The 1,153,433-nt window shown below is 41.5% G+C and overlaps 5 protein-coding genes across 12 annotated transcripts; 1 reads left to right on the forward strand and 4 right to left on the reverse strand.

Moving 5' to 3' along the window:
- Positions 1-64,711: 64,711 nt before the first annotated feature.
- Positions 64,712-687,604, reverse strand: ppargc1a (peroxisome proliferator-activated receptor gamma, coactivator 1 alpha). 4 transcript variants are annotated; one of them, XM_059646948.1, is made up of 17 exons: positions 687,329-687,604; positions 685,862-686,625; positions 220,751-220,871; positions 198,443-198,622; positions 123,252-123,446; positions 122,026-122,148; positions 118,765-118,984; positions 111,048-111,093; positions 110,865-110,938; positions 92,572-93,532; positions 85,745-85,861; positions 82,223-82,343; positions 82,005-82,126; positions 80,052-80,203; positions 72,164-72,312; positions 68,141-68,348; positions 66,562-66,678 (listed from the first exon to the last, which is right to left on the reverse strand). In XM_059646948.1, exons 2-16 carry the CDS (start codon positions 685,921-685,923, stop codon positions 68,217-68,219), a joined length of 2,775 nt encoding a protein of 924 aa, XP_059502931.1. In that variant the 5' UTR covers positions 685,924-686,625; positions 687,329-687,604; the 3' UTR covers positions 66,562-66,678; positions 68,141-68,216. The 4 variants fall into 4 exon arrangements, with proteins under 4 accessions (XP_059502939.1, XP_048396570.2, XP_059502931.1 ...); XM_059646956.1 differs by lacking the exons at positions 68,141-68,348; positions 72,164-72,312 and having other exon boundaries at positions 64,712-66,678; positions 687,329-687,600; XM_059646961.1 differs by lacking the exons at positions 66,562-66,678; positions 68,141-68,348; positions 72,164-72,312 and having other exon boundaries at positions 80,088-80,203; positions 82,000-82,126; positions 687,329-687,602.
- Positions 687,605-761,196: 73,592 nt separating this feature from the next.
- dhx15 (DEAH (Asp-Glu-Ala-His) box helicase 15) lies at positions 761,197-850,809 on the reverse strand. 2 transcript variants are annotated; one of them, XM_048523020.1, is made up of 14 exons: positions 850,426-850,809; positions 823,811-824,168; positions 821,123-821,316; positions 819,417-819,576; positions 814,709-814,927; positions 804,565-804,732; positions 785,422-785,508; positions 783,953-784,102; positions 782,329-782,437; positions 780,162-780,353; positions 778,781-778,903; positions 767,618-767,808; positions 764,983-765,152; positions 761,197-761,867 (listed from the first exon to the last, which is right to left on the reverse strand). In XM_048523020.1, the coding sequence occupies exons 1-14, from the start codon at positions 850,593-850,595 to the stop codon at positions 761,750-761,752; spliced, it is 2,409 nt and encodes an 802-aa protein (XP_048378977.1). In that variant the 5' UTR covers positions 850,596-850,809; the 3' UTR covers positions 761,197-761,749. The 2 variants fall into 2 exon arrangements, with proteins under 2 accessions (XP_048378977.1, XP_048379792.1); XM_048523835.2 differs by lacking the exon at positions 850,426-850,809 and adding an exon at positions 850,093-850,394.
- Positions 850,089-885,841, forward strand: LOC125449016 (extracellular superoxide dismutase [Cu-Zn]-like). The gene is made up of 5 exons (XM_048524930.2): positions 850,089-850,206; positions 851,112-851,230; positions 857,042-857,223; positions 879,256-879,320; positions 883,965-885,841. Exon 5 carries the CDS (start codon positions 884,165-884,167, stop codon positions 884,873-884,875), a length of 711 nt encoding a protein of 236 aa, XP_048380887.1. The 5' UTR covers positions 850,089-850,206; positions 851,112-851,230; positions 857,042-857,223; positions 879,256-879,320; positions 883,965-884,164; the 3' UTR covers positions 884,876-885,841.
- Positions 885,842-930,871: 45,030 nt separating this feature from the next.
- Positions 930,872-1,060,158, reverse strand: ccdc149a (coiled-coil domain containing 149a). 4 transcript variants are annotated; one of them, XM_048538448.2, is made up of 13 exons: positions 1,060,007-1,060,158; positions 1,033,241-1,033,402; positions 1,013,425-1,013,463; positions 1,008,355-1,008,462; positions 999,269-999,385; positions 997,465-997,637; positions 984,089-984,161; positions 980,974-981,058; positions 971,746-971,890; positions 965,659-965,735; positions 952,073-952,105; positions 949,766-949,867; positions 930,872-931,799 (listed from the first exon to the last, which is right to left on the reverse strand). In XM_048538448.2, the coding sequence occupies exons 1-13, from the start codon at positions 1,060,127-1,060,129 to the stop codon at positions 931,258-931,260; spliced, it is 1,779 nt and encodes a 592-aa protein (XP_048394405.1). In that variant the 5' UTR covers positions 1,060,130-1,060,158; the 3' UTR covers positions 930,872-931,257. The 4 variants fall into 4 exon arrangements, with proteins under 4 accessions (XP_048394405.1, XP_048394396.1, XP_048394420.1 ...); XM_048538439.2 differs by having other exon boundaries at positions 949,766-949,870; XM_048538463.2 differs by lacking the exon at positions 952,073-952,105.
- A 14,774-nt stretch (positions 1,060,159-1,074,932) lies between these two features.
- lgi2a (leucine-rich repeat LGI family, member 2a) lies at positions 1,074,933-1,117,680 on the reverse strand. Its single transcript, XM_048537866.2, has 8 exons — positions 1,117,333-1,117,680; positions 1,116,345-1,116,416; positions 1,102,425-1,102,496; positions 1,102,263-1,102,334; positions 1,102,052-1,102,123; positions 1,096,440-1,096,609; positions 1,079,065-1,079,229; positions 1,074,933-1,076,221 (listed from the first exon to the last, which is right to left on the reverse strand). The coding sequence occupies exons 1-8, from the start codon at positions 1,117,512-1,117,514 to the stop codon at positions 1,075,404-1,075,406; spliced, it is 1,623 nt and encodes a 540-aa protein (XP_048393823.1). The 5' UTR covers positions 1,117,515-1,117,680; the 3' UTR covers positions 1,074,933-1,075,403.
- Positions 1,117,681-1,153,433: the final 35,753 nt, after the last annotated feature.

A 1,153,433-nucleotide genomic window follows, 5' to 3' on the forward strand; every position in this document is an offset into this window, starting at 1 on the left:
GAATGAATAATAAAAGTAACATTGTTTGAAGTGATTTATAGTGAAATTATATTCAGGTCTGGTTATTAATAGATGCTATTGCTAATTATGCAAAGGAAAAATATGACCAGTAGCGATAACTGTTTGGAGTATGCTTTCGGGAGATAAACTAATTCTAACTCTATCATGGAGCAGAGAAAAATTCATTTCACCCAGTGAAATACATCCTCTGTTCATATTAGTCACTCTGAATAAACCCTTAACTGCATTATTTGAAGTAGGTAATAAAACAATGCCAAAACATTAGTGATGAAAAAACTTTACATTCGAAACTGCCCACAAAGCTGGAAACCCCCACAGATATTTTATTGCTACTATCTCTCCATTTTATTTAAGTGGAAGCTTTTGGTCGGAGTGGTGGACAGGCTTAACTAGGCAGGCTGATGCACTGAAACTCTGTTGCCTCTTGCTCTCCACAAAATTAACTCTTGGTAGTAAGCTCCACGGTTGACCCTCCCATCTTGCTCAGACTAAAATACTGTGGTTGTTGGAAATCTGAAATAAAAACATAAAATAATGGTTTGAAGCATAAAATCCACAATTTTCAAGTCCCCTTTAGCTCTGAAGAACAGTCATATTGGACTCAAAATGTTAACTCTGTACATCTCTCCATTGATCCTGTCAGACCTGAGGTTTCCAGCACTGATCCTGCCACTAATTGTGGCCCTTAATTTGCCAATAAAAAACCACTTAAGGGCCTAAGCTTGCTACCTCTGGGCTTAACACAGATGCAGTGGGCCTGTCACCATGAAGGCTGCCAACCTCTGTAGTTTGTTTTTTCTCTCAGGTCAGGACAGCAGAGGGTGTCCTCATTTGCAAATTAGTGCCTGACTATGGGACTCGCAAACCTTACTTCTGACTTCCTGTCACCTCTCCTGGGAGTTGCAATCTGGGAAACTCCTACCACCCCAACCTTTCTGGATCCTTCACAACCCTGGAATTCTGGCTCTGGTGTCCCTGTAGCAGCTTTCTCCATGACACTGCTGAGCCGACTGCTGACCTCTTGTCAGTTGGCAGATCTTGTTGAATGAAATTTCAATTCCTAGGACTTTGTTTCCAATCTTCCAATGGCCATACCTCATCTCTGCCTCAACCAGATTCCATCCTTGTTACCTATTTTAAAATGAATCATTATTTGTTTTTGAAACACCTAATGATGATCCAAAACATTTCTTAGAAACTACTCTTTAGTAGGCGCATTTGCTCAGTTGCAATATTTCTACGTACTGAAGTTGAAATAACTCTGCAATGAAATTTAATCAGTCTATGGAAATGAATGTTATTTCATTTCAAGACTTCAGTTTCTCCCTGGAAGAATACGTAAGTTCAAAAATGGAACAAGTTCAAACATTGCATCAAATTAATCATAGCAAGTTCCTTTCCCTGTGGGAGGAAAAGACTTAATAATTAGGATTCCAGATTATATAATAAATTTGCCGGGGTTTTTTTCAGGTCTTCAGCAATGATTTCTCTTCCCAGTTCTGCACTATTGTCTCTGGTGTCTTCCTATGCCATAATATCAAAATACCTATTATCAAAGACACAAATCACATGCCTGTGAAAACATTAAAATATCCTTCATCCACCTTTCCCCATCTGCAGCAATTCAAATAGTTGAGTACACTATCCTCCTCCAACACATCTCCACTGTTTTATCTATTGTTATCTATTTAATCCTAGTCAAAGAATGATGTACAATGGTTCTTTTCCATTGCACATTGCTTATGGACTTGTCTTTGGTCTCCTCTTAAATTTGATCACCCTGCTGCATCTTGGTAACATAATTCAAAAACACAAATTAGTTTCCACGTAAACCCTATTGATACCCCGATCTGCTACACCATCAACTTTGACTTACCATTCTCTATACTTATCATATCCTTTCTCTGATAGTGACTAGATCCACTACCTCACAGTACCGCTATTTCAAATGCCCAGATGTTAACTCTGGACAGCACCAAACACACCCTCATCACTCAGTTCTCTGTGACACATCTTGCCCAGCCATCAGCACATTTGACTCAGGAGATGACAGAATATCCTGCTAACTTTACTATTCCACGCTTGGAATAACAGTACCAAATCTTCCCAAGACAGTGGTCCTCCCTTCCCTATCCAGTACCACACCATCCTTCCTTGATCATAGCTCCTCTTTCTATTGTGCTACTTTTGCTCGAGTTGGAAAGCCCGGCTCAATCATTAACCTTCAGATGGGATCACTAAAAGGACAGAGAAGTAAATACCTACTCCAATGTCATGAAGAAGTCAGGCTTATAAGTGCACACTCCTTATAAATAGTTGGATTTATGAAAACATTTCTTGACTGTTTAGAATTTAATTGAAATGGTGCACTTCGTTCCATCAAGTTCCAGTTTTTAATGAGATACAAATACAAGCAGATGAGCATCCCAACACCTGCTATTAGGAAGGTCAACCTGTCTTTTAAATGTTTGAGAATAAATTGTAAATGTTAATCCTGCTGTCAAGATTCTGAATTTTGAATTCTCAGCTGATCAAGATCCCCCACACACTATTTTCCTTACTTCCTCCTGAACCAAAAGGTTTTATTCAATGATTCCATTTATGTTTCAAAGTCAGAGTTAATAACTTATCTAAACACTGAAATAGAAATTAATATGGCCACAATATTAACATATTTTGACATAAAATTCCTTTTCATTGAGTTCAGAGGAAGGTTTTTCTCTTAGACCAAATGTGTTTTCTAACATTGTCATCTTATTAATCACCTACAACATCCCTATGGCCTGTCTCATCTGATCTGCCCAAATGGATAGAAGTACTTGCCACTTCTGGATATCATTGCATATATGAGCACCCTGATGCCAATGCCATATTCAAAATATGGCATCTTTCTCTCTCTTTGGGCTCTATCCTATTGTTTACTCCCTACTCCACCCACCTCTGCATTTTCTGCATATAAACTGACGTTCTCCCAGCCACCATCAGTTCTGAGGAAGGGTCACTGGACCCGAAATGTTAACTCTGTTTTCTCCTCCACAGATGCTGCCAGACCTGCTGAGGTTTTCCAGTAACTTTGTTTTTGATCAAAATAATGTTGTGCATCCGGTTGAGTACTCGCATTCTGGACTGTCCCTGAACTTCCCCCAGTTCCATAAATTCTTCCAGGCATGGCAGATGAAGACCAATTGGTTCCCTGCTTTGCCAATAGACACCTCAAGGTCCTGGTGGATTGGTAGTTGCAGAGCAGGACCCAGAGGACTACCATAGGATGCTGCATCACCTGACCTTGGCAGCCTGATCAGAGGTTGCCTCTGTGAAAATGCAGTCTCCGATGCCCAGAGTGACTTCCAGCAGCATAACGTTAAGTTTAATAACCTTCTCCACTCTGTTAGGATGAGTACTACCATTTTATCACTGCTACCTCACACTCATTCTATGCCTGTTACTGCCAAGTACTCTACCAATTGCATTATTGCATGCAACATCTCTTACTGGCTCTTGCCCACCCAAAACCACCACACCAGTAATCCTGCTCTCTCACCTGCATCAGGGCTAATGGTTGTATAATTCAATTTCTTATCATTCAATCCCTTTGTCTCGCAGTACAAAAGAAAGGTTCATATTCAGGTCAAAAGAGTCAAGATGGACTGTTGGGTGCCCAACATTCATTTCCTCACCACCTACAAGGAGAGGATCACGGTGTAGGGCTGGAAAGACCAAGACTGATCCAGATGGGGATAAGAAAACTCCATGTCCTGGAAACCAAATAAGGAGCATTATTCAAAACAAAAACTGCAGATGCTGTAAATCAGCAACCTGCTGGAAAAGCTCAGCAGTATCTGTTAAGAAATGATCAGAGTTAACATTTTGGGTCCCCAGTTCAGAGTAAGGGTCACCAGACCCAAAATAACTCTGATTTTTATTCTTCAAGGAACATTATTTGGTGTTCATGCTACCCTCTCATTACCCTACTGTTAACATCTCATAGCTTCTAATCCTTGGTCTGTTCTTTCTCTGTCTTGACTCCAGCAGGTACCAAAGGTACATTTCTTGTGCCGATGGTCGAGAAGGCTGCCCTGCAAATCATAGATAATGGGAACTGCAGATGCTGGAGAATTCCAAGATAATAAAATGTGAAGCTGGATGAACACAGCAGGCCAAGCAGCATCTCAGGAGCACAAAAGCTGACGTTTCGGGACTAGACCCTTCATCAGAGAGGGGGATGGGGAGAGGGAACTGGAATAAATAGGGAGAGAGGGGGAGGCGGACCGAAGATGGAGAGAAAAGAAGATAGGTGGAGAGAGTATAGGTGGGGAGGTAGGGAGGGGATAGGTCAGTCCAGGGAAGACGGACAGGTCAAGGAGGTGGGATGAGGTTAGTAGGTAGATGGGGGTGCGGCTTGGGGTGGGAGGAAGGGATGGGTGAGAGGAAGAAACGGTGAGGGAGGCAGAGACAGGTTGGACTGGTTTTGGGATGCAGTGGGTGGGGGGGAAGAGCTGGGGTGGTTGTGTGGTGCAGTGGGGGGAGGGGACGAACTGGGCTGGTTTAGGGATGCAGTAGGGGAAGGGGAGATTTTGAAACTGGTGAAGTCCACATTGATACCATTAGGCTGCAGAGTTCCCAGGCGGAATATGAGTTGCTGTTCCTGCAACCTTCGGGTGGCATCATTGTGGCACTGCAGGAGGCCCATGACGGACATGTCATCTAGAGAATGGGAGGGGGAGTGGAAATGGTTTGCGACTGGGAGGTGCAGTTGTTTGTTGCGAACTGAGCGGAGGTGTTCTGCAAAGCGGTCTCCAAGCCTCCGCTTGGTTTCCCCAATGTAGAGGAAGCCACACCGGGTACAGTGGATGCAGTACACCACATTGGCAGATGTGCAGGTGAACCTCTGCTTAATGTGGACTGACCACTACATCGCCGAGGCCAGACGCCAACTCTCCGACACCACCTCCTACCGCCCCCTCGATCATGACCCCACACCCGAGCACCAAACCATCATCTCCAACACCATTCATGACCTCATCACCTCAGGTGACCTCCCACCCACAGCGTCCAACCTCATTGTTCCCCAACCCTGCACGGCCCGTTTCTATCTCCTTCCCAAAATCCACAAACCTGCCTGCCCTGGTCGACACATCGTCTCAGCCTGCTCCTGCCCCACCGAACTCATCTCCACCTATCTGGACTCCATTTTCTCCCCTTTGGTCCAGGAACTCCCCACCTACGTCCGTGACACCACCCATGCCCTCCACCTCCTCCAGGACTTCCAATTCCCTGGCCCCCAACACCTCATCTTCACCATGGACGTCCAGTCCCTATACACCTGCATTCCGCATGCAGATGGCCTCAAGGCCCTCCGCTTCTTCCTGTCCCGCAGGCCCGACCAGTCCCCCTCCACCGACACCCTCATCCGCCTATCTGAACTCGTCCTCACCCTCAACAACTTCTCTTTTGATTCCTCCCACTTCCTACAGACTAAGGGGGTGGCCATGGGCACCCGCATGGGCCCCAGCTATGCCTGCCTCTTTGTAGGTTACATGGAACAGTCCCTCTTCCGCACCTACACAGGCCCCAAACCCCACCTCTTCCTTCGGTACATTGATGACTGTATCGGCGCCGCCTCTTGCTCCCCAGAGGAGCTCGAACAGTTCATCCACTTCACCAACACCTTCCACCCCAACCTTCAGTTCACCTGGGCCATCTCCAGCACATCCCTCACCTTCCTGGACCTCTCAGTCTCCATCTCAGGCAACCAGCTTGTAACTGATGTCCATTTCAAGCCCACCGACTCCCACAGCTACCTAGAATACACCTCCTCTCACCCAACATCCTGCAAAAATTCCATCCCCGAATCCCAATTCCTCCGCCTCCGCCGCATCTGCTCCCATGATAAGACATTCCACTCCCGCACATCCCAGATGTCCAAATTCTTCAAGGACTGCAACTTTCCCCCCACAGTGATCGAGAACGCCCTTGACCGCGTCTCCCGTATTTCCCGCAACACATCCCTCACACCCGCCCGCCCCCCCACAACCGCCCAAAGAGGATCCCCCTTGTTCTCACACACCACCCCACCAACCTCCGGATACAACGCATCATCCTTCGACACTTCCGCCATTTACAATCTGACCCCACCACCCAAGACATTTTTCCATCCCCTCCCCTGTCTGCTTTCCGGAGAGACCACTCTCTTCGTGACTCCCTTGTTCGCTCCACACTGCCCTCCAACCCCACCACATCCGGCACCTTCCCCTGCAACCCCAGGAAATGCTACACTTGCCCCCACACCTCCTCCCTCACCCCTATCCCAGGCCCCAAGATGACATTCCACATTAAACAGAGGTTCACCTGCACATCTGCCAATGTGGTATACTGCATCCATTGTACCCGGTGTGGCTTCCTCTACATTGGGAAACCAAGCGGAGGCTTGGAGACCGCTTTGCAGAACACCTCCGCTCAGTTCGCAACAAACAACTGCACCTCCCAGTCGCAAACCATTTCCACTCCCCCTCCCATTCTCTAGATGACATGTCCATCATGGGCCTCCTGCAGTGCCACAATGATGCCACCCGAAGGTTGCAGGAACAGCAACTCATATTCCGCCTGGGAACCCTGCAGCCTAATGGTATCAATGTGGACTTCACCAGTTTCAAAATCTCCCCTTCCCCTACTGCATCCCTAAACCAGCCCAGTTCGTCCCCTCCCCCCACTGAACCACACAACCAGCCCAGGCTTACCCCCCCACCCACTGCATCCCAAAACCAGTCCAACCTGTCTCTGCCTCCCTAACCTGTTCTTCCTCTCACCCATCCCTTCCTCCCACCCCAAGCCGCACCCCCATCTACCTACTAACCTCATCCCACCTCCTTGACCTGTCCGTCTTCCCTGGACAGACCTATCCCCTCCCTACCTCCCCACCTATACTCTCTCCACCTATCTTCTTTTCTCTCCATCTTCAGTCCGCCTCCCCCTCTCTCCCTATTTATTCCAGTTCCCTCTCCCCATCCCCCTCTCTGATGAAGGGTCTAGTCCCGAAACGTCAGCTTTTGTGCTCCTGAGATGCTGCTTGGCCTGCTGTGTTCATCCAGCCTCACATTTTATTGACCTGCAAATCATGCCCGTTTCCACCTCTGATGAAGGGAGCACAGATGTCTCAGGAAACATCAGTAAGGCTGCCTCCTGCACCTCCAACAGCTCCGATACTGGTACCTGTGAGGATTTTAGCTAGAGTGGAGAGAGGAGGAACTCAACAGGGCAGGCAGCATTGTGGAGAGAAAGCAAAGTTAATATTTTGTCTCAAAACGTTAAGCCTGTTTTCTATCCACAGTTGCTGCCAGATGTTGCTATGTTTCTGCAGTTCTTTGTGCCATTTTAATGTGGAAAGTACCTACTGGTGAGTACGTTGCTGTGACATCATTGCAGCCGGTTGAGAAAGAAACCTTTCAGGTCACAGGCACTTTCAGGGCTGCCTGAGACCAGGCTCCTGCTCAGCCACAGGTTGGAGAGGACCTCATAGTGTCAACGTTAAACACATTTCATAGAAGTGCACATGTAGCAAGCAGGTTTGTTGGAGTGAGAGATAATGGGAATTGCAGATGCTGGACAATCCAAGATAATAAAGTGTGAAGCTGGATGAACACAGCAGGCCCAGCAGCATCTCAGGAGCACAAAAGCTGACGTTTCGGGCCTAGAACCTTCATCAGAGAAGGGGATGGGGTGAGGGTTCTGGAATAAATAGGGAGAGAGGGGGAGGCGGACAGAAGATGGAGAGAAAAGAAGATAGGTGGGGAGGTAGGGAGGGGATAGGTCAGCCCAGGGAAGACGGACAGGTCAAGGAGGTGGGATGAGGTTAGTAGGTAGATGGGGGTGCGGCTTGGGGTGGGAGGAAGGGATGGGTGAGAGGAAGAACAGGTTAGGGAGGCAGAGACAGGTTGGACTGGTTTTGGGATGCAGTGGGTGGAGGGGAGGAGCTGGGCTGGTTGTGTGGTGCAGTGGGGGGAGGGGACGAACTGGGCTGGTTTAGGGATGCGGTGGGGGAAGGGGAGATTTTGAAACTGGTGAAGTCCACAATGATACCATTACGCTGCAGGGTTCCCAGGCGGAATATGAGTTGCTGTTCCTGCAACCTTCGGGTGGCATCATTGTGGCAGTGCAGGAGGCCCATGATGGACATGTCATCTAAAGAATGGGAGGGGGAGTGGAAATGGTTTGCGACTGGGAGGTGCAGTTGTTTGTTGCGAACTGAGCGGAGGTGTTCTGCAAAGCGGTCTCCAAGCCTCCGCTTGGTTTCCCCAATGTAGAGGAAGCCACACCGGGTACAGTGGATGCAGTATGCCACATTGGCAGATGTGCAGGTGAACCTCTGTTTAATGTGGAATGTCATCTTGGGGCCTGGGATAGGGATGAGGGAGGACGTGTGGGGGCAAGTGTAGCATTTCCTGGGGTTGCAGGGGAAGGTGCCGGGTGTGGTGGGGTTGGAGGGCAGTGTGGAGCGAACAAGGGAGTCACGGAGAGAGTGGTCTCTCCGGAAAGCAGACACGGGTGGGGATGGAAAAATGTCTTGGGTGGTGGGGTCGGATTGTAGATGGCGGAAGTATCGGAGGATGATGCGTTGTATCCGGAGGTTGGTGGGGTGGTGTGTGAGAACGAGGGGGATCCTCTTTGGGCGGTTGTGGCGGGGGCGGGGTCTGAGGGATGTTTTGCGGGAAATACAGGAGACGCGGTCAAGGGCGTTCTCGATCACTGTGGGGGGATAGTTGCGGTCCTTGAAGAACTGGGACATCTGGGATGTGCGGGCGTGGAATGTCTTATCGTGGGAGCAGATGCAGCGGAGGCGGAGAAATTGGGAATAGGGGATGGAATTTTTGCAGGAGGGTGGGTGGGAGGAGGTGTATTCTAGGTAGCTGTGGGAGTTGGTGGGCTTGAAATGGACATCAGTTACAAGCTGGTTGCCTGAGATGGAGACTGAGAGGTCCAGGAAGGTGAGGGATATGCTGGAGATGGCCCAGGTGAACTGAAGGTTGGGGTGGAAGGTGTTGGTGAAGTGGATGAACTGTTCGAGCTCCTCTGGGGAGCAAGACCCGGCGCTGATACAGTCATCAATGTACCGGAGGAAGAGGTGGGGTTTGGGGCCTGTGTAGGTGCGGAAGAGGGACTGTTCCATGTAACCTACAAAGAGGCAGGCATAGCTGGGGCCCATGCGGGTGCCCATGGCCACCCCCTTAGTCTGTAGGAAGTGGGAGGAGTCAAAACAGAAGTTGTTGCGGGTGGGGACGAGTTCGGCTAGGCGGATGAGGGTGTCGGTGGAGGGGGACTGGCCAGGCCTGCGTGACATGAAGAAGCGGAGGGCCTTGAGGCCATCTGCATGCGGAATGCAGGTGTATAGGGACTGGACGTCCATGGTGAAGCTGAGGTGTTGGGGGCCAGGGAATTGGAAGTCCTGGAGGAGGTGGAGGGCGTGGGTGGTGTCATAGGCGTAGGTAGGGAGTTCCTGGACCAAAGGGGAGAAAATGGAGTCCAGATAGGTGGAGATGAGTTCGGTTGGGCAGGAACAGGCTGAGACGATGGGTCGACCAGGGCAGGCAGGTTTGTGGATTTTGGGAAGGAGATAGAAACGGGCTTTGCGGGGTTGGGGAACAATGAGGTTGGAGGCTGTGGGTGGGAGGTCACCTGAGGTGATGAGGTCATGAATGGTGTTGGAGATGATGGTTTGGTGCTCGGGTGTGGGGTCATGATCGAGGGGGCGGTAGGAGGTGGTGTCGGAGAGTTGGTGTCTGGCCTCAGCGATGTAGAGGTCAGTGCGCCATACTGCCACTGCGCCACCCTTGTCTGCGGGTTTGATGCTGAGGTTGGGGTTGGAGCGGAGGGAGCGGAGGGCTGCCTGTTCTGCAGGGGAGAGGTTGGAGTGAGTGAGAGGGGTGGAGAGGTTGAGGCGGTTAATGTCTCGACGGCAGTTGGAGATGAAGAGGTCGAGGGAGGGTAGGAGGCCTGGTGGTGGTGTCCAGGAGGAGGACTTGTGTTGGAAGCAGGTGAAGGGGTCAGTGGAAGGAGGGTTAGGCTCCCGGTTGAAGAAGTAGGCATGGAGGCGAAGACGGCGGAAAAACTGCTCTATGTCCGACCGTGACTGGTATTCGTTGATGTGTGGTTGTAGGGGGACAAAGGTGAGCCCCTTGCTAAGGGCTGACCGTTCGTCCTCAGTCAGTGGGAGGTCTGGGGGGATGGTGAAGATGCGGCAGGGCTCAGGGTGGCTGTCTCCTCTGGGGTTGCTGGCTGTGGAGGTTGTGGGCGGAGCGATGAGGTCGTCGGCCGTGGGCGGGGTTCCGTCGGCGTCGACCGTGGGCGGGGTTCCGTCGGCGGAGACCGTGGGCGGGGTTCCGTCGGCGGTGGGAGGATCGGGGTGGGCGGCAGCAGCTGCGGTGAGGGTGGTGTGTGGGGTGTTGTACCTGGACGTGGAGGTGGTGACTGCAGCAGCGGTTCCGGAAGTTCTGTGGCCAGCGGAGGCGGATGTGATGTCATCGGTGGGGTCTCCAGCCGTGTCCTCATGGTCAATGGCGGCGGGTGCATGGTGGGGGAGGGGCAGGGACAGAGTCGGGATTTGGGAGGCGCAGGAATCCTCTTGTGGGGGGCAGGGGCCAGTGAGTTGGTTGTACTTACGATTTTTGGTGTCCAGTAAAGCTGAGTGAAACTGGATGTTCAGTCTGTGGATCCTGCGGAGGATAAAAAACAGCAGGGGTCCTTTGCAGGTCTGGGAGAGGGAGGCTCTGAGCTGGGGCAGGCTGGATTGCAGTGTGTGGAGGTGCCGGCGCATGGCTGCAAGTGTCTGTTTCAGGACTCGCAGGGAGAAACGCTTCTGAAGGGTCTGAATATTCTGGGTGTAGAGGTGGTCACGGTTGGGGCCAAATTGGGAAGGCTGAAATGTGGACTCTAGTCCCTTGGGGATGATCTGGTTCCGTTGGCAGGTGCTGAGGAAGGTGATGTGGCTGTGGTACCTGGTTTGCTTCAGGACATGTTCGAGCAGTTTCAAGGCCGAAGAGATTACAAGAGAGTTGCAATGGGAGAGAGATTCCCTGAGGTTGGTCCGGAGGGAGGAGGGTAACTTCTTCAGGTTAGGCATCCCTGGAAGAGGCTTCGCAGTGAGGTTAAAATAGTATCAAAGATAATGGGAACTGCAGATGCTGGACAATCCAAGATAATAAAATGTGAGGCTGGATGAACACAGCAGGCCAAGCAGCATCTCAGGAGCACAAAAGCTGACGTTTCGGGCCTAGACCCTTCATCAGAGAGGGGGATGGGGTGAGGGTTCTGGAATAAATAGGGAGAGAGGGGGAGGCGGACCGAAGATGGAGAGAAAAGAAGATAGGTGGAGAGAGTATAGGTGGGGAGGTAGGGAGGGGATAGATCTGTCCAGGGAAGACGGACAGGTCAAGGAGGTGGGATGAGGTTAGTAGGTAGATGGGGGTGCGGCTTGGGGTGGGAGGAAGGGATGGGTGAGAGGAAGAACAGGTTAGGGAGGCAGAGACAGGTTGGACTGGTTTTGGGATGCAGTGGGTGGAGGGGAGGAGCTGGGCTGGTTGTGTGGTGCAGTGGGGGGAGGGGACGAACTGGGCTGGTTTAGGGATGCGGTGGGGGAAGGGGAGATTTTGAAACTGGTGAAGTCCAACTGGTTTGTTGGAGTACTGGGCAACTTATCATAAAGGCTGCAGGATTACAGCAATGCAGTGGGTAGTCTACTGCCTCAGGCATGAAACCATTTGTTTGCTTCCAAGGAGAGCTGCAATAGGGAGCTGGGTCCAGCACTCTCAGTCGACTGAATATACACATGAACCTGCACTCCATCACTCTAGGTATTGAAATACAGCACCAACAGCAAGGCAACAGGGGCTCAAGGGACTGGGACCTCACTCATACTGCTCCTACCTCACAAGCAAGCAGGGCACTAGCAATGGGGAACTCGATGAAGGACAAACACACAGTTTCAACCCCCAACACCGCCCAACATCATCACCTCCTGTGCCCAACCCCCCCACCCCAACCCCACAGTGGTCTCCTCTCAGGATATTTCAGAGGACTGGGCCTTTCACTCCCACCCTGCCTACTGCCCTCAGCTCTGTGAGAGGTTAAGTCTAGGAGGGTACATCCACCTTTGGGGGCATGCAGACAAATCTCCAAGGTCCAGAGGCTCCATCGTATAGCCTAGGAAGATTTCACCCTATTTGATAGTGATACCCGCTGTTCACCAACCAGTTAAGTAAGTGGTTGGTAAATCATATACGGCCAATTGAAATTTTCAATATGCTCGACATATGAGATTCCGTGCCAACAGTACAGCATTAGAAAATTATATTGATGGCATGAGTCAAGAACTATAAGAATTTTCTTCCATTCCACTGACTAATTTGCGTTTTCTGACTTGTGGCATTAATAAGATTGACAGAATTGAGCAAAACAGGGATCAGGTAGGTGGTTGTCTAATAGACCTGCCAACCTTTACCAATCTTGTGCATGGAACTTCACGGACATTTAACTCATTTTTATTCCTTATGGAGGGAGTCCAAATGGGACTTACATTCATTTTACTCTTGAGCTAAATGTTCATGAAAACCCTTGCTTAAAGGGTCTTGATGGGTGAATTGCAAGAGTTCTGTTTTTATTCAAAAATAATGTTTGGAATAGTTTCTAATGTTTTGCTTAGATTACAGATTTTACAATTATTTCCCCCAATTCTTATACATCTTTTGCCTTTAAATTTCAGCGAATGTTTAATGTGTTTTTCCTTTAAAGAGAAAATCTATTTATACAATGAGGGAATCAGCAGGACCATTGTTACCAACATCACAGAGAAACTGCTCGTACATTAATTCCTCACCGAATAATCTGCAGGACAGCTTGATACTTAAAAAAAATTGTGATCCAAATGTTCCACAAATGCATTGTTGAAGCTTCCTTGGAGAACATTACTGTATCTGGGAGATTTGCTGAGTACAGTGTCCTTTTACATTGCAGCTTAGGGATGCTTGCAAACATTAATGAAATGCTTTCAGGATACTGGGACATTCTGGTCCACTGGCTGAGCTAGTAGACCATTTTCTCAGCTTACAAGAATAAATAAACTAATGCTACTGTGCAGAGAAAGCAAAGTTAACGTTTCTCTGATGAACGGTCACTGGAACCACATTAACTTTGCTTCCTTTCCAAAGGTACTGCCAGATTTGTTGAGATTTTCCAGCAATTTTTGTTTTTGTTTCTGATTTTCCAGCATCCACAGTTTGTTTTTTTCTGAATAATGTTAGAATTGTGTTCAACAAGGGACACTTTCTGACAGAGCTGACGTGACAAGTCATTTTGTACTTTGTGTCTGTTCAAGTAATTATTTTATCGTGTAGGATTGAATAAAAAGAGAGTGCTACGCATCTGGTAACTTGTAGGTACCTGGAGTCAAAGGGTTAGAAAGGATCAAGACTATGCTAGCCAAAGTCAGGAGTCTCATGACACCAGGTCATAGTCCAACAGATTTATTTAAAAACACAAGCTTTCAGGCAACAAAGGACCAGCGCTCTGAAAGCTTGTGATTTTAAACAAACCTTTTGGACTATAACCTGATGTTGTGTGGCTTCTGACTTTGTCCATCCCAGTCCAACACTGGCACCTCCACATCATGATTATGAAGGGAGCTAGGATACTTTCCAGCAGCAAAATGTTTCATATGTTCACTGTCTAAAGCTAGTCTCCCTTGATCAACCTGCAGCAACCAGGCTTCAAATTTGAAATGTATTGAAAATTGCATTGTGCATTTTGTTAATTTAAAGCCATCATGCATATATATACCAGCAGAGGAATGCCAAGAAATAATGTTGTAATGGCACATTCAGTTTTGATTCTGCTTGCTTCTCTGCATTCCCCATTATTTCAACGGCAACAATGATGAACAATAGGAAAGATTTCTTTCAAATATGATACTTTGGGAAAGCGTTGATCTACTTTTGGCAGGCAGCATTTTTGGTCAGAGAGAAGCTGTTAGATACACACATTAGCAACATTGAAGAGTTCTCAGCGTACAAAAAGATTCATACCTCACACCCAAAAAGAAAACAATCAAATACCATTAATCATGCGTTATTTAATAATTTTTCTTTGCAAGGAATATGACCTTGGATCCTTGGTCATGAACTATCACTGCATTCCTGATCAATATGGCATGAACTATCCGAATTTTCTAACTTTTCATGTGATTTTAGAAACATTGATATATTCCTACATTGGCAAAACTGACTGTGATATTTCAGAGCTATAATATCAGATTTTATGATCACAAAATTCAAAAAAAGTAAAGCCCTTAATTCGTCACCATTGAGGTTAAGAGCTGCACCTGAGCAAAATGACTATGACTCAGTAAAGAGTATACTAATAACATATTAAATACCCAAGAAACATACAATAAGCAAAATAAGTTGTATTCAAATGCACTGACAAGAAGGAAACGAGACAAAAGGCTAATATTACTTGCAACCACATGTGAGTTTACTGAAATTGAACATGTTGAGGGGGAAGTCAAAACACAAGTAATTGAAGGTTGTTCTCTGGTGAGATATGCCAAAAAGCACTTGAAAAAGATAGAAAGCTATCAGAACGCTTGAAGTTACCTACATCACCATTGCTTCTAGCTTTTATAATTTGCCTCTCCTGTTTTGGGGACAAGTTTTACCAGTTTTCAATTGGCCTTAGGCCTAAAGATACTTAAATGTTTACCCTTCAAGTCGAACCAGAATTCTCCGGAATGACATTGAAAGTAGACTTTGTTTTAGTGTCTTTGAATGAGACTGGCATTTTAAAAGTCCTGAGATTTTTCAGCAGTTTGTCAGTATTGCAAGGGAAAGTTAATTTTCACATTGCCTGGTTTGTAGAGAATGGGATAATCCTGAAATTTATTAAAGGTTTTGTCTCTTATGACATTGACAGATGTTCATATATCTATGAGATCATCTATATCCAAGCAGCCAACATGGCTGACACTCATGGCTGGTCTTTGACTTTGAAAGAAAGCAGTTTCGAGGTCATACACCTCTATGTTGATTACACTGTCTGGTGTTTTGCAGGGGCACATATGTATGACATCCCTGTGTTAGTATTGGTCTTAGCACTTGATTGTGCTGATAGGTGCCATAGAGTCATAGAGACCTAGAACATGGATAAAGGCCCTTCGGCCCAATGAGTGTGGGCAGTTAAAAAAAACAACCCTATTATTCTAATTTCATTTTCCAGTGCTTGTGCAGTGCTTGACATCATCAGCAACATCTAAAAACTTCATAAAGTAATGAAGATTTCTTCCTTTACCACCTTTACAGGCAGTGAGGCCCACATTTCTACCACCCTCATGGTGAAATTGTTGTTCTCACATCTCTGCTAAGCCTTCTGCCCCTTTTACCTTAAATCTGTGACCCCATAAGACCATAAGATATAGAGACAGATTAGAATAGAATAGCAATTTATTGTCACTTGTATTTATGAAATTACAGTGAGACATATATAAATCACCACCATTTGGTGCCGTTTTATTAACAGAAAGTATAAAAAGAAATCATTGAGACAAAAGACAAAGTTCATCTTTTGTACCTTCCATGGATCCTGGGTTCCTAAAGTGGCTGCGGGATGCTGCCAACAAACCTGTCCCTGAGGCCACCAAAGCAAGGATTTCTGGACCGGACACACCATGCTGCTAATGCCGAAGCCGACACTGAAGCCACTGCATTGTTGCTGTGGCAAGGAGGGACAGACCGGACCCACCGATTTGCCGACGCTGAAACCGTGGCTCAAGTCATCACCACTTCAGTTGTTGCCCGAAGCTGCTACATTATCACCATAGACACATGGAGCCACTATACCACCACTACTTTAGCCACCACTAAAACTGCTGCACTGCCGCCAGGAGGAACAGATCAGACCCACTGAGTATGAAGCCTTCTAAAAAGCCACAGCTACTAAGGCCGTGAGGAACAGACATCCGGATCCACCACACTGCTGCAGCCACAGCTGGCCTTCGCAACTGAGTTCCTCCACTGAATGAGGCCATTCAGCTCATTGACACTACTCTACTATTCAATCATTGGCTAATATGTTTCTCAACCTCATCCTCCTACCTTCTCCCTTGATCCCCCTACTAATCAAGAACCTCTCTATCTCTGTCTAAACTATACTCAATGATTTGGCCTCCACAATAGCAATGAGTTCCACAGATTCATCACCCACTGACTGAAGAAATTTCTTCTTGTCTTAGCTCTAAAGGGCCATCCCTTCACTCTGAGGCTGTGGCCTTATGTCCTAATCTCTCCTACTAGGTGGAAACATCTTCTCCACACCTCTCAGTATTCTGTATGTTTCAATGAGAATCTCCCTCATCTTTCTGAACTCTGTCAACTTACAAAACCAGAGTCTTCAAATGTTCCTCATGTGACAAACCATTAATCATTCTTGTAAACCTCCTCCAGACCCCATCTGAAGCCAGAATTTCCTTCCTTAGATATGGGTCTGAAACTGTTCACAATATGCAGTCTGACCAGAGCTTTATAGGGCCTCAGCAGTACAACCCTGTGCTTGTATTTCTAGCCCTCTCAAATGAATGTGACCGCCAATTGAACCTCAATAAGGGAAATTTTTATCTCCTATCTATCAAATCTACGTTCCTTAAAAATTTTATATATCTCAATCATGTCCCCTCTGAATCTTCTCTGTTCTAAGGAAAGCAACCCCAGGCTGTCCAACGGTCTTGCCAAGCCAATGTCCTGGTAAATTTCTTCTGTAACCTCTCCCACGGCATCACATCCATCCTATAATATGGATTCCACAACTGTACACAACATGCTAGCTGTGGTCTAACCAACATCTTATAGAGTTCCAGCATAACCTTTCTTCTCGATTGGACCTTCCTCTATGTCTCGACTAATAAAGACAAGTATAATATGACTTCTTAACCATTTTATCCACCTGTCCTAAGACCTTGAGGTAATGGTGTATATGCTCACTGAGGTCCCACTGATCCTTGGTGTTTCCCAGGGTCCTACTGTTCATTGTGTACTCCCTTGCCTTGACTCTATGTCTTCAGCAATGTGGTTGACTCTTAACTAAAAGATCAATTAAAAATAAACATATTTGATGATTTAAAAAGCCAGCTATGGTTTGCTAACATTGTTATTAATAAGACCCTAGGTGATTAGATGATTGAATATTTACGGCTCTCTCATTCAAAGCTCATTTTATGGATATTTTAGATATAGCAAAAGGTTTATATATTATTATTCTTATTCTAAATAATATGATCATAAAATAACCTTGTAAAGAGGAGACATGAAGTTGAAGCTTATTAGTTTCACAATTTAATACATTTGGACATGCTATAATCTACGTATATTAACATTTAGAACCCTGTTTTAAGAAGGTAAAAACATTTCATACATACATTGGACTTTCTTAATTGGGAAGAATCTAAAGGGTCACGGAGAGAGTCAATTTCTGCTGTGTGCCTGTAGTTACACCCTAATCAATCAATGTCTATCTGCCTGGTCTGAAAACTACGAACAGCAATGAGCTGAGCAGGAAAGTTAACGTTTTGGGTCAGGACGCTTCTTCAGAAACCAACCCGACCCAAAACATTAACTTTCCTGCTCCTCTGATGCTGCCTGACCTACTGTGTTCCTTCAGCTCCACACTGCATTATCTCTGACTCCAGCATCTTCAGTTCTTGGCAATTAGCTGGCCCTGTTCTATTTCCAAGTTCGTGGTGGCCCAAACAATCAGCACCCTTTTGTCATGCTGTAAAATTTTCATCCTTTCCAAGTCAGTATCTTAAATCCTAGTCCTGAAGAGTGCAAGATGAAAAGCTATGATTTCATGTCTCCTTTCAATAACATATATAATAATGTGCTTCTCCAACTGTCCTGAGTTTTTTGTGATACTTGTATATATCTGACAGAAGATAGATACCCTTGTGGTTTCAAATCTTCTTTCTACTTAATGGAACTAGCAATTAGCATTGCCCCGATTTTCCTCAACAATTTCACAAAGACATGAAGCAAAGTAGTCTGGGGAGAGTCGAAGAACTGGGCCACAGTGACTTTCATAAATTGAGAGTGAAATTAGAAGAAAACAAAAACCAGGAGTCTTTTGACAAATCCATGTGGATGAGTGTATTTTGATAATCTGGGCAATCTAATTGGCTGACAACAGGAATTTCTTCATCAATTGAATCTCTTTTACTTTGATAATGATTACAAGGTCAATTTCCAGCTGAATAAAATACTTAACCATTTAACTTTAACACCTGTTAAACATTTAACTTTAGAAGGAAAGAAGTGTTGCATAATTTTAAATGAGTGATCAGGGTCCACATGAAAGTTCACAGGAGGTTTTGCAACTTCCCTTGTGGGTGATTGCTGGCATATTAAAACTTTTGAATAAAGCTATCTTTAATTGTTTAAACAAGGTTAAATTCAAAAATTATGTCTGCCAGTGTTAGAATCAATTTGCAAATTTCAAGTGGTGATCAGTGAGTTAGAATATTTAAAAGGCTCATAAATATTTTCAAAGGGCATGAGAGCCTTTGAGGCAAGGGAGTGGTTGACAATAAAGAGTGAGAGCAGGATTAATGCAGAACCAGGAAGTGGAGTCCATAAAGAAAGATTAACAACCAACCAGAGGCAACATGTGATTTCTTCCAGCTACAGCTATTAGAATCTCAAGTGATTGTTTTAATTTAAGGCATTTTCTACCACTAGAGTAACATTGCAAGAATTACTCGATAATAGAGATCTATATTAATACAGATCATAGTTAGCAAACTGTGCACGATTTCTTCTGTGTACTACATGTGGTGGTGTAAAAAATGTTGTAAAGAGTAGAAGCTGGAAGTTCTACATTTTCCTGATCTCCTGTCATATCACTGATTGATATTGAAGATCATTAAGATGCTGAAGAAATGACAAAAAAGACCATTTACAGCATTTCCCCATGAAAGTAAAAACAAAAGTTTTAGCTTTCTTGTGGCAGCGAGATGTTTTATCCAAAGTAAGTTTTGGAAAATTCAACCAAGATATACAGACAAAGCGGGTGGCCATGGGTACCTTCGTGGGCCCAAGCTATGCCTGCCTCTTTGTCGGTTGCGTAGAATATTCCCTCTTCCACACCTACACTGGCCCCAAATCCCACCTCTTCCTCCATTACATTGATGAATGTATCAGCGCCGCCTTGTGCTCCCACAAGGAACTCGAACAGTTCATTCACTTCACCAACACCATCCACCCCATCTCAAGTTCACCTGGACCATCTCCAGCACATCCCTCAACTTCCTGGGCCTCTCTGTCTCCATCTCAGGCATCTAGAAACCGATATCCATTTCAAGACCACCAACTCCCACAGCTACCTAGAATACACCTCCTCCCACCAACCTTCCTGCAAAAGTTCCATCCCCATTCCCAATTCCTTTGCCTCTGCCGCATCTGGTCCCAGGATGAGGCATTCCACTCCCATACATCTCAGATGTCCTCGTTCTTCAAGGACCGCAACTTCTTCCCGCACGAGGTCGAGAACGCCCTCGACCGTGTCTCCCGCATTTCCCCCAAGTCATCCCTCACACCCCGTCCCCACAATAACTGCCAAAAGAGAATCCCCCTTATCATCACATACCACCCTACCAACCTCCGGATACAACGCATCATCCTCCGACACTTCCACCATCTACAATCCGACCCCACCACCAAAGACATTTTCCCATCACCACCCTTGTCTGCCTTCCGGAGGGACCACTCTCTCCGTGACTCCCTTGTCCGCTCCACACTCCCCTCCAACCCCACCACACCCAGCACCTTCCCCTGCAACCGCAGCAAGTGCTACACCTGCCCCCACATCTCCTCCCTCACCCCCATCCCAGGCCCCAAGAAGACTTTCCACATCAAGCAGCTGTTCACCTGCACATCTGCTAATGTGGTATACTGTATCCATTGGACCCGGTGTGGCTCCCTCTACATTGGGAAAACCAAGCGGAGGCTTGGGGACCGCTTTGCAGAACACCTCCGCTCAGTTCGCACTAAACAACTGCACCTCCCAGTCGCGAACCTTTTCAACTCCCCCTCCCATTCCTTCGATGATATGTCCAATCTGCGTCTCCTGTAATGCCACAACAATGCCACCCAAAGGTTGCAGGAACAGCCTGCAGCCCAATAGTATCAATGTGGATTTCACAACCTTCGAAATCTACCCTCCCCCTACCGCATCCCAAAACCAGCCCAGCTCGTCCCCGCATCCCTAACCTGTTCTTCCTCTCACCTATCCCCTCCTCCCACCTCAAGCTGCACGCCTATTTCCTACCTACTAACCTCATCTCACCCCATTGACCTGTCTGTCTGCCCCAGACTGACCTATCCCCTCCCTACCTCCTCACCTACACTCACATGTACTAGCTCCATCCCCACCCCTCTAACTTGTCTGTCTCCTCTCCATCTTTCTTCTCCTCTATCCATCTAAGATCCGCCTCCCCCTCTCTCCCTATTTATTTCAGAAGCCTCTCCACGTCCTCCTTTTCTGATGAATGGTGTCTAGGCCTGAAATGTCAGCTTTTGTGCTCCTAAGATGCTGCTTGGCCTGCTGTGTTCATCCAGCTCCACACTTCGTTATCTCGGGTTCTCCAGCAGCTGCAGTTCCTATTATCTCGATCCAAGATATAATTGAGTCCAGACTCCATAAAACAGGCCACATTTCAACACAAATTGGCAGTAATTGAATATTCTCAGTGTAGAGGCCATTAAAATGACTTGCATAGGAACAGGGCATACTCACAACGCAGTTAAAAGTGTTGTTTCGAGCCTCCGGATGAGATATGTATTTTTACTTAGATTATGAGTGCTGTACTTAAACTGATGGCTCATATTTTAGAGAATATTTTCATCCCAAGTATGATTTGTGCTGATGTAAACTATCTTAATCCTATAACCATGTTTGTTGGTGTCCTCAGTGCTTCTGCTGTCAAGAAGTACGCACAAAACAGAATGGCAACAGATTTAAATTTTCACAAAAAATTTTGGTACTTCTAAGCAGCAATTGTTTGATGGTAGTAAATTAGAATTTAATGATACTATTCAGATGGAAATTATTGCTGGTGACGGTTAGTAATTTCTTGAAAATAGACTTTGAAATTAGAAAAAATTAGCAACTTCAAACTGTCATACAGCTTATACTGTAATCAATCCTTTAGTTACCAAAAATATTTTTGTCAAACAAGGCTAGAAAGGGGCTCCAGTTTTCCACTGGGCCAACAGTCTTTGTTCCAATGAAGATGGAAATCACATATGAAAACCCTGTGTAATCCATATTGTAGCACACTCTGAAGGAATTGCCTGGGAAATTGTTGGGGAATTCCTCTACACATGGAACCTTCAGATATTTAAATCAGAGTTTTCAGAGGATTCCAATGAAATTAAGTAAAATAGTTACTCAAGAAAAGTTAGACTATTAAATACATCTTCTAACTTCTGAGTAACTGTTCAACTGTCCCCACACTTAACTCATACACTTGTGATTTCGTCTCCCCAGACTCTGACCCAACACCTCTCACCTTTTGATCCAACCGGATCCAATCATTTCCTGTCGGACCCTACCAACCTGACAGCCCCCTGGGTTGGACCCAATCCATAGACACGCAATTCCATGCCCGAAAGTCCCAACCCCAACACTGGATTGGAACTGACCTGACCTGACTTCCTGCAACCAGGCCCAAACCTCTTCTCACCCTCTGCCAGATCCAACCTCGACCGATCCTACACCCAACATTCAACCTCCCTGACCTACTCTAAACTGTGCATATTTATCTTTCCACTTCACACCCTCGCACCCTACCCACTTTGCACCCAACCGGCTTCTCACTAGCCATTCTACTGAACTGGTATCCTATCCCATTCCCAGGTGACAGTCTACAAATCTGACAGCATGGCACTTTAAACACCAGGCTCCCTATTTCCCTACCCTCTCTACCTGACCCTCCCAAATCTGAGCATCATATTTACCTATGTACTCAGGCTTTGACAGCAGCTGTTAAATTGGCTGACAGAACCTTTCAATTTCAGAAACTGCCAGACTGCTGTGAAATAGGAGGTGTGGCTTATCTTTCTCTGACAGCTACAAAAGAACTGCATTTCTGAAGCAGACCAGATTGAAATCTAAGGCGGGATTTGATGAAGTTTTCAAAATCATAAAGGGGATGGACAGAGTAGATGAGGAGAACCTGTTCCCACTCATAATGGATCAAGTACCAGACAGCAAAATTTTAAAGTATTTTGTAAAGGACACAAAATAATGAAAAAGAAACCATTGTCACACAGCTGGGATGTATCAATTCCTCACACTGCTCGGTAGGATCCAGAAATCACTGTCAAAATGTGATGGACTCAAATTGTGGTGTTGAAGTGGATGACTATTTAATTTGAAACAATGTGCAGTGTTATGGGGAAAAGTCAGGAGATTGCCCCTAAGTTAAAATGGTCAGGGAACAGGTCCATGTATGATGGGTCAAATGGTCTCCTTCTGCATTGTAATAATTCTGTGATTAAATAACACGTTTTTTTCACTTTTATTTAGTTTGGTACACAAACATATTTTTTTTGATTCATTCATGGGATGTGGTGTTGCTTGCTAATTTGGCATTTATTAACCATCCCTAAATGCTGTGGAGAAGAGGATGGTGAGTTATCTCATTGAAATATTGAAGTCCTTGCGTGTAGGTGCACTTAAAGTTCCATTACAGTGAAACCTCCAGGACTTAGTCAGTGAAGGAATAATGATTTAGTTCATCATTAGAATAGTGTGCAGCTTTGAAGAAACTTGCAGGTTGTAGAATTTGCACACATCTTTCCATTCCAGATGGTAGGGATTGTGTATTTACAAGGTACTATCAGAGGAGCTACAGTGAATCTTCTAAATGGTATACACTGCTGCAGTGTGCATTGGTGCTGGAGGAAGTGGATGAAGACAATAGTGGATAAGGTGCCAATTCAATGTGCTGCTTTGCTCTGGATGACATCAAGTTTCTTCGGTATTGTTGGAGCTGCATAGATCCTGGTGAATGCAGAGTATTCCGTCACATTTCTGACTTGTCCTTTGTAGATGGTGGACATGCATTGTGAAGTCAAGATGAAGTGAAGGCTACTGATGAAGCAACTTAAGATGGTTGGGCCTAGAATGCTATCTTGAGGAACTCCAGTAATGATGTCCTGGGGCAGAGATGAATGACATCCAAAAATCACGATCATCTTCCTTGATGCCATACTTGATCAAATAGTGCAAGTGCAGGCACTCTCACTTCGTCTCTGGAATTCAGTTTTTTGTCCTTGTTTAGACCAAGTCTGTAATGAGGGCGCGTGACGGTGAAACCCAACATGAACCTTTGTGTGCAGGTTATTGCTGAGCAAATGCTGCTTGAAATGGCTCAACAACACCTTCCATCATGTTGTTGATGATTGCGAGTTTACTGATAGGATGGGCTGGGATGGAACTGTGCTGTTTTTTTGGCACTGAACATACTTGGACAATTTTTCATATTGGCAGGTATATGACAGTATTATAACTGCACTGGGACAGCTTGGCAAGAGAGTAAGAATTCAGTGCAATGCCCAAATGTTATCAGCGTAGGTAAGCCTTTGCAGCATTCAATACCTTCAGCTGTTAACTGATATCATATGCAGTGAATTGAATCAGCTGAAGGCTGGTATCTGTGATGCCTGTGATAGGACTCCCGTTGGGAGGCCAAGGTGGATCATTGCTCAGTGTTTCTGGCTGCAGGCAGGTACAAATTTGTTCACCCTGTCTTTTCCATTGATATGCTGGGCTCCCTCATTGTTGAGGATGGGAATATCTACGCAACCTTCTCCTCTGTGAGTTGTTTATTTGTCCCACCAATCACAATGTGGCAGCACTGAAGAACTCAGATATGATCTTTTGTTTATGAGATCGCTTAGACCTGCACATTGCATATTGGCTCCACTCTTTGGTACGCACTTAAATCTGTGTTTGTAGCTTTGCTGAGTTGACACTCCAATTTAGGTACGCCTGGTGCTGATCCTGGCATGTCCTCTTGCACTTTTCATTGAACCAGGGTTGATCTCCCTGCTTGATGGTGATGGTAGAGTGAAGAATAATCTGTGCAGACCTGCTACTGGCTGGATCCACACATACATAAAATCATAGAATCCCTAGTGTGCAAACTGGCCCTTTGGCCCAACAAGTCCACAGAGCATCCCATTCAGACCCATTCCCCTTAACCCACCTAATCTACACATTCCTGAACACTATGGGCAATTTAGCATGGCCAATCCACTTAATCCATTGAAGCCTTTCCGCTGCTGTTGGCTGATAGGACACTGATGGTCAAATGGATACAATCAATCACACTCTGCATTTGTGGAAATCCTGCAAAAGCAGCAAAATGGCTGCCCTAGCTGTCAGACTCCAAGCATCTAATTGAAAGTTAATAAATAGGTGATTGTGCACTGAATATCAGTAACCTCCCATGTACATTTCCAAATGGATATTGCAGAGAATCCACAGATGTCCTCAATGCCAAACTGAAATGATCCACTGGCTTCGAAATTGAGGGCTGGTGTCACTTTCAAGGCAATTGGGATGCGATTCCCTCCTCATCCTGACCAGGAGGTGCTGGTCCAGCCTTGTGGGAGACATGTTCCCAGGACACGCTGAATTGTTGTTGACCCTAACAGTCTGTCATGTGCAGAAAGTTCTATGGATCCCTGGAGACATAACTTCCGGTCAATGTTCACCGACTGCACAGGATTCTTGTACAGATTGCTAAACCCCTATAGATTGGTAATGGCTTCAATTGCTGCCGTCTTTCCTGTTACTTCCAGAGAGGTTGATGAAATCTGTAGTTTCTTCTGACTAGAAGGATGACTTTTTGGATCTTGGTGTAATTTTCTGTGAATACGGTAATGTCATGCAGAGCCATTTTCCCCTTTGATATTCAAGCCTCCCCCATCATCCCCAGGAGTATCCGTCATCTCACAATTTTTCCTGCCTGGCCTCCTCCCCAGTAAATTGTGTTCCATGTATTCTGTACACCTTCAAAGGATGGTTCCTCTTAAATAACATGATATGCACATAGTGACAGTGTGCATTACCTCGAGTGCTGAAAACAGTCTGTATATCCTCCCAAGCACAATATTCAGCCGGTCCTCAGGGATGCTAAAGCAGAATGTTTCTAATGTGGCTTTGCTGTGATGATGCCACCCATACATACCCCTCTTCCCCCTCAACCAATATCTTTTTCCACCCGCCTTCTTGTGTGACAGTGACTTTTGGCCAGAATTACCAGCCACCACAATGGTTGGCTTGTGCATACACATTGAAGTTGCCTCCCCTGTAGATCTGGGAGATTACAAACAAGTGACAGGCGGAAACGTAATTTGGCACCATCATTTCAAGAGATCTCATTGGAATGTAATTCCTGTTGATGTGTTGGCAACATCATCATTGAGAGCAAATGGATCGTTCTGTGCTGCTATTGCACTCTGGATTAATAAGGAACTCCTTCAAAAGGCCAAACCTTGTAGACTGTAACTCCATCCTCTCAAATGAAACCTCCTCCCACTTTGGGTGCAGCCATTTCTACTTTGTTGACGTGGTTCTTGGCACTTTGAGAAAGTATCATCATGATGAGATTCAGCTTGCTCATTCGGCTGTTCAAACGCCAAAAGTAAACACATGACTCTTCATATTTCCTCCCCATTCTGTTCCATCCTGACGCTTCCACCCCATAACCCTCCATCTGTCCCTCCTTCATGTGCTGGCAATATTATCATCATTAATGACCCCACCTATGCCCAGAGCAACCCATCATAATGTCCCACTGAAGTTTATCCCTCTCTAATCAAAGCTACCTGCACCCTAACATTTATTGTCTTCCCTGCATAAGACCATATGCTCCCCCTACTGGTATTCCAACCTTCCAACTATATCATTTCTATACCTCTGTGAACATTCCATCCAGTTTACCAGGCTTTAGACTGATCTCCAGAACCAAGCTGGCTTCCATATAACCTGAACAGACCCCTCACTATCCGGGACTGACTGACTTGAACACAATGGAGCCAGCCCCTGGACTGACTGCATCTCAGGCTCTTGACTTACTGGAGAATTCCCCACATTTGTCTGATTTACTCTTCCTCTTCTTCAGTGTTTTTGACATTCCATGCATTTCCTTCACAGCTACTCCCTGTTTCCCACTTCTGTGGTTACATGCTGTTCAGATATATACAGCCCTCATTTGTCATGTGTTCAAAAGCGTAACGTTAAACTATAAACTGCTATCTTTGTAATCTGCTTTGGATGCCAATCTGGGGCCCGTTGAAGTGATAGCATGAGTTCCTATGAATCTACTGCCCTTGTCCTTCTATTTTGTACTAGTTATGGGTTTCGAAGGTGCTTTGGTCTGCTGCTGCTTTGCATCTTGTACGTGACATACAGTGCCTGCAACTACACACTGGTGTTAAGGAGTCAACACTGCATGTGTTGAATATGTTGCCATTCAAGTGGATTGCTTTATCCTGGATGTTGTCAAGCTTCTTGAGAGTTGTTGGAGTTGTAACTATCAAATAAGTAGCAAATATTCCATCACACTCCTATTTTGTGCCTTGTAAAAGGTGGGCAGACTTTGGGGAGACAGACAATGAGTTACTGGCTATAGGATTGCCAGCCTCTGGCCTTCTCTTGTTGTTATTTCTATGGCTAGCCCAGTTCAGTTTCTTGTTCAATCATAGCCACAAGAATTTTAAAAGAGAGTGATTGAGTGATGGCAATGCCATTGAATGTCAAGGGAGTGGTGGTTGGATTCTCTCTTGTTGGACATGGTCTTTGCCTGGCACTTAGATGACACAAATATTGTTGACTACTTATGAACTCAAGCTTGAAGTTTGTCCAGGTCTTACTGCATTTGGACATGGACAGCAGCAATATCTGAGGAATCACGAATGGTGCTGAACATTGAGCAATAATCAGCAAACATCCCCACATCCGACCTCATGATGGATGGAAAATCATTGCTGTAGCAGCTGAAGATGGTTGGGCCTAAGCTCCAGCCCTAATGTTTACCTGCAGGAATATCCTGGAGCTGACGCGACTGGTCTCCGACAACCACAACCAATTTCCTTTGTATAGGTTTGATTCCAACGAGTTTGCCTAAGGCTACTTGATGTCATACACGGTTAAATATTGCATTCACTGTCAGCTCACCATTGGATTTTCCTTCTTTTGTCAATGTTTAGGTTAAGGCAATGCTCTGGCCAAGATCCAAGCAGGATAAAGCCGCAAGTGTTTACTCTGAGCTGAATGAAGAAGTGCAACTTGCAAGGCATAAAATTGCTTCTTATTAAAATAAAAATGGGAAGCTCTGGAGAAACTAAAGAGGTCTGGCAGCATCTGTGGAGAGAGGAACAAATTTAACATTTCAAGTTCTAGGTGGCTTTTCCTCAGAACCGAAGAGTGATCAAAATGTTAACTTTATTTCTGTTGCCATTGATACTGCTAAACCTGCTGAATTTCTCCAACATTTTCTGTTTTTTATTTCAGATTTCCAGTATCGCTGTGTTTTTTTTTTCTTAATTTGCCTCTGCTTTTTACCATCGCGCTTCTACAGTATCAAGTTTCTTGATTGGTTAGAAACTAATCGGAAAAGTGAAGTTAATTCCACTAAGTTGTAGTATTAAAGAGATGCAAATGTACCTGGGTTTCCTTTGGGTGCTCTGGTCTCCTCCCACAGATACCACAGTCCAAAGATGTGCAGGTTAGGTGGATTGGCCATGCTCAATTGCCCATGGCGTCTAGGGTGGGAAATGCAGGGATAGGAGGGGGAAAAAGGGATAGATATGGGTGGGATGCTCTTTGGAGGGTTGGTGTAAACTCGATGGACCGAATGGCCTGATTCCACACTGTAGGGAATCTACGGATTCTATGCATAAAAATGAAACCTCATACTTCACCTGCACATGAAAGGGAAGAACTCAATCGCTGAAGTTTATCTCCACCCGAGAATTTGATTGTTTTGCCACTCGCCTACTGAGATCACCCACCCACCATTCATCTCACCATGGTAGAGACTAGAAAAATCCCACCCACTGGGCAAAATATTGAATAATAGTAAAATAAATGTAATGGTTAGAGGTTATGCATTATGGTTTTTTTGGTGCTATAAGCCATTGCAATCATAATTTTCCAACAGTACCTGGAAGACAACCCCTGGAAGAAAGAGATACAGAGGAGGCTGGCTTGGAAACACAAGTAGTAAGAATGCATAAACAAAACTAACATCACCTTGGGAGCTTACAGGCCATAGAATTCGATTAATATTTTCAAATCTCCAATGGCTCTGGTTTAATAGGAGCAGCATATGCCATCCATTAGGAATGCTCTTCTTTGTGCCTGCAATCCACCCCATGTATCAATAAAGGTGAGCGTAATAACCAATTCCAAAACCACTGGAGAATTTCAGAGCCTCTGGGTCACAGCTTCTAAAACCAAAAGGGCATAATCTCAGAATAAATGGGAATAAATTTAATTTAAACTAGGATAGATTCTCTTGATCAGAGGGGGAACTAAAGGTTATGGGGATAGGCCAGGAAAGACGACGTGAAAAATTTCATTGGATCAGCCACGATCATTCTGAATGAAGCAGGCCCGAGAACCCTGTTCCCAATTATTATGGTCTTATGGTCTGATATAAAGGGGCAGAAAACCCATGGCCTGGGCATCTATCAAATTGCTGGTCAGCCAAGCTGCAGTGTTTTCTAGTATGCTAATGAGTTCATCAAAACATGTATTCACCCTTCAGAGCTCAGTAAGAGTGTGATCAACATCACAACACTGTACAGGTAGATGCCAGAAGCACAGCTTGAGGAATACCTTCACCTTCAGGTAACCTACTCTTGTTTGAAAAGGCTCAAGGATCAGTCGGAAAGTAGTACAGTGGGAAAAGGGTTCTAAACAAGGCTACCATTTTGCAATCCTAAGGATGTGGAAGTAGTCAGTTACATGTCTGTACAATGTTTCTGAAACACTGTGCTTTTCGCTCAAGTCCTCTCAGACTTATAGCCTGGGGAAGTGCCCACATTTATCTCACCCATGATTTTAATTGTCCTTGCAATTCGTTGCTGCTGATTTGATTTTATTTCCTTGCTTCAGTTCAACCAGCTGTTTTTCAGCTGGTGCCACTTTATGTTTTGAAATATGAAATTCTGCATGATATGATATGAACAGAAATATAATCACAAATGCTTGGCTGAACTTTACAAACATTTTACGTGTTAAACCTGAGCTCATTGATACCTTGTTGATTTGATTTTAAAATAGTCTGACCAGCTGAAACAGAATAAGATACATATCAGCAACAAATTTGAAACCTTTTCAGATAAGAAACTGGTTCTTCAGTTTATCTTACAAATCTGAACTTGACAATAAAGCAATGTTAGGACACAGGACAGAATATCTGTGCTCAGTAATTTATCTTAGCTGGGGCAGATGATGAAACAATATTACTGGCCCTAGTGTCCCTGGACGAGGTATTTGATAGTCTGTCTTGTCCAATCAATCTTGCATATAATCTTGCTGTTCAGGCTATGCATCTGTGGTAAGAGTTGAAATTAGACTTGGACTCAGCTGCAGTTTTTCCCTAAAGCACCATAACCTGCAAATATTCAGCGCCTTGGAAGAAGAATTATTCTTAGTTGACAAGGTGGTTTATTGCATGATAGCATTAAGTACAACTATGTCACTAATCAGGCATAATTACTGAGTCTCTCAGGGACTGTCTTGAATACACCTACACCTTAAGAAGGCTAGTGTAGAGTTTCTAGGCACCACCCAATAACTACATGATGTCATCAAATTGGATGGAGCTAACACAGCTTAAACATTAAGATAATAAAATGTGAGGCTGGATGAACACAGCAGGCCAAGCAGCATCTCAGGAGCACAAAAGCTGACGTTTCGGGACTAGACCCTTCATCAGAGAGGGGGATGGGGAGAGGGAACTGGAATAAATAGGGAGAGAGGGGGAGGCGGACCGAAGATGGAGAGTAAAGAAGATAGGTGGAGAAAGTGTAGGTGGGGAGGTAGGGAGGGGATAGGTCAGTCCAGGGAAGACGGACAGGTCAAGGAGGTGGGATGAGGTTAGTAGGTAGCTGGGGGTGCGGCTTGGGGTGGGAGGAAGGGATGGGTGAGAGGAAGAACCGGTTAGGGAGGCAGAGACAGGTTGGACTGGTTTTGGGATGCAGTGGGTGGGGGGGAAGAGCTGGGCTGGTTGTGTGGTGCAGTGGGGGGAGGGGACGAACTGGGCTGGTTTAGGGATGCAGTAGGGGAAGGGGAGATTTTGAAACTGGTGAAGTCCACATTGATACCATATGGCTGCAGGGTTTTCAGGCGGAATATGAGTTGCTGTTCCTGCAACCTTCGGGTGGCATCATTGTGGCAGTGCAGGAGGCCCATGATGGACATGTCATCAAGAGAATGGGAGGGGGAGTGGAAATGGTTTGCAACTGGGAGGTGCAGTTGTTTGTTGCGAACTGAGCGGAGGTGTTCTGCAAAGCGGTCCCCAAGCCTCCGCTTGGTTTCACCAATGTAGAGGCAGCCGCACCGGGTACAGTGGATGCAGTATACCACATTAAGCAGAGGTTCACCTGCACATCTGCCAATGTGGAATGTCATCTTGGGGCCTGGGATGGGGGTGAGGGAGGAAATATTAGTGCTTTCAGAACTATTATCTCATACAATACCATCCTAGCCACCTTCCAACCTCACTCACCTATCACTCACATGCCTATCACCTTAGCCACTTCTCACCTCATTCACCCACTATCTCAGCAATATGCCAAACTTCCTAGCTTACCCAGCTATCACCTCACCACCCTTCGAACCTACTCATTTACTCATTCATTCATGCACTAGCATCATATTCGACATTAACCTTATTGTATACCAGTTAGCAGCTTTTAAAAGAGGCTGTGTTCTGTTTCAACCTGACTCTCCTCAATTTCCAAGCTTTAAAGGAAAATTGCACTCTGCATTTCTGGGCTACGAAGAAAGTCAGGGAATATTTTAGCCAAATGACAATCCAATAATGATTGCTGCTCCTCAAAAGATCCGGATCATGGCTTAATTGTTCAGTTTTTTTGTTAACTATAGAAAAATAAGTTTGGTTGTTTATGAATGTCTGGGTGAAGAAATTAATTAATGGGCACTTTTGTGTCTCAAGGGATGATGTCATTGTAGTGTACATCTGACCAGGAGATAGCCTAACTTGGGCATCAGGTCTCATCTAATATACATAGAAGAGTTACCAGCAATCGTCTGAGCTCCACAGAGACATGACCCATCTGCAGGTTTGAATTTCAGATTGTTCCCCTTACAGTAATGACTCACAAAGTGCTGAAGTGGTATCGTATGGGAGAATGCTGACTGCAGTCAGCGGTGACGCTGAGGAGTGGTGTGGAGTCAGCAGGAGAACTACTTAATATTGCTTCTTAACATTTTGTTAAGGTCATATTCAAGCAGCAAAGCTTAAGTGGAACAGCCTGGCAACAAATTCCTTGAGTGGTCCTGAAGCAAATATTACAAATCTTGTTGCCAGCTGCTTTAGGAGGTCGTTCTCAGATCTGAAAAATACAAGTTAAATATAAATGAAATTTGATGTGAATTCATTAGAAAATTACGTGTTAAAAAAAACAGTAAATAACAAGGACACCAAATTGGAATGCAAATATTCCAAATACAATTTTTTTCATTTCCTATTGTGGAAAATTATTGACCATCCACACCTGGAGTTTGACATCTTCATGTTCATTTGTTTGTTAACTGACAGAGTGTTTTTTGCTACTAAAATATGCAAATCTAATATAAATAAATCTGTTTCAGAGATAGTAGGAAATGCAGATGCTGGAGAATCTGAGATAAAAACACGTAGAGCTGGATGAACACAGCAGGCCAAGCAGCAGAGGAGCAGGAAGGCGGATGTTTCGGGCCTAGGCCCACAACCCTCACCCTTTAACTGTAACCCTGCATATACCATGGCTAATCCATCTAACCTTCAAATCTTTGGACCGAGTCCTTGTTGGACATTTCATCTGATCTTTCCAACTCTTTTACCATGGTCTACATCTTACTGGGCTGGGAAGATGTCACCTAATGTAGTATGCTACCTGAAATCAAATATACCTTCATTTCTGAAGAAGGGTCTAGGCCCGAAATGTCAGCCTTGCTGCTCCTCTGATGCTGCTTGCCCTGCTGTGTTCATCCGGCTCTATACCTTGTTATCTCATAAACACAGTTGTCCTGATTTCCACTTTCATATCAGGGTGCAGGTTTTCGAATATTAAGTTTCTTTTTCTATATTTGATGCCTCTTTCTCCAATGTTTCTTGATGAGCTATACCAGCATTCATTTTGATATTTAAGAATGGGTGAGGTCAGCATGCAGTGATCAAGAGCAGGAAGGTCAGCTTATTTCCCAGAGTTCTTGCTCCAGCAATGTCCTAACTCATATAATCATTGATTACTTTCGGTTCTTTCAACTCTGTAAATTTTACTACCAGGCTGACTGTTGCACTTATCCATTGAGCCATCAAGTTGCAGATGACATTTTTGAAATGCATAATTGAGCAAGGGAGAAAAATTGGCATTGCACTTAATTAAAATTTTACGAGAGATTTTTTTCCCCCACTCTCATTCACTGTACATACACAAGATTCAATTCCAGTTTGAAATTACTACACAAGTTTTGGATAGATAGTATAATGGTATATTCAATGTCAGGTGGCATAGTATATTAGGTGGCATCTTCCCAGCCCAGTAAAACGTGGACCATGGTAAAAAAGTTGGAAAGAGCAGATGAAATGTGCAACAAGGATGAGGTCCAAAGATTTGAAGGTTAGGTGGATTAGCCATGGTACATGCAGGGTTACAGGTAAAGGGTGGGGCTTGTGGGTCTGGGTAGGATGCTCTTTGGAGGATTGGTGCTGATTCGATGGGCCAAATGACGTCTTGCTGCACTCTAGGGATTCTATGATTTTATGACTTTAAGCTCCTTCTCACTCTTTAGACCAAAAGTTCCATTTGCCAACCAAGGCTTAGGCAGTGAGATGAGATTTTTATCATGAGAGGCAAGAAGCTGATTTGCATGGAACAGTGCTCATTATCTACTTCATTATTATCTAATCTTGCTTCATTAATATGTAGCTTCCACCAGACAGAAACTAGACGCTAAGAATCCCAACCTGAATGTCAGAGTGGGTACCTCACCACTCTAAATCGCTGCTGGCTCCCCTGGGTCTCTATCTTGGATATCCAACCCTGGCATCTCAGGGCATGGTCCAAGGGGAGCTACCTCACGCATTCCACGTCTGTAGACTTTGGCATCCAATACAGAACAGCCTCAGCCTTGCCCCATCGTGGCAGACCTCAGATCCACTTACAGTAAGTTTCTGAACTTTAGTATTACATTTGGAGTGCATCGGTACCTCTCTGTGTTACTGCTGCAAGGTCACTTCGCACACACCGATAGACACTCATGGATTCATCCAGAATGCATCTCAAGGTTTCTTAGTACTCACTCACTTTGTGCCCATTTTGATACTCACTTCAGGAGTCCTTCCTCACAATGTGGCAGGGCAGTGCCAGTAGTTGCCCAGATGGAGGAGAAAAAATGTACAGGTCTCCCAGAATATTCCTTTTAAGACACTCTAGAGGAGGCTGGGCCTTCTACCTCTACTTTGTCTTTCACCCTCAGCTCTGTAGAGGGCAACCTGAGGATGGTGCACCTGCCTCTGGGCAGGATACACTCAGCATGTCTGGCCTTCTTGCTACAGAAGCCCTGAGGGCACCCAACAAAACTCCAAGGCCAATAGCTCTACAGAAGGACAGAAGTGGGACTTTATCAAGACATATGGGAAGGAAAGAAAATGTATGCTCACTTTCTTTCATCCCCTGCACAAATGTTTGTTCATCTGTGACTAAAATATTGAAGATAGAGGTTAGCCAGCATTAGCACTGCAAAATGTTCAATGGCCCAAGATGTGAAGTGAGCAGCTCTTGCACCATGCTGTGGAAATTTGTATGATGGCTGCTGAGGTAACAGGCGAGCACCTATGTGACTGCTCGAAGTTAGTGGACTGGCCCATTTGCAAGAACACAGTAGCTAACCCAAATTAGCATGCCTCTACTGACACAGACTTTATCAGCAAGTGTGTAGAGGGCTGCATACCAAAATTTTAATCTGAGTGTTCCCCAACTGCAAGCCTCGGATGAATCAAGAGATCCACTCGCTGATGAAGTCCAGTCTGAGGAAAAGATTCCTGACCTATTTAAGAACTCTGGATATGACCTTTGCAAAACAATCCAGGATGCCAAAGAGACAATACGAGACTAAAGTAGAATCCCAGACTAACCACACACATGCATGTCAAATGTGGCAAGGCTTACATGGTATAACACACTCCAAAGTGAAGTTGAGTAGAATCGCTGACAACAATGCATCTCTTTCTGATGAGCTCAATGCTTCTAATGCTCACTTTGAACAGAAGGTCAGTGAAATGATGTCACCTGCTCCAACAGCCTCGGCTGCAGCTGTTCCCACAGTCATCGCTGCAGACATCAAATTGGCCTTCTTGAGGGTGAACTCATGAAAAATGACAGATCACAGCCATGCACTCAGATCCTGCATAGACCAGCTGAGAGAGTATTTTCGGACATGTTTAACCTCTCCTTACTCCGATCTAAGGTTCCCATCTGCTTCAAGAAGACCACTATCATCCCAGTGCCAATGAATAATCAGGCAACGTGCCTTAATGATTACTGCCCTTTGGCACTGACATCCATCATTATGAAGTACTTGGAGAGATTTAGTAATGGCACACAGCAACTCCAGCCTCCCAGATTGCCTTGACCCACTACTATTTGCCTACCATCCTAATAAGTCCACAGCAGATGACATCACCCTGGCCCTACGCTTATCCCTGGAACATCTGGATAACAAGGATACTTTTGTCAGGCTCCTATTAATTGACTTTAGCTCGACATTCAACACCATAATTCCAGCAAAACTCATCTCCAAACTTCGAGACCAGGACCGTGCTCCTCTCTCTGCATGTGGATCCTTGACTTCCTCCAGATGCAGAAGATTCTACCTAAGGTCTACTTTGTGTGAATCAGGATTGGGCATAGAATTATGAAATCAGAGTATTTTACAGTACAGAAGGAGGCTATTCAGTTCATCCTGTATGTAATGGCCCTGGAGCTAGTCCCATTCTCTAGCCCTGTCTTCATAATCCTCTAAATTCATCACTTTCAAATATATACCCAGCTCCTGTGAATCTCCCTCCACCACTCTCCTAAGTAGCACATTTCAAATCCTAACATCTCTTAGACTAAAGGAATTTCTCTTCATTCCACCGCTGGCTCTGCTACTGAAAATCTTTTTTGACATACCAACTGGTGGAAAAAATTCCTTCTTTCTCTACCAAAATTGTTCATAATTTTGGACTCCTCAATAAAGTTCTCTCTTAATCTTTTCTGTTCTGAGGAGAATGATCCCATTATCTCCATTTTATTCCTTTTAGCGAAAATCCCTCATTCTTGATATTGTCTAGTAAATCTCCTTTGCACTTTCTCCAGGGTTTAACATCCTTCTTTAGCTAAGGTGTCTGACCAATGATCTGTAGAGGTGTAGCATCACTTCCTCGCTTTGATTGTCTATGCTTCCATTTATAAACCCAAGGATCAGCTTTCTTAGCAGTAGTTTCAACTTACCTGGCCATAATTCAAAGAATTATGCACTTGAACCCCAAGGTCTGTCTACTTCTATACTCCCCTCAAAATTGTACCATTAAGCCTGCATTCACAGAATCCCTACAGTTTGGAAACAGGCCCTGTGGCCCGATATGTCCACAGCAACCCTCTGAAGAGCATCCCACTCAGACCCATCTCCATCCCCTTTCCTTGTAACCATGCATTTCCCATGGCTAACACATCTAATCTACAGATGCCTGAACATTATGGGCAAAATAGCATGGCCAATCCACCTAATCTGCTTGTCTTTGAAGTGTGGGGTGAAACCAGAGCACCTGGGGGAAACCCATGCAGACACGGGGAGAATGTGCAAACTCCACACAGTTGCCTGAGCTGGAATAAAACCGGGCCCCTGATGCTGTGAGGCAGCAGTGCAAACTACTAAGCCACCATGCCCTCCTACCTTCCCCATTGTGTGTCCATGTTTCTTCAGCCAAAATGTATTACCTCACATTTCTCTGGATTGAAATTCATCTGCCAGGTGTCTGCTCATTTGGCCAACTTGTTAATGTCCCTATGAAGCCACTCAGCATTATCTTCATAATTTAAGTCACTCAATGTCATCCTCACAATTCACACAGAAAACTTTTCTTTGTAGTTTTCAAATTTGTCAGATCTAATCATTTGCCTGGATGCCACAGACCACTTTCACAACTTACTAAATGTCTGTACACTTTACTTTACATCATGTGTTCTGAATGAAAGGTGCAAGCATTCAGATAAAGAATTGGCATGGAATTGTCACCAACTTCATTGGTAATCAAGTGGGTTAATGTGTCTTATAGCCTGGCAATCCAGTGGCTTTGTACATTTGCTTTGTTTCATTACCTGATAGTCCTATGGGTTTATCAATGCACAGTATCTCATGTTTCTGGCAGAGGAGTAGACTTATGCAACTGCAATTTGATTTGCTTGGCAGTCCATGGGTTTATGTTATCCATGGTATTCAATTTCCCTTGTGCTGAAATAGTGTAAAATTCTGACTTTGCTGGCAGCACAGATTATGCATCTGCATTGTCGGATTATCCTGGGTCTTGTGAGTATGTCCATGGAATTCAATTTCACTGGCAATGTGTCCATTTTCCTAAACAGCACGGTACATCAACATAACTTACATGCCTGATTTCCTCAGCAATCAAGTGCAACTTTAGAACAGACGGCAAGAAATATATTTTACACAGAAGGTGCTCAATAGATTGAATGCATTGCCAAGATGTCTGATCAGGAGAAATTAAATAAAGCGGTGTGAGGCCTTCTACTTTATTTTCTAATTTAATTTTTTTTTAGTATCCACATTTTGGATGTTCTCCTAATGAGTTCAAAATCATAATGCTTTTATAAATATGGTCACCAGTCTGCATACCTAGGTTACCCTTTGTTAATGTCTAAGAAAACTAACTTCTCTGCTGACTATTTTAGCCACTGAAGTTATTCTATACCTCTTTACAATTTTTCCCTTATCTTTAATAAGCAAAGAATCACTCAGCCAAGCAAAGTTGGCAAGCTCGATAAAACAGCACACAAAAACATACAGATCATTAAAAACCCATAGAAGGTCAAAGCAAACAGTAAATTGCATGGTCAAAGCACGAGAATCACACAATCTCTAAAATACAAAACATCACAGTATTTTGATAAAGTCCTCTGTGGTTGTCGTTTACACATTATTGTGAAACTAAGTCACATCCATTTAATATTGAAGAAAGCTTTGTCATATGAAATGTAAGATATTTAGCGTTTCGTCATCGGCACTTACTCTTGCAAGGAGTGTTATCCCTGTCCTGGGGGATGATTGTTGTCCCTTTGAATGTGTATAACAGTATGGCTTCCTCATTCTTATGCCAGCACAGCATGACCCTTCACTGTAGTGTGTTCATAGGTTAAACATATCTGGAGTACAGGTTTTCCTGGCTAAAACTGACTATGCACTCAAAATGTGCATCTGCTGGCAATTGTTGTAAAGGACTAATGCATTCGAAGTGGATCAATACTTCAAAGTGGCCACAAGCATACTTGTGCAATTCTGTATGTGCAATTCTACATGTGGGATTCTGCTGTTTACTAATGAGATAAGATTTATAAATGCTGAAAACATTCAGCACTGGATTCCTCTCTTCATATGTGAATCATGGGGTTGTTTTGTTGAACATCAATGGAAAATGGAAACTGAGCATCATGTGCAATTGTGATATACTATTGTGTGGTAGTTATCTTCCTGGACAAGAAATCCAAAAGAACTGACCAAATAACCCAGTAGAATTTGAGTTCCAAGCCAAGCAGTTAGCTGCTTGAAAAACTGAATTCCAAAGCATTTTCTAATTGTTCTGTCTAGCGCATTGCATTTTATTACACTAAAGGTATTATAAAAACATAAGTTATTGAAATAGATCGCTGAAATTGACTGTGATGCCATCAGCTTCTACTAATAATCCAACTAGTTAACTGATGTCCTTAGGAAAGGAGATGATCTGTCTTTACTTAGGTGGGCTGCATATGATCTATTCTCTGCCCTCTGTGTTGATCTGTTGCAACAAAATTGGTTGCTGGGACATTTTAAAGGGCAGGTAACGAAGTACTGCTGTAGTTCGATAAAAATTGCTTCTGCCAAAACCTGTCCTTCATAACTCAGACCATGCAATAAATGTTTTCCCCACCACTGGATAATTATTTTTCTGAAAATGAAACTTCATACCCTAAACATTTTTCTTTTATGGAAATCACAATGACGCTCTTTAGAAAGGGTTTGATGGAGGCATTCAAAATCATGGAGGTCACAACAGTAAGAGAGAAACTTCTCATTGGTGGAAGAGTCAGAACATATTGATTTGAGACGCTTGGCAAAAGAAGTAACAATGACTTGAGAAAATATATGTTTATGCATTGAGTGATTAGAATCTGGAATGCATTACATGAAAGCATGGTTGAGGTAGATACAAAGCGGGGCTATTATATGGCACTGGACAAGCGCCTTAGAAGGCACAAGTTTCTAGGCCTGTAGTAACAACATGGAAGTGCAATTAATGGACTTGATCTTGCAGAGAGTTGACAGAAATGCAATGGTCCAAATGGACACCTTCTGCGCTGTACTCATTTTATGACTCTGTGTTGAATCCCAGACAGTTCCAGTAAAAATTAGTGTCATCACAATCACGCACATACTTCGCATGAATACAAGGTGTCAAGGTGACATTTCTGCTTTGCAACGTCAGAAATGCAGCCACACCTGAAGAAAAGCTGTGGTTATTCATGCATTTTGTTGTGTCTACAAATAACAGCACCATGCTTCATTGCAGGATTCCGGAGTTCACAACAACCAGCAGTTTTTATAGTATTCCGATCACGCTAGTGAAAATCATGATGGTAATTTGATGCTTTGCTTTTTCACTACTGGTGTATTTTTTGCTGATATTAGGTAGCAGTTTGCTTCGGGTACAGTTTGTGAAAAAAGAAGTATCACTGGCATTAAGAACATTTTTGGTCGTGTTATTGTTGTGCTTGTGGCTGACGAGAATCATAAATACAGCACGAGGTAGATAGAGGGTAAACTTGAACAAAAAACATTCCTCTCAGCTCCACAGCTGGTCCTAGATTGCCCTTTCAGCTCCTGCCTCTGGGTCACCTGACCTCTCCCTTAAAGAGGCAGTACGCACCCAACTACATACACAACAACGCTCTTCCTTTATTTCAATCTTCCCTTGATCAAACCAACAATGAAAAAAAAACTATTATACAGGCATTTTCCCTAACATATGATAGTAAAATGTAGAGTATGCAGGGTAGTTTGATCATAGATTAGTATAACAAGTCTGCCCAACATTGTGGGATGAAGGGCCTGTACCTTGTTGTACTGTTCTATGTTCTTTCTATGTTCGTATGTACATCAACAGGGATTTTCACAAAACAAAAAGATCCTTCCGTAGTTTAAATTAACATGATCAGTCTCTCAAGGGGCAAGTGATTTTTTTTGGAAGACCGTCTTCCTGTCTCAGGAACCTTTTCTAGAGTAGTCTCCCAGGCTTCCAGAAGCTCCTATAATTCCACAGATATATCCTCACTGACATTGGTGTTGGCTCATTCCCTAGGCCCGAAACATCAGATTTTCTGCTCTTAAGATGCTGCTGGGCCTGCTGTGTTCATCCAGTCCTACACTTTGTTATCAGGGACACATGACTTGGTCAACAGCACTGGTCCCATCTGGACTGGTTCAGTGTTCTGAGGGGTATCTCCCTGTTGGAGAGGTCCTGTGATGAGCTTCTCCACATGTCTCCTCCAGATCAATTCATCACTAGTCTGCACTGTACATGACAATGGTCCTGTTTGAGCCAACACCACTTCTGGGCTCCATTTATTCCTAGACGTCAAATACTGGGACAACACAGTCTCTCTTTTTGGAATACCATCAGCCACGAGGTTCCAGCCCTTCTGCCCATCTATCCTTCTTTTTAGACTAGATTAGATTCCCTACAGTGTGGAAATAGGCCCTTCAGCCCAACAAGTCCACATCGTCCCTTGGAGCATCCCACCCAGACACATCCCCCTATAACCCACACACCCCTAAATTGCAGGCAATTTAGCGTAGCCAATCCACCCAGCCTGCACATCTTTGGTCTGTGGGAGGAAACCGGAGCACCCGGAGGAAACCCACGCAGGCACAGGGAGAATGTGCAAACTCCGCACAGACAGTTACCCGAGGCTGGAATCAAACCTGGGTCCCTGGCGCTGTGAGGCTGCAGTACTAACCACTGAGCCACTGTGCCGCCCTTCTTGATTTCATTCTGTTATGTTTCCGGTTTCTTCTGAAGACAATGAATTGAACACGGTTCACAGCCAGTGGTTGAACATTAAAGATGCCAGCGAGCGCTGGGTCATTGCATGTGGCATATTCCTATGCACGCTGAGGAACTTGGGTCACTATCCTTTAAGGCCTGCTTCAAGGTTTGTGTAGATCTCTCCACCTGGCCATTTGTCACAGAGTGACGCAGAGCTAATCTCAGATGTCTGACTCCAAACACAAGTACTCCTCAAATGCTTGCACCACAAACTGTGAACCATTGTCACTCGTGATTCGGTCGGGTTTCTGGAACCTGACAAATATTTCACCCAATCGTTATTTCTGCTGATATTGACTTCATGACCACCACCTCAGAACACTTAGGCAGCCATGACAATGAGTAATATCCGTCCCTCTACTGGTCTTGCAAAATTGAGGCAAATCTGCTATCACAGTGACTGAGGCCATTTCCATGGCTGAAGGACCAACCATTTCAGTGCCTTCCTACTAATGCACATGACTCACATGGTCCTGCTTTGTCAACAATCTGGGAGCCCACCTTCAGCCACCAAAGGTATCTCCTGGCTATTTCTTTGATTCACACCTTGCTGGGGTACCCTGGGATCATTTATTCCAGCATCTTTCCTCTGAACAGGAGAGGGATAACAACTCTCACTCCCCACATTAAACATCCATTGGATATAGACACCCTCCTGGATGGTTAACAGCATAATTCTGGGCAGTCGCTATGACAAGTCCATCCTCTCAGTTCACCACAAGGCTCATGACTGGCTCACTCTGGGTGGTGTTCTACACTTGACTTGTTGTGAATGATTCCTTGTCTTCCTGGGAAAAGTATGAAATTTCCAGTACTGAAAACAAAAAATGCTGGCGATCACAGCAGGTCAGACAGCATCCATGGAGAGCGAGCAAACTCACATTTCAAGTCTAGATGACTCTGCATTAGAGCTGAAGTGAAGTGTGGAGGGGACAGCGTTTATGCCATTGTTGGGGGTATGTGGTGGTTTGGAGTGCTGGGGGAGAAAGGATGTTGATAGTTCAGATTAAATGATCAGAATGCGAGAATGGCAGAACAATAATGTATCTAACTGACCAACTGAAAAGAACAGATACACCCACTTGAGTGGGGGGGGGCGGGGGGGGCGGTGTAGGGAAAGAAGACATGATGACAGAGAATGTAACAAGGTTCTAGTTGGGAGCTGGATGAACACAGCAGGCCAAGCAGCATCAGGGGAGCAGGAAAGCTGACGTTTCGGGCAGAGACCCTTCTTCAGAATTTTCTAAAGGTGGGTCTAGGCCCAAAACATCAGCTTTCCTGCTCCTCTGATGCTGCTTGGCCTGCTGTGTTCATCCAGGTCTACACCTTGTTATCTCAGATTCTCTAGCATCCGCAGTTCCCACTATGTCCAGCTGGGAGCACCCATATTTCTTGGTTGTGGTAACCTTGACGAAGCATCTGCATTGCTGTATTTCTCCAACTGTTGTAATCTGATTTCATATGAGTAGGGTGACAAAGCCAGGCATGCTGCAGCCAATGATAATATTCCTGTATACAGGCCAAATGGAGGTTAGCAAACTCTGGTCTGTCAGCGGCATGAAGTGCCTGCTATAAAGAAAATGCGTGAATTTTTAACTCCAAACACAATGCCCAAACCTTCCATTTTCAATTGGGAATTCTTCTCCTCCATCTTTGTCAGTGACTGCAATGCAAATGCAGTGGGCCTTTCCTCTCTGTTCACCAAGGTGTGTGACAGTGATAGACAGAGCTAAGTGATCCTACAACCAGCGGAGAAGATCTAAGCTCTGTAGCCCTGCCACATCCAGTTGCAAAAGCTGTTGGATAATTAAACAACTCACTAGGGGAGGAGACTCCACAAGTATCTCCATTCCTAATGATGGAGGAGTCCAGCACATCAATGTAAAAGTTAAGGCTAAAGCTTTTGCAGCAATTTCAACTAGAAGTGCTGAGTGGACGATCCACCTCCGCCTCCTCTAGTGGTCCCCAGCATCACAGTTACAGGTCAGAGTAAATTACTGCAGATGCTGGAATCTGTGACATAAACAAAAAAATGCTCAAAATCACTGCAGGTCAGGCAGGATCCATGGGGAGAGAGCAAGATAATGTTTTGAGCTAGCTCTGATGAAGAATGATCTACATTCAAAAGGTTAGCTTGCTCTCCCCCCTTAGATGTTGCCTGAACCCACTGTAATTTCCAGCACTTTTTTGTTTACATCACAAATACCAATCTTCCACCAATTCTATTCACTCCATGGGATATCAAGAAGTGGTACTGTGGAGACTATGGGCCCTGACAACATTCTGACAATAGTACTGCAAGCTTGTGCTCCAGAATTTGCTGCTCCCCTAGCAAAGCTCCTCCAATACAGTTACAACACTGGCATCTACCCGACAATATGGAAAATTGTCCAGGTATGTTCTGTGTATAAAAATAAGAATAAATCCAACCTGGTTAGTTACTGCTCTATCCATCGACTCTCAATCATCAGTAAAGTAATGGGAAGGTATCATCAACAGTGTTATCAAGCAACCCCTACTCAGCAATAACCTGCCCAGTGATGCCCAGTTTGGGTTCCACCGGGGCCACTCAGCCCTGACCTTATTACAGCCTTGGTTCAAACATGGACAAATGAGCTGAATTCCAGAGGTGAGATGAGAGTGACAACATTGATCAAGGCTTGCATTCAATACTTGAGGTTTTTGAAGAGGTAACCAAGAAGATAGATGAAGGCAGAACAGTAGACAATGTCTATGTGGGCTTTAGTAAGGCCTTTGACATGGTAGGCTGGTTAATAAAGGTTAGGTCACACAGGATCCAGGGACAGCTAGCCATTTCGTACAAAATTGGCTTGACGGTAAGAGGTAGAGGGCTGTGATTAAGATTTGTTATTCAGGCTGGAGGCCTATGACCAGCAGTGTGCTGCAAGGATCAGTGATGGCTCCACTGTTGTTCATCATTTAAATGATTGATTTGGATGAGAATGTAGGAGGCATGATTAGTAAGTATGCAGATGACACCACAATTGGTGATGTGGTGGACAGTGAAGAATGTTATTTAAGAGTACAATGGGATCTTGATCAGCTGGGGAGCGTTGTCGAGCAGACAGACTTAGGAGTGCAGGTACATAGTTCCTTGAAAGTGCCGTCACAGGTACACGGGGTGCTAAAGGCAGCGCTTGGCACACTTGCCATCATTGGTCAAAGCATTGAGTATAAGAGCTGGGATGTCATGTTAAGGCTGTACAAGACATTGGTGAGGCCACCTTTGGAATACACAGTATACAGTTCTGGTTGCCCTTCTAGAGGAAGGATATTATTATACTGGAAACAATGCAAAACAAAAAATTAACAAGGATGTTATTGAATCTGGAGGTTTTGAGTTAAAAGGAGTGACTGGGACTCTTTTCCCTGGAATGTTAGAGGCTAAGGGGTGACTTTAGTCAGGTTTAATAAAATTATGAGGGGCATAGATAGCGTAGATAGTCAAGGTCTTTTCCCCAAAGTAGAAGGTATAGGTTTGAAGTGAGAGGAGAATAACTAAAAAGTTATCTGAGGGGCAAATTTTTTATACAAAGGTATATGGAATGTGTTGCCAGGAGAAGTGATAGAGGCGGATACAATTACAACACTTAAAAAACATTCGGACAGGTCCATGGATAGGAAAGGCTAAGAGGGATATGAGCCAAGTGCAGGCAAAGGGGACTAGTTCACTTTAGAAAATGGTCAGCGTGGACAAGTTGGACTGAAGGGTCTGTTTCCATGCTATATGACTCTATGAATGTGGCATCAAGGAACCCTGGCAAAACTGAAATCAATGGGTATCAGGGGACAAATTCTCCGGGGGTTGTAGTCATAGCTTGCACATTGGAAGATGGTTTTAGCTGTTGAAGAGCAAATCAGCTCCAGGGCATCTCTGCAGGAGTTCCTGAGGGTAGTGTCTTAGGCCCAAACAACTTTAGTTGCTTCATCAATGACCTTCCATCCATCATAAGGTCAGAAATCAGGATATTTACTGATGATTGCATAATGTTCAGCACCATTCATGAGTCCTCAGATACTGAAGCAGTCCATGTTCAAATCCAATAAATTCTGGACATGAAACACATTTGGGCTGACAAAAGACAGGAAAACTTCAGGCCACACAAATATCATCACCAATAAGAGACAATTTAACCCTTGCACTTCGACATTCAATGGTGTTACCATCACCAAATCTCCCACTATCAACATCCTTGGGATTACTATTGACCAGAAACTCAATTAGACTCACCACTTAAAAACAGTGGCTCCAAGAGCAGGTCAGAAGCTAGGAATACTTCAGCAAGTAACTCAGCTCTCCAAATTGACTCCCCAATGCCTGCCTACCGTTTACAAGAAACAAGCCAGGAGTGTGATGGAATATTCTCCACTTGCCTGAAGGGGTACAGCTCCAACAACACTTAAGAAGCTTCACACCATCTGAGACAAAACAACCCATTTAATTGATGCCAGGCCAAAAACACTCCCCCCAACACTTATTTTCAGTCGCAGCAATGTGTACTAGCTACAAGATGTACTGCACAATTTCACCAAAGATCCTCAAAAGATCTAGCCTTCTAAATACACAACCACTTCCATTTAAAATGACAAGGACAGAAGGTACATTGTAATATCATCACCTGCAAGTTCCCCTCCATGCCTCTCACCATCCTGATTTGGAACTATATCACTGTTGCTGGGTCAAAACCCTGGAATTCCCTCCCTAAGGGCACTGTGGATCAACCCACTGTGAGTGGATTGCAGTTGTTCAAGAAGGCAGCTCACTACCACCTTCTCGAGGGCAACTAGGCGCAAGCAATAAATGTTGGCCCAGCCAGCAACACCCACCTCCCAAATATGAAAAAAGATAACGATCTCCGCCTTACAAAGCCATGCTGACTATTTTTAATTGATCCTTGCCTTTCAAAGCAGAGATTAATTCTGTCCATCTGAATATTTTCCAATATTTGCCTTACCCCAGACAGGCCTGCAGTCTCCTGGTTTATCCTCACCACCTTTCTTGAAGAATATCACATCAGCCATCTTCTAGTCCTCTGGTATCCATCTTGTGGGCAGAGAGGATTTGATAATTAAGGTCAGACCTCTGGCGGTCACCGACCTTGCTTTCCACAACAGCCTGGGGTACATCTTAACTGCACGTGGGGATTCACCTACTTTCAAGCCTGCTTAAACCATTACCATCTCCTCTTTCTGAATGCTAATTTGCTCAAATAGGTCACTGTCCTCCTCCCTGATTTTTATACCTACACCATCCTTCTCTACAGCGAATACGGATGCAAAATGCTCACTTAAATCCTCAGCTATGTATTCCAGCTTCTCTCACACAATCCCCTTAATCCCTAATGGGCCCTCATCTTCCTCTGGTTATTCTCATGCTTATTACAAGCCTTTTAATTTCCCTTAATTTTCATAAAAATGAAAAAGCTGCAGATGCTGCAAAACAGGAGCAAAAACAAAGTTGCTGGAAAAGCCCAGCAGGTCATCTGAGAAGGAAAAACAGTCCAGCAACCCTTCCTCACTTTTTTCATGTGCCCTTAGTAAGTAACAAGGTTACTATGGGGGTTCAGCAGAGTGAAATGAAGGCCAAGTGAATTACTATCTGGCAGCTATGAGAGGTTTGGTTCAAAGTGGAAATTTAGTGCAATGGGAGCAGCAGTACTTTAGGGTTTATTGTAAGAAGTAAACTTTCCAGAGCAAGAGGTAAGTGGGATGGGATAGAAAGCCTTGTTCAGGAGGCTGACCTGATGTGAGACCAGCGGCAGAGTAATGTCAAAATCCACAATGTGATGAGAGTGTGGAGATAGAAGCTGATTGGTGACTAGAACTGGTGAATAAATCATTTACATAAATCATCTACCATTTGGCTGCTTCATTCCTTAAAACTCAGTCCAACACTACATCGTATCTTGTTGGATTTCCTATGTGGTAGCTTAAAAAGTCGTAGAATCATTAAGAGATACAGCATGGAAACAGACCAACGCGTCCATGCCAACCAGATATCTTAAATAAACCTAGTCCCACTTTCTCAGCATTTGGCCCATATCCCTCTAAACCTTCCTATTCATGTACCTATCTAGATGCCTTTTAACTGTTGTATTTGTACCAGCCTCCACCACCTCTTCTGGCAGTTCATTCTACACATGCACCACTCTTTGCATGATAAACTTGTCCCTTAGGTCGCTTTCAAATCTTTCCCCTCTCGCTTTAAACCTACGCGTTCTAGTTTTGGACTCCCCTACCATGGGGAAAAGACTTTGACTATTCACCCTATCCATGCTCCCATGATTTTAAAAGCCTCTATAAACCTCTGACACTCCAGGGAAAATAGCCCCAATCTAGTCAGCTTCTCCCTATAGCTCAAACCCTCCAACCTTGGCAACTTTTCTGCACCCTTTCAGATTTAACAACATTGTTCCTCTTGCAGGGAGACCAGAATTGAATGACCTTTCACCCAGGTATGCTTTCTTAATTTGTGAGCATCTGAGGTGAAAGCTATTGCACTATTGCAACTTTCTCAGAGACATTTTACCAATTCCACTGCCTTGAATTTTGTTTTTTTATCTATTCCAGTTAATTACGGAGATGTTGCAATCCCCTACTATTCTTACCATTTACTTTTACACTTCTGAGATTTGCTGACGTATCTGTCTCTCTTTTGCTGACTGTTTGGGATCTATAGTGCACACTTAGCAAAATGATTGTGTCTTTCCTATTTTTAAACTTCCACTAAAACAGCCTCATTTGTGGAACTGACTAAGATACCATTCTCCATGGCTCAGTAATTGACTTCTAATTAATACTGCAACACTGTTTCTCTTCATCCACATCACCCTCCTCACACTCCCACCCCACACCTCACCTGTACTGAGCTGCCATCATGTTCCTATCTTAACTGTGTCTCTGATAGCAGTAATATCACATCTCCATGCGTCAATCAGCATCTGCAATTCAACTGCCTAATCTCAAGGCTCCTTGCATTAAGATAAATGCCATTCAGCCTTGTGATATTTCCTTGTACCTTAGCGTGATTATATTTACACTGCCTTATACACTGACTTAGTTTTTCTTCTATAATTCCATTCGGCATCCCATCTACTTGCCAAATTAAACACCCACCAATCATACTAGCACACTGCATCCCTACCATGGTGTTGGCCCCTTTCTGGTTCATTGGGCTTGTACAGCTCTCACATCTAAAGCCCTTCACCCTGCTCAAACTCTTCAGTCATGCATTCACCTATTCCTATACTCAGACATCAGTAATAAATCAGAAATTACAAACTTTGAGCTCCTGCTTTTTAATCTGCTGCCTAGCTCCTAAATTTTTGTTGCAGAACCTCAGCACTCTTTCTACCTCTGCTGTTGGTTCCAGTGAGCACCATGATCACTTACTATTCATCTTTCACCTAGTGATATGTGAGGGGGATGACAAGATGCTTCAATATTATTTGAACAAATTGAATCAGTAACTGGTTTCACTTATGTAAGACAAATGACTAGAAGAACTAGTACGATCATTCCCTATATTCATTACTATATAAAAATGATAAACACGTTGATTTTGTTATCAGTGTTGGCCTTTTGGGTAAAGGTGGGGGGGATGTGAAAGAATTGGAGAACTGTTGCTTTATCTGTTAATTGAGAAATGGAATTGTTTACCTGGTGAGTTGCTGACTGAGCTGCTCTGAAGGGCTCTGGCTGCAATCTGATGCTGGTACCCTCTTGTTTCCTCACCATTGTCCCTGTCTTTTGTGTCAACTCCCTTATTCTGCTGATGGTCACTCATCCAAAAACAGTCCCGTGTGTTGTCCTTGCTGCGACAAGCAGTAAACCTTGTTCAGAAAAGTTGGCCCAGCAAGTACAAATCAGACAGCTTAACTCTAATGGTGGAGAAACCTCTAGAAATGATGACTAAGAATTGAATTAAATAGTCAGTTGCATTGATTTGGGAGAATAGGAAAGGTCTTTTCCAAGGAAAATGGTGTCCAACTAACTTGCTGGAGGTGTTTTTAAAGAAGTAGCAGATATGGTTGATGAGGCCTTGGCTGTTGATGCAGTGTATATGGGCTTCCAAAAGACATTTGATACAACGCCACACGACAGACCTGTCAGGGAAGCGATAGGTCATGGAATAAAACAAAATAAAACTAGCAACATTGATCCAAAATCTGCTGAGGGACGTATGTGTGTGTACGTATGTGTGTGTGTGTACGTATGTGTGTGTGTGTGTGTACACACACACACACACACACACACATATATATAAACAATCTGGCTCTGGCTGTGCAAGGGGCAATTTCAAGGTTTGCAGACAACACAAAACTTGAGAGAATTGTAAACTCTGAAGAGCACAGCATAGAACTTCAAAAGGACACAGACACATTAATGGAGTGGTTAGACAATTAGGAGATGAAATTTAATGTCGAGAAATGTGAGGTGAAGAACTTTGTACAAAATATATGGAAAGACTGCATAAAATAAAAGGTACTATTCTAAAAGGTGCACAGAGGCAGGCAGACCTGAACATATAAGTATTTGAGGCATTAAGGTGGAATGGCAGGTAGAAAGAATTGTTAACAATGCATGCAGTATTCTAGGCTTCATAATAAGGACAAGAGCATGGGATGCGATGGCCTTCTGGTATTACTGCCTAAGTACTAACCCAGATAATGTGCAAGAAACCTGGGATCAAATCCATCCAACCATCCAGAGTGAGAGGGTGATTGATTTGTGATCTTAAAAAGCATATTTTTAGTGGTGCTGTGATTGCATCTGTATCTCTGTTCAAGCCCTACCTGTTCCACAGCTGTGATTCTGTGAGATGGAGCACGACTTGGGGACGGTATTGCAGGAAATTGCTTGACTTGTCCTGGAATCAGAATCATTATTTCAGGACTCCAATGGTCTCCTAAAGGAGGTTTTCATATCAACCATGAATATGATTATAGTTCAGTTTTACGACTAAATATAAGTTCCAAAGAGAAATCATGAACTGTGTTTTGGCAGCAGACCATTTTCTCAATCAATCAGCCGTCTCTCAATGTGCAGGATCAAAGTATTTAGAGCATAGTGGACTGGCACATTATGAAAATCACACAGCAGCTTCCAAAAAATAAGTACAGAACTGCTTGACACACTGCCAGTGAGCACACACCAACTGATAAGGAGTGGAAGCCTTTACTATTCTTGAAGGCAGTAGGGCTCATTACCAGAACCCTTTGTGCAGAGTCAATGGCACACTAATGTAACATTGTAATACAGGTCTACTTTGGAACCCAGATTCTGCCTGTGAGAACACAATGAGTCTGTTTGGATAATATCAAATCAACCTGTTCAGAGAAGTTTATCACACATGTCTGGAGCAGGTGGGACTTAAACCTAGGACTCCTGGCTCAGAGATAGGGATGTTATCAGTGCACCACACGAGCCCCGTGCACAAGTCTGTTTGTTTCTTTTTATATCAAAAATTTTTATAGCACACAACTGAACAGTTTTCTTCCCACCACCAAATCACCTGTGGGATCTTTCGCCTATTATACATCAGCACTAAATCACTCGTTTCTGATTGATTGAATTACATACAATGCCTGACAACAGCAATGCAACAGCACCAAGGGAGAGCGAGAGGTGGTTGGTGGGGGAAGAAGGCTAAAATGAAATGGAATTGGAAGGCAATATGAGTCTGTTTGCTGCTGTGAACATAACACCAAACACGTTACATTTTAGCATGAGTTGTAGACCGATAGTATTGTTGAAATTCCTCCCCATCCCCAAGTCATCCCCAAGGCACTGACTGGTGCTATGATTAAAATTGCTATTATTTCATATATGTTGAATATTCCTATATTTTAAACTCTCACTAAAATTGCACTTAGGGGCTATAGTTACTTCAATAGTCAATGCATTGCCAGTTAATGCAATTGTTTGCAGATTTGGTTTCAGATGACATAGGACTGGGCAGGTGATCGAGAGAGCTGCAGCCTCCTCTGAAGACTGAAGTGACATTGCTCTGTGTTATCACATGGTATTCATAAGGTAAGGATGTCTCCAAGTTCTTATGCCTCTTTATGGTCTCCCTATAAACAAAACCTCATCTGGTTTTCCACCTGTCACTCTTGGTCCATTTCCTGGAATCAGAAAGTAATAGTTATTGTGTAAAGACCCTCATTACCCAGAGACATTAGTAGCGCACTAAATCCCTTGACTGTCTGGCTGTCTCCATGTACACATTGGTGACTGCTTTGGAGAGCCAGGAAAGGCATACACACCTCTACTCCTTCACCCCAGCCACTGGCCCTCAAGACTGAAGGCATGGAATGGAGAGTACAGGGACTGCCTCTTCAAAAGGAGACATAGCATTGCCAGGATGCACATAGCCAGGAGTGGAATCACACACAGGTCCCCCTGCACTTTTCACGCTGTACACTGCAGACGTGGCCAAGCCCCCACTTCCACCATGACTTGTCCCTACCCCTACTATTCAATGATCAAGCCAAGGTGCCACAAATTACAAAACCCTCAGCCTGTCTGGCCTCCCAGACACAAGTCCAACGACACAGGGCATCCCACTAAATCACCAAGTCCAATAAACTCCACTTAAAAACAAGGACTCTTTCTCTGAGCTACTGCACTATCTGCAACCAGGAGACCAATGTGTACACATGCTGTTGGATCACCTTTGTCACTCCTCATTCAATATCCTTAATGTTTGTCTCCCTTTGTGCACAAAGATGCCACTGCCAATGGGTTATTCAGCAGTCACTGTGCCAGGGAGGTGCAGGATGCAGTGTTACTGCTGTAGAATGGCCAGGAACTAGGCAGCTGGTGTGCCTTTGTGCTTTACAATGCATGGGCATCTGACCAATGTTATTCCTCTTTAAAAGCCCTGCGGTCAGTGGGTGCTGCAGCCCCTTCCCTCACAACTCAAGTCAAGTCACTTACTCTGTCCATTCAGCGTATGCTCGCTGCTATTTTATGAATGAGGCCAAGTCTTGGTTACATGGTAACACCAAATGATTGCTCATGCTTTGTGCTGCAGTTGGTTATGGGAGGTCAGTTGGAGCAAGCAGTGAGCTGAATGTGCCAGTTCTGCCCAACGTCTAGTTTATTTGGCAAGTTTGGTAAGGTAGGAGGCTGAATATTAATGAGATGAGTGGTTAACAAGTCATTTAACAAGTGTTAATCCCAGGATTTTGCCACCTCACTGCAGCCTAGTGACAATTTTGCCACACTATGTGAGAAATATATAAAAGTTGCAGAAGATGAGTAATAGAATTCCTACAACATGGAAGCAGGCCATTCAGTCCACACCAATTCTCTGAAGTGAATCCCACGTCTCTCCCCTATCCCTGCATTTCCCATGGCTAGTCTGACTAATCTATACATTCCAGGACATGATGGACAATCCATATAACCTGCACATTTTTGGAACTGTGTAAGGAAACCCACACAGGCACAGGGAGAATGTGCACTTGCCAAACAGACAGTTGTCTGAGGGTGGAACTGGACCGAAGTCTCTTGCGCTGTAAAGCAGCAGCGCTGACCACTGACAGACCACACCCTTGGGAGCTTAACATTGTGTTGTATCCAGACTTCTCATCTGATTTGGCGAGATATCTTGCACAACCCATGCCACTTAGATCTATAAGATTGTGCCCTATAACTCTGATTCTCCCTACAGATGCTGCCTGATCTTCTGCATTTTCCAGTGTTTTTGTTGTCATTAAACTTGTAATAATTTTGTAGTGTTTCTATACTGTATTTATACCCCAATTATGACTATAACTGAATTTAAAATTTCTTGTGATCCTACTCATGTTTTCTACCAGTTAATGTAGTATCATTTGCACACTAAAATTTCATTCAGAATAATACATAATTAACTTGCAATATACAGAGGAGCAACTCTTCTGGCTCTGTTAAGTCATAATGCTCCAGAATCCACTTTACAGCCTCTGAGAAAATGGAAACAGGCAGTTATTGTCCCATTTATGGCACTGTTTAATCCCACTCTCATTGTGGTGGACTAATCTTGTCCTGAGCGAACAAATGAATAGTTCGAGTGTTCCCCAAACTCCAATAATAACTTCATTAGGAGTGCAAATTCATGGTCTCAAATACATTAGAACAGTACAAGGTAAATCATATTGCTAATTCAGCTGAAGAGGTAATCTTGTATTTATTTTGATGTGGAGAGGCAGTAGTGATCTTCCAGGCTGGATAAAACCGGTTTGTGCTGTTACTGTACCTGGATCTAACCACCCTGTGACTACTATTCTCCAGCTTCAGAGCTTGCTGACAGTGCACATTATTGTGCCGACCTGGAGTCAGCAGACCATTCTAAGGAGATTGATTTCTGCCTACAGTCACAAGTTGAAGTGAATGAGGTCCAGGCCTCAAAAAACGACATGATCTTATTAAAAGAAACAAAATGAAAGAACTGTGAATACTGTAAATCAGGAATAAAAATAGAAGTTTCTGTAAAAGCTCAGCATGTCTGGTAGCATTTGTGGAAGAAAAAAAAAATCAGAGTTAACATTTCAGGTCCAGTGACCCTTCCTCAGAATGACTTCAACTGTTCTGAGGAAAGGTCACCAGACCCATTAACTCTAATTATTTTTCTCCACAGATGCTGCCAGACCTGCTGAGATTTTCCAGAAACTTCTGTTTTTGTTTCTGACCTTATTAAAGAGTTCGCCCCCTGACGGACGCTTACCAGTTAAAATACCTGCATGTTTTAACATCAAAATAATCACAATGCAGTGGCTGAGTGAGACATGACATAGTATTCCATTTTCTGTTGATTGCTGTGAATCTCACTAATTCTCAATTGGTAAATACACTGAATGAGTAAAGTAGCAGATCTGGGAAGTTATTTGTTGCAGCATAGCAACCCAGGACAAAACTTGCTGTTTATGTCAACAAACCTCACTGTTAATTTGTTTATGTGTAAGATCTCAGCAGCGATAATGAGATGAATGGATAATCAATATCTTTTGGGTGCATGTAATCAGCAGCTTTTGATTTGTGCTCCTGTCCAAAATAATTCAAACCAATTGCCTTTATATTCAATACTCCACCAATCTGTATTCATTCCAGTCAATTGTTGCTTCCTTCATCAGCCCTATTAGTTTGTTGCATAAAATACTTTCTAAAGTAAACAACATCCTTTTTGCATTGATGCATGGAAAGTTATTAAGAACTGACACTCTTATTTGAAAGATAGTCAATCCACGATACACAACGTGGAAAAGGATTTCAGCAGGCAAGTAGATAATTTGAATTCCCTAGCTAACTTTTTGTTGTTTGTCACAATTACATGTTCCTATTTCCCACAATTCATTGTTCTTCAAAATACCTTTCCATTTCTTATTTCACATTAACAGGTTCTGCCTAGTCAGTTCCACTGAAGTAGTGTCACACAGCGTGACATTGCAAGAAATGTTTCTTAATCACTCTGTCCAAGATGGTAGTGGAGTAGAATGCTTCAGCTGGAGCTCATCAACTCAGCTTCTTACTTTTTTTCCCCTCTTGGTGTTTATTTTCTTCTTTCCTTCAATGCCGGTCTAAATATGGGCACTGAGAGAACACCTCGTCACTCAACACAGCCCATAGTGATCTCTGGCCTGGCCTGTCGGTGACACATGGTAGTTTCTTTGACCAGCATGGCGGTGTCTTAGCGCAGTGTCTTGGCATGGTCTCTTGGCCTGATGTGGCAATAACTCAGCATGCAAGTGGGTCCTGCCTGGGCATGCTCTGGAGACAGGAGGAGGAGACTGGGGAGGCAGCAGCAGCTTCAGCAGCACAGATGGCATCGTGGCCCAACACAGAAAGTGAGAGTGGTGAGGGAAGTTCCCTGATATGTGCAGCAGTGATGTCGAGCACAAGCAGCTGAGGTCTCCCAGAGAGCGAGATAAGTAGAGCGAGGACACATCGAAGACTGTTGAACTTCAAATTTAATCCCTTTACTTTTCTAGTTAATATTAAAGTCCTTTCTAAAATAAACTATTACTTTACTTCTTTATTTTTCTACTTGTTTTATGAAGATAATGCTTAACTTTTTAAATTTTGTTTCTTTTACTACTTTGTACTTAAGCTTTTTATACCTAGGTACCTTTGTGCCTAAGATGGCACCATATGTGGTAATATTATACTGTTTTCACTGTACTCCTATGACAATAAAATCTAAATCCAAAATCATTTGGTGGTTGAGGGAGGAATGCTAGTGAGGACGTTCTCGGATCTCTTAAAATGTAATATCTCTTGCACAGTCAAACAGATAGAGCTTCAAATTAATATTTGCTCAGGAATGTCCTGAAGTGTCAGCCTTGATTTTGTATTTTAGTGCATAATGACACCTGGAATCAAACTTCTCTTGTTCAAAAAGGAAAAAATGCTACCATTTAAACAAGGGCATTAAAAAAAAGCAATGACTCTTATGAACTTAAGAGTCTAACAATTTATTTATTCAAACCAAAATAACACATTTTTTGTGAAAAACATTGGAGTTCTGGATTCTCTGAATATGTGTGACGTATAGAAGCAGGCAAGTTCAATGACAGTACCGGCATAAATGGAGCAGATCTGATGCTTAACACAAATGGTGCCATCCTCTATTGAAAATGTAGATAAAATCTTACAGATTATGGGAGGGGAGAAAAATGTGCATCTATTTAAAAATATCATCAGATGTTAGTGAAATAAAATCACAACTTAAATTTGAATAAGACATTTTATTTTTAACAATCAAATGTTTCAAACACTAAGAAAATCAATATGGCAAATAGCACAGTCCACATGTCTAAATGGTAATGTAAAAATATATTGATCAAATCTCACAGAAAACCAATTTCTATAGATTACATTTCCTGGAGTTTATAATATTTACTAATAGCCTTACTGTCTTCTCTTCAGAGATTGCTTCCATTTACTGGTCTCTGTATCTTGGATTCATACACGACACTGAATGTCCAAATGGCAGACATTCCCTATTGTCGGTTTGATTATTTCTATTTCCTCATTTTGAATATACACAATGTAAGCTTTTATGCCAGAGTCAGAATAATTTGTTTCTATAAATGAAATTCCCTCTGCACCACAGATGGAATAGCTTTTTTGCATTTGGCTGAAATTCTGTATATTAATGAAAAAAGGGGGACTTGGGGCAGGAAAAAACATCAAGCATTGTAAATCATTTTTTAAAGATGAATTAGCCCATCAATGCTTAAATCAGGCACAACACTTGTTTCTAAGTGTTTCTAAAACATGTTTACTGATTCTATTGTAAATCACAATTTAAATGATTCTCTTCTAGATGTTGTTGGTTATACATACCGCACAGAAGTAGAACAAACAGCATTCAATAGTGATGGTCATTATTCCAATGTAAGATGTAAACTCTGAATTTAATATTCAAATATATGATTCATGAATTAAAAAGTGGAAATGTAGATCGATGTATCAGAGTGAAATCTCCAAATATTTTGATGAATATACACTATTATATAAAGAATCATCAATTCAATTGCAAATTAATAGCCAATCAAATCATTGAACAAGCAAACCTGAGAGAATAATAATGATTAGATTTGTTGTGGACATGTCAATTATTTCAGTGAAAATGGGAAAGTGTGGAAGAGAAAGTTTAGGTGCAGAAATATAACAAAATGCTTGTCACCGAATCCATTAAGTAGATGAAATCACACAAAATCCCAGAATCATTGAAGTGTTACAGTGCTGGGGCCCAGCATGTTTGCCCTGTCTAATACAAACAAGCATCATAACCTAGTGCAAATCTCCTATTTATTTCTCATACCCTTGCCCACTATTCTGATCCAAATAACCATTTAACGCCTTCTGGAATGCCTTAAGTGAATCTGCCTCCACAATTCCAGACGGTGCCTTCCTTACGCTAACAACTCACTGTGTGAAAAGCTTTTTTAAAAAATATATCATATCACCCTTATTTCTTCTGTATCTCACTTAAAATCTATGCCATCTCATTCTTGTTTCTTGTGTGAGTGGAAACAGCTTCTCCCTATCTAAACTATCCAGCCTGCTCATGCTTTGGAAAACATCTATCAAATCTCCTGCTAGCCTACTTCTCAAAGAAATCAGTCCCACCCTTTCAATCAATCCTCATAACTGAAGTTTGCCATTCCTGGAACCATTCTTGTAAAGCACTTCTTCACTCTCTGCAATGCTTCTGTATCATTCCCATAATGTAGTGCTCACAAAATACTCCAGCTGAGATCTAATAAGCGTCTTATACATGCTCAACATCACCTACTTGCTCTTGCAGTCTCCACAGCTTTTAATAAAGCAGAGGATTCTGTATATTTTATTAACTGCTCTCTCCATCTGTGATAACACTTTCAATGATCTGTGCGCATATACACCCAGGTGTTTCTGTTCTTGCACACCTTTAGTGGTGTACTCCCTGTTTTATTTGTCTTTCAATGTTCTTCCCACCAAAGATATATCACCACACATTTCTCTGCATTAAAGTCAATTTATCTCCAATTCGTTAATTCTACCAACTTGTCAATGCCCTTTTGGAATTCCGCACTGTCCTCCTCACAGATTTCAATTCCTCCAAGTTTAATGTCATCCGCAAATTAGAAATTATCCACTGCACACCATGATCCAGATCGTTAATATAAATCAGGAAAAACAGTTGTCCCATGGTGAACTCCATTATAAATCTTCCTCCAGCCTGAAAAATATCACTTGATGTTCTTCTTGAGAATCCCAGGCAAAATTCAGGGGACATGGATTCCAATCCCAATATGGCAGATTTGAATTAAAATAAAAGGGGGGAGAAAAAAGGTCTTTGGAATAGAGAATAGAGAATAGAGAAAGGCAACTATGTAATCATTGTTGATTGTTGTATAAGCCCATCTATTTCACTAATAATCTTTCAGAAAGGAAATCTGCCACCTTTACCTGGTCTGGCTTATATGCGACTCCATTCCAACTGCACTCTCTAGGTTCATAGCACTATCAGCTACACCAACCTGTAGAGTCATTACAGAAAAACTTTCACTTCAATAATGTTTAAAGTGAATATGACTATTGATGTTAAATTATGGAGGTTGTGGCAGATATCGTGGGAGCTGCTAAAATGACTCTTCCACACTGAAGAACTCTCAGGTTTCCTGTGTCCTTCCAAAGTCATTGGGCCACACAGGGGCGGCTGTTGGAAAAGCAAGGTCTCCCTCCAAACTTGCTCCGTACACTTTTATGAAATCCTCAAACTGATGCAGAATGAACACTGAGATAACAAGGTGTAGAGCTGGATGAACACAGCAGGCCAAGTAGCATCAGAGGAGCAGGAAGGCTGATGTTTCGGGCCTAGACCCTTCTTTCTGAAGAAGGATCTAGGCCCGAAACATCAGCCTTCCTGCTCCTCTGATGCTGCTTGGCCTGCTGTGTTCAACCAGCTCTACACCTTGTTATCTCGGATTCTCCAGCATCTGTAGTTCCTACTATCGCAGAATGAATATGTTCACATTTCCACTAGGGCTGTAGTGGATCAGTCAAGTCTCCTTGAGATGAGATTTCACCATGTGGATACTTGTGATATAGCCCAGAAAACACACCTTTGTACCATGCCGTACCCTCCAAACCAGAGTTGACAAAGGGACGGTGATTTAGAGACAGAGAAAATGGGAGGGATGATGTTGACAATGATCTTGAGGAGGGGGAATGAGGATGAGGATCAGTAGGGTAGCACAGTGGCTAGCACCGCTGCCTCACAGCACCAGGGACCTGGGTTTGATCCCACTCTTAGACAACTGTCTGGGTGGACTTTGCACATTCTGTGTCTGTGTGGGTTTCTGCTGGGTGCTCTGGTTTCCCCCAAAAGCCCAAAGATGTTCAGGTTGGGTGGATTGGCCTTACTGAATTGTTTGTAGTGTACAAGTTAGGTGGGTTGGTGAAGGGAAATATAGGATTATGGGGATTGTTCTGGGTGGGATGCTCTTCAAAAGGATTGTGGGGACTTGCTAGGCTAAATGGCCTGTTTCCACACTAAGGATTCTATGACATTGACCAGTAAGGTCAGCCAAGTGAATTGTTGGGCCTGAGGTAAACTATTTGAAATACTCTTCCAGATGAAAGTGCGGGTTTGAACTTTATTTAAGTATTCAACACTCAGTTGTTGGTAATCTGGTAAGCAGAACCTGCTCAGTACAAAGGTCAGAACCATAAATTTTATGATGTTGAAGGAGGTCATTCAGCACATATTATCTGCACTGGCTTTCTAAGCATTTCAATTTCATGCCAAGCTCTGCCTTTCCCCCATAACCCTGCACATTAATCCAATTGAAATAATCATTCAATGCTCTCGTGAATGCCTGAATTGAACAGGCTTCCACCATACTTATAGGCACTGCATTCCACACCCTAGCTATTTTGCTGTGGAAATGCTTTTTGTCGCCTCGTGGTTGCTTCCTTTGCACAGCACTTCAAGCTTTTAGACCTTGTTATTTTTGAAGCTCTTGTGCTTTGCTGAATAAATGTCTTGTTATCTGTCAGATTGTATGCTTGGAATCCCACCTTTAAGTGTCTACTTAGTGTGTCCAAACGATCATCAGGGAAAGAACAGTATTTCAGTAACAGAGTGCACTAACATTACAGAGATTAAGTAGCTCTTAAAGTAACTTCCAGGATATCACATGTAAATTGAGATGCATAATCCTTTTTTTACATGCCCTCATTATCACCCGATTTATTCTTCGTCCTAAAGAATAATTATTAGGAGGACTATAGGAGATTGCCTTCTTTCCTTTGTTATTTCTTACCTCCATCCATTGGAATTCTACATTATTCAAACCAAGATCATTTTGCAGAAACAAAGCTGCCCCACCACTCTTCCCTTCCTCCCATCCTTTCACGAAGCCGTATACGCCTGACTATTTAGTTTCCAGCTTTGATCTCCTTGTCACCACTACGAAGTCATATCCATTAACCTCTATAAGATAACAAAGTGTGGAGCTGGATGAAAACAGCAGGCCAAGCAGCATCTCAGGGGCACAAAAGCTGACGCTTCGGGCCTAGACCCTTTATCAGAGCTCTGATGAAGGGTCTAGGCCTGAAGCGTCAGCTTTTGTGCCCCTAAGATGCTGCTTGGCCTGCTGTGTTCACCCAGCCCCACACTTTGTTATCTTGGATTCTCCAGCATCTGCAGTTCCCATTATCTCTCACCATTAACCTCTATTCATCTTTAGTTCAATTATTTTCTTCAGAATACCACACACATCGAAATAAAGTGTGATTCATTTTGCTGAGTTACCGTTCGTTCCTCTTTGAATTCATTCATTCATTGCATTTTTTGTGCTTATACACACTGTCCCTCCCTGTCCAAGTGCAGGCATCATTATCAAAACAGTTGCCCTGCAATGCCTCCTTAGTCCTTTGTTTGGTATAACCTCCCTCCTGAACCTCCGCACACCCCTCTTTAAAAAAAAAGTTTAAAGCCCTGTCTACTGCTCAAGTTATTCGATTCGTTACAGCTTAGTTCAAGTGAAGCCCATCCGACCATAACAGCAACTTCCTACCCCAGAACTGGTGCTAGTATGCCTCATACTGAAACAAACCAATTTTTAAACCACATAGTTAAGTACTTAAGTTTATTTACAGGATGCCAGTTTAACCTCAGCTCAGGTAATTCTGAGATTATCACCTCCAAGCTTCTCTAGCTCTTAACGGTTTAAAATCTTTCAGCAGAATGCCTTTCCCGAATGATGACAACTGTGCTCCTCTGCTCTCACTATAGATTCATCTCTAGAAGAAGACAGGTGAAACAACCTTCAGGAGTCACGCTCATGACAGCGGAGAACAGTATCTATCCCATTAATTATGGTGGCCCTTCATTCCCTACAGTTGGTTAGCTAAATTAGCTGGCTTGCAATGCAGAGTGATGCCAACAGTGTGGGTTCAATTCCCTCACTGGCTGAGGTTATCATGAAGGGCTTTCCCCAGTCTGAGGCACAGTTACAAAGAAACAAAGAAACAAAGAAACCTACAGCACAGGAACAGGCCCTTCAGCCCTCCAAGCCTGCGCCGATCAAGATGCTCTGTCTAACCTGTCATCTATTTTCTAAGGGTCTGTGTCCATTTGCTCCGTGCCCAGTTACCCTCAAGTTAATCTCACCACCAGTTGTTTCTCTCCAATGGGAGAGCAGCCCTAGGGCCCTCTCAAATTATGTGGCTTTACCTCTGTCCTTTTTACTACAATCATATTTCCTTCACCCACTTCTCCACATAGCTTTCAAGAACCAGTGAGAGCTGCCCCTTGGCTCTTCATACTTGCCCCATCTACAATCACACTGTCCCCTCCCTAATCACAGAAAAATTTAAATCACCTAGTCTGAAGGGTGGGACTTTCCCTCTCTCTCTGATGTGATGCTATGTCTTTAGCTCCATCTGAAGTTACTCAAGCTGCAAACACTTGCTATGGTTCTGTTCACTGTCAATCACCATGGTATCTAACAACAATGGCATGCTGCAACTGCAACACATCACCTGCCCTGCCAGCTCAATTGTATTCTGATTAGTTACTAAGCATATTACTCTAGCATCCCTATTCTTTACACTTGAAGAATGCAATTCTTAACACATTATTGGAGTTGTTAACAATGATATTTTGTTTTTACCACTTACGTACCTTCAGTAAGTCTCATGCTTCCTCTGATTCCACTATGTCCAGGTTCAGTCCTGAATTCAGTGGCTAGAGTTGAGGAAACTTGCTTTGTGTTCAGCCTGTTGGCTTCAAAGTCACGAACAGTCATACCCTCATGCCTTTCGGCTTGTTGAGAGTGTGATGCCCAGATGCAGGTTTACCCTCCTAATCCTGAACTTCTAAAGACTTAGAGATCACAGCAGGGAGAGGAGGAATAGTGTGAGGAGGCCAGGCCCCTCTCAACTATCCTGAGAAGAAACATCTAGGAGTCCTGTGTATCACTCTTCTTCCATCTGGATACCTTTTGGTATGCCCTTGTCTTCCTGAGAGGAAGTGGAGTGAAGTCATATGTCATTCTCACTTTGCCATTGAACACCTAATTCGACAGCAATAAAATGCAGTATTACATAAATATCTAGCAGGGTGCACTAGGCCTGGCTGTCCCTGATGGCTGCTAGGCAGCATTTGACAAAGTTATTTGGGACTAGTGAAAGCTGTCAGCTGGTTGGAATCATGCCTAGGACAAAAAAAATGGTAGTTGTTGTTATAGACTGATCATCTGAATCCAAAGACACCACTGCAGGAGTTCCTCAGAGTAGATATTTTCCAACCAGTGTTTAGAGATTTTATCAATCAACTCTGAGCCAGGTGGGACTTGAACAGGGACACTGCCAGTGTGATACAAGAGCCCATCTTTTCAATCAAATTCATCAGACATGTTACAAAATAACTCTGCAGCAAATAAGGCTGGGCCTTCTAACAGTGCATCACAAAATTCCTACTTCCTCTGCAATCAGCCTTTAATCAACTTGTTCAGATGTGTTTTGTGTGCCTCTGGAACAGGTGGGAGCTGAACCTGCTTCAAAATGGCAGGTTTGAAGTGCCCTGCAGCTGCAATACATCACACCAATTCTAATTAATTGCTAATTATATCACTCTAGTATCTCAAATCTTTACACTTGAAGAATCCCAATTCTTAACACTTTTTTGTAATTTTCCCGTTTTCTTTAACAAAAGTTAAAGGTTATTTCCAATGATATTTCGTTTGTATCACCTTTGTGCCCTCACTAAGCCAAAACAGCCTAAGAGCAGATATCTTCTAATCAATCTGCTCAGAGATGTTATTACGTACTTCTGCAGCAGATGGGACTTGAGCCTGAACCTTTAACTCAGGAGATAGAGTCACTACCATTGTGCAACAAAAGCCTTAAGACTATTGACCTAGGTCAAACCATTTACTCCATTAGTTACGTACTTTCCATCATAGGTTTGGGAGTGCATGTATTTCCAGATGATTGCACAGCACCGCTCATGACTCCTCAGACACTGTAGCAGTCCACATCATAATGCATAAAGACCTGGCCAACATTCAGGAATGAGTTCACAAGTCCCAATTAACATTTGCACTACTTAAGAGACAGGTGATTACCATCTTCAATCAGAAAAAATGTATCATCAATCTACACTTAACTTTCAACATTATTACCATTATTAAAATCAATTAATATTGACATCTTTAGTGGTTACCATTGACCAGAAACTGAACTGGACCAGACACACAAATACTGTGGCTACCAGAACAGGTTATAGGCTAGGAATTCTGTGGCAACTAACTTTCCTAGTGATGCTTTATAGACCATCTTCCAGCTATAAGGCACAAATCAGACGTGTAATGAAATATTAGAGATAACAAAGTGTGGAGCTCGATGAACACAGCAGGCCAAGCAGTATCTTAGGAGCACAAAAGCTGACGTTTTGTGCCTAGAACCTTCATCAGAAAAGAGGGATGGGGAGAGGGTTCTAAAATAAATAGGGAGACAGGGGGAGGCGGATCAAAGGTGGATAGGAGAGGAGACAGACAAATTAAAGGGGTGGGGATGGAGCCTGTAGAGGTGAGTACAAGTGGGGAGGTAGGGAGGAGACAGATCATTCTGGGGAGGATGGACAGGTCAAGGGGGCGGGATGAGGTTAGGAGGTAGGAAATGGAGGTGCGGCTTGAGGTGGGAGGAGAGGGTAGATGAGACCAAGAACAGGTTAGGGAGGTGGGAACGAGCTGGGCTGGTTTTGGGATGTGGTGGGGGGAGGAGAGATTTTGAAGCTTGTGAAATCCACATTGATACCATTGGGCTGTAGTGTTTCGAAGTGGATTATGAGTTGTTGTTCCTGCAACCTTTGGGTGGCATCGTTGTGGCACTGCAGGAGGCCCAGGATGGCCATGCCGTCTAAGGAATGGCGGGGGGGGGGGGGGGGGTTGAAATCTCCTAGAACATGATAGTTTTGTTTTTGTCTGACCTCACCCTGTAGAAGATCGCACTGTAGAAACTGGGTATAGAAAATCGCATTATAGGGAAATTGCTATAGACAATTGCTATACAGCAGAAAGTTTACATTATCCAAACAGCATCCACTATTCATCAATTGTGTCATAGCCAATTCCCATTCATGAAATATGTGTTATAGCATAACTACGTGTATGTCACTTGCATTAACGCATATTTTCAACAGTAAGCCTACAAACTGGATTAACATGTATGACCAACTGGATTCTGCGTCATGGGCCATCTGTTTGACAAACATGACTGTGACAATAAAAAAAATCAAAGAAGGACAAGACCAGCAGACACATGGAACACCACCATCTGCAAGTTCCCTGCATCCAGACTCGTAACTATATTAGCATTCTTCCATTGTTGCTGCGTCAAAATCATGGAACTTTCTTGTCCCTACATGCCAAGGGTTGCAGTGGTTCAAGAACATTGTCAAAAACAAGCAAGGGACAATAAACACAGGAGTGACCAGTGACATCCACATTCCCTGAATGAGATAAGACATACTTAAGGACATCTCAAAGCACTTTTCAAGCTAAATAAGAATTTTGAAATGCAATTACAGTTGTAATGCAGAAAAAGCTACCGTTAATTTGCATGCTGCAAGTAATAATGTGATAATGACCATTGATCTGTGTTGTTTGATGCACATTGAGGAGATAACTCTCCTACCATTTTTCAAAATAATGCTTCAGAATCTTTAATATCTATCTAAGGGAACAGATAGCATTTTAGTTAATATCTTAAAAATAAAGTACCTCCAACAGTGCAGCATTCCCTCAATACTTCACTGGAGCATCACCCCAAATATTTGTACTCCAGTCACTGGAATGAAATTTGAACACATTACTTTCTGACTCTTGTGCTCAAACTAAGCCACAGTTGACAAACAAGCCAAGCTTGTTTTGATCAGTATAATTATGCACAAGGGACAGAGTTTGAAACATTGTTTCCCTTTATTAATCCAGTGAGGTTGATGATAACTGCACATTTAGGAAAAAAAATTACAGTAATTCTGTACAATGGTTCAACCACACTTTACAGGTAGAAGTGTCAGACAAAGGAAGCTCACATGGATGTTCCAGCTCACATTTCCTAGTCAGTACAGTTCCATCAACTAATAAATCATCACCCACAATCCTAAAAGCACTGTGTCCTCTGAATTTAATTAAATTAAAATTAATAATAATTAGCTGATATAATACATTGCTATTCCATTTATCGTACAGAGCAAATTTTATATTACAATCATTAAAATTCTCATCACGTTTGCCAGACAGGACAAAACATCATTACCCAATTTATAAAGAATAGCCATGAACTAACATTAGCTACAAATGCACACTTTCACTTATTTTGTTCAGGTTAGTCACTGCTACACGCAAAATTATGAAATACTGTAGTAGCAAAAGGTCATAAATTTAACACACAGTAAGCATTTAAAGAAGCTGGGTAATGTGCCTGCCCTCCACTTCAAAACATGATATGCTAAAGTTAGATTTTTAAAAATAAACATTTATTGCTTTTTTGTATTTGTTTTTACAACCTTGCTATTACAATAGAGGAGAATATTCAAAATCCAGGGAAGAAAATGTAAACCTCAGTTTGGCATCATGTGATAAAATGAGTAATAACACCTGAAATGTGATCTAATAATAGTCTGAACAGAGATAAAAAAAAACAGTAGAGGTACCTCAGGTAATGAATGACTAAGTCAAAAACTTTTATATTGCTATTAGTACACAGTTACAAAGTTGAGAACTCAGTTTAGCAAAAAATGAAGACAATTTTCCAATGACTAACATTAGAATTTCGCAATACAAACTAGTGATGGTCAAATAAACAAAATGCCACCTGCTAGAGCCTGAAGCTACATCAGTTTAACTGAATAGTGTAATTGGGATATGTTGGTTTTGGGCATGATAGTGTTAACATAATGCACAGGAATCTTGTCTCATCTTTTTTCAACAAATTTATTTACTTAGGCTTCAGTGTCTTTAATTTTCCTCCAAAATAGATGGCATTTATGGGACAATGTTATCATGTGTTATCATAAGTAGTCTCATACTTTTCTCCCGATTTAGTAACTCATATTTAATTCAATGTAAAGGACAAAAATGAAATCAGTTTTAATGATTAAACATAGTCATGGGAGTGGTGATGTGATTAATTTTCTAAGTTGTTCAGTTGCAAGTTTATTGTAAAGCTACTTAATGGGAAATAAGCATTGGTCCATGTGTTTGGCAGCCACACAGACAACTTTTACCCATTTCAGCTTCGCACCCCTCCAAAATTTTAAATCTAACAGTGTACACTAGTGTCTAACTTGTGGTTACATTCTTGATTTAATTATTGAAAGGCTGCATTTACAGTGCATAGCTGTAACAAACAAAACATTATTATATTTACACAAAATAAAAATAACTCATTTTAACATTAGTAAATTCGTAACTACATTTCAGCACTGAGTAATTAATATATTTGAAACACCCCAGGGTATTTAATCCCAACTCTCATCAGTAATGAAACACCACATCCAAATGTCAGATAAAATGCTGAACAAGCTGCATATTCCACCAGTTAAGTTGTTATTTATATATGTATAAAACAGTGTTAACTTATCAGAACATTTCAATTTTCTTTTTGTTAAATATCAAGTTTCCTCATACACTGCAGCAACTTTGTTCATGTAAACTTCATTTATACAGAGTGTAAAGAGGGATAAATCCCATGATGATGAATGCAAGTTCTTTGATGGTAAATGAAAGGCTGCCTGTAAGATTCTGCAGCTTCTTTCACAAGTAGCACATTTGGTATTTGTTACCTACGCAGGCTTCGCTGGGCTTCTTTCAGCAAGGTGTCAAAATCCATTGAATCATACTTGCTTTTAGTTGAAGCAGGGTCAAAGTCATCTGAATTGGGGTCTGCAACAAAGCAGCAATGTCTCATTAATCCTGTTTTTTCAAAAGGCTTTATAAAATCAATTCGTTTTAATACAAGTAGGTGTTGAAAGGTTTACAAAAAAAACTCAAAGTTATTGAGGTATTTTGGACTTAAGAGACTCAAGACTCTTGGGAAATAAAAACTGACCTTGTGCATTCAAAAGAAATACAATTCTCTTTTAAATCACAAGGAACTGGATTAAATCACTCAAAAAAGGTTGAAACAATGTTCATGTATACTGTTTTTCATAAACTCAGGTAACTTGTGTTATTATTTGTCTCAAATTTATCTGTTTTTCAATTGCACACAATTAATAGTGGATCAAATCCTTTGAGTATTGTAATCACAAATTTATGGATTAAAGTTCCACACGGTTGTTTCTAGTATACAGAATGCTTGTAGTTTTCCACTGAGCTTCACATTAATTTTGTATGAACAAAACATTCCGGGAGTGAAGTTAGCCAATAGTAATAGCACAAAATGGCTGATAGCAAATAGGCAGCCTGTCCTTTACCACAAAAGGGAACTAAGTGCATCATAAAATACATTTCCGATTTGCACTCAGGCTGTTTGTACTAACATTGTTTACCAACTTCACTTGATCCATTTCTAGAGGAGAAAAACTGAAATAGGTCAGTTTACTCTATTAGTAATGGCTATTCCATCAGACAAATCACGTGACAGAATTTTCTGCTCCCTTGAGCACTGCGGGAAATGGGAAGAAATGTGTGAAAACATGGTGAATTAAAATGAATACCTCGAACGTTGAGAAAAAAGTTCTAATTTCCCCCTTTAGGTTGAAATGGCAATTTCAAAATCTCAACAATGAGATTCTGGTTTAGTTAGTTCCATATATTTGCATCTCATTATGATCTCATCTCATCTCTATGCAGTTCCCAATTTTCCAGTCCTCCACTAAGAAACCAGACAAGGCTGATTAAAAGCTTAAAAATAAGAGAGGTTACCTAATGGCAGCAGATCATTGCTTACTTTCACCAGGCCTTAATCTAACTCTGTCTTCGCCAAAGCATCCCTGCATTCTGAATTCTGAAGGAGGATCACTGGGGGCCCAAAATGTTTACTCTGCATTCTCTTCCCTGATGTAGCCAGACTTCTCCAGTAATATATATTTTTGTTTTAGATCTTCAGCAACCCCTCTCCTTTTTTTTATTATCCCTGTATTCTCCCAGGACACTATTCCCTTTTACCCCTTCTGCATGCAAGTTGGTATTGGCTAATCTTTGACATCATCACATCATCATAGCTAATTTTAGACCAACTCAAACACCACCACAACCATTTGCGAGCTTGCTTTGGAGCTCAGGGGCACTTACAACCTGTATGCTTCTGCTGGGTCACTTTGCACACAGAGGCATTGACATATTTTTCATCAAAACAGTATGTATTTTTGGCTCTTAGTTTCATCTCTTTGTGCTCACTCACTTGTGCATACTTTGAGGCTGCTGACCTCCATCTAGTTCACATTAATTTCTTAGCGCACAGTCTCTGACTTCAGCACTCACTGAGGAAATGCTGCCTCTTTGCAGCACTCTCCATTCTTCACAACTGAAGCAGACAAAGGTTGATGTCTGGATGCAGAGGAATGGGGGATTGACATCAAAGTTCTAAGGATGAAGAACATGGGAAAGACCTGGGAGAGACATCCAAGAGAGCAATAATACAGCAATACACCTGGCAAGTGCAAGAAACTAGTGAAAACCTATTTAATACCCATTTCCAGGAAGAAATAACTGACTTTACTTGAGTAACTTGATACTGATTATACAATATGCAACCAAACTTGTATGAAATTTCAAGTGCACCTGGTTATTTTTGCTTTCCTTGTACTTGGCAACGTTGGGTGATCCCACTTACGAATACCTACACTTTATAGGTCCTATTCACTGTTTGGGAGAAAGTAGCAGTCAGTGAAACAGGACACTAACATTGTATGGTGCTTAGGTGAGGTCATTTTAAAGACTTTAGTCAGTATATGACATTTAGGAATTGTGTAGTGAAGCTTATCAAGATAAACATCAGGGTGTGAGGTATTCTGAGGTTAATTTTTTGACCCTTCTCTCAACAGTTAGCCTTCAAAGTTTCAGAGTTTGCACCAACGGCTAAGCAGCCTTGAAATGTCTCAGCATCATGGAGGGCAATATTTAACATAAAAGAGGCACTTTGTGCAGCTTTCTTCTGCAGACCTACATGTCATGAGAGAGAGTAAGCATATGAGCTTGCCTTGTACCTCTCAGTCTCGAATGTCAGTGCACTCCCTTGAAAAGATGATAGAATAAACCTTTGCTATCGGTGTTGTGGCATAAGATCACTAATTCCTTGCTGTGATTTACAAGGTGGGAATAAATGTGGAAGATCAGTGCAGGGCAGGCTCTAGCATAATCCCTAATCAATGTATTTTATTTCAGTGTTGCCCACATTAAAATACAACACCTTGACTGCAGTCATCAATGTCAGTCAGAGGATCCCTGACATCTACATTGTTAATTGCTCGTGAAAAATGAACAATAGAATCACAGAATCCCTACAGTGTGGAAACAGGCCCTTCGGCCCAACAGGTCCACACCCAGCCTCAGACATCCCACCTAATCTACACATCCCTGAGCACTACGGGCAATTGAGCATGGCCAATCCACCTAGCCTGCACATCTTTGGACTGTGGGAGGAAACCAGAGCACCCGGAGAAAACCCACACAGACACGGGGAGAATGTGCAGACTCCACAAAGAGGGTGGAATTGAACCCAGGTCCCTGGTGCTGTGAGGCAGCAGTGCTAACCATTGAGCCACCACTTAGCCATTAAAAGATCTTTCACACTTTGGATGTTTGAAGAGGCATCTATTCTCCTAAATAAAAACTGAAAGAACTGCAGATGCTGTAAGTCGGAAACAAAAACAGAAATTGCTGGAAAAGCTCAGCAGGTCTGGCAGCATCTGTGGAGAGAAATCAAAGTCAATGTTTCGGATTGATTGACCATTCCAAAGTTCTAACCTTTAATTCCATGCAAGTGAATAGGTTTTGAGTGAGTTAAAATTAGACCCTTGAACTGCATGACTGGGAATCCATTAAGTTAAAAGGAAATGAATTCCAGCTAGAAAGTAGACACTGTGGTGTTACACTGGTTTCAGAGATAATACGCCCACTGCATCTGTCATATTGGAGCTAGTTCAGGATCATTCCAAAACAGGAAACTCAAGCATCCTAAATAGATGTGCATTCTTTTTGGTTAATGATGATTCTTCTACAACAAACCATTAGGTTGAATCTTAATTCCCAGAAACAGTTGATTGAAGTCATGCTAGCTAAACATGTAAAATATCTGGAACAGGAAGTGAATCCAACTTGAAGTCCGTCAAGGTACATCTCGACATTAAGAACATCTTGTCGCATCTTTTACACTTTTCACAAGCTGCATGGCAAGATTCCTACTGGATTGCAATGAGTTGCCAATTGACATTGATTAACACTTGTCAAGGCTTTTCACTGATTCCAAACTCATTTCATGTGATCTTCCCAAATCTGCTCATCAAATTTGGCATAAGGAAAACCCAACATGGAAACCAGAGTTAGTGTTTAGCAAGGTGAGCTTGCTGCTTACTTCAAACAACATCCATGTTGGACATTGGGCACCAACATTTCTGGGCACACTCCACATGCTCCAGCCATACATTCCTTATGTCCATGGGCATTGCATCTGACACATGCCAGCTTCAAAGCACCCTCGTACCACATTTCCAATCCACTATGGGACTCTTCTGCACTTCAATGGTGCACCTTGGGCTGTACCAACAATTATAATTGTATTGTTGCTGCAAGGCCACTATATGCTAAGGGACATGCATCGAGCTCATGCACAGGCTGCATCTCTGGGCTCAGAGTGAGTGAATGATAATGACAGTGAGCTGTCTGAATACTCACGGCCTTTTCTGCCTGGCAATACCTTGCTTTTTTTGCATTTTGTCCCCTCAGCCAGAGATAGCTGACTCATATTTCTACTGTTCTATCATGTAGATTAATGTGTATACAAAACCAGGAGCCTTGTAACAGCTGTCAGTTGGACTCAGTAAATTCAAAGGGAGTGCTTTTTGCAGAGAAGATCCGGGCACATTAATGCTAGGCCACCTCCAACAGCAGTCTAGGATCTGCTCAGGGCAGTCAGAATCAGGATCCTTCCTCATAAGGGTCGAGAAACCAATAGACAGGCAACACAGATCTTATCTTAGAGATAATGGGAACTGCAGATGCTGGAGAATTCCAAGATAATAAAATGTGAGGCTGAATGAACACAGCAGGCCAAGCAGCATCTCAGGAGCACAAAAGCTGACGTTTCGGGCCTAGACCCTTCATCAGAGAGGGGGATGGGGAGAGGAAACTGGAATAAATAGGGAGAGAGGGGGAGGCGGACCGAAGATGGAGAGAAAAGAAGATAGGTGGAGAGAGTATAGGTGGGGAGGTAGGGAGGGGATAGGTCAGTCCAGGGAAGACGGACAGGTCAAGGAGGTGGCATGATGCCACCCGAAGGTTGCAGGAACAGCAACTCATATTCCGCCTGGAAACCCTGCACCCTAATGGTATCAATGTGGACTTCACCAGTTCAAAATCTCCCCTTCCCCTACTGCATCCCTAAACCAGCCTAGTTCGTCCCCTCCCCCCACTGCACCACACAACCAGCCCAGCTCTTCCCCCCCACCCACTGCATCCCAAAACCAGTCCAACCTGTCTCTGCCTCCCTAACCAGTTCTTCCTCTCACCCATCCCTTCCTCCCACCCCAAGCCGCACCCCCAGCTACCTACTAACCTCATCCCACCTCCTTGACCTGTCCGTCTTCCCTGGACTGACCTATCCCCTCCCTACCTCCCCACCTACACTCTCTCCACCTATCTTCTTTACTCTCCATCTTCGGTCCGCCTCCCGCTCTCTCCCTATTTATTCCAGTTCCCTCTCCCCATCCCCCTCTCTGATGAAGGGTCTAGGCCCGAAACGTCAGCTTTTGTGCTCCTGAGATGCTGCTTGGCCTGCTGTGTTCATCCAGCCTCACATTTTATTATCACAGATCTTATCTTGACTCATTTTGCCCTACTGTGGACTGTCTACCTCTCAAAATGACAGTGACAGAGACAGGGACAGCTACTCGGGAAGATAACAATGGGTGGCCATGCTGTTTGTGCAGGTGGAGAGGCATCCCAAGTGACTGAGTAGGCAGCAAAGGGGCTGCAGGGTTAATACTATGGGTTGGGCTGGGAGAGAGCAATGGTTAGAGTGATAAAGCATGAATTTTGGTAAGTGGTGGGTATGTGGATAGAATTACAAAGTTGGAGTAGATGCTGAGATAGAGTGAGTGTGAGAGGTTGGAATGAAGGTGGCATTTACACTAGTGGAGTCCATTCATTTTCTTCCTGTGATGATGGGTATTCTTTCTAATGGCTGAGGCCGTTTTATCATGCTTACCTGCGTGGTAAACTCAGGCGAGGTCGGCACGGTCCAACATTGTGTCCTCTGATGTTGGACCTGGGGAAAGTGCAAGTGCTGCCTGTGCACCACCCTATTAGTAGAAGCTCCAGGATCCTGAGCATGAAGTAGGGTGCTGATTTCTCCATCTGCCATGTTCAAGATAAATGTCAGGATCCGAGCATGGCAGCTTCAACTGACAACATTTGTCTGGCTGCATTGCAGCCTTTTACAATGGCCCCTGCACCAGGGTCAATTCCAAACATCAGTGAGCAATAGGTATTTTTGGGAATGGTGCTTGTTAAGATAGAGTACAAATCTGGTGTGATACATGACACAGAAGTGGAAAAGGCAATTAACGTGGCAGGTTGGGTAAGATTCTGCAGGAACTCTCAAGCTATGTTGCAGCAGGAATCCCTTCAACAAATTTATTACAACTTTCATTCAGCCAAAAAACCATAAAATTCATTTCAGCTTGTTAATGCTGAGATTCCCTATCCATCACATATCGTCACATTTCCTTTCACTTCTTGTGCTACTGATACTTACCAGTCTTTTTGGGCAGCTGTAGAAAATTGCTACGTAAAGTCTTGCACTTGTAGAGAAACATCACAGATAAATAATTTGCCTGATCATTTTCATAAGAACAGTTACACAACATTTGACTTCAATGGGATTAAATAAATAGGATTAAGCCCATAAGGAGTGAGGTGTACAGAATGCATGGAAAGAGTCAAACATCTTTGTTTTTATTTCTATGACACTCCGGGTGTAATATTTCACACCAAACTTGACCTCGTAAAGCGAACACATTTTTCAACATGTTGACACCAGTCAGGCAGAGGACCAAAAGCCACATTCATTTCACTCTCACCTTTGTTGGCCACCTTCAACAAAATTCACATTATCAATCCCAGAAATAAATAAATCTCAGCTCTCTTTCTAACAAAGAATAAACATGATTCCCTTTTTCTGTTTCTAACATTTGATTAAATTATTTAAATAGCTGTTGCCAGGAAAGCCACAAAGAAATGCTATTAAGAAAAGTGAGGTGGATTATGAGAGTAAATTAGCTCAGAATATAAAAAAAGCAGCAAAAGTCTGAACAAATATATAAAATGAAAAACAGTGGTTAAGGTAAAGTCTTTTAGAAGATCAGGGGGTTATTTAATAATGGTAAATGAAGAAATGGCTGAGGCGTTGAACAAGTATATTGTGTCAGTCTTCACAGTGGAAGATATAAATAACATGCCAATAATTGATGAAAAAGAATCTATGGCAGATGAGGACCTAGAAATGATCATTAGAAATGATCATTATCACTATTGGGCAAGATAACAGAGCTCAAGGTAGACAAGCCTCCTGGCCCTGATGGAATGTATCCCAGGATCCTAAAAGAGATGGCAGGGGTCATAGCAAATGTGCTCGTGGTAACTTACCAAAAACCGGTGGATTCTGGGGTGCATCTCGCAGATTGGAAAACAGCAAATGCGACACCACTGTTTAAAAAAGGAGGCAGGCAAAAGGTGGGTAACTATAGGCCCATTAGCTTAACTTCCGTAGTGAGGAAGATGCTGGAATTTATCATTAAGGAAGAAATAGTGAGACATCTGGACATAAATTGTTTCATCGAAAGGCAGGTTATGTTTAACTAAATTACTGGAGTTCTTTGAAGACAATATGAGAACAGTGGGCAACATAGATGTGGTGGGCCTGGATTTCCAGAAGGCATTTGACACGGTGCGACACAAAGGTTGCTGCATAAGGTAAACATGCATGTTATGGGTAAAGTATTAGCATATATTGAAGATTGGCTAACTAAAAGAAAGAGTAGGAATAAATCAGAGATAGTGGGAACTGCAGATGCTGGAGAATCCAAGATAACACGGTATGGAGCTGGATGAACATAGCAGGACAAGCAACATCACAGAAGCAGATAAGCTGATGTTTCAAGCCTCGATCCTTCATCAGAAATGGGGGAGGGGAAGAGGGTTCTAAAATAAATAGGGAGAGAAGGGGAAGTGGATCAAAGATGAATAGAGGAGAAGATAGGTGGAGAGGAGACAGACAAGTTAAAGAGGCAGGGATGGAGCCAGGAAAGGTGAGTGTAGGTGGGGAGGTAGGGAGGGGATTGGTCAGTCCAGGGGGGACAGACAGGTCAAGGGGGTGGGATGAGGTTACGAGGTAGGAAATGGGGGTGCAGCTTGAGGTGGGAGGAGGGGATAGATGAGAGGAATAAGGTTATGGAGGTGGGGACGAGTTGGGCTGGTTTTTCGATGCAGCGGGGGGATGGCAGATTTTGAAGCTTGTGAAGTCCACATTGATACCATTGGGCTGCAGCATTCCAAAGTGGAATATGAATGGCTGTTCCTGCAACCTTTGGGTGGCATCATTATGGCACTGCAGGAGGCCCAGGACAGACATGTCATCTGAGGAATGGGAGGGGGAGTTGAAATGATTCGCAACTGGGAGTTGCAGTTGTTTATTGCAAAACAAGCATAGGTGTTCTGCAAAGCGGTCCACAAGCCTCCGCTTGGTTTCCCCAATGTAGAGGAGGCCACAACGGGAACAGCGGATGCAATACACCATATTAGCAGATGTGCAGGTGCCTGGGATAGGGGTGAGGGAGGTGATATGGGGGCAGGTGTAGCACTTCCTGCTGATGCAGGGAGAAGTGCCGGGGTCGTGGGGCTGGAGGGGAGTGTGGAGCAGACAAAGGAATCACGGAGAGTGGTCCCTCTCGAAGAGCAGACAAGGGTGGGGAGGAAAAAATGTCTTTGGAGGTGGGGTCGGATTGCAGATGGTGGAAGTGTCGGAGGATGATGCGTTGTACCCGGAGGTTGGTGGGGTGGTATGTGAGGATGAGGGGGATTCTTTTTTGGTTGTTATTGCAGGGGCGGGGTGTGAGGGATGAGTTGTGGGAAATGCGGGAAACACGGTTGAAGGTGTTCTCGACCACTGCGGGGGGTTGATGTTACAGTCCTTGAAAAACGAGGACATCTGAGATGTGTGGGAGTGGAATGCCTCATCCTGGGAGCAGATGCGACGGAGGCAAAGGAATTTAGAATAGGGGATGGCATTTTTGCAGGAAGGTGGGTGGGAAGAGGTGTATTCTAGGTAGCTGTGGGAGTTGGTGGGCTTGAAATAGATTTTGGTTTCTAGGTGGTTGCCTGAAATGGAGACAGAAAGGTCCAGGAAGGTGAGGGATGTGTTGGAGACGGTCCAGGTGAACTTGAGGTTGGGGTGGAAGGTGTTGGTGAAGTGGATGAACTGTTCGAGCTCCTTGTGGGAGCATGAGGCGGTGCCGATACAGTCATCAATGTAACGGAGGAAGAGGTGGGGTTTAGGGCCAGTGTAAGTATGGAAGAGGGATTGTTCCATGTAACCCACCAAGAGGCAGGCATAGCTTGGGCCCATGGCCACCGCCTTTGTCTATAGGAAGTGGGAGAAATTGAAAGAGAAGTTGTTGAAGATGAGGACAAGTTCGGGTAAGCAATGACGGCGTCAGTGGAGGGGGCATGGTCAGGCCTGCAGGACAGGAAGAAGTGGAGGGCCTTTAGGCCATCTGCATGGGGAATGCAGGTGTATAGGGACTGGACGTCCATAGTAAAATGGAATAAATAGGTGTTTTCTAGTTGGAAGTCAGTGGCTAATCGTGTGCCTCAGGAATCAGTGTTGGGACCACAACTGGTTACAATTTAAATTGATGATTTAGAGTTGGTGCCAAAGTGTAGTGTGTCAAAGTTTGCAGATAATGCTAAAATGAGTGGTAGAGAAAAGTGTACTGAGGATACTAAAAGTCTGCAGAGGGATATAGATAGGTTAAGTGAGTGGGCAAGGGTCTAGCCCATAGGGTAGAATGTTAGTAAGTGTGAGGTCATCCATTTCGGTCAGAATAACAGCAAAATGGACTATTATTTAAATGGTTAAAAAATTACAGCATGCTGCTATGCAGAGGAAGCCGAGTGTCCAGTTGCACGAAACACAAAAAATTGGCTTGGAGGTGTGGCAAGTAATTAAGAAGGCAATAATGTCATCAATACTAGAGGGATGGAGTTTAAAGATAGTGAGGTTATGTTTCAGCTGTATAGGGTGCTGGTGAAGCCTAAATTGTAGTATTTTGTACAGTTTTAGTCTCCTTTTTTAAGAAAGTATATACTGGCACTGCACGGGGTGCAGAGGAGGTTCACTAGGTTGATTCTGGAGTTGACAGAGTTGGTTTATGAGAAGAGATAGACTAGGACCATATTCATTGGAATTTAGAAGAATGAGGTGGTATCTTACAGAAATATATAAAATTATGAAGGGAATAGATAAGATAGAAACAGGGAGGTTCTTTTGGCTTGTGGGTGAAACAAGGACTGGAGGGAAAACCACAAAATAAAGGGTAGCAGATTTAGGACTGAATTGAGGAAGAACTTCTTCACCCAAAAGTTGTGAATCTGTGGAATTCCCTGCCCAATGAAGCAGCTGAGTTTGCCTTGTTAACAAAGTGTGAAGCTGGATGAACACAGCAGGCCAAGCAACATCTCAGGAACACCTTGTTAAATGTTTTAAGGTAAATATAGATAGATTTTTGAACAGTATAGTAATTAAGGCTTATGGTAGCAGGTAAGTGGAGCTCAGTTCATGAAAAGATCAGCCATGATCTTCTTGAATGGTGGAGCAGGCTTGATGGGCCAGGTGACATTCTCCAGCTCCTATTTTGTATGTTCTTATGTTGTAATTGTTGTTTCCGTTATCTTTTAATTGGTGCATATGCAAAGCATTTTGTAATGAGCCTGAATACAATTTGCAATTAATTTTGCTACATTGGGAGTTGCTATTTTCTTAGAATCTAACCAATGAAGTTTAAAACATTTTAAATGATACTGCTGAACTTACAGAAACATAATGGCATTAAACTGACAGTAAAACAGTTGCTTAAGATGGATTTTCTTGTTACATTTGAAATGCAAATGAGAAATTGAAGATTGTAAAATAAGTTTCCAATAATGGCTTGACGGCATCAAAACACTTGTTAGTATAACAGTTCAATATTCGCCATTTTACTATTTTTTCTCTTAAAACTTCTTATTGTCATTTCTAAAGTCAGTGGTTTGATCTTGCATATTCTGATAGCTGTACACAGAAGCTGTTTTCACACTCCTGTACAAATTTCAATTTGTTTTCTTCAATGTCACTTACAGAATCTTAAATTATGATTTAACTTTTGTCTCTAATATGTTTTAATAAGTTGTGAAACTAGGAAGACATTGTGCTTATCATAAGAACATAACGGTGTTTGAAACAAGATGGAAGAAATATGACTTGTACCTAAAATGGATGGAAAGTTAACAAATTAGTTATTACAAAATTGGTCAGCACCTGTTTTAGACGAAGGCAAGATTCATTTTTATCCTTATTTAAATGCCACTAGCAAATTGGAAATGCCAAGACTGGGGGAAGGGGAGTTTTGTAGGGCTTGGAAGTCAGGTGGACTGGGGATGGGTGCGATTGTGCTGGTAGTCCATTTATAAGTAATGTGTAAAATCTCTGTATTTCCTTTATCACAGAAACTGAAAACAGTTTATGGTAAAAATGTTTCTGGTGGAAGGCTTGCTTTGGGGTTCCAACACTGTTACCAAAATTCGGAAGGGAAAAAATATAAACCCTTCCTCCAGTCTTCACCTTTCACACTTCACAGTACTCAACAAGATCAATTAAGGAGCACATTATAAGATTCCTCAAACTAAAGAGCTCTAGTGGCACAGTAGTAGTGTCCATACCTCTGAGCCAGGAGGCCCAGGTTCAAGTCCTATCTGTTCCAGGTGTGTAATAACATCTCTGTATGAGTTGAGCAGAAAATACCCACTTCCAGTGCCTTGACTAGTTTGGTCCACTCCACAGAGACTGTCCAGGATTATTGTCGTCTGCTGTATTTTTCACAATGTGGCATAACAAAGATGTGAAATGTTGCCAATTGAGGATGTGGATCAGCCGCTAACTTCTTCAAATGAGAATTCTGTGAGGGAGTATGAGGAGCAGGAGGCCACAGATTTCATAACAGCTCCCCCAGACACCAGGTCTATGCAGAGATGTGCCAGCGTTAACAGGGGGAACCTCAATTTCACTCATTTAAAGTCTGCTAACTTGCCTGTAGTGTTCAGAGGTATGTAGATTAGCTGGGTTATGCGGGGATGGGTCTGGGTGGGATGCTCTGAGGGTTGGTATGAACTTGTTGGGCTGAAGGGCCTGTTTCCACACTGTTGGGATTCTATGATTCTATGGGATGAGATGAAGAGAAATTTCCTCATTCAGAGAGTAGTCAACCTGTGAAATTCTTTGCCACAGAAGGCAGTTGAGGCCTAAACATTGAACGTTTTCAAGAAGGAGTTAGATTTAGTTCTTTCTGCTAAATGAATCAAAGGGTATGGGGAGAAAGTGGGAACAGGATACTGGGATTAATGATCACACTGAATGTGGAACAGGCTTGAAGAGGGGCATGACCTACCTCTGTTTCCAAGAGTTAGACTGCAGTGACTTTAACTTTAGTTATTGTCAGCTGATTTTTATACTTATCTTTAAATCCCTCACAAACTAATCATTTAGATGTAATGGAATAGTTTTTAAGGGATTAAATTCTCTAGAAATACCCTTAATTAGCTATTTGAGTTTCACTTTACCAACACTCCTTGAATCTCTAGAGCTATAGAAGACTTTCTTATGGTTCTTCTCTGAAATAAGAATTATTCAGTTTCCTACTGCTATCACAGCCGTTCTTTCCTTCAACACAGCACAAGGTGCCTTTCTTAAATCTTGCCCTGTAAGTAAAATTTAACCCAACTGGCAATTAGCCAGTAACATTAAATCAAATTATTGTTAGAATTTATGGCATTCCAAAGTTCTGCTTGGTGACATATGAAAATACGTTCAACACGTGAGCCAACCTTTGATATCTCCTAAACTTAATTGTAAGTAATATTATATAAGGATATACGACAAAAATTTCAAATGACTCATTATGATTTTCTATTACTGAACATATATTTATGCATAATTAAACCAGATTGCTATGAACCAGGTCAAACCCCATCGAAATATATTAAAAAGCTAGCCTAGATCTCAACTTTTGTCTTATTTTTAAAGACAAGTGTAAGGCCTTCTGTTCTGGATGCAATTTGGTTGGTCAAATGACACAACTTGAAGCAAAACCCACTTTATTTCTAAACTATAGAAAAAATACAAAAAAGTTGGAATTACGTAACTCTATTGGAAAACTTTACAGAATAATAAGTAAGTGAGTTAACTACTAAAGGGCAACTTTTCCAATATAGTAACATTCCATAAACCCATCCTTGACAAAGGCAAATTCCGTAAAATAGATTGTCTCACATGTCATTCTCCAGGAGGAAAGAACTTCAAGATAAAAACTCAGAGAAAAGACAGAGAGAGAGAGAGAGAGAGAGAGAGAGAGGGAGAGGGGGAGAGAGAGAGAGAGAGAGAGAGAGAGAGAGAGAGAGAGAGAGAGAGAGAGAGAGAGAGAGAGAGAGAGAGAGGGAGGGTGGGGGGTAAGGGATTGATGTACAACAACTATCAAACCCCAACTTTTATTGAAAGTTAAACTAAAATCCTGGTTCTGTGGGGGCTTGACCCCAACCCTGCATGCTGCTTCTATTGTTCCAACTTAAAAAAAACATGATCTCACAAGGTGTTTACTTTATCGGCTTGGAAAAGAATGCTCGACACCTCTGTCTCAACCTCTTTTCATTAAAAGAAAGGATGAAGTACACCTCGTAAAGCCATTGTACAATCGCAACATGAAAATAACTGTAATTCAAAGCCACATTTAACTCAAATATCCATACTTTGAACATAGTAAAAACACTGTGTCTTACTGTAATCTCACCTAGGTCTGCATAGTTCGACATGAAGAATTGTCTGCGGCCACCGAAGCACAATTCAAAAGGGGGCTCATTGGATCTTTGCAACGTGTGTCCATTCTCAAGGGCAGCAAATGCATCACAGGTGTAACGATATGTGATGAAAGCATAGTTGTCACTGAAAAGAATTACAGCAACGTAATTCATGTCGCTCGCTATGAAAAGTCTCATAAATTATATTTTAGACAAAACATAATCCAGTGAGTTTTCATTTGTCAGGCAATAAAGGAAGTTTCGCTTCTATTAGAAAGAGGTTGTAAAATACTTCACATATGATGAATCATCCCTATCTGGTGTGACCTGTATGTAATTCCAGATGCACAGCATTGCAAATGATTCTTAACTGCTCTCTGGGCAAGTACAGATGGTCAATAAATACTGACCCAACCAGAGACACCAACACCCTATGAATGAATCAAAAAAAGCTAAGTGCTTTGCCAAGGCAAACATAGCAGAATTTTACAGTCCTCTATGGCCAGGCTTTCAGGTTCCACCAACCCATCCAGCATAACCAGGCCATGACTTAAAAGTTGGTGGACAAGGCCTCATATAGCTTATGCCCACTCACACCAGTTGTGGCTCTTAAATGGTGAATTAAGTGGTCACTTAAGCGCCACTTCCCACATGGCCAATATTTTTTCAGCCAGATAACCCTATGTGGACTTTGAGTGAGACAGGTAGATTGTGCCTCCTTCATCGCCCCCTCTTCTAATCAAAGACCCTCATCTCAAGATCTGACCCTTACACCACACAGCATGTGCATCCTTGCTCCCACTCCCTTCACCTTGATCTAACAGGTCATCTAATCTACACTGCAGATAACCTGCTCTCAAAAAATGTAGTTATCATCTAGTTCTTGGTTCTTTGTCTTGAGAGTGGACATTCTGGTTGCTCCATCATGGCCAGAGGCCTGCAGGCAAATAAAATGGCCAGCAGCTCTTGGAGGTGGTACTTTCTCCCTAGAAAGGGGCATAGCATCCTTCTCTAAGAGCTTCAAGTGACTACAGGGCTGCCCAGCAGTGTAGTATGTGTTTTACAGCAATGTATTCAGCAGCATGGTATGAACTTAAACATCTATTACTTGCTGCTAATAGAAGCAACTATTCAGACAGAAAAGCCCCAAAATTGTCAATGACATTAATAATTAGTTAATTCATTTTTGATCACATTGTCTCTGGGAGAAATGTTCAACAGAACACAGAGAGGAGGCCCTCTTCATTATTGAGTGTGGTCGTGGAACTTGGGATAGGTGAAAACAATGTTTTTTCTAAATGATATCTACATGCTCTAGGGTCTATTTTAATTCGTTTTGCCTGGCTTTAATAAGGTAATGTCAGCCTCTAAATAGGTTCTGTAGGTAGGTAGTGTTTTTTTTTAACCCTGACAATGTGATTGCTGCCACTTTCAAAGAGACCTACCATTAAACGCCTTAAATATCTAATTCAGGTGATAGACCACCTAGAATTTAAAAGTTTATTTATCACTGAAAACGGTTGGAGCATGCAGTATGAATATTCCCAACATACCCAATGATAGTTAAATTGAGAAGCACCAGCCAAGGAATGTTATTCTGGTGTTGCCTAGAGGGACAAAAGCACTTCTCAAGGATGCACAAAAATAATCTGGGTCATAGTGACGAAGGCCTTGACTTCCACTACCGCAAGTATCCTGTTGATGCCTGATTATTGATGCCTTAATGTGTTTTGGGACGTCTGTTTGGTGCCCACATTTCAACTTCTTCATGTAAATGAAACCGAGTACAGATGACTGGAGGGAATTTTAAGCTTGTTAGTCACTTGCAATTAATACAAGTCAATTCTATTTCCAAGCCTGAGACTCATCATTTTCTTCAAATAAACAGGATTTTAGATAATCAGGAGCACATTTACTGTGAGAAATATAGCCATTTCTAACTTTACCCATCTTCACGCAAATGGACAGTGCATTCTTCAATTTCACCAAAAACTTCAAAGCGTCTCTTCAGTTCGGTACGGGTTATATCACCTCTGACTTTTCCTACATAAATAACACGGCGTTCTTCCTGGAAAGATTTTAAAAATATCATTGGAAATCAAAACGTCATGGTTCTTATAATTAGAGCATTTCTAGTAAGAATAAAAGCTACAACAATGCGTACAATTGCCTTTTGCCTTTGTCGCTCCCTTTGCTTTGCTCTTTCAAATTCACGTTTCTCATAGTCTCTTCGATATTCTTCCCTTTTCATCCTTTCACTTTCATATTCCTCATAGCTGTCATACCTGAATAAATGTAGTTTGTAATGGAACAAATTAAAAATGTTAAGTCAAAATTGTGCACGCAGTGCATTGCATAGCAACACGTTTCATTTAACATTAATATAATTTTCTCATATCACAAAGGTTTTAACTCCTTACTAAATAATAGATCATAAAGTACATTTCATTGCTGAACTAGGATGCTCAGGGTGAGAATGAATGCCTTTGTGGATTCTCGCTTTCAACTGTCATAACTTCAAAGGCAGCATAATTTTCAAGTATAAGCTAAAGATACAATAAATTTACAGCAGTAGAGTGGAAAATGCCACAAGAAAATTCTTGGGGATAAATCTCACAATGATCTTTGAAGTATTTAGCAGATTTTGCAATATGACTTTTCCTTGAACTCCAAGCTAAAAGGTAAATATTTCTCAAAGGACTGTGGTGAAATTTCTCAAACAATCCCTGTAGTTGTCTTGTAATCACATTGGCTGGTGCTCTGTAGGATGACCATGAGTTGCCATGTCAGTGGAAAGGACTTCATGTGCATTGTAGCAATGGCAGCCAGGCTCTGACAAGTGTTTGTTTATCCCTTACTGTTGAAACCCTAGTCCTCACAAATGAGTTCGGAAGGTGGGCGCTGATGCCAGGTTCACCTTTCCCCAGCCATTTGCAACTGGCTTCAGTGTCTTATAAAAGATGTTAAAGCACCCTGTTAAAAAATGACCAGATTTGGGAGTCTTAGCTGTTTTTTTGACCTTATGAACCCTTATATCCAACTCCCTCAGCCAAGTAGGTTTTACTTGACAGTGTCCTAATTGGAAACAAAAATGAAGTTTTCCCTTTGACATTCCAAATGATTACAGGCAGAATTAAAATAGCTATACTAAATTGGCAAGAAACCATTCTGAAATTCCTCTCCTTCTCTTCAGGCCATAAGCACTGCAGAAGTTTGCATGTCGTAAGCAAATAATTATGCTTGGAATTTGTGATGTGGTGAGTTTTGAGTTGGTCTAAGGTTGGATATTCTATTGATGTTGAAGTGAGGTTTTAAGAATTAGCCATCCTAAGACTAGGTACACTGGATAAGCTTTACTTGTAGATAAGGAAATAAGAATACAATAAATAGGACCACACATTGAATTTGCTCCACAACTCAGTAAATTTTAAGCTCATCTTCTACTTCAAGAAAGCATCCCACCCTACCCTTTTATCCATTGATGAGTAAAATGTCCAAAAATATATCAATTTCTACCTTGTATATACTTAACAATTGAACCTTACAGACTTCCAGGACAGAATATTCCCTGATCTCCAGTTGAAAGAGTAACACACAATTTGACTTTGCTATTTCTGCTAGCCACAAATAATAGAGGTGAACAAATCCTTACAATATTCCCTTTGTGAAATGCCTACCCATTCATTTGTTGCCACATTCTGGTCATCCAACTGTTAAACGATTACAGAGCAGGGAACCATTGAGGTGACGTTGCATTCCATTCAATCATGGATCATTAACAAAGTACGAAAACACCAACCTCACCTCATTAGGTACCCTCTATTATAAATTAAATACTAGGATTTGTTTCAGCACCTTCTAACCAGGTCTTACATGGAATGCACTAAAACAACAATTTTCCCACTAGCAGAACCTATTTCATCATGTTGCCACTGATTAACTTACAGTATTGATCAAGCAGTACCGAAGTAGGTCAGTTACATTACACAAAAAATAACCTGCAAAAGAAAACTTCAAATAATCTTCTCAGCATTTTCTCATAATTTGAAGTGCTGAACCAGCAGAAATCTATCAATGAATTAAAAATCAGCAGTCCATGGAGAGCTGTACTATCACAATATCTTTGCTTTGTCACATCAGTCAATCCTTTAATGTTTTATGTTTCAATAAGTTCTTGTACTCAAAGTTTGGGATATCAGTGCTAAAGAATTGATCATCTTTCATCTTTTGGACCTTGTTTCAGCATTGTGTATGAAATAAGATTGAATATCTAATGAAGTTCACATTACAAAAATCAAAATACTATAAAACTGAAGAATAGTTATGAAGACGATTGTTTGGGCTCTCTTCCTCTCTCATCAAATACTGCCAGACGTGTTGAGTTTCTCCAGCATTCTCAATCTTTTCTTAATCTCTCCTCAGGTAGTGTTTGCCATGCTGAGCATTTCCAATATATATCATTTTTATTTCAAAGTTCCCTTTTCCTTATAACAACAAGCACTGATATTTACTTAAGTGTTCAAATTTATTTTATTGCACCTTCTTTCTTAAAGATCAATTCTCTGTAGTTTCTTGGAACAAAATTAATAATGTGGCATCAATTGGGACACACTAATATTTGGTTCCTGTTATGGCTTAATGTTTATTTGGACTTCAGTTCAATATGTCCAAGTGTGTTTAGCAAAGAGCTCTTGTACACACCAGACAGACCAAATGTGAAGGACTGAATGTAGCCCTTTTACAGAACTGTGCACTAATTCCTGTTTTCTGACACGTCAAGAATTTGATACACCCTCGCTCAATGTACAAGCATTTTTTTTTGGTTTTCCCTTCTTTCATACTCCATGTGTTCCATAAATTTGTCCAATAACTGATTTTTATTACCTCCTTAAAAGTAACCCTATTTTGACCTGCCCCCACAGTGAAGTGAACATCAAGACTGCCTGGGTTTTCTTTAAGCAATGAGAACAGATTGCTATCACACCATGAGTGAGTTGGTAAAGATGTGCGTATCAATAGGTTGACTAATTTTTCTTGATTGTTGTTGTCATTTTATTAGAACAAACAGAAAGGAGGAGGTGGGAGCCTGAGACACATCTGCTGGTGTATAATGGGAGCTAAGTGCACACATTTCGTGATTCTGAAGTGAGAGGACTCAAAGGCATTATGGCAATAAGAAACAAGTGAGTATCAGAAGTATGACTACTGAATCAGGATGAAAGGCAAGTGGAGAATAACTAGCAATACATTGGTAGCCAAAGAAAATACAGCACAGACAAATGGGAAGTTATTCTTTTCAATCAACTAAATACTCAAGTATCAAATGCTGTTTTCAGTAATTATGCCACTTGACAATTTACCTGCATTATCTCCTAGGTATAGTAGATAACACAGGCTATGTTTGAACATAGCAAAACACATGTATAGACAATAATTTCAGAGAATTAAGTTAGACATTCATTAAATTATAGAGCACCTGTCCGACGTTAAAATTTATTAAGTCTGATTTTATCAAGGAAGCTATTTTTTGATTATTCAATACATTTTTCTGGTCAAGCACCAACCTGGAGTGCTCAATGAAATATTAATATATCTCAATGCTTCAAAATTAGGAGGAGAAAGCATGCTAAATAAAAATGGCTCAATGGAAAACATGAACAGGTTCTACACTTTTATATCTTCTTACCTGGGTCTACTAAAACGGCTGTAAGGTGACCTGGAGCGTGACCTTGAATATAAGCAGGGACTTCCATGAGATCTGTGTTGTACTCTACCGCTCCCTGAATCAAAGCAGTGATGTAATCTATAAAGCAAAATAAATGCAAATATATGATCATGAAAATAACACTAATAGTATATTTTTAAGGTATAACTTTTGTTCATTGTTTATAAACTCGTTGGAAAGCAAGGCATGGGATTTAACTCTTCACGTGTGCAGCTGAACCATAAGGGACATAGTGAGCAGAGACTGAACACTTCCACAGCAGCATGGTGGAAAATATTGGGGCACTTTTTAGCTACCTTGTTACTCCATAAAACTGAAAACTGATTGCCTCAGGACTGGGGGATATAATCGTATTGGAAAAGATATTAACGGAGGGGAATAATAAAATAACATTAAAATTTGCCTAAATCATATTTATATCCTACCCCATGCGGAAGTGAAGCATGCACTTGATTAAATGTACACATCGCAAATAGCCTTGAGATGGAATAACCCCATGCCTTGCTCATTGTAGCTGGTGACTTCAAACAAGCCAAATTTAAGAGTGTGTTACCAAGATTGGATAAATCGGACCATAAGGCTGAGCTCCTTCTCCTGTCTTACAAGCAGAAACTGAAGCATGATGATCCGGTAGAGCAAGTCATCTCTTGCTTGTCTGAGATAACAGGCAAGCTCCCACTTGACTGCTTGAAGTCAGTGCACTGGTCTATATTCAAGAATTCGGCAGGCAATCTAAATGAGACTTCAATAGTAAGTTTGTCGAGGACTGCTTGCCAAACACATAATCTGAGCGTAACCTGACCGGAAAGCATGGATGAACTAGGAAGATCCACTTCCTAAAGAGGTTCAGGCTTGAGGCATTCAAGTAGGGTGACCCTGACTTATACAGGAAATCTAGATATGATCTCTGAAAAGCCAATAGGGACATCAAGAGGCGAAACTAGACGAAACTAGAGCCCCAGACAAACACAGTTCGAATGTGGTGAGGCTTACATGATACAACTGACACAAAGCAAGTCTAGTAGAATCACTGACAACAATGCATTCCTGTCTGATGAGCTCAATGCATCCTATGCTTGTTTTAAATAGAAAGTCAGTGAAATTATGTCATCGCCTCGACATCCTCGGGTGCACCTGTACCCACAGTCACCGCCGCAGATATCAGATTGGCCTTCCTGAGGGTGAACCCACAGAAAGCGACTGGCCTGAATGGAGTCCCTAGCCGTGCACTTAGATCCAGTGTGGACCAGCTGGCAGCAGTATTTTCAGCATGTTCAACCTCCCCTTACTCCACTCTGAGGTTCTCATTTGCTTCAAGAAGACCACTATCATCCCGGTGCCAAAACATAATCAGGCAACATGCCTTAATGACTACTTCCCAATGGCTCTGACATCTATCATTATGAAGTACTTTGAGAGGTTAGCAACAGCACACATCAAATCCAGCCTCCCAGATTGCCTTGACCCATTACAATTTGCCTAACATCATAATAGGTCCACAGCAGATGCCACTGCCCTGGTCCTACATTCATCCCGAGAATATCGGAATGACAAGGATACCTACATTAGACTCCTATTTATTGACTTTAGCTCTGCCTCCAACACCATAATTCCAAAAAAACTCATCTCCAAACTCCAACACCTAGGACATTGCTCCTCCTACTGCAACCGGATCCTTGGCTTCCTGACCCACAGACCACAATTATTAAGGATAGGCGACTAAATCTCTTCTATAATAATCCTGAACACTGGTACCCTAGCTGCGTGCACAGCCCCTTAGAATACTCCTTATACAGTACGACTGTGTGACCAAATGTAGCTCTAAGCTCGCTGACAGATTTGCTGATAATAGCACTGTAGTGAGTTGGATCTCAAGCATTAATGAGGCAGAGTACAGGAAGGAGACAGTTCAGTTGCATGGTGTAAAGCAATAATCTCTCTCTCTCAACATCAGCAAAATGAAAGATCCGGTCATTGACTTCAGCAAGTGGAATGGAGGACATGCCCCTGTCTATCAATTGTGCTGAGGTCGAGGTGGTTGAGAGCTTCAAGTTCCTAGGAGTTAAATATCACCAATGATCTATCCTGGTCCAATCCACATTGATGCTAAAATCAAGAAATCACTCTACTTCCACAGAAGTCAAAGAAATTTGGCATGTCCACAATGACTCTTACCAATTTTTATAGATGCACCATAGAAAGCATCCTATCAAGATGCACCACAGCTTGAAAAGGCAACTGTTATGCCCAAGACCACAAAAAATTACAGACAGTTGTGAGCACAGCCCAGTCCATCACAAAAACCAGCCTTTTTTCCATTAACACTGTCTACACTTCCTGCTGCCTCGGAAAAGCAGCTAACAGAATCAAAGACTCATCCCACCCTGGTCATACTCTCTTCCAACCTATTTCATCAGGCAGACGAAACAAAATTTTGAAAATACGTACCAACAGATTTAAGAACAGATTCTTCGCTGCTGTTATCAGACTGATGAATGGACCTCTCATATTACAGTTAGTCTTTCTCTGCACCTTCTCTGTAGCTGTAACACATTCTGTTATACATTCTGTTCTATTTCCCTGATGTACTTCTGTAAAGTATGATTTGTCTGGTTTGCACACAATGCAATACTTTTCAATATATCTTGATATATGTGTTAATAATAAATCAAATCACTCCAAATTATACTTCTTCCAATGGCTTGTAAGTAAGTGTACAATGCACACGAGGAGATGTAAGTTTAATCCTTGGCCTTTGTTGAATCAATTGATACCTGCTTTGGGAAAAGGAGTATCTTGTGTCAAAAAAGTGATAAAATTATCAAGATTCCCACCTTTCTGGTGATTTCTGTAACTCCATAAGGTGTATGGTTGAAGACATATACATAGGATAAGCTGAAACTGCGAAGCCTTTCAGGGAGTAACAGCTGGCTGCCATTCATCAGCCAGGCTCAGGTATCAGGAATATTGATTGGGGCATGTTATTAAATGGGTAACCTGAAATCTTGGCTGACAAAGAATCATCGTTATGACAGGAAGGGAGAAACATTATTTTCTGAAATCTCCATACACTGCTTATGATGCTAATCATTGCTTACCAAAGATAAGCACTACAAGATCAATAGTTAAAAAAAGTCTGTTATGTGGAACAGGGTTAAAAGAAGTCCCAACCTATCTCCAAAGAAAACATTCTTAATATCAAGTAAGTTCATATATAAATTAATAAAATATGTTTATCAGGAAAGGACATTTAATTCTCTGCAGTCTATGCAAGTTTACCATAAAATGTTGCAGGGCTCAATGACATGCACTCAAAGCTCTTTCCTCGTGGTCTCTCTCTTTCTCTTTGTTGTCAATTCTACTGCTGGTTCAGTACATCACTTGATAATGATGTCAAACTCATATCATGCTTTTAGAGCACAATGTTTTAGTAACCAACTCTGACACAGCCAATATTACCAGATCCAAACACTCATTGCAGCACATACATAATTTCTTAAGTTTTATATTGGGACTCCAGATTTATCAGGAAAGCTAGACTAATCCCTTTAAATTTAAACAGCTAAGGTAAAGGAATACAGTTCATACCTGATGTTTTTGATTATGACTTTTATATACTTCGCAATCTACATCAAGAACAACAAAGTGTTTATTTTTGGCAGCAATATATCATTACTAAAAATAAGTGAACCAAATATGGTAGGTGAATTTTATCCTAATAGCCTTAGTTTTGCGCAAGCCTATTTATGTTGCGTGTTTATAAACAATTTTGATGTTTCCAGTTAATTATGTCAGTATATGGACAGATCAGTGGCAGATGGAATTCACTGTGAGGTGATGTACTTTGTAACAAGATGAGGGTGTATTCAATGAATAGCAGAACATAAGAAAGCTCAGAGGAACAAAGGGATTTGGGGGTGCTTGTAGGCGCATCCCTGAAGGTGGCAGGACTTGTTAATGGAGTAGCTAAGGCGGCATATGAGACACTTGCCTTTATCAGACATGGCATAGACTATAAGAACAGGGAGGCTTTGTTGGCGATGACCTTTGTTGGTTAGGTCACAGTTGAAGTACTATGTGCGCTTCTGGTCACCACACAATAAGAAGGATGTGATTATGTTGGAGGAAATGTAGAGGAGATTCACCAGAATATTTCTTGAGATGTAGCATTTCAGCTATTCAGAGAAGCCAGATAAGCTTGGATTGAGAGAGCATGCTGAGAGCAGAGAAGGCTGAAGAGGGACCTGATTTAGGTGTATTAAATTATAAGGGACATGGACAAGGTAGATAGCAAGCTGCTGTGTCCAAATAGTTTAAGGATTAATAGTAAAGGGGCATGATTTCAAGTTGAAAGGAAGCAAGTTTAGAGGGGATTGGAGAAAACATTTTCACCCGGAGGGTGGTGGGAATCTGGAATGCCCTGCCTGGGAGAGTAGTTGAGGTGGGTAACACCATGGCAACACCTGTAACAGCCACGGTCCATTTGCTAACCAATCAGCACTTTCTTCTCATACAGTCTAAAAATGTCTTCATCCTCTTTTTATTGGTATTCTTGTGAATTGACCTGAAGAACGGAGGATGAGAAGTTTCAACAAGATGTGTCTTTTCATTAATAATGAAGTTTAGCACTAAATGGCTATTAGTACAAATTTGTTTGGGTTACACCACAGTTACAGAACATCACCTGTCCCATGAACAATGTTGCATTTAATACCATCTTATGTTCCCTCTTTAGTGATGGCGTAAATAAGACAGGTCTTGATAACACCTGAACACCAGAGGCTACTGGGGGTGGGAAAACTGGGGTCGAGGGGAAAACATTGGGGTGCACAAGGTATTCATTAAGAGATATAAATCTGCATGTCACTGGCCTGTTTAAGACTAGTGACTTGGTGTAGGCCTCAACCATTGCTGACTAATTGTTGACGACAGTGCAATGGGGCTGCTAAGTGGGCAATAGTTGGCAACTTAAGGGCTACTATTAGCCTGCTGGTTGGCTGTTGCATACTAGTAATCCATGCTGGAGTAACTGTGATGATCAGACAAGCTGTTACTGAGCCAGCAGGCCACCCATTAGATTTAGTATAGCCTTCCTTCTTCAGAACTGTCTGCACACATGTTTTAAAACCAGCCAATGAGTTTATCCAAGCTGCGACATTGGAGGTTTAGCCTGGCAGCGACAGAGGGGAAAATGCTAGAATTTATTATCAAAGATTTATTGGGTTGGCATTTGGAAGCAAGAGACCACATTAAACAGTGTTGTCATGGATTTATTAAAGGGATATAATTCTTGACACATCTACTGGAATTTTTTGTGGATCTAACCAGTCGAGTTGCAGGGGGGAACCAATGGATGTGGTTTATTTCAACTTTCAGCAGGCTATCAATCAGGTCCCTCAAAAGAGATCAGCTGTAAAATTAAAATGCGTAGAGTTGGGAGCAGTAAAATGTTATGGATAGAGACCTGGTTGGCAGACAGGAACCAAAGAAGAAGAAACAACGTGTTTTATTCTGAGTGATAGTGATTAGTGGGATACTATAGGGATCGGTGCTTGGAGGCAGCTATTAATACATATTCATGATTTAGATGAGGGGACAATCACCAAATTTGCTGATAACATAAAGCTGGGTGCAATGTTGAGCTGTGACAAGGATGCAGACATGATTCAATTTGATTTGGACAAGTTGAGAGAGTGGGCAAATGCATGGCGGGTGAAATACAATTTGGATAAATATGAGGTTGTGCACTTTGGTTGAAAAAATAGGAAGGCAAATTATTATTTAAATGGTTACAGATTGGGGAAGGGGAAGCTGCAATGAGACATGAGTGTCCTTGGACATTAGTCGCTGAAAATAAGCATGATAGCAATGAAGAAGGCAAATGGTACTTTGGCCTTCATTGCGAATGGATTCTACTGCAATTACATAAGACCTTGATAAAACGACACCCAGAACACTGTGTGCAGTTCTGGTGTCCTTAGCTGAGGAAAGATAATCTGGTTATGCAGACAGTGCAATAAAGGTTTACCAAACTTATTCATGGGATGGAGGACTGGTGTATGAAGAGAAACTGGTTTGAGTGGGACCATATTCACTGGAATTTAGAAGAAAAAGAAGTGATCTCATTGAAACCTGTGAAATTCCAACAGGATTAGACTTGACAAACGCACAAGGGATGTTCGTGATTAGCGAGGAGCCCAGATTCAAGGATCACAGTTGAATGATATAGGGTAGGCCATTTAGGACTGAGTTAAGGAGATTTGTTTTTCACCTCAAGAGTGGTAAACCTGTGGAATTATCTATCACAGAAGTGGCTGAGCCCAAAGCATTGAATGTCTTCAAGGAGAGTTAGGTATGGTTCTTAGGGGTAAAGGGAAAAGGCGGCATGGGGAGAAAGCAAGAGCAGGGTACAGAGTTAAAATATTAGCCATGTCACATTGAATGGCAGAGCAGGCTCAATAGCCCCACTCCAATTTTCCACATTTCTAACAGAAGCCCTAAAAGGCAGTGTTTAGAAACAGAAAAATTGACAACATCTAGTAATTGTAACAATACCATATAAAAGGATAATATTACGTTACTACCAACATCTACACAATTTTATCATGAACAGAAAATTTCATTTATCAATTTTACCAATATATCTGTAAAAGAGAATGATATGGTGAGGATAAGGTACAAGGTTAAAATTTGTTTTCATGTAAGTCTTATTGTGATTCATTTCAAATACATTGGTCAACACAATGCATGACCATTTACCCAAATTAGGTGAGGATTAAATTACTTGCCTGGAAGAGGATTTACGGTATGGTGATCTTGATCTGGAATGAGAATATGGGGAGCGAGAACAAACTCTACGTCTGGGGTAGGAATTAGATCTAGACCTTGTCCTGACTATTCCTTGAGAAGGTGCACAAGTCTTTGGCGAGTAAACAGAGTCACTGCAGGGAGAACTGGACAGAGATCGAGAACAAGATCTTTCTAACAATAACCCATCAGGTGTTCCATCCCAAGGGTACAGAAATTTTTCAGTCTCATCATCACTATCATCAAACACACCATCAAGAGACATTCCTGCATTTAGATAGGTAGGCAATTTTGAATAATATTCATGACAAAAGTCTTTTTCTCTTCGATGATTTGCTTTATCTTCTATTTCATCAAAAAAGGCTTTACTGGGATGCCCAAAATGCTTGTTTAGTTCCGCTCGAATTTCTTGGTCTTTGAGTTGTATCCTGGTATTAGAGTAGTTGATAGGCTGTATATCCTGTTGCAGATTTTCCGTCTTATTTTCTTGTTTATCATTAGCTGAAAGGAAGTTTTGTTTGTGGTCCCCTGACAAGAGCTCTCTTTCAGGATGATTTTGGAGTTTACCACTTTTAGGTTCTCGTTCCTTGCAGAACACTCTGGTATTTAATAATTCTGCCTTTGCATTTATGAACTGACAGTAGTCATGGTCACCAAAAAGCCTTGTGTTTGATCGTTTCATCTTTCTTTCTTCGTTTTGCGTAATACTAAGTGCACTGGATAAAGTTGAAGTCTTACTGAGCTGGGCATATAGTTCAGTTTGTACAGGGCCTTTCTTAACAGGGCTGCTCAGTTGAGAGTTAGAGGCAGAATCATTTAAGCGTGATTTCTTTGGTGGTGGACTATGCACTGAAGAATTACAAGATATCCTGCATTTGATCACAGTCTTAAACGGATTATCTTGGTTAGCTTTATGCGGAGGAGTCGTTGGTGGTGTTAGACCTGAAATAAAAATGACAATATATGTTTTCTCACTAAGTGATAATAAGTCAATCAGAACGAGGTGCATTTTCAAGCACTACTTTCTTAAATAACAAGGGTCTTCAAACCTAAATTGCAATGTGATATATTCAGTATAATACTGACTTGTGCAGCTGACAACACAATTTGCATTAATCCAGCATGCAACAGATTCAAAACGACTTGATTACAATGTTCCTGTTTTGTTACTGCTCATTATTTAAATGAAGGGTTGCTAATACAGCCCAAGTTTTCTAAATGATACTGTATTCCCTTCAGATATGCAATATATAAGCATGCGTATAAAGTAAATAATAAAATATCCTCAGCTATAATGCCAGGTAATATAGGTATATTTGTCTGAAATGTTTTTAGATAGACTAACATGGCTCATACAGAATGCATATAAAATATGCAAAAAATATGCAAAAAAACCACACAATTATTTATTGTCAATATCATTCAAACATTCTTGATGTCTTTATACTTTATGGTGCTAACTACCGCTAACAGATATATGAAAAGACCTGCGGTATCTTCTGTTAAACTCAACAAATTATAGTTTATTATAAATGTCTAAATATATGCAGGAAAACTCCAAACTGTTCCAGAATGTCACTTAGGCTATTGTTATTCCAAAACCTCTTTGCTCCCTCTGTACATGGTGCCTTTGCAATAAATAGGTCATATCTATTACACATGGAATAGGTGTGTTGGCAAATCATTCTGAGCAAACAATGTCAGAGATGCTTAACATTTTCTAAATTTTTTTTTGTTTAGAAAATGGGTTTTTATGACAAACGACAAGTTCCATATGTAATTTTGCAAACTTATTCGTATTTTGAATTATTTATGCATGCCTGCGAATAACTTCTCTATTGAATGCTACTTGGAGTCTTTCTCATTATTGTTTTTTTTCCAGATCAATTTAGTAGAACACTTGTCAAATGTCATATAGAATGCCATTAGCCATAATTTCTGAACACTGAGCACCCACATTCTCAAAGAGGACTGTTTTTCATGCTGTCGTAAATTTTGCTGTACAAAGTGCTTGCCAGAGGTCAGCACATTAGGAAATCTTTAAACATATGTCTATGTAGAAATGTATGAATATTTGGAAATACAGTGTTCAATAAACTGCATCCACAATCTTCCAAGGTATTGACTAAAATGTAGGAAGTCTGAGCAACATTCGGTACGATGAGACTTGTGGCAGAGTCGAATAAGAGGTCTGGCAAGGCCCATCTCCACATTGAGAGTGTCTCACATCTTCTTTTATGCTTTTGATTCTCATTAGAACATAGAACATAGAACAGTACAGCACAGAACAGGCCCTTCAGCCTACGATGTGCCGACCATTGATCCTCATGTATGCACCCTCAAATTTCTGTGACCATATGCATTCCAGCAGTCTCTTAAATGTCCCCAATGACCTTGCTTCCACAACTGCTGCTGGCAACGCATTCCATGCTCTCACAACTCTCTGTGTAAAGAACCTGCCTCTGACATCTCCTCTATACTTTCCTCCAACCAGCTTAAAACTATGACCCCTCGTGTTAGCCTTTTCTGCCCTGGGAAATAGTCTCTGGCTATTATTCTTTATTCATTCATGGGACGAGGGCATTACTGACCAGGCAGCATTTATTGCCCATCCACAATTGCCCAAGGGGTGGTTAAGAGTCAACCACATTGCTGTGGGGTCTGGAGTCACATGTAATCCAGACCAGGTAAGGATAGCAATTTCCTTCTCTAAAGGACATTAGTGAATCAGATATGGGTTTTTCCCACAATTGACAATGGATTCATTGTCATCATTAGACTCTTTAATTCCAGATATTTATTGAATTCAAACTTGCACCCAGGTCCCGAGAACATTACCTGGGTCTCTAGATTAACAGTCCAGCAATAATACCACTGGCCATTGCTTTTGACAAGTAGCTCAGTGAGTTTTTTGTTAGCAGCAAGTTGTCAATTAACAGACAGCATTACTTGTTAAATGCCTTGTTGATGGCACAAATTACCTTATTAATATTCAGCTTTTTATTTTACCAAATGGGCCAAACAAGGTCGGTAGCGAGAAAACCCAACATAGAAACAAAGGACCTCCACACCATGTATGGCCACAGATCATCACAGGGCATGATGCCTGAGCACAAGCAACACACCCCTCATCAATGGGCACTAGATTCTGACATTCGCCGACATCTCATGACTATCATGGCACCTCTCCAATAGAGTGGCAGGGCACTTTGAAATCAGACTTCCATTGCATGGTGCATTGGCAGCTAGCATTTAAAAGTTATAGTAGGGACTCTTTGTACATGCAAACATATACTGGAACAGGCTGCATCTCAGAGCTGCTCATTTGCATTCACTCACTTAGCATCTACCTGTGTGCTCACAGCATCCATGCCTTCCCTTGCCATGTTAATGAATGCAACCACACAACCAGGCAACTTGTCTGACTGACAAGCAGTCCTTAGTCAAGGGGCATTGATTTTGCCGTACGTCAGTGTGCTGCAAAAATCTCACATCTGCACCATTGTGCCAGCAGTTTACACAGGAAAAGTACTGTATGTGCTATAAGTAAGGGAGTATTCCTCACTGAAGTTACATAAGTGCCCATCAGTCAGAGGATCCCATGACATGCAAGTCTAGGGCAGCCTCCCATGCCAATCCAGGGAATTGGCTATGGTCAATTGTCTGGTCAGGCATAACCTTGATTAGGAGTTCACGCCTCTACTGTCTGCGAAGTGGATCATATTCAATCCCATGGTTCCATAGCTGGGGCCAGGTCTAAGGCAAATGGGGAAATGTATATTTACCAGTCAGGAATCTGGGCATTTCTTGTCTGGACTGGCCAGTTGGGTCACTGAAGTGAGGGGGTCACATTCAGATCATTGGCTCTGTCTATAGAAATGAACAACAATGTGAGTTCGGGGGTAGGGGGGCAACAGCAGCAGGGGAAGCATAGGGGGTGAGCGGCAGCAGTATAAAGGTGATCACAGCCACAGGAAGGAGACCCAGTAAGTTATCCATCAGGACTGGGGGCTGTAGGTGCAGCATTGAAAATTATGATGGGGGGTGGTAACAGTTTCTTTAAGAGACCATATGGATGAAAAGGACAGCCCATCCATGGGTAAGAGCACCTGATTTCAAGTTTGGGGGTGGGGTTAATGGTTGTTGTGTGAAGTAAATGATCACATTTGGCATGGTCACTTCATACGCCAAGAGCTGGGAGAGGAGGGTGGCCAGGAGCAGGCTTACGTAGATGGGTTTGGTGGGGTGTGAATCCTACTGGTTTATGGGAAGAATTACCAGGGATTCGGATATTTGGGGGCTCACTGACACATTGAGGTGGAGGCTGCAAGCCACTGGCTAAAGAATGTTCATTATCGCCTCCCAACATGCTGGAAGTCAGAACAATATAAATTTAGGGTCAGCACGGTTAGAGACTCAATTGGTGATGGAGAGAGCAGCAGGACACACCAATGTTAGGGCTTTTAAAGGGGAAAAAAAAAATCACACCACAGAACTATGCATTGTACAGAACTTAGAGTTGTGGGGCCTCTATACCCTTGCTATCCATTGCTCTCCCTGTTTGTGTTCCCAGTCATAGACATCACCAACCAATTCATTCACACTAACACTTTGAGAGACAGAGGCTGTGCAAGAATACTGAGTTTGCAAGAAGAAGGATAGAAGTGTTAGCACCATCCAAAACCCCATATTGGGTTTGTCCCTCTTGCTTCCAGATGATACAGTAGGTAGCATTGTCTGTGGCCATGAAATTATGCCTCATGCCGTAACAATCACAGTTGGGCTAACAGACATAGACAAACAACCAGTTACAAGATAAAATTAGTAGCATTGTTAAAACTCTGCAAAATCACATACATTGTCATCCATGCCATGAAACTGCCCACAAAAGGTTTTCATGTTCCTCTCTCTTTCTCTATTTCCTACTGTAATCCTAAGCTCTGCAGCTGGGTGAAGCAAGCCTGGTCGGTGTTGGAGTTCATTATTCCTGGAAGTTTGATTGAGTGATCCAGGGGTGCGACATGCTGTGGGCTTTCATGCCACGGGTCAGTTTATCTTCCTTGGCATGGGCATCCAAGGATTAGAAGACAGTAGGCAGGCTGAAGGTCAAGGTGCCGGGCATCTCTGGAGTGTCCGGGTTAGAAACATCTGACAGATACATGTGGTTCCTCCTCTGGCTAGGTACTTACTGACCTTAATTTCCTTGTGGGGAAGGAGCACCTGGAGTTTGCACCACATTCTTCATCCCTCTCTCATAATGCCTTTGATCTTTATGCCCAAGACTGGGGTGCCAGAGTGCAGGCGTGTGTGCCTTTTCAGCAGATTCTGAGTTTGACATACCAGGCTCTTCTTGGAAGCCTAACTTGTCCATGGAAAGAGTCAGACAGTTGCATGACTTGAAGAAACTCACCCTTGACTCCATCCAAATGTGCAAACCTTCATTCTGAGATGATCATCTCTTGTCCCAGACTCTCCCACAAGGGAATCATCATGCCCCACACTGCCCTGTCAAGTGCCGACGAATTCCATATGTTTCAATCATGTTGCCCCTCATTCTTAGAAGTCCATTGAGTGCAGGCCCAAGCTACTCAACCTTCTCTTATAAAATAGTCCCTCCATATCAGTCTAGTGAATCTTTTCTGGACCACACCAATGCCAACATTAACCCACCTCCCCTCCAATAACGGGCCCAAAATTGTTCACAGTATTCCAGCTGTGGTCTGATCCATGCCCTAAAGAGTTTCAGGAAGTCTTCTCTACCTTTATATTCCATTCCCTTTTATAGGCAGAGAGAGGAGGGGCAGGGATTGCAATATTGATCAAGGAAACCATGACAGCAGTGAGAAGGGTTGACATCTTGGAAGGATTATCAAATGAAGTCATGAAGGTAGAAGCTAAATATACAAAACTGACATGCTGGGTCTGTGCAATAGGCCCCTAAACAGTCAAGGAGAGATAAAAGTTCAAACGTGTAATCACATTTCAAAAAATGCATGAATAATAAGGCAATAATAGTCAGGGATTTTAAATACTCAAATATTAACTGGGATAATTTTAGATTGTAAGATAAGGAGAAAACCAAAGTTGCATCAGGAGAAACATTTTCAGTCAGTACATAAAAAGCCTGAAGGAGGAGACAGTTCTGGACCTAATAGTTGGAAATGAGCCAAGGCAAGTGAAAGGCTTATCAGTAGAGGTATATTTTGGAGACAGTAATCATAACTTAGTTAGATTTAGGATTTTAGAATGGAACAGTATTAGAATGAGCCAGGAATAGAAGTTTTAAACTGGGTAAAGACTAATTTTACTAAGATAAGAAAATGACTTGGACTGGGACTAGCTGCTTGACAATAAAACCATGTCAGAGCAGTGTGAGAGTACACAGCAAATATGTTCTCGTAAGGGCAACAAGATCATGAATCCTGTACGTCAAGGAACATAAAGGCTAGGATTAAGAAAAGAAAAGTAGGCTTACTGAGAGCTCAATACAGCAGGTCCATTGAAAAGAATAAAATGCGCAAGGAGGGAACTCATAAAATAATTAGGAAAGAACTAAGAGTGCATGAGAAAACAGTGGTGAGTAGAATAAAATGAAGCTCAAAAGCAGTTATTTAAAATGTATAAAGAACAAATAATAATTAAGGACCGCGTAGGGTTTATAAAGGGCTAAAGGGATAATCTGCTTGTGGACCCAGAAGAAGAAAGCACAGTCTTCAATGGAAAAGGACGACACAGTAAAATATTACATGAAACAAACTTGGAGAGAGGTGGTACTGGCAAATTTAGCTGCTTTAAAGGTGACTAAAATGCTCAGAGCTGGATGAAATGTAACCAGGACTTTTAAGAGAGATAAGGGAGGAGATATCAAAGGTTTTAGCATTAATTTTCAAATCCTCTATGGCTGTAAGTGAGGTGCCAGAGGATTGGAGGATTCCTAGTGTTGTCCCATTATCAAAAAAGTTTGCCTCCTTCTTTTATCAGTGTCTCATCTGAAAGACAGTACTTCCTACATTGCAGCACTATCTTGTAGGATGACCCTAGATTATGTAGACCAATGCTCTGAACCTACAACATACTAATTTCTCAATCCTTTTCCAATAGTATTATGAGATGTTGACTGAATAATTCCACACTACACAGAAGGCAATCAAGAGTTTAGCTTTTATACATAGAAGTAAAATCTCATTAGTTGTAAAGTTTTAAGCCACTACTCAAAAAAGATGGCTCCATTGCCTGAATTAAAAATTTCACATAGCTAAGTGTTAGCATTTAAATTGTTACTTCTTAAAAATATGTTACTAAAATTAATGAGTTCCATTTCAGACATATGTGACTAGTTCCTTCGTTATATCTTCAGTTATTCTCATCCTTCCTGGAACTTCACATTTAATAACTTCATTGAAGTTTCTGCCCATGCCACAGTCCTGAGATAGTTCTTACAAAGTCACAAAAGACATCCATTATAATTGTAGCAAAGGTAAATGTTTTCTCTTTGTCCTTATCTAGAGTCTTTGACAGGCTTGATCATACCATTTTCCTTTAACACCCTTCCAATGTTGCCCAGTTGGGTGGGATTGCTCTCAACTGGTTCTTTTCTCAAACATCTGTGAACACAGTCAGATAATTAATTTCAATGGCATCTTCCAGCATCTGTTTTGTAACCTCTGATGTTCCCGGGAATCAATCTTTTAACTTCCCTTTCCTATTTCCCATCTACATGCTGCCAGTGACATCATCTGAAGGCACAGCATTAGTTTTCACATTTACAATGATGATACTCAGCAGTAATTCACCGCTATCTCTCTCAACTCCTTCACTGTTGCTAGATTACTTATCTGACATCCAGTATTGGATGAGCAGAATTTACTCCAAATAAATATTGGTAAGAGTCATGACCAGAGGGCATGGAGAAAGTCAAGTGGTTTTGAGTTAAGGAATGTCTTGATTTAAAAATTCTCAAGAGTGTTTTTAAATGTCTTCATGGCTCCACCCCTCCCTGTCTATGTAAACTTATCTATCCCAGTTCCACAATCTTCTCTGATATCTGCGCTCCTCCAGTTCTAACTTCCTGTGAATCCTCACTTTTAATTGCTGTACCACCATTGTTGGTTGTACCTTCAGTTGCCTAGATGCCAGGTTCTGGAATACCCTCCCTCAGTCTCTCTCTCTCTCTCTCTCTCTATTTCGCTTTCATCATTTAACAGGCTTGTGCAAGAGGTTCTGTCTTGATCAAGCTTTTGGTCAGCTGGCATTGTTCACTTTATGTGGCTTGGTGTCATACATTATTTTACAATGCTCCTGAACAGCAACCTGGCATATTTCAATGTGTTAATGGGGCTAGGTAAATAGAAAAAAAAAGTTTCATCAATCATACCTTCATAAGCATAATCATCTCTCTCAAGTGATCAAGTCAGACTTTGAATTTGACATATTCTTAAATCAATGCATAAACATAGGAGCTCTGCAGTTTTTGTTCTGAGATGCAATGACGAAACCAGTGATACGTTTGCAGCTAGATAAGTGTCACAGTAGACCTGTGGTATCTCATGCCACAAATACTCATTTACACAGAACAGTTCCCAATAAAGTCTTACCTTTAAGTTAAAGTCAGTCACACATGAGAATCTTGTGGCATGCAGTTCACAACAGTAACGTGCATATTTGGCTTTGTATAGTTGCATTTAAAGTCAGTGATTTTCTTTGTTTAAGTTTAGAGCATGAGGGAGGACATCAGAAAATTGTACACTTCTATGGAGACTTGGAACTGGTACAAGTGAGTCAGTGGTGATTAGGTATTAGGGATCAGCGGTATGGAACATGAGGAGAGGGCTCTAATCCAGGCAACACAGAGGAGTTGGGGTCACAGAACACCAAAGTGAGAAGAGTCTATTATCCTGGGTATGGTGGGGGTGGAATGCCAGAGATGGTCTTCAAGATAAGAATATGAGGGGTCTAAAAGGCTACTTCAGTACTATCAAAATATGTGTCCATCTCAGGGTATTTATGTTGGAAGAATGCTTACTGAGCTTTGAGTTCCTCAATAACATTTTAATTAGCCCTACTGAGATTTTTCTCTGAACATTGTATTTTACAATATATGAAGGGAAAGGCCAGCTGAGTCAGCAAGGATAGCCGCATAGCCATGTCAAACAAAGTGGCAAGTTCAACACTGAACATTAATATGAATACACAATAAAGAGGTTGTTTCTTCTAATCAAGAATTTAGAAAAAAAAGGAGGCTCAGCCTCAGGACATTGAGTCACTGAGTTATATAGCATGAAAACGGACCCTTCGGTCCTACCAGTCCATGCCAACCATAATCTCACACTAAACTAGGCCCAACTGCATGTGTTTGGCCCATATCTGTCCAAACATTTTGTATACATGTACCTATCCAAAAGTCTTTTAAATGTTGTAACTGGACCTGCATTACCACTTCCTGTGGAAGTTCATTCCATAGACAAACAACTCTGTGTAGAAAAGAATTGCTCTCATGTCTTTTTTAAAATCTTTCTCCTCTCATTAAAAATATGCCTCCTCGTCTTGAAATTCCCCACCCTAGGGAAAAGGCACTCCCATACACCATATCTATAACCCTCATGATTTTATAAACCTCTGAAAGGTTACCCCTCAACCTCCTACACACCAGTGAAAAAAATCGCAGCCTATCCAGTCCATCCTTTAACTCAAACCCTCCATTCCCAGCAACATTTTATTAAATCTCTTCTGAACCTTCTCCAGTTTAATAACATCTTTCTTATAAGAGGGTGACCAGAACTGGACATAGTTCTCCAAAAGAGACCTCATCAACATCCCATAAAACCTCAACATTACATCCTGACTCCTATGCACAAAAGCTCAAAGCATTGAAGGCAAGTGTGCTAAATGCCTTCTCAACAACCCTGTCTACATGTGATGCAAATTTCAAAGAAGTACGTACTTGAACCCTTAGGTCTCTCTGTTCTACAGCACTACTCAAGACCCTATGTTTAATTTAATTAATCCTGCCCTTGTCTGTTCTACCAAAATGCAATACCTTGCATTTATTCAAATTAAACTCCATTTGCCAATCCTCAGTCCATTGACCCAATTGATCAAGATTCTTTGAAATCTTAGAAAAATTCCTTCACTGTCCATATACAACCGATTTTCCATCTGCAAATTTACTCAACATTCCTTTTATATTCTCGTCTAAATCATTTGTGTAAATGACAACAAAAGACCCAGCGCTGATCCCTGTGGAACACTACTGGTAACAAACCTCCAGTCCGAAAAACAAACCACCACCACCACCACTCTCTGTCTACTGCTGTTAGGCCAATTTTATATCTGATTTTGCAAGCTCACAACGAGATCTAGGTGTTCTTGTACATCAGTCAATGAAAGCAAGCATGCAGGTACAGCAGGCAGTGAAGAAAGCTAATAGCATGCTGGCCTTCATCACAACAGGAATTGAGTATAGGAGCAAAGAGGTCCTTCTGCAGCTGTACAGGGCCCTGGTGAGGCCGTACCTGGAGTACTGTGTGCAGTTTTGGTCTCCCAATTTGAGGAAGGACATTCTTGCTATTGAGGGAGTGCAGTGTAGGTTCACAAGGTCAATTCCCGGAATGGCAGGACTATCATATGTTGAAAGATTGGAGCAACTGGGCTTGTATACTCTTGAGTTTAGAAGGATGAGAGGGGATCTGATTGAGACGTATAAGATTATTAAGGGATTGGACACTGTGGAGGCAGGAAGCATGTTTCCGCTGATGGGTGAGTCCAGGACCAGAGGACACAGTTTAAAAATAAGGGGTAGGCCATTTAGAACAGAGTTGAGGAAAAACTTCTTCACCCAGAGAGTGGTGGACATATGGAATGCTCTGCCCCAGAAGGCAGTGGAGGCCAACTCTCTGGATGCTTTCAAGAAAGAGACAGACAGAGCTCTTAAAGATAGTGGAATCAAGGGTTATGGGTATAAGGCAGGAACAGGATACTGATTGTGGATGATCAGCCATGATCATAATGAATGGTGGTGCTGGCTCGAAGGGCCGAATGGCATACTTCAGCACCTATTGTCTATAGTCTCATCCTGAATCCCACATGATGTACCTGTACTCATTAGTCTACCATGCGGAACCTTGTTAAAGGCTTTACTAAAGTCCATGTTTACCACTTTGCCCTCATCAATCTGTAGAGCTGGATGAACACAACAGGCCAAGCAGCACCAGAGGAGAGGAAAGTTGCTGTTTCGGGTCTGGGCCCTTCTTCAGAAATTGGGGAGGGGAAGGGGGTTCTGAAATAAATAGAGAGAGAGGGAGAGGCAGATGGAAGATGGATAAAGGAGCATAAAGGTGGAGAGGAGATGAACAGATCAAGGAGGTAGGGATGGAGCAGTAAAAGGTGAGTGTAGGTGGGGAGTTGGGGTGGGGGTTGGTCAGTCCAGGGAAGACGGAGAGATCAAGGAGGCGGAGATGAGGCTGGTAGGTAGGAGGTAAGGGTGGGGTTAAGGTCTCTCCTCATCGATCTTCTTGGTTAATTTGTCAAAAAACTCAGTCAAGCTTGTGAGATATGATTTCCCTTGCACAAATCCATACTGACTATCTGTAATCATTCCTTGCATCTCCAAATGCATACAAATCCAATCTTTCAGAATCACCTTAACAGCTTACCCACCACTGAAGTCTGACTCACTGTTCCCAATCTTCTCTTTTACATCCCTTCTTAAACAAAGGCACTACATTAGCCAGTCATCCAGGACTTCCAGTCGCAAATACTTATTGATGATACAAATACCTAATTTCCTCCCTAACTTCCCCAATCATCTAGGAACAAGATGAAGGGAAATGTCTTTATTCAGGCAGCTGTGAATCTTCAGAAATCCTCACTCAGAGGATCTCAGATGCTCCACAATTAATTGTTTTCAAGGCTGAAACAAATAGATCTTTGGTCACTCAAAGGATATGGGTGTAAAAATGGAACTGAGAGAGAAGATCGGTCATTATCATATTAAAAGGTGGATCAAGCTCAAAGTACTGTATGGTCTACTCCTGCGTCTATCATTTGTTAATTATATTTTGGGACCACTGATCACTATTTGTCTAATTATAAACCAAAAGAACTGTGGATGCTGTGAAACAGAAACAAAAACAAAGTTTCTGGAAAAGCTCAGCAGGTCTGGCAGCATCTTTGAAGGAACAAAACATTTCAGGTCTGGTGACCCTGCCTCAGAACTCAACTTTTCAGAACCAGTTCTGATGAAGTGTCACTGGACCTAAAACGTTTTCTCTGTTTTTTCGTTCACAGATGTGCTGAGCTTTTCCAGCAACTTTGTTTTTGTTCATCTAATTGTGCGGGTCAAGAGTTTTAAGATAGGAAAGAACTTGTAAAGTCTAAGAGCAAAAATAAACATAAGGGTCATTATATCTAATCCAACTAAACACTTCCATCGTAGTTTTCAACAGTATTCTACTTCATGTTTCAACTGTTCCAATTAGATATGCAATATTTTTATTATATCACCTAAGTTGGATGTACTGTGCCATAAAGAATACATTTTAAATCTGTTTTAACTCCTAAAGTGATTGTTCGAAGTGTTACAACTATTACATGTTAATGTGATAATGGGAACTGCAGATGCTGGAGAATCCAAGATAGTAAAATGTGAGGCTGGATGAACACAGCAGGCCCAGCAGCATCTCAGGAGCACAAAAGCTGACGTTTCGGGCCTAGACCCTTCTGTGCTAATTTTATGTGGAAAATATGCAGAAAGATTGCTTGGAATGCTGAAGTCTCTCATAAGAGGGATACATTCCTCATAACATGGCTCGCTATTGAATATTCATTTTAGACGAGTGTTTTGTGTAACAGTAATGTTGAAAAAAAACAATAATAATGAAACAAAATAGCAAAGACATATCACAATGTTTATAAATTACCAGACAATGTGTAAAACTTAAAATCCAATTTGAGCTTTCATGGTTGGTTTGATGAGCATTTATATGAGGGAACAGAACTTTATTTAGAAACAGCATCTAGTCACCATATCTTAATCCTAATTATCATAAGCTCCAATATTTTCATTTTAAAGCATGAAAAGTTCTTTCTATTTAATTAACAATATCAAGATAGCACTGAATATTTAATTTTACATTAATTTTGATTTACAACTAACACTTAGATTAAAGGAAAATTTTATGGTAAGCATACGGTTACTTAAAAATTAAACACAGTGATGTTGTTTACTATGAAAACTACATTCTGTGTACATTTAAGGCCTTTCATTTCACCAGTACACATGCTTCATTAAGCACATGTATTTGCTCAGATATCCTATATTACTGGTACCCAATGTTGTCTGCGGCTGATGGCTGATGACTCTAAGGGACATTTTATTTTTATTTATTGTAATGCTCGAACTTTAGTGGTGAAAACCTCTTTCTGACCTCCACCTCTCCATCTCTAGTCCAGGAGTTCCCAAACATAAGTCTCTGGTGCTCACACTCATGTACCACTATTCACCTTCCCACTGTTCAGTTCTTTTCTCAAAGGCACACAATTGAGTTTCAGTTGTACCTACTTGCAACAAGTGTAGGACAGAAACACTGCATGATTGGAGGAGCAGCGAGCAGTGAAAAGGTTAGTGGCGGCATATAGGCTTGAGCACTAGTGTGATATCAATACAAAGCCAGCAGCTGCTGAGTTGCTCCTTCAAAGTAAGTAAAGGCCACTTGACTCACAGCCCAATCTGGAACCATCTCACAAAGGAATGAGGGGGAATAGGGAGCTGGAAAGATGGGATGCTGAGTGTGAGAGTTAATGATGGGGGAGTAATAGTAGGAACATTTAGGGGACAGTGATCATAGTATAATACGTTTTAGGATGAGCTGCGCCAGATAGATTGGAATCAAAGTTTGGCACAAAGCACTGTAGCTGAACAACGGACTTCTTTTAAAATGTATCTGAGATAATGGGAACTGCAGATGCTGGAGAATCCAAAATAACAAAGTGTAGAGCTGGATGAATACAGCAGGCCAAGCAGCATCTTAGGAGCACAAAAGCTGACGTTTCGGGTCTAGGCCCTTCATCAGAAAAAAATGTAGATGGTTTGGGCACAATAATGGTGTAGTCCCTCAAAAAGAAAAGGTAGGACATAGAAATTCCAAATTATTTGGATGACAGAGAAGATAGTAATTAAGTTAAAGAAGAAAATATGCACTTAGAGAGAAGTCAGTTAGGAAATACAATTGAGATTCAGACTAAGAACGAAAGCTTCATTAGGGAAATATAAAAGCAAAAACAAGAAGTGAAGTAGAATTATGAAAAAAGACTGACAGCTAAAGGCAATCTTAAAGTCTTCCATAAGCACATCAAAATAAAAATAATGCTAAAAGAAGAGTTGGGTCAATTAGCAGTCAAAAGAGGGATTTATATTTAAAGGCAAGAGACAAGGCTGAGGTATTAAATTAATATTTGGTGCCTATCTTTGTGTACGCAGTAAATACTGGCTATGCCATGGTGGCAGAGGAGGAACCTCAGTCTCTGGAACAATTTGAAATTGGCAAGGAGGAGTGACTGCAGCACTTAAAGCTGATTAGGCACAGGGACTACATGAGATACATACAGAGTGTACACTGAGACAGGGATTGAGTTTAAAAACAGGGAGGTTATGATGCAGATAACAAGGTGTGGATCTGGATGAACATAGCAGGTCAGGCAGCATCACACAAGTAGGAGAGCTGATGTTTCAGGTCTGGACCCTTCATCAGAAATGGGGGAGGGAAAGGGGGTTTTGATTGTGTTCATCTAGCTCTACGCCTTGTTATCTCAGGCTCCAGCATTGGCAGTTTCTACTATCTCTGAGGTTGTGCTGCAGCTGTATAGGGTGCTTGTGAGGCCACACCTGGAGTATTTTGTACAGTTTCAGTCTTTAACTTGAGAAAGGAGGTACTGGCACTGGATACGGCACAGAGGACATTCACAAGGTTGATTTCGAAGGTGGGAGGGTTGGCTTATGAGGAGAGATTCAGTAGACTGGGACTACGCTCATTGGAAAATTCCTTAACGTATTTGCAGAAGTACTAAAGAGTAACTAGGGAGAGAATGGCCCCCTTAAAAGATCAACAAGGTTATCTGTGTGGAACTGCAGTGGATGAGTGAGATACTGAACAAATATTTCAGTCAGCTTTTACATGAAGGATACAGAAGCCAGAGAACTTGGAGAAACAACTGGTGATACCTTAAAGTGTCCATTTTACAGAGGAGTAGGTGCTGGACATTTTGCTCTTGCCTGCCTTGACTGTTCAACTTGTTCTTGGCTGAGCTGCACCAGCCTCAGGCTGATTTCTTTTCTCATGATCTCTTTAGCATCCTCCCCCACCCCCACCCCCTGTGCACTACTAATTTAAAACCTGCCAAATAGCACTAGCAAACTGTCCCCTTGCAATTCAGGTGCAATCTGTCCTTCTTATACAGGTCACTTGTACCCTAGAGAGATTCCAATGATCCGAAAATGTGAATCTATCTCCCCTGGACCAGCTCCTCAGCCACGCACTCTTCTGTTCTATCCTCCTATTCCTACTCTCACTAGCATGCGGCACTTGGAGTAATCCAGATATTCCTACCCTTGAGGACCCACTTTTTAACCTCCTGCTTAACTTCCTATATTCTTTCTTCAGAACTCTGTTCCTTTGTCTTCCTATATTGTTGGTACCAGCATCTACAATGACCTCCTGCTTGTTACTCTCTCCTTTGAGAATATTCTGTGCCAAACCCAGGACATCCTCCACCTTTGCACCAGGGAGGCAATACGTCATTCTGATGTCTCACTGTTAGCTGCAGGAATATCTGTCTCTGCCCTGACTATACAGTCCCCTACCACAATTGATAGCATGGAACCTGATATATCTCTCTTTACAGTAGAGCCTGTCTTGGTATCAGTAAGCTGGCTGTCAGTGATAAATTCCCCTTAGAGTCGATCATCTCTACATTTTCCAAAACCACACACTTATTTGAGATGTGGATAGCCACAGAAGACTCCTGCGCTACCTGCCTACCATCCCCCCTACCTCTCCCTGAGGTAACCCATCTATTCGATTGTATCGGTGGTTTTTCTACTTTCTTGAAACTGCCATCCATCACACCCTCTGGCTCCAGTAAATTCCTCATTGCCTCTAACTGCTGCTCCAACCAATTCATGCAGTCCAATAAAATTCACAACCAAATACACCTCATGCAGACATAATCATCAGGAACATTGAAATTTTCCCTAATCTCCCACATCCAATAGGAACAGCACATCACTCTACTAAAGGCCATCTCTGCACCTTAACAATCGACAGACCAAGAAAATAGCATAGTCTTACTGCTCCAAAAACACTGCTAATAACTTAATGCTTATGTTTTATATTAAAAAATGTTTAATCAATAAACAGATCTCAGTAAAACATATATTTAAAAAATCCTCACTCTAGTCACAATTGTATCGGCGGTTTTTCTACTTTCTTGAAACTGCCATCCATCACATCCTCTGGCTCCAGTAAATTCCTCATTGCCTCTAACTGCTGCTAAAAATTGATTTATAAAAAAGATTAAAATTTATGTTTTATGAGATTTAAAAACAAGTACTAAGCTGATCCCCAACTGTGATTAGTTCCATTAGTGAGGTATCTCCAAGATCAGCTGTGAAATTTCACTGTTTCCAGGGATGCCTAACCTGAAGAAGTTACCCTCCTCCCTCCGGAAGCTCTCTGATGAAGGGTCTAGGCCCGAAACGTCAGCTTTTGTGCTCCTGAGATGCTGCTGGGCTTGCTGTGTTCATCCAGCCTCACATTTTATTAACTTAGCTGATCCCCAACTGCGATTAGTTCCATTAGTGAGGTATCTCCAAAATCAGCTGTGAAATTTCACTGTTTGTTGTCTTTCCATGACCAAACTCCGAGTTCTAGAGATGTTAGTAACTTCACAGCCAGTCAGCTGTGGAAATTCACGGCTCGCTTTCTTTCTTGAACTCTAGAGCCATTCTCTGACCAACCCTGCCAAGTGGTCTCCTGCTCTCTCTCTTTCTCTCCTGGTTAAAGTTACGCTGTTTTTATCTTTTCTTCGAGTTCCAAAAGTAAAGCAAAAACTTATAAAACAGTAATCACAGTTCCAAGAAATCGAGGAAATCAGCTTCAGCACTGAAAAAAAACCTCAAAAAATGGAGCAGCTCTTAAAGACACGATTCTCTCTCATCCACCATTTTGGGATATTATCTTAAGAACTATTTATCGTAAGTAGTTCGGGTCTTGAATGCACTGCTTGGAAGTGCAGTGGAGACAGGGTCAATTCAGGCATTTGAGGGCATTGTATAATTATCTAAGTAGAAACAATGTGCAAAGTTACAAGGAAAAGGCAGGAGGCTAGCACGAAGTTAAAATGTAGACACAGTGAGGGAAATGGCCTCCTTCACTGTAATAATTCCGTTATTCTGTTTAGGAAAGAGGTGATGCTGACTGCATGAGTGACAAGGAGAAGGACCTGCAAAGTTAGTAAGGGTGAAGTTGGTGGGGGGGGGGGTAGTGGTGGAAGTTTGGTGGAATGGGGGTTCATCATATTTCTGTTAGCTCGCTAATGTTTTCAGAACATGCTGATCAACGTTATGCAATTTGTTTTATTATTAAACTATTAACAAATAATATAGCCGAGGTATTTAAATTATCTTCAAATATACCATTAAGCATATTATGAACACAGGAAAAAAATGCACAAAGTTTGCTTCCAATGGTCATACAACATGACATCAGATGGTTTGAGCATTTTTTTTAACCAATCTTTTCAGTTGTAGTTATTTTCACCAGTTCAAACATGTTATGACACATCTCCAGAACAGGTGGTCCTTGAACCAAACCTGCCAGGCCAGATGTACAGCCAAGCCACAACCATTGTGCCACGAGAACATGTCTTCGTAATTGTAAACTTCCTGCTCACTTGAAGGGTAGTTAAAGCATAAACTGCCTGTAGAGGTACACAAAAGGTTCATAAATCTGAATACTTTGGATATCATTGTTCTATTACATAATGTGTCTACCAAGTAACATGAATAGCCATTAACATTTTTGTAAAATACAGCAATGAAAACCTAGCAGTGCAGAAATATACAGATGGTAGCATAAACCAGCTTGGAAAATATATCATGGAATCTTCTATTTGAAATAATATGAGAATTTGGAAAATATGACCTCAGCACTGAACAGTGATTCATTTTCGACAGAACAATCAATTGCAGAAGTAATAGTAAAGCATTAATATGTCTTACCAGCAGTACCAGGGAGATGGACACTTAGGGTACGTTCAATAGTCTTGGTCTCAAATGGGGAACCCTTAGGATCACTGAAAAAGTCATTTTGTCCTTTTAACGGTTTGATTATTTTGTATTAAAAATCAAACGCTTTGCTTTCTTCAAGTATGAGCAGTTCTAAAATATTTTACAAACACTTACTTTGATGATTCTGGTGTCAAAGGCAGGGACAGAGTCGTTGGTCGATCTGTAAAAGAAAAAAACAGAAACATTTTACTTACTAAACTAAATCATGGTGGACATTTCCCTTTCTTGGTGTGGTGTGAGCATTGGGGAGACTCGAGGGATGTAACAAAAAAGTTTTGCAATCTTTCCCTTAAGCCTGAAGTGATAAAATCAGAATTTCACCTCTGAACAGCAACAATAGTAAACTTTTTATTAACCACCAGGGGACCAGCAGTGTACTGGTTGATCAAACATTTTGGACAATCAAGAGGTAAACATAACCTCATTAAACCTTGACTAAGTAAATCTTCAAGAGATCAACATCCCTCAAAAAATCTATGTAAAAACATTAACACACTTCCTAAAATCAATGTAAAAACACACATAGTCAGTATTAGAAATGTAATGCAAGTGGTATACACACATCATGTATTTTATTTACAGCATAAATTTTGGACATTTTGACAGATCACAGTATTTGAGGTATTTAATTATTGCCAGTTTATCAACAGTACTGGATGATAAGGTGCCGGTTAAAACAAGGCTACCATATTTCCATGTATTTGCATCTCACTAACGCCTCACTTCACCATATTTATATGTCACTTCCAATTCTCTTTCTTTACCAAGAAAATAAATGTCATGAATTCTTGACGTAAATGACAGCAGATGCATGGACACTACAGCTCTCAGATTCCTTGCCATGGCCATCTTCCACCTGTTTCTTCACCACAATATTTTGCATGCCCTAAAGAGCACTATCTTCCTCAACCTTTCATGGCATGGTGGCTCAGTGATTAGCACTGCAGCCTCACAGTGCCAGGGTCCCGGGTTCAACTCCAGCCTCGGATGACTGTCTGTGTGGAGTTTGCACATTCTCCCCGTGTCTGCGTGGGTTTCCTCCCACAGTCCAAAGATGTGTAGGCTAGGTGCGGCCATGCTAAATTGCCCGTGGTGTTCAGGGCTGTGTGGGTTATAGGGAGGTGGGTGGGATGCTTCAAGGGGTGGTGTGAACTTGTTGGGCAGAAGGGCCTGTTTCCACACTGTAGGTAATCTAATCTTTGCAAGTTGACATTGACAAGCCAGTAGCATCAGCATATTTACTCTAGGGCTAACTTTCACACCACTTTGGCTTTTCAAAACTTTCGTTTGTAGCTTAAGCACTCCTACAACTTGCATGATTCTGCCATGTTGCTTTGCACAAAGGGCCACGGGTACAACTCCTCCATCTGCACAGGACACATGGCTCCTTGGCTTGCTTTCTTATTGCTGTTCAATTCGCGCTTACTTGGAGATTGCCAGCCTCCTCCTACTTCACATTGCTTTCTTAGAGCACCTGCCTTCAGGCATTGACATAGAGGCTGCCAGGCTATGTGTGAGTCTCATTGCATTTTAGGAATCAGGATCCTCAGGGCTCAATTACAGACTGCCAACCTTTGTGGTTTACGTTGCCTCTGGTACACAGGCTTTTCAGTGCTCAGTTAGAGGTTGTCAGTCTCTGTGGCTTGCATTGATTTTTAGTGCACAGACAGAGGTAGACAACCTGTAACAATTTTGAACACTGATCGGTCAAGAAGGTGATATGTCGCTTTGTGGTGCCACACTACATCAGCGACACACCTGCAGTATGCAACAGCAGTTTACACTGCAAAAACACAGCACATGCTTCAAGCAAATTGCCATTGTGACATTCAAAGGAGAGTAGTTTTTTTTTAAGTGGATCATGGTCAAATGACCAATCAGTTCTGTCCTGTCAAGTCAGTCCTTGGGGTTTTCTGAATAATGGTTACAGGAGTTATCAGTAGACAGTACATGCAATCCTAGGGAGGGCAGAGACTCAAGTCTGGGCGTGAACATCATTGTAAGAATTTGCTAAGGGAACAGTCATTGAGATATTGAGCAGTTCTAGTTAGAAGCATGGTACCTTATAAAAATAAAGAGGAAACTGCGAACTCCAAGTCGGGACGTTCTCATGGTCACTCAATCCTCTAGATGGAGAGGCATAGGGCCATCAAAGATATCGGAATTTCCAAAGTCATGGGTTCTTGGGGCAAAATATAGTATAAAGGAGCTCAGCTGAAATAGGTGGGGAGGTAGGGAGGGGATAGGTCAGTCCAGGGAAGACGGACAGGTCAAGGAGGTGGGATGAGGTTAGTAGGTAGGAAATGGAGGTGCGGCTTGGGGTGGGAGGAAGGGATGGGTGAGAGGAAGAACAGGTTAGGGAGGCAGAGACAGGCTGGGCTGGTTCTGCCTCCCTAACCAGTTCTTCCTCTCACCCATCCCCTCCTCCCACCTCAAGCTGCACCTCCATCTCCTACCTACTAACCTCATCCCACCTCCTTGACCTGTCCATCTTCCCTGGACTGACCTATCCCCTCCCTACCTCCCCACCTATACTCTCCTCTCCACCTATCTTCTTTTCTCTCCATCTTCGGTCTGCCTCCCCCCTCTCCCTATTTATTCCAGAACCCTCTCCCCATCCCCCTCTCTGATGAAGGGTCTAGGCCCGAAACGTCAGCTTTTGTGCTCCTGAGGTGCTGCTTGGCCTGCTGTGTTCATCCAGCTCCACACTTTGTTATCTATACTATATTTTGCATTCTGTTCCATTTCCCTTATGTAGTTATGTAAGGTATGACTTGTCTGGTTAGCATGCAAAGCAATACTTTTTACTGCATCTCAGTGCGTGACAATAATAGATCAAATCATGGGTGGGCATTCTAATTAGCAGGACATCCCTAATGATGACCTACAAAGAATTGTGTTGGGGCCTCAAACAATGACTGTGTGTGTTAATGCCTTAGTTTATGGGATTCAAGTCCAATGATGGCACAAAGATAAGTGGCATCACAAGTATTATAGATGGGAGCATAAAATTACCAATAAGTATTAATAAATTAAATAATTTTGACAAGGTTAATTTGATAAGGTTCCACATAAAAGGTTACTGCTGTGTAAAGTAGGAGCTCGTGATATTTGGGGAATGTACTACCGTGGATAGCCAATTCGTTAGCTGGCAGATAACAGAGACTACGCATAAATAGATCTTTTTCAGAGATCACAGTGTATGACTAGTGGGGAGCCACAGGGGTCAACATTTTACAATTTATATTAATGACTTAGATGTGGGGAATCAAAGGCATGGCAGCTCATTCTGCAAATGAGATGATGTTAGGTTGGAGCCATGTTGTCAAGATGACATAACAAGAATGCAGAAAGGTACAGACAGGTTAAAGTTGGCAAAAACTTTGCAGATGGAATATACGTGCAAAAGCAGGAAGAATAAAAAAAAGAGAATTATTCGAACAAGTGACTCCAGAATTACAAGTTGCAGAGAAATGTTAATGTTCTAATCCAGGAGTCCCAAAAGGTTAGTATGCAGATGTAGGAAGTAATCAGGGAGGTTAATTGGATAGTAGTCTTTGTTACGAAAGGAATTGAACATAAAAGTAAGGATGTTAGGTTTCTGTTAAACAGGGCATTGATGAGATCACTCAAATACTGTGCAGAGTTTTAGTCTTGTGATCTAAGGATAGATAGATATCCACTGGAGGAAGTTCAGTTGAGGTTTACTAGATTGATATATGAAATTAGCGTTGTTTTCAAAGAAAGAGTGGACAGACTGGGCATGTTTTTAGGAGCGTTCAGAAGAAAGAAAGGTAACCAGGTCCAGACCTGGTCTTGACAAGGTGGAAGTGGCAAGTCCAGAACTAAAGTATATGGTTTTAAAATTAAGGATTATCATTTTGGAATGGAGATGAGAGGATTTTATTTCTTTCTCAGAGGGTTGTGTATTATTGGAACTCTGTCTCAGAAAATGGCGGAGGCAAGGTCACTGAACATTTTTAAGGTAGAATTAGGTAAATCCTTGTTTGGCAGGGGAATCAAAGATTATTGGGTAGAGGTTGGAAGATGGAATTAGGAGCTCAAACAGATTAGCCGTAATCTTATCGAATGGCATAGAAGGCTTGAAGGGCCAAATGATCTACTTTGATTGCTAATTCATGTTTATGTGCATATTTGAATATTGTAATATGAGATTAAAATGTAGCACAGGGATTTCAATTTAGGTCATCCACTTTGGACCTTAAAAATGGTGAAGTGCGAAACAGTGGATGCCAAGGAAGACAGGTCATGAAATTGCATCATTAAGAGCAGAAAATAATTTTTAAAAAACTAATCAAATTATGATCTTTGTAACTAGAATGAAATAAAACAAGAAGGTTGAGGTTATGGTTCAACTCTACAGAGCTCTGTTTAGAACATACCTCAAGTGCTAAAAGTAGTTCTGGTATGACACCTTAGGCAGGATATATTACCCTTAGTGGGAAAGCTGTGCAAATTTTTAGAAAGATACTTAGACTCCAACAATTAAGCTGTAGATTGTTGAAAGTAGAATGATAAACTAAGAAATAAAGTGTGTGTGGGATCGTGGATTTTATAAAATAGATACACAGGTTATGAATGCAAAGAGTAACAAAATACAGATTCAGTCTCAACTGGAATACTTTATATTTCAGAAAGGGTGCGAAGGTTATATAAAGGGAGCAGAAAAGATTTGAGAGAAAAATTCCAGAAATGAGGAACACTATTGTATAGATTGACGAAACTAGGGTTATCTCCTTAAAGAGAAGGTTAAGAGGATTTTTGATTGAGGTGTTAAAAATCATAAGGATCTGAACAGGGTAGTGGAGGTTCAAAAACAAAATGCTACAAATAAGACAGCGGAGTGGAAATTAGGCCATTCAGCCCATCCAGTCTGCTCCACCATTCAATCATGGCTGATATGTTTCTCAACCCCATTTTCCCACTTTCGCCCTGTGGTCTTTGACCCCCTTGACAATCAAGAACCTATCTATCTCTGCCTAAAATTTATTCAATGACCTGGCCTCTACCACCTGCTGTGGCAATGAATTCCACAGATTCACCACTCTGGCTAAAGAACTTTCTCTTTATCTCTGTTCAGAACGGTCTTCCCTTTGCTCTAAAACTGTGCCGTTGGCTCTTAGTTTCTCCTGCTAATGGAAACATCCTCCCAATTTCCAATCTGTCCAGGCCGTTCAGTATTCTGTAAGTTTCATTTAGATTCCTCCCTCATCCTTCTAAATTCCATCAAGCATAGACCTAGAGTCCTCAAATGTTCCTCATATGTTAAGCAATTCTTGAAACATGAACTAAAAGTAGAAAAAGCCAAAAAGACTGAGCAGATCTGGCAGCTTCTGGTAGAGTTAGCACATTTTGCCAAAACCTATCAGATAGGAATTAACTGTCCTAATTGGTGGAAGAATAGAGACCAGATAATATCTAATTAAGGTGAATGGTAACAGAAGCAAATTGGGTTAAGGATGAACTTTTTTACATAGCGAATAATTAGGATCATGAATGCGCTGTGTGAAATATGCTGGAGACAGATTCAATCATGGCTTTCAAATGTGCATTGCATTATTATCTGAGGAGGAACAAACCTGCAGAGTTACTGGGAAAGGTGGGGCAATAGAACTAACAATGTTGCTGTTGTAGAAAGGCACATACATGTAGGCCTACATATGATCTCAGACCATAACAGTATGTCTGTTGCTTAACTACCCTCTGAAATGGCCTTACAAATAAGCTGTATAAAACAATGACTGAAGACAGCACTGTGGATGTACCTATAACACACAGACTATGGTTTGCCACCACCTTTCTCAAAGCAGTTAGGGAAGAGAGTTCCTAATATTGCTAAAAAAGTTTACTTGCCAAGAAGAAAGCCTGTTTGTACAAATTGCCTGGAATTCAGCAATGGCTAGATAAATTGTGAACCAGACAATAACAGCTTCTTGAAACTCTTTTGTGCTCCCAGTTTCAAAGAACTAAAATGAGGTAAAGTAAAAAAAAGGAGAATCAGCACACATTGACAGAAAAATAGTTGTAGAAAGACTGGGCCATGAAATAAAAACATCAAGCATCAAGGGAGTGATGTAGAATAAATTAGGAGCCATAAGTTGAGTTAAGAGAAACTAGGATGCTAGAAGAGATATTTGGCAATTCTTATTCTAGGTTCTTATCTCTCTAACCTCACTCCAATCACATTGCTCCTTTTTATGACCATTCATCCTACCACTTTAGCAAGGAATTTTATTTTAATGATAGCATCAAGAGTTCAGTTTGCCTTTAAAAATAAAGAAGAAAGCAATAAATTCAGTTTGATTATATATCTGTGATTTGACTTGAGTCTTTTGACTAAGTGAAAAGGTGTTAGGCACCCAATTGCACATATTTATGCTTAACAATTTTAAAGGGTGGAACATCTTAGTTTGGAATGTCACCACAAATGAAACATGAGAGTTCAGAAGTGGAAGATAACTTTTAATTTCTATACTTATATCCAAAACATTTCCTGGGTTTATCATTCTTTCGTAAAAATTTGTAAGTTTTTTTCTTTTCTCAATTGCTGACCTTGCTGTTTGCAGATTGCAGGAAGAGGGGAAATTTAAGAAAGGAAGTAAGAATCAAGTTAAGAATATGAACATATAATCAACATTAACAAAAATATTTTAATGATTGTTGCAAAAAATGGACTATCAATATCATAGCTTTCATCATCTAATTCTTCTACTGGAGGCCATTCACAAGCTACACGTGATTTTAAAAAGGACACATACTGACCTAAAATGGCTGCATCAATCACCTGTCCACAGACTGGGGCAAGTACAGGGAAAGTAAATAGAATGTATGAAACCAGCTGCATTAGAATTACCATTTTAATTAGGAGGTACTAAAATTCTGGAGATGCCAAGAAATTTGTGTCTCTCATTTTATTCACACCTGAATGATGAATATACTTATCGGGAGGTTAAAGGTTGTCTACAACAATTCAGCTTGGAATGAAACAGTGACAAAGACATCAGAATCTGCAAAGGACCTGTATATCATCAAAAGCAGCCTTAGACCAACAAAGGAGAAAGAAAGCAATATCAATTCATTACAAGAATACTAAAAGCTCTTCTCTCTCCCTTTCTCGTCTCTCAATCACAGAAACCAGCGCCGGTGGGAAAGCATTTTGGAAAAGCCACCATTCATCTAGAAATTGATGTCATTTGCAAGCCTAATCACTCCTGAGGAAAAAAGGAAACAGCTAAGCAGTTAGAACCCAGGTTTCAGTCCTGCTTTAAACTCAACTTCCCTTACCTTCCTGTCTATATATAAACATCTTCCCTCTTTACTTTTGAAGCTTATTCCCTGTGTTCTTTGTCTGTGTTTGACTTCACTTTTACTCCACTTTTCAGGGTATTAGTTTGCAAACTCCTCTTACTTTCACACAAGAAAAGTTGGATTTGGCTCCATCATTTTCACTGAGTCAACTAAGTTTTGTTCTTACATTAAGTTTTGATTGAAGTGTGATAGCTGTAGGCCAGAAAAGAAGTAAATTATTTCTTGTGCCGAATCATTAGGTGGTTTTAAAAAAAGAGTAACTGATCACCCCTCTTCTCCAGTTTTAAAACTATCAATTTTGTTCCATTACACATTTGTTTGGTTCACCTTTGGAGAAATTAAAGTAGTACATTTACAAAATGCATGAATGGTTTGGTTTGGTCTGGTTTGGGATACTTTTACATCCAGAAGTTACCGTGTTGTACAGCTAAGTTTAGGGCAAATTCAAGAAGGCCCCTACGAAAAGTTTGAATGTGTAATATTTATATCTGTCAAAACTTACTCTTACTTTGTAGGTTATGTGATTGCTGTGATTGCAGCTGTATCTTCCTTTTGGAGATGCTTTTGGCTCTATTGCTAATTTTATTGTCATTTATTTTGGACTGAGGAGAATCGTCATTGGCAGTCAGGTATTTGAGCAATTCAGTGCATGGACGGCGCTCAACCTGTAACTTCTCCTGCTGCCAAATATTTCTTGCCCTGATACTTGAAGTTGACTCCACCTAATAAAGATTAAAGAAAACAGCATTACTAAAGATGTGAATACATATTATTGAACAAACCACTTGAAAAATAAAGTATGTGTTACTAAATAACTTTCACAATTAGGTAGTTGCTGCTATGGTTTTTGTTTTGTACATTTAACTGCATAACTGAAAGTAGCAGCTGGTAAAAACAAGGCAGATATTACAAAAAATTAACATTGGTAACTGTTGAGATTATGGAAAGAACTGATGAAAGCACTTAAGGAGTTCTGTTTTTGTGTTAAAATTCTTCTGTTTCTTTAAGGAGGGGACAGAATCACAAGGTCTATTGATTGTTTTCCCACATATATAAGTGACAGGATGATGCTTGGACATAATTGTGTTGCACCTTACTAACTCAATCAAAAAGTATGCCAAATACCTTTTTATGAAGGTAGTGAAATTTTGAGAAAATACTGATTGGATCTTATCTAATGAGCGGACACTGACGAATTTTAGAGAACAAGAAAAATAAATTGTTGGAAGCGGTGTTCTAGTAGTACCTCCTTTTACAGACATTGAAAATCCTGCCTACTGTAACTCTATAACAAATTCAGTTTCTAATAGGTTTGCAAACAGTTAATCATGCAGTATCTACACAATTGTAGTCTTTAGTATAACATAAGTAGAAGTTGGCGAGCCACCTTCTTGAACTGCTACATTCTGTATGATGAATATGCTAGGTAAGAAGTTGAAATGAAAACAACAGTGGTGAAGATACAACAATATATTTCCAACACAGCTGATCTGTGACTTGGAGGGGAACTTTGAGATGCTGGTGTTTGCATGCACCTGATTCTATTGCCCCTCTTGGTAGGACAGGATGCAAGTTTGGGTGGTACTGTTAAAGGCACCTAGGTGAATTTATGCAGGACATCTTGCGGATGGTGCACATTGCAATCAAGGTGCACATCACAATTGATTAAGTTGCTGGATGAGATGCAATCAGATTGCCTGTTTTTCTCCAAAATGCTGTTGAATTTCCTGAATGTTGTTGGGCCTGCATGCAATTAGACAGCAGTGATCACACGCCTGATATGTTCACTGTAGATGATGAAAAAAACTCTGCAATTTCAGGTCATGAGCCATTCATTTCAGAACAATCAGCCTCTGCCAAGTTGTAGCTGCAATATTTATGCAGCTGATACAGCTAAGTTTTTGGTCAATGGCATCCTCAGAATCTTAATGTTAGAAACTCAACAATGCTAGTGCCATTGGACAGTATGGAGAGACAATTGAGTTCCCAGTCCTTGGAGTCAGGCATTGCATGGTATGAGTATTGCTTGCCCTGAACCAGTCCAAGCATGAACGTGTCCAGCTTTTGCTGAATACAGATACAGACTGCTTCATTATCGGAAGAGATGTAAATTTTCAGGGAATGGCAGAATAATGACACTGTACTAGATTAGTAATCCAAAGGCTTCGACTGAATTAAGACATAAAGTAGTTGGTGGAAATTAAATTCAATTAATTAATTTTTTAAAAATGGAACTGAAAACAAAAGTCTGAGTAGTAGTGACAATGAAATTACCGGATTGACATACGATCGCATTTAGTTCACCAACTTCCTTCAGGAGAAGTACTCTGCTGGGGTCCTTACAGCTTTTGGCCTGTACTTCAAACGTACATGATGTCATGGACTTTTAACTGGCATCTGAAATCAGCCACTTAGTTCTATCAGACTGTTAAGTAAGAAGCTTTCCACGGTCTGGCAGCATCTGTGAAGGAGAAAACAGAGTTGACGTTTCAGGACCGGTGACCCTTCTGGGTCACTGGACCTGAAATGTTAACTCTGTTTTCTCTTTCATAGATGCTGCCAGGCCTGCCGTGCTTTTCCAGCAACTTTGTTTTTACTCCTGATTACAGCATTCGCATTCTTTTGGTTTTTATTTAAGAAGTTTTCCACCATATTCTCAAGGGCAATTGGAGACACTAGCCAAATGCTGGCCTTGACAGCAATATTTTACCTTAAATTAAAGACAAAACAATGCACAATCATCAGTGAACAATAACTTCTAACATTATGAACGGAAGGAAACTAATTGGGCCTGAGGCACTACCTTGAGGAACTCTTGCTTGGAAGTTCTGGTGGTTAAGATGATTGGTTTCCAACAATTATAACTGTCCCCTTTGTGCTGTGACTATGGGCAGTGAAGAGTTTCCCCAGAATTTGACTGAGTTTGATTTTACTTGGGTTATTGCTACCACTCAATCAAATGCTTCCTTGGTGAAAAAGGTGGCAAATTTACTTCACCTCTGGAAGTCAGCTTTGTTAGTGATGTTTGAACCAAGGATCCAAACAAGTCATAATGCCGTGGCCCCAGTGAAAACCAAACTGAACCACTAAGTTGTTAGAGTACAGAGAAGACTGTTTGGCTTGTTGAATCTATATCAGTTCTTTGAATGAGAATTTCACCACTCACCCACCTTCTCTCCACGACCCTACACATTTTTTCTTTTCAGTTAATAATCCAATTCCTCTTGAATCCCTCATTTCTATCTACCATCAGTGAACAGGCTATTGTTAATTGTCATAAAAACTTAGTGGAGGACCCTTTCCATCACATTGCTGAAAATAGAGGGTAGACTGGATGGGACAGACATTGGCCAGATTAGTTTGGCCTGCTTTTTCATGGACAGGGAGACACTTGGGCTGATTTCACCTTGTTAGGTCAGTGTTCTAGCTTGATCAGTGGCATTGCAAGTTTAGATATATAAATCTTCAGTAATACTATCAAGATATTGTCTGGGTACCGTATCTTTTTTCACTATCTAGTACTATCAAATGGGATGTTAAATAACTCACTCTAAATATCTAATTCAAAAATTCATTCTTTTGCACACAAGGAAAATAAATAATCCATGTAGCTTTTTAAAAACCAAACTTAATAATCAGGAAGAATTTTCAAAACTTTCCAAAACCAATTTCCTCAGTTTAACCTGAAATTACTCTCAAGATTTATGGCATAAAATGTTATCTTCCTCACATATAACACTCTGACGACAGCACTGAAGCGTACCTTGACAACAGCCGGGCTTGGTCTAATCCTGCTATTGTTGGTCACGTGGGTGTGGGTGCTGCCTCCATTGCATTCATTGTAGATAAACTGTGAATTGGCAGGAGCTAGCAAGAGCTTCTTTAACTAGAAAAATACAACCAAAATACAGGGAAATTTAACGAAACATGAAATAAACTAAATCTGCTGGTGAACAACTTCTCATCAAACTGTATGACATTTAAAAAAAGTCCAGTTTCTACTTAACATGGCATGCTGTTGTTTTTGATCATCTCAAAATACATATTAACAAACTATGGTGAGAAAAAACATTTTCACATGCAAAATATAGGTAAGAAAAACATATTTTCACATGCAAATATTTAGAGACCATAAGTATTATTGCATCCAAGCTACTATTAAAAAAGTTACAATTATGAGGATAATAAGATGGTTATGCTTTGAGGCTGTTACTTTGAAGTAAAATGAAGGGATCAATTGGCTTGTGAAGTCTGCCTTACACCATACCGAGTGGTTTAATTGTGAAGAAGCTCAAGGAGACAGTGGTGTGGAATATTTCCGCTGTAGGATCATTACTGCCACTCACAGGTAGGACAGCAGGTTCTCCTCCAGTCTGTCTGGGAATGGTAGGAAGTCCTATTTTTCAGATTGGCAGCTAAAAGCTCTGCTCCTGATCTGATCAGTTTTGACCACTGAAGTAAGCTATAATTAGCATCAACCACACAGTTGTTTCCACTCATCAATTGACTGTGGTCAATTTCATCCGTGTGGTTTACTGCAAAGAACCCTTACTAATGTCACAGGCATGTCTATAAATACTTTTGAGAACGTGGATTATTCTGCAAACTCCATCAATCAGGTTTTACCTCATGGATACCCAACCCTTCAGTAATTTACACCTATCAGCATTAACCTTCCCTCATCATCCTGTGATCTTAATTCTGAAGGTCCATCCATCCTACAGTAGCTGAATTTCCATCTCCTACACAATTAAGCACCTGTGCCTCCTTCATTTTCATTTCTAGTAACTGCACAAGATTTTCCTAATGATTAGTAACTAATGGTTAGATTGAGTCTCAAAATTCTCACAAGTGTCGAGAATGTCAGATTGTGCTTTCATATTTCTTGTGGCGTTAACTTAAAAATCCAAACCTTATTTTGATTACATCATACCCATGCAGGGGGTAGCCAGAGGCTCATCCTTGTTAAACAGTAGGAAGGATTCTTACTAGAGACGGCTCTTCAGCCTCCGGATTCGGAGGAGTGCCGTCAGGCGTTGAGGGAGGGCCGGGTTCATTAACATTGGCCACATCCCCATCTGTCAGTGCATCAAATGAAGGCAGTCCATCCTCATCTATTGGGATGCTGTCCAATGTCTCCGTTAAGGCAGCCAACAAGTTAGCCTCATTTTCTTCATCCATCTTCTGCCAAGAAAGAAAATATCCTTTAAAAGCTCATCATGTAAATCATGAAAGAGATGTAATATTCACAGAAAATGCAGTTTGCTAAAGAAAACAGTGGCAACTCAAAAAGGCATGTGGTGAAAGATACTACTACTGTAAAACTCAGATTTTCTTTTCACGGAAGTGTGCAAATTGAGTATATATTTTTAGTCATTTTAGCTGATGAATGTTATCGGTATGTTAGTATACTTGTGCACCTTAAGGCCTTAACACTTACCTCTTCTTGTCTCCACTGGGAAATGCTCAGACCAGGAATTAAGTAGAATGACTTAAATCTAGCAGATTTGTTGTTTCTTTGCAAGGTGTTAATGTGTAACACAAATCTTTCAATTGATTAACTAATTTTCAAAGTATTTACTTATTCAGCATATCATTACATCTTCCCATTGGCATCTGCAATAACTAGGCAACTGTAAAGTGTAATCCTTGTCACAACCCTGGTGGCAACAGTGCATTGGAAATCTGGCCCAGTGATTTTACAACTCTTCACATATGTGAAATATAGCCAACCTTAGAATGGTTAAATACTTGTTTATGGCCACTACCAAAGGTGAAGAAATTCATACCAGGTTTCATCAATAAACAAGATGTGGAGGTGCCAGTGTTAGACTGGGGTGGACAAAGTCAGAAGTTACACAACACCAGGCTATACGTGATCACTCACTGATGTCCACCATGAGACTGCCAACATTTGTATCAGTGCCATCTGAGCAACAGGACAAGTGTTGACAATCTGGCCTTGCCCCCCCAGAGCTTCCATGTTCTCTTTCACCCCCATAACATCCAGAGGCTCCATGTCCTCTTTAACCGCTGTAACTTCAATATCCTCTTCATGACCGACAGCCACCAGAGTCTCAAGATCCTCATTAACATGAATAATCCAATATCCTGGTGGGCAGATTTACTAGTGCTCAAAGGAGGGTTTAAACGAGATTGGCAGGAGTTTGGGATCATCAACAGCAGGGAGGCAATTGCAAGTTGAAGAGACAGGTCAGGATGGAACAAGACAAGGAGCGAGGAATGCCTGGTGGATTAAATTGTATCTATTTCAATGCGAGAAGGCTAACAGATAAAGTCGATAAACTCAGGGCATAGATAAGTACATAGGGGCGGGATATTATAGCCATTACAGAAACAGGGCTCAGGGAGAGACAGGACTAGCAGCTTAAATGTGCCAAGGCACAAGGGCTTTAGGTGGGACAGAGGTGGAGGAAAGAGGAGAGGGGGAGTTGCATTTTTGATTAAGAGGAGTATCACAGTAGTAATCAGAGATGAAATAACAGGGATCATCCAGTGAGGCTTTGTGGGTGGAGCTAAGAAATAAGAAGGGGATGGTGATATAACTGGGGTGTACTATAGGTCCCCAAATAGTACAAAGAATTAAAGAACAAATACGCAGGGAGACTGGGGAGACTTGCAGGAGTAATAGGATTGTCATAACAGGAGACTATAATTTACTAACATAAAATGGTAATGCGTTAAGGGCAAATTCGTGGAATTTGTTAAATCTGTTCAGGCAAGCTTCTTTAAGCAGCATATAAAAAGGTCCTACTCAGGAAGGACAACCCCCAGTCTACTCTTGGGAAATAGGGCAGGACAGGTGACTGAGGTGACAGTTGGGGAGAGATAATGGGAACTGCAGATGCTGGAGAATCCAAGATAACAAAGTGTGAAGCTGGATGAACACAGCAGGCCAAGCAGCATCTCAGGAGCACCAAAGCTGACGTTTTGGGCCTAGACCCTTCATCAGAGAGGGGGATGGAGAGAGGGTTCTGGAATAAATAGGGAGAGGGGGGAGGCAGACCGAAGATAGAGAAAAGAAGATAGGTGGAGAGGAGAGTATAGGTGGGGAGGTAGGGAGGGGATAGTTCAGTCCAGGGAAGACGGGCAGGTCAAGGAGGTGGGATGAGGTTAGTAGGTAGGAAATGGAGGTGCGGCTTGGGGTGGGAGGAAGGGATGGGTGAGAGGAAGAACAGGTTAGGGAGGCAGAGACAGGCTGGGCTGGTTTTGGGATGCAGTGGGGGGAGGGGACAAGCTGGGCTGGTTTTGGGATGCGGTGGGGGAAGGGGAGATTTTGAAGCGGGTGAAGTCCACATTGATACCATTGAGCTGCGGGGTTCCCAAGCGGAATATGAGTTGCTGGTCCTGCAACCTTTGTGGCACTGCAGGAGGTCCATGACGGACATGTCATCTAAAGAATGGGAGGGGGAGTTAAGATGGTTCACGACTAGGAGGTGCAGTTGTTTACTGCGAACCGAGCTGAGGTGTTCTGCAAAGCGATCTCCAAGCCTCAGCTTGGTTTCCCCAATGTAGAGGAAGCCACACCGGGTACAATGGATACAGTATACCACATTGGCAGATGTGCAGGTGAACCTCTGCTTAATATGGAAAGTCATCTTGGGGCTTGGGATGGGGGTGAGGGAGGTGGTGTGGGGGCAAGTGTAGCACTTCCTGCAGTTGTAGGGGAAGGTGCCGGGTGTGGTGGGGTTGGAGGGCAGTGTAGAGCGAACAAGGGGGGTCACGGAGAGAGTGGTCTCTCCGGAAGGCAGACAAGGGTGGGGATGGAAAAATGTCATGGGTGGTGGGGTCGGATTGTAGATAGCGGAAGTGTCGGAGGATGATGCGTTGTATCCGGAGGTTGGTGGGATGGTGTGTGAGAACGAGGGGGATCCTCTTTGGGCAGTTGTGGCGGGGGCGGGGTGTGAGGGATGTGTTGCGGGAAATGCGGGAGACATGGTCAAGGGCGTTCTCGACCACTGTGGGGGGAAAGTTGAGGTCCTTGAAGAACTTGGACATCTGGGATGTGCGGGATTTGAATGCCTCATCCTGGGAGCAGATGCGGCGGAGGCGGAGTAATTGGGAATAGGGGATGGAATTTTTGCAGGAGGGTGGGTGGGAGGAGGTGTATTCTAGGTAGCTGTGGGCTTGAAATGGACATCAGTTACTAGCTGGTTGCATGAGATGGAGACTGAGAGGGGAACACTTTGGGACCAGTGACCATAGTTCTATTAATTTTAAGATAGTTATGGAGAAGGACAAAACTGATCCATAGGTTCAAGTTCTAAATCAGTGCAAGGTGAATTTTGATGGAAATAGTCAGAAGCTTGCAGGGGTTGATTGGAGTAGTTTGTTTGCAGGCAAAATGGACCTCTGGCAGTGGGAGGCCTTTAAAAGTGTGACAGCTAGAGTTCAAGGTCATATGTTCTTGTGATGGTGAAGGGCAGGGTTGTCTGGGGTAGGGAACCCTGGATGACAAGAGATATTAAGGCTTTGACCAGAAAAAAAGGTGGAGGCATGGCTCAAGTACAGGCAGTGGGATCAAGGGAGTCCCTGGAAGAATATAGGGGCTACAGGAGTTTACTGAAGAAGGAATTCAGGAGGGCAAAAAGGCGGCATGAGATAGCTTTGGCTGAGAACATTAGGGTAATCCAAAGAGATCCTTTAAGTATATTAAAGGAAAAAGAATAACTAGAAAGAGAATAGGACCCCTGAAGTGCCGAAGTGCACATGTATGCATAGAACCGCAAGAAATGGGTGAGGTCCTCAATGAGTACTTCTCATACTACCGTAGAGAAAGACATGAAGTCTTGGGAACGTGGGGAAGTTAGTGGCAATATCTTGGGGACAGCCCATATCACAGTTTAGGAGGTGTTGAAAGTATGAGAATGTACAAACTTGGATAAATGTCCTTGTCCTGAACAGATATATGCAGGAACCCTGCAAGAGGCTAGAGAAGAAATTGCAGGAGTCTTGACTGATAATATTTGCATCATCATTAGCCATAGGTAGGGTCCCAGAACACAGGAGGGTGGCACATTTTATGCCCTTCTTCAAGAAGGGCTTCAAAGAAAAGTCTGGGAATTATAGACCAGTAAGCCTAACATCTGTGGTAGGTAAGTTACTTGAGAAGATTCTGATGGATAAGATGCTTATGCATTTGGAAAGACAGGGTTTGATTAGTTATAGTCAGCATGACTTTGTGCATGGGAGATCATGCCTCATTTTGATGAAGTGACCAGGAAAGTTGATGAGGGCAGGCCAGTAGATGTAGTCTATATGGATTTCAGTAAGGCCTTTGATAAAGTTCCAATGGTAGGCTACTCTTGAAAGTTAGATTGCATGGAATCCAGGGAGAGTTGGCAAGTTAGTTACACAATTGGCCTGATGGTTGGAAGCAGAGAGTAATAGTGGAAGGATGCTTGTCAGACTGGAGGCCTATGACTAGTAGTATGCCTTAGGGGTCGATGCTGGGCCCATTGCTGTTTGTTATCTATATCAATGATCTGGATGAAAATGTACAAGGTATGATTAATAATGTTTGCGGATGACAATAAAATAGGCAATAAAGTGATCAGTGATGAAGGCTATCAGAAATTGCAGCAAGATGTTGGTCAGCTGGGGAAGTGGGATGAGAAATGGCAAATGGAGTTTAATATAGATAATTGTGAGGTGTTGCATTTTGAAAAAGTCAAATCATGGTCGGAGTTTCATGATGAATGGTAGGCCCTCACAGAGAGTAGTGGAAGTGAGCAACTTTGGAGTTCAGATACATGGTTCTCTGGAAGTGGAGTCACAGGTAGACAGGGCAGGCAAGGTGGCTTTTGACACACTGGCCTACTGGGTATAGAAGTTGGGAAGTTATGTTGCAGTTATACACTTGGAGCATTGCATTCAATTTTGGTCACCTTGCTAGAGGAAGCATGTTATTAAACTGGAAAGAGTGCAAAGGAAATTTGTTTTTCTGATGAAGGGTCTAGGCCTGAAACGTCAGCTTTTCTGCTCCTAAGATGCTGCTTGGCCTGCTTTTTTCATCCAGCTCCACACTTTGTTATCTCTTTTACAAAGATGTGGCCAGGTCTCAAGGGACTGAGTTATAGGGCAACGTTGGACAAACTAAGATTTTCTTTCTTTTGAGCCCAGGGGATCTTACAGAGTGCATAAGATCATGAGAGGCATGGATTGGGTGAATGCACTCAGTCTTTTCCCCAGGGTGGGAAATTGAGCACGAGAGGGCATCAGTTTAAAATGAGAGGGGAAAGAATACATTGGAACCTGAGGGGCAACCTCTTTACACAGAGGGTGGTATGCATATGGAATGAGGTGCTAGTGGAAGCGGTTGAGGTGGGTATATTAACAACATTTAAAAGGCATTCGGACAAACACATGGATAGGGAAGGCTGAAAAGGATTTGGGACAAGGACAAGGAAATGGGGCTAGCGTGGATAGATGTTTTGATCAGCATGGGCCAGTTTGGGCCAAATGGCCTCTCTGTGCTGCAGAACTCTAATCTCCAGAATCTCCATATCCTCTTTCATGCCAAAAGTCCCCAGAGCTTCTATATCCTCTCTAACACTGATAGCCACCAGAGTCTCCATATCCTCTTTAATCCCAATTGCCTCAACAGCCTCCATTTTTACTTTGACCCCAAAGCCAGTTCTGGTTAGCCTCCATGTGGAGTGACGCCACATTGAACTTTGTCACATTGAACAAGGCAAGGCATGGATGCTCAGGCTTGCAGATAGGCATGGAGTGAGGGCACAAAGAAAACAAGCATACCACTCTGAGATGTAGCCTGAACTGGGTGCTTGTCTCAGTGCAAAAACTCTCCTTGCAACAGCCTTTAAATACCAATTGCCAGAGCTCTCTGCAATGCAGGTCTCTGCTTTCTGAGCATCCTGCAATTGGATTAGGGAAGATCTTGAGGAGGTGACAAATGTTGGATGCTAAAATCAATGAGTGAAGGCTGTACATGACTGCTAGCTCAGGCCTTCATGCTGCTTCATACTGAACAACATGATGATTCTTTGCAAACAACAGTAAAATGAAATCACCAGGTTCTCATTGTGACTTCCAAGTCAAGAATTCTCAAAGTTTTGCTTGCTTGACATATTCATTAAAATAGGAAGATGATATTAATGAGAGGATTATGCAGTTAATTAGGTATTTAAAAAATCCTCCTTAATTGGCAATTAGTCACTGCCTAATGCAAAACTCAGCTCAGGGTTGGTAGATATATAAAAGTTGAAATGAGCTGCTCCTGATGTCCAGATAGGCCTCAAAGCACATCTCACATGATTTTCTCACAAATCTTACCATAGTCGATGTCATTTAGATCCCTATAAGATTCAGTCCTATAGTACTAAATAAGTGTAGTCCCTACATATTACAGCTAGTGAGACTCTCCATTAAATACATAGATTGCAGTCTGGGAACATTATTTGGGTCCCAACAACAATTTAAACCCTGTCCTGAGGAAATGGATGATCTGTTTGGTCAGATGAAGTCAAAACAGGATCAGAAACAGAAGGGACTATTTGAGCTAAATATTTTACATTCTTTTGTGGAGCCAAGTAAAACAAAATGACCCTCCAAGTTAGTAAAGACAAGTTTCCCATGCCATAGAATTTCTGCCTTCTCTGTCCTGGAATCTGAATGGCTATAAATTATGAGATTGGAATGTTCAATGAGACCTGGGTGTCTTCGTACACTATTCACAAAGGTAAACACATATGTGCAGCAGATGGCAAAGAAGGCAAATTTTTGCCATCACAGCAAAAGGATTTGAGTGCAGGAGTAGCAATGTTTTGCTGCAATTTTACAGGGCCTTTGTGAGACTACACCTGGAATATTGTGTACAGTGTTTCTCCTTATCTGAGGAAGAATGTTGTTGCTATAGAGGAAGTGCAGCAAAAGTTTACCAAACTGATTCCTGAGATAGGAACACTGATATATAGAGGGAACTTGAGTAGATTAGGATTAAATTTTCTGGAGTCCAGAAGAATTCAGAAGGGATCTCAAAGAAACCTATAAAATTCTAACCAGATTAGATAGCATACATACAGGAAGTATGTTCCTGATGACAGGGGAGTCAAGAACCAGGCATCACTGTCTAAGGATACAGGGTAAATCATTTAGGATTGAAATAAGGATAATTTTCTTTACGTAAAAAGTGGTGATGCTATGGAATTCTCTACCACTGAAAGCAGTTTCAAGAAGGAATTGGATATAGTGCTAAGGGATAAAGTGATCAAAAGATATGGGGAGAAAACAAAAAAAAGAGTATTGAGTTGGATTCTCAGCCATGATCATAATGAATGGTGGAGCAGGCTGAAAGAGCCAAATAGGCTTCTCCTGTTCCTATTTTTGTATGAATCCCAATGATTATTTCAAACAAGAGAGAATCTATACATGTCCCCTGACATTCAATGACCTTACCATTACTGAACCCGTCAGAATCAATAATCTGTGAGTCACCACTGATCAGAAAGTTTACTGGAGTTGTCACAAATGTTGTGAATACAAAGACAGGTCAGAGTTTGGGAAATCTGTGTCAAGTAACTCACCTCCTGTTTCAAGAAGGCCTGTCCACCGTGCACATGGCACAATTTAGAATAATTTGAATACTGGTCACTAACCCTGATGAATGTAGCTCCAGCAAAATCAACATGGTGACCACGCAAGACAAAGCAACTCACTTGCTAAGGAGCCCATCAACCACCTTCAACATTCATCATCAGCATCAGCATACAGTGACAGAAGTATATACCATCTGAAAGATGTACTGCAGCAATCATCAAGATTCCTTCAACAGTACTGGAATGATAAGGATAATAGGTGCAAGGGAACCTCAAGTTCCACCTGCAAGTTCCCTTATACCCTGAATTGAAACAAGGTCAGCCTTCATTTTCAGTTGCTGGATCAGAATCTTGGAATTCCCTTCCCAGTAGCACTTTGGGTATAACTGCAAAAGATGGGCTGCAGCAGTTCAAGAAGGCTCAGTACCATCTTCTGATGGACACTTAGGGATGGGCAGTAAACACTGACCTTTCTACTGACACTCAAGATTGAGTATATACATACATAAAAACAAAATACTGGCTATCAATTAGTTGCTACCTTATGTTAACTTCCAGTATTGAATGTGGGGCGGTGGGGTGGGGTCATTAGCCACTCATCAAATCTGTAATAACTTTGTCCTGCCATAGGTTGGCAAGAATCTAATAACTGAAACCAATTTTCAGTGAAAAAGATCCTATTGTGACATTTCTAGACTCCATCGTTGGAAAAAATTGAACAGAAAATCAAATAAGTAATCTAGTCTGACAGATTATTGCCCATGTGATGAAGAGAATGTTATGTTGCAGAGTATCCATTACAAGTAATTGTTTATACATTTCCCAACAATGTAGAACTTTTACAAATTAACAATGCGTGTTATTTTTCTTTAAAGACATTTCTGTATCAAATCAGTTGTCTTTCAAGTTGTCCTTGCTTGTATAAACATTGTGGAGCTTTCTAAAAAGATTTTTTATCTTCTGTTATACATTTCTAATTGTTATCTAATCTTAATAGACAAATATGTAGTAGTCATCTGGGCTACAAAACATAACATGATTTTATTTTTTATCATAATGCAAACTATTGTCAAATAATTCCACTCTGGGTCTCCATGTTAGCTGACATCATCACCCTTCAACTTTCTCAACCTTGCTGCAACATTGAATGGAGCTTACTACATCGTTTTGCACACAACTTAATAGCTAACTCCACAAAACTACCCTTTCTGCATTCCATCCCACCCAGCAGAACTAACAAATAGCTGTTCAAATATGACTTCTCTTCCTCCTTGCGCTGTCATTTCTTAGGTCCCTCAAAGATCGCTCCTCAGCCCCTTTCCCTTGTCTTGTTTATTTATGGATGGGACATTGGCATCAATGGCTAGGCCAGCATTTATTCCTCATTCAAAAATTGTCCTTGAGAATGTGTTGGTGAGCTGGCTTCTTGAACTGTTGCAATATATTTTGCACCCATGTGCTGTTGCAGGATTTCGACCTGACAATGGTGAAGGGACAGTGATGTAGTCCATAAACAAAAACAACGTTGCTGGAAAAGCTCAGCAGGTCTGGCAGCATCTGTGGAGGAGAAAACAGAGTTAACGTTTCAGGTCCAGTGACCCCTCAGAACTTAGTGATGTAGTCCATGTCAGGATCGTCATTGTAGAAAACACAACATTATTTTTTATATTTTTGATTTCAACAAAAATATGAACAGACTGTTTTATTACCAAGGATTAGGGAAGGAATTTCTCCACTTTTAAAAATAAGTTACTGAAACTATTTGTAAGTTGTGCTTACACTGTTCCTTTGGAAGCAGTGGGGGAGGGTAGATAAGATGACATGGCATTGGAGTGTATGTGTTTAGAATGAGATTTGGCCAGCAACAAATTGCTGATTGGTTTATGCAATTGTGACTGGTTATGGATACAAAAGATCATTAGCTTGTAAACAAGTCTTTCATTGGATCCTACACAGCTAAACAACTGAGACATGAGCAATCCAGGGTCAAAAGGTCTACAGACTAAATTAAGCAGGGACTGTCTCTAAATTTCTGTGGCAAAGTAATTCAAGCCACTTTTACTTTATGTTGTTGCCTCTGACGACTGAGTGTGAAACCAAATAATTAATCTGTGAATCTCCTGGGTCCTCGGCAAAGAATTTAAAATTGGAAAGGAAAGTAAATGGAAAACCGAAGATCTTGGGAAGAAAAAGGAACATAAATGAAAGCCTGTGGATTGGTGCAATTGAACTGTGATTCCTCAGTACTTTTTCCTCCATCCAGATTACCAAAGTTTATTTAATCTATCCATATCTGTTGTATGAGTGTGTCGAAGTTTCAAACATGGATTCAGTATTTCACCTAATAGAACTATATGATGCTCATTCATACTTGTTTACCTATGGTTAGAATTTATTTATCTCTAATAAATAGTTATTTGTATTAAGCACATAATCTTTTCCGTTAGACTCAATTTATCAGTCAGATGAATTTGAAACTTCGCATACTTTGATTAAGCTTTTAACTCTGTGATGATCCCAGGATTGGTAGAGGTTCAGCATCAGAGCACTTTCCCAAGACAGCCATAACAATGGCATGACAACAAGTGGCCTCTTTGTCCTGGATAGCTTCAAATGTTGTTTCAGCAGTACATATCCAGGCAAGTGGAGAATATTCCATAGCATTCCTAACTTGTGCCTTGTAAATATTGGAAAGACTCAGGGGATGGGGTGGAGTCAAGATGTGAGGTCCTCATTATAGAACTCCTTGATTCTTACCTGTTCTTCTATCCACAGTATTTGTTTGGCATGTCCAGTTATGTTTCTGGCCAATGATTACCTCAAAAGATTAGATGGTAAGGTGATCAATGATTGTAATGTAATTGAATGTCAAGGGGAGATGATTGAATTCTCTCTTACATGAAAAGATCATTGCCTGATACTTGTGTGGTATAAATATTATTTGCCACTTATTCGTCAAACCAGGGTGTTGTCAAAATTCTGCTGCATATGAGCAAAAACCACTTCATTATCTGAGGAGTATTGAATAATGCTGAACATTCTGCAGTGTTCGGTGAACAGCTACACTTCAGATCTCAAGGAAACTCATTTATGATGCTGCAGAACATGGTTAACTTTAAGACACCATCCTGAGGAACTCTTGCATTGATGTCTGGAACTGACATGGCTAACCTGCAACAACTACAACTATATCCTATGTGCTAAAAGTAACTCTAACCATAGAGAAACTTTTTCCCAGATTCCTCCTGACTTCAATTTGCCAGACTTGTCGATGCCATGTGTGGTTAAATACTTCCCTAACATTAAGAGCAGTTACTATTGTTTCACTTCTTGAGTTCAGCTCTTTTGTCTATGTCTGCTAGCATTGTTAATGACTCTTCTGTCATTTTGCTGATGATTGAGAGAAGTCTGAAGGGGCAGTAATTTGATAGATTTGATTTGTTTTGCTTTTTGTGGACAGGACATACTTGGGCAATTTTCCACATTGATAGGCAGGCACCAGTGTGATAGCTGCATCAAAACATTTGGCATGGCTACTTATGGAGCATAAATCTTTGGTACTGTTCTCTAATGTCCTTTAGGAAAATAAATTTGTCATCTTTACCTGAACTGGACCATATGTGACTCTCGACCCACGGCAATGTTATGTTGTTGGTTAATTAATGCTCCAGGCAAAGTGAAATACTAGTCTTTAACACATAGTTAGCACACATGCATTCAAGTAAGGAGTGGTGAAATATTGCTTCAATTGTACAGGAGCTTAGTTAGCCTGCACCTGGAGCACCGTGCGCAGTTTTGGTCTCCTTATGTCAGGAAAGTTATTATTGCCATAGAACAAATGCAATAAAAGTTTAGCAGACTTGTTCCCAGAATGATGGGACTGCCCACTGAAGAGAGATTCAGCAAATGTAACCTGCATTCTCTGAAATGTCAAAGAATGAGAGGTGATTCATTCAAATTCACAAGATACTTAAAAGGGATAGGCAGAGTAGGTGCATGTAGGATGTTTTCCCAGGTTTGGGAGTCTAGAAACAGGGCAGAATTTAAAAATAAGAGGGAATGCCATATAGGTTTGAGAAGAAGTTTCTGTTTACTCAGATTGTTGTGAATCTTTGGAATTCTCCACCCCATAGTGCTGTAGAAGTGTCGTCCTTGTCTCCATTTAAAGTACAAGTTGATCATTTTTTGATCCCTAATGGTATAAATGGTTATGAGGGTATTGCAAGCATTGAAATGTTTGATCACCAATGATTGTGTTGAACAGTGGAAGAAACTCCTTAGGCAGCACCTCCCAAACCCATGGCTACTTTCATCTAGCAGGACAAGGGCAGCAACTTTACGGGAATGCCACCACCTGCAAGTTCCTCTCCATGCCAGTTAGCATCTTGACTTGGAAACATCACTATTTCTTTGCTTTTGTTGGACCTAAATTCTGGAACTCTCTCCATAACACCATTGAGGGTGTACCTACATCAAATGGAATTCAGTGATTCATCAAGACAGTCAGCCACCCACTTCACCAGGGCAACTAGAGAAGGGCAAAAAAAATCCAGTGAATGTTGCTCACATAGCCTGAATTAATGAAAGTAAATCAGTAAGTAAATAAATTGATGATTATCTGACCAGCAATGCTCACATCCTATGAATGAACCTTTAACAAAAAAAAATTATTGGTGTTTTCTGTAACTAGTCTGTTCAGCCTCTTTTGATATCATGTAGAGGGAATCAAATTGAGTACTTGAGATGCTGGGGTCTGCAAGAGGAGGATGCAATGTATCATTCACTTAGTACTTCCGGCTGACAATAGTTACCAATAGTTCATTCTTATCTATATTATTGCCCTCCACATAAACACCGATAGATAAAAGATCATCATTTGCAAAATGCCAATTCTGTCTTTCTCAATCAATCCATTATCTCTATATTTCAGACAGCTTGTCCAGGATGAGCCATAATATTCTTGATGTTGGTCTGAAAGAAGTTAAGCAGCCCAAAGTTACTAGCTGCAGCTTCTGTTACAAACTCCACGTTCTTGTCAACCAGGTTTACTGAAGTCATATGGATTCCATTTTTAAGTATTCAAAATGCAGCTAGAAATCCGTTAGAAATTCAAAATGAACTCTGAATTGACCTGAAAGAAGCAAGAATCATCTGGGGATTGCAGGTTATATAGATGATAGGTTAAAAAAATGAGTGAAAGCTGTCCAAATATCAGACAGGGCTAATAAATAATCTCTTTTTCTGAAGGATAGAGATCAGATTTAATTCTCAGTCAATGATCAGTAAGCTGATCTAAGCTGCAATATCCTCTGAGTTCCTCAGACATTTATCTTAGCCTCAACCACTTTCAGCTGTTTCAACAATCAAATTCTTTCAAATAGAAGGTCAAAAATAAGAAAATTCATTGCTGATTGAATAGTGTTCAATAATATTTGCAAGGCTTTAGATAATGAGGGAGTCCATGTCTGCATGAGACAAGACCTTGTACAACATTCAAACTTGAGTTGCTAGCTGACAAAGTATTGTTTGCACCAGACAAGTCCCAGGCAATGATCGTGCCCAACAAAATATTGTTGTAGCATCAAGCATTCTGAATAAAAGGCTGAAAATGCATGGTGCTTCCTCTTGAAGGTGGAACAAATCTTGCAGCAAGGCAGCTATCAATGCAGAGACGAGGCCCCAGCCTACTGTGTGATAGGAGTAAGAAGGAAGTCACCAGCCCTGCCAGTAACTCAGAGATTTGAAGGTCCATGGTGACATTTGCACCCAGAAAAGGATTCATTTTCTGAATTTGGAGCAGCTCTCAGCTTGTTCTTGTGGAGATTTCTTTTTTCCCTGGAAGTGCTGCAAACTGCCTTATTAAACCCCTGGATCCCTGGAATTGCTGCTAACCCTGACCATCACAACCAAGCCATTAGTCCCCATCATATGCATTCACTTCATTTAAGTAGTGAGGAATAATCCAGCACAGGCAGTGAATGGCCCTGCAATTTAGCAATGCCTCCACTTCAAGACATCCAGAAATGGCAGGAGATTCTGTTTCCCAATGTTAGAAGGTGGCCTTTCCATCTGACCAAGATAACTGGAGCAGAGGATGCAGTGATAATGAGTTGTGAGTTACAGTAATGAACTCAGGAACTGCACGGCCTTGGCAGATCCATACGAAGCAGGAGTAAGCAGATTAATGATGTTTAAATGCATTAGTAACTCATTAACAACTGTTAGATGCATAAGAAAAAAATCTAGATTTGACTCCACAAAAAGGAGAATGATCTCCTGCGACCAACAATTTATAAGTGGCACAGCACAGTCAATGAGATTCCTGAAGGCCTTATACAATATAAATTTGTAAAGTATACCAGATAGGACTTTGGGCTCTAGCACTCAGCACTAGATGGAACATCTGGACCGAATATGCAGGAGCGCTTCATGCTGTGAATGTTGTACTAGATGCAGAACAGTACATGTATGAAACACATTCTTGATAGGTGATAGGACAATTTTGAAGAAGTCACATTCAACTTCAAACAGTAACTCTTTTTCTCTCTCTTTGGATAGTGCCACTTCGGTTGAGTATTTCTAGCACACTGTAATTTTATTAGAGCTTTCTATCATCTCCAATTTTTAGAATTTGAAGGCTTCAGAGTAAAGATGTCTGTGAACTGGAATTTAGAATTGAGAGTACAAGATATACACGTGGTACTGATATAAAAAAGGGACTGTTGCATAATCATGAGTTTTATTTTGTGCTCTCCACAACAGGTCCTTACAGTCAGAAGACATAGCAAATTAAACCTGCAACAAGCTTAGCCATCATCTCGGGGATGATGACATGGACTGCTCAGAAGTCGCAACCCACTCCTGTGCTCTCCAGCTGTGCAAAAGCATTCATCTTAGTGGACACATATTCACAATGAGGCTTGAGGTCACAATCTGGTCAGAACTTCACAGCCACATCCCGCAGCTAATGGAGGACGTGATAGTACAGATCTCAGACAGTTGAAAAACTGTTAGGGACCATTGGCTCATATCGATTATGCGTGTTGAGTAACAGCTATGTGAAATCATTGAGACAGAGTCAGAGTCACATTTGACAGAGATGCACAAAGCTGACACAATGTTGGATAAATCCATCCGAAGCCACAGTGCAGACATAACTTCAGCACATAAGTGCATGGTTTCCTCCACTGAGGGGCTAGCTATCAACTTCTGTTGGGCACTTTGCAAATTGTCAAGGCATTTCAAAATGGTGATCCTTCATTGATTGAGGATGAATGCTGTGAAACTATGGGAAGGCAATTTAGTGTGGGGCCTTGGAAGCAGTGACATCTATGCGTCTTTTCAAGTGTGCAGGGTTTCTATGTTTGTCACCAGTGTTTGGCAGGGGAGCTTTGAAAGAACTGACTTAGGTGAGTGACAGAATCTAATTCCATCCATGACCATCTTTAATACTGATACCCTGAGATACTGAGATATGGAGAACTTTGACCAATAAGAAGCCTGACATTTTGTAGCAGTTGTGCTCTGGTCTAAACACACCTTACTCTGAACAACCCCATCATCAGCCCATTCTGGAGATGTCATTGTGTTTTTTTTGATATGTCCCTGGACTCAGAAATTGAACTTGGTGCTAGGAGACATCCTTCTCTCAAGCACATCCAATCCTCACTCCATTATCCATGATCTGATTTTGGTAACCTTTCTTCCACCCATCAACTGTTATTCAGCTCACAGCTGTCCTATGTCACCATTGATCAGATGCCAGCTCAATGAAACTGGCTCCAGGTACACTCAATCTTAAATTTGCATTGCTCGACCCTTCATCTACAACCCTGGATCTGCCCCTCATATCCCCAGAACTCAGGATCATTGCTGTCTCTACTTGTTGATGTCTCTACGATCATATTTGACCTCTGTACACAATTTAGGTTCTTCGTTGTCCTTTACACACACTCTCATAGCACCACTGCCACCCTCCTTCCCACAATTAGACATTTCCCAAATAACCTTTACAACTATTACCCCACCTCCCTCTCCACCCTCACTCCCAATTTCTCAATAGGCCATGCCCTGATTTCACTGCACAGTCCCCATCTTCTCTCTTTTTCTTTGTTAGCCAATGCCTGAAACCCCTGCACAGCGGCCACACTATCTCAAATCACGAATGTCTCTGAACCTCTGGTCCAAGAAAGCCTCCTGACACAAGTAAAACAGCTTAATTTCAGTCAACATCCTGAAGGAATATCACCTCACCGATTGTACACCACATTAATCAGTAATGTATCTGATATAGAGATAGTAGAAGCTGCAGCTGCTGGAGAATCTGAGATAACAAGGTGTGGAGCTGGTTGAACACAGCAGGCCAAGCAGCATAAGATGAGCAGGAAGGCTGATGTTTTGGGGCTAGACCCTTCCTCAGAAATGGGGTGGGGAAGGGGGTTTGAAATAAATAAGGAGAGAGGGGGAGGTGGTTAAAAGATGGATAGAGGAGAAGATAAGTGGAGAGGAAACAGGCATGTCAAAGGAGGCAGGTATGGAGCCTTTATTATCACTTGCTGTACTTGACTGCTAGCTTTTTGTGATTCATGAGTGAGGACCATCAAATCCCTCTGTGTTGTCACTTTTGTCACTCTTTGTCCATTTAAATAATATTCAGCTCTTCTGGTCTTCCCGCCAAAGTGCATACCTCACATTTTCCTGCATTGTATTTCATCTGCCAAGTCTTTTTCCCACTTGCTTAGCCTGTCTACATCTCTTTACAGACTCTCTGAGTCATCCTCACCATTTGCCTTCCCACCTATTGTTGTTGTCATCTGCAAACTTGGTGATAGTACATTCACTTCTGTCATCTAAATCATTAATTTAAGCCCGCAGATAATTGTAGGCCCAGTACTAATCCCAGCGGCACTCCACCATGTAAAGTTTTCCATCTGGAAAATGCCCCCTTTATTCCAACTATCTGTCTATTATTAGTTAGCCAATCCTCCAACTATGCTCATGTACTACCCTTAACACCATGTACTCTTGTCTTATTAAGTAGCTTTATGAATGAATTATAAATTCATAAATTTAAAAATTCTTTCAAAACTTGTTAGACGGCTGTGAAAATGTGATCAAGTGTGTGGATGAAGGAAGCTTCACTGATATGGATTTTAGCAGTGCTTTTGACAAGGTCCCACATGGGAGACTGATTGAGAAGATGAAAGCACATGACATTGAACAAAACTTGGCGAGATGAAACAGCAACTGGCTTAGTAATAGGACACAAAGCATAATGCATAGTGATAGAATGCTACTGCATAGCACAAAGCATAGTGATAGAAGGCTGTTTGAGAGATTGGAGGCAAGTGTCCAGTGGTGCACCACAAGGATCGGTTCTCAAATCCTCATTGCTTGTTGTATACATAAATAAACTAGATGAAAATGTGGAGGGAATGTTAAGCAAATTTGTAGATGACAACAAAATTGGTGAGTGGTTGACAGTGAAGAAGATGTTTACAGGTTACAGTAAAATATAGAAGGGTTGGTCAGATGGGCAAACCAGTCATAGATGGTATTTAACCCAGTTAACTGCAAGGTGATGCACATTGGAACAAGAAACAAGATGAGGGTGTATTTAATGAAAAGCAGCACACAGGGTAGCTCAGAGGAACAGAGGGATTTTAGGGTAATTATTCACAGATCCCAGAAGTCAGCAGAGCACTTGAATTAAAATATAAGACAGCATCTCGGAACCTTGCTTTCAACAGTTGAGGCATAGAGTATAAGAGCAAGGAGGTAATGTTGGAGTTGTACGGAGCGTGGGTCAGGCCACAACTGGAGTACTGTGTGCAGTTATGGTCACCTCATTAAGGGAAGGATGTGTTGCACTATAGCGGGTACAGAGGAGGTTTACCAGGATAACAAAGTGTGAAACTGGATGAACACAGCAGGCCAAGCAGCACCTCAAGAGCACAAAAGCAGGTTTACCAGGATGTTTCCTGGGATGGAGAAATTGAGCTATAAGGGTTGAATAAGGATATTAAATAGGCTTGGATTGTTTTCTTTAGGGCAGACTGAGGGAGATCATGATTGAGCTTTACAACGAATGATGAGGGTTATGGGCAGAGAGGGGTCAGTCCAGCGCAGCTGTTTTCCTTGGTTGAGAAGTCAATCCCCAGGGTATTGAGCATGCGATTCAGAAGCAATTTGGGAACAAAACACGTTTTCATTCAGCAGGTGGTGGGAATCTGGGATGCACTGTGGAGGCTGGAAATCCTACAACCTGTAAAAAATATTTGGATAAGTACTTCAATCGTCATAATATTCAAGGATATGAGATAAGTACAGGAAATTGGGATTAGCACACTTTTAGTGTGAGTAATGTCAATGCAGACTTGATGGGCCAAAGGGCCTTTTCTGCACTGTATGAATCTATGATTACTTATTAAACAAGTTATGAAAATCCACAAATGTTACAACTACCGGCTTCCCTTTATCTCTCTCCTGAAAACCAACAATACATTTGTTACATATCGATTTCCCGGATCAGATTTGTCCTCGGCTGCTTTGGGAAGCGAGAAATGCAATTGCTTCGCCACTTGCGAAGATCTTTGCATCTTCGCTCTCCACTGGAGTCGTATCTGAGGACTGGAGAGAGGCAAATGTAATTCCTCTCTTCAAGAAAGGAAATAGGGAAATCTCCGGCAATTATAGACCGGTAAGTCTCACGTCTGTCGTCTGCAAGGTGTTAGAAAGGATTCTGAGGGATAAGATTTATGACCATCTGGAAGAGCATGGCTTGATCAAATACAGTCAACACGGCTTTGTGAGGGGTAGGTCATGCCTTACAAACCTTATCGAGTTCTTTGAGGATGTGACTAGAAAGGTTGATGAGGGTCGAGCTGTGGATGTGGTGTATATGGACTTCAGTAAGGCATTTGATAAGGTTCCCCATGGTAGGCTCATTCAGAAGGTCAGGAGGAATGGGATACAGGGGAACTTAGCTGCTTGGATACAGAATTGGCTGGCCAACAGAAGACAGCGAGTGGTAGTAGAAGGAAAATATTCTGCCTGGAAGTCAGTGGTGAGTGGAGTTCCACAGGGCTCTGTCCTTGGGCCTCTACTGTTTGTAATTTTTATTAATGACTTGGACGAGGGAATTGAAGGATGGGTCAGCAAGTTTGCAGACGACACAAAGGTCGGAGGTGTCGTTGACAGTGTAGAGGGCTGTTGTAGGCTGCAGCGGGACATTGACAGGATGCAGAGATGGGCTGAGAGGTGGCAGATGGAGTTCAACCTGGATAAATGCGAGGTGATGCATTTTGGAAGGTCGAATTTGAAAGCTGAGTACAGGATTAAGGATAGGATTCTTGGCAGCGTGGAGGAACAGAGGGATCTTGGTGTGCAGATACATAGATCCCTTAAAATGGCCACCCAAGTGGACAGGGTTGTTAAGAAAGCATATGGTGTTTTGGCTTTCATTAACAGGGGGATTGAGTTTAAGAGTCGTGAGATCTTGTTGCAGCTCTATAAAACTTTGGTTAGACCGCACTTGGAATACTGCGTCCAGTTCTGGGCGCCCTATTATAGGAAAGATGTGGATGCTTTGGAGAGGGTTCAGAGGAGGTTTACCAGGATGCTGCCTGGACTGGAGGGCTTATCTTATGAAGAGAGGTTGACTGAGCTCGGTCTCTTTTCATTGGAGAAAAGGAGGAGGAGAGGTGACCTAATTGAGGTATACAAGATAATGAGAGGCATAGATAGAGTTGATAGCCAGAGACTATTTCCCAGGGCAGAAATGGCTAGCACGAGGGGTCATAGTTTTAAGCTGGTTGGTGGAAAGTATAGAGGGGATGTCAGAGGCAGGTTCTTTACGCAGAGAGTTGTGAGAGCATGGAATGCGTTGCCAGCAGCAGTTGTGGAAGCAAGGTCATTGGGGTCATTTAAGAGACTGCTGGACATGTATATGGTCACAGAAATTTGAGGGTGCATACATGAGGATCAATGGTCGGCACAACATTGTGGGCTGAAGGGCCTGTTCTGTGCTGTACTGTTCTATGTTCTATGTTCCCCTTCCAGAAGCCATTCTGACTCTGCTTGATTATATTATACATTTTTAAATGCCCTCCAATTATATCATTTATAATAAGTTCTAACAATTTCTAAGAACAGATGTTAAGCTAACTGGCCTATTGTAAACTTTTTGAATAAGGATATTAAATTGGCAGTTCATAGAATCCCTTCAGTGTGGAAGTAGGCCATTTGGCCCATTCCACCCCTCCAAACAGCATCCCACCCACACCTCTTCCCTATCCCCATAACCCTGCATTTTCTCATGCTAATCCACTTGACCTGCACATCTTTGCAGTGTGGGAGGAAACCCATGCAGACACGGGGAGAATGTGCAAACTCCACACAGTCACTTGAGGCTGGAATCAGACCTGGGTCCCTGGCACTGTGAGGCTACAGGGCTAACCACCGAGCCACTGTGCTGCCCAAGTTGTCTTGAGCTTTTTCAGAACCTACGGATTCTTGGAAGATTACTAACCCAAGTGCATATACTATCTCAGTGGATACTTCCTTTAATATCTCAGGAAAAATTCCTTCAAATCCAGGGGACTTATTAGGCTTTAACCCCATTATTTTCCTTGGTGTTTTTACTTGTGATAATTATTGTATTTATTTTCTCCCGATATTTTGACTCATTGTTTAGTGGTTTTGGAATGCTATTCGTGTTCTCTACCATGATGACCGAACTAAGTATTTATGCAATTCTTCTGTCATCTCCTTGTCTTCATTATTTCACCAGCCTCATTCTCTAAGGTTCAAAATCTCCCCTTCCCCCACTGCATCCAAAAACCAGCCGAGTTCTTCCCCGCCCCCCACTGCATCCCAAAACCAGCCCAGCCTATCTCCGCTTCCCTAACCTGTTCTTCCTCTCACCCATCCCTTCTTCCCACCTCAAGCTCCACCTCCAGTTCCTACCTACCACATGGACCAAATGCTGGCAAATGGGACTAGATTTATCAAGGATATCTGGTCCGCATGGATGACTTGAACTGAAGAATCTGTTTCCATGCTGTGCAGCTAAATGGCTCTGTGGCTAAGGGCAACACCATCAAATTAAGAGATAACTGTTGTTCATCAGAGTTATGAGAGAAATAAAACAAAAGTTATTTGAAGAACTTTAAAGAGATAAAACTTTCACTGACTTGTGGAAAACCATGCAGAAGATTACTTATTGTAGCATGGGTGGTAGTTCTAAGGATAGAGGACAACAACAATAATAAGTCGATAATTGGAGAATAAAATTATGAATAGCATGTTATCTTTAAATTGCCTTGACCTTTTTTAACTGTTCTTTCTTTGCAATATTCCTTCAAAACCATCTAAAAATAAAAACAAAATTTGAATTTTCTTTAATATCCTTCAGTGAATAAAAGGCTGATGAAAGTGTACAGTTATAAATTGTTTTCTTCTTTCTGTTATTAAGACTGAATTGGGTTGATTACTTTGTGCCTTTCCCTTGTAAATAAAGTTGTGCAAATACAATGTAACTGCAAAATGTCATTCTTCTCCCCAGTGACTTCCACCTGTAGATCACATGTAAAAAGGGTCAAAATAAGTAGTTACTCAATCGTAACTTTATCTAATTGACCTTTGTAATATAAGACACAAATCAATGCAGAAAAATGCAAACTATGTCCCACTTATTGTCTCATGTTCCATAAGTTCCAAGTTTGGACTTCAAAGTCATATACAAATTAAAATGCAGTTTAAAAATATGTGGTGTTATATTATTATTAAATTATACTGCATGGTATGGAGATGAAAGTGCAATCACAAGAACTGATTTAGGGACAAGAGGAAGGGTAGCTTCTCCCCAGTGTCCATGTTGGTGCTACGTAGCATGCCCAAGTTGACCACCTCAATGAGAAGGAGTTAATCATTACCAGATCTGGGCAGCCAGCTACCACTTATGAATGTTTCCAGCCCACAAACAATTCAAATTGTTATCAATTCAGGAATCTGGCCTATTAGTAACAACAATCCATGGAGCCTAGCAAAGTTGAGGGCACTGAATTAAAATCAGACCTGTGGCCTGCCAGTTGGTGAGATCTAACTACACATTTGCCCATCTTGACCTGATGCTCAGCAATAGCACAAAGCCCAGTTCCTCAGCTAATCATGTGATCACTTACTGTTATTCAGCAAAATTTCCTTCAGTTTGTCCCTATGCAGCTTCCTTTGTGTTCCAGGCTGCATACTTGCAGTTGTGACTGGGATTATGTATTTTAACTTGGTATACATGGACTGCTGCTCCATATCGGAAATATTACAAATGCAAGTTTCCTATCCTCCGAATGGTATAAATATTAATGAATCAGTTGGGAAAACATGACAAGTTTGGAAATATGAGATTCTCAATATTCAAGAGAAAGAGTGCCCAATTCTGCAGCTGCATTTGAATTGAGACATAAGAATTTTACTAGTGAGTGGCTAAAGGGATATCTGCTTGCATTATCACACTATTAGTATCTAATCTCACCTCATTAACATACAGATTCCTATTTTTACATGCACCGGATAAACTAGATGCCACTCATTCCAGACATTCAAGTAGAAGCGAATTTTTGGCAATTCCACCTTAGAACATAGAACATTACAGCACAGTACAGGCCCTTCGGCCCTCGATATTGCGCCGACCTGTCATACTGATCTCAAGCCCATCTAACCAACACTATTCCATGTACGTCCACATGCTTATCCACCTTACTACTTGTTCCTCTGGTTCTCAATCTTGGAAATCAAATCCCAACAACCCAGGTAACGTTCCATGTACAGCAAATGACTTCGTGGCCTACATGCCTTCAACCTCTGGCCCCTTCCATCTGCAAAGTTTGGCACCAGCCTCGCATAATATTTATTGAACATCTCCAACTTACACTTTGAGTACACTTCTCCACTGCAATACTGCAACAATAGCAACTTTCATTGTAATGCTGGCAGGCTACTTTGCATGCAGGGACAAACACCCACCTCATGGTGCACTTCAGAGCTGCCCATTTGCTCTCTTAGCACTCACTCACTTTACACCGACATGGATGCTCACAGTATTTCTGCCTTGTCTTTGTGTCTAGTTCAGAGCTTAAATGCTCACAGTAATTCTGTCTAATTTTGCCTTTTAGCACAGACATAGGGCCAGTCAGCATGTCATTATTGTCAACAATGATAAGTCAAGGGAATGGACATGTTGCTGTGTAGCACCACACTACATTAATGTCACACTTACACCATGTACCAGCAGCATAAGTGACAAACACACTTCACCTGCTTGAACCACATGGCCATGTCTCAAAGTTTAAGGGGTGTAGTTCTCAGCCAGGCCAAGGGAGGCAGACTTCAGTCAGGATGGCATGGCAATATATATCAAGGATATCCTACAAAATTAGTTCAGAGCTTGGGCATAGTCAGGCAGCTGCTTGGGATTGTAAGGGTCAGGGAATCTGCACCTCTACAGTCTGAGATGTAGACTACAGTCAGTCCTGCAGATCTGGTTCAAAGTGCTTGAGGATTCATGGTAATCAGTCAAGAGTTGCACAGATATCAGTCAGGAATACATTCACTTCTCATTCAGGGCTGTCATTTCAAGTTAGTCAGCGGAATCGGCCATAGTCAGTCCAGGGTTTGATCAACTGAAAGTCAAGGTGGTTTATCACTGTTCTTTGCATAAGTTCTGCATAAGTCAGTTGTGGAGACTGGAGGCAGCATGCTGAGATGCAAAATGGATGATCATGACTGTCTTGATGAGGGAGGGTGTGGAAGTGTGGTTTTTCACTGAAAATATCCTCAAAACTGTCATATACTTCATGGGGCTCCAGTCTTATCAAATTGCTCTACAATTCCCTGTATCTATCAGGCTATTCCACAAAATACTGTTCAAAATATTTACCAGCACCTGCACTCCTGACTCCTCCTTTTATTATGATCATCAACTCTACACCATTTGAGTTATTATCAGTTCAGAGATGGGTAGGAAGGTGGTTGGGCCAGACACATGACCTATTTGCTTACATCCTCACTAAAAATATACACTTAGTCCAAAATTTCAACTACAACTCACACCATCAACCTAAGTAATAATATCAGAAAGTCCATCCCTTCAGGTTTTTAATAGCATTAGTTTAAATGAGGGAGTGATTATAAATTGAAGAACGCAGTATCTAAAACTAGAGGTTAATGTTACTTCTTTAGTTTATTTTTCAAGTTTCTTTGACATAGCACAAGAAGAAGACTAGGTGAAATTAGATATGTGTTCTTTGTTGCAAGTGTTCCTCTGTAATTGGTAAAACACGTGTGTGTTTCTGAATCTAAACCGCCATAATAGGCAGAGTGGATCATACAATGAACCCACACTTGCAAAACTTAAAACACAAAAGCTAACGCTAAATGTTTCCATGATTTTATCCCAAGTGTGTCAAGAATTATGCTAACAAATTCACAATGAGGCTCACTTATGTTTGCCAGAAGCTGCAAATATTCACACACAGGGCCCTATCCTCTATAAACATGCCCAGGCCTAGGACCTTTTCTACTAAACAAAAGCTTGGAGGCCAGCATTTCCCTGAAGTCTGTTTGAGAATTAAATAAAAGCTTGTAAATAACTGTTGCCTGAATACAATCTCCAAGGCAACATCTCTCACAGCTTTTTTTTAAACAGTATAATCCTATTGAGACATGGTATCCCTGTGACGCTTACCTGCTGTATGAAAAATGAAAAGCTTTAACAGCATGTCTCTTTCTTTGGCAACAATCTGACAAGTATTCATCTAGTATTAACTTCAGTTCTAGCTCTCTCACTTGATTTCTCACATAATCATATTAGAGTTAATAATTCACATCTCACACAAGGGGATAAATTTTATGAGGCTCCAACCGCAATAGAGAGCCAATGTACTTTAGAAAATTATGAGCACCCTGACCCTAACACAGAAACTTACAAGAGGTATGTTTCCTAGATACAAATACCGAAAAGCATTCCCCCAACAAAATCCAGCTTGCTCCCTGGAGTATGCCTTCACCTGAGTTGGTTTATAGCATTTTCAGAATACAAACAGAAAATATGCTTAGGTCATTAAGCCTAAAACTTATATTATGTCTCCTTATGTATTACGTTCTTTAAAATGAGAATAAATGATGTAAGAGTCTATAATGTTGACTATAAATTGTCAACTTAATTATAGATAAAAGATGGAAGTAAGTACACATTACAGGCTTAAAGTAATTGTAAGCTTTACTCATCTTCAGATGATATATAAGTACATGTCATAATTAAAAGATAGGGTTTATATTTGTCAATTAAGGACAACAAAAAAACAAGAAATGTAAGGGAACTATTTAAATAATAGGGCAGTAGAAATGTGTGAAATAGATTACAGGTGCAGGTTTTGAAACAAATACCGATAATATATATGAAAAAGAACTTCAAGTTCTTCTTAACTAATAGGATTCAGATTTATTGAAAATAGACCAAACGAATATTGCGAGTAAGTAAGCTCAATGGACTTGCAATTTTGTCCTTTCTGATGCTGTTATTTTATGATTGTAATAAAGTCACACCAAATGTCAAGCACAACGTCATGAATTGGGCCAAACAGTAGGAGCTGAAATTTTGAAGTTCCAACAAACTTGCAGGAGCAGAATCTAGAGATTTCAGCAGCGTACTCGTCAATGGCTTCTTTTTTTAAAAAAAAATCAACCACTGCAAGTGCATTTGATTTAGGAGTTTCCTGGGTGTTAGTTAGTTCAATTGGCTGGATGGCTATTGAAAACTGACACTAATTGTGGAGGTTCAATTCCTACACTGCTGAAGTTGCCATGAAGATCCTATGTTCTCTACATTCCGCCTCACCAGAGGTGTGGTGACCCCCCCATGTCAAACTAATTCCCACGTGGACAGGAAGATTGCAAAGGATGTCAAAGACAGAAGTATGTTTTTTTTTAATCCCTGGATAGTGTCTCAAGAAGTTTAATGACCTAAGCAGGTCAAAAATGGCAGCTTCTTACATCACTGCCAGAGGCAGCTCATCAGATATATACTTTTGTCTTATTATAATAATATACCCATCCCTCATAGAGACTCGCCAGAAATGCTGTCTTCTATCCTCTTTACATATTTGATTTCTCACAATCATTCGTCTTTTCTTTCATACCTCAGAGAAGACAACATTGATGGCAGGGGGAGAGGCAGAGAACCAAAGGGTAGATCTCCAGTCATCATTATAATGACATTTGTAGAGGAGGAGGAATGGATATAAGCCAGGTCTACAAATGCTTGGCCAATGTAAATTGAGAGATGAGATCTCTAAACAGTATGGTGACAGAATTAAATGCAGCACAGCTGCACAGGAAGCAACATTTACTCATGTTATCTCAATGCCAGCCATCACTGAAATATGATGGTATAGACAATGCTGACTTAGTTATCTCTTAACTTGGCTCAGATTTTTCCTCCTGACACACTGGGTGAGAATTGGGAAATGTTCCAGCTAGTGGCACTTGTCTCAAGATAAATGAGAAGATCTTCATTCTGGGGAGGCATGTCTGGAATACAGACATGCCTAGTAGTTCCAGATGGAGATTTGAAGAAGGTACCGGGCCTGCCAAGTGCTAAGGTGATTTATTTAAAAGACTTGCAGTGGTTCTCTGGTACTTTGTCAGTGTTGTTTGATGTTTTCCTTTATGCTTCACTCTCCACCCACTCCAAGGCCATCTATGCTAATCCATGTTCCCTAACCACCCCAGGATCCCTTACAACACCAATGACAAATTCATGTCAACCAATGAAAACTCATTCCAATTTGCCCATCACACTTTGCCCTTACACTCCATTTTGTCTCAACTAGAACACATCATGAGTAGACCTCAGGAGACATGGTGAGATTAACTTAAGTTCTAAATGTCTGTTGCATTCTTTACTAGTCAAAAAAAACTCACTCATGAAATCTCTTTTTGAAAATCCCTTTAAGTACATAACCCCCATATGAATACAAAGAAACTTGTATTTATAACTGTACATCAAAGACAGCTAATCCTCTAATAAATTGTTTGTGTTAATTAAAATGTGAATTCAGGATTCCACAAAGTAATTATAAATTGTGGAATGCAGTCAAACTTTAACAATGACATAACAATAGCCTTTAGAGTAATGACAATAAAAAGCTGTTGTAAATGCTACATGATTTTTGTTACCTCTCACAGATACAAGCAACCCATTTTTTAAAGGAAGGAGCATGTACATAACTTAGTTTCAGAAACGATACCCACCCTTCAAGTGCAATTATGACAATCTGTACAAGTCATAACTCCCAGACAATGTGTTAATACGCTTGCTATGGTGAAAATTAACTGAGCTCAAACAGCCCATCACAGTCTGGTTTCTCATCACAAGTCATACTCTACCCCCTTTCCCCCTCTCATCAGTGAAAAGGGGGTCTGTCAAAAATAAGGGCAGGACTTCTGAATCTTGGTCTCAACCTCCACTTTGGATGCTCTACAGAGTATCCACAATTCAATGAGAAGTTGGGCCATTGTCAGTTCTACCTCATGTCTTTCATCTCCCATCAGTAATCTAATTGCCCCTCAGAAGTAGTGTAAAAGACGGAGGTTGTTCACTCTGCTGAACCAGGATGAAGTGGCACTGCCACACTCTAAAATAGCTCAGATACACAATCTAGTAAGGATGCCTGAGACAGGTAATTGAGTAATTATGTGGAACGTCACACATTACATCGGAGCAGAAACAGGTAGTGAAGACAGAAACAGAAGTCTCTGTGGAAAGGTGCAGGACCCTTCAAGCCCAGGTTGGCCATGTGCAGCTGCTGAGCTTCAGTGGTCATCAATGGAAGGGACAATTATGAGCAGCGACAGAAAGTGTATGACCTCCTGTTAGCATTTTCAAGGGCACTGTATGTTATTAGAGAGAAATGATGGCTCTAATATAAGTACCACGATGTGTCAGGCATTAAACTAGCATGTGTTTCTACAGAAAGGCTACATAAAGCACCAGACATAACATACTTATCATGTGCATTGTGGCCTTGACCAAAGATCTGTACATTACTCTGGTCTTAAGTCTGTCATCTTAAATAGGGCAAAGGAAAGCCTCACCTCAGCTCTTCAACCTCTTATTACAGTACAGCAAAGAGAGCTCCAGTTCTTGATTGATAGGAAAGTATAAGTGAGCCATGAGGTTAAAATAGAGAAAATACACGTAAGTGAGGGGTCTGCGCAAAGCATTCTGCACCTGAATCCCTTACTATCACCATCCCAAAAGCTTCCCAACTCCATCTGATGTGTCACTGTTAGGTAGAAATTTTAGATGCAAAATTCCTGGTCAAATTCTTGGGTAACTACACAAATAATTGCTTCCTACTCCCCAGCTACACCCTCCCTCCGATTCTCCATCTACTGCTCCCACTCCTTCTTATCCTCCAACTCTCTCTGAACAGTTCCACCGAGCACTTCCTGGGACTCTACTGCCATATCAATAGACAGTACCCTACGCAGCTTATACCTTATGCATTCAATCACTCTCTTAAACTATCTAGATGACACCCCACCATTCTGCCACCCAATTACCTACTCAGCTGGCACCTTACACAGCCAAACGCTCTTCCACTCTAACCATCTGGCACCTAACCAATCAACTACCTCACCAACAGACATCCTACCTTTTCCTACCAAGATAGATTATGATGTACACTATCTCACATAGCCTCCTCAATTAACACACTAAAAAAAATCTATTTAAATATCCCAAAGCTTTCAGTATTGTGAAGAAGTAAGTTCCCAGAAAAAAAACCTGTAAAAGGAGTCACTGATTGCCTTCACCCAAATATCCAATGCTATGAAGCAGACTTCTGATTGGAAGTCTCTTTTGCATTTTTGTAGAGGTAGGCCAATGGAGTTTTGGCTAACAATATGGCAGTTCAACATTGAGGAAGAAGTCTGAGTGGACCAGCAATCCAATGGTGATTGGTGCTCTTCACAAGATTCATTCTAATATGTGGAATGGGCATATTTCGCAAAGAATACAACATTTAAGAACAGGTAGTGGTGAAGGCTAATGTGACTAGACTAGTAATCCAGATCCTGGGTAAATGTGCTTTGAATATCAACACAGCTGGTGGTAAAAGCTGAACTTTAAAAAAACAAGTTGGCTATGTAACCTTTGTCAATTGTTATCAATAAAGCAATCTGGTTCACTAATGTGATTTAGCAAAGGTAATCTGCAGATCCTTCCTTGTCTAGCTTTTAGGTGCCTCCAGACTCAGAACAATGAGGTTGACTCTTAACCGCCCTCGGAAATCACTCCAGCAAGCCATTCAGATCAAAGGGTAATTAGGGATTGGCAATAAATGCTGGCCCACCCAGCAATGCTTACATTCCATGAAAGAACAAAAGAAATAAATCTGTGCAGGGCATGTTCAGACACCATATAACCACTGAGATCAACTGATAACTGAGTTGCAGTTATATCAGGGGTCCAAAGTTTGTAATTCAACTTTTCGATCAGTTAATCAACAAAGTACTCAAGACTCATATTTGTGCCAAATAGAAGAAGTTGACAGTTGATGGAGAAAAAACCTTCACTGGAAGTGGAGTAGAAATACGCATCCTGCCCTTAAGTAATGTCTTCCAGTCTGATATAGTCCGATTGTTGCTCTGTATATTAACTCATATCACATATGGTGAGATCAGGTTCCTATTGAGACAGATCTTTTGAAATTTATGAACAACATTAACTACCCACCTTTCTGTATAATCACAGACATATACACAGCATGGATTTATGTGATTACTGATGTTACTGTACATCATACACACATAATTTAATACACTACACTTACTTTGTTGCACTAAAAGAGTGACTGAAGAAAAGGCAGGGTGCCATTATACTGGAATGTCATAAATCTTGTCATCATGTAACTGTCTTAAACAGTCTGTCCTGGAATCCATGCACTAATACAACTTGACATTTTGTGTAGTTTTGGTTTCAAATCACAAGATGCTATTGGTGTATCAAGTATCATTAGTTCATTTAAAAAATGTGCACTATCATATAGAATGGATGAAGAGGATGTGATGGAAGGATCATTCATAAACTGAAAGCACTATATCTGATCCAAGGTGAGATCCTATAGTCAAAATAACTCAGAATGAATTTGATAAACTCTTTATGTTGGATACCAAAGACTTCCAATTTTGGCAGCTACAAAATTGCTTTGATTGATGGCTCACCACCACCATTATCCCATGGGCAGTTAAAGATTGGGAACAAATGCTGGTTATTCCAGCGTCATCCATATACCATAAAATAAATTTCAAAAATTAGTTGGGCAGATCAAATTAATGCTGTTTTTAAAAAGATCTCCCCTGCTTTGAGATTAAATATATCTTCCATGTTAGCAGCATCATAACACACTTCCCAGGAAGCAGTCAACTGAGATGAGTCAGTTTCCTTTGGTCATAAATTTATCTGAGTTTCATCAGATAGGCTTTTCAGGAACAGCACAGGTTATGGATGCAAGTAGTTAGATATTGTTAGAATGTAAAGTTTTTGATTTATATATGAACCACATAAATATTATTCTTGCACATCAGTTTTAATCCTTCGTCACTCTTGATTGCCGGTTGGCAAGTGGCCTTTACAGTTGTTTAGTGATGAATAGAAAGACATGAATTAATACTACACAAACTGGAGGCTCTGAATGGAAGGCTTGATTATTTGGATCAAAAATAGAAATTGCTAGTGAAACTCAGCATGTCTAGCAGCATCTGTGGAGAGAAGCAGAGTTAACATTTTGAGTCCAATAATCCTTCTTCAAAACTGATAGTCGCAAGGAAAAGGTGGTATTTATGCTGATGACAGAGGGAGGAGAAAGGAGTGAGCAGATGGTTGGAGACAGAGTTCAGAAAGTGGGAGAGAAAGTCTATGATTCTATCTACATGGATATTCAATGCTTCCTGAATGCTAACATTTAATTGTTACACACCATCTTTAAAAATTCGTTCTTCTGTTTTTCTGGCTAAACTGAACAGGGTTTCATTTTGCAGTCTTCTTGATGAGGAGTAAGAGATAAAGAATGACTGGTATAAACCAGGAAAAGGAGAAAAGCTGACATTGAGGACAATGCATAGGTAAAAAAGAGAAATTGGTTGCCTGAAAACAGGCTCTGTCATGGCAGGACTTGGTGTGCAAGAATGGGTAAAGGACATGGAAGGAGTGATCAAGCCCTGAAGTTATTAAACTCGATATTGAGTCCTAAAGATTACTGAGTCCCCAAGTGGAAGACGAGATGCTGTTCTTCCAGCTTGCTCGGAGTCCCACTGAAGCACTGCAGCAGGTCCAAGACAGAAATTCAGACCAGGGAACATGGTGGTGTATAGATAGAATTAGCATGCAGGACTCTACGTGTGGGCTTATCCAAGATTCTGTAAAATAGTACTAAAATTTTCTTACCCTTGTACTGCAAACACCTTCTAATATAGGTCAACATATCATTTGACCTTCTCCTGCTTACAGTAACAACGTTAACTTTTTGTGTTTCATCTGGTGAATGGCCAAGGTCTTTTCCCCAGCAAAAGGGAGTTCAAAACTAGAGGGCATAGGTTTAAGTCGAGAAGGGAAAGATATAAAACAGACCTAAGGGGCAATGTTTTCGTGCACAGGATGCTGCCTGTATGGAACAAGCTGCCAGAGGAAGTGGTGGAGGCTGGTACAATTACAATATTCCAAAGGCGTCTAGATGGATATATGAATAGAAAGGGTTCAGGGGGACATGGGCCAAATGCGGACAAATGGAACAAGATTAATTTAGAATATCTATTTAGGTCAGGATGGAGGAGTTGGACTGAAGGGTCTGTTTCTGTGTTGTACAACTCTATGACTGTCTACAGGGATACTCAATGCCTCCTGAATGCTAACATTTAATTGTTACACACAATCTTTAAAAATTCATTCTTCTATTTTTCTGAATATTTAAACTGAATAGGATTTCATTTTGCAAACTTCTTGAAGAGGAGTAATGCTGAACATGGAAATGAAAATGCTGTTTTACTCTCTGCACAGATGCTGCCAGATCTACTGGGTTTCTCCTGCATTTACTGTGCTTATTTCAGATTTTCAGCATTCACAATATTTTGCTTTAAAATTATGTCTGACCAATTAAATGAATTTTTTGAGGAAGTATGAAGGAGGATTGATGAGGATAATGTTGTTCATGTTGCCAATATGGATTTTAGGAAAACTTTTGACAACATTCCACATGGCAGACTGATTAAAAAAATGAATGCAAGTGGGATCTAGTGAATGTAGCAAGAAGCATATAATACTGGATCAGTAACATAAAGCAAAGGCATCCGTGTGATTTACTGTTTCCCAAAGAGTATGCAGTATGAGGTACCTGCTTTTCTGGAGTATATGTTAACGATTTGGAGGTAAATGTAGGGGCATGATCCAGAAGTTTGCAAATAACTCAGATTGGCTGCGTGGGTCATAACAAGAAGGATAACAGGAGACTGTAGGAAGGTATCAATTGACTGGCTAGGAGTGAACTAAATAGCAAATAGAATTCAACCTGAAGAAGTGTGAGGCGATGCATGTGAAGAGGTCAAAGAAGGCAAAGAAATACATAATTAAGGCAAGAATACTGAGAGGTGTAGAAGCATTGAGGAACCTCAATGTGAGTGGCTGATGAAATTCAATGAGAATAAATGTGAAGTTTTGCACTTTGGAAAAAAGAATACAGGCATGGACTATTTTCTAAATGGTGAGAAAATTCGTAAAGCAGAAGTAGACAGGGATCCGGGAGTGTTGGTCCAGCATTTTCTAAAAGGTTAACTTGCAGGTAGAGTCTGTGATTAAGAAAGCGAATGTAATGTTGTCGTTTATCTCAAGAGGGTTGGAATATAAAAGCAGCGATGTGTCTCTGAGGTTTTTTAAAGCTCTAGTTAGGCCCCATTTAGAATACTGTGTCCAATTTTGGGCCCCACACCTAAGGAAGGACATACTAGCCCTGGAGCGTGTCCAGCGGCGATTCGCACGGATGATCCCTGGAATGGTAGGTTTAACGTATGATGAACGGCTAAGGATCCTGGGATTGTACTCATTGGAATTTAGAAGGTTGAGGGGAGATCTAATAGAAACTTACAAGATAATGTATGGCTTAGAAGGGGTGGACGCTAGGAAGTTGTTTCCGTTAGGCGGGGAGACTAGGACCCATGGGCACAGCCTTAAAATTAGAGGGGGTAAATTTAAAACTGAAATGAGATGACATTTCTTCAGTCAGAGTGGTGGACTTGTGAAATTCATTGCCACGGAGTGCAGTGGAAGGCATCCAACATCCCGGCCTCAAGGCAGAGATCGACAAATTCTTGATCTCAGAAGGAATCGAGGGCTATGGGGAGAGTGCAGGGAAGTGGAGTTAAAATGCCCATCAGCCATGATTTAAATGGCGGAGTGGACTTGATGGGCCAAATGGCCTTACTTCCACTCCTATGTCTTATGGTCTTATGGTCTAACCTTGCAGCAAAAGCCCTCACATCCCTAAATTAGCAGGGCACATCAAATTGTAAGAAAGCATATGGAATAATAAGCGAGATATAGAAATAAGAGTAGCTTATGCTGGAACTGCATAAATAATTTGCAGTGATTGTAACAAAGTCAGCCAGGTGGACCTCATAGAATATGAGCTCCCTGATTTGGACTGTTGATCTAGTTCAAACAGAGAGACCTGGCTGACATAAAAGGATGAATGTCAGGGATACTGAGGCACAGAATGTTTGACTCAGTATTTGGCAGTGTTATGGACAAAGGCTATGCATTTGTAAATACTGGGTGATTGGTCATAGAATGCTAAGATGATGAGAGTGAAGCCTCTTTCTGCAGAAAGTCACTTGCAGCAGATACTTTGAAGTTGGGGTAAGCATTTACTTATATCATGCTTCTCTTGGGGAAGTTCATTCAACCCTGCTGACGAGGTGTGTGGATAGAATGCCAAACAGTTACAAATTTCTTCAAACTTCTGCCTGATGAGACATTATAATTGTCGCTGGAATACATTAAGCTGCCTTCCATTAGCAGATATGCCACTTATGCAGCCCCCAATGGAACAATCTGTCATGACACAGCATGCCCAAAATATTCAATCAGTCACAGCTAACAATATCAGACTTTTGACACAGAAAGATCCAGTCCTTTCCAAACTAGAACAATTGGTAATAATAGGGGAAACTAAAGGGTCACTGCAAATAGAATTAAAATCTTTTGATAGCTAGCTCATGACAGTAGATAGCGTTTTACTATCAGGAGCAAGAATGATTGTCCTGAGTAAAGGTCACGATCAACTACTAACTGACCTCCACCAGCGTCATCTAGGGGTCTCCAAAATGAAGATGTTGGTGAGGATTTATGTCTAGTTGCCAGTCTTAGACACAGACATAGCCATGCTGGTGGGATAGTGCTCAGAATGTCAACAAGAGCAAAAATTACCCCCATCAGCTTCTCCACATCTAGGTAAACCTTGGACTCAGTTGCATGTCAACTATGCATGTCCTTTCATGGGTTCAATGTTTTTACTCATTGAAGTTGCCAACTCAAAGCAGTTGGACATACATAGAATCCACTCGCTAAACATTGGCATGACGATAGAAAAATTGCGCACATATCTTATGACACACTGGAGTCTCCGAGTTATTGATCAAGATAACGAGCCATCATTTACCAGCAGGGTCTTTGGGGATTTGACATGTTAAGACTGTTCCACACCACCTATCATCCAATGGCCTGACAAAAAAAAAAGAGTGGGCCAAACTTTAAAACATGACTGAAGAAACATCCTTTAGCCTTGCTAGATACAAAGTCGTCATGGTTCTTGTTTAACTATAGGATCATCCCACATGCAACCACAGGAATAGCATCAGCAGAGTTGCTAATGGGTAGAATGCTCTGCACCAGGTTGAGCCTGATCATTCTGGATCTGAAGGGAGTGTGAAACACCATCAGGAACTCCAATGCTGAACCTGAAACTCCGCAAAACAAGAGAGTTTGATACAGGTTACAAAGCTTGGTGCATGAATCACAGAAATGGCCCTACATGGTTAACAGGTATGACTGATGCAAGATCAGGACCAGTGATTTATAAAGTCTGGGCAAGGCCCACTGCCTTAATAAGCATGTGGACTGTTTGAAAGCTGCAAAATTTGCAGATTGTATGAGAGAAAAACTTGCCCTGCTTATCGGAGCTTTCAGCAATACTTCAGGGATCCACTGATTCACCATCTTCATCAAACATTGCTAAGCCCTCTGAATCAGAGATGGATAAGACATAAGTAACTACCTCAATGCTTCTGCCTCCAGAAGCCCACCAAGACACTTCAGGCATTAGAGATGAGCTCCTGCTCATTACACGTCTCTGATGTCAGGTTCTGAGTTGAAGCAACCTGACTTGGTTTTAAAACACCCCAGGAGGGTCTCAAAGGAATTGGACCACCTTATGACTGTGTACTCAGACGGGGAGGAATATAGTGATTATAACAAAGTCAGTAGCTGGATCTCATAGAATATGACTTCCTTGACTGGACCAGATTAAAAGCCCCAATCAGGGAGAACGGGCTGGCGTTAAAGGGTGAATGTCACAGATATTGAGGCCTGGAATGGCTGACTTAGTCAGAGGCAGTGCTATGGTCAAAGGCTATGCAGTTTTAAATAAAGGGTGATTGGTAATTGGATGCCAGCCTCTGAAGAGTTATTTCAATTAATTTATTGAGACCACAACCCTCACAGTGATACACATTTTTGACATTGTGCCCTGGTAGATGGATTGCCAACCAAGTGGGCAGCTTTGTCCTGGATGCTGTTGAGCCTTGAGACTGCTGCTGGAGTTGCATCCATTAAGGCAAATGGAGAATATTCCACTTGTAGCTTGTCGATGGTGTTCAGACTTTAGGGTGATAGGTGTCAAGTTACTGCCAAAGCATTCCAAACTTCTAAGCTGGTCTTGCAAGTCACAGTTCTGGTATTGTTATGATGCTGAGTCAGAACCTTGAACTACTACAAGTGTTTTTGCACCTAAACACAAAGTTTACTCATTGAAAAATAAACAAGGACAGAACTTAAAAGTTCCCCTCAACTCCCCACCTCCTTGACCTGTCCGTCTTCCCTGGACTGACCTATCCCCTCCCTACCTCCCCACTTATACTGTCCTCTCCACCTATCTTCTTTTCTCCCCATCTTCGGTCTTCCTCCCCCTCTCTCCCTATTTATTCCAGAACCCTCACCCCATCCCCCTCTCCAATGAAGGGTCTAGGCCCGAAACATCAGCTTTTGTGCTCCTGAGATGCTGCTGGGCCTGCTGTGTTCATCCAGCCTCACATTTCATTATCTTGGATTCTCCAGCATCTGCAGTTCCCATTATCACAGGACTTAAAAGGTCAGTTTTAACATTGCTGGAGGGTACTTTTTGAATGCAGTCTTTTGCACCAGCTTGGATTTGAGCATTACGAACAAGTTAATTATTTATTGTCATATATACCTGGACTGATACAATGAAAAATGTTCTGTTGCCACAATCCAGCACCATTTTGAGGCACAAAAGAAAGAAATGAAAGTACATAAATAAAGGTCATCTTCATTGGCCAGGGTCCCAAACACATTCCAGGATTTCTGCAAGGTCCCCTCTCCAGGCCTACTGCAACCAGGAGTCCCCACTCCACAATCACTGCAGCTGACACCTCACCACTAATTCCACGAGTCCACCCATCAGACATACGAAGCCAGGAGTCCCCACTCTGGTCACTCCAAACACCGTTCTAACTTCCCAGTGACATCAGGAGGGTGAACAAAAGTAGAAGAAAAAAGATGAAAAAAAGAGAGAGAGAGAGAGAGAGAGAGAGAGAGAGTGAGAGAAAGAGAATATAGCCAGCCTGGAGTAGATGCCCAGAGATAATGGGAACTACAGATGCTGGAGAATCCAGAATAACAAAGTGTGTAGCTGGATGAACACAGTAGGCCCAGCAGCATCTCAGGAGTACAAAAGCTGACGTTTCGGGCATAGACCCTTCATCAGAGAGGGGGATGGGGAGAGGGTTTGGAAATAAATAAGGAGAGAGGGGGAGGCGGACCAAAGATGGATAGAGGAGAAGATAGGTGGAGAGGAGAGTGTAGGTGCGGAGGGGATAGGTCAGTCCGGGGAGGACGGACAGGTCAAGGGGGCGGGATGAGGTCAGTAGGTGGGAAATGGAGGTGCGGCTTGAGGTGGGAGGAGGGGATTGGTGAGAGGAAGAACAGGTTAGGGAGGCAGGGACGAGCTGGGCTGGTTTTGTGATGCAGTGGTGGGGAGGGGAGATTTTAAAGCTTGTGAAATCCACTTTGATACCATTGGGCTGCAGGGTTCCCAAGCGGAATATGAGTTGCTGATCCTGCAACCTTTGGGTGGCATCATTGTGGCACTGCAGGAGGCCCATGATGGACATGTCGTCTAAGGAATGGGAGGGCAAGTTAAAATAGTTCGTGACTGGGAGGTGTAGTTGTTTATTGCGAACTGAGCTGAGGTGTTCTGCAAAGCGGTCCCCAAGCCTCCGCTTGGTTTCCTCAATGTAGAGGGAGCCACACCGGGTACAGTGGATACAGTATACTACATTGGCAGATGTGCAGGTGAACATCTGCTTAATATGGAAAGTCATCTTGGGGCCTGGGATGGGGGTGAGGGAGGAGGTGTGGAGGCAAGTGTAGCACTTCCTGCGGTTGCAGGGGAAGGTGCCGGGTGTGGTGGGGTTGGAGGGGAGTGCGGAGCGGACAAGGGAGTTACAGAGAGAGTGGTCTCTCCGGAAGGCAGACAAGGGTGGGAATGGAAAAATGTCCTGGGTGGTAGGGTCAGATAGTAGATGGCGGAAGTGTCAGAGGATGATGCGTTGTATCCGGAGGTTGGTGGGGTGGTACGTGAGGACGAGGGGGATTCTCCCTTTGCAGAATCCCACTTTGCAGAACACCTCCGCTCAGTTCGCAATAAAACAACTACACCTCCCAGCCACGAACCATTTTAACTACCTCTCCCATTCCTTAGACGACATGTCCATCATGGCCTTCCTACAGTGCCACAATGATGCCACCCGAAGGTTGCAGGAACAGCAGCTCATATTCAGCTTGGGAACCCTGCAGCCCAATGGTATCAATGTGGACTTCACAAGCTTCAAAATCTCCCCCCTCCCCCTCTGCATCCCAAAACCAGCCCAGCTCATCCCCGCCTTCCTAACCTGTTCTTCCTCTCACCTATCCCCTCCTCCCACCTCAAGCCGCACCTCCATTTCCCACCTACCAGCCTCATCCCGCCTCCTTGACCTGTCCATCCTCCGTGGACTGACCTATCACCTCCCCACCTATACTGTCCCCTCCACCTATCTTCTCCTCTATCCAGCTTCGGTCCGCCTCCCCCTCTCTCCCTATTTATTTTAGAACCCTCTCCCCATCCCCCTCTCTGATGAAGGGTCTAGGTCCGAAACATCAGCTTTTGTGCTCCTGAGATGCTGCTTGGCCTACTGTGTTCCTCCAGCTACATACTTTGTTATCTTGGAGTAGATGCCCTTACTGTGCTGATGCTGCCATCTTGAATAACTGGGCTCTCCTTCTCATCCACACTGCAGGGCTAGCTCTCTCGGTTAAAGTCAAATCTAGAATGGGGTAACTCCAACAGAATGGCACTCCCTCAGTACCGCATTGGAATTGTCAGTCTTGCGAGACTAGCATGCAATGACAATCATAATTGAGGATTTATCCTTTTGTGACACCTGTGTTTGCAGGTAAAGACAATCTCTTACACTGAATGCTGCAAACTAGGTAAAAAGAAAGGAATCCAACGCAACATTTCAGTCAACGTACAAAACCAAAAATCTCAATTAATTTGCAAAACCTAATGATTGTTAAGCCAACTGTAACAACTTCAATCTTTCTTAACTCAAGAAAGCATGGCTGAATTGGCTCTTTTTAAGGCATATGTTAATTTTATCTTGGAAGGGAGCCTTTGTAAATAAATTTTGTTGCAAACATCCAAGGGGGTGGGTAAATAAAGAAGGGGAGCCAATTCATCCCTTCTCACCCAGAAACTTAATAGTTTGGGTATACTATCTAGTAATGAATTGGTAAACCTCACCCAGGGCTTGTGACGATATGCAAGCCAGTGTAGCAGCAGCACCACTGAGAGATCAATACAGCAAAAACAGAAATGATATAGATATTTTATTAAGCGGGCCTGTGGTTGCAGTTCAAGCTTTAAACAAACATTTAAAGGAGCCATTGATGGGGTAACATTGGGGTAGGGGCTGTCCTTGCTCAGGAAGATAAATCCAGAATAAAGAGAGCTATCAAGTACTTTTGCAAAATACCTAAATAAACATCAGATATAATGCTCTACAGTAGAGAAGGCAATGCGCAGTTTATTACTGGCTGTCAAACACTTTAAGATACATGTTTGAGTGGCTACAGAAAGATCGCATTTTTTTGGAAAGTTTGAGAAGTTTAGGTTATTGTGCTGGAGGTATGCATTTTCATTCTTTGTAATGAAATGACAATGAACTTCATTCCATTTATCCAGAGGAAGTGTTACAATGATTCATTAAAATCTTGAAATACTGCGGGCATTTTTAGGTGCTTAATACAAAATGCATTTTTAAAAAGAGGAGTGCTACCGAAACAAAATTCGCAAATGACTTACTGCAGGATAATGACCTTGTTCGAGTGAAGATTGGGTGTGTCTGAACTCAGCATTGAGTTCAAAATGCCCTCCTCTGTTTGCGTTACCCTCATACGTAGGTCTCATCCCAGCATTGTTCCACTACACCACTTCATACTATGGATGAAAACAGTATTTTTTTATGAAATGGGAGTGAGATTTCTAGCTTCAGCTCTTGCCCAACAGTTTTACAGGTTTCCAGGGTCTTCACAATGCCAGGAAAACTGAATAGGTTTGTAAAGACGCAAAGTATAGGCGAGCATGAAGACAAGGCTACGACCACAGAATCACAGAAGTGGCCATTTGGCCCATCATTTCTGCACTGGCTTTTAAAATGAGCATACCGACCTAACACCATTCTCCTTGTTTTTTGCCATAACCTTGCACTCTGTTTCTATCCAAATAATCACTCGATGCTTGCTTGAATGTCTTGAAAGAATGTCTTGAATGAATGACATTCTAGACTTCCGCACAGTGCATTTCATACTCTAACGACACGCTCAGGGAAAACATTTTTTTTCTTCCAACACCCTTGCTTCGTTTGCTCATCATTTAAAATCTATGTGCTTTACTGTGTTCCTTTTACAAGCAAATGATGTCTCCTGCCTACTGCCACCTTAAAACTATTCAATGTCCCTGCTTCCACTACGACTGAAGCAGGGAATACTGAAGTTACATAAACCGCACAGAAAGAATTATTTTAATGTTCGCCCTAAATGCATGAGCCCTGATTTTTAAATTGTGCTCCCTAGTTATGGATTCAACCACGACAGGAATCACCTTTTCTGTATCAACTTTCTCAAGACCATTCTGAATCTTATATACTTCATTCATGTCACCATGCACTCTAAACTCCAGTGAAAAGAAGCCCAGTATGTCCAATCTTTCTTCATAAGACAACCCTTATTTTAGGTATCAATTTATTAAATGTCCTCTGAGCCTCTTTCAAATCATACATACCTTCTTTAGATTCGGAAAACAAAACTTCACACATAATTTGAGATTTGGTCTTGCCAATATCCTGTAGAACTGAAATATAAGATTCTTTAATATTCAATTGCTTTCACAATAACGAATAGCTTTTCATTAACCTGTATAATCGTTTGCTGTATTTGCAGATGAACATTTTGTGACAAATGAGAATACCACAACCCCACTGCATCTCAGAATTCTACAGTTGTTCTCCATTTAAGTTTTACTCTGTCAAAGTGAACAACTTCACATTTGTCATAATGTACTCTATCTGCCAGATTTTTGTCCACTCACAGCTATACCTATCTGCAACTCCTTACATTCTCTCATAACACTCTTTCCTACCTATCTTTGCATCATATGCAAATTTGGCAGCCATGCATTTGCTCCACAGTATAATTGACACAAATTGTAAAAAGACAAGTTCCAGCTAGCTCTTTGGTTGATTCCAGAACATGTTGTTCTAAAATCTATCTTCAAGGCATTCCATGATCTCCTCATCCAGACCACAATTGCTAATCTGATTTAACCAGTTTATTTTCAAGTTAAAATCACACATGATTATTGCAATCACTTTACAACAAATACCCAATGTTTCTTCTTGATTATGTCATCCCACAATTCTACTTGCTAATAATCTGAAACAAGGTCATCTCTAACTACTTTACTAATATCTTTCCGGTTATCAGTGCTATTCTTGTACATTCACCAAGTTTCATATTCTTCTGGGCCATCACATATGCCTCAATATTCAGGACACAATTCTTATCATCATGCAGCCACATCAATATAATAGCTATCAGGTCATACTTATTTACTTCAATATGTGGTATTAAATTGTTTATGTTGTTGTGGCTATGCACGTGCAGATACAGCCAACACTATGAAGCAAATACAGTGACAGTGATTCGTGTAGCTCAGCCAGCAATGCCCACATCCCATGAGTGAACACACAAAAAAAACCTTTAGTTTTGCCTTTTTGTTATCTTTGAATTAATTAATCTTGACTGTTGTTGTATTCTTAGGTTCAATCTCCTTATCACATTTTACTTATTACCATTTTGATCTTTACACATTGGCGTATTACTTTCTTGTTCTCCTGCCCTGATTGCACTCCTTAATTTGCTATGTTAACCCAAACGTGAACCCTCATCTTGCTTTGATGAAGTCATCTAGACTCAGAACATTAGCTTGCTCTGTTTCCATGGATGCTGCCTGACCTGGTGTGAGTTCTAACATTGTTTTTGTTTTCATTATAATCCCTCATCTTCCTTGTTTGGTTTAAGGCCCTCTCTATTTCACATGTAAGGTTTGCTTGTCCCAGCATAATTCAAGTGCACACTGCACCAGAAGTACGATATCCACCTTCCCAGTATTGACATCAGTGCTCTACTGATTACGATCTTTCGTATCTGCCTAGTTATATTTGTTGAATTCTCTTCTTCTTCCTTATCAATAGTAAAAGATACAATAACAGAAATGTGCAAAAGAAGTTTGCTAGAATCTTCATGAATCCAAGCCATTTGTTTCACTGGGTTCCACTCACTAAATATTACAGTACTGGAGTCTATCCCATGCATAAGAACAGCAATTCCTAATTTAGGAGGTCTCCATTTCTGGCTCCACTTTTCAACCATTGTTTACCTTGTTAAATACAGATGAAAATTCTACCCACTGGAAGGAAAAAAGGAAACTCTCAGGAGCACTTTTGTGCCTGGGAATTCTGAATCCTCTCTCCTCCTAGACAACATTTCAAATTTCTGCCTGTTATAAAATAGCTGTTTAAAGATGAAAACTTTAAGGGAAGTCGCAACTTGCCTCTGCATGACCGTAAGGCCTGTTGTTCGACTAGGAATTAAGCTGTCAGCACCCCAAACACATGCCTTTGTCAAGAAGCTATGAAATCTTGAATTCTACTCAATGTAAACTGTGAATCCTATTTTTATAGAGATATATTACATTAGCAATTTGGTCCAAGGTGGGCTTAGAAAAGAATTTTACCCTCAAGTTTCAGAACGTCACCTCTAACCGAAGTTGACAGGCCTGACTTGTCCACAGTACAATACAGGACAGATTCAATACCAAAGGAAAGAAATTTACCCTTATATGAATTATTCAAATCATTCTGCTAGCATGGAAATTATGCTTCATGAGGCCAACAACAAACAAAAGCAGAACACTTTCTTTCTACCCCTTTGAAGCAGTGAAGATTCTCCACTGGAAACAAAAAGTCAATTTGTTATGTCAAAATTAACAAAATGCAGGAAAATCAGTACATTCTGGGTCTGAGTGGGATGCTCTTCAGAGGATTGGTGTGGATTCAATGAGCTAAATGGCCTACTTCCACACTGTAGGGATTCTATGCTTTGCTGGGGAGTCTGCAGAGGTCTAATGGTCTACTTCTGCTCCTATGCACTCCCACTGGTGTTTATTGCTATATAAGGCAATGGTTCTGAAAATATTAATAGACTGCATAAAGTTGCACCAAACCTGATTATGTCAAAAGGACTTGCTTCGGGAAAAGCAAAACATCCTATGGTCTTGAAGGGGACAGATCTATTATCCTTTTAAAAATTTCTAGCTTACTGCTGTAAGATACATTTTAGGTTAATGTGATGATATTAGTGTAGTAGCACTGGCACTAGTCCAGGAAGCCAGAGGCTCTGGCTGCATGTGTTCAACTTGTCTATGGCAGTTGGTGGCATTTAAATTTGATTAATAAATATGTAGAAATGAAAGCTACACTGCGTAATGGTGACCATGAAACCATCATTGATTGTTGTAAATCCCATCTGGTTCAGCAATGACCTTTGGAAGTTAGAGGATGTCTGATCTACCTGCACTCCAGACCCACTGCAATGTCTCTAACAATCTTAACTGCTTTATGAAATGACCTAGCAAGCCAATTAATTCAAGGCAATCAGAAATTTGCAATTTGCCAGCAATGCATATGAAAGAATGAAAAGTAAAACAAGTTGAAGGGATACAAAACTCAAAAAATTCCTAGGCCAACTTGCATAAAAGTCATTTTACGTATGGCTATCACATTGTGATGTTACTGAGCAGTTTAGCAAGATAATAACTATTGTACTTGTCACCATAAATTTCAGTGTATTATATCCACATTGCAGAAACCGGGGCTTGCATTGTCGAAAATAAAAATCTGGAATGATATGAATTCAAGTGCTACAAATTTGTAGTGCTTGACTGACATTCCTAAGACATTTTTAATCAAATTTTCACACTCTACAGAGACTATACTAGCCTGTAGCAAGACAGCTGACCTGATACCACCATATATTTGGATTGTGATTACAGAACACTGTGTCCTCTATGAAAGAACTGAAGGCCTTTTATAATTAGATCAGCCATTTGTCTCCAGTTTTAGTAAGGATCAGAAATTCTTAGAGACTCCAGCAGCATGATGGCAATTGCCCTTTAACAGATAAAGAGCTGCCAAGTAGCAGTGGGTTAGGTAGTACATGCCATGGCGAAGACAAACGTGAATGGAAACATGAAACTTCAGAACTGCCAAGTGAAGTGGTAATGAATGTGGTGGAATGTTTGCATAACAGGACTGTGACCTGCACATTTGTACTTTCCGCGTCATGTGCCCAGGAGTGAAAGACTGTGGCTAGGGGAGCGATTAAACACTAAAGTTGACACAACAACTGTTTCATCCTGATTCAAACACATGAACAGAGACACAGTTAAAACAGGTTCAAATTGGTTCTGTGCTGTAAAACATGAACATGACCAAATATGAACAATAAATTCTAAAAAAAAGTATTATGACAAACTCCTGAAACAACTGATTTTGAATTACTCAGTTAATAGGCAGGACTAGTTTATGTTTATTGCAACAATTTATTTAGAATAATCTGCAATGAATACATAATATTAAAAATAAAATTGTTTATTATGACAGTGTTGAGGTGCTGTCACATTGTCCTGAGGGTTATTGTTTTACCTTTTCTATGATCATAACACAGTTAGCTGAAATCTTTTTTTCTCTGCAGGTAACGTCTTCATTTGAAATAGATTTAAGTGTTGCTATAATTGGAGAGGCCAGGGCTGAATTTTCAAACTAATTTGGAACCCACTGCCAAGAGCATTTCCTGGTCCCAAATCCAACATTCAACAGCATTAGAGATGTGACAAGGTTTTGAAATGTAAGTGGCTAATTCACTAAGGTGCAGGTTGGACAAAAAGCAGCCTGAAGAAGGGTCACAAAACTGGCAGCCCGAGTGGCAGTCGTGACTAAGTTTGTTATCTACCGATAGGTTAGCACACAAGAGTTCACAGAAGGCCAGCATTGGCTCAGGAACGTGTCCAAGGTGGGCCCAGTGATTTCTTATACTTTACACAAGGCATGACCTGAGACTGTTGCGAAGAGGTAAGTGGTAACATTCTTGGAGTCAGCTAGAACAAAACTATACAGTGACACTAACAGGGCCTGGACAGAGATGATTGAAGAAGTCAGTCAGAGAGGAAAAACGAGCAGTATATGGGTCCAAAGTTTAAATAACATGATAAATTTTGGCAGCAGTGGCAAGTGACAGCAAGATAACCAGCCTGTCACTGTGATAACTGCAGCATAAACACAGATTGAGTCAATTGACTGCTCATTGTTCTCACAAACATTGTCAGATTAAGTAACCAGTTGCATCACTGTGGCTATAGACAAAAAAAACTGCAGATGTTGGAATCCAAGGTAGACAAACAGGAGGCTAGAAGAACATAGCAGGCCAGGCAGCATCTTGAGGAAAGGAGCAGTCAATGTTTCAGGTACCACCATCTGCAAATTCCCCTCCAGGCAACTTGCAATCCTGGCTTGGAAATATATCTCAGTAACTTCTATGTCACTGGGTGAAAATCTTGGAATTCCTTCTCTAAAACACCACGGGGATACCTACAGCAAAGGCACTGAAGCAGTTCAAGATGCCATTGCACTATTACCTTCTCAAGCACAAGTAAAAATAAGCAATAAATAATGACTCAGACAGCGAAGCCCACATCTTCTGAATGAGTAAAAAACTCAATACAACTGTTGCTAATTATGGGATTGCTTGAACGATCGCACCTGCTGAGTAATTTCAGTTTACATCACTTCCTTTCTGTGCTTCATAGAAACATAAAAGAGATGCAAGAGTAGGTCATTCTGTCCTTCGAGCTTACTTCATCATTCAATACGATCACGGTTGATCATCCTACTCAGTACCCTGTTCCCACTTTCTCCAATATATGCTTTGATCCGTTTAGCCCAATATCAAACTGACAATATTCAATATTTTGCCTTCAACCCCTTTGAGGCAAAGGATTCTGCAGGCTCGCCACACTCTGGGTGAAGAAATTTCTCCACATCTCAGTCCTAAATGGCCTATTTGATATCATTAATCTGTGATTCCTGGTTCTGGACTCCCCTGTCATTGGGAATGTATTTCCTGCAATTACCCTGTCTAGTTCTGTTGGAGATTCATAGGTTTTCATGAAATCCCCACATTAATCTAAACTCCAGTGAATATAGTCCTGATTGATCCAGTGTCTCTTCATTTGTTTCCTGCCACTCCCAGAATCAGTCTGAACTAAACCTTTGTTGCATTCCTACCATAGCTAGAACATCCTTCTTCAGATAAGGAGACCAAAGCTGCACATTTCACCAAGGCCCTATACAACTGCAACAAACAATCCCTGCAGTACTCAAATCATCTCACTATGAAAGTTAACATATAATTTGCTTTCTTCACCACCTGCTGCAACTACTTGCTTACTTTCAATGAGTCATGTACAAGGACATCCATGTCTCATTGCACCTCCTTCTTTCCCAATTTATTGCCATTCAGATTTTAAAAATTTGCAGTGTTCTTGCTATCAAAATAGACAACCTCCCCTTTGTCTGCTATGCATTTGCCTGCTCACTTAAGTGAACCAAATTACACTGCAGCAACTCTGCTTCCTCCTTACACTTCACCCACCCCACCACCCAGCTTTTTGCTACCTGCAAACTTGGAGGTATTGCATTAATTCCATCATCTAAATAATGAATATATATTGTGAACAGCTGGGGTACAAGCACTGACCCCTTCAGTACCCCACTGGTTACTAGCTGCTACTCAGAAAATGATCCATTTAATCTTATTCTTTGTGTTTTACTTGAGAAAGGATGTACTGGCACTGGCACTGGGCTGATTCCGGAGTTGAGGGGTTTGTTTATGAGGAGAGACTGAGTAGATTGCGATTATATTCACTGGAATTCAGAAGATTGAGAGGGGATCTTTTAGAAACATAAAATTATGAAGGGAATAGATAAAATAGGAGTAGACAGGATGTTTCCACTGGCTGGTGAAGCTAGGACAAGAGGGCATAGCCTCAAGATTAGAGGGAGCAGATTTAGGACTGAATTGAGAAGGAACTTCTTCACCCAGAGGGTTGTTCATCAATGGAATTCCTTGCCCAGCAAAGTAGTTGATGCAACTTCAGCAAATGTTTTTAAAGCTAAGGTAGATTTTTTTGAACAATAAAAGGAATTAAGGGATACAGTGAGAACACAGATAAGTGGATCTGAGTCCATGATAGGATCAGTTATGATCTTATTGAATGGCAGAGCAGGCTCGAAGGGCCGGACGGCCTACTCCTGCTCTTAGTTCTTATGTTTCCTGTCTGCCAGCTAGTTCTCTGTGCAACATCGCAAATCCCATACGCTTTAGTTTTACACGCTAACCTCTAATGTGGGACCTTATCAAAAGCCCTGTGAAAGTCCAAGTAAACCACATCCAAATCCCTGATCAACTCTTTGAGTTATATCCTCAAATAATAACAATAGATTTGTTTAAAATGATTTCCCTTTTGTAAATCCACACTGACTCTTTCCAATCCTGTTACCATTTAGTGCTCTGCTATTAGATCTTCAATAATGAACTCCAGCATTTTCCTTACAATTGATGACTGGCAGACAGGTCTTTTTGTTTAATACTCATTTGTGGGATGTGGGCATTGCTGCTGGCCAACATTTACTGCCCATCCCTAGGTGCCCTCGAGAAGATGATGGTGAGCTGCCTTCTTAAACTGCTTCAGTCCACCTTCTGTAGGTTGACCCACGATGCTATTAGGGAGGATTTTGACCCAGCGACAGTGAAGGAATGGCAATATATTTCCAAGTCAGGATGGTGAGTAGCTTGGAGGGGTGCTTGAAGGTGGGGGTGTTCCTAGATATCTACTGTCCTTATCCTTCTAGTTAGAAGTGGTTGTAGATTTGGAAGGTGCTGTCTGAGGATCTTTGGTGAATTTCTGCAGTGCATCTTGTCGACAGTACACACTGCTGCTACTGTGTGTCGGCGGTGGATGCTTGTGGATGGAGTGCCAATCAAGCGGGCTGCTTTGTCCTGGACGGTGTCAAGCTTCTTTAGTGCTGTTGGGGCTGCATTCATCCAGGTAAGTGGGGAACATTCCATCAGACTCCTGACTTGTGCCTTGCATATAGTGAACAGCCTTTGGGGAAATCAGGAGATAAGTTACTCACTGCAGTATTCTAGCTTCTGACCTGCTCAAGTAGCCATTGTGTTTATGTGGTGAGTTTCTGGTCAATGATAACTTCCAGAATGTTGTTAGTCAGAGATTCAGTGATCATAATACCATTGAATATCAAGGGGCAGTGGACAGATAGGCCATGACCATCATGGATGAGACAAACATTTGTGTGGCGTGAAAGTTACTTGCCACTTGTCAGCACCAGTCTGAATGTTGTCCAGATCTTGTCGCATATGAAAAAGGACTGCATCAGCAACTGAAGAGTCGCAAAGGGTGTTGAACATTATGCAATCAGCAAACATCCCCACTTCTGACCTTAATTTGGAGGGAAGGTCATTGATGAAGCAGCTGAAAATGGTTGAGCCTAGTACATCATCCTGAGGAACTCCTGCAGAAATGTCCTGAAGCTGAGTTGATTGGCCTCCAACAACTACAACCATCATTCTATGTACCAGGTATGGCTCCAACCACTGGTGGGGTTCACCCCTGATACCCAGCTATTCCACTTTTGTTGGGGCTCCTTGATGCCACACTTGGTCAAATGTGGCCTTGATGTCAAGGGCTGTCACTCTCACCTCACTTCTGGAATTCAGGTCTTTTGTTCATGTTTGAACCAAGGCTGCAATAAGGTCAAGAGCTGGGTGGCCCTGGCGGAACCCAAACTGGGAGTCACCAATCAGGTTATTGTTCAGTGGGTGCTGTTTAATTGGATTGGCGCTGACACCTTTCATCACTTTACTGATGTTAGAGTGATGAAGCAGTAATGGGCCAAGTTGGATTTGTCCTGTTTTTTATTTACAAGACATACCTAGGCAATTTTCCATATCACCAGATAGATGCCAGTGTTGTACTGTAATGGAACAACTTGGCTAGGGGAGCTGCAAGTTCAGGAGCACAAGTCTTCAGTGCAATTGTCAGAATGTTGTCAGAACCCGTAGCTTTTGCAGTATTCAGTATCTCCAACCATTTCCTGATATCACACAGAGTGATTTGAACTGGCTAAAGACTGGCATCAATAATGATGGGGACCACTAGAGCAGGTCTATAATCCCCTATTTTCTGTGTACTTCCTTTTTTAAAAAAAGTGTGGGATAACATTAGCTACCTTCTGATCCATAATAACTGCTCCAGAGTCAAAAGATTCATGAAAGATGACTACCAACGATCCACTATTTATAGGGGCATTTCCTTCGGTACTCTGGGATGTAGCTTATCGCACCCTTTTAAGCCTTCCATTTCTCCAACACCATTTCCTTTCAAATTAAAAACCAAAAACAAGCTGCAAAACTTGTAAATCAGGAACAAAAACAGAAGTTTTTAGGAAATTATTTGTGTCCTCCTTTACCAAGGCAGAACCAAAGTAATTGGTCTGCCATCTCACTGTTCCCCATTATAGCTTCCCTTGTTTCTGATTGTAAGGCCATATTGTGAAGGAGCTAGCGTTGGACAGGGTGTACTTCACCTGAGGAAGGAGCAGTGCTCCAAAAGCTTGTGATTTCAAATAAACCTGTTGGGCTATAACTTGGTGTTATGCGACTTCTGACTGATTGTTAGGGACCTATATTTGTCTTCACCAACATTTTTCTAATTTTTTTCCCTCCAAAAGGTCTATAGCAGAGGGGTAGCACCAATGTTTCACTGCAGTTCTGACTGTCGCCTCAATGAAGAAGACTCTACAGAACCAGCACCATTACATAAAACATCTGGACCATCCACCAACACATCCAAACATACCTTGGTTCTTCTCTCCAAGAAGAACAGTTCCAATTTCTTCAATCTATCCCCATAACTGAAACTGCTCATCCTTAGAAACATTCTTGTAAATAGCTTCTGCATTGTCGCCTCAGCATTCATATCTTTCTTATGACACCCCAAACGGAGGTCCAATAAATGTCTTATCCAAGTTCAATATCAACTCCTTGTTCTTGTATTCTATGCCCCACCCATAAAGCTACAGATAGCTTATTCTTTGTTAATTGCCCTCAAAACTACCTGCCACTTTCTATCATCAGTGCATATATAAACCCAGGTTCTTTTGTTCATGCACATCCTTTAGAATTGTACCTTTTATTTCATATGGAATCAATTTTCCCCCTACCAAAAAGCATAACATTGCACTTCTCTACATTTAACCACATCTGAAACATATCTGCGCACTCCACTAAACCTGTCTGTGGCTTTTCTTAGTTCTACACCATCCTCATAATTCTTTGAGTTTTGTGTCATCTGCAAACCTTGAAACTGTTCCCTGCCCATCAATATCTAGGTCAATAATATAAATATTTAAAAAAAAATCAAGCATCCTAATACCGACGCTGGGGAGAGACACTACAAACATTTCCTCAGATTGAAAAATAGCCGTAGCCACCACTCTCCTTTTCTGAACAGTCAGCCGAACATGTCTCCACATTGCTATTGTCCTTTCTATTTTATGATTTATAACACTCCTTATACATCTGTCATGGGGCATTGTATCAGACACTTTCTGGAAGTCTAAGTATACCACATCAACAGTGTTAGCTCCATTGAACATTTCTGTTACTTCTTCAAAAACTCATGCGAGTTAGTTACATATAATTTCCCCTTAGCAATTCATGGTAACTCTATTCTAATCAACCCACTTTTTACCAAGTGACCACCCCTAATTCTATCCTAGATAATTTCTCGAAGCTTACCCACCACTGAAGTTAAACTCATGATAATGGCAACTGCAGATGCTGGAGAATCCAAGATAACAAAATGTGAAGCTGGATGAACACAGCAGGCCAAGCAGCATCTCAGGAGCACAAAAGCTGACATTTTGGGCCTAGACCCTTCATCATAGATTAGCCTGAAGAGGCTTTACAGAAGGGCTCTCAGAAAGTAAAGGTATTACGATCCCTGGTTGGGATCAGGGCACAACCTTCAGGTTGTATTCTTGTGGCCCCAAACATGCTGGATATTCAGTGAGTGGAGTTTTTTTAAAATTTCTATTCAGACATCAGGTTGGCTTGTAGGTCAATACCTTATTGGCAACAAGGGTCCAACTGTTGACTTACTAGACCTAAGTAACGCCACCAACGACAAGAACTAACAAATAAAAATGGAAAGAACTGTGAATGCTGTACATCTGGAACAAAAAAAAACAATTGCTAGAAAAGCTCAACAGGTCTGGCAGCATCTGTGAAGAAGAAATCAGAGTTAATGTTTTTGGTCCAGTGACTCTTCCTCAGAACTGATAGTAGACTTGAACCATTAGCTCTGACTTTCTTCTTCACAGATGCTGCCACAATAAATACCAATGCCCTTTGTGTAAGAACTGGTATATTGGTCTCAAAATGCACATCTCTTGGCTCCAAAATAAGACTTCTGTGACTTTGCTGGCAGTATGCTGATCTGCTGACTAAGAAACGTCAGCCAGGTCAACAGCTGTTCTCTGGAACGTCCTGGATGCATTCCACTAGGATCAAGGACTCCAAGAGTGGAAAGTCTACCCACAAAAACTGTTGGCTGGCAAAGGGGAAGCAGCTATTCTGTACTCAGCATTGTAAAGGTAATGACTACAGCCAATACAACATCCATTTGAGGCCTCAATTCGAGGAGGGGTCAGGCACACTTGTGAGAGATAGCTGGAGGGGATTGGTAGGTGAGGGGGTTGTCAGTATTTCTGAACAAGTGATGGTCCCCTGGAGCTTACAACTGACATGTCAGTGTTTGCTTGTCACACTTCTTTGCACAGTGGAGTCATGCCCGCTATCACTGGATTAATGTCAGCCATGGCTGGATTTCAATTGTGTTTTTCTCCATGAGTGTTCCTACCAAAGTCCTAATCAGGGTGAAGATGGAAATGTGGCTGGCTGTCCACCTGACTAAATGCTCCCCATTGCCAAATCCTGTCATGGGAGAAGTAACATGAAATGTTAGCCTTTATTTCAAAGAAAATGGAGTATAAAAATATAGAGGTCTTTCTATAACTATCAGGTATGCTAGTGAGACCACAGCTGATACACTGTGTGCACTTTTAACCCTCCGGTCTAAAGAAAGATATACTGACAGTACATAGCTGACTCATGAGGCTGATCTCGGGAATGGAGTTACTGTCTTTTGAAGAGATTGTAAGTAGGCTGTTCCTGTATTCATTGGAGTTTATAAGAATGGGAGACGACTTCATTGAAAAATTTAAAGATTCTTAATGGACTTGACAATGTAGATGTGGAAAGGTTTCCTTGACCTTTTGGAACAGTGTAAGACGAGAAAGAATTTCTACTCTCAGAGGGTGGTGAATCTGTGGAATTATTTACCAAGAGGGCAACAGAGGCTGGCTCATTAAATATACTCAAGGCTTTTCCCACATAGATATAGATGAATCAATCAACTTTTTGGAGGCATATGTCAGAATACAATGATACCGTTGGCAACAATACTTATTAGGGACATTCAATGAATAATTATCCATAAATCCTTTTACTTTTCTACATTTGTTAATAATCTTCATTAGACCATATAATGTCACAGCAGTAGTCAACCAATCAAGTCTGCTTTGCTCTTCAATGAGAGCATGTCTGATCTGTTAATCCTCAAGGGTGAGGATTTGATAATCCTCAAGAATATGTTAGCCTTGAGTATATTTAATGAGCCAGCCTCTGTAGCCCTCTTCGTAAATAATTCCACAGATTCACCACCCTCAGAGTAGAAATTCTCTCTTGTCTTACACTGTTCCAAAAGGTCAAGGAACCTTTCCACATCTACATTGTCAAGTTCATTAAGAATCTTTAAATTTTTCAATGAAGTCGTCTCCCATTCTTATAAACTCCAATGAATACAGGAACAGCCTACTTACAATTTCTTCAAAAGACAGTAACTCCATTCCCGAGATCAGCCTCATGAGTCAGCTATGTACTGTCAGTATATCTTTCTTTAGACCGGAGGGTTAAAAGTGCACACAGTGTATCAGCTGTGGTCTCACTAGCATACCTGATAGTTATAGAAAGACCTCTATATTTCTATACTCCATTTTCTTTGAAATAAAGGCTAACATTTCATTTGCCTGCTTTATTATCTAATGAATTTACATGATAGCTTTTTGTAACCTCTGGAAAGGGATTCCCAAATCCCACTGTGATTCAGTTTTCTGAAATTATTCTCCATTTAAATCAAATTCAGTTCCTCTATTCTACCTACAAAAGTTTACAACTTCACATTTTGCCACATAATATTCCACCTGACAAGATTTGGCCCACTAACTTTTCCTGTCTATGATCCCTCTGCAGATTCATTATGTCATCCTCACACATGCCATCTCACCTACTTTTGTGATATCCATAAACTTGGTGACACACCATTCACTTTCATCATCCAAGTCATGTTTATATATTGTGAATAATTGTGGATCCAGCACTAATCCTGTCACACTCCATTAATTACAGGTTGCCACCCCTAAAGACATAGCCCTTATTCCACTCTTTGCCTTCTGTCAGTTGGCCAATGTGCTATTCATGTTTCCCTAATACCATGGGCTCTGATCTTATTCAACAACCTAACATGTGTGGTACCTTATTCATCGTCTTCTGAAAATCTAAGTATATTACATTTACTGCATTCACTTTATTTATCCTGTTACTTCCTCAAAGAATTCTACTAAATTTGTGAGACAAGATTTCCCTTCATGAAATCATGTAATGTATTTTTAAATGCTCTGCTATTATTCTCTTTGTAATGAATTTTAATATCTCCCTAATAACAAACAATAAGCTAATTGGCCTACAGTTACCTTTTTTTTGTTGTCTCCTCTATTTAAATAGAAGAGACAACATCAGTAGTTTTCCAATTCTCTGGAACTTCTCCAGAATCTTAGGATTCTTGGATTATTATGATCAGTGCAATCACCATCTCTGCAGCTACTTCTCAACCCAGGATGCAATCTAATAGGTCCATGGGACTCATCTGTGTTAAGACCCATTTGTTTCCCTTGTACTTTTACTTCTGTGATAATTATTGTATTTATTTCTTCTCTTCTATTGCCCCTTGATTGTTCAGTGATTTTGGAATGCTATAAGGTACATATATCTCTTGACGTATTGTTCTAAAAATCTGAACAATTTACTTTTAAATAATAAACTGACAGACAGTCTGTCAATATTTATTGAAAAGTTCAATTCAATCGGATTGTTTCTAAACCAAGATGGAAATGTAATCCTTCTAGAACCATTACATCCATTGTAAGAGTCAACACATTAAATAAAAGATTACTTGTGCTAAAGATTTTCTTTTAAAATTTTCTTTTTAAATTCCCTTTTCTGATTTAGTTTAACTGCCCTGTCTACTCAAGCTAGCAAAATAATTTAGGAAACACTGAGGAAATATAGGCCTGAACAGCGACATTGGATATTTCTTTTATAAGTAAACATTTACAGATTTTGTAATTTTAAAAAATGCTCTTCATTTTTCCAACAGAAAGACAAGTTTGCATTTATATAGGATATTTCATGATCATAGAATATTCCCAAAAAAACACTTCACAATCAATTAGGAGCAGGAAAGCTGACATTTTGGGTCTGGACCCTTCTTCTGAAGAAGAGTCTAGGCCCAAAACATCAGCTTTCCTGCTCCTCTGATGCTGCCTGGCCTGCTGTGTTCATCCAGCTCTACACCTTGCTATCTCAGACTCCAGGATCGGCAGTTTCTATTATCTTTCACAATCAGTTAAGTGATTTTTAAGTGGTCAATGTCGTAATGTTGGAAATGTGGCAGCCAATTTGTAGACAGCAAACTTTCATAATAAGCAGTGATATTAACACACAATCAGATTTAAAATGGTCCTGTATATAATGGTATGTGTTTATACTGTATCACAAAAGGAGATGATAAGCTACATTTTTCAATGATACATATGCGGGTGTCATCATTCTGATGCCATGACAGTTGACACTACAAGAAGTTTCAAGGCTAACCTTATGTGAAAGCAAAAGCTCCTTTTATTTGCACTGCCTCTTACTGGGAGCTCTGCTGTTGTGTGGTACAGGGAGGTAGCACAATTAATCTTTTGCAGCAGGATTTAAAGCAGTGGCTTAAAGTGCCAGGTATCATGAGCATCAATTCAGCTGCAAGTTTGCACTCCAACCTGGCACTACAGCTATCAGGAGATGCAGTAAATAAAGGTCGTGAGTTCACACCTCATATGCTGGTACGAAGGGGGACCACAATGGCATGATGTACTAGACACCTACTTACACATTACACATTTACAATAAAAATACAGTTATGAATACAAACATTATTTTTAGAAACAAACACAGAAATTGCTGGAAAAGCTCAGCAAGTCCAGCAGCATCTGTGAAAAGAAATCAGAGTTAATGTTTCAGGTCCAGTTAGAAAAGGTGTGTGGTTACTTTTCTGAGGTAACCTAATGAACTGTTGACCATAGTGAAGAAGCTGCAGATGTTGGCACACTTACAGAAGGAAGGGGCAGATGTAGACACAACTGTTAACGTAATGGCTAATTACACAAATAAAGTCTAAGTCTGAGAGCAGCATGAGTGCGGCTGGCAAAGCATTCTCTTTTCACATCTATTTCAGACTGCCGCTCTTGGATTTATTCAACTTTCTTCTTATGTTGATGGAATAGACAGTTGGAAACACAGTCATTGAGATCCTAGCTGGATTCTAAATTCAAAGCACTATAGATAAGCCCAGGCAACTGAAATGGCCTTCAACATGCCATTTATATGCTCAATGCTGTTTGAATCTCATGCTGGCTGCTATATCTGTCAAGGATAAAACAAGAGTGAGATGACCCAGTACCTTTCCATTCATGTTCAAAGTGTGAGGCACGCTAAATTGTCTTAAATGGTAGCTGGCAGTTAAACAAGGATTCACATAATAAACTTGCACTGCTGGTCACAATGATCTAGATTTTGCAAAAGTAGAATTCTTTGCTGTTGATTTAAGTGCTGGTATTGACTGATAGAGCATTCGGACAAATAATTGCAACCTGAGACTTCTAGTACATTCAGAAATTCTGTCATTGTATGAAATTGCAGTGATGTGTTGCAGGACATGCTTGGGGAAGGAGGGAACATTGTTTGTTCTCATAGATAACATATTCATGATTCACGTAATGTTCCTGTGCACAAGAAACTGGTTAATGTTAGTACTGTTCTCCATGGCAGCCTGTAATAATACTATAGCACGAAAATTCAAAACAGTTATGATCATAAGAGCTATAGTGAGTCATGTATTGCATGATGAACAGGTGAGCTGCATGTTAGGCTGCAGAATGTGGCACAATTCAGATCATTTTATAAAATGAAGTCCCTAGACAATTGGAGGTCTCCTGCCCGTATATATTCTTCTATAAGTGCACTCATAGCCTGTTATCTCCCAGGACTGCCAGTATTCTTCATCTTGTTCTTCCAAGAAGCAAAAATATAGAGTAATTACCCTCATGGAGATCAATGGGAAATATAAATTCACAAAGGCAAACAAATGTCTGTTACAAAAGGCATTAAAATGAAACAGAAAAATAACAGGAATAAGCTACACTTAGCTTCTATGAAGGTGACTATTAGTTTATTTACATTCATTTGTGCCATTCTTCTAGAGCACAGCCATTTTACGTGCAATAAAAATATGCCCACATGGTAGACATAATGCAAAGTGAAACTGAAGGAAAATAAGACAATTGGTCTTGTTGCATTTTATGTCTGGGACATTGTTTGGAGCTATTTAAAATAATGAGGATTTCACAGCCTCACAGAAATGATGCTAATAACTATTGCAGGTGCTTAGGTAATTGTAACTCCAAACAAAGTCCCATCAATTTTCTGCTACTGGCTCCAATTAATCCACTACAACAGGAATCCAACATTCACGAATCAGGTTGATACATCACTGTGTGGGCAAGCAGTGCAGGATGTTGATGGAATAGATGGCCAACCCCCTCTCAAAGAGATATACCATTTTTGGATACTTTTGGGGAATGGCCTCCTAGGGAGAAATAACAGCATCAGCCAGATCAGTGGCACCACGATTGGCTCTGTTGTGGAGCAGAGAAGGTCAAAGTGTAAATGAGAGGTAGTGATAGTCAGAGGCGTAGTTAGGTGAGACTCCAGAATGATGTCTTGCCTCCATGGTGCCAAAATAAAGGTTGTCTATGAGCAGACATGGGCTATTCTGAAAGGGAAGGGTGAGCAGCCAGACATCATGGTCCCTACTGTTAGTAACAACATAAACAGAAAAGAGAGATGAGCTTCTGCAAAGGTAATTGACGGAATTGGGTCGGAAGTTGAAAGACAGGACGTCTAGGGTTGTAATTTTAGGAATACTTCTGTGCCACATGCTAGTGAGACCAGAAATAGCAAGATAATACAGATAAATGCATGGCTAAAGAGCTGGTGTAAGAGAGGTGGCTTCAGATATCTGGATCATTGGGATCTCTTAAACAGCAGATGGGACCTGTGTAAAAAGGGGTTGCACTTATTCTGTGGAGCACCAAAATCCTTGCAGAGATGTTTGTTAGTGTCACTCAGAAGGATTTAAACAAGTGTGGCAGGGTGCAGAAAGTGGAGCAGTAGATCAGCATTTGGAGGATTGACAAAAAAAGTTGACGTGAAGTTAAGCAAATCTGACAGGAAGAACAAGCATGACCAGGCTAATGAACACAGAGGTCTGAAGTATTCTTAATGTAAAAGAGTACAACAGGAATAGCAGGTGAGCTTAGAATCTGGCTTATAAAGTAGCACTATAAATGTGGTAGCCAGTAAAGAAACTTGTTTGAGGGAAGGGTAGGACTGGCAGCTCAATGCTGCAAGGTTTACACATTTCAGGATTAGAAAGGGTCAAAGAGAATCACAGCTGTACTGAGAGAGAAACCTTGAACGGCTCAACTAGCGAGGCCATATGGGTAGAACTTAAGAATAAGAAAGATGCAATCAATATGATGGGGTTATACCACAGGCCTCCCAATAGCCAGCCTGAGACAGAGGAACAGATATGTAAGTAGATCAGGGGGAACTGTAAAAAGAGCTGTAGTAGTGGGTGATTTAAATTTTCACAATATTGAATGGGACTCCCTTTGAGTTAGGGGCTTAGACGGAGCAGAATTTGTTAGGCACATCCAGGAGAGTTTCTTGAAACAACATTTTAAGTCGTTCAACCAGGGAGTGTCATCCTAGACATTGTATTGGTGGATGTGGCTGGTCAGGTGATCAAAGCTTTAGTGGGGAGCATTTTAGGGACAGTGATCATAATTCAGTAAGTTTTAAGATACATGCTTGGGGAGCAGATTTAGGACTGAATTAAGAAGGAATTTCTTCACCCAGAGGGTTGTTAATCCATGGAATTCCTTGCCTAGCAAAATAGTTGATGCTACTTCAGCAAACGGTTCTAAAGCTAAGGTAAATACTATTTTGAACAATAAAGGAATTAAGGGATAAGGTGAGAGCGCGGTTAAGTGGATGTGAGTCCACAAAAATAGCCATGATCTTATCAAATGGCAGAGCAGGCTCGAAGGGTCAGACAGCCTACTCCTGCTCCTAGTTCTTATGTTCTTTGCTTATGGATAAGGATATGACTGGTCTTGCGGTGAAGGTTCATGTGGGGGAAAGCTTTTTACTGCAGTATTATGCAGGAAATGGAGATATTAGAGTCGGGGGGTGGGAGGCTGTTTGAGCGTAAATCCACACCTGTCATCTGGTCAATGGTGACCCCCAAAATGCTCATAGTCAGGGTTTCAGTGATGGTAACATCATTGAATGTCAAGGGCTGGTGGTTAGATTGTCTCCTATTAGAGATGGTCAATACCTGGTGTTTAGATGGTATAAATGTCACTTGGTATGGGAATTTCCAAAATAACATTTGCTGGGGGTAAAATTAAACAGATATATAAAAGGGACTGAGGAGGCAAAGCTCATTGAGGCTACAGGGTCAGACAGACATACAAAAAGGATCACGAAGTATGGAGGAAAAGTCTTGGAGAGATGGAGCCTGAAAGTCACACAAGAACACAAAGTTAGGAGCTTCTTGTCCAATCAAAATGCAACTAGGCAATATCTACATAAAATAGCTGACACTGCATGCAAGATAACAAGGTGTGGAGCTGAATGAACAAGCCAAGTAGCATCTTAGGAGCAGGAAAGCTAACATTTCAGGCCTAGACCCTTCATTAGAAATGGGGGAGGAGAAGGGGGTTCTGAAATAATTATGGGTGGGGGGGAAAGGAGGTGGTGGATCCAAGATGGATAGAGAAGAAGATAGGTGGAGAAGAGATAGAGAGGTCAAACAGCCAGGGATGGATCCAGTAAAAAAGGTGAGGCATAGGTGGGGAGGTAGGGAGGAGATAGGTCAGTCCAGGGAGGACAGACAGATCAAGCGGGCAGGATGAGATTGGTAGGTAGGAAATGGGGATGCATCTTGAGGTGGGAGGAATGGATAGGTAAGGGGAGGAACAGGTTAGAGAGGTGGGAATGAGCTGGGCTGGTTTTGGGATGTGGTAGGATGAGGGGAGATTTTGAAGCTTGTGAAATCCACATTGATACCATTGGGCTGCAGGGTTCCCAAGTGGAATATGAGTTGCTGTTCCTGCAACCTTTGGGTCACATCGTTGTGACACTGCAGGAGGCCCAAGATGAACATGTCATCTGAGGGATGGGAGGGGGAGTTGAAATAGTTCGCAACTGGGAGGTATAGTTGTTTATTGCGAACCGAGTGTGGGTGTTCTGCTCTGCTTAGTTTCCCCGGTGTAGAGGAGGCCACAACTGGTACAGTGGATACAGTATACCACATTAGCAGATATGCAGGTGAACATCTGCTTGATGTGGAAAGTCTTCTTGGGTCCTGGGATGGGGGTGAGGGAGGTGGTCTGGGAGCAAGTGTAGCACTTCCTACGGTTGCAGGGGACAGAGCCGGGTGTGGTGGCGCTGGAGGGGTGGGTGGAGTGGACAAGGGAGTCACGGAGAGAGTGGTCTCTCCGGAAAGCAGACAAGGGTGGGGAAGGAAAAACGTCTTTGGTGGTGGGGTCGGATTGCAGATGGTGGAAGTGTCTGAGGATGATGCATTGGATCCGGAGGTTGGTGGGGTGGTAAGTGAGGACAAGGCCTCTTTGACCTGTCTGTCTCCTCTCCCCATCTTGGATCGGCCTCCAGAACCCCCAACCCCTCCCCTTTTTCCTGATGAAGGGTTTAGGCCCGAAACGTCAGCTTTCCTGCCCCTAAGATGCTGCTTGGCCTGCTGTATTCATCCAGCTCCACACCTTGTTATCTCGGATTCTCCAGCATCTGCAGTTCCTATTATCTGTGACAGTGCATGTAAAGTGGGTGCCTTTTTGCTTCAGGAGCAGAGTAAAATTCTTGTATTTGGAATCCTTGCTAAGGGCAGTGACAGCAATCATATCCTATTCAATAAAACCATCCCTGGTTTCATTTTGGGCTTCATCAGCTGGTCATTCATTGCCCAAGAGAGCACATTAAAAGTTATGGCCTTGAAAAAGCATGATCATGGCATTATGTGCGCTAACTGCCTCTATGTCATGTCAGCTGAGCAACTGTAATGAGGACAAGACATTAAAAGCGCCTGAAATTCCCATTTCGCAAATACTCACTACAGCATATACTGGAAGACACTGTTGTGCAACAGCTACATTCATAAACTGAACAATAAACAAGAAAGGACGCTCTGTGATGTGAAAAGAAGCCTCTTCTTGGTGAGTAAGAACAGGGGAAGCTATCATGGTGACTTACAGCAGAATTCTTCTCCCATTTTAGAACTGAAACTTTCGTTATGCAGTATATATTTGGATAAAGTGACAAACCTTGAAATTCTTTATGGAAGCATGACAATGCGTTCCTTGGGAATTCTTCATGCCATATTGTGTGACAGCATGACACTTCATTGTTATGTGAGGGGCCCAGAAGTTCCTCCAATAAAACTGTCTCATTTTTCTGACATTCCCCATGGGTTACCTGTTCATTGATCTCACATGGAGATCTCTGTGGTTGCAGTCATTGTGGTTTTGATGATATTCTGAAGACAACTTAGAAGGATAAATGAATTACTGCTTTGTGATCATGTGCAACAAGCACAGAAAACTCCAGCAACTGATACAGCATCCAGTGGGAGACACAGCAACTGAAGCTCCATCAAAAGGGTGGTGGCATATATTGAAACCTCTTATCCACAAGTCTCACTATCATTTTCTTCAACTCTCTGACAGACAATGTAGGCATAAGTTAAAGATGTCCTTGGTGGTCAAAGAATTGTGTTAACTGCTTAAACAGGACTTGTACTCAGAATGACTTGGTGTCAACCCCATCAGACCCTGAATTTTGTGGCAGTAGCTCATTGTAAAAAGCAAATGGGGGCCTGTGTGTCATCTCCTATTCTCAGCTCATAAATCCAGGATATAACTGTTGTTATTTTCTAAAGAGTACATTTTTCATATCCTTCCCTTGTGTCAAGGAGATCAAGCAGCCCAAGCAACGGGTTGATCGAACAACACTGGCTTCCCCAGGGGAAGGGTGTTATCATTGGTGGTAGGATACCCTGCAGCAACCAGCAGATTATGTCAACAGATAAAGACTGAGCCACATCAATGTTCAAATTATACGTGACTACTGATGCAAAATTCTGGAGACCTGCATATGATATCTTGGAAGCTGCCGTGAGGTTTCTAGGGTTGAAGAGTCAAAGTTCCTAGCCCCTTGGGTCATACAGGGATAGTTGCTGGGGAACCAGGGGTACATCCTCTAGACATGGCTCATCTCACCTTTATGAAACCTTCAGATTGATGCAGAATGTCTTGTTATCGATCTGATTATATGCTTGCAATCTTTGGGTGATACCACTTTCTAGTACCTGCACATTATGATGTACTGAGTATGAGGCAGAAAAGCAGCAGTCAATGAGACAGTGCGCCTAATGTCATATGACTTTGAAGTTAGAGAAACTTTAAGAGTTAACACCAGGATATCATATCAGAGTGTTACATAGTGAAGTCTCTCATGATAGCCAACAGGTTGAGAGAAATTCTGAGCGATCCTCTTTTTGACTTTGTATTAATCAGTAATCTTTCAATGTTTCATAACGCAAACAAACTAAAACATTGCCCTGAAATGCTTCAATAACCTCCAGGGCAGTTCTGAACCAGCAAGCAGCAGCACATTGTAAAGAATAATGTATTACGAGGGCGAATGGACATGTGAGCTCCCCAATGTACATCTCCTAGCCTTCAACGGCCACACATTCCTTTGAAAAGCTAATACATAAAACGAATGTTTTGTTCTATCCAATGAATCATTACTGATTTCATACTTTCACTCACAAGATGGACATATGTGTGGTGTAAAGTGTGTGAGATCCTAGCATACTCCTTGTAAATTGCATTTAGCCTGGCCACATTAAAGCGTCATACCTTGGCTGCAGTCCTCATCATCATGGATCAAGGATCCCTGATGTGCCTGCAGTCAACAGGTCTGTTATTTGAGAGAGATGAGTAATGCTTGGCCATTACATCTGCTTTCAAAGAGAACAAAGAACAAAGAAAATTACAGCACAGGAACAGGCCCTTTGGCCCTCCAAGCCAGCCATCGAGATACTCTTTCCAAACCAGTCACCTATTTTCTAAGGGCCTGTATCCCCTTGCTCCCTGCCCATCCATGTACCTGTCCAGATATATCTTAAAAGACACTATCATGTCTGTGTCTATCACCTCTGCTGGGAATGGATTCCAGGCACCCACCACCCTCTGCCTAAAGAACTTTCCATGCATATCTCCCATAAACATTCCTCCTCTCACTTTGACTCATGACCCCAAGTAATTGAGCCCCCCACACTGGGAAAAAGCTTCTTGCTATCCACCTTGTCTACACCCCCCCTGATTTTGTAGGCATCAAATCAGGTCCCTCCTCAAGCTCCGTCTTTCTAATGAAAATAATCACAATCTACTCAACCTTTCTTCATAGCTAGCACCCTCCATACCAGGCAATATCCTGGTGAACCTCCTCTGTCCCCTCTCCAAAGGATCCACATCCTTTTGGTAATGTGGCGACCAGGACTGTACACAATACTCCAAATGTGGCCGAACCAAAATCTTATTCAACTGTAACATGCCCTGCCAACTCTTGTACTCAATACCCTGTCTGATGAAGGAAAGCATGCCGTATGCCTTCTTGGCCACCCCATTGACCTGCGTTGATCCCCAAAGGTGGCAGTGGATCTGAACATCCAGATCTCTCTGAACATCAATTTTCCCAAGGACTTTTCCATTTACTGTATAGTTTGCTCGTGAATTAGATCTTCCAAAATGCATCACGTCGCATTTGCCCAGATTAAACTCCATCTGCCATTTATCTGCCCAACTCTCCAGTCTATCTATATTCTGCTGTAATCTCGGACAGTCCCCTTCACTATCTGCTGCTCCACCAAGCTTCATGTCATCTGCAAGCTTGCTAATCAGACCACCTACACCTTCCTACAAATCATTTACGTATATCACAAACAACAGTGGTCCCAGCACAGACCCCTGTGGAACACCACTGGTCACAACCTGGGAGAGATCCCATCCGGACCTGGGGACTTGTCCACCTTAGTGTCTTTTAGGAGACCCAACACTTCCTCCTTCCTTATGCCGACTTGACCTAGAGTAAGCAAACATCTATCCCTAACCTCAATATCTGTCATGTCCCTCTTATTGGTGAATACTGATGCAGAGCACTCATTAAGAATGTCACCCATTTTCTCTGACTTGAAGCATAAAACTTTCCTCCTTTGTCCTTAAGTGGGCCAATCCTTTCTCTCGTTACCCTCTTGCTCTTTATATATGAATAAAAGGCTTTGGGATTTTCCTTAACCATTTTTGCTAAAGATATCTCATGTCCCCTTTTAGCCCTCTTCATTCCTTGTTTCAGATTCGCCCTACATTCCCGATATTCTTCTAAAACTTCGTCTGTCTTCAGCTGCCTAAACCTTATGTATGCTTCCTTTTTCCTCTTAGCTAGTCTCATAATTTCACCTGTCATCCATGGTTCCCTAATCTTGCCATTTCTATCCCTCATTTTCACAGGAACATGTCTCTCCTGCACACTAATCAACCTCTCCTTAAAAGCCTCCCATATATCAAATGTGGATTTACCTTCAAACAGTTTCTCCCAATCTATATTCCCCAGATCCTGTCAAATTTTGGTATAAAATCCTTGGGTTGTGTGAAATAGTTGGTCATTTTTACCCGTGGGTGTGACTTGATCAGCTCCAACAGTGCAAGTTAAAAAAGGAGCTGACATTTTAACAATGCAAACAAACATAAAAGTTTATAAAAGTGAAACATAGCACTATGGGTGAAACAATGTGCCCTCGGTAAGTTTGCTCTTTTTCAGCCCCTTGCTATATCTGAGTGCAGTCCTGGCGTCAGTAGCTGGAATGGGGCAAGCGTCCTTTAGATTAGATTATTAGATTCCCTACAGTGTGGAAACAGGCCCTTCGGCCCAACAAGTCCACACTGCCCCTTGAAGCATCCCACCCAGACCCATTCCCCCATAACCCACACACCCCTGAACACTACGGGCAATTTAGCATGGCCAATCCACCTAACCTGCACATCTTTAGACTGTGGAAGGAAACCGGAGCACCCGGAGGAAACCCACGCAGGCACGGGGAGAATGTGCAAACTCCACACAGACAGTCGCCTGAGGCGGGAATCGAACCCGGGTCCCTAGCGCTGTGAGGCTGCAGTGCTAACCACTGAGCCACCGTGCTGCCCTTTGTAGGTATCCTGTTGGTTTTCAGAACTTCAGTGGTTGTTCCTTTTATGCATTTGGGCCTGGAGACTGACAGTCTCCCGCTCAGACGTTGGCTCACTTTCCAACTGTGATCTGCTGCAAACTTGGGGCTGCAGGCAGAGGAATGGGGCCAGGCAAATTTGGAGTTCTCTGGGAGAAACTTTTGGAGGTTGCCACGGCTGGCCCCTGGAGGAGGTTCATTGTGAGCCACAAGTGCCTGCAAAAGAGAAGAGGAAATTTGGTGTCTAAAAGTAGTAAGAGTTTGTGCCGATTTATAATGAGTTTACATTGACACTGATAGTAATGAGAGGAAAGCACAGCACAATGAAGCTACAGAATTGGTCACGGTGTCTTCCATCTCCACACAAGTGGTTGTGTGCATCTCTAAGTATCTAAATTTTTCACTTTACAATAGCCTGATGTCCAGCATCCCTCTTGGCCAGGAATGAATGGACCTTCCAGCCCTGCTGTAGGTCATTTTTTCCCTCAATGAGACAAAGGAAAGATTAAGTGCGTTGGAAGTGAATGGAAGAACAGATCGTGGTCATGCATTAGTAGAAAAGGTGGTAAGGTTTCCCTGAGAGGAAACAGGAAGTGCATAGGACAGGAAGGGTAACGAGGTTGGGAGAATAGTTGATTGAGAGGCATTATTGCAAGCATCATATCCACTTAATGAGATGTGTATGCAGTGGTTGTGCTAGCGAGATGGAACTGTGAATGAGGTAACAGGGAGACGATGGCAGCACTTACCATTGTACAGTACAAATGATTATTGAACTTACTTCTGCATTGCTGATTTTTCCACTTCATCCAGGATACAGCACCAACTGAGCCTAAAATCTATGTCCAGGATGTCTTGATCTGGTAGAGAAGCTTCCTATAGGGGAAAAAGGCTAGAGAAAGGGCAGCCCTTCCTTCTGCCACCTTGCTCACCAACACCTCCAGGTCTTCCTGTCTATGAAAGGAGGTGAATGAGCATCCTATCCTCAGAATAGCGTCTTGTATATAAAAGCTCAATCACCACAGTCTGTTGACTTATCTGTTCATCGGATGCTGTCTGACTTGCTGTGCTTTTTCAGCCTCACACCTATAGACCAATGTGAGGGTTTGTTACTGCTTTGCAGCATTTGAAAATGATGTGCAGTTGTGTGGATGTCAGTGGTGTGAACAATGGCAGATCCCATCAGTTGGAGCACCTTCACCTCTGAGGCCATACAATTCCCGGAGAAAAAGGTAAACAGGAGCCTGTTTGCTCTTTAAATTAGATGAAAAGCAGAAGATTTTGAGAGAAAGGTTTCTACAAGCCATAGCTCTCCAAGTTAGTGGAAAAAGCTATTGTACTCCTGCTATTGTGTTAGTTGCCACATGATTCTTAATACAGTGATACTGTAGTGATATTATGATTTCTTTCACATCATATTAAGCAGTATTTATATCATAAATAAAACTCCAGTATATGTAATATTTTATGATAATGAAGAAATTTAAGGGTGCAGATTTCTCAAATTTTTAAAAGCTCCTAAGGTTTCTATATTATCTTATCCTGTGTCCAATTTGGAGCATCAACCGTGCAACTAAGGTAGCTTTCAGTTACTAAATTCCACCACTCTCAGGCGATACCATTGTACCCTATGTTCTTTCAGATAGAGCCTCGTGCAAATAACCCGAATTGGATTTTCAGCTCCTTTTTGGAGAGAATCAATCTTCTTCAGCTGTGGTCCAGATGTGTGCACAATTCAAGACAAAATCACTTACCAACACAGTATGATAATGATAGCTTGCTGTGCCACTGTATTGTATAGTTCAGGCCTCCTTGCAGTTTTTAGAACAGCCTTATAAAAAACTATACCATTGGAAGGTGTTAGTCAAATTATAATCATAGTTTATATATTAACCAAGCAACACAAAAAACCTTGCAGCCTTCTGTTAGTTGCACAGACAGAAACTTCTATTCTTGCTAGTGATGAGATTGGAAGCAGGGTATCATATTTGAATCGCACCACATTCCCATCTCTACCAGAATTAAGTTCAGGGTGTGAAGGCTCTGGTTGAATTTCACACCTCACTGCCAATTGAGATCCTTAAGTATCACTTAAGGATCTTAGCCTGTTACTGCTAGAATTCCACCAGATGAAAATTGGACTGTCACTGTACAGCATGCACAATGGGTCAAACTATGAGAGTTGTTTGTATCACTGGTTTGCAGGGTCGGGGAAGAAAATCACTTGATCAAAGGCAATCAGAACCTGATCACACGACTGCAAAACAAAAGGGGAGTGCGAGGACGAAAGGAGTGCCCACTGCTATTGCCACTAACCACCTTGTCCAAACTTCCCACAAACACCACCCTGTGAAATTTATAACCCCTCCCAGCATTTCTAACTTCTGGCTTGGGTTCTCCATAATGCTAGGACTCCAAGCAAGTGTTTCTCCAGCTGTAGCCAAAGCCTCCACACTGACACTGCAAGCACAAGCATTTCCAGCCTCTGACTGATCGACACCTCTTGCAAGGTTGTATCTCCACCTGAGGTCTTGCTTCCACAGATAGGTTACTGTTGACCCTATCATCTGGTTGATGTTTGCTTCACCAGGCTTTCCTAGAAAGAGGTGTCAAGGGTTTCCTGCTATCTGTCCAGCTGGAGGGTGAGACCACTTATGCCAGAACAAAATTCTGACTCTCATTTCAATTTTTCCAATGGTAGTCACAATAAACACTCAGATATAATTGATACAGTTTCAATAGCACACCTAAATTGAAACCTGTGAGAAATTTGTAAATAATTCCTAAACATACACATCAGGAGCAGGAGTACGCTGTTTGGCCCTAAAAAGGCTGCTCTGACATTTAAGATCACAGCTGATTTGGTTTTGGCCTCAACACTACTGTCTATTGCATATAACCTTTCACTCCCTGGCCAATCAACTGGCTTGAAATTATCCAATGAGATAGACACAATTGATCTTCAGGGACAAGAGCTCCCCAGACAAACTGCTGCCTGAGAAAGAGAAGCATTTTTAAGTCTGTCATAAGTGGGAGACTTAATTTTTAGCCTGTGTTCCCTACTTCTATACAGGAAAAAAAAATGCTCCTAAATAAATTCTTTCAAGTCCTCTCAGCATTTTGTATTTTTCAATAATATCAACACTCACTCTTCTAAACTCTATGGAAGATTTTTAAATAGAAATGCGAAGCATTCAAAAGATAACAACATGGTATGTTGTTCACGTCAGCTACAGAAACCATTTAAGTATTGCTGTTATTAATGCATCTAACGTAGCAGCTATACCACCTTAACACTGTTAAGGTACACCTTAATGTATGGGTCCATTTATGGACTTATTCCAGATCTTTGGGTTAGCCAATTTTCTCTTAAGGCACTAGGTCATTTCGAAAGGCGCTAGCAGTATTCTAGTATCATACAGTCACAGAGCTATACAAGCATAAAAAAATTCCCAACGAATTTGCACCGGTCAGAAACAAGCACCTATCTATTCCATTACTATTTTCCATCTCTTGCACAACATGTGCACATCTAAAATATTTATTAAATGTTATGAAGTTTTCTGCCACTGCCAGTCTTGCGGGCAGTGAGTTCCAGATTCCCAACACCCCAAGTGAAAAATAAATCTTCATATCCTCTTCTAAACCTTATTTTCCTCACCTTAAATCTATGCCGCTGGTCATTGATTCCTCCATCATGGGGAAAAATTCCTTCCTTTTTACCCTAATTTTTTTTTAATATCTCATCGTGTCCCATATAAATTTCCTCTGTTTGAAAGGAAAATAACTCCAGTCTATCCAATCTCTTCAAAACTAAAACTCTGGCCCAGGCAACATCCTGGTAAATCTGCTCTACGACCTCTCCAGTGGAATTACATCTTCTTTACGAGATTGGTAGAATGCTGCCCTGCATACTTTTACTAATATGGCACAAAATTGCCATACTAATCACAATGATGAAAAAATCCAGTGTGTTTTACAGGAAGGTGGACTAACATTTGATAATGAATATTTTTAAAAGAGGAAGAAAAAAAGAGGAGCAGAACATTACTAGCTTGATTAACTCAAGTTCAGTACAGACAGCAGCCTCATACTATGCTGTGAAATTATAAGAATTTCAAAATATGCAACATTTGCATCGCAACAAGGATCCTGTTTAAAGTTTTGAGCACATGGAACATATGCAATGGCAAGTTGCACACTGGAGGTAGAATTAGTCAACGTAAGAAAACTGCATTTGATTCAAATTGACCTTCACAATCGAAAGTTCTTACTAAGAATAGTAAAATAGCATTCAAAATTAATTTAATTAGTTGGCTGAAAAGTCAAGTATTTCAGAACAGGTGAAAATCAAAGTTTACAAAACAGGAATATGTTAATGAATAAAGGCCGAACGTCTAGACACTTTCACACAGGAACATACAAGCCAAAGGCAAAGCCCCCAACACCAAAGATCAAAGACTGATTGGCCATACTATTAAGCAGTTAGAACACAACTATCACTTTTCTAAAAAAATTCTACCCACCTGATTCCTTTTGGAGATTGTACTTGTCCATTTGACACTAACAATGCTTTGTCAAAAGGCACCAGTTTGCTTGCATGAGCATCTGGAATGACTCTACCATGCCATGCATCACAATCCAATGTGACATAAAATTGTAGACATACTTCACAGCAAGGATCACTGAGAAGTGACCATTGGTAGAAACTCAGGGTAATGTTCCTCCTCACTGATCCAGGACAATAAAAGCACCACAAATGGTATCAAAGAACAGGAAGTGCATTTATGAATTAGATAATACAGAAATTTGGATGGCACTGTTTCCATTTGATGAATCTAGAGCTGGATAAACCTGAAATCCATGCAACTGGATGAATTTTAAATATATATTACCATACCTGTTGGCTGAGAAGCAAATGGAACTCGTCTGTTATCTTCTCATTTCAGGCAGACAAAACCTGAGCACTTAAAAATGGTTAAGGCTTATTTGGAATGACTCCATTTTGAAGAGGTTTGTTAATTAGAGTAGCAATGAATTTCTCAGCTCCATAGCAGAGCCCAACTCATTGAAGTTGAATGAAGCTGCTCAGTGGCGACACAGTAGCACAGTGGTTGGCACTACTGCCTCACAGAACAAAAGACCTGGGTTCAATTCCACCCTTGGGTGACTGTATGTGTGGAGTTTGCACATTCTCCCCTTGTCTGCATGAATTTTCTCCCACAGTCCAAAGATGTACAGGTTAAGTGGCTTGGCCATGCTAAATTACCCTATACTGTTCAGGGATGTGTAGACTAGGTGCGTTAAGAAGAATGGGTCTGGGTGCGATGCTCTGAGGGGCAGTGTAGACTTGTTGGACCAAAGGGCCTGTTTCCACACTGTAGAGATTCTATGAAACCTGAGGCATCAAATTTTGTAAGGTCAGGAACATGCGTATTCACTGCTATGTTATAAAAAATTTCTTGAGAAGTGCTTTCACCTATTTTGTGAAGTCAGTTTGTTGTCAGTTTGCAGATCATTGGTTATACTGTTCCATGTGATAGGACTCTAATTTGAATGTGCGAATGAAACTTTGGCATTTTTGTTCTGAAGGCAGAGAGTCACCTATTTTAAAGCCTTCACCAAAATTATATGTTTACAGACATCGACAGTTTTGTTTTGCTTCAACTCCATTTAAATCCAGCAGGGAAAGGGACAAGAATGCATGTGGATGAAAACCATTTCAAGAAAAATAATTTTTAAGTATTTAATTATAACAGGCTGCATTTTGCAAACATTTGCAAGTGGTGGTGGATATTGGGACAGGAAAATGTGGAGAGCCAACTTGAGACAATTTCTCAACACATCTGTTTCCAAGGGCATTCTGAGGGGTGCACTATAAACTACATTGGCTGCCTGGGTGCCACAATGTTGGGCAGCCAATGAGAGCATACACACTTGCCTGCCTTCCCCTCTCTTCCAGTAGTGCTGCCAATCTGATATTGCTGCAAGATCTTTGATTGAGCTCGCAGGTTTGGGAGCTCACCCATCATCCTTAATAGGACCTCAAGTACAGAGATGGCCAATTAAGGACTGCCTCCAACTGTTGCACCACTGAGCACAGAGTACACTAATGACATGAGAGGTTAGGATTTCCATGGGGTCCTAGCACCCACCAGAAAATCAAGCTCAATTTCACAAACAAGATCCAATTTAGAAATAAGTTCAAGGCCTCATTCTGCATAAATCGTGGCTCACCAGGTGATTCTCCAGTTCCAAGGATCCACCATAGTTTGATCAGGAACTTTCAATATGCCTATCATGTTTCTTTAGGAACACACCAGAGCTGTTAAGTCCTGGGATGAGACTTGAACCCAGGCTTTCTGGATCAGATATTGGGAAACCACAATTGTGCTGCAATACCTCCATCTTTACTCCAACCATTCCAAATTGTGCATGTTATTTTTGTTCCTGGTTTATAACCATTTGCAACAGTTACCTATTTGATTTTAATTAATATTTTAAAATTCTAATATATAGTAAGTGGCTGTGAAAGACAATTTAAGTCCCACTTGAGCCAATGAGTTATTTGGGTCACCATTCATTACTTATCAGGTTAGTTCACTTATGGACGACAAATCAAACTACTCTTGATCTTTTCCAAACAGCCAATGTCAACTTCATTGAAAATCTATTGTATCTCAATCTTGTCCACAATATTTCCAATTCCAGTTGTTAAAGAAAAAAGCATATTGAAAGCTTCATGGTTCCAAATGGTTCCTTCTGCAAGAGAATACTCTTTGGGTAATCATTTGCATGCATTTTGCAGTCTGTGACAAAACAAATGCTTTCTAAAAAAGCTGTCCACGAGGGTCTAGCTATCTTTCTATCTTTGCAGCATAGATTTCACCTTTCCAACTTGCACCTGATGCCAAAATCTTACAGATAGTAAAGCAGCAAACAACATGCTTAATCTTTACATACTTTCTTATTTTTGTCTCTGTAAAACTGAAGGTTGCAACATAAACTGTAAAAGCTGAAATAGCAAAAACAAGATTTTTCTTAAGGTAATTTTAGAAACAGTGAAAGAAACAGGGTCATAGTACAGGGAATTTCAATTCGGCTAACAGTAAAAGAGATCATATTCATGTTAAAGAATTCAACAGAGTGGAATTTTTAAAGTGCATCCAGGCGAGTTGCTTGTGCCAGTACATATATAGTCATACTAGAGACGGGGCAGTCCTCATCCTAATCCTGGGGGAATGAAGCCGATCAAGTAGTAGACATATCAGTGGGTGAATATTTTGGGGATAGTGACCATAACTCTATAAATTAGGTATCTAAATTGTGGGAAGGTTAATTTCAATATCATTAGAAAGGAACTGGCAAACATAGACTGGGAGCAGATACTTGCAGTAAGTCTACAAATGAAAAGTGGGAATCTTTTAAAAAGTGGCATAGTGAGAGTGCAGGGACAGTATATTTCTCGATGAGGGAAAGGCAACAGCAGCAAGCCCAAAGAACTCTAGATTGAAACGGATATCAAGGGCTTGATAAAAAGAGAAAGAAGGAAGCATTGTCAGGTATGCAGCACTAAAAGTAGGGGAGGTACTTCAGGTTTATAGAGCGTAAAGGTGTGCTTAAAAAAAATTAGGAGGGCAAAGAGATGCCACAAAATATTTTAGGCTTAAAGAAAAGCCCAAGGCATTTTAAGTATATTAAGAGGAAGAGGAAGAGGATAACCAGGGGTGACTGGGTCCTTTGAGAAACCAAAGGGTTAATCTGTGTAAGGAGCCAGAGGGTACAGGTGAGTGTTTAAATTAACATTCCTCATCTGTATCCAGAGGAAAAAGATATTGTAGTCGGCGAGGTTCTAAGATCAATAAGGAAGAGATATTTGATGTTTTAGCTGACATAGATCCCCAGAGCCTGATGAGATGCATGTCAGGCTGCTATGGGAAGCAAGGGAAGAGATTGCTAGCACCTTGGCAAAATATTTAATACTTTGCTGGCCACAGGCAACATGTCAATTGACTGGAAGATAGCTTATGTGGTTCCTTGTTCAAGAAAGGCACAAGAGATAGGCCAGTTAATTACAGACCAGTTGATCTGACAACAGTGATAGGGAAATTATTGGAAAAAAAAAAATCTGAGGGATAGGATTAATCAACACTTGGAAAGGTAGGGATTGATCAGGAATAGTCAGCACAGATTTGCTGCAGGGAGAAAAAGAAACAAAGTTGCTGGAAAAGCTCAGCAGGTCCGGCAGCATCTGTGGAGCAGAAAACAGTTAACATTTTGGGTCCGGTGACCCTTCCTCAGAACTGATGGTAGCTGGGAAAGCTCCCTATCCCACCCACCTCCATATTTTCTATATGTGGATTGACGTTTTCCCAGCCACCATCAGATGCTACCAGACCTGCTGAGCTTTTCCAGCATAACAAAGTGTGAAGCTGGATGAACACAGCAGGCCAGGCAGAATCTCAGGAGCACAAAAGCTGATGTTTCGGGCCTAGACCCTTCAGTTCCCATTATCTCTGAGCACAATTTTAACCTCACTGCGAAGCCTCTTCCAGGGATGCCTAACCTGAAGAAGTTACCCTCCTCTCTCCGGACCAACCTCAAGGAATCTCTCTCCCACTGCAACTACTCTCCTCTCCACCTATCTTCTTTTCTCTCCATCTTTAGTCCGCCTCCCCCTCTCTCCCTATTCATTCCAGAACCCTGTCTCCCATCGCCCTCTCTGATGAAGGGTCTAGGCCTGAAACGTCAGCTTTTGTGCTCATGAGATGCTGCTGGGCCTGCTGTGTTCATCCAGCTTCACACTTTGTTATTTGGATTCTGCGGCATCTGCAGTTCCCATTATCTCTGATCACAGCTTTTCCAGCAACTTTGTTTTGTTCCTGGTTTACAGCATCCGCAGTTCTTTTGGTTTTTACTTGCTATAGGGAGATCCTGTCTTACTTGATTGAGATACTTGTCTTAAAAAAAACTGGATAGAAGGATTGTGATGATGCGGTTGACATGGACTTCAGCAAGGCCTTTGACACGGTCTCACATAGAAGGTTGGTCCAAAATGGGGTAACATATTGGCAAACGTGATCCAAAATGAGCTTGAAAATAGGAGGCAAAGGGTGTTGGGTTGGAAGCCTGTGACCAACAATGTACCACAGGGAATAGTGCTGGAACCTTTGCTGTTGGTGAGGTACATTAATGATTTTAAGATGAATGTAGAAGGCATAGTTGGTAAGTCTGCACATGACAAAAATTAATGGTGTTGTTAACAGTGAACAGAATGGGCTCAGGCTACAATCCGATATTGATCTGCTGGTAAATTGGATGCAGCAATGGAATATGTTATTTAATTCTGATCAGTATGAAGTGATGCAGTTTGGGAGATTTAATAAGGGAATGATTTACATTATGAATGAAGAGTCCCTAGGAAGCACTAAGGACCACAGACCTTGGTGTATAACATCATAGATCCCTGAAGGTGTTAGCAGAAGTAGATAGGGTGGTGAAGGGGGGATACATGATGCTTGCCTTCATATGCCAAGGCATAGAACACATGAGCAGGGAAATCTTGTTGCAACTTTATAAAACAACAGTCAGACCACAGACAGAATACCGTGTGCAGTTCTGGCCGCCGCACTATTGGAAGGGCATGATTGCAGCGGGGATAGTGTGGAGGAGATTTGCCAGGATGTTGCCTGGGATGCAAAGTCTCAGTTATAAGGTCAGACTGGAGAGGCTAGGTGTGTTTTGCCTGGAGCAGAGGAGGCTGAGGGCTTCCTGATAGAGTCATACAAAAATATGATAAGCATAGGCAGGGTAGATTGTGAGAATCCTTTCCCTGTGGCAGATGTGTCCAAGATCGGAGGCTAAAAGCTTAAGGTGAAGAATAAGTGGTTTAGAGGGGATCTGAGGAAAAAAAGAATTTTACCCAGACAGTCATAGAAGTATGGAAGGTGCTGCCTTTAAGGGTAACTGAGGAAGATACTTTCATAACATTTAAGAAGCACTTGGATGGCCACTTAAAATGCAAGGGCATTGCAGGCTGCAGAAAAAGTACATGTAACCTGGATTAATATAGTTTGATTTTAATTGGCCAGCATAGATAGGGTGGGCCATGGAGTCTGTTTCTACGCCGAATGACTCTATAACACTAATCTACGTAATTTTTATCATAAATAAATTAATGTTCTATGACACAGAGAAACCATTCAGAATTAATTAGTGCACCATTAAAATTCAGTTCAAAAACAAATTATAATATTTAAGGAAGGTGAAGGTTTAACAAATATTACAACATTAAAGACTAAGTTATTGTCAATTTGGTGATTTCAGAAGCTTTGTGTCCGTAAAGGCTTCAATGGGGTCTATTATGCAGCCATATTGTATTGGGAATTACTGACAACAATTGGGTTTCCTCATACAACTGTAGATATATGAATGGAAGAAGCTGCTACCAGTTTAGGAGGATATAGGAACAGGAATTATAGTATCTCTGAAATACAACTGCAAAATCTAGGTGCCATCATATTTAAATATTATTCCACAAATCTGCTGTAGGTAAAGAAAAGGTTTTGATGGTATTTTAATGGCTTACCTCGAAGAAGTCAGAGGATTCATTCCCATATTGGTTGGAAATTATTCCAGACTGGTCACTGTACCACTTGAGTCCACCCAGAAAAGTTTCTGTGTCCAAATCATTTACATCAAGCTCAGAAAGGTCAAGTTCAGGAAGATCTGAACACAGTGGCTGGTCTTCACCAACTAATGCAGCACACTACAAGAAAGCAAAGCAAAGCATTTAGAATACTTTACACTGCTGTTCTAGCTAATAAACATGGAAACTTGCTACAGTATAATGGTAACTTCATCAAAAAATTTCAATGTCTTGGCAATGCCATTTTAGTTAATGCTACTGTGTGGATTACTATTAATGAGAGTGCAGGAGTAATGCAGATTAACTTCCCTTCCACTTGTCCTGTTGCATTCTGTATGTAATTACCTCATTTGCAACTGGGAACTTCCTTTCAAATTTCTACAATAAAGAATTGATTCAAAATATGCACTGCTTTCAAATTCTTGCCATCTTAATGTTTAAAACTATTCTGTTTTCAGTGCAAAATGTCTGATAACAGGGAAGATGAAAGAGAAAACAAAAACCAATGACTGTCTGCAGAGAGATTAGCTAACCTTATGCCCACCAGGGAGCAAAGCAGGTTTGACAACATTTGACTCTACAGAGCTTCCCAAGTGATTAAACATACTGTAATTGGAGTTAAAATAGAAGTTCGAAGCAAAAAAAAATTGGAAAATCAATTTTGACTGCAAATATTAATAAGAGATTTTGATGCAGGTCTATACAATTCAGTGGTGTTAAAAATCCTTTGCTATCTGTACATCATGCAATAGGAGATCAACAAATTTAGGCTTCAGGTCAGCATTGCCAATATCCAAGAATCCATCCGGAGATGAGTGCAGTCTCTGAAAACTTAAAAGCAAAATATCTCAAGCATGTGTTGGATCTTCACAGCTAGTGACTGTCAGATTATTAGCATAAATGGGCTTTTAAATAGCTATCAATGATTCAGGAACTAACAAGTGAGGAAATTGTGAAGAAAACTGCAGCTTACCAGTCCATGCATATCTCATTGCTAGGTCCACACAGTTGCAGTGAGCAGCTGATTTGGATGATTTTAAGATAATCAAACTTTATTGTCCTGCTCATAAAGCAATTAGTAAATTTTACACAGTGTTAATTATCTCATAAATCTGTGATCAGTTTAAAAAAAACCTATATTCTCATAATCATTAAAATAGATAACCAACACAATGTTGTAAAAATAACTGTATATTTGCTGATAATGCTCATGCAAATTGTGATTTTGTTTATAGCTTGAAACCGCTAGATCGATGCAACCTCAAAACAAATTTGTGCAGAACATCTCTTGATGTGAAACCATATACCTCCATTCTGTGATGTCATGAACAGAGAATGCTGCCCACAATTCAACGCTTCCCATTCATAAATAATGCCATTGGAACACAACTTTAAGATATTGCAACAAGGGGGAGGTCTACACAATATATTTGTTCTCAAGAAACTACTATCCAAAACAAAACAGGAAAACAAAGGATAACTGAATGACTCAAGTACACAGGTATGTCTTGCAATAACCTTTACAATTATCAGGCAATTTTATTGACTTTAAACTGATCTCTTTCTAACCTCAAATTAAAAATAATAGGATAGATTTTAAAATGAAGATCAAAGCATGAACAAGGTGTTTAATCATTTAAAACTTTTACTTTTGCACTCCAATGAGCTTTAGTAGACAAATGAAAAATTATTTTTCAGAAAGATCCTTAATTGCTATTATAACAATGATAAAATAGTACAAAATCCACTATACTGTAAATTTGCACTTAACAATTATTTCCCCATTACTTATTGTCCTGAGAGAGAAACAGAATTTATTGGTGAGATGGCAAAATACTCTTCACTTTCTCAAATTTAATTCTTTATTCAACTCTCGTTCACTCATAAAACTAATGCATGACTGAAGAAAACAGATTTACAAATACTGAAACACATTCTTTGCCATAACTACTCAACTGCTTATAAATGAACAGGGGCATCAAGAGGTCAGCAGATATTCCCAGTGCCTATGCAAACTGGAATGCAAGATTTATGTACTGTACGGGGTTGGTGAGCAATCCATATAAAGCATGCAATGGTGCAAATGCAACTCATGCACATGAAAGAGTAGACAAAGACCTACTGCAACATTCTTAAAAATATTGGAATAGAATACCAAAAGCAAATAAAAACATATGAAAAATTACACAACATTTGGCGCAGGAAAGATTATAGGTTTTCTCACAATTGCTTCTCAAAATTATCACAAGGTTAGCTGGAATCATCTTGGCATATGTGCACTTCTTGAATGTGAACATAAATACATAAATTCCCCTTACAGAGCAAAATGTACTGTGGGTACATCCGAAGGAACAACCGTGAACCTTTCTGCATTTTTTAATGAAATGTTCCCTTACTGGTGATATAGCTTTAAAATATCAGTGCCTATTTTTATATTACAGGCAGTGGCCTTGCCATACAAACATCCTAAAGCAGTTGAACTCCTACAGTGGATGACTTAGATTTAAAATTAATCCTTAAAAATAATTATGCTAAACCAAGACTATTGTGAAAAGATATGAGTTTGAACTATTAAAACCTTAGAAAAACACAAAAACAATAAATACAAAACTTTGGTTCATACATTGTGTTGTTATCTAATTCACTCTAGCACTTTTGTTCATGGCAAAGTGCCAAATTGATTACCAAATGACAGTGAAACTGCAAGTTAAGTCTGAACCTTATGACATAAGTTGTTTCATAAATGAGAATTGCAGTAAAAAATGTCAGTATCACCTTTAACAGCATTGAAATCACAGACGTGTAGCTGTTTTCCATATGAAGGAGACAGAAAACCCAAGATAAAATTTCTGCCAGCTTATCATACTACAAGGTTACACCACACAACATTTTAGCCAAGTTTTGAGAGAGGATCAGTGAAGCTAGTTCCTCTCAGAGAAGACGATGAAAACAGCTTGCCTGTAACATTGACTCATTCATTTATTGGTAAAAAGAAGTTCAAAGCACTAGAGGTTTAGGTGAATATTCTTTATGTATTTAGACATACACTACTGATGTAAAGATCACGGAATTATACTGCAGCTCACCTCTGTTTCAGTCCACTCAAAGTCTTGGTTGCACCTGTCCCACTCCATTCAGTTTATTGCTTAAATCTCAATAAATCCACAGCAGGCACACATGTGGGGTACTGGCCCTTTACAGAAATTGAACTGAAGGCACCTGTCTTACTACTACACTAACGCTACTGTTCAGTGTCACATGACAAGGTTATTAAAAGGAGCTAGTGCTGTCCGTCAGAGGTACTATTCCATGATAAAACCAATGACGTATTAGAGGGCGGAGCTACAGCTAAGTACAGTAAATCTTTAAACTACTCAACCTTTGAATCTTTAGTCCCGTGCTGTGATTAAATTCTACTTTATAAACCACACCTTCATAAAAATCCTGCCAAATAAAAAAATTAAATGATAAAGGCTTTTTTTTAATCTTGTTGGAAGTCTTACATGATATGAGGTCAAATACTGCTTCACCATCTTAAATTATTCTCTTCATTTCAGTAGAAATCAAACATCTTTAAAACAATTGCAAAGATTACATAATTTAAAACTCAAAATCATTTTCTTCTACTTCATTTTCTGAATTATAAACCATACACATGTTGACGTTCCTAGGAACTGAAATGCATACTATCATCACAATAAATAAAATGTTTCAAACTTTTTCACATTGAATGAAGGAACAAAAATGAATTTTCAGTAAGGTTTGATTAATTGAAAATTACCTAAGCCTATACTTTAGCAATAACCTACATGCATAGAAACAATACAACAATATCATCTGTGTTGAAAGTCAAAACAGTAAGGTGCAGAATTACATTGTGATTTTGTGAAATTGGTGTGAATTTCAAACATAAACAAGATCTGACTTTAATCAATGTACAAAAAGCACACTTGCTTTTGTATAAAATATTTGATTCTTGGAAGCAGGGATGTTAACTTCTGCATCACACATGGCAGAAATCTACCTTAGGGTATGAACATGATATTGGGTCACAACCTTGAAATGTATGTCATAGAGTCACCTGTCAGTGATTTTCCCCCAACTGGCCAATTATTGACCAGAGGGCAAGATTGGTGTCCAATTAAGGATGGCAAGCCAAAGACATCCCATTCCTCAGTATGTCCAAAGCTGATTCAACAATTCTGAACTGGATTTTTCCAGTCAGCTTGAACAATAGGCCTCAATAGCCTTTAACTAACAAGGCTTAAATATCTGCAAAATGTCAGAATGCAAATGTCAGCTAGAAGTGCAAGTGGATGACCCAGCTCAGTCTTCTCCAGAGGTTCCCATACCAGGCTTCAGCCAGTTTGATTAACTTCATGTTATATCAATAAACAGCTATGAACACTGAATACTGCAAAGGCTATGGCCTTGACAACATCCCAGCTTCAGCAATGAAGACTCAAGCTCTGGAATCACTTGCACCTTTGACCAGACTTTTTTCCAATAAAATAAAATATTGACATCTACCAGACAATGTGGAAAGTTACCCAGGTATCTCTTATCTGTAAAATGCATGATAAATCCAATCCAGCCAATTAGCACAACATCAAGCTATTCTCAACGCTTCAGGCCCGGTGATCCTTCAACAGAACTGATAGTGACTGGGAAAACATCAATTTATATGCAGAAAGTAGGGGTGTAGGTTGGGAAGGGAGTAAATGATAGGATAGAGCCCGAAGAGAGAGAAAGGTAGTTGGGTAGACAAAGGAGTTGCTAACGATCAGGTTGGGAAGGTGAATAGTTGTTAATGGGGACTGTTCGTGACTAACAACGGCGGAGGGGGAGTGTAATGGCAGGCTATATGGTAACAAAGCCTGGTGGGCGGGGTGGGAGGGCTGGGACATGGGAGAGTTTAGGCCCTAAAATTATTGAGCTCAATATTGAGGCTGGAGGGCTATAGGGTCCCCAAGCGGAAAATGAGGTGTTGTTCTTCCAGTTTGCATCCGGCTTCACTGGAACACTGTAGCAAGCCAGAGATGTTAGCCAGGGAGCAGAGTGATGTTTTGAAGTGGCAGGCAACAGATAGTTCAGGGTCTTTATTGAGAGTAGAACGTAGATGTTCTGCAAAGCGGTCGCCAAGTCTATGCTTCATTTCTCCAATGTAGAGTAAACCACATTGTGAGCAGCGAATGCAGTAGACTACATTCTGGGAAGTGCAGGTGAAGTGTTGTTTCACTGGAAGGTATATTTGGGCTCTTGGATACTGGGGTGGGAGGAGGTAAATGGGCAGGTGTTGCACCATCGGTGGTTACAGGGGAAGGTGCCATAGGGCTGTGGGGAGGTATTGGCAGTGAAGGAAGTGTAGACCAAGGTGTCCCGGAGGGAATAGTCCCTGTGGAAGGCGGACAAGGGAGGGGAGGGGAATATATGTCTCGTGATGGCATCTTGCTGGAGATGGAGGAAATGGTGTCTGATGATCTTCTGGATGTGAATGCTGTTAGGATGGTAGGTAAGGACAAGAGGATCCCCATCGCTGTGGTAGGAGGGAAGACAAGGGGTGAGGGCAGAAGTGTAGAAGATGGGTCGGACCTGGTTGAATGCCCTGTCGACAACAGAGCTGGGGAAACCTCATTTTGGGGGCTCCCTTGTCAAAGTTGGCCACATCTGTCCAACTGTCTTTCTCTCTCTTTGGGCTCTATCCTATTGTTTACTCCCTACCCCACCCACCTCCTTATTTTCTGCACATAAACAGATGTTTTCCCAGGCACTATCAGTTCTGAGGAAGGGTCACCAGACCCAAAACGTTAACTCTGTTTTCTCCTTCACAGATGCTGCCAGATCTGCTGAGCTTTTCCAGCAACTTAGTTTTTGTTCCTGATTTACAGCATCTGCAGTTCTTTTTGGTTTTTATTAAGCTATTCTCAATCATCAGCAACATTAGAAGTTTTAAAACATTATCAGATGGCACTTATATAATAGATAACCTGCTCATTGACTGTTTGGGTTTCTTCAGGGCCACTTGGCTGCAGACCGGATTACAGCCTTTGTCCAACCGTGGAACAAAAGTACGAGATTCAATAGGTGAGGTGAAAGTGACTGCCCTTATCATTACAGAAGCAAGTGCAAGGAGGCAGTGACAAAGGGGCAATGTCACTGCACTAGTAATCCAGAGGCTCAGGCTATTACTTTGGCATGTGTTTTCAAACTCCACTACCATAACTAGTGGAAGTTAAATTCAATTTATAAAATATGGAATTGAAAGCTACTATGATTAACGAAAACCATGGCAACTACAATTGATTGTCACAAAAACCCATCCGGTTCACTAATGTCCTTTAAGGAGGGAAATCTGCCATTAGTCTGTTCAACTTGCAATTTCAGCAACACAGCAATATGGCTGACTCTTGAATGCCCTCTGAAAAGGCCTAGCAAGCCACTTAGTTCATGGGTAACTAGGAATGTGTAACAAATCAGCGGTGCCAATGAAACCTAAGTCACATTAAAGAATAAACTAAAATGTGATCAATCAACAGCAAGGAGCTTAAACAAAACTAAAGTCAATGGGGATCAAAGAACAACTGTCCAATAGTCAATACCATATCGAGCATAAATTAAGATATTTGTGGTTACTGGAGTCCTAATTACCACAGTGCGAGGACAACACTGCAAGGATTTCTCAAAATGAGATCCTGGGCCCAACCATCTTCAACTTTTCCATCAATCATCTTCCTTCCATCCGAAAGTCAGAAGTGGAGATATTTGTTGATGTTTGCACAATCAGTACCATATGTGATACTTCGCATACTGTAGTTCATGATCATACATAGGAAGATCTGGACAATATTCAGCTTTTTCTTCTCAATGGTAACATAAACACCAGTTAATGACCATCTCCAATAATATAGAATGTTAGGAACAAAAACAAAGTTGCTGGAAAAGCTCTGCAGGTCTGGCAGCATCTGTGAAGGAGAAAACAGAGTTAACATTTTGGGTCCGGTGACCCTTCCTCAGAACACTTTCTCCCAGTGATATTCAACAGTATTACCATTGCAAACCATCTACCATCAATATCCTATGGGCTAACATTGTCCAAAAATGTGACTAGACCAACCATATAAATGCTGTGCTATGACAGCAGGCCAGAGTCTGAGAAAGCTACTATGAGTAACTCATTCACTGTCTCTGAAAGACAGTCTAGCATTTATATGGCACAAGAGAGTAATATGATGGAATACTCTCCACTTGCCTGGATTGGTGCACTTCTACCAAAACTCAAAAAGCTTGAGACAAAACAAAACAAACCAGTCACTTATCAAAACTCCACTCAACAACTTAAACATTAATTCCCTCAGCTACTAGTGTACAATGGCAGAAATGTGCATCTTCTAGATGCACTGCAGCAACGTTGCAAGACTACTTTGACAGCACTTCCCAAGCTCCTAACCACTACCGTATTGAAGAACAAGGGAAGGAAGTCAATAGGAGTACCATCATCTGCTGGGTCCCCCCACAAATCCCACACTGTCCTGACTTGGAACAGTATTGTTATTCCTTCATGGCCACTGAGTCAAAATCTTGGAACTCCCTCCCTAACATTACCTGGAACATACCTGATTTCAATTGGATTGCAATTGTTTGAGAAGGCAATTCATTATCATCTTCTTGAAGTCAATTAGGCATGAATTAAAAGTGCTGACCTTTCCAACGAGGCTGACATTTAATTAAAGAATATTTTAAAGTTAGCTACCAACCTGGCAGGCCTACAATTGATGAGCATTTTCTAAGCCTGATAGACTCCACATTCACCCCAACAGTGGATGAGAGGTTTTGCCTTTGATTGCAAAATAGGGATTCTTCCCTGCAGTCTTCAATGTTTTATTTTGGCCATGTCAGCCAAGTTCTCAAAGCAAAAATCATATGGAGGCCATATGTTTCCCATGATCAAAAAACATTAGATTAAAAATTTTAGACTACATCCATTTAACAAGCATATGGCAGACACAGTCATAGCGTCACCGAACTGTACAACATAGATTCTTCAGTCCAACTCGTCCATGCCAACCAGATATCGTAATTAATCTAGTCCCATTTGCCAGCAGTTGGCCCATGTCCCTCTAAACCCTTCCTATTCATATACCCAGGCAGATGACTTTTAAATGTTGTATTATTCCAGCCTCCACCACTTCCCCAGACAGCTCATTCCATACACGCACCACCCTCTGTGTGAAAATGTTGCCTCTTAGGTGCCTTTTAAATCTTTGTCCTTTCACCTTAAACTTATGCCCTCTAGTTTTGAACTCTTGCTACCCTGGGGAAAAAGCCTTGGCTATTCACCCTATCTATGTCCCTCATGATTTTATTAACTTCAATAAGGTCACCCCTCAGCCTCCAACATTCCAGAATAATAGCCCCAGCCTATTCAGCCTCTTTCCCATTGTTCAAACCCTCCAACCCTGGCAACATCCTCGTTTACCTTTTCTGAACCCCTTCAAGTTTCATAACATCCTTCCTAAAGCAGGGAGATCGGAATTGAATGCTGTACCTAAGTATTGATTACAGCTACTTTATGAATACCAATTTCCATCTTAATAAAGTGTGAGCAGTGTGCCAGCTGCCAAATACTGACATTAGACTAATTTCAATACCAAGTACACATGCAGCCAAACTTAGCAGCTCTTAAATATACTTCTGGAGGCCTTCACCATAAAGATAAACTCCCCAAGTTTTACAGCAAACTTGAAAATGGTTCTTGGCGCCTACTTGGCTTCATGCCAATTGCCCAATCCTTCCTGATAGTCTCTTTCCTTATAATTGCTTTCATGGTAATCTCCCAAATCCGACATAATCATTGCTACCTGTCCTCTGGATCTCTTCCACTTCCAAACAGTCATCTCTCTGTAAATCTCTCACCTCCAGATTGCTTCTCCAAATGACTGCTTCTACTCCTACTGATTATTTCTACTTGTTCTGATTAGCTAACTCCCCATTCCTGATTGCATCCCTTGCTCTGGATTCTCAACCCTCTCTGGACTCTTTCTACCTCTTTAGATGCCTCATTCCTGCAGATTAGTTTTCCTCCAATAATCACATCAACATCTCTTCTTCATCACTTTCTCCCACACTAACCACTTTAGTTTCATTAATCTCCATCTTCTAAATTGCTGCCGAATCCTGGACCCTCCAGCTTCGTCTTTTCTCTCCCCATCTAGATAACCTACCACTGTCACCGCAACCATACTGCCATCTATCACTTTGATTCAACACATGCTCTTCTGCCAACTTGAACCTCACCCTCTTCCTGATCATCTTCGCTGTAACTCCTTCCAATCAGCTTTCTCTTCTCTATAATCTTGTGTAGACTGCCACTCATATGACTTTCTCCACACCTCTTTACTCCTCAGCATCAAAATGACTCCCAATGAATATCCCATCACCTCCATTCACCTGTGAAAGCCTAACCACTCACCTACCTTGAAACAGCTCTCCACAGCCAGGATATATCTATGAGCTACAGTGAACACTGCAGTGGTTTGGAAATGATATCGGTTTCACCAGTAAACTGTCTGAGGTTGCCTAGCCAATTTGAATCCAGAGAAACTCAGAACTCAAAATAAAGGTTATCTCAGACCTACTATCACAGACATAGAGTTTTTACACATTTTTAGAGAAAGCTAATCTTTGTTTAAAATGGGCAAAAGAGACTGAATCATACAAACGTTTTGGCCAAGTGTCAGTTATGTCAAGTTTCATGAAGGATTTCTCACCACAATGCTGAGCATGATCTCTTGCTATAGCTTACCAAACAAGTGTCACACTCTGCTATTCTCACTATTCCATGCAACTTCTTCCTCACTCACTCTCACTCCCCCAAGCTCTCACATCACTACGAATGCATGGCTGCTGTGCTGATCCTCACTCACCTGGGATCCCTCATCATCTTTCAACCAACTGCAACAGCACTAACAGGTGCGCTACTCATTTCCATCTCATTCAATCTCTTCTCATTCCAGGAGGAAAATGCAGGGTGGAAAGGGCATGATGGGTGGAAGGGTGCCGATAGGAGGGGACCAGGACTGCTGCTGTGGGGATGCTGAGCCATCTATGTCCCATCATCCAAGTAAATACTGCAACTCTCATTTTTACCTTGCTATCTGTGTCGTTGGAGGTACACCACTTTCGACCATTGATCGTAACAACTTTTATCTCTGTGTTTCACAGGCATCAGCAGGTTGTCTGTGGGCCCGGTGGAGAAACTGCAGACTCTGCAAGAAGCCACCTCCTCGACCTCTGAGGAAGAGTTTCAAGACTTCACAGTAAGCATTGGCAAAGTTGTCTTCTACACCCCTCATCAGCTCAGATATTGACAGCTCGGTGGGAAAGTCACATTGCAGCAATTTAGGAGAACAAGTTGGTAAGCACCTCACTGCAACAGATCTGTGATTGGCACAGGAAAAAGATGTCCCAGACTGCTGGCATTCAGATGACTGTGGGAGACCAGCCACCCATGGAAGAGAGGTGCCTATGACAACAACAATCGGGGATTTTATGTGAGCAGCCAGGGAGAAACAGAAACAGCAGACAAGTATGTACTATCATCCTCATTGCAGGATTGCAGCTATAGGGACACGCTATCACATGCATGCAATCATCTAACTGGCTCCATGAACATGCTGACAGCTAACACAAAAAGTCAGGTCAGTACCCTCAGGGTCTGCTGGATTTGTGCACTCACCTACACATTGTTGGTCCGGTTGTCGGTCCTTATGACGAATGAATTGTGTTGAAAGATGTGGAACATGACATGCATAGAACATAGAACATAGAACAGTACAGCACAGAACAGGCCCTTCAGCCCACAATGTTGTGCCGACCATTGATCCTCATGTATGCACCCTCAAATTTCTGTGACCATATACATGTCCAGGAGTATCTTAAATGACCCCACTCCTCACTATTCCTCAGAAGGAGAAAGAGGATGGTTCCTGGTGGCCCCTATGTGGAGGAGGCGTCAGTCACAGGCCTCTCAGGACATTATTAAAGTTCTTGGACTTCAATCCTTTCTGATCTACTTCAACCCTTGGAGGCAAGGAAGGTGCATTTGCTAGACCCTCAACATGTCTGCGCTGCTCAGACAACAATGTTAGCAAGATCACCCAATCAAGGGACTAACAGCTCCTCTGTCAAGCAGGCTCCCTCCTCCCTAGCTGCAAACCTTGCAACAAAACTGAGACATAATAGCAGGGAAAAAAAGAAAAAACCTTTTGTGGACAGTGTTTCCTCTAATTTTCTTAGCAGCTGTGCAGGCAGCGACTTCTATAACCAGATGTCAATGCCATAATTACATGCCAATACAAATCATTGAGCTTGGAACATTGCAGCAGCTGTGATTGCACTGCTTAGAGAGAACATTGCTTGGCGGCATGTGTCACAGCACACTGTATCTAAATTATCACATTTGCACAAATATCACTGGTTTTGCATTACATCTTTTTGTTTGAGTCTCAGACTAGCTTTGACAGTATGATACTTAACTTCATGATTGTATTTGACGTACCGTGCATTTATGTTGAGACCCTAGTGCAGTCCGCTGAAGGAAGATGAACAATGTGTATATAATGAAATGAGTTCTGATGGTACCAACGCTTCACTTGGTCAGACAACCCCGCCCACGGCCGACGGAACCCTGCCCACAGCCGACGGAACCCCGCCCATGGCCGACGACCTCATCGCTCCGCCCACAACCTCCACAGCCTGCAACCCCAGAGGAGAGAGCCACACTGAGCCCTGCCGCATCTTCACCATCCCCCCAGACCTCCCACTGACTGAGGACGAACGGTCAGTCCTTAGCAAGGGGCTCACCTTTGTCCCCCTACAACCACACATCAACGAATACCAGTCACGGTCGGACATAGAGCAGTTTTTCCGCCGTCTTCGCCTCCATGCCTACTTCTTCAACCGGGAACCCAACCCTCCTTCCACTGACCCCTTCACCCGCTTCCAACACAAGTCCTCCTCCTGGACACCACCCCCAGGCCTCCTACCCTCCCTCGACCTCTTCATCTCCAACTGCCGTCGAGACATCAACCGCCTCAACCTCTCCACCCCTCTCACCCACTCCAACCTCTCCCCCGCAGAACGGACAGCCATCCGCTCCCTCCGCTCCAACCCCAACCTCACCATCAAACCCGCAGACAAGGGTGGCGCAGTGGTAGTATGGCGCACTGACCTCTACATCGCCGAGGCCAGACGCCAACTCTCCGACACCACCTCCTACCGCCTCCTCGATCATGACCCCACACCCAAGCACCAAACCATCATCTCCAACACCATTCACGACCTCATCACCTCAGGGGACCTCCCACCCACAGCCTCCAACCTCATTGTTCCCGAACCCCGCACGGCCCGTTTCTATCTCCTTCCCAAAATCCACAAACCTGCCTGCCCTGGTCGACACATCGTCTCAGCCTGCTCCTGTCCCACCGAACTCATCTCCATCTATCTGGACTCCATTTTCTCCCCTTTGGTCCAGGAACTCCCCACCTACGTCCGTGACACCACCCACGCCCTCCACCTCCTCCAGGACTTCCAATTCCCTGGCCCTCAACACCTCATATTCACCATGGACGTCCAGTCCCTGTACACCTGCATTCCGCATGGAGATGGCCTCAAGGCCCTCCGCTTCTTCCTGTCCCGCAGGCCCGACCAGTCCCCCTCCACCGACACTCTCATCCGCCTAGCTGAACTCGTCCTCACACTCAACAACTTCTCTTTTGACTCCTCCCACTTCCTACAGACTAAGGGGGTGGCCATGGGCACCCGCATGGGCCCCAGCTATGCCTGCCTCTTTGTAGGTTACGTGGAACAGTCCCTCTTCCGCACCTACACAGGCCCCAAACCCCACCTCTTCCTCCGGTACATTGATGACTGTATCGGCGCCGCCTCTTGCTCCCCAGAGGAGCTCGAACAGTTCATCCACTTCACCAACACCTTCCACCCCAACCTTCAGTTCACCTGGGCCATCTCCAGCACATCCCTCACCTTCCTGGACCTCTCAGTCTCCATCTCAGGCAACCAGCTTGTAACTGATGTCCATTTCAAGCCCACCGACTCCCACAGCTACCTAGAATACACCTCCTCCCACCCACCCTCCTGCAAAAATTCCATCCCCTATTCCCAATTCCTCCGCCTCCGTCGCATCTGCTCCCACGATAAGACATTCCACTCCCGCACATCCCAGATGTCCAAGTTCTTTAAGGACCGCAACTTTCCCCCCACGGTGATCGAGAATGCCCTTGACCGCGTCTCCCGCATTTCCCGCGACACATCCCTCACACCCCGCCCCCGCCACAACCGCCCCAAGAGGATCCCCCTCGTTCTCACACACCACCCTACCAACCTCCGGATACAACGCATTATCCTCCGACACTTCCGCCATTTACAATCCGACCCCACCACCCAAGACATTTTTCCATCCCCTCCCCTGTGTGCTTTCCGGAGAGACCACTCTCTCCGTGACTCCCTTGTTCGCTCCACACTGCCCTCCAACCCCACCACACCCGGCACCTTCCCCTGCAACCGCAGGAAATGCTACACTTGTCCCCACACCTCCTCCCTCACCCCCATCCCAGGCCCCAAGATGACATTCCACATCAAGCAGAGGTTCACCTGCACATCTGCCAATGTGGTATACTGCATCCACTGTACCCGGTGCGGCTTCCTCTACATTGGGGAAACCAAGCGGAGGCTTGGGGACCGCTTTGCAGAACACTTCCGCTCAGTTCGCAACAAACAACTGCACCTCCCAGTCGCAAACCATTTCCACTCCCCCTCCCATTCTCTTGATGACATGTCCATCATGGGCCTCCTGCACTGCCACAATGATGCCACCCGAAGGTTGCAGGAACAGCAACTCATATTCCGCCTGGGAACCCTGCAGCCATATGGTATCAATGTGGACTTCACCAGTTTCAAAATCTCCCCTTCCCCTACTGCATCCCTAAACCAGCCCAGTTCGTCCCCTCCCCCCACTGCACCACACAACCAGCCCAGCTCTTCCCCCCCACCCACTGCATCCCAAAACCAGTCCAACCTGTCTCTGCCTCTCTAACCGGTTCTTCCTCTCACCCATCCCTTCCTCCCACCCCAAGCCGCACCCCCCGCTACCTACTAACCTCATCCCACCTCCTTGACCTGTCCGTCTTCCCTGGACTGACCTATCCCCTCCCTACCTCCCCACCTACACTCTCTCCACCTATCTTCTTTACTCTCCATCTTCGGTCCGCCTCCCCCTCTCTCCCTATTTATTCCAGTTCCCTCCCCCCATCCCCCTCTCTGATGAAGGGTCTAGGCCCGAAACGTCAGCTTTTGTGCTCCTGAGATGCTGCTTGGCCTGCTGTGTTCATCCAGCCTCACATTTTATTATCTTGGAATCTCCAGCATCTGCAGTTCCCATTATCTCTGATCCTATAATTTCTGTGGTTTCTATGTGCAAATGAGATGGCGCTGAATGTAGTGGTCAGAATTTGATGGGGGTGGAGAAGGGTACAGTACACAGCGACCAATGCATTATGATTTGCCAAGGATTAGGGCACCCACAGGTCTGTGTACTATATAGTCCACTGACCGTATGTAATTTTTGTTTACTCTTAAAGAACTTCACATCAGGTGTGGCTGACTTCTCCCTCACAGGTCAAAACATTTTCAGCATCACTTTGGCTGCGGTCACAGTCATTGTCTTTCACATTGAGTAGTTTTGCGTGATGGAAGGTCCATAGTAAAAGGAGGATTAAGGTCAATTAGAGAGACATAAGGAGCCAAAAGCATGGCTGTGATATTAAATGAATACTTTGGCCTATCGTTGCTAAGAGGTAAATGCTATCCAAATCATGGTGCCAAAGGAAGAAGTTGTTACTATAAAGAGTCAAAATTGATGAGGAGAACGTGTTAGACAGGCTATCAGTACTTAAGGTTGGCATGGCATCATGACCAGATGAGATGCCTTCAAGAGTGTTGAAGGAAGTAACAACAGAAATTGCAGAGGTATTAACCGTGGATCTTCAGTCTTCCCTAGATTCAGGGGAGGTACCAGAGAAGTGGAGAATTAAAACATAGAAACATAGAAAATAGGGGCTAGAAGAGGCCATTCAGCCCTCCGAGCCTGCTCCACCATTCTTCACAATCATGGTTGATTGTCCGACTCAAGAGGAATCCTGCTTTCTCCCCACAACCTTTGATCCAATTCACCCCAAGTGCTATATCTAGTTGCCTCTTGAAAACATTCAATTTCTTGACATCAACTATTTCCTGTGGTAATGAATTCCACAGGTTCACCATTCCTTAGGTGAAGAAATGTCTCCTCATCACCATCCTAAATGGTCGACCCCAAATTCTCAAACTGTGACCTCTGGTTCTGGACACACCCACTAACTGGAACATCCTGGAATAACAGAAGTTGCTGGAAAAGCTCAGCAGGTCTGGCAACATCTGTGAAGAAAAAAATCAGAGTTAATATTTGCATTCCGCTCTGAGGAAGTGTCACTGGACCCGAAATGTTGACTTTGATTTTTGATTCACAAATGCTGCCAGACCTGCTAACCACTGTTTTTGTTCCTGATTTACAGTATCTGCAGTTCTTTCGGTTTTTATTGGGAACATCCTCCCTGCATTTACTCTCTAAGTCTTGTTAGAATTTTATAAGTCTCTATGACATCCCCCCTAATTTGTCTGAAATCCAGCAGAAAAAATCCCAACCTAGTCAATCTCTCCTCATACTTCAGAAACCCATCCCCAAAGTCAGCCTGGTAAACCTTCGATGCACACCCTCGAGAGCAAGACCATCCTTCCTCAGAAAAGGAGACCAAATCTGCACACAATATTCCAGGTGTAATCTCACCAAGGCCCTGTACAACTGCAACAATATACCCCTTCTACTGTCTTTGAAACATCTCACAGTGAAGGTCAACATCACATTTGCATTTGCATACCATTTACCACTGAAGATATTGTGTCCTTATTTAAAAAGGTTGTAAGGATAAGACCAGCAATAACAGACTGCACAGTTTAATTTCACTGGTAGAGAAGTTTCTGGAACTAATTATTCAGCTCGCATTAATTGTCACATGGGAAAGGTAGGGATGTTTAGAGAGGGCCACAATGGATCTCCAAAATGGTATATTATGTTTGACTAACTTCCTGGAGTTTTTTGAAAAGGTAAAAGACAGGGTCAATAAAGATAACGTTGGTGATGTAATCATAGAATCCCTATGGTGTGGAAGCAGTCTTCTGGCCCATCGAGTCACACTAACCCTCCAACTAGCATTCCACCCAGACCCACTCTCTACCCATACCTTGTATTCCCCTTGGTTATTCCACCTAACCTGCACGTTCGTGAACACTGTGGTCAATTTAGCATTGCAATATAATTAGCCTGCATATCTTTGGATTAAGGGAGAAAATCAAAGTACCCTGAAGAAATCCAAGCAGACATGGGAGAATGTGCAAAGTCCCCACAGATAGTTGCCCAAGGTGGAACTGAACCCGGGCCCAGGCTCTGTGGGGCAGCAGTGCTAACCACTGAGTAACTGTGCTGCCGTATGATGTACACAAACTTTCAAAAGGCATTTGACACAATGCCATACAACAGAATTGTCAGAAAAAATTCACATCACGGAATGAAACGGACAGTAGCAACATGGATTCAAAATTGGCAGAGAAGGAGACAGCCATGGACAATGGACTTCTTTTGGGCTGAAGGAAGGTTTTGTAGTATTAGGTCCCAGGAGCCGATGTCGCCCTTCTTGCTTTTCTTTAAACTAATGATCTGAACATCGGTACATGGGGGGCAATTTCAAAGATGATACAATACTTTAAAAAAAATTCAAACTGTAAAATTCCAAGAGGACACACGCAAGTTAGTAGAGTGGATGGATAACTGACAGATGACATTTAGTGTGGCGAATTGTGTGGTAATGCATTTTGGTTGGAAGAAAATAAATGGATAATATTAAAGGGGTGCGAGACCAAGGGGATGAAACAGCAGATGACAGAAGGTGACAAGACAGACGGACAGAGAAGCATATAGTGTTTTAGGCTTTATTAATAAGGTCAGGAGTACAAGAGCAAGTAGATCACACTTATACAAGAAACTCGTTTGACCTCAGCTGAAGTACTATAAACAGTTTTAGGCACCATATAATAGAAAGTTTGTGAACGCATTGGAGAGACTGCTAAAGGGATTTACAAGAATGGTTTCAAACATGAAATAAGTTCTGAGGATAGATTGGAGAAGTCTGAATTGTTCTCCCTGGAGAAGTAAGGTAAGAAAATAGAAATGTTCAAAATTGTAAGAAGTCTGTTTGGATACATAGGCTAAAATTGCTTCATGTGTAAAAGGATCAAGAACAAGAGGGTGCAGATGAAAAGTGATTTGTAAATATAGAAAATTTGACGTGAGAAAAATCCTTTTCACACAAGAAATAGTTTTGTGGCTGGAGCACATTTCCTGGAAGCATGGTAGAGGCAAACAACTGAAGCATTCAGGAGGGAATTGCGAGATTACTTAAATAGAAACAATGTGCACAAGCATAGGAAATAAGCAGGCAAAAGGCAAATTGAGAGTGAGTGCAGGCACGATGGTTTGAATGCCATTTGTGGTGCACTGTTCTATTCTAGTACTGTCATATTGCATTTTTCTTGACCTCTGTAAAAAATTATTTTAAAAACAAAAAGATTACTGAAAAACAATGTACAAGTATGCTAGAGCTCATTTCCTTTCTGTCAATTTGCAGACAGCATAATAAGGCTGTACAACTGAATAAAACTTACAATAAGGACAAAGTTCAGCATCTGCAGAGCTGAACATTTTGAATCTTGGAGGAATGCTAGTCAGACAACAGTAGTTAACTCAGTCAATTATTACTAAATATAATAAAGTGTTAGTCTTCAATGCTATATCAAATAATGGGTGGCTAATATCCACTCTAACACATTTTTAGAAACAAATTAACATGGGCACTCCCCTCTGACAACAGTATCTTGCTCCATTTCCTTTTATTCCTCAAACCCCTATGAGTATCCATAAAAGATACTTGCACTATGTTGATTTCAAATTTACCCACAGTGAGTCTGTGACTGTATTGCATAGACTTGAATCTGAGAGAACAAATCAACATAAAAATTAGCAAATTGACATTTCATAAATGGTTCTAGGCTTGCAATGCTCCAACATGCTATATATTCATAATCCAAGTTTCAATGTTCATAAAAACCAAAAGAACTGCAGGTGCTGTAGATCAGGAGCAAAAACAGAAGTTGATGGAAAACCTCAGCAGGTCTGGCAGCATCTGTGAAGAAATTAATTTGTTGGGTCCAGTGGCCCTTCCTCAGAACTGATAGTAGCTGGGAAAACTTTGGTTGAAATGAAGAAAATAGGGAGGACAATGGGGTGGGGAGAAAACTTTTTTTTGAATCCTCCCAGGATCACAGATGTCTCAGTGATGTTCAACGTTCTGGGTTGTTCTGCGATCTGGTGTTCAGGTCCATTGTACCTGAAGGTTGCAATGCAGGTCGATAGAGTGGTCAAGAAGGCATACGGCATGCTTTCATTCATCGGACGGGGTACTGAGTACAAGAGTTGGCAAGTCATGTTACAGTTGTATAGGACTTTTGTTTGGCCACATTTGGAATACTGCGTACAGTTCTGGTCGCCACATTTCCAAAAGGATGTGGATGCTTTGGACAGGGTGCAGAGGAGGCTCACTAGGATCTTGCCTGGTATGCAGGGCACGAGCTATGAAGAGAGGTTGAGTAGAGGATTATTTACATTAGAAAGATGGAGGTTGAGAGGGGGACCTGATTGAGGTCTACAAAATCATGAGAGGTATAGGCAGGGTGGATAGTGAGAAGCTTTATCCTAGAGTGGGGTTCTTAATTACTAGGTGTCACGATTTCAAGGTGAGAGGGGAAAAGTTTAAGGGAGATATGCGTGGACAGTTTTTTATGCAGAGGGTGGTGGGTGCCTGGAACACGTTACCAGCGGAGGTGGTAGAGGCGGGCACGATAGCATCATTTAAGATGTATCTAGGCAAATACATGAACGGGCAGGGAGCAGAGGGATACAGATCCTTTGAAAATAGGTGACAGGTTTAAATAGAGGATCTGGATTGGCGCAGGTTTGAAGGGCCGAAGGGCCTGTTCCTGTGCTGTAATTTTTTTTGTTCCATAGACACCTGCTCTCGCCGTATCCTCTGATCCACACACTGTGCAATACAACATCACAGGCACACTCTCAATCTTTCTCTCCAACAGCATCGCAACACACAGCCTCAGGGTTGCACCACTCTGCAGTTACACTTCATTCTCCGGCTCATTCATCATGCTTACAATAAACTTTTTCTTTTCCTTTCAGGCTTCAAGGCCCACAAGATGCAAACACCTCCAAGATACCCATAGCCCTCTGGAACCTTCCTCTCCTCCCCTTCCCTCTGACTCCATCCCCTCCCCTGACCCCACTTCCCAATCTTCTGCTCTCCAATGCTGAACGTTCCATAGTCAAGAAAGGCCTCACCTTTATTCCTCTGCATCCCCACCTTAATGAATTTTGGGCACAACATAACATCGAACTCTTTTTCCACTGTCTTTGCCTCTGTGCCCATTTCTTTGGACAAGAGTCCTCTCCCTGTCCCACAGACCCATTTGCCCAGTTCCAACACTCTCTTTCCACCTGGACACCTCCCTCTGGCCTTTTACCTGCACTTAATCTGTTCTTTGAGAACTGTCGGCAAAATATTGGTTGCCTCAATTTCTCTATCCCCCTCACCAAATCCAACCCATCTCCCTCCGAACTGAGGACACTCCGTGCACTTAGATGTAACCCTGACTTTGTTATTAAGCCTGCCAATAAGGGTGATACTGTTGAAGTCTGGAGTACTGACCTCTACATTGCAGAGGCTGAGCACCAGCTCTCAGATACCTCCTCCTATCTTCCCCTGGACCATGACCCCGCCAAGATGCATGAGGCCATTGTATCTACTACAGTCACTAAACTCATTTCATCTGGTGATCTTCCCACCCACTGTCTCCAGGCTGATAGTCCCCCAGCCCCACAAAGCTCACTTGTACTTCCTACCAAGAATCCACAAATAGGACTGTCTGGGCAGACCCTTTGTTTCAGCCTGCTTCTGCCCCACAGAATTCAGCTCTACCTCGACTCAATCTTCCTCACCACTGTCCAATCCCTGCCCACATACACCAGTGATTCCTGTGATGTTTTACACTGGCTTCAAAACTTTCAGTTTACAGGTTTTAGCCACCTCATTTTTATCATGGATGTGCAATCCCTTTACATGTCCATTCCCCACCAGGAGGGTCTTAGGGCTCTCCACTTCTTCCTGGAGCAAATACCTGAACTGTCTCCACCCATCAGCACCCTCCACTGCTTAGCCAAGTTTGTCCTCACTCTCAACAACTTCTCTTTTAATTCTTCTCATTTTCTTCAGGTCAGAGGGGTGGCTATGGGTACCCACATCTTCCCAGTTATGCCGTCTCTTCATGGGGTACGTGAAACATTCCCTGTTCCAGTCCTCTCCTGACCCCCAACCACAACTGTTTCTCCTATATATCAATGATATCATTGGTGCTGCTTCCCTCTCTCATCCGGAATTGGAAACATTCACCGACTTTGCTTCCAATTTCCACCCTGCCCTCACTTTCACCTGGTCTATCTCTGACTCCTCCCTTCCGTTCCTCAACATCTCTGTTTCCATTTCTGGGGATAGACTGGCCATTAATATCCACTATAAACTCACTGACTCCCACAGCTACCTGAACTATACATCCTCACACCATGCTCCTTGTAAAGACTCCATCCCATTTTCTCAGTTCCTCCATCTCCATTGCAAATGTTCAGATGAGGCCAACTGAGATAAGGGATCCTCTGAAATGTCCACCGTCTTCCTCAACCGAGGAGACCCCAGCACCATTGTCGCCAGGGCCCTCAACTGGGTTCAACCCATCTCCTGCATTTCAACCCTCATTGTCTCTCTTCCCTCCTGCAACAGCAATAGGGTTCTCCTTGTCCTTACCTACCATCTCACCAATATCCACATCCAAAAGTTCATCTGATGCCATTTCCATCATCTCCAGTGAGATGCTGCCACCAGACACATATTCTCCTTCTATCCCTTGTCCGCCTTTTGCAGGGAGTTCCCTTCAGGGCACCCTGGACTACCCCTCCTTCACCCCCAACACCTTCCCACAGCCCCATGGGGCCTTCTCCTGCAACCAGCGAACGTGCAACACATGCCCATTTACCTCCTCCTTCCCAAGTATCCAAATGTCCACACATACCTTCCAGGTAAAGTAGCACTTCACCTGCACTTCCCAGAATCTAGTCTATTGCATTTGTTGCTCACAATGTGGTCTCCTCGACACTGGAGTAACAAAACATAGACTGGGTGACCGCTTCACAGAACATCTACATCCTGCTCGCTAAAAAGACCCTGAGCTATCATTGCCTGCCACTTTAACACACTACCTTGCTCCCTGGCCAACATCTCTGTCTCTTGCTTGTTGCAGTGTCCCAGCGAAGCCCAATGCAAGCTAGAAGAACAACACCTCATTTTCTTCGTGGGGACCCCACAGCCCTCTGGATTCAATATCATGTTCAAAAATTTTAGGGCCTAAACTCTCCCATGTCCCAGCCTTTTAACCCACACACCAGCCTTGTTCTCACATAGCCTGCCATTACACTCTACCTATTGTTAGTCACCAACAGACCCCATTAACAGCCAAATAAGAACCAAAAGAACTACAGATGCTGTAAATCAGGAAAAGAAAAAGTTGCTGGTGACCCTTCCTCAGAACAGAAACATTAACTCTGTTTTTGCCTTCACAGATGCTGCCAGGCCTGCTAAGCTTTTCCAGAAACTTTGTTTTTGTTCCCATTAACAGCTATTTGCCTCCTAGCCCAATCTTTATCAACTCCTTTGTCTATTCGACTGCTCTTCTCTCTCTTTAGGTTCTATCCTATTGTTTACTCCCTACCCCATTCCCCTCCCTATTTTCTGCATATAAACTGCCATTTTCCCGACTAGCATCAGTTCTGAGGAAGGGTCACTGGACCCAAAATGTTATCTCTAATTTTTTCTTCACTAATGCTGCCAGACCTGCTGAGCTTTTCTAGCAACTTCTGTTTTTGTTTCAATGTTCATAAAGCATGCAAAACAAGAATGAACAGTCATAACTTACTCTTGTCTTGTCAATGTCAAATACTTCCAGCCTTTCAGACATGGAGAACAAATTCCTCGTGTCATTAGGGTTTTCATTAGTTGGCTGGAGAACCACACTGCCTCTTCCAGGAAAGACCCACCTAACCAAATGCCAAGAAGTCAGTAATTAGGCCAGTGGGAATTCACCTGGAATCCAGATCCTTGAACATCTGATTGGCTGGCTGTTAGCATTTAGGACCATAGTTGAGGAAGACAATGGTAGCTGCCAGAAGGGCACTCCTGGAGTTCAAGAATCATGAATGAGCCAAGGTCAAATGACTTGTGAGGTGCGCAGTTTCCTGGGTTAGGAGATGAGAGAAGAAGGAGGAAGGGGATCAAATATATGGGCAGGATTTGGCTTCCAGAAAGTATTGTATATGAGTCCAAAAAGGTGAAATACTGAGGAGTGTCATTAGCAACATATACTGTGATGATTTCATATGGATTTCTGGGCATAATGACTTGGAAGAGTCTTGGAGGAGTGAGGCCAAACATCTGGCCCTCCTCAAAGTCTGTCGTCTCATGTCCATTATATCAATGTGGTCTGCAACTAATGAACAGTAAATTACATTGTATTAGCTGCATTCTAGTTAGACCAGAAGATGTTTTTATTCTATCAAACTAGGCCAAGTAGACACTGTAATTTCTTACATTCAAAGAGGATGGTTTATGCAGAATATTGAGTTGCTGTGCCATAGAACATCATAAGCAGGAGACCAAACTTGATTTGATTATTTATATAACATGTGAGTAATAGTCTGAGGTCCTCAGGCTCATAATACTCATTCAGTGGTATCAGCAGATGAAAGGAGCTCAAAATTTAAGAGTCTTATGGGAGAAATCTTTGCAGCAATCCTCAACTGAATACACCAGTGAATGTTAAAAGTATTTCAGACCTGGTAAAAGATGCACTGCAACAGCAGAGCTAGCAATCTCCTGGTTATGGAGCATTATTAACCACAAAGCAGATATAGGATAAATAGTAAGCTGGTGGTCTTTGGAGTTGTCCAACACTCAGTTCAGTGTTGAGCTGATAGGCATCGAAGGCTCCATGACTAATGCTTCAAATCCCTGATTGATTGGGGTAATTTTAAAGTTGTGCTACAATCTAGGCTAGAAAAGCAATAAGTTTAAAAAATACTTACAGATCATGTCAAAATCACTGCCATGATGAATGAGGAACACAAGGCATGGCTACAGACATGGAAGTGAAGGGCCTCAACAAAATGTTCACCTGAAGTCACAAACCCAGGTATATTGCAAAGCCAGTAATTAACGTTATAACATTGAGCAGTTTAAAAGGCTAAGCAGATCTAGTCTACTGGGGAAAGAAAATATGGAACACATTATTAATGTTGCATAAAAGGTAGGAGATTTTTCATAAGAGCTGTGATAAAGGCACAATCATTTAGTTAAACAGCAAGGAGTGGGAGTCAGTCAGTAAAGCTGTGATCAAAATGGGAATCGTTTACTAAAGCTTGGAAAAGTAGAAGTCACACAGGAAAGCTGTGAGAAAGGTGGAAATTAGCCATTTTACTTGTGAAAGGCAAGAATTTAGCTATCAAGGGCAGGAATCCACCATTTTAGCCAGAAGAAGGCTTACATCCTCCATTTTACCTACAAACCACTGGAAAACCCTCCAGCATAGCAGCAGACTGCAGAAGCGCTACCACTGCTGTGAAATAAGTGTTAAGCAAGCAAAACAAAATTATCACTACAGGAAGGCATGGCACCAGAAATAAGTCTGGGTGTAAACACAATTTAAGGGTAGACCAAATAGAACACATAATTGAACATGTTGGAGAAAATAGGTTTTGAAAAGTAAATTATATACTAAATTAGAAGTTGTACAAGGAAGTACACTTCTATTGGGAGCATAGCTGATGTTGAAACAGCTCACCAAGGCATAAATGAGCAAAAGATACTTTTGAAAAACTGTTAACAGCTTTTGACAATTACTTCCAAACTGATGCAATTTTTTAAAGAGCAAGGTTTAATTGAACAGCACAGCATCTAGGGGATCCATAGATGGTTTCATTAATTGTCTTTGTAGATTAATGAAGAAATGTGACAATGGTGAAGTATAATAGATAAATTGTTGTAGTAATTGCTGATGCAACATTGTCAGATTTATTACAGTACAAAGGAGACCATGCTCTAGAGAAAGCCATTCAGATGGTGAGTGAAGGAGCAGTCCGGAAACAACAAAGATTAATCTTAAAATGAAAAGTTCAACCTTGGCAAAGATCAACAGCATCCAATCAAATCATAAGATACAAAATCAAAATCAACAGAAATGAGAAACTAATACAGTGGTTAGTCCCAACACCAGGCCTAAAAATCCTTGTCAGCATTCTAGAGCAAAGAAACCTCAGAAGCATAAATAGTGGCCAGCTATTATAAGTGAACACTTTAACAAAATGTTTAACTCTGCTTCTGTCCCAAGAGATGTTGCCAAACCTGTTCAGTTTCTCGTGCACTTTGGTTTTATTTCACACTTCCATCGCCTGCAGTATTTTGCTTTTACTTGAGTAAATGATCATTTTTTACCTGTAGTTTCATCTATAATATCGCAGCAAGTGAATAACTAACCAAAATATTAAAGTTAAAAGTTTGTATGTTTCAACACAAATCTGCAGGTGAAAATAAAAATCTACAGACACAAATTGAAGAGCAGTACATAAAACTCCATGGAAACTATCACTGAGAAGGGACTACCGATAATTCAAGACATTGTGAAGGGAAAATTACAATTTTTGATACTCAGAATACTGCGAAGAAGAGTTATTTTATTATTTCGTAAGGTGTCAAACATTGATGGCAATAGTATCAGAGATAATAGGAACTGCAGATGCTGGAGAATCCAAGATAATAAAATGTGAGGCTGGATGAACACAGCAGGCCAAGCAGCATCTCAGGAGCACAAAAGCTGACATTTCGGGCCTAGAGCTCTCTGATGAAGGGTCTAGGCCCGAAACGTCAGCTTTTGTGCTCCTGAGATGCTGCTTGGCCTGCTGTGTTCATCCAGCCTCACATTTTATTATCATTGATGGCAATAGGAGCATTTGTTGCCCATAACCTGACTGTCCTACAAAAGAATGACTTGCTAGGCCAATGCAGAGTGCAGTAAAGTGTCCAATACATTGCTGTAGGTTTGGAGACACATATATGCCAGATCAAGTAAGGATGGTAGATTTCCCTGCCTAAAGCACATTAGGGAACATAATTTTTTTTTATTAATATCAATGATAGTTTAAAGATCACCACTTCTAAAGACTGGATAAAAATTTCAGATTTATTGATTTAACTTAAATTCCACCAGTTACCATACAGGATTTTCACCCAAATCCAGACAGCATTAGCCTGAGCCTCTGGATTACTAGTCCAGTGAAATTGCCTGTTTTTTTTTTACCAGGAAAGCCACCATCTATGAAGGAAATCCAAGAAATTATAAATCCTCCAGATAAGTCAAAGAAAAACTGGATATTTCAGCAGGAAAGATTTCCTTTCTCAGGATAATCCAAGAGATTAAAGGTCCTGCAGTCAAAAGGGTCCTGCAGGCCTCAGACTGTCAGGAAGAGAACAAAAGCAACAGTCAGTTCCCAGCAAACTACTAGTCTTCCAAGACTGAACAGAATGCATGCTGGGAAACTAGTAAAACCTCCAAATCACCTGAATTTGTAAAGTCAGAGATTTGAAAGGATATAAGTTGGTTGTAAATGTAATTATATACACAAATATTTAATATTAATGAGACAAAAGTAAGCTTGAGGAGAAGGGAAAATTTGTATATTTGTTTGAAGGGTTATTGCTGAGGAGTGCCATGGAATGTTTTGATGTTAGATGGAATTCTGGACAGAACAGGATATTAATGGAGTGAGACTCCTCCTCAAAGTCTCTGTACAATATCAATCTTATCAAAGTGACCTCTAATTCATTGCTAAAATACAATAAACTGTGAGAGAATCTTCTAATTAGACCAGGAAGTGGTTTTCCTCCATCGGACAAGACAGAACTTACCATTTCCTACACTTATCAAAGAATGGGAACAGCAGCCCTTATCATGAACTATACACTAAAATAAAGCAAAGAACTGCAGATGCTAGAAATCTGAAACAAAAACAGAAATTACATGAGAAAATCAGCAGTCTTGAAGCAGATCTGCTGAGTTAATTCCAGTAACTTTTATTTTTGCTTCATCATAAGAAGTAGTTATTACTGTATAATGACCTTACATGCTCATACAGCTATGGATTCCCCATTCAGTCCCTTGATCAGACACTGAAGATGTCTTGGCTGCAGTATAAATGTACTGAAAACACTTGCAAACATAGCAGCTTCTTTAGCATATAGAATACTCTAGGAGGTACATTTTCCAGTTAGCTTACTTGGCTGAACCATTACAGACCAAACAATATAAATTCCAAGCAGAGTAGAATAATATTGCTTCATAGAAGGCTCCACTATGATGTCACCTAGCATGGTGACAAAACGTCTGAATGCGAACAAGCCAGCTCAGTGCGCAAGTCAACAGCATCAGTTGGCTAGACAGCTGCGTTGTGATACAGAGTGAAGCCAACAGGGTGGGTTCAATTCTCAAACCAGCTGAGGTTACCATGAAAGACTCTCCTTAACCTCTCCCTCACCTGAGGTTAAACCCACCACCAATCATCATCCTAATGAGAAGGGAGCCCTATAACCTGATACAGCTATGGCGACATTACCTTTAGCTTAGCCCTAGACAGGAGGTGGGTCAAGGCAGAGGGAGGTAGAAGGGAGTCAACAGCAAGGGCAAGAGGGTAACTTGCAGCAGGTGCTCCTCTCCAAATATGCGTCTCTCATTTAGGCACCTAGTGCTTTTGAACAAGGGTACATAGTTGCCACTAATCCACAAGCAAGCACAATAGATTTGTTTGCCATGCTCCCTTTGCGGCAAGTTCCCCACTCGCAGCTGGCTGTATGTGATGATCATTAATTCAGCATTAATTGCCCACTTTATGGAATTAAGCCTGCCAGAGGGAAGGCTGTCCATTTCTTTCCTACCCTAGTCTTGATTAGGGTGGAAACGGAAAGGTTATGAGGTCCCAGCTCATTAAATCCTCCCCTCGCCACAGAACTCACCCACGGTTGTAAATCATAATGAAATGCATCACTGCATCAGTTATGTCACTTTGTTTAATCCGGTATCAAGCTCTTCTCTCCCTGAACAAAAAAAAACAGTCAAGTATTATCTAAAAATGAACATAGACCTTATTTAACTTCATACTATTTCACATTGCCCAAGAATAGTAATTCAAAGTGTAGTAGGTTCCCATGACTGGATGACATGTTAGCACTAATATTATATCAGTCAATCAGTCGTCATAACAAGGTTCACTACAGACGCCACAAGTCCACATCACTTGCCAGTTCCCGCAGCTGTCTGTCCATTGTCACTCTTCTAAACATTACACCACATGACTAATATTGCAGTAGTCTTGGGCTGAATATTCTGCTGGGAACCAAATTATCTGTGAATTTTCAGCTGTTTTACGTGACTGTAAGAGTGTTTATCAAATAAAAGCTTTCTCTCAGTACAAATTAGTTTAGAGATTGTCGTTTACTGTTAATTTGGCTGGAACAGGATCATTGGGAATAAGTTAGTGGTATCACTCCATACATCCACAAGAATGAAAATAAATATTAAATTGTTTTTGTCAGCAGTAGAACTTCTCTCCTCTATTAACAGGCAGGAATTCAGCAGGACAGGTTTCAAGCATGGATCACATGGCACTCTGGTGGTGATCGGAGTTTGGTGATGGTGGTGGTACTGGTGATGGGGGCAGGAGAATGGGGGGATTTTGGATTGAAAGTTCAGTCCAAAATATTTAGCTTTCTTCCCACCCTGAAGTTACCATAGCCTTCCTGCTGGCACCCTCATTTTTTTCTGACATCCAGAGGCCAGCAGAATATTCAGGTATGTAAAATAGAATTTTGCCATCAGCAGTGGAAAATTTAATTGTTTACTCTTGGCACTAAGCCCTTGTTGCTCGACTAAAGTTCTTAGATCACTGAGTTTTCTTTTACTGATATTCAAATTTAAGGTTCCTGGCTGTTTAGAAAATTTTATGAAAGTATTCCTCTGTAATCTTTTGAAGCTTAAGCAGCTTGCCATGTATTTCTAGTATGTACTATTAAATATAAAATGGCTGAAATCTTCCAATTTCTAGATTTTCGGAAATGGGATATATATGCATGTCAGGTCACCGCAAAGCTCTGACGTGCAGACTTACATGGAAATTGACCAGGAATTTTAAACTTCCAATGGGCTGATTCTCTGCTTTTGGGTCCATTTGAGAATGTTCTAAGGGCAGAGGCATATTCTAGATGCCTGGGACTTGTATACTTAGGCTGGAAATTTTAAACAGTTTAAAATCTGGTCAAACAGCTGGATAACTTCACAACTGACCTCTTAATCAAGACCTCTTAATCAACCCCACATGCCAACCAACTGACTAATCACCAAACCAGACACAACTATCCCAATCAGTCAAATATACCATCAGCCAGCTGGCTAACCCATTGAATACACAACTACCATCTAACCTGACCTTCCTGCGCACCTGATTACCCACCAATCATCCGCCAACACCCAGTTCATCTGACAATTCACTCTGATTCAACCCAAGTCTTTCAAGCAACTACTCACCCACAAACACAAACTTAAACAGAAATTGCTGATAAAGCTCCGCAGGTCTGGCAGCATCTGTGAAGAGAAATCAGCGTTAACATTTTGAGTCAAGTGACTCTTCCTCAGAAGAGAGGAACTACTCACTCATCTATCTTGACACCTGCCTATTCACCCACCTACTCACCTTATTTACGTACCCACTTCACATAGCCATCTATTCACTAACCCACACTCATATATTAAAAGAATTGGACTTTCAAAAATTTGCCTAAGTACAGCAGCTAGTGCCCTAAAATGGGTTATGTCTTTTCCTTTCCCTCACATTATTAAAATTTTTATACATAAGTTAAATACACTGATCACAATATACCATTAAGCACACTGCAATGGTGCATACAACTTCATTTGCCTGCCTCACATTAATTCGATTGTTTCACATTAGACATGGTGTCTTGCTTAAGTACCCAATAGCATGCCAACAGGTAGGCTTATTGATAACCTGATAGAGGTATTCAAATTTACAAAGTGCTATCAAAAGGTAAATTTCCATGAACAACTAAAATTACTTCATTCACCCATTTTCTGGTTTCAAATGTTTCTATTTTGCTTCTTCACTCATTGCCAACAAAGGACCACAATTATCCCAGTATTATTATTATCCCAATTATCCCAGTTATTAGTACTGGCTGCCTGCGAGAGGTTCATGATAAAAAATTTGCAGTAGGGCTCTCTGTGCCAGAAAAGTCTCACAGTTATTTATTATGATTGACATATCACAAGCAACCAATACTTGTAACCAAATCAGAAGTTGCTGGAAAACCTCAGCTGGTCTGGCAGCATTTGTCGAGAAAAAGCAGAGTTAATGTTTCAAGTGCAGTGACTCTTCTTCAGAACTGACTGTAGCTAGGAAATGATTGTTATATAATAGGGGTGGGGGAGGGAAGAGGAATAAACAGTAGATGAAGATGGAGCGCAGAGAGAGAGAGAGAGATCAACAGTGAACAGATAAAGGAATGGTAACGATCAGCTTCAGAGAATCAATAGCTGCTAATAGGGACGATGAGTAGCTGACAATGGGTTCGCTGTGGGAGCAGCCCATGTGGTGAGATTGTATATTTAAGATGGAGATAGATAGGTTCTTGATTGTCAAGGGGATCAAGGGTTACAGGGAGAAAGTGGGAGAATGGGGTTGAAAAACTTATCAGCCATGATTGAATGGCAGAGCAGACATTATGGGGTGAATAGCCTAATTTCTGCTCCTATGTCTTATGGTCTTATAACAAGGCTGGTGTGTGGGGATTGGGGTAAGGAAATGCAAGATGGTGCTCAGGTCCTAAAATTATTGAACCCAACATTGAGTTCTGAAAGCTGCAGGGTCCCAGTCAGAAAATAAGATGCCATTCTTTCAACTTGCACTGAGCTTTGCTGGAACACTACAGCAAATCTGAGTCAGAGATTTTGGCCAGAGAACATGGTGGTATATTGGCGTGGCAAGCATTAGGAAGCTCAGAGTCATTTTTGTGGACAGAATGTAGATGCTTTGTAAAGCAGTTGCCCAGTCTGCATTTTGTCTCCTCAACATACAGAACACATTATGAGCCACAAATACAATGGACTAAATTGAGTGATGTGCAGGTAAATCACTACTTCACTTGGCAGGTGTGTCTAGGGCCTTGCACAGTGACGAGCAAGGAAGGAAATGGAGAGGTGGTACACCTTCTGTGATTGCAAGAGAATATGCCATGGGTGTGTAGGGAGATGTTGGGAATGGACAAGTGAACCATTGTGTCCTGGATGGAAAGTCTTTATGGAAGGCTGACAAAGCAGAGAGGAGGAATATGTCTCTGGTGGTAGCATCCCACTGGAGGTGGTGAAAATGGTGGTTATTTGGCTTTGGCTGTGGATGCTGGTAGGATGGTAGGGGAGGACAAGGGTAACCCCATCACTGTTGTGGGAACAAACAGAAGTGGTGAGGGCCGAAGTGTGGGCGATGGGTCGGGCATGGCTGAGGGCCATTTCAACCACAGTAGTGGAGAATCCTTGGTTGAGCAAGAAGGTAGATATTTCAAAGGCCCCCTTATAGAAGCTGACATCGTTGCAACAGATATGATGGAGATGGAGAAATTTACAGGATGAAGTTGACTCTTCTTTACAGGAAGCTGTGGGAGTTAGTAGATGTGTGGATATTGATGGCCAGCTCATTCACAGAAATAGAAACAGAGATGTCGTGGAAGGGAAGAGATGAGGCAGAGATTTATTAGCATAGCACTAATGAGCCTTCCTTAGCAAAGCCTCACTTTTCACAGGTAAGTTTAAGTCTTGTAGCCTATGAAATTCAATGCATTAGTGTTTGTTCTGTTTTGTCAGATGCACATTCTGTGTACATTCAACATCTCTGCCTTACTTTCAACAACTTGTCAAATGAAAAAGAAAGTTGAATTTACATCACAGTTTAATCTCGTCAAAATGACACAAAGCACTTAGAAATTTAATTACTTTTGGAGACTACTGTGTTATGTTGGCTTTGTAATAACCCTTTTTTTTGGTAAACACAGAAACATCCCAAAAATAAGAAATAAGAAATGCAACAAATAACATGTTAGTCTGATTTGTGATTGACAGATAAATGTTGGTCAAAACTTTTATGTCCAATTCGATGGGCAGACGGGGCCTAAATCTGATAATTCATCCAAAGATGGGACCTCCAACAGTGTACAATGTTCTAATGACTGCATTCATGTCAAACTATTATTTGATCATATCACACGAGTAGGTCATGAACCAACAATCATCTGACCCAAAAGCAAAAACCCCGTCACAGATCCAAGCTATCACTTATGGTAAAATCATTTCATATCATTTTAGGCCAATTGATGCTGCAAACAAAAAATAGCAGTAATGAAATAAAGTTGTTGATCTGTATGATTGTTCAAATAATTTTACCATATGTTTTTTCACAAGTCATTGCTTTGCTATTCACATTTCAACACAAAACTAGGTGTCAATAGGATATTTGGACTTGGTATGAATAACTGAAAATGACTAAGTTACAGCACATTTTGTATTTCCAAAGACATTCTTTCACAGCAAGCACATCAGTTAACAATGTATGCTTCTTAGACTTCATGGGCTAGTACTAATCATAGCCAAATTGGGGTATGCTTTTGGTGTAGTGCATACTGCCTGTTCCAAATGAGGTGAACAATAGGACCACGGAAAATGCGTTTGCTGGCTTTATTAGCATAGCACTAATGAATTGCAGACAGCAGAGGTGACTTACAGATATAGGAGGGGTACAAGAAGATCAAATGACTTAGATGCTGCAGGCAGTCTTAGGCGAGTCTTTGGGTGAAACAACCAGGAGCTGGCAACAGACTGCAGTTTGAATATGGAGCTACAAGGAGAATCTGTATTTCTGGATCCACCAAAAGATAAGGAAAATGACAAAACTTACCTTTTCTGAGGACTCTTGAGGTCTCTCTGAGGACCACTGATATGGCTGAGGAATGCTAGGAAAACTCTACTGTGGCATATAAGATGCATACTATGTTTGTTTAAAGACTAAATTCTCAGTCCACAAACTGTATATATAATGCCAGCTTCAGGTGCATACCCTGCTGCTGACAGATGCTTACCAGATAGTTCCAGCATAGAACACTGCACACTTTTAGCATAAATAGGGTGCAGTGCAATCCGTTTCCAAGCTGACATAAGCAAAGAATAAAACAAGAATTGTTAAAAATGTCTTTGTGTCAAATGCATATAATTGGATTTTACGTTGGACCTTGAGTCACAATTCAGAATGAGCAACAACAGATTGGTAGCTGGATTTTACTGATAATATTTAGAGTTCAACTAGAATGAACAACTGCTTGAATTAGTACCTCTGGAATAAAGAGAATAATCATTGGCTCATTACTGATCATGAAATTCATGATGTGCTCGCTTGATATTATGAATAACTCATCATAATCTAAAGAACTGCATATTGTTGGTTCTGTTTCAATGCTGTTGTGGACCAGCATTTTGCATCAGATATTTTCATAAAGATTCCTGGACACACAGCACAAGAGATGTGATTTTACAGCCAGCATGCATAACATTTTTAACCCTTTGCTTTTCAACAAGCATGAGAACATTATTTATACAGTTCCCATACATATGCTTAGAGCTAATTTGGCTTGACTAGGATTTCGAATTGGGCATGATGTACTTTTCACTTGAAATTTATCTGACTGTTAAAGAGGTGTCGTTTAGTTATAACATCTGCTGCATGACATTCAATTACATTAAGGGGTTTAACACATTCTGAAAGCCCATGTAAGATATTCACTTTCTCCAGGGGTTGGCAAAAGAAAAGCCTTTGAGTTATTGAATAATCTGTGCTATCATTTCATAACCATTTAAATTGCAGTTTTATACTTCTTGATAGAAGGCAATGCTACAAACATGCATAAATTTACTTTTGTGTTATGTAGAACTACAAATAGAACTACAAATCTTCCAAATTTTGGATGAAAATAATCAGTAAGGCTTGTCTAGACTATTCAGAGTTTGTCTCCCATCAAATAGCAACGCAACATTGATGAATTTGTCAAATATAGCTGAGTACATACTACTGTCAGAATGGTGTTAATACCAAGAAATACATAGATGTATGGGATGTGCAAAATCTATGATTTTTGACATGATCTAGACATATATAGATGTAAAGACAGGCTAAACTTGTGTAAAGCACTTCAAGAAAGAAATACATAACTTGCATCTTCATAGCTCCTTTCATGAATTTAGGATGTGCCAAAACCAATGAAATAATTTTGAAGTGCATGGTATCTCTTGAGCTGCAGCATAACCAGACTGTCAGTGTGTTCATGATAGAGAAATGCAGGGACAACTTTGGGCCTAAAACATAAGCAACAATTATGTAATGCCCAGATAAGATATTTTAGTGATAACAATTGGCCAGGACACAAAGGATATCCCCCTTTCACAACTGTGTCATGAAATATTTTAAATATACATAAGATTGATGGCTTATCCAAAGTGAAATACCACAGACACTCCAGCACTTTCCCATAATCAGCCTGGACTATGTGCACAAGTCAATATAGTAAGTTTTGAATACACAAACTTCTAACTCTGAGAAGAGTGCAAATAGTGATCACAGACAGGGATTTACCACTTTAACCGCTTTAGCTCATCTTGGATTTTGCTGAGGCTGTTCATTAATAGTCTTGTCACAAATATTTTATGATTCTCTGATGATAGCTTCTTAGCAATAAAGTTCCTGAGCTTCTTCTCTTGGCCAGGATTTTTTTTTATTATCTTGACGTGAAATAACTAAATGCCAGAAAATTCTATGATGTTGGGTCATGATTTATGAAAACCATGGCCTACAAACACAACATTTTCTAATGTATGCTTCTGATGTGTGTTAAGATAATTGGAATGGAAAATCCTGGACACTGTACCCCAGAACAAAGTGTTAAAATTGTGATCCACATGTATTTATCCTGTCGCTTATTTCTGGCTAGAACTGAGCTTCTTTCACTTCTTTTCTGTGGAAAAATGAAAATGATATTGTCCCGTGTATAAAGAATCCGAAAGTATAGTGGATAACAGATGGCTTATAAATGTCCTATCTGAAACTGTGCATCAGAGGGTTTTATGATTTAATGTTCTTTTTAATGTAGCTATTGCTCCTAAGCATAGCTGTGTGGTGGATAACAAGGCATTGCATTAATCATCTTGACTTGAATCATCATGTTTATTAGGACAGTCAGATTAGCAGAGGAAATCATGAGGAAAAATTCATAGGATGTATCTGGGAGAGTTTCATTGATCAGTATGTGATGGATACTATCAGGGATCAGGACATTTTGGATATGATGGTGTGTACTGAGGCATGTTTAATTAATGATGACAGAGTAAAAATCCCCTTGAATACAATGAGCTCAACAGGGGAGCATTTAGCATTCCATTTTCAAGGGAGAAACTTGGGTTTGGAACATTTTTGCTGAGCTGAAATAAAGACATTTAAAAAGGAATGATGGCAGAGCTGCTGGAATGGACTGGGAAAGCAGTTTCACAGCAAAGTTGGCTAAGGAATAAAGACGGATTTTGAAAATATAGTTCACAGCTCACAGCAAAGGGAGGAAATAAACTTTCAGGATAAGCTTCCGGGTAATATCAATATGGACAGCAAGAGCTTCTTTAAATACATAAAAAGGAAAAGAGAAGCCAAAGTGAACATCGGCCCATTAAAGAAAGCAGCTGGGATAGTAATAGCGGGGAACCAGGAAATGGCAGAAGAATTGAAGAAATACTTCACACCAATCTTCACTATAAAAAAAAGCATTCCAAAATTATGAAATACTCAAGACAAAAAGGAGGAGAGAAAATAAATACAATAATTATAATAAATGAAAAAGAGCTAGAGAACGTTTGATGGGGCTTTTGACCAATAAATCTATAAGACTTACAGAATGCTTCTTTGAATATTAAAGCAAGTAACTACAGTCTTAGTGAATGCACTGATAGTAATCTTCCAGGAATCCTTAGATCCTGAAAAAAGTTCCAGATGATTGGAAGACAGTCAATGTGCAACACTTTTATTTAGAAAGGCAAGGAAACTTAAAAAAAAGAACTTTTTTTATTCATTTGCAGGATGAGGGTGTAGCAGCATTTATTGCCCATCTTGAATTTCCCAGAGGTCAGTTAAGAGTCAACCACATTGCTGTGGGTCTGGTGTCACACGTAGGCCAGACCAGATAAGGATGGCAGTTTCTTTCCCTAAAGGGCATTAATGAGCCACTTGGATTTTTCCCAACAATTGGCAATGGATTCGTGGTCATCCTTATATTCTTCAATTCAAGATATTTACTGAATTCAAATTCCACTGTCTGCCAAGGCAGGATTCAAACCCAGGTCCCTAGAACATTATCTAGGTTTCTGGATTAACAGTCCGGCAATAATACCACTAACCCATTGCCTCCCCTGACTGTAGGATAGCTAACCTAATGTCTATTTCTTGCATAATGTTAACGTCTATTATAAATGATGAAATAGCAGAGCATTTAGAAATAAATAAAAGATCACGTGGTGTCAGCATGGCTTCATGAAGGAGACATCATGTCTGGCAAATTTATTAGAATTCTTTGAGGAGATAACAAGCAGAATAGAAAAGGAGAACCAATAGATATAATATGTTTGCATTTCCAAAAGGTATCTGAGAAGGTATCATATATTACATTGTTTAATCAGATAACAGCCTATGATTTTGGGAGTAATAGGTCAACATAGATAAAGGATTGGCTATACAATTGAGATGAGAGTTTGATAAGCAGGATATTTTCACCAGAGATAACCTGTAACTAGTGCAGTATCAGAGGGGTCCGTGCTGAATCCACAATTATTTACAACATATATTCATAACTTGATAAGAAAATTGAATGGACTATGGCCAAGTTTGTGAATGACACAAAATAGGTGGGAAGGTGAGTGATTTATTCACTCATGGTGTATGGGTGCCCTGGCTGGCCAGCGTTTATTGCCCACTTGCACTTGAGAGGGTGGTGATGAGTTCCCTTCTTAAATTACTATGGTCAATGTGCTATAGATATACCCACATGCCCTTAGGGAGGAATTTCAGAATTTTTACCCAACAACAGTGAATGAATGGCAATATATTTCCAAGTCAGGGTGGTGAGTGGCTTAAAGAGAATATGCTGTGGTGATATTCCCATCTATCCATTACCCTCATCCTTCTAAATGAAAATGATCATGGGTATGGAATGTGCTGTCTAAGGATCTTTGGTGAATTTCTGTAGTGCATCTTATAGATAGTACACACTGCTACTACTGAGCAGCAGTGGTAGAAAGAATGGACGATTGTGAGTAAGCTGCTGTGGGCTGCTTTGTCCTGAATGGCGTTAAATTTAATGAGTGTTGTTGACACCAATTTCATTTAGAATTGTTAAGGGCAACCATGAAACTACCAGACTAACTATGCATGATGCCAAATGAATATATTGTATCGGCATTTACTGTGCAGAAAGACATGGATGCAAGGAAACTTGGGAAATAAATAATGATGTCTTGAAAATAGTCCACATTACAGAAAAGGATGTGCTGGAATTCTTAAAATGCATGAAGGTAGATAAATCCCCGGGATCTGATCAAGTCGATCCCAGGACATTGTAGAAAGCTGGGGGAAGAAATCGCAATGTCCCTAGCAAAGATACTTGTATCATCAACAGCCAGAGGTGACATGCCGGAAGACTGCAGGATAGCTAATTATTTAAGAAGGTTGCAAGGAAAAGCCAGAGAACTGCAAACAATTGAGTCTGACATCAGTGGGAAGATGTTGGACTGAATTCTGAAAGACAGGGTTACATGCATTTGGGGAAGGCAGGGCTGATTAGGGATAGTCAGCATGGTTTTGTGCACTGGAAATTGTTTCAGAAATTTGATTACGTTTTTTGAGGACATAATCAAGACGATAGATGAGGGCTGAGTGGTAGATATTGTCCAACTGGACTTGAGCAAGGCCTTTGACGAGGTTCCACATGGTAGGCTTAGGTTAAAAAAAATGTGTTTACCTAATCTGGCCTAGTTATTTCCTAATCAACCTGTTCAGTAATGTTGATGGACACCACTGGAGCAGGTGCAACTTGAACCTGGGCCTCCTGACTCTGAGATAGGAACACTACCATTGTACCACAAGAGCCCCCTTAGACTTTTGATGTGAGATGCCAGACCCACATCAACATGGTTGAATCTTCACTGTCCTCTGAATAATATATAAAGAGTAGGTTTTAGCCATGACAGAAAGAGTATGCAGAGAGATAGAGTGATAGTCACAGCAATTTATAGCTCGGCAACGGGCCCTCAGACCAACTTGTTCATGCCAACCAGATATTCCAAATTAATTTAGTCCCGTTTGCTAGCACTTGGTCCACATCCCCCTAAACTCTTACTATTTATATACCCACTCAGATACTTCTTTTAAATGTTGTAATTGTACCAGCCTCCACCACTTCCTTTAGCAGCTCATTCGAAAAATGCACCACTGTCTGCTTGAAAATGTTGACCCTCAGGTCACTTTTAAATCTTACCCCTCTCACCTTAAACCCATGCCTTTTAGTTTTGAACTCCCCTACCCTGGGGAAAAGACCTTGACTATTCACCCTGTCCATGCCCCTCATGGTTTAATGAATTTCTATAAGGTTACCTCTCAGCTTTATGATGCTTCAGGGAAAATAACCTCAACCTATCCAGCCTCTCCTCACAGCTTAAACCCTCCAATCCTGGCAACATCCTTGTAAATGTCTTCTGAACCCTTTGAAGTTTAACATATTTCCGAAAGCAGGAAGACCAGAATTGAATGCAATATTCTAAAAGTGACCTAACCAATGTCCTGTACAGCTGCAACATGACTTCCCAACTCCCATATTCAATTCCCGTTTGAGTAAGTGGGCAAAACTTGTCCGATGAAACATAATATGGCAAAAGATGAGTTTGTGCACATTGGCAGGAAGAAAAGAGAGATGAATATTATTTTAAAGGAGAAAGAATTCTGAAAGCTACAGAACAAAGGGATTTGGGAGCCCTCATTCATCAATCTCAAAATGTTAGCATCCAAGTTCAATGGATAAGGGGGAAGACACATGGAATGTTGGTCTTTGTTACAAAGGAATGGAGTATAAAAATAGACAGGTTTTGGTAAAACTATATAAGGTACTAATCAGATCATAGCTGGAACACTATTAACAATTTTGGGTGCCTTGTTTAAATAAAAATTAATTAGCATTCAAAGGGTAGATACAGAAAAATTGTTGCCCCTTGTGGGAGAATCTAGGATCAGAGGAGCAGAACCTTAGAATAAACAGTTGCATATTTGAGAGACAGACGTGAATGACTTTCCTCTCTCAGAAGGTAATTAATCTGTGGGATTCTTCATAGTAGAAGGCTATCAAGGCTGGTTATTCAAGGCTGAGATAGATAGACTTTTAATCAGTAAGACAATCAAGGGTAATTGGAGGAAGGTAGGAAAGTAGGGTTGAGGATAATCAGATCTGCCACGACCTCAATGAATGGTGCACTCACTTGATGGGCTGAATGACCTACTGCTGCTTTCATATCTTATCATCTTATACATGAAATCCATGGAAGATGTGGTAAGGTTTGAAAATATAAATTGCATGTTCACTGTCCACGATGGTCACTTATCAACATACATGTCATGCAAAACATTATTTGCATAGGAACACAGGAAAGACATTCTGCCTCTTAATCTTTCTCACTATTCCATTCTAACACCGTTGATCTGTCCTTAAAATGTCAATTCATCTTTGATCTATATCCAATAACTGCTTTCACAACCCAAAACTATTGTAACTTTCAATGATAACCAAATCCACATTCCACCTGGACAGGGATTAATGACTACTTCTCATTGTATGAAAATCTTCTTCCTGATTTTAATTCTGAATCAACTGAACTACCTCACAGCCAATTACTGACCCATGTAGAAAGGTGAACTCCAAATCTGTGCAATTTTAGTTTTGCTAATAATATAAATAACTAACCAAATGCTGTTTGGTACACTACACGTGAAACATTTTTGTAAGCATTTTCTGCCCCCTTTAGCTCTCAACTATTACTTCATCACCTCATACAGTTTTTGAAAACATTAAGGAAGTTTCAAAATCAGATTCAATATTTTTTACCAAGTCCTTTCATTTATACAGTTGGATCTCTTTAATTTATTTTACCATAAATGGTTATGTATTTACGATATTCTGCAGGGTCACAATCCACATGCCCTGCACAAGGTTTAAGCAAGTGGATGATAATGATATTCATAATCAGCACTGATGAATCTGGCTACCCATACTGCTCTCATTACCTATGAATATAGGATGTAACTGCTAGCCATGGTGCACTGCAGTTCTCTGGGTGTACATTGTCCTCATTGAAATTCATTTGAACCATACAGTAATTCTGACAACTTCTTTAGGCTTACGAAGAGCAGCTCTAAATAGTTGAGACCTAAGATTTCTGATGGCAAGTCTTGAAAAAAAAGTTTAGCTATCTCAAAGAAAATAATATATATATATATATATACACACACAGTATCCTCATATATTTCATTATTGTACAAGTTCCAGTAAAGATGTTCTCACTAGTGAATGGAAATGAGAAAGTCACCAATATTAATGCAATAGTCCACTATCTAATTATGCACTGCCAGATAATTTCCAGAAAAAAAAGTACCAAGGATTAACATTCTGAAATAAGAATAAACGATGTTCTTCAATTAAGAAGGTGTCTTGTTAGTGCCATTAAGTTGTGATTCACAGAGATATTAGTTAGTCAGCTAAATGGACATTTTCAGAGTGCTGTCCCTCGAATGCAAAGTGAACATGTCCCTTTGGATAAATTCTTCACTCCAGACCAGGGTCCCTTCATCGCTCATAAATCTTCAAGTGCTGTTCTTCCCTCTCCATCTGTGAATGGTTGTTGACAATTAAAGAAGTTACATGAGTAGAAGATTTTAAGAACACACCCAACTCAATTATGACATAACACAGTTAGTAAGTGTAAAACACAAGGCTGAAGAGTTTATAACTTTCTTCAGTCAGAAGTGCCAAGTAGAAGATACACCCCAGCCTTCTCCTAATGTGCCTACTGCTACAAAGGTCTATCACATCCTAGGTTGCTCAGATGGACCGAACAATCGCAAAAAGAACTTAATCCTGAAAAATACAAGGTGATGCATTTTGGAAGGACTACAACATCAAGGGAGAACATATTGAATGGTAGCATCCTAACAAATAGAGAGAATCAGAGGGACCTAAGTGTGCATTGATCCATAAAGGCAGCAAAACAAGTTGATAGTCAATTAGAGATAGTAGGAACTGTCGATGCTGGAGAATCTGAGATAACAAGGTGTCGAGCTGGATGAACACAGCAGGCCAAGCAGCACTAGAGGAGCAGGAAAGCTGATTTTTCAGGTCTGGTCCCTTCTTCAGACAATTATGAGCGTATAGGATACCTGCCTTCATTAGTGAAAGCATTGAATACAATAGCAAGGAGATGGATTAAAGGAGATGGAGCTGTTTAGCATGTTATTTAGAATATAACATTAGTTACGTCACAGCTTGAATATGTGTGCAGTTCTGTGCAGTAGAAAATCTCAAGGCATTTGAGAACCACTGAGACAAATTTGAAATGCCAAGGCTATGGGCTAAGTACTGAAAAATGGGATTAAAGCAGATGAATGTTTGATGACCAATGCTGACGGGATGAGCCAAAGGGCCTCTTTCCCTGCTGTATAATCAAAATGGGTCTGTAATTATCTCAGCCTCAGAACTGACTTGCTCCGGCTATAAACTCAATATCCTCCCACTGAGTGTGAACATTCCCCCTGCCAATGAATACCCTGAGATGGAGTTATGTTTTGATCATACTGACCCCACTCTTCCTTTTGTATTCAGTGCTTTGACTATTAAAGGCAAGTATATGTCTTCTTAACCATCTCATCTACCTCTACCTGCTTTGCTGCCTTCAAGAATTAAGGTTTCTCTGAGCCTCTGCACTCTGTAAGTAGGACTGTTTCTGGAAAAATGAGACTTGTTTAAGAGGGGTGGTTTTCACCCGAACAGTGATGGGACTAATCCTCTTGTGAGTGGGGTTTGCTAGGACTACTGAGTTGACTTCAGACTAGTTTGGCAGGGGTTTGGGAACCTAAGGAGAGACTCTGAGTTATCTAGGATGGGTGAAGCCTTAAGAAACAAAGAGAGTCAAGATATTAAATAAAATTCAAGAAGCAGCTGAGCAGTGTATCACTTAGATGAGTGTAAGCCAGGTAGTGACAGAAAAATAATGTTTAAAAACAAAGATTCTTCTGGTGAAGGTGTTAAGATTCAAAAAAGATATAAAAACTAGCATAAGGGCACTTTACTTACATGTACATAGCATGCAAAACAAGGTTAATGAGTTGGCAGCACAAATCTGCCTCTGATACTGGTGGCATGTAATGCACAGTAGGTTCACCTCTTGCACCCAGAGCATTTGGAAGCAATTCATTCTCCTCTTCAGGCAACAAGGCATTGAGGTGGCAACATCCACTGTGATCATCTTTGATTCTGAGGTATCTTCAACCTAGATGCAGAGGGAGAACCCATGGGTTTTGGAACAATCAAAAAGGAAGTCGAGAAGTCAGGCATGATTTGCTCCCAGATAACAAAGTGTGAAGCTGGATGAACACAGCAGGCCAAGCAGCATCCCAGGAGCACAAAAGCTGACATTTCGGGCCTAAATCCTTCATCAGAGAGGGCAATGGGGAGAAATAAATAGGGAGAGAGGTGGAGGCGGACCAAAGATGGATAGAGGAGAAGATAGGTGGAGAGGAGAGTATAGGTGGGGAGGGGATAGGTCAGTCCGGGGAGGACAGACAGGTCAAGGAAGCAGGATGAGGTTAGTAGGTGGGAAATGGAGGTGCGGCTTGAGGTGGGAGGAGGGGATAGGTGAGAGGAAGAACAGGTCAGGCAGGCGGGGATGAGCTGGGCTGGTTTTGGGATGCAGTGAGGGAGGGGGAGATTTTGAAGCTTGTGAAGTCCACATTGATACCATTGGGCTGCAGGGTTCTCAAGCGGAATATGAGTTTGCTCCCACACAGTTTGTGGGTTGGCAGTTTTCATATGGTCCACATGCTTGTTCAGGACTGTCACACCGATCCAAACTTTATATATCACTGCGTCTGACCTTATGTCGACCATGCCTTTTACCCATGCAGGACCATTCCTATGGTTCCTACATCAAACGTTGTCCCTGGTAAATGTCTCTCTCACTTAGTGGAGTCTTGTGTCAGTCCCAATTCCATTTCACTAGGTTTATTTTTTCTTTCCTTTCCTGCCATTCTTTGATCTTCATTATCCATATCACTATTTTGTTCTCTTGTTGTGTCTCTACCGGTATGTGACTGTACCTGTACCTACCATTTCCTCTGGCAGTTCATTCCACGCACAAGCCACCCTCTGAGAAATCTCTCTCCTCTCAAATTAAAAATATGCTCCTTAGTTTTTAACTCACCCATGCAAGGGAAAAGACCTTTGGTATTCACCCTAACTATGCTCCTCATGATTTTATGAATCTCTATAAGTTTACCCCTCAACTTCCTACGGTCCAGTGAAAAAGGCCCAGCATTTCCTTACAACTCAGCCCTCCAGTCCTGGCAACACCCTGGTAAATCTTTGCTGAACCCTCTCCAATGTAATAATATCCTTCCTATAGCAGGGTGACCAGAACTGTACATAGTATTTCAAAATCAGCCTAGCCAACATCCTGTACAACCTCAACATGATGCCCCATCTCCTAAATTCAATGGTCTGAGCAATGAAGGCAAACATGCTAAACACCTTCTTAATACTGTGTCTACCTGTGATGCAACTTTCAAGGAATTATGTACCAGAACCCTTAGGTCTCTCTGTTCAACAACTCTACCAACGGCCCTACCTTTAATTATGTAACTCCTACCCTTGTTTGTTTTACCAAGATGCAAAACCTCACATTTATCCAAATTGAACTCCATCTGCCATTCCTCAATCCATTGGCCCAATTTACCAAGATCTCTTTTTAATCTAAGATGACCTTTTTCACTGTCAACTATACCACCAATTTTGGTGTCATCTGCAATCTTACTAACCATGCCTCCTCAATTCTCATCCAAGTCATTTATATAAATGACAAAAAAAGTGGACCCAGCACCAATCCTTGTGGAACACTGCTGGTCACGAGCCTCCAGTTCAAAAAGCAATCTTCCACTACCACAATCTCTCTTCTAAGATCAAGCCAATTTTGTGCCCAATTGGCAATGATACCTAACTCATCATTATCTGTTTTCAGCAATTTATTCACATATGGATTATAGAGTCATAGAGTCCTACAGCATGGAGACAGGTCTTTTGGGCCAAACTGGTCCATGCCAACAAAAATGTCCAACCACGCTAAAGCCATTTCCCTGCACTTGGCCCATATCCTTCCAAATGTTTCTTATCCATGTATTTATCCAAATGCCCTTTAAATGTTGTTAATGTATCCGCCTCAATCACTTTCGCTGGCAGCTCATTCCAAATGCCTACCACCCTCTGTGTAAAAATGTTTCCCCTTAGGTTGCCATGTAATTTTTTCCCCTCTTACCTTAAAGTGATATCCTGTAGTCCTTGATTCCCCAAGCCGGCGTAAAAGTCTGAGTGCATTCACTCTATCCAGGCCTCTCATGATCTTATACACTTCTATAAGATCCCATCTCAGTCTCCCACGCTCTAAAGAGAAAAAATCCTAGCTTGTCCAACCTCTACCTATAACTCAGCCTGTTGAGTGTTGGCAACATCCTCCTAAATTTCTTCTGCACTCTTTCCAGCTTAATAATGTCCTCCCAATAGCAAGGTGACCAAAACTGAACACAATACTCCAAGCACAGCCTCACCAATGTCTCACCAACAGGCATTGCTCGCTTCCTGTTCTGTTCCATCCTTACCAGTCTCTCCAACTTGCTTTTTTTGATTACTGCATTTCCTCCCTGCCTCGCACTTGCCTCCCTGCTGTTTAGTATCCCATACCCCTGCCAATCTCATTTAAACCCTCCCTTGTAACACTAACAAATTTACCTGCTGGGATATTGGTACCCCTCCAGTTCAGGTGCAACCCCTCCCTCTTGAACAGTTCACCTCTGCCACAGAAAAGATCAAAATGATCCAGGAATCTGAATCCTGCCCCCTGTACCAATTCTTTAGCCACACATTCATCTGTCATTTCCTCCTTCTTAACCTCACTAGCACAAGGCACAAGATGACTACCTTTGAGGTCCTGGTTTTTAACTTTTTTTCCTAGCTGTCTATCATTACTCTGCAGGACCTCATCCCTATTTCTACCTGTGTCATTTGTGCCAAAGTGCTGCTCACCCTCCTCCTTCAGTACGTTCTACAGCTGATCCGAGCCATCCCAGATCCTGACATCTGGGAAGCAACACACCATACTAGATTCATTTTATTTCACTGAGACTTGGTAGACCTATACAGAACTCAGCATGAGTATGGCTGACCTTTTACCTCATATGTCCTAAGTGTATAACAGAAAGCATTCCTGTTACTTCATCGTTACCTTGGCTTCTTTTTTCAAAACTGCAAAATTCCTTGAAGAAATGACTTGTGTAAAACCATATTCCCGATGCAGTCAGCTTCAGACTTCTTCAAGATTTTTGTGAAGGTAGTGTTTGGTAACTTCACATACACGTTCACACAGCAACACATATGCATACAGGTGCTATATGTATTTGCATCATGTTCAAAAGTCCACACTGACCAAATGCACAGGCAGGCAAGGATTTGAAACTGAAACTGAATGGTGCCAGAGAGGGGAGAATAGACACGGTGTTACTACACCTAGGAAAACATTAAGCCAAGAGTAGATGTTACAAAGCTAACAAAAAGATTATCTTGAACACTTTGTATCTGATAACATGTCGAATTCATTACAAAGTAAACAAATTGGTAGTGCACATTGGAGGAAATAAATATCATCTGATAGCTCCATCCTGGATCGTGTCAAGCTCTTTGCATGTCAGGGTCTAGGCCCGAAATGTCAGCTTTTGCGCTCCTAGGATGCTGCTTGGCCAGCTGTGTTCATCCAGCCCCGCACTTTGTTATCCTAATCTGTGACTCTGCTTTAAACAAGAAACAATTGTTTTCAGCCCCCATTCATACCAAGGACAGACAAACACAGTTAAGGGATAAATAGTAGAAAGTAATAAAACTGGCCTTATTAGTGACATGGTTTTCACAATGCATTGTTCATAGGCATAGATGTGGACTCTGAAATGTTCCTCAGGGCTTTTCAGTTCACTCAGATAAAGGCAGCAATACTTCCAACTCAGCTTTCTACTCTTTGGTCTTTTAAAAACTGGGGTTGGAGATTAGGCAGGGAGCTTTCAAATCTTCATGCAGTGTCATCAGCAACCAAATTCATCTCCCCTGGAAACACAGTTTAAAAGAAAACTTCAACTTTACTTCCACCCTAAGAAATTGAACTGACTTTTCCCGAGGCCTCAATTATTATTTAGCTTCTGCCATTGCTTGGCCATTGGGTCTCTGCTATACTTGTCAGAACCAATTCCCTGGTAATGACCTTATTAATAGGCAACCTCTACTATCTGTTAAAAAATACTCTTCATGGGATCGTGGGGTCTGTAAGAAACCTTTTAGTCAAGACTGTATTGGCCTCCAGGCCTGGCCTCACAAACAGACAAAGAGTGATGGTTGGGCTCTCTTTTGTTGAATACTATCATTGCTTGACACTTGCGTGGCATGTCTGTTACTTGCCACTTGTCAGCAAAGCCTGGGTATTTATCCAGGTCTTTCTGCATTTGGACTTTTTTTAAATCTAATTTTCTTTCCAATTGTGTGGGCTTCCAAAGTCCATCCACAGCAGTGACTTCTGGAACTAGAAGTCAATGCTGCAGTCAGTGTGCCAATGCCAATCACTTTGTTTGGAACCTTACAATGGCTATTTCAGTATCTGATGAGTTGCAAATGGCTTTGAATCCTGCAGAAGTTCCTCAAGGTAGTGTCCTAAGTCCAAGTATCTTCAGTTACTCCAGCAATAACTTTCTCTTCATCATAAAGCCTGAGGTGGTGATGCTTTCTGATGATTGCACAATGTTCATCACCATTCATGATTCCTCAGACATTGAAGCAATTGGTGTCCAAATGCAGCAAGACGTGCACAGTATTCAGGCTTGGTCTCTTAAGTAGTAACTAATGTTGATGACACATATGTACTAGTCAGTAGACATTATCAACAAGACTGAATCTAATAATTCCCCATTTATATTCAATGGCATTACTATCAGTGAATCCTTCACTATTCAGCGAGCATTGCCATTGACCAGAAACCAAACTTAACCAACCATTTGAATATGCAACTACAAAAATAGGCAAAATGCAAATGCTGGAATTCAGGTAGACAAACAGGAGGCTGAAAGAACACAGCAAGCCAGGAAGCGTCCTACCTGAAGAAGGGTAATACGCAAAACATTGATTGCTCCTTTCTCCAGATGCTGTCTGGCTTGCTGTGCTCTTCCAAACTCCTGTTCGTCTGTCGTGAATAATCACCCCTTAACTCCTGAAAGCTGGTCCACTATCTACAAGGCAGAAGTCAGGAGTATGATTCAAAACTTTCTCAATGCCTGGATGAGTGCTGCTCTAACAACATGCAAGACACAGAACACCATTCCAAGACAAGCAGCTGACTTGATGGGTACTCCATCCACTACCTTCAATGTTCTCACTGCCACTGATATACACTGGCAACAATGTGTACCACTTACAAGATAACCTGTGGTAACTCACCAAAGTTGCCTTTGACAATACCTTCCACATCTTGACCTCTATGACCTAAGAGATCAAGAGCAGAAAATACATTGGAACACCTCCATTTGTGAGTTACCTTCCAAGTTAGCATCTTGAATTGCAACTATATTGTTGTTCCTTCTTGGTCACTAGGTCAATTTCCTACAACTCCCTTTCTGATTGCAATTATACTGCAGCAGTTTGAGAGAGTGGCTCACCAACACTTCCTCAAGGGCAATCAGAATTGGGGGCATAAATGATACTAGCAAAGCCAATATCTCCAGAAAGAATGAAGCGAATACCTCTGATGTTCTTCTATCATCTTTTCCACTGGCTATTTGTAAACTCTTATTTCTTTGTTGGTACAGTCAGTGTTCTCTACCTCTGTTGTTAATCCATACCATACAATTGTTACAGTTTTTAGGATGTAGGTAAACTAGGTTGTCTTGGTAGTTTCCCTCTTCACAAGATTGCGTGCTCAGACTGAGGGCTTGGCTTGAGGCCATAACATTCTGACTTTGAATCAGGGACACAACCACTGAACCATAGCTGACATCAAGGTTAAAGGGATAATCACAATTTTAACCTCGTTAATTATTGCATTCATGAATCTCAGAAAGGAAAAGACATCTCTGTAAGATTCCATATTGAAGCAAAGCTGATGTTCAAATTTATTTTCTGAAATGCTCAAACACCTTCCTTGTCACCAACACTCCTAATAAAATTGTGGAAACACACTTCATAGATATGCATCATTCTTCTGAATGTCAGATTTTGTGGATAAAATGGCAAAATTTTAGATTCATGTGTGAAACTGAAAATGAAAACAATATTTAAAAAATCAAAATGTTGTGTTTGTTCAATGAACATTTGTGCATGTTTTTTTTTGCTTGAATCAGAAAGACCCTGCAAATGTTTTAATAAACAAACAATTGCAGGAAAACAATTGCATTTTATCATTTTGTGACAAAACATTCCTTCTGGCAACCAAATACAGGAGCCTTTACAGAACAATCACAAAGTGTCTTTCTAGTAGCACAAAACCAGAAACAAGATGTAACCCTTCGTTCAGTAGATCAGCCCTAGCTCCACAATGCTACGATAATTCTCATCACTAACTTTGTTCCTTATCCAGTAGCAGAAAACTAGATTAGAGAATCTTAGAGGGGTCTGAGCACTCTGGGCTTAAGTCATATTTGTGACAAGATCAGAAGAGAAATAGGGATCAAGAGTATCTCATGCCATTATTTCCGCTTTCACCAAGCGACAAATCAAGTCTTTCACTTGGCAGCAATAAGAAAAATAAACAGATGCCTGAGATGTATCAACAGCCACACAGGAATCAACACCTTCAGAACATCCTACTGACTGACTGTTGCATATATGATTGTAAATGTTGTGAATGGTTTCATTACAGGATTCTCTGATGTAAACAGGGAAGGATGTTGTGTATTTGAGCAAGTATGGTGGACTGTCGCTTTATGAGTTTGATCACATAATGCAATGATGATGTCATTTGCCATTTTGAGCAGAGAAAAAGTTATTTCTAACCTTGCTGCCTGAGGAGTGAACACCTTCATAATAAAGCTCCCATTGTTTAATGTCTGAGAACTGATGGGAACCACAGTAATTTCTACAGGATAGGATGACAAAATCAATGTCCCTTTGGACATATAATTGATCACGAGTGAGCCTTCCCCACATTTAGTCAAAACTGAAGAAGGACCTCTGGACCCGAAACACTAATTATGTTTTCTCTCCACAGATGCTGCCAGAACTGTTGAGTTTCTCCAGCAATTTCTGTTTTTGTTTCCGATTTACAGAATCTGCAGTTCTTTGTTTGCATTGTAGAACATTGTCTGCTGGTGGCACTGCACCTGCAAAAGGCTCAAGATTTTGTAAGGATCCCAGGTCACTGGCGAGTAAAGGTAAAATGGGCTACCAGGATGGGATCCTGCGAGAGAAGTATAGGATACAAGAACAGTTGTGTGGCTTTCAATGCCGACTCCTGCCCAACAGGTTTTGCCAAAGGGTCTTTCTAGGAAGCAAAACATCTTTCATTTAATCGCTGAGCCGCAATTCAACCATTCCTACCTCTTACTTCATCAGGATTAGGTAGGTATTTTTGTGCTCCTGGGAGACAAATGCATAGCATGTCCCAGGAATAAGTGGGCTACCTGATTTCTGTTCTGACTGGACTACATAAAAGCCAGCCCCAAGTTTGTGAATCTAGTTCTGTCTTAAGCAGTTGCCAAGGAGAGGGATTGAATTGGTAGTAAATAAACAGAATTTGTAATCAATTCCAGAGAAAATAGGTTTGAATTTGAACTCCTGATGTTTCACTGATTATGAGAGCATTTTCATTAACATAACATTTTCCAGTTTTAAATGGAGGAAAGTTCTCTGTATTCAGTAATCAATGTCAAATAAAATGTTTGGTTATTTAGTCACACTATTCAATTGAACCTGAGAATGAAATCAGGTACTATTGATTCATTGGCTCTCAATTTGCATGAGCTAATGATAATTTTTCTTTTCCCAGCAAATACCTGGGCTATCTGAGTTAGATTTCGGGTTCACCTACAAAATGGTGATGAACCAGGGATGGGCAAGAAGGGATCAGTAAGTTCCATTATTGCACTTACTGGCAATTTGTTTCCACCTGTAAGAGGAAATTTTCATTGGTCCCATGTTTTGTGGAGGAAGAAGAAGAGAGGAGAAATGCTTGAATATTTTTATTCCCCTCAGACCCACCATACCTGTTAACTCTCCATATTGTCTAAGCATACTGACCTTTGTAGTGAGGATCCACGCTCCACTTTCCATCTGACCAGTAGATATCGGAACAGTTCCTTAATCAGCTCTGCTCACCTGCTCTCCATTCCAAATCACTTCACAAGACCATAAGACCATAAGATATAGGAGCAGTCATTCAGCCCATCGAATCTGCTCTGCCACTCAAGCATGGCTGATATGTTTCTCAACCCCTGACGTGCCTTCTTCCTGTAACGATTGATCCCACTACCAATCAAAACATTCAATACACTCAACGGCTTGGCCTCCACTGCCCTTTTTGGCAACGACTTATACAGATTAACCACCTCTGCTGAAAAAATTTTTCACTTCAGTTCTGAAGGTTTGCCCTTTCACTCTGAGGCTGTGCCTTTGGGCCCTAGTCTCTCTTACTATTGGAAACATCTCCATATTCACTCTATCTAGACCTCTCAATATCCTATAAGTTTTAATTTGATCTCTCCCTCCCCACCATCGTTCTCAAACTCCATTGAGGACAGACTCAGAGTCTGCAACAGCTCCACATATGGCATTTCTGAAGAAGGGTCCCGACCCAAAACGTCATCTGTCCTGCACCTCTGATGCTGCCTGGCCTGCTGTGTTCCTGCTGCTCCACACTGCGTTATCTCTGATTCCAGCATCGGCAGTTCTCAATATCTCCACATATGACAAGCACTTCATCCCTAGGATCATGCTTGTAAACCTCCACTGGGCTCCCTTCAATGCCAGGAGATGCTTCCTTAGATAAAGGGCATTGAAATGCCCATTATATTCAAAATGTGGCCTGACCAGAGCCTGATACAGTCTTAGCAGTACATCTCAGCTCTAGTATTTTAGCCCACTCAAAATGAATGCTAACATTGCATTTGTGCTCCTAGTCATCAACTGAACCTAAATGTTAACCTTCAGAAAGTCCTGAACTAAAACTCACATGCTCCTTTGTGCTTCAGATTTCCAAAGCTTTTCCCCATTTAGAGAATAGTCTAATGCCTCTATTCTTCCTACCAAAGTGCAAAACCCCACAATTTCCCACATTCTATTCCATCTATCACTTCTTTGTTCTCTCTCTTAGCCTGTTCAAGTAATTCTGCAGTCTCCCTACTTCAACACTACCCACTCCTCCAACTATCTTTGTACCATCTGTAGCCTTAGCAACAATGCCCTCAGTTCCTTCATACAGATAGTTAATGAATAATGCATATAGTTGTGATCCCAACAAGGACCCTTGCAGAACTTCACTAGTCATCAGTTGCAGTCATGAAAAAGACCCCTTCACTCCTACTCTTTGCCTTCTGCCAGTCAGCCAATCCTCTATCCATGCCAGTACCTTGCCTCTAATGACATGGGCTCTTATCTTATTTAGCTTCCTCCTGCATGGCACCTTGTCAAAGGTCTTCTGGAAATCCAAAATGATCACAGTCATTGCCTTTCCTCAATTTAACTTGCTCCTTACCCTCTTAAAAGACTTCTAACAGATTTGTCAGGCATAATGTCCCCTTGACAAAGCCAGGCTGACTTCGGTCTATTTTACCATGTACTTTCAAATACTTAGCAATCTCACCCCTAATAATGGACTCTAAAATCTTGCCAAGATTGATGACACGCTAACCACCCTATAGTTTCCTGACTTCTGCCTCCTTTCTTTCGTAAACAAGGTGTTACATTAGCCTCGTCCAGTGCTCAGAACTCAACTCAAAATGGTACTCTTTGGCTATCACTTTGTTGCTCACCAGTCTTTTAAAAATGTTAGTTCATGATGCAAATTGAGTAACTCATTACGGACTGTATGGGAGTTGCAGACAATGATTTAGAGAGACTTAGAAAATGTAGTGCCATCATAGGCGATCAATTACAATTCATTATTTGTTCCTGGTTCCCAAAATTAATGCAACAATTGACAGTTTATACTAACCTGGTATTGTATTTTACTGGAAGTCTGATAAGATGTGTTAAAATATTATTGAGTTAATATTTATATATTTACAGATACCCCCAACACTTTATTGCTCTTTTACTTCTATTTCTTCTGTGATTTGAGGCCACTCATTAACAAATGCTGCTTGAAGATCACAGCAAATGTGTTACAATTCAAAGAGATTGCTTCAAAGCTATGCAACAAGACAAATCAGCAAGCAGCTCATTGCATTCCTTTTGTTCACATCATCGTAAAAGGGTGAACAGTCTGTTGCCATTTTTATTCAACTGATTGCTAAAGCTATTTTAATTTCACTCCATTGACTTACACATTCCTGCCTTTAATATGAATTGAATGGGGTTCTGTGAAAAAAAAATGAGCAAAATACAAAAATATTATGTTGCTTTTGATTATTTTCTGATATTTTTCTCAGCTGAAGTTATTTTTTACAATTTGCAATTGTGGGATAGGTTTAAACTTTACTATTTTTTGTAATAGGGTAATGCTTCTGAAAGGGTTAATGTTAGAGATAATTGTAGGTTCCACTCAGTCTAATTATCTGATCTGATCTTGGGTGAGGAATTGAAGAATCTAGTTTTAGAACCCACTAAGGCTAAAAATGTCAGCTCCTACTCCTGTTAGACTTCCCTGATAATAAAATTATCCGATGCAACTTGTACATAGTGCTGTCGTGTAATTAATTTTGTCTTGTTACTAAGGCATATGCCTCTTCCTGTTAAGATCCAATAGTGGGTTTTCCTTCACTCTGTTACCCTGAGACATCGAATGAAAAATGAGAATTGATGGAATACTCTATTCAAACCAAAAGCTGTCAGTACCCCATATCGTAAAATATGACATGGTTATCAGTGGTGAGATATGGCAAGATATCAATGGATGAAAAGAAAATTCATTCAACCAAGGAGAAAAAGTTCAGAAGAGAGCATCAAATGAAGAACATTGCTGCATTCAGAATACACAGAAAGCCTATCAATAGCTACAAACTGCAGAAAATCAGTCTGTAGGACCTTTGGAAAGAACAGCGATTCAAAGCTGGACATCAGGCTAAAATATTCACCTCAAACCTGTTAAGAGGCACAGCACTATTATGGCTAAGAAAAGAACAAGAGGAAAATTCACACTTGGCAGTTTCAAAGTTCTCATGACAGAAGAAATTGTAGGAGCAATCTCAGTTCAAGGCTTGGTGGATAAACATTTATTTCAGAGCTCTGAATCATAGCAATAAACAAACATACAAACAAGGAGCAAGAACAGACCACTCAGATCTTCAAGCCTGCTCGACTATTCAAAAAGATCATGGCTGATCAGATTTGAATCTTAATTGTACAATCCTGCATACACCTAAAAATCTTTCAAAAAGAGGAAAACTGACCATTTAAAGTGAGTATTGCCAGCATATCGAACACCCACCATGAGGCACACTTCCATAAGAAGTTAAAGGCCATTAAATTCATTTAAATTGAGGTCATAGCATCAATAACATTGTGGAGTAGATTTATGTTGACAAAAGTGCAATATGAAATATTTCAAAGATATGGGAAAACAGTGAAGAATTTTAAGACTATGACAACATTAGGAGCCTATAGTTTAAACTGCACATTTTGGTAGTTATGGAAATTTCCTTGGAAAATCAGAGACAGGCACTTGCTTTAAATATTAGTGAAAGGTGAAATAACATGTACTTGTTGCAAGAAGAAGCAGGAAAATTCTACATAGGCTGTAGAAGGCAGAAAAAGCTCCATTTTGCCTCTAGATGCGAACTTCTATATGTGAAACCATCATTTTGATTGCATAAATCTTAGAAAAACTTCCAGTGAGTAGAATGAAAATATAGTTTGCTACTTAAAATAAATTAAAACTACTTACAAGAATTTGAATCTAAAAAGTAAAACATTACAACATTGCTGTAATACAACATTTAAAAGCCTGAAGAGACTGTAAACCAAAGGGATAAAGGATATATTGGGCTTATGCAAATTTACAACAGCTTCAGAGTAAACAAATAAATGACCCTGTTCTGGAGCAATGGAAGGAAAAGTAAATATATCAAAGATGTAATGTCAGTGCTTGGCTAAATAAAACAAAGGATTGGACATCTTGAAGAAAACAGCTCTTACAATTGCTTCAAAATTAAACACTAAAACCAGAAATGAACAAATAAATATACTACTATATTCAAAATATCCTACAGCAGGTGACATTATCAATGGCTAAAATATAAATGAAAACACAGATATTTTTCACCACGTTCTAATATCATTTGGCAATTATTTTAATCTTAGAATAAACAAATAATTAAAAGAGCAAAATTAAACAGAAGAATTCATCAACAACTTCCATGTGAATCCACAGGTAATTTCACTAACAAGCTCCAACTATGATTATGAAATTTTGAATCTATAATACATAACATGAGAACATAACATGAGAAATGCAGACAACATAGTGGCAGAGTTAAATGCTCCTGCTGGAACTCCTCTGCTTCATCTGTTCTTTTTCTTCCTTTTTATTTTCTCTTTTTTTTATTTTTATTTTTCTCTCCCCTTAGGCCTGGAGGCAAATCCCTGAGCAGTGGCAGGTGTGGACAGCAAGTCCCTGAGCAATGCATGGGTTGCGAACCCCTGGGGCAGCACATGAGGAAACAGTCCTGCAGCAGCACAGGCAGTGAGTCCTGGAGCAGGCCCCTGAGCAGAGACTGGCCCAGGGAGGCAGTCCTGGAAATTTCCCCAGAGCTTCTGAGTGCCGGTATCAATGGGACTGGAGGCTTGGAGTGGAGTGGGAATGGCTGTTGGTCTGGGGTCTGGCACAGGACATCAGTCTATGGGTGGAGGCTCTGCGCTGAGCTGCCACAAAGTCATGTTGATTTGAACTTTTTTTTAACCTGGCTCTAAAGTCAATCCTCTAACAATGTCTGATTTCTAACTTTTTAAAAACTTTACGGAGGTAATGCAACTACGTTTTTATTCCCTTTTGTATCCAAGATTTTTGCCTAGGTAGTTGTTCCTAAGATGACACTATAAGAGGCAGATTGTAAAAGCTTTTTGCTGTACTTCTACGATGGAGTACATACGACAATAAAGGATACTCTCAGTTTCTCAAGCTTCCCTGATATTAATTAAGTTCATGGCTGATCTCTCCCAGCCTCAACTTCTCTTTCATCCCTACTACTCACACTCTTCAACTCCTTAATATTTCAAAAGAATATCTAACTGCTCTTTTGATACTTTCAATGCTTTAAACTCAACAATCTTGTGAAATACAGAATTCCAGATATTCACTACTCTCTGAGAGAAGAAATTCATATGCACCTCAGTTTTAAATGAGTGCTGTTGTAAAAGACGTGGGTGAGGCCACACTTGGAGCATAGTTTTGGGTATCCCATTATAGGAAAGACACAGTTAAACTGAAAAGCATGCAAAGAAGATTTATGAGAATGTTGCAAGGACTAGTAGGCCTAGAGTTAGAAGTAGAGGGTGGCCAGGATAGGACTTTATTCCTTGGATCTTAAGAGAATGAGGGGTGACCTTACTGAAGTATACAAAATCATGAGGGACATAGATAGGCTGAATACATAAAGTCATTTCCCCAGGGATGGGAATTGAAAATTAGAGGACATAGGTTTAAGGTGAGAGGGGAAAGATTTAAGGTGGACCTGAGGGGCAACTTATTTATGCAGAGAGTGGTGCGTATACAGAATGGACTGCTGGAGAAGATGATTGACGCAGGTACAATAGCAACACTTAAAAAACATCGGATAGGTACATGGATGGGAAGGGTTTGGGGGATAGGGACCAAATACTGGGAACTGGAATGAGCTGAGTGGACACCATGATCAGTATGGACTAGTTTGGACCAAAGGGCTTGTTTCCATGCTGTATTACTCTGTGGCTCTATGATTCTCTGACTTCAGAGAGGATTGTCAGGCAACCATTGGGATAGTGGTCCCCAGTCCTCTCAAAGTCACTTTTCTAGTAATTAAGGCAATAACCTCCATCTCTTATGTCTGTTTCTCAGAAATCACGTGATTTGAAATAAAAATTGGGCTGTTTACAGCATATGTTCAACTGTTGGCCTCAGTTTTCCAGAAATCATATGATGAAACCCCTTTCAATGCAGAGGTTGTCTAAGTAGTCCAAAATCTTACAGTATTTCAGATTGTCCTTAAAGATAAAATTGCATTCTTGAACATTTTATGACAGTTCAAGAAAGATTTGGCTTTAGGAAAAGCTACTCAAATTGTATCAGAAGCAAAAATCTTAAAGACTCTCAGAAAAATCCTGAGAGAAGAAGGACAACCTTGTCTGAGGAGACTATTTGTACTTGCCCAGTTTTTAAGCTATACTCTACAGACATATTTGATAAGCTAGCACAAAGGGTAGACAAAACAGCAGAATAAAGAGTCAGTGTTATGGAATAAAAATGCCTCACAATTCCAAGGCCTGAGCTATGACAAATCCTTGCTAAATCTGTAAAACTATAAATCACTTGCAGAAGATAGGCAGAAGTAGGGCACAGTTTCAGAACAGCAGAAGGCCGAATTATTACAGATACGAAGATTTTCTCCACAATGGAAAAGATAGCAGAGCCATTTCTAGGGGAAATGAGTGACTCGCTGGTTCAATTTGAATAGAACTATGTATGTCAATTGACATCTCATTAATTTTAGCTTTCACACAGGAGTGAGTGTCACCGTCCTGTCCGTTCAGATATCACAGCAAAAGAAACAGAAGTTACAACCAACATAGATTCAAAATCGCAGTACAGGTGAAGATTAAAAGAAAGATGCAACTATGCCTGCAAAACAAAGAGCACAAGAGAGTTGTGTACATAGCTCACAATGCTGACCTCTCACTTTTGAGCCTGTACACATATCTTGATCTCAACATCCTTGTCACAGCAAAATGAGTTAAACTAGTCCAACATCGCAGCAACAGTTGTGAAGATCAGAACTTGTTGTGTCCTTAATCAAGCTGTTCCAGTACATTATGACAGTGGCATCTACATGACAATGTAGACAATTGTCCTGAAATGTCCTGTATTCAAAAAGCAGGACAAATCTAATCCAGCCAATTACAACCCCCTCAGCATATTCTTGGTCAGCAGTAAAGTAATGGAAAGGGTCATCAACAGAGTTATTAAGCAAAAAAAACCAAAAGAACTATGGATGCTGGAAATCAGAAAGAAAAACAGAAATTGCTAGAAAAACTCAGTATGTCTGATTGCATCTGTGGAGAGAAAGCAGAGCTAATGCTTCAGACGGTTCAGATGACCTGAAATGTTAATTCTGCTTTCTCTTCATAGATGCCATCAGCCTGCTGAGTTTTTCCAGCAATTTCCATTTTTGTGTATGTTATTAAGCAATATTTGCTCAGGAATAATCTTCTCTCGTGCTTAGGCTACATTTGGCTGAATGTCACATCAAGGAGCAGTAACAAAACTAATGTTTTGGGAATGAGAATGGGGGTAAAGCCTTGAGTCATAATTGGTACAAAGAAAGATGTTTGTGGTTGTTTAGGTCAGTCATTTCAACTCCAGGGCATCTCTACAGAAGTACCTGGGCTTATCAAACGCATTACTAAAATCCATATACACCAGAATCATCTTGGCAATCCTTTCCTCCACATCACTGGAACTTCTCGGAGGCCTATAGAAAACTCCCAACAGGGTGACCTTTCCTTTCCTGTTTCTAACCTCAGCCCATACTACTTCAGTAGATGAGTCCTCATCAAACATCCTTTCTGCCACCATAATATTGTCCTTGACAAATAATGCCATACCTCCCCCTCTTTTACCACCTTCCCCGATCTTACTGAAACATCCAAACCCTGGAACCTGCAACAACCATTCCTGTCCTTGCTCTATCCATGTCTCCGAGATGGCCACAACATCAAAGTCCCAGGTACAAATCCACGCTGCAAGTTTACCCAACTTATTCTGGGTGCTCCTGGCGTTGAAGTAGACACACTTTAAACCACCTTGCTGCCTGCCGGTACACTCCAGTGACCTTGAAAACTTATTTATGACTTCACTAATCTGAACCTCCTGGACACTGGAGCTACAATTCAGGTTCCCATCCTCCTGCTGAATTGGTTTAAAGCCTCCCGAAGAGCAATAGCAAATTTCCCCCCCAGGATATTGGTACTTCTCTGGTTCAAGTGTAGGCCATCCCTTTTGTAGAGGTCTCACCTACCCCAGAATGAGCCCCAATCATCCAGGCATCTGAATCCCTCTCTCCTGCACCATCCCTGCAGCCACGTGTTCAACTGCTCTTGCTCCCTATTCCTTACCTCGCTAGCAAGTGGCACGGGTAACAAACCAGAGATAACAACTCTCTTTGTTCTACCTCTAAGCTTCCACCCTAGCTCCCTGAATTTCTGCCTCACATCCCAATCCCTTTTCCTCCCTAGGTCATTGGAGCTTATGTGGGCTGGGGCTTGGGGCTGGTCCCCCTCCCCTTTAAGGATCCCGAAAACACGATCCGAGACGTCACAGACTGAAGCAGTCTATGTTTAAATGCAGCAAGGTCAATAGTCATGTCACCAGTTATAGTCCAACAGGTTTATTTGAAATCACAAGCTTTTGAAACACTGCCCCTTCGTCAGGTGAAGTGAAGAGAACACCCAGGCACAGACTTTATAATCAGAGAGATCAAAACATCATACAAGTGGTGTGAGTGAAGTGTCGACAGGCCAAGTAATAGGTCTCTACAGGTGATCAAGGTTGTCAGATGGTGTGAGTAAAGTGTCAGCAGCTGAATAACAAGTGAAGGGATGACCAGTAATCTGATTAATTGAGGCAGAGAGATAATTACAAAAAAATTAATAATTGGGTGTTGCTGGAGACGAATCAATAACACTGGAATAACATACTAGACGTAACAATCGTATGCCAGGGGTCTAACCAAAGTAACAAGTAATCCAAAATTGTACAAGATAATTAAGATAGAAAGATCATAACAAGTTATCAAGGTGATGGTGTCAAAATAGGACTGTAAAGAAGATTTTACATAACAGTATGGTGGGGTGACATTCTCAGACAAGGAGAAAAGTGACAGACACTTCAAGATGCTGAAAGGTGCCCTCATAAGAAGAGAATACGATGCTCAACTCATCAGTTGCCCGTTCTGACATGCCACAGCAAAAACCCACAACAACCACTTCAGAAGACACAAACAGAATACAAGCAAAAACAGTATCCTTCATCATCTAGTACCTCCTGGAGCAGAGAAACGATTCCACGTTCTTCACAGCCTTAAACATGTCATTGATGGCAACAAAACATCTCGCCAAGATCACCCCTCACTTTCAAACAGCTGCCAAACCTTAAACAGACCATCGTTCGAACCATCTACATAGCCTTCAGGTCAACATCAACCACAACACCACACAACTCAGCTACAGCAAATTCTGCAAGACACACCAAGTCATTGACATGGATACTACCATCACACATGGGAATACCACCCACCACGTACATGGCAGACACTTATAACCCTCAGCCAATGTTGTCTACTTCATACGCAGCAGACAAGGATGCCTAAGACATGGTATATTGGCAATACCATACAGAAGCTATGACAATGGATGAATGGACACCACGCAATAATCGCCAGATAGGAATGTTCCCAGTCAGGGAACACTTCAGAAGTCAAGGACATTTAGCCTCTGATCTTCTGTTAAGTATCCTACAAGGAGATACACAACAACACACAATCACCAAGCAGAAACAGATAGCCAAGTTCAACATCCATGATGACGGCCTCAACAGTGATCTTGGGTGCATGCCGCACTACATGTGATCCCATCACAGTGTTCTGTAAAATCTTCCTTATTGTCCTGTTTTGACACCATCACATTGATAACTTGTTATGATCTCTCTCCCTTAATTAGTTTGTATCATTTTGGATTACTTTTTATTTTGATTAGATATTCAACATGTGACTCTTATATCTATTACACTATTCCAGTTATTTGGTTTGTCTCCAGCGCCACCTTATTTTTAATTTTTTGTAATTATCTCCCTGCCTCAATTAACCAGATTATAGGTCATCCCTTCACTTGTTAGTCAGTGTTGACGCTTTATTCACACCATCTGACACTCTTGGTCATCTGCAGAGACCTATTATTTGGCTTAGCGCCATTCCACTCCACTTAGAACATTTGTACGATATTTCGATTTCTGTGATAATAAAGTCTGTACCTTGGCGCTCTCTTTGCTTCACCTGACGAAGGGGTGGCACTATGAAAGCTTGTGATTTCAAACAAACCTATTGGATTATAACCTGGTGTTGTGTGAATTTTGACCTTGTCTACCCTAGTCCAAGACTAGCACTTCCACATCATAAATGCAGCAAGACCGGGAACACGTCCAGCACTGGCATGACAAGTGGAAAGTAATATTCATGCTACACTGGTGCCAGGTATTCACCATTTCTAACAAGACAGAATCTAAGCATTGACCCTTGGCATTCACTGGCATTACTATTACTGAAACCCCAGCAATCAGCATCCTGGAGGTCACCACTAAACAGGAACTGAACTGTGCCAGCCTTATAAAACTGTGACAAAAACAACAGGTCAGAGGCTAGGAACTCTGCAGTGAGTAACTCACCTCTTGACTCTTGAAAGCCTGCCCAACACCTATAAGGCACAAACTACAGATCTACTGGAATTTGATGGAATACTCACCACTTGCTTGGATAAGTGCATCTCCAAATGCATTTAAGAATCTGGACATAAATCAAGACAAAACAACCCACTTTATTGGCACCTCATCCGTAAACATTTCCTCTCACCATCATCAAAGCTCAGTAGCAATGATGTGCACCACATTCAAGATGCCCTGTAAAAATTCACAGAGGGTCATCAGACAGCATCTTCCAAATCCATGAATACTACTGTCTGGAAGGCGATAGGCAGCGAATACATAGGAACACTAATACCCGCAAGATTCCCTCCAAGCAGTTCACCATCCTGTTTAGGAAATATATCATCTTTACTTCAGTGTAGCTCCTGGAACCCTTTCTCTATCAGAAGTGTGTGCACACCTACTCAAAGTGGCCCATAGTGGTTCAAGAATATAGCTCACCCCTGCCTTCTCAGGGACCATGAGGGGTGGGCAGTAAGTGCTGGCTGAGTCAGTGATGCCCACGTTGTACATACCAGTAAGAAGGTTCAAGGAGGAGCCAATAGAACATTGATAATTTCGTTGGACTCGTAATCCAAGGTGCTACACTAATGTTCTGGGAACATCGGTCTGAATTACACCATGGCATCTGTAATTAGAAGCTAGTGTAATGGCAGCCATGTAAGCATTGGCCATCTGGTTCAGTAATGTTATTTGAGGAAGGAAATGTCATCCTTACCTGGTCTGACACCACATGTGACTCCAAATCTGATGCTTTTGACTCTTAACTACCATCAATTTTCTTACATGTCCTTAATTTTCCTAAATAAGCCATTCAGTTCTAGGGCAAATAGAGTCAAATAATATATTGTTCCAGGCAGTAACACTCACATTCCATGAATGAATAAAAAAAAGAGAAAGTCTTGTCTAGGAATAAAACATTGCAACAACCAGTACAGGGACAACTGTAGAAGATTTAATTTACCATTCTAAACTCATGGCAGAATAGAGAAATGGATTAAAGTAGTAAATGCAAAAGTAATTATGTCCCTGAATAGATGGATATTAATGACTGGGACAAAAATGCTTTTGGGAATCAGCTGTACAAGATAAAGAATCTGGAAGGGTTAATGTGGAAAAGACTACACATAATCTGATGATGTTATATAGTCTTACATTGTGAACTCAGTGTAGCTCTAGATCAAAATGAGTTTAGTCATGTCATTTCTTGCACCTGTTAGACAAGATGATTATGTTTAACTAGTTCATGTAACTTGTATTTACTGCTGCCATGCAACTAACTATTTCTTGTTGTTAAGACAAGTGTCTCTTCTTGTTAAGACTCATTACTGGTTTATCCTCTTCTTCTATTGTCTGAACAGGCCCTTAGATACAGTATAGAAAGGAAAATTTGGGATTAGTATAATACTAACCCAATTGCTCCTCTGCAGCATGATCATTCTAAACATTTTTATAGAAGGGGTGTTTGAATTTCCCAAGGCTTCTCCATTTCATCCACTATAACTTTAACGATAAAGAATGAGTAAGAAAAAATATGATCACCATTTACTAGAATTGGTGACAGTACTCTATAGCAACCACTAGCTTGCAATGGTAGGTACGACAACATATAACACTTAGCTCAATTCTCCTCATGTACCATAATTATTCTACGACAAGAATATTCCACCACAAATGGCAGAAGCAACAGTACTGTTAAGTTTTGAGAATCTGAAATAAAAACAGAAAATACTGGAAATGCTCATAGCAATGATCTTAAATGTTAACACTGTATCTCAATGTGTTTGATTAACCTGCTATTTCCAATATTTTATGGTTTACTCAAAAGTCAATAATTTTATAGACTATTATGCCAACTATATTGGTTAAAAATAGTTATTAAGAATATGACTTGACTACGTGGATGAGTGGAAGTAGCACAGTGTGGGTACATTCCCATAAAGGTGATCTTTTAAATCTGTTTCCTCTATTTTATCTGGGTTTCTGAAACACTTCCCACAAGGGTCAGATACACAAGTGGTGAACTCTCTCTCATATTATTGCATAGTACTGCTTGCAAGTCAAGAGAATGAAATGAAACTCAATTAGAGTTGTATAGTTATACAGCATGGAAACAGGCCCTTTGGTTCAACCAGTCCATGATGAAGTCAGTATCAGAGGAGCAGGGAAGTCCACGTTTCGGATCAGGACCCTTCATCACCTGATGAATAGTCCCGACCTGAAACGTCAACTTTCCTGCTCTTCTGAAGCTGCCTGATCTGCTGTGTTCCTCCAGCTCCAAACTGTATTGACTTCGACTCCAGCATCTGCAGTTCCTGCTATCTCCAAGTCCATGATGAACATAATCCCAAACTAAACTAGTCCCACCTGCCTGCTCCTGGCCCATATCCCTCAAACCTTTCCTGTTTGTGTACTTATCAAATGTCTTTTAAACGATCTGATTATTTTATAATCAACTTGGACTCCACAGCATAATCTTAGAAATCTTTGTACAGTGAATCAGCTCCATTGTGCTATTCTTCTATTTTCTCATAAAAATAATTAAAACGTCTTTGAATGTCAACTGCAGTGCAGTACTTGGATCTATCATGTCTAAAGCAAATGGGGGCAGGGTTTCCTTCCTATGATCCGCATGCATTACAATCTGTTGCTGTTAGCGTCCTCTGCAGCCTAGTGCTTAATTAGCTAAAGTGTGTCATAATGGTGCTGCAATGCAATATCAAGTGACAGGCATATTAAAGTTATACTTGCAATTTATCTTCCTGGAAAATCTTTTTGCATTTGTTCAATGTGATCAATATGTTCAAAGCTAGAGATACTGTAATATAATCAGTATAATTATTTGCTCTGATAAATCTATTTGCAGGCTGGCCTCTTTCATTCCTTTTACAGCCAAACTGAAGATAACTCAAAAATAAGATCACACACATTCTTTCCTTTCCTAACATTCATTAAGTAATGCTGTACTCTGCCAATTACACTGTAATCAGACATAATGTGATCTGCCATACATAAAAAGTTTCTCGTTGCATTTAAATCTAGTTTCATGCTGTCTAGGCTGGCTTGGTTAAAATATGATAAAGCACAGTCCAAATAGCTCACCTGAATGTCACACGATTCTAAAGTAAAGATATGTCCTTCAACTGAACTTTGCCTTAGTTACTCAGGGGAGAGAAAAAACACGTGCAAAAGGCTATGGCTTTTCAGCTGTTACACTGTGCCAGAATATTTGTCTCATGACAGATGCAGACTACAAGTGAGAGTGGAAGATACAGCACACAGTCAAAGGCCTAATGGGATACATATCAAAATGTTCCATGGTTGTAAAATGCCTTTTACAAGAGAAACTCATAGTCAGCTGTCATCATGTAGATGTACTACAGACACTTTGTTCCATCTCATGAGGTGAAGTAAAAATATACCTTTTCTTTGTCCTTGAAAATATCCCTTGCAACACCAAGCTTTCAAAGCAATATGCCACATGGTTTCTGATTCCTGACTTTGAATACTAAAACATCTCAGATATCAGTTCAGGAAAGATCAGAATCAAAAAGACTAGGTTAATTTCTTTGTTACAAGCAATATATAGAAAGGCAGAAGCAAGGTAGCATAGGTGATGAAAGTCTGAAACGAAACAGAAAATACTGGAAATGCTCATGGCAGAAAAAAGGTCATTGACATAAATGTTAACATTGAATCTTAGTGTGTCTGTTGCTTAACTTGCTGTTTCCAACATTTTATATTTTGATGTACAATTTTAAACTACTATGTCAATTATATTTGGTAAAAAACACGTTATTAAGAATATTGTTATGACCAAGTCCAAATGGTGATTAAGTGGGTAATATAACTAAATACTTAATTAAAAACTCATTAAGCATGGTAATTCAGGTGATGTGTCAAAGCTTCAGTATGTAGTTGCTCAAGCATGTCATCCAGGGCAAATATACCTGGCTGTAAGTGTTTGAGGTTTGAGCAGTTTCATTCAGAGTTGAAATGTGAACCACAAACATTGTGTTACATCACATACAAGGAGTGATTCCTGGATTGTTTATAGCAGGACACAGTCACACTTCTTAGGGCCTAATGTTCTGATATGACCAGTGGTCAGGGACAAGAGGGTGGTTATCACAAAGAACCTCAAGAGATAGCTGGAACTGCAGATGCTAGAGAATCTGAGATAACAAGGTGTAGAGCTGGATGAACACATCAGGCCAAGCAACATCAGAGGAGCAGGAAAGCTGATGTTTCGGGCCTAGACCTTTCATCAGTTTTCTGATGTGCTTGAACCTCAAACACTTACTGCCAGATACATTTACCTTGGATCACATGTTTGAGCTCCTATGTAGTGAAGCTTTGTTACACCACCTGTATTACCATTCTTAGTGAGTTTTAAAATTAATTATTTATTTTATGCTGTCACCCTAAAATGCTCAGTACCCTATTCCCACTTTCTCCCAATATCTTATGATCCCTTTAATCCAAAGAAGAATTTCTATATCTTTCTTTAAAGTCTTCAATGTTTTGGCCTAGAATCTTAAAGCAAGCGACAGCTGAGATAGGTGACCCACTAATTATAATATTCCAAAATTCCCTAGATGTTGGAAAAATTCCAGCTACAGTTGCAATAGGTCCATAGCAGATTCCATCTCCCTGGCCCTACATTCATCCCTGAAACATGTGGATAACAAGAACACATATCAGACTTCTATTTATAAACAACCTCCACCTTCAACACTATAATTCCAACAAAACTCATCTTCAAACCCAGAGACCTAGGACTCTGTTCCCCCCACCTCTGCAACCAGACCTTTGACTTCTTGACCCACAGACCACAATCAGTAAGGATAGACGTCAACCCCTCTTTCAAAATAATCTTTAACATCCCAGGCTGCAAGGCTGTGCACTCAGCCCCTTACTATACTCCTTATAAACTTACAACAGTGTGGCCAAATTCAGGTCTAGCTCCATTTACAAATTTGCTGATGGCACCACCATAGTGGGTCAGAACTCAAACAATGATTAAACAAAGCACAGGAAAGAGAGATAGCTTAGTGGCATGATGTGAAGACAACAAACTGTCCCCCACTGTTAGCCAAACGAGGGAGCTTGTCAGTGACTTCAAGAAGTGGAGTGGAGGATACGCTGTCTGTATCAATGGTGCTGAAGTGGGGGTGGTCAAAAACTTCAAGTTCCTAGGAGTAAATATCACTAACAATCTGTTGTGGTCCATCTACATCATTGCTATAGTCAAGAAAACACGCCAACACCGCTACTCCCTCAGAAGGATAACAAAATTTGGCACGTCCACAATGGCTCTTACTAATTTTTACAGAAATACTATAGAAACCATCGTATCCAGATGCATGACAGCTTGGCATGGCAACTACTCTGCCCAAGACCACAAAAAAACATGCTGAATTGTGAATGCAACCCAGTCCATCGCACAAATAAGCCTTTCTTCCTTCCAACTGACAGCCTATGCCAAATAAAAACCAAAAAAACTGCAGATGCTGTAACTCAGGAACAAAAACAAAGTTGTTGGAAAAGTTCAACAGGTTTGGCAGTGTCAGTGAAGGAGAAAACAGAGTTAACGTTTCCAGTCCGGGGAAGAGTTCTGAGGAAGGATCACCAGACCTGAACCGTTAACTCTGTTTTCTTCTTGACTGTCCATATTTCCTGCTGCCTCAGGAAAGCAGCCAATATAATCAAGATCTCTCCCATCCTGTTCATACTCTCTTTCACCTTTTTCCATCGGGCAGAAGATATAAATGTTTGAAATCACGTAAAAACAGATTCAAAAACAGCTTCTTCCTTGTTGTTATCACACTTCTGACTGTACCTTTCATATATTAGAGTTGAACTTTCTCTGCACCTTCTCGGTAGCTGTAATGCTATATACTGCATTCTGTTCTATTACTTGAAATAGCTCCACAGAGGTCAGTATCCCACTGCCAAGGCACCTTTATTTGCACATGGAGAGTCCTTAGCACTGATCCAGCTCCCTCAGAGCCAATTCTCAGACTGAACAAGATATCTGACACTTCTATTCTTATCTGTCAGCCAAGGCTCCCACACCGGACCAGATTAATAGCCCCAATCAGGGAACTCATATTCTATGAGGTGCACGTGGCTGACCTCATTACAATCACTACATTAAACTAATGTACTTATGTAAGGCATGGTTTGTCTGGATAGCAGTCAAAACAATACTTTTCACTGTATCTTGTTACATGTAGCTATAATTAGTCAAATCAAATCAAATCAAATTTCATTGGTAAAATGCTAATATAATGCCTTTTCTCAAAAAGAAAAGGAGGCGGAGAGTAGAAAATGATAGACCAGTTGGTTTAACATCTGTCCCTGGCAAATTGTTAGAATCCATTACGAAGAAAGTAATAACAGGACATTTGGAAAGTTAAAACACAGTCAGTGAAACTCAGCATGGTTTTACGAAGGGTAAGTCATGTTTGATTAAATTGTTCGAGTTCTTCAGAGATGTAAAAAACAAAGTCAATAATGGGGATCCTATAGATGTAGTATATCTGGACTTCCAGAAAACATTTAACAAGGTGCCACGGGAAGGTTTATAGACAAGGCAAAATCACATTGGGTTTGGGATAACATTTTCAAATCAACCTGTTCAGAAATGTTAAGATGCACCCCTGGAGCAAGTGGGATCTGAACCCCTATCATCTGTGTAAGAGGTAGGGACACTAACACTGCACTGCAAGAGCCCTTGAGGTAATTTAACAGCTAAGATAGAGAATTGACTAGCCAATAGTAAATAGACAATTGGAATAAATGGGTCTTTTTCTCAATGGTAAGATGTAACTAATGGCATACCTCAAGACCCATCTGTTTAAAATCTACGTTAATGATTTAGATGCATGGATGGTGGTACAATAGCAAAATTTACAGACGACACCAAATAGGTGGGAAAGTAAGTTATAATAAAAAAAAGAAATTTACAAATGGATGTTGATAAGTTAGGTGAGTGGGTCAAAATTTGGCAGATGGACTTTAATGAGGCTAAGTATGGAGTTATCAATTTTAGTTGGAAAAATAGAAAGCCAACTTATTGTCTAAACAGGGAGAAACTTCAGAGAGCTCCAATGTAAAGAAATCTAGGTATGCTTGTGCATGAAATACAAAAAAACGCATGAAGGTACAGCAGGTAATAAAGAAGAAAAATATAATATAGGCATTTATTGCTAAAGGAATAGAGTATAAAACTTGAAAATATTGCTAAGGCAGTATAAGGCAGGAGTGAGAATACACTTGAAGTATTGCATACTCTTTTACTTACTTGACGAGGGAAGTAGTTGCTTTGGAGGCAGTTCAAAGGAGATTCACTCGATTGGTTCCAGAGGTGAGAGGTTTATCTTCTGAGGAAAGATCAAGCCGTTTAGGCTTACACCCTCTCGAATTGAGAAGAATGAGAGGAGATCTAATTGAGGTATATAAGATGCTAAAGGGGATTGCCAAAATAATCATAGAAAGGACATTTCCTCATGGGGAGGTAACCTAGAACAAGATATCACAGTTTTAGGATAAGTGGTAACAGATTTAAAACTGAGATGGGGAAAACCTACTTCTCTCAAAGGGTCATGAGTCTGTGGAATTCACTTCTCTAGTATGTGGCGGATGCTTGGACATTGATTAAATTTAAGAAGGAGAGAGATAGATTTTCAATTAGTAACTGGTTTAAGGATTATGAAGAGCAGTCAAGTAAGTGCAGTTGAGGCCAAGATGAGATAGATTTTCAATTAGTAACTGGTTGAAGGATTATAGAAAGCAGTCAGGAAAGTGAAGTTGAGGCCAAGGTGAGATCAACCAAATTCGTATTGAATACAGCTTGAGAGGTTGAACTGCCTACTCCCATTTTTTGTTCTTATGTTCTAAACCTGTCAGAATTTTAAAGGTTTCATTCTTCTAAATTCTTGTGAATATAGTTTGAACCAATTCAGTCTCTCCCAGTGCATAAGGCCTACCCATCGCAGAAATCAGTCTGGTAAACCTTCTTTGCACTCCTTCAATAGCCAGAACATACTTCCCAGATAAACAGACCAAAACTTCACACAATACTGCCATTGTAATCTCATTAATGCCCTGCACATTGCAGCAAGACATCCCATCTCTTGTACTCGAATTCTCTTGCTATGAAGGCTAACATACCATTTGCTTTCTCCACTATCTGTTGTACCTTCATGCTTACTTTCAGTGGCTGGTGTACAAGGACACCCAGGTCTCATTGCACCTGTTCCATTTCCAAAGCTATCGTCATTCAGATAATAATCTGCTTCCCTGATTTGCTACCAAGTGGATAACCTCTCATTGATCAACATTATACTACATCTGCCATGTATTTGCCCACTTACTTAACTTATCCAAATCACATTGCATTATACATTAGCTTTACCACCAACGTGTATACATTGATAAAATCTGAGATTAGAGTAATCTTTAACTAATTAACTGATACTCATCAAAAAGCTCGTTTCTTTTTGCTGTAGTGGAGCAAGAACTAATTCCCACCTGTCAATTCTTGTCTTTATGCTGACATCATTTGCATTAGCCTTTTGAATCTGAGGTGACAATGACTCCATAAAGGTGCTGTCTGCTCTCTCACTCTTGTGGTGTTATATCTGTTGTCTGGACTCCCTGCCTATCGTTATGTTTTATCTCGCATCTGCTCTCTGTCTCTCGTGTACTATTTCATCTGTGGCCCCTTCTCTCTCATTTGAATGGCCTGTTTCTGCTTCTGCTTCTCCTTCTACATTTTATGATTTTAACCGTTTAGAGGCCTTAGAACATGTAATGCTCCCACAATGAACAATGTCAAGATGTTGTGCTACACTTGACTTTAGGGAGAGAATGACTCCCTTGGACAGGTTCCTAAAATAGGATGGTGCTAAGGACAGATAGCCTCTGCAGCATTTTTCATGCAATAATAGATACAATGATAGCCAGTCAGACAGGTGATGATACACAGTAGCAATACAATTACGAATGTGATATCCTATTTCCAATGAAATGTCACTGTACCAGCTAGATACCCTCAGAGATTTTCCTTTCTGTGTCCCTCCCACTATTCATGGTTAGCAGCAATTGACTGCAATTTAAATATTGTGCCAGCAGCAGAAATTCCCGTGGGTTTCAGCAGTGGTCAGTACATCTGCTGCGAGTGAGTGTAAGACAGCTCAGAAGTAGTGCCATAGAGGTACATACATAATGAGGAGGGCAGCAAAAATTGATGAGAGCTAACTCATTAGAGCTTATGGAGAGAATTCCTTTGTGCAACTTCATGAAATTGACACTTATCTGATTTTTGTTAAATTAAGTTCTATTTTTCTCAACGTTGAAATTCTATTATTTTTCATTTTTGCTGTTTATTTTCCACATTTCTCACCATTGCAGGGCACTCAAGGAAGTACAAAATTCAGCTTTAGATTCTTCAGCATTCATGTGGAGAACCATATCTCAGGTACTTAATATTTTCAGGCTCTGTGAAACAACAAGAATGGTGACGGAAAGAGTGAGCCAAATAACTTATTCTGATTCTATTAACACTTTTGAATATTACAAATTTCCTACAGAAGTTCAATTGTTTAAAAGGATAAACAATATAAATAAAACCATTCAATAACAAAAACAAAAAGTGTTCTTTTTTTTAGAGATAATGGGAACTGCAGATGCTGGAGAATCCGAGATAACAAAGTGTGGAGCTGGATAAACACAGCACGCCAAGCAGCATCTTAGGACCACAAAAGCTGACGTTTTGGGCCTAGACCCTTCATCAGAAAAGGCGGATGGGGAGAGGATTCTGAAATAAATAGGCAGAGAGTGGGAGGCGGACCAAAGATGGATAGAGGAGAAGATAGGTGGAGAGGAGAGCATAGGTAGGGAGGTAGGGAGGGGATAGGTGAGTCCAGGGAAGACGGACAGGTCAAGGGGGTGGGATGAAGTTAGTAGGTAGGAAATGGAGGTGTGGCTTGAGGTGGGAGGTGGGGATAGGTGAGAGGAAGAACAGATTAGGGAGGCGGGGACGAGCTGGGCTGGTGGGGAGGGGAGATTTTGAAGCTTGTGAAATCCACTTTGAGCATTGGGCATCCCAAAACCAGCCCAGCTCGTCCCTGCCTCCCTAACCGGTTCTTCCTCTCACCGATCCCCTCCTCCCACCTCATGCCGCACGTCCATTTCCCACCTACTAACCTCATCCCGCCCCCTTGACCTGTCTGTCCTCCCCGGACTGACCTATCCCCTCCCTACCTCCCCACCCATACTCTCCTCTCCACCTATCTTCTCAATCCATCTTCGGTCCGCCTCCCCCTCTCTCCCTATTTATTTCAGAATTCTCTCCCCATCCCCTGTTTCTGATGAATGGTCTAGGCCTGAAACGTCAGCTTTTCTGCTCCTAAAATGCTGCTTGGCCTGCTGTGTTCTTTTTTGTTTAGCTGGTGGTCTTCTCAAGTTTATTTTCTTACAACATAATACCTTTGTCGAGTTGTAGCAGATTATTTTCTGGGCAATTAATAGATCAATCTTCTCAACAGACACTTAGCTGTCCTTTTACTTTTTGATTTGAGCTCTTTCTAAGATAATCTATGATTGTTCCTACTGTGGATATCCATTTTCCCTGGGCATTTTCTTCCCCCTACTCTGGCATTTCTTTTATGTGCCTTGCTGACTTTTTAAAACTGATAGATTTTTATCCAGTTCGTTAGGATTGTAAATAGACCTTTTGAGCTAATGTAACATGTTGTAAGTCATTGGTGACTTTGACCTTCTGCTTGATATAAATTTAATGGCTAATGTGAAGTCAGATGATGAGAAATAACATATGTGGTTATTTCTTTCACATGAATTTATAACTTTCAAAGCTGATTCTCAAATTTATCCATATCATTGGAAAGCCTGATGTATAGACACACTTTAAACTACATTTCTGATTTGTAATTTACAATTTATTATAGTTGCAAGAAGACCGGAGCAGTATCCTGTATTGCTAAACAATGCGGTTTGGTTGATCACGCTAATGTCTGAGCCAACTAACACAGTTTAACAATTTGAGAATGTCAACTGTTTTCATTATGTAAAATATACGCTAAACAAATGTGAATTTCCTCAGCACTTCACCATTCTGCCGGTATAGATTCACTAAAGGTGTGGCAGAAACTCTCTTTACTGACGTTTGACACAAAGCTATAAATAGACAACATATATTGTGGCAAATACATGTTTGAGAGAATTCATATATCTGTCCCTTTCATTCCATGAGCTATAACTTTTCAAATCTGTTGTGTAGCACTGCATTAAATGCCTTCTTCGAAGTCCTTCTATCGCACTTCAGCATTATTACGCCTGTTGACCCTTTCTGTCACCTTTTCAAAAAAATCCGTCAAGTCAATTAAACACATGTTCTCCTTCAAAAATCTATGCTGACTCTTCCTCATCAACCCACTAGGTGACTACTAATTCCATCCTGGATAATTGTTTCTCAAATTTTCCAATGAAGTTAAGCTGAATGGTACGTAATTGTTGACCTTATCTTTGAATCATACAGTCAAAAAAATAGTCCTTTGGCCTATCTGTACTGCCAAAAATATACTACCGCATACACTTGTCCCACTTTCCCACACTTCAGCAATCACTTGCTCATGAGTTTGGTTGTGCACCTCGGAAATTCCATGTTACTAGTCTTGTACTCTGTGGGTCTTTGTGAGGCTGATGAGCTTTATATTGGAGCTACATCTCTGACCACATATTTAGCAGGGGTTTCCAGTATGTGGAACTGGTCCTTTGCCTAGAGGCCACTGGCATTCCTTTCTCTAATTCCTTTTCTGCACTTCCTCTTGTCATGGGGTTTCCTCAAAAGAATTGTGAGCCTTCATACAGGAATTTCATCCAAGGTAGTTTCCTCTGAACAAGGCTCTCTCATGCATCAACATCTATGTCAAATTTCTTGGTTGGAGCCTTTAGGGAATTTCTGAAATGATTCCCTTATTCTCCTTTTTTATTCATTTGTTTGGTGTGGATGTCATTGGCTGGCCAGCATTTATTGCCAATCCTTAGTTGCCCTTAAGAAGGTGATGGTGGTGAACTGCCTTCTTGAACCACTGCACTCCACTTGCTAGGCGTTGACCCATAATGCTATAAGGAAGGGAATTTCAGGATTTTGACCCAGTGATAGTGACGGAACGGCGGTATATTTCCAAGTCAGGATGGTGTGTGGCTTGGAGGGGAACTTGAAGGTGTGGTATTCCCATGTAACTGCTGCCCTTGTCTTTCTAGATGGAAGTGGTTCTGAGTTTGGAAGTTGTTGCCAGAGGATCTTTAGTGATCTCCTCTTGTTCGAGTGCCTCCCTTGACCTGGGCAAAAATGGTTAGCTTTAGTAATCAAAACTCAGGCGTTCTAATCAACTGGCCAGCCCAGTAGAATTGCTTTCAGGAGATCATGGCCTCAAAGCTGGTCCTGTTAGCTGCTTCAAGAACACTGATATTGGTATGGCCATCCTTCCAGCCGATGTAGAGAATCCATCTAAAACATCATTGATGGTACTTCCCAAGGGTCTTGAGATAGCATCTATATGTAGTCCAAATTTCAGAGCCAGTCAGAATGATGAAGCTTTATACACAAGGATCATGGTATCAGCACAGAAGTCACGGTAAAAGACTCTCGTCCTCAGGTGTTCGAATGCAGCACTTGCTGATGGGATGTTATGCATCGACATCAGTCTTAGATGAGGTAGGGTAGGGGTAGTTTCCCAGGTAGGGGAAACGTTCAATGTTTGGGAGGATTTCTATTTTGATTGTAAATGGAAGTATGGATGGGAACTTGACCAGAAATGGTTTGGTAAAGGATTTGAGTCTTCTTGAGTTTGGGACTGAAACCGATTCTTTGGTATGTTTCTGTGAAGGCATTAAGTGGGGCTTGAAGATTCTTTTCCAAGTGCATAGCAATGACATATCATCTGTTTACTGAAGTTCCACAAGCAAGGTTGGTGCCACTTGCTTCTTAAATTTAAATTGGTTAAGGTTGAAGACCTTTCTGTCCATCCTGTAGACAATGTCTATACCACTGGGAACATGTTCTTGACAAGATGAAGAATGGTGGCATTGAAGGTGGAGAAAGAGGTGGTGGCAATAATTCCTCCCTGCTTAATGCCTATCTTGACTTCAGAGGATTCTGTCACACTACCATCAGTGAAAACCATAGCCAACATTTTGTTACAGAGCGGATAGAGGATGTTGATGAATTTCACGGCAGAGTCAGCCTTTGATAGAATCTTTCATAGCATTTCCCAACTGAGTCAAAATTGGTCAGGTCAATGAAGGCCACTTAAAGTGGCTGGTGTTGCTCCTGACATTTCTCTTGGAATTGCCAAGCAGTGAAAATAATGTCCATAGTTTCAAAGTTTGGTCAAAAACCACACTCAGGAGGATTTCCTCTGAGATAATGGGAACTGCAGATGCTGGAGAATTCCAAGATAATAAAATGTGAGGCTGGATGAACACAACAGGCCAAGCAGCATCTCAGGAGCACAAAAGCTGACGTTTTGGGCCTAGACCCTTCATCAGAGAGGGGAATGGGGAGAGGGAACTGGAATAAATAGGGAGAGAGGGGGAGGTGGACCGAAGATGGAGAGCTAAGAAGATAGGTGGAGAGAGTATAGGTGGGGAGGTAGGGAGGGGATAAGTCAGTCCAGGGAAGACGGACAGGTCAAGGAGGTGGGATGAGGTTAGTAGGTACATGGGGGTGGGGCTTCGGGTGGGAGGAAGGGATGGGTGAGAGGAAGAACCGGTTAGGGAGGCAGAGACAGGTTGGACTGGTTTTGGGATGCAGTGGGTTGGGGGGAAGAGCTAGGCTGGTTGTGTGGTGCAGTGGGGGGAGGGGACGAACTGGGCTGGTTTAGGGATGCAGTAGGGGAAGGGGAGATTTTGAAACTGGTGAAGTCCACATTGATACCATATGGCTGCAGGGTTCCCAGGCGGAATATGAGTTGCTGTTCCTGCAACCTTCGGGTGGCATCATTGTGGCAGTGCAGGAGGCCCATGATGGACATGTCATCTAGAGAATGGGAGGGAGGAGTGGAAATGGTTTGCCACTGGGAGGTGCAGTTGTTTGTTGCAAACTGAGCAGAGGTGTTCTGCAAAGCGGTCTCCAAGCCTCCGCTTGGTTTCCCCAATATAGAGGAAGCCGCACCGGGTACAGTGGATGCAGTATACCACATTGGCAGATGTGCAGGTGAACCTCTGTTTAATGTGGAATGTCATCTTGGGGCCTGGGATAGTGGTGAGGGAGGAGGTGTGGGGGCAAGTGTAGCATTTCCTGTGGTTGCAGGGGAAGGTGCCGGGTGTGGTGGGGTTGGAGGGCAGTGTGGAGCGAAAAAGGGAGTCACGGAGAGAGTGGTCTCTCCGGAAAGCAGACAGGGGTGGGGATGGAAAAATGTCTTGGGTGGTGGGGTCGGATTGTAAACGGCGGAAGTGTCGGAGGATGATGCGTTGTATCCGGAGGTTGGTAGGGTGGTGTGTGAGAACGAGGGGGATCCTCTTAGGGCGGTTGTGGCGGGGGCGGGGAGTGAGGGATGTGTTGCGGGAAATACGGGAGACGCGGTCAAGGGCGTTCTCGATGACTGTGGGGGGAAAGTTGCGGTCCTTAAAGAACTTGGACATCTGGGATGTGCGGGAGTGGAATGTCTTATCGTGGGAGCAGATGCGGCGGAGGCGGAGGAATTGGGAATAGGGGATGGAATTTTTGCAGGAGGGTCCCCACCCCTGTCTGCTTTCCGGAGAGACCACTCTCTCCGTGACTCCCTTTTTCGCTCCACACTGCCCTCCAACCCCACCACACCCGGCACCTTCCCCTGCAACCGCAGGAAATGCTACACTTGCCCCAACACCTCCTCCCTCACCCCTATCCCAGGCCCCAAGATGACATTCCACATTAAGCAGAGGTTCACCTGCACATCTGCCAATGTGGTATACTGTATCCATTGTACCCGGTGTGGCTACCTCTACATTGGGGAAACGAAGCGGAGACTTGGGGACCGCTTTGCAGAACACCTCCGCTCGGTTCGCAATAAACAACTGCACCTCCCAGTCGCGAACCAATTCAACTCCCCCTCCCATTCTTTAGATGACATGTCCATCATGGGCCTCCTGCACTGCCACAATGACGCCACCCAAAGGTTGCAGGAACAGCAACTCATATTCCGCTTGGTAATCCTGCAGCCATATGGTATCAATGTGGACTTCACCAGCTTCAAAATCTCCCCTTCTCCCACCGCATCCCAAAACCAGCCCCGTTCGTCCCCTCCCCCCACTGCACCACACAACCAGCCCAGCTTCTCCCCTCCCCCCACTGCATCCCAAAACCAGGCCAGCCTGCCTCTGCCTCCTTAACCTGTTCTTCCTGTCACCCATCCCTTCCTCCCACCCCAAGCCGCACCTCCATTTCCTACATACTAACCTCATCCCACCTCCTTGACCTGTCCGTCTTCCCTGGACTGACCTATCCCCTCCCTACCTCCCAACCTATACTCTCTCCACCTATCTTCTTTACTCTCCATCTTCGGTCCGCCTCCCCCTCTCTCCCTATTTATTCCAGTTCCCTCTCCCCATCCCCCTCTCTGATGAAGGGTCTAGGCCCGAAACGTCAGCTTTTGTGCTCCTGAGATGCTGCTTGGCCTGCTGTGTTCATCCAGCCTCACATTTTATTATCTAGGATTTCCTCTGAGTCTGGTGAAGGCACCTAGTGCACCTAGATTTAGATTATGACTTTTCTGGTGATGGAGGGCATGGAAGTTCCTTGGTGGTTCCCACAGTCCATATTGTCTTCTATCTTGAAGACAGCAGTGATGGTAGTATCTCTGAGATTGACAATGATTTCTTCTTTGTCCCACATTTTCTGGACGAGTTAATGGAAATGGCAGGGAAGCTCTTCTCCTCCAAAATCTCTGTTGGAATCTTGTCTACTCTTGCAGCTTTTCCATTCTTCATGTGTCTAATGGAGGTTTTAACTTCTGCCACACTGAGTGGGAGTCCATGATCATCTTTTATAGTGAGTTGAAGAGTTTCCTCAAACTTGTCCTCAATAATGATTATATTGTAATTTAGGAGTTCTTTGAACTTTTCTCCACATTGGAGGCTGATGTTCTCTGTCTCTCAAAAGGTTGTCATCTTTACTCTGCACTGGTTTGAGGACAAGGGTTTTGGGTCTGTATATTGCCTTGGTTTTCTCTAAGCTTAGCTTTCTCAGTTCACCATGAGTTCTTAATTTCCCTAGTTATTCTTTGTAACTCCACATTCACTATTTGATGAGTTCTCCTCTTCGCATTGTTGGCGATGTTATTTTGCCAGTGTCAGAGAACTTACTTCTTCTTGTTGATTAGATCTTGTATGATATGATCATTTTCAATGAGCCAATCTTGTTGCTTCCTGATCTTATAGCCAATGGTTTCTTCACAGCATAAGATCATCGCTGCTTTGCAGATATCTTCCACTCCATTAAAATGAACCCTTCAAAGATTTTAGGGAAGGCATTGTTGGAAGCCCATTCACCTATTTCACTCTTAAAGTCACACAATATTAAGCATTTTTCTGAACTGTTTCTTAGTCATCAGCTGCTACTGGTGACATTTGATGAAAATTGAGGAGCGGATGAGCCGGTGGTCTGTTCGACAATTGCCTGCACTTGTCATTACTTTGGTAATGACAATATCCTTTTGGTCTCGAGATCGAATGATGACATAGTCAATCCTGTGCCAAGAGTTGATCATGGGTGCCTCAAAGAAGTCTTGAACTTGCCTTTTGGTGAGTAGCATGGTGATGATGACCAGCTGGTGTTCAAAATATTGGTGGGCAGGAGAATCTCACTGGTGTTGCAATTCCCAACTCCTTCCTTTCAAATAGTTCCTTTCCAGAGTTGAGCATCCTTTCCAATCCTGGCATTTAAGTCAGCAAGGTGGATCATTTTATCTTCCTTAGGAATGCTGGTGAGTGCAATGCCTGGAGTGAAATAGAAGCCTTCTTTGGACTCCTCTGTGGCATCATGAAGCATAAACACTTGTAACTGTTGCCTGCTAATTTTAGACAAGTGATGAAGCAATCGTTGATGTCAACAAGTAGCTCAGAGCAACGGCTGATGAGTTTGTTCTTGATACCAAACTTAGTTCATGTGCTCTGGGCCAATCCTCTGGTCTTCCTCTCCAGAAGAACATGGAACTAACAGCACATCCTTCCTTAAGCTGCCCTCTACTTGCCCTTTGAGTCTCCTGCAGGCAATGATATCAAAGTTGAAGTTTCTGAGTTCACAAGCAACAAAAGCAGTTCTTTGTTCCAGACAATTGTTTTCAAATGAGATTTGGTGCATTCTAAGTTCCATGAATGAGTTACGTTTGACCACAGGTAAATGGGTGCACTGGATGCGGTCTTCCAATCAGGTTGGCGACCAAACAACCAACTTTTAGGGCACATTTTTCTAGCTCTTTCTCCATGCAGGGTGAGCACAGTGACTCCCAAAGAAGACAGTTCAGTTGTGATGAAGCTGCGATAATGCTCTCATGGTCTTATTCTAAGAGTGAAATAACTGAGTCAAACTCAACTGCCAACTTGCTAGTCTGAAGCTAGGGACTTACAGACCATACCATCCTGTACCCTTTACCTCTCTCCAATCACCAGAAGGCTTGTATTGTGTGTGAGGTCAGGGTATGAATTCCTTTAGGTGGAACCTTTTAATGTGGGAATGCTGTTGCACATCATCAAACACACAGTCATTGACAGATGGTGGATCTAGTTCAGGTGCAAAGAAACCTCAACTACTAGGGATCTCCCTGTTGCTGCAACCTTCAAATGATGCCACAGCCTTTGATATCACACAATTATCTTTTGCCTGGATCACTGCTGAAAACTTGTTCCCCACACCAGGCCCACAGCCTTGAATATTATGGTACCTCAATTGCTCATCTAAGTACTTTTCAAAATTCTGAGGTTTCCTGCATCAACTACCCTCCCAGGCAGTGCATTCTAGACCATTACCACCTTCTGCATGAAAAATTGTTTTTTCACAGTCCCTCTAAGCCTCCTGCCTTTCAATTTAAGATATCCCCCCTTGTTATTGACTCTTCAACTAAGGGGAACAGCTGTTTTCATTCACCTTGCCCATGTCTCTCAATCAAGTTCCCCCTCAAACTGTTCTCCAAAGAAAGCAACCTGAGCTTATCCAGCGTCTCTTCACAGCTGAAATATTCTGCTCCAGGCAACATCCCGGTGAACCTTTTACCCCTTCAGTGCAATCAATGCCTTTCTGTTGTGTGGAAACCAGAACTACATGTAGCACTCCAGCTGTGGCCTGACCAAAGTTCTATACAGTTCCAACATAACCTCCCTGCTCTTATCATCCATACCATGACTGAGAAAGACAAGGGTCTCATATGCCTTCTTAACTACCTTGTCAACCTGTCACACCACCTTCAGGGATCCGTGGACAAGCACCCACAAATCCCTGTTTCTCTGACCTTCCAAGTATCTTGCTACTCATTGAGTGCTTCCTTGTCTTGTTCCTTCTTCCAAAGTGTAACATCTCTCTCTTATCAGGATTAAATTCCATCTCGCTGTGATCTGTCTGTCTAACCAGTCCATTTATATTCTCATGTAATCTAACACTCTCAACCAGCGGTCAGTCTTTTGTCATCTGTAAAAATACTTTTCATACCCCCCATATTCTTACCCACATCATTTACGGTTATCTTAAAAATAATGGACCCATCACTGATCCCTACAGCATGTCACTAAATACCAGGCTCCAGTCATACAAACAGCTTTCCACCACCACACGCTGTCTTCTGTCATTAAGTCAAGTCATCTTGCCAGGTTACCATGGATCCCATGAGCTTTCACATTCCTTATCAGTTTTCCACGTGGGATCCTGTCAAAGGACTTGCTGAACAGTCAAAGGTCTTTATCCTTACAGACCTTTTAAACAACGAGGGGTTCGCTATTCTCCAGGTATCTCTCCTGAATTTAGGGAAGGCTTAAAGTTAATGGTTAGTACCCCTGCAATCTCCAATCTCACTTTCTTCAAAATTCTTGGATGCACCTCATTTGGTCCTGTTTTCTTGTCAACTTTAATTGCCAAAAGTCTATCCAACACTGCTTCCTTATCAATTTTGGATACTTTTAGTTTCCTCCTCTGTCACCATTGCCTGGGTAATATCTACCTCCTTAGCAAAGACAGACACAAATTATTCATTTAATATCTCATCCATACCCCCTGCCTCCAAATATAGATCCTTTTTTGGTACCAAATTGATCCTATTTCTCATTATATTACTCTTCTGGGATTCTTTTTTCATAATTGCACTTGGCAATATAATTGCACTATACTTTTGTTCCTTAGAACCTTTAAATTTTATAATTTTCCAGTGATAGCCAAGAACACACCAGTACCCATAGGAACCGTTATACATGCTGTCTCTCAGCTAAAATTCTGCACTGCTGAAATTATTTTCACTGTTGAATCACACTGGATCATAGATTGGGTGTCTTGGCTGTTTTCTTCCTCAATCACCTACGTTCATTATAGACAGCTATGAATTAGAAACATTAGAGACTTTATGCAAATATGTAAAATAGCTGATAGCAAGTTGCTGGCTTGTTTAAATGTCTCTGGATTTAAAATTTTTATTATAATCAATTGGACAAGATGTAAAACTGGCTGTCGATCTGTTAGAATTCATTGTACTCGATTGCAGAAAGTCAAGGTCTGTACCGATGAACAAGACAGTGACGACTGCATTACATCCGTTCTGTGCACATGCAATGTATAGTATATAAGTTATTATATGCAGGACTCTGCCCCACACATTTACACAATTCTGTCCGATCCTCAAGTATCATCATTTGAAACTCCAGAATATTTATCTATTCCCATGTTTAGTCATCCTGTACGAACATTCTGCATCCTGTATACTAATGGGATAAATGAAGTGGAGGTGCCGGTGTTGGACTGAGGTGAATAAGGTCAAAACTCACACAACACCAGGTTATAGTCCAACAGGTTTATTTGAAGGCACAAACTTTTGGAGTCTCACTCCTTCTTCAGGTGTCAAGGAAAGAGATAGCATCAGGCACGGAATTTATCAGCAAAAGATCAAAGGGTCATAAAACTGATGCAAATGTATTGAACAAACCTAAGATGACAATTAAATCAAATCGGTTAGAAAGAATTAATATGCAAATTCCAGAATTTCTTTCAAGTTATTGCCCCAAGATAACTAAAGGTTTTAGTAGTATACCAGAGGTGACATCTCAGGTCAGATAACGCATTTTAGGTATGAAGCCTTATCTCGAATCTGTCTGTGTATTAACTTGGAGTCACACAGGTTTAATTTCCAAAGTAGGAATTTATACAATGCCACATTGACTGTCTACAAATTGTAAGCTTTTTGAGCAAAACACAACGTACCACAATTACAAATCTGCAAATTCAAATTCACCCCATGGATTTGTGTGTGTGTGTGTGTGTGTGTGTGTGTGTGTGTGTGTGTGTGTGTGTGTGTGTGTGTGTGTGTGTGTGTGTGTGTGTGTGTGGAGTGGGAGAGGGAGTGGGTGGGGGGTGGGAGAGAAAAAGTGTGTGAGGGCTCGACATGTATGCTGAAGCCTTTAGGGAGTGGGTGAATGCCAGACTACATAGGCCTTGTTCTTTGCCTACAGAAAGAATGTGTGCACTCACAGCGCCTCTTTCAACTAAACAGATCAGTTGACACTACTTATTGGTCCATTTTTCAGGCCAATACCCTAACCAATTAGAGTCAACATGCATGGTTTAAAATCTAACCAAATCCTTGCAGTTAACAGTTAATCACCATTAGCTGCTGCATTCACTATAGCAATGTTTCTATGAACCAGAGTCCACTTGCCAATCATTTTTCCTCTCATGCAGTATAAATGTGTTTTTCTCCTTTACTGGCGCTCTTGTAAATTGTCCTGGTGAATGCAAGATGAATAGTTTTAACAAATATGTGTCTCTTTCAGTCTTACTCAAGTTCCGTAGTACTAAACAACTACTTGTACCACCCTTTAGGTGAAGTGTTTCTTGACTCACCCTTGAATGCCTGACCACTATGTTTAACTTTTTTTTTGACTGATCCACCAGAGGAAATAATTTATTGTGCCTATGAGCTCCTTTTATCATCTTAAATACCTCAATTAGATTATTCCTTTTAGATTTTCTACACTTAGATGAATATAAACACTGCCCTCAATTTGAACAGTTTAGCATTGTCATCATAGTAATGAATCAGCATGTGATTCAAGGACAATATATCCTCTGTGATAAATCGCGGAGAACTGAGCACAACACCGTAAATGGGGACTACACAGAATCCTGTACAGCTGTAGCACAACGTCCACCTTGGTGTTTTGTAAGACATCTGAGAAAAGGTCAATATTTAATTTCCCTTAAGTTATTTTTGTACCTGTGCCCTATTTCTTTTAAATGGTTTTAGAGCTAATTAGAACAGTAAATCTTCTGCTTCGCTATAGCACCTAGTTCCTTCCCCTTTACTAGCATCCAAAGTGTAAATTCAAATGCAGCAAGTCACTACTAATTGAAGACTTTGAAAAGCTGATATAGTTAACAGCATCATTACAGACTAATAATGGGATCCAAGTTTCACTTGTCTGATCCTAATTTCAAATCCAATCTATGTTGCCTACAGGGCACCATCAAATGTAGTTACTTTACAGCATTCCAAATTATCCTTTATAAAATAATAGATTTATTATACTATGTACTTCTTCCATCGACATGGAAAATTGAATTTCCAGATTACACAGAATACTACATGCCTTACATTCATGTTGAACTCCACCTGCCACAGTTTATCCCACTCACTTAAATAGTGGTTTTGAACCATCCATAGGATATCTAGACATGCTTACGAGTATCTTGTATTTGTTTGCTATCCCTCTATTTTCTTTGGAATGGCATGTAATGAAGTACAAAACTCTGACTCAGTAAATTAAAAATTCCCTATATAAAATCAGGCTGATAAAAGAAATTAGTTTTCTAGATTCTAGATTGCCACTATTTAGGAGTATTAACGTCATATTTGGGAATAAAGGATGATTGCTGTAAATGCCACATCCTACATTTGGGGATTTGGTGACATTGTGGTGATGTCATTGGACTAGTAATGCAAAACATTCTGCAAAACGTAAGCTCAGATTCTGGGCATATCAGTCAATTCCCACCATGGTAAATGGTGAATCTGAATTTATAAAAGCTGAATTACAAGCTAGCCTTATAGCTACTACGTTAACATTGTCATTGTTGTTTAAAAACATCTGGTTCAACAATGTCTGTTAGTGAAGGGAATTTATCATTCTTACCTGGTCTGGCCTTCCTGTGATTCCAGACCCAAAGTAATGTGGTTGACTCTTAACTGCCCTCTGAATTGGCTTAGCAGGTCATTCAGGTCAAGAGGCAATTAAAGATAAGCAATAATTATTGGCCTAGATAGTGATGTTATTTTCCATGAATTAATTAAATTACAACATTGAACTGAAAATAGATAAATATGATAGAAATTTTTTTTACTGCAACCCGCCTTCTTCTCACATAAAAATAAAGTTGCACCAGTAGGAAATCAGGACGGAAATCAGCCAGCAGGACCTCATAGATATGAGTTCCCTGAGTGGGGCAGTTAATCAGGTCCAATTAGGGAGCTCTGGCTGACATATAAAAAGGTTGAATGTCAGAGATACTGACGCTGTGGTGCCTGACTCTTAATAAGGCAGTATGATAGTCAAGGACTTGGAGGTCAATCATTTCAGCCCCAGGATATCTCTGCAGGAGTTCCTCAGGGTAGTGTCCGTGGCCCAACCATCTTCATCTGCTTCATCAATGACCTTCCCTCCATCATAAGGTCAGAAGTGGCAATGTGCAATCATCAGCAAACATTGTTCAGCACCATCCACAACTCCTCAGATACTGAGCAAATCCATGTTCAAATGCAACAACATCTGTGGCAATATCCAGGCTTGGGCTGACAAGTGGCAAGTAACATTCATGCCGCACTAATGTCAGGCTATGACCATCACCAATAAGAGATAATCTAACCACTGCTCCTTAACATTCAACAGTGTTACCATCAACTGAAAGCCCCACTATCAACATTCTGGGAGTCACCCTTACCAGAATCTCAACTGGACCTGCCACATAAACACAAGAGCAAGTCTGAAGTTAGGAATACTGCAGCAGGTAACACACCTCCTGACTCACCAAAGCCTGTCCACCACCTACAAAGCACAAGTCAGGAACATTATGGAATACTCCCCACTTGCCTGGATGGATGCAGCTTCAACAACAGTGAAGAAGCTTGACATCAGCCAGGACACAGCAACACACTTGATTGGCGCTACATCCACACGCATCCACTCTTTCCACAACGGATGCTCAATGGCAGCAATGTGTGCTACTTAAAAATTACATTGCAGGAATTCACCAAAGATCCTCAGATAGCACCTTCCAAACCCATGACCACTTTCATCTAGAAGGACAAGGGCAGCAGATACATGGGAACACCACCACCTTCCAAGCCACTCACCCGGCTGACTTGGAAATATATCGCCGTTCCTTCACTGTTGCTGGGTCAATATCCTGGAATTCCCTCCCTAATGGCATTGTGGGTCAACCCACAGCAGGGGGAGTGCAGTGATTCATTGAGGCAGCTTCCCACCATCTTCTCAAGGACAACAAGGGATGGGCAATAAATGCTGGTCAGCCAGCTGTGCCCTTATCTGACAAATGAACTAATTTTACAAAAGTTAGCCTGCTCTGCAAGCTGCCCAATAGCACTCACTGAGCACAAGACATCTTGCCAAAATAATGCTGATAAGACCTGAAATTTAAAATGGCTTTGATGAGTAGTGTGGATACTTCACAAAGTATATGCCAGTTTGGACAAAAGTTCGAAATCCTTTGTCCAATATTTTTATAAACTGCTGTGCACCCTGTTTTAAGTTAGCTGCTTGAAGTTACTGCACATCTGGTTGTGTAACTAAAATTCAAAGGCAGTAGACACAAGAAGGTAAGGGAACCATTCCCCTCTATGACAACTGGGTAGAGGAAGAGGAAAAGTGCTTTTGATTTTTCCACATAAATCAGTTTTGATTTTTAAAAGCATTCTCATCAGTTACAGCTACATTCAGCTTACAGCTTATTTAAATCAAGGATTTATAATCCACGCCCAAATAAATCTAAGCATAATAGGGTATCCTGTCAACTGCAGAAGTAGAAGACCTTATTACAATACCTGCAGGCTATAATCATTTTGCAAATTATTTGATTTGTTGTAGAATTTACGGAAATCATGCTATAACAACTAAAGGTTAGTTATGCTAATTAGAGCTTAAAGAGATGTATATTAGTACCTGCAAGTTAACTACACAGTATCACAGTAGCTGGTGGTTGACTACTTTTAAGAGGTGATTTGAGGAAGAACATTTTCACTCTGAGTGTGATGGGAGTCTAGAATGCACTGCTTTGGAGGGTAGTTGAGGCAATATATCCCACAATCTTTAAAAAGTGCTTGGATGATCATTGAAGTGGCATTAACATTCAAGTCTATGGGCCTATAGCAGGAAAATGGGACTAGTGCAGGTAGTGCCAAATGTTTGGTGGTACAGATTCAAAGGGCCAAAATGCCTCTTCTGTGCTGCATGATTTCAGAGACTTTTCCATAGATCATTCTGCATTTTAATGACTTAATGACCATTTGGTTCATTAAACTCATGTCAGTGTTCTAAAGAGCAATCCAATCACTCCCATTCCCCTGTTCTATTCCCGTAGTCCAGCAAGTTTATTTCTTCAAATGCCCACTTAATTTACTTCTGAAATCATTCATCCCATATCCATTTCAACCACTATTATAGGCACTGATTTAACACACAGAGACATTCTTCCTCACATCCTTCAGCACATTTTGCTTAAAATCTTAAATTTGTATCCTGTGCAATCAGCTTAACAGCTTTTTATTGCATTCCTAATCTGACATTCCCTACTTGTGAACATTACTATTAAATCCCTGCTCAATCTCCTTTGCTGGCAAAAATAATCACAGCTTGTCTAAACTAAACTTGCACCAAAATTCGTTATTCCTGGAACTATTCTGCCAAACTGGGCAGAAACAGTACTGTTCTCTCATTATTTGTTCAAGCCGTGCTGTTTCTGCTTGCGGGGACAAGTGAGTGGAGCTGGTTAATTTCTTGAAGTGGCATGGTGGCATAGTGCTGCCTCACACTCCTGAGACCTGAGTTCAATCCCAGCCCAGAGTAACTACCTGTGTGGAGTTTGCTTGTTCTCCCCATGTTTGTCAGAGTCTCTGATTTCCTCCCACAGTCCAAAGATGTTCCTGTTAAGTGGATTGGCCATGCTAAATTGCCCCATAGTGCTAGGGATGTATAGATTAGCAATTGCTAATGCAGGATTATGTGGATAGAATGGGATAGGTTCCAGGGACTAGGTCTGGGCTGCTCTTTGCAGAGTTGGTGCAGACTTGATTGAGCCAAATGGCATCTGCCTACGCAGTAGGGATTCATTGCACCCTTTCTGGGATCTGTACATGCCCCCTTAAAGGGTGGTGACCAGATGATAATACAGTCTGTGCTAGTTGGTGCAAGTGAAATCAAGCTTCTACACAGACAGACACATAATGGAGAAAGTTAATCAACTTTCTTGATCTTAACCCATTTTTTCCACACCCACTGTTACAGATACTGTCCATACATACGTGTTCAGAGAATTAATTACTACCATATGTTTCTTCTTAACTTTAAATAAGTCATGAACCAATTTAAATACATGACTAACCATATATTTAAAGACACTCCTCTTTTCTTCAGATTCAAACTTTGGATAATAATCTTTCCAAAACTAACCAAAGAAATCAATACATTTTTTCACTCTTTGTTGCACTTTATAATACAGCCAATCCTGAACAGAGCCCATATCCCTATTCTTTAAAAAGGATTTTTTTTTCCATATGAAGGAATAATTACGAAGCAATTAAAGAAACAAAATGTCCATGATCTTATAACACAACACTTAATGTTCTCATCACAACATAAAACATCTGTCTTTAAGAACATCCAATAATGGGCAAGCATTTCACTCTATAAAACAGTCTGATAATTTCTGATTCATGTCAACCATTTATTTTCAAGGTTTATTTTCTTTCTAACATTTCTTTCACATTATCAAGAAAATTCTCAATCTTTTCTCTGCAACACCAGTGCTATTTGCTAATTGCTACTGCTGGCACCTCATTTTATGAGTGTGGCACTGGGTAAAAATTATTTGAGATAGGTTGCTTTCATCAATCCTCCTTTGCTTATAGCAGGTCCTGGGCCTGTCTAACTACAGGCGGTAGACAGTAGACCATTGATGAGTTTAAATAGAAGTGGTACTTGTCTAGTTAACAAGATGATTTATTGTGTGATAACAATAAGTACAACTGCATTGTTAGTTAGGTATAATTATTATGGATTCTGGGGTTAGTCAGAATAATGCTTCCTATAAAGGCTAGTGTATAAATTCCTATCTCTATCAAATGATTGTGGGCAATAACATTAAATTTGGTGGAGTTAACTAAGTTTCAACATTAACTCTTTCAGAATCATCGCCATATACTAAAATTCTCTTTGTCGCAAAGAGGACAACTATCCACAGAATCCTTTATGGTCTTTCTTTTTTCTCAGATTGCTCCTTTCATATGACTGCATGGAATCTTGGACAAGTAAACCCCTTCCATTGATATCAAGGCTTCAGCAAACAAAGTGCTTTTAATACCATTTTTTATTTTCTCGGCTGCACAGACCAATGAACATTTTTTCCAAGAATATGAGGATGATCTGAAGAAAGGTGTCTTAACTCTGCTTTCTCTCCACAGATGCTGCCAGGCCTGCTGAGTTTCTCCAACAAATTTTGTTTTGACTTGTGAAGGATAAGATAGACAATGCCATGCTGGAGTATCCATCTGGAAGACTGCTTGTGAAACATCACTAAAAATAATTAACTTCATATCTTCTAGATTATCTAAGGCTGGAAACTTTAATGCATATTTACTGAATTTAACTTATTTACTGTTTTATTCACTCTCAGAGCCTCCGCAGCTACAGTGTGCTTTAACAGAGTACTCTGCTCCATTAAATCGTAACCGATCTTGCAGTCTTGAGTGGACCACCAGTTCAGCTGGCCTATCAAACTTTTTAACTGGTCTGTTACTACCATGGAAGCAGGTTCCTGTTTCTGTGAAAATCTCGTCATATTTATTAGGATCTAACTGACACCTTCTAAGTCAGATTTTTGATCACAGGTCACTCCTAACTTGTTCAGCTTGATACTTAATCCTATCTAACTAAAGTCCACTGAATCTTGACTACTAATCTTGAACACATTTTTTGAATTTTATCTATTACATATTTCTTGAATTCTAATGAGGCTAAAGAGGCTCTCTATGGAAGGTTATCAACGTGCATCATAAAAATGCCTGGTAGCTGTTCTAGTGATACCAATAAACATTGCTAGGTCCACATTTAACTGACAATTACTTTCAACAGGGCTAATTTAACTGAGAAGTACCACATTCTTGATGTGCTATTCGACATATAGCACTTGTTTGATTTCAACAATTACCTATTTATACGCATAGCTTCTTCAGGTAGCTTCAGAAAATACGTCAGTTAAAGATTATTCCCCTTACAAAAATACAGCCTTTATATAAATCAGTTTACATTCCCAGGAACACGTTGCGAAAAGAAATTTTAATATGTCTACAGTCAGGAATATGCTAGGAAGTCACGATGCTCAATTGTAGAGCTGGTGCAGACACCTGAATGATCATCTTCTGAGCTATAACACTTCTGTGATTCTCGATTCCCCTACTGCTCAAGAATCTATCTATCTCAGCATTAAATAGACACAAGGGGTCTTTCCCCACAACGTTCTGTGGCAAGGAATTCCAAAGATTCAGGGCACTAAAATTGGCAGAGATAAAATGTGAGGCTGGATGAACACAGCAGGCCAAGCAGCATCTCAGGAGCACAAAAGCTGACGTTTCGGGACGAGACCCTTCATCAGAGAGGGGGATGGGGAGAGGGAACTGGAATAAATAGGGAGAGAGGGGGAGGCGGTCCGAAGATGGAGAGTAAAGAAGATAGGTGGAGAGAGTATAGGTGGGGAGGTAGGGAGGGGATAGGTCAGTCCAGGGAAGACGGACAGGTCAAGGAGGTGGGATGAAGTTAGTAGGTAGATGGGGGTGCGGCTTGGGGTGGGAGGAAGGGATGGGTGAGAGGAAGAACCGGTTAGGGAGGCAGAGACAGGTTGGACTGGTTTTGGGATGCAGTGGGTGGGGGGGAAGAGCTGGGCTGGTTGTGTGGTGCAGTGGGGAGAGGGGACGAACTGGGCTGGTTTAGGGATGCAGTAGGGGAAGGGGAGATTTTGAAACTGGTGAAGTCCACATTGATACCATATGGCTGCAGGGTTCCCAGGCGGAATATGAGTTGCTGTTCCTGCAACCTTCGGGTGGCATCATTGTGGCAGTGCAGGAGGCCCATGATGGACATGTCATCTAAAGAATGGGAGGGGGAGTGGAAATGGTTTGCGACTGGGAGGTGCAGTTGTTTGTTGCGAACTGAGCGGAGGTGTTCTGCAAAGCGGTCTCCAAGCCTCTGCTTGGATTCCCCAATGTAGAGGAAGCCACACCGGGTACAGTGGATGCAGTATACCACATTGGCAGATGTGCAGGTGAACCTCTGCTTAATGTGGAATGTCATCTTGGGGCCTGGGATAGGGGTGAGGGAGGAGGTGTGGGGGCATGGAGATGGCCTCAAAGCCCTCCGCTTCTTCCTGTCCCGCAGGCCCGACCAGTTCCCCCCCACCAACACTCTCATCCGCCTAGCTGAACTCGTCCTCACCCTCAACAACTTCTCTTTTGACTCCTCCCACTTCCTACAGACTAAGGGGGTGGCCATGGGCACCCGCATGGGCCTCAGCTATGCCTGCCTCTTTGTAGGTTACATGGAACAGTCCCTCTTCCGCACCTACACAGGCCCCAAACACCACCTCTTCCTCCGGTACATTGATGACTGTATCGGCGCCGCCTCTTGCTCCCCAGAGGAGCTCGAACAGTTCATCCACTTCACCAACACCTTCCACCCCAACCTCCAGTTCACCTGGGCCATCTCCAGCACATCCCTCACCTTCCTGGACCTCTCAGTCTCCATCTCAGGCAACCAGCTTGTAACTGATGTCCATTTCAAGCCCACCGACTCCCACAGCTACCCAGAATACACCTCCTCCCACCCACCCTCCTGCAAAAATTCCATCCCCTATTCCCAATTCCTCCGCCTCCGCCGCATCTGCTCCCACAATAAGACATTCCAATCCCGCACATCCCAGATGTCCAAGTTCTTTAAGGACCGCAACTTTCCCCCCACAGTCATCGAGAACGCCCTTGACCGCGTCTCCCGTATTTCCCGCTACACATCCCTCACACCCCGCCCCCGCCACAACTGCCCTAAAAGGATCCCCCTCGTTCTCACACACCACCCTACCAACCTCCGGATACAACGCATCATCGTCCGACACTTCCGCCATTTACAATCCGACCCCACCACCCAAGACATTTTTCCATCCCCACCCCTGTCTGCTTTCCGGAGAGACCACTCTCTCCGTGACTCCCTTGTTCGCTCCTCACTGCCCTCCAACCCCACCACACCCGGCACCTTCCCCTGCAACCGCAGGAAATGCTACACTTGCCCCCACACCTCCTCCCTCACCCCTATCCCAGGCCCCAAGATGACATTCCACATTAAACAGAGGTTCACCTGCACATCTGCCAATGTGGTATACTGTATCCACTGTACCCGGTGCGGCTTCCTCTACATTGGGGAAACCAAGCGGAGGCTTGGAGACCGCTTTGCAGAGCACCTCCGCTCAGTTCGCAACAAACAACTGCACCTCCCAGTTGCAAACCATTTCCACTCCCCCTCCCATTCTCTTGATGACATGTCCATCATGGGCCTCCTGCACTGCCACAATGATGCCACCCGAAGGCTGCAGGAACAGCAACTCATATTCCGCCTGGGAACCCTGCAGCCTAACGATATCAATGTGGACTTCACCAGTTTCAAAATCTCCCCTTCCCCTACTGCATCCCTAAACCAGCCCAGTTTGTCTCCTCCCCCCACTGCACCACACAACCAGCCCAGCTCTTCACCCCCACCCACTGCATCCCAAAACCAGTCCAACCTGTCTCTGCCTCCCTAACCGGTTCTTCCTCTCACCCATCCCTTCCTCCCACCCCAAGCCGCACCCCCATCTACCTACTAACCTCATCCCACCTCCTTGACCTGTCCGTCTTCCCTGGACTGACCTATCCCCTCCCTACCTCCCCACCTATACTCTCTCCACCTATCTTCTTTACTCTCCATCTTCGGTCCGCCTCCCCCTCTCTCCCTATTTATTCCAGTTCCCTCTCCCCATCCCCCTCTCTGATGAAGGGTCTAGGCTCGAAACGTCAGCTTTTGTGCTCCTGAGATGCTGCTTGGCCTGCTGTGTTCATCCAGCCTCACATTTTATTATCTTGGAATTCTCCAGCATCTGCAGTTCCCATTATCTCTGACACTAAAATTGGCACTCCTTTTTTTTCTTGGACAATGCTCTCTGATCCTACACTCTCGCAAGAGAGGAAATATCCTCTCAGCATTTACCCTGTCAATTTCTTTAAGAATTCTACACATTGCAATTAGATCACCTTTCATTCTTGTAAATTCCATGGAGTAGAGGCCCTACCTATTTAAAGTTTGCTCAGAAAATAATCTTTCATACTGGAACTCATCTTAGTTAATATTTCCGAACTGTCTCCAAAGAAATGATGTACTTCCTTATATAATGGGACCAAAATTGCTCACTGAAATCCAGATGTGGTCTCACCAGCACCTTGCATAGTTGCAGTTAAGACTTCCCTACTCTTGTAACCCATTCCCCTAAAATAGAGTCAATAATCTATCCTTCCTGATTATCTGCTACACTTGTCTGCTAGGTTTCTGAGTTCTGCCTTCAATCCACTATGCCAATTAACAAACACTAAACTATACTAATCCCCTTTTACTTGCGCACGGTCCATAGCCTACAGCTCCCTGGCATTTTAAGTGCTTGAAGACTTGCTTCTTAAATGTTGTGAGATTGAGGCTGTAGACGTGCTCGCTGAGTTGGTGTGTTTGACTGCAGGTGTTTCGTCACCTGAGGTATATAAATAACAAGTGGGGCAGAATCCCAACACTTTACTGGAGGCACACTGACAACGTTATCTAGCAAGGTGACAAAACGTCTGCAATCAAACACACCGATTTGGCGAGGTTGTCTACAACTTCATCCGCAACTCGAGCGACAAATCTTCTCAAAAGCTTTGTTGTGAGAGTACCTGGTTTCACCATCCTCTCAGCAGCACATTCCATATTTCTACCAACCCCAGTGATTTTTTTTTCTCTCTCAGGCCCCCTCTAAGCCATTTACCCCTCCCCTAAACTTATGCCCTCTGGTCTTAGACATACCAGCCTTAGTAAAAAGATTCTCACGTTCTACCCTATCTATGGCTCTCATAATTTTGTATATCTGAATCAGATCCAATCCCAAGCCTAAATCTACTCTGCTCCAAGGAAAATAAATATAACTTATCCAGTCTTTCCTCGTAACAGAGATTTTTACACCCTTAGGAGCATGCTGGCGAATCTCCTCTGTACCCTCTCCAGTGCAATCACATTCATCCAACAGCGTGATGATCAAAACTTCACACAGTATTCCAACTAACCATTGCTTTATGAAGTTGCAACAAGACTACCCCACTCCTGGCTATTCAATGCCCTGGTTATTAAAGTCAAGAAACCCAAATGCCTTCTTTGCCACCCTTGAGGGACTCGCACACCAAGGTCCCTTTGTTTCCCAGTACTCCCTAGGGACGTACCATTCATTGTGTAAATCTTTCCAATATTTGACATCCCAAAATGCATCATCTCACGTCTGTGTTTGAAAAGAAGTTGTAGAAATATTGAGATGAACTCTCATCAGCTATTGCAATTATCAAGGAAAAGTGTTGACAGTCTTGCGCATAGTGTTGTGCAGATTTCACTTATTTGATTATTTAAAATTTAAACTTGAGCTATATTTCAATAATACTTTGATTTCCATTAGTAAAGACAGTTCTGATGTAGAATACACATCTTAAATTTGCAATATGTAGTCTAAATGAGATGTTGGTGTAAAATTGCAAGATCTAATCAGCAAAACAATTTTTTTAGAACAATGATAATAAAGTGTGAGGCTGGATGAACACAGTAGGCCAAGCAGCATCTCAGGAGAACAAAAGCTGACGTTTCAGACCTAGACCCTTCATCACAGAGGGGGATGGGGAGAGGGAACTGGAATAAATAGGGAGAGAGGGGGAGGCGGACCGAGGATGGAGAGAAAACATGATAGGTAGAGAGGAAAGTATAGGTGGGAAGGTAGAGAGGGGATAGGTCAGTCCAGGGAAGACGGACAGGTCAAGGAGGTGGGATGAGGTGGTAGGTAGGAAATGGAGGTGCGGCTTGAGGTGGGAGGAAGGGATGGGTGAGAGGAAGAACAGGTTAAGGAAGCAGAGACAGGCTGGGCTGGTTTTGGGATGCAGTGGGGGGAGGGGAAGAGCTGGGCTGGTTTTGGGATGCAGTAGGGGAAGGGGAGATTTTGAAGCTTGTGAAGTCCAAGTTGATACCATTGGGCTGCAGGGTTCCCAAGTTGCTGTTCCTGCAACCTTCGAGTGATATCATTATGGCACTGCAGGAGGCCCATGATGGACGTGTCGTCTGGGGAATGGGAGGGGGAGTTGAAATGGTTCGTGACTGGGAGGTGCAGTTGTTTGTTGCGAACCAAGCGGAGGTGTTCTGCAAAGCGGTCCCCAAGCCTCCGCTTGGTTTCCCCAATGTACAGGAAGCCACACCGGGTGCAATGGATACAACGTACCACATTGGCAGATGTGCAGGTGAACATCTGTTTGATATGGAAGGTCATCCTGGGGCCTGGGATGGGGGTGAGGGAGGAGGTGTGGGGGCAAGTGTAGCACTTCCTGCAGTTGCACGGGAAGGTGCCGGGTGTGGTGGGGTTGGAGGGGAATGGGGAGCGGACAAGGGAGTCGTGGAGAGAGTGGTCTCTCCGGAAGGCAGACAAGGGTGGGGATGGAAAAATGGCAGGGTAGAGGGGTCGGATTGTAGATGGCAGAAGCGTCGGAGGATGATACGTTGTATCATCGTGGACTTCACAAGCTTCAAAATGTCCCCTTCCCCTACTGCATCCCAAAACCAGCCCAGTTCTTCCCCTCCCACCACTGCATCACAAAACCAGCCCACCTCGTCCCCTTCACCCACTGCATCCCAAAACCAGCCCAGCCTGTCTCTGCTTCCCTAACCTGTTCTTCCTCTCACCCATCCCTTCCTCCCACATCAAGCCGCACCTCCATTTCCTACCTACCACCTCATCCCACCTCCTTGACCTGTCCGTCTTCCCTGGACTGACCTATGCCCTCCCTACCTCCCCACCTATACTCTCCCCGCTACCTATCTTGTTTTTTCTCCATCTTCGGTCCGCCTCCCCCTCTGTCCCTATTTATTCCAGTTCCTTCTCCCCATCCCCCTCTCTGATGAAGGGTGTAGGCCCGAAATGTCAGCTTTTGTGCTCCTGAGATGCTGCTGGGCCTGCTGTGTTCATCAAGCTCCACACTTTGTTATCTTGGATTCTCCAGCATCTGCAGTTCCCATTATCACTTTTAGAACAATGTCCTTGTTTTCAAAATAAAGTTCTCTGAGAACTCTCAGACACTGAAATTCTGGCCTTCCATATCTTTACCTCATTTTGCCAATCTATGGATCTTATCTTCAGGCTCCCATTTGTATACTTAGCCAATGTTTGTAATTCTGTGCTGTCTCTGCAATAATGACATCCCGCCATTCACTGGTATGGTCAAGTGACCACAGCCACAAAATTTGACATTCTAAATTGACCCACAGCCAGAGAAATCAGGCATGACAGAAAAATTGGCCAAACTAAACTAAGTAGCAGACAACAGTTATCGGTTACTGAAAACAATGGAATCCAAGCTCAAAGAAGTTACAAAGCTTCGAGGGAAGCCAGTTGCAACCAGCCTGGGCACTGTGATTTGGAGAATTGGCAATCAGACATTCTGGCATCTTGCCTGCCTGAGTATGAGTACTTTATACCTCCCAGCATGGCAACAGTGAAGGGTGTTGGCATGTCCCCATTGGTCAAAGGTCGTAGAACATTCCAGAAGGTCCAGTGGAGAGGGGAATAAGAACACACACCTGGACAGCACATCCTCAGTGAAGATGCAGTGAAAACTCAGTGAAGACTTGACCTGGTCCAGCAGTAGAGCTCTGGTGACTTGAAGAGAGAGAATATCCACCTTGACCTGTGAGGTCATCCTTCATGGAGGACAGCCAACCCTACACTGGAGAGGATAGAGATTCCAATGGATCAGCTCAAACATATGGATCAAAGTCAAGGATAATATCCTTTAGCGAGTTTTGAGAAGATTTGTAGCTCAGGTTGAGGTTCTGGATGTAAGTTTGCTCGCTGAACTGGAAGGTTCGTTTTTATACATTTTGTCACCATTCTAGGTAACATCATCAGTGAGTCTCCAGTGAATCGCTGGTCTAATGTCCCGCTTTCTATTTATGTGTTTAGGTTTCCTTGGGTTGGTGATGTCATTTCCTGTTTTTTTTCTCAGAGGATGGTAGATGGGCTCCAAATCAATGTGTTTGTTGATGGAGTTCCGGTTGGAATGCCATGCTTCTAGGAATTCTCGTGCGTGTCTCTGTTTGGCTTGTCCTAGGATGGATGTGTTGTCCCAATCAAAGTGGTGTCCTTCCTCATCTGTATGTAAGGATACTAGTGACAGTGGGTCATGTCTTTCTGTGGCTAGTTGATGTTCATGTATCCTGGTGGCTAGCTTTCTGCCTGTTTGTCCAATGTAGTGTTTGTCACAGTTCTTGCACGGTATTTTGTAAATGACACTTGTTTTGCTTGTTGTCTATATAAGGTTTTTAAATTCATTAGCTGCTGTTTTAGTGTGTTGGTGGGTTTGTGGGCTACCATGATGCCAAGAGGTCTGAGTAGTCTGGCAGTCATTTCCGAGATGTCTTTGATGTAGGGGAGAGTGGTTATGGTTTCTGGGCACGTTGATTGGGACAACACATCCATCCTAGGACAAGCCAAACAGAGACACGCACAAGAATTCCTAGAAGCATGGCATTCCAACCGGAACTCCATCAACAAACACATTGATTTGGAGCCCATCTACTACCCTCTGAGAAAAAGAACAGGAAATGACATCACCAACACAGGAAATGACATCAACACAGGAAATGACATGACCAACCCAAGGAAACCTAAACACATAAATAGAAAGCAGGACATAACACCAGTGTTTCACTGGAGGCTCACTGATGATGTTACCCAGAATGGTGACGAAACGTCTGAAAACGAACCTTCCAGCTCAGCGAGCAAACTTACATCCATAATATCCTTTCTCACACAGATACAGTGAGATATCGGGTAAATATTGTTTTGGGAGCTTGGGAAAAGCTCACATGGTGATTTTAATAAGGAATACTTTGTTTAAAAAAAACAAGTAAAATCTATATTCATTAGTAGAATTTTTAACTTGTGACGAGATGGATGGGCAAATTACTGACGCAGTTTTTTAAAAATTATGCTTTTTGTGCTTTAAGCTCATATTCCCTGATATCATTATTATTTCCTTATTGCTTCATTGGAGAAGTTATGTTTTTTTAAAGGGATATAATAATGTTCAGATTGCTAAATTGCAAATCTACTGAGTTTTAAAGGCGGTTTTATTTTTTCATGGTCTGCCTGTTCAATAGTGAGCATCTTTCACTTCATGTCACCTCAGTTCTATGATAAAGTGTTTACTCCTACTATGTTATATGAAATTCCAATATAGTGCAATTGAATACATTTGAAACTATTACATTCATTGCTGGGCTGAACCTTCTTGTGACTAAAAAAATTCCTTTTGCCTGAACGGCATCATCCGCTTTTCCTTTTGAATCTTTTATGTTGCATGTCATTTCAAAAACCTTGACACAACACATTGAATAATGATATTTTAAAGTTATATCTAAACTTTCTTTTGACCATTTTCCAATCATTCCTGGGGTTCATTCTTCTGTGAAAATTCACCAATTTATGTCACCTCATACAGTCTTAGAGATGTACAGCACAGGAACAGATGCTTCAGTCCAACTTGGCCATGTCAAACAGATATCCTATATTAATCTGGTTCCATTTGTCAGCATTTGGTCTATATCTCTATAACTCCTTCATATTCATATCCAGGTGCCTTTTAAATGTTGTAATTGTACCATACTGTCAAAAGTGGTTCTATCATCACTTATTTGGTGATGATCTTTCTTTCATACTGCACTTGCATCCTACATCTGGTCAGTTTCCAAATGCTGCTGAAATTGAATCCTCCATTTTTTTTTGGTCCTACAAAATGTCCCACTTGAGCCTTGGAAGTGACTGGGTTTCCCAGTATTTTTATAAGCCTTCTGATGTTGTCTCAGAAGTATATGTTTACCTAAATTTTTTCTCCAGTTAATGTTAGTGGTCTATCTGTGTTTGAGACCTTTGCAATAGTTCAGTAATTAAAGGAAAACAGCTAAGTTAGAAATTTCCAAGTAAAACTTTTTTTGCAATCTTGAATGCAGTCTATTAAATTCCTACAGAATTTCCATATGGCTTTCAAAACGTATCAAAGTCTGACCAGACCCCATATACATTTAATATCTCATTGTTCATATACATTTTGAGCATAAATTTTAATAGATTTTTTAAAATTTCATGATCCAATTGCTGACCCTTTAGCTCTGAGAATATTTTGCACATGTTCATGTTTCCAGAAAGAACCATGCCAACATCATAATTTACTCTTCCTTAATAATGACACAATCCAAATGTCCATATATCTGTTTCATTTGTCCATTGATTGTAATATTTGATTTGGGAAAACATAATGCAATACTTTATAATTGATTTCAACCATTTTTCTCAGTCATTTAAATTGAACTCTTCTGTCTGAAAGAAATCTTAATTTCTACTCTCCACCTTTATTGTCATCCTCTCCTGCACAGTTAATAGCTTCCAGACCAGATGGAGGATTGAAAAAAAACAAACATAAAACACAAAACTGTAGATACTGTATCTGAAACAAATAAAAACAGAAATTACTACAGAAACTCAGCAGGTCTGGTAGCATCTGTGAAGCGAAATCAGAGTTAACATTTCAGGTCTAGTGACCTTTACTCAGAAGTCAGGAGTAATTGAAAATGTGTTGGCCACACTGAAAGCAATCTACTTTCTGAAATGACCTGACATGTAGGAGTTGTTACTAGGCACAGAATGAACTGGTCCTGCCCTAAAATTTCTGAAATCGATGTGAGCCCTTAAGGCTGTAATGTCTCCAAGTGGAAGATGAGCAGTTGTTCATCCAGTTTGCATTGGAACACTGCAGCAGGACTGAGAAATGTTGAATGGGAACACAGCAGTATATTGAAGTGGCAGGCAATTGGAAGTTCAGGGTCATTTTTACTGACAGAACGTAGGTGTTCTGCAAAGCCGTCACCCAGTATGTATTTCATCTCCCTAATACAGAAGCATTGATTCCGGACCCCATGAAGTCTCGTGGCTTCAGGTTAAACACAGTCAGGGAAACCTCCTGCTGATTACCATGTACCATCCTCCCTGAGCTGATGAGTCAGTACTCCTCCATGTTGAACAAGACTTGGAGGAAGCACTGAGGATGACAATAGCACAAATATACTCCGAGTGGGGTATTTCAATGTCCACCACCAAGAGTGGCTTGGCAGAAGTCCTACTGATCGAGCTTGTCGGGTCCTAAAGGACATAGCTGCCAAACTGGGTCTTTGGCAGATGGTGAGGGAACTAACGAGAGAAATGCCCTCATGCTTACCATTCTGTCAGCTGCAGTTGCATCTGTCCATGACAGTATCGGTAAGAGTGACTATAGCACAGTCCTCAAGGAAACAAAGTCCTGCCTTCACATTGAGAATAACTTCCGTCATGTTGTGTGGCACAATCACCATGCTAAATGGGACCGACTTCACACAGATCAAGCAAACTCAAGACTGGGCATCCATGCGGCACTATGGGCCATCAATAGCAGCAAAATTATACTCCAGCACAATCTATAACTTCATTTCCCGGCATATCCTAACTCAACCACCAAGCCAGTTGATCAACCTTGGCTCAATGGAGCATGCAGGAGGGAATGCCAGAAGCAGTACCAGGCACACCTGAAAATGAGGTGTCAACCTGGTGAAGCCCCCAAACAGGATTACTTGCATCCCAAACAGTAAAAGCATCAAGTGATAGACAGAGCTAAGTGATCCCATAACCAATGGATCAGATCTGAGCTCTGCTGTCTTCCACATCCACCAGAAGAGGAGGCTCCACAAACATCCCCATCCTCAATGATGGAAGAGCCCAGCACATCAGTGCAAAAGATAAGGCTGAAGCATCCACAGCAATCTTCAGCCAGAAATGCTGAGTGGATGATCAATCTCAATATCCTCCAGTGGTCCCCAGCATTACAGATACCGGTCTTTAGCCAATTCGATTCACGCCACTTGATGTCAAGAAACAGTTGGGGACACTGGAAACTTGCAAAGGCTATGGGCCCTGACAACATTCCAGCAATAGTACTGAAGACTTGTGCTCCAGAACCTGCCACTCCCCTAGCCAAGCCATTCTAGCACAGTTACAACACTGGTATCATCCCAGCAATGGAGAAAATTGCCCAAGTGTGTGCTGTACACAAAAAGCAGGACAAATCCAACCTGACCAATTACCGCCCCATCAGTCTACTCTCGATCATCAGTAAAATGATAGAAGGCATCGTCAGCAGCACCATCAAGTAGTGCCTGCTCAGCAATCACCTACTCAGTGATAATAAAATGTGAGGCTGGATGAACACAGCAGGGCCAGCAGCATCTCAGGAGCACAAAAGCTGACATTTCGGGCCTAGACCCTCTGCTGAAGGGTCTAGGCCCGAAACGTCAGCTTTTGTGCTCCTGAGATGCTGCTGGGCCTGCTGTGTTCATCCAGCCTCACATTTTATTATCTTGGATTCTCCAGCATCTGCAGTTCCCATTATCACCTACTCAGTGATGCCCAGTTTGGCTTTTGACAGGGCCACTCACCTCCTGACCTCATTACTGTCTTGGTTCAAACATGGACAAAACAGCTGAGTTCAAGACGTGAGGTGAGAGTGGCAGCCCATGACATCAAGGTTGCTTTCGACTGAGTGTGGCATTAAGGAGCCCTAGCAAAACTGGCACCAGATGGGTTAGAGTGCATCACCACCCCAGAAAATGCTATTTTGATTAGATAATTTTCAGTTTACTTTGTTTAAGTTTCAAGTAATCGTCAGTTTGAATTTTTGTTACAAAGCACCATTTAGGGGCAGTTCAACTCAAACTTGGCTTGTTTAAAAGAATAGAAGCATAAACATATCTTTTGTTTAAACTTCTAAAACATTCCAAGAAATTATTGGTCTGATCACTTTTGTACATGGTGAAGATGTCATTATCTCTATCAGTTACTTTAAATGTATATATAGTTTAACATAAGAATATAAGAACTAGGAGCAGGAATAGGCCAACTGGCCCCTCGAGCCTGCCCCACCATTTAATAAGATCATGGTTGATCTTTTTGAGACTCAGCCTCATTTATCTGCCCATTCACCATAACGCTTAATTCCTTCACTGTTCAAAAATTTGTCTAGCCTTGCCTTAAAAACATTCAGCAAGATAGCTTCAACCGCTTCACTGAGCAGGGAATTCCATAGATTCACAACCCTTTGGGTGAAGAAGTTCCTCCTCACCTCAGTCCTTTTATTTTGAGGTGATGCCCTCTAGTCCCAGTTTCACCTGCTGGCAGAAACAACCTCCCTGCCTCCACCTTATCTATTTCCTTCATAAGCTTATATGTTTCTACAAGATCTCCCCTCAATCTTCTGAATTTCAATGAGTATAATCCCAGCCTACTCAGTCTATCCTCACAATCCAACCCTCTTAACTCTGGAATCAACCGAGTGAATCTCCTCTGTACCCCCTCCAGCGCTAGTATATCTCTTCTCAAGTAAGGAGGCTAAAACTACACACAATACTCCAGACGTGGCCTCACCAGGACCCTGTACAGCTGCAGCATAGCCTCCCTGTTTTTAAACTCCATCCCTCTAGCAATGGCAGACAAAATTCCATTTGCCTTTTTAATTACCTGCTGCACCTGCAATCCCACCTTTAGCGATTCATGCACAAGAACATCCAAGTCACTCTGCAAAGCAAAGTGCTGCAATTTTTTACCATTTAAAACATAGTCCATTTTCCTGTTATTCCTACCAAAATGGAGGACCTCACACCTATCTACATTGTACTCCATCTGCCAGGCCTTTGTCCGCTCACTTAAACTATCTATGCACACTTTGTTCTTCCACTCACCTTAGTATCATCTGCAAATTTTGGCACACCACACTTCGTCCCCAACTCCGAATCTTCTATGTAAATTGTGAACAATTGCAGTCCCAACACTGATCCCTGAGGCACACCACTAGCCACTGACCACCAACCAGAAAAATACCCATTTACCCATACTCTTTGCTTTCTACTGGTCAACGAATCCTCTATCCATGCTAATACATTACCTGTTATACCGTGCAACTTTATCTTATGGAGCAGCCTTTGGTGTGGCACCTTGTCAAGTGCCTTCTGGAAATCCAGATACACCACATCCACAGGTTCCCCATTGTCCACCATGCAAGTAATGTCCTCAAAGAATTCCACCAAATTAGTTAAACATGATCTACACTTCATGGCCCATGCTGTTCCCAATGGGACAATTTATATCCAAATGACTTGTTATTTCTTCCTTAATGGTAGATTCAAGCATTTTCCCACAACTGAAGTTAAGCTAACTGGCCTATAGTTACCTGCTTTTTGTCTACTTTCTTTTTTAAACAGTGGCATCACATTGGCTGTTTTCCAATCTACGGGAACCACCCCAGAGTCCAGTTAATTTTGGTAAATAATTACTAGTGCATTTGCTATTTCCCCCATCACCTCTTTTAGTATCCTGGGATGTATTTTATCAGGGCCAGGAGACTTGTCTATCTTTAGCCCCATTAGCTTTCCCAGCACTGCCTCCTTAGTGATAATGATAGTTTCTAGGTCCTCACCTGCTACAATCTTCTTGCCATTAGTTTTCAGCATGTTATTTGGGTCATCCACTATAAAGACCAACATGAAATAACTGTTTAACGTCTCAGCTATTTCCTAATTTCCAGTTATTAAACTAGCCTTCTCATCCTCTAAAGGACCAATGTTTACCTTTGCCACTCTCGGCCGATTTATATACTTATATTCTCATAATCTATCTTACTTTTCTTTATAACATTTTTTTGTGGCTTTCTGTTGGCCTTTAAAGATTTTGCAGTCTACGAGTTTCCCACTACGCTTTGCATTTTTGTATGTGTATTTTTTCAATCTGCTACGTTCCTTTATTTCCTTCGACATCCAGGACTGGCTCTCTCTTTTCCTACAGTTCTTCCTTATCACTGTAATATACTTCTGCTCAGCACTGTGAAAAATTGTTTTGAAAGTCCACCATTGTTCCTCAATTGATCCACCATAAAGTTTTTGCTCCTAATCTACCTTAGCTAACTCCTTCTTCATTCCTTTATAGTCTATTTTATTCAAGCACAGGACATACGCGGTGCATTTAACTTTCTCACACTCTATCTGTGTTTTAAATTCGACGATACTGTGATTGCTCCTTTTGTGAGGATCCCTAACTGTGAGACCATTAATTACTCCTGTCTCATTACACAGGGCGAGATAACAGATAGTGAACACACAGGGGTTGTTTGGTGCGCCACCAGGAAAGGGTTGGCAAAATTCTGACCATCCCCATTGTGAAATGTTGAGCCAACTGGATACATGGCAGGCTTTTAGCACCTAACTTATTATAATGAAGGGAGCTGGTGCAGATGCAGTGAAGTACAACAGGAAACGAGCACTGTTTTATCTATCAGAGATAATGGGAACTGCAGATGCTGGAGAATCCGAGATAACAAAGTGTGAAGCTGGATGAACACAGCAGGCCCAGCAGCATCTCAGGAGCACAAAAGCTGACGTTTCAGGCCTAGACCCTTCATCAGAGAGGGGGATGGGGAGAGGGTTCTGGAATAAATAGGGAGAGAGGGGGAGGCGCACTGAAGATGGAGAGAAAAGAAGATAGGTGGAGAGGAGAGTATAGGTGGGGAGGTAGGGAGGGGATAGGTCAGTCCAGGGAAGACGGACAGGTCAAGGAGGTGGGATGAGGTTATTAGGTAGGAAATGGAGGTGCGGCTTGAGGTGGGAGGAGGGGATAGGTGAGAGGAAGAACAGGTTAGGAAGGCGGGGACAAGCTGGGCTGGTTTTGGGATGCAGTGGGGAAAGGGGAGATTTTGAAGCTTGTGAAGTCCACATTGATACCATTGGGCTGCATGGTTCCCAAGCGGAATATTAGTTGCTGTTCCTGCAACCTTCGGGTGGCATCATTGTGGCACTGCAGGAGGCCCATGATGGACATGTCGTCTAAGGAATGGGAGTGCTCCCCAGAGGAGCTCGAACAGTTCATCCACTTTGCCAACACCTTCCACCCCAACCTCCAGTTCACCTGGGCCATCTCCAACACATCCCTCACTTTCCTGGACCGCTCAGTCTCCATCTCAGGTAACCAGCTAGAAACTGATGTCCATTTCAAGCCCACCAACTCCCACAGCTACCTAGAATACACCTCCTCCCACCCACCCTCCTGCAAAAATTCCATCCCCTATTCCCAGTTCCTCCACCTCCTCCGCATCTGCTCCCAGGATGAGGCATTCCACTCCCGCACATCCCAGATGTCCACGTTCTTCAAGGACCGCAACTTTCCCCCCGCAGTGGTCGAGAACGCCCTTGACTATGTCTCCCGCATTTCCCGCAACACATCCCTCACACCCCGCCCCTGCCACAACCACCCGAAAAGGATCCCCCTCATTTTCACATACTACCCCACCAACCTCCGGATACAACACCTCCGACACTTCCGCCATCTACAATCCGACCCCACCACACAAGACATTTTTCCATCTCCACCCTTGTCTGCCTTCCGGAGAGACCACTCTCTCCATGACTCCCTTGTCCGCTCCACACTCCCCTCCAACCCCACCACACCAGGTACCTTCCCCTGCAACCACAGGAAGTGCTACACTTGACCCCACACCTCCTCCCTCACCCCCATCCCAGGCCCCAAGATGACTTTCCATATTAAGCAGATGTTCACCTGCACATCTGCCAATGTGGTATACGGTATCCACTGCACCCGGTGTGGCTACCTCTACATTGGGGAAACCAAGCAGAGGCTTGGGGACCGCTTTGCAGAACACCTACGCTTGGTTCGCAATAAACTACACCTCCCAGTCGTGAACCATTTTAACTCTCCCTCCCATTCCTTAGACAACATGTCCATCATGGGCCTTCTGCAGTGCCACAATGATGCCACCCGAAGGTTGCAGGAACAGCAACTCATATTCCGCTTGGGAACGCTGCAGCTCAATGGTATCATTGTGGACTTCACTAGCTTCAAAATGTCCCCTCCCCCCACTGCATCCCAAAACCAGCCCAGCTTGTCCCCACCTTCCTAACCTGTTCTTCCTCTCACCTATCCCCTCCTCCCACCTCAAGCCACACCTCCATTTCCTACCTACTGACCTCATCCCACCTCCTTGACCAGTCCGTCTTCCCTGGGCTGCTCTATCCCCTCTCTACCTCCCCACCTATACTCTCCTCTCCACCTATCTTCTTTTCTCTCCATCTTCAGTGCGCCTCCCCCTCTCCCTATTTATTCCAGAACGCTCTCCCCATCCCCCTCTGAGATGAAGGGTCTAGGCCCGAAACATCAGATTTTGAGCTCCTGAGATGCTGCTTGGCCTGCTGTGTTCATCCAGCTTCACACTTTGTTATCATTGTTTTAGCAGTCTTTGTATCTGAGAAATTAAAAGATAAGGAAATTTATCATTGGTCTATTTCAGCAGGTATGAGTTGATGTGAAATTAAACAAATTGTGGAATATGGTGTGAATAAGGTTGCAAGGTAAATACAGGCCATTAGTATAAAGGGGGAGTAGTGCAGGACAAAATGAGAGGTGAGAGAAACTGCAGAGTCAAAGATACAATGTCAAAGCCTGAGTCATCAGCTACTGTAACTTAAGAGGAAGGAAACTGAATAGGCATGACACAACTTTAGTGAGAAATCATGTAAAAGTAACTGGCTTGTAAGTGCAATGTGAAGGCCTTGTCAGAAACTATGATGATACTGAGGCAATCACAAATGATTCAACATAAATTTCAAATGCCATATTCCAGACAGCATTATCATACAATATATCTGGGCTAATTTGATCTCCTTGACAGTGTCCATTGGCTATTGCTTCTTATAGAATCATAGAAGCCCTACAGTGTGGAAGCAGGCCATTCAGCCATTGATTCCATACCAAACCTTTGAACAGCATCCCACACAGACCCACTGTGCCACCATAACATACCTTTGCATGTGATTTAATTTGTGTGATATTACCTAAAGTGTTATGTCAAAAATAATGGTCTCACTTTCAGTATAAACCTGATACAGTTCACATCCACGGAGTATTCTTCACTTCACTCAAGGGGGAAGGTGAAAGGGGAAGATGGCGCCTCAAGGCTGAAGATCAGTAATGTGGGGTTATACCATATTATTCAGATCATTCCATAGGATGGTAGGAAGATCAAATGTAGTGTATGTTCCAAATTTCTAATGTGCATTTTTGCTTTCAGTTTTTGAAGTAGGTGTTTTGGAGGAAGCTGCAAGATACAGTTCTCTCAGCTTCTGCTTCAAAAGGCTTGAGGTCTGTCTCTGCTGCTAGACAATTTTGTTTGTTTTCACTTTCTCTCAGGCTGAAGAAGGTCGCAAGTGGGGAAAATTTTGCTGAATTTGCTGAATTTGCCATTGCCAAGAGTGTGTGCATGGGTTGCTGCTATACTGGAAAAGATGTTGAATAGTAGTTAAATAATATATTGGTGTGTTAAGTATTTCAGTAGAAGTTAAAGTTATGCCAATTTTTTTTTAGTTTGCATTTTTTTTTGTGGTGTAAGAATAAAGTGTGGTTTGCTCAAAGCCTAATAGTTTGCCCAAGAGTCTCAGCTATGTTAGGATAACAGGTTAGGATATAAGTTATGTTCAAGGCTATATTCTTGATATGTTTGAGGACATTTGGTCTGGCCCATAATAACATTCTCCTTGTGTCTGCATGAGGAGCTGGAGTACAATGACCTCAGTTTGTCAGTCTCTTTTTTCCAGGCTGTCTTCACTTCTTTGGAGGAGGCACAGGCAATTGGTACATTAGTTGCAAGGGTTTTTTTAGTTACTTGTTAAAGGCCAAAGCTTTCAGCAATTGGTGAGATAAAATACACAGGCTTTCTCAACTGGATTGTCTTTACCTACTTTACTAAAAAGACACAATCAGCCCTTGCAACAGTTTGAAGACTTCTGCCAGAATTGTTCACACCCACAAGCTGTTAAGCTACACAGGAGCCAATCTGGTGGCTTTTGGTATTCACAACTGATCACAACTCCACAAACCATTTAGCAATGTGTTGCTGGCCAAATCTCACTTTGTATACATGCACTGGAGTCATGCATTTCTCTTTTTATACCTTGCCCCACTGCTTGTAAAGCAACTGTGTAAATACAACCCACAATGTGTTTCAGCAACTTGCTTTTACAAAAGCAGAGCAATTACTTCCTCAATCCATTGTTGTAAAACAGTCCTTTTCCAAATTCAGTCCATCACCAAAAAATTCAGAAAGTGAAATGATACAGTCTTTACAAAATCATGTTGGACTTGAAACACTAACTATGCTTCAGTCTTCTCAGATGCTACCAGACCCATAGAGTTTTCGTTGTTTCTGTTTTAATATCAGGAACTCTTCACCATGTCTTACCAACTTAATAGAATTCTTTGAGGAAGTGACAAAGTACACATTAAGAATCTCAGAGAAAATGAATGAGATTCTTAGTGAGTACTTTGTGTTGGAATTCACTGAGGAGGTGCACATGACGGATGTTGAGGTTAGGGATAGATATTTGATTACACTAGGTCAAGTCAGCATAAGGAGTGGGGAAGTGTTGGGTATTCTAAAAGGCATTAGGGTGGACAAGTCCCAAGGTCTGGATGGGATCTATCCTAGGTTATTGAGGGAAGCGAGAGAAGAAATAGCTGGGGCCTTCTTCGCAGCATCCTTGAGCATGGGTGAGGTCCCAGAGGATGGGAGATTTGCTAATGTTGTCCCATTGTTTAAGAAGGTTAGCAAGGCTAATCTAGGAAATTATAGATTGGTGAGCCTGACATCAGTGGTGGGGAAGCTGCTAGAGAAGATACTGAGGGATAGGATCTATTTACATTTGGAAGAAAATGGGTTTATTAGTGGTAGGCAGCATGGTTTTGTGCAGGGAAGGTCATGTCTTACCAACTTGATAGAATTCTTTGAGGAAGCGACAAAGTTGATAGATGAGGGAAGGGCTGTATATGTCATATACATGGACTTTAGTATGGCGTTTGACAAGTTTAGGCAGACATGGTAGGCTGATGGAGAAAGGGAAGTCGCATGGGGTCCAGGGTGTACAAGCTAGATGGATAGAGAACTGGCTGGGCAACTAGAGACAGAGAGTTGTAGTGGAAGGGAGTTCTCAAAATGGAGAACTGTGACCAGTGGTGTTCCCCAGGGATCCGTGTTGGGACCACTGTTGTTTGTGATATACATAAATGATCTAGAGGAAGGTATAGACAGTCTGATTAGCAAGTTTGCAGATGACACTAAGATTGGTGGAGTGGCAGATAGTGAAGGGGACTATCGGAGAATGCAGCAGAATATAGATGGATTGGAGAGTTAGGTGGAGAAATGGCAGATGGAGTTCAATCCAGGCAAATGTGAGGTGATGCATTTTGGAAGATCTAATTCAAGAGTGAACTATATGGTAAATGGAAAAGCCCTGGGGAAAACTGATGCACAGAGATATCTGAGTGTTCAGGTCCATTGTACCCTGAAGGTCGATAGAGTGGTCAAGAAGGCATATGGCATGCTTTCATTCATTGGATGGGGTATTGAGTACAAGAGTTGGCAGGTCATGTTACAGCTGTATAGGACTTTGGTTTGACCAGATTTGGAATACTGCGTACAGTTCTGGTCGCCACATTACCAAAAGTGGATGCTTTGGAGAGGGTACAGAGGAGGTTCACCAGGGTGTTGCCTGGTATGGTGGGAGCTAGCTATGCAAAGAGGTTGAGCAGATGAGGATTATTTACATTAGAAAGATGGAGGTTGAGGGGGAGACAGGTTGGATATCAAGAAGCTTTTTCCCCAGAGTGGGGGACTCAATTATTAGAGGCCACAATTTCAAGGTGAGAAGGGAAAAGTTTAAGGGAGATAGGCATGGAAAGTTCTTTGAGCAGAGGGTGGTGGTTGCCTGGAATGCGTTGCCGGCAGAGGTGGTAGAGGCAGCTTTTAAGATGCATCTAGACTAATACATGAATGGGCAGGGAGCAGAGCAATACAGGTCCTTGAAAAATAGGCTACAGGTTTAGATAGAGGATCTGGATCGGCACAGGCTTGGAGGGCCGAAGGGCCTGTTCCTCTGCTGTAATTTTCTTTATTCTTTATCTTTGTTCTTTGTTAAATGACCTGGACAAAGCATTTGACTCAGTAAATCCCAAGGTTCTGTGGATTGTGCTCCTTAGATTTCAAGACACTTCATAGCAATCTTGGAATTCCTTCATGATTTATTTAATCAGCAAATGCAGATCCCCAGAGAAAAGAAATAATCTCCTGATTTGCTGAGTATATGATAATTAGACCACCACTTGGTCTGTAGAAGAAATACTCTTTGTTTAGTATTGTACAGAAGTGCTTGTATCTTTCCGCAATTGCCTAAGAGGTTTTTATAGAGGCTTCAGTGGTAGAAGTTGGCTTTACAGGGACAGCGATCTGTTCTGAATCTGTTTAGCAAGTGTAGTTTATTTCCATTTTAAATTCATGATGTTACAACTAAACCTTTCTTGACCAGGAGATCTTAAACAGTGGTCTTCAAAAACAGGACCAGGATCAAGTGAGGCTGTGTCATTGTCCCCATACGACTTAAAATCTTCCTAACAGTGGGTATTAGATCCAAAGGTCAACTACTGTCTGGTCTCAGTATTAAAAGTGGTGTAATGGAAAAATTTATCCTCAGTATCTCCTTGCTAAAATGAGCCGACCACCATAGACATACGTGATCTACAATTTGCGGATGACTTCAGTGTTGCTGCGTACTCTATAACAGATTTGTAAACCACTCTCGATTTCTGCAAACTTGCATTCAAATCAAAACTCATCTCTACTTACACATCGTCAGCCAGATATTCCACCTCCTATACATTTATTGTCATGTGTATCTTTTTACAAAATACAGTGAGAAGTGTTTTATGATGTAATCACTCTCTAGCACCATCTTAAAACACAGAAAAATAAGAAAAACAGAGAATATAGAGGCGGAAAAATTAAGAAATAAAGTGTCCAACTTTACAGTCTTTCTTGTTAAGTGCTTTGTCATGGGCTGCTTTCTCCTGGATGGTGTCAAGGTTCTTCAGTTTTGTTGGAGCTGCACCCAACCAGGCAAGTGGGGAGTATTCCTTCACACTCCTGACTTGTGCCTTGTAGATGATGGTTAGGTTTTGGGATGTAGGGAGGTAAGTTACTCACTGCAGTATTCCTTGTCTCTGACCTATTCTTGTAGCCAGGGTGTTTACATAATGCATCCAGTTCATTTTTTCATCAATAGTTATCACTGGGATGTTGAAAGTGGGGGATTCAGTGATAGTAACACCACTTAATTTCATGGGGCAATGGTTAGATTGCCTCTTATTGGAGAAGGCCATTGCCCAGCATTTGGGTGGTGCAAATGTAACATGCCATTTGTCAGCCCAAGCCTGAATATTGTCCAGATCTTGTCACATTTGAATAAGAAATGCTTCAGTATCTGAGGAGTCATGAATGATGCTGAACATCATACAATAATTGGTCCCGCTCGTCTGACCTTATAATGGAGGAAACGTCATTGATGAACTGAAGATGGATAGGCAAAGCTCACTACCCGGGGGAATTCCTGCAAGTATGCAGTCTTGAGTTGCTAGATCTGTTCTAAGGCTGTCCCAAATAACGCAGTGAGAGTCCCACACAATATGATGGAGAGTATTTTCAATGTGAAGGTGGGACTTTGTCCTCACAAAGACTGTGTAGTGGTCACCTTATTGATACTGTTGTGGACAAATGTAGCCAACTGACTGGTAAGGATGAGGTAAAATCTGTTTTCCCCTCTTGTTTCACTCACCACCTGCTGCAGACCCAGTCTAGCAGCTATGTCCTTTAGGGCCCAATCAGCTTGATCAGCTGCTACTGAGCCATTTTCGTTGAAATCCCCCACCCAGACCACGTTTAACGCCTATGCTACCCTCAGTGTTTCCTGGAAGAATTCCTTGCCCATGTTTAACCTGAAGCCATGAGCTGTCATGGGTTCCAGAGACAATGTTGAGGACTCCAGGGCAACTCCTTCCAACTATGTATCACTGTGCTGCCACCTTTGCTAAGTCTGTCCCGCTGGTAGCACTGGACATAATCCAGAAATGGCGATGGTTATGTCTGTAAAGTATGACTCAATATTAGGCTATTGCTTTACGAAATAAAAACAGAAAGAACTGTGGATGTTGTAAATCAGGAACAAAAACAGAAGTTGCTGTAAAAGCTGAGCGGGTCTGGCAGCATCTTTGAAGAAAAAATCAGAGCTAACATTTCGGGTCTGGTGACCCTTCCTCAAAACTGATGGTAGCTGAGAAAACATCAATTATATGCAGAAGATAGGGAGCGGGATGGGGTACAGGGTAAATGACAGGATAAACGATAGAGCCCAAAGAGACAGAACAGCAGTTGGATAGACAAAGGAGTTGATAAGGATCTGGTTAGGAGGGTGAACAATTGTTAATGTAAACTGTTAGCAACTAACAATAGGGAGTGTGTAATAGCAGGCTATGTGATAGCCATTAGTGAGCTAAATTTTTTTTTCTGATAATTGACAATGATTTCACAGTCATTAATTATTACTAATTTCATAGATTATTAATTACAGAACTTTTTATTGAATTCAAATTCCACCATCTGTCGTGGTGTGGTTTGAATCCAGGTCCCCAGAATATGAGCTGAGTTTCTGGATTAATAGTTTAAGGATAACACCACTGTGTTATCTAGTGCCACTTGACATCACCTCCCAAACAAGAGTTTCTTTTCCAGCTCAGCCTTCAATAAATCACTGCTACAACTGTTGCAAAATGAAGTCCTTAGCAAGTCAACAAATGTCCTACAATATGGAATCGTTTCGTCACCTAATTCCTATACTGTAATGAGACCTGAGTTGTGCGCCAGCAAAATGTGCACAAGAGAAATTTCTGCAACAGCGCCTCCACCACATGCTTCAGAATGAGTGGGAGGATCATAGAATGAATGCTAGTGTCTTTCTTGAAGCCAGCTCCACATTTATTCATCAATGGCCAAAACCACTTCTCCTGCCACGCTCTGTTTACTCAACTCAAATGGCCAATGTTTAATCAGAGGACACAGAAAGTGCTTCAATGATACTCTGAAGCTTTCCTTGAAGCAGGCTTCATTGACATTAATGTCTTGGAGGAGCATGCTACCAATCATCCTGAATGTGAAAACTTTTCCATCAAGCTGCATTAGCCTTCAAGTAACCATGTCTTGATATGAAGGAAGGTCACAGAAAAAGATAAACAGAAACAAATCCAGCACTCTGGATCCCACTACCTCATCAAACATCCTGGTCCTTGTGCCAAAGATTTGTGCATTGAGAGGTGGCTCAGTCAGTCACATGAAGATAATGGCAGAAATTCAATACCCAGAGGAGACCCATCCCCGCACTAAGAAACAGCCAGCAACAATTCAAACAATAGCATACTGTAAGAGAGATTGGCCCAGGGCATCATCAGCATTGACTCAAGACTCTATTATGTCTTATTGGGTCACAGAGGCAAGGAAACCTCCTGCTGATTTCCACCTTCTGCCTTTTCTGTGAACAAATCAGTACACCTCTATGTTAAACACTATGTGGAAAAAGCACTGAAATTAGCAAAGGCATGGAATGTACTTCTCATGGGAAGATTCATATTCAGTAGGGGTAGTACCAATGCTGATGCAATTGTTTGAGTCCTGTAGGATCTGTCCACAAAACAGAGCTAGTGGCAGTGAGGAGAAGGGAAAACTGACTTGACTTCATCCTTATTAATCTACTTGTCACAGGAATTAGCATCTACCCATGATACAATTGGTAGGAGTGAATGCTGCATAGTTTTCGTATAAGTCTCAGAGACACGGGAGTATAAATATACCAATCAGCCCATCAAGTTTGCTCTGCTAATCAATTAAATCATGGCTGATCTGATAATTCTCAACTCCATTTTCTGCCTTTTCTCCATAACCCTTGATTCCCCTCTCTGTACCTCCATTTTCAATACATTTACCAAATTATCTGGAAAGCCCTGTACATATAATGAAACCACAGATGTGCCACTCTCAGACAGAAAAAAAATCTTTCTCATCTCTGCTTTAAAGGGTAATTCCTTAGTCTAAGATTATGCCCTCTGGTCCTAGATCAGATGAAGGTAAACTTACATCTTCACTTTGTAGACATCTCAGTTTCACATTAAGAGAATACACACCAAAGATACAGGGGTTCTGTTAGGTTGCAAAGGCTCATTAAACTTTCTGGCAGATTGTCACCCTCCATGAAGCCCTGTGATGTGCATTCAACTCCATGACTAACTGATCTACCCAAGAGTGTTTCTAAATAAGAATGACTCTTTAAAATTAAAAAAAAACTTACAGAAATGCAATCATAGTAAATGTTCCATCTTCTGTACAATGTTACTTATGGGCATTTAGTGCAGTTTATTCTTTCAAACTTTGGGTTTATATTTGGTGATGAGATGCTGTTCCTAATGAAGACTGAAAATGAAGAGTGCAAATGCCAGGGTCCAGATATAGGTTTTGTTAATCAAAAATGATCTACATTCAACTTCCATACCTCAGGAAGAAAGAGAGTTTATTAAGGCTCACATTATAATTTTGTTTTTTGTTCTTAAAAATAAGTTGAGTCTTATATTTACAGGTCCACACCAAAAAGCCTCCTCATACATTTAGCCAAAGGTTCTCTTAAACCATCTACGAAGAAATGGATGACAGCTGTCCAAATAAATGCCTTTCAATTTTCTCTTTTTTTCTCCCTGACAACACATCCAATCAATTCTATCTTTGACAGCTGAGAAAAAATATGGAAACCTCACATTTTGAACTGTAGATATCAACTTCTTACTCTAAACGAACTGCAGCATTGATAATTGAAATTCATTATTCAGATGAGTTGCACAAAATACTAATGCTGATTTATAGAAAACTACACTTAGGGTCATAGTTATACAGCATTGAAACAGATCCTTTGGTCTAACTCATATGTGCTGACCTAGGCTAATCTAGTCCCATTTGCAGCAGTTGGCCCATATTCCTCTAAATCATTCCTATTCATATACCCAACCAGGTGAATTTTAAATATCATAATTGTATCAGCCTTCCCTACCTCCTCTGGCAGCTTATTCCAAACGTGCGCTAACTTCAGCATGAGAAAGATGCCCCTCATGTCCCTTTAAAATCTTTCCTCTCTCACCTTACATATTTGGCCTCTAGTTTTGGACTCCCCTACCCTGGGAAAACGACCTTGGCTGTTCACCCTATCCATGCCTCTCATGATCTTATAAACCTCTACAACCTCACTCCTTAGCCTCCGATGCTCAAAGGAAAAACATCCCAGCCTGTTCAACCACTCCATATTGCACAAATCCTCCAATCCTGGCAACCTCCTTGTCAATCTTTCCTGAACCTTTTGAGTCTAACAACATCTTTCCAACTGCTGGGAGAGCAGAATTGAATACAGTATTCTAAAAGTGGCAGAAACAGAAATTGCTGGAAAAGCTCAGCAGATGTGGCAGCATTTGTGAAGGAAAAAATAACAGAGTAATGTTTCAGGTCTGGTGAAGGGTCACCAGATCACAGATGCTGCCAGATCTGTTGAGCTTTTCCAGCAATTTCTGTTTTTGTTCCTGATTTACATCATCCACAGCACTTTTGTTTTTTACTCTAAAAGTGGTCTCACCAACGTCTGGCACAGCTACAATATGACACCTCAACTCCTACACTCAATGCACTGACAAATGCTTCTTCACCTCCCTGTCCACCTGCAAATTCACATTCAAGGAATTATGCACCTGCATCCCTCGGTATCTTTGTATGGCAACACTCTCCAGGGCCATTCCATTAACTGCATAAGTCCTGTCCTGGTTTGCTCTTCCAAAATGCAACACTTCATCCCTTTACTGGTCCTATAAAATTGAGGTGAGTCCACTACCATGGTGATTGAGGCCACTCCCATGGGCAAAAGGGTGGCAATAGCTGTGTTTTCCGTTCTAATGTGCAGGATTTGCAAGATCCTGTTTTTTCCACAACCTTCGGCCACCAAAAGTAGTGCTTAGCTATTTCTTTCACTGGAACCATGCCACAATGCCCTTGGTGCACTTAATCCAGCACCCTTCCTCTACACAGAGGAAGGATAACAAGACTCACTCCCCACATTAAACACCCATCTGAGATAGATAACTCCCACCTCCTCCACAGTTAAAGGGTTTATTCTAAGAGGTTTTTTTTATGACAAGCCCTTCCTCTCAAGACTAAGTTCACCACTAGGCTCAAAAGCAGTGATTCTGGCTGGTGTTCTGCATTTGAATTACTGACCCCATTTCTTAACTCTCTGGGAAAAGTATATAATTTTTAGGTTCTAGTTGGGAACATCCCTATTTTCACAGTAGTGGTGTCCTTGACAAAGCATCTGCATTGCCATGCTTCTCCAACTCTCAGGATCTGATTTAATGTCAGCAAGCTGCCAGAACAAGTGGCCATCTCTGCAGGCATGCTATCACCACTTTACGGTATTTCCATAAATGGAGGGTCAAAAATGGAGGTTAGTAGCCTGTGGTTGGTAAGTAGCACAATGTGTTTGAAGCAAAGGAGATGCATGTAACACCGAGCACAATGCCCAGTCCTTTTTTTCCCACTTGTGCATATTCCTTCTCCATCTTCATCAACGACCTCAATGAAAACGCAAAGGGCCTCCCCTCTTCTTTCAGCAAGATGTGTGACAGAACAGTGCCAATCCCATAAGGACAGGCACCATGCGTCAACTGCAGTGGTAATAGTGGGTTGAAATGAGTCAACACTTCAAAAGTTTTTAATGGCTTGTTTGACCTCCCAGTAAGCTTCCTCACATTCCTGGGTCCATTTCCATGGCTGCCCTTTTCCCAGTAGCCAATACAAGGTAATATTGGGCAATATGACCCATTCGTTCTCACCTGTAGCACTGGGCTTCTTGAGTTCAACGTGTTGACTCCTTGAAGCCACTCTTGACAATGGCTTCCACAGCTGGTACCTTACACTGCTGAGTATTTGTTATTTTATGCAACCAATCATTGTCACTCAACAATTTTGCTTTGCTGGTGGCCAACTTCATTATGGTAGCAATTTCGAAAGCTGCGTTGAAATCCAGGTCTCTCCTATTTAGTAGCTTTGATTGGATGGCTTTGTGTTGGAGGGCGTGAACCAAGTGGTCTCACAAGGTATCTTGGACAAACCCTCTGAATTTGCACTGCTCTGTTATCCTTTTCAAAGCAATTCAAATTGGATGATGGACTCACTTTTGTGCTGTACCCATTTATAAAAACCGAATCATCAATAGCTTTGGCACAAAATAACTCCACAATACTTTGCACAATTCTTGGTATGTTTTCTCCATGGGTCTCTCTGGTGGCACAGACTCCTTAGATTCACGCAGGCCTTACTCTTAACGGTACTCAAGAAAACGGGTACCATTATGTCTTCAGTCACTAATTTGCCTTTAAATATGCGTCTAAATGTTTGGTGTACAATGTCCAACATTCTGTGTCTTTATCCAATGGTCCCATTTCTCCAAATTAATCCACCATTTTGTCTTCCTGCCAGCGGAAATTTTTGCTGCCACTTGAGTCTCTTAGCCATTCACAGCCTGAGTCCCCTCACGACAACATCAGTAATCTCCTGGGTGAGTACTTTCTTCTTCAGCTGTTGGCTGTAGCTCCTGAGTTCCCTCATGGCCACCGAACTTGTCCTGCTCTCCTGTGTGTAGATTTCTTCCCTGGTGTCAAGCGCAGCCTTAATCCCCTTGCGATGCCTTCCCTCGACATTAGTCCACAATCCCACGTTGTTTTTAAAGTCCAGACAATTTCCTTCTTCTGAACAAAGAAACAAATAGCGTTTGTGAGTCAGGTCCAATTGTCATAGTCAGTTATTCTGCTTATGGTTCACTAGAACCATAAATAAAATGAGGCAGACGGAGGGTAAACTTGGACAAGGAACACTTTAATGTAGGTCTCTCAGCTCCACAGTTGGTACCAGGCTGCCTCCCTTAGCTCTCACAATGGTTCACCTGACTTGCTCCCTTACAGGGAAATACGTACCTAACTACATACGTGACAGCTCTATCATGTAGTGTCAATTTCCCGAGTTTTCACCTATTCCTGCACTTCCATTACTATTCAATAAACCATCTTTTGGTAGACTGTTGATCACTTGAGCATGCTTTGCCATTTAAAAAGATCATGGCTGACGTTATTGTAACCTCAAATCACAATCATGCCTATCCTGATAACTTCTTACCCTCTTGCTCACCAAAAACCTATCTACATCTGCCTTAAAAATATTCAAAGACTCTGTTTCCACTATCTTTTCAGGAAGAAATATACAAAGACTTGTGGCCTTCTGTGCAAAAACAAAATCACCATCTATCTTAAATGGATAACCCCATAATTTTTAAACAGTGAACTCTAGTTCTAGATTCTCCCATAAGAAGAAACATTCTCACCACATCAAAAACAGAAATTGCTGGACAAACTCCACAGGGTTGGTACTATCTGTGGAGAGATAAAGCAGAGTTTACGTTTTGCATCCATTGGCACAGCTGAGTTTCTCCAGTATTTGCTGTGTTTGTTTCAGATCTCCAGCATTTGCAGTTCTTTATTTAATCCTCTCCATATCAACCCCGTTAAGACTCCTCAGAATCTTATATATTTCAATAAAGTTACCTCTTACTCTTGTCAATTTCACTCTCTCTTATACGCTTGTCTAGTTTCCCTTAAATGCTGTTTGCTTCGTTCATTCCCCAAGTTAGTTCCAAAACTTTACAAATCTTTGGGTGAATAAATTTTGTCTGAATGCCCTGTTTGCCTTCTTGCTTACTATCTATTCATTGACAGTCTCCAATTATATTCTTATCCACTAAAGAAAACATTGTCTCAATATTAATTGTACAAAAGCCTTTCATAATTTTAAAAAGATATATCAGTTCAGAATTCAGTCTATTTTCTTGTTGAGAAAAGACCAAACTTGTCAATCCTTTCCTGATATGTATACCCAGACATGTGTGAATTATCCTTGTAAATCTTCTCTGCATCCTCTTATACTTTTTAAAATATGGAATCAGAATGGTATGTTTTACTCTACAATACTTTCTTAAAATTATTTGTTTGTGAGATGTGACAGTTGCTGGAGGGGTCAACATTTATGGCCCATTCCAAATCCCTTGATCTGAGTGGCTTGCTAGAGCCATTTCATTGGACAATTAGCGGTCAACCATGTTGCTGTTGGTCTGGAAATACACAAGGTAAGGATAGGGTATTTCCTTCCTCAAAAGGACATTAGTGAAGCAGATAGGTTTTTATGAGAATCAGCAATGGTCACATTGTCACCACTGAGCTAGATTTTAATTCCATTCTTTTTAATTGAATTCAAACATCACTATTTGCCATGGTGAGATTTGAACCCTTGTCTCCAGGCCATTTAGCCTCGGGCTCTGTATTAGTCAGCCAGTGACACAATGACATCATTGGCCCCTTTGCAATAAACATTGTAACAAATAAACATGTAACAAGTGTACATCATTTAATTTTTCCGCCTGTCTGCAATGGGCATCTCATAACACTCATTCCAACTCTCAATGATTGCCTCACTCAGTCATATGGGCACATCACAAAGCCTCCCTCATTACAAGCACATTAACATCTCTTGTTGTTACTTCACATTACACTGTGATATCTTTTACACAGAAACTACCTAGGTAGAGATGTCCAAATAGTTGGCCTTGCAACAGTTTAAAATAACCAGTCTTAGACCTCATTTCCTTTCAGACTGAATGTAAAATTCAAACATATCATGGTTGACACCCAGGGGTGTCTTTACTATGAGGCCATTAATTAATCCTGTCAAAATACACACTACTAAAACTAATCTAACCTGCTCTCTGGTTGATTTGAGAACATGCTGTTCTAATAAGCTACCTCAAAAGCATTCTATGAACTCCTTATCCAGGCTATTACTGCCAATCTTATTTTCCACTTTATATGTAGATTTAAGACACCCATTGTTATTGTCCCATTAGTACAAACAATTCTCTTTCTTGTATAATTTGTCCCACACTGTGATTTCTGTTAAGGGGATTGTAGACCACCTGCATTAGCGACTTATTTCACCTACTATTCCTTAGTTCTGCTCAAACAAATTCTACACCCTGATCACTTGAGCGTTTTCTTTCCTTTATTCATTCATGGGATGTGGCCAGCATTTATTGCTCATCCCTAATTGCCCAGAGGGTAGTTAAGAGTCAACACACTACCGTGGATCAGGAGTCACGTTTAGGCCAGACCAGGTAAGGATGGCAGCTTCCTTGCCTTAAGGACATTAGTGAACCAGATGGGTTTTTCCAACAATCGACAATGAATTCATGGTCACCATTAGATTCTTAATTCCAGATATTTATTGAATTCAAATTCCACCATCTGCCGTGGTGGGATTTGAACCCAGGTCCCCAGAACATTATTTGGGTCTCTGGATTAACCGTCCAGCAATAATACCACTAGGCCATCGCCTCCCCATCACCTCCCCAACTAAGATCATCTCTAGCCTGTGTACAAATATCATCCTTGATAACAGTGCTGCTCCTCCCCTTTACCCAGCTTTCCATTCTTCTTCTACATCATATACTCCTTAATATTCACCATCCAATACTAGTCATCCTGCAGCCTCATCTCCATAATTGCTGTCAGGCCTTATTTATTTACTTCAATGTGCACCAATTTGTTCATTTATAATGAATGCTATGTGTATCCTAAATGTAATCAATATTTTTGTCTTTTTAATTTCATTGTAATACAAAGTCCTTATTGTTCGTGTCTTTCTCGATTTGTTCTATCTGTTCATTACTGCCATTCTCTGATCCTCATTTCTCATATCATTGGTTGGCTCATTTGCCTTGTCTTTCCACTTTATATATTTATTATATTATAAAAGGCATTTTCCAGATTTGATCCATTGTCCCATCACAGAGTTTAAAACCCTCTCTACTACCCCAGTAAATGCAGTTCTCAAGAACAGTGGCTCCAACACATTTCAGATATCGACTGCCCTAACAGTAGAGCTCCCAATTTCCCTGGTTCTGGTAGCCCACAAAACTGGAACCAATTTCCCGTACCAGTCTTTGAGCCAAGGATTCATCTCTAATATTATGTAACCTTTATCAACTTTAAGGTCACGTCACAATCTACAGAAAAGCTTTTGATGTTCTCCTTTCTAATTTAGTGCCTAGGACTTCATGCTGTCTACACAGAACCTTCATACTAGATCTACCTGGTTCTTTGGTCTACGATCACTGGATCCTTCCCTTACAGTAAATGATTTTTCAGTTCTAAGTAGATATCCTAAGCCCTGGCACTGGGCAAGAGCCACAGCCATTTGGATTCTTGCAACTTGCTGCAGACACAATCTTTCCTCTATTATCCTGCACTATTTGTATATTTCTTGTTTCTCCTCCAAATTGAATGTCTTTTTTCATACAAAATAGGAACAGGAGTAGGCCATGTGGCCCATCGAGCTTGCTCTGCCATTCCATATGATCATGGCTGATCATCAAATCAGTGTCCTGCTTCTGTTTGCGTCCCATATCCTTCAACCCCTTTGGACCCAACAATTATATCTAACTAGTTCTTGAAAATATTCAAAGTTTTGGCCTCAACCACTTTCTTTTATAACAAATTCCACAGGGTCTCCACTCTCTGGGTGTAGAAATTTCTCCTCATCTCAGTCTTAAATGGCCCACATCAAATCCTTAGACTGGGATTCCTGGTTCTGGACATCACAGTCATTGGGAACGTCCTTCTTGTATTTACGTTGTCCTGGAGAATTTTACTGGCTTTTATGTGAATTGCCCCTTCATTCCTCTAAACTCTAGTGGATATAATCGTAACTAATCCATCAGTCATCAGTACATCAATCCTGCCATCCCAATAATCAAGCTTGTGAAACTTTGTTTCACTCCCTCCATAGCTAGACCATCCTTCCTCAGATTAGACCAAAACTGCACACAATATTCCAGATGTTATCTCACTAAGGCCCTTTACAATTGTAGCAAGACATCCCTGTACTTAAAATCTCTTTGTATGAAGGCCAACGTTTCTTTGCCTTCTACATTGCTTGGTACACCTGCATACGTACAGTGACTGATAGACAAAGTCACCCAGATCTCATTGCACATTCCACTTTCTCAATTTATAGCCATTCAGATAATAATCTGCTTTCCTCATTTTGGCAACAAAGTGGATAAATTCACATTTATCTGCATTATATTTCTCCTGCCATGTATCTGTCCACACATTCAGCTTGACCAATTCCAATGATGCACTTTTTTACAACCAGCTCACAGCTTGCATTCCCACCCAGCTTTGTTTCATATGCAAATTTGGACATAACACATTTTGTTCCTTCATATAAATCATTAATATACATAATGAATAGCACTGATCCCACACTAGTCACTTATTTATTCCTATTCTTTGTTTCCTGCCTGACAACAACTTTTCTATTGATTTCAGTATACCACCCTAATCCCATGAGCTTTCATTTTACATGCCTATCTCTTATGTGAGACTTTGCTGAAAGCCTTCTGAAAGCCCACGTACACCATGTTGACAGGCTCCCACTAATCAACTCTACAATTCACATCCTTGAAAAACTCCAGTAGATTTGTCAGACAGGACTTTACTTCCATAAATCCATGCTGACACTGCCTGATCCTGCCACTAATTTCCAAGCGCTCAGCTATTAAATCTTATATAACATACTCGAGCATTTTCCTCACTAGTAATGTCAGGCCAACTGCTCGTTAATTCTCGGTTTTCTCTCGACCTCGTTTTTTAAGTCGAGGGTTTACCTTAGTAACCCTCCAGTTTGTATAAACCATTACGTGTTCGTTGGAATTTTAGAAGATGACCAACAATATGCTCACTATTTCCAGGGCAACATCCTTAAGCACTCTGTGATATAGATTATCAGGCCTTGGAGTTTCACCTTCAACCCTGTCAATTTCACCAAAACCATTTCCCTACTGATACTGGGACCAGAGATAATGGGGACTCCAGATGCTGGAGAATCCAAGGTAACAAAGTGTGAAGCTAGATGAACACAGCAGACCAAGCAGCTTCTCAGGAGCACAAAAGCTGACGTTACAGGCCCAGAACTTTCATCAGAGAGGGGGATGGGGAGAGGGTTCTGAAATAAATAGGGTGAGGGGGGAGGCGGACTGAAGATGGATAGAGGAGAAGACAAGTGGAGAGGAGAGTTTAGGTCGGGAGGTAGGGAGGGGATAGGTCAGTCCAGGGAGGATGGACAGGTCAAGGAGGCAGGATGAGGTTGGTAGGTGGGAAATGGAGGTGCAGCTTGAGGTGGGAGGAGGGGATAGATGAGAAGAAGAACAGGTTAGGGAGGCGGGGACGAGCTGGGCTGGTTTTGTGATGCAGTGGGGGAGGGGACGAGCTGGGCTGGTTTGGTGATGCAGTGGAGGAGGGGGAGATTTTGAAGCTTGTGAAGTCCACATTGATACCATTGGGCTGCAGGGTTCCCAAGCAGAATACGAGTTGCTGTTCCTGCAACCTTCGGGTGGCATCATTGTGGCACTGCAGGAGGCCCATGATAGACATGTCGTCTAATGAATGGGAGGGGGAGTTAAAATGGTTCGCGACTGGGAAGTGCAGTTGTTTACTGCGAACCAAGCGGAGGTGTTCAGCGAAGTGGTCCCCAAGCCTCCACTTGGTTTCCCCAATGTACAGGAAGCCACACCGGGTACAATGGATACAGTATACCACATTGGCAGATGTGCAGGTGAACCTCTGCTTAATGTGGAATGTCATCTTGGGGCCTGGGATAGGGGTGAGGGAGGAGGTGTGGGGGCAAGTGTAGCACTTCCTGCGGTTACAGGGGAAGGTGCTGGGTGTGGGGGGTTGGAGGGGAGTGCAGAGCGGACAAGGGAGTCCCGGAGAGAGTGGTCTCTCCAGAAGGCAGACAAGGGTGGGGATGGAAAAATCTCTTGGGTGGTGGGGTTGGATTGTAGAAGGCGGAAGTGGCGGAGGATGATGCGTTGTCGGGGCAGGTGTGAGGGATGTGTCGCGGGAAATGCCAGAGACACGGTCAAGGGCGTTCTCGACCAGTGTGGGGGGGGGGATGTTGCGGTCCTTGAAGAACGAGGACATTTGGGATGTGTGGGAGTGGAATGCCTCATCCTGGGAGCAGATGCGGTGGAGGCGAAGGTATTGGGAATAGGGGATGGAACTTTTGCAGGGAGGTGGGTGGGAGGAGGTGTATTCTAGGTAGCTGTGGGAGTCATTGGGCTTGAAGTGGACATCAGTTTCTAGCCAGTTGCCTGAGATGGAGACTAAGAGGTCCAGGAAGGTGGGGGATGTGTTGGAGATGGTCCAGGTGAACTTGAGGTTGGGGTGGAAGGTGTTGTTGATGTGGATGAACTGTTTGATCTCCTCTTGGGAGCAAGAGGCGGCGCCGATACAGTCATCAATGTAACAGAGGAAGAGGTGGGGTTTGGGGCCTGTGTAGGTGCGGAAGAGGGACTGTTCCACGTAACCTACTAAGAGGCAGGCATAGCTTGGGCCCATGCGGGTACCCATGGCCACCGACTTTGTCTGTAGGAAGTGGGAGGAATCGAAAGAGAAGTTGTTGAGGGTGAGGACGAGTTCGGCTAGGCGGATGAGGGTGTCGGTGGAGGGGGACTGGTCGGGACTGCGGGACAGGAAGAAGCGGAGGGCCTTAAGGCCATCTGCATGAGGAGTGCAGGTGTATAGGGACTGGACGTCCATGGTGAAAATGAGGTGTTGGGGGCCAGGGAATTGGAAGTTCTGGAGGAGGTGGAGGGCTTGGGTGGTATCATGGACGTAGGTGGGGAGTTCCTGGACCAAGCGGGAGAAAATGGAGTCCCGATAGGTGGAGATGAGTTCACTGGGGCAGGAGCAGGCGGAAACAATGGGTCGGCCAGGGCAGGAGGGTTTGTGGATTTTGGGAAGGAGACAGAAGCAGGCGGTGCAGGGTTGGGGAACAATGAGGTTGGAGGCTGTGGGTGGGAGGTCACCTGAGGTGATGAGGTCATGGATGGTATTGGAGATGATGGTTTGGTGCTTGGGGGTGGGGTCATGATCAAGTGGGCAGTAGGAGGTGGTATCGGAGAGTTGGCGTTTGGCCTCGGCAATGTAGAGGTCAGTGCGCCATACCACAACTGCACCTCCCTTTTCTGCAGGTTTGATGGTGAGGTTGGGGTTGGAGTATAGGGAGCGGAGGGCTGCCCATTCTGCGGGGGAGAGGTTGGCGTGGGTGAGAGGGGTGGAGAGGTTGAGGCGGTTAATGTCTCGACGGCAGTTGAAGTTGAAGAGGTCGAGGGAGGGTAGGAGGCCTGGGGGTGGTGTCCAGGAGGAGGACTTGTGTTGGAGGTGGGAGAAGGGGTCAGTGGAGAGAGGGTTGGGCTCATGGTTAAAGAAGTAAGCGTGGAGGCGAAGGCAGCAGAAAAACTGCTCTATGTCCAAACATGACTGGTATTCGTTGATGTGTGGGTGGAGGAGGACAAAGGTGAGCCCCTTGCTTAGGACTGACCATTTGACCTCAGTCAGTTATGGTTGCTCATCAACTCAAAGTGCCCTGTGCCGGTAGATTGCCAGTTATTCGTTTCTTATTACACAATACACAATCTAGGATGGCTTGTTCTCGAGTTGATTCCTCAATTTATTGGTCCAGAAAACCATTTTGCTTACAATTCATAAATTTTTCCTCTATGGCATTGTTACTAATTTGATTTGCTCATTCTACGTGCAGATTAAAGTCATCCAGAGTTACAGATGTTCCTTCATTGCATGTGGTCAAAAAACACACAACACAAGCTTTTGGAGTCATGATCCTTCTTCAGGAATGAAAGTTTGTGTTTTCAAATAAACTTTGGGGCTATAACCTGACGTTATGTGAGTTTTGACCTTATCCATCTCAGTCCGACATCAGCACCTCCATGTCTTTACTGCATGTGTCTTTAATTTTCTATTTAATACCATTCCCAAAATCACACTTACAGTTTGGGAATCTATATATATAAAACCCCCCACTAACTGCTTTTGCTCCTTGGTGTTTCTCAATTCTACCGATATAGATTTCATGACATCACAGCTAATATCCTACCTTACTATTGTGTTAATTTCCTTTTTAAACCAGCAATGCAACTCTATTACCTGTTTCTTTTACACAATTCTTTCTAGATGCTGAATATCATTGTATATTCGTTTTCCTCACTGGTCACCTTGCAACCGCGTCTTCATAATTCTACTATATCAAACCTGTTTTCATCTACATGTGCAATTAATTAATCCAGTTTATTGTGAATGTTCCATGCATTAAGGCACAAAGCCTTAAGGCAGTATTTGTCCTGTTCCCATTATTTTTCATTGTGTCCCTGTTTGATCCTGGCCCTTCGTTTTGCTTTCACTTTTCTTATCCGCCTGAAGTCTTTTGTTAGTGTTCTTGATTCCTGTTTCTCTGACTCTTTACATAGGTTTCTATCCCACTGCCGTTTTAGTTTAAAGCTTCCCCAACCACTCTAGCAAATATCACGCCAAGACATCCATCCTGTTCCTGCCCAGGTGTAATCCATCCAGTTTTTATTGGCCCCACCTCTCCTAGAAATAGATGCAATGCTCCAGCAATCAAAAACCCTCTCCTGATAACATCCCTTCAGTCTGTGTTCATCTGGTAAATCTTGCTGTTTATACTTAGGCTAGCACATGGCACCAGATTAATATTGCCCTCAGAAATGATTCTAATAATTCACATTTCACCAAAGGTAGGCTGATAAGTCAGTAATTATTGAGGTCTAACCCTTTCTTCTTTATCTAAATAAAAGTACAACAGTAGGCATCCTCCAGCACTTTGGTACCAGTCTTGTAGCCAGAAAACATTGTGAAATGGTGGTCAGAGTCTGCGCTACTTCCTCAATTGCTTCGCTTAACAATGGAACATATTTTATCTGGATTGAGTGATTCACTGACTTTCAAAAATATTAAACCCTTAGTTTTTTCTCCCATGTTATATTTATTCAATCCAGTAGAATCATAGACTAATAGAATGATTAAAATGCAGAAGAAAGCAATTCAGTCCCTTGTACCCATGCTGGTTTTCTAGAAGAACAACTCATCCTATCCCACTCACCTACTTTTTTTCCTTTGGTCCTGAAAATCCTACCCATTCAAGTAACTATACAGTGCCTTTCTCTATCACACAATTGACCCAGCCTTCATATCCTTCACCACTTGCCCCGTAGTGCATTCTCGATCCTAACCACTGGCTCCGAAAAAATGCTTTTCCTCATGCCACCTCTGGTGCTTTTAGCAATCACTTTAAAGTAGTGTCCTCTGGCCCTTCAGATTTCTTTCAGCTGCAGAGGTCATTGGCATTTCAATGTCATGGACCATTAGAGGTGAAGAGACTGCGACTTCACAGATACCAAGTTACTTAATTAAATATCAATGACTCACATGACATTATAATGTTCATGAATCCACTGAAGTGTAAATATCTCTGCTAATGGGACAGTTTCTCCCTATCTACTCTGTCTACCCCCCTCATAATTTTGAGCTCTTCTAACAAATCTCCTCTTAACCATCTCTTTCGTAAAAAGGACATTCCCAGTTTCTCCAAACTATCAATGTAATTGAAGCCTTTTATTCTTGGAACTATTCTTGTAAATATCTTTGCACTCCCTATAATGCCTTCACAGCCTGCCTAAAATTGGATGCAATACTCAACTGAGGTTGAACTGCTGTATTAGAATGGTCCACCAAAACTTTCTCTTTTTTGTTCTTTATACGTCTTCTTTTGAAGCCCAGGATTTGGTGTCCTCATCTAAGTATCACAAAAGATTAGAATGCAATCACGGCAAGTAATTAAGAAAGCTAATAAAATGCTATAATTTATCCCAAAGCAAAATTACAAAGTAAATTAAATCTAGGGTGGTTACGCTTCAGTTATACACAGCACTGGTGAGCCTATATCTCGAGTACTGTGCACAGTAGGGTGAAGTGGGGTGGAATAATAACCCAGAACCCCAGGTTAATGTACTGGAGACATGGGCTAGAATCCCACCATGGCATATGATGCAATTTGAATTCAATAAAGATCTGGAACACAAAGCAAGTCTAATGATGACCATACATAAACACTGCCAATTGTTATTAAAAAAAAACCTACCTGGTTCATTAATGTCCTTTAGGGAAGAAAATCTAGCACCCTTAGCTGGTTTAGATAACATATGACTCCAAACACACATCAATCTTATTGTCTCTTAAATGATTATCCAATTTGAGATGGACAATAAATGGCATCTCATGGGTCACATTATTTAAAGAATGATGTAATGTATCAGAGGTAGTTTGTAGAGGTTTACTACATTAAATAATGAATAAGAGAGTTGTCTTGTGAGGAAAGTGGACAGGTTAGGCTTGTATCTGTTATCTTGTCATCTCTATTAGAAAATATGGTTTGATTGAAACATATAGGAACCTGAGCCTTCACATAGAGAGGATATTTCTTCAAATAGGAGGTTGTAATACTTGGGGTCAATTTAAATATAAGGGTCTCCCATTTAAACTGAGATTAGGTGATTTTATTTCTTGAGTTATGAATTTTTTCATGAGTTTTTATAACTATCTTCCTGAAAAGGTGTGGAAGCAATGTCCTTGTGTAGTTTTAAGACAGTTAAACTGATTCTTGTTAAGAAAGGAGTTTAACAAGACCAACGATGATCTTATGAATGGTGGAGGTAGTCTGAGGGGTTGAGTGGCCTCCACGTGCTTCTAATTCACAATATCCTGTATGTTTAATTAACTATATTATCAACCCACCCACAACCTTCAATGATTTGTAGACTCATATATCCAGTGTCTGCTCATGTGCCCTTTTTAGAATTACATCCTTCTTTTAGGCTTCTTCTGCTTAACTGCATGTCTGCATCTTCCGTCTGGTCCATGAAGAAAGAAATGAAGTATTCTTAAGAAGCCTACACCTTCCATTTCTACACACAGATTAATGTTTTGATTTCTAATAGACATTACTCTTTCCTTGATTATCTTGTTGCCCTTTATCTGAATCATAGAATCCCTACAGTGTGGAAACAGGCCCTTCAGCCCAACAAATCCACACCGAATCTGAGAGCATCACACTCAGACCCATTCCCCTAAAACCCATCTAATCTACACATCCCTCAACACTTTGCACAATTTTTCATGGCCAATCCACTCAGCCTACACCTTTTTGGATTGTGGGAGGAAACTGGAGCACCCAGCAGAAACCCATGCAAACACAGGGAGAACGTGCAAACTCCACACAGACAGTCGCCTGAGGGCGGAATAGTGCCTGGGTTTATAAAACTTTTTTTGACCAGAACTGTCTGATTATGCTCACCTCTGAACTGTGAAGCAGCAAGGGAAACCCCAACTAACTGGACCCAATTAAATGTTACTATCTTTGCCAGTGCCTGCTAAGCACATGTATTCTGATAGAGCACTCTCAGAGCAATCAGCTCATCTGAGAAAATGGTGTCTGAGAGATCCATTAACTATTATGGTATACATGAAGGTCTTGACAGAGAGATGTGTATGAAATAGTATTGAGAAGATGGAAAGACCACTAACTTAGCCTGACAAGGATCATTCTATTTTACTTGTTGCTGAAATCATGTCAACTTGATGGAGTATTCCTTGACACATGAGTCACTGATATTTAATTCTGTAACAATTTAACTGCCGGCTCCTGTTCCCTTGATTTCCAATGGTCGAAAATGTCAAGATCATATCATAGATCATTGGTGTCTTTTCCTTTACAGTTAACAACTACACATATAGTGGCAGCCCACTACCTATCCTTTTTCCTTTCCTCGTATTTTGCAGATAGGCTAAGACAGATCATGAAATGGATATAGTGCATTTGGTAAAAGTTATTATCAAATAGTGGCAGAAAACTGTATAAAGATGAAATGAGTGACAGCAGATGTGCAGAAAAGATTCAAAAGTGCATGAAAAGATGACTATAGGTGAGAATGAAAGTTAGGTGACTGACAGCAGTGCTGCGGCGGAGTAAGATTGACAAGGCAGTGAAAGGTGGGTCAGTGTAAACAACAGGAATAAGTGAATGTGTAATTGATATGTATTCACATTTCCTTAAAGGCCTAGTCATTAAAGCACCTCCTGCACTGAATCCTGATTAGGCTACTACTTCAGCTAATCTCCTTAGCTACCTCCATTTGTGCCTTTTTTGTTGGACTATGGATTTTTCCTGCTGATAGGAAAGAGTTGCCTTCTCCCTCTACCCATTGTTACTAAGCAATACATCAAATAGCCCATGGCAATTCTGAACCCATCACAACACATGTCCTTCAATTTGCTGCAACTTGTAACTCCTCCAAATTTCACAGAGATTTTTCTTCACATTTTTCAGTTGAGATTATGATGTTAGGTTCTGCACATGACAGCACACTAGAGATGGCAAATTTGGAAATAAAATTATGAATGTGGTGCATTAATTTTTTTTATTTCCAACATGTCAGATTTGGTACCCAACATCATTTCTCCCTCCATCCTCACACCTCTAGCCAGCACCAAAAATGTCTCAGAATATAACAAATCTCCATGCATCTTCAACTTTTTTTTAATTCCAATTCTATTGTTTAACAAAATACCCCTATTGCTATCTTCTTTATGTTGCTTGACATATATCTGAACTTCTGGATGAATAATTGGGAAGGAGTAAATCCCTTCCTTCGAGCCAGGCCAGTTTGTCTTATCTATGCTCTAAAAGAGTAACAAAATATTCTTGCACCCATTTAAAAAGAATATACATTAAATAATAATGTTTTAAAAAGTACAAAAATTAACATATGCAGCTAAATAGCAACGTTTGAAGATATAATCATAAAATTTACACTGCAGAAGGAGGCCATTCGATCCATCATATCTGCACCTGCTCCCGAAAGGCCTACCCAACCAGTCCCATTCTCCAGTCCTATCCCTGGGGCCCTTTAAATCCATCACTTTCAAATATATATCAGCTCTCTTTTGAAACCTCTTATGGAAACCCACTCCACCTCTCTCCCAAGCAGCACATTCCAAATCCTAACAACTCTTTAAGTAAAGGAATTTCTCCTCATCTCACTCCTAGCGCCTTTGCTGACAATCTTGAAATTGTGACCCCTAGTTACAGACATACTAACTAAGGGAAACAGAACAACTTACTAATTGTTCATAATTTTGAACACTTTGAAAAGGTCATCTCTTAATTTTCTTTGCTCCAAACAGAATAAGCCAAATTTCTCTCATCTTTCCCTATATTTAAAACCCTTAATTCTTAGTATCATTCAAGAAAATCTCCTTAGCTCTCTCTCCAGTGTTTTAACATCCTTCCTTAAATAAGGTGCCCAGATCTGAACACAATAGTTCAAATGTGGTCTGACCAATGACTTGTAGATGTGTAGCATCGTTTGCTTTTATAATCAATGCTTCTATTTCTAATCCTAAGGATCCTATAAGCCTTCTTAAAAACTCAACTTGCTTGGTCACCTTCAATGAATCATGCACTTGAAACCCAAGGACCCGTTGTTCCTGTACTACCCTCGTTTGTACCATTTATCCTGTATTGTCTCTCTGTGTTCCTTCCACAAAAATGTGTGACCTCAGATTTCTCTGCATTGAAATTCATCTGTCAGGTGTCTGTCACTTGGCAAACTTATCAATATCCTTCTGACCTCACCTAGTATCATCTTCACAGCGCACTATTCTCCATAGCCTGGTATCATTTGCACATTTAGAGATTTTGTCCTCAACACCCATCTTCAAATCATTTCTATGAATCAGACAAAGCAAGGGTCCCAACCCAGGTCCCTGGGGAACACTGCTTTCACTTTGTCTCCAGTCTGAGAAATGCCCATCTGTATCTGACCTCTGTTTCTTATCTCATAGCCAACTTCTAATCCCGCCAACGATCCATCAATCCCAAATATTTCTATTTTGCTTACCAAACTGTCATGTGATACCATAGCAAATGTTTTCTGAAAGTCCAAATACACAACATCCATAGAATTACACTCAACCACTGTCTATACCACTCAAAGAACAGAATCACATTTGTCAGACATGAACAGCTCTTGTCAAAGCCTTGTTGATTCTCTTAAAAACTTATTTCTGTTACACTATAAGTGTACATTTATCTTACTCCATATTATGGCCTCCATCAGATTTCCCACAATTGATGTCAAGTTGTCAGGTCTGTAGTCTCCGAGGTTATCCTTTTCCCCTTTCTTAAACAACGGTGTCAGATTTATAATCCTCCAGATCTCTGGGAATAATCCTACGTTCAGAACAATTTGCTCCTTTATTCTTTTAGCAACCTCACATGCATCCCATCTGGGCCTGGCAACTTCTCTACCTCGAGGGCGACTAGCATTTTTAGCACCTCTTCTTTATGCATCACTATACTGTTCAGCTGCTCAACATCCACATTTTCAAGTTGGCCATTTTCACTAGGTTCTAATGTGGTAAAGGCTGAAGGAAAGTGCTCATTAAGTAACTCTCCAATGTTTTACTGTGAAGTAGTTTGAAGAACATTTTATTTTATTTTAGCACAGCCTGGATCCTTTCCTCATGCTTCCTCCGAGCCATTCTTACTTTCTTACAGCCTTAGCCTCTTTCCTGCATTTGAGATACTTTTCCTGATTTCAATTGCTATTATTAATCTGATATACATCATATGCCGATTTGTCTTCCTCATTTTCTCATCAATATCTTTAATCATCTAAGGAAGGTTAGCTTTGGATAGCCTGTATTTATTTCTCATGAGTACGTACCTAGCTTGTATCCTATTCATTTTATTTTGAAAGTGTCCAATTTTTCATCCATTGCTTTATCCACCAAAATGCATTTCCAATCAACCTGCTTCAGTTCAAATTGTAGACTCCTAAAATCTGCCCTTTTCCAACTAGAATCTTAACCATTGCTTGATTTTTATCCTTTTCCAACTTAGTATTGAGTCTTATTGGATTATTATGTTGCTATTTGCCAAATGCTCCCCTAATTTGACGTTTTTGACTTGGCCCAGTTCAGTTCTTGGGATCAGACCCAGCAATGCTTCTTCCCTGCAAGGACTGGAAATGTACATTTCCAGAACATTTATCGCAATATATTGCAGGAATTTCTCCCCTTCCATGCTACACAGTGTACTTTTTCCCCATTCTACTCTAAGGTAATTGACATCACCAATTATCACAAACTTAGTTGTCCTGCAGATTTTGATAATCTGCCAACAAATACCCTCTTCTACTTCCTCCCATTATTTGGAAGTTTATAATAATTGCCCAACAAGGTTGCTGCTCCCTTCCTTTTTATCACCTCCAATCATATAGATCCAAATTCAAGAACTGCATCTTGTTCAAGGGCAATGATACTATCTTTGACCAAAATTGAAATAGTTTCCCCATTTTTACCCACCTTGTTTCTATGAAAAGCCTTATAAGCCGGATTGTTCATTTTCTAGCTCTGTCCTGGTTTGAGCCGTGTTTTTGTCAATGTTACTGTCATATCCCCCAGAGCAATTTCTGCTTCCAGTTCCCCAATTTTACTTGCTATACTCCATGCATTTGTACCCATTACAATTTAACCTTGCCTTTATCTCCTTCTTGCTCAGTGGAAGACAATAATTTCTTTGTTCACTGTCAACACTTGAGCATTGCCTCAATTTCTTTTCCCTGTTCCCCATCTTGTCTCTTTTACCCTCCGTGGTACATCCAAAACTGGGCCATTCATCAGTCCACCATCCCCCCACCCCCACCCTTGTAAGATTAAATCCATCTCACTACATTAATATGGTAGCATCAGAAAAGGAATATGATCTGTTTGCTCTGAAATCCAATTCACATGCAATCCACAAATAAATACTAGCTTCTGCAATTAAAAAATCTCAATCAGGTATTAACAGTGTTCTACCAATTGCAAAACTGCTGCAAGCATTCTGCAACCAATCTTGCTTTGCCAAACATCACTACAAATTGTTGAAGATCAAATCTGGTCAAACATACTTTACAATTATTTTAATTTTGAAATTTAAAAACAACTTTATTACTTGCATCCAATGGGCATAGTTAGATTTTCATCACCACTGCTTTTAAATTTTAAAACACCACCTTATTCTTTGGCATAAAACCAGAAATTGCTGGAGAAACTCTGCAGGTGTGGCAGCACTGTGGGGACAAAGATAACATTTCAAGTCTGGTGACTCTCCATCAAAAATAATAGCAGTTAGGAGAATGTGGTATTTATGCTGGCATCATAGTTTAGGGGTACGAGGGGAGAGGTGAGCACATATATGGATTCAGATCCCAGAGTGCGGGAGAGAGAGTGAGATATGAAAGGGGTAAGAATATGTGGGGATAATTGATAGTAGACCAGGACAGAGTTCTGTCATCAAGCCTGTCATGGTGCTATTGTCTGGCATACTGAACTCTGCAATGCAGAGGCTGAATATCAGCTCTTGGATACCTTCCCCACCCCCATGATCTCAGTATCAAACACACTGTCATTGTGTCCACAACCTCATCTCATCTGGAATCTACCCCCCTGAAAACCTCCCAGCTCAAAGCCCCCTAAACTTGTAAGCCCACTTCAACCTTCTCCCCAGAATCCATAAGCAGGACTGCCTGGATAGATGCATTGTTTCTGCCTGTTTCTGCCTCATAGAACTTGTTTCTTCATACCTTGACTTGGCTGTTTCTCCCCTTGTCCAGTCCATCCCACTAATATCAGTGGTTCTTCTCACGCTTTATGTCAATTTCAAAATTTCTAGTTTACAGGCACCAGCTGCTTTGTCTTTACTATAGATCCTTTCACATGTGCATCTCCCATTGGAGTGATATTGTGGCTTTCTTGATGCTAGTAGACAGAGGGTGATGATAGAGGGTTTGTTTCAGATTAGAGGCCTGTGACCAGTGGTTTTCTGCAGGGATTGGTGCTGCGTCCACTAACGAACGTTGTTCGTTATTTATATCAATGATTTGGATGAGAATAGAGGTGGCATGTTTAGTAAGGTGGCGGATGACCCCAAAATTGGTGGTACATTGGATAGTGAGGAAGTTCCATAACTTTACAGCATGGTTCTGCCCTTCCATGTTTTTTTTAATTCATCCCCACATCCTAGTCCTGTAATGGTATGGGTTGTTTTCAGCACAGCCAACTCATTCTCTCACTCTCAGCTCTCATTATAACTTGTTCATTTTTTCTTCCATCGTGATCTGCAATCAATAATCTCTTCCTCTGTCTATCCCTTTTATATCTCTCTTTATCCATGCTTCGTCTCCACATATCCACTCAGCTCCACCCCCAACCACTACACTCCTACTGCCCAACCTCGTCTTCAGCGAAAACACTTTCTTGCTGTCTGCTAACAGTTCTGCTGAACAGTCACCAGACTTGAAACATAAACTCTGCTTTCACCTCATAGGTGCTGCTGGACCTGCTGAGTTTTGCCAGCACTTGTTTTAGTTTCAGATCTCCTGCATTCAGTTCTTTGTTTAATCTTATTCTTTGAATTTTTTCTATTGTTATGTTGCTTTGAAAACTTAAAGTCCTGCTTCCTAAATGCAGTGTTTAGATTATCCATTCAGCTAACATGAAGCTATTACAATTATATTTATTTATATTTATATTTGCCAGGTTTCTAATTTTGGATCATGCGGCCACAAGCAGACCGTGTTTTAATAGTTATTAGTGGTGCAACTATTGAGTCAATTTTAGCTCTCAATGGGTTAAAGCCACAAGACAGCACAGCTGGCAAATGTCAGTTAGATTTCAGATGTGGCATCAGAGTCTGTACGCTGGTTAAAAATAAGAGCAATTTGGTATTCCAGGAAACATTCACATTCATTGCTGTTGTGATAACCTTATTCAGCTGAACTCAGCAGAGGTCAATGTTAAGTAAGACCATTAAAACATAAAGGGGTAGTTTTGGTTTTAAGTGATTTTCACTCCAATAGAAATTAAAATCAGGAGATCAGAGGTAAAATCACCTGCAAAGAGAGCTCAAACGTGGGGCAATCAGTCATTAAAGACTGTGAGAAGAATGATGTTGAAGGAGGTCACAAAATCACCCTTCAGTTCAAAAGAAGATGATCCCCTAAAGTGCTGTGCTGTAGCATGTTCATTTATTATATGTTACACCATGACAAAGAGTAAGCTATAAGAAGGATGCAGAGATGCTTCAGTGTGATTTGGACAAGTTGAGAGATTTGGGAATTACATGGCAGATGAAGTATAAATGTGGATCAATGTATCAATTTATGTGGCAACAAAAAAGGAAGGCAGATTATTGCCTGAATGAAGATGGGTTGAAATTGGACAGATGCAATGAGACCTCTTATACACTGGACTGAAACCAACTGCAGCAAGTGATGAAGAAGACAAGTGGTATGTTAACCTTCATAGCGAGAGGGTATAGGACCAGAGATTACCACAAATGTACAGAGCTTGGTGAGAACACACCTGGAGTAATGTGTACTATTTTGGTCTCGTTACCTGAGAAGGGCAGATCTGGCTATGGAAGAAATACAATGAAGGTTTACCAGACTGAGTACTAGGATGGCATTTAGAGAAACTGGATTGATTAGGACTATATTCACTGGAGTTTTAAAGAATGATGGGGGATCTCACAGAACCTATAAAAATCTAACAGTACTGGACTAGGTAAGCATAAGAAGGATGTTCGCAGTGACCAGGATATCCAGAAACACAGTTCACAACCTAACAATATGGAATAGACCATTTAGGTGTGAGAATGAGGAGAGAATGGTGACCCTGTGGAATTCTCTGCCACAGAAAACAGTTAAGGCCAAAACATTGAATATTTCAAGAAGGATATGGTCATAAATATTGTTCTTAAGGCTAAAGGAATAAAAGGCTGCATTAAAAAAGTGAGAATAGGATAGACCTAGTTGGCTGATCAGCCATGATCATACTGAAAGCCAGAGCAGCTTTAAAAAGCCAAATGACCTATTCTTCCTCCTAATTTCTAATTTTCAATGTTTCAATCATTAGCTTTTCTCTATTCATTTAATAACATAATAACATAACAACTTTTCCTAAGTAAACTTATTGTATCAGGTACTCACAAACCACACCTTCAGAAAAGCAAATGCAAAAAACACAGATATCTGGTTTTGGACATAAGAGTAACATTCTACCTAACAAGCAGATTGAAGACAATTTTAATGATTTTATTGTCACATGTGTTTTACAGTGAGAAAAACAGTAAAATACAGTGAAGAGCTTTTCCACTATTATTATGATCCAGTGCCAATTTGAATAGCTTCAAAAATAAGGAAAAAGTAGAAAGATATAGCTTAAGGAGACTCCATCATCCTGAGCTAGCTCAGCATCAACAACTCCTATGCCATCTTCCCTCCTCCACTGCCTCATCACCATCTACACCGACCAACTTTGAAGTCGCCACTCTTAAGGCATCATCTTTCGCCTCTGGGCCGATTTGCCTCCTCCATCACCTTGTCCCCATCTTTTGACTTAGCACCCATGAAGTCCTGGCCACTTCACTGTGATTGCTTACAATAGAGATTAATGTTCCTAAGAATGTATTTACAGAAAACTAATGCTTGTAATCAAAAGTTATAATTTATGAATAATAGTCATTTGGTATAACAGAAATCTAGTATTTCTGAAAAGACATGTTTTGCCAAAGCTGTTCTTCTTGTACTTTTCCGGTAAATTGGCAAGAATACCAATAAAGGGTGGAAAAAAGGACATTTATTCTGTGTGAGAGGAAAATACTGAAAAGTTGGCAAGTGGGCTCTGTTCATTATAAACATTGGCATGGAAAATGAAAGCAGTTTATGATAATTGGCAGTTCACTGCTAGGTTTTGTTTAGGTTTAAACCAGACAGATTGATTCTGAATAGTCAAGGTATTACAATGAGAAATGACCTAGAAAATGGCTATTAATCAATCTGGTTTAGACCATAAGACCATAAGACATAGGAGTGTAAGTAAGGCCATTCGGCCCATCAAGTCCACTCCACCATTGAAATCATGGCTGATGGACATTTCAACTCCACTTCCCTGCACTCTCCCCGTAGCCCTTGATTCCTTCTGAGATCAAGAATTTGTTGATCTCTGCCTTGAACGCATCCAACGTCCCGTTTAGTTCAAACAGGTGCAGTCTATCTGCAAAGAACAAGACCTATGTATTAACATATGTAGCTTCCAGCATACTTCCAATCAGAAAAGCTTTGACAAAATTTGTGTTGTCAGTAATTTATTCATTAATAATTCGTATTAAAGTCTGTTAAAGTATTATTGTAGAGTTACTTTAAAAAAGCCAAGAATAGGCACATGAAAGCCTATGAACATATATGTGAAGTGAAAAAGCAAATATAATATTCTGATATTATATGTAGTGAAATATTTTAGGTGACCAATGAAGAGAATAAGTTTGTGCTTGTAATAGTACATTTTCGAATGTACGAGTTGTGTTATGTTGATATCAGTTAATTTATTTATTGAGCACTTGAAATTAAAGTTAATTTGCTATTCTTGAAACATTTGCCCTGTCAAAAATTTTAACTGCTAACCAATTTTTTGTAATAATCTACAGGTAAACAGGCCTAATGGAGAGGAGGAATTTTATACCTTGTTGCTTATATGTGTATTCTACTACTTATTAGCAATTCAACAATAGAATAAATCAAAATATTGCATATAGTTCCAATGGAAAGTACTTAAAGTTTTGGTGTTTCATTGTCAATATACCAAATTCATATTAAAATAACAGACCAGATTATTTGAATAAGCAGTTTTAAAAGCCCATTTATATACTAAGCAACGAGAATTTATACAGAGTACAAGAGGGTGAAGCACATTTACAAGTAGAGTGCAGGAGTACACATTTCTAGCTAGCAGACACAATGCTCCACTGGGAATTTCAAGCTAACAAATATAATTTGTGGTAAGGTTGGTGAGATTCAAAGAATCTGTGCCAGGAATATAGTCAGTTTAAGTTACTGTGAGCTCATAGTGGGGATTCCTAATCATTGCAACAAATATGAATTCCAGTCCAGACAGTATCTGTGTATCATAAATTGATTTACAGCAGATTGAATTGCAAAGTCTACTTTGAAGTCTGCTTTTAGAACAACACCTGAATCCAAACAAATTTTTGGCTATGATCTTTGCCTTGCAGAGCACTTATCTCCATAATTGACCAGAAATTAATTAGACTGTCAGAAACTTTTCTAACATCAAGTTAATTTAGCCTTTCCTAGTTTGAGAACATGCAAAATCTGTCTTGCTCATCCTAAATCAGGCCCACGGATCAGATTGTCATATCACCACTTGTTTAGATAATTGCAATGAACAAGAATTCACTACTGTCACTTCTAATAAGCAATGACGGCATTTTTCTCTTGAATTTTTGAAACAGATGTGACAACATAAATGTACTTTTTCATTTAAGGTTAATTTTTAAATGTCTTTAGGTATATACTTGATTGTCCTTTCTGTAGATGTATATCAATTCATCTGGGTGCATCACTGTGAGTTTTAATCTATACATGAATGGATTTATCTGCTGTACCAAAATGCAGCATTATAGGACCCAGCAACCAAAATGACCTTCTTTTAATCTCAAATACAAAGTTGAATTCTGTACATGGAGATTTGTAACACTCATTAATAAAGTTAATGTTTCAGTTGCATGGAAAAGTAAGTGCATGTTTTTAATCTCTCCCATTGCTAGAGGCAAGATCAGAGGTAGGAGAGGATACTATGTGAATGATGGAAAGGATGTACAACTGAAATCATTCTGCACTCCCAAATTCCTCTGGGCAAGTGCAGGTATGGATGGATTTTGGGTAACCAACATGCCTAGAAGCCAAGTGAAACCCTCAAGTAGCCAGTCAGAGTCACTTACAGGCCTCATGTTGCAATCACTTTAAGAGCAGGGATTCAGGAAGACTGCCCTTGAAGCTCTGTTGCATTTGCCTGAGTGCTTCTAGTGATGTTTCTGCATTTCCAGACACACAAGCAAAAAATGTATCGTGCAGAATATTATCGCCTGCCCTTGTAGTCATTCTCGACAGTCGCCAGACCAGGAACCATATTTGTGAGCCCAGCTTGTTCATAATCACCTCTATCTGGAGGTCCAGTGATGATCCTGAAGGTTGGCCTCACCTGCTCTGTTCCCTCTAATTTTTCTTGCAGCTGCACAGACCTCAGGATTCCACGCGTAATTGCAACTTATGGAACCAAAAGTCAATGCACTTGCTCACTGATTAGCATGCACGCATATTGGTCAACTATTATTGTGCTGCTGTAGTTCACTCTCCCAGTGGTGCTACCCGCACTGAAGAATTGCCAGTCTCTGATTGACCAGCAGCTCTCATGACTATGCTTGCTCTTGGGGAGGTGGTGGGTAGCAGAGGGTAGAGACATTAAAGTGAGTAGAAAACAGAAGGAGAAATAGGCCATTTGTCTTTCAAAACCGCTCTGCCATTCAAGCTCAGAACATTGTTTCCACTTTCTCCACATATCCTTTCATTCTTTTAGTCCTAAGAACAATATTTATCTCCCTGGTCATCAGGAACACCCTTTTTGCCATTATCCTGACTAGTCCTGTTAAACTTTTATACGTTTTTTTGAAAACTCGCCTCATTCTTTGAAAACTGCAGTGAATATTGTTCTAACCGATCCAGTTTCTCCTTCTATATAGTCCTATCATCCCTGGAAGCAGTCTGGTAAACCTTCATTGCACTCCCCCCATTGCCAGAACACGTTTTAACAGATAAGGATACAGAAACTGCACACAATATCTAGGTACTATAGGCACTACATAATTGTTACAAGACATCTCTGCTCCTATCCTCAAATCCTCTTGCTTTGAAGGGAAACAAACCATTTGCCTTGTTCATTGCCTGTTGCACTTTCATGCTTACTTCCATTCAGCACTATCCTCCAGCTTCAGAAATGTGGAGGTGTACTTATTTTCTGACAGTTCATTCAATAGCATACAACTGTTAGAAGAAAGCAATGTCCCATTAATACCACAGTCTGTTTCATAATCTGAATTGAAAGGTCATGGCAACCACATTGACAACTGCTGTCAAAAGGTACACAAAGTAAGTGTGGTGTTAGATTACTGGGAGGGTTGGGTGCCAGACTAGTAGGTGATAGGATACCAGATAAGCAAAGTGCCAAGGATGGGTACTAGGACACAAAGGGGCAAAGTTCCAGGAGTTAGGATGTCTGATGGGTAGGGAACCACTAAGTGGAGTGCTGCCAGGTGGTAGAGTCCTCAGGTGCTAGAGTGTCAGGTAAGTAAGGAGGGGCTATTGGGCCTTATAGGGTTTTTTTTTGTTTATTCTCTCATGAGACATGGATGTTGCTAACTGGTCAGCATTTGTCACGATGACCGTTGAGGGGGGTTGGAGGGAAGGGGATGGGGTCTGGGATGTTATGGTGGATGACAGTTGAGGGTCTGGGGTCATTTGGTATGGTGCATCAGATCCAATGGCAGCACGGTTCAGATTGGTGGAATAGGGGTTCAAGTGCAGATTGAGATGGGATGTGCCAGCTTTGGGAAGAAGTGATGAGTCCTAGATTGAGGGTGGTCGAGTATCTGGTCCCAAGGCCAGTGTAGCTGTAATTGTTAGATCCCAAAGGTGAGTCAGTTCAGGGTATGGGCTAAGGTGTCTCGGGGTTGTGAGTGAGGTATGAGGTCAGTTTAATAGTTACTTAGGATCTATTCTACGTATTTAATAGGGTAACCTTTCCCAAGTAATTATTTGACTTAATTTCATCAGTACCACCCAAAGTCTTTGATTTGTGTGCAGCGTAGTGGAATTTCCCAGAGGATTATTCAATTTCCCACACAATTCTTTTGGAGAGTGCTATGATGGGGATTTCACAGGGTCGCCATGTGCAACTCCAATTTACTACCATAAAATGACTCTCTGGCTAGCAGAAAACCTGCTCTAAAAAATTTACTTGCAGAAGAAAGTATCAAATATGCAGGTCAGGAAATCACAGCAGCATAAGTAATTGATTTCCACATTTTCTGTGATCTTTTGAGATTTCACACGAACAGGATACTTCTTAAATTCTCAATCTTCACATAGGCCTTCTGTAGGGAATTTTACCAAGGAAGAATATATTTTGATTCATCCTTTGATAGATGCTTTGCGATCAAGGATACCATTTATTGGTGAATCTCAATCTGTAAGATAGTTTCGTAAAGTTACTATGGCGCAGAGATATACCATTATCCTTTATAAAGGCTGGATACTTTCGACATTGGTGTGGGAATGGAGTCACATGTAAACCCAAGCCAAATGGGGACAGCATGTTCTCTTCTCTAAAGACTACAGTACACAATTTAATTTTTATGGCAATCTAATATCTTCCTTGTCTTTATCTCTAACCTTTTAAATGGGAATTTAACATTCTCAAACTGCTAGGAAGGAATTTGGATTTCTATCCTGTAGATTACAAAGGCCATATAGGAATTGCATGATAATGCCAATAAATAGGTTGGTATTAATTTCTAGAGATATTTTTCCATTTTCAATCTTAGAAGTGAAACCAGAATTTATGCAACCATAGAATATGCCACTGTTAGTTCAAGATATTCTCATCATAGTACTTGTGATATTCAAGTCTTTGGGATGCGTTGTCCGGATATTGCTGGTTTCAAAATGTAGCATCTAAATGTGTGACAAAGCAACGGTTGTAAAGTGTATCATGCTGGAACCTGAAAATTGAATGGGTTACACAAATAGAGGAACAGAGTGCAAAAGACAAAAAATTTGCTAAACCAATGCAAAACAGTGCAATCCTTCTGTTTGTGACTATGATTCCCAGTCATGGGCACCTGAAGGATGTTGGAAGGGAGTGTTGATAATGAGTCCAATAACATGTGAAGTAGCACGGCCAATGATTTCTCTCACTGCCCCTATTTGGGAAAGGGGAACATGATGAGGGTAATTCAAGTAAGCAAAAAAAGGGGCCTAAAGGCAGTGTCAGTACTATGGTCCTTAAAGCAAAATGAAGATATTCAGTTTGCATTTAGGTCTCCAGCTTTTTTCTCTGTTTTCATAAAAACGTATCGTCAAGAGTAAGGTTGATACTGATATTCTAAAACAGATAAAATTCATAACAATAAAATGTAAACCACAGAGATTTTAGAGTGATTAATTAATATATTAGATTCAATAGAGATAGCAGGATGGGTGATGTGTTGGTGCTGCAGCATGTGGAACCTGCTGGACACCAAAGTAATCCAGGGCAGACACATTGTTACAAAGTGTTTGCAACATATGGGATCTACTTGGCAGTTGGATGGTGGGGGTGGGGGGATGCAATAGGGTTGACACACAGGGATCATTGATTCTCACAACGCTTAAATTGCACATGCACTAACCATTCTTAACAATGATAGCTATGGGAAATTACTGGCTGGTAAGCCTTACATCGGTGGTAGGGAAATTATTGTAAAAGATTCTTAGGGATATGATTTACTCACTAAGTGTCATAAAGTCAAAGTCATAGAGCGTGGAAATAGACCCTTTGGTTCAATTAGTCCACACAAACCATGTTCCGAAACTAAACTTGTCCCACTCACCTGCGTTTGGTCCATATCCCTTCAAACCTTGTACTCACCAAATTGTCTTTTAAATGCTGTAACTTTACCTGCAACTATCAGCTCCTCTGACTGTTCATTCCACACACGAACAATTCTTTGTATAAAATGTTGTCCCTTGTACTTTTTAAATCTTTCTCCTCTCACTGTAAAAATATACCCGATAGCTTTTAACTCCCCTTCCCTAAGGAAAAGACCCTTGCAGTTCACCTTATGTCCCTAATGATTTTATAAACTTCTATAAGGTCACACCTCAACCTCCAATGCTCCAGTGAAAGAAGTCCCAGCCTATAACACAAACTCTCTATTCCCTGCAACATCGTGGTAAATCTTTTCTGAAACCCCTTCAAATTAATAATACCCTTCTTATAAGAGGGTGACCAGAACTGCACACAGTACTTCAGAAGAGGAGTAACATTTGAAAAAATATGGACTTCTTCGCAGTAGGCAGCATAGCTTTGTATGGGAAAGGTCATGTCTCATAAACTTGATTGAGCTTTTTTGAGGAAGTGACAAGGATGATTGATGAGGGCAAGGTGGTAGATGTTGTCTGTATGGACCTTAGCAAGGTCAAAGATCATGGCAGGCTGATTAAAAAACAGTAAAGTGACATGGGATTTGCAATGAGTTGACGAGATAGATACAGGACTGGTTTAGTCATAGAAGACAGAGAGTAGAGGTGGAATGACGATTTTTCTGACGGGAGACCTGCGATCAGAGGTGTTTCACAAGAATCTGTGTCTAGGCTCATGTTTTTGTAATATATATAAATGGTTTGGAGGAGAATGTAGATCTCTAAGGTTCTTGAGTAGATTTGTAGCTCGGGTTGTGGATGCTGTGGTTGGTTCTCTCGCTGAGCTGGTTCGTTAGTTTGCAGACGTTTCATTACCCTGCTGGGTAACATCACCAGTGCAGCCTCCAATGAGGCAATGATTGTGATAATATACTCACTCATCTCCATTCACATGGATAAGGAGGACCACCAGTTCAGTTGGGGCAACACCAGAATCCTAGGACAGGACAAACAGAGACATGCACAGGAATTCCAAGAGGCCTGGTTCTCCACCAAAAAGGCCATCAACACACACATGAGACTAGACCCTACATATACACACCACTGGAAATAAGGTAATCAAATCTAACAGACCCAGAGTTTAAATACCAGGTGGGAAAACACAACTGCGCTTCATCGGGGGCTGCACTGATGATGTTACCCAGCAGGGTAATGAAATATCGGCAAACTAACAAACCAGTTCAGCGAGCCAACCAACCACAAAGAATGTAGGTGGCCCGATTAGTAAGTTTGTAGGAGTTGCAGATAGCTAGGAGGATTGCCAGAGGATACAATAGAATATAAATAGGCTATTGACTTGTGTGGAGAAATGGCTGATGGAGTTTAATTGGGCAAATACATTTTGGAAGATCTAATACAAGAAGAAAGTCCACAGTAAATGGTAGAACCCTTAGTGGCACCAAGATACAGAGATATCTAGGCATACAAGTCCACAGTTCCCTGAAAGTGGCAACACAAGCAGATAAGGTGGTCAAGAAGGCATTTGATAAGTTTACCTTCATTGGGAAGTTCATAAAGTATAAGGATTGGCAAGTCATGTTGCAATTTTATAGAACTTTAGTAAGGCCACATTTGGAATACTGTGTCCTGTTCTGGTCGCCACACGACCAGAAAGATGTGCAGGCTTTGGATAAGGTACAGAAATTGTTCACCAAGAAAATACCTGGTTTGGAGGATATTGGTATAAGGAGAGATTAGAAAAACTTGGTTTGTTTTCACTTGAGTGTTGAAGAATGGAAGGTAACCTGAAAGAAGTTTACAATATTAGCAGAGGCCTGGATAGTTGGAGTCTTTTTCAAGTAGGGTTTAATTTCCAGCATGCTACCCCAGTGAGACGTAACAGGAGAGGACTGAGCTAAGTAGTGCACATTGCAGTCAGCATACAAATCAAAATTAATGTTGTGGTTTTCGATAATATCACCAAGTGATTAATGAATGGAGGACTGGAACTATCTAAAGTTAAGGAAAGCAAAACAAAATTGTGAGGAAAAAATAGCACTGAAGACTGATTAATCCCTAGGATCTGTAGATATCCAGCCAGAAGTTTTAAACAGAAATTAAAATAAAATTGCAGGTGACTTGCCATAGCCTTTATTATTATTGAATTTATTTATGCATTTATTATTGAATATTGAACATCAAGGTATTATGATTTGCCAAGTAGCTGTCCAAGTCTATTATTTGCCTTAAATCTATTCAGTTTTCGCTTTACTTTCACCATGATGGGCAGTGGGTGAATTATTGCCAAGAAGGGTGAGGGCTAATTTGAAGACAATTCATTGTATTGTCATAAATATTCTGCTAGAAATTAGTATGGATTTGCAGAAAATGCAGAATTACACATGAATTGAGTTAAGAGCTTGATTCAGCAAATGTACATAGCTCATGAAACTGGTGTGCTGTAGGTAGTTGTGGAGAAGGCAAGGGAGAGAAGGAGGAATGGGAATAAAAGTTTGCTGGTTCAAATATCAACCAAAGACCTAATGTGAAGCTGGGTAAGCGGGAGGAGGCAAATGGAGGCATGGTGGGACGTGGAATTTTATACTTCTTCTATTAGGTAAGTAAAGAAATTGAATCTTAACTTTGCAGCCATAACTTTTAAGTGGTGCCTTTATTTGCTCGTAGTGTTCAGGGGTGTGTGGGATGCTTCAAGGGGCGGTGTGGACTTGTCGGGCCGAAGGGCCTGTTTCCACACTGAAGGGAATCTAATCTAAAAAAAACTCTGCTGATTTCCAATCATGTTAACTGCTTAGCTAGCTTTAGAACATTAAGTTAGTTTCCTTTCTTCAGTTTTGAAATTATTCAGATCATCAAATAGAACTTCACATTGCAGTTATTCCTTAATCAACTTAGCATTCCTTTTTTGGGAATGAAAAAGTGCATTATTAGCATATATTCTGAGAGCACAAGAACCAGTAACTGATTTGTCTCTCTGCCCTTCCAAGAAAACAATCACTGATTTCTATTAGCTGGAAACAAATGAATGCTATTCATAAATAGCTTGTCAATAGGTTTAACAACATACAAGGCTTCAAGCTCCGTTATTATGATTTAAATGTTATCACTGTGATCCCAACTGGATGCATGTAATAAGAAAATGATTGATGTTGAGCATTACATGGTTGATTGCCATCAGATTGTGAAGCTTCATTTTAACTCTGTACTTCATTATAATAGGCATTTACTAAAATTTCTAGATCAAGCTGTTTAGTTTTGTGCTGTCATTGCCCTTCCAGTGACATCATGTTGCTATACATAAGCAATGATGATACCATTCCCACAAGCTTCCTCTATAAGGGTAAAATAACATTTCGTTCAACCTGAGATAGTAGGAACTGCTGATGCTCAAGAATCTGAGATAACACGGTGTGAAGCTGGATGAACACTGGATGAGAAGGGTCTCGACCCGAAACATCAAACTTTCCTGCTCCTCTGATGCTGCTTGGCCTGCTGTGTTCATCCAGCTTCACACTATTTAGTTCTACCTTCTCATCTCATGCCTGGGTAATCAGATCCTTCACTGTCACTTTCTGTCACATTTCTATTTCCTCTAAGATGATGTTAAAAAAAACTACTTACCCCATATTTAGAACAATCCATGACAGCACACTTCCTGCAGTTATTTTTCTTGACAACATACAATAGATTATCAATGTTATGTCTTTATTTCAAAAATCACAACAAATATTTGTTAGAAATATGTTTCTAAATCAAGAGATGTTATAACTCCATTTCATAAATATTTAGCAGATAGAAGTCTAAGATAATATGAGAAATGACATATCTAGTTTATATATAAAGACAATAATGGACATATTTCTGTTAGATTGGACAGATGTCTCTTAGTCGATCTATCCTCAATTATTATTAATTTTACATTAACAACCATGCTAAAATAAGTTTTAAACTTGATTGACTTCTTTGCTGTAATACAAACCTAAAATATTTTTGAAAATCTCATAAAATATACATTATAAGTGCAATGATAACTTTAAATGTACAAGTCATAACTTTAAAAAAATATCAACTTGGTTCAACAGAATCTCATGCTAAAAGCATCCACATAGGTAATGGACAGAAATAACATTAATGCTGGCAATGTTAACCCAGAAAAAAGTTTGAGTATATGCACTTGAAACTGCATCCTTCCACTTGAAGGCTTATATTACCTAAACTGATTCCTATGGTATCAGGAAAAATAGAATGTATGTCTGAAATATGTCTATATGCACATATAGTAATTCCTTACTTACAGCAAATGGTGTAAGTAAATATGTATATAAAACAAATGCATAAATTCTGACTCATTTTCACAGTGATGTTGTCACCAACCAACTTGTCGACAATTATAAAATATTGAAGATAAATTAGATAGCAATCTGAGGGATCCCGGATGGTTTCTTAATTGTAGTCAGTGAATAGTTGAATTATGTACACACTTTGAAGGACCTCGGTTCAATCACTCATCTCTGCTGAGTTAGCTGAATTTAAATAGGACAGCCATTAGAAAACTATGCTTGGTTTAAGAAAATTCAGGAAGCCAGCCAGGATTTTCAGACCTAATTGCATTACATTTGCAGGCATAGATAAGGTCTCAGCTTCGAAGTCCCTTTGCTCCTGGTGAAACAATTTTCCAATACATAACCTTGAGGTACCTACATCAATATTTGTCATTTATCAAGATGCCCAAGGGCAAATGGAGCTAAATGAACTAAACCATCCTCAACCATACTCTTGCCACCTTCCTAAGAGATTTCAGTTACTGGAACGCCATTGCAGTGGGAACAAATCAAAACCCTGAGATTCAAATTCCATTAGCCACGATGTAAATATATCTTTCTTGAAAATAAGTATTTTGATAACAATCAAAATAGAAGCTGACATATTTCTTCTGTCAAATTCATGAAATGTTAATTTTGAAACTGACAGAAAGCAGCCAATCATGACCTAACTGTAACAACCTTGTTCTGTATTTCAAAAGCACCTAATTGCCTTCTAGTCAGTATAATTCCTCAAACTATGTATGTGTTTGTGTGTGTGGATAGATGAGTATGTTGTGCACACATATGTGAATGTGTTTAGGAGGGCATAAAGGTCACCCTTCTTTAGAGCGAGTCACTGGACCAGAAATGTTAACACTGCTTTCACTCCACTGATGTTGCTAGACATGCTGATATTTAGCAGCAATATCAGATTTTGTTTATGATTCACAGCATACACAGTTTTTTGGTTTTCTTTTCACTAAACTTGGAATTTTTGGATTTTGTAGTGATTGGGACCAGGTTAAACTCATTAACTAAGAGATTTTTGATTGGACTTGTTAACCTGGGCCAATTGGGAAAGTCTTGGCTCACCAATATAACCATTAAACACCATGAGGAGTGGAGTGTTTTATTTCCCCTGCAAATTCTATTTTAACTTGTTCCCTACCCTCCCTTCACTTTTTCTTTTACATATCCCTTGGGACAAAGCCTCTGCTTCGTACTGGTTCTTTAGTCATGTTGGTGTTTGTCCTAGTGATGGTATGTTAATAGAGTTATTTGCACACCCGTTTTTTTTTACACTGTCTCACACCTATATACACACATGGAGAAAAAAATGTATATAACCAGGAGATAAGAATCTTCTCAGTTTGGATGACTGGCTCTGAGCTGGCTAGCCACAGTCAGTGTACTGTGGAGGAGGAAGCTCTATCAAAATAAAAAGAGAAAAACAAAGAAAGTATAATCAGGAGATTGTAATCTCTTCATTTGATGATTAACTCCAAGCTGGCAGACCACATCTCACGTACTGTGCACTAGTAAATAAAGGGCGACTTGGTGACCGGACACAGCCTCTATGCAGTTATTTCAGTGGCAATGAGAAAATATTGGGTTGTGTCTGAGGAATATTCTACTTGGGAAGCCTGACACAATTGACTGTAACGTCAATGACTGGGCCCAGTATGTTGAGAGAATGTGATATGTTTTCCAGGCAAATGACATTGGGGCAGATGGAAAGAAACGAGTAATCCTTCTGACTGCATGTGGACCCGTAGCATTTTTGGTCATAATGGGCTTAACTATCCTAGAGGCACCAGACACTAAAACCTTCCAAGAGTTGACAGAATTGTTTAAGGAGTATTATGACTCAAAACCTCCTGTAATCCTGAGACACTATCAGCACTAGTTGGCTTTTAGAGAATCACAGGAATCCACATCAGGATTTTTGACAAGGCTACGATGATGCCAGAGGCATGTGATTTTGGGTTAACCCCAAATGAAACGCTGAGAGACCATTTCATTTGTGGGTTACTGATGTAACCATGCAAAAGCACCTGCTAGTTTAGGTCCAACTGGGCTTCAAGGCACTGCAGCTGGCCTTGTCATTAGAAAATGTAGAAAATGTAGTAAATGGAGCATGGGAACCAGATGGCATCGCAACAGGTATGGACATCCTCACCTGTTCAATTGAACTTAGGGAATGCCATGTACGTGTAGGCAATCACAGAAATCACACAGGGCATATCCTCAGCAGTGGAACACTAGGCCAACCCAAAGCACATGCCCACATCAAAACCAAACCATGGCCAAGTGGCTAATTAGTTCTTCAGGATCTGGGCCAGCAAGCCATTGTAGCTATTGCCGGTATGCGGACTTGGGACAGCAAAGGAATCCTACAAGGCCTGACTTCAGTAAGAAAACTTGTAGGCCAGTACCCAGAAGAGTGCACACCCTGGACAGTCCCCCTACATGTGGGTTGGAACAATTAAATTGTTTAGTGACACCCAAATTGGAGCTAAATTAAAACTGATGTTTGGTTAAATGGTAACCCAGTTAACACAGAGGTTGATACCAGTGAAGCTGTAAATGTAGTTGCAGAATCTATCTGTAACAAGATTTGCTGGGGTCTCCAACCTTTGAAATTGTGCAAGATCTGAGCCAGGCTGAGAAAATACACTGGAGAACCATTGCAAATTAACGGTTTGAATTCGATTGCAGTCTCCTGTGAGAAGCAACTAGTACAGTTACCAATGATGTTAGGAAAAGGCTCAGGCCCAAGCTTGCTCAGCAGAATTGGTTGAGAAAGATTCACCCCGTGTGGCTCAACATTTTTTGATTGGAAAATGGCTGCCTCAGTGAAGTCCAAGTGAATTGGCACTTTTCAAGTAGGGCTTGGGACTATCAAAGGGACTATTAAATGTATATTCCAAGATTTTACAAGGCCCACTCAGTGCCATTTGCCTTGTGGGCAAAAGTAGAGGTGGAAATCTGGAGACTAGATAGCAAAGGAATTATCAAACCAGTGCAGTGTGTAGAATGGGCAGCACTGGTGGCACTGATTGTGCAACTTGACAGCTCAGTTCGCCTTTGTGGGGATTTTAAGCAAATGGTAAATCACTTCTCCAAACTGGACAAATACTCAATCCCTCACATCGAGGACTTCTACACAAAGTTGGCGGGAAGGGGCTAACGTTACAAAGCCAGATATGCGCTGCATCTACCTGCAATTGTAACTGGATCAAAGTCCCAGAAGTATGCTACAATTAATACCCAAAAGGGTTTATATCAATATACAAGACTGCCATTTGGGGTACCATCAGCCTACTCCATTTTCCAGTGGACCACGGAGAACGTTTTACAAAGGCTATCTCAGGTTGCCATTGTTGACACCCTAAGTGACCTACCTGGGTTATATAGTCAACAAAACTGGGTTACATCCATTGGAAGAGAAAGTGAAGACAATCAAAGGCGACCCGGCTCCCACATCTGCACAGGAGCTTAGGTCTCTCTTGGGTTAGCGAATTATTACAGCAAGTTCATACATAACCTGGCCTACATCCCCAGACTTAGGGGTTGGATTGGTGGGGAGGGGGGTGGGTTGGGAAGAGGAGCTTGCAGTGATTAGGGACCAAGTTGACCTTGTTAACTGCAAGTTTTTGATTTGGGTTGCTATCTTGCGACCCTTACACCTATTATTAAAAAAGGGTCAGCCTTGGAAATGGTCACATTGTCAGGAAGCAGCCTTTAGGGAAGTGAAAAAGCGGCTATTGCATTCTAAGGTGTTGGCCCACTACAATCCGAAGCAAAAAGTAGTGTTGACATGCAATGCCTCTCCGTACGGTATTGGCGTAGTGTTGGCTCACAGGTGGCCCAATAGTGTATGCTTCCCAGACTTTTGCTGATGCCAAACACAAGTATGCCCAGATCAAGCAAGAAGGTTTAGCGGCCATATTTGGTGTAAGGAAGTTCCAACAGTACCTTTACGGATAGGAATTTCGCTTAGTCTCTGATCACAAACCCTGCTAGGGCCATGAAGGAAGACAAGGCAGTGCCACCCATAGCTTCCAGCAGAATTCAGCATTGGGCCCTTATTCTCAGCACACACAAGTATCAGCTAGAACACTTGGTCTAGCAGAAAGAGCAGTCCAAATGTTGACGGCAGACTTAAAGAGCAGTCTATAGTATCAATTGAGACCAAACCGCTCCGGTTCCTGTTCTATTATAGGACCACCACACACTCGACAACAGGGATAGATCCAGCAGAGTCACTGAAGGGGAGAAAACTCTGCACAAGGTTAAACCTGATATTTCCAGACTTAGATGGAGGGAGGTTGAAACAACAACAGGAATGCCATTGCTGGCCAAATGCCTCCTCTGAGCAAGAGACAATTTTAGTCAGGGGACAAAGTTTGTTGACGGAACCATGGAAATGGCAAGGTTGCCGCAAGGTCAGTCCCCATGACTTACAAAGTTTGGTTAGGCGTTACGGTCCTGAATAAGCACATGGATCACCTAAAAGCTATTACCTCACAATCGGAGCAGGAGCAGAACTGACTGAAGGCACAGCTGAAACCATAAGTGCTCCCCCTCATCTAGTGTCAAGGAAAACTCAGAGTTTGAAATGGATGCAGTCACGGTACCATTGCCGTTGGAAGAAGAGGAGACTCTTCCAAGATGCCCTAGAAGCAGAAGATAGGCCATGGTCCAGTACAAGCCGTCCATGCCTGAGTCTGAGTCAAAGAAAGCAGGCCTGGGGTGAAAGTGTCGTGAAAGAAGCTACAAGCATAAGACCGGCCTACATCCCCAGACTTAGGGGTTGGATTGGTCGGGAGGGGAGTCGGGGGAGAAGAGGAGCATATAGTGATTTTGGACCTAGTTGACCTTGTTAACTGCAAGTTTTTGATTTGGGTTGTTAACCTGGGCCAATCAGGAAAGCCTTGGCTGACAAATGTAACCAGATTAGAATCTCCTCAGTTCAGGCCACTTGACTCTGAGCTGACTGGGTCACAGCAGTGTTTACTGCTGGGTTTTAATTCTCAGTGGGGAACTGTTTTTTTTTCTAAACTGACCAGTTACAGCCAGCGTATTGTTATAGTTTGGAACCGAAGCAAAAAAGACTTAAGCATGACTGGCTCCTTACATCACCGTTTTGAGTATTGCTCTTTACTTTTGCATGTGTTCTCACCTTTTTGTGTCTGCGATGAGTTGCCATGAGTCAGTTCTGCCTTTGCAAGTGGACTGTGTTTCCTTCCAATGGGCTAGGCCTCTGTGGGTGGGCCATATCTTAGAGTTGGGCCTGGCCTCTGGGACCCTGCTATGTTTCTGTAAGTGGACCAGGCCTCACGGATGGACTGAGTATTTGTACGCTGTGAGGTGTGCGTTTGCTGCCTTCAGGCATGGACTCAGGCCTTCATGTTTGGATTTTTTGTATGTACTGTGTTTTGTGTGTCCCTAGGTTCTGCAGGCCTTGCCGAGAACTGGAAGGCAAGTAAGTTGTTCCGAAAGCTGTCACCCTGAGTGTCGGAAGGTGGGTAGGTGGCCCCGAGAGCTGGAAAATGCATAGGTCACTCCAAAAACTGTTGCCCCAAGAAGGCAGAGGACCGGCTGTCCTAGATGTGGTTTGGAAGACAAGTAGAGATGGGCGAGGAGGTGGAAATGCGTAGGGGTGGGCCAAGAACTGTAAGTTGTGTTGGGGTAGGCTGTTGTGGAGGTGGTTGGAAGGCAAGTAAGGGCAGGACAATTGCTGTTTGGTCAGGGATGTTAGTGCTGCAAGTACTGCTTTTTTTAATTGTTTGTTTGTATAAATTTATCTTATGTGTACTTCTATCTAACTTTTTTGCTCATAGCAACTTATGGTGGGATTTGGAGTTTGGTTTCCATCCCTGATAACCCTGTTAATTTTTGACTGATTTGTTAACTGATTGCACAGTGGGATTTGGGGTTTGTCTATTGTCCCCATTTCCCTGTAAATTGTTGTTTGCTTTGTTGACTGTTACCTCGATTTGTTTTCCACTTTTGTACAGTTTTTAAAAAAGTGTAACCAGGAGATTAGAATCTCCTCAGTTCAGGCGACATGACTCCAAGCTGGTTGGTTACAGCCAGTGTACTGTGCAGTGGTAAATAAAGCGTGATTTGGTTATGAGTCCTGGCCTCTGTGCAGTTATTTCAGGTCGATAGATGAGAACATTGTCATCACAAAAAATAGTATTCTAATCTTACAAAAGTGAAATATCATGCAATGTAGCTATTTAGCACAGCAATATATCACAGACTGTGAGTCAAGAGTGCAGGCCAGGATGTGTGGATGTTGAACAGGATGAAAAAGACCAAAATACCGCAACATTATTACGACATGGATTTTGAGATACTAGCAGTGGGGAAATTAATAATTTTCAATTGCTGCAAGACCTTTGCTAGATCTATACTTGAGATTTATGAATGTGAAATTAAATGTATGCATTTCAGATGATTTTACAAGAGATGGGTGAGATACTAATTGAATACTTCACCCCAGTATTTACTGTGGAGGAAACCATAGAATTTAGAAAAATGGGGCAAATAAACTGCGATGTTTTGGAAAGAGTTCATATTACAGAAGAGGAGGTTCTGGAGGTCATCAAATGGATAAAAGGCAGATAAATCCCTGAGACTTGATCAGCTGTACCCCAGAATATTGTAGGAAGCTCAGGAAGAGATTGCATGGCCCCTTGGAGAGATGTATGTACCATCGGCAGCACTTGTGAGGTGCCAGAAGACTGCAGATGGTAGGCAGGCAGGACTAGTCTAGTTTGGGATCATGATCAGCATGGACTGGTAGAACCAAAGGGCCTGTTTCCATGCTGTATAACTCTATGACTCTAAAGGTTGCAAGAAAAAAAAATCAGGAAACTACAGACCAGTGAGTCTGAAATCAGTGGTGGATGAGTTATTGGAGGGGATTCTGAGAGATAGGATTTATATGCCTTTGGAAAGGTAAGGACTGATTAAGGGTAATCAGCATGGCTTTGTGTGGGAAATCAAAACTCTCAAATGTGCTCGTTTTTTTTGAAGAGTTTACAAAATAACTCCACCAAATAATCCTTTATTTAAAAATGGACAGTCCTTGACACTGATCAAGCTTCCCCAGAGCCAGCTCTGAGAGTGACAGGATGTCTGACTCTCCTGTTCCTACATGTCAGCCAAGGCTCCCTGATTGGAACAGATTAACATCCCCAATTAAGGAACTATTCTCTGAGGTTCACTAGGCTGACCTCATTACCATCACTATGTCCCTCCCTCTCTCTCTCGGAGTCCAAGAACATAGGCTTGTTCTTTTTATTGTAGTTATTCCTGAAGCGTTTTAGCACCACGTCAGGTTCCTCCAACTCTGCCTCTGATACGGATGGCATTAATGCTTAGCAGCTTGCTTCTTACACCCGGAGCATCTCGGAAGAAATTCATTCTCTTCTTTAAGTGGTAAAGGCATTGAGGTGAAGACGTCTGCCATGTCCATCTCAGATTCCACGATGTCTCCAGGCGTAGATGCAGCAGGAGAACCTATGGGATCTGAATAGTTGGAAAGGCTGTCCAGAAGCCAGGCACAGTTTGCTCCTGCACCATTTGCGAGTTTATAGCTTTCAAAAGGTCCATGTGTTTGTTCAGGACTGTCGCACCAGCACAAAATTTATACATCAGTGGACCTGACCTCATGTTGACCATGCCTCTTACCCAAGTAAGGCCAAACCCGTGGCTTCTAAACCAAACTGAAATAAACTGCTTCTCTCATTTAACAGTATCTGGTGTCTAGCGTTGCCGATACCGTTTTACCTACTTCCACAAATCCCCACCCCTGGCCCTACCCCCAACCCCACCCAGGTCCAGGAAGATCAGATTTGACCTGATGTGCAGTCTTCTCCCCATTAGCAAGTCTGCTGGAGATATGCCTGTAGTTGCAATGAGGGGTGGTCTGATAATAAAATAGGATCCTGGCCAGTTTGGTATTTAGTGAAGTCATGGCCTGTTTCTTTAGGCCTGCCTTCAAAGTCTGGGCTGTTGTTTCAGCCAGACCATTGGATGATGGATGCTTTGGAGCAGTCCTTATATGTTGAATACAATTTAACTTAAGGCAATATTCAAATTCCCTGGTGGTAAAGAATAGCCTGTTATCTTCAAAATATGTGTGCAGCTTATGTTTGACATGTTTCTATGTTTGACAAATGACCTCTATGCATGCCCAGGCACTTTGAGTGGGTACCCACAATGACCAAGAACATTGAGCCCATGAAAGGACCTTCAGAGGTTCAGAGTCAACATGTAACCAAGCTCAGGGTTTACCCGAACGTTCCAATGAACTGGAGGGTGTTGCAGCAGGCACTTTTTGTCCTTGTGCGCACTCTGGGCACTGCCCCACCAATGCGACCATGTCTGTATCCAATCCTGGCCACCAGTCATAACTTCTCAGCAACATCTTCATTTTGGACACCCCCGGATGACCCTGGTAGAGTTCAGTCAGCATCTGGCAGCAACCTTTGCTCAGGGCAATCACTCCTATTTCCCACAATAATATGCCATCCTCTACTGTTATCTGGTCTCTCTGGTCTAAAATGGTTCCAATTCTGGTTGTGATGGCCCTTTAGTTGCCCCCATCACCACCAGCTGTTTCAGTTTTGCCAGGACGAGGTCTTTCTGCATGCAAAATCTGAAACCATCAGTTGTGACTGGATTTAAAACTTAAACAGAAAATTTAAAACCATTACCAAATGTTCCAGTGGCAGTACTACTGGTGGTGTATCTGCCAATGGGAGGCTGCTCAATGCATCTACATTTGTTACTTGGCCTTCCAGGCAGTGTTATGACTTATAATCATACACATTTAGAATTAGAATTCAGCTTGAAGCTATGGGGTTACTGCCTTGTCCTCTTTAAGTAGATCAACGTGCGATTTGCAGTCTGTTTTTCTTACAAATTAACCTCCGTAAATATTGGAGAAACTTCCGAACTCCAAATGTGACTGCAAAACCTTCCTTCTCTATCTTGGCATATTTATGCTCTGCATTAGCCAAAGCCCTCTCTAATAGGTTACTTATGCGTGAATACTACCTCAATACCATACAGGAAGGCATGGAATATCAATACGTGAGCTCACTTGGGATCATAGTGCACCAACACGAGAGGCTGATGGCTGATTCATCACTTCCTGGCAAGCTATGGCTTGGCTGCATGACCAGTTCCAAAGCTGACCTTTTTATAAGAGTTGATGTAAAGGGTCAGGATGGAGGCCAGGTTATATCTGAAATTCCTGTAATAATTCATCAACCCAAGGGGCGACCTAAGCTCTGGTAAAGACATGGGAGCCAGGGCACATTTGGTTACCCTCACTTTATCTTCCAATGGATGTAATCCAGTCTTGTCAACACTGTAGCAATAGTAGGTCATTGGGGGTGCCTGAAACATACATTTTTCCCTTCTGAGGTATACTCCCACCTGGAAGAAACATCTAAGAACTATGTCCAAGTCCTCTAAATGCTCCTTACTGGTCTCCCCTGTTATTAGCATGTCATCTAGATAAATGGGTAGGCCTCATAAGATGTTTTCGATCGTCTACTGAAAAATTGCAAAGGCTGAAAATACCTCAAATGGCAGTCTCATATATTGGCACAAACCCTTATGGATATTAATTGTGGCATACTTTTGAGAATCCTCATCTGATCACAATTGCAAGTCTACATGACTCATGTTCAGCTTTGTGAAGGACAGCCTCTCTGCCTCTATGCAAGTGATGGATGTATTTAGCCACAAGAAGTGGTTTAGCTTTGGTTTAAAACCACACAAAAGCAAACTGAACCATCAGGCTTCACAATTGGTGTGACCTGAGCTGTCCATTCCACAACTTGGACTGGCTTGATGATTTCTTCACTTCCAGCCTTCTGATTTATGCCTCAATTTTTGTCCATTAGGAAAATGGCATTAGGCAGTCTTTGCAGAATTGTGGAATTGCTTCCTGGTCAACACGCAAGATGGCCTTGGCTCCTTCAAAAGTCTGTAGACCTTCCAGAAAAACCTTTGGGTACTTAAGTAAGATTTCACTTGGGCAGCCATTTTATGATTTAAATCTAGGTGGATCCCTCTCAACCAATTTTGCTCCATCAAGCTTGGGCCTGAGATTTTGCTACATGCAATGGTAGCTGAATCAGTTGCTTTTCGTAAGAGATTGGAACTGAAGTTGCACCCTTAATCTGTAAAGGTTCAGTCTAGCCGAGGTTTTGTTTAAACTTAAGGGTTGGAGTCCAGAGAAAATTTTGTCAAAGACTGGTTCTGTGATCACTAAAGTGGTCACACTGGTATCCATCTCCATTAGAATTGGGGGACCATTTAATTGGAAAGACAGCAAGAACTGCAGATGATGCTGTCAGAGATAACAAAACGTGGACTGGAGGAACATAACTGGTCAGGCAGCATCACAAGGGCAGTAAAGTTGACATTTCAGTTTGGGACCCTTCTTCAGAAAATTTAACTGGGAGTTCATTTTGATTGGTTCATATTTGGATGTTGCCAAACTTCACCCCATCAAGTTTGAGACTGAGCCTTTTACTACAATCAGTAATAATCAGCTGCCTCTCATAAGACACCGGAGCCAAGGTTGTCCCCTTAATCTGTATATGTTCCTCATATAGGTTCTCAGTCTAGCCAAGGTCTTGTGCAAATATTAGTGTTGGAGTCTTGAGTGAATTTTGTTAAAGACTGGCTCTGCAGTCACTGAAATATCACACCGTTATTGACTTCCATTAGAGGCAGTTGACCATTTAACCAGAAATTTATTTTAATTGGTTCCGATTTGGGTGTTGCTAAAAAAATTTAACTGTTCCAAATCAGATGTAGGTGGTCATTCAAGGGTGTGCACTTTGCTGGATATCAGCCTATGAGTTCTCTGACTCAATTTAGTTCTAGTGGGACTCTTTCGCTGTCTTGAGTCCACATACCGACAACAACTACAAAGTGTTACAGGCCCAAATCCTGAAGAAAATTTAAACCATTTGGTGAGGCTTGGCTTTGTTTTGGGGTTTTTCTATGGACTGACCCAGAGTCCCTCTGATCAGGATATGTCCTGTGTGGGGCTATGCAATTGCTGTCACTTGAATGGTGCTCCCTATGATTAGTCAGACTGGTGAGGGTGTCCACTTCCATTGGAATTTCCTGCAACTCATATGCTCCACATTTTCTAATGATAAAGCCAGTTGTAGTCTCTTTTTGAAATCCAGTCGGGCTTCAGCTAGTTGGCACTTTTGCATGGTTGTGTCATTAATTCCACACACCAAATGGTGTCTCAGCATCTCATTAAGAGTTAAACCAAAGTCACACACCTCTGCTAGTCGTCTTAATCTCACAAAAAATCCCAGTAGGAGTTCCCATGGTTCTCGAATTACTCAGCAAAACCAATAGTGTCTCAGAATTAGAGGAGGCATCGAGTTGTAATATTCCTTAACTAAATCCATCAACTCTTGAAATATTTTCGTGTTCGGTGCCACAAGGAAAGGCTGTGAGGCCACAAGCTTTCAGGAGAATGACTCATTACTTTTCATCTGCAGCAATGTCATTAGCCTAGATTAATAATACACTCTTTCCACATACTGGACCCAGTCTTTGAAGGCAGGAAAGAATGAGTCAAACTTCCCAATTAATGGCATCTTGCCAGAAAAGCTTACCCCAACTCAAAGACGATGGATGTAAGCCAATCTCTTCAGGAGCATGCTTTACTCTTGTCGCCACTGAAATAACTCCAGAGGTTCTTGACAATGATCCATCTCTCTCAGAGCCAGCTCTCAGAATGAAGTGGATGTCTGACACACCTGTTCTTTTCTGTCAACCAGGGATCTCTAATTGTACCAGATCAACAGCCCCAACCAGGGAGTTCATATTCTATGAAGTCCACCTGACTGACCTTGTTACAGTCACAACAGCCACATGGAAAAGAAATAAAGAAGGTAAAAGATTATGAGATCCAGGGCAACTTGGATCCCATGCTGGATCCAAAACTGATTTAATGACAAGAAGCAGAGGTGGCCAACAATGGTAGACTGTTGTTTGCATGACTGGTGCTCAGTGTGCAGTGATGTACCACAGAAATTGGTGCTGGGTCCCTTATTGTTTGTGGTATCCATACATTAAGTAGATGTAAACATAGGGAATAAGGTGGTGATAAAGCAAAGTTTGGCAATGATACAAAGATTGGCCTGCTGGTTGACAGTGATGAAGAAAATGTTGACTAGAGGAGAAAATAAATTGTTTGGTCAGGTGGACAGGTCAGTGGTAGATGGAATTTAACCCTGATAAATATGAGCTGACTACTTTAGAAGAAGGAAAAAGACAAGGGAATGCTCAATGAATGACAAGACACTAGGAAGACAAACATAGAGATCTTGGGATACTTGTCCATAGATCCCCAAAGGTAGCAGGACAAGCTAATATGATAATTATGAAGGCATATAGGATGCTTATCTTCATCATTAATGCCAAAGATTATAGGAACAAGGAAGTCATGTTGGAGCAATATGGAACTTTGATTAGGCCATAGCTGGAGTCGCATGAAGTTCTGGTACCTAGGAACTATACACTATAGCAAGTACACTATAGGAAGCACGTGACTGCATTGCAGGGGATGCAAAGGAGGTTCACCAAGATGTTGCCTAGATGGAGCATTTCAGCAATGAAAAAGGCTAGATAAGCTTGGTTCGTTTTATTCAGAGCAATGAAGGTTGATGGGGGACCCGTTAGAGGTGTATAAGATTACGAGGGACAGGAACAGGGTGAATTGAGAGCAACTGTCCCCTTAATCAAACAGTCAATAACAAGGGAGTATAATTTTAAATTGAAAGGCAAGAGATTTAGAAGGGATTTGAGGACAAACATTTTTACCCAGACCGTGAAGAGGATCTGGAAGCACTGTCTGGAAAGGTAGATGAAGCAGGAACCCTCACAACCATTAAAGAAGTATTTAGATGAGCACTTGAACTGTCTTGGCATTCAAAGTTGAGAGCCTAGTGCGTAAAAGTGGGACTGATGTAGGCAGGGATATCAAAAACTGCAGATGCTGGAGTCAGAGCTAACACAGCTAAAAATAAATATTCTTACTGATAAAGTAACAGTTTAATACTTTGACATTCCTTCAGTTAACAGCTAATGAAAACAACAATTTGTATTTGAAGCTTTGATAGTTCTTTTACATTTCCATTGGATTTTAAGCACTTTTTAGTCACAGTGTACACCTCGCAATTCCAAAGGATACTTGATTCTCCACCCCGAGGATGGCCTGACTCTCTCACCCAGCACAGCTGACTCCCCCAAGGATATTTGACCTTCACAAGATGCATTGCAACCATATTCACCAAAGAATCTTGCCATAGGACCATCCAAATCAAATTCATTGCACCAATCTGCTCTGACCTGGTTTGCACTCTAGGTTCCAGACAGCTGGGATATCAAAATGGGATGTAAATGGAGACAGCTGACCATTCAAATGGATAACTACACTTTTGTGAAGCCTGGGCATACCCAAGACATGCCCATTTGAAAATTAGAAAATATACATTATGAAGCAGGATTTCCAATTTTTGGAAATTTCTATCATTTTCACCATGATGAAAAGGCTCTTCAATACTGCAGAAAAACTGCCCCACTCATTTTCCCTATTTAGAAATCTGACCAATTTTTCAATCCTTTGTGCCATAGAAGCAATAGAGCAAGGATATAGCTTAGCAAGGAGTACAGATGTGCCCATTGTCCAATGTGCAAATGGTTGCATGTACATTGGTAAGTGAATACAAGATATCAATTCTGAGATGTACTGCAACTAAAAAGAATTCAACTCCTTCACTATCCAGCTGCCATGTGACCAAAGGCAGCAAATCTTGCAGATTAATGCCCTATATATTGGCAGCAAGTAGGACGCCTTCATCTGCAGCAGTCCAGTGTGTTTTATATTTAATTTGTTTTCTGACTAAAATCTATGCAACTGATAGGCAGACTAAAATCTATGTAACTGATAAAATGGGGCTTCAGTTTCCTGCACAATGCATTATTCAAGTGCAGTAACTTCTGCAAAGTCATCTTCTGTAGGTGCCTGAAAAAAAACCATATCATGTGGCACTTGAGAATTAGCAACTTTCAGTGATATTTGATTGTCCTGGTTAATTATCATAGACCAGGTTTCAGACCTTAATGTCCCTGAAGTCTTGCTAAAGATCAATTTTAAGAATCATGTTCAATTTTGCTTGAAGAAGGGCAACATATAAACAAAAAAACTGAAAAGCCTTTCAGAAAATGAACCTTATTGTGCATTGATCTTCCATAACCTTGAGATGGGTAGTTCTAGTTTTATAGATGGGCCAGTGATGAATTTCTTATGACCTCAAATTGCTTGGATCACTCTATCTCGAGCACCCAGCCAACAATTCCTCCTGCATCCATTCTGTGAGATTGAAAATGCAATATATGTTTCACTTCTGACAGTTATGCTGATCCATCCAAATGTTTTACTTCCTTTGTGTGATTAATTTACTTTCAAGGATGCAGTTCAGTCTTTTTTTAATGCTTCCTTCCCCAAAATAAAGTTGATTGTGATTCATAAAATAGGTCTTTAGCAGGCGTTAACTGTCCATAATAAAAAGTTTCTTTGTAAAATATCCTCACAATCATTTTGAGTCATAACTAAAAGTTAGACTAAATGTAAAAATGGAAGAAAAGCCCTCCTCTGCTTTTGTTAACCAGTTTGATTACTTCTGATGTTAATATCCAGACCAAGATATTCCCAAGATGATTAAAGTATTTACCTTAAGGATCCTAGCATAACTAATTTTAGAGGCATTTAATATGTATCGGCTCATTTATAATAATTTAATTCTGGTCAACTTAAAATATTATAAATTTCGAGTTTCTTTTTGAAACTGCATGCAGCCACTTTGGCACAACTAAGTAAAATAGTCCTGCTAGTGCAAAATTTACAAAAATAATTACATTTTTATTCTTCTCCTCATGAGTTTTAGCAAAGAGGATACTGTCAAATTTTATAACATCAGTCAAGAAAAAAAATGTAGGACTGGTTAACATCTAATAACCCATTCATGGAATCGGTCTCTTGATTTCATCTCAAGGTTTGATCTTGACTATATCCTTCTCCTTTCTACTAATCAAGGGAATATAACGTGATGAGGACAATTCAGCGATCATTATACAAGACCGCGAGCTCTAAGTTATAGGACCGATGGTTTGTCATGTGATCCAGTTTCTATAAAAAGGTGATTGAGGTAGGCAATGTAATGTTTACTGACAAACTGGTTAGCCAAACTAGACAATGAATTCAAACTTGAGGATACAAATATATAAACAATAAGCCTCCAACAAAATGTACATTCACCAGGGTTGTCTCCTAGAAATAACTGATTATGTGGAATTGACACTGCAATAAAGTAATGTTATGGTGATTAAAATTTTCCACAAAGAGTTGGATAAATAGCTAATTATGAAGGAACAAAGGTTGCAAGACCAAGTACAGGTAGCGTGATTGAATGTTATGTTGAATTTAATGGTTTGAACACCGTGCGGATTATGCAACCTAAATGTTCACAAAAGCTAAAGAGCAGTAATGTTGTCTGCAGGATTAGCTCAATATTTTAGAATTTTCCTTAAGATTTTTTTGTCATGTGGTTGGAGGATGGAGAAGAGGGACATCTTTCGAATCTTTCCTTGGGAGATTATATTACGCTGTTGATATGATGGAACTAATTTTACATAGGTTGCTGACTTTGTCGCCGAGCTGGCTTGTTCTCATTCAGATATTTCATCACCATGCTAGGCATCAGTGGAACCTCCAGTGAAGCAATGTTATTCTATTCAGCTTGGAACTTATACTGTCTGATCCGTTATGGTGAGAAGTGTCATTTCCAGCTTTGATCTGTATGGGTTTTTATATGGGGTCCAAATCTACGTGTTTGTTGATTGCATTACCGGGGTGGAGAACCATGCCTCTACGAATTTCCGTGTGTGTCTATGTTTGGCTTGGGCTACTACGGTTGCCTTGTCCCAGTTAGAATGATGGCCTTCATTGTCTGAGTGTACCAATATTAAGGAGAGTTTGTCATGCCATTTTGCTGCTAGCTGATGTTCATGTATTCTGATGGCTAGTTTCCTTCCTGTCTGTCCGGTGCACTGTTTGTGTCAGTCCTTACATGGTATTTTGTAAACCACACTGGTTCTGCATGTTGTGGGAATGGGGTCTTTCATCCTTACCGGTGTCCTTAATGGCAATTTATTTTTAAAGCAATAGTCAGGTCACAACTACAAAATACTGTACAGTTCTATCTATCCTACTTTTAAAAGGATGTTGAAGCTATGGGTAAAGTGCAACATGGATTCACCAGGGTAATGCCAATGATGGACAACAAATTGCAGAGAGGCTGAATATACTTGGACTGTTGTCATTTGAACACAGAAGATCAGAAGACCTCAACTGTGAAGGTGTAGAGCTGGATGAACACAGCATGCCGAGCAGTATCAGAGGAGCAGGAAAGCAGACATTTCAGGTCTGGGATAACAAAGTGTGAAGCTGGATGAATACAGCAGGCCAAGCAGCATCTCAGGAGCACAAAAGCTGACATTTCAGGCCTAGACCCTTCATCAGCAAAGGTGAGTGTAGGTGCGGAGTTAGGGTGGGGATAGGTCAGTCCAGGGGGGACGGACAGGTCAAGGAGGCGGGATGAGGCTGGTAGGTAGGAGGTGGGGGGTGGGGCTTGAGATGGAAGGAGTGGACGGACAGGTTAGGGAGGCAGGGACAAACTGGGTTGGTTTTTGGGATGCGGTCGGGGGAGGGGAGGTTTTGAAGCTTGTGAAGTCCATGCTGATACCATTGGGCTGAAGGGTTCCCAAGCGAAATATGAGTTGCTGTTCCTGCAAACATCGGGTAGCAGTGTTGTGGCACTGCAGGAGGCCCAGGATGGACATGTCGTCCAAGGAGTGGGAAGGGGGGTTGAAATGGTTCACAACTGGGAGGTGCAGTTGTTTGTTGCAAACAGAGTGGTCTCCAAGCCTCTGCTTGGTTTCCCCGATGTAGAGGAGGCCACATCGGGAACAGCAGATACAGTACACCACATTAGCGGATGTTCAGGTGAACATCTGCTTGATGTGGAAGGTGTTCTTGGGGCCTGGGATGGGGTGAGGGGGGAGGTGTAGGGGAAGGTGTAGCACTTCCTGCGGTTGCAAGGAGAAATGCCAGGGGTGGTGGGGCTGGTGGGGAGTTTGGAGCCGACAAGGCAGTCACGGAGCGAGTGGTCCCTCCGAGAGGCAGATAAGGGTGGAGAGTGAAAAATGTCTTCGGTAGTGGGGTCAGATTGCAGATGGCAGAAGTGCCGGAGGGTAATGCTTTGAATCCGGAGGTTGGTAGGGTGGTACATGAGGACAAGGGGGATTCTGTTTTGATTGTTATTGTGGGGAGAGGGTGCAAGAGATGAGTTGTGGGAAATGTGAGAGACACGCTCGAGGGAATTTTTCCCACTATCTCTGGACTATGAGGGTTTCTTTTGCCCTTCAGCTCAGAATATTTAACATGACAAATTTTTGGGAAATCACAACAAACTATATTCCTTTAACCATCGAGGTTTAAGGTTAGAACCACAGAATGATTACAACACAGAGGGAAGACATTCAGCCCATCATTATCTGTGGTAGCTCTCTGAAAAAAAACACAGCTAATCTCACTTCCTGCCCCATAGTTCTGAATTTTTTTCACTCTTTGGTGCTTACACAACTACCTTGTGAAACCCCTGGTTTCTTTGGTTGGATAATCGATTATAAGGATTCATCAAGTTAAATTTGTTATTAATGAGTTAGAAGAAGGTAAGGGAGAAATGCCCTCATACAGAACGTTGCTAGAGCATGGAATGGTTTACTACATGGAGTAGGTGAAACATAAGTCAGTGCATTTTCTGTAAGGGCAGAATAGACAAATATTGTAAGGAGGAAAAGTATACAGTTCAAGGAAGGACTAGTTTTAGATTGTTTTAGCAAAAGTTGGACAAGGCACCGCAAGCCAAATGGCTATATACTTTGCCATGAAAATTACCTCCTTCTGTACTGTAAAATTCTGTGATTTTCAAAGTGAAATATTTCTTTCGTTAAATTATTTGGAACGAGAGTTAATTCAGTTTCTTTTATTAGCAGAAACAGCTTCTCCCTATCTACTCTGTCCAGCTGCTCATTATTTTAAAAATCTCTATCAGATCTTGTCTCATCCTTCTTTTCTCCAAGGAAGTCTTCTTTAATCCATCCTCATAGCTAAAGTTTCTCACACCTGGAACCATTCTAGTAAATTGCTTCTGCATCTCTCATGCATTCACATCTCTCCTCTGAAGTGGCTCCCACGCTGTGTACCATACTCCTACTGTGGTCTAACAAGTATCTTTCACGCGTGTTCAATATCACCTCCTTGCTCTTGTACTCTATGCCCCTATTCATAAGTCTGAGAAATTGAATGCCTTGTTAACTGCCGTCTCCACTTGTCCTGACACCTTCAATGTTCTGTACACATATACACTGAGGTCCCTCTGCTTCTGCACCCCTTTTAGAATTTTAACCCCTTATTTTACATTGTCTTTCAGTCTTCTTCTGACTAAAATGTATCACCTCACACTTTTCTGCATTAAAACCCACCTATCTGCCTACTTCACCAACTTATTAACGTTCTTCTGGAATTTTACATTGTCCTCCTTACAGTTTACAATTCTTCCAAGTTTTGTGTCATCTGAAAACTTTGAAATTGATCCCTGCATACTAACATCTAGATCTTTAATACATATCAGGAAAGTAAGGGTCCCTTTCACTGGGTCACACACATATTTTACTTTATTGATGGCCTTTAGAATGTGCCCAACAGTGCACTGACACTTCAGAAGTTTCTTAACTCTGTCCAAACAGGTTCTGTCTTTCACCTCTCCAGAACATCCCATCTCTCCAGCAACATATTATTTTTCTTAATCAATACAGTCATTCCTCATTTTTGTGGTTGTGTCTAGAAATAGGGGTCCAAAATCACATGACACCAGGTTATCGTCCAACCGGTTTATTTGAAGACACAAGCTGTCAGATTCTCACTCCTTTTTCAGGACTCTGAAAGCTTGTGTCTTCAAACAAACCTGTTGGACTACAACCTGGTGTTGTGTGATTTTTGGCCTTGTCCACCCCAATCCAACACCGGCACCTCCACATCATACAAATAGGAGGCACAGTTTAATTGAAAGCCTTCCCTTGTTCAAGAAAGATTTAAGAGAGAAGGTGAAATTCCTTCTTAGAGAGGGTTGCCGGAAAGCATTGGAAGATGGATCATGAATGTATACAAGTCTGACTTAGACAGATTTTGAATTATAACTGAGTTGAGGGTTATGGAAAGCAAGAGGGAAAGTGGAAGACAGCCACAATCAGGGCAGCCACAATTGTATTGAATAGTAAGTAGGCTTAAGGGGCCAAATGGCATACTCCTTCTCAGGTTCCTTATGAGCTTACGATTTCCTCTTTTCTTTCCCATGTTTCGTGATTACTTTGTATCAAAGAATGTTTAGTACCAGAATTGGCCTCTTTATGAACTGTGTCTTCTTTATTACCTCAGCAACCAACATAATCAAAGACCCCTCCAACCCAGTTATATGCTCTTCTACCCATCCGGAAGAAGATATAAAAGTTTGCACACATGTACAATAGATTCAAGAACAGCTTCCAACCTGCTGTTATTGTATTTCTAAACAAACCTCTTAAATTTTAAATTTAATGTTGATCTCACTTACTGTGCAACTTTCTGTAGCCATAACATTTTATTCTTCACTCTGTTCTATTATCCTAACATACTTTCTGTGGTACGACCTGCCTGTACTGCACACAAGACAAAACTTTTCACTTTACACAGGTACGCGTGACAATATTAAATCAAATCAAATCAGTATCATATTTCCAATTGCAGCTTACCAACTTTATTTGCCATGTTTCAGATGTTTATATCTATTACAAATCTTATTTGAAAAGATCGGGATTAATGGAGAAGAAAAGAGTGTCAAATTAAATTAGCTACAGAAAGAAAAGATGGAAAGTAAAGTTAAATTAAGTAGGGGAGAAAATGAATACACGAAGGGAGTGTTGAAAACAAAATAGTTTGAAAATTTCAAAGAAGAATTTTCCTACCTACAGAAATATCACTCGTGCTTAAATTCCTCTCTTTTTAAGCCAAAAAATCTCATCCTTGTTAAGTACTAGTCCTGATTCATATTCATTGACAAATGCAGCAATTTTTACAGACTCATGAGTAAATTGAGGATGAGTTGTTATGTTTGCAAGGCTAATGCCAAGGCAGTGCAAACTATTCAGCAATTTGTGGCAATTTGCAATGCATGGTTAACTTGTTCTCACCACAAATTGCAATTTACTCACTAACAACGTGTTTGCATTAAACTTGTAATCTATTTCTCTGCAAATTCTAGGCCATCATTTTGTGACTATAATTAGACTGCTGAATGTCTCACAATCTTAAATCAACTCTTAACTATATTCTTGATGTTATATATTTTTTTTAAATGGGCTGGTTCATTAATTACATTGAAGGATGAGGCAGACAATTTTTTAACCAGTAAGGAAATCAGTGGTTATGGGGAGAAGGCAGGAAAGTGGAGTTCAGGATTATCAGATCAGCCCTAATCACACTGAATAGTGCAGGAGACTCAAGGGGCCAGATAACTTAATCCTGCTCCAAAATCTTATGGTCTAACATGTTTATAACTTCTGGATTTTTATGATATCTTTCATATAACTGGTAGTTTTTATCAGTTCTGAAAGGAACATAAGGAAGAGCTATAAGCCATTTGGCCTCTTGAACCTGCTCTATCATTAATTTAATTCCATATTCCTATCCTGATTCTATAGCTCTTAATACGTAATACTGCAGAAAAAGCAATCGATGTCAATTTCAAAATGTCCACACCCCATGAGCACAAAGTGTTTCTGACATCACCTTTGAATAGCCTACCCTTAATTTTAAGGTGATGCTCTCTTCTTCAGAATTCTCACAAGAAGGATCTGTGTTGAGAAAACAGAGTTAACATTTCTGAGGAAGGGCCACCAGACCTGAAATATTAATTCTGTGTTCTCTCCACAGAAGCAGCCAGATATGCTAAGTTTTTACAGCGATTTCTACTTTAATATTTTGAATCCTTTGATACTTCTTCAGAGCTAGAAGCAGCTAGGATAAGGTAGTATTTGTGCTGATGAGAGTGGAGGGGAAGGAGTGAGTGGATAGTTGGAGAGACAGCCCAAAGACAGAGAAAAAATAAAGGATAGGTACACAAGGAGAATGTTGATAACAGGCCAGGGAAGAAAAGAAGCTATACAGTTAATAATGGGAACTTGATTAGCAATTGGAATTGGACTGGTTGTACAGAAGCAACCCACTTGTGACAGGATCTAGGGTTCGGAGGGTAAGTAACAGGCATGGAGCAGATGCTCAGGGTCTGAAATTGGTAAACTTGACATTGAATCCTGAAAGGTGTAAGGTGCCTAAATGGATATGAGGTGCTGTTCCTCTAGCTTGCATTGAACTTCGCTGGAGCACTGCAGCAGACCTGAGGCAGGAATATTGCCATAGGAACATGGTGGCGTACTGAAGTGGCAGCAACTAGTAGCTCAGGGTCATTTTTTCAGATAGAACATAAATGTTCTGCAAAGCAGTCACCCAATGTGTGTTTTGTCTCTCCAGTGTGGTAGAGACTGCATAACTAGGGCTTTAGACTAAATTAATTGGTGTGAGTGTGTGTCTTGGGGAGTATAGGCAGGGGTAATTTGCATGAAAAATGAGAAAATCAAAGTTAAAGGAGAGGCAGGACTACAGGTTAGTGTTGAGGGTGATTTACTTTTTAGCTAAAAATAAAAGGAAAGAACAGAATGTATGATCATCATATTGCACAAAAGGAATTATATGCAAGTAGGGAAAGTTGATAATAGAATAAATGTAATTTCTTTGCATCTGAAGGTACGAAGCATTTGAAATAATACTAATGAATTAACTGTGTAAATAGAGACAAATAGATATGCCTTGGTGGCAATTACTGTGACGTGGTTACAGGGAGGCTAGGTTTTGCAAACGAATATTTGAGGGTACTCAATGTGTTAGATGGATAGGCAGGGGGTAAAAAAAGAAGTGTTGTAACTCGTTAGTAAAGGAAGAGATCATGCTGTAGTGAGAAATAACATCAGCAGTGCAGATCAATCTGTCTGGGTAGTATTAAGAAATAGCATGAGAAAGAAGTCTTTGGTGTGAGTAATCTATTGTCTCCAAACAGTAGTCCTGCAATGGGGTTCAGTATAAACCAAAACAGACTGGGGGTATGTCAGAAAGGTGGAACAATAATCATGAGTGATTTGAATGTGCATATAGAGTAGAATAATCAAATTGGCAAGGGTAGACTCAAGGGTCAGTTCATTGAACATATTAGAGAATTTTACCTTGGAGAACTATTTTTTAGAACTAACCAGGGAACAGACTTTCCTGAATTTAAGACTAAAAGAAATAGGACAGGAGTAGGCCATTCAGCCACACCAGCTTACTCTGCCATTCAATAGGATCATGGCTGATCCAACATTTCTCACATCCACATTCCTGCTCTCTCTCCATAACCCTTGAGTTCCCTGCTGATCAAGAATCTATCTCAGGCTTAAATATACACAAAGACTCTGCCACCACAGCTCTCTGTGGCAAGGAGTTCCAAAGACCCAAAACCCTCTGAGAGAAATTCCTCCTGTCTCAGTTTTAAACGGCCACCCCTTTATTTTGAAACTATGTCCTGCAGTCCTAGACTCTTCCATGAGGAGAAACATTTTGTCACATTTGCCCTATCAAGCCCCTTTAGAACCCTATGTTTCAATGAGATCACACCTCATTCTTCTAAACTCTAGCAATTAGAGTCCTGACCTGTTTAATCTCTCCATACCAAGGATCATCTTCATGAACTTTCTCTGAACTGCCTCCAATGAAGTTATACCTCTCCTTAAATAAGGGGACCAAAACTGCTCACAGTCCTCTAGACGTGCTCTCACCACCACCTTCTACAGTTGCAGTAAGAGATCTCTAATCTTATATTCTCACCCCCTTAAAATAAGGGCCAAAGTTCCATTAACCTTGCTGGGGAATTACCTCTTGCACCTATGTTCTAGTTTTCTATATTTTATGCTCATGTACCCTCAAGACCTTCCAGCTTTCTATAGTTCTTCTCCATTTAAATAATACTCTGTTCTTTTGTTCTCCCTTCCAAAATGAAATGGCTTTACATTTTCCTACATTATATTCCATTTGCCATTTTTTGTCCACTTACGCAACTTATGAACATCTGTGTAAAAACTTGTATCCTTCTCACAATCAGCCTTTCCACCTATTTTGTACTGTGTAATGAAATGGGACTAATTAATAATCTCAAGATAAAGGATCTTCTTGGGAACAGTGATCATCGCATACTAGAATTTCAAATTCAGCTAGGGGAAATAAACTTGAGTCCCATACAAGCATTTTGGAATTAAACACAGGTAATTACATGGGCATGATGAGGACAGTTTCAGCCCAAGTAGACTGGGCATGAAAACTAAAAGGTAAGACAGTTGATGAGCAGTGGCAGAGGTTTAAGACATACTCAATTTAGAACAAAGAACAGTACAGCACAGGAACAGGCCCTTCAGCCCATGATGTTATGCCAAACATGACACCAAATGAACCTTAGGTAATAAAATGTGAAGCTGGATGAACACAGCAGGCCAAGCAGCATCTCAGGAGCACAAAAGCTGACATTTCGGGCCTAGACCCTTCATCAGAGAGGGGGATGGGTTGAGGGTTCTGGAATAAATAGGGAGAGAGGGGGAGGCGGACCGAAGATGGAGAGAAAAGAAGATAGGTGGAGAGGAGAGTATAGGTGGGGAGGTAGGGAGGGGATAGGTCAGTCCAGGGAAGACAGACAGGTCAAGGAGGTGGGATGAGGTTAGTAGGTAGGAGATGGAGGTGCGGCTTGGGGTGGGAGGAAGGGATGGGTGAGAGGAAGAGCAGGTTAGGGAGGCAGAGACAGGTTGGACTGGTTTTGGGATGCAGTGGGTGGAGGGGAAGAGCTGGGCTGGTTATGTGGTGCAGTAGGGGGGAGGGGACGAACAGGACTGGTTTTGGGATGCGGTGGGGGAAGGGGAGATTTTGAAGCTGGTGAAGTCCACATTGATACCATTGGGCTGCAGGGTTCCCAAGCGGAATATGAGTTGTTGTTCCTGCAACCTTCGGGTGGCATCATTGTAGCACTGCAGGAGGCCCATGATGGACATGTCATCTAAAGAATGGGAGGAAATGACAACAGAGATAGTGATCCATTGATCATAATGTTCCAAAACTTTTTGGATATGAGAAAGATTCCATTGTATTGGAAAGCTGTTGATATAATACCCACATATAAAGGGACAGAGGCAGCAAGTAGGTAACTAAAGGCCAGATTGTTTAGCATCTGTAACGGGAAATTGTTCAACTCCATTATTAAGAAAGTAATAACAGGACACATGTAAAGTCAAAACTGAAATTAAAACTTATTTCATACTGTCTCCATTAAAAAAAACACAGGACAGGTACTGAAAGGGGAAAGATGCGAAGTAAAGCACCCTCTAAATTTTCTCCATCAAACACTTTTGGGATAGGGACAAGCAATACAGGGAAATATTCCACAGAACCAGCATTTATGAAGGGTACATCATGTTTGACCAATTTGCTCACGCTCTTCCAAGGTGTACTAGGCAAGGTAGATAATGGGGATCCTTAGATGTAGTACATCTGGACTGCCATAATACATTTGACAAGACATTGCACAGAAGGTTTCTACACAAATTAAGATTACATGGCGTTGGGGTAATTTATTAGCTTGAATAAGGGATTGACTCAGTAAGTAAAAGCAGAAAATCAGGTAAAATGGATAAATGTCCCCATTATCAAACAATCTGGCTTTCCTTCTTCCCTAGCTTATTATTAACAATTCTTTTGTATGCCTTTCATTTTTTTTTTCTCTCTCTCTCTCTCTGTGCTCCGTTTTCATCTATCCATTCATTCCTTTACCACCATCCCCTATTATCAACATAAACATCATCTTTATCCAGCTGCTGAAGGAGGATCACAGGACTCAAAAGATTAACTCTGTTTTCTCTGCACAGATGCTGCCACACCAGATGGGTTTCTCTAACATTTTCTGTTTCAGTTTATTTCAGATCTCCAGCATCTGCAGTTCTTCATTTTATTTCACACTCGAAGGAATCTTTTCTCTAGCTGTTCTTTACACTTTTTAAATCATTCTACAGCTTCCTATTTCTTAATTTATAAATGTAGTGAGAAACTGAAGGCCCAACGCAAAGCCCGACAAGAATCCACCAATCACATCTTAATATCAAGAATATTCTCTAATCAAATGTAAAGACCTCAAATTTATATGAATCCTGGGATAATAATAATCTAGATTTTAAGTCCTTTTTGTCTACTTCACTTGCACCTCATTTATTTAACTTATTGATTGTTATGATTTCTTATGAAGTAACGAGTATATAATGTACAAAAACATAAATAAAAAGCGGGTAAAAATATTCAGATAGTCAAGATGAATTCAAATTTAAATAAAGCTATTTTGATAATGAATTAATGACATAGTAGACTGTCTTTAATCAACAGTTTAATCGCTTTGATAATGTTACAAATTACTTTAGTAAGTTAGTAGCACCTTTTGGTAACTCAGAAGTAATACAATTCAAATATCTGTTTTCACAGTTCAAGCTCTTGGGCAGTTACTCTGATTTGTAATTTTTTACAACAACAATTACTCTTCAAAAGGAATTTATTGACTGTGAACTGTACTGAAATATCCTAATGAAAGGCAATATATAAATGCAGATCCTTTAGTTTTACAGCATACTGAGAATGTTTATCTTCCATTGACACATTGGGGGGGTGCTACTTATCCATTGTTCTCTACAGAGGACTTGAATATTCTCAATTTCATAGTTAACCCAGGCAACAGCTCCTTCTTGAAAAATGTTCAAAATACTGCATTGAAAAAGAAACTGCAAATAGATAAAATAATTTGGCTCGTGATAGCCTGAATCTTTGCATTCAGAAAACACAAATAGTACATCAATAAGTTTGGCAAACACCACACTGAGAACTTGGAGGAACAGGACATATCATAAAAGTTTCAAACTTTAACCCATCTCACTTGCTGGAAACAATGCAGTTCGGAGGAGTGTGGAGGGTAACTTGCAATTGGTAACATTCCATGTAACAGCTGTCCTTTTTTTTGCCTATTGATCTCCCTGGCATGTCTTCTCTCATCCTGTAATGCTTTCGCAATGAAAAACTAAAAAGGTATCTTCAAAGTTAATGCTTATCGATGATTTTGCCTTGACTATCCACAGAACTTTATAGCTGGCAAGCAAACCCCAGAAAAATCACTATTAAGATTTTCTTTCGTTAATGATTCCTTCTCTTTCATCCACTCCTAATTTGCCAGAATTTTGCTTAAGTATCAATTATTTGATAGTCTAGTAATTTAGTGCACTGCTATTGTTTATTTTAAGATTAATTTAACTGTCACCTTCAATTATGAAAATTAAAAATACACATTAGCAGGGCTCAAACAATTAAAGTAAGACATCATTTTTTAAGTTGTCAAAATCAATAAAATCATAAACTCAAAACTATTACCAACAAACTGTACAACAAAACAAAAGGGAAAGAGCATCTTCCATTTTAAAACCACAGAGCTTCCATTAGGCTGAGTCCAGGTGGTCTACGAAAAGAAGCAGTGCAATCACAAAGGTAAAGCTGGGAAATTGTTCCAGTCTATTTTGGTATTATTCCTAATTCTGAATTCTGACCTTTGAAGTATTCACAGAGTTTGAGAACATTTTCAGCCAAATTACAACTGTACAAATAATATCAGGAGAAAAATATGCATAAAGGCTGTTCACCTGATTTTTCTGTAATTGGTCATCCAATTTGCATTAGAGCGTCTGGTGAAGGGAGTCAGAAAGAGCAATCTTATATGCCATAGAAATCAAAGTTAGACTGGGTGGACATTAATTGAATGTAGACAGGTGTGGGAAACTCATTTAATGGTTCCGTCAATTCTTATCCTCAATAATATTTCTATTCCTCCTCCCCATGCCTGCTGTCACTGTGCCATCAATGGATTTTCCGGTCTTTAACATTCCAGTCATTATAATGTGGCCGCTACTTTCTTTAGATTTTTCTTGCTGATAGCTACAATCTGCTCTTCTATTCCCTTTTCTCACATTTCATTTAATTTTAGTTATGCTCCACCAAAGTTTGCATGACTCCTGGCCTGATGAAGAGAAATTTAATTTCATTCCACCAATCCTTGGTGAAAAAGTTAGATTGCAGTGACAAATTTTAGAACATAAGCTATCCTCCTTTGGAAGTGCACCAGATGTCAACTTTGAAGCTAGCAACTGCCAACAATTTTGATTTGTGATTTAGGACCTAATACAAAATTATTGGAAGATTGAGCAGAACATGCAGATATGTTGTTCTAGGTCTAAATGGCCCAGCAAATTACCCTTTAAAAGGATTGCTGAAGGCCGCTCATAAAGTATGCAAATTTTAATTTTTTTGTATAAACAGGAGAAGCAGGTAGGTGCTGACTCTTGCTTTGTTTTGTATTGTGCATAGTTTTAATTCCTAAGTCCTGACCAATGAGCTGCATCAGGATGCCTGATTGACAATCTACTGCTTATCAGTTTTATACGTTTGACAGCTATGGTGCAGCCCCAATCATACTTAAGATGGATGCATTTGCATTACATGCTCATCACACTATCCATTTCACACTGGAATCTGAAACAATCTTCAACCTATTAAATTTCCTTTCCGTAACAATCAACTGTTTAGCTTTTGGCTCTACAATCACATCACATTTCTGCATACAGTGATTTGTTGATCTGCACCTTCACCTTCGATGCCCCAGTCCACAATAAAGCCTGTATTGTCCCTCAGTTTGGACATTTCTCCAAATATGGTCTTCGTTTTCTGGATTATGCTGGAATGCAAAAATAGCTCCACCTTCAACTCTATTCCAAACAGTCTTCTTAATTCCTCTTTCCCATTTTCTTCCCCTTCATCTTCAACAATAAGTTTATTTTATTCATTAACAGGATGCGGGTATCACTGGGTAGGTTGCATTTATTGCCCATCCCTAATTGCCCATTGAGGAGTTAAGAGTCAACCACATTGTTGTGGGTCTGGAGTCACATGTAGGCAAGACCGAGTAAGGATAGCAGTTTCTTTCCCTAAAGGACATTAGTACAAAACAACTTACAGACTTCTTTGCCTTTAAGATTGTGTCCATGCAATCAATTTCCCCAATACATCTTGCCCTTCCACTCACCCATTAGGCCAAACTTCCCCTAAAGCACCCTCAACTCCAAGTCCTTAGCTTGCATTTCTCTCTGACCTCCCCTCTGCCCTTATTAAGATCACCTAGTCCATGAGATCAACCTCCTACTCCCTAGATTAGGTTCCTGCCAATCAGCTGAATACTCAGCTTCCCCTCGAGGTCCACATGTTGGCCAATGTTCCAAACAGTTCTCTACCTTAGGGAGTTGTTACTCACAGCCTTAAAACATTGAAAAAAAGCCTTGACCCCACTATCCTTGCAAACTATTGTCTCATCTCCTAACTACCATTCCTCCATACAGTACTTGAAAATATTGTCTTCTCCCAATCTATTCCCCTCATTCCATGATCTCTATTTTTGAATTCCTTCAATCAGGTTTCTTTCCCTGTCACAATACCAAAGTAGCTCTCAAAGACAGAAATGACATCTGGGCTATGACAAAGGTAAATTATCCACCCTCCACCTGGTCTGCAGACTTTGACATATTTAGCCACATTTTCCTCCAACAATGCCTCTTTAATGCCAGTCAATTGGGTTGGTTGCACTCGCCCCTCAGCAACATTATTCAAAGACATGGAGTTAGCTTTCATTATGAGGACTGACACCCAGCTTCATTTCACTACCCTTCTCAATTCCTTCACTGAGTCTACAGCGTTAGTCTGCTTGTCCAAGATTCAGTACTGATTAATCAAAAAATTCCACCAATAAATACTGGAAAAACTGAAACAATTGTCTTTGACCCCAGATCTATTCAAATCCCTGGTTAACAACTCCATTGTTCTGCTTGGAAAATGCCTGAGATTAACTCTTATCATTCATATATTTGTATCATATTTCATCCCAAGATGAATGATTGACATACATCCATGCCATCCCGCTGACTAATGATGTCAATCTCTCGAACATCACTTAATTTTTCCCAGCTTTAGCTCATCTCTTGCTGAAATATTTACTCCTTTTCACCTTAGGCTTGACTATTCCAATGAACACACCTGGATAGTTTCCCATGTTCTACCCTCCATAAAGTTGAGATAATCCAAATTCCTGGTTGTACCAAATCCTAATCATTGGGGCAGCACAGTGGCTCAGTGGTTAGCACTGCTGCCTCACAGCGCCAGGGACCGGGGCTGGAATCCACATTTGGGTGACCCTCTGTGTGGAGGTTGCACATTCTCCCTGTGTCTGCATGGGTTTCCTCTAGGTGCTCCATTTCCTCCCACAGTCCAAAGATATGCAAGTTAGGTGGATTAGCCATGCTAAATTGCCTGTAGTGTTCAGGGATGTATAGATTAGGGGGTTGAGTTGCTATTGACTTGTTGGGCCAAAGTGCCTGTATCCACACTGTAGGGATTCTGTGGACTCTAATGGCTCTGCACGCTGCGTTGGCCCCTCATCAACAATGTCTTCATTTTAAAAATCTTATTCTTTGTGTAAATCCATCTGTCTTCTTGCCGTTCTCTGTCTCTACAATTTACTCTTTCACTGTGAGATGTCTATATTCATTCAACTCTGGCATCTTGAACATTGCTGATTTTAGTTGCTCCATTATTTGGTGTCCATATCTTCAGAAATCTAGGCCATACCCTCTGGAATTCCCTTTCTAAACAATTTCAATACTCCCAGAAAAACAAAATTGGAAAAATAAAACTGAAAAGTGTAAATCAGTTGGAGAGGAATTTATCTCCAAATTGAGTAAATACCTGATTAAACAGACCTAAACTGAAAGAAACTATTCTTTTGCCTTTTAAAATAAATGATTACTATGTCTCCTAACTAATAATGCAGAAAAGTGTGAGGTGATTCACTTTGGAAGGAGTAACAGGAATACAGAGTACTGGGCTAATGGTAAGATTCTTGTTAGTGTGGATGAGCAGAGAGATCTCAGTGTCCATGTGCATAGATCCCTAAAAGTTGTCACCCAGGTTGATAGGATTGTTAAGAAGGTGTATGGTGTGTTAGGTTTTATTGGTAGTGGGATTGAGTTTCGGAGCCATGAGGTCATATTGCAGCTGTACGAAACTCTGGTGTGGCCGCACTTAGAGTATTGCGTACAGTTCTGGTCACCGCATTATAGGAAGGATGTGGAAGCAATGGAAAGGGTGCAAGAGGAGATTTACCAGGATGTTGCCTGGTATGGAGGGAAGGTCTTATGAGGAAAGGCTAATGGACTTGAGGCTGTTTTCGTTACAGAGAAGAAGATTAAGAGGTGACCTAATAGAGACATACAAGATGATCAGAGGATTAGGTAGGGTGGACAGTGAGAGCCTTTTTCCTTGGATGGAGATGGCTAGCATGAGGGGACATATCTTTAAATTGAGGGGTGATAGATGTCAGAGGTAGGTTCTTTACTCAGAGAGTAGTAAGGGCATGGAATGCCCTGCCTACAACAGTAGTAGACTTGCCAAGTTTAAGGGCATTGAAATGGTCATTGGACAAACATATGGATAATCATGGAATAGTGTAAGTTAGATGGGCTTCAGTTGGGTTTCACAGGTCGGCGCAGCATCGAGGGCCGAAGGGCCTGTACTGCGCAGTAATATTCTACGTTCTATGTTCTTTGTAATAAAATAATGTTGTACCTACTCAATAATAATTCATCTAGGTATGGGTCCTTTTGTCTGGTCTTAAGCATCAATTTCCATTTAAACCAAAGTGATATTCTAAAAGACACCCATGTTCCTTCATAAACTATATTGCTGGAACATCATAGGTGTTAGCAAAGATCTAAAGGTAGTAGTCACTGAGCAAGGCAAACCAATAAATAATTAGTAACTGAGTATTTGAAAGTTTTATGACTAACAATGGATTTTCCACCAAATAATCTATAAACATGGCAGCAATTTCTGGGTTAAAAGTGGCTAAACCCGTACTCTTGGTTTTCATACTAAATACTGGCAATTTTTTGAATTGAATAGTTTGGAATATTAAGGATCAGGGTGAAGCATTTCAGTTATTGACAGCACTAACTTCACTAGACCTGAAACATTAAGTCTATTTTCTCTCCACAGATACTGCTAGACAGGCTGAGTTACTCCAGCAATTTCTGTTTTTGTTTCAGATTTCCAGCATCCACATTTCTTTGCTTTTTTATCTATACCTTGTTGATTTGGCTGCTGTGTCAGCTGCTTCAATTAAATCATTTGTCCAATATCTGTTTATTCAGCCTACACTATAGTTGAGCCAAAAAAATCCTTAAAGCTCTGTTCATATGACATTGTTTTTGTATGCGTTACTATCTTTGAAACTTTTACTAGGAAAGAAAGCATTCAAACATGATTCTGCTGCAAGACATTATGGTCATTAGTATTGAAGTGATCTATTTTAGGTACCTGGTTATAATTTGCAATATTGCCCAATTACATCTAAGTATTCAGCATTGAGCTCATTGTTAAATGTGAACCATATTGGGTGCTACAGATAGTACAGACACAGTGAATATAGATTACTTACAGTGAGCACCAAATTGACTGCATTTTATTGCATAGTTTAAGGTAGATAATATTCCTCTGGTTATCCAACAGTCTTCATCACGAGTTCTGAGGAAGGGTCACCAGACTTGAAACGTTAACTCTGTTTTTTCCTTCACAGATGCTGCTAGACCTGCTGAGCTTTTCCAGTAACTTTTGTTTTGTTCCTGATTTATAGCATCCACAGTTCTTTCCGTTTTTATTTAGTCTTCATCTTTATTTAACATTTAGCCTTCCCAATAATAGTTGTCATCTACTATTTTAAGATATCAATTTGGATTTTAATTGCCTGTAAGTTTACAATGGCAAGTTAATTATCAAGGTAGAATTGAAAGCTAGATAATTTTAATTGGTGGGCAGCATTGAAATCTTACTGGTTGACTTTCTGTCCAAAAGTTATAGAAAATTTTATGGCCCTGCTACAAAGAAAATCACTTTTTGGCCTCTTCTGAAGCTGATCCTCTACTAGCCTGGAATAAAACAATATTAACCTACCCACCTGGAACCCAATTAAAATTGGAATCAGACTTGAATACCACCAATGAAAGAAATGTGTCTATATGATGAAAGATCCCGTTGCCTTTATCAGCTGTGAAGATAGCACATTAAAGCACAAATGAATAGCAGCTTCAGGATGTTCATGTAATTCAGTAATTTAGTTGTCCATTGTTCAATTTCTCCTTCTGTTTCTCTACGCCAAAGATTTTCATTCAAAGATTTGTTACACATAGGATGCCATCTAATTTGAAACATTTCAAGTTAATTGTTATTTTTCATTCTATCAACTACCTTGACTGAAAATATTCTATATTATAAGACAATGTGAAAAGGCTGACCCTCTGTTTACCCAACTGAAAATTTCATGGTACAGTATCAATATTTTCCTAAGTCTCTCAGTCTTATGAAATGTTCATTGGGAGAGGTCTAATCTTTCTTGTGTTATGTCCAAGTTAGTAAAAGTATGAGTTAGTACTGTCTACTGGACACAAAACAACTGAAGGCTTGGAAAACGGGCACAGTGCACCTTAACAGTCAATAAATAGTGTCCAAAGCAGAAGGACATAAAAATAGTGAGTAAATATTACATAAAAATTGCTTCTGGAACTAGTTTATTTTGGGCAGACTTTCAGCATTAGACAATCAGCATGAATGAACCAGGAACTCAGAACAGTAGGAGTATTTGTTTTTGAACTATATTTCCAGGGAAAGCTCTGGCACCAATCTCAATTCAAGCTTCATCCCATAAGAAAAATGAATTTTGACTGCCTGCTCAAAAGCAATTGCACTTCACTATCTTTTAAACAAGTAAAGGAAGGGGAAGATGTTGGTGCAGTTAATTTGCTGGATGTTGTTCTTCCTTCGTTGAAAAAGATTTCTTTTAAAGCAAATAAAAAGCTTTGTCTGATACTAGAAATAGCAGCATTGTAGTACAGTTACTAAAATTACAATTCAAAGGCCTGAGCCAATGCTTTGGAAACCAAAAAATATAAAATTCTACCACTGCAGCTGCTGTGCAGAAATGTAATTAATTAATAAATCTGATTTTGTCTTGGGAATGGTGACCATGAAGCTAGTGATCATCATTAAAAACCCATCTGATTCACTAACTCCATTTAGAGAAAGAAATCTGACACACTTACCTGATCTGGCTTATATGTGAATCTCGACCCATGGAAATGTGATTGACTGTTAATTTCCCTTTGTAATGGCTTAGAAAGCCACTAAGTTGCAACTACTGCTGTCAGGCAACAGGAATCCATCCTCATCACCCCTATAGCTTTTCCTCACAATTATCTGGAACTTTGCTCCAAAATTGGGAGAGCTGTGCCATAGAATAGTCAAGCAACAACTTAACAGAAAACTATTTTCCTCCCATAGTCCAAAGATGTGCAGGCTAGGTGGATTGGCCATGCTAAATTGCCCATAATCTTCAGGGATGTGTAGATTAGGTGCGTTATAGGGGGATGGGTCTGGGTGGGATACTGTTAGGGTTGGTATGGACTTGTTGGGCCGAAGGGCCTGTTTCCACACTGCAGGGAGTCTATGATCCTATATACTGTCCTGTTACTACACATGCTCCTCCATCACCATCCCTGAAAATGAGCTGCCCCATTGAAGAGCCAGACCAAAGAGGTGGCAGTGCAACGATTTAAAATCAGGAAGCAGTTACCTAGAAGTCCCAATTGACTCCAGGCTCAATGAAATCTTCTAACATTAGGTCAAAACTAGGCAATGGAAGTTCCTGATGATCACCATCTGCCATCTTCCCTCAGCTCATAAGTCTGTACCTTTTCGTGTTGAACATCACTTAGAAGAAGCACTGGGATTAGTAAGATCACAGCGTATGCCATCAGTGGGAAACTTGAATGACAATTACCAAGTGTATCCTAGTAGCATCATTACTGACTGAGCTGCCTGAGCTCTGAAGGACAGATAGAACATAAAATAGTACAGCGCAGAAACAGATCCTTCGCCCCACTATGTCTATGCCAATCATGATATATTCCAAATTGATACCATCTGCACATGTCCTGTATCCTTCTCTATTGCTGCCAGCCCATGTGTTTCTCCAAATGCCTCTTGGATTTTGCTACTGCATATGCTTCTGCTACCTTGACTGGCAGTGCATTTCAGGTACCTACACCCTTTGTGCAAAAAACTTTCCTGGCACCTCTTCCTTAAACATTTTCTTCCTCACCTTAAACTTATGCAGACTATTGTTTGACATTTCCAACCTGGGAAAAAGACTCCAACTATCCATACTTCTTATACGCTTATATTCTTCTATCAGGTTGCCCCTTCAGCCTCCAACATTCTAGTGAAAACAATCCCAAGCTTGTACAACCTCGCCTGATAGCTAATACACTCCAATCCAGGCAACATCCTGGTTAACCTCTTTTGCACCCTTTTCAAAGCCTCCAAATCCTTCCAATAGTATGGCAACCAGAACTGCACACAAAGCTCCAAATGTGGCTGAACTGACTTGCCAAATTTTATTCTCCAATGTCCTAACAGATGAAGGCAAGCATACTGTAAGCTTTTTTAAAAAAAATCACCTTATTCACTTGTGTTGCTAATTTCAGGGAACTTTGGATTTGGACTCCAACATCTATCTGTATATCAATGCTCCTAAGTTTTCTGCCATTAATTGTATACCTTCCTCTTGCATTTGACTGACAAAATGTATCACCTCACATGTGTCTGGATTAAAGTCCATCTGCAATGTCTCCACCCAACATTCTGACTCCAATGACCAAGCCAATTTTATACCCAATTTGCCAACTTACTTGGGATCCCATGCGACTCAATCTTCTGGACTCGCCTATCATGAGGGACCTTGTCAAGTACTTTAACAAAGTCCATATAGACAACATTCACTGCCCTACCCTCAGCAATCATCTTTGTTACTTCCTCAAAAATACAATAAAATTTGAGACAAGACCTCTTCTGGAAAAAGCCATGCTGACTATCCGTTATACATACATTTTTCTCCTAATGTGGATAAATCCTGTTCCTAAGAAGCTTCCCCAAAAATTTCCCTACTACTGATTTATAGTTCACCAAGCAATAATTTCCTGGATCATGCCTGCTGCCTTGATTGAACAAAGGAACAAAATTGGCTATTCTCCAGTCTTCTGCGACCTCACCTGTGACGTTAGAGGATGCAAAAATATTTGTCAAGGCCCCAGCAGTTTCCTCTCTTGCCCCCTCCAGAATCTTGGGGACTTAGCTAACTTAATGTCTTTCAAGACACCCAATACCTCTTCCTTCATAATATCAACATGCCCCATAATATCAACATACTCCTCCCTAATCCTCTCATCATCCATGTTCTTCTCCCTACTGAATACCGATACAAAGCACTCATTAAGGATCTCACCCACTTCTTCTGGCTCTGTGCATAAATTCCCTCCTTTTTCCATGAGTGGGCCATTGGTATTTTCCTTAAACTTACTAGCTAAGGACATTATATCGCCCACTTCTAGCCTAATTCCTTGGCTAAGTTCTTTTCAGCTTCCTACCATGCCTCAAGGGCCTGTTTGATGCAGTTTCCTAAATTTTACATGCGCTTCCTTTTGACTAAACTTTCAACATTTCTTATCATCCAAGGTTCTCGAATCCTTCATTCTCACAGGATGATCCTGGTCACAACTCTGATCAATTGACTTTCAAAAGGCTCCCACGTGCCAGATGTGGATGTTCCCTCAAAGGGCCACCCCAATCTAATTTCTTGATTTCTGGCCTAATACTGTTGTAATTAACCTTTGCCCAGTTTAGCACTTCCACCTGGGGACCAGTCTTATCCTTATCCATAACTACCTTAAAACTTTGATCACCTGGCCGGGCTTATTCCCTAATACCAGGTCCAGTATGCTCCCTTTCCTAGTTGGACTATTGACATATTGCTTTAAGAAATCCTCTTGATATGCCGAACAAATTCTACCCTATCTAATCCCCTGGCACTAAGGAAGTCCTAGTCAATGGTGGGCAAGTTAAATTAAGTCATCTGCTGCAACAACTTTCTTGTTTTTACAAAGTCATATAGCATGGAAATAGAGCCTTGGGTCCAACTAGTCCATGTCGGCCATGTTCTCAAAATAAACTTGTTCCACTGCCTGTGTTTGGCCCATATCCCTCCAAACCATAAGACCATAAGACATAGGAGTGGAAGTGAGGCCATTCTGCCCATCAAGTCCACTCCGCCATTTAAATCATGGCTGATGGGCATTTCAAAACCACTTCCCTGCACTCTCCCCATAGTCCTTGGTTCCTTCTGTGATCAAGAATTTGTCGATCTATGCCTTGAAGTCATCCAACGTCCCGGCCTCCACTGCACTCTGCGGCAATGAATTCCACAAGCCCACCACTCTCTGGCTGAAGAAATGTCGTCTCATTTCAGTTTTAAATTTACCCCCTCTAATTTTAAGGCTGTGTCCAACGGAAACAACTTCCTAGCATCCACCCCTTCTAAACCATACATTATCTTGTAAGTTTCTATTTGATCTCCCCTCAACCTTCTAAACTCTCATGAGTACAATCCCAGGATCCTTAGCTGTTCATCATACGTTAAACCTACCATTTCAGGGATCATCCGTGTGAATCTCCGCTGGACACGCTCCAGGGTTAGTATGTCCTTCCTGAGGTGTGGGGTCCAAAATTGGACACAGTATTCTAAATGGGGCCTAAGTAGAGCCTTATAAAGCCTCAGAAGCACATCGCTGCTTTTCTATTCCAACCCTCTTGAGATAAACAACAACATTACATTCACTTTCTTAATTACAGACTCTACCTGCAAGTTAACCTTTACAGAATCTTGGACCAACACTCCCAGATCACTTTGCACTTCTGATTTGCGAAATTTCTCACCATTTAGAAAATAGTCCATCCTGTATTCTTTTTCCAAAGTGCAAAACCTCACATTTACTCACATTGAATTTCATCAGCCATTTCCTGGACCACTCTCCTAAACTGTCTAAATCTTTCTGCAGCTTCCCCACCTCCTCAGTACTACCTGCTTGTCCACCTATCTTTGTATCATCCGCAAACTTCGCCAGAATGCCCCAGTCCCTTCATCCAGATCATTAATATATAAGGTGAACCGCTTTGGCCCCAACGCTGAACACTACGGGACACCAGTCGTCACCGTTTGCCATTTCGAGAAAGAGCCTTTTATCCTAACTCTCTGCCTTCTGTCAGACAGCCAATCCTCAATCCAAGCCAGTAGCTCACCTCGAACACCATGGTCCCTCACCTTGCTCAGCAGCCTCCTGTGAGGCACTGAATCAAAGGGCTTTTGGAAGTCTAGATAGATAACATCTACTGGGTTTCCCTGGTCTAACATACTTGTTACATTTTCAAAGAATTCTAACAGGTTTGTCAGGCACAACCTCCCCTCACTAAAACCATGCTGACTTGTTCTAAACCGAACCTGCACATCCAGGAATTTAGAAATCTCATCCTTGGCAATGGATTCTAGAATTTTACCAACTACCAGGGTTAGGCTAATCGGCCTATAATTTTCCATCTTTTGTCTTGATCCTTTCTTAAACAAGGGAGTTACAACAGCAATTTTCCATTCATCTGGGACTTTCCCTGACTCCAGTGACTTTTGAAAGATCACGACCAATGCCTCCGCATTTTCCTCAGCCAACTCCCTCAGAACTCTAAGATGTAGCCCATCGGGGCCAGGAGATTTATCAATTTTTAGACCTTTTAGCTTTTCTAGTGCTTTCTCTTTTGTAATGCCTACCATACTCAACTCTGCCCCCTGGCTCTCCCTAATTGTTGGCATACTACTCATGTCTTCCACTGTGAAGACTGACGCAAAGTACTTATTAAGTTCTTCAGCTATTTCCTTATCTCCCATCACTAGCCTTCCAGCATCAATTTGGAGCGGCCCAATATCTACTTTTGCCTCTCATTTGTTTCTTATGTATTGAAAGAAGCTTTTACGATCATTTCTAATATTACTAGCTAGCCTATTTAAATATTTGATCTTCTCCCTCCTTATTTCTCTCTTTGTTATCCTCTGTCTGTTTTTGTAGCCTTCCCAATCTTCTGATTTCCCAGTGCTCTTGGCCACTTTATAGGCTGTCTCTTTTTCTTTGATATATTTCCTGGCTTCCTTTGTCAGCCATGGCTGTCTAATCCCACCCCGGATAATCTTTCTTTTCTTTGGGATGAACCTCTGTACTGTGTCTTCAATTACACCCAGAAACTTCTGCCATCGTTAGTCTACTGTCTTCCCCGCTAGGCTCTGCTTCCAGTCGATTTTCGTCAATTCCTCTCTCATGCCCCTGTAATTTCCTTTATTTAACTGTCATACCATTACATCTAATTTTGCCTTCTCTCTTTCAAACTGCAGACTGAACTCTACCATATTATGATCGTTGCCTCCTAAGTGTTCCCTTACTTTAAGGTCTTTTATTAAGTCTGGTTCATTACATAGCACTAAGTCCAGAATAGCCTGCTCCCTTGTGGGCTCCATCACAAGCTGTTCCAAAAAGCCATCCTGCAAACAGTCCATGAATTCGTGATAATGGAAACTGCAGATGCTGGAGAATCCAAGATAATAAAATGTGAGGCTGGATGAACATATCAGGCCCAGCAGCATCTCAGGAGCACAAAAGCTGACATTTCGGGCCCAGACCCTTCATCAGAGGGGGGGTTGGGGTGAGGGTTCTGGAATAAATAGGGCGAGAGGGGGAGGCGGACCGAAGATTGAGAGAAAAGAAGTTAAGTGGAGAGGAGAGTATAGGTGGGGAGGTAGGGAGGGGATAGGTCACTCCAGGGAAGACGGACAGGTCAAGGGGGTGGGATGAGGTTAGTAGGTAGGAGATGGAGGTGCGGCTTGGGGTGGGAGGAAGGGATGGGTGAGAGGAAGAGCAGGTTAGGGAAGCAGAGACAGGTTGGACTGGTTTTGGGATGCAGTGGGTGGAGGGGAAGAGCTGGGCTGGTTTTGGGATGCGGTGGGGGAAGGGGAGATTTTGAAGCTGGTGAAGTCCACATTGATACCATTGGGCTGCAGGGTTCCCAAGCGGAATATGAGTTGCTGTTCCTGCAACCTTCGGGTGGCATCATTGTGGCACTGCAGGAGGCCCATGATGGACATGTCATCTAAAGAATGGGAGGGGGGAGTGGAAATGGTTCGCGACTGGGAGGTGCAGTTGTTTAATGCGAACCGAGCGGAGGTGTTCTGCAAAGCGGTCCCCAAGCCTCCGCTTGGTTTCCCCAATGTAGAGGAAGCCACACCGGGTACAATGGATGCAGTATACCACATTGGCAGATGTGCAGGTGAACATCTGCTTAATATGGAAAGTCATCTTGGGGCCTGGGATAGGGATGAGGGAGGAGGTGTGGGGGCAAGTGTAGCATTTCCTGCAGTTGCAAGGGAAGGTGCCGGGTGTGGTGGGGTTGGAGGGCAGTGTGGAGCGAACAAGGGAGTCACGGAGAGAGTGGTCTCTCCGGAAAGCAGACAAGGGTGGGGATCGAAAAATGTCTTGGGTGGTGGGGTCGGATTGTAGATGGCGGAAGTGTCGGAGGATGATGCGTTGTATCCGGAGGTTGGTGAGGTGGTGTGTGAGAACGAGGGGGGTCCTCTTTGGGCGGTTGTGGTGGGGGTGGGGTGTGAGGGATGTGTTGCGGGAAATGCGGGAGACGCGGTCAAGTGCATTCTCGACCACTGTGGGGGGAAAGTTGTGGTCCTTGAAAAACTTGGACATCTGGGATTCTCTTTCTTTGGATCCACCAGCAACATTATTCACCCAATCCACCTGCATATTGAAGTCCCCCAAACCTTTCTTATTCATGTACTCATTCAATTGTCTTTTAAATGCTGTAACTTTACCTGCATCTGCCACTTCTTCTGATAGTTCAATTTACAAACAAACCATCCTCTGATTAAAAATGTTGTCCCTCATGTACTTTTTAAATCTTTCCCCTCTCACCTTAAAAATATATTTGCTAGCTTTTGACTCACCCACCCTAGGAGAAAGACACTTGCTGCTCACCTCATCTATGACGCGAATGATTTCATAAGCCTCTATTCACCTCAGCCTCCTAAACTCCAGTGAAAAATGTCCCAGCCTATCCAGAGATAGCAAAAACTATAGATGCTGGAGTCAGAGACAACACTGCATGGGGCTGGAGGAACACTGCAGGCCAGGCCTATCCAACCTATTTTTATAACTCAAACCCTTCATTTCTGGCAACATCCTGGTATATCCTTCCTATAAACAGGGTGACCAGAACTGCACACCCTACTCCAGAACAGGCTTTACCAATGTCTTATACAATCTTAACAATATCATCCCAACTGCTACACTCAAAGGTCTGCGCAATGAAGGCAAGCGTGCTAAACACCTTCTTAGCCACCCTGTCTACCTGTGATGCAAATTTCAAAGAACTACGTACCTGAACCCCTGGGTCTCTCTGTTCAACAATACTACATATAGCCCTACCATTAACTGTGTAAGTCCTCAACCAGGATGTTGCCTGGAATGGAGGGCATTAGCAATGAGGAGAAGTTGGAGAAACCTGGGTAGATCTCACTGGAACAGCAGAGGTTGAGGGGTGACCTGATAGAGGTCTACAAGATTATGAAGGGCATGGACACAGTGCACAGTCAGAAGCTTTCTCCCAGCATGGAAGAGTCAGTTACTAGGGGGCACAGGTTTAAGGTGTGAGGGGCAAGGTTTAAAGGTGATGTACAAGGCAAGTTTTTTTCCACAGAGGGTGGTGGATGCCTGGAACACGCTGCCAGGGGAGGTAGTGAAAGCAGATATGATAGCATCTTTTAAAAGGCATCTTGACAAGTACATGAATAGGGTGGGACTAGAGGGATACAGTCCTTAGATGGGTAAGGGGTTTTAGTTGTGCTGGCAGCATGTCCGTACAGGTTTGGAGGGCCAAAGGGCCTATACCTGCGCAACAAGTTTCTTTGTTCCTGCCCTTGTTTACTTTACCAAACATTAACCCAAATCAAACTCCGCCTGCCACTCCTCAGCCCATTAACCCAATTGATCAAGATATCTTTGAAATCCTAGGTAACCTTCTTCACTGTCCACTATACCACAAATTTTGGTATCATCTGCAAACTTATCCATGCCTCCCCAATTCTCATCCAAAATCATTTATAAAAATGACAAAGTGGACCTTGTACCAATCCCGTGGAACTAGTCACAGGTCTCCAGTCTTAAAAAAAATCCCTCTAACCGCCACCCTCTGCCTCCTACCGTCATGCTAATTTCACCCTGAATATCACATAATCTAACTTTACTAACTAGCCTACCATGCAGAACCTTAAAGGCTTTACTGAAGTCTAAGTAAACAATGTCTATTGCTCTGCCCCTAATGGTTTGGTTACTTCCTCAAAAAACTGAATCAACTTTGTGAGACATGATTTCCCTCCCACTAAATCATTCCCACTGGAGTCAGGGAAAGTCCCAGACGATTAGAAAATTGCTATCTCTCATCATTCCATCCCTTTCCAAATGCACACAAATCCTTATCTTTCAGAATCATCCCCAACAACTTACCCACCACCAATGTCAGATTCGCAGGTCAAATGTTCCTAAGCTTTTCCTACAGCTTTGCTTAAATAAAGGCACAAAGTCAGCCACCCTCCAGTTGTCTGGCATCTCACCTGTAGTTATAGAGGAGGCAAATATTTCTGCTAGTGACTCCGAAATTTCCAAGCTAACTTCCCACAATGTCCTGGGATACATTTGATCAGGTCCCAGAGATTTATCCACCTTTATGTTTTCAAAGATGTCCGGCACCTTCTGTTATGCGAACTGTTTTCAAAGTATTGGTATTTATTTCCCTGAGTTCTCATGTTTCCACTTCTTTCTCCACAGTAAAAGTTGATGTGAAGTATTCATTTAATATCTCTCCTATCTCCTGAGGTTCAACACAAAGACAATTTTGTTGATCTTTAAGGGACCCTACTCTATCCTGTTGCTCTTTTGCTCTTAATGTACTTGCAGAATCTCTTTGGATTATTCTTAACTTTCTCTGCCAAGGCTATCTAATATCCCTTCTCTGGCTTCCTGATTTCAGTCTTAAGAAAGCCTCCACACTCTTTACACTCTTCAAGAGATTCATTTTACTCTGATCTGCTTGCACGTCTATTCTTCTATCTTATACTGGCTACTAGAAGGCCTGCAATATTAAGCTGTCAACTCATTAACCATTGTGATTGCACCTTTCTTATTCTTAAGTTCTACTGACATAGCCTGACTGGATTTGCCAGACTGGCCCTGTGACAGATAGTGAGGAAATCAACAAGAGTAAAAAAAAATCAACTGAAAAACCACAAAAGCCTCCTCTGAAGACAGATACAGGATACGACTGACAGGGTACCCTACATCTTCCAGTACTTCCCCGGAGTGAAGAAACATGTCATTGATGATGATCAGCACCTCACTAAGTTCTTTCCTACACATCCACTTGTCACCTCCATACAGCCACCAAGCCTTAAACAGACCATTGTTCACAGAAAACTACCCAGCCTTTGGGACAATATCGACCACAACACCACAACACAACCTTGCCATGGCAACATCTGCAAGATATGTCAGATCATTGATATGGACTCTAATCATCACATGTGACAACACCACCCACCATGTACACGGCAGATACTCATGTGACTTGGCCAATGTTGTCTATCTCATACGCTGCAGGCAAGGATGCCCTGAGGCATGGTATTTGGAGAGACTGTAGAGATGCTACAAAAACAGATGAATGGACACCGTGCAACAATCACCAGTCAGGAGTGTTCCCTTCCAGTCAGGGAATACTTCAGTGCTCAAGAGCATTCAGCTTACGATCGTCAGGTAAGTGTTCTCCAAGGCAGACTTCGGGATGCACAACGACACTGAACCACCAAGCAGAGACAGATAGCCAAGTTCTGTGTCCATCCAAGATGTGTGTCCATTTGCAAATACATTCTCTTTCATTCAATAAACATACAATTTGTAGTCATAATCAGTCAGTGTGTCATTTTATACATCCTTGCTTTCAGAATAAAACCAGCCAGATTCCAGGTTAAAACATGGAGACAGAGTCTGAACAAGGCCTCACACCTACAATTCAGTGTCTCACCTGAGGTGTCACCTTCTGTAACTCTGCCAGATTGAAGTTTGAAAAGTTAGGCAGACAGTGATAAAACCTTTAATTATCTATCTATGACTTGAAACAGATTGTGGAATTTACATCTTAATCAGTTGAAACTTGTGTCTTCTTTCTAGCAGAGTTCTCCATCACCCATTTTATGTTTGTTGATTCCACTTTGATCCTTTGATCTGTCTGCCTATAAACTGTGTGTGTGTGTGTGTGTGTGTGTGTGTGTGTGTGAGACCTCTCTCACTGCACATCATTAAGGAGTAGCACTCCAAACGCTTATGATTTCAAATAAACCTGTTCAAGTATGTAACCTGGTGTATTGTGATTAATGACTTTGTTATTGCTATTAAGACAGGGGATTAACTCTGGTTCGATGAAGAGTTCAGGACAGCATGCCAGGAGCAGCAAATTACACACAAGGTGATGTAAACCTTTCAAATCTACAAAACAGGACCACATGTAATTTCTTGGAGGGTGCGAACTGATGAAGCCCTCGAAGTATGTAAAGTAAATAGAAAAAAATTTAAGCAAGGAATTAGAAGGGCTAAAAGGGGTCATGGAAAGTCATTAGCTAACAGGATTAAAGACAATCCCAAGGCTTTTTATATGTATATAAATAGCAAGAGGGTAGCCACACAAAGGATCGGTCCACTCAAGGAAAAAGGAGGGAATGGGTGTGTGGAGCCAAAAGAGGTAAGGATCTAAACGAATATCTTGTGTTGGTATTTACCAAAGAGAAGGAATAGGTGGAGGATGGTCTCAGAGAAGGGAGTGCCAACTCTCTGAGCCAAGTTGCTACTAAAAAGAAAGAGGTGTTGAGTGTCTTAAAAAGTATTAAGGTAGTTAAGTTCTCGGGTCCTGGTGGGATCTATTGAAGAATATTGAGGGAGACAAGATAACAAATTGCTGGAGCATTGACAAGCATTTTTGTATCTTCTTTGGCCACGAGTGAGGTCCCAGAGGATTGGAGGGTAGCCAATGTCGTCCCATTGTTTAAGAAGAGTAGTAGGGATAGTCCTGGAAATTACATTCTTGTAATTTCTAACAGATCTCCCCTCAACCTCCTGCATTCCAGTGAACACTTGATCGAGTTTTTTGAGAAGGTGATGAAGATGGTTGATGAGGGTAAAGGGATTGAGGTTGTCGACGTGGATTTCAGTAACGCCTCTGACAAGGTCCTTCATGACAGACTAGTACAAAAGGTGAAGTCACATGGTCTCAGGGATGAGTTAGCAAAATGGATATAGAACTGACTTGGTCATTGGAGACAGAAGGTAGCGTTGGACGGATATTTCTTTGCAATGGAGGGTTGTGACCACTGATATTCCATAGGGATCAGTTCTGGGGCCTCTGCTGTTCATGATCTATATAAATGATTTGGAGGAAATGTAGCTGGTATAATTAGTAAGTTTGCAGATGATACAAAGATTGGTGGAGCTGTTGATAGTGAAGAGTATTGCCAAAAGACACAGCAGAATATTGATTAGTTGGAGACAAGGGCAGAAAATGGTTTAATATGGACAAATGTGAGGTGATGCATTTTGGATGATCAAATACAGCGAACAGCAGCATCCTTAGGAATATTGATAGGTAGAGAGATCTGGATGTGAAAGAAGGTTGACTAGATTGGGCATGTGTTCACTGGAATGCAGGAGGTTGAGGGGAGATCTGTTAGAAATTATAAGATTGTGAATGGCATGGATAGAGTGGAAAGTATGAAGCTTTCCCAGGGTGGAGGGGTCAATTAGTAGGGGATCCAAATTCAATGTGCAAGGGTGGAATTTTAAAAGAGATATGCAAGGCAGGTTTTTCATACAAAGCGCAGTATCTGGAACGTGTTGCCAGAGGAGGTGGTGGAAGCAGACACAATACATGGAGCTCAACAAATACATGAATAGGAAGGGAATAGAGGGATATAGATCCTGTAAATGAAGACAATTTTAGTATGGAAGGGCAAGTGTTTCGGCACAGACTTGGAGGGCCGAAGAGCCTGCTCTTGTGCTGTATTGTTCTTTGTTCTCTGCAGAGGAGGTAACATGTGCTATAGCAAAATGATTCCACAACCAACAGATTGAAGCTCCGCAGTCCTGTGGTGGTAAATACTTAAACAACCCAGCTTGTCAGTATAAAAGACAAGACTGAAGCCTTTGCAAGCAGTTTCAGTCAAGTGTCGTCATTGATGTATCTCAGCCTTCTCCTGAGGTTTCCAACATTACTATTGTTCACCTCCAACCAATTCAATTCATTTTTGTGAAATCAAGTAATAGCTGAATGTGTTGTATGTAGTAAAGTCAATGACAAGATCCCAGCTGTAGTGATGAAGACATGCTCCAGAACTAGTCTTAGACTTGTACAGCTCGAAAACAAACCCTTCGGTCCAACTTGTCCACACTGACCAGATATCCTAAACTCATAGAACATAGAACATTACAGCACAGTACAGGGCCTTCGGCCCTCGATGTTGTGCCGACCTGTCATACCGATCTCAAGCCCATCTAACCTACTCTATTCCATGTACGTCCATATGCTTATCCAATGACGACTTAAATATACCTAAAGTTGGCGAATCTACTACTGTTGCAAGCAAAACGCTCCATTCCCTTACTACTCTCCGAGTAAAGAAACTACCTCTGACATCTGTCCTATACCTTTCACCCCTCAATTTAAAGCTATGCCCCCTCGTGCTCACCGTCACCATCCTAGGAAAAAGGCTCTCCCTATCCACCCATCTAGTCCCATTTACCAGCATTTGGCCCATATCCCTCTAAAGCCTTCCTAGTCATGTGACATTCATGCAGTTTCAATTTAGCTACAACATTGACGTCTATCCAATAATATGGAAATTGGCCTAGACATATCTTGTCCATAAAAAGCTGGTGAAATGCAATCTGGCCAATAACCACTGCCATCAGCCTGCTCTCAATATTCAGCAAAGCTTACAAAGGCAAATGCGAATGCTATCAAGCACCAACTCATCACCACCTAACCTGCTCACAGATATTCGGCTCTGGATTGATCAGTTCCTTGGCCCCTGAACTCATTACAACCTAAATAAAAGCATGGATCTAAGATCTAGTTTCCACAGGTGAGTATGACTACCCTTCATATAAAGGCAGCATTTGACTGGGTATGGGCTCAATGCAACCGAGTAAAACTGTGGCCAATCAGACATCAAGGGAGTGAAATCACTTTTTGTTCAGGAATCAGCTGGATGATGCCTTGGAGCTCTGAGTGCAACATATATGTATTCAATAGCACTTTTGCACCTGAGGGAACCCGAGTGATAACTGCCAATCAGTGGCTTGGGCGTGTTGATAAACTGGACAAACTATTTTTGCTTTCAAATAAAGGGAATTGTTGAAGTAACATATGCATTTGTGGGTTTCCAACTGGGAGATGAAATACAAGTTGCCAGTTGAGCCTGAGGCGAGGAATTTCAGCACAGTTGTGATCTTCTGCATCAGAGACAGAGCATTTCTTCCAGGCAATTAATCTGCTTGTGGAAAGTGGCAGATATAGGTGGTGACTTCCCTAATAATGTAAAGATATTTCTTTTGTTCATTCTTGTGCAAGTAAATGTATTATCTTTGGTATATGAATATACAAATGAGGAATAGAAATAAGCCAATCAGCTTTTTGAGCCTGATTTACAACTCAATAAAATCAAGACTGATCTGATTTTAACCTAGACTCTAAACTCCTGCATATCCACTACAAACTTCTATCCCCTTGGTAATTAAGAATCTATCTAACACTGCCTTAAAAATACTTAAAGATATTGCATCTACTGCCTTTTGAAGAAGGGAATTCCAAAGACTCTCAATCTTCAGGGAAAAATATTTCTCATTTCTGTTCGAAATGGGCGATCCATTTCTTTCAAACCATGACCCCTAGTTATAGATTTTTCCACAAAAGGGAACATTTTTTCAAATCTGGAATGAAAAGAAAAAATGCTGGAGATCACAACAGAGATAACAAAGTGTGGATAGGGAGGCAGAGACAGGCTGGGCTGGTTTTGGGATGCAGTGGGGAGAAGGGATGAGCTGGGCTGGTTTTGGGATGCAGTGGGGGGAGGGGAGATTTTGAAGCTGGTGAAATCCATATTGATACCATTGGGCTGCAGGGTTCCCAAGCGGAAGATGAGTTGCTGTTCCTGCAACCTTCGGGTGGCATCGTTGTGGCACTTCAGGAGACCCAGGATGGACATGTCATCTGAGGAATGGGACGGTGGCGTTGAAATGGTTCACAACTGGGAGGTGCAGTTGTTTATTGTAAACCAAGTGTAGGTGTTCTGCAAAGTGGTCCCCAAGCCTCCGCTTGGTTTCCCTGATATAGAAGAAGCCACAACGGGTACAGTGGATGCAGTATACCACATTGGCAGATGTGCAGGTGAACATCTGCATGATGTGGAAAGTCTTCTTGGGCCCTGGGACGGGGCTGAGGAAGGAGGTGTGGGGTCAAGTGTAGCACTTCCTGCGGTTGCAGGGGAAAGTGCCAGGTATGGTGGGGTTGGAGGGGAGTGTGGAGCGGACAAGGGAGTCACGGAGAGAGTGGTCCTTCCGGAAAGCAGACAAGTTGTGGTCCTTGAAGAGAGCAGATGCGGCAGAGGCGAAGGAATTAGAAACCAATATCCATTTCAATGCCCACCGACTCCCATAGCTACCTAGAATACACGTCCTCACACTCACCTCCCTGCAAAAATTCCATCCCCTATTCCCAATTCCTTCGCTTCCGCCTCTGCTACCAGAATGAGGATTCCACTCCCATACATCTCAGATGTCCTCGTTCTTCAAGGACCACAACATCGCCCGCCGCAGTGGTCAAGAGCGCCCTTGACCATGTCTCCCGCATTTCCCGCAACTCATCCCTCACACCCTGTCCCCGCAATAACCACCAAGAGAGAATCCCCCTCATCCTCACATACCACCCCACCAACCTCCGGATCCAACGCATCATCCTCCGACACTTCTGCCATCTACAATCCAACCCCACCACCCAAGACATTTTTCCATCCCCACCCTTGTCTGCCTTCTGGAGAGACCACTCTCTCCGAGACTCCCTTGTCCGCTCCACACTCCCCTCCAACCCCACCACATCGGGCACCTTCCCCTGCAGCTGCAGGAAGTGCCACACTTGCCCCCACACCTCCTCCCTCACCCCCATCCCAGGCCCCAAGATGGTTTTCCACATCAAGCAGATGTTCACCTGCACATCTGCCAATGTAGTATACTGTATCCGCTGTGGCTTCTTCTTAATCAGGGAAACCAAGCAGAACTTGGGGACTGCTTTGCAGAACACCTACGCTTGGTTCGCAATAAACAACCACAATAAACCAGTCGTGAAGCATTTCAACTCCCTCTCGCATTCCTTAGATCACGTGTCCATCCTGGGTCTCCTGAAGTGCCACAATGATGCCACCCGAAGGTTTCAGGAACAGCAACTCATCTTCCGCTTGGGAACCCTGCAGCCCAATGGTATCAAAGTGGATTTCACCAGCTTCAAAATCTCCCCTCCCCCTACTGCATCCCAAAACCAGCCCAGCTCGCCTCTGCCTCCCTAACCTGTTCTTCCTCTCACCCATCCCCTCCTCCCACCTCTAGCCGCACCTCCATTTTCTACCTACTAACCTCATCCCACCCCCTTGACCTGTCTATCCTCCTCAGACTGACCTATCCCCTCCCTACCTCCCCACCTACACCCACCTCTACAGGCTCCATCCCTGCCCCTTTAATTTGTCTGTCTCCTCTCCGCCTATCTTCTCCTCTATACATCTTTGATCCACCTCTCCCTGTCTCCCTATTTATTTCAGAACCCTCTCCCCATCCCCATTTTCTGATAAAGGACTAGACCCGAAACGTCAGCTTTTGTGCTCCTAAGATGCTGCTTGGCCTGCTGTGTTCATCCAGCTTCACACTTTGTTATCTCGGATTCTCCAACATCTGCAGTTGCCATTATCTCGGAGATCACAACAGGTCACGCAACAATCCATGGACAGAAAATAAGCTAACATTTTGAGTCCAGATGCCTCTTCATCAGAGCTTAAGTGTGAAGAGGACTTCGATGTTGTGACCATTTCGGAGACATGGATAAAGCAGGGACAGGAATGGTTGTTGCAGGTTCTCAGATTTAGATGTTTCAGTGAGAACAGAGAAGATGGTAAAAGAGGGGGAGGTGTGGCATTTTTGGTCAAGGACAGTATTACAGTTGCAGAAAGGATCTTTGGGGACTCGTCAACTGAGGTAGTATGAACTGAGGTTAGAAACAGGAAAGGAGAGGTCACCTTGTTGGGAGTTTTCTATAGGCCTCCGAATAGTTCCAGATATGTAGAGGAAAGGATAGCAAAGATGATTGTCGATAGGAGTGAGAGATACAGGGTAGTTGTCATGGGAGACTTCAACTTTCCAAATATTGACTGGGAGCACTATAGTTTGAGTACTATAGATGGGTCAGTTTTTGTCCAGAGTGTGCAGGAGGGCTTCCTGACACAGTATGTAGATAGGCCAACAAGGGGCGAAGCCACATTAGATTTGGTACTGGGTAATGAGCCCGGCCAGGTGTTAGATTTGGAAGTAGGTGAGCACTTTGGTGATAGCGATCACAATTCTGTTATGTTTACTTTAGTGATGGAAAGGGATAGGTGTATACCACTGGGCAAGAGTTATAGGTGGGAGAAAGGCAATTATGATGAGATTAGGCAAGATTTAGGGAGCATGGGATGGGGAAGGAAACTGCAGGGGATGGGCACATTAGAAATGTGGAGCTTATTCAAAGGAAAAGCTGCAGTGTGTCCTAGATAAGTATGTACCTGTCAGGCAGGGAGAAAGCTGCAGAGCGCGGGAGACGTGGTTTACAAAGCAAGTGGAATCTCTGGTCAAGAGGAAGAAGAAGGCATATGTTAGGATGAGATGTGAAGGCTCAATTAGGGCGCTTGAGGGTTACAAAGTAGCCAGTAAAGACCTAAAGAGAGAGCTCAGAAGAGCCAGGAGGAGACATGAGAAGTTGTTGGTGGATAGGATCAGGGTAAACCCTAATGCTTCCTATAGGTAGAACATAGAACAGGGCTATAGAGCTGGGCTGAGAGGTGGCAAATGGAGTTTAATGCAGACAAGTGTGAGGTGATGCACTTTGGTAGGAGTAAATGGAAGGCAAACTACTGGGCTAATGGTAAGATTCTTGGTATTGTAGATGAGCAGAGAGATCTCGGTGTCCATGTACACAGATCCTTGAAAGTTGCCACCCGGGTTGACAGGGCTGTTAAGAAGGCATACAGTGTTTTAACTTTTATTAATAGAGGGATCAAGTTCCGGAACCACGAGGTTATGCTGCAGCTGTACAAAACTCTGGTGCAGCCGCACTTGAGAGTATTGCGTATAGTTCTGGTCACCGCATTATAAGAAGGATATGGAAGCTTTGGAAAGGGTGCAGAGGAGATTTACTAGGATGTTGCCTGGTATGGAGGAACGGTCTTACGAGGAAAGGCTGAGGGATTTGAGGCTGTTTTCATTAGAGAGAAGAAGGTTGAGAGGTGACTTAATTGAGACATATAAAATAATCAGAGGGTTAGATAGGGTGGATAGGGAGAGCCTTTTTCCTAGGATGGTGACGGCGAACACGAGGGTGCATAGCTTTAAATTGAGGGGTGAAAGATATAGGACAGATGTCAGAGGTAGTTTCTTCACTCAGAGAGTAGTAAGGGAATGGAACGCTTTGCCTGCAACGGTAGTAGATTCGCCAACTTTAAGTACATTTAAGTCATCATTGGACAAGCATATTCATGTACATGGAATAGTGTAGGTTAGATGGGCTTCAGATTGGTATGACAGGTCAACAATATCGAGGGCCGAAGGGCCTGTACTGTGCTGTAATGTGCTATGTTCTATGGTACAGTATTTATGCAATAGTGAGGTGGGGTTGGAGTGCTTGGGGAGAAATGGTGTTGATATTTCAGATTAAGTGGAGTACACCTGGTCAATCATCTTTCAGGATCTTATGTATTTCAATTAAATTATTGTTAACCCTTCTAAACACCAGTTGAGATTGGCATAGCCTACCGAGTCTTTCTGCATAAACAATCTGCTCATGCAGGAATTAGCTGAGTTAATGTTCTCTCAATTGCTTCCAACACATTAACATCCTTCTGTCAGTACTAGTACTATATGCAGTACTAAAGATGCATTGTCACTGATGCCATATAACTGAAGCATAACCTCCTCACTCTTGTGTTCAATTCCCCCTGCAATAAAACTTTCTAATGGCTTCTAATGGCTTTTCTGATTACTTCCTGTGCCTGCATATATACCTTCTGCGATTCATGCACCGGAACACCCAGATCATGCTGCACCTCAGAGCTCTCCTACCTCTCGCTATTTAGGCAAATGTTTCTTACAGTCATAGAGGTCTTCAGCTCAGAAAGAGGTCCTTCAGTTCATCTAGTCTGCATCAGTCAAAATCAAGCACCTAACATTTTTTTGGCTCTTAGTCCATAGCCTCTTATGCCTTGGCATCGCAAGGTACATCTAAATACATCTTAAATGTTATACGGTTTCTTCCTCTACCTCACAGGCAGTGTTTTAGATCCCTACCACCCGCTGAGTATTTTTTTTTCTCACATCCTCTCTAAATCTCCTGCTCCTTCACCTAAATCTATGCCCTATGCCTTTAATCCGTCCACCAAGGGGAATAGTTTCTTCATGACTGCCCCATCTATGCCCCTCATAATTTTTAAAAACTCAACTACATCTCCCCTGAGACTTCTCTGCTCCAAGAAAAACAACCCCAGTCTTTTTAATCTTTATTCATAACTAAACCTCTCCAACTCAGGCAACGTTCTGGTAAATCTCCTCTCTACTGTTTCCAGTGCATCTCCCTTATAATGTTGATTTCAAAACTGCATATAAAACTCCTAAGTTGTGACCCAACCAATATTTTATGCAGTTCCAGCATCATGTCCTTGCTCTTAAATTCTATGCCTTAGCTAACAAAGTTAGATATCTCAAATGCCTTCTGAACTATTGCATCTACCTGTCCCGTTACCTTAGGGGATTGGTGGACATGCACACTAAAATAACTGCACCAAGGCTGGTGTCCAATCACAAAATTACCCTGTATTTACTCGTGCACAGTGTGGCCAACCAGTTCGGTCTCACTCCTCAATTGAGGAGATTCTAATCTCCGGGTTATCCTTCTCTCTTCTCTGGCCATGGCCAGCCAGCTCAGAGTCAATTCTCAACTAGGGAGACTCTAATCTCCAGGTTATATTGGTCAGCCAAGGCTTTCCTGATTTTCCCACGTTAACAACCCTAATGAAGAACCTCATAGTTAATAAGATTGACCTGGTCCTAATCACTACAACCCTCCCCCACTAAGTCTGGTGATGTAGGCATGGTCTTTCACTTGTACCTTCTCTTGTGATGATTTAGCCCCAAGTCCGGTCCTTCTGACTCAGACTGCAACACGGATGGTGTGTATTGGACCATGTCCTGTCGCTTACGTCCAGAATGTCTGGGGTGAATTTACTCCTCTTCTTCCGTTGGTAATGGTATCAAGGCTGCAGCCATTTCAGACTCTGAGCCTTCCTTGACATTAGACGGTGGAGGAAAATACAGGGCCTGGCCTCATGACAGCCTCACCTTGTACCCATACAGGGCAGTTCCCATGGTTCAGACATCAAACTTCATCCCCTGAATTAAACTGTCTCTCTTACTTGTAGGAGGCATTTGGCCATGCACAGGCATTCCTACTGCCATTTCACCCTCCACCCAGGTCTCCAAATATCAGGTTTAACCTGGTGCGAAGACTTTTCCCCATCAGCAACTCTGCTGGAGCTATCCCTGTTGTTGCATGTTGGGTAGTCCTATACTACAGGAAACGGAGCAGTTTGGTATCAATTGATGCTATGGGCTGCTTCTTTGAGCCCACCTTCAACATTTGGACCATTCTTTCTGCTAGACCATTGGATAATGGATGGTATGGAGCTGCCCTTATGTGTCAAATGCCATTTAACCTTAGGAAATATTCAAATTCCCTGCTGGTAAACGACATTCCATCGCCCGTGACCAATACTTTTGGGAGTCTGTGTATCGTGAATGATGCTTGCAGCTTTTCAATCATCATCCCTAAGTTTGCTAAATGAAGTTTAGGTCACTTAGAATGGGTGTCCACAATGTCCTGGAACATTAAGACCATGAAGGGACTGGCATAGTCAACAAACAACTGAGTCTAGAGTTTACCCAGCCATTCCCACAACTATAGGGTGTTGGTGGCAATGTTTGCTTTCATTGGCACTTTGGGCACTGCCCCAACAATGCAGCTATGTCAGTATCCAACATTTGCCAGCATCTTCATCTTGGACACCCCTGGTGGAGTTCAGCAGTATCTAGTGGTGACCTCTACTTGGGACAATCACCCATGCTCCCCACAGTAATATGCCGTCCTCTACGGTGATCTGGCCTTGCAATGTCCAAAAAAGTTTCAATCCTGGTTGTGAAGGCACTTCTGTTTCACCCATTATCATCAGCTGTTTCAATTTCATTTGAACAGGCTCTTTTTGTGTCCATGGTGACTGAAAGGGTGACCAGAAAGTTTAAAACCAAAATGGAGTCTTCCAAAGGAGGCACCACTGGTGCAGTATCTGCCAGTGGGAGATGGCTGAAGGCATCCACATTAGCCATTTGGCTTCCTAGATGGTGTTCCATCTTGTACTTGAACGCGCTGAGAATTAGGACCCAATGCTGAATTCGACCGGAAGCTACAGGCAGCACCACCTTGTCTTCCTTCGGCACCACTAGCAGTGTTTGTGGTTTGTGACTATGACAAATTCCGGACCATAAATATACTAGTGGAACTTCCTCATACAAAGAACAACCGCTAAACTGCTCTATCTGGGCATACTTACATTCAGCATCAACCAAGGTCCAGATGGCATACGCTACCAGGCATTCCTCTCTGTTGGGCTGCCAGTAAGCCAACACTACCCTGATACAGTACAGGGAGGCATTGCATGTCAGCACAACTTCTCACTTTGGATCACAGGGGTCAACACCTCAGATGACAATAGCCGCTTTTTCACTTCCCTAAAGGCTGCTTCTTGGCTACGTGACCATTTCCAAAACTGACCCTTTTTCAATAGCAGATGTAAAGGTGCCAAGATGGAGGCCAGCTTATGTATATATCTTCTGTAATAATTCACTAACCCAAGGAAAAACCTAATCTCCGTTACAGACGTGGAAGCTGGGGCTCCTTTGATCACCCTCACTTTCTGTTCCAACTGGCGTAACCTGTTTTTCTCAACGCTGTAACCCAAGTAGGTCACTTCAAGCGCATGGAGCACACTTTTTTTTTCCCTTCTAAGGCATACGACCACCTGGGAAAAACATTTAAGTACTGTGCCCAAGTTCTCCAAATGCTCTTTTTTGGTCTTCCCTGTTACTAGCACATCATCCAGATAAATGGCAACCTGGCGAAGCCCTTGTAAAATGTTCTCAGATTCCCTGAAAAAGGATGCAGGCTGATGATAACACTAATGGCAGCCTTATATATTGATATCAGCCCTTTTGGGTGTTAATTGTGGCATATTTCTGGGACTCCTTATCCAGTTGCAATTGCAGCTAGGTGCTGCTCATGTCCAGCTTTGGAAAGGACAGCACTTTCGCATACAAGTCCTCTGTGCGAGGGATTGGGTATTTATCCAGCTGTAAGAAGCGGTTTACCTTTAGCTTAAAATCTCCACAAAGGCAAACTGAGCTGTCAGGCTTCACAATCGGTATTACCGATGTTGCCCATTCCACAAATTGCATGGGGATGATGATTCCTTCACTGTCCAGCCTCCTGATTTCCACCTCTACTTTTGCTCACAAGACAAATGGCACTGGGCAGGCCTTGCAAAATCTTGGAATTGTATCTTGGTCAACATGTGAAGTGGCTCTGGCCCCTTTGATAGTCCCAAGCACTTCTTGAAAATCCCCTGGGTATTTCACGAGGACTTCTCTGAGGCATCCATTTTCCAATCAAGAAATGTTGAGCCAATCGAGATGAATGTTTCTCAACCAATTCTACCCCAAAAGGCTTGGGCCTGAGCTTTTTACTACTGTCAGTGTCAACTGCATAAACTACTTTTAACAGGAGACTGGAACCAAAGTCACACCCTTAAATTACAATAGTTCCCTACCATATGTTCTCAGTCTGGCTAAGGTCTTCACAACCTTAATGTTTGGAGTCCCGAGCAAATCTTTTTAGATTCTGCAACCACAGATACAGCTGTGCTAGTATCGACCTCTCGGGAACTGTGAGACCATTAAACCAAACATTAATTTTAATTGGTTCTAGTCAGGCCTCAAAGGACTCCTTTGCAGTCTCACTTCGACATACCAGCAACAACTATAATGGCTTGCCAGCCCAGATCCTGAAGAACTATTCGTCACTTGGCCAAGGCTCGGACTTGTTGTGGGGTTCAGCTATGGGTTGGCCTAGTGTCCCGCTGTTCAGGACATGTCCTGCACGAGGCTCTGCAACTGCCTACATTCTAGAGTTGTTCCACAAGTTCAATCGGGCAGGTGAGTGTGTCCACTTCCACTGGGATGCCCTGTAGTTTCTGTGCTCCACTTGCTGCATTTTCTAATGAGAAGGCCAGTTGTAGTGCCTATTTGAAGTCCTTTTAGGCTTCAGCTAGTAGGCACTTCTGCACGGTTACATCACTAATCCCACTAATCCTGGTTTTCAACGTCCTGAAGCTGCCATGTGTAAGAACATGGCCCTCATCTTCACATTCCTTTGCATGAATATGTTGTTGAGCAATGAAGCTGATCCTCAGGAAGGACATACTAGCCCTGGAGCGTGTCCAGCGGAGATTCGGGGATGATCCCTGGAATGGTAGGTTTAATGTATGATGAATGGCTAAGGATCCTGGGATTGTACTCATTAGAGTTTAGAAGGTTGAGGGGAGATCTAATAGAAACTTACAAGATAATGTATGGCTTAGAAGGGGTGGACACTAGGAAGTTGTTTCTGTTAGGCGGAGAGACTAGGACCTATGGGCACAGCCTTAAAATTAGAGGGGTAAATTTAAAACTGAAATGAGACGACATTTCTTCAGCCAGAGAGTGGTGGGCTTGTGAAATTCATTGCCACGGAGTGCAGCGGAGGCCGGGGCGTTGGATGCCTTCAAGACAGAGATCGACAAATTCTTGATCTCAGAAGGAATCAGGGGCCACGGGGAGAGTACAGGGAAGTGGAGTTGAAATGCCCATCAGCCATGATTTAAATGGCAGAGTGGACTTGATGGGCCGAATGGCCTTACTTCCACTCCTATGTCTTATGGTCTTAATGTCTTGGTAGCCTTCATTAGTCCTGCATAATAGCCCTAAAACCTTAGACTGAACAGTCTGCACAACTCCTTCATCTCCGTGTTCTTAACTTTCATATGCATATTGCATCTTTCTGTGAATGGTACTGAACAGTTGTAAATCAAATAACATCCCACCATCCACCCATCCACACAATCTAGCATCATCAGTACTTTCAGTGATTCTTAGGTGCCATTCTTCTCAACCATTAATAAATACCAAGACATGATTGCAATGTTGGTGTACTTTTACTCTGCAATGACCTCTTCAGTGCAAACTGAATACTTGTATGGTAGCATTTTCGAGTTTCTGCTCCAATTGACACATTTGAGTATGTTTGCACTGTGCAAAATGATCTTTCCACTTCCCTTATGAATGCAGATTACTTGCTTTGCTCACCCTCATATTCCATCCCTGAGAATTTCACACTCCATTAATACTTCAAATCTTCTCCATGGAGCCTCCAGTCTCCCCTGTCACTAGTCTATGATCTCTTGTTCAACAATCAGCCTGCCTTCTAAGGATTTGTACTGAACACTCACTAAAATACTTTTTTTTGTTTTTTTTTAACAAGAGTGATGACAAAAGTGGTGATTATAAACTGTTCCTTCAACTCTTTCACATTCTACACCCCCTCTTTAGTACACACTTCTTCCCTCTGTAACTATAGATGGCCTTATCCTTTCTTCTGGCATTCACCTGTCCTCCTTCAATATCTCCCTGCAATAGTCTATTTTAGTATCTCCCTCAATATTTCTGTGCTTGCCCTGGCTCCATTTCCATCCTGATCTTTAAACTGAGCCGAACCTTATGCCTGAGATAATGGGAACTGCAGATGCTGGAGATTCCAAGATAATAAAATGTGAGGCTGGATGAACACAGCAGGCCAAGCAGCATCTCAGGAGCACAAAAGCTGACGTTTCGGGCCTAGACCCTTCATCAGAAAGGGGGATGGGGGGAGGGAACTGGAATAAATAGGGAGAGAGGGGGAGGCGGACCGAAGATGGAGAGTAAAGAAGATAGGTGGAGAAGGTGTGGGTGGGGAGGTAGGGAGGGGATAGGTCAGTCCAGGGAAGACGGACAGGTCAAGCAGGTGGGATGAGGTTAGTAGGTAGCTGGGGGTGCGGCTTGGGGTGGGAGGAAGGGATGGGTGAGAGGAAGAACCGGTTAGGGAGGCAGAGACAGGTTGGACTGGTTTTGGGATGCAGTGGGTGGGGGGGAAGAGCTGGGCTGGTTGTGTGGTGCAGTGGGGGGAGGGGATGAACTGGGCTGGTTTAGGGATGCAGTGGGGGAAGGGGAGATTTTGAAACTGGTGAAGTCCACATTGATACCATATGGCTGCAGGGTTCCCAGGCGGAATATGAGTTGCTGTTCCTGCAACCTTCGGGTGGCATCATTGTGGCAGTGCAGGAGGCCCATGATGGACATGTCATCAAGAGAATGGGAGGGGGAGTGGAAATGGTTTGCGACTGGGAGGTGCAGTTGTTTGTTGCACATCTGCCAATGTGGTATACTGCATCCACTGTACCCGGTGCGGCTTTCTCTACATTGGGGAAACCAAGCGGATTCTTGGGGACCGCTTTGCAGAACACCTCCGCTCAGTTCGCAACAAACAACTGCACCTCCCAGTTGCAAACCATTTCCACTCCCCCTCCCATTCTCTTGATGACATGTCCATCATGGGCCTCCTGCACTGCCACAATGATGCCACCCGAAGGTTGCAGGAACAGCAACTCATATTCCGCCTGGGAACCCTGCAGCCATATGGTATCAATGTGGACTTCACCAGTTTCAAAATCTCCCCTTCCCCCACTGCATCCCTAAACCAGCCCAGTTCATCCCCTCCCCCCACTGCACCACACAACCAGCCCAGCTCTTCCCCCCCACCCACTGCATCCCAAAACCAGTCCAACCTGTCTCTGCCTCCCTAACCGGTTCTTCCTCTCACCCATCCCTTCCTCCCACCCCAAGCCGCACCCCCAGCTACCTACTAACCTCATCCCACCTGCTTGACCTGTCCGTCTTCCCTGGACTGACCTATCCCCTCCCTACCTCCCCACCCACACCTTCTCCACCTATCTTCTTTACTCTCCATCTTCGGTCCGCCTCCCCCTCTCTCCCTATTTATTCCAGTTCCCTCCCCCCATCCCCCTCTCTGATGAAGGGTCTAGGCCCGAAACGTCAGCTTTTGTGCTCCTGAGATGCTGCTTGGCCTGCTGTGTTCATCCAGCCTCACATTTTATTATCTTCGAACCTTATGCCTCCCTCTTTATTCAGTTCACCTGCTGATTCTCCCTTCCCAGTGCACCAAATTTATCCTATTGTATTCCCGCGTAATATTCAGTTCTCGCCCTACATTGTCCCCACTGCCTTGGGTTGTGGGGGAATCACAGCACTTGGGTCCCATTTTATGTGAGGTTTCTTGAAATCACAAGCTGTCAGAGCACAGCTCTTTTGTCCTCCTGATGAAGTAGCAGCGCTCTGAAAGCTAGTGATTTCAAATAAACCTGTTGAACTATAACCTGGTGTTATGTGATTACTGAACATGTCCAAAAACAGCACCTCCACATCTTGTTTTGTTTGAGTTGTTTCTGGCACAGGCAACCCATTTCTAACCATTTCCACTTCTTGTTCGCACCCGAGCCAGCATTTATGTCACTTACAGCTTATCACCAGCAATCTCTCTGTTCGCCTTTCCCTTTTCTTACTCTGTCTGGACACCATCTCTATGTATGCTTTTCACTCCTCTCACATTGTCATCAGCATACATTCAATGTTTTCTCAGCTATTTTCAATACTGACAAAGGATTGCTGGTCTCAAATTATTGACTCCTAATCTCTATAAATGCTGCCAGAACTGCTGAGTTCACAGCACTTACTGTTTTTGCAGTAGGTTTCATAGCTTTCCTAAACATTCAAAGGAAAGGGTAAGAATTTGTGTGTCTATAATCAGAGATCTTGGAGTTATATCTGATGCAGGCAAATTCTTCAGCTGTCAGAAAATCTGCATTTGGTGCCCTCTGGTTTAAAATGTGGGGTGATTTCAGAGTTGTCAATAAAATTCCCGTCCTCAGCAATATATTTACATGATTCAAAATAACAATAGACACAACAGCAGAAATTAATGCAGGGAGGAAGATGAATCAAAGTAATCTTCCTCAAAACAAATTTGGTAAAGCCTTTCCAATATAAACTTACCTTTAAAAACTCAACTTCTTCAGGTCAGATCAATGATTTTTCAGCACTCTTATGAACAGTCAAAGTGAGTAATCATGCCAAAGCTCTTCCAAAGAGCATGGAATTCAATGTGGGACTTGACTATCATACAATCAGCTTACCACAATGAATTTGGCACTGGTCTTCAGCACAGCATCCCTTTATTTGGCAATTTCTTTATCATGATGTGCCATGCCCTGCAAATCAAGTACATAACTGTGTATATGTACCTGTTAGGTGTTCCAGATTCCTCCCACAGATATGCAGGTTCATTGGCTTGGCAATCCCAATTGTTATGTAGTATCCAGGGAACTGCAGGCTAGATGGATTAGTTATGATAAATGAAGTTATGGATGGATGCTGTGTCTGTGTGGTATACTCTTTAGAGGGTTGGCGCAGACTCAATGGGCCAAAATGGTAAGGATTCTGTGATTCTAAGCATCCAAATCCTTGCAAACATAGCTGACATATATTTCTGATTTTTAAACTGTTTGTCAAAATTGGCAAATGGTTATTTTTACCATTCAAGGGTGGCGTGGAGTTCATCAAGTTTGGTTAAAATGTCAGCATTTTCCAGATAACGTGAAGCTAAATTACCCTTTTTCCATCAGAATGAAGGCACAGCTCAGAACAAAGCTCACATTATTCTAATAACCCAGCTTTTTTCTGTTATCCTTTTCAATGAATACATAATAGTAGCAAGTGAATAAGGACACATTTCAACTCAGTACCGCAGGGACAGACTATAACAGTTTTGGAAGGTATTACAGAGCACACAGTGAAAAACTGAGAAGCTGATTCATACTGACATTTACAATAGTTGCGGTAGTTGATCCAGGCAACATTCAAACATCTGTTGTATTTTTATCTACAACTTGTCTGAGTAAATCACAAGATATAGTCACCAATTTATGTTACCTGTTTTTCACAACCAAACCCATGAGGAATGCCATAACCAAATGCTGTGACATCAATAACTATCACGTTGCAAATGTCACAACTGAAAAGCACTAAAACATGTGTATTTCTGTTGATGAATCTCTTAAAGGCAACGGGTTGATCTTAGCAGAAACAGCAGTACCACACTATATCTGATAAATGGAAAATATTACAGAATTGCATAAGTTCAAATGCAACAAGACCTGGACAAGCTTGGGATAAAAAAATGGCAAGTAATATTCACCCACACAAATGCCAGGCAATGATTACCGCCCCTTGAAAGTCATTGATCTTAGCAAAACTGAACCCCCTATTATCAAAATCATGGATGTTATCATTGACAAGAAATGCAACTGGACTAACCACATAAATACAATGACTACAAGAGGAGTTCAGAGTCTAGGAATGCTGCATAAACTAAGTCACCTTCTGACTCCCTAAAGACTGTCTACCATCTACAAGGAGTGTGATGCACTATTTCCCACTTGCCTGGATGTGTGCAGCTCTGACAACACTCAAGAAGCTTGACACCATCCAGGACAAAGCAGCCTGTTTGACTGGCACCACATCAATAAATATCCAATCCCTGAACCCAATGCTCAGTAGTAGCAATGTGCACTCTCTCCAAGATGCATTCCAGAAATTGTGTAAACAAAATTGCCCCGCATGTCTTTTTTAAATCTCCCTCTATTCACCTTAAAATGTGTCCCCCAATCTTGAAACCCCCATCCCAGGGAAAAGCCAGCTACCATTAATCCTCACTATACCCCTCACTACTTTATAAACTTCTATAAAGGTCATCTCTCAACCCTCTACATTCCTGTGAAAAAAGTACCAGCCTATCCAGCCTTTCTTCACAACTTTACAACCTTCTATACCTGGCAAAATCCTGGCAAATCTCTTCTGAACCCTTTCCAGCTTAATAACATCCTTCCTAAAACTGGGCAGTCAGAACCGGATGCAGCATTCCAGAAGAAGCCTTACCAATGGCCTGTACCATCTCAACCTGACTTCTATACACAAAAGACTGAGCTATGGGGGCAAGCATGCTAAACGCCTTTTTAAATACCCTGTCTATATACGATGCAAACTTCAAAGAATTATGTACCTGACCCATAGTCCCTTTGTTGTTTTCTCTCTGCCTTTGCTTACTTTTCAAAGAATCCCCAGAATTTTCAATCTTTCTTGATGAGTATACCCTTCCGGTTCTGGAATCAACCATGTGAATCCCTTTTCAACGTTGCTAGTGCATCTTAACTCCATCCTTAATAGGGAACCAGAACTGTATACAATGTGATCTCACCACAGTTCAATACAGATTTAACACAATTTAGCAGGATTCTGAGCTTGCAGCTTCTTATGTTTTTTTTAATGTTTCACTCCAATATATGATCGTGTTAGGAGGAAATAGCATCAGAATTAGAAGTTGCCAGGAACACATAATTTTAGTTAAAGGCCAAATAGAACACATAATTGGGCAACTTAGAGAAAACAATTGATGATATACAGAATACTTTTCAAAACACATACTAAATTAGAAGTTGAACAACACTGCTGGGCAAAGAAGTGTCAGGTTGAATTTTATCCAGAAAAGTGTGGTGATTCATTTTGGAAGGTCGAATTTGAATGCAGAATACAGGGTTAATGGTAGGATTCTTGGCATTGTGGAGAAACAGAAGGACCTTGGGATCCACATCCATAGATTCCACAAAGTTGCTACCCAAGTTGAGAGGGTTGCAAAGAAGATGTATGGTGTGTTAGCTTTCATTGGCGGGGTAATTGAGTTTAAGAGCCATGAGACTATGCTGCAGCTCTATAAAGTTCTGGTTAGACCACACTTGGAATATTGTGTTCAGTTTTGGTCACCTCATTATAGGAAAGATGTGGAAACTTTACAGAGTGTGCAGAGGAGATTTACCAAGATGCTGCCTGGACTAGAGGGCAGGTCTTATCAGGAAAGGGAGCTAGGGCTTTTTTCATTGGAGCAAAGGAGGATAAGAGGTGATTTGATAGGGGTGTACAATATGATGACAGGCATAAATAGAGTGGATAGTCAGAGACTTTTTTCCAGGCATAAATGACTATAATGAGAGGGCATAATTTTAAGATGATTGGAGGAAGGTATAGGGGAGATGTCAGAGGTAGGTTCTTCACACAAAGTTGTGGAATACACAACCAGTGGTGGTAATGGAGTCAGATACTTTAGAGACTTATCAGCTACTCTTGGGTAGGCACATGGAGGATAGTAAAATGTAGCTTGGTTGGTGATATAATAGCTCGCCAAGCGTGGAAGAAGCAATTGTTACTTTTGAAGAAGTAGTACTAAAAACATTTGACAATTACTTCACATTAAAATTAATGAATTTTTTGAAAGAGCACAAATTAATAGAAGAATTCTGCATCCAGGAAACTCAACAAACAATTTCATTACTGACACGAATAAGTTAGTGAAGAAATTCAACTATGGTGAATACAAGTCAGAATTATTGTAGGAATTGCTGGTGATTCTTAGTCAGATTTATTACAAACAAAAAGACATAACTGCAGAGAAGATCATTTAGACAGTGAGTGAAACAGAGCATAACACAGATCAATCCTACCAGGAGAATATTAACCTTGCCACAGGAGACCAGCAGAATTTATTCAATTCATAAGATACAAAACCAAAAGACATATAAGAGCACAAATACACTGATTAGGACAGATACCAAACACCTAAAGTCTTTGTTGGTACTGTGGAGCAAAGAAGACTCATTGACAAAGACAGTGCCCAGCTATTAAGGTGGATTCTTTATCTGTGAAACACTAGGTCCCTTTCAGACAACTGGCAAAAATAAAGCATGTTTTCGGAAAAAAAAGAAGTCAAACAGCTACCCACACAAATAAGTTACTCAGGTAGAATATTTTGCAACAAAAGAAAATCCCAAAGCATTCCTTGGGTAAATAGGTGATCCTACTGGCAAGTTGACATTTATGTCAATGCTAATTTCATAATTTCCAGTTAGATATGGAAGCAAATTATAAAACTGAGTTGTGGTTCATTAACCATTGTCCTCGGCTAATAATACTGTAACTATATGATTTAGGAGGCAGTGTATTTAGGATTAACGCCATGCTACAAACAATTGTCTAATGTAGAAAAAGTCAAATATTAGCAACCTTTATATATTTCACAAACAAGAACCTCTTGAGAATATGCCAGGATCTCACTTGTCTACAAATGGCAGAAGAAGTTAAATGATATAAAGCTGAGGAACAGCCAGTTGAAGAACAACTAGTCAAAGAACAGCTGGTCACAGGACATCTGTTAAAAGATTTCACAGGGCTACCTGAACTCAAGGCAGTACAGAAACAAAAACAAACAGAATGCATTTTGGTCAGTTATGATGGCAGAAGAAGATTACTTCACACTGTCATGAGATGGGAAGCTGTGATTACACTAAAGTAGTACAAATATCTTCCACTGTTATCAACGCTGAAAAGCACTCAGAACGTAGGAAGTGCCAGTGTTGGAGTCGGCGGGACAAAGTCAAGAGTCACACAATACCAGACTATAGTCCGACTAGTTTAATTAAAGTCAAAAGCTTTCAGAGTGCTGCTCCTTTGACCAGATATCCTAAATTCATCTAGTCCAGTTTGCTAGTATTTGGTCCATATCCCTCTAAACCCTTCCTATTCATGTACCCAAGATGCCTTTTAAATGTTGTAATTGTACCAGCCTCCACTACTTCCTGGCAGCTCATTCCATTCACACACATACCTCTGCATGAAAAAGTTCCCCTGAGGACCCTTTAAAATCTTTCCTCTCACACCTTAATCCTCTCTCTTCTAGTTTTGGACTCCCCCCACCCCAGGGAAAAGGCCTTGACTATTCCCCCTGTCCATGCCCCTCAGAATTTTATAACTTCTATAAAGGGCACCTCTCAGCATCCAACGCTCCAGCAAAAATAGCCCCAGCCTATTCAGCTTTTCCCTATAGCTCAAACCCTCCAACACTGGCAACATCCACGTAAATCTTTTCTGAACCCTTTCAAGTTTCACAACATCCTTATAATAGCAGGAAGACCAGAATTGCACACAGTATTCCAAAAGTGGCCTAACCAATGTCCTGTACAGTACAACATGACCTCCCAACTCCTTTACTTAATGCACTGACAAATAAAGGCAAGCGTACCAAATGCCTTGTCACTATCCTATCTACCTGCGACTCCACTTTCAAGGAACTATGAACTTGCACTCCAAGGTCTCTTTATTCAGCAAAACTCCTCAGGACCTTATGTCTATTATTAAGCATATAAGTCCTGCCCAGTTTTGCCTTTCAAAAATGCAGCACCTCATTTATCTAAATTAAACTTAATCTTCCACTCCTTGGTCCATTGGTCCATCTGATCAAGGTCTCGGTGTATTCTGAGGTAACTTGCTTCACTATCCACTATAACTTCAATGTTGACGTCATCTGCAAACTTACTAACCATACCACCTATGTTCACATCCATAAATTTATAAAACTAACAAGAAGCAGTGAATCCAACACCAAAGCTTGTGCCATTCTGCTGGTCATAGGCATCCAGTCTGAAAAGCAACCCTCAAATACCATCCTTTTCTACTTTCAAGCCAGTTCTGTATCTAAATGGCCGATCCTCCCAGTAATCCATGTGCTCTAACCCTGCTAATCAATCTACAAAGAACAAAGAAAATTACAGCACAGGAACAGGCCCTTTGGCCCTCCAAGCCTACGCCGATCGAGATCCTCTGCCTAACCTGTCATCTATTTTCTAAGGGTCTGTGTCCATTTGCTCCCTGCCCATCCATGTACCTGTCCAAATATATCTTAAAAGACGCTAACATGTCTGCGTCTACCACGAGGGACCTTGTCAAACACCTAACTAAAGTCCATACAGATCACCTTCACCATTTTGCCTTCATCAATCCTCTTTAATATTTCTTCAAAATACTCAATCAATTTAATGAGACACAATTTCCCACACACAAAGCGTGTTGACTATCCCTGATCAGTCCTTGCCTTTCCAAATACAGGCTCACCAATCTGTTGTTCCCTGGCTTTTCCTTACCACATTTCTTAAAATTGTGGCACCACGTTAACCAACAGCCAATCGCCTGGCACCTCACCTGTAGCTATCAATTATACAGATATCTCAGCAAGGGGCCCAGCAATCACTTCTCTAACTTCCCACAAAGTTCGAGGGTACACCTGATCAGGTCCCCAGGATTTATGAACCTTAATGTATTTTAAGATGTCCAGCACCTTCGCCTCTGTAATATGAACATTTTTCAAGATGTCACTATTTATTTCCCCAAATTCTCCATCTTCTATATCCTTCTCCATAGTAAACATTGATGCAAAATACTCACTTAATACCTGCTCCATGTCCTGAATTGCAAACATAGGTAGCTTTGCTGATCTTTAAGGGGCCCTATTCTCTCCCCCAGTTACTCTTTGTCCTTAATGTACTTGTAGAATCCCTTTGGATTCTCCTTAGCCCTATTTGCCAAAATTATTTCAGGTCCCCTTTTTGCCCTCATGATTTCCCTCTTAAGTATACTCCTACTCCTGTTATACTTTTCTCAGGATCTACTTGATCCTTGCTGTCTACACCAAACATACATTTCCTTCTTTTTCTTTACCAAAACCCCAATTTCTCATCATCCAGCATTCCCTATACATTCCAGCCTTGCCCTTCATCCTAACTGGATTCTCATTATATCATTTTTGAAGGCTTCCCATTTTTCCAGCCATCCCATTATCTGTGAATATCTGCCCCCAATCAACTTTCAAAGGTTCTTGCCTAATACCGTCAAAATTGGCCTTCTTCCAATTTAGTAATTTAACTTTTAGATCTGGTCTATCCTTTTCCATTACTATTTAACTATTTTAAAACTACAGAATTATGGTCATTGGCCCCCAAAGTGCTCCCCAATGACACATCAATCCTGATACGGATGTGATTGACCACCATAACCACAACCATCACACTTTGTGACAAATATGACTTCAATCTGTGGAGAATTTTCCCCCAGTTCCCAATGATTTCAGTTTTGCTAGAGCTCCTTGATGTCACAGCTGTTCAATTCTTGTCTTAATAGCCACATTTCTAATTAGACATTGTTTGTGTATATTTTATCCATTCTAAACTCCTGAAGTAAAAATATGGCTAGCAGCATTCCTTTCAAAGGGGTTAGATCTGCCAGTTCAGTAAGTTTCCTGACTTGTCCTTCTCGACCTTCCATGAAAGTCTTCTTCTGACTTGTTTCAAGCCTCCCTCAATTATGTTTCAATATTATTAACCACTCTATCTATACTTGTTTAATTTTCTTTCTCTAACTGTACTTAGCAATCTTTTTTGATTTCTGAACTGCTACTTTTGATGTAACCAAAACATCTGTATTTAGGACTATCCAGTTGATTTTGAGTGTTCTGCCAGTCCTACACCTCAAAAGTTTCTGTACTCTATTCATACTTTCTTCAGTCAAACTCTTACAATCAATACAAAGTGCAATATTCCACACTCATGACCAAATTATACATTTGTTCAGCTTAATGCTAATACTTTTGGACTTCCAGGCACTTTTTAAATTTTTGGTTTCCTAATGTAGTTGCTTCCAAACTCCCCCAGTTTGCTTCCCAACACTGTGAATATTACAATACATGCATGTTTATCACTTTCATTCACATTAAAAGGTCACTCACATTTTGTTGGGATTTTCTTCGTCCAAATTAACATCTTGTTTCCTGATCTCAACTTTATTTTTCTTCTACAGCTAATTGATTGTTTTTTTATTAAAATCTGAAAGGGCTGTAGATGCTGTAAATCAGGAACAAAAACATAAGTTGCTGGGAAAGCTCAGCAGGATTGGTAGTATTTGTGAAGAAAACATCAGAGTTAACATTTTGGCTTCTGAGTCACTGGACCCAAAATGTTAACTCTGATTTCTATTTCTTCACAGATGTTGCCAGACCTGCTGAGCTTTTCCAGCAACTTCTGTTTTTGCTCCTGATTGTTTTTTATTCCTCTACTTCATTTTATATTTTCTGCATTTTTCCCTCACTTATTAGCCCTTTATATTTCTACCAACTCAACCTACTTTTTCCTACTTTTCAGCTCCTGCTTTTCCAATGCATCCTGTTCTTTCATGTCATCAATTTGTCCGTCAAATAGATTCCTTTTTGTTTAATGTCAGGTCGAAGCCTTGAACCAGGATCCTTGATTGATAAAACAGATTCTTTTCCCTGATATCTTGAACCAGGTGTTGAAATTGTTGACCTTTATATCATTCTCGATTCAAGCATATATTTGGGAGAATAAATGTGCAGATGATTAGCCTTCGTGTCCTGCTGCTGAGTCAGTTTGTTAAACTCATAATTTGCTTAAAATGGATATTCTAATAGCTTTCATGCGAACCACAATGACTAGTTGCCTGTTTCAAAGGCCCTTCTATAATCATTACAAGGTCTTCTGAAAAGGGTCTTACCAAAATAACTACAATTCACTCAAACAGTTATTGTATTTAACCATCATGCGGATTTGGAATTATTCCCCCTTGCATCCAAATAACCCACCCTGTTAATGCTCTGGCTGAGAAAATTATACTATAGATACTCTAATATTCACAAGCCAATGCTTGCATTAGAAAATGAAGTGGGAGCAAAGCTCATATTTGGCAGGTGCAAAAATAATTGATCTCTGTTAAATGACAACGTCAGCTTTCTAATCTGACCGTCTATGATCTGAGTATGCTTTCAAACCTGAACTGACATGTTTATCTCACACTCTGACCATCACCAGGTGTGATCTTTGTGCATGGAGGTAATTCTATTTTTACAAACATTTACTTTTACTTCTGTAACTTATCTTAACTATGTACTCACTTCACAGTGTATCAATTCAAACATTCAACCATGCCTTTATTAGGCAAGGATTGATTTCTCCACATTATTTTTGCTATCTAAACTTCATGCTATACAAACTCTCAAATCATGCAGCGCTCTTAGCAAACAAATTTTTTTCCAAGTTGGTATGACTATGTTTATTAATTCCCTATTCCCCTGAGAATGATTTTAAAACCTTGTTTTCATTTTCAAATCCTCTATTGCCTTGCTCAAATTTATTTCAAGATATGCTGCAGCATACATATTACATTTGTCCAGCTTCTGTCTGCTGCATGTAATTCCACAGTTTGTTGCACTATTCATCGCAAAACTTTGAATGAAAACAACTAGCAATCTATGCAATTAAAACAATCTTAACAGTGGTTTTATAGAGATTGAACGCTGGCTATTGGTGATTTATAGGAGATAAATCATGTATTACTGCCAGTATATATCATGCACATCACTGATGCCTCTAAGATACACGGGCCATTCTTTACTGGACTATATTGACTCAAGTGCAGGAGAATAATGAAGATATTACAGAAACCTGCAAAATTCTACAGGACTAGACAGGGTAAACAAAGGAAGGATGTTGCTGATGATTGGAAAGTCCCAAGCCAGATATCATGATTTTAGGATACAGGGTAGGCCATTCAGAACCGAGATGAAGAAAAATCTTTTTCACACAGAGAGTGGTGACCCTTTGGAACTCTCTGCCACAGAAAGCAGTTGAGGCCAAAACAGTGAATGTTTTGAAAGAATTAGAGGCAGCTGTTAGAGCTAAAAGGATTAAAGCGTAAGGGGAACATGTGGAAAAAGGGTACTGGGTTGAATGATCAGACATGATCAAATTGAATCACAGAGTAGGCTTGAAGGGCTGAATTGCCTACTCCTGCTCGGTATTTCTACATTTCTATCTATGCTGTTATACTTTCAACTGAGCATGGGAGAAGGTAATTTATCCATCAACAATCAAAAGAATTTCCCTTGTAATTTCCTCAGCGGAAATTCAAGTATACTTACATTATGAGAGCATTAACAAAGTGAATACATCCTTGTTCATCTTTGCTGTCTCTACATTTAAGTTCTCTTGTTTTCTTGAATAACACAAAGGTTTGGTAAGGTTTCCAATGTCATTTTTAATTTTCAGTTTTTGAATATTTCTTTTTGATGTATTCACTTATATTTCATTTTCTGAATTTTAAACAATAGCTATCATATTTTGATTGTATGGTCTGCTGATGCTGCAGTTTCCCACTTGAAACGCCTTATCTGTTTCAGTGGTGGTTCTCTTATCTCAAAGTTTTGGACTTGAAATGTAATCTAGACTGATATCTCAAAGCAGTTTGGAGGAAGTTCTGTATTGTTCATGCAATCATCCTTCAACTGAGCTGGTAAATAAAATGCTTGTCTGGTTGTGTTAGTGGTTCAAGTAATATCACAGTATACTAGAGAAAAAGCAGGGAATACTCCTTGTGACTGAGCCGTGATTCTACCACAAAGCACGTATACAGACCAATCATCTCTTAACTGATTTGGGAATTTATAGCATCTAAATAACTATAGTGTTGCTCATATTACTGGCCTGAATATCATCAGTATTGTATTTTGCTTCTCTGTCAGAATATCAGTATACGTTAAAGAGATATGTCCATGGCATCATCACTGTACCAAAGCATTGGATCTGAGTAAATAAAAATCTCAGACTCCATCTTAACTCAGATCACATAAAACACAACACACTGCAAAAAGCATGCTGCTTTCTGCAACTGTTAACATTAACTTATGTATCTATAAATGTATTACTTGTATATCATAGCTAGCTGTAATTAACATTAGTTAGATTCTTTGATTTCATCTTATCCACGTATGACTTCTAACGCTATGATGGATACTATAAATTAGCACTGCCATATTAGACAAAGTACTTTACTTGAGCTAAAAGTCACTTTGGTGACTGGCTGGTGGCAATGGTCATCAATAAAAGAAAGACTTCAAGATCACGGCAGAAGAAGTTTGTATGATTAATTCATAACTAAATGAACAGGCACATTGTCTAAATTCTCTGATGTTCATTCAGCAGAATTAGTTTCTATTGAGTACAAACAGCCATACAGACCTGTAGAAAAGGCATTCACCAGAAGTGACAGACTTGTGCCTGAACTTTTTCTCTTTAAAACAATAAACTAAAAGACTAGTAATTGCATTTTTAAAATAAAAGACACGTAAATGAAATAAAGTAAACAAATTAAGTAGTTTCCTATATTAAGAAAGCTTACTTGTGTCCAGAGGTCAAACTGTTCCCGCTATTTCCTTTCTCCAAATAGGTGCAAAGATAGAGAGAAACCTGTGTGTTGTCATTATTCCTTATTTGGCATGAACACCATCTACAGGCAGCAACCTGCTACTCTAGGTCTGACATTCTTAAACTACAAGCCTGCAAGTCTTAAGCCAATTGTTTTAAAAGCACCAAGACCAGTAAGAACAAAGAATAAGAACAAGAACAAGGGCCAAAAGAGCACAGGAACAGGCCCTTTGGCTCTCCAAGCCTGTGCTGACATGTTTTGCCCTTCCATATTAAAACTATCTTCACTTACAGGATCTGTATTCCTCTTTTCCCTTTCTATTCATGTATTTATCGAGGTGCTTCTCGAATGTTGCTACTGTGTCTGCTTCCACAACCTCACCTGGCAGTGTGTGCATTGTATCCCAGACATAGGTGGGGAGTTCCTGGATCATTGGACTCATCTCTGCTTTCCTTAACTCTGTTTTATTCCCCATTAGTCCGGGACACCAGCCACACCCTCCAACTGCTCCAAGACGTCCAATTCGCTGGCCCCCAACACCTCATCTTCAATGAGGACGTTCAATCCCTGTACATTTGTATCCCTCACACAGATGGCCTAAAAGCCCTCTGTTTCTCCACCAACACCATCATCCATTTAACCGAACTCGTCCTTCCCCATAACAACTTCTCCTTTAATTCTGACCACTTCTTACAGGCTAAGGGGTTGGCCATGGGAACCCACGTGGGCCCAAGCTATGTCTGCCTTCTCATAGGATACATGGAACAGTCCCTCTTCTGCAGCTACACTGGCACTATCCTCACCTCTTCCTTTGCTCTATCGATGACTGTATCGGCACTGCCTCATGCTCCCATGACGAGCTTGAACAGTTCCCCAACTTTACTAACACCTTTCTCCCCAATCTCAAATTCACCTGGACCATCTGTGATACCTCCCTCTCCTTCCCAGACCTCTCTGTCTCCATCTCTGATGAGCATCTCGAATGCAATTTCCTATTCCCAATTCCTCCACCTCTGCCACATCTGCTCCCAAGATAGGGTGTTCCACTCCCGAATATTGCAGGCGTCCTCCTATTTCAAGGACTGTACCCTCACCCCTTCGATGATTGAAAGTGACCTCAACTGCATCTCTTGCATTTCCCGCACATCTGCCCTCACACCCCAACCCTCAGCTAAAATAAAGACAGAAGCTCCCTTATCCTCACATATCCACCAACCTCCACATCCAGCACATCATTCTCCGCCACTTCCGCCACCCACAATCTGATCCCAAAATGAAAGAGATATTTCCCTCTGCACCCCTATCTACCTTTCATAGGAACTACTCTCTCTGTGATTCCCTTGTCCGCTCCACACTCCCCACTAGCCCCACCACCACCGGCACCTTTCCCTGCAACCACAGGAAGTGCTACACTTGTCCCTACACCTCCCCCCTCACCACCTTTCATGGCCCAAAACAAACCTTTCATATCAGACAGGGATTTACCTGCACATCTGTCAACTTGGTCTACTGTATCCACTGCTCCCGATACGACCACTTCTACATCAGTGAGACCAAGCGTAGACTTGGATAGTGTTTCGCAGACTCGGACAGCGTTTGCTGCTACTCTGATGTTGCGTGGCCTGATGCATTCCTCCAGTTCCACACTGTGTTGTCTTGGAATCCAGCATCTGCAGTTCTTGCTATCTCCCAGTCTATCCAACCTTTCTTCACAGCTAAAATCCCCCATACCGGACAACATTCTGGTAAGCCTTTTCTGTTCCCTCTGCAAAGCATCCACATCCTCATAGTAGCGTGGTAACCAGGATTGTACAGAATATTCTAAGTATGGCCTAAATAAAGCTCTATAAAGCTGCAGCGTAACTTGCTTATCCTTATACTCATTGTCCCTTCCAATGAAAGCAAGCATGTCATAGGCATTTTTTACTACTTTATCTACCCAGCCTTCCACCTTCAAGATCTGCGGACTTGCACACTCATATCCCTCTGCATATCAATATCCCTAAGGATTCTGCCATTTACTGTATTTGACCTTCCAAAATGCATCACCATACCTTTGTCCAGATTAAACTCCATCTGCCATTTTTCTGCCCTGTCCTCCGATTTATATCCTGGTGTATCCTCTGACAATCCTCTTCACAACAACTCCACAATCTTTGTATCATCTGCAAACTCACTAATCAGACCAGCCACCTTTTCCTCCAAATCATTTATGTAGACCACAAATAGCAGAAGTCCCAGCATTGATCCCTGTGGAACACTATTAGCCCTCCATTGTGAAAAGCATCCTTCCACCACTACTCACTGTCTCCAATGACTAAGGCAATTCTGTGTCCATCTTGCCAGCTCACCTGTGTTATCATGTGACTTCTCCTTTGGTACCAGTCTGCCACGAGGGACCTTGTCAAGGCATTACTAAAGTCCATGTTGCCAACATCAACTCCTTTACCCTCATCAATCATCTTCATTACCTTCTCAAAACTCTTTATTACATTAGTGAGGCACGACCTCGCCCACACAAAACCATGCTGTCTGTCACTAATATGTCCATTTGCTTCTAAATGTATATCGATTTTGTCCCTGGGAATCTTTTTGAATGTGAGACTCACAGGCCTGTAATTTCCAGGATTATCTCTGCTGCCTTTCTTAATGGGATAACAGTGCCTATTCTCCAGTCTTCTGGAACCTCACTTATAGCCAAAGAGGATACAAAGATGCTTGTCAATACTTCAGCAATTTGTCCTCTTGCCCCCTCAATATTCCGTGGAAGATTCCATTAGGACCCAGGGACTTATCTACTTTAATACTTTTTAAGATGCACAATGCCTCTTACTCTTTAATAGCAACTTGGTTTAGAAATTGGACCCTCTCTTCCTTGAGATCTTCCTCCAATTCCTTCTCTTTTGTGAATACTGACATATAATATTTTTTATGACCCTACCTTTTCTGGCTCAACACATAGGTTCTCTGCTTTGTCCTTGAGTAGGTTAACCCTTTCTCTGACTACCCTCTTGCTTCTTATATATGTATAAAAAGCCTTGGGATTCTCCTTAAACGTGTTTGCTGATGACTCTTCACGACCCCTTTAAGCCCATCTAATTCCTTGTTTAATTCTTCCCTATTTTCCTTGTAAACTTCAAGGGTTTTGTCAATTCCCATCCTTCTATACCTTATATATGCTTCCCTTTTCTTTTTGACCAAGGTCATAACATCCCTGGTCATCCAAGGTTCATGTAACTTGGCGTACCTATCCTTCATTCTCGCAGAAGCATGCCACTCTTGAACTCCTAGCAACGGCTATTTGAAGTACTCCTATACGTCTGATGTGGAGTTACCCTCAAACAGCTGCCTCCAATGAAAATTCTCCAGTTCCTGTCTAATATTATTTAGTTCACCTTTCCCCAGTTTAACACCTTAACCCAAGGACTGCTGATATCGCTATCCATGCGCTTCTTAAAACTCACGTTATTATGGTCACAAAAGCAACAACACCCAAAAATAAAAGAAATAACAGCAAAAATGAATGATGAAAGAAGATTTTGAATTAGGCATTCAGTAATCCATTTACTGAATTATAACCCTGCAAACAATGGATACATTTCCATTTATAGTACAAGAGATATAGCATCCTGAGAAAAGCACTCTAAAAATCTTGCCTGCCACTGAAAATGAGGAGCTTCATAGAGTTAACACATCAAGTCTTTTCAAGGGCATTCAGAAAGATATGAACAAGTTTTAGACAGTATTCAAGGGCCAGGTCAAGGTATGAATTGGTTCCAGAATTAACAGATATTGACAGTAATATTGACAGTAACTCCAACAGTTAAATTACCAGTTTGTCAAACATTTGCAGCAAAGGACATGACTGTTACTTCTTCAAAGTGGAATTGTCGGGGAGGCTTTTTAAAACCTTAAAGAAAGATATTTGGTTAAGAAAAAGGTGTTAATTAAGAATGGTCACAAGTATTCAGCCATATTGGCAAGCCAATAACAATGAAATACTCCAGTTTGCTATGGTCTACAGAGTGCAACAAACCAATAAATATACAACACTTACAAGTTGTGCATCTACCTAAAAACTAATGACTTTTGCTGAATATCTGAAAAACATACAGTTCTAAGGGACACTGGGCTCATATATACAGTAAATTTGGTTCTAAAGGTCAAGCCAGATCCCAGCAAAGGCACTGTTGACTAACAACATTGTACAACACCACAACACTGTCAGCAAAGCAAGTCGTCAAAAAGTGCACAAATGCAAACACATTGATCAATTTCAGACTCAACCAAACAAGATACAGAAGATGAGCAAGCTTTCAAAATTAACCTCACATAGCATGTTGACAGTATAGCATGACCAGAAGCTTTTTAAAGTATTAACATTGTATGTCCAAAATAGCAAGTCAAAACTCATTAAAAGCTAAAGTCGACACAGCGTTAGTGTCATTGGTACAGGTCTGTCAGTTTTGGTTTCGATTGCATTCATAACTTCAGCTGTTTTATTGTCAACATATCGGTTACATATCCTGAAACACTTGTAATTTCAGCAAGCGTGAATCGACGGTACAACCTGTCACAGATCTTCGTAGGAGATAGCAAGAACTGCCGATGCTGGAGTCTGAGATAACACAGTGTAGAGCTGGAGGAACAGAGCAGGCCAGGCAGCATCAGAGGAGCAGGAAGAAGGGTTGTGGCTCAAAATGTCAGCTTTCCTGCTCCTCTGATGCTGCCTGACCTGCTGTGTTTCTCAAGCTCCATGCTGTGTATTAGAGATCTTCCTACATCATACAATAGGTAACTAATTCCCTACATTAGCTAATCACACTACAGTGCCAATATGAAATCTCATCTTGGCTTCACGCAACTTCTACCTGGTAATTACAACAGTTCAGTAGTGGCACAGATCCCAGTATAATCACAATTCATGAGATATAAACTGAACCCACAGAGGCAGAACAGACTGCAATTTAATCAGTTAATGATCTCAAACACCTGTATCCAAACACCTGTACTCAGACTGCTTCAACAAGTTCAGCAGTTTTAAGCATACTGCAATTTAGCATTTGATTATGCACCTCCATTTGAGTTCCATCACATGTATTTTAAAGGAAGATAACACCATAACAGCATGCCGACATCCAAGGTATTTCAGTGATCCACTTAAAAGATGTCAAAACAAGCTACTTATTTTGGAACGATTAAATCCTAAACTTTCCAGAGCAAGGTTCTTTTCAAAGCTAGGTGTGAAGCATGGATACTGGTCTATCCATTTCACAAAAGAATCCCAAGACCCCACAGCACTTAAGACACAACTTGGACAGCACTGCTTATGATAGTTATCATTTGGGCTCTAGGTTAACCAGAACACATTTCAGCAGCACATGGATATAAATATTGAGAATGTACCTGGCTGTCGATATTGTGGTCACGAGTAAGAGCATGATCACAACAATCATCTACAGATGTCAGCTGCTCAATGACAAGTTTTGATCTTTAACAGCACTGCATGCCAGGTCAAAGGCAGCTAATTAAACTTATTTAATTTCAATTACTCTACCAATAGAATCTGGCCATATCCAGGGAAGAGTGAGGATGTTAAACAAATGTGAACCTCAAGATAAAAAGGATCTGTGACAATGCGCTAGGTTTTAAAATTCCTCTTGGTAAATATTCCCAACTGTGTAAACAAGGTATCTCTATTCAAAGATTTGCTCAAGAAGGATGATTTTGTCTCAACAGCTGAGCAAATTGTTCAAACCACACAAAAGGCTAAATTATTCCTTTCAATCTACACATTGATGCTCTTGACTCTAAAGTTGTAGATGTTCACAAGATTGATCTGTTACATTTTGGCCAGAACCAGTTTAAACAGATGGAACAAGTAACTGCCAAAGATGAGCAACTACAAGAGCTTAAAAAGATCATTAGCTAGGGATGATCCAGCAGTATCAAAGAAGTATCTGTGGTGATTCATTCATTTTGGCCATACTGATGTGAACACGGTACATCGTTTGCAAAGGCAAGCAATTCCTAATACCAAAAGCATTGTGTGAAGATAACATGTCCCTGTTGAATCAAGGAAACATGGGTATTGAATGCACATGATGGCTAGCACGTATGTATGTATACTGGCCAGGGATGAATCAAGATATTCATTGAGTTCATAAATGAATGTGAGGCATGCCAAAGCAATCAACCCCAGCTGCAGAAGGAGCCTTCCGATCCACATGATGCTCATTCATTTCACTACGTGGATAATGTTAGCAAGCGAGCTATTCTCAGTACACAAGCAAGATAACATCCTAGAAATGGATTACTTCTCTAAATGTCCCATTGTATAAGATTTAGCAGCACAACCAGTTCTACTCTTATGACATGTTGAGTGCTATTCTGAGCTTTATTTTGGCACAGTGAATCATTTAGCATCTAACAATAGATCACAATACACCGGCAAACCATTTCAAGGCTGTAAACGTGCTCAGTGGAGACTGCCCATATCACACCATCACTCTTTTATCCACACTCAAACAAATAGTACACGCTACCAAATTAACAATTATTACATGTCGAACGTCAAAGCATGATTTACACTTGTTTTGTGGCATTTTCATGCAAAATCAATTAAGAAAGGATTACCATCCACAGCTCAATTTATGTTCAGGAGATAAGTGTAAATAAGCTTGCCCCACTATCCAATTGTCTATTTATTCCGAGATGCAGGACAATGTTTATTAAAGATAGAGGAGAATGAAATAAATACACTAAGAGTAATCCAAAACCACACAATAAGCAGAAAGTGCAAGTTAGAGATACAAACACAAATATTTGAAGAGCCCCAAAGGTTCCTAGAATATATAATCAAGCCAGGTCATATAAAATCATAACAAAAACTGAAAGAATCACACCTTCTGTAAGTCAGGAACAAAAACAAAGCTATTGGAAAAGCTCAGCAGGTCTGGCTGCATCTGTAAAGAAAACAAAAACAGTTAACATTTCAGGTCCAGTCACCTGAAATGAGTTCTGTGGAAGGTTCTTCGGACCCAAAACGTTAACTCTGTTTATTTCTGCTGCCAGGCCTGCTGAGCTTTTCCAGCAACTTTGTTTTTGTTCATACACAATAATATTGTTCTTGGTATTACATACCAAAGAACAGAAGACAGCTCTGCCTAATATTCAGTACATCAATCATGCACCAGGAGAGTGAGGAAGAATATTCTGACAATGATTGTACAATGATGTTGATGATAGCAAGCAGCAGCAGAGCAATCAGGTTGTCAAATAAATGCAACAAAGAATAATGCCTACATCTTCAGACGGTACAGGATCACCAGATCATGCTGAGTTTTCAAACATTAAAGGTGTTACCTTGATCTTTGTAATTTCTATTGTTCCTGTTTGCATGTGTACTGAATTGACAATACAGCCTACAGTTAACATCAAGGCAAGATTTTCACTAGGCATATGTGAATTATCTATTAGGAGTGATTATTGTTTGTTAATTACATTATTAGCTACATATTTCACTTCATTAATATATAGATTCCTATCCTATTACCCATCCTGAACAAACGGGATGCTAAGACCTCTTGCCATGGAAGTCAAAGTGGATATCTGGTCACTTCAGTTTGCTGCTTGCTGCAAAGAGGCTACATGTTTTTCAGCGGCAGATGCACAAGCCAGGGTGTCAGATGGAAGGTAAGGTTTATTTTTCCCTGTATAAAAACTTACCTCGTGCAGCAGCAGCCTTCTTGTTTTCAGCGGCAGCAGCGTGAGCCAGGGTGCCTACGGGAAGGTAAGGTTTATTTTCCTGTATGAAAGCTTACCTCGTGCAGCAGCAGCCTTCTTGTTTTCAGCAGTGGATGTGTGGAGAGAACGCGAGCCAGGAAGGAACTCATGATCGGGCATTAGCTAAACCTGAAACATTACATGTGTATTGTCTCCCATCCATACAACTCCTCTAAACAAACAAAACTATGTGGAGGGCCGGTAATGTATGGCTTTATTTTAATTATTCTTCTAGAAATCTAGAGATGGAATGGAAGCTAGGGTAGTTGCATGCTCCTCTTGCAGGATGTGGGAGGTAAGGGTCACTGCTTGTGTCCCCTCTGACTTCACCTGCAAACTGCACACAACTCCAGCTCCTCAAAAACCACATTTGGGAACTGGAGCTGGAGCTGGATGAACTCCGGATCATTCGAGAGGCTGAGAGAGTGATAGAGAGGAGTTATGAGGAGGTGGTCATGCCCAAGGTACAGGAAAAAGGTAGCTGGGTGACTGTCAGGAAGGGGAAAGGGAATAGGCAGGCAGTGCAGGGGTCCCCTGTGGCCGTTCCTGTCAAAAACAATACACCGCTTTGGACACTGTTGCGGGGGGGAACCTACCAGGGGAAGGCCACAGTGGAGAGGTCTCTGGCACAGAAGGGAATGGGGAAGAACAGCAGAGCAAATGTAGTGGGGGATTCAATAGTAAGAGGCACAGACAGGCGGTTCAGTGGATGCAAATGAGATGAACAGATGATGTTTCATACATAGTTGGAATATTCCGCTTGGGAATCCTGCACCCCAATGGTGTCAACGCGGACTTCACAGGCTTCAAAACCTCCCTCCCCCTCCCGCATCCCTAAACCAGCCAAGCTCATCCCGCCTCCCTAACCTGTTCTTTCTCTCATCTATCCCCTCCTCCCACCTCAAGCTGCACGCCCATCTCCTACCTACTAACCTCATCCCGCCCTCCTGACCTGACCTATCTCCTTCCTAACTCCGCACCTACACTCACTTTTACTGACTCCATCCCCGCATCTTCTGTCTGTCTCCTCTTCACTTATCTTCTCCTCTATCCATCTTCTATCCACCTCCCCCTATCTCCCTATTTATTTCAGAATCCCCTTCCCCTCTCCTATTTCTGAAGAAGGATCTAGGCCCGAAACAACAGCCTTCCTGCTCCTCTGATGCTGAACAGATGGTGCGTTGCCTCCCGGGTGGCAGCGTCTGTGATGTCTCAGATCATGCCTTCAAGATCCTCAAGGGGGAGGGTGAGCAACCAGCAGTCATGGTACACATCGGTACCAATGACATAAGTAGAAAAAGGGCTGAGAATGTGAAAAATGAGTACGGGAGCGAAGTTGGAAGCTGAAGTCCAGGACAAACAGGGTAGTTATTTCTGGAATACTACCAGTGCCACATGATAACGAGGTAAGAAATAGGGAGAGAGTACAGCTGAACGCGTGAGTACAGGGCTGGTGCAGGAGGGAAAGCTTCCATTATGTGGATAATTGGAGCACATTCTGGAGAAGGTGGGACATGTACAGTATGCATGGTTTGCACCAGAACCAGAAGGGCACAAATATCCTGGGAAGGAGGTTTGCTCGAGATATATGGGATGGTTTAAATCAGATTGGCAGGGGGCGGGGAACCAGGTTTGTAATTCAGAGGATGAGGTTATCAGCCTTCTGACAGACATGACAGAGAGTGAGGTTGTTAATAAAGAAATGTGGTCGATGGAGCGTAATTGTGGATGCAGAGATGGTTTGAGGTGTGTATACTTCAATGCTATTAGTATCAGAAATAAGGCGAATGAACTTAGAGCATGGGACAGTACTTGGAACTACAATGTTGTGGCCATTACAGAAACTTCGGTCACTCAGGGACAGGAATAGTTATTGGAATTTCTGGGATTTAGATGCTTTAAAAGGAATAGGGAGAGTGGAAAAAGAGGCAGGAGAGTGGCATTGCTAGTCAGGGCTAGTACAGTAGCTACTGAAAGGCAGTTCGAGAATGATATGTCTACAGAGTCAGAAATAATGGGAACTGCAGATGCTGGAGAATCCAAGATAACAACGTGTGAAGCCGGATGAACACAGCAGGCCAAGCAGCATCTCTGGAGCACAAAAGCTGACATTTCAGGCCTAGACCATTCATCACAGAGGGGGATGGGGTGAGGGTTCTGGAATAAATAGGGAGAGAGGGGGAGGCGGACCGAAGATGGAGAGAAAAGAAGATAGGTGGAGAGGAGAGTATAGGTGCGGAGGTAGGGAGGGGATAGCTCAGTCCAGAGAAGACGGACTGGTCAAGGAGGCAGGATGAATTTAGTAGGTAGGAAATGGAGGTGCAGATTGAGGTGGGAGGAAGGGATAGGTGAGAGGAAGAACAGGTTATGTAGGCGGGGACAGGCTGGGCTGGTTTTGGGATGCAGTGGGAGATGGGGACGAGCTGGGCTGGTTTTGGGATGCAGTGGGGGAAGGGGAGATTTTGAAGCTTGTGAAGTCCACATTGATACCATTGGGCTGCAGGGTTCCCAAGCGGAATATGAGTTGCTGTTCCTGCAACCTGCGGGTGGCAACATTGTGGCACTGCAGGAGGCCCATGAAGGACATGTCATCTGAGGAATGGGAGGGGGAGTTAAAATGGTTCACGACTGGGAGGTGCAGTTGTTTATTGCGAACCAAACGGAGGTGTTCTGCAACGCGGTCCCCAAGCCTCCGCTTAATTTCCCCAATGTAGAAAAAGCCACACCGGGTGCAGTGGATACAGTATACCACATTGGCAGATGTGCAGGTGAACATCTGCTTAATATGGAAACCATCTTGGGGCCTGGGATGGGGGTGAGGGAGGAGGGGTGGGGGCAAGTGTAGCACTTCCTGCGGTTGCAGGGGAAAGTGCCAGGTGTGGTGTGGTTGGAGGGGAGTGTGGAGCGGACAAGGGAGTCACGGAGAAAGTGGTGTCTCTGGAAGGCAGACAAGGGTGGGGATGGAAAAATGTCTTGGGTGGTGGGATCGGATTGTAGATGGCAGAAGTGTCGGAGGATGATGCATTGTATCCGGAAGTTGGTGGAGTGGCATGTAAGAACGAGGGGGATCCTCTTGGGGCGGTTGTGGCGGGCGCGGTGTGTGAGGGACATGTTGCGGGAAATGGGAGAGACGCGGTCAAGGGTGTTCCCGACCACTGCGGGGGGAAAATTGCGGTCCTTGAAGAACATGGGCATCTGGGATGTGTGGGAGTGGAATGTGTGGAATCCTGGGAGCAGATGTGACGGAGACAGAGGAATTGGGAGGAATAGGGGATGGAATTTTTGCAGGCGGGTCAGTGGGAGGAGGTGTATTCTAGGTAGCTGTGGGAGTCGATGTGCTTGAAATGGACATCGGTTTCTAGCTGGTTACCTGAGATGGAGACTGAGAGATCCAGGAAAGTGAAGGATGTGTTGGAGATGGCCCAGGTGGACTTGACATTGGGTGGAAGGTGTTGGTGAAGTGGATGAACTGTTCAAGCTCCTCTGGGGAGCAAGAGGCGGTGCCGATACAGTCATCAATGTAACGGAGGAAGAGGTGGGGTTCGGGGCCTGTGTAGGTGCAGAAGAGGGACTGTTCCACGTAACCTACAAAGAGGCAGGCATAGCTTGGGCCCATGTGGGTACCCATGGCCACCCCCCTTGTCTGTAGGAAGTGGGAAGAGTCGAAAGAGAAGTTGTTGAGGGTGACCCCACCTCCGCATCTGCCGCATCTGCTCCCAGGATGAGGCATTCCACTCCCACACATCCCAGATGTCCACGTTCTTCAAGGACCGCAACTTTCCCCCCGCAGTGGTCGAGAACGGCCTTAGCCGCGTCTCTCACATTTCCCGCAACACATCCCTCACACTCCACCCCACCACAACCACCCAAGAAGATCCCCCTCATTCTTACATAACACCCCACCAACCTCCAGATACAACGATTATCCTCTGACACTTCTGCCATCTACAATCTGACCCCACCACCCAAGACATTTTTCCATCCCCACCCTTGTCTGCCTTCCAGAGACACCACTCTCTCCGTGACTCCCTTATCCGCTCCACACTCCCCTCCAACCCCACCACACCTGGCACCTTCCCCTGCATCCGCAGGAAGTGCTACACTTGCCCCCACACCTCACTCCTCACCCCCATCCCAGGCCGCAAGATGGTTTTCCATATCAAGTAGATGTTCACCTGCACATCTGCCAATGTGGTACACTATGTCCACTGTACCCAGTGTGGCTTTCTCTACATTGGGGAAACCAAGCGGAGGCTTGGGGACCGCTTTGCAGAACACCTCAGCTTGGTTCGCAATAAACAACTGCACCTCCCAGTTGTGAACCATTTTAACTCCCCCTCCCATTCCTCAGACGACATGTCCATCATGGGCCTCCTGCAGTGCCACATTGATGCCACTGGAAGATTGCAGGAACAGCAACTCATATTCCGCTTGGGAACCCTGCAGCCCAATGGTATCAATGTGGACTTCACAAGCTTCAAAATCTCCCCTTCCCCCACTGCATCCCAAAACCAGCCCAGCTCACCCCCATCTCCCACTGCATCCCAAAACCGGCCCAACCTGTCCCCGCCTCCCTAACCTGTTCTTCCTCTCACCTATCCCTTCCTCCCACCTCAATCCGCACCTCCACTTCCTACCTACTAAATTCATCCCGCCTCCTTGACCTGTCCGTCTTCCCTGGACTGAGCTATCCCCTCCCTACCTCCGCACCTATACTCTCCTCTCCACCCATCTTCTTTTCTCTCCATCTTCGGTCCGCCTTCACTTCTTTCCCTATTTATTCCAGAACCCTATACCCATCCCCCTCTGTGATGAATGGTCTAGGCCTGAAATGTCAGCTTTTGTGCTCCAGAGATGCTGCTTGGCCCACTGTGTTCATCCAGCTTCACACTTTGTTATCTTGTCTACAGAGTCAGATTTGGTTGAGGTCCGGAACAAGAAAGCAGTCACTTTGCTGGGGGTTTTTTACAGACCCTAATAGTTGCAGAGAAGTGGAGGAGCGGATTGGGAAGCAGACACTGGAAAGGTGCAGAAGTCACAGGGTTGTAGACATGGGTGACTTCAACTTTCCAAATATTTATTGGAAACATTTTAGTTGTAATAGTTTAGACAGAGCGGATTTTGTCTCGTGTTCAGGAAGGACTCCTGACACAGTATGTCGATAGACCACCATGAGGAGAGGCCACTTTGGATTTGGTGTTTGGCAATGAACTGGACCAAGTGTTAGACCTTTTGACAGGAAAGCATTTTGATGGTTGCGATCATAACTCTGTTACTTTTACAATAGTCATGGAAAAGGATAGGTACAGACAGCAGGATTAGGTTTATAATTGGGGGAAGAGTAATTACAATTCTGTTAGGCAAGAACTGAGTAACATAAAATGGGAATAGATGTTGTCAAGGAACAGCACTCTAGAAATGTGGAGATTGTTTAAGGAATGCATACTGCGTGTGCTCAATATGTTTGTCCCAAGCAGGCAGGGAAGATGTGGTCGAATGAGGGAGCCTTGGTTCTTAAGAGAATTTGAATGACTGGTTAAGAGGAATAAGGGTGCTTATGTAAGTTTTAGGAAACAAGGCACGGAAAAGGCTCTAGAGGGATACAAGTTAGCCTTGAAGGAGCTGAAGAAAGGGCTTAGGAGAGCTATAACAGGGCATGAGAAAACCTTTGCAGATCAGATCAAGGAAAACTCCAAGGCTTTTTACAGGTACATGAGGAACAAGGAAATGACCAGAGAAATGATGGGCCGATCAAGGATTGTAAAGGGAATTTGTGCACGGAGCCTAAAGAGATAAGAGAGGTCCTTAATGAATACTTTTCTTCAGTATTCACAATGGAGAGGGACCTAGTTGTAGAGGAGGACAACGTGAAACAGGCTGGTAGGCTACAGGAGGTCGATGTTAGTAAGGAAGATGTACGAGGAATTTTGAGGAACTTAAAGATAGATAATTCCCCCGGGCCTGATGGGATTTATCCAAGGATTCTATGGGAAGTGAGGGAAGAGATCGCAGGGCAATGACCTTTTCGTCCTCACTGTCCACAGGTATAGTGCCGGAAGATTGGACAGAGGCAAACATCATCCCTTGCTCAAAAAAGGGAACAGGGATAACCCTGGAAATTACAGGCCAGTTAATCTTACATCAGTGGTGGGTAAATTATTGGAAAGGGCTCTGAGAGACAGGATTTATGATCACTTGGAAAGGCACAGTTTGATTTGTTCTGGGTTACAAAGGGACATTAATAGGATGCAGAGCTGGACTGAGAAGTGGCAAATGGAATTTAACCCTGAAAAGTGTGAGGTGATTCATTTTGGAAAGACAAACTTGAAAGCAGAATACAAGGTTAACGGAAAGATTCTTCACAGTGTGGAGGAGCAGAGGGATCTCGGGGTTCATTTCCACAGTTCCCTGAAAGCAGACACCCAGGTGGATAGAGTTGTTAAGAAGGCACATGGTGTGTTAGCTTTCATTAATAGAGGGAGCAAGTTCAAGGGCCACAAAGTTAGGCTCCAGCTATACAAAAGCCTGGTTTGACCATATCTAGAGTACTGTGTTCAGTTCTGATTGCCTCATTACAGGAAAGATGTGGAAGCATTGGGAAAGAGGCAGAGTAGATTTACCACAATGTTGCCTGGAATGGAGGGAGGTCTTAGGAGGAAAGATTGAGAGCACTAGGGCTTTTCTCTTTTGAATGATGAAGGGTGAGAGGTGACTTGAAAAAGGTGTACAAATGATCAGAGGTATAGATAGAATAGACAGCCAGAGACCTTTTCCTGGAGTGGAGGTAGCTATTATGAGGGGACACAGTTTTAAATTGAGTGGAGGTAGATATCAGGGAGACATCAGAGGTAGATTCTTTACTCAGAGAGTGGTAGGGGTGTGGAATGCATTGCCAGAGAGGGTAGAGGAGTTGGCCTCATTAGGGGCAATTAAGTGGCTATTAGATAGGCATATGGATGATAGTGTAAGGTAGGGATGGAGGTTAGATAGACCTTAGGATTAGGGTAAAAGTTCAGCACAATATCGTGGGCCAAAGGGCCTGTACTATGCTATACTGTTCTATGTTCTGTGTTCTATGTTGCTCACCATATCACAGCATCTCAGGGCACAATCCATGGGAACTAATCACACACATCAGTCAGTCATAGATGTTGCACCCAATACTTGCCAACACCATCAGAATTGCCAACCCTGAGCTGCATTTCAAAATTGCTTGCTTGCTCTCTTACTGTTCTCACTTACACACATGCTTACCGCATCAATGACTTGCCAAGACATGCCACGATTGTTTGCACATTGGCACTTCAGCCACAGTCGAAAACCTATCAGTACCGTCGTATTGACATGCTCTTTTGGACAGTTAAAATCGGCAGGCTGTCTGTCACACTTGTCAATAGAGCCATGTCTAGTGAGGGATAGGGTGGACATTTTGTTGTATGGCACACTGAGGTGTCAATCACCTCCTCCATTTTCCAGCAGACTTGTACGGCAAATACACTGCACATTTACTCATCCAAATGGCCATGTTACATACAAATGGAACAAAAGCAGCTCACTCAGCCTTTTGCGTCTGTTCCATCACTCAATAAGATCATGGCAGATCTGATTTTAACTGTAACTCATTCCTGCATATTCTTGAAAAACGATCATCCCCTTAGTAATCAAAAAAATGTCAGAAATAACCTTTTTAACCTATATCAACAATTGACTACATTCAGGCATGACAGAACAATTGTTCTTCTTTTGGGCAAGATATATGGGGAAGACATCAGAAGACCTGAACTTGAATCTAAAAAGAAATGAGTCATCAACTCACAGCTCAAAGTAAAACACGGGATACATTGTCTTGTTTTTAGGCCGATGAGTGTTAAATCTCTGCAAATAGGAAATTGGATCTGTTTGGCTGCTAAGCTGGCATTAATTCTCAAGAATTATCTGTGCTTTATGAAAATTGTAATTTGAGGCAGCAACATAGTGGCCTTCAGAACTGTAGGATAATGTTAGATCTAGATATCAATTCAACAGGTTTATCTTCTTACCAGCATGTGAGTAATTTCTACCAAGCATTTGACTCAGAAGATTCTATCCTGATTAATGAACTGAGCAACTACTAAGCGGCTCCAGTATAGCTATGATATTAGGCTTAATACGTCAATATTCAAAATTGTGCTGTTCTGTTCACAAAAATGTAAGATACCACAAACTCAAACAATTACTGCCCTATCATTCTTTTCCCAATCATTAGCAAAATAATGGCAGGAATCATCAACAGTGCCATCAAACTTACTCACTCATAACCTACATCTCAGATTCACTTCAGATCCAACACAACTGCTTAGCTTCAAACATAATCATTGAAAGCCAAAACAGAGTTAAATAGCTTGTGTCATAACAATATCATGATAACATGTGAGTAAGTTTTACACCAAGGGTTTCGAGCAAACAAATCATTGCTAATAAAAGGCGCACGCTCCAGTAATGGCTATCAGAAAAATAAAATCATAGTTATAGAAACATCACAAGTTCTGGACATTTCTGCAAGAGTTCATCAAAGCAATTTCCTTGGCTAGACCATCTTCAGTTACTTCATCAATGAAATTCACACAGCCTAGGATGTGGATTGGTGCTATTTCTGAAAATGTTGCAATGTTCAGCTTTATTTAAAAATCTTTCAATAATAAAGCACCTTATAGCAACTTGCATCAATCTTTGAATAACTGAAAAATATTTGAGCTTTAGTAACAAGCAGTGAACAGCATTTGTGCCACATATATGTCAGGCAATGAGCAGCAGCAATGAAAGGAACTATGCCCACTAACCCGAGATACAACTACTACTACCGAGGTCCCTACTATCAGCAGTTTGGAATAACCATTGACTATAAAGTTCAAAAGGAATAGATTGAAACAGATGGGTTCCAGAGAGTGAGAGGTAAAAAAAGATGATAATTTCAGGGAGGAAGACAACATTGCTCCTTGTGGCCCACCAATTGACAATATTCTTGTTTCACCATCTGTTCCTCAAACTTCCCATTCTTTTAGTGAAAAATAATTGCATTTGTGTAAGCAATTTAAGTCTCAGAGCAGAAGAACCTTTTTACCATGAAGGACTAAATGTTCATTGACTCCTGTGTTTGAATATAGCGTGTATTGTGTTTAGCCTGTCCTGATGTTGCAGGTAGCATGTAAACGTCATGCTGACGGTTAATTTTAAAACACAAAGTTCAGCGGTCCATTGCTCACACTGCTTATTGAATGAACATTCAAAAGTGGACCAGCAGTATATGCAGCCAGGCAGCATGATTAAAAAAAACACTGCAGCTGTCCATATATATATAGAAGTAACCATGAGGAGAAGGGTAGCAAACAGACTAACAACCAAAAGAGAGCCTTCTTCTGGAAAATGACTTGAATCCAGGAGGTAGGAGGAGGAGAGGGGGCTTAGTGGAACTTCATGTCGTTCCAAAGTAGGCATGTACTCAGTATCTTATCAAGAGACCTGAACAAAGTGTGATTTGTTTCAAGCCTGGTAGTTTGATCAACCAAATTGCATCTGGAACACAATGGCTTACACTTGGTCTTTACCATGAACAGAAGAGTGGACTTACATGAAAATGATAGCAGCAGCAAGAGATTAAAAAAAAAGCAACAGAGAATTCCTTCAAGTTTGTTCAACCTGTCAGAGCCAATGTGGTGCCACAGGAAAACAGATAGGTGATTGGTGGTTATTTTTTCCATGTCCGTTTTGATCGGCTAAGTGATTTAAATCAGGAAACACACATAAGCTGAGAAGTACAGTCAAGAAATTTACATGTAGACTATATTTATCCTTCAAATTAGTTAATGAAGTACATTAGTGATGACTGGGAAATTAATATATTGCAGTTGCAGTATCTGAAATCTGGTAAATGCTGGTGTAATCCATGGTCACCACATATGCGGCAAGAGTTGGCTGGTCAAGGAAACTCAGCTCAGGGTTGACACTGTGATACATCAGGGAAGGGGAGCAGTACATAGACACTGTGCTTCAGGGGGAAGCCAACCCCTAATGTTAATTATATTAAGTTTTGATCCATGGTCATGGCCCGGACAATATGACGATGAGTGAGGCAGCTAAGGGAATTCAAAATTTAGCTTTGTAGGAGTGTTGACCAGTGCTCTGCAATAGATACAAGGTTCTTGATCCTGATGTAGGCAAAGGCACAGATTACAGGGAGGATGAGCTAACTGACCACAGTACTATGTTCAGGATCCCTGTCAAGTGGGGGAAGAGAAGAGAAATGTAATAAGTATAAAGAAACAGCATATTTACGAAAATAAACACGGTTTATCATATAGGTAAAGATACAGATTTCTGAAGGCTGTGCTGCTTTTCTTTTGCCAAGCATCAGAACATGCATTCGGGGCTGGACAGGAATTTGATGTGGGAGGGGAAGAATCCAGTTGTTGTGGCCCACAGCTGTCATGGGGTGGTGGGTGATTTTAAGATGTATATAAGCTGTACCAAGGTTGCAAAAGTATTCCATTCTTGAATCTGTTCACAAGTTGATTGGTATGCAAGTCAGAACCCACATCAGACAATATAAAGCAGCCATTCTTAAAAGCAGGAAATGTTCCCATGTTGGATTTTTTTAAATTACACGTGCATACACGATCGCATTCTTATGTATGCACATTCATAAGTCGGCCAATCATAAATCAGGGCCCCTTGCGTTGACTGGACAAACAGGTAAAGGTAACAAGGAAGATGAATTAAGGTGCATCAGAGATTATTTCTTAGTGCAGTACATTGCAGAACTTGCCTGAGAACAGACTGTTTTGGATTTAGCAAGACCTAATGAGGTAAGATTAATAAGGGATCCACAAAGGATCTTCTAGAGGGTAGAAATCACAATATGGTAGAATTTCAAATTCACTTTGAAGCAGAGCAACTCAAATCTCTGACTAGTGTTCTCAACTGAAATAAAGATAATCACGGTTATGAAGAAAAAGGTGGTCAAAACAGACTAGGAAATTAGGCTAAGGGAACAATCAGCAGATGTGGAATGGCAGACATTTCAAATTGCTTAGCAAAAATTTATGCTGGTCAAAAAGAAAGACTTGTTGAGAAGAATGAACTACTCATGGTTAACAAAGGCAATCAAGGAGAGTAACCAATTAAAATCGAGGGCAAACAAAGTGCAATATGTAGTGGTAGACTAGATATTTTTAGGAACGAGTAACAGACGATTGAGAACATAAGAATCAGGAGCAGGAGAAAGCCTTCTGGCCCTTCAAACCTCTCTGCCATTCAATAAAATCATGGCTGATCTTTTCATGGACTCCGCTCCACTTATTCAGCTTCTCACCCCATTACCCTTAATTCCCTTTCTGTTTAAAAAATTAGTTAGCTTTAAAAGCATTCAATGAGGAGGCCTCAACTACTTCAGAGGGCAGGGAATTCCATAGATTCACAACCCTTTGGGTGAAGTTCATCCTCAATTCAGTTCTAAACCTGCTTCCCCTAATTTTGAGGCTGTACAACTCTTGTTCTAGTTTCACCTGCCAATGGAAACATCCTCCCTGCTTCTATCTTACCTATTCCCTTCATAATTTTTTATGTTTCTATAAGATCCCCCCTCACTCTTCTAAATTCCAAAGAATATAATCCCAGTCTACTCAGTCTCTCCTCATAAGACAACCCTTTCAACACTGGAATCAATCTAGTGAATTTTGTCTACACTCTCTCCAGTGCAAGTACATCCTTTCTCAAGTAAAGGGATTGAAACTGCACACGGTACTCTAGGTGAGGCCTCATCAGCACCCTATACAGCTGCCTCATAACCTCCCTGCTTTTAAAGTGAATCCCTCCAGCAATGAAGGACAAAATTCCATTTTTCTTCTTAATTACCTGTTATACTTGCAAACCAACCTTCTGCGATTCATGCACAAGAACACCCAGGTCCTTCTGCACCACAGCATGCTGCAACTTTTTTTAACCATTCAAATGATAGTCCTTTCTATTGCTATTCCTACCATAATGGATGGCTTCATATTTATCAAAATTGTAGTCCATCTTGAAATGACAAGCTTTCGAAGCACTGCTCCTTTATCTAATGAAGGTGCAGCAGTCCAAAAGCTTATGATTTCAAATAAACCTGTTGGACCGTAACCTGGTGTCGTGTCACTTCTCAATATGTTTAAACCTTGACTGGGGTTTCAGGTTGAGTCAGCTTAGTGAACATGATTGCTTGGAATGACTTATTGAAATCCACTCTGTGCTTTAAATTACATAATATAAAACACCGAGTCAAACATAATGTGTGCAAAGGGTTTTCTTTCAAATCAAACCTGGCTTTGGAGGCACATTGTCTGGGATTTCTTTGTGTTGGCTTGACTGGAATACCGGAACATAATATGATAAAAATTTTTGTATTGGTAATTGTTGAAAGTTGCTGGAAGCAGTTAAATTCCCCTTCTGTGTATAGCAGTCATTTTAAATACAGCAAGAGTCCAATCTTTAAAAAGTAAAAATTTAAATAAGATACTATAGTTTAAAAATGCAATTTAGGGTTTTTTTTCATGGCTTCCATCATGACATCAGTCATTTTGACACCTATAGGAGGCATGATCTCTTGTTTGCAAAGTAACTCACCTGGTAGTCATTCAAAGTCTCTTCAACTTTAAAAAGTTTCAACTCAAAAGTGTGGCAGAAATGTTGACTGCTGCAGAGGCTGAGATGCCAAAATGTATTAGTCTGTGGTTGGAAAAGATTGCTATCAGCATCCTTTTCCCTTCACTGGGTTTTAGGGCCTAGGTTGAATTATGCTGGGAGGGGGTTGAATGATTAGTGAGTATTAACAAAGATCAGCTCTTGTCTTAAACCAGATGTAGTTTATGACATGTTGGCAATCAGGTACAAGTTATATTAGCAAAATAAGCATCACTAGCGAGTTTTGAGAAGGTTTGTAGCTCAGGTTGAGGTTCTGGATGTGACTTTGCTCGCTGAGCTGGAAGGTTCATTTTCAGATGTTTCGTCACCATTCTGGGTAACATCATCAGTGAGCCTCCGACAAAGCGCTGGTGTTATGTCCCGCTTTCTATTTATAATCTAACCAGATAAATAGAAAGCGGGACATAACACCAGCGCTTCGTCGGAGGCTCACTGATGATGTTACCTAGAATGGTGACGAAACGTCTGAAAACGAACCTTCCAGCTCAGCGACCAAACTCACATCCATAAGCATCACTGTTATGACTATTGAGGGACTGGTGGATATAGGTCTTTACTCTATGACATCCTAAGACGATTAACCTTTCCAATTTTGGGCCCCAAACTGCATCCAGTTTTGGGCATCACCTCAGGAAGGACATACGGGCACTGGAGCGTGTCCAGCGGAGATTCACACGGATGATCCCTGGAATGGTAGGCCTAACATACGATGAACAGCTGGGGCTCCTGGGATTGTATTCATTACAGTTTAGAAGGTTGAGGGGAGATCTAATAGAAACTTACAAGATAATGCATGGCTTAGAAAGGGTGGACACTGGGAAGTTGTTTCCGTTGGGTGGGGAGACTAGGACTCATGGGCACAGCCTTAGAATTAGAAGGGGTCAATTTAGAATGGAAATGAGGAGACATTTCTTCAGCCAGAGAGTGGTGGGCCTGTGGAATTCATTGCCACGGAGCGCAGTGGAGGCCGGGACATTAAACGTCTTCAAGGCAGAGATTGATAAATTCTTGATCTCGCAAGGGATTAAGGGCTACGGGGAGAGTGCGGCTAAGTGGAGTTGAAATGCCCATTAGCCATGACTAAATGGCGGAATGGAATCAATGGGCCGAATGGCCTTACTTCCACTGCTATGTCTTATGGTCTTATGGTCTAATCTTTTATCACCTAATCTGCATGACATCAGACTGCATGGGCCCTAATACAGTCTCCAACATTAACATTTACACGGGATACTCAGTTCAGATTCTAGCCATGGCAATGGTCTGGCATGGCAATCATCAAGATTGCTTTGATTCTCAACCATAATACTCAGATCATCTTAACTGTCAGGTCTCATTAAGAATGACTCATGCTCTGACCCCAACAGAATTCACATGATACCTACTGGTCATGATTAGAAAACATGTGTCAACAGTCTATGGTCAGGAACTGAATGACAGAACACTCAATAATATAACTGCAATAAAAGACCCCAGAAGAAGCACAAAGAGGGTCAGCTGCTCCTCTCCCATGTAGAAACCTTTGCAAAAAAAATTACGTTGTCATCTGGTAATGCACATAATTTACAGCAGCTTTCCTGACTACAATGTGAAATTTCTGCAGTCTGAACTTAAAATAGTGTTGGTGTTTGAATAACATCAACAGACCTGCATTTTTGAATATTTATAATGCCCTCATCTGGCTGCGATGTGGGCATCACAAATCTTTTATAATCCAGGTGTAAAAGTGATACTAGCTCAGTATGAATATGAATAAAGCGATGGATGACTGTGCCACTTTAACCCTTATACAGCCTGTTTCACGAAAGCATTGTGGAATTAAAAATAGTGCTAATTTAACCTGTATTCTTAAATGCGAGGTAACAGGACCTACCTACTTCCGGTCATGACATGAAGACAGGCAGCTCAAACAAATCAGCATTTCCACCTCTGTATTCACAACACGTTAAAATTAAAACCTGCAAAGACCCTCAAAATTGACCCTAATAGTTCCTAACCAGACTTCTCGAATAACTAATCCTAGATTCTGTAAATAATCAATTTTCAACACTAATTTACAGCTTAAACATAAGGCTTAGAAAATCATTAATAATATAGTAACTTTTGTACAGCAAAATTAAACAATAAAGTAATCTAACTGATGTTTATATTTTCAGCCCCAGTTATAAAAGAAACAAATGCATTTGAAGGGATAAATCAAATAAATTAGCAAACAGGCCAGATCACTTAAGTGATTTTCATGATTCATTGTCCCAAAGACATAAATGATTGTTTTTTGGTTGGTTTTCTGAAGGTGTTGATCAGGGCCACCTTTTCATTTCGCTCAGAAGTCAACAATGCTTTTAGCTTAGTTTCTATTCTCTGATCTTCCAATTGCAATTAACAGGAGGTTAGGCAGGAACTGTTCAAATCTTCATGCTGGTGCATCAACAATCAAACTCCTTCATCCAGGAAACACAGTCCACAATCCAATTGAAAACTCTTGCTTTTCCCGATTGGACTGACTGTCTCTCACAAAGTCCCACTTACCATTCAACATCCGCCAGAGACCATAAGATCACTCCAAGACTAGCTAGGACAAATTCTTAGGCACTAGCCTTATTAATGACCAACTTCTGCCATTTGTTTAAACATACTGCTCTCCCCTTACATACCTGTAGAAACTGTTTGATTAAGATCAAACCTGCAATTAATTTCCAAGTCTGGCCTCCCAAACAATCCCCAGCTTCAATGTTCTGCTTCATTTTAAGCATAAGCTGCTGCCACAGTCCAAAGGTAATTTTCAGCTTACAGTTCTCAGTTCCAATAAATAACGATAAAGAAAAACCAAAGGTTCTAACTGTCCTGAGGAATAATAAAATGAAAATCCCATCTGCATGAAATTAACAATTTTGATGCAAAGAGAGAGGAGTTCAGTCAGAACAGAAATTTAGTGTGGGTTCCATTTTATACCTCTCATTTTACACTAGTTGAACAGGTTTGTGAGTGTGGAAAATCCGGCCTGTGGCACCATGGGACAAGTTGAAGGCTTCATTACACCTATATCATACTGCTTTCATTTGACTTGGACACCTTTGAAGAAAACATATCTTTTCAGTATGAAACTGAACTATGTCTAAATGTTAACCTCTATAAGGACTACATTATGTGAGTCAAAAAACACAATGATACATTTCAATCCTTCAAAAACACATTTTGTTCATGTTGACAAGCTGTCTAATGTAATCAGAACAACAACATTTCAATTTTTACACCAAGTTTTGTATTGATGTCCATTTTTCCAATCTTCATGTCCTGTCAAAGGAAATCACAGGTATTATTTCACTTGCTGGCTACAGCTATATATTTTTATTCTAGCTAAGCAACAAGAATTGTGCGACCTTTGACTGAGCATGGTTATAACAATGTATAATAAAACAATATTGCACAATAAGGCATGTAGCAATCTTTAGAGTATTTCGCATAGCACATTAAAGTACATAAATTATTATAACCTGAGGGCTACACAAAATAAATCTAATCTGATGTGAATTTATATTAGGGAACCTCCTATTTATAAAAATACAAAAAGTCAAAGTTAATGTTGGCTGCCATGCAGAAATACACATGGTCCCAAAGTTCCTCAGATCTTGTGCTGCTGTGCCACTAAAACTTTGTTGGAAGGGCCATGGAAAGGCCAAGGAAAGTTAGAATTTTTTTTTAAAATAAAACTTCCCTTGGATATTCAATAAAGAAAGCAATAATAAAAATCTAGTGTGGGCTTACAATAACTTCATGACAAATAACTTCTGTATTTTTTAACTACATTCATCATAGAATCCCTACGTATGGAAACAGGCCATTTGGCCCAACAAGTCCACACCACCCCTCCGAAGAGCATCCCACCCAGACAATCCCCATGCCTGACCCACCTAACCTCACACTTCCCAGACACTATGGGCAATTTAGAATGGCCAATCCACCTAAACTGCACATCTTTGGACTGTGGGAGGAAACAGGAGGACCCGGAGGAAACCCATGCAGACATGGGGAAAATGTGCAAATTCCACGCAGACAGTCATCCAAGGATGGAATCAAACCCAGGTCCCTGGTGCTGTGAAGCTGCAGTGCTAACCACTGAGCCACTGTGCCACCATTCCTTTCTTCCTTTTTTGGTTTTATCATGAACTCATGACTATAATTTTATGACTTCCAGCTATTGTTAAGAGCCTTATGAATAAGGTGCATGTAATATTAAAAAAAACACAATTTTTGAGCCTTTGGAAGAATGGGATAAAATTTGTGCACAGTGTGCTCTGGAATTTTCAATATATCCTGTCAGCTGGTAAGGTTCCTGATCAACAAAACAAATTAAAAGGATTACCGTTAATAAATAAAATATAAAAATTTACATATGCTCAGTAATGGAAAAGGCCTATAATTATTGAAGTTAGACTAGGCAAAACAAATTGTAATTCTAACTGTTTTCAGTTGTTATTTGAGATTCCTGTAACACTACTGGCTTCTTTAAAAGTCATAATTTATGTTATTTTTGCTATCAAGCAGAATACATACAGGTGTCATGCTGTATCGTTCTTGCAACATCTTACATCCACTCGAATAGGCATTCCCTCTTCTACATATCAAAACTAAACTACAATACACCTCAAATGTAGTTCCTGTTTACCTTCTGTGCCAGCGCCATAATCTCATAGTTGAAAAATGGGGCTTGCATCAACTTTTAAATTTTAAAACATAAACTATGAAGCTCGCCAAATTCATGTGACAAAGGATTACTTGACCCAAAATGTTAACTCTACTTTTCTCTCTGCAGATGCTTCCAGACCTGGCGAGTTTCTCCAGCACCTTGTTTTATTTCCCTTGTTACTACATGCTATTTCCCATACATTGCCATAATAATGCCATATAATATTACTGACCAGCCAGATATCTTCCTTTATTAGTCTGTTGATATACATTTCTTTCTGCATTGCATTTCTTGTTACACATTTTACTTCCATTGTTTGGGTTCACACAGTGCACAATATACCAACTCGTCTTGCCACCAAGCCGTGATTCTTTCTGTGCATCTTTCCACAGTAGCAGAAAATGCACCTCCTTGCAAGCATGCTACAAATTGATATATGGGATAGCATCATGGGGTGGCAGCAAGAATTACTTCATTCACCAGAACCTCATGCAGGGTCATTACAACTTCAGCAACTGTAGAACGTAGGTCAGATGCTAGGTTTCTCTCTAACTTGCTCCTTGGAATCATGCTTGCATTTTGGGCTTCCTTGCCCTGAATACGACAAAAGATATATTGCCAAATTAATTTTCTGTTATCTTAGTACATATCGTTACCGAGCTATCAACTGGACCAAGTCACGATTTTAGATCAAAAGTTTTCAAAATTCCATGCATTTGATTGTTCCCTGTTAAAGGACCTATCCCTGCTGGCATGATCATTCAATGCTTTCTTCATGATGGCCATTAAAATAACAGATAGGGTACAATTATATTACTGTTACCTGATATACATATTTTAATGAAGACCTGAATTGATTATGTGGGTATTTAGGCCACCTGCCCCGCAGAGTGGCTCACCGTTACAGATGGCAAAATCCAGGCATTTCGCATCCCAAGACCTTTTACTTCCCAGTCACCATTATCTTCAAGATTTGAATAATTGGATAAATGCCTTACAATGTATAAGTATATGGAAAACAGAGAGAGAAACAACCAATGAGAATCCACAGATAAGAAAGCAGAAATTTATCCTGTTCATTGCCTGTTGCAAAGATTTAGAAGTGCCCCTATTGTGAGCAAAATGAAGTCAGCTATAGGGAATCAATTCTGGAAGCAAAGCCTAAGACTGACTGCAGTTGTCATCAATGGAAAATGACTGAACATATTTTTTATGGTGATCTTTCCTCTAACATATTAAAAGAAATGCTTACTTGTTCAAATAAGTAAGTCAACACCAAGCTTAAAAGAGCAGAGAGAAGGATGTTATATGAATGCAATAAGCACTCATCAGCCTATATTATGACCAATGTATGATTATATAGAAATAAACAATATTTTTAAAAGGATTTCTACAATGCATATAGGTTACCATTAAACAGAAGCACACTATCTCATTTGCAGAAAGCATGTCAGAAATTATATCTGCATTAACATTGTTTGTTGCAAACAATGTCCTGGAACATGCAAGAGAAAGAAACTCTACTACATGATGCACTATATTCTCACTTGGACAAGTGCCGTGTCTAAAACTGTTCACAAAAGCCCCAGGACCCAGGACTGAGAAAATACCACTCGCATATATACTTAATCAAAATTACTTACAAAATACAGTTAACTGGTTCAAAAGTATAGAGAGATACAGTTCATAAAGAGCAAGACAGAAAGAAAAAATGAACAAGAAAGGAAAAGCAAACAATGAAAAAAAAGGGAGAAAAGTGCTGTGCTGTATTTCACAATCATTATGTGCTGATGCCTTTAAGAGACAAGTTTATAATATAATTACTGTATCAGAGAATGTGACCTGAGGGTATAAAGGCCTCATACTCCATTCTACATCAGTTGGCTTGAAGCATTACAAGCTTTTGCAAGCATACTGCTCTGTTGTAGTTTAGTTGTTTAATGTTACCCAAGACACACGTGCCTGTGAATGTAATTCTTGCATGTAACAGTTACTGCAATAAATGTCTATTGAATTCTTTAATATCACAATAGTCAACTTGGTTTCCTATGTTACAATGGTCAACATAAGCACTGCTATATTAAATAAACAAACACCTTCAAGGCAAACTCACATCATGTTCACAATAGTGGCCATCTATAAAAGACATCAATGTCTTCATGGGAGACGTTTAGAAAACAAATTAAAGACCAGTCAGGCAATAGCTTTCGACAGCACAGAATTTGGACAAAGGGGCATTTTCTCATTCTCCAGCGGGTGCAGATTCTAAGAGTACCGACGCTCATACAGATCTTTGGACAGTGCATTCACCACCAATTAAAGGTTCTTTCAAGATATAAAAATTTTAGAACAGTGCCTTACTTAAAAGTAAAAAGGTTGAAATTAGAAATCTAAGCAGAAGTAAAGGCTATAGGTCTGCACTGAAGCAAATTGAATGCCTCAACCTCTGTCGCTTCCTTTGAAACAGATCAGTTAAATGGTCTTGGCAACAGAACGCCAAAGAGCTCCAAGAAGACTTCAGTAATTTCTACTACATTCTGCCTTCAAAGTGGCACAAGAATGAAAATATAACCAATAAAAGAAGTATACACTGCACTCCATTCAACCTGATAGGTGAAACAGAAGGCAAAAACTTAATTAGGAACTTGGAATTCATGGACACCTTTATTGAATTACAGCTACTTAAACAAAATAAGCAGTTCCATTTTACAGAATAAATGCCATTGTCAAGGAGGAGCTTTCCATAATTAACACACTTATTCTTTCCATGAACAATCAGAAAGATTCAGAAAAAATCTGGGAGTTTTAACTTCCAGATTAACAGACTCTGATTCATGACATAAGACCCAAATGGGTATAAAGGTATCTTTCCAAGCAGAATTGTCATAGTGCCACAGTAGGTTGGCCACCAACCCTACATCAATTAAAGCCTTTAAGAAGGATATTTTGGGCAAGCAAAAGAGCAAAATCATTGAAGCATTACTTGAGAGTGGATGCAAATATGAAGTAATAGTGTCAGACCAACACTAATTACATGCTATAAGTGCATGTAGTCAACACTACTGATATGATCAGCAAAGTGCACCAAACCAACAAAATGTGTAACAGATATGGTATATTACACCAACACAAAAGTTTTCCAGCTTTTCTTGACATCTGTAAAACATTTAACTGCAAAGTACACTGGCCATACATGTGTACAGAAACTGGTTCTGAAGACTAAGCCAAACCTCAAAACAAAGCACAATAGATGAACAAGATGATACATGCCACTACACTGGCAGCAAACAGGAAGGTGAGAAGGCATACCAACCCAAATAAATCATTGAGATTTAGAGTCAATCAAATGAAAGGCCAATTTCACAAAATCACCCAGCTTTCCAGACTGTCAACCTCATTCACCATACTGACAATATAAGGTAATCAGAAGCTTTTGCAATCGCTAAGCATCATATGTCCTGAAAGGAAGAACAAAAAACACTAGAAGTGAAAATTGACATGGGAGCAAGTGCCAAAAAATTATCATTACACATCCTGAAAAATATGCACTTCAGCAGGATTTGCAGCGCAGCCTATGAGAGACTGGCTCAAGTGTACAATGGATCACTCAGTCTGAGCATTGGCAGAATCGCAGTGCAATGCAAATACATCAGCTCATCTTGCATTCTCGAAATCCTCTAACTGGTAGAAACCAGGCTAACAATGGCAGGATTACCACAGATTCAGTAATCCAGAGGCCCAGGCTATGTTTTGTGGGCACAAATTCAATTAATAAAATCTGCAATTGAAATCTAGTGTTTGCAATTGTGATGCTAAATATCATCAATTATCATAACAAGTTGATTCACTAATGTCCTTCAGGGAAGGAAGTATGCTGTTTTTCCCTGGGCTTGTCTATATGCAATCTCAGACCACAGCAATGTTTGAAATGTTCTAATGGTTTTCAATTTAGGGGAAGTTATGCAAAGCAATAATTGATGCCTGGTTGTAAACACCACATCCCACGAAAGAAAACATAATAAAAAATAAATCTCAGTCTCATCAGATTCATGAGATTCAAACCACAGCTATAGTAGCAGAATACATCATATGTGATGCAATTGATTCAGGCAATGATCTTAACAATGTGTCTTTGAAGTGAGATATAAATCATGTATCAAGATGATCATATCTGACACACTGAGAAGATTATCCAATTTGCACAAAGACCAAAATACTCCTCTCGATCTATACAAGGATGCTCCAGACTACAAAGTTGAAGAAGTCCTCAATGTTTGTCTACTCCACCTAGCCAGAATAAGTTTGAACAATTATAATTGGCAACAGCTAAAGATGAGCACCTACAAGAGTTGCAAAAGATCCAGGATTGGCCTGTCAATGTTAAAGAAGTCTCTGAGAACCTTCATCAACTTTGACAAGTCAGAATGCCAAAGACATTATGCCTCAAACACATGGATTTGGAACTTGCAAGATGGTTGGCATATGAGTCTATGGCCTGGGATTATTCAGGATATTCAATGACTCACGAATACTGGTGAGATATTTCAAACTTATCAACCCCCACAGGGGAGGGAACTTTTACATTCACATGATTTCTATCCACTCCCTCAAAAAAAGTAGATTCACAATCAAACTTTTCATTGTGCTTGGGAAAGATGGTATCTTTATAGTGGATTACTTCTCTAAATGTCCTGCTGCTTAATAACTTAGTAACACAAGCATGGCTGTTGCTGACACAATGAGCACTTTGACCCATTTATTCCATATCCCAAAATGGATATCATTTGACAATGACCATGGATAACTTGTAAATGACTTAAAACATTTGTACTAAGTAGGGAGTCTCCCTATTACACTGTTCAAACAGTCTTGCACGACTGAATGACCGTTAATTATCAATCGAGGTTTTCACATTCCTTTGCTCCAATCTCATGTAATGCTTTTGAACAAGGGGTCATCATTCTCAGCACAGCTTATACTCATTATCGAGCGTGATGGACCTTGCCCAGAAACCAGTCATCTAACTCTTCCAAAACACATGACATGCTTCTTAAAAGATAAAAAGAATGAAAGGAATACACCACAAATGAGTAGGTAGGTAACTACCAAACTATGCATTGGGCAGAGAGTGCAAGTTAGAAATACAAAATGAAAATAACTGGAATGCAGGAAAAGGTTTCTTGGATATACAACCAGCTCAAATCATTTGAAGTTATCACTGATCCTGGTGCTAAGTTGCAAATGAGCAGAAGCCAACTCAGCAATGCATCGGACACCAAACACGAGTGAAGAGGATGCAGAAGAACCTACCAACCATGAACATTGAATGGTAATGTTAAGTCACAGCAATCAGCAGTAAACAACCAAGTTGTCAAACAGGTGCCACAAGAATAATGTATACCCCTCTAGGTTGGTACATGATTACCAGATCAGGATGACTTGCCAAACCTTCAAAGCATTACATTAATGTTGGAAATGTTAATTCTTTAAATTCTATTGTCCTGTTTGTATAATTAGCAAATTGACAGAATGTACTTATGTACAACCATGTTTTCTGCTTAGGTATATTTTTATCTTAGGGAAAAAAAGAGATGATACATTATACCTCATGGTCAGTATGTCAGAGTATCATCTCTGTATCATATCATGCAGCCAAAGGGCACAAAGAATGGATGCGGAAAAACTGATGGCATATTAACCTTCTCAGCTAAACATGAAAAATCTGTGTAGCACTTTGAAAAAGTGCAGTTGAGTTGTTGGCCTAGCCAATATTTATCTTTCCACTGGCAAAACAGATTAGCTAGTAATTTATCCTATTACTAGTTGCGGAAACACACAGATGACATATTCTCTTCAAAGAACTTTATTTGCATTTTAGTACATTGGAACATCCTGAGGTTGTCAGAGTTACATTATATGTGGTTCAGTATAACGTATGATTCACAGCAGCTTTAATTTAACACAGTCAACTCAGTTCTTAGAGTGAATAAAAGCAAAATAACAGCATACATATACTTCACAACCTAGGTCATTGATCATCCTACCTTACTATTACTCATTCCATGATTCTTTGCTAATTGCAACTGTCTGATCAGAGGGCTTCAGATAACAACTAACATTGTGCACATGAGATAACATGGTGTGACGCTGGATGAACACAGCAAGCCAAGCAGCATCAGAGGAGAAGGAAAATTTGATGTTTCGGGTCGAGACCCTTCTTCAGAAATGGGGGAGGGGAAGGGGATTCTGAAGTAAATAGAGGAGGGGGGAGGCGGATGGAAGAGGGATACGTCAAACTTTCCGGCACCTCTGATGCTGCTTGGCCTGCTGTGTTCATCCAGTTTCACACCGTGTTATCTCAGATTCTCCAGCATCGGCAGTTCCTACTATCTCTGTAACACTGTGCACATTTCCTCAATGAGAAGCCGACGTACAACACAAATGAAGTTTATTCTACAAGGGGATGCTAAACAACACTTAGATACTATGTAAAACTGAAGCAATGACCATCATTAACTCCTATCCTGTGAATGCCTGGGCCAGGTATGCAGGTCGTCCTAATGGGGGCTGTGGTGGGGAGGGATACTGACATCAGAGTTTCTGGGAATCCACTGGAAGGTCACTCAGGTTTATATGAAATTATCCCATGCACCAGAAGCTTATCTTGATGCCTGTAAAATGCCATCAAGAGTTGGAGATGATCCATATTTGACACCTTAATTGGTCCTGTTGACCACACGGCTGATGTTCCTACCACTGGTAACATGATATAATGGCAAGAAAAATTCATGTTCTTGTCCCTAGGCCATCTGCTATCATTTTATGGCATGTTCCACATTCCAGCTCATCACTAAATGGCTTGGAAATCCAGTCTTCTATATTTTCACATTGCTTGCACCTCTTCTTTTTCAATGTTCCCCATATTCAACAGTCACTTCACAATGCCCATTTTATTTACAGGGAAGACAGATGCGACATGAACAAACCAAACAGAATTTTCATTTTTATTTTTACACTGCAAGCAAGGAGATAGTGGAGCTGATTTCTGAACAGTGAGGCCTAGTATTCCATCTCCAATGGCACCGGTGATCACTCATCCACTCTATCATTTACCTGCAAACAGCAATCCATCAGAACCCAGTCAAACAAGAACCGATAACAGAGAGTTCCCAACTTTTTTGGCACTAAAATATCCATATGATGTATACATAGAACAAAGAACAAAGAAAATTACAGTACAGGAACAGGCCCTTCGGCCCTCCAAGCCTGTGCCAATCCAGATCCTCTATCTAAACCTGTCACCTATTTTCCAAAGATCTGTATCCCTCTGCTCCCTGCTCATTCATGTATCTGTCTAGAGGTATCTTAAATGATGCTATCGTGCCCGCCTCTACCACCTCCGCTGGCAACGCATTCCAGGCACCTACCACCCTTTGTGTAAAGAACCTTCCATGCATAGAACATAGAACATAGAACATAGAACAGTACAGCACAGAACAGGCCCTTCAGCCCACAATGTTGTGCCGACCATTGATCCTCATGTATGCACCCTCAAATTTCTGTGACCATATGCATGTCCAGCAGTCTCTTAAATGACCCCAATGACCTTGCTTCCACAACTGCTGCTGGCAACGCATTCCATGCTCTCACAACTCTCTGCGTAAAGAACCTGCCTCTGACATCCCCTCTATACTTTCCACCAACCAGCTTAAAACTATGACCCCTCGTGCTAGCCATTTCTGCCCTGGGAAATAGTCTCTGGCTATCAACTCTATCTATGCCTCTCATTATCTTGTATACCTCAATTAGGTCACCTCTCCTCCTCCTTTTCTCCAATGAAAAGAGACCGAGCTCAGTCAACCTCTCTTCATAAGATAAGCCCTCCAGTCCAGGCAGCATCCTGGTAAACCTCCTCTGAACCCTCTCCAAAGCATCCACATCTTTCCTATAATAGGGCGCCCAGAACTGGACGCAGTTCTGCCTTAAACTTTTCCCTTCTCACCTTGAAATCAGGACCCCTAATCATTGAGTCCCCCACTCTGGGAAAAAGCTTCTTGTTATCCAAGCTGTCTATACCTCTCATGATTTTGTAGATCTCAATCAGGTCCCCCGTCAACGTCCGTCTTTCAATTGTAAATAATCCTAATCTAGTCAACCTCGTTTCATAGCTAGCACCCTCCATACCAGGCAACATCCTGGTGAACCTCCTCAGCACCCTCTCCAAAGCATCCACATCCTTTTGGGAATGCGGTGACCAGAAATGTACACAGTATTCCAAATGTGGCCAAGCCAAAGTCCTATACAACTGTAACATGACCTGCTAACTCTTGTACTCAATACTCTGTCCGATGAATGAAAGCATGCCGTATGCCTTCTTCACCACTCTATCAAACTGTGTTGTCATCTTCAGGGTACAATGGACCTGACACCCAGATCTCTGTGCATCAATTTTCCCCAGGGCTTTTCCAGTTACTGCATAGTTCAGTCTTGAATTGGATCTTCCAAAATGCATCATTCACAATTGCCTGGATTGAACTCCATCTGCCATTTCTCTGCCCAACTCTCCAATCCATCTATATTCTGATGCATTCTCTGACAGTTGTCTTCACCATCTGCTACTCCACCAATCCTAATGTCATCTGAAAACCTACTAATCAGACCATCTATACTTTCCCACAGATCATTTATGTATATCACAAACAACAGTGGTCCCAACACGGATCCCTGTGGAACACCACTGGTCACACTTCACTTTGGGAAACTCGCTTCCACTACAACTCTCTGTCTCCTGTTGCCCAGCCAGTTCTCTATCCATCTAGCTAGTACACCCTGGACCCCATGCAACTTCACCTTCTCCATCAGCCTACCATGGGGAACCTTATCAAACACCTTACAGAAGTCCACGTATATGACATTTACAGCCCTTCCCTCATCTATCAACTTTGTCACTTCCTCAAAGAATTTTATCAAGTTGGTAAGACATGACCTTCCCTGCACAAACCCTTGCTGTCTATCACTAATAATAAATGGAAATAGATCTTATCCCTCAGTATCTTCTCCAGCAGCTTTCCCACCACCAACATAGGGCTCACTGGTCTATAATTTCCTGGATTATCCTCACTACCCTTCTTAAACAAGGGGACAAGGAGTATGGTCCTGTTATATTTGAGCAGGAGCCAAGAAATGTATACCCTTGATCCAGAGAAAAAAAAACAATGACCTGTTTGCTGAGCTTGAGGTAGATTTCAGTGTTTGCGTAATGTCTCCCAAAAAGTCGTGGCAAATGATTAGGGAAACAGTTATGCATTAACATCTGGATTGGTCTAAACTCAAGATAACTTAGACCAAATACCACCTGCCATATCTGCAGCCTTCGTCTATTTCTTTGAGGACAAGGAAATTTGTTAATTCAATATGAAGAATGTAAGCAAAATACTGCAGATGCTGGAACTGAAATTCTGAAGAAGGGAGAGCTCCAATTCATAGAACATAAAATATAGAACATAGAACAATACAGTGCAGAACAGGCCATTCGGCCCTCGATGTTGCACCAACCTGTGAACTAATCTAAGCCCCTCCCCCGACACTATCCCATGATCATCCATGTGCTTATCCAAGGACTATTTAAATGCCCCTAATGTGACTGAGTTAACTACAATGGCAGGCAGGGCATTCCATGCCCTTACCACTCTCCGAGTAAAGAACCTGCCTCTGACATCTGTCTTAAATCTGTGACCCCTCAATTTGTAGCTATGCCCCCTTGTACAAGTTGAAGTCATCATCCTTGGAAAAAGACTCTCACTGTCCAGCCTATCTAATCCCCTGACCATCTTGTATGTCTCTATTAAATCCCCGTTAACCTCCTTCTCTCCAATGAGAACAGACCCAAGTCCTTCAGCCTTTCTTCAGAGGGCCTGCGCAACATCCTGGTAAATCTCCTCTGCACCTTTTCCAACGCTTCCACATCCTTCCTGTAATGGGGCGACCAGAACTGCATGCGATATTCCAAATGAGGCCGCACTAGCGTTTTGTACAGTTGCAGCATGACATCACGGCTCCGGAACTCAATCCCTCTACTAATAAAATAATAATAACACACCATAAGCCGCCTTAACAGCACTATCAACCCGGGTGGCAACTTTCAGGGATCTATGCAGATGGACACCCAAGATCCCTCTGCATATCCACACTACCAAGAATCTTTCCATTGATCCAGTATTTTGCCTTCCTATTATTCTTCCCAAAGTGAATCACCTTACATTTACCTGCATTGAATGCCATTTGCCACCTTTCAGCCCAATTCTGCAGTTTATCATAGTCTCCCTGCAACCTGCAACATTCTTCCACACTGTCCACCACTCCACCAACTTTAGTGGCATCTGCAAACTTACTAACCCATCGACCTATGCCTGCGTCCAAGTCATTTATAAAAATGACAAACAGCAGTGGTCCCAAAACAAATCTTTGATGCACACCACTAGTAACTAGACTCCAGGCTGAATATTTTGCATCAACCACCACTCGTTGCCTTCTTACAGTTTCTAATCCAAACTGCTAAATCTTCCTCAATCCCGTGCTTCTATATTTTCTCCAATAGCCTACCATGTGGAACCTTATCAAAGGCTTTACTGAAGTCCATGTACACCACATCAACTGCCCTATCCTCATCCACATGCTTGGTCACTTTCTCAAAAAACTCCATGAGGTTTGTGAGACACGACCTGCCTTTCCAAAACTTTTCTTACAACAGACGTAAGGGTCACAGGTCTATAAGTACCTGGGTCATCCCTACTGCCCTTCTTGAACAAGGGCACAACATTTGTAATCTTCCAGTCCTTTGGTACTAAACCTGTAGACAATGAGGACTCAAAGATCAAGGCCAAAGGCTCCGCCACCTCCTGCCTAGCTTCCCAGAGAATCCTCGGAAAAATCCCATCCGGCCCAGGGGGATTTTATTTACCTTCCCACCTTCTAGAATTGATAATACCTCCTCCTTACTCACCTTAATCCTTTCAATTCTAGTAGCCTGTAACTCAGTCTTCTCCTCTACAATATTCTCCTTTTCCTGAGTGAAAACAGATGAGAAATATTCGTTTAGCACCTCTCTGATCTCCACAGGGTCCACACACAACTTCCCACTTCTGTCTTTGACCGGGCGTATTCCTACCCTGGTCATCCTCTTATTCCTCACATACCTATAGAAAGCTTTAGGGTTTTCCTTTATTCTACCTGCTAATGTCTGCTCATGCCCCCTCCTTGCTCTTCTTAACTCTCTCTTTAAATCCTTCCTAGCAAATCTGTAACTCTTCATCGCCTCATCTGGACCATCTCGTCTCATTGTCACATTAGCCTCCCTCTTCCGCTTAACAAGAGGTACAATTTCTTCAGTAAACCACAGTTCCCTTACCTTATCGCTTCCTCCCTGCCTGACAGGGACATACCTATCAAGGACACGCCTTATCTGTTCCTTAAACCAGCTCCATATTTCGGTTGTCCCCATCCCCTGCATTTTGCTAACCCATTCTATGCCTCCTAAGTCTTGCCTAGTTGCATTATAATTGTCCTTCCCCTATCTATAACTCTTGCGCTGTGGCATGTTCCTATCCCTCTCCATCACTAAACTAAACATAACCGAATTAGGGTTACTCTCTCCAAAGCGCTCACCGACCATTAAATCAAACACCTGGCCTGGTTCATTACCAAGTACCAGTTCCAGTGTGGCCTCCCCTCTTGTCGGCCCTTTGACATACTGTGTCAGGAAACCCTCCTGCACACATTGGATAAAAACTGATCCATCCAACATACTAGAGTTATAGCATTTCCAGTCAATTTTAGGGAAGTTAAAGTCTCCCACAGTGACCACCCTGTTTCTTTCACGCCTGCCCAGAATAGTTTTGCCAATCCTCTCCTCCACATCCCTGGAACTTTCGGAGGCCTATAAAAAAACTCCCAGCAGTGTTACCTATCCTGTCCTGTTTCTGACCTCAGCCCATACAACCTCAGTAGACGAGTCCTCATCAAAAGTTCTTTCAGCCACCGTTATGCTGTCCTTGATGGTTGGTCATTCCACTCATCAAAACATTAACTCTATACTCCCCTCCACTGATGCTGCTCTGGGTACACCAGTTTCCTCCCAAATCCAAAGATGTGCAGGCTACATAGATTGGCCATGCTAAATTGCCCGTAGTGTTCAGGGAGGTGTAGATTTGGTGGGTTATAGGGGGATGGGTCTAGGTGGGATGCTCGGAGGCTTGGTGTGGACTTGTAGGGCCGAAGGGCCTGTTTCCACACCGTAGAGATTCTATGATTTGACATTTAGTCATATTTCTGAAAAGTATTCCAAAATAGCATAAGTACTGAGCTAGGAGGAGATCTAGGGATTCTATGATTCTATGCATAGAGTATGCAAAGTACAATTCCATTTGGGCTTTCATAGATCTCCTCCTAGTTCAGTATTTATGCTATTTTGGAATACTTTCCAAAAATATGACTAAATGTCAAATCATAGAATCTCTACAGTGCAGAAAGTGGTCATTCCACCCATCAAGTCCACACAAACCCTCCAAAGAGACAATGGGAACTGCCGATGCAAGAGAATCTGAGATAATAAGGTGTAGAGCTGGATGAACATAGCAGGCCAAACAGCATCAGAAGAGCAGGAAATCTGATGTTTCGGGTCTGGGCCCTTCTTCAGAAATGGGGGAGGGGAAGGGGATTCTGAAACAAATAGAGAAGGGGGGAGGCGGATGGAAGATGGATAAAGGAGCAGATAGGTGGACAGGAGACAGACAGGTCAAGGAGGCGGGAATGGTAGGTAGCGGGTGGGAGTTGAGGTAGGAGGAGCGGATAGGTGGGAGAAAAGATGGACAGGTCAAGGAAGGGGGGACGAGCTGGGCTAGTTTTGGGATGAGGTCGGGCGTGGGGACGAGCTGGGCTGGTTTTAGGATGACAGCTAGGGTCAGGAGATTTTGAAGCTTGTGAAGTCCACATTGATACCAATGGGCTGAAGGGTTCCCAAACGAAATATGAGGTGCTGTTCCTGCAACCTTCGGGTGGCATCATTGTGGCACTGGAGGAGGCCCTGGATGGACATGTTGTTCAAGGAGTAGGAGGGAGGGCTGAAGTGGTTCACAACTGGGAGGTGCAGTTGTTTGTCACAAACTGAGTGTAGATGTTCCACAAAGCAGTCTCCATGCCGCCACTTGGTTTCCCCGATGTACAGGAGGCCACGTCGGGAACAGCAGATACAGTATATCACATTGGCAGACGCGCAGGTGAACATATGTTTGATGTGGAAAGTTTTCTTGGGGCTTGGGATGGATGTGAGGCAGGAGGTGTAGGGGAAGTTGTAGCACGTCCTGCAGTTGCAGGGAAATGTGCCAGGGGTGGTGGGGCTAGTGGGGAGTGTGAGTGGACAAGGGAGTCATGGAGAGAGCAGTCCCTCCAGAAAGCAGATAAGGGTGGGGAAGGAAAATGTCCTTGGTCGTGGGGTTAGATTGCAGGTGGTGGAAGTGGCGGAGGACGATGCGTTGAATCTGGAGGTTGGTGGGAAGGTACGTGAGGATGAGGGGAATTCTGCTTTTGTTATGGTGGGGAAGGGACGTGAGGGATGCGTTGCAGGAAATGCGGGAGACATGGTCGAGGGCGTTGTTGACTACTGAGGAGGGGATGTTGCAGTCCTTGCAAAACGAGGACATCTGGGCTGACCGGGAGTGGAATGTCTCATCTCGGGAGTAGATGCGGCGGAGGTGAAAGAATTGGGAATAGGGGGTGGCATTCTTGCAGGAAGGTGGGTTTGAGCAGGTGTATTCTAGGCAGCTGTAGGAGTTGGTAGGCTTGAAATAGATGTTGGTTTATTCTCACCTTTACTGGCTCCATCCCCGTCTCCCTGACTTGTCCATCTTTTCTGTCGCCTATCCACTCCTCCCACCTCAACCTCCCCCCCTACCAACCCCCTTTCCCCATCTGCTACCTATCAGCCTCATCCCTGCATCCTTGACCTGTCCGTCTTCCCTAGACTGACCAATCCCCACCTACACTCCCCTCTACTAGCTTCACCCCTGCCTCCTTGACCTGTCCATCTCCTCTCCACCTCTCTGCTCCTTTATCCATCTTCCATCTGCCACCCCACTTCTCTCTCTTTATTTCAGAATTCCCTTCCCCTCCCCCATTTCTGAAGAAGGGTCCAGACCCAAACCATCAGCTTTCCTGCTCCTCTGATGCTGCTTGACCTGCTGTGTTCATCCAGCTGTATACCTTGTTATCGCAGACCCTCCAAAGACCATACTTTTCAGTCCTGTAATCCTGCATTTACCATTCCTAATACACCTATCCTGCACATCCCTGCTCAATATGGAGCAATGTCGCATGGCCAACCCACCTGTCTTGCACATCTTTAGACTGTGGGACGAATCCAAAGGAAGCCCACACAGTTATGGGGAGAATGTGCAAACTCAACAGGCAGTCACCCAAGGCTGGAATTGAACCTGAGTCCCTGGCTCTATGAAAACAGAAGTGCTAACCACTGAGCCACGTTGAGCCCAAGATATAGGCGATGGATTCCTGAGAAATGGGTAAAAGTACATGTAATACCTGCAGGTACCTGAACAAAACTCTCAATGATCTGTATTCCACCATCAAGACTTTTAAACAATGGTGCATAATGGCAAGGATAATAAACGGCAGGTAACATAATCCCATGCTTGTTGCTTCATCTGTATTTGGCAATCATTGGTTGTGCAAGGGGAACTTCGACGTACACATGATTTATGTTCAGGTACTTCCAGTGGAATCCCAGTATAAATCAACCCAGTCAGATTCAGCTGGCTCCACAAATCCCAAAATTTATTATCTCTCAAAGCATGAAGTTCAGGCTACCACATTGAACTTTGCATAGCTGGCACTGTTGTTTAGCCAAAATAAATGAAAATATTAATTTTTTTGAGGAATGTTTTATCAAATAAATGCACATTTAAAACTCAGACTTTTCCAAAAGAGTCTGTAAAATGTGCAGCTTAACTATAAATATAGTTGATACTGATAAGTAATTATGATAATATGACTAAGTAAAGCTCTTACATTTACACTCCTGTAAGGTGTTGCTTGATTTGGTTTTAAACAATTTCAATCAGTAGATTCAGAATTTGTATTGAATTAGTTCATCACATTCAACATAAAATAAAAACCAAGAGAACTGTGGATGCTGTAAATCAGGAACAAAAACAGAAGTTGCTGGAAAAGCTCAGCAGGTCTGGCAGCATCAATGGAGAAAAAAAATCAGAGTTAACGTTTCAGGTCCTGTGACCCTTCCTCAGAATTGGTTCATCACATTTACGGCCGCAACTGACAGGTTGCATTTGGCCTCTATATCCCTGCACTGGAATGGGAAAAATCAGGCAGAGTTCCTTCCTCCAGTTGCTAGCCACTCAGGCATAAAAATAATACAGAAGGTGGAGTAGCCTGTAAACACTTAATGTCAAGAACTCTAAATCCGTGTAATTTCAGAGGCTGAGAGGCGACCTTATACAGATTTATAAAATCATGACGGGCATGAGTAGGGTAAATAGACAGGGTCTTTTCACTGGGATGCAGGAGTCAAAAATTAGAAGGCGTAGGTTTAAGGTGAGAGGGGAAAGATTTAAAAAGACAAGAGGGTCAACTTTTTCATGCAAAGGGTGGTGCTTGATGGAATGAGCTGCCAGCGGAAATGTTGGAAGCTGGTACAATAACCACATTCAAAAGGCATCTGGATGGTATTTAAATAGGAAGGACTTCGAGCGATATGGGACAAATGCTGACAAATGGGATTAGATTTATTTCGCATATCTGGTTTGCACGGATGAGTTGGACTGAAGGATCTGTTTCCTTGCTGTATATCTCTGTGACTCTCTGACTGTAAGAAAGTTTTCTCAGGTGAAGTTCTAAAGGGGATGCCAGAAACGATCGAATTGTAACCAAGAACGAATTGTATAGAATCCTTATGACAGAAGTAGTGTGAAGCAGACAAAAGCATAAGCAAAGAGGGGTGAGGGATGAACAGTTTACAAAAAGAGTCCACCAAGTAAACCGAAATGCTATTAATGAACAAAATTGTATTTGTACTGCTGCACTTTCTCCTCTTAATTATGTAAATACTTAGGCTAAATATAAAATTTAGAAACTAAAAAATGTCTTATTACTGAAGCTTTAAGAGATGTTGCTTCGTCACAATTTGGATCTGACATAAACAAATATTTCCGGGGTTTTAAAAGAAAATTTATTAAATAACTGCAGGTCCTGGAGATTCCAAAGAAATATATCGAACCACTTTATCTGATATTAATCACTGAAGTCTGAAGCTAGAAGAATCTATTAAGCAAGGAAAATTAAATTGGTAAAATCCAAATAATGGTTAAACACATTTTTCACATGGCCTGATTGTTTCATCTTACATTTAAATGTTGCATCTCAAGATAAATTTTACAAAGCTTCTGAACCCAGTGCTGTGCTGAGCTATATGATGTATTCATTCTTCAGAAATTTAAATTACTGTATTCAATAAAAGACAAATGGCATTTCAGATTGTAGACCATAAAATAATATAACAACCAATTAAATCAATGGTAAGTGAATTAAATATTTTTTGTTAAGTTTGATGAAGTCAAATGCTGAAAGAGCCATGTTTTTGCATGAGAAACGCAAGATTGGTTGTCCCCACCACAGCCACAGCAATCAGTGCAATTTAAATGATAGACTAAATCCAAACCATAAAATACCAATCTAAACAATCTTGTACAGCATTAGTGTGTTCAAAGAAGTACTTAAATGATTAAATTTTGTGTACTTCAATGCCTCTAATAAAGGAATGTGCATTAGTTTGTAATTTTAATATAATTTTAACTCAATTTTACTCTTCTTATAATACTCCATTTAATACATTCCTATTTCCTGCTGAATTTGTTTGCCTGTTTACAGTCCGATATGACTGGGACATGTTTGCATATTTTTAATGTGATAACTTAGCCTTTACATTAATTTTGAATGCAAATTGTGCTGCAATACAATCTTCAGCCCATTAATGCATTTCTTGATTAAAATACCAAAATAGAAATAGAAATAGAAATTAAAAGTTGAGTGATTGGACAAATCTATAGCAAGTAAAGTATGATATGGGTAAATGTGAGGTTATTTACTTTATTGCAAAAAATAGGAATGCAGATGTTGATTTGAATGGTGATGCATTGGGAAAGGAAGAGATGCAACGAGGTCTGACTGTCTGGATGACCAGTGAGCCCAGAACCAGGAGTCACAGTCTAAAGACTAAGTCACAGTCTAAGTCACATTTAGGACTGAAACGAGAAGAAATTTCTTCACCCAGACAGTGGTAAACCTGCGGAATTCATTGCTACAGCAATGGTTGAATCCAAAACATTGTGTGTATTCATGAAGGATATAGTCCTCTGCACTAAAGGGATCAAAGCTGGAAAAGGCTAATAGGATGATCGGCCACAATCATACTGAATGATGCAGCAGGCCCAAAATGCCAAATGGCGTACATTATTACTATTATAATTGATACATAATTTAGTCAGATTGCATATTACAAATGGATTGATAAATGATACAACTTTCATGCAATAAAGTGTGAACAAATCAAAACTACTCATCGCACATATTGGTGCTTATAAATTTATCAGTAACTTTTTTTTTACATTTACAGCAGACAGTACAACATTTTTCCAGTCATGCTGAAAGCTTCTCCTCCAGTTCTCATCTGTTCCAGTAAGCGAATGTTTGCTGACACCCCAAAATGCTCCCAGTGTGCATGTACCAAATGTGCAGTAGTCCTGCCAGTAGTGCATGATATTGTTCCATGATATTTACTGATATTTATTGTATTTATTTAGGTGCAATGAAGAATTACCAGACGGATTGCAGGACTATGGTTTGAAGAAAAGCTGGATTGGTTAGGACAATATTCACTGGAATTTAGAAAAATAAAGAGGGATCTCATAGAAATCTATAAAATCCTAACAGTTCTAGACAAAGTAAATGAAGGAAGGATGATCTCATTGACCAGGGAGTCCACAATTGGAGGTCACAATTCAAGGATATGGGTAGGCCATTTAGGACTGAGATGTGGAGAAATTTCTTCAGAGTGGAATTCTCTGCTGCAGAAACTAGTTGAGGCCAAAACATTGAATGTTTTCAAGGAAGAGTGAAGTACAGTTCTTAGGGCTAAAGCGATCATAAAGTATGGGGGGAATTAGATGATCTGCCATGATCTAATTGAATGGTGAAGCAGGCTCATTGAACTTGCTCCTATTTTCTATATTTCTATGGCTACATCCTTGACACCACAACCCGACTATCTATTCACCTATCACCTCACCCAGTTACCCAAATGCCCACAACAAACACCTTGCCCACCTCACTACTTATCCTTTCACTCTCTTACCCACTTACCAGTTCAGCAATATACAAAACTGAACTTTAAACTCACCATATGGCAGCTAATGATGTGAAGAGAGGGGCTCTTGTCTTCTCCTACTCTACTCCCCTCTGATGGGGTAGGAATGCTGCACTGCACATTTCCTTGACAACAATGAATGAAAGATGGGAAGAAATACAGGGAAGAAGTGGGTTGGGAAAAAAATTTGAGAATAGTAACAATGTGTTCATCATCAAAATGTTCCAGGCAATATATAACAAAGGGCCCAATTCAAAAAGGAACTCAGGAGTAGAGAGACCGGAATGTTTATGTGCATAAGGCACTGAAGGTAGTAGGACAGGTTGAGAGAATAATTAATTAAGCATTAAGCATCCTAAGCTTAAATAGTAGAGGCTTTGAGTAAAAAAGTAAGGCAGCTATATTAAACTTGTATAGAATACCAGTTCAGGCTTTACTCAAGTCACAAGCAGTTTTGGGTATCAGTAGGAATGACCACTGCACAGCTCCTGCACAAAGTCTATCCTCACCGGGATCAATAAAATGATCAAATATATCATCAACAGTGTCATCAGCAAGCACTGATGTTCAATTGTATTTCACCAGGTATACTCAATTCCTGATCTAACTAGAGTCTTGGTTCAAACATGGACAAAGAGCTGAATTCCAGAAGTGAGGTGAGAGCGACTGCCCTTGACAACGAGGCCACATTTGACAAAGTATGGCATCAAGGTGCCCGAATAATATACTCCATCATTTCATGTGGCAGGACAAGTATGCTAAGTTAGCTAAGTTAGATAGGCTTCAAACAGAGCTAGCAACTCAAAATCTGCAAGAGATTCTTTAGGAGCTGTGATCAGAAGCAGCAATGTACCTTAGCACAGCACACAGCCATATGGCTCAGAATATCCCTCACTGGAACCAATCCTGATTCAATGAAGAGTGCAGGAGAACATGTCAGGATCAGCTAAAGGTACATATAAAAACAAGGTGTCAACCTGGAGAAGCTGGAACACAGACCTACTAGCTGCCAAATAGCATGCTGTATGACTCTATGACTCTGATAATGGTAAGGAATTCCAAAACCAAAATATCACAAAAAAAGCTCTGCAGTCTTCAGCTCAGCAGGTCTGGCAGCATCTGTGAAGAAAAAATCAGAGTTAACATTTTTGGTCTGGTCACCCTTCCTCAGAACTGATGGTAGCTAAGAAAACATTGGTTTATATCCTAGAGGTTATCATTGACCAGAAACTCAAGCAGACTCACCACATAAACACAGTGGCTACAAGAGCAGCCCAGAAGCTAGGAATACTGCAGCGAGCAACTCACCTCCTGACTCTTCAAATTTGTCCACCAAATACAAGCCCCAAGTCAGAAGTGTGACGGGATACTCCCCACTTGCCTGGATGAGTGCAGCTGCATAAACACTCAAATAGCTTGACACCATCCAGGACAAAGCAGCCCGTTTAATTAGCAAATATCCACAAGCATCCACTGTCTCCACCACCGACGCTCAATAGCAGCAGTGTGCACTATCTGCAAGATGCACTGCAGAAATTCACCTCAGATCCTCAGAAATACCATCCAAACGCACGACCATTTCCATCTTTAAGGGCAAGGGGAACAGACATATGGAAACACCACCACCTCCAAGGTCCCCTCCAAGCCACTCACCATCCTGACTTGGAAATATATCACCATTCCTTCTCTGTTGCTGAGTCAAAATCCTGGAATTCCACACCCCACCCCAACAACTGCCCCCCCCTCAACCACACATACACCAATGGAATTGTGGGTCAACCTACAGCAGTCCAAGAATGCAATTCACCCCCACCTTCACAAGGGCAACTATGATTGGGAAAAAAGTGCTGGCCAGCCAGTGACACCCACAAAAGAAAATAGGGAGGGAGATGGGGAAGGGAGTAAACAATAGGATAGAGCCTGAAGAGAGAGAAGAGCAGTTCGATAGACAAAGAAGTTGATAATGATCTGGCTGGGGATGGGGTGGGGTGAATAGCTGTTAATCGGGACTGTTAGTGACTAACAATAGGTAGTGTGTAATGACAGGCTTTGAGATAAGGTGGCCTGGTGTTTGGGGTAGGGGCATAGGACATGGGAGATTTGGCTATCCAACTGCTCTCTTCGGGCTCTATCCTCTATCCTATTGTTTACTTCCTACCCATCACCCTCCCTATTTTTTGCATATAAACTGATGTTTTCAAAGCTACCATCAGTTCTGAGGAAGGGTCACCGGATCCAAAATGTTAACTCTCATTTCTCTCCACAGATGCTGCCAGATGGGATCAGCTTTTCTAGTAACTTCTTTTTTTGATCCTGATTTACAGCATCCACAGTTCTTTCAGTTTTTATTTAGCTTTGCATCCTTCACATGTTCAGTCATGAACAATGGTCGACATCTAGACAACTCATTGGAGGGGAAGCTCCACAAATATACCCACCCTCAATGTTCAGGATCCCAGCAAATCAGTGCAAAAGATGAGGCATTTCAAGTACGTGCAATGATCTTCAGTAAGAAGTGCTGAGTGGATTATCCATATCAACCTTCAAATCATCACGTTTACCAGTCTTCAGCCACTACAATTCTCTCCACATATCAAGAAAAGGTAGAAGGACCCGGATACTGTGAAGAGATAGTAGGAACTGCGATGCTGGAGAATCTGAGATAACATGGTGTAGAGCTGGATGTAGACAGCAGGCCAAGCAGCATCAGAGGAGCTGGAAAGCTGATGTTTTGGGTCTGGACCGTTCTTCAGAAATGGGGGAGGGGCAGGGGATTCTGAAATAAAAAAAGAGGGGGGAGGCAGATGGAAGAGGGATAAAGGAGCCGATAGGTGGAGAGGAGAAAGACAGGTCAAGGAGCCAGGGGTGGAGCCAGTAGAGGGGAGTGTCAGTGGGGAGTTAGCATGGGGGTTGGTCAGTCCAGGGAAGATGGACAGGTCAAGGATGCGGGGATGAGGCTGGTAGGTAGCAGATGGGGGTGGGGGTTGAAGTGGGAGGAGCGGATAGGCAAGAGAAAAGTCGGTTACATGGAACAATCCCTCTTCCGTACCTACACTGGTCCTAAACCCCACCTCTTCCTCCGTTACATTGACTGTATCGGCGCTGCCTCGTGCTCCCACGAGGAGCTCGAACAGTTCATCCACTTCACCAACACCTTCCACCCCAAACTTAAGTTCAGCTGGACTATCTCTATTACCTGTCACTCCTTCCTGGACCTCTCTGTCTCTATCTCCGGCAACCACCTAGAAACCGATATCCATTTCAATCCCATCGACTCCCACAGCTAACTAGAATACATCTCCTCCCACCCACCATCGTGCAAAAGTGCCGCCCCCATTCCCAATTCCTTCACCTCCGCTGCATCTACTCTCAGGATGAGGCATTCCACTCCAATGCATCTCAGATGTCTTCGTTTTTCAAGGACCAAAACATCTCCCCGCACCCCACCCCAGTAGTCGAGAATGCCTTCGACCGTGTCTCCCGCATTTCCCGCAACTCATCCCTCACACCCACTCCCCGCAATTAAAAAAACCAAATCAGAATCCCCCTCATACTCACAAACCACCCAACCAACCTCTGGATCCAACGCATCGTCCTCCAACACTTCCGCCATCTGCAATCTGACCCCACCACCAAAGACATTTTTCCCTTCCCACCCTTATCTGCCTTCCAGAGGGACCACCCTCTCCGTGACTCCCTTGTCCGCTCCACACTCCCCTCCAGCCCCACCACACCCGGCACCTTTCCCTGCAACTGCAGGAAGTGCTACACTTGCCCCCACACACCACCTTCACCCCATCCCAGGTCCCAGGTAGACTTTCCACATCAAGCAGATGTTCACCTGCACATCTGTTAACATGGTATACTACATCTGCTGTTCCCAATATGGCCTCCTCTACAGGGGGGAAACCAAGCGGAGGCTTGGGGACCGCTTTGCAGAACACCTCCGCTCGGTTCACACTAAACAACTGCACCTACCCGTCACGAACCATTTCAACTTCCCCCTCCCATTCCACAGACAGCATGTTCATCCTGGGCCTCCTGCACTGCCACAACGATGCTACCTGAAGGTTGCAGGAACAGCAAACTCATGTTCCACTTGGGAACCCTGCAGCCCAATGATATCAATGTGGACTTCACAAGTTTCAAAATCTCCTCTCCCCCTAGCACATCCCAAAACCAGCCAAGCTCGTCCCTGCCTCCCTAACATGTTCTTCCTCTCACCTATCCCCTCCTCCCACTTCATGCCGCATGCCCATTTCCAACCTACTAACCTCATCCTGCCCCCTTGACTTGTTTGTCCTCCCTGGACTGACCTATCTCCTCCCTAACTCCCCACCGACACTCACCGTTACTGGTTCCATCCTGGCCTCTTTGACCGGGCTGTCTCCTCGCCACCTATCTTGTCCTATATCCATCTTCTACCCACCTCCCCATCTCTCCCTATTTATTTCAGAACCTCCCTCAGAAATGGGGGAGGGGGAGAAGGGTCTAGGCCTGATACGTCAGCTTTCCTGTTCCTATGATGCTGCTTGGCCTGCTGTGTTCATCCAGCTTTACACCTTGTTATCTCGGATACTGTGAAGATGCTGGACTCTGACAACATTCATCAATGCTATTGAAGACTTGTGCTCCAGAACCTGTTGCTCGGCTAGACAAGATTTTCCCAGTACAACTAGAACACTGACATCAACCAGAGATTGTGGAAAATTGCCCAGGTATGTCCTGTAAACATAAGATAAGATAAATACAAACTGGTCAACCAACTCTTTTCAACGCAATCATCAGTAAAGTGACTGAAGGTGTAATGAGCAGTATTTGCTTAGCAATCACTATTGCTTGATTGGGGTTCCCCAGGGCTAGTCAATGCCTGACCTCACTACAGTCTTGATTCAAGAATGGACAATAGAGCTGAATTACAGAGGTGAGATGACAGTGACAGCTCTTGACATCGAGGCTGTGTTTGATTGAGTATGACATAAAGAGACCTAGCAAAAAGAGTCAATGGAAATCTGGGGACAGCTCTGTCCTGTTTGCAGTAATACCTTGAAAAATGGAAGGTGATTGTGATTGCTTGAGATCAGTCGTTTCAGATCCAGGACATCTCTGCAATTGCTCCTCAGTATATTGTCTGAGGCCCAACCATCTTTAGCTGCTTCATCAATGATGTTCCCTCCATCATATGGTCAAATGTGGGAATCATTGTATCTGACTACAGAATGTCCAGCACCATTCATGAATCCTCAGATACTGAAGAAGTCCATTTGCAAAAACAGCAAAACTTGGACAAAATCAGGCCTGTGCTCAACTGTGAAATCTGTAATAGGTACATGGAACTTTATTTTGTTTCATCTCTAAATTCTCTCTTTGGCAGTACGGCTCCTCAGGACTGTTGGTGGTGGATTCTGGGTAAGTTGGCATGGAGGATGAAATCATTAAACATGGAAGGTTTCAGGAGTATGAGTTGGCGTTGTTTGAATAGGAACTACAAGGTACCATTGGGATGCTTGGGAGGTAATGAGTTAGCATGGAGGGCATTAAAGATGACTTAATGAAACAAACAAGATCCTGAGGGAACATGCCTAAGTGGATGTTGAAAGGATGTTTTCTCTTGAAGGAGAATCTAGAACTAGGGCTCATAGTTTAAAATTTAGAGAGCAATTTTAAAATAAAGAAACCTTTTTCTTTCTCTCACAGCGTTGAGAAACATTGGAAATCTCTTTCCAAAAGATAGTGAATACTGAATCTTTAAACATTTTTAAGGCAGAGGTTAATTGATTATAATTGCCAAGGGGATGAAAGATTATTGGGGATATGTAGTAATGTCGAGATGAGGTTACAATCGGAAGAGCCATGATCATACTGAATGGCAGAGCAAATTCAAAGGGTCGAGTGGCTTATTCTTGTTTCTTGTTCATACATTTGTATGTCACATGTTCATATTAGTAACTTACTCTATGGGGAGTAGGGTGTGGTGGGGTGGGCAGATAGGTGGGTGATGAGTGTAAAGTTAAGAGCTATAGGGTCAGATAATTCACAAAACTATTAGGACAACCTAGGTGGGCCTCTTAACTAGCCAGATTCAGACTGTGGCAGCCAATGTGGTCACTTTCAATCTGCAGCCAATGTAGTCTGCCTGACTTTACTATCCACTCCCTGGAATGAAAATTATGTAATTTGAGACAATTTTTCTAGACTTGTTGCTGGGCTGGGAAATTTTCTGACTCAAGCTAATTTCTCAATGGTAAAATTCCAGCTCCTGTCCTCTAACTTGTGATCAATTATTTTATGAAACAAAGAACTGCAAATGCCACAAACCTGAAGCAAAAACAGAAATTGCTTGAGAAACTCAGCAGACCTGGCAGCATCGGTCAGAAAGCAGATTTAATGTTTCAATATCGTGACCCTTCTTTGGAACAGAGTCTAGTTATGAATTTTGTTTCAACTATTTTATTCTACTTCTCATAGGCAATAGTCTCCAGCATCAAAATCTGAAAATAAAAGATACTTCTGGGATTACATATAATCTTCTGATTCTTTAAGGGAATGGTGTTCTTGTGTGCAGCTCTCCCAGCTACCAGTGCATTTGCTAAACTACTTTTGTTCAAGTTTCTGAAAAATAGTGCCAGCAACTATTAAACAGTGTACTTCTGCAAGAAATATCTTTCATTAGTATTGGCAAAGAAACATCAGGATGAGTTTTCCCTGCTTCTGAATGATATGGGCAATTGTGATAAAGTTGGGAAAATATGCATAATTGAAAATAATTGAATGCAAGTTCGAGGAGAGGAGCTGGAATTTTATCATTGAAAACATTAAAAATAAATAGACTCTTGACATCAAGAAAAGAAAATCTGACTTTTGGGTTATAGTTTCAATGGCCAGATGAATATCTCACTAATGAGCAGCAAGGAGCCTTTTGGTCTGCATCAACATCTTATCATTACCTCATCTTGCCTCATTTATATTGTATTGCCATACTACCAGGTAACAGAAGAAAACTTGATAGCACCAATTCTTGACTTGAAAGTCAGATCCATTACCTGGTAGCTGACTTTCACCAGCATCATTACTCAACCTCCATCTTGTCCAGTACTCTGCAACATCTCTAGGTATGCTCCATGAGCTGTGATTGCTTGCACCCGCCATCCCCAGATATTGACAATGGCAAAGTGCGAGCCTCAGTATATGATCGTGGTACATTTGAACTCAGTTATAATACAGTTCAGTTCTTCAACCCTATACCTGTACTTTGGAATTTATTGATATCCTTTACTGCAAAGCCGCTTACCAAGCTGCTCTGCACATGTTGACAGGAACACATTCTGTATCAGACAGAATGCACCTGAGGGTTTTTAGCATGATTTCTATGTGCCTACTCGTCTTGTCCCCAGTTGGAAGTTTGTTTTCTTTGGACTTCAGCACATTGCTCTTTCATTCAGAATTTACAGGTCCATATTCTGTCTGAGTTTCCTTTTAGTATAAACAAAAAGTCAGGCATCTTGTCATACTTATCAGTAAGGATCAGGCAAAGGGGTGGGTATGTTTCTGCACGATTCTGTGATATGTTAATTTCACACCTGCACCATGTCGCAGCAGCTTTATGTGGCAGACATACTGTGCTGAATCTTACAGTTTCTTGGCTAAGTGCAAGTTGCATTAAGTGCTTTGGAGGAATTATCACTAAGAGAGCCAGAGAGCTTTCCTGGAGTATCTTATCAAATGCGTTGCGTTAACTACTTACCCATCCCTTCACACACTAGGAGTAAGACAGGCTGTTCCTATTATATAGACAGGACCTTATCCTGAAAAAGGGTTACTGGATGTAAGACATTAACTTTGTTTTCTTTCTGCAGAAGCTGTCAGATCGGCTAAGCTTCTTCAGCAATTTCTGTTTTTGTTTCAGATTTCTAGATCTAAATTTCTTTGTTTTATCAAATACATACAGGCACATGGCTTTTGAAATTGCAAGCAAAATAAATCAGGAATCCTCCATATCGATTCCTTCACATAATCTATAAGAAAATGTACAGGAGAAAACAGCATATGCGCCAGTAAACATTGGTATAAGTAAGTAAATAATAATAACATGGAAGAGAATATTATTCTGCTAATTCGCTCTAGATTCTAGGTGGATGTCAGAGATATTGTATATATTTTAAAACTGGTTTGGATTTGTAGTGGCAAAGATGGTGAAAATGTCAGCATTTTTCACCATTACTTTACTTAAACTGACAGCAACTTAAAAAGTCTGCATGTGCGCGGAATAAAGCAGTAATCCAGATATTGTTGTCCGTGATTCTAAGCTTCTCTAGAGGTTACAACTTGGAGCCACCTCCGTGATTGCAATCATTGGGAATTCTTATGAACTGATGAGAACTTCCACTCTTTGATATTCATTTCACTTTTAAATTCCATCAAAAATATTCACTTTATCCAATGCACTGACATTGGGGTTTCTCAACATGCAAATTGCATAATTTCTGTTAAACATCCTCTTTCAACTTGAGTAGATAATTTCATATTTATTCTTATTTTATATTTCATACTTTGCTTTTTTAAAAAGAAGTTTATCTTCATATTAACATCCAGCTCACCCCAACCATAATCAATTCTTTATTTCTCTGAAGATTCAGAACACAGCAAAGGATATTAATACTTAGATTTTCCAAAGTTGTAATAAATCCAAAACCGTTTTGAAATTATGATTCAATTCTGGATTTCTGACCGCATTTATAACATCCGCAAATTTGCTGGCATGGGACAAGGGTACAGCTAGAAAGCCTACACCCCACATTCCCAGCCTGACTAGTTCCATTGCAAGAGCAGGCATTTCCTTGACTCTTGCAAGTCTAGTTCAATTTAGTGCCAAATCATGCTCTCAACTCATTCCCACAGCTCTTCATAGACCCATGTTAATTCAGACAACATATGGTCCTTCCATGCTATTTTCCCAGTTTACACAATTTACAGAACCAAAGATCTATATGGCAACAATGGTATACAGGGAACTGCTCAGGGAAGAATCCATTCACAAGGCTTTCTTTTGCAAAAAAACCCTGCTGTTCCTGCAACCCTACAAACATGCCCATCACACAGACTTAAATATCCATAACAAAGTCAAATATATAATATATTTTAATCTCATGCAATCAAATGTTTATACATTGGCAAAAGAGATCTCAGAGACAACTACTGATTACAGCCACTTAAACATGTCAATCACCAAAGTCACCAAATCTCTCCACAGTCATAGCAACACTGAAATAATCCTATAATGAGTCGAGTAGACCATAGCAGTTTACAAATTCGGAAATATGACTGCAAACAAGGACCCATCATGCTAGAAAGATGAGGTGAGACATGGGGGCCATCAAGTGGGCTAACGTCAAAATATAATTGGGTCAAAGTTCCAAAGAACTGAGGCAAGCCTTTTAAACCAACCTTATCTCTCACTTACTCCTCTACCTAATTTAGGTTATTTCAACCAAGGTGGGCGAGGCAAGCCAGGACACTTCCAAACTTGAGCTACCTGCCCTGGTAGTGAAAATCCTGGCCAAAGTGCTTTTAAATTCCTGACATGCTAGGTATAAATATTTTAGTGTGTTTGGCTGCTTGCCAAATCGCTGACATCTCAGCTTCCATGCACAATAACATCACCTTCCCTTCGTGTCATTTAAACTGTCATTGGGAAAGGGATAAAGAACATCACAGGAATCATTATCATTTGTATGAACCATTACTTTATTAAGTTTCAAATAAGCCTTCTTAAACCCAGGGCTTGCACATATATACTGTTATGCATTTTCTATGGTGTAACTAGGACGTCTGAAAACCCAGACTTAACATTTTGTTTCCATTTTGAAAAAAGAAATATAGCGACGAGGAGCAGGCATAGGCCATTCAGCCCTGTGAGCCTGCTCTGCCACTCAACATGATCATGGCTTATCCTCTATCTTAATGTCACATTCTTACTTTCTCCCCATACACCTGGATGCCTTTAAATTCTAAAATAAAAACTTTCTTGAATATGTTCAGCAATTTGGTTTCTGCAGCCTTCTGTGGTAGAGAATTCCACAGATTCACAGTCCTAGAAGGGGAAAAAAATCGTCATCTTAGTTTAATAGTTGGAAACTGATAATCCACAGTATATTCTGTTGTGAGTAATTCCCAGAAATCTTGTACAATTTCACTTTGCTGATGATTATATGCCACGGGTAATAAAGGCACTGTCTACAAATTTGCTAATAGGACTGCAAAAGTGGAACGATACCTGGACAATTACCAGGAAATGTAGATAGAAAAAAACTGTTCTAATACCTGGGTAACTAGACAATTCACCTCCAGCTCCCCTACCTCTAGATGACCAGCTTTCTCACCTGAACACCCACCACTCCCCCCTCACACTATAACTATTCCCTTGATACTCTGACTAATCCCCAGCTCACTCCTGACCTGACACAACCTGATCTGTCCCAAACCCAACTCTCTATTGTAGCATCCCCACTGAACCTGTCACTTCACCTTTTGTCCAATCCTCTAACCGAACCTAATGTCTTCTCCTGATCCAACTATTTCACAGGCCACACAACTCACCTCACTCATCAACCAACCCCACTCACTTACCACCCTACCCAAGTGCCTGGCTAATTCCTTACTGACTTACTTTCTCTCCACTTCTTTTCAAATAAACTCCAGAGTATTTTCCACAATATGATATATCATACCTTAACAAGGGGGAATAACTTTTATGTCGATTTTGTGTTCTGATTCCTTTGAGGATTCCTGTGCTGAAGTTCTGAAGGATCCTTCATTGCGAGATTTCTCAGAAAAATCAGAGATAAGTGTGCATTTTTGTTTGTCTGATCACAGTCAGAATGGTTTCAGTCCAGATTGGAAGATATGGCATGATTTGACTAATTCAGTAAGCTTTATCATATTTCACTCACTCCTCAAATTTTATTGACTCATTTTGGTGTTTTTATGCATTGTTTAGTTGCTTGACATTCACAGCATGTGAAAATGATGATGTCTGTGCTAATTCTTAATAAAGAAATATATGTCCACTCAATTTAAGATGACAGCAGAGCTAGCAAAACAATACTGACAATTTAGGTTCAAGAAACAAAACAGAAATTGCTGGAAAAGCTCAGCAGGTCTAGCAGCATCTGTGAAGGAATAAACAGAGTTAATGTTTTGGGTCTGGTGACCCTTCCTCAGAACTGATGGTGGCTTGGAAAATGTCAGTTTAAATATAGAAAAAAAGTGGAAGGAGATGGGGTAAGGAGTAAATAATACGATAGAGCCTAAAGAGAGAGAAGAGCAGTTGGACAGACAAAGAGTTGATAATGATCAGGCTGGGACGGTGAAGAGCTGTTAATGGGGACTATTAATGACTAATAACAGGTAGTGTGTAATGGCAGGCCATGTGGTAACAGGGCCTGGTGTGTGGGTTGGGAGGTGCGACATGGGAGAGTTTAGGCCCTAAAATTATTGAACTCAATACTGAGTCCGGAGGGCTGTAGGGTCCCCTAGCAGAAAATGAGGTGTTATTCTTCTAGCTTGCGTTGAGCTTCGCTAGAACACTGCAGCAGCCAGACACAGATATCTTGGTCAGGGAACAGGGTGGTACGTTAAAGTGGCAGGCAACCGGTAGTTCCGAGTCTTTTTTGCAAGCAGAATGTAGATGTTCTGTGAAGCGGTCACCCAGTCTACGCTTTGTTTCCCCAGTGTACAGGAAACCACATTGTGAGCAGCGAATGCAGCAGACTAGATTCCAGGAAGTGTAGGTGAAGTGTTGCTTCACCTGGAAGGTATGCTTAGGCCCTTGGATACTGGGGAGGGAGGAGGTAAATGGGCAGGTGTTGCATCTTCACCAGTTACAAGGAAAGGTGCCATAGGGCTGTGGGGGGTGTTGGGGATGAAGGAGGTATGGACCAGGGTGTCCCAGATGGAACAGCCCCTGCAGCAGGCGGACAAGGCAAGGGAGAGGAGTATGGGTCTGGTGGCGGCATCTTGCTGGAGGTGGCGGAAAGAACGCCTGATGATCTTCTGGAACAGGAGGCTGGTGGGAAAGTTTAGAACGTCTGCAGTTCTTTCATTTTTTAATTTAGGTTCAGGGACTGGTCAACAGAGATGTAGCAACAAATATTCACAGAAGCGCTTCACAGAACATCTACATCTTTAAGGGGATATGCCAGAAAGTACGGAAGAGAAACATTCCAACAGGAAAATTGGAAGAAAAATTCTAAGAGGCAGATCTGCCATCCAAGATGAAATAAAAAGTTCATGATTGTATCAAACACCAAGAATTCTGCAAAGATAGGTGGCAAATCAGAAGATTGTACAAAATGCAAAAATACAGCAAAAATTACATAAAGATTGATAAGGAGGGTAAAATTACAGCATGAGAGAAACATGGCTCAAATAGGAAACTAATTAAACAACTTTCTTCATATATTTAACAAAGAGTTCAAAGTAATTAAACTTGAAAGAGTTCAGAAATGATTTACGAGGATGATGTCTTGGTTGGAGGGTTTGAGCTATAGGGAGAGGCTGATTAGACTGGAGCTATTTTCCCTGGAGTGCAGAGGCTGAGGGGTGACCTTACAGAGGTTTATAAAATCATAAGGGGCGTGGATGGAGTGAATAGTCGAGGTCTTTTCCCCAGGGCTGGTGAGTCCAAAACTAGATGGCACGGGTTTAAGGCAAAAGGGTAAAGATTTTAAAAGGAGCAAAGGGACAACTTCTTCATGGAGATGGTGGTGCACGAATGGAATGAACTACCAGTGGAAGTGATAGAGGCTGGTACAATTACAAAATTTAAAAGGCATCTTGATGGGTACATGAATAGGAAGGGTTTAGAAGGATATGGGCCAAATGCTGGCAAATGGGATGAAATTAACTTAGAATATCTGGTCAACATAGACAAGCTGGATCAAAGGTCTGTTTCTGCGCTCTCCATCTTTATGACTAAGTATTGGGCCTGTTGAAAACGAGTTGGGAATTAGAAATGGAGGATAAAGAGGTAATAGGTGAATTGAACAGTTATTTTGGGTCAGCCTTTACCAGATAAAGTACAAATAGGATCCCATAAGTGGCACTAAATCAGGAATTGAAAGGAAGATGGAAACACAAAAAAAATATAGTTACTAAGCAAATATTACTGAATAAATTGTTGGAATGCAAGTTCACAAGTCACAAGGTCCTGATGCCTTTTATTCTAAGGTCTTTAAAAAAAGTAGTCAGGGAAATAGTTAATGCATTGGTTTTAATTTTCCAAAATTCACTATATTCAGGGAAGGTTCATTTATATCAGAAAATAGCCAATGTAACTCCTTTATTCAAAAAGGGAGACGGTCCAAAAGCAGGAAATTACCAGCTATTTAGCTTAACTATTGTAAGGAAAATGATAAAAGCTATTTTTAATGATTTTACAACATGGCTCTTCAAGGTAATCGGGCAGAGCCAACATGGTTTTGTCAAAGGGAAATCATCAGTGTAGAAACAGGTCCTTCAGCCGAACAAGTCCACACCTTTCTTCAGAGCATACCACCCAGACCTATGCTCCTACAACCCATCTAATCTATACATCCTGAACACTACAGGCAATTTAGCATGGACCAATCCACCTAACCTGCACATCTTTGGACTGTGGGAGGAAACTAGAGCAAACCCATGCATACGCAGGGAAAACATGCAAACTCTACACAGTCACCCTGCAGTGGAATTGAACCCAGGTCCCTGGCGCTGTGAGGCAGCAGTGCTAACCACTAAGCCACCATGCTACTGTTTAACTAATCTATTGAAATTCTGTGAAGAAGTAAGTTGTGCCATAAATAAAGTGGATTTATTGTATTTCCAGAAGGCATCTGATAAGGTGTCACATTAAAGGGTACTACACAAAATAAGACAGTGTGGAGCTGGATGAATACAGCAGGCCAAGCAGCATCTTAGGAGCACAAAAGCTAATGTTTCGGGCCTGGACCCTTCATTTTTCTGATGAAGGGTCTAGGCCCGAAACGTCAGCTTTTGTGCTCCTGAGATGCTGCTTGGCCTATTGTGTTCATCCAGCTACACACTTTGTTATCTCGGATTCTCCAGCATCTGCAGTTCCCATTATCTCTCACAGAAAATAAAAAGGTTAGAGAGGACAGGCCTGTATCCTTTGGAGGATAGAAGAGTCAGGGTGATTTAACTGAAACAGGAAAGATCCTGAGAGGACTTGACTGGGCAGATGTTGGAAGGATGTTTCTTCTTGTGGGAGAATCTAAAATTAGAGATCATAGATGAAAAATTAGGAATGAAATTTAAAACAGACATGAAGAAACTTTTCTTTTCCTCACAGAGCATTGAGAGTTTTTGGAAATCTCTTCCTCAAGGCAGTGGGTGTACAATCTTTAAACATTTTTAAGGCAGAGGTAGATAGATGCTTGATAATCAAAGGGAGGAAAGATTATTGGAGATACACAGGAATTTGGAATTGAGGTGAAAATCAAATGAGTCATGATCTTATTAAATAAGAAAGCAAGTTCAAAGGGCCGAATGACTTGTTCTTGTTCCTTGTTCACATGTTCATCATACTTCTGTTTAATCTCTGTGGCAACTTGGAAAATGGACCAAAATCATGTGTCTACTCTATTCATGTTAACTCACAAAATGACTGAACCTTAATTTAAACAATCTAGAAATAAGAGTTGGAGGAATAAGATCGACATTTGTTAATAATGAAAACTATATACTGCAGTAAAGTATGAAATGATGCAAGACATGAATAGGGTAGCAGTTAGAGCAGACGGGTGAAAGCATCAGCTCAATGTAGAAAAGGTTTAGAGATATATTTTGGCATTAAGAATAGGGACTAGAGTTAGATCTTAATGCAAAATGTTTGATATACAAACAACCAGGCCATTATAGGTAGTAGCATAAATGAATAATTTTGTATCTAAAGACTTGAAATGAAGTAATGCTAAAGCCCAGTTAGACAACTGTTGAAGTATGTGAGATAATGGGAACTGCAGATGCTGGAAATTCCAAGATAATAGCTCTGATGAAGGGTCTAGGCCCGAAACGTCAGCTTTTGTGCTCCTGAGATGCTGCTTGGCCTGCTGTGTTCATCCAGCCTCACATTTTATTATGTTGAAGTATGTGTTAATGTTTTAGGTGCCCCACAATAAAAGAGAAATAAAAGCAATGGAAAAGATGCAACATTGATTTGCTCACATATTACAAATTTGACATGTTACAATTATGAAAAGAACCTGTGAAATAAGGGATCATTTTACTTAAGGTCTGAAGTTCTGACCTGATCAAAACTTTCCAACATTATTAAGACTTTTAATGAGTGAGTATAAATTGTTTCTACTGTTTGAAATGGGGTGAGGGGTGGGAGGGTGTTAGCTGCAGTGATGGCTCTCATAAGCAAGACTATTTCATGAACTAAATATGTTAAGAATGTGGAATTCACTTTGATGAATGGAGACTTTTTCAAGATGGCATATGAAAAGTCGGTTATTTAATTCTATGGGGAACAATTAGATGACTAAGGTTGAAGAACACGTCTGAGAAAATCACCACCATGACTTCATAGTCAAATTAGCCCATTTATTTGTTGTAATGCTCTATGATGCTATAAAGAAATGGATCTATGTACTGTTTTTCAATAATGTAGAGAAAATTAATTCCTAGATCAAAATAATTAAGTAGTGTGATGAACAATGAAATCAAACCTGTGATTTTATACATGGATTATAATTGCAGTGATGCAAGGGCATAAAGAAGATAAACATGTGTGTACTGGCAGCGGTATGGGTAAGAACAAGCATACATAAACATGAAAATTTCCAATTTAAAGCCTTTAGTGGCTGAGCTTAAAAGTATGAGAAACAAAGAAACTTTGATTTAATAGTTTAGCCACTAAAGGTTAATGATTAGCACCAAAAGTCAATAATAAGAAGAAAGAATGTTTGGATAATCAATATAAAACAAAACCATTCTTAGGAGTCACCTAGAATGAACTGCGTCTCTTCCTATGATGAGAGAAATAAAAACCGTACAATATGTGCAAGGGAGAGCTGGAAGAATTGCACCTGGCTTAAAAAAGCCTAACTTAACATATTATAGATAAAAAGCTGGGTCTTTCCCTCAAGAAAAATGCATGCTTTAGAGGCATTTTATAGCGATTTTCAAGATGAAGAAGAAGTTAAAATTTGTCTTTGTTGATGGACTATTTGGTTAGATAAATGAATGTTTCAGCATCTGGTAAGTTCCAAAATCATTAGGTGTCAAGAGAATTATTGTAGACAAGGGTCATTGACCTTGTTCAATGCCTGAGGATTCACTTCAAGCACTCAAAAGGTACTGGCCAAGTTCCTAATTGAGACTGATATCATATTAGGGGAAAATATATTGGATGAGTAGAGAACCATAGAAACTAGGAGCAGGAATAGGCCATTTACACATTCAAGTCTCCCCCTCTCTGCCAATCAATACAATCATGGCTGTTCCTACATCTCAGTGCCATATTCATGCTTTCTCTCCATACTCCTTGATGCCTTTAATATTTAAGAACATATCTGTTTCTTTCCTGAATATACTCAGTGACCCGGCCTTCACAATCTTATGTGATAGAGGATTTCACAGATTGACCTCCCTCTGAATGAAGAATATTTTCCTCTTCTGAGACTGTGAACCCTGGTTCTAGACTGCCTAACCAGGGCAAATATCATGTGGAGCTGCTGGTATTAGGCTGGGGTGACAAGATCAGAAGTCAGATAACACCAGGTTATAGTCCAACAGGTTTATTTGAAATGGCATACTTTTGGAGTACTACTCCTTCATTGGGTGAAGTGAAAGAGAAACACACAGGCACAGAATTTATAGGTGGACAGATCAATAGGCAGGGAGATCAAAAGATGATACAAATGGTGTGAGTGCAGTCGTGACAGCTGAATAGCAAGTAAAGGGATAACCTATAATCTGATTAACTGAAGCAGAGAGATAAAAATTAAAAATATGGTGGTGCTGGAGACAAACCAAATGACTGGAATAACATTATAAGTATGAATTGCATGCTAAGGGTCCAATCAAATTAACAAGTTTTCCATCAACGAGAAACATTCTCCTTGCATTTAGTCTGTCTAACCCTCTTAGAATTATTTCAATCAGGTTTCCTCTCTTTCTTCTAAACGACAGACCAGTCAAACCAACGTCTTGACATATGACTGTCATACGAAAATCCTGCCATCCCCACTATCTGTTTAGTGAACCTTCACTGCACTTCCTCTAGGGCAATTATATCTTCTCATAAGTAAGGAAACCAAAACTGCATATAGTATTCCATGTGAGGTCTCGCCAAGGCCCTATGTGACTACTGTAAGACATCCATACTTCTGAAGTCAAATCCTCTTGCAATGAAGGCCAAAACGCTATTTGCTTTCCTAAAAGCTTGCTATTCCCGCCTGTTTACTTTCATTGATGGGTGTACAAGGACAATCAGATTCCTTTGTACGTCTGTATTTCCCAATTCATCATCATTTACATAATACTCTGCCTTTCTGTGTTTTCACACTGAAGTGTATAACCTCATGTTTATCCATTTTATATTGTATCTGCCATCTTTTTGCCCACACATTCAACTTATATGGATCATCCTCAAACCTCCTTCCAGCCTTCTCATAACTCATAATCACACCTAACTTTTCGTTTTCAGCAAACTTGCTTATATTGCATCAGTGATAATGGGGGGACTGCACCTCCCAGTCGTGAACCATTTCCACTCCCCCTCCCAATCCTCAGACAACATGTCCATCATTGGCCTCCTGCAGTGCCACAATGATGCCACCTGAAGGTTGCAGGAACAGCAACTCATATTCCGCTTGGGAAACCTGCAGCCCAATGGTATCAATGTGGACTTCACCAGCTTCAAAATCTCCCCTTCCCCCACCGCATCCCAAAACCAGCCCAGTTCTTCCCCTCCTCCCACTGCATCACAAAACCAGCCCAGCTCATCCCCTCCCCCCACTGCATCCCAAAACCAGCCCAGCTCATCCCCTCCCCCCACTGCATCCCAAAACCAGCCCAGCCTGTCTCTGCCTCCCTAACCTGTTCTTTCTCTCACCCATCCCTTCCTCCCACCTCAAGCCGCACCTCCATTTCCTAACTACTAACCTCATCCCGCCTCCTTGACTTGTCCTTCTTCCCTGGACTGACCTATCCCCTCCCTACCTCCTCACCTATACTCTCCTCTCTGCCTATCTTGTTTTCTCTCCATCTTCGGTCCGCCTCCCCCTCTCTCCCTACTTATTCCAGTTCCCTCTCCCCATCCCCCTCTCTGATGAAGGGTCTAGGCCCGAAACGTCAGCTTTTGTACTCCTGAGACGCTGCTTGGCCTGCTGTGTTCATCCAGCTCTATAATTTGTTTTCTTGCTTATATTGCATTTGGTTTCCACATTCCAACCATTTATATATGTTGCAAATAGCTGGGGCCCAAGCAATGATCTCTGTCTTTTCCTTCATGAATCTTTCGCCATTTCTCAAAAGAAACTTTTAATATGTCTTGTAAGAATACTTTTGTTCTCTATTTTTAGTATTTTGATCAATTCTCTGTCCTCTTTTGCTTAATTTTAAATGTCTCCCAGTCCTCAGTTTACTGTTTTTTTCTGACAATTTTATCTGTTTCCTGTTTGGATCCAGCACAATCCCTCATTTATTTTGTAAACCATGGTTAAGATTAGATTAGATTCCCTACAGTGTTGAAACAGGCCCTTTGGCCCAACAAGTCCACACCACCCCTTGCAGCATCCCACCCAGACTCATCCCCCTATAACCTACACACCCCTGAACACTATGGGCAATTTAGCATGGCCAATCCAGCTAGCCTGCACATCTTTGGACTGCGGGGGGAAACTGTAGCACCCAGAGGAAACCCACACAGACGCTGGGAGAATGTGCAAACTCTGCACAGACAGTTACCTGAGGCTAGAATCAAACCCTGGTTCCTAGCGCTGTGAGGCTGCCGTGCTAACCACTGAGCCACTGTTAACTCGCTTTCCTGTTTTATTTCTGTGCTAGGCAGGAATGAATAATTGAAATGAACACAGAACACTGGAGAAACTCAGCAGGCCTGGCAACATCTGTGGAGAGTAAGGATCCCCAATCCATTATTGCCAATTTACAACTCATATCATTGGTAGTTCTCTTTGCTTAGATGTAAGATTTTAGTTTCAGATTCAACTACTTCACTGTCAGTCCAAATGAATAATTTTACCGTTTCATGGTTGCTCTTTCACATAATAAGATTAATAATTAATTCTTTCTCATTGTATAATACCTAGTCTAGGATAGACTTCATCTAGTTGGTTCCTCAACATATTAGTTTAAAACAGCTATCATAAATGTGCTCTCGGAAACCTTTGTCACAGCATTAATGCTAGTTTGGTTTGTCCAATCCTCAGGTAGATTAACTCACTCATTCTTAAGTTGTATCCTTATTAAATGCATCTCTAATGTTTGGCTTGATGCTCCCCTTTCATTTCTATCACTGTTTGAGGGTCAATAGACACACCACTAAAATTTCCTGCCCCTTGGTCTTTCTTATCTCCACCCTCACAGATTCCACATCATGAGTTTCGGAATCAATATCCCCCCCTTGCTTTTGCATTGATTATCTCCTTTACAAAGAACAAAGAAAACTATAGCACAGGAACAGGCCCTTCAGCCCTCCAAGCCTGCGCCGATCGAGATCCTCTGTCTAACCTGTCATCTATTTTCTAAGGGTCTGTGTCCATTTGCTCCTTGCCCATCCATGTACCTGTCCAAATATATCATAAAAGATGCTAACGTGTCTGCGTCTACTACCTCTGCTGGCAACGCGTTCCAGGCACCCACAACCCTCTGTGTAAAGAACTTTCCGCGTATATCTCCCTTAAACCTACCTCCTCTCACTTTGAACTCATGACCCCTCGTAATTGAGTCCCCCACTCTGGGAAAAACCTTTTTGCTATCCACCCTGTCTATACCCCTCATGATTTTGTAGACCTCAATCAGGTCCCCCCTCAATCTCCGTCTTTCTAATGAAAATAATCCTAATCTACTCAACCTCTCTTCTTAGCTAGCACCCTCCATACCAGGCAATATCCTGGTGAACCTCCTCTGCACCATCTCCAAAGCATCCACATCCGTTTGATAATGTGGTGACCATAACTGTACACAGTACTCCAAATGCGGCCGAACCAAAATCCTATACAACTGCAACATGACCTGCCAATACTCAATACCCCATCCAATGAAGGAAAGCATGCCGTTTGACTTCTTGACCACCCTATTCACCTGCGTTGTCACCTTCAGGGAACAATGGGCCTGAACACCCAGATCTCTCTGTTCATCAATTTTCCCAAGGACTTTTCCATTTACTGTATAGTTCGCCCTTGAATTTGATCTTCCAAAATGCATCACCTCGCATTGGCCCAGATGGAACTCCATCTGCCATTTATCTGCCCAACTCTCCAGTCTATCTATATTCTGCTGTAATCTCTGACAGTCCCCTTCACAATCTGCTACTCCACCAATCTTAGTGTCATCTCCCTTTACTAACAATGTTACCCTACCTTCTTTCCCTGTGTGTCTTTCCTAAATATTGAATACTCATAGATGTTTAACTTCCCACTCTTTGTTCACCCTCCAGTCAAGTCTCCATAATTGCAACAATATCATAGCCATGTATAGCTATCTGCATTATTAATTCATCCACTTTGTTGTTAATTCACCATTCATTAAGACACAATACATTCAGATTTGAACTTTTAACCTTGTTAGTCACCTTAGCTTTGTTTTGTAATATCGCTTCATTTGTTTTCCACTCTTGTATTTCCACCCTTGTATTTCCTACCTTCCACCTTCACTTCTTGCTTTTCAGTTTTTCATATCTATCCTCATTCCTCTCTTTTTTTCTGCCTCCTTTTTCAGATTCGCATTGCCCATGGCACTCATTTAAATCCTGACATTACTCCCTTTGCTGTCCTACAATTTAATTTAAATCCTAACTGTCTAAACTCAGCTTGTAGAACTGCCCTTTTTAACCTATGTTGTTGTTATCAAAATGTATTATGACCACTGACTGTTTATATTCCTCTTCAGAATGTCCTGCAGTCTCTTTCTGTGGCATCACTGATCCTGGCACCAAGGAGGCAACATACCGTACAACAACAGAAATTGCTGGTGCAAATCATCAGGTCTGGTAGCATCTCTCGGGAGGAAGCAGAGTTAAGTTTCAAGTTTGATGACTCCTGTCCCGATCAAACATCACCAGACTCAAAACACTAACTCTGATTTTTCCCCACGGATGCTGCCAGACCCATTGAGCTTTTCCAACAAATTCTGTTTCTGATTTACACCATCCACAGTGCTTTCTGTTTCACAGCAATGTTGACTGCTGCACGCTGTTCCAGTCTGTTTCACAGTGATGCTGACTGTTGCATGCTCCTCACAGCCTCCTTCATAGTAATGCTGACTGCTGCACATTTCTCCCAGTCACTTTCACAGTGATGCTGACTGTATACTTGCCCAGTCCATGTCACATCAATACTGACTGTTGCACATTCTTCCCCGTTCACTTCATAGCAATGCTCACAAACTGCACACTCCTTTATTCTGCTTCATAGTGATGCTGACTGCTGCTCACTCTTTGGATTATACTTCTCAGCATTGCTGACTACTACACATCCCTCCCAGTCCACTTCACGGTGATTCTGACAACTGCACACTTGTCCCAATCCATTTAACAATGCTGGCTGTTGCACATACCTTCCTGTCCACTTCACAGCAACTCCTCCCAGTCTACTTGACAGAAATTATGACTCACAGTACACTTGTCACAGCCCACTTCACAGCACTGCTGAATGCTGCACATTGCTCCTAAACTGATTCATGGTGATTTTGACAGTTGTACATTTGTTCCAGTCCACTTCACAACAATGCGAGCTCACGCACAGTTCTCCAAGTCTGTCACAGTGATGCTGACCTCTGGAAATTCTCCCCTGTCCACTTCACAGTAATGCTGACTCACGGCACGTTTGTCCCAGTCCACTTCCAAAGCAACACTGACTGCTGACTCCTCCCAGTCTGCATCACAGCTTTGTTGATGTGCTGCTCACTCCTACTGGTCAACTTTATAGCCATGTTGACTACTGCACACTCATCCCATTCAACTTCACCGTTGACTGCTGCATGTTCTTCTCAGTACTCACTTTCACTGTGATCTTCTGGATCTGGAATTTAGAAAAATGAGGAGGCTTCTCATAAAAACCTAAGAAATTCTAACATGACTGGACAGGGTAAACACAGAATATTCCTAATGACTGCGGAATCCAGAACCAGGGTAATAGTCTAAGGATGTGTGGTAGACCATTTAAGACTGAAATGAGGTGTAATTTCTTCACCAAGAGTGTGGTGGCCTGTGGAATTCTCTGCCACAGAAAGTGGTTGAGGCCAAGACACTGAATGTTTTCAAGAAGCGAAAGATGTTTCAAGACCAAAAGACCATAAGATACAGGAAGATACAAGATGGAGTCTGCACCACCATTCAATCATGTCTTATATGTTTCTCAAACCCATTCTCCCAGCTTCTCCTGTAACCCTTGATCCCGTTACTAATCAAGAGCCTAACTATCTCTGTTTTAAATGTACAGGGTGGTACGGTGGTTCAGTGGTTAGCACTGTTGCCCCACAGTGCTAGGGGCCCAGGTTCAATTACAACCTTGGGTGACTGTCTGTGTAGAGTTTGCGCATTCTCCATGTGTCTGTGTGGGTTTCTGCCTGGGTACTCTGGTTTTTTCCCATAGTCCAAAGATATTTCTCCTCTATCCATCTTCAAGCTGCCTCCCCCCTCTCCCTATTTATTTCAGAACTTTCTCCCCATCCCCCTTTTCTGATGAAGGGTCTAGGCCCGACATGTCAGCTTTTGTGCTCCTAAGATGCTGCTTGGCCTGCTGTGTTCATCCAGCTCCACACTTTGTTATATCAGATTCTCCAGCATCTGAAGTTCCCATCATCTCTGGCAGATTTTTAATCTAGTTTCAAACATTGAAAGCTAATCAACAAGTTTCCTGGAGAAGAAACTTTAGGGATGAGCGACCACAATATGATGAAGCTTTACAATACGTTTGAAAGTGAGGTAGTTCAATCTGAAGCAAGTGCTAATGTTGTATAATAGAAATTATGAATTAGATGAGGCAGATTAGAAAGATACATAAAAGATATGACTGTGTATATGCAATGGATAGGCTTGAATGGAACTATAACCTATATAACTATACACTCCCTCAATTGTCAAAAATTCAAAACAAAGATCAGTCAACCATGGCTAACAAAGAAAGTTCAGGGCATTAAATGATTAAAAATGAGACCTATAAAGTTATCAGAAATAGCAGTAAATCTAAGAATTTGGAAGTTTAACAACACAGTAAAGGAGGACTAAAAAAACCAATCAAGAAAGGAAGAATAGAATTTGAATACAATCCAACAAAAAACAAGAACAGATTGTAAAAACTTCTATCAGTATGTAGAAAGGAAATGTTTGGCTAAAATGGATACAGGTACATTATGGGCACAGACAGAAGATTTTATAATGGGAATAGGTAAATGGCAGAGGAGCTAAATGTGGGTTTTCGCCGAGGATGATGCAAGAAATCTCCCATTAACCGGGAAATTAAGATTATTCAAAAGATAATGCTGGGGAATTTATTGAGTAGAAAGTTAGTAATTCCCCAGGACCTGATATTCTACATCCCAGTGCGTCGAAAGAGGAGACTATTGAGGTAGTCAATGCATCGGTGATTATCTTCAAAACTCTTACAAGTTCTGGAATGAAACCTGGAGATTAGAAGGATGTAAATGTCATACTATTGTTCAAGAAGAGTGTGAGAGATAAAATAGGAAACTACGGATCTGTTAATTTTACATCAGCGGTAGGGAATATGCTAGAACATACAGATGGGTAGACACCTGGCAGATAAATTTCACTGCAAAGAAATGTGAGGCATTTTGATAGAAGAAACATGGAGCGACAATACAGTCTGGTATATTTTTGAAGGGGGCATGGGAGCAGAGGGGCCTTAGGGCTCAATTCTCTGAAGGTGACCAGGCAAGCTGAAACAGTTGTTAAGGAGGCTTATAGGATCCATGGACTTATAAATAGAGGCATACAGAATAAAGCAAAGAAGTGATGTTAAACCCAAACAAATCATCAGTCAGACCACATTTAGATATTGTGTTCAGTTCCGGGCACCTTACTTAAGCAAAGATGTTAACGCTCTGGAGACAGTGAAAGGGAGATTTACTACAATGAAATCAGGAATGTGAGTTTATAGATACATGGAAAAATTGGAGAAATTGGGCTTATTCTTCTTGGAGCAGAGAAGAATAAGAGGCGACCTTATTTAGGAGCTCAAAATTATGAACAATTTTGACCAGGTAAAAAGGGATATTTTGTTTCCACTAGTTGGTATATCAGTAACTAGGGAGTAACCATTTTCAAGCCTGTCAGCAAGAGAGCTAGGAGTCAGATGAGAAGAAATTTCTTTACTCAGAGTTGTTAGGATTTGGAATGTTCTGCCTGGGAGAGTGGTGAAAGCAAATTTCCTAGAAAGCTTCAAAAGCAAAGATGAATTTAGAAAACTTAAAAGTAATGACTTCATATTTTCTCTTTGTAAGGCAGCGCTAATGCCTGCACTAATGCCTGTAATGTAAATTGGTCTCCTATTCTTAAATACTTCCTGTATTCTCTAAGCCCACAGATGTACAGTGAATTGGTACCATAATGTCTTTAGTGTCATAGTTGTTATTTAAGGTCTGTGCCAATGCTACAATTGATAGTAATGCTAGTTCTTGGCATCTAAGTATTTTCATATCAATATCTATTTAACCACATATGTATTAGCCATCACTCAGTGATAATTTCTGTTTGTTTCAGTTGAAATTCTGCAAATTGCATGTCTACAATGAGTGGGTATCATTTTAGGATAAGGTGCAGCAGATATAAAACAGTGATGAGCGCATTTACTTCTCTCAAATAGCCATGAATCTTTGGAATTCATTACCCCAAAGTGCGGTGGTTGCCAGAACATTGAGTAAATATAAGGAGGACACGGATTTTTAATTAGTAAGGGGTTGAAGGGTAATGGGGAGTGGGAAGCAAAATGGAATTGAGACCAAGATGTGATCAGCCATGACTGAATCAAATGGCGGAGCAGAATAGAGAGGCTAAATCGCCAATAGCTGCTCTTAATTCTTACGAATTTATGTTGTATACTTATATAAACCAGCATGACAATGTGGAATACTACACATACAGAATGTTTTCATTGGCTTTACTTTTATAGAAGCCACTTGATTCTCTGACGTCAATTAGATTTTAAATATATTTACCGAAGCAATTGAGACATGTGTTATGTGAAAATATGTAGGATTTCAAATAATGGAATTTTAATGCATAACTGTACAAGATTCTGAACAACTTTAACATTGAGATATACCACAATTGGGACAGCTTACTTTATTGAAAGATTCAGTTAGCTATTTTATAATCTGATAGTTTACTTCTGGTTTTCAAAAGATTAGATTAGTTTAGTTGAAAAGTCTTAATTTTATTTCAACTCTACATTACTTTTCAATTCTCTCTCTGTAATCTTGCAAGAAATAAAAGATGACTGGGCAACTGCAACAGCACATATTATTTTGTTTTACAGACAATAGGAGATCTATAGTACATAAGCCAGTTCAGTGTAACAGTGAGTGGATTGTGATTGTGTGTCGATTTTAAAAGCGCATATAAACTTAAAACCACCAAATCTTGAAAATTAATAAATAAACTACAACTTTTACACAACCCCTGCTCCAGCTGTTCCCTTATTGTAATTCATTGAAGTTGCACAAGTTCAAGGAAGCAAATCTTAAACCAGTTTTTGGCTTCAGCCTAGTTCCAAGGGCTGTGCCAACTGTTAAATATCTGTGCTAATGTTCAGCTGTTAGATGCTGGTATTTGTGTTTTTTTTAACAATTGCATTAGAAATAAGAATAAAGGCAAATCAGAAAATAGAATTAAATATTATCCAATTTAATTAATAAGCATTTTCTTATAAATTCACAGAAACATTATGAAACAGCGTGCAATTGCATTTTTGTATATAGAGGTATTGTGCACATAAGACATATTGATAACCTACACATATTCCTGATTTGCTTCATGAAGCCATTCCATTTGTTTAATGCAGGTATCGTGAACTTATTAGCTTTCTGTAATGAATAAGGAATGTGTAACAAGTCAAGTTTACTCATCTTCTTTCTTAACACAGTCTCTAGATATTAGACTGTGAGACTGTCAACAGGATAATACAAGATTTTTCATATTAAGTTTCTGTTCCTCTAACTTTTATGTATTCATAATTTAGTAATAAGAATATTAAAATAAAAAACAAAAAGTATCAAAAAGCTTTAAAAAACACTAGAAACAAAAATAACAAAAATGGTCTCAGGCTATTTCCAAATTCTTCCTTGCATGTAACTAGTATGAATGCTATCATTTTGGAAGATGAATTCTAAACAGCATGTAAATGCCACATGCAGAATTTTTTGATATTTTAGAATATAGTCAGCTTGACTTCTGTCCTTAAAACTCTTCATGAAGGTTCATAGGCTGGATTTTCATGACAATGGCAAATGCCACAAATCAGGAAAGTTTTACGGTTTGGCATGCTCCCTTTGGGAGAAACTGACTGCAAAGCCAAAATTTTTGCACGGGGTTGTGAGTGCTAACTGACAAAGAGGAAACATTGAGTCTGAACTTAAAGCTAAGTCAGAGTCTAGCTGGTCCAGGATGAACACGAGGCATCAGCCTCCACTCCAATGGGTAAGAATACAGCAGCAGTGGGAGAAGACCCTTAAGCAATCATTAATTGACCACTTGACAGCTTCACCCAGCCCAGGACCAAGTAGGAGGAGGGAGACAATGGCCACAGTGCCACTGCTTTGGCACATAATTTTATGTTTCTCATCCCTGCCTACATGGCACATGTGAAATTCCAACCATAATTCTGATGTTTAGTGTAGTCTCATTCCTAGTTGATCAGTCGCATTCAGAAGGAACTGTGGACACAAAAGTAAAGGATATGGGAGGCAGAGTATGGCAAGGGAATAGAACACAGAGAAGGACATGGGAAGTTATATGTTGCAAAGGTGGGTGGAGTACTTGTGGATTAGGAATCAGTAAATTAGAATTAAGTGCTTGTGAAATGCTGGGGGGGGAGTAATATTGTGTGGTCCCTTTAGAACATGTTATGTCTTTTCAAAGCTTAGATATATAAATGGAGGTCTATCAGCAGCAGCTTGAAAGTTTGCAAGTACACAGACAGCACTCGAATTGAAACATCTGTATCAAAAGCCCATACAGTTAGCAAGCCAAGCAGCAGTTTTACCAACAAGGTATGGAGCTGGATAAACACAGCAGGCCAATCAGCATCTTAGGAGCAGGAAAGCTGATGTTTCGGGCTTAGACCCTTCATCAGACCCTGCTGAGATAACAAGGTGTGGAGCTGGATGAACACAGCAGGGTCTGATGAAGGGTCTAAGCCCGAAACATCAGCTTTCCTGCTCCTAAGATGCTGATTGGCCTGCTGTGTTTATCCAGCTCCATACCTTGTTATCTCAGATTCTCCAGCATCTGCAGTTCCTATTATCCCTGAGGTAGTTTTACCAAGACAAGTTTTTGAATTTAGCCAATCAAATTGAACGAGGCACTTAGATACCAAAAACAAATTAAAATCTAGGAGATAGTAGAAACTGCAGTTGCTGGAGAATCTGAGATAACACGTGTGAAGCTGGATGAACACAGCAGGCCAAGCAGCATCAGAGGAGCAGGAAAGCTTGACTTTTCGATTCGGAACCCTTCTTCAGAAAATTTAAAATCTTATGGCTTTGACAACATAAGCCCAATGCTATTTTAAGAAATTGATATAATATCAAGGATATAAAAGAAGGGGACAGATGGACAAAGACCCTAGAGCTAAGTGTCATTTGCCAAAGCTGGATGCCATCAGTTCTCAAAGAGATATCGCTGGCTCTGATAGCCACCTCTATGTATTAGAGAAAGCACCATCTAAATAACAATGGTACCCATGGTCCAAGTAGTTAGTGGTCCTGACAGACGAATTGATGGAGAAGGCATTCCTGACAGAAGAATCCGTAGAGACGGCACAGGACATTCCGGAAAACATGCAACTTGGCTATAATTTCAAGAGACTAAATTCTATTCTTTATATATAAGAGGGACCACCATTAGAATCTTGCATTATTCGAGCATAGTTAGTAGCTGGAAGAGGTGCTTTATTTGGTTTGTTAACAGTTTTGTTCATTTGTTCACTGTTAGAGTTAGATAAATGAATTGTTATTTGTTGAGTTTAAAAAGTGTGTCAGTGATTTACTTTATTTAACTGCTAGAAGTTGCTGAAAGGCAGGTTACATCACTTTTCACACTCCTTTTACAGATTATGAGGCAAAATGTTTTAGTTTTAATTCTCAGTAGCAGGGGTCGACCTCCACTTTATAACATATAGGACCAGAGCATTGTGTGAAAACTTGGGTAAGTCCACAAATAATTCACCCTGTTTTACATAGGAACATAGAAGCAAGAGACATTCAGTTTGTCTAGCCTGCTCTTCTATTTACTTTGATCAAGGCTGATAAAACACTTTATGGAGCTGAAGGAACACAACAGGGCAGGCAGCATCAGAGAAGCAGGAAAGATGATGTTTCAGGTTAGGACCCTTCTTCAGAAAAGTTGAAGGGGGAGGGGGCTCTGAAATAAAGAGAGACAGGATGGGTGGGGCTGGATAAGGTAGGTGGAATGGTGATAGGTGAGTGCAGGTAGGCAGTGGTGGGGATTGGTCAATGAGGTGGGAGGAGTGGATATTTGGGAGAGAAGATGGACAGGTCAAGGAGGCAGGGATGAGAGGGAGGATTGGTCATGGGATGAGGCTAGGAGTGGGGAGATTTTGAAGCTAGTAAAATTCGCATTGAGACCATTGGGTTATAGGCTCCCAAGACAGAATACTGGGTGCTGCTCCTCCAGTTTCCAGGTGGTGTCATTGTGACACTGGAGGAGGCCCAGGATGGACATGCTGTCCAGGGAGTGGGAGGGGGAGTTGAAGTGGTTCACGGCTGGAAAGTGTTGTTGTTTGTTGCAAACTGAGCTCAGGTGCTCTACAAAGTGGTCTCCAAGCCTCTGCTTGGTCTCAATGATGTAGAGGAGGCCAAATCAAGAGCAGTGGATGCAATAAACCATATTAGCGGATGTGCAGGTTAACATAGATATGAGACAATCTATTGTATTGAAATTTCCTTTGCCACAGACGTGTCCATGGGATTTTATTATATTGGAACAGTTAATTAGTAGCAGTTAACATATATGTAGTGATTGGAATGAGATTGGCCAGGTGAAGCTTGTTGAATATGAAATCCCTGATTGGGGTTGTAAACCTGGGCTAATCAAGGATCCATGGCTGACAGATATACAGGGGTCTCACAGAATTGCCTCATTCTAGGGACTGACCGAGTTAGCTGTTCAAAGTCCATGTACAGTGCACGTGCAAATAAAGGTTGACTTAGTGACAGCATACCAGTCTCTGTGCAGTTATTTCAATTTGAACTGTTTTGTTAAATATTTCATTAGAGTTACAGTTAAGCCAGCTCTTCTCATTTCATTTTGTCTGTATTTTAACTGTAGTGTGAAAATAAAAGTGTGTTTTTCTGAAAGTCAATTTTTGCTCAAACTTGACCAATTGAATTGCATCTGGAATGCTACACCTTGCCATTAAAATAAGAGAAAGTTAGGATCTCGGCCATTTTCTTAATAAATTTTGGGGGAGGTTTGGTCTGGTCCATTACAAACTGGGTGCTCTTGTCAGCATCAAAATCTCTAATCCCAGGTTGTGTTCAGGATTATTGAACTCAAAAGGCAGTAAGTGCTGAGTTTGGGCTCTGTTTTCAGTTTCTGTTGAATTTAGCTGGTTTAAATAGGGTGTGCCTTTTGTGGTAATGGCTGTTTCAGCCACAGACTGCAGGTGGAAAAAAATCATTTTGAGAGTTTTACAGTAAGTGAGCAAGACAAGGCTTTTGGAATTGGCAGGCAAGCTGGAGTTGGGGGTTACCTTTGTCCGAACAAAAAGAAAGGAAAATGCGGCAATAGATCAACATTTACAGTTGCCAGAAATGCTATCTGAGTCACTGGAAATGACTAAATTCAATTACAAATGAAGCAGATTTAACATGAAAATGAAATTAAACAGTTTGAGTTATGATTCAAAGCAAAAGTAAAGTAGAATAGCATGGAGTCGGCCTCATTAGGGGCATTTAAGCGGCTATTAGATAGGCATATGGATGATAGCGTAATGTAGGGGTAGAGGTTACATGGACCTTAGGAGTAGGATAAAAGTTCGGCACAACATTGTGGGCTGAAGGGCCTCTACTGTGCTGTACTGTCCTATGTTCTGTGTAGCCCTGGCAAACAAAAAGAAAAGGAAATTAGTTCCTAGCAGAAGAAAGGGAGCAAGAGAGAGTTTTCAAACTTTGCAGATTGGAACTGCATACCTTTGAAATTTTCTAATTGTACTGACCTCCATCACTTTCTCTGGCAGCTCATTCCATACTTGCATCACCCTCTACATGAAAAAGTTGCCCCTTAGGGTCCCTTTTAAATCTTTCCCCTCTCACCTCAAACCGATGCCCTCCAGTTTCTCCCCCACCTTGGGGAAAATGCCTTGTCTATTTACCCTATCCATGACCCTCATGATTTTATAAACCTCTGTAAGGTCCACCCTCAGCCACCAATGCTTCAGGGAAAATAGCCCCAGCCTATTCAGCCTCATCCTGTAGCTGCAACCCTCTAACCGTGGCAACAGCCTTGTAAATCTTTTTTTGAACGCTCTCAAGTTTCACAACATCCTTCCTATAGCAGGGAGACCCGAATTGCATGCATTATTCCAAAAGTGGCCTAACCAATGTCCCATGTAGCCACAACATGACCTCCCACCTCCTATACTCAATGCACTGACCAATAAAGGCAAGCATACTCAATGCCTTCTTCACTATCTTATCCACCTGTGACTCCATTTTTAAGGAACTATGAGTCTGTACTCCATGGGCTCTTCCTTCAGCAACACGTCCTTACCATGAAGCGTATAAGTGCAGGGTGGAATCTAACCTTCACAAAGCTTGACATGAGCCACGTGTATCTGCAGTTGTGGTTTGATGAGGATTCCCAGAAGAATGCTACAATTAATACCCATAAGGGTTTGTACCAGTATTACAAGACTGCTATTTGGGTTATCAGCTATTTTTCAGTGGATGATGGCAAACTTTTTGAACAGTCTACTCCAAGTCATCATTTACCTCGATGCTGTGCTAATAACAAGGAAGATCAATAAAGAATATTTAGGGAACTTGGATATAGTCCTTGAACATTTCTCCATGACAGACATATGCCTTAGTGGGGAAAAATGTGTACTCCAAGCACTCCATGACCTGCCTGGGCTACAGAGTCAACAAGACTCAGCTATATGCTACAGATCTTGCTACACCCCTGTCGAAGCTCTCCCAGTGCAGGTACAACATTGGCATCTTCAACAATGTGGAAAATTACCCAGATTTGCCCGTACCATAAAAACACATTAAATCTAAATTAGCGAAAAACTACTTCAACATTGTATTCTTGATCATCAGTAAGGTGATGAAAGGTATCACCAATACTTCTATCAAACAGTACTTGCCTAGCAAGGTGGTGCTCAATAACACTGAGTTTGTGTTTCACCAAGGCCACTCAGCTCTGAACATCATTACAGACTGGGTTAGGCATTGGCAAAAGAGCGAGATGAGGCAAAAGTGACTACCCTTGACATCAGAGTCACATTTAACAAACTGTTGCATCAAGGCACCTCAGCAAAACTCAAGTCAGAGGGAGTCAGGAAAAAAGAAACTCACCACAGGTTGGAGTCATACCTAGCACAAGGAAGGTAGTGGTAGTTGTTAGAGATCAAGCCTCTTAGTCCAGGATATCTTTGTAGGAGTTCCTCAGGATAAGGTCCTTGGCCCAACCATCTTCAGTAGCTTCAACAGTGACCTTCACTTCATCAGAAGGTCAGGCATGGGGATGATCACTAATGATTGAACAATGTTAAGCTCCACTTCTGACTCCTCAGATACTGAAACAGTCTATCCGCAGTGCAGCAAGACTTAGATAACAACCACTCATGCCACATAGGGGAAGGCAATGGCTACCTCCAACAAGAGAGAATCTAACAATTGCTTTTTGGCATTACCATCACTAAATTCCCCCACAATTAACATCCTTAGGTTTGTTATTGACCAGAAACTGAACTGGACTAGATATAAAAACACAATTGTCATAACAGCAGTTTGGAAGCTAGAAATCCTGCAGTGAGTAACTTATCTCCTAATTCTACAAAGCCTGTCCACCTTCCACAAGACAGAAGTGCAATGGAATACTTGCCTGAACAATGCAGCTCCAGAAACACTTAAGGTGTTGACACCAACCAGGACAAAGCAGGCCCAGTCACCTGACACAACATACACAAACAATCACTCCTTCCACCACCAACGCTCAGTTGCAGCAATGTGTACCATCTGCATGATGCAGGATAGAGACTCATCAAAGCTCCTTAGGCAACAGCTTCCAAACTTACGACTTGCACCAGTGAGAAGGACAAGGGCTGCAGATACGTGGTAGCACCACCAACTGCAGGCACCCCTCCAGGCTACTTAACATTCTGATTTGGAAATGTATTGCCATTCCTCAGTATCAGGTTAAATTCCTTGGTCTCCTTCCTAAATGGAATTGTGAATGCACCTGCACCAAAGGGACAACAGCTGTTTAAAGAAATCAACTCACCACCACTTTCTCAAGGGCAACTAAGGAAGGTCAATGAACAGGGGCCTTATCAATGACAATCACATTCCATGAAGTAATAAAAGAAACAAGAAACCAATAGCGGACAATGAATGTAGTAAAACATACCTGCAATCTTGCCGCAGGTGGGGCTTCCTGATATCTTAGAGTAAGGAATAATTTTATGACTATCTACAGAGTAATCACAGACCAATAAGCACACAAGCACAAAATAAACCAAAATCATAGTATTGAGCACCAGCAACAAGGTTTGCAGCATCCCATGGCAGAGAGGGAGGTGCACGATTGGTTATGATAGGGAACAGGCATTGTGATACAAAGGACAGGTGGAGAGACAGCATCTGGAGATGCACTTTGTGAGGGGGGTCCTAATCTCAGAAGGGTGCCTGAAATGGAGGTGCCACTGTTTCCTGCCTCAGACTAGTGCAGGATTATCTGCCAGGCATTATCATGCACCCCTATTTGTAAACCACTCCTGATGGCTTCAGAATTAAGGCTGAAATGGAACGCGGCTTCCTACATGGAAATTAATTAGCCACTTAAGGGCTTCAAATATTGCATGAGTAAGCAGGCTGTACTGGTCTTTAACCTTCAGCCAAATTGGAGGTTGTGGTTGGAGGGCGACAGAGGACTTTTACTGGCACCTTAAATTCAAAACCTGCCACTGGAGGCCTGTGAATATCTTTCCATATAATAATGCATCTACAATTTCTGACAGTACAAAATGATATGGATATATAAGCTCTGAGGAGGACAGAAAAACAATGCAACAAGATATAGACAGATTGAACAAGGTGGCAACAAGGTGGAAGATGGATATAAGTAAAGAACAAGTTGGGACTGTACTTATTCGAGTTTAGAGTAATGAGCCATGATCTTATTTAAACACATATGACTCTGAGGATACAGAACTTGACAGAGTGGACACTGAGAAGATGTCTACTTTTGCAGAGGAATTTAGATCTAGGGTCTCCCATTTAAGTTAAAGATAATGAAGAATTTCTTCACTCAGAGTTAGTAATTTTTGGAATTCTCTTTCTCAACAAACAGTCGCAACTAGGTCAGGGAACATATTAATTTGCGTATTAGGCAGACTTTCGATAGACAAAGGAATCAAGATTATGCAGGGTAGCCCAGAAAGCGGAGTTAAGAATCAAAGAGAAAATAGAGTTCTTATTGAGTAGCACAGATGCTTCAAAGAGCCAAACAGACTACTCTGAGATAATAAAATGTGAGGCTGGATGAACACAGCAGGCCCAGCAGCATCTCAGGAGCACAAAAGCTTACGTTTCAGGTCTAGGCCCGAAACGTCAGCTTTTGTGCTCTTGAGATGCTGCTGGGCCTGCTGTGTTCATCCAGCCTCACATTTTATTATCTTGGATTCTCCAGCATCTGCAGTTCCCATTATCACAAACAGACTACTCTGCTTTGATTTCTTATGATCTTAAGTTCTTATTTGGATGCATGAAGTTATTTACTTTATTAGCAAGAATAGAAAAGCACTCTTTTTTTAAAAAAGGCATGGGATTTATAAAATTTGATGTTCAGAAGGGTTTGGATATAATTATGCAAGCAACAGGAATGTTAGCATCCGAGTACAGCAAGAAATTAGGTCAGCAGACGTCCTGTAGACATTCATTGCAACAGAATTGGAGTGCAAAAATGGCCTGCGATTGTGTAGGCCTTTGGTGAAACTACACCTGGAGTTTAAAACTGTGGCATATTTAATTTCTATATTTAAGGATAGGTATATTTGCTGAAAGCAGCACAGTGAAGGTTCACTCAACTGGCCACTGGGATGAAAGAAGGGCAGTCCTGCAATGACAGATAGAGTACACTAGGTGTATACTGCCTTTTGAAAAGCAAACAGTAATTTCATTGAAACTTGACACTTAGTTTATTCACTCAATTGAGGAACATAGAACATTGGGTACAGTTTCAGAATAAGGGGCCAAACATTTAGGACTGAGATGAGGAGAAATGCGCTCACTCATAGGGTTATAATTATAATCCAAAGAGTTGTAGATATTCCATCGTTGAATGTATTGAAGGCTGAAATACCATTTTGGTCTCTCAAGGAACCAAGGGAAGTGGGGGGTGAGCAAAAATGTGGCATTGAAACTGAAGATAAGCCATGATTGTACTGAATGATACAGAAAACTCAAGTTATATGTAGCCAACTCTTCTGCCTAGTTCTTTTGTTGTACTTCAACATACAAGACTACCACCATTGCCAGAATTAACAGATTAATAGAGAAAAAGCAATGACAGTGTACTTTATGAAAACTAAAAACACCCTGTTGGCTGCTCAAAGTAACCACAAAGTTGAAGCTATACAGCATGGAAACAGAACCTTCTGTCCCACTTGTCCAAGTTGACCAAATATCCTAAATTAACTGAGTCCCATTTGCCTGCACTTAGCCCATATCCCTCTAAACCCTTGCTATACATATACTCCATCCTTTTAAATGTTGTAACTGTACCAGTCTCCATCACTTCCTCCAGCAGCTCATTCAAAACTCTCATCACCCTCTACATGAAAAATTTGCCCCTTAGGTCTCTTTTAATTTTTTCCCCTTTCACCTTTAATCTATACCGTCAAATTTTGGATTCCCCTACGGTGGGGAAAAGACCTTGACTATTCACCCTATCCATGTCTCTCATGATTTTATAAAATTCTATAAATTCATCCCTCAGCCTCAGAGACTCCACGGAAAATAGCCCCAGCCATTCAGCCTCTCCCTATAGCTCAAACCCTCCAACCCTAACAACATCCTTCTACATCTTTTCTGAATCCCTTCAAGCTAAACAATTTCTTTCCTATAGCAGGGAGAACAGAACTGAACTCAGTATTGCAAAAGTGGCCTAACCAATACCCTGTACGGCTGCACATGACTTCTTAACTCCTATAGTCAATAAAGGCAGGCATATCAAACACCTTCTTCACTACCCTGTTTACCTATGATGCCACTTTAAAGGAACTATGAACCTGTACCCCATGATCTCTTTATTCACCAACATTCATCAGGCCCCTAACATTAAGTGTATAAGTCCTGCCCTGATTTGCCTTACCAAATTGCGACACCTCTCATTTATCTAAAGTACATTATACCTGCCACTCCTCAGCCATTGGGCCATCTGGCCTATTGTACTTCGAGGTAACCTTCTTCACTGTCTACTACACCAACAATTTTGGTGCCATCTGCAAATTTACTAACCATGCATTCTATATTCACATCAACATCATTTATAAGATTGGCAAAAAGTAACGGATGAGCACCAAACCTAGCCATCATCCTACCATTTCAACCAAACATTAGTGTGTACATTGATGCAGTGTATGTTTACTATATTCATTGCAAATCTCAATAAATATTTTGGCAGTCATTTCTCTTACATCTGTTGAAGAGATTAAATATTTTCTGTATCAGCAAATCTATACAAAATTAATATGATTGCATGGGGAGATAATGGTGGAGCAAAAGAGTTTTGATCAGTCAGGTGGCCTGTAGGCTCTTTCAAAACTGAGACCCATTCATTTTTGGTGGTGCAACAGTTTACATAGAATCCACACTGTGTAGAAACAGGCCATTAGGCCCAGCACGACCACATCAACCCACCGAACAGCATCCCACCCAAACTCATTCCCCTACCATGGGCTTAGGCAAGCTATAAGGGGGCATGAGAAAACCTTGACAGATAGGGTCAAGGAAAACTCCAAGTCTTTTTACACGTACGTAAGGAATAAGAGAATGACCAGAGAAAAGGTAGGGATTGTAAAAAGGATTGTAAAGGGAATTTGTGCACAGAGCCTAAAGAGATAGGAGAGGTCCTTGATTAATCCTTCACTTCTGTATTCACAACGGAGAGGGACCTAGTTGTAGTGGAGGACAATATGTAGTGGAGACTGATGTTAGTAAGGAAGATGTACAAGGAATTTTGAGGAACTTAAAAGATTGATAAGTCCCCTGGGCCTGATGGAATTTATCCAAGGATTCTATGGGAAGCGAGGGAAGAGATCACAGAGCCTTTGGCGATGATCTTTTCATCCTCACTGTCCACGGGTACAGTGCCAGAAGATTAGAGAGAGGCAAACGTCATTCCCTTGTTCAAAAAAGGAATAGGGATAACCCCGGAAATTCTCTAAGAAAATACTACAGTGTCTTATACATACAAAAAAAGCAAGAGGGTAGCCTTCACCATCCCACCTACCTTCCCCAGCCCCGCCCCTCCTCTCTATTTATTTTGGAGCTCCCTTCCCCATCCCCCATTTCTGAAGAAGGGTCTCGACATGAAACGTCAACTTTCCTACTCTTCTGATGCTGCCTGGCCTGCTGTATTCCTCGGGCTCCACAGTGGGTTATCTCTGACTCCAGCATCAGTAGTTCTTACTATCTGTGAGCTAGGGAAAGGGTGAGACCGCTCAAAGACAAAGGATGGAATTTATGCATGGAGCCAGAGAGAATGGGTGAGGTCCTGAATGAATACTTTGCATTGGTATTCAGGAAGATGAAAGACATAGTGAACGGTGAGTCTAGAAAGGGAAATGTTGATATTCTAGGGCATGTCAATACAAAAAGGTGGTATTGGGTGTTTTGAAAAACATTAAAGTAGATATTTCCCCAGGAAAATCTATCTCGAAATACCTAAAGAGGCAAGGGAGGAAATTGCTGGGGGCTTGTATGAAATTTTCTCATCTCTTTAGGTCACAGGAGAGGTCCCAGAGGACCAGAGAAGAGCCAATGTTGTTTCCTTCTTTAAGAAGAGCAACAAGGATAATGTGGGAAGTTGTAGGCCGGTGAGCCTTATGTCAGAGGAAGAGAAATGTTTGGAGAAGATTTTTAGGGACAGGAGTTACTCACATTTGGAAAAATATGGACATATTAGTGATATCAAGCATAGCTTTGGACACGAGAGATCTTCCCTCACAATCTTGATTGAGTTTTTTGAGGAAGTGATAAAGCTGATTAATGAGGACAGGGTGGTGGATGTTGTCTGCATAGACTTTAGCAAGGCCTTTGATATGATCCCTCATGACAAGCTGATACAGAAGGAGAAGTCACAACAGATCCATGTTGAGCTGTAAAGGTGGATATTGAACTCGCTTGCCATAGAAGACAACAGAGTAGTTATGAAGCATATTCTCCTGATTAGAAATCTAAAATCAACAGTGTTCTGCAGGGATCAGTCCGGGGACTTTATTATTTGTGATATAAATTAATGATTTGAACCAGAATATAGGTGGCTTGATTAGTCAACTTGTGGACTAGACAAAGACTGGAGGAGCTGTGTAGAGTTAGGAAGACTGTCAGATGATACATAACATCAGAACAGAAGAACTAGGAGCAGGGGTAGGCCATCTGGCCCCTCAAGCCTGCCCTGCCATTTAATAAGATCATGGCTGATCTTTGAGACTCGGCTCCACTTACCCGCCCACTCACCGTAACCCTTAATTCCTTTACTAGTCAAAAACTTATCTAGCCTTGCCTTAAAAACATTCAGTGAAGAGCTTCAAGCAGGACACAGCAAGACATAGGCAGGCTGGAGACTTGTGAGAAAAATAGCAGATGAAATTCAATCCAGACGTATGTGAGGTGATGTGTTTTGACCTAATATAGGAGGGAAGTAAATGGCAGAGCCTTGGCGAGTCATGTTGCAGCAGTACAGAACTTCAGTTAGGCCACATTTGGAATATTACCTACAGTTCTGGCTGCCACACGACCAGAAAGATATGGAGGCTTTGTAAAGGGTACAAAAAAGGTTTACCAGGACGTTGCCTGGTTTGGAGGGTATTAACTATGAGGAGAGATTGGACAAACTTGGTTTTCACTTGAACGTCAGAAGCTGACGAACAACCTGTTAGGAATTTATGAAATTATGAGAGCTGTGGATAGAGTGGATAGTTGGAGTCTTTTCCCCATGGTAGGAATATCAATTACCAGTGACCCATAGGTTGTGGGAGGTTTTATTTTTACACAGAGACTGGTGAGTGCCTGGAATGTCAGTCGGAGGAGGTGGTAGTAGCAGATATAATAGCAATGTTTAAGAGGCATCTTGACAGACAAATGAAGGGGTTGAGAATAGAAGTATATGGACTTCATGGAGGCAGAAGTCTTTTTTAAGTTTAGAAAGGCATCATGTATTAATACAGGCTTGGTAGGCTGAAGGGCCTGTTTCTGTTCTGTACTGTTCTTTGTTCTCAATTACCTAATCAAAATTGGAGCAGCACAGTGGCTCAGTTGTTAGCACTGCTGCCTCACAGCTCCAGGGACCGGGGTTCAATTTCACCTTTGGCCAACCATCTCTGTGGAGTTTGCACATTCTCCCCATGTCTGCAAGGGTGTTCCAGTTTCCTCCCACAGTCCAAAGATGTGCAGATTAGGTGGACTGGCCATGCTAAATTGCCTGTTGCGTTCAGGGATGTGTAGCTTCAATAGGTTATGGGGGATGGGTCTGGGTGGGATGATCCAGGGGTCGGTCTGGACTTGTTGGCCGAAGGGCCTGTTTTCACACTGTAGGGATTCTATGATTACCACAAATTATGTAAAAGACTGCAATTAAGGGCAAAAGTTGTAATTATACCTGTGGGTTTCTGTTAACTTCCATGATTTGCACAATAATCATCAAATTGAATAACAGCTCAGTGCACTCTGGCTGCTTTATTTCATTTGGAAGCTTAGAAGCCTGCTTGGCAACTGACTTACACGCTGATAAGATCTGTTCATCATTGCCAGCAAACACTAGTTCAGAAATTTGTTAACATGCAGTAATGGGCATGAAACGACTCTGACAAAATTATTTTTTGTGGACTGTCAAATCTGATGTGTAAATAGCTAAGTTGACAACTGGTGGTTAAATACACTTATTTGATTTCCTGTTTAATGTGATCAGAACTTCCAATTGTACAAAACTTTTAATTCTATCTCAAGTGCTGATTGTTTTATATGCTAAATTTATACATTCTGATATTTTCGTTTGTTTCAGGGCAATATTTACAAGTTGAAAATGTTCAGCAGTTTGGTAGCTTGTGAAAAGATAAAAACAGAGGGATGAATCTTACAACTGTTTTGCAAAGTACAGGTTGTGTCGAGCTCGATGCAAACTCAACAGGTTTTCTCACCATATCTTATCAGACTGATCACTTTTAATGCCATTTGAGCCTTGCACTGAGAATCATACCTGACTCCTGTCTCATCCTATCAAGTGCTGTTCCCAGAGCACCTCAGCAGACAACCTCCCTAAGATCCACATCCCTTGTGGACACACCATCTATCCAAGCTAACATATACATCAGGTATGTTGCTATCTCAAAGATTTGCTACTCAACTGTGGAAGGAGTGAAGAATGATTGCAGAGAAGAGAAGTTGACACCAAGCTTCTCTTAGAGGCCCTGGAGGCCCTTGTTGATGGATGGTAGAAAGAAGAGTCCACATCCCAGAAAATCAGCAGAGGAGGCCATGCCATCATACAAGGCCAATGTGATCAGAAATCACCACCTGAGTCAATGTCATCTCCAGAGTGAACAGAACTGGCATCAGTACAAGAATAGTCAATGGCCTTCTCCACTCCACCAGAGTAAATGTAATGCATTGCTCTCTGCTACCTCACACATCTGTGTTATTGTACCCACCTGCCTACAAAGCTAATGCTCTTGATACCCCCTCAGCAACTCTTGTTCACCCCCAAGAGGATAATAGGCCATATAGCTTTCCGGATTTCCCAGAAGCACAGTGTGACCTCTGTTGCCTCTAAGGGCACACGGTGAATTGCAGACACCAACACCTCTGCAGAGGGGTGAGGGAGAAATGTTTCAGGTGGAGCACTGCAGACAGAATGACCTGCTTAGCCCCATGAAAGAGATTACCCCATGTTTTTGGCAAGGGGGGACTTCATCCGTTTGCAAAAAGAGAAGTTGTGGCAGTTCCCCGGCCCCCAACTCTGGCCCCTATGGTGACAAAGGACTGACCATGGTTGACTTCCAATGTGATGGTCCCCCTGTGCAATGCCACCCCAAGCCTAGGATTGATATTCAAAAATAATCTAAACTTGCCATGCTGGGCCCACTGACTGATGGTGTCGCGATGCGACTACTCCAATTACTCCCCTAGGATGTGTTGCACTGCTTGTCACAGATGCCTGTGTTTGTTGTCAATGCTGAGGCAACATGGTATAGGTGCTACAGTCAAATGCCAGACTGACAATTGGACAGGCTGGAAGTGTCCTTGATTGTGAACTGCTGCACAGCATGGTCAGCTGCCTGGTTTTGCAAAGATCAGCATTGCAGGGCAAGGCAAGGAACAAATGTTGCAGGCATGCCAGTAGGCACCAGGGGAATGGGTACTGAGAGACCAAGAGAGAAGACATGATATGTAGCCTTTTCCAGGTTATGTCATGGTGTCCTTTCCATCTGGTGTAGCCGGAGCTGCTACAGCTATGAACAGCCGATTGCCAGTGTACCTTACTAGACCAGTTTGCCCTTGTAAGAACAGAACCAGTGCAGTGGAGAATGCTAGGTGGGCGACACCAAGTCCCTGTTCGAGGAGTGCTAATATCCGTGGTTGAAAGTTACACACAGCTAGCGTTAGTGGATCATGCCCTGCTCTGTAGTTTGTGAGCAAGATGGGGGTCTTTTGAAAGAAGTGGCAAATTGAACTCATAAAGAGCCTGCCCCAGTTTCCATGTTGAGTTTTCCTGATAGCTTATTTGTATAGCAAGTATGATTGTAACCTGTGGGTTTTTAACAAGCCATTTAAACAAGTAATGATGAGTATCAAATTAAAACCTTTCCTGAGCAAGAATCTCACTATGCTGCCAAAGAAAAGTGAACAAGATGCATCAAGATGATCTTGCTGTCGAGATCTTCCTCATCAAATACCTTGGCTGATTCTACCACTCATCTCACCATAGCCCAAGTTGCTCAGAGCCTGGTATGATTTAACTCAAAATTAGTGCTGATTCAATAATAATAGGTCAGCTAAAGGTATAAAATATGTCTGGACAAAGTATGAATGACAGAACAGCTGCCATAAAATGCAGAGCAAAGGAAATTTATGAAAGCAATGATAGAGAAAGCCAAATCAGTAAAGTAACAAAATTAAGCAAGGGTAGAGATATAACATACAATTGCTCAAGTCAGTGTTGAGTCTTGAAACAAAAACAAAAACAAAAACAAAAACAGGTATTGCTGGAACATCTCAGCAGGTCAGCATAAGACCATAAGACACAGGAGTGGAAGTAAGGCCATTTGGCCCATCGAGTTCACTCCACCATTTAATCAGTGCTGATGGGCATTTCAACTCCACTTCCCTGCACTCTCCCCGCAGCCTTTGATTCCTTTTGAGATTAAGAATTTATCAATCTCTGCCTTGAAGACATTTAATGTCCCGGCCTCCACTGTGCTCCGTGGCAATGAATTCCACAGGCACTCTCTGGCTGAAGAAATGTCTCCTCATTTCCGTTTTAAACTTACCCCCTCTAATTTTAAGGCTGTGCCCACGGGTCCTAGTCTCCCCGCCTAACGGAAACAACTTCCCAGTATCCACCCTTTCTAAGCCATACATTATCTTGTACGTCTCTGTTAGATCTCCCCTCAACCTTCTAAAGTCTAATGAATACAATCCCAGGATCCTCAGCCGTTCATCGTACGTTAAACCGACCATTCCAGGGATCATCCATGTGAATCTCTGCTGGGCACGCTCCAGCGCCAGTATGTCCTTCCTGAGGTGTGGGGCCCGAAACTGGACACAGTATTCTCAATGAGGTCTAACCAGAGCTTTATAAAGTCTCAGAAGCACATCACTGCTTTTATATTCCAACCCTCTTGAGATAAACGAAAATGTTACATTCGCTTTCTTAATCACGGACTCTACCTGCAAGTTAACCTTTAGAGAATCCTGGACCAACACTCCCAGATCCCTTTGTACTTCTGCTTTATGAATTTTCTCACTGTTTAGAAAATAGTCCATGCCTGTATTCTTTTTACAAAGAGCAAAACCTCGCATTTGCTCATGTTGAATTTCATCAGCCATTTCCTGGACCACTCTCCTAAACTGTCTAAATCTTTCTGCAGCCTCCCCACCTCCTCAGTACTACTTGCCTGACAACCTATCTTCGTATCATCGGCAGACTTCGCCAGAATGCCCCCAGTCCCTTCATCCAGATCATTAATATATAAAGTGAACCACTGTGGCCCCAACACTGAACACTGCAGGTCACCACTTGTCACCGGTTGCCATTCCGAAAAAGAGCCTTTTATCCTATCTCTCTGCCTTCTGTCAGACAGCCAATCCTCAATCCAAGCCAGTAGCTCACCTCGAACACCATGGGCCCTCACCTTACTCAGCAGCCCATGAGGCACCTTATCAAAGGCCTTTTGGAAGTCTAGATAGATAACATCCACTGGGTTTCCCTGGTCTAACCTACTTGTTACCTTTTCAAAGAATTCTAACAGGTTTGTCAGGCACAACCTCCCCCTTACTAAATCCATGCTGACTTGTTCTAAACCGAACCTGCACTTCCAAGAATTTAGAAATCTCATCCTTAACAATGGATTCTAGAATTTTACCAACTACCGAGGTTAGGCTAATTGGCCTATAATTTTCCATCTTTTGTCTTGATCCTTTCTTAAACAAGGAGGTTACAACAGCAATTTTCCAATCATCTGGTGCTTTCCCAGAATTCAGTGACTTTTTGAAAGATCACAGCCAAAGCCTCCGCCATTTCCTCAGCCAACTCCCTCAGAACTCTAAGATGTAGCCCATCGGGGCCAGGAGATTTATCAATTTTTAGACCTTTTAGCTTTTCTAGCACTTTCTCTTTTGTAATGCCTACCATATTCAACTCTGCCCCCGACTCTCCTTAATTGTTGGGATACCACTCACGTCTTCCACTGTGAAGACTGACACAAAGTACTTATTAAGTTCTTCAGCTATTTCCTTATCTCCCATCACTAGCCTTCCAGCATCAATTTGGAGCGGCCCAATGTCTACTTTTGCCTCTCATTTGTTTCTTATGTATTGAAAGAAACTTTTACGATCATTTCTAATATTACTAGCTAGCCTACCTTCATACTTGATCCTCTCCTTCCTTATTTCTCTCTTTGTTATCCTCTGTTTATTTTGTAGCCTTCCCAATCTTCTGATTTCCCAGTGCACTTGGCCACTTTATAGGCTGTCTCTTTTTCTTTGCTATATTTCCTGACTTCCTTTGTCAGCCTTGGCTGTCTAATCCCACCCTGGATAATCTTTCTTTTCTTTGGGATGAACCTCTGTACTGTGTCCTCAATTACACCCAGAAACCCCTGCCATTGTTGCTCGACTGTCTTCCCTGCTAGGCTCTGCTTCCAGTCGATTTATTTAACTGTCACACCATTACATCCAATTTTGCCTTCTCTCTTTCAAACTGCAGGCTGAACTCTACCATATTATGATCGCTGTCTCCTAAGTGTTCCCTTACTTTAAGATCTTTTATAAAGTCTGGCTCATTACGTAGCACTGAGTCCAGAATAGCCTGCTCCCTTGTGGGCTCAATCACAAGCTGTTCCAAAAAGCCATCCTGCAAACATTCCATGAATTCCCTTTCTTTGGATCCACCGGCAACATTATTCACCCTGTCCACTTGCATATTGAAGTCCCCCATGTTTACCGTGACCTTGCCTTTCTGACATGCCCTATCTATTTCACGGTGTATCTTGCGCCCCTGGTCCTGATTACTGTTAGGAGGTCTGTACGTAACTCCCATTATGGTTTTTTTGCCTTTATGGTTCCTCAACTCCATCCAAACAGACTCCACATCCTCTGACCCTATGTCATTCAGTGCCATAGATTTAATTTCATTCTTAACTAACAAGGCAACCCTGCCCCCTCTATCCACCTCCCTGTCTTTTCGATAAGTTGTAAATCCTTGATGTTTAACTGCCAGTCCTGAACTCCCTGAAACCATATCTCTGTGATGCCTACCACATCATAATCATTCAAGATGATTTGTGCTGTTAATTCATCTACTTTGCTATGAATGCTACGAGCACTTAGGTAAAGTGTCTTAATGCTAACTAGTCTGCCTCGAGCTTAAACCCACCTGTACACATGCTATCCTGCTGCTTATGTTTCCACTTAATTCCGTACTCCCTGTCACTTTTGATTTTCCTTCTCCCCAACTCAGAAGTTTAAGGTCCTTCTGACCACCCTATTTATCCTTTTTGTTAGAACACTGGTTCCAGATCGGTTCAGGTGGAGACTATCCCAACAGTACAAACTCCCCCGGTTCCAAAACTGATGCCAATGCTCCATGAAATGGAATCCCTCATTCCCACACCAATCCCTTAGCCACACGTTTACTTCCCTAACTTTCTCATCCCTATGCCAATTGGCATGTGGCTCAGGCAGTAATCCGGAGATAATGACCCTTGAGGACCTGTACCTCAATTTCTTTCCACGTGCTTGATAATCCCTGAACAGGTCCTCTACCCTAGCTTTGCCTATGTTGTTAGTTCCAACGTGGACCACAACAACTGGATCCTACACCTCCTGCTCCGATATCCTTTCAAGCCGGTCAGAGATGTCCTGCACCCTGGCTCCGGGCACCATCTGGGACTCCCGATCCAGCTTGCATAGAATACTATCTGTCCCCCTAATTTTCGAATCCCTTATTATAACTACCTGTCTTTTTGCTCCCCCATCTTGAATGGCCTTCTGCACCACGTGCCGTAGTCAACTGGCACATCCTGTCCACAGTCCTTTCTCTCATCTGTACAGGCAGCAAGAATCTCATACTTTTTGGTCAAGGTCAAGGGCTGAGGCTCCTGCACGCCTGAACTCAGAATCCCCCTACCTGCCTCACTTACACTCACACCCTGTTGTCCCTGAACACTTACAGAATTTGAATTACTTAATCTACCGGGTGTGACTGCCTCCTGAAACAAAGTGTCTAGGCAACTCTCCCCCTCCCGGATGTGCCGCAGAGTTTGAAGCTCAGATTCCAGATCATTAATTCTGATCCGGAGTTCATCCACCAACCAACACTTGCTGCAGATGTGGTCGCTGCCATTCACAATAGGATCAGCCAGCTCTCACATCATACAGCTACAGCACATTACCTGTCCAGCCATTACTACTTATTTAGTTATCTTTTACAATTTATGTATTAAATAATTTCTAGTACTTCTCTGCTCTGCTCAGAGTTAACATTTCAGGACCAGTGGCCCTTCCTCATAACAGGTTGAGACAGGAAGCCTGCATATAGTTCAGTCCTCAAAGTTACCTTGAGCACTGTCTTCAATTCCATTTAACATTTTTACAACAAAAATCTTGATTTTAGAATATTTTATTATATTGTTTGCACATTTAAATCTCCTCACAAAAAAAACTATCATTATATTACCAACTAGAAAGCTGGTTGACGAAATAAGTGAGTTTCTTTTCCCATTAATCATAATTTATATAAATCGTGACCAAGCCAGCAATGTCCAAGCCCAATTACCATATTTTAAAAATGTGCTCTGTGCTTTGATAGTTGAAGTTGAATGTCAGCCCATGGAGCATGCTCTGAGATTTAGATGACTGCAGTCCAAGTTGGAGGTCCAGAGGAGCAAACGATGAGCTGAAGTCACCAGGTACCATCTCACCAAGTCACACTGACTTTCACATTGGAAACTGTGGTTCTCTAGTTTCTCTCCAGCAGGTGGGAGAATGGGAAACTATATATCTATAAGGGAATGTTAGAAAATATGACATGCTAATATATGCAAATAGGCCTCATGTCACTCACTAGCCAAATTCTTGTGTCACCATTCAAAACTTAGTTAAAACAATCAAACCCTTTCCTTGCAATGTCAAGAATGTCATTTCAACCATTCTCACCTTATTTTCCCAACTGCCACACTAATGCCCAGGTCTTTCAGGGGTTAGGAATATTCCTCCTACGTATTTAATTCTACAATTTTTTCCTCATTATGCTTTATAAGTATTATGATAAAATCATAATACATGAAATGGATAACATCATTTTTGTAAAATGAAATCTTAGAAACCCTGACTTGCATACCAGTTTACATCTGTAGTATGAATACCATTGCTGTTGTGGGAGAGATACAAAACAAACGACATAACTGAAAACAGTACAATAATTAAGGCAGAAAATATATTTAGAACACCTTTATATTGTAACAATTTTTGAACTAATTCAAAATTTCAAACAGTCATACAGTCAGCAGGTTCTCAGCAAATGAAAAAGGCCTTTCAGCCCATTGAGTCTGCATCAGTCAAAAACAAGCACTTAACTATTCTAAGATAATGAAATGTGAGGCTGGATGAACACAGCAGGCCCAGCAGCATCTCAGGAGCACAAAGGCTGACGTTTCGGGCCTAGACCCTTCATCAGAGAGGGGGATGGGGTGAGGGTTCTGGAATAAATAGGGAGAGAGGGGGAGGCGGACCGAAGATGGAGAGAGAAGAAGATAGGTGGAGAGGAGAGTATAGGTGGGGAGGTAGGGAGGTGATAGGTCAGTCCAGGGAAGACGGACAGGTCAAGGAGGTGGGATGAGGTTAGTCGGTAGGAGGTAGATTATTCCAGAACCCTCACCCCATCCCCCTCTCTGATGAAGGGTCTAGGCCCAAAACGTCAGCTTTTGTGCTCCTGAGATGCTGCTGGGCCTGCTGTGTTCATCCAGCCTCACATTTCATTATCTTGGATTCTCCAGCATCTGCAGTTCCCATTATCACTTAACTATACTAATCCTGGTTTCCGGCACTTGCCTCATAGTCTTGCATGTTTCAGAATCGCAAGTGTACATCTAAATGCTTTTTAAATGTTTTAAGACTTTCTGCCTCTACTTCCCACACAAATTGAATCCCAGATTCCCATCACTCTGGGTGAAAAAAGAGACAGAGTGACATTGGGTGAGTAGATCTTGCAAACAGCCAGCATGGACTCAATGAGTATGTACTGCAGCCATTAAGACATAGCAGAGATTGTGTGGAAAAACTGACAGCAATCCATCCAGGTTCAGCGAGATGTCTTAGAAATGTTAATCCCAGGCCTGCTCTACATCACTCGTGTCACGACAACAACTTCTGAAACCAAATGTCGCTAAGTCTGCATGCCAACTGGCATAGACATGGCATACACAAACTCTGGGGCTCAAGCAGCCATGTCACCACCAGCTCAGAGGGGATATTGGTTAGAAGCTATTATTAAAGTTTTTGGGCACTTGGGTAAATCCAAGGCAATCAGGTTGAATCAACATGGTTTTGTGAAAGGGAAACATATGCTGCAAATAAACAGAAACAGGTAGATGTACTGTACTTAGATTTCTAGAAAGCATTTGATAAGGTGATAACGAAGTCCCCACCTGCTTCAGGAAGACTACTATCATCCCTGTATCCAAGAAAACACATGCAGTGTATTCTAATGTCTACCGCCCGGTAGCTCTGACTTCAATATTCATGAAGTGCTTCAAGATGCTGGTCACAGCCCACAGCAACCCCAGTCTCCTAGTCTGCCTTGAACCCCTACAATTTGCCTACTGACAAAACAGGTCCACAGAGGATGCCATATCCCTAGCCCTGCGCTTGATCCCTGAAACATCTGGACAACAAAGACACCTACATCAGACTCCTGCTTGTTGACTACAGCTCTGCCTTCAATACCATTATCCCCTCCAGACTGATCTCAAAACTGCGTGAACTTGGTCTCAGCTCTGCTCTCTGCAACCAGGTCCTCAGTTTTCTGACCCATAGGCCACAATCAGTGAAGATAGGTAACTACACCTCCTCCACAAAAGACTCGACACTGGAGACCCCAAGGATACGTCCTCAGCCCCCTACTGTACTCCCTTTACCCCTATGACTACATTGCCAAATTCTGAATGAACGCCATCTACAGTTTTGCTGACAACACCACAGGACAGATATCTAACATCTAACAATGACAAGTCAAAATATGGAAGGGACTAACACAGCTTGGTGACGTGGTGTAATGAAAACAATCTGTCTCTCAACGTCAGCAAAGCTAAAGAACTGATCATCAACATCAGAAAGAAAGGAGGAGAACACACCACCATCTACATCAACGGAACTGAGGCTGAGACAGTGAACAGCATCAAGTTCCTCAGAGTGACAATAACCAATGACCTGTCCTGGACCTTCCATGTAAATGTGACAGTCAAGAAGGCACAATAAAGCCTCTTCTTCAGTCAGCTCAAGGATTTTTCATGTCCATAAGCCCCTCACCAACTTCTACAGGTGCACTATTGAAAGCATACCGTCCGGGTGCATAAAGGCCTGGTATGGTAACTGCTCTGCCCAGGACCGCAAGAAACCACAGAAGGTGGTATGCATAGCCCAGCCCATCACGGAAGCCAATCTTCCCTCCACAGACTCTATTTACATGGCTCACTGCTGCGGAAAGATGGTCAACATCATCAAAGACCCATCACACCCTCGTAACGAGCTCCTATAACCTTTTTGTTCAGACAGAAGGTACAGAAGCCTCAACACTTGCACAAGCGGGGTCAGGAACCGTTTCTTTCCAACTAGTATCTGACTATTGAATGGGCTCTAGCCTCAAATAACAGAACCTGCAATGTAACCTGTACGCCTCTCAGTTTTTCTCATCTGTACATACTTTGTTTGCTGTGATCTGCCTGTACTGCTCGTAAACATAGCTTTTCACTGTATTTAGGTACCTGTGACAATGAAATCAATCAATCAATAACTTGATAGGTGTGTAGGTGTACATGAGCCTTTCTCAGGTTGATAATATATTATTGTGGTGTGCCACAAGAATCAGTGGTGGGGCTCCAGGTTTTTACAACTTACATTAGTAAGTTGGATGAAAGGACAAAAGATGCAGTTATCAAAATTGCCAACAACACAAAAGTAGGCAGAAAAATAAATTGTAAATAGGCCACATGTCAGTTACATAAACTATATTGATTTTTCCTGCAAAGAAGCTGCCAGACCTGCTGAGCTTTTCTAGCAACTTCTGTTTTTATTCCAGAAGAAATGGGGATGTTCGCTAATAATGCACAATGTTTTGTATCACTCGCCACTGCTTAGATGTCAAGGAAGTGCATATTCAAATGCAATAAAATCTTGATTACATAATATTGGGTTGATGTGTGTGAAGTTTTACTTGCACTGCACAAGTGCTGGTTAATGACCATTCTCGGCAACAGAAAATCTAACACTGCTTCTTGAAATTTAATGGTATTATCATCACTGAATACCCCACTGTCAATATTCTGTTGGCTACTATTCATCAGAAACAGAACTAGGTTGGCTAATCAGGTAAATATTGTGGCTACAACAACAGGTCAGAGCTAGATATTCTGCAGCGAGTAAATCACCTCCTGACTCATCAAAGTCCATCAGCACTCTACATGGTACAAATCAGGAGCATAATGAAATACTGTCCACTTGTCTGGATGAGTACTGCTACAACACTCGAAAAACTTGACGTCATTCAAAAGTATCAATTTACTCAATTGGCACCACATCCACGGAAAATTCACTTCCTCCACGACCAAAGCACAGTAGCAGCTGCATACATTATCTGCAGACAATCAATAAGGAGAGATCATATCCAGAGTGACACAGAGCCCGAGTGAGCATGCACTTCAGGGAATGTGGAGGTAGTGAGGGAGTTTGTTGTAGAGGGCAAGAGGTGTTTTTTCTTGCCTTTTTGCCTCATAGTATGTAAAGTAGTTTACAGGATAAATTAATGCCCAGGATTGGGGCCATGCATAAAAAGAGTGACATCACAGGAAAATCATAAGTTCATTGGTCGGTAACAGCAATTATTTGACTATCATTTGCAGATGTAATGGTATTGCAATTGAGTAAAGGTAACTACAAAGACATGACAAAGTAACTGGCCAAAGTTGATTAGAAGGAGAGCCTAGCAGGGATAACAGTAGAGCAGCAATGGCAGGAGTTTCTGGGGGCAATCCGGGAGGCAAAGTAGAAATTCATCCCAAGGAAGAGAACAGCTTTAAGGGGTGGTCAAGGCAACAATTGCTGACAAGGGAAGTCAGAGACAGCTGAAAAGCAAAGGTGAAAGCAGATAATGGATTACTTAAAAAAAAGATGAAATATGAGATTAATCTAACTAGTACTGTGAAAAAAGACAGAAAGAAATATTTTTTTAGATATAAAGAAGGTAGGAGAGAGGCAAGATTGGACATTGAACCATTGGAAAAATGAGGCTGGAAAAGTTATAATGGGGAACAAAGAAATAGTGCATGAACTGAATAGGTACTTCACATCAGTCTTCATAATGGAAGACATCAGTAACATAACAGAACTTCAGACAGTCAGGAGGAGGCCTGAGAGTGGTGGCCATGGAGGTAGTGTTGGGGAAGCTGAAAGATCCAAAGGTGGATAAATCGCCTGGACCAGAAGGGCATTACCCCAGAGTTTTGAAGGAGATATCTGAGGAGATTGTACAGTCATTCAGCTGCCAGTCCCACCCAAAGTGCAAGGGAGGATCGCAAATGTGGTTCCCATGTTCAAGAAGGGGAGTAGAGACAACCCTGGTAATTATAGACCAGTGAGCCTTACCTCAGTTGTTGGTAAAGTGTTGGAAAAGGTTATAAGGGATAGGATTTATAATCATCTGGAAAAGAATAAATTGATTAGGGATAGTCAGCACAGTTTTGTGAAGGGAAGGTTGTGCCTCACAAACCTTATTGAGTTCTTTGAGAAGGTGACCAAACAGGTAGATGAGAATAAACCGGTTGATGTGGTGTATATGGATTTCAGCAAGGCGTTCGATAAGGTTCCCCACAATAGGCTATTGTACAAAATGCGGAGGAATGGAATTGTGGGAGATATAGCAGTTTGGATCGGAAATTGGCTTGCTGAAAGAAGACAGAGGGTGGTAGTTGATGGGAAATGTTCATCCTGGAGACCAGTTACTAGTGGTGTACCGCAAGGGCCAGTGTTGGGTCCACTGCTGTTTGTCATTTTATAAATGACCTGGGTAAGGGCGTAGAAGGATGGATTAGTAAATTTACAGACGACACTTACAGTCAGTGGAGTTGTGGATAATGATGAAGGATGCTGTAGATTGCAGAGAGACGTAGATAAGCTGCAGAGCTGGGCTGAGAGGTGGCAAATGGAGTTTAATGCAGACAAGTGTTGAGGTGATGCATTTTGGTAGGAGTAACCAGAAGGCAAAGTACAGGGCTAATGGCAAGATTCTTAGCAGTGTAGATGAGCAGAGAGATCTCGGTATCCAGGTACACAAATCCTTGAAAGTTGCCACCCAGGTTGACAGGGCTGTTAAGAAGGCATACAGCGTTTTAGCTTTTATTAATAGAGGGATCGAGTTCCGGAACCAAGAGGTTATGGTGAAGCTGTACAAAACTCTGGTGCGGCCGCACTTGGAGTATTGTGTACAGTTCTGGTCACCGCATTATAAGAAGGATGTGGATTTACTAGGATGTTGCTTGGTATGGAGGGAAGGTCTTACGAGGAAAGGCTGAGGGACTTGAGGCTGTTTTCATTAGAGAGAAGAGGGTTGAGAAGTGACTTAATTGAAACATATAAAATAATCAGAGGGTTAGATAGGGTGGATAGGGAGAGCCTTTTTCCTAGGATGGTGACGGTGAGCATGAGGGGGCATAGCTTTAAATTGAGGGGTGAAAGATATAGGACAGATGTCAGAGGTAGTTTCTTTACACAGAGAGTAGTAAGGGAATGGAATGCTTTGCCTGCAATGGTAGTAGATTCGCCAACATTTAAGTCGTCATTGGACAAGCATATGGACGTACATGGAATAATGTAGGTTAGATGGGCTTGAGATCGGTATGACAGGTCGGCACAACATCGAGGGCCGAAGGGCCTGTACTGTGCTGTAATGTTCTATGTTCTATGTTCTAGGTGGGAACTAGAGGAGTAGGGTAGTAGATGCAGAAACTGAGAGAGAGGTTGAAACCAACACAAACATTACTAAGAACAACAGCAGGCAGGGAAATGCTGCTGAGAAGAGGTGAGCAGGTGATCTGAAATGCGTGTGTTTCATTGAAGTGTAGTAGGCAACTTTGAGCTTTGGTTAGTACTTGGAACTATGTCATTATTGTGATTATAGAGGCTTGGCTAAAAGAGTGACAGGTCTGCCTGCTGAATATCCCAGATTTAGATGTTACAGGTATGATAGAAAGGGAGGTGAAAGAGATGGGGGAATTGCGTTACTGGTAAAGGAGTATCTCATAGCTGTACTGAGGGAGAATACATCAGAGGACTCATGCAGCAAGGCAAAATGGGTAGAACTCAGAAACAGTGATAATGGGAACCGCAGATGCTGGAGAATCCAAGATAACAAAGTGTGGAGCTGGATGAACACAGCAGGCGAAGCAGCATCTCAGGAACACAAAAGCTGACGTTTTGGGCCTAGACCCTTCATGAGATGAAGGATCGAGGCCCGAAACGTCAGCTTTTGTGCTCCTGAGATGCTGCTTGACCTGCTGTGTTCATCCAGCTCCACACTTTGTTATCCAGAACTCAGAAACAGGCAAGGTGAAATCACAATGCTGGGGGTATACTACAGACGTCCCAACTGCTATCAGAAGATAGAGGAGAGAATACAGATACAGATTTTGGAAAACAGCAGCGTTGTTATGGTGGGTGATTGTAACTTCACCTATATTGACTGGAACACACCACATACTGGGCTTGGATGGGACTGAATTTGTAGAGACCATGCAGGAGGGATTCTTGACACATTATGTAAATAGTCCAACCAGGGATGGGCTATGCTGGACCTGGTTTTGAGGAATGAGCCTGGCCAGGTAAGTGGAGTTTCAGTGGAGAGCATGTCGGGAGTACCATAACCGTAGAACTCCTACAATGTAGAAACAGGCTATTTGGCCCAATGTGTCCACATCGACCAAGCCACTGAAGAGCATCCCACCCGGATCCATCCCCCAACCCAGATCCATCCCCTGACACTATCCCTCGATTTCCCATGGCTAAGCCGCCTAGTCTGCACATTGCTGAACATTATGTACAAGTTAGCAAGACCAATCCAACTAACCTGCATTGTGGGGGGGAAACGGAGCAGATGGCAGAAACACACACAAACAGAGGGAGAATGTGAAAACTCCCTCTGACAGTCATCCACAGGTGGGATCAAACCTGGCCCCTAGGGCTGTGAGTCAATTGTGCTAACCACTGAGCGACCATGCTACCTTCAAAGTGAATAGTGACCATAATACCATGCGTTTTAAGATATTCATGGTTAGGGATAACAGCAGTGAAGGTGTTATTTTGGGGGAAGGTGAACTACAATAATTTTAGGCAGGATCTGGAGAATTTTGATTAGAGATGGCTATTTCAATATAAATCTACAATAGACATGTGGGAGTACTGCAAACAACAGTTGACAAGAGTTCAGGAGAGGCACATTCTTGTGAGAATGAAGGGTAGGTATAGGAAGTTACATGAACGTTGGATGACCAGGAATATTAAGACTTTTGTCAGGAAGATAAAGGAAGCATACGTGATGTCTAGGAGGATGGGAACTGATGAAACCCTCGAAGTACATAAGGAAAGTAGGAAAGACCTTAAACAAAGAGTTAGAAGGTCTAAATGGGGTCTTAAAAAGTCATTAGCAAACAGGATTAAGGAGAATCCTGAGCCTTTTGACACATATACAAAAAGCAAGAGGGCAGCCAGAGAAGGAGTTGGCCCACTCATGGAAAATGCAAGCAATTTATGTGTGAAGTCAAAGGACCAAGGTGAGGACCTAAATGAATGCTTTGTGTAGGTATTCATCAAAGAGAAGGAATTGATAGAGGAGATCTCAGGGACGGGAGTGTCAGGCTTCTAAGCCAAGTTGCTATTAGAAAGGAAGAGGCGTTGTGCGTCTTATAAAATATTAAAGTAGATAAGTCCCCAGGTCCTGATGGAACCTATCCCAGAATATTGAGGGAGGCAAGAGAACAAATTGCTGGAGTATTGGCAGACATCTTTGTGTCCTCTTTGGCCAGGAGTGAGATCCCAGAGGACTGGAGTTTAGGCAATGCTGCCCCATTGTTTAAGAAGGGTAGCAGGGATAATCCTGGAAATTACAGGCCTGTAAGCCTCACATTGGTAGTTGGGAAATGATTGAAAATGATTCTTGGAAACAAGATCTACACACATTTAGAAGCAAATAGAACTTTGTAGCAATAGACAGCATGGCTTTGTACAGGGATAATGGGAACTGCAGATGCTGGAGAATCCAAGATAACAAAATGTGAGGCTGGATGAACACAGCAGGCCCAGCAGCATCTCAGGAGCACAAAAGCTGATGCTTCGGGCCTAGGCCCTCCATCCTGGCTTTGTACAAGGGCAGTTATGCCTCACTAAGTTAACTGAGTTGTTTGAGGAGGTGGCTTAGACGATTGGTGAGGGAAAAGTGGTTGACGTTGGCTGCATGGACTTCAGTAAAGCCTTTGATAAGGTCCTTCATGCCAAACCGATAGAAAGGTGAAGTCACATGGTATCAGGATGAGCTGACAAAATGGATACAGAATTGATTTAGCCATAGGAGATAGAGGGTAGCAGTGGAAGGATGTTTTTCACAATGGAGGGTTGTGACTAATGGTGTTCCACAGGGATCAGCTCTGGGACCTCTGCTGTTCGTGATCTACAAATGTGATTTAAAGGATAACGTTGTTGGTCTCATTAGTAAGTTTGCAGATGATACAAAGATTCGTGAAGTTGCGGGTAGTGAGGAGATTTGTCAGAGGATATAGCAGGATATAGATCAATTGGAACATGAGCTGAAAAATGGCAGATGGAGTTTTATCTAGACAAATGTGAGGTAATGCATTTTGAAAGGTCAAATATAGTTGGAAATTATACAATGAATAGCAGTATTGATATACAAAGGGATCTGAGTGTGCTGGTCCATAGACCACTGAAGGTGGCAGTGCTAGAGATAAGGTAATAAAAAAGGCTTATGGCATGTTTGCATTCATTAGAAGGGTCATGTATGTATAACAGTAGACATGTTATGTTGCAGCGTTATCGAACTTTAGTTAGGCCACACTTAGAACATTGAAAACAATTCTGGTCGCCACACTACCAGAAGGATGTGGATGCTTTGGAGGCAGTGCAGAAAAGGTTTACTAGGATGTTGCCTGGTATGAGGAATTTTAGCTTTGAAAAAAGGTTGGCTGGACCAGGTGTGTTTTCACTGAAACACAGGAGGTTGAGGTGCAACCGAATGGAAGTTCATAAGATTGTGAATGGCATGGATAGAGTGGAAAGCGTGAGGTTTTTTTTCCCATGGTGGAGGGGTTGATTACTAGGGGACACAGGTTCAAGGTGTGAGGGGAAAAGTTTAAAAAAGATTTGCAAGATATGTTTTTCACATAAAGGGTGGTGAGTGCCTAGAACGCATTTCCAGAGGAGGTGGTGGAAGCAGATACAATAGCAGCTTTCAAGAAGCACCTGGACAAATACATGAATAGAGGGATGTGGATCCTGTAAATGAAGACAGTTTCAGTACGGAAGGACAAAACATGGCAGCGCAGGCTTGTTCATTGATGATGATCTTGCATGAATTAATGGAATCAGGGAGGGTCTCAGCGGAGGACTGGAAAAAGGCTAATACAACATTCCTGTTCAAGAAGAGAGAGAGGCAGAAAACAGGAAGTTATAGGTTGGTTCACCTGACCTCTGTCATTGTTAAGATTTCACAGTCCATTACTAAAAATGAGGCTGCAGAGTGCTTGGAAGTGCAGGTTAAAATAGGGCTGAGTTAGCATGGCTTCGTCAAGGGGAGGTCATGACTACCAAATTTGTTCTTTGAGGAAGTAAGAAGCAAGTTAGACAAAGGATAGCTGGTGAACATGATCTATTTGGATTTCCTGCAGTCCTTTAACAAGGCACTGCACAGGAGGCTGCCAAATAAGATAAGTGCCCATTGTGTTTGACACACGGTGCTGTCACAATAGAGGATTGGGTGACTAGCAGAAGGCAAAGAGTGGGGATTAAAAGGTCTTTTTCAAGATGGCAGCCGGTACCTAATGTACTTCCACAGGGGTCAGTGTTCAGACTGCAACTATTAACATTATATATTAACAATCTGGACAGAGGGACTGAGGGTGTTGTTGTTAAGTTTGTAGATGGCACAAAGGTAAATGGAGATACAGCTAGCATTGAATAAGTGGAAATGCTGCACAAGGACATGCTTGGCAAGTTGGTAAGGAAGTGGCATATGGAATAAAATGTGGCAAAGTGTGGGGTTATGCATGTTGGTAAAAAGAATAGAGGCGTAGACTATTTTCCAAACAGGAAAAGGCTTCAGAATTCTGAAGCCCAAGGGGACTTAGGAATCCTAGTTCCGGATTCCATTAATATCAACATGCAGATTCAGTTGGCAGTTAGGACAGCAAATGCAATGTTAGCATTCATTTCAAGTAGGCTAGAGTACAAGAGCAGAGGTATACTCCTAAGGCTGTACAAGTCTCTGGTTAGACCACATTTGGAATATCATGAGCAGTTTTGGCCCCTGTATCTAAAAAAGGGAGTGCTAGGATTAGAGTGATTTGCAAGAGGTTGAAGCGGGTGTCATATGATGAGCAGTTGAGGACTCAATGGAGTTTGGGAAGATGAAGAAGGATCTTATTGAAACTTAAAGAATACTGAGATGCCTGAATAGAATGGACATGAAGATGACGTTTCCCGTTGGAAAGATTAGTACCTGAGATCACAACCTCAAAGAAGCGATGGCTCTATAGAACTAAGATGAGGAGGAATTTCTTCAGACAGAGGGTGGTGAATCTGTGGAACTCATTACTGCAGAACGTTATGGAGTCCAAATGTATTTAAGACAGAGACAGATAGGTTCTTGATTAGTATGGTTACAGGGTTATGGGGTGAGGGCAGGAGAATGGAATTGAGAAACATTTCAGCCATGATCAAATGGTGGAGCACATTCAATGAGACAAATGGCCTAATTCTGCTACTATATTTTACCGTCCTATATACAAGATGCACTGCAAATTTTCACCAGCACTTCCTAAACAGCACTTTCCACAGCCACCACCATCACCATGTTGAAAGATAATATATAGGAACACTACCACTTCCACATTCCCCCTTCAAGTATTGCACCATCCTGACTTGGAACCTCATTGCCAATTCATCACTGTCATTGAATCAAAATCCTGGAACTCCTTCCCTCACAAATTGTCTAAATTCCCTTTACTCCAAATTGTCTGCAGTGATTTAAGAAGGTCAAATGTCAGACAATACCAGATTATAGTCCAAAACATTTATTTGAAATCACAAGCTTTCATAGCCTTTCATCAGGAGAAGTGAGAGGGACACACATAGGCAGAGAATTTATAGGCAGAGACATCAAAAGGTCATACAAGTGGTGTGAGTGGAGTGTTAACAGGCCAAATAATAAGTCTCTGCAGGTGATCAAGAGTGCCAGGCAGTGTAAATAAAGTATGAACAGTTGAATAAGAAGTGAAGGGATGACCTATAATTCAATTAAATGAGACAGAGAGATAATTACAAAAAAATAAAAATAAGGTGATCCTTTGGGCAAACCAAATGACTGGAATAACATGATAGGAATAAGAGTCACATGTCAAGGGTATAAGCAAAGTAATAAGTAATCCAAAACTGTACAAACTAATTCAGGTAGAGAAATCATAACAGGTTTTCAAGGTGAAGACAATGAACATCTTGCCAACATCATCTCTGAACCTCCACTTCTCACTTTCAAACTACCACCAAGCCTTAAACAAATTGTTCGCAGAAAACTCCCCAGCATTCAGGACATGAACCACAATGCCACAGAACCCTGCCACGGCAAACTCTGCAAGACATGTTGGACCATTGACATGGATACCACCATCACACATAGGAACACCACCCACCACGTACACAGCAGATACTCATATAACTCGGCCAATGTTGCCTCTCTGATACGCTGCAGGCAATGATGTCCCAAGGTATGGTATATTGGTAAGACCATGCAGATGCTACAATGGATGAATGCACACCGCACAACAATTCCCAGACAGAAGTGTTCCCTCTTAGTCAGGGAACACTTCAGTAGTCAAGGTCACGCAACCTCTGATCTTCAGGTAAGCATCCTCCAAGGCAGCCTTTGAGATACACAACACAGAATCACCAAGCAGAAACTGATAACTAAGTTCCATACCCATGAAGACATTTAAACCCTGATCTTGGGTTCATGTTGCACTATATGTGACCACACCACACTGTGCTGTATCTGTAAAATCTTATTTTGACACTATCACCTTGATAAATTATCCAGACATGTCCAACACCATCACTTGCACACTGTGATTTTAGAATGCAACTCATAGCCATTTTCTCAACGGCAACTAGGGATGGGCAATACAGGTTAGTTTGGTCTGTGAATCACATACTCCTGAATGGATAAAAAGTAAGCTCCCTCCTTATGGTAGAAACTTTCCTAGAAATCTATCCTGCATAATTAATAAGCTCCAAACTAGGAAAACTGACAACTTCTCACAATGAGAATTTGCTCTTAGTAATATATTAGTCTCATAGATTTTCTTCAGTCCACTCATTGAGAAGGTTAAGGAGGGTTTTCATTTATAAAAAATTACGACGGATAAGTTGTAACTTTGTAAATAATTCATAAGTGTATTCCTGATTCTATTACTGTACCTAGCATTGACACAAGATTATTTGGTCTGTAATCGCCTTTATTATCTTTCTTGAAAATGAAGACTACTTTAATTTATTGCCGATCTGGAAAGATTTCTTAATAAGTACCATGACATGAAGCAAGACTTTATAGAGCAATGTACTCTTTCATCATTGGAATGTGTTTGCCTTGAACTCTTTAAACGTGGCCAGAACTGCATTTCATTGATATCGAAGTCACTTACATTATTAATAATCTCACGTGGACAGTAAGGTGCTTGACCAGAGAATAACTAAAGGGACCTGAGCATAGTTTATGAATGTCTGTTTCGTCTGTTAACGTTTCTTTGCAATGTACAGAAGTTGTGGTTTGTCAACATCTACTCTATATTTTACATTTTTCCTCTTACCCCTCCCAGTTCTCTCACAACAATGGCAGGTTCCACATTGTCATCACCTTGTATCCCTCCAGGTTCGCATTTGCCACTTGACTCACCACCATTTGCAACAGCTGTTCCATGATCCCAGCACCAAAAGCATCTTCTCCAAGGAACAATAAACATGACCATTACCCCAGTTTTTGAATCCCCTTCTTCTGACACTTCCCATTCAGCTGTGATTCATGCTTATTTATCTCTTCCCAAAACAATCATCAATGCCTCAAATATTACTTCTCAATGAAGCAACTGTCACCAAATATTCCCTCTCACCCCAGTGTGGTCTCCACCATTCTGGGTAAGCTAAATGTCAGGTGTAAGTCTGTTCTATCAATGTCCCAGTTTTGTTCTGGAAACCAATCCTCATTCTGTCATTCACTAATTCATCGAACCTCCTACTCTTGTCATTCAGTTCTTTGGGCCTAACCAGCATTTAATCTTAACCGATTTCTAACTTACCTCCATCCACCCATGCTGCTACTAAATCCCTTAGTACTTGGCCTAACAAAGTCTAATAATCTCAAGTCTGAAACGTCCAGCCCATTTACACACAACAGCTTTTGTGGAAAGTAAAACTGCCAATGCTGGAGTCTGAGGTAATACTGTGTGGAGCTGGAGGAACACTGCAGGCCAGGCAAGAGATGCAGTTGAGGGCATTTTCAACCAAGGTGGGGTGGGAGCAAACGTTGCAACTCTCAATTCCTACCCTACTCACAATTCCTCTACCTCCACCACATCTGCTCCCAAGATAAGGCGTTCCACTCCCGAATATCCCAAATGTCCTTGTATTTCAAGGACCACAACATCCCTCCCTTCAGTGGTCAAAAATGCCCTCGACCGCATCTCATGTTTCCCGCACCTCAGCCCTCACACACCCTCTGTGCAATAAAAACAAAGACAGAATTCCCCTTTTCCTCATGTATCACCCCATTAACCTCCGGATTCAACCCATCATTCTCTGCCACTTCTGCCACCTGCAATCTGACCCCACTACCAAGGATATTATTTCCCTTCCCACCCTTATCTACCTGCCGGGGGGACTGCTCTCTTCACGACACCCTCATCTGCTCCACACTCCCCACTAGCCCCACCACCCATGGCACCTTTTCCTGCAACGTGCTACACTTGCCCCTACAGCTCCACCCTGAACTTCATCCCAGGCCCCAAAAAACCTTCCATATCAAACAGATGTTCAGCTGCACATCCACTAATATGGTCTACTGTATCCACTGTTCCCGATGTAGCCTCCTCTACATCAGTGAGACCAAGCGGAGGCTCAGAGACCACTTTGTAGAATACTTACGCTTGGTTTGCGACAAACAACCCCTCCCAGTCGTGAACCACTTCAACTCCCCCTCCCACTCCCTGGATGTCACGTCCATCCTAGGCCTCCTCCAGTGTCACAACGATGCCACCCGGAAACTGGAGGAACAGCACCTCATATTCCCCTTGGAAGTCTACAACCCAATGGTCTTAATGTGGACTTTACAAGATTCAGAGTCTCCCCACCCCCGATCTCATCCCAAGACCAGCACACCCTCTCATCCCCGCCTTATTGACCTGTCCGTCTTCTCTCCCACCTATCCACTCCTCCCACCACACTGACCAATCCCCACCACTACCTACGTATTATCACCCCACCCCATTTATTTCAGAGCTCCCTTCCCCTCCCCCATTTCTGAAGAAGGGTCCCGACCTGAACCGTCAGCCTTCCTGCTCCTCTGATGCTGCCTGGCCTGCTGTGTTCCTCCATCTCCACACTGTGTTGGCTTTTGTGGTAAAGAGTTTCAGATACACGATATCTTTTCTGCAAGGAAATGATTCCAGTCATCAAATCTGAACAGTCCAATTCTACCTTGAAGGCTAGAGCTTCTTGTTCTGGAATCCTTATCAGAAGATATGGTTTTATTCTGTCTACCCTGTCAACTCCTTTGATAAAATTAAGCACCTCAATTAGATGACCCCTAAATCTTTGATATTTGAGGAAACAGAAGCCGCATCTAATGCAATCTGTCCTCATAATTTAATCTCTAGATATCAAATTCAAGCTCATAGTATCTACTCTGCCTCCTGGGTATTCTGCAGCCTGCTCATTTAACACTGAGTTTCTTCCATTTTCTGGTCAATTTACCCCACCCACCTGCTCCTTCATTCCTTTTCAAGGTTTCTTTGTACATTTATTTGATCTCTATGTTTTAGCATTGCTTCTTTACTTATGCCAAGTGATTCTGCTCCTTCAATACCTAATCCAGTAATGCCAATCTGCAAATTTTACAAAATCTGATGAAAGGCTTCAGAATAACTTCCACAGTCACAGAAGAGCTGACACCTAAGACAATGTACAATTAAAACAGACCTCTGAATAAAGGTTTTGGCCAAGGTCACTGTTTCAGGTGAGTAAGTTCATTAAATCCATTATATTAGATCTTAAGTATTTATTCTTATTAAGAATCATATTCTTAAGTTTTCTTTTTTATTATATGAAATCTGCAGTCCAACATTCTTACTTTTTTTTAAAAAAGTATCAATAAAGAGTGCAGTGAGCCATCAGCAGGACGCTTATTTAGTACTCCGTTAATTTTAGTAACGGGAAAAATGTGGAACTTTTGCAGCATTGGATTGGAATTTTTAAAGAGGGAACGGTACACTGAAATTCAAACTTACTTTCTCAGCAGGGGGAATTTGAGCTCAAGCCACTGAAGTAATTTTGATACTTTTCACACATTTTCTTAATTTTAGTGTCTGTTGGCATCTGTTTCAGGAGCAAATCTAATAAGACCTAGTCCAGTGACATGTCACTGGCCTGATGTGTTAAGCCTAGCATTCTCATCAGAGTTGTTACTTGCCTTGAAAATTGCTTCTAGTTTTTTTTGTGTTTCTATTTCAGATTTACATCACCTGGAATAACTTTGCTTCTTATCATGGTATTAGAATATCAAAAGAATCACAATTTGGGAACACTTAGAATAGATTCTTCAAGGCAAGCCAGTACATTATTGTTCAACACATCTTATTGAAAGCAAAAAGAAATTACAGGTGATAAATCAGAGATTTAGTGAGTCATCAGTGTACCCTGACAAATTCGTTGGACTACAGTATACCGCTTGGGTAGTATCTACGAGTTGCTAAGATGAAATTAAGTGTTCAAGGCTGGACAAAAGAAAACAAACAACTTAAGAAATAGAAGGAGGGGACCAATCACCCCTCAGGTTTACCCCGTTCATTCATTTACGTCATGACTGTTTTTAATTCACTCATGGGAAATGGGCCTGGCTGGCTAGCCAGCATTTATTGCCCAACTCTAGTTGTCCCTGAGAGGTGGTGGTGAGCTGCCTCTTGAACCATGGTAGTCCATGCATTGTTGGTATACCTACAATGCCATTCGGGGAGGAATCTAGGATTCAGCAATGTTTGACCCAGCAATCAAACTAGTCCTTAACTCTTCTTTCATACCAGCTCATCACTATCCAATTCCTGATATTTCAAAAATCTATTTACCTCTTCTTTAGTACTTTATGATCCAGCCTCTACAATTCTCTGAGATAGAGAATTTCAGAAATTCACTACTTTCTGAGAGAAGAAATTTCTTCAAATCAGTTTTAATCACATGTCCTTATGCTATAATTGTTACTTAGTTCAAGATTCCCCCATGAGTGGAAATGTCGTCTCAACATGCACCCTGTATAGTCCCCTCAGAATCTTGTATGATTCAATTAGAGTGCCCTAGATTCTTCTAAACTCTAATGAATAAAGCCTAATCTGCTAGGTTTTAGTAAGGCAACGCCTTCACCCCAAGAAGCAGCCTTGTAAGTCTCTTTCGAACTGCCCCACATGCTAGCATACCATTTAAATACGGAAACTAAAACTGTACATAGTAGTCAAGGTACAGCAAAATTGCATCCAGTTGTAACAAGAATCCCCTATTTTTACACTCCAACCACACAGCAATAAAGGCCAACATCCCATTTGCCTTCTTAATTACTTACTGCACCTCACAAGCTAACTTTATCTGTTTTAATACATAAAAACACTCAGATCCCTTTGTGCTGTACAATTTTGTAGTCTCTCTCCATTTTAGTAAAAGCCTGCCACTTCATTTTTCCAACCAACATTCATGACCTCACAATTTCCAATACTAAACTCATCTGCAAGGATTTTGCCCACTCACTCAGCTTATCAATTTCTTGCAGATTCTTTGTATTCTCATCACAACATGGCCTCCACATATTTCTGTATCATCTGCAAATGTGTATACATTACACTCTGTACTCTCCTGCAAGTCGTGAATATACAAAGTAAATACTGAGTCCATGAAATTTTTCTTGTGGCGCTCCACTAGTTAGATTTTTTCATTGTGAAAAAAAATTAGTCCTGACTTTCTGTCTCCTTTATGTTAACCAATCTTCAATCCATGCTAATTAATTATCCAAATATGGTGAGCTCATAAGCCTTTCCTGTGGCATCTTCTTCATAAAACCATATTAACTATTTGATCACACTAAGCTTTTCTTTATGTCCTGCGATTTGTTCTTTAGTTATGGATTCTGGAATTTTCCCAATAACATTTTAGGCTGTGTCACAGCTTCTTGCTTTTTGTTTCCCTCCTTTCTTGAATAGGCACATCACAACAGCAGTTTTCCAATCTGCTGGAAATTGCATGGAATCCAAATGAGTTTGGCAATAAAGTGGCTCCACAAACTCATTGAAACACAGGGATGCAAGCCTGGTGACATATCTGCCTTCAGTCCAATTGGCTTGTTAAATACTTTCTTCTGCATTGTTACAATTAATCTTTCCATCCATTACCTTCTTTCCTACATTATCCTTGTGATGTTGATAGAGTCCTCCACCATGAAAATTATTGCAAGATGTTGGTTTGAATTATCTGCCATTCCCCTTTTCCGTACAATAAATTCCCCATTTGCATCCTTCAAGAGGCCACACTTACCTTAGCTACACTTTTTCTCAACCACAGAAGCTCTTGGGAGCAGTGAAGAATAGAAACTAGGAGGATGAGTAGGCCAATCTGCCATTTAAGCCTGCTCCATTATTGTAGACGATCATGACTGGTCATGAAATTCAGTACCCTGTTCCTGCTTTCTCCTTGTACCCTGTGATCCCTTTAATACCAACAACACAATTTAACCACTTGAAAACATTCAAAGTTTTTGCCATTAACACTTTCTGTGACAGAGAATTCCACAGGCTCAACCATTGTTTGTTCAAAGAATTTCTCCTCATCTCAGTCTTAAATGGCCTACTCCATATCCTTAAATTGGCCCTTAGTTCTAGACTCCCCAGTCATCAGGAACATCCTTCCTGCATTTACGATGTCTAGTCCCATTAGAATTTCACAGGTTCCTATAAGATCTTCCCCCATTTTTCTAAACAGCAGTGAATGTGATCATAAACAAACCAGTGTCTCTTCTCACATCGTCTTCCCATTCCAGAGATCAGTCTAGTTTGTGTGGCGAATTTGCAATGACCCAGTTTGTATGGCAATTTTGCTAAGACAGTAACCCATCACGAATTAAGCTGTCAACAAAATGTTATGAAAGAAACAATGACTGCCAATTAGAAACTCCTAATTACTAGGTGAGAATATCACCATACTGTTTGAGAAAAGATTCACTGAGTTGATTTGAATGTCATGGGATTCTATGATTCTATTCTATGATCTATGATCAGCCTCCGCAAACATCTCACCCAATTCAAATCACTCACTTTACACTTGCCTTTAAGAAACATAAAAGTTAGGGCCTAGCCTACCTCCATGATACATTTGAAGGGGGTATAGTCCGATCCATAACAAATTGGCAGCTCGCCCGGGATCAATTTCTCTAATTGGTTTTGGTTCAGGATTAGTGCACTCAACAACAGAGTGCTGAGTGTTGGTATACCCTTTCCTCGGCTGTTACTTTTGATTGGTTTAAATAGGATGTCCCTTATCTAATAATGGCTCTTTCATTCTAAGAGTTTGCTAGGGGTGAAAGAAGTCACTTTGGGTTGTTTGCCAAAAGTGAGCAAGGCAAAACTTTCGCAGCTGGCTGGCAAGCTGAAGTTAGAGTTGCCTGAATTTGAGACGACAGGGGAGAACATTGCAGCAATAGCGTTGCATTTACAATTGCCAGGAATGCAATCAGAATAATTGGAAATGGCTAAAATTCAATTGCAGACAAAGAAGCTTGAATTTGAGGCAATGGTGAGGCAAAAAGAAAGCAAGAACAAAATGAAACAGTCCAAATTATAATTAAATCCAGAGGGGGACAAAAAGAAACAACAGCCCTGTCAGAACTAAAAGTAAATGAAAGGATGGTTCCAGCAGAAGAAAGGGAGAAAGACAGAATTTTTGAACTTCAGAAGTGGCAATGAAAGTGGAAAATCAACTTAAAATGGCAGAAGAAAAGGTAGATGGTAGAAGTAGTGATAAGGGCAATGATGAACAGCAAAGCCATCATTGCCAAAAGTCTAGTGGGGATCTGCTGAATATTTCAAAGTGTTACCAAATTTTTATGAAAAGGAAGTAGAAGCCTACTGTCATTGTAACAAGGTCAGCCATGTGGACATCATGGACGTCCTCTTCAGAGAAGCAGCAGGTTCAGGTACAACGGATTGTAAAAAATCTCAGACCCAAGCTTGAAAGTGAATTTGATTGAGAAAGATTCATCTAGATTGGCTAACATTCTTTAAGTAGAAAATGGCTGCCAGGGTGAAGTCCTAACTAAATACCTATAAGTTTTACAGGAATGTATAGGGACTATCAAAAGAACCAAGGCTACCTTTCAAGTTGACCAGGAAACAATTCCATGATTCTGCAAGACCCATTCAGTGCTATTTGCATTACAGGTAAAAGTAGAGGCAGAATTCAAAAGGCTGAAAGCAAAGGAATCATCAAACCAAAACTGAAAGAACTGCAGATGCTGTAAATCAGAAACAAAAGCAGAAGTTGCTGGAAAAACTTAGCAAGTCTGGCAGCATCAGTGAAATCAGAGTTAACATTCTGGGTTTGGTGGCCCTTCCTCAGAACTGTTATGAGGAAAGGTCACCAGACCCAAAACATTAACTCTGATTTCTCTTCACAACTCAACGAATCATCAAACCAACCCAGTTTGTGGAATGGGCATTACCACTCGGTTTGCCTTTGTGGGGATTTTAAACAAATGGTAAACCACTTTTCACAGCTGGATAAATACCCAATCCCTTACGTTGAGGATTTATATGCAAAACTGGGAGGGGATGAGTTTGTCAAAAAGCTGGCCATGAGCCAGGCATACTTGCAACTGTGATTAAATGAGGACTCCCAGAAGTATGCCACAATTAATACCTATAAGGGTTTGTATCAATATACGAAACTGCCATTTGGGGTATTATCAGCCTATACAACTTTTCAGCAGATGATGGAGAACATTTTACAAGGTTTATCCTAGGTCATTATTTATCTAGATAATGTGCTAATTAGAGAGAAGACCAATAAGGAGTACTTAAAGAACTTGGACACAGTTCTTAGACATTTTGCCAAGCAGACATAACACTTAGAAAGAAAAAATGTGTGTTCCAGGCATCCCATGTGACCAACTTAGGCTATAGAGTCAACAAGATTGGGTTACACCCACTGGAAGTTAAAGTGAGGGCGATCAAAGGTGCCAGAGCTCCCACACTGGTATTGAAGCTTAGGCCTGTCCTTGGGCTGGTGAACAATTATGGATGGATCATCTATAACCTGGCCTCCATCCTGGCAACTTTGCATCAACTCTTAAAAAAGGGTCAGTCTTGGAAATGGTCACATAGCCAAGCCAAAGATTTCAGCTAAGTGAAGAAAGAGCAAACATCCTCTAAAGCATTGGCACATCATGATCCGAAGCAAGAGCTGGTATTGATATGCAATGCCTCCCCCATGACATCGGAGTAGCATTAGCTCATGGGTGGCCTAATAGAGAGGAAAATTCAACAGCGGATGTATCCACGACTTTGGCTAATGCAGGGTATAAATACGTGCAGATAGGGAAGGGAGGTTTGGTGGTCATGTTTAGAGTCAGGAAGTTCCACCAAGATCTTTATAGGTGTAACAATAATTTCTAGCAAACCACTCTTAAGTCTACTTAAAGAGGACAAAGCAATGCCACCCATAGCTTTAGGGTGAATTCAGAGTTGGGCTCTATAATAAAGTGTGTACAATTACAAGTTGGAACATGTCGATGAGGCCATCTAGTAAATGCGGATGCATTGAGCCACCCCCTCATTGCCAAATACACTGCTGGTGATACTGCCACTGGCTTCGCAGTGGGGTTCTTGCGATCTCCGAATGCGTTATAACCCGACTGCGAAGCCTCTTCCAAGGATGCCCACCTTAAAGAAGTTGTCCTCCTCCCTCTGGAAAGACCTCAATGGATCTCTCTCTCACAGCAACCCTCTGGCAATCTCTTCAACCTCACCACTCCCTACCTCCACTCACCTACCACCATCCTACCTACCTTCCCCAGCCCAACTCCTCCTCTCGTTATTTGTTTCTGAGCTCCCTGACCCCTCCCCATGTCAGAAGGAGGGTCCTGGCCCAAAACATCAACTTTCCTGTTCCACTGATGCTGCCTGGCCTGCTGTGTTCCTCTAGCTCCACACTATATTACAAGCAGAACTGAAACCTTCTTGGACCTGGAGAAGCCAGACCACAGTAGACACCAGCATATTATTATAGTGAACAAGATTGCCCTGAGCAGAAGTCACTGCCAGATACTGGCTGAGCTCCACTAGAGTCATCCAGGGGTTTCCAAAATAAAGATTTTGGTAAGAAATTATGTCTAGTGGTTAGGATTGGATGTAGTCTTAGCTACGTTGGTGAGGCAATGCCCAAGAGTGTCAACAAGGGCAAAAATTTCTGCTAGCAGCTCCCCCGCATGGCTGGGTAGATCCTGGACTCAGTTACACATCAACTATGCAGGCCCTTTCTTGGGGCTCAATTTTCCTAGTCATTGTCCAAAGAGGCTGAACATGCACAGAAGTAATTCATCAAACACGGGGAAGATGATGGAAAAATTGCATGCATCTTTTACAATACACAGACTCCCAGAAGTGTTAGTCAGAGATAAACAAGCATTGTTTACTTGCAGGGAATTTGAGTATCTCCTGAAGTCGAATCGTAGTCACCATACAAGGATAGTTCCATCCCATTCATCATCCAATGGTCTGACATAAAGATCAGTCCAAACTTTGAAGGTATGCTTAAAGAAACAGTCTACATTTTCACTAGATACCAAACTGTCCCCAGTTCCTATTTGATTATAGGACCACCCCTCATGCAACTACAGAGATAGCCCCGGCACAGTTGCTAATGGGGAGAAGACTCCGCACCAGGTTAAATCTGATCTTCCTGGACCCTTGGGGGAGAGTGACATGGCATCAGGAACATCAAAGCCTGACACAAGACTCCACTAAGCAAGAAAGACAGTTTGCTTCAGGGAACAAAGTTTGGTGTAGCAACCATAAGAATGGCCCTACTTGGGTAAGAGGCATAGTCAACACAAGGTCAGGTCCAATGACATATGAAGTTCGAGCAGGTGTACTGAACAAGTACATGGACCAAATGAAAGCTGCAAACTTGCAAACAGTGCAAAATATGCTCGGTTCCTCACAGTCTTTCTGACAGTTCTGGAACTCATGGGTTCTCCCTCTCTGTCAAACATTGAAGATGCTTTGGATTGTGAGATAGACACAGCAAACTTCACATTCCAAAGCCTTTGTTGCCTGATGAAGAGAATGCATTTCTTCCGAGACGCTCCAGGCGCATGAGGTAAGCCACTGTGTGTTACATGCCATTTGTATCAGAGGCAGAGTTGAAGGAATCTGACCTGGTGCTAAAACATCCCAGGAGAAAATACACAAAAAAACACTTGTCCGTGTTTTTGGACTCAGAGGATGAGGAATGTTGTGATTGTAACAAAGTCAGCCAGGTGAACCTCATAGAATGAGTTCCCTGATTGGGGTTGTTAATCTGCTCTAATCAGAGAGACATGGTTGACAAATTTGAACAGAAGTATCAGAGCTTCTGCTCGGTCTGAGAGCTAGCTCTGTGGAAGCTAAATCAGTGTCAAGGGCTTTCGATGTGTAAATAAAGGATGACTTGGTGATAGGATACCAGCCGCTGTGGAGTTATTTCAAAGTCATTTTCCTTTCATTTGAGGAGTGGCTAAACAAATGCAATGACCAGCAACCAAGTAGATATTGCGCATTCAAAGAAAATTGATAGGTAGAGCTGATGAGGTGTTTGCATCACTATTGGATGAGGCATCTGGGGAGTTTGTTGAGGTGCTAAAAGCCATCTTAAGTGCATATGAACTAATCTAGAAGCTTACTGACAAAAATTTAGGCATTGAAGGAGGGAACCTGGTCAAATGAACCTCAGGTTTGAAAGGATCAAAAAAGTATCTTTGATAGTTGGATAAGGGCATTGAAAATAGATCAGACATATGACACTTTTAGAGGGACTGTTATTTTGGAGAAGTATAAAAATTAACTGCCTGAAATAGTTAAAAGACATGGAAGAGCAGAGAGTTAAGCCTTCAAGATTAGCAGCTGAAAACAGATGATTATTTAATAAATCAAAGTTTGGATTCCGATATCAATTCCAATTTGTGAGGAGTAGAAATTTGGGAAAAGAGAAATTAGTGAAAGAAAAGGAGATCACTTTGAAGGGTGCAGCTCAGGTTAAAAAGGAAATCCATGTGGGGGGAAGAAAAGTAAAAAAAACCTCAGGTGCTTTCACTGTAACAAAGTAATGCACATGAAGTCACAGCGTTTGTGGTTTAAGAAAAGAACTGAGAAGACAGATATGGTAAAACAAGATGGACTTAGACTTCCTACAGTATCAAAACAGGCCCTTTGGACACAACAAGTGCACACTCACCCTCAGAGCATTTCACCCAGACCCATCCCCCTGTAATCCACCAGGTCAACACATCCCTTAACACTACGGGCAATTTAGAATGGCCAATCCAGCTACCCTGCACATCTACGGGCTGTGGGAGGAAACCTACGCAGACATGGGGAGAATGCACAAACTCCACACTGACAGTCGCCCAAGAGTGGAATCAGACCCAGGCCTGTGGTGCTGTGCCGCAGCAGGACTAACCACTGAGCCAACATGCTGCCCAAAGCCAGTTTGATTTATTAAAGTGGTAAAGGAGATCCCAGTGGAAGGTAAAAAGCTGCAAAAGAATGTTGAGCCTGATCAGGGATAAAGGGAACTGCAGATGCTGGAGAATCCAAGATAACAAAGTGTGAAGCTGGATGAACACAGCAGGCCAAGCAGCACCTCAGGAGCATAAAAGCTGACGTTTCGGGCCTACACTCTTCATCTGAGAAGGGGATGGGGAGAGGGAACTAGAATAAATAGGGAGGGGGGGAGGCGGACCGAAGATGGAGAGAAAAGAAGATAGGTAGAGAGAAGAGTATAGGTGAGGAGGTAGGGAGGGGATAGGTCAGTCCAGGGAAGATGGACAGGTCAAGGAATGCGGGAAACACAGTCAAGAGCGTTCTCGACCACTGCGGAGGGCAAGCTGCGGTCCTTGAAGAACGTGGACATCTGGGATGTGCGGGAGTGGAATGCCTCATCCTGGGAGCAGATGCGGCGGAGGCGGAGGAATTAGGAATAGGGGTTGGAATTTTTGCAGGATGGTGGGTGAGAGGAGGTGTATTCTAGGTACCTGTGGGAGTCAGTGGGCTTGAAATGGACATCAGTTTCTAGCTGGTTACCTGAGATGGAGACTAAGAGGTCCAGGAAGGTGAGGGATGTGTTGGAGATGGCCCAGGTGAACTTGAGGTTGGGGTGGAAGGTGTTGGTGAAGTGGATGAACTGTTCGAGCTCCTCTGGGGAGCAAGCGGCAGCGCCAATACAGTCAAGTTCACCTGGGCCATCTCCAACACATGCCTCACCGTCCTGGACCTCTCAGTCTCCATCTCTGGTAACCAGCTAGAAACTGATGTCCATTTCAAGCCCACTGAATCCCACAGCTACCTAGAATACACCTCCTCCCACCCATCCTCCTGCAAAAATTCCATGGCCTATTCCCAATTCCTCCGCCTCCGCCGCATCTGCTCCCAGGATGAGGCATTCCACTCCCGCACATCCCAGATGTCCACGTTCTTCAAGGACCGCAACTTTCCCCCCACAGTGGTCGAGAACGCCCTTGACCACGTTTCCCGCATTCCCTGACCTGTCCGTCTTCCCTGGACTGACCTATCCCCTCCCTACCTCCTCACCTATACTCTCCTCTCTACCTATCTTCTTTTCTCTCCATCTTCGGTCCACCTCCCCCTCTCTCCCTATTTACTCCAGTTCCTTCTCCCCATCCACCTCTCCGATGAAGGGTCTAGGCCTGAAACGTCAGCTTTTGTGCTCCTGAGGTGCTGCTTGGCCTGCTGTGTTCATCCAGCTTCACACTTTGTTATCTTTGAGCCTGATCAGGGGTTGGTTAATAAGAAATTACCAGGTCTCTTCAAAGAGTTCCCCTGTATGAGCAAAGTTTACTCGTGCATTAGGAGAAACAGAGAAAGAAATTAAAATTTTAAAATATACAGGAACATGTCAATTTTTGATGGTGAGAAATGAGGTGATCTGTATGTTGGAAGGAGTAGTGCCAGAAGAGGTGGTAATATGTGGAATTCATGGTGAGAAGAGCAGTGTTCCACTGTATAAGTTAAGGCTGGAGAGTCCATTGAAAAGTGGTGAAATGGTGAAAGAAGTAGAAGACACATTCTCTCTGCTAGAGATATAGTCTATTTCCAGGAATGATATAGCAGGATCACAGGTGGGAGTGATGCCCACAGTGGTTGAAAAGCCAATGGAAATCAAGCAATTGAGGTGTTATAGGAGTACATCCTGGGATTTTGCTGACTGTGTGGGTACAAGGTCACAAAGCCACAGGTTGAAACAGGAGCAAAAACCAAAGAATAAAGATTAGGAAGTTGAAGCTTAATGATCAGAAACTAGGTTTGATCAAATGGCTGAGAAAAAAACCGAACTAGTGGAGGACAATGTGGATATTTTTAGTCCAGACAGGTCAGTTGAATTATAGGAAAATGATGAAAAAGTAAAACAGTTGTATCAAAGAGCACACACAGAAGAAAAATGTGAGTATATCCCAGAATGTTACTATATTAAAAATAAAGTGTTGATGAGGAAATTACATATTCAAACAGATTAAAAGTGGGCAGAATTCATCAAGTTGTATTACTAGTGGATTATAAAAAGCAGGTGTTGCAGGTTGCACATGAGGTGCCACTAGGAGTTCATTTGTGATTGAGGAAAGCTCAAGACAAAATACAAAAATATTTTTATTGGTCTGGAGTGCATAGAGATGTGGTTGAATTTTGCTGCACATGTCATACATGTTAAGTAATAGGAAAACCTCAAGAACTGATAAAACTACCACCCTTAATATCAATTCCAGCATTGGGTCTCAATTAAATTTCAGCCTTTGTGCCACAGAATGAACTTTACCAGTTTAATGCCATTTGGTATGAAAAATGCACCAGCCATATTTAAAAGTCAAGCAATAAAATCATTTGCAGATTACTCAATTGTGTGCTGTACATAGAAGATCTGGTGATTTTTGGTAACACACGGAAGGAACATTTGAAGCATCCATCAGAATTGTTCATTCAACTTCAGAAGGCAAGCTCAGTGATAAATTTGGTTAGGAGTGAGTTTGCAAAAGCTCAAGTCGCATTCTTAGACCCAATTATTGGACATGGGTACAGATTACTCCAATGGATGTGAAAACAAAGGTTGTCAAGGAGTTTCCCATACCACTAATAAATCATTGTATTATGACCCCTGGGACTAAGTGGATTTTATCAGAAATTTGTACCAAGTTTCAGCAGCATGGTTAACTTTTTGAAAGTCTAACTGGCTAACGTTTTGAAAAAAAGCAGAGAATTTTATTGGATGGAGGAATGTCAGACGGCATTTGACAGCCTGAAAGCTATGTTAGCCATTGACTCAATGTTAGCTACACCTAATTATGCAAAGACATTCAAGGCAGCTATTGATACAAGTGATGTAGGTGTCAGTGCTGTACTCTTGCAAAAAGATGGTGAAAAGATAGAAAGACCTATTGGGTAATTTTTCAGAAATTTGAACATTCATCAAAAGAAATATTCCACAAATAATGTTGGCATTGCAACATTTCAATATTTATGTTTTCAGTAATATGCGTGAGACAATTTTATATCCTGATCATAACCCCTAAACCTTTTTTTGGAAAAATTTAAAGATGAAAGTATCAGACTGTTGAGATGGAGTTTATTATGAGAGCCGTTTGATTTTAAAATTATACTCGTGGCAGGACAAAAGGAAGTAATTGCCAACTCATTGTCACAACATTGATAAAGGAAGACAAAGGCATATGGTAGCAGAAGAAACAGATTGAACTGTACTACAGTTTCGAATGTTTGCATGTTTAGAGTCAATATAATGTGTATGTTTTGTAGTATACTAACAGTGTAACACTAAAGGTTTTTGAAAAAGAAGCCATCTTCGTACTTTTTTTAAAAGAGGGAGATGTGAAAATACTATGACTTTAAGAGATGTATTTCTCCTTTTGTTTAGAGAGATTTTGAGTCATAGTTGTGGAACTATATCTTCCAAGTCAATAAACTAAATGGCTCATGAGGCCTTGGGTATCTTATAAAGTTGGAACAGTAGAAGCAGTATGAATGGGTGGAGTCAGGCTCCCATGGAACCAGAGTTTTAGTTTAGATTTCTACAGTTATTAGGGATTTGAAGTTGTTGAAGCTGCCATACATCTCTCTCTTTCTCTCTCTCTCTCTACCAGAGTTTGCTCTTGGTGCTCTTTCCTTCAAGTTGAGGGAAACATTGAGACAAGCTATTTTACTGAGTTTGCCTATGCCAAAAGGTACGTTTATGGGATGCTACTGTATCAGAACAGTTGCTGCTTAAAAGTGAAATAGTCTATTATTGTGTTCTGTTTTCCAAGAGAGCTAAGGTTATACCAATTCTTCTTGCTTTTGTTTATATTTTTAACTGTAGGATAAGGTTTCAAGGAAGTGCAGCAAAGGATTACCAGGCTGATTCTGGGGATGACGGGTCTGACGTATGAGGAGAGATTGACTAGGTTGGGATTGTTTTTGCTAGAGTTCTGATGAATGAGGGGGGATCTCATAGAGGCTTATAAAATTCTAACAGGACTGGACAGGGTAGATTCAGGGAGGATGTTCTCGATGGTGGGTGCATCCAGAACCAAGGGTCACAGTATGAGAATTCAGGGCAGACAATTTGGGACAGAGATGAGGAGACATTTTTTTATCCAAAGACTGATGAGCCTTTGGAATTCATTACCACATGAAGTAGTCAACGCCAAAACTTTGGATGTATTCAAGAGGTGACCAGATATAGCCCTTGAGGCGAGTGTGATCAAAGGTTATGGGAGAAAGCAGGATTAGGCTACTGAGTTGGATGATCAGCCATGACCATGATGAATGGTGCAGCAGGCTCGAAAGGCCCAATGGCCTCCTCCTGCTCCTTTCTTCTAAGTTTCCATGTTTCTACGAATAAAGTGTGTTCTGTTTAAAGTCAAGCAGTCTAACCAAATCGAATTACATCCGGAACACAGCACCTTACACTTGTCTTTAAATAAAATAAATGTTAGGGTCTAGCCTATTTCCTTGATATATTTGAAGGGGGTTTTGTCTGGTCTATAACAATTTTGCTTCTATTTTAATTTGAGTGAGCCACCTGCTGAACATGGAAGGAGTGATTACCTTCTTTTCCATAGTATATTTGTATCCTGATCTATTTCAAGCAAAACATTCTGCATACCATGATACAGATCCCAGTGGAACACCACTAGTCACGGACCTCCAGCCAGAAAAACACCCTTCCACCACTACCTTCTGCCTTCTATGGGCAAGTCAATTCTGAATCTACATGGCCAAGTTACCATGGATCCCATGCATTTTAATCTTCTGGATGAGCCTACCATAACGGACCTTGTCAAAAGCCTGACTAAAATCCAAATAGACAGCAGGGTGGCACGGTGGCTCAGTGGTTAGCACTGCAGCCTCACAGCGCCAGGGACCTGGGTTCGATTCCAGCCTCGGGTAACTGTCTGTGTGGAGTTTACGCATTCTCCCCGTGTCTGCGTGGGTTTTCTCCAGGTGCTCCGGTTTCCTCCCACAGTCCAAAGATGTGACAGCTAGGTGGATCGGCCATGCTAAATTGCCCGTAGTGTTCAGGGGTGTGTGGGTTATAGGGGAATGGGTCTGTGTGGGATGCTCCAAGAGGCAGTGTGGACTTGTTGGGCCGAAGGGTCTGTTTCCACACTGTAGGGAATATAATCTAATCTACTACCAAACATCTACTGCTCTACACTCTTCAATTACCTTTGTCACCTCCTTGAAAAATTCAAACAAGTTCGTAAGACATGACCTGCCATGCTGACTGTCCCTAATTTGGTCATGCTTTTTCATTCGTATATAAATTCTACCCCTAAGAATTCTCTCCAACAGCATCCCAACCACAGATGTGAGATCACAGGTCTATAGTTTCCTGGAATGTTCCTGTTTCCCTTCTTCAACAGAGGAATAACGTTAGCTACTCACCAGTCCTGACAAGGATACAAAGATCTTGGTCAAGACCCGAGCAATCTCCTCTCTTAATAACTTTGGGTAGACACCATTGGTCCCTGGGGACTTATCCACTTTGATGCTCTTCAAGAAACCCAACACCATTCTTTCGTGATCTCAAAATGTCATGTCTTGTACAAATCTCACTATCAGGCAATTTCTGATGTCAATGAGGTGAGGTAAATTCCCACTTGTTTGAAATGGTCACCGCCTGGCTTTTATGCAGTCCGAATCATAAGTCAGGATGATGTGTGGTTTGGAGGAGAATTTGCAGCTGGTGGTGTTTCTATGCAACAGCATACTTGCTGTTCACTGTCTAGAGGTTAGGGATTTGGAAGTCACTGTTGAAAGAGTCTTGGTGAGTTGTCTCAGTGCATCTTGCAGGTGCAATCGTTGTCTGTTGCGGTAGGGGCAGTAAATGAGAAAAGTGGTGGAAGTAGCGTCAATCAAATGGCCTGCATTGTTTCAAGCTTCTTCAATGTTGTTGAAGCTCACTCATTCAGGCAATTGGAGATTGGTCCATCGCACTCCTGAGTTCTGCCTTATAGATTGTGGACTCGCTTTGGGCAGTTAGTAAGGAAGGTGCTGCTGAAGGTGAAGCTTTTGACTTGTCCTTCTACCCACAGCGGTTACATGTTTGGTCCAGTTTAATTTCTGGTCAATGGTAACCTCAAAGATATTGATAATGGGAGCCAACAATCATAATACTCTTGAACCTGAAGGAACTATGGGTTAGAAACATAGAAAATAGGAGCAGCAGTAGGCCTTTTGGTATTCTAAGTCTGCTCCACAATTCAATATGATTATGTCAGATCATTCAACTCAGTAACCTGTTCCTGTTTTCTCTACATATCTTTTGAAGTATAGCGAAAATAAATCCTCCTTGAAAACATTCAATTTTTTGGCCTCAAAACCACGTTCTTTGGCAGAAAATTCCACAGGCTCATCACTCTCTGTGTGAAGAAATTTCTGATTTCAGTGAGGTGAGGTAAATTCCCACTTGTTTGAAATGGTCACTGCCTGGCTTTTATACAATGTGAATATTTCTTGCAACTTGGCAAGATAAGTGGACAAAAGCAGACCTACAGGAAATACAGAGCACTGAGAGAATAGGTAGCTAGATTTGAAAAAAAAAGTTAAATCAATAATAACATCACAAGAAAGAGATTTTAAAGGTTGTATCATTTACTTTACTCTAAAGTGGTCAAATTTAAACTAGTACAGTAAGTAGTCATGAGATAACACATTAATTTTGTAGCTCGAGTAGTAATGGCTAAATTTATGAGCTGGAGATCAAATTACAGGCAATGCAACAAATCAGGGAGTGAAAGTTACTTGGATGCTTTATTCTAGAAGGTGGTCACACCACAAAGGGCTGGCTCTTGTGTTTGATCACTGGGAAGGGAAAGGAGGCTGCCACTGAGTGTGAGGTAATAGAGGGCCCAGTGATTCTACTGTCATAACTGTAAAGTAAAAAGCTGATTTTTTCTTATTTGCTGCTACTCAAAATCAACTGGACATTTGCAGTAAGAAAAGCTGAATCTGACCATAAGGCCAACAACCACAGTGCAGTCTGATTGATTTTCTCCAACTTTGACTGGATGGTGTTTTCAGGTTGAAATATAAAATCAATGCTGAAGAAGGGCTTGGGCTCCAGGCTGATTTCTGTTCTTGCTGCTGCTAGCTCCAAAGAAATTCAAACATAACCAATGAAATGTAATAGTAAGCTCCAGGGCCGTTGTTGAGTGCCCAGAGTAATTGGAGAGAAATGAAAAATTACAAAAGAATGAAGGAAAGAAAGAAGCTGAAAGTGGAGTCATGGTAGACAGGGTAGTGAAGAAGCCATGTAGTATGCTTACCTTTATTGGTCACTGAACTGAGTTGGATGTCACGTTGCAGCTGTGCAAGACATTGTTTAGGCCACTTTGGAATACTGTGCTCTGTTCTGGTCTCCCCACTTTAGGAAAGATGTTTTAAACTTGAAAGGGTTCATAAAAGAGTTACAAGGATGGTACCCAGATTGGAGGGTTTGAGTAATGGGGAATGGCTGAATAGGCTGGGGCTATTCAGAGGGGTAATCTTATAGATGTTTAGAAATTTAAAAGGGGCATGGATAGAGTGAATAGCCAATGTCTTTTTCCCCCAAGGTAGGGGAGGCCAGAACCAGAGCGCACAGATATAATTGCAGAGGGGAAATTTAAAAGGGACATAACTTTTTCAAGCAGATGGTGGTGCATGTATAGAGTGAGCTGCCAGAGGAAGTGGTGGAGGCTAATACATTTATAATATTTAAAAGGTATCTGGATGCACACATGAATAGGAAGGATTTACAGGGACATGGGCCAAATACTGACAAATGGGGTTAGATTAATTTGGAATATCTGGTCAGCATGGACAAGTTGGACCGAAGGGTCTGTTTCCATGTTATACAACTGTCTGACTCTAAATAAAGGCATAATCATATAGTACCTTTCAAAAACCTCAGCCTATCTCAATGTAATTTGCAGTCAGTTGCATACATTTTCAAAATTACAATCACTGTGATGTAAGAAACATTATCACTAAATTGTACACAAGGAGATCCCCATAAACATTAATGTTGAAATGGCCAGGTAATGTGTCTTTTTTCCTTACTGATGTTAGTTAATGGATAAATATTGATCAGAACACCAGAGAAAATTACTATGTTCTTCTTTGAAAATGTCATGGGATTTGTTGCATCCTCCTGAGACAGCACACAGAGCATTAGTTTAACATCCATTTTGAAAGGGGTCACCAACAATGGAGCACTTCCTCAGTATGGCTAAATTTTGGTATAGATTTTGTACTTCATTCCTGTAATTGAAACTGAACACACAACCTTCTGCTTCAGAAATAAAAGTGAATCACAGCTGACTCCTGCTTTAATCGCTCTGAGTATCAACTTTCTTAAATCTCAATCTCAGCCAGAGTGGCAGATTTCCTTTCTCTACAGCAATGTACTTGTGTGTCATCAGTATCCTTCCACAAGTCCATTTAGAATGCCAATTATCTCCAATTAAAATGTGGTTGAAATTATGGAGAGATAAGAACATAGGAACAGGGCTAGGCCATTCAGCCTCTTGACCCTGTTCGACATTCACTGAGATTATGGCCAACCTGTGGCATAACTTCATATAACTGTTTTTGTCCATATGCCTTAATGCCTTTGCATAGTAAGAATTTATATATCTCTGATTTAAAATTAACCAATGAACTAGCATCAACTGTCACTTGTAAAAGAGAGTTCCAACCCTCTGCCATTCTTTTTGTGTAGAATGCTTCCTAACATCGCTCCCGAATGGTCTGGTCCTAATTTTTAAAGTATGCCCCCAGGTTCAAGAATCTTCAAACAATGAAAAGTTTTTCTTTATCTATCCTGTCTTTTCCTGAAGATTTCCAGTATCTTGAAGACTTTGATCAGATCACCCCTTAAGCTTCTAAATTCTGGAAAAAACGGGTTTAATTTGAACAATATTTTCTCATAATTTAACTCCTGAAGTCATTCTTGTAAACTTATCCAACGTGTGATGCCTGGAGCTGGTCACAGTACTCCAAGTAGAGTCTAACCGGATCACAGCAGCATGAGGAGATAGGATGTATGCCCTAACTGACAAGAAAAATATTAAAACCAATTTATTTAGAATTATTGGGATAACAAGGTATAGAGCTGGATGAACACAACAGGCCAAGAAGCATCAGAGGAGCAGGAAGGCTTCTGCAGTTCCTACTATCTCTAAAACAATTTTAACCCTACTGCGATGCCTCTGCAGTTCCTACTATCTCTGAAACAATTTTAACCCCACTGCAAAGCCAAGCCTTCCTGCTCCTCTTAATGCTGCTTGGTCTGCTGTGTTCATTCAGCTCTTTATTATCTCAGATTCTCCAGCATCTGCAGTTCCTACGATCTGTGTTTAGGATTATTCTTCATTGAGCCAATGATATTAAAAATAAATAGCTGTTTACTGGCACCTTCAGCCTAACACTGTTATAACAATGACCATTAATTTTTCACATCTGCCATGAAACACTATGGAGGATTTAAATAATAGATTACTAAAACAAACTACAAGGCTGACTTACCTATATAACTCAAAAATAAGTGACTCAAACAAAATCTCAATGAAACAATTAATTGATATACACAGTTATGTTTGCACACATGTCCATATTCACCCAGACCTTCATTCCGTTCGCTACAACAAACAAAAGATCCATGACATTGCAAGCACCATAAATCCAACCATTTTGCAGTATTACAACATAATACTATATCCCATGCAACAAAAAGCATAGTCAAAAATGACAACAGATCCTCGCTACAGACCATATATTTTAATGAACATCACATAAGGGTGTGTATAATAAAATAAAATATTGCATATGTGGTGATAAAGCATCATGGGCTAGAAGGGGCTCACCAGACATGCACCTGTTAACATGGACTCGGGCAGCATAGTTAACTATAATGATAAATGTAGCCAAAGTTCATTGGCTGTTGAGCCTACAAGGGGGCCATTAGAAAACCTCTCAAAGAGGAATTGCATTCTAGGTACATGCACTAGGCAGAACTGCAGTTAAACAAACGGTTGAAGGTGTTTGAGACGGCACCAAAGTTTTCCAATGATGCCTTAAAGGAACTGTGCAAATAATGGAGACAAAACCAGCCTTTTCAGAATCTTACTATTCCCATTCTTATCCACACTGATTCTATTTTATGACTTTCTGAGTTGAGATATTTTCTCAGTAAAGTCCTTATGTCATCTTTTACCAACAGGGCTATCCGTCCTCCTTTGCCATTCTTTGAATCTTTCTGAAATATTGTCTACCCAGGAATATTAATTTCTAACCTTGATTACCTTGCAGTAATGTTTTTGTAACAGCAGTTAAATCTAAACAATGTATCTCTACTTGTGCCACTAGTTTATCTACTTTACTGAAGATGCTTTGTGCATTTCGATAAAGAACTTCAGTTTCATTTATTTTGCTTCTATTCCTTGCAATAACATTACTTGCTAATGCACAACTTATGTTAATTGTTCCCTTCCTGTTCCACTCTGTTTGCCTTAATACACTTGCCATGCAATTCCATTGCATCTACTAGGGTTTCTACATCTCCCTTTATCTACTACCCCGTCTCCAACTCAGTTTAAAGCTCTGTCCACAGCCCTAGTTATGCAATTAGTTAAGTTACTGCCCCAGCGCAGATTAAATAGAGTCAATCCCAATGAAAATGCTCCATTCTCTACAAGTACTAATGCCAGAGACTCATGAATTGATACCCCCTCTTCCCATGACACTATTTGAGCCACCTTTTAATTTTCAAACCTACTTGACCCTCTCCCAACTGGAACATGGCTCTGCTAACTATCCAGGGTTGATTGTCTTTTGACGTCTTGCATTTTAATTTGAACCTAATTCCTCAAACTCTGGGGAAAAAAAGCCTTATTCTTAGTTCTACCTATGCCTTTGGTTGCCATACAAACCATGACAACTGCAACTTTCCCCACCAACTCCTGGTTCCTTTGTAGCTATGAGGACATATCCTTAACCGTGGAAATACACAGGCAACACAACCTTCAGCGTTCCAGTTGCATCTCCAAAAAACAGTATCTAGCCCCTGGACTATACGGTCTCCTATCAATACCACATTCATTTTCACTCTCTTCAATTCAAATGGCAATCTGAAACATGGTGCCAATTTCAGTCTACTCAGCCATCCTACAACTCTTTTCATCTGCACAAGCATCAAACACCTTGCACTTGCTAGATAAAGGCAGGGACTTTGTTCCATTCTTACATACGGGTTCCTCATACCATTCAATCTTTGACCATTCACCAATTCTAAAGTTTTGTCTAATCTTGGAGGTACTACTCTTCTTGGAACAAAGGATCCAGATAATACTCTCCCTGCTTTATAGTTTGTAATGTAGACTCCAACTCAACATGTCTGAGTCAAAGTTGTGCAAACTACAAGCACTTGCCCTAGAGGCAAGCGTTCCACCTGTTTCAGGGTGTGTAATAACATCTCTGAACACATTGATTAGAAAATATCTTGTGCAGGATTGAAGTGCATTCTACAGATTTCTTCATGTTATAGTCACTAAAATGTATTAATTAACACATTAATGTAGTCATTAAGTCACAGAATATTATACTCTCCTAGACTTGAGACAAAGGAACAAAACTCATCAGGTATTAGGAAGAAAAAGGAATGCTTCTTTCCCCCTCTGCATCAAGTTCCCAAGTACACCAATCTAAACTTTTCACTTAGTCTACGTTGCGCTCAGCTTAGACTCCTTTCCATGCATCCCCTTATTGTGTATGGTGTGTAATCTGTCTGATTTTGTCAAAAGTTGATGACTCGCTTCCAACTTGCCATTTTGATTCATTGTCTTACTACAATAATCAACACCTATTCAGTCAACCACTTTTAATTGGCAAATAATTGTCACTGACAGAAATAAATTTGTTAAGTAGTCTACTTGAACAAAAACTAAGTTTTGCATCAGATTCCAACTTTAAATTGAAGCTTATCAGAAATACCCACAATAATGTGGACCTCAGGTCTCTGTTCCTACAACCACTTTAATATTGTACTACTGTATTATATTGCCTCTCCTCAATCTCCCTATCAAAGTTAATGACCTCATACTTAATGGTGTCAATTTTCATCTGGCAAGTCTGTTTTTATTACTCATATGTCCACATTCTCCAGAACTCTATTACAATTCTTCTTCTTTGGCAGTCCCCCCTATGGTTAAGGACGACGTGCTTGCATTCTTAGGGAGGGGTGTGGGTGGGGTGGTAGGTGCAGATTCTGCCACATTGGGACAGGTAATGTTTGATGAGCTGTGTGAGTGGTAATTTCTAGATATGATAAAATCCTGTTCATAAATTGGGAATGGATGGCCTGATTTGGTGGAAGCACTCCTAAACAAGCTGGTGGACATATGACGCACTGCACTATGTACATGGCGATGTTCGTATAGTCTACAGCATCTTCCATCTTGCATCCTGAAGAAGCCTAATATGTAGGTGAAATCCAGCAGTTTCCCATTTGCTTCATTCTATCAAAGATACATGTGTTCTTATTTTGTAACTTGCCCATTCTATATGTACAGTGTACAGCCTATAGTGAGAGGCAGCTGATGTTACCAGTTGGATTCTCAAATAAGACTGTGGGTTACAAGCTGAGGGCAGTGTTGATCTTGGCAGCCACAGACAATGCAGTCCATGCCTTGGTGTGAGGTTTGAATTGTTTCTCAGTTTAGTGACATAGTTTGATGACATTTTCATAGGTCATGTACACAGGTATCCCTGTGTATAATTTAGCAGTATTCCAAAAGCTTGCATTTTCAAATAACACCATGTTATAGTCAACAGGTTTATGTGTGACTTCTGACTTTGTCCGCCCTAGTCCAACATGACAACTCCACATCAAGGCTACAAACAGTTAGCATAAACAATGAAGCAAAGTTTCAACCTATTTCCCAAGACTGTCCTTGGACAAGTACTCAGTTCCAGAGAAATTTCACTTCTATCTCAACTTCTTTTTTACTTAACTGACTTCTCCCAGTTTCTTTTCCTTAACTGTGGAGGTCATTTTACCATTCCTTTCCAAGTCCTCTGGCAATGAACATTTCACAATTCTAATGTTTGAAATCTATCTAGTTCGAACAAATTGAGAATTTATTTCCAAAATGGACTAGATTAGAAGCTCCACGACGTAAGACCTATTGGTAGGATGACTGAAATGAAAGCTTGATTTCTTTGCTAGAAAAGCTGTTTTCTCTTCTGAACTGAGCTCCTTGATTCTTCTAAATAGAAGCAAAAAGCTAAACTAATGACTTCCTAATCTGTTGTAAACCCATAAGTATACACAGCCCATTAACACGACAGGGGTCCTGTCAGTGACTTGATTGTAGTCACTTGTATTTTGGAATTGATGTACTTAGGCTACAGCTTCAACTGACTTTCTGACATTTTTTAAAGAAAAAAAACTTCACTGTACTGACTCACATTCATCTGTGTCAATTTAAATACTCATTCCAAAATATAATATTTGCATTTTCATCACCACCCACTCCAAAGAAAAATACATGAACAAGTATCCTTCAGAGGCATTTTTATTTTCTACCAAATTTTCTGATTATCACTATCCTACGTTAAATTAACAGTTCAATATATTCAGAAGACAGAACTCCCTATGATTTTCATTCTCAGTGAGTCCATTTTGATCACAGAATTCAGGTTCCTTCACATCTACTCTTGACAAAATGGCCATTCTAACAATGCCCTCACCACATACAAGAATGATTCTGAAATTGTATAGTCATAACATTAAACTCAAATGAAACAGTTTAAAATCATTTACAGAATCTTTCCAAATAAACTAATGGATTGTGGGCCATATAAATACATTTTTTTCAGAGTTCTCCGAAATGCAAATTTCAAGTTCATGTAAATTTAACCCAAGTCTCAATGTCTCTTTCTCCATCACCATGTATTTCTGTTGACAAACATTTAGTCTTTGAGAGAAGAAATGATTGGCCCTTTGATCTCTATTTCATTGTCTTGCAGCAAAATGGTACCCACACAAATGTTGTTGACATCATTAAGATTAAACAACTTTCAAAAGACCTCATAAAAGCAGCGTGGTTGTAGCCACAGCTTTCAAATTTGTGAAGACACAGGTCTTTTCAATGCATGTTTTTGGCTTCCTTCAATAGAACTGTCGAAGGAGTCACTATGGGCTGAAATTTAGAACAAACATCAGGTAAAATCCAATCAAGCAAATACATCACAGAATTTTGCATTTCGTCTTGCGACTGGGAACATCGAAAGCAGCCCTCATTTTTACTTCTCTAGATGCTACCTTATTGTCTTGCAAAATGGAGTCTAAGTAAGTCATTCTTGCTTTGCCAATTCCACTTTTAGCCAGATTTATGCCCAAATTGACTCTGTAATATATTAACAATTTGTTGAAGTGGTATAATTTTTCTTCTAAGATTCAGCTGAACACAGCTAAGTTGTTTATGCAAACAAAACTTCCAGATTATACATCAACAACTTTGTAGGTTAATCATTGGAAAGTTGTTGGTGCATTGCTCATTCCATATGGCACGACTTTGCACTGATAAAGCCCACCTGATTTTACAAAAGCTTGTATTCATCTGATTCTATCATACAATAGCACTTGGCTTTTAACAAATCAATCTTTGTTATAAATGGTGCTGACCCAATTCTTTCAGCATAGTCTTCTAGCTGTAGAATTGGATAAAAGCTGGCTTGGATTACTCTGCAGATATCAAGAACTGCAGATGCTGGAGTCAGAGTCAATACAGAATGGAGCTGGAGGAACACAGCATCAGAGAAGTAGAAAAGTCGGCATTTCAGATCAGGACCCTTCGTCAGGCACATTCATTTTCCAATAATCAATACAAAATTTTCATGACCCATTCAGTTTTGAAACCATCATGAGAGGTGAGTTCCAGCTACTGTGACTCAGTTCAATAATGTAATTGTCCATCATGAACCTAATCTCTCTCATCACTTGAAATAATTTCTCTTCGGTGAGTCAGAAGTCATGGTGTTTTACAGCTAACACATCTACTTCAGTATATCATGGACAGGAAAAAAGACATTATTCCCAGTCTCTTCATGTAAATCTGTGTATGAATTTACCTCTCTCCCTATTTATTCCAGAACCCTCACCCCATCCCCCTCTCTGATGAAGGGTCTAGGCCCGAAACATCAGCTTTTGTGCTCCTGAGATGCTGCTTGGCCTGCTGTGTTCATCCAGCTTCACACTTTATTATCTTGGATTCTCCAGCATCTGCAGTTCCCATTATTTATGAATTTCCAATAACTTTTTTGAAGTCACTTCAATAGTTCTCTAGAACACAGTTTAACATTTCTTTGACATGTTGACCATCTCTGATTATACAATGAGAGTACTGGAGGAGAATTGTAGAACTTTCAATGTTTGACACAATCTCCAGCTCTGATTTTGTTTTAATTTCACTCCTAATTTCATTGATGACTGTAAATGTTATTTTGTTCTCACAATCCTCTGGTGTACATCTCTGTAACATACTAACATAACATGTTCACTGATTAAGTGGCACTCACCACATAATTCACATCAGCTTTACAGTATTGACACCAGGCTTCTCTATCACCTCTGTAGAGCTTAATTTAATTGTGTATTCAATTCCCAGTTTGGACTGGGAGTTAGACTCTTCCTCAAGTCTTGATAAAACTAATTTTAAACTTTCCCAGCTTCAAATAAATTCTTCAAAGTTTTAAACAAACACTGGATCTTTTATAAAACTTCTTACACTGAGGTAACCTATTTTTAACAATTCTACATGATCTTCTCCCTTTCTCAAGAGTTTTACGCATCCAACTTCAGTCAAAAACCTTGAAAAATTACCCGAACTAAAACAAGAAAAACCTTTTTTTTCCCAGAGTAAAGGGTGTTTTCCTGAATCAAAAGAAAATAAATCAATCTCTGATCTTCTAAAGTAAATTCTAATGCATAACTATTTACTTTGTTCATTTAAAAGTTCCCTCACTGTCAACAAAAACCCATTATCCTCCAGGACATTTTTCTCTCACACTGTTTTGAAAGAAATCACCACGGTTACAGATTGTAGTGATTGGAACCAGGTGGACCCGTTAACTACAAGGTTCTTACTTGGGGTTGTTTACCTGGGCCAATAGGAAAGTCCTGACTGTCCAACACAACCAAGTTAGAATCTCCTCAGGTGAGGGCTGGCTACAGCCAGTATACTGTGCACAAGTAAATAAAAGGTGACTTGATGATGGGACACTGGTCTTTGTGCACTTATTTCACAGATATACTGAGAAGTTCACGATTCACCCCTTTTAGACACAGAGGAAATTGTTATGTCAATAGCTCAAAATCAAAAATCCCAAAACAAAAATAAATGATACTAAAACATATATAGATCACACACCTTATATCACCATACTAACACCTTGTCTCGAACACAAAAATTCTGAATTCTAGTCTTTTCAATCTACTCTACTTTCCACTGTTTACAGACTACTTTTCAAATATATTTTGGCCAAAGCAAATACTTTGTTTAGTTTCTCTCTGAAACTAAAATCATAGGTTGGGATGGGAGGCTCTAAGCTCTGGTTTATGAATTTCTCTTTAGTCAATATAAGGTGTCCACTCATCTTATGATCACGTATCAGTTCAAAAAGTCTAAATCCTGCGCACTCATTTGAACCAGCCTTAGTGGCAAACAGTAACAAGGGAATTTGTTTATCCTAATCATTAGGACATTTCTAACAACAAGCTCAGATGATAGAATTCTACATTAAGATGGCGAGTGATTGGAACCAGGTGGACCCATTAACTACAAGGTTCTTTTCCCCAGGGCAGGATTGACTGCCACGAGGGGTCATAGTTTTAAGGTGTTAGGAGGAAGGTATAAAGGAGACGTCAGAGGGAGGTTCTTCACCCAGAGAGTTGTGAACGCATGGAATAGTTTACCAGTGGTAGTCGTGGAAGCAGAGTCATTAGTGACATTTAAGCGACTGCTGGACATGCACATGGACAGCAGTGAATTGAGGGGAATGCAGGTTAGGTTATTTTATTTTTGGATTAGGATTATTCCACGGCACAACATCATGGGCCGAAGGGCCTGTACTGTGCTGTACTTTTCTATGTTCTATGTTCTAATTCATTCTAAGACTAGGATCCTGAATTAAAATACAATAGAATGAGACACAAGCTTACTATGATTGATAAGGAAGTATCACTTAAAGGGATGATGGTGGGTAACCAATGACAAATATTTAAAGAGTGCACAAATGAACTTCAAAAATTATTCATTCTTGTCCAGCATAAAAATGCCATGGCCGGATCATGGCTAACAATTGAAATTGATGATAATATTAGAACCAAGGAAGTGATGTACAAATTGACTAAAAAAGCAGCTGACCAGAAGATTAGGAACAGTTCTGATTTCAACAATGGAAGACATGGGATTGAACAAGAAGGGTCGATAGAGTACAAGAGTACACTTGCAGGGATAATACAAACTGATTGTAAAATTCTGTAGATATGTGAAGAGAAAAAGATTATTGAAGACTAATGTTCCCTTAGAGTCAGAAACAGGGGAGTTATAAGTGGACACCAAGGTGATGGCAAACCAATTGAATACTTATTTTGCTTCTGTCTTCATTAAGAAAAAAAAATAACTTCCCAAAAATGTTAAGGAACACGGAAAGATGTTCTGGCTATGGAGGGAGTGCAACGAAGGCTTACCAGACTGATTCCTGGGATGCCAGGACTTACGTATAAAGAGATTGGTGCAGTTAGTGCTATATTCACTAGAGTTTTGAAGAATTTGGAGCAATCTCATGGAAAAATAAAGAAACCTACTAGATAAGGTAAACACAGGAAGGAAGCTCCCAACGACTGGAAAGTCCAGAAACAGGATATGGGGTAGGCCTTTTACGGCTGAGACGAGAAAGTTTCTTCATTCAGAGAGTAGTGAGCCTGTGGAAATCACAGAAACTGGCTGAGGCCAAAACACTGAATATTTTCTATTATGAGTTTGATATAGCTCCAGGTATTAAAGAAGTCAAAGTGTATGGGGAGAAATCAGTCAGGAACAGAGTACTGATTTGGATAATCAACCAATGATTACATTGAATGTTGGAACAAGTTCAAAGGGTCAAGTAGCTTACTCCTTCTGCCTTTTTCTGTGATTCTTTTTTTACAATTCAGGGTCTGCAAGTTTGATGCCATCTTTCCAATTTTCCTTGAGATAATGGGTGATAAGCTGAAGGCATAAAGTGATTCATCCCTCAACTATTAATTACTTCTCTGAATAATTGTGACATAAAATTTAATGTTGTTAATTAAATTGTATTCGAATAATACATATCTTCCGATTGAATGCTTAACTAACTGCTTGAGAAAAACATATTGAAACATGCACAGTTATCAAAAGTTTTTCATTTCTACTCCTAGTTTAAGGTAGGTATTCTAAACTATCTACTAAAATCCAGCTGAATGTATCTTCATTACTTGGCTTTGGAATAATGGCACTCATTTAATTGGTGAGATAACAAGGGGTAGAGCTGGATGAACACAGCAGTCCAAGCAGCATCAGAAGAGCAGGAAAGCTGACATTTTGGGCCTAAACCCTTCTTCAGAAATGGGGGTGGGGAAGGGGATTCTGAAATAAGTAAGGAGAAAGCAGGAGGCGGATAGAAGATGGGTAAAAGAGAAGATAGGCGGAGAGGAGACAGGCAGGTCAAAGAGGTGGGGTGGAGCCAGTAAAGGTGACTGTAGGTGGGGAGTCAGGGAGGGGATAGGTCAGTACAGGGAGGATGGACCCACTACCTGATATGTACGTCATAGTTGGCAAAATTTCACCACATCTTTAGTAATCCTAGTCAATGAAAATGCTTCCATTTTTAGCCTGTATCTTTTACTACTTAATTAGGTTATTTGATATAAACCTCTAAATTCAGGATCTGTTGGTCACTTTTTTATTAAAGAGGATGGACTAAGCATGTAAGCCTCATTTTCATTATCTTCATCTGTTGCATACAACTTTTGAAAATTGTTAATTTGATAATTTGATCAATCACGTGCCTTTTTTTTGTTCTGCAAATTTGACAAATGCCTGGTTGCTTTCTTTCTTAAAGTACTAAATTTAATTACAAAGCTTCAGGAACAACCCCTGTGTCTTGCTTTTTAAACAGTTTCATAATCTACAGTTTTGGCTTCTGACAAAATGTGTATACTTCAAAGCTATCATATCAAAATGCTCCATAGCAGTAAGGTCCAAACATCTTTTGTCTACCCAGCTACTTTCCAAAATTAGATCAAGCATTTTCCACTTCATCCTCTGTAAACTTAAGCACTAGTTAAATCAAATCTCTTATTAGAATCAGAATCATCTTCTGAGCTACTACTTTTATTTTACTCCTTTATTCCAAGCTTCTCTATATCAAGTCATGTTATCAGAGTTCCTTATCTCAGGTGAAGCTTTTTAATTCCACCCTTCCTTCTATTTCACTCTTTCACTTTCTCATCTTTCCATTTTTCTTTGTTCTTCTCTCTCATGCTCTCCAACTCAAGCTTTCTTCACTCCAATTCTCTTTAACTTTCTTGCTCCTGTCTTTCTGTTTCTCTTTTCTTCTTCCCATTCACATAATTTCAATTCTCACTAAAATATCACCAAAGAACAAACAAAGCTGTTTTAATTGGGAACATAGTAACTCATCTATATCAACCCTTCACGGCCTTTTCAAATAGCAGTGGTGACAAGGACAGTTCTATCCATTATTACCAAGCTGGATGACGAAAGTTTAGCAAATGATGAGTAAAGTACAAAGCCACTAAAAATGGAAAGTTGGTTCTGCAAAATGCACAGGATCCAAATTTGAGAACGGTATCCTGAACTTTCAATTTTTCTGATTTGCACTACCACCACCAGTGTTGCTACCATTAAAAATGTGGTGATTAATTCACATGAAGCCAGAAATGTTTGCAGTTTCAGCATGCCATATTGATAGATTAGTACGTCAGTTACCAATCAAATATTAATTCTTGGAGTTGTACACAAATTACAGATAATTGCATTAATTGAGAGTTCTGCAGTGTCGTTCACTTATGCAACAAACAATAAAAATCAACCACTGCAAGCCTAAAATTCGCAGCTGTATGGATTAATTTATTTACATTATCCTAGTTAAGGTAAAGTCATCACAGTCCTATGAGACCACAGAGCTGCTGCATCATTAGAAAGAAATGACTGCTAGGGTTTAACCTGAGGGTCAACACACCCCAGGTGAGGGAAGATGTTGAGAAGCACAATACTTCATGGTAATCTCAGTCAGTGTGGGAATTGAACCCATGCTGTTGGCATCATTCTGCATTAAAAAGCTGCCCTACAGCCATAATACATAAAATGAACAAGATCAGATGAAATTCAAATTCTACTTCAATCATACAGGGTTACCCCTGCACTTACACAAATGTTGCTTATTCATGAGCATGAGCATGATGCCTGACAAACCTGTTAGAATTCTTTGAAGAGGTAACAAATATGTTAGACCAGGGAAACCCAGTAGATGTTATCTATCTAGACTTCCAAAAGGCCTTTGATACGGTGCCTCACGGGAGGCTGCTGAGCAAGGTGAGGGCCCGTGGTGTTCGAGGTGAACTACTGGCTTGGATTGAGGATTGGCTGTCTGGCAGAAGGCAGAGAGTTGGGATAAAAGGCTCTTTTTCGGAAAGGCAACCGGTGACAAGTGGTGTTCCTCAGGGTTCAGTGTTAGGGCCGCAGCTGTTTACCTTATATATTAATGATCTGGACGAAGGGACTGGGGGCATTCTGGCGAAGTTTACCGATGATACAAAGACAGGTGGACAGGCAGGTAGTACTGAGGAGGTGGGGAAGCTGCAGAAAGATTTAGACAGTTTAGGAGAGTGGTCCAGGAAATGGCTGATGAAATTCAATGTGAGTAAATGTGAGGTTTTGCACTTTGGAAAAAAGAATGCAAGCATGGACTATTTTCTAAATAGTGAGAAAATTCGTAAAGCAGAAGTACAAAGGGATCTGGGAGTGTTGGTCCAGGATTCTCTAAAAGTTAACTTGCAGTCAGTGTCTGTGATTAGGAGAGCGAATGTAATGTTGTTGTTTATCTCAAGAGGGTTGGAATATAAAAGCAGCGATGTGCTTCTGAGACTTTATAAAGCTCTGGTTAGGCCCCATTTAGAATACTGTGTCCAATTTTGGGCCCCACACCTCAGGAAGGACGTACTGGCCCTGGAGCGTGTGCAGCAGAGATTTACACAGATGATCCCCGAAAAGGTAGGTTTAACGTATGATGAACAGCTAAGGATCCTGGGATTGTACTCGTTAGAGTTTAGAAGGTTGAGGGGAGATCAAATAGAAACTTACAAGATAATGTATGGCTTAGAAGGGGTGGACGCCAGGAAGTTGTTTCCGTTAGGTGGAGAGACTAGGACCCCTGGGCACAGCCTTAAAATTAGAGGGGGTAAATTTAAAACTGAAATGAGACGACATTTCTTCAGCCAGAGAGTGGTAGGCTTGTGGAATTCATTGCCACAGAGTGCAGTGGAGGCGGGGACGTTAGATGCCTTCAAGTCAGAGATCGAAAAATTTTTGACAAATTCACAAGGAATCAAGGACTATGGGGAAAGTGGAGTTGAAAATCAGCCATGATTTAAATGGTGGATTGGACTTGATGGGCCAAATGGCCTTACTTCCACTCCTGTGTCTTATGGTCTTATAATCTAAAGAAGAATTTGATTATTAATGCCACAGGACCAGTTGTAAACTATTTTTCTAATCAACTTGTTCAGAGTTTTATTGCATACGACTGGAACAGGTGAAATTTGAGCCTGGGCCTCTTGGTTCAGGGGTAGGGACACTTCCACTGTACCATTAGAGAACCAGTTATATTGGTACTCTAATGTAATGATATTGGAATATAGATATTAAAGTGGTGAAGTACTAAATATTTTAATTGTGAATATCTTTCCTTATTCACTGAAACTTAGAGACCTTAGGACTAGAAATAGAAAGAATCCTTTTTGTTCTTCTCATTAAAATTATGAAAAATTATTTGCATGTGTGAAGAGCTATACAGTACAATTTATATTTTGCTGCACAGTGTGAACCCTATTTGGCATAGGTACTACAGAAGTACAAAATAATGATCTAGGGTTGACATAAAGGAAGAGTTGTATTTTGTCCTAAACACGTTGCATGTTGGTAAGGCAAAACAGGGCGGGACTCATGCAGTTAATGATAGGAACCTGGGGAGTGTTGCTGAACAAAGAGACCCAGGGGTGCAGGTTCATAGTTCCTTGAAAGCAGAGTTGCAGGTAGACAGGGTGGTAAACTTATAGGGGCTTATAAAATCATGAGAAGCATGGATAGGGTGAATAGGCAAGGTCTTTTTTCCAATAGGGAGTTCAAAGCTGGAGGGCATAGGTTTAAGGTGAGTGGGGAAAGGTTTAAAAAGGAATCAAGGAGTAGCTTTTTCATGCAGAGGGTGGTGCCTGTATAGAACAAGCTTCCACAGGAAGTGGTAGAGGTAACTACAATTACAACGTTTAAAAGACATCTGGATGGGTTTATGAACATGAAGGGTATACACTGAAGTGAGCCTTACGTTGGAAAATGGGACTCGGTCAGATAGGAACTTCTGGCTGATGTGGATGAGTTAGACCAAAGGGTCTTTCCATGCTGTGTGACTCTATAAACTACAAATTACTCTGAAGGCCATCATTTGCCATTGTTGCTTCAGTTTGATGTATCATCCAAAATACAGCATTCCCACAATGTTGCACTCCCTCATTACTACATTCAATACTATTCTAGACACAATGACTCAGCAGTTAGCACTGCTGCCTCAAAGCACCAGGCACTCCTGTTTGAATCCAGCCTCAGGAAACTGTCTGTGTGGAGTTTGCACATTCCCCCCATGTCTATGTGGGTTTCCTCCAGGTTAGGTGGATTGGCCATGGGAAATGTAGGGTCACAGGGATAGGGTAGAGGTGGGATGCTGTTTGGATGGGTGATGCAGACTTGATGGGCCAAATGGCCTGATTCTACACTGTAGGGATTCTATAATTATGTGCTCTCACATCTTAGACTAAAATGCAAGCTCACAAATTCACAGATTTAAACTAATTTGTTATTTTTTTAATTCATCACAGATGTGAACATCTCTGGCTAAACCGACATTTATTGCCCAGAGGGCAGTTAAGAGTCAGTCACATTGCTGCGACTCTCAAGTCCAAGTAAGGATGACAGATTTTCTTCCCTAAATCACATTAGTGAACCAAATGGGCTTTATTTACAATTGACAATGGTTTCACAGTTTTTGTCAGCCCTTTAATTTCAGATTCTTTATTGAATTCAAACTCCACCATTGGCCTTGGCAGGATTTGAACCCTGGTCCCCAGAACAATAGCTGAGTTTCTGCATTAATTGTCTAGTGATAAAACCACTAGGCCGTTGACCAGCCCCTTAGAATCCCTACAATGTGAAAGGAGATCATTTGATGCATCAAGCCTGCACCAACACTCTGAACGGCATCCTATCCAACCCCTTACCCTATTTCCATAACCCTACATTTTACTATGACTAATCCACATTCCTGGAGACTACAAGACAATTTAGCATGACCAATCCACCTCACCTGCACATTTTTAAACTGTGGGAGTATTCAGCAGAAACCCATACAGACACAGGGAAAAGGTGCAAGGCTGGAATCAAACCTGCGACCCCGGCATTGCACAGCAGCAGTGCTAACTACTGAGCGACCGTGCTACCCCAGCATCTACAAATCCTGCAGATTTGTACTCAAAAATATATTTATTTTCTTCCAAAGCAACGAGATATTATCTAAACATCCACAAGGATATCACACAAAAGGATTTTATTTGATTATGGAAGTTTGTCATAAACAAATGCAGTGAAGTACAATGAAGTGCATTAAGTTTCACTTGCATCACTTTCAACAAGCAGATGTTAAAAATATTGCTCAGATAAACAAGGTAAAAAGCCAATCAATGCAGAATAAATATTTAAAATAAATACAAAGTAAATCTTTGGAAATGTTTCAGAAATCTAAATGAAAAATACAGATTAGGATTTCAACTGCTACAGAAGCATTAGGGTGTCTTAGAATGTCAGATGCTGACGATCAAGAGGGTGTCCTGCAATGTGTCTGTTTTTATTCACATGTTTGGGAATAGCTGTAAGTAGCTAACAGGTTGTGAATGCTCCCTGCTGGTTGGCAACAGATCTACATCATTTGGATACTGTATACCAGATCACTGCATACTGATGATTTGCAGCTGTAAGTAGAAGCGACTACCTAATATATACCTGAAAAACGGGTCTTTTCAAATTACAAGATGAAAAACTGAAAATATTTGTGATGGATTAAATAAGAATGCCAAATTTTAAATTATGAATAGAATACAATGGCTAGAATGTAATTTATTGCTCCAACAGCTGCAATCACTAAATTAAAGTCAACATCTGAAAAATGGAGCTTGGCTCCAAAATAAAACATTTAGGAAGGTTTTACACTAGTCTTAGACATTACATGAAACATCTTCAGGACATACATTAGCATTTAAAATACAAGTCAGATGCAATTTTACTCATTATAATAATTGTATCTATAAATTTAATGTACTTCATTGAACAGATGCCTACGTGCTGTATTAAATGCTGGAATTGTTTCTTTGTACAATTTAATTTATTGTTTCTGACTACATCCTAGACAATATAGTAGGACAGGCTGCATAGTGTAAGTTTAAAAAAAAAATGAGTATTTTACCTTTCATTTTTCAACACAGGAGAACAGTGCAACATGATTCGCAATTAACTGCACAGTTACAAATAGATCTCAAAGGAAAGGGTTTATACATTCATCAAACCTATCAGGAAATTAAAAATGATTACCTTATGTGCCAAAAGAAAATTATTGCAATACACTTTGAGTTTTGAGATAATGATAACGACACATTTAATCAACATTGTAACAATTTGTTAATTTCATCCTATAAATGAATGTGACAACTTCAAAAATACTCAGCTCGCTCTTTTATGCCATTATCCAAGTCTGAGTTGAGAAGAAGTGAGCCCATACCTATCATTGGAAACTAAGGGCTAAGTGTCAATTTTAGAGAATTTCATGTAGGATTTCCCTGTTGAGCTCTGGTGAGTCATTTCAAGCAATTTTACACTGCCCACTTCATTGTGTAAGCACCACACCTCCACAGCACCTCTTTCATAATATCTCATGTTTGACACTGGTAGAAGTACTGGCCATGCTGGACCTTTCACGCTGCCCACTGCTGGCACCATAGCATATCCTCAATGACAAACTAGGTCAGTAGCTTCAAGCTAAGAACTGCACTTCATAATTAGAGGACAGAATCTCCCCAGCCCCTGCACACATTGTTCTGGCAGCAAGACATTCCCAAAATGACAGGAGTATTGGCGAAAAAGTTGTGAAAATAGTGTGAGATTGGCAGTAATGTGACCCTTAAAATTGAGAGCAAAACATCCAATTGTCAAGCCAAGTTTTGAATGGTGAGATGAGAATCTGCCCTGGGAGCAGCAAGCGACTAATTTGCATCTGTTTACATAGACTGGCATGCAATTGTTACCTAATCTCACTTTATTTATATGCAATTTCACATTCTCCCTTCGCTACACAAAATCTAGATGGCGGGATTTGCCGACATGCAAATCAGTGTGGTTTCCTGCCAGCTCCAGTTTCAACTCCATAACAATTATCAAAATCACAAAGTAAATCTGATAGGTAGTGACAACCCGCAATCTCAGACACAAAGGTTGACATCAGGCATGTAACTGCCTCATGGCAGGTGTCTAATCCAATTAGAGTAAAGTTCTGCACTTTATTGCTGCACTTTGGAGCATACCTGCACCTATCATGGAATCCTGTCAGGACAATATACGCAAAGGCAGATACCCAACTCATGAATTTGATCACAATGCATATCAGGGCTTCTAATCTGCCGTCATAATGATCACTACATTTTGCATCTACTTGGTTGCACATAGTATCTCTTTCTTACCCTGAGGTGTCTTTTTTTGTTCTTTCCCCCTCAGTCAGAGCTTAATAGCCTACAGTACTTCTGTCTTGGCTTGTCTCTAATGTAAACACAAGCCAGTCAGCTTGTCTTGGTTGTCAGCAATCATCAGCTATATCAATCTCACATCTGCACCATGTGATAGGAGCTTATATGATAAAAACAATGAATGTGCTTCAAGCAACTGGCTATGTCTTAGCCCTCAGTCAAATCAAGGAGAAAGCTTTCAGTTAGAGGTTGGCAGCTTAATAAGAGGGTGGTAGTAGAATGCTGTTTGTGTGGCTGGAGACCAGTATTCAGTGGTGGATCAGGGAAATCAGTGCTGTGTCCCTTATTGTTCGTGCTATATATATAAATTATATAGCTGAGATGGTGGGGGAAATGCTATGCAAGTTTGTCGATGACACCAAGATTGGCCTGCTAGTTAACAGTGAAAATAAAGAGAGAACGACCAGAATGGCAGATCAACTGCAGATGGAATTTAAACCTGAAAAGCATGAAGTGATACATTTTGGAATTAACTGGACATTGGAATACTCAATGAATGGTATTAGGAAGCTCAGAGGAGCAGAAAGATGAAGTGGTTGTCCAAAGATGCCTGAAGGTGGCAGGATGGATTAACTGGGTGTTTAGAAAGGCATATGGGACTCTTGCCTTTATCAATCTTGCCATAAATTTTAAAAGCAGGTAGGTTCTGTTGAAGGTGTACACAAATGTTTGGGCACAGCTGGGGTACTGTGTGCTGTCCTCGTCACCACCTGAAAGGAGAGATGTGATTGCACTGGAGGTGCTGCAAAGGAGATTCACCAGAATTTTGCCTGGGTTGGAAAATTTTAGTGATGAAAGAGGCTGGATAGACGCAATTTGTCTTTAGAACAGAGAAGGCAGAGGGACAACTTGACTGAAGTGTGTAAGATTATGATGGAACAAAAATAGAAGTTGCTGGAAAAGCTCAGCAGGTCTGGCAGTATCCATGAAGAAAAAATCTGAGTTAACGTTTCGGGTTGGTTGACTCTTACTGTCAGACCCGCTGAGCTTTTCCAGCAACTTCTGTTTTTGTTCCTGATTTACAGCAAGCACAGTTCCTTTGGTTTTTAAGATTATGATGGGCATGAGTAGTGTGAATAGAAAGCAGTTGTTCCCCTTATTTAAGGGTCAGTAATGAAGGGACAATTTCAAGGCGAACAGCAGATGGTTTAGAAGGGATTTGAAGAAACATTTTTCACCCAGCGGGTTTTGGGAATTCAGAATGCACTGCAGGAGAGGGCAATAGAAGCAGGAAACTTCACAACCTTTAAAAAGTACATGGATTAGCTTTTGAAATATCATAACATTCAAGGTTATGGCCAAGTATAGAATGTTGATTTAGTATATAAAGGTGGGCACAGACACATTGGGTCAAAGGATCTCTTCTGTATTCAACGACTGTCCCCTCAGAGCATCATCTCATCCTTCACCTGTAAGGAAGAAGCCATAAATCCCTCAGAGGAAGCACAATTAAAGCTGCCTCCTGCACCCTCCATCAGCTCAGATAGACAAGTCCGTGGGTACTTTTCCTAGAGTTGGGAACACATTCTAGCAAGCACATCACTGCATAAGTATCCACAGAAGGCCACGGGAGAAACACTTCAGGCTGCTGGCCATGAGAGGACTGTCAGAAACCAAGCACCTACTCAGTCCTATGCAGGACAGGATTTCATGGTGTCAGCCACTAATATTATCACTCAACTGCACAAGGAGATACAGGACTGGCAGGCAGATTTATCTGATGCACTTGGGAAACTGACTCAAAGGTTTGAGGTATCCAACAATACTATCCGTATCATGTTGCTCCTGGCATGTAAGAATCTGGTTTCCTCTATGAGCAGGTCAGCAACTGCCATAAAGAAGCATGTCCAGCATACTCAGAGTCTGCTAGAAATACATACAGTTCCATACTCCAGTCTTTGATGCTCTCTACCAAAAGAAAGACAACTAGGCAACAATCTCTGTTCTAAGCACACAGAATGACTTGGGTTCCACATCCCTCAGCAACAATGAGCTCCAAACAGCCACCATCCTCTGGCTAAAGAGATTTCTCCTCATTTGAGTCTCTTCATCCCAAGTCCATGCAAGTTTCTTGTCTCTCCTACTAGTGGAAGCAACTTGGCTACATCCAGTCTATCCACGCCTCTCAGTATCCAATAAGTTTCAATCAGGTCCTCCCTCATCCTTGTAAATTATCGAGTAAAGACCCAGAGTCCTCAACTGCTCCTCGTATTAAAAAGCCCTTCATCTCCGGGATCATTCTTATAAACTTCCTTTGTACCATCTCTAATTCCAGCACATTTTCCTTTACCTGCAGGGGTCAAAACGGTTCATGAAATGTGGTCTCACCAGAGCCTTATATAGCGTCAGCAGTGTGTCTCTGCTCTTGCTTTCCAGCCTTTTTCAAATGAATGCCAATATTGCATTTGCCTTCTAAACTGCCAAGTGAACCTGAATGTTAACTTTAAGAGGATTCTGAACTAGGACACCCAGACCCCTTTGAACTTCAGAATTCCAAAGCTTTTCCCCATTTAGAAAATAGTCTACACCTCTATTCTTCCTACAAAATGTATGCCGTCACACTTTGAATACAATGCGACAATCTGCCACTCCTTTGCCCGTTTGCCAAGTATGTCCAACTCCTTCTGCAGCCTCCCCATGTCCTCAACACTACCTGCCCCTCTACCTATCTCTGTATCATCCAGAAACATAGCAACAATGCTTCAGTTACTTCGTTCAGATCATTGATGCATTATGTGAATAGTTGTGGTATCAACACTGACCCCTGCAGAACTCTACTATTCACCAACTGCCATCCTGAAAAAGACCCCTTTTTGCCCACTCGCTGCTATCTACCAATCAGTCAAGCCTCTATCCATGCTAGTATCTTGCTCCTGGCATGATGGGCTCTCATCTTATTTAGTAGCCTCCTGTTCGGCACCTTGTGATAGATACTTATCCAGAGGATGGACCAAATAAAGGCAAAGTTCCCAGTTTTTTACTTCTGTATGGACCTCTGCGAGGTTCATATGCAAGTGATTTCCAGCACCAGGCATCAAAGCTGGGAATAGCGTTTGCAAGCCATACGCTATCCGGTGAGCCTCGGAGCAGGAGACGTTGGTTACAGGTCCCCCAGAAGCCTCCCTTCAGGACACTGCAGAGGCACCCAGCTCCTCCAACACCACCCTGCCTGCAATCACTAACTCCATAGGGGGTCAAGCCAAGGATGGTGAGATTGCATCTGGGCTGGACCAGGTGAGAATGTCTGGGCCCCCAGCCACAAATACCCAAAAGAGGTCACTTCCAGTTGTGATTACACTCAGGGTGTTGGACTCAGCAATAAGAAACCATTTACAGTCAGTGAAAGATAACATGATGCAACCCAATTACATTGAATATAGTTCGCAAAGAAGATTTTCCCATGTTGCTTTGGTTGACACTTCTGAAGGTGCTGTTCTGCCAGAAGAATGTCCTCATGAACTTACTCAGCACAGTGTGGTGGCTTTTGCGGATCTTCTTTGCTTACATAGCTTCAGTGAATTTTCCAGTTGTCCACAGCAGACAATCTAAGCATTGAGTGGCATCCCATTTCTCCACTGGAACAAACGCCCAGCTAGAACCTGCATGGAGTATGCATCTCATGGCCCTCATCCCCAGTAGAAGGTGTCAATTGCAGATATGCTGGATTTCATGACATAGCATTTTGAAGCCACTTCCAAACTGAGGGTGGCAACACTGCCCTTCTTTCATCCTTACAAAGTTTTGTGGAAGACAAGAAATTGTGGCTTTCCTGCACTTTTGCCATATCATGAGGGCACCAATGGCTAAAATTATGCATTAGGAGACAAATTCATATCCACTAGAGATTGATGCCGGCCTTGCTTTCCAAATGTGAATGTTTCTCATCCAATTATGCTGCAGTTTTTAATGTTGCAGCCAGACAGACAGTCACAGCCTCTGTGCATGGACCAATGTGGATAGTTCCAATCAGCCTATGGGGTAAATATTGTCAAAAGGTAGAAGTGAGCAGCTCCTGCACGTTGTGCAGGCTACGAAGCCTCAGAAGGTGATTTTGACAAGTGAAGTCAATCTTTACAGCCCATTGACATAACGTGTGTTTTACAGCCAATAGAAGGATTCTTTTGTAATGCTAAATGATGTGGTCAATATAGCTTGCGAGCAGAAATTTTAAGCAAACAGTAAGTCAAGGTATGAAGTCCATGCACAGAACGGTACGATAGAAGCTCATGATATAAGCTCATCTTGTAAACTGTGAGGCTCTGTTTAATGGTATTTCCATTTATGAGCCTCATATTCCACAAAAGTGAAACTTGACCCATCGGGGTGAAAAAACACACTCTGCCCACTTCAGAAGCAGTGGCAGCCATTCTTAGCTCAATTACAGCTTTGCAATTTAGATAAGATGGAAAGCAGCATAAGTAGAGATTCACAGAATGAAATCGGGCTCAACCTCTTGTTCTAGGTGCCTTCGAAACCATCATTTGGCTTCTGTATCGACCCCATCAGCTCTGACATTCCCCGTGTTCCCACACAAACCCATTTATTTAAATGTTTTTCTCCACACATTAATCCTTGAGACCCAGACATATTGCTTATGTATGCAAAACATAGTTATGCACTGTCCCTCCATTGAAACTAGAGTGGTGGTGACCATCAATGATGACCTACCTCACTCTTTACCTTCACATGTTCTGGCAACTCTCACCCATGTATGTTGAATTGCTCCCTTGACAATTATTATGTCACCTTCATCTCAGCATTCTGTCTGTAATTCATCTGTTTATAAATAAATGAACTTTCATCCATTTATAAAGAAACAAAAGCACTTCACGAGTTGCTTTCTCTTAACATGTCAATATTCTTGCAATAACCGATAGCTTAATACAGACTGTTGTTCCACAATATCAAGCACCATGACATTGTATTCATAAATTTTATATTTTGAATTAACTTCTCAGCTGAAATGTGTCTTTGATTTTCCAGGTCAAAATCCAAAATTGCCTCATGCTTTCTGATATATGGCTACAGTGTAAGAATTGGGCATAATTCCAGAATGACTTTGTAAAAACAACACATATCGGTTAGGGAAGGAAATGTCAATAACTGCTTCATATCTTAATCCAAAATAGGCGATAGCTAGAATGTGGTTGGTACTCAATGACTACTTTGCATTCTATCAGCAGCCTATGAGAAGTCCTTTCCTCATTTGGAAATCAGTTGGTAAAATATGAATGGAAAAGATCACATGGTAATTTCTTCAAGGTCACTGACATCATTACAGCACAAAGCACAAAAATAAACAGTGGCTAGGGCTTAATTTAGATCTGTTAAGATATTTATAAGCATGATATTCGCATGTGACTATATGTCTTATTTTGATCTGCCACTGAGACTGCAAATTCCAGGACACTTTGAAATGTAATATTCAATTTGCAAGACATTGAGTTTACTTCCACCCAAGTTGGTGTAGTTTCTTTGGATCTTATTTTTTATTACCAAAACTGTTAGCATGTCATTGCCAATCTAACCATTCCACCCCACCACCACAATGAACATGCTTGATAAATTGTTTTACATAAAAAACAACAAATGCAACTGCAAACAAATTACTCAACATGGAAATAAAACAGTAATTCTGTAATTTCATATGATTTATTCAAATACATAAGTTCTTGAATTTTTAATATGCTGCTGTTATGATACTTTGCCTCCAAATGGCATTTGTGGATTGCCTTCTGTTCATCTATGGTCAAGATTCATTTTTTGATTGACCTTTACCTCTGAGTCCATGATATTGTGCTCAGTACTACATGTAATTGCAGGGAAATGCAGCTACAATGATAAAATAAACTCCCCAAATGAATTATGATCTTGTATGTCACACCTACAGAAATTATTCACAAATCAGTTTTACTGCAATTTTATTTTATTACAGAAGAAATTATTCCTCAATTCAACTGCTATTCAAAAATTATAACAGTAATGAAAATTCCTAAAACCACTAAAGAACAACATAAATATATGCAACCCATCTGATAACAATCTAAACTGAATAGTTTTAAACATTTTTAAAATATACTTTGTAAATTCATAAGGGAATTGTTGAAACGTTAGGTGTATTGTATGAATTTGTGTCTTTTCCCAAAACTAATTGATGGGATTGGGTGTTGCTGGAACTCAGCACTACTTGTGGAATCAAAATCTCAACCTGATCCTGTAATGTGCTACAGTGATAAATTAGTTAACATTAAAACAAATCTGTATGCAATGTACCAACCTGAGTGATCACATGGCCAATAAAGTGTTGATCCAGTTGAACCAATGATCAGATCAAAGTACTGCAGTCCAGCCATATAAGGATTGTGAATGACTGCAGACAATTAAACAAATAATCTGAGGGTCAGACATCACAAACATCCCAATACTAAATGCCAGGCAGGCTCTTGTGGTGTAATGATAGCACAATCCTACTTTTGAGTCCGGAGACCCAGTTCAAATCTCACCTATTCCTCAAAAATTTAATAATGTCTCCAAACAGGCTGAGGAGGAAAATATCTACTCAATGATGGGACATCCCAGAACTGCAATGCAAGAGCCAAGTCAGAATCACGTTCAGCCTATTCTCAGTACAGACTCTATCTTAGCTTCCACCTGAGGCCGCAGCAGCTCAAATGTCATTGTTCAGCTTATTTAACTCACTTCACTTAATATCAAGAAATGGCTGCATACACTAGATACAGTAATGATTATAACCCATAAAACATCCACCTGTAGAGGAGAAAACCTAAAGCACTGGAATATGAGAGAATCTAACCAGCATTCTTTGACATTCAATGTTATCACCATCACTGAATCTCCTACTATCACTATCCTATGGGATATCATTGACCATAAACTGATCTGGATTAGTTACTATGGTTTCAAGAGCAGGTCAGAAGCAAGGAATACTGCAACAAGTACCACCTGACCCCAAAGCCTTTCCACAAGATGCAAAACAGGGGTGTGATGGAATATGCACTAATTTCCTGGATGAGTGCAGCTCTGACCGCACTCAAGAGCAGCCCACTTAACTTATGTCAGTCCTTTTGCCACCAGTACTGTTAGCTGTTGTGTGCACCACTACAAGATGCAGTGCATAAATTGAATAAGATTACTTAGAGAACATCTTCCAAACTCATAACCATTGCTATTTTTAAGGAAAAGGGCAGCAGATGCATAGGAACACCAGTACCTGCAGGTTTGTCTTCAAGCCACTAACAATCCAGACATGGAAATACCCTTCAGTGTCGCCGAGTCAAAATCTTGAACTCTGTTCCTTAAATAAAAACTAGCTGTGCCCGACCCAAGCTTTTCCACTCAACCAGGATACTGAGTTGAAATATCCCTTTTGAGCTTCCTCATGTTTAAGTCATGTTCTTTCCCATAATGGAGAAACAGGAATTTGTCAGAATTTTTTTATTCTTTCATGGAATTTGGGCATCACTGGCTAGGCCAACACAGTGACCCATCCCTAACTGCCATTGAGAAAGTGGTAGCAAGCCACCTTCTTGTACTGCTACATGCATAATGGGTACGTACACCCATAGTGTTGTTAGGAAGTAATTCCAGGAATTTACACACGTATCTCCAAGTAGAATCATGTGTGGCTTGATGTGTGATTAGTGTAAGATAACTAAGTGTGAAGCTGGATGAACACAGCAGGCCAAGCAGCATCTTAGGAGCACAAAAGCTGACGTTTCGGGTCTAGGCCCTTCATCAGAGAGGGGGATGGGGAGAGGGCTCTGAAATAAATAAGGCGAGAGGGGGAGGCGGACCGAAGATGGATAGAGGAGAAGATAGGTAGAGGAGAAGATAGGTGGAGAGGAGAGTGTAGGTGGGGAGATAGGGAGGGGATATTTCAGTCCGGGGAGGATGGGCAGGCCAAGGAGGTGGGATGAGGTTAGTAGGTGGGAAATGGAGGTGCGGCTTGAGGTGGGAGGAGGGTGTAGGTGAGAGGAAGAACAGGTTAGGGAGGCGGGGATGAGCTAGGCTGGTTTTGGAATGCAGTGGGGGGAGGGGACAAGCTGGGTTGGTTTTGGGATGCAGTGGGGGGGGAGGGGACAAGCTGGGTTGGTTTTGGGATGCAGTGGGGGGGAGGGGACAAGCAGGGTTGGTTTTGGGATGCAGTGGGGGGGGAGGGGACAAGCTGGGTTGGTTTTGGAATGCAGTGGGGGGAGGGGACAAGCTGGGTTGGTTTTGGGATGCAGTGGGGGGGGAGGGGACAAGCTGGGTTGGTTTTGGGATGCAGTGGGGGGGAGGGGACAAGCAGGGTTGGTTTTGGGATGTAGTGGGGGAAGGGGAGATTTAGAAGCTTGTGAAGTCCACATTGATACCATTGGGCTGCAGGGTCCCCAAGCGGAATATGAGTTGCTGTTCCTGCAACCTTCAGGTGGCATCATTGTGGCACTGCAAGAGGCCCAGGATGGGCATGTCATCGAAGGAATGGGAGGGGGAGTTAAAATGGTTCACGGCTGAGAGGTGCAGTTGTTTGTTACAAACCGAGCATAGGTGTTCTGCAAAGCTGTCCCCAAGCCTCCGCTTGGTTTCCCCAATGTAGAGGAAGCCACACCAGGTACAGTGGATACAGTATAGCACATTGGCAGATGTGTTGGTAAACATCTGCTTGATATGGAAAGTCGGGGCCTGGGATAGGGGTGAGGAGTGAGGGAGGAGGTGTAGCAAGTGTAGCACTTCCTGCGGTTGCAGGGGAAAGTGCCAGGTGTGGTGGGGTTGGAGGGGAGTGTGGAATGGAGAAGGGAGTCTCGGAGAGAGTGGTCTCTCTGGAAGGCAGACAAGGGTGGGGATGGAAAAATGTCTTGGGTGGTGGGGTCGGATTGTAGATGGCGGACGTGTCGGAGGATGATGCGTTGTATCCGGAGGTTGGTGGGGTGGTATGTGAGGACAATGCAAAGATTCCTGTAATACCTCAAAATCTGTTGAGAGCAGTGGTGCCCTTCCATGTTAGGGAAAGTGCTATGCAAACAGTTGATTATCCTTGTAAGCATTTGAAGACTAGATGAAGACTGAATAGCCTTTTGTAACATTGAACTAGCTGTTACATGTGTCATGATTTATCAGCATAGCCATAAATGATTAAATTCTTTCTGAGTCATGCAGAATCATGATTTAAATGTCATATCTAATTCCCATGTATTATGTGTTGTATTTAATCACTTTTTTCCTGTTTCTTTTAATTTCATTTCTAACCTCCTTTAATCTTCTCTCCTACTCCTTCACAATATCACACAAAGTAATGCTTCACCCCGTCATGTCTTTTTGTCAACAGTCGTCTAAGACAGTCTGACTTAAAAGAGTTAACTGACATCACAAGATAAGCTTTGGCTATCAGAACATAGAAGACCATTCCTTGAAAAAGATAATCCGTGTCCTACGGAGTTCTTCAAGAGTTGCAGTGAGTTCTCCCAATATTCACCAGGATGCGTATAGTGTTTCAGTGTTTATTTTTAATGTTAATAGCATGTAGCAAAGTTGATTCTGGTGTCTTGCAAGAAACAATTGGGTATCTTAGATGTAATGTAACTATCTACAGAGCTGTAATCAACCTGTAGCATATAATCAACACCGAGCCTATTGTCTTTCAAATGCAATGTGTGGGCATCTATCCCTACTTAGCATAACCAGTTTTACAAATACTAAGGACGAGTGGCAAAGATTATTTTTCTTTTATTCACTCATGGGACGGGATATCACTAGCTGAGCCAGCATTTATTGACATTCCTGGTTGCCCTTGAGATGATGATAGCGAGCTGCCTTCTTTAACCACTACAGTGTATGTTCTGTTGGTAGATCCACAATGTCATTAGGGACAAAATTCCCAGATATTAACCTGGTAACAGTGAGGAAATGCTACATATTTCCAAGTCAAGATGCTGAGTGAATTCAAGGGGAGCTTGCAAGTGGCATTTTTTTCCCCTATATATCTGCTGTCCTTCTAGACGGCAGTAGTCACAGGTTGGGAAGGTGCTTTCTCAGGATCATTGACAAATTTCTGCAGTGCAACTTGCTACTAAGTGTCAGTGATACAGTGACTGAATATTTCTAGATGTGGTGCTGATCAAGCAGGTTGCATTGTCCCAGAGGGCTTTTGAGTGTTTTTGGAGGTGCACATATCCAAGTAAGTATTCCATCACACAACCAACTTGTGCCTTGAAGATGGGGGACAGGAGTTTGGGGAGTCAAGAGATGAATTACTCCCTGCAGTACTCCTAGCCTCTGATCAGTCTTGTGACCACAACAGTTATGACAAGTTCAGTACAGTTTCTGATCAATGGTCGCACTCTAGGATATTGATAATGGAGGATTCTGTGGGGGTAACGTCATTGAATGTCAAGCAGCAGTTGCAAGATTAATGGAGATGTCTATTGCCTGACATTTGTGTGGTGTAAATCCAACTTGCCACCTTTCAGTCCAAGATATTGTCCAGTTCTTATTGCATTTGGATATGGGCTATATCTGAGGAGCCACAAATGGCAATTGGGTCTGTGAGATGTGAGAAATGTCCTGGAACTGAGATTACTAACCTCAAACATCTTCCTATGTACCAAATATGACTCCAACAAATGGAGAGTTTTCTCCCTGATTCCCATTGAATCTGGTTTTGCCAGGGCTCTTAGATGCCATATGGTCAAATGTGGACTTGATCTCAAGGACTTGAGACAGTCTCTCAGTTCACCTCTGAAATTCAGTTCTTTTGTCCATGGCAATGTTGTCACCATACTGGAACAGTTTAGCTTGAGGTGCGGCAAGTTCTACAGCACATCTTCATGTCTATTGTTGGAACGTTGTCAGGGCTCATAGTTTTATTCAATCCAAAGCCCTCTGTAATGATTGTAACAAGGTCAGCCAGGTGGACATCATGAAATATCACTTCACTTATTGGGACTGTTAATCTGGTCCAGTCAGGGAGCCCTGGCTGACAAATAATTACAGGAGCATCAGGCATTCTGCTCCCTCCCTCTGAGTGAACTAGATCAGTGTTTAAGACTCCCCATGTGTAAGTGAAGAGTGACTAGTTGACAGGTTACAGGCCTCTGAACAGTTATTTTAGTGACATGGAGAGATAAAAAGCACACTCTTGAAGGAATTCACTTACAACAACCATCTTTGAGTTGGGGTAAGCAGGTCTGGCATCAGGCCTTTATTTGGAAGCTTAGCTTGTTCATTGTAGACTGGGGCAAGTACGTTGAAGGTATGTATTAGTTTTCTGGGCAAATTACACTGGAGCAGATGAAAAACAACAAGTAATTCTCCTGGCAGCTTGCTGACCCACAGTTGTTTTTTTTTTGGTTACGAGCCTAACTGTCCCCGAGGCACCAGATAATAAAGCTTTTCAAGAGCTGATGGATTTAGCTAAGGAATGTTATGATGCCAAGCCTCCTCTATTTATGAGATGCTTTGAGTTTCACACAGCAATTTGAGAACTAGGGAATGCATGTTAGGATTTGAGGTTTATGACCAGCAGAGGCATGTGACTTTCACTTAACCTGCAATGAGACACTAATCCCACATGTCAAACTGTCTTAATGATATAACCTGCAAACGTGCCAACTAGTTGAAGACCAGCTAGACTCTAAACAAACATTAGAACTGGCTTCATCATTGAAAATACAGCAAGTGGCACATAAGTTGCAGGGTATTTGAATGGGAGTGGATATCCTTGCCAGTCTGAGCTTGGGGAACACCACTTGAGTGAAGTCAATTGCAGAGCCTCACTCATAACACATCCTGAACAAAGGGAAGAGATAATGGGAACTGCTCCTGAGATGCTGCTTGGCTTGCTGTGTTCATCCAGCCTCACATTTTATTACCCTGAACAGAGGGAATCTAGGTCTACCTACGGCAAAATTCCAAAATATAGCTAAGCCTTGGCCAAATGGTTGAAAGTTTCTTCAGGATATGGGTTGGCAAATGACTGTAGTTGCTGCCAACAAATGGACTTGCAACTGTAAAAAGTCCCACTCTACCTAAATTGAGTCAGAACTCATAAGCCAATATCCAGGACAGTGGTCATCCAAGAAAATACACCTACACCTGGCATGAAACAGTTAAATGGCTTGGCAACATCCAAATCTGAACTAATCAAAATAAACATCTAGTTCACTTTTTCCTGAAGGGTTCTGACATGAAATGTCAACTTTTCTACTCCTCTACTGCCTGGCCTGCTGTGCTCCTCCAGCTCTACACTTAGCAAGAACTGCAGATGGAGTCAGTGACTGCAATCTCTTCAGTTAAATGGTTGCCTGATTTAATTTCATGATCACAGGACCAGTCTTTGACAAGATTTACTCTGGTCTCCATCCCTTAAGTTTGAACAAAACCCCAGCTAGACTATACCTTTACTGATTAAGAATATAACACTTCCAATCTCATGAACAGCAGTTGGTTCAGCAACCATTGATTGTAGCAAAATCTCAGGCTCAAGCTGGATGAGGTAAAATTGGTTGAGAAAGATTCAGCTAGATTGGCTCAACATTTTTAATTAGTAAATCAGTGCCTGAGTGAAGACATAATTAAATTACCCTGACATTTTTCAGGAAAGTTGAGATACTATCAAAGGATCCAAGGCCATCTTGTTGTCTAGGATGCAATTCCACAATTCTGCAAAGCCTGGCCTATGCTATTTGCTTTAGGTGAGAAGTACAGGCACAAACCAGAATGCTAGAAATGAAGAAATCACTAATGCAGTTTGGACTGTGGAATGCACAGCTCTGGTCACACCAGTTGTGAAGCCTGATCGTTTGGTTTGCCTTTGTGGCTCTACTAAACAAGCGCAAACCACTTCTGTTGGATAAATACCCAACTCCTGGCATAGAGGGTTTATATACAACACTAACAAGGGGTCTGTCCTTCAAAGATGAACATGAGCCATGTATATATGCAATTGATGTTAGGTGAGGATTCCCAGATGAATGCTACAATTAATACACATAAGGATTTGTACCAATAGACAAGACTGCCTTTTGGGTAGCCAACAGCAGACAATAGAGAACACATTACAAAATCTACCCTATGTTTCCATGTATCTACGTGACATGTTAACAGTGAAGATAAGTAACGCGTATCTAAACTTGGACATTGCCTCTGTGGCTACAGAGTTGACAAGACCAGCTTACACCTGTTGGAAGATGAAATGAGTAACCAAAGGTTCTCCAGCTCTTGCATCAGTATCAGAGTTTAGGTCTTTCCTTGGGCTGGTGAACTGTTATAGAAAATTCACGTTACCTGGCCTCCACCCTTGCACCTTTTGCATCAACTCTTCAAAGGGGTGAGTCTTGGAAATGGTCATACAGCCAAGCCATGGCCTACAGGGAAGTGAAGAAACCACTAAGATCCTCTACAGTGTTGGCACACTATGATCCAGTGTGTAATCTAGTATTGTCCTGACTCTGTATGGCTTTGCTGTAGTATTAGCTCAGGTGGCTCAATGGAGAGAAACATCTAATAGCACATATCCAGGACTTTCACTAACACAGCATAAATATGCCCGGATAAAGGTTTCTTTATATTGGAGACAGGAAGTTTCACCAGTACCTTTATTATAAACTTACATCAATAATAACAGACCACAAACACCACCTAGGTCCACCTGAAGAGAGCAAGGCATTCTTCTTCCACCACCACCACCAGCTCCCCCGCCCCAAACACCTCAGCTTCAGGCCAAATTCAGAGGTGAGCTCTGATAGTATAATTGCAAATTAGAACATCTGGGAGGTCAAGTAGCAAATGCATTGAGCTGCCACCCAAGGGCAGATACTTCAGTGATGGTACTACCAATGGAATAGTCTGTAATCATCTTAATTTTTCTGAACTCACTTCCTATCACAGCTGACAATATCAGACTCTGGATGCAGAAAATTTTAAAGAAGTGAAATTGAAACAACTGGTGATGCAGGAGATCAAAGGGCCATCACAAATAAAAACAAATCTTTTGGACTGGAGAGACCAGATCCTACAGGACAGCATATTATGGGGAGCAAGAGTGATTGTCCCAAGCAACAGTTGCGGCAAGATACTGGCTGAGCTGCAAAATGGCTGGACGTGCATCAAGTTCACTTGTCAAACAAGGATGACTTTAAAAACTGCATGCATCTTGTGCTATACATGAACTCTTCACAGCTAACATGTTGTCATTTACCAACAAGGAAATACTCAAATTCCCGAGTCAAATGGTATTCTTCTTCCAAGGTCAGCTCCATACCATCCATCATCTAATAGTCTGGCAAAAAAACAGTCCAAACTTAGAAAGTAAGCTTAAAGAAACAGTCTACAGCTTTACTAGATACCAAATGTCTTGGTTCCTATTTAATTATAGGATCACCCCTCAAGCAACTACAGGGATAGCTCAGTTGCTAATGGGGAGAAGGCTCCACACTGGGGCGAAACCTGATCTTTCTGGACTGGTTTGATTGCAGGGAGAGGTGAAAGAGCATCAGTGATACCAATGCCAGACAAAACTTCACTAAATTAGAGAATTTGCTTCAGGGGACAAAGCTTGTTGTAGGAACCACAGGAACTGCCCTGCATAGGTGCAAGGCATGGTTGAAGCAAGTCAGTGACAAAGCACAGGTAAGTGCAACAGTCCTGAACAAGCATGTGGGCCATATGAAAGTTGCAAACTGCGCAGGAGCAAAACTCACCTAGTTCCTTGCCTGCCCTCCCAACTGTTTTGAAACCTATGGGGTCTCCTTCTCAAGTATTGAAGATACCTAGGAATCTGGGATGTTGCTGCCTTGACATTTGTCTGAAGAGAATGAACATTTTTGACATGCTGTGGGCACAGGTGGTGAGCTATGTTACAGTCATCAAGTATGCAGCAGTCAGAGGAACCTGATTTGAATAATAAAATGCCCCAGGAGAAGCAACCAAAAACTGGCTTATGTCCTAGCACTGAGGGGAGGAATGTAGTGATTGTAATGAGGTCAGCCAGGTGGGTCCCATTGAATGTGCTCCCTGATTACAGCAGACTAACATTCTCAATCAGGGAATCCTGGCTGACAGATCTTAAGTGTCAGAGGTTCTGTTTACTGAGAGCTGGATCAGTGTCAGACTCTCCACGTAAATAAAGGGTGAGTTGGTGACAGAATACCAGCCTTTGGAGTTATTTCACCCTCTTACCTTTCTCTTCACATGAAACAAATCAAATAGCTAAAGCACATTATGTTGGGGACTCTTTCGGAGCAATCAAAGATGGCTCATTGGCTCGGTGCTTACAATGATAGAATCACTACAGTATGGAAGCAAGCTTTTCAGCCCATCCAGTCCAGTAACCCTCGGCATTCCACTGAGACCCACACCATTCCTGTAACCCTACACTTCCTATGGCCAATCTACCTAGCATGCACATCCTTCAACACCATGCAAATTACCTTGGCCAATCCACCTAACATCTACTTATTTGAAGACTTGCAAATGTTTCAACCTTTTTGTACTGATGTTTGTTATGGGCTCATCCTTCAAGATTGGATATTTGGACTACTCTGTCCAGTGAGTTTAATTGTCCTCCACTATTTGAGATCAGATGTGGCGGGACTATAAAGCTTAGATCTGAGCCATTCCTTGAGGATTGCTTAGCTCTGTATCACATGGTGCTCATGCTTGAATTTGGCATGCAAGTAGTTCTGCCTAATAACGTCACCAGGATGTTACATTATTTTTGGGTATGACTGGTCCTGACCATGGTGCTCCCTCCTGCACTCTCCATTGAGCCAGGGTTGATCCTCTAACTTGATGGTAGAGTGGGGAATAGGTCAGGCCATGAGGTTGCAGATTGCATTTAAAAAGTATGATTTTTAGTTGCTGCTGATGGTCTACAGCACCTTATGTACACCTAGTCTTAAGGTGTTAAATCTGTACCACGTCCGCCCCATTGAGCATGGTAATAGTGCCACAAAACATAATGAGGTATTATCAATGTGAAGGCAGGAAAATGTCTTTGCAAGGACTGTACAATGGTCACACTTAGCTATACATTCTGGACCAATACATCAAGTTTATTGGTAGGGATGAGGTCAGGTTTATTCGTGATGGCTGGTTCCCTCACCACCTGCTGCAGACCCAGTCTAGCAGCAACCCCCTTTAGAACAGCTCAACCAGTACAACTGCCAAGGCAGTCTTGGGATGGATTTTGACATCACCCAACCAGAACATATTCTGTACCCTGCCACCGTCAGTGCTTTGTTCTAAGAGTTCAATATGGATGAGCAGTGTCATCAGCCAAGGGATGATGATACATGGTAATCAGGAGGTTTTCTTGTTCATTTATGAAATAATAACACGAAACCTCAAAGTCAACGCTGAGTATTCAAATTGCAAAACCTTCCATATTGTGTCACTGCCCCAACATCCTTGGGTCTATCCTGCCAATGCAACAGGACACAATCAGGAATGGTGAAGGTAGTGTCTGGGTACGTTAGTGAACCAGAGGTTTTCTGACCAATTGGCAGTGGTGATGTGGTTATCAATAGATTCTTAATTCCAGATTATTTCTGTCACGGCATAATTCAAACCCAGGTTCCTTTTATATTAACAGTGTTTAGATAACATTCTAGCTAGAATACCAACAAGCCACTGATTCCCCTTTAACATGTTAGCACTACAAGCAGCCAACACAACGTCGTGTCTTAGAGGTAGCATCTTTTAAAAGATCTGAGTCATGTTACAAGTGCAAACATCTGAATTGCAGAGTTTCTTAAATTTTAAATCTCATTGATTTCAGAGAGCATAGAACAGTGCAGCACAGGAACAGATCCTTCAGCCCACTTATCAGGTTATCATTATATAAAAAAAAAGATACTATCAAAAGGGTAAATCTGATTTGACATCACTGTCCAGGAAGTGAAGGCAAATATTGTCACCACTTCAGTGACACCTTGGCAGGGCTTTTAAGGTGCATGAAAGGGCTAGGGATGGAGATGGATCAGCAATAAAACCAGTAATGCTGGCTGGTGTACCCGTTCCCTGTTTCTATTCTAATCTTTAGCGGACACTGCCAGAGACAGGATAGAGATGCCTCAGTAAGTAGACAACTGAACTAATAAAAGGCCAATTAATTCCAAGTTCCTGCAAGCAGCAGTAGACAATTTAGCTGCCTGGAAGACTCCCAACAAACAAGGCCAGTTCTCCAGAGAAGTTCAAAGGATTGCATAGGTTCAGCAATCACCCACAGGCAGAACTATGGAGGAGCTTCACTCCAATAGTGGTGGCTGGCAGCTGCCAAATCTAACTTTTTAAAACTTTGGAAAAGATAAAAAAAAAAAGGTGTTTCCATTCTCCTGCTTACCTTGAATACTGAGAATTCCAAGCTAAAGTACTTCTAACTGGTCTGCCAGCTTTGAAAGTCTACTCACTCATCTTAACTGAATGGCATACACCACCTGTCCCATCAATCACATTAATTGGCTAACTTGGGGAAATCTCAAGTGGGTAACTGCAAGAACAGGTCATAACCTTTACCCTTTTAGGGGTCATGATTTCACATCAATCATTGTTGACCGGGTAGACTTTTTTAAACTACCAGTCATTGGTGTTAGCTCAGTTGGCTGCAACTCTTTCACAATACCTAATGATACCAAGAGGATAGGTTCAATTCTTGCACCAGCAAAAGCTACCGTGAAGGATTCTCTTCTTCGAACTCCCTTTGCCTGAGGTGTGGTGACACTCCAGCCAAACCATGACCAGTTTCTCATGAAATGCAGACCTAGCATCAAAGATGCCTACGACTTTACCTTTCATAGGTATTGGGAAGATTTACAGGCTGCTAAATCAACCTGTTCACCCATCTTACAGGAGCAAGAGTAGGCCACTCAATCTCTTGGGGCTGTTCCATCAGTCTAAATTATGACTGATCATCAGCCTCAACACTTCATGCATTATTTTCATATCCCTTAATTAGCAAATAGATACTTCTCAATCTGTCTTTAACTTAATGACTGACTTGGGTTCCACAAACCACCTCAAAAATTCTAAGGATTCAACATTGAGTCAAGAGACTCCTCTCCACTTCAGACCAAATGGCTTGACATTTTACTCTGAAAGTGTCCTCTGGTTCTATACCTCACAGGTAAGGAGAGAGAAGACACATTCTTTTGGCATATATACTACCTCAAAATTTAAGTTTCTCAGAATTGCCTCACCATGTCTGTCAGAATTCATGCCCAAACTCCGCAAACACTCATAGGACAGTCTTCATCTCAGATACTGGAACCTCCATGCACTCCCACTTGTGGCAAGCATCTTCCTCCTCAGGGTAGTACCACAGCAGAGCTGCCTAAGAAAAGGGTGGTGCAGTGGTATTTCTAGGTCAGAAGACCTGGGTTCAGATCCCACCTATTTCAAAGGTCTGTCGCCAAATCCCTGGATATGATTGAAAGAAAGGATGGACATTTTTAAAACTGAGATGGTAAAACAGACAGACAGACAGACAGACAGACAGACAAACAATGAGCCAAGGAGGAAAACTAAGTCAATTCAGTAGGCACAGTTGTTGAGATGAGCCTTGTGACTTTTCTGCTCTCCAACATGTTACTTTAAACACCGCCCCCCCCACCCAGTTTACTCCATTGTTACTGAGAAACACAAGGCAGCTAGTAAACTTATAAAAAAATCTGACTCTCAACTGAAAGTCAGCGTACAACTGGGAGTGAAACTTGGTTTAAGTTTACAATGAGATTTGACTGCAGAAAACAGCACTCCTGGGTGGGACAAGAACTGACTACTTCTCAGGTGACTTGCTCCCAACCTCAATTTTTCAGTTACCTGAACAAATAAGTTGCTGGCAGGCAAAAAAAGTCTGCCATGATAAATGGCTGCTTGTCCATAGTCCAAGCAACTTTTTTTATGCCAACAGAAGCTGTATCAGTACTTTATTTCAGTTCAATCATCTGTAACTACTTTATGTTTATGGTGCTTACAAATGGGTGTAATTGCAATAACTTTGAACTGCAGCTTTCAAACATATTTAAAACAGGTCACATTTCAGTCCTTTTAAAAAAAACTGTCCTTGTAGTATCAAGTCACATTGTTTACCACCCTCCTGTAGAAAGAGGGTGCAGAAAATATGACATTGCTTTGCCTTCAGTAAATAGAATTACCCAAACTTTTGGGCGCAAATCCAATGATTTTTACCACCAGCCCGACATAGTTTTTGGTGATAATAAAAAGTGTGAAGCTGGATGAACACAGCAGGCCAAGCAGCATCTCAGGAGCACAAAAGCTGACATTTTGGGCCTAGACCCTTCTTCAGAGAGGGGGATGGGGACAGGGTTCTGGAATAAATAGGAAGAGAGGGGGAGGCAGACTGAAGATGGAGGGAAAAGAAGATACGTGGAGAGGAGAGTATAGGTGGGGAGGTAGGGAGGGGATAGTTCAGTCCAGGGAAGACAGACAGGTCAAGGAGGTGGGATGAGGTTAGTAGGTAGGAAATGGAGGTGCAGCTTGAAGTGGGAGGAAGGGATGGGTGAGAGAAAGAACAGGTTAGGGGAGGCAGAGACAGGCTGGACTGGTTTTGGAATGCAGTGGGGGGAGGGGGATGAGCTGGGCTGGTTGTGTGAGGCAGTGGGGGGAGGGGACGAAACGAACTGGGCTGGTTTTGGGATTCGGTGGGGTGAAGGGGAGATTTTGAAGCTGGTGAAGTCCACATTGATACCATTGGGTTGCAGGGTTCCCAAGCAGAATATGAGTTGCTGTTCCTGCAACCTTCAGGTAGCATCATTGTGGCACTGCAGGAGGCCCATGATGGGCATGTCGTCTAAAGAATGGGAGGGGGAGTTAAACTGGTTCGTGACTGGGAGGTGCAGTTGTTTATTGCTGACCTATTGTTATTACTGACCTATCCCCTCCCTACCTCCCCACCTATCTTCTTTTCTCTCCATCTTCAGTCCACCTCCCCCTCTCTCCCTATTTATTCCAGAACCCTCGCCCCATCCCCTTCTCTGAAGAAGGGTCTAGGCCCGAAACATCAGCTTTTGTGCTCCTGAGATGCTGCTTGGCCTGCTGTGTTCATCCAGCTTCACACTTTATTATCTTGGATTCTCCAGCATCTGCAGTTCCCATTATCTCTGATAGCTTTTGGTGACTTTGTTTCAATAATGCACAGCCATACTTTAATGTTTAAAAAAAAGCTACTACACAAACCAGATGAAATTTGGAAATTGAATTTGATCAAAAGATTGTTATGTGAAGTAACTTGGTCACAGCTGTGTTCGTGAACTTGAGCCTTACCAGACGCCACTACTCAACAAGTTCAAGATAGTTGCAACTCTCCTAATAGACTTGACCACTGAATTTACATTGAGTTTGAGTCATCTTTGCCCGATGCTGTAGACATGGATGTACTCACATCTGTCAAGCCTCTTGACTCAGTATCCAAAAGATCTGTGGATCACTTAATACTTTTGATAATATGCAATATGAGTCATATTAATTCCAGGTCAATCTAAACTAATTTCTAGCTGGTCACACACATTCCAGTGTGGAAAAACTACTTCACTTTCTCTAAGGCATTAATGAGCAAACAAATCATTTCCCCAATCTTCAGAGGTCAGTATTTCAGAGGATGGAAACCTCAAACAGAATGAGGTAATAGCTAAAACTTACCCAGGTTATTTCCACCTTCAAGAGTAATTGGGGTCAATAGTACTAATACCTTAACCCTACAATAACTTCTTAAACTTTAAGCAAATTTCTCATCATGTTACTACCTTCAGCATGGTCCACTAACTTGATTCCAGTCAAACCCCGGCTTAAAATAAATTAGCATTCACTATTTATTTCCACTCCGCATATGCTGCAAACAGTCAAACCCTTGCAAAAACAGATTAATTTATTTGTTAATTGAAATGTCCAGTTAGGTAAAAGTGAAAAATTAATTGTAATGAATTTGCTGATGGTTTCATTTTTATTGTTTCAAAACATTTGTCAGAGTCATGGACCTTATCACAATACCCAGTGTTCTCTAGAAAATTCAGGCACTGCAGTAATTAGAATTGCATTGTACACTTATGCTGAATATTTAGAGCTGTTGAGTTGCATTAATAATTGACAAAATTCATTAATGTATGAAGTATGCCAAACAAATATTGATAGTCTTAGAATATAAGGAATAAGAGGACTAGAATTTCTACTGAGTGGAAGGACAATGTACATACAGCAAATTATCTTCTATTCACTATTTCCAGCAAAGGTCTGGACACATGATATTACTGTGCGTAACCGAGGAATGCCAATGCCCTTCTGCTCTTAATGTTGTAAGCACTAATCAGCAACTTTTTTTTTAAAAAGCCAAAGCAGATAGATATACACAGGGAAATGAAAGATGATGATTCCTACAATATAGGAATAAGATAAGCCACTAAGCCTGACAAGCCTGCTTTTGTTCAAAATGATAGCTGATCATCCAATTCAGTACCTGATGTCTACCTTTTAATCCCTTTTAGTCCTAAGAACTTTATCTATCTCAAGGCTTCAACTGTTTCTCTGCAGAGAATTCCACAGGTTCACCACTCTTGGTAAAGAAATTCATCCATACCCCTGTCCAAAAGGATCTACCCCATATGCCTAAGGGCTGACTCTCCACCACAATTTCACCCTCCAACCACTACCTCTCAACTCTAACGAATATAGTCCTAACCAGTCCTCTATTCCCGAACATCTATCCTACCACCCCAGCCTGGGCAAATCTTCATGGCACTCTCTCAAGCCAGAACATCCAGTCTCCAATAAAGGAGATTCCAACTACACATGTCTGGTCTTGCCAATGCCCTGTACAGTGCAGTATGATATCCCTACGCATGTATTCTAAGCAATGACATTGAATAATTGTTTATCATGGCCTACTTACTAATGAATAGGGATATTTTTTGAAAAATATTCTGATGCATACATAGATTGCCTTCACAAAATGTGATATTTTAGTAATACTCAAGCCCTGCACTACCAAATGAGTGTGAGAAAAATCTTTGAACAAACATTTAACTTTTCTTATTGAATAATTGCACAGAGGTCTACTCTAATATGCCAGAAAAGAGGAAACTTTGAGTATAAATGTATCCTTAATTATCCCACACTGTTTACTGAAACCTCTCTTCACTGTTTTTTTTAAAATTCCTGGTCCGACAGACAGTGACTTAAACTTTTCATGGCTTAAATCGTTCAAGAGGAACAAATACCACCTGACTGTGCTAGCGCCTCCTTTTATCAAGCTGCATCTATCCCCTTATTTTCTAGACCACAACTTAAATCCTGGAGGTGTCAAATGAATAATGTACCATTAATCCAATTGAATGTTTAGTTGGGGGAGGCCAAAATCATACACTATATTCACAACAGCAACAGCTGTAGCCTGGTAAATTCACTTGCTAACAAACTGAACAACTGAGCTATTTAAACAGATTTTCATGTGCTATTCAATGAAGGAGAGAGACTCTGGGTGGTGTTCAGTTCAGGAGAGGAAAGTGTGCTGGGAAACCTCAGGTGAAGGTGGTGTCAGGATCAGGAAGAATGGGAAAGCACCCAGTTCCAGGTGGCAACAATCATCTTGTTTCCCACTACCAGTTGGGGATCAAGGTTCATGGTTGGGTGTCAGTTTTAGCCAACAGGGAGTTAATGGTATTAACCATCTAAATTTTCCTGACTAACTCATGTCCTTAATTTCTTATGGTTGAAATTCCAATAACTAGAGGCTTTTAAAATCATGGAGGGCATACATTTGAGATGCAAGGGGAATGATTTAAATTAACCTTCCAGGTTTTTTTTGTGTGTATGGACAAGCTGCCAGATGCTGAAACGATGTGTGCAATTAGAACATTTAAAAGGCATATGAATAAAAAAAACTTTAGCCAGCATTTGGCTCATATCTATATAATGAGACTAGGTTGGATTGGGATGTTTAGTCAGCACAGATGGAAGCAGGCCCTTTTGCCAATTCATGTTGTATGACTGAGTACTTCAAAAGTACTCAACTGTATGACATGCTTAGCTTCACTGTAACTCAGTGACTACTGGTGTCTGATCATCTATCAACTTAGACTGAGGTGGAATAACACAGTCCCAGAGGGTGATCAAGCAAAGAAAATGTCACCAGGTTAGGAAGAGGCTAATAGGTGACTGATCTTGAGTTCTTCCCCAAACAAGGTAGTGGGGGCAATACGATAAAAATTAGACCACTCCACCCTGTTAGATAGCCATTAGAGGAAGTCTCTATCCAAGCTGAACTTGAACTGCTACCTTGTGTAGTAATCTGACGTGTGGCATCTTTTCATGTGCCTTTTCGAAACCCAAAATCACTTAGCATGCTTCTTTCCTTTTATCCAGTATAATTCTTTGAATATTCAATCAAATTTGTCAAACACTATTCCCTTTCAGGAAACCACACTGACTGCACTTGACTATTGGTTAGAAAGTTCCAAGCTGATCAGATGTTATGATCCAATTTTGAAGCAGATGGGCCTTAAACACAGGCCTTCCAGCCCACAGGAATTTTCTTTGTCAAATACTTCAGTCAGTGCTCTTGTAACATCTAATCTGCAGTGCATACCATAGCTTATTTTTAAAATCAACCTGCTTGGACAGGTTTGAAACAGCTCAGAGGCAGGATGAGACTTCTACCTAGAAGTAGGGATTCTACCACTGCATCGCAAGAACACCTTTATGCCTTCAATCCTACAGTCCTGCTAATGCTTCAATAGTTTCTAATGCCTTCCCAATGACATAGGCTACAGATCAATGATCATTTTTGATGGAGACCAGAAATAATATAGGAAAGTTAGGGGTGGAAGTCATTCATGTACCTCAGTACAAGCTACGTGAACAGTGTACAACAAGAAATAATTGGTTTTAATCTTCAGGGGTTTGGGTTCTGAAAGTGCATTGTGCATGCTTTCCTAAAGTAATACTGTGTGACAGATTGAAGGGAAAAGGCATAGAGGGCTGTAAAGACTAGAAGTAGCCCAGAAAATTGGAAAGATCAGAAAGAGGAAAATCTGCAATGAAAACACTGCCAGGAAAGAGGAAAAAACAGACTGACTTTTTTAAAAAATCTCTGCAGGGTTCTCGAGGAGGAGGACTTGGACTTAGTCAAGTGATTCCTGATTTAAAAAAAAATCCTCCTGGGAAATTCCGAATAGGAAACAAGAAAATAGCAGATGCATTGAACAAAAGCCTACTTAACTTCACAGTAGAAGACATGACATGAAATAAATCTCAAGACTAAAAAGTAGAGGTGAAAGGAAGGGGGCAAGTTCCCTAGTCTGGATGTCTTACATCCTTTAAGGATCAGCTCCTGCTGTCACTACGCAGTGGATCTAATCCCCCAAAATTCACTGCCTCAGACTGCAGCAGTGCAAGAAAGTTTCCCCATGTGACATTTATGCATCAATACTTGAACAAATAAAATGAAACTTTTATTAATCTAGCATACTGCAGGGCTGACTGTCATTTTCCTTGCTCCGGTACATCACGCACTTACCATCTGTGTCAGCCTTGTAGATATGTGGAGACTCGATATACATTAATTCTTCTTTAATGTAGGTTTATAACATTGTATACATTTTGCATTAATAATGTACCAGTTTATTTATTGCAATTGCATGTGTAAGGGCTATATTAACTTTAATGGAGGACTTGCAAGGAAAAAAGTATTGTATAAATAGTGGGATACAAGATTGTGGTTTGCTAAGAGCTAAACTGCATCATCACACTTGACAGTTTACAAGGAAGAAAACATGAATGATTTACTAGTGAAGTCCTGCTGAAAAATACCTTTTCATATTGTGTCAACAGTTAGTAAATTATCATCATTTTGCACTTGCATGGCATCTAGTGCTCATTTATCAAAGCATCCAAAACACAGTTGATATCTTGTGCAGTTTTGGTGTCCCTACCCCAGAATAGAACATCCATGTTCAGGTCTCACTTGTATTTCATAACACTTCCAACCAGGTTGATTTAAAATTACTCCATGGTGATTGTGCCAGTGTACAATGAGCCATTAATGAAGGATCACAGTTGATACAGACAAGCTGAAATTGAAAAGCCTTACACCAGCAAAACACAATGAAGCAACAATTGAAGCAATTATTTGTTACCATAATCCAAACAAAGATGGGTGAACTCAGACCTCTGTCCAAGCCCCTGTACTTTTCAGAGGATCTTAACCAAGTTTCACACTAGAGAAGCCAGTCTTGCTGCTTCAATTGATGCTGGTTTGTCTTCGGACTTGCTCATAAGCCAGAAATTTTGCGCCAGTCTACGCCTGTATAAAATCAGCAGCTACATGATATTTTGTGAAAACAATGGGTCGACCAATACGTTGGTTTATACTCTAATTTTAGTATGGACACCCAGGGCTCTGTAGTGAATTATAATACATTTGTTAATTATCACTATCAGACACCAGCTAAGTGTACAAATGGAAGGGTTCCAAAGGCATCTATGTCAAATCCGAACAGGAAAATTCTTAGGTTGGATACAAAACTGGCTTGGTCATTAAAGACAGGGCAGCTGTGGAGGGACGTTTTTCTACCTGGAAGTCTTGGACCAGTGGTGTTCTGCAAGGTCAGCAACCTGTTTTGTAATGATTTGAATAAAAATGTAAGTGGCCTGATTAGTAAGTTTGCAGACGATGTGAAAATTGGTAGAGTTGTGGATAGTGAAGAAGGTTGTCAAAGGACACAGAAAGATACACATCAGTTGGAAGGTTGGGTAGAAAAACAGGAGATAGAGTTTAATCTGGACATGAGGTCAAATGCATGAGGAAAGTATACAGTGAATGGTAGAACCCTTAGAAGCATTGGTCTAAATTAAGATCTTAGGGTGCAAATCCATAGCTCTCGAGTGGCAACACAAGTGGACAAGATAGTTAGGAAAACCTACACAAACTTGCCTTCAGTCAGAGCAGAGTACAAAAAGGTGACAAATCATGTTAGCAGCTGTGTAAAACTTTAGTTGGACCACATTTGCAGTGTGTGCACAGTTCTGGTTGCCACATGATTTGGGGGGCGGGGGAGAGCTTTGGCAAGGGTGCAAAAGAGGTTTGCCAGGATTGGAGTGTATTTTCTATCAGGAGAAGTTGAACAAGTTTCAATGTTTTCACTGTGGTATCAGAGGCTGAGTGGTGACTTCAGTTATAAAAGAATTGAGGCAAGAATTGCATGGATAGGTGGACAAATGTTTCCCAGGATGGAAAAATTCAATACTAGGGAGCATAGATTTTAAAAAGAGAGAGGGAGAGGTTTAAAGGAAGTGTAGTGTAAGGCAGGTTTTTACACTGAGGGTGATAGGTGCCTCAAATGCACTGCCAGGGAGTGTTAGAAGTAAATAATGATAGCAACATTTAAGAAGCATTTAAGCAAATGTGTTCAGGAAGCAAACAGAAGAATAAGGTATGGGCAGATGGAATGAGTTTATATGGACATCATGATTGGCACAGACATTGGGCCAAAGGGCCTGTTTCAGTGCTGGGCCTGTGTCAGTGCTGTACCTGTTCTATGAAACACTGTATAATCACCATTACTGCTCTACATCTACTGTTTGTTGGGAAACAGCCTCATCAGCACACAGCTTGTCTAGCCATTCATGCAGAGTAATGCACCTGCAAGAGGAAGACATCACTTTTTAAAGTGATGTGCTGCTGTAGAAACCTTCCAGCTCCCATTCAAAAGTTTAAGGGGAAGCCAGTTAGGTCAACCATTGTCCAAGAAATAGAAGATACATTCCAACATGAAGAGCAATTCTTGAACAAGGTTGAAAAATTTAAAGATTTTTTTTTGACTGTGATATCAACAGACAATGGTCAAAGAACAAACTTCAAATTGGATGCTGTAGCAAGAATGTCAATTGTCACTCATTAGGTATAGTGGCTAGGGGACCTTCAATTGAAGGTGAAATGGCCATTGTCTGCTATAATCCAATGAAATGCAGGAAAAACACTGACAGACAATTTTTTATGGACTATTCAAATTCTGGGATGTTCAATGTTGAGCTCAGGTGCACAATTTATTCAAAGTTAACCAGGACAAGCTGGAGAACCTGGGAACTATAGAGCTGAGTCTGAAAGAGACGGGTAAGCTGTTGGAGGTAATTCTGAAAGATTTAGAGGCAAGAAATAATTAGAGATAGTCAGCACAGTTTTGTGCATGGTAAATCATAACTCAAACTTGAGGTTTTTTTGAGGAAGTAACAAGATTGAGGGTAGAATGGTAGACATTGTTTACTTGGACTTCATTAAAGCCTTGAGATATTGTATGGTAGACTAATTAGTAAACTTAGACCACATAGGATTCAGAGTGAGCTTGCCAAGGGGATACAAAAATCGGCTTTACAGTAGGAAATGTGGTAGTGGTGCAGGGTTGTTTTCAGATTTGGAGGCTGGTGACCAGCAGCGTTCTACAGGGGTCAGTATTAGGTCTACTTATTTATATAAATGATCAGATGAGAATTTTAGAGGCATGGTTAGTAAGCTTGTGAAAAATTGTGATATTGTGGGCAGCAAAGGTTACCTTAAAAATTACAAAAGGCCTTGATGAGCTGGGTCAATGGGCTATGAACTATGAACTGATAAATGGAGTTTAATTTGGGTTAATTTTTTCAGTAAAACAAACAAGGGCCGGTCTTGTATAATTAACAGTAAGGACCTCTGAACAGAGATCTAGGGTTAGCTGTGTAATTCTTTGAAATTTGCATCACAGGTAGACAGACAGGGTGACTAGTATGGCATTTGGCATGCTTGCCTTTGCTCGGATCAGAGTATGGAAGTTGGGATGTCATAATGAGGTTGTACAGGATGTTGTGAGGCCTCTTCTGGAGTACTGTGCCATTCTGCTTTCCTGGTTATAGGAAGAATATTAAAAATTGAAGAGGGTTTAGGAAAGATTTAACAGGATGTTTTCCAGGAATGGAGGGTTTGAGTTAATAAGCTGGGACTTTTTCCACTGGAGTATGGGAAATTGAGAGGTGATCTTAAAATTTTATTTTAAAAATCATGAGGGGCATAGATAAGCTGAATAACAAAGGTTTTGTCCCTAAGATGAGGGTATTCAAAACCTAAGGGAGACATACATTTTCAAAGTGAGAACGATTTGAAAAGGAGATTGTGGTTAGCATGTGCAATCTCACAGGAGGAAGAGGTGGATGGAAGTACAGTTACAGTAAAAATACACTGAGTACAAGAGGGGTTTGGAGGGATAAGACAAATGCAAGCAGGTGGGACTAGTTTAGTCTGGAGATCATGGTCAGCACAGGCTAGTTGGATTGAAGTGTCATGCAGCATTGAAATGACCCTATGATTCTAAATAGTTAAGCTTGTGAATAGTTTATGGAAATTGAGTAAGGTGCACACGGTTTACAATAAGACCAGATAATAGACTTTTTGCATCTGCTTTTGAAAAAGGTAAGTCAAGAAATTGAATCCATAAGCCCATGATTCAGTCTGGTAGTTAGGAATCTCCAAAACAATTGAAAACAATGTTTACTAATTATATTACTTGCGTCATCCATAGGCAAGACCATAAAGAACTACCAATGGCATTCTTGGAGCAGTCGAAGATAACTAAACCAAGGGCAGTGTGTGGTAAAGGTTTCCTTCAGCATTGCAATAATCACTGCTGAGGTGAGACCATGCAGATGTTTTGACTCACTTGAACAAGAGTATTAGTCCACTATATAAAGGAACATTAGTCCTTGAATAACAAGACCCACCCTGGAGCACTCAGTCAAGATTGGAATAAGTGCTATTTGAAGGAAGAAATGTTAACAATGAGAACACCCTTCGATTGGCGTACTCAAATCTTTTGTGCATCTAAACCTACAAGGGTTTAAACTTCTCAAAAACATACAAATTCATAGTTCATTCTCTTCCATCAGTTTGGAAAAGTCGTGACTGATCGGATTGTGGCACCTACGTGTACGTCTCATCCTCTGACTCCCTCGTCATTCAAAAATTTAATTCCATATTAAAAATATTCACTTTCCTTTTTTTTTAAAAGAACTGCATCCTCTAGTCCTAGAGACAGTAGGAACTGCAGATGCTGGAGAATCTGAGATAACAAGGTGTAGAGCCAGATGAACACAGCAGGCCAAGCAGCAGAGGAGCAGGAAGGCTGACATTTTAAGCCTAGACACTTCAAAAAAAAATCTAGTTCTAGTATCTCCCACAACGAAAAATATCCTTTCAACTTCTGCGCTGTCAAATCCCCTCAGCATCTTTTATGCTTTAATAAGATCACCTCTTATTCATCAGAAAACTCTAAAGAATACAAGCCCAACTTGTCTGTTTTCTCATGGCAACTCTTTCAACCCAGAAATGGTTGAGCGAACTTTCTCTGAACTGGATATCAAACAGTATGTATGACTTTAGATGTGATCTCATCAATGCCCTGTATAACGGTACCAAAGCTTCCCTATTTACACATCCCATTCCCTTGGCAATTTACAATAAATTCAATTTGCTTTCATAAACTTGAGCTCTAACTGCACACAAGCTTTTTTGATTTGTGTACCAGGACAAACCAATTCTTCTGTCCTCCAGAGCTCTGCAATTTCTCTTCTTTATTAATAGGCTTTTTTGTTTTACCAACATACACTCCTACATTATCCTCTTTCTGCCAACGTTTGTCCACTTACTTAACCTGTCCACATCCTTTTGCAGTCTGTTTTCTTCAAAACTTACACTCCTGCCTTTATGACATCAGTAATTTAAGTGAATGATACATTTGGTCCTTTCATCTAAGTCACTGACTGTAAACAGCTGATGCCCCAGCACTGATCCTTACAGCTTCCAAGTGTTACCTCCCATTAACCTCAGTCTATGCTAATGTTACCAACTGCACTATGAGCTTTACTTTTGTGTAGTAAAAGGCATCATTTAAAAGCTGGCATCTTTTTATAATATTTCTCTGAAGCAGAACCATAGGTTTCACACTTCAATTGCATGCAAGTGGACATGCACATAACTAAATGAATCAAGCTCTTGCTTGGATTGTAGAAACAGGGTAGAACTTCTGCAGGGTTTCTACAAATCAGCATTGGTTGAAGATTGTTAGAATCTCAATGAAATGGGAAGGATCACACCTAACATTTGCCTTGGCCTGAACTCCTCCTTCCCTAATGTGTCAAACACCATAACATTGCAGTAATTATTTCAAGGAAGATTGGACTTTTTAAAATGTTATTGGCCTGAATGGTCAAAAGGAAGTGCAAGAGTTACTTCTCGTCAGGAACTTGAAAGCCAGTGTATCAGCTTTTTCCTTGGCTTCTCCAGTTGGCATCCAGGCAATGTTCCAGCAGCAAGGCGCTGGCTTGCAGAAACCTAAGAGACTCATGTGAAGGTAGGAAAGTCTGCTAGTTGCATGCAAAATAACTTCTTCTGACCCCATGCACTGAAGTCGGAGGGGGCAGAAGTGACAGGGGAAGGCGGGTCAGTTTTACACTTACCCAGGCGTAAGAACAGGTCTTAATCTCAATATTTCCTGATTAATCACAGAATCCCTACAGTGTGGAAACAGGCCATTTGGCCCAACAAGTCCACATCGACTGTCTGAAAAGCATCCCATCTACAACCATCCCCCTATGCTTTCCATGTAACCCTGCACTTGCCATGGCTAACACACTCAACCGACACATTGCTGAACACTATGAGCAGTTTAGCATGGCCAGTTCACCTAGACTTCCCATCTTCGGACTGTGGAAGGAAGCCACCTCACCCAGTGGAAGCCCATACAGACACGGAGAATATGTAAACTCCACACAGACTGTTGTTGCCTAACTGTGGAATTGAATCCAGGTCCCTGCTGCTGAGACAGCAGTGCTAATCAGAGCCACCAGGCTACCCCAACTATTAACTATTTGGCTAAGTGATCCAGAACTATCAGACGACTAAGTCCAAGTTGTAGTCTCTTTCAAACAGTTCCAGGCACTAATTATCTACCAAAAGTTTAAACTTTCCAGGTAGTCAGTGCAATAAAACTTACAAGGAGGTCCCATAAGGCATCTTTCAAGATTTGCTGAAATGACAACTTTCTAATCAAAAGATTTCAGCCAGCGTTCCAAAGAATCATTCTATAGAGCAAATAGGATAATTACATTGTTTTTCTTCAAAGAACTACAGATGCTGTAAATCAAGAACTTTTGGCAGCAATCGGTGAAGAAAAAAATCAGTTAATATTGAGTCCAGTGAACCTTCCTCAGAACTCCAAATTATATTGAAGCATTGTTGCCTGTTTGGTGTCTATGACAAATACTTTACACTGTTCAAGGACAACTGAGAGTCACAGGACTTAATTTCCATGAAGCTCAACTTAAAGTTAATCTAGAAGTTACAAATGATACTTCCTTGCTTTATAACTGATTCAAAGCATGCTTTCCACTTACCAGACTGTTAAGACTGAGGACCTAATTTCTCCCTCATGTGATAGATGAGACTGTTTGTCAATCATGCACTTAAGCCAACTAAGTGCTTTTTCTCAATGCCTCAAGCTTTTGTGCTTTTGATTTTTCTTGATTGTCAAGAAAATAAAGAAATCCACAAAGTTAAGGTTAGTAATCAATTTCTGACAATCCTGTAGCATTGTAGAAATTTTAAAATGTTGCTCAGTTTGAGCTGTCATAGCCCATAGGTGTATTTGCCTTTGAGTTACCAGCAATATGGGTCTAGGTGGGATGCTTCAAGGGGCGGTATGGACTTGTTGGGCCGGAGGGCCTGTTTCCACACTAGGGAATCTAATCTAAAAAAAATTGATTTAAAGCAATAAAGAGCACCTTTGAAGTTAATGAACAGCTCAACTTCAGTACTAGTGGCTCTTCATGTCAGTATTTTGAATCCTTACAACCATCATTAACATTCATCACCATGCATTAAGAAGTGTAAATGTGACTCATTTTGCTTGTTGGGTGGTCACTTTGAATAAGTCTAAGTCTAATGGGGCGCTATAAATTAAAGTACATTAAAATGCTGAGTAACATTCATCATTTTTACTCTGGTATTTGAATTAATCTAACCATGATAATACTTCAAGAAGTTATACCTTAACACCCACAATTTGAGCTATCACCTTGAAATAACTACATAATGAAGAAGCTGTCAGTTGTGCTGATAGATTGAAATGCTTACATTAGAACTTTGTTTTCCTTCATATTTACTTATGAAGTAATAATAAAAATTAATGGTTCAATTTCTGAGGAAATGTTCTCATGATTTTAACTCCCTTCATGTGGTTGAAATGTGGAATTTGCAGAGATAACAACAAGGTGATTAACTCAGCTGTTTTAACTTCACAGCCAAATCTCCAGCCTCCCTCCAAACACAACTCTAGTGTGAACAAACATCAGGTTGAAGCCTCATGAAACTATATGATTTGGAGTCTTAAGATGCACTTAAGGCTGAAATGAAAACAAAGTCAGCATAGCACAGTGGCTCTGGGGTTAGTACTGCCGCCTTACAGCACCAAGGACCCCTGGGTTTGAATTCACCCTTGGGTGACTGTGCAAACCCCAGACTTTCTCTCCATGTCCGTGTGAGTCCACAGTCCAAAGACGTGCCGGTTAGGTGGGTTGGCTATGCTAAATTGCCCATAGTGCCTAGGGTAGGGACTGGGTCTAGGTGGGATCCTCTTCAGAGGGTTGGTGTGGACTTGATGGGGTGAATGGCCTGCTTCCATACTGAGGAGATTCTATGGTCTATGATATCTGCTTGGTCACTATGGCTCAGGAAAAAAGTTAAGAACGTGGGGTCTACCTCACCCAGTGCAGGAACTGAAATAGAGCTATTAGCATCATCATTTTGCATCTGTCCAGCCAACAGAATGACTGGTGTCATTTTATTAGTGTACTGGGCACAGCAGTGATAGATATTCAGTTTAGTGAAACTTCAAAAAAGAAAAAAAAATAGGCCCAAAAAGGGCTGTTACAATTAATTGAGGGGTCAGGAGAAGCAGGTATACTGCTGCAGGATCAAACATTTCTCTACTCTTTTCCCGTACTCCCCATAATCCTTTAAGCCCCATCTATGGCCATGTTCTCTACACACAACCTAGGACAGTCACTGTAAAATAAAATTGTGAAACAAGGAGGAGAACGTTAAAAATACTTATAAACATTTGAGAATATGATCTTTGTTTCAGAGATGGTACATGTTTTTAATAGGCTGAGCGCCAGGGCTACAACTGAAAGGAAAGTGTTTTTTGAAAAAGAGTGCTGCAGCTGTAACCTGGCTATGAGGCCCAGTAATAATGGACCTAACACTGAAAAGAAATAGCTGTAATCAAAAACGTAAATATTTGTCAAAGTTAAAAACTCAAATTATGGGAGCAGCACAAAAAAAAAACCATGAAACTTGGGCTGACACAGAGGAAAACCATCAGTTAAATAACTGCCGATGTTAAAAAGAAACAAAACTATACTTGGAAACTGCGCGTGAATAAAATAGAACATCAAATCTATGTACTGGCTTAAAAAAAAAATCAGCAGGAATTAAAATAAAATAAAGACTAAAAGAACTCAAATGGGAAAAGCTATGCTAAATGATACAGAACCGCAGCATTGGGACTTGTGCTTTTTTTTGAAACTAGGGAAATGCCAGCAGCAACAGTTCAAAAAGGAACATTCTGATACACAAAAACAAACCAGACTTACAAAAAGAAAACATTAGACTGGGCCCATTATGAAGAAATATTATTTTGAGCAAATGAAAATCTGGCACCAGAAAAGCCATGAGTAATCCTTCTGACTGCTTGTGGACCTACTGCATTTTCAGTTGTCGGGAGCCTAATTTTCCCTAACACACTAGATGCTAAAACCTTTCAAGAGTTTATGGATTTAGTTAAGTAATATTATAACCCCAAGCTGCCTGTTATTCTGAGATGCTGTCAGTTTTATTCAGTAGTTCAAGGCAGGGGAAGCTGTAGTGAGATCTTTGACAAAATTAGGACAACTGGCAGAGCCATGTGATTTTAGACAAACCCTGAACGTGATGCGGAGAGGCTGTGTGGTATGTGGGATTAATGACAACCATGCAATAGCACCTACTAGCTGAAACCTAACTGCACTTTACACAGGCATTATAATTGGCTTCTTTAGAAAATGAAGTGGAACATTTGCCACAGGGCATTGCAATGCAAGTGGACACCCTCATCTGTCTGTCTTAGCTTGGGAACACCGAGTGCAGGCACTTGCAGAGCTTCCTGCAGGGCATATCCTGAGCTGAGGGACCCTAGATCAACCCACAACAAAACCCAAAAGCAAAGCTGAGCCTTAGGATAGAGGATGGAAACCTCCCAGGAGAAGCTACAAAAGAGGAGAAATAGGTAGGCCTACATCCTCAGACGTGGGGGAGGGAGGAATGTAATAATTGGAATGAGGGCCAGGTGAATCTCTGACTAGAATCCTTGATTGGTACAGGATAACAGCCCCAATCAGCAAGCCCCGGCTGACAGATATAAACAGATTCAGAGTCTCCTTGCTTGAAGGACTGACTGAGTTGACTGGTCAGAGCCCATATACTGTGCACGTGCAAATAAAGGGTGACTTTGTGAATGGGATAGTGGCCTCTGTGTAGTTATTTCAGTTTCCTTTCTTGAAAATCACAAAATATTGATGTTGCCTTTGCTGAAATATTTAGTGCTAGTTAGCCTACAAAATGGCAAAAGTGATTGGTTCATACTGCTCAAATGAAAAGATGCAGCAAATTTGACTTCAGTCACAAATAGATCTCCAGCAGCTCCATGACACCTGGGCCATTTTAAGGACATTAACGATAATACTCAAACATTGAAGGTAGAATAAACCTTGCCCACAGAGCAGTCTTTGAAAGCTTTCTAAGCTATTTGTGTGTTAGAGATGGTCGGAGCTGCAGATGCTGGAGAATCTTAGATGACAAGGTGTAGAGCTGGATGAACTTAACAGGCCAAGTAGCATCAGAGAAGCAGGAAGGTTAAATGTTTCAGCCTAGGGCCCCCCTTCAGAAAAGGCCCATTTTCTGAAGGGTCTAGGCCCGACATGTCAGCTTTCCTGCTCCTCCGATGCTGCATGACCTGCTAAGCTCATCCAGCTCTACACCTTGTCATCTAAGCTATTTACGGGATCTTTTGGCAAAGGATTAAACCTTGGTAAAACTGTAAAGTATATAACATTTATGTTGCAACAGATATGCTATTTTCAATATTGATATTTGTAGATCATTGCAACGAGGTGAGGGATTGACTAATACGATGCTCTGTGCAATTTAAATGTTAATAGTGCATATCCCTATTTAAGTAGGTCACATACAAATTACTTTCCTGCTATAAAGGAAAAAAAAGTGTCAAATCTAAAATTAACCCAAGAAATTCGATTGTTCATGAAGTTTTATTTCCAGACAAAATTGAACCTTAAGGAAGGAGGTGATGAGAAAAAAAGTCAAGCTTTTTTGGATTCCACAGAAGTCTATATACCCTCGGTAAAAAGTTAATTCTAAACTTAAGCTAAAGACGACTAGATATGAACACAAACTGCTGAAAATATTTATTCATCGCTTAAGTAAAGAAGGTTCTTTATTTTTAGAAATCAATATCTATTTTTAATCAATTAAAATGAATCTTGTGCATATCTCATGGCTGAGAAAACATCTTTTATGCAACATTATTACACAGTCAGAAAAAGTTTGGTTGGTTCACACAAAAATCAAAGTAGAAAGGATGCAGAGGCAGGGGGAGGTTCAGGACTTATAGGCAAAATAACTCATGTTTACTTATCAAGTTTTTGAAACCTGGAAAACAATTCACCACACATTTGTGACAAGTACAATAGTGGGCTCCTAGAAAGTAAGCATGCAAGACTGGAGAGAAACTTAAAACAGGAAGGATCACATGAGAAACCACAGAACCCCCACATCCTGAAAAACAAATCAACAAGTATACATGTACTCACACATTTACACTCAAAACGAGAAAGTATGAAGAGGTAATCAAAAAACAAAGTTGACCAAATGATGTTCTGCAAGCTAAGCATTGAGGTTGAGATTTACATTTGGTGATGCTCCCAACTGCTGTATCAGTAATAGGCACATTTTTATGTAAGTTTAGGTAAAAGCGTAAAATCTCATTTGCAAATGTTAGAAGTGTAGCTGCCAATATAAGAGTAGACAGGGTTGGATAAGATTTTAACGGGAACTAATTATCTAACAGCTTTTAAACTCTCAGGAGTAGCGTGAAGCACAACCATAGTTAGCAGAATCATGGCATAATGCAACTTTGTCTTCCAGTAAGGATGAGAAAAGGCAAGATTGCAGTAATTCTAATAAATATCTTCTCAGTCTTCAAGAAAGGAAGTTAAGGCCATGAAGAATATACTTGATAACACATATTAGAGAGAAGATAGAAATATTAACTATTAAACAATGTGACATTGATGATGAAATAAGACCATAAGACATAGGAGTGGAAGTAAGGCCATTCAGCCCATCGAGTCCACTCTGCCATTTAAGGATCCTGGGATTGTATTCATTAGAGTTTAGAAGATTGAGGGGAGATCTAATAGAAACTTACAAGATAAATGTGTGGCTTAGAAAGGGTGGACGCTGAGTTGTTTGTTAGGCGGGGAGACTAGGACCCATGGGCACAGCCTTAGAATTAGAGGGGGTCAATTTACAACAGAAATGAGGAGACATTTCTTCTGCCAGAGTGGTGGGCCTGTGGAATTCATTGCCACGGAGTACGGTGGAGGCCAGGACATTAAATGTCTTCCAAACAGAGATCGATAAATTCTTGATCTCAAAAGGAATCAAGGGTGGTGGGGAGGGTGCAGGGAAGTGGAGTTGAAATACCCATCATGACCAATGGGATGTGCATTTAAAAGGAAGAGGTGAATTCATTAAACAAAACAAATTCAAGTATGTTAAACCAACTAGTCTGGAAGGATGGTTTGGTTTTAAAGTAGTGAGAGAGTCTGCACGTGAGAGAAAAGAGAAATAGAATAGAATAGCCTTTATAGTCACATACACTGAAATAAGTGCAGCGAAAAGTTTGTAATGTCGCCTCTCGGCGCCATCTTAGGGAGCAGGTATCAAAGGTGCAAATACTTCACGTGTTGTTACAGAATTAAAATGGTAAAAAAAGACGACTAGCATGCGAATACAGAATTTAAAAGTCCGGAATAAAGGTGGGGAGAAAAGGTGTCTTCAAAGTATTCAAGTTATGGTCTTTTTCCACTGAGTCCATGTCCTCTGGACTTCAGGACATGAGGCCTCACTGTCCCCATCCAGGTCTCGATTTGAGGACTCATCCTCCAGCTCCGCGCTCGCTCTGTTCCCGTTCCTGCTCCGGCTCCAGCCCCGGCCATGACTTGGCTCCCAGCTTGGTCCACACTCGCTTGGACTGAAACTTGACTCGCGCGTGCTCTGCTGCCACCGAGCTCTGGCAACAACTCACTTCCATGACTCGGCCTGCATTTGCTTTGCTGCTGCTCTGGCTGCGGCTCACTTCTAGGACTTGGCCCCACAGCCCACATTCATCTCCCGTGCCAGGCCAATCTCTGACTCCATTCTCCACTCCCTCTCTGTAGGGTACGCTAAAGTAGTTAAAAGTTGCAGGGTGGGAGCAAGGACTAAACCTGCAGCAAGAAAAAAAAAAGAGAAAAAGAAGAAAAAAGGAGCTTGCGAGCAGAGGAGCTCCACTGAAGCATCTTATTCCACTGCCATCTTAACCAGAAACAACTATCTACATTGAATGGGATAGTAAGAACTGCTGATGCTGGAGTCTGAGATAACAGTGTGGAGCTGGAGGAGCACAGGCAGCAGAGAAGCAGGAAAGCTGATATTTCAGGTCAGGACCCGAAATATCAGCTTTCCTGCTCCTCTGATGCTGCCTGGCCTGCTGTGTTCTTCCAGCTGCACAGTGTTATATCTGTGCATTGAATAATTTAGGAAAAGGGTGTAATACCAGAAGACCATGGATAGTGAACATAGTTCGCTAACTTACGATAGGAGCCAGAGCTCTTATTTGTTCATCGGATGGGAGTATTGCTGGATGGGCCATTATTTATTGTTTATCACTTACTGGCGTTGAGAACATTTCAGCGAGTTGCCTCCTCAATTAGTGCAAACCATGAAATCAGCCACACCCAAAGTACTGTTGGGAAGGGATTCCACAATTTTTACCAACATTGAAGAAATTGTGATATAGATTCAAATCAGTGGTATGTAGCTTGGAAGGGAACATTCAACTTCGTTTTTCCATACACCTACTGCCCTTGCTCTTCTAGAGTGTTCAGGTTGTATGTGTAAAGTAGCGTCAAAGGAACATCAGAGTTTGTGGCGAGAGCGAGACGAAGGTGATGCATGGGCTTCTAACTTAGTGGGCTGTTTAGTCCTGGGTGGTGTTGAACTCCCTGACCATTATTAGATCTGCACTAAATCAAGGCAAGCAGAGCATATTACATCAGACTCATCATCTGTGTCTTGTAGAAGGGAGACATACCTTGGGGAGTCAGGGGGTAAGTTATTTACTAGACTTGTTATTTTAGCCACAGCATTTATATGGCTAATCCAGCTCAGCTTCTGGTCAATGGTAACCCATAGGGTGTTGATAATAGCAGAATCAGTGATGGTAATGTCTACATATATAAAATACTACGGTTAGATTCTCTTGTTGAAGATGCTTATTGCCTGCAACTTGTGGTACAAATATTAATTGTCACTCATCAGCTCAAGCAAAGGGTGATGGATGAAACTGGCATTAAGTTCAAATTTAGTCTATAAATGTCCATGGGCCAGGTGCGATTCATGGTTTGGAATGGACAGGGCATTATTGGGAGTGGGGTAGGAATGGTGATGAGTTGGGAGGAATAAGAGCTAAGTGGTCTAATAAAAACTGAAAAAAGGATTGTGGATGCTATAAATCTGAAACAAAAACAGAAGTTGCTGGAAAAGCTCAGCAGGTCTGGCAGCACCTGTGAAGACAAAAAAAAGTTAACATTTTGGGTCCAGTGACCCTTCCTCAATGTTCCGAGGGTGGGTCACCAGACCAGAAATGTTAACTGATATTTTTTTTGTTTCTTCAGATAATGCCAGACTTGGTGAGCTTTTCCAGCAAATTGTTTTTGCTCCTAAGTGATCTAATACATAGAAAACAGCACAGTTCTTAAACAGCCTATATTGATGCACAGGTACTCAGCAGTCCCCATGACCATATCCAATCTGCATCTGGGGGCAAGGGGCCTGTCACCATCCTGTACCTGGCTCCCTAAAAGCAAAACACATGCCATTCAGGTCACTTGAGACAAACATACCGACCTGACTGAGGAGCTAAAATCCAGCCTCTTAGGTCAAAAGGGTTAAAGGCATCGAACAGATAACACTAAGGATTCCTAAGGGCTTAGTTTCCAAAAGCATGCAAAACCAGACCTGATTTTTCATCAGTTAAGTATAACAAATGTTACATGCAGCCTTTTAACAAATTATCAGCAGCTGGCCCATAAATTGCTCCTTGAACTGTGTTAAGCTGTGCAATACCATAGAAGGTATTCTTCTAGTGAGATGAATATGTATTATGTTTAAGGTAATAGGAATCTTTTAGGGTCTGACTGACATGGATTTGGTAACATGTGAAATAAAACTTGACAAGATGTCAAATTTATCTCAAGCTTGGGTAAAACTTGCTGCATCTTTTATGCGAGACAATGGGAGCTGCAGATGCTGGACAATCCGGGATAACAGTGTAGGGCTGGATGAACACAGCAGGCCCAGCAGCATCTCAGGAGCACAAAAGCTGATGTTTCGGGCCTAGACCCTTCACCAGAAAAGGTGGATGGGGAGAAAGTTCTGTAATAAATAGAGAGAGAGAGACGGGGGGAGGAAGATCAAAAAGGTGGATAAAGGACAAGATAGGTAGAGGGAAGACAGATAGGTTAAAAGGGATGGAGATGGAGCCTGTAAAGGGGAGTATAGATGGGGAGGTAGGGATGAGATTAGGAGGTAGGAAATGGAGGTGCGGCTTGAGTTGGGAGGAGGGGATAGGAGAGAGGAAGAACCTGTTGTTAGGGAGGCAGGGACAAGCTGGGCTGGTTTTGGGATGCAGTGGGAGGTAGGGGAGATTTTGAAGCTTGTGAAGTCTACATTGATACCATTGGGCTGTAGGGTTCCCAAGCAGAACACGAGTTGCTGTTCCTGCAACCTTCAAGTGGCATTGTTGTGGCACTGCAGGAGGCCGAGGATGGACATGTCGTCTAAGGAATGGGAGGGGGAGTTGAAATGGTTCGCGACTGGGAGGTGTTGTTGTTTGTCGTGAACCGAGCGTAGGTGTTCTGCAAAGAGGTCCCCAAGCCTCTGCTTGGTTTCCCCAATGTAAGGGAAGCCACAATGGATACAATGAATGCAGTATACACATTGGCAGATGCTTGATGTGGGAAGTCATCTTGGGCCCTGGGATGTGGGTGAGGGAGGTGGTGTGGGGGCAAGTGTAGCACTTTCTGCTGTTGCAGGGGAAAGTGTCAGGTGTGGTGGGATTGGAGGGGGAGTGTGGAGCAGACAAGGGGGTCCCGGAGAGAGTGTCTGCCTTCCGAAAGGCAGACAAAAGTGGGGGATGGATAAATGTCTTTGAGGTCGGATTGGAGATGGCGGCAGTGTCAGAGCATGATGAGTTGTATCCAGGGAGGTTGGTGGGGTGGTATGTGAGGACAAGGGGGATTCTCTTTTGGAGGTTATCGTGGGGATGGGGTGGGAGGGATGAGTTGCGGGAAACACGGTTGAGGGTGTTCTTGACCGGGGGGGGGGGGGGGGGGAAGAAAGAGGGGAGGGGGCAGCAAAGTTGTGGTCCTTGAAGAACGAGGACATCTGGGATGTATGGGAGTGGAATGCCTCATCCTGCAAGCAGATGCGGCATAATTAGGAATAGGGGATGAAATTTTTACAGGAAGGTGGGTGGGAGGGGCTGCATTCTAGATAGCTGTGCGAGTCATTGGGCTTGAAATGGATATTGGTTTCTAGGTGGCTGCCTGAGATAGAGACAGAGGTCCAGGAAGGGGAGGGATGTGTTGGAGATGGTTCAGGTGAACTTGAGGTTGGGTTGGAAGGTGTTGAAGTGGATGAACTGTTCAAGCTCCTCGTGGGAGCTTAAGGCAGTGCTGACGTAGTCAGTCAATGTAACACAGAGGAAGAGGTGGGGTTTAGAGCCAGATGCTGCTTGGCCTGCTGTGTGCATCTTTTATACGTTTGCCAAGTGGCAAGGTGATTTTCTCAATTTGATTGCTTCCTGGGTTGCTAAACATCTTGTGGGCATAGACAATATTGCCAAAAGCCCTCAGACTGCTTTCAGGAACAGTATATCAATCTCAACAGTAAAGTACCAAAAGCCTAAAGAAAGCCAAGATAACAAGGTGTAGAGCTGGATGAACACGGCAGGCCAAGCAGCATCTTAAGGCGACCAGTTTCTTTACCATCACCAGTTGCTGTAATTTGCCTCTAACTACTCACTCCTCCTGTATAGGAGGACTCTCACGTCCAAATCCAGCCTCTCCTCATCCTACAACACACTGGTAGTAAAACACTGGATATCTGTTCAAATACCAGCATCCCCTGAATCCTCAAAATGTTTAAAAGGCTGCTGTGCACATAGGTGAGCAATGTCATTCTGAAGCTGGCTTGCTCAATCATGGACATTCCAGAAAATGTCAAAGATTGGGGAACCAGATACAGATCTGGCATACCTGATTAAGGAAAGGGAGGTGAAAAAGAATTCTTCATGGAGGATGAACAATAGATGTCACTGTGGGAGGTCAGTGCCAATTTTGGCAACTCAAGGGGAATGGTCATCAGTATCTTAACAAGGTCTAAAGATCCTCCTTGCTGCACCAACTGAAAAACTCTTCTCTCCGCTACCTCACACTTATCCCAGCTCTGCTACTGTGCCCATAAAAGGTTCCTGCTTTCCCCATTCCCATGATTGCCTGCCATATCTTCGCTTATCTTCTCACATCCCAACTTCCCACACCACTAACAATGCATGCTCTCTGGATCGGTCGGTCAGGACACCTCAACTTTTTAATCCACCTTAACAGCTATCAAGCAAGTGCTGTTCAGAAATAACTTGTTTACTAAGAGTCAGTTTGGGTTCTCAGCCAAACCCTGACCTAGTGTTTTTTTTGGACTGAGATAATAAAAGAACTGAACTCCAGAGGTGAACTACAAGTATCCAGGCAGCATTTTGACAGGTGTGACATCAAGGATACCTATCAAAACTTCAGCCATCGGGAGTTAGAGGGAAAGCTTTGTTATTCAGAGTCATACCTGGCACAAAAGGAAGGTGGCTGTTATTGGTGGAAGTTGATTATTTCAATCCAAGGACATGACTGCAGGAATTCCTTGGGGTAGTGTCTTCAGGCTTGTCACCTTCAGCTATTTGATCAATGATCTTCCATCCAAAATAAGATCAGAAGGGGGATGCTGACTGATAATTTCATAATTTTCAGCACCATTCATGAGTCATGTTCAGAAACAGTCCATGTATGTTTGCAGAAAGATCTAGACCATATCCAGGCTGGGGTTGATAAGTGAAAAGTATCCTCCACTAACAACTTTATTCTGGTTATCACTGACCAGAAACTGCACTGGACTAGCCACATAAATAATGTGCAATAAGAGAAATTCAAACCTTCTGTCGTAACTAATTCATCTCATGTCTCCCAACAACTATCTACCATCTAAGAGACATCAGCCAGGAATAATAATCATTTGCCTCAACAAGCACAGCTCCAATACTCAGGAAGCTTGGATGCTTGACAGTATCAAAGGACAAAGCAGCCACTTGGTTGTTACCACATCCATGACCTTGAACACAGAGTCCTTTCACCAGCATTTACAAGATGGCAATTTGCCAATACAATTTAAGCAGCACCTTATGACTTCTATCATTTCCATTTGTACCATATTCAAATTTGCATTCAACATTAAAACAGGCAGAAAGGTAGGTCATGAGAGGGATACAGAGAGAAACTATTTACAGAAATATACAGATATGGTAAATCAGTGGACAAAAAGTTGACAAATGGATATTAATTCAGAAAAGTAGAAAATTGTTCAATTTGGAAGTAAGAACAAAAGAACAGAACATCATTTAAATGGAGGGACTTGGGGAAAACGAGCAACTGCACAGAGGCCAGCGTCCCATCACTAAGTCACTTTTTATTTACAGCTCATAGTACAGATTCTGATCAGGTAGCTCAGAGCCAGTTGCTAGAGTGAGGAGGCTCTTTGAATCTCTTGTTTATATCTGTCAAGGTTCCAAAATAAAGGCATGATGCCAAACATACTTACCCCTAACTCAAAGATGACTTATGAGCAAATTTTCTTCAAGAGTGTACTGTTCACTCTTATTATCACTGAAATAGCTGCATAGAGGCCAGTATCCCAACACCAAATCACCCTTAAATGTGCACAGCAAATGGTCTGACCAGTTGGCTTACAGGCAGACCCTAGAGTGAGGAAACACTGAATTTCCTGTTTATATCTGTCAACCAGGGCTTCCTGATTGGTCCAGGTTAACATCCCCAGGGATCTCATTCCAATCACACCAGGATACTTACATGAAACAAACCTTGCTCGTCTATGCAGCAGGAAAGATGATGGAATGTTGGTCCTTATTTCCAGGGGACAAGAGTATATGAATAGAGAAGTCTTACTGCACCTAAACAAGATGTCAGTTGAGATCGCACCTGGAATATGAAATAGCGCCACAGAGGCTGGTTTCCCATAACCAAAATCACCCTTTATTTATAATGTGGAGAGTCCTTAACACTGATTCAGCTCCGTCAGAGCCAACTGTCAGCAGGTCCGATGCTCCTGTTCTTATCTGTCAGCCAGAGCAACCTGATTGGGACTATTAACCTGGTCTAATTTAGTTGTGATACTGCATATTGGAATGGCCTCTAGAAATCTAGTAGACATTTTTAAAAATTAATATTCTGCAATACATTCAGATTCTTCTTCAGTGTATGCTTTTTGATACAACTACTTTTTCTATATCTTTCTGTTGAAAGACAGTTAACTTCTCTGAACTAAATATCCACTTTAAGGCAAAAACAAAACAACAATGAGTAGAGGACAATCATTTGATCAACATGGTTTCTGATCACTGAACTTCACCTTCCTTACCTTTACTCAGATTTCTCCTGCTGTTCCAACCTATGGCTTTATGACCCTGTTACTAGAGTCAGGAAAAATCCCAGGATATGCTTCCTGCCACACCTGTTGTTTGATTTTCCACTGACATTTCAACCACAATAGGCATCACTCCCACTTGTGACCCAGCTACATCAGAGAATAAACTGGTTATCCAGAGCAGAGAATTTGTTTATTACTTCTACCATCATTTCACTTTTCACCCGAGATTTTCCAACTTCACCTCATGCAGTGGACCACCGTGACTTCCACATATAACCACCTTTTGTGCCAATATTCCTTCCCAAGTATGTATGTCCTCATTTCTCAATTTAATTTCCTTACCTTCTCCTCCTGGTACAAGTGTGAGTAAACACATGCTAGTAAATTAAAAGAAATCTGACACTTTGACGTCTAGCTTGGCTGCACATTATTTTGCAGCTTTTTGCATCAACTATGCCTTGCTTTCCATGAGTTCTCAATACTTCAAGTAGTGAATTTTTGAACTCCAAAATAAAAATCTCTAAGAGCATTGTATGTTTGATCTATTTTCAATGCTTTTATCTATTAAAGTTAATTTGTTTGATCCTTTCAAATTCTATGTATATTTGACTGGATTTCCTCCTTCAATTCCTAAAAGATTGTCCACAGGTTTCTGGCTTGAGTTCAAATGCACTTAAAGATGGCTCGTTTCACATCTCTTCATACTCCCCAGATACTTCTGGACTGTGGGAGGAAACCCACACAAACAAGGGGAGAACGTGCAAACTCCACACAGTCACCCGAGGGTGGAATTGAACCTCGATCCCTGCCGCTGTGAGGCAGCAGTGCTAACCACTGAGCCACCATGCCACCTCTAGTTTCAGATTCCCCTACCCTGTGGAAAAGGCATTGGCTATTCACCCTCATGATTTTATAGACCTCTACAAAGTCACCCCTCAGCTTGGACACTCCAAGGAAAATAGCCTCAGTCCATTCGGTCTCTCCCTACATCTCAAACAGTCCAACCCTGGCAACATCCTTGTAAATCTTTTCTAAGGAGTTTCAAGTTTCACAATATCCTTCCTATAGCAGTGAGATCAGAATTGAATGCAGTATTCCAACAGTGGCCTAGCTAATGTCCTGTACAGCCTCAACATTTTCTCCCAACTCCTATACTCAATGCACTGGCCAAGACACACAAGCATACCAAACGCCACCTTCATTCCTTTTCATATTCCAGCAGTTTTAATTCTTTTGTTCTGTTCCAAAGCAATTCTCTCTCTCCTTCAATTAAAACCGCTTCATTTGCAATTGAACTTTAGCAATTTCCGATGATTCCGATTGCATTTCTGGCAATTGTAAATGCTGAGCTATTGCTACAATTATCTCCTCTTACCTTGGAGGTGCAAGCAACCTCAATTTCAGCTCATCTGCCAATTCAACGAGCTTTGCTTTTCTCAGTCTGCAAACCACTCCATCTGACTTCCTTTATTCATTAATGTCGCCAGCTAGGTCATCCGTATTGCCCAGATAGTAGTTAAGAGTCAACCACATTACTGTGGTTCTGGAGTCCCATGTAGGCCAGACCAGGTAAGGATGACAGTTTCCTTCCCCAAAAAGGACATTAGTGAACCAGATGGGTTCCCCCCCCCCCCCAATAATCAACAGTGGATTCAGTCAGACTTAATTCCAGATATTTTTAATGAATTCAAATTCCACCATCTGCCTTGGCAGGATTCGAACCAACACATTTCCTGGGTCTCTGGATTAACAGTCCAGCAATAATACCACTAGGTCATCACCAGTGACGGAAGGCTTCTTCTACATCCAGGAAACCCTTAGCCACCAAAAGAGCTAATATTACAAAGGGCAGGCCCGACTTAAACCGATTGAATGCAATTCCCAAAAAGAACACTAACACTTATCACTCACTGTCTTTTGAGTGCAATATTCTTAATCCCAACCTGGAATTCAAGATTTTGATCCTGACAAGGGCCCATAATTTGTTATAAACCAGAACAAACTCCTGCAAAATATATCAAAAGGATAACGTGGACTGTAACTTTTGTCTTAGTTAAAGCTGAACAGGAGGTGATGTGTTCTAGATATGATTCGATTGGTCCACTGCTAGACGTTTATTCATCCAACACAGTTAAAATATAAAGAACAAAGAACTGGCATGATTTTAAAGTTATTGAAATACATAAAATAATAAGGTTACTTAACTACTAACCATCAACTTTTCCAACATAGCAACATCCCATAAACATACTCTTGGCAAAGGCAAATTCAGCAAAATAGATTTTCTCACTTGCTATCTCATCCAGTCCAAGAGAAAGGAGCATCAAAAGAAATAATCTAACTGCAGAGATACAGCTGTACCTATCAGCCTCAAATTCCAAATTAAGCTGAAAGCAAAACTAAAAGCTTGGGTCTATCAGAGTCTGACTCCACCCATTCATGCATCTTTTGTCCAACCTTCAGGGAGCTCAAGCTGTTTACTCATTACTTCTGAAGCAGACGTTCTGGTACCTCACTGCACTGCAACAGAAACAGCACAGAACAACTCCCTAGACCCACAGTTCCCTGAAAGTGGCAACACAAGTGGATGAGGCAGTCAAGAAGCTAAATGGCATGCTTGCTTTTCAGTTAGGGCACAGAGTATAAAAATTAGCAAGTAAGTCTACAGCTTCATTTTAGTTAGGCTAAATTTGGAATATTGTGTACAGTCCTGATCCCCACACTACACAAAGGTTCAGGAGGCTTTACGGAGGGTATAGAAATGGTTTACCAGGTTGTTGCCTGGTTTGGAGGCTATTAGCTGTGAAGACAGATTAGACAAATTTGGTTTGATTTCACTTGAACAGCGAAGTTAGTGGGGTGACCGGATAGAAGTGTACAAAATTACGGAGGAGCATGGATAGCAGGTACAGTCAGTTTTATTCCCAAAAGGTGGAAATGTCAATTAGTAGGGGAGATAAGCTTAAGGTAAAAGGGGGTAAGTTTAAATGAGGCATGAGAGGCGAGCTTTTTTTAAAAAAGAAACACAGCAGGTGCTAAGTGCCTGGAATGCACTGCCAGGGCAGGTGTTGAGGTAGATACAACCGTAACATTTAAGAGGCACCTTGGTAGTCATGTTGAGATTGTACAGGACATTGCTGAGGCCTCTTCTGGAGAACGGTGTCTAGTTCTAGTTGCCCAGTTATAGCAAGGATATTATTAAGCTGGACAGAGTTCAGAAGAAATTTATCAGGATGTTGCCATCTACAGAAGGTTTGAGTAACAGAGGAAGACGGGGACTTTTTTCACTGGAGCATAAAAGCAGGCAGAACTTCAAAATAATTAGGGGTATAGTTAGAGCTAATATGTTAGTTTTCTCTGGGGATTTCAAAACTAGGGAACATATTTTTTAAACCGAGAGGACAGAGATTTAAAAAAGACATGAGAGGTAAATGCTTCACACAGAGGATGGTTCACATATGGAATGAACTTCATGAGAAAGTAATGGAAGTAATAATTACAACATTTAAAAGACATTTGGACAAGTGCATGAATAGGAAAAGTTTGGAGGGATACGGACTGGTTTAGTTTCGGATTATTTTGGCATCGACTTGTCGGACCGAAGGTTACTTAACTACTAACCATCAACTGTCTGTGCTGTATGACTATGATAGATATATGAATACAAAGTGATTAAGGGATATGGATTATATTGAGACAAAAAAGGTTTTTGTTCAGAAAGGCACCACGTGTTGGTGCAGTCTTGGATCAGCTGAAGAACCGGTTTCTGTGCTATACTGTTCTTTCTCCTGATCTTTGTTCACAATCCTGACTTGAAATTGCATGCGTTCTCTTGCCGTTGAGTTAAAATCCTTGTACTCCCTAACAGCATTGTGGGTATTCCTATATCCAAAGGACTGTAATAGATTTGGAAGGCTGTTACCACCAACTTTAAAACAGTAATTGGGGCAGGCAACAAATGCTGGCCTAGCTTGCAACATCCCCATCCCATAAATGAATTTTTTAAAAACTGATTACAACCATGTTGAAAAAACCAGTATAATTATAATGATCATTGCAGAATTAAAGAATACAAAATAATCTGTTTTATGTGCTTCCTAACATCAGTGAGTCACTTGGTTTACTTGCAACAAAGTAGTTACTAGCTACACTGCACATTGTTCTTCTGAGCTTGGTGAAAGCTTGTCCTTGCAACTTCCTGTTTAAAAAGCAGACTGCCAGTTTTGTGTGTTCACATACGATGGTGATTATATTTCCCAAACAATTCCTGACAAATGGCCAGAAGGAATAATCTTATGGAACATTACAAGGTATTTATCAATCATTTAGACAGACTAACAAATGGTGTCCTGTTTTGTAGCACATTGGCTAACACTTTCAAAGCCCAATGGATTAGCATTTTAATAACCTTCAATCTCAGTGCCTTAATTTAAGTGAATAAAAACAGTTTACTTTAAAACATGATCTTAAGTGTAATGATTCAATGAAGGATGTAAGAGAGCCTCCCAGCAGCTGCAACAGGTAAACCTAAAAATAAAAAGTATAACATTTTATAGCTATAAAACAGGACTTGGCATATGCCAGACAGATGCAAACATTCTACAGAGCCTGTTGTATCAGTTGCGAATGTTGATGGATAATTAAGCAATTAATCTCCACAGACATCTCCATAATCAAAGAAGATAGCCACAGCACATCAGTGCAAATGAAAAGAGCGAAACGTTCGCAACCATCTCTATTCAGAAGAAGAGCTGAGTTAAATGATCTAAATTGGCCTTGTCTTGAAGCATCCCAGCATCTGAGATGCCAGTTTCATTCATGATTCCAGTCCAATCATGGGCAGGTTAGGTGGATAGGCCATGTTAAATTGGCCCTTGTACCTAGAGAAGTGCAGGCAAGGTGGATTAGCAATGGGAAATGCAGGATTGCAGGGATAGGGTATGGGGGTGTGTCTGGATGGGATGCTCTTGAGGGTCTTTGTGGATTTGATGGGCAGAATGGCCTATCTCCACACTTTAGGCATTCTAATGATTCTACACAATATCCAGAAGTGTCACCAGAAATACAACAGGTTCTGATAACATACTAGCTAATGAATTGTGCTCTAGAATGTTTCACCAATATTTAAGCTACTCTTGTACAGCTACAAAAGTAACATCTACTTGACAACGTAAAAAAAACAATCTGCCTTTGTCCTTTTCACAACAAAATAGGACAAGTATAATCCAGTCACTGCCCCTTAAGTGCACTCCTAAAGTTTTAAAAGAGGTCATTGACATTGCTATCTATCGGCACATACTCAGCAATAAACTGCTCACCGATGCTCAGTCTGAATTCCAGGTGGGTCTCCTCCAAAAATCAATAAGACCTTCACCCAAACATGGGCAGAGGAAGAACATTTCAGAGATTAGGTGAGAACATTTGCTCTTGAAATCACCACTCTATTTGAATCAGTACATCAGAAACAGTCCATAGTAAAATCATGTCAGAGAAAATAAGGGGGAAATCTCTATTTTGGTTGGATACATGTCTCACATGAAGTTTTACTGGTAGAAGTTCAATCATCTCAGCCCCAGAACAATGTTGCAGGTGTTGACTAGGATAGTGCACTCCGTCCAAGTATCTGCAGTTGGTTTAACAATAACTTTTCTTTCATGCTAAAGGCTATATGGTGGTACGTCCACCATCTATAAAGGCACAAGTATGACAGACTAATTTCCAATTGCCTAGATGCATTTAGATTCAACAGCACTCATTCAGCTCAACACAATCCACAGCATCTATCCATTACCTTAAATATTCATTACCGGCACAGATTTATAGCAGTATGTACTATTTAAAAGTGAATTTCAGCAAGCCACCAAGTTTCCTTTGAAACCTATAAATATTATTACCTAGAACAATGGCAGTAGAGATGGGGAAACGCGATGGGGAAACACAATAACTTGCAAGTTTCTTCCAAGCCATACGGCTTCCCAACTTCGAACTATATCACGTTTTTTCAGTATGTTAGGTTCGTTTGCAAGAGACCCTCATGGACTTGGTGCAGTAAGACACTGACCCAGTTACAAAAACACAATCCTTTATTATTAAGCAAGTACAAGCTGCAGAGAATCGTTCTATGCAACCCGACACAGAGTGCTGAGTATCATGAGTGATTCTCCCCGAACAGGGGACAGTCTCCGGTTTTATACCCTTAGAATCAGCAGATACATAAAACAAGTACTACATCAGAGAACTGGATACAGCTTTGATAGTCACAGTGTATGATAACGACAGGATGCGATTTCAAGTGGTGACAACTGCCTGGCTTGATCAAAGGTCAGTGACCTGGCCATTTCAGAAGAAACAGGGGTAGGCAGCAGTGTGGGTAGAGTCATAAAGATTACAGATTAATGCTTTTTGTGTTTACAGCTGTTTCACACCCAACCCCATTCGGGCAGGAAGTTGAGACAGTCAGACACATACCTCTTTATGAAGAGATAAGGAGCATAAAATTCAAGGGATGTTAACCCATTAAGATCTTGATTATTGCTGGATCAAAATACTAGTGTGTCTTCACTAATAGCTCAATCTGTGCCAAATGGACTGTAGCAGTTCAAGTTGATGGCACATCATCTGAAGGGTAATTAGATGAATGGGCAATAAATGGGCTTCCCGGCAACACTTGTTTTTTCTTCAGGTTGTACAATTTAAAAAAAATAAAAAACAAGGCTGGGTCACTAAATATTTTTAAAGCAGAAATAGGCAAGAGAATTAAAAGATTATCGAGATAGATGGGAATATGGATTTTGAAGCAGTAACAAATCAGTCATGGTCATACTGAATGGCAAAGCAGGCTTAAGCACCCAAACAGTCCGTTTTTGCTTCTATTTCATATATTCTTACATTCATATGATCTGCAGTCTGGTTAAGTCATTATAGTGCCCAGCATCAAAAGAATGGCAAGTCCTTACATAGTTGGTATTGATAGCTCATGACTTCAGGTAAAATAATATTAAGGAAATTCCTGGCTGATGAGCATGACCATGTCCAAGCAATGATACCACTCAACTGATTGATCCATACTTGTTCATGTTGATCAACTGTTGTAGGAAAAGCTGATGGAAGCAAATACAAAATTTTGTCTGGATCTGAGATTCCAATATCCATTACCAAATGAGATTCAGTTGCTTCACTAATGACCAAATTCTGAAAAATCAGGAGGTCCCAGACCAGTCTGCTAGAGGTCACAGGGAAAACGAGTGATCACCTACAGTAGCATATCCTCAAATTTAGCCAGTGCTAACATGGCTATTAAAGGCATACATGGTTGAAATGACCACTGCATAACACTTATGACATTAAAATCTAGCCTCAAGAGTTAGAGACAAGAAGAAATTGCTGGTGAAACTCAACAGGTTTGGCAGCATCTGTGGGAAGAAAGCAGAATTAACATTTAGAATCTGGTGACTCAAAGCTGGTAAACAGTCACCAGATTCAAAAAAAATGTTAACTCTGCCTCCTTCCCACAGATATTGCCAGACCTGCTGAATTTTACTAGCAATTTCTGCTTTTGTTCAGATCTCCAGCATCTGCTGTTCATTGTTTTATATTACTGAAAATTAGAATATCCCCAGTAATGTAGCATTATCCTTCAAAATCAGACAGACTAATTACAATTTGAACAGTACAACACTGAGGCTCCTGTAGGCATTAACAGTAGCAAATTGGCATGTTATTACTATCTGTAACCTCATAGCTAGTACACCTGTCACTTCTCCATTACTACTTGAGAGATCAATTTTGATTCGGAGAAAAGTCTGAAGAAGGACCAGCAACACACTTTACCGTGAGGTTACAGGCTAATATTGTTATAACAAAGAGCTCCCTACTTGCTAAACGTTAAAAACAATAGACTATTTTAGTTTTCATTTTCTCCACCCCCCCCCCCCCCCAAGTGGGATACACTGCTGGTTTGTTGTCTATCCCTTATGCCTGCGAACTGAGTAGCTTGTTAAACAGTATCAGAAAGCAGTAGAGATACTAAACAATGCATGTGCATTGTTTACTTTTGTATTGTAATAATCACATTGAATTGTGTAGCTGTGATTTTAATTATTTCCTATTAATAGAGTATAAACTGATTGTGATGAAGCTGCATGTACTGGGTTTGTCTTGTGGTGGAAGAATTGGAATATCAAAAGAAGAAACTGGTACCCCAAAGACTACATCCCAAGTATAACAGCAGGAAGCAGGATGGGGCGATATTGGTGAAGATATAGATTTTTACCAAAGTCTGCAAAGAATTTTAAAAGGCTATGCTGGACCTGTAACAGTACAATAACTCCCTGTTCCATTGACTATAAAGATGTGTCCTTCTACACTCTAGCATAGAAGCAGATAAGGGCATGGGAATAACACCTCAGACAGCTGCCCACATTTATTCAAATGTGATCTCAAATAGTACACCAAAGAAAATACATCTGGCCATAACTTTAACAAGAGTAGGTCATTAAAACAGGTATTTCCTTCCACCCACAGCCTCCAACCTTATTATTCCCCAACCCCGCATGGCCTGTTTCTATCTCCTTCCCAAAATCCACAAGCCTGCCTGCCTGCCTGCCATGGTCGACCCATTGTCTCAGCCTGTTCCTGCCCCACCAAACTCATCGCCACCTATCTGGACTCCATTTTCTCCCCTTTGGTCCAGGAACTCCCTACCTACGTCCGTGACACCACCCACACCCTCCACCTCCTCCAGAACTTCTAATTCTCTGGCCCCCAACATCTCATTTTCACCACGGACATCCAGTCCCTATACACCTGTATTCCTCATGCAGACGGCCTCAAGGCCCTCTGCTTCTTCCTGTTCTGCAGGCCCAACTAGTCCCCCTCCACTGACACCCTCATCTGCCTAGCCAAACTCGTCCTCACCTTCAACAACTTCTCTTTCAATTCCTCCCACTTCCTACGGACTAAGGGGGTGGCCATGGGCACCCGCATGGGCCCCAGCTATGCCTGCCTCTTTGTAGGTTACGTGGAACAGTACCTCTTCCGCACCTGCACAGGCCCCAAACCCCACCTCTTCCTCCATTACACTGATGACTGTATTGGCACCGCCTCTTGCTCCCCAGAGGAGCTCGAACAGTTCATCCACTTCAACACCTTCCACCCCAACCTTCAGTTCACCTGGGCCATCTCCAGCACATCCCTCACCTTTCTGGACCTCTCCGTCTCCATCTCAGGCAACCAGCTCGTAAGTGATGTCCATTTCAAGCCCACCAACTCCCACTGCTACTTAGAATACACCTCCTCCCACCCACCCTCCTGCAAAAATTCCATCCCCTATTCCCAATTCCTCCGCCTCCGCCGCATTTGCTCCCACGATGAGGCATTCCACTCCCGCACATCCCAGATGTCCAAGTTCTTCAAGGACCACAACTTTCCCCCCCCACAGTGGTAGAGAACGCCCTTGACCGCGTCTCCTGCATTACATCCCTCACATCCTGCCCCCGCCACAAACGCCCAAAGAGGATCCCCTTGTTCTCACACACCACCCCACCAACCTCCGGATATAACGCATCATCCTCTGACACTTCCACCATCTACAATCCGACCCCACCACCCAAGACATTTTTCCATTCCCCACCCTTGTCAGCTTTCCGGAGAGACCACTCTCTCCGTGACTCCCTTGTTCGCTCCACACTGCCCTCCAACCCCACTACACTCGGCACCTTCCCTTGCAACCACAGGAAATGCTACACTTGCCCCCACACCTCCTCCCTCACCCCTATCCCAGGTCCCAAGATGACTTTCCATATTAAGCAGAGGTTCACCTGCACATCTGCCAATGTGGTATACTGTATCCATTGTACCCGGTGTGGCTTCCTCTACATCGGGGAAACCAAGTGGAGGCTTGGGGACCGCTTTGCAGGACACCTCCAGTCGGTTCGCAATAAACAACTGCACCTCCCAGTCACGAACCATTTCAACTCCCCTCCCATTCTTCAGACAGCATGTCCATCATGCGCCTCCTGCAGTGCCACAATGATCCCTTCCTCCCACCCCAAGCCGGACCTCCATTTCCTACCTATTAACCTCATCCCACCTCCTTGACCGGTCAGTCTTCCCTGGACTGACCTATCCCCTCCCCACCTATCTTTTCTCTCATCTTCAGTCTGCCTCCCCCTCTCTCCCTATTTATTCCAGAACCCTCACCCCATCCCCCTCTCTGATGAAAGATCTAAGCCCGAAACGTCAGCTTTTGTGCTCCTGAGATGCTGCTTGGCCTGCTGTGTTCATCCAGCTTCACACTATTATCTTGGATTCTCTAGCATCTGCAGTTCCCTTTGTCACAGGTATTACCTTATTTTGGTCTCATTCAATGCAAGAAAGGAGGTGATTAAAAAAGGGACTTGGTGAACAGTTTGCTGCTACAATCAGGTGGAGTCAGAGTCATTATCATAGAGATATACAGCTCAGAAACAGACCCTTTTGTCCAACTCTCCCATGTCAACCAGACATCCTAAATAAATCTAGTCCTATTTGCTAACCATTTGGCCCATCACCCTCCCAAACCTTCCTATTCACATACACATCTAGATGCCTTTCGAATGTTGAGATTGTACCAGCCTCCACCACTTCTTCTGGCAGGTCATTCCATACACACACCACCCTGTGCCAAAAAGTTGCCCTTAAGGCCCGTTTTAAATCTTTCCCCTCTTTGTACACCTACATCGTCTAACTCCGAATACCCCACCCCAGGGAAAAGACCTTTTCTTAATACCCTTTCCATGCATCTCGTGATTTTATAAGCCTCTATAAAGTCCCCCTGCTGCCTCACACTCCAGGGAAAAACAACCCCAGCCTATTCAGCCCTCTCCTTACAGCTCAGACCCTCCAACCCTGGGAATATCCTTTAAATCTTTTCTGAGCCCTTTCTTATAGCAGTGAGATCAGAATTGCATTTAGTATTCCAAGAGCAGTCTAACCAATGTCCTGGACAGCTGCAACATGACCTCCGAATTCCAATACCCAATGCACTGAGCAATAAAGCAAAGCATACCAAAAGCCTTCTTCACTATCCTATCCACTTGCAATTTTAGTTTCAATAAAATATGAGCCTGCACTCCAAGGTCTCTTTGTTCAGCAACACTCCCAGGGCCTTACCTTTGTGTACAAGTCCTGCCCTGACTTGCTTTTCCAAAACGCAGCACCTCACTTATCTAAATTAAACTCTAGCTGCCACTCCTCAGTCCATTGGCACATCTGATCAAGATCCCGTTGTACTCTGAAGTAACCTTCTTCGCTGTCCACTTCACATCCAATTCTGGTGTCATCTGCAAACTTACTACCCATACCACCTATATCCACATCCAAATCATTTATTAAAAAAGACAAAATCACATCCAAATCATTTATAAATGACCAAGAAACCCAGCAACAATCCTTGTGGCACACCACTGATCAAAGGCCTCCAGTCTGAAAAACCCTCTCTCTTCTACCTTTGAGCCTGTTCGGTATCCAAACTGACAGTTTCTATAGGTACATGAAGAGCAAGAGGTTGGTGAAGACAAATGCAGGTCCCATACAGACAGATATATTATGGGGACAAAATGGCTGAGTAACTGAATATGGTCTTTACAAAAGTGCACACAGGTCAGATACCAGAAATGTTGGAGATTGCAATATTTAGTGAGAGAGACAAATCAAGGGAGATAGATGAATAGAGAAATGGTACTGGGAAAGTTGATGCAATTGAGGCAGATAAATCGCCAGGGCCTGATCCCAGTGTACTAAAGGAAGTGGCTCTAGAAATAGTGGATGCATTGGTAGTCATCTTGCAGGATTCGAGAGACTCTAGAACAGTCTCTGCAGATTGAAAGGTAGCTAATATCACTCCAATATTCAAATAAGGAGGTAGACAGAAAAACAGAATTATTGACCAGAAAACCTAACATTGGTAGTGGGGAAAATTCTCAAGTCCATTATCAAGGACTTTTAGCAAAGCAGTTAAAAAACAGTGGGAGGATCAGACAGAGACAACATGATTTCCCCTTCGTAAATCCACACTTGACAAATCTGTTGGAATTCTATGAAGATGCAACTGATAGATTTGACAAGGGGGAGCCAGGCAATAGGATATATTTGGATTTCAGCAAGTGTTTGACAAAAGTTCTGCATAAAAGAGATTATTGTGCAAGATTAAAGCACATGGATTGGGGAAGTGAATTGAGATGGTCAGAAAACTGCTTGTTAGACAGAAAATAAAGAGGAGCAGTTAATGGCCTTTTGCAAGTCGGCAGGCACGGTGGCTCAGTGGTTAGCACTGCAGCCTCATAGCGCCAGGGACCTGGGTTCGATTCCAGCCTTGGGCAACCGTGTGTGGAGTTTGCATTCTCCACACGTCTGCGTGGGTTTCCTCCGGGTACTCCGGTTTCCTCCCACAGTCCAAAGAAGTGCAGGCTAGGTGGATTGGCCATGCTAAATTGCCCATATAGTGTTCAGCGGTGTGTGGGTTATAGGAGGATTGGTCTGGATGGGATGCTTCAAGGGGCGGTGTGGACTTGTTGGGTTGAAGGGCCTGTTTCCACACCTGTAGGGAATCTAATCTAATTAGTGGGGTGCCACAGGGATCAGTGCTGGAACCCCAGTTGTTCACAATATGTATCAATGATATGGATAAGGGAACAAAACATGATATCTCAAAGTTTGCAGCTGATAGCAAATTGGGTGGGAAGGTGAAATATGATGAGAATGCAGAGATCCTTCAGCATGATCAGCACTGGTTGGGTGAGTGGACAGAAATCAATGGTAGATGCAGTATTAATATGTAGAAATGAGGTTATTCACTATGACAGCAAACATAAGCAGATTGATTACTACCTGAATGGCTGTAAGTTGGAAGAGGTGTGTGTACAGCAGGACCTAGGTGTTCTTGTGCAGCAGTCACTGAAAGCAAGCATGTAGGTGCAGCAGGTGGTAAACTGTATGTTGGTCTTCAATGAGAGGTTTCAAGTACAGAAGCAGAGTATGTTTTGTTACCCTGATGAGGCCACACCTAGAATCTCATGTGCAGTTTTGGTCTTTTTGAGGAAGGATGCTCTTGTTCTTGAGGGACTGCATTTAAGGCTTACCAGTCTGATTCCAGAGATGGCAGGACTGATGTACAAGGAGAGATTGACTGGATTAGGATTGTTTTCACTGGAGTTCAATGAATGAGGCCGAGGCGGGTATCTCATACAAACTTAAATTCTAACAGGACTATACAGGGTAGATGCAGGGAGGATGTCCGTTATGGCAGGTGTGTACAAAACCAGGGGTCAGAGTCTGAGGATTCAGGGTAGACTGTTTAGGATGGAGAAGACGAGGCATTTCTTCACCCAAAGAGTGGCGTGTCGCTGGAATTCATTACCACAGGAAGTAGCTGATGCCGAAACATTGAATGTATTCAAAAGCCAGCTAGATTTAGCACTTGGGGCAAGTGGGGTCAGAGGTTATCGACAACAGGTGCTGGAGTAGGCCATTCGGCCCTTCGAGACAGCACCACCATTCGTGATCATCCACAATCAGTATCCTGTTCCTGCCTTATCCCCATAACCCTTGATTCCACTATCTTTAAGAGCTCTATCTCTTTCTTGAAAGCATCCAGAGAATTGGCCTCCACTGCCTTCTGGGGCAGAGCATTCCATAAGTCCACCACTCTCTGGTGAAGAAGTTTTTCCTCAACTGTTCTAAATGGCCTACCCCTTATTTTTAAACTGTGTCCTCTGGTCCTGGATTCACCCATCAGCGGAAACATGCTTCCTGCCTCCAGTGTCCAATTCCTTAATAATCTTATACGCCTCAATCAGATCCCCTCTCATCCTTCTAAACTCAAGAGTATACAAGCCCAGTCGCTCCAATCTTTCAACATATGATAGTCCCACCATTCCAGGAATTAACATTGTGAACCTACACTGCACTCCCTCAATAGCAAGAATGTCCTTCCTCAAATTGGGAGACCAAAACTGCACACATTACTCCAGGTGCGGTCTCACCAGGGCCCTGTACAGCTGCAGAAGGACCTCTTTGCTCCTATACTCAATTCCTCTTGTGATGGAGGCCAGCATGCTATTAGCTTTCTTCACTACCTACTGTACCTGCTTGCTTTCACTGACTGATGTACAAGAACACCTAGATCTCGTTGTGCTTTCCCTTCACCTAACTTGACTCCATTGAGATAGTAATCTGCCTTCCTGTTCTTGCCAAAGTGTATAACCACACATTTATCCACATTAAACTGCATCCGCCATGCATCCGTCCACTCACCTAGCCTGTCCAAGTCACCCTGTATTCTAATAACATCCTCCTCACATTTCACTGCCACCCAACTTTGTGTCATCAGCAAATTTGCTAATATTACTTCTAATGCCTTCGTCTATATCATCATTAGTATATATCGTAAACAGCTGCGGTCCCAGCACCGAACCTTGTGGTACCCCACTGGTCACTGCCTGCCATTCTGAAAGGGACCCGTTTATCACTACTCTTTGCTTCCTGTTAGCCAGCCAATTTTGAATCCAACTCAGTATTTTTCCCCTAATACCATGTGCCCTAATTTTGTTCACCAATCTCCTATGCGGGACTTTATCAAAGGCTTTCTGAAAGTCCAGGTACACTGCATCCACTGGTTCTCCCTTATCCATCTTCATAGATAAATCCTCAAAATTCCAGAAGATTAGTCAAGCATGACTTCCCCTTCGTAAATCCATGCTGGCTCTGACCTATTCTGTTACTGCTATCCAAATGAGTCGTAATTTCATCTTTTATAATTGACTCCAGCATCTTTCCCACCACTGGCGTCAGGCTAACTGGTCTGTAATTTCCTGTTTTCTCTCTCCCTCCTTTCTTGAAAGAAGTGGGACAACATTTGCCACCCTCCAATCCGTAGGAACTGATCCTGAATCTATAGAACCTTGCAAAATAATTACCAACCCGTCCACAATTTCTAGACCCACCTCAAGTACCCTGGGTTGCAGACCATCAGGTCCTGGGGACTTATCAGCCTTCAGACCTAACAGTCCATCCAACACCATTTCCTGCCTAATACAAATACCCTTCAGTTTGTCTATTACCCTCGGTCCTTCAGCCACTACTGCATCTGAGAGATTGCCTGTGTCTTCCCTAGTGAAGACAGATCCAAAGTACCCATTCAACTCATCTGCCTTTCCTTGTTCCCCACAATAAATTCACCCGTTTGACTTCAAGGGCCCAATTTTAGTCGTAACCTTTTTTTTCTTTTCACATACCTAAAAAAGCTTTTACTATCGTCCTTTATGTTTTTGGCCAGTTTTCCTTCATAGCTCATTTTTTCCTGTGTATTGCCTTTTTAGTTATCCGCTGTTGCTCTTTAAAAGCTTCCCAGTCCTCCGGCTTCCCACTCATCTTTGCTATGTTATACTTCTTTTATTTTTATACAGTCCTTAACTTCCCTCGTCAGCCACGGCGGCCCCTGCCTCCCCTTAGGATCTTTCTTCCTCTTTGGTATGAGCTGATCCTGCACCTTCTGCATTATATCCAGAAATACCTGCCATTGTTGTTCCACTGCCATCCCTGCTAGGGTATTGTACCACTGAACTTTGGCCAGCTCCTCCCTCATAGCTCCATAGTTCCCTTTATTCAACTGCAATACTAACACATCTGATTCTCCCTTCTCCCTCTCAAACTGCAGATTTTAAAAAAAACTTATATTATGGTCACTACCTCCTAATGGCTCCTTTACTTTGAGGTCCCTGATCAAATCTGGTTCATTGCATAACACCAGATCCAGAACTGCCTCCTCCCTGGTAGGCTCCAGTACAAGCTGTTCTCAGAATCCACTCGGAGGCACTCTACAAACTCCCTTTCTTGGGGTCCAGTACCATCCTGATTCTCCCAGTCTACCCGCATGTTGAAATCTCCCATAACAACTGTAGTGATACCTTTTGACAGGCCAATTTCAACTCTTGATTCAACCTGCACCCTACCTCCTGACTACTGTTTGGGGGCCTGTAGATAACTCCATTAGGGTCTTTCTACCCTTAGAATTTCTCAGCTCTATCCAAACTGACTCTACATCTCCTGACTATGTCTCTTCCCCCCACCCCCAAATCGCAAGGGACCGAAAATCATTCCTCACTAACAGGGCTACCCCACCCCCTCTGCCCACCAGTCTGTCCTTTCAATAGCACGTATAGCCTTGAATATTCATTTCCCAGGCCCTGTCCACTTGAAGCCACATCTCAATTATCCCCACAACATCATACTTGCCAACTTCCAACTGGAGGCTCAAGCTCATCCACCTTATTTCTTATGCTTCATGCATTCATATGTAATATTTTTAATTTGTTTCTCCCCTCACCCTTCCTATCAATCCCTATTTCACTTGGCCATACTGTACGATCCCTTCTTGAGTTTTCTGCTCTGTTGATTCTGTAGTCCTCCTTAGCCTCTTATTCTTACTTTCCCATTAACTTCATTCTCAAATTTCCAGTTTGGCCCCTCCCTGCTCTCCATTACTTAGTTTAAACATTTGTGTTGCAGTGGCAAACCTGCCTGCCAGAAAGCTGGTCCCCCGATTACTAAGATGCAAACCATCCCTCCTGTACAATTTATTCTTACCCCAAAACATACCCCAGTGATCCAAGAATTAATCCTTGCTTCCGACACCAGTCCCTCAGCCACACGTTCAGGTCCATTATCTCTGTTCCTGCCCTTTCCAGCCTGAGGAACTAGAAGCAAGCCAGAGATAACCACCCTGGAAGTCCTACTTTTCAGCCTTCTGAGTTCTCTGAAGTCCCGCTGTAGAATGCTCCTCCTTTTCTTCCAGACGTCATTAGTGCAGACATGCACCACCACCTCTGGGTCTTCACCTTCACCCTCAAGGATTCTCTGCACTCTTGGTGACGTCCTGGATCCTGGCACCAGGAAGGCAACACCATCCTCAAATCTCACCTGTTGCCGCAGAAACCCCTGTCAGTCCCTCCCACAATGGAGTCCCCTATTACCACAGCTCTCCGTGATGTCTGACTTCTCGGCTCTGCCTCCACAGCAATTTTTGACTCGCGGACCTGTCCACCTCTCGGACTGGCAGTGTCGTCTGTCTCGGCAGTTTCCAAGACATTCAGCCTATTTACAACAGGTGCTTCCCCTGGGGTCACTTTTACTTCATTCATGTCTTCCTTAGTCATCGACATCCCCGTTCTCTTCAGGTATCCTTGGTGTAGTGACCTTGCAGAAGGTCCTGTCCAGAAAATTCTCATTCTCTTGGATGAGCCTGAGGCCTTCTAGTTCTTTCTTCAGTGCTGCAACAACCTCCTTCAGAAGCTGAATGTGTACAAACTTACCACAGCTATAGGAGCCAGAAACATCAGTGTCCCTGACCTCCCACATCATGTGGGGGGGGGGAGAAGGGGGGAGAAGGGGGGGGGGGGAGAAGGGGGGGGGGGGGGGAGAAGAAGCAGGATTAGCTTAACAATTTGGATGATCAGGCATGACCAGTGATGAATGGGCTCCTCCTGCCCCTATCTTCTACTTTTCTACCAAATAGCTAGTTCTCCCTTTATTCTGCACGATCTCACCTCACTAATCAATCTACCACAGTGAACCTTATCGAACACCTTACTGAAGTCTACATCGATCACGTCCACCTCTGTCCTCAATCATCTTTGTTACTTCTACAAAAGGCTCAAGTTAGTGAGTTTCCCCACGCACAAAGCCATGATGACTATCCCTAGTCAGTAGTGTGTTTTGTCATCTGCTCAGTGACACCCAGTTTGGGTTCCACCAGGGCTACTCAGAGCTCCTGACCTCATTACAACCTTGGTTCAAACATGGACAAAAAGAGCTGATTCCAAAAGGTGAGGTGAGCGTGACAGCCCTTGATATCAAGGCTGCATTCGACCGAGTGTGACATCAAGGAGCCCTAGCAAAAAACTGGAATCAATGGGTATCAGGGGGCAAATGCTCCGGTGGTTGGAGTCATACCTGACACATAGGAAGATGGTCATGGTTGTGGGAAGTCAATCATCAAGTCCAGGGCATCTCTGCAGGAGTTCCTCAGGGTAGGGTCCTTCAGCTACTTCATCAATTGCCTTCCCTTCATAAGGTCAGAATTGGGGATGTTCGCCGATGATTGCACAATGTTTAGCTCCATTCGTGACTCCTCAGATACTGAAGCTCTCCATATCCACGTCCACATGCAACAAGATTTGGACAATATCCAGGCTTGGGCTGACAATTGGCAAGTGACATTCATGCCACACAAATGCCAGGCTATGAGCATCACCAATAAAGAGACAGACAGTCTGACCACCATCCCTTGACATTCAATGGTGTTATCACTGAATCCCCCACTGTTAACATCCTGGGGTTGGCCATTGACCAGAAAAATCAACTGGGCTCACCACATTAAACACAATGGCTACAACAGCAGGCCAGAAGCTGGGAATACTGCAGCGAGTAACTCCTCTCCTGTATCTTCAAAGCTTATCCACCATCTACAAAGACAGAAGTCAAGAGTGTGATGGAATACTCCCCACTTGCCTGGATGAGTGCAGCCCCAACACGAAGCTTGACATCATCCAGGACAAAGCAAAGCAGTCTGCTTGATTAGCACTACATCCACAAACATTCACTCCCTCCACCACCGATGTTCAGTAGCAATAGTATGTACTATCTACAAGATACACTGAAGAAATTCACCAAAGATCCTCAGACCGCTCCTTCCAAACCCACGACCCCTTCTATCGAGAAGGACAAGGGCAGCAGATATATGGGAACACCACTACTCCCAAGTTCCTCACCAACCCAAGTTGGAAATATATCACTGTTCCCCTTTACTGTCACTTGGTCAAAATTCTAGAATTCCCTGCCAAATATTGTGGGTCAACCCACAGCAGGAGGAATGCAGCAGTTCAAGGTGGCAGCTCACCACCACCTTCAAGGGCCACTAGGGATGGGCAAGAAACTTTGGTCAATCAGTGACACCCACATCCCACAAAATGAATACAACAAAAAACAAACCATCCGGTCAGGACATCTATAGGGACTTCTAAGCAACTGGTGCCATTTTGTGAATATACTATTGCACAGAAATTCAATAAACGTTCTCACATTATTTGGAATTATATCCAGGTTGCTGTGTTGTTGATATTTGGTTGACAACCTCTAGACACAAACGGTTTGGGAGGAGTGGTGGTGGGAGGAGGTTACAATTCAAAATAGACCACATTTTTGTATGGAGATATACATTGACATCAGGTTTCCTTACAAAAGCATGTTAGTAAAGCAGATGAAATTTTACAACAATTGTTTCATGGTCACCATTACAGAAGTTACCTGGGTTAATTCGGGGTTATTTAATAGAATCTAATTTCCACATCTGCCATAGCATACTTGAAACTGTCTCCAAACAATTAAGTGAATTAGCTTTATTGTCACATGTACGCAGATATGTACAGTGAAACGTTTACAAGCTATCTAGGTACAGATTCTTAGGGAAAATATCAAATAAAATTGTCCAGCATTACAAATCATTGAAGTAATTTAGAAAATAGAGAAATTAAAGTTCAGATCAACTCTCCTTCCAACCTAGTTCACGCTGGAACTTTGCCTCCAGTCCATACTGGGCACTGACTCCAGACACCACCAAATTTCACTTTGAGGCCAGGAGACCATTCTGAAATCACCTTGGAGGCTCGAAGTCCACGTTGAGGCTACAACAGGCCAAAAGACCACCACTGACCACCAATATACCACAATGCTGCATCGAGACGTCACCACACTATGCTGGGCCAAACAGCTGGACTACTACTCTAATGACATTAGATTACTATTAATGACAATTGATAAAGTTACATTAGTCCACAGCCAGATTAAAACAAGATTGTACAGCTGTTTCACATCAAGTTATCAATGCCAGGCAACTAGCTGGAGGAGATTCTAGAAGTTGTTCATATTGTAAACATGGTGTAAGAGACAAGTAAATAGAATGATCCATACATGAGGCGCTTTCTAATTCTCGCACGTCATTCTCACCAAACGTGAAAATGCACTAAACAAATGTTTTCAGGTCCCTCTTTGGATTCTGATGAGTAAGGCAGGCTTCACTTCAGTTTCCTCAACAGTTGCCAATTAAAAGTAATGCTTTGTAAAAAGTCCCTTTCCAAGGAGATAAACGGGGGAGTGTTCTCTCCAGTTTCATAACACTCTTTAATGCTTCTGGCCACACAGTTACAATGCACCATCTCATCCATATCAACCCTCAAGCCACCATCACCACTTTGGCAGAGTCCACCGCCAGCAATGTAGATGGTCAGTGACCTGACCTTAACTGCTGCAGAACTGCCTTAGAAAGGTGCAACAAACACTAGCCAGTTGCCCACATTATTAGATAAGATCTATGACCTAACAAGCAAGTCTCCTTATTCAGGTGCATAAACTAAGTTCAAGTCCAGACAAATTTCTACCCCATCATGTGGTGCGGTATTAAGTTTCACAGGTCAGAAGATTCAAGGTACTTCTCTCAGACTTACGCCAAAATTGATGATCATTGTAAGTGTTACCCATTGCGATTAATTCCACGATACAAAACTGGAGTTCCTGCATCAAGTTACTGACAGGTAACTTTTTCCTGGTATTTGTATGCATGCACGCACGCACAAATGTACATCAGTTGAAGACAGGGTATAATATAATAATGACCTTGCCTCAAAAGTAAGTAAAGGTCACTGGAGTTTCTTTTGGCCATTGAATCATAACTCAGCATCTTGAGAGGAAAGAAAAATAATGGGGAATTGAGAATTGGAAAAGGAGAAAAGACAACGAATAAACTTTACAAAGTTAGTTGAAAATTAGTGTATGAAGTTGTAAAATAATTTGCTTTACTGATACACGAAAGAAATGAAAATTACAGTTTAAATAATGGATTCTGGACAATGCACATTTGATAATTTCAGCAACAGTTTATTTAGAGTCTCTTGTTTATTTCCTTTTTTAGACTGATGTTAATGATACAAATTTTAAACAGCTTTATCACTTCAAAGATGATCTTCTGGTTTTGACTTTAAAAGTATCTATTAGTCAACTGGAAGTTATATCAAAAAAGGATCAATTCAAAGTCCAATTCAGCTCATACAGGTAAATGCACAGTGCAGCATTTTGTGTCTCCATGTAGGATACATTAATAAGTGGACTTGGTACATTTTGCAAATTAATTTCACCATGATTTACCCAATATAGACATATACAAAAACTACTATCCTAATTTCTAAACTCTCAAAACAAATTATACAAACAAACCAACTAACAACTGGAATAAAACCTTCACACACTTCTAATAGAACCTGATCTGGCATTCTAAATATATAAAACTCCCATTTGCCAATGGGGATGTCAGCCATAAACGGTGCAACGTACTGAACATACATAGGCTGTATATTCTAACATTTATATCATGAATTTAAAAGGGTTATTTTTAAATCGCAACTATAATTAATTACCTATTAAAACAGAATTAATTTGGATAAAAATGGAAAGGGAGTCTTTTTTCAATATTGTAAAGCAGCAACCTGTGCCTACTCTAATTTCATTCTTTCCATTACCTAGTAATGTTCCCATTTGAAAATTTGCATTTTATACCTATTAAGACCAACAACCTTTTGAACTATGGCTTGCAGATTTGATGTAACTGAATACAAAATATGCATTTTGACTTCAACATGAGGAAGCTTAAAATATTTTCTACTTTTTGGGAAATATTAAAGTTAGATCAAAGAGTCACATGGTGGTCTCCAGAGTCCACATAAGATGAATGCATGGGCTGCAAGTGAATGTAAGTTTACATCCTCTTGGGATTTCCTGCCATCTACATTACTTTTTTTTTTAAAAACCTTGTACTGCATACTGGCTTCTATTCAACTAGATACATTGCAAACGCAGATGGCTGTAAGACTTTAAGGAGTGGTAGCATTTTACAAGTTTTGTACTGTGTTACTGTTGTGTTTGGCCAAATTTCCCCCTTCTGGGCTTAGGAATGGAATAAGGAATCAATTCTGAAATCAGCAACGCTGTACACCTTCTAGATTAACACATCAATGAAGCTTTTGCCCTAACCTCTCCTTCACACCAGCCTAAGGTTAGCTTCCACAAGAGTGGCTACATTGGATGATGTGATTCCATAATCTCTCCTGCTAAAATGATTATGCTGACAAATATTTAACCCTCAAGCTGAGGCCGAGAATTTAAACTGTACAAAAATTACAAAAGTTCAAATTACAGGAATATTTATATTCCCTTGCTTAGATACAGAAAGCTGCATCAATTGTGAAACTTTGACAAAATTTAAATGTTCTTTGGGGCGGGGGGGGGGGGGGGGGAAAGAGAGAGAGAGAGCTGGGCTGGTTGTGTGGTGCAGTGGGGAGGGAGGGGACGAACTGGGCTGGTTTGGGGATGCAGTAGGGGAAGGGGAGATTTTGAAACTGGTGAAGTCCACATTGATACCATTAGGCTGCAGGGTTCCCAGGCAGAATATGAGTTGCTGTTCCTGCAACCTTCGGGTGGCATCATTGTGGCACTGCAGGAGGCCAATGATGGACATGTCATCTAGAGAATGGGAGGGGGAGTGGAAATGGTTTGCAACTGGGAGGTGCAGTTGTTTGTTGCGAACTGAGCGGAGGTGTTCTGCAAAGCGGTCTCCAAGCCTCCGCTAGGTTTCCCCCATGTAGAGGAAGCCGCACCGGGTACAGTGGATACCACATTGACAGATGTGCAGGTGAACCTCTGCTTAATGTGGAATGTCATCAACTGGAGATTTTTTTTTAAAAAAAGTACAGCTCGAAGGGATAACACCGTGTGAAGCTGGATGAACAGAATTTCTGAAGGATCTAGACCTGAAACGTCAACTTTCCTGCTCCTCTGATGCTACTTGGCCTGCTGTGTTCATCCAGCTTAACACCGGTGTTATCTCAGATTCTCCAGCATCAGCAGTTCCCACTATCTCTACAGCTTAGAGGGAATCATTCAGTCCTGAGCAGCATATTAGCATTAACGATGCCAGTGCTACCATCCCTCCTCTACTGCTTCGAAGCCATCTTCTTCAGACCCAATCAACGAAGTCGCCAATCCTCAGGTGCTATCTTTCACTGCTGGCTGATAGTCTGCCACCACTGCCCACACAGATCAACTAATGTAGGAGTAGTGTCTCTCACTGCCCACCTCGATGTTGGTGTGATGCCCTTCCACTAGCGCTTTACCACTGCAAGTGCCGGACCTAAGCAACAAAGTCACCGATCCTCAGGCACCATTTTTCACTGCTTAGCCTACATCATCAACATCAATTCTGCCAATGTAGCAGTTGTTGACTCTGTTGCTAGGTTGTAGTCTTGCTGAGCCCTACTACAGATCTGCGCTGGGCCCGCTCTCAGCCACGCTCAGCCGACTCAAGATCTGTGTTGGGCTCTAGCCATCGATGCCGTCACTAGTAAGAGTACAAAAAGTATAATAAAATAAAAAGTTCATTTCAAAGTGATGCCATAATTTGAAATTACCTTTTTACAACCGTTTCCACCAGATAGGCAATATCGTTATCGGGTCAGATTAGAGATTCCATCCATTCAGCTTTAAATTCAAAATAAACTCTAAATACAATGAGAGAAGCTTGTAAAGTCAGAGATTAGATCATGTTTCAGAAATCAGTCAAACTAAACCTTCTCAGCAGATTGTAAGAAAAGTCTTACCCAAATAAAACACACAAGTTTTAGAACATGAAAACAAAAAAAAACACGCAGTAATTTAAAATGCGCATTTCACAACATCAGACAGGCAAAAACACAAACATTTCACCCAAAACGTGTCTTGTATTTTCTTTTGTTCAACTGGTTAGTTATTTGGCTTTTTTTTGCTTTTTCTTATTACAGGCTTTCAGGTTTGCAAGTAGTCAATTACTGAGTTATAGAATCATACAGCATGGAAACACACCCTTTGGTACAATTCCATGCCAAATATGTTCTCAAACCAAACCTGCCGACCTTTGGCTCATATCCCAACAAGCCTTTCCTTTTCAGGTACCTATCCAAATATCTTTTGAACATTGTTAACTGTATCTACCTACCTACCACATTCACCACTTCCTCTAGCAGTTCATTCACACACAAATCACTCTTAAAGGTTGCTTCTCATCTTTTTAAATCTTTGTTCTCTTACTATAAAATTATGTCCTAGTTTTGAACTACTTCACCGAGGGAGTAGGCCCTTACTATTTGCCTTAGCTATGCCCCTCACGATTTTATACAAACTTCTATAAAGTTCATGCAACTATCTATGCTCCAACAGACACATGCCCCAGGTTATCCAGTCTAACTCAAATCTTCCATGCCTGGCATCTGAGACAAGACTTGCCTTGCACAAAGTCATGCTAAATATCTTTATCAGTCCTTGCCTCTCCAAATGCATATAGATCTTATCTTTGAAATCACCTCACACAACTTACCCGACACTGTCAGACTCTCAGATCTACAGTTCCTAGGTGTTTCCTTACAGCCTTTCTGAAATAAAGGCACAACAGTCACCCTCCAAGTCCTCTGCTAGGAATCTCGCAATTTCTTCTAACTTCCTACAATATCCCAGGACACACTTGATCAAGTCCCAGAGATTTATCCTCCCTAATGTTTTCTAAGACCTCCAGCACTTCCTCTTCTGTAATGTGATGAGTTTTCAAAACATCAATATTTATTTTCCTGAGGTTCTCTAGCCTCTATTTTTACTCCAAGTAAAAACAAAATATTCATTTAGTACCTCTCCCATCTCCTGAAGATAGATGACCTTGTTAATCTTTAATGGGTTCTATTCTCACTAGTTGTTCTGATGCTCTTAGTGCACTTGTAGAATATTTTTGGATTATTCTTAACCTTAGTGCCAAGGCTATTTCATATTCCCTTCTTACTGTCCCGATTTCCCTCTTTATATAAAAGGAGTACAGGGGCAGGTGTTAAGAGATTCATTTGAACCCAGTTGATTATATCAAATATAATATTCTTTCTTCTCTGAAGCCTCAATATCTTTATTCATTACTCCCTACTCTTCCCAGCCTTCGTCTTCACTAACAAGAACGTAATGCCTCTGAACTCATTATCACACTTTTGAAAGCCTCCAACTTGTCAGTTGTCCCTTTACCTGCAAACGGTCAACTTCTGAAAAGTTCCTGTCTTTAAAATTAACCCTACTCCAAATAAGAACTTTTGCTTTTAAGTAAACCCTATCTTTTCTCATAACTGTTTTAAGACTATTTTAAAACATGACGAAGGAGCAGCATTCCGAAAGCTTATGATTTCAAATAAACCTGTAGGACTGTAACCTGCTGTCGTGTGACTTCTGACTATTTTCCAAAAGGAGGTCAAGTTTCCTTGGAGGTACATTTGAAATATGATAAAGAAATTATTTTGAACATTTAATTAAGCTCTTAACACTATAACAGTCTCAGTTAATATTTGAAAACTTAAATTCCCCCTATTACAACATTATTCTTAGGTATATCTGAGATGTCTCTACATATTTGCTCTTCAATTTCCCTCCAACTGTTGGGGGTGGAGTGCTATAGCATGATCCCATTAAGATGGCCATCCTTTTCTCTTATTTCCAAGTTCTATCCACACAGCTTCACCGGATGATCCCTCAGATAGGATTCTGATCCCCCAGGAACTGTGTAATAATATTTTGTTCTAATATTTCAAAGTGTCAGTATTTGACTGATTAGCAGCAAAATATTTCAGGCAGCAGTAAAATGGCACATCTGTTGGTCAAGATGAGAGATAGAGATAATGGGAACTGCAGATGCTGGGAGAATCCAAGATAGCAAAGTGTGTAGCTGGATGAACACTGCAGGCCAAGCAGCATCTCAGGAGCACAAAAGCTGACGTTTTGGGCCTAGTTGGTCAAGATAACATTGTAAATCTGTTAGATTCAAACCAATTAATGGTAATATCATGAATTATATAAATAAATTGGAAAATTGTGTACTGTGGACCAATAACCATACCATGAACCAGATTTTCATTTGAGGCAGGTAGTGGGAGTTGGGAAATTTCCCAGCTGAGCCCACTTTGATAGAATGCAGTCACAGGGAAGGATTTTTTGCCAGGGGCATGGAAATGCCAGCTGCAGTCAGGTCAGCTGACTGCTAAAGGAGTGCAGGCAGCCTCTGAGTTTGTTGGCAGTCAAGAATAGCTGTTTAGCAGTTTAAAAGGCCTGTCTCAGTGCTGTAGGGTTTGCTCAAGTAACAGACTAGGTAAGGATGACAGATTTTCTTATCCAAAAAAAGGGCAGTGAATCAGGTAGGATTTTACAACAATCAAAATTGATGAGAACTAGAGCAGGCTTTTAAATTTCAGAGACTTTTTTTTTGAAACCAAAGAATTCAAATTCCACCACATTTTAACCCACATTCCCATGGGCCTGTGGATTACTGACCTTGTGACGTTACCACTGCACCTCTGACTCCCCTTATTACCAAACGAGGTTTTATTTTGCTAAAGAATTAAATAAAGAAGTTGCATTTATAATGCACATTTTAATTGTCTTGAATGGCTTTCGAGCCAATAATGTACTTCTAAGCATAGCTTTTGCTACGACATAAGAAATTCAGCAGCCAAAAAGAACACAGGATGATTTCACAAAAGAAATAAAATGAATGACCATGAAATCTATTTAGATGTTGGCTGAGGGATAATTGGTAAATCAGCACATCTCTACCCTTCTTAGAATGGTGTCAAGGGATCATTTAAGGCAGCAGAGGGACTCCGATTACTACCTCAACCAAAATATAGTACTTATATAGAGTGCAGTAGTTGGAATTGGGTGCCAGCCTAGGTTCAGTTTTGTTCAATCAAGCCTGCAACTTTAATGTTTGATGTGTTTTCTAATCAACATGTTCAGAGCTATTATAATATTCCTCTGGAACAGATGGGACTTGAACCTGGACTCCAAGGTAGCAACACTGCTAAGCCCCAAGACTCCAGCCTTTAGAAGGTCTCAGCCTAAATTAGATAAGCAAAAACTAGTTGAGTTCAGCTTACAAATTTGGAATGTGCTCTTCAGTTTCAGGTTGTGGCTTGCAAACACCAAGCGTTCAAAGAATCATTTGCATCTGCAATGAAGTGTCCCATCTGTGTACAACAATGTAAATTTAAAAAATATATTACAAGTATTTCCTGTGATGTTGCACAGTTTTATGATAGCAACAGCAATAAATACCATTTCTAAATCACAGAAACACATTGCAGGTGTTACATAGAAACATCAGATTCAAGTCAGCACCTAGCCAAATAAGATCATATTTGGAGGGATGTCAATATTTTTGGTGAAGAAAAATACATTTTAAGAAGGATCTTAAGTAAAAAGAGATAGGAGTTTATGGAGGAAATTGTAGGGTTTAGGACCTAGATAGTTTAAGGCATGACCACCACAGTGGAAAACCAGTGGGGAATGTCTATCAGTGTATTATGGAGGTGAAAAGGTTGCAAACATGGGGAAGGTAAGGTGAATCAGATCTGAAAACAAGGATGAGAATTCTGATTGAGGTATTGAGAGATCAGCTGCCAATGAAATTTAGCAAGCATAAGGATAATGAGTCAACAGAATCAAATGCCAAATACAGTTTCAAGCTTACAAAAGGAACATTATGCTATTATAAATTAGTTTAATAGAAAAAATGCATTGCAAATACAAAATCTTCCATACTGCAGTGACAAATTAGCCATGTCAGCACTGAGCAAGTTCATTTGAATATGAATTTAAAAGAATTTTGATATTCTTATTACATGTAGACTTGAAGAATTCTGTGGTTGCTCCATAGTTTTGCTTCAGATATATCAAAGAAACAGGTTTGTGGCATCAGACAAACAGCCAGCTTTTAACTGGAAAAAAAAATTGGCATGTTTTTGAGATCAAGTGTGCCATGAACCGAAGGAGTAGAAAGTACTCAAGTTCTTTTATGCTCGCTCCATGCACCCATATAGGTAAATCACCACTCCTTAGGGCAGGAAGTGCTGCCCCCTCCAGGCTCCAAGTTCCACTTCCAGGAACCATATTTAACAGGCACCCAGGGAGCACTTTCTAAACGTCACTGAAATCAGCCTCGGCTCATCACTCACCAACCACAACACACAACTCCCACCCCTTGCTGGAATTGTCCAAGAACCAGCACAAAGCAGCACTGAACTTCAGCAATTCTTCCCTAGACTTTCTGCTGAAAGGTGGCAGAGAGGAGAGAAGGTACATTCCTTTCCTTAGGGAGGCCATTCAAAATGATGTAGGGGACCTGGATATTGGAGGCTACGGTGGTCAGTGCCGATGGCCTGAGAGATTCTGGCTCCAGCAACACAAAAGGATTCATGATCTGCTGAGCTGTGTCAGGTTATATACTACTAAATGCTAACTCGTAATAAAAAGGGGTTTGATGATTGGGTGCTAGACATCACTATCAAAAGTGTATAACTAATGGGTGTTGCTTAACTACAACCACCTGTGTAGCACTAATGACTGGGACGAGTGGCCTGTAGTTAGCACTGCAGTAAAAAAGCAGTCTGGGAATGTGTCTCATTCATCATTGCAGTGAAACAGACTGAGAACAGTGGCTTACTTCTTTATTTTACATTCAGCATCACAGTGAAGCAGAACTACAGATCTGAAACAGACATATTGAATTTCTCCAGCAAATTCTGTTACCATCTGTGGGAAGAAAACAGCATTAAACGTGGGGGAAGTGGTGAGCAGATAAGTGGAAACAGCCCAGAGAGGTATACATGAACAAAAACAGAAGTTGCTAGAAAAGCTCAGCAGGTCTGGCAGCATCTGAGAAGGAGGGGGAAAAAAAAAATCAGAGTTAATGTTTCGGGCCCAGTGATCGGTTCCGAGGAAGGGTCACCAGACCCGAAACGTTAACTCGGATTTTTTTTCTTTCCTTCAAGATGCTGCCAGACCTGCCAAGTTTTTCTAGCAACTTCTGTTTTTGATCTGGATTTACAGCATCTGCAGTTCTTCCAGTTTTTGAGAGGTATGTACGATTTAGGTACAACTAGCAAGGAGGTTTGTCATTGTCAGTATGAGGAGCTAGGCACCAAATTAAGAAGCAGAACCTCAAAAAAAGTAACAATCTTTGGATTATTAACTAAGCCACATACAAATTAGCATAGGGAAATCAAGGTTAGAGAGATGAGCATATGGGAGTTAGGATGTCATGTTGAGGTTGTACAATACATTGGTGAGGCCTCTTCTGGAGTACTATGCGCCGTTCTGGTCACACTGTTATAGGAAGGATATTATTACATTGGACAGAATTCAGAAAAGAATTACCAGGATGTTGTTTGAATGAAAGGTTCGAGATATAAAAAAATAGATTGAGAAGGCCAGGGCTATTTTCACTGGATTGTCCGAAGTTGAGAGGTGATCTTACAGAGGTTTATAAAATCATGAGGGGCGTAGATAAGATGAATAGCAAGGGTCTTTCCTCGCCCCTCCGGGGTGGAGGGGATCAAACTAGTGGGTATACTTTAAGAGGTGAGGGGAGAAAGGTTTAAAGGAGCAGATGCAGGAGATGCTTTCTTTTAAAGAGAGAGAATGACGTGTATGAAAATGAACTGCCATAGAATGTGTTGGTGCAGGTACAGCTACAATGTTTAAAAGATATTTGGATTATGTTCATGAATAGGAAAAGATTTGGAAGGATGTGGGCCAAATGCAGGGAGGTGGGAGTAGTTTAGCTTGGAACGGAGGGTCTGTTTCCATGCTGTATGTCTTTGAAAAACTGGAGTGGGAGAAGTGGGTTCTGAATTAGCAGAATACTGGCAAAACTGGCAGAAGTGACATCTATAAAATTGGGATGGTCTATGCATGATCCTACTGGAACTGCTGATTTTGTGAAGCATGTATCTCAGGAGGTAGGGTGGATTTTAAACTAAATAGTGGGGTCAAGGGCCCAAACCTATGAAGATGTGCTGAGTCAAAGAGTAGAGAAACTACAAAGAAAGAAATTAGAGTGCAAAATGGTTAAAAACAACACACGACAGGAAGGGACAGAGAATGCAGATCTAAGAGTAAATCAGTCTTCTTACAAATAATACACACCGACAGAAAATCGCAGCTCTGGATATTGACATTTCCATCTGTATCTGCAAACATGGGCAAAATGTGCTTATGTATCAATGCTGATGTCTATAGATGGGATCATATCCAGTCAAGGAGGGTGAGAAATGCCCGACACAACCCTTTGAGCAGCAGGCTGCCAAGCCAGTAAGAAAACAAAGGGAACTCTACAGTACTGAAGGAGAGATTGGATATTTACAGCCATTTAGTGAAAAGGCCTCTAAATCTGACATTGTAGCTGTCTATGAAGCAGCAATTCTGAATGAAACCTTAGAAAAGGATGGAGGCATGTAAGAAAGTGTTTTTCTATGCAGTTTCTAGATCCCATGGCTAAACCAGGTCCAAAAAAAATGTAGTCCCCAGTTTCAAGTCCTATTTTTACCAGAAGGAGACACAGTCACAAGCTTCAGATGATACACCTTTAAGAGTTGATCAGTGCAGAAACATTCACCTTGGTGGTAATATATCTAGAATACAAAGTGAGGTCTCATTCTCTAAGCACAGTACTGACAGAAATTGGCAAGTGGTAGGGGAAGAAGCAGCCAAAGTGTCCAACACTGAGGATGGCTAGAGAACAGGCCTCTGTTAAGCCACTATTCTACCAATTAATGAACTAAGATAGATGCATTGTCAAGCATGGAAACATCTAGCAGAGGGGCCGTAAGTCATGCAAAATGAGGGAGAAGGGCAATGGAGCCTTGTCATGTTCAGTCTGATGTTGTGGCTCTCACTTATGAGCAGTTGCCTCAGTGGAATGGGTAGCAGCTGCCATGGAGAGCCAGGTCCAGGAGAACAATCAGAATTTGTCAGATATGCACATGGGTTTGCTTCACTGCTAAAGCTATGAACGCACTCATTCACTAGCTAGGCAAAAGGGAGCAAAAAGGACTTTGATGGCCCTCCAGGTGTTTCATTGCCTCAAAATGTGAAGGTGATGTCTTGCATGCTGACAAGGAGGAACCACAGACAGGCACCCAGGATTCATGGTATCACTTCAAAAAAGGTGCCCTGCTATACTACTTCCTCTCTGCCAGGGTCTCAAATATTTCCATAAAGTCAGACTGAAAAGATTGCACCTGCTACATTCTTGCAGGAGATCCCCTGGTATGCTGGAACTCTCTGGGCCCTGGATCACTAGAGGATAACTGACTAAAGTCTTCTGAGTCAAGATGGCATAGCAGTCAACAGGCTTCATCAAGCTCAGCTCTGGTTGTTGAGTTGGCATCCAGGCACAGAGGTTGAGAAGAAACATTAAAAGAACACTGAAGTCATTTTAGGTATACGGGTATAAAGTCTAATACTAGGGCCCTCTTGTGGTACAGTCATCGTGTCCCTCCCCTCTGAACCATGAGACTTCTGTTCAAGTCCCACAGGTGTGTAATAACAGCCCTGAACAGGATAAGGAAAATAGGCTTTTAAAAACAAAAAGGAATCTGACACTGTATACAAATATAGCACTTTGTACTATATTCCAGTGGTTATTTACTATGTTATTGTTCTGATTGTTTATGCTTTCTTTAAGGCCTGCCTCCCTGTTAGCCTCTGGGAGGAACATTACCTCTGGGAACAGAATCATAAGCAAGATGTTTGCAATTTGGAAGCATAGTTTAGCCCCTCAACACCTCTGGAAAAGAAGTATATTGCACACTGAGGCTTGAGTCATATAACCACGGTTCACATACACTTCTACATAACTTCACAGGAATGCTCTTTGAAGTGAAAGCTACGCTTCGATGCAAAGGCCTAAACACAGTGCTTGCACAATGGAACTTTTCAGTTTGCAATTCAATTTGCTCAATTTTGTGCTTGCATTGTGCAGGAACACAAGCAAATCTCAGTCCCCTCTTCTTTATGCTGTGCATTCTCTGCAAGTCTTTTTTGACTCATTTAAGATAACCGTGTATATTTTTAAAATTTGTATCTTTCATCCTCTACCCTCTCCCTCCAACCTTCACCTTCCCCCCCCACCATGAAAATAATTTTCTCCTTATCTCGGACATCCCCTTTCACCCACTTCAATCTCAGCGTTAGACCTTTCACTATCTTCTTTCATAGTCATTCTCATCCCTTGATCTCACTAGTCCAGATACCCATGCCCAATTTTAGCCTTATATAGCCCTTGTTCAATTCATCCATTCTTTCTCACTCATGACACCCGATTCCTCCATCATACTCCACACCCTATTCAGCTCCCACACCTTCTTCACCCTGCTGTCCTTATTATCGTAGCATTCCCCACTGCATCCCAATTTAGTTATCAATGATTCTTTCAATGTCCCCATTATAATGGCATTTGAATTGTTTCCCTTACATTTGTTGATACCTTCTCACCTTTACATGAGCCTCATCTTTGCAAATCCCTGGTGTCCAGCCACACTTGCCTACCCCAGTCAAGCTTACTGGAGTCACTCAGTGTAACTGCTACACTTGAGCAGGGCCAGGCAGGCTGCACTTTTAAAATTGTACACACTTGTACAAAGACACATCCGCTACATGAAGGAGCCAATTTACCTTAAAAACAGTTTTTATTTACCGTAACATGGAGGAAGAAGCTTACCACATCAGTGCACACATTGTGTACACAGTCACATTTTTAAACACATTTATTATAATTACCCAACAAAATTGTGACTGTGAAGATAAAGCCCAATGGCAAGAGTCTTAACAAGCATTCAGGAGAGGCTGATGAATGCAAAATAAGTTCCTAATCATTAAAGATCAGAAGAGTCAACTGGCCTGAAAAAAGGTCAATAGGAGGCAGAGGCTGAGAAAATTACTATTAGCAAATTACTGAGCAGAAATGCTTTAACTAGGGTTTACGGCAAGTAGTAAATTCTCCAGGGCAAGAGTTAAGTGGGAGACAATAGGTGTGGATCGAAAGGCTGACCAGCAGAGACACCAGCAAACCGACATCACAAAACAGGAGAGTGGTGCAAGTACAGGGAAAGTAGTATGATTGGTAAGTTGGTCTGATGAATATTTCTACTCTTTCAAGTAAAAGAATAAGGTTCAGTTTGTGCTTTGGTATCCAGCGTTTTTCTTTTTGCTGTTCTTAAAAGATAACTGCTTCAGTGAGAGATTGACACTGGTTACAAAAACAATACATCAATATAGTGAAGTGTAAAGAATGGAGAATCTCAGGTAATTCATTTACAAGTTAAATCAAATCAGATAGTGTTGGTAGAATGGGTAATGTACTGTTGCTATATCATGTGGAAGCTGCTGTACCCAAGTATGATCCAGAGAGAACACATCTGTAGTAAATGCTTGCTGCTCCAGGAATTTTGGATCAGAGGCGGAGAGCTGAATTCTGAACTATAGACATTTGCACCACTTCAGGGAAGAGGCAGGTTACCTGGATACTTTGCTTCAGAAAGCAGTTACACCACTCAGATTAGGTCATTCAACATTGGTCTGTGATCAGGGTCACAAGGGCATGACTGCAGGCAAGGCTGGTAATAGCAACAATGGGGATTAACACTAAGAGGCCTTGGTCTCTTCAACTGTCTAAAAATTACAAGATTCTTGCAAGCTGTGAGGACAGCAGGGAGAATAAGCAGCGTGACCTCAGCACCTTGGCACAGAAAGCCAGACAAGTAGGGGAAGGAAACAGGAACGTAGTTGTAACTGGGGACAATGGAATAAAGGGATTGATACTGTACTCTACAGCCATGAGCAGGCATCCTGAAGGCTGTGTAGTCTGCCTGGCGCCAGGGTTGAGAACATCTCTTCAGGGCTGTAGAAAAACTTAGAGGGAGAGGAGGGATCCAGTAGTTGGTACCAATGACCAGCAGGACTAGAAAGGAGATTTATCTGAAAAAGACTTTGACAGTTAGGAGTTAAATTAAAAAGTTTGAAATCTCCAAGGTGATAATCTCTGGTCACTGTGAGCCAAAAGTATAGGGGAAACAGCAGTTAGCACTACTGTCTCGGCACCAGGAACCCAGATTCAATTCCAGCCTTGAGTAACTGTCTGTATGGAGCTTGCATGTTCTCCCAGTGTCTACATGGGTTTCTACCAGGTGCTCTGGCTTCTTTCCAAAGATATGCAGGTTTACGTGGCCAATCCACCTAAAACGTTGCCTGAGGTGTCCAGGGATGAGCAGGCCATATGGATTAGCCATGTTTAATGAAGGGTCACAAGAGGGGATGGGGTTCAGATGAGGTGCTGTTTGGAGGTTTGATGCAGACCCGATGGACCGCATGGTCTCTATTTACACAGACGGGATTCCAGGATTCTAAAAAGTCAGGGAAGTAAATGCACGGCTCAGAATTGTGTGGGTGAAATGGTTTCAGTTCATAGGGAATGGCACTAGTACTAGGGTAGAAGAAAGTTGTTCTGGTGGGATGGGCATCACTTGATTCATGCTGTGACTAGCATCTTGGTGAATCAAATAACTAGGTCTTTAAAGAGAGCTTTAACTAATTAAAGTGGGGCTGGTCTCAGACAGGGGAAATGTAGGTTTATAAACCATGTCAACATTATAGGGCAACAATCCAGAGTGGGAAGGGGGAAGAGAAACAGTACACAAAATGTAGAAAACAGCATCATATAGGGTAAAAACAGGGACAAATGGTGTAAAAAGTTGAAACAAAATGGCTCTTTACTGGATGTGTATAGTATTTGGAACTAAATACATTCATTAATTGCACAAATACAGGTTAAATTGGTATATAATCACGACAGAGACACCATTATAAAAGAGACCACAGCTTGGTACCAAATATTCATGGGGTTGTGACTTTTTGAAATGACAAAGTTGATAGAATGCCATTGTTGGTATTTGGGATGGAATAAGCATGTTGGCAAGAAATAATTTTGAACTGAAAGACAAAATCTATATGGGTGGAGATTAAAATAAAAAAGGGAAAGAAGACATTGGTAGGAATAGTCCACAGAGTCCCTAACAGTAGCTATATGATAGAGAATAAATCAGGAGATAATGAGGGTCTGTAACAAAGGCACTACATTAATCATGGGTGACTTCAGTCTTCATGTAGACTGGGATAGTCAGATCAGAGGAAGAATTTGTAAAAGTGTATTCTGAACAGTTTCATTGAACAATTTGTTGTGAATCCAACCAGGGATCAGGCTATTCTGGGTTGAATGTGTAATGAAACGGGTTTAATAAATGTCAGAGTAAAAGATCTCCTTGGAAACAGCGACCATATTATGATAGAATTTAGCATTCAATTTAAGAGAGGGGGGAACTAGGATCAAAAACAAGTGTCCTAAACGTAAATAAAGGCAATTACAAAGTATGATCCTCACTAGTGATCCCTCATGGGCAAGAATGACTCTTTTCCACTCTGAGTCTGTAGGTGGCTGCATTGACCAGTGTGGCTTCCAGAGGCTGTTTCACACCCAGGCAGAAGGTAGTCAGGCTGTTGGTTGTGGCTGTTTTTGCCTGGCTTCCACTTTACCCTGACGGCAAGTTGAGCTGCTCAATACCTTCCTGGATGATCCTTCTCCACTTTGGAAGTCTTGGGCCAGTGATTCCCAGATGTCTGTGGGATTACCAAAAACTTAGCCAGCAAGGCCTTGAGGATATCACTGAGGCACTTCCACTATCCGCTTGGACGTTGCCTGTCACTTCAAAGCTGAGAATAGAGCACCTGCTTGGGGAGTCTCGTGTTGGTCGTGCAAACAATGTGACTTACCCATCACAGCTGATCAAGGTGATCAGTGCTTTCATGCTGGGAATGTCAGCCTGGTCAAGGCTGCTTGTTTTGGTGTGTCTTTTTCTTCCCAATGGATTCACAGGATTTTGCATTGTGGCGCTACTCCAGCATCTTGAGGTTACTGCTATAGACAGTCCATGTCTCAGACCCATATGGGAAGGTGGGAACCAAAGCTCTGTAATTATGTACTTGGCATCAGATCTGATGAAGGAATGGGGATTTATTTCCAAGTCAGGATGGTGAGTGGCTTGGAGGGGAACTTGAAGATGGTGACGTTCCCATATATCTGCTGCCCTTGTCCTTCTAGATGGAAGTGGTCATGAGTTTGGAAGATGCTATTTGAGGGTCTGAGGTGAATTTCTGCAGTGCATTTGTAGATAGTACATACTGCTGCTACTAAGCATCAGTGGTGGAGAAGGTGGATGCTTATGGATGCAGTGCCAATCAAGCCGACTGCTTGGTCCTGGATGGTGCCGAGCTTCTTGAGGCTGCACTCATGCAGGCAAGTGGGGAGTATTCCATCAAACTCCTGACTTGTACCTTGTAAATGGTAGCTAGGCTTTGGGGAGTCAGATAGAGAGTTACTCATTGCAGTGTTTCTAGCTTCTGACCTGCTCTTATAGCCACTGCACTTATGTGGTGAGTCCACTTGAGTTTCCGATCAATGGTAACTCCCAGGATGTTGATAGCAGAGGATTCAATGATGGTAACACCATTGAAAGGCAAGGGGTAAATGGTCTCTTATTGGTGATGGTCATAGCCTGGTTGTAATATGCAACGGTCAGGAATATCTATACATCAATCAGGGCATTGTATTGCAAAGTATTTACCATACACCTAACCTGTGACCTATATAGCCAGACCCAAAAACAAAACAAAAAATTGCTTTCCAAAATACAATTATGTTTTAAATCTTTCAGAGTGATAGCCACAGTAATAAACATTAAATTCAGTCAAATATTTGGGTTAAGATAGAAATTTATATTATTTAGAACCATTTATCTTATTTGATCATTGCACCTAGTCAGTCATTGTTTCTTTTGCTTGCTTTTTTTCCCCCCAAATCCAGAGTTTTTTTGGTGTTCCAATTTAATCTCGGGAAACTTGCCACTTTGTAAAAAAAAAAAAATTGTTGTCTTCCCCACGCAGTATATTATTTAAAGGTATTACAGTCTATCAAGCCAGGTCCCAAATAAAATCTAGCTTTCAGTATTTTTATAATGGAGGATCATGAAAGCATCAAAAATATTGCTTCCAGCTATACAAAAAGTGTGATGGTAATTTTGTTGGCTTCCTTCATCTTCTAAATATGCCCATTAAAAAAGGTATCATGAACATGGAGAACAACTTGAGGGCTAATCTTATACTTTCTCCATAAAATTGTCCAGATAAATGCCCACTTAAAATTAAGGCACTATTGCTACAGTCTGAAAAGTAGACATTTGCCAGCAATTTCAGGAGGTGTAAGCCTCATTGTTTGATTCACTGGAATTGTGCACTGAATCATAGATCATAGAACAGTACAGCACAGAACACGCCCTTCAGCCCACAATGTTGTGCCAACCATTGATCCTCATGTATGCACCCTCAAATTTCTGTGGCCATATGCATGTCCAGCAGTCTCTTAAATGACTGCAGTGACCTTGCTTCCACAACTGCTGCTGGCAACACATTCCATGCTCTCACAACTGTGTAAAAAAAACCACCTCTGACATCCCCTCTATACTTTCCTCCAACCAGCTTAAAACTATGACCCCTCGTGTTAGCCATTTCTGCCCTGGGAAATAGTCTCTGGCTATCAACTCTATCTATGCCTCTCATTATCTTGTATACCTCAATTAGGTCCCCTCTCCTCCTCCTCCTTTTCTCCAATGAAAAAAGTCCGAGCTCAGGCAACCTCTCTTCATAAGATAAGCCCTCCAGGCCAGGCAGCATCCTGGTAAACCTCCTCTGAACCCTCTCCAAAGCATCCACATCTTTCCTATAATAGGGCAACCAGAACTGGACGCAGTATTCCAAGTGCGGTCTAACCAAAGTTTTATACAGCTGCAACAAGATCTCACGACTCTTAAACTCAATGCCCCTACTAATGAAAGCCAAAACACCATATGCTTTCTTAACAACCCTGTCTACTTGGGTGGCCATTTTAAGGGATTTATGTATCTGCACACCAAGATCCCTCTGTTCCTCCACACTGCCAAGAGTCCTATCCTTAATCCTGTACTCAGCTTTCAAATTCGACCTTCCAAAATGCATCACCTCGCATTTATCCAGGTTGAACTCCATCTGCCACCTCTCAGCCCATCTCTGCATCTTGTCAATGTCCCGCTGCAGCCTACAACAGCCCTCTATACTGTCAACGACACCTCCAACCTTCATGTCGTCTGCAAACTTGCTGACGCATCCTTCAATCCCCTCATCCAAGTCATTAATAAAAATTACAAAACAGTAGAGGCCCAAGGACAGAGCCCTGTGGAACACCACTCACCACTGACTTCCAAGCAGAATATTTTCCTTCTACTACCACTCGTTGTCTTCTGTTGGCCAGCCAATTCTGTATCCAGACAGCCAAGTTCCCCTCTATCCCATTCCTCCTGACCTTCTGAATGAGCCGACCATGGGGAACCTTATCAAATGCCTTACTGAAGTCCATATACACCACATCCACATCTCGACCATCAACTTTTCTAATCACATCCTCAAACAACTCGATAAGGTTTGAGGCATGACCTGCTCCTCACAAAGCCATGTTGACTGCATTTAATCAAGCCATGCTCTTCCAGATGGTCATAAATCCTATCCCTCAGAATCCTTTCTAACACCTTGCAGACGACAGACGTGAGACTTACTGGTCTGTAATTGCCAGGGATTTCCCTATTTCCTTTCTTGAAGAGAGGAATTACATTTGCCTCTCCCCAGTCCTCAGGTACGACTCCAGTGGAGAGCGAGGATGCAAAGATCTTCGCAAGTGGCGAAGCAATTGCATTTCTCATTTCCCAAAGCAGCCGAGGACAAATCTGGTCCAGGCCTGGCGACTTGTCAATCTTAATGTTTGACAAAATTTTCAACACATCAGCTTCCTCTATCTCTATCCATTCCAGCATGCACACATGCTCTTCAAAGGTTTCATTCACTACAAAGTTCGTTTCTTTTGTAAAGACAGAAGCATAAAAACTCATTTAGGGCATCCCCTACCACCTCAGACTCCATACACAAGTTCCCTGTGCTATCCCTGATCAGCCCTACTCTTTCTTTGACCATTCTCTTATTCCTCACATAAAAGTGTAAGATGCTTTTGTGTTCTCCCTAATCCGTTCTGCCAAACCTTTGTGCCCCCTCCTGGCTCTCCCCAGACCATTTTTGAGCTCTTTCCTCGCCTGCCTGTAATCCTCGAGCTGAGCTTGACCCTAGCTTCCTCCACCTTATGTAAGCTACCTTCTTCCTTTTGAAGAGAAGCTCCACCGCTCTCATCATCCAAGGTTCCTTTATCTTACCCCCTTCTTGCCTGTCTCAGAGGGACATATTTATTCATCACTCGCAACAACTGTTCCTTAAACAAACGGTCTCCACACATCTATAGTGCCTTTACCATGGAACAATTGCTCCTAGTCCATGCTTCCTAACTCATGTCTAATTGCATCATAGCTTCCTCTTCCCCAATTAAATATCCTCCCATTTTGCCTAATCCTCTCCTTCTCCATAGCTATGTAGAATGTGAGGCAGTTATGGTCACTATCACCAAAATGCTCTCCCACAAGATCTGATACCTGCCCCGGCTTGTTTCCGAGCACCAAGTCTAGAATGGCCTCTCCCCTCGTCGGCCTGTCAACGTACTAAGTTAGGAAACCCTCCTGAACACACCTTACAAGAACAGCTCCATTCAAATCTTCTGCTCGAAGGAGGTTCCAATCAATATAGGGAAAGTTAAAGTCACCCATTACAACAACCCTACTATGAACACACTTTTCCAAAATCTGCCAACCTATGCTTTCTTCAATCTCCCTGCTGCTATTGGAGGGCTTGTAGTAAACCCCTAACGAGGTGACTACTCCCTTGCTGTTCCTAATTTCCACCCACACTGACTCGGTAGGCAGATCTTCCGACAATGGAAGCTTCTGTAGCTATGATACCCTCTGATTAGTAGTGCTATACCCCCTCTTCTGTCCCTCCCCCACTCCCTATTCTTTTTACATGATCTAAACCCTGGAACATCCAGCAACCATTCCTGCCCCTGAGAAACCCATGTCTCTGTTATGGCCACAACATCATAGCACCAGGTACTGATCCATGCTTCAAGTTCATCACTTTTATTCCTGATACTCCTTGCGTTAAAGCAAACACACTTTAACTGATCCCTTGGTTCCTTCCCACTAGCTGGTCTACCTCTTGCTAATGCCTCACCTGCATCAACTCTCGCCTCCGGTATACAGCTCAGGTTCCCACCCCCCCTGCCATACTAGTTTAAACCCTCTCGAACTACTCGAGCAAACCTGCCACCCAGGACATTGGTCCCCTTCCAGTTCAGATGCAACCCGTCCTTCTTGTACAGGTCCCACCTTCCCCAGAAGGCATCCCAATTATCTACATATCTGAAGCCCTCCCTCCTACACCAGTTGCGCAGCCACGTGTTAAGCTGCACCTACTCCCCGTTCCTCGCCTCGCTATCTCGTGGCACCGGTAGTAAACAAGAGAACACTACTCAGTTTGTCCTGCTTTGCAGCTTCCATCCTAACTCCGAAATCATCTTGATTGATTTGATTTTTCAGTACAAGTGTTTTATATTGACGTTTGCATCCAAGACATTAATTTGAGACTTCTCTGCTCATTCGGATAGAGAAAGATGTTCCAAGAGTATAAGAGTTCCTCAGTGACTTATCTTACATTTATCCCTCAAGAATCACCCAAAACAAAGTAGTCAGTCATATAATTCATTGTTTCTCAGACCTTGCTGCATACCATTTGCCAATGTGAATGTATTTCAAGAGTAATTTAATGGCATAAAGCCTTTGGTACACCATGAAGATTTCAAAAGGAGCTACAAAAAGCTTATATACATTTTCCCACCCCCCCCCCCCCCCCCCCACACACCCCACAGAGGCACAGATGGCCAAATTTGTTAGCAGTAAAATACTGGAACTTGGGAAAGTCTGCAGTCTTGTAGAATTATGGCATGTTCTCATTCAGCTGCAACTACAGGAAAATTTGCAAGTGCTGGAAACCAGAAACAAAACAGAAGAAAAAAGGCAAAAAAGGTCAGTCTGTATCTTCAGATAAACATGGAAGATTTATGTTTAATACAGAACATTTTAGAAAATTATTAGCAACCATGAAGAGAAAAATCCAGGTTTGGACAGAATAAGTCTTACAAATTTTGTTGTAGATAATTTTCCTGGGGAGCAAGCTGCTTCCAAAAATTACCACTGTAGTCCTTAATAGGACTTATTTTGTTACCTAGTTATTCCCCTTACCCTAATGTACTGGAACGCAATGTCTGTAAAAGGGTGTTAGAGGCAGGAGCTCTCATAGCATAGGAAACATTTAGATACAATACCAAGGCATTCAGGCTGTGAGCCAAGTGCTCGAAAATGAGATTAGAATAGTTAAATAGCTATTTTGAAACAGAAGTGTATTTACAAATGAAGTGTCACTCATGTCGCTTATGTGCCCTCTGAGCACTTACTTTTCCTTGCCCTCCTGCAAAATTGGGTGCAGTCCCAGATTATAGCTGAAATGGAATGGGGTTGCTCTGTAGTGGACTCTTGACCTTGAAGATTTGGGTGAAAAAATGTGGGGGAGTTTGTGGTCAGATGGCCAAGACATGATGATAGTGTCCTGTTCAGATGCAGGTTCACCCTCCCTGGCTGCAATATCCACAGGAACCTTTTATATCTAGAATGTCGAGAGAAGTCTTTAGGCAAGCCTTGTGGCTCCTCCTCTGTCTAATATAATTTAGATTAGGAAAGCTAATGGAATGTTATTCTTTACTGCAAGAGGTGAAGTCCAGCTATAATGAATTCATGGTTAAAACACACCTGGAAGTACTGTGTGCAGTTTAACTACCAAGACCAGAGGTAAACATTGCTTTGTGTGCAAAAGGACAAAGCAGGTGGAAGTATAAAGCAGTTTGTGCGCAAAGGGATAATAACCCCTTTTTTTAAAAAATATAAAATGGAGGCATCCAAGCCCACATTGTGGCTAGAGAGACAGGAACTACGTATATTGTATTGCTACAAGGGAATTAGTTCTCCCTCCAGAGTTCAAAAGGAATAAGTGGTGTAGGAGAACAGCTCCAAAGTCCAAATGGAGTGTGACTACCAAAAGTCTGGATAATGGGTCAGATTAATTAAGAAATTAACTGTGGGTTGAGTAGATTTTATTTCTGGAAAATGATTCAGGAGTGAAAGCTACAGCTTTAGTCTCAACTGGATTTTCCACAATTACAGGCCATGTGGTGAAACGATGGCTTTTAGGAGGTATATTTTGTCCTTTTCTGACACGTCGTTTTGAGTCATAGGTACCAGGCTGCGTCGTCCAAGCCATAAAAGTAGACAATTTGAGAGGCTGTGTTTACTTTAAAAAGGAAGTTGGAACAATAATAGCAGCATAAATGAGTCAGACTTCCACAGAATCAGGGTTGTAAGCTTTCTTTTTCCTGAAGGAGGGTCTAGGCCCAAAACGTCAAACTTCCTACTCCTCTGATGCTGCTTAGCCTGCTGTGTTGATCCAGCTCTGCACTTGGTTATCTCTTGTAAATTTAGCTTACAGCAGTTGCTGGGGTTTTGAAGCTGCTATATCTTTCTCTGTTATAGCTAAAAGCCTGGGTTTTCTTTCTGCTGCCAAAATCACATGTGAAACAAAGTTTTCCTGACCTTGCCTTTGTCAAGGTGTTTATGGGATGTTACTATTTTGGAACAGTTGTTGTTTATGGCGTAGTTAAATTGTCTATTATTCTGTAAGGTTTTCCAATAGTTAAAAATTATTCCAATTCTTCTTTCTTCTGTTTGTATTTTAACTGGAGATAAGAATAAAGTGTGTTTTGGTTAAAGTTGAGTAGTGTGACCAATCGAATTATATCTGGAAAACTTACACTTGCCTAAGAAGCAAGATAAAAGTTAAGGTTTAGGCAATATCCTTGAAATATTTGCAGGCTTTTGATCTGATCCATAATACTAAAGACTTAGAACAGTTGCAGTAATAGCTTCTAGGTATATTTCCATCTTAGGTTGTGACCAAAGCAATGGCTTGACAAATTCCATCACCAGAGGTCTACTGCAAACAAAAAAGTTAGGATAACTGAAATTCTTTAAAGAATGAAGATGGTGCAAAAGATGTTTTTGGTATATATCTTTGTTAACTGAGGCTCATGAAGCAGATTCGACGATAAGTAAATTAGCACCGACAGCTCACACTGAAGTGGAGGCTGAAGGAGCTCCGGGGTGTTCTCAAATCTATAGATGGAGAACAGATGGTTGTGTATCAAATAGTGGTACTGTGCAAATGTCATACAGCAACATTTGACAGCAGCACATGAAACTCCAAAAAGGCATGCAAGAATATTGAAAAAGCAGACTGATAACCAGGTATTTTACATGATCAAGACTTCATAAAGATGTAGTGCAGTTCTATAAAACATCATACATATCAGGCAGTAGGATAACTTCAAAACATGTAAATCAAACCAGCAAGTTTGTTACTTGTGCCTTTTTTGAAGAACCATTCAGCCCAGTGAAAGCGGATTGCATAGGACTATTACCAAAAACAACAAAACAGGTCACCAGTATATGCTTACAATTCCAGATCTGACCACCCAATTTCCAGCAGCTATTCCTCTAAAGGACAATTACAGCTAGGGTTGTAGAAAAAATATTCTTTAAAAATACTTATGGACTACTCATTGGCATTCATTCAATCTGATCAGGGTTCTAAAGTCTAAATGTCTACAGTCTTCCAGGAAATTGTCACAGGTCTGAATTTCAAACAATTGAAGTCAACTTTTATAATCCATAATCACAGGGAACTTGAGAGTTTCCATCAGACTCTCAAACATTCATGGCATACTCATGAATACCAACAGGATGGGGAGAAAGAAAAAAAATTGATCTTATCAAAAAGATTCCCCAAGTTAATCTACCCTGTTTAGTCCATTTAATTTAATTTATGGACAGGAGATTAGAAGATTAAAACTGGATTACAGAAAAGTTCTTGAACTAAAAAAGACAAAATTTTTCATGTTGAATTACATGACCATGTTTCTAGAAGAAATGAAGAATATGTAAGGTAGAAGAAAACCACTTGAAATTTTCACAATCAAAAAAAGAAAGAATGGGCAGATAAACATTTAGCAGTTAATATTTCAAGAGAGAGAGGAGGTTTATTTTAAAGTAACAATATCAATACTTCAAAGCAAAATGCAATGGTCCATATAAAGTAGTTAAGAGCAATAATAAAAAGTGAGGTATCTGAATTTTTCCTGGATTGTAGGAAGCAAAACCAGCTATGTAACACCAATATGCTGAAAAGATATTGTCGGAGGGAAGATGATAAAGAGGAATAAGTGTGTTGAGTGGTAAGAATAATGAAAGTTGACAGAGCTAACACGAGATAGAAGGGGCAGTAGACAGTTCTCAAAGTGAGCTTCCTACGACTTAACTAGTTAAGAGAAAAACCAGACCAATTAGAGATAATGGGAACTGCAGATGCTGGAGAACCCAAGATAACAAAGCGTGGGACCGGATGAACACAGCAGGCCAAGCAGCATCGTAGGAGCACAAAAGCTGACGTTTCAGGCCTAGACCCTTCATGGATTTTATAGGAAATCTGCTTTAATCTTAGCACGACAGATAGACCTTCAGCAAAATTTGTTAAATGTTGTTCACAGCTGTTGGTTCAATAATGTGGAATACCTAGTTACATACAAGTTGGAGTCAGGGTGCCGTGCTGTACAAGGGTGATTTAGCCAGTAAAGAGTAGTGATTGATCTGTGAAATGGTAAGCAGTTATTGATGACAAAGGTCTCCTGCTAGCCAACAACTGTATGATTGGCTTCCTGGTAGTTGAATGGCTTAGGGATTTAATTGTTAGGGTCAGAAGCCATTGTTCCTCAAAGGAAAGTGAATTTTCTTCTGCAGTAAAAAGTGCCTCGAGTCTGAAGTTAACACCGTGTGAAGTTGGATGAACACAGCAGGCCAAGCAGCAGAGGAGCAGGAAAGTCTGACGTTTCAGGTCAGGACCCTTCTTCAGAAGGGAGGGAGGGGAATGGGATTCTGAAATAAATAGGGAGACGGGAAGGAGGATAGAAGAAGCATAAAAGGAAGATAGGGCGAGGGCGAGGGCGAGGGCGAGGGCGAGGGCGAGGGCGAGGGCGAGGGCGAGGGCGAGGGCGAGGGCGAGGGAGAGGGCGAGGGCGAGGGCGAGGGCGAGGGCGAGGGCGAGGGCGAGGGCGAGGGCGAGGGCGAGGGCGAGGGCGAGGGCGAGGGCGAGGGCGAGGGCGAGGGCGAGGGCGAGGGCGAGGGCAAAGAGGCAGGGTTAGAACCAGTGAAGGTGACTTTAAAGGCAATAATTATAATGTATTACACTATAATTACATCATGTAGAGTTATTGACCAGAGAGACCTGGTCCATGCTTTGTCAATCTGGGACAAAATGACAGGTTATATTAGGGAATTCTGTTCTGTTTAAAATCAATACACTCTACTGTAATACCTGGGCTTGATTTCCAGTGTGCTACTGCAGTGAGACAGAACATGACTTTCAGAAAAGCAATTTAAGTGCAGAAGCATTGTATATCAGCAACTAGAGTATATTCATGACAGAACAGGCCAGACCTTGCATTGTGCTGATCAATACTCCAATCCAAAGGGCAGAACAATCATAGGAAACAGCAGATTGCAAATACTGTGGAAAGTATCATGCGTAAGAGAAGACATGTCCAATGTGGGGACAGCAGTATTTTCACTTCAAGCAGCCAAATAGAAACACAGGAATATGAATCTGCATGCAAAAACATAACTACAGGAAGTTCAAATGGCCACTGGAGAGATATCAGCCAAAACGAATCTTATGAATAACTCGACACCACACAAATTGGTTCAGTCAGGTCAATTGGTAAAACGTCATTTGTGACCACTGGAATAAAGACTGCAGAAGGAGAACATCAGTCCAACATAAAAAGTTTCAGTAGACACCACTGCATGTGAAGTGGCCAAACACAGCAATCCAGAAATGAAGCCTTTTAAAGGAAAGGGTAATGCCACATGACACCAAGATTAAAAGGTTACTCTGCAAACCCACTGCTATGAATTTAGTAAAAATCTGCAATTCAACCTTATATAGCCTGCCAAAAATCACTCGTTTCAGCCAACAGGTGTCTAAACCTCGAATGAGTAACCCTCAACATGTCAAAACTTTGCAACCTCTCTTCAGCACACAAACAATTGACCATGGAACATATCCTACAGGAGTACAGTGCATTTACAGATTTAGGATGTCCCCCTACTGAATATCATCTCAAAAGTAGGTCAAAGTGTAAAACCAATTCTGAATACAAGATGGAAGAATTAGCAAAGAAGGGATTAATCAAAAAGTTACAATGTCTACAGTATGGATTAGCAGCAATGAAACAACTCAGAAAACTATGCTTCAATCCATAGGATTTAAATATAGTCTTCAAGAGATTTTACTAACCCATACCAATCAAAAGGAATTTTTCCACAACTTGCAAAAACAAAAACCAAGAACAATCTTCATTAGAATCAGGAAAAAATTCATAATTTGTCTGAAATCAAGTACTGTACAGAGACCATATACTGATATCAAAGAGGTCAGTTCCCAGGTCATGAAACTGTGAAATACTAAGCAATGATGCGTTAACCAACAGATGTCAGAGCGATGGAATGATGTGTCAAATTCATCAACTTTTAAGCAAAGTTCTTGCCAAATGTGGCATTAGAGTGTGAAGTATTATGCTAACTCACAGCAAAGGTGTGTAGTTGTATTGTGGCACAGAAGATGAAGCAGTATTCAACAAAATCAAGCAACAATGCTGAAACACGATGACAAAAATGTTGAACTAAGCTTGCTGTGAGATCCCAGCAAGACAGCACTTCAAGTGTAATGTTGCAAGGACAACTTGTTGCATTTACAATCCAGAGCATTAACACAAAAGATAGGATTGATGGACCTAACCGGAGAGAAAATCCCACCCTTGGCAGCTGTCACAACACCAGTTGGTCAATAGGCAATCCCTTTATGTGAGCGGTCCAGGAATATCCAGAGTTGGGGGAAACTTGGCAGACTAGCAGAGGGAATGCAACACCCCATTCCTAAGTCCAAGAGGAGAGTTAAGGGGTTGGGCTGGTGCTGTGCTGCACATAAACAGTCGAAGACAACAACCTTGGGGATGTGTGCGCTTCCAATGGGGCAAGGTGCCACACAAATAAAAAACACACAATTTCTCCCCTTCCTTGCTTAATATCAGCCTACGTCGTTAAAGTTTCCACACAAACTTCAGTGTCACTATGTTGGTTCTATCTGCAATGATCTTTGGTGATGTTTTAATATGATCACATAAGAGCTTCAATAAACTGAAAAGGCAGTGAGCCACCCAACATCATTCATGCTATCAAAACTTCAGACATTTTAGAACAGGCAGTAGCAGGAAGGCTGCGAGATTTTGCAAGCCTCCCACATTAAAACCTGCCTGGCAGAGGAATGTGAAATCCAGCCAATGGATTCCACTCAAATCAGAGCATATGGTGTAAGTTACAATAAATGCTGTAAAAAAAGTGGTATATAGCTCTATATGTGGAGCACTGGTCAGAGGTGTTATCTTTCTGGGCCTTTTCTACTGATCTTGCCCTCAAACAACTCGCAGCAAGGTATGTCCAAAGAATAAATATCTAAACATGAATGTTGGAAAATGTGACACTCTAGAAGGCCACCTGGAGATTGTCAGTCTCTGGATAATAGTTGGTGAAACACTTCAGTACTCCCTTCACTGATTTCTCTGGAAATCTCAAGAAAAACGAGTTAAATTGTTATGCTTGCAATGCACAGGGAAATAAATTTTAAAGGTTCAAGTTCAAGTTCATGAAAAGTATTACATCCAGTTCTTCCAATTAGTATTAAAGTAAATTGCTATAAACATTCTAATATATACACAATGACGTACACTTGGTTAAGGACCCCAAGATGCTACATAAAGAAAATTTCTACAGAATTGCCTGGGAGTATGGAGTCGAGGTCCTCTTCTCCAATATGTCCACTTTCTTAGAATTCTTCTTTTTCCACCACATTCAAAAAGCATTTGACATCTGTACTTCCAGTTTAAATCCCAGTCGTGCCCTGCAATATTCACCATAATCTTTTACTCAGCTCAAGTTTTAAGCTATTCTTTCATATTGAAGTTGTTGATCTTTGTAAAGGCAAGTCTATACTATCACCAGAATCTTTTGAAGGAAATTCCCAACTGAACGAGTTTCCAACTTTGCCTCTGCACTTCAATTCAAGCAACATTGCTACTAATAAGCCTCAGGTCAGTAACTCTTCAAATTTTCTTAATTGCCTTGCTTCCTTTTTTAAAGAGGAAACAAGGAATGGTCAACAGTTTTGCACTCTCCTCAGGGAACTCAAATGCTTTCCTGCTTTGCCAATTGATGCATACAGTAAGAGAGGTCTTCCATTCTACTTAATGCCAATGTGTTGTTTTCAGTCATCAGGCTATTTGATACTGGGCACTGTGTTTTGAGTTATCAACTGCAAAGCCCCATCTGCCTTCTCAGATGGATGTGCAAAATCCTGTAGCAGTATTTGAAGAGGAGTAAGGAAGTTATGATTATTAGATTAGATTACCTACAGTGTGGAAACAGTTCCTTTGGCCGAACAAGTCCACACCACCCCTTGGAACATCCCACCCCAAACCCATCACCATTCCCCTGTAACCCACATACCCCTGAACACTACGGGCAATTTAGCATGGCCAATCCACCTAGCCTGCACATCTTTGGACTGTGGGAGGAAACTGGAGCGCCCGGAGGAAACCCACGCAGAAACAGGGAGAATGTGTGGAGTTTGCACAGACAGTCACCCGCGGCTGGAATATTTCTCTATCGACATCTGGGGTAGTTTCCCCAAGAACTGACTGAGACACATTTGTGGCACAGGCAGCCACTTATCCAGTTAAGGCCCCAATTATGGGCAATTCTACAGCTAAGCTAGCATTTTGGCTGCAGGGATATCATAACCATGCTGATAAGTGTGATCTGCATGCATAAACGATGAGGATCAGAGATCAAAATATCCATCAGGAAGTGGCTTCCATTTCACGTCAAGAGCCCTAACAAAGAGGACGGCGCGATAGCTAACACTGCTGACTTAAAGCACCAGGACCCTGGTTAGATTCAACTCTCCAGGTGAGAGTGTGTGTCTGTGTGGGTCTGCTTCTGTTTCCTCCCCCAGTCCAAAGACATGCAGGCTAGGTATATTAGCTATGCAAAAATCTCCCATAATGTCTAGGGATATGCAGGCTACGTGGATTAACTATGGGACAAGCAGGGTTACAGTGATAGCAGGGTAGGGGGTGGTATCTGGGTAGATGTTCTTCAACAGATCACTGGACTCGATTGGCTGAATAGCCTGCTTCCATGCTGTAAGGATTCTATCAAATCTAATTCCATCCTCAGGATTTACCTTTACACCCATTATGTCACATTCTCATGGTCTGACATTTCTCAGCAGTATCCACTTCATAAACTTGCCAATGACATTCAGTCTAAGTGGACAATGATTTAACATGTTCCACTTTTAAAAGAAAAGTGCAGGGATTAGTAAAAATGGGCTGTTTTAGGCATCCACTCAAATTTCCTATGAACAAAATAACAGGCACACTAATTTAATTGCTGTGATAAAATAAAACGTTGCTCAAGTTTGTACAATTTATCTATTTTCAAAGAGTTAACCAATAATTCCAACCTCTCAATACTTGGATGTTTTGAAGTGTAAACAGCACATTTTGTTAGATTTTATTATATCAAAATAACCTAGTCGTACCAGGCAACACTTCAGGAGGTGACATTCATATTTAAATTTTTTAGAAGCAGGAAAGGACTACTGAACTCAAAACAAGTAAATCACTTTTTCCACTGTACTACTACTCTATCCTGCCTGTCTCCAGAAAAGCATCCAGTTGCTCCTTCAATGAATACATATCCCCAAGATCAGTGATCCACAGTAACTTACTTGTTGACAACAACTTACACTTCTAAAGCAGCTTTAAATGTAGAAAACCTATTCCATGGCACCCACCGAAGCAGACAAAATTTGAACACAGCACCAAAGAATGATATATAAAAGAAATGTAATGAAAAGGTTGGTGAAAGAGATAGATTTCAAGAAGCCTCTTCAGGGAGGGCAACAAGAAATGTCGAAATAGGATTAGATTTGATTCCCTAGTGTGGAAACAGGCCCTTCGGCCCAACAAGTCCACACCGCCCCTTGAAGCATCCCACCCAGACCCATCCTCCTGTAACCCACATACCCCTGAACACTACAGGCAATTTAGCATGGCCAATCCACCTAGCCTGCACATCTTTGGACTGTGGGAGGAAACCCACGCAGACATGGGGAGAATGTGCAAACTCCATACAGACAGTCGCCCGAGGCCGGAATTGAGCCTGGGTCCCTGGTGCTGTGAGGCTGCAGTGCTAACCACTGAGCCACCCCAATCACTCAAGCTGGTTATGCATTCAATCAGATCATGACTGATCTGTACCTCAGTTCCATTTAATTGCCAAGCTCTATATTCCTCAAAAATCTTATGCAACAAAAATATATTAATTGGACATAAGTATTAGGCAAGATAAGGAATTTAAGAGAGAAATCAGGCCAGCTACCAATGGTGGGGTGATGAGGAGGAGAATGCATTATACGTCGGGTTCAGAGGAAAGATGATTGCTTGGAACTTGAAGGGTTTTTTTTTTCCAGTTTTTATTAATTTGCTGGATATGGGCTTCAACTAGCTGGGTCAGCAATCTTTGCCCAATACTAATTAATATTGAGAAGGTGATAGTGAGTTGGCTTCTTTAATCACTGCAATCTATTTGTTATTTGTACAAAGCTTTAGGGAAGTAGTGGTTTCAGGATTTTGAATCAGTGACAAATGAAGGAACAGGTAAATATTTCCAAGTGAGGATGCTGAGTGACTTGGATAGGAATTTGCAAATGGTGGAGTTCATAACTCTAGCAGACATGAGAAAATTATCAAGGACAAAAACATATTCCATAATCTTGAAAGGTTTTGATCTGACTCACCAGAATTTTAACAGTATTCACTTTTTTCAACAGTATTCACTCTAGAAAACGACAATGTTGTTGAGGAGAATACTGAGATACAGGCTACTAGACTAGGTGGGATTAAGGTTCAGAAGGAAGAGGTATTAGAAATCCTTCAGAGGATGAAGATAGGCAAGTCCCCTGGGCCAGATGGGATTTATCCTCAGATCCTCTGGGAAGCCAGGGAGGAGATTGTCGAGCCTTTGGCATTGATCTTTAACTCGTCATTGTCTACAGAAATGGTGCCAGATGACTGGGGGATAGCAAATGTGGTTCCCCTGTTCAAGGTGGCGAGTAGAGACAACCCTGGTAATTATAGACCCATGAGCCTTACCTCAGTTGTTGGTAGAGTGTTGGAAAAGGTTAAGGGATAGGATTTATAATCATCTGGAAAAGAATAGTTGATTAGGGATAGTCAGCATGGTTTTGTGAAGGGAAGGTTGTGCCTCGCAAACCTTATTGAGTTCTTTGAGAAGGTGACCAAATAGGTAGATGAGAGTAAACCGGTTGATGTGGTGTATATGGATTTCAGCAAGGCGTTCCCCACGGTTCCCCACAATAGGCTATTGTACCAAATGCAGAGGAATGGAATTGTGGGAGATATAGCAGTTTGGATCAGAAATTGGCTTGCTGAAAGAAGACAGAGGGTGGTAGTTGATGGGAAATGTTCATCCTGGAGACCAGTTACTAGTGGTGTACCGCAAGGGTCGGTGTTGGGTCCACTGCTGTTTGTCATTTTTATAAGTGACCTGGATGAGGGCATAGAAGGATGGGTTAACAAGTTTGCAGATGACACTAAGGTCGGTGGAGTTGTGGATAGTGACGAAGGATGCTGTAGGTTGCAGAGAGACAGATAAGCTGGAGAGCTGGGCTGAGAGGTGGCAAATGGAGTTTAATACGGACAAGTGTGAGGTGATGCACTTTGGTAGGAGTAACTGGAATGCAAAGTACAGGGCTAATGGTAAGATTCTTAGCAGTGTAGATGAGCAGAGAGATCTCGGTGTCCATGTACACAGATCCTTGAAAGTTGCCACCCAGGTTGACAGGGCTGTTAAGGCGGCATACAGTGTTTTAGCTTTTATTAATAGATGGATCGAGTTCCGGAACCAAGAGGTTATGGTGAAGCTGTACAAAAGAACTCTGGTGTGGCCGCACTTGGAGTACTGTATACAGTTTTGGTCACCGCATTATAAGAAGGATGTGGAAGCTTTGGAAAGGGTGCAGAGGAGATTTACTAGGATGTTGCCTGGTATGGAGGGAAGGTCTTGAGGAAAGGCTGAGGGACTGGAGGCTGTTTTCATTAGAGAAGATGGTTGAGAGGTGACTTAATTGAGACATATAAAATAATCAGAGGGATAGATAGGGAGATCTTTTTTCCTAGGATGGTGACAGCAAGCACAAGGGGGAATAGCTTTAAATTGAGGGGTGAAAGATATAGGACAGATGTCAGAGGTGGTTTCTTTACTCAGTAGTAAGGGAATGGAATGCTTTGCCTGCAACGGTAGTAGGTTCACCAACTTTTGGTACATTTAAGTCATCATTGAATAAGCATATGGACGTACATGGAATAGTGTAGGTTAGATGGGCTCGAGATCGGTATGACAGGTCGGCACAACATCGAGGGCCAAAGGGCCTATACTGTGCTGTAATGTTCTATGTTCAACATGATTTATTTTTTAACATTAACTTTGGTCACTTTAACTTAGACACAAGTTCAACACACTAGTCACAAAATCATGTTTAACCAATTTATTAGAGTTTTTGATGGAGTAATATATACTGTAGATAAAGGAGAATCCATTGAACTACTATACTTGGATATCCAAAAGATATTTGACAAGATGCCACATGGAAGTAGGTAGAGAGGGTTAACATGCTACATTCGGCTGGCTGACAGAAAACAGAGTATATGCATAAAACTGGTCTTTTCCTGATTGACAGAATGCAATGAGTGGAATTCCAGAAGATAATTGTGCTGGGCCCTCAACTTTAAAAATTTACATCAATGACACAGATGAGGGAAACAAAGATGTGGTACCTAAATTTGCAAATGACAAAAGATGAGTGAGGATATATATTACAAAGGGAACATAATGAGGATTCAGATAAATATGGCTCATATGAACGAATGAGCAAAAAAAATCTGGCAGATGGAGCATAATGTGGGGAAATATGAAGTTGTTCACTTTGGCAGGAAGGATTATTTTAAAAAGTCAGCAGGCTTAGAGAATAGCTTCAGAAATCAAAAATGCACAATCTAAACGTTGCAGTACATGAGTCAGAAATTCAGTGTATGTACAGCAAGTAACTAAAAGAGGCTAATGGAATGCATTCTTTTATCACAAAATGAATACAGGAATTGGATGTTCTGATTCAGCTAAACAGAACACTGGTAAGACTACATCTCAAACACCATGTGCAGTTTTGGTCTCCTGATTTAAAGGAAGCAGTCAGTTCAGAGAAGGTTTACTTTGTGGTGGTGGTAGGGTGCAGGGTTCCCTGATTTTGATCCAGCAATATAGAAGGTATGGCTGTACATCTCACAATCAGGAAAGGCAGTGACTTAAACAGGAATTTGCTGTTGGTGCCATGGAGATAGTGAACAGGCTTAGGCTAATACTGGATTTAGTGTTGGACAACAAGGCAGACTTCATAACGAAGCTCAAGGTGAAGGAAACCTTGGGAGGCAGTGATCATAATGATTTAAATTAGAGTAAATTCAAAGGGGGAAGATAGAATCAGAAGTAACGATATTATAGCTGAACAGAGGTAACTACAGAAGCATGAGGGAGGAACTGGGCAGAATTGACTTGGAAAGGAGCCTAGCAGAAAAGACAGTAGGACAGCAATGGCAGGAGTTTTTAGGAGAAATTCAGGAGAGACAGCAATTCCCAGGGAAAGAAAGCAACCATGGCTGACTCGGGAAGTCAGGGATAGCATAAAAGCAAAACAAAACACAAAAAGGTGGCAAAGGGCAATGGAGAAACCAGAGGATTGCAAAACACAAAGGCCAGAGGGCAAAAAAAGGAGAAAGAAGATTACCCTATGTATTCTATCCAGCAATATAAGAGGAGGACTGTAAAAGTTTCTTTAAATATATAAAAGGGCAAAAGTGGACTTCGGACTGCAGAAAAGTGACACTGGAGAGATAGTAGCAGTGAACAGGGAAATGACTAAGGAACTGAATAATTACTTTGCGTCAATTTTCATGAGTAACATCCCAAAAATTCAAGAGAGTCAGGGGTCAGAGGTGATTATGGTGGCCATGACGAAGGAGAAGGTGCTAGAAAAACTGAATGGCCTGAAGGTAGATAAAACACCAGACAGACTACACCAGAGTTCATAAGGAGATACCTGAAGCAATAGTGGGAGATGTTAGTGGTCATCTTTCAAGAATTGCTAGAGTAGGGTCCTGGAGGATTGGAAAATCACTAACATGATATCCCTGTTTAAAACAGGAGTAAGGCAAAAGACTGAAAGTGACAAACCAATTAGCCTAACCTCAGTCATGGGTAAATTTGAGTCCATTGCAAAGGATGAGATTTCTGAATACTTGGAAGTGCATGGTAAAAAAGGGAAAAAGTCAGCACAGTTTCAATTAAGGGTAGCTCATGCCCAACAAATCTGTTAGGATTCTTTGAGGAAATGATGAGCAGGTTAGACCAAGGAGAGCCAATCTGTTATTACCTGGACTTCCAGAAGGCCTTTGACAAGGTGGCACACAAGGTGGATGCTGATGAGTAAGATAAAGCACATGGTGTTAGAGGCAAGGTACTAGCATGGATAGAAAATTGGCTGCTTGGCAAAAAGCAGAGAGTGGGATTAATGGATGGCAGCCAGTAACAAGTGGTGTTCCACAAGGGTCAGTGTTGGGACAGCTTTTCACTTTTTTTTTTACATTAAATGATCTAGAAGAAGAAACTGGGCATTCTGACTAAATTTGCAGATAATACAAGAGAGATAGATGAAGGGACAGGAAGTATTGAGGATGTGGGGAGGCTGCAGTAAGATTCTGACAGTTTAGGTGAATAGGCAAAGAAGTTGCAGATGGAGTACAAAGTGGGAAAGTGTGATGTCTTGCATTTTGGTAAGAGGAGGTATGGTCTATTTTCTAAATGGGGAGAAAATTCAGAAGTCTGAGGTGCAAAGGGACTTGGGAGTTCTAGTCCAGGATTCTCAAGGTAAACTTGCAAGTTGTCAGTAGTTAGGAAGGCAAATGCAACATTGGCATTTATTTAATTTACTGGACTTGAATATAAGAGCAGGGATGTTTGTTGGAGGCTTTAAGAGGCTCTGGTCAGGGTACATTTGGAGTATTATGCACAATTTTGGACCCTATATCTCAGAAAAGATATACTGGTCCAGGAGTGGATTCAGGGGAGGTTCACGAGAATGGTCCCAGGAATGAAAATCTTAACTTGAGGACTCAGACTATACACAGAGTTTAGAAGGATGATGGGCGATTGAATTGAAACTTACAGAATACTGAATGGCCTGGACAGAGTGGATGTTGGGAAAATGTTTCCATTGATAGGAGAGACTAGGACCCAAGGGCACAGTCTTCAAGTAACACCTTTTAGAATAGACATAAGATGATATTTCTTCAGCCAATACGTGATGAATCTATGGATTTCACTGCCACACAGAAGGCTGTGGAGGCCAGGTCATTGAGTATATTTAAAACAGATAGAAAGCTCTTGATCGTCAAGGATTATGGGGAGAAAGAGGGATAATAGGTTTCTCCACCCCATCAGTCGTGATTGAATGGCAAAAAACAAACAGACTTGATGGACTAATGGCCTAACTTCTGCTTCAATGTCTTCTGATATTTGGGAATAAGTTATTTGCTGTCAATTCCAAATCTGAGCTGCTACAGTTCCATTTCTGCTTGAGGATAAACCCACGATCTCCACAGTAGGGGATTCAGTTATAGTAACCCCATAAAATGTCAAGGGCTAACGGTTAGATTCTCTGTTGTTCGACATGGTCATTGCTTGGCTCGTGTTGCCCAAGCTGACTTGCCACTTGTCAGTACAAGCCTGGATATTGTTGCACTTTACTGCATTTGAAAAAACAGATTTATTGTCTAAAAGGAGTCATGAATAGAAATGATCATTGTGCAATTGTCAGTAAACATGCCTGTTCTGGCCTTATGATAGACAGAAAGTAATTAAAGAGGGGGTTGGGCCATCAGAACTAGGAGAAACCTTTTAAAAAATTACAGCCATCCTTTTAAGGAGAGGGGCGAAGGGGTTTTTCTTCTGAGGGTTGAGTATCTTTGAAACTGTCCATAAGGGGAAGATGAAGGAATCAATGTCATTGAACATTAAAACGGCAGAAATTCCAGGTTGCTGTCTAGGTCAATGTGCTTCTAGCCATTTGGAGGAATACAAAGACGTGTACGAGAAGATCAAAGCCCTTCTCCACTCCATCAGCATAAATGCCACCAGCTTCTTTCCAAAACCTCAAATCACTCTCTCTCCCACTGCACCCATATCATAAGATTCATGGCTGACCAACCTGACTCAGAACTGAGGGATTTTTCTTATAAAGAGAGAGAGGTTGAGTTAGTTGGGTGTGTACCCATTTGAGTGCAGAAGAATAACATACCATTTTATTGAAATATACAAGATTTTTATTAGGCTTGACAGGGTAGACTCAGAAGTAGTCTTCTCTTGTATGAGTGTCCAGTTTCAAACAACAGCATGACTGAGTCACAGAATCATACCTTACAGTGATGCAGACACCACTATGATCCTTGGATCAGTCAGTCATCGCTTCATAGAATCATACAGCATATAAACAAACCCTTTAGTCCAACCGATCCATACTGACCACACAGTCTCAATCTGACCATGACCCACCTGCCAGATCCTGGTCCATATCCCTCCAAGCTCTTTTTCATGTACTTATCCAAGTGCCTTTTAAATGTTGTAACTGTGCCTGCATCTACCACTTAGAATCACAGATATACAGCATGGAAACAGACCAACTTCAGTCCAACTCATCCATGCTGACCAGATATCCCAAACAAATCTAGTCTCATTTGCCAGCATTTGACCCATTTACCTCCAAATCTGCCTATTCACCTACACATCCAGATGTCTGTTAAAATGTTGTAATTATACCAGCCTCCACCACTTCCTCTGGCAGCTCATTTCATACATGCACCACCTTCTGCATGAAAAAGTGGCCCCTATGGTCCCTTTTGAGTCTTTCCCCTCTCAACTTAAACCTATGCCGACTAGTTTTGGGCTCCCCCACCCCCAGGGAAAAGACCTTGTTTATTTATCCTATCTTTGCCCCTCATGATTTCATAAATCTCTATAAAGGGCCACCCCTCAGCCTCTATTGCCCCAGGAAAACTAACCCCAGTCTATTCAGCCTCTCACTTTGCCTCAGCAAGTTCATGCCACATATGAACCACCCTCTGAAAAAAAAGCTCTTCTTTTAAAAGGTAAAAATTTCACTCTTGCCTTAAAAGTATGCCCACACCTATCTTGAAATCCCCCAGGCACCTTTTCTATACTCCCTGCGATTTTGCAAACCTCCACAAGGTCACTGGTCAACCTCATGCTCCAATTAAAATAGTCCCAGCCTTTCTTTGAAACTCAAACCTTCCATACCTGGTAACACCCTGGTAAATCTCTTCCAAATTCTTCCCATAACAGGATGAGCAGAATTGGGCACAATAATCCAGAAAAGGCCTCACCAGTATACTGTACAAACTCATCATGGCTTCCTAACTCCTACACTCAGGACTGAGCAATGAAGGCAAGTATGCTAAATCTTCAAAACATTATATACCTGAACCCCTAGGTCCCTCAGTTCTACAATACTACCCAAGGCCCTACCATTAATTGTGTAAACCCTGCCCCTGTTTGTTGCACCAAAATACAATACCTCATTTATCCAAATTGAGCCGCACCTGCTATTTTTTGGCCCTTTGACCCATTTGATCAAGATCGCTTTGTAATTTTAAGAAAAACTTCTTCACTGTCTACTATGCCACCAATTTGGAGCTGTTCTCAAACTTACTAATTTTTGCTTTCTATATTCTCATCCAAATAATTTGAGTGCGTGACAAACAAAAGAGGATCTAGAACCTATCCCTATAGGACACCGAGCATAGACCTGTAGTCCAAAAAGCAACCTTCTACTTCCACCACCTACAGCCATTAAGCCAACTGGCAAGGTCATTCCTGAATATCATGTGATCTGAAATTTACTAATTGGTCTACTCTGTGGAACTTTGTCAAAGGCTTTACTAAAGTCTAAGTGAACAACATCTACTGCTCTGCCCTCAAATCTTTTTGGTAACTTCCTTAAAACAACAAACTCAGGTTTGAGGGACACGATTGTCCTCACTTAAAACCATGCTATCCCTAATCAATTTTTGCCTAAATGTCTATAAATCCTATCTTTCAGAATTACCTCCAACAACTTACCAACCAAAGTCAAACTCTCAGGTCTATAGTTCCCCAGTTTCTCCTTGCAACCCTTCATAAACAAAGGCACAACATTAGCCACACCCCAGTCATCAGGCACATCACCTGTTATAGGTGATGTAACTATTTCTGCAAGGTGTCCTATAGTTTCCCCCTTACTTCCTGCAGCATTCTGGGATGCATTAGATCAGGTCCAGGAAATTTATCCACCTTTATATTCTCTAAAACCCCCTAGAATCTTCTCTTCTGCAATGTAAGAAGTTTCTAAAACATCAATATTTCCTTCCCAACAGTAAAAACCAACATGAAATATTCATTAAATCTCTCTCCCATCTCCTGAGGTTCAACACAATGATGACATCTTTGATCTTTAAGAGCCTCTACCCTCGCTCTAGTTAACCTCTTTCTCTTAAATGTACTTGTAAAATCCCTTAGGATTATCCTCAACGTGATCTACCAATGCTGTCTCATATCCCGTCTTTGCTTTCCTCGATCTTCTTAAGAATGCCCCATACTCTTGATATTGATAGAGAGATTAATTTGAACCTAGTTGTCTATATCTAATAAAGGATTCTCTTTATTCTTGACTAGAACTTCAATTCCTTAACTCCTCTATTGTTCCTTAATTTTATCAGCTTTACCCATCATACTAACAGGAACAAATGCCTCTGAACTCGTCACTCTCTTAAAAGGCTTCCACTTGTCAGATGTTCTTTGACCTGCAAACACTAGTCAATTTTTTTCCCCCCCACAGTTTTCATCTCATACCATTAAAATTTGCCTTACTCCAATTAAAAGCTTTTATTTCTACAGAAAGCTTATCCTTTTCTCCAAAGGTGTTAAAGCTAACAGAATTATGATTGCTAGACCCAAAGGAGACCCTACTTTCACTTCAGTTACCTGCCCTGCCTTGTTGCCCAAAGATCAAGTTTCGCTCCTTCTCTAGTAGGAACACCTGCATATTGATAAAGAAAATTTTCTTGAACAAATTTGACAATTTCTTCACCATTCAAACCTTTAAACACTGTTCTTCAAAGTTAGTGTTCTGACTTTCTCTTCACATTCAGAACCTTCCTCAAATCTCTTTACACTGCTACTTAGAATTCTTCCACCACACCACCCTCCCCACCCCCTTTCGAGCAGTGCAAAAATCTCCTTTAACAGGACGAGCAATCTCCTAAGATATTGGTCCCTTTACAGTTCAAGGTAAACCCATCCTTTTGTTTCAAGATTCCAAAAACCCAAATTCTTGAATAATACACCACTTCTTCAGCCATTGATTTAAATCACATTTATCCTTTTGTTCTTTCCCTCATCTAAATTTGGCATCGGCAGTAAACCAGAGATTACTTTTTTGAAAGTTTTTTTTTTGAATTCTTCTACCTAACATTTTATATTCATTCTGTAAAACTTCAATCTTTTACCTAAAAATTTCATTCCTACCAATGAGCACTATAGTTTCTGGCATGTCAAATCTCACCTTTAACAATATGCTTGTAATGTTTAGAGATGTCCTTAATCCTAGCATCAGGAATGTAATACACCATCCTAAATTTACACACATTGCCACAGAATCTCCTGTGTCCCTGACAGGGCAATTCCCTACAACAATTATTCTTTTAAACTTTGTCAAATGCAGCCCAATATTAGAATCATTCCTAGTGTCCAATAACTGACTACCCCTTCTATTTTCCTTGCAGACTATCCCTTTCAACAGGAGCCAAAACTGAATATTTATTCGATTGAGGAATAACCACAAAGACTTTTGAACTAATGTCTTACTTTTCCTCAGTCCCCCAACTACCTGACTGATTTTGCTGTGTAATCACTTTAAGTCTGTAGCCATCCCTGTGCCTCTTATATGCCGTCAATAACATTTAAGCCTAAAAAAGCAACTTCAATAATATTTTAAATATAAGACATCAAATATAAAATAACTAGCTTCCATTGCCTCAATGCAAAAATGCAACTTTTTTTAAAAATGCATCAAACCTACACATCTTAAATAAAAATCACTTAGCTGATTAAGTGAATTAAAATGACACCCCTTCAATAAATTCCTCTAAGAAAGAGAAATCTTCTCCAGAGTCAACCACATGTCGGACTCCCCAAAACAAAAAACATAATTCCATTAAAAAGTAAGCTTCTTGGCTACTCAAAAAATTTTAAAAACTTTTGTTATGTAGAAAACCCTCCTTAAAACATGTCTTTTTAAGTTTCTAATTTCAGAAAAAGCTTTAGCTGTTCACTGTAGGCCTCTGAAAAGCTTGTTGAAAGAAATCCAGAATACTTTTTGTTTGGATTTTTTTGAGATGATAAAGAAACAGAATAAATAAAAATCTGATATTAGAGAAGCATAATAAAATAGCTAAGTTAGGCTGCAATCTCGGGTAGGTCTTGCAGCAGCTCCTAACAGAGGTAGTGGAATAGTGGTGTACAGTCAAGGAGGGAGGTGCCCTGGGAGTCCTCAGCATTGACTCTAAACCCCATGTAATCTCATGGCATCAGGCCAAATGTAGGCAGGAACACCTCCTGCTGATTACCATGTGTCTTCCCTCAGCCAATGAATCAGTACTCCATGTTGAACAACACTTGGGAGGAAGTGCAGAGGACGATCAGGATACAGAATGTATCACCTAGACTTGCATGGCAGCAGCACTACTGATCAAGCTGGTCAGGTCCCAGCAGCTATACTCTAACAGGTTGCAAGAAAACCAGAGAATAAACATATTTGACCTCATCCTCACCAATCTGCCAGATACTGTCATGGGCAGATGCAAATGCAGCATCATGGAGTGAGACTACCAGAATACTCATGGAGACCCAATCCTACATTCACATCGAGAATACCTTCCATCATGTTATGTAGCACTATCACTGTCCTGTTTAGCACAGATTCCAGACAGATCTAGCAATTTCATTCTCCAATACAATCTACAACCTCATGGCCTAGCATATCCCCTACTCAGTCATTACCAACAAGCCAAGGGATCAGCCTTGTTTTAATTAAGAGTGCAGGAGGGCATGCCAGGAGCAGCACCAGGCATACCTAAAAGTGAAGTGTCAACCTGGCGAAGGCACCAAACTTGCACACAAACCAGCATAAGCAGCAAGTGATTGACAGAACGAAACAAACCCACAGCCAACATAACAGATCTAAACTCTACAGATTTGCCACAACCAATCTCAAATGATGGACAAAAACACTCACCAGATGGGGTGGTTTCACAAATACCCCAGCCTCAAAAAAGGTAGAAAAGCCCAGCGCATCAGTGCGGAAAAAGGTAAGTATGACACATTCACAATAATCTTCAACCAGAAATGCCAAGTGAATAATCCATCGTGGCCTTCTCCTGTAGTCCCCAGCAGAGGCCAGTTTTCAGATAAATTTAGTTTATTGCAGATGATAATCAAAAAAAAATGACTGAAGATAGTAGATACTGTAAAAGTTACAGGCCTGGACAACAGTACTGAAATTTTATGGTCCAGAACTTGCCGCACTCCTCCAGTACACAGATACAACACTGACATCTACTTGACAGTGTGGAAGCTTGCCTAGTTCTGCCCTGTAAACAAAAAGCGGGACGATCCAAATTGGGCCAATTACTACTACCTCAGTTTACTTTAAAATCAGTTGTAAAGCGACACAAGGTGTCATTAAAGTGTATTATCTGACAGCACCAGTTTAGGAACAACCTGCCAATTTATGTCAAGTTTGGGGTCCACAAGGGCCACTTAGCTCCTGAACTTGGAGGAAGGAAGTGAAAGTACTGTAGCAAATTTGCAAATGTCACTAAAATAGGGTGTAAAGTTGGGGGGGGGGGGGGGGGGGGGGGAAGCAATTTTTTATAAAATTGAGAAAAAAAATTGCAGAAAGCTGCAGCCACAAAAAGGGGCTTGGTGAAATGCACACAAAATACACATAGCTTGCATTTCTGTGAACTAGATAATCAGGAAGGATATTGGACCATTCATGTGGTTTGAAGTACAAGAATATAGGGAGACTTTCTACAACTGTACAAAGTGCTGGTGATACCACATTTGGAGTACTGAAAGCAGTCTGGTCCACTGAAGGAAAGATATCACTTCATTTGGGTGCAGTTCAGTTCAGAGAAGGATGATCTCCAGTATAGAACAATTGGCTGAAACAAAAAGTCACATGGAGTCTGGAATTCAGCTCGTTTCTCCATATTTGAACCAAGGTTATAAATGAGATTCATAAGGCACAGGAAAACAAATAAGCCATTCAGTCTCGAGTCTACTCTGCCCTTCAATAGGTTCATAGCTGATCCGACATCCCTCATGTCCACTTTGCCACCTTTTCCCCCATAACCCTTGATTCTGTCACTGATCAAGAATCTAGCTCAACCCTTTTTAAAAACCTCTCAACCAACAAAAGAAATTTCTCTCAGTCTTAAATTGGCACCCTTAATTCTGAGGCTGCGCCTTCTGGTCTTAGACGCTCCCATAAGAGGAAACATCCCTGTCAAACTCCTTAAGAATCGCATATGTTTCAACGAGATCACCTCTTTTTTGTAAATGCCAATTGGCACTGCCCCAAGGAATTCTGGCAGAGATTCCAGAGATGAGGTAAAAAAGTGACAGCCCTTGACATCAAGATTGCATTTGGCTAGATTTTGCCATTGAATAACCCTGGTAAAACTGGAATCACTGGGGATTGGAGGAAAATCTCCACTCATTAGACAGATATCTGGCACATAGGAAGATGGCTGCAGTATTTGTAAGTCAGTCATCTCAGCACCAGACATCTCTGAAGGAGTTCTTTGGGGTAGTTTAAGGCCCAACAATCTTCAGCAATAAGCTTCCTTCCATTAAAAAGTCAGAAGTGAGGATGTTTGCTAACAATTGCACAATATTCAACATCATTTGTGACAACTCAGATATTGAAGTGGTCCAAGTCCAAACACAGCAAAACCTGAATAATACCCAGTTACAGGTTGACAAGTAGCAAATAACATTCATCCCGCACAAATGCCAGGCAATAACCATCTCAAATAAGAGACAGAGACAGTGTAACCATGACTGCTTGATATTCAAATGGCATTACCATCACTTAAACCACACCCCACCCCCAAAACTAACATCATCCTAGGAGCGACCATTGATCAGAAACTAAACTGGACTCCCCATATAAACATAGTATCTATAAGATCAGGTCACAGGCTAGGAATACCAATGAGTGTCACTCACCTGACTTTCTATAACCTGTCCACATTCTAGAGAGTGTGATGGAATATTCCTCACTTGCCTGGATGAATGCAACTCCAAAAACACAATAGGCTTTACATCACAACCATTCCCTCCACTGTCATTTCTCTATAGCGGTAAGTGTGTCAGATCTTAAAGTACTGCAGAAATGTGCCAAAAATTCTTAGACAGTACCTTCTAAACCCATAACTACTGCCATTTAGAATTACAGCTATATGGGAACACAACCAGTAGTAAGTTTTCCTCCAAGCCACTGATCATCTGGACTTGGAAATATATTGTTATTCCTTCACAAGTCACTGGGTCAAAAATCCCAGGATTTTCCTCCCTTGCAGCATTGTGGGTCTACCTACAGTATATGGAGTGCAGCAGTTCACCATCACCTTTTAAAAGGGCAATTATGAATGGGTAATAAAAGCTGACCAGCCAGCAACATCCACATCTGAATATTTATTAAAAACTGTCACAGGCTAAAAAAGGTGTTACATAGTGAAAAGGCAGGAAGGAGGAATTGATGTTATATCAATTCAGCCACGGGCTCATTGAATGGCAGAGCAAACATGATGGATCAAATGTCTTCTGATCTTATTACGTCCATATATCCAATTCATTCTTCCACTGGTCACATGGTTTCAACTCTGCAAACATTGTAAGGTAACCATACTCTAAAATAAAATTTGTTTTAGATCATTTACTCAATGGCTTCTGGAAGTGTAGTTCTTTTCTTCTGGAAAGTTTTTTTATTGTTCTAACTTTTGCTTCTAGACAACCATTCTCTAAACATTTTATTCCAAAAAGCCAGCTGTAGAAGTGTAGAACTGGAGGCATTTTAGAGTGTGGTACATTAGAAGTTTACAGCTTCCAACACAGTAACCACAATTTCAATCTACAAATTTGCAGGGGAACAAGTGAATTTCCAGTGCTCAGCACCTGTACAAGTAAACAATCAACAAACAAGTTAGTGGGTTTTTGTTGTGCAGTGGTAGTGTTCCCACTTCTGAACCAGGGGACCCAGGTTCAAGTCCTGCTGCTTCAGGTGTGTCATAACATCTCTGAACAGGATGATCAGAAAACATCTACAAAATTAACTGAGAGGCATGACACATGAAATGTTATGCCACTCACCCGACAAACTCTTGAAGACTTGGATCCTCATGGTGAATGTTCGGAGACTGAAGGAATCATGTTTCCATCTATTCCTGTATGGTTACAGAATTTATCCTTTATAATTGTATCCTTAGGAGAGTTCATCTCACTGTTATCCTTCACATTCCACAGCAAGACCTCTAGATAAGAATAAGATCTGGAAAGCCATCTTCAGGTCTTCTTTCCATTCCTGTGACTGTTGCCATCTCAAAACTCCAAGTGTTAATGAGCCCTTGTAACAAGCATTGTAGTTCCTTTAAACTAAAAAATCCATCCTTTGAAAGAATGGCCCATCAAAATTGCTTTGTTTAAAAATGTAAAAATTGTTAGTATTTCAGAGCATCAATCGATCATTGATTCAACAAGAAACATATGTTTGTAAAATTACATTATTCAATGTATCATTGGCAACTATTTTCTTTAGAAATAAGTCCCACATGAACAGCTTTTATCATCCTCTTTAAAGTGTCACCAAAAAATCCATATTGATGTGTGTTAGGACTTGAATCAATAAACAGTATTGATGTAAACCTTCGGCACTTTACGGTTACAACTCTTTACCTCCATGTCAACACAACTAATGATAATGATATGTATGATTTGAGATGAAAACTACACAGTCAGGTCATAGTTCAGTTCTTTTCTTTGAAAGGCATGGCAGTTAAAATACTACTTTTCAGTTTAAATACAAACATCAATTGGTCTTCATAACATCCACCAAGTATGGATTTAAGGCGGAAATTAATGGGATCAATGTAACTTCAGGTTACACAATCAGCTCTTATTTTTCTTCTTAGACAAATTGCTACATGTCTTTGTAGTAATTTATTTCAAAACATTGTTATTTTCCTCTTACTTCTGCAGTAATTGCTATTTGTCACTTCACAAATTAAAAACTTGTAGAACAATATTACTAAATTTCCTAAAACTCTCAAATCATGGAACAAGTTAATTTTATATTCACGCTTAATTTTAAAATTTAGTTCCTAAAATTACTAGTAACAGAATTTCACACACATTGGCCTATTTTTAAATGATGCGCCGCTACAACTTATTATAAAAATAAAATGGGAGATATTGCACAGAATAGGTGGCATTTATCCCAGCTAATTCTTATCTAGATACCATCTGGTATATCATATGGATAGGTCATGAAGATTTTTATAATATCCTACTTAACATTTTCTTAAGTGTTCTGGTTATGATGTAATCAGCTACTTTATTACCAAAACAAAAAAGAAGAAAAAAACTGCTGGTGTATCTTAGAACACATGTTTATTAGCGAAGTCTTTCAAAACTCAAGATGCAAACCAACAACCTGGAACAGAATTAATGTTATCAGTAGCTTACAACTTTGGAAATGACTATTGAGTATGAACATTTTCTGAAGAAGGGTCCAGAATCAAAACGTCAGCTTTCCTTCACCTCTGATGCTGTTTGGCCTGCTGCATTTATCCAGGTCTACATCCTGTTGTTATCTCGTTCTTCAGAATGAACTTACATATTCAAAGCAAAATAAGAAATAAGGTCACATTGAAGTAGTAATACTGAGAGAATCAATGTTCCATGTGGCAGTTAAAAATCACTGCCTATTTGAACTAATTTATATTTCCCTTGTCAAACTGTTTCTTTTCAAGCAAAACCTCAATTGATTACTTCTTAACTTCCTTTTTGAAAGGTGAGACAAAAAGTTCCAGACTTGCTTGCCCTCTCAAGGCAAGATAACTCACCAGTGGCATTTGCTATAGTTTTAATTGAATGTAATGGATGCATTGAAAACCCTTTGTGAGCCCAACAACCTTATCTGGCCTACATACATGTGGCTTAGAGCTTTATGGTTGATTTTAGGCCAAATGACAAACAATTGTCATTTCCTAGAAGTGATCACTCAAGAAAACATCTTCTCAAATCAGTTCTGAATTGATAATAATGTTGGCATTGTGAGCAGAGTCATTCCCATGAACAAATAAAATGAAGTTTGCTTTTCTCCAATAAAGCAATTTTTACATATTCTGTAATATGAGACAGAAGGTAATAAGTAAAAATGGTCACTATTTTACTCTGCTACCCTTGAATCACATGAGCTGTCTTTGCACATTGACATTATCCATAGAAGAAGAAGAAGTCGAGAACTACAGGAAAGTCTATATTTGATAATGAAAGTTCTCATGAGGGAAGAAAATAAAAGAGAGACTCATTTGGTAAACTTTGAAAAACCACTTGTGAACCAACTGCAACATTTTTCTACATAAGTATACTGAATAAATATAATTTGTTGGTAACAAGGGTTATAGATACACAAGAGGTAATGTATTTTATTTTGATGCAATAATTTGTAAATTGCCCTCAACCCTTCAGTATTTTTAATTAAAAATATTTCCTAAATTGTTTCAATGTAAATCAGTCCAGTAGATTTTAAAGGATACTTATTACAGTTGCATTAATATTACATTGTTACACAGATTAGTATTTCAAACAAATCACTTCAGAAAAAGATCCTTAAAATCTTCCAAGTAACCTAGAAGGGAAATGGTATGTTAGCCTTATCACAAGAGAACTTGAGTGAAAAAAAAAGAATACTTGCTTTAAGTGTACAGAAAACTGATGAAACTGCTCCTACAGTATTAAAGTAATTCTGGTCCCCTTGCCGAAGGAAAAAACTCTTGTACCACAGGGATACCGTCTTGTGGTACAGTGGCAGTGTCCTACCTCTGGGCCAGTGGCTGCAAAGTCTTCTGTCTCAGGGATAGAAACAAACCAAAAGGAACAGCCCATCCCCACAGAAGAAAGTTCCTCAATTTCCCCAGAACGTCATGGTTAAATCACTGGAAGGATCATCACCATTACAGCTCCTGGGGAGCCGAGCAGCACAGACGATGACATATTTTTGGGCTCCATGAAGTTTGAGGGTAGTCAACATGCCTTTGACAAGACTAAACAGCCCAATGAATTACAAACCTGCATCTCCAGGTTTGGGAGAAACACCACAGGCCAAAGTCAGAGGACTGCCTGAAAAACAGGAACCTGCTGAACCCTTGATAGGAGTCTCAGCCATGATGGACTTCATACAGATATACAATGAGGTGAAGCAGTGGCAGACAGGCATTTAGGTCACCCTGCCTCATTGCAGCTTCATTGATTCACTACCTATCATTGCTCAAACATTGCAGCAGTGCAAATAGCCCATCAAAACACCTGTTATCACTCAAGATGCTGCAACAGTGAAGTCATTCGTGCAAACATTCGTCTGCATCCATGGACAAGTTTGACGCTCCCATGCGGAGGTTGGTTCAGCACATTCAGTTGTTGCTTGAAAGACATAAGCACCTGCACTCCATTGGCCCTCAGAACTGAAGGCAGGGTGAGACAGCAGTCCACATGCTTGCCCCTTGTAAAGGGGGGAGATTGGTGATGGAGGCAACCAACTCCTAGAAGGAGCCATACACAGGGCCTCCACAGTTTACACTGTGGAGATATAGAGGTAGCCAGGCCCTCACTTCCATTCTGCCTGCTCCCATTCAAACCTTGGAAGTTCCAGCCATGGAGGATCAATTTGCCTTTGATAAGGTCACCCTTGCCAGCCAGGCTCAAGTGCTCCTGGGGGTCATCCATCTAAATCTAAGGCCACTAGCTCGACCACAGAGCAGGATTCCTCCACCCATGTGTGGAGCAAGGAAGCTCAAAACAGACACAGCAAGCAGGATAGGAAGAGAAAAATGCAAAATTTAGATGACAGCTGTAAACTTTGGATATCCTGATCACCGAACGATTTACAATGTAAATAGCCTGTTCTCACACACTGCAACATCCTCATTTTATTCAGGTAACACTTTCATGTTTAAGATTTCTTTCACAGATAGCAGTTAGCTGTAGAATTTCATAAATCCTTGTGTTTCACCATTGATGTAGTTGTCTTGGTCTCTGATGTACCTGTAAATGCTTCGTAATGTCACGCACTGTCACTCTTTAGCCATTAACAAGGCATCGTTTGAGATTGTGATGATCACCAAATACATGTGGCAGCAATACACATTCACTGACACATTGCACACTGACCCCACCCCAATCATTACCTACCTTTCAGTGCACAAAGCTAGCTGAAACGTACATATTAGGGAGTGCCCCAATAGTGACGACAACAGGGAGGTGCAAGTGAGCTGGTCAATGCAGCATGATTATCAGGAAATAGACATCCTGCATGCTTCTGTGACTAACATATTGCATGCTGTTCAAAAGAATCATAGATTGATACACTAAAAAAGGAGGCCTTTTGGCCCATCATGTCTGCACCAAAGCTACACTAAATCTATTCTCATCCCACCTTCCAGCACTAGACCCATTGCCTCAAATTATAACAACATTTCACAGCCAATCTTCTCAACACTGCATGCAATCCACACACTTCAGGATTGGTACCACAGTGAGTGGTTTCCTGTGAGCAACTTTCCAGTCTGTACGTTAATGTGTCACTAAAGGCCCTGATGTCAGGCTCTCGTTTCTAATGTCCCATTCTGTTATCTCCACAAGCTTCATAATTACTGGAGGTCATCACCCAAGCAGAGCACATCTGACAGCAACTGCCTAACAGGTACCCACCTTCACGCAGCCCCACAGAACCTGGTACACACCACATAACGGATGCTCTTCCTTGTGCAGTACTTGGACACAAAATTCATACACTGATGGTCACCAGAGTGCCCTCCTAGAGGACTGTGTCTTTGCAGGGCACAATGCCAGCTGTTGGCACTCCACTTTTTCAGTGAGGCATTGCCAATGTCTCTGTTGGAAAGGCATGTGCAATTGGTACTGGTGGATTATACCCTACCGTCCAGATTGTCCACAGCCAGCATGGATCTTCTGGAGTAACAGCAAGTTGAATCAAAGAATCTGCTCTGGTTTCTACGGCAAGTTTTCACAACATGTGGTTTGTACAGCATGTTTGCGAAGTAGCAACCTATGGCAGGTCAGGCTGTCAACAAGCCATTTTACAAGTGATAAATATAGTGTTAACTGAGAACTCATTGCTTCCTGGTGACAATCTCACCCCAACACTCAAACAAAAGGGGCAGTTTTATGGCAAGCTAATCACAATATCAAATCAAATATTTTGTCTATTCTCACCACTCATTGCGTCATAGCTAATAATGGGTCATGTCATTAGGTACACGTACACAAGAGAAGCCTTAGGGGCATGCAGATGTCCTGAGGCAAGCATTTCAGTAACCTGTCACTGGACAGCAGTAGTGCGCTTCAGTGGCACAGTGTACGATAGGGATAAATATCTACCATGGTGTATATATAAATAATATGCATAATCCACAAACTGAAGTTGAATCAATATGCCTGTGCAGTTAGTGTCAATATGTATCATATAACAGATGGTTAGTCCCTACTACTTTCATGAGGGGCATGGATAGGGTAAATAGCCGAGGGTGTGTGTTTGGGGGGGGGGGGGGGGGGGGGGGTCCAAAGCTAGATGGCAAGTGTTTAAAAAAGGTGAGGTGAGAAGAAGTGAAAACAAAAATTTTAAAAAAGGACTTGTGGGGTAATATTTTCAGGTGGAGAGAGAGTGAGAGTGCCAAGCTGCCTGTGGAAGTGGTGGAGGCAGGTACAATTACAACAACATTTAAAAAGCATTTGGATGGGTATATGAATGGGAAGGGTTTAGGGGGAAAACAGGACAAAGGCCAGCAAACAAGACTAGATCAGATTGAATGTCTGGTTGGTGTAGATGAGTTGGACTGAGGGGTTTGCTCCCATCCTGTATGACCATGAACACTCAATAATAAATCTCAAAAGTCAATTTCAGTAAGAATTTTTTTTAAAAATTCAGTTAACCACAGACATCTCACATCAAGTACATAGGCTCTGCTTTTGTAATGGAAAAAAGGCAGACATGATGCATTAAATATACTCATGCTAGCAAAATCATACTAGCCCAAATCTTCCAATTATTGGAGACACTACTCACTTTGAGAATCACAATGCCGGACCCAATTTGTGTGCGCAATGGCAAGCCTGGCTCTACCTAGAAGTCAGAGTGCAACATCCCGCAGAAAACTCAACTGCAGTGCTACAGAATTGGGAGAAGAGAGACATGTCCTTTTTTCCCCCCCTAGCACTAGCTGCTGTATGGCAAGTATGATGATCCTGATTGAATTTTAGTGAACATGAACAGATGAGAGAGTGAATCGGTACTGTGGTACATAAATTCAGGAGTTATGCAAAAAAGATTTCATGCTTAGTGTAGTAAAATAATAGAACAGCATAAACAAGCATCAGTATGTATTTGAAAGCTGAAAAATCAAATACAAATCAAATCAGAAATAAAAACAAAGATACTCAGATTAATCGGGCAGCATCTGGGGAATGAGAAACAGTGTTAATTGGAAGAATCTTCTGCTTTTTAATCCCTATTCAAAATGACAGAAGCAGGGTCAGGTACCAGATTTACTAATTGGTAGTATTAACAGAGGTTATTTTGCACTGACATGGAATCAGTATTCCAGTTCTGGGTTGTTCCACTACTCAGGGCAAATAGGGTAACAGTCGATTGGGTTGCCAGAAAAATTTTAAAGCAAAAAGCAGAGAGTGGGAACTGGTGTTTCACAAGGATCAGTGCTCAGACTACTGTATTATATGAATTATATTAAAACAATTTCAGGTTTGGAATCAAATGTTCAACTTTTAAATTTGTGGGAGACATCAAATTTGAAAGTTTTTTTTAAATTCACTTGTGGGGCATGGGCAATAAGTGCCAGCCAATTTCTACTTGTCTAAAGAAGGTGGTAAGGAGCTGCTTTATTGAATTGCTGCAGTCACTGTACACTAGTTAGACCGACAGACAATGCGACTCAAAAGGGGATTCCAAGATTTTGACAAAGTGACAGTGAAGAAACAGCAACACATTTTCCAAGTCGAGATGATGAATCGCTTGGATGAAAACTTGCAGGTGCCAGTATATCAGTTTCTCTTGTCCTTTTGAATGGTTGTGGGTTTGGAAGATGCCGACGAAAGATTTTTGGTGAATTTCTGCAGTGTACCTTCTAGGTGGAACACACTGTTGCTACTGAACAGTGGTGGAGGGATTCAGTATTTGCAGACATAATGCCAAATGAGCAGCTGTGTCCTGGACAGTGTGAAGCTTATGTTGCTGGAGTGACATTCAACCAGCCAAGTGACCAGTTCACTCTCTGGTCAATGGTAGCTCCCAGGATGTTGATATGGGGAGAAGTCAGCAATTGTAATACCGACGGAAGTCAAAAGATGATGGTTCAATAGTCTGTTACCAAGGGTGGTTGTTGCCTGGCATACGAATGACATAAAACTTATTTGCCACTTATCAGCCCAAGCCTGGATATGAAAATGAAGCAGCTGAAGATGTTTGGGTCTAGGACAATTGTCAATCTACCAGAAGTGCTCATAATGCAGCAGCAACTTTCCTACCTCTAAGCAAATCAGCCTAGGTTCAACCCCCAGCTGTAATAGGTTGGTAAGGGGGTGGGGAGACAGCCAATACTGTGGAGCACTGCAACAAATGACACAAGGGCAGTAACAAACTTGCAGAATGGTATATAATTAGCAAAACGAAGTCCAACATTTCTTGGATGTTGTAAGTCTAGATGACGTAGAGAGACAAAAAGGGATCTCAAAGCACAAAATCAGTCAATAACTGAAAAGGTGCACAATAGTAGAGTGGGGCCAAAACCCAAAAAAACCTTGGTTTATCCCTAATGGGATAGAATCAGAACAAAATTCTGCTAAACTTGTACTGAGCTTCAATCGGACCACACTTAATATTGCATGCAGTTCCAATTGCCATATTATAAGAATGGATAATGAAGCACTGGAGAGGGTGCACAGAAGATTAACAAAGGTGATATTGGAAATGCAGAATTACACATAATAGGAGAGTATGAGCAAGTTAGATTTTGTTTCTGTAGAAGAAACATGAGAAAGGTCTTTAAAATTTCAATTAGATAGCCTGAATACAGACCTAGAGTTAGAAAAGCAGATCTGGCAGCATCTGAAGAGAAATCAGCGTTAATGTTTTAACCTTTTGGAAGGGTCACAACCTGAAAAATGTTAACTCCGATTTCTCTCCACAGTTGCTGCCAAACCCACTGAGCTTTTTCAGCAATTTCTGTTTTTGTCTCTGATTTAAGTGTCCACAATTCTTTCAGATTTCTTCCCCCCCCCGGTACATGGAAGTGAAGGTCATTCATTCTAGGAAATGGAGTAAGGAAACTATTTATTTCTTAAAATTAAAAAAGGTAGAGTTATAAGAGACACATAAATTGCTCAAACAAATATAATTCAAGTGTTCATTTTCAGTATACAAATACCATGGAAGAAAAGTTAAATTTGTAAAAAGCCTTGATTAAAACAAAACTGCAAGAATTGCATATATTTCTGCTCTCCATGCTTACAAGTAGAAATATAAAGCATTGAATTAAATTTTATAAAATTTAAATAGTCCTAAAAGACAAGGTGTAGTTTATTTTGTTCTTACATCTGAATACCAGTGGATAGACTAAATGGGCAGAATGTAAACCCAGTCTCACAGACACAAGCCATATTGGAGGCCAAACCAGAAGTATAATTTCAGAATAATGTGCTGAGTCATTATAGGACACTTTCTCACCTCTAGGCTATTTTGTTTTGAGATGGGTTCAATGTGTAGCAGTTAACAGCCACTTCCAATATATTAAAAAGAGAGAACAGGGCATGTTCCTGGAGTCACCAGGTGGTTCGTGTTGTCATTTCCCTCCCCCTCAAACAAGGCTGGAGCAGAGAGACCTGGCGGCTGCAGCATGCTTCCTAGCAGAAGGTATTAGTGACTTCAGCCTGCTATCAATCACTGAGATACTGTGAACAGCAGACCTCAAGTTATCCTTTCAAACAAGTTTTTCTTGTCTTCGTAACAGCTGTGGCCATTTCAGGAGCAGCCTCAATTTCAGAGAGGGGTAGGAATTTAGTAAGAGAAATAATTCAAATCCCATTTGCATTTCCTAATGTCTGGTACAATTTAGCACTAACACAGGTATATTGCTGGTTGCAACACCGTTTCACTGCTGGAGGATTATCCATTTGGATATGCCTCAGACTACCGAGTCAAGAACGAGAAAGCTATGTGGAAAGTCAGGACAGTTCTCGTGGCTAGGACAAGAGACATGTGACCACTCCACCGGCAAGCAAAGAGGGGATGGATGGCCGCCAGACAGTACAGCAGTCCCTTGTGGTCATTATCCTGTAAAACAAATGTCATTTTGCACATTGTTGACCGGCTGGATTCTCAGAAGAAACTTTGTTACACCACGGTTGGCTCTGCTGCACAGAAGAGATAAGTGTGGGGAAGGCTACATAAATAGCGAATTCATAATAAGGGGAATAGATAATACTTCTTGCTACAACAGTATTCTAGGATAGTATGACACCTGAGCGCTATGGTCAAGGATGTCTTTGAACGGTTACAAGACTTTCTGGAGTGACAGGGTAAACAGCCAGCAGTCACAGTACACATTGGTACCAAAAGGGATGTGGTCCTAAAAGCAGAACATAAGCAAAATCAAAAAGCAGGACCTCAAAAGGAATGATCTCAGGAACGTCAGTGCCAAGTGTTAGTAGAAATAGTATGTGAAATCAGTGAATATATGTCTGGCGATATGGTGTAAGAGGAGAGTTTCAAATTCCTGGGACATTGGGACTATTTCTGGGGAAGGAGGAATAGAACAAGCTGAATGAGTTCCACCTTGACAGGACCAAAACTGATACTCTATGGGGAGTATTTGCTAGTGCAGTTGGGGAGATTTCAAACTAAAATAGTGAATGGAGAGATCTATATAGGGATACAGAAGTGGGGAGGGAAGCAAGGGCAGAAACAAAAGACAGAATAAGAAAGAAAAAAAAGTGATGGGCAAAGAACTTGAGCATTAAGTAGGGTCAAAGTACAAAATAACATGAATGAGACTAATCAAGTTTTGAAAGTCAAACCTTAGAATGTGTGGAGCATTTGAAACAAAATGGATGAATTTGCCATTCAAACTTAATACCAGACATGATATAATTGGGATTATGGAGACATGGCTGCAGGGTGACCAGGATGGGAACTGAATATTCAAGGGTATTCAGCTTTAGGAAGGTCAGGGAAAAGAAAGTGAACATGAGGTGAAGTAACACTGCTGTTGCAGATGGCATTAATGCAGTAAGATCAATAATGAAAAAGGATTATTTGCTCTGGTAAAGTCGAATCTGTATGGATAGAACATAGAAGCCCCAAGGTGCAGAAAGTGACAGTGGAAGCTGTATATAGATCCCCAAATTGTAGCAATAATGTTGGGAAGACCTTGAACAAGAAACTAGTGATGCAAGTAATAAGGCATACATCTGTATGCATGAGCAACTTTAATCCACATAGATTGGGCAAATCAAATTAGTAACATGCCAGATTGGGCAAATCAAATCAGTAACAATGCCACAAAAGGAAGAATTGCAAGTGTGTACAAGATGGGGTTTTAAAGGCTCAATCATGTTGAACTAGCTCAAGAACAGGTCATTCCAGATTTGGTATTGTGCAATCAAAAAAGGATAATTGACAACGTAGTTATGCAGGACCACTTGGGAAAGCATTCCCATGACAGAGTCAGAGCACAGCAACTGGCCTTTCGGTCCAATCAGCCTATGCTGACAATAAACCCTAACTAAACTAGTTCCACCTGCCAGAACACTCCCTTCGGCCCGCAATGTTGTGCCGTGGAATAATCCTAACTCAAAAAATAAAATAACCTAACCTATGTTCCCCTCAATTCACTGCTGTCCATGTGCATGTCCAGCAGTCGCTTAAATGTCACTAGTGACTCTGCTTCCACGACTATCACTGGCAAAAATATTCCATGCGCTCACAACTCTGGGTGAAGAACCTCCCACTGACCTCTCCGACACCTTCAAACTATGACCCCTCATGCAGTCAATCCTCCCCTGGGGAAAAAGTCTCTGGCTATCAACTCTATCCACGCCTCTCATTACCTTGTACACCTCTTTCAGGTCACCTCTTCCTCCTTCTCTCCAGAGAGAAAAGTCTGAGCTCAATCAACCTCTCCTCCTAAGACAACCCCTCCAGTCCAGGCAGCATCCTGGTAAACTCTTTTGCGCCCTCGCCAAAGCCTTCACATCTTTCCTATAATAGGGCAACCAGAACTGGACACAATATTCCAAGTGTGGTCTCACCAGGGTTTTGTAGAGCTGCAGCATAACCTTGCGGCTCTTAAACTCGATCCCCCCGTTAGCAAAAGCCAAAACACCATATGCTTTCTTAACAACCTTATCCACCTGGGTGGCAACTTTGAGGGAGTTATGCACTTGAACACCAAGATCCTGCTGTTCCTCCACACTTGCCAAGAATCCTGCATTTAATCCTATATTCAGCATTTAAGTTCGACCTTCCAAAATGCATCACTTTGCATTTATCCGGGTTGAACTCCATCTGCCATTTCTCAGCCCAGCTCTGCATACTGTCAATGTCTTGCTGAAACCTGCATTAGCCCTCGATACTATCAACAGCACCTCCAACCTTTGTGTTATCAGCAAACATACTAACACACCCCTCAACATCCTCATCCAAGTCATTTATAAAAACTACAAAAAGAGCAGAGGCCCAAGAACAGAGCCCTGTGGGACACCACTCAGCACTGACCTCCAGGCAGAATACTTACCATCTACAACCACTCTCTGCCTCCTGTCAGCCAACCAATTCTGAATCCAGACAGCCAAATTACCTTGTACCCCATACCCCCTGACTTTATGAATGAGCCTGCCGTGGGGAACCTTATCAAATGCCTTGCTGAAGTCCACGTACACCACATCCACTGCTCGACCATCAAACTCATTTAGGGCTTCCCCTATCTGCTCAGGCTCCATGCACAAGTACCCTACACTATCCCTGACTGGCCCTACCTTCTCCCTCACATATGAGTAAAATGCCTTCAGGTTCTCCCTAATTCTTCCTGCCAAACCTTTTTCGTGCCCCCTCCTGGCCCCCCCTCAGTCCACTTTTGAGCTCCTTCCGAGCAAGCCTGTAATCCTCTAAAGCTGTGCAAGACCCTTGCTTCCTCCACCCAAGCTTTCCACTCTGGCAACATCCTGGTAAATTTCTTTCGAACCCTCTCCAGTTTAGTAATATCCTGAACTGTTATTAGGAAGAACTGAACACAGTACCCCCAGAAGAGGCATCAACAACCTCAACATAATGTCCAGCAGGATTCTTCATTAAGATGGAGAGTGACACAGTTAATTCCAAGTCTACAGTCCTGAATCTAAAAAAAAAGAGGCTACAATCATGTAAAATGCAAGCTGGCTATGATAAATTGAGGAATATTACTGGCACAAGATAAGGAAAAGATGGCCAGGCAGTGGCTGACGAGGGAAATCCAAGATTGAGGGAGATTTAGCAGTTTGGATTAGAAACTGGCTCTGTAAGGAGGCAACGAGTGGTGGTTGATGGAAAATATTCAGCCTGGAGTCCAGTTACTTGTGGTGTGACTCAAGGATCTGTTTTGTGACCACCGCTGTTTGTCATTTTTAATAAGTGACTTGGATGCAGGCAGAGGTGGTTGGGTAAGTAAGTTTGCAGATGACACTAAAGTCAGTGGAGTGGTGGACAGTGTGGAAGAATATTGCAGGGAGACTTGGATAAACTGCAGAATTGGGCTGAAAAGGTGGCAAGCGGAGTTTAATACAGATAAATGCGAGGTGATTCGCTTTGGGAGGAATAGGAAGGCAGAATACTGGGTCAATGGAAAGATTCTTGGTAGAGTGGATGTGCAGAGGGATCTTGGTTTCCATGTACATAGATCTGTGAAAGTTGCCACCCAGGTTGATAGCGCTGTTAAGGCAGCATACATGTGTTAGGTTTTATTGGTAGAGGGATTGAGTTCCAGAGCCGTCATGTCATGCTGCAACTGTACAAAACGCTAGTGCGATCTCATTTGGAATATTGCATGCAGTTCTGGTCACCCCATTACAGGAAGGATGTGGAAGCATTGGAGAAGGTGCAGAGGAGATTTACCAGGCTGTTGCCTAATCTGGAGCACAGGCCCTCTGAAGAAAGGCTGAAGGACTTGGGTCTGTTCTCATTGGAGAGAAGGAGGCTAAGAGGGGATTTAATAGGGACATACAAGATGATCAGGGGATTAGATAGGGTGGACAGTGAGTCTTTTGCCGAGGATGATGACTTCAGCTTGTACAAGAGGGCATAGCTACAAATTGAGGGGTGAGAGATTTAAGACAGATATCAGAGGCAGGTTCTTTACTCAGCGTGGTAAGGGCGTGGAACGCCCTGCCTGCCAACGTAGTTAACTCAGCCACATTAGGGGCATGTAAACAGTCCTTGGATGAGCATATGGATGATGGGATAGAGTAGGGGGAGGGGCTTAGATTCGTTCACAGGTCAGTGCAACATCGAGGTCCGAATGGCCTGTTCTGCACTGTATTGTTCTATATTCTATATTTGACTCAAGGAAGGGCCATATAAATTAGTCCAAAAACAAAAGACACCTTGATGATTGGGAGCAATTACATTTGAGCAAAGGAGCACAAAATAATGTATTAAAAGAAGAAAGAGTATAACAGTAAGCTTATGAGGAACATACAAATTGATTTTAAAATCTGATAGTTTTGTGACGAGAGAAAGCTTAGTGAAAGACAAATATCAGTCCCTTACCAAAAAAAAGATTAAATCAGGAACAAAGGAACGGCAGACTAAATTAAATATATTTTTTGGTTCTGTCTTCACAATGGAAGTCACAAATAATATCCCAAAAATGGGGGAGGGGGCAGCCAGAAATGTCAAAATCCTAACAGGATTAGATAAGCTAAATACAAAGGATACTCCAGATGACTAGGGAGTCTAGAACCAGAGATCACGTGTTAAGGATGCGGGGTGGGTAATTTAGAACACTGGGGAGGAGGAATTTCTTCACCTATAGAGTGCTGAGCCTCTGGAATTCTGTGCCACAGAAGACAGTTGATGCCAAAATGTTTAATGTTTCAAAAAAAAAAAAGGAGATACATATTAGTGCTGAAGAAATCAAAAGGGCATGCGCAGCAAGTATGAACAGGGTATTAAGTTGGATGATCTGCGATTGGCAACATGATGGTTCAGTGGCAAGTACTGCTAACTCACATTGCCTGGGACCTGGGTTCAATTCCAGCCTTGACAAGTGACTGTCCGTGGTGAGTTTGCACATTCTGCCCGTGTCCGTGTGGGTTTCCTCCAGGTGCTCTGGTTTCCTCCTGTTGCCCAAAGACGTGCAGGTAAGGTGGCTTGGCCATGCTAAATTGCCCACAACGTCCAGGGATGTGTCGGTTAGCTGGATTAGCCATGGGAAATGCAGGGTTACACAGGGACAGGGTAGGGGGTGAGCAAATCTGGGTGGGGTTCTCTTCAGAAAATCTGTGGACTTGTTGGGCCAAATTGCCTGTTTCCACACTGTAGGGATTCTATTCCATGATCATATTGAATGGTGGTGCAGACTCGAAGCCCTGAATGACCTACTCCCACTCATTTTATGCAACCAGATTTCAGTCCAGCATTCAAAAGTTAATGAGATCACCATGTATACAATACAGCACTGGAACAGGCCCTTCGGCCTACCAAGGCTGCAGTGATTCCTAGTCCTCCTTTAGACCGGATACTTAATCCCCATACAGTTTCCTCTCTGTTTGCACCCCATTCATGGGTCTATCAAGATAGGCCTTAAAATGTTGTTAACATGCCTGCTTCCACCACTACTGGCAGTGCATTTCAGACACCCACCCATTGTGAAAAATTTTCACTTAATCTTCCCCTTCTTACCTTGAAGATGTGCCCTCTTGTGGTTTACTTGTCTACCCTGGGAAAAAAGCCTCTCACTATCCATCCTATCTATGCTTCTCAAATTTGTAGACCTCTATCAGGTCACCCCTCAACCTCCGTTCTTCCAGTGAAAGTGATCCCCATTCATCTAATTTCTCCTCATAACTAAAACCCTCCAGACCAGGCAATTGCCTGGTAAACCTTCTCTGCACTTTCTCCAAAGCATCCACATCCTTTTGTTAGCACAGCAGCCAGAAATGCATGCAAATGAGACTCTTAATTGACATCCGGCCCTTGCAAGCCACTCGGTTCAAATACAACTTTGTATGATAAAGTTAAATAAACCAAGTCCTACCATCAATTTATGCACATAGATATCTATGTCACTCTGCTCTGGCAGAGTTGGATTGTACTCTATTTTATTCTTTTCTTCTCCCTTGTAAAGCTAAGCAACTTCATACTTCTCTGTATTAAATTTCATCTTCCACTTGATTGCCCAATCCTCTAATTTGTCTGTCTTTCTGATGTTATATGCAGTGGCTTTATCATTGGCAAGTGGAACATGAGTTAGTAGGGAATTCTGTTGGAAGTGGGCACCATCAGTCCACCTGACCTTGGGGAACACCACTTGAGTGAAGGCAACTACATCACCTCACTCAGGACATATTCTGAGGAACTCTAGGTCAGCCAACAGCAAAACCCCAAAACAGAGCCAAGCCTCAGCCAAATGGTTAAAATTTCATTTTCCGGAAACTTTTGGAAAGCATGTTAGAAGACTGTAAGTGAGTCCTTTCGCAAGATTTCCTATCTCCTGTGATATTTAGATCTAAACATTATACTTTTTGATGCTACAATATCTCTGGGCAATTTTTGTAATCTGCTTGTTTCCACTTTTACTTGGATTTCTGTACTGAACACTTCCAGCTGTGAAACTGGGCTGGCAACCAGCAATAACCAGTGCCAACACTGATTTGTAACCAGCATTTGGAAGTGTGTACAAAAAGGACTTTCATTAGAGGGGCAGAAATCATGACTTGCATTCAAGAAATTCTTAGGAAATCATTTTTGGGTATCAATCTCCTCCACCTCACGTAATGTTGCACTGATACGTCACCTGTTTACTATTCTGCAAATTTGAAAAGTTAGCAGTACAGACTGACAATTGCAAACTGTGGATACTAAGAATATTGTTAATATCTATGGTAAAGTAAATTTTTAAAATGCATAGAATTTCTATGCATCTGAACAAAAGTTTAACTGAGCAATACAAACTCAATTTGCACAATGCTTTCTCAATAATCAACCAGCATTTCAATAGCCAAAACAAATTTCTGCAAATGCTGCAATCTGTACCAAAAAACAAAAAAGGAGATCACAATGGGTAAGGCAGCCTCCATGGAGAGGCAGCAAGCTAACGTAGAGTCTGGATGAGCTCTGAAGAGTTCAAACACTAGCCTCACCTCCATAGAGCCTGACCCACTATGATCTCCAGCAATTTTGTTTTCAGTTCATTTCAATACAACCTTCAGAGCAGCAAAACATTCCCGGTGCTTAAAAAGCTTGCGTATCAAGAAATTAAAATGGCTTGTGTTGAAAAAGTCCTATTTGAATTCTTGACATTGATGTTTTCATAAACATCCCCTTAAAGGGGAAGCATTTACTGTTATCCAAGTGATATGAATCAGTTCTAACAATTATTGACAAGTGGAAAGAAACAAAAAAACTTTCATTATACTGTATATGACATCTTTTGCAACAGCAGGATGTCCCAAAGCATTTCAGAGTCAATTAGTATAATTACTGTTGTAAATGGAGGAATAACGATTGGAACCAGAGCAGACAGTCTGTATTCATCCAGTTCTCAAAAAGAAGTGAAATTGAACAAATTAACCTACATTAGTAGTGAAGGAGAAATGTTTGACAAAGGCAAGTAGAGAACTCTCTTGGTCCTCTGAGAACAGTATCCTGAGATTTTTATATCCACCCCGGAAGGAAGCTAGGACTTCAAATTTACCTTATATTCAAAAGACCACATAGCCAACTGAACAGCTTTCCATCAGAGGTATCAGCCAAGATTTTAGTCCTAAAGTCTGAGTGGAGCAGAAATTCAAACTCTGACTCAAGCTGCAAACATTTTAATTACTAAGCCAAGCTGACACCTGATGAATGAAGAATGTATCTACAAAGATTTGAGTCCTAACATTATATTTATAGCCTATCAAATAGATATAGCAACCAAACTGATATATTACATGATTGATCTTTGAAGCTTTGCAAACATATTTCGAATTTCGTTGAATGTTTGCAAACAATGAGTTAATAAGCTTGCTTGCCGAGAACGATTCTTGAACATGTGGGACATCTGCCTGTCAGAGTAGGTAGTGTAGAAGGTGCACCGGCATTGTGGAAAATATCAAGAACAAGCGAGTTTGCTTTCTCCAAGCCAATAGTGTTTTGTACAACATCGATCGAGTAGATCAGTTATACGTTACGGGGTTTTTAAGCCACTAGGATTTTTTTTTGTTTAAACTGGAGCGCATTGTGTACCAACAGTGGTGATAAAGATGCAGGAATCAGACTTTTATTCAGCGTCTCCGCGATATTATCGCCAAAGTCACTGCATCTATCTGCTATTTTAGCCAAGAAGTTGAAAACACTTCCAAAAGTAATGACTATTTGATAGCGTTTGGAGGCGATGTCCTCGATCTTACTGTATAGTCTCATCCGAGGGTCTGTGGTACAGCGGTAAGTTGCCCAATCGGCCCCGAAGGCATAGCTTAACAGGTTGATTAAAAGTATACCCACCATCATCTCAGTTACACTTAAATGTTATCTTCGATCTTTTTCGCGCAGTCCTTTCAGTTCCACTGCCAACATTATTTTCCTCCTTCGAATACTGCGTACGTCAATCAAATATTTAAATATTTAATCTTTTTCAATTTAACCCGGAACGACGATTGATCGCTATCGAGAAGCTTGTAAAGAATTAGATGGACAAATCCTTCAGACTAAATTATTCGACCTGGTTAGAGTTGTCGCTCGACTGACAGTGCGAGAAGCGCCAACCTTTTAGTTATAACTACTTTCCGCTACCTGAATTAAATGACATCCCCACGGTTTCAGACATTTAAAAAAATGCACGAAGTACCTTAGAAAACGTGAAGCCGTTGCGTAAAACTTTTTCTTCACGCCCAAGATTTTTGAAATATAGCGCTCTATTAAATATTAACCTTTAGCCACCAACTCCTGTCAATCCCCCCCCCCCCCCCCATGTCAATCCTGAATGGAAATTCTCTAGATTTATCTGTGCGTCAGATCCCAGGTGGCCTGCCATTAGGATGCTAACCATCCACAGAGACACTGCTTCCTGGTTACATGAGTCTGTGGTTTGTCCAAGTGTGAAATAATCGGATGTTTTATGATCCTTCCCGAGAGAGTAACACCAACTAATGTGTCTGACCGGGTATTTCACATCACTCTTTCAACCTTTGATTGAAGCTCAAGGTAGTGACTACTTACTCGTATTTAAATACTCAAAACAGTAAGACAGACCAAATACATTTAATCTGTTAGCTCTGCCGAGTTGGGGAGGGGGGAAATCTCTCGGTAAAGTTGCACAGATACAGGCTACTTCGAATAAACAGTAAATCAATCATGTAGTCAATACACCAAACAGTCCAAACAACATTTTTGTCTCAGATTTGAAGCTCCAGGCGCCTCCTTCTGCTCCTCTCTTCCCTGTATTAATGTATTATTAATCGGCGTTGCTGCTCGATCAGGCTTTGGTCAGTAACATTATACTGACAACTGGAAGTTTTGTCTCCAGTCTCCGAGAGACGTTCACTCCGGATTCCCTCAACCTTTCCATGAAGTTAGCAACACTTACGGTTAGGGGAGGGGGGGGGGGGGAGAGAAAGAGAGGAGGAGAGGAGTGATGTAGCTCCGAACCCCCGATAATAAATGATAAATCCGGCCGTGGACTTAGATATATCCGGATTTTTGAAAGCTAAGTCGCTCCAGATCACTAGAAACGTGCTTATTTTCTTTTTTATGCAAATAAAACTGTCACGCACCAACCTCCCACTTTATACAGTTCTTGCTGACATAGTTACAGACACGCTGACGGTAGATTGCTGACAAAAATTACCTACCCTGCCTCAGGCACGCTCTTGATAGTTTTTTTAGGGGGGGGGGTGAGGGGAACGGGGGAGCAGGAACTCTGTACGTTATTAATGCGTTGTACACATCGCCGAACGTTTGCACTGACAAGTTCATTTTCCTCAGGTACTGACGAACTCTATTTTCAGCTTGGGTTCAATAATGCTGGAGTTATAAACCCGCCCGTCCCCTGCAAAGAACAGATCTTACAGACAACGATACTCGGGCTAAGAAAAGCACGCCCCCAACATCCACCACAAACAAAACGCCCCGCTTCATGTTACCTTACCTGCTGAGAGAACGGATTCTCCTTGATGTAACTGAAGACAAACGAGGAGAAGAGGTCTTCATTTAGTCCACAGCCTGCCATCGTCAGGAGATGAATGGATGGATGGATGTACGGAGAGAGGGAGGGTGGGATGACGGATGGGGCTCAGCGCGAGCGCGAGCAACGACCGTTGGAGTCCGAGCCGCAGTCACGTGAGCGAGCGAGCGCGTGCCTCCCGGGTCCGGGTTCCAGATGGCAGCCCGCGCGCCGCTAGCTTGCCTCTTCGATCAGCAACACCGCTTTGAATAGCACCTGTTGCAGCCTCCCCCGTCGCCCTCTAACCAGCCCGCACGGCTGCCCCAACCCTCCCGCAGTCAGTCACGTACGCACACACGCCTCCTTTTTCCCACCTTCACCCGCTGGCGTGACACGAGTCCAGGAGGCACGGCAGCGAAGCCAAAGAGGATGCTTTGGTGTGCAGGCGGGTTGGATGACAAATCAGCGGGTGTACAGGATACAATCAGTGGCGAGGTTTCAAATGGAACTCAGTGACACCATGGAGTTAATATTGCCGGCAAAATGCAATGCAGTCCGAGAGACTTTTCCTTCTCCCTTTGGTTATTTCTACTCCTGAGAAATAAGACAAAAAAAGGTGTCACGTGCGCGGTCCCGGCTTCCTGGCAAGTCCAGCAGAGGGGGTTGGGAATGACAGGTAGATTCTGTTACAATTAGCCGCTGCGTCCTGTCAGGGATAGAGGGATTCCAGAAGATAACGCTGGATCGGACTGAAAGAAACGGAACAGATTTATTTTCTTGTCTGATCTTTCCTCGCAAGCCTTTCCCTTACGGTCATCAAAGCAGACGACGCAAATGAGACACCATTTATGGGGTTAACGCAGCTTGCTCAGTGCAGTCCAGCCCTAAGATTTCGAGTGTCCTTTTAACTTTCACGTTTCGTCCCAGGAGACTTTTGCCCACCAATCGGCACTCTTCAGAGCTATAATCAGACCAGATTCCACGAGGAATGTAATATGATTAAATGAATCAATTCCCACCAGGGGCCATGTTTATACAGTGTTTCACTGATGATCACTTATTCTCTGCGGAACTGTTTTCACAGTCTTCGCACGAGTCCAAACCCCGGAGTGGATAGGAAACGGTTTCTCATAACGCGCTGAGCTCGCTGCAAAATTGGTGCTTTGATACTAAGTCAGTTACTGCAATATGTTCTGTCTGACATTAACCCCTATAAAATGAAATCCAATTCCCAAGCTTTAGAGAATGCTAAATCCAGAATTCACACCAAACTTCAGGTTGCAGACTTTTCACCAAAGTCGCTCAGTATTTTTACGCCCTCGAGGTTCTGCTGCTTTACCATTCACACGCAAGAGATTCTTGGGGGGGGGGGGGGGTTTGAACCCTTCTTAATTATCAAAGCGAGTTAGATCGGTCATGAAGCTATAGATATCACAATCCTACTTTGCTCACCTAATATTCGGAAGAAGTTATTTCCGACCAGCACTTTTCTTCAAGCGAGAAATTGTTTGTTTAAAAAAAACTGGAACCTCACACTGCTGCTTTCCTCTGCCGACGGTCTTCTTTTCGAGGTAAGAAATCAGGTCTGCCGATAGTCTGAACAATGTTCGTCGGCAAGATTATAAAAACGTGCTTTACGTCTAGCTCTAATTTAACAGCGAGCACGATGTTTCCTCCTGACTGCCCGGGTTAATAAAAAAAGCGTGTTTCCAGGTCATGTGAGGATGATGAGCTGAGTGTCTATGCAGGTGCTGGATACGTAATGGAAAACGGCTGAAACCTTGGAGAGTTCCGTTGCCATCACCCAATACTCCACAACAATATAGTACAGCCTACTACTGCACGCAACCCATCGGTCGCGATCTCGCAGGATTTTTATTACGGCACAAAAGCCAGAACGTTTGAGACGGCGTCAATTCACTTTGGAGGGTCCAGCTTTCAATTAAAAACCAGCAGCATAGTGAGACAAGCTCGCTGTTTTAAGAGGAAGCAAAGTTTACGTTCTCGGCCACTTACTCGGGTAATGAATAAAGTCGCCGTGCACAGAATTCTCTTCCAAAAATAACATCGCTTATCGTGGGAAAACACAGTAAGACTATTACTGGTTTGTGGAATTAGCTGCAGACGGTATTGCTTTCCTACCACTGAAAAGCGGAGTACCATAACAGCGCTTGAAACCCGTGTACCGATTTAGCAACACTTGTATAAGCATTATGCAGCGTACACATTCACAGGCAAAAATGTATTAGTAAAACTATAAATAAAATAAATTTGCCTCTAATGTTTACTCAGTTATTCATTGTTGTAAGAAATTTGCGCTTAGTTTTTTGGCTTCAGTTCAGTGAATAGGCTTCGAGTAGCCTATGACCCACTCTGGTTTCGTGTGTCTCGAAATTCACGAACTTTATCCCATTTAACAGCGCGCGATGGAATATCGAAATATGTTGCTCACACGAAAACCATTTCACAAATGCACTGTATTTTGTATAATGTATAAATGCAGGTTACGTCCGGAGCTATGGTCGTTGTCTATTTGGCATTTCCTCTCGATATTAATTAGATACGCTGTAGGGATTCGTTGCCATGTGACTGCTCCTGCTTTCTCCTCGTCCTACTGCATTGGCAGTACACGAACCAAGTTAGTTCGCGTAGACGCTGCACTCAGCCGGGTTCAAAGTGAAATCCGATTTCCGACAGTCGCTAATCTTTGAGTTGGCTTTGTACAGGCGCGAACTGAAAACTGGAAAAAGCGCAGATTTGATCTATTCTAATTACGGTTTGCTTTCTATTTCACAGCAAAAAAAAATGAAACGCCTCACTTTTGACAGTATTTTGTAAGACGTTCTTATCAAATGCGCCCTTTTTTATACGCTGTGGACGTGGACTCGAAAATTCTGGCGTAGCACTTTGCACATTTCATTCGAATTCCTGATCAACAATGGAAAATGCAGGGGAGAGTTTTCTGAATTAGTCCAAATAATCTTCTGCAACATGATTGAAAGACACGGGGGAGGAATAATGGCAGGGATCGTCAGCACATATCTCACAAAAATTTCTACAATCTAATTAGGCAACCTGATCGTTTTAAATCCTTGAAAATTAAGCCACAGTTTTAAAGCCACCTTTCATAATCATTGCTTCTAAATAATCTTACACGGTTATTGTAATAATAACATCAATCTGTTCACTGTATTTTGTGAGTTTATATCATTGAATTATAAACCTATCAAGAGATGACAAGGTGTAGAGTTGGATGAGCACAGCTGGCCAAGCAGCATGAGAGGAGCCGGAAGGCTGACGTTTCAGGCCTAGACCCTCTTCAGAAAATTCTATATTCCCAGTGTTGTTTTCAGTACCTTCCTTTTTAATATGGAACTATTCCTCTTGCACTGAACAACACACTATCATTTTAAGCACCTTATTCTTTTTCATATTCTCTAAACTGGTGCCCATTCTGCTGACACTTCAGTTTAAACCCTTCACAACCACATTTGTGAACCTTCTCACTGGCATCTTGATCTCAGTTCTGTGGGGTTGTGAATTGCCCATTTTGAATGTCTCAGAACTTGCCCCAATACCCTAAGTATCTGAAATCCTCCTTCCATGTCTCAAACTACACATTGATCCTCCCTACCCTATTTCTAGTCTATGTATGGCACTGGAAATACCCCTGAGATTATTACCTTCAAGATCCTACATTTTTACTTCCTCCCTAGTTTCTTGATATCAGACCATAAAACCTCAATAACTGTCTTCTTAATTGGTACCAAAATATGCCACAACTTATGAATCACTCACTTCCTCCTATAGAATTTTGAGCACCATCTCCAGGGTGCTTTTATCTAGCATCAGGGAGACAGCACATCATTCAGGACTCATGATGGGGCTTACAGTATTTTCCCTAACAATGGGAATCATTATTGTATAATCATTGTATTTCTACTCTTTGCCCTTCACTCCTGTGCAGTCCATTGCCCACGAGTGCCATTGTCCAAGCTGGTATCAGTATTCACAGTCATCTCCAAAGCTGATACATGCACAGCAAACACTGTAAACACTCTATTACTTCGCAGTCTTTCTGATGGCTACTCATTCACTACCTTGAACCATTACAACATTTGGGATGGCTACTTCTTAGAAAGTTTAATCCACAAAATAGCTATCCTCTTTGGTGCTGAAAGGTGTGATAGCTTTACATATCTAGGCTCTACAATCATTGTCAATCACTTGCTACTGAAATCAACCAATGCATGTAAATGCAAAAGCTATGTTGTCCAAGTTGGATGTGTAAACAATAGCAACAAAAGAGAACACCAAACTGCAAGTCTACTGAGTCTACATCCTTTGCAAACTCCTCTACAGTATTGAAACCTGGATAATATATGCTAAACAGGACAAAATGTTGAATGGTTTCCACCTTTGCTGAGTCAGACTTACCTTTGCTGTTTCATCATCAGACATGGTCACTAACTTCAGGTCGTGGATCCTGTTAATTAACTGCTAAGCCAATATCTGTGCTGGTTTAGATAGGAACAATATACCCAATGTGGTCAAGAAACCACAGGCCCAAAATTGGACATTCTAAAGTGATCCACAATCAGAAAAACCAGTCCTGTCAGAAAATTGCTCAAACTGAATTAAACAGCAGCCAGCAGATGTCATCTACAGAGACCAGTGGGAACCAAGATCAAAGAGGTTCAGGGAAAACTAGTTACAATCAGCCCAAGGGTCGTGTACTGGAAACGTGTCCACGAGACATTCTGTTGTCTTGACTGCCTGAGTGTGTGTCCCAGCATGGCAGTAGAGTGTTGCCATGACCCCACTGGATGATTTGAACTCAATTCATGACCCCATTGGCCAAAGGTCACAAAACATTCTTGAATATCTGGAGGGTGAGGAGGATAAAAATATGCCATCCTTCAACCTTGCCCAACTATGGAGCACCAACCACCTGGAGAGACAGACAGAGAAAAAGACAACAGACAGATAGAGACAGAAACTCTGCCCTGGTCTGTGAGACCTTTTTCCCTATTCATTCATGGAATGTGGGCGTCATTGGTCATTACCCATAATTAATTGGCCAGTGAGCAGGTAAGTGTCAAACAATCTGTTTTGGGTCTGGAGTCATACGTGAGCCGGACCAGGTAAGGATAGCAGTTTCCTTGACTAAACCAGTTATAGTGCCTGTTTGAGGTCCAGTTGGCCTTCGGTTATTAGGCGCTTTTGTATTGTTACATCACTAATCCTACACATAAATGGTCTCTCACCATCTCATAAAAGGATTAAACCAAAGTTATATCCCCTGCCAATTGTCTTTAACTAGACAAAAATCTGGATACGGATTCTCCTGGTTCTCAAATTGCCAAGAACAACTGATAGTGTCTCAGAATTATAGGAGGCTTGAGATCATAAAATTCCTTAACTACATCCAGCAACTCTTGTAAGGTTTTTGTATCAGCCTCAGGGAAATCTAAATTTCTCATATCCAAAAACACAGTGGGTCCACAAGCAGTCAAGAGAATTACCTGTTGTTCTTCATCTGCCCCAGTGTAATTTGCCTGGAAAATAATAGCACATTCTTTCCATGTACTAGGCCAAGACTTCGAAAGCAAGATCAAATAAGTCAAGTTTCCCAAATAATGGCATGATGCCAGAAATGCTTACTGTAACTCAAAGACAACTGTTGTGAGCAAATTTGTTCAGAAGCATGCATTTCTCTATTGGCACTGAAATAACTCCACAGAGGCCAGTATTCTATCACCAAGTCACCCGTTATTTACATGTGGAGAGTCCTTGACACTGATTCAGCTCCCTCAGAGCCAGGTCTGAGTGAACAGAACCTCAGATACTCTTGTTCATACCTGTCAGCCAGGGGTCCCTGATTGCACCAGATTAACAGCCCAATCAGGGAACTCATATTCTATGAGGTCCAACTTGCTGACCTCATTACAATCACTACAGTTTCATTCTGTGACTTTTCAGATGACGAGCTTGCAAACAGAATTGTTGAATTAGTGGTCATATCCACCCCCAGAAAAGCTTTTAAACCCTATTTGCCAGACAAACAGAAAACTTACCACAGGAAGACCTACTGAAGGATGGGTGCAAATGGAAATTAATCCTCATAGGTTGACAAAACTCACATGTCCTAAGTTCAGTTTTGATGATTGATGCAAACCCAAACAAAGCAAGACATGTGGAAAGTGCCATATCTGAATGCACCAAGGACATGCCTAGGTTTCAATCAATTCGGGAAGGCTTGGGGCTGAAATGGCAATTTGCAGAGACAATGTGTAACAGCAAAGGCTGGTGCAGCTACAAACAGCCATTCACGGACCTAAACAGGACTACCATTTAGTTCCAGCACAGACCATTTAGTGTCCCACCTGAGGCATATATGTGAAATGATGACAGACTAGAATCAGAGAATGCCGATAATGACACAACATGTGACAATGCACATTTCACACATCAATTTTGTGGAAAAATGCCGTTAAGCCTTTCTAAGTGTTTGAAAACATTTAAATTAGGTATCCTGAGAAAATTGGCAACTACCAATTATTACCTATAACTGCGCTGGGGTAGGTGCTATTAAATTAGCCTTGGGAATTATAAATAAATGTACCCACAGACACAAGAAGCCACTTTGAAGCTTTAGAAAAGTTGCTATCAGAAGCATCAAACTTAAAATTTTATGATTCCAGCCAAGTACCCTGGAGGTAGATGCTTCATAGAAAGGTCTGGGAGCATGCATACTACAAAAAGGAAAAAAAAATTGCATACAGTGTTTTAGCTTTTATTAATAGACGGATCGAGTTCCGGAACCAAGAGCTTATGGTGAAGCTGTACAAAACTCTGGTGCGGCCGCACTTGGAGTATTGTGTACAGTTCTGGTCACCGCATTATAAGAAGGATGTGGAAGCTTTGGAAAGGGTGCAGAGGAGATTTACTAGGATGTTGCCTGGTATGGAGGGAAGGTCTTACGAGGAAAGGCTGAGGGACTTGAGGCTGTTTTCTTTAGAGAGAAGAAGGTTGAGAGGTGACTTAATTGAAACATATAAAATAATCAGAGGGTTAGATAGGGTGGATAGGGAGAGCCTTTTTCCTAGGATGGTGACGGTGAGCACGAGTGGTCATAGCTTTAAAATGAGGGATGAAAGATATAGGACAGATGTCAGAGGTAGTTTCTTTACTCAGAGAGTAGTATGGAAATGGAATGCTTTGCCTGCAACAGTAGTAGATTTGCCAACTTTAGGTACATTTAAGTCGTCATTGAATAAGCATATGGACGTACATGGAATAGTGTAGGTTAAATGGGCTTGAGATCGGTATGACAGGTCAGCACAACATCGAGGGCCGAAGGGCCTGTACTGTGCTGTTATGTTCTATGTTCTATGTTCTACGTTTGCTTCAAAAGCTCTGTGTGAAACCTGGACTGAAAATTCAAACACTGAATAGTAGGTATTAGTTCTAGTTATTGGAGTCATGCATTTCTATACATTGCTATTCAAAAAAGATGCATGATAGACTCCAACCAGAAACTAGCAAGGTTCATTTTGTGATAAACCATTGACCAATGCACTACCCAGATTGCAGGCCCTCGTGGGAGAACCTAGGATCAGAGGACATAATCTCAGATTCTTCTGATAAGCATCCAGAATTATGACAGTGATATTAGGTACAAGCCAGGTAATCTGATGGTGAGAATAGAAATACTCAGCAGGCTTTCCAACCTGGTGAAACCGCAGCAACATCAAAATCCTTATTAAGAATTGCAAGACATTTCAAGAACATATGCCATTTCAGCACAAAGATCAAATCAAGTTCCTGTTCTTCCTTGGTCCAGATTTATATCTTTTTCATGTTCTTGAAGATCATAATTGTTGATTGCTTTACCAAGTACTATATTGCATAATACATCAGCACAACTCTTGTGCACATTCTGAGCTCCATTTTTATTCTATTCAATCTGGCTGGGATGTGCAGGCCGCACAAATTGAAACCAATTGCCCTGCTGCAATATCTCTGCTATATCTTACAATTCGTTTTTCTGTTTTAAATGAACTAAAACATAGAGTAAGTTAATCCTTGATGAACAATTGAGTATGGGACTGATATTACAAACATGACAGTACTCACTGCAAAGTTCCCAGATCTTGTGGGCACAGTAATTATACTGAGCAATTTGTGTTCTAATTCAAGGTATTCCTCAGATTGTTGACAGGGGCCTTCAGCAATGGTACTGCCATTGTTCATCAAGAGGATATGATTCAGTTCTTTCTTGTTCGAAATGGCCATTTCCAGGTACTTGCGTGTCATTCATGTTGCATGCTATTGATCAGGCCAAGCCTAAATATTGTCCAAGAGATAATGGGAACTGCAGATGCTGGAGATTCCAAGATAATAAAATGTGAGGCTGGATGAACACAGCAGGCCAAGCAGCATCTCAGGAGCACAAAAGCTGACGTTTCAGGCCTGGACCCTTCATCAGATGAAGGGTCCAGGCCCGAAACGTCAGCTTTTGTGCTCCTGAGATGCTGCTTGGCCTGCTGTGTTCATCCAGCCTCACATTTTATTACCCTAAATATTGTCCAAGTTCTGTTGCATATTGATAAGAATTTTTTTCATTCTCTTTTTTATATCAATGAAATCAAAATATTGCTTAATCACAGGTCTTTATGTCAGAGGCCATGATGCATTTGATAAATTTCTGATTTATTCTAGAATTATTGATGTTTGCCTCACAGCTTTAAAATTCCCTTTGCGTTCAGAGTAACTTTCTGACTGACACTTACAAGCAATGCTGTATTTCACAAGTATGGCAAATTTTTCAGATTACTAGCCATAAAATGAATGTCAGACTAGTCCACAACATTTTTTTGTATTCACTAATAGGGCATTATTTTTGTTATTTTAATAGCTGCACCAGTCCTGCATTAAACATGAGCATTTGTTGATTGTACCTTAGGAGTCACAATTCATATGCAAAGAATGCATCACATTAATATATGATTAATTAATGTCAGTGAAGCAACAACAAATCGTAACTGAATAGACACAAAACATATTAATAAGCAAGTCTGAGGCGAGAGAAAAACTAATAACTAATTATAATTGAAATACTAGCAGAAACATACAGCCAACAAACAGTTAAGAAGAAGGAAGAAATAAAAAAGCTGCACATATTTTGAATATCCTATGGACTACTGAAGCAGAACCTTAATGCTGGGAATAATATTTGCAACATAATAGAAACGTTTAAAAGATTACAAAATTCTTACAAGAAATTGGTTAACGTTATCTATTTTATTATTTTCATTTAGAATGCATCCACAATATCTTTTCAGTGGATATCTAAAATTCTGAGTAGCCTAGAGCATGTATTCATGGTTTGTCAGAGCTATAATAATCAATTGAATGAAAAGGATGAACAATTCAGCAGGCTATGACTCCTCCACATGTCCCACTTTTATTTACAGTTGACAACAGTGACAGGCTACCACGGTATGTGCTGTTTGGATGCCAAACAGTTTCCATTGTTCCTCCAAGAATGGAAAATGCACAATGATCACCTCCATCTCCATCCTTTTCTACAAAACTGTTTTAGTAGCAGTGAAAGTAATAAAATTTCAATATTTTGTGTACATGTCAAAATAAAACCAGATTATTTTTTTTCAATTTTTCTGAAGTAAATAAGCTGAAGAAAAATTCAAGTTAATAGAATCAATGCCTGTTTATTTAGTACAAACATTCCTGTTATTGCTAGACAAAAACACCCAAAGAACTGCGGATGCAGCCACAGATGCTGCTAGACCTGCTGAGTTTTCCAAGCAATTTCTGTCTTTATACCATTCAATGGCTATTTATAGAAAGGAAATATCTAGCTATTCCTCTCCAACTTTCACCTGCACCATTGCTGCCAAGTGATTTATCATAATAAGAAGTAGAGCCAGGATGAGGCTGTACGATGCTTTGAGCCTATTTTGCCATTCAGTCGGATTAAAACTAACATTATGTAAAACTAGCACTACATATATAAGACTAGTATTGGGGGGAGGAAATGGCCTAGTGGTATTATTGCTGGACTGTTAATTCAGAGACCCCAGATAACGTTCTGGGGCCCAGGTTCAAATCCTGCAATGACAGATGGTGGACTTTGAATTCAATGAATATCTGGAATTAAAAATCTAATGATGACTCTTATTCCATTGCCATTGTTGGAATAACCAATCTGGTTCATTAATATCCTTTAGCAAAGGAAGCTGCCATCCTTACCTGGTCTCACCTACATGTGACTCCAAACCCACAGCAATGTGGTTGACTCTTAACTGCCCTCTGGGCAATGAGAGATGGGCAATAAACACTGCCTAGCCAGTGACACCCTCACCCTGTAAATGAATAAAGAGAGAAAATTATGTATCAAGTCAATTTTCTAAACTCAAGCCTTGAGTCCCTTACTATCCAAAGCCCGATTAATCTTAGTTTTCAATTTACTGAACAAATGAGCATTCACAGCCCTCTGAAATAAAAGAAACCTGCTGAGTGAAGAAATAATGCTTCATCTCAGTATTAAATCGCTCGCATACTGAAACTATGATTACTAATTCTAGGATCCAGGCAGGGGAAAATGCCTTTTAGCATCTACCTGATTCAGCCTGCTAAGATTCTTATACCTTTCCATGAGATTACCCCTTCGTTTTCTAAACTGCAGTGAATATAGAGCTATCCTACACTATATATCCTCATAGAACAATATGCTCATACTAGGAAGTGATGTATGAACCTTTCTGTATCCCGTCTAAGGCAAGGATATTTCTTCTGAGGTGTGGAAACCAAACTATACACTGTAGTCTAGGTGCAGTCTCACTAAAGCCTTATATAATTACAGCTAGATGTAATACCTCTGTATTCTAAATGTAAAGGCTGTTTGCATGACCATTTGACTACAATGATTCTCTTAAACTAGAGATATTTTAACCACCACTCCTTGATATTCAATGGGCATTACCATCATCAAATCCCAACTAGCCATAACCTGCAAGTTACTATTGACAAGAAACTGAGTTGGACTAGGCAAATAACTAATGTGACTACAATAGCAGGTTTAATAAAGGCCTGAACTCCTATACATCCTGACTCCCCATGGTGTATCCATCATCAAAAAAAATCACATGTCAGGAATGTAATGGAATAGTCCCCACTTGCTTGGATGAGTGTAGTTTTAACAGCACTCAAGAAACATGACACCGTCCAGGACAAAGCAGCCTGTTTGATTGGCACCATATCCACAAACATCTGCTCTCTCCTTCACTGACACTTAGCAACAGCAGTGTGTACCATTTACACGACCCACTGCAGAAATTCACCAAGGTGCGTCAGGCAGTACCTCCAAACTACCAACCACTTCCATCTAGAAGAACAAGGGTAGCAAAAATTTGGTAACACTGCCAAGTTCTCACCATAACTGCAAGTTTCTTCCAAGCCAGCCACTCACCATCCTTAGTTGGGAATACATTAAGGGGAGGCTCAGGCTAGTGGTATGATCACTGAACTGTAAATCCAGAGCCCAAGTAATGATCTGGGGTCCAGGGTACAAATCTCTCTGCAGCAGATGGTGGAATTCAAATTCAGTAATTGTCAGGAATCAAGAGTCTAATGATGATCATGAGTTGATTGCTGAAAAAAAACCATCTGTTTCACTAGATAATGGGAACTGCAGATGCTGGAGAATCCAAGATAACCCAAGATGAACACAGCAGGCCAAGCAGCATCCTAGGAGAACAAAAGCTGACGTTTCAGGCCTAGACCCTTCATCAGAAAATGTATTTCAAATATCTACAGGTGTTTCTCCTATAACGCAATAGTTGCATTCTTGTGTGACTGTGTGCTATGGAAAATTGCCATCGAAAATCATGTTGTAAGGAAATCGCTATAGAAAATCATTATACCTGTACAGCAGAAAGTTTGCATTACCCAAACAGCGCCCACTATTCATCTATCATGTTACAGCCAATTCCTGTTAACAAAACATACATTATAGCAGAAATGCCTGCAGATGGACACTTGAAGAGGCAGGCAATAAAGGAATAAGGACTTAGTGCAGGCAGATAGGATTTATTTAGAGTGGCATATGGTGGGCTGAAGGGCCTCTTCCTATGCTGTACTGTTGTACATTCTAACTATGTTGACTAATCAGCTAGATACAGGCATTGCATATGTAGGATGGAAACTGCTGGGGTATGAATATGTGGCTTATAGTGAGATCAAAGGGTGAATCAGGTGAGGCCCATCTCAATATTGTGAGTTACATGCCCCAAATTGATGGGCATAAACAGAAGTTGCTAGAAAAGCTCAACAGGTCTGGCAACATTTGTGAAGAAGAATCAGAGTTAATGTTTCAGATAAGGTGACCCTTCCACAGAACTGAATTCACAGAATTCCTCATTTTTGAGCTGCTCTCGCAACGTTGGTCCAGTTCAGTTTGTAACATTTAGGCCTTGCTGCATTGAGGCATGGCTGCTTCCGTATCTGAGAAGTATGAATGATGCTGAAATTGTGCAATCATCTGTAAATATCCCTGCTTCTCACCTTAAGATGGAAGGAATAATATTGATGAACAAAAACAAAGTTACTGGAAAACCTCAGCAGGTCTGGCAGCATCTGTGGAGGAGAAAACAGAGCTAACGTTTCGGGTCCAGTGACCCTTCCTCAGATATTGATGAAGCAGTTGAAGATGGTTGGGCCTGATACAATACCCTGAGACACTATCCTGAGGAAATCCTACAATGATGCCTTGGAACTGAGATGATTCATTTCCAACAACTTCAACCATTTTCCTTCTACTATATGTGAATCAAACCAGTGTAGGCCTTGCCTCATAATTCCTATTGACTCCAGTGTTGCTTGGGCTCCTTGATGCCATAACCTGTTGAACACTGCATTGATATAAAGGGGAGTCACTGTCACCTTCTTTCTGGAGTTTAAAGCTTTTGTTCAAGATTTGAACAAAGCTGTAGTGAGGTCAGGAGCCACATTGTCCTGGCAGAACCCAAACAGAGTATCAATAATCAGGTTATTTCCTTGCAAAAGTTGCTTGTTGGTGCTGTTGATAACCCCTTCTATTACCTGCTGATGATTGAGGGTAGATTGGTAGGGCATGATTGGACAGGTTGGATACATCTGGCTTTTGTGCACTGGACATATGTCGGTTATTCTTCACCTTGTTGGGTAGTTGCCAATATTGTAGATTTAGTGGAATGATGTGATGAGGGGTAAAGCTCATTCAGTAGCTTCTGTCCTCAGTGCTAATGCCTGAGCATTGTCAGAGTCCATTGCCTTTGCAGTATCCAATGTTTTCAGCCTTTTCCTTGGGAGGAACTTCAGGAAGAAGATAATATGGATCATCCACTTAATACTTTGGCTGAAGATAGATGCAAATGATTCAGTTTGGCATTTTGCATTAATGTTTTGGGCTTCCCTGTTATTGTTGATGGGGATAATTGTGAAACCTTGATCTCCTGTTAGTTGTTTAATTGTCCGCCACCAGCCGAGACTGGTTATTGCTGGACTGAAGAGCTTACATCTGATCTATTAGATGTGGGGCGCGTTTGCCCTATCTATTGCATGTTGCTTCAACTGTTTAGCATGCAAGTAGTCCTTTACTGTAGCAACATTTTCCTTTTTATCCTATTGCTGTTCCTGGCATGGTCTCTTGCCTTCTTCATTGACCATTGTTGGTCTCCAGGTAATGGTAGAGTGGGGGACAAGCTGGACAATGAGGCTATGGAATGTAGTTGAATACAATTTTGCACAATGTCCCACTGCACCTTGTGAATGCCCAATCTTGAATTTCTTGATCTTTTCAAAGTCTGTCCCATTTAACATAGTGGTAGAATTGCACAATATGATCAAGGGTATCCTCAACGTGAAGATGGGGCTTTGTCTCTAAAAGGACTGTGCATGGTCACTTCTACCTCAGTGGCAGGCCTAGATAGATATTCCACTTGACACGTCTGGCTAAAGGTGGATACAAATACTATCAGCTTTGTCTTTTGCACTGATATGCTGCGCAGCACCATAATTGAGAATGGGGGTACTTGCGCAGTTTCAACCTCTTGTTAACTTTTTGACTGTCCACCATCATCTAACTGCATGTAGCAGGGTGAAGAGCTTGGATCTGATCCATTGGATTGGAATGGCAAGTGATGTGATGGCTACCTCATTTAATGATTTTTAAGGCAAAGATTAATTTTTTAATTGTAAAGGAACTAAGGGTTATAGTGAGTGCGTGGGTAAGTGGAGTTGAGTTCACAAAAAGATCAGCAGAGCCGGCTCAACAGGCCAGATGGCCTATTCCTGTTTCTATTTTTTATGTTCTTATGTAATCAGTAAGATCATTTCTTCCTGTTCAGCTGACAGCAACAAAGGTTTAACTTGGTTCATTATATGTAGATATCTGCAGTCACAATAATGCATGGTCTTTGGTATTCAGTGCATGTGATCAGGATGGTAGCTTCAAGTCCCAAGTTGTTGAGTGAGCTGCCTCTTTTTAAAAATATTGAACTAGCTATTGGAGAGCTGAACAGAGAGCTCTCTGACTGGCTCTCCAAGGCACAGTTCAGCAATGATTTGGCAGTTTCATTAAAGAGAAATTTGACTTTCTGTCATTCACACCAGTTACTCTGAGCTTCAGTAGTTTCTTCACTATTGGAAGAGTAAGTTTGTTGAAGCTTCACATTAGCAGTTGGACCGGACTTCTTTCCATGCCTTGAGTGCATATATTTCTCCATTCAAGAATTGTCTTCTGCTAGTCAATAATGAATCTGCTTTATTTCTTTATGAATCTTTTGATGTTATTCATTCCCTCAACCTTTCCATTTAACAGGGGATATGTGCATTGGCAGATAGTGTTAAATTTCCCATCAGTAATGAAGCAATTGAATTCTTCACTTGTGAATGCGAATTGAGAGTTATTGTCACTCATCATAATGTTTGCAATGCCATAATGACTAAAGTATGGTTTTCATTTGTTCTGCAATCTCACTGGTAATCATTAACGCAGCTGTTCTAATACCCAGTTGGTAGAATTTTAGTCGACAGTAAAAGATAGTTCGTTGAGAATAAAGAGGTTAGCTCAAATCTTCATCCATGGCCTACACAGGATGTCAAGTGTCATAAGTGGTTCTTTAGCTTCCTTAGCTTGATATTATTTACAGGTGCTGCACTGGCTAATGCAGTCTTTATTCTCATTGTTTATGTTGGGACAGTAGAGTATTTCTTATGCTTTTTTCAGATGAAACTCTATTCCTTGATGGCTTTTATGGATACATTTCAGTATCTCTTTTCTCATCTACTTAGGATATAGTGACTGTAACGAGGTCTGCCAGCTGGACCTCATATAATGAGTTCTCTGTTTGTGGCTGTTAATTTGGTCCAATCAGGGACCCCTGGCTGGCATAAAAAGGGTGAGTATCAGTGCTGCTCACACTCTGGTGCCTGACTCTGTGTGAGGCAGTACCATAGTTAAGGACTGCTCATGTATAAATAAAGGATGACTTGGTGGTGGGATATCAACCTCTGTGGAGTTATTTCAAGGGATATCCATATTTCCTTTGTATGGGATGTCATCTTGAGCTGTCACTTTATTGCTGTAAACTCAATGTTCTGTTTATAGCATCCTTTCATCTTCACTTCCTGCAACATTTAGAGTTGTCTTGTTACTTAGTTTGCTTAATTTCAGTAAGACACTTGCTTTTCAAGTTCAAAATATTTGCTAGTTTAATGCCTTATAGAAAATATTGAGCAGTTGTTTCTCATTGACTCTGAGAGATTTAACACTTTGTCTTAGCATCTTCAATTCTCTTAAGAGGGAGTGTCACTCTTATCAGTTGGTTAGTAATGTGTTTCTTTCCCTTGTTTTTTTTCTGATGCTTGTATGTCACTTCTAGATAACATCTCTGCAAATTAAGTAGCATTCTCTACAGATACTTTGGAGCAGATAGAATCAATTAAAGAAAGATGCTTTGACATAGCTGCCATTCAGAATCCACTGCCACTTTGTCTCTTTTTTTTTTCCTTTATTCATTTATGGGAAGAGGACATTGCTGGCTAGGCAGCATTTATTGCCCATCCCTAATTGCCCAGATTGGCCATATTGCTGTGTGTCTGGAGTCACAAGTAGGCCAGATCAGGTAAGGATGGCAGTTCCCTTCCTAAAGGACATTAGTGAACTAGATGGGCTTTTCCCAAAAAATCGACAATGGATTCACAGTCATCATTAGATTCTTAATTCCAAATATTTGTAGAGTTCAGATTCCATCACCTGCCGTGGTGGGATTCAAACCCAGGGTCCCAGAACACTATCTGAATCTTTGGGTTAACAGTCTAGCAATAATACCACTAGGCCATCACCTCCTCCAGATACACCTCTTTCAAACAGATATTAACACAATGGCTCACAAACTAAGGCTATAGCCAAGCAAGATGACTACCTCATAGTACCTCACCAGTGGTATTGTCATCACTAATTATTCAATTTTGCACAAGCTGTTTATTGTTACATGTTCCAATACCACTACTCATCTTTAGAAGTGAGCTTGCACTCAGGCTCACACTCTGGTGACAAAAAAACCAAGAATTTAGCGAAATGGTTCAAGAAATCGACAAATCATTGCATTGCTTTCACATCCAGTGTTGGCTGCATCTCTGGTCCTTAATTTTCAAATGCAAGGAAAGTTCTTTGTCTGTCAGTATATGGCATGTACATAGAACATAGAACATAGAACAGTACAGCACAGAACAGGCCCTTCAGCCCACAATGTTGTGCCGACCATTGATCCTCATGTATGCACCCTCAAATTTCTGTGACCATATACATGTCCAGCAGTCTCTTAAATGACCCCAATTCCATGCTCTCACAACTCTCTGCGTAAAGAACCTGCCTCTGACATCCCCTCTATACTTTCCACCAACCAGCTTAAAACTATGACCCCTCGTGCTAGCCATTTCTGCCCTGGGAAATAGTCTCTGGCTATCAACTCTATCTATGCCTCTCATTATCTTGTATACCTCAATTAGGTTCCCTCTCCTCCTCCTTTTCTCCAATGAAAAGAGACCGAGCTCAGTCAACCTCTCTTCATAAGATAAGCCCTCCAGTCCAGGCAGCATCCTGGTAAACCTCCTCTGAACCCTCTCCAAAGCATCCACATCTTTCCTATAATATGATTTGAGGCAATCTCAAAATGCATCTTTTCCTTGTTCAGCTTCAGGCTTTTCTGGTGAGTACTCTCCAGCTGTCACATAGATTCTGATCGTCATCTCTAAAGGCTTCCATTGTGCCTCCAAATCCATAGGATAGCTGATTATCCGCAATGGCCGTCTCTCTGGGAAGATCACTGACTGGCTTGTGCTGCCTGTAAAGACATCTTTGAAGCCGTAAAAATAGCAGATGTGCTAGTGTCTTCTTTAAAAATTTTATAGGCTGGGGAACAATTCCTGTGTATTGGAAAATACCTAATTTATCTAATCTATAGACAAAGTGAGGCAAAGAGAAAACAACAAACCATGGAGCATTTAGCTTACAACCACTGGGGGAAAGAATGCTCAAATTCTTTATAAAAAGGTATAATAGCAAAGTACTTGGAAGATAGTGGCAGCATCAAACAAATTCAGCACACATTTACAAAGTCAAGGTCATGCTTGACAAGTCCAGCAAAAATGTTTGAGAACGTTACTCATAGGGTGGATATGGGGGAGACAGTGGATATGCTTTATTTGAATTTTCAGAAAGTTTTCAATAAAATCCAAGTAAGGTCCATGCAAAATTAAAGTGCATGGGATTGGAGGTCATGTACTGAAATGGATTTGGAACTGGTTGATAGACAGAAAGCAAAAATTGAAAATGACTCTTTTTCTAAGAGGCAGGAAATGACTGGTGGGTACCACATGGACCAGTGCTTGATCACCAGCTATTCACAATGTATATCTGTGACTTAGATGAGGAAACCATGTGTCATATCTCCATGTTTGCAGAATACAGAAAGCTGTGTGGAGGTACTCTGTGAGGAAGGTATAAAGAAACTTCAGTCTGATTTGGACAAGTTAAGAAGGGAGCAAATTAATGCCAGATGCAGTATAATGTAGATAAATATGAGATTATCCACTGTGACAGCAAAAATAGGCAGGCAGATTATTGTCTGATTGGTGATATACCAGGAAAGGGGGAGGTAAGATGAGACCCAGGTGTCCTTGAACACCAATCATTGAAAGTAAGTGTACAGGTGCAGCAGGTAGTGAAGAAGGAAAATGGTATGTTGGCCTTCATTGCAAGAGACTTTGAGTACAGGTATAAAGATGTCTTGCTGCAATAGTACAGGGCCTTGCTAAGACCACACATGAAGTATTAAGTGCAGCTTGGTCTCTTTAAATGAGGAAGGATGTCCTGGCTATTGAGGGAGTGCAAAGAAGTTTTACCAACCTGATTCCTGGGATGATTGGACTGACGTATGGGGAGAGACTGGATCAGCCAGGACTATACTTACTAAAGCTTGAAAGAATGTGGGACGATCTCAAGAACATATAAAATTCTAACAGGATTAGGCAGGATAGATGCAAGAAAGATGCTGTCAGTGACCAGAGGGTCCAGAAATGGGGCAGAGTATATGGATAAGGGTAACCTTTTAGGACAGAGGTGAGGAGGATTTTCTTCACCGGAGAGTGGAGAGCCTGTGGAATTTTTTGCCACAGGAAACTGTTGAGGCCAAAACATCGAAGATATGCAGGAAAGTTACAGATATAGTTCTTAGGATTAAAGGAATCAAAGGATATGGGGAGAAACTGGGAACACGGTATTGAGTTAGTTGAGCATCCATGATTGTATTGAATGGCAGAGCAAGATTAAAAGGCCGAATGGCCTATTGCTGCTCCTTTGTTCTATACTTCTGTGTTTGTAATCTCTTCAGATCTGTTCAGCAGCCCAAGAGTTGGTGATCTGTGAAATGTTGCAAATCTCTTCTGGCACATTTATGGTTACTAAACCAAGCTTTATACTTGCCTCAGTTGAAATGAGCAGGTTTTACTCAATGTAAAGTATCTAGAGATCCAGATCTTCATTTTTCCCATTGCATCAAGCATTTAATTTGTTTTCTTGGCATGAGTATCATTCTATCATACAGCCTCAACCTTACTTTTGAAGGCTTCATTTTTGGGTCACCATCTTGAGCTACTTCACATAGATGTGCAAAGTTCATGATATTGCATAATGTCTATTTGGCACTTCATGTTGACTTGAAGCTGTTCTTCAGCAGTCATCATTTGTACATTTATAAACACCTTTTATCTTTAGACCTATTGATGCCTATATATGGTGTGACATGGTTCATCATAATCATTATCAGCATCCTTTTTTGTGCTTGTTTTACTTCTTCCCAGCTAAGCACTTATGTGCAAACTGTTTCAGCTTCTTGCTGCTAGAGCACAATTTTCCCAATGCTATACAGGCTTCCTATCCTCTTATGTATTGTCTTCCACAAAATTTCAATCCTGTCTTTTGGCATTGGTCTTTCTGCTGGCATTTCAATAAATATTCCTTCCTTTCTTCCCAAATGGTGTTCTCCTTTAGCCTACAGTGCTTGTCGGCATAATGTGAAGCCTTGATTATTCTCTGATTAATACATTCTACCTAATGATTGACAATCTCAGACCTCCTACACATAGTAATAGCTTTCCTGAAAGTACGCTTCTCCTCTCTCAATAAGTGTGCTCTCAATGAAGGGTCTGTTATGCCTAAAATAAACCTATGTTCGATCAGATCATCTTTCAACTATCCCAATTCACAGGAGCTGGCTAGATGTATCAGTACAACCACATACTGATTGGTGGTATCCCTTTCCCTCTGACCTCTAAAGTTTAACAATTACCATTTATCAACAACATTAATGCGGGGTTCATTGTGTGTCTACAACGCATGCAAAATCTCCCTTTCTGACTTTTCTGCTCCTCAGTACAATCCAGGCTGACATACAGCCTGTAGAAGTTTTTCCCAACTATTGATGGTGGGTTTGTTCCTCTAGCCTGCTCACTTTTTAAAAATCAGTCCATAGCTATTTCATAGTTTCAGCACTGAGAGTGGAAAAGACTTGAAATTATGTGTATTATCTCCTTTAATTTCCACGTTCTTCCGCAGAATAGCTTATCTATTGAGCAGAGAGGTTGTGTTTTATCTTATACCATCATGAGGGAAATTGGCTGATTTAGCTGGATGATTGGCTCGTGATACCAACAGTAAAGGTTCAATTTCTGCACCAACTGATTTTATCATGAAAGTCCTGCCTTCTCAACTTTACCTGAGGTGTGGTGGCCTTCAGGTTAAGCTCACTTCCAGTCATCTCTCTCTAATGAGAGTGTGGGACTATGGTGACTTTACATTTACCTACCATTCTCAATGTTCAAGAAACAGGGCCAGTTGATAGTTTTGCAAAGGATAGCCAAGATTACTAAGTTTCCTATCATCCTGAACATAAGCTTTACAACCAGCCACTTGTCTGTTGGAAATGATCTTTATACGTAATTGTTTTGAAGTTATCTGTCTTTTGACTCTATATTGTAATATATTTAAATTTCACTTCTGGTCATGAGTGGTTGAAACACTTTAACACTAAGGGGGTGCAGATTTTAGCTTGTAGCAGGGCAAACTTTAAAGATCTGAATAACTGCTTAATTGGCCAACGTTCTTATATTTTTCTACAACTGTCAGCTTGATTCCTTAATTCCAAATGATAGTAAGAAATAAATACATACATTATTGCAACTTGCATCCATAGATAAATATGTTGATTATCTCTATATTCCTCCAACAATGTTGTTTAAACTACAATTTCAGAATAACAAATTCTAAAGTCTCAGTGAGACTTTTCCATGTCCCACATCGGCATCTATCCGAGTGCAATTTCTGATTGAGTGTCCACATTAGCATCCACCGGGGATGGGGTTGAGAATGCTAAGATCCACTGTAGCTGGAATTCATACAATTTTCAGAGTAGGATTATCATCACATCAATCAAGGCAGCTCCAAACTCAACTTTAATAGATGAAAAGAGAGCGTCCAAATTCACTACATCTCCAATGAAGTTTGTTTTTATGAATAGAAAAAGAATGATGGATTACCACTTCCACTTCACAATACCACATTTAAAACAGAAGCATTTTAAGACATAAAGAAATTATTTATACTTACACTTTTTTTACAATTTCCAGAAAGACTGAAACGTTTTATCTGAAAAAGTTAATTCCCAGTTAGCAATTTAAAGAAATCATAAAACAAGATTTCAAGTTTAAGGTTATTACTATAACAAAGTAAAAATCAATATTGTCTAAACATTATTTAGTAGGCAGCAAATACTTTAAAGGGCAAAAAATACATCCCTTGTTGGTACTTTAGCACATTGTAAATCCCATGCCACATTCATATCTTGCAGCACACTGCAAAATTGTAGGCTTTATAAGAAACATGGAAGCATTCCAAAGCTTCCAATAGGTTTGCCTGTCTTCATTTTAGAGTCATAGAGTTGTACAGCATGGAAGAGACCCTTCAGTTCAACTTGTCTGTGCCGATCAGATATCCTAAATCAAACTAGTCACATTGTCAGCATTTTGTCCATATCCCTCTAGACTCTTCGTATTCATATATCCATCCAGTTGCCTTTTAAATGTTATTATTGTACCAGCCTCCACCAGTTCCTCTGGCTGCTCCTTCTATATGCACACCATTCTCTGCATGAAAATGTTGCCCCTTAGGCCCCTTTTAAACCTTTCCCCCTCACCATTTTTGTTGAGTTGTAACATCCAATGACCATGAAATATCTTTTCCCTTAGTCAGCTGAGTAACTTAAAACTGCCCTTCAGCAGTATAGGTCAATTTAATGATTCTTTCTCCAGGTCACCTACAGATGAATTTTCCAGTGACCTTAGATTTCTATGAGTTCTGTCTCTTCAAGCAGAGAATATATTTCCACCCTCACTTTGGCTGAAAGATAAGAAAAAAAACATATCATTTTCTCTCTGCTGACGAGAGCAATTGCAGTCTATTTTTTTCTCTGGCTACAGTTTTAAATCCAAGTATCTGGGAGTCTGTAAATCTGCACAAAGCAAGAACAACTGCTTCTCTTGTGTGTAGGCACCTGTTTCCATGGTAATTATCACTTGGGCAGTTGCCTGATAGAGTCCAAAAATACTCCATGCCATCCCCTCTTACCAGGGCATCCAAATTAGAAAAGACAGTTCAAAACAAAACCATTTTATAAAATGTCACATTCATTGCAGACTGCCTGTCATATCCACAGGATTCTCAAAAGTGCTATATATGCATTTAAGTACCTTTGAGATAGTCACTGTTGTGACATAAGAAAACACTGCAGATAGTTTGCACAGAAAGGTTTCACAAAAGCTATGAAATAAATTACTATATCCTCGGTTTTAGTGTTCACAGACAACTGCTGACAGGCATGAATACAATTAGTTCAGTATGCACAATATATGGCGTATAAAACTGTTTTTCCTCAAATGGGCAATTCTGAAAAATAAAACATAAGTCATGCTTCCCCGTTCAACCAGACCTACAGAGACTGTCCAACATACAACTACTACCAGAACAACAGAGAGTGTGCTGAGGAATCTTAGCCGATGTTGCTTTAACAGTTACAGTTCCTCCCAGGATCAAATGATGAAATCCTTTGGGAACTTAAAAGCACAAGCAAGTCCATCTTTTTAATTTAATGTTACTTAGTCAACATTGTACCTAGAACCACAGTACATTACCTTTAATGTCATTTCAATTGTTTGTACACTTTCTCATTATCAGTTCCTTAGCTATGCTGCGATTGTTATAAGCTTCCATGATTATTCAAACAGCTTTGTTTGTTGGCTTTACTAGGTGTTCTGCTGAAAATTAGCAAAGCAAAATGCTCCCCAGGTACAGTATAACGCATAGCTTTTATGTTCCAAAATTTAGAATGATGCATAGGGTAATAAAAATCAGCTATATCTCAAATTTAAATACAAATAGATCAAAGTCTGAATTAACACATGGATTAGACAGTCTGTCAAGTCAATTTTTAATGGAGCACAAAGGTGTTCAGCTCAGCAAATTGGCAAGAAGGGCATGCAGTAGTGCAGGAGTGCTAATAGCTTTGATGCTAGATAAACAAACCTTAACAAGGTGCAAGATAGAGTTTAACAGCTCAAAATAGTGGCCTGCTGACACAAAAATTTCTGAAGAAGGGTCTAGGCCCAGAACGTCAGCTTTACTGCTCCTCTGATGCTGCTTGGCCTGCTGTGTTCATCCAGCTCTAAACCTTGCTATTACAAAAATTTAGGTAATGCCTTTGTAATTGATCCATATTGTAACAGCAAATGATAAGCCCAATACAAGCAACTAGTCGGGATGTAACAAGTGAGCACAGTCTTCTACTGAAATGTCTATCTACGTAAAACACTCAAATTACTACTGTAGGGCTTGGACTCATGACATGCTTACTCTAGTGCTGAACTGAAGCAATATGGTATAAAAACCTATGAAGAACACACCAAGCAATCTATTAATGTGAAAAACTTTATGATCTTGTAAAACATTTTGTTTTCTATATCATCAAGTTCATATTTTTTCTTCATATATTTTGCATTAAATTTATATGAACTTTCTAACAATTTTTTGTATTCTACCAATATTGATAGCATAAACTACAACAAATATAGAAAATTTTGTTGCAAACAGTTTAAGAAGGATAAATAATTTGAGTTCCATGCTCTAAATGTCAGTTTATACAATTTAAAACCTGCAAATGTATTGTTTGCCCTATGTAAGGGTAAAGTAAAAAGAAAAGCCTATGTAACACATTATTGCATTATGCCTCACAATATGTCATTATGCCTTTAAGAGCCTGTCTCATACCATGTGATGAGAGGGTTTAATGATCTCTTACTTAACATTATCTCAGATCACCTAAAGCAAGACTCTCTAATAGAAGCATGCTCCCGTGTTACAACCTAATAGCATAATATTAGGCCTGACACTGACATGCCTGAGAAATGTAATTCTTATACAAAATAATAATTTGTAATAAGTGTTTATTGGATTCTTCCATACCAGTTTCTTACGTTATGACAAATAACCTAAACTTTGCCTTATCATGAAGTGCCCTATTAAAGGCAAACTCGCACCATGGTAGTAGCAGTGCCTGACTGTAAAAGACTATTAATCTTGGTGACAGATATTTGTAAAATTAATAAGAGACCAACTAAATAATAGCTTTGAACAATAGAGAATTCAGACAAAGGGAGATTTTCTCACCCTTTAGCAGTATCTGTTTCCATAATTAGAGACTGCTGTATAGATCTGTAGATAGGGCATTAACAACCAACAAGACAGAATTAATTTAATTTTGATTGGAATTGTAAGTTCTTTTGAAATAAAAGACATTTCTAAAATTACCTTAATTAAAAGTATTGAAGTGGAATCTTGAGCTGGCACACAAGACTTGTGCAATGCCTTACAGAAGCTGAACACTCTGGTCCTTGGAGTTGGTATGTAAGTAACAGTCTCTCATAATGACAGTTGCAAAGCCTTTGTTCTTAAGGAAGGATCAATTTTAATTTACACTAAAACAAACTTAAGAACATGATGTGGAGGTACCGATATCGGACTAAGTGAACAAAGTCAGAAGCTTTCGCTTGACGAAGGGGCTATGCTCCAATAGCCTGTGATTTCAAATAAACCTTTTGGACTGTAACTTGGCGTCGTATGACTTCAATCTTAGGAACGCATACCTTAGGTGGCACAGTGCCATGATCTTAAGGTGGAACCATCGATAACAGAAATCACATCGTGGACTGGGCATCCAATTATATCCTTGCCGAATGTGACAGTTCGAACAACGTACTCAGTTCTATTTTACAGACCAAGTGATAATGACCCGAAGGAAACAGTCTTAAAATCCTATCAGAGATAACGGGAACTGCAGATGCTGGAGAATTCCAAGATAATAATATGTGAGGCTGGATGAACACAGCAGGCCAAGCAGCATCTCAGGAGCACAAAAGCTGACGTTTCGGGCCTGGACCCTTCATCAGAGAGGGGGATGGGGAGAGGGAACTGGAATAAATAGGGAGAGAGGGGGAGGCGGACCGAAGATGGAGAGTAAAGAAGATAGGTGGAGAGAGTATAGGTGGGGAGGTAGGGAGGGGATAGGTCAGTCCAGGGAAGACGGACAGGTCAAGGAGGTGGGATGAGGTTAGTAGGTAGATGGGGGTGCGGCTTGGGATGGGAGGAAGGGATGGGTGAGAGGAAGAACCGGTTAGGGAGGCAGAGACAGGTTGGGCTGGTTTTGGGATGCAGTGGGTGGGGGGGAAGAGCTGGGCTGGTTGTGTGGTGCAGTGGGGGGAGGGGACGAACTGGGCTGGTTTAGGGATGCAGTAGGGGAAGGGGAGATTTTGAAACTGGTGAAGTCCACATTGATACCATTAGGCTGCAGGGCTCCCAGGCGGAATATGAGTTGCTGTTCCTGCAACCTTCAGGTGGCATCATTGTGGCAGTGCAGGAGGCCCATGATGGACATGTCATCTAGAGAATGGGAGGGGGAGCGGAAATGGTTTGCGACTGGGAGGTGCAGTTTACCGGTGCGGCTTCCTCTACATTGGGGAAACCAAGCGGAGGCTTGGAGACCGCTTTGCAGAACGCCTCTGCTCAGTTCGCAACAAACACCTGCACCTCCCAGTCGCAAACCATTTCCGCTCCCCCTCCCATTCTGCAGATAGAGAGGAGGATTGTCAGAGGATACAGCAGGATATAACTGGCTGGAGACATGGGTGGCAAAATGACAGATGAAGTTTAATCCAGGCAACGTAAGGCAATGCATTTGGGAGGTCTAATGCACAAGGGAAATATATAGTAAATGGCAGAAACTTTAGTAACATCAACACATAGAGGGATCTAGGAGTACAAGTCCACAGTTACCTGAAAATGGCAACACAAGTTGATAAGTTGGTAAACAAAGGCATAAGGCATGCTTGCCTTCATTGGTCAGGACATTGAGTATAAAAATTGGTAAGTTGTGTTCCTGGCGTATAGAACTTTAGTTAGGCTACATTTGGATATTGTGTACAGTTCTGATTGCCACTCTACCAGAAGGATGTAGAGGTTTTGGGGATGTCACAGAAATGGTTTACCAGGATGCTGCTTGGCTTGAAGGGTATTAACTATGAGGGGAGATTTGACAAGTTTGGTTTGTTTTCAGTTGAACTTTGAAGGATGAGGGGCAACCTGACTGAAGTTTACAAAATCATGAGAGACATGGATAGAATGGATGGTCTGAAGCTTTCTCCCAGGGTAGCAATATTACTTACTAGGGGACATAAATTTCAGGTTAAAAGGTAAGTTTAATGAAGATGTAAGAGGCGGGTTTTAACACAGAGAATGTTAAGTGCCCAGAATGTGCTGCCAGAGCAGTTGGTGGAGGTGGATACAATAGCAACTTTTCAGAGGCATCTTGACAGACATATGAATAGGCCATGGATAGGGGGATATGGACAGCACAGAGGCAAAATGATTTTAGTTTAGAAAGGATTCATGTGTCAGCATAGGCTTGGTGAGCTAAAGGGCCTGTTCCTGTGCTATACTGTTTTCTATTCTCTCTTCTTTGTTCCATGGATGATATGGAATGTTTCCAATAACCCCCAGTTCAAGGTGAGAATTAATTCCAGGATTAACAGACTTCAGCACATATCATACACGTAGTAACCCAATAGTTTATTGATCAGTTTGTCAGAAGACACTGCTGCAAAGGGCATGGATGTGACATTTTTTTCAAAGTGGAACTATCAGAGAGGCTCATTGCATTAGTCATTACCTCCCCACAAAATAAAGCCTTTTTGAAGAAACTCTTTGGACAACAAAAAGGGCCAGATCATTCTCGTACTGCTTGAGGTTGGAACCTAGCATGAAGCCATGATGGCAGACCAACAACAATTGCAAGATTTAGGTTCAAAGAGCACTATCGTTACAGTCAGCAAGGCGGACCAAGCAAACAAAATCTGTAACTGATGGGGTTTCTCACAACTATCTAAAACTGTGCAACATTTCACGTCATTCATAAAGGATGTGTCTCCAATAGACATTGAGCATACTTATACAGAAAATCTGGTTCCAAAGGCCAAGCATAGAACAAACCATAGATTACCAAAAAAATGGTACAACACCACAACTCTGACAAGAATTTTTTTTAAGAAGGCACACACATGTTAACACATCAATGAGTTTGAAAATCAACCTGATAAAAGAAAAATTCAGAAGATGACCTGTATATATTATCATTTTCACACACCATGCTGACATCACAAGGTGATCAGTAGTTTTTGCAACCATGAATACTTTATATCCTGAAAAAGACAGGACAATTCCATCAAAAGCAAAAATTGATCTGGGAGCTCCTACCAAAGAATTAACATTATACATTCTGAAAGACATGTACCACAGCAATTGGTATCTTGTATTAAAGCCTACAAGAGACTCGCTCACAGTTTATATACATTGTCACCAATTCCATGGATACTTATCAGTCCATTTAATGAAAGAGTCTCAAGATTTCACAACATTTCAGATGTCATTTGGCAATGCTGTTTTCAATGGTTACCACTTGGGTTCTCAGATAGACAAGACCCAGCGACACATGGAGAGGATTTTGAAGATATATCTGTTTGCCATTGTATAGCTGATAATATCGCAGACATGAGTAAAGCAAAGGCAGAGCATAGCCACAAAGTTCACCTACTGATGACAGCACTGCAGTAACAAAGATTGAAATATAATGGCACACAATGCCAGGTCAATATCAGCTAGGGCTGTGATCAGTCTGGGAATCGCAACAACTAACCATCAAAGGGTGAGTGAATTGTCAGTTGTTGATGCTGTGGCAGGAAGGCTGAGGTAATTAACAGTGAGGAGTTGGGGAAAAATGCAGTGGGAATTACCATTGTGAAGGCGGACTGCTCAAAGTATAAGTCAAGAAGAGGGTGGTAAGGAGTCACACAAGACAGGGTGGTGGTCCATATTGAGCAGCATCCTAGCTTCTGAGTTTGAAACAGTGAACTATGAGACCTGGAATGTCAACTTCATATTGCCTGGGTTGAGGGAAATTTGGGCAGTTGCAGGTCCACACAGGCAGGTTGGGTGGGTGGGGACCTGATGGGGTTGGGGTTGACAGGGTGGCCTATCAGAAAGGGGGATGGCTTAGACCTATGGTTAGGAATTTGATGTTTGGAGATTTGCTTACAGGTTGAGACAGTGCCTGGAACAGTTCAAGGAGCAGCCGCTGTTGTCTTCCATCATCCTGTAAATCACACTTGAGCAATGAAAATAAAATTGGCTGCAGCTGTGGAGGTAACGGCCAAGTGGGATTCCCAATAGCCTGTTAATCCAGAGACCCAGGTAATGTTCTGGCATGATGGTGGATTTTGAATTCAATACAAAATCTGGAATTAAATATCTAATTGTCAGAAAACCCGTCACTAATGTCCTTTGGGAAAGGAAACTGCCTTCCTTACCTGGTCTAGCCTACTCTTGATTCACTGTAATGGGGTTGACTCTAAACCGCTCTCTGGGAAATTAGGGCTGGGCAATAGATATTGGCCTAGCCAATGGTACCCACATCCCATGAACAAATAAAATAAACACCTGGAGTGGGTGGGGTATGTGTTGCCACCTGTGAGAGGAGAGTGCTGCAAGTTGTAGCAAGGGGGGGTCCCTTCAAAGACCAACACCACAAATGCCCCCTACAACACTGAAAATGAAACACACTTGTGAGGTCAGCATTCCACGTGACCCTTGGGCATTAGCTGACTGTGTGCAGTCCAACTGTTCAACCCAAGCTCTCCTGACTATTCTATGCAGGGTCATGGCTGGATCACACTGATAATTCCGTTTTCTAAATTGTTTCACTGCTACCTTGCTGCTCATCCACTCTGTAGTAGTTGTCACCTTCTTATTTACTTCCTTCTTTTCCAAAATTTCTGTATTGGCCTTGAGTGCGGATATAACTTTCCTTAGCAGCTGCTGAATTGCTTTTATACTCTCATCTAATTCAAGATGATATTCTCCTGGAAGACATCCCAACCCTGTAAACATGTGGCTGTACTCCTCTAGGATCCATTCTGTGCTCTGTTGTTCAATGTTCTGCAACATATCATAAATCCTTTCTGGCACTTTGAGGGTTATTAGTTCAAGCTTAGATTTGCTACAGCTGAGATGAGTGGCTTTCGCTTGGCATCTATGGTCTAGGACACCAGCTCTTGAATTATGTTATTGCAATGAGTTACGAATTAATCTGTCTTCTTGGCACAGGCATAGTATCTATAGTCTCAACAACACTTTCGAGGGATTCATTTTTGGATTATCATGTTGAGCTACTTTGCACAAGCCTGTGAAGGTCAAGATATTGCATGATACAATCTTTAGACTGTTATGAAACAGAGACAGGCAGCTGAACCAAATCAGCCTTTCTGCCTCAATATTCACAACACAGTAAAATTAAAGTGTTAAAGTACCCCCCGCAATGCTTCCGATGCTTCCTACCCAGATAACCAATCCAAGACCTTTCAAATAATTAACTTCCAGACACCAGATTTGTACCTTAAACAAAAGACTCAACTAGTTATTAGACATACAATAACTTCAGTAGAGAAATAAATGAATAGTATGGAAACCTGATTCATGTCTGCGCTTTAAACCCGAAACATCAGCTTTCAGTCCACATTCATATAAAAGACAGAGAGACAAACAAATACAGTTAAGGAGCAAGTAATAGAAAATAACAAAACTGTCCAGATTACTTCAAAGGCATAAATTGGACTCCTTGTCTATTTTACTGAAATGTTAATCAGGGTCACCTTCTCAGTTCACCCAGACACAGAAATACTTCTACCTCAGCTTCCTACTCTTTGGGCTTCTGAAAGCTGGTGTAAGAGATTAGGTAGGGAGCTTTCTAATCTTCATGCTAGCTCAGCAGCAAGGTAGTATCTCTCCTCCCACTGATACAATATCCCAAAGTCATTGCATGACATGGTTTGGGATGCATACATCTGCATGAGATAATAATATCTCAGAAGCACATGGAGAGGCATTTCATGTCAAGTATGAGGTTATCCATTTTAGACTGAAAAGGAATGGATCAGTGCACTTTCTAGTTCTTCTGTAGTCATATGTGGTGGATATCCAAAGAAATCTGCATAGATCTTTAAAATGTCACGAACAGGTACAGAAAATAATTAAGAAAGCTAATGGAATGACTGGCTTTGTATCAAAAGGACTAAAGTACAAAGATGAAGATGTTATGTTTCAATTGTACAAAACTTTGGTTAGACCCCACTAGCAGTACTGTGAGCAAATCTGGGCATAACACATTAGGAAGGATATATTGGCCTTGGAGGGACACCAACATAGATTTAGAAGAATGATTCAGAGGTAGTAGGAACTGCAGATGCTGGAGAATCTGAGATAACAAGTTGTTGAGCTGGATGAACACAGCAGGCCAAGGAGCATCAGAGGAACAGGCACGCTGACGTTTCGGACCTAGACCCTTCTTCAGAAATTTCTGAAAAAGGGTCTAGGCCCGAAACATCAGCCTTCCTGCTCCTCTGATGCTCCTTGGCCTGCTGTGTTCATCCAGCTCAACAACTTGTTATCTTTAGAAGAATGATACCTGGACTTCAGAGGGTAAGTTTTGAAAGAGACTATATAAATTGGACCATAACCTATAAGAGCAGAATTAAGCCATTTTGCCCATTGTGTCTTCTACACCATTGACTCTTGACTGATATGTTTCTCAACACCTTTCTCCTTCCTCTACCAATAATCTTTGTTCCCCCTACTAATCAAGAACCTATCTATTTCTGTGTTAAATACACTTAGTGACTTGGCTGCCACAGCCTTCTGTGATAATGAGTTCCACAAATTCACCACCCTCTGTCTGAAGAAATTCCTCATCTTGTCAGTTCCAAAGGCTCACCTCTTCACTCTGAGGCAGTGCAATCAAGTCTTCGACTTTCCAGTAGTGGAAATATCTTCTCCACGTCCAATCTCTTCAGGCCTCTCAGTATACTGTATGCTTTAATGAGATCCCTATCATTCTTCTAAATTCAGTTGACTACAGACCAAGGGTCCTCAACCACTCCTCGTACAACAAGCTCTTCATCTCTGGGATCATTCCTGTAAAGATCCTCTGGAACCCCCTCCAACACCAACAAATCCTTCCTTGGATACAGCATGCAAACTGCTCACAATATTCCAAATGCAATCTGACCAGAGCCTTACACAGCCTCAGCAGTACATCCCTGCTCTTATAGTCTACCCTTCTTGAAATGTATACTACATTACATTTGCCTTCCTAATTGCCAATTGAGCCTGCATGTTAACCTTAAGAAAATCTTGAACTATGACTCCAAAATCCCTTTGTGCTTCAGATTTCCGAAGCCTTTTCCCATTTAGAAAGTACTTTACGTCTCTATTCTTCCTACCAAAGTGCATAACCTTGTGTTTTACCGCATTGTATTCCATCTACCACTTCTTTGTCCACTCTCCCAGCCTGCCCAAGTCCTTCTGCAACCTCCCCACCTCCTCTACCTGTTCCTCTGCCTAGCCTCGTTTCATCTGCAAACTTGCCAACAATGTCATCAATTCCTTCACCCAGATTATTAACATATAATATGAATAGTTTGTGGTGCCAATACTGACCCCTTTGGCCTCCACTAGACACCAGCCGCCATCCTGAAAAAGTCTCCTTTACCACTACTCTCTACCTTCTGCCAGTCCATCAATTCTCTTGCCGTGCCAGTACCTTGCCCCTAAAACCATGTGCACCTCTGTTATTTAAAAGACTCCTGTGCAGCACCTTGTCAAAGGACGTCTGGAAATCTAAATTGATTGGTGGAGACTGCAGTTTTGGCTGCGTGGTGGACTCCTAGCGATGTCAGTGAAATTGTAGCAGTGGAATCAGGGCCTCCTTGGGCATCACCTATCCACAGAATGGGGATTGCGGCCTGGACACTGGAACACCTTACAGAAGCCCCAGAGACCCTAAGAAAACCCTCAGCTGGGCTTGACAAGAGGGATTGTAAAGATTAACATTATTCCTTATTTTCCTGCCTTTATATTTTTCTGTCAATTGAAGAAAACGTGAAGCTCAGTTTAAATAATTTATTTTTACTCATTTTTGAATCAAAATGGTGCTGGATTGTGGTGACAAAACACATTTCACTTCATTTTCCCAAATACATGTGATAATAAAATCATTCATTCAAATCATGTCCACTGGCTCCCCTTTGTCCAACTTTCTCCTTAACTCCTCAAAGAATTCTAACAGATTTGTCAGGCATGACCTCCCATTAATGCAACCGTGCTGACTCAGTCCTATCTTACAAAGCACTCCCATGTACTCTGCAATGTCATCTCTAAAAATGAACTCTAAAACCTTACCAATGTCTGAGCTCAGGCTAACTAGCCTATAATTTCCTGTCTTTTACCTCAATCTCTTCCTAAGCAGGGTGTTACATTAGCCATTTCCCATCCAATGGGGCCCACCCTAACTCCAGTGATGTTGTCATAAATTCCTCACCTGTCTCTTTCAGAATGCTGGACTGCAGTCCATCTTGTTATTTATCCACTTTCAGACCTTCCAGTTTCTCCAGCACCTTCTCCTTAGTATGGCCATTACACATATGTAACGGACACATTACATATGGCCTCTGCCCCCGACTCTCTTGACATTCTGGTGTGCTACTGGTGTTTTCCATTGTGAAGTCTGATACAAAGCACTCTTTTCTTCTCCTCCACAATTTCTTTGGTCCCCCATTATTACTTCTCCAGTCACATTTTCCAACAGTCCAATATTCACTCTTACTTCACTTTTACCTTTTATGTATCTTAAAAAAAGCTCTTGCAATTTTCCTTTTTATTACTAGCTTTAATCATATTTAATTTTCCCATCCCTGATTTTTTACCTTTATTCATACACAAGATGAGGGTCTCACTGGATAGGCTGCATTTATTGCCCATTCCTAATTGCCCACAGGAGTCAACCACATAGCTGTAGGTCTGGAGTCACATGTAGACCAGACCAGATAAGGATAGCAATTTTCTTCTCTAAAGGACATTAGTGAACCAGGTGGCTTTTTCCCCCTGACAATTGACAATGGACAATGGATTCAGGTCATCATTAGACTCATAATTCCAGATAATTATTGAATCAAATTCCACTATCTGCCATGATGGGATTCAAACCCAGGTCCCCAGAACATTATCTGCGTCTCTGGATTAACAGTCCAGCAATACTACTCTAGGCCTTTGCTTCCCCTTCTTTAATTGTCCTCTACTGGTTTTTAAAGTCTTCAAGTCCTCTGGTTTCTCACTAATCTTCAACATATTGTATGATTTCTCTTTTGCCTTAATGCTGTCCCAGACTTCCCTTGTCAGCCATAGCTGCTTTTGTCCTCTCCTTCATACGTTTCATCTTCCTTGGGAAGAATTTCTGCTGTGCTTCCCAAGTTACCCCAGAAAATCCTGCCATTGCTGCTCTGCTGCCTTCCCCAATAGGCATCCCTTCCAATCAACTCTGGCCAGATCCTCCATCATGACTTTGTGGTGTTGTCTTTGTTTTGGACTTGTAACTTATGTATTAAAAATAATTTACCCAAGTGCTTTTGTCAGTGAGACAGACAAAGGGGTGCAGAATTCAGTCTGTGACTCAACTCGATTTTATTAACAAAATATTCCTTACGAAAACAGTCTGTGAGTATTTTCCACATTTCCACAGTATTTACTCTCTTTCAAGCTCGGTTGGTCTGAGAGAGGATATAACCTGAAATGATCCATTTGTTTAAGCTGGGCTGTTGGAAACTCCTTCTTCTCTGGTTCTCATCCACGAAAGTGGATAGGTCAAAGTTGGTCTTCTCCTGGGTCCCCTTAGGTTGCCGCAGGATCTTCTGCAACAGGTTTTGCCGGGAGTCTTCCATACGAGTCTACAATGTGCCTTCAATGCGTCTTCATTGAGGAGATAACATCCCGGCATTTGTTTTTATGCCCTCAACCCTAATGTTCCAGAATGTCCTGTTGCCTTTGGCTAATGGTGTCAGGAGCTGGGTTCAAATCATCCAGTGGGATCACGCTAACACTCTTCAATATTGCTATGCCAGAGAGTTGTAACGTGAATGGCCTCAGTGACAGGCTGGATATCAAGGTGCCTGGAAGTCTGATCAAAGCTCCTCCAATACATAACCCACAGGTGGGTTGTAACTGGCTTCTCCTGAATCTTTGTAACCTCTTTGACTTTGGTTCCCATTGGTCTCTCTAGCTGATAGCTGCTAGTGGCTGTTTAGTTCAGATTGGCCAATTTTATGTCAGGCCTGATTTCTATGACTGTGAGGCAATTAAAGATGTCCAGTTTGAACCTGTGGTAGCTTGACCACGGTAGCTACCTTTATTCAATAGTAATACAGTTTCATCTGCTTCCAGCTTCTCCCTCTCAAATTTGTGGAATGTTTCTGAGATGGCTTTTTGGAGCAGCTTGTGATAGAGTTCACTAGGGAAAAGGCAATTCTTGATTTGATGATGTGTAATGAGGCAGAGTTGTTTAAGGAGTTGAAGGTGAAGGATTGGGAGCTTCTACCAATCCAATTTTCCCAATCCGCCTGCAAATTGAAGTCCACCGTGATTATTGTAATACCCTTTCTTCACTGCCTTTTCTGATCTCTTCATTTACTTTCTGCCCCAAATCCTGACTACTGCTAGGAGGCCTGTACATAATTCCTTTCAGGGTCATTTTCCCTCTGCAGTTCATCAACTCCACCCAAACAGAGTCTATACTTTCTGGCTCTGTATTTCTTCTTGTTACCAATTTAGTTTCATTTCTTACTAACAAGGCAAGCGCACCCCCTTGCCCATCTTGTGGTAGGATGTGGATCCTTGGATTTCTAGTTCCCAGCCTTGATCCCCTTACAACCATGTCTCTGAGGTACACACTACATCATACCTGTCAATTCTAATCTGCACTACAAACTCATTCACCTTGTTTCATATACTGCATGCATTTAATTACAACACTCTCAGCTCTGCATCGACTGCCCTCCTTCTCACAGTTCTTCATTTATCAGCGTGCTTGAAGTTAGGTTCCTGGATTTTTTCAAACTCCCTGTCCTATTACCATTGTTCTGGAATTTGCAATAACTTCTGCTGAACCCTCCCCTCTTTCCTCTTTCTACTACATCATTGATAAGTATGTGGACCATGACAATTGAATCTTTCTGCTCCGATTCCGAGTTCCTCTGCAGTCCAGATTAGATATCCAGAATCTGGGCAAAAGGCAAGCAACAGAGTCTTTGAGATTCTCAATCTTGGCCACAGAGAACAGTGTCTATTCCTCTGACTATACTATTTCCCAGTTACAACTACATTTCTCCTTTCTTTCTCCTTACACCCCAATCTTTATAAGGCTTCCTATACCACAGTACCATGGTCAGTTTGCTCATTCTCCTTACATTTCCCACTGTCATATGACCAGAGAGCAAGCATCTCAAACCTGTTGGACAAGCTAAAAGGCCAAGACAACTTCACCTCCTGATCTCTCTACCTGCCTCTCTCATAGTCACACTTTCATGTCCCTGACCACTGACCAAGTTCAAGGTAGTTAATTGAAGGGGTGTAATTACCTCCTGAAACACAGAGTCCAGGTAACTCTCCCCCTCCTTGATTTGTGTGGGAAATTGCGTCTCATGAACCTGATGGAGTTTTTATGAAGAAGTAATGAAGAGGATTGATGACGGCAGAGTGGTGGATGTGATCTATGTGGACATCAGTAAGGCATTCAACAAGGTTCCCCATAGTAGATCACATAGAAGTTTGTGGCACAGGAGGTAATCTGGAGTTTAGCAAAGTTAGATCACATAGAATAAAGGGAGACCTAGCTATTTGAATACAGAACTGACAAAACAGAGGGTGGTCATGGAGGATTGCTTTCCAGACTGGAGGCCTGTGACTAGCAGTGTGCCACAAGGACTGGTTCTGGGTCCACTGCTGTTTGTTAATTATATAAATGATTTGGATGTGAACATAGAAATTATGGTTAACAAGTTTGTAGATGACACCAAAACTGGAGGTGCAGTGGACAGTGAAGAAGGTCACCTCAGAGTACAATGGGATCTTTATCAGATGTGGACATAGGCCAAGGAGGAGCAGATGGAGTTTAATTTAGATAAATGTGAGGTGCTGCATTTTGGAAAGGCAAGTCAGGGCAGGACATATACACTTAATGGTAAGATTCTCTATTTCACAACAACCTATTGAAGGTTGTTGTGAAATTTGAAAGCATTCAGAAAAGATTCACAAGAATGTTTCCAGGGTTGGAGGCTTTGAGCCATGGGAAGAAGCTAGATAGGCTGGTGCTATTTTTTGGAGTGTCAGTGGCAGAGGGGTGTCATTATCGAGGTTTGTAAAATCATGAGGGGCATGGAAACGGTAAATAGACTAGGTCTTTTCCCCAGGGTGGGGGAGTCTAAAACAAGAGAGCATAGGTTGAAAGTGAGAGAGGAAAGATATAAAGAGGACCTAAGCAATAACTTCTTCACACAGAAGCTGGTGTGTGTATGGAACGAGCTGTCAGAAGAAGTCATGGAGACAGGTACAATTACAACATTTAAATGGTGTTGAGATGGGTATATGAATAGGAAGGGTTTCGTGAGATATGGGCCAAAGGTTGGCGAATGGGACTAGATGCATATAGGATTTCTGATTAGCATAAGGGCACCTTATAGAAAGACATAAAATTTTGAAGGGAATAGATAAGATAGAAGCAGGGAGATTGTTTTCACTGGCGGGTGAAACTGAAACAAGTGGGCATAGCCTCAAAATTAGGGGGAGTAGATTTAGGGCTGAATGGAGGAGGAACTTCTTCACCCAAACGGTTGTGAATCTGTGGTATTCCCTGCCCAGTGAAGTAGTTGAGGCTTCCTTAAGGTAGATAACTTTTTGAACAATAAAGTAAGTAAGGGTTATGGTGAGAGGGTGGGCTAGTGGAGCTGAGGCCACGAAACAACCAGCCATGTTTTTATTGAATGGCAAAGCAGTCTCAAAGGGTCAGATGGACTACTCTTGTTCATGGTTCTTATGTTCTTACGTTCTTCTAGCATCACGTGCTAATTTAGCAGTGTATGTAACATTCCAGATGATGAAGACTGAATGATGACAGGTGAACAAAAAGGATCTGTGTTAGGATGCTTCTCAAACAAATAACAGCCATGGCAATATACATTACACAGCCTTTGGTACTGGGGAAGTTTCAGAAGCTAACTTTACTTTCCCTAATGCCCATCAGAACATGTAATGTTGTCAGCCATAAATACTTGGGCAGTAGATGAGTTGAATGCTGATTCAGTGGAATCCTTTCCTGTTAATAAATTCAATCACATTATAATATGACACTCTTAACAAGTGTGTACAGTCCATTGCACCCTGCAGCTGGGGCAAGTCAGCAGCATTTGCAAATCCCATTGCATGGGCAATAACATTGACCTTGTCACAGAGAAAAGAGATGATGCAAGATGATCTTGCACAAGTTGAATTTGTAACATTCTTGATGCATTTGTAGGTTATGAATTGGGAGATTCCATATAGATCCCCCAAAGATGCTTGGAGTGAGTAGTCAGACAAAATAAAAGAGCTAAATAAAAACTGAAAGAAAGTGGATGCTATAATTCAGAGATAAGAACAGAAGTTTCTGGAAAAGCTCAATGGGTTTGGCAACATCTGTGAAGAAAATTCAGAGCTAACGTTGCAGGTCCAGTAACCCTTCCTCAGAACTTCTGCTCTGAGGAAGAGTCACCAAACCCGAAACATTATCTCTGATTTTCCTTCGCTCATGCTGCCAGACTTGTTTAACTTTTCAAGCAACATCTGTTTTTGTTCATGAAAAAAAAGTGCTGCTATCACTTCGATTGCATTGGAGTGGAATGTTCACCCGACGTCCAAAATGCAAGCCCTGGTCCAGCAGATGATTCATTTCTATTATGACATCTCAGGGCTTTCTTTATTTGTGCTTGCACTGAGCTATAGTCATCTGGTAGAAATTATAGTGCGATAAGTATACAATTGTCCCTCAAGAACCCCTGCCACCCTGGGTAGAGCTTTTGCTGAGGGTCTGCACTTGGAGGATGTTTAGCATCTGCTGGAAGTTACACTTGTTCCTGAGTTTGGTGACACATTTTGGTTCTCCTCATTTGCCTTTGTATTAATGCAGCAGTGACAATGGCACCCATCATTGCCAGATCCACTCAAAATGGGTGCAATGAATCTGCAGAAACTTACCAACCCATCAGTCTTGTGATTCCTGGCCAATCGTATCAAAGACAAATAAGGCTTTACTATAAACTGAGATACAGTATGACATAGAGGCCTTACACAAGGAGAGCCATAGGAAAATAGACACATAGAAACAGGAGTAGGCCATTTAGCCCCTCCAGCCTGTTCCACCATTCAATTAGATCTCAGCTGATCTGTGGCCTAATTCCATAAACCTGCTATTGGCCCATGTCCCTTAATATCTTTACTAAATAATGAATTGTCCATCTCAGATTTAAAATTAACAACTGATCCAACATTGTCTATTTGTGAATGTTCCAGACATCCAGAGACAACACCATATGGAGCTGAAGGAATACAGCAGAGGAGGAGCAGGAAAGTTAGCATTTCAGGTCGGGACCCTTCTTCAGAAATGAAGAGGGGGAAGGAAGCTGGGAAATAAATAGAAAGGAGGGATGGGGCCGGGAAGTTTGGTGGGATGTTGCTAGGTGAGTGCAGGTAGGAGTGGTGCAGATTGGTCAGTTAGGTGGGAAGGTCAGACAGGTGGGAGAGAAGATGGACAGGTAGTGTCAGTTCAAGAAGGTGGGGGATGAGAGGGAGGCTTGGACGTGGGATGAGACCAGGAATGGGGAGATTTTAAAACCGGTGAATTCCACATTTAGGCCTTCCAGCTATCGGCTCCCGAGGTGGAATATGAGGTATTGCTCCTACAGTTTGGGGGTGGTGTCATTGTGACACTGGAGGAGGCCCGGGTTCCACATGTCACCCAGGGAATGGGAGGGGGAATTTAAATGATTGGCCACATGCAGAGTGATGTACAGAGCTCAGATGCTCTACAAAACATAAGAACTAGGAGCAGGAGTAGGCCGTCTGGCCCCTCACGTCTGTCCCGTCATTTAATACGATCATGGCTGATCGTTTTGAGGTCCCCGAGTCCAAGTTCAGTCTCACCGATGTAGAGACGTCACATCAGGAGAAGTGACACAATCTGTCTAACTTCTCTCCCACTCAAACCACTGACTAATCCCTACCACGCCCTACGTGCACTCACCTATCACTATCCCACCTACCTTCCCCAGCCCCACCCATCCTCTCTATTTATTTCTGAGCTTCCTTCCCGTTCTCCATTTCTGAAGAAGGGTCATGACCCAAAATTTCAACTTTCCTGCTCTTCTGACGCTGCCTGGCCTGCTGTGTTCTTCCAATTCCACATTGTGTTGTCTCTGACTCCAGCATCTACAATTCTTCCTTATCTCCAGGTATCCAGATGTTGTTTTCTCACATCTCTTCTGTGGCCTGGCTTTAATTCTCAGACTATGCCTCCTGTTCTAGGAGCCCCAGCCAGTGATTTTTTAAAAGTTTATCACTGTATCTTTTCCTGTTACTATCTTGAAGACTTTGATCAGGTCACCCCTTAACCTTCTAAATTTTGGAGAAGTAAGCATCGCACCATCCAGAAGAAGAAATTGTACACATGGAATGAGACACAGTCCAAGAGAATATAAGGTTTGGAGATTTTGGAGGCAGTGATAATAGAGCTAGTAATTTTTTTCTTTTCTCCAAGTTTAAAATTCAGCTGAATGGATAAAAGGTCAGGTAAATAACTCAGCTGACTGAGGGGCAGTTATCAGTCAATCACCAGAAGTCTGAATGGGGCTTCAATAGGTGTTAATTACTTGTGCGAGTCATCTCAGAGGGGGCCTGTTAAAAACTCATGATCTGTAAACTTTGCACAGTTCGGAAGGTGCGAAGTATACTAGAGTGAGACACAGCTCAAATAAATATATTGTTTGGGAACTTTGGAGGAAGTGTGGGGATTTGGCGGAGGAAGAGAGATGTTTTATTTGCTTGCTTTTTGGCTCGTTGTTTGTAAGGTTTTTTTCTTAACCAGGATAAATTGAAGCCCAAGTTTGGGGACACAGCGAAAAACAAAGGGTGAGATTACAGGAAAACCGTAAATTGATTCGTTTGTAATAGCTGCTAATTTAACAATCTATTATGTACAACTCTTAGATTGAAGGTAAATAGAAGATATATTTCCAGGTTCCAAATTAAAACACCAGTAGGATTTTTTTTAAAACAGAACAAAGTAAACAAAATAGAGATGACAGGCCAGGAACTGTGGTTGCTGCTGGAATCCATTAGAGCTCGTAGTGACCACATCTGTAGCATATGTCAGATGATTGAGGAATTCCAGTTTAGAGTTAATGAACTGGAGTCTGAGCTTCGAACATTGCAAAATATCATAGATTCACCGAGATGTACAGCATGGAAACAGACCCATCGGTTCAATGTGCCTGTGTTGACCAGATATCCTATACAAATCTGGACCCATTTGCCAGCATTTGGTCCATATCCCATTAAACTGTTCCTATTCATATACCCATCCAGATGTCCTTTAAATGTTGTAACCGTAGCAGTCTCCACGAATTCCTCTAGCTCATTCCATAAATGCACCACCTTCTGAGTGAAAAAAAATGTCCCTTACATCCCTTTTATATCTTTCCCCTCTCATCTTAAACCTATGCTCTCTAATTCTGGAGTCTCCCACTCTGGGGAAAAGACCTCTGTAAGGTCATCCCTCAGCCTCCAATGCTCCATGGAAAATAAACGCAGCCTATTCAGCTTCTCCCTACAACTCAAAGCTGCCAACCCTGGCAACATGTAAATGGCAACTTGTAAATAAATCTTTTGTGTAACCTTTCAAGTTTCACAACATTCCTTCCATAGCAGGAAGACCAGAGTTAAGTGCAGTAGTCCAAAATTAGCCTAACCAAAGTTCTGTACAGCCATAATACAAGAACAAAGAATAAAGAAGATTACAGCACAGGAACAGGACCTTTGGCCCTCCAAGCCTGCGCTGATCCAGATCCTCTGTCTAAACCTGTCATCTATTTTCTAAGGGTCTGTATCACTTTGCTCCCTGCCCATCCATGTACCTGTCCAGATACATCTTAAAAGACACTGTCGTGTCTGTGTCTACCACCTCCGCTGGCAACGCGTTCCAGGCACCCACCACCCTCTGCATAAAGTAATTTCCACGCATGTCTCCCATAAACTTTCCTCCCCTCACTTTGAACTCATGACCCCTAGTAATTGAGTCCCCCACTCTGGGAAAAATCTTCTTGCTATCCACCTTGTCTATGCCCACCATGATTTTGTAGTCCTCAATCAGGGCCCCCTTCAATCTCCATCTTTCTAATGAAAATAATCCTAATCTCCTCAACCTTTCTTCATAGCTAGCACCCTCCATGCCAGGCAACATTCTGGTGAATCTCCTCTGCATCCTCTCCAAAGCAAGCACATCCTTTTGGTAATGTGGCGACCAGAAGTGTACGCAGTACTCGAAATATGACCTTCCAACTCCTATACTCCATACACTGACCACTAAAGTCAAGCTAAAAGCCTTCTTCACTAACCTGTTACATGAGACTCCACTTTCAAGGAACTATGAACCTGTGCTCCCATGTATTTTTGTTCAGCAACACTCCCCAGGACCTTCCCTTTAAGTGTATAATTCCTGCCCTGATTTGTCTTTCCAAAATGCAGCACCTCACATTTATCCAAATTAAATTCCACTTGCCACTCCTCTGCCCATTAGCCCACCTGATTAATATCTCACTGTATTCTGGCATTACCTTCTTTGCTGTCCACTACACCACAAATTTTGGTGTCACCTACAAACTTACTAACCATATCTGCTATATTCACACCCAAATCATTTATTAAAAATAAACAAAAAGCTGTGGATTTAGCACTGATCCTTGTGGCACACCACTGGCCACAAGCCCTCAGTCTGAAAAGCAACACTCCACCTCCACCACCTCCGTCTGTCTCCTACATTTGAGCCAGTTCTGTATCCAAATGGCTAGTTCTCGATGTATTCCACGTGATCTAACATTATTAGCCAGTCTACAATGAGGAACCTTGTTGAACGCCTTACCAAAGTCCTTATTGATCATGTCCACTGCTCTCCCCTCATTTATCCTCTCTGTTACTTCTTCAAAATAGTCAATCAAGTTAGTCAAACATGACTTCCCATGCACAAAGCCATGTTGACTATTTCCAAACAGTCCTTGCCTTTCCAAATACATGTAAATTCTACTCCGGATTCCCTCCAGCAACTTGCCCACTACTGATGTCAGGCTCACCAGTCTATAGCTCCCTGGTTTTACCTTACCACCTTTCTTAAATAATAGAACCACATCAGCCAACCTTCAGTCTTCCAGCACCTCACCTGTAGCTATCAATGATACAAATATCTCAGCAAGGGGCCCAGCAATCATTTTCCTAGCTTCTCACGGAGTCCTGAGGATTATTCTACCTTTATGCATTTTATGATGCCCAGTACCACTGCCCCTGTAATATGGACATGTTTTGGGATGTTGCTTTCTTTTTCCCAATGTCCGCTATCTTCTATATCCTTCTCCACAGTAAACGCTGATGCAAAATACCTGTTTATCATCTCTCTCTTCTCCTACAGTTCCACATATAGGTGGCCTTGCTGCTCTTTAAGAAGCCCCACTCCCTCCCACGTTATTCTTTTATCCTTAATGTATTTGTAGAATCCCAAGTATAAGCTGAAAGAGTGATTTGTGCTGGTAACCAGGTATGGTAACAAATTATGTATCTCCCGCAACATCAACCGTTGATTCATCAAGTTGATTGAATGCGTTCCTGCTGCAGAAGAGATAACACAGAGGTCACTACCCTTTATTTATATATCATGTATTAAGTACATGGAGATTGAATGATGATAGAATCACTTCACAGCAGAATTAACACTGAAAATCTGGCTTACCCTGGGAGTAAAAGAATCTTTGTGCAGCACAACAAACACAATCTTCAGGATAAGTATTGTGAGCCAGGTGCGTGCGGTAAACATGCTAAAGAAAACATTTGCTCTTTTTGAAATGATTGAGATGCAAATTACCTCTTGAATACCAATAAGTCTGTTCCTTTTAAATTACTGGAATGCCTCCATTTTAAATAGAAAGGGAACTCTTGCACATTGTAATATGGAGCTATGGCAAACTGCCATTGTGGAATAATTGGATAGCTATTTTAAAGGCAGATACAATGGGGTAAATGGTTTCATTTTATATTTCTCTGCCCAAATCTGCAAAATTGAGCATTCAGTAGTACAGTTAACCTAATACAAAGCTGTGAACCTTCCAACTTAGAAACAGTTGCTGCAATTTACATGACAAAAAATTTGAGTAGGTATTCTTAAATATTTCTCAATATAGGTATATGACATGAGACTTGAAACTTTTCATTTGTTGCCAAACATCCTAAATCCATAGGAGAACATTTATTTCCAAATTTGGGTGTATACATGGGACTTTTAGTAAGGCATTTGATAAGGTATCTCATGGCAGGCTGGTACAAAAGGGAGAGTCCCATGGGATGTCCAGTGAGCTGGGTAGATGGATACAAAACTGGTCTGGTCATAGAAGACACAGAGTAGCAGTGGAAGGATGCTTTTTGGAATGAAGAACAGTAACAAGTGGGTTCTGCAGGAGTCAGTGCTGGCACCTTTTGTTGTTTGCAGTATATATAAATGAACTGGAGGGAAATGTAATCAAAGATAATGGGAACTGCAGATGCAGGAGAATCCAAGATAACAAAGTGTGGGGCTGGATGAACACAGCAGGCCCAGCAGCATCTTAGGAGCACAAAAGCTGACATTTCGGGCCTCAATTTCTGATGAAGGGTCTAGGCCTGAAATGTCAGCTTTTGTGTTCCTAAGTTACTGCTTGGCCTGCTGTGTTCATCCAGCCCCATGCTTTGTTATCTTGGAGGGAAATGTAGGTGCTCTGATTAATAAGCTTGTCGATGACACCAAAATTGAAGTTGTAGATAGTGAGGAGGATTGTCAAACCATATAGTGAGATGTAGATAGATTACAGATTTGGGCAGAGAAATAGCAGATGGAATTTAATTCAGAAAAATGTGTGGTGAAAGTGGCAACATAGATTGATAAGGTGATCAAGAAGGCACACAGCATGCTTGCCTTCATTGGCTGCGGTATCGAATATTAATGTTGGCAAGTTTTTACAGCTGTATAAAACTTTAATTAGGCCACATTTGGAGTATTGCATGCAATTCTGGTCACCACACTACCAGAAGGATGTGGATGCTTTGGAGAGGGGGCAGAGAAGGTTTATCAGGATATTGCATGGTCTGCGAAGTTTTAGCTATGAGATGAGGTTGGATAAGTTCAGGTTGTTTTCACTGGAAAGACAGGCTGTGAGGGGCAACCCGATAGAGGTCTACAAAATAATAAGAGGCTTAGATGGGGTCGATGGTGAGAGGCTTTTTCACAGAATGGAAAGGTCAACTACAAGGGGTCAAAGGTTCAAGGTGAGGTGGGAAGGTTCAGGGGAGAGGTGTGGTAAAATTATTTTGCACAGAGGGTCGTTGGTCTCTAGAACGCACTCTCATGGAGGTGGTGGAAGCAGGCATCTTAGCAACTTATAAGGCATATCTTGATAGACACATGAACAAGAGGCAAACAGATGGATAGAACTTGCGTATGGGCAATAAGAGGTGCATCTAAGTAAATATTAGGAATCTGTACTCTGCTGTGGTGCATTTTATTGTATGTTATATGAAGACAACTAAGGAATATACAAGAAAGCCATCAAAAATAGCTGCTGATACATGCAAAGTTAGATTTTGAAAGGTTGAAAAGTACAGTGAAGCCAAAAGTAGCTGTAGCTAATTTATATAAACCTATATTTGAATACAATAAAAATTGTTTCAGTAGTTGAGTCAATTGAAACCACAGGATTATTTTAAAAAGAATGAACAGCACCTAAAGTGACTTAAACAGCAGTTTTCAAGATGGGTAAACAGTTATGTTTCTACACTTGACAATTTGCAAAGCTATCAGAACAGAAACAGGTTAGGGAGGTGGGGACGAGCTGGGCTGGTTTTGGGATACGGTGGGGGGAGGAGAGATTTTGAAGCTTGTGAAATCCACATTGATACCATTGGGCTGCAGGGTTCCCAAGCGGAATATGAGCTGCTGTTCCTGCAACCGTCGGGTAGCAGCGTTGTGGCACTGCAGGAGTCCCAGGATGGACGTGTCATCTGAGGAATGAGAGGGGGAGTTGAAATGTTTCGCGACTGGGAAGTGCAGCTGTTTATTGCGAACCGAGCATGGGTGTTCTGCAAAGCAACCCCCAAGCCTCCACTTGATTTCCTCGATGTAGAGGAGGCCACAACAGGTACAGTGGATGCAATATACCACAATGACAGATGTGAAAGTGAACCTCTGCTTGATGTGGTAAGTCTTCTTGGGGCCTGGGATGGGTTTGAGGACGGAGTGTGGGGGCAGGTGTAGCATTTCCTGCAGTTGCAGAGAAAAGTATTGGGTGTGATGGGGCTGGAGGGGAGTGTGGAGCTGACAAGGGAGTCACGGAGAGAGTGGTCCCTCTGGAAAGCGGACAAGGGTGTGGAGGGAAAAATGTCTTTGGTGGTGGGGTCAGATTGCAGATGGCGGAAGTGTCGGAGGATGATGCGTTGGATCCGGAGGTTGGTGAGGTGGTATGTGAGGATGAGGGGGATTCTCTTTTAGCTGTTGTTGTGGGGACAGGGTGTAAGGGATGAGTTGCGGGAAATGCGGGAGACACAGTCGAGGGCATTCTTGACCACTGCAGGGGGGATGTTGCGGTCCTTGAAGAACGAGGACATCTGAGATATACGGGAGTGGAATGCCTCATCCTGGGAGCATATGCGGCAGAGGCGAAGGAACTGGGAATTGGGGATGGCATTTTTGCAGGAAGGTTGGTGGGAGGAAGTGTATTCTAGGTAGATGTGGGAGTTGGTTGGCTTGAAATGGATATCGGTTTCTAGCTGGTTGCCCTAAATGGAAACAGAGAGGTCCAGCAAGGTGAGAGAGATATTAGAGATAGTCCAGATGAACTTAAGGTTGGGGTGGAAAGTGTTGGTGAAGTGGATGAACTGTTCAAGCTCCTTGTGGAAGCACAAGGCGGCGCTGATAGAGTCATCAATTTAACGGAGGAAGAGGTGGGGTTTGGGGCCAGTGTAGGTACAGAAGAGGGGTTGTTCCATGTAACCTACAAAGAGGCAGGCATAGCTTGGGCCCATGCCTGTGTGGACTAAGCCATGAGGTTCAACTGCTTTGGATTATGGACCCTGGCTGAGAAAAGAACACATTTACTTTGACCATGTTTAGGCAACTGACCAGTTTTTGAGAGGTAATTGTGTGATCTTTAAGAGAGGCTCAGTTCCAGTGGGACATTCAAGAAGCACATCTGGCCATAACTTGCAGAAAATCCACCTAGCAGAGCTGCACCATGCCAAGTGATGAGCATAGCTGCCTTTCAACTGGCAAGCTATTCTATTCAGTCTCAAACACTCGGAGAAGTCCTTAGTGCTTTTAGCAGTCCCCACAAGTCCAAATTCTGCAGCCAGCCACTACCTTTCCCTCAACCAATGTCAGGAGCTGCACAGTTGCATTACTTATCAGCTGTTACCACCACCATGGCCTTTGCCCCACTCTTGGTCTGTGCCCTGTCTTCTGGACTTTGCCCCACTCCCAGATTCTCAGTCTCTGTCTCCTCCCTACATGTGAATCTTCCACCTCAGTAGGGCCAACTGTGCGAATGTGGTCCATTGTGACGTACATATGCAGATTTACTCTGGCTTACAGAAATCTGTCTCCAATGCTGGCATCACTGGGTCGATTTGTGCATGCGTGAGTGACCATTTTGATGGTCATCTTTACAATCATGCCAATTACACCATTTAAGATTTCTTTTCTCCCAGGCCAATTACAGTGTGGCAAAGTTATTATGAGTTAACACTTTCTTCTCCAGGCACCCTTCAAAGCTTGTGCCCTGCCTGTTTTCTGACTAGCCACACACTGTGAGATACAACATTAACTTAGCAGCTTCTGATTTCAGAGCAAAAGGAGAAAAAAATCATTCAACATCTTTAAATTGTCTCAATACAGATTCCAAGAAAGATCATCGAGCTCAATCTGAAACGATCCCAAACTTCAATCTACATAAAATCAGTATGCAATTAATATTTTGGACTCTTAAACAAAATTAATCTACTCTCTCAGTTTGTAACTTACCACTCCATGGGCTCTTGAATATGTGTGCGAAAATTGGGGCATTTTTACTATTTTTGTTTAGATCTAGTCTTAAGTACAAAGGCCCAGATTTCCCAATAGCCGGTTAGTCGTTATTCCAGTGTATATGGGAGTTGCACATGGAAACCCTACAGAATCCCCAGCATTGCAGACTCTGAAGAAATTGATTGGGAAATTGAAGATTCCACTGGGTAATTCCCTTACACTTGGACTATTCTGACAGCATCCATCTGAATTGGAGAATTCAGGATTCTAACAAAATTAAGTAAATAATTACTCAAAAAAGTTTAGACTATTAAATACATTTGAACTATTCAAATGACCCCATATTTATCTCTCACACGCCCTAACTACACATCCCCCAGATAACCTACACCCCCCAGACTCTGTCCTGAAATCCCCAGGATCCAACACGACTTTCCTTCTCTCTGGTCCACAATGCCATTCCTCTGCTCTGGACTCATTTGCCCCTTGTGCCACTTCAGACCCAAAACCTACTTCATACAATCCGGACCTAAACTCCCTTCATTGCTCAAGGGGATCTGATCAGCCCTTTGCTGCTTTGGACATGACACCCCTCACCTGCTCTGGGCCTCATCCCCAACACCCACTCTAGACCCAACACCCCTTTATCACCTTGGAGCTGAACCTACACCTGCTCTGGACCCAATCTGTCCCTGCCCGACTGGGGATCTGCAACTCCCCCAGTAAAATCCGGAAGAACTGCGGATGCTGCAAATCAGAACCAAAAACAGAAATTGCTGGAAAAGATCAGCAGGTAGGGCAGCATCTGTGAAGAAAACATCAGAGTTAATGTTTTGGGTCTGGTTACCCATCCTCAGTACTAATGGTAGCTGGGAAGACATCTGTTATGTGCAGAAAATAGGGAGGGGGATGTAAGTCTCACCACCCTATAATTTCCTGCATTATCCCTGTTGCCCTTCTTAAACAAAAGAATGGCATTGGGTTTTTGCCAATCTTCTGGGATCTTGCCTATGGCTAAGGACCATATGAAGATCTCTGTCTAGGCCCCAGCAATCTCCTCTCTTAGCTCCTTCATGTCCTGAAATGGATCCCATCAGGCTCTGCAGACTGATCTACCTTAATGTTTTTCATGACACCCAACACCTCCACCATCTTAATATCGACATGCCCTAGAATACCAACCACTCCTTAACCTTTCCATCATCCATGCCCTTTTCCTTGGTGAATACGATACAAAGTACTCACAAAGGGCCTCACCCAATTCATCTGGTTTCATGCATAAACTCTGTCTTTGTCCTTGAGTAGACCCATCCTTTCCCAAGTACCCTCTTACTCCTAATTTATGTATAAAATGCCTTAGAAATCACCGTGAACACATTCACCAAGGGCATACCATGGCTCCTTCTAACTCCCCTAATTTCTTATTTAAGTTTGTTTCTGCTTGCTTTACAATCCTCAAGGGCCTTGTTTGATTTCAGTTTTCTAAACCTTATGAATACATCATTTTTCTTTTTGACTAACCTTTCAATATCTCTTGTCATTCAAGATGGTTGAAAATTGCCATCCTTATCTTTCATGGAATATGCCAGTCCTGAACTCTGATAACTGGCATTTTTAAAAATTCCTAAATGTCAAATGTGGATTTACCTTCTAATGGCCACCCCAGTCTAATTTCTCCAGTTCCTACCTAGCAGTGTACTAATCAGCATTCCCCCAATTTAGCACTTCCACTCAAGGACAGTCTTATCCTTATCCATAACTATCTGATTTATGATTCACTCATTCCAAAGTGCTCCCTTACTGAAATTTCGATCAACTGCCCAAGCCCATACCCCGAAGCAAGGTCAGCCCTGAAGAAGAGTAATATCTGAAACATTGACCACTCCTTTCCTGCAGATACTGCCTGGCCTGCTTTATTCTTCCAGCCTCCTGTTTCTCTGCCTTATTCCAGTATCTGCAGTTTTCTTGTATCTAACTAATACAGCCCCTTGCCTAGCGGGACTATTTACATATTGTTTCAAGAAACCCTTCTTTATGCATATAACATTTTCTACCCTATCTAAGCCCCTGGCAATAAAGGGTCCCTGTCAATATTAGACAAGTTAAAATTACCTACTACATCAACCCTGTTATTTTTACATCGTTCCTTGATCTGCTCACACACCTATTCCTCTATCGCCTGCTGTGTATATGCTATCAGGGCGCTGACGGCATAACTCCCTTCCTAGAATCATAGAACCATACAAATGATACAGCATGTGAAACTGACCCTGCTTGCTCTTGCCATTAGACATAGTTAATTTAAGGTTGACATTTTCCTTAATTATTCCTAATGCTCTGGTTCCCCCTTCTGTACTAGTTTAAAGCCTCCCACGTGGCACGAGCACTCCCTGCAAGGGTGTTGTTCAAGTTTAAGTGTAAACTGTCCTTCTTGTTCAGGTCCCAGTTGTCCTGAAAGAGATCCCAATGATCCAGACACCTGAAGCCATCCCTCTGACACCAGCTCTTTAGCCACACATCCAACTACATTACCTTCCTATTTCTGTTCTCACAAGAATGTGGCACAGGGAGTAATCATGAGATAACAAGCCTAGAGTTCCTGCTTTTCAATTTCCTACCTAACTCATTGAATTCCATTTGTAGGACTTCATCTCTCTTCGTGCCTATGGCATTAGTACCAAGATGGACCATGACATCTGACTGTTCACCCTCCTCTGCAAGAATGCCTTGTGCCTGCTCAGAGGTATCCTTGACCCAGCACTAGGGAGGCAACACACCACCCTGGAGTCTCGCCCGCAGTCATAGAAACACCTATCTGTGCCATGATCATAGAATTCCCTGTCACATTTAAAAGGCATTTTAAAGACCAACTTACAAGTTCTTACACATTTACCATTTAATTTTGAAAAATCTAACCTATCCCGTGGATTTGAATGAATTGCTGCAGGATGCTTATATAAATTAGTTTGTTTCTTCTTCTTGGCCTTAGTTGCAATGTAATTAAAAGCAACAGCTGTTGTAATAAGGTAAAAGCCACAAACAAAATGGCAAATATTCATCAATCAGGAAGTCATGATCTTGTCAGATACGGCTTCAGTTCTGCACCATTTCCTTCTTCATCTTCAACTTAAAAGCTTCCTTTAAACTAGGATTATAATATGTAGCAACAATTATTTCAGACTGAGTGTAAATTCTATTTGGGATCAATGGAGTGAGTACACCATAATTTTCACTGAATACGCACAATAGAAATTTATTGTATTTAATTTTCTTAGCAGATTCACCGCTTCTAGCACTTCCTCTTCAATCAGGAACAGATTGTAGCAGTAATATTATATCAATTCTGTTTCGACAGTTATTTTGAAATACATGGAAATTCATCACTAATAATCTTCAAACTCGGCAAAGAAATCTACAACTGTAGAATTTCTATTTGCTTAATGCAAAAAATTCATACTATCATGTATTTATCAAAGTCCAAAGTATTCAGATATACATTGGCAAAACCAAGGCTTACAGATGTCAAGCGTGCATAGGGATACTGTTAGAGGTTAGAACACTCAATTTATGAACAGAGGGCATTGGCAATGTCCTCACTGTTTGTATTAGTCTTCTCCTTAATGATTTGCAGAATTTTCTAGAAGCATGTAGCAAGAATGCTATTCCTGGCAAAAACTACCTGTCTTGGTTCTAGAAGTTAATATCTTGCCAATGTTAAATATTGCTTTGAGTACTGTGAACCTAAATGATTCAATTACAGGATTACGAGGATACCCCACAAACATTAGATAGATTTCAATTATTGTCACCTGGAAAATAACTTATTTCCAAGGAGGCACCATGTAATGTTTATCAAAAGAAAGAAGGAAAGTCAATAGGCATATTTCCAGGATTAAGAAAGTTTTCATTTTATAATTTGACAGAAAAGCTTCTTACATATCTCCTACTCTTCAGGAGATGAAATCATAGCTAAACTTGCACTGAATTCAGGACAGAGGAAGAATATTTGTTTGAATATATTAGGTCTTCACAATGAGAGTTCATAACAATAGCGAGGTTGAAAGTTTTATGTTTACTATAGATGGGAGGTGTTTTAAGTGATTAAGCAGATGAAGAACATAGAACAGGACAGGCCCTTAGGCCCACGAAGTTGTGCCAACCTATTATCCTATTACGGATGAGAAGGTTCAAGCTATCAGAGGAGAAACGTCTCAGGGAGTCCAGCTGGAAATAAAAATCACCAAGAAGTATACAGCAACGTTGCACAGCATCTAGGAGAAATATTTATATTAATTTATGAAGTTGGCACAGACCTTTGGAGAATGATATATGAAGAATATTGTAAATTAAGTCAATAGTACTAGAAGAGTGTAAGGTTTTGTAACGAGATGGTAATGAAGAAGTGAAGAGGCCTAAATGGAGTTTGCTAAGTGTTATGTGGCTATCATGATGAATCAAATGTGATTAGTGGGAGGTTAAATAGCTAGATGGCAAAAATTTGGTGGCTGTTGGGGTAAGTGGTGGTGACAGGAGGCAAGAGTTACTACTTGTAGACAGGCTTCTGTAAACACCAGGAAATTAATATATCATGCTGCACTGAGTTTAGGGAATGGTAATGAGCTAGGAGTGAGAGTCCTGAAAGAGTTAGAAAGATTAACCTCAGGAGTGAGCCTGGTAACAGCTTGCATTTATATAGAAAATTTAGTAAAATCCCAAGATACTTAAATCACTGGGAACAAAGGATAGTGCAACCAAGTTTTGTGAAAGCTAACAATACATGTTGCAATAAACAAGGCAAAGAATAATAGGAACAAAAGGAACCATGGAGTTATTTGAGAAGAAACTAAGCTTTGGACAACAAAAGCCTTGCTTTGCTGAGCAGTGCACGTCAGATGTAGGGAAGAGATCAAGGTAATCAAATGGCTATGTGAGTAATGAATAAGACAAACAGCATTACAGACAGTTATGACAGAAATAAAATTAATGTTGAGTTAAAGGAGGGCTCCTTTATTCAATGAGACTGGTGAGAAACAGTACCTTCAGGTTTGGTTGAGGTTTAAATTAGCAGTGAATGTGTGGGGGACTGGAAATATTGATGGATTGCTAAACAGTATGTTTACTGTAGAGTATTATCCTGTCTTAAAGCTCCTACCGTACTGTATTATACCCATAATTATAACTAATTGGGATAAAATGAACTAAGCTTATATTATAAGTGTATGGTTTATTTCTCCCAAAATAAGATGTCCTTAACTATATTGACAGTATGCAGAGCTGGGCTGAGAAATGGCAGATGGAGTTCAACCTGGATAAATGCAAAGTGATGCATTTTGGAAGGTCAAACTTAAATGCTGAATATAGGATTAAAGGCAGGATCCTCAGCAGTGTGGAGGAACAGCAGGATCTTGGTGTTCAAGTGCATAGCTCCCTCAAAGTTGCCACCCAAGTGGATAAGGTTGTTAAGAAAGCACATGGTGTTTTGGCTTTCATTAACAGGGTGATCGAGTTTAAGAGCCGTGAGGTTATGCTGCAGCTCTACAAAACCCTGGTGAGACACTTGGAATATTGTATCCAGTTCTGGTTGCCCTATTATAGGAAAGATGTGGATGCTTTGGAGAGGGTGCAAAGGAGGTTTACCAGGATGCTGCCTGGACTGGAGGGGTTGTCTTACGAGGAGAGGTTGACTGAGCTCAGACTTTTCTCTCTGGAGAGAAGGAGGAAGAGGTGACCTGATCGAGGTGTACAAGGTAATGAGAGGCATGGATAGAGTCGATAGCCAGAGACTTTTCCCCAGGGGAGGATTGACTGCCACGAGGGGTCATAATTTTAAGATGTTAGGAGGAAGGTATAGAGGAGATGTCAGAGGGAGGTTCTTCACCCAGAGAGTTGTGAGGGCATGGAATACTTTGCCAGTGAAAGTCATGGAAGCAGAGTCATTAGTGACATTTAAGTGACTGCTGGACATGCACATGGACAGCAGTGAATTGAGGGGAATGTAGGTTAGGTATTTTATTTTTGGGTTAGGAGTATTCCACAGCACAACATTGTGGGCCGAAGGGCTTTTCTATGTTCTATGTTCTATAAATTGTGTAGAATTGTCAACCAAAAAGCAGATCATTCAAACCTCATGGTCTGATGATATTCATGTCCAGCACAAATGTCCTCGCATCTCTCTTCACCAAATCTCTCAACATATGCCTCAGTTCCCTTCTCCCTAGTATTTATCAGAAGTAGCAGTGATCTACCTAATGGCAAGTCCTCAGCTCATTTCTCCACCACATTGCAATCTTAAACTTCCGGCTTGAATTCCCTGTAGGAACCTTCCAATTTCAATTTCAAGCTAAATCATCATTCTCTTTCTCCCTTTTGGCTTATATCACTCTAATCATATTCACAGTTGTTCATCTAGCCTTCCCTTAAATGCATCAATTAGCTACTTTATTTCAGACATTAACAAAAATGCAGGAACTAAATTTGATTTTGTAGCATATACAAACTTCTGTTCCCCTGATGTTTAATATAAAGACATCTTGATGATTGAAATGCTCACATGCCACAGTAGAAAAACAGAATAATTCAATTTAATTCAGCGAACTTTGCATCTTATTGTCTCTGAATGAAATGAATCACATTGTAATTTTATTTTGCAGGAGCTATTTATTTAGCCTTGAACCATTGATTTAATTGGAGAATCTTGCCATTGTAATTTAGAACAATTTAATAACTTTCACAGGTAAGGGATCCAGCTCCATGAAAGATTTAACCAAGCGAAGTTCAATGAAGTGCAACATCACTACTTACCTCCAGTAATCAGAAAGTTGTCAACCACAAACATTCTATTTCGTTTACAGTAACTAGTTCAGTCATTATCACATTTACCCTGTACTGTAACTGGTAGGTGATAGCAATAAGAGATAGACATCTTTTCAAAACTGCTGCTTGCTGAATTTAAATGTGCCTATTCCAATAAGGGAATGACCACCAGCTTGTTTCAGGACAAGTATTAGAACAGCATCTTCCTCCCTAGCAAAAATGAGAATGATCTCTTTGTTGAATAACATTGATATTTTAATATACTGTACAAAGAACGAAGAACAAAGAAAATTACAGCACAGGAACCGGCCCTTCGGTCCTCCAAGCCTGTGCCGATCGAAACCCTCTGTCTAAGCCTATCATCTATTTTCTAAGGGTCTGTATCCCTTTGCTCCCTGTCCATCCATGTACCTCTCCAGATACATCTTAAAAGACACTATTGTGTCTGCGTCTACCACCTCCGCTGGCAACGCATTCCAGGCACTCACCACCCTCTGCGTAAAGAACGTTCCACGCATATCTCCCATAAACTTTCCTCCCCTCACTTTGAACTCATGACCCCTAGCACTTGAGTCCCCCACTCTGGGAAAAAGCTTCTTGCTATCCACCCTGTCTATACCCTTCATGATTTTGTAGACCTCAATCAGGTGCCCCCTCAATCTCTGTCTTTCTAATGAAAATAATCCTAATCTACTCTACCTTTCTTCATAGTTAGCACCCTCCATACCAGGCAACATCCTGATGAACCTCCTCTGCACCCTGTCCAAAGCATCCACATCCTTTTGGTAATGTGGTGACCAGAACTGTACACAGTACTCCAAATGTGGCTGAACCAAAGTCCTATACAACTGCAACATGACCTGCCAACTCTTGTACTCAATACCCCGTTCGATGAAGGAAGGCATGCCGTATACCTTCTCGACCACCCCATTGACCTGCGCTGTCACCTTCAGGGAACAATGGACCTGAACACCCAGATCTCTGTGTACATCAATTTTCCCCAGGACTTTTCCATTTACGGTATAGTTCGCTCTTGAATTAGATCTTCCAAAATGCATCACCTCGCATTTGCCCGGATTGAACTCCATCTGCCATTTATCTGCCCAAATCTCCAATCTATCTATATTCTGCTGTAATCTCTGACAGTCCCCTTCACTATCTGCTACTCCACCAATCTTCATGAAATCTGCAAACTTGCTAAGCAGACCACCTCTACCTTCCTCCAAATCATTTACATATATCACAAACAACAGTGGTCCCAGCACCGATCCCTGTGGAACACCATTGGTCACAGGTCTCCAATTTGAGAAACCCCCTTCCACTACTACTCTTTGTCTTCTGTTGCCTAGCCAGTTTTTTATCCATCTAGCAAGCACACCCTGGACCCCATGTGACTTCACTTTCTCCATCAGCCTGCCATGGGGAACCTTATCAAATGCCTTACTGAAGTCCATGTATATGACATCTACAGCCATTCTCTCATCAATCAGTGATAATGGGAACTGCAGATGCTGGAGAATCCAAGATAATAAAATGTGAGGCTGGATGAACACAGCAGGCCCAGCAGCATCTCAGGAGCCCAAAAGCTGACGTTTCGGGCCTAGACCCTTCATCAGAGAGGGGGATGGGGTGAGGGTTCTGGAATAAATAGGGAGAGAGGGGGAGGCAGACCGAAGATGGAGAGAAAAGAAGATAGGTGGAGAGGAGAGTATAGGTGGGGAGGTAGGGAGGGGATAGGTCAATCCAGGGAAGACGGACAGGTCAAGGAGGTGGGATGAGGTTAGTAGGTAGGAGATGGAGGTGCGGCTTGGGGTGGGAGGAAAGGATGGGTGAGAGGAAGAACAGGTTAGGGAGGCAGAGACAGGTTGGACAGGTTTTGGGATGCGGTGGGGGAAGGGGAGATTTTGAAGCTGGTGAAGTCCACATTGATACCATTGGGCTGCAGGGTTCCCAAGCGGAATATGAGTTGCTGTTCCTGCAGCCTTCGGGTGGCATCATTGTGGCACTGCAGGAGGCCCATGATGGACATGTCATCTAAAGAATGGGAGGGGGAGTGGAAATGGTTCGCGACTGGGAGGTGCAGTTGTTTATTGTGAACCGAGCGGAGGTGTTCTGCAAAGCGGTCCCCAAGCCTCCGCTTGGTTTCCCCAATGTAGAGGAAGCCACACCGGGTACAGTGGATGCAGTATACCACATTGGCAGATGCGCAGGTGAACCTCTGCTTAATGTGGAAAGTCACCTGGGAGCCTGGGATAGGGGTGAGGGAGGAGGTGTGGGGGCAAGTGTAGCATTTCCTGCGGTTGCAGGGGAAGGTGCCGGGTGTGGTGGGGTTGGAGGGCAGTGTGGAGCGAACAAGGGAGTCACGGAGAGAGTGGTCTCTCCGGAAAGCAGACGGGGTGGGGATGGAAAAATGTCTTGGGTGGTGGGGTCGGATTGTAGATGGCGGAAGTGTCGGAGGATGATGCGTTGTATCCGGAGGGTGGTGGGTGGTGTGTGAGAACGAGGGGGATCCTCTTTGGGCGGTTGTGGTGGGGGCGGGGTCTGAGGGACGTGTTGCGGGACATGCGGGAAACGCGGTCAAGGGCGTTCTCGACCACTGTGGGGGGAAAGTTGCAGTCCTTGAAGAACTTGGACATCTGGGATGTGCGGGAGTGGAATGCCTCATCGTGGGAGCAGATGCGGTGGAGACGGAGGAATTGGGAATAGGGGATGGAATTTTTGCAGGAGGGTGGGTGGGAGGAGGTGTATTCTAGGTAACTGTGGGAGTCGGTGGGCTTGAAATGGACATCAGTTACAAGCTGGTTGCCTGAGATGGAGACTGAGAGATCCAGAAAGGTGAGGGATGTGCTGGAGCTGGCCCAGGTGAACTGAAGGTTGGGGTGGAAGGTGTTGGTGAAGTGGATGAACTGTTCGAGCTGCACCTCCCAGTCACAAACCATTTCCACTCCTCCTCCCATTCTTTAGATGACATGTCCATCATGGGCCTCCTGCAGTGCCACAATGATGCCACCCGAAGGCTGCAGGAACAGCAACTCATATTCCGCTTGGGAACCCTGCAGCCCAATGGTATCAATGTGGACTTCACCAGCTTCAAAATCTCCCCTTCCCCCACCGCATCCCAAAACCAGCCCAGTTCGTCCCCTCCCCCCACTGCACCACACAACCAACCCAGCTCTTCCCCTCCACCCACTGCATCCCAAAACCTGTCCAACCTGTCTCTGCCTCCCTAACCTGTTCTTCCTCTCACCCATCCCTTCCTCCCACCCCAAGCCGCACCTCCATCTCCTACCTACTAACCTCATCCCACCTCCTTGACCTGTCCGTCTTCCCTGGACTGACCTATCCCCTCCCTACCTCCCCACCTATACTCTCCTCTCCACCTATCTCCTTTTCTCTCCATCTTCGGTCCGCCTCCCCCTCTCTCCCTATTTATTCCAGAACCCTCACCCCATCCCCCGCTCTGATGAAGGGTCTAGGCCCGAAACGTCAGCTTTTGTGCTCCTGAGATGCTGCTGGGCCTGCTGTGTTCATCCAGCCTCACATTTTATTACCCTCATCAATCAACTTTGTCATGTCCTCAAAAAATTCTATTAGGTTGGTAAGACACGACCTTCCGTGCACAAAACCATGTTGCCTATCACTGATAAGCCCATTTTCTTCCAAATGGGAATAGATCCTATCCCTCAGTATCTTCTCCAGCACCTTCCCTACCACTGACATCAGGCTCACCGGTGATAATTACCTGGATTATCCTTGCTGCCCTTTTTAAACAAGGGAACAACATTAGCAAGTCTCCAGTCCTCTGTGACCTCACCTGTGTTTAAGGATGCTGCAAAGATATCTGTTCAGGCCCTGGCTATTTCCTGTCTTGCTTCCCTCAATAACCTGGGATGGATCCCATCCTGATCTGGGGACTTGTCCACCTTAATGCCTTTTAGGATACCCAACACTTCATCCCTCCTTATGCCGACTTGACCTAGAGTAAGCAAACATCTATCCCTAACTCAACATCTGTCATGTCCCTCTCCTCGGTGAATACCAATGCAAAGTACTCGTTAAGAATGCCACCCATTTTCTCTGGCCCAATGCACAACTTTCCTTCTTTGTCCTTAAGTGGGCTAATCCTTTCTCTAGTTACCCTCTTGCTCTTTATATATGAATAACAGGCTTTGGGATTTTCTTTAACCATGTTTGCTAACAATACTTCACGTTCCCTCTTAGCCCTCTTAATTCCTCATTTCAGATTCGCCTTACATTCCCGATATTCTTCCAAAGCTTCATCTGTCTTCAGTCACCTAGGCCTTATGTATGCTTCCTTTTTCCTCTTGACCTCGACTAAGCAAACATCCATCCCGAACCTCAACATCTGTCATGTCCCTCTCCTTGGTGAATACCGATGCTGTAGTTACTTACATTTCAATCTATATGAAAATTTACCGTTCTAATACAGCTATTTGGTGCAAAACTGTCTAATGAGTGGGCTGATTTTGCAAATATGTACTTGCTGATAAATAACTTCAAAGAAGATGTTCTCTTGTATAGTAAATTCTTTTTTTGAGGAGTAGGCTCAGGAAGAATTTTGTTCAAGGTATTTTCACTACCATCTTGGTGTACTTATCACATCTTTTAAAGATGAAAAAGGATAAAAAGGGTCTCTAGTGTAGGCAAGGATGAAATTATAGATTTTAAAACTATATTTTCTGCTGCTTTGACTATTTAGGTAGTGTTGATCAAAGTATCCATTAATACAAATAGAGACCCAAAAGAAAGAGTTGTACTAATTCCCACAGAACGTACTAAGCTAATTAAATACCTTTTGAGGAGTCATTACTGTCAGAAAGTGACAGCAAGCTCTCACAAACAGCAATGTGATAATAAGCAGATAGTTTGTTCTCGGAATTTCGATCAAGGAATAAACAGTGATCAGGGCAACAGATTTTTAACCATAACATAAGAAGCCTACCAAGAACTGAGTTTAACATCACATCTGAAAGTTGGCATCTTCCACAATGCAGCACTTCTGTAGTATTGCATTTGAGAATCAGTCTAGATTTAGCGCTGAAGTTGCGGAGTTTGATGGAACCCACTGTCTATGCTCTGAGAAACATGAGTGTTACCAACTGAGCTCATGACTTAGGCCCACACCAAGTGGAGTCATCTCGGACATCCATGCCTTGCTCCTCCAAGCTTGTCTGTAGTTGGTGTGTGACAGCTACCTCACAGTAAAAGAATTCATGCAAAGGCATCTTCTATTACTCAAAATGAAGTTTGGAACTTGGAACATCAGGACCCTCGTGGACCATCCTTATAATAGTAGACTAGAATGGCATACTGCTTTTGTAGCTCAGGAGAGCTCAGATGTTTCAACATAGACATCGTCAACAACAATGAGGTCCAGTGGGCATGGGAAAGTCAACTCAAGGAACAAGCAGCAGTTATGCCTTCTTCAGCAAAAATACATCAGAAGAACAACACAGCTTCCACAGTATAGTTGCCATTTCAGAGATTCCTCTTGTTGGATAAACAGATGCCTCATCACGCTTCTCCTCACCAGTATGTTACAGTCCTCAGCACGTATTTCCCAGCATTAGATGCTACAAATGAGGCCAAGGAGGAATTTTACACCAGCCTCAGACAGTCACCTGATGCAAGTATCAGCCATTGACAATTTCTTGTCATTTCAATGCCAGCTTTAGAAAAGATATTAACCTCTGGGGAGATTAATCAACAGAAATCCAACACAATAGCACTCTGCTCCTGACAAAGCGACTAAAACATGGATTTAGCATAACTGGCACCTTGTGTCAGAGAGATAAGTACAAGGCCTCATGGAAATATCTTTGCTTCAAGCACTAGAATCTGTTCCAGAGGGTTGTAGCAACATAGAAAATTGCTGTAGAGTAGGCCATTTGGCCCTTGAGACTGTACTACTATCCAATATGATCATGGATGATCATGCAATTTCAGTAGGGAGGATAACATGTTGTGAGAGGGGAATACAGTGGATTAGATTGAAAGAAGCACAAATAAATCACTGCTTCACCTGGAAGATGCTTCTCAAGCAGTGAAGAGGAAGGAGGTGAAACGGCAAATTTCCACCTATGGCAATTACCTGGGAAGGTGCCAAGGGATGGGGATGAGGTATTGAGGATGATAGAGACATGAAGAACAATATAGCAGAGGGAACAGTCTCTTCAGAATTCCAACAGGACAGGAGAGAGGAAAATGTATTTGGAGGTGGTGTCATGCTGGAGGTGGCAGACATGGCATAAGATGATTTCTGAATATAGAGGCTGCTGGAGTAGAACATGAGGACTAAGAAAAACAACACCACACAGACAGCATAGGACACATTCATACCAGCTCCCAAAGCCTAGCCAACCTTGTCCCTTTCCTGGCTATGTGTTGCGTATCTTGCAGGCACAAACATTACCGGCCATTCCAGACAAGAGCAACATGTTTGGCCGCTGAACCCAGCAGTGTCATTCCAACACTCAAGCACCTGGGCAAAAGGAGGCTAGTTTCCAGAGACCCTTCTAAACACAATGTTGCCACAACACTGTGCAGCAGCTTCTCAGGTCAGGCATTGCTCCATGGAACATCATGTAAACCAAGGCCTGACTTCAAACAGTAAAAGTTACAGTAGAAGCTACACAGAGGCAACAGCAAATAGATTGAGCATGGTTTAAAAAATGTCAGACTCTATTTGCAGTGAAATGTCCCCTCAAGAGATTTTCTTTTTATTCTTTTTGTTCCATGACGTCACAGCTTCCTCAGCTTTGACTGCCGCCAGTGTGAGGGTGGCAGGCAGGGTGGGAGTGGGGTGCCTGTCTTCTGAGAGGAGACTTCTGAAGGTTCTGTGTGTGATTCCTCCTTGGCTGGGTGCCTCCTGGCACTGCCCTGTCTCCTGGTGAGGACCAGCTGCCTGGAGAGAGGTGATGGAGGCCAGTCCCTTGTCACCTCGCCATTACTCTGAGGATCAGTGGCTGGGGTGACAGAGTGTAGGTTCGTGCACATATCCAGCAGACCCTGAGGCTGCTGAATATGGTTCTCCAGGGCAGCCACTGTCCTGTCCATGAAGGCAGATAGAGAATTGTGTTTTAGAGGTAGCGGCAGTTGGATCTCCAAAGTATTGCTGTGCTCCTACAGCCTCTCGGCAATGAAGGGTTATTTTGTCCCACATGTTGGCCTGCCACTCCTGTTCTCCCCCTGTGGATATAGTTGAAATATCTGATAGCTGGCACCACGGGATCCTCTTCTGGAACACAGTTCACATGGGAGTGTCAGTATTTAAACTGACCCAGGTAGCAACCTCAATCAACATTGACAAGGCCTGATGACATGATCTCCTCAGCCAGTCCTGGAGGAAGAGGTCTCCACTCCTCTACACCCATTGGCCAGGACATTCAGGCTCCTGCTTGGAAATCTGAGTGCCAATTTCCCTTTGTCTACCATCTCTGGGGAAAATATCAGGATTTGTGCACGACAGCATTGAAATGCCAAAACTCATCTGAGTTCAAGGGATGCCTGTATGCTCAAGGATATCTGGTGAGTGGTGAGTTCTTCCAGCTACGGTTCTAACTTAATTACAAATTCAGATTTTCCTTCTGCTGGACCTATATAACACGCTTTACAGAACTGTACTACAGCCTTTTGTATTACTTACAATACCTCCTTAGTGAGATCTGGGCGGTATCACTATTTTGTAAGTGATCATTCATTCTTCATCCACAAGTATGTGACGATGTCTACATTTCCTCATTAGAACTCTGTTTTTAATATTGTAACACTGTGGAGCACCCTTAGCCTCAACTCAGTGTGAGCCGTCTCTGCTGGCTTATTTATCTCCAATTCAACTTTCACAGTCCCAATTAATGAAGATGTGTCAACACTTCTTTTGCATTATCCTCAGTCTTAAAGTTTCAGCTACGCCAACATCTGCTTGTGGTATTATATTGACTTCTAGTGATGCGCATTGTTTAGCCATTGCTCTGATTGTTACACATGATGGAAAGACACCAGGAGGCTGTTCTTGTAACTGTGCTGTCTACTTAGCCTTGCTCGGACTTTCTGTGTTATAAGTGAAACTACGGCATCCACTCCTGTTAAATCACTCCTCAGAAATAAATCAATATCAACCATGGGTAATTTTTAACTACCCTGACTATCACTCATCCAAACAACAACTCACACTTCAATTGAATTTGTAAAATGGAATCAGGATATATTCCCCACTTACCCCACTTGCCATCATTTTGGCATTCATTAAACTCTGGAATTTCAAAGCTGCTCTGCAAGGTTCCTGACATTTTCTCTAAACATGGTAGACAAAGAGGAGAAAGCTACTTCCTTTCCAAGCCAAAGAGTTTCAATAGTTGTGCTCCTGAGATGCTGCTTGGCCTGCTGTGTTCATCTAGCCTCACATTTTATTATCTTGGATTCTCCAGCATCTGCAGTTCCCATTATCTCTGAGTTTCAGTAGTTGCTATTTTTCAAAACATAGTAATGGACTTGGCTGTATCAGCTGAAGAAAAAGTTCTAGCTTCCCTTCAGACAAAAACCCTTCATTCTCTCAATTACCCTGTTCACTTCTTCTGCATTTACAGTAATGTTTACCTCCTGTCTTTTAGTTGTTATAAAAGCTACAATTTTATCCATGGCATTTTTCTTTGAAGTCTCTTTCAATACTCACTCTCACAAACCCCAGTAAGTCCCATGGGTTTCTCTCAAATTCCAGCATTCCAAACTAATGTGTCCACCCTTGGTATAACGGAACTATTTAAACCTTTGGCTTTCATTTCCATCCTTGATGCCTTGTTTTCTGACCTGAGGAGAAGATCTTGCAGCATTCCCAGCTGTCCAAACCATACTGCATTTTTCTTTCACTTTCCCACTTTCTTTCCCTTCTGAATTTATGGGCTTGATGGGGCAAAAAAAAATTTCATATTATGGATCAGCTTATAATTGCCAGCCAGTGCTGCTACCCGCCTAGTAGTTTCAATCCTTTTGTCTTCAATATAGATTTTTATCACAGGAGATATGTTATGGTATGATTTTGCAATATTTTACTGTAATATTCACTTTAAAATGGAAGCGACAATAAGTCATTCTATCATTCAATCAAAAGATAGCGAGATTTAAATTCTTAAAATCTCTAAGGGCTTCATATGTGGTTTCAATTTCTAATGCTTGTATCCACCTGTCAAAATTGTTTTGCTTAACCTTTTCAAATTCAATGTACACTGGCCAAGGCTGCTTCCTTAAATTCCAAACCTCTTGTCTACTACGTACCTCAGACATGAACTCCTACACATCCAGTGTAACTTTTCTTACAGCATCATAATCCTTAGAAACCTCCTCTGACAATGAAACATAAATTTCCTGTGCTTTACCTGTCAATTTACTTTGCATCTGTAATGTCCTGGTTTCGTTGGTCAATTCATTCATCTTGCCATTTTCTCAAAGGAAATAAAGAACATCTCCACATCCTTTCCCTCAAAGTTTGGTAATGCCTGTACAAGCTTAAATATCTCTCTTCTGGACTACATATTAAGATCAGAATTCTCTCCATTAGAGACGTTTTCAACTTCTGGGTTCTCTTTCTTAACTACACCATTTAAAATCTAAAATATTTCCCTCTTGGCTCTTTCTCTCTTGCATCTCTAGTTCCAGATTCTTTAATTCCATTTCCTTCCTTTAAATTTCTAATGCCCATCGGAATTCCTTATCTTTCACAGCTCTTTGGAATTCCCTTTCCAGCACTTTCATTTGAAGTTGCTTTAATTTCTCCTCATACTCAAGTTGCTTCAACTGTGACTCAGTAAGAAGTGATTCCAAAGTTTCAATACCCAGAGCACCTGGTCACTTCTGTGTTCTACTAAACTCAAATGCATTGTTAGCCCTTTGCTTCTGCCCCATTGTGTCTGTTTCAGGATAATCCTGGACAACTCAATTTCTTGCCACAGTCCACCTGGGAAAATGCTGTGAGACTCAAGCCCCACCACTTGTCACAAAAATTAAACACTTAATCAAATAACTCAAAGGACTCAAACAACCTATTTGCTGGACTTGTTGACAGAAAAGACTGTCTGCGTTTCTAGAATAACATGAAATACTACTTATTACAAATAAATTGATACTAACCAAAGGAAAGGAAAATTATTGATTATCAAACTGCAACTTTCAGTTGAGATTCCAATTCCTTCTTAAAAGCCTACACATATGCACATTGACACAGACAAAAATCAAACGTGGATTGATTTACGACACTCCACAATACTGCTCTCTCTACAAATACTGCTAAGTGCATTGAATTTCTTCCACATTTTATGTTTTTATTCAGACTAGTTCCTGACCCACCAATCTAATTTCAATAATCAGTAAAAATGGTGGAAGTGGTCATCCGCAGTGCTATCAAGCTGTGCTTATTCAGTTTGGGATCCACGAAAGCCTCTCAGCTGCTGACCTCATGACAGCATTGATCTAATATGCAGCTGAACTCAAAAGGCAAGTTAGAGTGACCTCCCTTTTTATGAAGTCAGTAATTTACTGACCATTGCATCAAGGAGCCTTAAAAAAGCAGAAGTGAATGGGAATTATGCGGAAGCTCTGCACTGATTAGAATCATTCTAATGCGAGAAAAAATGGTTGTGGTTGTTGGAGGGTAATCGTGTCAGTTGTAGGTCATCGCTGCAGGAATTCTTCACGCTGAAATTTTAGGCCCAGGATCCTTAGACAGCACCTTTCAAACCCAAGACCACTTCCATCTAGAAGGACAAGGACAGCAGATACACGAGAACACTGCCACCTTCAAATTCCCCTCCAAGCCATTCGCCATCCTTACGTGGAAATATGTCGCTGTTTCTTCACTGTTATTGGGTCAAAATCCTGGAATTCCCTCACTAACACCATTGTCAGTCTACCTATATCACATGGACTGCAGTGATTAAAGAAGGTAATTCACCCCCTCTTTCTCAAGGGCAACTTGGGATAGGCATTAAATGCTGACCCACCCAACAAAACCCACATCCCATAAGTCATCTTCAGCTATTTCATCAATGGCGTTCATGCATCCCAAGGTCAGAGTGGAAATGTTTGCTGATTATAACATCATGTTCAGCAACATTCACAGTTCCTCAGATACTAAAGCAGTCTGTGTTCATATGCAAAAAGACACTGAACAACGTTCAGGCTTGGGTTGAAATGTGGCAAACAAAATTAACACCATATCAGTGCCAGGCGTCACCATTTCCGACAAGAGAGATTCTAACCATTGCTTTTGACATTCAGTGCCATTACTTTCACTGAAACTCCCACTGTCAACAGCCTGGGAGTTACCACTGACTAGAAACTGAACTGGATTATCCATATAAATACAATGGCTGTAAGAGCAGATCAGAGGCTTGAAACTTAACAGCAAATAACTCACATCCCCACTTCCTAAATCCATGTTCACCATCAACAATACACAAATCAGGATTGAGATGGAATATCACCACTTGCTGGGATGAGCGCAGCCCAGTCAACATTCAAGAAGCTCAACACCATCCAGGTCAAAGCAACTGGCATAATGGGCACCACCCATAATTCAATATTTCACTGCCTCTATCACTCCCTCCTGTTGCAACAGTGTGTACAATTTGCGAGATGCAATGCCACAATGCACTGATGCTTCTTCAGCAATACCTTTGCAATCTGTGACTTGGAGTATTGAGCAGGACAAGGGGAGCAGATGCATTGGAACATCACCCTACAAAGCACTCATTATCGTGGCTTCAAACTATATTGTTGTCCTTTTACTGTCACTGGGCCAAAAGCTTGAAACTCCCTTCTTAACAGGAAGTATATGTATACCCTCAAGGATTGCTGTGATTCCAGAAGGTGGCTTATGACACCTTCTCTAAGCTAATTAAGTTTGCTCAATAAATGCTAGTCCAGCAACAAAAACATCCCATGAACATTTCTTCAAAAAGCCACTTCAACCTGCCTGAGCCTGTCTGAAGCTGCTAGAAATATCATATAATTAATTCCTCTTCCTGATCCCAACTCTAACCTAAACCCACATTGTGAACAATCCCCTTCCCCTCCCCTGTTTCTGAAGATGGGTCTCGACCCGAAACGTCAAACTTTCCTGCTCCTCTGATGCTGCTTGGCCTGCTGTGTTCATCCAGCTTCATACAGTGTTATGTTGTGACAAATCATTGTAGCATTATATCCTAAAAGCTGCTTCCAAGGAAATGGTTAAATTTTGTGGCACTCAGCTAATATTGAAGATTTCCTAACTCAAAATACTTCGATGGTGGTCTCAGAAGAAATGAATGACAATCTGCCTTTGCAAACTATTCCTTAATCTTAACTGTGGAATGATTTTCTACCAGTTGGTAAAAAGTATAACTTAGTCCTCCAACAAATGAGCTATATTTGATGCCATGTATATCTAGTTGAGAAGATGTCCGAACAGAGTTTTGACACTTTTATTCAGTCGACCTGTCCCTTTCACCATCACATTCTTAACATTCAGTTTCATTTTTCTTACGGGAGAAGAAAAAAGATGCTGCATCCTGAGCCATATGGAATTGAGATATCACAGAACAAGATTTGGGAAGTAAGCTTATTACCATGCTGGGCTTTTGTTAACTGAATGATAGAAATTGGAGTTGGGGAGGCCTTTTACCCATTTTATCGATGTTATTTCTTCCACTGGAGTTACCAAGTTTAATCCCATTGTTCTACTCATTTCCTATAAAGTTAGTATGTTATTAAACTGAAACGTGTGAAAAGAAAGATTCACCATGATGTGTGGGAACTGAAGGGCTTGAGTTATAAGGAGATTGGATAGGGTGAGACTTTCTTCCCTGGGGCAAAGGAGGTTGAGGTGTGACCTTGAGGTTCTCAAAATCATCAGGGGTGCAGATAAGATGAATAGCCAACGTCTTTTCCCCAGGGTTTAGGAGTCCAAAACTAGAGGGCGTAGGTTTAAGGTGAGAGGGGAGAGATTTAAAATGGGTCTGAGGAGGAATATTTTCATACCGACCAGATTACATATATGGAACAAGCTGCCAACACAATTACAACATTTAAAAGACATTTGGACAGGTTCATGGATAGGAAAGGTTTAGAGGGGTATGGGCCAAATTTCGGCAAATGGGGCTAGATTAGTTTAGGATATCTGGTCAAATGGAAGAGTTGGGCTGAAAGGTCTGTTTCTGTGCTATGACTCTATGATGCTAATCACTGAATTATTACAGTGCAGAGGGATGCCAGTCAGCGCTATACTATCTATTGTTAATCTCCTGTCTTTTCCCCATATCCCAGCATACCATTGACAAAAAAATCTAACAACCAGTTGAAAGCCTCAACTGAACCTGCCTCCATTACATTTCCAGACGGTGCATTCCATACCCCAACTACTCGCTGTAAATACAAGTCTTTCTGTACATCACTTTGTTTTGTTTCCACATCACTTCAAATCTTGGACCTCTTGCTCTCCTTTCTTTTATAAGTGCAAACATCTTTACTGTATCTATTCTATCCAGCCTGCTCATGACTTTGAAAGCCTCCATCAAGCCTCCTGTCAGCCTTCTTCTCTCCAGGGAGAACAATCCCAACTTCTTCGATCAATCTTCATTGTACAAGTTTCTCCTTTGTACCCGGAATCATTCTAGTTAATCACTTCTGTGCACTCTCTCATGCACTCACATTTTTCCTATCAGATGCTGCCCACAACGGTGCACAATACTCCAGTTGAGGTCTAACAAGTGTCTTGCACAAGTTCAAAATCACCTCCTTGCTCATGCACGCTAAGCCCCTGTAAACAAAGCTGACAACACTGTATGCATTATTTACTGTTTTCCTCACCTCGGAAGTCGAGACGGGCCTCGGTGCCTAACAGTTGGGATAGGCTCCTGGCTGTGGCAGCACATGGAGTATCGGTGGCGATGAGGCTGCTTTGGCAGAGACAACTTTCTAGGTCCAGTCTCTGCGGCAGCAGGGGCTGCTTCAGCAAGCTTCTTCCTTGTTGTCGTGGCCGCAGGGACAGCTTTGGCGGCTGCAGATTGTGACAATGTCCTGCAGCCACTTGGAAAATCAAGAAGCCATGTAAGGAACAAAAAAATGAAATTTGTTCTTTGTATGATTTATTTCTTTACATCATTTATGAAATTAAAATGGTGCTGACTTATGGCAACTTAGACACATTTTACTGTGTTTTCATAAATGCATGTAACAATAAATTACTATTACCTGCCCTGTCACCTTCAATATTTGTGCATGTATACATAGGTTCCATTGCTCCCCTTTAGAATTGTGCCTCCTATTTTATATCATCTTTCAATGCTCTTCTTAGATGTGCATCACTTCCCTGCATTGAACTTCATTTGCCACCTATCCACTCACTCCACCACCTTGTCAATGTCCTTTTGGATTCTACACAATCCTTTTATCAGTTTGCACTTTGCAATTCTTCCAAGTTTAATGTCATTTGCAAGCTTGGAAACTGTCCCCGGCTCATTAAGATGCTGATCAGTAATATACATCAGAAAAATCAAGGTCCCAACACCAACACCTCAGGAATGCCACTACAAAACAACTTCCAGCCCAAAAAATATCTATTGACCATTACTCAGCCATTTCTATATCCATGTTGCTACTGTCCCTTTAAAATCAGGGTCTACAACTTTCCTCAAATGAGATACTGTATCAAATGTCATTTCGAAATCCATATATACCAAGGCACAGTCACTACTTTCATCAACCCTGTCCATTACCTCATCAAAAAACTTCAAATTAGTTAAACACGACTTCCCCTTTAGAAAGTCACACTTACTTTTCCTAATTAACTTCCCCTAGCCCATGCCACAACTGATTCTACCCTGAATAATTGTTTCCAAAAGTTTCTCCATTACAGAAGTTAAATTAACTAGTCTGTAATCGCTAGGTTTAACCTCGTAACCTTTCTCGAACAAAGCCGTAATGTTGGCAATTAGACAACGAGGTTACTTTGTAGAACATTCTAAGATTAGAAATGTTATGGAAAAAGTAAATCCAAATATTTCAAACTGTAGAAGTAGGACAAGGGGCACAGTTTCAAAATAATTAGAACATATTTTTAAGGATTTACAGATTGGTACAGAGGTGAAATTTCTTAAAAAAAAATAGGTTATCAAAACTTTTCTGAATGGCTGAATTTAGTTGAATTAGCCTTCCTTGATAAGTTTGAGTTTTCGAATCTGATTATATTTGATGCTGCACATTTAAAATATTGGCTAAATTAAGCCCAATTGCTAAGGCAGATGTTTAATTTGGAATGACTGCAGTACTTGGATATCTACATGAATTATAGTTCCAATCATGACGAGCAAAAATGGAAGCATGTTTTAATTCAATCTCGACATAGTAAATGCAAAAAGCTTGCTAGACTATTTTCATGAACATAAATCCCTTAAATATATACTGCAGAAAAAAAACGCACCTATCAATAGACAAGCCCAAGAATTCTTATGTTTCACTATCAAACAGGCCATGCAAGTATTATGCAATGTGATCCAGGTTACAAAAACCTTGTGTGTTAATCTTGTTTTCCCAATAGATACAAAAGATTTGTTAATTTTAAAAATTATATTCAAAGTGAAGACAATGAATGGGATCAGTCCCAACAGTTCCGAGTGCTTTTCTAAATTACTTGTTGCCAGAATTATTCTGGTTTCTGGACTAATGAAATATTATTATTTAAGTTCAACTCCCATCAAGCACAAAACATTAGATTCGGAGAAATAAATAAACCTGGTAAAGAAAGGAAGCCTGGGCAATGGTGGGTTTGAAATGTGTGCTCCAAATTGTGTCCTTAGTAAAGTGATTTCAATACAGCTATTAAAAAAAAGAGATGTAACCTCAAAGTGGAAGATTGCCCGGGTATGGTATTATCCCAATCCATTCAAAGTCTCAGTTTACTCTCAATGATGAAGGTGGTGGAGAGAATCATAGCTGTCGCACAGGAGTTGATCAACAATAACCTGCTCAACAATACAGAGTTTGCATTCCATCAAGATCATTCAGCTCAAGGACTTATTGTTGCATTAGCTTTATTGTCACATGTACTCAAATGCGTACAGTGAAATGTTTACAGTCACCACATTACAGTGCCAAATTAGGTACAAAGGAACCTGGGTACAGATACTTGAGATCAAATTCTTAGGAAACAAAAACAAATAGACAAGTTAAAAATAAATAGTGCAGCATAAGTCATAGGAATAAATTCTAAAAGTAGAAGAGTTAAGAACATCAGTTTTTTTGATCCAGTGTACCCAGCATCAAGGGAGGTCTCCACTGCATCACCACTTCCTATGCTGGACCCACCAACACAGGAGTTGCCCCACATTAGGCACCATCTCTTCGCCGCTGAACCCACACTCGCCCCAAAACCAAGAGTCCCCAAGTCCACCGCCAGGCTATGCTTCAGCTGCAGATGTCCCCTCACTGTTGCTGCCATCTTGAAGAGTCCGTTACCACCACCGCCCCGATTATTGGAAGACCTTTGCTGCCAGTACCACCAGCCCTGAACACCAGGAGAATGAGCTCTCTACTGCAGCCAGTGGCCCCGAATAATAGAACACGCTGATTGGCACTGCAGATGAAAGGGGGGAAACCAACAATCAGTTGACAAATGGACTGCCGTCGGTACAGACATTGCAACAGAGAACGCACCCAGTAATACTCAAAAGCCAGTAGCCAGGTTTTGTTTAAATTTTAAAGTTGACTGCTTGGTTAGGACTTTACACTAAGAATTGAATGGCTGTCATCCATTTTATTGAACGAAAATGAGACATAATACTTTTCTTTGACTGATGTAAGGATATGACATTCAAACAAATCTTATCCTCAGGATCCCTTTTTCCTCCTTGGTTGCATGAAAGTATCCAAAAAGAAAAATGGGAAATATTGGAAATACTCAGCTGTTCTTGCTCAATCTATGGCTTTCGAAAGTTAATGCTAAAGGCCAGTGATGCTTGATCAGAACCGTGAATCCTAAGAAATGTAATATTTTCTTGGACTGGTAAAGAAAGCAGGGGAAGAGAAAGAAATAAACACCAGTTCTATTATAGAACAAAAAGTAGAAGTAACAAAGTGATGACAGCAAAGGGCAAAAAAAAAGTGGTTATGCAAAAATTAAGGAGCCAAGAAACAGGTCTGCAGGGTAGGCTAACAATCTGCTGCTAGGAAATTAATTAAAAGTGATTTTCTTAAAAATGAAAATATTGCTGGAGGTTGATTGAGTCCAGTAATGGTGATTAAACAAATAGTCTAGGGAACACAAATGGTTGTGTGACAAAGATCTCATATAGATGAAATAACTGGTATATAATCCAAATATCTAACATAAAAAGTTAAATTCCCCCCCCCCAAAATAAAATTTGGAATTAATTGTAAAGTGGGGGAGGGAGACAAGTAGATAAAAATATTCCTGTTGAAATTTGGACAGTATTTTCATCACAGTCACTTGATTTTGTTGTTCAGATTTAAAGTATGCAGACACTGAAGTTATATGAAAGATACAAGCCCAGAAATACACAGCTGGCTGTTATGGCCTACTTTATACTGCACTTAGTTAAAGGAGGAATTCTGCTATAATGCTTCAGGCTCCCAAGTGTTCTGCACTCTGCCTTATTTATATTATGGCAAATTCCCACAAGATGGAACAGAACTGTATAAAATTGAAAAAGAAAGTGTTTGAGATGTAGGCACCAGGAAATTAGTCAGGGAGCAAACAGTCCAGAAATTGCAGCTGCGGTGATGAGGTTTATAAAAAATCTGATGTAAATAAAATATATTTGTCACAAGTGATAATTATAATTTACCTATTAAAGTTGAAAGCAAGAGCCAATAGGCACAATATTCTATTGCCATGCACAACTGAAAATGCTGAAATTTAATCTCGTGAAAACTAAGGCTGACAGCAAACCATCACTGTTAAAAAAATTAAAACATGAATCTAGGTAAAATGACTGGTTTAGTGAAATGAACTGTTTAGTGAAAAATGTGAAAATTTCATTAAATCAAATTTCAAAATATTTATCTTATTACTATTCTTCATATAAGTTTAAGTAAATTGATTCGAATCCACAATAATCTACATCAAACAGAGTCTGCTAGGTATATGCTCCCAGCTCCTAAAGATTCAAGGTGGCTGGCTGATTGTTTTTTTATTCTTTCATGGGATGTGGGCATCACTGGCTGGACAGCACTGATTGCCCATCTTTGTTGCCTTTAAACTGAGTGGCTTGTTAGGCCAGTTCGGAAAGCAGTTAGCAACCCTAATGCTGTAGGTCTGGAGTCACACTGCAAAAACAAGAATGGACAGCAGATGCCCTTTCCTAAAGGGCATTAAATTTAAAGGGAACCAATTTCTTTTTTATGACAGTGAGGCATGGTCACCATTAGACTACCTTCTTATTTCAGGCTTTTTGAATTCAAATTTCACCATGCGATTTGAATCCATATCCCCAGAACATTAGGGACTCTGAGTGAACATGAGGCAAAGACAAAGACGATCTATATGCACTCTGCAATTGAACAGTTTTCCACCGTTCTCAAAGCTTACACGTGGCCACTTTCCCTAAGTCTTGTGGAACTGTCTGTATTCTCCCAGCAAGAATCAGAAAAAGAACTAAAGAAAATCTCTACAGAACAAAATTAAATACTCTAAGTGTGTGTGCATTTCATTTTAAACATTGCTAGTAGTGTTCAGATAAAAGGTAATCAGCTTCTGAAGTTCCTTTAATTGGAATGTATATTTAATCAAATCAGTAACAGAACAAATAAACAGCAACTCTATAGTCAGAATATTGATGTCAACAACCATTTTTGATTTATAACAAAGCACATCTGAGGAATACATTTTTTAAATAAATAAGGCTAACGTTTCATCCAAGCTGTTTTATTAGCGTAACTGCTCCAATTATAGGAAAACCCAATTGTACCTTGTGAGGACTCTCAATTTCAGAAGTGGCGTATTTGCTAGTATAAAACAATGTACATCATTTCCCGTACTCTCAACTGTTTTTCAAATTTTCTGCCCAGGAGGTCCACCACTTCAATTTAGCAGATTACATTTACAGTTGGAATGATTCACCAGAAACAAAGTATTTCCTCCAGCACAGATCAGTCCATTCTGAATGGCAAACATTCTTTGCATTTACTAACACTTTCTGTTGCATTCCGTTGAGTGCACAATAATTTGGGTAATGTGCGAGGAGGAACAGGCATGACTGAGTATTTTGTATCAGTTTTCACATAAGGAGGGGGTAGAGATTTCAAGACAAAAACTGAGAGAAACCAGGTATCAAAATAGATTGCCTAACAAGCCAACATTCCAGGTGGGATGCTTCACAGGTTGCTGTGGAAAGCAAATGGGGACATGGAAGAAGCTTTGACCTCGATTTTTCATTAACTCAGATATAGCAGTGGTCCCAGAAGAATGAGGGATTGCAAATATTAGACCCCAATTCAAAAAAGGTTTACTCTCTGGCATCCCTCTGCTTGCCTAACTTACTTTCTTTCAGGGCTCCATCTCCACAATGGGTCACATGATTTTGTTCTGTCCTATATTAAAACTAGAACCTCAAACATTTCATTCTTCGGATTTTATCTGAGATGAGAATGCTGCCCTTCATTATTCGCTCATGCAAGGATGGATCCGTACAGTTGAAGTAAAGTGCTGTTTCAATTATTCCAAATTCTAAAAGCTCTTCAAGCCCTTGGCTGCCTCACCCAAAAATTATCAGCATTTTGGTCTCTCAAAACATATTACCTTCCTTTCACAATAATACATCTTCAAGATGGTATCAAACGTCAGCTACAAGAACTGACTGCACTTCACACTGTTGGCAAAGATCAGATAAGGCCAAACTCAGCTGAGCTGTCAGGAATACGATGAATGCCTAAGGATCCTGGGATTGTATTCATTAGAGTTTAGAAGGTTGAGGGGAGATCTAATAGAAACTTACAAGATAATGCATGGCTTAGAAAGGGTGGTCACTGGGAAGTTGTTTCCGTTAGGTGGGGAGACTAGGACTCATGGGCACAGCCTTAGAATTAGAGGGAGTAAATTTAAAACGGAAATGAGGAGATATTTCTTCAGCCAGAGTGTGGTGGGCCTGTGGAATTCATTACCACAGAGTGCAGTGGAGGCCGGGACGTTAAATGTCTTCAAGGCAGAGATTGATAAATTCTTGATCTCACAAGGAATCAAGGGCTATGGGGAGAGTGCAGGGAAGTGGAGTTGAAATGCCCATCAGTCATGATTAAATGGTGGAGTGTACTCGATGGGCCGAATGGCCTTACTTCCACTCCTGTCTCATGGTCTAATAAAACTGTCTCTTTTTGTCAATTATTCATAGAATGTGGGTTGTCTCTGGTCAGGCCAATATTTATTGCCCTTCCCCAAGTGCCCAGAAGGCAGTTCACAGTGAACCACATTGGTAGGCGTCTGGAGTCACAAATAAGCCAAACCACGTGTTAAGGATACATGGGAACACTACCTCGTTCCAGTTCCCCTCCAAGCCACTCACCATCCTGACTTGGAAATATATTGCTGTTCCTTCACTGTTGCTGGGTCAAACCCCTGGAATTAACTCCCTAAAGGCATTGTGGATCAACCCACAGTAGGTGAACTGCAGCGGTTCAAGACGGCAGCTCACCACCACCTTCTCAAGAGCAACTAGGGATGGGCAATAAATGCTGGCCAGTCAGCAATATCCACATCCCACAAATGAATATTTAAAAAAATGAAATGGGTTACATGCCAATGGAAAGATGATCATGCAATAGTGCTGTAACTTCAGTTATTGGTCCTCCAATACATGTACTGTGCAAGAATAAAATGACTTAAGAACAAGTAACACGTGGTCCTTGCCTAAAACATTGCTTGGCCTACCTGAAAAATATAGGGAACTGATTATAATTTATTTCAAATTATCTCATTTTCCAATAAGACACCATGTACACAAAATGTAACTTGTCACTATACCTTTATTTAAGTCAAAAATTGGTGTTGGGAAAATTCAGAGGTGCCTACATATAAATTTTCCAAGTTTTTTGAATCTCTACAACTTTCTAGTAAGAATGTCAACATGGGCAGGATCATGCAGTATGTGGTTCAGAAATACATACTTTAATTGCCAACTCTGAATGACTACAAGAAATTCGGACAGGATTGTAATAATGATGAAACTCTTTAAAAATTAACAGTTACAGCATTATTCTGAAACCTTTGCCCACCCCAACCCCATAAAACCCAACAGGGTTTGTGACAAAAGTTAACATAACAATAAAAAAGCCACATAACACCAGCAACATACTATGTTGCTCAACACAGTGTTACACAACCTGTCATAAACAAGGATTTTTTAAAAATAAAGTGAGGAATTGTCCAGCCTTTTGAAAGAAAACATCCATAGGTTTTCCTTAATAGACAAATTAAATTTGTTATAATGGGCAGAATCTGAAGTCCATATTTCTTCAATATGAAATCTGCATTTGTCTGGCTTCCTACTTCAGAATTACTTCAATATTGAGAATATTCCTTGGATTGAAGTTTGCCAATTATACGTTCCAGTTGTCTTTTGGCTTCGCACTGGGGAAAGTTGCCCATTTCATAGTACTGAGGAGCGATTTTCACCAACCTGTCAAAAAGGATAGATTTTACTATATCTGAAAATATATAGATCAGTTGCAAGACAATCAACAAACTCAGGCAAAAATCAAATGCATTATTTTGTCATTTGGCATTCTGAATTCTGATGTTTGCAACTTGTGCACTCCACTTCCCAGATAGTTACACAGTCATAACAAAAAAAAATTGAATTAACACACATGAAATGAAAAAGGTAATCACAAATAAACAGCACAATTGCTACTGGAAAACACTGTAGGAAAATAGCCAGTGAAAATACTGCAACACTGGATTCAATAAAGGATGCATATTGCTCACGTGGGAAAGTGAGAGGATGGAGAGTGGGAGAAAAGCAGCGAAAAGGGAAGGAGGCAACAGGGAGAGGGAAGGTGGTTAGGGCAGACAGGAAGGCTGTAATAAAGGATGGACATGGAACTGCAAAGAAGAGAGAACAGTTTTAAATCTGTTAACAAATGAACACTGAAGTAACAAAACCAGTGTAAGTTTAAATGACGAGATAATGAATCATCCACAGTGGAATGAAGGCTGCATATGGAGCTATATCATTCCCTCTTAGCTCATTTTTCTGCGGCACTTGCCTCCTGTTTACTTGATCCTTTTTCTACTAACCCGCCGGAGCTACTTAATAGGAATAACACAGTCAATGCTGTTGTAGTGAACATGGTCAATTGTTAAATCTGAAATTGGGATCAGAGACAACTCCAGCTTTCTAAATTTGCATTGGAAACCAGTTAGCTGCAACCTCCCAATCTAGAAGAGTGTTTAGGGTTTCATGCGTCAGTTTTAGTGTGACATCTGCATCAGTTATTTAGAAAACAAAAACTCATGTTTATCATCTTGCAGCAATTTAAAATCTGTGGTGTCTAGGATATCTGTCTTCTCCTCTTATCATTGGATTTGGAATGCAGTGGCAAGTTGATAACTGTAGAAAATTTTCATAGAATTCCTACACAGTGCAAGCAGCTATTTGACAAATTAAGTTTGCACCTGACCTCCAAAGAGCACTTACCCCTTACCCTATCCCTGTAACTCTGCATTCTCCATGGCTGAGCCAATTGGCCTGCACAGCCCTGGACACTAAGAACAATTCAGCGTGGCCAATCCACCTGACATGCACACCTTTAGACAACTGTGGAAGAAACTGGTGCACCTGGAGGAAACCCATGCAGACATGGAGAGAATATGCAAACACCACACTGACGGTTGCCCAAGGGTGAAACTGAACCTGGGTTCCTGACAATGAGAGGCAGTAAGGCTAGTCACTGAGCCACCATGCTGGATTCTCCTGATTCTATTTCTGTCGGACTTGAAATGACCCGTAACAGGTTTAGAAGCTAACATTACCAAAACTACATCACGTATTAAATGAGCTGATGAGAATGAAAATGGAGCTCTTGAAAACCAAAAAGTAGCACTCCAGAACACCATTTTGTGCCCTATGGGAAGGGTATTCAATGGTTTAGCAGAAAACGGATCAGGTAAACAGGAGGCAAGTCCTGCAGAAAAATGAACTCTGAGGGAATGACAGAAATAAACTAGAAAAAGCAGCAAGTGGAGAGCCAGGGCAGAGGATGAGCTTGGGCAATGTGTGCCCTGGTGAGCCCCAGGAAAGGATGATAATAGCAGCAGCTGCTAAACATGCTGTCACAATCCTCTTAACAGTGTCATTCATGGGCTAGTTGGGGGCAGAATTGAGGAGATTCAGAAGGTTGTTAAAGTTGGAGAAAAGACTGAAGACAGATGTTTGCAACAGATCTTCATTTCAAAGTTCTTTCAAAAGATTATATAGCATGAAATATTTAGCATTCATTTATAGAATTCTTATCATTGGACATCTCAGACAAACAAGGCATCACTGAAAAGCAAAACAGGCTTGTGTGGCTAAATGGCCAACTCCTGTTCCTATGTTCTTGTTTTTTACTGTCTTCCTGGCTGGAATACTATCAATTGCAAAAACACGCAAGGAGAAACAATGTATAAATCGTTATTCAGGTCACTTATATGTTTTTATTTATCTTTCCTGCTTTATTTTAGCAAGGTTATTTTATTACTTCCTATAAGCTTTTCAGTTATGTTATCACTTTTTTCCAGTCTTGACAGTTGCTCTTATCCCGTCTGTTTCTTATCTACAGCATACCACTATATTCTTCACCCCTATCAACTGCTTTGAAGTCCTCTTTACTAGAGCAACTTCTACCTTAAGTACAAGACTATGGTAATTAACTTTCTGTGCTTATGAATCAGAAATTGGATGTTATTGCTGACGGAACATTATCCTCAACATAATTTCCCAAAGCAAGATTTTATTAGTTTCTTATAGTGACACATTTGTAAATAGTCCAAAGTCAGGCTTTTTCTGTTGCATTTTTAAACAGGATGATGTCACAGAACAACCCATGGAAGCACAGAAAAAAAAAACTAGATCACTATATGCAGCTTACATCTCCTGGTTTCTGCAATCTCATTTACATTCAGCCAGAACATGAAAGCTAATACTCAGGCACAACTATAGTTCCAAGTAAATTCAACATACAAATGCCGTTAATAACACAGTCTCAATCATTTAAATGTGATTGATCACACTGTCTCCAGTCCAATTACAGGTATTTAGTAGCGACTAAGTATCACAAGTAGATAGTTTAAATGATCATTAGAAAGATGTACCAGGAATGGTAATCAATGCTTGGAGTATTATAAAAGCTTCACTTGTATAATTTTCCCAAGAAAGCCACTATTTAACTTTTCCATCGACTCTGTGGAAAAAAGTGTCTAAAAAATATTTGAGGCAACATGCATCAGCATGACCAAGGCAATGAGTCTTGGTGGTTTATCATTTAACCATTTCTTTTTGCCTAATTAAAAACCTGATGTTTTTTGTGGTCTAGACAAAACTGCTGTTTTAAAAGGTAGAGGTCATCAATCACTATTTAGTCATAGTAAGTAATTACATTCATACCTAGGTTTGAGATTTTTTTTTGATTCTGGAAAGTTTACTTCCGTAATTTAAGATAGGATGCCAAAATTAAACTTAACTAATAAGACTATAGGCAGCTTGCAACCAGAAAAAGGAGGAGAAATGCAAAATCTGCGTTGCTAAACCTTACCATTCAGGTTTAATGTCTGTACAGGTGCGGATGTAATTTTTAGTGGTAAGTACAAATTCATTGTAGAGCACCCACTCAGGTTTGTGGTCCAGGACAGTAGAAGGATGAAGCTGCACAACCTGGTTATCTTTCACCGTCAAATAGTGGCCCGTGCGCTCCAAATGAGCCACCTAAAACAAAGACAGAAAATAGTCATTACTCACGACATAGAACACTGGTAATAATCTGAAAAGAGGGTAGGCAGAAGTGAAAACAGGAGGAGAAAAAATGCATTTACTTTTATTTGTGCATTTATTTTTGTAGAATGTTTCAAATCAACTCAAATTGAAACAGCATAAATTTGGGAACATAAAACAACTTGGGGAGCACTGGAAGGATCAGTACTGATCTCAGACAAGGAAAGAATGAATGATGCATGCCAAATGTCTACGGTAATATTATTAATATATCAATAAAGCAAATAAACAAGTTACCTGTCCTTTTTTTGCAGCAATGGCGCTTCCAGTGTGAACAGCATTTATTACTTTACTATATATTGCTGCCTTAATTTGGTCATGTTTAACTTCAAATTAAATCTCTCTCCTTCATTTGAAGGACCATGAATCTTACAGAAAATCTTATGACCTTATAACAGGAGAAATCTTTTATCAGTTACTGAAGCATGAAGAGCAGACTTGTCACAAAATATTCAAATAGCTTTACAAAAACTCAACTCTGACTGACTAACAATTCAAACACTCACCAAACTTGCTTTCTACTTCTCTGCCACAAGCTCCACTTACACCACAATGTATTTCTGGCTCAGCAAGCAACTTGTTACATCACTATCAAGCCCAAGACTCCTACTAAATTATCAATATTTCCCATCCTTCTGAAGGGCATGAGTCACAGCTTCTCTAATAACCTATACCGAATACCAGGTTTTTTGATTCTATGGTTGGTTTTTAAAGAAATTGATATCATGCACTACCCAATTTATTTCCATCACTCATTCTACCATATGCCTTCCATTTGTGTTTCGGCACACCCACAACACATTGAGAAAAGCACTTAAAAATGACGGATAAATGAATGTCATCTTTAACAATATAATCTTGGCAGTTTCCATTTATACTGAAGGGCAAAGAACTATTTTTGATTATATGGGAGTAAAGCAATTTTTATCAGAGACAGGAGTTTCCTGTGATTATGTCAGACCTGATTTAAACCACTCGCTCATCAAGTTCTTAGATACAAGAAAACAAAGCCATTGCATTGGTGCACATAAACTTTTGATCAGCTAACTGATACTCTTTTCAAATCTGCACAAAATTTCTTTGAATGAAGGGATGCTTTGCAAATGGATTTGTAATCATGATCCGTAGAATAGAGAATACAGTGGAGGGGAAGAGGACAAAATAATGAGGGGTGTCTGACCACCTCCCAAGTCACTGGTTTACTCACAGATGGTCACTTATTTCATTCATTTGTGGTTGACTTTGTATTGTTGACCCACCCTAGAAGAAGTCTCCAGATACCCATTTAGTAATACAGCACGTTACTTTTCAAAGCAAAAATCTTATGTTTCATTAGTGAATCACTTGTTAGCAAACAATATGAAGATCAACAACAAAATTTCAAAGAAAGAGAAATTTCAAATAAACATATAATGGGGTGGGGGGGAGAGGAAAGGTGAAAAAACCCTGCGAGAAGAAAGGTTGGGTAGTACATTTCAAAATGAATCCTCACAGCTACATCAACAGCTTAAATTTCATGTAGCTCAAAGTCCTGATTTGTTTTCGGATTGTGAAACATAAGCCAACACATTTTTAAATTTCTTTTACTACTTAAAGCACTCGGCTGCTTGACAGATTAGAACCACTGGTAAAATCTTCCCCAACGCCTAAATGTAAAACGCTATAAAAAAGTTACCATACATGTCTAGTTTATATAAGTCTAAATAACCCCATGCAATTGAATTGGAGATATCTATCAGTTATTATCTACTTGAACTGTGGAACAAATCAGAGCTGTTTAGTATGGTAGGATCATAGAGATCTATTGAATATTTACATTGACGGTTTAAGTTCACTACAAATAGACAACTCCAAATCCACAACCAAAGGTTCTGCATGCTGTTTTATACATGCAGGCTGGTTTGTCTTCTGAAAGTAACAACTATCAGTAACACAAGAATAGGCTGCTGCATCTGATGCTAAACTTGTTTTTAATCCAGATAGTACTCTCCAAGAGATAACAGTCACAAAAAATTTTGTACTCGCTAGTCCTACGATTTGCTCCTCACTGATCTCTTCTTTGCATTCAACTTCTATGCCAATTTTTATTTTAGATTTCACTCCATTAGAGACACACTTCAACTCCTTTGCCAATATTTCATATTCTCTCATTTCATCTTCATGCTTCATCTTTCTTCACAATTTCTTCCTTATGAGCTTTTGTTTCATTTTAAAAAGAAAAATTTGTTCCCATTGACAGTTTGCTTCGACCACTGTGCAAATAAGCAACTAGCACGTGTAGCACTATGATCAATTTTACAACCAGGGATTTAAATGTTTCAAATGAACAAGAGAGATTCCAAATGCTGAATTATTCTACATTTTGTAAACATTAAGAACAGCAATAATTTTTACATTACCTGCATAAAGTAACCAGAAACCAGTGCCTTTCTAATATTTATGTAATAATCTCGACTTGTGAATTCTGTACTCCTCCGAGGCAGGTTGAATCTGTCCATGATTCGTGACAACTGTTGACGTACGTTGTCAGCAGACATCAAGGATCTGTAGTTAATGAAGTTATCATAGCACCACTGAACCGACTCATGGTCTGAAAATAAAAAATAGGTGTATCATGTTAATACAAAAACTGCGATTAAATTCAGGCTTTATAAAGCAATTAAAAAGCCACTGCAGCATAAAAATAGCCTTTTTAATGCAATATGCCCATCCAGGTCATTAATTTGCAAGTACCCAAAGCAAATTGGAGCTTTGAAAACAATTCAGTCTGTTATAAGCAAATGCCAAATAAAGGGCAATTACTTTGTCACAGGCACAAGGGAAGAATCATAATAACTCAGTTTAGGTGTTCAAGTTTTTTTTTGCTAGTGTCAGGTTTCATAAAAGTGTAACTATCACAGGCAGATCATCTATTCATTCCGTCACAGCGAGGCATGATTGAATGTAAACCATGACAATCCATAGAACTACACAGCTACACTTGACGGGTTGTAAGAGAAACGCTATTAAAAATTATATTAACCTCTACTAAAATTAGCCACAACTACCGCCAGCAAAAGCGAAATTTAATAGTTTATACAACTGCCAGATTCTGAAATGTCATGAATCATAAGTGGGGGAAGCAATCTGTTTCCTGCATTTAGTAGGTGACAATGACGATCCTACTTTGTGGGAAAACTTTCCCAAATTCAATGAAGGGATTAAACTATACTCTGAATTCAAAGTCACAATGCTAATTATATGATTACATTTTTTTTGCACTAAATCATCATTTTGGTGGATTATTTGTTTTGCTCAATTTATTTTTTCAAAAACAGCAATATTTAGGGTCCATTCACTAAATTGTTACAATAACAGAGCAGCAGTAATGCTCAATTCTATCATACTGATCGTGATAAATCCTAAATCATATTTAGGAAGTCATTCTACATAGTCCAATTGGAATAAAAAACACCAACGTCCAAACTAGCAGTAGGTGCAGTTTTGTTCACAAGCTCATTGTTGCACTTAAGAGAGCACCACAGGGATTTTAATGAAAGTTAAATCACAAATTATTGGAACAAATCAAGCGAAATGATTACAAATCCAAAAGCAGCCAAATTTTCTGTGAATCAACAGTAGTTACTGAAAACATTGAAAAAATTGTTAATGGAAACCTGGGGTGTAAAGAAATTTTTAGATGAATATAAGTAGGCTTTTTGGCTGCTCAAGCCTGTCTGCCATTCAGTAAGGTCAATGATTTGTTTTAAATTCCACACTCCCATCTATCCCAATAACTTTGGATTTCCTTTTCTACTTACACCCCAAATAAATTGAATGATCCCACCCTATTGCCTCTGAAGCAAAATTCCAAATTTGCGCAGCCCTCAAAAAATTCTCATCTGCCCCAAAAGGGAAACACCTAACTATAAACAGAGTCTTTTCCTTCTGGACTTATTCATAACAAGAAATATTATTTCCCCATCCACCTGGTCAACACCATTGAGGATTTGTCTTCTTCAACAAGTCAAAACTCCAGGGGAAATCAGTTGTCTGTACAACCAATCCTCATTAGATAATCAATCAATCTAAAACTTCCTTTAAATTGCTGCCAATGCGATTGTATCATTCATCAAAGCAGACCAGAGCTGCAAACAGTTTGAGACGTAGCATAATAGCCTTACTTCTATATGTAATTCCCTTTGATAAGCACTAGCATTTTATTAGCCACCTTAATTATTTGCTGCATCTAAACTGTAACTTTTCCTACCTCATGCACAACACCTAAATCCCTGTAAAAACCGAAAGAACTATGGATGCTGTAAATCAGGAACAAAAACAAAGTTGCTTCAAAAGCTCAGCAGAACCATTCTAAGGAAAGGTCACTGGACCTGAAACGTTAACTCTGATTTATTTTCTTCACAGATGCTGCCAGACCGAAATCCCTGTGCACTGCGAAATTCTGCCAAACAGAATTTAACATTTTCCCACATTTCACCCATCAGATTTTTACCTTTTTACTCAACCAACCTATATCTGCCTGCAATATGTCTTTTTCACAACATATTTTCCTAGCTAACTTTGTCCTGTCAAAATACCATGACTTTGAACCCCCCACCTCTGCCATCCAAGTCATAGATGTGAATTGTAAAAAGCTGCGGCTCCCGCACATCTTGTCGATGTAAAAAGCCCCATTTACGTATATATATTTTTGACAGCCAATATTCCACATATGCTAACATTCTAATTTCTTATGATGAACTCCTACATTGCGTTATTACCTTTTATGTAGTGGTCTATCAAGTACCTCTGGAAGCCTAAATACAAATCTGGAGCAGGTATAGGCCATTCAGCCCTGCTCCACCATTCAATATAGTCACAGCTTATCTTCTCTCTCAATGGCACATTCTCAACGTTTCTCCATACAATTGATGCTGCTAATATTTTAAAACATTAATCTCTCTTTCAAATACACCTGGCTTCCACAGCTTTCCACAAGTTGACCACCTTTCCGTGAAGAAATATTTCCTCATCTTGGTCCTAAGTGATTTACCCCATGTCCTGAGAATGAACACCTTGGTTCTAGACTCCCCAAACATCATCTTTGCATGTAGTCTGTACAGCTCTGCTGGAATTTTATATGCTTCCATCAGATCCCCTCTCATTCTAAACTGTAGCGAATACAAACTCAGTCAAACCAATCTCTCTTCATTGGACAGCCCTGCCACCCTTAGATGGACAAACAAAAACTGTACATAATACTCCAAGCGCAGTGTCACGAAAATCCTATGCAACTGCTGTAAAACATCCCTACTTCTGAACTCAAATTCTTTTGCAACGAAGGCCAATAAATCATCTGCTTTCTTAATTGCTTGCCACACCTACCTGTTTACATTCATTGACTGGTGTACAATGATACCAGATACCCTAACACGCCCACATTTTCCAATATATCACAAAATAATACTGCCTGCAATTTCTTAAAACATTAAAATGTATAATCTCATTATACTGCATCTGCAGTGTTACTGCAGCGCACACAACTTGTCTAGATAGTCCTGAGGCCTCCGTGCATCCTCCTCACAAACCTGTCAGCAAACTCAAAGAATGCACTAAAAACACAGAACATAGAACAGTACAGCACAGAACACGCCATTCAGCCCACGATGTTGTGCCAACCATTGATCCTCATGTATGCACCCTCAAATTTCTGTGACCATATGCATGTCCAGCAGTCTCTTAAATGTCCCCAATGACCTTGCTTCCACAACTGCTGTTGGCAACGCATTCCATGCTCTCACAACTCTCTGTGTAAAGAACCCGCCTCTGACATCCCCTCTATACTTTCCTCCAACCAGCTTAAAACTATGACCCCTTGTGCTAGCCATTTCTGCCCTGGGAAATAGTCTCTGGCTATCAACTCTATCTAAGCCTCTCATTATCTTGTACACCTCAATTAGGTCCCCTTTCCTCCTCCTTTTCTCCAATGAAAAAAGTCCGAGCTCAGTCAACCTCTCTTCATAAGATAAGCCCTCCAGTCCAGGCAGCATCCTGGTAAACCTCCTCTGAACCCTCTCCAAAGCATCCACATCTTTCCTATAATAGGGCGACCAGAACTGGACACAGTATTCCAAGTGCGGTCTAACCAAAGTTTTATACAGCTGCAACAAGATCTCACGACTCTTAAACTCAATCCCCCTGTTAATGAAAGCCAAAACACCATATGCTTTCTTAACAACCCTGTCCACTTGGGTGGCCATTTTCAGGGATCTATGTATCTGCACACCAAGATCCCTCTGTTCCTCCACACTGCCAAGAATCCTATCCTTAACCCTGTACTCAGCTTTCAAATTCGACCTTCCAAAATGCATCACCTCGCATTTATCCAGGTTGAACTCCATCTGCCACCTCTCAGCCCATCTCTGCATCCTGTCAATGTCCCGCTGCAGCCTACAACAGCCCTCTATACAGTCAACGACACCTCCAACCTTTGTGTCGTCTGCAAACTTGCTGACCCATCCTTCAATCCCCTCATCCAAGTCATTAATAAAAATTACAAACAGTAGAGGCCCGAGGACAGAGCCCTGTGGAACACCACTCACCACTGACTTCCAGGCAGAATATTTTCCTTCTGCTACCACTCGTTGTCTTCTGTTGGCCAGCCAAATCTGTATCCAGACAGCTAAGTTCCCCTGTATCCCATTCCTCCTGACCTTCTGAATGAGCCTACCATGGGGAACCTTATCAAATGCCTTACTGAAGTCCATATACACCACATCCACAGCTCGACCCTCATCAACTTTTCTAGTCACATCCTCAAAGAACTCGATAAGGTTTGTGAGGCATGGCCTGCCCCTCACAAAGCCGTGTTGACTGCATTTGATCAAGCCATGCTCTTCCAGATGGTCATAAATCCTATCCCTCAGAATCCTTTCTAACACCTTGCAGACGACAGGCGTGAGACTTACTGGTCTGTAATTGTCGGGGATTTCCCTATTTCCTTTCTTGAAGAGAGGAATTACATTTGCCTCTCTCCAGTCCTCAGGTACGACTCCAGTGGAGAGCGAGAATGCAAAGATCCTCGCAAGTGGCGAAGCAATTGCACTTCTCGCTTCCCAAAGCAGCCGAGGACAAATCTGGTCCAGGCCTGGCAACTTGTCGATCTTAATGTTCGACAAAATTTTCAACACATCAACTTTCTCTATCTCTATTCATTTCAGCATGCACACCTGCTCTTCAAAGGTTTCATTCACTACAAAGTTTGTTTCTTTCGTAAAGACAGAAGCAAAAAACTCATTTAGGGCTTCCCCTACCTCCTCAGACTCCACACACAAGTTCCCTATGCTATCCCTGATCGGCCCTACTCTTTCTTTGACCATTCTCTTATTCCTCACACAAGTGTAAAATGCCTTTGTGTTTTCCCTAATTCGTTCTGCCAAGCCTTTCTCGTGCCCCCTCCTGGCTCTCCTCAGACCATTTTTGAGCTCCTTCCTTGCCTGCGTGTAATCCTCTCTCGCTGAACTTGACCCTAGCTTCCTCCACCTTATGTAAGCTACCTTCTTCCTTTTCACAAGAAGCTCCACTGCTCTCGTCATCCAAGGTTCCTTTATCTTACCCCTTCTTGCCTGTCTCAGAGGGACATATTTACTCATCACTCGCAACAACTGTTCCTTAAACAGTCTCAAAATATTTCAGCCAACACCTTTTCAAAATCTTTTCTCACATTACCAGGGAAGATAAGCATGAGATACACACACTGAACATAAGACAACACAAAGATAAGAAATAGGAACAGCATTAGGCCAGTCAGCTCCTTGAGCCTGCTCAGTCATTCAATAGACTAATTTGACGTTTCTTACATCCACTTTCCAGTCTTTTCCCCATAGCTCTTGATTTCACTACTCAAGTATACCATAACTTCTAGACGTGTCTCACCTTAATTTGAAGTGATCATGCAATACTTGTGTTGCTTGCTTTGTTCTACCCATGTATATATGCTGCAGCCAAATGTAAAATAAACTGGAAGAAGCTGAAAAGGCCCCAATGAGGAACCCACAGAGGTCGGACAGTGCAACTTTCAAACACTGTGCTAAACAGAACAGAGAATCCCTGAACAATTCAAGCACTAATGGGCCATGAAATACAAGCAAACAAAGTAATGCTGAAAGGAACTAAAGTCTAACTAACAGATGGCATGTTGAATGCCCCAGAATGTACAGGACATCATGAAACAGAAATAACCAACTTGATAAAACACTACCATACAACACATTATTTTATTGTAACCTCCGTTGATAGGTATTTAGGCTTTTTGGCAACAAGCAATTCTAAACTGCTTAGAGATGGCTTGTTTCTGCTTCACTCGAACAAAGGTAATATGTTTAATTAAGGTATCTACCGCTCAACACTCTAAGCTACGTGCAAGCCTTTCCATGTTCCGAGCACAGCCATCAGCAAGCTCAAGTGACTGCCGTGCATGGGGCTTTGGATCCCTGTATAGCCAGTAAGAAAATAGAAGAAATACTGTTACCATTGATCTTTTCCCAAATTAAAGGAAAGGTCTCCATTATTCCAATAAAATAGGTCAGGAGCCTAAACTGGAAGGGTACCATAGGATGACACTGCATATGCAATGGACTAGGTGCTGTTGGATTCTTTGGTTTGCAAGTTCACTCGTTTTTTTTTTTAAAAACCAATATTGCCAAAAAAAAAGTAACGCAACACTTTCCTTTATGGTAACCTTCTGGAATTAGTGTGAATTCTTCTAAACTATTTCAAGGCTCTCTTTTTAAATATAGGGTTTATTTTTGATGCAGGTAATGTCTTACCTGGCAGTTGCAAAGGTGGTGTTTATTGTATGAAGGTAGCACATGGAGGAGCTGAATACAAATTCAAAATCTGCACTTTATGATTGGGTGAGATTATCTTGTGATCTTCCATTTTCATATTTTTCATGGAATGGCAACCAGTTTTAGTGCCAAGTATCAATACCATGGACAAGTAATGAAGTCAAAAGCACAAAAATGCTAGGGGGTCATCAAGTGGGCAACTTTCTGCTAACATCTAATATGACCTTTCTAGAGGCTAAAGATTTGTCCATAAAACTTAACTCTGGTTACATTGGCGCTTCACCAGTCACCTCGTACAGCAGTGAACTAGCAGAACGGCACAGGCCCTGGGAATCGAGCTGGACACTCTGAGCGCCACCATCCACCCACAATATTCGAATGTGTTACATGCTCAGCACGTGGTTTGTCTGGGACCCATCAATCTAGCCTCGACTCTTGTGCTTGGTGGACATTGTGAAATAGAAAATAAGGTCCAAAGAATATTGAGAACTTTGGGGTAAAATAATTATGCACTGCACTACTAATGATACATTAGCACATTAGCTTGTGCTTCATCACAGTCTAAAATACATTCAATCCAGGCAGTCATTAGCGAAGACCATCAGCAGTTTGGATAATTTTGTCTTAACAGCAATTAATCAGTTTTTTGGAATGTAAAATGATCAGGGCTGAGTCACAGCTTATGGCACTTGCTAATATACAGCCAATTGAAGCATTTAACTAAGGTGCTTGACATGAGAGGATGATCATTTTACTGATGAAAATTTCACTTATTACTTAACAAAGTTAAAGTGATCACAATAATATATATCAAATCAAAAATTAAAATTGCAATACAACTTATGAAATGGGGTCAGGAGTACATACTGGATTTTGTTGAAACAAAGATGATGCAGGGCCACTTATTTTAGAAAATTGCATGTGTGGACCGTGCAACAGAATTCTGTTCTGGGGCCTCAAACGTTCACCATATTTATTAAGGTCATCGCGTATAGAATCACTTTCACAATTTTGAAAATGACATAAAAATGTGACATTGTAAGTAGTGCAGAAAGAAATAAAAAATTACACTGGGATATGAAGAGGTTACGTGAATGACAAAGTGTGAAAAATGGATTTAAACAGCCAACAGAGATCACATTTGAATCTTAAAAAAATAGAAGTGAATAGTTTCTAAATAGTGAAAAAAATACTTCTAATGGAGCTCAAAAGCAATTTGGGGGTGCAAAGAGACAGCTCATTGAAGATGCCACGGGCAGAATACAGAAAATAACTGAAGCTGCAGATAGAATTTGACCTTCACATCTAGAGGAGTTTCCCTTCGTATCAGTTCATGGTATGTGGGTATTGCTGTGAGACAGCATTTATTGCCCCATCCTTAATTGCCCTGGTAAAAGTGCAGCAAGTGTGATTTTTGAATCATTACAATTTAGTCTCAAACAAAAGGTTAAAAGTTATGCTATAATGATACAAAGTCATGGTTATATCACATCTGTGCAAACTACCTTCAGTTCTGGACACCACTTTTAAAGGAGACTATAGTTTTGCTCAGAGGGAGTCCACTGTAAACGCATTGGAATGACAACTGGATGGCAAGGTTTAAATTACTATGGGAAATCAGGCTAACTTTAGCTTTATTTCTTGAAATTTAGAAGAGAGTTAGAGATTTGATGCAAGTTTCAACAACTGAAGGAAAATAATAGGGTTAAACAGTAGATTGGCTGAGGTGATAGACTCGCTCCATAGGCTAAAAATTAGAGCCTGACCTTTCAGAAGCAAAAGCAGGAAGCACTTTCACAGAGTACAGAAACAGTTTTGGAACTCTCCTCCACAAACAGCATTTGATGTGGGAGGAGTTAAATTTAAAATCAAGATTTAGATAGCAAACAAAAAAAAATCAATGTATTAGTGTGTGGGGTCAAAGATGAGTGAGTGTCAGGACACAGGTCAGTCATGGATTTATCTTTGACAGAACAGCAGAACAGACGATGTACTAACTGGTTATTGCAGACTATTGTTCTTTCCATCCACTTATGAGCGAGTAAAATGATTTAAACCATAGATTGTAGACAAACGTAGCAATCGACCCGAGTACCACAAAGCCCCAACAAACCATAAAAGATAATTGATCAGGTATTCGGTTCTTGGCGATGTTAACTAACGGACAAATGTTGCTGAAGGGAACACAAGCTCTTCAGCAACCAGTGCCGCTGCATCTTTCCCACCGGATACAGCAATGTTTAGAAAAAGTGCACTGTCTCTATAACATAGCAAAGCAACAAGCTAAATTGATACTTTTATCCAGAGCATGGATTGTCCTCATGACATTCCGGCTTTGGAAGGGACAGTGTATCTGAATGGCTCAATGCTGAACACCATAAAAATATATGCATTTGTTTTAAGCATTCAATGTTGATCAGGGCACACAGCATTGCTTTTCTTCTTAGTGATGCGGAATCTTTTAAACCTCTCCCTTTTACTCAGGCGTGCCTAGTTAAATGCCTCATTCAGAGGAGGAAACTTATGGCAATGCAATACTCTGTTCTTCACTACTGCAGCGATTATTGCCACAAGTCCCTGGAGTGGAACTTGATTAACCTTCTGACTCAGAATGTGCTGCCATCAGGCCAATCTGCCATTCAAATGCTTTGTTTCCAAAAAAAAGTTTCTGTTTAGTCACAATATCTCCCAATGCAATATTGGTGTTCTATAATTAAAACATCTAGTCGCTCAAGTCACAATAAAATGAATGCAGCAATCAATTTAAAATTCATACCAGCAATCAGACCCAACAAAAATGGACAGAACAACATGCTAATGCAATAAAAACAAAAGTGCTGGAAATGTCCAGCAGACAGATCAACTTAAAGCAAATATTTGTACGTGCATAAATTCATTTTTGCAGATGCTGGTCCATCTAATGGTCCATACAACCCCAAGATTCAGCATAGTTTCTGAAATCACGGGGACTGCAAAAATCAAAATGCAATTTTGCATTGCCAAGCACTTGTGACAGTCTGAACAACGAAACTGCACACTGCAAAACCAACATAAAACAATTTCTCCAAATCCTGAGATGAAATTAGAATCAAAACAATATTTAGGAATTTCAGAGGAAAAAAGGGGTAAACTTCTAACCGATCATTTCATTAGGCTAATAACAAATAGCACATGGAAGAATAGCTATCTCTCTGAATTAATAATGAACTGTTTTGATTCAAACAAAAAAAATTCAAGTCATCCACAAATCAGATTAAGCAATTTGAGTGAAACACTTTTTCAAATTCTGATTCTTTCTTCACTTCCCACCTATTTAGTCATTGTCATGGTGTCTCTAGCCATACTTTTAGTCCCCAACTCGGTATCCAAGTGAGCATAACTACCACATCATCTCAACACTCATCCCTTCCACCTGCCAAAGATACGGCTTTAACACAACCCCCGTTTGCTCATCTGCACAGTTTCATGGTAACATCATTCAAATTTAACTTCCAAATCTGCACCAACATTTTCCAGTTCTCTCTTGCCACAACTCTTCTTTCAAACTTCCTGCTATCACTGTGCTGTTGGACTATTTATCTGACAGACCACACTGAGCTTTCCTCACTAGTACAGTCCACCTTTCCCTCCATTTGGGAGACCTGATCGCCCTTGTTTGACTGCTCTTCACTGTATCTCCTCCTCTTCTGGTTTATTGTTTAGTTTTGTGATATGTTGATAAAACATGTCTTGAAATGAAAGTTACTTTAAATATGCAGTACAAGCACGCAGGTTGTTGTTCAACCAAAAATTATTTTGATTTGAGTCACCACATTAAGGGGCACTCCGAGGATGTGCATGCCCACACAAAGTCGGTCACAGAAAGATCCCCTGGGAATTGCACTGCATTTGTACAATGTCCAGCTTCTTGATCCTTACAATGCCTTGAAAACTGGGTAATGCAAGGGCATTTATGATTTTCTAACTGTCACACTCTGGGTGCTTCTCCATGCAGGATGGTCCAACCCTAATTCCAGGTTTGTGCAGACCTCTTGTCAAAGTTCCAATCAGGAAGAGGTCAAACCGTGTTTGTGTTCTGCCTAGTTAGAGCCTAAAAATCATGCTATTAGTTTCAAATTTGTTGCATCTGCATAGAAAACACTCCCCATTCACAACATTATGAATTTCCTGATTTTAGTCTCAAACATTATTCCAATTACAAATCAATCTGCAAGTAGTACAGCTACACAGCTACTTTCTAACAATTTAATGAGAATTGAAAAAGTTGGTACTGAAAAGACAACTTAAATACATATCTGAAGTATAGCCGCAAATGGGAAACAGCTTCCTCTCAATGGCCTATTTACCTCTCCCACCACCCCACACAGTTTAAAGATGAATCCAATATAAACAAGATTTACTGATATTTTAATTTAAACATGATTAAAAGTCACAGAATGTATTTACGAGCAAGTCTCAAAGAACAGAATTTACTCAGGTGACAATGGATATCATATTCATATCACATTGTGTAAACATTTCTTTTTATGAATGCAGTCATCTTCAAATGAAGTTCACTTTAAATAATAAAGTGTGCACACGGGCAGCTGCGCACCAATTCCTTGTTGAAGAATTCTCAGATGCGTATGAAGTTTAATATTTCAGAGCAATTTTTTGTTACAAAAGATACACAAATTACAGAAAAACCTCATTTGAAGATCTGCACTTGATAAATGGAGAGTACAATTTACTTACTCTGCTTGAAAGCATGGTACACATTGAGCAGGGTCAGGTGATCTCCATCTATATGTGCAAACCGCATCTTGGCTTCGTCCGCTGCTTTCTTAGCTTCCGTTGGGCGAACAAAACACTGTGGGACTAAACAATGTTGGTATGGGCCCAACACAGACGCCCATATGGATGAGTCACTCATTCACAGACACAGGAACAAGGCCTAGCTAGGTCAGTTCAGAGAGCATTGGGCAGGGCATGATGGGACATGGTCACCAACTGCATCTTGGACTGTCTACTACCTTGGCTTGGTACCAAACATCAACACCTACTCACATCTGCAAGACAAGAGTGTTTCAGAAGCTACACAATTACCAAATTTTAGTGAAAAAGGCGGTGCATAGGGCAATACAGAACTATTATAAATATATTAACTGAATGCCTTCTGCAAGCATTTTCCTAACCTACCGAAATACGTAACCATAAAATGTTTAGTATTTTAAGTGTTCAACAGATGACTTGAATCTCACCCTTGCAAATAGGTTAAAAACCCAAGAAGAACAAAAGGAAGCAAGGGTGAAATTCTGCCCTGCCCAGCTGCTCTGAATCTGATTTAATCTACTTAACTGACACAGAGTGCGAGTCTGTTGTCTTGCTAAACATTACTTACAAAAGCGTCATCAGGCCATTAATGGTTTTGTATAAGAATGATACAGGATTGAATCAATATTATTAATGAAATACAAAACCATAAGTTACCTTAGTAAGCAAGTGACCAATGTTATGTCACAATGAGCATTAGTCCTGCTCATCTCTATCAAAGGGACATACCAAAAATAACCATAAATTACCAAGCCATATTACTTTTTTTGACGTTCAATTGTAGAAATAATTTAAGGATTTCAAATATGCCTCTTAGCCAATTATTAACTTTCAAATATTTTGTCTGTCTAGAGCCTTGGGCAGTAGATTTGTAAAATTATTTTCTCTTATTAAAATTCTAACACTGGGAAAAAAATTAGTTTCTTATACACAATGTTAAACCTAATTTTGCTGAGCAGTCCCAATATTCATCAACACCTCTTTCACTAAGCTACTTCCTCCTTTGCCAAACATAATTGAACAGAACAGGATTATGGGCAAATAGAATGTTTTAAAAAATGGTTAAAAAATACCTGAAAGTAAGCATCAAACCTGAAAAATTGTAATCAGAATTAATTGCTTGACTTCTATATTCGCTAGTTCAAACTTTCAAAACATCAATAATTTCCATTGATTATACAAATTATTGTATTGCTTTTGCTAGGCATTCATAAAAAACATATTAAATCTAACAAATCCTGTGCAGAAATCTACTTTGTCTAACTCCAAGTCATGTTTTGACAATTGCATCCCCGCTTATTACCTGACAACATTGCCGTAATGGAGAGAATCTCATTTGAACAGTTGTGTTCACAGCTGGCAATAACCATCTTGGCCAACTGTGGATCTAAAGGGAATTCTGCCATCATGGACCCAAGTTCCGTCAGGTCTCCATCATCATTCAGTGCAGCAAGATAATTCAAAAGCTCCAAAGCTCTCATCAGTGTCTCTGGAGCTGAAAAGTAAAAGATAAATCATTCGACATTACAATCTTTGATACATAAAAATCTCAATTTACTATTTGTGTCCCAGTATGTATAAATATTTAGATATACATCTTCTCAAGGTGGTCTTCTCTCTCTCCTGAATTCAATTTGGGCATCTTGACATCCAAATTAGACCACTGACTTGTGCTTATATAAGTTCAAAAGCACTCCTGACAAGTCAAAGTATAATTTCATGGATCTGAAGAAAACTATATCCTTTCAGCACTGTCTCCTGTAGCCTGATTTTTTTGTTTTAAAAAAAACTTAAGAACAAATAATCACATGAAGAATTAAATTGTGGAGGGTGGGTGGTTCATAAAATGATGAGGGAGTTGACACTTCACCAGGAATATTCATTGCCAACAAATTTGATATATAATATCAATCACTGACGCTTTCTGGTCTAGCCACTGGATTCACTTGCACCAAACACAATCATGCCTCAGATATTTGGGAACATTTTGATCTGCAATCACAATATGCTATTATCACTTCAGGGTTGGGAAATATGACTGGTCACATTAGTTATTTTCAGGTTCTGTCAAACTAACAGAAGAAACTGATCTGCCAATTTTCAGTGAACACTCTTCTCTAGTCTTCCATTGCCTTTTCTCAGTATTCCTGCTGGTGTAGTTATTAACCTTTAGTGTCCACTGGGCTCGAAGGCAGTACTTGTAATTCAAGTCAAAATATCAGGCTCTACCTCACTTTAGGAATGCGGCACATTAATTAGGCTGATACTTCTCTACTACACGCTGTGAATATTTTACTGTCAAGTTACTAATTTTCACATGCAACATTAAAACATGATCTCAAATGCTGGCTCAGATTGATGTAAAAACAAAAATCCCACTGCATTAACAAAGAAATCTTTTTGACCCTGTCAACTCAGCAGTACCTGTATATTCAATAGCATTACTATCACTGAACCCCCCACTATGACCATCCTGTCCACTATTACCTTTGACCAGGAACTGAACTGGACTAGTCATATAAATAATGGTTACCATAGCAGTCTAGAGTCTAGAAATCCTGAAATGAGCGACTGACCTCCCGGCTCCACAGATACAGTAATGTGATGGATTACTTTCCTATTTCTTAAAGAGCAGCTCCAACAACATAAGAATCTTGACAGCATCCAGGACAAAGCAGCCTTCTTGGCAGGCATCCCACATCCACAAATACTTGATCCTTCTACGTTCGACACTTAGTAGCAGCAATTTGTACCATCTACAAGGTGGGCTGCACAAATTCACGAGGGCTCCTCAGATGGCACCTTACAACTCTCAATCACCACCATTTTGAAGGACAACAAACACAGGAATACCACCACCCCCAAGTTCCGCTTTCAATCACCCACTTGGAAGTATGTCACTGATCCTTTAGCATCACTGGTCCATAATCTTGGCACTCCATGTCCAACAGCATTGGTATAGATGTACTCTCAAATGGACTGCAGCAGTTCAAGACAGCAGTTCAGTATCATTTTCTCTCGGAGAACTGGGGATTGCGGCAATAAATGCTGGCCTAGCCTGCAGCACACACATCCCATGAATGAAAAGAAAATTCAGAAGCTCAAGGTCCTGCCTTATGATAGTAATTTCTTAGCTTTGAAAAACTTCTCAATAGGGAAGGATCACAAATAATTCATCAGTAATATTTTAACAATTTCCAGAATGTTAGCTGTGAAATAGTGAACTTAAATTCCGAAGTGTGAAATTTAAGCTGTGGCCTTGAAACAAAACCAACATAAACCAAAGTCCAATGATATTATGTAGATGTAACAGTAAGCTTACAGCTAAGACAAACGAGATAAAACTAAACTAGGTACCTCTGAAATTTGTATAATAGATGTAAAAAGAAATTCGGTAGTGAATAAATCCGCTATAAAAGCTTCTGAAAACACAAGTAGGAAAGGCATTAGACATTTGACCAGCTATTTACCTGGTGGATCCATGAAGTCAAAATGCACCAGGTCATCAATGCCAAGTTTCTTCAGTTGAAGAACTACAGAACCCAGGTTGGACCTCAAAATCTCAGGGTAAGTATTGTCCTGTCAATTTAAAAAAAAACTCAAAGATGTTGACAAAGGTTAACAAGCCCCAGCATGCGAACGAAAAGAACTTACATTAAAATTGCTGAGTAATTGCAAGAAGAAGACACTGCACAGGAGTATTTCATAACATAATGAAAACATACTAACCTGAAACCAAGCCATATGGCAAAGATATTAGTATAAATGATTTAGGAGTTTGTTTAAAGGCATAGGTTTTAAGGAGCATCTTAAACGGAGGGTGAAGCCGTGGAGTGGCTTAGGATGGGAATTCAAAGCTAAAGTCAGGGTCACTAAGGGTGGAGAAATTAAATTCAGGAATTCTCAAGAGGCCAGAACGGCAAGACCATGAGACAACAAGGGGCAGAGCTGGATGAACACAGCAGGCCAAGCAGCATCAGAGGAGCAGGAAGGTTGATGTTTCGGGCCTAGGTCTAGGCCTGAAACGTCTGCGTTCCTGCGCCTCTGATGCTGCTTAGCCTGCTGTGTTCACCCAGCTCTGCACCTTGTTGTCTCAGTTTCTCCAGCATGCGCAGTTCCTGCTATCACTGGAAGACCATAGTTATTTCAGAAGGCTGCAAGAGATTAGAGACGGGAAGGTGCTTGAAAAGGAGAAACAAGAATTTTGAATATAAAGATACTGATTAAATGGCAGTCAACGGGGGCTAATAAGCACAAGCATGATGGCGGGGACAGGACATGGTAAAAGTGCAGATGCTGGTGACATTGTAAAGTTGAAATCATCCAAACTAAGGGTAAAAATGGGGAAGGCAATAACACACTAAACACCAGCAAAGTCTAGAAGTAACAAAGCCATGGGTCAGGATTTCAGCAGCAGATTAGCCAAAACAAGGGAAAAACTCAGTTACTATGCAATTTGCGTTATTTCTTTCCTGTGGACATCTGCCTTCACAAGAGCATCAAGGGTGTTCTGAACAAATTCCTCAACAACAATGTTGCATTGTCTGATGATTCCTCTGGCAGCTTACCCAGTTGAGAAACAAAAAAATTCAGATGGGGTGGGAAAATGTAAATTGCAGCTCCACTTGATACTACTCATACTATATATCCACACACATACATTTTTGGTTTTGGTGATAATCAGAAATTGCAAGCAATAGATAAAGCTGCAGAGTCACACATGAAGTTATAACAGAACACGAGTAGGTTTGATAATGCAATAGCAAAGTGCTGGAAAAATTCAGTAGGCTCTGACAGCATCTGTGGAGAGAAACTGCATTAACATTTAATTCCAAAACGAGTTCCAAAGAAATCATGATGGGCTCGAAATGTTAACACTCACTCTCTCCACAAATGCTGCCATATCACCAGGTATGGTTTCAGATCAATCCAAACTCATGTTTTCAAGCCAAAGGGTGAAGACTTTAAATATCTGTTGAGATGGAGAAACAAATCTACCACCCATCTGGGGAATTCCAGGCTATTATCTTCTAAATTCTCGATATCTATGGCATGTCATAACATGATACCAACTGTAAAATGTACAAAACTTGCCTGCATTTCGGTTTTATAGGCCTTTTCAGTATAGAGTCTAAAACACTTTCCTGGTCTGGTACGACCAGCACGACCAGCTCTTTGCTGTGCGGATGCTTTGCTGATAGCAGTCACCAACAGCGATTCAACTCTGATACGTGGATTGTACACCTGTTGATCATGAAAAGATGCGAACAAAAATTGCAATGCATACTAGCCAAATTATCAGTTCAAGGACAAGGAAACATTTTCATCTTTCATGTAGTCAAACGTGGACAAAGCATTAATTCCTTAAAATTTAACATTAAAAATCCATGACAATATGAGGAGCAAGATCATTTTATAAAAATCCACATCCAGGCTCATAATTTCAGTGGTACAGTGAAAAAAGATTTTCATTGACAATGGACTGTCTGCACCCAGCATAACTTTCAAAGTTTTGACTTGGTTACTCTTTGTGCAAAATCACCATCTCCAACATTGCACATATACCATTTATTTCTTACATTCTAGCAAAGCCACTGAAGAAAAATAAAATGGTTAGAAGGATCCAGACATTGAATAAGATTTAGCTTTAAGTGGATTTTAACTCTAATGATCAAGATAGACTTATTAAATGGTACAAGTAATATTGTAAATGGCAGGAATATGGAGGTCAGTCATGGTTCAACCTCGATCCCATACAGAACAGGCTCAAGGGCTACATGAATGGTTTACTCCTGCTCCCATCTATGGTACACAAATTGAGAAAGATAACTATACAGTCAGCATCAAGATGGTAAATGAACTGTTATTTTAAACTATAAGCTCTGTACAGTTCAATTGGGATGAATCATCGATTGCTCAGTAGTTATTTTTAATGGTATCCAACAGAGGTGGAGATGAACGTCATGGTAATTTTTAAAAACTGTTAGACCATAACAAAAAGCAAAATTCTAACGATCCACTCCAAAAAATAAAGAGTAAACCTGGCCTGGGCTGACTCTAATACTGCAACAAAATATACCAGAAAATCTAGGCTTGAGAACCATATTTACATTATATTTAAATCCCTATGATAAGCATTAGTGTTACATCTAAATATAACTCTACAAAATGCACTATTCAATGACCCTTCAGGGAATGCGATTTGTTAACCATGGTGAAAACAAGCTCGTATTGGGTCAGATATTGTCTGTGGGCAATTCTACCTTATTATTTTAGAGCAATAAAACAATGGCTCATACAGAGATCTGGAACGTAAAGCTGCCAACACCAATAGAACCCTCACATAAAGCATGAAAGTCTGCTTCCATAAGAGAAGAAAAAGGATCCAGATGAAACAATCAAGAAAATGAGCCTCATGAAATGCTCATTATTTAACAAATGATATTACCAAGTAACACAGGATTTCATTAGCAGGAACAACATGAAATTCTAGCCAAAGCAGTGGCAGATAAGGGGATGAACACATTTATTCAAAATGGAATCTCCCAGAGTTAAATACTTGCCTTCTGTTTAGCGAAGCCCGGATCAATCACAAAGACAACACCATCAATAGTGAGTGAAGTTTCAGCAATATTTGTGGACACGACAACCTAAACTCAAATAAACAAATAAATCATGAAAAGTCAAACATTTCTGAACAACACAAAACTGCTCACATCTGTTCAATTAAAAAGTATCAGAAATAAAATGTCAACAGGCCAAAACCCATTGAAAAAGAAAATGAATGATCTGTAATAGATGTTCCTCAGCAAAATACATATTTAATTTGCAAAGTAAGCACATTTGATACCTACGGAGGCCTCAAGCAGTAAATTAGCATGAAGATACACACACACACACACACACACATACACACACACATATACACACACACATACACACACACATACACACACACATACACACACACACACAGAGCAATTTTACACATTTCAGTGATGGAATAATCAACAAATTGGGAATCATGAAAACTTGAAATCGCCAAGGTAATAAATTCCATAGATATATGTGGGTGGCATCGTGGTTCAGCAGTTAGCACACCTGCCCCACACTGCCACGGGCCCTGGTTCAAATCCCACCTTTGGTGACTCGAGTATGGGGTTGGGGCATTATGTTAAGGTTCAACAGGATGTTGGGGAGGTCTCTTGGGGACTACTATGACAGTTCTGGTCATCCTGTCATAGGTGGGTTACTATTAAGCTGGAGAGGGCTTAGAAGAGATTTACCAGGACATTGTTGGGAATGGAAGCTTGAACATTTTCCATTGGAGTGGAGGTGGTTTAGTGGTGACCTTATAGAGATTTATAAAATCACGAGGGGTACAGATACGGTGATTGGCAGGTGCCTTTTCCCTAGGGTAAGGGACTTCAGCACTACAGGGCATATTTTTAAAGGTAGAGAGAAAAAAGATTTCAAGAAGACATGAGGGACTTTTTTTTTTAAGAAATGTGGGTGGTGTGGTGGTGGTGGTGGGGTGGGGGGGCAGAGAGAGAGAGCAGAGAATGAACTTCCAGAGGAAGTGATGGGTATGGGTACAGTTATGAGTTTTTAAAAGACATTTAGATCAGTAAATAAGAAATGTTTGGAGGGATATGGGCCAAGCGCAGGCAGGTGGGGCTAATTTAGTTTGGATCAAGGGTATTTCCACTCTACAGGGCTATGACTGTCTCTGCACAACTGTGTGGGTTTCCATCGGGCACTCCAGTTTCCGCCCACATGGCAACGATGTGCCAGTTAGGTACACTGGTCATGCTAAACTGCTCTGTAGTGTTCAGGGATGTGCACGGTAGGTGGGTCAGCCATGGTAAAAGCAAGGTTACGGGGTGGGGGCGTGTTCCTGGGATGCTCTTCGGAGGGTCAGTACAAACCTCTCAATGTGCACTTTCCTTGGAAAAGAACAGATGTACGTACTTCATGTGATATTTTAGTAATCAACGCAGAATTTTTTCACACATTCCTTCAGTAAAGAAAACTGAAGTGCAATAATTAGGGATAAAAATATTATCCCTGATTTAAAACATAGGAATCTTTAATCTGATTTAAACAGGCGCTGTCTCACTCAGATTTTCTGCAGTATGGCACAAGTAGGTCTTTCAAAAATTTTCCAATAGTTTCACAGATGATCTTGACTGCCAATGTGTTGTATTCTGATTTGCAAAAACAGGAATTCTCTCTGATCTCCAATGTATCTTGTATACAAACATATCACTGAAGATGATTAGAACACAAAATTCTGAAAAGGTAGCAACTGTGCGGTTAGATCACCTGTTCTCCAAAACCTATAGCCTCAGGAAGTGTGCACAAAACCATACCTTAAGCAATGAGCCAGACTGAACCAATTCAACTATAATTTTGTATGCACAAATCATGCAAATGGGATTAATTTATAGCGGCTTACAGCACCACCTCCGTAATGTTTCTTAAATCAGAGACTAAGTTTAATGTCATATTTATTGAAATTGTTAATGTTTTTGCAACTAATTGGTTTTCTATTCATACAATCTGTCACAGATTCAATTTATCTGCTTAATTTTTCTATTAAGCTGGGAAGTAAAACAAAAATGTCTACTTCTTTTCTCCACTGGACTTCCACCGGTACATGCTATTTTTTTCCTCCTAGAAGTCCAAGGTGTCTCTCAGGATGGTAGCAGTGGGACCAGAACAATAGTTTCATCATGCTTCAGATCACATTTTTCTTCATGCACAGGGTTTGGGAGTATGTCACTGCTAACCATATGCCCACAAATAAATTTACAGGGATATTAAAGAAATAGTAACATGGTTCCAGCCCAATGAAGTTCTGTTGGAAAGTAAGAGTCAATTTGTTTCAGCTCAGCATCGACTTGTCCATCTGAGTCAATTGCATCATCCAGAAATCCAGATTTGAGGACATTATTCATTTCCAAAGAAGGTATTTTTTCTAATCCTTTCCTACAGCAGCTTTTATTGACGAGCCTGTTGATAAAATAATTAAATGAACAAGAACCTCCAGTGCATTGGGAACAGAGGATACAAGAACTGAACTGGTGAGAGAAATCATTGGGTCTACTGCAAATATCTAGTTCGTAGCTGTTTTTTATTATATAATTTTAAGATTTATGAATTCAACTTTATAAAAGGAGAAAATGGGATGAATGCAACTGTAAGAAATGTCAAGTCTATTGAACCTCTAAAAAAAAAAGAGGGTTTCATTTAAGAAGCTAACAGCTAAAATGGTAGGATCAGAAGCAAAGCCGTTGAGCATCTTCAGCACTTCTAATGCCAATCCAAAATGATTGTTTTTGGACATAAAGCTAAATTAAACGAGCCCTGTAAACTGTAAAAAGGCTGTAAAAACCCAATTACTTCATTAGAACAATAAAGACAGCATGAACTGTTTTCAGCAAAACACAGCTTAAAATTCAAGTTAAGAATAGCTTGGAGTGGGCTGCAACATCACAAAGACAGGTGAACTGAAGGGTCTCTGTGGGAACCTGCTGGGAGGGGAGTTAATTGCAGTTTGGAGCTGGTAGCATGATAAAGCAAAAAGAATGGCAAGGCATAACAAGTGTTATTATTTCTTCTCTCTAAGGAAAACCACCTGAACTTTGCAATCTATCTTCAATACTGAAGTTTCTCATCCCTGAAACCACTGTTGTAAGCCTCTTCGGCACACTCTCCAATACATTTTTCCTATGGTGTGGCTTCCAGAACCGGTTTATCGTTTGCTCCCTTCTTGATTAACAGTAGCACATCAGTTGTATGCCGAATTTAGAACTTTGATTTCAGGCATACTTTTGGTCATTTTCCAGAAGTTTAAGAGTTATAATGCATGTCTACAAAATGCTCCCCCAATGACACTTTAAACAATTGTCCAGCTTCATGACCTATTATTAAATTCCAGGACACTGCTTTCTTGTATGGCCTATTACAGACCAGCTTAATGGATACACGCCAAGAACTCCATTCCCTCTAAACCTTTCACACCATCCCTGCTTCAGTTACATGAAGAAGGTGAAACCTCCTATTACTCTGTTAACTTGCACTTCTGACATGTGTCTAAATATCTGCTCTTCTATTTTTTTCCTCAGACTGTTAGGGTGCCTCTGTACACTCCCAGCACTGTGACTGATCCTTTTTGGTTTTTAGGCTCAATTTTAGTCTTCTAGGAGGCCATCTGTCCTTCTAGGAGCCATAAGTCCATTACTACAGTCAATTCCATGATCGAATTATGATACCACCTCCTTCCCTGACTTGCTTAAAAACCCTGCATCCTGGAATATTGAGCTACCAATCCTACCCCTCTCTCAACCCTATCTCAAGAACAGCAATGACATTATACCCCATGTCTTAACGATTGGCTCGGATTTTTTAAAAAAAGTATATTTTTTCCGAAGAGGGTTGACTGAAATAACTAGTCAGAGCCAACATAATTAGTGAAGGAAACTAAAGTTAACATTACAGAAATTAGTTAGTAGTATTCTTATACTAGAATAATTATTTATTTCTAAGACAGTAACTAAGAGGTTTAAGGGAACTCATGGCAGAGCTTGCACCTGTAACATGCTCCACATGAGCTACCTGGTACATTATGGAAACTTCAATTATCTGTGGGTGATCACCAGCTGGTGAGCAAGAAGCATCAGCGACAAGCAAATGCACTGGTGAGCATCCGCAATGCTGACCAGAAAATGATACCAATTTCAATCAGGTGATCAAAACTGAACCAGGCAAAAAGGGCGCAAGTGACCAGCAGGGGATATAATTATAAAGGGAGAAAAAAAGACAGGAGTTCCTGCAAACACAAAACAGACTCTAGGATAGTATTTTACCTCTCTGGTGCCATGGACAACCTGGGCCTGCTTGGTTTTGGTCACCATCACGTAATAAATTGGAGACTTTAGCGCAATACATTTGCTCAATTTGCCCAAGGAATGATGCCTGACCTGTTAATTTGGAACATTTTATTAAACCCCTACACATGCTCCAATCAACATTCTGTCATCATCTGGTGGCAAAGTAAGGTGCTAAAACCAGTTGAAACAATTAACTGACAAGCAATTTAAACTCAGCCTCTGCTCCAATATATCAATGTGTCACATATTATTACACCCACAGTATTAACCAGAATACTAACCTACAGGAATTGCACATTTGGAATCTGGAGATCATCTGTAAAATTGTTACTATACAGATATAATTTTATGTTATTAAATAGCAAATTTCATATAATTTGGAAGGTAAATTTATTTTGGACTTGAAAGCCTCGAAACCTGACCCAATGGCATGTTAGCAACGGAAAGAGACAGCATAATGTGGGCCATGTTGACGAAGTTACAATTTTCTAACGACTCAATGCAGAGAGAAAAAACTAACAGATTATGTACACATATTGATCACAGCTTAGTAAGAGCCGGTAAACGTTCCTTGGAGATACACTGAACAGACATCCATTGCAAAGTCACGGCTCTTGATATTCTCAAGAATTTTGCATACATGGCAGCCTGCTCAGGAATAGCAATTACTGCGCAGTAGGTTCAGGCCAAACACGCACACTGATTCACCAAGTTATGACATTTATATGAAAATACTTTCTGCTTCATAAGATTACCATTTTATTAGTGCCATACCAGTATCTAAGGCTGCAGTATCCAAGTGGCCTCATCGGTTAATGAACTTGAACACGCCATCACAGTTAAAATAAAGTCCAAATGAATGATACAGCCTATAAATATATCATGCATCTTTTAGCATACAAATAAGTCATTTTCAATGTTTTATAAAATGGCAAAATGTCATTTCAACAGTCTGTTTGCTACATATATTACTCTGTTGGAAAGCATGTTGTAAGATTAAATGGAGGAAATGAAGAACCCATTCAATTTGTGGGGCTCTAGGTAAAAACGGCAGAAGAACAGGACTAATAAAATAATTCGTATTAAGAATCAGCACAGACAACTGGCTGCAGACAGAGGCAGCACCTACCCTATGCTGTATGATCCACATGTCCATGTTCAGTTAATAACTTAGCCAGAAGTTCTCCAGATTCCACTGGCAATAAATGAATCTGAGCCAACCAGCTCCAATTGGCCTTGCCACCTCTTGATTAAATACATTTAACCCAACTTTGGTACATTTAAGTCATCATTGGACAAGCATATGGACATACATGGAATAGTGTAGGTTAGATGGGCTTCAGATCGGTATGTCAGGCACAACATTGAGGGCTAAAGGGCCTGTACTGTGCTGTAATGTTCTATGTGGGGAATGACACTGGGATCCTTATTCCTTATCATATTCTAGTAACAACTTTGGAAACCAAGCATGAGAACAGAGTAGCAAAAAGTAGATTAACATTGACTAGAACCCCCTCTGTACTGTACAACCTGCTGACTGATTAATACACCATAATGCCAATTCCAGCAAAGTCCTGGTCAATGAGCCAGTTCCTTTGAAACTGTATCCATGTTCGTCGTCAACACCACAGGAGTAAATGGCTGGGGTGGGGGGGTGGGGGGGAGAAGCATGGTCAGAAATAGAAAACACTTAATCAGCATTTCCATTAATTCCTGTCTGTACTCTGCCCTCAGTATACCAAACATATGGTTTAATTGTACATCAGCATTTTTATCAAGAAAACAGCATTTTTAAACTGAGAATTCCTCTTCAATATATTTTTAGCCCGCATCCAATTTGAATATTAATTCAATGGCTCGAACTAAGTTCTTTGGCTAATTTTTTAAAAAGTTCTTTCAGCCATTTCCCTACTTGCCTTTCCCTAGCTATTCTGGAACAGTTAAACAATTAATACCAGCTGGATAATTAGAAAATACTTTTAAAATTTAAATAGCACTCTCCTCAACACAAGTAAATGTTTTCAGAAATCAATTCGCATCAAGATTGCACGTTGTTGGGTACATTCCATATATCCACCTAAATTACTGGCTTTCCTCTTGGAAGATACAGAGTGAATTTTTAAACATTTACATTACATGTTGGTGGAAAATGTAGTTGTGTCTCAGACAGAAGTAGATATTCAAAACTTGGAAAGAGATTAACCCAATGTGTCCTTGCGTCAATAATCACGTGAATTTTCCATAAATACCACTCAACTCTCTGAAGCAAAAGAGCCAAGAGATTTAGATAAATGACTCAGCTGCACTCCGATTAAACATTAAAATATTCAGTTGTGTGCATTTTATATGGGTCTAATCTCTGGACACCTCCTATCAACAACGTAAGCCAGTTATTTTGTATTCATTCCTTTCCTTGCACTCCCTAAAAGGTTGCACATCCATTTGATAAAGTTCTAAAATCTCCTTCGAAATAGATGAGAAACCTCCAGAATAAAACAGAATGCTTAGTCTGCAATGAAGCATAAATCTGCGTGTGAAAGAGCCAGCTAAGGTTTTAACATGCTGGGAGAATTCAAACTCCTAAATAATAATCTTTCTTTAAATATTAAAAATATTAATTTTGGTGCAATCTAAGCAAGCAAGTGCTACTGCTTAATTTCAATGTTTCAGAATTATGCTTGATTGTCAATAAATAATCATGGACTGTTGTTAGCAGGCTTTTCATACTTTGGAAAAAATGCAAACCCCTGACCATTCGCTGTGATTCAACCCAACACAAGACTTGATGCTGTCTCCACAAATAATATTCCAATGTCTAAACTAGGCTATATTTTCCAAGTTCACATTACCATTTTAGTAGAACAGAGCACTTAAAAGGTGACCTGCAGTGAAGCCTTCAATCATTCTGACAGATGACTAACTACTTTTGCCTCTTTTGCACATAGTACTAATTATTCTTCAAGCACAGGAGCTTGCAACTGACTTCGACATGACACTATTCCAAAATTAATAAACTGACTTTTAGCTCACCCTCAAAATGGTCCAGCAAGTTCCAAAACCCACTGCTTCGAAAACAGAAATTAAATAAACTGCGAACCCGTCATAAGCAACTTAGGCACTGGATTGTGACAATTCGAGCGACTTCAGCCCAGTCCAACTGTCAACATTCTTCGCATCAAACGCTGGGCATTGGTGTGGAAGTCTTCCCATAGTCTACAAGCAGCTGCTTAACATAACAATTATCAGATAACCATGCTACTTGGCCACACACTCACACTGCTCAATAAAGTCTCCAAAGTAGAGCCTGTCATTTCAGAGTTCAGGGATAGGACTGAGTAAAGGGAAAAACAACAGCACACATGGCCTGGGAATCCTGAACACTGACCCGATTCCCATTGCTGCAGGCCAAAAACATATCGAAAGTATCCCACTAACTCACTGCAACCAAACTAACAAATCAGATAAAACTCATGTGGGTTATGTGAAGAATCACAGAGGGAACTTAAGGAACAGAAAGAATTTTGGGTCAGGAACTTCAGCATCTATCAAAAGCACTCTAATTCTAACGTCAAGCTGTTCAAGTCCTCCAAGGCAAAACGTTGGAAGGGAACCTAGGGGAACGAGCAAGCTACTTGTCTTCATCCTCACCATACTGATCCATGGTAAATAATCATTTCACCTAAACAGTTAGGAAGAGTAACCAGGTCAATATTAGTGAAGATGAAGACTTGTCACAGAGTGGAAAACACCCACTAGCAGATAGAATATCACAGCTGCCATGCTGAGTGGAACAGTAATTGCATTAACGTGGTGTTTTCAAGATAATAAAATATCCCAACAGCAGATAAAGTGGGAAATTCTGAGGCAGCATGACCCATCAGCAGAAGCAAGAGCCACCTTAATCTAGAAGCTCAAGGCGTAGGTCTGCATGCAAGGACTAAGACCAGCCCAGACCCTGGACTGAACAAGTGGCCTGGTTGTAAAACAGGGCAAGCTGCTTGTTTGAGAGAAACAGTTCAGCAGTTCCACAGCCAAACACTCAGACAAGAATGGTGGCAATCAAGGGGCAACATAAGGAGGCGTCTCTGTGAACAGTCCCATCAACTGTCAGCCATGAACAAAAACAAAGTTGCTGGAAAAGCTCGGCAGGTCTGGCAGCATCTGTGGAGGAGTAAAAAGAGTTAATGTTTCAGGTCCGGTGACCCTTCCTCAGAACCCGTGGGAAAGCGAAAAATGAGAATGGGACCAACTACTGACCCTGCAAGGGTCTTCAGTTAGAAATGCAAAGTGGAAAATTCTACACTGTCAACCCTCCCCACCCCCACCACCACTAGAGATGCAAGTGGCAGTTAGTTTTACTGATTTCAAGTTATGATGTGGTTAGAGCAAAATCTCTACTAATATTCCAGCTGTCAGTTTAAAAATGACCTGCCAACCAGAAGTAATAAAGGTTATGAGCAGAAACAGGCCGTTCAGCCCATCAACTCTGCTCGACCTAATGAACAATCTATTTCATTGTCACAGTCATTAGTTGCAATGGGGAAAATTATCCCAGTACGCCTCAGGAATAATGTAATTAGGGGAGGTGACGGCCTAGAGATATTATCGCTGGACTGTTAATCCAGAGACCCAGATGATGTTCCTGAGATCCAGGTTTGAATCCTACCACAATATTTAAAAATCAATAAATATCCAGAATTAGGAGTCTAAGATGGCCACGATGTCAGTAAAACCCACCTGGTTCACTCATGCGCTTTAGGCAATGAAACTGCCATCCTTACCTGATCTGAATTACATGCAACTCCCAAGACCCACAACAATGTCGTTGACTATTAACAGCCCTCTGGGAAATTAGGGTCAGACAATAAATGCTGACCAAAGCAGTGACACCCTCATCCCATAAATGAATTTTTAAAAAAAGAGACACATGGTGAGAGGTGGATAGGCAGTAATCAGTAATAAGAAGCTTGTATTAAAAGCACAAGACATGTCAAAGTACTTCACCGGCAAAGAAGCAGAGTGCTCCACTAACATGGTGCTAGAGTGTCAATCTGACTTTTGTCTCAAGCCCAGAACGAAACTTGAACTTGGAACCTTTAGCTCAGAGATGAGAACATTAATAACTAACCATGGCTGACAGTTAAGAACCAAAAGGAACTGCGGATGCTGTAAATCCGGAACAGAAACAAAGTTTCTGGAAAAGCTTAGCAGGTCTGGCAGCATCTGTGAAGGAGAAAAAAAAAGTTAACGTTTCAGATCCAGTGACCCTTCCTCAGTTTTTTTTTCTCCTCCACAGATGCTGCCAGACCTGCTGAGCTTTTCCAGAAACTTTGTTTTTGTTCAAGGCTGACAGTTGTTGGGACTATCAGCACCATTCACATGATATCTTATAGGTGTTACCTATATCCAAGTTCTCTAGCACTCAGATTTTTGACCAAGCTATTTAGAAACATAGAAGATAGGAGCAGGAGGCGGCCATTGGGCCCTTCAAGCCTGCTTCACGATCATGGCTGATTGTCCAACTCAACAGCCTAATCCTGCTTTCTCCCCATAACCTTTGATCCCATTTGCCCCAAGTGCTATATCCAGTCACCTTTTGATACCACAACATTGAATGTAGTCAACTACTTCCTGTGGTAATGAATTCAACAGGCCCATCACTTTTTGGGTGAAGAAATGTCGCATCTCCGTCCTAAACTGTCTACTCCAAATCCTCATACTGTGACCTCTGGTTCCGGTTACTCCCACCATCGGAAGCATTCCCCCTGCATCTACCCTGTCCAGTCCTGTTAGAATTATATCAGTCTCTATGAGATACCCCCTCATTCATCTGAACTCTAGCGAAAACAATCCCAACCTAGTCAATCTCTCCTCTAACGTCAGTCTCACCATCCCCCGAATCAGCCTGATAAACCCTTGCTGCACTCCCTCGAGACTAAGAGCATCCTTCCTCAAAAAAGGAGACCAAAATTGCACACAATATTCCAGGTGTGACCTCATCAAGGTCTGTACAACTGTAACAATACTTCCCTGCTCCTGTACTCAAAACCTCTCGCAATGAAGGCCAACATACCATTTGCCTTCTTTATCACCCACTGCACCTGCATGCTTGCTTTCAGTGGCTGGTGCACAAAGACACGCAGGTACCGTCGCACACACCCCTCTTCCAACTTGCAGCCATTCAGGTAGCAATCTGCAGTGGTAGTGCCCCATCTCTGAGCCAGGAGACCCAATTTCAAATCCCACCTGCTCCAAAGTGTGTAATAACATCACTGAACAGACAGATTAGAAAATATCTACAAAACCAAATAAATGAGCATGGCACAAGCAGTTCCTTTAAACATTAAAACTCTATGAGATCAAATACGGTTCTAAGAAGCCCGAAAACTGAAATCAATTATGTAATTTGAAGCTCTGCTTTCAACAGAGTACTAACACTAAAGGAAAACAAGCTGCAGTTGTCCAAGATCAGTGATCACAGCTCAACACACCATTTCAGAGAGCAGCTTTGGAACAAGGTCCTGCTTGTTCTATGACTTGCCCTTTGATATGGGAGCTCTTCACTGATAATAGTAATGTTCAGTTCAACTTACAACCTTTCTGATAACAATGCATACCATGTCAGTGCACAGCAACACATAGTCAACATGCAGCAAACAGAACCATGAGAAACTCACTTAGCCTGTAAGTCAAAATTTTAACAAAATTATGATTGATCAAGTTCAAGGAGCCTAACTCCTACTCCTGCAATAAAAATCTCAGTCATAGATTTTAAATCTTAACCTTACCTACAACAGCAACTCATTCAAAACTTTCATCACCCTTTGCATCAATGCTTCCTACACTGACAGGTAACATTCACATTCAGAAGAGCTAAACAGTTGATGTCTTCTCAGAAAGGGTAAACTATCGCCATTTAAAGAAGCTTAAACAGCAACCTGTTTGCAGAATCTGCAAGTGACATCAAGGCTAACCTCAGGAATCTGCCTTTTGGAACACTGCGTTCAATTCTGGTCTCCCTGCTATTGGAAGGATGTTGTGAAGCCTGGAAGGGCACAGAAAAGATTTACAAGGATATTGCTAGGGTTGGAGGGTTTAAGATATAGGGAGAGGCTGAAAAGGATGGGACTATTTCCTCTGGAGTGTCGGAGGCTGAGGGGTGATCTTGTAGAAGTTTATAAAATTATGAGGGGCATGGATTGGGTGAATAGACAAGATCTTCTCAAGTTGGGAGATTCCAAAACTAGAGGGCATAGGTTAAAGGTAAAAGGGGAAGATTTAAAAGGGGCCTTATGGCACTTTTTTCATGTAGAGAGTAGTGCATGCTTGGAATGAGCTGCCAGAGGAAGTGGAGAAGGCTGGTGTAATGACAACATTTAAAAGTTATCCGGATGTGTAGATGAATAGGAAAGCTTTACAGGGATATGTGCCAAAAGCTGGCAAATGGGACTAGATTTATTTAGGATATCTGGTGAGCATGAACTAGCTAGACTGAAGGGTCTGTTTCTGTGGGCTGTATATCTCTATGAGTCTGTATCAAGATGCTGGTTACAAAGGAGGCTGAGTAGCAACGTAAATCATATGCATCAGCTGTAAGGTCTACACCAGATTTTCAGTAATAGACAATAGGTTTGTTTCATTCAACTTGGTGTAAATTGACCTGATCAGTGTTCCAGTTGCTGATTTACTCTGCAGTTCCACATGCACAGGCATAAGGTAGTACTGAAATGCACTCTCCAGAATGTAATGGAACAAATTACCAGATTTATTTTCACTTGGACGTTCTCAGGGCCCTGCAACCTTTATCAAGGAAGGCAAGCACATGAACAGCATAGCTTCCAATCACTGGCCATGGTGATTTGTAGATAATTGCGAACCATCAACCCAACAACAGCCAAATTTCAAACAGCAGACCAATCACACCTTCACAGGGGAACAAGATAACAAATGCAGCTTTCACTGAGCTCTGCATACCCGTATAACAACAACTTCTTAAAACTTTCACTCTCAGTCAAAATACTAAAGTGGAGGTGCCTGGGGTCCTCATATGTCAAACTGTTTTTAAAAAAAGGAACATTCATGCTGGCCAGCACCCAACTGTATTCTACTCACAACCACCTTTAACTTCTTCCACGCCCCTACCCCACCGTCAAAAATACACATACTACATTTCTGCATTGCCATGCCTTCCTGTCTTCAAGTTTGCCAAAGTAGTTGAAAGTACAACAGTTCTCTATCACAGCCATTGAGACCTCCTCCCCAGCCCGAGCATCATTACAGAACTTCGAAAAATACAATTTATCTAAAATAGCATCACTCTCACAGTAGTAACATCCAATTCCATTTCCAATTACACATTTGGTCATCACAATGACGACAATGAGTTTGCTTTTATCAACTCAAAGATTTTCATCTTTCATGCTCAGCTTTTCCTAGGTAGCATCCCTTAAGGGCAGGCAGATAGATTCTACATGAAAAACGATGCTGGAGAACTGAGAGGCAATTTGTTTAACACAGGTGAATAATCAGAGGACCGTTTCAATGAATGGCAATTTTCAAAAGAAAGCAGAGATGATGGAATTCAGATTCACAATTCTTCTAAAAGGAGAGACACTAGTTGATAGAACGTGCTTGAAGCATTATGCAATCCACAGAATGACAAATTCTTGATCTCTCAAGGAATTAAGGCTACAGGGAGAGTGCGGGTAAGTGGAATTAAAATGCCAATCAGCCATGATTAAATGGCAGAGTGGACTCGATGGGCCGAATGGCCTTACTTGCTCTCCTATGTCTTATGGTCTAATTAATACTGTGGTTTCTAAGAGGTATATTTTGTCCTTCTTAAAAAAAATGAAGAAAGGCCACGACATAGGTACTGAACAGTCTGCTCATTACCAATACAGTCAACAGCTTGTAAGGCCTTGCAGACGTTTTAGCAAGTTGAAACAATGGAAGCACCCTGAGTGGGTAGGATCAAGTTCCCACAGATCCAGAATTTTCAGTCTTGGTTTTCAGCAATTGCTGGAATTTTGAAGCTGCACATGGAAGCTCTTATTCCTCTCTGTTACAGCTAAAAGCTGGGGTTCTCTTCCTGCTGCTAGAATTACACGCGAGGCAATCTACTTTACAGAAGTTGTCTTTCGCAAGGGTGTTTCTAAGACATACTGGAACAGTTAATTAGTAGTAGTTAATAATAATGTATATATTGTTTTGTTAAGCATTTCGATAGTTACAGTTAAGCAAGACTTTTACTTTTCTTGTCAGTTTTTACACTGCTGTTAAAATACACAAAGCATGTTTTATTTAAAGTTAATTGTTTGACCAATCAAATTGCATCTGGAAAGCAACACCTCACACTTCATAGAAACCCTACAACATGGAAGCAGGTCCTTCACCTCAACAATTTACCACCAACCCTCAAAACATCCCACCGAAACCCATCCCCCTATAACCCACCTAACCTACACATCCTTGAAATGTAATTTAGCATGGCCAGTCCACCTAACCTACACATCTTTGGACTCTGGGAGGAAACCCACAGAAGCACAGGGAAAATGTGCAACTTCACACGGACAGTTGCCCAGAGTGGAATCGAGCCTGGGCCTGGCATTGTGAGACAGCAATGCTAACCTCTGAGCCACCATGCTGCCCCTAATAAGTAACCTGAGCTAATCCAGGAGTTGAACCCTGAGCCTGTCGCATGCCAACACTACACAGTACCTCATGTGAGAATCATTGCCCTAGAACAACAGACTGTTGCCAAATTAGCTTGAAAATAAGAAAAATCTAGTGTCTAGACCATTATCTTAAAATATTTTGAGGGGGTTTTGGTCTAGTCCATAATAGAGGCGTTGTGTACGAAAGCAAGAGGGTAATGGGCCACTAAGCGTTAATTTTTATCAGTCATCTTGCTTTGACAAGTTATCAAAGCCATTATAAGGCAACACAAGGAAACTCCAGTAGAACAGAAAGTCAAAAGGTATTAAGATTCATGACAAATTTTAATTAAGTAAATGGAAAATCAAAAAGTAAATCAGTTCCACTAGTTATCAGTCAGTAGCCAGTGAGGATAAAAGGGACATAGGAATGTAGATAAATGACAAATTCAGCAGGTAAAACAAACAATGAAACTTTAGAATAAAATGTGACAATGGGATCAAAAAAGGATCTAGGTACACAGGCAAATGAAGGACTAAATGCAGCTTTTTTTGCATTCACTCAAAGGGCATTTGTGTTGCTGACTGGACAGCATTTATTGCTAGGTCCTAGTTGCCCTTGAGAAGCTGGTGGGGAGTTCCCTGCTTGAACCGCTGCAGTCCACATGCTGTAGATTAACCCTCAATATCCTTAAGGAGGGAATTCCGGGATTCTGACCCAACAACCCAGACGTGAAAGCAATATATTTCCTAGTCAGGGTGGTGAGTGAAGGGGAGTGTGCAGGTGGTTGTTTTCCCCATGCATCTGCTGCCCTTGTCCTTCTAAGTGAAAGAGGTCATGGGTCAGGAGGAGGTAAAGAGCCATACTGAATTCCTACAGTGCGTCTTGTAGATAGCACATACCATTCTATTTTTATTCATTCACGAGATGAGGGCATTGCTGGCAAGGCCAGAATTTATTGCACACCCCTAATTACCCAGGGGGCAGTTACAAGCTAAGACAACCACACTGCTGTGGGTCTGGAGTCACGTGGTGGACAGACAAGGTAAAGACGGCAGTTTCCTTCCCTAAAGGGCACAAGTGAATCAGGTTTTCTAACGGTTGGCATTGGATTCGTGGTCATCACCAGACACTTCCTTCAAGATTTTAGTGGAATTTAAATTCCACTATTTATCCTGGCAGGATTCAAATCTGGATCCCAAAACACTAACAATTCAGTGTTAGTACCATCGCCTCCCCGCTCTCATGCTACTAAGTGGAGGCGGTGATGGGAGTGAAAGCTTCTGAATGTGGAGCCGATTAGACAGCTGCTTTGTCCTGGATGGTGCCAAATTTCTTGATTATTGTTAGAGCTGCACCCATTCAGAAAGTGGGAAGCATTCCATTACAATCCTGACTTTATTATCCTGTAGACAGGTTTTGGGGAGTCAGGAGCTAAGTTACTTGGCATAGTATTCCTAAGCTCTGATCTGTTCTTGTAGCCACTGTATTTACATAGTGAGGCCAGCTGAGTTTCTGGTGAATGGTAGTCCCAAAGATATTGATAGTGAAGATTCAACGGTGGTAACACAATTTAATGTTACAGGGCAGTCTCTTATTGGTGAGAGTCATAGCCTGGCACTGTTGGCGTGAATGTTACTTGCCAATTGTCAGCCCAAGTCTGGGTACTGCCCAGACCTTGCAGCATTGGGTCAGCATATCTGGAACACAAGTCTTCAGTACTATTGTGAGAATGTAGTCAAAGGCTGTGGCATTTGCAGTACCCAGTGCCTCCAACTGTTTGTTGATATCACATGGAGTGGATCAAATTGACTGAAGAGTAATATCTGGTGACCACTGGAGGGGACTGAGATGGATCATCCACTCGGTCCTTCTGGCTGTGGATTACTGCAAATGCTTCAGCCTTACCTTGTGCACTGATATGTTGGGATCTTCCATTGTTGAGGATAGGGACATTTGTGGAACTGCCTCTTCCAACAAGTTGCTTAATTGCCCACCACCAGATATGCCAAATAAATGACATGTTGTTCAGTGGTTCTATGTTCTATCTAATTCTATGTTCAGCACCACATTCTCAAGGGCAACTAGGGAAAGGCAATTAACATTGATCAGCCACCGAGGTACACTTCCCAGTGAATAAAAAAAGTTCAACGTAATACTAAATCCAAGAGTCAGACACTATGGGGATATACCCATCAGGATGGTGACTGGCTCATGGGAAAGTTGCAGGTGGTGTTCCCATATATATGCTGTGATCACGGATTTAAATGCAGTGGTCTAAGGATCATGGTGAATACAGGTTTTGGGGAGAAATGTAGACACTAGGAGCTGGAAGCAGCCATTTGGCATTTCAGGTCTGATGTATCATTCAATATTATCATGGGGTAATCATCTGTTTTAATACCATATTGCCACTTTCTCCTCATATCCTTTGATCTCATTAATATCTAGTGTGCCTCCACTGCACTCCCTCTGTGCTGAGTATATTTCCTTTTAGGTAGGGAGATCAAAACTGCACAGAATACTGCAATTGTGGTCTCACCAAGGCAGTCAGACATCCCTACTCTGAATTCATATCCTCTTGCAATAAAGACCAGTACACCATTTACCTTCCTAAAAAAATTGCTTGCTGTACCTGTCTGTATACATTCACTGGTATACAGGACAGTGATCCTTTTGTAATCCACATTTCCCAATGTAACCATTTAAATAATACTACTGTTTTTTGTTCCCCACAATGAAGTGTATAACTTCATATTGATCCACATCTTACCACATCTGTCATGTGCTTGCTCACAATCAACTTGTCTAGATCTTCAAGTCACCTTGCACCTCCTGAATACTCAATCCTACATAGTGTTGGGTTGTCAGCCAATTTGAAAATATTAAATTTGGTTCCCTCACCCAGGTCATTTACATAAATCATTAACAGCTGGGGTCCAAAGCACTGATCCCTGTAGTACACCATCAGTCATGACCCACCACCCAGGGAAGAGACATTTATTCCCACTGTTTCCTATCAGGCAACCAATTCTCAATAAAAACAAACACATTACTCCCAATTCTGTGTGCTGTCATTTTGCCCACTAGCCTCTTATGTGGGAACTTATCATAAGCTTTCCTGAAATCCAACTTTACCACATCTTAACCCACTCTACTAGTTACATCCTCAAAAGAACTCCAGTAGATTAGTTGAGTATGATCTCCCTTTCATAAGCCCATGTTGCCTTTGTCTAGTCCCATTAAATATTCTGTTATAAATCAGAGACTAGCATTTTCCTCACTGTCAATGTTAGGTTAACTGGCCTGTACATTTTTTAAAAGAGATTCAGGAAGTGAGTTCCTCATTGCAAGATTTCTAGATTCTGACCTGAAAGCAATGCTGCACAGTTAACAGTGTATAGGAAGGTCAGGGCTAACTGGTTATACACATACTTTGCATCAGAAGCTGAGGAATAAGGTAGAAAAAACTAGAGCTCGAAAAAGGTTAGACCTCTGCTTCAAAGAGAGTAAAAGACAAGTTGTGGGATGACTACAGATGAACAAAACCAAGATTCACTGACATGCCAAAATACTATTGCATATTTGAATATTCATGCGAGAGGAGTTTGATACAGACAATACATTTGTGAAAAGCAAAGACCACAGCAAACTGTGATCCTTTCAACTACTGTGCATGATATTCAGTGTAAATGCTGGGAAAAACAAACACTAGAGGTAGTTCACTGCACCATGCAGATAGAGTCTCCATGCGCTCCTATGTGCCAAGACATATATCTAGTTGGAATTAGTCAGCGTTCCCAGCTGATGTGGGGTAGTCTTCTAAACTACCAATCAGTTCAGACTGACTGATCTGCAGTGTGAAAAGATATTTTACCATCATCCTAATCACACACACATATCAGAACAAGGCAAATAATTTAACTAAAAGCCAGGGCTCAAATAGAATGGGGCAGATGAAGGGGAAGAAAAAAAAATCAATTCGCAAGTGCTGCTATAAAACCAAGTGGACGCAGGAGAAGGAGGAGGAGACTTATTTAAGGCTGGTAACCAATCCACATCCATTGATAAGGATGTGAGAAAGTCAATGGTAGCTAACGATGATGATAGTAATATTCCCAACAGTTAGCAAGGTGTCTAAGTGGAATTATTCTCCCAGTATCTGCCCTCATAATCCTTCAGGAACTAACAGGTTACAATAAGATCACCTCTCATTCTCAAACTCCACCAGGTAGAGGCCCTCACTACGCAATCTCTCTTCATAGGTAAACTGTCATCTCTAGAACAAGTCAAATTCCCTGCTCTGAACCACTATTACTACTACTGATAATGCAAATACATTCTTTTTCAAGTACGATCAAAACTGCATATATTGTCTTGTCAAGGTGTTGTACAGCTACGTTAAAACTCCCCAAATTTTTATTCTCCTGCAATAAATGCTGATGTTCCATTTGTTTTCCTAATCACTTCCTATAACTGCCTATTGGCTATTTTCAGTTTCTTGGGATCGCAGATGTACCTAATGAAACAAAGTTGAAGAACATCAGAAATATAAAATCCCAGCTATGCGGAGTTATCTGAAACCAGTGCAGCAGCAGCACGGGTGCAAAAAAAAACCTGGCTACATTCCATAGCTAGAAGAGCAAACTATCTTGTCAGCCAGGCTTTCTGCTCCTCCTCACGACAGGTAGATGACAGGCATGCACTTCAGTGGGCTCAGGTGTTGTATATCATTCAGCCTGTTGACACTCACCAAAGTCTGCACAGGACAGTAGGAAAGGAAATCAAACCGTTTCAAAGGGCAAAAGGGAGAAAAATATGATCTATATAAAAATATGATCCAGAAATAACAAAACTGGTCTTTTTACGCATCAAATGAAACAATAATTTGTATCCTCAAATGCTTTAAGATCATAAAAGATCTGTAGGTGCTTCGATAAGAATACTTTCGAACAAAATATGACAAAATAAACCAGAGAGTGAAAGAGATTGCTCAAGCAGTCTTCAAACTTAACGGCCTTAACTCCTGCATAATGTCAGTACTAACTAATGCAGCTCAATGCTTCCAGACACACTGCATTACAACCGAATCTCAAGAGTAGCACTTTTTTGCAATGTGGTCATGCCATAGATGTTTGCCCAAAACCACTGTACCTTTCTTCCAATGGCTCCATTTGGTTTTTTGGGAGGCGGAGGCTCAAATATCCTCTGCTGCTGCTGAGGTGGAAGTGTGGAGTAAAGTGGAATGATTTTGATATCTCCAACTTCAGGACCAAGGTCATCAATTTCCCGCTTTATCCGCTTACATGCTTCATCAATTTCCTGTCAGAATGGCACAAATTTAAACATATGCTTAATAATAATTAATCCCAGTAGAACCCCTTTCAAAAATAGATTTAAAACAACAAAAACAGAATAAAATCCAGGCTATTTTTCATAAACCGTACAAAACGGGTGTTCAAATATTTTTTAAGAATTTAAATAGTTGCTACTCAATATCTCAACAATACCATCTCTGCCAGTCCAGTGCAATGCACAGTTTGATTCTTTGAACAAAACGTTAAAAAAGTGCTTTGCCTAAATCACTGGACAGCGGAACAGATTTTAAATTCATAAGATTAACTGCCAAATTTTTATTCCTAACCTGCATAAGCATAGAGCATATTTGCTATAATTCATTTTCATCTCTCTCTCTGTCTCTCTCGTTTATACACAGCTGGCTCTTTCCGCCTCGTGCAATTTGGATTCTCATTCAAAAAGCAACAGTATTCAGCTTGGATAACAAAGTGTGGGGCAGGATGAACACAGCAGGCCAAGCAGCATCTTAGGAGCACAAAAGCTGACGTTTTGGGCCTGCTGTGTTCATCCCGCCCCACACTTTGTTATCTTGGATTCTCCAGCATCTGCAGTTCCCATTACCTCTGATCACAGTATTCAGCTTGGTGTGGTTTATCATACTGTCCTGTAATCTAAGCCAATCACTGCACATTATAGTGGTGGAGACATCTTTAAAATCCAGAAAACTCAAAGATTGCACATTTTAATGTATACAATTTCCAATGCCAAAAGGGCACCAGCAAATAGCATTCAGAACACAGGTACAATTAACATGGCATCTTCCACCTCCTCAGAACATCTTACAACACTTCCCATCTTATAAGCTACTTGTTCACGGTTTACAAGAAATCACTGCTGTTATTGTTAAAGAAGCCAGCACACAGGTGCAGCAGGTAGTGAGGAAGGCTAATGAAATGTTGACCCTTATTTTAAGATGGTTGGAGTACAAGAATAGAGAAGTCATACTGCAACCGTATCAGGTGCTGGTGAGAGTGCATCTGGAGTAATGTAAGCAGTGTTGGTTGTTTTTAAATCTAAAAGATATAATTTCATTGGTGGGAGTTCAGAGAAGGTTCACGAGGATCATCCATGGAACAGTGCTTGCCTAATGTGCAAAGGCTGAACGGGTAGGGACTCAACTCACTGGAGTTAAGAATATGACGCAATTTCATTGATACATTTAGGATTCTTAAGGGGCTTGACAGGGTAAATGCAGACAGGAAAGTTCCCCAAATGGGAGAATCTAGGACCAGACAGCAGAGTCTCAGAATAAAGGGAGAACCAATTTAAAATTGCAATGAGGAGCATTTCTTCTTTCAGAGGGGCGAGTATCTTTGGAGCTCCTTGCCACAGACAGCTGTGGAGGCAGAGTCCATGCGTATATTTAAGACTGACAAAGATAAATTCTTGACCAGTAGGGAACATCAAGAATTACAGGGAAAACACAGAACAGTAGACATGAGGAACGCTGGATTGTCCATGATCCGACTGAATGGTGGAGCAGGCTCGAGGGCCAAATGGCCTACTCGTGTTCCTATTTCTTATGGCCTTATTGTTCTGCGCAAAGTTTTGCTTTAAAATTGTACACACTAAGATCCCATGTAAACAGCACCGAGAAAAATAACCCAAAATAAAGAACGTTACTGAGGACACTGGGAGAACTCTCCTGCTCTTCTTGACATGTCCACACAGAAGATGGAGCACCTCATCAAAAAGCTGACTCTGCAACCTGCTCAGTCTTAACTAAGACTAACAAGATTTTGCCCAATTTAGTGCTTTTCAATACTAAGATGGGATGTCATAAAAGCAAAAAAGGTCTCGAATTTACACTAGGTTACCTAAATTTCATGGAAATTGACTGTTCAAGAAAAGCATGCGAGACACTTTATACTAGTTAGCACAATTATCCTTCCAATTGTGCATCAACCTCCACTAAGGTCCTTTTTACCTATTGACTAGAAGGATCCAGTAAGTTGTCCAGTTTCAGTCCAATTGTGTCAAATCACAAAAGCCCAAATGCGTTTGAGTAAAATCAAAGGTATCTGCCGGTAACGTAAAAGATATCATGCTCATTTTGAAGGCATCAAAAGCAGAAAAGCCACTCTTAAAAATCTACATGACTTATCAACACTTGATGAGGTCATGACATTCTTTAGAAATGCACAACCAACAGAGAGAACAAATCATCTACCAGGTTCTTCCATACCATAGAGAATAATAAAGAGCAAAACCAAACTGCACAGTCCAGAATAGCATCAATATTCATTCTTGTATGCCGACAAGCTGAGTGTATTACAACTGGCTTCAGTACTAGAGTGTTATGGAAGAGTCAGAACAACTCCCACAACCTGGCCACTACACAGCGACACCTGCTGGAAAATCTACATGTAATGTTGAACAAGGATACATTCAGGTTCAGCTGTGACCAATCTGCCAGCACTCCCCACTGAAGCCTGCGTGCACACAATGCTCATTCAGGTTAGTCCTGTTGTTCCTCACTGCGCCTGTGGAACTTTACATCAAGATTGGTCACTGCACTTGACAAAACAAAGAGGATAAAGGTCAGGGAAGAAATTATGAATCATCAGTTGAAATTTGATGACTGAATTCAGGAAGATATTGAGATCGTGCCTGAAAACAGAAGCCTAGTGAATCAATGATGATAGATTTGAGGAAAAGCAACGCTTGCAAAGACAGCAACATTGTTATTCTTTTCCTCCCCATCAGATTCAAACAGGATCATTACAATAGAATGCATTCATACCGCATCTTGTTATGTCGACCTCATTTCAAAACACATCAGGCAATTAACCACTTAGAGTGACATAAATGCATGAATTGCAACTTTACAAATTAATCCTCAGAATGATGAGGTATATTCAACTACATATTCCTGAATTCAGACAAAATAATTTATGCTCCAATGGATGTGAACTTAAAATATATACTGAATTTCTGCTCCCATCTCAAATACTGTGCTGAAGTTTGTATAGATACAACCACAAAGCCAAATACCAGCTGTCATGAAAATTAGATAAAACAAGGAACTGCCGATACTGAAGATCTGAAAGACAAATTGCTGTTAAAGCTCAGCACATTTGGGCAGGATCTGTGGAGAGAAAGCTAAGTTAATGTTTTGAGTCTCATAGCCCTTCTTCAGAACTGATTATTGCAAGAAAAAGGCGGCACATGCACCGAAGAGGTGGGGAGAGAGCAGGAGCAAGAGCAAGTGCCGAGAGCAAGAGCAAGTACGTGCAGCAAACACGGGGATAGATGATGGTAAACCAGGGAAAGAGAAAAGCTGAATATAGGGACTAAGATGATGAAAACAGCAATTGGCAACATTAAAAACAGCCTGTATCATGACAGAGCCGGGGTGCAGCAGGACAGCGAACAAGGGGCTCTGGTTCTAATATCATTGAACGTTAAATTGATGTTGAAGACTGCTGGGTCCCCAAAAGGATTACGAGCTGTTCTTCCAGTTTGTGCTGAGCCTCACTGGAGCAGTGCAGGAAGCCCGAGACTGAGAAAGGGCCACTGGTCCCGAAACATTAACTCTTTTCTCCTTCACAGATGCTACCAGACTTGCTGAGCTTTTCCAGCAACTTTGTTTTTGTTCCGGAGACTGAGATGCTAGCCAGGGAACACAGCCATGTGTTGAAGTGAGACTGAATCACAAGGTTGAATATACAAATTCCTCTCGACCAGGGTTCAAAATAAGGCTAACAGTCCAATGTAGCACTGAAGGAGTACTGCATTATCAAGTATGTTGTCTTCTGGATGAGGATTTTTTTTCATCTACTTGGGTAGATCTTAAAGATTGAAAATGACCAAACCCATTTTTAACGACTAATCACCAATACAAACATATTATAACGTCATCACATCAGTTTGAGGCAGTTCAATGTGTGCAAATTGGCTGCCACAGTATCAGCAGTATAAGTACTGTGCCAAAAAAAAGGTCAGAAATCAAAAATTCTGCAGTACCTCAACTCCTGTCGCTCAAAAGCCTCCATCATCTACAAGGCACAAGCTAGGAATGTAATGGAATACTCTCCACTTGCCTGGATAATTCTAAAGGGACTTAAAAAGCTTGACAATCCAGTACAAAAATAGCTCACTTGACTTGCACCCCCATTCAGTGCCTTAAATATTCAGTCCCTTCCACACCACTGATGGGACATTATAGGGCCCATAACCTTGGTTCTACTGATTTTGCTCAGCTGCATTTTGATTATCACGTGGAATGAATAGAATTAGCTGATGATCACTGGTAATAGTGGGGTCTTCGACAGGAGCACAAACTACATCATCCACTTTGATCGTGTGGCTGAATACAGTGAGTGACACAGTGTATTTGATTTGGATGAAGTCCATTACCAGTATGTGAACAGGTAATAGCAGGAAGCTAAAAGCCGCTACTGGGGTCACATGCTTCAACACCAAGTTAGTTCCATAAATACCTGGGGCAAACGTGCAATTATCATCATATGCTCTGGAAAGAGTCAGGAAATAATAATAATTCACATTGATGGAAGAAAGATGAAGTCGGTGTCAATTTATCCTATTGCACTTAATAAAACTCAGGCGTTGGCAATGAGGAAATGCATGGCCCAAGGGAAGGTAAAATATATTTTACAGTAATTCATAGAACATCAGGCTTTTCCTATTACCTGGAGACTTGGTTATTTCAAATCCCAAAGTAGTTTTATAAAATACTGTTCTTTTAACACTGCAAAAACCAAGACAATGAAACTCTCAAACTTCTAGTCTTCTTAAGAAATGCCTCTCCCTTGGTAAAAGGTCCTTCCTGAAAATGATTAATACCTGAAGCTTAATTAGGACAGAATGACAATCACAGCTGCAGTGAAGTTCCAGATGAACGTTATCTTCATTCTGACAGGCTACAAATTAGTAGGAATCAGCTCACACACTAGCTTAATCTCGACGGTACCAAAAACAGGAAATCCACTTTCTAGTTAGATCTTGCATTATGTCAAAGTTAGTCTTTGGAAATTAACGTGGGCTAAATGAAGCAATAACTTTTGTTAATGGAATATTGATTATTGACAAATATGAAACATAAATTTTAATATAGCACATGGTAGGACTCCCTGATGGAACATCCATCCCAGTTTACAACATGTTTGCTTAAAAAACTGAAGTGGAAACTGATCATGTGACACAGTCCAAGAACAAAATACAGAATTCAAGCTCATCAACCAAGGATCAAAAAATGAGGGCGGCTACCCTCTTCCACGAGGTTCATTAAGTTACGAGACACAGCTTTAACAAACCTCCACCCACAACGTCCCAATCTTGACACACTTTAAAGGGTAGCTTTTTACACAACAGCTCGCAGCTTCAAAAGAATATCCAATATCCAAAATGACACAGCATTATTCTCTCAGAACATTTTTTTGGCATGAGACTTCAGAACTGATTGTTCCATTCTTGGTAAACACGAGGTATGAAGTGCGAAAAGAACATATGTTGTGTGTTATTTCCACCTCCTAAGGAAATAAGTAATTTGTTTCACTGCAGTGAAATTCCCAGGGCAGTAATGCCATGAAATTTATCAGAATTTGTATTTATACGACAGCTACTTTAAAATAAAACATCACAGGGCACTTAACAGGAATGTTATTAAAACAAAATAATGCACTGAACTGTAATAAGGAAACAATTGGGCAAAATACTGACAGCTTGATTAGAGACAGGTTTTAAGAAATTTCTAAAAACATGAAATCAAAGGAAAGACAGAGTTAGGGATGGATTTCCTGAGAGTGCAGCTTAGGCAACCAAAAGCATGGCTGCTACTAGTGGAAAGATTAAAATCATTGCTGCTGAAGAGTGATAGAACTGAAGACATTTCAAAGGCTGGACAAGATCTTCAAAACAGGGAGGAATTAGGCTACAAAGATGAGAAATATGAAATGGGACAGCCAGGAAAATGCCAGTGAAGCCAGGGCTTGACCATAAATAATGTCCATTACGGAAGGGAATGGAGCAGCTTTTTAGTCAACTTCAAGTTTAATAAGCAGAGGCAATAGCCTGAGATAGTGGGAACTGCAGGTGCTGGAGAATCTGAGATAACAAGGTGTAGAGCTGGATGACCACAGCAGGCCAAGCAGCAGAGGAGCAGGAAAGCTGCAGCTTCAGGCTTAAACCATTTTTCAGAAATGGCCTAATGGTATCATTACTGGACTGTTATTCAGGAGACCCAGACAACGTTCTGGGGTCCGAGTTTGAATCCCACCACAGCAGATGGTGGAATTTGAATTCGATAAAAATATCTGGAATTAAGAATCTAACGATGATCCTGAACCCATTGTCAATTGTCAGGAAAAAACCCATCTGGCTCGCTAATGTCCTTTAGGTAAGGCAACTGCTATCCTGCCTCCAGACACACAACTATATGGCTGACTTTGAACTGCCCTCTGGACAATTAGGAACTGGCAATAAATGCTGCCTGATCAGCAAGCATGCCCTAATCCTATTAATGAATAAAAATAGTTAACAGAATGCAGCACATTAAACAGATGCCCATGACAAGTACTTAGATCTAAAACCAAGAATGAAAGATGGTTTCAGCAGGTTTTCAAGTTCTGACTGTGCACAGGAATACAGAATAGTTTCCAAACAGACTCAGGATGGCAGCAAGGTTTATGGTTAAGTCAGGAGTCATGGTTGCTCACAATCTACTTTATAACTCATTCATTCATGGAATGTGGGCATCACCAACAAGGCCAATATTTAACACCCATCCCTAACTGCCCAGAGGGCAGTTAAGAGTCAACCACATTGCTGTGGATCTGGAGTCACATGTAGCCCAGACCAGGTAAGGATGGCAGTTTCCCTCCCTCAAGGACGTCAGATCGTTTTTTCCCCCGAAAATTGACAATGGATTCATGGTCATCATTAGACTCAATTCAAGATTTTTATTGAATTCAAATTCAAACCCGGGTTTTCCAGGACATTACCTGGGTCACTGGACTAACAGGCCAGTGATAATATCACAAGGCAAGGCCATCACTTCCCCTTAGCCAGCAGCAATGGGAAAAGATGAAATCGGTGGCATAGAAGGAGAGTCTGTGGCAGGTACTAAAGCAATGGTGTCAGTTTTGCCAATATTGATTTGGATAAAATTTCTGCTCACTCAGTATTGGAGGTTTTCTAAGTAGCCTAACAATTTAAAGACATCGGAAGACAGGTATGACTGGGTATTGCCAGTAAACGCGTAAAAACTGAGTTCTAGACACTGTGAGCAAGAGACAGCAATTACAAACAAAGGTTTGAAGGCCAGGTCCTTGGGCGACACCAGATGTAGCTGCTGGAACAGGAAAGGAAGCCACTGATGGAGATTTGGTATCTACAGTTAGACAAAGACAAACCCAGATGAGAGCACTTCAGACCAACTGAGTAGCCCTAGAGATGTGCCCTGGGCAAATGAAGCATGTCATGTCTATATTTTTGATTCAAGTCCTTTTGCAACAGACAATAAATTTTATCACTTCCCCAATTATTTACTTGCATAATAAATAACTGTTTGCAGCTCTCAGTGGATCTCGCAGCTCTGCAATCTCTTACCATTTAGTTTCAAATAAAAACTATAAGAAAAATTGGACAGCAAGAGGTGCACAGTATGAAGAGGTGAGAGGGTGGGGTTGCAAATATTTACAAAGGGAAACACAAGTTAGAATCAGATTAAGCAATAATGATGAAAAGTCAAAACCTAGGGCTCTTCAGGCGAATGCAGTATTTGACTTGATACATCTTGAATTAAAGGAAGTATGTCTAGTTGAAAGACACAAAGGCAAATGATGGGATGGTTTCAGCTTTGGGGTCAAAGGAGCCATGGCACTGCTACAGCTAGTCAGGGAGTCATTTAGGGAGGAGGTACCGTCATCCCTCAGCCAAATTTCCTTCAAAGGTCATGACATTAATGCAATTATTCACAAATAAATTGTTAGTTTACAAGGGCTTTATTTGCAAAAGCAGAAGGTTTGGAGGACAATAGAGAGAAGTGGTGATGGCTCAGTGGCTAGCACTGCTGCCTCACAGTGCAGGGACCCAAGTTCAATTCCAGCTTCAGGCAATAGTCTGAGGAGTTTGCATGTTTTCCCCTTGTCTGCATGGGTTTCCTCCCACAGTCCAAAAGATGTGGGGGTTATCTGGACTGGCCATGCTAAATTGTTTGCAGTGTCTAGGGTGGGAAGTGCAGGGATAGGGAATGAGTCTGGGTGGGATGCTCTACGGGGGGTCAGTGTGGGCTCAACAGGCCAAATGGTCTGCTTCTATGCTTTAGAGATTCTATGGCTGGGCCTCTGTCAAGAATCCACGCAACATCAGCACCAACGCCAGCATCAGGTAGGGAAAGTAGCACAGGGAAAAGATCAGCAAGATCAGCCCTAAGCTAGTATGCTGATTAAGAAGGTTCATGAGAAGGGAGAATGGGGCAATAAAGTTGTTGCTCACATGGAGGCAGCAATGAGTGCAACAATAGGGTCTTTGGACAATCTCAAGAAGCACAAAGAGAAGCTTCAGGCTTAATCAAGAGGGAACCAACACCAAGACAGCAGGAAGGTCGAACAGTTAAGGTGGAGATGTGAGGGGGACAGAGCACTCAAAAGAAGCTAAAGGAGGAAGTAAAGTTGAAAACTGGCAGGACAATGGTAGGAAGGGGCTTATAAATAGTTAACGGGAAGAAAATAATAAAGCAGAAATGTAAGTGATGGGTTCTGGTCCAGCTTGTCTCACAGCACAAATTGACATGGCAGTCGGGACTGTAGATCCATCCGATCAGTGAACGGGATACAAGAAACTGAGTGTGTTCAGAGTTAAACTTCTGGAGCAAATTAAGGAAATGAGAAGTAGAACCAGTGTGCAGCAACCCTCCCCCAAGCTTGGAGACAGTGTTGTGGACAGGTGAAGCCCAGAAACTCTCAGAACTCACTGATAGAGGAATTCCCTTTTGAATGAGGATCCAGAAAAGGAGCACAATCAGCTGCAGAGCAAAGGATGACAGAAACACTTCACTGATTGCATTTCTTTCATTTTCTGCAGAAGTCATCTTACTACATGCACTAACTTCGATGTTGATGTAATGGCCCTCATCAGATCAACATGACCTATTCTCTTTCCAACACTTCACCTTGTCTAACAAACCTCATCTCCTGTATAATTCTCAGGGGGTCAGCCCTCTCCTGGTTCCACTCATTTCCAACCACAATCATCCTCAGCAGGGGGTTCTCTGACAACCTAGGTTACCACTAGAATTCCTCAAGTTCAGTTTGTTTCTTCATGTACACATCATTATTTAATAAAACCACCCAAAGACAAAGACTCAGATCTCACGTGTACACTTGTATTAACTAAACTGACTTCTCCACCTGCTGAGAGTTAGGTATTCACTTTCGGAGGAGCTGCAATTTTCTCCAATTGAACACCAGAAGACTGAAGCAATTTCCTCAAATCGCCAGCACAAATTCTGCAAGCTGCACAGTGGTTCCATCATCGCCCAGAGTCTGGGTTACCCAGAGTGTGGAAAAAGGTGCATTTGGGAAACTGGTAATCACTTAAAGACAGTGAAAAGAAAATCACAGCAGCATTAAACTGAGGCATAAGGTACCTCATTAGAAGTGATTTAAACACCTTCGCTTTTAAGACTTCGCACAGATTAACGATTTACATTTCAAATGTTCACATAGTAATTTTAGAAGAATAATCTCTACTGGCACAGCAAATATCCAAGTATCACTCTCGTTCACTAACATTGTTAATTCTACATCAACATTTCAGTTTCTGGGCTTGCACGCCACAAGGTTCCTTTAGTCCATGGAAGTCAGAAATATGCGAGGATCAGCCTTGATACTTTGACCAGTATTACAAGTTCCAAGTATCACATGGCTACACTGATGAACAATTCAATTCTGAAGTGCAAGTAATTCTCAATTCTTACCTCCTGACCTGTGAGGAAAAGCAGAACATCTCCCTCCTCTTCTTCACACATATGGATTTGAATTACTGTTCGAATTGCTGACTCAAGATAATCCCTCTCCGGTTCTGGGGTATAGAATATTTCTACAGGATGTGTACGGCCGGGAATGGTGAGCAGTGGGCAACTATCAAAGTAGACCTGAAACTTGCCTGCATCAAGTGTAGCACTCATGATGATAATCTGAAAGAAAGAGTACAATTTAGTCTCAATTATTATTATAAAGGACAACCATTAAAACTTCCTAAATACAAAACTGCTTCCATGAGGCAATCTATTATCAAACAGAAGAAACGTAAAATTGTGAAATTAAACATTGGCACCAGACATAAAAGGTAAGCTTTCCAGTTTCCCAGTTTCTACTACCTACGGAATAGAATAACCAAACCACTCAGCATGAAGCAAGACGATGCATCTAACAGAGACTCATTTGTCACTTGGCAAAACGTAGCAACTGACTACTTCTTAGAACTTAACACCTGCTAAGTAATAACTCATCAGGAACCCAAGAGGTTGTCTTTAGACAGACTGAAGCTAGAACCCCGACAGCAAGACTTGAGCAAGACTTTTAAATGAATGTCATCTGTAACTTGCTGACCGTAGTACAATTTGACATAATCACTGGTTAAACCGGGTTGTAACAGATTTGCAAGGGTGAACTTAAGTGCAGATCACCTGCACTTAAAATCTACATTTCATGGATTCAGTTTAGTGAACTATCATGATTTTAATAAAAAATTGCTCTGGTCAAATAGTACCACTTCCAAATAACCAGTGACCTCATTCAAACTTAACATATTTGACCTCAAAAGGTGTCACAGCAAAGCCAAGTCCTGTCCTCACCCAACAAACTAAAAAAACACTCCTAAAATAAAATCATAAAGCAACAGGATCAGATTATCCTGGGTAATTCACCCCATCCTGGTCAAATCCTGAACCCCAAGGTCAACTGTAGAACCAGCAAAAAGGAAAGAGACATGTGCCTTGAAAGGACAGTGTTCATTTTGATTACAGCAAATTCACAGCAAAAAGCTTGGTCTGGACACAACACGCACAGTAATTCATCAATCATGAATTGAGTGGTGTTTTGTACTAGCTAATATAGACAAGCTGAAAGACCTTCTGATGTTAAGGAAAATCACGCTGCTTCAATTCCACATTCCCGGCACCCAAGGAAGTAAACACAGCTGAAATTGTCTAACAAGATCTAGGTAACCTCACTGGAAACACTGGACAAATTGCTGATTCCTGGGTTAGCCCCATCAATTTAATTCATTATTCCCTCGGCCTCTTAATTTAGTTGTCCTCATAAGAATTTCTAACCATCATGCATGATAATCTGGGAATAAGTATTTTGTGCAATAGTTATATGCATTGCAATATGAATCATTGTTTTATTTACGGGAAAGCTCAGGCTGTACATTCATTGAAAAGATCTATTTTGTTTAATTTTATAGTTTTATCTTTTCCCTCATTGAAAAGGCCATACTTGTCACACTGTGGAGGTCCTGGGGTTCCATGTTAATTACATGCACAGAATGTATTTAACTTCGGACATGTGGTTCACAGCTAGAAACAAAGTAAGTTTTACTTATTTTACAACTGTACATACATGAAGTATTGCAAAATTAACAGAAACATTAGTTTCAACATGCAATGGTTTGTGTTCTTAACCCAACATGGACATTTTACAAAACCTGATGATGATTAATCAAAGTAAAGGTTAGTATCCACACACTGTTTAAGGGACAGGCATACAAGTGACCCAAGGAGGCAAAAAGAGCTGATTCAAACAAAATACTGATTCCAACAGCAAAGTTAGGAAGTCAAATCCAGTTGCAGTTTGTGCAATGACTCACTACAGACCGGTTGCTCATATACCCGTTTATACAATTTTCTTTAATTTGCAGAATATGGAATTCACTAGCTGGGTCCTTTAGAAGGTGGTAGCCATCAGCCTTTGTGAACAGCTACAGTTCCTTTGCTGCTGGTAGAGGGAGGGAAGACCAAGAATTTGACCTAGCAACAGTGAAGGAACAGTTACATATTTCCAAGTCAGGATGGAGGATGGCATGAAGGGGTTCATACATGTGGTGGTGCTCCCTGTTATCCGCTGACTTGCCTCTTCTAGACAATGGGGGCTGTGGGTTCAGAAAGTGAATTTCAACAGAGCATTTTGTAGTTCGTACACATGGCAACTACTGAACACCTGTGGGAGTAGGGACTGAATATGGGCGAATGTGGTGCCAAGTTGTTTGCAGGTAGAATTGCTATCCCCTAAAGGCACCAAACCTTTGAGTGCTGCTGAAGCTGCACTCATCCAGACAAGTGGGGAATATGCCTTCACATTTCTGATCTGTGCCCTGTAGGTAGTGGACAGGGTTAAGGGTGTCAGGTGATAAGTTACTTGCTGCAGGATTCCTGACAAGAGAAACTAAAAACATTTCCTGATATTTTCAACAGCAGCAGCTCAAGACATGTGTTGACAGACTAACTCTTTTTTTAAAACTTTCGGACGAATTCTTCATTAAACGCAGGAGAGTAGATAGAAATAACAACTTGGCCTGGAGAACAGAATTGAAATGGAATCTCCAGGAGAGACAGCCTTTTCTCCAATGGCAAAAAATGTTGGTCTAGTCAGTGACACCCACATCCCATGAGTGAGTTTTAAGAAAACCTCCTGCACGGGGGATTGACGAAGGAAGGGTAAGAGGAGATAGGAAGGTATTCAGATGAACTGTCACAATCAATTGATAACCAGATGACCTGTCTAACTCGAGAAAACACTGCTGCAAATATAGAATAAAAAGGCAAAATACAATGGACGCTGGAAATCTGAAACAGACAGAATGCTGGAGAAACTCCAGAGGTCTGATTGTTTCTCTCTCCGCAGATGCTGCGGTAACACCTTCATAGGAGAATATCCTTGACTGGGGACAAAAACTCAGGAGACAGGCAGGGTTCAATTCTGTTCCAAGGTATTATAATGTTTCACTTTAAATGTTAGAGCAGACTGCCCCATTTAGTCCTCATTGGCCATTCTGTGTCTTTCAAACATAGGCCGCTTTGGTGTAACGGGGTATGGGTCACTTTGTATGGACAGGCACGAGTCATCGCTACACCCTCAAATCGACGTTACTCCTTCTCAGAACCAAGCTTGCAGTCTCACTGGCAGACTGTGCCCAGTGGCGTCGCAGCGAGTTGTACTTGTACCATATCCAAGTCATTAATGATTAGTTAAGATAGAAAGTGACATATCAAAATTTGGCAGTAATAAAAATAGGCAGTGCAAAGCATAAAATTTGCAAGAAAGTGAGATAGCTTAAGTGACTGGACAAACATGTAGCAAACAGATTGCCAAGTTAGAAGGGCACATCCACTTTGAACCCAAAAAGGATAAAACAGGGTATACCTGCTAAATGGTGAATGCTTAAAATAAAACAGAAGTAGTCTTGGTAAATAAATTGTTAAAATGTTACTAATACCAAAAATAGCTAAAAAGCCTAATGGAATGCTGGTTATAGCTAGAACGTCAGAAAGCAAATCTGTAGAGGCCACGTTTCAGCTATGAAGAGGCCTGGTCAGACCACACCTGGCTCGCTGTCAGCATTATTGGGCAGCAGACCTCAGGAAGGATACAATGGCTTTGGGGGAATGCAGTGTACATTTGCTATAATGTTAACTGTACTGCAAATGTTAAACTTAGAGATTGGATCGCACAAACTATAACATTACCTGAAATTTAATCTGGGGCAATTTGATCAAACATTTCACGCACTTAAGGGAAATAGTTTTTCTTTATCAACCCTATCTTTGCTGGTTGGACTGTCTAGGAAGGGAGAATAGTCCAAAAAAATTAGAACCATACCCTTCTTTTTCTTCACACAGCATCGTAGTCATCTGTGGGCTGTTAACATTGCCTCATTCTTATGTTATGATTGATCCAAAAAAAAAAGCAGGAGGCCTTAGTCAGTATTGTGACTAAAACAAAACCACTAGTATTATCAAGCAACATACACTAGCCAACCAAGTGAACTGTTCCTACTTTGCCATATTTTTCAGAAGTAAAATTAGGACATGAATTCTGATGCGAAGGATGGAACTCTCCTCTTCAAATGGCAACTGATGATAACAACTGTTATTTTTAAAACTGGGATTGACAGCTTTTTGTTAACCGCAGGTATCAACGTCAGCCCTAAGTTCATTAAAATGATGAAACTAGCTCAAGGGGCTTAATGACCTACTCCTGCTCCTATGTCCAGTCCTGAAAATGCTGTATTTTGGTCAAACGCTGAATCAAGGCCAACTCTCTGCTCTCAGGTGGACATAAAAGATTCAACAGCATTATTCAAAGAAAAGTACAAAATTCTGGACGATAATACTGCTAACGTTCATCCCTCAACCAACATCACAAAAAAAAATTGTCTGGCAATGTTGCACTGCCATTTCAAAATTTGGCATCATCTTTTCCTTATAGCATTGGCTTACATCTGCATGTTTGCAAAGCACTTTGAGATGTTCAGAGGTTTAATTTAAAGCCATCATCTTTCCTTAGTCTTCAGACTCAGTATTACAGCTTTAGCAAACGATTAGTCAACAACCATCTGAACTCAGGCCTCAGAAAAACAGATGCAACATGCAGAACCTCCATTTTCTCTGTCTAAAATATTACCTTCAAATCTGATCTTTGCTTCACAACTTCTTTTAATACACCCATAAGAATATCTGTTGCTAGAGTACGCTCATGGGCCTCGTCAAGGATGATTACACCATATCGCTCTAGTAGAGGATCATTCATAGCTTCTCGAAGCAACATACCATCAGTCATGTACCTAGAAACAAAATAACACAACAGATCTCTCCTGTGTTAACTCTACACATAAAATTCCACTAGCAATCCAGAGGGACAACACCAAACAAGGGAAATACTAATGACATAGCAGAGGTTTGCTTTTGAAAATTTGAAATCAACAGCTCTGATATTTGAGGTATATTTAAAAGTCATGCTATGTATTAACCAAATAAGTAAAACACTAAACTTAAATTTCATAATTCCAAACACGTAGCAGCGTGCTAAATTTATCGCATAATTTTTAAAAAATTCATGACGTCCTGTGTTGAACTATTTAATGCAAGGATGTTATACTTCAGTTATACAGGACACTGGTGAGGCCACATATGAAATACAACATGCAGTATTGGTCTTATTGAAGGAAGGGTGTGAATGCATCGGCAACAGCTAAGAGGAGGTTTACTAGTTTGATTACAGGAATAAGTGCATCGTCTTATGCCAGGAAGTTGAACAGATTGGGCTTGTTTACTCTGGAATTTACAACAGTGAGGGGTGATTTGACTGAAGTGTATAAGATCGTGAATGGTCTTGCCTAGGTCGATGTGGAAAAGATGTTTTCTTGAGGGTTGGTTCAGAACCAGGCGACACTGTTTAAAAATTATAGAGCATTTTTCTTCCAACGGTGACTTTGGAAACACTGCCTCAGGCGGTGGTGAGCATGGGGTCACTGAATAATTTTAAGGCAGAGGTAGACAGATTCTTATTAGGCAAGGGAATCAAAGTTAAATCGGAAGCACTTGTGAACGTGGAACTCAAAACAAACATCAGGCTTAAATGAATGGCAGAGGCGGTCAAATGGTCTTCTTCTGTTCCAATTTTATATATTACAACCACATCCATTTCTCTAATCCACGACACATACATCTAAGAACATCTACAATATTTCTACTTGTTTCTAATATTCGTGTTGGAGTACAAGTACTAGATGGTACAGAACAAATGGTGCAGTACAATTAGTCATGTACTGGAGTCTCAAAATTCATAGCGGTATCGAGGCAAATCACCTGAATTTCAGGGCATAGATTTTAAATGTAGCTATTAAATTTTAGTAACAGTGCAGTGACTTTGTCCCTCTCTGGAAAAATCAGTACCAAAGCCTGCTCGAGACTCTAAGACTTAATCATGACTATTGGCCTACAGAACTCTGTTGATTCTCCACTCATTGTGAATGTGACAGGAATGTACTCATTCGAGCAGCAGGACAATGAGTGAATACAGATATATAAATGAAAAATGGCCATCAAATCTAATTTAAAGGTTTGTTCCAATTGAAAACAGAAGGTATTGTAATTAATTTTAACCAACCTATTCAGCCACGTCATTTCACACCTCTACAGCAGGTCTGATTTGAACCTGTACTTTTTGGCCGAGAGGCAGGGACAATACCATCGTGCCACAAGACAGTGAGCAAAGCACAATATAAAAAGAAAATCAATAAAGTTACCTTTACAGAAATATGTTTACACATTGGAAATTTTAACAAACGTTCACTGAGATGACATAAAAGAACACGTTCAGACACTTACTTCAGACATGTTTTTGCACTGCTGCAGTCTTCAAATCTAATGGAGTAGCCGACTTCTTGGCCCAGCATCACATCCATCTCATCAGCTACTCGCTGAGCCACACTCATGGCAGCCACCCTCCTAGGTTGGGTACAGGCCACACCACGTTTGGGTCCCACCACTGCCCGCACATAATCAACACACCACTGGGGAATCTGTAAATCCATTCAATGGCCAATCAATTGCTTGAATCTTCAACATTGTATTCAATGCCAACATTACATACATGAAATTTCGTTACGCATTTTACGCACTGTAAAGCGATCTATAATTCCACATGTCAAGGCAGCAGGAACCAGGAGCTCAAACGAAGAGCATTAATTCACACTCAAACATACACTTTATGTCTCTATTCTGCAAATGAAAACATTTTTCTTCTCTGAAACAGAAGCGCTTCCCCCAACTGTGTTTGGTTTAAGAAGTACTTTGTTTATTAAATGGCAAAATATTTGAATCACTGTTGCCATGGCTGACGTAAAACTTCGCCAGCATGTGTTTTATTTTTGTAAACGACTGAACCCTGAATATAAACAACTGATACTGTATAATACACACCGGAGGTAGAGATTGCAAATCATGATATCACAAATTAATGCCTCACATTGCTAACAGACAGTTCTTTTTCTGTCCCATATGTTATGGTATGTTTCAGACAAAACTTGACTGTATATCGAATGGGTTACTTCACTTAAAATTGTATTTAGTGCTCCTCTTGTAACGGCAGATTGAAAACTTACTACATCGTGCCAAAGCTTAGCTGTTAGAATTAGTTTCATGTGGTGGGGAACTCTGCAACAACAGGAATGCCGGATCTGGACTTTGATCAATCCTTTAAAGTACTGGAAAACCTCAGCGATGCACAGGATTTTAAGGGGCAATGCAGAGTTACTGGCAGAGGACTAGTCTGAGACTGAGCAGAGACCATCTGAAATTGTTGAACAGCATTTGAAGACAGACTTCAAACTGCAGCCAAAAAGTGAAAGGCTTAAAGCAAAAGTTGAGGTTATCCTTATCGTAAGCATAACATTACAGTTTTGAAAAAGTGCAAGAGCTTTGCATATCGCTTGTCAAAAATTGACATGATATTAAAATCCACATGCATTCTAGGAATTTTCACTGCACTTTTAAACATTAGGGAACTGTGCCCAACAGCCAAAAACTACAAAGGTTCGTTTGATCAATAGTCTATCCAACATTTGCCCACTGACTTGATCAGTGTGGAACACTTACAGTAACTTCTCACACTGGCACTGAAACCCCATGAGACACTGGCATATTCAGCAAGTAGAATCCTTGGTTGATTCAGTTTTGTATTAGGAAAGCAGCAGAAACAGAAAATGAGATAAAACAATACAGTTGGATTTTATTTTTTCCCTTTCATAGCTGTCTTTCAAGGCACAGGTGATGGTAAAATTAAGTTGAAATCATCAACTGTGATAATTTGAAATGCAGGGTGCTTTTAAGAGAATTAAAAATACAACATCCAGCAGTTTTTAATCAGGGCCAGAGTGCCCACCACCAGTGAACAGATGTTTCTAAGCTGTATCCACTTCAAGGTATAAAACACACTGTGGCCCTAGTGGTACTCCGTCGGCACAGTCAGCTGTTAAACTTTTCGTCTCTCCCTTCAATTCAACAGCATTCTTAATTTCAAGAGGGAGAAGCATGTTAGAGGTGAAAGAGGGCTCCCTTATTACAGTTTTGAATTGTTACTTATGGGGTCAACACAATTTGTCCTAACTGATGCACTTGAAGTAGAAAGAGAACAAATGAAACAAACAGTGAAGAGAAACAAGCAGCAGAGAGCAAGGGAGAATGCTTTCTGTTGGCTTGGAGACGTGCCAGAGTTTTCTACTGGAATCAGTGAAACAGCCTTAGCACTTTAGCAATGGTAGGGGGAAGAAAGAAAACTGGAGAGCATCAGCAGATGGTTGAATTAATACAAACCAAGTTACAATTTTTTTTTAAAACCAATTTGAAACTATCATTATTACACAGATGGACCAAACAGTACACAAGGTTTACACAAAAACTGGAATTAGGATCTTGGCCAGCTGTCAAGATGAGCAGTTGGGAATAGATGGAATACGGCAAAGGATAAACTGAATTCCAGCATAGCTTCTTATCCTCTACTTAATGCTGACTGCCCTGACAGCAGATTATTTGTCCACCCCCACCACTGTATGTTAGGAACAAACAGACCATAACCCAACTGCGATGCATTCAATTATAAAAGCAGTTCTTCAACTCATTAATGCAGATGTCACCCACAGTCTGCAGGCAAAGCAATTAAATTTAATACCTATGCAAAACACATGAAGCATTCCAAAAATCTACAACTTGATCTGCAGCACTCTGGAAGATCAATAAAACCATCATAAAGCACTCATGAGTCAAGGGCTGCACTGCAACCCAAAAAAGATATTCTTGGATAGAATAGAACCTATCTCTCCCTCCCAAATTCTCTCTCCCTTCCCTGTTGTAAGAGTCATTGACAAGTCAATTTAATACCATTTACTCTTTAATCATAATCAATTAATTCACACGTCAATGAATTCCAATTTCTCCTGTGGAAAAATAAAGGATTTACATTACGCAACAGCCTTGCATATTTGTACAATAAATTTCACATCAACTAAAGTCACCAACCTGTGTTGTCTTTCCAGAGCCAGTCTCTCCAACTAGTACAAAGGACTGGTGTTTGGTCAGGATTTCAGTGAATCTTTCCTTGTAATCCCACACAGGCAACTGAAGTCTCTTCTTCAGGATTTCATAATACCTTGGAGTATGGGGCAAGTTGGTAAATGGATTGATAGCCTGTTGATGAAGTGCTGGGGTTGTAATGAGCGGCATGCCACCTCCGGTAGTTAAAGCTGGATTGGATGAGTTCCTTGAATCTTTGTCTCTGTCGCGGTCTCTGTCTCGGTCTCGGTCTCTATCTCTGTCCCGATCTCGGTCCTTCGAACGATCATAGTCTTTGTCTCGATCTCGGTCTCTATCTTTCCTCCTGACACAAAACAAGAAATATTTATAGTTGACTTGCATTTACTTTCATACAAATTTACAAAACACTTCCGTTCTTAAAACCTGCTCCTTTATTTATCTAAGAAAAGCAGAGGCAATAATATTACAAGGGTTACATTTCAATTCAATTAACATGGTAGCTTGGTAACACATCACGTGGTTTTCCCACAAATATCTGATGATTCAAATCGTTCTTCAGTCAACCAAGAAAAAAAATGCTAGCTTGCTTATCCCCAAATCACCTTCCCAATTTGAGATGAGGAAGAATTTCTCAACCTTCACATGAGGAAACAGTCCAATTGGGAATCAAAGGAGTTAGCATGTCTAACCAATTCAGACTGCCAAACAAAGAGTGATGAGCTACATTAGCCAAGCTAAAGTTAAAGAAGGCTCGCTGAAACTGTAAAACACTTGGTCACACTGAAACTCAAGCACTGCGGCTGTGATCAATACACAAGGAAAACATTCAAATTAAGATACAAGTAGATGGGATGATTTTCTAGACTAATACACTGAGGAACCAACAAGGAAGACAGGCTATCCTAAACTAGGTATTGTGCAATTAGAAAATAATAATGAGCAATCTAGTCATGTAAGGCCCCTTGTCCTCAAAATGGAGAATGATGCAGCTGATTTAGAGACTAGGCTCCTGAATCTAAATAGCTGAAATGATGATGGTTTGAGGCATGAGCGGACTATGATAGTGGGGAAATTGGTAAAGTCCACTCTAAGAGATTTAATTAGAGACAAAAGAACAGCAGATGCAGGAATCCAAGGAGACAAACAGGAGGCTGGAAGAACACAGCAAACCAAGTAGTATCTGAAGAAAGGGAGGAGTCAACATTTCAGGTATCACCCTTCTTCAGGGCTGTGTGCATGTGTGCGTGCGGCGGGGGGAACAGAATGCCAGGCGGCACAGTCTAAGGATACAGGGTAAACCATTTGAAATGAAGACAAATTTCTTTACCCAAAAAGTGGTGAGTCTGTGGAATTCACCACCACAGAAAGCCGTTAAGGCCAAAACAATATATGATTTCCAGGAGTTAGATATAGCACTTGTAACTCAAAGGGATCAAAGGAAATGGGGATAAAAGTAGTAACAGGCTATTGACTTAGATAATCAGTGAAGATCATAATGAATGACAGAACAAGCCTGAGGGGCCGATTAGCCTACTCCTGCTTCTATGTTTCTATGCAAGTACCATAAAGCTGATCCCAACATCAATCATTAAGGGGTCCTATGAAAACCAAGAGGAGAATGGTGCCAAAACTGCCATTGAAAGGGTGTTCTGGATTTACCAATGTGCACAAGCTCAAACTAAAAAATAAGAAATTTCCCAACATCAGGAGATTCTTGTGTGTTTTAACACACTGACTCGGTGAGAGGTGAATACAAATAAAGCTCTGGACTCAATCAATGAACAGTTCAATATCTGAAAAGGGAAGGAGCTGCAAATTCTGTTATGGATGGACAAGGTAGAATGAACTTCAAAAAGGTATTTTGATTCCACATATCATAATAAAAGAATTTTAAAAATAAAATTGTATTAACAAGGTGAATCTAAAATTTTCAAATAAATAATTGGGCATCTAAATCAATCATCTGACTCACATATTCAAGTTCGACTGCAGTGAATTCCTCAAATGGACAAACATTAGGAGACTGCATTCAATTACCTTTGTGCATTGGTAATGCCCTCATAGATGATTGTGGATTCAAGCTCCACTGCAAATAGCAGAAGCTCACTTACCACTTGCAATAAAACAGCTCCAAGTTGCTGAAGGATCTTAAAAGACGGCATTTGTGATGGTGGTGAACTTTGGAGAAATAAGGAGCTAATGCTAAGAACAACAGTTTCCAAGGCAGCAATGTGAGGACAAACATTTTTTCACAAGCTAGCACAGGATTTGCATTGGATAAATTAAATTTCACAAAAGAGCTTTCAAGGATGAATAGAAGATTACATTACCTGAACATAATGATCTAAAAAGGAGAGTCATGTTTGGGTCGCATAATTTAAGACTAGTCTGAGTAAGAAGATTTGCACAATGAACAGTGATCAAATCATAATATTGGGAGTAGGAATGGGCTAGTTGGACCTTGAAAAATGCTTTGCCATTCAGCAAGATCAGGGCTGATATTCAATCTCAACTCCACTTTTCTGCAGTATCCCCAGACCACTTATTACCCAACAATATCAGCATCTCAGAATCATACAGTATAGAAATGGCCCTTCAGCCTGTACCACCAAAACTTCACTAACTTCACAAGACCCACTTTCGACCACCAGGCCCATAGCGTTGAATATTATAACAATTCAGTCGTTCATCTAAGTACTTTTTAAAAGGTTGAGGTTAGTTGCCTCAACTAAAATCTCAAGCAGGCAATCCAGACCCCACACTATCCTGTGGGTAGAAAGGATTTTTCTTAAATCCCCTCTAAACCTCCTGCCTTACAATTTAAAGAGTATTCCCCCTCGTTCTTGACCGTTCGACTAAGGAAAACAGCTGCTTTCAATCTATCCTGTCCATGCCCCCTCAATCTTCTCTACACCAAAGAAAACAACTTGAGATCATCCACTCTCTTCATAGCTAAAATGCTACACCCCCAGCGACGTGCTTGAATACCTCAAGGTCTGGGCATCCACAGCCTTCTGTGGCAGGGAATTCCAAATAGTCATTCACAACTGTTTGGGTAAAGAAATTTCTCATCTCAAACCTAAATAGTCAATCCCTTTATTCTGAGGCAATGACCCTGTATCTGGACTCCCAGTTAATTAATTCAAATCTTTAAGTCTAAAGGTGGGTCATGATGCTCTGCAATTACATTGTTGGAAAACAGGTCTTGTATAGGATTAATCGGTGTGTTTTCTCACAGAAACAAAAAGAGTAACCTTGGAACACTGAGATGGCAACAGTAAACACTGCAGCAGCCAAATTGTGGAGCAAAAAGGGGCCATTAAAGACCAGGATGTTACTGGTCTAGCATCACGAAGCCAAAAAAAGATGCAAGTGGGGGGTCATGCTTGTAATGAAAAGTTCAAGTGCACAAGGAATTAAAATAGTCAGATGCTCCTGGTAAAGCAAGAGATTGGCAGCAGACTCAAACACAGCTCGTCTGGAAGTCTAAGTCCAGACAAAGAAACTGATAAGTCAAAGTGAAAATTTGAGAGCTGTAGTATATTTAGTTTGGTCCCAGGAATAGGGAAGAAGCCCCTCAAGATCCTTCAATGTACAGGGGAGCTTTTGGAGGAATTAAGAACAGCAGTTGGTTGGGAATTCCAAGTTTAAATAACATGGATTTAGTGTTAGATTACAAGTACTTGCTTTGTTTAATGCTTGTGCAATAAACATTTCTGTTTACATCATGTGGTGAGTGTGCATTGGGAGTTAAGTATTATAAGTCTTTGACATTAGGTTACCTTTTTCATTGGAACTACAGGGAACGTAGGTTTAGTCTAATCCACATCTTTTCCCTGGAAACAATCTAATGAACCTTTATTACAATTCGTCAAGTGTGCAATTCCAAAGTCAAGGTGACCAAAACTGTATGCAGCACTCCAGGTATGGTACAGCAATCAGAGAGACTTCTTTCCTTTTATACTCCAATCTCCTATAACAACAGAAAACTTAGTACCTGCTTTCCCAATTATTTGCTATACGAGCATGAGAGTCACAGGATATACAGACTCTCCAAATGCCAACATAGATTATCATAAATCTATTTTGATTCTGATTAATCAATACTTGACTTTCTACATGCTTTGCCTTAACATTTCTAAGAGATTCTAACATTTTGACTCTTGTTAAACTAACCGGTCTATCATTCCTTGTTTTCTTTCTCTTAGATTCTTTAAACATTGGGGTTAGTTTTCTGCCTTCCAAATACTGGAAACTTAGAATTCGCCATCTCTGTAGTGATCTCCTAAAACTCTAGGATACAGGAATGTTGCCAGTACCTTTAATTTCTCTACACTGACCTCTAAAGTTAGCATTGTCCCAAAACCTTCGTTTTCACTTCATTTCTGGAATTGTTTCTACCAATAACAAGGTACGCATGAACTGTCGATGCCATTACCTTATCATTCCTCATAATTTCACCAGTCCCTGCCTTTCACGGATCTATATTAACTTTCAGGAAACTTGCAATAGTTACATATCTATGAAAAATATCTACAATCTGTTTCAGTGTCTCCTCATACTCTACTTTTATTCACTTTTCTTAATTATTGATTGTAGAATTCAGCAAATGAGGGCCAATGTTCCCAACTCCCAAGATTATTATTCTTTTTGAGACAATTGCAAGCCAAATTCTTTGATGTAATCATATCCTTAAACTTGTCTTGTAGTCACAGCTAGACCAGGAAGGCGATGGCCCCGTGATGTTATACTGGTCTGTTAATCCAGAGGCCCAGGTAATTTTCTGGGAGCCCAAGTTCAAATGCCACCGTGGAAGCTGGTGGAATCTGAATTCAATAAAAATCTGGAATTAAGAGTCTAATGAGAGTCATGAATCCATTTCTGATTGTTGGAAAAACCCGTTTTGTTCACTAATGTCCTTTCGGGAAGGAAGCTGCTATCCTTACCTGGTCTGGACTGCATGCGACACCAGATCCACAGTAATATGGCTGACTGTTAATCACCCCTGGGCAATAAATGCTAGCCTAGCCAGCAACCCCCATATCCCATGAATTAACAAAAAAAAACTGCTCCTCATCTAGTTTTTTTTTTAACTTCCACATACATTAAAAAGGTTTTGCACTGAAGGTTCTGACATTTCTGAAGGAATTGAAAACTTGATTGCACGAGCTAGACACGTACATCTTGAAAATCCTATCACTCAACAATGAAATCCTTTCAATAGCAAGTAAAAGCCTGTTTTTGTTAAAAAGGTATCATTGGAGTTTTACTTTTGGAATCAAAAGAGGACTTTCATGACAACTGAAGGAGAGAGAGCACAAGTTTAAAAGCACGACAAGAATATATATATATATATATATATATATATATATATATATCCAAGCAAATTATTTATTGTATCCTCTAAAGAGATAAATTTCTCTAAAGAGGAATTTCTAAGAAAATATAGTCAGTTATCCGAATATGACAGTAATAGAATAATTGATCAAGAGGGAAACACATTGCTAAAGCATTTTGTCTCGCACACGTCAGGACAAGTGCAAGAATGGCACATTTCAAACAATTCAACAACTTTGCTATACAAGAAAAGGGTGCTGATTAGTTGACAAGTCTGATCAAAGCATTTCCATGGAGTGGCATTTCCTCTCCTAGCTCCCACGAGTCAAGAAAATGCACGCAACATGAACATATTTGTATTGTTTGCAAAGAATAGACCTCCATGAACAGAAGCTTGTAATGTCACTTTTTAGGTATTTTCTAGAGCATAAATATTTGTAATAATTTGAAATTTCACATTGCCATACATGTATCAATCAGCAAAAGATGAAATATTCAGAAAAATGGGGCTCTTTTCAGGTTTGATACAACGAAGCAAATGTAGACGAAGAATTACTAAGACAACAGATGGAGATTCATTGCACCTAAGTCCCCAGAGATGAGTAGAATATTCCCAGAGGAATCACAGAATTAACACCTTTCAGCCAATTCAGGAAAATAAAATGTTTTATAACCTTCGGGAATCTTTGAAAAAGCTGCAAGCTCATCAAGAATTAGGTGAAGTAACTAGACTTCTAATATGAGAGCTGGCACACAATCTGACTTCCTGACTGGCATTCTCAGACATTGGCTATACTATCAAAATAATTAGTCAAACCCAGCTAATGCTGTGTTGCAGGGATTGTAGTTTGTGACCTCAATTTTATTGATTCCATCAATTAATAACATTTGATGCGTAGACTTGTTCATTATGTGTAAGTAAGGAAATTACTAAATATTTAATGGTCTTTCTCCCTCTGACAATTTTAGCAGATGTCACGAATTCAAATAGCTTATATAGTTACCTCATTTGATGCAGGATCAACATTTAAACAAAAATAACTCTAAACAGTCATCGTAAATTGGATAGAGAGAAATTTAGGACACTTGGCAAGAAATTAACATGAGGAAGTGAAGAGCAAGTTATGTAATATCAAGCAACTAGATTATCATTCTTCTGAAAGGACAAGTCATTACGCTTTTCGTTTGCCACTAATCAGGACAGAATTACCAGAATACCAAAGTTCAAAGAGAACAATTTACTCTGCATGACAGCAAGGTGTTAATTGATTGCCATGGGGGGACAATGTTTTCATGCACCAGACAGATTTTCCAAAGCTTTCATTTAATCCAAAATTGGCAAACGCTGATTGATCAAACCATTGCATGGGAAATGTCCCAGAGAAACTGTAACTTTAAGTTACAAAAGGCACAATGCCTGGACATATCTGTGCTGTTTATAGGATAGGGCTGTACCTGTGAATATATGCAAGTTGAGAATAATTGTTGACCGATGCATTCTCCATGACAAAATTTTGAATAATCCATGGCACAAGGGAAAAAAGCCAAAAAATGGCTGCTCATACAGGGATTTGGGAATGGCAAATATGAATCAGAATCAAGGGGATCGTGCTATCAGTGCGTGAGGAGCCAAGTTCAAAGGGCCAGATGTCCTGAGTGTGATGATAGCAGTGGTACTGACAAAATCACAGTAAGAAAATGACAAGTCTAAAAGGGCCATGTCAGTTCATTCCAAACGAGTGCCCATCTCAGTATGTTAGTTGTCATAGTCCTTGCAGGGTTTGGATTCACCTACACTTTGATTGCTCTGCCGAGAATGTAATGAACAATGCTCATGACAACGTATAGGAGAGAGAACCAGCAAAGCCTGCAAATTCAACCATATCCCACAGGGTGGAGAGTACAATATATTGGATGCTATGAGTCCATATATTTCTTTTTGGGTTTATAAACTGAAATTGAAGTTAGGTTGCTTTCTAGCTGAAATACCAGGCATGTTTTGCAACTTGAAAATCAAGTGCTGTATATTTTTGAATGTATCATGAAATGTTGCTTTTTGAAGCAGTAAAAGGGGGAATTTGAAGGATCGACAACACAAAATCTTTCACGATATGGAAATTCTGCCTCACAACAGCCCCTTGGTTGGTTACAATGTAATATTAAAATCTGCCAGTGCTAAGGCAGCAGACAGACGAACTAAAAACAGTCAACCAAAAGCATCCATCTCTCCTCGTGTGGGAATAGTAGTAGAAAACCAAGTAAGCTTAAAAGAACAAAGACCTAGATTCATTACATTTTTCAAATCACATTTAATTCTGTTTGCGGCTGCTACAAATGGCATTCAAGTAAATGGCAGGATACTGAATGTGAAATTTCATATTTGGATTGATACATGGATCAATTATCAAATTAAAGAATGGCTATCGCTTCACAGGCAACAGCACATCACTGCTAAAAATCAAAAACGAACATGAGACAATTTAACTCACGCTTGAAATTTGAACTTAATTCTCAGGATTTTGTTTAGCCTGTCTATATTCCTTCCCAATCTGTAGAATCTACTAATGGGAGGTTTCAAGATTGAATGGAATGCATTTTCCATGCAGGTTACTGGCACTTAAATTTTAATTGTAATCACAAGGGAATGACACAGGAATAGAGTGCATGCTAGTTCTAGTTACAACTTCAGAAACAGCATACTGTTGACAAAGTCTCAGCCTTGATCTGTGTTACACTGTGAGTACACTTCAAAGGGTTGAAGTATTGACAGCAGCCCAAGGTGCCTGAAAGGTGACCCATACCTTCAAATATATCCTTAAGCAAACAAAATACCAGTTAACAAGGTAGACAGCTGGATGAACACAGCAGGCGAAGCAGCACCAGAAAAGCTGACGTTTCGGATCTAGATCCTTTTCAGAAGGTCTTCTTTCCGAAGAAGGGCCCAGACCCGAAACGTCAGCCTTCCTGCTCCTCTGATGCTGCTTGGCCTGCTGTGTTCATCCAGCTCTGCACCTTGTTACCTCAGATTCTCCAGCATTGGCAGTTCCTAGTATCTCTCAATATAAAATACTAATCATTTTACATCCAAATTTTTATTAAAATGTTCACTCCATCACCAGTTCAGCCTTCAGTTATGGTCCAAAACAATGTCAGTCAAAAAAAAAACCTCCCAGTCTAATGTAACTGTATAAACTCCAAAACTAGAACCATGAAATTTTATTTAAAAACAAAAAGCAACACTATTGCCAACTGCAATGTTCTCCGTTTAATCTACATAATGCTACACACTAGCAGCAAAAGGAAATAAAATGTATTCTCTGCAAGGGCTCTGGAGCAACATGTTCACTATTAATACACAAAAACCAAATTCTTCCATTGTACAAATGAAAAGCACTACATGATCTCTTAGAATGCAATAAATATGAATGGTGACTGAATACTTTCGTGTTTCTCCACCACCCTTCTTCCATTAATGTCTTGCGCAAGAGAAACACATAATTCACTCCATATACCAATCTAAATACATGACACTTCTTTCAGTATTCTGCCATTTACATTAACTTCATTCACAGCTACTGCAAACAGAATTAAAATGCTAGCTGAAAAATATAATGGTTTATATGGTTACAAGCCATACGTGTCAAAAGTCTCAAAAAGTACACTACCTCCTATTTGCCTTTTACAATGCATACACAATGTCCAAATCATAAACCTCTGGTATATCAACATTAACCTGTACTAAATTTTAAGCCTGAATGTTAAGATTTTCTGTAAACCATTCTAAAGCCCTTTGAGCAACCCCATTCTCTCCAGCCCAGCAAGCCTAAACCAAATTGAATACAACAACAGCTTGAGAAACAACTCTTCATTTTCCACTTCGGCCCTTTACAATCTCTAGGACTAAATACTGAACTTTAATACTTCAAAAGCTGACTGCATGGTGCTTGTTCTCCATTTTAACTTGCATTTCCTGCCCAACACTATAACCCCCCGCAAAAAAAAAGCTTACTTTGCTCTGTTGCCTCTGTCAAGAATGAAATTTTTAAGAAAAACAATCCCTTTCAGTTCTGAGGTCATACTGGACTCAAAGCATTAGCTGTTTTTGTCTCTACCAGATGCTGACTTTCTCCAGTATTTTTTGCGCTTACCTTAGGTTAACTTCTGCTACATATGGAATGGGATATTTAGGCACAGTGGACACCTTAAACTGACAGTTTAATTCCGAATAGTTACAGTACAACATTAAGGTCAAATGGCACAAAGTGAAATTCCCTGTGCCTATTTCTCCTTTCAAAGCTCCGAGATGAGATATGGGAGCAGAAGACATCAAATTAGATAGTGGAACAATCACAAATGTTAAATCACAGGGGCAGTGATCCCAATAGTACCAATATTGGAGGGCAGAAAGTAGATGCGAGGAGATCTGGCACAGAAGACAGAACAGGGCAGGTTTATTACGAGTTAAATAGCAGATATAGTTCAGCCTAAAATGGCCTACACGCTCCTCAATTTTGTACAATTAGGCAAAGAATATCAAAACAGAGATCACAGAGACAGGCAAGAAAAACCATTACTGAAAGACACATCACCAAAAGCACATCATCTGCATAGTTCCACTGAGGAAAAAGACAACGCATACAGGTAGGTGTATTCCGAGAGCAAGGGAAATGGCCCATTGTTCATAAAAGTTGATATACCCAAGCCAAAACAATGGTAGGGGCACTACAGCTATCTTGCTCCCACCAAGTAACGAAGAAAGAACAGGAACATCATCACCTAGTTAGGAAATCAACATCACTTTTCAATAACTGTTTCTAAAAATTGCATTTACACAGACATCAGTAGAATAGATGGCATTTGACTCTGAAGCCATCATAGGTGCCAGTCAGGTAATAAAGAGGTGCCACTCAGTGTCAGTTTTTGGAAACTTGAACAAACAGGAGCTCGATGGATCAAAAGGTCAGCATTTACAAGGGATAAACTTTGCAAAACAAAATGGCACATGCGCGTGATGCTGTAGCCTCCAATGTGAAGTCACGTAATGCACCATTGGAAAAGAGGAAGTAGCCAACATTGACAAACTTCCTGGACTCTGGTTGAGCATCCCAAGGGGGTGGGCTGATTAACAGATCAAAGGAGACTGAAATAGTCAGATTCTTGAGAACAACATAAAATATACAGAAGCTTTTTGAGCTAAGATGTGGTGTGGCAAGATTTTTATATAAGAAAATGACCTTGAAGCAGAACAGGAAAATGTGCTTCTTGCCTCCAGGCGTATGCAAGTGCAAGTGCAGTTGCTGGCTGTCAAGTGTGAGGAATCCCTCAAGTACACAAGCTGAACAAATGCAAAAGATAATTTTTTTCCTTTGGCAAATCATTCCGCAGTTTGGAGTGATAGATGAGGACCCTGAATGAATGAGTTAGTTGAACCGGGAGGTGCTTAAAGAAACTGGGTTTTGGAGCTGTAAGAATAGGAGCAAACAGGTAGGAGTATCAATCAGCCAAGTTTTCAACAAGTTGATGTCAAGGTCCAGGCCTACTTTGCCTGAAATATCTCTGCACTGATACTGACGAGAAAGAACTGGGCGCAGGGAACAGAAATGAAAACACTGAGGATATTCTCTAGGATCGTGGGGACAGGCAAACACTCTACAAACAAATGTGAATAATTGAATCAGACTACCAATTATGCTCTTCCTGAAAGAGAAATAAGTCAGCTGAGGTGATCCATCCAGTGACCCAGATACTGTTCTGGGGGCCCAAGTTTAATTCCCACCAAGGCAGATAGTGGAATCTGCATTCAATAAAAATATAGAATTCAGAGTCTAATGATGACCACGGAACTATCATCGATTGTCAGACAAAAAAAATCTGGCTCACTAACATCCTTTAGGGAAGGTAACGGCTGTCCTTACCCTGTCCAGCCTAAATTTGACTCCAGACCCATAACAATGCAGTTAATTCTTTAATTGCCCAAACAGCAGTTGTGACGGCCAATGAGTGCTGGCTTAGCCAGAGACGCACAGATCTCATGTATGGATGTAAAATGAATTCAGGATAGACAGGCAAACTGAACAGATTTAGCAATTTTCTAACAGGAACAATAAAGATGTTGAAGTACAGAGCCAGGAATCATTAAAGAAGGTACAAGTGTAGATACACACCCAGATATGACAAGGGGAAACTAAAAGCTGTTGATTGAACTGGACATTATAAAACACAGTGATATCAGGTATGAGACCAAAGCTAACATGGTGGAAAATCATAGATCAATCAACAACTGAATGGAGGAGATGTTATGTATGTCACTGGAGCAAATTATCCAAAGCTCCAAGCTAATGCTCTGGGAAAATGAGTTCAAATCCCACCATGACAACTGGTGAATTTACATGCACCTGATAAATGTGGAATTTAAAGATAGGCTCAATCATGGTAACCAAGAAAAGTGTAGTAAAAACCCACTGTTCACTAGAGTCCTTCAGGGAAGGAAACCTGCCCCCTTTACCTGGTCTGCCCTAAATGTAACTCCACATCCACAGTAACAATGGTTATGGCTAACTCTGAAATGCCAGGTCACATAGTTCAAGAGTAATTAGTGGTGCTGACCTTGCCAGGGACACCACATCCCACGAAAAGCATTAAAAAATTATAGATTTCTATCAATACAAGTGACAGAGGTGAATTGATCTGCTTGTTTGTTTCTAGTGCTTCTGTTACCTCAGTTGATTTGCTTCAAAAATGCTTTTACACCCCTGTATTTGGTACAAATGTTAATGCTGTTGCAGTGTTTTGTCGCAGCACTGCAAATGTGTATTTTTCTTCAAATGGATTCTCATGCACCAAGAGCTGGCCATAAAAGATTCTGCATGTTACTGAGCTGTTCTAAGAATTCTAAAGCAAGTTGGATGGCCAAAACAAGTACTTCCAAAAATACTGCATTTGATATTCAGTTGAAGACAGATTTATTTTTCAAACAACAGGACAATTAGACAAGCACGAGCTCCTGTTGGTGTGCCAGAGTAGTTATCAGTTTTGCTCCGTGATCCAGTTTGCCCTCTAATTGACCTGAATGGCCTTCAACACAGATTAATACTTTTCTTCCAAACATCATGTACACATTAGGCATTCATTTTCAAACATCTTTTATTCATTGTATTCATTCAAGGAGTCTGCTGACTTTATACACCAAACTAGAGAGCATTTCAATGCCAGCAGTCTCTGTTCCCAAAGGTACTGAATCTTGCACAACCAAACCGCATAGCCTCTTTTGTGGATATCAACATATCTCCCAAGTTTCGTCTCATACTATATTCCCTTTGGCACTTTCTACACATTTGTCTTCCTTCATTGTTCTTTATGCACCTCAGTGATCCCTAGAGTTACACTATTGCGTGCACGCTTTTTCCTTAATTTTCTATCTATTTTTCACCTCTTTCTTCAATCACAGCTGCTTTTTATGATAATGCAGATCTACTTCCACTTAGGAAGTACACATCGGTTGAGAATCAAGCTATATTTTTAAATACTGCCCCCCACCCCCCCAACTGTTTATAAAACAGTTTTAAGTAAAAGGTAACGTCACCATAGTCCGAACAGACCACAGGGCTGCTTGCTCACTAGAGAGACGACTGATGATTTAACAGGAGAGCCACAACACAAGGGGAGTGAGGTTGAGAAGGAGAGTACTTCTTGGTAACCTCAGACAGTGCAGGAATTGAAGGTTTGCTCGAGCTGCTGTAGGCCTAAAACAGAAATGCTGATAATGGGAACATGGTGCAACGTTGAAGTGGCAGGCAACAGGAAGATTCGGGTCATTTTCACAGACAGAGCAGAGATGTTCTGCAAAAGGGTCACTCACTCTGCATTTTATCTCCTCAACTACAACTGTACGACTCAATGTAGAGGGGACAATGTAGTGTTCCCACAAAAAACAATTCTGTCTCAGGCCTGCTACAGCGTTCCAACAAGCCTCAGAGCAAGGTAGAAGAACAGCATCTCATTTCCCACTTGGAGGCCCTGCATAATCTGGGATTCAACATGGAGTTCAATCTATTTACTGCCTGATTACATTCTTCCATTTTGTTTTTAAAAAAAACATCATAACATGAGTTGCTTTCAACACAACCAACCTATTTCCTCTGACTGTTTCCAAGATAGTAGGAACTGCAGATGCTGGAGAATCTGAGGTAACAAGGTGTAGAGCTAGATGAACACAGCAGACCAAGCAGCATCAGAGGAGCAGGAAGGCTGACGTTTTGGGCCTCGACCCTTCTTCAGAAATGGAAGGCAGAACTGTTTGATGTGGGAACACTACATCATCCCCTCTACATTTCTGAAGAAGGGTCTAGGCCCAAAACATCAGCCTTCCTGCTCCTCTGATGCTGCTTGGCCTGCTGTGTTCATCCAGCTCTACACCTTGTTATCTCATTTCCTCCTACTCTTGGCTCTCATCACTTATTCAATCTCTCTTCTATCCTGGCTTACTGTCAATAGTCCCTTTGACTGCCTAACCCTTTCATATCTCTCTCTCAGCCCTGTCTCCACCTATCTGCTCACCCTTACTCACTACCCCACCCCCTGAACACCCAACATAAATACCACCTTCTTCTAGCTGCTTTCAGTGCTGATGACAAGTCACCAGACTTGAATAGCTGACTCTGCTTTCTGCCAGATCTGCTGAGTCTCTGCAGCAATTTCTGATTTTGTTTCAGATGTCCAGTTTTTGATTTTATTTTATTCTACCTGATTTTCTCAGCCCCGAAATGTAATACTGATTCAAGGGGCCATGGAAATTCAAGCATTGCTTCTTGATATTCAATGCCATTACCACTACTGAATCCCCTACCCTCAGTATCCTGAGGGCAGTGTTGCCTTTAAATTTTCTTTCACAATGTGCTGACAGCAGTAACTTTCAGAACCAGAAATCAATGTTACTACTGATGTGTCAATGTTGTTAGCAATGCACAGAATCTTGGACCCGCTCCACAGGCAACGTTCTCTCCAATTTCCACTGTGCGGACCTCCAATGCCTGCAGTTTTCTCTAGCAAAACCTCCCAGCATCTCTACAGCTTAGAGGAACATCACCTGGGGGTTACAGATTGGTCCAGTCCAATTTCTGGCTAGTAATAAATACAACATGGCCACAACAGCAGGTCAGAGGCGAGGAATCCTGTGGTAAGTGCATCTAGATCTATAAGGCAAAAGGCAGAAGTGAGAGTGAATACCCTTTGATTGCCCAATTGGGTACAATTTCAAAAACACTGCAGGACAAAGTATACCACTTTATACTACACACTATCCTGCATACCCTACGTTTTACTATCATCCAGGTGCCTATCCAAGGGTTGCTTAAATGTCCCTGAAGTATCTGTCTCCACTACCACCACTGGGAGTGCATTCCACATACCCACCACTCTTTGTGTAAAGAACCTAGCTCCCCTCTTCCTTCCTCCAATCACCTTAAAATTATGCCCCTTTGTAAGAGTCATTTATGCCCTGGGGAAAAGCCTCTGCTTCCACTCTCCCTAGGGGTCTCATCATCGTGTACACCTCTATCAAGTCACCACTCATTCTTCTTCGCTCCAATAAAAATAAGCCCTAGCTTTCCTCATAATATCTGTCTGCAGTCTAGGCAGCATTCTGGTAAATCTCTTCTGCACCCACTCTAAAGTTTCCACCTCCTTCCTATAATGAGGTAACCAGAACTGAACACAATATTCCAAATGTGGGTCTGACATGGATTTGAGAGTGTTGCACAACCTCACAGCTCTTAAACTCAATCCCCCTGCCAATGAAAGCCAACACACCATACCCCTTCTTACCTACCCTATCAATTTGGGTGGCAACAAACAGTATTAGTGTGTACCATCTACAAGGTACACTGCAGAAACTCAACAAAGCAGCTCTGACAAACTCGAAATCCTAGACCTCCATTACCTGCAAAGACAAGAGTAGCAGATGCACAGGAAGATCAGCACATTCCTCTCCACACTGGTAGGGAAAACAGGTACGCAGAATATTTCATAAATGAGGTTTGGAAAGTATAGAGGTGCTAAGGGACTCCTAGACCTTGTCAACAAACCTCAAAGCTAACATGCAGCTGGAGCATGTTATTAACAAGGCCAATGGAATATTAGTCTTCCATGCAAGATCTGAGCAGAGGAGTAGCGATATCTTGCTTCAATTGTACCAGAGCTTGGTTACCCTGCCTCCAGAGTATTCTGCGCAGTTTTGGCCTCATCTCAGTAAAGATGTTACTCCCATGGGGCTGAGGAGGGTTGCAATGAAGTTCCCTCGCTCAAGCCCAGGGTAGCAGGGCTGTCCTATGAACTGGCAGAGAGAGAGGTATACAGTCTGTACTCTCCATAGGTTTGAAGAATGAGAGGTTATCTCATTGAAACTTAGAAAATAAGGAATAGACAGGGCAGATGGAGGCAAGATATTTCACCTGACTGGGTAGTCTAGCACCAGGGGTCACAACTTAAAAGTAAGGACGATGCCATTTAGGACCGAGACGAGGAGAAATTTCTTTAGTAAGAGGATGGTATATCTTAGAAATTCTCTACCCAAGTGTTGGGGAAGCTCAATCTTTAAGAATATTTAAAGTAGAGGTTCATAAATTACACAATGCTTTCTCCAGCGCAATAAGGAACACGTAATAAATCTGTTTGAGCTAATGACACTCAAATCGTATGAACCAATTAACAAACAAAATCTTACTTAGTTAGTTCAAAACGATATCAGAGCGAGTTTGATATCTGTTCTGTCTGAGAGAGACTTAGTTAGGACTTGCCTTCTCACCCTGCCAGAGAGTGGAAAGTAGCAAACTAACAAACCTTCTGGCAGAACACAAACCGCTGAATTAATGAGCAACTGTTATAGTTCTCCTAGAACATGACACTGAATTCAATCATACTGTGGTATCATAAACGCCAGTTAATTTTCTATCATAGTAACGGAGTCTGGCCTGCTGAGTCAAGGATCTTCACCATAAAACCAGACCCTGTAAGGAGCCACCGGATCTGCAACTGCTAGGAACTGGACACCTGCCCGATCGTAAGAATCCTTAATGTTCACACCATGGCCATGCATGATTTACAGATGACAATGTATAAGATTAACAAATGTTATGTTTCTTATTTTGCAGAGTTAAAAACACTTGACCTGAAAGCATTATACTTTTGGTTCCAACATTTTTACTTCATCTTTGAGCAAGGATTTCATCCTTTCTACCATTAACTATGCTAATTGGTAGATTGTTGTCTGGCCTTGTATTACTTCTGTATCACAACAGTTTTCAGACAATGGTCTGGCTGGATTGCTTTTCTAAATAAAAAATTATATACTCATATGTGGGCCAAAGTTAGCAGCACCCTAACAGTTTCTAATATGAACTATATAATCTATTGGACCAGGAGTTTTTAATCCACTCCATATCATTTCTATCGTATGCATATTATTCCACCATTTTTGAAGAAGATTAATAGAACATTAATGCTTTATCACTAACAATAATTATGCTACATAACCTAAAAGGGAAGTGTTCAGATATGTCACCGAGTACCTGTATCTTCACTGATCTGAAATTAAGACCCACAAGCACTGTGTGTCATACTCAAATTATCAACTTTTAAGGGCTCAAAACAATGAACACTGGTTCGTTTCTAAAATGTTTCATCTTCCAATAGCCAACAGAACCCAAGTTTCACCTGGCCTGATCACTGTATCTCCATTCAGATGCACTTTTCCAATTTTTGTTAGCCTGCCCGACACTGCAGCTGTGTGATGGTCACAAATACCACAATGTCCTCAAAGAGATTTCCAAACAAATTTACTTGTAACGAGTACGTATATTATGTTATGCTGCTGACAACATAAAGCACACAACTAATTCTTCAGAACACAAGTACTGTGGAAAATGGTAAGTGACCAGAGCACATGAGAATCCATGAATACAAATTATCTCAATGTACTCCAGCAAAGGTCAAAATCAAAGATGACTGATAATTTCAGAATTTTATCGGTTATTTCTCCAGATGTGCAGTTTTAGACTAAAATAATGCTTTATAGCCAAACTAAAATTTTATGGCCAACTTATGCATTAACCACTAACTTCAACCAGACCGATTTCTTGATGGGAGTGGAGGAGAATCATGAATCAGTGTGCAAATGCAGCTAGACTTCTAAAATATTTAACTAAATTTTCAAATCACAACACTGTCCAACATATTTCTTTTTGCAAAAGTCTTAAGGAAATTTGTACTCAATGGATGTGAGCTCACTGGTGACTAGTCAGGCCAAGCCATGAGCAGCAGATTCACACAGTGGGTGCAAGTGGAGATGCCTGCTGCAGCACTGTGCTGAAGATATCAAGGTGTAGAGATGGAGGAAAACAGTGGGCCAGACAGCATCAGAGGCTGACGTTTCGGGTCTGGACCCTTCTTCAGGCTGAAGATAAGGTGTTTTCCAACATGCATCCCTGCTTCACATCATCAAGATTTGGAATGGACTCAAGGTCACTGTCCTGCTTGATCTGTCCATACTGATTATCATGAAGCTACCTCACAAAGGCCAGAAAGTCAGATGGACATCCAGGTTTCTGAAGGATTCCTAGGGATAAAATTAAACACTTGACCAGGCACTGTAAGAGTGAAGCATCAAGTACTGGAGGGAGTGCCTATTGTTACAGGTTTTGCCTTCCATAAGAAATAATTTTCATTTATATAAGCACTTTTGACGTAGTAAATAGTCAGAGGAACGTTAATGTGGAAGTGCGAGTGTTGGAACAGGATAGACAAAATCATAAGTCATGTGACACCGGGTTATTTGAAATCACAAGCTTTCAGAGTGCTGCAAAGGAGCGGCACTCCCAAGACCTACGATTTCTAACAAACCTGTTGGACGGAAAAGGGCAAGGCCACAAAATAATACTGAGAAGTTAAAATGAGAAATTACTGGGCTGGAACTTGGGACTAGTCTGATATGAGCTTAACAATTTTGAATCAGTTAAATTTTTGAGGGAGAATTTCTTTTTTGCTCCCAGGGGTTTTTTTTTTGGGGTGGGGGGGTGGAATCGGAGTCCACCATGGACATGTATTGAGTGCTTCAGCAGCCAAAACAGAAAATGGTACCAAGGTGTTGGTAGACAGTCTACAGTGACGGGAGTGTGGGGTAGAAATATACGACCAAAGTTTATCATATTAATCTAAGGTATCAAACGTTTCAGATGTACAAAGATTTTAAAGCACTATTCAAAGAAGTTCAGAGATGTTAACTTGATTTGAGCAATATTTATCCCTCAACCAATATAGTTATAGTAGAGTATCCAGTCATTACTGGTGATTCATTCATTCATTTGTGAGACCTTGCTGTGCATACTGACTGCTTTATTTGTCTATAGTTACAGCAATGATTATACTTAAAGAATTTTGTTGGCTCAGAAGGGTCTTAGGTTGCCCCAACATTGTTAAAAGGCATAACGCAAATAAGGCAATTTGGTTTAACACTGGACCACGTGCTATTATTTAAGTATTTCTTGGTTAGTTACTGCAAACTGTTAGACACATTACGCAGCTTAGGAGGCCAACTACAGATACATTATTGTAAAATGCAAAATGTGTAGCTTTGATAGAACAGCCACTCAAGATAGTTGCACCTTTCAGTCAGATCATGACTCATCTGTTTCTAACTCCCTATATCCATCCTTATTCTCAGTTCTAAATCCCTTAACAAAACAAAAAATCTTAATTATCTATCCTCAACAGTTTTTTTTGGAGGGGGAAAGAAAGACAGACAGACAGACAAGAGGGAAAACAGACCAGCAACTGAAAGACATAAAGAGGGAACAGAAGCAAATAAAATTAGGCACCTTAATTGATTTGAAAATAAACAAACAGCTGGAGATCAGAAAAGAGAAATGCTTAAAACAGAATGTTAACAGCGTAAATGAAATCTTTAGAGAATTAGGTAAGTTACAATGGGATTCTATTTACAAGCAGGAAGACACCTGTAACCTTTTTAAAAAAGAAGAAACACAGGTAACGGCTAATAAATGCAAACCAAGACAGACAGCAATAAGGAAAACTGCCAAAATGGAAATTAGGGAGCATGAGATAAAACTATTCCAAGTCAAGCTGGGGGGGGAAAAAACAGCTGAGGCTCAACTGAGTTGTCCACAGAGCATCAAGGTAGCCTTTTCTAATTACTGCCACTCTGTCTTAAACAAAGCCTGATGAGTCCATCCATTCAGATTTTCACCTAGTGAATGCTGCAGCACATCAGTTTAAACTGAAGTCCTTCATTATGCACAAGTATTTATGCCAGGCAAACAGCAAGCTGGTGAATCAACTTGAATGCAAAAACTAGGCAGGATAGTCAGCCAATGTGAAAATAAAAGTCCTCATTACCTGGGCAACAAACTGGAGCAATTAAAGCTATTCAGAGATAGTAGGAACTGTCGATGCTGGAGAATCTGAGGTAACAAGGTGTAGCGCTGTATGAACACAGCAGGCCAGCGGCATCAGAGGAGCAGGAAAGCAGACGTTTCAGGTCTGGACCCTTTTCAGAAATGGGGGGGCAGGAAGGAGATTCTGAAATAAATTGGGGGGGGGGGGGGAAAAAGAGAAGAGGTGGATAGAAGACGAATAAAGGAGCAGATAGGTGGAGAGGAGACGGATAGGTCAAAGAGGCGGGGATGGAGCCAGTAAAGGTGAGTGTAGCTGCAGAGTTAGGTGGGAATAGGTCAGTCCAGGGAGGACAGACAGGTCAGGAGGCGGGGACGAGCTGGGCTGGTGCTGGGATGAGGTCAGGGAGGGGAGATTTTCAAGCATGTGAAGTCCACATTGATTCCACTGGGCTGCAGGTTTCCCAAGCGTCTAGGTGCAGTTCCTGTAACCTTCAGGTAGCCTCGTTATGGCACTACAGGCAGCCCAGGATGGACATATCGTCCAAGGAGCGGGAGGGGGAGTTGAAATGGTTCACAACTGGAGGTGCAGTACTTTGTTGCGAACCCAGCGTAGACGTTCCACAAAGACACCTCCAAGCCTCTGCCTGGTTTCCCCAATGTAGAGGCCGCCACATTGGGAACAGTGGATACAGTATACAACGTTAGCAGATGTGCAGGTGAACATCTGCTTGATGTGGAAGGTCTTCTTGGGGCCTGGAATGGGGGTGAGGTAGAGGGAGGGTAAGTGTAGGGGCTGGTGTAGTATTTCCTGTGGTTGCAGGGAAAATTGCCATGGGTGGTGGGGCTATCCCCAACCAAAGACATTTTCCCTCTCCACCTTTATCTGCCTTCCGGAGGGACCACTCTCTCCGTGGATCCCTTGTCCGTTCCACACTCCCAACCAGCCCCACCACCCCCGGCACTTTTCCCTGCAACCACAGGAAGTGCTACAGCTGCCTCTGTCTGCTGTGTTCATCCAGCTCTACACCTTGTTATCGTAATTGAATCTGTATTTTTTTTAAAAAAGTAAGTACAATAGAACAAAATGAAATTGTGTAATAGTCACCGTACCACAAGGCCAGAAAGTCAAGATTCATGTCCCACCTGACCAGAGATGTGCCATAACATGTCCGAGTAGGGTAATTAAGGCAATTCCAAACGCCTCACACTCAAATCTTGTGAAAGTGGATGTACAAAGGGATCTAGGTGCCCCTGCATATCAGACAATGAAAGCAGATGGCAGGTGCAGCAAGCACTTAGGAAGGTAAATGGTCTCTTGGCTTCCAGTTCCAGAATATGAGAATTAAGAAGCAGGAATGTCTTGCACAATCATATAGAGACCATGCCTAAAGTACAGCATGTAGGTATAATCCTCCTACCTAAGAAAGGGTATATTTGCCATGGAGGTTCACTAGGTTGATATTGGGGATGGCAGAATTGTGTTTTAAGGATAGACTGGTTTGACTAGGCATGTATTCACTAGCGTTTAGAAGGATGGGGTGGGGGTAAATTCTAGCAGGGCAAGACACACTGCATGCAGTGAGGATGTTTATTCTGTGGTTGGAGAGTCCAAAGGATACAGTCTCAGCACGTGAGATAGGCTATTCAGAATTGAGATATGGTGTAATTTCTTTTCCCCCCAGTCAAAGGGTTGTGAACCTACCACAAAAACCTATGGAGGCCAAATCACTGACCATATGTAAGAAAGAGATAGTTCATTTAGATTTCAAGGGCATCAAGAGGTACATGGAAAAAGTGGGAATACGGCATTAGTACAGAGAATCAGCACGACTATACTGAATGGCAAGGCAGGCTCAAAGGGCCAAATGGCATACTCATGCTCCTTATTTCTGTTTCTATATAACTAACTTTGTGCCTTCAACCTAGAAGTTCATATAGATTGAATATAGCTGAGGCCCCAACACAAGATCCTCGTCACACCTCACTAGTGACAGCTTGTCAATTCAAGTGACCCATTTATTCTCTTTCTGTCCTTTAACGCTGTATCCAGGCTGAGACATTACCTTCAACCTCTTCAGCTCACTTTTGCAATAAGGTTTTGCAAGACAATTTAATGGAATGCTTCTAAATATCCAAATATATCACACTTACTAGTTTCTTTATCTACCCTATTAATCATATCCCCAAATCACTGAGAGCTGTCAAATACCATTCATATTGTGTTTAGATTTTCTAAGTGTCCTATTGCAATTTCCTTTGTGACAGATTAATTTCAATGCTTTCCTGGTGATTGGTAACAAGCTAGCCTGCAGTTCCACAACTTCTCTTTTTATCCCTTTTTCTAAAATTCAGCGATATTAGATTTACTACCCACCTCTCTCTTTCTCCTGCCTTAAGGAGGTTAAGACCTACCTATTGAACCACACTTTTGGCCATCTGCCCCACTGTCTTTATAACTCTTGTGTGAAGGGTCTTCGGATGTTTTATCACATTAGAGGCTCTATATAAACTGTTATTCCAGTCCACTGAGACTGTTCAAGAAATTTGGGAATGTTGCCTACCTTTTTGAACCTTAAGATTTAGGCCACTGGCTCCAGGAAATTTTTTCCAATATCTTTGCTTTACTCATGTCAAATAATTAATTTCCTGTTTCATTAAACCCTGATCTGCAACATTTCTGGCACATCTGCCTCCTCAGCAGTAAAGCACCACTCCCCCCAAAAAAACACCCATACTTAGTTAAAAAGTTTAACTCTCCCTTCTCTCCACAGATACTGCCAGAGCTGAGTTTCTCCAGCAATTTGTTTCATACTTACCTAATATTTGTCATTTTCATATTGCCCACCCTAATTTCTGCTGTCCTCAGCCTTGAATGGACTTGCAGTTACTTTTGTTACTCCTTTCCTTTTCACACACTTCGAGGCTTTTCTTAAATGTATTGCTGACTAGTCTATTTTCACTCTATTTGCTCTATCAATTTCTTGGTCATCCTATGCTAGTGCATAGATTCTCCCAATTCTCAAGATTACACCATTGTTGGCAACAAAATAAATGTTTAAGAACTAATATAACTAACTTCTCTGGTTAGCTATGGGCGGATTGATTGTCCCACAGAGGTTTTGTTTTTCACTGAATCTAAGAAATATTTCTTCAACCATCCACTATTGTTCATGTGCTGTTACACCTATCAATTTAATATCCAAATTCAACTTGGCCCCAAGTCAGGATGGTGAGTGGCTTGGAGGGGAACTTGGAGGCAGTGGTATTCCCATATAGCTATGCCCTTGTCCTTCTAGATGGAACTGGTCGTGGGTTTGGAAGGTGCTGTCTGAGGATCTTTGGTGAATTTCTGCAGTGCATCTTGTCAATAGTACACACTGCTGCTACTGAACGTCGATGGTGGAAGGAGTGAATGTTTGTGAATGCAGTACTAATCAAATGGACTGGATGGTGTCAAGCCTCTCAAGTGTTGTTGGGGCAGAACTCATTCAGGCAAGTGGAGAGTATTCCATCACGCTCCTGACTTGTGCCTTGTGGATGGCGGACAGGCTGTGAGGAATCAGGACCTGAGATACTTGACAAAGCTTAAGAATATATTGGTCTTGGGTTGCAATGTACATCCAAAATGATAGCTGAACTTAGAGTGTTACAAAGACACAACAAAGTGAGTTTGTATTCCTTGGTATGTAACAAGGTAAAAGATTGATCTAAGTTTCCAAGGTATTAACGTCAAAAAGGGTAGCAATGAACTATTTCGGCTGGCGTGGCAGTATTGGATAAAATAGATATAGCTCCAATTTGTTCACTTCACAAATGAAGTAGGGAAATACGTCCACACGCTAAGAATCAAAGACATTTGGAAGGCTCTTCCACAAACAACAACTGACACTACACGAATTGTTCATTTTAAATGTGACCTTGACAGGGTATGGTGCAAAGACAGATACACAGAGGTATTATGTCAAAACAGGAGAATAGATTTATGATGATAAACGTTTATTCCTACACTTGGACCTCTTGCTTGGAATTGCCTCCCTGAACCTTATGTCTTTTTGTCTCCTTTTCGAATTAACTACTTTTTTCCAAGCTTTTGGTCATCGGTTTTGATTATCTCCTCCAATGTGGTTAGTCAAACCTGACCCTGAACCATCCTGGTCAGGCAACTTGGGAGGTTTGATCATATACAAATACTAGTTATTAATCATTATTTACATGATTAACATTTCTGACATCAGTTTTCAAATTACATTTTACAAGCTTGCACCTATACCTCTCGGGCCTGCAGTCATCATCTCATTTGAAATCAGCATGGATTAAACTTTTCCATCCTGCTTGGTAGCCTGCAAAACCTACAAGTCCCAGATATTAATTGTCAAAGTTTTCCAAACCTCTTTTTAATTCAAATCATGACACTAGACATCCAGCTTTCTATCTGCTTCTTTGAGGGTTTTGATTTTTCTTTCTTGCTGTTAACAGTAAAAACCAAACAGAGGATTTGAAAGCATATTCTATTAGTTTAGTAATGAGACTCTATTTGTCTTGAGCACTTAATTAAGAACAGTTCCAGCATCACCTTCAGCTATTCCAACATTATTCACAAACCACATTTTTTTTCCTGTTCCAACGTACACATATCGAATGCAGATTATAGTTTTACAGCTATAGAGATGATGCAAAGAAAGATCAACTCTAAGCTGGAAAGGGCTCAGAATAGATTTACCAGGATGTTGCTGCAAATGGAAGGTTTGAGTTACGGGGACAGACTGGGGCTTTTCCCACTGGAGCAAGAGGAGTAGTGAACACAGTTATAAAGATGGTTAAATGGAATCAGAGACTAGCCTAGAACACTTGTTTTACAAACTAAAGACACATATAATGGGGTTTTCAACAGGCCATTATGATGATGACTGTTTTTGTTCCATATTAATGACATGTGTTTGAGGCATTATAGCAAAACTTGCAGATGACACAGAAGTATTAAGTATTCTGAACCGTGAGGACGATGTAAAGAACGCGAACAGGCTACTAGATTGAGCTAACGCTTCAACAAAATTTACTACACAGGTGGCTGAAGTCATATATTTTGGTAGGAAGAATAAGGACAGGCACTGAAATACAGTACAATTGTAAAGAAAGTACAAGCCTTGGGGACACGCACAAATTATTGAATGTGCTCAGGCATGTTAGGAATACTGTTGATAAGGCATTTGGGATCTTGGGTTGTACAAAGAGGGAGAGACAAAATATAAGAGTAAGGAAGTCATCACTCGGCTTTAAAAAAATACTAATTCAACCTCAACTGAGTACTGTGTTCAATTCTGGCCCACATTTTAGGAAAAATGTGAGGGTATTTGAGACTGTACAGAAAAAGACAGAACTCCAGGGTAAAGGGTCAAGTGGGTAAATTAAAGAAATGGGCTGTTCTCCTGAGAAGATTATGAGGTGATCAAAATCACAGTAAACCTGCAAAGTAAATTGGGATTTTTTTTATTTTCATTGTTAGAGGGGTCAAAATCAGAAGACATCCAGAGTACTGCAAGGGATCAACAAAAGAACTAAAAGTTCATGAACAGAAACCTTATATGGATCAAGAAATGCAATGGATGCAAATGTGGTGGAGCTTGGCTTTGGATTGCTCATCTGACTCATGGATACTGACTTTCAAATGGATAATTACATGAACAGACCAGATATGGGCTGGACTGAAAACAGGACTAAGTGAATTATTCTCAGGTAGAGTAGCCTCCTGTATTGGAACTAACCTACGTGTCCATGCTTAAACCATAGTTTAACCTACAAATTGCCAGTGGACAGTCAATGTGCGATAAATGAGCAACATTGGGCAAGACATCATTTGCACCGGTGGAGCCATACTGCTTCTACTTTCGGGAAAGTAGGGGAAGAAAACAGGAACGAAATTACACGTTCATGGGACGTTAAATGTGTTTTAGTAGTGGTTAGATTGCCAAAAAAGGCCTAGCTAGGAACCCCAGTGGCTCCCACCCCTCTCTCCACCCCCATCCCCGCGAAGGGGTGGGGGGGGGTCGCACTTTTCCGCTGATTAAATAAATTTTTAAAACACCAATAAGCCTTATCTCCCTCATCAATATATTTCCCCACTGTTCCCAAACCTTAATCTCTGAAAAGAGGACAACTGACATTCTTTCTGCGCCTCTTCTAGAGACGTTCAGGACGAACCTACATAAGGAAAATAACTTCGAAAAGATACCGTTAGTAAACGTGCAGAAAGCTTATTCCCGCCATAGCACTGGGCATGGCAAAACGACGGAGAAAACTTCAACAGTACATGTCTTCCCCTCTACCCCGAGGTATTCGGTATAAATTCCCAAAACCCGGGTGCGGCCTCGGAAACGTGGCCCAGCCATGTGCAGAAACAGGCGTAGGGCAGCGCCAATGTCTTGTTGAGGCTCCATATATTACAGGATCGAACGGAAGGCGCTGTCCTGCCAAGAACGGCCGGAAACCTTGCAAGATACAGCGGCGGCAAAACAAAAAACAGATTACCTGAAACGAGACATGAGCAGGAAAGTTGCAGGCCGGCGGCACCAAGTCGCGGAGGTGGCGGGAGGTAATGGACAAACCCGCAGGCCCTCGGCCTCTCACGCACAGTCACTCTCGGTAACTAACGCGCTTTCTCCGCAAGAGGCAGAGCGGAACCGCGGCGAGCCGCAGCCGCCCCTTCCGCTCGGCTAAGCCGGGCGGGACGCTGAGGGAGCGCCGCTTGACCCCACCGACAAGGCCGCTGTCTCGGCAAACCAGCCGAGGCCCTAGCGCTCAGAGCCGCTGTTCAGATGCAGCCAGCCTCCCGCCGGCGTCCCACTCTGCGGATTAACCTACCCGTCCGAGGTGGCGCGCTTCTTACTGGACGAGTAATCGTCCCCCAAGTCGACGCGGTGCCGCTTTGACATGTCTCCGCGTTCTAGAGCGGTCCGGGTGCGTTCCGATTCTGTCTCTCCGTTCGATCCCCTTCTGTTCCGGGTTCCGTCCCGATTGTTGCAGAAGCTCATGCGCAGGCAGCACCTCCTCTGATCACCTTGCACCTGTCTCCCTTACCTCTCTCGATATCCCTATCTACTTTCTTCACTTCCCGCTCCCCACTACAGCCCAGTGTTTAATGTATAAGACGAGCAGCCTCCAGCAACAGGCCCCGACGCAATGCCGGGCTTCTTCCCAACACTTCCACAAGATGGCGGCTCCCAGACCGAGACGTACCTCGTTCTGGCACGGTTACGCCGCGGAACCGCAGCAAGATGTTTTAACATTTTATTATTGAATGATCCTTGCGGTTTTAGTTTCATATAGCTTCTGTCAGATGTTATAAACTGTCCTGAGTTGTGTGAAGTCAACACAAAATGTACCGTTTCTGGGAGTAAGATTTGAAATCTACCTCATTTCCTGTCCTAAACACAAGCACGGTTATTTTCCCGTTGTTTCAATAATTGATAGACCTGAATTGAAACCGGTTACGAGATGACCTTTGTAAGTTTTTAAAAGCAGTCTATAACATTCTTTCCTCGATGCAGACGGAACAACAGAACAGCCATAGTCACAATCTTCAACTGAACTGCCGGTCATGGTTCTTCAATATTTGTGAGCAACCACATAACAGAGAGCTTTCAAAATTCACTTGGACAATGACAATGTAACTACTTCATGTTCAGTTCAAAGATAAATAACTTTTGATCATGCATATTTCAATTATTATTATCCTATGGGATGCAGGCTAGCAAAGTCTGTTAACTGTATAAACGCAGTTGGACTGAGTGGCTTGGTAGGCCATTTCAGACGGCAGTTAAATGGCAATCATTGTTGTGGATCCAGAGTCTCATGTAGACCAGACCAGAATGGCAGATTTTCTTCGCCAAAAAGGTTATAGTGAATAAGATGAGCTTTCACAGTCTATGACAGATTCGAGGTCACCACCAGTGAGACCAGTTTTCAATTGCAGATTTTATTAATTTGAATGTTAAATTCCATTAGCTGCTTTGGTCGGTTTTGAATCACTGTCCTTAGAATATTAACCTCAACCTCCTGGGTTACAAAGTCCAATGACATTACTATCACATCCACTATTGGGAAATGGATAGGTGGCTCTCTGTTACCAGAGTCTCTTGAATTGTATGTTGTCTCCGTGGTGCCAGGATCAGGGATGTCTCCGAGCAGCTATCAGGGCATTCTGAAGGAGAAGGGTGAACAGCCAACAGTCACGCCTCTTGTCAGTGCCAATGACTTGGGGAACAAAAGAACAAAAGAAATGAGGTCCTGGAACAGGAATTTAGAGAATTAGGTATAAGATTAAAGAGGAAGTTATAAGTTATAATCTCTGGATCACTTCGAGTGCCCTGTGCTATTTAGTATAAGACTCGAAAGATATGTCAGATGAATGTGTTGCTAAAGGGATGGTGTAGCAGGGAGCACTTTAAATTTTTGGATCATTGGGACAGCTTCTTGAGTAGGTGGTTACATCTACACTGGAATGGGTCCAACAACCTTGCTGCGAAATTTGTTCATGTTGTTGGGGAGGCTTTAAACTAATTTGATAGGGCAGGGGACAAGATGGATATAAAATCTGAAGCAAGTTCCAATCAGAAATAGAAGGAATGCTAGAATTGTCCATTAGGCAGAGGAGACATAGACAGGTTAAAGCACAAGAGGCCAAGAAAGCTAAATTGTATCTGTCTTAATGTAAGGATCTTGACTGATAAGGCAGATGAACTTAGAGCACTGATCAGCATGTGGGATATGATATTGTTGCAACCACCAAGACATGGTTGGAGGAAGGACCAGACTGGCAGCTCAACTTTCCAGGCCATAGAAGTTTCAGGCACAACAGTGAAAGATATTAGAGGTGGGGGCATGGCATTATCAATAAAAGAAACTACCTCTGCAGTAATGAAGGAAGATGTTGTAAAGAGGCCTTCAAATGAGCCCATCTGGACAGAGTTTAGAAATGAGAAAAGGGTTATTACTTTGCTGAGATTATACTACTGGCCTCCCAACTGTCCGAGGGAGATAGAAGAACAGAGGTGTGAGAGAAACAGGGTTACACTTGAAGGGAATTTCTGAAATTATTAGTCATCTTTGATTTTGACCTTTGCTGAAGTACGTTGAGATAATTTGTATTCATGGATTCTCATGTACTCTGGTCACTTACCATTTTCCACAGTACTTGTGTTCTGAAGAATTAGGTGTGTGCAAGATTATTGGCTTTATGTTGTCCTCGGGAATGAAGCCGGTCAAGTGGTTGAAGAGTTCATGGGTGATTGTTTTGGAGATGGTGACAATAATTCTGAGTTTAAAAGTCACTATGGAAAGGGATAAGGATAATACAGAAATTGAGCATCAAAACCAAGGGAAGGCCAATTTCAATAGTGTTAGTCTGGATCTGGCAAACATAGGCTGGAAGCAACTAGTTGCAATAAGTCTACATTTGGAAAGTGAGTCTTTTAAAAGCAGTACAGTGAGGATTCAGGACCAGCATGTTCTTCTAAGAGTGAGGGATCAAGGCAGCAAGTCCAGTGAACCCTGGCTGTCTAGGGGAGTGGGATGGGAATGGCCTAATGGTATTATCGCTATACTTTTAATCCAGGGACCCAGGTTCAAATCCCACCATGGCAAATGGTGGAATTTGAATTCAATAAAAATCTGGAATTAGGAGTCTAATGATGACCATGAATCCATTGTTGATTGTCAAGGAAAAATCCCATCTGGTTCACTGATGTTCTTGAGGGAGGGGAAACTGCTATCCTCATCTGACCTGGCTGACACGTGACTCCAAAACCACACCAATATTAACTGTTAACTACCCTCTGGGCAATTAGGGATTAGCAATAATGTTGATCCAGCCAGCAACACCCACATCCCATGAATGAATGTATTAAAAAAAGGATGTTCAGAGTTGAATAAAGAGAAAGAAGGAGGCCACATCAGGAACAAGGCAGTAAAAACAGGGGAAGCCCCTCAAAGGTATACAGAGCATAGGGGTAATAAGAACTGCCGAAGCTCAAGTCTGAGATAACAGTGTGGAGCTAGAGGAACACAGCAGACCAGGCAGCGTCAGAGGAGCAGGGAAGCTGACATTTCAGGTCGGGACCCTTCTTCAGAAATCTCCATTTCCTAAGAAAGGTCTAGGCCCAAAACGTCAGCTTTCCTGCTCCTCTGATGCTGCCTGGCCTGCTGTGAACTTCCAGCTCCACAGAGTGTAGGGAGTTGCTTAAAAAGTAAGTAGGAGGGCAAAGAGGGACCTTAGCCAGATAGTATTGTGGAAACCACTGATGCAATTTATAATTATGTTAAAAGTAAGAGAATTAGCAGGGAAAGAGTGGGGTCTATTAGAGACCAAAGGAGCAATCTGTGTTTACAGGCAGAGGGGAAAGACATTGTAGACGGTGATTTTAGCTGGGACATTGAGAACGTTAAGAATAATGAGGAGTATTACATGTTTTAGGAGGCATGAAGGCGCAAAATTCCAGGGGCCTGATTAGATGTATCCCAGGCTGCTATGGGCAACAATGGAAGGGAGCGCTAGAGCCCTGGCAGAGATATTTAATACTTTGCTGGCCACAGATGAAGTGCCAGATGTCTGGAAGATAGTTTTTGTGGTTCCTTTGTACAAGAAAAGCAGAGATAGGCCAGTTAATTACAAACCCAGTAGTCTGATGTACATATTAGGGAAATGATTGGAAAAAGCTCCGAGAGACAGGATTACACTTGTAGAGGCAGCGATTGATTAGGAATAGTCAACATGGATTGTTAGAGGAAAATCTTGTCTGACTAATGTGATTGATGTGGAGGTACCACTGTTGGACTGCGGTGGACAAGGTCAAAAGTCACATGACATCAGGTTATAGTCCAGCAAATCTGTTTGAAATCACAAGCTTTTTAAGCGCTGCTCCTTCATCAGGTGATGTGAAGAGAGCACCCAGGCACAGACTTTATAATCAGAAAGGTCAAAAGATCACTTGGTTTGTCTCCAGCACCACCTTATTTTTAAGTTTTTGAAATGATCTCTCTGTCTCAAGTAATCTGATTGGAGGTCATCCCTTCACTTGTTATTCAGCCTCTCGACACTCCAGTCACACCATTTGTCTAATCTTTTAATCTCTATAATCAGTCCTGAAGAAGGGTGATACCCGGCATGTTGACTGCTCCTTTCCTCCAGATGCTGCCTGGTCTGCTGTGTTCTTCCAGCCTCCTGTTTGACAGCCTTGGATTCCAGCACTTGCAGTTTTTTTTTTGTCTCTAGGGGATGATGTTGTGAGGGTTACTTTTGTAACTGGAAACCTGTGACCAGCGGTGTACGCGGGGTTTGGTCCTGGGATCTTTGCTGTGTTTTACATACATTAACAACTTAAATGTAAACGGGAAGATATAACTAGTGAGATCATAGATGATATGAAAATTGGTACTGTTGTTGATAGTGAGGATGACTGACTCGGGGTACAGTCTGATTTTTGTGCTGCTGTTAAACTGGACAAAGTAATAGCAGATTAAATTTAATTCTGATAAGTGCAAGGTGATACATTTTAGGAAGGACATACACAATGAGTGACAAATCCCTAGGGAGTCCTCAGGATCAAAGGAACCTTGGTGCATAAGTCCATTGTTCCTTGAAGGTGACAGGACAGGCAGATAGGGTGGTGAAGAAGGCATATAGGATGTGTGCCTTCATTAGCTAGGGCTAGAATATAGTAGCTAGGAAGTCATATTCTAACTTTATAAAGTGATTGGTTTGGCCAAGATGGAATACTGTGTACAGTTCTGGTCACCACACTTTCAGAAGGACATGATTACCCTGAGATTCATCAGGATGTGGCTGGGATGAAAAGTCTGGATAGGCTGGGTTTGCTTTCCTTGGAGCAGAAGGAGGTAGAGGGGACATCTGTTTCAGGTATATAAAATTATGAGAGGCATAGACAGGGTAGATGTGTCTAAGACCAAAAAGCACAAGTTTAAGAAGAGGAGTAGGTGGTTTATAAGAGACCTGAGAAAAAATGTTCTCACCCAGAGGCCGGTAGAAATATCGAATACACTGCCAGAGGCAGTGTTGAAGGCAGGTACTTTGACACATTAAGAGGCATCTGGATGGGAGCATGTAAGATGCAGGTTATGGTCCAAGTGCAGGTAAATGGGTTTAGTGTAATTTTCCAACCAACAAGAACAGAGACATGGTGGGCCAAAGGGCCTGCTCCTCTGTTGTATGACTCTTAGAATTTAATGACCTGACATAGAATGTATATTGTAAATATTAAGACTATTAGATATTAACATTTTGTTGGGCAAAATTGTACCTTGGTTCATATTGTGTTACATTTTGGCAGGTATAATGTTGTATCACTTCACACTTCTCAGTGTTAAATTTAAATTTGGCATAAAATACAGGAACAGAATTAGGCCATTCAGCCCATCGTGTCTGATCTGCCATTCGATCATTGCTGTTGTGTTTCACTCAATGACATGGCCTCCACAACCCTTTATGGCAATGAGTGCCACAGATTCATCACCCTCTGGCCGAAGAAATTCCTTCTTATCCTAATTCTAAAGGGTCATCCCTTCGCTGAGACTGTGCCATCAGGTCCTTGTCTTGCCAACTAGTAGAAACATCTTCTCCATGTTAGTTCTATCTGGGTCTCTCAGTATTCTATAAGTTTCAATAATATCCTCCCTCATTCTTCTAAACTCCATTGAGTTCAGACAGAGAGCCCTCAATCACTCCACATATTACAAGCCCTTCATTCCCGAGATCATTTTTGTAAACTTGCTGTGGACCCCCTCCAATGCCAGCAGATAATTTCTTTGATACAAGGCCTAAAACTGTTCACAGTATTTCAAATAAAAACCGGAAGAACTGCAGATGCTGTAAGTCGGAAACAAAAACAGAAATTGCTTGAAAATCTCAGCAGGTCTGGCAGCATCTGCGAAGAGAAATCAAAGTTAACAGATCAGATCCAGTCTCTTCTTCAGAGTTCTGAAAACTTAAGTTATGAGGATAGATTGAAGAAACTGAGAGTGTTCTCCTTTGAGAGAAGAAATCTAGTATGAGTTTGACAGAGAGTTTCAAAATCAGCTGGACAGAGTGTATAAGGAGATGCTGTTACCAGTCATAAAAGAAACAAAAATCAGGGCATAGACTTAGTGATGTACAAAAGAAGCAAGAATGATGTGAGAAAAACCTTTTTCACACAGCATGTGTTTGGATATGGAATGCACTATCTGGAAGTGTGATGGAGACAGGTTCAATTAAGGCATTCAAAAGGGTATTGGAGGATTATTTAGATATAAATGGTGTACAAGAATATGGGGATAAGGCAGAAGATTGGCACTGGCCAATATAGATGTAGGTATGATGGGCTGAATGGCCTTCTTTTACATCATTAGCAGTAGTAAGTAATTGCTGTGGTATCTACTTTCATCTCCCTTAATACCTGTCTCTCTCTCTCTCTCATTCCTGGAGAAAACAGCCTACAATAGAGCAGAGAGAGTCAAGATGGTTGGTGGGCTGCCTGCTACATGCTCCTCACTTACTATGTGGACAACATCCTGAATCTGACCACCCTGAGAGGTTGTCTGACATCTCCAAACCCTTAGATTGGTGTCAGAAACCAATCTATGTACTCAGTACCCTGACTGACGAAGGTAAGCATGCCAAATGCCTTCTTTAACACCTTTATCCAATTGTGTTACCACTTTTGTGGAGCTGTGGACACTGTCTTCTATGGCCTAGTATCCGACTTGCCAACTCACCATGGATTCCATGCAATTTGATCTTCTTGGGACCTTGTCAAATGCTTCAGTAAAGTCCATGTAGACAACATCCACTGCCTTACCCTTATCAATCAACTTCATCACTTCTTCAAAAATACTCAATCAAGTTTGTTAGACAAGAGCTCCCCTGCATAAAGCCCTGCTGACTGTACCTAATAAGCTCCTTCTTCTCCAAATGCAAGTAAATCCTGTCTCTAAAATCTTCCCTAATAATTTCCCCATCGCTAATGTAAGGATCTCCGGCCTATGATGTCCTGGATTGGCCCTGTCACCCTTCAAGAACAAAGAAACAACATTGGCTAATCTTCAAGCATCTCAGACCTCATCCATGGTTAAAGAGGATACAAAGATCTCACTCAAGGCCCCAGCAATCTTCTCCCTTGTCTCCTTAAGTTTCCTAGCATAGATCCTATTGGGTCCTGGGATGTACTCCTTAAGGACCTCAGCCACTTCCTCAGGCTCCACATATAAATTCCCTTGTTTCTGAGTAGACTTATCCTTTCTCTAGTTACCCTCCTGCGCCTAATATATATATAAAATGCTTCAGGATTTTCTTAATCCTACTTACCAAGGTCACTTCATTGTCCTTTCTAGCCCTCCAAATTTCTTATTTAAGTTCTTTCTGCTTACTTTATATTCCTCAAGGACCTTGTTTGATTTCTGTTTCATAAATCTTACATGTGCATCCTTTTTTCTGGTAATTAAACTTACAACATCTTTCATATCCAAGGTTCTCGAATCTTGCCATCCATATCTTTCATCCTCACAGGAACATGCTGTCCTGAACTCTGGTCAACTGGCTTTTAAAAGCCTTCCACATGTGAGATGTGGATTTACCTTTCAACAACCGTGCTGAATCCAATTTCCAATCCAATTCCTGCCTAATACTTGTGTGATTAGCCTTTCCCAAGTTTAACAGTTTCAACCAACAACCAGTCTTATTCTTTTCCATAGCTATCTTACAGATTTAAGATCACTGTTCCCAAAATGGTCTCCCACTGAAACATTGATCACCTGCCAGACTCATTCCCCCATACAGGGTCTAAAATGGCCACTTCCCTGGTTGGACCTGCAGGCAAAAGGAATTTGTTTAATTTGGCATCATATTCAGCACAACAATATGGGATGAAGGGTCCATTCCTGTGCTGTATAGTTCCATAGATAATGGGAACTGCAGATGCTGGAGAATTCCACGATAATAAAATGTGAGACTGGATGAACACAGCAGGCTAAGCAGCATCTCAGGAGCACAAAAGCTGACGTTTCGGGCCTAGACCCTTCATCAGATGCATCATCTCTGATGAAGGGTCTAGGCCCAAAACGTCAGCTTTTGTGCTCCTGAGATGCTGCTTGGCCTGCTTTGTTCATCCAGTCTCACATTTTATTATCCTGTATAGTTCCATATTCTGTGTGACTATCTATATATGATTTCTAGAATCCCTCCCCAATTCATCTAACAAATTCTGCTCCACCTAAGTCCTTGGTACTAAGCGAGCCCCAGTGAATGTTGAGAAAATTAAAATCATCTACTATGGCAACCCTGTTGTTTTCACATCTTTCCATGATTTGCTTACAAATGTTCCTCTATTTCCCACTGGCTATTGGAAGGCCTATAGCATAATACCATCATAGAGACTACATATTTTCTCATTCCTAAGTTCTACCCGTATTGCTCATTTGAATGAGTCCTCCAAGATGTCTGCTTTTAGCTGAATTCTCTTATGCACAAAGAAACCTTCCCACAGCTCAATGTTCTTCTGGTCAGACAATGGCTCCTGTTCCCCAGTTGTTCAGCATCTATCAAACCATCTCATTACCGGCTCAAATTGAGCACAGCACAGCATGCCAGGACAGAGCAACACACTATCAGACTATACTAGAGAGCTAGCCTGGACTACACCAAACTGATGATCCAGAATTTCAGCAGCCCTGTTCCACTATACCCTGATCACAATACGTGTGCACCAATTTGGTGTTGTGCACTGACCATTCCATTACATTCATCAGAGTTGATCACAATACATATGTGACATATAATGCAGTAATGTTCCCCTTGTCCCCCAACACCCTTAGAATCTTCTACAAATGCTGGTGAACTTTTGCAGAATTTGTTTCTTTTTAAGTTATTGCCACTAATTTCTGCATCACTAAGATGACCATATTATTTGGATATGCACCAGTGGCAGAGTGCAATCCACCTTTGACCAGCATTTGATACATAAGCATGTTCCCTCTGCAAGAATTGCAAATGTGCAAAGAAATTTCGTTGTAATTTGCAAAGTCACACTTTCAGTATGTGCTCCTTGAATGACTTGACATACAGCAGATGTATATCCCACATTTTCCTATCAAAGACACTGACTCTGTCGACACAGGCTCTGCCCGTACAGGCCCGGCCATTTTTCAGTTGCTTTGCACATCTAAAGTAAAGTAAGAGATGGCAGGGATGCAACTCAGAATGGATGCCATCAGCACCATTTCATAGCTTGATGTACCCTCAAAAATCTCCATATCCCTTCTTGCACCACACCACCCTGACAGCCTATTTCCACCCTGCCCATAAAGTGGAGATCCACCACGTTGAACATCATCTGCAGCTGTCTTCCCTGTCTCCTGGGCCCTAACATTACACCTTAATCAAGCTCAACCTACTCCTGTATGCTCCCCCAGTAGAGGCCACAGATGTCCTGCAGTTCCTCCTCCTGTAGTTTACCATGCCTTGCTTGCCGAACCACATGTCTCCATACACCTTGAGCTTGCCCACAACACCACCCTTGTTCCCACTTATACAAATGCCTATTTTTCCTTCAGCCTTGTCTCTCCCACCCCTTTTGGTAGTGGTCCCTTCCACTATCCGCACAGGTCCCTTTGCACCCTTCTTAACAGTTGACATACGGTCTCAGAATTATACCCATAAGACCACAAGACGTAGGAGTGGAAGTATGGCCATTCGGCCCATCAGGTCCACTCCGCCATTTAAATCATGGCTGATGGGCATTTCAACTCCACTTCCCTGCACTCTCCCCGTAGCCCTTGATTCCTTCAGAAATCAAGAATTTGTTGATCTCTGCCTTGAAGGCATCCAATGTCCTGGCCTCCACTGCACCCCGTGGCAATGAATTCCACAAGCCCACCACTCTCTGGCTGAAGAAATGTCGTCTCATTTCAGTTTTAAATTTAGTCCCTCTAATTTTGAGGCTGTGCCCACGGGTCCTAGTCTCCCCGCCTAACAGAAACAACTTCCTAGCGTCCACCCCTTATAAACCATAAATTATCTTGTAAGTTTCTATTAGATCTCCCCTCAACCTTCTAAACTCTAATGATTACAATCCCAGGATCCTTAGCCTTTCATCATACGTTAAACCTACCATTCCAGGGATCATCCGTGTGAATCTCCGCTGGACACGCTCCAGGACTAGTATGTCCTTCCTGAGGTGTGGGGCCCAAGATTGGACACGGTATTCTAAATGGGGCCTAACTAGAGCTTTATAAAGCCTCAGAAGCACATCGCTGCTTTTATATTCCAACCGTCTTGAGACCTTTGGTCACCTTCGATAAGCAGCCCCTCAACATGACTGACTAGATGCCTGACTGCTGTCTTTGCAGGTGTCTGACTGACCATACACAACAAGATGCACCATTGCACACTCCCTGGACAATATTTGACAGGGAAGATCCCAAGTTGATGACAGACAGTGATCAAACCCCTAGACTGTGTACAGACTGTGCCCTTGACTGACAGTACCGGGACCCCGTGAATGACAGTGCCTCCATGCTCCCCCCCACTTTGACTGGATTGAAGATTAGCCCCAGACACTTTTTGACATGGTCGTTTTGTTGAATATGCAAGCAGTGTGTTCACTGTGCCATCAGCTGGCTCATGCTGTAGGTTTTAGACTGACATAGAAAATAGCCATAGGAGTAAGCCATTCTGACCTTCAGGCCTGCACCACCATTCAATATGTTCATGGCTGATAATGCAATTTCAATATCCCACTTCTGCTTTCTCTCCATATGCCTTGCTCCCTTTAGCCACAAGAGCTCCCTCTTGAATATTCAGCTCCCTCTTGAATATATCTAATGAACTCATCCCAACAGCTTTCTGTGGGAGAGAATTCCACAGGTTCACAACTCTGCGTGAAGAAAGTCTTTCTCATCTAAGTTCTGATGGCTTACCCCTTATTCTGGACGAAGTCTGGACTTACCCAACGTCAGGAACATTCTTCCCACGTCTAACCTGTCCAGTCCCATCAGCATTCTTTGTTTCTATACTATCTCCCTCATTCTTCCAAATTCTGGTGAATACAAGTCCAGTCGATCCAGTCTATCTTCATATGTCAGTCCTGCCATCCCAGGAATCAGCCTGGTGAACTTTCGCTGAACTCCCTCAATAGCAAGAATATCCTTCTGAGACTAGGAGACCAAAACTGCACACAATACTCAAGATGTGGCCTCACCAAGGCCCTGTTTCACTGCAGCAAGACAATCCTACTCCAAACGCAAATCCTCTCACTAAGAAGGAGAGCATGCCATTTGCTTTCTTCACTGCCTGCAGCACCTGCATGCCAACCTTCAGCAAGAATTCCACCATGACACCCAGGTCTCGTTGTACCTCACCTTTTCCCAAATTGCCACCATTCAGATAATAATCTGCCTTCCTGTTTTTGTCACAAAGTGAATAACCTCACATTTATCCACAATATATTGCATTTGCCAAGTATTTGTCTACTCAGCTAATCTGTCCAAGTCACCCTGCAGCCTCTAGTATCCTCTTCACAGCACACACTGCCACCCAGCTTTGTGACATCTGCAAATTTGGAAATATTGTGTATAATGCCTTCATCCAAATCAATTTACATTGTGAACATCTGGGGTACCAGCACTGAACCATGCGATACCCCACTCATCACTGCCTGCCACTCTGAAAAGGACCAATTTAATCCAACTCCCTGCTTCCTATTTGCCAAACATTTCTATGCGTTACATCATGACACCATGAGCTTTAATTTTGCTGACATCTCAGTGTGCCCTGCAGTAAGATTTCCCCCGACCCATGAACGGAGTCCTACAAACAGCTAGGCTGTAATCTGTGCAGAAGAGCTCACTGATATGGCAGTACCAATAGCCTTTGGGTCTGGCTGAAGGCCCAAGATGCTAACTGGCATGGCATGACAAGGAAGGCAAGGCAGTACATGGATGCTAGAGCATGCAGGTAGGTGCGAAGCGAATCAGTACTAAGAGAGAAGGGATTAGGCCTGAGATGCAGCCTGGCCCAATCTGTGAGCAGGGTGCTTGTCCCTGTGCACAAAATATTTTTGCTGCAGTCATTCAATGCTAGTTGCCAAGTGCCCTGCAATGCAGGTCTTATTTTCTAAGTGGTCTGCAAGAGTATCTGAGAAGTGCCATGAGTGTTGTGAGGGATTGATAAATAACAGATTCCAATATCTGTAGATGAGGGGTGCATGTGATCTGTGCCCATGGATCACGTCCTAAGCAAATGGAGGCTCTTTGGAGAGACAGCAAGTTGAAGTCACCAGGTTCCTATTCTGTTTCTAAATCAAGATTTACTAATGCGTAATTTGTTTGGATAGCTTGATAAATAGTAACCTGAATATTAATGAAACAAAAACCAAAAGACTTGCAAATGCTGGAAATCAGGAACAAAAACAGAAGTTGCCGGAAAATCTCAGCAGGTCTGGCAGCATTTGTGAAGACAAAATCAGAGTTAATGTTTCAGGTCCGGTGAGCCTTCCCAAGGTGCCCCTTTCCAGCAACTTCTACTAATGAAGCAAGTTAGGCTGTAAATAGGCATTTACCTCAAGTAGTAATCCTCCCTAATTGCCAACTCACTGCTGCCTAGTGGGGAACATCTCACCAGTGAGTAAATGACTAAAAGATGGCACAAGGTGCACCCGGCATTGAGATGGGCTTCGCCAGATCTCTCATCCGATTCTGCCACAAACATCACCACAGCCAACATCACTGATGCCCAGGTAAGATTCTGATCTGTCTGGTGGACAGAATGAGCCACTGACTGGATATTCACAACAGTGTGTGTCAGACAAAGTGCTGATGGCTCATATAAACATGTAGCATCTTATTTTTCTATCTTTTGATAGATTTAACTGTCAGAAACCTTGTTTAGTTTGAGAGCTTACAGATTTTCCAGACCATATGGTTTTCTTGTGTGTGTATATTAAATGATGATTTAGAATGTTTAGTTTCTAAAATTGTCTCTTTCTTTGCTAAATACTGCGCTTGTTTGATGCTGTGCATTTTTTTCAGTTGATTTGTTGCTTCATTATATTTAAATATCTATCAGTTCTAAATCTCTTTTATAACATTACAGTTTGCACCAATAGCTGTTTTCAATTGTGCTTTCTTCCAGTCTGTGCTTAAGGAACAGCTGATTTCTGTTTGCCACTTCATTGTTTCTTCGGCATCTTGATGCATATTATTGAAATTAAAGAATACATATGTTTTTGTTGGTTTTTCAAGCAACAATTATTCCACCTCAGTAAAGACAGTTTGATTTGTTTTCGAGTAACATAGTTGAGTTTCAGGGCCTCAACCCATAATAGGATCTAATGTAAAGGTTCTGATGTCATTTGGCTGATGAATGAAATGTAATGCAATCTTATAATGACTCGATAAGCTTCCATATTGTTTACAGTTACTTTCTTAATTATAGAAAAAGCATGTTTTGAAGGGGTGAACTCAGGCCTACAAAATTGCTGGACTTTTGAGAAAAAAGTGATTCTACACCTATGCAATTTTGTTTTGTGACATTAAAGGTACTATGTAGATCCAAGTTGTTGGAGTTATTGCATTTTTTTGCCTTTTAGTTCTTTGTATTTTTATCAGGAACATTATATCAGATCACTGCTGTCAATGGTGCCTCACTTTCCATTGCCTGCAGATTGGTTGGTGATTCACTTTACTGACTTAGGATCTTGCATTCCTAGACAAGTGGTCATATGTGAAATCATCTGGTACCGCTTTCTAAAATCAAACCTTTTACATCAATCGATACAATCCCTTAGAATCTGTGACATTCCTTCCATCCAGCCACAATTGTTAAGTATCTAGTGCTATTACTGTTACTCACCAGTATTATGAGGAGTTTTTCGAATCAATTTTTACATGAATGCTTCAACCATTGAATAAAAAGTGGCATTTTTTTAAAACATTACTGGCCCACACTTTCCATTTGAACTACATGAGAGAATGTAGTAAGTGCTTTACCACTAGGTAGTTGCATGAGTTTTTGCAGCCCTGTGTTTTTGTTCCACATCAAATGATTTGTGATTTAGTTCAAAAGTCATTATGAAATCATAAATGTCCTATGTCTCTTTAAAAATTGGTAAGGCTTTGGATGCAGTGAAATTAAATTGTACAGATAAATAGCAGCTGCACTCCTAATTTCCAAATTTGCACTCAGCCCGGTTTTCTCTTCTATTTCAATATCGCATTGAAACTGCTCCCCTTGCCTCATATTTCTACAGATCTTTTACAACTTGTCTTTATTTCTGTAATTTCAAATGCATAATATTCCATCTTCTTCTTACATTGTTCCTTTGCACTTCCAAACTGAAGTTTTAATGTAGAATTAATGGAGTGAAATTTAGCAAGTGCAGAGAATTCATAAAAGAGGATCCAAGCTGCCAAAAGCATAATTACTATTATGAAGGGAAGAGGACACCAGAGAAACTGAAAGTTCAAGAGGAAGGATGTTATAGAACTGGATACGACTTCAGAGAAACAAAAGGGTGAGATGAACAAGCGATGTAAACGTGAAGAAGGAACTTTTAATTCTAAGATGTCAGTGGTCTGGGAGCCAATATAGATTATAGTGTGATTGATGAGCTAGACTTGTTTTGATTTGGGACACAGGAAACAATGTTTTCGATGGGCTATAATGTATTAAAAAAAAAGGTGTGAGGCTAGCCAGGAGAGGACCAAAGTGGAGATATTTTTTTTTAAAAAATGAGAGATCCACAACAGGGGTCGGCCGAAACGGCTTGGATATGGTTGACAAATAACAAAGAAAATTACACACAGAAACTGGCCCTTCGGCCCTCAAAGAGTGCACCGACATGCTGCCCATCACAACTAACACCCCCTACCCTTCTGGGGTCCGTATCCCACTATTCTCATCCTACTCATGTATTTGTTGCAACGCCCTTTAAAAGTCACTATCATTTCTGTTTCACCTACCTCCCCCAGCAGCGAGTTCCAGGCACCCACCACCCTGTGTTTTTTTTTAAAAAACTGGCTTATACATCATGATGTTACTCTGTTAGAAGTCAGCAGTTTGTGACAGTTTTTGCCACTGAATCAGAATTTATTCTTGAACTCAAAAAGACTGCTGGAGTTCTGTACAGTCTAGTTCAGCCTTGGGCAGTGGCTAGTGGTCAGATGGAATCCTTTGGTTAAAAATATGGAACTTGCAAAGGGAATTGAAATTATACAAATTGAGCTGTTTAGCAAATAATCTGACAACACAGACTGTGGAAGTATCAAGCCAAGTGGGCATATCAGTATACAGTAGAAGCTAACGTCAGGGCTGCAGATGATATCAGGGAAGACACCCTGTATATATGAATGACAATGAGGCCAGGGATTTACCAATGGGTAACACGATATAGAAAGAAAGTCATTGCCTGAGATGTAATGGCTAAAGGGGATAGTTAAGAGTCAATCCAAGTGAAGGCAGCTGAACACCAGAAGTGAGGTATTTGAAAATGATGTGGCTGGTTGTCAAAGGACTGTGGAAAGAATAAGGAGGAATAATGGGCCAAATTAGCTTGGTCACAGATCAACATGGCCTACAAGATGGTATAAGCCTAATTAGAAAAATTCAAAGGGATTTTCAGGAAAGAAGGGAGAGAATTTGAAAGATGATAAAATAAACACAAAATAGGAGCAGCATTAGGCCAAGAAGGGTCCATACCTGAAATGTCAACTTTCCTGCTCTTGTGATGCTGCCTGGCCTGCTGTGTTCCTCCAGCTCCACACTGTTATCTCTGACTACTGCAGTTCTTACTATCCCTGGGCAGAATTAGGCTAGATGTTTCTCAAAATGTTCCACTATTCCGTAAGGTCAGGGCTAATCTGCTTATTCTCTTTCCCACCTACCCCAATAACTTTCCTCTTGTTTACCAAGAATCTATCTACCTCTACTGTAAAGTATTCAGCAACACTCCTTCCATCACCTTTGCAGGAACAGATTTGCAAAGACTTGTGAGAAATAATTTCACTATATCTCTGCCTTAAATGGTAATCCCTTATATTTAAACAGTGACTCCTACCTTTAGATTCTCCCTCACCAAGAAACATCCTTTCCACATTTATCCTGTTAAAGCCACCTCAGTGTCTTGTATATTTAAATCAAGTCACCTTATTTCCCTAACTGTCTATGTATCGTGAGCAAATCTAGCACGTCTCTTCTGTCCCTTCATTCGTTATTTATAGAACATAGAACATTACAGCGCAGTACAGTCCTTCGGCCCTCGATGTTGTGTCGACCTGTCATACCGATCTCAAGCCCATCTAACCTAGACTATTCCATGTACATCCATATGCTTGTCCAATGACGACTTAAATGTACCTAAAGTTGGTGAATCTACTACCGTTGCAGGCAAAGCGTTCCATTCCCTTACTACTCCCTGAGTAAAGAAACTACCTCTGACATCTGTCCTATATTTTTCACCCCTCAATTTAAAGCTATGCCCCCTCGTGCTCGCCGTCACCATCCTAGGAAAAAGGCTCTCCCTATCCACCCTATCTAACCCTCTGATTATTTTATATGTTTCAATTAAGTCACCTCTCAACCTTCTTCTCTCTAATGAAAACAGCCTCAAGTCCTTTAGCCTTTCCTCGTAAGACCTTCCCTCCATACCAGGCAACATCCGAGTAAATCTCCTCTGCACCCTTTCCAAAGCTTCCACATCCTTCTTATAATGCAGTGACCAGAACTGTACGCAATACTCCAAGTTCGGCCACACCAGAGTTTTGTACAGCATCACCATAACCTCTTGGTTCCGGAACTCGATTCCTCTATTAATAAAAGCTAAAACACTGTATGCCGCCTTAACAGCCCTGTCAACCTGGGTGGCAACTTTCAAGGATCTGTGTACATGGACACCGATATCTCTCTGCTCATCTACACTGCTAAGAATCTTACCATTAGCCCTGTACTTTGCATTCTGGTTACTCCTACTAAAGTGCATCACCTCACACTTGTCTGCATTAAACTCCATTTGCCACCTCTCAGCCCAGCTCTGCAGCTTATCTATGTCTCTCTGCAACCTACAGCGTCCTTCGCCACTATCTACAACTCCACCGACCTTAGTGTCGTCTAACCCATCCTTCTACGCCCTCATCCAGGTCATTTATAAAAATGACAAACAGCAGTGGACCCAACACCGACCCCTGCGGTACACCACTAGTAACTGGTCTCCAGGATGAACATTTCCCATCAACTACCACCCTCTGTCTTCTTTCAGCAAGCCAATTTCCAATCCAAACTGCTATATCTCCCACAATCCCATTCCTCCACATCTTGTACAATAGCCTATCGTGGGGAACCTTATCGAAGGCCTTGCTGAAATCCATATACACCACATCAACCAGTTTACTCTCAACTACCTGTTTGGTCACCCTCTCAAAGAACTCAATAAGGTTTGTTATATAAATTGTGAAAAGTGGAAGCCCCAGCAATGATCCCTGTAGCACATTACTCATTATATCTTGCCATCCAGGATATTCTCTGTTACCTGTTTGCTAGCCAAATGTGCATCCACACCAGTATGTGAATCCCTATTACATGTCCTTTTATTTTCCACAATAACCTTTTGAAGTGGCACCTTAACAAATGTCTTCTGGAAATCTAAATATTGTCTATTCACTGGTTTGCTTTTATTCATAGAGCAGCAAATGTTTTATTAACTTGTACCTATGGGACCAGGAGTGTGCCAGTTGATCAAAAATTCCAGTTGATCAATACATCTATGTAATTAATGTAAAAACACACGCACTAAGTAATAGAAGCATATTAGGTGAGGTGTATACATTGCTGTTATATTTTATTTACTGTATAAATCACTTAAATAATAATGCAACTTCGCCTCAAATAAAAATTATCAACAGAAAGCCTTCTTATTCACACCCTCCACTGAATACCCGACATCACTGAGATCGCGACATGGAGTCAATTCCAGTATATAGGGTATATAATTTTTGTCGGTTTATCAAGAGTGCTGGCTCATAAGATATTGGTTAAAATAAAGTTTGCCCTACCATACGATGTAGGAGCAAAAGTAAGCTATTTGGCCAATTTCAGTCTGTTCTACCATTCAGTAAAACCATGAGTCATCTCTTCATCCTCAATTCCACTTTCCTCCATAATCCCTGATGCCCTCACTGACTGGCTAAATGAGCTTTAAATATACTTAACAGTCCAGCTTCAACAGTCCTCTGAGGCAAAGAATTCTGCAGATTCAGTCTAGACAAAAAGAAAATCCTCCTCAAGTCTATCTTGCTCTGAAATTATTTTCTGCTCCTAGATTGTCCCACCAGGGAAAACCATTTCACTGCATGTACCTCATCAAGCCCACTTAAGAATATTATAAATTAATAAGGCTTAACACCCACATCACATGGAAATTTTTAAAATGATTGTATTAAATGAATTATTTTCTTTTTCTATATATTTTGTTAATATCGTTAGTTTACCTGACACAGTAGCTCAGCGGTTAGCATGTTTCCTCACAGCGCCAAGAACCCAGGCTTGATTCCACCCTCGGACAACTGTCTGTGTGGAGTTTGCATGTTCTCCCCTTGTTTGTGTAGGTTTCCTCTGGGTGCTCCAGTTTCCTCCCACAGTCCAAAGATGTGCAAGCTAGGTGGATTGGCCATGCTAAATTGCTCATGGTGTTCAGGAATGTGTAGATTGAGTGGGTTATAGGAGGATAGGTCTGGGTAGGATGCTCTGACGGTCAGTATGGATTTGTTGGGCTGAAGGGTTTGTTTCCACACTGAAGGGATCCTATGAAATTCTATGAATCAGTTCTTCTACAATTTTAAACCTCAGGAATAGAATAGACCTGAACCAATTACCAGATACTCTCTTTTGCTGTTCTTCACACATAATAGTGTAAGAACCAATTCCTCATTGCAATTGGAATTAAAGTTAGAAAGAGCAAAGGAGCACCTTATTCATCTCTTTCCCTACCTCCTTTACTCTGAAAACTGCCAGCACTGTTCAATGACACATTGAAATGCCTCTAATCATTTGCTTCTGAGTAAGCTTTGACCAGGTACTGAAAATAGTGTTTTAACTGACTTCCTTAATTAAATTCCAGGAGTGAGGACTTGAATAATTCTGATTAAGTCTGGATGAAATTTAGAATTGAAACAGTTAAATATTAAATGTGGATGCCAAAATTAAACTTTTTTAAAGGGATTAACAGTTAATTGCTTTACTGATGAAACAGCATTTTTTTTGAAAATCACAGTTTTAAAAGGCTTTAGATTTGCAAGAATTTGTGGTGATTTGCAAAAACTGAAGCTTAAGGATTAGTTTTAGCAAGATAGGGGTGTTAAATGAAGTTTTGAAAATGAGGTAGTCTGCATGTGAGGGATGAGAATCACTTACAATCCCAACAAACAGGCTAGGCATCTAATAATTAGCATGAATGGAAGCAAGGAACAAATCTGCCTCTTGAACAAGATGAATGTGTATGTGGAGATAAACAAGTACTGAAGCAACAGATTGATGGGAGGTCTGAGGACAGTTGTGGGGGAGTGGTTGAATTTGTGAGCAATGGAGTGAAGAAGCAGAAGTAATTGAATACATCTAGTGGAAATCTCCCTTCTGAATTTAAAATATGGCAACAAGCAGGTTGTTTGGCATAACCCAGAGTTAGTTACGTGGACAGTTAATGTGCTTCTCATCTCATTATCTACTCAAGTGAGATATTTCACAAGTTACTCAGCAAATTGCATGGCGAGCAAGCTGGTCCCATCAGCCCTTCCCAGCTCGAAAAAATCTGGCATCAAATTCTAAGGCCAGTTAGACATTCCTTCAGGCACTGCAGCCAGTGGCATTCCCTCAACCTGTGGTCAACCCATAACTGAGTGCATAGTTACTAAGAAGATCAAATTGACTCTGAGGTTTAGTAAAAGTTCCCTCCAGCCACTTCTGGATAAAGTGGTGAAATAATAGAATCATAGAGTTTTTTAAGCACAGAAAGAGGCCCTTTTGGCTGATTGGGTACATGCTGGTTATCAAATGTCCATCTATTCTAAGATAATGAAATGTGAGGCTGGATGAACACAGCAGGCCAAGCAGCATCTCAGGAGCACAAAGCTGACGTTTCGGGCCTACACCCTTCATCAGAGAGGGAGATGGGGTGAGGGCTCTGGAATAAATAGGGAGAGAGGGGGAGGCAGACTGAAGATGGAGAGAAAAGAAGATAGGTGGAGAGGAGAGTATAGGTGGGGAGGTAGGGAGGGGATAGGTCAGTCCAGGGAAGACGGACAGGTCAAGGAGGTGAGATGAGGTTAGTAGGTAGGAGATGGAGGTGTGGCTTGGGTTGGGAGGAAGGGATGGGTGAGAGGAAGAACAGGTTAGGGAGGCAGAGACAGGTTGGACTGGTTTTGGGATGCAGTGGGTGGAGGGGAAGAGCTGGGCTGGTTGTGTGGTGCAGTGGCGGGAGGGGACGAACTGGGCTGGTTTTGGGATGCGGTGGTGGAAGGGGAAATTTTGAAGCTGGTGAAGTCCACATTGATACCATTGGGCTGCAGGGTTCCCAAGCGGAATATGAGTTGCTGTTCCTGCAGCCTTTGGGTGGCATCATTGTGGCACTGCAGGAGGCCCATGATGGACATGTCATCTAAAGAATGGGAGGGAGAGTGGAAATGGTTTGTGACTGGGAGGTGCAGTTGTTTATTGCGAACCGAGCAGAGGTGTTCTGCAAAGCAGTCCCCAAGCCTCCGCTTGGTTTCCCCAATGTAGAGGAAGCCACACCGGGTACAGTGGATGCAGTATACCACATTGGCAGATGTGCAGGTGAACCTCTGCTTAATGTGGAAAGTCATCTTGGGGCCTGGGATGGGGGTGAGGGAGGAGGTGTGGGGACAAGTGCACCCTTATCTATTCTAATCCTATTTTCCAGCACTTGGTGTGTAGCATTGTGTGCTATGGTGCTTCAAGTGCTCATCTGAATAGTTCTTAAATGTCATGAGCTTCCTGCCTCTACCACCCTTTGGGCAGTAGGTTCCAGGTACCCACAACCATCAGGGTGAAAATATTATTCCTCACAGTCCTTCCAACTTCTTTGCATCAAAACTGTATGCCTTGATTACTGACCCCTCCACAAAGGATTTAAAGATTCTCCCTGTCTATGTCCCTCAGAACTTTGTATGTCTCATGCAGATCCTCTCTTAGTCTTCTCTGCTCTGAAGCAAAACACCAGCCTATCTCGTCTCTGTTTATAACTGAATCACTACAGCCCAGGCAACGTGCTGGTGAATCATTTCCACATTCTCTAATACAATCACATATTTCCTGTAGTGTGGTGACCAGAACTGCATGCTGTACCCCAGCTCCAGTACTGCTTTTTGCAGCTCCATCCCCTCATTCCGTATTGAATGCATGCACTAATAAAGGCAACTAGCCCATATGCCTTCCTAACCACCTTATCTACCTGTTCTGCTGCTGAAAGAAGATCTGTTCCACGCTGACTGAATAAGAAGACCATCTCAATAAATCTATCCAGTCTGGGCAGAGGTTGCAGCTTAGGTCAGTGCTGTGACTCCAGTAAAGAGGGCAACACTGCCACAAGAAAGTCCTTTGTATTTCACAAGGGTAAGTAGCACCAATTTCACTCTGTTATCTTACACTCACATGGCGATCTGTCATTTTAATTCTGTTGTCGAACCTGCGTTTCACCAAGAGTGTGATTCTCAGCGTCACGTGCATCATGTCTGTTCAAAGGCTCGTCCCCACCTCATCCTCTCAAACTATTAAACCTGCCTGCTCACTGCTCACTCACTTGGGATGCCTCACCACTTTGCATGGTTTTGCATGGTCACAAACTGCACCACCATCCATTCAAATCATACTCAAGCCTGTTTATCTAATTGCTGGAAAAAGAAGCCCTAAACCAGGGTGAGAAGGCCAAGATTGTTGGGGTGATGGTAGACATCAGATTCCACACCCAGTTTCAAGGAAAGAATCATGGAATTGACTGAAGAAAATAAGAGTTGTTCCAACAGTAATGGAAAGACATCACTAGCTCATAAACAGAAACAGCAATATCAGCCTTCTCAAATAAGCATCACCAAGGCTAATGCATTGCTTTGCTCCCGTCTTCTGCAGGGCTAGGGGCAGCCAGGGACCGTCGGACAAGGATAGCCCACTGCCTGAACTCCTTGCCAGAACCACCTCTGAGGTGGGAGACTGTGAAACCTCAGATCATTGGTTCTTTTTTCACATCCAGGCATGCTTATATTCACAACCGAAAGGATTTTTTTTCCCACCAGCAAACACCCATGGTACACTTCACCTATTATCCACGACCACCAAATCAATCTCTTTTTATAATTAATCAATTTAGGTGCAACACCCAGCAAGGGCAATGCAATGACACCAAGGTGAGTTTGAAGTGCAGAGGGTGCCTGCATGCCTTATAGATATTTTCAAATCAACTTGTTCAGGTATGTACTTACACTGCCTTCTAGCTCAAAGGTAGGGGCACTACCGATATGCCACAAGAGCCCAAAAGCATCCTGCACCTGGTATTCACAGGCAGTCTCCCTCCCAGCTAAGTACTAACTAGGACTGAGCCTGCTTAGTTTCCAAGATCTCACATTTTCAAGTTAGCGTGGCTGTAGGCACTGGCTTCTCAGCTGATTGGTTTCTAAATCTGAGAATAGGATGCTCACTACCTTGGTGTTGAAGGTAACAGGGCAAACAGTTGTTGTGAACCAATTAATTAATGTTTACTGAAATATCTATTTAGGATCTTGAGGTGTAGCGGTAATATCTCTACCTCTGAGCCAGGAGGCCTGGGTTCAAGTACCACCTGCTCCAGAGGTGTGTCATAACATATCTGAACACGTTGATTAGAAAATATCTATTGAAAGGTGTAAGAGTTTTGTGATGTGTCGGTAATGTTCCTGCCTCTGGACCAGGATGCTCTAGAAGAGTGCAATAACATATCTAACCATACCGGTGAGAAAATATCTATCAGTTACACAGTGTTAAGAGAACATCCTGTACGAGTTGTTCTTTGGGGTGTTGTGGTACAGTGATATTATCCCTTCCTCTGTGCAAGAAGGCCCTGGTTCAAGTCACACCTGATCCAGAGCTCTGTCATAACATCTCTGACCAGATGGTTGAGAAATATTTATTCACGAGTACACAAGTGGCAATGTCTGTACCTCTGAGCTAGGAGGCTTGGGTTCAAATAACACCTGCTCCAGAGATGTGTAATAACACCTCTAACTAGTTGATACATAAAATATCTATTCAAATGTATAATGATTTTGTGGTGCAGTGGTCGTGCCTCTTCCTTTGTGATCAACTCTTACCTCTCCTGCAGGCATGTTATTATACATCTGAGCAGGTTTATTGAAATAATTATTCAAATGCACATTCACCTAGGTGTCCTTGGAGATGGAGCATGAGGTGTCAAATGGCAATGCTTGAAGCTTGTAGTGCTGTTAGGCATCCTGTGGACTGGGTGCATCCTTATCCCCTTCAATGAAATCCTAATTTAGTTTATTAACATTTCTTTTCATTAGTGCCCCGAGAGATGTTTTAGATTTGTTTATTTACTTTTGTTTAATTTGGCTTAATTTTGGCTTTTGTTACTTGACCACAAAAAGGCTATTCAGCTTTGTTTAAAACTTTACGGTTTATGGTTGGAAGAAGTAAAACTTGAACTAGAAAGTTATGCCTGGACTTTGTTCAACAACATTTAACTTAACCACACAGTTAACAGCAAGGCATTTGCCAGCACCAGGTAAATCGTCGCAGTGGCTACTCTATGTACAGTCTGCTCTCAGGAGGACAAACTGGTAAGCACATCACTTATGTGTCCACCATTGGTGAAGCAAGAAATGTTCGAGGTCGAGGACTGCCAGCAATCAGGCACCAGCTCAGCCCCATGCAGAAAACATATTGACTATATTTGGATATAATTAAAAGGACTAACCTGCAAAGACAGATGCAGGAACATCAGGCAGGTGTGCCAGAGACCCTTGATAGATTGAAATAAAAGACAGTGAAGTCCTTCCTTGTTCTCATTACGACAGGGGTTTCAACATGCGAGTACCCGGGTACCTCTATGGAAAGGGTGGTAGCTAGTTTGGAGAATGAGGTTCATCAGAACACTCATGACTGCTGAACATGCACTCAGGGCCTGCACTCCATTGCTTTAGCATGAGCCCTGGGCATCAATGACAAAGTGAGAAGGGGCAAGGAATTTCAACCTCACTCCAAGTGCCCATTCCTTGCAATGAGACAGTGTGGTGGTATAGGTGTTCAAACATTTTGTAAAATCAGCACTTTTGTCAAGCTATAATCACGTCCACTGATATAATGTCTGCTGTAATCTTGTTGCAACAATAAGAACAGGCTAACTGAAACAATGTGAAAGATGTATCTTCAACGAGCAAAAGATTGTACTGTGTTGCAATTGCCAAGTATTGGTTCCTCCCTTGTAACCAACAAGGTATCTGACTAAAGTTAGCCTCATGTGTCAGGAAACTACACACCTATATGTTTGTGATTATAGCCAAGAAACTACAGATGATTTTCAAGGACATTGAGGCTAAAAGTAAAGTATAGGACAGGAGCCAGGCCCAAGATGTCCAAATTATTCACCCCTCACACCTGATGGGAGACGAAAGAATCTTGTGATGCTTCCACATTCCTCAGGAGGTAAAATCTTCACCTTGTCTGGGCCTCACTGCAACATTTAAGACAGCCAAGAGAATTGTGAAATACCACAGAAGCCCCCTGTTACTCCCTGAAATGACCCCCTCACAAAGAAAATTCAGGGCAGCTGTAACCTTGAGGGATATAGCAATGGGATTGTCACAAACTCTGAGTGCAGTCCTTGTCCATCAGATGGCATAGGTGTGGCACAATGGCTCAGGACATTGTTAATTTTCTCCTGCTCTTGCTTCAGTCATTTGCGAAGAAGTGTAGCAAATTCTGTAGGTACAGTTCCACACCGGAACTATTTGCTTTTTTGATGGATCTTGCCCTGCTGCTTCTCCCTCTGAATGTTGTGCTGCAGCTGGTGGCAGCTGTAGTTCATGTTGGGCTTACAGAATCTGTTGTCCCTGCTGTTTCCTGTGCCTGTTTCTTTAGATTTGCAGTATGGTTGTATTGACGTTGGCCATTCTTCATTACATTGAGGCAGATTTGTGAGAATAGAAAGAGAGATTACACTTGTGTTATTAAAGCCACAGCTGAGCCCTGTGATACTTCACATTGAAGCTATATACAATACTGCACACACACAGTAATGTGTTGCCAGTGCAAGAAACCAAAGGCAACGTGCTGATAAAAAATCTGAAGGGTTATTTCCTGACCTTACACAAAGTAGCCAAACAAAATGTCCATCTTCCTTTGGCATCAGACAACTTCCAGGATCCACTCCCTGCTTCCACCCCCTCACCCTATGTACATTGGCCAATTGGGAAGAATAAGTTGTGATTGGCTATGCCTTATTCCATGAGTTTTGTTTATCTCGGAGATTGCAAGGTGCCAATCAGTGGTCTCCATGTACAACCACTGATTACTCTGATTTATTTATCTGAAGAAAGTATTTCCATGGGGCAATTGAAGCCAATTAATATGAAGTTTATGGAGATCTATTTAAAACTTTAAAACCAGCAGACTTCTCTCCCAGCGCTGTTTAGGTCTTCCATTACAAAACTTACAAAACCTCACAAATCTGATAGTGACACAAATCCTTTTTGTCCCTGCACAGAGTTGCTAAAGCACAGCACAATACTACAGGGTTTTCTTTTGATTGTTTCCAAGCTTTGAGTTTAAATAGCTACCTATAATTGTGACATATCAGCTTCCTGTACAAACAAGGAGCAGAAGTAGACCATTCAACCTGTTCCACAATCGATAATACCATGGCTGATTTGATCATAGCTTCAAATTACATCCTCACCTACCCCCAATGATCTTTCAACTCCTCGCCTAACAAGAATCCATCTACTTCTACCTTAAAAAATATCCAAAAAGTACTCTCTACCAACCACCTGCTCAGGAAGAGAATGCCAAAGACTCAAGGACTTATGTGAGAATAAAATTTTGCTTCATCTCTGCATAAGCAGGAGACTTGATCTCTAAAAAGTGACACCTCACTCTCAATTTTCTTAGAAGAAGAAGTATTCACCCCACAGCAAACATGGAATGATTTCTCAAGATTTTATTTGCTTCAAAAAAATCACCTCTTTCCCCTACATGCATCATTTGATATAAGCCTAGACTGTCCAACATTTCCCCATAAGCAGAAAGCCTTTGATAAAGCCCCACATAGGATATTAGTGAGCAAAATTAGGGCACATGGTACTGGGAGCAAAATACTGACTTGGATTGAAAATTGGCTGGCTGACAGGAAGCAAAGAGTAGTGATAAGCGGGTCCCTTTCGGAATAGCAGGCAGTGACCAGTGGGGTACCACAAGGTTCAGTGCTGGGACTGTGGCTGTTTACAATATACATTAATGATATTGTTGAAGGCATTAAAAGTAATATTAACAATTTTGCTGATGACACAAAGCTGGGTGGCGGTCTGAAATGTGAGGAGGATGTTATGAGAATACAGGGTGATTTGGACAGGCTGGGTGAGTGGACAGATGCATGGCAGATGCAGTTTAATGTGGATAAATGTGTGGTTATACACTTTGGTGGCAAGAACAGGAAGACACATTACTATCTCAATGGAGTCAAGTTAGGTAAAGGGGAAGTACAACGAGATCTAGGTGTTCTTGTACATCAGTCAATGAAAGCAAGCATTCAGGTACAGCAGGTAGTGAAGAAAGCTAATAGCATGCTGGCCTTCATAACAAGAGGAATTGAGTATAGGAGCAAAGAGGTCATTTTCAGCTGTACAGGGCCCTGGTGAGACTGCAACTGGAGTATTGTGTGCAGTTTTAGTCTCCAAATTTGAGGAAGGACAGTCTTGCTATTGAGGAAGGGCAGCATAGATTCACAAGGTTAATTCCCAAATTGGCAGGACTATCATATGTTGAAAGATTGGAGCGACTGGGCTTGTATACACTTGAGTTTAGAAGGATGAGAGGGGAACTGATTGAAATGTATAAGATTATTAAGGGGTTGGACACTGTGGAGGCAGGGAGCATGTTTCCGCTGATGTGAGTCCAGAACCAGAGGACACAGTATAAAAATAAGGGGTAGGCCATTTAGAACAGAGTTGAGGAAAAACTTCTTCACCCAGAGAGTGGTGGATGTATGGAATGGTCTGCCCCAGCAGGCAGTGGAGGCCAAGTCTCTGGATACTTTCAAGAAAGAGCTGGATAGAGATCTTAAAGATAGTGTAATCAAGGGTTACAGGGATAAGGCAGGAACAGGATACTGATTGTGGATGATCAGCCATGATCATAATGAATGGTGGTGCTAGCTCGAAGGGCTGAATGGCCTACTCCTGCACCTATTGTCTATAAGACAACATGCCAATTCCAGGTATTGATCTGGCAAGCATTACCAGAACTGCCTCCAATGTATTTGTATCCTTTCTTAAGTAAGCTGACCAATACTGTACATGGTAATTCAGATGCGATCTCTCACCAATGCCCTACATAACTGAAGGATAATCTCCCTACTTTTGTATTCAAGTTCCTTTGCAACAAATGGTAACATTCTATTATCTTTTCATAATACTTCCTGTACCTGTACACTAACCTTTTGTGATTCATGCAGGAGGATACCCAAAAGTCTGTGTAAAAAAAATTGGTAGAGTTGTGGATAGTGAAGAAGTTTGTTGACAGATACAGCCAGATACAGATCAGTTGAAAAGCTGGGCTCAGAAATAGCAGATGCAGTTTAATCTAGATTGTGCAAGGTTTGAGAGGTCAACTGCAAGAGACGTCAAACTCAAGAGGAAATTATACAGCAAATGGTAGGACCCTTAGGAACACAGATATACAGAGAAATGTTGGGGTTCAAGTCCATAACTCTCCAAAAGAGGCAACACAAGTGGATCAGGTGGTAAATGAAGCATACCTTAAGAAGGGTCTCGACCCGAAATGTCGAACTTTCCTGCTCCTCTGATGCTGCTTGGCCTGCTGTGTTCATCCAGCTTCACACCATGTTATCTCATTTACTAAGATATTGCCTGATTTGCACTGTATTATCTATAAGGAGAGGTTGGACAAACTTCAGTTGTTGGAGGTTGGAGGAACTACCTGATGGAAGTATATAAAATTATGAGAGGCATGGAAAGGATGAATAGTTGGCATCTCTTTCCCAAGGTGGAAATGTTATATCCTAGGGGATATGGATTTGAGGTGAGAGAGGAGAGTGTTTAAAGGAGATGTGGGAGGCAAAATATTTATGCAGAGAGTGGTAGATGCCTGGAGTGCTCTGCAAGGGGAAGTGCTTGAAGTAGATATAACAGCAACATTTAAGAGGCATTTAATCAGACAAATGAACAGGCCAGGACTAAAGGGATATGGACCATGCGCAAGCAGATGGGATTTGTCTAGAATGGCATCATGGTCAGCACATACATGATGGACCAAAGAGTGTGGTCCTGTGCTGTACTGTTCTATGTTCTGTATATCTTAGAGCTGTGCAATTTCTCACCAGTTTGATAATATGCTTCTTTTTAACTCTTCTTATTCAGCCATAGAGAACCCCATCATTCTGCTTCTAACTGTCAGCGCAGAGTGTTGCATCACATTAAAGCAGGTAGGTGATTAATGAGTATTTCTTCTGTGCCTCTTTTAATTTACAAGTGGTTTAAACTGGGCAACGATATTCAGCTGAAGAATACAGCTAGGAAATTCACTTTTAAAATATTTTACATCCAAATTAATTAATTAATTAATTAAATAAATAAGGCTCAGCAGGAGATATGTTGCAGTTATTATGCATAGGAGCTAGTGGAATTCATAGTGACCACATCTGCAATGAGTATTGGCTTCTCAAGGCCCTTCAAGCTCAGAGTGGATGAGCTGGAGTCTGAGTTATAGACACTGCAAGACATCAGGGACAGTTACTCTGACACTATATTCAGCTGATAGTCACACTCCTTCGAATAATTACATAAAATTTGGACCATGGTCAGGATCAGGAGCGTGAGACAGGTATTGGGATCTAGAATTAGGGAATTAAAACTTTACCGGATCCTCAGCCAATGCCCTTGCCCAATAAGTACAAGATTCTTTCTGGTATGGACAAATCCACAGACTACAGGGAGGATGTGCAAACTGACCAAAGTGCTGTGTTACAGAGAAATATTCAAATTGGGGAGCAAAGTTAGAGCAATAGACACTGTTCATTGCTGCAAAAACAAAATCCCAAAGACTGCACGTACCAAGTACCAAGATCTAGGCTGGAGAAGAATTTGTAATGCATGGAAATAGATCCATTTGGCGTGGTCCAGGTCAACAGCATAGATAGGACTGGATAAGACGTCCGACTGAGGGCTAAATTAAAAATAAACAGAGTCACAAAGATAGTAATCTTTGAATTGCTAACTGCACCACATGCAATTTGGCATAGGGTTCATAAGATTAGAGTGGTAGTTGCATGGCTCAAAGATTGATGTGGGAGATGTGGGCTTCTGATTCATGGGGTACTGACAACAGTACTGTGGAAAGAGAGAGATCTCTTCTGTTGGGACCATGATTCATTTGAACCATACTGGCACTGGCAAATCATATAACTAGGGGTGTTAGGGTTTAAACTAGTCAGTGGTCAGGTGGGATCAAAAGAAAAAAGTTGCAAAATAAACAAAACTAGAAAGCAGAGATACAAGGCAATGAAGAAGTGAATGTGCCACAGGAAACAGCAGAAAATGTAAGTGGAAGGGTAGTGCAGAAATTAGAACCAGAATAAGTAATAAAAGTAAAAGTCAAAAATGAAGGCTATTTATCTCAATGCCCGGACCATTTGTAGCAAGATATGTGACGTGGCGACACAAATAGAAATAAATGAATATAACTTGACAGTTATTATGGAGATGTTGTTGCAGGGTGACCAGGACTAGGATCTCAGTGTTCAAGGATATTCAGTGTTCTGGAAAAATAGTCAAAAAAGTAAAAGGAGGTGGGGGTCGTGTTGTTCATAAAGCAAGGTATAAGTGAGTAGTAGCATAGGTGCAACAGATCCTGATGCAGAATTAGTTTAAATGAAAATAAGGAGTAACAGGGAATGAAGTAATGTCCTGGAATTGTCTCTTGGCCACTGAAGAATAGTTTATAATCAGGGAGGAGTGAAGGTGTGGAAGAAGGGCATTACAATTATTGTGGGTTCTTTTACATATTTTTACACAACCCTGTACAGGAATGTTATTCGACAGCTCTGGTAGAGATGGGACTTGAACCCTGGGCCTGCAGGCTTAGAGTAAGGACATTACCACTGCACCACAAGATCCCTTGTATGTTCTTTTAGTGTGCATAATGACTGGACAAATCAGATGGACAAGGAATAATATGGAAGTTTAATTTGTAGATTTGCATCAGGGACTGTTTCTAAGAGCAGTACATTGCAGAACCGACCTGGGAACATGTATTTTAGATCTAGTAATGCATAATGAGGTAGAATTAATAAGCAATCTCATAGTTAAGAATCCTTTTGGGTTTATGATCACAACATGATAGAATTTCAAAAGCAGTTTGCAGGAGAGAAACTCAGGTTTCAAATCAGATCCTCAACTGTAACTTTTATACAGATGCATAAAGAAAGAGTTACCTAAAGAAGTCTGAGAAAATAGAATAAAGGGAGGAGAATTAGGAGAACTAGGTACTGTTTGGGCTTCATATTTAAAAAAGAATATAGTCACATTGGAGTCAGGTCAAAAGTGATTCACTTGGCTGATACCTCAGGTGAAGGGATTGTCTTATCAAGAACTATTAAACAGGTTAAGCCTTTATGCATTAGAATTTAGAAGAATGAAGGGTGATTTTATTCAAACATACAAGATTTTGAGGGAACTTAGAATCTTTACAGTGTTGAAGTAGACCATTCAGCCCACCAAGTACACTTCAACTATCCAAAGAGCCTTGCACCCAGACCCACCCTATCCCTGTAACTCTGCATTTCCTATGGCCAAGCCACCAAACCGCCACGTCTTTGGACAGTGGGAGGAAAACTGCGCAGCCACAGGGAATATGTGCAAACTCCACACAGTTAGTCACCTGAGGGTAGAGTCGAACCTGGGTCTCTGGTACTGTCAGGCAGCAGTTCGAAACACTGAGCCACCATGCCACCCCAAGATTGCAAAGATGCTTCCATTAGTAGGGTAATCTTGAACTAGGCAACAGAGTTACAGCATAAATGGACTGTCATTTAAAATGACAATGCAAAGAAAGTTCATTTCTCAGAAGGTGATAAATATATGGACTTCTCTACCTCAGAAAACCTTGGAGACTAGATCAATGAAAGTATTTAAAGAGGTAGATTGATTTTTGAAATGTCAAGGAGTTGAGGCCTTGAGTAGATCATCCATGATCTTACACAATGGCCTAGTTTTGCTCCCAATTCTTATGTTCTACGGGACCAACACACCCACTGTTAACTCGTCTTAGAAAATATGTAGAGAAGTTTTTACATTTCTGGCTAGCTTTTCTGGTACTCTAATTTTTCTCTCATTAATTTTTTGCTCAATTTTTGTTTTTAAGTATGTTGTTCAATGTCCTAACTTGCCATAACAAAGTGTAGAGCTGGATGAACACAGCAGGCCAAGCAGCATCATAGGAACAGGACAGCTCTCCTGCTCCTATGATGCTGCTTAGCCTGCTGTGCTCATCCAGCTCTACACTTTGTTACCTCAGATTCTCCAGCATTTGCAGTTCCTGCTATCTCCTAACCTGCCATCTGTTTTTGCACTGTTTTGCGCTTTTTATTTTAGCTTGATTATGCTTAACTTTAGAAAAGCGATACATAAAAACAAAATACATATCTGAAAGGATATCTATTTTATATTTAAATAAGCAGGCCACTATTTTATTACAAAATGCACTGAAAGCTCCTGAGCCATCCGAACTCCATTATAAAAGTCCCTCACATTTATTTGCAGCTATTCTTATGTCTGTAGATGACGCTGTGATGGCAGTTTTCTGGTTAAATATTCTTGGGGCCGGCTAATATATGCAATTCCAATTCGGTGTTATTTGTGAGTGAATCGGGGTCATTATGCATTGAAAAATGAAGAACAGCAAAATGTATTTCACGTATGTTTGAACTTAAGGGGAATTATTAAAAAGTTAAAACTACTAAATTATGTTATAATCCGCTTATTACTTTATAACAACCTTGGTGACCTAACCATTGATCCCCCGGTTGATAACTATCCTCAGTCATTCCTTCCTCTAGGCCTGAAATGTTTGCCGATTTCCTTTCCACAAACATTCCGACCGTCCATTCAGCTTGATTTCTAGAAAAAATTGTGTATAATAAGTATATTTAAGAAGCATTTTAAAACAGTATGCTATATGTGTTTAACGCCTATGGCGCACCTGATGCAACTGGTGATGGTATTGCTGTGTTCCCGTATTGACATAAGGCATGAGGACGGAGCTGCAGCCCTGTCCGAGCCCAGTCTCGGGCTGACAGTGAGGGCAATGAGGGCGAGACATCCCAGGCACCTTCAATATGCTCCGCCAGTTCATCGCCCAACGGTGAAACATCTAAGTATTCTTGCGACGGGAGTGCACTAACAATACAAAATAATGCTCACTTAATTTTATAATTAAACCCGTATTTGTTTTGATTTGGAGTTTAGTGCCCCTCTACAATGGTTATTTGGTTTGTGAGATTTATACCCTCCTGATCGCCTCCTCATGGAAATGGAAAATGAAAACGATTCCAATAATTTTAGTTTCCAACGTGTGCGCCGCTTTTCATAGAATACTTACAGTGTGGAAACAGGCCTTCGGCCCCGACCCTCAAAGCATCCTACCCCCCCCCCCCCCCCCATAAACCACCTAATCTACACATCCCTGAGCACTACAGGCCAATCCACCTAGCCTGCACATCTTTGGACTCTGGGAGGAAACCGGAGCACCCGGAGGAAACCCACACAGGGAGAAAGTGCAAACTCCATACAGTCACCTGAGGCTGGAATCGAACTCCGATACCTGGTGCTGCGAGCCATCGTGCCGCCCCAAATGTTTCTAACGTGAATGGGTTTTTTTTTTCGTAAATAACGGGTCGTGTATCTGCCTACTTGTGAAGGAGTTGTCGTGATAGTTTGCCCGTCGGCGCGCGAACACTTCCTTGCTTTAACAAACCACAGTTAACTCTATAGAGGGCTTTCGCCTCTCCGAACTCTCCTGTAAAATGTTCCTGGAAAACTGCGACATAATTACTTGGTTCGATTTGGTATAGGATCCACCAGCAGAAAGTGAGCTGTCAGAGCTGATGGGAGGGACTGCTGGAGCTGGCGAGCTGACGTGTTTTCCTTGGTTGTGTAACTTTGGAAGTGACTCCTGTATTTAATGCCTGAGTGAGACCGTGCGGAGAACAACTTATTCACACTCACTGACAGCAAGCCTCGCCTCCGGACCCTCCATCGCCGAGGTCAGAACATGAAAGGCTTGAACGGGACAGCCTTGAACCTGTACAGCTCAGGGCTACAATTGCTGCTGCTGGCCGGGACCCTCGCACTGCAAGTGCCCCAGGCCCTGGGCTATTTCAACGCCAAGGCAATTGCTGGGATGGCAGACCAGATCAGAGGCACTTGGCTAAAGCTGAGACCTACAATGCTCCGTCAGAACGTGCCCGGGATCTTCGCCGTCTGTAACATACAACCAAGCTCTGACCTGAGCGCCGATCAGCCCGCTATCAGCGGCACAATCCTCTTCTACCAAAACGTCCCTGGTAGCAACCTGGAGGCATATTTCGACTTGCAAGGCTTCCCGCTGAATGACTCGCAGTCCGAGCGAGCGATCCACGTTCACCAGTTCGGGGACTTGAGCGGCGGCTGCGTGAGCACCGGACCCCACTTCAACCCGTTCGGCGTGGACCACCCGAACCACCCCGGGGACTTCGACAACTTCAAGGTGAGGAACGGCAGGATCACCAAGTTTCTCACCAAATCGAAGGCCGACCTGTACGGAATTCACACCATCGTGGGCCGCGGCGTGGTGGTCCATGAGGGCAAAGATGACTTGGGGCTCGGAGGGAACCCGGGAAGTCTCGAAAGTGGAAACTCCGGGAGAAGGCTGGCCTGCTGTACGATTGGACTCAGCAATGGAAACCTTTGGAAGCGAATGGTGCGCAAAGAGTGGAGCAACTGATCTGCGTTGGACCAGTTCGATTTATTCTCCATGTCACCGTAAACAAAATAGAAGCTGCATTTGCAGCAACACACACAGCTTAACTTGATACATATCATTTCATTTAATCAGCAAACGCTAACAATCTTAGTAAATAGTGCTCACCTTCCCGATGTAGGCACCACAGTATAATTGTCCTTTTAATCCTACAACGCATCCGGCATCATTTACAGCACAAATAATAATTTTCACCTTTTAACCACGTGGCATCGCTTGTCGGTGTTTTGTCCTATACCGCGGTAATGGGTAGACGGCATGATTAGAAGAAACAGCAAGCCAAGATATCTCGAGTTTCAGTTATCGTTTATTATAATTTCTGCCGTCACTTTCTACTAAGTTTATTTGCTCTCTTCGTAACTTTCACGAGTTATACCAAACGAATCTGTAACGTAGAAGAGCCGATACACTGAAAACATGACGTTGGCATCATCCTCAATTGGGCAGGACTGCCTTGATTAAGTTTCAAGAAATCGTTGAAACCGCACGGAGTTATTCTGCGTCTCAGTTTGGAGGCTTGTTTGATTAAAGAGTGTATATCAGAAAGTTACATTCTAAGATGCTTTTGAAGGACTCCGTCAGCCATATTTCAAACATAACAGTTCATAAGTCTTTCCCTAATGTTTTTAGTTTAGATGCTCAAGTGACAAATGCTAGAGCATACAAATTTTAATAAATTGATGATCTTGCAACTTTACTTTGCTTAATTCATTTCGTTGCTACAAAAATGTTGCAGAACTGTAGTAGAACATTGATCAGGATGTTCTGACTTGTACAAAAATAAATTCTGGGAGGGCAAACTTTTACTTTTATCTCATTGAGTAACTAAAGCTGCTTTAGGGAAGTTTGCTGTGTGTACTTGCTTTTGCAATGAGAGGTTATCAGAGGCTGTTATTGGAGTGCTGTTTAAATGGATGATAGAGAACCTTCAAGACATTTTGGAACATTTAAATAAGCACTTCAAATGCGTAGCATGCAAGGCTACCAGTGAAGTGCTGGTAAATGGAGTCAGAATAGATAGATTCTTGATGATTAACACATGCACGATGGGCTGAAGGGCCTTTTCCATGCTGAAAAAGTTCTGACACAATCCGTAGCAAAATCGCTTTCCGAACTAATAAGGTCGAGAAGGAGTGATCTGCTACTTGAGGCTTTTGCTTTCTTCGCTTCACTGATTTATTTGGCAACATCAGTAATGATGTTTACTGCTGTTTGAATTTCCATCTACACCACCACACCCCAGTGACAGATCCAAACATAAAAATCAATAGTTCGAGAACCAGTGGGTTTCATGCACTTGTGTGAAATGCTGTATTGCCGCAGGGATGATATTTCAACTGAGGCACAAAGCTGAGAGGGGCGCAATCAATTTGTTCAGGAAGATGAACAATTTAACAAGGAGCAGTTAACTTACATTGACCCAGAAGTAAATAGATTTATTTATTTAATTGCTGTCTCTAGGACTTCACTGTGTCTAAGTTGATTGCTGCACTTCCTTTTTGTAAACATATTGACTACACTCCCAAAAGCAAATTGTTGATTTAAAATCGTTTGGGGTATGCTAAGGATATAAAAGTGGCTGTCATCTTGTGGACTTTGTGTACTTTCTAAAAACAAAGGCATTATGACTTAACAAGCTGAGTATGTAATTTAGTAAATAGTAATGTCTATAATATTTTCTAAATCAAGTTTAAAAAAATCTTTTACATTAGTTTGTGGAATTAATAGACATTTAAGTCCCAGTACAATCTAATACTGATCATTTCTGCTGCATTACCAAATCTCACATTGGGCAGCAACAGGCATTGGTCCCAGTGTCCCTGGGTTAGGTTGAGGGAAAACAAGCTATGTATTCTTGATTAGAGAAAGGGTGTTCAGTTAGTTGGCTTGGCAGCTGTTTCACAATGCAGAGTTCTGCCAATACCTCCGGTTCAATTCCTGTACTGGCTGAGGTTACCACAAAAGTCCCTCAACCTTGGCTCTTGCCTAAGTTATGATGGCCCTCAGGTTAAAATCACCACCAGTCATCTCTATAAAGAGGGGGCAGCCCTGTTGTCATGGGATAATGGCGGCTTCATGGAGGGAGGTGGGGTTGGGAATGGGTGCAAATGATCATTACAATGACCATGTGGACGAGTGTGAATGAATACCAGACAAAGAAACAGATTCACCAGATTTGTCCTCCACTTTTTGACAAGATTTATACATGAAGAATAACCAATTTGGCAAATAGGCCCAAAATTGTTTAATGGCAGGAAAGAGAAGGAAATGGTAAAAAGGTGTTTTCCTGACTGAAAGCCTATGTCCAGTGCTGCACCATAGGGTTTGGTGCTGGGCCCCTTGCTGCTGGCGTGCACAATAATGATCTAGATATGAATGGAGGAGATACCCTTGTGAATTTGTGGATGATATAAAAATTGCTGATGTGGTTAATAGCAAGGGCAAAAGCCTTAGATTACAAGACAATACAGAGGACTGGTCAGATGGACTGAACAATGGCAAATGGAATGTAATTCAGAGAATTGTAGGATGATGCATTTAGAGAAGACAAGCAAGGTAAAGGAGTACACATTGTATGGTAGGAACCTAGGAAGTACAGAGGATCAGCAGGACATCGGTGTGCTTATCCATAGATTCCTAGAGACAGCAGGATAGATAAATAAGGTGATTAAGAAGGCAAATTGGATTTTTGCCTATATTAGTCAATGCATTGAATAGAACAGAAAGGAGGATATGATGGACCTGTTTTTACATTCGCTAGGCCACAGCCGCAGCCACAGCACCATTTGCAATTCTGGTTGCCACACTAGAGGAAGGATATGAATACACTAGAGGCGGTGGAGAGGAGATTCACCAGGATGTTGCCTGGACTGTAGTGATTCAAGGTGGGCTGGGGTTGTTTTCCTTAAAGTAAACAAAGCTGAGTGAGGAACTGATTGACCGTACAAAGCTCTGAGGGGAAATAAAAACCAAAAGAACTGCAGATGCTGTAAATCTAAGGTTCTGAGGAAGGGTCACTGGTAGCCGAAATGTTAAGTCTGATTTTTTCCTTCACAGATGCTGCCAGACCTGCTCACCTTTTCCAGCAACTTCTGAGGGGTATAGAGAGGATAGATAGGAGGACACTTGCCCCTTAATAGAGAAGCCGATAACCAGAGGCTACTGTTTTAATGTAAGGAAAAGAAGTTTAAAGGAATTTTAAGGATTTATTTACAGCCAGAGGGTTGTGGGTGTCAGGAACTCACTGCCTAAAAGGATGGTAGAGGCAGGAACTCTTAAGACACTTAAGATCTGTTCAGATGTGCACTTAAAATGGCATAGCTTGCAAGGCTACAGGGCTAAGTGCTGGAAAGTGACATTAGAATAGATGGATGTTTAATGTCCAGCATGGACATGATAGGTGAAGGGCTTCTTGCTTGCTGGAAAAACTCAATGACTATATGACCAGATATATGACTGCAGACTGAGGATGTCTGGGACACTTTTAGAGACCTGTGTGGGATCTTTCAATCCTCAACCCACAAATGAATGAAGTCTGTATCAATACATTTTAAACTGAATCACGCTGCTTCATTTCATTTCTCTATAACAAGGTCACTGCAGTAGGTTTTGACAATGTTACTGGCTTCCCCCAACACAGGACTGTACACAAATTGCATTAAAAGGGCTGTAGCATAATGTAGCTAAGTCCATCAACAGAAAAGCGTTCCGTTCCATCAATTATCCCAAAGAGGGACTTGAGGCTGTTTTCATTAGAGAGAAGAAGGTTGAGAGGTGACTTAATTGAAACACATAAAATAATCAGAGGGTTAGATATGGTGGATAGGGAGAGCCTTTTTCCTAGGATGGTGATGGCAAGCACGAGGGGGCATAGCTTTAAATTGAGGGGTCAAAGATATAGGACAGATGTCAGAGGTAGTTTCTTTACTCAGAGAGTAGTAAGGGAATGGAACACTTTGCCTGCAATGGTTGTAGATTCGCCAACTTTAGGTACATTTAAGTCGTCATTGGATAAGCATATGGACGTACATGGAATAGTGTAGGTTAGATGGGCTTGAGATCGGTATGACAGGTTGGCACAACATCGAGGGCCAAAGGGCCTGTACTGTGCTGTTATGTTCTATGTTCAGTGTTCTATGTAATGTACAATTCATCTGTCATCATTGGTGCCACATCTTAGAGGTCTGCAGCAGGTATGCTGGCTGCCATGCTGCCTATATCTTTGAGAACTCTCATGTTCCTGCATTGTTTCAAGGGGCAAATTCTTTACAAGGATGATTATTGGGAGACAAGGGCTACTCTCTCCAATCATAGCTAATGACTCCATTATGCAGCCTGCTAAATTGGGCAAGCTGAGATACAATATAGCCCCTTGGTCAGCCAGGAGATAGTGGAACAGCAGATAGGCCTCTTGCAGCACACTCCAGACAGACTATATTAAATAATGCTAACATGTTGAGCTCTACAAAACTGGGGCAGGTAACAAGGTGATGTAATGATGCGTGAAGAGCTGGAAAATGACAGCAATTTTCTGAGGAGAAAGACAAGAACATTCAGTGGGAGGAACATTCATTTTTGCATGACATATTGCTATAGCGTCAGCACAATAAACCAGCCAGAGCTGAATTGACATGCAGTTCCAGCAGATCCAAGATGCATGCAATGATTATGCATTGCTGCAAACTTTTGTGGTGCTTGAAAGTCAAGCAGTCCCTGTCTGTTCTGACAAGTTAAATGCAAACTACGGCTTGTTTGCTTTTTGTTCACTTTTCCTGTCACTGAATAAAAGTGAATGTTGTGAACTGATGAAGGCTTTCTGACATGTGATAGTCCCACATTGAACAATAAGAGGAATGTCAGGCAACACCATTAACCTTTACACCAAACAATATATCCCCCATGAGTTCAACCTTCATTTCAGCTCATCATGTTTTCTATCCTCTGAGCTCACTTGCCCTGTTATCTTTCTGTAATCTTTCCCTCAATAAATTTTCACTTTTGTGTATGATGACATGCCAGCCATGCCACCTATGTGCCCTGAGAAGTGTTTGTTTTTGTTTGCCCCTCCAGCATGTGCATAGTGAAGGGAAGCTCTAAACTGCCAGCATTTAACTAGGTGTACACCTAGGTTTTAAAGATAACCCTGGTGCAAAGGATCCTGAGATATCTTGGTAATAGCAAATACCTCTGCCGATGACAAGTGGGAAAATTCAACAAATGGGCATTTAAACAACATATTCAGGAAAAGGCTGACCATGTGCAGAGAACACGTCATGATTTATGTTTATGTGATGTAAATACTGAGAGGATTTTGATATTCTTTGCAATGTGGCAGCTTATAATATGTGCAAAATAAGTGATCTGAGCGGGGGAGCCTGGTGACTCAGAAATCTTGCTAAAGACTTAATATTACATTCTTTATTGCACTGTATTTGGAGAATTTAATGTTTAACAGCTTATGTTGCCATTCTCTGCCAAGACTGTTGAGGTGGTGGTTTGCCTTATCACTAAACCAAACATCAGCCTGTTCCATAGGCAGATAGCATTTCTTCTCCCTGATGTCCCATTTTGTGCAACCACTCTACCCTCACATTTGAAACCATGGTTTTCTAATGCCCACCCTGTTGCAATACAGTGTGAGAGGTGTGGTTGTGTTCATCATGTCCAGCAATGCAAGGAATTTTGTGTAACACTTCTTCATGATAATTGTCTGAAGAAGGTACCTGTATGTGTGTATATGTGCAGAGCTTCTCTTGAAGAAAGAACCCATTTTATTGTGTTATTTATCCCATTTCTAGTGGTCAGTGCCCTGTACATCATAATAGCTGCTGCAGAGATTAAGAAAACACACCATAAACTTTTATGACTTCGATATCTTTAATGTTTTCCTCCATTAACCTTTACACCAAACAATGTATGCTCCTGATGTAAACTTTTATTTCAGCTCATCCTGTTTTCTATCCTTTGAGTTTACTGCTTGCTTACCTTTCTGTACTCTTTTCCTCAATAAACTTTTACCAAACTATATTCACTGGCCACTCATTGATCATGTCATCTCAGACGACCTCACAAATATCTTCAAACTGATATCATTCTCCACACACATGGTCCTTCCTCTTCTCAATTTTATCTCCTTTATCATTCCTGGAAAAACTATATCCCCAACTCACTCACAATTGCATTTTCAAAGCAACTAGTCTTTGGCCCTCAGTTTACTGTATATTTCTGTAGCTATTGTTTGCTCAAACATACCCTCTCCTCCATATTTGATGCCTTAATCCCCGTTAAAACCATCATTATTCCTTTCTGGGCCATTCTCTTGACACAACTGTGTTCACTGCTCCCATAAATCCTGGAGATGGAAACATGATTTGATATGATGAACAACTAGTTTAACTATTCCCTACCAGACTTAACTGCATCACAAAAACACTACCAAGTCTTTCTTTACCTAAGTGTTTCCCAGTGTGCCAGCATTTATTGCCCAACCCTTGCTGCTCTTGAAAAGTGGTGGTGAGCTGCCTTCTTGAACTGTGTTGTAAGTCATCCCATAATGCTGTTAGGGAGGCAATTCAAAGACTTTGATGCGGCAACACTGATTAAGTGGCTTGGAAACAAATTTGCAGATGATACATCCATATATCAGCTGCCATTATCTTTCCAGTTAAAAATGGTTGTGGGTTTGTACGGTGCTATCTAAGGAGCTGTGGTGAAATTCCGCAGTCCATCTGTTGATGGTACAGACTGCTTTACTGAGCATCAGGGGAGGATGGAGTGGACGTTTGTGGAGGTGGTGCCAGTCAAATGTCTTGAGTGTTGTTGAAGCTGCACCCATCTATCACACTCTTGACTTGTGCCTTGTAGATTGTGGACAGGCTCTGGGGAGTCAGTAGGTGAGCTACTCACTGCAGTATTCCTAGCCTCTGACCCCCTGTTGTAACCACTGTGTTTATGTGGCAAGTCCAGTTCTGTTTCTGGTCAATGGTAACTTCCTTATAGAGATCTGCAAGATGTTGTCTATGGTGCGATGTTTGGTAGAGTGCAGTAACAAGTGCGGCAAGGACCAACGTGATGTTGGGACCAATTTACCCCATCCTTTACATGGCAATTTGTCAATTGATAGTCATTATTGCTTGATAAGTACGTTGTTCACAATGCAACTTGTCATATTACTATTCAGCCTCCTAATTTCCCAAGCTCACCAAACAAGCTTGATATAAGTAAAATTCAACAAGGAATCCAATGAGAGGACCTGGGCGATTCAGCTAGCTGCTTGTTCTGAATGACCTACATGTTCCCTGAACTCGTGAACCCCAGCTCTAGAAACATTGGCACCTGACATGCGCCAGCCTCGTTAAGCTCTCATGGCACATCTCCAATTCACTTTTGGCATGCTTCTACACCTTAATGCTGCACCTCAAGCTGCACTAGCATTTATCATTGTAATATAGCACTCAGGGACACACACACACAGCTGAGCGATTAGACTAGCTGCATCTCTGGGCTATTCACTCACTGTCATAGTGCTCACTTGCTCTGATGCTCACAGCATCCCTGACTTTCTTACCATGCTTTACATTTTTGCAACTTGACCTCAATCAGAGATAGACACTACTGTTGTCTTACCGCACTCTTTACTGCTTGGGGTGGTTAGTTTCAGGATCATCTTTTTATAACTGGTGAAGAGCCTAATGATGGGCAGCGGACTAATGAGGTCAACCAAATGGACCTCATAGAATATGAGCTCCCTTATTCGTGCAGTTAATCTGATCCAATCATGGATCCCTGGCTGACACATATAAACAGGGGCGTCAGTGGCTCTGTTGTCTCTGAGAGCTGGCTGTGAAGGAGATGGATCAGTATCAAGGACTTTCCATGTATAAATAAAGGGTGACTTGGTGTTGGGTCGCTAGCCTCTGTGGAGATTTTCAGTGGTGATGATAATGGGATGTGGTCCTGAAGAAATTCGTTTGCAGCAGTTGTCTTTGGGTTGCGGTAAGCGTTTCTGGCATTATGGCATTATTAGGGAAGCTTGACCTGTTTGATCCTGCTGCCAAAGACTGGGCCCAGTGTGTGGAAAGAATGCATTATTTCTTTCCAGGCAAAAGACATTGGGGCAAACGAAAAGGAACAAGTAATTCTCCTGACAACTTGAAGACCCGCAGCTTTTTTGGTTATGAGTAGGCTTTAATTCCAAATGCATATAATAACAAGTTGGAATGCCATCCAGCAAACCAATCAGCAAATGTGGATGCATTGAGCTGTCTCCCATTGGCAGATGCACCACCAGTGGTACTGCCACTGGAAGTGTCCATAATGGTTTTAAATTTTCTGAACATTCTTTAAAATCAGAGCGCACAATATCAGACTTTGCACACAAGAAGTTCCAATCCTAGCAAAACAGGAACAGCTGGTGGTAACGGCAGAAACCACAGGGCCAACACAACCTCTTTAGACCCAGAGAGACCAGATCACAGTAGGAGATGTCATATTATTGTGGGGAGCAAGAGTGATTGACCCGAGAAAAGGTCACTGCCAGATACTGGCTGAACTCCACCTGAATTATCCAGAGGTTTCCAAAATGAAGATATTGCTGAGAAGTTATGTCTGTTGGCCAGGATTGAACGCAGACATGGTCACATTGGTGGGGAATTGTAAAGAATGCCAACAAGAGCAAAAATTACTGCCATCAGCTCCCCATATTTGTGGGAAAGGCTGGGTAAACTGTTGACTATGCAGGCCTTTAATGAGCTCAATTTTCTTCATCTTTATGGACAGCCACTCAAAACGGCTGGACATGCACAGAGTTCAGTCGTCAAACATGGGGGTAATAATAGAAGAACAGCGCGCACTTTTTACAATACACAGATAGCTAGCAATGTTGTTTACACATAATGGGCCATTGTTTACCAGTAGGAATTTGAGTATTTCCTAAAGTTGAATGATCATCATTATGTAAGGACAGCTCTATGCCAACCATCATCTAATAGTCTGGCAGGAAGACCAGTCCAACCGTGAAGGCAGGCTTAAAGAAACAGCTTAAAGCTTCACTAGATACCAAACTGTCCATGTTTTATTACAGGACCAACCCTCAGGCAACTACAGTCATAGCGCCAGCAGAGGTGTTAATGGGGAGAAGACTCCACAGCCAGGTTAAATCTGGTCTTCCCGCATCTGTTGGTGGAGGCTGAAATGGCAGCAGGAATGCCAATGCTGGACAAAAAACTTTGCTAAGCAAGAGAGACAATTTACCTCAGGGGGTGAAGCTTGGTGTAGGAACTGTGGGAATGGCCCTGCATAAATCAGAGCTTGGTTGAGACGAAGTTAAGTCTAGTGAAATGTAAAGTTCTCGTAGGTGCGACAGTCCTTAACATTGACACAGACCATACGAAATCTGCAAACTCTCAAAAAGGGCAGGAGTAAAAGGTGCCCGGCTCCTTGGAGCAATCAAAAATGCTTTCGGATCTCCTGGGTTCCTCCTGTCCATCACACAATGAAGAGACTTCAGAATCTGAGATGGACAAAGTGACTGTCGCTGTCTGGGCACCTTTCCCACCTGTCGAAAGGAATGAATTTCTCCCGAGGTGCTCCTGGTGCAAGAGTTACACACTGCCTGTATTAGAGGAACCTGACTCGGTTTTAAAACACCCCAAGAGGAGCTACAAAAAAAGAACTGGCCTATGTCCTCACACTCGGGTGGGTAGGGATATAATGATTATAATAAGGCATGCCAAATGGTCCTCATACAACGTGAGTTTCCTGTTTAGGGCTGTGAATCTAGTCCAATCAGGGAGCTCTGACTGACAATTAAAGACCCATCAATTCTATACTAATCGTCTGAAGAACATGCCACCCAGGCGCACTCCCCTGCCCTATCTCTATAACCCTACATTTCCTATGGCCAATCCACCTAACTTGCAAATCTTTGGACTGTGGGACAAAATTGGACCAGCTGGAGGAAACCCACGCCTCCACCTAACTTGCAAATTTTTGGACTGTGGGACAAAACTGGACCAGCTGGAGGAAACCCACGCAGATATGGAGAGAACGTGTAAGCTCCATATAGACAGTCGCGCGAGAGTAGAAATGAATCCGAGCGCCTGGCACCTACTGTAACATCCAAGGCTTCCGGTCACTGAACCTAAAGACCTCCTATGAGACTGCCTATTGTCCCTCACGAAGCATCAATACTGTTGACTCTAATCACTCCCTGTGGCACTAGGTTTCACATTCTGAGCACTCAAGGGTAAAGAAGCTTTCTTTCAGAAATTGTTATTGGATTTTTTGGTGAATATTTTGTATTGTATCTTCCAGAGATGTTTCTCCCCCACAATCGGGAATGTTTTCTCTCAATCAAATCTATCAAAGCCTTTCACAGTTTTGATTACCCATATTAGGTCTTTCCTCAGTCTTCTTTTCTCAACAGAACAGAAACCTGATCCGTTAACCTTTTCTGATATAGGGACGACACTGGAAATGTGTAGGTATCTTTAAGTGTTCTCTGTAACTTCCTGAGTGCCTTTATACCCTTTTTATACCGTGGCAATCTAAACTGCATGCAGTTAGGCTCAAATTAAGAATAAGTTTACTACTTTTCAATTCTAACACCCTAAAAAGTAAAATCTAGTTTTTGCCTTTTTCGTCACCTATGCCACAACTTTTAGTCATTACTGTGTTTGTACTCTGAGAACACTTTGTTCCTTCATTCTGCCAAGACTAACAGCTTCCAAAACACAACATGACCACTTCATTCCTTCTGCCAAAATGCACTACCTGCATTTAATATGTGTAAGAGAGAATGGGAACTGCTGATGTGGAGCTGGATGAACATAGCAGGCCAAGCAGCATCTTAGGAGCAGCTGCTTGGCCTGCTGTGTTCATCCAGCTCCACACTTTGTTATCTTTAATTTGTGTAAACTTTGTTTGAATAATTTGCTTATTCTGCTAGTTTCTTAATGCCTCCCTGTAATTTTTTTACAATCCTCTTCAATCTGGAGTGTTTAATGCCTGCTGCAAATTTAGATTCCAAAGTATTAACAGAAATTGTGAACAACTGTAATCCTAGCACTGATCCTTGTGGAACAGCAGTTCTCACCATTTGCCACTCTTTTTCTCAATCTCTGCTTTCTGCCTCAAAGCCAGAGAGCAAGCCATTCTGTACTTGACCCCGACTTCATGTTCTCGCACCTTGTTCATTAGACTGTCCTGGGAGACATTGCTGAAGGCCTTTTGAAAGCCCATATAGACCCGGTAACCCCAACTATCTCTGGTTCCTTCCAAAGCATGATTACCTTTAGATTTCTGTTTTCTTTTTGACATTATCTGCATTGTTGTACAGGCATTTTAATTCATTTTAATAGCATTATATCTTACCTTTTTTGTTTATCCTTTTTATACCTGTTTATTTCCTCAATATTCTCCCTTAGTTTAGTATTTTTTATTCTTTCTGGCCCATTATTGTTGTATGTTTTCGTATGGAATGCTTCTTCTAGATGCCCTCCGTATTTTAAATTTTAAATGCTTTCCATCTCTTTGTTTGCACTTTCCATAAGGTTATGTGTCCCACCCCAGCTCAAGTACACCTTCCTGTTCTGGAACTGTCCCATTGACAGAACTGGTGCCACAGACCCATGATCTGAAATTCCTCTTTTCCACACAGCCCTTTAATCACATATAAACTTCCTGATATTTCCACTTCTGTGCCAATTTGCATATGATTCAGGCAACCATTCAGAGATTATCATTTAAACAACTCACTCAAGAAGGAGGGAGCTCCGAAAGTATCCTCATTCTCAATGATAGGGGAGAATAACACATCAGTGTAAAATTTAAGGCTGGAGGATTTGTAGCAATTTTCAATCAAAAGTGTGGATTAGATGAACCATCTCTGCCTCCTGCTGGGGTTCCCAGGCTTGCAGATGCTAGTTTTCTGCCAATTTGATTTATTCCATATGATATTGCGGAAAATGTTAGGGGTACTGCATAGGCTGTGGGCCCTGACAAAAGTCCAGCAATAGTACTGCAAACTTGTGTATCAAGAATTGCTGGATTCCAGCAAAGCTGTTCTAGGATAACTATAACACTGCATCTACCCACCAATATGGAAAACTGCTCAGGTATGGTCTGTACTAAAAAAGCAAATTACTGCCCCATCATCTACTCTCCTTCATCAGTAAAGTGATGGAAGATGTCATTAACAGCACTATCATGCAGCAACTGCTCAGAAATAACCTGTTCATTGATGCCTGGTTTGGGTTCCATCATGACCACTCAGCTCCTGACTTCATTACAGCCTTGGTTCAAATGTGGACAAAAGGGCTGAACTCCAGATGTGAGGTGAGAGTGACTGCCCTTGACATCAAGGGTGTACCTAACTGAGTACAGTATAAAGGAGCCCTTGTAGAACTGTAATCAATGAGAATCGATGAAAACTCTGCCGGTTGGAGTCATACCTGGGAAACAGGAAGATGTTTGGTGTCCTTGGACTTCAGCCAACTCAGCTCCAGGGATCACTGCAATAACTCCTCAGGTTGGTGTTCTCGGCCTAACCAACTTCAGCTGCTTCATCAATGAACTTCCCTCCATCATAAGGTCAGAAGAGGGGATGTGCATCAATGATTGCACGATACTCAGAACCATTAGCGACTCTCTGATACTGAAGTAGTCCATATTCAAATGCAACACCATTAAGCTGGACTGACATGTGGTAGCATTTATGTCCCACAAATGCCAGGCAATGACCATATCCAATAAGAGACAATCTAACCAGAACCCCTCGACATTCAATGGCATAACTAATATTAATCCCCCAGTTTCAACATCCTGAGGGTTACTATTCATCAGAAACTCAACTGGACTTGCGATATAAATACAATGGCTACAACAGCAGGTCAGATGTTGGAAATACTGCAGTGAATAACTCCCCAAAGCCTGTCTACTATCTACAAGGCACAAGTCAGATATATGATGGAATATTCCCACTTGCCTAGATGAGTGTAGCTGCAGCAACACTCAAAAACCTTTACACCATCAGCCCAATTGATTGGCAGTACATTCGAAAGAACAAGGAACTAAAGGACAAAGAAACTTACAGCACAGGAACAGGTCTTTCGGCCTTCCAAGCCTGTGCCGATCCAGCTCCTCTATCTACACCTGTCAACTATTTTCCAAGAATCTGTATCCCTCTGCTTCCTGCCCATTCATGTATCTGTCTAGATACATCTTAAATGACTCTTTCGTGTCCGCCTCTGCCACCTCTGCTGGCAACCAGGCACCCACCACCCTCTGTGTAAAGAACTTTCCACACATATCTCCCTTAAACATTTCCCCTCTCACCTTGAAATTGTGACCGCTAGTAATTGAGTCCTCCACTCTGGGGAAAAAGCTTCTTGCTATCCACCCTGTCTATACCCATCATGACTTTGTAGACCTCAATCAGGTCCCCCCATTGACCTCCATCTTTCTAGTGTAAATAATCCTAATTTACTCAACCTATCTTCATAGCTAGTGCTGTCCATATCAGGCAACATCCTGGTGAACCTCCTCTGCACCCTCTCCAAAGCATCCACATCCTTTTGTTAATGTGGCGACCAGAACTGTATGCAGTATTCCAATTGTGGTCAAAGCAAAGTCCTATACAACTGTTTCAGAGATAATGGGAACTGCAGATGCTGGAGAATCCAAGATAACAAAGTGTGGAGCTGGATGAACACAGCAGGCCAAACAACATCTTAGGAGCACAAAAGCTGACACTTCAAAGGGTCTAGGCCCGAAATGTCAGCTTTTGTGCTCCTAAGATGCTGCTTGGCCTGCTGTGTTCATCCAGCTCCACACTTTGTTATCTCCTATACAACTGTAACATGATCTGCCAACTCTTGTACTCAATACCCTGTCCAATGAATGAAAGCATGCCATATACCTTCTTGACCTCTCTGTCAACCTGCATTGCCACCTTCAGGGTACAATGGACCTGAACACCCAGATCTCTCTGTGCATCAAATTTTCACCAGGGCTTTTCCATTTACCATATAGTCCGCTTTTGAATTGGATCTTCCAAAATGCATCACTTCGCATTTGCCTGGATTGAACTCCATCTCCAATTTCTCCACCCAACTCTCCAATCTATCGAGATTCTGCTGCATTCTCCGACAGCCCCCTTCGCCATCTGCTACTCCACTAATTTTAGTGTCACCTGCAAACTTACTAATCAAACCATTATACCTTCCTCCAGTTCATTTATGTATATAAAAATGTTTAGTCATTTTGCCACTGACACTCAGTACACAGTGCAGCTACTATCTACAAGATGCATTGCAGAAATTCAAAGATCCTTTGATCACTCCTTCCAAACCCTCAACTACATTAATCGAGAAGGACAAGGACAGCAGATACACAGAAACACCACAATCTGTAGTTCCTTTCCAAGCCACTCAATATCCTGACTTGGAAATGTATCATTGTTCCTTCACTGTTGCTGGGTCAAAATCCCTCCCTAAGTGTATAGTGGTTATACCTACAGCATGTAGACTGCTGCGGTTCACGAAAGTAGCTCACAACCACCTTCTCAAGGGCAACTGAAGTTGGGCAATAAATGCTAGCCAGTCAACAGCATTGACATACCGCAGGGAAATTAATGAAAAAAAATCCTCCAAGTGGTGATGTTTAAATTGGATTCTCACTCCTGATTCTTTAATGCAGGACACGCTCCCTCCTTTTTAGTTGTTTGTTATAATATTGATCAAGGAAACTGGACGCCTCTTTCTCTGTAAGTTCCTCTTCAACCACCATGAGATATCCATCACTTTGACATCGAGTAGGCAACATACCCTTAGAGATTTTCATTCTAGGTTGCAGAGTGTGGTCTCTACACCGCTAATTATAAAGTATCCTACTATGATCACATTTCTATTCAGATCTTCCCTGCAAATCATTCCATGCTCCCAACAGCCTTGTGAGTGAGAGGGTTGTTGTTTTCATTGTGGCTATCCTCTCTGCAGCCTTTCTCCTATTTCTCACAGATGGTTAGTACATCATACCTGTTGAAATGGATCACTGTCTGTGTGATTTTCATCTCCAGCTCTTCATAATCCCTCTCTATGACATTTTTCCTTTCCTAAATCTATCTTTTTGCCTGGGGTGTGACAATATTCCAGTTAGACCTGTCACTAAATTTATTCCCAAAATGGCATTAATGTCTGTCTATTTTCACTCAGGCTCAATTACTTTAAGCTAAAAACATTCCAGATGGAGATATCCCATGCAGAGATATTTGCTCAGGTCAATCTCTATGTTCACAAACTCCTGCTTTATCTTACTCTTTAGCCTTAGCCATAGCCTTACATTAGTGATTCAATTAATTAAAGTCCTTATTTGACGATTACTTGTGCCTTTACCTAGTTGGTTACCTAATGAAACAATTCTGGTGATAGGAGCAAATTATTGTAGATACTGGAATCTGCTCTGAAAGCAAAATATGCTGGAACTCACAGCAGGTCAGGCAGCATCCATGGAGAGAGAACAAGCTAACATTTTGAGTCTAGATGACTCTTCAACAGAGCTGGCATGGAGTGTGTAGGGGGCAACATTTATACAATAGTTGGGGGTTGCAAAGAGGTTGGAGTGCTGGAGGGTGAGGGTTGCTGACAATGCAGATTAAGTGTTGAGAATGTGAATAATTGTGTGCCCATCTGCCAAACCTGAAAAAACAGATGATCACCTTGGACAGAGGGGAGGAGAGAGGACATGGTGGCAGAGAATGCAACAAGTAAAGTGAAAAGAAAGGGGAGGAATGGGAGTGGATTCACTATCTGAAGCTGCTGAGTTCAATATCAGGCCCAGAAAGTTGTAAATTGCCCAGTCTGAAGGTGAGATAATCTGATGATACTACCTTAAAATATCATGGTAGTTTGGAGAAAAGAAACATTAAAACACATCAACCAATCACCCATCTGTTTCCCGATCAATACCAGTAGATTTCAGCTCTCAGGTCTCTCTGTTTCCCACTCTCTCTAATGGACAGTCAAATAAATGCAAAAGGTGTGGCAGCAACAGTAGGGAAAGAAGCACAATTACCATTTTGAGTTCATTATAACTCATCTTTGGAACTGAAAGGTGTAGTAATTGTAATGAAGTCAGCCAGGTATTTGTCATGGAATATGAATTCACTGATTGGGGCTGTTAATCTGGCTGACAGATATAAACAGGAGTGTCCATGGTTCTGCTCAGTCTTGACAGCTGGCTGGGAAGGAGCTGGATCAGTGTCAAGGGCTTGCTCTTTGTAAATAATGGGTAACTTTGTTACAGGATATGGTGGCTCAGAGGTTAGCACTGCTGCCTGACATTGCTAGGGGCCCAGGTTTGATTCCACCCTTGGGTGACTGTCTGTGCGGAGTTTGCACATTCTCCCCGTGTCTGTGTGGGTTTCCCCTGGGCGCACTGGTTTCCTCCCAAAATCCAAAGGTGTACAGGATAGCTGGATTGGCCATGCTAAATTGCCCATGGTATTCAGAGATTTGTAGATTAGGGGCATGGATCTGGGTGGGATGCTCTGAGGATTGGTGTGGACTAGTTGGGTTGAAAGGCCTGTTTCCATGCTGTTGGGATTCTATTGATATTAGTTTCTGTGGAGATACTTCAAAAGAAACTGGAAGATGGTGACACTTTTATGCTGTTGACAGTTGTGGGAGAGAGTGAGTGGAACAGATTTTTATATTCATTCATGGGATGAGGACATCACTGGGTAGGCCAGCATTTATTGCCCAGAGGGCAGGTAAGAGTCAACCACACAACAGTGGTTCAGGAGTCACATGGAGGCCAGATCAGATAGGGATGGACGTTTCTTTCCCTAAAGGGCATTAATGAACTAGATGGGTTTTCCCCACACAGTTGGCAATGGATTCATGGTCATCATTAGAATCTTAATTCAAACTTTTTTTTTTACTGATTTCAAATTCTACTGTTTGCCATGGTGGGATTTGAACCCATGCCCCAGAACATTGCATAGGTCTCTGGATTGACAGTTCAGCAATAACACCACTAAGCCATCGAAGGTACTAAGAGCAAAAGTCAAAAGGCAGCGATAATGGTTGTAAAGGAGACCGAGACCGTGTTTATGTTTTTCAAATTGGTTTTATTCAACTAACACAAAGAGAGACATGCCTCAGATTAGACTGAAACAAAACTACAGAAGAGTTGATTTTTATTAATACTGTTAGCATCCTCCTATCAACATTGTGATCTTCCTTCATATGGAGCAAATAAATCAAATGTCCCTTCTGTGCCAAAGATTAATGGTCTCCTTCTCCTAGTCAGAGTGCAAACAGTCAATCTCAGCCTCAATCTTACTGTCTCTTCCTTCATTGGTGTCTGTCCTACACTGTCTCCTCCCAAGTCATTCATACAATGTTTTCAACAACATTGTCTCCTGTTTACATAGATAATAAAATGTGAGGCTGGATGAACACAGCAGGCCCAGCAGCATCTCAGGAGCACAAAAGCTGACGTTTCGGGCCTAGACCCTTCATCAGAGGGTCTGATGTTCATCCAGCCTCACATTTTATTCTCTTGGATTCTCCAGCATCTGCAGTTCCCATTATCACTATCTCCTGTTTACATAGATGCTTACAGAGATTCTACTAACAATAGTCTTGAAACTTCATAGAAAGTTGAAACCTGCCTCCCACTTCTAGTGTAGAAGTAGCATTTGACACTTAGATACTAAAAATTTAAATTTCTTCAAAGACTGCGAAAAGTAGAAAAGGGTTCACTTTGCTGAGAACAAAGCCAACAAGCCACAAGCAAAATGCATGTCAAGGAGAAAGGGGAATGGATGAAGAATGGAGGACAGAGGTCATATGCTGAAGTTGTGGAATGCAGTATTCAAGCCCAGAGGCTATAAAGTGACAAAGTGGAAAATGAGGTCGTTTTCCTCCACCTTGGGTTGAGTTTCTTTGGAACACTGGAGCATGGAAATGTTAAAATGGGAACAAAATAGCTTGAAATAGCAAGCAACTGGAAGGTCAGGATCTCTCCTATGGACAGAATTGGTGTTCTGCAAAGTGGTCACCCAGTCCACTTTAGGTCTTTCCCATGTAAACGAGATCACACTTTGAGTAGTTAATTTAGTGGACCACATTGAAAGAAGCACAAGTAAAATGCTGCTTTACCTGGGAAGATGCTTCACTGTTAGATTGAAAAATCCCACTTCAGTACACAATAAATCTGCTCCCTGGCTGGTTATATTGCTCCAGGCAACAATTTTGAAAACCCACCTCCACTGCTCCTTACAGAGATTTCTAAAGTTTAGCAACCCTCTGAGAGAAGAAATTCCTCCCCCATTTTAAATGGGAGATTCCTCATTTTGAAACTGCCTTCAAATTCTAGATTCCTCAAAGAGGGAACATGTTTTCAACACATTCCTTGTCAAACCCCTTCAAACTTGTTTTGATAAGACAACCTCTTATTTGGAAACTGGTTGTGTTGAGCTATCTCGAAAAATAGCTCAATATCTGAGAGAAGAAGCACCAGGCTTTGCAGACACTGCATAAGACGTCTGCCTGGAGTCCTGCCAGGGATCTTTCCTGGATAGAAAATAATCTCTGATAGATACAGAGCAGGAGTCATTGGAGAGAGGTTTACTGGCTAAGCAGAAATTTCAACTCATCACTACCCTGTCAGAAAAAAGAAAGTCCAAGCGTCTGTGCTTTAGGGCGAGGTACTAGTCTCCAAGATCAGTGTGCCAAGAGGAATTAAGCCTTTCAGAAAAGGGATGAAATTTGAAAATGAATTCACAAGAATCAATTTTTCAGCAACTGCTAACTGCCACCTTTTATTCTTATTGCTGAGACAATATTCAGGTTTGGCTGTTGCTTCTACTAACACAGCTGTAAATTCTGCTGTTGACATGTCAAGAGATTGCCTAGCAAAACAACAATGTTCTTCTTTAACAGATGCATCCCAAAACTATGCTCTCAGACATCTTTCACATTCAACTTGAATAGGCTTCATTAACAGGAAACCAAAAGGTGTGCCAAAGTTCAGCATTCTATTTTCAATACTAAACAAGTATTTTGCGCAAGTGTTTGCTGTGGAGAAGGATACGGAAGGTAGAGAACGCAGGGAAATAAATGACGACATCTTGAAAATGGAGGTGGTGGTGTTGCAACTGTACTGGAAGAGCTTGAAACATTTTGATAGAACAGCACCTGCAGTTCTGAAGAAGAGTCATATTGGACTCAATGTTCAATCCTTGTCTCTCTTCCTAGATACTTCCAAACCTGCTGATTTTTCGCTTGCGCTCTTGTCTTTTTGTTTCAGATTCAAGGATCCGTAGTATCTTAATTTCACTGTTCCCACCCGCTTTCCCATACTATATACAAATGTGCTCTGACCCAGTACCATGGAATCAGACGAACATATCAATTAGGAGTAGGAATAGGCAATTTGGCTCCCCAAGCCTGCTTTACAATTTGACAATATCATGGATGATCCGATTGTGGCCTCTACATTCATGATTACCCACTACACCATTTGAGCCCCTTGTCTGTTAAGAATCTATCTAAGTCTGGACTAAAATATTCAATAACCCTGCCTTTACTGCTGTTTGGGAAACAGGAATTCCATAGACTAGAACCCTCTGACAGAAAAATGTTCTCTCCAACTCAATCAAATGAGAAATCTCTTACTTTTAAACTTGTTCCCAGTTCTAGCTGCTCGCCATTAACAAGGTGAAACATCCCTTCACCTTCCATCCTAAGTTCGTTCAGGGTCTTACATTTTTCAGTAGGAGAATGAGGTGTTCATAAACTTAAAGATGCAGGCCTAACCTTTCCAATACTTCCTCATGAAACTATCTCTTCCTTCCAGGACTCAGCCAATTGAACGTTCTTTGTGCTAATTCTAATACAATCATATCCTACTTTAAATAAGGAGACTGGAACTGTATGTAGTACACCATGTACTCACCAATGCCCTGTGTAACTGTAGCAAAACATTCCTACTTTTATGTTCAAACCCTTTGCAATAAGTGACAACATTCCATTACCTTTCTTATTACTTACTGTGCCCGTGGGCTAACTAGCTGATTCATGTTGCAGGATACCTGGATCTCTCTGGAATTCAGATTTGCACTTTCTCTCTATTTATTTAAACAAACAGTATGCTGCCTTTCTGTGCTTGCCTGGGTAGACAGGTTCACATTTTCACACGTTACACCCTATCTGGCAGAACTTTACCCATGACTTAACCTACCTATAATCCCTTAGCAGACTCTTTATGACCCCTTCGCAACTGTCTCTACCTTTGTCATTAGCAAGCATTAAACATTTTCATTTCCTTTTATTACACCTTCTCATCAACTCCCCTCTTTGCCTTGTCTTACTTTTCTACCCCCACCCCCAACCCACTACATCCTCATTCAACTCCTTCTCTCCTTATCCTTCTCTCGATTTCCATGCAACCAGGTAACTCACAACCTTTTAGGCTGAGATAATAGTGTGGAGCTGGAGAACACAGCTCACAGGCAGCATCAGAGGACCAGGAAAGCTGATGTTTTGGGTCAGGGCCCTACTTCAGAAATCTTTTAGGTTGCTTGCCTTGAAAACTGAACTTGGTCCTCACTCAGTATGCAAGGTGACAGGGAATAAACTTGTGGTTTAATAAATATATGCAGTTCAATAACTGCAAACTATGGAGTTGGAGTAACACATTATCTGTTAGCTGAACTCATGTCAAATGTTAAAACTTTAGTTTCCATCATTGTGTTGACATAAGATGAATCCTTTAAATTCTGAATTTAAATAGACAGCAATTCTATGGCTCAGAGCATTTGACTTATCATGCTAATGGATTCTGTCTTCATAGAATCATAAAATCCCGACAGTGTGGAAACAGGTCATTCAGCCCAACAAGTCCACACCACCTCTCCAAAGAGCATCCCACCCAGAGCCCAGACCCATTTCCCTGCCCATGATTTCCCATGTCTAATCCACCTAACCTAAAGACCCCTGGGCACTATGGACAATTTGCCATGGCCAGTCCACCTACCTTGCACGTCTTTGGACTGTGGGAGGAAACCAGAGCACCCAAAGGAAATCCATGAAGACACAGGGAGAATGTGGGAGTTTGCACATTCTACCTGTGTCTGTGTGGGTTTCCTCTGAGTGCTCCAGTTTCTCGCAATAGGCTTAGGTTTAAAAATAAAAAATATGGAAGTTATTGAAAAAATAAACTAAAGGGTTTAAAAATAGATCCACTTTTTCATTAATGAGATGTGAAATTAGTTTGAGTTACAATTGATACATGAGTGCAATTTGATATTTTTAATATGATTTTACTCATTGTCCTTGATAATAATTGTCTTTAATGCCTGAATGATATTGCATGCCATCAGAAATACATGCTTAAAAAATGCATATAAAAGCAAGTTGTTGAAAAACTTAATGTAACAACTTAAACTGACATATTTTAGCAGTGCTCTAATGACCTCCAGTCTGACACACTGAAGATAAATAATGCATTTACTATCAATGGTGATTAAGTGATGTACTTCAGGAAACAACTTTTTTTTTACAGATTGACATTGGCATTGATTAATTGCTCCCTTTTAAAGGTGGTTGCAGTGTGTATATGTCCTGAGAGTGGTGGCAAAGTTTGAATGTTACCTGTCACTTGAGGACTAGCAGAAGGCCTGGTAAGATGTGGGAGGAAAGCATTGAGGGGAAATGACCATCACTGCGTTTGGGGTCTATCTGCCCATGTCCTCCCGGTGCAGCTCCAGCAATGGCCATGACTAGCAGTGATGCTGCTGAGTTGCCAGCCATCTGATTGGAATGGCAGCTGTTTGGGTGGGCCACCATCCTTCGTTGGGAATGCAATCCCAGCAGCAAACACTTCATTGGCCACCACTTTGGATTACACTGTCTGCTTAATTTTTCTGACTAGCCAGCAGGTCCTTTGTCTCAAAAAAATTGATCTTTATTGCAGATTATATAGAATTAAAAGAAAATTATTGAAATATTTTCACTGTACTTCTGTTTTTTTTAACCTTAGAAAAGTAATCCTCTACTTCCCTTTAATCGTGCAAGATCTCACTCCAGCACCGGACGTCACCCTTGCTGTCTGAAGAGATGGATAGAAGCCTCAGCTGTGTCTTCCAGAGGAATGTCTGTTGTCACCAGTCAGGGGTTAGTGGGGTCGGCCATGGGCCATCTGGAATCATGGTGACAGTGCCAATCAGAGACCAGCAGTTCTTTATTAGCTCACAGAGCTATCCATGGCTCCCAGTGGAAGAGCACATCCAGAATTCCCGGATCAGAGGATCCAGGAGAAAGGCATGCAAGGTGGCATTTGCATTTGTTTTGACTTTCAGAGACGGCATGAATACGAGGAGCAAGTGCAGTAATGTACGTTAATTATTTGGAAGAAGTTTGGTGATTTACTAGTGGTTTATAGATGAAAAATACACCAGATGATTTGATGGTGGGAAAAGTCATTCAGTTGCTTGTTGATAACATTTCTGGATATTGAAAAAAATGTTAAGCATAGGCCATCCTTAATTAAAGTGTTGGCAAGATATGGTTTCACCACCATGCCACTAAAATAAACATTTTGTATTCAGCTAACCAGCTCAGGGAACAAAAGGTTCTGTTCACGTTGTCCTAGCTTTAGCTTTGCAGATGGTCAAAATGGTTAATGTAGTCACAGAAGTTAAATTTGTTACAGGTCTAGCCCTTGACTGTTCAGATATATATTCAGCAGTGTTGACAATTGTCTTTTGTTAAAAATCCGTGCATCAGTAATTCCTTGATCAAGGTAAAGTTGAAGTCAGTTTGTGGTAGTGCTTCAAGGCAGTTACTTTCTGCTTAGTGTTTTCTTTCACACACTCATTAGACGGTTGGATTACTGTTTCAGGGATGTATTATCACAGTAGGTGAGATTGCATGAAAGAAACTATATAAAACTAAAAAGCAAAACATAATAAAAATGTTCCTGGTAGTTAGTCATTTTCGGGAATCAAAGCAGAGCTGGTGCCTAAAAAATATTGGATTAGCTCTTGGTATTTTCCATTGGCATTAAAATGATGAAGCAAATCAGCTGTCTGTTTTCCAACATACCTGATTTTATTTACAATTAAAGTTAGTTTTCACTTCAATCAACCTTTTAGCTCCATGAAACTTTCCAAATAAAAGAAATGTTTCAAAATTGTTCAAATATTGCATTATGGCTGTGTTTTAAAGCTGGCACCAATATGGTGAATCCTTGAAGCAACAACATTGGATGGTAAGCAATGTCTGAGCATCCTTTGTGATCACATGGGTGTGGCTTCAGCCACAAAAGAGTATTGCACACTTAAATATCCCACACGATCCGAAAAACAAAATTACAGGGTAAATTGATAAGGATAAGAATGACCCCTATTACTGATATTCCTATAATATTCCATTTATATGAAATCTTTTGAACCCAATATATGGCAGTATGCAACTAATGAAAGAGATCAGTAATGGAAAACAATATTTTTCACACATTAAAACCTGCCAGCAGCACCCAGCACTCAAGGAAAGCATAGTTGTAAAGTTCAGTCTAAATTGCCACAATCATGTACTTTAAACCAAGTATCAGAGAAACATTCCATATTCGTACTGTTAAAATTACGTTTCTGTCACTACGGTCTCTCTAATCCTAACACGCTATTTAGTGGTGTGAGCTCACATTAATTAAGAACTTGTTGAGATTAACAAATTCCATTCACACAGGGTTCTACCAGAAACAAAAAAAAAATTAAATTTCATCCCATCAGTCAGAGCTGAATGTGGATCACCAGACTTAAAAGTAAGCAGTCAAAATTTCCATCCACTTTATCATTTAGTTATAAATGAAATACTTTTGACTGATTTTTTTGTGCAACACGTTATAATCAATTATATATTATATTTTAAACTCAACATAACAGAACTGCTCTCAGTCTAAATATCTAGTAGCTACTACTGTTGTCTCCATCTCCTGAAGTAGTTCCTTCACAATTGGAGCACCACTTGAAGAACGTCAGGGTTGATATCTACCATGGACCGAATTCACAAATGCACCTGCCCAGAACACTAGCAGTAAGAGTAACCACCACACAGTCCTTGTGGAGATGAGATCCCATCTTCCCATTGAGAATAGCTGACGTTGTCTTGTGTGATATTGTCACCATGATAAATGGGACAGACTTTGAACAGATCTTGCAACTCAAAAATGTGGGCACCCATGAGACATTATGGACCATCACCAGCAGCAGCATCATACATCACCACAATCTGCAACCTCATGACCCAACATATCCCCACTATATCATAACCATCGAACTAGGATCAAGGTTCAATAAAGAGTGCAGGAGAGAAGCTGGTGCAGCATCAGCCATACCTTAAGAAATGAGATGTTAACCTGGTGAATCTACAACAAAGAACTATTGCGTATCATGGAGAAAAAACTTGACGTGGAGATGCCAGTTTTGGACAGGGGTGGACAAAGTCAGAAGCCACATGACACCAGGTTATTGTCCAAGAGGTTTGTTTGGAATCCGAAAGAATGGGTGATTCCAAATCAATCTATTGGACAACATGGTGTCAAGTGACTTCTGACATAGAGCATAAACAGCAAATGATCGACAGGGCTAAGCAATCCCACAACCAGTTCTGCCACTTCAGTAGTGATGGACAATTGAACAACCCACCACAGAAGAAGGTGACACAAAAATCCCCTTCCTCAATGCTGGAGGAGCCCAGCACATCAGTGCAAAAGGCAAAAGCATTTGCAACAATCTTCACATAGAAGGGCTGATGATCCATCTCAGCCTCATCTGAAGGTTCCCAGCATCACAGATGCCAGCCTTCAGCCAATTCAATTCACTCTGTCTAATATTAGAAGGCGCTGGATACGACTGATGCTTTGGTGCCTGACAACACTCCAGCAATAAGACTGAAGACTTGCGCTCCTAAACTTGATGTGACTATACTCAATCTGCTCCAGTACAGCTACAACACTGGTATCTACCTGGCAATGTGGAAAATTGTTCAGGTACTTCCAGTACACAAAAAGATAGAACAAATCCAACCTGACATTGCCATACCATAAGTCCCATTTCAATCCTCAAGAAATAATCAAGGGTAATCAACAATGCTATCAAGCAGCATTTGCTTATCACTGACATTCAGTTTGGGTTCTGCTGGGGCCACACAATTCTTGACCCACCGACAGTCTTAATTCAAACATGAAGAAAAGCTGAATTCCAGAGGTGAGGTAAGAGTGACATCCCTTGACATCAAGGCTGCACTTAACTGAGTAGGAACCCCTGCAAAACTAGAGTCAATGGGAATCAGGGTAATTTCTTGGTTTCTTCGAATCATACCAGGCACAAAAGAAGATGAAAGACCAAAATATTGTGGATGCTGGAAATCAGAAACAAAATAGAAATCGCTGGAAAAACTCAGCAGATCTGGCAGCATCTGTGCAGTGAAAACAGAATTATTATTTTGGGTCCAGTGGCCCCTCTTCAGAGCAAAGGAAAATAGTTGCGGTAATTGGAGGTCAGTCACGTCAGTTCAAAGATATTTCTGCAGGATTTCCTTGGGTTGGTATCCTAGGTGTAACCATCTTCAGCTGCTTCAGCAATGACCTTCCCTCCATCAAAAGGCCAGAAGCGAGGGATGTTCGCTGATAATCACACAAATATTGAAGCAATCTATGTCCAAATTCCACAATTTTTAAACAATATCCAGGCTTGAACTGGCAAGTGGCAAGTAACATTCATGCCACACATTGTGCCCAATACCCCTAACCTTGACTGTCTGATCAATGAACCATGGTCCAAGCCCTGGAATTCAATTGGATCAATGGTTTGACTGACTATGGCGAACTCCTTGGACTGTAAATGGCCAGGTTTCTGGAGTGGTTTTGGTGGTACTGCTGTTTGGCCAGAGACTACCCTCACTCCATGAAGATTTCCCCTCCTTGCCTGCTCACACTTCCCTATACAGTTTGGAATTCAAAGTGGCACCAATAGAGTGGGCTCAATTCCCATACCTCCTGTGGTCACCGTGAGGCCTGGCCTTCTTAAGCTCACTGCTCACCTGGGGCATGATGATCCTCAGGCTGAGCTCACCATCAGATGACTCTCTCAATTTCTCTCTAATGGGAGAACGGCTTATGGTCCTCTGGGACTTTGGTGACTTACAACTCCATATTCTTCAGCCACATACAGGGCCTGTCCTACATTCGCTGCAGACACAAACACCACCTCTGTCCTTTACGCAGCAAAAATTTCTTCAGTAACATGTAACCCCTTTTCACATTGACGCTTCATTGGTTCCTCCAGCCTTGCCTTTTGTGTTAAAATATACCACTCAGCTACTGTGCCACTTTCAAACATATAAAATAATCAGAGGTTTAGATAGGGTGGATAGGGAGAGCCTTTTTTCTAGGATGGTGACAGCGAGCACGAGGGGGCATAGTTTTAAATTGAGGGGTGAAAGATATAGATGTCAGAGGTGGTTTCTTTACTCAGAGAGTAGTAAGGGAATGGAACGCTTTGCCTGCAACAGTAGTAGATTCGCCAACTTTAGGTACATTTAAGTTGTCATTGGACAAGCATATGGACGTACATGGAATAGTGTAGGTTAGATGGGCTTGAGATCGGTATGACAGGTCGGCACAACATCGAGGGCCGAAGGGCCTGTACTGTGCTGTAATGTTCTATGTTCTATGTTCTATGAAAAGCTGCTGCCTGCTGCTGTTGTCTAAAGTGCCACCTACGAAGCAGAATCTGGTGTGCTACTGATTTCCCATTGGGTTTCACGGTGGGCTAGGGATACATCCTGCCTTGGTTCCCATGGAGACACCTCTTCCAGTTGTAGAGGTTACAACAAAAGTGAAGACTAGGCAAGTTAAGAAAGTTTTATCACTGTACTCACTCAGCCTGAAGACCAAAGTTGCCAGGTACACACTCTATTTAGATATTGTTTAATCAGCCAGTACAAAAATGTTATGGCACACCTTTGAAAGAGTGGGACTTGAACCTGGGCCTCTTGCCTCAGAGGTAGAGGCTCTTCCACTGTGCTACAAGAGCCCACACACTGTTTGAATTTCTATTAAAAATGGGGAAAAAAATAAACATTTTTTAATATCAAAATATGTTTTTAATGGACCACTGACCATTTTACTTGCTGGTGCCAAATCACCCATGTCACTTTACTTCCTTTATTCTCCACCACTCATGTTTCTGAATCAATTACCAAGTTACATGTAAAGCTCACCAGGAGAGTGCAATAACATCAAAAGTGAGGGAAAAGTCAGGAAAGAGGGAGGGGATTAAATCAAAATGGAGTTGGAGGGGGAAATATGCACTATACTCCCTGTAATGCATACTGTCTCTAAAGGTATTGAATATTGGTGAATACCGCATGATTCTTCTGCAAGGACACCCAGGCATGAACATAGCTGCAGAACAGGGGCAGGTCATCCTTCACAGTCCATTGCCTTTGGCCAATCCCAGGACCAAACCTATGAGGAGTTACTCCAAGCCCCCCTCCACACTGGATGCCCAAAGATAACAAGTATCGGGCTAAGGCGCAATGAAAAATGCAACAAAAGGTTTTTCAAAATTTAAAAATGGGGTGTCAGTGCCTACAATCAATATAGACCTGGTCCACAGTCTTCACAGCACTGCAGAATAAACATTTGGGCTGAGAGTCCACAAACCCCTGCCATCTGTGGTGACACAGGGCTACTGCATACAATACCATCCACCCAGGTCCCTGATAGAAAGTGGGAGGACACCTCTGTAGCAAGGCCTCCACTTCAGGCCCCCACTGCCCAGTGGTGACACAGTATGCCAAGGTGTGTCTGGGTGGCGGATGAAGGTGTAGAAGTGGATGTTTTGTAGCAGAAGCCCATACAGAAAATTCCATGCCAGATGGAAGGATAGAGATAGCATATCCATGACGTGGCTCATGTTATTGGGGGAGGCAGGAAGGGCAGTTATGGAACTTGGGGCCAGTGTGGAGTTCTGTCTGAGCAAGGCTACATGTGGACAAAATCCCATTATCCACCTCTGTGTCCTCCAGCCAGTACAAGATGTCAGATTCAAGCACCACCATTATCAGATGATGGATGGCATTGGCTATGAGCTGCTTGATCTGCCACTCTGCTCACCAACTCTTGTAGCAACACCCAGCCTAGGCCCCTGCCACCCAGCATGTCCCCAACATTGGAGGAGCAGATTCCCGAGCAGTAGCTGACCAACGATACCCGCTATAGCTGCCAATGGGAAGGCGCTGCTCAAGTTAACCATGTTCCAACTGTTGATTGGATCCTGGTCAAAGACAGGCAGCATCTTAAGATCAAAGTCGAGAGGTACACACTCTATTTAGATATTCTAAATCAATCTGTTAAAATGTGTTATGGCACTTCTGAAGCAGATGGGTCTCTTGGCATAGAGGTCAAGACACAGCTGTTGTGGCACATCAGCCCACACACTGATTATGCAATCGTGTTTCTGAAGTGTTAAATATCTCGATTGGGCTCAAGTTAATTGCAAAGGTGAAATTAATTCAGGCAAGTAGTGTAATTAAGGGGATGCAGGTACCTGTAGATGGGAAGAAAGTTCATCTTGGCAGGATTTAAATGCCAAAGTTTGTCTCAATGACATGAATCTGATCTATTTCCCATTAAGTCACCTCACTTGCCATTATTCTCGTCACCTCAGGGAGTATAAAATCAGGTCCTGTGTTTCACCCTCATTCACAAACGTAATGTAAAAGCATGGTTAGGTGGGCTGAATTTATTTACAGTTCACTACACAGAAGCTGAGCTAGGGGAAAAAAAAACATTTCATATATGACACAATTACAGGTTACTTCTTGGTTCACACCTTTTTGTTACGTTATCTGACCATTTATAACCTTTCATCAATACCCGCTGTAAAAACCTGAAAACATGTGAAATCATATTATAGCTGAAAGCTGCAAATTTGTTTGAATAGGTTTGATGAACTTTTTATTTGTCAGGTGAAAATCTGTTTTTAACATTAATGTTAGTTCAGACCAAATTCTTTTGTAACGGGAGTTGTATTTGCGCATGATGACTTGCCACAATTGAAGGTTATGCTGACAGTAGGAAAAGTATAATATTATCAATGGATCATGGGAAATATTACAGCGCTTATTTAGATGTGAGTAACAAAGTGCCTTGAGATGCTGCCAGACATACATTGCAACTAAGATGCATCACTAATCTCTAATTAGATGTAAGAACATAAGAAATAGGAGCAGTTATATTAGATAGACATCATTGTGAGTGTTTTAGAAGCAGTCGCCTGTGACATCCCATTCAAGGTTTATAGTGTGACTTGTAATGGCATAAATCTAAATTATCTTTATGCCATATAGATTACTTCTCCCAATGGCTCAGTACCTTTATTCTATATAGCTGAACAGGAAGGTCTTACATTTAATCCCATCTGTGCAGTGTTACTTGATCTCAGCTGCAGCTCTGATAGGAAAGCTATAATTATCCTCAACACCCCTGGGTAAAGCAGTGAGAAATTAGCTAAGCGAGCTGCTGTCAATTGATATTCTTCAAATCCTATTGTCGAGTTGGACAAGGGCGCTGTGGGATGACAGAATCAATCTTGGGTATAATGTTCCCTATTATCAAATAGGCCACCAATTGTCATTGTTGATCACAAATGACTAATGCTCACTTTGCTGAAATGCTGGATAGAGACTCTCATGCAGTACATCCTTGCAGTGAAGAGTTTGGGTATAACTCTGAACTGGAACAGTAAAGTTCACAACAAGTCAGAAAGGAAAAGACCTGGCCAACTGTAATGTTGAGTCTCATTTCAATTCTTTGTTCTATCTCTTGCCAAAAATAATGGGTATGATCTAAAGTTGACAGGTGTGTGCAGGAATTACTGTACCAGCAAGAAAGGGGAAGAGTCCTCAGGATAATGTAAATGCTAGGAAAGTGGGACTAATAAACATATCCAGCAGAATCTTCCCAGGCCCTGAACAGTGTGGGCAACAGTGAGTTAGTTAACAAACTGTGACGAGATTGGAAGAAATTAGACTCTTGAAATCAACAAGAAAAGTCCAGTTCCGCAAACAAGCTTTGAATTGGGAGAAAGTCTCTGTCATGAGGATCAAGAGGCTTATTTGTATGTATTTGCATGCTTTCAGTACCGAATGTCACCTTATTGATATGAAGTTTCCTGTTCACCCACAGACCAAATAGCAACTCAACACCAAGAACTCCCAATTTGATGGTCAAAGCAGGTGACCTTGCTCCTCTGAATTTTCAACTTGGTAAGCAGTCACTAAGATCTCAGGACATACTCCTCTCCTGCAATTATAGCACTCTGCATGAAAAAGGAATGCAGTATCCAACTGTGTTGGTTGCAAATCCTGATCACAAGCCATCTTAACCATGTCATTGGTCATTGTAGACTGACCGTACTCAATTCTGTGAAGCAGAAGTAGCCACCGGTGACCTTTAAGTGTCACCTATGGCCACCTTTAACAAAGACATTCCAAGATCTTATAGGCTGCACAACACCATGAGCTGACTTCTTCTTAACTTGAAGTATTTGAATAACTTAAGTATTCACCCATATGCTCCTATATGAAATACAATCTTTGTTGGGTATTGTGGGGAGCAGGGTTGGGAATACAAGCTATCAGTAATCAGCACTCACAACCATCTACTGTATTTGAACAACATGATTTTACTGCATATATCAGAATGAGATCTCGATGTCAAAAGTCCATGTCAGAGTTCTCCATGTCCTACTGTATTGAGGACTATGCTAACCCATCACTTGGAAGTGATGTGAGTGCTGAATGCTCACGTTACTAAGAACATGTTCTGTTTCTGACATTGTTCCAATAAATCTGTGTGGAAAATGACCAATGTCATTCCTTTATGCAACTGACTGCTTCCAAGGATCCACTGACACCTGTGTTGTATCTCACAACACTCAATCCACAAGTGTATCCAGGGTTGTTATTGTTGTTAATTGTGCCAAATCACACAGCTTCATCTCATTTTCCCCTGACAATGTTAGCACTGTACCCTGGATTTTGTCAACAGAGATGGTCATCCCCCAGACGTAGGGCTCTATAGACTGTTGACACATTGTGTTGATGGTACCATATCATGATATGGCTGACTTCATCAAAAGAAAAGAGTTCCATTCCATCAAAGTACAAGTCAGCTGTCATTGTTATTACCAGTTCTTACAAGTCTGTGCTAGCCACCATGGAATTAGCCATTATGCATATATCCTTGAGAAGTGTAATACTCCTGCCTTGTTTCAAGGGCTGGCTCTTTACAAGAGTGCCTGCCAGGAGTCAAGGATTACCCTGTGCAATCCTGGTTGATGTCTCTGTTACACAGTCCGCTGACTGAGGCTGAGTGTAGATACATTCATTTCATTCATTCATCAGTGATTCCTCGCAAACGAGAATGGCCCTCTTCCACTCTCAGGGTGAGTCCATATGTGGCTGTACAGACTGATGTGGCTACTATAGGCTCCTTTGCACTTGGGGTAGAAGGTGGTCATGAGAAGGGGCGGATGGGGCGTTGGTGTGGCAGCATGCTCCTTTCACTGTTTTCACCTCGCTTCCACTTTGACCCAATGGCAAGTCTTGAGGGGTGCTTAGCCCCATCCTGGATGCTCCAGCTCCACTTTGGACAGTCTTGGGTCAGTGATTCCCAAGTATCTGTGGGAATACAGCATTTTACCAGTGAGGGCTTCAGGGTATCACTGAAACATTCCTTCTGTCCACCTGGGGCTCACTCGCCTACTTGAAACTGGGAGTAGAGCATTTGCTCGGGGAGTCTTGTGTTGATCATGTGGATGATGTGCCCAGCCCATTGAAGTCGATCGAGAGTGGTCGGTGCCTCGATACTGGGGATGTTGGGCTGGTCAAGGACCCTGGCGCTGGTGCATCTTTCTTCCTACTGGATTTGCAGGATCTAGCACAGACAGCATTTGTGGTGCTCCGCACCTTGTGGTGTCTTCTGTAGACAGTCCATATCTCAGAGCCATATAGGAGGGTGGGAACCACCACAGCTCTGTAAACCACGAGTTTGGGATCAGATCTGTGGTTGTTGTTCTTGAACACCCTTTTTCTTGTGTGGCTGGAGGCTGTGCTAGCGCACTGGAGGCCTTCATCATCATCTTCATCAATAGCTGCTTTGTCCAAGGGGAGACTCTCAATGTATTGGAAGTGGTTAACTTTCACTAAGGCCTTCTCTTGGACCTTGATGATTGGGAGTTCGCTCCACAATGCCAGGCCAGCTTGGTGGAGGACCTTCATTTTGTGGATGTTCAGGGTGAGACCCATGCTCTTATATGTATCTATGAAGGTGCTGACAATAGTCTGGAGTACATCCTCTGAGATTGCACAAACGGAAGCATTACCTGTGTACTGCAGCCTGATGACACAAGTTGGAGCGAATTTGGTTTTGGCTGGAAGGTGGTGGAGGTTCAAGAATTTCCCACAGATTCTGTAAGTTAGCTTCACTCAAGTTGAAGAAACTGAGTTGAAGCAATGCAGGGAGGGAGATCAAGAACAATGTTGGGGCAATGATGCAGCCCTGCTTGACACCAGATTGAATGAGGAATGGATCGGTAGTGGAGCCATTTGTCATTACCATGACTTCCATGTTGTTGTGGAGCAGGCAGAAGATGGTGACAAACTTCATGGTGCAAGCAAAGCAGAGAAGGAGATGTAGATATGATGTAATCCATATCAACCAAGGCCTTCATGGATCAGACAGTAGGTTTTTGATGCTTGGATCAGAGGAGGACTTACTGTACGCTCCTGGCAGTGTGTTCCACATAATCCCAGCATGCTATGCACTGCACAAGTGCAGCAGGTAAAGGGGAAATATGATGGATTCTGCAGAGCTGGGAAAGCAGCAGCAGTTTTTTGATGAGCACTGAGCAGGAGCAACATCACCTTCAACATGATAGAGCAGTGCAGTGTCAGGCACAACAAGTAAAATAGGATTTAATTGACAGCCAGTTCCTGTAGATGTGAGCAATGATCGTTCAATTCAGTGTGAATTTGTTATTACTTGAAAGGCAAGTAGATTTCTTCCCAAAAAAAATGCAGCATTTTTTTACAGGATTTTTCTTCACTTTTGCTATTGTTGAATAAAAGCAAATGTTTTCAACTGTTCAAAGGCTTCCCAGTAAGTGTTGGTTGTACATTCGACATTGACAAACTGTTATGCTATGCTGTGCATTAAGGAAGGAGTGGCATTCCCTTAGACAGGGTTCTAAGTTGTGGTGATGCTATGTATGGGGAAGCTGTATGGTTGATTTCTTGTAGCAGCAACTGCAATGACAGTGGATCAAACAGGCATGATGCAATAAAGCTTTTACAAATATGAATTTGTATTTCCAATTAATCATCGCCCATGACATCTATGAGCCATTCTGTACACTGCGAATGGTAGGCGTTGCCAAGCCAAGATTGGCCTGGTGCATGGCTTGGCTTTAAAAATAGTGTCTGCGCTAGGAATCCCAGGAGATTCCAGCAGTGTCAAATACTTCTGCTATTGCTGAGTGCATTGTAGCATGAATGGGGTACCATTGAGGTGTGGTGAATTGCTAAGATGAGCTGCAGTGAATACAGTGAGAAAAATCTTACAGGTCATGGAGAGAAACACTCCATGAAACTCCCCAAAACTGACACCAAGCAGAGAACTGTTAAAATTCAGCCCATGCTGTTGCATGGTTGCAGCAAGCCTGATAGTCAAGGAAATCTCATTCATTTAATATAAAATTGAATTTAATATCATCATACTCTAATCTGCTGTGTCCCCTTAGTTTCTGGATAGCTTTGGCACCAGAGCAGCCTCAACAAGATGCAATAAAAAAAAGTGAGGCACCAATATGTTCATTGAACTTTGGGTTTTACATTTCAAACTGGCACCTATCTGCACTTGGAGCCTTGGCCAAATTTAAAATTAGTGAAAAGAAATGACAGCAGCATTTTTTCAATACTCCACAGGATGTGGGCATCACTACTAAGGCTGCCATTTATTGCCCATTCCTAATGCCTCTGAGAAGGTCGTGATGAGCTGCCTTCTTGAATCATTGCTGGCTATGTGGTGAAATAGCTCATGCAAATCCAGGTTGGCTTTTTGTAAAACAATCCAATTAGTATGAATCACTCGTGATATCACCACGACCCTATAAGTTTATTTGTCTCAAGTGTCTATCCAATTTCTTTTTGAAATAAGTCATCATCCCCACTATAATTATATTTTGTAGACAACCCTTTCCAGGCCAATCCCGCTTCTTTATTTTTCCCTTCCCTGCTCAAAGTCCCAGTTCTGTGTCCCATTCTCTTTGTGCTAATAATTCATGGAAACAGATTTTCCTTGTCTCTCTTTATCTAAACCTTTCATCATCTTGTACACTTCTATTAAGTCTTACCTCAATCTCCCATGCTCTGAGGAGTACAAGTCGAACTTCTCCAGTCTAACCTGGTGTATAAGATCCCTCAGCCAATAAGTTGACTTATCCAATTTTATCATTTTGTAGCACTGATTTTGTTTGATGGGAGAGCATGAAGATCAACTGCAATATTTTTAGGATGGGATGGGAGACAATTGCCAAGAAAACATTGTCAGGTTTTCCATCAAATGTCTTGGTTTTATGATAAATATTCTATTCTATTCAGGCACATTGCGACACAAAGTTCTTATATACCTGACTTAAAATCTTCAAGCGACAGCACTTTACTGGATATTAGATTGACTATATCCATTTCAATGGTAAGCAATAAAAGAAACAGTATTCAAGTGATTAATCACTGTGTAAAATTTCAATACAAAATAAACTTAACTACTGCTATGAGCAGCACCACTACAATGTTGCATTTTGGTTTAACTGTTAATGGATATACTCAGAGAACTAGCTACATAAAGCTGAAATAGGAGAGATCTTTGGCTGCGCTTCTATGTACACAGGATAGCCTGTGGCGCAAATATTAGAAAATTGCTGAATCAGAAGGGATAGCTGGGAAATTACGCTTCAATTTTCTTCATGTTTAAATTCCTTGAGGAGATAGAATCTTGGAAAATGTATCCAGTAGATCTCTGACACAATAGTAAAGGTGATTACAAAGATCAGAAGAGGCATGGGAAACAGTGAAAAATTTACCTAGAGTAGCTGGTCTGTAAACATGGAAATGACAATGGAAATAACAGCATCGACAATACACTCTAAAAGTTTCAGGGAATTGGATCCTGAATCATTGACAGATAATTTCTTACCTACAATAATTTTTGTGCATTAATTAATCACAGAAATTGCCTGTGTAAGATCCCATTAGGGAAATACATTAATAAGTTTGGTAACATAATTACAGTTGTGGGCAAGAGTAAACCTTGTGTCCACCAACCTCATGCATCCAGAGCATTCATGTGCTGCATTTCTAGTGATGGTGATTCGTTATTGTACATCAGGGATCAAAACTACTTATTTTTTGAGGGCACTGTTTTTCTCAAGATTTTTTTGAGGGCTACTTTTTGTTTTTGGATGCTAAATTTCCATTCTCCAGCTCATTTGTTAGGTGTTTTTTGTCATGTTGTAATGCACTTTCAGTATTTATAATGGCATATCGGTATTTGAGCTCACATGAAGAGATTTAGAAGAATGAATCGATAGCTTCAATAATAATCAATTCTCCGTTAATCATAATGCCATAACATACAAGGCTAGTTTAATTTCTACTTACCAAGGTATTTAAATTATTCCAAGTTAACGGGCATAAGTTGACGACAATTTTTTCTATAAATGAATGACGTACACGTCTACATACAAAATGCCATCACTCTGGATACACCTTCCACAGACTGGAATATGTTAACTAGATGGTTCCTACCATTTTACTGCATCTCAGCCCTCAATCTCAGATTTAAATTTAACAATTAACACAGTGTTAATTACAGAGAGATCCACAACATTTTTGTTTTGAAATATAAAAGCCACTCAACTTATGCAGCCTTAAACTAGAAGCTCCACATTCATTTACAAGTAATTCCTGACCTCAGTGATTTAAAACTTTCTTGGCTGATACTCCTATGTTGGCAGATTTAGAACTGCTCTCTGTCTATTTCAGCCTCCATATCTACCTTACAGCTTCCTTTTCCTCCAATTATCCTCTTTGTGACACTATCTTTCTTCCCACCGAGACTGCAACATCCTTCTCCCCCATATCCCTCTTACATCCCTCTTCTCCCCACAGCCATCAGTAGCGTCTGTCTAATTCATATCTGTCAAACCCATTCACCCCAAGTACATGTTGCAACCTTCTTCTCCCCTCTCGCAGCCCCTATATTGCACCAACATATCTTAAAGTTTACTTTTTGCCCCGCAATCTTCTTGCTTTCACCCCTCTGCTCTGATCTGCCATCACAATTACCCAGCAGATAGAACTCACCATTCTGGTAAAAGGCTCTCAACGAAGGCATTAGCAAAAGATGACTTACAATCTCTCTGCTGGAGAGTTTAGTCATCTCTGTTCTAGGATGACTCTGTAGCAGTTCCTCAAGATAGTGTCCTAAGCCTAACCATCTTCAGCTGCTTCATCAATGACCTTCCCGCAATCATAAAGTCAGAAGTGAGGATGTTTGCTGATGATTACACAACATTCAGCAACATTCACAGCTCCTTAGATACTGAAATATTCACGTTCAAAAGTTGTAAAACCTGAACAATATCCAGGTTTGAGCTAAAATGTGGCAAATAACATTTGCACAATGAAAGTGCCAGATAATGATTACCTCCAATAAGAGAGAATCTAACTACTGCCCTTTGACATTGCTATCACTGAATTCCCCCACTATCAACTTCCTGGATGTTACTACTGATGGGAAACTGAACTGGACTCACTTAATAAGCACAGTAGCTACTAGAGCAGGTCAGAGGCTTGGAATCTATAAGCGAGTAACTCACTTCCTGACCTACCAAAAAGCCTGTGCACCATTTACAAGGCACAAGGGAGGAGTGTGATGGAATACTCCAACGTGCCCTGGATGAGTGTAGCTCCTATAACACTCAAAAAGTTTGACAACATCCAGGACAAAGCAGCCAACTTGATTGGCACTACATCCTCAAGCATTTGGTTCCTCCAGTACTGATGCTCATGGGCTGCAGTGTGTACCATCTACAAGACCCCCTCCAAATTTGGAAATATATCACCAGTCCTTCAGTGTTGCTGGGTAAAAGTCTAGATTAGACTACCTGACAACATAATGGATCTACCTACAACATGACCGCAGCAAGAAAGCTAGCTAATGAGGTGTAGAGCTGATGAACACAGCAGGCCAAACAGCATCAGAGGAGCAGGAAAGCTGACATTTCGGCTCTGGAGCCTTCTTCAGAAATGGGTTCAAGAAAATGTTCAAGAAAGCTGCTCTCCACCACCTTCTCAAGGTGAGTAATAGATGTTGCCCAAATCAATGATGCTCACATCCTAAGAATTAATAAAAAATATTCCTGCCTTGGCTTTATGTAGCCCCGGTGATTCCCACTTATTTTGCCAATCTCAGCATGCTTCTTTAACTTAGATAACAAAGTGTGGAGCTGGATGAACACAGCAGGCCAACAGCATCTTAGGAGCACAAAAGCTGACGTTTCAGGCCTAGACTCTTCATCAGAAAAGGGGGATGGGGAGAGGGTTCTGAAATAAATAGGGAGAGAGAGGGAGGTGGATCAAAGATGAATAGAGGAGAACATAGGTGGAGAGGAGACATACAAGTTAAAGGGGCAAGGATGGAGCCTGTAGAGGTGAGTATAAGTGGGGAGGTAGGGAGGGGATAGTTCAGTCCGGGGAGGATGGACAGGTCAAGGGGGTGGGACGAGGCTAGTAGCTAGGAGATGGAGGTGGAGCTTGAGGTGGGAGGAGGGGGTAGGTGAGAGGAATAACAGGTTAGGGAGGCGGGGATGAGCTGGGCTGGTTTTAGGATGCAGTGCGGGGAGGGGGGATTTTGAAGCTTGTGAAATCCACCTTGATACCATTGGGCTGTAGGGTTCCCAAGCGGAATGTGAGTTGCTGTTCCTGCAGCCTTCGGGTGGCATCATCGTGGCACTGCAGGAGGCCCAGGATGGACATGTCATCTAAGGAATGTGAGGGGGAGTTGAAATGATTCACAACTGGGAGGTGCAGTTGTTTATTGCGAACCGAGCAGAGGTGTTCTGCAAAGCGGTCCCCAAGCCTCCGCTTGGTTTCCCCAAGGAAGCCACACCGGGTACAATGGATACAGTATACCACATTGGCAGATGTGCAGGTGAACATCTGCTTGATGTGGAAAGTCATCTTGGAGCCTGGGATGGGGTGAGGGAGGAGGTGTGGGAGCAAGGGAAGCACTTCCTGCCGTTGCAGGGGAAAGTGCCAGGTGTGGTGGGGGTGGAAGGGAGTGTGGAGCGGACAAGGGAGTCCTGGAGAGAGTGGTCTCTCGGGAAGGCAGTCAAGGGTGTGGATGGAAAAATGACTTTGCAGAACACCTACGTTCGGTTCGCAATAAACAGCCACACCTCCCAGTTGTGAACCATTTCAACTCCCTCTCCCATTCTTTAGATGACATGTCCATCCTGGGCCTCCTGCAGTGCCACAACGATGCCACCCGAAGGTTGCAGGAACAGCAACTCACATTCCACTTGGGAACTCTGCAGCCCAATGGTATCAGTGTGGATTTCACAAGCTTCAAAATTTCCCCTCCCCCCACAGCATCCCAAAACCAGCCCAGCTCGCCCCCGCCTCCCGAACCTGTTCTTCCTCTCACCTATCCCCTCCTCCCACCTCAAGCCGCACCTCCATTTCCCACCTACCAACCTCATCCCACCCCCTTGACCTGTCTGTTCTTCCCTGCCTGACCTATCCCCTCCCTACCTGCACTCACCTCTACTGGCTCCAACCCTGCACCTTTAACTTGTCTGTCTCCTCTCCACCCACCTTCCCCTCAATCCATCTTTGATCCGCCTCCCCCCTCTCCCTATTTATTTCAGAACCCTCTCCCCATCCCTCTCTTCTGATGAAGGGTCCATGCCGAAAACGTCAGCTTTTGTGCCCCTAAGATGCTGCTTGGCCTACTGTGTTCATCCAGCTCCACACTTTGTTATCTCGGATTCTCCAGCATCTGCAGTTCCCATTATCTCTGATGCTTCTTTAACTTGTTTGTTCGAAGCACGGGAGAGGACCAACTCCCCCCATTCTGTTTTTGGAAATAATCATTTATCCCAGGTCAATTTTCCCTGATTTGGGGATTGTTTTGCTGTTCCCTGTATACTTTCAGTGTTGCTGTATTTTATATTATTTTCAAAAATCAGCCAAATTCAGCCCGTTGAAAAGAATACTTTAACTTTAATCATGACAGAGGTTCATTTCAATGAATACAGCAAAGTAATTTGTCAAACTTATTCAAGTAAAACCATTACAATTTACAATAAAAAATTGTTTAAAAACACACAAAGAAATTTATCTACATTTACACAGAGCACATACAGTGTAACATTGATATTTCTCCCTTATATAACCCAGCAAATCAATGTAAAACAAATCCATAGTTTATGTTCTCATAGAAGATGAAAACCATGAAGAAAATCCAAGTTTTCAACAGAAGCTGAAAAGACAACTGACACATGCAGTAAAATATTTCCCACAGTTTTAGAACTGACTGTTGCTGCTCCATTTCCCAAATAAAAGAATATTTTCTAACTTTCAAACCTAATGAGAAATTACATTCTGAACAATTGTACATAAGGATAACCACATTCTATACATTTTAGTTGCAAACTTGCAACTTAAAACAAACGCAATTCGAACTAGAAATATTTAATTATTCCTGAGACTGGTGTCTATAAAGTTGCAAGTGCACTGTTAAGACTCAGGAATTTGACCTCTTTCCATTACACTTCATAAGGATAACAATGATTTAAAGAAAATAAAGTTTCTATTGGTGTGTAATGACATAATGAATTGTTTATTTTCATAGATCACTACTCAATGGGTATTTCATTTGCATCACAAATCCTGTTGAACTTGTCAACACAATTATTATTTCCTTTCAAATAAAAGAAGCAACTGTGGATAATGGAAGACTGAAATAAAAACAGAACATGCTGGAGAAACTCAACAAGTTTGGCAGCATTAGGTTAGAGTCCTAAAGTGTGGAAACAGGCCCTTTGGTCCAATATGTCCACACAGCTTCTTGAAGCAATCCACCCAGACCCATTCCCCGATAACCCACACACCCCTGAATGCTATGGACAATTTAGCATGGCTGATCCACCTAGCTTGCACATCTTTGGGCTGTGGGAGGAAACTGGAGCACCTGGAGGAAACCCATGCAGACACAGGGAGAATGTGCAAACTGTCACCTTAGGCTGGAATTGAACCCAAGTCCCTGGTGCTGTGAGGTGGCAGTGCTAACCACTGAGCCACCGTGCTGACCCCCAGCAGCTGTGGAGAGAAAACAGGACAAATATTTCAAGTTCAGTGACTCTTAGATTTTTCTGCAGCACTGCAATGTGCCTAGGACAGAACATGCAGTCTCGTCTAGACTGATAAGATCAAACACAGACTGGGTGACCTTTTTTTGTGGAAGACATTCATTCTGTCTGTAAGAATGACCCTATTTTCCAGGTCCTTGCCATTTCAATACATCAGCTTGCTATTACATTAGCATTTCCATTCTTGGCCTACTGCAGTGTTCCAGCAGAACAAATGCAAGCACCTCAATATCTGCTTTGGTACTTTCTAGCACCCAGGACTTGATGTTAAGTTCAACAATATCAGCCTGCGAACGTTGTCCTCCATTTTGATTAGACCCACTTCCCCAACGACCTCTGAGCACCGTTGTTCTATTTATCTACTATTCACACATCTAATTAACACTACTGTGCATCTAGACAACACTTCAACTACTATTATTACTGATTTTATCTTTCACTCTGGATGCCCTCGCCATCTGTTCTACTTGCTCCTCTTCACTATCTGTCAACAGCATAAATACCATCACCTTCAGTCCCCTTCAGTGGGGCTCCATTTCTGTATCTACAGATGCACCAGGCCTCTTGAGGTTTTCCAGCAATTCCTGTTTTTATTGTTACTTCGTGGATTTTGATGAAGTTCTACATTCTGCAGAAATGCACATTTTGCTGTTAATACGAATACAGCATTCCATCTAAAATGGAACATTGTACTCGTTGGGGAATTGTGAAACTGAATGGATCAGGAAGAAAAGAATAAAGGCAGAACAAAATAAGCAAAGAACTGGCACTTACTTAGCACCTTTCACAGCTTATTGCAAAGCACTTTACAGCTAATGAAACACTTAATAAAAAGTATATTCATTGTTGTAACGTAGGCAGATGCAAAAGCTGAGTTGCACACAAAATCCCACAAATGGCAATGAGATATATGAACAAGTAATATGTCTTATTCATGATGTCAGTTGAGTGATAAATAGGCCACTGGTGATGAGAGAAACAGATTGCAAAATAAATAAATCAGGCCCTTTCAAATAGACATGTTAATTGGTGTTAGTTAATACTGGCAATAAACACACTTAAAATGAATTAATTGGCACCAATTGAGATATATAGACATGAAAAATGGACACTTAGTGGCTAGGAGCCATATTTCCTAACAGGTCGTCACCAAGAGAAGAAAATAAAATTTTGCTTGGAGGGGCAAATAAATAAAAGTGTAAAGAAGATGTAGGTCACTGAAAACCAAGCTGTGGAACTATAAGGATAGTAATAGGCAGAAAATCAAACACAGTGGCAGGGGAACAGGACACATGTAATGGTATTGGGAGACATTGCTGCAGTAGAAAGTAATAGTTGTACATTGCGTTCCAGTTTTTGCAGCTTCTCTAAGTCCTTAGTAATTACACCTGGTTAGTTTACATAAACTGTAACTAACACTATCATGCAATAAAGTACCATGTAAAGTGCCCTTCTGTTTAGACTCCAATGATCTGTTATCTGCTACTGATGATTTAAAAGAAAGAAATATTGCTGGTTGGGAATGACTCAAACCAGAACACCACATGCTGCTGGCATAGTAACTGAACATACAATTAGCGCAGCAACAGAACATAATATTCATAGTACACCTCTCTAAACTCTGTGCATTTTACATAAATCCTAGAGATTAAACAAGTTGAATGTATTTAAGGCTTCTACCAAGTGTGTCCTCTTCAGTTTGACAAATTTTGTTTCCAGATTTAATTAATAACATTAACATCATAGTGGTTTCAAGCGTATTTCCTCTGAACTGCAATTGCGGTTGCTGGTGACGGAAACATGTTTGGGATAGTACAATCCTTCAATTTAAAGGAACAAAACTATCACAATACAAAACAATGATTCAACTCCATCCAGGCACTACTGTGGTTATCACCTAATTCTAGCCAGACAATTCTGGGAAAACAATCAGAACACAACTCCAATAAATTACGGAGTCGTGAGGCACAAAATTATTTGAGGCCTGGGCCCTAAAATACTTAATCTATTCTGTCTCCTGCAAGTGCAATACCAACTCCTAATGAAATAAATTCAAATGCAAATACACAACCTGACAGCAGCTAAACCCAAAACTAATTATTGTGACAGAAAAATTAATACATTGAAAATGCCTGTAACTAAATTCTTAAATAGACTGGATTATTTATTGTAAAAGATGATGACACAAGCAATAGCATGATGAATATTTCTTCACAAAGGAATCCATTTCTGCTAATCTGTCAATTTCAATAAAAATTAAACATTTCAAAAACTTAATAACAGTAAGAAGTTGCAGCAGTTGACAATACATTGAAAACTGTTTGTGGTCAAATCTGTGGACCTGAATGTATTTTAGCATTCCAAGTTGTCAATAATTTCTCTTTAAAGTATATTTCCCCACAGAGCTGTTCTTATTTGGTGATCATCAAATTTAGAAAATCAGCCAGCTGGATTCCTTGTGAGTTCACACAATAAGAGTCCCTTTTGACATGCAGCAACAAACAAAACTTCAGTCACTAAAGTGCCAAGTTAAATAATAGCTTAGTCTTCTCAGTATGGAGGCTATCCATAACTTTGAATACCAAAGAAAACATTAATTTCCATCACCAACAAAGTTACACATAACACATGAACAGGTGAAAGGGCAATTTCTTCCTTCTTAGATTCAATCAAAAGATTGTATTATTTTCCTCCATTCTATGATCTTGCCAGGTGGTGCTTTTGATTTAATTGTAAGGTGAGCCAAAATAAAAGTGATTATAGTGTCATTAGCATAAAAATCAGTCTTTTGAATGTGAATATTAAGCTTCTACCTGACTATAATACATCATATTACATAGGTACAGACATAGACCAATCAGTCTGTCAAGAGAGCTCTGCCATTCAATCAGAGGATGCCTGGACTGATAGACCTTAAAATAGAGCAAAATCATGACATTTGACTCCACTTCTCTTGTAATTATCAAATTTCATAAATTTTGAATCTTAATAATTTTTGGCAAGCCATTATACAGAACACTACATAACATAAACAGAGTTGTAACACAATACCTGAGAGTTCTGTTGGGGGATTCTCTATGCTGAAACCATCAGTAAAGACCTACTACACCCCCTATTCCCAACTCCACAAGTAATTAGTACATCTCATCAATATATTCTTGCTTCCAGCATAACATACATAAGCGGTAGCATTTAGCACCCAGCTAGGCTAATTAATAAAAATCATTACTAAAACAAATACATTATTTATATTACCACATTAAATATGTCCTCCAGGTGTAATAAACCTTGAGTTATTAAAGACGTGGAAAATTTGCAATATTGACAATGACATTTTCTTCTATTTCCAACTTCTATTTTTTGAAAATTAGAATATATACATTGCATGTTAGCAACTCATGAATAAAACAACTTTATGTGTGCATTGGGAGCTGGGGATGTTGCCTGCCGTTATGCAATAATAATGGTGACACATCGCAGCTGATAAAGAGAAAACTTGTGGAAAGAGTTTTCTTTGTCTATTTCAAGAACATGTAACTATCCTATTTTTAAAAAATCACTATCACAACCCCTTTCCTTGCTCCAATTTGATCTGAAGGAATTCCACTTGTAACACAACAATTTATAGCAAAAAGGTTGCAAGTTTTAAAATGATTTTACAAGTGAATTCAGATTGCTGGAATTTGGAAATAGGAAACTCTGAAAATGCACAACAGCTCAGTCAGGACATATTAATGAGAAAAGAAGGCTAATTCTTTGTGTGCACATATTTGAGGAAGGATTTGAAATAACACAGTGTGAAGCTGGATGAACACAGCAGGCCAAGCAGCATCTGAGGACCAGGAAAGCTTGACATTTTGGGTCGGGACCCTTCTTCAGAAACGGGGGAGGGGTAGGAGATTCTGAAATAAATAGGGAGAGTGGGGGAGGTGGACAGAAGGTGGATAAAGGAGAAGATAGGGTGAGAAGAGACAGACAGGTCAAAGAGGCGGGGTTAGAGCTAGTGAAGGTGAATATAGGTGGGGATTTAGGGGGTGATAGGTCAGTCCAGGGAGGACAGACAGGTCGGGGGGGGGGGGGGCGGGGTGAGATGAGGTTAGTGGGTAGGGAATGGGGGTGGGGCTTGAGGTGGGAGGAATGGTTAGGGAGGCGGGGATTAGCTGGGCTGGTTTTGACATGTGGTCGGAGAAGGGGCGATTTTGAAGCTTGTGAAGTCCACATTGATACCCTTGGGCTGCAGGGTTCCCAAGCGAAATATGAGATGCTGTTCCTGCATCTTTCGGGTGGTGTCATTGTGGCAATGCACGAGGCTCAGGATGGACATGTCATCCGAAGAGTGGGGCTGGGGTAGAATGTTGGAATAATAACCAAAACAGACCCCCTATTCACAATAATAACCAAAACAGAATCCTCCTCGTCCTCACGTACCACCCCACCAACCACAAATCCAATGCATCATCCTCTGACATTTCCGCCATCAGCAATCCGACCCCACCACCAATGACATTTTTCCCTCCCCACCCTTATGTGCTTTCCGGAGGGACCACTCTCTCTGTGACTCCCTTGTTCGCTCCACACTGCCCTCCAACCCCACCACACCCAGCACTTTTCCCTGCAACCGCTGGAAGTGCTACATCTGCCCCATACCTCCTCCCTCACCCCCATCCCAGGCCCTAGGGAGACTTTTCACATCAAACAGATGTTCACCTGCACATCTGTCAATGTTAAATACTGTATCTGCTGTTCCCGTTGTGGCCTCCTCTACATCGGGGAAACCAAACGGAGGCTTGGGGACCACTTTGCGGAACACCTATGCTCTGTTCGCAACAAACAACTGCACCTCCCAGTTGTGAACCATTTCAATTCACCCCCACCACTCCTCGGACAACATGTCCATCCTGGGTCTCCTGCCATGCCACAATGACGCCACCCAAAGGTTGCAGGAACAGCATCTCATATTTCGCTTGGGAACTCTGCAGACCAAGGGTATCAATGTGGACTTCACAAGCTCCAAAATCTCCCCTCCCCCGGCCACATGCTAAAACTAGCCCAGATGGTTCCCGCCTTCCTAACCAATCCTCTTACCTCAAGCCCCACCCCCATCCCCTACCCACTAAATTCATCCCGCTCCCCCCCAACCTGTCCGTCCTCCCTGGACTGACCTATTCCCCCCCCGCCAACTCCTCACCTACATTCACCTTCACTGGCTTTAACCCCACCTCTTTGACCTGTCTGTCTCCACTCACCCTATCTTCTCTTTTATCCATCTTCTATCCACCTCCTCCTCTCTCCCTATTTATTTCAGAATCCCTTTCCCCTTCCCTATTTCTGAAGAAGGGTCCCGACCCGAAACGTCAAGCTTTCCTGTTCCTCTGATGCTGCTTGGCCCAATGTGTTCATCCAGCTTCACACCACGTTATCTCAGATTCTCCAGCATCGGCAGTTCCTGTGATAATGTGATAAATTGATCTTTTAAAATATTTTAGGAATAATAAAATGTTTTGGTGAAAAAACTTATATTTTTCAATAAGTAATCATTAATCATTTTCCTATTTTACATTTTCAGATATGGGGAAAGGCAAATTTTAATAGAATTCAGTTCACAATTCCCGCTGAATAAACATTCATATTACATCCAATTAAGTGATGATATTCATCTTTCATGAGAATTACAGTTTGTACGTGTATTCAAGTTAAAGTTAAGAGCTTTACCATTGTTTAAAGATGATTGAGCTTAATTAAAAATTATCAGATTAAATTAGAATTTGCAATTGAATTATGCTATATTTCCTTCATGGTTGCCATCTGTACATTCTGTAGAACCATCAATTATTGACAGATCTGTGGTCAACGAGTTTTGTAGCTGAGAATCTGAATTTATTTCAGAAATCGTTTTTGATGACATGCAATCTATATCACTTTCCAGAGTATCAGATGATTCATTAATTTGAATCCTGTAGTCATTCTCAGAACCAGATTGGTTTTCTGTGTCTGGACTATCCAAAAGGGATTCAAATAATGATGAAACAGCAGCATCATTCTGAGATATCACTGTACATTGCTCTTTGGAAGCAGTTGTTTTGTTACAGCCATCACTTAAATCAGTAGTAACCAGCTTCTCAGTCATTTCTGCAATTTCATTTCCTGCAGTGGATTGGAACATCTGGGAGTCCACTTCCAAAGGTAAAAATACAGGACTTTCACAACTTTCCTTTTGTTTGGTCTGCATTTCTTCAGATTTTCTGTAATTTTTCTCTGTGTCAGGGTATTCGGATGTTGAAGGCTGAGTTTGGGTTGCTTCATTTTCTTTTAAATGATCTGTGAATCAAAGTAAAAAAAAATAGTCAGAGTATTACAGGATGGAAAGAGGTTCTTCAGTCCATCCTGGGTCCATGTCAATCATTAAGCACTCATCTTCTCTCATCCCAAATTTCAAGCACTTGGCTCATAGCCTCATATGCTACATCTTTTCAAGTGTTCATCTAAATACATCTCAGGTGCATCTAAATACATCTTTCAACCAGTGAATTCCAGATATCCACCATTCTGTGTGTGAAAATAAATTTCCTTAAATAAAGGGTCTAGGTCTGAAACTTTTGTGCTCCTAAAATGCTGCTTGGCCTGCTGTGTTCATCCAGCTCCACACTTTGTTATCTTGGATTCTCCAGCACCCGAAGTTCCCATTATCTCTCCTCTAAATCTCTTGTCCTTTCCCTTAGATCTATGTCCTCTGTTAAGTGACCCATCCACATAATTTTGTACACTTCAATCAAGTGGCCCCCACCCCACCCTTGCCCACCCCAGGCTTCTTTGCTCTAAGGAAAACAAACCCTACCTACCTAGTTTTCCTCATAGCTGAAATGCTCCACTCCAGGTATCATCTGGCGAATCTCCTCAGTACGCTCTCCAATGCAATCACATCTTTCCTAAAGTGTGGTGACCAGAACTGTACATGGTACTCCAGCTGTGGCCTAACAACATGTTGTGCAGCTCCTTTATAACCTCCCTGACCTAGTATTCAATGCCTTGACTAATAAAGCCAAATAACCCACATGCCTCTTTAGCCACGTGCGCTATTGCTTTCAAAATTCAAAGTACAGAGAAGATAGTCATCCCTAAGTCCCTCTGATTCTCAGTACTTCCCAAGGTACACATTCAAAACGTACTCCCTTGCCTCATTCGTGCTATCGTATTGCATCACCTCACATTTTTCAGGATTAAACTCCATATGCCACTGTTCTGCCCATCTGACCAGCCCATCTATACATATCATGCATCAATATAAGTGAGTTTTTTGCACACAGAGAGAGAGGAGGATTGGAACAATATTAAGTAACTTTCCCCTAATGCCAAAATGCCATTCAATTTGCTTTATAATATATAAAAACTACTCAGAATAGTGGTCACAAAAATATGATAGCTATGTTTCTGTTCATGGAACTACTATAAAGCATCTACTGCAAGAAATTACCAGAAATATTAAATAGCAGACAGTTCTTCATATTTAGAGTCTAAAAGATATGGGTGCATACATCTGAGTACAATTATGTACAGATGGTTTCCTGTATACAAAATACTGCAGACGTTTAAAATGCAGACAGGATTTTTCAGAAAGCCAGGTTTCCTACTCTGCTAGCTGCAGTGGCAATGACCAGCTTCTGAAAATGTTTAGCAAGTCACTCAAGCTTTTAAATGTTTAGCAAGTCACTCATAGGCATCAAGCTTTGGACTGGCCAGGAGTGCCCACACACTATGAAAGAATTTAAAAATTGACTCCACAACAAACAAGTCACATCAAAGTTCAGTATTCTTGCCACAGTCATGAATGATGGTGGACAATAACTAACTGGAGGAGGAAGCTCAGGGACCACTGCATCTGTGCAAGAGACAAGTCTGAAACATTCGCGCTTCTGGCTGAAAGTGATTGCAAAGTGAGTTGTCCTTTTTAACCCCTCCCCCCCACCAACCCGCCAACACCCTAAGCTCTCCAGCATCACATGCAGCTACAGATCGGCCAATGTGATTCAATCAGTTAGGGATCAAACATATGATTGTAGGCACTGAATTGAACGAACATCCCAACTATGTCTTTGTATTGTTACAACAATAGCATCTACTCAACACTTTACAAACTTGGTCAAGTCTATTCTGTTTGTGAGAAGCAAAACAAATGCAATCCAGCTAATTATTCAGTCTACTCCCGTTTATCAGCAAAGTGGTTAATGGACACTTTCTTGATTATACACTGTTCGTCAGTGCTCAGTTTGGGTTCTTTTATGGCCATTCAGAACCTGGCCTCATTACAGCCTTCATTCAATGAAGTTAAAGTGGCTGTACTTGACATCAGTGACAACATTTAATTGAATCTGTCATTAAGAAGCCTAAGCAAAACTGAAGTCAATGGGAATCAATAGGAAACCTCTCCAATGACTGGGTTCATACAATAATAAGGAAGATGGTCTTGGTTGTGAGACCAATCATTACAATCTCTGGATATTGTTTCTGGAGTTCATCAGTGGATATATATTCTAATAAATCTGTTCAGAGGTGCTGTTACATACATCCGGAGCAGGTGGTACTTGAACCCAGGTCTCCTGGCTCAGAGGTATGGACACGAACATTGTGCCACTGTTTCAGCAGTGACTTACCTTCCAACTTAAAGTCAACAAAGGGAATGTTTGATCATGATTTCACAGTATTCGGCACCATGCAAAACTCCTCACATACTGAAGCTGTCTCTGCCCAGATACAGCAAGATTTGTGCAACATTCAAGTCGGGATGATAAGTGGCAAAGTAATTTCCATGCCACATAGGTGAAAGACAATGAGCATCTCCAACAGGAGAGAATCCAATTATTTCCTGTTTACATTCAATAGCTAAGTCCCACTCACTATCAATAAACTGGCAGTTACTATTGTTAAGAAACTGAAGTAGACCTGCCACATAAATGCTATGGTTACAAAAGCAAGTCAGAGGCTGGGAATTTTGTGGCTGATAATGCACTCTTGATTTCACAGGTTCTATCTGCCATCTCCTAAGATTGGAGTGAAATGCTTGCCTGGATGAATGCAGTTCCAACAACATCAATGAAGCTCAACAACATCCAGAGCAAAGAAAATCACTCAATTGCCAATTTAAACAACAAACAGCATCCATGGACAATGCCAGCAGTGCACATCATTTACAAGACATCACTCAACAAGGCTCCAATAACAGCATCTTCCAAACCCACTGGCCTTACCACCTTGATGCTCAAGGGAAGCAGACACATGACAATGTTGCCACCTGCAAGTTCCTCTGAAAACTGCACACCATCCTGGCTTGGAACTATATTGCTACTCCTTCACTGTTACTGGATTAAAAACCATGGATCTCTAACCAAACAGCTCTGAATCTACACCACATGGAATTTTGTGGGTCAAGATGGCTTTCACAAAGGTAATTAGAGATGGGCAATGATTATTACCATGATAGCAAGACCCACAAGATCCTACAAGTTAACAAAAAAACTTTTTCCTCTCAACCTTTCTCTGCTCCCATTCCCATCCCTTTTCTGTATCCCTGCCATCAATCCTCCTCTCTATCAATGTCCTACTTCTAATATAATAGTCTCTTCCTGACACTAGCCAAGTAGCTACTCCTACATACCTATTTACATTTTCCAAAGTCTGAACTTCATCTTGATTGCTCATATGCGAAACCACAGGAGATTTGAGTAATAAATAATTAAAAATTACTTGCCGCATGACTAAACTCTGCTACGGTTATGCTTGCTGGCCTTCAGACGTCAGGGAGAAATTTTCTGAAGTTTTGAATTTGAGATTTACCTAAACGTGTGAATTGCTCTCACTGGATTTAAAGCCTACAGGAGTGGAGGAAGGGAGAGAGTGTAATCTTTAAATTGGCCATGTTTGATTACCAGATGCGGGTATGTTTGTCTGTTTGTATTCGTAACAAGCGGAGTTAAATTGTGATTTCTGCTTTGGCAAGAGACATGAGGGATTTAGAATACAAAATCCTTGGGCTGTTTTATTATTCTAAAAGTCCTAGATAAATATAAAATACTGTGGATGCTAGAAATCTGAAATAAATCCAGAAATTGCTGGAGAAACTCAATGGGTCTGGCAGCATGTGTGGAGACAGAAACAGTGTTAATGTTTCAGCTGCAGGGTTCAAAGAAATGTCATACTTGACTCGAAATCATAGAATCATGGAATCCCTACAGTCTGGAAGCAGGCCATTCGTCCCATTGAGTCCACATCAACTCTATACACAGCATCCCATCCAGACCCAGCCCCCTGCCTTGTATCCCTGCATTTCCCATGGCTAATCCACTTAGCCTGCACATCCCTAGATACTATGGACAATTTAGCGTGGCCAATCCACCTAAGTTGCACTTTACTGGATTGTGGGAGGAAACCCACATAGACACAGGGAGAATGTGCAAACTCCACACAGACAGTTGCCCGAGGGTGGAACTGAACCTGGATCCATAGTGAGGCAGCAGTGCCAACCACTGAGCCACTGTGCCACCCAGAATGTTAACTCTGTTTCTCTCTCCACAGATGCTGCCAGACCCGCTGAGTTTCTCCAGCAACTTCTGCTTTTATTATCCTATGTAATTTTACTTGTTTGTCCTGATGTCTGTAACTGGTTTAATCAATGCTCTAATCAACTTCTTACTCTGTTGTGAAAACAATTTTCAAATTTCAAAAAGAAGTCACAATGGGAAAAGTCTGGAAAACACTGACGCTATGTGCTGTTGGAGTAGTGGTTGCCAGCAGCAGATTTACTTCTGCATCTAACCTCCCCACAGGACCCCATACCACTGAAACCAGCAGCACTATGGAGAACAATTGTGTAGTCTAGATTCTTAAACTGAGGGTACTTCAGGGACACTTCCAATTCCATAAACTGTACAAGTTTAGAAAAATCAGATTAGACATGTCAATGCTTGGCATGTTTCAGATGTTTCAGATTTCAAGGACATTGGAGTTATTAGGCCACCGCTGGAATATAGATGCAAACACTATGAGTTACCCATCATACAGTCCTGATTTCTTTAATAGGTAAATTGACTATATAATCTTTCCTATATTTAAGAACTCATATTGTTGTGAGATAGAAGTATACGAAAAAGCAAACTGAGTACCTGATAAAGTAGCAGTGCAGTTTTTAACTTTTGAAACAATTTAATTCATTTTCTGAATCAAAATAATGAACCATTTCTAAATCCTTGTCTTCTCTCAGAACCCTTAAAATGGAGATGTTTCTCTTGTAATCATTTGACACAAAGAAATAGTAAGATCATTGGCTTTAATAATGGCTAGAGGTGCTGTGTAGAAAGAAGAATCAGATTTTCATGGGTAGCTAGAGGACATTTGCCAAAGAATTATGTTCGTCCAGGGCAGAAGTGTTCCTCTGGATCAGTTAGGGACTGTTTTTGGAAACAGCAATCACGAGGCAATTGAGCTCATTGAGATCAAGGCGCAAAAAGCTAATTCAGTATGCAGTTCCTCAAGGACTGGGAAACAAAGTGCCACTGATGGCAATATTAAAAACTTATTTAGTTCTAATTATAAGGAACAAGGCAATTTAATTAGACAAAATCACATGAGGCGTGCAGCAAATTCCTTAGAATGTTTCTATGTAAATTCTATGATTACATGCATATGCAGATATAGGTGATAGTGTAGACCAGAAGCGACAGTTAGATGCAAAAGACAGTTTGGAAATTCAGCTGAAAAGGTATAAAGGGTGCTGATTCAATAGGATAATGTTCACAAGTCATAAATTAAGCTCTGCTTATAAAAGAAGATGCATTTGTGATACAGACAGGTTATTAGTCAACAAGAGATAGCTAAAGCAATTTGCATTCAGTTAATGAAAATTGCCAAGTGACCTGCTTCACCCAAACAAGAGCAACAAATCAGCCTGTGGAGTGAGTGATGGATCAGCGGGAAAGATGGCAGAGAGTCTGGAAGAGGAAGTACTCCAGACAAACCCAAATCAACTTTCACTAGAGCTGACAAAAAATAGAAATGAAAGTTGTCACCCACTTCCAACTCCATTTTGATTTATTGTCCTCCTCTCTCCACCTCTCCCTTGCTTTTGAAGGTCTACTTTACCCTTAACAGACTTGCACATAAATCAATCAACTGGAGAACATGGTTGTGGTTAATAAGTGAAATAAAAACCTGGGTGATTTGGTGATAGAGTAAAAGGTATTCAGTTGTATAAGAGCACTAACAAAAATGAAAGTTACTACCTGCTTTAGGCACCAGGACACAAATCAACAACCACACTTATATAGGTCCTTTTAAAATAATAAACAATCCAAAGCATTTCACAAACAATTTATAAATGATCTATATAAGGCAATATTCGGGTACTTGATCAAAGAGGTTAATTTTAAGTTAGATCTTAAAGGAGGAAAATAAGATATTGGGGCCAAAATATCTACACTGAAACTGAGAAAATAAGAACGGCATTAGACTATTTGGCCTTTCAAGCCTGCTGTATCATTTATTATGATCATGGTTGATCATCCAAATCAATAGCCTGTTCCCACTTTCCTCCATATCCTCTTCAAGTGCTATAGCCAACTCCTTCTGGAAATCATACAGTTTGGTGGCTTTGACTGCTTTCTATGAAAGCAAATTCTATAGACTCACCACTCTCTAAATGAAGAAATTTCCTGGGAAGGAATTCTAGAATTTGGGGCTTGTGCATTGAAGGCATGGCCACCAATGGTGCAGCAAGTCAACTCAGGCATGTTATCAAAGCCAGAACTAGATAAATGCAGTTATCTCAAAGGGTTGTAAGGCTAAGGGAGATTACAGGGGTGAGAAAGGAAAAGACCATGAAAGCAAAGATGAGACTGTTAAAACTGAGATACTGATTGAACCAAAGGAAGTCAGTAAGCACAGAGGAAATTGGTAAATAGAACTTGGTGCAAGAAAGGACATGGGCAACAGCATTTTTGATTACCTCAAGTTTACAAGCAGTCAAATGTCAATGGCCAGTCAGGGGTCTACTGGAATAGCTAAATATGATCAGAAATACGGGGAGCTTGTATTGAAAATTAGGAGGGCACTAGAGTGTACTTCTATTGCTGCAGGAGTTCTCAATTATCCATCCAATAAATGGGCAGTAGAGTGGAATTATAGATGGAATCTGACTCATGTGGCATGGCATGAAAGTTGGGAAAATTAGGTGAGTTGTCCACTGAGGATTCATACCAAGATCAAAAAGCCTTATTTTCTAACCAAGTGTTGGACAGCTTCTTGGGGTTCCCCACAGTGAGTGGCAAGAGGCCTATTTGCATGGTTTATTGCTCTTTATTAGTCTCATTACTACCTAATTAATATGCCATGTCATATTCTTACACCTGCCAGATTGAAATTACACGCTGACAATTCCCAAGATGAAAGTCAGAATGGTTACCTGGTGATACCAACTCGCTGCCATCTTGGACACTAGGCCCCAACATCTCAGGGCACGCTCCATGGGCAGTGACTGCACGAACCTTGGCATCCAGCCACACAGCATCATTAAGGTGGTACACTTCAATGCTGCACCTTATAGCATACTCGCCTCTTTTATTACAATGCTGCTGCCATGACACTTGACATACACTACAGGCACCCAACTCATGGTTGGAACCTGGATGCATTTCAGGGATTTGCGCTCTCTTAGCGATCACTTACCTTACACCCATTTTGATTCTCACAGCATCCCTGCCCTGTGTTATGCACATTACCTGCTTAGCCAGCTCATAACGGCTCACAGCACCTTCACTTTGACTTGCCTTTCTGTGCAGATCAACTGTTAGGCAGTTTTTCACGGCTGTCAGCAGTCATCAGTCAAAGACACATATTACCGTAAGAAACCATGCTATGTCAGCGTTATACATGCAGCAAACAAACTATACGTGCTTCAAGGAACCTGCCACGCTTCAAATTCGAAGGGGAGGAGTCTCCTGTCAAGTCAATCTTCGGGGTTAAAAGTCACAGGACTGCTGGCGAGTTAAACAGGTATCAGTTAGGGAACTGCCCGGTCAGTGTACAAGACTGTCCTGATAAGTTCCTTAAAGGAGTGGGCCACAGTGAGTCCTGGGTGGGATGTTCATCCAGTAAAAGTCAAGAGATATTATCAGGGGACAGTACTGGAGGAGGTAAACTGGAAGCTTAATTGTGGGGATTGAAGACAGCATGCTGGGATGCATAGGCGATGACTCTCGTGAAGGTGAGGATCTCAGTGTATAATACAGACAATTCATTGTATGGGAAAGGAGATAATAGAACATCAAAGGGAAAGGGGATAACACAGGCAGAAGGATCATCAACAGCTAATGACACCTGGGTTTCAATGGAGGAAACAACGCACTGCTAGGTTTGGCATGTTGACTGCACATACCTGACGTTGGAAGGATTAAAGTGGTGAGATAAAGATTTAGATAGATTGGTTGGGTGGGGACTTGGAAAGTTCAAAGCCTATGGACCATCAAGAAGGGAATGTGTACATTTGTGGTTATACAAATATTAAAAGGCTGAGCCTGAAATTCTGTGCCTGTAAAGTGACTGCTGTCTCCTTGTATCACATCCAAAGTAGTAAGTGTGCAATGGTGATGAAAATTGAATCTGAATGGTAATAATTTCATTCTGTGAGGGAGGGGAACTTCAAGCTCGAGTGATGTGAGGCCATTCAAAGGGGAACACTATGACATACACATCAACGGGGCGGCACAGTGGCTGAGTGGTTAGCACTGCAGCCTCACAGCGCCAGGAACCCGGGTTCAATTCCAGCCTCGGGTAACTGTCTGTGTGGAGTTTGCACATTCTCCCCGTGTCTGCGAGCGTTTCCTCCGGATGCTCCAGTTTCCTCCCACAGTCCAAAGATGTGCAGGCTAGGTGGATTGGCCATGCTAAATTGCCCACAGTGTTTAGGAGTGTGTGGGTTATAGGGAGATGGATCTGGATGGGATGTTCTAAGGGGCGGTGTGGACTTGTTGGGCCGAAGCGCCTGTTTCCACACTGTAGAGAATCTAATCTACACACCAATACAATGAAGCTAGAACACATCTGTGCGTACTACCTGCTTTGTGAACATTAAGGCAAGAACCTCCTGTGTACAGTCCAAATTCTGGCTCAAGCTCTCATTACTATTACGAGTGTAGTAGCATTAATAACATTATGAACCAATCCCACTCGTGGCTATGATGACATGCCATCTGGAAAGATGGAGCTTACTTTCTAAGGTAACAGTCACCTGCCATTTACCCACTGTGAGCTGGTCACTTCACACCTTGGACCATGCAACATTATGCAGCGGTAAGGATGGCTAACCTCTGTGCCTTGAATGTTGTAGTTGTGAATAGACAAACATTCTCATGATGAAGAAAAATGGCTTTGTATTCACAAATATGATAAGAGTGAATGATTTACAGTAACAGGACCGACACCAGCTCTGTGTCCTCAAAAAGCCATCTTTCTTTCCCTTTACTGCCCCTCAATGCAATCGCAAGTTCTGCAACTGGGCAGACCCCTGTGTCTAGAGGGTCCAGAGGCAATTGCACCCTCCTTAGATTGGATTGCTACTGGGCTGAGAGAGTGGAGGTGGGGGTGGGGGGGAGGTGGAATACCTGGCCACTGCTGAGGCGAGTTTGGAATGATACCGTGAGCAAGGGCAACTAGGGACTGAGTGAATAAGAAAAATCTTCACTAGACCTCATGGAGGGAAACCCTCCACAAAATTCAACAAAAATGATAGAGTCAACCTTTTATAAGATTCAGGCCACGTGTTAACGCGGTCAGTAGTTACTTCTCAACTGAACAGTTGGGGTGAATTGTTGAAGAAAATAATATATTGGATTTAGTTTTCAAATCTAACTCTGATTGTACCAGATTAATGGTGGGAACCATCCATGCAAAAGTTTCATAACAACATCTGATTTTTCAAACCTGAGGTCAGGCTTGGGAAAGTAGAAGTGGATCTGATACAAAAAAAAGTATTTATTTAGAGAAAGACAAATATTAGAAGTATAGATTAAAAAGCAAGTAGACAGTAAATTAAAGCCTAAATTGCTAAACTGAAAGGTTGGCATGAAACTCCATTTAAAATTGTTTTGAGTTTAACTGAATAATCATCGAGAAAAAATGGGCAAAGAAGGATAACTAAAACCATTATCAGAGGTATTAAAATCGTCCTGAAAAAATGGATTGTAGTTGGGCTCTGCTGCAATGATAAAGCTTTCCTTGGTTATGTTTGGAGCTAGAAAATGATTAAAGACCACACAGGCCCTTTGAGAGACTGAAGCACAGCACATTAAGGTAAGAGGATCTGGATATCACTGAAGTGCTGAATGGATAATTTGTCATAGGTTTCACTACTGACAATAATACTGCAGTAACAACGTTGTTGCTAAAACTGATTCAATAGAAATAACCGCAGAATAATCTAAACTGGGATTAAAGCATTTAAGGCTAAGCATGCTGCATAGCATGATACGATAGGAAAGAGCTCAGTGCTATTGTCAAGGCAGATGTACCCTGTGAATACCAGCTTGTTTATTCAATGGTTGTTTTAGGTCTGGGACAAATGTGGTAAACAGGAAGAGGCACATGAAGAAGGAATCATGGGAATTCTAGGCCTGTCGGTTGGTATCTGGTGCTGGAAGATATATACTACAATTTTATGATTGCAGATCTGCTATCATGTGCATGTGTAACATCTATCAAGATGAGGTCTTTCCATAAATCTTAAATCAGTTTCCCATAAAACAACAGCCGGGTGTGCACCAAAATCAGCCACCCAACTTCTCACTTAAAAAATCACTGACAGACAATTGACGTGCCAACTGACGTGAATAAGTGGGAAGAGAGGGGCCAGGCCATCTTAACACGAGCTGCTCTGTGTCTCTTTTTGCTTTCCTGCTTGACTTCTAAAACATACATTCCCCAAACCCCCTACCCTCTTGATCTACCCAATCCCATCCTGTGCAAAAAGTCCTGGATATTTTTTTCTTCTTCTTCCCTGTCCTTTCATGACTGTAGCCTTTGTAGAACTGAAGACTTATTCAGAGAAGCACTGTCTGTTTGAAATCCATATCACTATCCAAGGGCCAGCCCTGACTGACTGTGGCCAGCACCTACACAGCCATCTCCAGAGCATCCTGACCGACTTAGCTGTCATTCCCAGACTGGTTACACTTGGCCTGCGGTGACTACAACATAAAGGGACTTACAGTCTTAGTGAATCTCAAGAAGCGAGTATCCAAGTTCAGCAGGTAATAGAGAAGGCAAATTGCAATGTTGGCTTTTATTTTAAAGGAAATGGAGTATAAAAATAAGGAAATCTTGCTAAAGCTATACTGTGGACAGCTCTGGTCTCATTTATCTAAGGAGAGATATACTGGTATTGGAAGAAGTCTGGAAAAGGTTCACTATGTTAATTCTGGTAATGAAGGGATTTCTCTTGGAGCACAGGTTAAGTAGGTTGGGCTTATACACATTGGAGTTTGGAAGAATGAGAGGAGATGTAACTAAAACATACAAAATTCTTAGTCGGCTTGACAGTTTTCCCTTGTGGAGGAATCTAGGATCAGAGGGCAGAATTTCAGAGTGACAGGTTGCCCATTTAAGACAGAGATGAATTATGAAGCGAGACTGGATAGGCTGGGATACTTTTCTCTTAGAGGGTAGGAGACTGAGGGTTACCTTATAACAGGTCTATAAAATCATGAGACAGTAGGAACTGCAGATGCTGGAGAATCTGAGATAACAAGGTGTAGAGCTGGGTGAACACAGCAGGCCAAGCAGCATCAGAGCAGCAGGAAAGCTGATGTCTCGGGCCTAGACCCTTCTTCAGAAATGGGGGAGGGGAAGGGGGTTCTTAAATAAATAGGGAGAAAGGGGGAGTTGAATAAAGGAGAAGATAGGTGGAGAGGAGGCAGAGCATACAAAGAGGCGGGGATGGAGCCAGTGAAGGTGAGTGTAGGTGGGGAGTTAGGAAGGGGATAGGTCAGTCCAGGGAGGACGGACAGGTCAAGGGGGCAGGATGAGGCTAGTAGCTAGGAGATGGAGGTGGGGCTTGAGGTGAGAGGAGGGGATGATTGGGGGGAAGGACAGGTTAGGGAGGCAGGAACAAGCTCGGCTAATTTTGGGATGCGGTAGGGGGAGGAGATTTTGAAGCTTGTGAAGTCCACATTGATACCCTTGGGCTGCAGGGTTCCCAAGCGGAATATGAGTTGCTGTTCCTGCAACCTTCAGGTGGCATCGTTGTGGCACTGCAGGAGGCCCATGATGGACATGTTATCTGAGGAATGGGAGGGGGAGTTGAAATGGTCCACGACTGGGAGGTGCAGTTGTTTAGTGCGAAGCGAGCATAGGTGTTCCGCAAAGCGGTCCGCAAGCCTCCGCTTGGTTTCCCCAATGTAGAGGAGGCCACAACGGGAACCGCGGATATAGTTTATTACATTAGCAGATGTTCAGGTGAATATTTGCTTGGTGTGGAAAGTCTTCTTGGGTCTGGGATGGGGGTGAGCAAGGAGGTGTAGGGGCAGGTGTAGCACTTCCTGCGGTTGCAGGGGAAAGTGCCGGGTGTGGTGGGGCTGGAGGGGAGTGTGGACTGGACAGGAGTCTCGGAGAGAGTGGTCCCTCTGAAAAGCAGCTAAGGGTGTGGAAGGAAAAATGTCTTTGATGGTGGGGTTGGATTGCAAATGGCGGAAATGTCGGAAGATGATGCATTGGATTTGGAGGTTGGTGGGGTGGTACATGAGGACGAGGGGACTTCTGTTTTGGTGGTTATTGCAGGGAGCGGGTGTGAGGGATGAGTTGCGGGAAATGCAGGAGACATGGTCGAGGGTGTTCATACCACTGACGGGTGCAAGTTGCGGTTCTTGAAAAACAAGGACATCTGAGATATTCGGGAGTGGAATGCCTCATCATGGAAGCAGATGTGGTGGAGGCAAAGGAATTGGGAATAGGGGATAGGATTTTTGCAGGAAGTTGGGTGGGAGGAGGTGTACTCTTGGTAGCTGTGGGAGTTGGTGGGCTTGAAATGGATATCGGCTTCCAGGTGGTTGCCAGAGAATCTCTGATACTTCTCTCTCCTTCCTGGACCTCTCTGTTTCTATCTCTGGCAACCACCTGGAAACCAATATCCATTTCAAGCTCACCTTTGTGGCCTCCTCTACATTGGGGAAACCATGCAGAGGTGTGGGGACCACTTTGCAGAACACCTATGCTCGGTTCACGCTAAACAACTACAACTCCCAGTCACAAACTTTTTAACTCCCCCTCCCATCCCTCAGACGACATGTCCATCCTGGCCACCTGCAGTGCCACAACGATGTCACCCGAAGGTTGCAGGAACAGCACCTCTTATTCCACTTGGGAACCGTGCAGCCCAATGTATCAATGTGAGCTTCACAAGCTTCAAAATCTCCCCTTCCCAGCACATCCCAAAACTAGCCCAGCTCGTCCCCGCCTCCCTAACCTGTGGTTCCTCCCACCTATCCCCTCCTCCCATCTCAAGCCCCACCCCCATCTCCTACCTACTAACCTCATCCCGCCCCATTGACCTGTCCTATGCCCTCCTTAACTCCCCATCTACGCTCACCTTTTCTGGCTCCATCCCCTATCTTCTTCTCTATCCATCTTCCATCCACCTCCCCCTCTCTCCCCATTTATTTCAGAACCCCCTTCTCCTCCCCCATTTCTGAAGAAGGGTCTAGGCCCAAAACGTCAGTTTTCTTGCTCCTCTGATGCTGCTTGGCCTGCTGTGTTCATTCAGCTCTACACCTTGTTATCTTATATAAAATCATAAGAGACTTAGATAAGGTAGATAGCCAACAGCTATTCCCCATTGAAGTGGAGTCTAAAACAAGACGGCATAGGTTGAAGGTGAGAGGGGGGAGATACAAAAGGGCCCAGAGAAGCAACTTTTTCATTCAGTTTGTGGTGAGTGTCTGAAATGGACTGTCAGAGGTCGTGATGGAAATGAGTACAACTTTGTCGTTTAAGAAACATTTAGACAAGTACATGGATGGTGTAGGAATGGACAGATATGGACCAAACACAGGCAAATGGTTTAATTGTGAAAACTGGGTGGCGTGGGAAACTCAATTTTGTAAAAGGGGGAAGCATGTAATACACCCTCTCACCCCTTAAAATCCAGTCCAATGGAACAAGCCACAACGGGTCAAATTTATAACTTTTGAGAGTTTGGCAGTTATTACTTGATGAAAAATCAAGTCCTGTTTTAATACCTGATTGATTTTGCAGGGGTAGGAACTAAAAGGATGTATAGGCTTTATAACTTATTTCCAAAAAGAAAAAAAATCATTAAAACAAAATATGCGATGTTATTGGAAGTAGTTGGACTACATGTGGTTGGCTGTCAATGTTATACTTGATAGGAAGAGCACTGTCATCTATGTGAATAGATCTGTTTGGAGTCAGGTCACAAATGGAATCCCACATTGGGACCACTGATGTCCATAATCACCATGATTGATTTGGATGAAGCCATTGATTATTTCAAATAGTCAGGCCATGTTGCCTTTGCAATCAGTGCAGTTCAAATCACATTTTCACAGTGGTTTCCATACACCTTCAACCCCTTTCCTTTATTGTCTCTCCAAACTGATCAGCAATATTGATGTGATGGAAGTCAACTTGCATGTGGGTGATGGGTGTCGGTATTTGCAGTGGGCTAAACTTGGAAAGAATTGCTGCTATTTCAAAAGCATGACAAAATGGATTTAACTGCTGCCATTTGGCGCTTAAGAGGAAACTTCACACTACATGCAGATTACCAATTATCAGATGAGAAGTTGAAACTAGTTAAAGGTTTAACCACAATTTTGTCTTTAACAACCACAGCCTTGGATTTTGCAACTCTCTGAAGTTTACCAGAGTCAACAAAGAAAGGGGAGAATGGGCACTGGACTGAACTGTGACATTGGCAAAATGGTAGGTGTTTAAATATTGAACTATTACAGCTGCTTCTTTGCTTAAGTGAAAGAATTTTGCTCACAGGACCTAGGATTCTGAGTGTACTTTCATCCCTTAGCAGCCATTTCTGCTATTTTGTTGGATCTGCACTTTCCAGTTGCCACCCTTCACAGCAGCTTGGGAGCATTGCAAAGCAGCTCTTCCGTGAATCTCTGATGAAGAACAAGAGGGACAGCACCAATAACACTAAGAACACCAGCAACAGCTGCAATAGCTACCTGCTGTTGTACTGGACAATGGGGTTTAACACAGTGCTCCCGCTCCAACTACTGATATCTCCCAGTGTAGGATATGCATAGGGAGCTTGACATGATAGTGCAACAGTAGCCTCATTTCCAGATTTATTTTTTGGGTTAGATGCGCAGCAGTGTGCAAATCCCAGCTCCACAAACTCACCCTTCAAACTTGGTTGCCTTCACTTCCTGTTCTTGGTACAGGGAAGTGCACTAGGATTTGGGCTACATGATTGAGGAAGAGTGTGGGTAACTTTGGCACTGTGCTCAAAGTAAACATAAAGATTAAACATAAAAGAAGTCTCCTACTCTCACTACTTCAATCTTCATGCCCCACCTACGCCAACATACCACTGCATGCTCTCCACACTCTCCTTCCCAATCTATGCCACTGTACCCATGGTGCCTTATACCCCTTGGCCACCCTGGGCACATCTATCCATTAACCAAGGCCCTGTGGATCACCATGCCATTCTATGTGCATTTACCATTCTCCCATGGCAATTCAGTGATAACTCATCTTACCACTCAGCACCCTTTGACCTTCCCTCTCTGCATCAAGTCACCTGGTATCCACGATGAGGCTGGCTGACAGAAAATAACTATTTGGCCTACTGATGATCTCATGAGTGAAAAAACCTCTCATTGATACAAAAAAATCAATACATTGCAAGTCATTCAACTAATTCCTTCTGTAAACAAACATTTAACTTAAATGCTTAATCCTTTATAAAAACAAGTGTTTCCATTGTAGAGCAACTGCAGTATCCACTAAAATGCTCAATTGACAACAGTTGATTCTGAAAACAATATTTCTGGAAACTGAATCATGCAGCAGAAATCTTAATAATGGCTTTTTGCCAATAGGATTGCAAAAATACCCAGCATGGATTTTTAAGACTACATATAAAGTTTTGGATCTCTCCTTTCAAGCTTTAGCAGTTCCCCTTGGGAGTTTTAGCAATCCTAGTTACCATGCTAGTCATCAGAGTGTGATAAAAGAGGTCGTCAACTGTGGGATAAAGCAGGAATTGCTCAGCAATAATCTGCTCAGTGACACACAGTCTGGGTTCCTGCCACAGTTCCTGACCTTATTACAGCAATTTTTCAAACGTGGCCAAAACAGCTGAGTTCCAGAGATGAGGTGAGAGTGACGGCAGTTGACGGCAAGACTGCGATTGACAACAAGTGGCATCAGAGTGTTATAACAAAACCAGAGTTACTGGGAATCAAGAGAAAGCTCTCCGCTGGTTGGGCTGGTATTTATCATAAAAGAAGCTGATTATGATTACTGGAGATTAATCAGCTCAGGCCCAAGACATCTCTGTAGGAGGTCCTTTGGGTAGATATTTTCTTACCAACCCATTCAGAGATGCCATCACACTCAGCTGGAGTAAGTGGAATGAACATAGGCCTCCTGGCTCAGAGGTGGGGCCAATACACCTGCATCAAAACAGCCCCATCACTGCAGACTGCCTCCAACAACCTACATCCAACTATCTTTCATCAATAACTGGTGTTCCACTGTTAGGTCGGAAATTGGGACATTTGCTGCTGATTGCTGAATGTTCAGCACCATTCGTGACTCCTGAGATATTAAAGCAGTCCATGTCCAAATGCAGTAAGACCTAACAAGGGGGCAGATATCATGAACAACAAACTGAAGTGGGCCAATCTTAAAAAGCTTTATAAAATCCGAAAGAACTGCGGGTGCAGTTAATCAGGAACAAAAACACAGTTGCTGGAAAGGTTCAGCTTGTCTGGCAGCATCTATGAAGAAATAAATCAGAGTTAATGTTTCAGGTCTGGTGACCCTTCCTCAGAACTGATGGTGGCTGGGAAAACATCAGTTTATATGCAGAAGAAAGGGGAGGGAGTGGGTAGGGAGTAAACTATAGGATAGAACCTAAAGAGAGAGAAGAGCAGTTGGACAGAAAAAGAGTTGATAACAAGAAGACTAGGTGGCCGGTTCGCAGAACATCTATGTTCTACTTGCAAAAAAGATCCTGAACTACCTGTAGCCTGCCACTTTAACGCACCACCCTGTTCCCTGGCCAAAATCTCTGTCTCTGGCTTGTTGCCGTCAATGTTCAAGTGAAGCCCAATGCAAGCTGGAGGAACAACACCTCATTTTCCGCGAGGGGACCCTACAGCTTCTGGACGCAATATCAAATTCAATAATTTTTGGGCCTAAACTCTCCCACGTCCCAGCCCCCTACCCCACACATCAGGCCTTGTTACCACATAGCCTGCCATTACTTACCCCTTGTTGTTAGTCACTAATAGTCCACATTAACAACTATTCACCCTCCCAGCCTGATCGTTATCAACTCTTTGTCTGTCTAACTGCTCTTCTCTCTCTTTGGGCTCTATCCTATCGTTTACTCCCTACCCCACACCCTTCCCTTTTTTCTGCATATATACTGACATTTTCCCAGCCACCATTAGTTCTGAGGAAGTATCACCGGACCTGAGACTTGACTCTGTTTATTCCTTCACAGATGCTGCCTGACCTGCTGAGCTTTTCCAGCAACTTTGTTTTTGTTGAAAAGTTTTATGGCTCCAACAGCCTGACGGCAGAATCCCTTCCCCAAAGAATGTTTGTGAACCAGTTGTTTCGGCTATTTGACAATTGTCTAACATTTTAATCTAGATTTTTATTTCATTCAAATTTCACTATCTGCCATGGTAGGATTGAATTCATGTCTGACAGCTTGGGCCTGGAATTACTGGTCCAATGTTAACCCCACTGTCTCTTCAGACCTGGTCCTGTATTCTTCTGTTTCCTTCTCCCTCCTAAATGTACCAGGCCTTGTCTAAATGTGCGACTGCTTTCTGTGCCACCATCCAACATGTCAAAAAATTACATCTTCTCACTTACAATGTAGCGAGACAAATATATAATTAATGTATCTTGTGATTAATTTTGATCTGTATTTCATAAAAGGCAATGCCAGATGGAAGCATTAACCATACACCTGTTAATGTCATAAATGCTAATCTTTCTTTTCCCTCATTTTTCTTTCGACTCACCATTCTTGTGCAGCTGTTGTTCGATATCCAGGTACAGAGGTGACTTTGATCTTTCATCCATAGGTACGGCAGCATCAGTTAACGTCAGAGTCTCCTTCCCTCCTGCTGTCACAAATGGATTCCAGAAGGGAAATGAAAAGTAGTTGTAATGTAATTGTTTACAGCATAACTGTTTCAGTTATCACTTGAAACTACTTTCAATGCAAGAGTGATGCAAGTCATGTATTCATTGTAGCACAAATAAAGATTTTAATTAAACAATGTACGTGAACGCAAATCAAATAAGGTATCCTAATGCAGTTTACCCAGAGATGTGCCAGAATATTTTTCACTCCACGTTTGTTTAAATTAATTTATAAACTGCACTCTATGGTGCTGATCATTATTTCACTGGCTAAATAATGGAACAATAAAGTGAATTTTCATTTGATAGTGCCCAGAATGTATCTGAACAAGATCATATCTTTACTGACTTAGGACTGGAGCCACTTAAAATAATTTCAAATTCTAGATGCTCTGTGTTAGCATCCAATGGTTCCTAGGTAAGAACCCAACTGTTCATAGTGGTAATTAAAACATGTTCTTAGACTCACACAGTCCTACTAAGTGAGGTGAATAAGATTAAATAGTATAGACAGATCATTTTGACAAGTTTGTGACATAAGCAAAGAACTTTTCCTTTCAGTACCGCACATTAGGAATTTGGCTCGCTGCTCCTATATTTTCCAGGCAATAAAATGAATAGATTTAAAAAAATACAAAAGAGAGGCATACTCCCAAATTCCAATATATATTTTCAGGATGTGATATTCTAAACTGGGAGTAAAAATATATAAGGCTATCCTTTCTGGCTACATTATTTAGAATATTCACAAGCCATTTCCTCCTGTCCCTACGCTGCTTCAACAGTTTTGTGCTCTGACCTGTCGAGAGAATGGTCAAGCACAACAGTTTTATGGAGAAATGATAGCTTAAGCTCTGAGTATTTAATGTATTATGATTATGTACTCATAACATGCAAATTTGCAACTCATAATCTGGACTCATTTAAACTATTAAATGTGCATTTTTAAACTGACTGCTGTGGTTACACAGTGCCACTGACCATCTGGGAGATAACTCTTAGTTTATTGTGTAAGTATCCCAATTGTATGGCAGGTGTGCAGCGTAGTTTTACAAGAGTGCTATCTGGACTCCAAGAATTAAACTATGAGGAGAGATTAACAGGTGATTTGATTCACGTTTTCAAGATATTAAGTGCATCAAATGGCTATATTAGGTGAAATTATTTATCCTTGTTGTTTATTCTGGGACAAGGGAAGTGTCAAAAAATTAGAGTGTGGTCTTTCAGGATTGAAATTAGGAATGGAATTTGACGTACTTCCCACGGTGAGTTTGATGGCAGAACCTTCCCACTTCCACCTGGCTTGATTCCAAGATAGGAAGGCCTGTGGGTCAGCCTTTGTGCACTGTCATCAATTTAGGTCATTAAGTGGGCTGTCAGCCATAGTAATGATCCAGCAATGGGTGCCGTGTTCCCTATGTGAACGGCAAGACAGCAAACCTCTGGGAATTCAGCGTCTGATTGAGGAACTCAGCATCATAAAAGGAGGGGCCCACTGAGATCTGAACCCTGACCTTACTGCCGGTCTCTCCCCCCGCCTCTAAAATCATCATCCCCATGTGGCCTGGGATCCAGAGACAACACTCGGCCTCAGGTAAGTGATGCGCAGGCTGACATTTAATGGAGCTGTTGGCCTCTTGACTATGAATTCTAATCTGAGATTATGGATCCGTGGAAAGGTCTGCCCCTGTTCATTAACTGCCTGAGCGCCACTTCATATGGTGGGCTTTCCCAAAATAGATCATACAAGGATATCGCCTGCCGTCAACTCAGCAGCTAGACTTGTTGCCTCCACCCACCGAAGGAAACACATTTTCATGGAAAAGGCTGTGGAATTTTTTTCAAACTTTCTCCCATAAATGGAAATTGATGCTAGATGAACTGTTACTTTTAAAATTGAGATTATCAGCTGAAATAATCAGAGGTTATAGGACAATATGAAGTGTTTAAAGTTAGGTTGCAGATCAACCATTACCTCGGAGTGGTAAAACAGGCTCGAGGAGCCAAATGGCCTGCGCCTAATACTATGTTAACATACTACAGCTGCTGAAAAGAGGTATCCAATGCCAAGTGATGTTTGACCAGTTACAATTTGTATGACAATAACAGCAGAAGGTAATAACATTGATGCATACATCAATTATAATCATAATCTAAATTAGGATAGTATAAGCAAAACCTACTCCCTAATCCCACTGAGATATTGTAGCTCAGACCTGTGGGCAGCAAGGAAACAGAAGAAATGCCATTACTGTGAGAAACAAAGAGAGAGCGAAAGGAAAATCACATAATACATTGGATAATTGACTTAATATGTTTGTTACACAGTTTCCACTTTTTTTATTGAGTTCACTCACATTACAGTAAGATTATTCACAGTGTACTAACAGGTACTTAATTTGAGTAATGACTTAAAATGACTTAATTTGAGCACTCAAAAATGCTCTTTACACACTTTCAAAGCAAATGATACAAGACCTACAATTAACACAGTGGCCTTGATATTAAACCCAACTCCGATGACAGACAGGAGAAGGTGACAGGGTAAATAATGAAATAATAGGAATATACCTTTTAGCTTTTCTAGATCAGTAGATTATAAGAACAACTGAGAGTCTTGTTGAGGAGAGATAGAATACTTTATTATCATCATTGAATCAGATTTGCATACCATACTGGCAATCTGATTAAGAATATATACCGAGCCACACAGGTTTCTCAGGACTAGCAATGCTCCTCTGACCTCAATGGCCTTTCAGTCTCCCCTTTGTTGCTCAAGACTTCTGTCTTTCCCCACTGCTGAGATTGCTGAATTCCATTTGCACCCACAGCCTCAACAGCTTCATTCTCATTCTGGTACAATTATCCAAACTCCCATAGCTCACGGCCCAGTGATTATGAAACCTCTCCCCTCATGCCCCCTGCACTGACTGATGGGAAATATTCCCAAGGGCTTTTGGATGCAATCACAAGGCCCAGATGCTTTTTCCTTCAGACTGCTGGCCACATTGACAAAACAGCCAGCTGTAGGGCAGGAAGTGGAAAAATTAAAAGCATAATTAAGTCCTACCTTTACGCCTGACTAGATACCTCTGTCTTTGGTTTTAATGACGACAATTGTTCTCAGGCTGCCTGTTCTCTTCCTACCTCCCCATAACTGCTACACTCAATGTTTTTAAATGCTCCAAATGTATTTGGAAAATACATCATATATAGGGAACTCAGAGGGTTTGAAATGATAAATGTATAATTAGTCTTTTGTCATTTATAGCGTAGAATTTCTGCCAAGGGCTCAACCTATTTGGAAATAGACTACAGTATGATGATATCTCGGTTATGTCAATTAATTCAACTTCTACAAATGGAAGTGATGATCAAGGTAACTCTGATCTGATATTCCTCTCAGGACATTACCACAGTGCTAATTACTCAAGCAAGTGTGTGGTGGCTAAATGCTGTTGCAATTTTTCTAATGTGTAGTTGAATAATGCAAACTGCTTCAAGCTGATTTGAGTTCATCAAAGCCATATTGGGGTGATTTTGCAAAACAAGCAAATAGAACATAAAAGACTGCAGTAAAACATTCTCCATCCACATTCAAGTTACTCCCTTAGGCAATTATCTGGATAAAAGCAGAGAACAGAGAACAAAAGCAACAGGAATCGTCCACAGCAGCACTCAAATGGCAATGCTTGAAAGGTTACCGAGAAAGCGCATTACTCAGGTATGTATGACCCAGTTTACACTGATTAGCAATAACGGGAACTGCAGATACTGGAGAATCCAAGATAACAAAGTGTGGAGCTGGATGAACACAGCAGGCCAAGCAACTCCTAAGATGCTGCTTGGCCTGCTGTGTTCATCCAGCTCCGGACTTTGTTATAATGATTAGCATCTAGAAAGAAATCCTCACTATCAGCATTGGCTCTTCCACCTGCCATAGGAGGTCTACATTCCACAGCAACTCTACTAGCAGCAGAGAAAATGCCTGGCAAATGACTGGAATAGCAATGAAAAATCCAGCAAATACCCTTAATCATTGACAGACAGAAGAGCATGGCTGCAGACTGGTAATATTGCAACAAGTGGGAGTCTTTGTCCAAAAGTACATTCAGCCATAACCAAATCATCTAGATCACGTTCTGCCTCCTGTCCACCTGCAAAATGTGTTATAACATTGTTCCCTTCCTCCAATAAAGGTTCATGGTAAATAAATGTCCCCTCCAAAGAGGATATTCAAGGTCTTCCATTCACAATTGGAAGCAACTAATCATAAGCCCCACCAACGTCAAGGGGCACGTTTGCTTTAACCCTGCCTTTTGTCAAAAAGTTGCTCCTTGGATCTCTCTTGTGTCCCATTCCCCACAACCCCATATCCTCTGCAATGACCTACAGTTTACCTGGTACTCCCATTTTCATGACCTTGTATTCTGACTTTGAAACAGCATGGTGGCTCAGCGTTGGCACGCTGCCTCACAGCGCCAGACACCCGGGATCGATTTCACCCTTGGGCAACTGTCGGTGTGGAGTTTGCACATTTTCCCTGTGTTTGTGTGGGTTTCCTCCGAGTGCTCCAGTTTTGTCTCACAGTCCAAAGATATGCAGGTTAGGTGGATTGGCCGTGCTAAACTGCCCATAGTGTTCAGGTCTGGGTGGATTAGGGGAATAGGTCTGGGTGGGATGCTCTTTGTGTCGATGAGGACTCGTTGGGCTGAAGGGCATGTTTCCACACTGTACGAATTCTATGAAACCGTCTTCCTCTGATGAACAATGGTTCAACCGTAGATATTTCACAATGTTCCTATGATTTCAATAGTACCCCAAATATTGTTCAAATTTACCACCCCATTCCAGCCCCTTTTCCTCTTTCACCAGTTCTCCCCAATTTTCCTCCTTTCGTAATCCATCTTCAACACACTCTTGCACTGACATTCCCATTTTCATCAGTCTCTTGTTCACATCCTCTTTCCCTCATCTACTGGACCACTGATAACACAGCAGACATCCAGCTTGATCTCCTATTCAAAGTAAGCAAAGAAGTACAGCTCCCATGCACAGGAAGAACTGTGATTAACCTGCAGAGAAGCAACTGTTCCTTTTCCAGCATTGAGAAATTATTTTGGCTGTTTTCTCTGCCCAACATAAGAAATTAGTCATGAAATCAGTTTTGGTTACTGTCTGTAAAAAAATGACCCTGAGCTTCCTGTTGCCTGCCACTTCAACACACCACAATGTTTCCACGCTAATATTTCTGTCTAAGGCCTGCTGCAGAGATCCATTGTGCCTCAGCGCATCTCATCTTTCTCCTGGGGTCCCTGCAGCCTTTAGGGCTCAACATTGATTCAGTAACTTTACAGCCTGATTACATCCTTCTATGTTTTTAGCCAAACACCCACAACCTGGTTCTATCATGACACAGGTTGCTTTCAGCACAGTCTACCCATTCTCTCCTATGCTCAGCTGTTATTGTTACTAATTCAACTTCTCTTCTGTCCTAGCCTGCTGCCAATAATCTCCTGGCTACCTACCCCTTTCGTATCTTGTTTCTGGGGAGCAGAGTCAGAGGGAGGAACATGGAGCAGTGTGTATAGTAACTAACTAATTAATCTCGGAGATTCGTGTCCTTGTTTCCAGGGAGCAGACTCAGAGGGAGGAGCACGGAGCAGTGTGTATAGTAACTAACTAATTAATCTCGGAGATTCGTGTCCTTGTTTCCAGGGAGTGGAGCCAGAGGGAGGAGCACGGAGCAGTGAGTGCAGAGTACCTGAAGCCAAACTGGAAAAAAATGTCACAGGAGGGCTGTGACCTGATTGGCTGGTAGGAAATCTGTCCAAAACTTGAAAACAAAAACACTGCAAAACCAATTAATAAATTAATTAACTAACTGGGGATTAGCTAACTAATGCATTAATTAAGTAGAAATGGCTGGGCAGGTGATGTGCTGTAGCTGTGCGATGTGGGAGCTGGCTGATCCAATTGCGAGCTGCAGTGGCCACATCCGCAGCAAGTATTGGTTGCTGGAGGAATCTAGGCTCAGAATTGATGAGCTGGAGTCTGAGCTTTGGACAGTGAGGCACATCCGGGAAGGGAACAGTTACCCAGATGCTCTGTTTCAGGAGGAGGTCACATTTGGGGTGGCATGGTGGCTCAGTGGTTAGCACTGCAGCCTCACAGCACCAGGGACCCAGGTTCGAATCCCGCCTCGGCGACTGTCTGTGTGGAGTTTGCACATTCTCCCCGTGTCTGCGTAGGCTTCCTCTGGGTGCTCTGGTTTCTTCCCATAGTCCAAAGATGTGCAGGTTAGGTGGATTGGCCATGCTAAATTGCCTGTAGTGTACAGGGGTATGTGGGTTATAGGGGGATGGGTCTGGGTGGGATGCTTCAAGGGGCGGTGTGGACTTGTTGGGCCGAAGGGCCTGTTTCCACACTGTAGGGAATCTAATCTGGTAGATTAAGTACTTCACTTTCAGTCAGTGGCCAGGGACAGCAGGGAGTGACTGAAGGTGGGACAGACAGAGGGATCCTGCAGTCAGGAACAGAGGAGCCTCAGTTCTTGACCTTGTCCAACAGGCAAAAGATACTTGCTCCCTGTGTGGATGAGGAACAGTGTGTAGGGAAGATGAGCCAGCTGACCATTGCACCATGGTACAGGAGGCCATTCAAGAGTGGTGAGCAAAAAGACAGCTGGTAGTTGTGGAGGATTCTATGATTAGGGGATTAGATAGTATTCTTTGTTATCAGAATCGAGAATCCTGCATGGTATGTTGGCTGCCCGGCGCCAGGGTGAGAGACTTCTCTGAGCAGTTTGAAAGCATATTGGATAGGGAGGGGCAGGATTCAGTGGTTGTAGTCAATGTCAGGACAAATAACATAGGCAAGATGAGGAAAGAGGATCTGTTTAAGGATTATCAGGAGCTAGGAGCTAAATTAAGGAACAGGTCCTCAAAGATTCTAGTCTCTGGATGACTGCCCAAGCCACATGCTAATTGGCATAGCGACATGAGAATATGGGAAGAAAACACCTGGCTAAAACAGTGGTTCGGGAAAGAGGGGTTCCTTTTCTTGAGGCACTGGCACCGTACTGGAACAGGAGGGATCTGTACGGCTGGGATGGTCTCCACTTGAATCGAGATGGGACCAATGTTCTAGCGAAAAGGAGCAATAGGCTGGTCAACAGGACTTTAATCTAGTAATAGTAAAAGGTTAATATCTGTGGGAATGGAATCAACTGCATGGAAAAATATGAAAAACAATGAAAAGAAAGGAGACGTCAGGAGAGATTATTAAAGTCTCCAGAACACAAAATAAGACAAAGTGTTTAGAAAGGGTTAGGAATGTAACTTCAAGCACATCGAAAAAGAGAAGGTGAGAAGGTGTTGTATCTGAATGCATGCTGTATATGAGTTAAGGTAAATGAGCTCATGGCGCAGATTGAAATTGGCAGGTTTGATTTGGTGGGCATCACGGCGATGTTACTGCAAGGGGGTCAGGTCTGGGAGCTAACTATCCAAGGATGTACATCCTAACAAAAAGACAAGCAGGTGGGCAAAGAGGGTGGGGTTGCCTTATTAGTAAGAAATGGAATTAAATAGACAGCAGAAAACAACATTGGGTCAAAGACAAGGTTACAGTAATCATGGGGGATTTCAATATGCAGGTTGGCTGGGAAAATCAGATTGGTAGTAGATCAGAAGGTAAGGAATTTGTGGAATGTCTACAAGATGGCTTTTTGGAGCAGCTTGTTGGTGGACCCTACTAGGGAACAGGCAATTCTGGATTTAGTGATGTGTAATGAGCAAACTTGATACAGGAGTTTAAGGTGAAGGAGCCCGTAGGAGGCAGTGACCATAATATGATTGAGTTTAATCTGCAATTTGAGAGGGAGAAGGTAGAATCAGAGGTAACAGTATTTCAGCTGAATAAGGGCAACTACAGAAGCATGAGGGAAGAGCTGGGCAGAGTTGTCTCAGAGAGGAGCCTAGCAGGAAAGACAGTGAAAAAACAATGGCACGAGTTTGTAGGAGTAATTCAGGAGACACAGAAAAACTTCATCCCTAGTAAAAGGGAGCATACTAAAGGGAGGATGAGGCAATAATGGCTGACAAAAGAAGTCAGGGACAGCTTAAAAGCAAAAGAAAAAGCATATAATGTGGAAAAGGGCAGTGGGAAGCCAGAGGATTGGGAAGCCTACAAAGACCAACAGAGAACAACTAAGAAAGAAATAAGGAGGAGAAGATTAAATATGAGGGTAAGCTAACCAGTAACAAAGAAGACTTCACAAGTCTTTTACATGCATAAAGGGTAAAAGAGACGCAGAAGTGGACATTGTGCTGCTGGAAATAATGCTGGAGAGATAGTAGTAATGGGGAACAAAGAAATAGTGGAGGAACTGAACAAGTACTTTGTGTCAGTCTTCACAGTGGAAAACATGAGTAACATCCCAAAAATTCAAGAAAGTAAACAGGGTGGGGGTAAGTATGGTAGCCAACACCAAGGAAATGGTCCTAGAAAAACTGAAAGGTCTGAAGGTGGATAAATCTGAAACAGATGAACTACATCCCAGAATTCTGAAGGAGATAGTGGAGGCGTTAAGTGGTGATCCTACAGGAATCACTGGAATCAGGGAAGGTCCCAGAAGATTGGAAAATCACAAACATAACCCCCCTGTTTAAGAAGGGAGTGAGGCAAAAGGTGGGAGATTTCAGACCAATTAGCCTGACTTCAGTCATTGGTAAAATTTTGGAGTCCATTGTGAAGGATGAGATTTCTGAATATTTAGAAGTGCATGGTAAAATAGGGCAAAGTCAGCATGATTTCGTCAAGGAGAGGTCATGCCTGACAAATCTACTAGAATTCTTTGAGTTGGTAACGAGCAGGTTAGGCAAAGAAGAGCCAATGATGTCACCTATTTGGACTTCCAGAAGGCTTTTGACAAGGGGCCACACAGGAGGCTGCTGAGTAAGATAAGGGCCCATGGTGTTGGAGGCAAGGTGCTAGCATGGATAGAAGATTGGCAGCCTGACAGAAGCAGAGAGCGGGGATAAGAGGGTCTTTTTCAGGATGGCAACTAGCAATTGTTGTTGGGACCACGACTTTTCAATGTATACATTAATGATGTAGATGAAGGAACTGAGGGCATTCTGGCTAAGTTTGCAGATGATACAAAAATATGTGGAGGGACAGGTAGTATTGAGGAGGCAGGGAGGCTGCAGAAGCATTTGGACAGGTTGGGAGAGTGGGCAAAGAAGTGGAGGCTGGAATACAATGAAGTGTGAGGTCATGCACTTTGGTAGGAAGAATAGAAGCATTGACTATTTTCTAAATGGGGAGAAAATTCAGAAGTCCAATCCAGTTCTGGGCGCCCTATTATAGGAAAGATGTGGATGCTTTGGAGAGGGTTCAGAGGAGGTTTACCAGGATGCTGCCTGGACTGGAGGGCTTATCTTATGAAGAGAGGTTGACTGAACTCGGTCTCTTTTCATTGGAGAAAAGGAGGAGGAGAGGGGACCTAATTGAGGTATACAAGATAATGAGAGGCATAGATAGAGTTGATAGCCAGAGACTATTTCCCAGGGCAGAAATGGCTAGCACGAGGGGTCATAGTTTTAAGCTGGTTGGAGGAAAGTATAGAGGGGATGTCAGAGGCAGGTTCTTTACGCAGAGAGTTGTGGGAGCATGGAATGCGTTGCCAGCAGCAGTTGTGGAAGCAAGGTCATTGGGGTCATTTAAGAGACTGCTGGACATGTATATGGTCACAGAAATTTGAGGGTGCATACATGAGGATCAATGGTCGGCACAACATTGTGGGCTGAAGGGCCTGTTCTGTGCTGTACTGTTCTATGTTCTATGTTCTATGTTCTAAGTCTGAAGTGCAAAGGGACTTGGAAGTCCTAGTCCAGGATTCTCTTAAGATTAACTTGCAGGTTGAGTCTCCAGTTAGGAAGGCAACTGCAATGTTGGCATTTATTTCAAACGGACTAGAATAAAAAGCAGGGATATACGTCGGAGGATTCATAAGGCTGTGGTCAGACCACATTTAGGACATTGTGAGCAATTTTGGACCCCATATCTCGGAAAGGATGTACTGGCCCTGCAGCAGGTGCTGAGGAGGTTCACAAGAATGATCCCAGGAATGCAATGCTTAGCATATGAGGAACTTTTGAGGACTCCGGGCCTATACTCAACGTAGTTTAGAAGGATGAGGGTGGATATAATTGAAACTTACAGAATAATGAACGGCTGGAGCGAGTGGATGTTGGGAAGATGTTTCCATTAGCAGGAGAGTCTAGGACATGAGAGAATAGCCTTAGAGTAAACCGAAAGACCCTTTCGAGCAGAGATGAGGAGAAACCTCTTCAGCCAGGAAGTGGTGAATCTATGGAACTCACTGCCACAGAAGGCTGTGGAGGGCAGGTCATTGAGTATATCTAACACAGAGATAGATAGGCTCCTGATTGCTCAGGTCATCCAAAAGTTATGAGGAGAAGGTGGGAGAATAGAAACGTATTAGCCACGATTGAGTGACAGAGCAGACTCGATGGCCGAAAAACCTGTTTTCTGCTCCTATGTCTTACGGTCATAACTCTGTCTCTGAGCTCCACCTCCACTTAACCGCTCACCTCCCCATCCACCCTCTTCTTTAGCATAAATACCAACCTTATCCCAGCTACAATCAGTCCTGAAGAAGGATCACTGGACTCAGTGTTAACTCTGCTTTCTCCTGAGTTCTCCAGCAATTTCTATCTCAGTTTATGAAACCACTTTTCTTTCATTCACAGAGATAATGGGAACTGCAGACGCTGGAGAATCTGAGATAACAAAGTATGGAGCTGGATGAACACAGCAGGCCAAGCAGCATCTTAAGAGCACAAAAGCTGACATTTCGGGCCTCGACTTTGTTATCTCTTATTTCTTTCATTCACCTCAGCTTGGAAATGAGAATTTACAGTTCCTGGACAGAAAAAAATCAATCAGTCTGTTCTGGCCCTTATCTGCACTCCTGTCCCACCAGAAAATCATAACTCCTCCTTCCCCATATCAAACATAAATTTTCATCTTCAATCATCTCTGCCAGCACAGAATAGAATTGCGCTGCCTGACTCCCACAGTAAAAATGCCTCTGATCCAGCACAACCATCATCCACCACCCCCAATCCCATATCTCCCCACTTCACTGCATCCCCTCCACTACTGTGAAAAATACCTACCATTTCAACCTGTGTGCAACCATTAATTGTGAACTATGTAAACATAATGCTGAAGCTTTCCATAAGTGGAGTGGAATTTAAGTGAAGAGATCAATTTGCAGAAGGTGAGTGGCACAACACGTGACAGTATTTTATGTATAAGCATTGATGAATTATTGCAACATTGGAAGAGACCAGAGTTTGTTTATTTTGCTCGGCTGGAGAATGGTTCGACACACAGGAAATTCACAAAAAAAATGACATAACAATATTTATCCAAATACTGTGGTGGGAAAATAGTTGTTGGCAGTAAGGTAGACACAAGTTGCAAGTTGAGACCATGTGGAAGTCCCAATGCCACTAACTCCCTGGGAATTACCCTGGAGGCTGGAACATCTGACGGGCAATTACCTGAATCTGGAACCATCTGAAAAAGTGCTAAACTCTGAGTCCAGGGGGATCCCCAATATACTTAAGTGAATAGTTCCTGAGGAAAGGTTAAAGGGATTAAACCTAATGTAAGCCCCAGATAACTGGTAAGCTGACGTACTGAACTTACATTGCCAGCTTATCCCTGAACCCCTGCCCTAATTCCCAGATACCCAACCCTAAGAAATGCTCCACACCCCATCCCAAGTCTACCATCCCGTAACCCTGTGGCCCCTCACTTGGACCTCACCACCTCCTGACCCTACAATCTCCCAGACCCCTCATGAACACAAGACATGTCCAGCTCCTCTCCTGATCTCTACACAACTTCCATTCCCAATCCCTTTGAACCACTACTTACCCAGGCTTTCCTGACCCATACTGACCTGAACTGACTTGTTGCTCTAACCTACACCCCACCCCTGCCCATCATCCTATCACTACCCCACACTCTGCAGAACCCCATCCACAAGTCATCCTACTCCCTCTTGCATCTGACACCCTCTACTTCCTACCAACTTGCCAGCCAAATCTTCCACCCTAGTAACAGAACCCCTCACCTACCTGCCACTGCATTGCCCCACCCAGCTGCCATCCTAACCCGAGTCTCAAGTATGCCACCCACGAACTACTTGCCACCCAATCACCCACCCAACTTCAACCCTCACCCATCTGACACCATAGCCCCCGTTACCCCTTCCTTTAGTCATTTTACAGTCTCTCCCATTTATCTTCCTTCAGCATCTGTGAAGGTATGTTCTGGATCTTCAAACCTTGAAATATGGCACCTAATAAAAGGGGTGTAGTGTGAACACTGACCCACTTCACTGCATGGAGTCCTGGCCAAGACCAGATTGCTTCAGCTGGGAAGCTGCACAATTTGAAGGTTCAGACAGGGACCTGCTGCAAAGATAAGTAGGTGTTTCTTTGTCTAATCAGGGGCTGAAAATTGGGCCTTCCACAGTAGTCATAAGATCTGGGGCATTATTTTTCTCACAGTAAAGTAGCAAATTGTAGAATTCTATCTGTATGTTAATATCCTTGAATATCCAGACACGGGATATTCCAGAGCAGCACTGACAGCAGTCCACATCAGCAGACCATCAACGGCAATTCTATTGCAACAACAGGGAGACAACTCCTGGCTTCATTACAGCCTTGACTCAAACACAGGTTTAATTCCAGAGGTGAGGTGAGGGTGGCTGCGTTTGATATCAAGGCTGCCTTCAAACAAATGTGGTAATAAGAAGCCCTAGCAAAACTGGAGTAATTGGGAATTGGATCTCGCCATTGAGTGAAGCCATGACTAGCAAAAAAGGAGATGCTTGTGGTGTTTGAAGGTTTTTCTTCCTATCCCTGAACATCTCTGTAGGAGTTCCTCATGGCAATGTCCTAAGCTCAACTACCTTCAGCTGTATCAGCAATGGCCTTGCTTGCATCATAAGGTCAGGCACAAGGTTGTTCGCTGATGATTGCAAATGTTCAGTAACATTCAAGACTTCTCAGATGCTAAAGCAATCTGTGCCTATGTGCAGCAAGACCTGGGAAACACTAGACATGGACTGGCAAGTGCAAACTGATATTCATGCAATGAACATCTCCAACAGGAGAAAATCTAACCATACTTCCCTGATTTCCAATAGCATTACCAACTCCCACTACCAACATTCTAGTGGTTACTATTCATCAGAAACTGAGCTGGACCAGCACTACAAATACTGTGCTAAAGGAGCAGGTCAGAGGCTGGAAATCTTGCGAAATGTGATTCAGCTTATGACTTCAAGACGCCTGTCCACCATCCAAAAAACACTACTCAGGAGCATCATGCAATGCCTCCCATTTGTGTGGGTGGGTTTAGAACTCTCAAGAAGCTTGGGTCCATCCAGGATAAAGCAGCCCACTTGACTAGTACACCATCCACCAGCTTTAACATTCACTTCTTTCACCATTGATGCACACAGACAGCAGTGTCAACCATTTACATGACACACTGCAGCAACTCATCACAGCTCCTTCAACAGCACTTTCTAAACCCATAAGATCACCATCTAAAGGTACGAGGGCAACAGATGCATAGGAATCACCTGCAAATTGTCCTCCAAGTCACACATCATCCTGACTTGAAAGTAAATTGCTGTTATTTCATTGTTGCCAGATCAAAACCCTGGAATTCTTTTCCTTTCCAAATGGATTGCTTAAGCTCATAAAGTCAGCTCACCAACACCTTCTGAAGGATGATCAACAAATGTTGTCTTGACCAGTATACTAATCATAAAAAGCTAAAAATTATGGCCATCAGAACAAATCCAACTGATAGTTACCCTGTTTAAAATTGCCCACATTTCTGTCAGTGGTTTTTCCAAACAAAATTCAGAGTCTGGATCATCCCAAATAAGTCCATCAGAAGAAACTGGGAGAAATCCACTCTATGTAGGGTTAGCATTGCAGGTCAAGATGCACCCTTTCTCATGACATTTGCTGCCATATTTCAGGAGTTAAAGGTCCCAAAGGTACTTTGATAGCGACTGACAAAGAGTGAGTGTTTAAGCTAAATGAGGATGTAGGGTGGCAGATGGTTCGACGATGGCTCACGGGTAAGATGGGAGAAAGCCAAGCAGATATCGGTGGGTGGGACACCAGGTGGGTGAAGGGGTGTAGGGTACCAGCTGAGTAAGGTGGCTAGGGTGACACTTAACTGGATGAGTGCTTAGTATAGGTCAGGGAGTCCAGTTGGAAGGGTGTCCCAGCAATATCAGATCGGAGGGATGTAATAAGTAGCTCTTGGTTCTGGATGGGGCCCAGATAGATCAGGGAGTGAGGGTGGGGAGGAGTGTTGGCTCGCATCTGTAAAGGAATACAAGGGTCCAGGAGTGGGGAGAGGTTCAGTTTACTAGTTATCCAGAATGTATTCTTTTAATCTTCTCATATTTCCTGGGTAACTAAGCTTAAGTGAGTTAGAACATTATTGACATCTCCAACATATATGGGGCTTTTTCAAAGGCTTCCGGATGCAGGAGAGTTGCGGACTGGAATGTTCAACCTCCTGGGCAATTGCCACACAGACAACTGCATTGGGAATTCCATATCATCTTGATGTACATCTCCAGTCTAGGATGCTCCAACAGCTTTCTAGTCATTGGAATATCAGGACTAATATTGCAACTAACTTGAAAAGCCAGGCATTCCAGCATGGGATCACAGTTTATAAAAATCTAGCTAACTCTTTTCAACTTCTTTCTGTCTTATTTCAGGAACAGTAATTTGCTGTCATTTTAAAAACTAAGTTAGTTCATTTCTAGCCTATAACAGTAAAACACATGATTCCACATAACTGCTTTAAGTAAATTATTTCAGTGTTACGTGGCATAATTTGAAACCAAATTTCAAAAATGTAGTCAGGTATGCTATGAGACAAAACATGGGACACTTATAATGCGATGGGTCACTGCCTTTTACAAAGACCTTTGTATTTTTGGAGTGAGTGCTGGGAGATGAAAGTGTGGAACCAAGCATGTCAAATACAAATACAGAACACCACATTCAGAACCACGAGCACAAAAAAATACTGCCAAAATGTCCAGAAATATTATTAACAGTCATGAACAGTCATAAACAAATGGACAGCAACTTCTATTGCTAATTGGAATAACCTAATGAATTGTACTGATACAAAAGGTGGCACAGTGGCTCAGTGGTTAGCACTGCAGCCTCACAGCGCCAGGGACCCGGGTTCGATTCCACCCTGAGATGACTGTCTGTGTGGAGTTTGCACATTCTCCCCGTGTCTGTGTGGGTTTCCTCCCACAGTCCAAAGATGTGCAAGCTAGGGGGATCGGCCATGCTAAATTGCCCGTAGTGTTCAGGGGTGTGTAGGTTATAGGTCTGGGTGGGATGCTTCAAGGGGCAGTGTGGACTTGTTGGGCCGAAGGGCCTGTTTCCACACTGTAGGGAATCTATCCCTAAAAAAAATCTCATTCATTGATACACTTGATGAGAATCTGGAATAATTTTATATATCATGGCGTTGTTAAAAAAAAACTTCTGCTTCAAAGTGTTTGAAAATATAGTCTAGAAATAACAACAAACATGGAAAAGACTGCAAAGAAAAGAACTTTTAGAAAATGAAAATAAGATTCAAAAGGGTCCAAATTCACCTGGAAGGCTCCACAAACCAGAAACTTCCAAAGTTCTCAGTTTCTTTTCCAGTTCAGCTACACGATTTCCCAGAATTCTGCAGAGATGAGAATAAATTCAAAGAGCATCTGTTGAAAAATGCCACTTTCAATATATTCATGAAATGATTTAAACATTCACTTTGCCCCAACAAAGAATACAGAATCAACTAATAAACACACTGATATTATCATTTCATGTATTGATCAAAGAATATTAGTCCCACGTGTCACGAGTAACAATACAGCCAACAGTTTTCATCCTGATATATAACATAAAAACAAACTTCAAAAGTCTAGCATGGCTACACTTCTAATTTAAGTGGGTTCACTCACAACAGTGCCTATCTTCTGAATATATTAAGAAAGACATCTCTGTGCATTTACCTACAATGCTTTCTGTCTGATTTCCAATGACTCCTGTTATGAAGCAAACTGCCTAAATCACCAGAGAGTACTGTTAATTATAACCAGAGTTGGAGACAGGACTGTGTAAAACATTTGAAGAGTGTCAGGTCTGCTCCCAAGTGTGTTCCTGTCTGAGCAATCTTGTGAGAAGTAGGGAGACAGGGTGGCACAGTGGTTAGCACTGCTGCCTCACAGTGCCAGGGACCCAGTTTCAAACCCAGCTTTGGGTGACTGTGTGGAGTTTGCACATTCTGCCTGTGTCTGTTTGGGTTTCCTCCGGGCACTCCAGTTTCCTCCCAGAGTCCAAAGATGTGCAGACTAGGAGGATTGGCCTGTAATGTTCAGGGATGTGTAGATTAGGTGAGTTGTAAGGGGATGGGTCTGGGTGGGCTGCTCTGAGGTTTGGCATGGACTTGTTGGGCTGAAGGGCTGTTTCCACACTGTAGAGGTTCTATGATGTATGCAACAGGGGTTATCCATGCAGCAGTGTAGGATGGCCAACTAGATTGCTTTAGGGATTAATTAGTGGCAAAATGCCTTCACCACCCTCTAAGGCTGAAATCTAGGAGGTAGCTGCAAGCAGCATCCCAGTGCCAGACTGAGAAACCACTGAAAATATCTCTCAATCTCCACTCATGGAGCTTCAGGAATAAGAGAGCCACAGCTGCAGTCACAAGCAGTTCTGGGAGTGATTCCAGGCACAATTATTGCCTGACAGTTTTGATCATTACTTATTTATTTCTGATATTGCTTCTAGCCTCTATCATGAGGCTAAGATAACAAAGTGTGAAGCTGGATGAACACAGCAGGCCAAGCAGCATCTCAGGAGCACAAAAGCTGATGTTTCGGGCCTAGGCCCTTCATCAGAGAGGGGGATGGGGAAAGGGTTCTGAAATAAATAGGGAGAGAGGGGGAGGCGGACCGAAGATGGAGAGAAAAGAAGATAGGTGGAGAGGAGATTATGGGTAGGGAGGTAGGGAGGGGAATAGGTCAGTCCAGGGAAGACGGACAGGTCAAGGAGGCGGGATGAGGTAGGAAATGGAGGTGCGGCTTGAGGTGGGAGGAGGGGATAGGTGAGAGGAAGAACAGGTTAGGGACGCGGGGATGAGCTGGGCTGGTTTTGGGATGCAGTGGGGGGAGGGGACGAGCTGGGCTGGTTTTGGGATGCAGTGGGGGAAGGGGAGATTTTGAAGCTTGTGAAGTCCACATTGATACCACTGGGCTGCAGGGTTCCCAAGCGGAATATGAGTTGCTGTTCCTATCATGAGGCTCCTTTGTTACCCCACAACATTTTCTTCTGCTTGACAATTCCAAGAGAAATGCCAGGAACATCACCAACCACTCTATATGGCCTTCCCCAATCTGACCAAGGATTTTGTCTCAGTCAATTGGGAAGTGCTACGGAAGACCCTGTCAAAGTCCAGCAGTCAATAGTGAAATTCATCGACATCCTCAGTTTCCTCCATGACAAGATGTCGCCAGCAGTCCTCAGTGACAGTAATATGACAGAATTCTATGAGATCAAGCAGGGACATGTCATCACCCCAACGCTTTTCTCCACCTTCATTACCATCATTCTTCATCTTGTCAAGACGAAGCTTCCCAGTGGTATAGACATCGTCTATTGGATGGTCAGGAAACTTTCCAACCTCAAGCGGTCGACATTCAAGAGGGAAAAAAGACACTGTCCTAGCTTGTGGAACTTCAGTATGCAGATGCTCTCTTGGAGCAGAATCTTCAAGTCTTATTACCCTTGCAGAAGCATACCAATGAATGGGTCTGAGCCTCAACCTTGTTTCCTTTTCTTCAGCTGCTTCTGGTGGCATTTGACGAAGATTGTGGAGTGGATGAGCCTATGGCCCGTCGAACAGTTGCCTGCACATGTCATCGTTTTGGTAATGAGGATATCCCGTTGGTATCAAGATCAAATTAAGAGTTAGTTGATCATGTGCCAATGGTTGATCATGGATGCCTCCAAGAAGTCTTAAACTTGTCTTTTTTGGTGAATGTTCTGGTGATGATGACCAGCTGGTGTTCAGCACACTGGTGAGCAGAACCATTGTTGCAATTTCCGACTTCTTCATTTCCGTTGGTTCCTTTCCAGATTTTAGCATCTTTTCCCACCCTGATGTTGAAGTCTCAAAGCAGGATAATTTTACTGTACCTGGGTTTGCATGCAGTACAGACAGGTCATACCAATCGAAGATCACAGGACATTTGAACAGGGAGAGGAATAGAAAGTTATGGCCACAAAGAAAGTGCACAAAAGGAAAGATCAACATTAAATTTAAAATTTGAGAGCTTCATTCTGAAGTCTTATAACAGCGAGGAAGAAGCTGTTCTCGAACATGTTCGTACACCTGTTTAAGCTCTTGTATCTTCCACCTGATGGAAGAGGTTGGAAGAGATTATAAGCAGAGCCAGAGAAGTTTTTGATGATGTTGGCTTCCTCTCCAAGGCAGAGAGAAATGTAAATAGAGTCAATGACTGGAAGGTTGGCCTGCATGATGGACTGGGCTGTTTTTCACAATTCGCTGTAGTTTCTTACAGTCCTGGTCAGAGCAGTTGTTGCACTAAGCCATGATGCATCCAGATAGAATGCTTTTTATGGTGCACCTGTACAAGTTAGTGTGAGTCCTCATGGACATGCCAAATTTCCTCCTGAAGAAGAGGGGACGTTGTTGGCCCTTCTTGACCGTTATATCAATATATGTGGTCAGGGACAGATTGTTGGTTATTGTCACTCCTAGGAACTTGGTGTTCTTGACCATCACCACCTCAGCTCCAATGATTTACATAGCAGCATGCCCTCCTCCTTGGTTCCTGCAGTCGATGGTCAGCCCTTTAGTTTTGCCGATATTGAGGGTGAGATTGTTATCTTTACACAATGTCAGCAAGCACTCTATTTCTTTCCTGTGTTCATTCTCAATTTTGTTTGGTATCCAGCCTACAACAGTCGTGTCATCAGCGAACTTGTAGATGGAGTTCAGTTAGAACTTAGCCACACAGTTGTGAGTGTATAGGAGCTACAGGAAGGGGCTGAGTACCCATCCTTATGGGGCACGTCCGTGAGTCAAGAAGCTGCAGTTGCAGAGGGCAAAGAGACCGAGGTATTGGTGTTTGGAGATTAAGTTTGTTGGGATTATAGTGTTGAAGATGCAGTCAATAAGTAGAAGTCTGGTTTTCATATTCCTATTATCCAGATGTTCCAGGGATGAGTGAAGAGGTAGGGAAATGGTATCTGGTGTGGAACTGTTCCGCCAGTAGGCAAATTACAAGGAATCAAGGCAAACTGGGAGGTTAGAGTTGATGTGACTCTATGGATTCAACTGTGGCATTGACAGTTGAAATATAGACATTCATCGCTGGTGGTTCACAGCAAGTTTTAGACGAAGACTCATGTGGCGATCGTTGATGCCAACAGGAAGCTCGGAGAGTCGGTTGACAAGTTCGTTCTTGATAGCAAAGCCAAGTCCATGTGCTTTGGGTTGATCCTCGTGTTTTTCTCTCTAGAAGGCGGTATAAACACCACCTTCTTCCCAAAGCTGCCCTTCACCTGTTCTTTGAGTCTCCTGGAAAAACATCCTGTTAGCCTTCCCCATAGATCCACCATTGTGCTCATGCAAAAATGCACATGCATACGTAATGACCTGAGAACAGCGCGATGGCCCCTATAATGGTAACACACCACGACCCCCACCCCCCTCCCCGCAACCCTCTGGAGCAGACATGACTCCCATTTTGCTGCCTGACAATGGACACAGCAATAGATTCCACCCATTTGCACAATGCTAAATAGTGTGCATAAACAAAAGGACTTAGAGGCGCAGATCTTTGAAAGTAGCAGGACTCATTGAAAGGGTTAATTGGAAAAGCCTTTGGGTTCTTGAGCTTCATAAGATGAGGCATTGATTAGGTCTCAACTAAATTACTGCACCTAGTTTGCATCACCATGCGTTAAGAAAGATATGAAGTTCCTTGCATGGGTGCAGAGGAATTTTATTAGAATGGTTCAGGGTTGGGGGGGATTTAACAAGGTTCAGTTGGAGAAGCTGCGTGTTCTCTTTGGAGCAAAGGCAATTGAGTGGGGATTTGATTGACAAAGTTTCTGGCAAGTGTAATAAGGGAAGCGAGGAAAAACTGGTCCCATAAGCTGGTGGTCAAGTCTAAGCATCAGAAATTTAAGATTTTGGGCAAGAGATGTTTACAAGTGTGAAGAAGAATTTTCTTTTTTGATAAAGATCTGAAACTCGCTCTGCACAGGGTTTTGGATGTAAAGACTATCAATGGTTTCAAAATGAAATTCAACAGGTGGTTGAGGAAATAAGTTTGTACAGCCATCAGGATACAGAAGGAGAACTGGACCAACTGGAATGCTACATGGAGGTCTTCCACAGACACAAGGGCCTCCTTCTACATGACATGGTCTAATTTATTGGGTATGTATTTGGACATGTTAACCCAGCTAAGATCCAAAATGGAAGCAGCAGGGAATTCACCTTTATGTTATTACTTAAATTTAAAGAGATGTCAAGATAATCCCCACCACTGTCATGTGTTTCAGACTGTTCTTTTGAGCTTCAAAGAAATAAAGAATATAAAGCAAGTGGATGTCTGTGTTGTTAGGTCATGTTGACACCGAGAGAATATTTGGATTGAAAGACTTGTAGATATGTAATTCATTACCTCAGCAATACAGTGAAAGTTGTAGTTTTACGTCAAGACACTGAAAGTCCAATTCGCTCTTTTGAAAGGCAATTCAAGCGTACATATGTCAAAAGTTTGCAGCTGATACTGAATCATCTGTCTAGTATTTCTGCAGCATTTTTTTAAAAATGCAAATAAATTTAATTATATATTTTGGCTTGTAGAGATCTGGAAGATATGATCATTTCGATATACATTTGAGATTCAGGGTGGCAATTACTTATGGGTGATGGTATCCTTGAAAGCAAAGATGCAGACTTTAAAGAATGTCAATAAAATATGAATGTCTGAAAACACATTTTCAAAAGTGTGGATCAGAATACATTTCAAGAACTATTTGCACTGATATGATATTAAAAATAAAATGAAGGTGGGGAAATACAGAAGAGTCAAGTTCAGATGAGGCTTGCAGACATCTCCTCCAAATTTCCATTTTCAGGAGCTAACAAGATCTAGAGCCGGATGAACACAGCAGGCCAAGCAGCATCAGAGGAGCAGGAAGGCTGACGTTTTGGGCCTAGACCCTTCTTTTCTTTACTTTTCTGAAGGAGAGTCTAGGCTAAAAATGTCAGCTTTCCTGCTCCTCTGATGCTGCTTGGCCTGCTGTGGTCATCCAGCTCCACACTTTGTTACCTCAGATTCTCCAGTATCTGCATTCCTGCTGTCTCTCCCATTTTCAGGATTTTTGTTTGGTTGGAAGATAAGGACAGGGCTGTGCTTCTCAGTGAGAAGCCCTTATTCAGTTGGAAAAAATAGCTTTGCAACTCACTAATCAATTTAGTGGCAATGAAGCACTAAATCTTTGATCAAAACAATAACACCATAATTCAATCTCCTTGTTTCCAGGAATAATATAGAATAGGAATAATGGTCTTATCTCTTCCATTGGGAAATCAAAACATTTAAAAGGACAGTACAAGCGGCTCTCTGTTATCAGCCAGATATAATACATGCCTGTTAGTCTGCCGTTGATGCTGAAGAACCATATTCTTGTCATGAATCGTCTCAAGTAAAGCAGTTGCCAATGATTTCAGATCTGAAATGGACTGTGGAGTGGCTGGCAGACTACAACCATGATCTTCTGACAGTAATTCCTGGACTGGAACCCAAAATACATAAAACAACATCAATTACTATTAATTGCCTAGTCAACAAAAGCAGACATTTTGAAATTCAAATTCCTCTCAGAAAATTCAGTAAAATCAATAAATACACATATATATTTAATTTTCAGTCTTTAGCTTTCATTATTATTATTGCTGAAAATATTTGTCAACTTTCCACCTGCTTTGTAATCAACAAATATCTTTAGAATTGTTGAGTAAATTCACAGATCCTGTACTCAAAAGAGCTTGGGTTGGACACAGGACTACAAAAATCCTAAGTTTTCTGATTTGCATTCTCTCGGAGTACAGCTCCCCACTAAAAATATGAGTTTACAATCTTATAAGGTAACTGCATCACATTAAAAATATACTCTAGTACTGCTGCAGCACTACAGACTTAATTGATGATAACCATCCTGCTACGTCAAACATCACAATGAGCTTGGGGTAACCAAACAAATTTCCCTTTAGTATTAATCATCATCAGACCAGTTTTAACTCATCAAAATGTTACATGAGTCAGTCACACATTTAGGAATATTTTTTATGAAAAAAATTTTCCATTAACATCTTTAATACACTGCACACTACATCAACTTTGATTTCCATCAAACAGCTCATATGTTTTAATGCAACTTCATCAGCCTGGGTTGACTGAAAAACATGCACATTCTAATAATTGGTCTCCGTTCGGATTGTTCCCAAATTATGCAAAAGAAAACTGGCAGCTTTTCAACCATCTTCACTTAATTAAACTGTATCATTTTCTTCCTCTTCTCCTGAAGATAAGGATTCTTGCTGGTATCCCATGCAAGTATTTATTCTCACCTACAGTTAGGAACAGCAATCAGGAAACATGGGACAAAAGTAGGGGTGAGGGAAAAGTGGAGAGATTTACTACTGAATCTGACTTCACCAAATGTCTATGTTTACATGGTACTCAGCAAGGTTGTCAGATGGCAATGAGAAGGAGGAGGAACATTAACTAACATTATCTCTTAATCTGCAGACAGTAAGACAATTATGAGTGGTCACTGATGTTGAATAGGGACACAAAAATCATTGTTCTGACCTAGAGGTTGAGACATTACCAATGCACCACAAGAGCCCTTAAAAAGGAAATTATAGGCCTGTTAATCGAACATCAATTGTATAGAAGTAATTGGAATCAGTACTTAAGAGCAGAATTGCTGAGCACAAGAGAAATTTGAACAAATTAAGAGATAGCCAACATGCATTGTTTTAAGTAGGTCATGTCTAATTGATGTTTATTTGAGGCAGTAACTAAAATAGTAGATACAGCAATGTCCAAACATCAAAAAGCAAAATACTATGGAGTCCTGGGAAATGGAAATAAAAACAGAAAATAATAGAAATTCACAATAAGCATGACAAGCATCTGTGGAGACAGAAACAGTTAATGCTCTAGGTCATACATACTCATGTTGGAACAAGGTGACTTGTGGAGCAGAATCTTTTTGGGAAAACAAAAATGAGAACAGAGATGGAACAGCCTGGAAAATTACGCTGCAAAAAGACGTGACTGTTTCCAGCATAGATGTGAAGCAATTTTTGAAAGTGAGTAAGGAAGCAGGAAGTGATAAGGGGTGTTAGTAATTTGGAATGCAAATAAGCTACAGGTCAGCTTGTTGAGGTGCAGCTTTCAAGGTTTGAGAGGAGACTTGGGAAACACAAAGAATTCCCAGTAAACTTGAGGTTGGGTCATCCTAGAATGAATGTAGGTCTGAAATGAAGAAAGGTCCCAACCCGAAACATCAGCTTTCCCACTCCTCTGATGTTGACTGGCCTGCTGTGCTCCTCGAGCTCCACACTGTGTTGTCTCTGATTCCAGCATTGACAGTCCTTACTATCCCTCCCAACAGCTCCTTTTTTACCTTGTTCTCACCGTCAACTTCCACGTCATCCACACCCTCATGCCCTGCCACCTTTGTCTGTAATGTGCTGCATTTATCAATGATCAGTGCACATGTTTTGACTGTTCTCAAGGGCTATGGACCTTCAGGCTGCCAGTTCTCTGTATATGTTTGTGGCTGCAGTTCTGCAGGCCTGAAGTCTGGGTGTCACATGACATTCACCTTAACAATCACCAGAAAGTCATTGAGGTGTCCTCCTCTCCAGACACACACTTTGCTCTGCTATCTCCAAACAGATTTCCTGGCCTTTCCCATTAGCCTCTTTAGTAACTCTCCAGTGAAAAAAAACAGTGCACAGTGATACTGCTACATCCAAAAGAACCTCAAAGGAAGCATCAGAAATTCAGGGGTTGCCCTTGAATGGGGACCTGAATGTCTGCTCTGACATCTCCCCTCTATTAATCTCCCCTAAAGCAGCAAACAGAACAAAGGGTGCCAATTCATATCTATAATGTAGAATCCCAACAGTGTGAAAGCAGGCCATTTGGCCCATCGGGTCCACACCAATCCTCCAAACAACATCCTACCCAGACCCAATCCCCTACCTTATCCCTGTAACCCATGGCTAACCCATGCAACCTACATATCTCCCTGGATGCTACAGGCAAATTAACATGGCCAATCAACATAACCTGCAAAACTTTGAACTGTGGGAAAAAACCACAGCATCTGGAGGAAAGCCATGCAGACACGGGGAGAATATGCAAACTTCACACACAGTCGCCCAAGGCTGGGATTGAATTTGGAACCCTGGCTCTGTGAAGCAACAGTGCTAACCTCTGAGCCACTGTGCTGTCCTATTGTAAACCTGTATAAAGGTCACCCCTCAGCCTCCAAAGGCCCAAGGAAAATAGCCTCAACCTGTTCAGCCTCTCTCCTTAGTTCAAACCCTCCAATCCCAGCAACATCCTTGGAAATCTTTTCTGGAGCCTTTCAAGTTAACATCTCGCCTGTTACAGGGAGACCAGAATGAAACACAATATTCTAAGCAGGGCCTCACCAATGTCCCGTACAGCAGCAACATGACGACCTATTTAAAATGCACCACTTCTGATACACCACTCCTAATTGGACAGCACATGTGCTCTCTAGTAGCTAATTGGCCAGATTGTCAAAAATAGACATGCACCAAGAATCATCACAGCACAGGTAGGGATCTCAACCTGAAGTTCATGATCCCAGAATGAAAATTCAGCCTACAGTGCCACAAAAGGATCTATGCTTGAGCCTCAGCTATTTAATGTAAAAGGACATTTTGGAAGGACAAAATTGAAAGGAGAATACAGGGTTAATGGAAAGATTCTTGGCAGTGTGGACGAGCAGAGGGATCTTGGGGTTCATGCTCATAGTTGCCTGAAAGCTGCCACCCAGGTGGATAGAGTTGTTAAGACAGCGTATGGTGTGTTAGCTTTCATTAATAGAGGGATTGAGTTCAAGAGCCGTGAAATTATCCTCCAGCTGTACAGAACCCTGGTTTGGCCACATCTGGAGTACTGTGTCCAGTTCTGGTCACCTCATTACAGGAAAGATGTGAAAGCATTGGAAAAGGTGCAAGGGAGATTTATCAGAATGTTGCCTGGAATGGAGGGAAGGTCTTACGAGGAAAGGTTGAGAGAACTAGGGTTTTCTCTTTAGAACGACAAAGGATGAGAGGTGACTTGATAGAGCTGTACAAAATGATCACAGGTATAGATACAGTAGACAGCCAGAGGCTTTTTCCTAGAGTGGAAGTAGCTATTATGACGGGGCATAGTTTTAAAGTGAGTGGAGGTAGGTATAGGGGAGAAGTCAGAGGTAGGTTCTTTACTCAGAGAGTGATTGGGTCATGGAATGCCAGAGAGGATAGTGGAGTCGGCCCCACTGGGGCATTTAAGCAGCTGTTAGATAGGCATATAGATGGTAGTATAAGGTAGCGGTGGAACTTAGATAGACCTTAGGATTAGGATAAAAGTTCGGCACAATATCGTGGACCAAAGGGCCTGTACTGTGCTGTACTCTTCTATTGGGCCATAGGGCTGCTCTCATTACAGAGAGACAACTGGTGGAGTTTTATCTTAACTGGAAGGAATATTCTAGTTGAGGCCCAATGAATGCTCTATACATAATTAATATAGCTTTTTTACTTCTATATTTTATACCCACATTGAAAGACTTGGATGTCTTATGCTGCTTCATTAAATGATTTATGCACATATTCACTTAGGTACCTTTGCTCCTCTATTCCATTTAGAATTAGGCCTTTTATGCTGTTCGTCCCTCTGTATTATTTCTACCAAACAATTCACTTCACCTTCCTCTGCATTAAATTTCATATGCCAACTGTCCACCAATCTAGCAAACTATGTCCTTTGAAGATCTACACTGGTCTCCTTTCAGTGCTTCCAAATTTTATATCAAATGCAAATTTTGAAATTGGACCTTGCATATCAAATTCAGGGTCATTAATATATTTCTTAACATATATTCATATTAATATGATATGATAAGTCATGCATAAAAGCAAAAAAACTACAATGTGACATTGCTAGATTAAGCAAATGGACAAGATGTTTACATGGTATAAACAGATGTTTCAATAGTTTCTGACATAACAAAAGATGAAAAAGAGCCAAAAAAAACAACTATTACAAAGTTGATACAGGTCCATTACTGTGTCTAAAACCTGAGAAATGCATGACAGTTTTCATCTAGCATTTTCTTCAACTATCCTTTTTCCTTGAAGGATATGATTGAGGCTAACATTCAATTCAACTGATGTCAATGACGCTTCATATATGGTTATGCTTTATAAAAATCAGTTTTCACAGCAAGAAGTGGGAAAATATTCAACTGCGTTGCACCAGAGCTGATACTCAAGTTATGTCAACTCCCATAATACATAACTTTGTTTTTTAAAGCCATCATATGCTCAAAGAATTGAATTGTACAGTACTTTGAATAAAGCAATCAATCAGATAACAGAGGTGGCAGTTCATGAATGAAACAAATGAATTATCAGGTGTCTGAAATGAAGTAACTTTAAATTACGACTTCAAGCAGGGATCTCTGGATAACAATCAGCACAGACTTTCATGTTTCAATGTTTAATCCTGAAAACTTGGCGTGATTTTTCACATAGTTATCATTTATTTTGATAATCACAATATGAATTCAATAACATTAAACATAGGCAGAGTATGTTATTTATGACATGGTACACGATCATTCCATTGAATGGCTGTAACCTGGAGAATTCCTTTTGAACCCAATCTTAGTTTAATTCTCTGCACGGGCATTAAATGCTGCCACAGATCAATCAAAATCAAGATAATCTTTATTGGTGTCTCTTAAACATAACTTCGAGCTATTATCTGCCTTCATAAAACAACAAGACATCTAATTTAAATACAATCACTATTGCTGTAATATAATTCTGTCAAACCACAAAGGACAGAAACTCAGTTATTAGACAGATGAAACTTTGCCAATCAACAATCTCTAAGCCAATTAAAACTCCATTCCAACTGCTCTAATCACTGAGATATATAAACTCGCAACTAAATCCAAAGGCATCACTGTCATTGATTTGAAGGATGTTGCAGCAAAGTGGTAGTTTCCTTATCTCTGACTATTGAAGATGAGAGAGATAGTGGGTTGGAGCAGGATGTTCAGATGCAACTCCATCCTGTTGCCAGGTCCCTTGCCTGTCTATGCAGGAAACCTCCTCCACCCCCAGATGTGGGCTCACCATTTCAAGCTGAGGGGCTTCAGCCAAACCTGATAGGCTTTGCTGGTCAGATTTTCAAGGACAGAAGAAATCTGTGAGTTGTCGCAAAACCGCAGAGGACTCAGGGATATTGAATGTTCACTGACTTCATAATGAGCCCCATTAGTAGCTTGCTGCTTCCAGTGGGTATTCTGCGAAGCTAATTGGAGACAACTGGAGTCATGTTCGGATCCACCTGACATACTGCAGGAGTATTGAGTTAAAGTAGTTTGTCAAGGAGATACGTTCTACTCCTCCAAATACAACTTCTCTATCTTCAAAGTCACTCTGTCCTCCAATTCTGTAAAGTGGAACTGTTTTGTAACTCCACGTATACCTCCAAGTAAGATTTGCTCCTTCACTAACCCTTCTGGTAGATAAACTGTATGACTAGCCAGTATTAGCAACTGACTTGCTCCAATATATCTTGGTAATTTTATTGGTTTGCCTGTTCAGTTTGAACAATCTGCAAACTGTGAAACTGTTTTAAAACAAAACAATACCCAATGCATATATCTTCCCTTTGTGATAAAATATTCAGAATCTCCAATGATAGTTCTCAATAGTTGAAAAAGAATTTTCTTGACTGTACCGAGATATCTCACCTTTCTAAGTAGTTAAGGCAAATGTTATCTTCATGCTGCAGCCTCAGTTTTAGTTCCTATCTCTTTTCACATGGTGTCATTTTCCAGGAATTCCTTAGGCATTCCTACTCCTCCTAATTGGTCTTCTAGTAATTTCCAACAATCAATTTTGGTGTAACCAGTCTTACTATATTGGAAGTATATTATTTTATTTACATTCTAGCCTTTCTCTTATTATTTTGGTGTCCTTCCATGGTTCACTAAAACTAATACTTCTTTTCATCTGCAAATTTTTTGTTCTTCCAGTTTCCTTGAGAATTCCTTTGTCACCATCTTCCTACATGAGTGAGATATCAAAGATATCTGCTGAAACTGCTGCTTCACAGATTCGTGATACACGATACTCATCAGAATGTGTTTTAAGATTACTGGAGTACTATTTCTGAATTCTTCTGCAGTCTTACTTCTTCAAATATTTTCTTTAACTCATGATTGAAAAGATCAATTTCTTTTCTCTTGCAAATTCTGCAAAAATCAGATTAAATTTCTACCCTGTTGTCCTAAATTTGAATTGATAAGCTTATATGCACTGGGTATTGTTTTGTTTTAAAACAGTTTCATAGTTTGCAGATTGTTCCTCTGGCAGCTGGCATACACAGTCATAACTGCACCTGTCAACACACACTGTACATTAAAGTCATGTTTAGCCAGCTCATCTGCCCAGCTACCTTTTTGAATGAAAAGAAATATCTATCCACTCCATTGTCAGTAAATTTAGACATGAAGCCTCGATTTCCGGTCAAATAAAACCTCTAACTGGAATCAGAGTCGTCCTCTGATCGATTCTTTCTTCTTTCACTCTGAGCTTTTCTCTTGCCAAGTCAGATTGCTTGATTCCCTTACCTCTTCGGAGTTCAAGACTGTGAAATTCTATCTCTCTGGCTTTCTTTTTCCGTCTCTCTTTCAATTTTTCTTTGTTTTTGTCTCTCTTCACGTTTATGTTTTCTTATTTTCAATTATCTTTTCTTTATCCTCCATTTCCATTTTGTTTCATTCTCTTTTCCTTCCAATTCAAGTCTCTTCATGTCATTTCCTCTCTCTCAGTCAATTCGGTTTTTTACTTCTAGCTGAATCTTAGCTAATTCTAGTGATGATACATCCAAGTTCAGGATGGCCCGCTTTAAATTCTAAAGACCAGACAACTACTTTAAATATCTCATTCTTATGAGATTCCACTTGCATTTCTACCCTTAGTTTATCTGCTAACTCAGTTTAACCTAAGTCAAAGACTTCAAAAATCCACTGCTGCCTGTTCTACTCCCAGAAAAGTCTTAGCAATATTCAAAGCCATTTTGAAAGTCCAAACCAGGGAAGAAACTTCACTGCAACACTCTCATTTTGTATCTAGAAATTCCACCTAGGCATTTCTTTAAAAGAGATCTATGTCCATCTTAAATTCATCTGGTTCTGAACTCACAAAGATCCCCACTCTGTTACAATCCCAGCTGAAGCTATTACAGGGTAAATCAGATCCCAGAATATAACCTGGCTTAATAGATCATATATTTAATACTTTTAGTTAGTTAATGCAATGGTTTGTCATTAAAACATTTTCACATGAAGTTGTAAGCCTTCGTCAATAGCAAAACAAACAATAATACACAAAGAAGACAAAAATGTGATACAGATGTAAAATACAGTTTAGAAAAATCTTAACACAACAGCAAAACAAAGTTTCAACCTGTTTCCCAGCACTACCTATTCAAGGGAGTCCATCCAAGAAAAATATTAATCCTATCTTAACTTTAAAGTCTTTATCTAGTGAAACTTTTCAGTTTCATTTTCTTGACCTGCAGAGTCAATTTTACAACTTCTTTGTGGCTGACAGCATAACATTTCTGATGATGTAAATGTTTTAAGTCTAAAATACTTGTAGGTTCTATCCTAAATTCGCCTGCTTTGAATAATTCATAGAGTGGAAAAATACTGCTGCTGCAGTGACCCGTTTCCCTGAACTAAACGGAAAACACCTGCTAAGTGAAAACATTTTCCCCTTTGAACAAACTCATGTTTTCTTCTAAACCGAAGTCAAAACTAATTGATTTGTTCTATTTATTTTGCCCATCAAACACAGAATTATAAACATTTTGTTCCATAAATACCACCGGAGTCTTCCAGGCACTTCACTGTGTCTTCCTCGGACTGTGCATTTACGTGACTGTTCAGAATGAGGTTTGACCTTTTTGAAAAAAACCTTGACAACACGGCCTTACTTCTGTTTGCCTCTATCCAAATCCAAAAAGCTAATATATTTTGTACATGTTTCATCAAAACAGAAAAACAAAATTGATCTATGTTTACATCGAAAAGTAACACACATCAAATTCGTTACAAACATAAATAATTATTGCTCCCAATTCACAACACTCTAGTTTAGAGGAGTTAGCCTGATATACTGATTCTAATTCATTCAGTAATTGGTCTTACAGCCAATAAAGAATCCTAATGAACCCTATCCAACTTCCTTAAAAATTGGTGAAACTATCTGCAAGGGTAATTTTGTCTGGGCCAAGAAAATGGATGAGAACCAGAAGCATATGGTGAGTTTAATAATGTTGTGGGGAGAGAGCTTCTCTGTTCATCGTTGTAAAACTTCAGAATCAGTTTGGATTAAGGCATCATTTCAACTCTGCAGACTGAAGAATTACATAGTGGTTCGACAGGGTGGGTGTAAAGCTCTTCAAGAACATGCTAAGAGTGAAATATCCAACTGGACAGGAAGATGAAGAACAGATTCTCTTAACAAGTCTCACCTTGTTTAGCAGAAAGAACTCCTGTAAGCGCACTACTGCTGCTTTTTCCACTCGTCTTCGGGTGTTTTTTACGCTCAAGAGCATTCTAGGTGGAAAATAACTTATAAATGAGGAGGTAGCACAAATTTTAATATTAAAGAAAGCCAATTTCCTCGGTCTCAAAACAGAACACCATGTGGCTCAACTGATTAATGAAGGCCAGGTAAGAAAGTAACCAATTAGCAGTTCATTCTGATGGTTAATCTCAACCAATACATTAAACACTAAATATATGTATCTCATTAGATTTAGGAATACATCAACAACCAATAAAATATATTTCAAAGTGACTGAAAAATAAAATTGCACGTTCCATGAGATGTCCTGATAGACAAATAATCCATTTGTTAAAAAAAATCAATTTCATTCCCACATTTATTCAAGGGAAATGATGTGACCAAACACAATTTAATTTATTCTTCAAGGTGAGAAAGAAAGCTGAGCAGGAAATACCTAATTTCTTAAACTATCCAACTTGAAACACAGCAGCAAGGTCGGATTTATAAACAGGAGCACAGAGCATAAAAAAGTAATGTACAATTTATGCAAAACATGGCTTATCCCACAAGGATTCAAATATCATAGGTGCTTGAAAACTAGACTCCCAGTAAAGCCATAAGCAGAAAGAGAATTTTCTGTTTTATTAATGAGGCACGAGTTTTTCAATAAATAATTCTTAACCCATACACAGAAAGTTTGGCCATGGCTGCAGAAATGTAAAAATGAAAGAGCTATAGATGCTGTAAATTAGAAACAAAAACAGAAAGAGCTGGAAAAGTTCAGCAGGTCGATGGAGCATCTATGGAGAGAAATCAGAGTTAATCTTTTGGGTTGACTGACCCTTCCTCAGAATGCAGTGAGATCAGCTCTCTGTGGAAAGTTGAATGTCACTGAAATATCTATGATCCTGGGTGGATTCAAAGTACAAAGGATGAATCTTGAGGTGGAATCCACGTGGGGTGAGTCTGAGCCAGAGAGTCACTAAGGAATGTGATATGGCTGTGGAAATGAGTTTTAACAAATACCTGGTCAAACACCAGGAATGACAGTGAAATTAACCTCGGTGGGCAAGAAAAAAGATTGGAACGGTAATCCCATTCCAGAGCTTCTTCAAGGTGGGGATGTCTAAAAGAGATGTGTCAGTGGGTTAAATACTATATAAAAACAGAAGAAACTGAGGAAGAGTCACTCGACCGGAAACATTAACTCTGATTTCTCTCCACCGATGCTGTCAGACTTGCTGAGCTTTTCCAGCAATTTCTCTTTTTGTTACTGTAATGCATCCAGCTTTGAGTACTCTTTTATAGGAAGGTCATTTAAACATTGAAACTGAACTATGCATCTTAGAATCATAGACACAGAATCACACAGTCATATAGCACAGATACAGACCATTCAGCCAAACCCGTCTATCCCAGACAGTTTTCCCAAACTAAACGAGACCCATTTGCCTACATTTGGCCCACATCATTCTAAGCCTTTCCTATTCATGTACCTGTCCAAATGTGTTTTAAATATTGTAACTGTACCTAAATCTACCACTTCTTCTAGCAGTTCATTTGATGTACGCACAACACTCTGAGTGAAAAAGTTGCCCCTCAGGTCCCTTTTAACCGTCCCTTCTGATCTAGTTTTGAACTCCCCTACCGAAGGGAAAAGGCCTTTGCTATTCTGCTTATCTTTCCCTCTCATGATTTTATGAACTTCTATAAGGTCTCCCCTCAGTCTCCTACACTCCACAGAAAAAAGTACCAGCCTATCCAGCCTCTCCTTAGAACTAAAGCCCTCCGGTCTCAGGGTAACATACTTGTAAATCTTTTCTGCACTCTTTCCAATTTAATAACATCCTTCCTACAGCAGGGTGACCAGAACAGTATGTGGTATTCCAAAAGTGGCCTTACCAATGTCCTATACAGTCATAACATGACGTCCCAACTCTTATACTCAATGGTCTGACCAATGAAGGCAAGCGTACCCAATGCCTTCTTCGCTATGTTGTCTACCCGTAATACCACTTTCAGGGAATTATGTGCCTGAGCCTCTAGGTCTCTCTGTTCTTCAACTGGATGGCACCAAAATTGTGAAAGTATAGTTATGAGAAGAGATTTGTGTTTCTGGAGCTGTTTCCAATAGAGCATAGAGGATGAGAGAGGATTTTATTTTAATTATGAACTTTAATTCTGATAAAGCTAAAAGAAAAAGACTATTTCTTCCAGTTGGGGACTCAATAAGTGGACAATTTTAAGTTGTCACTAAGAATGAAATCATGATTCATTTAAACAGTATGCAATTGAGCACAGAATGCTTTATGGTGCTGAGCAGTTGAAGCAGAAAGAGAGAAACGTTTAAGTGATAACATTGGTTTGATGGGCCAATTGGCTTTCTTGTGTGCTTTAATGTCTGCCATTCTATGGTTGTTACTCCTGGGTGACAAAATGTAGTAGTTACCTGTGAAGAAATGACCAAAGAAAGCTGTTAGGGATTTGAAGTAAACAAAATGACGGAGCATTTAAGGAGCCAGACTATCTATTTGTTGGGTTAAATAAATGCTTTTGCTGCTGTCTGTGAAATTGTGCCCTCTAAAATGATTTACCTGCAGAATCAGTCTTTATCCATGAGTATTACAACTCTTGGCTAAAATAATGTTTGCTAGACTAATGGCACAGGCTTAAATCTTAATGAAGGACTTTAAGCACAAATTAGTTGATAAATAGAATCTTGCCAGTTTGAAAAAAAATGTGATTTTCCTTTGTTTAAATCTTTATTTTGGATTAAGACCTTTAAAGACTTAAGAAAGATAAACTTTGCAGGGTTGTAAAAAAAAGTATTAAAGAACTGCTATTTTTGACTGAATAAGTGGCAAGCATCATTTTGGGTATTTTAATGTCAGACACCTTTGTACTGAAGTACTAAGTATACTCTAAAGCACTAAGTGTATTCCACACTGAAAGGCTGACAGTCTCACCGCACCATTCAAAATTTGAGTTGACTACAATGAACATCGATTATTGCTTTCTGCTGATTAAAGAATGTGAGGTATAACTGGGGACCAATAATTTGTTACAATGAACAATACCTTATATTTTGAAATGTTGTTTTTAAGAATGTTGACTTCTTCCTGGATCTGCTTCAAATGTTCATGCAGGTACCTAAGAAATTAGAAAAAAGAGGAATTGAAGTGATGTGACTTCACCCCTGCTCTCCTAAAGTGAAAGCAGATTGACAAATTTTCAAAACAAACTTTCTAAAAGTGAGCTCGAACAATGCACCTTTATTGGAGGTCATTGTCATAGCATCAGTGACCCCATCAGTCATATGTCAACTTGTTCTGTATCACAACAAACAATTGTATTCATACTGATTCAGTTAATATGATTAGATAACTTGCTCTAATATTTGGAAGTTTGTACTGGAATGGGATAATCAGCAATATTTTCATTTGCATATTGTAATATCTTTGTTAGATGCTGTTAGAGTTCTAGCCCAATCTGCAGATAAGATCTATCAAAGACCTAGATCTGCAGACAAGATTCCGGATCCTAATCACAGTCTTCATAATTAAAAAAATCACTCATGTCACCATTGTTACTTTGGCCAATTACTTTTGAATCTGTTCCGTCTCATTATCAATCCATTCCAGTGAGAACACTGTTTTCCCCATCTACACGATCCAGCATCCTCAGGATCTGGAATATTGCCATCAAATCTTCCATCCAAATTTCCTTCTCTGAGGAGTTCAGCCTCAAATTCTCCAATCTCACTCTGTAACTGGAGGTCTTCATCCATGACAACATTCTCATGAATCATTTTTGCACTCTGTCAAGTGTGGACTTCAGCTGGGGCTGAACCATAAAAAAATTTAAAATAAATTCATTGCTTTTGTACTCAATGACCCTATTGATAAAACCGAAAATGCCATATGTTTTATTAATCACTCTCTCAAACTATCCTGCCACTTTCAATTATTAAAGCACATTCTTACACCCCTTTAGAATCATGCTTTTTGATTTATATAGCCTCCGCACATGCTTCCAGAATGAATCATTTCACACTTCTTTGTATTAAAATTAATCTTCCAATTGTTTGCCCATTCTGCCAGCTGTCATGACCCCAATGAGACGAGTGTGCTGGAAATTAAGCCACATTATTCCATGAACCATCACAAATGTATAAATTGCCATTCGAATCATAAAGATGGTTAATTGTCTGATGTTGACTGCAATCAGAAACTCAGACCAGTTTCATCAATAAACAAAAACTTATTATATATAAATGTATCCTTTAATAAGCTGGAAAGCGGATTACTTAAACTGTATTCCCTTCAAACCAAATATGCACATATTCAGCCATAAAAGGGAATAGAAACACAGAACATATCTTTCCCAGTTTGGACAACATTTGCTAAATAAACCCAAATGTGCAAAAAATTATGCTGACAACAAATTTAAGATTGGCAGTTGGACTTGCTGTGTAGTGCACCTGTGTGCACTGGATATGAATATTAATATAAATGACCCCCTTCTTTGCAGAAAGAAGAAATATACAACGAGTCTGAACTCAACAAAATAGTAGCAGCTATTCTCTTGTGCATTTCTCAGGCACTGCCCAGACCATGAGAGTTAACCTGAATGATTTAAAATTTAAACAAAGTTTGTCATTTATCAGTCAGTCATCTAGCTGGTGCATTCTCCTTGCCATGCTTCTATCAGTCAGAATCAACTTGCCAACCCATCAGCGCTTTCCTCTAATATAGCATTTCCATTTTTTGGTACTCTTGCGAATTGTCCCAATGAGTGCAAAATAAAAAGTTTCAACAAAATGTGTATTTTTTCAGCTACTCTGCTTCCCATTACTCAATGTCACGTCTATGTTGCTACTGTCTCTTTTATTGCATTCCAATTATGTTAGCAGTAAATACCCCTAAAGCTGAGAAAAAAACAATTTTTTTCATTCATGCATAACTAGTAATTAGGATATGACAGAGCATCTTGTGTGTCTGTAATGTAGTTTGTACAGTACACCCATCTTAAGTAAACACATCGACAGTAGATATCACCATCTTGAATCTTTCCAACACAGTCATTACATTTGAGTGTGCACTGCAGCCAGCCTAACTCATAAGGGAGGAGGAGGAATGTCTGAACGGTTTGCTCCAGACTTCAGTTACTTGTAGTGAGATACGGGCTCAAAATGGGATTGATATGACCAATAATGCACTGAATAAAGGGAGACCAGCATGACAGAGAATGAGGATCTGCTGAAATTGATGTTATCAAATGGACACAATGTATTGCTGCCTGTGAACATAAGGACATTGACTTTTGGAAGGACAGAACCATGACTGTAGCAGCCTGAAGCCAAAGGCTATCCAAAATGTGGAGCAGTTTGAGTTGAGAGTGGATGTGGGGGAAGTGGTTGCTGTAAGTGATCAACTATTTAACAGGATAGATATACTTTTTGTAAGCAGCAACCGAAGTTTCATGATGTGTTAGCTATGTGGTGCCAGGTTGTGTTTATAAACTGCTTGAAAAGATATTGAACAGAGATGGGGTGGGTAAAACAATATAGAGCCAAGGTCGTGTTAGAAAGTACAAGGCACTGGAGATGAATTTAAAACCAAACCTTGAAGGGTTATGATCTTTGGTTAACCTGCACAGTGCCAAAGGATTCTTTTTCCCTTTTGTGTGTCGTCTCCTCTGTAAAATTTGGCAAACCTTGGTTGTGATGTCTTCTTAACTTTCCAAAAGAGGGTTATGTCTTCCTTCCTAATTCCCTTATAGTTTCACTTCTGTGCAATTTGCCATTTGACAATACTAAAACACAGAATTCAAACTGTATAAGATTACAACCGTGAGCAGTTGTAATCTCAGAAAATTGAGTGGAAATAGTTCCATTTCCACCAGAATTAATCTTGTCTTTAACCATTTGGCTGTAAACTGGACCCATTTCAGATAATCTACCCTTCAGAGTCAACAGCTATTGTAAGTCAAGGATGACATTTATGCTCTTATAAAACATCACTCCATGGCTGCGATATTCAAGTGAGAATGAGACTGTCAAAAGGAAATAAAAAGAAAAATGAGTCTTATTGTGAGATGTGACCTTTTAAGCAGAAAGAAAGAAATGGCAAGATTTGAAAATGAGGTTTAAAAATAGTACACTGGCCATTTTTTTCTAAGCAGACATAGGGCTGGATATAAAACAGAAGAATGTTAAGGAAAGAAGAGAAAGCTTTTCTGACAAATGGTAATCAGCAAGAGCGGGCCATTCACCCTTTCTGTCCATGCTGACTCTCTGCAATTTGCTAGGCCTGCTCCCCATAATTTCCCTGTGATCTTGATGGGTTTTTTTTCCCTTTCAGGCAATGATCCAATTTCCTTTTAAAAGCCACAATAGAATTGATTTCCACACTTTCTCAGGTATTGCAATCCAGATCCTAAAATCATTTTCATTCCATTAGCATTGGTTCATTCTCAAATCACCTTAAAATCAATGACCTCTAGTTCTTGACCCTTTTGCTAACGAGAATAATCTCTCCCTATCTACTCCGTCCCGACTCCTAATAATTTTGAACATTATTGTCAAATACTTTCTCAACACTCTCTCCTCCAAAACAGCTCCAGCTTCTATTCAAGTCACTAAGAAGGCTCAGAGAAAATACAGTGTGAAGCTGGAGGAACACAGCCGGCCAGGCAGCGTCAGAAGAGCCAGAAAGTTGACATTTTGGGTCAACTCTCCTGCTCCTCTGATGCTGCCTGACTTGCTGTGTTCCTCCAGCTTCACACTGTATTATCTCTAACTCCAGCATCAGCAGTTCTTGCTATCTCTGACTGAGAATCCTCATCCTTGGAATCATTCTCATAAAACTATTCTGTACCTTTCCCAATTCCTTCACATCTCGACTGAAATGTTGTGCATGAAATTGGGCACAGTGTTCAAGTCAAAGCTGAACCAGTGATTTTTAAAGGTTTACCAAACATCAGCTTCAACTTCTTTCCAAACCTGTACTGCCACCTTCAATAACTGGTGCTTTCATGGCCTCTCTGCTCCTTTACCCATGTTAGAAAAGTATCCTATCTTATATTGACTCGTTATTCTTCTGACCAAAATATATCACTTCACTCAGTCCTACACTAGGTCAGTTGACTGGACAATGCAGGGTAACACTAATAGTAAGGATTCAATTCCTGCACTGCCTGAGGTTATCATAAAGGAATCTCCTTTTCGATCTTTCCCATCACTTTGGGCACGGAGGCCCTCAGGTTAAATCACCACCAGTCACCTCTCTCTTTCTAATGAGACAGCAACCCTATGGTTTGGTATGGTGTGCAATAATTGAGAATTAGTTCAGCGTGTCCTGACGTGTGCTTCTTTGCTATGATTAGGTAATTAAACCTCTTCTAGTACATGGAAAAACATGGCTTTACATTCCTGTCGCTAACCTAATCAATACCCAGATAGTCTCTGAGTCAGGCTTTCCCTGCTGTCAATCGGCAGGATATCTCCCAGCAGCTTCCTATATAACCCATTGTCAATTCAAAGGAAGAATCTACGAAGAGCATGCACGTTTCCCACCACAGCCATTCACTAGTGCCCTTGCCTATCAGCCAGCCCAGACTGCTGGTGTATATGCTGATCCTGCAGTCCAAAACCAGGTTCTCTAAGTTCAGGCCATCCTGTAAGGCCATCTGCAGGCTTGCCACACTGGAACTGTGATAGCACAGCTGCTTTCTCATTTCCCACTTATATTTCAGTTCTCTTCTTTGCAGTTCCCCTTCAATTACTTTGGCTGAAACTGGCTAATGCAGGTTATCAATCGGACAGAAGTCAGATATTTACGCTGTGATTGGGTTACAAAGGCACAAACAGTGTAATAAAAGTTTCTCATACTTTTGTTGAGTCATAACAATATAATTCTACCTCATGTGCTGCTCGTGCATCAGCACAGAAATCATTCTCTTAACTCAGAGAACTTCCGTAGGTAATTCCAATTCAACTATGGGCGGCATTCAGCAAGAATTTGTTCTCAATATTTGCTGATTCATGGCTTATGCCAATTTGTATAACTTTGCATATTTTGTCCAATTTAGATTCCAGCTTTAACTGTTTCTGACAGACTGCATCGGGACTAACTGTGCCACAGCCTGCATTTTAATGCTGCTAGTTTGTCCAGTTTGAGTTTCACCGGTCAAAATATAGATAAAAGGGTGTCATGCAAATTAAACATCTAAAGTAGAAAAATGATGATATTCGGGACTTACCATGAGAAGGAAACCACAAGATTTCATGGTTTTCAACAAACAGAAATTCTTTATGACACACACAACATCAATAATACAATTTACCCTATACATACAACTTATTTCTAACATGCAGAATTAACATGTGGTAAATGTGAGTAATATCACACAGCCTACAGTGCTCATCAAACAGCAAATAGCAAATATGACAAATACAGATTACCCCAAGACACTAAATACATAATGGATCACCAAATCTCAGTAAATTTCACAATTTTACACTGTGCCAGTCTGGTCTGGAAATTCCTTTTCCAAAGCCATTCCATAATGGACTGCCTAAATGACTGCTTCTGTTCTGTTACTTTACCCGCCTGTCCTTAGAACAACAAAACTGCACTCCAGTACATACTCACAAGCACAAGCCCAGATTTTCACTAACAGTTAGCTTCACTGAGCCTGGGTTTTCCCTACGTTCCCATCTATCTCAGATGTACGAAGCAAATACTGCTTGTGACTTGTCACCCCTCACGCTCGCAGCTGCACTAATGAATTAATGCTCACAGCTTCTTCCAAATCCCTCACAACTGCAGCCAACCCAACTTCCCAATTTCCCAAATCTCCATGACTTCGGAGTCCTGATTGCACTAAGCTATTCAACTGCTCTTGGCTTCTCACTGTGCCCCTTGGCACAGTGCAGTTCAATTTCACTGCATATAACTAAAAACCAGCACTTCCAAAATTCAGTCTGGCCCTCTCTTTGTCTCTTTTTCCAAGTATCTAGATCGAGAACTGCTTTCCTGTGACCCAACTTTCCCGAGTGACCTATAGAAATCCTTGTAACAAGCGCCTCACCGAGAGCTGGGCAGAATTGCACGTTACCATCTTTTAACTCTTTTAACTCGCTGTATCCTTGAATGTCAGAAATGTCAGCTAAAATAGATATTCATTGCATCCATGAAAAAGCAACAATGTTACTTCTAACGCCTACGCATATTTGGTAGGAGTGAGCAAGTCTGTTAGTGCCATGAAACAGTTTGAAAAGGTTAACTTAGTAGAGTGGCCAGCCAAGAAGGTTAACTAAGGGAACAAAGGCATCTTTATCACTGGGCCAGTGGGCCAAGGAATGGCAGATGGAGCCTAATTTAGGTAAATGTGAGGGGTTACATTTTGGTAAGACATATCAGGGCAGGACTTACAGTTAATGGTAGGGCCCTGGGCAGTGTTGTTGAACAGAGAGACTTAGGGATGCAGGTACATAGTTCCTTGAAAGTGGCATTGCAGGTAGTCAGGGTGGTGAATAAGGGGTTTAGTGTGCTTGCCTTCATTGGTCAGGGCATTGCGTACAGAATCAAGGACAGCATGATACAGCTGTATGAGACATTGGCTAGGCCACATTTAGACTACTACATACAATTCTGGTCACGTCCTATAGAAAGGATGTTACTAACCTGGAAAAAATGCAAAAAGGATTTACAAGAATGTTACTGAGACTGGAAGGCTTGAATTATAAGGAGAAGCCTCCCTGGAGTGCAGGAGGTTGTGTGGTGAATTTATAGAGGTTTATAATATCAAGATGGCATGGATATTGTGAATTGCCAAGGTCTTTTCCCCAGGGTAGGGGAGTCCAAAACTAGAGGGCATAGGTTTAAGGTGTGACAAGAAAGCTTTAAAAGGAACTGAAGGGGCAACTTTTTCACACAGAAGGTGATTTGTATAGGGAACAAGCTGCTAGACGAAGTGGTAGAGGCCAGTACAATCAAAGCATTTAAAAGACATTTGAACAGGTACATGGATAGAAAAGGTACAGATGAACTTGGGCCAAATGCTGGCATTTAAGATTAGTTCAGTTTAGGAAACTGGGTCAGTGCGGTCGACTTGGGCCAAAGGGCTGTGCTGTATAACTCAATGATCTGAAAGTAGGAGATTAAAAATTGGGGCTTTCGAAGAATTGTATCAGCACTTCAATCATCAGGAATCAAAAAGTGACAAGTGATATTCACACCATACAAATGCAAGGCAATGGCAATCTCCAACAAGAGAGAATCTAACCACTGCCTCGTGTCAATCAACATCTTAGAGGTTACCATTAAGCAGAAACTAATCTGTACCCTCCATGTAAATACTGTAGTTACCACAGTGGGTCAGAAACATGGGATTCTGTATGAGTGGCTCAGCTCCTGCATCCTCAAACTATGACCACTATCAACAAAGAAAAGTCAGGAGTATGATGGAATACTCTCCAGTTGCCCAGATGAGTACAACTCCTATAACACTCAAAAAGCTTGACATGATCCAAGATAAAGTAGTCCACTTGAATGGCACCAAATCTAACACATTTACCATCAATCTACAGTGGTAGCAATATATATCGTGCTGTAGCCCTCTAAGGCCCCGACACAGCACTTTCAAAACCCTTAACGTCCACCACCTAGAAGGACAAGGGCAGCAGCAGTGTGGGAACACCACCATTTACAGGTTCCCCTGCAAGCTCCCACGCCATCCTGCCTTGGGATTACTATCACTGTTCATTCACTGTTGCTGGTTCAAAGGAGGAACTCACTTTCTAATAATATTCAGGGTGTACCTACAACTGAAGTACTGCAATGGTTCAAGAATGCAGTTCACCACAACCTTCTTGAGGGTTATTAGGGATGAGTAATAATTATTAGCCTTTCTAGTAAAGCCCACATTCCATGAATGAATGCCTAAAAGAGAAAAGTGTGATCTTGATAGATGTTGAGTTAGCTACAATTAAATTATAAATGAAATAAATCCAACTTGAGAATAAAAGAGAAATTAAAAAATGGAATTTGAAAGAGAAATACAGAACTTTGAATTAAAATACCAAGAAAGCAAGATAAAGTTCAAAACAGGAATAGGAAAAAGCAAAGGCGAGCCCTGGATTTTAACAACAAAATGTACGTGTGAAAATATGAATCGAACAAATAAAAATTTGGATTAAATAAACAGGGTTGGCAGTAAAACTTGCAGAAGATTCAGAATTAACGGTTGGCTTTGATCGGATGGGCAGCATTCAGTTAGTGGCTAATTTTGCTGCGGAGGGAGTTAAAATGTATTTTATCTCATTTGAGAAAATTGCCAAGACTTCCGTGGCAGAAGGGAAATTGGATCGTTGGACAGCAGAACCATCTCTTTCCACTGAACAGTCTCATGATTATGATACAGTAAAAGGTGTCGTTCTCAATGCTTTTGAGTCAGCGCCAGACGTTTATAGACAAATGTTTTTAAAAATAAGGGAAAAACAGAGATGGAGATTGGCAGAACACGCTAAAGAAAAGGAAGCCAGGCAGCAGCAGAGGAGCAGGAAAGCAGATGTTTTGGGTCGAGATCCAAAACATCAGCTTTCCTGCTCCTTTGATGCTGCCTTGCCTGCTGTGTTTCTCCAGCTCCACACTGTGTTATCTCAGACTCCAGCATTGGCAGTTCTTATTATTTCTAAAGAAAAGGAAATTATTTTTGATAGAACATTTATGAACTAAATAAAAAGGAATAATCAAGCTTCCCCAACTGATATAAAAATATCCTGAACGATGTTTACAAAACAGCTAAAGAGAAGTTCTTTTGACAGAAAAATGAACTCTTTGCATAGAAAGAAACAGGGCTAATAGATATCTGTCTTCTAGCAAAGTCAGCTGAAGGGTTAAGTCATAGACCTTCGGGTTAAAAATAACCTTGAATGAAAACAGAATGAGGTGAATTCATTTGCTCCTAACACTTCAGATGCTTGTCCAGCTGAACCTTTTTTTATCCCCCACAGACAGAGCCATGAAAAAAAGATAGCCATGACTGAAAATTGAGATCAACAATTTAAAATTGAATAGAGTGTTCAGAGTATGTTTCAAAAAATGAAAACTCTGACTGTAAGTTGTTATTTGATTTTGAAGTAGAACAAAATAATTTTCTGAGTCTACAGCATAAGGAACACTCTGTCCAGGAATTCTCTTTGGATTCCAATTCACAGCCACTAATACTTGCAATGCTATTCTTGCTAAAGTTACCCAGACCGAATAAGCTGCCAAAGCTCTGGGCCCATCAACACCAACAGTCCTGAGGTGTACTTTCCACAATCCAATACAGATTTTAAAAAGCAACATGAAAAATGAGAACCAAGGTCTATTATTTTACCTAAGGACCTGAAAACACTGTAACACGATATGGGAAAAGAGATCTTTTGCACAGGCTGAAAGGAAATAAATCAACCAGTAGTAAAAACAAAAACTGTTGCTGGCAGCTCACACAAGCTGGGCTTTAAACCTGTTCGGTTATTAGACATTATGTCTCATAGTTTTGCCAATATGAGATGTTCAGCAGGGAAATGTGGTAAAAGAGTAAAGAAGATGGCTCTCTAAGTAACAGAGCACTCTGGCTCAACTCATCCATGCTAACCAGGCTTCCTAAACTGAATATATCTGTACAAAATGTAACAATTCAATTGTTACACATTTACCCTCTCGTAATTGGTTGTGTTGTAATAGTATCAAGGAAAAAAATCATTAGTATGGTACAACATAGTTACGCTTGAAAATGTCCTCTTTAACTTGAGTTGAAATAGAATGTTCTGGAAGCAGTATGGTGAAATCATGAGCAGTATAGAGTCGTAGTGATGTACAGCACGGAAAGAGACTCTTTGGTCCAACTCATCAATGCTAACCAGATATCCTATATAAATCTAGTCCCATTGCCAGCATTTGGCCCACGTCTCTCCAAACCCTTCTTATTCATATACCCATCCAGGTGCCTTCTGAATGCTGTACCAGCCTCTTTCACTTCCTCTGGCCTCATTCCTTCACACTCCACCCTCTGCCTGAAAACATTGCCTCTTGGTTGCCTTTTATATCTTTCCCATCTCACCTTAAACATATGCCCTCTAGTTTTGGAATCCTCCTACCCCAGAGAAAAGACCTTGTCTATTCACCCTATCCATGCTCCTCATGATTTTATTAACCTCTAAAAGGTCATCCCTCAGCCTCCGATGCTCCAGGGAAAATGGCCCCAGCCTATTCACTCTCTCCCTATAGCTCAAACCCTCGAACCTTGACAAGATACCCGGACATCTTTTCTGAACCTTCTCTAGTTTCACAATATCCTTCCTCTAAGATGGAGACCAGAATTGCACATAATACTCCAAAAGTGGCCAAACCAATGTCCTGTACAGCTGCAACATGACCTCCCAACTTCTATACTCAATGCAGTGAACAATAAAGACGAGAACACCAAGTGTCTTCTTTACTATTCTATCTACCTGTGACTCCACTTTCAAGGAACTATGAACCTGCACTCCAAGGTCTCTTTGTTCAGAAACACTCCCCAGGATCTTACCATTAATGTATAAATCCTGCCCTGATTTGCTTTTCCAAAATGTAGCCCCTCACATTCATCTAAATTAAACTCCATCAGCCACTCCTCGGCCCACTGGCCCATCTGATCAAGATCCTGCTGTACTCTGAGATAACCTTCTTCGGTGTCCACTACACCTTCGATTTTAGCATCATCTGCAAATTTACTCACCATACCTCCCATGTTCACATTCAAATAATTTATATAATTGACAAAAAGCAGTGGACCCAGCACCGATCCTTGTGGCTCACCACTGGTCAACGACCTCCAGTCTGTAAACAACCCTCCAGTCTTTTACCTTTGAGTCAATTCTGTGTCCGAATGGCTAGCTCTCCCTGTATTCCCTGTGATCTAACCTTGCTAACTAGTCTACTATGCGGAACCTTGTCAAACACCTTACTGAAGTCCATATGGATCAGTATCACTACTCTGCTTCATCAATTCTCTTTGTTATTTCTTCAGAAATCTCAATCAGACTAGTAAGACACAATTTCCCAGCACAAAGCCATGTAGACTATCCCTAATGAGTCCTTTCCTTTCAAAATATACGTAAATCCTATCTCTCATAATTCTAATACGTGGCCCAGCACTGATGTCTATAGTTCCATGGCTTTTCCTTTCCACCTTTCTCAAATAGTGGCACCATGTTAGCCAACTTCCAGTCTTCCGGCACCTCACCAGCAGACATCAATGATACAAGTATCTCAGCAAGGGGCTCAGTAATCCCTTCCCTCACCTCAGAGTTCTAGGGTGTACCTGATCAAGTCCTGGGGATATATCCAGCTTTATGCATTTTAAGATATTCAGCACCTCCTCTTCTGCAATATGGACATGTTGCTATTTATTTCCCCACATTTTCTATGTTCCACATCCTTATCCACAGTAAACACTGATGCAAAATACTCGTTTAGTATCACACCCGTCTCCCGCAGTTCCACACATAGATGGCCTTGCTGAATCTTAAGGGACACTATTCTCTCCTTAGTTACTCTTTTGTCCATGATGCATTCTACTTAACACTATTTGCCAAAGCTATTGCATGTCCTCTTTTTGCACTCCCAATTTTCCTCTTAAGTATACTCCTCCTGCCTTTATATTCTTCTAGGGATTTACTCGATCCTCGCTGTCTGTACCTCACGTATGGTTCTTTCTTTACCTTGGCCAAAACCTCAATTTCTCTAGTCATCCAGCATTCCCTACACCTACCAGTCTTGCCCTTCACACTAACAGGTACATACTGTCTCTGGACTCTCGTTATCTCATTTCTTCCAGGCTTCCCATTTTCCAGCTATCCCTTAACCTGTGAATATTTGCTCCCAATCAACTTTGAAAGACTTTGCTTTATTCGGTCAAAATCATCCTACCTCCAATTTAGAAATTTAACTTTTACATTTGGTCGATCCTTTTTCATCACTATTTTAAAACTGACAGTCATTGGTCCCAAAGTGCTCCCCCACTGACAGCGTAGTCACTTGCCCGGCCTCATTTCCCAACAGTCAGTCAGGTTTTGCACCTTCTCTAGTAGGTACATCCACATACTGAATCAGAAAATTTTCTCGTACACACTTAACAAATTCACCTGGAAACGTGCCTATGTGATCTGGTTGCCATGGGGCAAGAAACTCAAACAGAAACCTCTTGAAACACGGTTTCGCAGAAAACGGACAATTCTTTTTGAAAGGCAGTGAGAGTGAAGGTACCGCTGTGAAGAAGCACAGAAGAACTGATTTATATAAACACTAAGCAGCATGCTTGCGAAAGTTCATTTTCTGTTTGAAAGGGAAAGGAATAGAAATGTCTCTTGGAGATTTAATAAATTTTGTGCATTCGATCTCCTTCATAATGACTGATGCTATTCCGCCTGACAGCTTCTGAATACCTTACCCCATTTTCCAACATGGACTGAATGGGTAAATGGCCTCCATCTCTCCCTAATTAGTTCACAGGTTGGCGCAACATCGAGGGCCGAAGGGCCTGTTCTGCACTGTATTGTTCTATGTTCTATGTTCTGTGTTCTATTACTCAATGGGTTGGATTCTACAGGGTCCACAGTCCCCTCCCTCTTCTAAAAGCTTGCGGAGGGGAGGAGGTCTTACATAAGCCCACCCACAATCCCAGTTGTCATTAAGGTGGGTGCTACTGATAAAAAACAGCTGGATCCAGACAACTTGGGCTCAATGGAACAATTTCTGACGATACTGGAAATTCTGACCTTGCATGATGAAGAGAAGTGAGCTTGCTGGAGAGTTGTCAGTTATTGTAGTGACTGTTCCTGCAAATGCTAGGTACCTGCCAGAAGTGCAGCATACTACTAAAGGGGGTCATAAGACATATCACAATTGCAACAATCAGTCAATGTGAAAGTGCTATACATTAATTTGTTGCATTAGGTAATTAATGACCGATCTCTGTAGATTTTTGTTTGTTTGTGAAAACAGTTTTAAAATGTCATACCTTGCGCATGGTTTCTTTCTGCTAGTCGCTGGGGAATTCATTCCTTTTACTAAAATTATTGACCTCTACAGGAATCATAAGAGTAGATTGTGAAATCGCATGTTAACAGCAGTCATCTCCTTTACAGAATCACAAAAGTGCCAGTGGACAGAAAGAGGTCATTCAGTTTTTCATACCTGCAATGATTTCCAAATGAGCAATGCACCTAGCACCATTCGCCTATTTTCACAATTCAGAGGAGGAAGGAATAAAAAAAAAGTCTAGGTAGATATCCTTATTTCTCTGACATATTTTGGATAAACTGCATTTGTTATACTATATGATCACGGCCACATGTGGTACAAAGAATTATTTATTTGCAGCTGCCAGAAGTAAAATAAAATTAGCAAGCTTCAGTCACCTGTTTTCCATGCACAAGGCATCCACATCAATTATACGGTTTTCGTGACCTCCAAGAATATGGTTAATCTCCTGATTTAGGCGGTCAGCTTTCTCCTGGTAGAAAGATCGTTCGACCTTCACATCCTGAAGCTCATCCACTGCTGCTTGATAATCATGATCCAAACGTTCAATCTGCAAAAAAGCAGAAACACTGGGGAGTCACAAGACCGATGAATATATATTTAAACTGTTTACTCAAAACATGCTAAAATGATCTGTGAATTCAAATTATAAAAAAAGAGAGGGCAGAAGCAACTATAAAAACCTTGAATTTTAAGGCTAGATTTAATGTTTCTTCTATATATTTACATTGTGAGCATCAAGTAAACAGGAGGAAACATTATTATAATCGTTTAATTGTAGGTTTTTATTTTTAGATTCAGTTGTCATTTACAAGCTGAAGATTTTCCAATTTATGTAACTGGGAAATTGAAGTTCCAGCAATGCTAGTCCTTATAAGGGATGTTAAACACCTGCATCCATCCAATTATTCAATCAGTTATCCAAAGAAATTTTGTGCATTCGATCTCCTTCATAATGACTGATGCTATTCCGCCTGACAGCTTCTGAATACCTTACCCCATTTTCCAACATGGACTGAATGGGTAAATGGCCTCCATCTCTCTCTAATTAGTTCACAGGTTGGCGCAACATCGAGGGCCGAAGGGCCTGTTCTGCGCTGTATTGTTCTATGTTCTTATGTTCTGTGTTCTATTACTCAATGGGTTGGGTTCTACAGGGTCCACAGTCCCCTCCCTCTTCTAAGAGCTTGCGGAGGGGAGGAGGTCTTACATAAGCCCACCCACAATCCCAGTTAGCACCCCCACCAAGTTAATGGTGGGAAGACATCCTTGCTTTCAGATAAGATTTTCACTCCTTCCTTGGGAGGAAGTGCCCAATTTAGACAGCCGCCAGCCAAATGGAAGCCTGACAGCTCTGTTGTCCCCACAGTGCCAGCGAGATCACTGGCAATGTCAGAACTACCAGTAAGTCCACTATGCCCAACAGTCCAGATAGGTCTAAGGTCAGAATCCTCAGTGAATGGGTGAGGGTGAGAGGTTGTTGAGAGTGGAAAGCTGGGTGCAAGAACCCAGCATTTTGTGTTAAAGGGAAGAACAACACTTTTGGGGGAGGGGCAAGCATGGGGTTGGGTGAGATACCTCGAAAGGAGTGGGGGATAGTGAGGTGCACAAAGGGCCAACCCTCCATTGCTCTACACCTGTCGATGCAAATAAAGCTGCCTGGTCTCCCTCATGCTGTGCCCCCATTGTTGTCAGTAACATCTCATGCCTAAGTCACTTTAAGTGAATAAGTGGCTAACATCTCCATTCTCCCCTGCTCATCCTCAACAGCTCAAGGGGGTTGGTGGGTAAATGGGGGAAAGGGCATCTGATGGATTTTATGTTTCCCCCACCTTCTGGAGTACAGGAAGTCCAGCTTCATGACTCAAAGTGCTAAACCTGCATGCAGTCACCTTTATGCTTACAACACCCTTTTGAGCTCCTATAGCACTTTGAGTGGACAGGATAGTATTTCAAATAGCATTGGAAATGGAATCAATGGGGAGGCGGAGGTAAGGAAGCGGGGGTGCTCAGCTCCAAGTCATGCACAACATATATGCCTTTGACAGATACAGCCTCGCTGTTGTGTTTAGGTAAAAACTGAGTTGTTGGGGAGTGGACACAAAGAAAGAGTAAAATAAGGACAGATTATATGATTAATAATACTTTTAAAAGGTAAGGTGTAACAAAAATAGTTTGTACCTGTTCGTGTGTTTTTTCCAACTGCTGAACAAGGTCCTCACGTTCATGTGCAGGGAAATGACGAGCTCCTACTTCTTCATCACCTAAACGCTGTTTCGCAATTGTCATTCTTAGGAGCTCGAGAGAGAACACAGATCATCATCACCATAACCACTGCTTTGTGATCACTGAAGTCAAATGCAATTTTTAATCCAAGACTTTCTTACAAATGTTTTGGGAGATTGCGTTCTGAACTTCTGACGCTTTTTTAAAAAATGCATCAAACTAGTGGTTTGATCATTATGCAAAGAGCTTATCAATCAGAACAAAAACTTTGATTTCAATAGTTCTTTATGATGTGTCTTTGATACCAACTGGTTATAAAGATCAATGGTCGTTTCATTGCACATTAACATCAGGACCTTTCATAGAAGTTCACTGAACTAGCTGTGCAGGCATTCTCAAAAAGACAGATTTTAAAATGTAGCATTTTCTCAATACTTCCTAAGTATATTACAGTACTGCAATAGAAACCAGTTGGTAAATAAGAACTATAAATACTACTACCTAACAGATAGTGGGAGATTGAGGTCAATTTTCCCCCTTACAACCAGCTGGAGAATCAGTGTAAAATCAAGTTTATTCTGTGAAGGGTCACTGTTGGACTAAGAAGGACAAAGTCAGAAATCACACAATACCAGGTTATAGTCTAACAAGTTTATTTGAAATCACATTTGAAATTGGAGGGCTGCCCCTTCGTCAGCCTGATGAAGAAGCTGTGCTTTGAAAGCTTCTGATTTTAAATAAACCTCTTGGACAATAACTTGGTGTCGTGTGACTTCCGACTTCATCAAATTTATGAAACCCAACTCCTACTCCCGACAACTATATTTGTTTCTGCTTTAAGCATGTCGGATATCAGGGCAGCGGGTTAACTGGGAGAGATGGATCCATCATTATTCATTTTGATGAATTTCTTGCAATTTTAGTAGTAATTTTTTAACAAATGTTTCCTGAGTTTGGGATTCCAGGGGTTTCGATAAGCATGACACCAACAGTGTGGGTTCAATTCCTACACTGGCTGCAGTTAGCATGAAGGATTCCCCTTCTCAAACTCTCCCCTTGCCAGAAGTGTGGTGACCCTCAGATTAAAGCTGTCATCTCTCTCTGATGAGACCAAGATGTTTAAGATGATAAACAGACTTTATACGTAGATGGAGAAAAACTGTTTCCTGTGGTGGAAGTGCCCAAAACTAAGGGCCCTGAAAACAGAGATAGTGCTGATGTCAGAAAAGCATTAGATCACACAAATGGTCAAGAAAATTTGCGACACTTTCCACAAAAACAAAAAAAAAGAGGCTGAGCAGCCAAATAAGCATACCCCTCCATCAGGTGAAGGAACATCCACAGTGCTGTTAGGAGGAGAATTCAGGATTTTATCTGAGCAGCAGTGAAAAAAATGACAACATAGTTCCACACCAGGATGGTCTGTGGCTTGGATGGAACCTTGAAGGTATCGTGTTCTGAAGAATCTTCTGCCATAATCCTACCAGGTGATAGAGGCTTTGTTACAGAAGGTGCTGTCAACGGAGCATTGGTGTTTTGCTGCAGTGTATCTTATATATTGCTATATCATAGGTTAGTGGCAAAGGGAGTGAACATTGAAGCTGGGGGTTGGGTGCCAATAATTGGGTTGATTTCTCCTGGGTGGCACTGAGCTTCAAGGTGTTGTCAAATTCCACAGTTATATCAAGATGATAGACACTCCCTTGGAAATTTTAAAACAGTGGGCTGTTTGGCTACTGTCAATAACTTACTAGTTTGCAAACTGTCAAACGGCAAGGCTGTTTGATTCAATCTACCAGGCTTTGGAATCTACAACTTACATATCAGCACTGAAATTCATAAACAACATTACTTGTTTGTGTGACTGGAAATGTCTTTTTAGCTTCACAGCAACATCATGTTAGGTGTACACCACATGAGTTTCATTAATTTGCACTATCACCTCAAACACTTCAGTTAGATAGCTTCTGATTTTTTTAACACTGTAGGGGATAAGGTAATGGTAAAATCACTGCAGTCTTACCACAATTTATGGCTACTCTCATCCAGCAAGAAATGATCTAATCCTGAGGCAAAGAGGTTGTAGATCATAGATAATGGGAACTGCAGATGCTGGAGAATCCAAGATAATAAAGTGTGGAGCTGGATGAACACAGCAGGCTAACCAGCATCTTAGGAGCACAAAAGTTGATGTTTCGGGCCTAGACCCTTCATCAGAAAAGGGTCTAGGCCTGAAACGTCAGCTTTTGTGCTCCTAAGATGTTGTAGATCATGTTTGAGTACAACTCTGCTGCAGATGGCCTGATAAAGGGCATGATTAAGGGCATACTCAGTGTGAACACAGGATTTCCTGTCCACAGGACTGTATCCTGGTCACTGCTGCTGATGCTGATGCTGCTGCGCTAGGTAAATTGGTGAAGACAAAGCCAAGTAGCTTTATCCCTCACGGTGGTTCCCTTATTATTTACCACAGGCTGGGTCTAACAGCTATGTCCTTTAGAACTTAGCCAGCTTGATCACTCGTGGTTCTAATAACAAATATCTAAGTCTTGATGGTGGACTTTGAAGACCCCAAACCAGGGTACATTTTGTGACCTTGCAACCCTCAATACTTCCTTCAATTAGGGTTCAACATAAAGCAATATTCCATCAGCTGAGGTCGGGGCACAGTGGCTCATATTCATCAGGATGTTTCCTTGTCTGTATTTGATCTGATGTTACGAAACTTCACAGTGTCCAGAACCAATGTTGAGGACTTCCAGGAATACTCTTCCTGAATTCATACCACTTTACTGCCATATCTAGTGGCTATTTCAGAGGCCAGTTGAAAGTCGACCAAATTGTAATGGGTATGGAGTTACATGTAGGCCAGAGCAGCTAAGGATGGCAGGTTTCTATTCCTAAAGGGCACTGGTGAATCTGTTGGATTTTTATGACAATCCACAATGGTTTCACACCTGCTGTTACAAAGTCTAGGTTTTATTTCCAAATGTACTAATAAAATTAAATTCTACTAGCCGCCATGGGCAAGGACTCTAATTTTTTCACAGCATCAGCCGAGGTTTCTGGATTATTGACCCCGTGACATAACTATTACATACCCCCAAACTGAAAGACAGCTTAGCCAAGGAAGAATAAAGACTTTTAGGGCAATATTTCTAACTTTCAGATACCTAACCAGAAGCAACCTGCACAAGTTATATATGCACTCGCTGGAACAGTTAAACATGTTTTTAAAAAATGACAATGCTTAAAAACTACAGGGGAAAGAAAGAGAATGCCAGAATGAGAAAAATAAGTTACTAAAGTAAGTTAAAAGGGATATTAGCATAACAAAGGCGAACTTGGAGATCAGTTTAATGAAAGATACTAAGCATTATATTACATAGTACTTTCAACAAAATGGCTACAAGAGCACCTGAAGGACAAAGTGACAAGGAATTTACTGAAGATAAATTAGTGTAGTTATTAAATTAATAACATATTGATTTTAGCACATCCAGAATCCTAGAAGATTTTGAATTTAATGCGGTAAAATATTTGTTAAGAGAAGTATCAATGAACAATCCCATGGGCTATATATCTTGTGGTGCTGAAGAGGATGAGAAAAATATTTGTGGCAACTGGCATTTGGTATGAAAAAAACCATTAAGCATCGTCAGTCACCACTAGATCGCGTGCATCCTAATGCATACTGATTCCATGTTGCACCATCACCCCTTCACTCACTGAACTACATGAGCATCCAGTTCAGTTCCCTCGATCTTAATCTCCCTCACGAGCCTCTCTGCCTCTCTATTTATTTCCATCTTTAAGATGTTACTCAAAACCTACCTCTTCAGCCAAGGTTTTGGTCATGTGTCTAATTCTTCGTTCATGGGAGGAAAAATCTTATTTGACAATTCTGCTGTGAAACACCTTGGACCATTTTACTGGGTTGAAGGTGACACATGCATGCTGGCAATACCTATACTTAAAAAGTCCAACAAGTTGAACCCAAGATATTGTGGGCCTGCTGCTGTAACTCAGCTGGTAATATGTATACTACTGAACCACAAGGTTTCAGGATCATGTTCCACTTACAAAAACCAAGCCTTTCACTCAGCTCAATGGTGAGGGAGCATTGTACTGCCAGGGATGTCATGTTTTAGATGGGATATTGAACTGAAACCGCATCTGCCTGTTAGGGTGAACAGAAAAGATGCCATGCATTATTTCGAGAGCAAGGAAGTTATCCTCAACCAAGGATTCCTGCGGCCGACAGGGCCCTTAGACTTGTCCAATCCATTTCCTGCCCATTGCTCTTTCTCTCCCCTCCAACAATACTAATAGGATCCCCCGGTCCTCACTTTCCACCCCACCAGTCTCCATATCCAAAGGATCATTAGCCACCATTTCCACCACCTCTAGCAAGATGCCACCACCAGACATAATCCCATCACCTCCTTTGTCTGCATTTCTTAGAGGCTGGTCCCTCCAGGACGCCCTTGTTCACTCCTCGTCCACTCCCAACACATACCCACATGCCCACAGCATCTTCCCATGAAATCAGTGATGGTGCAACACTTGCCGGTTACCTCCTCCCTTCTCACAATCCAAGACCCCAGGCACAGCTTCCAGGTGAAGGAGTAATTTACCTGCACTTCACTCAATCTAGTCTACTTTATTTGCTGCTCAAAATGTGATCATCTCTACACTGGGGAGATGAAATGCAGACTGGTTGATCACTTTGCTGAGCACTACATTCTGACTGTCAAAATAACCCTGAGCTTCCTGTTGTCTGCCACTTCAACACATCTCTATGCTCTGGCCAACATCTCTGTCTCAGGCTTGCTGCAGTGCTCCAACGAAGCTCAGTGCAAGTTGGAAGAACAGCATCTGATCTTTCACTTGGGGACTCTGTATCCTCCAGGACTCAATACCAAGTTCAATAATTTTAGAGCCTGATATATCTCCTTCCATGTACTATGCCCACCCTACACCCCATCCCCCATTATGACATTGGCTGCTTTCCGCACAGCCAATCCATTTTCACCAACTCATTGTCCCCAACATCAGCTTTTCTCTTCCTCTCCTTGCTATCAACCATCCCCTTCTCTGCCTGACTGTCTTTCTCTCTCTCTCTCTCTGGGCTCCCTCTCCACATATCTGTTCATGCTTTTTCCATCCCATGCCCCGTCATCATAAACACCACCTTTTCCTAGTTAGTCAGTTCCAGGGAAAGATAACTGGACTTGAAATGTTAACTCTACTTTCTCTCCACAGATGCTGCCAGACCTGCTGAGTTTCTCCAGAAATTTCTGTTTTTGATTTAGATCTTCACTATCTGCCCTTCCTTTTTTATTTCAGCTATCATTGGTGTTGTTGTCAATATTCATTCCTTAATGAACATCAGAAAAACAGAGTATTCATTATCATATTGCTGGTTTATGGGACATCGCTGAGTACAAATTAGCTGCTGTGTTTTTCTACACCTCATAAAAGTACTTCAGTGATGAACGTGAGGCCAGTAGCTGCAGACCTCAACAGGTCAAAATGTAGGGGGTCAAAAAATGTGGAGCTGGAAAAGCACAGTGGGTCAGGCAGTCCCGAAGTAAATAGAGGGAGGGGGTGGAGCTTGGAGGAAGGTGGGTGGGATGGAGATAGGCAGATGCAGGCAGGGCGTTATTGTGGTTGGTCAGTGGGAAGGGTGGAGTGGATAGGTGAGTCAGAAAGTGGACAGGTTGTGGGTGGAGAGATTTTGAAGCTAGTGAAGTCAATATTCAGGCCACTGGGCTGTAAGGTCCCACGGAGAAATATCAGGTGTTGTTCCTCCAGCTCACGTTTGGCCTCACTCTGACAGCACAGGAGGCCAAGGATGGACATATCATCAGGGGAGAGGGTGGGGGAATTAAAGTCGATGACAACTGGCAGGTCAGATTGGTTGGTGCGTGCAGAGCGCAGCTGCTCTGGGAACTGGTCCCCAAATTCTGCATTTAGTCTCCCCGATATATGGGGAACCACATTAGGAGAAATGGATACTATAGATGAAGTTAGATGAAGTGCAGGTGAATCACTGCTGGATTTGCAAGGATTGCTTGGAGCCTTGGACGGTGGTGAGACGGGAGGTGTAGGGACAGGTGTAGCAGCTCCTGCAGTTGCAGGGAAAGGTACTGAGTGTGATAGAGGGGCTGGTGGGGAGTATGGAACTGATGAGGGAGTCACGGACTGCACAGTCCCTGAGGACAGCAGACGGGGTGGGGAGGAAAGTATCTTTTGGTGATAGGGTCAGATTGAAGGTGGTGGAAATGTCGGAGAATGAGGCTTTGTATTTGGAGGTTAGCGGGGTGGTATGTGAGGACTAAGGGGACTTTAGCCTTATTATTGTTGAGAGCAACAGTCAGTAATTTACCTGGCAAGTTGGGATCCTTATCATGTTAAAGGACTGCTATCCCACCTTCAAGATCAGAAGCTCGCAGCTTTCTAGTATGCCACCACAAATGATGCTCAGTGCTGGTACTGCAGCAACTCCAGGCTGAAGGTAAGTGAGGAATACTCAGCTAGGGAGGCCCTGGTGGGGAAATGAAGTTGGGGGGGGTGGTTCTGTAACCAAATAATGAAAAGCAAGACAAAATCTTGCTAGTGAGCAGGAAGAGGCCTAATAGCATCCATTGGCAAGCCATTCATCTAATCTCACTTCTCTGAAATGTAGTTTCCCACCCACCCACTCACAAGATAAAAACTTGTGGGAAAGTGGGATTATTGTAGGTAGCAGCATACTTACAGTATGGATTGGATGGTTTGAAGGGCTTCTACTGAACTGTATTATTCAATGAAACTAGACAGTGACAATTTCCAACATGAAAATCATGTTGATGGCTCCAGCTCATTGCTTGTTTCTCTGGTCTTCCAGCTGGGACACCAGACACCAATATTTCATGGCTCATCTCATGGGAGTTGAATATACGCACCCCTGTTCACAGAGCTTGGCATCGTACACATCATGTGTCACAACATGTGTGTTTGGCAGAGATTGGTCAAGCTGCTTTCATTGGAATAAGGTCCACTATGTCAAAGCTTCATGAGAGATATTCCATGGCTCTCCCTGTCCACCATGTCCCACTATGGCAGATGGAGTTTAACACTGAAAAGTGTGAAGTGATTGATTTTGGAAGGACAAACTTGAAAGCAGAATACAAGATTAACGGAAAGATTTTTGGCAGTGTGGAGGAGCAGAAGGATCTTCAGCTTCATGTCCACAGATCCCTGAGAGCTGCCACCCAGGTGGATAGAGTTGTTAAGAAGGCGTATGGTGTGTTAGCTTTCATTGACAGAGAGGTTGAGTTCAAGGTCCGTGAAGTTATGCTCCAGCTATACAAAAGCCTGGTTTGGCCACAACTGGAGTATTGTGTCTAGTTCTGGTCACCTCATCACAGTAAAGATGTGGAAGCATTGGAAATGGTGCAGAGGAGATTTGCCAGGATGCTGCCTGGAATGGAGGGAAGGTCTTACGAGGAAAGGTTAAGAAAGCTAGGGCTTTTCTGTTTAGAACGACGAAGGATAAGAGGTGACTTGATACAGGTGTATGAAATGATCAGAGGTACAGATAGAGTGGACAGCCAGAGACTTTTTCCTAGGATGGCGGTAGCTATTACGAGGGGTGTTTTAAAGTGAGTGGGTGTAGATATAGGGGAGACATCAGAGATGGGTTATTCACTCAGAGAGTGGTTGGGGCATGGAATGCCAGAAAGGGTAGTGGAGTCAGCCTCACTGGGGGCATTTATGCGGCTATTAGATAGGCATATGGGTGATAGTATAAGGTAGCGGTGGAAGTTAGATAGACCTTAGGATCAGGGACAAAGTTCAGCACAACATTGTTGGCCAAAGGGCCTGTACTGTACTGTACTGTTCTATGTTCGGATTATTCAAAACTGTCATCATTTGTGCATGGTATAAATGTTGACTGCTCACATACTGAGAACTTGTTCTGTTTCTGACATTCCCCACACGGGTTCATTGGAATTGTGACCAAATAAATTCACTCACAACTGTAGTTATCATCGCTGCGGCTGCTGCAGAGCAAAGGTGCAGAGAAACTGTGGAGGAACAAATGCATTGGCAAGACCAGGTTCAGCAGTATCCTCCAGCGTCAGCTGAACAGCTTCCATTTTACAAGGCTGCAGTTGAAGTTCCCTTCAGGATGCAACGAAAGTACAGGAGGCCTATAGTCTTTCATCTGCCAGATGAATGGGGCACAATCCTCCCATGGACTGAGGACGTCCCAGAACACTGCCACTGTACTGTGCTAATTGCTGCAGCAGGATCTATCACCTGAAGAGATGGATAGCTAACCTAAAGCAGGGGCTGGCCAGGTAACTGCTTCACTAAACTCAATGCAACTGACTACTTCCAAGCATTCAGTGGCGATCTGTGTGCTATCTCAAAATCCTTGACCCACAAATATATCAAGGCTGTTACTGGTGCAGTTTGTGACAGATCACATCACTTCATCCATTTCCTCATGACAAAGACAGCTTGGCAGCCTGGCAGTAGGCTTTGATAACATTGCTGGTATCCTTCAGGTGCAGGGTGCCACCAACTGTACACAGTGACAGCACCATTTCAAAGTGTGGCTAACTTTATCAAGAGAAATGGATTGCATTCCATCAATATACAAGTCATCCGTGATCTTCAGTCCCACATCTTAGAGGTCTGTGCCTACTGTCTTATAAGCACTCAAACACCTGGCAACAAATTGTGAATTTCTGACAGTTCAGAGCAAGTCAATGGATGTGTTTGTTCAGGTGAAATGCATACTGTTCCAAAAACATATTAACCAGAACATTTTAGTCATTTGCAGAACTGCAGTTATTTAGTTTTCATCTTTGGTTCGCTACATGAGCTACTAAATTATCACGTATGCAACTTTTTGTTACTTCAGTTCATGTTCCAGTATTTTTGTGCTTTTTTAAGATTTTCTTTCTCTTCTCCCTTTATCTCAAGCAGACAAGATTTTGTCCTTCTCACAACTCCCAGCTGTAATCTATTGTTATCAATTATACCTTGTTATCACCCTGCGCCTCAGTCAGTCTCTGCTGGAGTTCTTTGATTTCTTCCGTCAACTGTTTATTCCGCTCTCGAGAACTACTCAATAGTTGTGCGAGGTTTGCCTATAAAGAAACACATTTTGACCATATTTATTTCCACATTATAAATGCTCACTTGTAAAATTATCTTGTTCTGTTTCAAGTGTTCAACTTTTGAGTTGATTCATTATCTTCATGGGCAAAAATCTGCATTGATATGATTTATTTAATTCATGTTCCACAGAAAGAGATTAACATAAAGAGAAAAATAACGTAAAGTACCTGTTCTGAGTATTTATCATTGAACACTCGTTAAGCCTTCTTCATTTAACTTGTTTATAAAATGTTAATTACATCACGCAGCAAGCTCAAACAAAAGACATCATGTTCACTCGTATTAAGTAGCCCGTGGCAAATAGGATTAAATAAAAGTTTGATGCGTTTGCTACAGTTCAAAAGATATTTCTTTTTTGTTAAGCAAGCAAGAAAATGTCAGATTTCAACATCAGCAAATTAAACAAATTGCTGTACAAATGCAAAATGCCAACTGCCTCCATGACTGTTTCAGTTACAAACCTTATCTGGAAAGGTGGATTAAAAATTCACTACTTATAACCTAAAGGGACTGAATCAGTTCCAGTTAATTAAGGACTAAATTTTCAGTCAGAAATGCTTTTGCTTAAAGTAACTCAGACAAAACTGATGAATCATAGAGGTGCTGAAACAGGATAAAGAGCAGTCCACACAATCAGCCAAGAAAAATACAAACATTGCCTGCTTTATGTACTATGGGAAATTGAACAACCCAACACCTGGACATTTGGTCAACACAGTGTGAACTGGTAAGAGAGGAATTTAATATTTGACTCATTGATTACCAAAGACAGAAACCAGTGAAACTTTGCCAAGTTAGACTCACACCAATAAGGTGACTCTCCTGTTCTTTCAAATAAATGATTATTGTCCTGTTTCTCAGTCTCCTGGCAGTTTTTCAAGTGGTGCTGACAAGAGTACCAAGTGTAGCTGGGAGGACCCTGCGTCATTTCCCTGAGATCAACACTGCATTCAGGGTGAGTATGTTTTAGTTTACCAGCCCATCATGAGGGGAGAGCTGCTCCATAGTGACGTCGATGGATTCCAAAGAATCTGAAGGAGGGGTCAGGGCAAGAGGCAGTGGGTGAAGGGGCAGAATCACACTGGCAGGACAGGGTTGCAAAATCCGTAGAGGCACGTCAGATCCCTTAAAGGTGCTAACGTGAGCCGAAAGCCACACTGGTCAGGAAACTAAGGCCACACAGTGTGGGAGAATGTCTGAAGAAAATATGTAAAAGATTTTTCAAGAGAGAAGACTGTTTCAGCAAGGCTCAGTGCAAGCTGGAAGAACAGTATCTCGTTTTCTGCTTGAGGACTCTGCAGTCTTCAAGATTCAGTATCAAGTTCGCTAATTTTTGAGCAGGAGCACTTCCTTCATTGTCCTTTACCCTCACCCAAACCAGTGGTTCGGTCATGACATGGATTGCGTTTAGCACAGCACATCTATGTTAATGTACTCTTTGTGCCTATTATCAGGTTTTCTCATTCCCTGGCTTACTATCAGCCAACCTTTATCTGCATAAGGGATAACAGGAACTTCTGAAGAAGGGTCTAGACCCGAAACGTCAGCCTTCCTGCTCCTCTGATGCTGCTTGGCCTGCTGTGTTCATCCAGCTCTACACCTTGTCATCTCTTTACCTGCATAACTTCCCTTCTCTTGTTCTGGGCTCCATCTACAACTACCGTTTCACTCCTTTCCATGCTCCCTCCATAAACACCACATAAACACCACCTTTTCCCAGCTACTTTAGGTTCTGAACAAGGGTCACTAGGCTTGAAACTTTAACTCTGTTTTTCGTCCTCAGGTGCTGCCAAATCTGCTGAGTTTCTCCAGCAATTTCTATTTTTGTTTTAGATTTCCAGCATCTGCAGTTCTTTGTGTAATTCGTGAACCAGTAAATACGGTTTTCTTTGAGAGCCTGGAATAATTTATCAGGTGTAATTCAACTGACTATATCAATTTGGGATTTATGCAGGTTAAACTTCAAACAGGGGCTGCACAGTGGCTCAGTGGTTAGCACTGCTGTCTCAATGCCAAGTTCTTTGATCTATCGCTTAACCTATCTCTATCCCTCTGTGTTATTCTCACTATTTGAAGCAGCACTGTGGCTCAGCGCTGCCTCACAGTGCCAGGAACCCGGGTTGGATTCCAGAGTCAGGCGACTGTCTGTGTGAAGTTTGCACATTCTCCCAATGTCAGCGTGGGCTTCCTCTAGGTGCTCCAGTTTCTTCACACAGCCCAAAGATGTGCAGGATATGTGGATTAACCATGGTAAATGTGGGGTTAGGGGGATAGGGTGCGGGGGATGGGTCTGGATGAGATACTTTTCAGTGGGTCAGTATGGAATCAGTGAGCCAAAAGGCCCGCTTCCACACTACAGGGATTCTGTGTTTCAAAATGAAAGGGAAGTGCAGCTAAGATTAGTACAAGTAGGAGTAAGTTGGAAAAGGGCAGACTTCAGACTTCACCTATAAGTTGAACGGGAGTAGGTTAATTGGGGATAACAAAGTGTGAAGCTGGATGAACACAGCAGGCCAACCAGCATCTCAGGAGCACAAAAGCTGATGTTTCGGGCCTAGACCCTTCATCAGAGAGGGGGATGAGGAGAGGGTTCTGGAATAAATAGGGAGAGAGGGGGAGAAGGACCGAAGATGGAGAGAAAAGAAGGTAGGTGGAGAGGAGAGTATAGGTGGGGAGGTAGGGAGGGGATAGGTCAGTCCAGGGAAGACAGACAGGTCAAGGAGGTGGGATGCGGTTAGTAGGTAGGAAATGGAGGTGCGGCTTGAGGTGGGAGGAAGGAATGGGTGAGAGGAACAACAGGTTAGGGAGGCGGAGACAGGCTGGGCTGGTTTTGGGATGCAGTGGGGGCAGGGGACGAACTGAAACCAGCCCTAACCTGTTCTTCCTTTCACCCATCCCTTCCTCCCACCTCAAGCCGCACCTCCATTTCCTACCTACTAACCTCATCCCGCTTCCTTGACCTGTCCGTCTTCCCTGGGCTGACCTATCCCCTCCCTACCTCCCTACCCATAATCTCCTCTCCAGCTATCTTCTTTTCTCTCCATCTACGGTCCGCCTCCCCCTCTCTCCCTATTTATTCCAGAACCCTCTCCCCATCCCCCTCTCTGATGAAGGGTCTAGGCCCAAAACGTCAGCTTTTGTGCTCCTGAGATGCTGCTTGGCCTGCTGTGTTCATCCAGCTACTCACTTTGTTATCTTGGATTCTCCAGCATCTGCAGGTCCCATTATCACTAGGTTAATTGGAAATGTGTTTTGGTTGATAAAACAGTGAATAAATAATTGTAAACTCAAAAGAAATGAATGGGGTGCAAATTAGACACGTATTCATGAGAAATAAATATGTTATCTAAAGGTACAATACCCTGGATAACTATGTATATTCGGAATAAAATAACAAAGAAAAGGAGGAATATAATAGAAATCAGAAATCAGGTAGAGTATCTCAAATGCAGGAGAGGAGAAGCCGGAATAATAAATATTAACTGGAAGCATAAGGAAAGGATGGCAGGCAGTGATGAAACAAACAGTAAAATGTTCTTCAAATATATTAATAGTGAAAGGGGTTACTGAAAAACAGAATGGGGCACACATGGAGCAAGCAGTTAAGCTGCTGAGTGGAGCAAAGGATAGGGTAGAGGTATTCAATGAATATTTGGCTTCTGTCATTCCCAAATTAGAAGATGGTGACAACAGCCCAGTTGAAAATGTTTAATTTAGATAAACATGAGGTATTGCATTTTGGCAAGACAAACCAGGGCAGGGCTTATACAGTTATGGCATGGCCCTGGGCAGTGTTGTCGAACAGAGAGACTTAGGGGTGGAGTTACATAATTTCTTGCAAGTGTGTCACAGGTAGACAGGGTGGTTAAGAAAGTGTTTGGCACACTTGCCTTCATTGTATAATGATGGTATAACCATGTATCTTGAAAATGTCAAGTTCAATACTTGGTCCATGTCCATAGGTGACACAGCATAATGAAAATGGCATTACTTTATGCCCGAACAAGGGTAGCTGAAGGGGTTCAATCAGTTTCAGTTAATTAAGAATTACGAAAGTTAATTTTCCGTCAGAAATACTTTTAGTTAAAGTACATTAAACTAAGCTGAAGAACCACAGGTATACAGAAACAGGACAAAGGACAGGCTACTCTATCAGCAAAGTTAAAGACGACTTTGGGTAAAATATAAATAATGCCTACTGTGCAAAATTAATAAATTAACGCCTGGACATCTGGTCAACATATGGTGTGAGCTGATCAGATCGGAATTTAATACTTGGCTTGTTCATTAAAAGCTGTAAAATATGGATCTTTGCAGAGTTGATTTATAGTGATAAGGCTGACTCTCCCTGTGATCACTCAAATAGATGACCATTCTGAAGAATGGTCCCGACCTGAAACGTTAACTTTCAAATCCCTCTGATACTGCCTGGCCTGCTGTGTTCCTCCAGCCTCACAATGTGTTGTCTCTGACTCCAACATCTGCAGCTCTTGCTATCTCCTAGATGATCATTATCCTGTTTCAGAGTCTCCTGGTAGTTTGTCAAGTTGACGAACAACAGGCCTCAATGAGTTTTCTCAAATTTCAAATAAGCCTCCAGATATATCTTTAAACTTAAAATAATGCTTTGGGTTATACTAGAATATTTCTTCAAATTAGATTTCATTTCAGTTGCTCCTCAATGCTAATTTCTATCAGCACTTCTCTTATGAGCATTCATTGACATGCAGTCATAGGTGATCAACTGGGCTGAAATTTGATCACAGCTGGCATTAATTTTAAAAAACTAGGTAAAGCATATTCCTTTTTGTTGCATGCTGCATTTCATTCATTTTCATGGAATTGGTGTTGCAGTTAATTATAAAATGTAATTATAGCCAAAATAAACAAGACTTGGTCAAACAAAAACCTTCTATTAGGTTATACCTCACCTGATTTCTCTTTTCTGGAGGGAGAGTAGGATCACCATCCTGCGGAATTAAAAAAAGACTGATATAAATGCAATATCTACTGACTACCATTGTAATAATTTTCAAAAACTATTTTTTAAAAATTTTCTTTATAGCCGAACCTCATTCCATTTGACAAAATAATCAAAATAGAGAGTGATACTTGCTGTCTCTTAATAGATTCCACAAACACAATTAACGTGATAAGATGGCATAATAAACTTCAATTTATTACCAATAGGTATTCCCACCACATAAAGGAATAGGGTCAGGTACTTCACAATAAGCTGGAGGAGAAAATCCTACATAAAGCAACAATCCAACCTGAGCGCTTCTTATGTGCTACCAGGCAGAGGTTTTCTGAGTGACATCTTTAAATGGAAGTCTTGGAAGAAACTTTCTCCAGAATACAACAATTAAGTAGAACAGGTCAATTAGAATAATCTATAAAACTGCATTGCATCAGAGAAACATTACGGTCCCACCCAAACAAATAGTTTAAACTGTGAAGAACTGGTTAAGTCAAGTTGTTTCATTTTGAAATGATACATAATTGCAGTACAGTGTGACCACTGGAATTTTTTCCCCAGTCTCGACCTGAGACTTTATGGGACCTTTTATGGTACATTGGGTAGTGTCCCTATCTCTGAGCCTGGAGGGTCCAGAGTAGAGTGTCATCCGAGGACTTTATGGCCAAGGACGGTACATTGATAATATAGCCAGCAGGCTGGATAAACTTGAAAAATTTCCAATACAGACAGGCAGTAATAGCAGGATATATGATTTATTTGCCGTGTGATGGAATGAAGATTTCAGCCCTCACCAACAGTATCCATATCACCATGCGTCATACAGTGTAATAGAGTCTTACAGCGCAGAAGAGGCCCTTCAGCCCATCAAATCTGCCCCTCTCGATACTAATTCCACTTTCCAGTATTAGGCCCACAGCCTTGAACATTTCAAATGCTTGTCCAAGTATTTTTAAAAGGTTGTAAGGTTCACACCTCAATTATCCTCCAAAGGCAATGCATTCCAGATCTCACGACTCTCTCTGGGTGAAAAGATCTTCCTCAAACCCTCCCATCCTTAAATTTAACTTTATTCCCTCCTGTCATTGAGCCTTCAACTAGAGGAAACAGCCACCTTCTACCCACACTGTCCATGTATCTCATAGTTGTATACATCTCAAACAGGCTCCCCCCACCTCAGCGTTAAAGAAAACTGAAATAACTCCACAAAGGTCTGTAAACTGTCGCTATGTCACCCGCTTTTTACACATAGACAGTCCTTGACTATCGTACTGCGTCATTCAGAATCAGGTACAGATTGTCAGTATCTTTGATAGTCATCCTTTTTATGTGTCAGCCGGGGTCCCAATTTGGACCAGATTAACAGCCCCACTCAGGGAACTTGTATTCTGTGAGGTCCAGTTGGCCGACCTCATCACAGTCACTACAGGAACAATTTGAACCTATCCGGTCTCTCTTCCTAGCTAAAATGGTCCATCCCAGGCAACATCCCGGTGTATCTCCTCTGCACCCTCTCCAATGCAATCACATCCTTCCCAGAGCATGGTGAGCAGAACTGCATGTGTTACTCCATCTGTGGCCTAACCAAAGTTTTGTACAGCTGCAACATAATTTCCATGCTCTTATAATCTATGCCATGACTGATACATGCAAGTGGCTTATGTGTCTTCTTGACCAGCCCATTAACATGTTCTGCAACCTTCAGGGGTCTGTGGAGAAGCACCTCAAGATCCCGCAGTTTCCTGGTGTCCTGCCTTCACTGAGTACTCCCTTGTCTCGTTACTTCTTATGTGCGTCACCTCATACTTTTCAGAGTTAAATTCCATCTGCTGCTGATCTGACCAATTCATGTATATCCTCACTTAGATGTTGTCTGAGATGGGGCATTTCAGCTATGAAGAGATGCTGGAGAGGCTCAGGTTGTTTTCTTTAGATCAGAAAAGGGTTGGGTAAGGGAGGGGGAATGACCTGATTGAGGTGTATTAGTTGATGAGAGACATGGACATTGCGGATAGAAAGCAGCTGTTCCCCTTAGTTGAAGGGTCAATAACAAAGGAAGCATAATTTTAAGGTGAAAGGCAGGAGTTTAGAATGGATTTAAAGAATTATTTTCATATCCCGAGAGCAGTAGAAATCTGGAATGGACTGCCTGGGATGGAAGTTGAGGTGAGAAACCTCACAACCTTTAAAACGTACTTGGATGAACACTTGAAATAGCACAGCATTCGAGACTGCGGCTAAGTATTGGAAAGTGAGCCTCGTGTAAGATTTAGAGTATTTTTTCTTGGCTCAAATTTGATGGCCTGAAGGGCCTCTTCTGCACTGTATGTTTCTAACTTGGACCAAAGTTACCACTGGCACATTATTAAATTTGCTCTGTTCTACATAAACATGTTTGCAGCTTTGAATGCAAAAAGCTGAAGAGCCCTCTTCACCGTTTCCTTGGTCTTGCTAATGGAGAGCTAAAAGTAGAAAAGAAAGAAAACTGGGCAATGGGTTTTAAGCAACTTCTAATGTGGAGAGAATCACCAAAGCTTACACATTAATCACAAGGTAAGACAGGACGTTCATCCAAATGTAAGCAAATTTTAATTGAAAGATACTTTGCTGCTTGTATAATCCCTCTGCACCTCAAGCACACTTTAATTTCATGGCACCGTGCAGCAGATTTTCTATTTTTATGTTTTTGGAAAACAAATATATCTCATTGAATCCTATCAGGAAATTGTGCATTCTCAGCCTGATAGTCTTTCCAATAATTTTGGGTTCTAGGTGTGTATTTATTTGCTATGCCAATAGCCAAAATGTCAAAAGCTTCTCTGAAAATAATTCCTTAATAAGAATTTGTGCGTAAAGATCAATAATGATCTCTTTTTCATATAGTCATATTTATTCTAATTAAATATACTTACAGCTAAAGCAAATACTTTAAAATATATATTTCTAATAATTTCTACTTACATACTGTGTTGAACAAAGTAAATTGTCCCAAAATATTTCACAGGAACTTTAACAAAAAAAATGATAATGAGCAACATGAGGAGAGAAGGCAGATGACTGAACACTTGATCGAAGAGATAGGAGGAGAGAGAGGAAGAGAGGTAGGGAGGCAGAAAGATTTAGGGAGGAAATTGCAGAAAGTGGCATGTTGGCAAATGAAGGCACAGCATCCAAAGGAGAAACTGAAATCAGTGATGCTCAAGAGGTCAGAATTAAAGGAATGCACTTAGTTCAGCTGGTATGGAGCTGGAGGAGATTGCAGTAATACAGTGGGATAATGTCATGGAAGGATTTGAAAATGAGAATGAGCACATCAAAACACAATTCACTGTAGCAAGAAGCTTATCCTGCAATGACAAAGGTACAAATTTGTGGAGGAGGCGTAAATGCCAGTTAATGGCAAATAGGGCTGTAGAATTGTCAAGTAACTTAAATTCCCAACCCTTGAAAAGTATAAAAAGTAAACCTCCCTCTGTCAGGGAGAGTTGACAAAAAAAATCTCTTCTGTTTGTCAACATAACACAAGTGGTATGTCTCTCTCTTCTCCCTTCAGCTTTCATCATATTAAATGCGGTTGTTACAATGCTGGTTGATCAGCTTTGTGCCTGCTATCATTTTTGGCTTTATTGGAATTTATTTGTAACCAATTGTCGTTCCTACTGCTAACTATTCCTACTTTTCCAGACAGGGCTGACATTGATACATACTAATATATAGCAATGTCTGGTTTCTTTCGTAGCCAACAAGTTCTAGAGTGGGATAACAAGGTGTAGACCTGGATGAACACAGCAAGCCAGGCAGCATCAGAGGAGTGGGAAAGCTGATGTTTCAGGTCTGGACCCTTCTTCAGAAATGGGGGAGGGGAAGGGGACTCTGCGATGAATAGAGAGAGGGGCAGGCAACGTTGGAGAGTGGATAGAGGAGCAGATAGGTGGAGAGAAGGCAGACAGGTCAAGGAGGCAGGGATGGAGCCAGTAAAGGTGAGTGTAGGTAGGGAGTTGAGATGAGGGTTGGTCAGTTGGGAGGGAGAGGTGGGTCGGTGGGAGGGAAGATGGACAGGTCAAGGAGGCAGGGATGAGGCTAGTAGGTAGGAAATGGGGATGGGGTTGTTCAGTGAGGTGGGAATAAAGGCGGACAGGTCAAGGAGGCAGGGGCAAGCTGTGCTGGTCTTGGGAGAATGTAAGTTGGTCATTGCAGAATGTGAGTTGGCATTACAATAGCCTAATGGCCATAAAGGGCCATGAAGGTTGTAGGAGCATGAGGTGACAGACTTGGTATGCAGGCCAGAAAAGCAGTCATGGGAGCTGCATGGAGGTATTTGTTGGCATGGAAGGTATGGGGGAGGGAAATTAGTTGGTATTAACTTGACATAATAACTCGAAGGGATTATGGAGTAGATGGGTGAACATGAGTTGGCATTAAATTTGTATGGAAGCTACAAGGAATGATGGGGTTTGGTTGGGGACAGGGGTTGTCATAGGGGGCATAAGAAGTCATGAGAAGTGATGGGGACATGAGTTGGTACGGATGGTGAATCAGAATGTGTAGGGATGATGAGGGATAAAAGCTGGAGGAGTTAATATTTAACAAAACAACTGAGGCTTTCATAAGAGCTATTTTGGGGTTAGAAACTGGGGGAAGTGTTCAAGTGAGCGTGGCATGATGCCTGTTTTAAAGATTCAATCAGAGTGATGTAGGACAAATAAATTTGAAAGGTAACAACAAACGTAAAAACTTTGAAGCGGAAAGGGAGGTTTGAGGTACAGACCAAAGCAGACGAAGGGGTCAGAGTGAGAAGCTGCAAAGGTTTTAATAGTGACTTTGGCATTAGATGGAGGTGAGGCTATGGCAGAACAAATCAGTAGCTGCAGACAAAGTGTGAAGGACCAGGGTAAGACAATTGATATTTTATTTGAATTGGGACACAATTTTGTAAAATCCCCTGGCAAAATCTGAGTTGAATTGGGAATGGGATTGAAGAGCATGTAGGTTGATTGCAACACAAGGATGTAATCAGAGAAGGCCTTATCTGTGTTTCACATGATGGGAGTAGCAGAGCCATTTGAGATGTCAACTTTCATTGAACCATAGAACATCACAGAATCATCACAGAACCCCTAGAGTGTGGAAACAGGCCCTTCGGCCCAACAAGTCTACACCGACCCTTGCAGCATCTCATGTAGATCCATCCCCCATAACCCCCCTAACCTACACATCCCTGAACATTACTGGGCAATTTAGCATGGCCAATCCACTTAGCCTGCACATCTTTTGAGTGTGAGAGGAAACTGGAGCACCTGGAGGGAACCCAAGCAGACATAAGGAGAATGTGCAAACTCCACACGGACAGTCGTCCAAGGGTGGGATCAAACCCGGGTCCCTGGTGCTGTAAGGCTGCAGTGCTAACCAATGGGACACCATGCCACCCAAACTTTAAATGGCCAAAGCTAATTCTGGGAACTTGCCATGGAGATGGGGATTAAGGAAGAATATTGTGCATTAATTTAGAGAAAAAAACCATGATGAAGTGAGACAGAGTTTGAAACCACCAAGGATGAGAAATGCATAGACTCAGAAGGAACATGGTGAAGATATCTCAAAAAGAATGTTTCTCTAATCATAATTGCATGGTTAGTAAAGAAGGAGCTTCAATAATATGATAAGAGTTGAACAATGTGATTGCACAAAGAAGCATGCTGCATGCATTCAGATATGGAACCTTAAACTTATAAAAATAATTTTTCAAATCTATGGTCTTATCTGATGATGTACTCTTCCATTTGTATTTCTGTCACTTCCTATTGCACTCTGATGATCAATAGCTAAATAGCTGCCCTGCCCTACTACTTTGTTGTTTCCTTTTACTTGCTATCTCTCAACTTTTTAGTTTCAAGCCCTCTGCGATACCGTTGTTATACGATTCTAGAACCAGGTGTCACATTTTAAGGGTAAAGGTAGACCATTTAGGACTGAGATGAGGAGAAATTTCTTCATTCAGACAGTGCTGTGCCTTAAAAATACTCTTCCACTGAAGCAGTTGAGAAAAGAAACATTGAACATTTTCACGAAGGAGACAGATATGGTTCTTAGGCATAAAGAAATCAAAGGTTATGTGGAGTAAGCAGGAACAGAATCCTGAGTTGGATGATCACCACGAACGTACTGAATGGTACAGGAGACTCAAAGGGCCAAATGGCCTATTTCTGTTCCTATTTTCGATATTTTTAATGATTATCCAGAACATGGAACCAGCACAGTTGAGATGTACGTCATTCAATTTGGACAGCTCCCAGTCTCAGCAGCACAGCTTTGAGTGTCCCAGGAATTGCAAACCATTTCCTGACACTACCTTTGAGGCACAGATTCATCTTTCTAACACTATTGAAGCCTGTGAGCATTTACTTGTGGCTAAGAGAATGACAAGCAGTCCAGCTTATTTCTGTTTCTTTAAAATGGGGTTGTTTGACTTAGTCATTGGGGTTGATTCATGCAGCTATACAGCATGGAAACACCCTTTGGTCCAATTCGTCTGTGCTGACCAGATATCCTAAATTGATTTAGTCCCTTTTGCCAGTATTTTGCACTTATCCCTCTAAATCCTTCCTCTTTGTGTACCCATCCAGATGCCTTTTATATGTTGTGATTGTACCTGCTTCCATCACCTCCTCTGGCAGCTTATTCCATACACGCACCACCCTCTGGGTGAAAACATTGCCCCTCAACTCCCTTTCCTGTCACACAAACTTATGACCCCTGGTTTTGGACTCCCCTACCCTGGGAAAAAGAGCTTGGCTATTCACCCTATCCATGCCCCTCTTGATTTTATAAACCTCTATGCGAACACTCCTCAGCCATCAATGCTGACTCACAACAATGTCCCAGCCTATTCAACGTCTCCTTATAGCTCAAACCCCCCCAATCCTTGTAAATCTTTTCTGAATCCTTTCAAGTCTACCAACATCTTCCCTAAAGCAGCAAGGCCATAATTGAACACAGTGTTCTAGAAGAGGCCTCACAATATCCTGTACAACTGCACGAGTTCCCAACTCCTATACTCAATGCACTGACTCTTAAAGGCAACTGTGCCAAATGTCCTCTTCACTGCCCTGTCTATCTGCAACTCTACTTTCAAGGAACTATGCATCTTCATGTCTACATATCTTTTTTTGGCAACACTGCCCAGAGCCCTACTATTAACTGCATAAATCTTACCCTGGTTTGCCTAAACAAAATGCAACACCTCACATTTATCTAAATTAAACTCCATCTGCCACTTCTCAATCCATTGGCCCATCTGTTCAAGGTCCCATTGTACTCTGAGATAATCTTCTTCACTGTCCACTACTATCACCAATTTTGGTGTCATCTTAAAACTTACTAACCATGCCTCATTATTCACATCCAAATCACTTATATAAATGATGAAAAGCAGAGGACCCAGCACCAAACTTTGTGGCACACCACTGGTCACAGGCTTCTAATATAAAAAACAACCCTCTACCACCATCCTTCAAGTTAATTTTGTATACAAACGGCTTGCACCCCCTGTATAACATGTGGACTAACCTCGTTAACCTGTCTACCATGCGGATTCTTGTTGAATGCCTTGCTAAATTCCATTCAGACAATGTCTACTGTTCCGCCTTCATGAATCTTCTTTGTAACCTCTCCAAAAAACATAGCTAAATTAGTGAGAAACAGTTTCCCATGCACAAAGCCATGCTGACAATTCTTAGGTAGCCCTTGCCTTTCCAAATGTGTATAAATCCTGTTCGTCAGAAACCCCTCCAACAACTTACCCACTGACGTCATGCTCACAAGTCCATAGTTCCCTGGCTTTTCCTTACCACCTTTCTTAAATAATGGCACTACATTAGCCAACCTCCACTCTGCCAGAACATCATGTATGGCTGTCAATGATATAAATATCTCAGCAAGAGGCCTAGCAATCTTTTCCTTAGCTTCCCACAAAGTTCTGATATACACCTGATCAGGCATTTCTGTTTTTAAGACCTCTAGCACTTCATCTTCTGAATTATAGACATTTTTCAAGACATTTCTATTTATTTCCCAAGTTCCCTATCTTCTACGTCTTTCTCCACATATTTTTTGGTTGAATACTTGAAAAAGCCCACAGTTACAGCTTCATGACAATAGTTAATACGTTCAGTTTGATCATGACAATGATGCCAACATTTTGTTGCAGGCAGTAATGTTTGATTTACAAATTAAATCTGTAGGTAAATGAATTGGCTACTTTCTTAACAATATAAAAAAACTGATTATATCAGGCAACTATCATACTTTTCCCCTGCTTCCAAGTGCTTTCCTATCATTTTCTGGACAAAAGTTGTCTTTTGTAATGTGCAGCACTTTTCACAATCACCAGATGTCTCAAAGGATTTGGCTTATTTTGGTGACCTACAAATGCAGAGCTGTCTCCTGACCCAGTACGTAAACTGGCAGGACCAGTGACGTCCACACGGCTACCTACATCAAAAATGACGCAGGCTAAATCCAACAAGAAAGAATGACACAATGAACTGGAAATTGCAAGCAATGCTATAATCAAAAACACATTTCTTTTTAAATTGAATATAGTATCATTGATATAGATGGGATATGTCATATTTCATGTATTATTAGTAACAGTATAACAAGCATGGATTCAGTTTCCTTGAAAAAAATAGACCATACGTTTAGTTAACAGCTCTCAACTTGTAATTTCCACCAACCATGGATGCAACCAGTCTCTAGCTTGTTTCTGCCAGTCTATATGTTCGTTTGGTCATTGGTTTTATCCTTCAGCTCATAAACATATACAACTCTTAAAGCAATAAAACAAGCGTTTTTAATAATTACTGCATGAGATTCCTAAGATAATTATTATAACATTTGCTGTAATTGTTACGTGCCAAAAAGCAGAGCTTTACTTTTTTTTTCTTCTTTTTAATTTAAATCAGTCATGGAATGTGGGGTGTCACTGGCTGGCCAGCATTTATTGCCCAACCCTAGTTGCCCTTTGGAAAGTGGTGGTGAGCTGCCTTCTTGAAGTACTGCATTCCATGTGTTGCAGGTAGATCTACAATGTCAATGGGGTGGGAATTCCAGGATTTTGACCCAACACAGAAAGAATAGTGATATATGTTTCCAAATCAGGATGGTGGAGAGGCAAATGCAGATAGTGGTTTTCCCATATATATGCTGCCTTTGTCCTTCTAGATGGTAGCTGCTGTCCAAGGATCTTTGGTGAATTTCTGCAGTTCACCACGAAGGTCACATACACTGCTGCTCCCAAGCGTCATGGTTGGAGGGTATGCATATTTGTGGAAGTGATGCCAATCAAGTGGGCTGCTTTGTCCTGGATGATTTCAAGTCTCGAGTTGCTGGCACTGCACTCATTCAGGCAAGTGTGGAGTATTCCATCATATTCCTACTGTTTGGATGGTGGATAGGCTTTGGAGAGTCAAGAGGTGAATTACTCCCTCGATTATGAGTAATTAGTAATTACTCCAAGCCTCTAACATGTTTTTGTAGCCATTATATTTCTGTGGCTAGTCCAGTTCAATTTCTGGTCAATGGTGACCACAGGGTGCTGACAGTGGGGCTTTCAGCGATGGAAACATCATAGAACATCAAGTCACGATAGCTCGAATGTCTCTTATTGAAGATGGCAATTGCCTGGCATTTGTGTAGCGTAAATGTTACTTGTCACTTTTTAGTCCAAGCCTGGATATTGTCCAGTTCTTGTTGCATTTGAACAGGGACTGCTTCAGTATCTGACAAGTCGCAAATGATGCTGACCATTGTGCAATTATCAGTAAACATCCCACTTCTGACCTCATGATGAAGGGAAGGTCATTGAAGAAGAAAGTAAAGAAGAATTAGAACACTACCCAGAGGAATTCCTGCAAGGATGTCCTGCGGATGAGAAGACTGGCCTCCACCAACCACAACCATCTTCTTTTGTGTCGGTTATCAATCAAACCAGTGGAAAACTTTCCCCCGATTCCCAAAACTCTGGTTTTGCTGGGTTCCATAAGTCCACACTGTCGAATGCAGCCCTGATGTCAAGGGCTGTCACTCTCACCTCACCTCTGGAACTCAGCTCTTTTGTCCATGTTTGAACCAAGGCTGTAATGAGGTCAGGAAATGGGTGGCCCTGGCAGAACCCAAACTAGGCATCACTGTGCAGGTGCCACTTGATAGCACTGTTGATGACACACTCCAGCACATTACTGATGATCAGGAGTTAGGTGATGGAGTAGTAATTGACCGGATTAGACTTGATTTTTATGTACAGGACACACCTGTGAAATTTTTCACATTGCTACACAGATGCCTGTGTTGTCACCATATTGGAACGCCTGGAGTACAAGTCTTCAGGACTACTGCCAGAATGATGTCAGGACGCATAATCTTTGCACTACCCAATGACTCCAATTGTTTCTTGATATTGTGCTGAATGAATCGAACTGGATCCTATGACACTGGGGATGAGATGAATCATCCATTTGGCACTTCCAGTTGAAAATTATTGCTTCAGCCTTTTTTTTGCATATTTGTGTTGGGCTTCCCATCGTTGAGGATGGGGATATTTGTCAAGCCTCCTCCTCCACTGAGTTGTTTAATTGTCCACCACCATTCACAATTGAATGTGGTAGGGCTGCAGAGCTTAAATCTGATCTGTTGGTTGTGGGACCACTTAGTTCTGTTTATCACTTGCTGCTTATGCTGTATTGCATGCAAGTCGTCCTCTTTGGTGGCTTCACCAGGCCAACTCCTCATTTTTAGATATGCCTTGTGCAGCTCCTGGCATGCCCTCCTGCACTCTCTATTGATCCAAGATTGATCCCCGAGCTTGATGTTAATGGCTGAGTGAGCGATATGACAGGCCTAAAGTCAAAAATTGTATTTGAGTACAAGTCTGTTACTGTTGATGAGCCACAGCACCTCATGGATCCCAGTCTGGAGATGTTAGATCTATTTGAAGTCTGTCCCATTTGGCATGGTGATAAAACCACACAACATGATGTCAAGTATTCCCAGTATTCCCAAGAACTTTGTCTCCACAAAGACTGTACACTGCTCACTCTTGCCAATTGTGTCATGGATTATTGCATCTGTGGCAGGCAGATTGGCAGGGGTGAGGACAATCTAATACAGACCTAGCAATATCTTTTTGGGCCCAACTGGCTTGATGAAAAGTTCTGCTGCTGAGCTACTCTTGGTGATGGACAGTGAAGTCCCCCATCTCGTGTATATTCGCCATTTTTAATACTTTATCCCAGTGCTATTGAACATGGAGAAGCAGTGATTCATTAGATGAGGGAGGATGGTACATAGTAATCGGCAGGAGATTTCCTTGCTCAAGTTTGATCCAATGCTATGAGACTTCCTAGAGTCAGGAATCAATCTTGAGGATTCTCACGGCACTCCCCCTGGCTCAAAACCACTTAACTTCCACTTTCTGCGCTATAGGAATTCTGTGATTCCATTCCTAGAGGGTATTAGTGAACCAGATGGGGTTTTCTGACAATTGGCAATGATTTCACGGCCATCATCAGACTTAAAACCAAAATATTACTGAATTCAAATTCTACCATCCTTTGTGGTGTGATTCAAACCTGGGTGCTCAGAATTTACTGGGTTTCCACATTAATAGTCCAGTGATAATCCAAGTAGTTTTCCTACAATGTGATAGTTGTGTTTTTGCGTGACCTTCGGCTTTAGAAAATTGTGAAAGGGAAATCGCTACAGAAAATCACTATACCTGTACAGTAGAAAATTCACATTTTCCAAACAGTGTCCATTATTCATCAATCGCGCTACAGCCAACTTGCATTAACAAAACACGCGTTATAACAGAACTACCTGTACCATTATGCCATTGCCTCTCCGTTTTGGTTATAGTCTGAGTCCAGAAAGTTATTTGACAACTTAAATAGGCAATATGCTGTTGTCTTCTCTGTGGAGTGTATGAATAGGGCGGCTTTCACAGTGTCTAACCAATGCTATAAGTATGAGAAGGATAGCAAGCAATGACTCGAGCAAGAAGCAGAGAGTCAGAGTGAGAGGCAGACGTAGCTCACAAGATGGGCAGCAAGTGATCAGTGAAAGCTCAGGAGGAGGGATGGCAAGCGGTAAGCAACACGGAAGTGGGTGGTGAATGGGGGCTAGTGGAAGTCAGTGACCAGAAGGTAGCAGGTGAGCAGTCGGTAGGACGCGGTGAGTGGGCAGCAAGTTGGAAGGCAACTAATGGGCAGCAATGAGGGCTTGAGAGAAGGGCAGACAGAATGGGGCAGCTACTAGTGAGTATTGCTAACACGTATTGTTGACACAGTGAGAACATCAGTTGGTAAGAGAAAATGAGCTCACACTGGAGAATAGAGTGGGCACCAAATGCACTCTTCTCTAACAATTTTCTAACCCTGATTTTGAGACTGTTTGGTCTCAAAAACGGTGTTCAAAATGCTTGGGAGTGGTGAGCAAATTCGCCCTCAAAATGTCACAAATAGCCCAGAAGATATGACAAAAAATTCAAAACATTGGAAGAAAAGTCATCCCTTTTTTTTTATTTGGAGGAACAGCAAGTATGGGTGAAGCAGAACCTATGGGGACCATTCCTCCAGTTACAGATTCTTTCACATGCTGGCTGCTCCAGCCCCTTCAAAGACACATTCCTCCAGAGGTTCCACTCTCGCTGCTCCACCAGGGATAGAATTTATAATTGTATGAGCAGCAAGGCCAGAATGAAGGGAACTTAAGAGGGGTAGTTAATCTGCTGCCGTCACGGAGGTAATTTGGCTGGAAGTGACCCATCAGCTCAAACAGCTGTTACAGCTGCTAGACAATAGTAAAACTGAAGTTACCAGAAACCCAATGATTGGGGATAAAGTACAATTCACATCACTCCATGAATAGCGAATTGTGACCATTGTGAGAAAAAGGTTCCTCTGAACACAGTTCTCATTTTCCCACCTCCACTAATAAGCAAAAGTTCCCAAAAATGAAAGCTGACTTCACAATTTTTATCTGAATAAAATTTTCCTACCAATGCTGCATCACTGTGTTGTCTTGTTTTCAATGTAAATCAACTAACAAAATCTTAGGTTACCATTGACCAGAAGTTGAACTGGATTCGCCGTTTTTTATTTTAATTCATTCACGGGATGATGCTAGAATTTAATGCCCATCGCTAACTGCCCAGATGCAAGTGAAGAGTCAACCACATTGCTGTGGATCTAGAATCACAAGTAGGCCAGACCAGATAAGGATGGCCGTTTTTCTTCCCAAAGGGCATTCCTTAAAAGACATTATAAACATGCAGCAACTACACCAGATCAGAGGCTTAGCATCCTGCAGTGCGTAACTCATCTCCTGACTATCAACATCTGTCCACCAGCGATAAGGCAAGGTCAGGAGTATGATGCAATACTCCCCACTTGCCAGAATGAGTGCAGCTCCAACAACACTCAAGAACCTTTACATTATCCAGGACAAAGCGGCCCACTTGATCGGCATCATAGTGACAAAGATCCACACCCTCCACCACTAATGCATATTAGCAGTAAGTACCATTGATAAGATGCACAGCAAAAAAATCACCAAGGATCCCTTGGAGAGAAGTTTCCAAACCCATGAGCACAATCATCCAGAAGGTCAAAAAACTGGGAGACACAAACACACCTGCCACTTCCACTCCAAACCACTCATTAATCCTGATCTGGAAATATATCAAATTTCCTTCAGGATCATTGGGTCAAAATACTGGAAACCTCTCTCTAACAGCATTGTGGGTCTGCCAAAGTGCTCAGGGTGCTCGTAAGTCTCAGAGTATCGCAACTGTTTAAATGGGTATTGGTAAAAACAATTTTTCAGTATCGATAAAAATTTAACAATTTTCTAATCCTGATTAAGGAACCACAGAAGGAAAACCAATCAAATTTCTGAACCCACCTCATAGTCCTTTAAGAGGATAATGGTCTCCACCTTGTCCATCAAAAACGCAACCAAAAAGAACATTTATAACAAAATTAATGCACAACTATCGCATCACAACCCTGATCTCTATCACACAGATAGTAGAGGTGAGCTATATAAAGCCGAAATTCCAGCTTCTGACCTGCTCTTTTAACAACCGTGTTTATTTGGCTGATCCATTCAGGTTCGGGAAATGTAGCAACCCGCATGATGTCATTAATGTGGATATCAGCAACTATAAAGGCAATCAATATCAAGGGGAGATGGTTTCCAACTCTGTTGTTGAAGATAATCATTTCCTGGCACTTGCTGTTACGGTTGCTTATCATAGCAAACCTTGATATTGTGCAGGTCTTTCTGCATTTGGACATGGACTGCTTCAGTACCTGACGAGTCACAAATGTTGCTGAACAATTTGTAATCATCAACAAATATCTGCACTTCTGACCTTATGATGGAATGAAAGTCATTAATTAAGCAGTTGAAGGTGGTTAGGCCTTGGACACTAACCTGAAAAACTCCTGCAGCATTGTCCTCGGGCTGGGACGTTTGACTGCCAATAATTACAAACGTCTTCTTTTGGCCTAGGCATGGCTCCAATTAGCAGAGAAGCCTCCCCACACCCTGAGGAAGGGTCACCGGACCCGAAACATTAACTCTGACTTTTTTTCACAGCTACTGCCAGACCTGCTGAGCTTTTCCAGCGACTTCTGTTTTCCTCCCCACACCTAACTGATTGCATTGACTTCAATCTTGCTAAGGCTCCATGACGTCACACTAGATTAAGTTCTGTATAGGTCATTCACTCTCACTTCACCTCTGAATTCAGCTCCTTTTTCCATGTTTAGACCAAGACTGCATTGAGATCTGGAACTGAGTGATCTGGTACAACCTAAACTGTGCCTTAGTGAGCAGGCTGTTATCGTGCAGGTGCCACTGATAGCATTACCGATTTCATTCGTACCTTCCCTTTCTTTGACGATTCGGTCTAAACTGACAGTGCAGTATTTGGCCTGGATTGCGTTGCTGCCAGATAGAGCAAAATTACACAAGTCAAAAAGGAACAGAGAAAGAATTGGAAAAAAGGAATGAATGAGGAAGACATTTATAGAAAGAGACAGTTTTATTCTATGAGCAACATCAATAGAAACCAATCTGTCATGGGATCAAGGCTTTCAGTAGATTTTATTTCCCTTCACAGTTAGAAGGACTGTTGTTTTGAAACAGTAAAACACATTGCAGCGAGTTTACTTGTCAATTTGAGCATTTCTTTTTCTATTCTACTCTCAAATACAACTCAACTGTATTAACTGGCAAGGTATAATTGGTGTAGCATACGTATGGTCTGATTGCACTCAATTTTACAAATGCATGATATATACTCAGCTCCAAAGGAGACAAACCAGCTTTCCATAATATAAGCAGAGCTGATGTTAATGAAAGCATGACAGTATGCAGCATGATCAGATTTCTTATGACTTATTTGAGTGCATTACAAATTTGCTGCATCAACATACCAGAATTATTATCTTCTAGCTCCAGTAAAGAAACCATTTATATATGAATCACACAATTTGAAACCCAACATTTACAGATAAATTTTTCTCAAACAATGAACTGAGCACCGTTATAATGTTAAAACAAAAAACAAAATGTAAGATTTTCTCTTTTCCAACTCCTTTTTTTTAAGGGAGTATAATCGGGAACATAAAGAATGAGCCACTGAAATACATTGCAGCTTTTGATTTGCACAGCAATACATTTATGTAGTTTTATGCAATCACATCAATGTGATAAACAGTGAAGAAACAATTAAGAAAAACTGCTACATTTCACCGAAGTGCAGAAATATCACACGAGATGAACAAGGAGTACAAATCGAGAAATATAACATCTATCAAGGGGAAAGATACAACTGAGGAAGGGCAAATGCATGAACATGGATAGAAATTAATATTGCTAAATGTAACATATTCTAATTGGGAATTCCTGTCAACTTCCAGCTCAAGTAAAGCTGAAGCGAAACAGAACCAGGAACAACCAAGAGAGAAGGTAAAAATATTAACAATTCTAAAGTGACAATCTGTCTTAACTACCATAAGTGAACAGAATACAAAAGCAGTTGCTGCATGGCATTTAGTATTCAGCCGTCTACCACAACTCAGCAGTGAACTGGAACTGGGTGAATACTTGGTACCAGAGATTTTTTTGATACAATAAATTTTGACACTGTAATTAAAATCAAGGCCAAAAGCAATAATGTAACTTTCTAAAACTAAAGCACTAACTTTTCCAACTATGAGAAGAGTATTCAGGAAGATTAAGAAAGAAGACAAAAGCAGAATGAAAGTTTTAGATTCTGCATCTGTTTGGAATTAACCATAGAAAGCAGCCATGTCTCCATGTAGAGAGAAACACATTCAGACCACAACTGCACCTTTTTACATTTTTTGATCAAAGTGTAAAGGGAAGTGTTTTAAAGATATGCACAGCTAAAGAAAATTCAGGTCCCTGACCATCTTTTGAGAATAATTACAATCGATATGGAAGCGGTAAGACTTCAGATAGCCATGGGCAACAGAGTAGCACAGTAGTCAGCACTGCTGCCTCACAGCACCAGGGACCTGGTTTCAATTCCACCCTGGGTGACTCTCTGTGCAGAATTTGCAGATTTTTCCCCTTGTCTGAATGGGTTTCCTCTGGGTGCTCCAGTTTCCTCCATAATCCAAAGATGTACAAGTTAGGTGGTTTGGCCATGCCAAATTGCCCCTAGTGCTCAGGATGTGTAAGCTAGGTGCATGAGTCATGGGAGATAAAGGGTAGGGGAATGGGTTTGGATGGAATGCTGTCTGGAGGGTCAGTGTGGGCTTGTTGGGCCGAGTAGCCTGTTCCCACACTCTGGGAATTCTGAGATTCTAAATTATTCTCCTTATCCTTCGCCTCTTAGACATACATTGCATTCATGGATCTCATGACTACTGAATTGCCACCAAATAAACAATGTTTTGGCAATCAGGCAACGAAGTCCTATTTCTGCTTAAACTGGTTTCTCCTGTTTGATTGTCATGGATCTGATGAACAAAAGCCCAGTTGTGTGGAAAATAATTTTGTGTTAAAAATGTGCACTTTTTTCTATGTCTCCTTGTAAGTTCCACTCTGAAATACATTCTGCAGTACCACTAAATTTACAGAGCCTGATCACCACTAGTATTGCAAGGCCAGCAATTATTTCCTATCCCTAACTGTCCTTGATCAAGTAATTACACTATGGGAAAGGGAGTTCCAGGTTTTCGACCTAGCAATAGTGGAGGTACAGGGATCTAGTTCCAAATCAGGAGATATTTCAGTTGGGCAAGAACTTACAGATGGTGGTATTCCCAAGGATTTGCTGTCATTATTCTTTTAGGTGTTGGAGATTGCTGGTAAAGGAACCTCTGTGAATTGCTACAGTACACTTTGTAAATTGTTCACACTGCTGCCACTGTTAGTAGTAGAGGTTGGAGGGACGATTTGTGGTGGTGGGATGGTGTGTCAGTCAAACAGACTGCTTTCTCTGAGAATATGTGACCCTCTTGAATGTTGTTGGAGCAACACGTCTAGCTAAGTGCAGAGTATCTGATCACACACCAGGCCCATGCATTGTAGATGGTGAGCAGGCTTTATGGGTGGAAGGTAATTTACTTGTTATAGAATTCATAGCCTGGCCCTACTCTTATTGCCACGTATTTATACTTTGCTGTTTGCAATTTCTCTTTAAGCTTAGATAAGCCACAGACATCTATAAGCACAGAAGCTACATTATTGATATGGGAAGATACAAAACTAACAAATACATGGCAAGAGATGGATTATGGGGGAAGCTGGCACACAACGGCAACTGGATGATACAGTAGCACCCGATACTCAAGAATGCAAACAGAAGGCATGCTGCAGCAAGCCACCTGCTGGTAGGCATTAACATCACACATGTTGAATCCATAATCACCCATCCCAGAAATAAAGATATTGGAAACAAATTTCAGGAAGGAACAAAACTTAAATCCCAAACCTCCTGCTGCAAATTATCCATTAGACAAGTATTCTTCTGGATTTGTGGATAGGCTGTGTTATTTGTTAACTTGGTCAATTATTTTAACTTGTTCTGATATGATTTTTGGTTGTTAACATCTGGATAGCTTGCTGGCTGGGAAGATAACATGACTATTTAAACACAGTCCAGAAAAAATCTTAAACAATTTGCAGTTGCATGATTAGTAGTTTTAGAAAATTAGATAATAAACTTGGTTGGCTTTGTCTGGCTCATTGGTTGATTATTGCTAGCTTCAGTCAGTCTGTCCAGATTTCAGCCAATCCGCAGAGATAGCTGGTCATTTGAGACATACAGTAAAATGTGATATAATCTGCCATGCTAAGAGCACACTGAATAAAGCAACATTCGTAACATGGCTACAAGTCAGGTGCTCATCTGGTGAACTAGTACAGACAGGATGGGTTATACGGCCTCCTCCTGTGCTAACTTTTCAGTGAGGAGCCTGTCATGAACTCTAAATTTGACCAATGTTAGGCTGTTTGGTTATGAGAGAAAAAAAATAAACTAGTTCAGAATAGCTTATAGAAAATCATCAAGATTTATTTAAGGAACACTACAGCCAGCCAGGAAACTCTGAAAATGAATTACAACCTGTTGGAATTCTTTGAAGCTTTCACAAATTGATTGTACAGAATACTCCATTACATCCACTCTGCTTGAATTTTCACTAGGCATTTGATGCTGCCTTTATATGTTTGGCTCACTGAAAAAATAATGAGGCTTATTCACAAAAAAGCATCAATGGCTACGTAGAATCAGGATGTTCCAACTTTATGCTGATCATTGGCCAGATCAAATATGAAATATTGGATAATGTAGGCCACACTGTAGTTGAACAGGAACATAGCTGCCTGTGATTTCCAAGGGTAGAGGAACCTCGCATTACTTAAATATCATAGGTGGATGGCCAAACTAGATGCACATTTTGAGTTATTAACTATCCCAGAAATTGCAGGGCAGCACACCAGTTTTGTGATACCAATCTCCACCCAGAAACATTATTTGGATAGATCATGAATTATCAGCCACAATATTTTTAAAAGAGATGCAATTTATGAAGAAAGATTCATACATTTAGAAGAGTTTGCATTAGAGACAGGTTTACAAAGACAAAACATCCAGATTTTTAGAAAATCTAACAAATTATGAAGAAGGTACATGCTAATAGGTTGTTTATTTAAAATGCCAATTCAAAGCCAGACAGTACAATTGGTTCATATTTTACACAGTAAAAAAAATCAATCAAATTCACAGCAGGTTCTGGGCTCTGATTTGCACAATTCCCCATTCCAGTTCTGTTTCCTGATTCTGAAGCCTTTTACTACTGCGACATGGCAATGGTCAAGAATGTAATCCCTTTTTGTGTAATTTTCAATTTGAATTGCAGAAGGCCACATTAATGGCACAGTCCAAGATTCGCAACTGGATGTGCAACCTCTATAATCACAGCTATAATGGATTTTACTTCCATTGCTCTATTATGAGCCACCATTATGTTTCTAGGTTGGATCATTGGTTACACAACTGCTTTAATATTAATGAAATGGAAATTCAATCTTGGGTTAGTGCATAAATTCACCCTAAAAGCTCAAGAAGCCTGAAATAAGACTAAATTACAAATAACATTTTCCTAACAATTTATTTTTTAAAATCCACTTTTACATTACAATTAGAATGTATTAAAATGGCAACTTACTATTAGTTCTCTGTACTTTTTCTTCAATGATTGATGGCGCTCCCGAAGCTGATTAGCCATTAGTTTGTACTGGTCCCGTTCTTGTTGGCATGTATCAAGCTCCTTGGAGAGAATCAAAAGAGCTTCTTTCTTGCTCTCCAGCTTTCTTTTGCATATCAAATACTAAATCAAGGGAAACGTTGAAGTTAAATCAAAACATTATGTAAAACCACACAAATTTTAGACTTAGTTCTTTTTAAAGAAACTGCAATTTTTTTTTTCAAATTTCTGCAAGTTTCCATGATCAATTAAAATTTTAAGAAATATACATTAACATTTAAACAAGCAACTCAAGCTTCCTTATGTAGATACATTTGAGTACTACATCAAATGACAATGATTTGTTGGAACAATGACACTGTCACAGAAAACCTACAGGCTAGTATTTTAATGAGAACTTTTGCAGTGTTTGCCTACAAAACACTGTGGGACAGAAAGTATCACTACACATATGCATCCATAAACACAGATCACCTAACCCTATTAATGAACTTACTTATTGTGCACTTAGCAGGAAGTTTAGGGAAAGGTGCTTTGATTTCAAGCTCATCACTGCAGTACCTGCCCACTTAGAAAGTATTGAGGAATAACACAATGACCAGCCAATGGGAAAGGCAAATGCTGCGAAATGTGAGGATTGCTTTTTGGAACAAGTCAAACATTGCACCCAACTGTCACTCTTTGTAAGACACAGTTGGAGGGTGTAGTTATATATATTTCAATGTTCACTGCTTTGTTTTTTGATTGCCAGGGTACCTAGGCTAGCTTGCCCATCCTTCCTCTTAATTTCAATAACAGGCAATACTCACCATCACCCTGGCATCTCTCATCAAGACCAGGCAGATGAATTGAACAGTTATTTTGTATTCGTCTTCATTATAGAGAATACAAGTAACATCCCAAAGCCACAAAATGTTACTAAATAGAATGCAGGGTGGACCTCCGGAAAATCACAATCGCCTGGGAAGTGACACTGAATACAGTGTAGGAGCTGGGGACTGACCAGTGCTCAGGTCCTGATGGACTTCATCCTATGGTCTTAAAAGAAGTTGCTAGTGAGATAGTAGATACATTGTTTTAATTTTCCAAAAGTCTCTTGATTTGGGAGATAGCGAATGGAACTCCTTCCGTCAAAAAAGGGAGGGAGACAGGAAGCAGGAAAATGCAAGCCAGTTAGCTTAATACTTATCATAGGGAAAATGTTAAAAGCTTTTATTAAACAAAGTTTAACAGGGCACTTGGGTGAGGTCAAGTTAATCAGGCAGAGTCAACATGGCTAGATTAGACTATTCCTTTAATATCAGAGAGTCAAGAGTCTTTGGAAAGGTGCTAGAAGCAAATTCCTTGAATATAAGGCAGAGGTAAATAGGAAGAAGAGAAGGCCATTCGACTCATTGAGCCTGTTCTTCCAGTTAATACAGCTGATCAAACATTTCGATGTCTTTTATCCACACTATCCCCATGACCTTTCATGCCATTAATCAAAAATGTATCAAACCTCTCCTTCATAAATATATAAGACCTGAGCTTCCACACCCAAAGTAGAGAATCCCAAAGAATGTGTCCCCTTGTTCTAGACTCTTAACAAGGAGGGAAATCTACCTCCACCTGATCTGTTCATCCCTTGAAGTATTTTATCGGCTTCAATGAGATCACCTTTCATTCTTAGAAGCTCTAGAAAATACAAGCCTCCTATGCTCAATCTCTATTCATAGGATAGTTCCACTATTCTTGGAATAAGTCTGGTGAATCTTTGTTGTACTCCTTTTTTGGCGCTAATATCTTTCCTGAGGTGAGAAGACCAAATCTCCACACAGTACATGAAATGCAATCTAACCAAGTTCCTCTACAACTATCACAATACTTCACCACTTGTGTACTCAAATTCTCTTGCGATAAAGTCCGGCATTCCAATGGCTTTCCTCATAGAGAGCTAACGCACAGGTGCAGCAAGCTGACACTTGTTAACAAGGACAGCCAAGACCCTATGCATATTTACAATTTCCAAACTCTCATCATTTTAGAAATAGCCTGCACATCTGCTCTTCCTACTGAAGTGGAAAACCTTACATTTTTCCACATTATGTTCCATCTGCCCGATCAATGAGCCTCATCAAATCTTCCCGAAAACATTCTTACTCACAACACATGTTCTCACTTCGCATCGTACCAGCTGCAAACTTGGAGATTTTACATTTGGTGCCCATGTTATTGTGAGTTGCTACCAGCCCAAGTATTGATCCTTGCTGCGTCCAACCAGTTACAGCCCACAAAGGTAAGAATAACCTATTTATTTTTACATTCTTTTCACCCGCTAGCCGATCATTAATCCATGTGAGTACATTATTTTGTATACCACATGCATTAAACTTGCTAAACAACCTCTTGTGGAGGAATTTACTAAAAGCCTTCCAAAATCCCAAATACAGAATATCCATCAACTCTCTTTATCAATTTGGTTGGTGACATCTGTATAATACTCCAAAAGGTTTGTAAAATACAATTTTCCATCCATAAATCTGTGCTGACTACATTCAATCAAATAATTTTTATCCAAGTGTCAATTTATCACATCCTTTATGATGGGTTCAAGTAATTTCTTGACTGATGGTCTAGGTCTGATGAGTTGGTATTTCCCTGAATTTTTCCTTGCTCCTTTCTTAAGAGTGGGATGATACTTGCAAGCTTCCACTCTATACGTATCATTCCAAAATCCATGGAATTTTGGAATATGATCTCTACAGTCACACTGGGATGTTAACTATCAGGTCCTAAAGACTGACTTGCACTAATTTCTCCAGTACAAATGTCTTACTATTAATAATTTCTTCACCTCCTTATTCTCCCTAGTCATTTGGATCTCTAAATCTGGGAGATTTCTTGTATATACTTCTGTGAAAACAGGCACAATGTAATAACTTAGCTTCGCTACCATTTTTCTACTCCCTTTTATAATTCTCTAGACCCTGCTTTTGTTGGGTCCATCTTCATCTTAGCCAAATATTTCCCTTTTAAGTACCTATAAATGCTTTTTTTCAGTTAGATTCTTGTTAAGCAAGGGGTTGAAAGGTTATCCACAATAGGTGGAAATATGGATTTGAGGTTACAATCATATCAGCCATGATCTTATCTGAGTGGTGAGGCAAGACTGTGGGGCAAAACAAGCTACTCCTGCTCATGATCCATAAATGTGCATGACTAGCAATGTTGATGAAGTGGAAAACCCTCCGTAAGTGCACCACCCTCCTACACCAGTGCTTTCATAAAGTTTGGTTGAAGACTGCTGCCTAAAATACACCATAGAAACTTACCTGCAAGATCAGGAGCTGATCTGTCTGGGACTTCCATGTTTTACATGCCTTTAAGAGAGTTGTCCTTTCATGGCTCCACTTACTGCGTGTATAAAATGCTCTAACTGTGCCTGGCAGTTGATCTGTTTTGTTAGGTGCACAAATCAAAATCAATTGCTGTAACGGCTGCCTTATAACTTATAATATGTTTTACTGATTTAAATAAACTATCCCATTGAGTTAATGAATCCATGACGAGTGACTATTCGACCACTGTGGTTGACATGAAACTCCACTGCTTCAGTTACAGTGGAAATCTTGTGCCAAGATTTCGCATCAAAAGGTCCCGCATTTAGATGTGAGATAACAAGGTGTAGAGCTGGATGAACACAGCAGGCCAAGCAGCATCAGAGGAGCAGGAAGGCTGATGTTTCGGGCCTAGAGTCTCTTGTTATGTCAGATCCTCCAGCATCTGCAGTTCCTACTATCTCCGCATTTAGATGTACTGGGTTAACAACAGCTGTTTGTTTAATATTTATTTCAATGTTTGCTTTTTTCAAATGTTAGACCCCTAGCCAGGAGAGGGTGCAGGACAGGGGAAAAAGGCTTCACTAAATGAACTTCATGCAATGCCCTTGTACAGAAAAGGACAAACATTTGAGATTTTACATTTACAGTTGGTTATGTAAATGTGGATAAATTCCTTTGTTTAATTTTACAATCCACATAATTTATGCATACTGCTTTAAATTTTTGCTAATTAATTCTTGATTGTATTATTAATTCTTGATTATTAATTCTTAATAAACTGAGAGTAGTTGAATCACTATTGTTAAGTTATCATATTCCAAAAGAATGGAGAATGTTTGCACCCTTTCTCTATTATTAGTAGGTAACAGAACAGTAAAAATGGCACAATACTAAATGTCAGAAGTGCTTGCTGGGATTTCTGCTTTGTAATCACTCCTAGATATCCATAATTCTTTATTCAAACACAGTAAAACATTCTGCTAAATGAACATCAATTTAGTTGACCAGTCACTGTAACAGATTCTCATTACCATTTTTACACGGCCATAAAGTTAATTTAAATAGAGGACTATGACAGCAGAAAAAAAAATCTATACTTACGAAGCTTGACTGACTAGATAATATACTATATGGTAATGCATACAAGGTACTGAATAATTTCAATACTGCTCATGCATTTTTTTGTAATATAGTTATCATTCATTTGATCAATACTGCATCATGCATTCACTTCTATTATAGAGATCTGTAATTGACTTTCATTTATTACACCTCATTAAAATTTGAGGCAGTTTTTGTTTTATTCATTCATGACATGTAGACAACAATGGCTAGACCAGCATTTATAGCCCTCACCTTCATTCCCTTGAGAAGACGCTAGTGTACTGCCTCTTGAACTGGTGCAGTAGATTTGGTGTATCTGCACCCATACTACTGCTAAACAGCGAGTTCCAGGATTTTGACCCAGCATCAGTGAAGGAATAGCAATAAGGTTCCTAATTAGGATGCTGAGCAGCTTGGAAGGGAACTTGCAGGTTGTGATGTTCCCATATTTCTGCTGCCTCTATTTTTCTATGGGCCAAAGATCATGGGTTTGGAAGTTATAGGGAAGACTTGTGAAACTTGAAAGGGTTCAGAAGACATTTCCAAGGATGTTTCCAGGGTTGGAGGGTTTGAGCTGTAGGGAGAGGCTGAATAGGCTGGAACTATTTTCCCTGGAGTGTTGGAGGCTGAGGCGTGACCTTATAGAGGTTTGTAAAACCACGAGGAGCATGGATAGGGTGAACAGACAAGGTCTTTTACCCAGGGTGGGAGTGTCCAAAACTAGAGGGCATAGGTTTAAGGTGGTGGGAGTGTCCAAAACTAGAGGGCATAGGTTGAAGGTGAGAGGGGAAAGATCTAAAAGGCATCTAACTGGCAACTTTCACGGAGAGGACAGTGCATATATGGAATGGGCTGTCAGAGGAAGTGGTGGATGCTGGTACAATTACAACACTTAAAAGACATCTGGGTGGGTATATGAATAGGATGGGTTTAGAGGGATATGGGCCAAATGCTGTCAAATGAGACTAGATTTCTTTAGGATATCTGGTCAGCACGGATGAGTTGAAGTGAAGAGTCTGTTTCTGTGTTGTATATCTCTATGACTTGAAAGGGTACAGAAGACATTTCCAAGCATGTTTCCAGTTTTGGAGGATTTGAGCTGAAGGGAGAGGTTGAATAGGCTGGGACTATTTTCCCTGGAGTGCTGTCGAAGGGGCCTTGGTGAATTGTTACACTGCCTTTTGTAGATGTGCATATGATCCACCCTCCTATTTGAAGGAGTGAACATTTTAAACGGGGTGCCAATGAAGTAGGCTGTTTTTTCATGGATGGTGTTGAACTTCTTGAGTTTTGTTGGAACTGCATTTGTCCAGGCATTTGGAAAGTATTCCATCAGGGCTCTGATTTGTTCCTCGTAGATGGTGGGGAGCTCGGGTGAATCAGGAGGCGAGTTAGTCAGTGCAATATTCCTAGTCTCTGACCTACTTTTGGAGCCACTGCATTTATATGGATAATCCAGTTCAAGTTCTGGTCAATGATAAGCTACAGGATGTGGGAGATTCAGCAACGGTAATGCTATTGAATGTCAAATAGAGATAGATAAAATGTCTCCTATTGCAGTCAACATTGCTGGCATGTGAATGTCAGACATGTTCCTTGCCACTTATCATCCTAAGCCTGAATGGTGCCCAGATCTTGCTGCATTTAAATAAGTACTCCTTCAGTCTCTGAGGAAATACATACAATGCCAAATCATCAATGATTATCTTCAGTTCTGAATGTGGAGGGGTAGGCATTGGTGAAGTAGCCGAAAATATTGGGGCCCAGAACATTACCATGAGGAGCTCCCGCAGTGATAATGTGGGACTGAGCCAACTGGCTTCTTAAAACCACAACCATCCTACTAGGTATGATGTCAATTAGTGGAGAGCTTTTCCCAACTCCTAACAATTCCAATTTTGCTCAGGCTCCTTGATGCTACATTTGGTCAAATGCTTCCTTCATGTCAAGGGAAATCACCCGCATTTTCACTCTTCTATTCAGCTATTTTCTCCCTGGTTGGACCAAGGTTGTACTGAGGTGAGGAGCTCAGTGAGCCTGGCAGAACCCAAGCTGAATAACAGGTTTATTATTGTATATTTACCACTTGAAAGCACCTGCCATCTACCTTGCTGATAACTGAGATTAGATTGATGGGGCAGTCAGTGGGTGGGTTGAATTCTTCTTGTTTATTTTGGACAGGACATGCTGAAGCAATTTTCCATCTTGTCAGGTAGATGTCAGTGTTGTAGCTGTACTGGAACAGATAAGGCTCAGGGTGCAGCTGGTTCTAGTGTACATGTCTTCAGCACTATTGCTAGAATTATGTCAGGGTCCATAGCCTATGCAGTTTCTAATGTTTTCATCTTTCTTAATGTCACGTGTGATGAACTGAATTGGCTGAAGTCCAACAACTGTGAACTCAAGAAAAGGCCAATATCAACCATCCACTTGGCACTTCTGGCTGAAGATGCATTGCCTGTGTTTCTTGCAGTGATATGCTGGACTGCCCCATTATTGTGGATGGAAGTATTTATGGAACCTCCTCCTTAATTGTCTGTCGTCATTCACCATTGGATCTGGCAGAATTAAATATGATCGGTTGGTTGTGCAGTTTGGTTCACTCATCGCATGCTGCTTACACTGTTTGGCATGTAAATAATCACATGTTATAGTTCACGAGGTTGACCCTTCATATTTAGGTATGCCTGGTGCTGCTCCTAACCTGTCCTCCTGCACTCTTGATGTACTTGGCAATTAGCCAGAGGTTTCCTTGCCCATGACCAGATGCCATGAGTTTTTACAGAGTCCAGAGTCAATGTTGAATGCTGGCAGAACAACACCCTTCTCATCAGTATGTAGCTGTGGCACCTGTTGTTCTGTCCTGTTGGTGGGATGGAACATATGCAGGGATGCAGATGGTGTCACTGACAAGCTCTTTCTTGATTCATCCTCTGGAATGTCTCCCCCAATTTTGGCACAAGCCCCTAGATGTCAGTAAGTAGGGCTGTACAAGGTTGACAGAGTTTGCCAGAGTCTTTTCCGATGCCTTAGTCAATACCAGTAGTCTGTCAGATTTTATTCCTTTTAATATCAGCCAATCACTGAGCATTTAAAATTACTGTGTATCAAAATAAATTTGATTGAAAGTTATTTTTCTGGGGTTACCAAGAGGTTCGGCGCCATCGGTTATTTAATCTAATTTTGCGCTTCCTGATGCAAGGATGTATCATCTGGAAATTTCCCACAGCTGAAATTTGCAGCTGAATTCATAGAAACCACTTTAAATCCAATTGCTACTTCTTTCAGCAATGAGTCATCACTAACAATGATCACTTCTCTCCAAAGAAACAAATATATTCCACCCCATTGTTTCCAATGCCATAGCAAATAAAAGATAACTTAAATTTCAAATTACAAATGCATAAACAAACATATAAATCAGACAACAGGTAGGCCATTCAGCCCCTTGAGCCTTTTCTGCTATTCAATATGATCATGGCTGATCTGATTATAAACTCAAATCTACATCATCATCTAACCCTGTAAAACCTTCATCCCCTTGCTTAATAAAAACTCATGCATTTCTGCCTAAAAAAACATGCAAGGACTCTCATCCCACCACCTTTTCAGACAGACTCACAACCAGAGAAAATCTCTATTTTAAATGGATAACCGGTGATTTGAAAAAAATGACCCTTAGTCTTAGATTCTCCCAGAAGAGAAAACACTCTCCCCACAACTATTCTGACAATAACCGCCAGGACCCTACATATTTCAATCGAGTCACCTATTGTACTTCTAAACGCCAGCAAATGCAAACCTAGGTTATTCAGGCTTTCTCATAAGACAACCCACCAATTCCAGGTTCTGGTGTAGTAAACCTTTCCTAAGCTGGTAACAATGCATTTATAGGCTTTCTTAAATAAAAGGTGACCAATACTGTTCATGATACTCCAGATGCAATCTTACCAGTGCGTTATATACTGAAGCAAAACCTCCATACTGTTGTATTCAATTCTCCTTGCGAGAATTAATAATATTCCATTAGCTTCCCAAATTACTTGCTATATCAGCGTGCTATCCTTTTGTAATTAATGCACGAGGACACCCAAATCCCTCTACATCTGAGGAATCTACATTTCTTACCATTTAGAATAAAAATGAAGAATATTATCTAAGGCTCCCTCGACCCTAAATGTTAACTCTGATTTCTCTCCACAGATGCTGCAAGATTTGCTGAGCTTTACCAGCAATTTCTGTTTTTGTTTGATGTTTATTCTTCCTGCCAAAATGGATAATTTCCTATTTTACCACATTATATTTTATTTGTCATATCTTGACCCACCCAGTTAACCTATCGATTTTCTTGCACACCCCCCCCCCCCCCCCCAACCGTGTCCTCTTCACAACTTATTTTCCTACCTATCTTTGTGTCATCAGCAAGCCTGGCATGTATACGTTCTATCTCTTCATCTGAGTCATTTAAATGAGTAGTAAACAGTTGAGGTATCAGCATTGATCCCCATGATACTTTACTCACTACATCATGCAAATCTGAAAATGCCACATTTGTACCTAGTCTCTGCTTCCTGTTAGCAAACCAGTTGTCCATCTATGCTGATACGCTACCCTCTATGTAAAGCGCCTTTAATTTCTGCAATAGACTTTGATGTGGCACCTTTAAAATGCCTTCTGGTTATCCACTGGTTCCTCTCATCCACAGCATGTGCTCCCACTTTGAAGAACCTCAATTGATTGGTCAAACGTGATTTCCCTTTCACACGACCATGTTGACTCTGCCTGATTACCTCGCAATTATCCAAGTGCCCTGTTATTACTTTTTTATTAATAACATCTGATAGAGAAAATGTTGAAAGCTAAGCTACTGGCCTGTAGTTTCAATTTTTTTGTATCCCTCCCTTTTTGAATAAAGTCGTTGCATTCCTTATCTTCTAACCAAATGGGATTGTCCCCAATTCAAATGGGTTTCGAGAATCTATAACCAATGTATCAATTATCTCATTAGCCACTTTTTTAAAGACCTTTAGGACAAAGTCCATCAGAATCTGGGCACAGGTCAGCCTACAGCTCTGACAATTTATTCAATATCACTTCTCTGGTCATTTTTCCTCCCATATTGTAATTTATTGCTGCATATAAAATTTTAATTGCATCTCTATAGTGGAAATGGACACAAAATACCTGTTTAATTCATCTACTACTTATATATATTCCATTATTAATCATCCTATCTGACTTTCTACAGGACTAATGCTTACTTTATAAACTATTTTCTTCATTAAAATTTATGGGAATTCTTATGATCTATTTTTATATTTCAAGCTTGCTTTCTTTATTCTCTATTCTTTACCTTTTTTTGTTAGCTTCTTGGTCATTCTTTGCTGTTTCTAACATTCTGTCCAAACCAGCTGCCATCTGTCTTTGTACAAGCATATGCTTTTCCTTTAAGTATGATACTATCTTTAACATTTCCAGTTAACCATGGATGATGGATACATCCAATATTTTCATTAACTTCTTTACAGTATGTAGACCTCCAAGACCAAATTTCAAAACTTGGAGTCAATGCGTCAGCATGCAATAGGTATGCTTGGAATCTCAGAGCGGCTTGACAGTTTTGAGGGGCACTGGATAATCCTGCGCAATTTTTGCTTACTTCTGAATTCAAGACTGCCATTGAGGGCTGAGGTGATGAGGAAGGGAATAAGTCAAGGCAAAATGTCTGAACTTCACATCTTCTAAAGCAGAATCCTAAGAACATTAAAGAATACTATATCAAGGAAAAATTAATATCTAGGTAACACGATTGAGGAAGTGAACAAGCTGGATTCACCAATTATTTGATTGTTAAGAAAAAGGAGAAAGCCAAAAATAATCAAAAAGCCTTCAATTCAACATAGAACTACAGGTCTCAGTCCATAATGGAAAACGGTACAAGTCAACCATCTTCTCCCCGACAAACTTATTCCCCAAAGTCTGAGGGAACTCATTCAGCGAAAACAGTGAAACTCTTCAAATCATTTCAATTTGTAAAGTCAAAGGCATGGCGTATATAACAATATAATAATTATGACGGATAAAAGACCTGGGAGGGGGTATTGGACATGGTAGGGTTGGAGAGAGGTCTGAATATTTGATGGAATGCAGTGAGACCAGTCCCTGTGTCATGGGGAATTAGTCTAAGAAGGAGTCTGTAGGATACGGACCTGCAGCTAGTATGTTGTAACAGTCCCTGTAATAATAAAGGCCATGTTCATGTATTTAGCAAATTGTTGCAGTTCTGCACTGTTCACACAAAACTCATCTAGTTAGAACAGTTGATATCTTTATCCATACTCGATCACTTCAGGCTTGAAGGAACACACAAGCAATAGCCGAGGCTAATTAACTTACGACACAATTACTTCTTACGTGTTGCTTTCAAGCTCACAGAATTACACTAAACAAAGTATGGATTATGCATGAAATCTAACACAAGTGAGGATTGTCAAACTCCTTCAAAAGGCACATTTAAAATGTTGCAAAATAATTACTTCAAATCTGATGCTTACAAATTATGTCAATATTAGTTAACACGCATCAGTGGTTACAAGAAATTTAAAGAGGGGGCTCAGAATAAAAATTTCTATAATCAAATATGCCATTGAAGTTTATCCATGTGAAACTTCTGATCAGCACTCTCACAGACAAACAAATGGTCCAAAATTCATAACTATTCCACTGCACCAGAAGTCCAGCAGGAATGCAGCAGAAACACCGAAAATTAGCCCAAAACTCTGATGCACTAAGTCCAAACTTTGCCTGTAATTTTCCATGAGGCCGTCCTTGGGATGGGCCTCCTCTACTAAGAAGGGAAGAGACTCACAGGAGGAGTTTCCACTTCTCCAAAGAGAACATGTCAGTTCACCCAGTGAAAGTAGGCACACCAACTGAAGAGCCAAGTAAAGTCCACTTGGAGGTTAAGCATATATATTGTTGGAAGATTAATTGGCAGGACTTTTCAGTCCTTTACAAAAGAAGTCAAAAGGCACAAAGGATATTTCCAGCAGGTATCAGTTTTAATCCAATTGCAGTAATGGGTCAAAGTATTCAGATCAGCAATTTTCTACTTTTCTCAGTCAGGTGGTTTCCCGAGACACACAGGTCAGAAACGGCAAGAACATTTTTGATCAAATTTACGTTAAGTTAAGATTCTGTATAAGCTATGCATAAGTCTGGGGGCAACACTCGAGGCCAAAAAGTAACCACAATCCTGTCCTAATGACCATCTCTCTCAGCTTCAGCCAGTGAATTTTCATTTACCCTCTTCAAACAATCATAATTTGAATAAGGAAGTCAGCTATTGCATCCTTGTTCAAGCATTTCTAGGAAGCAATAAGAATAGTGCTTAACAATTTTGGAAATTTTTTTAAAATCTCTATTTGAGAGACAGAATAGTCAATACATACACTGCTGAATGATATTCGGAGTTACGCAACAATGATATTTAAAATGTTTAAACAGCAATCTTGATTTATAAAAAAAAGTTTCATTGGCATAGCAAAATTATTATTCCCAGGACAATTTTTTAATACTATTTATCAAAATACAGCTGAATAAAATGTTTCTAGTAATAACTATATCACTTTTAGTTTGCTGACCGACAACATATTGTAATTCACTCTTAAAAATGTAACACATGGGGTAGTCTAAATTAAAATGCCAGTAAGCGGTAAAATGTGCTGATAGTTTTGATGTCCACTGACTAGAAAGTGCAGCTTCTTAACTTTTATACGGCCAAAAGACATTAGATCAGAAGTACACCATTCCATCAGATCATGGTTGATGTGATAATCCTCAACTCCGCTTTCCTGCCTTTCCCACATAACCTTGATTTCCTTAATGAATAGAAATTTATTAAACTCAGTATTTCAGCCTTGAATGACCCAGTCTCTGCAGTGTTCTGTAGTAAGGAATTCTACAGATTCACAACCATCTTAGAGAAGAAATTCCTTCTCATTTCGGTCTTAAATGACCAACTGCTTACTCTGAGATTGTGTACTCTAAGCCTTCCGACAAAGGAAACAATCTCTCTGCATCTACCCTGTTAAGTTCACTAAAAATCTTATATGTTTCAATAAGTTTGCTTCTCATTCTTCCAAACTATAGTGAATACAGGCCCAAACTGCTGATCCTCCCCTCCATACCTAGAATCAGGCTAGTCAATCTTCTCTAGACTGCCTCCAATGCCAGTAATCATCCCTTAGAAGTATTCCATGCATGGTCAAACTAGTGCCTTGTATAGTTTCAGCAAGGCTCCTCCATTATCATACTCCATTCCCTTTAAAGTAAAGGGCAATATTCGATTTGACTTCTATATCATCTGCTGAACATGCATGTTAGTTTTTGGCAATTTATGCACAAGGGCTCCTGAATCCATCAGTGCTGTAGCTTTCTGCAATATTTTTCTATTTATTTAATTTTCTGCTCCTCCATTCATCCTGTCAAAGTGCACAAACTCATGTTTTCCCATATAATAATCCACCTACCAAGCACTTTGACAAAATGCTTAACCTAACTATATCACTCTACTGACTCTTTGTGTTATCCACACCATTTGAGGTGGAATGGTGGCTCACAGTGCCAGGGACCTGGGTTCAATTCCAGCCTCAGGAAACTGTCCATGTGGAGTTTGCACATTCTCCCCGAGTCTGCGTGGATTTCCTCTGGGCGCTCCAATTTCCACCCACAGTCCAAAGATGTGCAGGTTAGATGGACTAGCCATGGAAAATACAGGGTTTCAGCGATAGGGTAGAGAGGTGGGTCTGAGTGGGATTCTCTTCTGAGGGGTGGTGTGAACTCCACCGACTGAATGGTCTGCTTCCCCACTGTTGGGATTCTATGATTTGCCTTCCCACCAATGTTTGTGTAATCTGTAAGCTTGGCTAACGTGCATTCACTTTCCTCAAAGTCATTAAAGTATATTGCAAATAATTATAGGTCCAGTAATGATTCCTGCAGAACTCCACTAGTTACAGGTTGCATTCCTGAAAATGCCTCCTTTATTACAACTTCCTGGCTTCTATTAGTTAGCCAATCCTCTATCCATAACATACTATCCTAACACTATAGGTTCATCTTATTAATAACCTAACGTACATTGCATCCACAGCTTCCCCTTTATCTATCCTGCTTATCATGTGCTCAAAGAATTCTAATAAATTTGTCAGACATGATCTCCCTTCATGAAGCCATGCTGATTCTGCTCGGCTGCTTGGTATATCATGTTAAATGCTAAATGTTCTGCTGCTACATTCTTTGAAATACACTAATATTTTGTCAATAACAGATGTTAAGCCAACTGGCCTATAGTTTCCTGCTTTTGTCTACTTCCCTTTTTAATTAAAATGTTACATCGGCAGTTTTTCAATCATCAGAGACTCTTCCAGAATCTAAGGATTCTTGGAAGATTACTCCCAGTGCACACACTATCTTGATATTGCTTCCTTTAAAATCTTGAGATGCATCCCATTAAGTCCATGGGACTTTTTGGTCTTTAGCCACATTGTACATTTTCTCTCGTGATAGTTATTCTATTTGTTTCAACTTTTCATTTTTCCCATTGCTATTTAGTAGCGTTGGAGTACATGCTGTTGCATGATGCAAAGCATTTATCTCCTCTACTATTTTCTAGTTCCGATTATTAATTCTCCAGTCTCATTCTCTAAAGAACTTGTGTTCACTTTGGCAAACCTCCTCTGTTTCACATATTTAACAAGCTGTAGCTGTCTGTCTTGATGGTATTTGAAAGATACCCTCAAATTTTAATCTACTTCCTCTTTTATTTTAAATTAGAATCATAGAATCCCTGCAGTGTAGAAACAAGCCATTTGGCCTATCAAGTCCACACCGACACTTTGAGGAGAATCCCACCCACACCCATCTCCCTACACTTCCCATCCGAGACAGTATGGGCAATTGAGCACTGCCAATCCACCTAATTATAAAAATCCTTTGACTGTGGGAGGAAACTGGAGCACCCGGAGGAAACCCACGCATACACAGAGAGAATGTGCAGACTCCACAGACAGTCACCCGAGGGTGGAATCAAACCCGGGTCCCTGGTGCTGTGAGGCAACAGGGCTAACCACTAAGCCACTGCACCACACCAAATGGGGCTCATTCGGGATTTGACCCCGGGACCTCTCACATCCAAAGCAAGAACAGATTTTGTTTTGTTCATTTTCAAAACTTTTCCAAACCTCTGGTTTAACATTAATCTTTGCTACATTGTATTTTTTCTTTCCTTTTCATACTATCCTTAACTTCCCTGGTTAACCATGGTTGCCTTATCTCCTTCATAGAATCCTTCTTTCTCACTGGGATACATCTTTATTGTGGGCCATAAACTCTTTTCTTGAACCTCGTTTTTCAATTGCCTTTGCTGCTAAACTCCTTTTCCTGTCCAGTCCAGCCAGCTCTGCCCTCACTCCTTTATAATTTTGAATGACCAGCCACTAACAACAGAAAATATTGATAAATCTTTTTGCACTTATTTTTCTTCGTATACGCGCATGAAAAAAAAACAAAAATACTTCAATTTTTGAAAAAAGCAAAATACTGCAGATTCTGGAAATCTGGAACAAGCAGTTCTGAAGAAGAGCCATACCAAGCTTGAAGGTTAACTCTGTTTCTCCCTCCACATACGCTACCAGACCTGCTGAGTGTCTCCAGCATCTTCTGTGTCTGTTTCAAAACTACTTTTAAACTTTTCCTTTTTAAAAAAAACATTTATATATGCTTCTTATGATTTGTAACAAAGCTATGTACCCATCACCAATCAGCTACCAAAACAGAGATCTTCTTGTAAAGGCCAAATACATATTGAGTAATTTATGTCTGTACTCAATAAGAAAAGGATGCTGCCACTAACTGAATAAAAAGAGAAAGCCTTCTAAAAATACACAAATTAAAAAATAAATAAGGAGTAGTGGAAATAGAAGTTACCCATTCTGGATAGTATATATCATAGGCTGTTGAAGTAAGGTTGGAGTCATTGAAGGCTCTGGTCATAATCTTCCAATCCTCCTTGGAATCAAGAGCAGTGCCAAAGAATCAGAGAATCATAAACTTTGAAAGAACCATTAAAAAATGGAAGAACCTGTCAGTCTTCCTAATACCAATGATGGGGGCAACATTTACACATAATAAGTTGAATCATAATCAGTTTTCACTTGTGAATGAATGAATTAATAAATATCAGTCAACACACGTTTGGAAAAGGCAAATGGTATTTTGTTAATTTGACCGAGTTCCTTGATAATTATTGAAAATGTTCAATGAAGGCTGGTATGTATATGGGTATTCCAAAGTAACTGGATAAAGTACAACATTATACATGGTACAGCCACATGACAAGCCTTTTGTAGGATTAATGGTGCATCAGCAATGTGGAGACATCATTGATTAAGACAACGGGCGTGGAAAACAGTGTTGAACAGTTGCTTTGAGAATGGAGAGAATTATAGAGTAATGTCCTCATGAGTCAGTATTTTGACACTGCTCTTTGATATATGTTGATAACCTGTATTTGAATATATATGACTAATTTTAACATCTGCGAATGACACAAGACACAAAACACAAAAATGTCGCAGTGAGGAAGATCTGAGCAGGATTAGTAGATTGGTGAAATCGGCATACATTACACAAGTATGAAGTGTTGCAAACTCAGAGGAAGAATTAGGAGAGGCAATGAAAGCCAAAGGATATAATTTAAACAACGAGGTAATAGTAGTGTCGTGATATGTCATTGGGCTAGTAATCTCACATCCCTAGCTTTGGGTGCATGGATTCAAACTGCACTACAGCAGGTGCTGAAATTTAAGGACACTTCAGAGCAGTGCTAGTGTGCCTATCTCTGAGCCAGGAGGCTGGGTTCAAGCCGCACCTGTTCCAGATGGGTGTCCTAACCTGATCAGACTGATAAGAAAATATCTATAATTTAAAGAGAGAATGACATAAATAAAGAGATATGGGGCACATGAATATAAATCTTCTAAAGTTACAAGACAAATTAAGAAAGTTATTTAAAAAGTACTGAATTTCTGCAGGGACAGGAAAGGAGATAGCGCAAAAAGCAGTCAGTCAGTCAGTTATGATAAATCTAGCATGACATTGGTTGGCGATAGCTGGCGTCTTGAGTCACTTCAGCCAGAATGAATGGGGCTTTGTCAGTTTACTTTAAATAGTACCAGGGATAAGGGTCTTCACTTACACCCAAAGATGAATGAAGCTGTGACGGTTTTCCTTTGAATAGAGAATTTAGGGGTAGGTCTGACAGTGGTGTTCCAAATAATGAAAACTTTTGATAGAGCAATTAAAAGCAAATATTTCCAGCAAAGTAAACAACGGACACAAATTAAAGTAATTGGCAAAAGAACCAGAGTCAAAAGAGGAAAAGAAAATCACACAATCAGTACATTGCCTGAAGCATTTGTGAGACTTACCAACAGCAACTTTCAATAGGGAACTGGTTAAACGTTTAAAGGGAAAAATAATTACAGATCTCAGGAGAGAGGATAGGGGAATGCAACTCATCAGACAGATACTTCAAAGAGCCAGCACAGGCAGAATTGGTTGATTGGACTTCTTTTAAATTCCATTCTTCATTCATGCCAATGCTGTCTGACTTGAGTAGTCAAACACAGTCCTTTCCAGTGCCTATATTACATACTGCATAAAACGAAGGTAAAACAAAACTCTGCTCTCGTGTCTTTACTCAGACAAAGTCCATTCACCCATCGCCACCATACTTGCTAAACCACATTGGCTCCCTCTTTGGCAGGGCCTAGCTTTTAAAATTCTCATCCTTGTTTTCAAACCCCTACATGACCTCACTCCTCTGTATTTCTGTAAACTCCAGTTTTATAGCGCTCTCATCCCAAGATCTCTGTAATCTTCCAATTCTGGTGTCTTGAACATCACAATTGTTACTGCTCCACCAATGGAAAACATGGTTTCACTTGCCAATGTCCTAAGTCTGGAATTCCCTCTATAAACATTGACAGAATGCAGAGCTGGGCTGAGAAATAGCAGATGGAGTTCAACCTGGATAAATGCAAAGTGATGCATTTTGGAAGGTTGAACTTAAATGCTGAATATAGCATTAAAGGCAGGATTCTCGGCAGTGTGGAGAAACAGCGGGATCTTGGGGTTCAAGTACATAGCTCCCTCAAAGTTGCCACTCAAGTGGATAAGGTTGTTGAGAAAGCATATGGTGTTTTGGCTTTCATTAACAGGGGGATCGAGTTTAAGAGCCGCGAGGTTATGCTGCAGCTCTACAAAACCCTGGTGAGACCACACCTGGAATATTGTGTCCAGTTCTGGTCGCCTATTATAGGAAAGATGTGGAGGCTTTGGAGAGGGTGCAAAGGAGGTTTACCAGGATGCTGCCTGGACTGGAGGGCTTGTCTTACGAGGAGAGGTTGACTGAGCTCAGACTTTTCTCTCTGGAGAGAAGGATGAAGAGAGGTGACCTGATCGAGGTGTACAAGGTAATGAGAGGCATGGATAGAGTCGATAGCCAGAGACTTTTCCCCAGGGCAGGATTGACTGCCATGAGGGGTCATAGTTTTAAGGTGTTAGGAGGAAAGTATAGAGGAGACGTCAGAGGGAGGTTCTTCACCCAGAGAGTTGTGAGAGCAGGGAATAGTTTGCCAGTGGTAGTCGTGGAAGCGGAGTCATTAGTGACATTTAAGCGACTGCTGGACATGCACATGGACAGCAGTGAATTGAGGGAAATGTAGGTTAGGTTATTTTATTTTTGGATTAGGATTATTCCACGGCACAACATTGTGGGCCGAAGGGCCTGTACTGTGCTGTACTTTTCTATGTTCTATGTTCTAAACCACTCAGCCTTTCTACCAACCTCCTCCTTTAAGAAGCGTTTTAATACCTGCATCTTTGCCAATCTGTATTAATATTTTGTCACATGGCATGGGTTCACAATCTGTTTAAATGTGCTGTAAAACACCTTGGGGCATTTTATCAGGCTTCCGGTGTTACAGATAAGAGTAGCACCTGCTTTTAAGTCCAACAGGTTGAACCTGGGTAACTATGGTCTATTGACATGGCTCAGTTAGAGTCGATACTTTTGATAACCCATCTGTGAAGTGCTTTCGGGCATTTTCCTCCGTTGTAGGTGCACTAAAAATGTGAGTTGTTAGTATTGTTTTATTTGATTATCCTATATAAAATCAAACTACACACAGGAAATCGATCATAAATTAAAGACCTCTGTTTAACTCAGGAATAATTATTAGCTGTGTGGTCTCCCTTGATCGTCAAATAATAACTTAAGACTTTTATCATTGATCTTACTCTTGTTTCACCTTCTCTTCCCTGCCCACGCAGGCAATACTTAATGCATGACTTAGTAACATGGCACTTTTGGGCATAAATTTGCCATTGGCACCAACCACTGACTCTCAACATGACCCAACTAAACTTCCACAAATCATTCCACAATATGGGACACTTTTAACCTTCTTTCACTGTAACATCGAAGAGACAGTATTACTGAAGTAGTGGCGTTAGGCCAAATGTCTCGTAGTAGGCCTAGTAACAGCATCCTGATGCAGGAATCCTGCCAGGGATCTTTCCTAGATATGAAATCATCTCTGATAGATAAAGAGCAGGAGTCATTGGAGAGCGGTTTACTGGCTAAGCAGAAATTTCAACTCATCACTACCCTGTCAGAAAAAAGAAAGTCCAAGCGTCTGTGCTTTAGGGCGAGGTACTAGTCTCCAAGATCAGTGTGCCAAGAGGAATTAAGCCTTTCAGAAAGGGATGAAATTTGAAAATGAATTCACAAGAATCAATTTTTCAGCATCTGCTAACTGCCACCTTTTATTCTTATTGCTGAGACAATATTCAGGTTTGGCTGTTGCTTCTACTAACACAGCTGTAAATTCTGCTGTTGACATGTTAAGAGATTGCCTAGCAAAACAACAAAGTTCTTCTTTAACAGATGCATCCCAAAACTATGCTCTCAGACATCTTTCACATTCAATTTGAATAGGCTTCATTAATAGGAAACCAAAAGGTGTGCCAAAGTTCAGCATTCTATTTTCAATACTAAACAAGTATTTTGCACAAGTGTTTGCTGTAGAGAAGGATACAGAAAGTAGAGAACGCAGGGAAATAAATGACGACATCTTGAAAATGGAGGTGGTGGTGCTGGATGGCTTAAAATGCAAAAAAGTGGATAAATCCCCTGGGCCTGATTAGGTGTACCCTAGAACTCTATGGGAAGCTGGCGAGGAGATTGCTGGACTCCCGAGATACTTGTATTATTGTTAGCCACAGATGAGGTGCTGGAAGACTGGAGATTGGATAATGTGGTATCATTATTTAGGAAAGGTGGTAAGGAAAACCCAGGGAACAATAGACCAGGGAGCCTGACATCAGTGGTTGGCAAGTTGTTGGAGGGAATCCAGAGGGACAGGATTTACACAGATTTGGAAAGGCAAGGACTGATTAGGGATAGAGCAAGGCTTTGTGCAGGGGAAATCATGTTTCATGAACTTGACTGAGGTTTTTGAAGAAGTAACAAAGAGGACTGATGAGAGCTGAGCAGTGGATGTGATCAATATGGACTTCAGTAAGGCATTCGACAAGGTTCCTCATGGTAGACTGGTTAGCCAGGTTGGATCACATGGAATAGAAGAGAACTAGCTATCTGGATACTGAACTAGCTCAAAGACAGGAGACAGAGGGTGATGGTGGAAAGTTGCTTTTCAGACTGGAGGCCTATGACAAGCAATGTGCCAGAAGGATCAGTGCTAGGTCCACTGCTTTTCATCATTTATATAAGTGATTTAGATGTGAACATAGGAGATATGGTTAGTAGAAGCAAATGACAGCAAAATTAGAGATTTGGTGGACAGTGAAGAGGGGTACCGGAGAGTATAATGGGATCTGGATTAGATGGGCCGAGGTGTGGCAGATGGAGTTTAATTTAGATAAATGTGAGGTGCTGTATTTTGGAAAGGCAAATCGGGATAGGACTTACACACTTAATAGTAAGGTCCTGGGAAGTGTTGCTGAATGAAGAGACCTTGGAGTGCACGTTCATTGTTGTTTCAAAGTGAAGTCACAGATAGACAGGCTAGTGAAGAAGGCATTTGGTACGCCTGACTTTATTAGTCAGTGTACTGAGTAAATGAGTTGGGAGGTCATGTTGTGGCTGTATAAGGCATTGCTTAGGCCACTTTTGGAACTCTGCATGCAATTCTGGTTTCCTTGTCATAGGAGGATGTTGTGAAACTTGAAAGGGTTCAGAAAAGATTTAGAAGGATGTTGCCAGGATTGGAGGGCTTGAGTTATAGGGAGAAGCTGAATAGGCTGGGGCTATTTTACCTGGAGCATTAGAGGCTGAGGGGTGGTGTTTATGGAGATTTATAAAATCATGAGGGGCATGGATAGGATGAATAGACAAGGTCTTTTCCCTGAGTTGGGGGAATCCAAAACTAGAGGGCATAGGTTTGAGGTGAGTGGGGAAAGACTTAAAAGGCACCTCAAGGGCAACTTTTTCAATGCAGAGGGTACTGCACATATGGAATGAATTACCCAGAGGAAGTGGTGGAGGCTGGTACAATTACAACATTTAAAAGGTATCTGGATGGGTGTACGAATAGGAACGGTTCAGAGCGATATGGGCCAAATGCTGGCAAGTGGGACTAGATTTATATAAGATATCTGGTCATCATGGATGAGTTGGACCTAAGGGTCTATTTCCATGCTGTACATCGCTATGATTCAATGACACAAAATCACGATATGTAGTATACAAGGTAGCATAAAAACAGTTCTGCTGGAGGCAATTAGTGACAACTTCTTTCTTCCTTGAAATGCTGAATGTTTCTGGTATTACACAGCTAGATGTAGCTGCAACGTTAATAATGTCAACACCCAACAACAGCTATTTTTGACAACAAACTAACTAGTTTGAGGAAATTATTGACAAACCCCTTGCCCTCATGGAGTAAGCAGTGGTGAAGCCATTCTATACCATCCAAAAGCCTATGACTGTAACAATTAATAGTCATTAACACCAAATTTGTCACAGACAATGGAAACACGTCATTAAATACTTAATAGAAAAGTCAGAACATGCTTTAGTTTTATATGCTTGTGAACTCTATTCAGTCAAACTGAGACCAAAGCAATGCTGTTCCTTTCGTTGACGAAGCCTGGGAAGAATATGTTGAGCAACCCTAAGTAAATATATAATTAATTTTCCACAAGGGATGTTTATTTCTTCTTTTAACAACTCATCCATATCTCTCGACTGTTTCAACATTATCATTGTTGAGAAAAGCAATTGATTGACCTGGTTATCTTAGACATGAGCTCATGGAATCACTTGTTCACTGCATGACTCTTTTCGGTTACTCTCCACCACCAACAGCTGTTGCTCATCATCATTTTATTTTAAAAAATTAAAGCCAATATGCAAAATTACAAACAGTTTCTGATAACAACAGATCAATTTCTGGACTGCAAATGTTAAATTGTGAGGGCAGACTGCAAGACTGCATGAATTAGGGTTGTATTCCCTGGAATTTTACAAGTTTGAGACAATTCTTCTGTTACTGATGCTATGAATGGCTCTGTCTGATTAACACTTTTATAATGTTGCATCAGCAGCAGATATATTTACAAAGATTACAAAGTGTGAAACTGGATGAACACAGTAGGCCAAGCAGCATCTTAGGAGCACAAAAGCTGATGTTTCAGGCCTAAACCCTTCATCAAAGAGGGGGATGGGGAGAAGGTTCTGAAACAAATAGGGAGAGAGGGAGAGGCAGACCGAAGATGGATAGAGGAGAAGATAGGTGGAGAGGAGAGTGTAGGTGGGGAGGTAGGCAGGGGATAGGTCAGCCCAGGGAAGACGGACAGGTCAAGGAGGCGGGATGAGGCTAGTAGGTAGGAAATGGAGGTGCGGCTTGAGGTGGGAGGAGGGTATAGGTGAGAGGAAGAACAGGTTAGGGAGGCAGAGACAGGCTGGGCTGGTTTGGTGATGCAGTGGGGGAGGGGGAGATTTTGAAGCTTGCAAAGTCCACACTGATACCACTGGGTTGCAGGGTTCCCAAGCAGAATATGAGTTGCTGTTCCTGCAACCTTCGGGTGGCATCATTATGGCACTGCAGGAGGCCCAGGATGGACATGTACCTGAAGGCTGCAGGAACAGCAACTCATATTCCGCTTGGGAACCCTGCAGCCCAATGGTATCAGTGTGGACTTCGCAAGCTTCAAAATCTCCCCTTCCCCCACTGCATCCCAAAACCAGCCCAGCTCATCCCCGCCTCCCTAACCTGTTCTTCCTCTCACCTATCCCCTCCTCCCACCTCAAGCCGCACCTCCATTTCCCACCTACCAACCTCATCCCGCCTCCTTAACCTGTCCGTCCTCCCCGGACTGACCTATCCCCTCCCTACCTCCCACCTATACTCTCCTCTCCACCTATCTTCTCCTCTATCCATCTTCGGTCCGCCGCCCCCTCTCTCCCTATTTATTTCAGAATCCTCTCCAATGAATGGTCTAGGCCTGAAACGTCAGCTTTTGTGCTTCTAAGATGCTGTTTGGCCTGCTGTATTCATCCAGCTTCACACTTTGTTATCTCAGATTCTCCAGCATCTGCAGTTCCCATTATCTCTGATATATTTACAAAGGCAAGTTTTGACATTTTTTTCCCAAGAACATTCCAGGGAATACAACCCTAATTTATGCAGTCTGCCCTCATAATTTAACATTTTCAGTCCAGAAATTGATCTGTTGTTATCAGAAACTCTTAGTAATTTTGCATCATTAGCTTCACTTGTTTTAAATGAAATGTTGATGTGCAACAGCTGTTAGTGGTGGAGAGTAACCGAAACCAGTCATGCAGTGAACAAGTGATTCCATGGGTTTGTGCCAAAGAGAACCTAGTCAATCAATTGCTTTTCTCAACAATGATAATTTTGTAACAGTTGTGTACAAACGCATCATCCTCCGACACTTCCGCCATCTACAATCCGACCCCACCACCCAAGACATTTTTCCATCCCCACCCCTGTCTGCTTTCCGGAGAGACCACTCTCGCCGTGACTCCCTTGTTCGCTCCACACTGCTCTCCACCCCACCACACCCAGCACCTTCCCCTGCAACCGCAAGAAATGCTACACTTGCCCCCACACCTCCTCCCTCACCCCTATCCCAGGGCCCAAGATGACTTTCCATATTAAGCAGAGGTTCACCTGCACATCTGCCAATGTGGTATACTGTATCCATTGTACCCGGTGTGGCTTCCTCTACATTGGGGAAACCAAGCGGAGGCTTGGGGACTGCTTTGCAGAACACTTCCGCTCGGTTCGCAATAAACAACTGCACCTCCCAGTCGCGATCCATTTCAACTCCCCCTCCCATTCTTTAGATGACATGTCCATCATGGGCCTCCTGCAGTGCCACAATGATGCCACCCGAAGGTTGCAGGAACAGCAACTCATATTCCGCTTGGGAACCCTGTGGCCCAATGGAATCAATGTGGACTTCACCAGCTTCAAAATCTCCCCTTCCCCCACCGCATCCCAAAACCAGCCCAGTTCGTCCCCTCCTCCCACTGCACCACACAACCAGCCCAGCTCTTCCCTTCCCCCCACTGCATCCCAAAACCAGCCCAGCCTGTCTCTGCCTCCCTAACCTGTTCTTCCTCTCACCCATCCCTTCCTCCCACTCCAAGCTGCACCTCCATTTCCTACCTACTAACCTCATCCCACCATCTTGACCTGTCCATCTTCCCTGGACTGACCTATCCCCTCCCTACCTCCCCACCTATACTCTCCTCTCCACCTATCTTCTTTTCTCTCCATCTTCGGTCTGCCTCCCCCTCTGTCCCTATTTATTCCTGAACCCTCTCCCCATCCCCCTCTCTGATGAAGGTTCTAGGCCCAAAACGTCAGCTTTTGGGCTCCTGAGATGCTGCTTGGCCTGCTGTGTTCATCCAGCTTCACACTTTATTATAACAAATTGTGCCTGTGCCTTTATTAGTTATTGCAAGACCATCTTATCACGCTTTAAGACGAGCATCAGCTACCAATTAGTTACATGTTGCAAAATTTCTGATTTCAAATGCCAGCTATCCAACCTTTGAACAGCTGCAAATTCGAAGCTTTAAATTTAGACATTTTGTTTAAAAAACGCTTGACTTTGGAAGTTTATTTTCTTTATGTAAAATGAAGGATGTTGGAAAGTCGGGAAGGATAAGCTTCACCGTCCTCCACTTGTCCTTATGGATGTTCCTGCTGTTGCACTCAGAAAATACAGCACCAACTGAGAGCCAGCGGAAATATTTCCCCCATGTCAACAGGAGAGGATGGGTTGTTGGGGAAGAAATCAAACTGTCCTGCCAATTGGTTGGCCGATTCAAACGACGCCTTTTGTTTGTTTTTCTTCCCCAGTCAATGATGGTACATACAGTCAGCAGTGGTACGGGTCGGAGATAATGGGAACTGCAGATGGCTGGATAATCCAAGATAACAAATTGTGAAGCTGGATGAACACAGCAGGCCAAGCAGCATCTCAAGAGCACAAAAGCTGACGTTTCAGGCCTAGACCCGTCATCAGACAAGGGCGAGGGGGAGAGGGTTCTGAAATAAATAGGGAAGAGGGAGAGGCGGACCAAAGATGGATAGAAAAGAAGATAAGTGGAGAGGAGAGTATAGGTGGGGAGGGGATAGGTCAGTCTGGGGAGGACGGAGAGGTCAAGGAGGCGGGATGAGGTTGGTAGGTGGGAAATGGAGGTGCGGCTTGAGGTGAGAGGAGGGGATAGGTGAGAGGAAGAACAGGTTAGGAAGGCGGGGATGAGCTGGGCTGGTTTTGGGATGCAGTGGGGGGAGGGGACGAGCTGGGCTGGTTTTGGGATGCAGTGGGGGAGGGGGAGATTTGAAGCTGGTGAAGTGCACATTGATTCCATTGGGCTGCAGGGTTCCCAAGCGGAATATGAGTTGCTGTTCCTGCAATCTTCGGGTGGCATCATTGTGGCACTGCAGGAGGCCCATGATGGACATGTCATCTAAGGAATGGGAGGGGGAGTTAAAATGGTACGCGACTGGGAGATGCAGTTGTTTATTGCGAACCGAGCAGAGATGTTCTGCAAAGCAGTCCCCAAGCCTCCGTTTGGTTTCCCCAATGTAGAGGAAGCCACACCGGGTACAGTGGATACAGTATACTACATTGGCAGACGTGCAGGTGAACGTCTGCTTAATACGGAAAGTCATCTTGGGGCCTGGGATGCAGGTGAGGGAGGAGGTGCGGGGGCAAGTGTAGCACTTCCTGCGGTTGCAGGGGATGGTGCCGGGTGTGGTGGGGATTGTGGAGTGGACAAGGGAGTCACGGAGAGAGTGGTCTCTCTTGAAGGTAGGCAAGGGTGGGAATGGAAAAATGTCTTGGGTGGTGGTGTCAGATTGTAGATGGCGGAAGTGTCGGAGAATGATGTGTTGTATCTGGAGGTTTGTGGGGTGGTATGTGAGGACGAGGGGGATTCTCTTAGGGCGGTTATTGCGGGGGCGGGGTGTGAGGGATGTGTTGCAGGAAATGCGGGAGACACGGTCAAGGGCGTTCTCAACCACTGCGGCAGCGGGGGCAAGTTGCGGTCCTTGAAGAATGCAGTCATCTGGGATGTGCGGGAGTGGAATGCCTCATCCTGAGAGCAGATGCGGCAGAGGCGAAGGAATTGGGAATAGGGGATGGAATTTTTGCAGGGGGGTGGGTGGGAGGAGGTGTATTCTCGGTAGCTGTGGGAGTCGGTGGGCTTGAAATGGGCAGCAGTTTCTAGCTGGTTGCCTGGTACGGGTCGGATATTTTTTCAAAACTTGTGTACTTGATATGCATCAGTGGGACACTACTCCACCTGTGCTCATGCGCACTGGCTGCAGCAGTAATCCTGACGTGGAGGATCTGAACCGGATCCGGGAACTCGGACCAGAGAGGCCGCAGCTCCGTGCACCGCTGGAGCTCCGCGCCCGGGCTCAACCATGATGTGCAGCTCTCTGTTCGGGCTGACAGCTGCTGAGAGTGAAGCCGGCAACTGTTTATAGTTTCTGGGCTTAATGCCCGAATCCCTCACGTTTCGCACTAAATCAAATCTATAAACATTTTGTATCTGCGAGACTGTCGCAGTAGGAGCAAGTATTAGTCTCATTTAATTCCCCACATATGGCTGGATGGATGATATTTCCTCTGAACTGTGTTGATATTGATTGTTGCAATATAAACTCACCTCATTCACTAACCCCTGCCATTCGCCTTCGCTCCTCTTTGAAGTCATCTTATTACAAATATATGTGTGAACGCAGACGGTAAATGGAGTTACCAAAACAAAATTAGGCGCGAGGTTTGGCATCAGTGAACCGTGGGCAGTCGCTTCCTCCCGGTGCTACCTCACTTCCATGTGTAGACCAAGCCCATCGTCAGGTCAACACGGGGTAACAGGAGCGAAGCTGCCTCAGGAGACTCGTTGAGCAGTGCTTACAATGTCGGTACATTTGATCCTGGGTAATTATTATTTATGTGGAGAGGAAGAAATAATGTTTGCCCTTAAAACGTATTGAATTGCCTTATATTCTTCCTGACACCCCAATCTATAAAATTATTTTAGATTCATGCAAATCTGCCTTTATTGTTCATGTAACAACAGTATCAAGTAGTATAGTTTTCCCAAAGCCTCCTGTCCCCTCCTGAATTTACTCTGACCAAAAACCTCCAGCCCAAGCTGCCAGTTCTCACGCGTTTCCACATTTTGCATCCATTCTTCTGATTTTTTGGCTCCCTGATTTCTGGGGGTTTCCCTCTGAGATGCATTGAGGATTTTGTCACCTCTTTGTCCACACTCCGTGAACTTTATGCATAATACATGTCCTCCCCTGACCTTCCCAACTTGCACCTATAACTTCTACCAAGTTGCTGGATTGAGTTAGAAATGATTGAACATTATTTACATCCTCTTTACACACATTTTTAGTTACACACTTCTGGGTATGCAGCAAGTGACATGCAAAGACAGCATTGACGTTCCCTTATGCCCCAGAATATTGATTAAAAAGAACTCATGAACATACCTCTAATTGTCCTCCATAACTTTACCTCTGTACAATTCCAATTTTTTTAGACCTACATTCCTGTCCATGTTACATTTCTCTGCCTTACTTTGCTATCTCCATCCATCCTCAATAGCTAATACCCCAGCTAACTTGACGCCACTCTCCCAAAGGGACTCAGCCTTGCTACCACACCCTCTTTCAAATGCTTTCTGAAAACCAATGAGCTGCCTCTGTGAACTGCTTTGGGACATTTTTAGTTAAAGTTGTAAAATCAATCAGCAGAACTGGTGACATCAGAATAACCAATGGCCAGTAAACATGCAATGCATACACTCCAGGTCTTATTTCCTTTTCAAAACAGCTAGGCCTCAATCTACATCAATATTACAACGACAGTACACCAGTGCTGCCATGTATATTCCCCAATGCTCCCATGCCATAACATTGACCAAATTCAAGTGGGAGAAGGATTTACATTTAATTCTCTAGCACACATTGCCATTCAGCATGATTCATAGAGTCATACAGCACAGAAACAGACCCTTTGGTCCAACAAGTCTACCCTGACCATGTACTCAAACTAAACTAATCCCATCTGCCTGCGGCTGGCCCATTTCTCTCCAAACCCCTCCTATTCACAAACTTATCCAATGTATTTTAAACATTGTAACTGTGTCTGCATCCATCACTTCTTCTGGCAGTTCATTCCAGACATGAATCACTCTCGTGTAGAAAAGTTGCCCATCGTTCTTTTTAAATCTTTCTCCTCTCAACTTAAAAATATGTCCCCTAAATTTGAACTCCCCCCACCCTGGGGAAAAGACCGTTGCCATTCAGCTTATCTATGCCCCTCATGATTTTATAAACCTCAATAAAGTCACCCTTCAACTTTCTACACTCCAGTTTTAAAAAAGTCCCTGTCCTTCCAGTCTGTTTTTAAATCTCAAAATCTCCATTCTTGGCAACATCCTGGTAAATCTTTTCCAAGTCCTCTCCAGTTTAATAATACCCTTGCTATAACAGGCCCCATAGGATTGATCATCCCTAAGCCCACTTCTTGCCTCTTGATACACTTACTGACATACAGTCCAACAAAAACCATGCAACTTTCCCCACGACACAAGCAGCTCACAAGTATATTAACTTTTTTAAAAAGTTATATCTGTATGTTGAATACAATATCATACAAAAATATTTTCTATTTGCAAGCTAAATATTGTATACATTCCACGTACTATTTTTTTTTACTGTTATGATTCTAGCTGATAGTGCTACTAGACAAATTAAATTCCAGAACAAAAATCCGGCATAAAAGTTGTTTTAGTTTAATTATTAAACATGGTGGTAATCACTGAGACAGATGCACATGAGACTGCAGACTTTCTTCAAAAACCGAACAAAACTTCATTAAATGAAAGAAGAAACAAAACAAAACAAGCTTTCTACATATTAACAAAAGTTAGAACAGTCTGAAAGTACAGATTAAAACAATTTCAACCTGTTTCCCTCTCCTAGTCATTAAAGAGACTCAAGTCTAATGAAAGTACACCCCTATCTCAACACCTTCAGATGCTAGTTCACTGACTGCAGCTTGTTTAGCTTCTGCATATTATCAAGAGTTTGATTAATCATCTACAAATATGCCAAAATAAATGTTTCCCAAATCTGTGATCTTAAACTTTCTCAGTTCTAATAGCCTACAGATTTCTCACCCAATCCTCTTGGCTTAGAAGTTTCAAAAACTGTCTTTCTCCTGAGGTTTCCCAATGACTTCACTTATAGAGTCATATAGCATGAAAACAGAACCCTCAGTCCAACCAGTCCATGTTGAACATAATTCCAAACTAAACTAGTCCCATCTGCCTGTTCCTGGCCCATTTCCCTCCAAACCTTTCCTATTCATGTACTTATCAAAGTGTATTTTAAATGTTGTAATTGTACCAACATCCACATTTCCTCAGGAAGTTCATCCCATATGTGAACCACCCTGTATGTAAATAATTTGCCCCTCATATCTTTTTTTAAATCTCTCTCCTCTCACCTTAAGAACGTGACCCCTAGTCTTGAAATCCTACCTCCTAGGGAAAATACAACTACCATTAACACTGCCTTTATCCCTCATTATTTTATAATGGTCTTTCAAGTCATCTCTCAACCTCCTACACCCCAGTGAAAAAAGTCCCATGTTCTAGAAGAGAAAGTGTTGACATCTAATCACAACGATGATGCTTTTAAAATGTTTTTTTTTAAATGTCCAACTGATAACAAAGCTAATGGCAGTATAAACAACTTTTCATGAACACCACAGAGGTTTGCAGTCCAATGCTTTCTAATAAATACAGATTAGGTCACTGATTCTCAAAGGGGTCTTTGACCATTTTAAAGAAAATCCTTCACTAAAGTAACCCCCTTTCCCTTTCCCTTTTCTGATGAACGGTCCAGGCCCGAAACGTCAGCTTCCCTGCTCCTAAGATGCTGCTTGGCCTGCTGTGTTCATCCAGCTCCACACCTTGTTATCCGTGATGTCATGCACTTTGGTTGATTAATTTGACAAGACAATGTACTGTAAAAACATGACACTGAGAAGTATAAATGAGCAAAAAGACTTTAGTGTCCATATAGAGTATTGTTTTAAATTTGTCGTCACCCTTTTAGGATCAAGTGGAAGAGAACTTTTTGTCTTTCAGAGGGTGTGTAAGTGTGAACCTGTCTGCCACAGAAGGTGGAAGAAGTGGGCGATTGAATGTATTTAAAACAGAGGTAGCTAGGTTCCTGTTGGGCAACGGAATCAAAGATTATTGGGAGTAGATAGCAATGTGGAATTCAAAATACAGACAGATCAGTCATGATCTCATTAAATGGTTGAATAGGATCAAAAGCCTGAATGTTTTACGTCTGTTCCTATTTTATATGTTTATATGTATGTTAAATGGAAGTTTCATGCTTTTATAAATAGAGATATAGAATGTAATTGAAAGGCCTTATTTCCAGCACTTTGAAAATCCTTGGCTCGGCCATAGTTGGAATATTTGGGACAATCCTGGACAGGAGAGATATAAAGGCCTTAGAAAATATACAGAGGCTATTTCAGAGGATGTTACCACAGGAGATGCACTTTGATTATGAACAGAGTTCATAGTTTGCCCTGAAGGTGGCCTCACATGGACTTTCAAAATGATAATAAGTTTTGACTGAATTGACAGAGAAAAGCTGTTCCTTCTGGTGAATGGGCCAGAGGTTGTGGATTTAAATCCAAATCTAGCTCCAATGGGAGATAATTGATTTTCCCCTTGCCTCAGTGAGTTTTCAGAATCTGGATTGCTAAAAGTTAAAAGCTGAGGGAAGCTGATTCTGTAAATCGTTTCAACATGGTGTTGGGCAAGTGAGTAAGAATGTACAAACAGCATGAAACTAAATAATCTTCAAAAATACAACACAAGCAAAGGATTTCATTCAATAGTATTAATTTATCTGATTCTAAGAGACTGTATCAAACTAATACATAGGCTTTTTCAAGTGAAACAAGGGCTGAACTATTCTGGCCCTGCAGAGGTAGTGCTGGAGGAAAATTTGGGTTGGAGATCCTGTGCTTTCCTAACTCCCAAGTACTTTACCCAGGGGCAGGATCACTGCAGCACTGGCGACTTAGCCCACTTAAGTGCCCATTAGAGCAGGGTGAGGAAAGTATTGGGATCTTCTCAGCATGGTATCAGCCCTTGTGGATCAGAAAGCTAGTGGCAGCATGGACAAGGGAGATCAGGGAGGGAAAGATGAAGCAGAGGCTTGGGCATTGATTCTTCCAGTTAACCACCCCATCACAGACTGGCTGGAATATGATGTCAGCAACCATGTTGGTCACAGCCATGTCTGTAAGCCATCTTGGAGAGGGGGAAGTCTCCCAATGTAACCGATACCATCTGCATTTTGAGCTGTATGTACAGCTCCCTGCCTGCTTCAACAACACACACAGCTTCCAACTGGGCATCACCGAAGGCTGTCTGGCCTTGTTTCCCTCATCCTCCCAACATCATTAACCGAACAAAGCTCCAATAAGTAGCTTCTTCATTGGCCTCTCAAGGACAATCATAACTGACATCCACCACGATCTCATCCAGATTCTTCCCCAGAATTCAGACCTTCATCAGGATTGCAACCTTACCTGGAAAATTCAGCCTAATAAGTTGGAATCCAGTGAGTTGTATGAGCTATATAAGCCGCACAATGATTGAAATGGAATGGGAATGAATCTTGCGATGCGTATCAACCCAAATATTTTTATAAATGTTGTGGGAAGAAGAATGGTAAAAGGGCCTATTAAAGCAAATGCAAACGGGTCAATAATAGGAAAAAGGAAATAGTGGACATGTTAAAAATAATTGCATCTGTTGTTATAATAAAAGAAGCATTAAATATATTGTTGAAATCTTATAACTGTATCAAGACTACTAAGTGTGATTACTATTTGCAATGGGAGAGGACTTTCCAAGAGATAAATGTAAGAACAGTAAGAATAATTTTATGTATTTGCTGCCCCAGAACAGTGTGTAACTTCACACATTAGAAGGGCGAAGAGGGATCTCAGACATAGTAGCTGCTCTCACAATTTTGTTAAATGGAAAATCAAACAAGAGAAGAATTGAGCTCAATTCACAACATGCCCACCTTGGAGATAGCAACAACTGTAGATACTAAAATCAGAGATAATGCAGTGTGGAACTGGAAGAACACAGCAGGCCAGGCAGCATCAGAGGAGCAGGAAAGTTGACATTTCAGGCCAAGACCCTTCTTCAGAAATGGGGAGGGGTAAGGGAGCTCACAAGTAAATAGAGAGAGGAGGCTTGCAGCTGGGGAAGGTAGGTGGGGCGGTGCTAGGTGAGTAGAGATGGGGAGTGGTAGGGATTGGTCAGTGAGGTGGGAGAGAAGATTGACAAATTGTGTCAGGACCAGGAGGCAAGGATGAGAGGGAGGGTTGGGCATGGGATGCAACCAGGGGGAGATTTTAAAGGGGTGAACTCCATGTTTAGGCCAGAGATAGTAGGAACTGCCGATGCTGGAGAATCTGAAATAACACGGTGTGAAGCTGAGTAAACACAGCAGGCCAAGCAGCATCAGAGGAGCAGGAAAGTTTGACGTTTCTGAAGAAGGGTCCCGACCTGAAACGTCAAACTTTCCTGCTCTTCTGATGCTGCTTGGCCTGCTGTGTTCATCCAGCTACAGACCATGTTATCCATGTGTAGGCTATTGGGCTATAAGCTCCTGAGGTGGAATATGAGGTGCTGCTCCTCCAGGTTGCAGGTGGCATCATTGTGACACTAGAGGAGGCCCAGGAAGAACATGTCACCCAGGGAGTGGGAGGGAGGAGTTCAAATGGTTGGCGATGGGAAGTGTTGTCATTTATCATGAACAGAACACAGATGCTCTACAAAACGGTCTCCGAGTCTCCGCTTCATCTCACTGATGTACAGGATGCCACAGTGGGAGCAGCAGATGCAGTAGACCAAGTTGACGGATGTGCAGGTTAACCCCTGTCAAATGTGGAAGGTTTGTTTTGTGCCTTTGATAGAGCTGAGGGGGAGGTATAGGGGCAGGTGTAGCACTTCCTGTGGTTGCAGGGAAAGGTGCCGGAGTGGTGGGGTTAGTGGGGAGTGTGGAGCGGACGAGGGAGTCGTGGAGAGATCGGTGCCTATGAAAGGCAGATAGGAGTTGGGAAGGAAATATATCTGTGGCTGTGGGGTCGGATTGTATGTGCGGAAGTGGCAGAGAATGATACGCTGGATGCAGAGGTTGGTGGGGTGATATTTAAGGGCTAGGGGAATTCTCTCTTTATTTTTGTTGGGCAGAGGGGATGTGAGGGCAAAGGCACGGGAAACATAAGAGATGTGGTTGAAGACCTGAAACGTCAGCTTTCCTGCTGCTCTGATGCTGCTTGGCCTGCTGTGCTCATCCAGCTCTACACCTTGTTATCTCAGATGTGGTTGAGAACATTTTTGATCACTGGACGGGGGAAGTTACGGTCATTGAAATAGGAGGACATCTGGGATGTGCCCACTTTGAATGTTTTTCATGAAATAAACCCTCATGATCTTTTCCCTAAGTTCTAAATTTCAGAAGTATGGGAAGGACCATACTTCATCAGCAAGCATACAGACAAAAAATTCAAAAACCATGCTCCTTAACCTGGAGATATGGATTTTCCAGAGATTCTGTTCAAGCATGTTATCCATAGCCAACCAGATTGAAAGTTGCTTCACTAAATGTTGTGTAAGAAGTCCTGCAGCTCCAGTCGGCAGCCAGGGTTCTAACATTGACCAAGGGGTAAGTGATCAGGAGGGGTATTCAGGTAGTTGGTGTGGGATCAATTGGTGGTGCATCAATATTACTAGCAATTTTTGGAAACCATAAAAAGCCCAAAACTTGACACATACTTGGAAAAATTGGTGAATGGTTCATTAACTGCTCACACTTTGTGCAGAAGCATAGTTGAGCTGGACTCATCAAGAGCCAGTCTCATGTGATCTGACCTACTAATGCTATTAGCTATTAATATAATCACATATACTTCAGGGCATGAATTGGTCAGATCATGGGAAAGTTTATGGGTTTATTTGTTGGTCTAACGGAAACACTGCTGTTCCAGAAACTCACAATCAGGACTGTAGAATAACCTGTTCATCCACCCAACCCTTTATTTCTCCCTTAAGCTGCCAGTTTTCCTGAGGTCCAACAAAACTGGCCTGTAAGTGAAGTAATGAAAAAGAATATTAAAATGGAGGTGCACAGAATCTTTAGAATAATTAATGAATTGACCAGCATCTAGAGAATGGGTTGATCACTCCTCTCTGCCAACCGTCCCCACCCCTAAACTACCTCCCAACACTCCTCCATATTAATGTGTGGCGGTGGCTTAATTGTGTCTGGTTTTAGTTTTAGCTTTCATCATTGGTGATGGGAGGTTATAAATATCCCCAGTAATTCTCAGTAAGTCCAAGACATAAATCCAGAAGGACCATGTCTAGTGTGCAACAATATTTATGCCAACCAACTTAATGAATGCTAAGACAAGATGTGCCAATTTGTTGTTGGGAGCTGTGTGGAAGATGTGGACCAAGTTTTGTAATTTGCATATCAACAAAAATCAATGCGGAGAAAGAAGACAAAGTATTTTATTGTCACCTAATTTTGGAAGATGTAGCCTACAAATGCATATTTTGTAATAGAATATTGAATTTGAATTTGGCTTTGGACCTTAAGCCATGGAAGTTATAAAAAATACTCAAACTCAACAACTGCAATGACAGATTTGATAAATGAAGCAGAGAATTATTGATGATTGCATGTTATATAATTGTAGTTTCTAACAAATACTTTCTTGCCGTTCCTGGCAGATGGCGCATTCAGTCAGCAGAATAATATGTCAAAAAATTACAACAGCAATGAATTTGTTACTTTAGTAAGAGAAATCTGAAATTATATGGGAGATGTTTCTGTCCAAGCAATGACTTATGCCCTGGGAAGCCATCTCAAATGTGTATAAGGAAGTGGAACATGAGTAAATAATACCAATTTACTATTCCGCTATAAGACTGTCTTCGGTTAAAATCACAGGCGTAGAAATCATGGACTGATCACACTAGCGAATACTAATGTAGGCAGCAGGCAATATTTTCTATGATGTACTGATGAGAATGAATCATACAAAGAAGCAGTCACCAACCACATTTTATATCTGTGAGGCTGGATGAACACAGCAGGCCAAGCAGCATCTCAGGAGCACAAAAGCTGACGTTTCGGGCCTAGACCCTTCATCAGAGAGGTCTAGGCCTGAAACGTCAGCTTTTGTGCTCCTGAGATGCTGCTTGGCCTGCTGTGTTCATCCAGCCTCACATTTTATTATCTTGGAATCTCCAGCATCTGCAGTTCCCATTATCTCTGATACATTTTATATCTATCTGGACAAATAACAATGGGAGGCCTGGATACTACAAAAAGGCACAGAAATCTCTTAGAGATGATTCTGACTACAAATATATACAATCCTGGAGAAATGGCTGAAAGAGAGAATACACGTGAACAAAACTGCCCATTGACCTCCAATAGCAGTCAGATACCTGTTCACTTAAATATTCCACAGGTGCTAAAAGGAAGAAGCATACAGATTGGCCAAGAAAAGAAATACGTCTAAGGATTAGGAGCAGTTTAGAATTCAGCAAAGAAAGACCAAGAGATTGATTAAAGAAGGGGAAAATACAGTCTGAAAATAAACTTGCAGGGAACATAAAGACTGACACTAAAAATTGCTATTGGTGCGTGAAGAGAAAGAGATTGGTGAAGACAGACAGAAACAGGTGAATGCATAATAGGTGACAAAGAAATAGCTGAGCAACTGAATACATACTTTGGTTCTGTCTTCACAAAAGAGGACACAGATCAAATACCAGGAATGTTGGAGAATGCAAGGTTTAGTAAGAGGGAAAAATTGAGGGAGATCAATATTAGTAGAGAAATGATGCTGGGAAAATTGATGGGATTGAAGACGGATAAATCCCCAGAGCCTGATAATCTACATCCCAGAGTACTTAAAGGTGTGGCTGTAGAAATAGTGGATGCGTTGGTAGTCATCTTCCAGGATTCTGTAGACTCTGGAGCAGTCCCTGCAGATTGGAGGGTGGCTAATGTCATTCCAATACTCAAAGAGGGAGGTAGAGAGAAAGCAGAGAATTACTGACCAATAAGCCAAACATCAGTAGTGGGGAAAATTCTCGAATCAGTTATCAAGGACATTGCAGCAGAGCAATTACAAAGCAATGATAGGATCAGACAGAGTCAGCATGGATTCATGAAGGGAAATCATGCCTGACAAATCTGTGGATTTCTATGAAGATGTAACTGGTAGATTTGACAAGGGGAGGCAGTCGATGTGATATATTCAGACTTCAGAAAGCATTTGACAGAGATCTGCGTGAGAGATTATTGTGCAAGATGGGATTGGGGAAAGTGTATTGAGATGGATAGAAAATTAGTTGGCAGAGAGGAAACAAAGGGTAGGAATTAATGGTTCCTTTTCAAACTGGCAGGCAGTAACCGGTGAGGTGCTACAGAGATCGGAGCTAGGACCGCAGCTGTTCACAATATATATTTACGATTTTTTACAACTTCTGATCTGTACATCCTTGCTTACTATGATCTGCCTGTACTGCTTGTAAATAAAACTTTTCACTGTCCTTCAGTGCACATGACAATAAGTCAATCAATCAATCAATCAAAATTAGGTTGGAATAATATTTTGGTTGTCTCGGAAGTGCTAGTATCGATCATCAAAGACACAAAACTCCTCAACCTTTTGTGAGATAACAAAGTGTGGAGCTGGATGAATACAGCAGGCCAAGCAGCATCTCAGGAGCACAAAAGCTGACGTTTCGGGCCTAGACCCTTCATCAGAGCTTTCTGATGAAGGGTCTAGGCCCGAAACGTCAGCTTTTGTGCTCCTGAGGTGCTGCTCGGCCTGCTGTGTTCATCCAGCTCCACACTTTGTTATCTCGGATTCTCCAGCATCTGCAGTTCCCATTATCACTGATACAATTTCAACCTTTTGTGATACTGCTACTGCTGAATCCCCATGTTTAACATCCTGGGGAGGTGATGGGGCAGTGAATGAGGCGCATCAAAACTGTCACTACAAGTGCATATCAGCGACATTGGATCTTGAAATCTTTGAAGAGTCTGAGTGTGTGCACTCTGGCAAGATTTGTGACAGAATCAGACGAGAAGTTCAGAGGCCTAACTCAATAACTTGCATGATTTTCTATGCTTTTGACAAGCAGCGCAGCAAGTTTCCCATTAGGGTATGAGGATTTATTGATTGTTTGACACCTAACACAACTCATTAATATTCAGTTTCCTATCTTATGAAATGCATCAAACGAAGTTGGCATCCAGAAAACCCAATAAGGTAAGCAAAGAGTGAGCTCCTGAGGAATACAACTCACTGCTTGCTCCAAAGGACGTCCATGTCGGACACCAGGCGCCAAATCTCGGGGCATGCTCCATGAACTCCAGCCACACGCTACATGTAAACAGTCATTGGCATCCAATAGGTGCCAGCCTGTAGGAACTCAAACAACACATGTCTGGTCCACTTACAGGACTGTTCAATGCTGCACCATGGGCTACACCAAGAACTATCATTGCATTGCTGCAGCAAGGACAACTGTGCTGAGGGACATGCACCCTGGCTCATGTTCTGGACCATGTTGTATCTCTCATCTTTTTGCTTACAACACTCACTTACTCTGAACCTACCTGAGTGCCTGCACCATCCCTGTCTTACCTTTGTGTGCTTTGTCCCCTTGGCCAGAGCTACCACACTCATATTATTCCTGTCTTGCCTTGGTAGTTAGTGCAGGCACATAGGCAGCAAGTTTGTCATGGTTGCTAGCAGATCTCAATCACATCAACAGGGTTAGCCTTTTCTCAGCATGTTGTGGCACTGTAAGTCATACAGATGGCTTTGATACCAGTTCAGGGGTTTTAACACAAACAGTCAGCCACTTCAGATGGTCAGAGTTAAGATCCTACCCACACACCGGGTGAGGAGTTGGAAGTCTGGCAGTCTAGCAATATTCTTTTCTCTTTCTTCCCTCTTGTAGTCCGTTTTCCTCCTGGAATGAGAGATAGGTATTAAAGGAGATACAGTGGATGGCATTGCTGATGTTGTTGCTGCAGGTATCCCAAGGCAGTGAAGTAGGCAGCACAGAGGACATGCAGGGTTAGTGGTGTTAGGGGTTGGACTGAGTGAGTGCATGTGAGGGAACACATTGTAGGCAGTAGTGAGAGTGGCAGAGCAAGAGCCATGGTAGGAGGTAGTGGCAGAGAATGAGTGAGTTTGAGGTATGGGGGAGAAGACATACTGGCGGTGTGGAGAAGGTCTATGCTGGCACATCTTCCTCCAGTGGTCCTAGCGGATAAGGAAACCCTGTGTCTGCACCATTCCCAATCAGCAGGGCCAACCAGAAAGCAGGCTGCCAAATTCTTCCTGTTGGCATTTCCTGGCAAATGTACAGGACTTCTGGAGAATGAAAAATGAATGGTACTCTACACAGTTCTGTATCGGCTCATCCATACGGGATCTCGACTAGGAACCTGGGCACATTTACTGAAATTTAATGAGATTGAATTGGATGGTTTTTCAAATTCTGATAGTCTGGAAAGATTGCAAGACCACACAAACTAGCAGGCTGGGCACCAAAGTGACATAAATATCTAATGTAGACAAACAAAGAAATGTTTCCATAATCAGATTATTTCTTATATGGTAATATTTTAAATGACATAGAGGAGCTCAGAGACTCTAAGTACAGATGCACATTGTCTCACTTAATTAGATGAGGTGCTGACATACTAGTGCCAACTCTGACAGAATTAAGTTCCTGGCAGGAAGGCCCATATTTGCCCATCTTGCCAGGCCAATAATTCCTATGTGGCAAATTTTAAAAAAAGGGCATTTGACAGTCTCAGGCTGATGGTACTGGAATTAAGCTAGCTGCAATTTGTCTGTTGCTGAGCAGTTTTTATGATAGCTGCTAGCATGCAGTCAGTTTGTCATCTTGGAGGGGTTGCGAAGACTCCCTTGCTCAAAAGCCCAATCAAGACTCTGGTGATTAGGCAGGTGTCCATTGGGAAACACCCTTCAGATCTTTGCTTCTCATTCGCTGATACACTTCTGTACCCCACCTGCCATGACTCCTGGCATGAGAAACAACCCTTCACATTATTTACTTTTTTCCTACGCCTTCCCTTGTCCCGAGACTCTGAGGATGCTCTTTCTTCGGCAGCCAAGGCATCCTCAGTGATATTGCTGAGCATAAGAGCTGTTGGTTAGTGGCTCTCATTGAGGGGGACCTCTGCCCCAGGAGATTAGATTTTAGGGGAAGGCTATTCACAAGCCTAGCTGATGCTTGATCAACATGTGGCTTGGTGGGTCTTCCATGGAATAGGCAATGCAGGTCTCTTGCAGCTCTCAAACTGCAGGTGTGACCCCCGACACCTCACCAAAATTCCAACCATCATTAAATGTGGCAGCTCAAGGAAATAAGGTGATGAGAAAACAAATTAAATTATTGGTTATAAATCCAAGACGTATATTCTCGAAGTTAGCCCAAAATGCTGATTTTAAAAAGCAGCTGTAAAATTGTGTACAGGCTGAGTAAGGACATAAAAGGCAAGAACTGAAAGATTAATGGATGACCTAGTTACGAGTTGATGATTATAATTAAGTAAATAGTGACAAACTTTTTCCACTGATTAGTCAGCTATAATGAAAGGGTACTTATTTATGGTGACATGAAGAAAGTTAGAAGGTGATTAGTTTTTTTTCTTTGTATATATTTGGAATTATGTGCTTCAGAAGGTTGAAGTGCAGCTCTCTAATGCATTTAAAAATGCATTAGTTGCTCAGAAATACTTGTAAAGAGCAGTGCAGAGTATATGACAGATTGGGATGAAGCTAAATGTAAGTTATGGAGAAAAATCCCTGTACTAACCTGATGAACTAAATGTCTTGTTTTTAAGTTATAATTTCCTGTGATCCCAAGACTAATGTGTACGTAGATTTCTTATAGTTACTATGATGTTTCAAACATTTATTGTGTCTAACTGGAAAGAGTTGAAATATATCAACCTGCCTAAAACTGGAATTCCTGCTAATCCCACCCATTAGAGACACACTTGTCAGTGATCTCAGCAGCATACAAAGGATTTTATTTTAAATCTCGGTTTATGTTACTGTCGAGCTAAATACTCTGGCTGGTTGAATCTTTTAAACTTCTTTTTTATTTTTTCATGCATCACAGAAAGGTAGATACGACCATCCAAAAACTAACTACTCATTTAAAATCTCAGCTACATCTTCCGGCCCCTACACAGATTACCACTTTAATCCCCTACTCTTTCCCTGATTCTTTTCTTATCCCAAATGTACTTATGAACTGCTTTTGTATTTTCCTTAATCTGCCAGTTTTAGTTTTGTCTTCTTTTTGCTGTCCTAATTTCTTTTACAAGCAACCCTGGCATTTTCTATACTCAACAGCATCTGTTATTTTGAGCCTTCAATATGTACCGTAAGCTTCCTTTCATTTCCTTACCTCATTCTGTATATCCTTGATAGCCACGATTCTCTGGAATTAATTGGTCCCACTTTTGACCTTTTATGGGAACATGTCGGCCCTGCACTGTCATTATATCAATAATCTGATGTGGATTTTTCTGTCACTAGCTGCTCCAGTCCACTTTGTTCAAATCGTGTCCTATTAAAATCAGACTTCACACAATTATATCCATTTCATCTTTGTCCTTAGCCATAATTACCTCAGTCCTACTGAATTATGGTCACAGTCTCCGATCTGTGCAGCACGGTAGCTCAGTGTTCAGCACTGCTGCCTCACAGCGCCAGAGACCCAGGTTCGATTCCATCCTTGGGCAACTGTCTGTGTGGAGTTTGCATATTCACCCCATGTCTGCGTGGGTTTCCTCCGGGTGCTCTGGTTTCCTCCCACAGTCCAAAGATGTGCAGGCTAGGCGGATTGACCATGCTAAATTGCCCATAGTGTTCAGGGATGTGTAGGGTAAGTGGGTTATAGGGGGATGGGTTTGGGTGGAATGCTGTGAGGGTTGGTGTGGACTTGTTGAGCCAAAGGGCCTGTTTCCACCCTGTAGGGATTCTGTGACCTACCACTTGCCTGGCTTTGTTCACCATAGATTTACAGGAATTGCTCCCCCTTATCTTTGCAGCAGAAATAAACAGCTTTCTGACAAAGAAAGGTAGTGAGTAGACATTCTTTTTTAATCCTCACCACTACCATTCTGCTGTTCAGTAACTTGCCCTCGTACTTGCCTAGCTTCTTCCATCAAGCTAACTTAGAAGTTAAAATGTGTCAGATATGGTAAATGCAATTCAGAAGTGGAAAGTACTCATGAAAAAAAAAGAGCCAATTCAAAAATCTAGCTAATGAAATGAGTTGTGTAAATGGTATTTGATTGTGCCAACAACAAGTAAGCCAGCTAATATAATGTTAATTCAGGAAGAATATTTTATTCTATAAGATTGCATCAAGCTTGGACATTTGTATTTATTGCCTAACATGACATGTTAGAATTGTAATATGCATATCCTAAACTTAGAATATATATTAACAATGAATAAGAGCTCATTTCATAAATATTTTGCTACTGCAGGTAATGTACTGATAGTAAAAGGAAAGCACATTTCAAATTACTTTGTTATAGTCAATAAATGTAGTTTTGATTCTGAGTTTAGCAATTTAGAGGAAGACAGTCAATGCATCTGCGTCTTTGACAAATATCAAGGAAAATAACATGCTTCAGCTTTCCTCACGAAGAAAGCCAGCAGACACAGAAAGAGAAGACTACCTGATTGTTCAGTTTCTGTGGCTGTTTTTCTTCTAATGGTACATTTGCTTTATGTTTAATATTTTACATTTACTCCAGCTTCCTCTGCATTTACTTCAAAAGATTCAATAGCAATCTAACTCACCTATTTGGATTCAATATCTTTTTATTAAGTTACAGACTTAAATCAACAATTGCATGCTCAAAAATTTGAGTGCTACCTTTAAAACTTGCAGCAATTAAAAAATCCATTCGATCTGTGGATACAGCAGTAAAACACCGAGGAGCCTGTACATACATTTCTTCAAATTTTGTGAACGCTTTCTTTTGATTGTCCCAAATATAAATCTGAGAGAAAGTGTAGTCACTGCCTACAACCAAATAGTGTCGATCATTGAATGAAAATGGCTGCAGTATCATTGATCCTCTTGAAGGGAGATCTTGAACTTCAACAAAATGTGTTATATTCCATTTCAAAATTTTAGAATCTCCAATAAATTTTGTCAGGCAGATGAACAGATCATTTTTAATTCTGAAACTTTCCACAGCTATGACATCCTCCATATGTTGCATTGTACTTTGTTGAACAAACTGTTTTGTCTTTTTGTTCCATTCAAAAATGGCTGGGTCTTGTGACTGACTGGTTAATATCAAACATGATTTACCGTTAATGTTGACATATTCTGAGTCTGTGTCTCTGAACCATTCATGCAGAGTCTGATAACGATAAAATCCTTTGCCATTCCATTTGTATATTGTTGATAACCCAGCTTTTGAACTGTCGACTATAATAAAGAACCATTCATTTTCAATCTGGAATGCCTCAATATCATTTGGCTTTGAAATTTGAGAAACTTTGATCTCCTGAAATTTCACAAATTTGGTCCAGCTCTCATCGTATTTGTAAATGACAGAATTACCAAAGAGTTGTGCAACTATCACAAAGACTTGTTCTTGAAGTGATATTGCTTTGCATCCAACTATGGACTGACCTGTAAAAGTAGCACAGAACTGTTATCTAACACTATATTCATCTGGTCAGACCATGCAATGACAAATGCACACAGCTCAATCGATGTGAAAGTCATGTAAAATGAACACTTGTTTCAAAAAGGATATTTTTACATAAAGAGGCTGTATGCCAGAGAGAGAGAGAAAGGAAGACATGGAAGAGGCTACTCGGTGCAACATCAATTTGCAGTTATATATATCCTTTATGCAGTAAAGCATCCCAAAGTGCTTTTCAGGAACAAATCTGACACCAAGTTATACAAAACTATGTTAGGACAGATAGCTAAAAAATCTTAGACAAAATGGTCAGTTTTAAAGGCAAATTTAAAAACAGAAGTAGAGTTTGGGACATAAAGATTTGGGAGACCAGCTGAAAACATAACTATCAACAAGACAGCAATGAAAATTAGGAATGCAGAAGTGGTCAGAATTGGAGGAACGTGAAGATCCTTCAAATGTAGTAGAGCTGAAGGGAGAGTGGTTATGGAGATAGGGAGGGAGGAGAGCGTGGTTACGCTTAGACAGACAGTGCTTTCATCCCATATTTTAGTTAATTTTTTTTAAAATTCAGTTGAATTTTGAAACAAACAGCCTCCTATTATCTGATTATCACATAGTATATTAACAATCTGAATTGTAACACCTATTAAACATTGTAAAATGCAGATGGAAAAACACAGACATACACAATTATGAGAGGATGACCCTTTTCCCTGAACCTTTAAAACTGTCTCAACCCTAACCCATTTCTTTAGATCAGCTGTCTTTACTGAGGCATGATGATTCATACCATTGAGACAGATCCAGCCAATATCTGGCTGTAACATTACAGTGCTGCTCAAACACCATTGCTGCAACACCAGAATAAGTGGTTGGTCGTTAAAGGAGCAGAAGGGCCCAAAAGACCAGTAAATCAGCAGAGACCTAGGCCTACAAAAGAAGGCAAGTAGGCATTAGTTTGAAGGGAGTGAAGTTTTGTGGGGACTAAAGGCCATTACCATCACTTCTGACTTTTCTGGTGCTTTTCTACAAAGTAATGCTAACCTGAGCAGATGCCAGGACATTCCAGTTATGCAAACTAAAATTGTGTTGCACTTCTTTCATGACTTTATTGACTGGTACTCACATTCAGAGGGAATTATGGTTTTTGAGCTCCTGGAACTTTGTACTATTTATGTGACAAAGTCTGCCTAACAATTTTTTTTTTCACCATCAGTATGTTGCCGTGTTATAGTGTTACTGAACTTTTGCTCATTTTCTAGGTTGCCCTGTTTGTTGTTAAATCATGTTGACATTGTGGGAAGTTATAGGCTATATTTCATATTCACATTTTGATTTGCTCACAATATCTGGTGTAAGGCAGGCCTCCACATCAAACAACTTGGGAAACCCACAATAATGACCCTCATGAGTATTTAGCATGCGCTACATTCACACCTCCTGGCTACCAGTTGTAAAATACCACTGACAGGCTTCAACCTCAATTACATCTCACTCTCAGAGACACAGAATACAATATAATGGGAGAATCTTTAAATGAAATGGCAAAGTGAACTAAGAATGAGTGCAAATTATAAATAAAACAGTAAAAATGTTTGTAGCAATGTCTACATCACTTTATAATAATTTTCCACAAATATACAATCCAAGAAGTGTAGAACTTAGAAAGACTAAAATTAACTAGTTTGGCTTAATAATTTGATATTCTTTCATTTTCATTTCCCACCTGATTCAACTCCACTCAGGAGGTTAGAATACTCGTTTGGTTTGGTACTGACATAGATTTTTGGTTCATTATCTTCATTTGTGTATAATTATTCAGTCTTAAAAATTTAATCGTGTTGAAATGGTCCTTTAGCAGTTCCTATGCCATGGCTACTATTTTTCTGACTGAATCACAGATAATGCAAAGATGACATAATCAAATGCAGTGCATTGGATACTGATGTAATACACACAACCTTACATTTACAGTCAAGAGTTAGCTAGCAAAATATTAATTATACTGGTACACCAGGTCACATCACTGGCTTCTAATTTGTAAAAATCTGCACAAATGCATTATGAATGGCCAGTCTAGCACAATGAGCTAGAACAATGTATTCAAGACTCATGTAAATTCTGAACTGAAATATAATATCATTAGCAAAACGCTGACATCCCCTTCTAAAGCTGGCAATCAACTTGAAAGTACAGTGCAGTGGACAAAGCTCCTTTATACATCACCAACATGGGCTTTCTTCACGGATGAATCCACAGAGCAAATGGATGAAGATGGAATCTAATCCTGTCCTCACCTGATTTTCATGCATGTGGACTTTCCAATAACGAAGGATGGATATCAGGATCTGAGACCCTCCTTATTGTTTTTTTTTCCTTAACCTGGACAGCCAGCACCAGTTGTGAGGCTTTCATTGGTACTGGAGCTGAAATCAACAATTCAGTACACAACTGGGATCAACTCAGCTCTCAGCAGAGATCAACTCAACAAATAGCAGGGATCAATTAAGCACATGGAAGGAATCAACCCAATACGTGACAGGGATCAAGTAAATACATGGCAGGAGCAAATCACAGCACAGCAGGGGTCAACTCTGAACCCATCTATCAAGACGAGAAAGTATTTCATTACATGTGAAATGTTTCAGTATATCTCCAAGAAATGTAACAAGGTGCTTTCCTCCCTTCTCTATTTGTATGGCTGAGGACCAGATAACATCAGATGGTCACAAAGGACATTAAAATATTAACAGGGATTCAAATTTAAAAATGATAAAAATTATGCACAATACATTTAATCGCCATTAGTTAGATTCATACGTACCAGTTATATTATCATAACTTCTAAAATTCATCTCAATATAGTTCCATTCAAGCACTCTGCAGTTTCCCACATTAGGTTCAGCAATTGCTACATACACGTCATCCTTAAAAGAGAATGTGTTCACAGATATAGACTCATACGGTAAGATCTGGTGCAGCACAAACTCTGCAAATAAAAAGTTTTTTTACTGGTCATTACTGTATAAATATCACCAGAACTGATTTATCTTTTTGTCTACTGAATCATTAATAGCCTCCAGCTGTAAGCATATATTTGCTTTCACCATTTTAATGTTAACTCAGCCTTCTTGGAATTCCTATGTCAAGGTCATCAGAGATAGATTTCACTTTCTGGAAGCTCTGTGTGGTTTAGAAACCACAGCTATCACATTGCTGGTTTTCTGATTTGAGCTTGCTACCATTTTGCTTCTTACCTCCTCAGTAATAGCCCAGGAACGTTAATACTCTTTGATAGATAACACACACGATTCGTGGTTGTACATCCCTTTTTAGTCTTTTAAGGTTAATTAATGTACACAAACATGAGAATCAAACATAATTTGAAAAAAATAATTTAACTTCATAACCTTTAGATAATAATTCAAAAAATAAATAAAACAAGAAGGTTTTATAATTTGTGATCAGAGATAATGGGAATTGCAGATGCTGGAGAATCCAAGATAACAAAGTGTGTAGCTGGATGAACACAGCAGGCCAAGCAGCATCTCAGGAGCACAAAAGCTGACATTTCGGGTCTCGACCCTTCATCAGAAGAGGGACTGGGGAGAGGGTTCTGAAATAAATAGGGAGGGAGGGGGAGGCGGACTGAAGATGGATACGAGGAGAAGGTAGGTGCAGAGGAGAGTATGGGTGGGGAGGTAGGGAGGGGATAGGTAAGTCCGGGGAGGACAGACAGGTCAAGGGGATGGGATGAGGTTAGTAGGTAGGAAATGGAGGTGCAGCTTGAGGTGGGGGGGTGGGAAATAGGTGAGAGGAAGAACAGGTTAGGCAGGCGGGGACGAGCTGGGCTGGTTTTGGGATGCAGTGGGGGAGGGGAGATTTTGAAGCTGGTGAAATCTACATTGATTACCATTAGGCTGCAGGGTTCCCAAGCGGAATATGAGTTGCTGTTCCTGCAACCTCCGGGTGGCATCGTTATGGCACTGCAGGAGGCCCAGGATGGACATGTCGTCTAAGGAATGGGAGGGGGAGTTGAAATGGTTTGCGACTGGGAGGTGCAGTTGTTTACTGCGAAGCGAGTGTAGGTGTTCTGCAAAGCAGTCCCCAAGCCTCCGCTTGGTTTCCCCAATGTAGAAGAAGCCACACCGTGTACAATGGATGCAGAATACCATATTGGCAGATGTGCAGATGAACATCTGCTTGATGTGGAAAGTCATCTTGGGGCCTGGGATGAGGGTGAGGGAAGAGGTCAGGGGGCAAGTGTAGCACTTCCTGCGGTTGCAGGGGAAGGTGCCGGGTGTGGTGGGGTTGGAGGGGAGTGAGGAGCGGACAAGGGAGTCACAGAGAGAGTGGTCTCTCCGGAAGGCAGACAAGGGTGGGGAGGGAAAAATGTCTTGGGTGGTGGGGTCGGATTGTAGATGGTGGAAGTGTCAGAGGATGATGCATTGTATCCGGAGGGTGGTGGGGTGGAGTGTGAGGACGAGGGGGATTCTCTTTTGGCGGTTATTGCGAGGGGTGTGAGGGATGAGGTGCGGGAGACACAATCGAGGGCATCCTTGACCACCACACCCGGCACTTTACCCTGCAACCACAGGAAGTGCTACACCTGCCCCCACACCTCCTCCCTCACCCCCATCCCAGGCCTCAAGATGACTTTCCACATCAAGCAGATGTTCACCTGCACATCCGCCAATGTGGTATACTGCTTCCTCTACATTGGGGAAACCAAGCGGAGGCTTGGGGACCGCTTTGCGGAACACCGAAGCTTCGTTCGCAGTAAACAACTGCACCTCCCAGTCGCGAACAATTTCAACTCCACCTCCCATTCCTTAGACAGCATGTCCATCCTGGGCCTCTTGCAGTGCCATGATGATGCCACCCGTAGGTTGCAGGAACAGCAACTCATATTCTGCTTGGGAACCCTGCAGCCCAATGGTATCAATGTGGATTTCACCAGCTTCAAAATCTCCCCTTCCCCCCACTGCATCCCAAAACCAGCCCAGCTCATCCCTGCCTGCCTAATCTGTTCTCTCACCAGTCCCCTCCTCCCACCTCAAGCTGCACCTCCATTTCCTACCAACTAACCTCATCCTGCCCCCTTGATCTGTCCGTCCTCCCCGGACTGACTTGTCCCCTCCCTACCTCCCCACCTATCTCCTCCTCTATCCATCTTCAATCCACTTCCCCCCTCTCCCTGTTTAATTTAGAATCCTCTCCCCATCCCCCTTTTTTGATGAAGGTTCGAGACCCGAAACATCAGCTTTTGTGCTCCTAAGGTGCTGCTTGGCCTGCTCTGTTCATCCAGCCCCACACCTTGTTATCTTAGATTTTATAATTTGGTTTGGAGGAACACTCGTAAAAGAAAATCATACTCATCTTAAAAGATATTATACAGTTTCTGACATTACGAGCTTTGCTCAGTCAGACAAAGAGCGAAACAAGCAATAATAAATTTTCTGAAGAAGGGTCTAGGCCTGAAACATCAGCTTTCCTGCTCATCTGATGCTGCTTGGCCTGTTGTGTTCATTCAGCTCTACATCTTGTTGTTTCAATAATAAATTTGTGATCTTTATTTCATGCAGTACTAACATTACACCAAAGTTGCACTTTAGAATTAAGATCAAAATTTGCTTACTGCTACATTTTTAAACTTGTGTTTAGTAACATTCTGTCAAGGCATTGATTGTTTACAACTACATAAAAGGAAACAATTACAGTATACCAATCAATGTAACAATAGGGAAGCAGAATTGAAAATATTTGTGGAGTGATGTTGATCTTTAACAGGAACTGACAATGTGGACTATACCATAAGTATTTTTGTGTTTTGTTTCCATGTACATAACTTCATTTATTCAAAAATTTGAAAAGTCAGAATAAAGTTTTCTCTAGCATTCGTTGTATTAAGTAATAAAAACAGAAAATACTGGAGAAACCCAAGCGATTTAACATTTCAAGTCCAATATAACTCTATCACTCAGAAGAGAAAAGAGTTATGTCAGACAAAATATTAACCCTGTTTCTCTCACCCAAATGCTGCCAGACCTGCTGAGTTTTTCCAGCCCTTTGCTTTATAGTTCAGATTTGTAGCATCTGCAGTATTTTACTTTGATTTTCATTTCAAAAGAGACTAGAATTTTAGTGTCACACAAAAGTCAGACAGTTTCTAATGTTATATTTCAAGGAAGTCAATGATCAAGCAACTAAAAGAGTCACACTGAGGACACTATCCTGAAGCATTCATGCATCAATGCCTTGGGCTGAAATGATTGGCCTCTAAAAATTACAACCAATTCCGTTGTGTGAGATATCACACTCTAAACAATGGAACAGTTTCTTCCTGATTCCTATTCACTCCACTTTTGCCAGACCTCAGTAACATCACATTCAGTCAAGCACTCCCGTGACATGCAATGACAGTCGCTGTCACCTCTCTTCTGGAATTCAGCTTTTTGTCCATGTTTGGTTTAAGGCTGTAACAAGATCAGAAGCTGAATGGCCCTAGCAGAACCCAAACTGGGCACAAGTGGACAACTTATTGCTAGTGAATGCTGATTGATAGCACCGTCAAGCAACCCAGTCAACAACTTTTCTCATGATCAAGAGCTGACTAATCATAGAATCCCTACCATGTAGAAGCAGGCCATTTGGCCCATCATGTCCACACAGACCCTCCAAACAGCATCCCACCTAAACCCAGCCCCCAACCTATCCCTGTAACCCTGAATTTCCTATGACTACTCCACCTGGCTTGCTCATCCCTGGACACTGTGGGGCAATTTAGCATGATCAATCCACCTAAACTGCACATCTTTGGACTATAGGAGGAAACCAGAGCACTTGGGGGAAATCCATGCTGACACAAGCAGAATATGCAAACTCTACACAGGGTGGAATCGAACCCATGTCCCTGACACTGTGAGGCAACAGTACTAACCACTGAGCCACCATGCTGCAATAATTGGTCAAATTGGACTTGTCCTGCTTTTTAGTTTTTAGCTTTTTGGCTTTCTAGCTTGATTAAGGGCATGGGCATTTTGAAGCACACGCCTTCAGTGTTATTACTGAGTTCTTTTCAAGACTTAGACTTCGAAATATCCAATTCCTTCAACTATTTCTCAATGTCACGTGGAGTGAAGCCAGTTGGCTGAAGACTGACGATCTCCTGCTGGGATCTCAAGAAAAGACTAATGTGAATCTTCGACTTGTCATTTCTGGCTGAATCAGGTTGCACATGCTTCTTTCACTGAGGAGGAGGCAAAAGGTGGACCCCCAAAACAGGCAGCCAACATCACCTAAAAGAGCGAACAAAAGAAGGACCCCAAGATGTGGAGTCAGCATTACATAAAGGAGCAGACAGGGTGAGGATCATGAGTCAGGGAGTTAGTATCACTGAGACGATGACCCTGAGACAGTAACCAACGTCACCTAAGGACTAAACAAGGATTTCTGGTCAGGCAGACAGCATTATCATGAGCAGCAAGTGAGAAAAGAACATTGTACCAGGCAGTTAGAGACAAAGCTAGATTTATTGTAGCTGATTGGAATTTGTTCTTGCTCGGTTACAGAGAAATTAGCTATCTGTTTGGTAGTATCTGGCAAGTGATTAATGTCTTTTCTATTCTTAAATTTAACACAGCATAAGAATTGGTGGTAAGGTTAATAAATGTATAAAATGCATCATAAATAACAGAACCATATAATTAAATACTTAAAGTTGGCAGTTCAGGTGGTATGCCAAGGCAGTAGTGTATGGGAGTTCCTGGATACCACTGTGATTAAGGCACAACATGTCTGCAGTAACTGATTGAAGTTCAAGGAGCTTTGGCGCAGAGTTTATGAGCTGGAGGCTGAACTGTAGACACTGCAATGCATTGGTATAGGGAAAGTTTCATTATATGAAACAAGTCACGTCACTTAGGTAACAAGGTGTAGAGCTGGATGAGCACAGCAGGCCAAGCAGCATCAGGTGAGCAGGAAAGCTGACGTTTTGGGTCTGGACCATTCTTCGGCAAAACACTTAGGATTGGGTTTTCTAATGAGGTTAGTGGTCATTGACACTGGGTTCACTGGTGTGACTTTGAGTTAGACAGGCGAGGGCAACTAGAGTGCGAGAGGAGCATCAGGCTCTGCAATTGTCCAATAGGTTTGGGGTCCTCTTGGGTTGGATGAGCAGACTGATTACGGCATTGCAGTAAATGAAGCTTTTGAAGGGAGAAAGCAACAAGGAGTGCATTAGTAGCAGGAGGAGTTAGTATCATGAGAGGAATAGGACTCCATTCTCCACTGCATACAGCAAGGGTCCAGAGAGCTATGATTTATCAGAGTTCAGGGCAAATGCTTAGGGTTGGAAAGGAATATGCACTGGGAAGGGAGGATCCAGTGATCTTGGCCCATGTAGGTTTTTTTTTAAATCCGGGTTGCTGGCTGGTCACATTTATTGCCCGTCCCTAGTTACCCTTAATATGGCGGTGGTGAGCCGCCTTCTTGAACTTCTGCAGTCCATTTGGGTTGACCTTCACTGCCTTTAGAGAGGGAATTTCAGGATTCTGACCCAGTAACAGTGAAGGAATGGTGATATATTTTCAAGTCAGGATGGTGAGTGGTTTAGAGGGGAACTTGCAGATGGTATGAGATCATGTATCTGATACCCTTGTCCTTCTCGATGAAAGTGGTCTTAGGTTTGACAGGTGTGTCTCAGGATCTTTGGTGAATTTCTGCAGTGCACCTTGTATATAGGACACAGTGCAGCCACAAGTGTCAGCAGTAGAGGGGGTAGGTGCTTGTGGATATGATGCCAATCAGTTGGGCTGCTTTGTCCTGGATGGTATCAAGTTTCTTGAGTGTTCTTGAAGCTGCACCCATGCAGGGAAGTGGGGTGTATTCCATCAACACCCTGACCTATAAATGATGAACAGGTCTTGGGGAGTCAGGTGGTGAGTTACTTGCCACATATGCCTAGCCTCTGCTCTGCTGTCGTAGTCACTGTGTTTATGTGGCAAGTCCAATTGAACATAGAACATTGAACATAGAAAAGTACGGAACAGTACAGGCCCTTCGGCCCACGATGTTGTGCCGTGGAATAATCCTAACCCAAAAATAAAATAACCTAACCTACATTCCCCTCAATTCACTGCTGTCCATGTGCATGTCCAGCAGTCGCTTAAATGTCACTAATGACTCCGCTTCCACGAATACCACTGGAAAACTATTCCATGCTCTCACATCTCTCTGGGTGAAGAATCTCCCTCTGACGTCTCCTCTATACCTTCCTCCTAACACCTTAAAACTATGACCCCTCGTGGCAGTCAATCCTGCTCTGGGAAAAAGTCTCTGGCTATCGACTCTATCCATGCCTCTCATTACCTTGTACACCTCGATCAGGTCACCTCTCTTCCTCCTTCTCTCCAGAGAGAAGAGTCCAAGCTCAGTCAAACTCTCCTCGTAAGACAAGCCCTCCAGTCCAGGCAGCATCCTGGTAAACCTCCTTTGCACCCTCTCCAAAGCCTCCACATCTTTCCTATAATAGGGCGACCAGAACTGGACACAATATTCCAAGTGTGGTCTCACCAGGGTTTTGTAGAGCTGCAGCATAACCTCGCGGCTCTTAAACTCGACCCCCCTGTTAATGAAAGCCAAAACACCATATGCTTTCTTAACAACCTTATCCACTTGGGTGGCAACTTTAAGGGAGCTATGCACTTGAACACCAAGATCCCGCTGTTCCTCCACACTGCCGAGAATCCTGCCTTTAATCCTATATTCAGCATTTAAGTTCAACCTTCCAAAATGCATCACTTTGCACTTATCCAGGTTGAACTCCATCTGCCATTTCTCAGCCCAGCTCTGCATACTGTCAATGTCTTGCAGAAGCCTGCAATAGCCCTCGATACTATCAACGGCACCTCCAACCTTTGTGTCATCAGCAAACATACTAACCCACCCCTCAACATCCTCATCCAAGTCATTTATAAAAACTACAAAGAGCAGAGGCCCAAGAACAGAGCCCTGCGGGACACCATTCAGCACTGACCTCCAGCCAGAATACTTACCATCTACAACCACTCTCTGCCTCCTGTCAGCCAACCAATTCTGAATCCAGACAGCAAATCACCCTGTATCCCATACCCACTGACTTTATGAATGAGCCTGCATGGGGAACCTTATCAAATGCCTTGCTGACGTCCATGTACACCACATCCACTGCTCGACACTCGTCAATCTGTCTCATGACCTCCTCAAAGAACTCAATAAGATTTGTGAGGCATAACCTGCCCCTCACAAAGCCATGCTGACTCCCTTTAATCACAGTATGCTTTTCCAAATAGTCATAAATCCTAAACCTCAGAATTCTTTCCAAAACCTTGCTGACCACAGATGTAAGACTGCCTGGTCTGTAATTTCCAGGGATTTCCCTATTCCCTTTCTTGAAAAGAGGAACAACATTTGCCTCCCTCCAATCTTCCGATACGACTCCCGTGGAGAGTGAGGAAGCAAAGATCTTCGCCAGAGTTTCTGGCCAATGGTAACCCCCAGGATGTTGACAGTGGATAGCAGCACTATTGAATGTTAAGGGATGGCTGTTAAATTGTTTCTTATTGAAGATGGGCATTGCCTGGCAATTGTGTGATGTGAATGTTACTTGCCACATGTCAGCCCAGGTCCAGATCTGATTGAATTTGAACAAGGACTGCTTCAGTATCTGAGGAGTCACAAATGGTGCTGAACCTTGTGCAATCATTGGCAAACATTCCCACTTCTGACCTTATGATGGAGGGAAGGTCATTAATGAAGCAGCTGAAGATGGTTGACCCTAGGACACTACCCTGATGAACTTCTGCAGAGATGTCCTGGATCTGAGATGACTGATCTCTAGCAACCGCAACCATCTTTGTATATGCCAGTATGACTCCAACCACTGGAGCGTTTGCTCCCTGATAACTATTGATTCTGATTTTGCTACAGCGTGCTTGATGGCACAATCTGTCAAATGCGGCCTAGATGTCAAGGGCTGTCACTCTGACCTCACCTCTGGAATTCGGCTCTTTTGTTCATGTTTGAACAAAGGCTGCAATGAATTCAGGAACTGAGTGGCTCTGGTATCACTGACCAGGTTATTGCTGAGTAAGTGCTGCTTGACAGCACTGTTGATGGTACCTTCCATCACTTTACTATTGGTTGCGAGTAGACTGATGGGTCAGCAATTGGCCAAGTTGGATTTGTCCTATTTTTTGTGTATAGTATATACCTGGGCTATTTTCAACATTGATCGGAAAATACCAGTGTTGTAACTGCATTGGAAACAGTCTGGCTAGGGGAGCAGCAAATTCTGGAGCACAAATCTTCAGTACTATTGCTACAGTGTTGACAGGACCCATAGACTTTACAGTATCCAATGTCTCCAACAATTTCTTGACATCATGTGGAGTGAATCGAATTGGATGAAGATTGGTATCTGTAATGCTGGGGACCACTGGAGGAGGCTAAGATGGATCTACCATTTGGCATTTCTGGCTGAAGATTGCTGCAAATGCTTCAGCCTTATCTTTTGCATTGTTGTTCTGGGCTCTTCCATTATCGAGGATGGGGATATTTGTGGACCCAAATCTTCCCGTGAATTATGTAATTGTCCAACATCATTAACAATGGATGTGGCAGGACTGCAGAGCTTAGATCTGATCTGTTGGGTAAGGGATCACTTAGTTCTGCCAATCACTTGCTGCTTGACATGCAATTCATCCTGTTTGGTAGCTTCACTAGGTTGACAACTCATTTTCAGGTATGCCCTGGTACTGCTCCTGGTCCGCGCTCCATTCACCCAGGGTTAATCCCTGGCTTGATGGTAATGGTTGAGTGGGGAATATGCAGGGCCATGAGGTTGTGCATTGTGCTAGAGTACAATACTGCTGCAGTTAATGGCCTATCTGTCTTTTGGATCCCCAGTCTTCAATTGCTAGATCTGTTCAAAGTCTGTTCTATTTAGCATGGTGATAGTGCCACACAACACATTGGAGGTTATTCCCAATGTGAAAATGGAACTTTGTCTCCACAAGGACTGTGCAATGACCATTATTACTGATGCAGTCATGGACAGATGCAACTGCAGTTGGCAGATTAGAAAGGATGAGGTCAAGTATGTTTTTCCCCTCTTGTGGGCTTCCTTACCATCTGCCACAGACCCAGTTTAGCAGCTACGTCCTTTGAACCATTCAGCTCAATCAGTTGTACTGCTGTTGAGCTACTCTTGGTTGTGACATTGAAATCCCCCACCCAGAATACATTTTGCTGCCTGGCCACCCTCAGTGTTTCCTCCAAGTGTTGTTCAACATGGAGGAGCACAGATTCATCAGCTGAGGGAGGAAGGTACATGGTAACCAGCAGGAGGTATCCTTGTCTGTGCTTAACCTGAAACCATGAGACTTCATATGGTCCGGAATCAATGTGGAAGACTCCCATGGCAACTCCCTGCCAAATGTATACCACTGTATAACCGCCTGCGCTGGGTCCATACTGCTGGTGATAGAGGATTCATTATATTAGTTGAGTTTCTGGATTAATAGTCCAGCAATAATATCACAAGCCCATTGTCTCCCAACAATACCAAGGGCTTGGGTAAAACTAGGAAAAATGCCAGTGGTATAAGGAAGGTGATAGTGGTACCTGGAACACTGTCTGCCAGGCATGATTCTGTATGACTATTTCAAGCTGTTGCATGATAATCTGGGAAACAGCTCTCCCAGCTTTGGCACTAGCCCCCAGATCTTAGTAAGGAGGACTTTGCTGTTTCTGCCAACGTCTTTTCAGCTGTCTGAGTCAATGCCAGATGCTAGTTTCATTCCTAAATATCAATTTCTAAGAAGTCTCAACAACTGAGTGGTACTAGGTCATTTTAAAGGGCAAGTGGGTGTCAACAATTTTGCTGTGGGTCTGGAGTCACATGCAGGCCGAACCAGGTGAGGATGGCAGATTTCCTTCCCTAGAGGATATTAGTGAACCGGATGGGTTTTTTTTGACAATTGGCAATAGTTTCATGGCCACAGTGGATTCTTAATTGCAAATTTCTTCTTATTGAATTCAAATTTCATCATCTGTCATGGCAGCATTCAATATATTAGTTGAGTTTCTGGATTAATAGTCTAGCAATAATATCACCAGCCCATTGACTCCCAATGATACCAAGGACATCAGTGAAACTAGGAAAAATGTTCTACATAAAGAATATGAGGACTTGGCACTAAATTTAAAAGCTGATGCTCAAAGATGATAATCTCTGGATAATTACCTGAGCTGTATGCAAATTGGTATAGGGTACATCAAATCAGAGAGAATAATACGTAGATCAAGGTCCCGACCCAAAACGACAACTGTCCTGCTCCTCTGATGCTGCCTGGCCTGCTCTGCTCCTCCAGTTCCACACTGTTATCTCTGATTCCAGCATCTGCAGTTCTTGCTATCTCTAGATCAAAGTCTAGTTTGGGAGAATTTGGAACCAGTTCTTGGGTCACTGGCACTGGCACTGGGGAATGTAGGCCTGAACCATGAGAAGGTCTACACCTGAACCACGTTGGAGACAGTGCTTTTGTGGAGTGTGTAACCATGGAAGTGGGGACAGTTTTAAAGGGCAAGGTGTCAAATATGCAAAGATGCAATCTGTCAAAGAGTGGGGACATGGTAAAAATAGAAAATAGTACTTTGGAAAATGAGAATGTTAGGAAAAGGCAGAGAGAAAACACCCAGGCATGCACCAGCAATCGGGACCAGATGTTACAAACATAACAAAAAGGCAAAACTAAATTCTGTGCACATCACATGCGCAACAAAGTAAACAAATTGATAGGGCACTTTGAAATAAGTAAAAATCATCTGATAGTGATTACAGAGATATGGCTTCAGCAGGACATGGATTGGGTCTGAATGTTGACATCTGACACGTAAATGACATTTACAAAAAGTAGGAAGTTAGGTAAAGGTGGAGAGGTAGCATTGTCAGTCAAGGATAGCATTTATTGAATAGTGAGAGATGAACTTGGTCCAGCAAATGAGGACATAGAATCTATTTAGATGGAGATGTGGAATAGTGGGGGAAAGGAGTCGCTACTGGCAGGAGTCTACAAGCCCTGAACAGTAACTACAATGTAGGACAAAGTATACAATAGTAAATAGTGTTAACTTGTGATAAAGGAACAGCAATAATAATGGGTAACTTTAATCTACTTATAAACTAGAAAAGTTAGATTTTTAGCAGAAACCTGGATGGGGAGTTCATAGGTTGCCTTTAAAATAATTTCTGATATCAGCATGCACTGGAACCAGAGAGCAGGTTATATTAGATTTGGTATTGTGTAATATGACAGGATTAATTAATACCCTCTGAACTAAGGGACCCCGAGGTAACAGCAATATGTTGGAATTGTGTTCTGTTTGAAAGGGAAAAGGCTGAGTCTAAGACAAGTATTTTAAACATAAATAAGGGTATCTATGTGGATATGAAAGCTGACCTAGCTGAAATGAACTGATGTACTAGGCTAGGGGTTAGATCAATTGAGAAAAAGTGGCATTCATTTCAGGGGATATTTCAGATGATTCAAAATACATGTATTTCAGCCACAAAGAAAAATGCTAAAGAGTGGATCCACTGTCCATGGTTAACTAAATAATTCAAGGAAGACATCAAACTTAATGAAAGAGCATTTAACTGTGGAGAAATAAATAGCAGTCAGGTGATTGATCAGAATATAAAGAACATCAGAGAATGATTAGAAGTTAATCAGGAGGAAAAAATTAGATAACAAGGGGAAGTTAGTTTGGAATGTAAAAACAAGTAGCAAGCAATGTTATAGGTATTTAACAAGGAACGGGTTAAGATTAGATTCCCTACAGTGTGGAAACAGGCCCTTCGGCCCAACAAGTCCACACCGCCTGTTGCAGCATCCCACCCAGACCCACCCCCCTATAACCCACACACCCATGAACACTATGGGCAATTTAGCATGGCCGATCCACCTAGCCTTCACATCTTTGGACTGTGGGAGGAAACCGGAGCACCGGGAGGAAACCCACGCAGACATGGGGAGAATGTGCAAACTCCACACAGACAGTTACCTGAGGCTGGAATCGAACCCGGGTCCCTGGCGCTGTGAGGCTGCAGTGCTAACCACTGAGCCACCGAGCCACCCAGTTAAGTAGAGTAAGTTTGGTTCTCTGGAGAGTAAGAATAGTAGATAATAAGGAAATAGCAGATAAAATGAACAAATATCTTGCCTCTGTCTTCACCAAAGAATACATGAAAGGCATCTGAGTGATAGCTATAAAGCAGAGAAAACTAGAATAATTACAATCCTAAGAGAAGTGCTTTGACAGGAAAAATGAAAAAGCAGAGTAATACTGAAACAAAGAATAACTACAGAATTCTAAAGGTGAGGAGGTTTTTGGATGATTTAGTATATGTGTGACAGAAAATTAGTATGCAGATATATCAAGTAATTGAGAAGACTGATGGGATGCTATCCTTTGAGAGAAATTGTACATAAAAGCAAGAATGTTATGTTATGCTTCAGTTGTACAGGGCATTGGAGAGACCATTGCTTGAATTTTCTAATTTCCTTATTTAAGGAAAAGTGTAATGGTCTTAAAGGCAGTTCAGAGGAGGTTTACTAGATTGATGCCCAGAATGAGTAGATTGTTTTACAAGGATAGATTAGACAGACTGGGCTTGTTACTACTGGAGCTGAAAAAGAGGGGTGTCTTGTTTGCAATGTGTAAGATCCTGAATGGTCTTAAAACAGTGGATATGGAAAGAATGTTTTCTTTTGTGGGCGAGTCCAGAACTAAGGAATAATGTTTTAAAATTAGAGATTGCTTTTTTTGACTATAGAGATGAGGAGCAGTTTTTTCTGTCAGTGGGTTCCACAATATTGGAACTAATTTCTGCAGAAGGAAATGGATGTTGTGAATAATTTTAATACAAAGGCTCAAGCATTATTGGGAGTAGATGGAACAGTGGAATTCAAAATGCAAATTGATATGCTGTGATCTTATGGTATGGTGGAGCAGGCCTAAGGGACCTACTGGTCTACTTTTGCTCCTGTTTTGTATGTACTTCTTTGTATGTTATGCTGAGCTCCACCGTCACTAAGGATGGGGAGATTTGTGGAGCCACGTCCCTTCCTTAATTGCTTTATTGTTTACTACCATTCACAACTGGTCGGGGCAGGACTGCAGAGTTTTGACTTCATTTATGGATTGTGGAATCACTTAGTTCGGCTATGATATGCTACTTGAAGTTTTTGTCAAGTAGTCCCGTGAAGTAGCTTCAGATTGACATCTCATTTTTTAGGTATGTCAGGTGCTGCTCCTGACTACCCTCCTGCACTCTTCTTTGAACCAGGATCAGTGTCCCAGTTGATATTAATGGTACAGTGGGGTATTTATGCTGGGCCATGAGGTTATAGATTGAGGTTCAGACTCCTGTCGTTGGTGATGCATTGCAGCACCTTATGGTTGCCTCAGCTTTGTGTTGTTCAATCGGTTGGGAATCTATACCATTGAACACAGTCACAGTGGCACAAAACACAATAGACAGCATGCTCAGTGTGAAGACAAAGACTGTGCATTGGTCAATGCTGTCATGGACAGGCTCATGTGTGACAAGCCAATTGGTGTGGCCAAGGTCTAGTAGGTTTTTCTATCTTATTTTCTCTGCTGGTAGATATATACTTCAGGACTTAGCCACATTGGTCAGTAGTAGTGCAACCAAGCTGTTCTCGAACAGGACTACTAAACTAGTCCCGGCTGTTTGTTGACACATGGAAAAGTTTTGCTTCAAGCTCGAAGCTTGTAGGTAAAAGTGACTTAATTCAGGGGGCTCTTGGGGCTGGGTATGATATAATCAATTCTAGCATCTAGATCAATGTTAAATTGAATCACACCAGAGTCTAAATTTAAAGCATGGTGGCGCAATAGTTAGCACTGCTGCCTCACAGTGCCAGGGACCCAGGTTCAATTCTAACCTTTGGCGACTGTCTGTGTGGAGTTTGCACATTCTCCTATAACATGTGGGTTTCCTCTGAGTGATCCGGTTTCCGCCTACAGTCCAAAGGTGTGCAGGCCTGGTGGATTGGCCATGCTAAATTGCCTATAGTGTTCAGGGATGTGTAGTTTAGGTGGGTTATAAGGGGGTGGGTTGGCATGGGATTCTGCAAGGGTTGGTGTGGACTTGTTGGGCTGAAAGGCAGTTGCCACACTGTAGGGACTCTATGTTCTAAATGATTGGTATAGTTACATACTGTTTTGACTTTTCTGTATTAGTTTGTTAAAACTGAATGGCTTGTTAATCCATGTAAGAGGGCAGTTAAGAGGTACATATAGGACAGGACAGTTAAAGATAACAAATTTCCTTCTCTAAAGGACATTTGTTACAGATAGTCTTTTACGACAACTGATGATAGTACCATCGCACCAATACTGAAACTAGCTTTCAATTCCCAGTTTTTATTTTTATTAATCAATTGAATTGCATAAATGTAAATTCCATCAGCTACCATGATAAGATCTGAAGTTGTCTCCTAGTGTAGTGACATTTTTCGTACATTACATCTCACTTTGATTTAGTCAATACTGATGTTGGAGTTTCAAAGCCTTGGGTAAAATCCAGCCCAGTTTTTTGGATCAATGAGCTATTATCAAAGTATCCATTTAGTATTTTAGTTTAGCTTTTAGTTTCTTTGGTTATGCCATTCATATTTTGCCTCATTTCACACATTCCCCCAATCTAACAGCATGTCTATGTCCTCTTGAAGTCCACTACTATTGTCCTGAGTATTCACGAGATTAAAACTATCCCAGTCATCTACAGATTTTGAAATTGCACCCCATGATTCGTCTCTGAGCCATTGGCATAGTAACAAAAATAAACTTTGTGAGTCTCATTTTCTGAAAAACAGTCAACATAACTCAGTGACAACACAGTGTGGAGCTGGAGGAACACAGCGGGCCAGGCAGCATCAGAGGAGTAAGAAAGCTGATGTTTCAGGTCAGGACCCTTCTTCAGAAAAAAAGATTAAAAACCTAACTCAGTGTTTTCAATCTCCAACTATGTTGTATCTACACTGCTACTGCACCATTTACCCCAGTTTTCCCACCAAATCTCAAATGTGAAATTTTATCAGATGTCTTTTAAAACTTCATATATGCAGCAACAACTATACTGTCCAAGTCCACCCTCTCTGTCCTCTCAAAGAATCAAGCAAATCATCTGATCATGACTTGACCCAAACAGATCTAAAGCTATTCTCCTTTATTCATCTATGCAGGTCGAAATGGCTGGTAATTTTCTCTAGTTTATTATTTCTGTATCAAACCCACTATTAAACATTAAACCGACCAGATTATAATTGCCAGAATTTTGTTTTCTCCCTTTTTATCAAAGATATAACATTTTCAATTCTCTAGTCATTACTACATAATCTATTTCCATATCTGAGGAAGATTGGAAGATTATTGCCAATTCCCACACAATTTCTACTTTCTTTCCTTGTCTTATCTGGCCTCTGTGCACAACTTCTTTATTTTTATCTCAAGCAGTGTTTCAATACCTTCCTTGTTTGTCATAGCTTTGACAAATTCTTCTTCCTTGATGAACACCAAATACAAAATACACATTTAGAATCTCAGTCAAGTCTTCTATGTCAACCAGTGGAAGTTTGTTTGGATCCCTAACAGGCAGCATAGTTTCTCTGACAACCCTTTTATTATTAATATATATATGGAATTTGCCCATCTACTTTAGATGTCAATTCCATTTCCTCTATTCCTGTTTCTTCCCTTGCAGTCATGGAAGTTACTGAATCATGCAGTGAATCAGTGTTAATTATTCATGTATAGTGATGTAAGGCTAATTAATATCAAGGGACAGGCACTAAGACAACAAGATCTTTCGCAAAATTAATCACTTGCACTTCCCAGCAGGAATCACTGGATGGTGATCAGGAGTGGGAACTTTAGTTATCTTTAACTCCACGACAATCCGCCTTCAGAAGTCAACAAGCCTTAAAGACGAATGTAGCATTTCTACATGACGGGCGAAGAAATTGCCTAATGGTATAATCGCTGGACTGTTAACCTAGAGACCCAGACAACGTTCTGGGGATCTGATTTTGAATCCCGTCATGGCAGATGGTGGAATTTGAATTCCACAAATATCTGGAATTAAGGATTTAATGATGACCATGAATCCATTGCCGATTGTTGGAAAAACCCATCTGATTCACTAATATCCTTTAGGGAAGGAAACTGCCATCCTTACCTGGTCTGAACTACAAGTGGTTGACTATTAACTGCCCTCTGGGACATTAGGGATGGGCAATAAATGCCTAGCCAGCAAAGCCCTCATCCCATGAATGAGTAAAGAAAAAAAAATGCAGATCAACTCAGATTAGGTATCTCAGAACTCAAGAGCAAAGGTGCATCTTTGAGTTTAGACGGATGAGAGGGGATCTGATTGAGACATATTAAGGGATTGGATGCTCTGGAGGCAGGAAGCATGTTTCCACTGATGAGTGAGTCCAGAACCAGAGAACACTGTTTAAAAATAAGGCGTAGGCTATTTAGAACAGAGTTGAGGAAAAACTTCTTCACCCAGAGAGTGGTGGATATATGGAATGCTCTGCCCCAGAAGGCAGTGGAGGCCAACTCTCTGGATACTTCCAAGAAAGAGCTGGATAGAGCTCTTAAGGATAGTGGAATCAAGGGTTATGGGGATAAGGCAGGAACAGGAAACTGATTGTGGATGATCAGCCATGATCATAATGAATGGTGGTGCTGGTTAGAAGGGCTGAATGGCCTACTCCAGCACCTATTGTCTATTGTCTATTATCTTACTGCTAAACAATTTATTGATTGTCCCAAAGTCATGTTTCAACAGTGTCCAGTTTCAGGAAAAAAAAGGCACAATAAATAAAACACATTCAGAAAATAATTTTCATTCTAATTCTTCCCATTATTTGCTTTATTTCCAAATATCATTTGAGATTCCGGTGATTAGAATGGTGGAAAACAATGCTTAAAATTGTGAATTAAATAGGCCATGTTTCACTTATTATTACATAGATCTAAGAAATATTGATCATTATGATAATTATAATTGAAAATACATTTATACTTCCAATTTGCAAACACATAATATGGAAGATGACATACCTGTTGACATGCAGTCAAAGTCAGAAGCTGTCAGGTCTATTAGTTTCTTGCCCTCGTGTTCTGGTGGGCCAGCACACAAAACATCAGTCACTGTGGCATTTATGGTCTTCAGCCAACTCATCATCCATTTTGTTTTACAGTCACATTGGAGTTCATTTCCACGTAAATCTCTAAATAGTTAAAGAAAATACTGAGTGAATTGTTGTAATAGGAAGTTTTTGCATTTCATTATCTCTGAACAGTGACAACACCATTTGGGTTGCATCTGCACAATAGACTGTCCTTACCTTGGATGACCATTACCATTTTGTTTTCCATCATTACAGGGTCAAATTTCTGGAACTCCTGATCTACGTGCTCTGTGAGTGTATTTTCACATGAACAGCAGTAATTTGAAAATGCAGCTTAAAACCACCTGCTCCACAGCAATAAATGGCAGTCTTGCCAGCAACGCCACATCCCATCAATGAACTAATTTAAAAAGTCAGACTTCAGTAATAAACTTATCAAAGCTGCACCCTACCATTCTTTATCATTTGTGAAATCTACACTGAATGAAACTGACAAAGTTTCACATGATTTTCCCGCCTCTATCTAATGCAAGGATGCTCAACACCTCATTTAGATGACATTGTAAAGTGTCAAAACCAGCACAGAGGGTAAACCCACATCTCCTTCCTATTCACAGTCAATTCCATGTCATTCATTTTAATCAGTATCCATATTTTTAAATATATGCAAAAATACTTATTTTCTCCGTAAACAGTCAAGACAGACAAGAACTATACTGTTTGTAAATGTTGTTATGGGAGAAGTTTAACCATTAAGGATTACAATTTTCAGAACAGGTAACATTTTCTGAATTAAAACAGGTTGTGCTTTGCCATTGATGAGCTGAATGTAATGTTGAGTCATCTGAGGATGGATGGAATATTCAACGGATGGGCAAATGTTACTTTTCATAATGCAGTTGGTTGCATCTTCAAATTATATAGAATCTGTAATGTGAGTATTTAAAAGTGGTGACACACAGCGAATTCAATTAATGCAAGGTTCAGATCAGCTAGTACACTCTGACCAGCATTGCACAGGACCTTATCCAGTATCATTTGCCATTTTACTGCAATGACTCCCTGTCATCCTTACATACTTTATTACTGTGGAACTGCCACTGAGGTAGGAGTGCTATCTGTCAACTGTGTAAAAGTATTGGAATCCTCTCATGAACTGTTTCTTGTCAGTCTTGCTTATTTGTTTGAGATTTGGGAATAGTTCACTTTCAGGACCGTTTGATGGGTTTTTTTTCAATCTACCTTTGCTTTATTTCCAGTGTTTGTCTTCCAAAAATAAAGAAAAAAAAACTGAAAATAGCTGAAAGAAAGCTGAGGTTTTAAACTGGGAGCGAAATTCACTTTTAAGAATCCTTAGTTATTAGCATGTCACTAAGGATCTGATGAACAGATTTTTGAAGTATTTCTTGTTACAGGATTTTAAATGCAGCCAAAATTTTTACCTTAAGGTATATTTTCTGAGATGGACTCCCAGCGTTAAAACCAAATCAATAGCAATGCAGAACGGAGAATCAGGGCAGGCACTTCAGAAACTCAAGTTTTCAGGCCATTTGTTTTAATCCCTGGTGAACCAGGGCAACATTTCCATCTATATTTAATTCTCCAGACTGAGAGTTATTTGATCTGATCCCACAACAGAACTTTACAAAGATTTACTCAGTCTTACATTTGGTTTCACCACATAGTTTAAATAAAAGCAGAAAAAGGAGTTTACCTGGATTCTATTAAGATTTCACAAGAGCACCATCGATTATTTTGTTGAAATGGCGAAATTCTAATGAAATTGACGCAAGAGCTTATTTTACCTTAGTTACAAACATTTATGTGAAAACTGCATACAAACGAGGAAATTGTTTTGATAAGTTCCCTTAGAAACTAATTAAAGTTTAGAGAATGTGCACTTTTTAATAACTAATGCGTGATTGTTCCTTTCTATATAGCAAAGAAACATAGCATTTGGCTCAATCGGTCTAAGCCCGTATTTATGTACCAGATTTTCATAAGGTGATTTTATGTCATAAAAGTAAAAAAAAATTGTAGGTGTGTTACCTGTTAAAGTTGCATGGTTGCTAAATGAATATTTTGCATAGGGATAATTTGCAAACAATGCATAGAACTTGCCTAGTCAGGCATCAAATTAATTTTGCAGATTGAAGCAAAGTATACCAGGTCTAATTAAGGTACCAGTTTAAATTGGCAATTACCGTGGAATGCAACAATTATTTGAGTTTCTTAATAATAAAGCCACAAATTGCAACACTAAATGAATGCTTCTGTTCTTTTATTTTTTGCACGTCAGTCTTCGCATGACTGAGTACAAATGTTTGTTTTCTAATTTTGTTCAAACAGCAGCAGTGCTTTTTTTAGCCTGGTGAGATGGTTGTCGCTTGCCATAATCTGCATGATCCCTAGGAAAAGACCTCTCTGTCGTTTCTGAGGTTGCAAGTTCTCTCTAATTAGGGCGAACTATGCCTGCAGCAGAGTTGACAGTCCAGGCTAGGATGGGACAGGTGCTCTGTATTTCAGTCACTGTGGTGCTGCTGCTGTTAAGATGCCCGTGGAAAACAGTTATGCATTTTTTTGGCAAGTATTCTGCCATGGTCAGTGAATTGCTGTTTGGCCAGCTTTAACTGAAGCTGCTTAAACGTGATTCTCCTTTGCAGACACATTCATATGTCAAAGACAAAGTAATAATGATGTGGAAAGGACCTTAATCCCTTAGTGGCTATAAATAGCTCCTTTTTGACAAACTTCATTTGGTTTGGTTTACAGATAATGGAGCCATCATGAATGCTGATACTTGCTTGCCAACAGTAGATCCCTAACCAGACCTCCTCTTCATAACAAAGTAGATTCTTAGCAGTTCTCCTAATTACCCATTTGCTGTTTGGGATGCAAGAAATGGTCCTATACTAGGAACACTGGTAAAGACAGTCAAAGCGATAGCTTTTCAAATCTACACTGCTGCCCGTAAGCATCCCTGTCTTTTCTATTGATACAACACCGTCACATTTAGCAACATCTAGTTTTGGCTTTTGGCTTCTCAACAACAATAACTCCTAAGTTTCAATGTCTATTGAGAAATAAAAGTGGTGTTACATGGAGAACTGCACTACTCAGAATTTCACTGCACACAACTAATTCTGGCACTACGAAGAAAACAAGAGTCTACAAATAAGCTTTTCTTGAAGTCTTGTCTTTGAAGTTGTGATGTGGAATACCATTTCTTAACACACAGGAGTGGCAAGCCAAAAAATTAAGAAGCAGAACAAAATTATAACATTGCAACTGTTTTTTCTTTTGCTGTGTCCCTGTTAATGTAGGCCGATGTCCTTTGTTAAAATGTTGTTAGGGGCTCCGTTGCATTGCTGTCACTACTGTTGTCACTGAAGACCATCATGTCCAAATCATTATTTTCAGCAACTGTGACACATCTAGACATTATTGGCAGGAGATATTCAGCAAGGTACACCACGTACACCACGTACAATACCAAAAAGACTCAAATCAACATATAAAACATTGTAAAGGCTGAAACTTTGTGGAACCACTGTCTGGCATCAAGAAAGTGGCAGTTAATCTTGATTTCACAAGCTTCAAAATCTCCCCTCCCCCCACTGCATCCCAAAACCAGCCCAGCTCATCCCCACCTCCCTAACCTGTTCTTCCTCTCACCTATCCCCTCATTCCACCTCAAGCCACACCTCCATTTCCTACCTACTAACTTCATCCCACCCCCTTGAACTGTCTGTCCTCCCTGGACTGACCTATCCCCTCCCTACCTCCCCACCTATACTCTCCTCTTCACCTATCTCCTCCTCTATCCATCTTCAATCCACCTCTCCCTATTTATTTCAGAACCCTCTCTCGATCCCCCTTTCCTGATGAAGGGTCTAGGCCCGAAACGTCAGCTTTTGTGCTCCTAAGATGCTGCTTGGCCTGCTGCGTTCATCCAGCTCCATACTTTGTTATCTCAGTTAATCATGATTTAACTGCTTCAGCAATGAGAAATATCAACTTTGGCCAAGATGCGCTAAATGACTACAGTTTGGTCTCTGATGTTGATTAATTTGTGGGGTACCATAAGAAATGAAGGTGAAATGGCCACTTTGATTGGCAGGTGGCACAAACAGAGCCAAATGAACTTTAATAGGCTTGGTCTATTCCTAAAATCATAATCTGCTGATACTCACTCCTCAATTTTCCTTATTAACCTTAGTCTGGAGGAGAAATCTACATACAGAAGCTCAGATTAATCTAATGCAATACTATATTTCACTGTATGGCCATGATTGTAGTCTTTTACTTGACATTATTTTGGTGTTAGCAGAAAATAAATTCCTTCATTTTATTTTCAAAATGTATTTATGTTGAAGAAATTTTATTTGTACCTACCAAATTTGTTCTTTTTCCTTTATTTCTTCCAGTCAAGTTTAGGTTTTTTTACTTTTCATCATGAAACCATTCATGTCCCTACTAAATATCACAGCATTGTACTTTTCAAAGATTTTTCTGACCTCATTCAATTATATCTGATTTTAAATTAAGCTTACTTACAAGGTCAACATGTACATTTGATTAGTAGTAAATGTCTTCACATATATAATATAAAGAGCAGAGGAAAGTATTCCTTGCTCTGTTTTACTACCATTGCGCACTTTCTATGGAATGATCTGCCTGTACTGCATGCAAAACAAAACTTTTCACTGTACCTAAGTATATTTCACAATAATAAATTAAATCAAGTTAAAAAAAGAAGCAATTGTGCAGCTTATTAATCTCAAGCCGCTTTATCCCAATGCGCACACACATCATTAAGATAGAGCAACAGAATCTTCTGGTTCTGGGTACATTTGCTTCCCATTATGATATACATGATTCATATTTAATCGACTGTTGAAGTGAAGTGTGCAAAATAACATTTTGGAATTCTGCCAATATTGAATGAGTTTTCCTTCACCAGATTACTCCGTTTACCACCTTGAGGGGCACAGGCAATAAAAATAAATAGGGACTGCCTCCAGGTGGCCGATAATGGAGTAGCATTTCTCACAAGTCAACCACCAACATTGTTCTACCTGAAGGAGACCTACCAGGAACAAGAAAGGAAAAACAAAAGCCATTTCTTCGACATTAATTCTTACATGGGATGTACGCATCACTGGCATTTGTTGCCCATCCCTTCTTGCTCTGAATGGTTTGCTGAACCATTTCAGATGGTAGTTAAATGTTAATCACATTGTGGTGAGCCTGAAATCACAGTTAGGCCAGGCCAGGGAAAGATGGCAGATTTCCTTCCCTAGAGGACCTAAGTGAATCAGATGAGAAAGTTTTATTACTGACAATAGCTTTCAAGCCCAGATTTTATTAATTGAATTTAAAGTGAAACCAGGGCATTAGCCTGAAACACTGAAGTACAACTGCAGTGACATTTCCACTATGCCACTGTCTCTCTTATGTTGATGGAGTGTCTAAGAAAAGTGATTGCAAATAATATTAAAGGTTAAACTAATTTGATGCTGAAATAGATAATAATCTTACAGTTCAATCAAGGAATCCAAGTCATTGAGAACATCTCTTGGTAAGGATCTGATGCCACTGTTAGCCAAAGAACTGAAAATAAAATAGCCTCATTAGGATAAATATCTTCTGAGAAATTATTTATTTTGTACTTTGGTTTCTTTTTATACAAATAAGATTTTTTGTAAAGTTGGAATATATTAAAATAGGTGATAATAACACTTAAACTTACAGATGGATCACATTTTTGAGCCCTCGAAAAGCATGTTTCGATAAAGACTCAATTTTATTGTTTTCAATGAATCTGTAGAAGAAAAGGCAAATAGTTAGTTCAAACTATTAATCAGTGAGATGATGAAAGAAATAGGAAAAGGAAAAAGAAAACAAAACTCACAAATACTCTAGCCGTGGAAGCCCAGCAAAAGCATCACCTTTTATTGACGTAACTGAATTTGAATTCAGGAGTCTGAAAAAAAATCACCAACTCTTTTGAGAATCTTGGAACTTCCACTTCATTATAAAAAGTAACATCCAAACAACAATTATTGGCAGTAAAATTAACTGAAACTTAATTTAAGCAACTGATGTTGACAAATGGATGAGTTTACTTTTAAAGGTGTACACTCCTGGGAGCAAAGCAGCTTCAAAGTTAGAGTGTGAGAGGAATGTGAGGGGATTGGTTTGGGAGACTGGGAGTGGATGCAACTTGACAGTCTCCACCATGATGTTTGAAATATCCATGAACTCCATGTGCCTGTTGTTAGTGGTATGATATCAAAAATGATATCTCCAAACGAGACCTTTAAGAGTTAAGTGAACATGACAAACAATTGATGGAGAGTGAGAAAATGTGTGAGAATGCGCTGTTCTGCAAGAAAATAGATTTGGCGTGGGAACAAGCCGTTTGCAGCTCTACCACTACTTGAATTTGATCACCGAGCACAGAGGAGTGCTTGGGAAAAGTACTCAGAAGAGGCAATTCAGCACACAACGTGACACCCAGTATCCTATTCGTGCTGGGGACTTTTCATAGTTCATTGAACCTCATTATCAGTCCAGTGCTGTGGAAAGCGTGATCGAGCTCCAAGTGGCAGCAGTCAGTATAGGGTCCCCAACAAGTGAAAGGACATGACACTTACTTGTTTGAATATATCTAAACAGTTTAAGCTAATAGCTTTGTTCAAATAGTAAGTTAATAATTAGTTCCAATATATATTAGTAAATTAATCTAATAAATTAACATTATATCCAAACGCATGTAGATTCTTTTTATATTCATTTTGATCGGAACTCAAAGAATTAGTTAGGCCACTTCAGTTAATATTTCAGTAGTGTGGTGAGAGCAGGCAAGGGAGAAGTTGTTAGTAAACAAAAGTGTACCTTTAAATAGGAAAAATCATCAATCACCTATTCCTAAACCATGCAGAAAATCCTCAACCTAATGGATAATTTCAGAGCTAATGTCAGCTTCCATAACTTCAGAAAGTGGTGTTAAAATGGCCTTAATTAAAATGTTCAGATTGATCACTTTTCTGAGGAATACATGCAAACAGAAGTAAGATGGAATGGACAGGAAAGAGGAAGATAATTGATGCAAAGATGTGGCAATATGGTGAGATGAGTCTTAAAGTTCTAGCAGAGGATTCATAACATTTACTGGAACTGCATGTTGGTTAGCATGGAAGAAACAAATGGAGCAATGGAGAGAGTTTCTTTTCTAATGCCATTAACTTTTTTAAAAAGGGAAAAATCTGATCCATCTTCATTTGGTTTCACATGGCAATTCCATAGAACCCCTACAATGTGGAAACAGGCCATTCAGCCCAAGCCCACATCAACCCTCTGAACAGCATCCCACCCAGATTCATCCACTCCCTATCCCTGAAGAGTTAACAAATATACATAAAGATGGAAGAGAAGTGAATATGGATTTTCAGGAAGACAGAGACAGCTATAGTAAGAAATGAGTGAGAGAGTTGAGAAAGGCCAGAGCTGGCAATTCCCTTCAATCAAGTTATGTATTTAGTAAAAAAGGAAGTCTAAAGGAAAAATCAGCATGTTAACTGTTTATCATTTGTGCTAGACACACAGGATTGAATTTTATATCTTTTTTGGCTAAGTGTAAGTTATATTAATTTTATTAGAGGGTTTTTTACCTACTTATTCACTTGAGACACTGCACCAATTTTCCCCAACTTGCAGCAGCACTAACAGTTATGCCAGCTTCAATTCTTCCCTTTCTCTCATTCCAGGAAGACACAGCACACAATGGGGCAATGGAAGAATAGTTCCAGGTTTGCTGGCACTTAGAGGGCTGTCAGAGACCAGGCATTGGCTCAGCCCCAGGCAGGGGAGAACCCTGGTGGTGTCAGCAATCAGGGACTTTACCCAAATGCAGAGGGAGGAACAGGAGTAGCGGGCAATATGCGGTAGGCAATTGTCCTCATTGCACAGAAGCTGCAGGAGTGCAGCTATGTAATGGGGAGCCAGCTGCCCCAAGGATGTGACAATATGGCTGACCCCAAGATGGGCTGATGGTTCAAGCATCCTGCAGGAGAAGTGCCCACACCTGTACTCCATTTTCCCTGCCATTGGTCTTCAGGGCCACAAGCAAGGTGACAGGGGGAGAGGACACACAGCCCAGCTACCCATTCCTTCCTCATAGTAGATAGGGCAGTGCTAGGGGTCACCCAGCAGAGGAAGAACAAAATGCCAGCACTTGAGATACTCAGCTTTTGCCTCTACCTCCACCCTGTCTGTCCCTCTCTGACCTTTGCAAATTTAATCCAAGATGGGCCCAGTTGCCTCTGGCAAGTAGACCCACAGTACATATGGGCTATCCTGACACAAATTCCCATGGGGGTCGCCCAATCAAACCTCCAGATCTAATGGGTTCCCTCCACCTCAGAGGTAAACCAGGGACTGCACAGGACATGGTGGAGGGGAGAGAAAGAAAAAAAAAACCTATGGAGGGCACTTTTGCAGCCGAGGTGACATTGCACTGTACATTAAGTATTACGTTTGTATAAATTTGATTGCTTGTGTACTACATCTATTTGTTCGGCCCTCTCTCTCTGTAGACCCCTGAATGTAACTGCCAGCGCGATACCTACTCCCTGTTCATATAGGATGTACCATAGATTGATGTTGCTGCAGCCTGTGGAACTGAGCTTTCCTTCTCCTAAGATGCTGCTTGGCCTGCTGTGTTCATCCAGCTCCACACCTTGTTATCATTGATGGCTTTGGGTCCTGCTGACACCATTGCCTGGCTTTCTAACACATCCCTCATCCTAAAACATCACTATTCTTTCCCTGGCCTCTGGGTCTAGAGTGTTCATGTGAATGAGGTGGTCACTCCGGCTGTGGTTGCAGCCATTTTCTTTCCCATTGCACGCTGTTGATTTCCAGCACAATGGAAAGCAGCAGTGAGTGCCTTCACTCAGTGGCTTCCAGCCTCCAACTCCACATGTTGGCGAGGCCCCAGATCCCTATCCTGACTGCCCTTCCCATGACCCCCACAGCTCTGCACCTCCCAGGTCCTCCCCCAATTCATCTACATAAACCTGCAGCTGCCAAGCTCTCCCCTGCCCTCAGGCCCTGGTATATGTGTTGACCATGCCAGGTGATGTCATTCAATGCCCACCCTTCTTTGAAGCCCGGATGATACTGAACATGAATAAACCACCTCCTTCCCCATGCATTACCCCATTCCTATGTTGCACCATATCTCCCCCAAAAAAATACAATTGCCCCCTCACAATTGTCATTTCCCCTTCCCCATCCCCAGAGAATAAGTTTTTGAGCTTCCTTGCTTCCTTCTCCTCCTCTTTGACCCCAATCTGTTCCCCTTATCCCCTACACACCTATCCAATCAGTTTCTCTGGATGGAGCCAATGGACTGACCAAGGCCTTCAGCAAGCTAACCCGATAGTCACTGTGGAGAAGTGCCCAGACTCCTGTGCTATACATATCCACAACCAAGTTAGCCTTCTGGACTCCCTTCTATAGAATCACAAACTGACTGTGAGCCCTTGACCAGAATCCTGACTGCAGCTCATCCCCCGATAATAAAATGTGAGGCTGGATGAACACAGCAGGCCAAGCAGCATCTCAGGAGCACAAAAGCTGACGTTTCGGGCCTAGACCCTTCATCTCTGATGAAGGGTCTAGGCCCGAAACGTCAGCTTTTGTGCTCCTGAGATGCTGCTTGGCCTGCTGTGTTCATCCAGCCTCACATTTTATTATCTTGGAATTCTCCAGCATCTGCAGTTCCCATTATCTCTGCAGCTCATCCCCCATCTGGTATTGCAGACTGCCCTTGACTCACTGTGCTGGGGCTCTCTGACTGATGGGTGCTTCCATGGACTTCATTGAGGACCATGTCCCATAGACTTTGAGACATGGCTTCTTGTTACACGTACAGTGTGTTTGCTGTGTAAGCTGCTGGTGAAGATGTGAGATTGACAGAGCACGCTACCATACAGCAAGATGCCCACCCCCTTGACTGAGGACTGCTGATCAGGAGGGCAAGCTGTTTGGTTGTGAAACTGAGCAAATTAGCATAGCATTGCAAGGCAAGGATGCTGTGAGTATCCAGTTAGGTGTTAAGTGAGGGTGTGCTAAGAGAACAATTGAGCATCCCTGAGATGCAGACTAGTCCAGTCCATGAGCTGGGTGCCTATCCCTTCACTTAAAGTGTCCCTGCAGCAGCCTTTCAATGCTAGTTGCTGTTGTGCTCTGCAATATGAGCCTCTGCTTTCTAAGTGGCCTGCTAGTGGATCAGAGAAACATATAAGAGACATAGTTGTAATGTCAACCATAAATGCAGTTATGCTGGAAATTGTTTCAGCTGTGGAGGTGCTCAACGCACTGTGCAGAATAAGTTTTTGTATTATTTTTCTGTTTTTGTTTCCTTCCTCGGTTATGTATAGACAGAACCAAAATGCAGCTCGGACTTCATTGAATGTTATCATCAATTAAAATCCAAGAGCTAAGGGAAAACATAACTTTTGTGTGAGATTGCACAATGTTAACTCAGTTACCAAACAAGATCATTATTCTTCAGGGCCATGAGATAATTGTGTATATGATTAGTACATGAATTTTTAAGCTATGCATATGGAATTTTTATACCTGCTATTTTGTTAATGTTAAACAGATTACAGCTGCCACTTAATTAACAGGACATTTTTTATTAATATGGCAAATATCCACACGTTAACATTGTAAAATTCCATTTTAAAACTCTTATAAGTATGTAATGCAAATCTTCCACAAGAAGGAGTGTATATGTGCTTTAATTGTATAAAATGGCATTATTCATTGACTGAAGATCAATAAAGATGCTCACAATGGCTCTCTACATACTCCCATTTTGTCACATTAATTTGAAGATACAGCTACAAAATAAACCCAAAAATAAGTGTCATGAATAGGAAGTGCGACCAACTTTGGAATAACTTAAAAATTTTGCGGCAATTGCATTGTCTTCATGGCAATTATTTTCCGATCCACAACTACTTATAAATTCAGAGAAAGAAGGATAGTAGGACACTTCTGAAGAAGGGTCAGACCTGAAATGTCAGCTTTCCTTCTCCTTTGATATTGCTTGGCCTGCTGTGTTCATCCAGTTCTACACCTTGTTATCTGTACTTATAAATTCAGTTTTTTACACTTGCTTACACTTCATTTGAACAAATTGTATTTTATGCATAAATGAATGTTTATTTTTCCTCTTTTTGATCTTCTATTTCAAAAGAAATTAAAAATTTGGATTAAAAATGCATAGTGGGAAACACTCCCATCTGATAAAAACTGAAAGAATTGTGGATGCGGTAAATCAGGAACAAAAACAGAAGTTGTCTGAAAAGGTTGTATCAGAGATAATGGGAACTGCAGATGCTGGAGAATTCGAGATAACAATGTGTGGAGCTGGATGAACACAGCAGGCCAAGCAGCATCTTAGATGTGGTCATCCAGCTCCACACTTTGTTGCTGGAAAAGGTTGGCAGGTCTGGCAGCATCCATGAAGGAAAAAACTTAAGAGTTAATGTTCCTCAGAATTGAGGAAGGGTCACTGGACCTGAGACGTTAACTCTGACTTTTTCTTCACAGATGCTGCCAGACCTGCCAACTTTTTCCAGCAACTCCTGTTATTACTCCCATCTGATGATCAGTTCAGATCAACCATATGTCAAACTATGTATACCAGCAGCAAATTGCAATTAGTCAGAGAATGCAAAGCTTTTGAGTCAATTATCCTTGAGAAAATACTGAGTCATAGGTATGCATACATCAAAGGTTTTACTGTTGATCTGCTTTAAGCTTTTACTGATATTGATTGAATTAAAGAATAGCAGGGATAAAAATTCACCAGTGCTCCAAAGTGCTCCAAAAATGCTCCAAAGTAGCTTCTGTAAGAAACTAGTTAAAGGTGCAAAGGTCGATGGACAGTTTTTTCAACCAACTGCCAATCAAGACCCTTAAGTAGTTCATTAATGGCCATTCAAGGATCTGATTCACCACTGGCCTGAGTACCTGCCTACCTGGCAGATGAGAAAAGTAGCTCATTTCCCAATCAGAAAACCAGAGTGACCTGCCTGCTGTGGATATGAAAGGGTCCTCCATTTGCCCCAGCTTGGGGACAATTGGGGCCAGGGATTGGGGAGAGGAGGGTAGCCAATGAAGGCCACACCCCTGCCCTTTCGCCTTTGAATTCCCATCCTGTGACAGCCACCTGGTGAGACCCAAAGCAAGAGCTCACCATAAGCCTCTAAAGCCGAGGCCTTCAATGATGATCTCCAGGGCCTACAAGCACCCAGCTTCTAAATGGCTGGCAGTTTCCGGCAAGGTCGGGTTTCAATATCAAGGATCGTGGTTCGCAAGAAGCTCTGTAATGGCAGATTGGAGCAGTTGATTGGATCTGGCAGACTTTCTCATTGGTGGAGGCAGGATATTCATCTTTTCTGATGACATCCACCCTCACATGTATGGATCACTAAATCTTGGCCTTAGTTTATTACATCTACAAGCAAAATCTGTTTGCTTTGAAATCATAACTTGAATTTCTGATCTGAATATTTATATAACATGTTTGTATTCAGTAAAATAATTGTTGCTCCAATACCTTCAATTAATAAATGAAATTAGCTTTCCCCATGTAGCAGTTCTTCAGGTAACAATTCAATGTGTTTAGTATTTTGGCATAAGGATATGGTAATTTATCCACCTAAAACTTGCAAAATACTGAGTCTCATTGATTGATTGCTTTTCTGAAAAAAGTGTATCAGTCACTTAAATAAAAATAACCACATAATCAGACCTTGTTACAAAATAATGAATTTTGTAATTAAAGTATTAGTTTTGACATAGAATATTTAACAATGAAGAGCAATAAAGCAGTTTTGGAAAATAATGAATAAAATAGTAATATCAGGATTTAAGCAAGGTTCCTTGTCAAATAACATCTGCATAGATTATCCTGTGGCACCCATTTCTAAAAAATGTGAACTATAAAATTTCTATAAGTCGAAGATAAAAATTAAAAATCCAATGATCAGGCAGTTTATTCATCAGCAACCATGGTGGAACAGATGCACAATATTTTCATTGCTGGGTCCTGGTTTTATATCCAACATAAGTAGATAGAATGAAAATTGGCCTGGGTATCAAAGATGCGCTATGAGATAGGTTGAAGCATAGTGGGACCTATGGCGCAAAACATTCTGAACCAACTGGGGCATTCTGAACAGAAGAACAAAAGGGTGGTGTGGCGGCTCGGTGGTTAGCACTGCTGCCTCCCAGTGCCAGTGACCTGGGTTCGATTCCACCCTTGGGCTGTGTAGAGTTTGCACATTCCCCCTGTGTCTGTGTGGGTTTCCTCTGGGTGCTCCAGTCTCCTCCCACAGTCCAAAGATGTGCAGGCTGGGTGGATTGACTATGCTAAGTTGCCTGTAGTGTCTAGGGATGTATAGATTAGGTGGGTTATAGTGGGATATATCTGGATGGGATGCTCTGAGGGTTGGTGTGGATTTTTTGGGCCAAAGGGCCTGTTTCACACCATAGGAATTCTATGAAAACTGTCCCTAAGTTATCAATTTTAGTATGAAAGGTATCCCAGGATAATCAACATGAAAATGAATCATACTGGTGCAGGAACTGTGGACATGGTGCTCTTCAGGGCTGGGATTGCTGGCACTGAATGCAGGCATCTTTACCTTGCAGCTGGCAACCTGACCTGGAAGTGATGGATTCCTGAGATAGAACAGTTTCATTACATTCAACACATAAGACAGCACAGTTGTTAATGAAAAGAATCCACAGCCAAGAAGAATATTATTTTATGAATGCCAATATTTCTTTTGAAGTAGGCATTATTTTAGTTACTTCATCTCTCATAATAATTTCATATATAATTATCAATAAATATTTCAGAACATAATTACTGTAAGGTTTGGTAATTACCAAACAGACAACTTATTCATGAGAAGATGAATTGAATTTGTCAATCCTTTCTTGTTTATTCTGTTGTTAATTGAAACACAATAATATTGAATGGTTAATTTTCAGTTCCCACGTTGGCAATTTGCTTTTAAAATGCAGTGCTCCAACCAAAACTTTGTTACCAATTTACATTTAACACAAGAGTCAACATGAATTGTCATGTTGCTAAATTTTTTGAATAGGTCACGATAAGGACATGTGAATATTGTCTATCAGCACATACAGTACGGAACTGATAAGGTGGAGGACAAGATAAAATGAGCAAAATTCGAATCACAAACAATTGGAGGTGACCATGTGGTTAGGAAATATGATACAAAGGGTGGGCATAGGGAACCTTCTATGAGTTAGGACAATGATATTGTTCAAGGATCTGCACAGGGATTAAAGCATTTCATATTTCGATAAACAGCTTGTATGAGATAATAAGGAAGTACATATTTAGGTCAGAAAAAGACACTAAGTTATGAGACACAATAAGCTGTGAAGAAGGAGCACATGTTTACAAAGGCACACTGACGGACTAAGAGATAACAAGGTGTGGAGCTGGATGAACATAGCTTGGCCTGCTGTGTTCATCCAGCTCCTCACCTTATTATCTCAGATTCTCCAGCAACTGCAGTTCGTATTATCTTTGACAGACTAAGAACTGTCACAGGTGGAGTGCAATGTTGGGAGGTTTGAGGTCAGCAACTTTAGGTCTGAGATCCAAGGAATTTGTTAATAGTGAAAGACTAGGTGCTGCAAAAAAAATGGAAATTTGTGTTTCCATGTACAATTCACTAAAAGCAAGCACAAAGGTTCAAAAAGTAATGAAAAAACCTAGTGCAGAGTTGACCTTTACTGCAAGGCATTGTACTACAAGAGTAAAGAATTATATGTCAGTCATGTAGGAACTCAATCAACCCTATCTGGACCGCTGTATTCAATTTTAGGCATTGAATCTCAGAACAACATCTGTTCCTGAGGTTGGGGGTGAGATGTACTGATGGTGGGTGGAGGGATGGGCTCTAGATTCAGCAAGGTGTTACCAAGGCTTGAAGACTTCATTTATGAAGACAGGTAATTTCTACTGCTTTACATTCTTGAGGAGTGATTTACCAAGATTTCTAACATCATAAAAGGGTTTGGGAAAGTCAGTCAAGTAATTCCTTCAGTGAGGGCAAATGGAATAAGAGGGCATAACCTTACAATTACAGACTGACTGTTCAGGAGTGAAAGCAATTTTTACACGGGTTTGCAGAAATTTTCAACTCTCTGTCCCAGAGAGCTGTGGATAATATATCAATTAAAATGTAAGATTTTTGTTAGGTGTTAAAGGGTGGAATGTTGCCCTCTCTAGCATTGATGAGGTGGCAAGAAGGGTTTTGCATGAGCAGTTGAGACAGAGCACATCCTGAGTGAAACATAGGCAGAGTAAGAGTATGTTTCTTGGAGTTTGGGAAACAGTGGGAATTGAACTGGTAAGTCATTACTTTTCCTTTTAAAAATAAATTTTGTTGTCTAGTTAAAGCTTTATCAGGTAACTGACTCAGCTAACTTGGAACAGTTATCAGTCAGTCACCTGCAGCATGTATAGGGCTTCGAAAGATGTTAGTTACTATTGAAGTTCAACAAATGTGAGTCATCTCAGATCACCTTATTTCTATCTAAGAAAGGGACTGTTGGAAGTGAACAATTAGTAGGCTTCACTTGATGAATTGATAGAAAGCACACTCTGAGCAACTTGGTCAGACTGAGTATATGACTCTTGGAATTTGGACCACTGTGAGAATTTGTTGCACAGGGGATGAAGTGCTTTTTTACTTTCTTTTATGGTTTTTTGTGGTTTATAACTTGTAAGGATAATATTCTGTAGTAATGAGGGCCCGAGAAGAAGGGCCCTGGAATAATTGATATTATTTGATATTTAGCTTTTTTCAAAAGGTTTAATTTGAAAGCAATAAGGCATAGTAGGAAAGATTAAAGCTGTGGTGTGCTCTATGAGGGAAGCCAGGAACATTTCCAGTGCCTGACACCAGCATGTATGCAGGAAGTGTCTCCACCTACAGGTTCAGGAAGCCTATGTTTTGAAGCTGGGACACTGTAGAGCATTGGTAAGGCCATGAGTTCTATGGATAGAATGTATAGAGAGATGGTCAAACCACTAGGTCAGACTCCACAGGAAGAAAGGGAATATATGACCACCAAGCAGAGCAAGAGGACTAGGCAATTCAGGAGCCTCCTGTGGCAAACCTCCACAAAAGAGATATACCACTTTGGGTACTGTTGAGAGGAACATGATTATATACACATCTGGAATGTTGTATGCTGTTTTGATCTCCTTATCAATAGAAGAATACTTTTGCTATAGAGTGAGCGCAGTGAAATTTACCAGACTGATTCCTAGGATGGTGGGATTGACATGAGGAGTGATTGATCTGGTTTGAATTGTATTTGTCAGCATTTAAAAGAAAAAAGGAAGATCTCAAAAACCTATAAAATTCTAAATTGACTAAACAAGGTAGATGCAAGAAGAACATTCCCAATTATAGAAGATTCCAGAACCAGTGGTCACAGTCTAAGGATAAACCATTTGGGACTGAAATGAGGAGAAATTTCTCCATATAGAGAGTGGTGAGCCTGTGGAATCCTCTACTGTAGCAAGCAATTGATGCCAAATGCAATGGAGGATAAATAGTATCAAGCAATGGAGTTAAATGATCAACCATGATTATACTGAATGGCGGAGCAGGCACAAAGGGCCAAATGGCCTACTGCTGCTCTTATTTTCTATCCATGAGTTCTTCCTTGGGTACTCATGCACCTCTCTATACCTCATCAATTAGTTCTGGGCCAAAACGTCCGTAAGCAATCATTCAATCTAACACTAATGAAGGCGTTAAGTGATCACTAATGGCCATTTTACAGCCATACATGGCCTCATACTTAATTACCTACCTTCCCAATGGGTGAGAGGGGTTGGAGTGTCACATATGAGCCTCCATTTGTGCCAACCTGGTGACAATCACAAGTTGATTGGAAGCAAGAGGGAGCATATTAAAGCCATTTTTGTGCCTCCCTCAAAACCCCTAACTAACCCACTCCCTATGACCTCCACCCAAAGGCAAGGGCAGAAAAAAAATCACTTAATTCATTGCTGCTCGGTCATCCATGGAGTAGGCCTCGACCTGTGACCTTTAGTGTGCAGAAGCTGTTGACATTAGATTGAGGTTGGAATTTCTGGCAACCCAGGATGCTGATGTCAAGACCCGTGACAGGTCAAGAAACATACCTACGTTCACCTTTCAACGATCACTAGACATGATCAGGTGACTTTTCCCTCTCAGTGGACATGTTATCACCACCTAACACAATCGTCCCACACACTTTGTCCTTTCAAAGAAATATGGAGTAAAAGCAATTAAATGGGATTGAAGCACAGATTAGTCATGATCTAATTTAATGCCAGAACAAGCTCAAGAGGTTGAATGACCTACTTTTGTTCTTTTGCACTGGGACTTGGTGATACTGTAATAAGATCACTGGGCTAATAATCCAGACCACTGCTTTATGGACAGCTATTTAAATCCAAGCACAAGCAACTGTTAGAATTTGAATTCAATTAATCAATCTGGAATTGAAATTGCCATTGATTGTTGTTTCACGAAAGTCCATAAGCAGAGGAAATCTGCTATTCAGATTTTGTGGACAAGTTATATCTTCCTATTCATATTGGCAATTAGATGGCTGTCTAACCACCAGCTCAAGGGCAGTTAGGAAAGGGCCGTAAATGCTGGCCTTGCCATGGATACTCATGTGCCAAAATGCTCATCTGGCAAAAATGAATTTTAAACAAATCATTGAGCTCTATTGAAAATTTAAAAAGCATGGCAATGTTCCTAAAGTATTTATGGCTTTATGCCAGCTTCTCAACTAGGTACGTTCTGGAATTATAAGATGACAATACAAATATTCATGGAGTTGCAGATAATGAGGAAGGTTGTCAGAGGTTACAGTGGGATATAGATCTGTTGGAAGCGTGGGCATAAAAATAGCATATGGTGTTTAATCTGGACAAATGTGAGGTGATACATTTTGGAAGGTCAAATACAGTGAACAGCAGAACCCTCAGTAATATTGATATGCAGAGGGATCTGGGTATGCAGGTCCACAGATCACTGAAGCTGGCAGTGCAGGTGAATAGGGAGTAAGAAAGGCTTATGGCATGCTTGCCGTCATTAGAAGTGGCATTGAGTACAAGGATAGACAAGTTATACTGCAGCTTTATAGAACTTTAGTTAGGCCACACTTGGAATATTATATACAGTTCTGGTGACCATACAACCAGAAGGATGTGGATGCTTTGGAGAGGATACTGAAAAGGATTACCAGGGTGTTTCTTGGTATGGGGGATTTAGCTATGAAGAAAGATTGGATAGGCTGGGTTTGTTTTCACTGAAGTTCAGGAGGTTCAGCAGCAACCTGACAGAAGTTTGTAAGATTGTGAATGGCCTGGATAGAGTGGAAAGTATGAGGCTTTTTCCCAAGGTAGAGAAGCTCAATTACTAGGGGACACAGGTTCAAGGTGCAACAGGAGAAGTTTAAAAGAGATGGGCAAGGCAAGTTTTTCACACAAAGGGTGGTGAGTATGTGGAATGTGTTGTCAGAGGAGGTAGTGGAAGCAGACAAAATAGCAGCATTCAAGAAGCACCTAGATAAATACATGAATAGGAATGGAAGAGAAGGATATGGATCATGTAAATGAAATCAGTTTTAGTATGGAAGGGCAAGATGTGTCAATGTAGGCTTGGAGGGCCGAAGGGCCTGTTCCTGTGCTGGATTGTTCTTTGTTCTTTGTTCTTCGTTCTTGTTCTTATCATCCTTTCCTATGTTGTGTTAAAAAGGAAAATGTCCACAGCAAACGAAAATTGTTTTCATCTCTCATCAGTCCAGTGGAAACAATAATTTCACGGACAAAGTCAATGGTATCACTGAACCCTGATGGAGATTTTCTAACTTACAGCCAAAGTATAGGAGTGAATATGTTCAGTGATAGCCAACTGTCTGTCCCAGTCAGTTTGTTAAGAGCTTCACTGCCCACTTCTCAGTGAATTGCAGGCCAGTCAAACAGAGTTAGGTCCTAGAGATTGTCTCTGCATGACTAGTGAGCAGAGAATGCAACAACAAGAAAGGAAGCATTTTTTCAGGATGGGGGTCATTGGGGGAATGTGAGGTTAAGGGAGTCAAAGGAAAGGCTGAGTGTTGGTTTTCAGAGGCCATCCCCATTCTCTATCCCTGACTTTGTTTAGCCCCAGGTTGAGGAAAATGGAGGCTCCCTGCCACCTGAGTAGGAAAATTGCTCTGGTTTCTGAGTTTGGAAACCAGCCACTTTTACCATCTTGTGCGAAGCAGTGATCAGGCTGGCACTGAGTTGAGTCTCATACAATGACTGGTAATTGATCATTGAAGAACTTTAACTGCTGGTGAGTTGAGAAGGTCCCAAATAGAGAATACAAATGGGCCTTCTGTCCCAGAACTCCCTAGCTGAGCTTGTGAGAACGAGGAATCTGTCCAATGTCAAATGTCTTAATTTTTTGCCTTCCTCACCATTTTCAAAGATGAGTCATTTGTGTCCTCTGGTTATCTATCACTGAAAAATTCATAACTTCAGATTCACCAGTTCTACCAACTCAGCAAGTTTGATAACTTGGCAAATTTTTTGATTTTTAACTTAATAACATTTGCGCCAGAATCTAACTGGGCTATCTGGAAAGACGGTGAACGGATGCCCATACTTTACTTATCCCCAGAAAAGGAGTGCAATACTCACAGCAGTTGCAAAAATGGCAAATTTGAGAACATGCCTTCTGTTATTTCAGAATAACTTCCGTTTACCAAACTCCTGGGAACAAAATACAAGCAAAAGCGTTAAGACGATGCAATTGTTTGTCATGAGCATAGATTGACCTTGATATGACTGGAGCGATTTGAAAAGCTGACAGTGAGACTTTGCTGCTGAATAAACACACACTCCTTTACAGGATTCTGTGGCTTCCCAACGAAGAGAAAGACATATCAATTTACCATGGTTAGTTAAGTCAGTTTTGTTTTCTAGTTGTCTGTCTCTTTCAAAGTTTTTACCCTTGAACACAAATCATTTGCAATATGGATGATTCTGCAAATTTGTAGTATGGCTGCGGAGAATGGTTAAAGAAAAGTTCGAAACGAATCTCATACTTATTCTTTCGCACAAAGACAACCCTATTCTTTAATTTGTACGTGCTGTGTGGAAGCAGGAAGGTATCTGTTGGTTTTAAAGCTGGGACTGAAATGAAATGAAAAAGAAGTGCGGGTGACAGCAGTTCCCACGGGGGATGGCGCGATTGCTGAAAGACCCCCACGTTCCGTTGGTTCGTGTAAGAAGTAAAAATTAAAGTTGAAAACAAAAGTAGCTTCACTTGGTATCCTGTCACCGTTTTTCAAAACTGCTGTTAGATCACAAATTGGCAGATTGTTAAATCTCCTGCACCGCTACCGTCCGCCGTCCAGCCTTGCTACATTCAGCGCTAGCACTCTGTTTCTGGAATAAATGAGTGTTATTTGAATGTTTGCACAGTGCAGTGAAATCCAGTTATATGAGAATGATATGAGCAATCTTTCTCACTGGTCGTTCAATCTAAACTTCATTCCCCGTTTGTATTTTGTTTTAGTTTAAAGCGGCGCTTACTGTAAGCTGAAGCATAAGGATTGTCAGTTCATTCCCAGTCAGGTACAGAACAGAAACTAGACAAACACTGTACTGGCTGCTGGTTACTTACAGGGAGATTATATCATTGGGGACAATCCTCGGGACAGATGAAGTTCCAACGCACATGACGGTGTCCCTTGTACAGCTGCAGCGAGCTGGGCATCTTCCTGGCTTTCTAACTTGAGCTCCGGATAACAAGCCGATCCCAACTGCGGCAGTGAGAAACGCCAAGCTCTTGTTCAGGCTACCCATCTCTGGTCTTTGACATGCTCGCAGTCCAGCAGTCCCATTCCCTACGCAGTGCTGCCTGGAGTTGGCACTTTCTGCAAGCGTCCGCCGTTTGCACAGAGCGCTGACATCAGCGAGGAGCTCCAGCCCGGGCTCCGATGAATTATTTATTGGATGTTCTAGCTCCAGAGAGTTTTAAAAATATCCACATCCAGTAACAAAGTGCCCTAGCGCACCGCTTTGGCTCCCCCGCCCCACCAGCACCACCCCACCCCCCCAAATCCCCACCATGTGGGAGACCGCTGAGTGTGAAACTCGCTCACTATCTCTTCCCAACTGCTTAAACCTCCAAAACCACCGAAGCTTTTCCAAATGAAACCGACCTCCCTCCCGCAACATTGGGACGGGGGTCCCAAAGGTCTCCCAGTGAGACTTTGTTTAAAAATAAAAACATTAGAAAATACTCCCCGTCCTCTTCACCTGAGCGGTTTGAAAATAGCACCCCCCCCCCCCCCACGCCACAATTTTCAAACTAAACTGCCTAATACCTCCGTTTCGAATGTCCTTCATTTGAATTTAGCGCTTTCCCTGCCATAATAAAAACATATCCATTCCTACTAACACCAGTTCACCCCGCCTCCCCAGTTGAATAGCCCTGTGGGGAAATGACGATCAGTGAGAACTAGCACCGACGTGGTCCGCAAATCGTTCATCTCTATTGGGCACTTGTTATGTTCGCTTCATTCTAAAGGGGGGCTGCGAAACTCCTCATACACGTGGTGAACACTCGGAGTGCGATGTTACACGCAAGCCCTGCTGAGGGAGAGATGGGGATTGCCACAGAGTGAGAGGCCTGCGATCAGCACCTTGGACAAGGACACTCTTATCACGGTCAAAAGCCCTGCCGGCGCATGCAAAAAACAACCAAACCTACTATCTCTCAGGGCCAGAGAATGACCGGGCTCACTTCTGGCTGGGTGGTTACCGACACTTTCAGGATTTGTATTTGGTCCACAAATAGCTTGCGTGTCACCTCGGTAACTCTGCTGTGCTTGGCAGACACTTGCAAGCTGACGCAGGCTGTTAACATAGAAGCCCAGAGGTATACGAAAAAAAAATGCACTGTACCGACAAGAAATATCGCGGCCAAATCCCATTCCAGCCGTGACTTATCAATTATTAATCAGTTAATGCGATAGCAGGACATGGAACAATCAAATGGCTGAGATATCCAATTCCAGCTGAGATTCACAGAGTGTGGCTCTGTGGCCAAGATGAACTGGCATTTTGGGGGAGTGGAGTGTGCGAGAAAATAATCAGAACTACCAAACTAACGTCACTTAATAAACATATTTTAACGATTCAAAGGCGGGCGTTGAATTGGGCACCGTGTGGAATAACTGGACTTTTTATCCTATTAATTCCAACCTTTCCTATAGCGATATTCATGTCAGTCTGAGGAGGTGAGAGTGTGGCTGTATTCAAAGCTGATAAGATTCTTTCTAACTGCCCATTACAAATTTGTAGGAATTGGTGATACTTATTTTCTACACATAGAGCTCCAAGCTTTCTTTATCAGCTACAAAACTAAAGTCTGAGATTTAATTCTAATGGTCCTGCCATTATCCATAACTCAGGATATGACATAATGAATGGGTATGTTTATTGATGCTGCAAATTCAGTGACTGATTCAGAGGCAGATCTCTATCCTGTGATTTGAGTATCACTGCAGGAAACAGTGTCATGTAAGTTTTAGGAATCATTAATGACAATTACAGTGTCTCTGCTTCTGAGGAATGGGACAGAGTTGTGGAGATCTCTTTAATGCAATAATGGCCTAAATGTTGGTGTGAAATTAAGCCATTGTGAACAAGTCACTTAAAGACAGGATTATCATTTAATTCAAAACAAGCACAGACTTGATAATGGGATGAAATACTACTGGCAATGCATGGTGAAGAGATGGAGTGACATTAACACTGACAAAGTGGACTGTTGTGCATCCAGACTATAGATTTACTCCTCATATTTCATGTATTGTGCATGTTTTCAAGTGAGATGGCCAAAATACTCAAGGTACGGATAATGGACTGCAGTATCTGGATAAGGATATCACAACCTGCTTTCTGTAATTGGATTAATTTCCTCTCCTTTCAATTTATTTATTTATTTACTCGAGGAATGTCAGCATTGCTGGCTGGCCAGCATTTATTGCTTGTCCCCTAGTTGCCCTTGAGAAGGTGGTGGTGAGCTGCCTTCTTAAGCCATTGCAATCCATGTGCTGTAGGTTGACCCACAATCCCCTTAGGGAGAGAATTCCAGGATTGTGATACAGCAATATTGGATGAACAGTGCCATATTTCCAAGTCAGGATGATGAGTGGCTTGGAGGGGAACTTGCAGATGATGGTATTTCCCAAGTGTCTGCTGCCCTTGTCCAAGATGGAAGTGGCTGTGGGGTTGGAATGTGCTTAGGAGGATGTCAGCAGTGCAACTTGTAGATAGTACACACTGCTACTACTGAGCGTCGATGGTGGAGGGAGTCATGACTTGTGAATGTGGTGGCAATCAAGTGGGCTCCTTTGTCCTGGATGGTTCTTCAGTCTTGTCGGAGCTGCACACATCCAGGCATGAAGAGAGCTTTCCATCACCTTCCTGACTTGTGGCTTAGATGGTGGACAGATTTCGGGGAATCAGGAGGTGAGTTATTTGCTGCGGTATTCCTAGCTTCTGACCTGCTGTTGTAGCCATGGTGTTTGTGGTAGGCCTGCTTCATTTCTGGTTGATGATAACATTCAGGATGTTGATAGTGGGGAATTCAGTGATGACAACACCATTGAAGGTCAAGGGGCAGTGGTCAGGTTACCTCTTATTGGAGATGGTCATTGCCTGGAGTTTGTGTGGCGCAAATGTTACTTGCCACTTTTCAGCCCAATCTTGTTGCTTTTGAACATGGACTGCTTCAGTATGTGAGAAGTTGCTAATGGTGCTGAACATTGTGCAATCCTCAACAAACACCCCCATTTCTGACCTTATCATGGAGGAAAGGTCATTACTGAAGGGGCTGAATATGGTTGGGCCTAGGACACTACCCTGAGGAACTCCTGTACAAATGTCCTGGAACTGAGATGGCTGACTGTCAACAACCTCAACCATCTTCCTATGTGCCAAATATGAGTCCAACCTGTGGAGAATTTGCCCCCTGGTTCCCATTGAATCCAGTTTTGCTCACATCCTCACCCATGGTACATTTTTCACCCTCAGAGCTTCCTCCATGTGTTGATCAATACGGAGGACCGCTCTTTCATCAGCTGAGTGAAGACAGAGTGTGGTAATCAGCAAGAAGTTTCCTTTACCATGTTTAAACTGATGCTGTGAGATTTAATAAGGTCCAGAGGCAATGTTGAGGGCTTTCAGGGCAACTTCCTCCCAACTGTAAACCACTGTACCACCATCTCTGCCCTGCTGGTGGGATAGAATATATACAAGAATGGTGTTGGTGGTGTCTGGGACATTGTCAGGCATGATTCCATGAGTATGGCTATGTCAGGGTGTCACTTGACTAGGCTGTGAGACAATAAATAGGATGTTGCAGTGTCAATGTGGCTGTTTTTGCTGTTGATGTTTCCAGTGCCTAAGTCAAGGCCAGGTGGCCCGTCCGGTTTCATTTCTTTGTTGAGATTTGATAGCAATTGGTACAACTAAGTGGCTTGCTAGGCCATATCAGAGAGTCAACTACATTATTGAGTGTCTGGAGTCGCATGTAGGCCACACCAGGTGAGGATGATTGATTTCCTTCTTTGAAGGATATTAATGAGCCAGGTATCTTTTTCTTCTGACAATCAGTCGTAGTTTCATGGTCATCATTAGATTTTTGTTTCTAGCTACCTTTATTGAATTCAAATTCCACCATCTGCCATGGTGGGATTTGAAATGAGGTCCACAGGACATTAGTTGAACTTTTGGATTAATAGTTTCGTGATAATATCACTAGGCCATCACCATCCCTAATTAATCATATTACAAAGGTGTTCCTCAGAATGTGAGTAATAATACATTTCTGAAGGATACATTTTGGTGGAGTAAGTTGCCACCTGTTGATGCTATAAACTGCTTTCTTTGAATGGATACAGTAAAATAGAAGCCCGCACCCTTTATCAAAAGTAAGAGCTGTTCAAGTCTTCAAAGCCTCTACAATCTCTTTTTGATTCCTTCAGTAGAATGAATAATAGTCTCTGTGATTATCTTGGGCTCATAATCAGGACTGTCAGATGTTAACTCAGCAAAGTAATCTCTCAGTGATGAAGGTTCCTAATATATTACCATTGTTCTGGAACTGGAGTTATAAAGTAGAGGTAGATGAGTTCACAGAATCAAAGAATTGTCACGGCGCAGAAGGAAGTAATGCAACCATCATACCTGCACCAGTGCCAACCTCCTGCCTTTTCCCTTATATCCCTGTACTATAGTTCTCTACAAATAGTTATCCAATGTCCTCTTGAATACCTCCATTGCACCTGCCGCCATCACATTTCCAAATAGTGCATTCATTACTCTAACCACTTGACGGGCGAAAGTTTTTTTCTCACATCACTCTTGGTTTGTTTGTACATCTCCTTAAATCTATGCTGTCTTATTCTTTGTACAGAATGGGAATAGCTTCTACTCTATTTCGCCCAGTTTTGGTTTACAGTTGTTTTTTTAAGGGTCAGAAACTCCTTTGTTTTAAACAGTCGGTACAAACAGTATTTCCGAGAAATCATGTGGCTTAGGATGAATGACTAGATAAGTTACTGGATACGTTAATGCTGAAGAATTTATTAAATTGAATATTTAAATCACCGAGTGAGATAGATGATGAGAGACCGCAAGCTGGTCCAGTTCAGAGATGAAAGATCCATACCGGCGGAAGGACAATGTAGATTTGGCAGTTTCCAGAACATCAGAGCTGGAAAGAAATATTAAGCCATTTTATAGTCCAAGTAGACAGGAAGGGAAATAAAACCTAAGTTTTCCCTACAATTACGTGAGGAAAAATCAGAGTTCTGTGCATCTCAGCAAAGACAGTAAAGGGTAAGATCACCATCTGGTTAACATGCATCAAGTAATTCAAAGGAAATATTTACAACCTCCTCAGTTAATTAATAAAGAATAAAGATTGGGCTTATACATCATGGGATTCTGTGTCCGTCAAGGATATTACTGGGAAAAAGCAGCCTTTCTTTTTGTTGTATGTGATAAGGTCTTTCCACATTGTCTTCTATATATAGTTTTTGTGTTTAATAAATTTACATTCTTTTGTTAAAAATACATTGGCAGCCTTTAGTAAATATTTGCAGTGACTGACCAGGGTAATCAATCTTATTTTGCTTTCTTCCAAGTTGCCATTTTGATTAGTTTATTCAGAAATGTTACATTGCCTTTGGTGATTCCAATTTATTTTAACAATCCAGATCAAAGACCACTCAGGATTTTTAAGCTCTTCAGGGCATTAATGTCTTTTCTGCATTAAAAACAGAGTAATGGCTGTCGTCTAGACTGCCTTGACGCCTGTGAGTGCTATGTAATTGACAAAAGAACACAAATGGATTGCTCTTACAATGCAAAACATTGTTTCTGCTTCCATTACTAGACTTTTCCAATAGAAAGGCAACAATGCACATTAGATTACCAACTTGCTAACTGGTTGCAGTTTATTTGCCAAAATGACTTTGCTTGAAAGACCTAATTTTGATTTTTGTTCTATCTTTAGCAAATCTGAACAATCATATACCATTATAGATAACTTTTGCTAATATCCATATGTTGCTAATTGTAGAAAACATACTACAGCTATCTTTAAAGAAAACAGCTTACAACTACAATATCATCTTCTGTCATAATGAGGCAATTCAGGGCAAATAGACCTTTTTTCAATATCACCATGTTAGGTAGAAATTACTATTCCAGTTAGTAGTATTTTTAAACCATTTTTGTCCAAATACATATTTTGGCATCGAGGAATGTAACAATTATTTATCTGGGTTACAGCCAAGAATTTTTTTAGAGAATTCACATTCAATTTGATGATACAAAATGAAAGAAACATTATTGAAAACAACTAAATGCTAATGTAACTGATTATTGATCGGAGAGGATGCACTGTGATGTATTTATTGCAAGTGCTGGTATAGCAACATGTATCAATGCTTTGTCTCCAAATGTAGTAGCTGAGAATGAACAAGAACATTAATTAACTAAATAAACAGTTCTTAAAAATGTCAATTTAATTGTGAAATGCTTCCAGTTTACGGCTTGTGACTACAATGGACTTTACCACAGCTTAGACAAGATTACAAAGCAAACTCTGAAATGCTGAGTGTAAGAAAATTGTCAGCAGACAACTGCTCAAGCAGTTTCATGTTCAGTGCCAACTAAGTCCTCATTTTGATTCTTGGGATTGCCCATCACTGGAATACCCTGTGCGAAAACAAGTATGACAGATGATGGACGTTTGAAATAAAAACAGAAATAAAATTCAACATTTCTGGCTGCATTTAGGACAGAAAGACAGAGTTAAGGTTGGGAATACTTGACAGTTGTAATTGCTTGCATGAACTGGGGCGGTAGGGAGGGAAAGAACAAAATGGAAATTTTCTGATAGAATCAAAGGCATGAGAGATAAAATCACAAAAAGGGTGATCGTGCAAGGCAGAAGCAGATGACAATTGGTCAGGTAAAGAAACTAATATGTCTACAAAGGAGGTGCAAACATGAAAAAGTATTATTGTTCACAGCTACTATATTCCCAAAAAGTAGGGACAAAGGTTATCATCTGAAATTGTTGGATTCAATATTGAATCTGGGAAGCTGTAAAGTGTCTGGTTGACAAGTGAGGTGCTGTTCCTTAACTTTCCATTGAGCCTTCATTAGAATGGAGTAGGAGGCCAAGGAAAGAGATGTCAAAGTGGGAGTGAAGCAGAAAGATAAAGTGACAAACGACTTCAAGCAAACCAATGGCCATAATGTAGAGGAGACTGTATCATGATCTGTGAATAGAGTATGATAAATGGGAAGAATAACAAATTTCTGCTTACCTAGAATCACCGAAATTACCTGTCTGATTTGGTGAGCTATGTCGCAGTTTTTGCCCAGTAAGGCAAACACATGAATTCTCTCATCAAAAATTTCAATTTTTCAGAATATCAACTAATTTTCATTAAAATCACATTCCTGATAAATTCCTTATTAGTTTGGATAACATTTGGAATGCAACTGCCTGGAAATCATTTTGAACTCAGGGAATGTAAAGGAGAAATTAGGGATAAGCATGCTTTATATGTGTTGAGGAAATCTTCAAATGACTAATATTCCAGGTTTTAATTATTTAAACAATAAACATTTTCTCAGAGAATTTAGGCTGCATGGTAGATTAAATCAGATGAATAATAACATCTTGACATTTCAAAATGCCATAGTATTTCATTAATAAACTAATGGGCCCAGCAATTGGTAATTAAATCCAATTATCCATTCAGCAAAAGAGAACATTTGTAGCACAGTTGATTTACTTCATAAGATCAAACTCAAAATAGGCAAGAAAAAAACACTGTTTGTTAACTGCATATTTTATGCATTGAATAAATAATTGATAGTCAATTTTTAGAATATAATAATGATGTCTAACTTGGAATAGAACAATAATCTATTTAAAGTTCACAACGATGTCTAGCTCACTTAAGGAATGATACACAGATGCTGGTGTTGCACTGGGGTGGACAAGGTCAGAAATCACATGTCATCAAGTTATAGTCCACCAGGTTTATTTGAAAACACAGGCTTTCACTCCTGCTTCAGGTGTTAGTGAGAGAGGTAGTATCAAACACAAAATTTATAAGTAAAGATCAATGGGCTACACAACTGAGGAGGATGTGTTAAACAAACCTAAGACGCTGTTAAATCTTTAATCAGTTAGCAGGCTTTAATTGATTAATACGTACATGTAAATCCCCAAATTCCTTTCAAGTCACTGTCCTGAGAGAACTGAAGTTTATCAGTGTGAAGAAGAGGTGACATTTTAGGTCAGGCAATGCATGTGCGTGTGAGGCCATGTTTAGAATCTGTTTGTGTTTTGATTTGGAGTCAGATTGGTTTTATTTCTAAAGTAGGAACTTATCAAATGTCACATTGACTGACTGCCTATAAATTGTATGCTTTTTGAACAAAATACAATGTATCAGCAAATACAAATCCACCCCATTGATCTATGCGTGTGTGTGTGTGTGCGCGCAAATGCGCATGTGCGAGAGAGACAGAATGTGTGTGTATGTATGCGTGTGTGTGAGATAGAGAGTGTGTGTGTGGGAGACTGTATGAGAGTGTGTGTGAGGGACAGTGCGTGTGGGTGGAGTCGGGGGGAGATGATGTGTGTGGGAGAAAGAGAGTGTGTGTGAGCATGTCTGTGTGTTGGATAGAGAGGGTTCGTGTGTGTGGGAAGATGAGTGTGTCAGATAAGAGTGTGTGAGAAAGTGTATGTGTGTGTATGTGTGTGGACAACAGTGTGTGTGTGGTAGAGAGTGTGTGTTTGTGAGAAAGTGTGTGTGTGTGTGTGTGGCAGAGAGAGAATGTGGCTGTGTGAGGGAGACATATGTGTGTCTTTGAAATAGAGTGTGAGCGTGTGTGTGATCAAGAGACTGTATGTATGAAAGTGAGGGAGGGAGAGTCTGCATGAGTGTATGTGTGTGGGAGAGAGACAGATGTCTGTGAGTGTGTGCATGTGTGTGTGTGTTTGAATGTATGTGTGTGAGAGAGAGTGTGTGTGTTTGTGTATGTGAGTGTGTGTGGGAGAGAGAATGTGTGTGGGGGGGGGGTGGATGGGGGAGAGAGAATGTGTGTGGGTAGGAGTGTGTGCCTGTGAGTGTGTGTGGGGGGAAGACAGGGGGTGTGTGTGTGGTGGGGAGAGAGGGAGTGTGTGTGCATGTGTGAGAGTGTGTGTGTAAGAGAGAATGTCTGTGTGTGGGGGTTGGAGGAGAGAGTGTGCATGTGTGCATGTGTGTCTGTGGGGTGGGGGGACAGAGACTGTGAGGGTATGTGTGTGGTGGGGAGAAAGTGTGCGTGTGTGCAAGAGAGAGACAGATGTGTGTGTGTACGTGTGCATGTGGGAGTGAGTGTGTGTGTGTGTTTGTATGTATGTGTGTGTATGTGTGAGAGAGTGTGTGTTTTTGTGTGGGACTGTGCACGTGTGTGAGAGAGTGTGTGTGGCAGAGAGAGACTGTCTTTGTAAGCGTGTAGGAGAGGGAGTGTGTGTGTTTGTGGGGGAGAGAGTGTGTGTGTGTGGTAGAAAGTGCGTGCATGTGTGTGACTGTGTGTGTGGGAGGGAGTGTGTGTGGGGAGAGAGGGTGTGTATGTGCAGGAGAGAGACTGTTGTCTGAGTGTGTTGGGGAGTGTGTGTGTATGTGTATGTTTGTATGTATATTTGTGTGTGGAAGGGTGTGCGTTTGTGGGAGAGAGAATGTGTGTGCATGTGTGTGTCGGGGAGAGAGAGAGACAGTGTGTGCAAGTGCATGAGAGACAGTACGCGTGTGTGGAAGAGAGCGTGCATGTGTGGGAGACTGAGTATGTGTTTGTGGGTGTGTGTATGAGAAAGAGATAATGTGCATGTGTGAGAGTGTGTGTGTGTATGGGGGAGAGACAGTGTGCGTGGGACAGAGCGTGTGTTTGAAAGAGAGTGTGTGTGTGTGTGAGAGAGAGAGTGTGTGTTTGTGAGAGTGTGGGAGTATTTGTGTGTGTGTGTGTGTGTGTGTGTGTGTGTGTGTGTGTGTATGTGTGTGCGCGCGCATGTGTGTGGGACAGAGTGCGTGTGTGTGGGAGAGACTGTTTGTGTGGTGAAGTGTGTGTGAGTATGTGTGTGGCAGAGAGAGTGTGTGGCTGTGTGAGGGAGAGTGTGTGTGTGAGCATGTAGGAGAAGGGAGTGTGTGTGTGTGCGTGAGAGAGAGAGATCGAGAGACTGTATGTATGAGAGAGAGAAGGAGAGCGAGTCTGCATGTGTGTGTGTGCATGTGTGTGTATGTATGTGTGTGGGAGAGAGACAGATGTCTGTGAGAATGTGTGTGAGAGAGTGTGTGTTTGTGTGGGAGTGTGTGTATGTGTGTAAGTGTGTGTGAGTGTGTATGTGTGTGTGAGTGTATGTGGGAGAGAGAATGTGTGTGTATGGGAGAGAGTGTGTGGTGGGGACAGAGGAGGTGTGTATGTGTCAGGGTATGTATGTGGTGGGGAGAGAGGGAGTGTTTGTGTGGGAGAGAGACAGATGTGTGTATGTGGGAGTGAGTATGTGCATGTGTGTGTCTGTTTTTACGGGAGTGTACTGTGTGTGTGGGAGGGAGAGTGTGTGTGTGTGTGTGAGTATGGCAGAGAGAGTGTCGATGTGAGTGTGTAGGAGACTCTGTGTGTGTGTGTGTGTGTGTGTGTGTGTGTGTGCATGAGAGAGAAAGTTTGCATGTGTGGGAGTGTGTGTGTGAGATTTAATGTCTGTGGGTGGGGGTTGGCAGAGTGATGGTGTGTGGGTGAGAGAGGGGGTGTGTGAGAGGGTGTGTCTGGTGGGGACAGAGGGTCTGTGTGTTTGGGAAAGATGGTAACTGTGTGTTTTGGAGAGAGTGTGTGTGTGGGAGAGAGTGTGTGTCTATGAGTGTGTGTGGGAGAGACAATGTGTGAGTGAGGGTGTGTGTGTGGTGGGGATAGAGTATGTGTGTGAGTGTGTATGTATGTGTGTGTGCAGGAGAGAAACAGGTGTGTGTGTGTGGGAGTGAGTGTGTGTAGATGTGTGTGTGTGTTTGTAGTGTGTGCGTGTGAGAGAGAGCGTGTGTCTTTGTGTGGAAGTATGTATGTGAGAGTGTGTGGGAGTGTGCATGTGGGAGTTGTGTGTATGTGTGTGTATGTATATGGGACTGTGTCTGTTGGAGTGCTTGTGTTTTAATGTGGGAGACAGAGTGTGTGCATGTGAGTGTGGGAGAGAGAGTGAGTGTGTGTGTTTATGTGTGCGTGAGTGAGAGATTGTATGTCTGTGTGTGTGTGTGAAAGTGTGCATGTTGCAGCGAGAGAGTGTGTGTCTATGTGAGCGTGTCAGAGAGGGAGTGTGTGTGTATATGAAAAATGGTGAGTGTCAGAGTGCGTGTGTGTGTGAGAAAGAGAGAGATTTGTGGGTGTGCATGTGTATGAATGAGAGATTGTGCAACGGAGTGAATACATGTGTGTACAGAGGAGAGAGAATGTATCTGTGAGTGTGTGGGGGGGTTAGAGAGGGTCTATTAGTGTGTTTGCATGTGTGCGCGAAAGAGACAGAATGTGTACGTGTGTGTGTATGCATGTGTTTCTGAGATGGAGTGTGTGTGTGAGAGTGTGTATGTCAGGGAGAGTATGTGTGAAGTGGGGGAGACTGTGTGTGAGGGTATGTGTGTGGATTGGGAAGAAATGGTGTGTGTGGGAAAGAGAGTGAGTGTGTAGGTGAGTGTGAGAGTGAGTGTGGCAGAGAAAAATTGTATGTGAGAGTGTGTATATGTGTTTGTGTGTGTGTAAGAGAGATACAGTGTGTATGTGTGAGAGAATGTGTGTGTGGAGAGGAGTAGGGAAGAGGGGGGTATGTGTGGAGAAAGTGTGTGTCTGTGACTGTGTAAGAGGGGAGAGACGGTGTGGTATATATGAGGGTGTGTGTGTGCAGGAGAGAGACAGATGTTTGTGTGCGAGAGAGAGTGTGTGCATGGGCGGGGGGAAAGACTGTGTGTGTGGGAGAGAGGGGGTGTGGCACAGGATAGAGTGTGTGTGAGCATGTGGGAGAAGGGAATGTGTGTGTCTACGTGGGACTGTGTGTGTGTGATAGAGAGAGTGTCTATGACAGAGAGAGAGAGAGATTCTGCATGAGTGCATATGTGCATTTTTGTGGGAGAGGGAATGTTTGTGTAAGAGAGAGCCAATGTGTGAGAGACTGTGTATGTGTTTCTGTGTGTGTGAGTGCATGCGTGAGAGGATGTGTGTGGCGAGAGATGGTGTGTGTAATGGAGAGAGTGTGTGTCTGTGATTATGTGTGGGAGAGAGAGGGTCTGTGTGGGAGAGAGAGAGTGTATGTGTGTTTGTGTAGGATTGTGCATGTCTGTGTGTGTGTGTATCTGTGTGTGTCTGTGTGTGGGAGAGATAGAGTGTGTGTGTGTCTGTATGTATATACATATGTGTGTGGGAGAGTGTGTCTCTGGGGGAGTGTGTGTGTCTGTGTGAGAGTAGTGTCTGTTTGAGAGTGTGTCTGTGAGGGACTGTGTGTGGGAGACAGTGTGTGCAAATGTGAGAGACAGAATGTGTGAGAGAGATAGTCTGTGTGGTAGAGAAAGTGTGTGTATGTGTGTGCATAAATGTGTGGGGCAGACTGTGTGTGTGAGAGAGAGTGTGCGTGCGGGAGTGTGTGTGTGTGTGTGTGCGTGTGTATGTATGTTTGGGGGGTTGGGGAGACAGGGTGTGTCTGTGAGTGTGAGAGAGAGAGAGAGTAAATGTGCATGTGTGACAGTGTGTGTGTGAGAGAGTGCGTGTGAGAGAGTGTGTGGGGGGCTTGGCGAGGAGAGGGGGAGTGTGTGAGGGTGTATGTGGGAGAGAGAGAGAGACATTGTGACTGTATGAGAGAGAGTGTGTGTGTGTGTGTGTGTGTGTTTGGGAGAGGGTGAGTGTGTGGTGAAGTGTGTGTGAGTATGTGTGTGGCAGAGAGAGTGTGTGGCTGTGTGAGGGAGAGTGTGTGTGTGAGCATGTAGGAGAAGGGAGTGTGTGTGTGTGTGTGTGTGTGTGTGTGTGTGTGTGTGTGTGTGTATATGGGACTGTGTCTGTTGGAGGGTGAGAGACTGTGTGTCTATGAGTGTGTGTGGGAGAGACAATGTGTGAGTGAGGGTGTGTGTGTGGTGGGGATAGAGTATGTGTGTGTGTGTGTGTGTATGTGTGTGTGCAGGAGAGAAACAGGTGTGTGTGTGTGTGCGCACACGCAAGTGTGTGTGAGAGAGAGACAGTGTGAGTGTGAGAGAAAGATTGTGTGTACGTGTGAGAGAGAGTGTGTGTGAGAGAAAGAGTGAGTGTGTGGGAGAGAGTGTGTGTGTTTGTGTGGGATTGTGCATGTGGAAGAGAGAGAGTGTGTGTGAGTGGGAGGTAGACTGTGTGTGGGTGGGAGAGAGAGAATTTGTGTGTGGGAGAGACTGTGTGTGTGTGCGTAAGAGCGCGAGAGTATGTGTGTGAAAGCGTGTGGGTGTGGGTGAGTGTGTCATTGAGTGTGTGTGGTGGGGACAGCAGGTGAGTATGTCTGTGGGACAGAGTGTGTGTGTGTGTTTGCATGTGTGTGTGTTAGAGAGAGAGAGACTATCTGTGTGTGTGTCTGAGAGAGTGTGTGAGTTTTTGAGCGTGTGTGTGAGACACACACACACTCTCTCACTCTCTCTCACACACACACACACACTCTCTCTTGGTCTCTCTCCCCCACCTCCTCCCACCACACACACACACACACACACACACACACACACACACACACGCTACCCCTCTCACACACACACAGGTCCACTCACACACATACTCAATCTCTCCACCCCTCTCACACTCTCACACACACAGACACACACACATGTAAATTTATGAGGTGAATTTGTATTTGCAGATACATTCTATTTTGTTCAAACAGCATACAATTTATAGAAAGTCAGTCAATGTGGTGTTTTATAAAATTCTACTTTAGAAATAAAACCAGACTGACTCTAAACCAAGACTCAAACAGATTCTAAACAAGGTCTCACATCGAACATGCATTGTCTGACCTAAATTGTAAGCTCTTGTTTACGCTGATAAAACCTTTAGTTCTCTCAGAGCGGTGACTTGAAAGGAATTCAGGGATTTACATATACATATTAATCAAATAAAACCTTCTTACTGATTAAAGATTTAGCAGTATTTTAGGTTTGTATAATACATCCTCCTCAGTTGTGTGACCCTTTGTTCTTTTACTTATAAGTTGTGTCTGGTGCCACCTCTCCGCAAGGCTCCGAAAGCTTGAGAGATAATGGGAACTGCAGATGCTGGAGAATCCAAGATAATAAAGTGTGAAGCTGGATGAATACAGCAGGCCAAGCAGCATCTTAGGAGCACAAAAGCTGACGTTTTGGGCCTAGATCCTTCATCAGAGTGGGGGATGGGGAGAGGGTTCTGGAATAAATAGGGAAAGAGGGGGAGGCGGACCGAAGATGGAGAGAAAAGAAGATAGGTGGAGAGGGGAGTATAGGTGGGGAGGTAGGGACGGGATAGGTCACTCCAGGGACTACAGACAAAGGGGATGGCCATGGGCACCCGCATGGGCCCAAGCTACGCCTGCCTCTTTGTAGGTTATGTGGAACAGTCCCTCTTCCATACCTACACAGGCCCCAAACCACACCTCTTCCTCCGGTACATTGATGACTGTATCGGCGCCGCCTCTTGCTCCCCAGAGGAGCTTGAACAGTTCATCCACTTCACCAACACCTTCCACGCCAACCTCAAGTTCACCTGGGCCATCTCCAGCACATCCCTCACCTTCCTGGACCTCTCAGTCTCCATCTCAGGTAACCAGCTGGAAACTGATGTCCATTTCAAGCACACCAACTCCCACAGCTACCTAGAATACACCTCCTCCCACCCACCCTCCTGCAAAAATTCCATCCCCTATTTCCAATTCCTCTGCCTCCGCTGCATCTGCACCCAGGATGAGGCATTCCACTCCCGCACATCCCAGATGTCCAAGTTCTTCAAGGACTGCAACTTTCCCCCCACAGTGGTCGAGAATGCCCTTGACTGTGTCTCCCGCATTTCCCGCAACACATACTCACACCCCGCCCCCGCCACAACCGCCCAAAGAGGATCCCCCTCGTTCTCACACACCACCCCACCAACCTCCGGATACAACGCATCATCCTCCGACACTTCCGCCATCTACAATCCGACCCCACCACCCAAGACATTTTTCCATCCCGACCCTTGTCTGCCTTCCGGAGAGACCACTCTCTCCGTGACTCCCTTGTTCACTCCACACTCTCCTCCAACCCCACCACACCCGGCACCTTCCCCTGCAACTGCAGGAAGGTGCTACACTTGCCCCCACACCTCCTCCCTCACCCCCATCCCAGGCCCCAAGATGACTTTCCATATTAAGCAGAGGTTCACTTGCACATCTGCCAATGTGGTATACTGTATCCATTGTACCCGGTGTGGCTTCCTCTACATTGGGGAAACCAAGCGGAGGCTTGTGGACCGCTTTGCAGAACACCTCCGCTCGGTTCGCAATAAACAACTGCACCTCCCAGTGGCGAACCATTTTAACTCCCCCTCCCATTCTTCAGATGACATGTCCATCATGGGCCTCCTGCAGTGCCACAATGATGCCACCCGAAGGTTGCTGGAACAGCAACTCATATTCCGCTTGGGAACCCTGCAGCCCAATGATTTCAATGTGGACTTCACCAGCTTCAAAATCTCCCCTTCCCCCACCGCATCCCAAAACCAGCCCAGTTCGTCCCCTCCCCCCACTGCACCACACAACCAGCCCAGCTCTTCCCATCCACCCACTGCATCCCAAAACCAGTCCAGCCTGTCTCCACCTCCCTAGCCTGTTCTTCCTCTCACCCATCCCTTCCTCCCACCTCAAGCAGCACCTCCATTTCCTACCTACTAACCTCATCCCACCTCCTTCACCTGTCCGTCTTCCCTGGACTGACCTATCCCCTCCCTACCTCCCCGCCTATACTCTCCTCTCCACCTATCTTCTTTTCTCTCCAGCTTCGGTCTGCCTCCCCCTCTCTCCCTATTTATTCCAGAACCCTCTCCCCATCCCCCTCTCTGATGAAGGGTCTTGGCCCGAAACGTCAGCTTTTGTGCTCCTGAGATGCTGCTTGGCCTGCTGTGTTCATCCAGCTTCACACTTTATTATCTCCGAAAGCTTGAGTTCACTTACGGAAGTACATGCAATGCACCAGCATTATGGTACTCATTAGTCTAAAATGTTAGTATCACACCCAGTTACTGAGGTGCAGGGAGAGGGAAGGTAGTGCGTTGCTTGGGTGTGGTTATGTAAGCAAATGTTCAGTCACGATGCTCAAACCTTCGTGACAAGGGGCAGGTGGGATGAACCAGCTGCTCTTTTCCTGCCTGTCAATTTTGAATGTTCACGCGTTCTCTTTCTTGAATCTCATCTTGCATTCCGGGTCAGGAATTTGACAAATGATCTGTGTCACATATCCTGCTTTGCTGGCCAAGATGAGTAATCTCACAGAGGGACAACTCTTCCATCACTTGCCCAATCTTCTGTGTGCATAAAGCACACGGAGTCCGATTCGGATCTTCCCACAACTGACCTTTGCAGCTGAGATTTGGATTTCTGAATGTATATTTGCATTAAAATTTAAGCATGCCATACCAGAATACTGCCCACAAAAGGACACAAGCAGGGTACTGTCATACAAAATACACACTTGATTACCTCACTGGGATTATTTAACAAGGCTGAAATTTGGTAGGGGTGGAGTTAACATCGTCACACATTGGTATTAGAAAGAGTTCCTACACTCACGCATCCCGAGTGCAGGCAGCTTAGCTTAAGGATTCAGAGCTGGGACTATTTCTGATCTGTATGACTCAGTTCACAATCATACAGTGCGTCTGTTCACTGAGCTTTCACGTCAATACAAATGAAGGCTTCAAATATATTTTTGCTTTCAGACTTGAACAGCTAATCAATAGGCCAACACTGAGACATGAAAAGATGATGCATTCTCACAACAAAAATCTTAATTTATACAGCACATTTAACAGAGTAAAATATCGCACAATCATACACAGAAACAGTATCAGACAAAACTGGGTACCTAGCCACTTAAAGAGTTACTTGCACAGATGACCATAAGCTTGTTTAAAGGGATAGCTTTTATAGTGTATCTTATAAGAAGAAAAAGAGGTGGAAAGGTTTATCAAAGGAATTCCAGACTTAAGGAAGCTTTCCCTTCAGCTTCCCTTCAAAATCACTCCAAGAGACCTGAACTGGAGAAGTCTGGATAGTTTGGAGGGTTGGAGTTAGTTACTGAGATACATGAGCAGCAGAGTTTTGGATAACTTCAGCTCTACAATGGGTACAGTATGGAAAGTTACCCAGGTGGGAATGACCGTAGTGAAGTTAGCTTCAGCGGAAATGAGATAAGGGCAGAAATGGGCCATGTTAATAGAAGTGGAAATAGGATGTCCTAATGATGTCATAAATATATATTTGGAAGCTTATTTTGAGGAAAAATAAAAGACTGAAATCATCAACATTTCCTTCCATGTCAAATCGTGGCTGGGCTGTAATGAAGTCAATGGCACAGTTTACAAGGAGAAACATCTTTATTAACTTGATGTCCCAACCCCTACTCTTATCAGAGCCAGTATTTAAAATTGAAAGTACTGTGGTCCTCAAATCTTTTAAATCTATTTCATTTGACCCTGAGGTTGCACAGATGCCATGAAATAATACAGACCCACCATTCAGTAACCCATTTCTGTGAAACATTCGAATCCTTTCAGACTGCAGAAACAAAATCCTTTTTTTTTAAATGTGTTGAATAAACAATATATTTCAATCAAGGTTTTTAAATCAGAATTATGGCATGAGGAAAGTCTGTTAGGTTGATTGATCCTATTCCTTTGCTGAGTATGGATGAGGATCATCAAGAATTTCTTTCATGGAGTTTCTGAGAACGCAGAATGCTTTGTTACAAGAGGGACTGGAGCAGGCACGTTGCAGATTTTAAGAAGATAATGACTTAAATACAGAAGCAGAGGGAGATACAGAGCTATGGGAAGAAATAATAACTACAGGTTTAGTTTTTATTGTTCAAACAAACAGATAGAGGCATGATAGACCAAACTGCATGTTTCTATGCTGTCAACTAACTCACATACAATTGCTGAGAAATTTCAGCTCAGCTCACATGATTACCCTTCTGAGCTGGCACTGCAATGCAGTAACAAGGGACAGCTGCATTTTTGAAGATGACAGTGAAGAAAATCCATGTCCCTTCCACAATGCTCCTATGCAGTAAGAGAGTAGCAACTTAGATTGTGGTGTGCAGCACATAATGATTGCAGAATTATATGCTTCATCATCATAGTATTACATTAGAGCATTTAGCATAAGTAGAAGTTGGAGAGGGAAGGAGGTGTTGTTTTAATTTTTGTTATCTTCAGTAGCTGGTCAGTATCCTTCTTTTGTCACTAAGCCTGGAAATCAATTTGCTATTACTTTCCCAAATTAGGAATCAATTATCCAAATAAATATATACAGTTCCCTTCGGTTTTCTACAAGTTCACTGTTGGGTATTGGTCAAGTTCAGGAGTGCAGAACTATAAATCAGACATGTATAAGCTTGCAAAATTTGATGATGGAGTCCCAGCCCTTGGCTTTGACTAACAGGTATGAAAAGTTCTGAGGAAGGGTCACCGGACCTGAAACTTTAACTCTGTATTTTTCCCTCACAGAAGCTGCCAGACCTGCTGAGCTTTTCCAGCAATGTTGCTTTTGTTCCTGATTTACAGCATCCGCAGTTCTTTTGGCTTTTATTAGGTCTGAGGTACTTATTACTTTGTGTGGAAAAGATCAAGGATAGCAAGGTAGATGGGCAAGTATCTGTTACATAATGGTGTGCTGTCTACACTATCCTAAGATTAGAAGAATAAGAGGTGACATCCTTGGAACATACAAGATTTTGAAGGAGCTTAATAGGTTGGACTTCACAACATTGCTTCTCAGTCTCAGGATAAGGGGATTTCATTTAGGACTGAGATGCAGAAAAGCTTGTTCATTCAAAGAACTGTGAATCTTTAGAGCAGAGCTGTGGATGCTCTGTCATTTACAATATTCAAGACTGAGATAGACACCTTTGGTCTCGCGAGGAAGCAAGGAATATAAGGAGTAGGCAGGAAGGTGAACCAGAGGTCAACCATCAGTCATAATCAAACTAAATTGGGGGCAGCACGGTGGCTCAGTGGTTAGCACAGCTGCCTCACATCAACAGGTACTCAGGTTCAATTCCAGCCTCAGGCAACTGTGTGGAGTTTGCACATTCTCCCCGTGTCTGTGCGGGTTTCCTCCGGGTGCTCTGGTTTCCTCCCACAGTCCAAAGATGTGCAGGTTAGGTGGATTGGCCATGCTAAACTGCCCATAGTGTTCAGGGATGTGTAGATTAGGTGGGTTATAGAGGTCTGGGTGGGATGTTTTCAGGCTCAGTGTGGACTTGCTGGGCCACAGGACCTGTTTCCACACTGTAAGGATTCTAATTCTAAATTGTAAAGCAGACTCAACTGGTTATGGTCTATTCCTGCTCTTTTTTTAAATGTTCTTAAAAGGCTATTCAATTTAGGGAAATGAAAGGGACAGGATATTCAGGGAAATAGGTACCATTGTTAGCAGCCATTGTCAGGAGTTTTAGAGGTCAGTTGTACCTGATGCCAGATTTAAAGGAATCGTTTCTGCGGCTGGAGAAGACATGCACTGTAAAAGGGATGATCCAGTTGTCATATCTCACATTGGAACCAATGAAATCAGTAAGAACCAGGAATCATGCTCTGCTGAGGACTCATGGTCGAAATTAAAAAGCCAAATCTCATAAGTTATAATGTCTGAATTATTACATAAATCACACCAATTGTCATAAAGATGAACAGATTAGAAGGTTGTTGGAGTGAGGAATTTTACTTCAAGGGCTACTGCCACAGCTTCTGTAGAAAGGGGGAGCTATTCCTTTGAAGAAAGTTCCATTTAACTCAATCTGTGTCGTAGTGAACTAAATAACTAATGGGATAGGCAGGATTTTAAACTAATAAAATTGAAAAGAGGAAGGAGAGAATCAAGTAAGAATGAAAAGAGTGGGTCAGGAAGGAAACAGTGAGAATCAAAAAAGTAACAGAGCATTCATGACAAAACTGACATCAGAAACAATGGAAATATGTCAAGGCTAAAGGTCTGAATGTGTGAAGCAATCACAATAATGTAATTAGTAACACAAGTAAAAATAAAATAGCTCTGATCTTACTGACATTGTGGAGACATGCTTGCAAAATGATTGAAATCAGATATAAAACACTTAAGGCATAAGACACTTAAGACATAAAAATGCTCGGAAGACATTAGCAAAATGAAAAGGAGAAGTGGTAGCTGTGATTGAAAAAAAGGATGGAATGAAGATAATAGAGAAAAAGAATCATTGCTCAGAAAATCCAGAAGTAGAACCAGTTTTATAGAACTTAGAAAGCACAAAAGGCATAGAATATTGGTGGGTTGTTTCTAGGTCATCCAAATGTAGTTGCAATGTGTGGCCAAGTTTAAATCAGGAAATAAGCAGTGCATGAAATAAGGTTAATACATAGCCTTGAATAGAAAAGAACTGCAGATGCTGGAAATCAGCAACAAAAACTGAAAATGCTGGAAAAAGCTCAGCAGTTCTGCAGCAGCATCTGTGGAGGGAAATCAGTGTTAATGTTTCAGGTCCGATGACCCTTCCTCAGAACCATTTCTGTTTTTGACACATAATCCTTGAATTTGCCCATGAATAAGGTAATTTTTTGGGGAAGTATTTTGAAGAACAGAATCTTATCTTGTTCAAGGAGAAAGGATTAAAGTGATGAAGTTTCATGTTGTATTATCATCATTGCAAACTTTGGTTCTGAAGAATTATGCATAGCTTAAAGTTTGATTTGTATTTCTATATCTATATTGTGTATGTTAAGAAGAATAATGTAGTTTCACTTTGAGTTCTGTGAGTGGTGCCAGGTTGTCTGTAGTTTGTTTGTATGCATTTACTTATGGTTTTTAACAAAGCCTTGAGGTAAATATTTCAGGGTTTTCAAAAATAAGAGAAGAAAGGAAAAGTAATTGGGCTATTGTCTAGCAGCAAGGGCCCTATGATACAGGGAGATAGAGACAGAAGCAATAACCCTTTGAGGAGAGAAAACCATCCAAAAGCCCAGTGAATGTGAAGGTTTCCTTCAGGGTTTGCTTGAGAAAGAGAAAAGACTCATTCCAGAAACAGTGTCATTTAGCATCCTCCAGAATACACAGGGCAGGAGAAAGAAGTTCTGAAACACTCCATAAAAAGAAGATTGTAGAAGATTAAAAGGGCTATGTTATAAAATCGGTGAGCTGTATTAGCAGTTCGCTTAAGGGTGTCACAAAGTGACAATGTCTGAAGAAGCCAACATACAGTGAGTGCCAAATCATGTTGAAATGAAACCAAGGGCAGTTGTGACAACTGAACAAAGAGCTTTAAAGTTGAAACAGGGTGATTTTCATTGAAGTCTGTAAGATTACTGTTGATGGTATACAGGGTTCGATCTTTATAGTTGTTGTATATGCTAAAACAATTTCAGCTAGTTTTTATATATGCAATGTTTGTTTTTTTGTGTGCTCATTAAACCTTGATGTTGCTTTATTGAAAGTACATTGATAGCCTCTTGTCCAGGGACTTACCATCAAAGTAACCAAATTACAAATGTAAAACTTATGGTCTATCAAGCCAGTTTTCATTCTTGGATCTCAGTTGTCCTTCAGCTTGGACTGTAACGTAACTTAATAACATTGTAGTAAAAAGACCTCAAGGCAAGAACAATTATAATATGTTAGAATTTTACATTGAATTTCAACTTGATTTATTTAAGTCCAGAGTAGATCTTAAGTCTTATCAAAGCAATCCATATGGGCATGAGGGATGTTAGCTAAGAAAATTGGTAAACTATTTTAACAGATGTGCTGGTAGACAAATAATTGCTAGCATTTAAAGAATTACAATACATACAATTTGAAAGAAATATTCATTTCTTCAAGTCAATTTTGGCCCACAGAAAGAATGACCAACTGTCACTAATAGAAGACCATAAGTCCATTAGATGTAGAAGAAGTAGACTATTCAGCCCATTCAATGAGATCAGGGCTGAATTGATAATCCTTAACTTCACTTTACTGCCTTTACCACTTAATTCTTGATTCCCTTCCAGATTCAAACATCTGTTTATCTCAACCTTGAATATACTTAATGACTCAACATCCACAGCCCTCTCCAATTAAAAAAAATCCTCAGGTTCACTGCCCTCTAAAAGAAAATAAAATCTCAACTCCGTCTTGAGTTGGTGAGTCCTTACTCTGTGATTATGCCCTCTGGTCCTAGACTTTCCTACAAGAGAAAACAACATTGCTGCATCCACTTGGGCAAGTCCCGTAAGAATCTGAGATAACAAGGTGTAGAGCTGGATGAACACAGCAGGCCAAGCAGCATCAGAGGAGCAGGATGTTGCTTGGCCTGCTTTATTCATCCAGCTCTACACCTTGTTATCTCAGATTCTCCAGCATCTGCAGTTCCTACTATCTCTCCTGTAAGAATCTTCTGTGTTTGAATGAGGTCTACTCTAAACTCCAATCAGCACAAGCCCAAACTACTGAACTTCCTGCCATGGTAAAAACCCTCTATACTTGGAGTCAAACTAATGAATCTTCTCTGTACTGCAGTAGGACCCCAAATTCACCTGTGCTGCAGCTTCTGCAGTCTTTATTTATTTAAGTAATATTCAGCTCATCTATTATTCCTGCAAAATTCATCACTTCACATTTTATCACATCATGTTCTGTCTGCCACAATTTCAGCCTCTTAATAAATTTTCTGTATTTCTCTGCAGACTGTGCCAATCTCACCATTTGCTTTCCCACCTATTTTTGTGTCATCCACAATTGGTTACAGTAGATTCACTTTGTCATCTGAGTCTGTATTAGCTTTCATAGGTTTTTCATTATTTTTGTTTTATTCTTTTATCAGTTTTGATTTGGAGCTGTGAGTTCAGAATTTGACCTAAAGACAACCCTTGGGCTGTGGATAATGCTTGCATTAAAAGAAAAGCAGACCAAACAAGATGTTGTTCATTTGTGGGGCCCAGGCCTGGAAGTTAGTTGCGTTTTCCTTCTTGATCGATGTTCTACAGATGCTTTGTCGCTGGAGAAGAGCATGATGTTTAAACAGATAGCAGAAATTGGCTATTGGCAAGGTCAGTACTAGGGAATTGGATCTAGCAAATCTGGGAAAAAAAACTTATGAGCAATCACATGGCAGATTTTGAATGGTAGCTGGGATCTTGTGGAGGAGACCATCTGTCTGTCAAGGAGGGACTAGAATTTGAACGGGGTTTTGGACTGCATTTTCTGTAAAAATGAGTGTGGCTCTTGATGCTGCAGCATCAAGATTTGAAAGCTCCCCATGTAGTCATCAGCAGCTCTTGGAAGCTCAGAAAATAGAAAACTAAGTTATAAGGATGAGATAACAAGTTTAGAGCTGGATGAACACAGCAGGCCAAGCAGCATCAGAGGAGCAGGAAGGCTGATGTTTTGGGCCTAGACCCTTCTTCAGACCCTTTTTCTGAAGAAAGGTCTAGGCCCGAAATGTCAGCCTTCCTGCTCCTCTGATGCTGCTTGGCCTGCTGTGTTCATCCCGCTCTACATCTTGTTATATCAGATTCTCCAGCATCTGCAATTCCTACTATCTCTAAGTTATAAGCATTACTGCTTTTATCTCAGTGAACTGTAAATGTGCCCCTGATTGACATCTTCAAAAATCAACAAAGAAATCATCATTTATGCTTGTGGTACACTATACTGTGAAAAGCAGTTTTGTTCTTTCCTTTTATTTCTCCCTGCTGTGTTTGTTGGTCCATCTGTATTTTGTGTGAACAGTTTTTGGGTTTATAGCATAGACTAGTTAGTTGTTCCCACAGTTACCTTGACTATACTTCTTGACACCATGATTCCTGCAAAAACTCCATTCCCCATTCTCTCAGTTTCTCTGAGTCTGTCTTATCTGTTCTGATGATGTCACTTTCTGCAGGCAGCCGCAGAAACGTCCAACATTTTCTTCCCACCAACAATTCCCTGTGACTATGGTTGGGAGGGCCCTCAGCTGTATCCAACCTGTACTTCTGCCCTCACACTTTCTCTTTCCTCCCACAACATTGATAGTGACCCATGGCCCTCACCTTGCGTCTCATCCAAAGGATCATAGGCCACTCTTTCAGCCTATACAATGGGACGCCATCACCAGAGATACATTCCCCTCCCCTCTCTGCCAGCCTTCACCACAGGCCATTTTCACTGGGACACCTTGGTCCACTCCTCCTCCACTCCCATCACTTCCCCTTATCCCCACGGCACCCTCCCATGCAGAAGGTGTAAAACCTGCCCATTCACTCCCATTTTCCTCATCATCCAAGGTCCCAAACATGCCTTCCAGGTGAAGTAGTAATTTACCTGCACTTCACTCACTCCAGTCCACTGTATTCGCTGCTCACTGTTTAAACCCCTCTGCACTGTGAAGGCAAATCAAACAGGGTGACCACTTTGCAGAACACCTATGTTCTATTTGTAAAAAAGACCCTGAGCTTCCAGCTGCCTACACTTCAACACACCGTCGTGCTCCCTGGCCGACATCTCTGTCTCAGGCTTTTTGCAGTTCTCATGTAAGCCTCAACACAAACTGGAAGAACAGAATCTCATTTTCTGCTTCGGGACTCTGTAACGTTCAGAATTCATTATCAAGTTCAATAATTTGACTTCCTAAACATCTTTTCCCTATGGTTCCTGTTATCAGCTCTTCTTTCTCCCTGGTTTACGATTACCTACCTCTCTCCCTGCCTAAAAGACTTTCTTTAGCTCTGTGCTCCATCTCCACCTATTGTTTACTCCTTTAGTCCCTGTCTTCTGCATATATATATATGGGATACGTTACCCTTTCCTAGCTACCATCAGCTCTGAAAAAAGGTCAATGGACTCAAATTGCTAACTTTGCTTCCTCTCTACACATGTTGAGTTTCTGTAGCAATTTCTATTTCAGTTCAGATTTCTAGCATCCACAATTTTTTGTTTTATGTTAGATTATTTAGTTGTTTAATTTTACTCTGTTCAAGTCACTATATTGTTAATAAATTGTGAAGTCTTTTATTTTGATTCATACCTGTGTCTGGGATTGGTTGTTCAAGACGTTGATTAGGAATAATTGGGCTCAGTTTTGAGGGTCTTTGAATATGTGTTGTGAATACAGAGGGAGAAAGGCTGATTTGGTTCAGCTGTCTGTCTCCAGGTCGTAACCAGTCATTACTATACTTATTATATATGTGTATGTACACACACATATGTATACATGTAAAAACCAAAAGAACTATATATAATATAGTAAACATTTATGGCCCCAGCAAAGATTCCCGTGGCACTCCACTAGTTGCAGATTGCCTTCCCGAAAATGTCCCTTTTATCACAATTCTCTGTCTTCTATTTCTAGCTAATCCTTGATTCATGCTAGTACACACCCCCAAAACAATGGACTCTCAGTTTATTAAATAGCCAATCTGTGGTACCTCATCAAATGTGTTTGGAACCTAAATACAGGACAGCTAAGGTTTGCCTTTATCTACTCTGCTTATAACCCCCTCAAAGAACTGTAATGAATTTGACAGGCCTGACTTCCTCTTCATGAAGCCATGCTGATTCTGCTTGATTATGTTATGGGTTTCTAAATGTTCAAATTACATCCTAAATACAGACACTAACAATTTTCGCAGTAGTAGAGGTTAAACTAACTGGTCTATAGTAACCCATCCCCACCCTTTTGGAATAAAGGTGTTATATTGGCAGTTTTCCAATCCTCTTATTGAGTATATGTTAATTTTGTTTCCACTTTATGGAGGAGGTGGGAATTTAATTAACACCGTTATATAAATGAATTGTTTACATGTTCTTCAAAGCAGATATAAATCAATACAGATTGAAACTGTAGTTCTCATCTTAGGAGGTGCATGGTTATAATGATAAACTCTGTAAAAAAATTGCTTATCAAGTTGTGCAAAGGTAGCTTCCAGTTCTGTCCTTCACAAACTTACTTTCTAGATATAAAACTATCCCCCATACAGACACATATTATCCCAATCTGAATCTTCCTCAATGAAATAATTTCTTACTGGTGCTGAGGTGCCCAAAGAAGCAAACATTACATTGTGTAAGGTTAGAATAGTTTACTTCAAATTTTAATGAAATGCTTTTTAGATGCCGATTAACAATTAATGAGATTTGTCAGACTTCATAATGATGGGAAATAGAAGTTGTCAATAATCACATTGAATTTCTTTTTCTCCTAACATACGAATGCTTCATGTCCCACCATTTCAAAGTTTTTTTTATTGTTCTTTGATTCTCGTTGGAGCTTACACTGCATATTTCAATCAAAAAGGCATATGTCTGGTTTGTGGAGCAGAAAATGACCAATCTGGTCTTTAAAACATTCATTGCAATGAGATACTCCCTTAAAGAGTATAAAAACTGATGCTAAACAAAAACTGTTGAGTTGCCACAATTTTACACAGCAAGCAGGGGTATTTGGTAGTAATGGAATGTAGTAAATTTCTGCCTTTTAAAGTCTTCAAATATACAGCTGGAGAATACATTGTGCTAATTTACCTAAATCTTTCTATTCTTACAACAACTATTGACTCAAATATGATGGAATCTTTTCATTTTAGTGAAAAAAACACAGGCATATATCGAATACCTCCTGCTTATCTGTAAAGTTTTGTGATCATATGTGACAAATGCATCCAGCAGAATTATGATGTTATGCCATCACTTGAGACCATGGAAATATATGAATTTGGGACAGTCTGTCAGTCAATATTGCAATTTTCTTTAAAATCTCACATAGGCGTGTGCATCTTTACCTTTGTGTTAATCCTGATGGTGTTTGAAAGTGAAAAGCACAAACAAAAAAATCTTCTATTTCACTCGTGCAGATGAAGCTCATAAAGATGCACACTAAAATAAAAATACTTCAGCAAATGTCAACCTGATCGTTAAGTTGAGGATCCAGTTTTAATAATCCCTGTATAATTTGCAGCATTGTAAAATGCATGCTGAACAATTTATGAACATAGTGGCTTTACAGCTGATTCATTAAAAGTTGACACAACCATATGTCAGACAATAACATTGCTGTATCAGCTGGCACAGATGATCTTAGCTCTTTTATGCATCCAGCTGCAACTTTATAATAAATCTTTTCACATTCAATTGAATGTGATAACTTGATTTTTTTTAAAATTCCTTGTTCAGAGATGGCCTGCAGTAGCTTCTTAAAGTGGAGATGACTGGAAACTTAGACAAGGCAGAAATATGGACTGAACCTCACCAGAAATTTGCTGTCATTTTTGATGAGCTACATGGAGGATTTCCCTCCTCAAGCCCAAGCAAGATTTCTCATACTAAATTCCCAAAACCGCCTCACTCTGCACCATGCTCGACGGCATCCTGCGCATTTGTATTCTCTCTACCACTGCAGAGGTGGTGCTGGGCACTGCGGGGCCCTCCCAAGATTGCTGCTGTAGCGCCATCTTTAAAAGGTCAACCATGCACCAGGTCAACCAGTCGCAGTTCACAACTGCCCAACATGGTGCGTTTTAGTTGCCCTGTGCATAGTTTGTTTCATCTGCCCTGTGTGGGGTGTTTTATTTGCTCCTGGTTTGTAGGGCAGACAGTAACAGACAGCATGACAATTTGCAAGTAGCGACCTGCAGGTACAGCTAAATGATTTGGGGTGGTGTGTGTGAACACTACCCATGGAACATACCCTGATATGCTGGAAACTGATGGGGGTCCAGGTTACACAGTGAGCTGGAGTTGACAGGCTACCATACTGAGTTTTACATTGGGAACTGTTTCCATCTAGTTTCTACCTGGTGAGTGGGAGAATGGGAAACTGCACATCAATGAGGCAAGGTAGTGGAATAGTGAGGATGGTAATGATTGATAAAATAGGTAAACAGACATCTCACTGCTCACTGGCGAGAATCATGTCATACATTCAACAATTGGTTGGAAAGTGCGACTTTTTGATCTCGCGGGTGGGATGCTCTTCACTACTCACCCCACATGATTCTCTCAACTTTCTCACCCAAACCCATGCTAACCAGAATCTCAGAAGATTTTGCCTTATTGATCTATGCCAAAAGAGATTGTGATTATCCACGGGCATTAACCAAACCAAGAAGTGTGGAATCTAAATGACACTATCTACAAGTAACAAAGATCATCAAACTTCACAGCAAAGCAAGCAACTTCAAATCCAAATCCCTGAAGTCAGTTAATCATAATTACCATATTTAAGGCTAGAAATGAGCTCTGCCACAGCTACAAAGGGATTAATCAGCTGCAATTTAGCCAGTCCAAAATGGATGAAGTTTTACTCACAAATTCAAATCAGTAATTTTTTTAACAAATAGATTGTGGACTCAGTCTGTTGAATTGGGCCTTTATTGGTCATGTCATGTTGAAAAACAAATCTTTTTCTGCCCCAGTTTAAGTGATGATACAGTGACAGTGGTGAAGCAGACCATGTCTATATGTGGCAAGACCTAGACAACATCCAGGCTTGGGCTGATAAGTGGAAGTAGATATCCATACCATACAAATTCAAATTAGTGACGGGTTGAAGGGTTGTGGAAAGCAGTCAGAGAAGGGGAGTTGAGGCTGAGATGTTATCGGCTATGATCATATCAAATGGCTGAGCGGCTTACTCCTGCTCCTCGTTCTGATGTTATGCTCTTATATTCATATACAAAGCAACATCTGTCTTTAACAAGACAGAATCTAACCATTGTCCGTTGATATTTAAGGGCTTTATTTACGCCACTATCAACGTCATGGGGGTTACTATTGATCAGAAACTGAACAGGATCAGCCCTATAAATGCTGTGGCTACAACAGCAAGTCAGAGGCTGGGAACTGTGCAGCAAGTAACTCAACCTCCTGACTTCCCGAAGCCTGTCCACAATCTACAAATCAGGAATGTGATGGAATAATCCACATTTGTCTGAATGGCTGCAGCTCCAACAGCACTCGAGAAGACAACACTATCCAGCTCAAAGTAGTCCATTTTGTTATTTTTTTTCCCCAAGATGCCTAAAACATTCAAAAACTCAGGCAAACTTCACATACCAAGTTTTGTTTTAAACCACTATCCAGCTTTAAAAAGGTGTATTTTGATGACTGAGCACATTAGCTAACTCTTTGCAGTGCTAGTCTGGAGGGCTCGTTCTTTCCTGTTGCTGCTCTTTCTTTCCTGTCTGCAGTTATAATACAGTACAGGACCTATGCTACAAACTTGTCTTTTCTCTTATTAACTGTGGATGGACCTGTTGTGTGTTTCCAGCATTTTCTGACTGTTGTCGAATTTCACAGGATGTTTGGTTCTTTTCCCCCATTTTATATACACTATTTGTTTCACATCCTTTCTAAGTATTTAATCATTGAAGGTGAATTTCAAATCAGCATTCATTTAATTTGTGTCCATCTCAACTCACTGCCAATTTTATCCAGTTGTAAATTCAACTTTTCAGATTCTGTCAGTCATGGACACTGATAAAATTAATGTATTCATGATATTCGCTGATCCTTTTTGTATCATGCAGTCAATAACCTATAAGACGAGCTATTGTGTGCATTGTGATCTTTCTTTCACCTAGCAAACAAAATTTCTCCTCAGTGCCTCAAGAACTGCCAATGCTGGAGTCAGAGATAACACAGGAACACAGCAGGCCAGGCATCATCAGAACAGCAGGCAAGTTGGCGTTTCAGGTCAGGACACTTCTTGTTTTCTTCTTAAGCCAAGAACACATCGGAAATCTTTCCTATACTGTTCACTTTTTATCTGTGCTGACTGTACTCTCTCTTTCTAAAGAATTACCAGAACCTATTGATTTCAAACTCTGGTCCATTTAATCTCAGTAAAAACGTCCAGGCTTATATCACTTGTCCTTCAGGGCATTCAAGTGTTCCTCCTGAATCACAGCCAAGTTTCCCATTATCAATGTATTAACCTAAAGCTTTGTGTTCCTGCCCTTCCATCCTGGTCACTCTCTATTCCTGTCCAATTCTAAGGCATCATGATATATTCCAGAAAGAGTAACATGATTCAGGGAATAGAAGCCAGGCAAATTCCAGCATTTATTTTCCCCCAAAAATACAACTGAGTACCTTGCTAAGTCATTTCAAAGGGGACTTAATAGGCAATCATATTGCTGTGGGTTTGGAGTCACACATGGGCCAGAATGGTCAAGGATGATAGATTTTTTTCACTAAAGGATATTGCTGAACCTATGGGTCATTTACAACAATCTGGCAGTTTCATGCTTCCCGTTATTATGATCTTTCTTCCAGATTTATTTAATCACATCATTTAAAATTTCCCAATTGTCATTGTGAGTAATTAATCCAGGCTTTAGGATGGTTAGTCGAGTGACATTGTCTCAATGCTACTGTACCGTGTTGAGGAAGAAGAACTTTTGTAATTTTTCCATTCCCTTCAGATCAAATCCTTCAAAATAGTGCTGAAGTCACATGCTTCAGAACTTGCCAGTCCCCTAGCCAAGCTGTTCCAGCTGAGCTACACCAGTATTTATCCAACAATGTGGAAAATTGTCCATGTATGTCCTGTACTTAAAAAGCAGGACAAATCCAACCTGGACAACTTCTACCCCTCCAGTCTATTCTCTATCATTAGTACGGTGACGGAAGGTGTCTTCAACAGTGCTATCAAACAGAAACCAGTCAGAAATAACCTGCTCAGTGACGCCCAGTTTGGGTTCCGCCAGGGCCACTCAGCTCCTGACCTCATTACAGTCTTGGTTCAAACATGGACAAAAGAGCTGAATTCCAGAAGTGAGGTGAGAGTGGCAGCCTTTGACAGCATGGCCGCTTTTGATCAAGTGTGTCATCAAGGGGCCCCAACAAAAATCTTTGGGTATCGGGGGCAAACTCTCTACCGGCTGTAGTCGTACCTGGCATATTGGAAGATGGTTGTGGTTGCTGGAGGTCGGTCATCTCAGTAGGAGTTCCTCATAATGGTGTACTAGGCCCAAACATCTTGAGCTGCTTCATCAATGACCCTCCCTCCTCTGTAAGGTCAGAAGTGGAATGTTTTGCTGATGACTGCAGAGTGTTTAGCATCATTCGTGACTCCTCACATACTGAAACAGTCTATGTACAAATGCAAGATCTGGACAATATCTAGGCTTGGGATGACAAGTAGTAAGTAACATGCCTGCCATGCAAATGCCAAGCAATGACTATCTCCAATATTAAAGACAATCTATTCGATGGTGAGACCATCACTGAATCCCCCATTATCAACATCCCAGGGGCTACAATTGACCAGAAACTGAACTGAATTCACCATATAAACATTGGCTACAAAAGCATGTGAAAGGCTAGGAATACTGCAGCAAGTAACTCACCTCCCGACTCTCCAAAACCTGTCTACCATCTACAAGGCACAAGTCAGAGCGTGGTAGAATATTTCCTTCTTGCTTGAGTGAGTGAAGCGTCAACAATACTCAAGAAACTTCACACCATTCAGAACAAAGCATCCTGTTTGATTGGCACCATATTTATAAACATTCAGTAAGTTCACCGCTGCTATTCAGTAGCAGTAGTATGTACTAGCTACAAGATGCCATGCAGAAATTCACCCAAAAAAATCCTTAGGTAACACCTTCCTAACATATGACCATTTCCGTCTGGACAAAGCATCTTGTTTGATTGGCACCATATTTACAAACATTCAGTAACTCCACCACTGATACTCAGTAGTAGTAGTAAGTACTAGCTACAAGATGCAGTGCAGACATTCAACCAAAACATCCTTAGATAACACATGACCATTTCCGTCTGGAAATGACAAGGCCAGCAGATACATGGAAACGCTACCACCTGCAAGTTCTCCTCCAATCCACTCACCATCCCAACTTGTAAATATATCACTGTTCGTTCACTGTCACTGGGTCAAAATCCTGGAACTGCCTCCCCAGCAGTATTGTGCATCTATCTACACAAAATGGGCTTTAGCAGTTGATGAAGGCAGCTCACCATCATCTTCTAATGGGCAACTAGGGACAGACAATAAATACTGATCCCAACAGCAATGCCCATGTCCCACACTGAATTTAAAAAAAAATTCAAAATCCATAACATTGTTGTTCTATATTTTTGTATATCCTCATAAAGCAGTTCCATTCTAATGATATGATGGTACAATCTTCGTCCTTTCAGTGAACAATTTAGTTCAAGCCCTGTTGGTTCAAACATTGATGAACGAATGCAAAGTATAAAAATAAGCAACCTTTTGCACATCAGCAGTTACCAACCTTTTTCCAAGCCGATAAAAAATAACAAATCTTCTCACAGACTTCAGGAGATAAACAACAGACAGAAACAAGCAGCGTAACTCAATGGCTGCAATCATAATCTCATATAGATGAAGGATTATTCATGTGGTTATATCATACCAGGCTGCTGACTACAAAAATAATTACAAATCTCAACAGGAGGTTAAAAAATTAACAGAGTATGGTTCCAAAAGTAAACTGATTCCAATGTTGTTCTGAAAAGGCATGACATCATCACTCAGATATGTAATTCTTTTACAGAGCAAACATAATGGTCATAAATTAGAATTTGTTTTAACAAAGCGTAAAACGATCACAAAGTCAAAAACACAGGATCTGAGTAACATAAAAAGATATTTGCGTACTTCTGAAATTGACCATAGAGAGTTGCACAGCCAAACAATAGTCATGCATCCACATGCTGTGACACTCCTATGCTAGTTGTTAACTTGTTCCACTGATGATTGCCATCAGTGATGGCTTAGGTATGAATCAAGAGCTTGGTGTGGACAAAAGTAAAACTGAGAAAACAGACATTATTTACTCCAAGTTACCCCAACAATTTTCGTACGCTTAGGATGCAATGTTGTGGAGATGACAGGGGTCTCAGCTGCCAGTTTAAGAATCACATTTTGAGAAAGTCTGCTGCGTCTTGCACTAGTCAGACACTTGACAGGCCAATGGTGGGCCTTTCCCTGGGCTAAGGACACCACTCACCACCCCCCATTCCACTCACAAAGCATTTCCAGCCAGTCAGAAGCTTCAGCTCGATTATACTCAGCAGCACCCCAGGGAGGTGACGGTTGCTGCCAGGATTACAACCACCAGTGCCATGATCATTAATTTCCCACTTAAGAACCTCAATTGGCAGCAGGAGGGAAGTCTATCTCTGGGTTTTACCATCATTGACTTAATAAGGGTAGTGGCAGAAGTGTGCCCTGGTCTCCACCTCATTAAATGTACCCTCACCTCTTCAAACTTACCACGTGGAGGGACTGATAGAGTTCCATTCCTCTACTCTGCAAGAAGATTGCTTATGATCATAGATCAAAGAAAATGCACACCCAAGAAGGAAACACGGATTTGCGGAATCATAGAGAAAAAACACAGCAGCTGATGATTAAAGACTTTTTTTCTGTCACATGAATAATTGTCACATCAGTTCCTGCACAATAAATTTCTTAGCTTACATAGTTTATGCCTGTGAGCTAAGAAAGATAATAATTATGCTGCTTGCCCACATTAAGAAGCGTTGAATGAAACAATTAGTTTGGGTCCATATCAGTAAAAGCCACACATCAATGTCTGTATCTGATGTTAATTATCTATTTCATAAAGAAAGGTCCTGCTCAATTTCAATCAAGTAAATAGCAAATTTTAAAGTGGAACTGCAAAATAATCTTGCTTTCATAATAAAACTGCTGCAGATGAAAGTAATTCGGCCCTGACAAAGTCTGACAGTAATTTATTTTAGCTTCGCTGAATATGATTTCTGTATGGATGGTATGCTCATTGAGCAAGAGAGATTCTATCAGTGAGAAATCAAACACAATTTAATTTCATAGCCAGTGCCAACAGCAAGCAGCCCAAAGTTCACTGATAATGGGAACTGCAGATGCTGGAGAATCCAAGACAACAAAATGTGAGGCTGGATGAACACAGCAGGCCAAGCAGCATCTCAGGAGCACAAAAGCTGACGTTTCGGGCCTAGACCCTTCATCAGAGAGGGGGATGGGGGGAGGGAACTGGAATAAATAGGGAGAGAGGGGGAGGCGGACCGAAGATGGAGAGTAAAGAAGATAGGTGGAGAGAGTGTAGGTGGGGAGGTAGGGAGGGGATAGGTCAGTCCAGGGAAGACGGACAGGTCAAGGAGGTGGGATGAGGTTAGTAGGTAGCGGGGGGTGCGGCTTGGGGTGGGAGGAAGGGATGGGTGAGAGGAAGAACCGGTTAGGGAGGCAGAGACAGGTTGGACTGGTTTTGGGATGCAGTGGGTGGGGGGGAAGAGCTGGGCTGGTTGTGTGGTGCAGTGGGGGGAGAGGACGAACTGGGCTGGTTGAGGGATGCAGTAGGGGAAGGGGAGATTTTGAAACTGGTGAAGTCCACATTGATACCATATGGCTGCAGGGTTCCCAGGCGGAATATGAGTTGCTGTTCCTGCAACCTTCGGGTGGCATCATTGTGGCAGTGCAGGAGGCCCATGATGGACATGTCATCAAGAGAATGGGAGGGGGAGTGGAAATGGTTTGCGACTGGGAGGTGCAGTTGTTTTTTGCGAACTGAGCGGAGGTGTTCTGCAAAGCGGTCCCCAAGCCTCCGCTTGGTTTCCCCAATGTAGAGGAAGCCGCACCGGGTACAGTGGATGCAGTATACCACATTGGCAGATGTGCAGGTGAACCTCTGCTTGATGTGGAATGTCATCTTGGGGCCTGGGATGGGGGTGAGGGAGGACGTGTGGGGTCAAGTGTAGCATTTCCTGCGGTTGCAGGGGAAGGTGCCGGGTGTGGTGGGGTTGGAGGGCAGTGTGGAGCGAACAAGGGAGTCACGGAGAGAGTGGTCTCTCCGGAAAGCAGACAGGGGAGGGGATGGAAAAATGTCTTGGGTGGTGGGGTCGGATTTTAAATGGCGGAAGTGTCGGAGGATAATGCGTTGTATCCGGAGGCTGGTAGGGTGGTGTGTGAGAACGAGGGGGATCCTCTTGGGGCGGTTGTGGCGGGGGCGGGGTGTGAGGATGTGTCGCGGGAAATGCGGGAGACGCGGTCAAGGGCGTTCTCGATCACCGTGGGGGGAAAGTTCACTAGCAATTTCTGAATAACAGATAACTGAAGAAAAACAAGGTTGCATAATTTGAACGTTTATAAACTATTCTTATGATCTTTCAGAGTGAAATTATCAATGCAACTTTAAGTAGGATCAATGTAGTTTAATTGCCAGATGCCAGTTACAAATCAGGCAGAGGCTCTCCAAACCAATCTCATGTCAGGCCCTTATAAAGGACCGTATTTCCATTGGAAATCTAACATTCTAGTCATGTCTCTAACTCCATTTCAACAACTCAAGGGATCCATTCCAACCTACAGTTGTTTCCACTTAAATTGTCAATATTCTTTGAGCCTTTTATGGGAAGATACTTGTGATAAAAGTAATTAAGTCACATCACCATGGTTACATGAAGATTGAAATTCCCCAAACCAACAATTTACTTCATAAATGTAAATACCTGTCATCCATCAATGAAAATTTTACAGTGTCAGACAATCCATCTCTTACTTGGGTAGTTCAGTCGTCACCTATGTTTGATCAAAATTACTCTGTGTCTATTTTTTTCACTCTGTAACCAACCAAATCATTTATCAGTTTAAAAACTAAACACTTTTAATAGTTATATAGAAAATAATGTCGGGCCAGAATTTTCTGGAATAAAAAATGAGTTAAAGGCACACACCATGATGAGTGTGCAAATATCGCAGCAACATGTGGCAGGGAAGGATTTGCTATGAGTTGTGATTCACCACAAATTGCTCAGCAATTTGCCATTAGCCTCACAAAAGTGGGACCTCACTATCAATCTCCTTTTGTGTTTCATGAAATTGCTGGATTTGCATGTTAATTGTCAAATTGATGTGCTATAGAAAGTTAGTGCTGGTACTTAAGCTGTTAAATCTG

This window comes from Stegostoma tigrinum, chromosome 1 (assembly GCF_030684315.1).
Source record: "Stegostoma tigrinum isolate sSteTig4 chromosome 1, sSteTig4.hap1, whole genome shotgun sequence".
NCBI lineage: Eukaryota > Metazoa > Chordata > Chondrichthyes > Orectolobiformes > Stegostomatidae > Stegostoma > Stegostoma tigrinum.

Bases quoted from the DNA above. Each gene is read 5' to 3' on its own strand.
- ppargc1a (XM_059646948.1), bottom strand. From the start codon at position 685,923: ATGAAGACCTCTTCTCCTCGTTTGTCTTCAGTTACATCAAGGAGAATC. The intron at 220,872-685,861 runs GTAAGGTAACAT...GCATTTGGTTAG, and splicing joins AGAATCCGTTCTCTCAGCAG to GTGGGTCTTTCCTGGAAGAG. The intron at 85,862-92,571 runs GCAAGTAATTTA...TTTGCTTTATAG, and splicing joins TACCGTAAATCCTCTTCCAG to ATTACATCACTGCTTTGATT.
- dhx15 (XM_048523020.1), bottom strand. From the start codon at position 850,595: ATGAGCTTCTGCAACAATCGGGACGGAACCCGGAACAGAAGGGGATCG. The intron at 821,317-823,810 runs GTTGGTGACTTT...ATGGATTTACAG, and splicing joins GCTCTGGAAAGACAACACAG to ATTCCCCAGTGGTGTGTTGA. The intron at 784,103-785,421 runs GCAAGTATTTAA...CATGATCAACAG, and splicing joins CGGGCTTCGCTAAACAGAAG to GTGTACAATCCACGTATCAG.
- LOC125449016 (XM_048524930.2), top strand. From the start codon at position 884,165: ATGAAAGGCTTGAACGGGACAGCCTTGAACCTGTACAGCTCAGGGCTA.
- ccdc149a (XM_048538439.2), bottom strand. From the start codon at position 1,060,129: ATGCCAAACCTCGCGCCTAATTTTGTTTTGGTAACTCCATTTACCGTC. The intron at 1,008,463-1,013,424 runs GTGAGGTATAAC...GTTTCTTTATAG, and splicing joins CTCCAGAAAAGAGAAATCAG to GCAAACCTCGCACAACTATT. The intron at 997,638-999,268 runs GTACAAACTATT...GCTTTTTTGCAG, and splicing joins TGGAAAAAACACACGAACAG to ATTGAACGTTTGGATCATGA.
- lgi2a (XM_048537866.2), bottom strand. From the start codon at position 1,117,514: ATGGGTAGCCTGAACAAGAGCTTGGCGTTTCTCACTGCCGCAGTTGGG. The intron at 1,116,417-1,117,332 runs GTAAGTAACCAG...TTTTGTTCCCAG, and splicing joins CCCAATGATATAATCTCCCT to GAGTTTGGTAAACGGAAGTT. The intron at 1,102,124-1,102,262 runs GTAAGTTTAAGT...TTTTATTTTCAG, and splicing joins CTCAAAAATGTGATCCATCT to TTCTTTGGCTAACAGTGGCA.